Below are 1,125,470 nucleotides of genomic sequence, written 5' to 3' on the forward strand. Positions count from 1 at the left end.
CATGAAGGAAGCCCGCGGAGGCAGAGAGGAGCCGAGCGGGGCAGCGGGGAGGAGAGAACCAAGTTCTAAGGACACGTGCACACCCTGGATCCAGCCAGACCTGAAGCCGCCCCAAGCCCTGCACTGCTCTGCACGTTAACCGAAAAATTCCTTTCCTTGCTAACGAGTTTCTTTTCCCGGGTAAGGCTTTGGGCAGGGGCAGACCAGCACAGACCCCAAGCTGCCTCTGCCCCCTCCCGGGTGGTGCGGGGCCCCTCCCAGCCGGGCTTCGCTCGGCACCAGGGAGGCTGTGGAACTGAGGGGGGCCCAGGACAGGACCCTCACCCCACAAGGTAACGGACTCAGGTCCCAGAAATCACACGCTCTTTATTTGAGTCTTTTTTAAGGAACCAGAGCAAGATCCCGCCCCCTCGAGGCGTGGAGGGAGACGCTGGCACACCGCTCTGGGTGCACCGTCACCGGCGAGGTGGAAGCCTCGGGGGGGGGGGGGCGTCAGTCCACGCCATCCAGGTCCTGACAGCCTCTGCTCTCGAGCCGCAGCACCTAGATGGAGAAGCCACGCGCACGTCCACGGCTGGACGCTAACAACCACGCTGTGGAACACGCCGGTTCACACCCAGCTAGGGGGGCCGTCGCGGGACTGGACGAGCAGCTGCGAGGCAGTCCCCGCGGTGTGCAAAGACGTGGGAAGGGTGCAGAGCACGTGCACTGGGCAAGTCTGGCAGGACGCGCCTCAGCGCATCGCGGGGGTCCCTGCCGGACGAGGACACCATGGAGAATTGCATCTGCCCACATGCGTCCTCGGAGGGGTCTACGTTGGCCCGTTACTTGGCTGCACGGCCTCCAAACCCCATTCCTGATCTGGGGGACCCCACCACTGAGTGCCCCCGGGGGAGCCAAGCCCCGCCTCCCCCAATTCCTCGTCTGGGGCTGGGCTGTCCCGGGCAGGATGCCGGCAGCGTCCCTGCACTCTGCCCACTAGATGCCAGTGGCACAGAACCCACCCCAGGCACGACAAGCAGAAATGTCTGTAGCCAAGGCCCGCTGTCCCTGGGGTGACCCCTCGCCCGCGGCCCGGACGTGCAGTGTGACCCGGGGTCCACCCTCCAGATACGTCATCTGCAGGGGCGCCTGCCTCGGCCACCCGGTACACAGCGTGTCCTCCCAGCCCGCCGCGTTCTCTGGCTCAACACCGTATCATCACCACATCGTGTTCTGTGCGTCCGAGGGCTCCCTGCTGGCCGCCTGCCCCTCCCTCGGGCCGTTACTACCTGTGCCCGAAGTGCCCTTGGCCCTGCTCCCGTGCTTGGCCTTGGAGAGGAGAAGGCGGGAAGGGCCCACGCTTGCTTTTACACTTGGTTTTACTAATCCTTCCTCGCTCCATCAATTAACCAGAGACAGAAAGGAAGGGCAGAGTGGTTTCAGAAGGCGTGAAACCATCTGGACCCTTGAGTCGTCCGCGAGGGGCGGCGACTGGCCCCAGGTGCCCACGGCTACTCACGCGAGGGACGCAGCACCAGGCACAGCGCCCGCCGACCCGAAACGTACCTGCGCTTTGCGGACGCCAGGGCCGCAAAAAGCGCGGCCGCGAACGTAAAGCGGCAGCGAGCCGGCGTTCCCCCCCCGCAGCTGTGGCTCGCGGAGAAGCCCCTTCGTCGCCCGACGCACCTGGGCCTCTATGCACCGGAACTGCCAGGGCCAGCTGGTGTTGTAGAGAAACGGCCGCAGGTCGAACCTGTTGTCGTCGGGGCTGTAGCTTTCCGCGTGGTACGCGGGCGTGAGCGTGGTCATTTTGTGCCTGTTCGTGGAGTACTTGCAGAAAAACCACCTCACCTTGTCAGCCACCTGGTAGGCAAGGAACACGCGGACCCTCGAGCTCGCAAGGCTGCGAAGGCCCGGGGCCCTCAGCCGCGTCACGCCGCAAGGCGCAAGCTGATGGCTCCACGGGACCCCCCCCCACCCCGCCCCTGGGGGCAGTGGACGAGCACGGGTGGCTGAGCTGTAACGTGTCGGCTCCCGACTCCAGCGCCCCCGGACGCGGGGTCAGGAGACCCCGGCAGGGGCCCGGGAAGATACACCGCACGAGGCTTCCAGGCGGTTCCGTGGGAACCACCGCATGAGCCCCAACGGGCCTGACCGCGGGCGGGACAGCGGGCAGGGGCGTCGGGCCCTGCTCAGGGTAAGAGACAACTGGGGGTTGTCAGAGGGCTACCCCTGGAGGCCACGCTGCACTGACTCACTCCCGCCAAACGGTCCCTGCGCGGGGACCGTCCTGCCGGCTTCGCTCCGTGGGACGTGCCCACGGTGTACCTGCCGCGGGGAACACACGTCTTTCCACAGGCTGACGAGCTTGCAGAACATGCCATAGGGCCCGGTCTTGGCGACCTTCCGGAGTCTGCCGTAGACGGACAGGTCCGCGTACGTCATGCCCATGTCTTCCTGCGGAGGAAGGGGACAGCACCGCTGGGCCCGCGGCACTGGACGCCCGGGGGGAGGGACGTGGCCCCAAAGGCCAGGGGCAGACGCGGGGGCTCGCTCCCCCTCACCGCCAGCGACACAGCGGGCCTTCGGAAGAAAAGATCCAGACCGGGTTTTGGGGGCTGGGAGGGACAGGAGAGCGGCCCCGGCTGGAGACCTGTGCGCGTTCTAGGCCCCGGGGGCGGCACACTGGGTGTGTATTTGGGGAAATAGGTCTGTGTGGATGCAGCTAAGCGAAGGAGGCCGAGGCGAGATTGCCCCGGACATGGGGTTGGAACAACGCTCGCGGAGGAGAAGCTGTGTGAGGATGAAGGCGGAGGCTGGGGCGACGTGACACGACCCGGGAAGCCCCGGAAGCGGGACCGAGAGGCCGGACCGTCCCCCAGAGCCTCGGGGGGAGCACGGCTCTGCCGACACCGACGTGGTGCCTCTGTGTAAGCCGTCCGCCCGCGGCATGTGGTTACGGCGGCCCTGGGGGGTGAGGCCGACCCCCCCCAGGCCCCAGGGCGCCCCACGAGAGCCAGCCCCACACCGAGGCTCACACAAGCCAGCACTTCTCAGGTCCCCTGACGCTGGCATTTCGTGGCACAGAGGGACAGCCTCCCCTCCGACCGGGGCCTGCAGGACCCAGGACCAGGCCCTCCCTCCTGCTCCCCACTGCCCACCCTGGCCTTCCCTCGGGCCTCAGCTCCGACGTCACCTCCTTGGGGAAGCCTGTCCTGACCCCTTCCGAGGGACACCGCCACCATCGGGTCACCGGGGTCGACGGCAGCACTGGGACCACCGGGGGCCATCATGGTTACTTCCCGCTTGTCTGTCCCAGGGACTCACACAAATGGCCACGTCCCGCCGGTTCACCACCAAGTCCCAGTGCTTAGCGGGTCTTTGCTGTGGACTTCTTTTACCGCTCTCTTTGGCGGGACATGAATATTTGCCGGCAATGACATTTTAATTCCTTAAATTCAACCGTGATCATTGGCGACTTTAATTCCTCACTTTCCATAACGTACAAAACTAGACAAAGAAACCACCAGGGAGATGATAACTTGAACGCTGGAAACCAACTAGACCTAAAAGACATCTCCGGAACATTCCGCCCAACAACCACAGAGCACACGTTCTCCTCGAGGCACATGGAACGTTCTCCAGGACAGACCAAACGCCAGGCCGGAAAACTGGCCTCGATGAATTTTAAAACACTGAATCGCCCAAAGTATGCTCTCCAACCGGAAAGGAAGAGAATTGCACATTCGGTGACAGAAAGAAACTTTGGAAACTCACAAATAGGCGGGAATTAAACCACACACTCTGGAGTAAACAGGGGGCGAGAGAAGAAATCATGAGGAAAACTAGGAAATACTTGGGGATGAAAGAAAACGATGTGGCTGGACTTACACAACACAGAAGGGCAGCAGTGAGGGAGGAGTTTATGGTCGTAAACACCTGCATTCAGAAGGAAAACGATCTCGGGGCGCCTGGGGGCTCAGTTGGTTAAGTGTCCCACTCGATCTCGGCTCAGGTCATGATCTCACGGTTTGTGGGATCGAGCCCCACACCGGTCGGACTCTGTGTTGACAGCTCGGAGCCTGCCTGGGATTCTCTCTCCCCCCCTCTCTGCTCCTCCCCTGCTCTCTCTCTCAAAATAAACATTTTTAAAAAAAGAAAGAAAGAAAGAGAGAGAGAGAGAGAGAAGGATCTCAAATCAGTGACCTAACCTTCCGCCTTCTGACAACACGCGGGAGGAGGCACACGCCAAGCCTCGAGCACGCGGACAGAGGGGACGTACGGACTGGAGGGGAGACCAGTGAGACTGAGACAGAAAGGCAGTGTGGAAAGTCATTCCCGTACACTGGCAATGAGCCACCCAATGATCAAATTAGGAAAACAATTCCATTTACGATAGAATGAGGAAAATAAAATACCTGGAAATAAATTTTTTAATGTTTGTTTTTGAGAGAGACAGAGCGTGAGCGGGGGAGGGGCAGAGAGAGAGGGAGACACAGAATCGGAAGCAGGCTCCAGGCTCCGAGCCGTCAGCACAGAGCCCGACGCGGGGCTCGAACCCACGAACCGCGAGATCGTGACCTGAGCCGAAGTCGGCCGCTGAACCGACTGGGCCCCCAGGCCCACTTACGCTTACACTCTGAGAACAACAAAATGTTGCTGACGGACACGGACGCCCTGGACAAACAGGACACCCCCGTTCGAGCCTCAGAAGGCCTAATGTGGTCACAGAGCCAACGGCCACCAAAGGCAGCTACGGATTCAACACAACTGCCACAGAAGCCAAGCTGCGGGCGTGGCAGAAAATGACTCCAAGTTCATACAGAAACTCAAAGGGCCCAGAAGAGCCAGAATCACGCCGAAAAAGAGGAGCGCCGTCGGAGGACTCACGCTTCCCCGTGTCACAGCTCACTGCAAAGCCGGGTGGCACCGGGACAGGGACGGGCGCTCACGGCACAACGGAGCCCGGAAGCACCTCTCCACGCCACGGGCACCGGACAGTCGGTGGGAGAGACGTCCGTCCGTCCGCACGCACGAGGCTGCAGCCGGGTCCCCTCCGCACCACACGCGGCGAAGTCTGCCGGGTCGCAGACTTGAATACGAGAGCTGAAACCACAAACTCTCGGAAGAAGAGGCAAAGTCGATCTTCGTGACGAAGGAGCCGGCAGCGACAGGAGGAAGAGCGCGGCCCCGACCAGCCCCGACGGCTCGCGGGCCGGCCCGGACAGAGGGGTCCGGAGTGCTTCTTTCGAGGTGGCGCCCCCGCCACCCGCAAGGGACCTGCCCCTCTCACCCCCCGTCCCAGGTGTCGGCCTCAAGGAGCCCGAGTGAAACGGACGTCAAAGGACCGGCAGTGGGCGCGGGGATCCCCGGCCAGGAGCCTGGAGATGGGAGAGGGGTCCCCGCGGCACAAAGGAAGCAGCAGAGGCACCCGGAGGACACGAGGAAGCGGGGACACGGGGAGGGAGCGTGGTGACCGAGCCACCACTGCCACTACCTCGTCCGTCTGGGACACCCGTCCATCGGCCAGGGGCTCCAGCTCTGCGGTGGCCGGTGCTGCCAGGATGCTGCGGCCAAGACATACAGACATCAGGCCCGACGGCCGCCTGGGCACCCGTGAGCCCGGTGGGAAAACCCCGCACCGCCGTCCTCGGTGCTGGGCTTGCCCGGGGAGAGGGCTGTGGATGCGGGGGGCTCCACGCCCCGGGGCGGGGGCGGACGGCGGGAGCCCCCACACGGGGCTGCTCCGCCGAGCGCCCTGCACGTGGGGACGGGTCATGCTTTCTTGTGGGGCTGGCCTGGGCGCCGCAGGGTGCCCGGGAGCATCTAGCCGCCGGGATCCCCAGAATGGTCTCCAGACGCCGCCCCACGGCCAGGGGGTCTGGGGGAGCCCCCGCCCGAAGGCGCCGGCCTGGCCGCGGGACCCCAAGTGCCCGCTGAGGGCAGGGCTGTTGTGGTCAGGCAGCAGGGAGGCGTGGGAGGGGGCTGTGCCGGGCGCGGAGGGCCCGTCTGGAGGGTGGCACTCACCCCTGCAGGGCGGGGAGCTGGAAGTGCTCGAGGCAGAAGTGGACGAAGGCCCTGAGGTCCGTCTTGCTGATGCCGCCTATGGGGTTGATGTCCGCGCTGGAGCAGTCGTACTTGGTCAGGTAGCCGAGGAGGCTGCGGGGACAGAGCACACGGCGTCCGTGCGGCTGAGCCGAGGCGCTGCGCGTCCCGCCTGGGGTCCGGTCCTGGGCAAACACGCCCGGAGCCAGAGCTCGGCGGGCTGGAGGGTCTCGGAGGAGGGTGGCCTGCTGCAGCGGTCGGTCCACAAAGGGCGGAGGCGGCAGGCGACCGGGGGAGGCACTCGAGCCGCCCGGGAAGGCGTCGGGGCCAGGAGACCGATTCGGGAATGGCCAGCATCCAGCCGGGAGCGGCGCGTCTGGAGGGCGGAGCCGGGGCCGGCGGGACGTGGGACCGAGGGGTGAGGTCCTTAGGAGGGAGGGCCCCCTCCACACCTGTCAGCACCCCTCCCAGATACCCCTGCGGCGGGCGGAAGACGGCCCCCAGTCACCCCGTCCTATACCCAGAACCCGAGAACGTGTGACCTGTGGGCAAAAAGGACTTCGCACAATGGAGTTGAGGCCCCTGAGGCGAGATTGTGCTGGTGTTTTCGAGAGAGGGCGAGCGAGTGAGTGCATGTGAGGGGGGAGGAGCCGAGAGAGAGAGAGAGAGAGAGAGACAGGGACAGAGGGGATCCCAACTGGGCCCCGCTCTGTGCCATCACAGGGCCTGACGCGGGGCTCGATCCCACAAAGCGGGAGACCCTGATCTGAGCTGAGATCCAGGGTCGGATGCTTAACCGAAGGGGCCCCCCCGGCGCCCCTCGCGGGGAGGTTTTGACCTGGATTACCAGGTGGGCCCTGAACGAAGTCACGAACGTGCTGAGTGGTGTAGGAGGGAGGCAGGGGCCAGAGTCAGGGGGCCGCGAGCAGAGGGGGAAAGACGCAGGGAGGCTGCCCGCTGGCTTTGCGGGGGGTGGGGGGGGCAGCCAAGCAGCTGGGCGCCTCCAGGAGCTGGAGACAGCAGGGAACGGATTCTCCCGCCAGCCTCCAGGGGGAACCAGCCCTCCCCACAACCCGAGGCCTGTTCTGGACGCTGTCATCGAGAGTCCGCTGTCACGGCGGCCGCGGGACACCCTCCCTCCACCGTGTTCTCTCGCCTGCCCTCTGGACGGTGGCAGGTTTCCGCTGGCTCCCCAGGCCCACCCCCCCCCCCCCACCAAGGCCATTCCTCACCCTGCCCCTCGCGCCTGAACCTCCTGGTGGTGGCCTCTGAGGGTCCCGCCCCTGCCGGTGTCGCCAGGCACACACGTCAATGCTCCCAAGCACACGCTCAACACCGGCACAAGGACAGCCTCCCCCCCCGCCGTCCGTCCTCCCCCTGGTCCTGTCTGTCCTCCCCCTGGTCCTGCCGTCTTCCCCCTGGTCCTGTCTGTCCTCCCCCTGGTCCTGCCGTCCTCCCCCTGCCCGTCCTTCCTCTGGTCCTGCCATTCTCCCCCTGGTCCTGTCTGTCCTCCCCCTGGTCCTGCTGTCTTCCCCCTGGTCCTGTCTGTCCTCCCCCTGGTCCTGCTGTCTTCCCCCTGGTCCTGCCGTCTTCCCCCTGGTCCTGTCTGTCCTCCCCCTGGTCCTGCCGTCCTCCCCCTGCCCGTCCTCCCTCTGGTCCTGCCGTCCTCCCCCTGGTCCTGCCGTCCTCCCCCTGGTCCTGCCCGGCCTCCCCCTGGTCCTGTCCGTCCTCCCCCTGGTCCTGCCGTCCTCCCCCTGGTCCTGCCCGTCCTCCCCCTGGTCCTGCCCGTCCTCCCCCTGGTCCTGCCGTCCTCCCCCTGGTCCTGCCCGTCCTCCCCCTGGTCCTGCCGGCCTCCCCCTGGTCCTGTCCGTCCTCCCCCTGGTCCTGCCGTCCTCCCCCTGGTCCTGTCGGTCCTCCCCCTGGTCCTGTCGGTCCTCCCCCTGGTCCTGCCGTCCTCCCCCTGGTCCTGCCGTCCTCCCCCTGGTCCTGCCCGTCCTCCCCCTGGTCCTGCCCGTCCTCCCCCTGGTCCTGCCCGTCCTCCCCCTGGTCCTGTCCGTCCTCCCCCTGGTCCTGCCATCCTCCCCCTGGTCCTGTCGGTCCTCCCCCTGGTCCTGTCGGTCCTCCCCCTGGTCCTGCCGTCCTCCCCCTGGTCCTGCCGTCCTCCCCCTGTCCTGCCGTCCTCCCCCTGTCCTGCCGTCCTCCCCCTGGTCCTGTCCGTCCTCCCCCTGGTCCTGCCGGCCTCCCCCTGGTCCTGCCGGCCTCCCCCTGGTCCTGTCCGTCCTCCCCCTGGTCCTGCCCGGCCTCCCCCTGGTCCTGCCCGGCCTCCCCCTGGTCCTGCCATCCTCCCCCTGGTCCTGTCCGTCCTCCCCCTGGTCCTGCCATCCTCCCCCTGGTCCTGCCCGTCCTCCCCCTGTCCGTCCTCCCCAGTCCCGGGAGCACTTGGCCCTTCCAGCTTCCACCCACACAAGTGACCTTCTCCTGCTGTTCAGCTTCTCCTGACTCCTACCAAGGAGCGAGGCCTCGGGTGTGAGGCCCCCAGGGCACCAGAGAGGGACCGTTAAGTCCCTGGTGCTGCCCTGGGCGGGGCTCCCTTCCCCGCACCCCAGGGGTCCCTCTTACTGTGTGCCTCCCCCACTGCCTCGGGAGCTTGTCAGCAGCTCAGAGTCGGGGAGGGTCCGGAGGTGCGGTGCCCGGGGCGGCCAGGAGACCCACCCAGCAAGGCTCCGGCCTCGTCTCTCTCTTGGCATCGAAGTCCAGAAGGGAGGAGGGCACCCTGGGGGCGGGAGGGCCACGTTTACGCGTTAAACACGAGACAGGCTTCCGCCTGAGCTCCAGCCTGAGCGCGCGCACCGGTTGAGCTCAAGTGACAACTTTTCTGGGGAAGTCACTGCCGCGGACCGAACGTCCGTGTGCCCCCAGATCCACATGCCGAAGCCCCAACCCCCGCGTGACAGGCTCTGGAGACGCGTCTTCAGCAGATCACGAAGGTTAACCGAGGACCCCAGGGCAGCCCAGGGCTGATGCCTCCAGGGCCGGGACAGCGAGGCCCCCGGCACTTTCGTCAACTCCAGCAGCCGACCCCTTCTGCTCCCATGAGCGTAAGCAAAGCCCAAAGTCCCCCACCTTCCCGCCCTCTCTTGGCCCATGTCCCCGTGCCCTGCAAACCGAAACCCTCGGGGCCACGTCCACTGCCCGCCGCTCCCTCTCGAGCCTTCACTGCCAGGTTCCGGGCCGGGCCCCTCCAGAAGCCGCCCCGGCCCTGCAGCCGGCCCCCGGGCCCCCCACGCCTGGTCGACAACCCATCAGCCCCCGAACGGCCTCTCTGCCTGGCTCTGGGTGCCCCTTCCTCTCCTGCCAGCTGGCTCCTCCTCTTGGGTGGGACCCCCTGATCTGCAGCCCCCTCGCATAGGAACCTGGGGGACCCCGGACCCACTCCTCCTCTGTCAACATTCAGTCCCACGGTGGCCCAGCTGGTCTTGTAGCTTTGATGGCATTTCACCATCAGTACACTCCCCGGGGCAGAGGTGTGCTTCACCCCTGGGTTTCTCCAGAATCCCGTGTAACTGCCCAGCACACACTTCCACACGGCTGTCCACAAAGCCGCATTCCCGACACTGGGCCTCGACCTCCCCACCCGGTTCTGCACCTGGACATCTGAGCACACACACGCCCATCCCTTCGGCTGCTGGGTCGGCCTGGGCACCGCACCTGACCCGGTCCACCAGCAAAGCCCGTCGGTTCTCCCCCTGATGGCAAGACAACCAGGGGCCAAGCCCGCTCGCCGTCCCCCAGCCCCACCCCGCCAGGCCGCCCTGCCAGGCGTGAGCTGCATGGGTGGGAGGAAGCGGACCGCGGACCCGCTGCACCGGTTGAAAAACCCTGCAGGGTCGTCCCACCTCGTTTAGGGAAAGGAAAAGTCCCTACAACCTGCGTGCCCCCCAGCGCACTCCCCGACTAGACCCCACGCAGAGACCGGCCACGGGGGAACGGGGACCAGCCGCCTCACCTCCCGCAGCAGAAGGAGGTTTGCAGTCACACGGCTTCCCGCCTACTCTGGCCGTGGCAGGTGGTGGCGAGACCCCCACCCGGGGAAGCGGGGACCTACAGACGCGGGGGAGGGGCCCGTGGCACGCCCCCTTGTGGAGCCTTCTGGACTCACCGGCCCCTCCAGGACGGGCCGCCCTCTCTGCAAGGCTGTCCTGACCGCCTCTGGCGGCTCCTCCAGCCCTCCTCTGCGCTCATCACTGACCTCTGACCTGCCCCTGGCCATTCACGGCCCCGACCTGGCCCCAGCCTCCTGCTGTCGGTGACGGTGCCCCCAGACCTCAGAGCCTCCTGTCGGTCAGGCTCTGCGCAGACGCACGTGAGCACAGCCGTCTCGGAAAGGCCTGCTTGTGGGGCGGGTGCTCGGCCAGCACCAGGGATCTGGGGTGCTCCTGCCATTCCCTACTGGAAACCGTGGCCGCGGTTTCCAAATTCCTGGTTCAAACACCACTTTATGCTGAGCACTGCTCTCCTTCCGGGAGCCGAGGCTTGGTCCGCGCCAGGCACAGGGTGGCCGTGTGACCGGCCCCCAGGGCCAACGCTGGGCGCGGGGTCTCTGACAAGCTTCGCTGGCGGTGGGTGCTGCCCACGTGCCGTCACGCGTGTTGCCGGGGGTCGGTGGGGGGGGGGGTCCACTGGGAGAGGATTCTGGAAGCCTGGGCCTGGTTTCCTCCATCCTCCGGCTGCAGTCGACCGCAGCCCCGGGTGTGCCCGATGCAGAGTCCCGTCTGCCAGCGGATCGCGGGACAGGGACGGCAGCTCGCTCCCGCCGCCTCCGCCTCCCCTTGGCGCTTCTCGGCTCCCCTGCCCCCCTCTCCCTGCCGGGCTCGCCTGGCTCCCTGCCCCACACACGTGCGTGCGCAGCGGCACGACCCTGCCTCCAGGGCGTCCCCGCTGCCGGGCCGCCCGCCTCGTCCCCGACCCGTCCCGCTCGTCACCAGCTCCCCTCAAACACCCAACGCCTGCTGTGCGTCGTCGCTCGGCCGGTGACTCTGCTTCCTGCTTCACCGAGGACGGTCACGGCCCCGACCCCACGCCACCCAGGCCCGCGTCTGCGCCGTGCACTCTGCTGGACACACCCGCTGGGCTCCCGATAAAGCCGACCTCTCGCTTCGCCACCTGCTCTCACCTCCTCGGGACACGGGGACAGCTCTCCAGCCGCGTCCCCCCTCCTGCGTCAGCAACACTGCTCCTCCCTGCCACACCTCTCTCGTCAGCTCTTGAGGAAACACCTTCCTTCTCGTCCCACTGGTCTTGCCAGCTACCACCCTGCCCCTCCCCTCTCCTGTGGTGCACACTTCTGGAAAGAACTGACTCCTGGTCCCTCATCCACTGCCCACTCTCCTCCAACCTGCCCCAGCTGGGATCCCGGCACCTCCTTCAGACAAGACAGGGCTTTTCAGAGAGACAACGACCACCCTCTGTCCCGGGGGGCTCTCACCACAGGACATTTGCACACACCGTTATCCGGGCCGCATCTCCTCTCCTGGCTCCTGAGGCCTTTGGAAGCCAACTTCTCAGACAGGCCTTCCCTGTCCACCACAGTAACAACCTCAATTCCCAAACTCTCCCTCTGCCTGCCCTGGTTTTTCTCTGTAGACTTTCCCCACTCTACACACACGATTAAGTGTTGTTATCACCCGTCTCCTTCCACTAGAGTAAAACCACAGTTACTTTTCTGTTGTGTTCACAGCACCAAGAATGCCCAACACGTGGCGGACGTTCAACATCCCTTGAGGAACAGGCACACCGCAATGCAACAGACCCGAAGTTAGCTTAGAAGCAGTTAAGACACAGAATCAGAAACCACTTTGAAAAAGAACAGCGTGACAGAGGGGACAGACCTGACGCTCTACCCCGGGATGCAGGCAACGGGGAGATCGTAGATGGGGACGCTGCATGGGACAGTCGGCCCCACAAGTACAAGAAACACACACAATGGAAGAAACACCGTTGGAAGTAAAATACGAGAAAAGTTCCTGCAGCTGTAGACAGACTTCCAAATACCTCCCGGAAAGGGTCTGGCAGCGAAATGTGATGGGAAGAGACGAACACGAGAACCAGGTGTCAGACAGAAGTGTTTACTTTCTAAACTGACATCCAGGAACACGTAACACCCAGAAACCCACTCCCACCCTGGAAAAAATCGTTGTTTTCTGCTAAAACATGAAATGCGATGGACAAGAGTTGTAACAGGGAAACCGGTACAACGATGCAGTTACATAATAGATCACACTCTTGTTCAGAAGCAAACAAAACAGAACACACCCATGTTGTCAACTACTCAGGCTCTGAATACACACTAGCTGTCACATCTGTTCTGAGACATCATTTCCTTACAAAAGCACCGAAGGCAGCAGAAAAGCAACGAAAATTGACAAAATGTTCACAGGAATGGCAAGAATTTTCACCAGCCATAGGGTGCTAACTCTAAATTGTCATAATTAGGAAGCAGGATCCAAAAGCCCAATATAATGTTTAACAGAAAACACACTTGCAGACAAGCAAGATATAGAAAGATTAAGACACTCATGCCACGGATAGAAAGACGGATGGATGGATGGATGGAATGATGGATGGGTGAATGGATATATGCATGTATGTATGGATGGATGGATACGTGGATAGATGGATGGGTGAGTGGACGTACGTATGGATAGATGGATGGACACATGGATGGATGGACGGATGAGTGGATGGATGGGTGGGTAGACGGATGAGTGGGTGAGTGGATGGATGGATGGATGGATGGATGGATGGGCGGGTGGGTGAGTAGACAGATAGATGGGTGGATAGGTGGACAGATGGATGGGTGAACGGATGTACATATGGATAGGTGGATGGATGGACGTATGAGTGAGTGGATGGATGGGTGGGTAGACAGATGGCGGGTGAGTGGATGGATGGATGGATGGATGGGCGGGTGGGTGAGTAGACAGATAGATGGGTGGATAGGTGGACAGATGGATGGGTGAACGGATGTACATATGGATAGGTGGATGGATGGATGGATGAGTGAGTGGATGGATGGGTGGGTAGACAGATGGCGGGTGAGTGGATGGATGGAGGGACACATGGATGGATGGATGGGTGGGTGGACAGATGGATAGATGGATAGGCGGATGGGTGGGTGAGTGGATGGATGGATGGATGGATGGATGGACAGATGGATGGGTGGATAGGCACACAGACGGATGGGTGAATGGATGTACATATGGATAGGTGGATGGATGGAGGGATGAGTGAGTGGATGGATGGGTGGGTAGACGGACAGCGGGTGAGTGGATGGATGGAGGGACATATGGATGGATGGATGGATGGGTGGGTGGACAGATAGATGGATAGATGGATGGGTGGATAGGCAGATAGACGGATGGGTAAATGGATGCACGTATGGATAGATGGATGGACACGTGGATGGATGGACGGATGAGTGGATGGATGGGTGGGTAGATGGATGGGCGGTGAATGGATGGATGGGTGGGTAGATGGATGGGTGGTGAGTGGATGGATGGATGGATGGATGGGTGGGTGGGTGGACAGACAGATGGACAGGTGGATAGGTGGATAGACGGATGGGTGAACGGGTGTACGTATGGACAGATGGATGGACACATGGATGGATGGACGGATGAGTGAGTGGATGGATGGGTGGGTAGACGGATGGGCGGGTGAGTGGATGGATGGATGGATGGGTGGGTGGGTGGACAGATAGATGGACAGGTGGATAGGTGGATAGACGGATGGGTGAACAGATGTACGTATGGATAGATGGATGGACACATGGATGGATGGATGGATGGATGAGTGGATGGACGGGTGGGTAGATGGATGGGCGGTGAGTGGATGGATGGGTGGGTAAACGGATGGGCGGGTGAGTGGATGGATGGATGGATGGGTGGGTGGGTGGACAGACAGATGGACAGGTGGATAGGTGGATAGACGGATGGGTGAACGGGTGTACATATGGATAGATGGATGGACACATGGATGGATGGACGGATGAGTGGGTGGATGGATGGGTGGGTAGAGGGATGGGCGGGTGAGTGGATGGATGGATGGATGGGTGGGTGGGTGGACAGACGGACAGGTGGATAGGTGGATAGACGGATGGGTGAACAGGTGTACGTATGGATAGATGGATGGACACATGGATGGATGGACGGATGAGTGAGTGGATAGATCGGTGGGTAGACGGATGGGCGGGTGAGTGGATGGATGGGTGGACAGACGGACGGGTTGGGAGATGGGTGGACAAACGGATGGAAAGACTGATGCATGGATGACCAGATGAATAAATGAGAGACAAGGTTCTCGAACCCCTTCTGCTAACAAGGAGCAAGCAAGAACAGCCGAGAGAGGTGGGGACGGAAGCTGGAGGAGGAGCGCTCCCAGCCTCCACCGCTCACCCTGAAGATCAGCTGAAATGTACCTGGAGAACAGGAGGCTCCGAGTTCTCCTGACCAGCAAAGACCACGAGAAACTATTTCCAGCCCACGTCAGAGACGGGCTCTCTGGCTGGGAGTGAACACTGGACGCAGAGCAAGGGCGGAAGACGTGGTGGGACTGCCCGGGGGGGGCGGGTGAAAGCGAGCGGGGTGGGGCAGGAGGGGTGACAGATTCCAGACCCGGCACCGCGGAAGAGCCCAAGCCAGGCGGAGCTGGCCCGAGCGGGAACGGTGGCGGGGAGCCAGAGGGAGACAGTGTCGACCCGTCTCCATACCTGAGTCATCGTGAAGTTCGGGAGTGATGACGTCCTGGGGGTGCCAGACACGCCCTGAGCCGCGGGGTAACGTGACCCCTCCCCCCGCCCCCGCCACCGTGTGTCTCACAGATGCTGTGAGAACTGGAGGGAGCCTGGACATGCCGCCTTGGGGAGCACTCACCCTCGGAGACCTGGGTGCTCGGGAGTCGGGCACACGCACCTCTCATCCACGTTGGCCGATCCGAGCACCAGCAGTCCACCGCGAGCGCCCCGGGCCCAGAGGCTCAGCTGAGCAAACAGATAGGCCACGACCATCCGTATCCGAGCCTGGGTGACACAGCGGCAAACGTCACCCCGTGCCGAGCATGGGGCACACACACACTGGCACCCTGCTCCCCGTGCAGCTCCAAAGAAAGAGTCCAAGTAACACGGGAGCTTTCCAGCGTCCAGAGGAAACAGGGTCCTGCGATAACTGGGTGCACCGAGCGGCCCCCGATCAAAGACGGAAGGACCCGGAGCCGGGGTGCGGAGGGAGCTTCGGTGGCAGGATGGGGCTGCAAAGAACTCTCGGCCACTCGTTCCACCCCCTTCACAGCCGGCTTTGCTGGAGGAGGGAAGGCCACCGTGGCCACGAGAAAAGGGACAGAGATGTGACAGAGCCCGGTGGCTGGGGCCCAGGGTCCCTCTCTCCCTCCACCCACCGGCCAGGGCCCGGCTCCCCTGCGGCAGCCCGATCCCTGAAGATGCAGGAGCCTTACGTGCACGCTCACGCACGCGCGCGTGCACACACCCCGCCCTCACGCTAACACACGCTCCCGTGCCCTCTTACGCTCACGTGTGTGCACGCACACGCCCCCACGTTCACTAACACACTCTCATGCCCACACACACGCACTCACATGCCCTCACGCATTTTCACACACCCACGCCTGTGCCCACACGCCTCCCCCCCCAGCACACGCCGTCGTGCTCTCACAGGTGCACCAGCACGTGCACCGAGACGCACACACGCGCACGCGCCCGTGCCACCGTCGCAGACACCCGCAGCCTGTCGCTCTCGCAGATGCGCGCACGCCCCCGGCCTCCCCCGCGGGGCCCCGTGACGCCGGCCGGGCTGGGGGCGCACCTGCACGTTCTGTAGCGCCAGGTTTTCCCGGCGGCTTCCTCCGTGAACCGCGAACAGAGGCCTCTTACCCGTCGCCAGGCTGAAGATGCCCACGACGGCCTTGACCGCGGGGTCGACGTCGAGACCGATGTGGTGGCTGTGAGGGGAAAGGGCAGGTGTGCGCAGGGCCGGGGGCACCCGGTGCGTCCGCGTGTGGCGCAGACGCCACCCCTGTGGAGCTCAGGACTCTCCCCCCCGGCCCCCCCAGGGAGCCCTGTGTCCGGACGTGCCACGGAGATGCCCACGGTACGTGGTGCCGTGGCTGGGCTGTTCCCCTGGGCACCACGTTCTCGGGGGTCCTTCCGAGGTAGCGGGTGTCAGAAGCCCGTTCCTTTCTGAGGCCGAACGACGTCCCGTCGTGGGCACGGACCACATCTGCTCACTGCCTCGTGTGCCAAGGGACACCTGGCCACTCCTACGTTCCGGCTGCCGTGCTCGACGCTGCCGTGAACACGGGGGCAAAACGCCTAAGTCCCCGCTCTCAGTTCCTCCGGGGACGCGCCCAGGAGCACTGCTGGGTGGGGGCCGGTTTGGGCTGAGAACAGAGGACTCTGAAAGGACCGAGTCTCCCTGACCGGAGAGATGCCCTCCCCGACCCTGCTCCGGCCCAGGGAAGAGGGGGGCGGGCCCTCACAGCGCCAGCCCACTCCCCAGAGCCGCGAGTGGGGTCCCGGGCTCCCACACCGGGGGGCACATCAGCCCCGGTGGCCGGTGTCTGGGATGCCAGCAGGGGGCGGGGACGGAGGCGTGGGAATCCGACGCGGCTACGGGGGGCGGGGGGAACAGACACGGTTTCCCTAGGACCAGGCTCGCGCCAGCGGCCCCTCTACCTGCCGATCTGCCGGGCCAACTCCGCGGCTCTGTCACGCGTCTCCCGGGAGGAGTTCTCGCTGGCCATGTAGCAGGTCGTCAGCACGCGCCCGCAGAGCTCTCGGGGGTCCCGGGGCGTGTAGTCGAGCTGGTCCACGATGGTCCGGACGTCGGCCAGCACTTCCTGATCTGAGAACCCGCAGACAGCAGGCGGTGCTCAGGGCCCAGACCCTCTCCTCCGCCCCGGGGGCCGTCCCCTCCTACGCAGCAACCCCCTCGCTCTTCTGGCGCGCACGCCACGGGGATGTCTGACACAGAGCGCGTGGGGGAGGCTTTCGACCCGGGTTTGCCTGACCCCGAGGCCGTCCGTGTTCCTCCCTCCAGGCCACGCTGCGGGCACACGGCCACGGCCGCCCTGGCCCAGAGCCCCGGGAAGGGGCTTCACTGGCCTGCTGTCCCCAGGTCCTGTTGCGACATCTGAGCACATCGGCGGCGCCTCCCTCACCCTTGACGGCCGGGACCCGGGGTCCGCCTCACCCCGTCCTCTGAGCCCCGGAGCCTCGCTCAGACCAACGGACGCCACCTACTTCCGTTATTCACGGCCTCGCAGACCTGGCGGCACATGGAGTAGACGAGGCAGGCGGTGGCCGCGCTGTCCACCCCACCACTCAGGGGCAAGAAGAAGCCGGCCTGGAACGGGTCAACCAGAGGCGGGTGTGGGCAGGGCCTCGGAGAAGCGACGCGCCCAAACCTCGGCCCAGCGCCACCTGCAAACCCTGACGGGCACCCACAAGAACGTGCGGGCGTCAGCGCTCTCGCCGTGGGCCGCGCGTTCTGGATGGATTATTCTAGAGGGAAAACAGACCTCGCGCTGCGATGCACATCTAGGACTAAACCCCGGTAAGTTACAGACGTCACGACACAGAACCAGTGGGACGTGTATTCCGTTCCCTCTGGACGTCATCAGACGGGACCCCAAAGGCGGAGCCAAACCCCCGGGGGGCGCTCTGGCGTCTGGCTAACGTGGATTAAGCTCCTGACCGAGGCAGAGCGAAGCAGGGCTCGCGTCGGGGGAAAAACCCACCAGCCCCCCACAGAACCGAACGCAAACACTGGAAATCTTACCTGCTGGCTGCGTCTTAAGAAATCCCAGAGCCAGCAGGCGGGTCCAAGGCTGGAGAAGAATGGGAAGCGTCAGGGCCGGGGGCTGCGGACCCGTCCGCAATCTACCCGGGGGCAGCTGGCGAGGCGGGAGCGGGGCCAGTGAGAACGGCCAGCAGCGGCTGGGCCCAGCGCCTCGTGAGAATTAATGCCCTCTTGTCCCCAGACAGCCCTGGGAGAGGGGGGATGCCTTTGGCTCGTTTTAAAACAGGAAAACCGAGACGCAAAAGCAAAGGGCGGGGCTAGTGTGCCCAAAGCCCCCCGCACGAGGGAGCGACAGGGCCGGGAGGGGGAGGGGAAGCCAGGCCGTCCGGCTGCGGCATCAGCGCCCTCGACCCCGAAGCAGCACGGCCTCCTCCTAACCAAGCAGCCGCCCCGGGCCGGCGGTGAGGACCAGCCGTCGGCACTGGCTTGGGCCCCTGCAGCGGGCGAGGGGAGGGGCCGCGGGCACAGCACGACCCCTCCGCGTGCGTCCGGGCAGCCACCTGATCTCCTCGGCGGGACTGTGGTACTTCCACTCGAGGGGCTCGGACAGAGGCTCCAGCAGGTCCTCGCGGGACGAGAGGGCGAAGTCCACCTTCACTCGGGGGTAGGGGCTCGCCTTGCTGGCCTGCCGACGGAGATTCACGACAGTGACGCCCCCTCGCAGGCCACTAGGGCCGGCCGAGGGACAGACTGTCAGCCAGTGGGAAGGCACCTCAAGCCCACAGCGGCGGCCCCACCCCCGCGGGGCGGCTGGAGCCAGAGAGACGGGCGGTGGCAGGCTCGGAAGCCTCGTGCGCTGAGGTGGCCCCTCCGGGGATTAAAGCAGAGTGACCGTGCGGCCCGGCGGCCGCGCTCCTAGGCGCACACCCGGGGGAAGCGGGAAGAACGCCCGCGCAAAAACTCGCATGCATGTCGACAGAGCGAACTCCTCACGGACCCGGCGTGGGGACGATCTGAGTGTCCTCGGCGGACGGACGGTCACAGTGTCGTCCCGCCCAGGAAGAGGCATGAAGCCCGGACACCCGCCACAACGCGGCTGGGCCTGCTCAGGGACAGAAGCCGCACGAAGGGCCTCAGGTTCATGGTCTCGTCTCCGTGAAACGCCCACAGTGGGCAGGTGGGGGGCCCGGGCTGGGGGCGGGATGCGGAGTGGAGGTGGGCGGGCACGGGAAAGTCTCCTTGGGGTGAGGAGGTCCCCCGCTGTCAGGACACCGACGAGGCGATGGCGGTGCGGCCCCGTGAGCGTGCCACATCCCCCGAATCACGGGGTGCCGGGGAACATCCCAAGAAGCTGCCGTCGCAAAAAACCACAAAGGGCTCCGGGGCCTTTGTCAAGCGTCCCGCGTGTGTCCACGAGAACTCACCGCCAGGTTTCGAGATGAAATCTCTGCTCTGTAGCTCCGGACGTCCTCCAAATCCAGCGTCGCGGTGAGAACTTCCTGGAGGAGGGGGTTTCGAAGGGAAAGCGTGACTGCTGGGTAACTGGGCGGTTTTCGCGGACGCGCCAAACTGCACACGACGAGCCCCACCTTCCGCGGCAGGGACTGGGGAGCTGTGGGCCCCTAGGGGCCCGGGGAGAGGGGACGGCCAGTGTTGTCGCTGACCCGCAGCCCCGCCCTCTCGCTGCTGCCCCCAGAACCTCCAGTGAAGTGGGACACCTAGCAGCGGTCCCCTCGTCACGGCACAGGATTCTGCTGATCAGTATCGGCCGGGACCTCTGAGCCAGCTTCTCTCTTCTTAGACGGACGCATGGGAGACAAGGGCCCCTTTGCTGCTTTGGACGTGGTTGTGTGGAGACGGGATGGCTGGAGCTGCTGCAGCCATCCTGTGACCATGAGAGGCAACCCAAGCTCCAAGCCCACACAGGGGAAGGACAAGCCGGACAATGGCAGACGGGTGGTCAGAGCCTCGGCAGTCCACGCCAGTGCCCCTGCCTAGATGTGCTGCTGTGTGACAGCGGGTGACACTTCCCTGCCTTCAAACCCAGGTGAGACAGGAGTATGAAGAGTCAAAAAAGACCACAAAATAGGAAAAGAATAAGATTTCAAAAAAATTGCAAAAAAGAGAATTTTAATTTCATTTTGTCATATTATTCCTTTCTCTACGAAAATAACTCCTGATCAGATTATGTCACTCTGACGTTGTCTCTTCACGTACAAGTGTGGGACAGTGGGAGCTAACCGGCACGGCACAGGGGGACACAGGACGGCCGTGGCCACCCTGCTCCTGCACCGGCCCCGTGGGCAACTGTTGCTGTCAGCACCGGGCTCGGGCCACTCTGGACGTGCCACAAAGACCAGCAAAAAGGGGCTTGTGTTTGTCCTTCCATCATTTCCCGAAGCGAGAGGCCGCCAAAGCCACCCAAAATGCAGACCCCTGGGGTCCCAGCCCCGAGGCCTGGCCAGGGCCCAGAACCTGCTCCTCCCGGTACAGGTGGCCCCCTCCACTGCCAGTCAACCCTGCGCAGGGCACCCGTGGCCCTGACGTCCACCATCCGTCCCGGCCACACCGACCCGGCATGAAGACAGCGGGGCATTCCTGTGGGACGCAGAAGAGTGGCGCCTTCTGCACGAACTTGACCCGCCTCTACCGTGGCTAATGCTGAACACCTGAAGGCCTGTGGGGGTGCTGTCACCTGGCGAGCACGGCCTGGGGGACAGCTGGGAGGGAGGGAGCGTCCCTTCTGCCAAACTCCCGCCCCTCTCCCCCCAGCAGGAGAGCATCACGGAGTTCACTCGCTCCGCTTTGAAACGTGACTTCGGTTTCACACCTGCTTCCCTCCTAACCCCAGCGGGGCGGCGAGGGGACCAGCGTCCCCTCAGCGAGCCGAGTGCAGAGGAAGCGAACGGGAGGGTTCGCGACCTGGCACGAGCTCACGCTGCCGCGTCCCTGCGAACCTGTCTTCCGCTCCCACCTGCCCCCGAACTAGCATTTCCACCCGACCCCCCGAACACGGGTGGTGCCGCGCGAGGACCCCTCGCGCCCGCACAGCCGAGGGTCACTTGTGGCGTCCGCACGGCTGGCGTTCGTGTCCGTCTCCCGTGAGAACAGCCTTTTTTTTGTTCTGAACTTGAAAGACCTGTCGGCGTACAGACAGCACGGACACGCGTCCTCGCTGCAGAGGGCGGGTCTCCCTCAGCTTCTCAGAGGTCGGCCCGGTCAGGGCAGGACGGGACAGGTGTCTCAGCCTGCCTTCCTGGTTGTCCCCCGCCCCCCGCGCCCCAGGGCTGCGGCGACGCCTACTCTGAGCTCGCCCCACGCCTCCCCGCACAGACGTGCCTGACCCCAGCCCGCTCGCGTGTCGAGGGAGACCAGACGGCCCACGGAGGGAGGCCTGCCCCGGGGGAGCCTCGGGGCCAGGGCGCTGTGAGGCCCACGGCTAACACACATGGCCCGGACACGTGGGGAAGAGCCAGCGGGTTGTGTCAAGTGGCCTCAGCGAGCTCCCCTCCACCTGCTTCTACGCACGAGGCCCCTGCCGAGGGACACCCTCCTGCGGGGACCAGGCGGTGCCTGCTCACTCCCTGGGGGACCGGGGCTCACCAGCTCTCCTGGCACGACACAGCCTGCCCCCCACAGCACCTGCCTGCTCGCCTGCCCCCGAGGGTGACCGTGGGGCCGGGTCCTCCCCCCAGGCCGTGCACGTGTGACCCTCGCGCTGTGGTGGCCTCATCTGTCCGGGCGGGGCGGGAGCCGGCCGTGGCGGGGGGGGGCCCGGAGACGACAGCCCAGCACGAGGGCTCGGTCACGGAAAGGAGCAGATGCCCCTGGGGTTTGCGAGCTCGCTCTCACCACGTCGTCCAGGGAGAACTGGGAGCCCTGCGCCAAGATGTGGCCGTTCATGGCTATCAGGGCACAGCCATCGTAGTACAGTCGGTCCCCGTCACAGCCCTTCTGGTTGGCCAGCAAGTAGATCCCGCCGTTCTGGAGAATGCAGGGGGCACCGAGATCACCGTCCCTTCCTCGGCCCTCCCAAGGCCTTAAACGGCGCCCTGCAGGGAACCCCCCCGCCCCCCCCGCCCTTCCCCACAGAGAAAGTGCCTGCACACGGTGGGGAGGGGGGTGCACAGTAGGGCCCGGGACAGTGACCCGCCGGCCTTCCCAGCCTCCAGGCATCATGCCCAATGCCCCTCCCCTCGCTGCCCCCCAGCACCCCTCAGGCACTGACTGTCGTCTCTGACACGGGACGAGGGGGGTCACGGAAGACAAACCCCACAGCGTGGCACAGAGACCCAAACCCGCCCCTCGCGGGGTCACGCTGCCCAGCAAGGGCAGCGCCTCGGGACAGCTCCCTGCGCTCCAGCTCGGAACCACTGAGCATGCGGCCAGCGCGTCACTTGTCCCTCGATGGTGCCTCGGGCCCCAGGGGCCTGACGCCGGGGCAGGAGGTGCCCTGCTTGCCTCACAGGGTCAGGGGAGGTCGGGCGCGTGAGGCCCCAGAGGGCGAGTCAGCGCCCGTTTGCAGAGCGCCGGCCGAAACTGCGGGCACCGATGTCCGTCGTGCGGGCCTGGCCCTGCGTGGGCACCGGGGACTCGGGGGTGTGCGGGACGGACGCGGCACGGGCCCGCGGCACGCGTGCCCCAGCATGGCGGCCCAGCGCCTACCTTGGTGGTAGCCATGGTCACCAGATCCACCCTGGCGTGGGCTTTGCGCAGCACGTGGTGGCTGCCCGAGGCGTTGGTGAAGATCTCCACGCCGTCCAGGCCCATGTCCACGTGCGGGCTGCGGGCAGACGGCGGTTGACGGCAGGATGGGCCGCGTGCCCCGCCCGCCCAGCCCCGCTGTCTCCACCTGCGGCCACCCGCCAGGCCGGGGCCGGGGCTGACCTGTGGGGCGTCCAGAGCTCCTCACAGATCTCGCTCCCGATGCAGGTGTCGCGGGTGGCCAGCACCGCGTCTCCAAAGGGCACGGTTTCCTGCGGTCAGGGGACAGGAGGGCACGAGACCCCTTGGCCGTCCCATCTGGGCTGCGTCCCGACCTCACTGCCCTTTTACTTCCAGCCCCAGTGAGTCCCTGCCCAGCTGGGGAGCACTCCCCACCCAGGCGGCCCGGCATCTCCCCTGCTGACCCCCGGGGCCTCTGGTCACAGCGTTCACTAGGCAGGAGCTGTGCTCTGAGCTGCCACAGGGCCCTCTGTGGCCCCGGCAAGCCGTCACTCCACTCCGGAAGTTTCCATGGGCACAAATCCCCGTCGCCATCATCGTTATTAAGAATAAAGGGTCTTGGGGCGACTGGGTGGCTCAGTCGGTTGGGCGGCCGACTTCGGCTCAGGTCATGATCTCGCGGTCCATGAGTTCGAGCCCCACGTCGGGCTCTGTGCTGACAGTTCAGAGCCTGGAGCCTGTTTCGGATTCTGTGTCTCCCTCTCTCTGACCCTCCCCCATTCATGCTCTGTCTCTCTCTATCTCAAAAATAAATAAACGTTAAAAAAAAAAAAAAAAGAATAAAGGGTCTTGGGGCGCCTGCGTGGCTCATTCGGTTCAGAGCCTGACTCTTGATTTCAGCTCAGGTCATGATCCCAGGGTCGTGGGACTGAGCCCCATGTCAGGCTCTGCACGGAGCATGGAGCCTGCTTTTGTCTCTCTCTCTCTCCCTCTGCCCCTCTCCCGTTGTCGTGCACATGCTCTAAAAATTTAAAAAAAAAAAAAAAAAGAAAGGAATAAAGGGTCTCGTTTGTCCAGGGTCACTCCACGCCTGCCAAGGCCCAAAGCCCTTTTCGGCATCATCCGTGCTCCCGACAGTGTGACCGGATCGTCCCACCTGTGCCAGGAATGACCCGAGGGTCATGCGAGAAACCTGAGAAAAGTGACCCCGCTCCTGAGTGGCAGGGCCAGAAGCAAGCGTGTCTGTCATCAAGAGCCACGTTAACAAGCCACGAATGGCGGCATCCCAGGGCCGGGGCAGACGAGGCGCCGGGGCCTCCGTGTGCTGACCGGTCAGGCGGGTGTGGGACGCTCTCAGGCACGCGGACAGCCCTGACTTGCTGTCTTGGTCCAACTTGGCTCCCTCTCCTGATCCCAAAGCTACAGACGCGGCGAGAACTGATCCTGAGACAGGGAACACGGCCGAGCACGCTGGGTCGGGTTCCCCGATGCGTGTGCGCGAGTCCGACACCCTCGGCTGCCGAAGGCAAGAACCACGGCGTAAACCTGGCCCTGCTCCCCGTGGCTGCGAAGAAAGCCCTCACACGGGACCCCATGCTGGCCACCGGGCACCTGGCAAATAGCCCACGGGGACGGCCGGGACCCACACGCCATCTTGCCGTGAGGTGGCCAGGGCTCAGGGCCACGGGGCCCAACGTGTCCACGTGTGGCAGGTCCCGCGCTGCCCTTCCCTTGTTCCCGAACACGCCCCGGAACTCAAATCCGCGGGCGGTCACCGGGGCCGATTCAAGCCACCGCCCTTGGTCAACCGCCAAGCCAAATCCGTGCAACTTCAGACCATACCCCACAAGGGCTCAGTCATCTCCACCGGCAAGGCCCCCAGGACACACTGGGACCCCGCAAGATGAAATGGGGTGCAGCTCCCGGTCAGGGCTGTGTCGACATGCTTCAGACACGGGCTCCCCGCCAGACACACACACGGACACGGGGAAACGCACTCATGGGTGCGTTCCGTGTTCTGGGTCAGGAGGGTTTTCAAACTAGCCCGCTGCTACACTTCACGGTCAAATGAGTTTCCGGGACACGTGGGAGGTGACCGGACCCGGCTGAGCGCCCCTGCCCAACCTTGGCTGTGCCCGTCCCGGAGTGTCCGCACAGGGGGTGCTGAGCCCAAGCCGGCCCCTCGAGGAGCCTGGCTCAAGAATCAAACCCAATGCCGGTGATGTAATCTGGCTCCTGAATGGGGGCAGCCGCCCAGCGGCCAGGCAGCCGCCGTCCTCCAGGGAAGAGGCAGAGACGGCCAAGAGGCAAATGGAGCTGGAACTGGGAGGAATGAGGGGAGAGGGACCCCTGGTCCAGCTCGGGTCCGTCGCTAAGGTCCAGCGGAACCCCTGCCGGGCCCTCCACTGAGAGAGTCCGGACCCTCATGAGCTGCCGGAAGGGCAGTAATTAGGGGCGCGGAGAACCTGGCGGCCTGGGAGGAGCTGCGTCCCACTCAAATTTCTGTGCTGGGGTCCTGACCCCCAGCACCTCTGAACGTGACTGTATCTGGAGCCGGGACTTTGCAGAGGTGATCAAGGTGACCACGGGGTCCTTGTAAGAAGAGGGGATCGGGACACAGACACGCACGGAGGGACGACCCCGCGAGGACACAGGGAGAGGACGGCCGGCCACACACAAGGAGAGAGGCCTCGGGAGGCCCCGGCCCCACCCACGCCTGGACCTCGGGCTCCGGCCTCCAGGACCGGGAGCCAAGTATCTGCTGTTTAACAACAACCCGCACCCCCTGCCCTCCATCTCTGGTGCTGTGTTATGCAGCCTGAGCAAATTAACACACTTCACACCAGAATGGGACCTCGGACAGAAACCAGACCAGTCAGGCCTCCCCCCGACACCTGCTCTGTGCCCCTGGCTTCCAACCACCCGTGGGAAGTGGCCAGAACAGGGTTTCAGCTGTCACCCCAGCAGCTGCCACTAGGAAGAGGCTGGACGAGGCCCCCCGGCTAAGGCTGGAGATCAAAGCTCTAAAGGCCTGGCCCAAGCCAGCTCCAAAAGACAAGAGATTTCTGAAGCTGGGCCTTCACAGAACGAGCAGGCAGCCAGGTAATGTCTTGCTTGGGTTTTATAACTAGAACCCTCACAGCCCCCCACCCCCCACAGCTTCCCGGGTGACCCGGAGGCCCAAGCACCAGCCCCGGCAAGGTGGGGCGGGGACCCCTCCCCCAGCTCCCCCGGGGCCCCAGCACGGTGGGCCGGGCGGGAACGAGGCAGCACCGACAGGCCGGGCTTCGGGGGCGCCACCCTCCCTCCTCGTGCAGGAACCTCTCCCCGCACGCCAGCCAGGTGCCGCTGTGGCCTCGGCCCACAGGGGCCTGCCCCCAGGGCATACCACGGCCTCCAAGAGCGACAGGTTCTGTCCCCAGAGACTCACCTGCTTTGTCAGGCTCTGCAGCATCCGGGGGAGAAAATACTCCTCTGTTTGCCTGGGAGGGAACAGCACAGATCTGAGGATGAGCGTCTAAGGCCCGGGGGAGGGATGGCATCCGAACGGGGACAAAAATCGGCCCGGGAGCTTCCAACCGATGTGGCAGCAAAGGACTGTAGGGCATGCACAGGTGCCCCGAGCGTCCGTTCAAGATAAAAAGACGAGGACGGGCGTGTTGGCGAAGATGCTGTGCATTTTACTCGGTGACACCGTGGTGCCCAGTGAGCTCCCGCCGGCTGGCTTCCCGGGGCCTTGGTGCCCGGCACTCCCGAGACACGCGTCACGGGCATGATCTCCAAAGAGGGGGCGATCCGGGTGGAATCCCCGATCGGAGTCTCTGAGTCAAGATCACGCCGCGCTCGCCCAACACGCAATCACAAGCCTAAACGATAAAGTTACGCTCCAAACGGAGTAAGACGGACCGAGTCTAACACCTCCCACGCCGCTCCCGGACAAGGCATCCCCAGGTGCCACGCTGAAAGGCAGAAGGCACGAAGCGACGCCTCCCGAGTCCGACCGCAAAGGGGCTGTTACGGGATGCCGCCCGAAGACGATCTGTGAGCTGCGGCTCTTGCTCCCTTCTCAGAATTCACGGGAGCCTCCCGCGGTGACCTCAGTGGTCGTTGCCTAAGTAAACCACAAAGCTGGGAAGCTGGAGGGCGATGCCTTCTGTCCCGCGCCAAGGCCGGGGACAGGACCTCCCGGCCGCCTCGCCGCCCCACAGCGAGTCTGCGATCCACCATTGGCGGGCTTGCCGCCACGGTGTCGCTGCGTCAAGATGAACTTTAGAGGGAGGAGCCGGCCGAGGCCCGTCCCTTCCTCTGCCTGCACCCCCCGCAAGATGCACTGAGCACCAGCCCGGAGCAGGACCACCAGGGCACAGGCGCGCGCACCTCCGCTCTCCTACTCTCTGCCCCGAGGCCCGCCCTCACCTTGTACCCGGCCGGTGCGTTTCACAGGTTCACCGAGAGCCAAAAGACGCCGCGTCAGAGTCCCGTGCTGCTGCCGTAGCTGGTCACTCGAGGCTCGGCTCAGGCCGGCCCGGGGCCCCGCACCTGACCGTTCGCACAGCCTGCACCTTTCTCCGGCTGGACGCCCCTGCTTCTCAGCCAACGCCGTCCGGAAAGGTCCTAGCAGCGCACTCCCGCCAAGAAACCACCCTTGGCCGTGCTGAATACAAGTCTTCTCTGCCCCCCGGGGGCAACAAGAGCCCCTGCGACCCCTGTGCTTAGATCTGGGGTCCGTCTAAGAACATAATGAGAACGAGTAGGTTCTTAAAGTCTCTGCAGTCGAGCACCAGGTTTTTGTTTGTTTTGTTTTCTTAAGAGGCCTGGGACTGCACTTTGAACCTGTCGTGGGTCCATTACGAGGGCGGGGCCACAGTAACCCAGCCGTTTTATCGTCTGCATTTTGGCACAGCTCCCAGGTGGTCTTAATGTTGCCAAAATGCGAGCTGGTCGCTCCGGCTCGGCATCCGCCGCCCCTTCCACAGGCTCAAGGAAATGAGCGAGGCTGAAGGAGTCACCGTGAGACCCACACGCCCGCCCCCTCCCCGACCCCGGGCAAGAGCTGGCACGCTCCCAGTAAATTCAGAGACAGCACGACCCCATAAAAAGTCTCAAACGAGAGATGATCGGATGCTGGAAAAAGATAAAAAGTGAGCTTGTGAACTGGGAAAGGAATCGGAAAGACGTGCTGATCTGGGCAGCCCCGAGCAGCACGAGACCGGAGCCTCCGGCACACTCCTGCACAGGGCGGACTCAGGGGGATGAACCCCGGAGGAAGTACAAACAAGCGGGCAGAGAAGAGGAAAGACACGTACGATATCCAGGGACACGTGACCCGCACACAGCGGAGGCTCCCGGACAAGAGCGAGAGAACGAAATCCTTTGAAGATGGGAAATTAGAAAATGTTCCTGAAATCAAAAACCTGACACTCACGTCAAAGACACTCACGGCTCAGGGCGCCTGGGGGCTCAGGCAGTTGAGCGTCCGACTCTTGGTTTCGGCTCAGGTCGTGATCTCCCGGTTTGTGAGTTCGAGCCCCACGTCAGGCTCTGTGTTCAAGCCCGGAGCCTGCTTCAAGTTCTGTGTCTCCCTCTCTCTCTGCCCCTCCCCCGCGTGCACTCTGCCTCTTTCTCTCCCAACAATAAAATAAACATTAAAAAACAAAGAGAAATGATGCTTGATGTAAGGAAGTATGAGAAAACGAAAAAGAGCTCTTAGAGAATAGAAAGTAGAGGGATGGGGGGCGCCTGGGTGGCGCAGTCGGTTAAGTGTCCGACTTCAGCCAGGTCACGATCTCACGGTCCGTGAGTTCGAGCCCCGCGTCAGGCTCTGGGCTGATGGCTCGGAGCCTGGAGCCTGTTTCCGATTCTGTGTCTCCCTCTCTCTCTGCCCCTCCCCCATTCATGCTCTGTCTCTCTCTGTCCCAAAAATAAATAAAAAACGTTGAAAAAAAAAAAATAAAAAAAGAAAAAGAAAGTAGAGGGATGGAATCTTCCAGGACGTGGGAAAGAAAGGTCACGACAAGTATAGAGAAGCTGGTCCGGGAGAGTCTGATCTCCGATCAAGAGGCATTTCAGAAATAGAAAACAGAGAAAACAGAGCAGACACCGCCCAGAAAGGACACGACGTTTCCCCCAAACACAGGGGCCCTGGAGAGCCGAACACGGGAGCCCGGACACCCGCACCAGGGCCCACAGGATACAATTTTAAAACACCAAAGACGAAGACAAGCTTCTGCAAGTGTCCACACAGAAAATACCCCCAAGGGCGAAGAAGAATCCGCACGGTGACCCCTCACCGAGGGCACAAGCCTCCAGGCAATCCTTCACACGATACCTCCGAAACTAGGAAGGAGCATTATTTCTAACCAATAATTTGTTTTCCACTCTGCAAAACTGCTCATCACGTGGAAGAGAAAAATGACAACACCTGCGGGCGGGCAAAGTGCCAAAAGTCCACCCTCCGCGGACCGTTACTTAGAAAGTGCGACTTTGTGATTTGTGATGAGAAGGCACATTCGGTCTTTCTGGAGCCGAGCTCCCGAAACCCTTAGAATTTCCCGCGACAGGGGCCACCCGTGTCTTCGTTACGTCGTTGTGTCGTGAGTGGCGTGGAGAAGGGCCCCAGGGAGGGGCACCGGCTGCCTGGGGAGCGGGTCGGGGAGCTGGACTTTCCGTCCCCGTCCCCAGGCCTGGGGAGAGAGCCAGGCTGGGGGTGGAGCTCAGGGGCCAAAGGCCAACGACGTAACCAATCAGGCCTGGGTAAGGAAGCCTCCGTAAAACCCCGCAGAACGCGGTTCCGGGTTCGGTGAGCTCTTGGGTTGGTGACCGCGTGGACATCCAGCGCAACTCTGTGCTCACCCACCCGGCTGTCCAGAGCATATCCTCGTGTGTTAGAGCCGCGATCTAGGAATCGAACCCAAGGTGGGGACGCGGAACCTCGAGAATCTACTGGAAGCCGTGTCCCAGCGAACGAGCCACTCGTCAGAGACGAGTGAGGCCGGACGCCCACCAGCCCGGGCGAGAGAAGCCCCACGTGCCCGTGCCGGAACCGGGTGGCAAGTACAAAAATCCCGTTTTCCCACGTAAAAATACTGACCATCCGAAAATCTAACGCTGAAGTTCTGTTTCAGCAGCAGCAGCAACGATAAATGAAAAGCAACAACCGTAACGGGAGGACAGGGCAGGGCTGCTCAACCGGGGACGGTCTTGCCCCCGGGAGACATCTGGCAACGTCTACAGACACCTGAAGTTGTCACAAAGGGACGTAGCTACCGGGAGGTCAGCCGCTGCACAGCTTGCCACACGGACGGCAGTCCCAGAGCGACCAGTTGGGGCCGAGAAAGCCTGGCACACGGGGTAACTGGAGATACAAGGTGCCCCGCGAGATTTCTGTGGTCTGTGACAGGTCATCTGTATAGCAGCAGCATCAAATAGCGGTACTTAGGGGCGCCTGGGGGGCGGGGCTCAGTCGGTCAAGCGTCCGACTTTGGCTCAGGCCATGATCTCACGGTTTGTGGGTTCGAGCCCCGTGTCGGGCTCTGTGCCGACAGCTCAGAGCCTGGAGGCTGTTTCGGATTCTGTGTCTCCCTCTCTCTCTGCCCCTCCCCTGCTCGTGTTCTGTCTCCCTCTCTCTCTTAAAAATGAATAAACATTAAAAAAAAAAAACCAGCGGTACCTAAATGGCAGGAACTTGTCCCAGACTCTCACGTCTCTCCCCCCGTGACCTGGGCCAAGGCCACACACAGGGAAGTCCCGAGACAAGCGTCCACAGGGCGGTCACAGACCATGCCCCTTGGTGCCGGGCACCGTGACTCACCGAGTCCTGGACCAGGGGGTAAACCAGCGTAGCTCCCGGTAGTTGCCCTCGTTTGCCAAGGCCATTTTGGGCCTGATGAGCAGGATCCTCCTACAGGCGGGAAACCGAGGCGGCCCCTGAGATGAACACCCGGTCACGAGGGGCACCCGTGGGTCCACCCGCCCCGGACGGTGGACGGACGACCACAGAGCAGCCGAGGCCCGGCAGGTGCACGCCGTGCGAGCAGCCGACGTCCAGGGGCCTTTAGGGGAACGTGACAGACCGCCCTCCCTCCGATGACTTCTGGCCAACAGGGCCACGTGTCCCCAAACCCCGCCCTGAGGTTTCTCTCCCCTGAAGGTGGCAGTGCTGGGCAGGGGCCAGGGGAAGCAGTGCCGTCACCTGCCCGGGGCATCGGCCCTCACCAACGACCGGGCGTTTCCAGAAGACGCCTCCTAGCACAGGGCTCCAGGGGCCACGTCTGGGGTGGGGCGTGCGGGTTCCCCGCTCCCCGCGGCCACCTACCTGTTGAGAAATATCACCCTGCAGTTGTAGCGGACGTTCCGGTGCATCACGGGCCTGCGGAGAGAAGGCACACACACGCGTCTGTGAATGGCAGAACCACACGTCTGTTTCAGTGCGAAGCTTCCTCGGGCCCTTGAAGAGGGCCACAGGGCCCCTCTGTGGCTTTTCTCAAAGTTAAAAACGAGCCAAGGGCTCTGCCACGGTTTGGGCTCTGAGACAAAAGAGGCTCTTCTAATGTTTATTTCTGAGGGAGGGAGGGAGAGAGAGTGTGTGCCAGCACATGGGGGAGGGGCAGAGAGAGAGGGAGACAGAATATGAAGCAGGCTCCAGGCTCCGGGCTGTCGGCATAGAGCCCGACGTGGGGCTCGAACCCTCGAACCCGGAGATCATTACCTGAGCTGATGTCGGGCACCTAACCGGCCGAATCCCCCCAGAGCGCCCCCAGGGCTCTTCTAAAGGAAACACAGTCAACCCCTCTCACGGGTGTTCCTCCTCCTGGAACGTTCTCAGACCTGTCAGTGGCCTCCTCCCTAGCTCTCTGCACACACCCATCACCGTTTCACCTCTGTCCCCTCCCGGCCTCACCCACCAGCCCTGTGCCTTCCCAGTTCTCCTTCAGACCACTCCTGACCTGCTGCCTGCGCCCCTTCTAGAAGGCGGGTCTCCTAGGGGGTGAACAGATTCCCCCGCCACTCGGTCTGGACCCCGCCCCGACCACCTGGGGTGCTCCCCTCTGGAGGTCAGGGGCAAAGCTCCAGAAGCCAGTGCTCTGCTGGCCCCGGGCGGGGGCGTGGCTGCACAGATCAAGGATAGGAACATTTTGTTCAGGAGCTTATAGGCCCAGATAAATGCTAGATTTCGAAGGAACATATCTTTATAAGTTGGTGGTTAACATTTTAAGAGCGAAAACAGGATTATAAACGCCAAGCCAACAGAAGAAAGCAGAGCACAGAAAACCAACCTCAGACAAGGGAAAACAAGAGGACAAGATGGCCAGGCCACTTAGAACAACCGCAGGGACCAGCCCCCGTGGCAGCTGGATCAGGAGCCCAGGGACGGCCCCGGGCCCAATTCCTCACCTTCCTTGGCGAGGGGGGCTTTGCAGAAGTGATGACTAAGTACGGACACTGAGAGGGGGAGGCGGCCCGGGGAGGGGTCAGAGTGCAGACATGTGCACGGAAGCGGAGGTCGAGGCGAGCCTCCGCTGGCTTCGAGGGCGGAGGAGGCCCCGAGGGTTGCTGGCCTCTCTCTCTCCGCGAGAGCCTCCAGGCTGACCCATATTTAAGACTTCCGACGCCCAGAAACACAAGACAAAGTTTTTGCGCTGTTTCTGTGTTTCGCTCTGCCACCATCTGTCACGGCAACAACAGAACAGGGAACAAATACAGTCCACGTACCGCCACCGATCGTGATAAACGTGGACACAGCGGGTTAAAAATCCCATCTGTGTGCTGCTTACGCTAGGCCCTAGCTCGTGTCACAGCGACGTGGAAAATGAAGCGGTGGGTTCGCGTATGGTGCACCTGCACTCCCCACGCCTGCACCCCTGGAACCCACACCCGTTACGCCTGCACCCCTGGAACCCACCCCTCGTTCGCCTGCACCCCTGAAACACACACCCCCCACAACTGCACCCCTGGAACCCACACCCGTTATGCCTGCACCCCTGGAACCCACCCCTCGTTCACCTGCACCCCTGAAACACACACCCCCCACGCCTGCACCCCTGGAACCAACACCTGTTATGCCTGCACCCCTGGAACCCGCCCCTCGTTCGCCTGCACCCCTGGAACGTGGCCCCGTTCGCCTGCACCCCTGGAACCCACCCCTCGTTCACCTGCACCCCTGAAACACACACCCCTTACACCTGCACCCCTGGAACCCGCCCCTCGTTCGCCTGCACCCCTGGAACGTGGCCCCCGTCCGCCTGCACCTCTGGAACCCGCGTCCCATGTACGCGCCCCATATACGCCTGTGCCCCTCGGAACCTGCGCCCCACGCACCCGCCCCCATGTACGTCTGCGCCCCTGGAACCAGCACTTACATTCCCACATCACAGATGATATCCTGAGTGACTGGAGACTCCAGAAGGGCAGCCAGGACTTGGAGCGAATGCAAGAGGGTGTCCGACTCGTAATAATGATCCCAGCACCCGTAGCCGCTGCAGAGGAAGGGAACAGCCAGGTGAGACCTGGAGACATAGGAGGTGAGGGCGGGGAGGGGGGCGGGGCCAACTGGGTCAGATGTGCAGGGGCGCGACCAGGCAGTGGGATCTTTTGAAAGCCTCCTGGCTGATTCCACGGCGCAAGCAGAGCTGGGACCGCTGCCACAGAAGAGGATGCGTTTCACGGGAAATGAAGAAATCCCAGGCCCTTTCTCTTCAGTTTCAGTTACTATGAGAAATTCTCTCCCGTCAAGTGTCTGCCCGTGAAAGTTTTTAAACTTTTAATGCAGCCCAAATCACACTGATCTACAAGCAAAAGAAACAAGGCTGGGTCCACAGGAATGTCTTTCCAAGCAGCTAAGATCGTTAATATCGTTCAAAACACCATTCACAGAGCGACTCCTGGTTCTTGCTACAGACACTTGTGCTGGAAGCAGGCCAAATGGTGTCCCCTCCCCAGAAAGGTGTGTCCATGATCCTGGCCCCCAGAACCCGTGAGTGTGACCGTATAAGGGAAAAGGGTCTTTAAGAAGTAGTTAAGGATCTCGAGGTGAGCCCAGATGTCCTGGGCAGGTCGTGTATCCAACAGGAGGAGGACAAGGTCGGGGGGGGCGCGTGTGGAGCCGGAGGGACGCGGCCACAGGACAAGGCGCTGGGAGCAGAAGCGGGAGGAGGCAGCACGGATCCTGCCCTGGAGCTTCTGGAGGAAGTGGGGCCCCGCCAGCACCCCGAGTCTGGACTTCTCCCGAACCGCAAGAGAACAAATTTCGGTTGTTCGAAACCCACCCCCGGCGTGGGGAGCTGCGTTACAGCACCCCAGGAGACGCGTGCGGCGCTCCGGGACGTCGTTGAGGGTGAAGACGGGCATCGAGGCAATTTCCGGGAGCCGGGGGGGGGGGGGCCAGTAACAACGCGCAGAGTGTCTGTAAACTGCTTCTAGGCGTTCAAAGGCTTTCCCGCCTACCACGCAGCAGCCTGGAAGCGACGTGCCAAGTGCTGGGCAAACTGCGCACACGGACGCAGACCCCCAAACTGGCACTTGCGTATCGAACGCCTGGAAAGCATGCCTCCCCGCCTCTGCTTCCGAGAGGAAAAGCCACGGTGGTGACATGAGAACGAGGTCGACGAGATGTCCCGTGAGGGCTCAAGCCCTGGGCTAGCCTTTCCTTTCCAAGGGCAGAATCCTGCTCCATGGGATTCATGGCCTGGCAGCTCCCGGGCCACACAGGCTACCAAACAGCAACGCGATGCCAGAAGTCACGTGCCTGATGTCCAGCCATCGGCTGACCCCTCGCCCCTTTGGCCGGCCGGCAACTGGAGGGGCATCTCATAGCGGGGGCTGTCGGCAGGTGCCCCCGGCCCATTCTGGGTGGGCAGCCTTCCATCTGCGAAGCCTGTAAAACTGGCCCAGAGGACACAGCCAGCCTCTGGGGTGAAGGACGCCCCAGACCCACGAGGCAGCCTGCCGCAGTGGCACTGGCCCCTCATTCTCCTTCCAAGTGTCCCTCTGGGGTGGGAGCTGCCTGGCACCAGAGACAAGAAGACGGCGTGCCCAGTGAACGGACTTGGCTCGACTCCTGCCCCAGCTTCCTCTCTGCAGACTGTTGCAAATAACTGTGAGCCTGCTCGGCAGGCTAGAAACCACTGGGAGCCCAGCTCAGCAGGGCCCTTATCCCTGCTTGATGCAAGTATGCTGCCCTGGGATCCTGTAGCTAAACTCCTCCCCCTTTTAAAATGACAGGTCCAGATTTGGAGACCGGAGGGTGGGGTGGGGAGAGAACAGGGCAAAGGAGGACGTAACCTGGAGGTATCTGAGCAGCGACTGCACCCGGGGGACAGGGCCGTTGAGGACAACCCTCCAGTGGGAAGAACAGACCGAGACAGGAGCTCAGGAGAAGTCACTCGGACAACGCAGGACCCCAGGGCTCTGGCCGCCGGCTGAGAAGCATCTTAAAGACCAGGTCCAGTGCAGGTGAAAACGCTCTTGCGTATTATGGGAAACACCACCCGAGCTGAAGTCAGGAGTCCAAGGACAGAAATCAAGCTAGCTAGAAAAATGACAGGCGTGGCCTCAAGGACTAACACAAAGATGCCTGCGAGGAGACACTTTCTGTCGACACAGCCCCCAGGAGGGACTTCTGATTCCACAAACGGCGAGGACCTGGACACACAAAACGGGAACACAGAGGAGCACGGAGGGCGGCTGACGTGTGTCACAAATGAACCGCGGCTTGCAGTGTGGCAACCAGTTGCTTACTTTTGAAGAAGGGACAAGGAGGAACCAGCTTCCCGATCACTGGAAAAAGGCAGGGCAGAAGGGGTCGCCTACACTAGCTTGCGGAAAGATGTGGAGACGGTGAGTGAAACCTGTTTGTGGCCGGCTATGAGAGTGAGGACTTGGGAAGGGTGGCGGCAGACAGAGCGGCCCAGCCCGGGCTGCTGAATCTCAGCTCCTCTCACGACCCGACACGGGGCTCCAGGCTTGCCCGGGCGCCCTCGCTCGGTGACGTGAAGCAGGCCCGCTCACGGCTCTCTGACGCCCCTAAACAGCCCTGCACCTCCACACCTGTCCACACCCACCCCCTTCCTTGCCTTTCTGCTGCGGGAGAAAGCAGCAGTGGGAGCTGATGTGGATACCTCTGCCTTCCCCGCCCTGGGAGTCTGTGTGTGCCAGTCTCACCATATTTCCAATTCTGGTCCAAGCCTGTATCTTGCTCCTTTGCATTTGGCAATTTCAATACCTACACATGGAGGCAGAGACAGAAAGACTTCAGTACCTGCAACGTGTTCAAGGGCAGATAAAACACAGCTGCAAGCCAGACCACAACCAAAAGCACTCGGTGATCTCTCTGACCCCAGGCAGCCAAGGACCAAGGACAAGGACGAGACCCCCTACACATCCCGCTTACACCCTTTGGAAGCAAGATGCTGATCCTTAGCCCCTTGGGGGAGGGGGAGGGGGAAGCAGTCGGTCCCTGGTAGTTTATTAACAAGTGGATGTGGAAGACCGTGTGCAGGGAGGAGGCAGGCCTCCAAGGAGCACAGCCTATGGCGGCACCAGCAACCCCTGCCTGGGGACAGCAGCGCCCAACTGCACCTGCGGACAAGAGGCCAAGAGAAAGGAGACCCTGCTCTGGCCACCGACCGCCTTGCTCCAACCCGATATGCTCTGAGCCCCGAGGAGATGAAAACAGGTAGATGTTGGGAAAAAAAGAAAAAAAAAAAAAAAGGATGACGGTCTGGAGGCAGGTGGCTGAAAAGATGCTGTCATTGGTGCCATTCCGTTGTGGCTGTTCTTAGCGAGCCCTCTCGCGGGAATCGGCTCAGAACAAGACGGCTGGCGTCACGTGAAGGACGGCCCCTTCGCGTGCAGGTGTGGGCCGCTGGACCTTCCACCCTCAAAGAGCACCAACGAGATGGTGGCCCCGCGACAACCACACCCTAGTCTCTAAGCTTGCAGGCTCACCCCTTACTCTGCCGGCCTCTTGGGGCCGGCTTCTCCCAAAGTCTGCCCATCAGGAAGATCTGTAGGCACCAGAGACTGTAACAGCCTTCCCGCTGGTCTTAAGGGTTGACTGGCTTCAAGTTCATGCACTCCTTGCTTGCGACCTAAGTCCTCGGTCTGTAGCAGAACTGACCCACTGTCCTGAGACCTGCAGACCACTGGCCTTGAGGAGAAAAGGACCGGACTCTCCCAGAAGTTGAGGCCCGACTGCGTTCGGAAACGGCGGCCGCAGATGCCAGCAAGTGTGCCCAGGGTCATGTCCACATGCGACTGCCCCTCCCCCCCAGGCACCTGCTTCTCCCGCACCTTCCCCTTCAAAACCCTCCGGCTCCCCACCCCCATGGGGAAGATGGCCTTTGACACATAAGTCCACCAGGTTGCCGGGTTCCTGAATAAAGCATACTTTCCTTTCCCCCTGTCACTTGTCTCTCCAGCAGCCAACTGCAAATAACAGAATCGAGCCAGCCGGCAAGCCTGGACCTTGCCCCCGCCCCATCCCGCCGGCCCCCAACCCCGTCCCCCCGCCCCCCCAACCCCGTCCCCCCAGTTCCACCGAACCCCCAACCCCGTCCCCCCTCCCGGTTTTCCCGTCAACCCCCGTCCCCCTACCCTGGTCCCCCTCCGCTCCCCTCTACTGTCCTCCCTCGCTCCCCCCAGTTCCACGACCGGCCCCCACCCCGCCGCCCCCAGACTCACTCTTTAAAATCCTCTGCAAATTGCCCTCGAAGTCCAGGGCCCATTGGTTGAGCGCGCAGGTGGCCACGGTCACTTTCCGACCCATCCCGGCGGCAGAGTCCCGGGCACTTCCGGGCGCCGCGCGGGTCCGGCCGGGACTAGCGGGCTCTGGACGGCGGAGCCCCGGCGGCAGGCCCCGCCCACGCCCCGCCCTCCCGCGGCCGCGCCTGCGCAGAAAGGAGGCCCGCCCCCTCCGCGCCCCGGGTTGCAGGCCCGCGACCCAGCGCGGGGGGGCGGCGGTCGCTGGGTCCTGGAGCGCGGTTCCCCGTTTCATTCCGCACCTCCCCCACGGAGTGCAGCCCGGGTGCCTCGGCGACTCGGCTTTTCCCTCTCCTAGTGTTAGATACGCTGTTTTCATGGTTTTTCTGCGGTGTGGCGCTGCATGGTGGGCCCGGAGCACGAGCGATCCGTTGCGTGCGGGAGGCTCCCGCACCGTTCGCGGCGCTGCGCCAAGGCGCGCGCGGTGTCTCCTTCGCGGCCCCCTGGCCTTTCCCTGGAGTCTACGGGCAGCTTCTGGGCGGCTTCTGGGCTAAGCAACACGCCGTTGCCACATTTCTCGCCTGAAGCGCTTCCCGCACATTTACCACCAGCCAGCTTTCACTTAACGGATTTCCTTCTTGAATGCCTTTGGGGTACGAATCCAGCTGTTTTTTTCCTTTTCCCTGTGAATAACTCTCACCATCACTGATCGAACAATCCGTCTTTTTCTCTCGACTTCCGTCGCTTCTTTGTCATACACACGTTTTCACATTTAAAATACATTCCCCCACCCCCACCCCAGGGGCGCCTGGGTGGCTCAACAGGTTGAGCGTGGGACTCTTAATTTTGGCCGAGTTCGTGATCTCACGGTGTGTGGGATGGAGTCCAGCCTCGGGCTCCCCGCTGGGCGTGGAGTCTGCTTCTCCCTCTCCCTCTGCCCTTGATTACCTGAGCGCCCTCCCTCTGTCTCTCAAAATAAGCATTTTATAAAGTAACACTTGTTTATACTAGACAATTTGGGAACTTGAGAACTGCACATGCTAATTTATTTAATCCTCACTCTAACCCTTCCTTCTTGGTAGCTTTCATTCTCAGAAACCCCTGTTTTTTTTCAGGCTTCTGCTCCAAGATCTCTTGCCCCCAACAGCTGATTCCAGGCCTAGGGTGGGAAAGAAATACACTTCCAACATCTGGTTGTTGCAGGAAATAAGGAAGTGCTCAAAGAATGATGGGGACATGTTATTTTTAAAAAAGAGGGGTGCCTGGATGGCTCAGTCAGTTAGGTGTCCAACTGGCTCAGGTCATTATCTCCCAGTTCATGAGTTAGAGCCCGGAGACAGGCTCTGTGCTGACAGCTCAGATCCAGGAGCCTGCTTTGGATTCAGTGTCTCTCTCTCTGCCCCTCCCCTGCTCGTGCTCTCTCTCTCTCTCTCTCTCAAAAAGCAAATCAACATTAAAATTTGTTTAAAAAATTCAAAAGGAGTCACTCTGAAGGGGCTCCCACTGGCTAAATATGGGACAATATCCAAAGATAATGTCCTCTTTTGAAAAAAGATTAATGACAGTACAGACAGTAAAACCCATTAGTCCATACTGACCAAGAAATTAAGAGAGGGAAATCTTTTCCCAAAAAATGTCAATAAATGTGGAAGGAAAGATGATGAAATTAGAAAATCACCCCTTTACAAGAAGTAAATGACTCAGGCAAGAGTCCTTATTAAATGCAAGGTGACTGGCTAAAAGGTTATCTGGGAGCAACATAGTTACAGTCTCAAAGTCTCACTCCACAGATTATTTATTAATTACCGGAGGAAAAATGGAGACTTCTGGCCGCAGCCACCTGATCACCAGTAATGGGATGCAGGGGCATCCCGTGGCCTCCTGACATGGTGCGTGAAGACATCGCATCATCTCTTTAGTACGTTGTCCTGCCCCAAATGCACTACCTAAATGCAAGGGTGAGGAAAACAGCCAAATCCAAGTTGAGAGACAAGCTGAGAAAAGCTTGCCTCTTTGACTCTTCAAAATCGTCGTATCATGAAAGGGCCAAAAAGACACACGGAAAAGAAAGAAAGAAAGAAAGAGAGAGAGAGAGAGAGAGAGAGAGAAAGGAAAAGAAAAGAAAAGAAAAGAAAAAAGAAAAGGAAAAAAGGCTGGGACTGTGCTCTAGATTAAGGAATGCTAAGGAGCCTTGACAACTAAATGCATGGTGATTCCCAATTGGATACTGACTTTTACTGATAGCTGTAAAGGACATTATGGGGACAATTGGGGGAAGCTGAATATGGACATTAGATAATAGCATTGGGTTGATGCGAAATTTCCTGAGGGTAATGCATTTTATTTTGGTAACGTGAGACATGGATGCTGAAGTATTTAGGAGGAGGATGTCACCTGCAGCGAATTAATAGTTGAGGATAAAAAGTGGGGTAGAGGTGACAGAAATAAATTGTGGCAAACTGTTGTCAGCTGCTGAATCTAGGTATATGGGTGTTCACTCTAGTGTATGTTCACCTGGTTTGTATGTTTGACATTTTTTCAAAATAAAAAACTGCAGGGGAAAAAAAAAAACTGTCACTATGAGGGACACAGAGGTGTGCCAGTCAGATCCGGATGCAAACAGAGGCCTTCGTCCCAAATGTTGGCCTGCAGACACCTTCTGTGGCCCACCCCTCCAGGGGCTGCTCGAGTCGCACAGCTGCCCTTCCCAAGGCCATGTCCTTGCAAGGGTGGCCCTGCGCCCTTTTCCAGACGCAGGAGCATGTGGCTTGGGCATTCCTGTCCAGGAGGACGGCTGTGGTGTGCTGTTATCACCGGAGCTGTCCCCGTGCGCAAACATGTCGCCCAAGGCCACCTTGCACTGGTCGCCCAAGGCCATCTTGCGTCGCAGCTCAACTTCTCCCTCCTTCCACCCCTGCCGCTTCTTCCCCTCCCACCTCGCAGGGTGATCTCGACCCTGAACTGCGTCTCCCTCACTTCTGGGGAAACCAGACCCGCCGGGCCTCCTAGCAGAGCCCCCTCCGACACCCCCAAGTCAAACCGGTACACGCTCAACCTCTCCCGCCCTGCGCGCATCCTCGCCACACCACCTTCGTTATCTGACACCGTCCCTATCTGACGCGGCCGGAGCAGGTGCGGGGTCCCGCTCGCGCCGCCCCCTCGCCCGCCAGCCGCGGGGCGGGCCCTCGGCCGTCAATCTCGCGGCCCGCCGGCGCCGAGTGGCGCCTGCGGTGGCCCGGAGTCAGCTCAGGGGGTGGGGCGAGGCGCGCGGCCAATCGCGGGTCTCGGGGCCGCCGGCCGCGCCGGGGCCGATTGGTCGTCTGTGGGAAGGCGTCAGCCTGGGGGCGGGGCTTCGGGGCGGCCCTGCCAGGCCGGGACTCCGCGACCCGGGCGGGTTCGCAGCCGGGCGCTCAGGTGAGCCGGGGCGGTGCAGCAGGTGGGGTCCCGCGGGTCGGCGGGGCGTGCGCGGGCCGAGGAGCTGTGCGTACAGGTGAACCGGCGGGGGTGGTCGAGGGCGGGGTGCCCGCTCTGTGCCCCCCTGAGCTCTTCCTGCAGCAACGTGAGTAAAGAACTAGGCGCCGCAACGGGTGCCCAGATTTAAGACGCGGGCAACGAGGGGCGGCCCAGTGGGGGGAAGAGGACCTTTTTGTATCCTCTTGGTAGCGGAAAATGACCCGCTCAGAAGAGCGCAATTCGGCGACTTTCTTTTTAATAAAATGTTGAGGAGTCTTTTTTTTTTTTTTTTTTTTGGATGCATATCCAGTTTACTTATTTATCTATTTATTATTTAATTTATTTTTAAAATTTACATCCAAGTTAGTTAGCATATAGGGCAACAGTGGTTTCCGGAGTCGAGTCCTTAGTGCCCCTCCCCCACTTAGCCCATCCCCCCTCCCACAGCCCCTCCGGCAACCCTCTGTTTGTTCTCTGTATTTAAGAGTCTCTTCTGTTTTTGTCCCCCTCCCTGTTTTTATGTTATTTTTGCTTCCCTTCCCTTATGTTCATTTGTTCTGTCTCTTAAAGTCCTCATATGAGTGAAGTCATATGACATTTGTCTTTCTCTGCCTAATTTTGTTTAGCGTAATACCGGCTAGTTCCGTCCACGTAGTTGCAAATGGCAAGATTTCATTCTTTTTGTTGGCCGAGTAAGACTCCGTTGTATCTATATCCCACATCTTTATCCATTCATCCGTCGATGGCCATTTGGGCTCTTTCCATCCTTTGGCTGTTGTCGATAGTGCTGCTATAAACGTGGGGGTGCGTGTGTCCCTTCGAAACAGCACACCTGTATCCCGTGGATAAAGGCCTCGTAGTGCGATTCCTGGGTCGTAGGGTAGTTCTGTTTTTAGTTTTTGGAGGAACCTCCGTACTGTTTTCCAGAGTGGCTGCATCAGCTTGCACTCCCACCAGCAGTGCAAAAGAGACCCTCTCTCTCCGCATCCTCGCCAACATCTGTTGTTGCCTGAGTTGCTAATGTGAGCCATTCTGACCGGTGTGAGGTGGTATCTCATTGTGGTTTTGATTTGTATTTTCCCGATGATGAGTGATGCTGAGCATTTTTTCATGTGTCGGTCGGCCATCTGGAGGTCTTCTTTGGAGAAGTGTCTATTCATGTCTTTTGCCCATTTCTTCACTGGATTATTTGGTTTTTTGGGTGTTGAGTTTGCTAAGTTTTTTATAGATTTGGGATACTAACCCTTTATCTGATGTGTTGTTTGCAAATATCTTCTCCCATTCTGTCGGTTGCCTTTTAGTTTTGCTGATTGTTTCCTTCGCTGTGCAGAAGCTTTTGATTTTGATGAGGTCCCATTTGTTCATTTTTGTTTCTGTTTCCCTTGCTTCCGGAGACGTGTTGAGTAAGAAGTTACTGCGGCCGAGGTCAAAGAGGTTTCTGCCTGCTTTCTCCTCGAGGATTTTGATGGCTTCCTGTCTTACATTGAGGTCTTTCATCCATTTTGAGTTTATTTTTGTATCTCGTGTAAGAAAGTGGTCTGGGTTCATTCTTCTGCGTGTCGCTGTCCAGTGTTCCCAGCACCCCTTGCTGAAGAGACTGCCTTTATTCCATCGGATATTCTTTCCTGCTTTGTCAAAGATTAGTTGGCCATACGTTTGTGGGTCCATTTCTGGGTTCTCTATTCTGTTCCATTGATCTGAGTGTCTGTTCTTGTGCCAGGACCATAACTGTCTTGATGATGACAGCTTTGTGATACGGCTTGAAGTCCGAGTCTGGTTTGTTTGTTTGTTTTTTCCAAAGATACATGAATGGCTGGGTTATGGGCGATGAGAAACAGGGGCCGTGAGAGGCCGGGTATAAAGTTCAGAATAACTGCTGATAACAGCTAATCTTCCTGGGTGCAGTGCCAGGTACTATCCTAGCAGGCGGCCAAGAGCGTTTCTTGGAACCTTGTCTGAACAGCACCGGGTCTGGTTTGGAGATTTGTTAGTCTGAGAGTAATAGAGACTGAGAAATACAGACATGCCCAAACTGAACCTAAGATGAAAACGGATGATAAAGATCAGAATCTGTGAGAGGGTGATTAGCTGCTCTCCTGGTGCAAAGACGGTTCTTTCCAGAGGCCGGGTAGACCTGCCTGTCCACCCAACATCTACTCATAGGAATTTATGGGGTCTTCAAGATGCCAAAAAGCTGCTAAGTCATCTGTTGTGTGGGTCTCAGCCCATAGATAGTGATGCTGTGGGCGGGGATGCCCGAGGCACCCTCCTGGGCTCATGTTACTGTGGCGAGTCCCCCCTCCCCACCAGCATGGCTGGATCATCCTTTGGGTCCTTATAATTGCAGGACCCACCTTAGCAACAAGCACTGGGGAGCTCCGAGGAGCAAGGTTTATCACTCACAGGTCCTGGAGGGTACACAGAATGCCCAGAGCCACAGTGAGCTCATGGGTGGGGAGAGAGAGAGAGAGAGAGAGAGAGAGTGTGTGTGTGTATAGATCTGGGGCTCTGCCGCCTTTAGGCTCAAGGGTGGAGGCCTGAGGTTTCATGGGTTCGCTCTTTATTGGCCAGTTAAAACATAAGAGTGGGAATAAGGGCTTGGGAAGAAGTGAATCCTGCAGCGGTCAGCCATCTTGGTCTTCTAGGGCTTTCTGAAAGGGTGGGAGTGGCCTGGTTCCTTCTCTGGTCGTTTTTGCTGGTAGCTGGGTCAAGCAGCAGCAATATGTTTATTTGGGGTGGATGTCTTTGCCACAAATGCCTGGCAGTCAGAAGCTTGCGGTCAGGCACTTCTACTGCGTCATCCTCAGACCCTCAGGAGCGATGTCCCTTTAGCTTTGGCCCGTGGAACTAAAAAACCAGTTGAGAGAGCTGACCAGGGTGCCGGAAAGCCCCATCCATTTCCCTGGCTCATCTTTAGTGTGGGACACTAACCATCCCTCATCCAGCTTTAATAACAGAACCTCATGCGCATAGGCATTCATGACCCCAGACACTCAGGAAGGTCACTGGGTCCCGTGAGTGTACAGAGGGCCAGGCTCCGAGCCCAGGTCACTCTTGCTGCTGCTCTGTGTTCTTAGGCTCTCACTGGCTCCTAGAATGTACCAATGGAATGTGCTAACTCTAGGGGGCTTGATTCGGGCTGATGCACGCATGAGCAAGCTTCTAGAAATGTTGCAGAGGCATACGTGGCTTAAGGCTCATGTCTGAGGTGACTCCTCCATGGAGATCTCTATTCAGTGCCACCCATTGTCATCAAGTACCTACCATTTGCCAGGTACTGTGTGTACCAGGCAAAGAAGTTGGGTGGTAGTACTCCCTTCCTCCTCCCCTCCCGTGTGGGCTATCTTCCACTTTTGAACCTTGGCACACTGACCTTGTACTTCTCACTTGGTTCCAACAGGCCTTGAATAAATACTGTGTGGGTCCTAATCCACCTTCGGTCCTGAAATGTCAGCAACCTGGTGTATTTATCATCTTTGTGTCCCTGCAGGATTTTGTTCAGTGGGTTGAGAAGGGTCAAGCAGGCCTTGTGAATCATAAGAGTCTAGAGATTTTAGAGCGGCCCATTCAAGAAGGAAGACTTCAATTCTGTTGTGAAATCCCTACACAAGAGGTTGGAGGTAAGCATGTCTCAGCACCGTTGTTCATGGGCATAGACAGTGACTTTTTAGCTTTGAAAAAGTAGACAGCTGGTTCATCAACTCCTGTCTGTGAGTCTTAGGAATAAAATAAAATATACCCCAAATACCTCCCTCTCCCCTGTTTCCACATACCTTTTGCCAAGAATATGACTTACACGTTTATTATAGGATTCATTGCTTATGCCTGAGGGGACTCCTGGGTGAATGAATTCTATAATCTCAAAAAATACTTATTTGGGCTTATTTTAACCTGTAGAAGATACACTTTTTCCTTTTAGCAGCGTTTTCTGTTTGGCCTTTCCACACTTAGTTCTTTTTTTTTTTTAAAAGTAGGATCCACACCCAACGTGGTGCTTAAACTCTCAACCTGAGATCAAGAGTCTCATGCCCCACTGACTGAGCCAGCCAGAAGCCCCTACCACACTTAGTTCCGAGCCTATAGGTTTCTGGCCGTTTTGCAGTTTTCTACCATGTTTAATCAAGGTGACTGCCATGCACCAGGCTCTGTATTCGGTTTTGGGGGTATAGAGTTGGAAGGTCCATAAAGAGTTCTTCACCCTGCCTTGTACATCATAGACAGACATTCCATAAACTAACCTGTGAAAATTAAGTGATAACGGGTACAGTTCCCCACTGCAAATGAAAATGCTTTTTGTCGCTGAAATTTTTTTTTAATGAATGTACCTTTGTATTAAAGTAACTCATGCTCACTTTTTCCAAAAGAAATTAGTGTTAAAAGGCTGATGCATAGAATAAACAGCTCCCCACTTCATCCCATAGTCTTCGTTCCCAGAAGCAAATACTTTTCATTCTTGTAGTTACTTCTGTGTTGCTGTTTTTACCCGCTTATTTTTAAATGATTTGCTTTTGTCACTCCCAACTTCACATGTCCTTCTCCATCCAAACATCTACCAGCCCGTAGCCAGATATTACGTTGTTATGACAAAGTTGCTAGTATTTACTGTTAAGCCAACTAACGTACTACAATTATGGTGTGTGTTGTTGTTTTTCCCCTTTGTATGACTTTTTATTTTTCCTGGAGTTCGTGATTGCCTCACTTTTTCCACTTACTGAGGTTTTTATGCATCTGTCATTATTTTTTTTCCTGAATGCTATAACAGAGCTTCATATATATCCATAATTTTTCTACACACTCTAACACAATAAAATTCATCATTTCCATTCTCCCTTCTGCTGTGGCCATTCATTTTGTACCAAGGTGGACTGGTTACTGTCTGGTGCACTGCACAGTTCTCATCCCCTCATCCTTTCTCTCGGCTTTCTTTTTGTAGTTTTCTTGGATCCTGTGTCTTCTCCGAATAATAATTAACCTGCAAATGGAATTCTAGGTTGCAAATAAGTTTCCCTCAAAGTTTTTAAAGTTTTCCATCATTGTCTTCTAGAATCCAATGGTTGCTGATACGATTCTTAATCCTGGATTTTTTTTTACTGTTTATTTATTTGGCAGGGGGAGGGGCAGAGAGAAAGAGGGAGAGAGAATCCCAAGCAGGCTCCATGCTTAGTGCAGAGCCCAACATGGGGCCCAATCCCATGACCATGATTTCATGACCTGAGCCAAAATCGGAAGTCAGATGCTCAACCGAATGAGCCACGCAGGCGCCCCTCTTTTAGAGCTTTTCTCTAAAAGTCTTTAAAATCATGTTTTCTTACCTCCAATGTTTTGAAACTTCACTGTTAGAACTTATTCTGGAAGCGTAGATGTCACTGCTTTCCCCTTGGACAAGTTCAGTTCTTTCACCTTTTTTTTTGGAGTGATTATTTATTGAATGCACTGTCCTAGGACTTGGTAGTAGAGCAATGGATAGGACACGTGGTTCCTGCCCTTGGGGAGCTTACATTCTAACGGAGGGAGGCAGTCAATAGACATGCACTCAAATAAATTAAAGAATTCTACATAATGAGAACATGAGAAAATAAAGTAGCAGGTAGAGTGCCTCAACAGGGGACTACAGGCAGTGTAGAAGCACTGATTGGCTTGTATATTGGTTCAAGATGAATGGCTATGGGGGAGAGGGGGCATGGAAATGATAAATTTTATTGTTTGAATATGTAGAAAAGTTGCTGGTATGTACATTAGCTGTGGTAGAGCATTCACAAAAAAACATTAGCGATAGACGCATAGAAATCTTCGCAAATGGAAAAAGTGGGGCGCCCATTAACTCCAGGAAATATAAAAAGTCACACTAAGGAGGGGCCATTTTACAAAAGCCCCGAATGAGGAGACCTGTAAATTAAGTTCTAAGCAGAAGCAGCAGGTGTCATGAACGAGATGAACCATATCCAAGGGGCGTTAAAGACCCCGTGTGCCTGGATTGGAAGGTATGAGGAGAAAGGGGTGGGGGTAGGGGGGAAAGCAGGCAGGAGCAGATCGCAAGAGGCCTCTGAGCCATGGCTGACCCGGTTCATGCGGTAAGAGGGCGTTCTGCCGCAACCTGGAGAATTAATCAAGATGAGCGAGAGACGTAGGAGGGCCAGGTGGGAGGTTATTGTGGATTCCAGGAGAGAGAGACTGAAGTGCAGTCTATGATCTCTTCCCTGCCTGGAACTTGCCATCTAGAACAAGGTAGCGAGTAGGCTAGTAGAAGAGCCAGTCCTGCAGAAGTTACGAACAGGGGCAGATGTGGGAGATAATGGTGGCTGTTCTCTGTGGGACGATCTGAGTAGGACGTGTCTTCTTTCCTCAGGGCCCAATGGCTGCAAAGTCCCAGCCCGACGCTCCCCAAACCAAGAGTCGGGACAGCTTTGCCAACGATGGGGCTGCCACTCAGGGGCAGTGGGGCCGTGCCTGGTAAGGCCTTGACAGTCTTCCCAACTAGAAAATGGAGCGAGATCTTAGTGAGAGGTGGCCAACCCTTGGGATCTTACGGACCTATCAAAAACACGAGTTTTATCATTAAGACTAACGAGAGATAAGCCAGATAAGCCCCAGATAAGCCGTCGCCCATTTTGTAAAGTAAGGGATTGGAGAAGGAATGAAAAGCTGGCTAAAAAGGGCTGGCTCTGGTGGCGCAGTATCCTGTTGTCTGTATCCTCCTTGGATCGGAGAGCGTGGGGACTCGGGAGTGGGTGAGTGGCCCCCGCGGCCCGGAACCGGAGAGCCTCTGGCCTTGTGGGTCGCGAAAGGCCTCCCAGCGTTCGTATTCCGGGTTCCGGGCTTCCTGTGGATGTCCGCAGATCCGTCAGTCTCCCCGGAGCTGGCGGTGGAGCACGCACATTGAGTGGTTCCTGCAGGCAATGGGGAGCCCTTTGCACCGAGAGCGAACGGCTGTTGGAAACAATGGGACCCGTCCGCACGTGCGGTGCATTGTCGAGGAGGCCACGCGGCCAGGGGGGGCCCCCGCGTGACCGCCTGCCATCTGCTGTTGCAGGGAGGTGGACTGGTTTTCGCTGGCCAGCGTCCTCTTTCTGCTGCTTTTGGCCCCTTTCATCGTATACTACTTCATCATGGCGTGCGACCAGTACGGCTGCTCCCTCACTGCCCCCGTGGTGGACGTCGCCACCGGGCGCGCTCATCTCGCAGACATCTGGGCCAAGACGCCGGCCGTGACAAAGGAAGCGGCCCAGCTCTACGCCTTGTGGGTCACGTTCCAGGTCAGCCTCCCTGGAGGGTGGTTGGGGCACGGCGGGCGTGCGGCGTCCCTCCGGCCGGGAGAGTCCTGGCCATTGGTCCGGGAAATGGGATCTGGGCTCGGGTTGGCGTTCTCCTTCCCGGGACCCGGCAGGGCATCACGGTGTCTGACGCACCTTCGGTGGAAGCCTCCCCGTAGTTCAGGGGCGTGTGCAGCCCTGCAGGGACATGCCGAGAAGTAGGGAGCGAGACCCTGTGGGAGGGTGTGAGGCAGGGCTGGCCCGGGGAAGCTCCATGCACGACGGGAAGTGTATCTTATCAGTAGCCCCTGAGAAGGAGCATTCTGGCCCCCAGAGGTACGCTCTCGGTTACGAGAGACCCCACTCGGCAAAGCCAAGGCCTGTGTTCCCAGCAGGTGGCCACACGGTCCTGGCCAAGGACGTCCTCGACTCCGTTGTGACCCCACCGGCCTTTGGGACCAGAAGTTCACCAGGAAGGAGCTGTTTGCACAGAGGACCTGGTGAACAGGGAGAGCTGTTTATCATCTGAATCCAGGGAAAAGGTGGCAGGAGAAGGCTCCCTCCACACCCCGGGTTTTCTGCCCTAGAGGAAAGCTCCAGCCGTTCGTCGCGGTTTCTCCTCAGGGTGCCAGCTTTTGGGCTTTAGAGCCCCTCTCATTTCTGGTCTCTTAGTCCCTCTGGGTGAAAAGATGAGAAGGGGCAGCAGGAATCACAGAAGCCTAAAAGTAGAGATATCAGTGGCCGAGCGGCTAAAACAAACGTTACGCAGCCCTCTGAAGGAAGCGCTCACCTGTGCTACAGCGTGGGTGGACCTTGAGAACATTCGCTGAGCGAGAAGAGCCAGTTACGGAAGGCCCCAGGGCGCTGTGATTCCATTTATGTGAAACACCAGGGTGCGAACGTCCGTAGAGACAGAAAGTGGGTTAATGGTTGTTGGGGGGCAGCGGGAGGGGTTGGGGAGCGACTGCTAATGGGGGTGGTGAATGTGTTCCGGGTGGTGGTGCTTGCTCACTGTGTCAATGCGCTAAATGACACTGAAAACGTGTCACGAGGGCGACTTGTACGGCCGGGAATTCTTGCAAATTTTTAAATGGCTCCAGAAACGCGAGCGGGAAGGGCTCGTGGGCTCTCCTGCAGGGAGACTGCATTGCTGCTTTGGGCCGGTAATGAACTTCCTGCTCGGGGCTCCTCCCCCTCCAGAGCCCCCGGCCGGCCTGCCTGCCTGCCGCCAGGGCTCCAGAGCCACACACTCTTCCGGAAGGAGTACCCGACCGTCACCTGGATTTCGGCCACGGGTCACGTCGGTTAACGAAAGCAAGGGTCAAGCAGACCCCCCAGGCCATGGGTCAAGCAGCTTAAAATCCCCACCGCAGGTGCTTTTGTACTCGGCGCTGCCTGACTTCTGCCATAAGTTTCTGCCCGGCTACGTGGGAGGCGTTCAAGAGGGCGCCGTGACCCCCGCAGGTAACTTGAGCCCGCAGGCCTCCCTTCTCCTCTCCCTGCCTCTTTGTCTCATGGGGCCTGCCCTCTCCCAGGCGGCTCCCGTCCCCAGGTGTGCTCACACTTGAAAGTGTGACAAAGTGACAAAATGAGTGTGAATTTTGCTCGGCCACTGCCGCGGCCCCGGGCCCCGATCGTCTCAGGGCAGCCTGGGACTGACCCGTCCGTGAGTTGGAACATCAGGCCCTTCGGTGAACAGAGGGCTGAGTGGTCCCCGGCCCCACGGCCGGTTGTCACAGCTGGGATCCTGGAGCATCTCCCCGCCGAGAACACCGCAGCCACCAGCGGCGTCCAGGAGGGGTGGCTCCTGTTCAGGTCACCAAGAGCCCTGCAGGGGGGGACGGCCACCCCTGTCCCTGCCTGCAGACAGCCCCCAGGGCCGCGGGGAGGCTGTGGTGCTTGCTGACAAGTATGTTAGGGGCACCCTCACTCCCTAGCGAACCGCATCCATCCATCCACCCGTTCACCCACCTACCCACCCACTGGCCCCCCAGCCGGAGCTCACTAGGGAGAATCAGAACCAAAGGGTGAGTCTGCCCGTTCCCTCGTCCAAGGACCCCGAAAGCAGGAGCAGTTAATCCCCGGACTAACAGCGTGATGTGTGCTGCTGGCATTTTGACCCGGGGCCCCGAGCTGTAGGGGAAGCTGACCGGCTTCCGGGCCTTGGCCTGGGTGTCCCAGACGGGCCCCCGAGCAGCAGCCGAGGCCCAGAAAGCAAGTAGGGCCTGGGCTGGCCGCCCGTTTTCAAGCGGAAACGCTTTGATTTTTAAATCGTCGCTCTGCAGGGATTATTAACAAGTATGAAATCAACGGCCTTGCAGGCGTGGCTCATCACGCACCTTCTCTGGTTTGCAAACTCGCACTTCCTGTCGCTGTTCTCCCCCACCATCATCTTCGACAACTGGATACCGCTGCTGTGGTGCGCCAACATCCTCGGCTACGCGGTTTCCACCTTCGCAATGATCAAGGGCTACTTCTTCCCCACCAATGCCAAAGACTGGTACGTTCTTCGGCGGCTGGTCAAGCCTAACGTGGGATGCGGATGCTTCCACCCCTAACCTTTCTCTGTGACCTTGGGATAGGAGTCGTGAAGCCCCGAGGATTGAGAATCCTTGAAGGGGGAGCCTGATGGAACCCGCTTGATTCTGGGGAACATCCCTTTCTATGTGTCTGGGGGCCTTCCTCTGCCTTAGGAAGCATGCAGTTGAAGGTGGCCAAGTCCATCTTGGCCGAGTCGTCACCTGTAGGGCTGTCATGGGAGCAGGGAAGTCAGCCCGTTGCTTCCATTTGGGAACATGAGTGTGGCCCGAAACAATCTTAGTGAGGAGTGTGGTTATCTCGGTGGCTTCAGTGTAGCACTTCCCAGGAGAGCCCTACTGGTTCGTGCCTTCTCATGGAAGTCTTGGGTTTGACAGTTGTGCTCCCCACAGCCAGCCTTCTCTTCACCTAGCTCTTTATCCATCTATTCCACCCATCCATCCACCATCATCCATCCATCTACCCATTCACCCCACCTACCCACCCCACTCATCCAACCCATCCACCCACCAATCCATCTAATCCATCCACCCAGTCATCCATCCATCATCATTCAATCCATCCACCTGTCCACCCATTCACCCACCTACCCACCCATCCATCCACCCACCCATCCATCCACCCCACCCACCTATCCATCCATCCATCCATCCACCATCATCCATCCATTCATCCACCATCATCCATCCATCCATCCATCCATCCATCCATCCATCCACTCACCCCATCCATCTAACCCCATCCACCCACTCATCCATCCACCATCATCCATCCATCCAACCACCCATTCACCCACCCATCCACCCATCCACCCATCCATCTAACCCACCTATCTAACCCACCTACCCACACCATCCGTCCTAATGCATCCATCCATCAATCCATCTATCTACCTACCCACCACCATCTACCCATTCAGTCCATCTATTCCATCCATCCCACTTGTTCATCCACCTGTCCACCCCCATCCTTCATCCCTGGCTCCTTCAATCCCTCCAATCCATCCCTCCCTCCAACAACAGATGTTGGTTGGGTTCCTCCTGTAGATGGGTGTAAGCAGTCACAAACAAGATTCTTATGCTTGGGTGCCTACATTTTAGTCCCAAATACATTTAGGGGCCCAAATAAAAGAAAAATGTGTTTCCTTTAACTCTTGCTCTTGGGAAATGTCTCTGGATGACGGTGCTTTGTGGTCTGTGTGGTAATTAGGTAATGAGGCTGATCTTCTGTGGCTCATGCTAATCGTCTTTGCTGCTTTATAATCAATCACCTGTTGTAGATTTTGTATATTTTGCTTTTTTTACTTAACATAACCGAGGCACATGGACGTGAAAACGTTTTTGCCATTAACACAGAAACCCCTATGTGTCTGCAAGTTATTCGCGAGGAGGGTCTCCATATCAGTCATCTTGGCTGATTCTCTGGTCACCCCTGGGGGAGGGCTGTGGGGGAGGAAACCAGGGCAACGAATGTCCAGCAAGGGTTGGTGGTGGGCCCCCAAGCCAGGCACCTTGCTCTGGACTTCGCCACCCTTGCTCACTCTCTACCTGGGCGGGATTTATAATTTCACTTGCCCGTGGGGCCCCGGGCCCCGGGAGTCACCGCAAACTGCATGCTTGGCTATGCAACGAAATCTTCGTGAAGTCAAGCTAGTTAGTTAGGCAGCTCAGCCACGCCAGGCCTCAAGGGGGCCTGGAGGAGGGTGGGGAGAAGCCCAGCTGGTTGAGGGAAGACTTAAGCAGAAAGTGTGCGCTTTCGTGGGACGACCGGCGAGCATCTCAGGTGCCAGGTCTCGGGGTGGCTCTGCCGGGCCGTAGCCGAGTGCCAAGGGAGAGCAGGGAGGCCTTGGGAAGCGAGAGGGACCGGTGTGCGTCCTCCGGCTGCCCGCATCCCTGAGCTGACGCGAGGGCCAGGCTCGACACCCTTGTCCACGTGCACACACGGGCCCCTTGTCGCGAGACGGGCTCCTTAGCGAAACGTATCTGCTGTTTCTATTTTCAAGCAAATTCACAGGCAATTTCTTTTACGACTACATGATGGGCATTGAGTTTAACCCCCGAATCGGGAAGTGGTTCGACTTCAAGCTGTTTTTCAACGGACGCCCTGGGATCGTTGCCTGGACCCTCATCAACCTGTCCTTTGCAGCCAAGCAGCGGGAGCTCTATGGCCAAGTGAACCAACGCCATGGTCCTGGTCAACGTCCTGCAGGTAGCCTGTCTGCGGCCAACGGGGAGGGAGCTCCAAGGCTTGCTGGGCCCCGGGAAATCCTGAAAGCCAGATGCGTCTTGAAGAACCTCACTCCACTGCTCTTAGAAGGGAGTCGGCCCCCTGCCCGTGCGTCTCTGGGGAGCGGGCTAGCGAGCACGCAGCGAAAGGTCCCTCATTGTCTGCCGGGCGCCGCGCCGGCCCTGCGGCCTCACTGGGGCTCGGGGCCTCTTTCCCGGGAGACGCCTGTTAACAGCTCAAGCATGTGGTGGTCCTGGCCACGTCCACGGTTTGTGGCCTCTGAAGCGTCTTCCCCCACGTGGTCCCCGTGGGTCTCAGGTGGGGTGTGAGGGGTTCATTCTCACCTTTTCCACACCTGCGTAAGAGGCCGCTGGCCACCTGGCTGTGCCGGCTGCAGGGGCGGCCGGGGCAAAGGACTTCCATGCCGGCGTGGGCCCTGGCGTGTGGGGCACCTTCCCCGTGGGCTGTCCCCAGTGCCTCCACGGTGTGCGACCTGCTCTCTGAGCGCCACAGCCTGGGCATCACCGGCAGGGGCACTGCTGGGCGTCCCTCTCGGTCACTGTCTGTGGGCCCCTCATCCGCTTAGACGGCAGGCTCTCTCAGGCTAAGGGCTCCCTCGCTGGCCTCCCGGGCCCCCCCACGTCCCAGCCCCGTGGAGCACGTCACCGAGGAGCTCGGGGACACCCCGCGTGCCATCTCCTCATCTACGCGGGCGTGGTTTCCCCGGGGGCCCCCTTGGTGGCCGTGGCCGGCACGTGACGGGTCCTGTTTTGTAGGCCATCTACGTGCTGGACTTCTTCTGGAACGAAGCCTGGTACCTGAAAACCATTGACATCTGCCACGACCACTTTGGGTGGTACTTGGGCTGGGGGGACTGCGTCTGGCTGCCGTACCTCTAACACGCTGCAGGTGAGGAGCGGGGTGGCCGGCCCGGTGGGGCTTGCAGCTCTCTGGTCCCCAGGCACGCCCAGGGCGGCCCTCAGCAGACACAGCCAAGCACGTGCTGAGATCCCCTCTTGCACAAGTGGGGGACAGTCGAGGCTGGAGGTGGGAGGCTGCCCCCGTTTCCAGGAAGAAGGAGGCTTGGTGCATTAGTGAGCTTGGGCCCCGGGACACATACCATGGACAGGCGTGGACAACAGCCACTGTCCCCGTCCCGGAGGCCGGAGCCCGAGGTCCAGGCGTGGGCAGAGCTGGGTTCCCCCGAGGCCTCTCTCCTAGTGCGTGGACAGCCGTCCTCTCCCTGTGCCCTCACGGGGTCGTCTCTCTGCGTGTGTCCTGGGGTCCTCATCGCCTCTTCTTTTTCTTTTTAATATTTATTTATTTTGAGAGAGGGACAGAGCGTTGAGTGGGGGAGGGGCAGAGAGAGGGAGACACAGAATCCAAAGCAGGCTCCAGGCTGTCAGCACAGAGCCCGATGCGGGGCTCGAACCCATGAACCGTGAGATCATGACCTGAGCCAAAGTCGGATGCTTAACCAACTGAGCCATCCAGGCACCCCTGATCCCCTCTTCTTACAAGGACCCCCGGTCACACGGGTTCAGGGCCCACCCCGGTGACACCCCGTGACACCTTGCTTACTCTTAATAGACCCACTCTCCAGATAGGTTCACATTCTGGGGGTCCTGGGGGTCAGGGCTCCAACATAGGGATTTGGGGGGGACACAGGTCAGCCCATGACACTTAAGAAAGATGACAGGGTGTAGACTTTCGGTAAAAAGGAATAATTTGTCCTGAACTGGGTGATGGGGGGTGGTATTCATATTCACACTTATTCAAATCTTAATGCTTAGAGGAAAAGAGGATTTCTTACCTTTTTTTGTTCCTTAAATACTTCACGAGGGTCTGTGTGGCACCAGGCATGTGATGGGGACGTGGGAGCAAAGGAGACATGTGTGGGCCCTGCCCGCTTCGGGCTCACGGCTGGTGGGAGAGGCCAGGCAGCAGGCAGCCCGGTGCAGGGAAGGGGTGCTGGAGAGAAGTGGGGTCATCGGCTCCTGAGGGAGGGCCCAGGAGGAGCCCCCGGCCTGCCACTAGGCAGCTGGGCAAAACGCACCCCGGAGATAACCACGGCCTGGCTGAGAGCGGGACGGCGAGGCTGGCGGGTGAGGACGTTCCAGATGGGTGGGCTGGCACGTGCCGTCTCACTGCACGGAGAATTCAGGAGGACGTCGGGCCAGGGCTCTGAGGGGGAGACCCTGTGCCAAGGAACAGCAGTCTGGAGTCCTCAGGAGAGGCCTGGCCTGGGGAGCCGCAGGGACCGGGGTTCACACCGGCGGGGGAGGTGGCCTTGAATGGCCCCAGACATCCCTGGAAAAGGAGGGCAGCGCCGTGTCGGGGCCGGGCGAGGCAGCGCAGGGGCACCGGAGCGGCGCTTGGCGGTGTGGCCGGGCTGCTCGGCTCGCTGACCCCCATCCGCCCGCCCCGGCACACCACGCAGGGCTGCCTCGGGGGCAGCCGGGGGGGTGTGGGGGGGCGGGCCCTCGCATCAGGCTCCCACGCCCTCACCAGCTCCCGCGAGAGCCCCGGCTCTGCTGCGCTCGCTGCGGCAGCTTGGACACCCTGGCCGGGTGCCACCTGCTCATGTGAGTGAGGACGTCCGGGGTCAGAGGGAGGGTGTGGTCAGGCTCTCGCTTAGCCGGCAGCGAGCAGGGTGGCTGCCTGGGCAGGTTGCGCGAGAGTGGCAGGAACCAAGGTGGGAAGGCTCGGTGACCTGCGCCGGGCCCGCACGGGCGAGGGGTTCCGTGCTTACAGCCGGTCGTCGCGAGGCCCAGTGACGTGAACTGGCTGATCCTCTCTGTGCAGCATCCGGAACCAGGGGCCCCCGGGGAAGCAGGGGAGTCGCAGCAGAGCTGGGCTGGGGCTCCGGGTGCCCCGTCCCCTGTGCCGTCTATAACTCCAGGTCCTCCCTTGAGTGCCCGTCGCCGTCTGCCGGGACCCGTGTCTCCACCTGGCTGCTCGCACGCTCCCGGGCTCCCCGATTCTGTGAACAGAACGATAACAGATCAAACGTGTTCATGTACAAACGTGCATAGATCATGAGTGTGTGCGATCACACATCTGTGTCTCTCACTGTGAACCAGGCCTTGTTTCGGCCTCTCTTTGTATGTTGTATGTGTATCATTTCATATATCACATCATATATGTATCACATCACATCATATCATATATATCACATGTGTCATATCACATCACAGCTGCGTTAGAATTCTCTCCACACCCCAGAACCAATGGGGTGTTTATGCACATCTACGTGTATGCATACAACTGAATGTATGCCTGTATACGTATGTGTGTATATATTTGCACATATATACACATATTCACACACAGGGGAGAAGCAGTAACTAACTCATGTGATCATGGGGCCCAGCAAGTCCGAAATCTTCAGGGCGGCCAGCGGGTTGGCCGTCCAAGGATGTTAGAGTTGGCTGGAGTCTGAAGGCCGTCTGCTGGCGGAATCTAGTCTGGTTCTGGCGGGAGGTTGGCCTTTTTTTTTTTTTTTTTTTCTTAAGCCTTCAACTGATTGGATGAGGCCCACCTACAGGGTAGAGAACAAGCTGCTTTACTCAAAAGTCTACCAGTTTGAGTTTTATTTTATCTCAAAAAATACCTTCACGGCAGCTATCTGAGCACCGTGGCCTCGCCAAGGTGGCATCCAGTGGACCGTCATAAAATTACATTCAGATGACACTTCTATCGTATGTTACGCTTAGGCTACGTATGATGTACGTGTGCGGGTGCGTGTGCGTGTAGGTACGCGGACAGGTGGGAAGGCAGGTAGGTACGCGGATCCGTTTGCCATGCGCCGCGGCGGGTGCTGTTACTCGCGGAAGAGGAAACCGGCGTGTGGGGTGGCGGGGCGGCTAGTCGGGGGATGCGAACCCAGGCCGTGCTGCCCCCTCTCGCCCCCGCAGGGCCTGTACCTGGTCTATCACCCGGTGCAGCTGTCCGCCCCCCCACGCCGCGGGCGTCCTGCTGCTGGGGCTGCTCGGCTACTACATCTTCCGGATGGCCAACCATCAAAAGGGACCTGTTCCGCCGCACGGACGGCCGCTGCCTGATCTGGGGCAGGAAGCCCAGGGTCATCGAGTGCTCCTACACGTCGGCCGACGGACGCAGGCACCACAGCAAGCTGCTGGTGTCGGGCTTCTGGGGCGTGGGCCCGCCACCTCAACTACACGGGCGACCTGATGGGCAGCCTGGCGTACTGCCTGCCTGCGGCGGGGGCCACCTGCTGCCACTACTTCTACATCATCTACATGACCGTCCTGCTGACCCACCGCTGCCTCCGGGACGAGCACCGCTGTGCCAGCAAGTACGGCAGCGACCTGGGCGCGTTATACCGCCGCGGTGCCTCACCGCCTGCTGCCCGGGATCTTCTGAAGCCCCGCCCCGTGGGAGGGGCCCCGAGCCCGGCCTGCCGGGGCTGCCTCCCGCCTCCCCCCAGGAGCTTGCGAGGTGTCGCTTGGTGCGTCCCCTCCCCTTGTCCCTGGGCGAGCCCTGGGGGTTTCTAGGGCCTGCGCCCACCGGCAGAAGTGACCAGCGTTTCCCACGGGTGTTCCGCGGGCAGGTTGGGGGCCCCCCGCCCACCTCGGGCAGCCCGCGATGACAACGTCTGTCCTCCGTGTCGTCAGCCCGAGCTCCTGTGCTGCCCGGACATCTTCGGCTCCCTGCCACTTAGTCTCTCTGAATCAGTTGGAGGGCGCGCCGCACCAAGAAGGGGGCTTCTGTTTCTAGTCTCGGTGATTCCGTTTCATTCCCTGGTCTCTCACGGCTTGGGGGGGGGGCAGTGGGGGGACAGCCAAGGCGCACGCCCAGAGCATGCCGAGGTCCCGGCACCGGCCGTGGCTCCCCGTGTCCGGCCCTCTGAGCATCCGGCCGCCAGCCTCGGCCTGCCGGCCCTCTGCAAGGGCTCTGCCTGCGTGCCTGGGGACTGCACACATCGGCTCAGGCGACCCAGAGAACCTGTGTACCATCCAGGGGGCCTTCTGCAGCGAGATCTGAATCCCAGCCTTGAAGAGGGGGATGTCTTCCAGGTGAATTGTTTTACCCTGGGCGCTTGCCCTGGACCCTAGGGTTTTCTTGAAAACTCTTTAAGCATTACTGCCTTCGTTGACTTGGTGATTCTTTATATTAAACTTGCCCTGCCCACACTTCTGCGTGGTTTCTGTCTCCCGATTGGGCCTGACCGGACGTGAGGGCTCCGTTTCCGGTACGTAGAGGGGTGATGAGCTGCTGGGGCACTGCTTCAGGGCTGTGGGCACTCACGGTGGGTATTTAGGGGACCGGGGCCAGCCTCCCCCCCACCGCCGGCCAAAGGAAGAAATCCCAGCGTGGAGTGGGCAGAGGTGCCGGGAAGCAGGCACCAGGCTTGCCTCCTGCCTGGAGAAACCAGCCGGGAAGGATGTGTGAGCAGGGCGGTGGGCGGGGCCGGGTGGGGCCTCCCCTGCCTCCATTAGGAACAGGCAGAACAGGCTGGTGGCTTCCCCAACAGCCCGAAACCGGTGAGAGATGAGAGCTCGGGCCCCACCCCAGGCCAGCTTGGAGGGTGGTTTTCCACCTTGCTGCTCACCACCCCCCCCACCCCTGCCACCTATTCATTCCAGCCCTGGGCTGCGGGGAGGCCCAGGCGTCCTGTTCCTGGATGGCCCTGAGTAGAGCGGACCCTCCTCTTCCTCTCACACGGAGTGGATTCATTTCAGAGAGGCTAGAGCGTGCTGGTTGTGAGCTCTGACCCTGGGTCCGGCGTGGAGCGGCTGTGTGACCTAGATCAGGCGACTTACCCTCTCTGTGCCTTGGCTTCCCATTTGAGAAGTAGGCAATTACTATTTCCATGGCTTGCTTCGAGAGGGCTTCTCAGGCTGTTTGCAGAAGAGTTGTGGGTCCAAGTCTTGGATCTGCCCCTGCCCGCTAGCCCAGTCTCGCTCGTGGTAGCTCTCCCAAGCCGGGCTGTGCTGATCCGTGTTCTGTGTGCTCAGCAGTTGTGAGGCTGGGCCGTGACCCTTCTTGCCCCTGCGTCATGCAAAAGAGGCCCAGCTTGCTTCTCCAGGCAAGGGCAGGGTGAGCCTGGGAACCCCTCCTCTGTGAGCCGTGAGACTGGACCACGGGGGCCACTGTGTTACAAGACACAGGAAGTTCTCAGGAGGGGCGAAGCCTCTGGGAACACGGCCTGCCTTCTGCCTCCTCCCTGGGAGAGGGGCTGCTGGACCCCCACGGCCAGGTGGGCTGGCCCGGGGCCCCAGGGGGGCCGGCACAGAAGGGATGGTGAAGGCTCGTGGCCGGTGGCGAGGTGGGAGGGGGCGCCGCTCTGGAAAGGGGTCCGTCTGCCTCCCTTGGGCCTCGCCGGGCGTCAGCAGCCCCCAGGACAGGGCGGCCGCCGGAACCTGTGCGGCCTCATCCAGAGGGGCCGCTGCCCACGAGCTTAAACGTGGCACATCCTCCTCCCCACTGGGCCTTGGAAGACAGCGGCCCTTCTCCTGGAACCCGCCGTATTGGCCCCCGCGGTGTGCCGTGAAATGTTAACAGCTGCCTGCCTTCTGGTCCCTGTGAGCACGGGCCTCTGCCCCCCGGGGGAGGCCCCCCGGGGCTGGCGGGCTGACGGTGCTAAGAGCAGCTCAGGGTTTGAAGCGGCCAATCCCCAGTGACACAACCAACGAGAGGCAGAGGCCACGCTCAAACGCAGCCATGTTTGTTTCCAATCCTGCAGTAACCTTTCCAATCCTGCAGTGGCCTCCAGCTTGGTGGCTGAAAACGACACACATTTATTTTCTCACGGGTCTGGAGGTCAGAGTTCAGAAAGGAGTCTTAACAAGACTAAAATCAAGGCATAGGCCGGCGGGGCCCCACTCCTCCGGAGTCTCTCGGGGAGGGCCCCTGCGCGTCTTCCAGCGTCCCCAGGCCCGCGGCCCGGTCCCTCCAGCCTCTCTGCCTCCCATCCTGCCGCCGGGCACGAGACAAAAGTGAGCTCATGAGTGGCAGGAAATGCAAACTGCAAACGAGCCACGAAGATCAGAGAAGCCGGTCGGTGTTTCCAGTGATTCGAGGAGTAAAAGTTAACACCGTGCGACACTTGGTCTTCTTGGTCCCACTGGCAAGTTTCATCAACCTCCCCACCCCCCCCCCCCCAGCCCGGCTCTGCTCAGGTTGGGAGGAGGCCAGCACTGCGCACTGACAATGCAGCCTTTCTGGAAGGCAGTTTCAGCATGTGTGCACGGAGGCTTATACGTACGCCCCTTGCCCCTTTAAGTCAGCTCGAGAGGTTAATTGAGTGAGTTGTCTTTCAGTGTGGAATGTAATCCCCACGTCGCCTCGTTGTGTCCGCCTCGCTGTGCGTGTCTCTGTAGTTCAGCCACATCTCCTGGGCTGGAAGGTGGTGGCCTGCTGCGGGGGGCGTCCTGTGGGTCTCAGAAGCGCAGTCCCCCCTGGTCACCAGAAGCAGGTGTTCCAGGGGTATCCTTGGGTGGTGACTGGGCTCCATTTGCTGCAGGCGCTCCGGTGGGCGGGGCCGGCCTCGACTTTGCTGGTGGGGTGGTGGGCTGGTGGGCGGGGCCGGCCGCGACTGCAGGCATGCTGGTGGGCGGGGCCGGCCTCGACTTTGCTAGTGCGCCGGTGGGCGGGGCCGGCCTCGACTTTGCTAGTGCGCCGGTGGGCGGGGCCGGCCTCGTCTTTGCTGGTGGGCTGGTGGGCGGGGCCGGCCGCGACTGCAGGCATGCTGGTGGGCGGGGCCGGCCTCGACTTTGCTGGTGAGCCGGTGGGCGGGGCCGGCCTCGTCTTTGCTGGTGGGCGGGGCCGGCTGCGACTTTGCAAGTGCGCCCGCGAGGGTGGGCGGGGCCGGTCACGACCTCGCGGTCAAGCTGGTGGGCGGGACCCGCCGCGATTTTGCAGGTGGGTTGGTGGGCGGGGCTGCCCCCTCCTCCCGGGGCCGGAGTGGCTTTGGAGGCGCGCTGGTCCAGGCAGTGGCAGGGCAGCAGTTGCTGTGGGGGGACACCGGTCTTAACTGGCCACCAGTTAAGAAGGGGCGGGAGCCACATTGGAGGGGTGCCTGCTGGGGTGAGCAGGTTGGAGGGACCTGTGTGCAGGGGATGCAGGGGCAGGGTGAGCGGCGCTAGCGAGATAGATGGAGAGTGTCAGAATTCGCACCCACCAGCGTCAGGCCAGTGGTGCTGAAAGGGACAAGGAAAATGGTAGCCCACCAGAGCTTCCGTTCCTGGAGAAAGTTCCTGCAGATCCCCGCCCCTCCAGAACATGTCCTAAAATTGGTCGATAAATGTCCTTCGTGAATGGCCCCCGCCTCTGTGCTGGGTCTTGGACTGAGCGACGTTGCACGCTGGCCCTGTGAAGCTAGGGTCTTACATTTCTGTAGCCCTCCGGCTCTCCCAGAGTCAAGTCCGGCTGATTTTGAAAGCCAGACATTATGGGGGCTCATCTTTCCAGTGCAGATCCTGGCGGGGTACTGGAGGCGGGGCTTGAACCCCTGGCTCCCCAGGAAGAACCTGGAAGCCGAGGTATCCACCCTCCCCGCCCACAGATGGGTCCCTGCCCTGGGGGTTTTGTTCCCAACCAGCCTGTGTCTCTGCCCCACTACCCTTCCTGATGTGGCTTTTTCTGCACATGTTTAGCTGTGGCCGAGCTGTTCTGCAAGGAGAGAGTTGCTCTATGGGTAGCTGCAACCTTGGTGTGTCTGTGGAGGTGGCAGGGGGGTGGGGGGGAGGTGAGCTAAGGGTCTCCCTCCTCCACTGCCTTCCCATTCAGTCTGGAAATTACAAGCGTGATTATAATCAAGGTTTACATGAGATGTTTGCAGGAAAGACATGTATGCACCCACATGCTAAGACTCCTGAGAGCTGCGTGGTGGGGTGGTGGGTTGATTTGATCATCTGTTTTCCTGTTTTTATTAAATGTTATTTTTCGGTAACTCCTCTGTAGGGTTGCATTACGGATTAGGGATGCTGCCTGTGACTGGGGCAGATCTGAGCTATTTGTAGACCTTCCGTCCTGAGCGGGCCAGGGAGAAGAGGGAATCCGGGCAAGGGAGGAGGTGGGGTCTGCCCTGGAGATGTGCTTCCGGCAGCTGTCTGGGCTGGGTTTCCGTGCTGCTGTGCACGGGACAGAGCCACTCCGGGAGGGACAGGGGCCCAGGCATGGGCTCGTACCTTTCTCGTCTGCAGGAGGGGTTCTGTTGAAAGTGAGTGTTGTTTGCCAGTTAGGTCAGGAGAGGAGAAAAAAGGTCAGGCCACGATGCAGTCAGAGTCTCTGGATGTGGAGTAGAATACCCCGTGCAGTATTAAGGCGTGAGTCTGCTGTGCGTATTGCTTTTCTAGGGAAGGGCAGATTGCTCTTAACGCACAGAACCCCCCTGCCCCTTACCGAACGCCGATCTTCAAATCTATGAGGGAGTGTTTGCAAAGCATGCCCTGGGTGTTGCTTGGGAAGACCACAGTGACTGGGGGACAGGGGTGGGATGGGTGTGGACGGGCGTGGCTTCCAGAAACTTGGCGTCCCTCCTCTCGTGAGTCACCAGAGAGGACCCTGCAAACGTCAGACAGCTTCCGTCACCTCAGAATGTGGGTGGGGTGGGGGCGTTTGCAGAGGGTCGTCAGTATGGCCACCTGGACGAGCAGGGATCCTTCAGAAGGGCTCTTGGTGACAGGCAGGTAGCCAGGTAACCTCACCTGTCTCAAGACTTTACATACCTCCCAAACACTGGGACCTCCAAGGGTCCCTCTCTGATGCCTGTTGCCTGAGCCCCGTGCACATGTCCAGATACACCCTCCACACCTCACTTGGGTGTCTAGAAGGCGTCTCAAGCTCCACTCATCAGCAGCTCCTGACGTCTCCCCCAGAATGTGCTCTCAGGGCTGGTAAGTCTGCCCTGGTAGTTTCCTGGACCCAAACATGGAATCGTCCCTGACTCCCTTCTCTCCCCCCCATCCAGTCAGAGGCCAGTCCTACAGGCCGCCCCTGCAAACTGCCTCCAGGGTCTGACCACCTCCCGCCACCCCCCGGGACCCCAGCCCCAGCCTCCGCCCGCCCTCAGCTGGAGTGGTGCCGTGGCAACCCCAGGGCTGGCCTGCCTGCCTCTTGCCTGGCCGCCTGGTCTGTTCTTAGCCCCAGAGCCGGACTGGTCCTGTTAAACACGAGTCAGAGCACGTCACCGCCACGCAGAATAAAAGCCAAGGTCGTTTGAAGGGCCTGCATTGACTCAGCAATGTCCTCCAGGGCCCCCAGTGCTCTGCAGCTTATAGACCTGAGCACGGGCTGTTCCCTCCGCCTGGAGCCCCCTCCCCAGACGTCGTGTGGCTCCCGTAAGGGCCTCGAGACTTTCCCGAATGTCCCCTTCGCAGTGAGACCTTCCTGACACGCTCATCCCCGGGCCCCTGCCTTATTTTTCTTCACGGAACCTGCACTCCAGGCACAGAATATCCATCACCGGCTTACTTTGTCTGCCCCTCCCCCACCACAGCCCGGAGCACAAGCTTGGGGAGGGTGAACTTCTAGTTTGCTCTTGTTACAAAAGTCAGGGAGGGAGGGCGGGGGCTACGCAGGATGCGAGTGGCAGGACACTTGCGGGCCCCTGGGGAGGAGACACCTGCCAAAGTGGGGGACCTGGCTGGTGGCAGAGTTCCACGACGAGGCATGGGCCTTGTCACCCTGCCCTCCGAGCGCCTTCGTGTTGGGGTCCAGGGGCTCACCAGTGCTTACAGCTCCCGCCTGGCTTCTGCAGGAGCTAGGTAGTCCTGAAGGCATGTCGCTTGATGAGCTAGAGATAAAGAAAGGGCGTAGGGACAAGCCAGTGGCCGGCTCAGTAAGAGTGTGGGAGGCACAGTGAGAGGTGGCCGAGCCTTGGAGGTACCCCCGCCTGCCTCTCGCAATCTGACCACGGAGGCCCGGAGAGGTGACTGCATAGTGAGGAGAAACACTGCAAATCCTAAGACATAAATCAAGGGGAAAGATCTTCATGACAATTCTTAGGAAAGAGGCTCCTGGGGAGGGTCGGCTGGACGGGAGCGGGGGGAGGGGGGCGGGGGGGGGGCGGTGCCGCAGTGCCCTGTCCCCGCCAGCCCCTCCTAAAGGCAGGACGCGTGGGGGCGCCCTGTTTGTTTTCTGCAATTGCACTTTCCTTCCATTATTAATTTTTAAATATAGGCAATATGCCCAGCAATTGTACTTTTGGGTATTTATCCCAGAGAAATGACTCTGAAATAAATCAGAAATCGCTGAGAAGTCTCTCCACGGCCAACGGTCAAACTAGCTGGTGCGTCCATACTGAAGCGCTGTGGCCTGAGTGTCTGTGTCCCTCCCCCCCACCCCATCCGTATGTTGAAACCCTAGCGCATCATCAATGGGTTGGTATTTGGAGATGGGGCCTTTGGGAGGTAATTCGGGACAGATGAGGTCGTGGGGATAGGGCCCCGTGACGGAATTAGTGTCCTTATAGGAAGAGGAAGAGACACGAGGTCTGTCTTTGCTTTGTGAGGACACAGAGAGCAGGCACCCTTCTGCACGCCGGGGAACAGGCCCCGAGCCAGCCAGTGCCTTCACCTTGGACTTTGGCCTTCAGGGGGTGAGGATAAGTCGTGTTGCTCAAGCCCTCAGCCCGTGGTATCTTGTCATAGCGGCCGAACCGACTTGGCCGTGCGGAATACAGCTCAGCGATAAAAAGGAGTAACGGTCGATGCACACAACTTGGAGGGATCTCTAGAGAATTCCACAGAGGGAGGAAACAGATCCCAGAGTTACGTGCTACGCGGTTCTTGTCACAAAATGATGGAACCGTAGCACCAGGTCGTGGTGACCAGGAGTCAGGGGTGGGGTGGGGTGGCTCTGAAGGGCAGCAGGAGGGACGCTTGTGACGGAATGTTCTGGAACTGCACCGCGGGGGTGGACACATGAGGTCTTGCTACAACACAGTCACGTGGAATCACACACACACACACACACACACACGAGGAATCTGGGCGAGACGTGTGGGCTGTGTAATGTCACCATCCTGGCGCTTTGCATGTCTTACCATTGGGGGAAGAGCCCCTGGAGAAAAGCCGGGCAGGGGGCCGGCAGCTGCTGCAGGTGCTTTCTGTGGAGACCCCCTGGGGGCACAGGGAGCTGGCAGCAGGGACAGAGAGCCCCTGTGCAGACGGACAGAAGGGCGGCCCAGAGCCCGCGCACCCTTACCGCCCCTAGCCGCGGGGCACACGCCCTCCAAGGCCTTTCCACGCGGTGACTCACGCAGTCCTCACCCGGACCCCAGGGGTTCGCCGTTCCTGCCTCTCCTGTGGGAGGAAACCCAGCTCCAAAGTCTGCGTCGTTTTCTCCAGGCCCCTCGAGAGCTGAGAGCGTGCCTCCCGCGTCAGGACCCTTGAGCTTAACCGCCGAGCTGTGAGTCCTCTCTGCTCTCAGGTGCTTGTTCGTAACCTTTTATCTCTTCCTGTACGTGGAATTCTGTTTCCAAGCCCGCAGCGCTCAGAGCGGCGACCTGGAGGGAAAGGGGACTCCTCCAGTCGGGTTCTGGGCGCCGGTGATGGGGGCTGGCATCCGGGTGGCCGATCCGGGGCGTTTGCAGACATGCAGCGGGACCCTCGACACACAGAAGCAAGGCTGTTAAGCTGACCGCCCCCCGTGGCGCCCGCGGCCGCCTGCCGACCGGCAGAAGCAGCGTCACCGTGCCCCTGAGTCAGCACGGGTTCCAGAAAGCCAACCGCCTGTTTGTTCAGCCCTACCCGCCACGACGGGATGTGTGTGCCAGCCCCACGCTGGGCCACGCCCGCTCCCCTCCACTCCGGGCGCGCACCGTCCTTTCCAGCCAAGTGCCCACAGAGGGGGCCCGCAGCCTCTTCCCACCTTGCCTCGTCCGGGCCAGGACGCCGGGCCCTCCTCCAGAGCGACACCTTTCCCTGCCAGGGGCCGAGCGCAGCTCTGTCCGGCAGTCGTGCCCTCCGACCAGCTCCCACCGTTCTCCATCCTAGACGGCGGCCTCCGCAGGTCAGGCTGGGGGCTGGGGTCCCTGCCGCAGGACAGCTCCGTGGAGGCCCCAGGCTCCAGAGCAACTGAACCAGGACAGGGCCCAGGAAAAGCACGACGGCAAACGTAACAGCTAAAGACAGCGTGCGGGGCCATCTCCGGCCAGGACTGCTGTCCGGGTTGGTGCAGGGCCCCAAGGCCACCCCTGCATCACAGCACAGTGCCATTGTGCTGCGTCGTGATGGCCCAGGCTGCCAGGAGAAGACCCCTCACACCAGCATCCCTGGCTAAGGAGGCAGGCAGGTTGGTAGCTTCCCCGAGGGCTGCTTGCGCGTCTGGAAAACGGGCGTGTTGTAGGAGGGTTGCCGTCGACGGAACGCCCCTTCCCGGGTGAACAGGGCCAGGGAGGCTGGTGGGTGCCGGCGTGGCAGGTGGCTTCTCACTGCGTTTTGTTCAGCAGCTCTGCGTTCACCGAGATGCTTTCACTGCTCAGTTAAGGTCTGCGGGACTCTTCTTTTTAAAAAAAATTGTTTTTTAATTTTTATTTTTAAGAGAGAGAGAGAAACAGAGAATGAATAGGGGAAGGGCAGAGAGAGAGGGAGACTCAGAATCTGAAGCAGGCTCCAGGCTCTGAGCAGTCAGCACAGAGCCTGACACGGGGCTCGAACTCACGGAGTGTGAGATCGTGACCTGAGCTGAAGTCGGACGCTTAACCGACTGAGCCACCCAGGTGCCCCTAACATTTATTTATTTTTGAGAGAGAGACAGAGCATGAGCAGGGGAGGGGCAGAGACAGCGGGAGACACAGAATCCGAAGCAGGCTCCAGGCTCCGAGCCGTCCGCACAGAGCCTGATGTGGGGCTCGAACTACGGAATGGCGAGATCGTGACCTGAGCCGAAGTCGGATGTTCCACCGCTGATGCGCTGAGCCACCCAGACTCCCCAGACTCTTCCTCGTTTTTGAACAGAGAAAATGTCACTGGGCACCACCAGAAACTGCTGAGTAGGCACCAGGCCCCGCAGATAGCTCGTCTCTTCCCAGGGAACACAAAGGTGAGAAGGAGGAAGCTTCTCCAAAGCCCCAGGGCTCTGAAGAATCCTAGGCTGCGTGCACTTTGGGGGTTTGTTTCTCCCATTTACCAATTAGCAGTTTTGTGTTTTCTCTGGATGCTTCCTTTTGCCTTCTTCCTCCAGCGTTTAAAAAGACTTCTTTCCGGGTGGAATGGAACCGAATCACTCCTGTGGCCGCGTGCAATTCTAAAATCATCTGGGACCGGAAATCTCTGTGGGTCTTTTTCCGAACTTGAAAATACCGGGAGTCTTTTTGGGCTGGAAATAACGGCCTGCACATAGTAGGTCTGCAACAATTTTTTGAGCGCGTGGATCAATGGGCAGTGAAATCCACACAGGAAGCTTTTTTTTAAAAAAATTTTTCATTTGAGACAGAGAGAGAGAGCAGAGGAGGGGTGCAGAGGGAGAGAGGGAGAGACTCCTAAGCAGGCTTCACTCAGTGCGGAGCCTGATGCGGGGCTCACCTCCATGACCCTGGGATCGTGACCGGAGGCAGAATCAGGAGGTGGACGCTCAGCCAACCGTGCCACCCAGGTGACCAAGGACGGCCTGTTGGCAGAGGCTTCTCTGTCGACCCCGCTCGTCCAGGAGCAGGCAAACTTTTTCAGTCAATGGCAGTGGGAAATACTTTGCGCTTCATGGGTCATGGGGTCCCTGTCAACTACTCGACTCTGCCGTGGCAGTGAGAAAGCAGCCACAGACGTATGTACGCCACCGGGCATGGCTGTGTCCTAATAAAACTTTATTTACTCAAACAGACAGCGGGCCAGATTTGGCCCGTGGGCCATAGCGTGCGGAGCCCTGCACTCCACGGACTCATCACTTCAACAGGACAGAGACCACATCTGTGTTCCCGCGGGACCCAGAACCGGATAGTTTAGTTTAGTCCAAATGTATTTTACCACGGTGCTTAAAACCTATTTTAAGAAATGCGGTCAAGTTACTATGTATTGTATTAAGGGGCTAAATTGAAAGGCTTGAAAATACCGACTTTGCTTCAGAAGGAAAAGCACGTGACACCGTTACCTTTCTGGCTCTCGGATTTGGGAACCAGCTCCGTGAGAATTGTGGTCTGGGAAACGGCCAGCAGGGGACTCCCCGGGCACCCGGGAAAGGAAGCAGCTTGGCATGAGGCGCCGCAGAGTAAATTCTAGAGTCTCAAGGGTGGGCCCCATCCCAGGTTGTGCTGTGCACACACCGGGGTGCAGGACCTGAGATCCTGGGCGGGAGAGACTGAGCCAGAAGCCTTCTGCTGACACCGTGGTCCTTGGAGGCTTGCGGTGCTGACGTGCAGCATTCACCAAATAAATGCTTCGTTTTATTCTATTAATAATTTTTTAAGGTTTATTTATTTGGGGGGGGAGGAGCAGCGAGAGAGGGAGACACAGAATCCGAAGCGGGCTCCAGGCTCCGAGCCGTCAGCGCAGAACCCGACGCGGGGCTCGAACCCACGAACCGTGAGATCATGACCTGAGCCGAAGTCGGACGCTCAACCGACTGAGCCCCCCGGGTGCCCCTAACTGCTTCATTTTAAATGGCAGTGGGATGCCCTCATTTCTAGACCAAGAAGCATGACATCCTAGGGGAGCAAGGTGATGACTCTTGGGGCCACATTATTGAAATAACTGACCAGCTTCTGTCTGGGGGGGAAGGTGCATCCTGGGAGAGGGCACGTGTGGGGCTGAGCCTCGCCTGGGTCTCCCCTGAATTCAGCTCCGGCCCCAGCCTGCACGCCTCACGACTCCTGCAGATGAAGGGACTGTTGCTGTTCGAACACACCCCCTGGCTCAAATGCACGTACAGAGGAATAGGGAATAGTACGCAGTGCGGAACGCGAACCACGGCCACGTGCATCCATGCAGGAATGACCAAAGACGGAGCCACAGAAGAAACGTCCAGGGAGACTATTCCACCCACGTAAAAGCCAAAAGCAGGGAAGCACAGTGTCGTCTTTCGGGACTGATCCAGGTGTGCTGACCAGTAGAGGGAAGTAGGAGAATTGTCAACACACTTCAGGGCGATGGGCGCCCCTGGGAGCAGGCTCGGTGGGGACAGGTGCGCGGGGGGGTTTGGGGGGGGCCTGCTGCCTCACACTGGGCGGCGGGTTATTAGTCACTCACTAAAACAGGTAGCTGTCTCCGAAACGTCCGCGAACGAACGTTACGTAAGGAGGAGGCGTGGACCCGGGCCATCTCTGTTCGTGACCGCAGGGTTTGCGGCGCGGTTTTCTGTAGGGGAGTGGATGACGGATGAACCGCACCTCGCGTGGGAGCCGGGCTTCGAGGTTCGGATGGGAGACGTGACGTGGGACAGCCGTGATGATCCAGACGGGGCGGGGCAGGGGGAACCGCAGGGGCCTAAAGCAGAAGACCCCCGGGGGCGTCCTTGATCCGGCTGATGGCCGGCTCAGAGGTGCCAGGGCCCTCAGGGCAGCTCAGGTCACGATCTCGCAGTTTGTGAGTTCGGGCCCCACGTCGGGCTCTGTGCTGACACCTCACAGCCTGGAGCCCACTTCGGATTCTGTGTCTCCTCTCTCTCTGCCCCTCCCCTGCTCGTGCGTGCGCTCCCTCTCTGTCTCTCAAAAATAAATAAACATTAAATAAACATTAAAAAAAATTAAACAGAATTTTGAAAGCCCACTAGTTCCAGAAACTGCCCTCAGCACCCAGACGGTGACTTGACCCGGCTGGGGTGGGGGGGCCCTCCGGGCTGGGGGAGGGGCGACTGCACAGCCGTGAGCGCAGAGCCCACGTCCACCCCTCCCCCCGCCGTCGTGCCCCACATCCAGGCGGCACCTGCCCCGCCGTCGGGCGCCTCGCAAACGCTCGAATCACCCTGTCGTGTCTCCCGCAGCCCGTCCAGGCCGCGCTCATCACGATGGACGTGCCCCTCGTCTGCGACTATGGCTCGGGCTTCAGCAAGGTGGGCTTTGCGGGCATGGAAACCCCCCTGGCCGTGTTCCCCACCCTCCTCGGGAAACTTCGACACGACGTGAGTTGCTCTGACCCTCGTTGTGCCCAGGGCTGCCTGGGGCGCGGGCGACGCGTCTGAGGCTCCGTGTTTGGCTCCCCCGGGCCTGTTCTCAGGACCGGATTTGCTGGTCCATCTGGTGATTGATTCCGTGTGTAAGAAATTCAGGTTTTAGCGTCAAGATCTCGAGGAGAACTCACTTTTCTGCAAACCCCGCGCAGACCAATCAAAAGTCACGTGCAGGCCGGAGGCACCTCTTCCTGAACCTTCCCCGGGGGCAGCGGATAGGACATAGGACGTGCTCCAGCTCGGCCAGCCAGACCTGCGTGTCCTTTGCAAGGTGGCCACTCCCCCGTCCACCCCCGCCCCCCTCCCGCCACCGAGGGCCCTGCCACGTCCTGGAACTTCTCCCACTCGAAGCAGCTGTGAGACGCTCAGTTCACATAACGACTGTAACTCGCTGAGTTGACATGAGCCTGGTGGCCCTACCGGCGAGTTGCCGTGGGGCCCTTCTCCCCGAAGACGGGCCGGCATCTCTGAGAGGAAACGTGCTCATGTCCCTGTGTGAGCGAGCAGTAGAGGCAGGACCCCCTCCCCCCCCAACCTGCCTTCAAGGCCCCGGTGCTGAGTCACCGTGCTCCTCCCTGGGAAGCCTACCCATCCGTGAGAGGGGGCACCTTGGTCACGTGGGGAGCCCCACATGTCCGGGTCCCGGGGTGATTACGCCTGGGCTCTACATCACTTGGAGCAAATCAATGGCGATGTTTCTAGCAGGCCTCGAGTTTTAAGACCCGCCTTCCTACCGGGGCATGCTGGGGGGCAGAAAGCCAGAGAGTCCCTGCCTTTCCCTAGGTGGGTCACGGCTGGCTGGCCGGCCCGTTTCTTCGAGATCGCAGGGCTTAGCGGTGAAGCGTGGGGGGCTGCGTGGTCAGGAGACCCACATCCGAACACCGGCCCTGCCTCCGCACTTGTGTCACTGGGGGCAAGTTGCCTTTGGAGCTCTGACTCCCCGTGCACAGGGCGGGGTGAACGAACACACACGTGCCACATCCGGGGGAAGCTTCAGTGAGGCGGTGCCCGAATGCCTGGCCCGGAGTCTGGCCCCTCGTGGTGTGGAACGGGGATGGGGATGATGCTCAGGGTGCCGGCGGTGAGGAACGTGAGTGTCCTGCTTGGGGCGGCCATGACCGGTGACCACGGACCTATTGTGTCCCAGCTCTGGAGGCCGGAGGTCCTAAATCAGGTGTGAGCAGGGCTGAGCTCCCTCCGCCGGTGCTAAGGGACCATCCTTCCTGCTCCTCCAGCTGCCGGGGCTCCGGGCGCCCCTGGGCTCGTGGCTATGCCCCTCCAGCCTCCGCTCTGTCTCACATCTCCTGCTTCTGGCTCTTATGCAGACACTTGTCACTGGATTTAGCCCTCCCTCCCCCAATAATCCAGGATGATCCCACCTCAATATCCTTAAATTAAAAAAAAATTTTTTTTAAGGTTTATTCGTTTTTCAGAGACAGAGAGAGGGAGAGCATGAGTAAGGGAGGGGCAGAGAGAGAGAGAGGGAGACACAGAATCCAAAGCAGGCTCCAGGCTCCGAGCTGTCGGCACAGAGCCCGACGCGGGGCTTGAACTCACAGATCCTGAGATCATGACCTGAGCCGAAGTCGCACGCTCAACCGACTGAGCCCCCCAGGTGCCCCTCAATACCCTTAAACTAATCACATCTGCAAAGACCTTGCTTCCAAATACAGTCACATCCATATAGGTTCCGGGGCTTAGATGTGGACACATCTTTTGGGGGCCACCCTTCAACCCACTACAGCTGGGTTCTGCCTATTGTCCGTGGGCCCCGACATCATCCTGCTGTGCGGTTCTCGGGCTGGGACGCCCCTATCACCGGCTCCCCGTGGAGGCAGATTGGGAGGTAGAAGGAGGAGGCGGGCCTTCCTTTCCGTGTTCCTGCCCTGTTCTGCCCTGTGTCCTGCCCTCTCACAGCTCCCCGCGGCCCGCCAGCGGCCCTGGGGCTGTACTCTCCGGGCTCCCTCCGTGTTCCCTGCCGGCTCTTTCAAACTCCCAACGTTGCGTAACCGTTGCCCCGCATCCAGTCCTTCGAGAATCTGTTTTGAAATCCTTGGCGTGGCATCTGTGGTCCCAGCAGGTGCAATAATTCGTCCTGCAACGTGAAAGCTCCCACCGCCCCGGGGGAGGGACAGATCCCTGTTAGCTGTGCAGAGAGTGGGACAATGAGAAGCAGGATTGTAGGTAAAACGAGTTACATACGCAATAAAGCAAAAAATCACAGGGAGAGAGGTCAAATTCCTCGCCAAAATAGAGACGAGTGGCCATAATGAATTACAGTAAAGGGTGGAACTGAGCCGGGAGCACTGTTTCGGTGAGGCGCTGGGCCGCCGCCCTCCCCGCCTTCGGGGCCAGCCCCGGGCAGTAGGAGGGACGCTTCTCTGTCCAAGAGGAGTCAGCACCTGCCGGGATGCTCTGCGTGGGCTCACATTTCGCTCCAGATACGAGCCCCGCGGCCCCTCCGTGCTCTTGGGTCTGGCGGCGAGCCAGCAGTGAGAACCCTGGCGGGAGGCCCCGCGCCCCGGAGGGGCACTCGGTCCACGGCCACCGGAGCGGCCGCTGCGACCCCAGCCCCGTCCAGCCGGGCATTTGAAGCAGTGGCTTCAGACCCCGTGACACGCTCGTCCCCGCCCCGCAGGCATCCCTCGCCCTGCTCCCCTCGCTCGGGAAGGTTTGGCCAAGCCAGAAGCTTCCGAGGCAGGGCAGCGTGGACTGTCCACACCCGCGTGTCCACTCGGGTGATGAAGCGCGTTCCCATCGGCGGTCTCTCTGATTTGCTCCCCGACGGCCCCGCGGCAAGGAAGGCAGAATGGGAGACGTTCCATCCGAAGGAGACGGGGTGCGGCGCGGAGAAGGCCAGCGGCTTGCCGGGGTCTCGCGGATTGTCCCCCAGCCCAAACCCCTCCTCCTAGAGAGAAATTCTTCAGGCAAAAGAGCTCTGCGCACGTGAGCTGTGGTAGCCTCAAGAGCGGGCCTCTCTGAAATCCACGCCGCCACCGCGGCCCAGCATCCCCGTGGCACAACGGCTGCGTGACAACAAGGCCACGCTTCCTACAGACTGCTGAGCATGGCAGCGATCCCCAGACAGACCCGTTTCGGGAAACACGCGCCTCCCTTCCCGGACGACCGGCTCAGGAGCTGCCCGGTGGCCTCGCCGACTGCCCGCTGTTCCAGGACACCCATCCAGCCCTCCGTCCTGTACCCAGGCTCGGGCTTGGACCACAGCCTGGTCGGGCGCCCCCGTCTTCTCTCACATAGGTGGGTTCCTAGCGAGACCCTCACACCTTTTGTGCTGTGTTGGTGTCTGCTTTTTGGCAGATGCAGATTTACACACGGACCAACCGGCAAATCCCTTCTGGATGACGGAATAAACGGTTCACCCTGCCACGAAAGCAGTTAGGTCCGTCTTCTTAAGGGATGACAAACTAAATTCACCTGCAGACCCTTCCCCCGGCGGGTTTCCAGGGTGAATGCAGCAGCCGGTGCCCCTGCCCGACACCGTGCCCTCCTCCACGGCTCCCCCCACCCCCGTTCCCCTCGGGTTTCCCACCCGCAAAGTGGACAAGGCCAGTGTCCTGAAGAACACTTTTTTTTAAATGACTTTTCTTTTTTTTTTCTTTTCTTTTTTAACGTTTATTTACTATCGAGAGACAGAGAGACACAGAGCGTGAGCAGGGGCGGGGCAGAGAGAGAGAGAGGGAGACACAGCATCCGAAGCCGGCTCCGGGCTCCGAGCCGTCAGCACAGAGCCCGACGCGGGGCTCGAACCCACGAACCGCGAGATCACGACCTGAGCCGAAGTCGGACGCTTCACCGACTGAGCCGCCCAGGCGCCCCCGGGGGCACTTTGACCTTGCAGGTCATTTTGCTAAAACGTCTTAGTGGCATCTTGAAATGGCACGCAAGCTTGAGAAGGCCACCACCGCCAGCGCCGTGACCTGGAGCGGTCCCCCCGCTGCACGTCACGGCTCCTCGCCGTTGCTCCTCGTGCGTCAGCACGTGGAAGCCGAGGGGAGGTGAGTCACCCTCGAGAGCTGACCTGTCCTGGCCTGTCTTTCAGACTCCGCTGGTGGGGATGGGCGAGGAGGACTGGTTCCTCGGAGACGAGGCTCAGCATAAGCGAGGGGAACTTAGCCTACAATACCCCATCTCCCGGGCAACCGTCACGAACTGGGCCAACATGGAGAAGGTAGGCTGCGGCTCCTGCTGGGGTGGGACCTGTCCACGGGGCCCCTACTGACGTTCGGGGGGGCATATCTGCTCCCTGGCACTGGCGGGGGGGAGGCGCCCTGGCATCCGGGCCTCTCTGGGCCTCTCTCTTGGTCCCCGTGGACGCTACACCACGCTACGAACCACACGGGTCGTGGGGTCTGAGACCCGAGCCTGAATCCTGTCTCCACGACTTATCATCTGTGTCATCTTGGACGAGTCACCAGCCTCCCTGGTCCTCTGTTTCCTTACCTGTAAGAAAGGGGTATAATTTTTTCTTGCGTGTAGTGCTGTTGTATGCACTCGAGGAAATGGCTAAAAAGTCCTTAATCCACTCCACGCCTGTTTAAAGCAACAAGCAGAAAAACGGGAGATGACAAGCGTTGGCCTTGGGACCTCACGCAGGGCTGGTGGGAACGTAAAATGGTGCAGCCACTCGGATCGCGGTACGGAGGTTCCAAAACATGAAAGAATCGAAGACGAGGGCGGGAAGAGACGTCTGCACACCCACATTCACTACGGCCAAGGTGTCCATCGGCAGATGGATGGATAAACAGAATGCGCTGCGCACATAACGGACTATCACCCCGCCTTGAAAAGGAAGGAAGTTCTGACACCCGCTTCAACACGGCCGGACCTTAAGGACATGAGGCTGAGTGAAATGAGCCAGGCAGAAAAAGACAAAAACTGTGGGATTCCACCCATACGAGGACTCTGAGTCGTCCGATTCGTGGAAACAGAAAGGTGGACGGCGGGCACCGGGGGGCTGGGGGAAGGGGAATGGGGAGTTAGTGTTTAATGGGGACAGAGTTCTGGTTGAGGACGGTAACAAATTTCTGGAGACGGATGGTGTTCAAGGTTGCACAGCAGTGTGACTATACTTAGTGCCACCGAGCTGTGCGCTTTTTAAAAAGGTTGAATTGGTGAATTTTATGGTATGTACATTTTACCATAAGAAAAAAATTCCGTAGGTCAGTGCAATACAGACGTATTCGATATGGCTATTTGAACCACTCTGTCTTAGCAACCGAAGGTTCTGATCAGGGTCTCCATATACGGCTGAAGTTTGCACGCTGCCTAGGAAGATGTATTAATTATCTACGCTGCATAACAAATCACCCCCAAACTTAGAAGCTTAAAACACCGATGGCCATCTACTTCCTCTCACGGTTTTTGTGGGTCAAGAGTTTGGGAGCGGCTCAGTTGGGTGGTTCTGGCCTGGGGTCTCTCATGGAGCAGCAGTCAGGAGTCAGCTGGGGGTGCATCATCTGAAGGTTCGACCGGGGCTGGAGCAGACATTTCCATGGTGGTGCTCCATGGGGCTGGCAAGGTGGTCCTTCTTGGGGACTTTCTGCAGGGGCCCTGGAATGCCCTCACAGCACGGTGGTTGACTTCCCCTGGAGGAAACAATCAAGGCGGCCAACGTGAAGGCTGCGATGGCTTTATGATGTAGCCCTACGGGCCACACACGCCTTCACTGTTGGTATATTCTGTGGGTCGCACGAGCCAGTCCTGGTTCAGCGGGGGAAAGGTCTGCACAGGGTGTGGATGTCAGGAGGTGTGTGTTCATTGGGGTCGTCTTGAAGGGGTTGTGGGAGTGTCGCTCACAGACACTTCCTGTCTACACGGCTGAAGCGTTGGCTCTGATTCTGGCTGTAGCCCTCCGTTAGCATGTCACAGGGAATACAGAAACCGAAGCGGTGTAGACAGGTCTTTGGAGTGTGCGGCCCACCAGCCCCTGGGCCCCGGGCTGCCTGGGCCGTAGCCTCCACCCTCCCCTCCCCTCTCTGGTGCAGGCTCAGCTGCCTGGCTGACCCAGTGGAGCTGACTTCTGGTGTGTCTTCAGCTGGTTCAAGTTCTTGGTTCAACGCTTGCCCAAATACCGGGGTCATTGCAACGATCCTCCCCCATGGTACCCCTCCTCCTACCTTGCACCCCCCACCCCACGTTCACCCCCACACGGCCTGTCGAGTGACTGTTCTCCATCTGATCGTGTCACTTCCCTGCTCCAGTCCATAGTGGCTGGACATCTAGCTGTGAGCCCACCCGTCTGGCCTTTGGGTTTCATGGGCGCCATGTTGCCGTGTGTTTCCGCGTCCCCCCTTCCTGAAACCCTTCCTCCATTGAACTTCCCCTCACTTCTGTTTTCAGTTCCCCATGGAGCCTCCTCCCCAGAGGCAGGCAGGAGCATTATTCATTGCTTGTTGAGCACCTACTGTGCACCAAGCACTCGGTAGGTGCTGTGGCCTGAGTCGTGTCCCCCAGTTTCTTATGTTGGAGTCCTGCCCCTGAGCAGCTCAGAACATGACCGTATCTGGAGATGGGGTATTTAAAGAGGTGACCAAGGGGCGCCTGGGTGGCTCAGTTGGTGAAGCACCCAACTTCAGCTCAGGCCATGATCTCGCGGTTCGTGGGTTCGAGCCCCGCGTCGGGCTCTGTGCCAGCAGCTTGGAGCCTGGAGCCTGCTTCAGATTCTGTGTCTCCCTCTCCCCCGCTTCCTCAAAGGGGTCACTGGGGTGGGCCCTGATCCCACGTGACCGGGGTCCTCGTAAGAAGAGGGGATCAAGACACAGACACGCACGGAGGGACAACCCCGTGAGGACACAGGGAGAGGATGGCCGTCCACACACAAGGAGAGAGGCCTTGGGAGGCCCCGGCCCTGCCCACGCCTGGACTTCGGGCTCCGGCCTCCAGGACCGGGAGGCTGTTGTTTAAGTCACTTGGGCTGTGATCTCTGTTACGGCGGCCACAGGAAACAAATACGCTCGGTTTTCTACAAACGTTGTGCCAGACCCTCTACGATGTCCTCATGACCCTCTCCAAGGAAGGGAAAGTTTTCCATTTTATAGATGAGGAAACAGCACATCAGAGTCAAGTTCCTTTTCTGGGCCCACGCCTGGTGCCACACTCCCCCCTCTGTGTCTTGGGGCCCATGTCTGCTGCCCAGTCAGACGAGGACTAGGCCTCACACATCGTTGTCTGCTCCCCGTCCCGACTCCAGGCTCGGCACACGCACGGAGCTTCTGTGTCTTGTCTCGTCTGCAGCCGCTCTGTCCTTCCTGCTGTGAATCACATAAGCTACTGCGGAAGCCACTTTGCAGGGTAGACGGGTTCCATCGCACTTCCAGAAGATCGGCCGTGGCTCACGGACGTGCCTCACCGCGTCTCCTGCTCTCTCCACAGATCTGGCATCACTCCTTCTACCAGGTGCTCCGCGTCGCCCCGGAACAGCATCCTCTCATGGTGACGGAGCCGCCTTTAAACACAATGTCCAACAAAGAGAAGATGTCACAGGTAAGGGGCCACGTGGTGGGCGGGTCAGGGAACAGGCCACGGGGAGGGCAGCTCTGGCCTCCCCTTGAGCCTTGAACCTCGGGGACCCCCTCAGGGCGTCATCCCTTTGCTCAGCGAGATGAAGACACGGGAGAGATCTGTCCCCTTTGACCCTGGCGGCAGGCATGACAGGTGCCACGGGAGAGCTCACCAAGGGGTCACCAAGTGGGTGAGCATTTGGACCTCGCAGCCAGTCTATGGGCTGGGCAGTTACAGTCCCTTTGCACAGAGGAGGAAATCGGAGGGTCTAGGGGTGGAAGTAGGCAGGGCAGGTGGCTGGGAGGCCCGCTGGGCCCTCGAGGCCTGACCCTGCGGCCTTGCTCTCTCGGTGCGGTTTGTCCTGCTTGGAGCTCCAACCTGCCTTGAGAGCTCCCACCTTCCCCCTGGGCCTGCCCCCCGGCAAGGAGCTGGTGGTGTGTGTGGATCGGATCGACCAGGTTGAACTGGGTTGAGCTGGTTCTCAGAGGCTGTCAAGGACGGGGCGGGGAAGGAAGGAGAGTGCCCCCCAGCAGAGCCCTCTTAGGGCTGGAGTGAGGTCCAGGTGGGGAGGGGCCGCAGGGCCGCCGCTGGCTGTCCAGGTTCCAGATGCGTCATGAGGCTTTGCCTAATGAGGACGTCCAGGAGCTAATTAAGGAAATGGCAAGGTTCTGCCACCTGGCCCACAGCCCCTAGAGCCCGATGGTGTCCCCTGCAGTGAGCAGTGACCCGAAGGGCGGGCCAGCGGCCCCCAGCACCACCTGCCCACAGAGGAGGCCTGTGCCGTGGCCCAGAAACAGCACCATCAATCACGGCACGGGCGTGAGCTGCCGCCTCATTTAACACAAAGCCCCGAGGGGGCCGACGAGTCTTCCTCTGCACATGGACAGGTGGATCGCAGAAGTGGGCCATGGCTGGTCTCCACGTGGACACGGGCACAGAGCCCACGGCTTTGAAACAGCAGGGATCCAGGCTGAGAGCAGCATGTGCCCATCGGAGCCCCAGCGAGCTGGAGAGAGAAGAGGGAAGCAGGACTGTCCCTCACCCGAGGGCGATGTGCCACTTCCAAACTGTCTCAGGGCTCTCCGGAGAAACAGTGGGACACACACACACACACACACACACACACACACACACACACACGTGTATATGTAGAAAGAGATCTGTTTTGAGGCATTGGTTCACACGATTATGGGACTGACAGATGCCAGGGTCTGCAGGGCGAGTCAGCAGGCTGGAGCCTTTTGCTCTATTCAGATCTTCAACTGATTGGACGAGGCCCACCTACCGCGGGGAGGGTAATTGGCATTACTCAATCCATCGATTTATGTTAATGTTTATTATCCAATGTCAATATTAATGTTAATGTTATCCAAAAACATCCTCATCGACAACCTCAGAATAATGATTGGCCAAATGTCTGGGCTCCCCGTGGCCCAGGCAACCCGGACACGTAAAATTAACCCTCACACAAAGCGTTGTGCCACACAGCCTGTCTCCGGCACTTGTCCACCTCTCCGGGGTCCACTGCCTGTCTTCCTGCCCTGGGTCTCTCTGAATTCACCCCCTAATTATATCAGGGTCCCAGCAGGAAACCAAAGGGACCCTCACGTGGGGTCATTTTGATGAGACTTTACCAAAGAGATTATATACAAAGGCAAGCCTACGTTCTAGAAGAGGGACGTGAACGAGAGCTCTGGGCTAGTATCAGGAAGCTGTTGCCTGCTAAGCCCGACAGAGCCCGGGGGGTGAGTAGCCCTGAGAGGGCCTCTGCCAGGAGCCGTGGCCTCGGAGGGACCAACAACGAAGGAGCAGGGGGATAGCTGTACTCCTCCCCTCTCCGCCTCCCTCAGACCTCTCTCCAGGGTCCCCACGGGCGGAACCCAGGGGGTCGCCCACAGAGGGGGGCCCGTGGCTACAGTCCAGGGCAGAGAGTGGTCAAGAAGGATGGAAGCTTCTGCAGGAAGACGGGGGGCAGCCAGCAATGGTGGCCCGCCCCCCGGGCACAGGGAACACCACCGCCGTGCGGAAAAATAGACTTTTCCCCATCTGTGGGCTCTTCCCTGCAGAGTCCCTCTGTCCCGACGCCAGCCTCCCAGGCTCCTCCCGGAGGCTGGGACAGACTGAGAAGGGCTGGGCTGACTTCTCCCGGAATAAGTCTGTGTGTGAGCAGGATGCCTGGGGCCATGGCCCAGCAGAGAGGCCAATGCGGGGAGCAGCCCAGCGTGTAGGGAAAAGCCCAGCTTGGCCTCAAGACCCGGATTCTGGCCCAGGCTCTCCCAGCACGGGTGACCTGGGGAGGAATATGCATCCTCAAGGTGTCCTGATTTCCCCATCAGAAGGATGGTAATGGTGTCACCCTGGGGGTATCGCGGAAAGGAAATGAATCGAAGTCGTGAGATGCGTGTCAGGGGGCTTAGTGGCTGTTGAGCATTCAGTAGATGCTGCTTCCTGTTCCTCGGCCTCGGAATTCTCATCTGCAAAATGGGATTTTGATCGCAGGAACCCAAAGACCCTTCCAAGCTCTGTGACCTCCGGCTTCACCTCAGGCCAGGGGAGCTGAGGTTGGGTTTTGTCTTTGTGCTTTTAGGGGGCGGGGTCTCTAGTGGGATCGCAAAAGCTGCCCGTCCACACCCGCCACTCCTCCACCAGGATGCAAGTTCCGGGGGCACCAGAGAGTAGCACAGACTCCCAGACACTGCCCCCCTGCCCTGTGTCCTTCGAGGTGGTGCCTGTGTCCGGGCCTGGCCTTCCATATGTCACGTTACAAACGCACATCCCGGTGGCCTCCACTTGGGGGCCGTGGTGAATAAAGCCGGTGCGAATAGGCGTGAACCAGTCTTTGCAGGGACTCACGTTTTCGCTTCTCTTGGGTCAGTCCCCTAAGCCCCCCGGGCGGCTGCCCCCAGACGCGTGCTTAGTGACCCCCCCGGGGAGTCACACGCTCAGTGGTGGACCCGGCTCTGTGGAACATCGTTGTCTCAAATGCTGGCTTTACTGGGTTTTGGGGTCTTTGGCCAGAGGCCGGCCGGATCACTCCCCAAGCAGCCTGCACCCCGACCATTCCCCTTATTGTCCTGTCCCGCTCAGGGCCACTGCTCGCCTGCCCTGCTTGTCCCCACAGCTAGGGACAGCCCCTAGGCCCAGGAGCCCGTGAAATTGTTCAAGGGAGCCAGCCCACAGGGCTCCCTCCAGAGACAGCTAACCACCCTGCCGGCCGCCCACAAGGTGCTCCCCGACAGCTCCAGCTGGCTGTCATCCTGTCCCCCGGGTGCCACCCTCCCGTGGCCCCGCCTGGCCGGTTTGGAGCTGCAACAAAGTCTGCCTTTCAACCGTCCGAGTGACCCCGCGTTGGTCCCACCCTCAAAAGAATCTTTAAATTGAGGCGCCTGGGGGGGCTCAGTCGGGGACGCATCTGACTTCAGGTCGGGTCACCATCTCGCAGCTCGTGAGTCCGAGCCTCGAGTCGGGCTCTGAGCCGCCAGTGCGGAGGCTGCTTGGGATTCTCTCTCTCCCTCGCTCTCTGCCCCTCCCCCACTCACGCTTTCTCTCTCTCTCGGACTAAATAAACTTAAAAAAAGGACCTTTAAATTCCTGTGGCACCATCTTGCAGGAAAATCACTCGCTCGCTCAGCCAGCGTCACAGAGGCAGTACCTCGTCGCGTCTGGCAGCCCGGGTTCATGTCGCACCCCTGACACCTGCCCCCTAACATGTTTGTCCACTGGTCTCCCATGTGGACAGGGGAGGACGGTGTCACATACCTCTGGGGGGACGCCGCGGGCGGCAGGATCAGGACTGTGTCTCCCCTGTTCATGCCTATGTACGGGCAGTACCCAGGAGAGCGTTCTTGACCAAGCCAACGGTGAGCTTTTGCTGTCGCCATTATTACAAAACAACGGACCATCCCAGGTCAAAGCGTTGGGATTTGCGTAAGGTCCGCCTACCCTCCAAGAGCAGAAGGGGCGAAGACGTGGAGAGAACAATGGTGGCGCTGGGAAGTCAGCACCATCCCCGTGGGGATAACACGGTGGTCTGCAAGATGTTGCGATGCCCTCACATCAGTCTCGTGACTAAGGTCTCCCCCGCCATAAGGTCCCCGGGAAGGACGTGAGCCTGCGTCACAGGCTGGGAAACGGTGTCACAGGGCTCGTCAGGGCAGAGCTGGGGTCAAGTGTGGCACGCTCCCTGGCCCCGTTGCCTGGATCTCTGGGGCAGCCAAGTGCCTCCTACCGGTCGGCTTTGTGAGCCCGGGAGCTAAGGGAAGACCCACCCGCTCCTCCAGCCTCTGGCCTGGCCGTTAGCACGGTAGTGTTCTTGTTCTCCGCAGATCCTGTTTGAGACCTTCAACGTGCCCGCCCTGTACTTAGCCAACCTGGGAGTCCTTTCTCTATACGCCTCCGGCCAGACCTCCGGTGAGTGGCCCTGCTCCTAACTCCCCTTGTGTCCCTCCCGGGCCAGCAGTTTGCTTCCACTCAGCGCATGTCCTTCCTCCGCAGCTTTACTGAGGTGGGATTTGTGCCCGGCAAAGTCAGCGTGTCCACGCTGTGCAATGGGATAGGTTCTGACGCGTGGATACGCTCGTGCGGCCATCGGCGCAGTCGAGATGATGAACATATTTGTTGCTGCTAAACCCTTCCCCTCCACTCCCCACGCTCTGCTCTAGTCTGTCCTCAGATGAGATTGCATTTTCTAGAAATTTGTATAGATGGTTGGGTATAGGGGGCGCCTGGGTGGCTCAGTCGATTAAGCGTCCGACTTCAGCTCAGGTCATGATCTCACGGTCCGTGAGTTCGAGCCCCACGTCGGGCTCTGGGTTGATGGCTCAGAGCCTGGAGCCTGCTTCCGATTCTGTGTCTCCCTCTCTCTGCCCCTCCCCTGCTCACGCTCTGTCTCTGTCTCTCTCTCTCAAAAATAAACATTAAAAAATTTGTTTTTAAATGTTGTTGGGTATATACCCTTTTTTCAAAGGTTTTTTTTTTTTTTTTTTTTTTTTTTTACGCAGCATAACTATTTGGAGAGTAGTTCATTTCTTTTTTTCTCGCCAAGCAGTATTCCGTTGTGTGAACTCCCTGTAGTTTGCTTATCTCTTTACCTCCGGATGGACATTTGGGTTGTTTCCAGCTGGGAGCTCTTATAAATAAAGCTGCCGTGAACATTTGCCTACAGGTCTTTGCGTGGACACACGCTTTCATTCCACTTGGGTAAAAACAGCTAGAAGTGAAACGATGGGACCAAATGCTAAGTGTATTTTAGCTTAAAAAAAAATCCGCCAAACTAGCGGCCAGCGTGGTTGCGTGCTCCACTGGGATTTCACCAGCCGCGTGAGCGTGCGGTTCCCCCGCAGATTGGCGTGGCCGGTCTTTGTCATCGTGGCCCTTGAAGCAGGAGGGCGGTAGTATCTCGCGGTACCATTTGGTGTGCGTATAGATGTCCAGTTGGCCCCACACCACTTGTTGAAAAGACCCTGTGTTCTTCATTGAATTGCGTCTGTGCATTTCTTCTGGAAAACCAGTTGTCCGTGTACGTGTGGGCCTATTTCTGTACTCTGTATTCTGTCCCGTCGATCTATTCATCCACCTGTGGGCTGATGCCACCTTGTGTTGATGTCTAAGTCTTGGAATAAGAAGTTAGTGTGGCAGCTTTTGGTCTCTTGTTTTATAATGTTTTTTTTTTTTTTTTTTTTTTTTCCGGAGAACATTCCAGGTTCTTTGCATTTCCGTATGCATTTCAGGGTCAGTTTGTCAATTTCTATCAAAACAGCATCTTGGGGCACCTGAGTGGCTTAGGTGGTGACACATCCATCCTCTGCTCAGGTCACGATCTCATGGTTCGTGAGCTGGAGCCCCGCATCGGGTTCTCTGCTGTCAGCGCGGAGCCTGCTTGGGATCCTCTGTCCCCCCCTCTCTCTGCCCCTCTCCTGCTCTCTCTCACTCTCTCTCTCAAAAATAAATAGACATTGATCAAAACCCAAAGATGCTTTTTTTAGAACTGCATTGGATTTATAGGTCTCTCTGGGGACAACTGATATCTTGACAACGATGTCTTCTAATAAACATGGAGTATCTCCTAAGGGTTCTCTAATTTCTCTGGGCAGTGATTTGTGGTTCACGGTGCAAACATCACGCAAATCTTTCATCCGATTCATTCCCAAGTATTTTATATGTTTTGATTGTATCATAAATGGTATCTTTATTTAACTTTCCGATTGTTCAATGCAAGTATACAGAAAACAAGTGTCTTTTGTATAATGATTTGTATCTCGGCACCTTCATTAAACTCTTTTATCGGTGCTGGTAGGATTTTCTACTTAGGCAACCCTGTTGTCTATAGTTTAACTCCTTTATTTCCAAACTGGGTGCTTTTTATTGTTTTTTTGTTGTTGTTTTTTTTCCCCCTTGCCTCATTGCTCTGGCTAGAACCTCTGGTACAATACTGAGTAGAAATGGAAATGGTGGGAGCAGACATCCGTGGCTTGTTCCTGACCCCAGAGGGAAATCATTCAATTTTACATTACTAAGTGTGTTGTCAGCCGTAGCTTTTTCATAGACATCCTTTCGAGGGAGTTACCGTGTATTCCTAGTTTGACGAGAGGTTTTTTCTTTTTAAATCACGAATGGATAGTGGATTTTGTCAAATGCATTTTCTGCCCCTACTGATATGGTCATGTGGATTTTTCTCTCTTAGTTCTTTAACACGGTGAATTGCACTGATTGATTTCTGAATGTTAAAACAACCTCGCATTCCCGAGATAAAACCAATCTGGTCATGATGAGTTAGCCTTTGTATATATTTGCTAAAACTTTGTTTAGGAGTTTTGTGTCTGTGTTCATGAGGGATCATGGTCTGCCGTGTTCTTTTCTTGTCACGTCCTGTCTCTCAGGGACCACTGAGACTGTCCTTTGTTGCTTGATGTCCGATATCTTGAGAACTGTTGTTTCCTGTATTTTATTCTCTGTTTTAGGTGTTTCAGGGTGTGTTGGGGGACCCCCTCCTTGTTCCATAGCTTACCTGGACACGGAGGTCTTCTCGACCCATTTTAGCTTCATTTCCAATGTGAGGACCTCAGGACGCCTGGGTGGCTCAGGTGGTTAAGCGTCTGACTTCAGCTCAGGTCATGATCTCACGTTCATGGGTTTGAGCCCCACGTTGGGCTCTGTGCTGACAGCTGGGAGCCTGGAGCCTGGAGCCTGCTTCGGATACTGTGTCGCCCTCTCTCTCTCTGCCCCTCCCCTGCTCACACTCTCTCTCTCTTTCTCTCTCTCCCTCAAAAATAAATAAACATTAAAAAAAATAAATGTGAAGGCCTTGGTTACCAAATCCAACATGTGAAAAGAGCCTACCGCCCAGACCCCTGGTCCGCTCTTAATGGCCCCATGTCATGCTTTCACACAAAGTGAAACCTGTGTCCCCGTGACCACATCACATCTTTTGGACTAGCACAGAGACCTGTACTTTGCCTTGCTAACTAAAAAGTAAACCTCCTTCACCACACCCAGCCTCATCTGACAATCGAGTTGTGCCCCGAGTTTTTTAGGGAGAGAGCTATTAAGAGCAGAATATTCTCCCCCTCTTACCCTTTGACAACTGTTGCTAACAACTGTTGCTAACATCTGTGTGTCTGGTCGAGTAAGAAAATTTGCAGGTGTTCTGTCCAAAACCCTTGGCCCTTGCTTGGTCTGATCCAGATAGGCTTTTTATCCTAGCACAGCCCCCTACAGAAGAAAGTTTATTCCTCAGACCCTTTGCCTTATCTTCTTATTATCTTATTATCTCTTCCTGGAGACTTGACATTGGTAAGGGATATCATGCACCCTGTGTTATGATGCCAACATGTTCTCTTGTCTAGGAACAGCCATTGAGTCTGGAGAAGGAATGACGTACTTTGTGCCCATCATTGATGGCTGTCCTTTGCATCAGTCAACCATCCAGATGGACATGGCAGGCCAAGACCTAACCTCGTATCTCCTGCAACTATTGACAGACGGTGGGCACTCGTTGGTGAGCACAGGTAGGAAATTGCCACTCTTGTCCAGGTGAGCCAATCCCTGGGGTGTAATATCCTTCTTGGCTGTTCAACCTGCAGCCCTCAGTTTATAAAGCTAAGGCTACTTGACCGTGATTCAAGTCTTACAAATAACTTTACCTATGTTTAGGGACACCTAGTGACTGATGATGACAGTGGGGATGATGGTGATGAGGATGATGATGAGGAGGGTGACGATGGTGATGGTCACGGTGACATGATGACGACGATGGGCTAAGCTTTACGGAATAGTTACTCTGTGTCAGCCACCCAGAAGGTGGGAGGGGTGCGACCTTCCAGATGTTTCCGGGGTGAGGGGGCCTGGCTGGCTGGGGCAGCTGTCAGCAGGAGGGGGCAGCTCTGAGCTGTTCGCGACCAACATTCACAGCAGGTGGGGATCGGGGCACCAACAGCAGCCCCTGCTTTAACAGGTGATGAGATCGGGTTTGGTCTTCCAGCCCAGGATATCAACACGTAACACGCAGGCAGTTTCCAAATGTTTGCACCTCGGTTCAGGACACCCCTGCTCTGCCGTTCTCTCCCACAAGCCCAGGCCCCCGGTGTACGTTACAGATCAAGAGGCGCTGGGATCGGAGATGAAAGCGGGAACAGGTGCTGTGATTGTGCCGCCTCGTCCCCATCGCGAGGAGCTGAAGCTTCAGGAAGGTGCTCCCTGGGGACGGGATGCCTCTGTGAACCATCTGGGGTCACGCCCTTCTCTGTCTGGCCCTTGGCCTTTCCCCCCGTAGGCGACCGGGAGTACGTCCGGAGCATAAAAGAACAATACTGCTACGTGGCTTTGGACTTTGACAAGGAAAAAGCAAAAACGGACTCGCCTTCCTACGCCCAGAAAGTTCAGCTGCCCGATGGCCAGGAGGTCACCCTCGGGCAGGAGAAGTTCTTCTGCCCCGAAGTGCTTTTCCGGGCGGACCTCATGGGTGAGTGGTGGGAAGGGGCCAGGGGTGGGCCCAGATGCACACAGTAGGGCCGCTGTACGGGGGACGGAGCCCGGCAGTCACAAGGGGGGCGCTGTCTTCAGTAGTGAGTAGGTGCCCATTTCTCATTCCTGTGGGAGCAACTATCACTTATTGAGCACCTACTGTATGCCTGTGACTCTGCCGACCCTTGTACGCGGGCCTGCAGCCTTCAGTCCTGCCCCATGTGACGTGGCTCACGTTACAGGCGAGGAAACCCAGTGCAGAGCACTAAACACTTGTCAGGTGTGACTGAGTCCCCGGCTGGACCCCGCACTGTCCTTCCGCTGTGTGACTCCTACTCTGCCTGCTTACACAATAATTTGAAATACGCAAATGGAGACAAAACAGAAGGGCGAAAACCACAGATTCGGAGGGAACCGGAAACATTTTGGCTGATGTAGAGATTTTTGTTTTTTTTTTAAAGTTCTAGTACAGGTAACATGCAGTGTGGTGTTAGTTCCAGGCGCACGAGTTAGTGAGCAATCGTGTTTGCTTCGTATTACAACCCCCCAGCTCCATCCACGTTGCTGCGAATGGCAAGATCTCATACTTCTCTGTGGCTGAGGAATATTCCCATGCGTGCATACCGCCTGTCCTTTGCGGGACTGTGGACAACAGCCAGACTATGGGAGCAGCCCCAGTGACCTCGCGGTTCTGGAGGAGTACTGAGTCGGCTAAGCTCCCTGGCGGGCATGGCAGAACAGGAACAATGGGATAGATCGTAAAATTCCTTGATGGGGAAGGTTTCCAGGTCGTCACGGAAAACCAGCCGTCTCCTGGAATCCATTGGTGAAAATAACTCGCTGCATTTATGAGGGACGGAGGGGAACAAGAGGGACAAAACCACTTCCCCAGGATTAGTACCTAGGCTTAGTACCTCGTCAGGATGTGGCTTTTACATCTGGCGCGGGCGAGCTGAGTTTACCTCTGCTCTCCTCATTGGAGTTTGCAGGGGATAAAGGCTTCAGACATGGCCCATGCCCCCCGAAATATTAAGTTGGATAAAGGAAACCATCGTCGGATGAATTTTCTCGCCCACAACGTGACCCTTCTCCTCCGCATCTGGGGGGACCTCAGTGAGCGTGAACACGGCCAACCCTGTGATGAGAGCCGAGCATCGGCGGCCCGCGTTCACGTTCATTGGGCCAGGCACGTTCTCGATGATTCTGGCAAATCAGCCTTTTCATTCTTTATCCCGAGGCTGTGCGGTAGGTCCTATCCCAGGTGAGGAGAGGGAGTAATCGTCAGGCACCCCCGCCACCCCTCCCAGAAGCTGTCAGTGCTGAACACACCGGAATAAACGCCCTTGTCCTTGAGGGCTGTTCTCTGCATACTTGTGTTTATGTCTATGCACTAATGATGAGTCAAGAAGGTGTCAGGTAGACGTATTGTGGCGATCGTTGTGCAATATATACAAATAATGAATCATTAAGTCGTACGCCTGAAACGAATATAATGTTGTATGCCAATTTCACCTCAATAAAACATAATTTCTTTTTTTAAAAAAGGAATCATCAGTATAATTTTTCAAAGGCCACCCGAGCAAGGACGTTGCCTCTGCAGAAATCTGTTCAGAAAGTAATAGATGCCGTGGCATTAAAGGTTAATAATTGTCAGTAACATCTGAATATAAATCATCTCAGATGAGAGAGGAGAAGTAATATTTGTGTATTCAGCCGTCAGCCGTTGAGCCCCACACATAAGGGCCCTGTGGTCGGTGGTGCTGATGTTTGCCCACTGCCCTCGGAGCTGAGATCCGGGGGGAGCCCGTGACCCCCGCCCCCCCCACCCTGTGCTTGCAGCTGGGAGGAGAGATCCCAACAAGGGTGAAGCCGGCCGAGTCTCTGGCCCCCAAACTTCTGTCTCTTTCCGCCCGTCCCGACAGGGAGAAACGACCTGGGCATCCATATGAAGGCCTTCCAGAGCATCAGCTCCTGCAGCCCCGCCCTCTGGAAGATTCTCTTCGGCCACATCATCTTGTCTGGAGGTACCGGCTCCTGTTCCGGCCTGTGGTTCCGGATGCAGAGAGAAATATCCACCCTGGTTTCCCCTACAATTAATGTGAAGGTACGGTCCCCCCGATGCACCCTTTGGGGGCTTCCTGAGTTCATCCCACGGATATTTCTGGAATAACAGGGTTTCTGGTGTGCCAGGCACGTTGTCAGGTGCTCGGGGAAGCATCAGTAAACAGAAGTGTGGAAGATCCTTGGCGCTTACGTTCCGGGGGCGTGGGGGGGGCCATAAACAACACGAATCCACGCAGTAGGGAATAAATGTGTTAGGAGGGGCTATAAGTCACAGGGGAAGCCACGGAGGAAGGAGGGGTGAGTGGTCAGGGTGGGTCTCCTCTGGAAGGAGCAGGGGAGCCACGGGGATATCTGAGGAAGCACAGAGGGAACAGCCCCTGGGGCGGCCCAGAGGCTTCCAGAAGGAAGGGCTGCGAGGGGCTGGCCGGGGCTGAGACAGGAGAAGGGCTGTGTGAGGCTTGTACCCAGAGGACGGGGAGGTTTGAGCAGAGCCAGGCTGGACGGCGGACTTTGGGGGCAGGGCGCAGACTGTCAGGTGCAGGTGTCAGGTGGGCCGGGGATGTAGGGGTGAGGGGCGAGGGTCGCCAGGGAGGAGGCAGCCTGAACAGCCATCCCTGCGGTGGGGTGCGTGGCTCGGGGAGACAAGTGGTGCTCTGGTGCCTGTTGGAGAACAGATCAAGGATGTTACAGAGTTTGGAGCTGGGCCGGGGGCTCTGGCGGGCTCCACGAGCCCAGGGAGGGGTGTAGACGGGAGGAGGACGGGCTCAGGCGGCCGGGGGAGAGGCAGGCCCGAAGCCCGTCCCCTGCTCGAGGAAGCCCGTCACCCCGCCCGGCCCCGGCCTTGCGCCGGCTTCCCCCGTCGTCTTGGCACCCTGTAAAAGCGCGACGTATATATTCAGCTTTAAGTTAATGGCCTCTGCCTTTTAGAGGAGTGTTAGCTTTACGGAGAACGGAGTAGAAAGGGGAGAGTTCTACGCACTCCCCGCCTCGGCCCGTTGCACACACATCTAGCTCGAGCGTGACGCGTCTGTCGCCCAAAGGAACCGGCATCGGTGCCTCACTGCCGACCCGCGTCCCCGGCTCACGGAAGGCTCCTCCCGGGCTCGCACCCTCTGCCGGTTTGAGGGGACGTGTGGTGGCGGGTGTCCACCCCGACGGTCTGACGGAGTCGCTCCCTGCCCTGGGGCTCCCGTGCCCGCCTGGTCACCCCGCCCCTGCCCCCGGCGGCCACTGGCCCTCTCCCGGTCGGTCCCCTGGTTGTCCCTTCCCCAGAATGTCCTGGTCAGACTGACTTCTCTTTGGCCCCGGTTTTCACAACTGCTTTTCTTTTTTTCTCCCTATGAACTGGGCACAAGCCCAGCCTGGCTGGCCGAGGCTGGAGGGACAGACCCACCCACGCCATGGGGGTTAAATAAAGGCCTCCTTCCCCCTTGGCCACCCTGGGCCGCCTCCACTGAGCTGTCCTCCTGCAGCCTGCTCTTTGCTTGCTTCTGGCCTCGCGGCCTCTGCTTCTACGCGGTGTCCCATGTCAGCTGGGCCTCAGGCAGGCCGCGGGCCCCCCCGACCTGCCGCGCGGGGGCCCCCACAACGGGCTCCTACGTTGCAGCTCTCGGGAGCCCCTGCCGGAGACGCCAGCCCCCTCGTGTCCCGAGGCCCCCGCTCACCACTACCCTTTGCACCGCCCCCCCCCCCCCGCCAGGTCAAGGTACGGGCACTCGGCACACCGCGTGGGCAGGGACTGAGCCGCTATGTCCCCGCAGACCCACAGGCTCTGCCACCAGCACACCCGCCAGGGTCCAGAGGCGGGAAGTGTGGACGGACTGAGTCCCTCTGTCCCTGAGCTCCCCAGCAGCCACCTCACGCCTCAGCCCGGCTTTCAGGCCTGCTGGCAGGTGGGGGGCTCTGAGAGAACTTTCTGGCTCAGTTCTCGGTGTCTTCTGCTACCTGCCCAGAGCCCCACCTGCCCCCTGGCCTACCTGCTTCCCTCCCTCCCTCCTTCCCCAGCCGGACTTGGTGGTGCCCGGATACGGTGGCCAGACTTGGTGGCCAGACTTTGGTGGCCGGACTTGGTGGCCAGACTTGGTGGGCCACGGTGACGTTGAGAGTGAGCGCAGGGTGGCCATCCGTGCTTTGGGCAGCGTGGGTCCATCCTCCCTTCCCACCCCTGCCACCGGCCGGCAGTCACTGGGACAACAGAGAAGATTCGTGAATTCCCAGGAAAGGCAAACCCGGAGACGCACAGGGTCTCCCACGTCGGAGCCCTGTTCTACTCGTGTCACAGCATGCGCAGGAGGGCGGGACGCTGTGACCCGCCCATCCCTTCCATTGCTTCCTCACCACGAAATAGTAGCTGTCGCCGCCGGCTTCCGTGCCCGAGAGGCACGCCCACACAGGGTTCCTGAGTCTGCAGTCGGCCTCCACGATCGCGTGCTCAGTGCCGTCCGTGGCCTCGGGGAGTTGGCACGGGCCTGCCTCCTCCCTGCGGATGCCTGCGGCCCCATTATTTCATCTTACCCGCCGTCCCAGACCTTGGCCCCTCGGGCCCTCGTGCGAGGCCCCGCGCCCTTCACGCGCCGGCTCTCGGGGGCACTCAGCGTCAGCGCCGTGGCCTGCAGTGAGGTCACTAAATCAGAAGGGACGGCACAGCTTAGTCCCGAACGGAAGTCAGGGGCGTGTGACCTCCTACCTCCCTGCACTGTGTCCCGACCACTCCCGCAGCGGGGATCTGTCCGGCCGTCGGCTTTGTCCCGCCCTGCCGGCGGCCCAGCTGACGTGTGGACCAAGCTTTTCCACCCACCCCTCTTCTGAGTCCTCAGGGAAGCCCTCCAGCCCCCCAAAACTCCTCCATATGAAGCTCGAAGGTGCACCTGTCTCCCTTCACTGCCACCGCCTGATGCCCTCCCGTCTGGACTCTCCCTGGAAGGGAGGGGGTGCAGCGCATTTAACCTCCACGGCGCGCCCCCCCCCCCCCCCCCGGTCCTTCCTCTGAAGGGGGAGAACCGCTTCCGAGAGCCGCTGGTTCCCACGGGCCAGCCTTCAAAACGATCCTTCCTCCCGACAACCCAAATCCTGCCCTAACAAGATTCTTGGGATAAAGCTCTGCTCACCATTTACCCTTATTTGTTTACAATTTTTTTTTTCTGCCTTACAATCCATGTGTACACGTGGATTTCCTGAGCCAGAAACGTGTGCTCGGCGTCAGGCTACTTGAACAGATGGCCAGGTTGTGCCCGGGAGCCGGCGGCCTCCGGGCCGGTTGGCACAGGGGGACAGCGGCTCGCGCCCGTCCGCTCGTTCGGGCACGGGGACGTCGGTTGCTTTTCTAGGCTTTTCTTTGCTTTTGCCTTTTTGGGAACTGAAGGGTAGCCGACACACGACGTCACGTTAGCTTCAGGGGTGAGACCCAGCGGGTACGTTGTGCTCACTGCGGGTGTGGGGGGCACCTGCCACCAGGCAGCCCGATGACAGTGCCACGGTGGCCGAGTTCACCTGTGCCTTCCCCCACCGGAAGCCCATGCCTCCCACCCGCCTTCACCCCTTCTGCACGAGGCCCTGGTTTTAAAGCTCTTCCAACTGGCCGGATGGAAAGCACCCGATGGCTCTAATTCGCGTTTCTTTAATTCCTGCTGAAGGTGAGTACTTCTGTAGGTCTCCCTGCTGTCGGGAGTTTGTCCTCTTAATTTTCTTTTTTGTATCATTTTTAAAAAATGTTTTATTTTCTTTTTGAGACAGACAGAGACAGGGAGTGAGCAGGGGAGGGGCAGAGAGGGAGGGAGACACAGAATCCGAAGCAGGCTCCGGGCTCCGAGCCGTCAGCGCAGAGCCCGACGCGGGGCTCGAACTCACGGACCGTGAGGTCACGACCCGAGCCGACGTCGGATGCTTAGCCGACTGAGCCACCCAGGCGCCCCCTCTTTTATTTTCTTTTCTAAACTTTCTTAAACCTTTTGCTTATGTCAACCCTTTGGCCGTTTTTCTGTTGGTAGTTTTGCGTTCTCCTGAATGCGTGAACCGTCCCAGTTTGGGGCACGCTTTTGTTTGCTTTTGTGTGTGTTCAGAGAAGATGCAGAGGTCACAGGTGACTCTTCCCAGTGACAGCCTGTGGGTGGCAGCAAAGACGGGCGGAGGGTGTCGGTGCCTGGGACTCACTGTCTCCTCTCTGCCTGATGCCTGACCCTGAAGGTGCTCTGTCCCCCGCTCCTGACTCACCCTTTCGGCAGCGTTTTTTCTCTTCACCAACAGCAGCCGATGTTTTCGCCCCAGGCCGGGTTCTGTGGTGTGCCAGAGCCGGTGAAGGACGGTAACCGACTCTGGTGACTCATCCTCCCTCACCCCACTGCCACCTGGACTTTCCAAGTCCTCGCCCCAGATCCCCTTTCCCCCCGGATCCTTGTAGCAGTGCGTTTGCCTTCTCGTTTTACAAAAACAAGGCTGTCCTCTCCTGATGTGTCTGTGGGCGTCAAGGAAAGGCAGTGAGCACGTCAGGATGACAACTGTCTGACCTTGCGCAGGTGACTCGAACCTTGCGGAGCAGTGGTCCCCCCCTGGCGATGGGAGCACGGATGTCTGGCTCCTCCCAGCCCAGAAGTGCCCTGACCTGGCTTGGAGGCTGCCGCCTCTCCGAATCCAAGGTGCGGGGAACGCACGCGGGGGCAGGTGTCGATGCGGGAGTCAGAGCGAGGCACGGTGCGAGTCTCCAGGGCTGTGCACCCCAACGTTCAAGGGGTTTCTCGAGGTTGTTTGTGATTCTTGTTTGCTTATCTGTATTTTCTAATTTTTCTGCAAAGCACCCATGCCTCCCACATGGACTTTAACCAACTCAGAGATGTGCCGTAGATCTCAGAGTGAGTCTCAGGGCCAAGGGTGACTCCTTCCCGCTCTTGCTCCTTTTGTCCCGTGCTTTGAAGCTACGGGCAGTCGGCACGTGCACCGACAAGCACCTGTAAAGGTTGGAATGCATTGCATTTGCACGGAGGGAAGAAATGACCGTCCGGGAGGTGTGCCTGGGAGGTTTACCTCAAGTTTGGAGGAGTATTTTGATTCTGGCTTCTTTCTCTCCCTCCTCTGACCCCTCCGCCCCTGCCCCGCCCCCCTCCCCTCCCTCTCCTGCTCTCCCCTCTCTCTGCCTCCTCCACCCTATCCAGGTATCCACCTGCCCCAACTCTACGTACGGCGCCTGGGTGGGGGGGTCCATCCTGTGCTCGCTTTCCACCTTCAAGGACGTGTGGGTCACCAGCCAGGAGTATAAGGACATCGGTTCCTCTGTCATCAGCAGGAGAAGCTTCTGATTTGTGGCTTTGTGGATGCCGTCTTCTGGCCCACCAATGCCAACTCCACCTTGGCCGGGCTGATCAGTGCTGAGAACCAGCTCGAACGTGAGGGTGGCCAGTCCTCCCAGGACTTCCATCAACCTGGTCAATAAAGGACAGACAGTCTGGGCAAGGCTGGCAACATCTTGGGAAACGCTCACGGGCGGTCGCTTTGTTGATGCAAGGTGACGAAGGGGAGGGGATTTCTGCCGACCCCCGTGGATTGGTCAGCATGGCTGAATGTGTGGCAGCAAGGGACACCCCCCGGGCTCAGTGCCGTAAACAAAAGTCTGTTTCCCACTCACGCTGCATGTCCGATGAAGGCCAGCGGGGCTCTTTCCTAGATTGTCTTCACGGCAGAATCTGACCCACAGAGCAGACCCCGTCTGGAACATTGTCATTTACTGGGGGTGAGCACAAGAGTGCCCGGTGGGCCTTTCACTGGCAATGAAACACTCCAGCCGGACAGGGACTCGGGGCACATCTGCCCACAGTTAATTGTCCGGAACAAGTCACACGGCCCCCAAGCACCACAGGGGCTGGGAAGTGCCATCCTTCTGCAGACGTGACACCCCAAATGGGAAGGATGAAGCACGTGCTCTGGTTCAGGAGGGCACTGTTGGGGCGGCAAGGGGTTGGTGTCCTTCTGGTGGCTTTAATCCTCATGCCCGGCTGTGAGATTGGTTTATTAAGGCTGATTTCATGATTCAGGAACTGAAGCTAACAGAGGCTAATTAACTTGGTGAAGGTCATTACACAAAGACTAGGAGTTCAAATCTGTGGATAAACCTTGTAGGGGTGCAGAGGGTGAGCATTGCAGGGGAGAAGGAACCACAGACAGTGCAGAAGCATTTCCCCCACTGAAGACACGTTTTCCATGTGGACAGAGCCCTGGCAGAGTCCCACACACAGACGCTGCCTGATGACACTTCCGAGCATGGAAGGTGATGAATAAATTCTAGAGGCAGTGAGAGAAAACAGCAGCAAACAAAGAATCCCGTGAAGAAATGGGCAAAAGACATGAACAGACACTTTTCCAAAGAAGACAACCAGATGCCCACCAGACACATGAAAAGATGCTCCATATCACTCATCATCAGGGAAAGACAAATCAAAACCACACTGAGATACCACCTCACACCTGTCAGAATGGCTCACATGAGCAACTCAGGCAACAACAGATGTTGGCGAGGATGCGGAGAGAGAGGATCTCTTTTGCACTGCTGGTGGAAATGCAAACTGGTGCAGCCACTCTGGAGAACGGTATGGAAGTTCCTCAAAAAATTAAAAATAGAACTACCCTCTGACCCGGCAATCGCATTACTAGGTACTTATCCAAGGGATACAGGTGTGCTGTCTCGAAGGGACACATGCACCCCAATGTTTACAGCAGCACTATCGACAATAGCCAAAGTACGGAAAGAGCCCAAATGGTCATCGATGGATGAATGGATCAAGAAGATGTAGTGTGTACACACACACACACACACACACACACACACACAGAGGAATACTACTCAGCGATGAAAAAGAATGAAATCTTGCCATTTGTGACAACACGGATGGAACTAGGGGGTATGATGCTAAGTGAAATTAGTCAGAGGAAGACAGATCTCTTATGATTTCACTCATGTGGAATTTGAGAAACAAAACAGTCGAACATAAGGGAAGGGAAGCAAAAATAAGACAAAGGCAGAGAGGGAGGCAAACCATGAGAGGCTCTTAAATACAGAGAACACACTGAGGGATGCTGGTGGGGCTTTGGGTGGGGGGATGGGCTAAGTGAGTGACAGGCACTGAGGAGGGGACTTGGGATGAGCACTGGGTGTCATCACATAAGTGATGTAAGTAAGTAGGCACACGTAAGTAAGGAGATACTCTGGCGGCAAAGACCCAGAAAATTTGCCACCCCCCTCCGCAGACGCGCACAGCCACGCAGGACCTCCTCCCCGCTCCGGGCAGTGGTGCTTGAAGGTATAAATCAGGGTACTTGTCAGGTAGTAACCCCTTACGGAACACTTTTCTTACTTGTGAGCGGACAACTGAATCCAAAGTGACGTGAGGCAGACGGGCCGCTGCCCTTTTTCATATTCTGACTTTTGTACCATATGCATGAAACTTTAAAACGTCACTTAAGGGGGCGCCCTGGGGGGGGGCTCATGGGTTAAGGGTCTGACTTCAGCCCAGGTCACAATCTCGCGGTCCGTGGGTTCGAGCCCCGCGTCGGGCTCTGTGCTGACGGCTCGGAGCCTGGAGCCTGCTTCGGATGCTGTGTCTCCCTCTCTCTCTGCCCCTCCCCCACTCATGCTGTGTCTCTCTCTGTCTCTCAAATATAAATAAAAGTTAAAAACCTAAAAAAAAATCACTTTAAATAACTTGGGGGTAACCAATGGGAGATAACAGTGAACAGCACATTTGTGGCATGAATTTACAAAGGAAAGCTGGAAAGGGTCATGCCAGGGGACTGGGGACAAAATAAACAGATGTCAAATAAAATCCAAGAAAAATCATTAGAAGAATCAGATATTTCACTTACGAAGGGCGAGGAGCAGCTGTATTTGAGATGTAAATCTTTTTACGTCTTTCGATGCATGTAGCTTCAAGACTCAGCAAGCGAAGGGGATGGGATCTAGAATACGGCGAGAACATTTCGGTCTAGAATACGCCAAGAGCTTCTCGACCTAGAATACGCCAAGAACATCTCCCATTCGGGATTAACACGCCCCTGATCGCAGCGTTCATTTGTGTCCCCGTGAATGACCATGCCGTTCACCCAGCTGCTCAGCCAGAACCTCTACAGTAATTCTTTCTTTCTTTTTTTTAGTTTACTTATTTATTTGGAGAGAGAGAGACAGAGAGCGCGAGTGGGGGAGGGGCAGAGAGTGAGGGAGAGAGAGGATCCCAAGCAGGCGCCGAACTCTCAGTGCGGCACCCCACGCGGGGCTCGGACTCATGAACCATGAGATCATGACCTGAGCCAAGACCAAGAGTCGGACATGCCACCGACTGAGTCCCCCGGGCACCCCCCGCACCCCCGAAGTCATTGTTGATGCTTCACGACCACGGCCCACATAAAAGATTGGCAAATTCTGTCGATTCTACCCGCTAACAACATCCAGAGTCCAAGTACGTCCCACATGCCGCTGCTCTCCCAGAGGCCATGCCTCCACCGCCTCCTCTGGGCTTGGCGACAAGCCGCCCCCTCCCACCCAGCGGCCCGTGCGGTCTTTGGGACACAGGTGCCATCACGGCACTCGTGGCTTAGGAGACACTCACTGCAGCCTCACCGACACACCTCCCAGCCACCAAGATGGTTATTAGAAAACAAAAACCCCAGGAAACAAGCGTTGGCGACAGCGTGGGCAAGTCGGACGCTTCGTGCACAGAATCACCACGCGAGCAGCTGTCCTGCCTCTGGTGCTCGCCCGGAGGCACCGCAAGCAGGGAAACGTGTGCACACGGCCTCCACGCCGCCCGTGTCCATCGCCTGCTGACGGGGTCCATCCACACAAGGCAACAGTAGTGAGCCCCAGGGAGGAGATTCTGGCACCTGCTTACAGCCCTGGGGACGTGACGCTGAGGGAACCGGGCCCGTCACAGATGCTGCGAGATCCCACTCCTACGAGGTCCGTGCAGTCGTCAGACCTATAGAGACAGAGACCGGATGGGCGCCGGGGCGGGGGGAGGGGCCGGGGGCCCGTGTGTCGCGGGAACAGAAGTTCAGGCGGGGACGAGGGGCAGCTCTGGAGACAGATGTTGGTGACGGTCGTGAAATAACGGGAACGCACCTCGTGCAGGTGAGCCGGGCACTTAGACACGGTTAAGACGGCGAAATCCGTGCCGTGTATATTTTGTCACAACAAGCAAAACAGTCCCCCGTGGCCCCTCGTCCCAGAAGGAGACACACAGGCTCAACTGGGTCTTGGCCTGTGTGACCTGCCCGGCTGCCGCCTCTGTGACGTCATGCTCCCTGCACTGTGCCCCTCACTCCCCTGCTCTGCACGCTGCTCTGACTCACTCCCAACCCGGGGCCTTTGCACGTGCCAGTCCTGCTGCCCGGGACACGGGGGCCCCAGACAGCTGCTTGCCGACTGGCTTCCTCACGGCGCTCAAGTCTGTGCTGAAACTTCCTTTGGTACGGGGCCCCTTCCCTGACCGTACGGCCCTACCCCCCACCACTCTGCCCTACTCACCCCTGGGAGCTCCTATCACCCCCACCTAGCGTCTGTCTGTCTGTGAATCGTCTGTCCCCGGCCGCACCGCCCGCTCTGCGGGGGCAGGGGCTTTGTTCCCTGCTGAGTCTTGGCACACTGTCCCCCAAGACGGTCGGCAGTTACTTGTTGAACAAATGAATGAGTGAAAGAATGACAGAGATGAACAGAAGGGAGAAACGCAGGTAGATGAGAACATCGTGGGCCGGTGTGCAAACTCACGGGGAGATTTCTTCGGAATCGGGTGGACTGTAGATTGCACCGGCTACGGGGAACAAGGGGAACGTGAGCAAGCTATGCTCGACGCCTGCCAAGTGGAGAGGCACGCCCGCGTCTCCGGGGCGGCTTGTGGGGGGCCGGGCCCCCTCGCTCACTGCTGGGGGTGCGTCCCGTCGGCAGGGCTCTGGGGGGCGCTTTAATTGCGGTCCCTCCTCCCGTATTCTAGTTCGTGTTCTCACTGGACGAGGTTCTGTTCCCGTGCGAGACCCTTCCGCGAGGGCCTGCTGGCGACAAACTCTGATGTCTGTCTGACAGTGTGCATATTCGGCCCACCCTTAAAAAAGAATCTTCACTAACAGCTCACGTGCCGTGAAAGCGTCCCACTTAAAGCGTCTAACCCGGTGGTGTTTGAGGTGTTCACGGAACTTGTCACCAGCACCGCTCTGATGACCCCGGAAAGAACCCGGTCGCCACCAGCCCTCACTCTCCCCGCCCTCCCCTACCTCCCGTCTCTGTGGATCTTCGTCTCACAGATATTTTATATAAGTAGAAATCACGCGGCCCATGGCCTTCGGGGACTGGCTTCTCTCACCGAGTGTGTCTTCAAGGTCCATCCACGTGGTGTGAAGATCAGCAATTGTTTCCCTGTTACTGCTGAAGGACGCCCCCTTGCACGGAGGGACCCCATTTTGTTTGTCCGTTCGCTTTTTGACGCTCACTGCTTCCAGTGTAGACGCATAAGCTCCCTCCCCGCGGGCTAGACCGGACCGACCTTCAGCTGACCTTGGGTGCCGTGGGGTGAAGATGGCTGGAGGCCGGGTCCCAGAAGCCCTGCCCGGAGGAGAAGCACTGAGACCCTTAGACACTCAGCACACTGGTGTTGGGGTGATCCGTGGACACGGTGGGCTGGCCGCTAAAGCAGCTGGTGTCTCCGGGACCGATACACGCGGGGACACACCCTGGGGGGAAACCGAGGCACTGAAGCTTGGTTTTATCACGTGAGCCCTGAAGCCAGCCAGACCTCGGGCTTCCAGCTCAGTCAGATGAAAAAAATCGCCTGCCCTTTTTTGTTCTACACGTTTTCCTTGAGCTTTTCTTTATCACCCGGGAACCAGCTAACCCTGCGCGATACAAGGTACGATCTGCCATAGCCAACTAGGAAATAACGTTCGGGAAAGATAACACAACACCCGGGGAGGAAAGCCAGGCGCGTAAGACGTGGGAGACTCACAGGAAGAAAACCGCGAGCTTCCACTGGCACGCCAAAGAGGATCCGGACGCGGGGACGGGACAGCGCGGCCCGGCCCGAGAGGACAACGCACGGGGTGTCTTCTCTGCCAACAGGCTCCTCCGCGAGGTGTGCAGACAATAGCCTTTCCTGACAGCCGGCAGCCCGCCCCGGCCCCGGCTTCTCCCCTTCCCAGCATGGCCCAGTGGCATGGTCCCAGCACGTCACAGGCATTAGGCTTGGGGTACAGCTGGTCTGGACCCTTATCGTCCTGCACTCTTTCTCCCTTCTGGATACTCCTCTGGGTGTGGCTTGGGGGAGGTTTATACCCACCCTGCCCTTCCAGGGTGGACGTATGACCAAAGCCTGACTCAAAAGTCCCAGGGAAAGCTCAGCAAGACAGGCCAGGGAGACTTACTTCCAGGACATGGCTGCTGGGCAGCCGCTCCCTCCATGAGGATACCAGCCTCTTCGATGACAGTGTAAGCTGCTAGCAACGATCGAGGTGAAGGGGACACTGCTTGAGACCGAAGCCATCACAGAAGAAGCTGGGGTGGGGAAGGAGGAAGAAAAAGAGAGAGACTGAGATCCACCACAGCGCTGCTTGAACCAGCTAGGCCTGAACTCCACCTGAGGACTCATTAGTTGAGAGGCCAGTAAATCTCACTGCTGTTTAATCTAGTTGATAATTAAAGTTGATTCTTTAGAGCAGACGAGGTCTGGGACACAATCACGTGACTTGTTGGGGATATTTAACCTTTTCCTTGTCTGTGTACGTGAACCCTAATTTTGCGCTTGGACTTAGTCTCAGATGTGCTTTTCCAAACACCCAGCTTTAGAGCGTGAGGATTGGATGCGTTCATCCACTCCCTCGTTCTCGTTCTTTCCAAGAGCCCCCCTCCGCGAGGGTTCGTGCGGTGGGGTGGGTCGAAGTCAAGAGGACCCACGTCTGAGTCCTAACTCAGGCACACTCTAGTTGTGAGGCCTTGAACCACTCGGGTCCCCTCCTCCAGTCACTGTTCTGCCAGCTGCGAAAGCGGGTGTGACCCAGCGAGCGGGACCTGCGAGGTTTTGTTCCGGAAGGGTCCGATAGAGCCGCGCGTCTCCACGTCTTTGCCATCAGCACCGTGAGCCCGTGCAGGTTCCCCAGAGCGGAAGCCAGCCTGGCCGAGAGGGCCGTCTCTGCCCCACACCCCAGCCGCCAGAACAGCCGACTTGCACAGAAGAACGTTCTGTCGTCCCCGCGTCCCTCTCCCACACCCGCCCTCCAGATCCTCTGGCTAAAGTTTGGGAGCACCGACGTGTACCGGGCGCCATATGTTGGTGCTCGGCACGAAGAGATAAGAGGCGTTGCCCCTGCCTCCCCTGAACTCAGCGAGTGTCTAAGGGAGGTTTTGGGGTGCAGGGGGTGCTGGCGTGAGGCTCAGAGAGGTTCGTGGGTTCCCACCCCGTGTTCCATGTGGCGGGAGAGAAACAAATCACTGCCCAAGTGTCCATTGCCAGGCGCGTCTCACCTGACTGGCGAAAAGTCCTCCTGGGGAAGAAAGAGCCGAGGGGGGTTTAAACCAGGAATAGAGTGCCACCAGAATCCAGGCGGGGCGGGGTCGCTGGGGCTCAGAGAGGATGAGAGCCACCCGCGTCCAGAGATCAGCAGGACGTGGGGTCTCCCGACCTTCCGTGTGGTCTCCCCATTAACGCTTGTGCCTCAGAAAGGGCGATCTGTCAGGTGTCCCATTGGCCGAGGGCCGTTCTTTTCCTGGGTGGCCAGGCGGCTAGGCCTGCAGGTGGCAGAAAGAGCCAACGTCCTGGGGCTGGGGATGCGGGCTCTCCAAGGAAGGCTCTGATTCTGGTCGTCTCTCCCCTTGGCCAAGCTCCCCCAGCTGTTCTCGGCTGATGGCCTCCAAGCCTGTCCCTAGAGGCTGCTCGGAGCTTGCTTTCTCAGAACAGAACGTGGATGCGGGATGTAGGGGGAGGTGTGGACGGTGTAAGGTCACCCGTGGCACCCCAGGGGGCCCCATTTGGAAGCTCCCAGCCCTGCCCCGGCACAGGCGGCCCATTCCCTTTCCTCTCGGAGGCTCCGGGGAGCACCTCCCGGCGTGATTCAAGATGGGGCTACCGAAACCTTCCAGGAGGTCCAGCGGGGCAGTGGAGTTTTGTTCCAGAAGGTTTGTCCAGACAATGGCTCCTGGTCATGGTGCAGAGCGGTGTCAGGGTCTTCCACATGAACAGGGGGTGGCTAAGAAGCAGCTCTCTGGGCTTGGAAAACCCCAGGCCGCTGGGCCACCACCTGGGGGGTGGGGCTCGGGGAAGTCTGAGACCACCTGCATGCGCCTCCCCCCCCCCCCCCCCCCCGCCATGGCCTCCGTGGTCTGGGAACTCCCCTTCCCTGGGGCCAGGAAGTCACCCGTGGTCTGGACATGTCTGAAAGGGCAGAGGGGCACATTCTCCAGTTGGGTGTCTCTCAGCCCCTGCCCACTGTGTGTCCAGGGACGTCAGGCGAGCACGGCCCTTGGTGCCCTGAGAGGTACGGGTGGAGGGGCGTTCCTGAGCCTGGGGCCCCAAGCGGGCTCAGAGCATGGATGAGGTGGAAACTCGGGCTTCCTGGGTACCACAAAATAAGGTGAGGGTCAAGGAGCCCTCGCAGCCAGGAATGAGAGGTGATGGAACTAGGAACCTCCTTCCCAAAGGAGCTGCTGGCAGGGACCCCTGAAGGGGAGGGGTGGGAGCTCCTGGAAGTCACGCAACAAGTGCCCACAGCCAGACCACAGACCACAGCAGCGACACTGACCAAGGGTGGGATGGCGTCCTCACCCCGGACAGTCAGGTAAGGAGCCATCTCTTCTCTCCGCCTCCACCCTATGCACATTGGAGCACCCAGTGCAGCCAAGAGGATGGGACGTGATATAAACAAACCCTTCTGCCCTCCTCACTCAGCTGCTCCCCCGGCAGAAGTCAGGGCTGGGCAGTGGGAAGGGGACATAGAAGAAGGTCTTTGAATCAAATGTGACATCCACTCACCCACCCATCCATCCATGCACCGTCCACCATCCACCATCCACCCATCCACCCATCCACCCATCCATCCATCTGCCCACTCAACCATCCATCCATCCATCCATCCATCTGTCCATCCATCCATCCACCCACTCACCCACCCATTCACCACGCACCCACCCATCCATGCACCGTCCACCATCCACCATCCACCCATCCACCCATCCACCCATCCATCCATCTGCCCACTCAACCATCCATCCATCCATCCATCCATCCATCTGTCCATCCATCCATCCATCCACCCACTCACCCACCCATTCACCACCCACCCACCCATCCATGCACCATCCACCATCTACTCATCCACCCATCCATCTATATGCCCACTCAACCAACCATCCATCCATCCATCCATCCATCCATCCATCTGTCCATCCATCCATTTATCCATCCATCCACCCGTCCACCCATCCATCCATCTGCCCACTCACCACCCACCCACCCATCCATCCACACATCCACTCACTCATTCATCCACCCACCTATCCATCCACCCACCATCCATCCATTTATCCATCCATCCATCCATCCATCCATCCAAACATCTCCCCTTCTCTCCATTCACCCACCCATCCAAACATCCATTTATCCATTTCTTACTTTGCCTGAGCAAAAGTCAGGGCTAACGTCGTGGGAGAGGGGTACTAAGGGAGAAAGGCCTGAATCAAACAGGACATTAACAATCCTAAAACAAATAGGACCAAGTTGCAGAAAAAAATAATGAGGCTGTCTCATCCCTAATAAAAGCGTAACTTGCTTTGTGCCAGCCCTGTCCTGAGAACCCTCTACACGTTACCCCCTCAGTCTGCACTGCAATCATGGAAGAAGGAGGAGTTACAGTTATCCCTATTTAGAGGACACACACACGGAGGCACCTGGGGCCATACGCCTAAGGCTCAATCCCAGGCAGTTGACTGGCCCCAGTATCCTCTCCACAGTAACCAGAAGTATCTGAACAGCAACAGAATCAGGTGAGCTCTCCCCCGGACTCCCTGCTGTTCAACAAGAAAGAGCAGGGGTGAGACAGGGTCTGACAGCATAGTCAGAAGCAACTACTGGGAAAACGATCCACATTTGTATCCCCTTGACAAGAGGGGAGTCCTCTTAATAGACTCCCCAATAGTCCTCAATAATAGGTTCCTCAAGAGTCCTCAATAAGAGGTTCCATACACACATACCCAGAAATCTGGCTTGCCTGTGTTCTCCAGAGCAGTGTAACTATCAGCATCCAACATGCGATGAATCATAACCACTCAAGAGTGAGTTTCTCCTATTAAATACACAACAATTAGTGATCCTAATAGTCCATTACAATTTAATTGGATGCTGAACATTGCTTTGTTAAAAGCCAGTTGAGGGATTAGGGTAAATCACAATAAACTCAGCCTCCAGATGACTTTCCTATTCCTGGAGAATTGGTCCTAATCCTTGGCTGGGTTACTGCGTGTAACACAGTACGGGCAGCTCAGACCCCAGGGGCAGTCATTCCCCACGAGTGACTTCAGGTATCATGATGCTCTGACCTGGGCAGGGGCAGTGAGGGAGATTGCAGGAAGGCTCAACTGGGGCCATTCTGCTACTCCCAGGGTTTCCTAGCCAAACTACAATTTCAAGTGCAGTGCGCCCCTCCCCAACTGATGCAGGATGCCCCAGCAGCTCTGGGTGCACTCACTGGTCCCAGCCCAACCTGTGTCTGTGTACTTGAGTGGGGGCTGTTCAGGAATATAGAGGCTGGGCTAGAGATGATCTGAGGGTACTACTTCCTAGTTTTTATTTTCATTCATCCATCCAACCATCCAACCATCCAACCATCCATCCATCCATCCATCATCCATCCATCCAACCATCCATCATCCATCCATCCATCCATCACCATCTATCCATCACTCCATCCATCTCCATCCATCCATCCATCCATCATCTATCCATCCATCCAACCATCTATCCATCATCCATCCATCCATCCATCCAACCATCTGTCATCCATCCATCATCCATCCATCCATCCATCCATCATCTATCCATCCATCCAACCATCTATCCATCATCCATCCATCCATCCATCCAACCATCCATCCATCCATCTGTCATCCATCATCCATCATCCATCCATCCATCCATCCATCCATCATCCGTCCATCCATCATCCATCCGTCCATCACCATCTACCCATCACTCCATCCATCTCCATCCATCCATCCATCTCTTCAACCATCCATCTATCCATCCAACTATCCCTCCAACCAACGATCCATCCATCAGTCATCTACCTATTTATTCCTCCATTCTTCACTCATCTGTTAAATACTGAGGCCATGCTGTGTAAGTATACAGGTTTTTAGTCAAACCGCGTGTATCTGAAGCCTGGTTCAAATAGGCTCTGTGACCTTGAACAAGTTACTTAACTTCCTATGTGGCACAGTGTCTTCATCCACAAAATGGGGAAAATAACAGGCTCAGAAAATCACCTTGTGGGTAATTCATGCTCAAGAAACTGTCATTATTACCAAATCTTTACCAAGAGTTGTTGGGAGCCAGATGCTATGGTTTTAAAGAGAGGTGCAGAGAATGTTCTGAGGTGCAGAGGAGTTTCTGGGGGCGGCTTCACAGAGCGGCAGGGTGCTCGGGGACCATGTCATACTCAAGTTTCTCAGACGTGGGGAGAAAGGGAGATTACCTTTGGAACCTGGCAATTACACGTCTTATGCTACTTGGAAACAAAGACAACACTGTCATCGATTCCTATGTCATCTGTTAAAGTCACTGCTCCCCTGCTCGTTTTTACGCAAAGCGCGACACCACAGGAAGCTGAAGAGATCCTGCGTAAGATCCTGGATTAACGTGTCGAAAGTGACTTGGCGTTTTGAACCAAAACCAGTTGATTTCCTGAATTTTGGTGAAGAGAAAAGCCCTCAGTTTCCATGTCTCCAAAAGAGGTCAGACCCAGGCGACGGTCAAGATGGCCACACACGCCGGCCGAAGTCGGGGTGCATCCAGGCTGCCCCACCTCCGAGGCTGCCTGTTTACGGACGATGTTGACTCTGCAAGCGCAGTGCTTGAGGGAAAGGGGACAACTTAGGAGGGAAATGGCTGATTTAAAACTAAAAACCATGCCGTGTAGCAGTCAAGCTGACTTGACTAGTGGTATCGAAGTCTGCCCGTTTGCTCCCTGCCTGCCGTGGGGGTGAGCCGGCCGGCCGGTCCGAGGTCAGGAGTAAAGAGCAGGACAGCGGTGGGTACCGGTCTGTCCCCAGCACGGTGTGGATCCCAGAGTGCCGTGGGCCAGCGTGTTGGGCGAGATCCCAATCTCAGCGCACGACAACCTTTGTGGGATGCTCCAGCGGGATGGAGGCCTGAATTTTAATGAAAACGTCTGTGTGACGCAGCTGAGAAATCATCGGCTTCTCCTCCTCTCAGCGTCCTTTCTGAAGGAGGATGGAATGATGGAGAAGGGGGAACTTGGAGCCCTGGCCCAGCTCGGGCAGCTCACGTCAGCTCTGAGGTTCTCTCTGCGCATCAGTCCTGGGCTCCAGTCCTCCCTCCCTGCCACACACACACACACACACACACTCCCCATCTCCATCTGTACCCTTATGCCTGTACGTATGTCTATCTCTATCCTTATGTCTCTCTGTCCCCGTCTCTGTCCCCATCTCTGCGAAACCGCACGTGCAGGGCATTTTGTCAGAGCTTTGCCGCACTAGGCGTTGGCACGAACCAGCGGCTCTGCGACCTGACGTGCACCAGAATCATCCGGAAGGCTTGTTGAAACACCAAGTGCTGCCCCTCCCCCAACGCCCAGCATTTCTGAGCAGCAAGAGATCCCCTTCTAACTAAGGTTCCCAAGGCGATGCCGATGCTGCCGGCCCGGGGACCCCACTTTGGGCGTCCCCGGCATAAACGTTTCCTTTTGATATCTGAGTGGGTCTTTGCAGGTTATGCTTCCTATGTGTCTCCGCCACAAAGCAGGATCTATTTTGTAAAGATTTAGAGATTTCTAAAAAGTGTCTTTGTAAATGCATCATTTGCATGCATTTACAAAAGTGTCTTTGTAAATGCATGGCACAAAAGAACGAGTGTATTGTCATGTTTAGTTAACAGATGGACATAATATATTGACCCAAAGTGTATTTAAGGTGCTCAGAGAGAGGGTAGAAAGTTCTAGAACTTCCCTTCCCCCAAGCCGGCCCAGATCGGGGCCCCTCAGTAGCCTTTTCCATGATCCTTTGAGGCCATGGAGGATCCCTGTCCCTGGCCAGCTCAAGCCTTAGCAGGTGCCCATTTGCCAAAGCCCCGTGTCTGCGCCCTGACGGCGGTCCCTGGCGCGTTGTCTGAAAATGGGCCGCGGTCCTCTCTGCCTCCCCTCCCCCTCTTCCCGGGGAAATTTAGACGAAAGCTGGCAGCTGTTCCAATTGGCCAGGAGCAGGAAGCTGGGCGTCTAGGAGGGGGCACTCTTCAGAAAGGCGGATGACTGGAGCTCGTTTCTCCAAATAAAACAGATCGTAACCCTGACCCTCACCATCCACAGGGCGCCACCGAATTCAGAAATTCAGACCTACTTCATCTCGTCCTTGCCATACTGCCTGCTTCGTCCTAAGCAAGGATTTCACACTGGTTTTTACTCGCGACAGCCGTCGCATCCCCCAGCTGTTGACTTGGGGTTGCTCTGCCGCGGTAGGTCGTTGGGGAGCAGGCGCTGCTTGGGAAAAGAGCGAGAGTGGGGAGCGGATGGAGAACAGAGGTTGGGGCCCCCATCCCAGCTCCCTCTGGTGTCTTCCTGGTCTGCGTTTCCCAGAAGGCCTTGCAGCAAGTGGTCCAGCTGGGATTCGTCTAATTGAAAGTACGCAGAAGGCAGGGGGACAACCGCCGCTGGTGACTTCTGGGAGCTGTCTCTAGACTCTCTTCTGGTGGCCGTGGTGGCCGGCCTCTGGAGCCGGAGGACAAAGCTCGCAGCTTCCCGGTTGAGCAGGTGACTTCGGGTCAGCGAAGAGCAAGGGGCTTTGTTGGCTCAGTTTTGCTTTCAAAGTCGCTCCCGAATCTGCAGCTCAGAACCCGTTTCTTCAGCCCCGCTAACGCTTCCACTCGCCCTGGGGTCACCCACGGTGAACCCTTTCTGTTCTAACCGGCTGGCGTGGACCCTGTTTTCCGCAACCGAGCCCCGACAGGTGCCACGCAGGGAGGGGCGCATCTTCTGGGAGAAGGGCTCTCATTTTCATCAGCTTCTCGCTGGGGCCATGACCCAAGAAAGCCCGGAGGCCTCACCCATTTGTGATCCTCGGGAAGTTCTGCTGGGTCAAGGCGGGCGTCCGGGGAGCTTTGAGGAGAATGCTTCTAGAAAGCTCTGCTAATTTGTGCCCTGCCCATCTGGACTTTCAGATCTTGGGTCTAATTAACGCACTCGCCCGCAGCCATTTCACCTTTAATTCAGTTCCACAAATTCAGTGATTTGTTTAAAACAGACGCACAGCGTAAACCTCACCGGGTCCTGTGCTAGGAGCTGGGGAAGCAGACACGCCTGCCGCAGGTCCTGCCCGGGGACTCCACCTCTGCCTACGGAGGAGGGTCCCCAGGAAACGAACCGTGGCTGTATGGGGCCATTACGGCCACAGAGACGCGTGCAGCCACCGGTGGAGCGAGCAGAGGACGAGAAAGCACCCCAGAAAATGCCTGTGAACACCCACCGTGGCGGGCGGCAAAAATGGCCACAAATTCTGCCCCTCCCCCGGGGGCAGAGCCCACGTCTCCGTCCCTTGAACACGGGTCGGTCCTGTGATGAGCCCGGGACAACGGCAAGCGTGACCCGAGCCGGGGCTCCAAAGCGCCTGTGTACCGGCTCGTCTCTGGAAAGGCCACAGCCACCGGCGCGTAGACGGTGGGCACACCCGGGTTGGTGGAGGCACCGGGCCCGTAACCCCGTTAACTCCAGCCGCCTGTCGGCCAGTCCAAACGCGGGTGGGTGTGGACCCACGGAGCAGCAGCCGCCCTCGGACAGGGAGCGAAGCCCGTGGGGCCCAGCCTGTCCCTGGGGCACCTGGTCACGAGCTGATGAACGGTTGTTCTTTTAAACCACCGAGTGGTGGGGCCGTTACTCCTCCCCTGTGCCCAGATGGCTGCCAGGCAGAATTGCAGTGGTAACGGGCAGAATATTCTCCGCTTTCAGCTGAGGCATCACACCCGGAATGGCATTTGCGTTCGGAGCAGGGCCCGGACCGCCGGTGTGGCGTCAGTCTTCTGGAACTTTCTTCCTGGTCTAAAAGAGGGTAACAGTGGCTGATGGTCCCAGTGCTGTGCAGATTGAGGCCTTTGGCACAAAAAGCCATGCTCCGAGCGAACTGAGAGGCTGCCTGGTCTGACGGACTGTCCATCACGGTCAAGGACGGGGGCGCAGGGGATGAGGCACGGGCGTGGTAGGCACTGACTCTTCGTTAGTTTGAGTTCTAGCCCCGCCTTTCAGCATGGACATGACCTTGGGGACGTCAGGGCACCTGTCAGAGCTGTCACCTGTCATTTGCCGGCTGGCCACCCGGGCTGACAATGTCAGCTCCCCGGCAACCGGGGGTGGGAGGCAAGGACTCGGTGCGCACACGAGCCCTCACCCTCTTGCTCCAGGCTGACTCTCTCCGAGAGAAAACGGGCCGAGGAGTGACCTCGAGCCTTAGTCACGGCAGGGGCCACGCCTCCAACAAGCTGGGTGACGCCACGGATGGGCCTGGAGGGCGCTGCGATAAGATAACTGAGCCGGACGCAGAAGGACGGACGCCCCACCCTCTCACTTATATGTGGAATCGAGAAAGTCCAACTTGTGGAAGCAGAGAGTCGACATGGTGGCCGCCAGGTGCTGGGGGAGGGGGATGGGCAGGTGACGGTCACAGGGCACAGAGTGTCACTCGAGTGGGACCTAACGGACGGCAGGTGACTGCAGTGAGCCGTTCGGTGTTGTGTGCTTGAATGACAGGCCCGTCCCCCCAGAGGTCCGGGAGCAGAGCGCGAACAGCCAACGACGGCTACAACGCAGAAGCGGCTTTAAAACGTTTTGTCTTTAAAATGTGCAGTTAGTACCCCCCCCCTCCCCAATACAGCTCTTTGTGTTAAGGTGAGACACTGAAATCCCTCGCCAATTAAATCGCCATTAATTCTCCCTCCGGAGAGGAGTCCAGGGAAATGTGTCCCTCATCCCGTGAATTCTGGTCCCCTGGCCACTGCTGGGTCCCCCCCACCATCCCCTAACCTGGTCCCCCCCTGCCCCCAGCCGGGTCCCCCCCATCCCCCAGCCGGGTCCCCCCCATCCCCCAGCCGGGTCCCCCCCACCATCCCCTAACCTGACCCCCCCTGCCCCCAGCCGGGTCCCCCCCACCATCCCCTAACCTGGTCCCCCCGCCCTGCCCTGAGCCGGGTCCCCCCTGCCCCCATCGGAGCGCAGCCAGGATGCCTGTGAGCACAGCTGAGGTCTCCTTGTGATGACGGAACGTTTCCAAACCCCAATCAGGCAGCGTCGGTGCAGGTGCTGGAGGGAGACTGGACGAGGCCGTCGGGAACCGCAGGGACTTTTTGAGAGTTTAGGGGGACTCCGGCGGCCTGGAGCGTCGGGTCACTGTATGTCCTCTCGCTTCCCTCCCCATCGCAGAGCCTGACTGGCCTGAGTGAGCGGGCGGCCTGCTCCCTGCCTGCGCCACTGCGGGGACAGCGGGTGGGGACGGCGGGCGGGCGGTCACCTGCTCAGAGCCCGCAACTGCCCTGACGGAGCTGCAGCTCCCCTCGCAGAGACATAGGTCGTTCCGCTGCTACCTGACCTCCAGCTGCTGCCCAGCTCGGAGGGTGCAAGGGCTGGAGGGGGCAAGGACGGGGGGCCGAGGGCAGGTGGAGTTTGAAGGCGGGCGGGGACTATGGACACTGGGGGGTGAGGGCAGGCCGGACGACGGAAGGTGGGGGGTGATGGCCACTGGGGGGCAAGGGTGGGAGGGGGCCGAGGGCAGGTGGGACGACAGAAGGTGGGGGGTGATGGCCACTGGGGGGCAAGGACAGGAGGGGGCCGAGGGCAGGTGGGACGACAGAAGGTGGGGGGTGATGGCCACTGGGGGGTGAAGGCAAGCAGGGTGGGAGGGCCTGCAGGCCCAGCGGAAGCCGGTTCCTTTGTCAAGGGGCTGACCGGGCACCGAAGGAGGGCACAATTTGCCCAGAGGAGGATTTGTGAGTGAGGCATGTTTTATCAAGAGGATTGACCGCAGGCCGGCACGTTGCCTTCCCCGGCACCTTCCACGGCTTTCTACAAGACGAGGAGGGTCCCGGGACCCTGAGGTTTGAGGCCGGAGTCAGTGCAGAAGGCAGCCTGACGTGGGAGAGGCAGCTCTGGGCTTTGAGATTCGGGGGCGGCTCTTTGCAGCCGTGCGCCTGCCCGCACGGCCCCCCGACTCAGGCCTACCCCCCCTCGGCGGGCCAGGGCCCGGAAGCCCCAGCCTTTGTCCGGCGTGTGGCGGGCCCCGAGTGGTCACGGCCCAGCTGTGGACTGTCCCTCTTCGGGGACAGCTGCGGCCTAGGGTATAATCAAGCCAGCACATGACGGGGCATCCGAAGGCCTGGGTTCAAGTCCCAGCTCTGTCCGGTGCCTGTCCTCTGAGACCCAGCTTCCGCCTCTGAGATGGGCGTGGCCGGCGGGGCCCGGGGCTCAGGCGACGGTCCCGGGGTGATGGCTGCGAATCACGTGTTGTCCTCTGCGCGGCACCCAGGCCGCAGGCTAGAGGGGGCAGAGCCCACACCTGGCTCCGGCCTCGGGAGGCTGTGACATCATCCCTGTGTGTTCTGGGCAGCCGCACCCTCGCAGGGCATCTGGTCCCGCAGCTGCGAGCCTCCGACTGGGGTCCACGTGGGAGGTCGGCCCCTCCCGCTGGAGCGGAGACTCCTAGGGAGCCGGGTTGTCAATCCTCTCACCTCAGGGGGGCCCAGGCACCTCCCCTGGGGTGCTGTCACGTCTGGGGACGCCGGCCCGTCCATCTGTCATCTGTGCATCCCAACCGCCTGGTTGGGGGGGAGCCCCGCCCACCGCAGGGACCTCATGAGAGGTGGTGTTCGGCGAACCTCCTGAAAATGCCCGCTTGGGCTCCTGCCGGGCTGCCCGGCCCCCTTCACCACCGTCCTTGAGCGAGTCCGTGCGTCCCGCGTGGGGCCGCAGGGCCTGCCCTCAGGAACTCACGGCGCCCGACGCTCTCCGAGCCCCTGTCCGGGGGAGGCCGTTAGGCCGCGTCTACACAGCACGGGCCCGGACGTCCACTGTTCCCATTCTGGGCTGCCACCCCCTCCCCGCGGGCCCGAGACGTGGGACAGAGTCTGCTTCTCCCAAACCGGGGTCCGAAGAGCAAAGCAAGGCCATGAGGCCTGCCCGCTGGAGTCGCCGCGAGGAGGAAACGGGGCTGGGCTACCAGGCACGGTCGCCCACCGCCAGCTCCGTGGCCTCTTGGTAGATACTCGGTGCCGGGAGACTCCCCCCAGCTCGGTGCCACGCGGGCCGCGTCCTCGGGGCACGTGGGAATACGCAGACTCAGATGGCCCAGCGGGCAACTCAGCCCCTGCCCCGGGCAGGACCTGGGTCTGCGAGTTTGCACCCTCAGGTCCAGGGCTGTGCGCGAGTGAGAAGCGGCCGCCGGTAGGTGTCGCCCTGACGCAAGGTTGGCAGGTGGCGCTCCAGCCTGACTTTGCAAAGCGGTGAAGGTCGGCAGTGCTGTTTTCCGCCAGCGTGTGTGTGCAGGGGACGGCGTGGCCCCTGGAGGGGGTGCCTGTGTGCCCGTGGGGGGCGTGTGTCGCTGTCTCCGGGCATTTAGAGAGGGGGGTGGGCTGCACGAGCACGTTCCCCACAGGCGTCCGGATGGCAGAGCACCCCAGGGAGTCGCAGCCTTGCCGGGACTTGGTTTCCCTGGCTGTCACCAAGGGCGGTGGCCCCAGCACGGTGCAGGGTGGGAACCGGCAGAGAAGGTGTGGGACAGGGGGGCCTGTCCCTCGGTGAGCATCAGTTCCCACGCTTGTTGTGCTGTGTGGTGTCCCGCGTTCGGCAGGCCTTCCGAGCCCATCGGGGGCCCGGCACCGAGATTCCCCCTCGTGTGGCTGGAGTCTCGGGGGGACCGGTCAGTGAGGTGAGGGAGGCAGGCGCCGGATGGAGCTCCTTCCGAGGCGCTGAGGCCCCAGATGCCACGTGCCGCCCCCCAGTGTGGCGACGGTGGCCCCTGACGGGTGCCTCCCAGCTTGTGCCCTTGGCCCTGCCTCGACTTCCATACCCCACGCTTTCGTTAACGTCTCCGCCCTTGAACCATTTCGGGGTAAAACCCCGCGAGGACCCTGACGAGGCGGCAAGCGAAATGGTGAGATTTGCATCTCAGAGCGACTTGCAGGCAGCGTGGACGAGGCCGTGGACGAGGCCACGGCGGGACGCGGCGTCCAGAGCCGGAGACCGGGGCCACGTGAGCCGTGTGGGGCCGGGCGTGTGCCAGCAGGGGTGCGTCCTCCGTGGTGGGCCCGGTCAACACTCCAGACTGCAGCAAACACTGCGGCCTGGAATCTTCCGGTAGCTTCGAATCTTCCTCTGAAACACACAGAGCAGTGATGATGGGTTCGCGGAGCGCCGGGCCTGAATCCTTTCCTGAGAGGAAATCCCAAGACCGCCAGGCCCGTCCCCCACGTCCAGGGCCCCCTGCTGTGCCCAGCCCCTGCCGGACCCCGGCTGAGGGGCAGACCCCGTGGCCCGCACCCTCCCGGAGCGGCCCTGGCCTCGGCGGCGGGGTCGGTGAGCCGGGGGCCGGGACGGCCCAGCCCTGCCCGGGAGGCAGCGTGTGATCCATCGCAGGCCGTCCCAGTGCCAAGGCCGGACCACACCCGTGGCCTGTGGGGCAGACACCGCCAGCCCGACGTGACTCGCCCGACAGAGCCCTTCCCACAGGGAGCTGGGCCTGAGTGGGGAGCCGTCTGTCGTCACAGGCGGGGAGCAGAGTGTTGACTCCGGCCGTCCTACACGTCAGTCGTGGCTTCCTGGCTCAAGCGCCAGCCTCCCAGCCCCCGGGCCGTTCACCCATCGACAGGTTGGGGACGAAGGGGTTTGGGCCTCCCGGGATCAGAGGGCTTGAGCCAGTAGGGTCCCAGGAAACAAAGAAGCAGAAACCCAGGAGAAGGCAGGCAGCGTGTGCGTGGAGAGAGAGGGACGTCCGCTCTGAGCCAAGGTTCTGCTCTGCCACTCGCGGGCAGCACGGCATGGCCTTGGACTTAGCTCCCGGACCCACGTCCTCGTCGGTGAGCCAGGGACAACGGGACGGACTTTGCAGTGCTGTTGAAAAGGAAGGACGCGTGTGAAATGTGTACCACGGCGACACTCGGCCAGCGGTCCCTCTCACTGTGGTTGTAGGAGGGCCCCGGGATTTGATGGCACCCTGGCTTTCTCCCAGCTGCGGGCCCCTTGGGCTCGGCCAGCAGGTCCAGGGGATCCTCGGAGCCCCCAGCCCACACCGGGGCTCGGCGGATGGGCCTGTCCACTCAGACCCCAGCCAGAGCAGGACACCACAGCTCCCGAGGGCCTGCTCTTTGCCAGGAAATGCACGGAGACCCCTTTAACCCCACGAAGATGCAGAGCTCAGGCCCCCAAGGTCACCCAGCTACCAAGGACGTGGGGGCAGATGTCCCAGCCCTTCTCCTGGCCCAGCAGCCACCTGCAGTTCCCGGCTGGAGGCGCTTTGCGCTTCTGAGCAGAGACTCGAGGTCAGGGGAACCTGGCTGGGGGGTCGGGGAGCAACCGGCGATCGGGGGGGGCGTCCAATCGCTTCTGCCTCTCGGCGGACAGCCGCACATCAACCTGATGAAGCCGGCACCCCGTGGAACTTCCCAAACGGTCGTGGGGTCTCCGAGAGGACCCTCAGGCCTCAGGCCTCTTTGTCTTAAAAGATAGTTTAATTATTGGAAGGGGTACACACAGGCCCCTCCCCTCTGTCACCTCCCGCTGAGCCGCCGGCCAGCATCAGGCAGAGCCCCGGCAGAGGACGGTCTCAGACCCGGTGCTCCACGGCCCCCACAATCCTCGAACCAGCACTTGGGCCCGAGGGTGGGGCCCATGAGCCCCAGTGGGCGCTCTCGTGGCCATGAGCTCAGATGGCCTCCAGGCAGGTATGCAGGTGAACAGCCAAGGAAATCCGAGGCAGACGATGGTCTCTGGAGGAGACCATGGAGGAGGATGAGGGTTCAAACCTGCCCCAGAAATCCCAGCTTCTCCTTTCCAGGCTCCAGGTTTAATTAACTTCGCTCCCCAGAAGGAAACCTGTGAGAACCACACCTCCAAAGCCCTCTGGTCACGTGTCCCTGCAAAGTGAGAAGCTCAGGGCGTCTATTTCTTCTTCACTGAGGTCACCACCTGCCTCGGGTTGAGGGGTCAGGTCGTGGGTCTCTTAACCCCTGCACGGATGGCCTCACTTTGGCTCGGCGACCTCTTTCCCAACCCCGTGTAGAGGCACGTGGGATGGAGGGATAGATTGGGTGCATGGATGGGTGGGTGGCTGGATGGATAGATGGGTGGCTGTGTGTGTGGATGGTTGGGGGGGTGGATGGATAGAGGGGTGGCTGGGCAGCTGGCTGGCTGGCTAACTGGAAGGATGGATGGATGGATGGATGGATGAGTGGGTGGATGGTTGGGAGGGTAGATGGATGGAGGGTTGGATGGATGGATGGATGGAGTGGGGGGATGTTTGGGAGGGTGGATGGATAGAGGGGTGGCTGGATAGCTGGCTGGATGGCTAACTGGAAGGATGGATGGATGGATGGATGGATGGGTGGCTGTGTGGGTGGATGGTTGGGAGGGCGGATGGATGGATGGATGGATGGATGAGTGGGTGGATGGATAGAGGGGTGGCTGGGCAGCTGGCTGGCTGGCTAACTGGAAGGATGGATGGATGGATGGGGGATGGTTGGGGGGATGGTTGGGAGGGTGGATGGGCGGGTGGTGGGTAGGTAAGTAGGTAGATGAGGGATAGATAGACCAGAATTGGATGCAGATGGGCAGACAGATGCTGTGAAGGAGATCACCCCCCTCGGTGCAGGCTCCCCCTCCCACCTCTGACCCCAGGGACCCTCCTCACCGCCTTTCTGCAGACTGGGGATGATTTTGCCATGTTTCCCCCAGTGCAAGGCTCCCCTTTATGAATGTGGTGATGAAGCCTGTGGTGTGCACGGATCAGGGTAATTGTGCCCACTGATGACACACTTCATCATGCCCAGACTGGGGGCTCATGGTAGGCAGAGCGAAGGAGACAATCCCCACTGCTGCAGCCGACGCTCTGCCCGGAGTCCAGGCTGAGCGGGGCCCGGGCCCAAGATAGGTCACCTCTAAATGGCACCGACGCCTTGGGTCCTGACTTTACTGCTGACCAGCTGGGTGACCCGGGGCCAGGAGCCCGACCTCGCTGAGCCTCAGTCCTCCAAACGCCGGGCGTCACCCGCCGTGCTCCCTTAGTGTGACGTCGGCAACAAAGGGAACCAGATGCTCTGTCAGTTGCACAGTGTCTCGTGCACCCAGAGACGCTGGCTATTATCACTGTGCTCAGTGATGGTTCCAAGACCGGTTGTACCAACAGGGAGCACGGTGAAAACGATGGTGGCGGTGACGGTGGTGACGATGATGAGATTGGTGATGGTTGTATTATCTCCCATTTGTTGATTGCCCCATACCGGGAGGTGCTCAGCTGGGTACTTGCCATGCAATTCATTGTACCCCCACACGTCCCCATGGGGAGTTACTAATACCACCCTATAGTGCATCCTGAAAGGCAAGCCCCCAGGAGGAGACTCTGTGGGTACAGGGGCCAACATCAGGGCTGGAATTTGACCCCGGAGCCTCTGGTCTCCAGACCCTGCTCCCGGTCACTGCACGCATCTATCTCCCTGTCCCAATGGTCCTACATCCCCAAAGCATCCTGAGGTCAGCCCCAGAATTTCCAGCCACAGGAAAGACCCCTCCCCTTGTAGCCAAGCCTGCAGGGCCCTGCTGTCCCATCCCACCACTGGGAATGCTGTCTCTCCCCGGACAGCCAGGGTGCAGGCTGCGGGGGTGGGGGGGACCCACTGTATCCCGGGTGTGACTATGGAGATTCTCCCGTGTCTCAGGCACCGTGGGTTATGGTCCTGGCTCTGCCCTGCCTCCCAGCCCAGGTTCCTCATGGGTCCAGCTCAGGAACCAGACAGACCGGTGAGCTGGTGGGCTGGGAGGCAGAGGAGAGTCCGTTAGGGACAGGGGACTGTTGGTGGAGAGCCTGGCCTTGCCAACGGTGACAGGGACTGGGCAGCCCTCCCCGGGAACTCACTCTAATCCACACGGGAGCATCCTTCTCCTTGTATTCCTGGCCTTCCCAGTGCCTGCGGTAGGGTCTTCCCTCATGGCAGTGACTGCCCCGTGTCAGCCGTCACTTGGAGACGCTGGCCATCGTCTCCGCCTCCTGAAGGGCCTGGGGCCACCACTGCCCCGCTGGGTGGCCTCTGGGCTGCTGCTGTGGACGTCCGCTCAAAGTGGACAGCTACCAACGAAGGGCCACTTGGAGACAGGGGGCGGGTGCAGACCCCCAGTGCAGCACACCATGGCAGCCCAGGGCACAGGTGGTCATTCTGGCACCGACCCTAGTGGCCTTCCAATTTGTTCCCACCGAGTGCAGCCTCAGCGTCGTGACCCAGGCTGTACTCCCCCAGGGCAGGTATTGCTGGGCATCTCCTGATGAGACCAGCCTCAGCCTTCCACTGTCCAGCTCCAGAAGACTCTCTCTGCTGGGCCGGGAGAGTCCGGTCCCTCATTTTGGGCCCCCAAGACCAGCGGGCACCAGGAAAGAGTCCCCATCCTCCTTATTCCAGCCTTGGGGTCCGCCTCTGAGAGGGAAACAGAACAACTGTCTGGAAGTGTCTAAGGCCCAGCTGCTGCCCCACCGAGGGTGAAGCACCCACTAGGCGAGGCCGCCAATCACAAGCCTGAAAGACTCCCAGGCTCTCGGCTCCTGTGTGACCCGGCACTCCCTCTGCTCCGAGGCAGAGGCAGGTGAGCGCTCAGTGAGGTCGCCATGATTAATGGGTGACACCAGCTTGTCCCAGAATTGAGGAGGAAGTGGGTCATCTTAGAGGACCTGGGCGAGAACACGCACGTGTCACCTCTGAGTCTGCACACACCACCAGCCAATGGGGAGAAACTTCTAGAAGGCGTCGGGAAGCAGAAGTCGGCCTAAAACCACAGGATGGTGGTGGATGGCAAGTGAAAAGATCAGGTGTGATTAGAGCTGGCATTAGACACAAAGGTAGAATATTCTTTTTTGTTTACTCGGTCCACAGGCACCCACACCTTGCGTAAGATTTGGGTTAATCTCAATACGGTTGTTGATTCAAATATATAGAGAGACTCACATATATTTGTAGATTCAAAAACAGCTTCAGATAAATGCTTGCATGAGACTCTTGGCAGGATGGTGGGGAGGAGCAGGGACAGCTCAGACTTGGAGTTTGCTCCATGAAAGGGATATAAACCCAACAAAACAAGGCCAAAGCAAATAAAGGGATTCCTCTGTCTTGTATAACTGAAAAGTCCAGACATTGATCTTGTGTATCAGTTAGCCTCTGCTGTGTAACAAACCATCCCAAACTATGATAATACAAACACCATCGTACTATTACTCATGAGGCTGAGTCAGCTGGGCAGTCTGGCCATTAGCCGGGGCAATTAAACTGAGGACCTGACTCATGAGATGGCCGGTTGGCTCTGGCTGTCAGTTGGTGCTGGTGGTTGAGGGGTGATGGGGCAAAAGGGCCGTGTACGTGTCTTGTCCTCTAGCAGGCTGGCCCAGGAACAGTAGGAGAGAGCAGCCCTACACACAATCTCTTTCCTAGCCTCTGCTTGTGTCATATTTGCTACCACTGCCTTGGCCGGAGTAAGTCACAAGGCCAAGCCCAGATTCAAGCAGGTGGAGAAGTAGACTCAATCTCTTGACTGGAGGAGGACTCAAAGGTCACAATGCAAAGAAGCATGCTTACAGGGAAGGGAAAGAAATGTGTGGCCATTTTTGCAATCTACCACACTGGACTTCAGGCTAGGCCTGATCCAGGGATTCAAGCAGCAGCTTTGGAATCTCCCCATCCTGGCTCTGCCCTTTTCTATGTCAGATGCACTTGTAGGCTGGCTCTCCCCGTGGCATAGCAAGCTGGTCACCGGCCGCTCTGGGACTACGGGACAAAAGACTGTCTCTCCCAAGGTTCTGAAGAAAATCCTGGAATGGCCTCTCCCTGGCTCTGATTGGATCATGTGCCCATCTCTGAGCAGACTTTGCAGTAGAGGAATGTGAAGCTCTGATGGCCTCCTTCAGGGACCAGAAGGGAGAGTGAGCTCCACCCAACCACATGGACAGAGGAAGGGTGGTTGACCAAGAAAACTAGGTGCCAACACCAGAAGCCAGAAGATGCTCAGTAGGCAAAAGAAAGGCAAACACCCATGGAGTGCCAGATAGCCACGTGAAGTGTCTGTTCACATGTTTTGCCCATTTTTACTTGGGTTGCTTGTCTTTTTATTATTGAGTTGTAGGAATTCTTTATATATGCTGGATGCAAGTCCATGGTCTTAATAAATATTTTGTGAATATCTTTTCCAAGTCAGTGATTTGTTTTCCTTTCCTTTTGTTTTCTTAGTGGTGTCTTTTGATTTGATGAAGAGAGTTTTTAATTTTGATAAAGGCTAGTAATTTAGCTTTCTAGTTGCTATTTCCTTTCTATGTCCTGTCTGAGAAGTGTTTTCAAAGTCACAATGATATCCTCTCGGTGTCTGTTCTAGAAGGTTTACAGTTTTTGTTTATACATTCAGATGTGATGTGTCGTTCAATTGAGTTTTTCTTTTGTTTTCTTTTGTTTAAATGTTTATTTTGGGAGAGAGACAGAGTGAATGCACAAGTGGGGGAAGGACAGAGAGAGACAGAGAGAGAATCCCAAGCAGTTTCCATGCTGTCGGTGCAGAGCCCATGTGGGGCTCAATCTCATGAACTGTGAGATCACAACCTGAGCCGAAATCAAGAGTGGGACACTCAACCAACTGAGCCATCCAGGCATCCCTTGAATTGATTTTGGTGTATAATGGGAGGTAAAGGTTGAGTTTCATTGCTTCCCGATATCCAGTTGTCCCAGCACATCCCAACTGCCCTCTGTGGCACCTTGGAATTAACAGAGAACTCAGTAACTGGAAGACACTAGAAACCCTGTGCTTGTATGTTTAGCAACACATTTCTAAGTAACCCCTGGGTTGAAGAGGAAATGACAGGGAAATTAGACTAAGGAAGGGACTGTCCTCAATGTCACTGATGATGCAGCTGCAGCCAGGCCAAGCGGGGACCTCCATGCCTCTCCCTCCCACCCCCACGCCCCATCCCACCCCCATCTCCACCTCCACCCCTGACCCCCATCTCGTCTCTGGAGTCTCCTTGACAAAGAGGCCAGCAGCATGCCCCCCCAGAACACAGAGCGAGATTCACAGAATTGGTGCTGTCCTGGAGAGGCTGATACTCTAGAGAAACATCTGAGGTCAAACTTGACCTTCTCTTCAAGTCCTCTGTTTCAAAGGGCACTCGCCCACTCAGCCCTCCACTCAACGCATGTGGAGCTTCCCCCAGGCCGCGGGGAAGCTAAACTGCCACAGTCCTCATTCCTGTGGGGCTCCCAGGTGGGGGACTCAGACGACAGCATCTCAGCAGATACAGAAAGTAAATAGAGGCGTGTGTGTTCTATCAAGGAAGCAAGGGCTTCCTAAGAAGGCGGGGAGCAGAGCAGGACGAGCAAACACTCCCTCGGCATTTGGCTGATCTTATAAAAACCCCGGCCCCTCCCTCCGCCTGGTACCTCAGGGGCCACAGAGAACTGTTGGGAGGCAGGAGTGGCTTGACCCCTGCCCAGGGCACAGGGCGACCCTCAGGGCCACCTGCTTGTCCTACTCCCGCTTTAGACCGTATGCCCCTTGCACACAGCCTAGTTCTGGGTAGATGCTCAGGGCACCCTGATGTCATTGAACTGAGTCCCCCTCCTCGGGCCCCGGTCACTTGAGGAGTGGGGACCGAATGGGAGAGTATACAGAGCGCCTGCTTTTTGTGGTCCCCATGGGGATCGGGGAGCTGGGACACGGATGAGGGTAGCTGAGCCTGAGTAAACTTTGCCCTTGACCCCTTCAGCCTTTAGGGCCCTCAGGACTGGACAGGAATTTAGGGCCCGCTCTATCCAAGTGCCAGCTCGATCTGGGACCCTTTTGTCATTCCCTTGCATGTGACCATGCTGGTGTCACTTGATTACCTCTGTCAACAGGCCACTCTCTGATTCCCAGGGCAGCCCCATCATCTTAGGAGGCGGCAGGGAGCCTCGTGTGAAGGAAGCACAGTGTTCTTACTACAAATCCATCGCTAGACCTTGAAAGCCTTCTAAGCGTGCCTGTACATTCATCAGAAAACCCTGTGTTTTCTGTGTCGTTCTACGGACTAGTCAAAAAAGCCAAGCGGTTTCTTTCTTCTAAGATCCTGGGAGGAGTGGCCACCTTGCGTCTGGCCCCACGGGGTGCAGGCGAAAGCTGGGGGCGCCCCGAGCCCCTGGCGCAGACTCGGGCCGAGCAGGGGGTTGAGAGTCGCGGCAGGGGCTCTCAGACCCAAGGGCCCGGTGGGCGATCTGGGCCAGCAAATCTGCTCACACACCACCTATTTTGAGAAATGAGGACATCAAAAATAGCAAGGCCCTAATTCCACAGCCTGAAACTCTCGTCTAGAGAGCCGGTAATAAGCTAAGACAATAACTCCCAATCCCGTGACATTTTCACAATGGAATCTTTCTTCAAGTGCTTCAAACTCGTTGAGGGGAAAATAAAATTGGCTAAATGGTCTTTAAAGACAGCAGCGTTGGGGCAGGATAGTCTGGCAAAGTCATCAAGGATGGCCCCTCTGGCCCCTCCACGGGACGTCGGGACTGGCCAGCCCGAGGGGGGTCTCGCGCCCTGACTTCACGTGGCGTGAAATCTGCCAGCAGGAGAGTGGGCGGTCTGGGCAAATTCTGGCAGAGACGAGTGAGATCGCGGAGGCCTCCGCTCGTGCTTGGCCGGTAGGGCCCCAAACCCGGGTGGAGGGTCGGTCTTGCTTCAGACAAGCCTTACATAGGCAAAGCGGCCGAACGTTGACGAGTTCTAGCACTCAGGGTGTTTAGGTGACTGCTCCCCCTCACCCCAGACCTTGCCGGGAGCCTGGGTTGGGGCGAGGCCGCGTGCACACCGGTGGCCGCCCAAACCCACGAGAACAAGCAGCCTCTGCACTTCGAAGAGCGCTGTGCGGGAGCGGATGTTTCTGGGGATCCTTCGCCGCCCATCACGAGTCTCCAAATACTGATCAAACCCGGGCTTTGGGCGAAGGCCCGCGGCGGACGCTGCCTGGGCTCCCGACGGCTCGCGTTCTGGGAGGGAGGACAGCACGACCGCAGCAGGCGGTTGGCAGCGGAAAAGCGAGAAGGCAGCTGGCCCGGAGACAGACAAGAGGAAGAGGCAGCCCCCGCGGCCCCAGTGAGGGGGCTTGGATGTCAGGGGCCGGGATGGAAAAATAAAACACGACCGATCATGCTTGACGGAAAGAGCAAACGATATGGGGGCCCCCGGGTGGCTCAGTGGGTTGAGCGTCTGACTCTTGATTTCGGCTCGGGTCACGATCTCACGGTTCGACAGTTCCCGAGGTCGAGCCCCAAGTCAGGCTTAGTGCTGACAGTGCGGAGCCTGCTTGGGATTCTCTCTCTCTCTCTCTCTCTCTCTCTCTCCCTCTGCCCCCTAATAAATAAATAAATAAATAAGGCAAATCCTGAATAATGATTTGTCCAGAATCTGGGGGGCCACCGCTTGGAGAGAAACTGCTGGCTGAAAGGCAGGGAGACGCATAACTGTTCCGTAGATATCGCCTAAAACTGGCAGGTCGAGGGCTGCACAGAAAGCAGTGTTTGTTTCAGAAGTATAGATGACCCGGGGGCCCCCGGGTGGCTCAGTCCGTTAAGCGTCTGACGTCGGCTCAGGTCACGATCTCACGGTCCGTGAGTTCGAGCCCCGCGTCGGGCTCTGTGCCCACAGCTCACAGCCTACAGCCTGCTTTGGATCCTGTGTCTCCCTCTCTCTCTCTGCCCCTCCTCTGCTCAGGCTCTGTCTCTCAAGAATAAATTTTAAAAAAAGTTAAAAAATAAAAAAATAAAAATATTTTGAGGGGCGCCTGGGTGGCTCAGTGGGTTGAGCGCCCGACTTCGGCTCAGGTCATGATCTCACGGCTCGCGAGTTCCAGCCCCGCGTCGGGCTCTGTGCTGACGGCCCGGAGCCTGGATCCTGCTTCCGATTCTGTGTCTCCCTCTCTCTCTGCCTTTCCCTGCTCACGCTCTGTCTCTCTCTTTCTCTCTCTCTCAAAAATAAATAAACATCACAAAATTAAAGAAGAAAAGGGATTGATGATACGAACGCTGAGGACTTAAGTAAGCACTGAAAGCAGATGTCTCTGAGGAGCGGGTAGGGCTGGGGGTCATTGTCTTCACCCGCCCCTCAGCACCGTTCAATGTGCGTACCCGTGTGTGTGTGGACCCTCTTCACGGGCCGCCCAGAGCTGCAGAGGCGGGCTGTCATCTGCGCACCGGGCACAGGGCGACTGTGGGCCCCGTGCAGGAGACGGAGACCTGGCCGCCGGCCCCTCCCCTGCCTCTGAGGTCCCCCAGCCCCTCCCGGGCCCTGTCATCCCCAGCCGGCGGCTCGCCTGGACAAGGCTGCCCGCCACGGGGACGCTGCCAACTCGTGGCTGCGGGTCGGTGACAATGTCGGCTGGGGCTTGGGTCTCACTGTGGCAGAAACCGGGGGCCACGAGCCCCCGCCGGCCCGGGGTCCTGGCCTCGCCCGGGGAACGCACCTGCACGTTCTCGTGCTCAGACACGCGCAGCGAGCTGGCGGGTCGCTGCAGGACAGCCGCGGGGACGCAGCCCCCGCCCAGGTCGCTCCTTCTCTCCAAGCAGAGCCGCACCTGTTTCCCACTTCCCTATTGTGTCACTTTCCCCCGACGGTCTAACGCTGTTCCAGGCTCTGGGTGACACCAGCCAAGCCCTGGACCCCCGTGGGAGGCCACGATGGGCCGGGGGCGGGGTCGTGCAGCCAGCCAGACACGGATCCAGGCTCCAACCCCCCAGGCCTCAGTTTCCCTCGAGGAGTGGGGAGAAAATGCAGCTGCACAGATCCTTGTTCTGATTCCCGTCCTCTGGCATTTTCTCCTGGCCTCTCCCCTTCCCGCCAGGCCAGCCGTCCGTGTGGCAGCTGAGTCTCGGAGGGGAGGCAGACACAGTCACATGTTTGCAGATCAGCGCGTTTCCCGGGGGGGAGGCGTGCCGGCGTGTTCTAGCACCTTGTCCTCTCGGATGAGCCGTGTACCCCAGAGCAGCTGAAAGGGGCAAGTCTGGAGCTGAGACCAGAGAGAGAAACTTCTGGTGAGCCTCTTAATAGCTGTGAGCCCCGGGGGTCCTCCCTCTGAGCCGGCGCAGAGCAGGGACTCAGCGGCTCTGGGGCCAGGGTGGGGGGGGGGGGCGGAGGGGACAGGGCAGGAAGGGGACCTGGGCCTGGAAGACAGAGGACGCGGACTCGGCGCCCTGAGGGTGTCTGTCCCCTGCTGACCCAGCTCGGCGCTCCAGCACCCACAGCGGCCCTGCCTTCCCACCCGCGGGCCCGACCCCCTGTGGGCGTCACCGACACACCCACCCGCCGGTTGCCGTCTCTCCTCGACCCCACGGGACGCCGCCATCTCCCCCTTCTGGAAACGCTCTTCCGTGCGGCCTCTGAGCCACCACTGGTCCCGCGTCGGGAGAAATCGGGGGCGGCTTCAAAAGGGGCAACCGACGACGACGACGACGATGCCACAGTGTCCCCGACCGTGCTGTCCAGCGTGCCTTCCTGGGTCCCCGCTGCCCTCACCGAGCTGCTTAAGAGGCCGCAGACAAGTGTGGGAGACCATCCTGTGGGACACAGAACCACGCAAACGACGTTGTCCACGGACGGTGGCCGGAGCGGAGCGGCTCTTGCCCCGCACGGAACAGCGTCTCCAGACTCCCCTCCGCGCCTGATCTCTTTGGAACTGCTCGCAACAGCTGCTTGGTCCCCTCAGTCGTTAACGACTTAAACACAACCTTCCGGCCTCACGTTACACCCGTGAGAGCCACGGGTTTGCCATTTTGAAGCGTTATTCTTCAGCGCTCGTGCTCGCTCCTGCTTTCCTGGCCTTTCTTTTGTCTTCTGCTGCTGATGGCTGCACGTCAGCGTGGCCCCCGATGTGCCCTCCGGTCCCCGCGCCTTTCCGTCCACCAGCCTCCCTCCAGCCAGTCCGGCCACCGGCTTCACGACTAACCTCTGTCCCCAGCCCCACCCTCTGCCAGGGGCCCCGGACTGGTAAGTCTGGCCCCTCGACACGGCCACGGGGCCACCTGGCACGTGTCTCAAACGGGACAGCGTGGGGTCCCTCAGATCCGTTGCGCTTTCCCGGGCTCCCGGCTCAGTTAGTGGCTCGAGGCATAAATCTCGGAGCAGCCCCTACTCCCTCTTCCTCCCCGACCCCACGATCGGTTTCCCAGCTGCCACCCCCTCCAGGCGGAGCCACGTGACAAGGACCGTGAGCTGCACGTAAGTGGGTGTGCAGGTTGGAGCTCCGGGGCCGCGAGGGGCGGAGCAGCCGGGACCCCCCGTCGCTGCCAGAAGCACACATCAGCCCCACAAGCGACGTGGCCATCCTGACGACACCCGGGGGGCAACACCACGCCAACACGTGCACCTCAGACGGCCGAGCAGGGCACCAGAAGGTGTCGTGGGTCGCCACACGGTCCCCGGGCTGCTGCCGCGTGCGGAGAAACCAGTGTGCCTAAGAATCGCCCGGAAAGTGTGTTAAAACCCAGGTTTCTGGACCCCACACCCGGAGATTCTGCCTCATGGGTCTGCTGCTGGGTCCGTGAATTTTCTTTCCTGATAAGCTCCCAGGTGACTGCTGACGACCGGCCACACCGTGAGCGGCAGTCTGGTGAGGGGGAGGAAGCAGAGACGATCGCGGGCAGGAGAGGGAGGCACCGTGGCCGGAGACTCGTGGAAGTCACGGGTATAAGCCAATTAACCCACGAGCCCTCGCGTGGCAGGGGCCGCATTCGATTCATCAACACCCTCACTGTAGCCTTCCCTCCCTCCGCGTCCCCGTATCCCGCCTGTGGTCTAGTCCGTCCGAACCCTCGCCGTTGGAGGAGTAGAATGACATCCTTGCCTCTGCTGCTCATTTTCAGATGCCACACTGTCCAGACATTGTCCAGGCGCTGTGCGCTGCTCCTGGGGGCTGGGGGAGGCTGGCACTTGTCCTTTCGGGCCAGCTCCCCGGTGACGCGGAGCTGCTGGTCCACAGACCACACCTGGAGTTGCAGAGAGCCGGGGGTCCCGTCCCCAGCTCTCGGCACGCATGGGGGTGGGCTGAGAGCAGCCCGTGTCCCTCCCTGCAGGCCAAGGGGGAGCCACGGGGAAGTGTCCCCCGTAGCCCCGGCCCCTTCTCCCCGGGCCACGGCGGACGGCTGGTTCCCTCCTTTAAGTCACGGCATCCTTCGCCCTTTGGGGGCGCCCCGACGGGGGGGCTGCGAAGGAGGGTGGCCATCCCGCTGAGCATCGGCGGCTGCCGGCTACTCTCCGTTAACCGGACTTTTCAGCCCCAGCTTCCCGGTGGGGAAGACAGCGCAGACCCTCTCCCTGGGAGCAGAGGCTCGGGACGCTGTGAGTCCTCTGAGGTGCTCGGCGTCCCCTGGGAGGCACTCAGGGGAAGGGGCTCTCGGGCTGGGGGGAGGGACACGGTGAGCAGGATGGATGGGGCGCTGGACCCTTCATCCCGGCCTGGAGCTGACTGTGGCTCCCTGCAGAAAAAACCTCTGCCCAAGTCCAGCAAACCCGGACAGAGCGAGCCTCCAGATCAGGGTTGGGGAGGGCGCAGGGGGAGGAAGGGGGGGGAGGGGAGAGGAAGCCGCTCTCGATGCAGCAGCCGCAGGGGCTGGGCCGTGTTCTGCGAGGTGGCGACGCTTCCCGCGGGATCTACGGCAGAACGGGCTGGCGGGGGCGCCTGCCCAACGCCGCATAACCCCGCCTGGCAGTTCAAACTCAGGGTCTCCCCGGACCCCGAGCAGAAGCCCCCGGGGAGCAAGCCGAGGTCCAGGGTCCACCCCCGGCCTGAGCCACCCAGGCGCCCCCACTATATTGTATTTCTTTTTTTTTTTTTTAATTTTTTTAACATTTATTCATTTTCGAGAGACAGAGACAGAGTGTGAGTGGGGGAGGGGCAGAGCGAGAGGGAGAGTGCAGAGCCGGATGCAGGGCTCGAACTCAAGAACCGTGAGATTCTGACCCGAGCCGAAACCCAGAGCGGGACGCTCGATCCAGGGAGCCACCCAGGCGCCCCTGGAAAGCCCGCCGCCCCAAAGTCAGCTACGGTGGGGACTTGTGTTTGGAATGTATTTCAGGACACGGTCACAGAGCCCAGTGAGCCGTGACAGTGATGAACCCAAAATGCGCTCTGGGACGACCTCTGTGTCCCAGGCATTCCCTTTAAAACGCTGCACTGCCTTTTTAGGCCACAGCCAAGCATCCACAGTGGTCCCCCAGAGAGCCCGAGAAAGAGGATGGGGACTCCTTTAAGCTCGAGAAACATCTGGGGTCACAGCCGGGAATCCTGTGAGTCGGGGGGGAAGCGCAGGCTGGGGGTGCTTTCTGACTCCGCGAGGCTCCAGGTTACCTGCCTGGAGGCCCCTGGGCTGTACCCTCCGTGCGCGGTGCCTCCCAGGGCGAGGCGTGCGGGCCGCACAGTTCGGGAGCCCGTCTCCCTCCCCCCTTCTCTGGTGATGCATGAGAACACAGAAGAAGCTTCCTGTCTGTCTGAAGGGAAAGGAGGATGCTGACGCTTATCACGCAAACGTGTTTCCTCTTTGGAAAGTCCTGGAGGCAGCAGCCCCCTTGGACAGAGCACGGCGCGTAAGTGCATCGTGGGTCTGGGCGCAGCGGGGCCGGGTCACGGGGCCGGGAGGATCACAGGCACCAGAAACAGGCTCTTTGGAACATGAAAACGAACCATAATGACCCGGAAGGGTGTTGAGGCTGCGTCCTGGACTCCCGACGGCAGGGTACGTGACAACGCTTGTGATTTCGTGATTTGAAGAGGGCATCGATTCTGGAACACGACCGCGTGTGCGTGTGCCTCATCGCTGAAGACTCGGCCGGTCTTAATAAGCTCTGGGGCAAACGCCACCGGCTTTCAGGGACGCATTGCCTAAAAGCCATTTAGCTGCCCGCAGATCTCCGCACGAAGCGACGGAAACATCTCCCGATGAGGATTCAGAACACGAATTCCCAGAGGAGGCCACGGTGCTGGGCGGCCAACAAGGCATTTTGAAATCTCAGAAAAACGGCCAATAATCGCTTAGTATAAGCGTGTCCTGAATATTGCATGGGGCACACTTGGGCTATGAAAACAGAGACGCCAACGGAACCGGCCGTCCTGTCCTTTACCAGTCAGCCCCATCTGGGCAGCAAGCTTTTCATGGGGGAGCTTAACCGCCTGCGACAGACTGTTTCTGAAGGTTGGCTTTTCGTTTCTGAAAACGTGAAGCTCTTCACAGAAAAGAGGAGACCAGTTCATAAGAAGTCTAGCGGGCTGGCGCTTGGCTCTGTCAGCAGAGCCCCCGCTCAGACCCGCTCCGCGTCAAGGGCACGTCTTCACCGAACCCTGCAGGGTGGGGATTCGGGTAGGGCTCCGAGAGTGGCCGGAATTACTCAAGCTCAGACGGCAAGACACCCAAGGCTCTTTAGGCGTAAGCGGGAAGAAAAACGGACGCCGACGGGTGTGAGCAGAGTAGACATTTACTAGAAAAATACAGGCTTGCACGCGACATTGTCAGAAGGCAGGGGCGCGTTGCCCCAAAGCTGTGCGGCCAGAGTTGCAGAACCGGGCAGGGGAGGAGGCCGTGCACCGGACCCCCCCGCCCCCGTGCTGGACGTCCCAGCCGGGACACCTGCTGGCGGGCCCGGGTCGGGGCACACTGATTGGCCAAATAATACACGGCAGATGCATCTGATTGGCTGGGAAGCTTCGGGGCGGTGCATCAGGTTGGCCAGGGAGGTCGGGACAGGCGCGTCTGATTGGCCGAGTGGCTCGGGACACGTACACCGGATTGGCTGGATCCGGCCGCGTTCCCAGGCCCGGCGCCCAGGAAGGTGGGCCCCCGAGGGGCCGGGTGCTTCCAGTTTGCACCGCCAGCAACCGTCGTCTGTGCTCAGCGCTGCACCGTGGGGTGGAAAACCGAAGGGAACCCAGGCAGCCCCGAGTCTGAAGCCCCCTTCCCCCCGTTGCATTTCACCTGCCGCCCCTCTGCGACCCTGGCTGCTGGGTGGGCTGGGTGGGGGGCCACGGGGCGCTCCCCCCTCTGACCTCCGGGTGCCGCACAGCCAGAGCTCAGCCTGCAGAGACGCGGCTCCAGCGAGACTGCCTGTAAGTCGGCCGCAAAGACGCGTCGGTCCCGCGAGGACGTCGCAAGACCCCATCTTCTCGCCTGATGTCCGCTCGTCCTCGCAAATCGGTGACCGTGCGGAGCAGCCCGGCAGCCACGCGTCCCCGTCTGCCAGGCCGGTCCCGCCTTACACCTGTTGCCCCGGCCTCACTGTTGATGGCACCGCCGTCGTTCCCCGAACCGTCCAGTCTGGATGAGAGATGTTCGCGCCACCGAGGGAAGCTCCTCAGGGAAACCCCGAAGGAGGGGTTCGTCACCTGCGCGCTGCCATTCTGCTGCTGTGTTCCTGGAGGTGCGCGTGGCTCGGAAGGCTTTCTCCCATTTGTATGTCCGGCATTTCCTGTTACTTTCCCCAGGAACACGAAAGGACATTAGCGAGAAAGACCTCTGGGCCTCTGCTCACATTATCACATTTTCACTCGTGGCTCAGCACCAGCTGGGGACCTGTCTGCAGGTTTCCGCAGCCAGCGACGCATCTCTGTCGCACGCGCTTGGTAAATGCAGCCAGGTAATAGCAAGGTTTTCCCCGGAGCCTTCTTCCAGCTGCCGGTGGTGGTCCTGGGCCACAGAGCAGAAGGTTCCAGGCCTGTCCTCCAATGTCCGGGTTCTGTGTAGGCTCTGGAACAGCGAGGGTTTGCGGCGTCTAGTCTGTTAAAATCAGCAGAGCCCTCTGCCTCCCAGAGGGCTGGGCTGGCAGCTGGGCAGCTGAACCGTCACCCCGCTCACTGCACCCACCCCCAGAGGGCAGCCGTAATGTCAGATGCATCCTTCACCTGGCCTCGTCCCCCCTCCGTCCCCCCGCTTCCCTGGAAGCCCCCGCTCAGCCTGAGCTCTGCCCAGGACAGTGGCCGCGAGAGCCCAGCTGGGCTCCGGGCTCGGAGTCCCGAACACGGCGAGCCTGTTCGCTTTCCGGCACAAACCCCGGAAGGGAGGCAGGGTGTTAGGAGTGGGTGCAGGAAAAGTGGCCTCGGGAGCAAGGAAAGGCAGGGACCTTCGACCCTGGAGAGCTATCGTCTCAGGGGAGCGTGAGAACTGGGTTCTACGGAAAGCGGCCCCCAGGCAAGGAGAGTGAGCCCCAGGAGGGGCCGAACTTCGGGCTGGAGGTTCCCTTCAGCGTAGCCTCGGCTCCGACAGGCGAGCGCCCACTGGGTGCCGGCTCCCTGAGGCCCGCGGTGCACGCCTGACCTTGGGGAGGCTGGTGACCCCCCCTGCGCTGTTGGTCCCCTCCCAAGCGGAGAGTATCTGTTTACTGTCCGGTCCCGAGGCCGGCACCTGTCATCCGATCTGGCTCAGCCTCCGCCACCGCTGGGGACCGCCGGCCCCTCTCTGAGTGAAGAACCTTCTGGTACTGAAGTGGCCTGTAACTCGTGGAGGCGGCTGACAGGCCTGTGCCGCTCGCCCACCGCGCGTCCACAGTCCGTGTGACTGAGGGGGTGGCCCTGTCCCTGCTTCACGCTCTGTCCAGGTGGCCACAGGATGAGGGAGGCAGCGAGTTCCCCGCTGCGGTGACCGGGTTCCTGGGGCTGCAGGTGACGGGAAAGGATGGGGATTCATGCACCGGCCAGGCCTTGCTGCTGGCGGCTCTCACAGCCGCTTCCATGCGAGGACCGTCCGACAAGCTTCTGGGGAACCACAAAGGGCTCCCGACCCCCGGCCGAGGACAAACCCCCAGGTGGGAGCTCACACCGACCCTGCCCGGGACCCGGTGGGCTAGTCCTCCAGGGCAGCGACGGCGAGGAAGGGGGGGGAGACAGAACGGTAGGGAGGGCTGGCTAATGGGCCGGCAGGAGGGGACTCCCGGGGCCCGGCTGGCAGGAGATCACTAGCATCTAGGCCCTGCTCAGCGTGGGCAGCCCGGCGGATACGGATGAGAGGTCCCGGGGTCCAGCCCGGCTCTCCGCCCCCTCCGTCTGGTGCGAAGGCCGTCCTGCTGGGAGGGCTTTTAGCCGTGGGATCCAGTGGCTGTCTCGCAGCGGGGAGGAGCGGGGAAGAAACTTCTTTCAGGACAACTCTGAAAGGGCCCCAACCCCAGGCTTCCGATACCAGACCAGCCCTTTGTCCAGTGCCGCGCCGACCCCCAGGTCCTTGTTTCTGTCTGTCCGTCCACCCTCGCTCACCTGTGCTGGACCCTCGCTGCCTGCCGACACCGGGGAGGTGACCTTGGCATCCCTTCCTCCAGGCCTCCCGTAAACAGCCCTCTGGAGAGACGCGCCCGGCCCTGCCTGGTGAGAGTGGAGGGTCTGGGGTAACAGCAAAGGTGGGGTCCACACGTGAGCCCAGGTCTGGCTGCGGAGCCCCGCTTGCCCATCACCCCGCACGGCGTTGCTCCCGTACCGGACGGCAGACCTGGTCCGTTCAAAGCTCCAAGCACCGAGGGAGCAGAATGGCCACGACCCCTTCGCGGTCCTGGCGGTGCCTGGCTCCCCAGGTGTGGGTGGCCTGGTGAACTTGCTGTCCCAGCTGCCTGCTGGGGAGGATTCCTGTGTTTGCAGAGGCCAGAAGGCTGAAAACTCCGTTTCCCAGGTGCCCCTGCAGCTGGGGTTCTGAATGCAAATTCGGACGCCGTGTGCAAATCGGCGTTCTCCAATTGTACACCAGGGAGAGCCGGGGGCGGCCGTGGGCGGGTGGGCGCAGCCGTGGCTGGGGCGCCCCTGCGGTCTGGCCACTGGCTTCCTTGGCGTCGACAGGTGGCTGCGCAGCTGGCACTAGCTGAATGTTCTAGAAGTCAGCCTTTCCAAGGACAGCCTCCTGATCAGCCTCGTCCCTGGCCGCGAACTTTTCCTGACAGCCTCTCCTGAGGGCGAATGGAAGCACGTGTTGAAACCGTGTCCGTTTAACAGATTCAGGGACCAGGCACCAAGGGGATGACCAAAGCAGTGTCCCTCGTGGGGCCAAGACCGCTCTCCCAGCTGTTCACTCCGGGTAGGAGGGCTTGTGGCGTGGACTCTGGTAAAAGGACTGTGTCAGCACGGGGACCCCTGCCCACCTTGACTCTTGGCTTCCAGGGTCAGTCTCCTTCCCCAGGGAGCTTCGCCAGCTCGTCCTCGGGGCCATCCCACTGGAATGGGAGCCACCAGGTAATGGGAGTCGTGTCGTCTGCAGGAAATGAATAAAAAACACGGTAAGACAGAAACGGACTATGGCACTTAGGATCCACTGTGATAATGCATATGATACGCAGATTTATGCAGATGCTTCCGATCGTGAAATCGCATAATCTCGTACCTTCCCCTTCTAAATCTCCACGTCGAGATGCGGCGTTTGCCTCGGGTGTGTCTGAACACCAAACTGAGCTTGAATGAGATGAGAGGGAAGGGAAGCGCTGGCCCGTCCTTTCCCGAGTCATTGCCCGAGTCATCTTCCTGAGTCATTGCCGCGGCATCGAGCCGCGGTGCCTTTAACGTCCTTAATGCGGCTAAGAGTCTAGGGAAGCCGTCGATGGTCCCATTTGCTGCTCGGCCCCAGTGACCGATGAGTGGGGTGCCACCAGGCCCGGCTCCTGCAGGGCCCCGCAGAGCAGCGAACCCCAGGGCACGGGTGGCCCAGAGGCAGCTCTCCGCTCCCGGGGTCGATGCGGGAGGGAACGGGTGGTCCGGCCCCGGGCCGGCACCCGGGTCAGGGAGGGGCAGCCCGCCGAGGGGCGCAGGGGCCGAGGGGCCGTTCTTTCACCGAGACTCTCTCTCTTATGACCGCCCCCCGCCCCCAACTTCTGGGGCTCGAGCAGCAAATGCCCACCTGCCCTCCCTGCACCCAACAGATGATAGTAGAGGGGAGCCAGGAAGAATGAGTCAAAAGGCAGAAAGCGTCGGTTCTGCGGGGTCATTGAGTCCTGGGCGTGCTGTCCGGTGCGGGGCCCACAGTCCACAACATGGACTTCTGTCCTTCCGAAGCGGCGGAGAGTGGAGATCTCGCGTCAAGTGTTATCACGAGGTGATAATCATCACAGCGACGATAGCAAATGAGCGGGAGGGAGGGAGGGAGTGTTGGAGGTGCCGGGTGGGGTCGTGGAGTAGACGGTGGCCACGGCCTCGCGGGCGCACACTCACCTCCCAACGCATCAGCTTGTGTACGTGAATTAGGCACAGCTCTCTGTACATCAAGTTAAAAGCAAGAGACGGAGACGCGGTTGGGGGAATCTCACAGCTCCCGCCGGGCAAACAGCGATGCTCACGAAGGGGGGTGGGGGGGGGAGCTTGTCTCTGCCTTCGTTTCAGTAGCTGGAGCCCCTGCGGGGTGACGGAGAGTTTGGTGGAAGGAACTGTCTTCCCAGGAAAAAGAGAGTGCGTTAGCATAACGTCAGATCTCGGCTCGGGGATCCCAGCGCCTTTGCTTGGGGGGCGAGAGCCCAGGCGGCCCTGGGGGTGCAGCCCGTGGTTCTGACCCCCGCGTGGCGGAGGCCGGAGCTGGAGGCAGGGGTGGGCGGCAAGAGCCGATGGCCCGACTCGCCTGCCCCCGCCCCTCCCGGGTGAGAAAGCCACCAGGTGCTCCCGGGGTCACGTGGGGAGGACAGCTCCCCCCTCAGGTACCCACCTGTACACACCCAGTCCTCTTAAATCCCCGGAACTGACGTGATCTGACTTCCTGCGAAACAGCACCCCTGCCCTTGCCTTTTGCAATCCGTCCCTTTTGTTTACAAACGGAATGTTCCTTCGGCCACTGGTGGCTGTTTTGGAGGTTAGATTTCTCGTTAGCATCTCATGATTTACCCATTTAGCCCCTCCCCCCTCGAGCCACTGTCCTCGCCGGAGTGGCCCGGCGAGTGGGGCCGGAGAGGGTCCCGGGCTGGATCCCGGAGAACAGGGGCAAGGCTTGGGTGCTAGGCGGTTCCCCCGTCCACAGCGGTCAGGATGGACAACCAGGTCCCAGCAGGGTCCCAGCCTCACAGCCTGGAGACAGAGATCACCGTGCAGATCTGGGGAGCAGCCAGGGGAGACGAGCCAGGAGGGGCTGGGCCAGACCGGAAGTCACAGCAGGTGGCAGCCAAGAAAGGCAGTGGAAATACTCTCGGTGATGCTCTTGGGCACGTGCTGCTTGGAGCACGGCCTGGACGGTTCGGCTAAAAATAGAGTCAGCACACGCACAGCCTGTTCTGTTAGGTGGGGGATGGGGGGAGCAGAAACCCAGCCTGAGGGTGGGGACGCGGGGGGCACCTTTGCCGTCCTGTGACCTGTCTCCTGGACCAGGTGGAAGGGAGGTGGTCTCAGAGGCTGCTGTGGGCTTCTGCCCGCACCTGCTTCCATCCGGGAGTTGGGCAGACTGGGCTGGCCAACGACGGGGGCCCCCCACCCCCACCCCGGCGGCCCCGATGTGCTGAGCTTGGCAGTCAGAAGCCAGGAGAGCAGAGCAAACCCATTTTGCAGATGCGCCTCAGCTGACATGTATGTTTCTCCGCAGGACACACGTCCGGGGCGGAAACACAGCGTTTGGACGGCAGAAGGTCCACGCGCCTGCCCTCAGGGACCCATCCCTGAAGTGGACCTCCCCCCCGCCCCCCCGTGCTGCAGCCTGGGCACCTGTGTGTCCACGCCTCCGTGTCCGTGACCCTCCCACCGACTCCTCAACTTGCGCGGGACTCAAGGGGTCACCGCGCCTGCAGCCCGGTTTTCCCAGCCCCCGTCCCTCTCCTGCTGGGACGCTCACCACTTAAGGGGCATCCCTGACGTCAGGGCTATAAGCAGGAAGGGCTGGGGAGCAGGCCTCTGGGGGGCGGTGCCCGATGCAGCTCTGAGACCCTCCCCTCCCACGGCCTCTCAGGCCCCGCACATCTGTCACGCACAGATGGGAAGGCCGGACAAAGGAGCGGCCGTATCTGCGGGCACCCCAGGAGCAGGACACACGTGGCCTTAATACCCCAACGAGCAAGCCACCAGGAGGTGAGCCCGTCTGCCCCCGGTCCTCCTCACCAACCAGCCTTCAGGCATCTGACGGTGCTGCGGGAGACCCGCTCCTTCCTGGCCCTTCCAAGGACGCGAACCGCATTTGCAAAGCAGGCTGCCTGCGTTTTTGTCCGGGCTCGGCTTCCTGGGGGCAGGACCTGGCTCCATGGGGTGGGGCCCGCTGTGCCCGAGCCCAGGTGCCCGAGCCCAGGATGGCCTTCCCAGTTCCGTGGGGTCCCGACAGGTGCCTGGGAAAACTGGAACGGAAGGGCAGCACCTTCTGCGCCTCGGGCAGGACCATGGTGGCCGAGCCCCACAGACAAGGCGGATGAGGCACCAGCGGGATCCCCCCGATGCCGGAGGCCCCAAGTCCCACCCGCTCCCTCCGGAGGCCCCAGGGACGTGCCCCCCTCCAACCAGGTAATACTGAGAAATGTGTTACCTTCTTTAGATTTTCCTTCTTTAGATTCTCTGCGTACGTTCTCTTTCCTCCACCGGCACCGACCAGATGTAATACGTGCATATTGTAAAAGCTCCTGGTAGCTGCCTTAAAAAAAAAGAAACACGTAAAAGATGTTCAACTAATGTATTTTATTTCAGCCAATGTATCATTGTATTGTCACCTGTATGTACGGCACGAGCCACGGTTCGAGCGCTGAATCGCCACCGGTGGGTGGCTGGTGGCTGCCGAGTCAGATGGCGAGGCCTGTGGCTTTCCCCGGCCAGACGGCAGAGGCGCTCTGCGGAGGGGTGGGGCGTCTGAGGGATGTCCAGCCTCTGGCTTCCAGAAGGGATTCCGGGGCGTCAGCGGCCGCCGTGCCGTGGGCTCCCTGGGGAAAGGGGGGGCCGGTGCCCGTATCTCCACGGAAGCAGGTCCGGGCGGGCTCCGTGGGTGCGGGAGACGCGGGGCTGGTCGGTAAACTCCGTGAGTGCCAGACTGTAAGAGCAGGGGGTTGGCCGGGCCCCCTGGCCTAGGGGTTGGGGGAAGGGATGACGGGGGAGGGAGGAGAGTCCCTCCCGGGAGGGGCGGCAGGTGAAGGCACAGGACAGGGTGCCCACGGGCCGCTCGCACGGGACGACCGAAGGACGTCCATAGCAAAGGACGACCTCAGGGGCTTAAAACAGCAGGAATTTACTGTCTCAGGTTCCGGAAGTGTCGGGTGGGTTCCTCCCTCGAGCTCTGCGGGAGATTCCCCACCCCCCCCCCCCCGAGGCCTCTGTCCCTGCTTCTCGTGACCGTGGCCGTCCACAGCGTCTGTGTCTGCACGCAGCTGTTCTTCTTCAGAGGACACGGGTCACAGGGGATCAGGACCCACCCCGATGACCTCACCCACACTTGGTCACATCGGCAAAGACCCTATTTCCAAAGGTCACGTCGACAGGTCCTGGGGGTTAGGACTTCAACAGAGCTTTATCAGGAACGTTATTCGACCCCCAGCAGCCCCTCTGCGTGCGTTTACCAACCCGGCCGTTCGTCCGTCCCCTGAGGCAGGAAGTGGACGGGGCAGGGGGACGGCGCTTGGGGCTTGGGGCGGTTGATGGCTCGCGGCGGCTGGGGGAGGCAGGCTGATGTTCCCAGAGCCCAGCGCAGGGCAGAGGGGGGCGGGCACGCGTGGGCCTCCAGAGCACCCCAGGCCAGCTGTGGGCTCAGGGGGTCACCCCACCACTTCTGAGAGGTGGCCTCCCTCCCCACCCCTTGCCCCAGGCGCTCTCTGGGGCGAGAAGCGGTTACCCCAGTGGACGTGGAACCCCAGGGGTCGACTGGAGGTGGGGGCCTGGTGGGGGGCCAGCTTAGTGGTGGGCAAAACGGCGGGAGATTTGCTCTGCGCGGCCAAGTTCAACGCGCGGCAAAGTTGCAAAGCCGCTGCGATGGCCCCCTCACCGGGTAGAACCTGGAGGTGGGGGGTGTCCCTGTCCCCCGTGCCCTCACATGCTGGCCGTCTGCTCCCAGCAGGCCAGTGCCCACCGTCCTCACGGCGGCGTGCCCACCCCCCAGGGCAGCGCCAGGCCCTCAGCAGGGGCTCGAGAACATTTGAACCCTGGGCTTTCGGAGGAGCTATCCCACGGCGGCTCCCTTGAATCGTGGGATCTTGCACCTGCCGCGTCCTGACCCGTCCCCTATACCGTCACCGCTTTGCCCGGCCGCGTCATTCACTCGTGTGTCCGCTCACTCGCTCGCTCATTTACCACCTGAGAGCCCACCGGGCACCCGCTGGGTAGCCCGCGTGGAACTGCCAGCTGGCGAGGTGACAGTCTGCAAAAACCCAAGAAACCTGTCACCGTCACCCGCGAGGGCCACTGTGTGGGACGGAGGCAGGTGAGCAGGTGCAGTGATGGGGAAGAGCCAGGCGGCTCTGCTGAGGCGCCTTTGACGGGGGCCCGAATAGCCGGGAGCCTGCAGAGGTGGGGAGCGTGGTTCTGCAGGCAGAACGTCTGTGCAAAGGCCCAGAGGCTGGCCTGTGTGAGGCGCGTCCAGGAGGCAGGAGCAGCAGCGCCCGGGGGTGGGGGGGAGGCGAGACTCTCAAACAGCAGGAAGGGGGGGCCTGTGGGGCCTGACAGGCACAGCAAGGAATTTGGACCGTGTTCCTGGAGAGGCCAGAAGCTTCGTGAAGATTTTAAGAAGGGAATGCGGTGAACGTATCCTGGGTGTTCGGCAGATCAGGGCAGCCGTCTGCAGAGGGCACGGCATACGGCTGCTGAAACGGAGGGAAGGGTCTCTTGACGGGTCCGTGTGGGACTTGGTGGGGACTGAGGGGGACGACAAATGGAGAAGGTGGTCCTCGGTGGGGGGAGCGAGGCCACCGGCTGAGCCCAGAGCTGCACTTGGGGAAAATGAGGGAGAGCCCTGAGGATGGCCGCATCAGGTACCCCGATGTGGAAACATCTGGAAACACCACATGGGATGGGGGGTCGGGGGGCAGGGTGGGGAGGAGAGTGAGGGGTCAGCACTGGGCGTCCTTACAGCCTCAGCAGAGAAGAGCAGACAGGAACCGGGCAGGGGGGCCAGGGCCACAAAGCATTTAGGGGGCAGGGGAGGGGGGCGTTAGGGGGCCACCGACGGTGGCCGGGGATGCGTCCGCGTCCCACCCTCTATCCTGTGAGTGAGGGCTTATCGGGAAAGGGGTCTTTGCAGGTGCAATTACACCTAGAATATCTCTGTGCTGTAGAGCCCACCCTGGACCGTCGGGGACGGGGACAGGGGGCTAAATGCGATGACTGACCTTACGAGAGCAAGGAGGGGGAGGTTGGAGACGCAGAGGCGGAGGGGCCACGTGACCACAGAGGCAGAGGCGGAGGAAGCAGTCACAGCCCAGGGACGCCTGCAGCCCCAGCAGCTGGAAGAGGCAGGGGGGACCCCCCGCCCCCAGAGCCTCCGGAGGGAGCGGCCCTGCCCCACCTCGCTCTCAGACCCCGGCATTCACCTCCCGTGGCCCGCACTCCGGCCACACATCTGGGGCAGGTGATGACTTTTGTGACACCTAAGGCGGAGTCCGGGCCGGGCGGGCTGAGGGTGGGGCGCTCTCCCAGGACGTCGTGTGCCCTTAGCCACGGAAGGATGGATAGACGTGGGACAACCAGAGCCACAGCGAGCGCTCGCCTGGTGTTCCTGCACAGAGGAACCCCGCGTCTGTCTGTCTCTGTTCATTCGTGTCCGTCGGTCCTCCCCTCGGCCCTGACCGGCCCAGACCCTTTGCGTTCTCAAGCCCAGGGCAGGACTCAGGAACCCCTGAATGTCAACGGGAAGCTGCTTTTGAGATCGTGACAGAAGGCCAGCTGTGCCCTGCGGGGGTGGGGTGAGAGGGCAGGGGCGCAGCTCCCCCAGGGCGGGGAGGAAGCTGGGGTTGGGGTGGCTGGCTCCTCCATCCTGGGCCTCCCGGAGCCCCTCGCCGGCACCCCAGGAACAGCAGCAGGGGCCACGGCGCGGGGGAAAGGAGGTGCCCCCCGACCGGTGGCCAAGATCGCATCGTCCACCTGCACCCCGGACAGGAGGTCGGGCTCGAGCTGGGGTCACTTCTCCGTCAAAGAAGACGTGCGACTTCCTGTACACTTCTGGGCTCAGAGTCGGATCTGCGGCAACTGGACGGAGTGGCAGGTCACAAAACGGTCGTATTTCTCCTCCCCAACCTGCCGGGGGCATGTGTGACGGAAGAAGAATCCAAGTTCACGCCCCGTCCTCGGGTCTCTGGGGCCGGGGTCTGTTCCCAGGGGGCGGTGGCTTCAGAGGGCTCTGTGTCCCGAGGCGCTGTGGGAACAGGCACCCTCACCTCGGGTGGGGACCCCGGCCTCAGGGATGGGGGCCTCCGGGTGGGCAGGGGGGTGTGGGGGCCAGAGCTCGGGGAGGGGCCCGCGGTCGGCCTTCCCAGCCGGGGAATCTCCAGCAGGTGAGCCCCAGCACGCCCAGCACAGCGGCTAAGGGCCCCCGGAAACAGATCCGTTGTCCCAAATCCAGCGCTCTGGAGCCTAATTCGACAGCGGTCACACGCGTCCGACCCGTCCAGTCTGTGGCCTGGCTCACGTGACTGCTGACGACAAGCTTGGTAACCTCGAGGTCACTGGTTGCCCCCAGCCCTGTCGCTGTGATGAGTGTTCACATTACATTGGTCGTTTCTCTCCGAGCAGCTGTAATTTGCTGCAGATGAAAAGGGGGAATGTCCTTCCAGAAACTGTCAACACAAAGGGGCGAAAGGCAGCCAGGTCACCCCCCCGGGGGTCCCACTGGACCCCCACGCCTCCCTGTGGGGCCACCACCGTGGTCCGACACTATCCCTGGGGCTCAAGATGCCTGCTCTGCACACAGCCTGGCCCAGAGGCACCCATAGCCAGGAGGTGGTTTAACCTCTGCTTTGAAGACAGGGAAACTGAGGCAGGGAGGTTACGTGACTTTCCCCAAATCAAGTGGAAGGAGGAAGATTTTGATTTCAAAGCCCGTTCTCCTTGTGCTGCCTTGACCTTGAGCTCTGCAGGAACAAGATCCCCCTCCCACCCACCGGTGGGGGCAGTGGTGGGGGGGGCTGGTCTGAAAGAAAAGCACAGAGTTGTCGCATTGGGCAGGAAGCCAGCAAAGTCACAGTCTGAAAAGACAAAGCAATGATCAGAGCAGGACTCCGATGGGACGCAGACGTTAGACTCACCTGACGGGGAATTTATCCGTGATTAAAATGCTAACGGCTCTGATGGAAAAAGTCGACAGCCTGTAAAAGCAGATGAGTGATGTCAACAGAGATGGGACCTCCGAGAACCGATCGAAAGGAAGTTCTGGAAGGTGAAAATCGCGGGGATGGAAACGTAGAGGGCTCGTGGGCTCGTCAGGAGACGCAGGGAAGTCTAGGGAAGAATCTGAACGTGGAGATCGGGCAACACAGACCTCCCAAAATGAAAACAAAGAGAAAAAATTAATGAGAAAGAACAGAGCAGCTAAGAGTTGTCGGACTACAAGATTGGAGAGAGAGGAGACAACAGAACAGAGAACTATTTGAACTCATAACAACAGAGGACTTTCCAAAATTAGTGAGAGACGCCACAAACACACGCAAAGAGCTCAGAGAACACCAAACAGGATGAATCACACGCACGCACGCACACACACGCACACACACACCCCTAACCCTATCATATTCAAACTGCAGAAATCCAAAGGCACGGCACAATTCTTGCAAGAAGCCGGAGGAATAAGACATCGTATCTGTAGAGGCACAAGGATAAAAATGACAGCGAACTTCTCATTAATAGCCATGCAAGCAAGAAGAGAGTGTAGTGAAGTATTTCACATGTTGAAATTTTTAAAAGGAATTCCAGCAAAAGATTATCCAGCGAAAGTATCCTCTAAAAGTAAAGGAGAGAAAATTCAAGAGAATTAACAACAACAAAAAAACCCCCTCCTGGAACTAAAAAGTGATGATAGCACAATTATAAGATACAAGCCATGAAAAGTCAGTTGCTCTCCTAGACAGCAGCAATGAGCAAGTTGAATTTGAAATTAAAAAAACCATAATCCCATTACATTAGCATCCAAAAAAAAAAAAAAAAAGAGAGAGATCCTTAGGTATAAGTCCAACCAAATATGTACAAGATCTATACGAGGAAAACCACCAAAACTCTGACAAACAAAGCCAAAGACTGAATAAATGGAGACATGTCCCACGTTCATGGGAGGGAAGACCCAATATTGTCGAGATGTCAGTTCTTCCCAAACTGATCTATAGATTCCACGCAACCCCAAGCGAAATCCCAGCAAGTTATCTTGTGGATATTGACAAAACGGTTCTAGAGTTTATACGAAGGCACCAGACCCAGAAGCGTCAACCCAACATGGAGGGGACAAGTGGGCAACGAGCACCACTGAGCCTCCAGACTTACTGCAGAGCTGTTGGGATCAGGACAGCGTCGTCTCGCAAAAGTAGACAAATGGATCGAGGGCACAAGCAAAGGAAGTACAATGAAGCAACACCAGTCTTTCCAACACACGGTGCTGGAGCACGGACGTCCGTCCGCGTGCGAGAACACGAATCTAGACACAGACCTTATCTCTTCTTAAAAAAAATTATTCGAGGGCGCCTGCGGGGCTCAGGCGGTTAAGCGTCTGACTCTTGATTTCAGCTCAGGTCATGATCTCACGGTTCGTGGGTTCGAGCCCCACATCGGGCTCTGTGCTGACAGCTCGGAGCCTGGAGGCTGCTTCGGATTCTGTGTCTCCCTCTCTCTCCGCCCCTCCCCTGCTCATGCTCTGTCTGTATCTCTCAATGATGAATAAACATTAAAAAAAATTTTTTTTTAAATGAGAAGACAAGCCATAGACTGGGAGAAAAGACCTGCCAAAGGCACATCCGTAAAGGACTGTTATCCAACGTATACAAAGAACTCTTAAAACAGCAAACAAAGAACTAGATTCAAAAATGGGCCAAAGACCTTAACAGTCACCTCACCAAAGAAGAGACTCAGATGGCGAATAAACCCGTGAAAAGACGCGTCCCATCCTACGTGGTCGGGGAAATGCAGATCCCAGCGACAAGGTGCCATCACACGCCTATTCGAATGGCCAGAACTCTACAACGGTGACAGCAACGAATGCTGGGGGGGGGGGACGGGGAGCAGCGGGAACGCTCATTCACCGTGGGCGGGAATGCTGCTCTGGAAGACAGTTTGGCCGTTTCTTGCCAAGCCAAACGTAATTTTGCCATATTGTGAACCGGCAGTTGTGTTCCTTGGTGTTTACCCGAAGCAGTTAAAAGCTTCCATCGATACCAAAACCAGCACCTGGATGTGTATAGAAGATCTATCCATAACTGCCCAAACCTGGAAGCATCCAAGAGCTTCTCCAGCAGGTGGATGGATAAACTGTGCTCCGTCCAGACAATGGAATATTATTCAGCACTAAAAAGAAATGACCCATCAGGCCGTGAAAAGACTTGGAGGAAACACGAATGAATCCTACTAAGTAAAAGAAGTCAATGAGCAAAGGCCACATCCTGTAGGATTCCAACTCTAAGACGTTCTGGAAAAGGCAAAACTGTGGAGACAGTCACAAGATCAGTGGTTGGCAGGGATGGGGCAGGGAGGAGAGATGAACCGCCAAGCAGAGGAGTTTCAGGGCAGTGACCGTACCCTGTATGACAGATATATGTTGTCATACTTTTGTCCACCCGCAAAGAATGTACAACACCGAGAGGGAACCCTACATAAAAAAAAAATTTTTTTAACGTTTATTTTTGAGAGACAGAGTGAGATAGAGCACAAGCAGGGGAGGAACAGAGAGAGGGAGACACAGACCCGAAGCAGGCTCTGGGCTCCGAGCTGTCAGCACAGAGCCCGTCGTGACCATGACCTGAGCCCAAGTGGGACACTTAACCGACAGAGCCACCCAGGCACCCCGTACGGTAAACTGGATTTTGAGTCGATTCTGAGTCTATGCAGCTGCATCGCTGGTAGCAAATGCACCCTCATGGTGTTGACACTCACGCGCGTGGGGAAGTCCCTGTACTTCAATTTTGTCGCAAACTTATAACTGCTCCACAATAAAAATTAAAAGAGAAGAAAAAGAAAAATTGTTTACCAGGGGGAAAAAAGTGAAGGAGAAGTAAAGGTTTCCTCGGGGGGTAAACTCTGGGGGATTTATCACCAGCAGACCTATCCTGCAAAAATTGTTTTCAGGCAAAAAGAAAATGATGTAGGTCAGAAACATGGATCTACACAGAGAAAGGAAGAGCAGAGGAGAAGGAATATGTGAAAATGCGAGAAAATATTTTTTCTTGTTTTTAATTGTTCTAAAAGATAACTGCTTAAAGTAATAATATGAGGTATCTAGACTAGACACAAAGGACTAGAGTGCATTTGAACATGAACTTAGACTAGTTTAAAATTAATATTATAGGAGCACCTGGGTGGCTCAGGAGGTTGAGGGTCCGACTCTGGCTCAGGTCATGACCTCATGGTTTGTGAGTTCGAGCCCCGCGTCGGGCTCTGTGCTGACAGCTCGGAGCCTGGAGCCTGCTTCACATTCTGTGTCTCCCTTTCTCTCTGACCCTCCCCTGCTCGTGCTCTCTCTCTCTCTCTCTCTCTCTCAAAAATAAACACACATTGAAAAAATTAAAAGAAAATAATTAAAAAGATTGTCCAGAGTAGATTATACAGAAAAAGAAAAAATAAGACACAGCTATGTGTGGTCCACAAGAAATACCTCTTAAATACAAAGATTCAGATAGGAAAAAAGCGAAGTGAGGGAGAGAGAAATGCTGCAAGGACACCAATCAGGAGAAAGCTGAAGTAGGTAGGTTAATTTCTGACAAAGCGGACTTCAGATCATGGATATTGATCGGGGATAAAGAGGGGCGCTGCAGCACGATAAGGGGATCGATTTCTCAAGAAACATACCAATCCTACTTGTGTATACACCTAACAAAAGAGCTTTAAAAGTAAGGCAGAACGTGATCGCACTAAAAGAGAAAATAGACAAATATGCTATTATAGTTGGAGACTTTAATGTCCGCCTGTCGGGAACCGATTGATTAAGCAGGGAGGAAATCAGGAAGGATAGTGATGGTCTGAACCGTACTATCAATCAACTCGATCACGTTGAAATATACGGACTACTCCATTCAGCAACAGCAGAATACACGTTTACATGGAACATTCGCCAAAACAGGTGATACTCTGGGCTATAAAACACACGTTAACGTATTGAAAATAATAGAAGTCATATCAAGCGTGCTGTCAGACCACAGTGGGATTAACCTAGCTACCAATAACAGAAGGGTAGCTGGAAAACTCTCAGATATTTGGTAATTAAGCAACACACTTCTAAATAATCTGGGGGTCAGAAAAAGCATAGTAGAAAGGTAAAATATTGTGAACTAAATGAAAACGAGAAAGCAACTTATCACAATTTGTTGGAGACACAAAAGCCATGCTTAGAGGGAAATTAAATGTGTCTATTGAAAGGAAGAAAGATAAAAAAAAACCAATAATCTCGGGGTCCACCTGAAGAAACTAGAGGACAAAGAACAAAATGAGCCGAAAGAAGACTTATTAACAAACCCTAATAAACATTAGAGCAGAAATCAATGAAAGTGAAAATAGGAAAGTAACAGAGAAAACTCAATGAAACAGAAATCTGGTTCTTGGAAGATATCAGTAAAACTGATAACCCCCCAGCCAGGCTAACCAAGAGGAAAGAGAAGACCGAATTACTAGCATCAGAAATGAAAAGGGAATCATCCCTCTTGATCTCACAGATACGAAAAAAAAATAATCAAGGAATACTGTAAATAACTCTATTCTTCTAAATCTGATGGCTGAAATCTGTTTCCTTGAAAGACGCAAGCTACCAAAACTTGCACAAGGGGAACTAAGTCACCTGAACAGACCTACATCTATTACGGAAATAGAATCAATATTTTAACACCTTCCAGAAAAGAAAGCACAAAGCCCAGATAATTTTTTTAAAAAGCCCACAAAGCCCACAAAATAACTAGGGGAGATAATAATGCCAATTCTCCACGAATTTTTTCAGGAAATAAAAGCAGAAGGAACATTTCTCAACTCGTTCTATGAGGACAGCATTACCCTGATGCCCAAACCAGATAAAGTCATTGCAAGAAAAGACAACCAGAAACCAATATCTCTCATAAACCTAGACACAGAAATCCTTAAAAAAGCATTAGCAGACTGAATCCATCAAATGGTAGGATAATATGTCACAGAGAAGTGAGATTAATTTTAGCAATGGAAGGCCATTTCAACACCCATATATCAGTCGGTGCAATCTTTCATATTAATGGACTAAATAAAAAAAAAAACATATGCTCACATTAATAGATGCTGAAAAAACATTCAACAAAATTCAGCTCTCGATCATGATAAAAAGTCTTCAAAACAAACAAACAGACAAAAACAGCAAGAATAGCGGAGAACTTCCTTAACCTCATAAAGGAAACATATGGCAGAAAACCTACACTAATCACACTGGTATCACTTTTAACAATGTGAGCCTGAATGCTTTCCCCATAAAACTGGGAATAAGGCAACGATGTTCTCTCTTACCACCCCTAATCGATGTCATACTGGGAGTTCTACCTAATGAATAAGACAAGAAGAAATAAAAAGGTATACAGATTGGAAAGAAAAAATAAAACTTCATTTTCAGATGATATGATTGTCTATGTAGAAAACCCCAAAGAATCTACAAAAATAATTCCTAGAACTGAGAAGCAGAATCACAGGATACAAGATCAATATGCAAAAGTCAACTGATGTCTTTTATAACAATAAGCGATTGGAATTTGACATATAAAAAATGATATCGTTTGGGAATGCCTGAGTGGCTTGGTCAGTTAAATGTCTGACTCTTAATTTCGGCTCAGATCATGATGTCACGGTTTGTGAGATTGGGTCCCGTTTTGGGCTCCACAGTGACAGCTCAGAGCCTGCTTAGAATTCTCTCTCCTTCTCTCTGCCCCTCCCCCACTCGTGCTCGCTCTCTGTCTCTTTCTCTCTCAAAGAGAGAAACATTAAAAAATAATATCGCTTAAAACAGCACCCCCAAAATTAAATACTTGGATAAAAATCTAACAAACTCTGTTCAGATTCTCTTTGTAGAAAACAAAGGTGGAGAGATAGGTAAATGGAGAGATATTTTGTGTTAATGGATTGAAAGACTTAATACATTAAGATAGTGACTCTTTTTGACTTGATCTGTAGATGTAATGCAGTCCCAATCAAAATCCTGGCAAACTGTCCTGTAAATGTCAACAAACCAATTCAAAAATTTATGTGGAAAGACAAAGAGGTTGGAATCGCTAACACAAGCCTGATCAAGAGCAACACGAGAGGACGTGTTTCCTCTTCAGAAAGTGCTGGAGGCAGCAGCCCCCTTGGACAGAGCACGGCGCGTAAGTGCATCGTGGGTCTGGGCGCAGCGGGGCCGGGTCACAGGGCCGGGAGGATCACAGGCACCAGAAACAGGCTCTTTGGAACATGAGGACTAAGAAAAAGGGATAGAAAGTAAGACAGGATGGCTTCGGTGAAAGAATAAATACATAGGTCAATGACATGGCATAGGTAAGATCTACACGATCTTAGATTTGGATATGAGTTTTTAGATGCAGCACCAAAAGCATAATCCATGGGGGAAAAAATAGATAAACCGAGTTTTCTTAAAATTAAAAAAGGCTTGCTCTGCTGAAGAATGAAAAGACAAGCCACGGATCAGAGGGAACCATTTGCAAAAACACATATCTGATAAAGGACTTGTATCCAAAATATACAAAGAATTTAAAAAAGATAACAATAAGAAAAAAAAAGATAACCTTATTTAAAAATGGGCAAAAGATCTGATAAGGCATCTCATCAAAAAAGATATGTAGATGGCAAATGAACTCATCTGTCAGCCCAGGCTGCCAGGACAAAATACTGGAGGTGGGGGGGCTTCAACAACAGGTGATTATATCTCACCGTTCTGGAGACTGGAAGTCCAAGGTCAGGGTGTCAGCATGGTTGGGTCAGCATGACCCGTCTTTCAGGCTTGTAGACGGCCGCCTTCTGGCTGTGTCCTTACATGACCTTTCCTCCGTGCAGAGAGAGTAAGATCTATCTCTCTACCTCTTTCTTGTAAGGGCGCTAATCCTGTCATGAGGGCTCCACCTTCTTGACCTTATTTGATTCCAATGCAGTGGGGGTAGGGCTTCAACTTACGAAACGCTATGAAACACACACACATTCAGTCCATATCAAAGCACAGGAAAAGGTGCTCAGTGTCACTCTTCAGTAGGGAGAGGCAAATGAAAACAGAGACATACCGCTTCTCACTCTTTAGAATGGCTACATCCAGAGCACTGACAACGTCCAAATACTGGTGAGGATGTGGGAGGGGAGGAAGTTTCATTCTTTGCCGGAGGAAATGCAAATGGTGCAGACAATTCGGGGGGAGCTTGACAGTTACTCACACAGCTAAACATGGTCGTCCCAGACAATCCTGCAGTTGTGCTCCTTGCCTTTGCCCAAATGATCAGGACACTTAGGTCTACACACAAAAAACCCGTGCATGGATATTTATGGCAGCTCTATTCCTAATCGTGAAAAACCTGGAAGCAACCAAGACATTTCTCAGTAGGTGGTGGGTAAGCAGGCTGGAACACATCAGAACACAGGGATACCTTGCTGCAATAAAAAGGAATAATCTGTCAAGCCACGAAGGGACACAGAGGAATCTTAAGGGCATATTGGTGACTGAAAGACAACACTCCAAAGATGGAAGAAAACACCTTCTGCACAACCGAGGAAATCATCAACAAACTGAAAGGCAGCCTACAGCACGGGAGAAAATATTTGCAAACCGTATGCCTGGGAAGAAGTTAAATATATATATATTTATATATCCCAAATATATAAATCGCTTCTACCTCTCAATAACCAAAAAGCCCAGATGACCCGATTCAACAATGAGCAAAGGACTGGAACAGACATCTCTCCAAAGAAGACACGCGGATGGCCCACAGGCACGTTCGACATCGCTGATTATCAGGGAAATGCAAATCAGAGGCACAAGGAGATACAACCTCACACCTGGGGGGATGGCCGTTGTGAAAGGGTAAGTGTCGGGGGGGGACGTGGGGAAATTGGGAACCTCATCTCCTCTGGGTGGGGAGGTGGACGGGTGCAGCCGCGGCGGAAAACCCTATGGAGGTTCCTCAAGAGATTAAAAACGAAATTGCCGTCGATCCAGCAATCCCACTTCTGGGCGTTTATCCAAAAAAATTAAAATCAGGATCTCAAAGAGACATTCACATGCCATGTTCAAAGCAACACGATTCACAACAGCCAAGGTGCGGAAACAACCTAAACGTCCATCAACAGGTGAATGGATTAAAAAAAGACGTGGATGGGGTGGCTGGGTGGCTCAGTAGGTCCAACTTCAGCTCAGGTCATGATCTCGTGGTTCGTGGGTTCGAGCCCCGCGTCGGGCTCTGTGCTGACGGCTCGGAGCCCGGAGCCTGCTTCGGATCCTGTGTCTCCCTGTCACTCTCTGCCCGTCCCCCGCTTGTGCTCTGCACTCTGTCTCTCCCTCTCTAAAATAAATAAGCATTAACAAAAGCGGTTGATACACACAGTGGAATATTACCGAGCCGTGAAAAAGGAAACCCTGTCGTTTGTAACACCAAGGAGGAGCTCTGAGCACCGGCTCAAGTAAAATAAGTTAGTCACAGAAGGACAAATGCTGCATTATTCTGCTTCCGTGAGTTATCTAAAATAGTCAAACTCCCAGGGACAGGGGGTCGGGGAGTGTCACCAGGGGGAGGGCAATCGGAAGCTGTGGTTCAGGGCACGTCCAGTTCCCGTGAAACGTGGTGGAGACTGTCGTACCGATCGTGCCTGGACACAGCACGGTATCGTGCACTTAAAATTCTGTTCCGGGGATGGACCCTGTGCCAGCTGTTCAAGAAAAGGCGGGAAGAAAACACCCATGACGCACAAATACAGTGGATTTTTTTTTAAATTTTTTTTTTTAACGTTTACTTATTTTTGGGACAGAGAGAGACAGAGCATGAACAGGGGAGGGTCAGAGAGAGGGAGACACAGAATCTGAAACAGGCTCCAGGCTCTGAGCTGTCAGCACAGAGCCCAACATGGGGCTCGAACTCACGGACCGCGAGATCATGACCTGAGCCAAAGTCGGCCGCTTAACCGACTGAGCCACCCAGGTGCCCCTGCAGTGGATTTTTTTAAGGAATCCTTAATCCTCTACGACGTTTCTCTCCTTTCTTGACCCCGCCCCAGAGGGAATAACTGGAGACGTGGACCCCACGCTACCCCACACGTCCCGGGTGGCTGGCGTGGGGACCTTTAAGACGAGTGTGGCCCTGGTCCAACGTCGTCCTGAATGGCCTGCTCAGAGCGCTTCTGCCCGTCTGGGGTGCCGGCTGGGGAGAGGCCAGTTCCCAGGACTGCTTTGGTTGTTTGTGCCGGGGACGGTGGCACCCAGCCAGCCGTAGCATTCCAGAAGCATCTTCTCAAGATGCAAATGGAGGGCAAGTTAGGGGAGGGGCCCCCCTGGCAGCCCGAGGATCGTAAGGAGGCCCCAGCTCCCTGGGGGAGGGGCGTCCTCAGCTTTGCGTTCGGTCTCTGTCGGGAGAAAGGGCAGCGTCAATCCCAGCGGCTGGTGTGAGCGGCTAGACCTCCAGGAGGCCAGGCCAGCGAGGCTGGGTTGCCTCTTAACAAGAGGCTCCTAACAGGACGTGGTGACACGTCCCAGCGAGCCCCCCGCGTGCCCGTCACTGTGCACGGCGCGGGGCGCACAAAGCCCTCACGGCAGGCCCGACTTCGGAAAATATGCAAGATCAGAACGTACGGTGCCGTTTGTTGAGCGACAGCCTCTCACACCCGGTGCCTGTGGCTCTCACAACAAACCCCCTGCGTGTGCGTAGCCCTCTTATGGAACCCCGAGGCTCGGAACATTCCAGGACACGCACAGGGTCCCACGGCTGGTGAGTGCAGGGCCCTCCCTCAGACTCCGGGACGTCAGCCTGTTTCCACTATTCCTGACACGGCCAGTGGGTGGGACCCTGACCCCGCAGGGCACGTGTGACGGTATCGGAGGACACTGCTGACTGTCACGCATGGGGGGCGTCCAGAGGGTCGGGGAAGCCTGTCTGAGATCAGTGGTCCTCGGGGAGCTCTGTTTGCAGAGTCGGAGAGCCTCGGGGCAGGTGTTTCTGACATTGCCGGAGAGGTGGAGACCAGCGGCCGGGCCCCAGGGTTTGGGGAGGGGAGGGGAGTCCTCCTCCCGGGGCTTCTGTTTATCACTGGGGGGTCAGTGCGCCCCCAAAACCCACGTCCGGGTCCTGACTCCTGGAACCTGTGACCGCAGCCTTATTTGGGGAAAGCGTCTTTGCAGATGTCCTCCAATTAAGGATCTCGTTGTGACGCCATCCGGCATCACCTGACCGGGCCCTAAATCCAACGCCTAGTATCTTTACAAGGGACAGAAGAGGAAAACTCAGACACAAAGAAGCGGCCGGGTGACCACGGAGGCAGAGCCCGAGCGACGTGGCCTCAAGCCCAGGGACGCCTGGAGTCCCCAGAGGCCGGAAGAGGCAGGAAGGATCCCCTTTCTTTTCTTTTCTTTTTTTTTCAATTAATAGACTTTATTTGTTAGAAATTTTAGCTTTCCAGAACAATCGAGCAGATAATAAAGTGCCCATATACCCCACACCCAGTTTCCCACAGAGCTTCCAGAGGGAGCGCCCTGCCCACCCCTGGATTTCAGACTTCTGGCCCCAGGGTGTGCTAAGTTGTCAGCCCCAGAAAAGGAGGCAAATTGTCTTTGTCCTTTGGTTCCAAGTGCTTTCAAGGAAACCGCCCAGGGCGGCGTGAAATCCAGAAACGCTCCTGAGAATGTTGATCTGGGGTCCCAGGTCCCAAGTCCCTGCATCCACCTTGCTGGTGGTCCGAACGGCACCCCAGAATGACCCGGGGCAGTAGCTGGGGGCCGCCTGGGGTCCCCCTCCTAACACACGAAGGGCGGTCAGTGTTCCAAGTCAGCAGGCGCTGGAATTCACGGTGGGGCCGGGCGCACGGTCACAAGATAGACAAGACGACAGAAGGGTTGTTTCAGGGGCGCCCTTCCCTGCTCTTTAAGGCAACGGCCACCGTGATGGTCTGGTGAATCCTTAGCTTGTGTTTGGGCACAGAGAGCCCTGCTCTCCTCGCCACATTTTGGCTTTGGCCTCGCGCGGTCAGGTCGGGTGGGGACCCGGTGTCCCCACTGCACAGATGGGGAGACTGAGGCCCGGGGGCCAGTCCTTCCGGCACTTCATGCGCAGGAACAGGCGCCCCGACTCAGAGCGCTTCAGGCAAGTGGCTCTGGTGGCTGGAAGCACAGAGCAGAGCCCCGGAGGACGTCGCTTCCCTGGACCCCCCATCCCGCTCCCCCCACTGTTCAGCCCGGTCCTGGGGTCCGGGTTTCTGTGCCTCACGTCTTCTATCCGGACCCGGCAGCGGCCGCCGTCAGCACCTTGAAATCCTTCATGATTTGTCTTGAGCCGTGTTTGCAGCCGATGCCTGTGGAGACGGCAGAGGGCACGTGTCCCCGCAGAGACGTGGGCCAGGGGACGCCCACCACCCGCGTCACCCCTTCTTGTCCAGCCCTTGTGAGGCCCCGAGCGACGCCTGGGTGTGAAGCTAGACTAGCTTTTATTATTTTATTTATTTATTTTAATTTTTTTTCAACGTTTATTTATTTTTGAGACAGAGAGAGACAGGACACGAGCAGGGGAGGGGCAGAGAGAGAGGGAGTCACAGAATCTGAGACAGGCTCCAGGCTCTGAGCGGTCAGCACCGAGCCCGATGCGGGGCTCAAACTCACAAACTGAGATCATGACCTGAGCCGAAGTCAGACGCTCAACCGACTGAGCCACCCAGGCGCCCCTATTATTTTATTTATTTACTTTTTTAGTATTTTATATCTTTTATTTTATTTTAGTTTTTAAAATTTACATCCAAGTTAGTTAGCATATAGGGCAACAGTGGTTTCCGGAGTAGAGTCCTTAGTGCCCCTCCCCCACTTAGCCCATCCCCCCTCCCACAGCCCCTCCGGCAACCCTCTGTTTGTTCTCTGTATTTAAGAGTCTCTTCTGTTTTTGTCCCCGTCCCTGTTTTTACATTATTTTTGCTTCCCTTCCCTTATGTTCGTCTGTTCTGTCTCTTAAAGTCCTCATATGAGTGAAGTCATATGACATTTGTCTTTCCCTGCCTAATTTCGTTTAGCGTAATACCGGCTAGTTCCGTCCATGTAGTTGCAAATGGCAAGATTTCATTCTTTCTGATGGCCGAGTAAGACTCCGTTGTATCTATATCCCACATCTTCTTGACCCATTCATCCATCAGTGGCCGTTTGGGCTCTTTCCATCCTTTGGCTGTTGTCGATAGGGCTGCTGTAACCATGGGGGTGCGTGTGTCCCTTCGAAACAGTAAGCCTGTATCCCTTGGAAAAAAACCTAGTAGTGTAATTGCTGGGTTGTGGGGTAGTTCTATTTTTAGTTTTTGGAGGACCCTCCACACTGTTTTCCAGAGCGGCTGCACCAGCTTGCATTCCCGCCAGCAGTGCAAAAGCGACCCTCTCTCTCCGCATCCTCACCAACATCTGTCGTTGCCTGAGTTGCTCATGTGAGCCATTCTGACCGGTGTGAGGTGGTGTCTCATTGTGGTTTTGATTTGCGTTTCCCGGATGATGAGTGACGTGGAACGTGTTTTCACGTGTCGGTCGGCCATCTGGGGGTCTTCTTTGGAGAAGTGGCAGACGTGGCATTCTAACACCGAGCGACCCAGGCATCTGTGTGATTCTCCTGTGGCTGCCATAACAACCCCCCAAGCCTAGGGGCCTCACCCAGCAGAGACTCACTGTCCCCCGTCCTGGAGGCCGGAGCCCGAGGTCCAGGCGTGGGCGGGGCCGGGTCCCCCCGAGGCCTCTCTCCTTGTGTGTGGACGGCCGTCCTCTCCCTGTGTCCTCACGGGGTCGTCCCTCTGCCTGTGTCTGTGTCCTGATCCCCTCTCCTTACAAGGAGCCCGGTCAGACGGGATCAGAGCCCTCCCTGGTGACCTTACCATGTTACCTGAGTTGTCCCTTTAAGTCTGGATCTCCAAGTACAGTCGCACTGGGGCTTAGGGCTTTGACACATGAATTTAGGGGCCACGGCTCAGTCCTCAGCCCCCTATCCCGTCTCCCCTGCTCACAGGACTTCCTGCGTTAGTTAGCCGTGGATGCTGGGGACGTCGAAGGCAAAGGAGAGATCAGTCTTCAATCCCCTTCGCTCATCAATCAGCTGTGAGCAGAGAGCGTTGACAGAATGTGCACAAAGCAAGGAGCGAAATAAAAACAGTTGTGTTAGTTCCTTTTGTAAGAACAAAACACAGACACGAGCATGAGCTGCAAAATACAAACTGGGAATTCTGTGACTCTGTGCTTAAGCGAAATGCTCTCGTATTTGCATTTAAAACTGGCATCATGTGGGGCGCCCGGGTGGCTCAGTCGGTTGTGCCTCTGACTTCAGCTCAGGTCGTGATCTCACGGTCCGTGAGTTCCAGCCCCGCGTCGGGCTCTGGGCTGACGGCTCAGAGCCCGGAGCCTGCTTCCGATTCAGGGTCTCCCTCTCTCTCTGCCCCTCCCCTGCTCGCGCTCTGTCTCTCTCTCAAAAATAAATAAACATTTAAAAAAATTAAAAAAAAAAAACCCTGGCATCATGCAATGAAAAGGTGAATGTTAAAATCCGTGCCACAAATTTAAATGTAATTTTCTTTTCTTTTTTTTTTTTTTCTGCTTACAACAGTATTAAATTGTGACTTAAAAAGTACCATCAGGAGACAGGTCAAGAGAGAGACTGGGGAAATAAGGGAAAACTGGATACGTTAGCACCTTAACGGCACTTTATTCCTGCTTTTGAACGGGGGACCCTACATTTTCATTTCATACCGGGCGAGATTCTGCACCTGGCCTTCCGGTGTTTAAACGGGCCGGCTCCCAGCCGCTGAGCAAAGTCCCCGTCTCCGTCCTGACTGGATCATCTCCACGCCAACTGCTACAGCAGAGGAGACGCTCTGTGCTGCCGGCCTCCGGTCTGGTGACGTGCCCACCGCTGCGAGATCACAGTGCCGGTCCCCGGGGCCGCCCCAGGGGCCAACGGGGTCCAGGTTAGCAAGTGGGGAGTGGGTGCTGGTGGGCGGCCGGTGAACGTCTGCTGTGAACGCTCTCCTAGGACCTTTGGGCTGCCATGGAGGGTCTGCACAACTTAACTAATTGTACGTCCCATCATGTGTGACCGTCCCTCCCCCGGGGAGGCTCGCGCAAATCCCCCGTTCCCGCAGGGCAGTGAATGATGCCTGCAGAACAGGAAGCATCCCCGATGGCTTCTGGAATTTGGAATGGATGGCAGAAGTTAAGACCCTCACTCAAGGACGCTCACTCAAGGACGCTCACTCAAGGACTCCCCCGGGGAGGCTAAAACCCAGGGCTCCTGACCAGCAGTCCAGCCCTCCCCTCGAGGGTCAAAGGTTAGGAACCACCTTCCAGATCGGAGCCGCAGGGGGCTCCACACCCACCATCCCCACGGCCTCACTGTTGCCCACCAGGGTGGACCTGTGGCACCGAGCAGGGCAGGATTGCAGGGCTTTACCCAGCCGACCTCTTCCTTCTAGATGATTCCACCAGTCAGCCTTATTCTCCCTCCAAGGGAGTGTGTCTGTCGTCTGCAGGGTGCAATTGTTGACCTGACTTGGGGGCATAGGCACAGAGACTGGATTACGACTTCCCCTGGGAGGGGCTCTGAAGGCCTGTCAAGGTTGGGTTTGTAACAGAGGCTTGTGGAGTCACAGGCCGCCATATTGGATCAGCATGGAACGCTCAAGCCCTCGAACAGGCTGCTTCAGAGATCAGTCAGTGATGAGCCAAGATTACTCCTTTGCCAGCTCACGGGCCAGTGCAAGGCGGGGAAGGAGCTGATTTGCAGCAAACTGCTCATTAGCCAGAGCAAAAGATATGAGTGTGGGGTCCCCTCAATTCCCAGCCGTCATAGCTAACTGCAGGTGTGGGAGGCGCAGGGAGGGCCCGCTCCCCACGCTGCCCTGCGCTGGCTTCCAGCACCCCCCAGTCACCTCAAGGCCCTTTAGGGGGCAGTTCCTGCCTGCTGGGGCAGTGGGGCAGAGAGAGCCCCCACCCTTCCACGCTGTGGTGGGCTGCTTGGGGACGTCCCTGCGGGGCGAGGTGACCAGAGGGAGGAGTGGTGGGGCCTGACTCAGCCCCTCAGCGCCCAGCACAGAGCCCTGCAGGTTTGCGCCCGGGGAAGCTGGTGGCGACCAGGCAGAGACGGCTTCTGGCCACTTTCGGAGCAGGTGATCAAGAGCTTGGCTTAGTTAAATAAAAACCTAATCGCGAATGAAACTCTCGGGTACGCATGTTCAACCGTCTAGAATGTGGGGCCGCAATCAAGTTGAGGAAGATTCTCGCTGTGGCGTGGGTGGGCACAAACATAGGCCCCCAGCAGAGACAACCGGGTTTGCGTGGAGGACTACTGCTTGCCAGCTCAGCCAACCCCACAGATGGGGAGACTGAGGCTCGGGGACCAGGTCCCAGGCCATCCCACTGCCCTGTGGGCTCTCCCGTCCCACGAGGCTATTTTCAGGGTACTGTCTGTAACAGTAAGGGCTTTAGAGCCGGGAGCCTGTCCACCTCTCTTCCTCCCGCTGAATCAGAGCATAAAGGGGGGGTGGTGGCCTCAAATCATGTCTGCACATTCTTCAACATTCTTATGCTTTCCGGAGCTGCAGCCTCATTTCCATCCCCTGAATAATGGTCGTCTTAGTGACTGGCTTATTGAGGAAAGAATGTGGCCGATGCAGTCTGCGGGACTCCAGCTCCGAGGCTAGATCAGAAGGCTCACCGGGCCTCTGCCGGCTCCCCCTGCCTGCCCCTGCCTCCCCCTGGAAGCCGGCCACCATGCTGCAGGAGAGCCCAGGGCACCGGGAGGCGGGCGGGCTGGGTTTCCAGCCCTGGGAGGGGCCGCTGCATGGCCGCCAGCTGGCTGCGAACAAACGAGGGACCCTGGGCGAAGCCAGTCACCCCCAGTCACGCGTGGAAGAGAAAAATAAATGGTGCCGTTTTAAGCGACGGCCTTCTGGGGTGGTTTCCTACCCAGCAACAGATGACGGGGACACAGAACAGGGTTCGCAGGTGGGAGTCAAGATCCTGCAGACCCCTTCCCAGCACATCTGCCTCCAGGAAGCCCGGTGGGGCCTCTGCTCGGGCGTCAGTTTCTGCTGCTGCCCAGATGCTGCTGTGATCACTCCTGGCTGCCAGGGGACCGGCAGGAGCGTCTGCACCGGGGTGGCATGGTGGGGGTGATTACCTTGTCTCATGAGGACGAGAGGGCCCCCACGCAGGCCCCACCTCCATCCCGTTCTGGAGGACGGGCTCGCAGGAGCTCTCCCCACTGTTCCCGTGGTAATTCTTCCCTTCTCCCCGACACGGAGGTCATGGCCATTGTTTTCTCCTTGTTCCTCCGTCAGAAGAAAATGTTCTGGATGATTGTCGGTTCTGCTCTCTGTGTGGGGCTGTGGGCTCACTCACTGTCGGGTCCGCCTCGTGGGACGGTAACTGTTTCCTCCACTGTCTCTTCTGCGTCCGGTCGTGGGGGCTGTGAGGACCCAGGCCCTCCTGCCTGCTGAATCTGCCTGAAAATCCTTGTTCTTGGAGGCAGGTTTCGGTTTGACCGGGGGTTCGACTGTGCCCTGCTTGTAGGCTCGGTTTCTGAGCCCAAACTGGGGCCCCCGCAGCCCTGGGCTGTCCCCTTCTGGGCCTGGGTCCATCTGGCCTCTGGGGACTGGCCCGAGTCGGCCCCCAGCAAGAAGAACAATCTGGAAAGGCGGGTGTTTCCTGGAGGCACCTACCACCCTCCTGAGCCCACCTCCCCAGGATTCCCCCTGCTGCCCGACAGCCCCCAGCGGGTCCCTCATTGTGCCATTATAGCTGGTCTAGGGCCCAGTAGGCACATGTATTCGTTTTCTGTGGCTAGACTGCATGGCATAAAAATACCAGAAGCTGATTCTATCAAAGTTCTGACCGGAAGCCCAAACTAAGGTGTCCGCGGGGCCGTGTTCCTTCTGGAAGCTGTGGGGGAGGACCCTTGGCTTACGGACCCCTCGCTCTAGGCTCTCCCTGGCTTCCCACTGCCCTCCACCCGTGTGTCTGGGTCCGCCCCATTCCCATACGGACACTGGTCACCTTTCCATCTTGAACTTAATTTCCAAATAAGGTTACACTCACAGGCGCTGGGGTTAGGGCTTAGGATGCACCGGGGGGCCCCCGTGCCCCTCCTACAACAGATTTTGCCCTTGCACAGACGCCCTCCTTCCCGTTCTTCTCTTCGATCCATACTGGGTTACGCATCCTCGATGGTCGCTTGACGTAATGTGTTAACGTCCTGACTTCTTTATTGAAGAAGTTGAATCCCGGTGGAAGACGTGTATTAATCTTTGACAGGCCGGTTTCCGGGCACGTGGATTTGATGGCGCTGGGATCAGATCGGGAAGCCCTGCAGGTGACGCTCCTTCTCCGGGGCTTCCCATCTGCCAGCAGAGACAAAGACGGACCTGTGCGCACCTGCATTGATCATTCATCGCCTTGCATTTACTGATCATCTTGCTGCGTCAGACTTTGGCCAAGACCTTGGGGACTCAGGAAAGGAGAGCGGAGAGGGAGACGCACGATTTCTGGCTTTAGGGACGGAGGAAAGGCCCAGGAGCCAAGAAGCGGGGCAGCCTCTAGAAGCCGGAAGAGCAAGGAGAAACGTCTCCCCAAAAGCCTGCAGAGGGAACGCACCCTGCTGGTCTCAGCCCCTGCGTGCTCCCCGCGGGCCTCTGAGCTCCCAAGCCGCACATACAGATCCGTCGCGTTCGAAGCCCCCAAGGGTGCAGCTTCCGACAGCAGCCGTAGGGAAGGACGCGGGCTGCGACGGCGTCTGAGACACGTCCGGCGTGGCCCGCAGGTGCTCCGTCACCACTGTCAGAGATGACGCATTGAGTGGGGGGCTCCCACGGCTCCTTGTTTTGGGGAGAATGTGAGAAAGCCTTCGTTTGTAGGGAGGATATTAGCTGCGAGACGCTTGCTGGGCAGAAACAAGAGGGGGTGTCTTTGCAGCAAAGCTGGAATTCGTGTAGGCACAGGAGGCCGCGAGGAGGCTGCGTAGCCCAGGGGCAGGGCTGTGTCAGTCCTAAGGGGGGGGCTCCCAGCACCTCCACGCTCTGCTCCTTCCCAAAGCTCAGCTGCTAGTCTGCAGACTGCCCACCACAGGCAGAGTCAGACACTGGGGCCCCCAGGGGCGCCCACCCTGCAGCCCCCCCTTGTCTCCAGCTGGGAGGTCAGAGTCCAAGCCGCGGCTCCCACGGCTTCTCTTTGTGGGATGCAGCGGTGGGGGGGGGCCGTGATGCCCTGGGGGCACTCTCTTCACCTCCACAAACTGGCTGTGGGTAGTGGGACCCAGGGAGCGGCTACAGGGACACCCCCTCGGGTAAGCTCTCTTTCCTGCGGTTTCTGTCTCCTGACCAGACTTGTCAGGGTCACAACCCACCTGCAGGGGGAGTGATGGAGGAAGTGGGCTCCAGGACACCTGGGGGCGGAGGGTGGGTTCAGGTGGGGGAGCTCACCCTGGCGCGGCCCCTCAGGCCAGCACCGCCCTCTGCCGTGGCCACGGCCCTGGAACTTTCCAGGCTGGGCTCACTGCGGGTAAGGTTGCCCTGCAGCTAGCTGCGAGAGCAAAGCGTGTTGGCAGAGTCCAGGGCAGGGTCGGGGGGACCCCTCAGTTGCTCTCAGCGTCCCCAACACCACTCCCTCCCTCCCCTGCCCGGTCCCCCTCCCACACCGCCAGAGGCTGAAACATTCTTAATGCTCCTGACGAAAATGCAGTCTTGAAAAAGGCTTATCTCCAGGAGAGACCCCAGGCCCCATGCCGCCAGCATTTTCTCCGGAACCTTCCCTGAGCTGGCAGCGTGAGCCCCTGTGTCTTCCACTTTCCGGGCAGCCGCAGTGCCCAGCCCTCCCGGGGTCAGCAGACACCAGTTCGGGTCTGGGATGCTGCCGGGGGCCGTGGCTGGGGAAGCTGGGGCCGCTGGCCTCGCTGGCGGGGGAGAGCGGGAGACGATGTCGTTCTGCCCTTCTCTGGTCCCTAGAAACCTGAGCTTATACAGCGTGTTCTTTCTGGGCAGAAAAAAGAGAAAGGCTTCATCGATCACAGAGTCTGGATGGCAGAACAGGCAAAATCGTGAAATACAACATTTTTCATATTTTTATGGGTGCCGGGTGGCCGCCTCTCCCTCCTCGTTCCTTAGCTTTCCTGTTGTGATGAACAGCACGCACGTTTCATTCCAGGGAGTACCTCCAGGGAGAGGTTTCGGGCTGGTCCCGGAGGACGCACGCTTGCCAGGGGGGCCCCCGCCGTCCCGCACTTGACGTGTCGACTTCCTGTCCCTCGTCACAGGCCGTGCCAGTGTCCTGGGGCTGCCGTGACAAACAACAGCAAGCTGCGTGGCTTCAAAGAACAGAACCGGACTCTCTCCCAGTTCCGGGGGCCAAACGCCAGAGACCAACGGGTCGGTGTGGCCGGTGCCCTGCGGACGCTCCGAGGGGGGCTCTGCTCCAGGCCTCGCTCCTGGGTGCTGGTGGGAGCGTCATCCTTGCTGTTCCTGGGCTTGGAGACCCCTCCCTCCAGCCTCGGGCCCCCCTTCATGTCACCCGCTCCTGTGTGTCTCCTCCTTTCTTCTCTTCTTGGGACACTGGCCGCTGGGGGTCGGGCCCACGCGTATCCAGGTGGACACATTGGACACGTGTCGTTATGCGTCTGTCCCGACCCCTGAAGGTGCACCACCAAGAGGGAACCCCGATGTCCACCATCGACTCTGGGTCAGTGGCGATTCACGGCCTGTGACGGATGTGGCACGCTGGCGGGGACGTGGACGGCGGAGGAGGCTGTGCGTGTAGGGGGGCGGGCGGAGGGTATTGGGACATGGGCACACTCTCTGCTCTCTGCTCACTCTTGCCGTGAGCCAAAACCACTTAAACAAAAGACTTATGGGGCGCCTGGGTGGCCCGGTCGGTTAAGCGTCCGACTTCGGCTCAGGTCATGACCTCGCGGTTCGTGAGTTCGAGCCCCGCGTCGGGCTCTGTGCGGACGGCTCGGAGCCTGGAACCTGCTTCGGATTCTGGGTCTCCCTCTCTCTGCCCCTCCCCTGCTCAAGCTCTGTGTGTGTGTCTCTCTCTCTCAAAAACAAATAAAACATAAGAAAAAGAGATTAAAAAAAAGGTGACATAGTTTTTTTTAACTTAAAGTTTATTTATTTTGAGAGACAGAGAGACAGAGAGCATGAGTGGGGGAGGGGCAGAGGGGGAAGGAGAGAGAGAATCCCAGGCAGGCTCTGCACTGTCAGCACAGAGCCTGAGGCAGGGCTCGAACTCACGAACTGTGAGGTCATGACCCGAGCCGAAATCAAGAGTTGGTCGCTTAACGGACAGAAACATCCAGGTGCCCCATCCTTTTTTTTTTTTTTTTAAATACAGGATGTACAGTCAAATTTGACTTTTGGATAAGCAATGAGTCATCTGTTAGTGAAAGTATATGGCACGACGTGTTTGGGACACGCTTATACTGAACTTGTCTGTCTGGCAGGCTCGCTCCGGAGACAGGCGGGTGGTGGATGTGATTTCTTGTGGGACCAGAGACCGAGGGGAGGAGCCAGCAGCCTCCCCTCTCCAGGACGGGGTGTCACCAACGGACTTGCCCTCTGCTCTTTCTCCCGTAACAGACAAGCGGGGAGTCCTGGAATCCCAGCGTAACGCAGTCTCAGGGATGGGTGGGTCCGTTGTGGGTCCCGATCCGGGGACCCCATCCCGTCCCTGGTGGGCGTGGCCGGCGTCCCCCGTGGGCAGAGCACAGGGGACGGACCGGTGGGACAGGTCTCATGGAACAACCGCTCCAAGCCGCAGCCCCCCCACCAGCCCTTCAGGCACCTGCTGATGCTCCGGGGAGGGGGGTGGGGGTGGGGGTTCCGTCCCAGCACTGAGACTGAAAACAGACGGTTTTGGAGTCCCGTGATCCGGTCGCTTTCAGATCCAGCCTTTAAAGATCCCGCATCGCGTCCCCCGGCGTCGGGAGCCGGGCCCCGAGTGCCAGACGCACCTGGCTGTTCCGGCAGGGGCCAACTGCCCGCCGGCGACCGCAGGCACCCTCTTACTCACCCTCAGTTGCCGCAACAGCTGAACGGACCCCCGACGGAGTGTGCAAAGAGCATGTCAAAGGTCAGGCCCACGGCTCCATCGGAACAGTAAACGTGGGCGCCGTGTCACCTCCCCAGCCCACCCGGCCTCCAAGCCTGCATCTCGGAGGCCACAGGCCAAGCTCGCCACGCCGTGCCTGGGAACACCGTGGCCGTCCGGGGCCCGATCCTCCCATGCACACAGGACGTGCCTGTCACGGCACGTCTGCTTTCAGTCAAAAGTAACCGGTGTTCCCCTGTTTCCGTGACAAGTGGCAGAGATGATGCTCTAAGGCAAATCCGTAAAGGGGAAAAGGCAACCCCGTCGGGCAACTCACCGAAGGGGACACGGCACGTGCACACATCGGTGCTGACCTGCTCGAATCCACCGGGAGCCAGAGAAACGCAAATCAAAACACGGGGATTCCCCTGACGCCCCACGGAGCTGTAGAAGTTCAAGGGTTTGGCTGATGGCAAGCGCGGGCACGACGTGGAGAGGCAGGAGCCCTCCAGCCCACTGTGCGGGGTGGGGGGGGGGTGGGGAGCAGATCCGAGTGTGCCTTTCTGGAAAAGACGGGGCAGGACCGTGCAGGTCTGCGATCCAGCAGTCGGCCGGGCTGACCCAGCGATCGGGCTCCTAAAGGCTCGCTGGGGAGACACGGTCCCTGCATCCTCCCCACTAGGGACCTATGCCCAAGAGCCACCCCGCTCCGCCTGTGGGAGTCAGGTGCGCGGCAGTCAGCGGCTGGGTTAGCAAAACACCGTCAAAGAGCGGAGGGAACCAGGCAGGAACTCACTCCAGAGTCAGGTGCGCCGGCGGCAGCCGGTTCAGCGTGAGTGTGGCCTCGCGCCCGTTAGGAAGGTCGCGATGAAAAAGGCAGAAAATGTCACGTGTCGGCCAGGATGTGGAGAGATCGTGCACGGTTGGTGGGACTGTAGAAGGGAGCAGCCACCAAGGAGACTCCTGTGGTGACACCTTAAAAAAAAAATAAAAAAACAGAATTACCATGGGATCCGGCAATCCCACCTCTGGGTGAATATATACTCAAAAGAATTGAAAGCAGGGAGGGTCTCGAAGAGACATTTGTGGTTTGTCTTTCTCCCCCTCTTTGGTGGATTTTACTTTTTATTTTTTTTTAATTTTTAAAAATTTTTTGAGACCCACCCTCCCCACCCCCGCCTCTCTGGTAACCTTCAATTTGGCCTCTGCAGTTGAGAGTCTGTTTCCTTCCTGAAACCATGATTAGGCTACACGTTCATTAACTCGGATTGAAATAAAATTAAAAAAAACGAAAAGCCGTTGAAAAAAGAGTCGGTTTCTTGGTTTGTCTCTTTCTCTTTCTTTTTTTCCCCTTTGCTTGCTGGTTTTGTTTCTTAAATCTCGCATACGTGTGAAATCACACGATATTTGTCTTTCTCCGACGGACTTCTCTCATTTAGCGTTACGCGCCCTAGCTGCCTCCGTGTTGTCCCAAATGGCAAGATTTCGTTCTTTGAAACATTTTTTAATGTGTCTTTACTTTTGAGAGAGAGAGACACAGAGACAGAGCCTGAGCAGGGGAGGGGCAGAGAGAGAGGGAGACACAGAACGTGAAGCCGGCTCCGGGCTCTGAGCTGTCCGCACCGAGCCCAAGCCACGAGATCATGACCTGAGCCGACCGGACACTCAACTGACTCAGCCACCCAGGTGCCCCATGATTTCGTTATTTTTGATAGCTGAATAATATTCCAGTGTGTGTGTGTGTGTGTGTGTGTGTGTGTGTGCAACATCTTTATCCATTCGTCCGCGGACGAATGGGCTGTTTCCATAATTTGGCTGCTGTAAGTCATGCTATGAACTCTGGGGTGCGTGTATCCCTTTGAATTAGTGTCTTTGTATCCTTTGGGCAAATGCCCAGCCGTGTGATTGCTGGATTATAGGGCGGTTCTACCTGTAGCGTGTTGAGGAACCTCCCTGCTGTTTTCCACAGGGGCTACAGTGACGAGGCGTTTGCACGGAGATGTTTGCACGCCCACAGTCAGCAGCCCTAGTCACCACAGCTAAAACGTGAAAGCAACCCAAGTATCCGTCGGTCGATGGGCGGATACGTGTGGTCCGTCCACGCCCTGGAATATTATTCAGCCTTAAAACCGGGGGCGCCTGGGTGGCGCAGTCGGTTAAGCGTCCGACTTCAGCCAGGTCACGATCTCGCGGTCCGTGAGTTCGAGCCCCGCGTCAGGCTCTGGGCTGATGGCTCGGAGCCTGGAGCCTGTTTCCGATTCTGTGTCTCCCTCTCTCTCTGACCCTCCCCCGTTCATGCTCTGTCTCTCTCTGTCCCAAAAATAAATAAAAAACGTTGAAAAAAAAATTAAAAAAAAAAAAAAAAACGGAATGAAATCCTGACACCCGCTCCAGCAGGGGCGGACCTCGGGGACATGATGCTGAGTGAGAAACAGCCAGACACAGAAGGACGAATACTGTCCGATCCCACGAACACGAGGTCCCTGGAGGAGTCAGAGTCACAGAGACCGAGCGTGGACGGCGGGTGCCAGGGGCTGGGGGAGGGGAATGGGGGTCGCTGTGTCACGGGGACCGAGCTTCCGTCTGGGGGATGAGCAAGTCGGACGGATGGGGTGACGGCCGTACAACAGGACTGCGTGATAATAAGTAACACCGTCGAGTGAAAAAAGCTCGTGTATCCCACACGTGGGCCTGACACGGTGCACGGGGTGGGAGCGGACAGGAGGGCTCTCTGAACTACACTGAGTATAGGGGAGGGTGGTTCGCACAGCCCCTGCCTCCAGAGCCCCCAGGATAAGGGGACGATGGGGGGGCCACCCCGCCGTCGGATGGTGGGGAGGGACACAGACGACCCAGGCTGGGTGCGTCCTTCCCTGGGCCGCGTGCCGCTGTCTCCACCAGAGCTCAAGCTCGCTGCCTCGTCCCCTTTGTCTCTTTCCACGTCTTATTTTTAGAGCTTCCCTGGGGGGTCCCGCAGGGCCCAGGTCTCGTCCATTCTCAGGAACCCTGGAGTTCCTACTCGGGGCTTGGAAAACATAAACGTGTGACAGAGGTGTGCTGGTTTAGGCTGCCCCAATCCAGCCTTCTTCCTGGAAAGGGCACGTCATGTCCTCCTACAGAAGCAGCCTGGCCGGACCCTCCGTGCTTACGGTTCCCACGGGCTGACCTCTCTCTGGCAGCACAGGTCGGCAGGGGGTCCCTGCTTGGCCTGGCGGGTGTCTGGGCGTCCAAACAGCAATCGGTTCAGAGATGCACAGGCGTCTGATCACGGTCACGTGTGCAAAGGGGCCTTGGGTTCAGGGATCTCATTGGAAGTCTCGGGGAGAGAGATGCTCGTTCCACTGGGGGCACGGTCAGCACACAGGAAGTTATGCTGTGTGCCTTCTGTGGACTGACCGTGCCCCTCAAACTGATACGTTGAGCCCAGAATCTCCCGTGGGACTGTATTTGGAGAGATGGCCCGTCGGGGGGTAACTTGAGTTACACGAGGTCCAAAAGGTGGGCCCTCGGCCAATGGGATGGCGGCCTTAGCAGAAGAGGAAGAGAGAGATCTCTGCCTGTCTCCACCACGTCAGGCCACAGCGAGGACGTGGCCGTCCCCGCACCAGGAACAGATTCTCACCAGGTCAGCCGGCATCTTGGGCCTCTCAGCCTCCAGAACTTCGGGAAACGAGCGTGTGGGTGCTTAGTTACGGCCGCCAGAGCTGCCTGGGACAGGAGCTCGTGACCCCAACATCTTAGCCGTCTACAGCAGCAGAAGGGGGGTGACCACCCCCCAGCAGGGATTATGTCATCTGACACTGATGTAATCTTATCTGATACAAACCCATTTCGGGTGGCAACCCCCTGGACGGAATGACGGGAGGGAGCTCATCCGAGCGCGGCGAAACGAGACGCACACAGACACAACCGAACCTGGGGGCCCCCTGTCCTGATGCATCTTTCACTTTTCCAGATTCGCGAATCAAGAAATAACTCAGCTTTTTTTCTTAAACCAACTGGGGTGAGTTCTGCGGCCCCGGGAACCTGGAGCTAACAGGGTCTTTTCCAACGTGGAGGGTTTAGCAGCCCTTCCTCGGGAGGCAAGGGCACAGTGTGGGTTTCCAGTTTATCTCTGTGGAGGACGTTCTTTGGCTCAGACCGTCCTAGGCGGAAGGGCTCCATCACTCATCGTGCCCTGAGCACCTGCCGTTATCCAGCTCTGTCCCTGGCACTGGGGACACAGGGAGGAGTAAGAGGTGGTCACGCAGTTAGGGGCCGTGAGATGCTACGGGGACCGCGTAAGGGACCAGCACGGACAGAGCAGAGCGTAGGCACACGATGGTCGACACAGGCAAGGGGCACCTTGGCCCCAGAGGAAAGGACATCTCCTGTCTGTGCTGCGTGGCCCCAGGTACAGCCGGGGTCTATTTCAGGAGTCGGGGACCACAGATGGGAGCCTAGACAGGGGCTTGTGGCCCTTGCTTGGCCTGAGGAAGTCTCTAGGAGGCAGGGACGTTCCCTGGGCCACGGTGGGGGTCACGGCATACTGCTGGTAAGTGTTTGACAATCAGCAGTGGCAGGAGATGTGGTGCTGGGGGCTTATCTGTGGCACTTGCTGTCTCCCGTGGTGTAAATACTCCCAGCGTGGACAAGTTCAGGTACTACGGGGTGTTAGTCAGCAGCCGGCAGAGAGGCAGGACCAACAGGGCTTGTGTGTGTGTGTGTGTGTGTGTGTGTGTGTGTGTGTGTGTGTGTAAGAAGGCAATAATTATGGGGAATTAGCTCCTGCAGATACTATAAGTCCTGACCCAAGAGAGCTAATGGTGCAAGTTCCAGTCCAAATCTGAGTTCAAAGCCAGGGGCCCCAAGTCCCCGCCCAAACACAGGCAGAGAGCAAGAATTTCCCCCTCCTCGGCCTTTTGTTTCTCGTCAGGCCCTCGCCTCAACTGATTGGATGAGGCCCACCCCCTCAGGTTCGTGGGAGGACCATCTGCTTGACTCAGTCTACCCGTTCGAATGCTAACCTCATCCAGAAACGCCCTCACATCTGCCGTGGCCCGGTGCGGTTGGCACGTAAAATTGATCCTCACACACCGTGACGTCGTCGGCCACAGAGTTGGGACAAAACGCGCGGTCTACTCTTCCGAGCCAGTGCCAGCCGCTCGGGCACACCGCGGCCCTGGGCCCTATCCCCGTGCCCTCGAAGTTGGCCCCCCTCTGTGTTTCCCAGGCTCTGCACATTCTTGAACAGACCTCTTGGTCCGGTGGGGTCTCCCTCATGGACTCCGTCCGGCATCTCCGAACAATCGTGCCCTGTTTTATTGTTTGTTGGATAAACAAGCTGGATTATGAAAAACAGCCCCTTCTTCCTGATTCTTGCCCCACACAACCAACCCGACCAGCCCGGCCTGTTCTGAACCAGGCAGCTGGCACCCGTCAGCTTCAATGGCACCTCTTGTCCTGGAAGGGCCCGGAGACACTGGTGGCCGAGTGGAGCGCTGAGAAGCTGGCATCCCCTCTCCGGGCGGCTGGCCATCCACCAGCGGATACTTGAGGCTGTAAAATCCCCTTAAGAAAGCCAGATGCGCTCGACCCTTCCTGAGCGCATTTACTCAGCGCACAGCACTTGAGGACGTCAGTGGGCCAGGCGCTGAACCCGGTACTGAGGTTTCAGAGTGACCCAGATACGGCCTCTCCCTCCATCCAGCTGGGGAGAGGGACCCCGCCAGACTAGGCCAGCCCTGTTGTCAGAGCCACAGGCGGGAGAACGAGGGGTGGGTGGTGCCCAGGGATGCCAGGCAGACCTGGAGGGGACGGCTTCACCTGCCATCTGTGTCCGGGGCACACGCAGCTCTTCGCACGCTCGGGGTGCCCCAGGATGCCACCGGGCGGCACAGCCGGGAAAGTAACCCCGCTTCCCCCACCGCTGGATCCCGACGGGTCCGGGAACCGGATCGGCACCCACACAAAGGCGTTATGTTCTGGCATCACCTCCCAGGCCAACAAAGAGCTGATTGAGGGCTCCCCACTCCTGTCTCCTAAGCTGCTCTCCCGTTCACCTTCCTGTTCAAGGTGCAGTTGATTCGGAGCGAGGGGGGCCCGGCAGGGATGATGCCGCGATGCCTCGGTCTCCAGCGGAATTGCAGACACGGGCCTCTGGGGTCCCAGACTCGGGGGTGGCCTGGGAGAGGTGGGCTTCCTGAGACCTTCGAGTCTCTTCAATTTTCTTGAGTGGTTTTGTGGCTGAAGCCCAGTGAACAATAACCTTTAGCCAAAAAAAGAAAAAAAAAAAAAAACCAACCCAGCGTATGTACTTTTACATAAATCATATCAGGGTCACACTTCCTGCGGGGGCCAGACCGAGAGCCAGGCCTCAAGGTCGTTCCCAAGTCCTTGTTACCTACAGGTGACGTGACAGCCCCATCTCTCCACCACCCCAGCCCCACGGGCCTGGGACTGTCTCCTAAAAACTCAGAGGTTGTTTTCACTCGGTCCACTGATTTTCTAAGGCCTGGAGCCCAGCTGAAATGTCATTTCCATGGATGACCTGTCACGTTCCTCCCCTGGAGGCTCAAGTCGGTTCCACGTGCCTGAGACGGGGGACAGCTTGCATTTGAGGGTCTCAATTCATGCCCAGCGGCCCTGGGGGGTAAATGCTGTCCCTCCCCCCCCCCCCCCCCCCCCGCATGCTGCAGAGGGGAAACCGGCTCAGAGCGGTGACGAGACAAATCCACTGTCACCCAGTCAGGCAAGTGGCCAGCCTACACTTTCATTTTACAGCTTTATTGACGTGGAATTGAGATACCATGAACTGCCCATTTATTTAAAAAATTTTTATTGCCTATTTATTATTGAGAGAGAGAGAGAGAGAGAGAGAGAGCACGAGCAGGGGAGGGGCAGAGACAGAGGGAGACAGAATCCGAAGCAGGCTCCAGACTCCGAGCTGTCAGCCCAGAGCCCCACGCGGGGCTCCAACCCACGAGCAGTGAGATCATGACCTGAGCCGAAGTCAGAGGCTTAACCGACTGAGCCCCCCAGGCGCCCCTGAACTGCCCACTTGCAAAGCGTACAATTTGGTACGTTTCAACGTATCCACACCCCAGGGTTTCGACCTCAGCACCACCGGCAAGTTGGGCTGGAGAATTCTTTGTTACAGGGGCTGTCCTCTGCCTTGCAGGATCTTTAGCAGCATCCCTGGCCTCAACCTGCTAGCAGCCCCCCAGCTGTGACAGTGAAAATGTCTTCGGATAGTGTCACATGAGCCACAAAATCGTCCCCACGTGAGAAGCAGGGGTGCACGTCCACGCAGCCGTCACGAGCCCGCCCCTCACCCTCAAAGTGCCCTCGCTTAACCCCGACCCCGGGCGACCGCCTGTTTCCTATCGCCGTAGATCTTGCTGGTATTTTCTAGACTTTTAAATAAATGGAGCCGTGCAGTATGGGCTCTCTCCAGTTTGTTTCTGAGCTGGCTTTCGCCACGCGTCGTTATTTGGAGTGGCCACAGGTCTGACTCGGTTCTGTTCTCTGTTTCCCACCCATTGGTTTCCCAGATCCAGGACAAGGCAGAGACGGGTGGGTGGGATTCCCAGGGAAGGGGAGGCCAGCAGGAGATGATGGGTCATCTAGAAAGTGCCAGAAAGAGGGCACTGAAGGCACGATGTCAGGAACCAACGACTTTAGACCCTCACCAGGACCCGGCCGCCCCAGCTGGGCCACCCATACCTTCCTCTGGGATCTTAACTTTCACATCTCAGCTGGTGAAACCGCCTTCCCGGGAGCCCGGGGCCTCCCCTGACCCAGGACAGGTCACATTCCACAGACAAATGAGCCGATTTCAATGACTTAACTCTTTTCAAACCGGGAGAGGCACGACCAGAAGAAGGACGTCTGCCCCTCACGTGTCAGTGGTCATATGCCTGGTTCATGCACTGATGGTGACAAATTCTATTTAACTTTTTCTCCCTCGGTTGCCTCCATGAATAACGTATCTGTGTCATCGAAATGAACACATAATAGACTTCCAGAAAACCTAATATGGCCATTTACTTTCTTTCCACTCACGTGGCTTCGGCTCTTAACTGCAAATCTTACTAGAACAGAAGAATTTTTAATCTGCAGGGGCAGGCCCAGAAGTGCCAGAGAACCGACCAGACCTGTAGGAAATGTTTTCCCTTCTTTAAAATCCTTTAATAAAGATTTAACAATCGACGTAATGACAGAATAAATAAGTCTGAATTCTTGCACTAAATGAGATTTCTTTTTTTTCAAGGCCAAATACAAACCTTACGATAAGGTAAACAAGGGTACAAAGACTTTGTGTTTCTTATTTCTAGAAATGTGGGGATTACAATTTAATCCATAATTTTAATGAGAAACAGATTAGTTCCGTGTAGTACATTAGGATTTAGTCCTGACTGTAATATTATTTTAGAACATTACGCCTGTGTACTGAGAGCCTGATCTTAAACTGTAGTTTTCTGGCCAGTTGTTGCATTGGGACTGTTTGAAAATACGGGGGATATTTCTAGAATGACAGCAAGAAACTATTGTCTCTGATAAGTGGGACTGGGGGTTACAGTAGGAGAAAGGGTTTTTTTTTTCATGGCCTATCCCGTGTATCATATTTTACCTTCTATGTAATAATGTCATAATTTTAAAAGAATGCAAAACAATATTTGTGAAGAATCACCCCTAATTCCCCAAATCAAGAGGCAAATATCATTAAGTTTTTAGTATGTGTGTTCACGCATGTTTATGTATTTATGGATGTTTGCTGGCTTGGCGAGGTTTAGAATACGTATACGATAACAAAAGTATTTCCGAACCAGCCATTTTTCAATCTACAACAGTGGAGACACCGCTCTGCATTAACGAATCTATCTCATTCGATGCTAAAGTCGAGCGTAAGTCTGTGATCCGGCCATAGGCCCGAGGCCTGGGCGCATTCTAAGTGTATTTCTTCCAAAAAATTTTTTTAAAGTTTGTATTCATTTTTTGAGAGAGAGAGAGAGAGAGGGTGGGAGGGAGGGTCACAGAGAGAGGGAGACACAGAATCTGAAGCAGGCTGCAGGCTCTGAGCTGTCAGCACAGAGCCCCACATGGGGCTTGAACCCACAAACCATGAGATCATGACCTGAGCCAGAGTTGGATGCTTAACTGACTGAGTCACCCAGGAGCCCCTAAGTGTATTTCTTTTTAAAGTTTATTTATCTGTTTTGGCGGGGGGGAGAGACAGAGAGAGACAGAGAGAGAGAGAGAGAGAGAGACAGAGAGAGAGAGACAGAGAGAGAGAGAACAAGTGGGGGAGGGGCAGAGAGAGGGAGAGAGCGAGAATCCAAAGAGGTCGTCGTGGGGCTCGATCCCACGAAGTTAGAGCTGAGCCAGTATCAACAGCTGGAACTTAACAGACTGAGCCACCCAGGTGCCTCACGTTCTCAGTGTATCAGTCAGCTTTTGCCCCGGTAACAAACAACCCCCAAATCATGCTGGCTCTCACCCCTCCCCCACACATGTGTTTCTTACTCACAGGTGGGGGGTTGGCTGTGGCTCTGCGGGCCCCACCGGGGCTGAGGCTGGCAGAGCAGCCGAATCCGGGGCGTCAGGAGGTGTGAGGGGCCAGCACCTGCGCCAACGAAGAATGGTCGGTCCCCTCCAGACTCCACTGAACAAAGCACACCGGAGCAGCGGGGTGGGGGAGTGCGCGCGGGCCCTGGAGGGGCGGCGGGCTGGGGTGGGACACCGGAGACCGGTAGCTATTCGCGAAACGATCCAATCTGTGCCCTGCGTGGAAAGAAACAGCAAAGGGGTTGGGGGTCTGCTGAGCAGCCACAGACAGGGGCGTCAGACCCACCACTTGAGCCAGTACCTTGTGGTTGGTGCAATGGTTCCCGAAATCTTGCTCTGCGCCGTTCTCTGGACCTGAAATACGTTACTGAGCGGAATGTCACTTATGTGTCATTAATACCAGCAACGGTAAGAGCTAATAACAACTCATCTTCAGAGCACACATGACGGCTACTTCACTTACGTTGTCTCGCCGACTTGTCACCACAGCCGGAGGAGGTGGTCGTCATTATCCCCGTGGGAGAGATGACAGGACCGAGGTTTAGAAGTTGCTGGTGGGGACCAGGCAGGACTCAGATTCAGATCTGTTTGACCCTAAGACCGGGCTCTTCCACACTATAGAAGGTTCAGAGTGCGTGTGTCTGTGTGTGCGTGCACACGTGTGATTTTAACACTCTCTTATTGATTTGGGAGGGGAGTAGACTGTGTGCTCTCGGGGAGGAGAAGTTCCTGGTGATCCATTCATGGTGGGTGCCTCAGTCTCTAGGAAAGGTGACTCTCCGTGTCTATAGAAAATGTGGTCTCACCACTGGCTTTACGGGGGCTCGTCAGTCCCATTTCCGGGTCTCCCCACTGTCCTGAACCCTGTCCCCTTGAGGTCCGACACGGCCACACGACAGTCCTTGGCCAACAAAGCCCGAGTGGAAACAGAACGTGAAGGCATTGCAGAGCTGATGCGGGGTCTCCTCTAGGCTCTCTCTTCCTGTGCTGTGACACTTTTGGAGGCGTGTGGAGGACAGCTGTTCTGGAGAGTCCCCCAGACCCTCAATGGTGAGCGAGAAACAGACTGTCACAGCGATGAGCCATCTGGAATCAGGGGATGTTTGTGGTCACAGAGCAACTCGGCTGGTCCTGGCCGATACAGGTCCCTCCCACCTGCCCCCAGCACCACGGCTCTCTCCCCTTTTGAAGGTTTACTCTCCAACCAGGTTTTTAACACACACACACACACACACGCACGCACACACTTCCTCATCTCTGACATTAAAGAAGAAAATTCAAGCCTGGTCTGCAATATTCTTCACGCTCTGATCTATGACCAGCCCTGCGCCCTGTTGGCGGCCCACATGTCCTCCATCACTGGTGTGGGATGGGGTCACTGTTGCAAGAAATGCAGTGGGGGACCCCCGACAACAATGTTGCTGTCCCCAGACTGGGCTCACGGCTGGCTCACAGGCCTCCTGGCCCTGCAGGCGGGTCCCTTTGTGCAGCTGACACGTTTTGGACTCACGCTCCCTGCTCTGTACTGGAATTTGTGGGGCGACGCCCCAGCGTCGGGGGCTGTCGTAGGATGAGCCTGTGGGGCCCCGTGAGCCCGCGGCCGCCGTGCAACTATCATCAGCACCTTCTTGGCGGTTTGCTGGGCAAGCTGTTGTACAGCAGCTTTGGTTGTCACTCCTCTCAGGACTCAGAGACACAGGTCACAGCAAAATTCCACCAAAGTGCCGGAATGGAGCCTCGTGGCTCCGTGGAACGAGCCAGAGTTCTGAGTAGGACAGCGTTTCAGCTCTGACCTCGCCGGGTCACCGACGGGCACACACGCCCTCTCTTGGGCACGCACATGACCCGGCCCCGATCATGGAGCCCTCACCCCGTCCCGCCCAGGGCTCCTCGTGGGGACCCTCAAGCTACACAAGCTGCCCTTACTTTCTTAACCGTGTGTTCAGTTTTTAATTTGCTATTTTTAACCACACGTGCGGCAGCCAAAACTCATACCTGCACGAGCCTCTGAAGCTCCCTCAGCTCTCTAATTAACTGCATTCCCCACCGTTGTCTCTGTGTTCCCATCCCATCGTTATTAAGGCTCCATCCGAATTTTTCCTCGGCGCCTTTTACGGTGGCGAGAGATGGGCCCCTCTTGGCCTGTGGTGCTCTTAGTGGGAACCGTCAGCAGCATCAGCGTTGAAAGGCACTCAGGGGACACGCAGAGAGAGGCTGAGAGGAGTCATGAAGTGAAGGACCGGTTATATAATTCCTTGTAATGCACATTTCATAATTAAGTTATTACTGAGTCAATTAACCTTTAACGCCAGGGCCCGTAACACAAACACGCGTTCAGCAAGAGTGTTAATCATGGCTAATGAGGGGGGTGTAGGAGGATCTCTAGGTGGAGCCAGGGTCCAGCTGAAACCTTTTTTGTCCTCGTAGGGTTTAGCCCCCCTCGTAGGGTTAGAAGACCTTAACTCCTCTTTTTTTCCCCTAATGTTTATTTTTGAGAGAGAGAGAGAGAGAGAGAGAGAGCATGAGCAGGGCAGGGGCAGAAAGAGAGGGAGACACAGAATCCGAAGCAGGCTCCGGGCTCTGAGCTGTCAGCACAGAGCCCGACACGGGGCTCGAACTCACGAGCTGTGAGATCATGACCCGAGCCAAAGTTGGGCGCTCAACCGAGTCACCCAGGTGCCCCGACCTTAGGTCCTCTCTCTCATGTCCAGCCGCACAGGGACCCCACGGCAGCCAGCCCAGCTCTACACGAGCGTGTCTTACGGCCGAGTGAGTGGCCCTGGGACACATTCCAGCATTCCCACGCAAGCCCGAGTGGGCTCCCAGGGCATGGGCCACACGCCTCCCCAAAGGCACCACAGAGACATCCTGTCCTTTGTGCAGCAAATATTGAAATGAATGTTTGCCACAACACAGGAGTGGCCCTGTCATTCAGGGGGAAATCCCGGCTCACAGGGTCACCGTGTGGACAGCAGATACCGCTCGCTGTGGACGGGAAGGACCAGGGTAGCATGGCAGGTGCACATGTCCAGAAAGACCACTGTTCCCAGAACGTGGAACGGCGGTTTCCTGAGTACATACGGACATCTGGTCAGGGCAGAAACGGATCCACTTGGCAGAGACATCAGCAAGAAGGTGGGGCGGCAGGGCTTTCACTGGCGTGTAAAAAATCCAATTAACTTTAATTGAAAATGTAAGTGAAAAATCAATTTGTTTTACTATTGTAAAAAAAAAAAAGTGTTCTCAGAATTCTGAAACTTGCTTGAAAATCAGTCCTTCCCGCTTCCACATGCGCCAACCCCCAAATCCCTGAATTCGAAAGTGTGCTCTGAATGCAATGTGGCCTCGTGTCGCCGAAAGGTCCGTGGATCGAACCCAAACTGCCGCCTCCGAGTTCCACGGACGGCACGTGGCCCCCGGGAGCTGGGCCACGTCATGCTCGCTTCCACACCCCGTTTCTTGGGGACTTGGTGGCAGCCCTGGGTGCCAACCCAAGGCTTCTATTTCTAGATTAAATATCCGGTTCTGCAGCCTTTCTCCCGACGATCGCCAGCTCTCACTTCGCATCTATTATGCGGCAGGCTCCGCGCTAAGCCGCTTTCTATGCATCGTTTCATTTTTACCCTCATAAAACCCAGTGAAACACACTATCATCGTCCCTATCTGACAAACAAGGAATCTGGGGCTCCGCGTGCCTGAGCCAGCCCACCAGCCCCACGTGGCTGGTGCAAATGGAACCGGGGCTCGGGCGCCAGATCCCACGGCGGGTGCCAGCTCTACGCCGGACCCACCCGCCAGGCTCGCCCGCCTCCTTCAGGACGGCTCCCCGTTCTCCGCGTTCCAGGCTTGAAACGCATCCCTCCACCGGCCCGTTTTGCCAAAGATACGACAACAACACCGTTTCGTGTTTGTTTTGCGGAGGGGGTGTGGGCGCGGTGGTTTCGAGGTCCAAAAACTTGCAGGGAGCCAGTTAGCGTCAACTGACAGGGCCCGTAACACCAGTAAGAGCAATTCTGGAATCAGAGAAGCTTGGCCCAGCCCCCCTCCCTCTCCCCTCCCTCCTCCCAGACTCAGGCCTCCGTCCACCCCAGAGATGGGCCTGGAGTAAGATGGTCGGGGTGGGGGTGGCCGTGCACACAGACAGGGCACAGGTGGTTTTCCCCGTGAGACGACGCTTGTATTCTGCATCTGGGCTGTCTGCCCGGACAAAGGTTTGGTGTCCTTTCACTCTATTATTTTAATAATCATAATACATAATAATGTCACCACGTTCCTAGCAATGTAACAAGAACATAACGCTCATACGTGATAATGAAGTCGTCACCGTAATTCCGTGATATTCACGCATACAAGAGGTCCGACGGGATAGCATCCCCGCTCGCACCCTACGCTCTCCTCACACCTCCCCTCTCCCCGTGGGGGCACCGGGTAGCTGTTGGGACGATGCAGTGGGATAATGGAGGGGGCCCTTGGTGACGGGGGGCTGTGCCCTCTCGCGGCCCTTCAGGCTCCAAGCTTCCGCCCCCGTCGAGATGGCGGATGGCCGCTCCCACCCTGAGGTCCATCTGTAGCAGGAATTTCACAAATGAAGAAACGAGGTCTCTGAGAACAAACGAGGTTCCCAGCGCGTGGCTGCCTTGGAGTGCACAGGCTGCCTCTCGGTGGGGGGGACCCAGGTCACCTAGATAACAGCAGGTGGCAGATGGACCGCTGTAAGATGGCAGGGGTCAGGCACAGAGGACGGGGGTGACCCTGCCCAGCGCTCTGCGGGCCGGTGAGTGTCAGCCTGCCAGGCGTGAGCTCTGCCGTGACCCCGGCTTACCTGTTATAGCGGGCCTGCCCCGGATGGGGTGGGGGTTCACGGTGCCCCTGCGTGGGGGACAGGCCAGCAGCAGGGCCCAGACCCCTCGGTGGGGATTCTGGGGCTCCCCCTGCCTCCAGCCAGCGCGGCCCCTGAAGCGGCCTCCTGTCTCAGGACCCCACACCCAGCCCCACTGCATAGGCACCGAGCTTTCTTAAAACATGGCGGACCCTGACCCACACCCTGTGGTTCTGCGCAGGCCCCGCCTAGAGCGAGAAGCTGCATCTCCTTTAAGGAGACCATCCCACTGTTCTGCCTCACATGTGTCCTACGGGGTGGCCTCTCCTGTGGAACCAGTGCACTTGGAACCCTGTGCCCCAGGCAGAGAAGCCGTTCAGACTCCCGTCGGAGGAAGTCAAATAATTTACCGTGTGACGTTTTCTTTTGACTTTTTTTTTTTTTACCTATTCCGGCTGGAATTAATCCCCTTAACTCTGGCCTAGCGAAGGACAGAACCACAAGGCTCTGTCTGAAGTGGGAAACCCACCAGGTGGCCCCGGCTGCTTCCCGGACAGTGGTCACGGGCCCAATGCGTCGCTGTATCGGTCACTTCCTCATTTAACACGGAAAAACGTGTCTCTTTGAAAATATCGTCTTCGGAGCCGTGGATGCCTACAAGTCGATTCTCCTGGAGAAAATCGGCTCTCCCGGTTCTCACACATTAAATCACCCTGGGGTTTTCGGCTAGTGCACGGCGGCCCCGGATACGTGTGGTCCGTCCGCAAGCATTTCTCTCTCTCTCTCTCTCTCTCTCTCTCTCTCTCTCTCCCTCTCAGGCGCCACGTGGCGTGACCCTCCTGCATATTTAAGGAACATGTTCTCTGGACGGGAAGGCGGCAAAAGCCGGTCTCCTCTCTGTGTTTCATTCTGAGCTGCTCCTGCCAGAACGTGGGTGGGATTCGCCCCCCTGCACACCGTGGTCCCTGGTGGGGACCACTAAATTAATTCAGAGACCTGGTTTCTTGCATTAAATTAATTCAGAGACCTGGTTTGGAGGAGGTCACCGAGAGGACATGCCCCTCGAGCTGGCCCTGGGCGATCGGAGGCTCCTGACACCCTCAGTCCTTGGAAAGTGCCAACGTGGGAGCTGCTCCAAGGACTCAGCCTTGAGAGAGCAACGCGGGGATGAGGCACGCGGGGCGGTACAGCGGCTGAGCCCTGGTAAGGCCTCTCTGCGGAGTCGTTGGAAGGGGACTTGCTTGTACCTGCCCTCCTTCCCCCCCCCCCCCCCCGCCGCCCCCAGGTCTCTGCCTGCCCTCCACGTTCAGGCCCGTTTGTGACCCAACACCCACCCCGGGCTCCAACATCCAGTGGGCACTCTGCAGATCGGGGGGGTGGGGGCACCTTGGGAATGGGACCCCAAGCTGGTCAAGACAGACCCTCAGGATTTCCAGCCCCGTGGAAGGAGAGCGGGGTGGGGGGCTCCGTGAGGATTGGAGGCCCGACCTGCCAAGCGAGACAAGGACAGAGACAGAGGCAGAAAAGCAGGACTGGAAGTTTCCCTGAAGGGTGAGGACAGAGCTGGGGGTGGGGCAAGAAGGCCGAGAGCCCCGAGGGCCTCAGGAGGGGTATGACCCGGGTCAGGGGAGGCTGGGAGCCCAAGAGTTCCTGCAGGGGGGACCAGCCCCGTGGACCGTGAACAAGAGAGCAGGTGCAGAGCTGGAGGGGACAGACGGAGGACAGGAGTCGCGCACCGGCTGAGCATGGGATGGGCTGGGTGCAAGAGGGGTGAGGGGCTGGGGGATGCGAGGGGCTCGGGAGCCGGGTCCTAGAGCCACAGATAGTCGTGCAGGTTGTGGTGTGAGAACAAGCGCGTGATTTCTTTGGAGAAACGCCTGGGTCAGACGCGTCTCTACATAAAAGCGTACGTTAAGCACAGCTGCTTTCCGAGGGGTCGGTGTGCTCGCGTGGACGGGTGAGGGTCCATCCCCAGCAGGTGCGTGAATCGTGCCCTCCGTCCATCCCCTCCTTGGCCGGCACTGTGTTCCCCCGAGTCCCGTCCCTTCTCTGATGATTAGCGACCAGGAGCACCGTTCCGCGAGCGCTGGAACGCTTCTTTGGGGGAGGGGCTGCCCGAATCTGCGTTCGCGCGGGACTGCCGGTTCCAGCACCGCTGAGCTCTGAGAACTGGTGATCGGAATCTTCTGGATGCAAGTCCTTTGTCCGATCCGCGACTTGCAAGGATGTTCTCCCGGTCCTCGACGTGACTTTTCATTCTCTTTATAGCGTGTCTTTCAAAGAGCGAAAGCTTTAAACTTTGGTGACATCCAGTTTACCCATTTTCTTTCCTTCCGTGGCTCACGCTTTTGCTGTCGTCACTAAGACCTCTGTGCCTGACCCCAAACCAAAACGGCTTTCTCCCCCCTTTTCCTCTAAGAGTTGTGTAGTTTTGACGGGTTACACTGACTGATGCTCCATGGTGATGTGTTTTTTGTTGTTGTTGTTGCTGTTGTTGTTGTTGTTGTTGTTGTTGTTGTTGTTGTTTTTTATAAAGTGTGAGGGTTCCCTTGCCTCCCGTGTGGACATCCAATTACTCCAGCATTTGTTGAAAAGATTCAACGCCTTTTAACATTTTCAAGTAACTTTTACATTTCTGTCATGTATCCGTTCTTTAATTAGGCTTTTTGATGATTTCCATTACTTTTTAAAAAATATATATTTATTTATTTTTGAGACAGAGAGACAGGGCGTGAGTGGGGGCAGAGAGAGAGAGGGAGACACAGAATCCGAAGCGGGCTCCAGGCCCTGAGCTGTCAGCACAGAGCCCGACGCGGGGCTCGAACCCAGAAACCACGAGATCATGACCTGAGCTGAACTCAGATGCCCAACCGACTGAGCCACCCAGGCGCCCCATGATGATTTCTGTTACTTTCTAAACAGATATTTGTTTTGTAAGTATCCTTTATGTATTTAGGATATGCGTTTACTTATTTATTTGTTTGAAAGAGAGAGAGTGAGCAAGCCCTTGGTGGGGGAGCAGATTGAGAGAGAGAGAGAGAGAGAGAGAGAGACAGAGACAGAGAGAATCTCAAGCAGTCTCCAAGGTCAGTGCAGAGCCCTATGAGGGGCTCGATCCCACAACCCTGGGATCACGACCCGAGCCAAAATCAAGAGTCAGATGCTTAACTGACTGAGCCACCCAGGCGGCCCAATCCATTAACTTTTTAATGGGTAGCGTTAAATATCTTCTCTGGCCGTTCACCCTTCATTTTGGTTGGTTTTATTTCTTGGGCTGTTGTCCGGTGAGAGGCCCTGACTCCCGCGTGGTCTGATCTCAACTGTCCCGTTAGAACCCCCGAAACGTTTAGAAAGGCCTCCCAGCCGCCTCTGCCTGGAGACTCTGAGGACGATCGTCTGTGGCTTTCCCTGCAGTTTCATCACTCGGCGTTTGGTGGTTAAATCTTGAATCCATCTGTCATCTGTCCTTGCCACGAGGAGTGGGTTACAGATTCAGCCGCCTTTCTCAAAGATCGCTGGGCCTGTGTTACAACACCGTTTATCGTCCACTCCTTCTCTTGCCTTTACATTGTACAGAGCACATTCGCGACAGACTGCCTTCCATCCCGGGCTCCCTCCCTCGCGTCCCTTCCCGCCCTTCTCTCTTCTCCGAAAGCATCCTGGCGTGCACTGCGTGCCAGGCTCTGTACGGGAGCAACAGGTCAAGGCGGACGGGGACCCCAGACCCTCTGCAAGCACACAGACCGTATCTTAGCTTCGACGTGAGCAGGCAGTCAACGGGGTGCGGGGGCAGCGGAAATATGAGTGAAGGAGAAAAATATCTGTGTCAAGACCGGACTGGACGCCGTTGCTAGGTTGGTTTCATTTCTGCATCGGCGTGCTGCTGGTAATGACCGGAGCTTTTCAGGATATTTAATTTGGGGCCCCCTCTGCTTGCTCTCCTTTTGGAGGTGTTTTTTGCTCTTCTGCAGTCGATTTTGATTACAGAGCAGCAGAGCGAGGGAAAAGGCGTAAATCATACCTGCAGGGCTCCAGAACTTTTCCCAGAGCGAACCTACCAGATAAGCAGCTCCCAGCCCCAGGGACAGAGCACTCCGGGCATCCAGAAGTCCTCCGGGTCTCCCTGCAGGTGCCCGCCTCCAGCACCACAGACCGTTTCTGCCCGTTTTCCAACCTTATACAAGCGGAATTATACGGTATGTGCTTTCACTTAATGCGCTAATGATGAGATCAGCTCGTGCTTTTGCACACGCGGCAATGGTACATCCCCTGTTTGCCACGGATGGGCTTTCCTTGCACAAACACGGCGCCATTCATTCACGCCCATCTCTGTCGAGTGCAGTGAGCGTGCTGGCGCTCCCCTTTGGGGCACGGACACCGTCATTGCTGCTGGGCGTGCGTGCCCCCCGAGGAGAGGGGTTGGGTCCTGGCAGATACCGCGGGACCATTTCCCCGGGCGGCTGTCCCCACACGTCTCCCACCAGCGGCGCCCGGCGTGCGAGAACCCGCGTCCTCTCCCGTGTCGGATACCGCCTGCTTTTTTCGGCTTAGCCAGTGAGAAGCAGTCTCATCGTGGGTTTATTCCGTCTCTGCCGACTGACAACATTGGGCACGTTTTCATATGCTTCCAGTCCGTTCTGATGGCCTCTTGGGTGAGATCTGCCCATTCTTTTATTGGATTGCCTTTTTAATTCTTTTTAATTGGATTGCCTTTTCCATATTCTGGACACACGCAGCTTTGCTTTTTTTTTTTTGCATGTTTATTTCTTCAGCTAGACCGCGGGCCAACATGGGGCCGCACTGAGTTTAATGCTGTCGAGCAGGAGAATCGTAGCTTTACGGTATTGACAGTCTCCGTTTAAGAACAGCAGACGCAGTGACGCTGGAGACAGCGAGCCGCGCTCCCGAGTAGATTATAGGTTCACGAACTTAACCTTTTACAGCCACTCTGCGTGGTTCCTCTTCCCATGTTACAGGAATGGAAATTACAGGTATGGAAACCGGGAAAGAGATAGGATAGGGGAGTACCTAAGTTTAGCCAGTCAGAAAATCATAGCGCCTCCCCAAATGATAAGTTTGCCTTCTTTGTAAAAACGCTTAACCTTGGGGTGCCTGGGTGGCTCAGTCGGTTAAGCGTCTGGCTCTTAGCTGAGGCTCAGGTCGTGATCTCACGGTTCGTGAGTTTGAGCCCCAAGTCGGGCTCTATGCCGACAGCACGGAGTCTGCTTGGGATTCTCTCTTTCTCTCTCTCTCTCTCTCTCTCTCTCTCCCTCTGTCTCTGCCCCTCCCTGCCTCTCTCTCTCTCTCTCCAAGTAAAAAAAAATAAAATAAAATAAAAATGCTTAACCTTTCTTACTGAGTTTTCTTGTTCGATTGCATTGGCTGGTATTTCCAGGGAAATAGTACTGGTAATGTTAGTAGGCTCCCATATCGTGTGTCTGGATTGAATGAGAGGGATTTATTTAGCATTTCACATGGGACACAATGCTGGCTTTGGTTGGATACTGAACAATCTTAAAACGTTTCCAAACTACTTTTTTTTTTTTTTTTAACTAGGAAGTGTTTTTGGCCAGGCGTATCTCCTGACAGATTCACTAACGTGGAAGCATTCGACCGTTCTTGGGATGCATGTGGTTTTTCAAAGCTCTGCGGTATCGTCTCCTGGAGATCATGAAGGTTTGCTTATTTGTTTGCTTGCCAAGCAAACCCCAAGAGTCCGGTTATAATGGGCTCTTCTGATGGGTTTGGTTTCGCGATAATCGCGTCGGGTTGCTGGTGTGGCCCACGTCGGGGCGCCCTGTCCCTCCTGAGCGTGGCTTCCGGCTGCCTCAGGTCTGTTCATCTCCGTGGCCTGATTCGGCCGGGACTCCTTCTTCATCGACGACACACCAGACTGCACTTTATTTTGGGTTCCCCTGTGAAGCTTCGCCCGAAACAAGGACTTGGGTGCAGCCTGCTGTCTTGGAGAGGTGACCCAGGATGCAGGAGCGAGGGAGGAGGGAGAGGGGCCCCGGAGGAGGAAGCTCCCAAATAAAAGTGTTTTGTTAAGGTCTCCGCTGTGAGCGAGGGAGGCCCCAGAGGCACATCTCAGAAGCCACACATGTTCCCTGAGCAGGACTGCTGGCCGGCTGGTGGCCCCGAGCCCGCCCCTCCCAGCCTCCCATGCTGTGCCCACGGGGACTCAGAGCTGCCCCTGGATCTGCCGCCTGCACTCCTCCTGCTGCTGTGGCACCAGCAGGGGACCCAGGAGAAGTCTGGCCAGCCTTGAGGGCACAGCCCCAGCCCCTCTCCTCCTTCCCTGGGGGCCCCCGTGCTCCTCCCGCCCAGCAGGAAAAGCTCCTGACCAGCCCCTCTGCGGCCTCAGATTCCAGCAGGAGCAAACTCGCCTTCCCCGTGTTAGCATCCCCATCTCTTATGATGAGAGAAGTAAGTCTCAGGAAGCCTTTGAAACCAATTGGTGGGAAACAAATCCATGGGAACTAATGGAGAGTAGCAAAATTCGTTGTCGAGGGGCAGGAGGACGATGCGGGACGCACGTCTGCAGAGGAGTGGGGGGGTTTGTAAGATCTGGGAGTATTTACAGGATCAGGTTTGTGACTGAGCTGGAAGCTGTCATAAAATTATGGAGACGTGAGTGAGTTGTCCAATATTTGACGTGCGGGGTCGCCCGAGGGAAGTAGATCTCTCGCTGGAGCGGGAAACGTGTTGAAAAACATTGCAGAAGCGTGGGGATCTGGCAGGGATGGGGGAGTGAGGCAAGCTTGTTGGCTGGAGAACCTGCCTTCACCCGCCTTCACCTGGCTCTGACCCCATGTCCTTGGGCAAGTCCCATGCCTCCTTATGCCTCAGCTTTCCCACCTGGAAGCTGGAGGGTGGCGTTGCCTGGGCAGCCTGAGAACCCTGCGCTGGGGGGTGCCGGTCCCTAGGTCCCAAACCCAGGAGCGGCTCTGGAGGCAGACAGGCCTGCTGCTGAAAGCACCGAGCATCGGGGTTCATCTAAGCCACACAATACTTGTAATGTTTTCCCCAGGACAGAGAAGTTGGTTATGTTCTGCATGTTGTAACGGTACGGTGTCCCAGTTTCTAGCGCTCTGTAAAACAGCTCTTCTTTCTGGGAGGTCCCGGGTGCTCTGTGCTCAGTGGACAAGCCATAAATACCGTGACTGATGGCTGATGGCTTCAGGTTTTACAGGAAAAAAGAGCTGTCAGATGGAAAACGGCGTATCTTTCCGCAAGCTCATTCCAGCAATATCAGACCTGTCGGGGTGGGTGGGGGGGGACCCAGGGAAAGGCAGCTTACAGAAACAAAAACCGGGAGCTCCCAGATCGAGAAGTAAAAGGATGATTCCCCTCTGCTCTGTGACTCGTGCTGTCCTGGCCCCCCCGCCCCCCATACACAAGACGGCTGAAAGGCTCAGTGCCGTGCAAAGGCCCAGCACACGGCGGGGACGGGCTGTCAGGGGTGAAGGTGCACCCTGAAACCCAAAATCCCTCCCGGTGAGCGGGAAGGGGTTCAAAAAGGCGGTGGCCGCGTGTCCCGAGTCTTTCATGAGAGGCTCTTCGAGACTTGAAGGATGTTGCCAGGCAACAAACGGATCCCACTGGAGGGGTGGCTAGGGGTGTCCCCTTGGGTGGACAGGCTGGCAGAGGCCTGGATCCCTGGGGAAGTGTCTCTTGAAGGTGGCAGAATGGCTTTGGCGCTGGGACCCCTCTGTGGGGACAACGGAAATGTGTTCACAGCTGAATGATGGCCGGCTGTTTCTCTGCTGGCCCCAGAAATCTGGGAGGAGCATCTGGGGGGGTTGGGAATCTGGGTGGAGGAGGTGACATGTTGGGGACTTTGAGTTGGAATTGCGGGCAAACACACTATGTTCAGATGACACGCTTTGTTTGGGGTCAAGGGGTCTGATGTAAGTTATGGGAAGGTAACCCCCGCCTCCACTCTCTAAGCCCCCCCTCTACCCCTGCTTACAAGTCAAAGAAATGATGCCTGTCGGGTCCTGCCAGGGCCTCATTCTTCCTGTTTAAGGATTACTATTATTTGATGGATGGCCTCCTTTATTCACTCAACAAACATTTTATTAAGGCTCATGCTTAAGGAGGCAGCGGAGAGAAAGACATCTGCCAGGAGCCCCGGAAGAGCTACAGTATTTACTTCACGTGTGTCCTGAAATATTTAGGCCCCAAATACAACTTTTTTTTTTTTTTTTTTCTAACCTAAGTGCTTTTAAAGACTTCTTTGAAATGTGGGACAATTATGCAAGCAGGGGAAAAAAAAAGTATCTAGAGCAAATATTTAACTTTGCCTTTGGTGTGTTGAAGTCACTGGCCCATGCAACTCTCTGAGGCGTGTTCTAGAAGACTGGCTTTAAAAAGTATACGTATCATAACATAGACACATAAAAATGTAAATGTACTCATGGAGTCTTTACTGTTCCTCCCGGGGAGACAGCGGTGGGGTTTCGCAGAATGGAAGGCTGGCTCCTGAAAGCCAGGTCTAAGTCACAGCCTGGAAGCTGGTGCTTGCCGCCCCCCCCCCCCCCCCCCCCCCCAGCACCTACCCCACTCACACTGCACATCTCGGGCAGGAATGGCTCTCCCTTCCAGAACACTGGAGAACTCAGGACACAGAAGCCTCCATAGCTGGTGTAATTACCAGTGGATTTTGGGGGGGGGGGGCTCCAGAAGTTATTAGCCAATAGGGAGTGTCTCAGCCAGGAGCCAGGGGCCGGGGCTGGTGACAACCCCCTTTGGGTTTCGTCAAACCTGGCAGTCCCCGAGCCCGGTTAATGACAGGATCCCCGGGGGTCCCTGGGGGGGGGGGTGGTGCCTGACCCCCGGGCTTCATCTGAGCGGCGGGTGTGTATCCCCGCCCCCCCCTCCGCCCTCGCCCCGAATCGCTCCTCGGCCGGGAGGGCGGCTGGCCCCCGGAAGTCAGGCGCCCAGGTGGAAGGTGGCCCGCGAGGCAGCCGGCGGCGTCTCGCCCAGGCACAAAGTTTTCATTTGCTCTGCAGACGCCGAGCCGCGCCGTCGGCCTCCGTGCTTCCCAATCCTATTAACAAAACACTCAGGGGCGGGAGCCGGCTGCGTTCGGGATAATCGCGCCGAGGACTTCGCGGTCCGAGGGCTTTCTCGCGGAAGGGGGGCGGCGAGCCGCGCCACCCGGGGCGGGGCGGGGCGGCGGGCGGAGGCGGCCCCGGGCGCCCGCCGTCTCCCGGGGTTGCCACAACAGACCCCGCGCGCCGCGCCCGAGCCGCCGCCGCCGCCGCCGGGGCCGGAGCGGCCGCGGCAGGTGCGGGAGAGGTCGCGGGCGGGCCGCGCTCGCGGGTCCGGGGCCGCGCGCGCCCTCGGGCGGCGAGAGGACCCCTCCCCCACCCTCGCCGGCGCCTGCCGCCCGCGCGGGGCCGGGGGGAGGGACCGCCGAGCGCCCCCGCCAGGAGCCCCCCGCCCGGGCGGCAGCGCGGGGCGGGGCCGGGCGCCCCCCACCCCACCCCCGACACCTGAGCGGCGGCGGCGGCGGCGGCTCCGGAGACTCCGGCCGGGCTGGGCGCGGCGCCGCTCGGGTCCCCGCGGCGGAGCCAGGTGCGCGCGGACGCCCGCCCTCCCCGGGGGTTCTCGCCGGGCCCGACTCCCGGGACCAGGTAAGGCGGCGGCGGCGGCGGCGGCGCGGGGCACGGGGCGGGGGCGGCCGGGAAGGACAGTAGGTGGCCCCCGGGCGCCCGACCCTGCTCCCCGGCTGCATCTCGGGTGCGTCTGGATTACGGGAGCACCAGCTGCCGGTTAAGCGCAGCACTGAACCCTTCGGAGCTGGGCACGGGGTGGGGGTGGGGGTGGGGGGGGCCGGGAAGGGGGCTCCTCGCGTCCTGGTGGGGTCGCTTCTCGGTGAAGACACCTTCCCCCCGCCGCCACCCCCGGCTTCCTTTGGAGTAGGGGCAGGTTTCAAAAGCTGTGGAAGAGGAGTGGGCGCCGAGAGTAGGAGCGACTCCTTTGTGCCCCCGGCGCACGCACCCCCTCCCGCCGGGGCAGCACAGACCTACCTCCACCGCCTGCCCGGGGTCTGGTTGCCCTCGGCCGCCACCCGCCGGCCCGGGGACTGGAGTCCGTAGGCTCGGCCGAGGAGCGGGCTCGGGGCCGCCAGGGGGCGCGCGGGGGGCGGGGACCCAAGCCGCGGCGGCAGGGTCCCCAGAGACCCTCCTGCGGTCACCCAGCCGCGAGCCAGCGCGCAGAGCCCCCATCCAGATACGCGCGGCTGGAGCAGCGGGCTCCGCGAGGCCGAGGCCGGCGCACCCCGCGCAGGCCCCGGGAGTCGCAAGTTGGGCCCCCCCCCGGTCCCGGGGTCGCGCAGTGCCCATGCTTTGTGTCCAGCCTCTGCCCGCCGCGCGCCCCGGCCGGGATACGGTGGGGGGGCACCGGGCTGGTGTAGGTGAGGGGCCCCGGCGGCCCGCCGCCGCCGCCCGTGAATTATGCAGGAGGCTGGCACTGGCGCGCTCGAGTTGCTCAAGTTTCCCTGGCAACTTTCGCCCGGGCATCCCTCCTCCCGGCGGCCGGGCAGCTCCGCCCGCGCAGCCCGCGGCCCAAGAGCCTCCGCAGGGCTGCCGGGGCGCGGGGCGCGCGCCAGGAGACACCGACCGCTCACGCGCCACCTGGGCCGGGGCCGCTGGATTGCGCGAGCAGGTGCGACCCCCGTGGGGGACTTCGCCCGGGTTCGGAGGGTTCGGGGGTCGGGGTGGCCCTTGCCGCCCGCGTTCGGAGGGTGCGGCCCCTCGGTAGACCTCGCCGCCTGGGAAAGGAGGGCGCGGGGGCCGGGGTGGACCTCGGTTTCGGAGGGTGCGGCCCCGCGGTGGACCTCGCCGCCCGGGTTCCACCGCTCTGCGCGGGATGCGAGGGGCGTGCACGCAGGCCAGGTTTAGTGTTTCCATGGGGCTGGGGGCGTCCAAATGGGGTGAGGCCGGTGCTCTTGGCCATGGAGTTCGTGGAGGAGCTTTTAAAGCGACCCTGGGCGGTTGGAAGGCACTCGGGCCGCTTAGGTCGCGGTTCGCGAGGGGGCCTGGGGGGTGGGGGCGGCAGCTGTGGGCACGGTCCTGGGAGTCCTCAGGGGCCTTCCAGAAATGAAGTGGTTTCCACGTGGAAATTGGAGGCAGTAAATTGGATGGTTACGTGACCTCTTTTTTGTTTGAAACTCAAGTTCGAATTAATGAGGTCAGTCCTCTAATTTAAGTTTGGAGAAGCAGAGAGGTAATTTCGGAAGCCCTCCGCTGGGGGATGGTGCTTTGACCTCCACCTGGGACTTGCCCCTCGACTTTACTGACCCGGGCAGGAGTGTATGCTCGGCCCGGGATTCAGCCTTGATCCAGGGGTCCTGCATTAAATGATAATTAGCGGGGAGCTGGTGGTGCTGGGGGGCTCCGACCATCCAGAACAGCCACCCCCCCACCCCCCGCCCCGGGAAGCCGCTGCGTTTGGAGTCCCGAACTTTCTCGCCACTCGTGCCTAATAACAAGGCTGCACTCGCCTGGAGATTAGTGCCCACTGCGGGGGTCTGGGGTGACTAAGGAGGGAAAGTGAAGGTGACTGCCCTAGTGGCTAAGAAGGGAGAGCCAGTAGCCCTAAGGAGGCCGACGGAGACCCTTGTCTGCACAGGAATTAGGCTGTGTTGAGAGCAGCTGGACGTAAGGCTGCTGGGAAGCAGTCCTCTAAAGGAAGCAGGTGCCGTTCCCCTGCTGGGAAATTTCTGGTTTTCCAAGAAGGAGAAATTGGGTGGAAAGGCACATTGGGCCCCTACGGAAGGCGCTGTAACCGTTCGATATCAACAGGAATGCTTGATGAATAATGTGATTTTGCCTCTAAAGGCAGGTCCCAGTGGGCAGCGCTTGGCTGCTTTGAACAAATCAGCTGTCCGTTGGGAAAGAGGGGTGTCCTCCCGGCCTCTGTCTGCGAGTGTGATTTGCTAGAGAAAAAGCCCGATTCATATTCAGGAGAGTGTCCTGGGGGCTTTCCTTCAGGGCCCCCAGCTGAGGTCCAGGGGTCACCTTGTGCTGGTGACTTGGTCCAGGCCTCTGGGGTGGGGGCAGGCTAGCTAGAGGGAGCCCTGGGCATCCAGGGTCAAAGGTCAGATGTGAAGAAGGCCACCTGGGGAAGATAAAGCAGCCCTGAGATAGTGTCATATTTTACTCACATCAGTGATGGGGACACAGGTGGAAGAAAAAGCCGAGAAACTAAGAAAAACACGCCGGGAGCCGCCCGATAGACTGGAAAACGCTAGAAAACCTGATTTTTATGGAGAAGTAATTCGTTACCTTACTGGCTTTATTCTCAAATGTGTCAGAGCCCTAATTTAGAGTGTTCTGGCGTCCTTGTCGGCTCTGGTGCGTGATGGGGGTTCCCCAAATGGGGGCCCAGGTTGGGACTTGAGCTGCTAAGGAGGCCGAGATCTGCCTCCGGCTCCAAAGGAATCCTGGGGGTGAGGCTGGGGTTTGCGGTCTACCCTCTGACCCCTGAACTCTCGTTCTCAGGAAATCCCCCCTCCTGCTGTGTAAAGCCGGAGGCTGGCAGAGCTGAGAACCTCGCCCTGGGAAGGCAGCGGGAGGGAGGGGCGTGGCTGGAAACGCTCCAGGAAATGAACAGCGGCGGCCTTCCCGGGAGCCTCCAATTGTCCTCAGCCCCAGGGGGGGATCGTGTGTGACCTTCCGTCCTCAAAGTGATCTCTGCAAACTCACTAATTCTCTGCTTTGACGGAGGGGAGTTCGCAAAGAGGTGGGCAGGAAAGCGCCCCCAACACGAGCCAGTTTAAAAAAAATCTTTGGAGTCCCCAGCCCTTCGCCTGGGTGCTGGTTGAGAGACCGTGGACCCATTGGGCGTAGTAGGGCTTGCAGCCTGGAGGCCCCCGGCCGCGTGACCCTTGTGGCCTGACCCCTGCACCTGGCCCTCCCACCCAGTGAGGGGCCTGCCGCTCTCTGATGGTCCGAGGTGACCTAGCCCGTATCAGATTTTCTCTGCACGTTGCACTGAGTGAGCTCAAACGGCTGCTGAGCACCAGGCGGGGAGCTGGCCACTGCGGCTGTCCCCCTCCCCCGCCCCCGGGGGCTTCCAGGCTAGCGGGGGAAGGGTTAATGCACAGCGGGACAGGGGCTGTGATAGAAGTGACCTTTGGGTGCTGTAGGGCACAGAGAGGGTCCCCAGCCCAGCCTGGAGGAGGAGGGGCACTGGGGAGATAAAAACCCCTGGAGGAGGTCTGATCATCTCTCTGCCTGTGCTGCAGCGGGAACTCGGCAGAAATGGCCACGTTCTTGCTCCCAGAGTGGGGACATGCGGACGGTGCCAGCCAGTATACAGCGACAGCCAGTATTCCCACGTGCTCGGTGCTTTCCTTCTGGCAGACACTGCTTTGCACTCTTGCTACACATTACCTCATTCAGGTCTCGGGAAACTTGAGAGAGAGAGAGAGAGATGGGGTTGATTATTCTCGCTGTATGGATCGGAGCCTGGAGCTCAGAGGAGCGAAGTCGCTAGCCCTGGGCCACACAGCCAGGGCGTGGGGCAGCCGGGATTAGCAAACTGCCCGGGAGAGAGAGCCCAGCCCTCAGGCCCCCCCCTCCCCACCGCCCCCCCACCCTCGGCCAGGGGACGGATTACCCAGTGGGAAGATTCATCCGGTTGGACAATTACTCTTCCTGTAGCTGCGGCCTGAAAAAGAGCTACAATCTTCTGATCGGACTTCTTGGTGTGATGGGCCCTTTGATTTTGCTTGGAAGCAGACCCCAGAAATGTTTTCAAGTGGCCAGTGAAGGCTCACGTCTTTGGCCCCAAGTGGAAATATCGAGGCCGGTCTTTGGGGGATACGGATGCACGTAGCACGGGCCTTCCCACCCCTCAAGGGGTCTCCAGTCTTAAGGGGGCCGGGGGAGGTGAGCCCAGTGCTGGGGCGGATGCGAGAGCCTGCCAGGGCGCTCAATCCGGGCCCTGGGTGTGCCCAGGGATGGGCCAGCTGAGGCACGTGTCCCTTTCTGGGAGATTAAACCCCTAAAAGCCTGTGGGGCTGCAAGGAGTTTGTGGCCAGCTGCAGTGGAGAGCAGGGTTGCCAGATGGCAGTGCGGGGAGGGGGTGGGGCCTGTGCCCAGTGACCGACCGGGACGGTGCTGGAAAATTGTCCTTGTGGGGTTTGCCAAGGACTCTCAGGGTGGCTCGGTGAGGGGTGCGCGTTGAATGAGGCCATGAGCTCCTAATGTTAAAGCTGCAGATCTCAAATGCTGGACCTTGGGCGTGGGGGGTGCTCCTGGGGGCCCCCCGGACATTCTGGCTGAGGCCAGAGGTGCAGGAGCCCTGCGCTCCCAGAGGGTCTGCACCCTCAGGGTTCCTCAGAGCACATTTCGGGCAACGCTCAGGGTTCCGGCCGGCAGGATGGTGGGCCGGTCCTGGGCTGGTGACTGAGGAGACTCACCGGGAGGCATCCATTAGGTGGATAATCATGGCACATCCCTGCAGTGGCTGAGCCTGGCTGGGCAAGTTTCTTTTATTTCTTTTCAGTATATGAAATTTATTGTCAAATTGGTTTCCATGCAACACCCAGTGCTCATCCCAAAAGGTGCCCTCCTCAATACCCATCCCCTCCCCTCCCCTCCCTCCCACCCCCCATCAACCCTCAGTTTGTTCTCAGTTTTTAAGAGTCTCTCATGCTTTGCCTCTCTCCCACTCTAACCTCTTTTTTTTCGGGGGGGGGGCAAGTTTCTTTAAAGAAATTTTTTTTTTTTTTTTGCCTCTCAGCTCCCTAAAAGCGTTGTTTTTAAAAACTATGTTTTCCCCCCGATGTTTCCTGCACCATTTTCGTGTGAAAAATTCGAATATGCAGCAAAGATGAAAGAATCATGCCCCGGGGCCCCTTTGTACCCACTCCCGGTTCGGACCGGAGCCGTTCAACCACGCGCCTCGTGCATTTTTAACATTTTTAAGTCAACATCTAAAGTTGTTCTCGGTAGGTTCTAGTATTTGCTGAGAATGGAGAACCTCGCCTGGGAGGTAAATACTGGCATTGAAAAAGTAACTTGGCCAACTCGAGCGGTGTCTTCTGTCCAAACCACCCGCGACGTGGCAGCTCGTGACCCTGGCCAATGGGCTCAGCGGCTTCGGGGACTGTTCATCGTTCCTTTGCCTTCTCAAAGCGCTACTGCCCCTCGCCCCCAGAGTGTTACCCCAACGGAATAGACGTTCGAGCTTGTCGGTCTCTTGTTAATCGCTCGTGCATATTTCTGTGCGAGGAGAAGATACACACGTGGACTTAGAGAAGTTTTTCTTGTGACGTCAAAGCGCTCACACGGAAATGAGGTCTGGCTGGAGGAGGCGATAGATTTGAACACCATAAAACGGTGTGGATTTCAGAAATGGTGGAAAGGAAGGTTCTACTGGGCACGTACCTGTCAGCCAGCGGGCAGCGGGTGTTTCTGGTGTTTTAATTCAAGGCTTGCTTGAATTGCCTTCCTCTGTTTGGTACTGGGAGCCCTTCCCCACCCCCACTCCCTCCCCAGCGAGGTTCAGAGGGCCTGAAGGCCTTTTCCTCTGTAGAAGGTGGGAGAGGCTGCTGGGGAAGGGGACCCCCAAGGCCTTTCTACACGGAGCAGCTCAGGAGACTGGTTCCCTTTAGACTGGCCCCTTGCCGAGGGTCCACACTGTTTAGAGCCCCCAGCGGGAGGGAGAGAAGTGGGCCAGATCCCGCCCCACTCTCAGGGTTCTTGCAAGCGAGTCCCACCCTGGGGACGGTGTAGACCCCTAGGTGACAGTAGTGACAGATGATGCCACCTGAATGCTCCACATGAGCCGCGTCCTGCAGACTGGGTGTCCTGCCCCAGAGTGTCCCTACTTGGGGGACCCATGGGTCTTCCGGCCCATAAGACCTCCCCCTTCCCTGGGCTGAGAAATCCCGCAACAGTGCCCAGATCCCCTGGTGGGTGGGGAGAGGCAGGGAGCCGGGACCGAGGGGCTGGCCAGGTGCTCTCGGGGGGTGCTCGGGGACCCGTGGTGGTGCCTGAGCCTGAAGAAGGGATGTGCACGCCGGGTCCCAGAGGGCCTGGGCCCAGGGAGAGGGTCACACATTCTCAGTAGAGCTGAAGGCCTTCCTGGGACCCTGGGGAGCAGGAACGCCCTGGGGGGGGGCACAGAGGCGTGTCTGCTGTGGCACTTGGGCACGGCTGCCACCGCCCAGGGTTTTTCCTGCCCTCCTGCCCCCTCCCCCCCCCCCCCACCCCCGCCCAGTCTTTCTCCTTCTTGATTTTGATGGTGTTCTGTGCTCCCACCGTCTTGTGCCAGGGGCCTGGCCAGCTGCAGGCATTTGCCCGGACTTTGTGCAGGGCCCCAGGCAGACCGGTGCCCAGGAAGGGACTTGGGTCTCAGCGTCCTGTAGGGGCTCCGGTGTGGAGTGAGCCCCCCGGATGTTTGTTGAAAAGACCGGATTGGCTGGAAGGCATCACCATTGCATCATCCGCCCGTGATGGCTTCAGACTTTCCTGGACCGGTCAGGCCCCGGCCTGTTCTTTCTCGGCCTCACTCCGAGGGCTTTAGACTTGGGCCGGCCCACTGGCTGCACCCAGGCCCGGCCTCAGGGTCAGCATCCTGCTGACCCGGGGACGGATCCTCTCCTGTCCCCGATCTGCCAGCGGCTCGGGGCTTCAGGGAATGGACGCCCACTGGGACTGGGTTAAGGGGGTATATTGTGGGGACACCCTCTCTTTGTCAGTGGACCATCTTGGTGACTGTCACGAAAACACTCGCAGTAGCGAGTGGAGGGGGCACTTTGGTCCTTAAGTGCTTTTCCAGGTGCTGACGTCATCGTCACCACGGCCCTGAGGAATGGACACTTGTAACACCCCCACCTCACCCAAGGCAGATGGAGTCTACCTAACCGTGGAAGGTCACGTGGCCGGGCCAAGACCCTGCGTCGGGCAGCCACCTGTCCCTGCCCTCCCCCGTGGGGGGCCCACACGTGGGCGAGGGCACAGGGGTTCTCACGTTTTTGGTCCAAGCGATGAAGTTTTGGGGTGGTGGGGGGCTCCTGGGGTCCGGAGCCTACGGCCAAGAAACAAATCTTGAAGACATCTTTGGTGCAAAAAGGTGATTTTATTAAAGTGTGGGGACAGGACCCGTGGGCAGGGAGAGCTGCACTGGGGTCTGGGCAGGTGACTCATTACAGCCCCTCAGGCTGGCAGGAGGTCAGGGATAGGGTAAGTCCCTAAGGAATTTTGGAAGCAAGGTTTCCAGGACCCTGAGGGGCTGGCTGTTGCTAGGGAAACGCCATTTATTACCATTTAATAAAACACATATTCCACGGCGTGGTGGGGGGGGTGGTTGCCAGCCCGTATTTTGTCCCTCAGCCCGCCCCACGCTCCCTCATCACCCTCTTAAAGAGTTTTTAAGGACCCCAGGAAGCTTTTTGCTTCTGTGCCTTGTAGCTCCCGGTATTTATCCCATTAGAAACTTTTTTTTTTTAACATTTATTTATTTTTGAGACAGAGAGAGACAGAGCATGAACAGGGGAGGAGCAGAGAGAGAGGGAGACAGAATCTGAAACAGGCTCCAGGCTCTGAGCCGTCAGCACAGAGCCCGATGCGGGGCCCGAACTCACGCCCAGGTTTTCAGCGGAGGCCCAGGCACGGGGGGGCCGGGGGGGGGGCCCTGGGTGATGGTGGATAAGGGCGCTTTCTCCCGGGCCTGGGGGAGGGTCTCACGCTTGGCTTCCCTACTCAGCTCTGCCTGGTGTTGGGACAGGTGAGGTGGGGACGGCAAAGGCAGCTTTTTAAAGTGAGGTGAAACACACTGCAGACAGGGCCCCTGCCCCCATCCTGCCCCCACTCCTCCCAAGCCGGGATAGATGCTTGTTGAACCCATGAGTCCCTGAAGTGGGAACACCGGGTCACGTCGTAACCCGATGCTTGCCCCTCCGGGGACCTGCCAGACTGTGTCCCAGAGTGGGTGGGCCGCTCTGCGTTCCAACCAGTGGGTGAGGGTGCCCCTTGCCACACCTCCTCACCAGTCCCTGCTGTTACCTGTCTTCTTGGTTGTGGTCGCCCCGGAGGGCGTGGGGTGGCATCCGGCTGTTTTTAAGTTGCCTCTCTCTCCTGACGAATGATGGGAGCACCTTGTGTGCTTCTTGGCCATTTGTGTACCTTGCTTGGCGACATGCCTATGCCAAACCTTTGCTCACTTTTTAATTTTTTTTTTTAGTCCTTTTATTATCAAGTTGTACGAGTGCCATCTTGATGATAATTTGTCCCATTCTCTGGTTGATAGCGTTCTTTCAAGTATGAAATTTTGGGGCGCCTGGGGGGCTCCGTCGGTCGGTGTCTTACTCTTGATATCGGCTCAGGTCATGATCTTGTGGTTCATGAGGTTGAGCCCCGTGTGGGGCTCTGCACTGACAGCATGGAACCTGCTTGGGATTCTCTCTCTCCCCCCCTCTCTCTCTCGGCCGCTACCCCGTTCTCGCTCTTGCTGTCTCTCTCCAAATAAATAAACTTAAAAAAAAAAAGATAAAGTATGAAAATCTTGCCTCTTGATGGAGACCATCTGTTTTTTATTTTTGTTACTTGTGAACTTTTAGTGCCGCGTCTAGGAAAGATTTGCCTAACCTGAGGTCCTGAAGATGTATGTTGGTGTTTTCTCCTAAGAATTTCATACTGTTAACCCTTGCATTTAGGCATAGGATCCATTTTGAGTTAATTTCTGTATATGGTGTGAGGAAGGGGTCCAACTTCATTCTTTTGCATGTGGATGTCCAGCTGTCCCAGGACCATTTGTTGAAAAGATGATCCTTTCCGATTGAATTGCCTGGGACTCTGGTTGAAAATCAGTTGGCCATAAAAACATGGCATCATTTCTGGACTTTCAAGTCTCTTCCTTTGATCTATATATCCATTCTTACACCAGTACCACACCGTGTTGCTTACTGTTGCTTTGTAGTAAGTTTTTTTTTTTTCAAGATATGAAATTTATTGTCAAATTGGTTTCCATACAACACCCAGTGCTCATCCCAAAAGGTGTCCTCCTCCTCAATACCCACCCCCCACCCTCCCCACCCTCCCCACCCTCCCACCCCCCAGTAGTAAGTTTTAAAATCAGGAAGGGTGAGTCCTCCCACCTAGTGGTTTTTTTTCCTTTCAACATTGGTTTGGCTATTCTGGGTCCCTTGAATATGAGTTTAGGATCAGCTTATCAACTTCTGCCAAGAAGCCAGCTGGGATTCGACAGGGATCGTGTTGAGTCTGTAGCTCATTTCGGAAAGTATTGCCATTTTAACGATGTGAAGTCTTCTGACCCATGAGCATTAGATGTTTTTATAATCAGTTAGGTCTTTTGTTTCTTTCAAAAATGTTTTCTAGTTTCCAGAGTACAAATTTTCCATTTCTTGTGTTAAATTTGTGCCTGAGACTTTAGTCCTTTTTAATATCATCATAAGCGAAATTGTTTTCTTAACCTTATTTTCAAATAGTTCGTTGTTAGTTTGTAGAGATACTATTCATTTTTTTGTATATCGATCATATATTCTGTAATCTTGACGATCATGTTCTAATCATTTTTTAGTGGATTCTTTTTTTTGATTGTATTAAACATGTGTATTTATTATGCACATTTATTTACTTTTAAATTTACATCCAAGTTAATTAGCATAGAGTGCAACTGTGATTTCAAGAGAAGGCTCTAGTGACTCATCCCCTACGTGTAACACCCAAGTGTTCCTCCCAACAAGTGTCTTCCTTAATGGCCCCTCCCCCCACCCAAACCCCTCCAGCAATCCTCCATTTGTTCTCCATGTTTAAGAGTCTCTTATGTTTTGTCCCCCTCCCTGTTTTTATATTCTTTTTGCTTCCCTTCCCTTGTGTTCATGTGTTCTGTGTCTTAAAGTCCTGGTATGAGTGAAGTCATATGATATTTGTCTTTCTCCCACTGACTAATTTCGCTTAGCATAATACCCTCCAGTTCCATCCACGTAGTTGCAGATGGCAAGATTTCATTCTTTTTGGTTGCCGAGTAACACTCTATTGTCTATATATCCCACATCTTCTTTATCCATTCATCTGTCAGTTGACATTTGGGCTCTTTCTGTACTTTGGCTGTTGTCGATAGGGCTGCTATAAACATGGGGGTGCATGTGTCCCTTCGAAACGGCACACCTGTAACTCTTGGATAAGTACCTAGTAGTGCAATTGCTGGGTTGTAGGGTAGTTCTATTTTTAATTTTTTGAGGAACCTCCATACTGTTTTCCAGTGTGGCTGCACCAGCTTGCATGCCCACCAATAATGCAAAAGAGATCCTCCTTCTCCGCATCCTTGCCAACATCTGTTGTGGCCTGAGTTCATTCTAGCCATTCTGACAGGTGTGAGGTGGTATCTCATTGTGGTTTGATTTGAGTTCCCTGATGATGAGTGATGTGGAGCATCTTTTCATGTGTCGGTTGGCCATCTGGAGGTCTTCTTTGGAGAAGTGTCTATTCATGTCTTTTGCCCATTTCTTCACTGGATTATTTGTTTTTTGGGTGTGGAGTTTGAGAAGTTCTTTATAGATTTTGGATACTGACCCTTTATCTGATATGTTGTTTGCAAATATCTTCTCCCATTCAGTTGGTTGCCTTTTAGTTTTGCTGATTGTTTCCTTTGCTGAGGTCCCAATAGTTCATTTTTGCTTTGGTTTCCCTTGCCTCCGGAGATGTGTTGAGGAAGAAGTTGCTGTGTCCAAGGTCAAAGAGGTTTTTGCCTGCTTTCTTCTCGAGGATTTTGATGGCTTCCTGTCTTACACTTAGGACTTTCATCTATTTTGAGTTTATTTTTGTGTCTGGTGTAAGAAAGTGGTCTGGGTTCATTCTTCTGCGTGTCGCTGTCCAGTTTTCCCAGCACCCCTTGCTGAAGAGACTGCTTTTATTCCATTGGACATTCTTTCCTGCTTTGTCAAAGATTAGTTGGCCGTACGTTTGTGGGTCCATTTCTGGGTTCTCTATCGTGTTCCATTGATCTGAGTGTCTGTTTTTTGTGCCAGTACCATACTGCCTTGATGATTACAGCTTTGTAATACATCTTAAAGTCCGGGATTGTGACGCCTCCAGCTTTGGTTTTCTTTTTCAACATTACTTTGTCTATAAGAGGTCTTTGTGGTTCCATACAAATTTTAGGATTGTTTGTTCTAGCTCTCAAGAATGCTGGTGTTATTTTGATAAGGATTGCTTTGGGTAGTGTTGACATTTTCACAATATTCTTCTAATCCAGGAGCATGGAATATTTTTCCATTTTTTTGTATCTTCTTCAATTTCTTTCATAAGCTCCCTATAGTTTTCAGGTGTGTATTTTTCACCTCCTTAGGTTTATTCCTTGGTATTTTATGGTTTTGGGTGCAATTGTAAATGGGATCGATTTCTTGACTTCTCTTTCTGTTGACTCATTATTGGTGTATTGGAATGCACCCGATTTCTGTGCGTTGATTTTATATCCTGCGACTTTGCTGATTTCATGGATCAGTTCTAGCAGGTTTTTGGTGGAATCTTTTGGGTGTTCCATACAGAGTATTGTGTTATCTGAAAGTTTGACTTCCTCCTGGCCAATTTGGATGCTGTTTATTCCTTTGTGTTGTCTGATTGCCGAGGCTATGATTTCCAACACTATGTTGAATAACAGTGGCAAGAGTGGACGTCCCTGTCCTGTTCCTTTTTTAGTGGATTCTGTAGAATTTTCTACACATGAGTTTATGTCATCTGTGGGCAACAACAATTTTATTTCTTCTTCTCCAGTCTGGGTGCCTTTATTTCATTGTCTTGTCTAATTGCCCTGCCTGGAAGCTCCAGCAGAAGGTTGAGTAGAAGTAGCCAGAAAGGACGTTGGTGTCTTGCTTCTGATCTGAGGAGGAAGCACCTAGTCTTTCGCCATTACGTGCGGTGTTGGCTGTGGGTGTCTTGTAGGTGCCCTTTATCAGGTTGAGGAAGGTCACTTGTATTCTTAGTTTGTTGAGTGTTTTTGTCACAAAGCAGTGTTAGATTTTGCCAAGTGCCTCTTCTACATCTGTTGAGATGATTAGCTCCTTTTTGTCTTTTGTTCTGTTAATATGGTGCCTTGCATGAATTGATTTTTGGATGGTATGCCAACTTGGCAATTCTCGGGACCAATCCCATTTACTCATAGTTTATAATCCTTTTCATATGCAGCTGGATTCAGTTTGCTAGTATTTTCAGCACTTTGCATGTATATGCATAAGAGATATTGGTTCGTCGTTTTCTTGTGATGGTGCCATGGTAATATTGGCCTCATAAAATGAGTTGTAAAGTGTTCTCTTCTACCGTTTTGGAAATGTTTGTGATGAACTATATTTAATTCTTCCTTCAATGTTTGGTGGAATTCACCAGTGAAGCCATCTGGGCCTGGTGCTTTTTTTGTGTGTGTGTGTGTGTGTGTGTGTGTGTGTGTGTGTGTGTGTGTGGTTTTAATAGTCTCTACTTGTTACAGGTATGTTTCAAGTCTTCTGTTTCTTCCTGCATCATGTTGGTTACTTTGTGTCTCACCGAAATCTATCCATTTTTGTGTGCAGTTGTATATAGTGTTGCCTTATTGTCCTTTTTATTTCTGTGAGGTTGGCAGAAATGTCCTCTCTTTCATTTCTGAGTTTGCTAATGAGTGTTTGCCCCCCACCCCCGCTTTTTTTCTTGATCAGTCTAACAGTTTGCCAATTTTAGCCATCTTTTCAAAGAGCCACGCTGTCGGTTTCATTGATTTTTCTCTTCCCTTTTACATTCATTTTGCGCTTTTTTATTCTTTCCTCCCTCAGATCACTTGGCTTTAGTTTATGTGCTTTTTCCACAGGGGGGAGGATAGGTTATTGAGTTGAGATCTTTGTTCTTTTTATTATAGACATTTACAACTGAAAATCTCCTTCTGAGGACTGTTTTTGCTGTATCTCACAAGTTTTGATATATTTGGTCTTTTTCACTCATTTCAAAATTTTTCTAGCTTCTTTTTCTTTCTTCTTAGTATTTTCCAGTTTCCCTCTGATTTATTTTCTGACCCGTTGGTCATTTAGACATGTGGTGTTCAATTTCCACATATTCATAAATTTCTATTTTTTTTTTCTCTTATTGACTTATAATTTCATTCGGTTGTGGTCAGAGAACATCCTTTGCATGACTGAATCCTTGTTGCGTTTATGGAGGCTCTTTTATGGCTTAGCACGTGATCCATCCCGGACAGTGTTCCGTGCACACTTGAGAAGAACGTGGGTTCCGCTGTCCTGGGATGGAGCGTCTCCTAAACGTGTCTGATAGTTCTAGCTAGACTCTTGGGATAAAACAGTAAACCAGAGACACATATTCCTGCCCTGGACGGCCAGCATTCGAGCCAGGGGAAACAAACACTGAGTGAGGGAGATAATATAGGAGCCTCTAGGCTGTCTCGGAGAAAAGGAGAGCTTGCTCAGGGGGCTGCGAGAGGGATGGTTGCAGTTTTCAGTAGGGCAGTCAGGGCGGGCCTCACTGAGAAGGTGGCACTTGGGCAAAGACTTGAGGGAGATGGGGGGAATCAGGACATGGTAAGTCCTGTAAGAATTTAACAGAGATTGACGTGAAAACCCTATTGTGCACTTAACGCTTTGTGAGTGGTGGTAACATATACATAACATAAATTTTACCATCATAACCATTTTTTTAAGTTGCAGCTCGGTGGCTCTAAGCACATTCACGCTGTTGTGCAGCCCCCGCCACCATGTGTCTCCAGAACTTTCCATCTTTCCAAATGGAACCTGTTCCCGTAAAACATGGACGCCCACCTCCTCCCCCAGCCCCGGCGCCCACCGTCCACCCTTCTGTCTCCGGGAATCTGGAGACTCCAGGGACCTCGTGTGGGTGGGTCACACAGTGTCTGTCCTTGTGTGTCTGGCCTGTTTCACTGAGCATCACGTCCCCCGGGTCCAACCATGTTGTGGCAGGTGTCACCCTTGTCAGGGCTGAATATTACTCCATTGTGTGGATGGACCACGTCCTGTTTTTCCATTTCTCTGTGGATGGACACTTGGGTGCTCCCACCTTTTGGCCGTCGTGAATGACGCTGCTGTGACCATGGGTGTGCAGGTTCCTGTTCAAGTCCCTGTTTTCAAAAAGCACGTTTTAAAGCAGTGACCAACCCAAGGCCCACCTGGTCTTGGGATGCCAAAGCTGAGACTCTCCTGCCGGCTTGCCCACCCAGTGGAAAGGGGCCCACCTTTCTTCTCAGGTCTGGGGACAGAGCAGGGGTGACCCCGTATGTTGGGGAAATTGTGCAGTACGCTCGCGGTGTTCCCGAGATGGAAAGGTGCTCCTACCTGGGAGCCTGCTGTCTCCGTTTTATGGGTTCAGTCCAGTTTAGGGCAGGACCGAGGGCTGTGTCACACAGAGAAGGGGAAAGAACGTCTCCCGAAGAATGTAGCTCATTAACTAATCGGCTGCTCTCTGGTTGCCTCATGACCCGAAACACCGGCTGGTTGAGCAATGTGTTGTTTACTTACCTCGCAAGCCGCCAACATTGGGACATGTTAGCTCGTCCAGGGGGACCCGGGCACCCGTGGGGGGTGGGGGACGGGGGGAGGAGGGCTAAGGCACTGTCTGCTCCCTGGAAGCTTTGTCTTGGTGGCATCGGGATTCATAGCTACTTGAAAAAAAAAAATCCCACCTCATCACGTCGCTCTAGTTTGCCCATTTTAGCGGCTGTGTCGTATTTCGTGGGACGGCCGACCCCTGGTCTCTGGTCTTCTCCTGGGGACTCCAGGCTGTTTGCCGTTTCCCTTTCAGGCTGTGCTGCAGAGAACGTCCTTGACCAGGACGGCTCTTTCTTAGGGTCTGTCCTTAGGGGACAGGTGCTGGCCTCTGTGGCCTGGGGTACACGGGTCCCGCCTTCTCGGATCCTCTCCTCCCAACTGATTGCTCTCCACGGGGGCTGTGCCCAGCTGCAGTGCCAGTGTGAGAGCCGTCCAGTCCTCGCGGAGACTTGACCCTGGTGCCGTCTCGCTGATGCCCACCCGGTGGGCGGGAACAGGCACCCTGTTCCTTTGCATTTCCTTCGCTCCACTGAATATCTCCTGGTTCACGGGCCACTCGGCTTTCCGAGCCTGAATTTCCTGGATTCCATTTTCTTTTTTTTAATGTTTATTCATTTTGGAGAGAGACAGAGACAGAGCATGAGTGGGTGAGGGGCAGAGGGAGAGGGAGACACAGACTCCGAGGCAGGCTCCAGGCTCCGAGCTGTCCGCACAGAGCCCGACGTGGGGCTCGAACCCACGGACCTCGAGATCATGCCCTGAGCCGAAGTCGGACGCTCAACCGACTGAGCCACCCAGGTGGCCCTCATTTGCTCTTCTTCTATTGACCCCATCTGTCTCTTTCTCCAGAAAATGGTCCGCCCCAGCCCCTGATTGGTTTGTCCCTCCCTCTTGTCAAGGGCGCAGCCCCCAAGCTTGTTTGGGGACTGGTTTCGGGCTGTCTCTCCTCTCCTGTTGGTCTGTCGGTCCCTAAGTCCACCCTGAGTTTGCAGTTGCTTTAAAAGCAGCTTCGATACTCGGCCGCTTTCTCTCCTTTAGAACTCAGACAGCCACGGTGCAAATGACTCATTTTGTGGTCGAGAGAAGGGACCAGCTGTGAGGACCGGTCAGCCCAGGGCTCGTGCGGCAGAGCGGATCTGACTCGCGTGTGCCCGGCCCGGTGCTCGGCCCGTCCAGGGTGATGCCCAGGTGCGGAGCGTTGCCTTCTCTTCGGCGTCTGGACACATGCGTCCCCTGATGTGATGGCCTCCTGCATCGAATTTCTGTGGTCCTTTGTGCTTGCTGATTTGTCCAAAGTGAGCGGAAGGACCAAGTCCAGGGTCCTTGGGAGAGGACTTTGCCGGGTGGAAGTTCCAGCGAGGAGGGGCTGAGTACCCGAGAAGGAACCCCCGTGCCTGGTTGGTGGTTCGGGGACCCCCGTGCGTGTTGTGGGGGTGACCCCCTGTGGGTTTGTGGTTCAGAGACCCCCGTGCCGGGTTGGTGGTTCGGGGACCCCCGTGCGTGTTGTGGGGGTGACCCCCTGTGGGTTTGTGGTTCAGGGAGCCCTGTGCATGTTGTGGTTCGGGGACCCCCGTGCGGGTTGGTGGTTCGGGGACCCCCGTGTGTGTTGTGGGGGTGACCCCCTGTGGGTTTGTGGTTCGGGGACCCCCGTGCGGGTTTGTGGTTCGGAGACCCCCGTGTGTGTTGTGGGGGTGACCCCCTGTGGGTTTGTGGTTCAGGGAGCCCCGTGCGGGTTTGTGGTTCAGGGAGCCCCATGCGGGTTTGTGGTTCAGGGACCCCCGTGCATGTTGTGGGGGTGACCCCCTGTGGGTTTGTGGTTCAGGGAGCCCTGTGCCGGGTTGGTGGTTCGGGGACCCCCGTGCGTGTTGTGGGGGTGACCCCCTGTGGGTTTGTGGTTGGGGACCCCCGTGCGTGTTGTGGGGGTGACCCCCTGTGGGTTTGTGGTTCAGGGAGCCCTGTGCATGTTGTGGTTCGGGGACCCCCGTGTGTGTTGTGGGGGTGACCCCCTGTGGGTTTGTGGTTTGGGGACCCCCGTGCGGGTTTGTGGTTCGGAGACCCCCGTGTGTGTTGTGGGGGTGACCCCCTGTGGGTTTGTGGTTCAGGGAGCCCCGTGCGGGTTTGTGGTTCAGGGAGCCCCATGCGGGTTTGTGGTTCAGGGACCCCCGTGCATGTTGTGGGGGTGACCCCATGTGGGTTTGTGATTCAGAGACCCCCATTCTGGGTTGGTGGTTCGGGGACCCCCGTGTGTGTGGTGGGGGTGAACCCATGTGGGTTTGTGGTTCAGAGACCCCCACCCCTGTGTGGGTTTGTGGTTCGGGGACCCCCGTGCGGGTTGGTGGTTCAGGGACCCCCGTGTGTGTTGTGGGGGTGACCCCCTGTGGGTTTGTGGTTCGGGGACCCCCGTGCAGGTTTGTGGTTCGGAGACCCCCGTGTGTGTTGTGGGGGTGACCCCCTGTGGGTTTGTGGTTCAGGGAGCCCCGTGCGGGTTTGTGGTTCAGGGAGCCCCGTGCGGGTTTGTGGTTCAGGGAGCCCCACCCCTGTGTGGGTTTGTGGTTCGGGGACCCCGTGCGGGTTGGTGGTAGCCGTCTGTTATCCCTCCCCGCCACTCCGTTATTGTTGCCCGTGGATCGCGAAGATCACACGCACACCACCAGCCTGCCAGGTTGGGTTTCGCGCGCTGACTGGTCCCCGTGCAGGTGTAATTAATATTTTAACTTTGCACCTGAATAATTTTACAGGGTAACCGTTACTAAGCCGGGGTGACCTGCCCTGTTGTCTGGTGACTGAGCTGGAGGCTCAGGAGAATCAGGAGCACTTTGTGGACGTGGGGGGCGGGGTGGCAGCCGTGTTTGTGGGTGACACCTGGCCCACGGCGACCTTCCTGCCCCATCCTGCTTTTCGCACAAGCCATCTCCCTTGGAGGGGGCTGCAGGGCTCCTTCAGGACGCCTTGCAATTACGATTTCAATCTCCCTAGAAATGATGAGCACTTCTAAAAATAGACGCAGACAGCAGAAGGCTAACATTTTTAAATAGTTCAATAATTTACTTACTCTGCGGGGCACAGCGAGGATCGCTCTGAAATGAAGGCTTTTAAAATTTCGTGCAACCCAGTCAGTGGTTTCTTTTCTCCAACGGGTTATTGGGAGGTGTTTCGTAGACCGTACAATTCCCATCGAAAGCGTGCAATGCAGTGGTGTGCTTTTGTTTTGTTCTGTTTTGCTTGGTGGCGTCACAGGGTTGCACGGCCATCACCAAAATCTATTCTGCGACATTTTCATCCCCCTGAAAGCGAGCCGGCGTCCCCCTCCTCTCCCCAGCCCTTGAAACCGCTAAGCTGCTTTCTGTCTCCATGGATTTGCCCGTTCTGAGCGCTTCCTGTAACTGGAACCTTGTGACACGGGGTCATTTGTGACTGGCTGCTTTCGCTGAGCATCATGTGTTCAGGGACCGTCCATGCTGCGGCGGGTGCTGGGGCTTCCTGCCTTATCCTGGCTGAACCGTGTTCAGCCATGAACGCGTGCATGGACCACACCTGGTTCACCCGTTCATCCGTTGCTGGGCATTGTGCTGTTTCCATTTTTCGCCCATTACAAATGGCACCGCTGTGAACACGGCTCTGCAAGTTTTTGTGTGGACATATGGTTTTTGTCAGTGTTAGGTATAGCCCGGGAGTGGAATGATGTGCCCCGGGCCACAGGGTAATGCTCTTTAACTTGCTTTTTTATTTGTTTTGTTTTCCACGTGGACTTTAAAAAATAAGAAGCCTTTGGGGCACCTGGGTGGCTCAGTTGGTTAAGCGTCCGACTTCGGCTCAGGTCACGATCTCACAGGTTGTGGGTTTGCGCCCCACATCGGGCTCTGTGCTGACAACTCACAGCCCGGAGCCTGCTTCGGATTCTGTGTCTCCCCCTCTCTCTGCCCCTTCCCCACTTGCACTGTCTCTCTCAAAAATAAGTAAACATTAAAAAAAAAAAGTAAGAAACCTTTTTGTTTTTATTTATTTTAATGTTTATTTATTTTTGAGAGAGAGAAAGAGAGACAGAATGCAAGTGGGGGAGGGGCAGAGAGAGAGAGAGAGAGACAGAAAGGATGTGAGACGGGCTCCAGGCTCTGAGCTGTCAGCACAGAGCCTGACGCGGGGCTCGAACTCACCAACTGCGAGATCGTGACCTGAGCCGAAGTCGGACGCTCAACCGACTGAGCCCCCCAGGCGCCCCTAATAAACCTTTTTAGTTTTAACTAATTGGAATTGGAAGACATAACGCAGAGATCGTCGATCCCCTCTAACCCCCTATAGTCTTTACTCAGCTCACCCCAATAGCAAAATCCTGCAAAACCACACTGCCTTCTTACAACCAGGACACGGGTAGCGGGGCGGCCAGAGCGAAGTATGTCCGTTAGCTCGAGCATCCCCCGTGGAGCCCTTTGTTAGCCACAGAGCCCTCGCCGCCCCAGCTTCCTCACCCGCGCAACCTCTGCTCTGCTCTCCATCTCTGGCATTTTGTTGTTTTGACAGGTGTGCAAAGTGCACTCACACAGCTCACACGTCTCGGGATGGGCTTTCCTCTCTCGGCACAGCCGTAGAGGTGGTTGTGTGTGTCCACGTGTCTCCTCTTGCTGAGTAGCGTCCGTGGAATATTCGCACCAGCATGGTTGACCGCTCGCCCTTTGAGGGACGCCTGGGTTGTTGGCAGTGTTTGGCTGTTGTGCCTAAAACTGCCGTAAATGTTAGGGTGTGGGTTTTGTGTTTCGTTTCCGTAGGATGAATGCCCCGAGTGCAAACTCTGGGTCACAGGGTTCCACAGTTAGATTTTTAAGAAACCGCTACATTTTTCCTGAAAGGCCACACTGTGTGACATCCCTACCAGCAGCGTGGAAGCGACCCTGTTTCTTAGGCATCACCTGCATTTGGTGTCACTGGTTTTTATTTTAGCCATTTTGACAGGTACTCACTGGTGTGACGCGCATCCCGTCGGTGGTGAGGACGTTGAAGCGACTTTCCCTGTGGTCATCCGACGTCTAGCTCTCCTTCCTCACGAAGTGTCTCTTTATGTCTTCTGTTCATGTTTTAAATGAACTGCTTAGCTTTTTACCATTACATTTTGGGAGTTCCTTCTAGTAAAGACTCTAGTCCTTTGTTAGCTACGCAAGTTGTGAGCGTTTCCTCCCAGTCTGTGATTTGTATTTTCATCTGCGTAATGGGTCTCTCACAGATAGAAGCTTGTCCGGTTCATCCATTTTTCTGTGTGTGGCTTGTGCTTCTGACGTCCCGTCTGAGAACTTGTTGCCTCGTCCTAGATCCTGAAGATTTTTCTCCTATGAGAAAATGTTGTTTTTCTGAAAGCTTGATCGTTTCATGTTTTGCATTTATGTCCATGATCCATTTTGAGTTCATTTCTGTATAACTAAGGTTATGGTGATTAGTTTGCTTATTCCATGCTGAGAATTTGGTTGGAATTGCATTCAACCCGTATGTTGATTTGGGAAGAGTGACATCTTGACTCTGTTGAGTTTTCCAATCCATGAACGTGGTATGTTCTCCACTTCTGCAGATCTCCTCTGATTTCTTTCCCCAGTGTTGTGCAGATTTTAGCACACAAGTCTTGTGCCTGTTTTGTTAGATTTATACCTCAGTATTTCATTAGTTTTGAGCAGTTATAGACAGTGTTGTATTTTAAATTTTGGTGTCTACAGCTAGCATATGGGAATACAATTGACTTTTATATGTTGACTTTCTTCTATCTTATGACTTTATTCAACTCACTCATTATTTCTAGGAGGTTTTTGTTTGTAGATTCCTTGGGATTTTCTCCAGTCCTGTCATCTGCAGATGGGGACAGTTTTAATTCTTTCTTCTCAATCTGTTTGCTTTTCATTTTCTTTCTTGTCTTATTGTACTTTATAGAGTGTCTATCACTAGGTTCGATAAGACTAATGACAGCAGACTTCCTTGCTTGGTTGCTGAGCACAGAGGGAAAGCATTTAGTCTTTTCTATTTGGAATAACGTCAGTTGGTGGACTTTTGCAGATTGTGCTTTATCAGGTTAGGAAGTTCCCCTTCTCCTATTTTGGGGGAGAGTTTTTGTCATAGATGAATATTGGATTTTGTCAAATGTTTTTTCTGCAATTTATTCACATGATTCTATGATTTTTCTTCTTTAGCCTGTTGATACATAGTGTATTATACAGACTGATTAAAAAAAAAATTGAACCAGCCTTAAATTCTTGCAGTAAACCCCAGTTGGTCATGGGATATAATTCTTTTCATATACTGCTGAATTCTGTTTGATAAAATTTTGTTTGAGATTCTAACATTGATATTCATGAGGGATATTAACCTATGGTTTTCTTTTTTGTACTCTCTTTATATGGTTTTGGTATCAGGGTAATAATACTTGTTCCATAAAATATATTGGGAATTATTCCTTCCTATTCCATTTTCTGCAAGAGAATGTGTAGAATTGGTATTAATTCTTCTTTAAACACTCACAGAATTCTCCAGTGAAACCATTTGGAGATATATCGTTTTTTCCGAAACTGGGAGCTTTGAAATTATGAATTTGATTTTCTTAATAGTTACAAGGGCTAGTCAGATTACTTGCTTCATTTTGGATGAGTTGAGATAGGTTGTATTTCTTGATGAATTGGTTTATTTTGGATTGTCAGATTTATGTGTGTAGAGCTATTTATATACTCCTTTATTATCTTTTTGATAATAAAGACTGCTGCAGGGACCATAATGATATCTTCCATTTTATTTCTGATACTGGTAATGAGTGTCTGTGTTTTTTAATTTGTCAGTCTTGCTAGTTTTGTCAATTTTATTGACTTTTACAAAGAACTAGCTCATTGTTTTATTGATTTCCTCTACTGTTTTCCTCTTTTCAGTTTTATTTTTCCCCCACTTTTATGATTATTATTTCCTTCTTTTGCTTGCTTTGGATTTATTTTCCTCTCCTTTTATTCACTTCTTGAGATGGGAACTTAGAATTTGAGATTATTATTTCTTTCCTAATGTATGCATTTAGTGCTTTAAATTTGTCTTATTATTGCTTTAGCTGTGTCTCACAGAATTTGGAATGTTTTGTTTTATTTTATTTTATTTTGTTTTATTTTATTTTATTTTAATTTTATTTTTTGTTTTCATTCAATTCCATGTATTAAAAACGTTTCCTTTGAAACTTCCTTTGACGCATGGGTTGTTTAGAAGTGTGCTGTTTTAATTTAAAAGTATTGGAGACTTCTGTCACCTTTCAGTTATGGATTTCTAATTTGCATCTGTTGTGGTCAGAGAACACACTATGTATGATTTCACTTTTAAATTTGTTGCAGTTGTTTTGTGGCCCTAGATATGATCTATCTTGGTATATGTTCCAGGAGCACTTGAAAGAGTGTATATTCTGTTGTTATTGAATGGCATGTTCCATGAATATCACTCAGAATCTGTTGAGCTCTTCCACTTCCTTGCTGACTTTTCTGTCTAGTTAAATTCTATCAGTTGCTGAGATGGGAGTATCAAAGTCCCTAACTGAAGTTGTCTCTTTTTCTTTTCAGTTCTATACGTTTTTGCTTTATATATTTTTCTCCTCTGTTGTTTGGTGCGTATACATTTAAGGTTGCTATACTTTTTGGTGGATTGACCTTTTGTCAATTATAATGTTCCTCTCTGGTAGTTTTTTGTTCCAAGTCTACTTTATCTATTATTAATATAGCTATGTCTACCTTCCTGTGGTTAATGTTCGTATGTCTTTTTTTTTCATTCCAATTATGTCACTATTTAAAGAGAATTTTTGTAGACCTCATATAATTGGGTCTTTTAAAATCTTTTAAGTTCAAATAAAAAAAGATAAAATAAAATCTAGTCCATTTGGCCAATCTCTGCCATTTAACTGGTATATTTTGACATTTACTTTTAATGCAATTATTGCTATGTTAAGGCTTACATCTGCCATTTTGTTTTTTGTTTTATGTTTGTTCTGTTTTTCATATCTGTTATCATTTTTCTGCCTTCTTGTGGGTTATTTGAATATTTTTAGCATTTCAATTGGATTTATCTATAATTGTTTTTGGGCTTTGCTTAGCTTTCTAAGTGATTAGGCATTATATTTTATATGTATAATTTTACCACCATCTACTGTGATACCAGTTTGAGTGAAATATATGAACCTTACTTCCTTTTATGTGTCTTCACCCTCCCCCACTTATAATAATATAAATGTCTTGAATATTTTCTCTACGTGCATTTAGAACCAAATCAGATTGCATTATAATTTTTGCTTCAATTGTTAAACATAATTTAGAAAATTTGAGGAGAGAAGATAAGCCAATTTTATTTACCCCTATTTTCCCTTACTGTGTTCTTTTTTCCTTCCCAGTGTTCCAGGATTCCTTCTTTTATTGTTTCCTTTCTGTTTAAAGAGCTTTCTTCAGCCATTCTTTTAGGATAGGGCTATTGATGGAAAATTCTCTTGGTTTCCTTTCGACCAAGAATGTATTGATTTTTCTCTTTTTTCTTATAGGATATTTTTGCTGGATATAGAATTCTAGATTCATAGTTCTTTTCATTCGTTACTCCAAAAATTTTGTGTGTCATCCATAGTTTCTGATGAGAAATACACTATTACTGTAGTTGTTTCCCTGCTATAAATAAAGTATCAGTTTTCTCTGCCTGCTTTCAAGATTTTTCTTTGTTATTAGTTTTCAGAAGTTTAATTATGATTCATCTTGGTGTGAATTTCCTTGGGTTTATTCTATTTGGGACCTGTTAAGCTTCTTGAATCTGTAGGTTTATGTCTCTTGCCAAATTGGGGATGTTTTCTTCGTTATATTGTTGAGTACTTTTTTGGACCTCCCCATTCTTCTCTCTTTCTGGGTCTATGATGAGGTTAGAGGCACACTGGTCCCTGAGGCTCTGTTTAATTTTTAGTATGTTTTCTTTCTGCCGTGCAGCTTAGGTAATTTCTGTTGGTCTGTCTTCCAGTTATTTCTGTCCCCTCCATTCTGCTGTTGAGTCCATCCAGTGAGCTGCTTATTTCAATGACCACATTTTTCAGTTCCAACATTTTGACTTGGCTCTTCTTTGTTTCTTTGTTCAGATTTTATGTTTTTTTTTTTAAAATGAAACTTCCAGTTTTTTCATCTGTTTCCAGCACGTTCCTAATTGTTTATTCTTATCGGGACTGCTTTAACCTCTTTGTCAGATAATTCTAACATCTTTGTCACCCCAGTGTCAGCTGCCATGGATTGTCCTTTTCCCATTTGAGATCTTCCTGGTTCTTGGGATGATGAGTGATTTTCGGTGGAGATGAGTATGTTCTCATATTATCTGGTGAGACTCTGTATCCTCGTAAACCTCAGTTTCAGCTGGTGTTCTTTGACACTGCTCTCTCAAGGGAGGAGAGGGTGCTGTCCCATTGCTGCCAGGTGGACATAGCAGTCTTATCAACAGTTTGGGCTCTGTTGACACTCCAGTGGGGAAGTTCTTTGTTATTGCTGGTGGGGTTGGGTGCTCCTGCTCTCTATGTGGTCCCCACCAATGCCGTGGCGGGGTGACCTCATTTCTGGTGGTGATGGAGAAAGTCCTGACTTTCCATTAGCTCTTTCCTGACACCAGCTCAGTGGGGTGAGGGAGGGGGGGTGCCTTGTTACTGCCAAGTGGGTATGGAAACCCAGTCTCCCCACGTTGCCCACACTAATGCCATGGAGCGAGAGGAGGATTCATTACCACCTGGTGGGGAAAAAAGTCCCAGCTCTTACTTAGGCTTTTTTGACACCACCCAGTGGGGGGTTGGGGTGCCTATTGCAGCTACGGAGGGTGGCGGTCTCAGCTCCCTACTCAACCTTTGCTGCGGCGGGTCCGGGTGGGTGCCATTTTTTTCTCTGGTGTCTGGCTGCAGGAGAGTGGTCATTGTGTAAACACCTTGTCTCATTAGGCTGCCACTTTCCTGGTCCCTTGGCTACAGAGAACAATCATCCGTGGTGGCTTTTTGTCTGCTTCTACCGAACGTCTGGGTCTCCAACTTCTTTAGCTCCACGCCTGGGCTGGACGAGGCAAAAACCCAGCCTAGAGAACTGCCCACCGTGCCGTTCCTCGGGGTCCCTAGTCCCTTGCCAATCTTCCTCCTTCTCTCCCCCTTCAGGAATCTTGTGTGTGTCTTCTGTACGACATCCTGGTTTTTAATTGCACCGTGTGGGAGAGATGGGGAAAGGCGCACCTGTACCGTCTCGGCTGAGGCAGAGGTGCAGCCCCTGGGTTTTAGCTCAGAGACGCCAGGATCCGCTTGGAGATTTCACATTCTGCCCCTCGACAGCATCTGCCTGACCATGTCCTGGTCTTCTTGTCTCTCCCAGCTCTGAAAGTCCCTCCAGTCTCCGTGCCGCGGCTCACCGGAGCACAGACGCTTCCTGTCCTAAGAAGCTTTTCTGCAGGGCCCAGTCTGCCAGCGCCTCTGGTGAGTTAGCGCGTTTTCTCCTTGTCTTTTTCACCTGCAAGCTGGTCGCCACCGTCCTGCTGTGGTGTGCCTCACCCCTTTTGCACTGTGGCCAGAGGATGGTCAGTTTCTTATCGTCAGGCTCTTGGTTTTGTGTTAGGCTGGCGGGGGGGGAGGGGTGGGGAGAGGGTGGCTGGAGTTGTCCTCAACCCTGGAGAAACAAAGCTGCTCCCTGGTCCCCTGCTGATGTGACCTCGAGGGGACTTACCAGGACCATCGCTTGGGGCCCCAGCTCTGCCTTTTCCTGTCTGCTCTGCGATGTCCTAGCTGCCGTGCCCGTACTGGACCCAGCCAGTGTGGCTAAGGGTTGATGGAGGACAAGAGGGGTGCTCTGAGTGTCCCTGTACCATTTTTGCATGGTCACGGGGACACCCGTTTGTGCTTGGGGGCAGGGAACAGTGGAGGGAAGCCCGTGACCTCGGTTCTGCAGAGTCAAGACACGCGCTGAGCCCGTTGTCTAGAGCCCAGTGCCCGTTTTACTGAGCACCTACTGTGTGCTCCGTCGGCATTGTTTCACGTGCAGCACGTGGTTAAAGGGTGGGCACTCGCTGAGTGCTGCCTGGGTGTGGATCTCACCTTGACCGACTTCACCTTTCGAGGTTGTTGTCATGCTCAGGGGAGGATGTGGCACCCAGCATACCTCACTCTCAGCCACAGGGGCATCGGGCGGCTTAATTCAGCTCAGGCTGAGCACACACTGTGTCCTCTCCCCTGGCCCTGTCACCGGCGACCATCAAGGAAAGTGTGGAGGTCCAAATCCCTTTGAACAATGTTTCTCAAACTTTTGTTGTTGTTGTTGTTGTTTTTAATATTTACTTATTTATTTGAGAGAGAGATGTTTTCGATATTTTTTTCCTAATTGTCCACCCCAATGAATTGTTCGTGCTGTGAAATGCTGCGTATCTGTTCGTGTGTCTCTTCTGTATCTGCACCTTATACTTAAAAACCCGAGGATCTGTTTGGCCCCCCGAGACCCTGGTGAGAACACGTGTCCTGGGGATATGAATAGAGCAGGCGAGGGCAGAGCGTAGGAGCCACTGTCCCGCCCTGGTCCTGGTCGCCATCGGCTTTGGGGGGCGCCTCAAGCTCCCTTCCTCCCAGCCCTGCCTGAAACCCAGTTGGACCCTCCTCTTCCCCTGTCCGGGCTCTTCCACGGCGTCCCTCCGCCTGCTCTGAGCTGCGTCCCGCCCCTCCGCCGGCGAAGATGGGCGTTCTCCTGGCAGGGGGTGGTGGGGGGCTCCGTGGGGGACCGTGCCAGCCCCAGCTGTCCTGGCTGAGTGGGCAGGGCCGGGATCCTCCTGTCTCCAGCTGCTGCCCGGTACTGTTCCCTTGTCGGGCTTTGAACCCCGGCCTGCACCCAGTTCCTGCTCCTCTGTTGTTGTTGCCTTTGGGGGCGTCTGCCTCAGGCCCGCCGGTCCGTTCATGACCCAACGTCCCTGAGCTCCAGCTCGCACCAAGGCCCTCTGACTTCTGGGTTTCTTCATGACAGGAGGACACTGGCCAGTTGATTGGAGCTCTGGCCTGTCCCCGTGCTGGGGGCTGTGAGGGGGCGGCTGTGCTGCAGAAGTTTCTCTGGAGATCCTTGGTCAGGGTCGGGCCTCGAGTCTCTCCATCGGGAACGTGCATCGGCTCCCTGTTGGTGGGGAACACTCGATCTCAGAGCAGCCACCCCTGCGACGGTGGGCATTGCCAAACAAGGGGAAGGGAGAAAGGAGGAGCCGGTCTGGGCCCCACATGAGGGCTGGAGTGAATCTACGGTAACAGTTGGCCGCCTGTAGGATACGGGGGTGGCTGCTCCCTGGGAGACTAGCCCAGGAAGAGCTTCCCGGGGCCCCTCGGCTGGAGGAAGGATGGAGGTCCTTGTGTTGTGGATGCGGAGGGCCTTCCGTCGCCGCGACGTGGCTCTTCTGTGGGCAGTGCTGGGGCCCGGGCTGGTGGCAGAGCGGAGGCAGAATCCTCCGTCAGGCCGAGGTTTACCTGGGCTCCTTTTCCTCCTTCTCAGCTGCCCGTCCGGCAAGGGACCCTGCCCCTCAGCGGCCTCCTGCTGTCCTAAGGGCCTCCGTTCATCACGTACGGCCCCTCATACCCCCCACGCCCCGGCGCCTGCGTGGGGCCGTGTGTCACGCGATAAACCTGCGTGGGCTGTGGGTGTTTCAGACTCTTTGCCGCCATCCCCTCCTGCCGCGTCTCAGAAAAAAGCGGGAAAGGACCCTCGAGTGGCGATTTAGTTAGTAGCCAGGATGTCACCTAAGTAGCGGCAGAAGGGTTCTGCTTTAGAGTGACAGTTAATTCACTTTCTCACGCGAGTTCTCACAGACTCGGAGGCGTTAGCCTACCTGCGAATGGGATTCGGATCTCCTCAGGTGTTCTTTGTTATTGCCTCAAATGATCCTTCCCGCTTGCGGGTGTAAGCGGGCACCCCCCCCCCCCCCCCCCCCGTGTGGTGAGGGATCAGAGAGCAGAGAGGGTTTTTGGTGCCCCAGGTGGTCGTCCTAGGGAATGGGCCGCCAGATCAGTTCCTCCAGAAGGTTCTCCTCCATCCTCGGGAATGGGCCGGGTTGTTTCACTCTGACGGCAGGGCCTCACCTGAGGACCAAGAATTCTTGGGCATCTCGCAGATTCTAGCACCGGATGCACAAGAAATCTAACTCAGTAGGAATCTGTCTTTGTGGCCTCCTTCCAAAATGATTCTGCTGCAGGCCGCATCAGTAAAACTCCACTTTAACCCCTCAGGATCCTTAAGACCAACCTCTGGGGTAAGCGAGCATCCTTACAGTTACGTACGGTACTCATCCTGAGCTTCCTGGCAGCCAGGGCGAAAAGGGAACAAAGTTGAGCTGTCTGGTGTCTCACCCACGGCAGGATTTTCCTCGGCATTCCAGTCTCAGGACCGTTTTCTGTGTGACGTGGTGTTTTCAGTTGGGGTTTTGCAAAAACAAAAAACAATGTGGTTTTCAAATACTGTTTGGCTTTAGAGAAAGCTGAACAGCTTTGAGGTGGACCCTAGGCCAGGCCGGGTCAGGTGTGTGTTGCTATCACAGATTTTGAAAGGGACTCAGGTGAGGACCTTAAGGAGCCCTGGGCAGAGGTGACTTTGGGCAAGGACAAAGCTGTCCTCAAAAGTACATGGAGGAAGAAAAGACAATCGACTGAGCGCACGCTGTGTGATTCCATTTCTGTGACTCGTCCCAGGGGGCAGGTCTCTGAGACAGGAGCGCCAGGGGGTCCCAGCGAGCCCTCTCGGCCTGAAGTTTTAGCGCCGTTCCCCCGAGCGGGGGTAGGGAGGCTTCTAGGCTGCAGTGTCCCCAAGGAATCGGGTGGGGGGGGCAGGCTGGCCGCCCGCTCCCAGGGTCCTATGTCCGAGGACCCCGGACGTGAGGGGAAGAGAGGGCGGCCAGCCACACGTTCCGTCTCTGTTCCCTGAGGTATTTTACCTCCAGCCGTGGGGCTGCCGAGCGAGTTCTCTGAAGCAGGGAGGGCCCGGTCTAGGTGTGGAATGCGGTTCCTCCGGAAGCCCGTGCCGAGTGGGTGGCAGGAAGCAGGTGGAGTGACTTACGACCCGGTCTTCTCCGTGTGCGGCTGGATTTACTGGGCTCGCGGACACAGCCGGTCAGTGAGAGAGAGGTCAGGCGAGGCTGGATGTAAGTAAAGGTGTATTCGTGTGAACACAAACGTGTACGTGTCTCTTTCAACTGAGAAGAGCCTCACAGCCAAACGGGGGGCGTTCTTGGCGGGGAGGGTGCCATTGGGCGTCAACCACCAATCACCAAGGGTGGGTTTACAGGACAGGCCCTGGGAGCACCCTAGGACTGAGGTTCACCCCCGAAAGGGCCCCTGGAAGCTCGCGAAACTGGCTCATTTTCCACCTCTGGGGGCCACAGACTTATTTGGGCGTCCGATGAGTCTCCTGGGAGGATGTGGGTCTGAGGCACCCGGCTCCCGTGTCCAGTGTCTGGCAGGTTGTGGCCATTGTCCTGCTCCCGCTAAGGAGTCCACGCCACGGGATCTAATCCCGGGGTGGGGGGTGCCCCTCAGCGTGTCTCCCCGAGGAGCCAAAGCCCAGGGGCTCCGCTGGGGGACCCCGAGTGAGGACCTCGCGTCCAGAACGTTTGCCGTCTGAGAGCCCAGGGGCCGCAGCCAGAGAGCTGATGCTGGACTGGAATCGGAGCTCACTCAGCTGCAGGGGGCACCGCTTCGGGGCTTGATGGCTTTGCGGGGAGTTCACGAATGCCAGGAACGTGTCCCAGGTCTAGGAACCGAGTCTGCGTGTGCGCGTTGGCGCGTGCACGCCCGCCGCATGCTGTGGTCCTGTGAACACGCCCCCCACGGGAGGGGCGCCGTGACCCGGTGAAGGCCAAGCACGCGCGAGGCGCCACGTGACATGGGAAGCCCGACCCACAGGCTGGGTCGCTTGGCCGGATCCCCAAGCCAGAGCACCCTCTGCAGGTCGTTCCAAGGCAGATCAGCTGTGCCCGTTCGGGTTTCCCTGGGGTGGGGAGTGAGATGTGCATCCTGAGTGGCCTGGCCAGGTGGCTCCCGTGTCCTGCAGGGTGGCTTCTGGGTCAGAACAGCCCTTGGGAGCCTCCCACCCTGTGCTCCACGCGCTTTGCCCACTCCGTGTGGAGCCGTCCCTGTGCCCCAGGCGGGCGTGGGCTTGGCCTCTGGTGTCCAGTCTGGTCCGGTCTGGTGCCCTCGTCCTCCAGTTCCTGCCCAGCCAGCCCCAGCCCCGGGTGACGTGCAGAGACTCGGCACCTGACAGGGACTTTTACACGAAGCTCGGGGGATTCGATTGGAAGGACAGGCTGTGTTTCGTGTCGACTTTTTCCGAGACCGTGGGGGTGAGTGTCCTCCCTGTTAGGGATGATGCTGATGGTACATTTCGCTTCCTAAGATATCTTCATCTGGGGAAATGAAACGTTTGACATCCCAGCTGCGCCATGGAATTTCTTAATCACCCTAGCCTGTGATACGCCGACATGTGGTAGATCCTTGTCTAAATCACAAGGGGTGCGTGCATGTGCGTGTGCACCCTTGGGCTCTGGCTGTTTCACATTATTGTGTTGTGTTTGTTGCTGTTTATTGGCACTTATGTCTGGGGTTAACGCTGAGTGCCTTTCTGGGTGGGTGGCCTTAAGCCCATCTGACAGATAAGAAACTGAGGCTTGAGATTAAATATCCCCCTGAAGGCCACACGCAGGGAGAAATGCAGGGAGAAACAGAGTCAGCCTTTCTCATCCCTGAGATGCCCTTTGGCCCCTGTGCAGTGCTGACTTGGCTCCCGTGTGGGCTCCTTCAGGGCTGTGTTATACCCAGCTGTGATGTCTGAAGCACCTGCCCAGGACTCCACAGGGGGTGGGGGTGGGATCCCCCTGAAGATCACACGCAGGGAGAAACAGAATCAGCCTTTCTCATCCCTGAGATGCCCTTTGGCCCCTGTGCTGTGCTGACTTGGCTCCCGTGTGGGCTCCTTCAGGGCTGTGTTATACCCAGCTGTGATGTCTGAAGCACCTGCCCAGGACTCCACAGGGGGTGGGGGTGGGATCCCCCTGAAGATCACACGCAGGGAGAAACAGAGTCAGCCTTTCTCATCCCTGAGATGCCCTTTGGCCCCTGTGCTGTGCTGAATTGGCTCCCGTGTGGGCTCCTTCAGGGCTGTGTTATACCCAGCTGTGATGTCTGAAGCACCTGCCCAGGACTCCACAGGGGGCAGGGGTGGGGTGCTTGTGTGCAAACCCAGCTGGATGTGCCCTGGAATTTGGAAGCCGCACCAGACAGGATAGGGTTTACGGGATGGGGATTCCATTTCCGTCCTTGGACTTGAGCCTCTCCTAGTCCATCCCGATGCCCCTCTGCTCTCACCTCTGCTGGGGCTCCCTCCTCCCTGGATGGCTACTCCCGCCTTAGCACTTCCCACCACGCAGTGACTCCTGCTCAAGCCCCAGGTCATCCAGGTGCCTCCCCAGCCACGCCTTGCCCACGCCTGGACCTCACCGAGCACTACCACGTTCACCTTCCGTGCCCCTCCTGGGTTAAAATACAGCGATATTGGAACAGCTGCAACTCCAGGGCGGCCTTCTTCACGGTTGAACTTTAGACGTTTTGAGGTCTTTAGAAATTTTTCTGGGGAGCAGGCTTCAGACGGGCTGAAACCCAGCACATCCCTCAGGCTCTAATCTCCGGCTGTCTGTGATTTGTTACTGGAGTGGGTTGAAACTCAGGGAAGGGCAACCCAGAAGCCAGCAGAAGGGATGCAGAGGAATCCCTTACTCATTGTTCAGCTCCTGAGCCCGGAGATGAGCAGTCCCTGTGGGCCCCCTCCCGAAAGGCCGGCTCTGGGCTGGTCTCCTGGGAAATGCCACCTCGGGGATTGGTCAGAGCTGTTCAGATTTGGGGGCTGAGGACGAGCAGACCTGGATGGGGAGGAATCCGGCTCACGGGGTTGGTGGTGGGGGGTGGGTGGGGGCACTGGTCCTGGCCTCTGGGAAGGTCCTTGCTCTGTAACTTTCTGTTTGGTGGAATCCAGATTGTCTCGTTTTTCCTCCCTCCCCTCCTTCCTTCCTTCCTTCTGACTGGTGATGTGTTTATCATATTGCAAGCTGTCACCCGATTGCCTAGGTAGCAAGCCGGTCTTTGGGAAGCACACGGAGAGGAGCTGCGTGGTATCGCCGTGGCTCCGTGGCCGTGGACATGTGAGTCATGCAGCTTGACGTCTGTCAGAAGCGTGGGCAGGGATGAGAGGGTCGGCTGCGGGTTCCCAGTTGCTCTGAATACTTAAGCTTCTGCGTCTCTTTTCTGTTTATTCCTTCCACCCACGTGTGCATACACTCACCTTCCGTGCGAATCATCCCTGGGTGTTTTCCGAGGGGACAGTTCAGCGAACAGGAGTGTTTAACGCTCCCGGAATAGATTCGCCGTCCCGTTTAATGAAAGGCACGGGAAATGCCGGATGTGGAGATGTAGTTCAGGCCCATCAGGCGTTTTCTCGTGAGCGCACCTGTCTGTGGCGAGGCCTTTCAAAGGCGGGATTCAAGGGGCCCCTGCGTGGCTCAGCTGGTTAAGCGTCCGACTCTTGATTCCGGCTCAGCGCGTGATCTCGCGGTTCGTAGGTTCGAGCCCCGCGTCGGGCCCTGCGCTGACAGCACGGAGCCTGCTTGGGACTCTCTCTCCCTCTCCCTCTCATCTGCCCCCCTCCCCCCCGCTCATGCTTGCACGCACTCTCTCAAAATAGATAAATAAACGTTAAAAAAAAGACGGGATCGGAGCTGGGGAGGAGAACCTGCGAATGCACCACCAGCGTGTTGAGGAGGACACAGAGGACGTTGCACTGACGGGTCCCTCCACGCTCCCCGCCTCCGTCAGAGCGAAGGCCTAGTGGGTCAGGTGTCCTGAGCTGGTCTGGGGAGTTCACTTGTTCGTTCTCCCTCTTGTGTTCACGGAGCTGTCACTTATGGGGATGCTGACAGCCCCACACGGGCCGGCCTGGGGCTCGGGGACCGAAGTCAGACGTGGGTCCCCAGGGATGGGGCTGGTGGGACCCTCGTGGTGACGGGAGCCCCTCCCCCCGCCGCAGCCCAGGGGCAGCTCTCTGGTCTCCCCTCGCTCGGACCTCTGCGACCACGTAAGATGACCCTGGGTTCGGCCCCGTGGGCCCCCTGCACACCCTCCACACTCCCCGGCCACCAGCCAGCTCGCGAATAGCCCTCCCTGGTCCAGACTTCCAAGTGTGCGTAGGGGTGACCCGGTAGGTCGGGACGGAGCCTCGGCAGACCTGCCCCTTTTCTGCAACATTCCTCCTGGTGGAATTTAGAGAGAATCCAAACGTGTCCCACCCCCATTTCAGGAACTTGTGGGCGGCCGACTTGGGTCTCCTCATATTGAATTCCAGCAAACAGGTGGGGAGGACCCCGAGGGAGGATTCTGTCCTAGGGGTGAGGCCAGGCCCTCACTGGTCATCCAGTGGGACAGTGGTGCCTTGGGGACCCTGTGGCTGCGCTCTCCCTCCTTCCTCCCGCCTCCCGCCGGACCGTGGGCTGGGTTCCGGGAGGGAGTAAAGAGGCCCGAAGACGGGGACCCTGTCAGGAGTGCGGGCTGTGGCCAGGCTGAGGCTGGGCAGGGCTGCCGTGTCCCGTGTTGGGGCCGGGTCAGCATCCTCTGACAGAGAGAGGCTGTGACTGTGGGTTCTGGACAGCCCAAAGCTGCTGAGAATGACACCCGTGGTCCAGGCCGGTCTGGAAGATGAGGCGAGAACCCGGCGGGCTGGGCCACACCAGCGAGAGGCCAGGGCCCGGGGTCCTTCCGGCCACACGGCCACGGACTCCCGGTTCCTAAAACGGGGCGGCCAAGAGCCCCGGGCGCACGGTGGCACCGTGGGGACACAGGGTCTGCCCTCTCCTGGCTTCTTCCTCTTGCCCCTCACGGGGGCTCCCTTCGCAGGAAAGGGGAGGCAGACCCAGATGCAGACGCTGGCCTCCACCGCTTAAGTCTGGCTGTCTCCTGTCTACGCTCAGCTCTGTCCTCAGACAGAGGACCCAGCCCCGGGTCCAGGCGTCCATTCCTCTGCCTGGCATCCTCCGCAAGGGATGGGCCGGTGGGGAGGTGGTGTCTCTAGGGCGTCTGCCCCCGGCCCCCTCCCTGGGACCCTGGGCTGCACGGCTCTGTGGTCAGTGTGGAAAGACAAGGGGCTGTTTGTGGTGACCGCTGGCCTCCTCGTGTGTCTTACGTGGCTTATATGGGAACCGTCTCCAAAGCAGACAGTGGCCCCGGCGAGGCCTCGCTGGGGACCCACGGGAGTCCTGCTCTCTCCTAACAGTGCGGGGGCTGCCGGCTCGGGACAGACACCCGGGGTGTCTGCAAAGTCCCCCTGTTTCTGCCGTCCCGCGGTGGCGGCATCCGCCACGGGGAGGAGAGACCACTCGTGCTGCGTCTGCTCGGGGAGAGCCCGTCACCTGAGAATTTGCCTGTGGGGACTCGGGTCCCTTCCCGCACAGCCTCGCCTTACAGCTGTCTGGGCCGCCCAGACGGGAGACGCACGGGATCCTGTTACCCGTCTGTGGGATCCCCCCGCCGGGGCCGCCGTTCCCGGGACGCGTCGCCGGGCACCTGGCCCTGGTGCTCCGACCGCCGTGTCAGCAGACAGAACGCCTCTGTGCCGTTGGATTTGCGTCTTTGACGGTTACGAAAACGTAAATGGACGCAGGCCTCAGTTTCCCCACCCTGCCACGCAGCCCGCTCGTGGATTACAGCCACAGACAGGACAGGTACGTTCAGGGGTCCCCGAGACCACCCCCCGGGATCACAGAGCCTCCAGAAGGAGCTCAGTGGAACACAGTTGTGGAAGGACCCAGGTTAGAGTCAGCAGGGGTACGGGGCCGTCCAGGAGAGACCAGGTGCCAGCCTCCAGCCGTCCTCCCCGTGGGGTCTTGGGGACGGTGTCGAATTCTGCTGGCAGCCACGTGTGACCGCACATGTGAACCGTCGCCGGTGAGGGAGGCTCCTCGAGCCTCGAGGCCGGGATCTTACCGGGGGTCGGTCACCTAGGCACGGCCGACCTCGGCGTCCAGCCCCTCCAGAGGCTTTGGCCGGCACCGGTGGGCCGGGGGTCCCCATTCCCAAGTCACACTGTTAGCGTAAACCGTGTGATGTGGCCCAAGGCCTCACGTGGCAGAAACACTGGATCACGTAGATCATTCCCAGGACTCGGAGGGGCCACGCCTGGGGCCTCCGGAAGGGGCCGGGTTCGGGCGGCTCGGGCCTGCTGAGTTCACCCTCCCCCCCACAGCAGCCTCGAAGAGCGTGGGCGCCGTGTCTGAGCCACGCGGGACCACGTCCCGGTTCCACCACGTGTCAGCCCCTGGTTTACGTGGCTGTTACTTCTCTCGGAGCCTGTCTTTCCTTCTTGGAGACCGGGTGGTTAGCAAATGCCAGGCTCCGACGACTCACGGGGGCTTGTGGTCTCGTGGGGACAGTTGGCTTGGCCTGCCTGACTGCCCACGCCCACCCACTGCCCTATTTCCCTCGTTCTGTGGAGTCACCGGCGTGGGAGGAAGGATCCACTGGGCACCCACGTGGTACCGATGGGCAATGAGAGTCCTGTCTTCCCGGTCTTCCCCCACATGCCTTCTCAAGGTTTGTCCTGAAGCGGGGACATGGCCCCAGCACGGAGCCTGGGAGGGTGCTGAATTTCGAGTCACTAAGGGTGAGCCCAGAGAGCTGGTCTTCCCCGGATTTAGTTTCTCATCTTGGAACATGCACACCTTCTCCTCCTTGAGGGTCTCCAACCAGCTCAGCTTCCCAGGGGCCCAGGCTCCCCTCAGGGCCTGTCTGATCCTGGGGCTGTGGGTCCGGGAGGCCCTCCCCATGCGCAGGCCCCCGTCGAGACCCCGACAGAAGAATCACTCAGTGATATGGGAGGGATCCCCCATCGGAGCCCTCGGGGTGACAAGAGCCAGCCCTGAGAATCCCAGGGAGCAAAGGTTGCAGGGTACGAGGATTCCACCCAGAGCGGGAGGACTGACTGCCTGTGGAGGAAGGGTCCAGACACATGAGCGCCCGGCAGGGTCTGCGTGGGGGCGGGGCCAGCCCCCCTTTCTGCTGTTACTTAAACACAGGGCTGGGCTCCTCGGCCAGGTTCTCGCTGTGCCCAGTCTCCTTGTTGGCCTGTTCTCTGCATAGACACCACCCCTGCTGTCTGCTAGACAGAGGTCCTTGGAACAGAGAGTGGCCCAAGCCTCCCTGGGCTGTGATTCCTCCGTTGACAGCCTTCGAGCGCCAGGAGGCAGTTGGCAACAGCCGGGGTGACTTGGATGGGGGACAGAGAGCGTTTGGGCTGGGGCCACGGAGACCATTCAGTACAAAATGTCTGATGTGGCCACTGTGTTGGCTGATTAAACAGCAAAGTGGTGAATAACCCACTGAGCCCATCCTCAGCGAGCAAGCTCGTCCCGAGCCCTGTAGGTGGGGGACAGCAATGCCACATGGCCTAAGGTCCCAGGGGCCCCACGCCAGGCCCAACTGATTCCAAAGGCCATCCCCACCCCGTGCGGCTGTCGAGGGTCACTTAGGCCTGGGTGTTTTCACATGTTTTCTGTATAAAAATTCACGCATGTTGCCACCCTATAGAAAATTGGGAAAACAGAAGACAGGGCCAAGGTCGCCCAGCGCTGGTGCGGGCCGTCCTGGGGACGTCTGACTCCCTGGCCTTGTGGGCCGTGGCTTCCACACCCGGGTCAGCCCCGTGTTCCTTGTTTGCCCTTCTGCTCTTTCTGTCTTAACCCGAGAAGGTGGCCGTTAAATGCACTTGGCAGTGTGGCAGTCCAGGTGGGGCCAGGAGCCCTGGATGCGGAGGAGTAGAGCCCTGGGGGTCAACCTGGGCGTGCTCTGGCCCACCTGTGACTCGGGCACTTTCCTATGGTGGCCTTCTGCCGGTCCCCTCTGGATGGTGGCACTGGCTGATGTGGCCTCCTTGGACACCTGTGCGGGCCACCTGGCTGCAGGCTCCTGGAGGGGCTCCTGAGATGGGGGCCTGGCTTCTAGCTCTGCCTCTGCCTGGCCGTGGCCTGGAATGCCCTCACCTCTCTGGCCTCTGTCTACCGATCTCTGAAATGGGACCCGTGAGCCCTGCCCATCTCCCACGTGGGGCGCCGCGACCTGGGTTTGAGCCCCCGAGGGGGCCGACCGTGCGCTTTGGGGTCCTGTCCACACTCTGAGCTGTTGTTCCCTCACCTGCCTGGAGCCCCGAGGGGGCGGAGAGAGACGAGGGGCCAGGCTGGGAACCAGCGTCCTCACAAGGTGAGGGGCGGGGTCCCCGGCACAGAGGCCGCAACCCAGGCTGGTAGCAGAGGGACGATGCCCCTGCCAGGCCGCGCGTGGGACACCTCAGGGCAGTGAGTTCGTGCCCCTGGGACCCTCGCCGCTGGGCCACCGTCCACTCACGAGGCACTCCGTGGTTAAGCACCTGCTGCGGGCCCAGGGCCACGTGGGCACGCGCCTCACCCTCACGTAGCAGCGAGGTCAGCAAGCGGATAAACCAGCACCTGCACAGATAATCCTCATTGTGCTCAGCGTCCCGCTCCCTTCAGGGAAGCTCCCGGAAATGTGGCATTGGAGAAGGCACTCAGCAGCTTCCAGAAGGTTCCTCAGTGCAGGTGACTGCAGGGAGATGCTAGTTGTAGCCCATCCCCAGATTCATTTCTACCCCTCTGGTGATGACGCTTTCCTTCGGACCGGGGCGTGGGGGGCTTTCCCAAACCTGGAGTCTGTCTGCGGCGTGTGGGTCGTGGGTGCTTGGTACCCACGTGGCAGCCATGAGCCGCTCACTACCCAGATGTCTCGGGCCGCCTCTCGTCTGTAAAACAGGGAGGGTCGCTGGGGCGCCTGGGTGGCTCAGCCGGTTAAACCTCCGACCCTTGATCTCGGCTCAGGTCACGACCTCACAGCCCGTGAGTTCCAGCCCCACGTCGGGCTCTGTGCTGATGGCCCAAAGCCTGCTTGGGATTCTGTCTCCTTCTCTCTGCCCCTCGCCCGCTGGTGCTCCCTTTTTCTCTCTCAAGATAGATAAAGAAACTTAAAAAGAAAACCGGGGAGGGTCGCTGGGCTTACGGTACAGCTGTGACCACGGGGTGTGTGGGCTTGAAACTCGGCGGGGACGCACCCCTTCCTGGGACCGCGACTTTGTACTTGTGATGCTTTTTTCCGTGTGGTGCCTGAGAATGCCACGGTTTTGTGGGCATCCTGGGGCTGGTGCGGGGAAGAGTAATGCATGTGAGTCTACAGGCTGTCCGTGGAGGGATGTGGGAATCAGCTTTTAATCTTGGAAGGAACTTTCAAGGGCCGTTAATTTTCCAAAGCTGTCACCATTGCTCCTTCCTGTGGGGTGGCTCGGGCAGGGATCTTTCATTCGTCCACTGACACGTCCTCAGTGCCCGTAGGGGGCCCGCCCTGCCGCGTCTTAGATGCTCGGTAAATATTTGTTAAATGAGGGGTGGTCGAAACGTTCTCCTCTGTGTCCTAGTCACTGGAACAAAGATCTAAAAACAATCGAGTAGTTGAGCCCTGAGGTCCTTCTGTGGTCTGGCTGCAGGTGAAGGCAGCTGAGCACGGCGTGGGCACACGCGGTGGCCGGCGAGGGGGAGTCGCCATCCCGGCCACGCCGACGCTGGTGGCTAAAGCGTGGCCGCCCTCCGGGAAAAGCAGGCAGCTAGCTCCTCAGGGTTAAGCACCGAGCCCCCGTGTCCCCGGCAGGTCCACTCCTGGGCCCGTTCCCAAGACAACGAGAGCACGTTACGTACGTACCTGCAGGAGAATCGCAAACACGCGTGTGTGAACGCTCACGGCCGCGTCATTCCCAATAGCCCCAAAGTGGAAATAGCCCAGCTAAGCGCACGTCAAGAGGCGAATGGCTCGACAGGTGGGGTCCATCCATCCAGGGGACGACCATCCACGCGTTAGAAGGAAGGAAGCGTGGATACCCGCCACAACGTGGGGGAGTGTCACATGCGCTGAGTGAAGGGAACCAGACACAGGAGGTCACACGGCGCGTGCGACGAAATGCACACGTGACCTGAAGCGCACGGGCCAGGCAGGCCTCCGGGGTCCGTCTGGGAGGCCGGGGCTCTGGGAGGAGGGCAGGTCGGGCGGTGACTGCGAACCAGCGCGGGGTTTCCCTTCGCGGTGACAGAACTGGCCCGAGATCAGGGGGTGCTGGTGGCTGCACAGCTAGAAGCCCCCGAACTGTATATTAAACCGCCCCCCACCCCCATGCGCGCAAAAGGCCCCCGAAAGCCCCCCACACCTGCGAGAAGGGCCGGGGTCCGGATCTCTCATGCGACACGCTGGCGGGAGCTCCCACGCGCCGCGGGCGGGGACGCGGGATGGTTGGCAGTTTCTCGTGAAACGCAAGGTAGTCTCACCGTGGGATCAGTGTTGACACACAGGTGTTGAACCCCTGTGTCCACACGCAAAGCTGCCCGCGGACGTTTACAACAGCTTTCGGCACAATGGCTAGAATCTGGAGGCAGCCAAGACGCCCCTCGGCAGGTGGCGGGCACGCGGGCGGTCGTCCCTCCAGACAGCGGCGTCGTGTTCGGCGCTCAAAGGGGGTGAGCTGGGAAGCCGCGAAGCCACGGAGGAAACGTGGATGAATCGTACTAAGCGAAAAAGCCAGTCTGGAAAGGCCACACGCTGTCTGTGACCTTCTGGAAAAGGCTGGGTCGGTGGCGGCCAGGGGTCGGAGCGTGGGGAGGAGCGAGCAGGGGGAGCACGGAGGAATTTAGGGCAGGGAAACGACTCCCGTAGTGGAAACACCCCGGTGCGCCTGTCTACACCGCAGAGTGGGCGGCTCCGGGAGGGACCCCGGATGTCCGTGGTGGACTCGGGGTGATGCTATTCTGGTGGGGGTGCTGCTGCTGGGGGCACAGGGGTGGGGCAGGGGGACACAGGCAATCCCGGGGCCTTCCCCTCAGCTTTGCGGTGACCCTGAAACTGGTCAGAAAAAGCAGTCTCGAAAAACAGACAAACCACGAGAACCAAAGCCGAGCCTGCCCTCAGGAAGAACCATCTGCTTTGGAGTGAAACGCCAGTGTCTCCACCGAGGGCTTCTCCGGCTGGAGCTCTGCGGCCTTCCCGCATGTCTTACGTCTGTGACTCCGTCCCCAACGACCCCAGCACGGGCCGCCCACGGCCACGGTGTCTGCTCATCCTGGGCAGGGTGTGGCTGCGTCTCCCAGCCATAGGTGACGTCCATCTTTCCTTCCAGGGCCCCGGTGACCCCACTCGCTTCATGGGCACGTTGGCCGACGGTCACATCTGCCCCTCCCCTGAGCCTGCAGCTGCCCCCTGCAGGCTGCTACTGGGAGACTGAATTTTCTAGAAAAAGCCTTGAGAGCCAGGCCACCTTTTCCTTCCAGGAAGTGCCTGTCTTGGTGCACGACTGAGGGAGGAGATGGCCGGGACCCGCTGTCACCCAGGGTTGGGAGGGTGCACAGCCGCGGGCCTGCAGCTGTGCTTGTGGTCCCATCGCGTTTGGGGTCCGGGCCCCAGGCTTTTCCCTGGTGAACACCCATTCACTGCCGTGTCTTGTGATCTCTGATCCACAGGTCGTTTTCATCAGCCCTTTATGTTTACCGGAGTCTGACTTCTGATGCATTTGTGTTTCAGCCAGAAACGACACAGACGTCGTCTGATTTAACTGTCATGATGCTGCGAAGGGAGAGTCAAAGCTCCACGGGGCAGGTGAAGGGGCAGAGGTTCAGAGAGGCCTAGGGACATTCTCAAAGTCACACAGCAAGGGGCAGTGCCGAGACTGGGTCACGGCCCCGGGGGTAAGCGACACATGTCACTCCACGTCCCCGGTCATGGGTGTCTTTGGATGCTTCCTCGTACCCGCCCCTGAGTGTCCCACTCCCATCGTGGTCTCTGGGCCTCAGGGCTGAGTGACGTGTGGGCCCTGTGTGCATCGTGGTGGGGTGGCAGGTGGCCGATATCCGTGCGTCATCAATGCCGGGTGGAGTGTCACCGACCACCATGGGCCCAGCAGGATGAGCCGCCACGGGGCACGGGGGCATCGGAATCCACTGCCACACCCACAGAGCCACCTCTGCCTCGGAAAACCCAGCCTCCGCTGACCCTGCCTTCTGCATTTTGGGTTTCGCACAAGGACGTCGCGGGACCTAGGAGCTGGTCCTGGCTCTCTGGTGCTGCGAGTGGGAGGGAGTCTCGTGGGGCTGGAGCTGTTGCTCTGTCAGCTGTAGCTCTGGACGTCATCCGAAGTCATTTCCCTGTGTTCCAACTTGGGCTTCTCCTGACCGGACTCCACGTGAGCAGGGGCCCGACTCCCACCTTCCGTGGCTGGGGCTTTGCTTTAAATGCCTTTTCCTTGGGCTGAGCCCTGGCGGGAGACGTGGCTCAGAAATTCCCTTCCAGTTAATCAGGTTATTTGTGGGACGCCTACGGGGGTGACTTTACGGGATGGGGACCCCGTCGGCCTCGGGATTTACTGTGCGATCGAGGGAAGGTTTGCCGGATGGACGGACAGAGGGCCTGACTGTCTGTGGACACAGTGCCTCCCAGACCCGGCTCGTGCAGCCTGGCCGGAGGCTGGGTTGTGTGCTTGGAAGTCTTGAACTTGGAACGTGTCCCCGCCCCCGCGCTCCCCATCCTGGGAAGGTCCGGCCGTTTGCTCAGGAGAACGAGAGGCTTGGGGGTTCAAGCACACGGTGTGGGGTAACACTGACTCCCGGACTAAAACGTGTTCCTCCTTCGAGTCTGCTGTGATTCCCGGGAGAATGGGAGCCCTCCGGGTGGGGAGTTTTGTTGGCTTTGGTCAAACGTGTGTCCAGGCACCTAGGGAGGGGGTGGGGCGTGCCGCGGATTCGTTCCCGGCCAGAACCTGCGCCACACGAGCACGGGTCCTTCGGAGAAATGGGCGGCTTCTGGCAGATCTTTCTTTTCAGCAGAAAGAGCGGGAGGCGGGCCACACCAGCCGCTGAGCGTGTCTTCTTGGTCCCCGAGCGGAGGCTTTCCACCTGGCAAAGAGAATTTCTGGTTACATACGATTTTAGGACTGATCTTTAAGTTATTAGAGGTACACGTCCAAACACGTAACTTCCTGAAAGCTGGAGAATGTAATTTCCAACTCTTATTCTATTTGTGAAGCTAGTTGATTTTGTAGTCCCTTAAGAGTGAGCCTTTGGGGGCACGTAGGTGGCTCAGTTGGTTGGGCGTCCGACTTTGGCTCAGGTCATGATCTCGTGGTTTGTGAGTTCGAGTCCCCACTTCGAGCCCTGTGCTGACGGCTCGGAGCCTGGAGCCTGCTTTGGATTCTGGGTCTCCCTCTTGCCCCTCCCCCACTTGTGCACGCACGCTCTCTCTCTCTCTCTCTCTCAAAAATACATAAATAATTAAAAAAAAGAAAAGAGTGAGCCTTTGTGGGATCTCACAGACTCAAATTCCCTTCAATTCTTCCAAACACTCCTGTTTCAAATATGTAAGTGATTCTTAGCAATCTGATGATACTGAAGACAGGGGGAATCTTAAGTTCTCTGAAACATTCTAGAAGTGTTTTCGATTTTCTTAAAATGTTCTTACACATTCAGTGTAAAATCTTACACCGTTGTGGTTCGATTGTGTATTCGGCTGGGAAAACACCGTTGACCCGTGAGGCCCTCTTCACCAACAGGTGCAGTGTGAAAACAAAACCTCGTTGCTAGACTTCCTGTACCAAGCACGTTAGATGCCTCTGGCTTCTCTCTTTGGGTCTGAAGCCTTCTTGGGGTCACGGAACCCCGACCCGCGAAGGGAAGAGACCGGCCCGGCGGGCGGCGTTTGCGTTTTCCCGCCTGCACGTGGCATTCGCGGTCATCCTGGCTCGCGGGGGTCCCGCTCACGTCGCAGGAGCCTCGAATGTCCTTCCCGCTTTGAACCCGCAGTCGAAGTTCGTAAGGAGGTTTCACGTTCCTCGATTGTGTGGTGAAGATTTTACGCTCCCTCGGCCCTCCTGAGACTTTGAATTCCCCTCCCCAGCCGGCCTGAAGTCACTCCTGGGCCGTTGTGTGAGATCCTTCACGCCGGTGACGGCGACTCCTTGAGGCCTTCTGGTCCCGGAACCCTCTGGGCCTCGAAATCACCTGCGTCCCTCCCATCTCGGTCTGGACGCTTCTGCTTTTCTTCTTCGAATAAAACTCGAGTTTAGACACGTGAGGCGACTTAGGAGTAGCGGGTAAGTAACCTCCAGGTGTGAGGCGTCCTCAGTTAAGGTGGTTTGTGGGCAGCTGAGGGCAGAAGGTGGGGGAGGGTCGCAGCGGACGGGGCCTGCCGGCCACCTGCGTGCCCCGCGGGGACCCGCGCCAGCCCTCGCCCCCGGCGCTGACGCCACGTTGACTCGACAGGCGCTTCCCGCTTAGTGGCACGAGGGGCTCAGCCACCTGTGGACACATCTGGTCAGACGCGGTCTCGAGGACCACCTGGAACGAAGCCTCGCCCTGGAGCTGCCCGACCCGTCCTGCTCGCCCAGTCCCGGGGTCGGGGAGGCGTGCTCGGTGCTGGTGAGGCTTGGGGTTCTTCCGTGCCCCGCTTTCCCTGCTCTTGGGCCAGCGCTCCAGCCAACGGCGCCCTCCTGGGCCGAGTCCTGTCCCCCAGATTTCATGTGCTGGCGTCCCTAGAGGCTCAGGACGTGACCGTATCCGGAGACGGGACCTTTACGGAGGCGATTAAGGCAAACGGAGGTCCCTAGGGTGGGCCCTGGTCCCGTGTGACTGGCGTCCTCACAAAAGGGGACGTTTGGAGACGGACGTGCGCTCGGGGAGGCCACCGCGTGAAGACGAGGACGGTCTCCAGGCCGAGGAGAGAGGCCGGAACAGCCGGCGGGGGCCTTTCCTTGCAGATCTAAACGGGCACCGGCACCCTCAACGCATCCGGTTCGGACCTGCAGCCTCCAGGCCTGAGACACAATAAGTATCTGTTGTCACCCGTCCGTGGTGCTTTGTCACAGCGTCTCTGGCAAAGGAATGAGGCGCCGTGGGGTCGAAGCCAGGACGGGGGGGCCTCCGGGCAGGGAGCTCAGAGCAGGAGGCGGTGCCGACAGCCCCCCCAGCCGGACCCCCTGCCCAGGGCCCCCACGCCGGGGCCCTGGGAGACGTGGAGATGCGGCTGGCAGTTCCCAGGCCACCTTCTGTGCTATCCTGGTGCCACCTCCGTGCCGAGTCAGGAGGGGTTAGACGTGCTGCTTGGTGCTGGGGCAGATGACCCGGGAAACGGGCTTGGCCTTCAATCCGTCAATCAATCAGTCAATCAATCAGTCAGTCAATCAACCAGATGTCCCTTTTGGCTTAGCATCGCTGCAAGGCTGTGGTCAGGCGACCACAGAACGGACGTGCCCACCGGGAAGCCCTCCTGAGTTGCTCCCGCGGGAGCCGCCGTCACCGTGGGCCCCAGCGCCACGCGGGAGGTGAGTGCGATCTGGCGGAGGGTCTGTCTCTCCGGGAGCCTGCGAGGCGATGGCGGGAGGAAGGATTTTATCCCCTCCCCCCTTTTTTTTTTTTCCAGTACCTTTCAGCTAACCAGACTTTATTAAGGTAGCAAGGAGGGGTGCGCTGTTGTTTGAATTGGGTGTGGACGTTGGGTGAGGAACGCTCCCCCAGTGAAGCTGTCATGCTTTACGAAAGGCGCTTCATTGTTTCCCCGGGCGCCCCGCGTATGACTTAATGAAGCAGGCTTGATTTCCTGTCACTTGCACGAGCTGATAGCCTCCTGATGGCTTGATAAAAACTCTAGGAAAAGGAAAGCCTTAATGAGTACAGATTCCCTTGCCATTTGCATTTATAAGTGAGTATTCTGGCAATGACTGAAAGCAGAAAGTGTAAAATTGGGTCGATGAAGTGATTTTCCCGATACTTCTGTTGAGGGTGGTCGGTACGCGCTATTCCGTTAACCCGTGCCTCGCAGTTCCTGTCGGTGAAGATGTCTTCGCGAAGGTTTGGGTTCTGGCCCTTCTGTTAACCGTGGGGACAGCTCGGGGGGCCACAGTGTCATTTTGTTCCGTTCAGGGGGACTGGATCCCCGCCGGTCACGGGGTGCAGCGTCACGTACGTGAGCTGTGGCACGAGCAGCGGTTCTGCGTGATGCGTTGGTCGATGGGCTCATTGAGGCGGCCGCCATTTACAAGGAGCCCCGTGAGCACCGGAGGAGAGCATTGTGGGGGGCTGAGCTGTGTCCCCTCAAATGCATATGGTGGAGCGCTGACCCCCAGCACCCCAGAACGTGCCCGTATCTGCAGAGGGGGCACTTTATGGAGGTGACTGAGGTAACGTGACGTCACTGGGGTGGGCCCTGATCCCGTGTGACCGGGGTCCTTGTAGGAAGAGGGGATCATTGGGGCGCCTGGGTGGCTCGGCCGGTTGAGTGTCTAACTTCAGCTCAGGTCATGATCTCACGGTTTGTGAGTTCGAGCCCTGCGTCAAGCTCTGTGCTGACGGCTCAGAGCCTGGAACCTGTTCCTGATTCTGTGTCTCCCTCTCTCTCTGCTCCTCCCCCGCTCATGCTCTGTCCCTCAAAAAATAAATAGACGTTAACAAAATTTTAAAAAAGAAGAGAGGGTCAGGACACAGACACGCACAGAGGGACGACCCCCTGAAGACACAGGGAGAGGACGGCCATCCACACACAAGGGGAGAGGCCTCGGGAGGCCCCAGCCCTGCCCACGCCTGGACCTCAGGCTCCAGCCTCCAGGACCAGAGGACAGTACGTGTCTGCTGTGTGAGCCCCGCCTGTGGTATTTGTTACGCGGTGGAGCTGACTGATACACCCCTCAACTCGAGTCCCTGTAGAGAGCACCACCCTCCCCCTGCCTTCATTATCAGCTCTTTGTCTTGTAACCACCGACGACACACTGGTCCCAGCATTTCAGGAGCCACCCGTTGTCCCTTCCTCTGAGAAGGGGCACAGACGTCCTCTTCACAGACGTTCCCCCTAGGGGAGTCCTGGCCCCTAGGACCTCCGGAGCACTGAGTACTGACCCCACATCTCCAGGGCCTGCCTGCGCACTAAGTGCAGGGAGAACGCAGCCTTCCGAAGCTGTGGCCGGCCACGCCTTTCCCGGAGTTTATAGAGCATTTGTCTCCGGCCTGGACGGGAGCGTGCACTAGGGAAGCGGCCCCGGCCCTGCTGGGCACGGACCTCCCGGGAGGCCCGGGCGGCGGTAACCAGCCTCGCTGGTCGCGTGTTTTTCACGGTGGGCAGGCGGCCCTCGAGGTGGGCCGCACCTGGATGCACCCGAGGCTGGCTGCCCTCTCGCAGCATCTTTGAAAACGCGGTCCGTGCCGCTGGGGAGAGAAAGCCGCCCCCCTGGCAGGCGTCGCTCTGTGCCATCCCGCCAGAGGCTCGGTCTGCGTCCGTGGCTGGTCAGGCTGCTCAGCTCTCCTGTGGCCGTAACCAGGCAGCCAGCCAGCCCCGCCCCAGGCCCTGGGCTTTGAGATCTGTGTGCTGGAGGAGCCCCCAGGCTTCCACTTGGAGGCTTCTGGCCTCGCGTGTCTCCCCAGGGAAGCCGCGGGTCCGGCAGGCAAGGCTTCGGAGGCAGGTGTGCCCCTGAGACCCCCTCCCCCAAGCTGTGTGCCGTCGGAGATGTAATTCACCCTCTCTGGGCATCAGTGGGCTTGTGTGTGACGATGGGTGGAATTCTCTGAGGTGGGGTTCGCCGGTTACACACGCACCGATTGCTTGCTGTGACGCACCGGGTGCCGGCATGACGCCACTCGGTTGGGGACGGGAGACCATCACGCAGCCGAGGGAAGTGGGCGGTGCCCGGGGAGCCCGTGGAGGCATCAGGGCACCTGCTGGGAGACTGGGGGAAGCCACGGGGTGTTCAAGAGGGAGCCTCGGGGACAGGGACCTAGAACAAAGGTATTGGAGAAAATGAGCGGCCGACGGTTTGGGGCCAGAATGTTGGACGCGTCCATCCTGCGGCCGGGAGAGTCTTGTCTCTTTCCCTCTTTCCATCTGTGGTCACTGTGTCCTGGGTGGCCTCCCGCCCCAAGAGCAGAAAGGTCGGGCTCCTGGGAGACTGCAGGGACCTGAACTCTGCCTTTCTCCTCTTCAGTGACCCCAGCGCCACGCGGGGAGTGGGAACACGGTGAGCCCTTGGCCACTGAGACCTGGGGGTGGGCGGATGGATGGTGGGTGGATGGATGGATGGGGCCCCGGGGTACCCGCGGGGTGCATTCATGCCCTGCACCTCTTCGGCCTTGACTTTGGGGTACCACGAATTTCCTTGTCTCTGCTCTACCTGGTTGCCAGGGCGATTCATGTGGTCTCAGTTATTTCTGTCTCCGTTTTTCACAAACGTGTGCCTTTCTAGACGTCAGCTATAAACATCAGCCGTGTTTGCTGCTTACCTTGCACAGAAGTCCCCCTCCCCACAGGGAGAGGATTCTGTTTCTGGAAGGACCCATGCAGGTCCTGGTCTGTTCCCGCAGAGGGACCGTGCGTTCTGTGGGGCGGAGAGCTGTGTGGGTGTCCCTGGGCTTCCTGCCGAGGCAGGACTCACGGGGGGCCGCCTGCCTCCGTTCTTGACGTGCACCGAGGAGTCGCTCAGCCCGGGTGCTGGTGGTCCCCGTGGCGGCCTCCCGGAGGTGGCAGGATGTGTGGTGGAGCGTGCTTTGTTCTCCGAGGGTACGCCGGTCAGAGGCCCAGCTCGCTGCCCAGCTCTGCTCGGCGGTCAGCAGAGCCAGACCTGCCCGTCGTCTCTTGCGGTGAGCACCGGTCTCGCCAAGAAGCAGACTTAGAATGTTCAGGGGCTGGAAACAACGGCCCTTCCGCTCGCTCGTGATTCCGCGGGTCGGGCTTGCAGGCGGGGGTCAGCCGGCACCACGTGGCTCCGCAAATCCAGGCTGGCGGTCCTCCTCGTGGTCCTCCGTCCATGTGGCTCCCCGGGGCCTCCTCAGATCCCGACGGACGCCTCATGGGGGAGCTGCCTTCCGAGCAGGGGGGACAGAAGCCAGCGCTCCGAAGGCTGCACGAGTTTCGTGGCTCTGTTTCTGCCACGTTCTGCCACTGGACGGGCCCAGATTCAAGGAGATGGGAAGTAAGGCTCGTTTATTACGATTAGTTTTTAATGTTTACCTTTTAAAAGAGAGAGAGTGCGAGCGAGGGAAGTGCAAGCAGAGAGGGAGATACAGAATCTGAAGCGGGCTCTGAGCTGTCAGCACAGAGCCCGACGCGGGGCTTGAACTCATGAGCTGTGAGATCATGACCTGAACCAAGGCGGCCGCTTAACCGACTGAGCACTGAGTACTTTGTCCTGGTTCCCTGAGCCCTGATTTCCCACGGGGCGATGCAGACGGGGCCGCGAGGTATTGCACACGATGGGCTGCGTCGTCACGGGGCGGGGGACCCTGGCCTCAGGGGAAGTGAGGCTGCTAGTCTGGACGGTAAGCATGCCCGCCCCGGCCCTGTCTCTTCCTCCCGGGTTCAAGTGAGACCTCAGGACGTGTTGGAGCCCTTACCCCCCAGTACTGTGAACGCGACCTGACTTAGAAATAGGATCTTTGCAGACGGTTATGTTAAGATGAGGTCCTGAGGGCGGCCCTGACCCAGTACGACCAGCGTCCTTATGAAAAGAGAGCGTTTGGGCCACACACGGCGGGAGGAGGATGTGAAGGCACAGGGAGGAGAGGGCCGTCTATAAGCCAGCCAACACCGGAGGCTGCCTGCAGGGAAGCTGGGAGGAAGGAAGGCCCGGAACAGGTGTTCTGTTAGACGCCCCGGAAGGCACCTGCTCACACCCTGAGTTTGGACCTCTGGCCTCCAGAGCTGTGGGACAACAGAGGGCTGCTGTTCTCAGCCACCTGCTTTGCGGTCCTGTGTCCCGCAGCCCCAGGGACCTAGGACATCTCTGAGGCTGTTCACTGTGTGGACGGTCAGAAGCAACGAGAGCCCGCGCGTCTCCTCAGCAGATGTGCAGACACGCAGGTCCCCCAGGAGACGTGGGGAGCCCGCGATGGGACCAGACGGGGCAGGAACGGGCTTCCATTTCCGAAGGAAGGTTGTCTCGTGGGAAGAAAGGGCCTCAGCCTTCCAGAAGGCTGCCGAACCGGCATCGGTACCTGGAAATTGCAGGAAAGAGGATGTTTTGTTGTTCCTTCACGAAGACAAACACGTTTTTACCGGCCCTGTAAGGGGGGAGGGAGTGGCAGCTAGGGGCCCCTGTCGGGCTTGCTGCGGGGGTCCCCGATCCACGGGGCAGGTGGGGACTCATCCCCGGGGCTGATGTGGCTGCACCCCGGAATCCTTGGGGCCAGTTTCTAAAATTCCAGGTTGTCTTACCCTAATGCCCCCAGGGATTCTGATTCAGCAGATCGGAATCTGGTGGCCCCGGGATCTGAACCTTTTTTCTAAATGTTTATTTATTTAGAGAGGGAGGGACAGAGAGAGAGAGGGAGGGGGGAGAGAGAGAGAATCCCAAGCAGGCTCCGCCCTTTGAGCACAGAGCCTGACGCGGGGCTCGAACTCACCAACTGTGAGATCATGACCTGAGCCAAAGTCGGACGGTTAACCGAGTGAGCCACCGGATGCCTGGGTTCTGAACCCTTTAAAATTTTTTTTTTTTTATTAACATTTATTTATTTTTGAGACAGAGAGAGACAGAGCATGAACGGGGGAGGGTCAGAGAGAGGGAGACACAGAATCTGAAACAGGCTCCAGGCTCTGAGCTGTCAGCACAGAGCCCCACGCGGGGCTCGAACTCATGGATGGTGAGATCATGACCTGAGCCGAAGTCGGACGCTTAACCGACTGAGCCACCCAGGTGCCACCGGCCTGAAACTTCATCCACGTTGGCGTGTGGGCTGACGTGGTGTGGTTTATTTGTGTGGATCGACAAGCATTCTCACACGTGCCGTCTGTAGGTGTTCTCTAGAAGCCTGTATCTGTTTCAGTTAGGAGTAAGCATTGTTTTTGTTTGTTTGTTTGTTTGTTTTGTTGTTGTTGGTTTTGCAACCTGGACTTGAGCTGTGGACTTTCTGTGGGAAACGCTGTTCGGCGGGTTTAGGTAAGGAGCTTGGTGTTTTCTTGCGTTTCTTCCGTTCCTACCCTGGTAGGAAAAGCTATTTTAACTGCCCAGACCATAAATTAGCAATGCTTGTCACGTCCTCCACATTTTTGCATGGAAACTGCTTCCTCTGTTCTCTTTATTTCCATCCTGTACCTGTTGATAAAGTTCGCCAGCAGGGAGAGTCCCTTTAAATACAGAAAATCACGCGTTCTGTTTCCTGGGGCTCTTTCTTATAAATAACAAGGTGTTGGTGCGGCCAGGCCGGGGCAGGGGGTGGGGACACCTGGTCACGGGTACTTCTGGAAAAGGGTTACCCAGAGCTGTTTGCTTCCAGGTAACTTTTTTCTTTTTTCTGCAAGCGCAAAATGGAAATCATAGTATTTGTCCCCAGGAAGAACCTCTTGGTTCCCAGGTAGCCGGCCGCTGCCAGCTGGGATGTGGGTTGTGGGCTCTGGGGAAGTCCTGTGCCACTGGCCCCCTGATTGGCCAACAGAGGCTTGTGTGAACTTGAACTCCGGGGGCCCTCGTTGGAAGGTCGTCTGTCTTTACCGACGCCTTTATTTCCCTCCGTGCTGTCTTGCTGCGTTCAGAGTGTAGGTATCCACATCTTTCGTTGAACATCCCCTAAGCCTATCGTATTTTTTTGTCGATATCTTACACGGTATCGCTTTCAAATTCCCGTTTCCAGAGGTTCACTGCAGTGGTCCACAAACACGGCGATCGCTTTACACTGCCTTGCACCCTCCAATCTTGCTGGACGTCGCTTCTAGTTATCTGGGCTCGTTTGGGGATGGCAGTGAATTTCCCACACGGACAATCACGTCTTCTGCAAACAGAGACAGAGTTATTTCTTCCTTTCCAACCAGCGTGTGTTTTGTTTTTGTTTTCTTTCTGAACAGAAACCGTGGGAATAAACATCCCTGTCTTGTCCCTGTTCTTGGGGGGAACATTTTCAGGCTTTCACCGTGTGTGCTTTTCAGAGATGCCCTTTCTCAGGCTGAGAGAATTTCTCTCTAGTCCTGCTTCGCTGAGTGCTTCTGTCACGGATCAGTGTTGCATTTTGCCAAAAGCTTTTTTATTTTTTGCAGCTGTTGAGATGGCTTTTCAATACGGTGAGCTACGTCGATTTTCAAATGTTTAAGCCACCTTGCGTTCCTGATAGAAATCACCCCTGGTTGTGAAATATATACTGTCAGATTTGATTTGCTAAAATTTCGTTTAGAATTTTTGCATCTTGGGGCGCCTGGGTGGCTCAGTCGGTTAAGCGTCTGACTTCGGCTCAGGTCATGATCTCACAGCTCGTGAGTTCGAGCCCCGCGTCGGGCTCTGTGCTGACGGCTCAGAGCCTGGATCCTACTTCAGATTCTGTGTCTCCCCCTCTCTCTGCCCCTCTCCCGCTCATGCTCTGTCTCTCTCTGTCTCAAATCTCAAAAATAAATAAAAACATTAAAAAAATTTTACAATTTTTGCATCTACGTTCCTGAAAGATATTGATCTCCCTTTCTTTTTCTTTTGTTAGTAACTGGGGGACATTGGCCTCATAGAATGCGTTGAGACATTTTCTTCCCTTCAATTTTTTGCTAAAAATAGTATAGCTACTCTGGCTTTTTTGATTCATATTAACGCGTGTACCTTGCCCTATCCTTTTAATTTTCAGGTATTTTTTAACCGCCTTTTTTTTTTAAAGCTTATTTATTTTTTAGTAATTTCCCAACGTGGGGCTCAAACTCACGACCCTGAGATCAAGAGTCATTTGCTCTACCAACTGAGCCAGCCAGGTGCCCCTCAGCTCTTTGTGTCTTTATTTTTAATGCGTATTTCTTATAGAAATCTCAGAGTGGGGTCATGTTTAATGTGCTCATGGTTTGGTTCAAATCTGTCACCTTGCTATGGGCTTTCTACTCGTCTCCTCTGGTCTCTGCTCACCCTTTTCTGCCTTTGCTTAGAGAAATAGAATTTTGTGATTCATTTTCCCTCCTTTGTTGACTTGAAAACTACGACTCCTTGTTTTGTTAGTTCGGTGGTTGCTGAAGGCCTTCCAGTAAAGACTTTTCTCTCATTCTGACCAGTCTTCGAGTCCCATCACGCCAGCTGATGGCTGAGACCCTTGCGATAACTCATTTCCAGTTCCTGTCTCAGTTCTGTTACGTATTTTTTTCTGCGTATCTTAATGAGCCCCCCCCCCCCCCCCCCGCCGCCCCATGTTATTTGTTTTGTTTGAAGAGTCAGTTACCTTTTAGAGGGGTTTAAATGAGAAAAAGCCTGTCTTTCCCCCCATGGTTATCATTTCCTTCTGCCCAGAGCCTCTCCTTTTTAACATTGCCTATAGGGGATGCGCGCTGCTCACGAAATGTTGCAGCTTGCACATGTGTGGGAAATCTGATGGTTTTCCACATGTGTGGAACAAGACGAACGTGCTTCGTCTTTGACAGATGTTTCCACTGGTCATAAAATTCTAGTTTTGCCTTTTTCCCTTCGAGCGCGGCCGAGATGGTCTTCCAATGCCCACTCACTCGTATGGTTTCCCGCCAGAAATCCGCTGTCGTTCTGAAGCGTGACTTCTTTTCAGATGTAAAAGGCCTTCATGTTTTTGACTCTTTGTCCGCTGTTAAGCTTGTTCTCCTTATCTTTAGTTTTGATTTATTATGGGGCGGTTCAGTTTTCGTTATGATTCTCGTGCGTGGATTTCATTGAGATTCTTGAGTTTGTGGGTGCGTATAGCTTTCATCAAATGTGTGCTATTTGTGGCCAAAATGGCCACATCTTCAAGCAATTTTTCTCTACCCCCTCCCCGTTTGGTCGGGGACTTCAGCGATACATACGTTAGGCTACTTGAAGTTGTTTCATAGCTTACCGATCATCTGTTCTCTTAGTGTAACTTGTCGTTGTTTTCCCTGTATTTCGTTTCGCGATCTCTTCAACCTCACCAGTCTTTTTTGTCTGGTATCGAATTTGCCACTAATCCCATCTGGTGTCTGTTTCATTTCAGATACTACATTTTTCATCTTTGGAAGTTTGATTTATTTAGTTTTTGTCTCATGAACATAAAGAATGTAGGTCTTATACTTTTTAGCGTCTTGCCTGCTAATTCGAACATCTGTATCGGTTTTGGGTTAGTTTTGGTTGGTTGACATATTCTTCCTTATGGGTCTTATTTCCCCGCTTCTTTGTAAGCCTGGTAACCTTTTATTGTTTGAGTAACTTATCCATCTTTTTTCTTGCTAACCTTTGTGAATTGTGGGTTTTTTTTATCCTGAGTCTGTGTATCTCTGCATGTGTCCGAATATCCTTGAGCCTTGTTCTGACCTTCAAAAGCACGGTCATTTCCAGTCTTGCCTTCAGCGTGTGTTCAGTGGGATCGCGGAGGCGTTTAGTCCTGGCCTGAATGGTTCCCAGTCCGGAGGCAAAACCCTCCGTGTGTTCGGCGCCCCCGAGTCACGGGGTTTTCCAGGTTGCCCGGTGGGAACGGCACTCTTCCGGGACCTGTGTGGTTGATGTGTGTTGTTACCTCTGACCCTGCGGGTGCCTCCTTCCCCAGCCCCGGGTGGCTTTGTCAGATGCGTGCGTTGATCCCCTGCCCCAGAACACTCAGAGGGACCCACTGCACGTCTCCTGTGGCCTCCGTGCCCAGCCTTCCCTCCCTGCCCTCCGCCCTGCAGATGGCGGCCCTGACCTCCCTGCACTCCTGACGCCGTTGCCCCACCAGGAACTCCCCCTGCTTCGTCGGGCGGCGCTTTCTCTCGGGATGGCCTAGAAATGCCGCGAAGGCAGTAGGCTGGGACCCATCATAGGGCTCACCTCTGTTGTGTCCCGTCTCTCATGGATTCCTGTCCTGCCTTTGAAACCAACTTTTTCATGCATTTTAGCCTATTCTGGTGGTTCCAGGCAGGAGACTACATTCAACACTGTTACCGTGTCTCACCTGGACATGGGGGCCCCTCTCTCTCTCTCTCTCTCTCTCTCTCTCGTGTCTCTGTCCATTGTCTCCACCTCTCTCCACCCGCTTCCAGTCTGTCCCTCCCCTGCTCTTACCTCTCTCTGTTCGCCTCCCTCTGTGCTCTCTCCAGGTCCCCTCTCTCTGCCTCATTGTCCCCGTGACCACCGTTGGCAGCCGTGGCTTCCCGTTCACGGCCTCTGTGGTCCAAGCACCATCAGTTTTGCGTTTTCTGGAGAGAACTGTCTTGCCCCGGTCTGCTCACACGGGACCCCCTCACCGGTGCCTCACGGTCCCCTAACCCGCGTCTGCTTGTTTACTATTCTTCGAGTGTGGACTCAGGCAGACGAGGGGCTCAGGAAGCAGCCGTGCGTACAACGGGTTCTGTAGCAGCTCTCCTGTAGTGACACAAAGAACAAACACTACACAGAGTTAGTGAAATTCGTGAAAACCAAGGTGGTAGGTGTGGCCGAAGGAGCATGAGCTCTGCACATGCGTATTCTTAGCTTAAGAACAGGGGTCAGGGCGCCTGGGGGCTCAGTCGGTGGAGCGTCCGACTCTTGGTACCGGCTCAGGTCATGATCCCACGGTTTCATGGGTTCAAACCCCACGTCGGGCTCTGTGCTGACAGTGTGGAGCCTGCTTGGGATTCTCTGTCTCTCTCTGTCACTCTGTCCCTCCTCTGCTCACTCTGTCTCTGTATCTCTCAAAATAGATAAATAAGCTTAAATTTAAAACAACAAAAAAAAAGGAGGGGCACGTGGGTGGCTCAGTTGGTTAAGCGTCCGACTTCGGCTCAGGTCATGATCTCATGGTCCGTGAGTTCGAGCCCCACGTCGGGCTCTGTGCTGACAGCTCAGAGCCTGGAGTCTGCTTCTGATTCTGTGTCTCCCCCTCTCTCTGTGCCTCCCCTGCTTTCTCTCTTTCTCTCTTTCAAAAATAAACATAAAAAAATACTAAAAAAAAAAAAAAAAAGAAAGGGTGGTCAGGGAAGGGTGTTCAGGGAAGAGGAAGGAGGAGAGGAGGGATACTAGAGGGAACAGAGGGTACGGGGTGGGGGCGCACAGTGTCCACCGCCCCAGGGGCTCCAGCAGCCTGGCCATTCTGTGTGATTCCCCCCCAGAGCCCGTATCCCTCCTTCCCTCGTCTGGTCTCTGCCACCTCGTTAGCCAGTTGCTGCCAAGGGCTTTTGTAAGTGTCACCGGTGATTCTGCGTCCGACGATTGCTTCCTTTTTCTGAACAGACACCGGGGCCAGACTGTAGGTGCACATGCAGCCCACAGAGAACTAAGTTAAGAACAGCATTGGAGACGCTTCCCTTGAGTGTAAATTCTTGGTGCGTTTGCGTCCCGTGGCCGTCAGAGCATGCTACCAAGGGCTGGTGGCTCAAAGCGGCAAAAATGCGTTCTCTTGTTGTTCTGAAGGCTGGACGTCCGCCACGGGGGCATCTGCGGGGCTGTCCTCCCTCTGAAGCCTCCGGGGGAGGGTCCTTCCTGCCTCTTCCAGCCCATGGCGACAGCTGGCAGCCCGTGGCATTCCTTGGCTGCTGGACTCCAGCGTCCCCGCCCCGACACCCCGTGGCTTTCTCGAAAGGACGCATCACGAGTCGGGGGCCACCCTACCCGCCGTGACCTCGCTCACTCATTACATCTGCACAGACCCTGTTTCCAGATAAGGTCCCGTTCTGAGGTTGCAGGTGAATGTGAATTTTGGGGGGACTCTGTTGAGCCCAGCACGTCAAGTGATTATGCCTCTCCCTGCTGAAGTGACAGCGAGGGGGGTCGGGTGCTGGACAGGACGCTCCCTTCCCAGCCTCCATCACCGGGAGGCTGTGGCCCTGAGGCCCGTCTGGGAAGGATCCTGAGTGCGCTGCTCGGACCGTGCTCTCCCTTTGCACGGTGCCGGGGCTCAGAATGAGGCCCGGCCCCCTGCCGCCGTCCCGGCCCCGCGCCTGCAGGGTGCGCGTGCCCTGCTTTTCTGGGAGGCTCTCTGCTCGTGGGCCACGCATCCAGGAACACGCAAGTTCTGTGTGACGCCGTCCGGCCCTCCCAGGACCCTGTACGGAGAAAGCCGATGGACACACGGGGCAGGATGCTCAGAGCCTGCTGCTTCTCAACAAGGTCGCGTGAGCGAGCACACCTTCTCACCCGTGGCCACTGCTCCGCGTGCTGGGTGTGGAGGCCTTTCCTGGGCACCCTTCCTGCCGCGTGGGGTCAGGGAGCGGCCGGCGGGGGGCACGGACGATGGTGCCCGTGGATGTGAGGTGGGGAGCGTCCCGTGTGCCGGCTGTGCTGGGAGTCCCGACAAGCATCTGCCCCTCTCGGTGACAACACAGCACAGGGGGCGCTGAGCCCGTGATGCTCCTTGTCTCATCGGAGCCTCAGGGGACCGCTGGGGACGTCCCCTCGTGTCCCCCCCACCCCCCCGCTGCAGCCCCGGACCGGGCCCCCCAGAGGGGCAGGGGCCTCGGGAGTGGAGGTGGGCCTTCCCAGGCTGGGATAGATGGGGTAGACGGAATATTCATGCTCCCCCCTCCTAAATTCCTGGCCCCCATGTGGCTGTAATTGGAGATGGGGCCTTTAGTGAAGCAGGTGATGTAGGCAAAATGACGTCGTCACTGGGGTGGGGCCTTGATCCTGCAAGATTAGTGTCCTTGTAAGAAGAGTCGCCACAGAGCTCCGTCCCTCCACGTGAGGACACAGCGAGGGTGCCGTTCGCAAGCCGTGAGGACCGTGCTGGTCCCCTGATCTCTGACTTGAAGATGAATGTTGTGTAAGCCCCCCGTCGGTGGCGTTTTGTTACGGCTTCAGGCAGACAAAGACCCTGGGCCTTGTCCCCACCCTGGGTCTGGCAGAACGCCCTGGGCGTTCACGGGGCGTCCGCTCTCCCGTAGACTGTAGGCACGGTGAAGGTCAGATCGCGGTCTGGAGGGGGCCTCTGAGCCCCGCCGTGAGCGCTCAGTGTAGGGGAGCGGTCGTGCCCCCCTCTCGGCAGGCCTGTCCGGATGTTCGGGCGGGGCAGGAGTACACGTGCTTCCTGTTTAAAATGATCCAGCCAGGGGCGTCTGGGGGGCTCAGTCGGTTGAGCATCTGATTTTGGCTCAGGTCACGATCTCGTGGTTCGTGAGTTCGAGCCCCGCGTCGGGCTCTGGGCTGACAGCTCAGAGCCTGGAGCCTCCTTCCGATTCTGTGTCTCCCTCTCTCTCTGCCCCTTCCCTGTTCACGCTCTGTCTCTCTTCTTTCTCAAATATAAATAAACATTAAAAATAATAAAATGATACATGCAGCTAGCAAGCTGTTAGATAAAACATGTTTTCACAGAGACACCTTCATAGAGACAAAATTTTAAAAGTGTTTGGAGATTTAGGGCCACCTGGGTGGCTCAGTCGGTTAAGCATCCGACTTCAGCTCAGGTCATGATCTCACAGTTTGTGAGTTCGAGCCCCATGTTGGGCTCTGTGCTGACAGCCTGGAGCCTGCTTTGGATTCTGTGTCTCCTTCTCTCTCTGCTCCTGCCCTACTCACACTCTGTCTCTCAAAAAGTGAATAAACGTTAAAAATATTAAAAAAAAAAGTGGAGATTTGTCATTTCATGTGAGTGGAAGCTGGCATTATACTAAATATGACTGAATCCAGCAACGTCTGGAAAATAGTAAACGTTGTTAATTTTTACCTATTCTGTAAAATGTATTTGTCCTGCCTTCCGTTTAGCGAAATTACTACGCAAAATTTATGTTCCGCTGAGAACATAATCTAAATAATTAAAAACTTAATATATTAACGCGAACAGAATGGGGATGGGTTTTCAAAAGAACAGAAGGGAAAATAAGTTTAAGCATTTTTGGGTAAGATTCCAAAAAGGACAGCTACTGAAATATTTCAAATGACCCATGAAAAGGCAAACTACAAATTAAAATTCCTGAGCCTTGTAATTTCAAGCGGCGATCATTGAAAACAGCAACACTTAAATTCGGCCTCCTGAGAAATTAATTTCCTGGGCTATTTTTATGAACCCAGAACGAGTAGCCAATGGGAAGACTCAGCGTCTTCTGCGTGGGTCGTATTTAGGGTTCTGTGGATCCAGGTTCTGGAGGCACATGGGTTGTTGAATGTTCCCAGCTGTTCCTCGGACACCGCGTGGCACCGTTGTGAACAAGGCCCACCTTGGAGATGCGCCAGGCTGGGTTCCAGACCACCGCCAGGGAGTGAAGACCGCAGCCGAGCCGGGCAGGCGAGTGGCTCAGTTTCCCGGCACGTATAAATGTTAGGCTTGCACTACGCTGCCCTCTGTTAAGTGTGCAAAGCAGTATGTCTAAACAGTAATGTGCATGCTTTATTTTTATTTAAAAAAGTTTTGTCTTAATGTTTGTTTTTGAGAGAGACAGACAGCATGAGCGGGGAGGGGCAGAGAGAGAGGGAGACCCAGAATCCAAAACGGGCTCCAGGCTCCGAGCCGTCCGCACAGAGCCCGACGCGGGGCTCGAACCCACGAACCGTGAGATCATGACCTGAGCCGAAGTCGGACGCTCAACCGAATGAGCCCCCCGCCCCCGCCGGGCGCCCCAGTAATGTGCATACTTTAAAGAATACTTTGTTGTGGGGGTGGGGGGCTCAGCCAGTGAAGCACTGATTCCAGCTCAGGTCGTGATCTCGTGGTTTGTGCGTTCCAGCCCCGCGTTGGGCTCTGTGCTGACTGTGCAGAGCCTGCTTGGGATCCTCTTCTCTCCTTCTCTCTCTGCCCACCCCTCTCAAAATAAATAAACTTAAAACAATTCCTTTGTTGCTAAAAAATGCTAGCTGTCATCTGAGCTCTCCCTGAATCTTTATCGCTGATCACAGATCACTGTAACAGACAGAAAAGCAATGAAAATTTTTAAATGTTGCAAGAATTACCAAAACGCGATACAGACCCACAAAATGAGCAAATGTACTGGGGAAATGGCGCCGGGAGGCTCGCTGGACGCAGGGTCGCCGCGGACCCTCCGCTTGTAAAACACGTGACGTCCTTGAAGGTCAGTAAAGGAAAGTGTGATACAGTGAGGTAGCCTGTAGTTCCTTCTGGAACCGGGGACTGGGAAGTTACACGTCCTTGTACCAGAAGCGCTGGGACCCTCGTTGGCCGGTCTCTTACCTGAGCACTTCGCCTGCTCACACCGTCCGTCCATCCATCCGTCCCTGTGGCACTGGAGGAGGAGGGGGACGCGGGTCAGTGGGGGTGACAGGAAGGTGACTCCCTGAGGCAGGCAGTCACTGGGGAGGCTCCAGGCTCCTGGCCTGTGCTGGGCCCTGAGCCGGGTGGGGCCGGGTGTGGGCTCGGCCAGGGGAGGGCATGCAGGTGGGGGGGGGGGGGGCTGCTCACACAGAAGAGGTCTCTGCTCCCGAGAAGAGCCAGAATACAGTGTCTGAGGTGTCACCCGTGCCCTGGCCGGGCCCCTGGACAGGCTGAGCTTAAAGCGCCTGAGGACAGACATCTCTGGGCCCACAGGTCCCGCCGTGGGGTTTGACAGGCTGCTCAGAACGGACTCTCGGGCCTGCTGCGTGGGTCACTGTCTGCACCGGGGGGCGGGGGGCAGCGGGCCGTGCTGGGGAGAGGGTGCCGGAAGGGCGTCTCCCGCCAGGAGGTTGGCACCTCCGTTCTGAACTCCCCGGAGCGGGGAGGTGTTTTCTCCAGACGCTCTCTTAGGAAGGCCAAGGTCGTGGGTGCAGAGGACGGGCAGAGTCCCACAGCCGTGGCAATAACAGGAATTAAAGGAAAGCTGTCCTCGGCTTAAATACTGTCATCAGGGGTGACGGCAGGCCTGGGGGTGGCTGCAGCCCCGCCCACCACACAGCAGGTGTCCCGAGCCTCTCACGTGGCCCCCAAGCTGGCTAGGGCCCGTCTCGGGGTTGGGAATTGTAAAAACATTTTCATAACAGACACATCCCAGCTTTCAGATCTCGGTGACATTCGTTTCCCCCTGGAAATCTCAGAGCTCTGTAATTTTCCTTGAGGCGCCTGGTTCCCAGACCTGGTAATTAGACTTGGCCGCTGGGAACCCATCGTCTGGAAGGTGTGTCCGCCCTGTGCAAGGCCCCACAGATGGCGCTGCCCCAGCTGGAGCCACTTGGGGAAGCCGGCCTCCCTCCCAACCCTGCGGGCGGGGGTGGGGGGCGGGGGGGGGGGGAACTTGGCCGATGCTCCCTTGGTGGTAGGTCAGCGTGCATCGGGCAGGAGGACTCGGGCCGTGCCGCCTTCTCCTGGCATTCCCAACACAGGGGCCAGAGCCCGGCAGGGGCAGGCCAGCTAGACGGCTGGGGCTGGGGCTGGGACCCGCCCCTGAGTCCAGAATGCCCTGCCCGTCCAGGCCGTGCAACCATATTGTGATTTTGCGTTTCATCTTGGAGCCCGAGGGCGGCTAGTTCGTGAGAGCCGGAGACGAGGAACCAGCTGAACTTTTCCCTGGCGGGTCAGGGTCCAAGGGAGAAAGCGGGAAGCTTGCCTGAGGAAGGACGTGAACGATAATGCATTTGTTGAATCGGAGCGGGGGCAGAGGGAGCCTGTGGGAAGTCTGTCCTGGCAGCCCAGCCTCCCGTAAGCCTACGACTGCTGTAAACGTTAAGGTCCACGCTTTAAAAGCATATACAAATATATCCATAAATGCCAACATTCTGCATCCCGCCTCCTGGTGTCCATCAGCCGCTGTGTGGACGAGGGGTGTGTTTTGGTGCCCAGACGGGAGGGAATCGACCCGCTTTCCCCTTTTGGGGCCGCACACTGCCCTCCCCTTTTCGCGGGCAGTTCAGGCTCAAAGCTCCTTGGTGCCCGGGCGGGTTGTCTTGGAGCCTGGGAGCGGCTCCAAGGGCACATCTGGAACCCACCCGTCCCGTCTGGGCCGTCCAGCTGAGGCGCCCTCCCTGCTGGCGTCACGAGGGTCTGGGGCCGGGGCAGGTCCCTTCCTGGCTGCCCTTATCTGAGTAGGAGCCGTAATGATACCCTCCTGCCTACCACACTCTTGCGAGGGTGTGGCGCTTGGGGTCAGTGCGCCTCAGCCCTTCCGGAAGCATCAGCTGTGCCCGGACCACACTGGGCGCCCCTCGGCCTCACCCACGCGTCTCCTTTCAGAATCTGGAGTCGACTTGATTGATCAGGGACTTGTGTCCAAAAAACCACTAGGAGGCAGATCCTAGGTTATAGTCACTGGATTTTTACAGCCACTGTTAATTAAAAACATCGTAACCATACAGAAAGGTAGAAGAACATAATAATAGTTATTTATTTGTTATTTTTTTAATTGTCAATTTTTTAAGGTTTTTATTTATTTTTGAGACATACACACACACACACACACACACACACACACACGCACACACAGTGTGAGGAGGGGAGGGGCAGAGAGAGAGGGAGACACAGAGTCCGAAGCAGGCTCCAGGCTCCAAGCTGTCAGCACGGAGCCCGACGCGGGGCTTGAACCCACGAACCGTGAGATTGTGACCTGAGCCAAAGTCTGATGCTTAACTGGTGGAGCCACCCAGAGGCCCCAATTATTTATTTTGTAAATGTTTATTTATTTATTTTGTGTGTGCGTGTGTGTGTGTGTGTGTGTGTGAGAGAGAGAGAGAGAGAGAGAGAGAGAGAGAGACAGAGGAGGTGGGGGAGGGGCAGGGGCAGGGAGAGAGGAGGGAGGGAGAGAATCCCACGCAGGCTTCGTGCTGTCCACGCAGAGCCCATCGTGGGGCTCCAGCTGACGAACGGTGAGATCATGACCGGAGCCGAAGCCAAGAGCCCGACGGTGAACCGACTGAGCCCCCGGGTGCCCCAAATATTGCATCAAAGCATAATCCGCTTGGTGTTCATTACTTACGCCTTTTAAAAGGAAGTTTACTTACTTATTCCATAAAAACATTTGAAGATTTTGCCATACGTTCATATAGTTCCACTTTTCTGTATTTACGTGAGAGAATCAGGTAGGTCAGCCGAGTTCTGTCCCGTCCACACCGTGAGCTGTGGTCGCGCACGTGGTTACGTGTATCATTACAGCCACAGCCGTCTGCCGGCCTGACCGGGGCTGGATTGATGAAAGGGCTCGGGGAACCAGGGAAGGAGCTCGGGTGGCACCAACAGGTGTCGGGACGGAGAGGACAGACCTCGTTTATCCACAGACACGGCGGGGATGGGAACAGAGATGTTACTCGGGAGGCTGGTTCCACAGATGCCAAGATAACCTGGGTAGGTGGGCGATTCTTTCCCCTGGCCCTTCCGGCTGCTCTTCCCCGGCCCCCACCCCCCTGCCCCCCTGCCCCCGGCCCCCCACTCCCTGCAGCCCAGAGCTCACGCCGACTGGCGGGCGATTCCAAACCATGCGTGTGGCAGCCTGGGTGCCCCCAGCATTTGGTGCCAATTCCTGCAGCCACGACGGTGACCCCGTGTGTCCACGTCTGTGCACGGTCCCCGTGCAGCCCCCTGGGGGTCTCCCTGCCTTGAGGATGAGTGAATTTTATACATTTGAGTGAGGTAAACGTGGAATCACAAAATCCTGCTGACAGCTTGTCGCATATATAGGGTGCTTTGTGTTTTCTTCTTCTTATTTTTAATCTCTATTTTTGAGAGAGAGAGGACAGAGCGTGAGCAGGGGAGGGGCAGAGAAGGGGGAGACTCACGATCTGCAGCAGGCTCCAGGCTCTGACTGTCAGCACAGAGCCCGACACAGGGCTTGAGCCCACAAACTGTGGGATCGTGACCTGAGCCAAAGTCGGACGCTTTAATTGACTGAGCCACCCCAGGCACCCCCGTTTTTCCTTGTTAATAGGCTCCCCGGGGGGGTGGGTGAGAGAAACACGTTCTGGGGGTCAGTGCACGTTACTGACCTGTGTTTTTATAGCCGCCCCAGAGGTCGGTGTGCCGAAATGCTTGCCCGGGGGTGGCGGGGGCAACCTTTCCTCCCCCAGTCCGGCACTGACTTCCCGAGCGAGGCTGGGCTCCGTGGCATTGCGGCTTTCGGAGCCTGCCCTGCCCACCTCACTGTGGGGTGAAGAACCCCCGGGGCCCCTCTGACCCCCACGGTGTTGCCAGATAAAATGCAGGACGCCCGGTTCCGTTTGAATGGCAGACGAACAAAGAATAAAGACGAACATAGTTTTCCGTGGCAGCGCGTCCCACGCAATGTTCGGGAAATACGTCCAGTAAAACGTATTTATTGTTGACCCGAAATGAAATGTGGCCGGGCGCCTTCTCTGCCACCTGGCTGTCCTCCCGGGAGTTAATAATTAAATGTTTTCCCAGGGCTTTGCCTTTCCCACGGGCCTGCCCGTCTCGTGGCTCAAGCCCCGTTTCAGGTCAGGACCTTGTGCTCAGGTCTGCGCCCCGAGCTCCCGGGCCGTCCTCCGAAGGACCAGGGCGCAGGCCTTTTCCTCTTCAGACCCGCCCAGTGGGGCCTCCTGCGCCCGCACTTTGGTGGCAGGCGCGTCCGTTCGCGGGTGTCACCCCGGGCCAGTGTGAGGCGCCCTTGCGCGGGGGCCGCGTGCGGAGGTCCGTGGGTCACAGGAGCCCCTTCCTCTTCTGGCCGTCGGTTCTGTTTCTGGAGTCAAGTTTGACTCTAGTTGTTGTGAGCACCGTCGAGTTCCGTCCCGCCTTCTTTAATTTTCTGGAAAGTAAACCCCCGCGGGCGTTGTGCGCATTTCCCGACGGCTCAGACCTGCGTGTCCCTGACGGTCACCGGCCCGGTGGGTCCAGCAGCAGACGTGTTGCGGGGCTGGTAAAGTGACCGCTAGGGACGCTGAGTTCCCCACGAGTGTCCTGGCCGAGCGTGTGCCCGAATCTGTCCCCCGTGAAACTGCCTGCCCGCCAGCCGCGGCCGAGCTCACCGTGCCGTCCGGCCACCTCGGGGCCTGTGCTTTGGCCCCTGTGCCCTCCTCTCCCTGTCCGCTGAGGGCCCACGGTGTCCCCACTGCTGAGGGGGGTGGCGGCGAATAAGCAGAGCCCCCATGCACACGGACGCTGAAGTGTCGCCCGAGCAGGGTGACCCTGGGGAGCAAGCAGCTCACATCGAGGCTGCGGAGGGCTTTCGAGGAAGGGAGCCAGGGCGGGCGTAGATGGGAGCAGTGCCCTGGCCGCCACCTTAGGAAGCGGGGCTGGGATCCTGCGTGAGCCCCCCGCGGAAGTAACTCGGCCCTTGAACCGTCTCAGACGGGCGCGCACTGGGCCCGCTTCTGCTGGGGGCTGTCTGCCTGCCCGTCTTGCGGATGCTGACCCTCGAGGCCCGACCGCGAGCCCCTGGGGCCAGCGCCCATCCTTCGTGGGGAGAGCTGGTGGGCCCGGTGGGCCTGGGACGGCCCCCTTCGCTTCCACCTGGGCCTGGCTTTCCATAAGCCTGACGGCGTCCCTGCCCATCAGACAGGGATGCCCTGCTGTCCTGTGAGTGGGAGGCCACCTTCGCCGTGTCCTCTCTGTGTCTCTTGGTCCCTGCAGGGTCCGGAAGCAGCACAGGCACGCGGTGAGGAGGGGATGACGTAGTTCTTTATCGGACCCCCGTCAGGGCAGGAAGCGGCCCCCCCCCGGGAGCCCCGAGTGACGGACGGACCCGTCGGCTGTGTCCGCTCTGACCGCCGAGGCTGCGAACGCCGCGCCTCTCCGCTGTCCCTCACCCCCGGGAAAAGGCAGGTTTGCGTCTGCGCCCCTGTGGCCCTGCTGAGCTCTTTTAGGTGCGGCCACGGTCCCCTGGGGGGCTGCCGAGACCGCGTCCCGACCGATCCACCCAGAAATTCGGGTGCTTCTCTTGTTCTGAAACTCCTCCGGGTGACTTCTCCGCAGCCGGGACGAAGAGCGTCTTTTCTCGAGGAAACACGTCGCCGGAACCTGGGACATAGTTGCAAGTGGTGATGTGTGTGCAACTATTACGACGTCTTTACAAGCGAACGTTTATGTTACTTATTATAACATTACGATTACTCGCACGCGATGCGGAAATAACTACGTCATCGGATGATTTCCGCACCCTAGTTGTGACTATTCTGAATCACAGAGGCCGTGCGTAGGGTATTCTGCGCAGTTACGTTAGGCTCTTCTTTCTTGCCTGGGGAGATGGTGATTGCATTTTGGCCGGGCTGGAGCCAGGGACACCCAGGTCCTGTCCCCGGCCACAGCCCTCTTGCCTCTGACCAGATTTTGCAGTCCTCTGGATGGGGGAACGGGAAGCTCGAATCACAGAGACGTCTGGCAGTGACCACAGAAAAGACCCATCGGCTCTGACGTTTTAATTCGGAATCACACCGGCGTCAACTTTGGGGATTTTAACAGAAAACCAAGGATCCTCCTGGGTGATTGGGGCGATCGTTTCACTGGCCCGGTGACCCTCTGCGGGTGGTCTAGGGAACAGATGACTCTGGTCGGACTCTCTCTTGCACTCGTGGTGCGAGGGCCGGGAGGTAACTGCCACCAACCAGGAGAGCCCGGAGAGCCCCCTGGGGCCCACGCCGCCGTCCCCAGCATCGCCTGAGCCTCCCGGTGGTCACCACAAACCAGAAATCTGGCTTCTCATATGAAATCCTTAGGTTTGCAAACATTTAAAGCCCCGTGCGGGCCAAACAAAACAGGGTCTGTTGGCCACGCGATGGTGGCCCCTTCCCCAAGGACGGTGCAGACCCGCTGGGCAGTAAGGAGCCCCTGACCCTGGTCACGGCCTCTCCATTCCCCTGGCGAGGGGGTGCATTTCTGGAGGGGCTCCTTTGCTTTCTTGGGCCTCCTGTGTACCTGGGTGTCTGGTGACCCCGGGAAAGTCTTGGGGGGGGCGCCCCTGGTGGCCGCCTGCGCCCCAGGACTGACCCCACGGGCAGAGCAGTGGAAACTTCCACAGGGTGTTTGCTGTCGTTAAACGAACTCTGGAAGTAAACAGTGCGAGCCGGTTTTCCCACGATGAACACAGAGCTGGCCCTGGGTGATCTGTGCCCCACCTGGGGCTTTCCTGAGCCTCCCGGGGTCACGAAACACGAGCGCGGGGGCCACGCACCCCAGCACCTGCCGGGCCTGGAGCCTGGGCCAGATGGCAGGCGTGCTGCTCTGTCCCCCTCCCTCCTGCAAATGGCTGGGTATTTGGTATGGGGTCCTCATGTGTGGGGGGGGGCCCTTCACGCTCAGCTGTGCCTTCCGCGGGAAGACGCCAGGACTTAACCAGGCCGTCCCTGAACGGTCAGGGTGGCCTACGTCCCTGGGTGCTCAGGACAGCCCCGGTTTTGCAGGAAACAACCTGCCCACGTTCCGTGTGCACAGGGACTTGACCTCCTTCACAGAGTTCACGTACAAGTGGTGTTGGCTGCTTTGGCGCGGCACCCCTGGGGTCCCCCCGGCTTTTGTCCTCACCTCTCCGGAGCCCTGCCCACAGAGATGGGGGCATCATTCGGCAGCCTGCTCCCAGAATTACGTCTACAGCCTTCTCTGCCCTTCAGCGGCCGTGGTCCGAGGGCCAGTCGGCGCCCCGACCCGGTCTTTGCTGGGGAGCCTCTGCTTGGTGGCACAAAGGCTGTACTTCCAGCTGCCACAGACTTTTGGGGGCCCCCGGGTCTCCCCGCATCAGCCTGCTCATGACTTCAGCTCCGCCAGAGTCCTGGGTGCAGAGACGATCTCCCCTGTGAGCCTGGCCTTGCCTTTCTGTTCTGTTCTGTTTTTGCAGTTACCTATCGTTGCTCTGTGTGTGAAGCAGAGGGGTTATTACACATGAACTTGGTACCTTTGTGACCCGCCCGAGCCTGCGTTTCTTCCTCTCCTGCTGCTCTGTCCTCATAGAAAGACAAAAGGGAGTTTTTCTTCCTTACCTTGGGAGGCTTCCAGCTGCCCCCGGGGCTCCTCGGCTAGTCCCCGTGAGCTTTGGTCCTGGCCTCCGCTAGTCAGGGCTCCTTCCGCGTGCCGGGTTTCCCAGCTCTGGGCAGAGCCTGTGGGCCCCCACGCGGGTCCTGGCCGCCTCCTGGCCCGGGGTTCCGGAGAGCACTGGGGGCGCCGAGTTCTCCCCGCCTTCGGAGGTCTGTGCATCCCTCAACGGTGGCCCGGCCGCCCGTGCAGGGCCGTGAACCCGGGACGCCGGCCTCCGCGGGCGCTGGGGTTTGCCTGCCCTTTTCACGTTGCCTCCTTGTTCTCCTTCTCCCCGCTCCTTACAGACGCAGGGCGGCCATGCCGCGTAGCCCGACGTCCAGCGAGGACGAGATGGCCCAGAGCTTCTCCGACTACTCCGTGGGGTCGGAGTCGGACAGCTCCAAAGAAGAAACCATCTACGACACCATCCGGGCCACGGCGGAGAAGCCCAGCGCCCCCAGGATGGAGGAGAGCCAGGGCCACGCAGTGGTGATCCGCGTCCTCATCCAGGACCTCCAGCAGACGGTAGGCCCCGTTGCTCGTTTCGGTCAATGCCAAGCGTGCCTGCGGGCGGCCTCTGCACGGCCCGTCCTGGTGGCGCCCCACACGGCGTGTGCCTGCTCCGCCCTCCCTCCTCCCCACCAGCTGCCTTCGCCTGCACGCTGGCACCTCGGTGCCCTTGCTGAGCACCTGCTGTGTGCCGGGGGGCGGGGGAGCCCGGGCCTCGAGGGCACGGGGACCGGCCTTGCCGGGGACATGCGCACAGCGGACGCGTGGGCAGGCGGGGCCTCCGGCACCCGAGGGGGCCCTGCCTCTTCCTCCGCTCAGTGGGGCACGGCCCCCGGTGTCCCGTGCTCCTTCTCACTTGCCAGGCTGTGCAAGCTCTGTCCGGCCTGCCCCTCCCTGCACCCGCCCACTGCCCACTCCCAGTTGTCCCTCAGGGTCTGGGCCCCATACCTGGGGCGGCCCCGGTAGCCCTCGGGGCTTCTCGTTGGCCCCGGCCCCGGCCTGTGCCCTGCCTTGCCCTCGTTTGGTTCCCCTGGGTCCTTGCTGGTGGGCCTGCCTGTGTGGCCGCTGCCTGGAGGGTCGGCTCGTGGGGACACGGGCGGGGCTGGGGTTGTCGGAGCCGCTGTGTGAGGCGCTGGTGCCGTGGGGGAGGCGGAATATGTCACCCGAGACCGTGAGCACCCCTGGGCGTGGGGTGTGGGGTGCGGGGGACCCGTCAGGCTGGGCCAGGCGGAGTCTGGGGCACACGGTGACACCAAGAGAGGCAGTCAGAGGCTGGCAGACCCACGGCCAGGCCGAGCAGGGGCACCCAGTGGTGGCAGTTCTCTTGTGTCCGTGCGTCAGGTGACCTGGTCTCTGAGCACAGCCCTTTCTCCCCTGGGCTCCCCTTTGGGGTGGGACTCAGGGGGCACCTGGGTGAGATGTGGGTCATCTCACGCTCTCTGTTTTCCTCATCTCTGTCGGTCGTGTGCGGGTGTGGACCCTGCGCGCTTCAGGTTGGAGGCAGTGGGAGCAGCGGGTGGTGTGGATGGCCTGCAGGGTGCTCGGGGGGTGGGGGGCGGGCCCGGAGCTCTGCGTCCACCCTTTGTGCTAAAGAGCAGAGTCCCCGGGCAGAGGCCGCGGTGGGGAGGGGGTCCTCTCAGGATCAGAGGAAGTGGCCGGTGTCCCCCGCTTTGCGCAGGTCAGGCCCCCGCCTCCCGGCACCGTGGGGTCTGCTATGTTGCCTCAGTACCTCGGAGCGCGGGGTCTCCGCTTGTCTGGGGGAAGCAGCTCCGGCAGGACACTGTCCTCTCCAGAGCGAGGCCTGGGGGTGCTGGGGTGCATCCTGCGGACCTGTCGCCCACGAGCGGGGTCAGCCAGATGCCGCACCCTCCGGAAGATGCTCCAGAGCGGATCCCGCAGGCCGCGGGCCGCCCGGCAACACAGGTGTGGCTTTCAGGAGGGCAGGACGGCGTTGAGGCGTTCTGTCTTCTGCGTCGTTTACCATCGCTTACAAAACTTACTCCTTATAAAGACATCAGGTGTTGGGAAAGCACAGACACCAGCCCCAGAGTGGCTGCAGCGAGCCTTGGGTCACATCCTGCACGCGACTCTCCAGAAGGTGACAGGTGACCGGGTCTGTGCGTACGGACGGAAGCGGGTCGGGGAACACGGGCCGCTGGCAAACCAACGTCGCGTGGTTTTATGTTAACGTAAGAGGAGAAAAAGACAGTGAAGGAAATGCTGAACTTGAGCGATTCCTGGGCTGGAGGAGACTCTTTCCGAATCAATCCGTAAACGTAAACAGTTACGAAACGCTGGAAGGCTGGAGGTTTCGTTGTTGTCCCTGATCACGGCTTTCCCCTCCTTTTCTCCTACCATAAGGAACTTGGCACGCTCTCATCTCGCTGGGGTAAATTAAGCTAATCGGAGCGATAAACAGACCTCCAGACATCAGGTGCTTAACACGGAGACGCTGGACTTCTTTCTCTCAAACCAGCCCGCTGGACCGACGGGGACGAGGACACAGACATTCTGCTCCACACAGTCTCCAGGGGCCCAGACCCCTTCCGCTCGGTGGCCGGGCTGCCCCGGGGCTCTGGAGCCCTCCCCGGGTCCCCTGACCTGCCCAGAGGGTGAGGGCGTAGAGAACTGGGGCACGTCACTTCCCCGACCGTCCCGGTTCCTCGGAGGCTGCATTTGACTGCACGGGAGGCTGGGAAACGGAGTTTGGCTCTGAGCCTAGGAAGGAAGAGGTCGGTGTTGTGACAAACGGGGAGCTGGTTGTACAGGTGTGTACACGCACACACATGCGCACACTCACTCATGCACATGTGCACACACGCACACTCATGCACACACAAGTACACATGTACAGGCACACATACACTCATGCACACACACACGTACAGGCACACACATGCACACTCATGTACACGTGCACACACACAGACACACGCACAGGTACATGTTCACACGTATGCACATGTGCACACACCCACATGCACACACGCCCACTCATGCAGCCGTGCACACATGTGCACACGCACACACAAGTACACATGTACAGGCACACATATGCTCACGCACAAGCACATGCACACACACGTACAGGCACACACATGCACACTCATGTACACGTGCACACACACGCACACACACACAGGTACATGTTCACACATATGCACATGTGTACACACCCACACACGCCCACTCATGCAGCCGTGCACACATGTGCACACTCACGCATACACAAGTACACATGTACAGGCACACATATGCTCACGCACAAGCACATGCATACACACGTACAGGCACACACATGCACACTCATGTACACGTGCACACACATGCACACACACACAGGTACATGTTCACACATATGCACATGTGTACACACCCACACACGCCCACTCATGCAGCCGTGCACACATGTGCACACTCACGCATACACAAGTACACATGTACAGGCACACATACACTCACGCACACGCACACACACACACGTACAGGCACATGCACGTATGTGCACACGCACAGGTACATGTTCACACATATGCACATGTGCACACACCCACACGCACACACGCACACTCATGCAGCCGTGCACACTCATGCACACGTAAGGCACACATGTACAGGCACACATGCATGCACACGCACACACGTGCGCACAGCCACACATGTAAGGCACACACATGCACACTCATGTACACGTGCACACACACGCACCCACACGTGCACTCATACATACACATGCACACGTAGGCACACATACAGGCGCATGCACACACGCACGCACACGCACCCCCCTCTGCTCCCCCGCCTCCCGAGTCTCGTGGGTGCAGACCTGTCTGCTCACTGTCACCTTCCATCCCGCCGTCCCGCTTCAGAGCTCAGGAGCCTCCTGGTCTGGTCTGGCTTCCAGGGGGAGCACCAGCCAGCTGTTTCTGTTTGTAGTTCTGTTTATTTTATTCTCCTCTTAACTGGAGGGACGTAACCCTCCAGTGGTGCCTTTCAGGAAGCGTTCCTGTGGCACTGCTTCCTCGGTGGCCGTGCTGTTGGTCTGCGGCAGTCCTGGGCTCTAACGTCGCCTCGAAGCAGCGAGTCCCGAGGTGCTGCTGTAGGGGGCGCTGGCTTCCTGCAGGCCTGTGGTCCCCACGTTTGCGTCCACAGGTCCGTACATAGCCTTGCTCACGTGTATTCGTGTGTAAAGACGTTTTGTTGAATACACGCCCTTGACTCATGAACCCTGAACACCGACAGTGCCACCGCTCACGCCTGGATGGAGCTCGTGCCACAGGGGAGAAGCACACGGTGCACCTGGCCGTCCTGTGCTTAGACCGCGTGGCGCCGTCTCTGCACTGTGCCTCTGACCGTGGGGAACCGCAAGATCACCAGCAGGAGCCCAAAAACGGGCCCTGAGTAGAGCCCAGAAGGACTCTGGTGTGCAGGACGCAGGATGAGCTGAATGAACCAAAAAGCCTGTCGCCGTCTCGCTCTACGTTGCCCGGAGCGTGCAGATCGGACGCCACAAACGCTTGGCCGCTCCGTAAGTGGTCACGGAAGAGCCACGGATGCTGACTTGGGGACACAGACGAACGTTAGCGAGCGGGCAGACTCCCAAATGTGGAATCCGCGAATGAGGAGAATCGACTGTGCGCGTGTCCCCGTGGTTTTCGTGTCGATTTCTCCGTGCGCCGTCGGAGGCAGGACTCCTTCCCACCTCACCCCACGGCTTCGGGGACGTCGCTCGGCTGCGTCCCGTCGGTGACCTGAGTTTTTCCTTCTTTAACCGGCTCCCTAACGAAGTGGCCTCGGTTCCCGTACGGGAAGCGTTTGGTGCCGGCCGTTCTGTTTCTCCCGGAAAAGCTTCCCACCTGCAGATTCTGTTTGCCCCTCGTTTCTGGGAGGTTTTCCTACACGCCGTCTGTGTTTCCGCGTTGCCGGTTGGGCTCTGTGTTTCTTGGACGGCAACCGCCGTCACCTGGGTGTCTCCATCTGTCTTCTCTCTGACGGCCTTCATCGCTGGTGCCTGCTTGTCCTCTGCGATTCTCTCGGGTCCTCCTTTATGGTGTTTCCACTTGGACCCACTCTGTTCTGCGATCCCTGACTGAATGTGGTTGTGTGATTTCGGACTTCCGTTTGATTTTGCAGCCCTGCGTGGGCCCATCTGGAAAGCTATTCTTTTCAGCTCTTGGTGTTTTTACGAGGTTTTCTGGCTTCTTCTTTCCCTCTTGTAGGTCTCCCTTCTTTTAATTGGGGCGCGCTCACTCTGGATGAATGCGTGTCTGATTCCCGTGTGCCTTCCCGCCTACTTTCCTTGTCTCCTCTGTGGCAGGTCTTTGCTGTCTCCGGGCTGCTCTGCCTGGCGTGTCCACTTGGGCAGAAACTTGCTGTCTTTCTGGTGTTCTGGTTGCGTGTGGGTGAACCGTCCTCAGCTCCCTCCCATCCTGATGCCCAATGTCCTGCAGACGCATTCCCTCGGGGGAAAACCCTGGGTCCCGTAACGGCACCGTGGGCCAGTGTATTAGGGTCTTTTTGTTTTCCTGTCACGATGCTGCTCATTAAATTTGTGTGCACAATTTTGTCCTGTCCTTTCTTCGTTATTATTGAAATTTTAGTTAGTTGACCTACAGCCCAATGTTGGTCTCAGGGGCAGAATTCAGTGACTCGCCCCTTATGTGCAACACCCAGTGCTTAGCGCATGTGCCCTCCTTAATGCCCCTCCCCCGTCTAGCCCACCCCCCCCACCTCCCTCCACCAACCCTCAGTTTGTTCTCTGTCATGAAGAGTCTCTTGCGGTTTGTTTCCTTTTCTTCTCTTGCTCCCTGCCCTCCTGTTCCTCTGTTTTGTTTCTTCAATTCCGCGTATGAGTGAAATCCTACGGTACTTGTCTTTCTTGGGTCGGTTATTTCGCTTAGCGTAAGAAACTCTCGTTCCGTCCACGTGGTGGCAAATGGCGGCCTTTCCCTCTTTTTTATAGCCAAGTAATATTCTACTGTGTGTATAAACCACAGCTTTATTCATTCATCAGTCTGTGGACACTGGGGCTCTTTCCATCCTTTGGCTGTTGTCGATAGTGCTGCTGTAAACACCGGGGTGCATGTGCCCCTTCGAAACAGCACACAGGTTTCCCGTGGATAAATGCCTAGTAGTGCGATTGCTGGGTCGTAGGGTAGTTCTATTTCTAATTTTTTGAGGACCCTCCACACTGTTTTCCAGCGTGGCTGCACCAGTTTGCATTCCCACCAGCAGTGCAAAAGAGACCCTCTCTCTCCGCATCCTCGCCAACATCTGTCGTTGCCTGAGTTGCTCATGTGAGCCATTCTGACAGGTGGCAGGTGGTATCTCACTGTGGTTTTGATTTGCATTTCCCAGATGATGAGTGACGTGGAGCACGTTTTCGTGTGTCGGTCGGCCATCTGGAGGTCTTCTTTGGAGAAGTGTCTACTCATGTCTTCTAACCATTTCTTCACTGGATTGTTTTTGGGGTGTTGAGTTTGATAGATTCTTTATTGATTTTGGATACTGACCCTTTATCTGAGATGTTGTTTGCAGGGGCACCTGGGTGGCTCAGTCGGTTAAGCATCTGACTTCGGCTCAGGTCATGATCTCATGGTCTGTGGGTTCAAGCCCCACATCGGGCTCTGTGCGGACAGCTCGGAGCCTGGAGCCTGATTCGGATTCTGTGTCTCCCTCTTGCTCTGCCCCTCCCCCGCTTGTGCTCTATCTCTCTCTGTCTCTCAAAAATAGACCTTAAAAAAAGATATGTCATTGGCCAATATCTTCTCCCATTCCGTCGGTTGCCTTTTAGTTTTGTTGAGTGTTTCCTTCGCTGTGCAGAAGCTTTTTTATCTTGATGAAGCCCCAACAGTTCGCATGATATGTGTTACTTCAGTTAGTTTGTGTAACAACCTGACGTGGGCAGTGTTGTTGACGTACTTACTACACACACAAAGTGAGCACAGTGTGTAACCAGCATGGGACGAAGTGACGGGACATCACCTGTGCCCCAAGGCCCCGTGATGCCCTCCTGGTCCCAGTCGACAGGTGAGTAGCAGGTGGCCTGGGACACAACGGCCTGCAGCCTCCAAACCTGCCAGAAGCTGGTGTTTGCTGTGGCCAGCGGACGGCCTTGCAGAAGGCGCGGCACGGGGTTGGGTGCGTCTGAGACGCTCGGGGTCACATCCCCCACCGTCCGCCCGTGTTTTGGGGCACAGCACCAAAGGTCTCGAGCCGGGGCTGTGCAGGCTGGCCATGCAGCCGGGACCAGGCGACAGCAAATCCCCTTTAAACCTCTGTTACCTCGATCGGTCTCCTTGGTCAAAGCTGGCAGTGTCAATACCCGGGAGGCCGTCACTGGTGGCAACGGAGAGGGAGTCCATTGTGCCGTCATGGCTGTTGAGACGCTCCACGGATAGTGAGCAAGGGTGTGGGACATTGAAGAGGTCAACACAACGCCGGGTCAGGCGGACACAGGGTAGTGGGAGCCTGCCTGGAAGCCCGAGTCCCGCCTCTGCCTGCCATGACCTCTTCCTGGCGGGTGGCGTGGGGGACTTCTGCCCCCCGCCACCCCTCCCCCCCCACCCCGGGATTCTGACCGCTCTGCCAGCGGCTTCGGGAACCCGTCAAGAATTACCGATGGAGAGACACCTACTCTCCAGGCCCGCAGTTACAAAGGTCCGCCAGGGTTCGGTCTCTACTCCCAAGAGTATGATTGTTTCCGGAACCTTCTAAAGATCACCTGTCTTCACTTTGTTCTCGGCAAACAAAGCCCCTGGAGGCTGAGCGCACAACTCCCACGGGTGTGAGCTCCCACAACAAAGCAGCCATTGTTCCCTCGTGCAGACCGTGCCAGGCTGGGTCCTGCGCAGGGGACGTGAGCCGGACCCTGGAATCCTGCCCGGCGGAGCCGTGCGAGTTGCCGTGGCCGGTTTGTCACCCCTGTGCCTGCCCACCCGAGGGGAGGTGGTGTCTCCAGGAGCTGTGAGGCTGTCCCTCTTCCACCCCAGGGGCGTCTGGACCTGTCTCTTCTCCCAGAGTGACTGTGGTCCTAGGTCTCCCCCCCACAGTGGGATGACGTTCTCCGCCTCTGAGCGGGAGCCCCCGGCAGGGCTCACCTGCCTTCAGGAGCCCCTCCCCAGGCCCCCTGGAGCGAGGTGCACAGTCCGGGTGGGCCTGGGGTGCGGTGACCAGGGTCCCTTTGCTCCAGGCCGCCGCACACGCACGGGGGGCTCACTGTGGGCCCCAAGGCTACACCCGTCAGCAAACCCGCCCTTTTAAGCCAGCGGCATGTGCCCCAAACAGCACAAACTCCAGCCCTTCTGTGATTTATAGTTTCGGGGAAGGTGGGTTTGGAAGCGGGAGCAGAGCTGGCCCCGAGCGCACGGTGGTCCGGTTTCTGCCGCGCACCGAGTGGCCCGTCACGAGGAGGAGCTCGGGGCCGGGCCGTGTCGCACTTTCCTCGGGTGCGCCCAGCGCCACCTCGGGGTTTGGCCCCGAGTCACTCCATGGAGGCTGCCAGCCCACGTGTCCGTCACCGCCGCCCGTCTGAACGGGTCCACGGAGGCGCAGGGACTGGCCGCCTCCTGGCAGAAGCTGCGGGAAAACGCGTCTCTCCTTTTCTGCTTCGTAGATGCTTCCATTTATTACGTAAGTGTGCCCGGGGGTTGGGGATCCCCCTGCCTGGCTCTCCGCAGCACTCTGGCCCTGAGTGGATCAGCTCTGTCAAGACTTGTCTCCCATCCAAACCAGATTCCTTTGCTGGGAATCCTTCCCTTCCCCTAGACATTCCCACCTTCTACTTAACTCTCACACAAAGCTCGGGAGTCCCAGGGCTCACTCCATGCCCTTACCACACTCAGGGCCTCAGTTACCACGTCTGAGCGACAGATGGCCACAGCCACGGCCGCACCTCCAGCTCTGACCTCTGTCCCGGGGGCCGGAGTGCACCCCCCGACACCTGCTCAGCTGAAAGGTCACACTGCCTAGAAGGGGTGCCGGGACCCTCCCTTCCTCTCTCTCCAACCCCCCACGCCTGGTCCCACTGCCGTTCCCCCTCTCAGCTAGTGGTTAGCTTTGAAAAAACAACTTTATTAAGGTACAATTTACTTTTTTTTAATTTTTTTTTTTAACATTTATTTTTGGGACAGAGAGAGACAGAGCATGAACGGGGGAGGGGCAGAGAGAGAGGGAGACACAGAATCGGAAGCAGGCTCCAGGCTCTGAGCCATCAGCCCAGAGCCTGATGCGGGGCTCGAACTCACGGACCGCGAAATCGGGACCTGAGCTGAAGTAGGACGCTTAACCGACTGAGCCACCCAGGCGCCCCTATTAAGGTACAATTTATAAGCCATAAGAGGCACTCCTCTTAAGGATACCCACACAGGGATGTTCAGGGAATTTGCTGAGTCGTGCAGCCGTCACCGCCCTCTGCGTCGGGGATCTTCCCATTCACCGCCTGCCCGCAGCTCATCCTCACCCACGTCCAGCCCCTGCGTCCACTACCCTGCCTCGTGTCTTTGTGGTCGCCCTGTTGTGGGCATTCGGTGTTCATGGGGTCATGCAGGATGCGGATTCCGTGTCTGGTTTCTTTCACGCAGTGGAAGAGATTTGAGGCTCATCCACCTTGTCTCCTTTCTACTGGCAAGGAGCATTCCGTCGATGGACGGGCCACACCTTGCTGTCCACGTTTTGGCCGTGAACTTCTGATTCTGTCGTCCGAGCCAGCATGCAGGGGTACATCCCCGCCGGATGCCTTACCAGTCCAATGCCGGGTCCTGTCCTGGGCCCTCTGGGTCCCTTGGACCCCGGCTATCCTGTCCACCTCCGTCACCCTGCCGTCTGTATCCCCGCCTTTCCCCCCGGCCCAGGAGAGCCCACCCAGCAGGAGACGCTCGTAGCGCAGTTCCACCGCGTCCTGTCGGTCTCCCCCAGGAGCTCTTAGGGCTTCAAGGATGAGGATCAAATGCTTACCCGGTGCGCCTCCCCGGCCCCCACCGATCCTCCATGAGGTGGCCCTGTGGCCCTTGCTTCCCCTGCGCCCCCAGCACAGTTGTGATTCCACAGGTACACGCTCGCGTGACTCCTTGGCCAGCGTCTCTCTCCACCGGGGCTCCCGGTCTGTCTTGTGCGTCCTTGTGCCCCAGCGACTGGTGCTGCTGAATGAACACTGTCACTGAGAGAGTGAATGACGTCATCTGAACCCTCGTCTCTGACCAGTGAGGAGGGGACATCTGAGCAGAGCTGCTGTGGAAGGCTCGGTGCAGAGCGCATGACCTCGTTAATATTTGAGAAGGGGGATCTTGGCTTCTCTGGGTCGTGGGGTCCACGAGGAAGGAAGGAAGCAGAAGCGGGTAGGAGGCTCCTGCAAGAAGCCAGGGGGGCGTTGATGAAGGCGGAGACCCGCGGACAGGTTCCTGATGACAAAGTTGGTGGGATCGGAGGAGGTATGACTCTTGCAGGAGAGTGTGGTCTGGCCTTCCGAACGGTCCTTAATTGTGACGTATGTCAACAAGTTTTAAAATGTGATGCCTTTGGGGCGCCTGGGTGGCTCAGTCGGTTAAGCGTCCGACTTCAGCTCAGGTCACGATCTCGCGGTCCGTGAGTTCAAGCCCCACGTCCGGCTCTGGGCTGATGGCTCAGAGCCTGGAGCCTGCTTCCGATTGTGTGTCTCCCTCTCTCTCTGCCCCTCCCCCGTTCATGCTGTCTCTCTCTGTCTCAAAAATAAATAAACGTTAAAAAAAAAATTAAAAAAAAAAATAAATAAAATGTGATGCCTGTGTTTCGATAGTCTCTCAGTAAAGGGGAGAAACAATATCTTGTAAAAATTGAGCTGGAATTCACCTTCTATACAGTTTGCCCATGAGAAGCATACGGTTCAACGGATTTTAGGCAATTCCCAGATGAATGTACCTGTTGCCGCGGTTAATCTTGGAACATTCTCATCACCCCGGAAGGAAACCCTCTGCCCCTCAGCAGTCAGCCCCCCTCCCCGTGCCGCGCAGCCCCTGGCAACCACTCATCTGCTTTCCATCCTCTGGATTTGCCTCTTCTGCACATTCCCTCTCAGTGGAATCCCCCACTGTGTGGACTGGGGGACAGACCCGTGGTTTCCTTAGCTGTCTGCTTCTCCTGTGGGAGGCAAGCCCAGCATCCCTCAAGTCTGCCCCTGAGACCAGTGCTTACCACATTGGTGCCTTGAAAGCCACCATTAAATGGCCTCACGTGTCATCGAGTAGCCCAGGCAACACGGAGGTGAAGAACTCTTGCATCCAAAAATGTGTTGGTCTTTCAGGCCGCCATTTTGATTCCGGATCTTCCTGTCTTGGAATGTATTCTTTCCTGCCCGCTCGTTTGCTGACCGAAAGGAAATTTGTTTGGGATGGTAGAGTTCATTAGAAAATCAGTTGTACCTGACCCGGGCTTGAGCACATTTTCTGCCCTGAAAGAAAAGTCAGGAGGATTCAGGGGGCCGATGGAGACGATGGTGATAATGTTCTTCCTTCAAGAATTTTGACACTATGCAGTGTGGCCCAGGGCTGACTCCCATCTCCGCCAAGGAGACCCCCAAGAGGCAGAGAGATGCCTTAGGTCTTTGTATGATGCTGTTTGTTTTTTTTAATATACAGAAAACTGAAAATACAGGACGATACAAAGAATAATATCATAAATACCATTGTATCTATCTATTATGAGTCATTGACAGTGGTGAGCATTTTGTCACTTTTTTATCCTAGGATTAAAACATTTGGCCCGATAAGGTCAAAGTCACCCTTAGTCCTCACGCCCAGCCCCCTCTCCTCGGCAGAAGCACTGTCTTAAATTCAGTGTGAATCCCTCTTGCTCGCTGCCTGTATGTATCAGTGATCGCTGTATAGTGTTGCGTCGTGTAAAAAAGAACATATGTACCCGGCATCATACTGGGCATGTCATTCGTAACTTACTTTTTCCACCTGGCAGGTATGTTTTTGAGATTTGGCTTTTATATTATCCATCCATCAGTTATCCATTTATCCTTCCATCTCACCCTCCCTCTATCGCTCCCTCCCCCATCCATCCACCCCCCCATCCAACTACCCATCCCTCCCTCCCTCCCTTTACCCACCCACCCATCTCTCCATCTCTCAGTCTGTCTCTCCCTCCCTTTTTCATTACAGAAACCGATGGTCTGGATCTTTGATCTCTTCTTTGAGAGACCCTCCTGTGTCCTTTGTAGTCCCCATTTGGATCACTTTTGGGGGACGTGGAAGGCGTGACTCTGGTTTTCTTGGTGGTTTCATTCATTGGTTGCTAAGGCCAAAGAGAGCCCCCGCCCTTGCCCGGCCGCCGACTTCCCTCTGCCTCCATTTTCTCTGTGATGGCGGTGATGATCACCGACCTCCCTGTCCTTAAATGGGGTGGTTTACAGTTTACAGTTTTAATCAGGGAACTGGTGGGTTGTAAGTGGGCTCCAAGAGGAGGCCTTGATCATGGCAGGGCAGCTTGCTGAAGGCTGAGAGGGGCTTTACTTCCATTTCCATCATTAAAAAGACAAACAAAAATAAGACAACCCTCTTTAACCAGCATCGGTTTTGTGTTGTAAGGACTCCATGCTACGGCTCCTGTTAGGTAGTAGGGTAATGTTTTATACGTGAGAGGTCAGCCTGGCTTGCCGGGGTCTCCGTAGCCCGTGTGACAAATGTCTGAGTTGCTGCGCCCTCCTGCTGAAGCTTTTCTCTCTGAGAAAGTACTGTTTGGGGAAGTGACTTTGGTCTGGAATGGTTACACATTCTGCACAAAAAAACCCTTGGCAAATCCCACATTGTGTTGGGAACGCTGTGGTTCCAAAGGCCACGCTGGTGAAGATTAGGACGTCTCCTCCTCCCCCAGAGTCCCAGGCTGATAAGAGTTACCCAGAAGGTGGCCGTGCCAGGGCCGAACCGTCAATATTTAATTTCCTGCGTCAGATCCAAGAGCGAGGCGCTTTTCCAGCACCTTCTGTGGTCGGATCTCTGTGACTCGTCCTGCTGGGTCTGCGTCCTGCCTGCCCATTTTTGACCTTTCTCTTCCCACACCTCCTCCCTGGATGGACGGGGGCTCGTTCCCCACAGTGTCCGTGTGGCATCCACCGCCACCTCCCCGGCCCCTGCCCGTCTCCCGTCCACGTCACACCCCTGCCGGGGCAGCCCTCCCGGCCCATGGCTCCGTGTGCTGCCCGGACCCGGTGGGTCCGGCTCTGCCTCCGGGCCCGTGAGTTACAGCTGCACCTCTTACAGCCGTGTGGCTCTGGGAGCCGTTCTGAGTTTTCCCTGTTCCCCTCTGGACTCAGGAGCACTCGTCCCGACCTCCGGAGCCCGTGAGAAGACGTGTCAGCGGTTGCAACCATGTGGTCCCAACCCCAAACGTCCTGTCCCCCACTCCACTTCCGGGGGCCGCCTGACGATGGCCATCAGGAGAGAAGAATTAACTCCCTTCCCTGGAGACGTGGGCCACCCCCAGATTCCGAGCGGCGCCTCTCCGTTTACCGTCACCTTGACAATGGTGGAGAACCACCAGTTCGCCCCTTAAAAATCAGCCCCAGCCCGCGGTTCGCCCGTCGCTTCGACCGAGCACCAGGTGGTAGTTAGGCTTTTACCATCTGAAAGGACTTATTCCGATTCGAAAAACGAATCCACGGCCACTTTATCCTTTATTAGCGTTCAGACATCCAGAAGCACCCTCATGACTCCTGGCCTTCCTTCAGCATCCGCGCACGAGGCTGTCCTCAGTCAAGGTCACCCAGCATTTCCTTTTCCCTTGGAATCCCTCGTTTTAATCTTCATGCCTTAGCCGTGAGGGCGGTTGCCTGTTTGTCGCCACAGGTTCCAGCCCGAGAGGTCTTTGTGCACAGCAGGGAGCAGTGTTTCCTTTGGAAACTGCCCCGTCCCGGTTTGGGTTGCCTTGGCGTTGGCTGTATTTCGGAGGTGGGCAAATCTGCGGATGGCACGTGAACAGCCGTTATTAAAGGCGCGAACATGCCTGAGTGTCCCTTGAAATGGCCCCTGGCAAGTTCTGTGTGTTATGGCTCTCTTATTTCTTTATTTTTAACTTTCCTTTAATGTTTATTTTTGAGAGGGTGGGGAGGGGCGGAGGGAGAAGGAGACACAGAATCCGAAGCAGGCTCCGGGCTCCGAGCTGTCAGCACAGAGCCCCACGCGGGGCTCGAACCCATGAACTACAAGATCATGACCTGAGCTGAAAGCTAGATGCTTGACTGACTGAGCCACCCAGGCTCCCCTATTATGGCTCTTTTAAACTGCATCTTAAAGGGACTGATAATGACCTAAAGTGTGGCCCGGAGGAAGTCTTAAATTGTGAAATGCACTTCTTTGCAACGCGTGATGTGCTCAGAAGCCTGCATTTCTTCCAGAATATCCTGAGTTCTTGCTGGATGCTGTCTGTAGGTGCTCCAAGAGCTGGGCTATTTATCCTCCCTCGGGTCTGTGTGTCCAGCTCTGGGTCCCCACAGGGTGATCCAGGGAGTGTCCCCTTGGCATCACGACCCCCGAGTGCTTTGGCATCCTCGTTGTTTTTTTAACTCTTCCGGGTGGAAGTCAAGAGTGCGGTGGATTGAAGTGTCTTCTGGAGAACACGAACGAACAGACGTGCTGCATGTAGTGGACCGAAGGTATCTGTGCCCTCCGACCTTGCCGTGTCGATGGTTCTTTACTTGACCTCCAGACCGGCCACTCTCTCAGTGTTTATTTTATGCAGTGTGATATTTGCCGTTCTTTCAAGCTTTGTCTACCCCCTTCCCGACCTTTGTAAGACCTCACACAATGATGACTGCCATCATCCCCCTTGTACGGGACCCAGATCAGATGTGGAGAACGGTGTACTCTTTTCCATGAAATTCTCTTGCCGTGTTATTGCAAGTCCAAACAAGAGATGTCCACTTGGGCGTTGGTGGGCACGTGACGCCAGAGCACAAGGGTTTTGATCCTTCACGGATTGTGTGAGTTAGTCGACATCCCAGACGTGGCCCACCCAGGCCTGTGGTCCTCAGTGTGAGGCAGAGACTTGGCCATGGTCACAGTGTTATGTGCTGAGTTGTCCCCCCCCCCCCCCATCCCTCTGCAGAAGTTCTAACTCCTGGCATCTTAGAATGTGAGTATATTTGGAGGTGGGGTCTTTAAAGAGATGATTCATGTAAAATGAGGTCATAGGAGTGGGACCTAATCCAGTAGGAACCGTGTTTTAAAAAGGAGATCAGGACACAGACGCACACAGCGGGACGACCCCCTGAGGACACAGGGGTAGGAGCCGTCCACACGCAAGGAGAGAGGCCTCGGGAGGACCTGGCCTTGCCCACGCCTGGGCCTTGGACACCAGCCTCCAGGACTGGGGGACAGTGAATGTGTGTGATTTAAGCCCCCATCTGGCGTTTTGTCATGACAGCCCTAGGAACCTATACACCCAGCATACGTGGCAGACAGACTGGGTGTCTGCCTCTGTCTGTGTCCAAGTCCGTGTTCTTCCCCTTGTGTCCTGGTATTCTCGGTTGTGAGCCTCACATCTTGCAGAACGGCTACGACTCATGCTGACCAAGCAGGAGAGTAGGCGGCTCTCACTCTCTTCACTTTAGACTTGAGTTTGGCCGTGAGCTTTACCAGTGGAAGGGTGGAGTTTCATACCGTCAACCACCCAGCCGACCACAGCTGTACTGCTCACAATTCTGCAAACACGGGTGCAGGTCTGCCCTCTCTGGATCTTTGCCGTATCTTAACGAGATAACGTGTTCCCGGTGTCCTGGGTGCAGAGCGAGCCCGTGGTCACAGCAGCTCCCGGCATCCATCCTCACTGTGGTCAAGACCAGACCCTACTCTGTGTTGGGCTATGTCACCCAGGAGCATTCCATTTCTGGAGGCTTGTGTTCAGTGCGGTTCGCTTCCATCAGTATTTACGGAGCTTCAGGTGTGGATGTGCCAAGAAATAGACACACGGCCTTGTTCTCACGGAGCAGCTCATAGTCTGGAGTAGGGAGGAACACTAATCAGCGGGGTGGGGGGGGCCCGTGCACAGGATTGAGAGGGGACATCTCAGAAGAAGATGTGGATGGTTTCCCTGTGTTCGAATGTGCCTCTCTCCACTGAGTCAAGGCCTCTTGGGGCTCAGAAGACCTGATGCTGGCCCCAGGAAACCCTAGGAGCTTCTGGGACGGACCCCTGAACTGAGGCTGATGTCGGTCACCGAGTCCTGCTCTCCCTGTTAGATTTCGCGGTTCTCTGCCCTGTCAGCCCCACCTCCCTTCCCAAGCTACCACGAATGCTCTGCTCATCAGGCCTGAGGGAGAAGCCGCTGTGATTTGGGTCTTGGGGATGTCATTACATCCTCTTGCAGTTTTTTGGTATCTTAAGCCATGCGGCCCAGCCCAGACACTCTGGGAGGTTTCCAGGTGGCTCTGGACGTCTCGGCATTTGGGGTGTTGCACCAGGAGATCAAAGAGTGACGGTTACTGAAATGTCGTGAGGCAAAGTACATGCAGGATGGAGAGGCTGTGACCACAGGCTGGACAAGAGGGAGCAGCGGTCAGCCGAGTAGCTTGGCTGTGGTCCACTGTGGTCCGTGGGCAGTCAGATCAGTTCCCTGGGTTCTGTTCGGGACATTTGGTGGCCACCTCAACTTGGAGGGACGCTACAGAGGGTGAGTCCTGGGCCCTGTTGGGAGAGTGAGTATGATTTCAGCTGGCAGGCGAGGCAGGGAAGGGACGGTCAGCTGGAGGTGCAGGTGCACAGGGCACATACACGGCCTGGCGTGCCAGGTAACCCCTCTCCTTCCATGCGTGGTGGGTGCTACCTATGTGCTCACATGCGGCTCCAGGAAAGCCCACCGTGTGGCCAGCTCAGAAGACACCAGACACGTCCTGCTGCCTTTCCTCACTTATCCCTCCTCAACCCCCGTCCTTCCCCAGCAGCCCATCAGACACAGCCCTGCTGCGAGGGCAGTCCTGGCGTGGGTCGTCCAGTCAATGAATGACAGCTGGGAGCCACGAAAACCACAGTGAGAAAACCAGCCCTAGGCCATATTGGAGGCGGTGAGAGACTCCACTCTCAGACAGGATGGAGAAGCTGAACATAAGTGCTCAGATGAGCCCCCCGTGGATGCCCCAAGGGAGGAATAAGTAAGCTGTCTGGGAGGGCACGCACACCATGGACAGTGCCCGGGAACAAAAAGCCATGGGAGGGTTGGGGATGGGAATTTCAGGTCAAGGGCTCAGCACAGGATCAGCAGGGGACAAATCTGGGGGGGAGTGATGAGTCTGGCAGACGGAGCACGAAGACGGTTTCTACCTGAAGTGACCTTTCCTCACCCCACTCTTACCATGTGATGCCTGATGAGGTGTTGAGAAAGATTGGTACCTGATTCCCGTCACCCTATAGCCCTGGGAGATGGGTACGCTTCATAATCTGTTACAGGTATTCTCAGGGTGAGCGATTTGCCAGAGGACTCATATAGCACAGGGGGGATTGCCAAGATAGCCTGGGTGTCAGGAATCCTAGGGCCCAGCTACTGCCATTCAAGGGTGGCTTAAGGGAACGCCTTTATTCCTCCGGCTTCTGTCTTCTGCATAAAGGATCTCGTACCAGCCCTGGGAAGGGCATGGGTGGGAGGACACGAGGTGACTGAGATGCGGGTCTTGCGCCTTAAGGAGCTCAGAGCCTGGAGATGACAATGATGGTGGTGGTGGTCATGTTGATGGTGACGTTGAGACCGTAGTGGTCGACATTGATTGAATCCTAACACGTAGGAACTGTGTAACCGCACTTCCCTTCACCACAACCACGAGTGAGCAGAATTATCATTATTATTGTCGTAGATATAATTACGTGTAATCACATACTCGTATGTAATGAAAACAATCTGTACGACACGCTTACATGTAACAAATACGATGGTTACTGGTGATATAAAAACCATCACCATCATTATTATTCCCATTTCCCAGAAAACGAAGCTGAGTCTCAGATTCTCAAGTTCTAGGGCAAAGGACAACACGTAGGAGATTCTGAATCCTTTCTTTCAAAGGGAGAACGTCTAGCCTCTGAGGTGCCAATAGCTTTGCAAAATAGAGCGACAAAGTGCTGGGACACTGGTGCTGGGGGAGACGGTGAAACACGGCTGCGAGGAAGCGTGTTCTCCTTCCACCTGACGGCCGGGCCTTGGGCCGCACGCACAAAAGAAAGCCCTCGAAGGGCCACAAAGCCGTTCCGACGCAGATGATCGCCCGGTGGGAATCCCCTTCTGAAGTAAGACTTGGAACCAGCTCCTCAGCCCAGCAGTGGCGGGATGGTTGCTCTGACAGGGCTTGAATACAAAGGCGCACACTGGCCACGAGCCCAAGCACACTGTCCGTTGCGCACACGGCGAGTTAGACACCAGCACGCCAACGGGTAACTCGAGGGTCAACTCTCTGTTGCCGACAACGCGATCCAACAGCCCAGCCCAGCCCGAACTGACCGCCGCCCACACACCCTCCCAAATCTCAGTGGTGGGACCACCTCCCATTCCGGAAACCCCGGAGATGCTCCTTGACTCCTCCCTGGCCTGTACCTTCCAGGTCCGCCGAGCTTAATCTACAGCCTTGAGTGCTCGAGTCCCGGTCTGTGCCCCCACCCCTGCCCTGCGGGGTTTAAACCACAGACGTGTATCGTCTCCGGGTCCTGGGGGCTGGAGGCTGGGATCCGGGGGCGGCGGGGAGGGCTGGCTCCTCCAGAGGCTCGGAGGGAGAGTCCGGGCCAGGCCTCTGCCCCGGCTGCTGGTGGCGATGCCTGGCGCTCCTTGGCTTGGAATGCACCGTCTCCGCCTCCGTCTTTGCGTGGCGCGTGCATGTTCGTGCCTAAATTTCCCTGTTCAGAGGGACACAGTGGATTGCGGCCCGCCCTACTCTGTTACGACTTCATCTTAACTCGATTACATCTGCCAAGACCCTATTTCCAGATAAATCGCACGCACAGATAAAGGGGGTCAGGACGTCAGCATGCTTTGCGGGACACGTTCAACCCCTAACGGCCTGTATTATTTACATTCTGTCTGACCCTTACGAGCCCCTCGAGTTAGGTGGGTTCCGATTTTCACCCTGGGAACAGGGACTTCTGGGCCGGTGGGTTCGCCCAGGATCACAAAGGTAGTGTGACCAGTTGGGCTGTAAGCCCAGGCCTTCCTGACCGCCAAGCTCCTGCTCCTTCTAGAAGGTTCTGAATTGGGTCTTCTTGGTGTTTCTTAGAGCAGGACGGTTCTTTGTTGTGCAGAACTGGCCCGCCCAGGGCATAGACTCCGCAGCCCCGGCTCTGCCCAGAGTGGCAGTGGGCGCTCTGTGATCACCTGCAAAGGCCCACGGGTCCCCTGGGAGCAGGTGCCAGCCCGTATTGCACTGGGTGCTCACCTGCTGGCCACAGTGCAGGGGCCCCAGGTCAGCCTGGGGTGCTGGCATCCAAGGGAACTTGGGTGTCTGTGTGGTTGGAACCAGAGGCCAATGGCGACTCCCGAAACAGGACTTGGCGTGTGTGTTATCTGTGGCCCCGCTCGGTCACGTCGGGCAGATCTAGTTTGTTGTGTCTCCAGATACTCCCGTCACCCAGCCAAGGCCGGCCGGGGCTGCGGCTGCAGTCATGAAGCGTCACCGAAGTGAACAGCCCGCCCCCACCCAGCCCGGTAGCCCCAAGGGAGCTCCGAGGTCACCCTTGAATTCAGCCATTGACAGTGGGGAGGGACGGACGGGTGAATCATGTGTAAGGGTCAGGTTTCCTGGCAGCGGGACCCTGGGCTGCCTGCTGAAGGTTCCTCATTGTTGAGTGGGGCAGGTTCTTCTTACCTGGCGGGGAGGTGCTTCCCGGAGGCCGAGGCACGGGACGATGCGGGGAGGGCCTCCGTGTCCTTGGGCACGCCCAACCCCCAGTAGAGAACCCGTCCCAGCCTCCTGTCCTTTTTGAAGGTTTTTTTTACAGTGACAAGGCCATCTCGAGCCCCGGCTGATGGCCGTTCAATAGAACATCATTTTAATTCAACAAAAATGAGAAGTCACGGGGTGCCTGGGTGGCTCAGTTGGTGAAGCATCCAACTCTTAATATCAGCTCAGGTCACGATCTCGTGGTTCGTGGGATCGGGCCCCACCTCGGGCTCTGCATGGACAGCGCGGAGCCTGCTTGGGATTCTCTCTCTCTCCCTCTCTCTCTCTCTCTCGCTCTCCCTCCCTCTCCCTCCCTCTCCCTCCCTCCCCCTCCCTCCCTCTGCCCCTCCACTGCATGTGCTCTCTCTCAAAAATAAAAAAAAAAAAAAACATTAAAAAAGTGGAAAAACAAAGTCTTTAAAAAAACGAGACGTGGTTAGAAGCAGATGTGATGCTGCGTTTGCTTTTCCTGGTTCGTTGGTGAATCTCCCAGAAGGGGGCCCGGGAGCATAACCTTTGGGTACTTAGTGGCACTGTTACACTTTTGCAAGGTGTGACTGATTTTTGCCACTCCTGGCAACCCATGGGACTTTTTTAAGTCCAACTGTGTTTCATCACGGCCTTCCTTTCTGGTTTGGGAGTGGCGGGGCTGGTCTGTCCACAGTCCGGTGGAGTGGCACGGCCGCTTGCCGTGGACTTTCCCACCAGAGAGGTTACGAGCCGAGGCCTCCATCTGTGTCGGAGATGACGTGCGGCCGACGTACGAGGCAAATCGTGCTATGCTCTGCTTGAGCTGCGGCTCTCAAAGCGTGTTCCCCGTCACCTTCACGCTTGTGACCAGTGCACGTGCTGCCTCAGACGCTCTGCTGGGTGGCTGGGGGGTCGACACGGTGTCCACAAGCGCTGGGGGTTTGAGAAGCCCCATGCGGGGGGGAGCCGCCCGAGGCGGCCGGCGTGGTTGACCAGAAAACCACGGCTGGTGCCAAGCGTCTGAGTCAAGGCCGCAGAAGCCAGTGGCTCAGTCCTTGCTTTTCTCCTTCGGTGTTGACACCGTGTCTCCATCCGGGCGACAAGGGGGTCTGATTTCTCGTCCTGAAGCGTGGGGGCGGGGGTCCGCTGCTCAGAGGACGTCTGTGGAAACCCCTCTGACATCTCTGGCCACGTGCCGGGTGGGATGTGCCACTGATCAGGCGTCTTTGTCCTCCTCTGCAGAAGTGCCTTCGGTTTGACCCGGACGCGACCGTGTGGGTCGCAAAGCAGCGGATTCTGTGCTCCTTGAACCAGAGCCTGAAGGACGTCCTGAACTACGGGCTGTTCCAGCCTGCCAGCAACGGGCGCGACGGGAAGTTCCTGGACGAGGAGCGGCTTCTGCGCGAGTACCCGCAGCCCGCGGGCAAGGGCATCCCCTCCCTGGAGGTACCGGCGTCTGCCTCGCGGCCTGGATGTGGGGTGGGGGGGAGGACCTTCGCGGGACTCCAGATCTGACTTCAACTGGGCAGCGACCCCCAAGTTCGAGGTTCGTTGTGAGGTTGGGGTTGCACCTGATTTGGCTAAGCTCAGACGGCCGCACCGGTTTTGCTCCATTTGTTTTGAGAAATCTTGGGGTGAGCCAACCTCGGGTGCGACTCGGGGTCGTGTCGCGGGGACCTGCGGGTCCTGGGGTGCAGAGTGGGGCCCGCTTCCGCCTCCCCGAGTCAGTCTCCCGTCCCTGGATGTGGGGTGGCCAGTGGCCATCCGGCTGTGATCAGAGGCAGGATTTCCTTCCTGCTTCTTGCCCAGGAATGACCAGTGGGCTCGGAGCTGCTGTCGGTCCGGGCTGCCTCGTGAAGGGTCAGTGCGCAACCTGGGCCACACGCAGTGTGCCACCGGCCCCTGCCGCTCGGACCCCCGGCTTTACACGCGGTATGTCCACGTGACGTATTAAGGCACTTCTGCAAGTCGCTGGCAAATGGTCATTTCTCCCGTAGCTGTTGTCGAGTCATGAGGCTCATTTCGGCCTCCTCAAACAGCGGGGGGCTGCACGTGGGGAATCGTCACCGGCCCGTGGGCAAGCTGAGTGGGCTTTGCCATATTCTCAGCGACGAGATCACCCTGGACTCAGAGAGGTCATGGACCGAGGCCGGACCGAATCTGCACGTTTCTGGGCTTGATAGAGACTTTGAGGCTGAGGTTATCGGGACCCCCATTTGGATGGAACATGTGTCAGACCAGAGGGAAGGGTTCAGTGGAGGAAAAGATGGGGTGCCACTTGGCATCCTGTGGTTCGCTGTTTGGACCTCAGTTTGCTTCTCCGTGAAATGGGTATCCGTTGCCAAAAAAAAAAAAACTCCCGCGTCGGGGGCCTGTTAAGCACCAGACACTTCCTAGGCCTGCTCGCCGTGCACAGGACTGTCAAGGTCGGGTGTGCCGGACCTCACACTTGAGTGGCAGGTGACAGACCGGGAACAGGAAATGGGCGATTCATTTTGGGGACTGATCATTTCCACATTGGGAGTAAAACCTGGCGAGAAGACCAGGACGTCCAGAACCCACTCTTGATCAGAGGGTGCCTCCGGCCGGTCCCCCACCCACCGAGAACCAAAGGAGAGGGTGTGGGGACACCCTGTAAGCTGGGCAGGGCAGTGCCGTGGACTCCAGAAGGGACACACTCGCCTTCCCTCCCACGTCCTGTCCAGGGACTTGTGTCAGGGGGCTGAGGGGGTGGTTTGTTGGGGGGGGCACCTCTGTTCCCGCGTGTGTGTCACCCCACACGGGGCTCGGTTTGTTCCTGGTAGCTGTGTGGCCTGGACCTGTCACCCAGCCTCTCTGGGCCTCGGGTTCCCGGCTTTGAAATCGAGGAGACGTTACTCCCGCCTTCCTGGGGGGCCGTGAGGCTCAAGGGAGGGTGTCCATGGGCTGCTGGCGATCTGCTACAAACGGGGGAGGGACTGTACTTCTGTTTACTCGTCTCCTCGGGCCTCCATCCCGCCAGGTGATCCACTGGGCGGAGGGAGACGGGCCTGGCCTCCCACCGGTCGGGGCGGCCGTGGCCGTGAGCTCTTTGCCCCTGAGAATTTTGGTAGAATGTGGTTGGCTGTGTGTGAAGCACTGAGAAAAGAGCAGGGAAAGGGTTTGTGTTGGGAGCTGCGTCCCCGTCGCCACAGGCTAGACACGAGGGTGCCTCGGGAAGCGGTCCTCCTCCTCTGAGCACTTCCGGTCCCGCCAGGGGACGTTCGCGGCCCCAGCGTCTTTTTACACCCCGAAGGAGTCCCGGTGACTCGGATTCCCTTAGAGGCGTCAGTCAGTGAGCCCCCACCTCTCCCGACGTCACCCCTCGTGGCTCCCGAAACCTCGGAGGTCTGACGGGTACAGACCAGGTGTTCGAGGGGCTCACGCAGCCCAGGGCGCGGGGCACACGAGCACGCGGTCTTGCTCGAGTCTAGAACCGGGGGAAGAAGTCCTAAACCAGGTCTGGGGCCCCTGCTGCCGGTCCAGCCAGGGGAGACAGATGCCTGCGGCCTGTGGCCAGCGCCCGTGGTCCCGGAACTTTCCACCAAACTTCCTGGCTTCACCACGGGCTTGTTTTGACACTTGACAGAAAGCCCGGTTTCAGTCTTTGCGACAGGAATTTTGTCAGTTCAGACCCTGTGTGTGCAGTTAGGGTTGGTGCCAGGATGGGCCCCCCGCCCCCGCTGTCCCGCTGCCCCACACCGTCCTTCCTCCCCCACCCCCCACCCCCCACCCGTGCTCGTGAAACCCCCAGGCTGTGGCGGAATCCAGGGAGGTGTGGGGCGCATCCGGCCAGAGCCGGTCCGGGCCAGGACGCCCACGCACCGTCCTCGGGTGTCCCCACCGACAGATCGGGAACCGGAGTCTGAGACGGGAAAGCGTCCGCCCCGGGCTGACGGGACGTCGGTGGGGCTGGAACCGAACAGGTGTCCTGACCGGGAATCTTCCCGCAAACCGCGGGTGCCCTCCCCAACCTTCAGTAGCGCCTCCGGCCCGTTTTATCTCCGAGGGGCCTCCGGGCGCGGCCTGAGGCGGAGGTGCTGGGGTTCAAGGCCGACTGGCACCCGCACGTTGTTCTTGGGCACTTCCGACACGTCGGAGGAAAACGTGTGGTTTCCAGTTCGGGGGCGGGGGGGTGGGGCGCACGTTTGCGGGGACAGCCCGGGCCAGGCCTGAGGCACAGGGGACGCTGGCTTCGCCGGGCCGGGCTTCTCACGCACGTTGGTGGGGGAGGACGTTAAAGAAACATCCTGATTTGTCCACGGGGCCACACGCACGGCCATGAGGACCACGATCACCACTAACGCAGAGGAGCGCCTGCGTGGCTTCTCTGTGGGAGGATACGCCTCCTTCGTCCCTTTGGGTGGCTCTCCTTTCCGTGGCTTTTCAGCCCCATGGCTGCGGATCCCCGCAGGTGTCATTCTTGCGATGTCAGGGGTCTGTGGGATGACTGTGCTTAGTTTCCCCGGGAGAGTTGGCGGTGGGGCCCCTGCCTTCCGCGAGGCGGCCTTTGAACACCATGTGACGTACTCACGTGTTTTCTTTCTTCCTGTCTCTGTCTCTGTGCCAGTTTCGATACAAGAAGCGGGTGTATAAGCAATCCAGCCTGGACGAGAAACAGTTGGCCAAGCTGCACACAAAGGTAGGCGGGGACGGCTGCCGTTTCCACACCCGGCCTCGTGTCTCTTACGTGGCATCGCCGTCTCCACGGATCAGGGGGCCACGAGGTTTCCTCGAAGGCGGGACCCCGCCACAGGGTGGGTCCGGACTTGTGCCCTCGGGGGCAAGGTGCATGCACCTGCGTGTCCTCCGCTGGCGTGGCCCCCGTGGGCCTGACCAAACCACACAAATGAACGCGCCTTCCTGGTGCCCGGAAGGGCGTCCGCCCGCCAGAGCCCCTGGACGTGGCTCTCCTCTCCTCCTGTGTGACGAAAGCATGCTGGTGGCAACTCGTGGATCGACTGGCATCAGAGCGGACGCTGCTGTGGGCACGCCCCCCCCGGGCGTTTCTGGGAGGAGGGGTAGCCATTCTCTCTGAGCCACCGCTGGCGACAGGGAGGACAGCACTGAGCACAGAGTCAGCGAAAGAGCTGTTCGCATAAACCGCCCGGAGCTGAGACCTGCACGTGGCCGGCAGGGTTGAGACAGAGAGCCGCGGGCTGCGGTCCGTGAGGGCTGGCTTGCTGGCGGGGCTCCCGCCCTTGGTCGGGGGCGCCGTGCGTGTCCAGGGGCTGCTGGGGCTGGAGCGCGTGGCCGCATCTGCCTTAGTGCTGGAAAGGATGTGTGATTTCTGAGGATGCCCGAGGACGTGAGCCCAGGGAGGGCCAGCATCGGGAAGCCGCCTGGACCCTGCCCCTCGCCTGTCCCGGTGCCGCCCAGGCGAGCTCGCGGAGGGCGTTCTCAGCCAGCGGCTTCCCCTGGCTTTTGTTCTGTCCCCGATTTGTGCCACGGTAGACGCGTGGATTTTACCGTGCTCAGCGGTTACGGTACGCCGTTATTTCTTTCCGTGCTCAAGTTGCCAGATGTGGCCGGCTCTCTGCCCTCTGGCATGTCCCCGCCGTCCTCTGAGTGCTGACAACTTTGTGGCCCAACTAATGTTCCTGGCCCTCGTGCACATTCCTTGCCCAGCCTTGGAATCTGCCGGGTGGCCGCGTATAGACCCCAAGGTCTGGAGGAAGCTTCTGGCTGCTCTGACTACCTTCTGAAGTGTAGATAAGAACGTGCTTTCGGATTAATAAGGACGTCGGTTACTAAATAGCAGTGAAAGCGTTACGTGATACCTAGTGTCTCTTGTGTCGCTGGGCATCTGTTAATTCTGGCCGTGGAATGTACAGAAAACATTCGGGCGGAGAACCAGCCTGTGTCGGCGGGCCGGAGGTCCCGGAGCCCTCGCTGCTGCCCCTGCGGTGTGTGTGGGGAGCCCTGTGCAGGGGGCTGCAGAATCGGGCCAGCGGCAAGGGTTGGCGTCTTCAGGTGGAGGCAGACGGGATACCGTGGTCATTGTCAGGTAGCCCGGGGGCTGTCTGCTCCCTGTTGCAGACGGGGCCGGGCAAAGCTGGGGAGACATCCCTCCCCGCCACGGCTGACCCACGGATCATTTTGACCTCCCGAAAAGTGAATGTCGCTCCTCACCTTGAATCGCTCTGTGCCCAGGCGTCCCTGTTTCCATCCACGTAGTCACGGGGTCCACCCAAAAGTGGATTAGCCCAGCAGGAGGCTGCCCTGTCCGCTCTCCGTCGCAGCTGCTGCTTTCGAGACTAGAGAACACGAACACCCGTCCTTGGGCCTCACTCCCCAGAGGTGGAGTCTGACGGCCTGGGTGGACCCGGGAAACTAGTTTTTCAAAGGGGTCCGGCTGGTTTGTCCTTTCAAAAGCAAAGGAAAGTCCTGTGGCTCTTGGCGACAGCAAAAGGCTGAAAGGCGAGAGATTTCTGAAACCCACATCCAGGGCGGCCTGGTTGCACCTGCTGCGTGCTGGGCTTCCAGACGCCCAGCCGCTGCCTGGTGGGTCCACAGCGCCCGGCGGGGGGCGGGGGCAGGGGCGGCTCCCTCTCCAGGGCGGAAGCCAGGGCACACCCTGTAAGGAACCTTCCCGGCGACCCGTTTAGACATTTCTGTCTTTTTGTTTTTCTCTTTAGACCAATCTGAAAAAGTTCACGGACCACATTCAGCACCGCTCGGTGGAAAAGATCACCAAGATGCTGGAACGCGGCTTGGATCCGAATTTCCATGACCCGGACACCGGAGGCAGGTCCCGGGTGGGGGGGACGTCAGTGCGCCTCGCTGGAGCGCGGGTTGAGTCCGGAGAGGTGCTTCTGTCGGCACCCTGCACACGCGTGTGCAACACTGACACTTCCCTTGGTTCTTGAAGGGGCTTTGTCACTCCTGCGTGAGTCGCGGGCGAGGGGGGCGGAGCCGGGCAGCCGGCCCGGCACCTGGCACGCGGTCGGCGCTCATCCACAGCTGCCAAACGAGCGAACGGATGAAGGAGGGAACGGATGGCAAGGCGTACGAGCTGTCGTGCACCCCCCGTGGGACACGCGCCGACACGCGCACGTCTTCCTAGCCTCCTTCCGCGTGTGGGCCGCTGGTCGTTCTCGGGTCAGAATCACAGGGGTCCCCAACCTCGGCCCCCGTGACGTCTTCTTTTTTAAACACTGCCTCTTCTTTAGTCTCATCCCCCTCCCCGGTCTTACCGAGACGTAGTTGACCTGTAACGTGCTGTTGGCTTCGGGCTGCAGCGTAACCAGCCGATACGTGTACGTGCACCTTGGGAACTGAGCCCGTAAGCCTGGTTAACATCCCTTCAGCGACTCGCACATGTGCCCTAAGGTGACGTTAGCTCTCGTCCCCGGGCCGCACCGACGTCCCCAGGTCCCACCCGTCTTGTGACTGGAGGTTGCTGTCTTTGACCACCCACACCCTCCATCTGCTCTCTTTAGGGAGTCGGTGTTTTTAGGTTTGGCGCGTTGGCTCACACGGCATCTGTCTGCCTGGCTGAGGTTGCGCCGGGCCCTCCGGGTCCATCCGTGTTGTCAGGAGGGTGGGGCTTCCTTCCTTTTTATGGTGGGACCCTGCTCTGCGGTGGGGCCAGGCGCTTGTTTGTGGGGGGAGGCGTCTGTGTTGTGGGGCATTCACAGCACCCCTGGCCGCCCCCCCAGGCACCAGTGGCACCCCCAGGTGTGACGACCAGACTGTCTGCAGACATTGCCCAAGGTCCCCTGGGGCGGAGCGCAGTCACCCGGGGGAGGGTGTCCCCTGCCGGGAGGCACGCCAAGCTGGGATGGCCAGGAGGACTCAGGTAGGCTCCGTGGCAGCTGGAGTGTTTGTCCCTGCAGGTTGGTCACCTCTGGCGGGAGAGCGCTCCTCCTGGACTCAGCCAGTAGGGCCCCCGCTTCCCCTCCTCTGGGGACCGGCCAGCCCTCTGTCCGGGCCACCGTCACTTGAATGTGTCCCACCGCTCTGGGCCGTTACTGGGCCCACAGCAGATGCATATGTCAGCTCAAGAATGGAGCCTTCTCGTCATCTCTAGGGGCTCCTCTGACCCCCTCGAGCTGGGACAGGACCCCCACCTCGTGCCTGTCCAGCCGAACGTGTCCCCCGCCCCCCCCCCCCCCCGCCCAGCTCAAGCTGCTGTGGCATGATCACCATTGACTTGTGTGTCTCCTAAATTTAACTTCTGACCACAGCTTCAGTGCCCGAGATGCCAGGAGATGGGACACGTGGCAGGGGGGCACAGAGGGCACACGTGGAGGGGACACAAGGGCACACATAGAGGGGACACAAGGACACACATGGAGGGGACAGAAGGCACATATGAGGGGACACGGAGCGCATGCATAGAGGGGACAGAAGGATGCACATGGGACACAGAGAGCACATGTGGAGGGGACACAGAGCATGCATGAGGGGACACAGAGAGCACATGTGGAGGGACACAGAGCATGCATGAGGGGACACAGAAGGCACACTTGAGGGGACACACAGGGCACACATGGGGAGGACGTGTGTCTGTGGTGTCTGTGGTTCCTTCCTTGGGGCAGCCTTTGGCCTGGGCGTCCACCAACCTGGCCTCTTCCGTGGCAGTTTCCAGATGAGTCCACAGGGCGGGGCTGGCAGTAGGGGGAGATCGAGGGTCTGCTCTGGGCTGCCCTTCTTCCCACACGACCCCCTCACCCGGAAGCAGCAGTCGGCAGTGACGATTCTTCCAAGGCAGACTCTCACCCGGCTTCCGGAACCACATGGCTCAGAGCCCGGGTTGTCTCCAGACAGACGCCTGTGCCCTTTCCCGCTCCCTGCCTGGAGCTGGACGCCGCGGCCCGTCGGGGCCCATGTCTTCCTCTCGGGTGCCCCGTCTCCGCTCTGGCCGCTGCTTCGTGCCATCGAGCAGTGTGGGTTTGGATTTGTTTTCTCGTCTGGACAGAGAAACTGGAGACTTGTTTTCAATTGTTCTCCCAGGGTGGCAGCCAGACATGAATTGTCTGGGTCAGGATTTCTTTTCTTTTTTTTCTTAATTTTTTTTTAATGTTTATTTATTTTTGAGAGAGACAGAGGCAGAGCGTGAGCAGGGGAGGGGCAGGGAGAGAGGGAGACACAGAATCCGAAGCAGGATCCAGACTCTAAGCTGTCAGCACAGAGCCCGACGCGGGGCTTGAACCCATGAACCGCGAGATCATGACCCGAGCCAAAGTCGGACGCTTAACCGACTGAGCCACCCAGGCGCCCCCTGGGTCAGGATTTCTCCTGGTGGTAGTTAATATTCTTCTGTTAAGCGGAATCTTCCCTGGTTTCTCTTCACCCGCTTTTTTTGCTTTTAAAATCAGCCGACGTTATTTGTTAATGGTTTACAGAAAAGTTAGTGGATAAAGTGGGAGTTCTGTGGTCCGATAACCACCAGCTTCCCGCGTTGGCGTGGCTGATGGTCACACCCCACCAGCCGCTTATTGCTAATTAGAGTCCGCGGGCTACCCTGGGGTCGCTGTTGGTCTTGCACATCCTGTGGGTTTTGACAGATGCCGTGACGTGTCTGTCCCTACGGTGATACACAGACTCACTTCCCTGCCCAAGAGGCCCTCGGTGCTCCGTTCATTCACCCTCCGTCCCTGCCGACGCCCGGCAGACCCCAATGTCGTTACTGTGTCCGTGGTTTTGCTTTTTCCAGGGTGTTGTAGAGTCAGAACCCTCTAGTACGTGGCCTTTTCACACTGGGTTCTTTCACTTGGTTAGATGTGTCTGTGTTTCCTCCGTAACATCACGGCGTGGGAGCTCACTTCCCTTTGGCGCTGAACGCGATCCCGTTGTCTGGAGGGACCACAGCTTGTGTGTCCGCCACCTGCTGAGGGGCGTCTTGGCTGCCTCCGGGCTTTGGCAATTGTGAAAAAAGCTGCTATAAACATCCGCGTGCAGGTTTTTTTTTACCGTATGTAGGTATAACTAACAAAGAGCGAACACAGCAAGTTTTATTTTTAAAGGCCAAACAGAAGTACGTACGGCCTGCAGAAAGGGGGTGTAGTTAAGATACAAATCGCTGAAGCAGAGGCCGCGCGCGGCCCCGAGACCCTGAGCAGGCAGTGCCTCCGGCCCCTCGCTGCGCCCCAGCCCCGCCACTCCGTCCCCGGCGTCTTCGGATTCCTCACGCGTGCCCGCACGCTGGGCGAGAAGCAGCTGTTCCGGTCGAGGGACGGGGAGAGTCCGGGGACGCGTGGCTGTGTGGGGTGCAGGCGAAGGGGCCTCTCCAGTCTCGGTGGGATGACGGTACCCACGGGGCGGGAGCGCTGGAGCGTCACCCGGCAGAGCGCATCACGTGTCCAAGGGCGATGCGTCACCCGCCGTGAGGTCTCCGGAAAGGCCCTGCCGTGTTAGCACCGCGGAAACTCGAGACGTGGGGTTCTCCTTGTTTTGGACCCACGGGGACGACTCAGAGTTGGCCATAGTGGGCTGCCTCCAGACAACAGCTCGTGTGACCAACTTGTCCCCGTTCTCCTGAAATGGCCCTGGTTTCCACACAGAAAGTCCCATGTTCGGGGTTCCCCCCCGGTCCCAGACAAACTGGTACAGTCACCCTAGGGTGACAGGGCGCTTAATACCGCTGTGTTTACGTCACAGCCTGCTAAGCGTCCCGTGATGTGTCGAGGGTGCGGAAAGCCTCTTGCGCCTCAGTCCTCTTACGTCCCACGAAGCTGGCCTCTTTGCGCCCCAGTGTCCTCTGGGAGCCAAGGAGGCGGAGCCCAGGTTTAATTGCTCTGAGACCGCAGGGTCCCTGCTGTCACCCCCGGGGGGGAAAGGAGGTGGGTCTCTCTTCTCACACGCGTGCCTGGCGGGACGCAACCGGGCCTCCTGCTGGTGCAGAGGGTCCAGGACCGGAGGGTCTGTGGTCGCTGAGCGAGCCCCCTCCCCTCCCTGGAAGGGACCACGGGCTGCAGCCCCGTCCCACGTGCTGACGCTACACCATCACCCTCACCGGCTCTGACAAGTGGAGCGGGTGTCCACGCTGAGTTTGGCGACTTTCGCAAAGCCAGTTGGCGAGCGGCAGGATCCGCTGAGAAGCAGACTTCTTCGCCCCGCCCTGCGCAGAGAGTAGAAAGCAGCGGGCTTCCTGAGGGCAGGAAACACGATGTTCAGACGCGGGCCGCGTCCCTGTGCTCGGGCTGTGCGGTTCTCTGGCGCTTCTGGGCCGCCCGCGGGGCCCCGAGGTTGGGGAAGTGGCCCTTCGGATTGAAGGATGCACAGGAGATAATTAAGTCTCCATGGAACCACCTGTCAATTAAAACAAGGCGGCCTGTGATCACAGCCAACCGTCGGTGCCCGTTGTAGTGGAAATTTCAATAAGTGACGGCCAAGGTGGTCTCAAGAATTAAAGCCTCGGCCGCCAGGGTCTGGGGGCTCATCTCCCGCTTTGGTTGGAACCGCCGGGACAACGCATGTGGTATTTTGAGCCCCAAGAAGGAAACAAAACGAGCACTTTGAGCGAAAATGAGTTTAGTGCTTTTATCTCGCACCGCGCTCCCCAACTTGAAGGAAGCCCGGGTACCACGAGGGCGGGGTGTTGATAAAGCCAGAGACGTCTTTCGACTCTTGAAACGTATTGAGAACTAAGAGACTTCTCCTTGATCGAGTGGGTCTCGCCAGGCGCCTGTGGTGAGATCCAACGGCGGGGCTGGTTTCCGGGCCAGCGATCGTAGCTCGTCAGCTTGTCGGGTACAAAGAGGGCCTGTCTTTAAATGGCAGCTCAGGCAGAATGGCCAGTGATGTCAGGGATTTGCTTACTTCCCCCCACCGCGTTTCAGCGAGGGCTACAGGTGACACGTCAAGGTGCTTGCGGTGAAGACGAAGGACATTAACCAAGGAAGGAATTGGGTGGGGGCAGGACAAGGGCCCGCAGGGGGGGCTTGGCCCCGGGACACCCCCCAGGGCTGGCCGGGGGAGAGGAGGTCAGGCTGGGAACTCCTCACAGCGCCCCGTGACGCGAGGTGCACGTTCCTCAGGACGCCAGCCGGGGACAGGTCAGTGGCAGCATTGTCCTAGCAGACCATCCCCTGCAGCACGGCCGTGAGCACGTGACTTATGCTAGAGCAGTGTCAGAGCTACAGGATTATTAGGAAGACAGCACAGAATGTTCCACTTGCTCCCCACGGCCCATTTCCCCTGACGATGGCTGTCGTACCTGAGCGGGGCACATTTTATCATTAACGAGCCAATGCTGATGTGCCGTTCGTAACCGCGGCGCATGCTGTCCTCTTATCTCATTAGCAGTTCCTTAATGTCCCTTTTCTGCCCCCGGAGCCCTCATGGAACTTCATTATCTTGCCTCCGTAGGCCCCTCTTCGGTTGTGACGGTTTCTGGGGCTTTCCTTGTTTGTGCAGCGCTCGGCTCTTTTGGGGACTGGCCAGGTATTTTGGAGAACACCCCCCCCTCATTGGGGTTTGTCTGACGTTTATGTCATGATGAGACAGGGTTGTGGGTTTGGGCGGAGGACCCTTCCCGTCCCCGTCGCGTCCGGGCACGTGCTCCCCGCCTGTCCCGTCCCCGAGACGCTGACCTTGCTCACCTGGCTGAGGTCAGTGTCAGGTTCCCTGCTATGCGGTCACTCTTCATCCCCTTTATGGACCATCCTTTTCAGAAGGAAGCCACTAAGCACAGCCCACACCTGATGAGTGGGGAGTGAGGCTCTACCTTCTTGAGGACAGAGTTTCTGCACACGTGATGGGGAATTCTGCCCGGGAGGCTTCTCTTCCCGCCCCGCCCCCCCTCCACCCGCCTTCATTTATTTAGTCTTACTAACATCTACTCTGTTAGTTCTATTGGGATGGACTGATGGGTATTTAATTTGTAATCTGGGTTATGACCCCGTGCTAGATTTCATCTTTGGGCTCCAGCTCTGGCCACTGATTCCCGTGTCCTTTTGACAGACCCCGTCCGTGTGGGTCGTTATTTTTTGGCCCCTTGCTCACTTCCCGGCACTAGAAGGCACCCCGGGCTCATCCTGTGTGCCTCCTGCCCAGACCTAGACCCCGCCAGTCCTCCGGGAGCCTGGTTTCTCTTCCTAGAGAATGGTCTTAGGAACCAAGATCTGGGTGCTGGGTGTGCTCGGTGCTGCTGGGGTGTCGTTGCTTCTGGGCCCTCAGATGACAGAACAACAAACTCTGTGTGTGTGTGTGTGTGTGTGTGTGTGTGTGTGTGTACTAAGTCATGCATACGTGCACACCTGCAATCAGTTCTGTATGTAACTATCTGTGTCTGTATGGAGCTCACCGTGAGTCTCCAGCTCTGATCCCCGGCCACGTGGATCACCGCAGTCCTTTCCGTGGCTAAGCCGTAACCTCTCCGCTAACAGTGAGAAACCTGGCCGCCGCTCCCTGCCATCTGTCGATCTAATGGTTCAATCCCAGGGCCCGTGTAGAGTGGTTTCAGAGTTGTTGACCTGCACCCCACGATGGAAGCAGCTTTAGGTGCTGACAGGGCACGGCGCTTACCCGGGTTCACTTGGCCTTTCATCTTGCAGACCGCTCCATCCTGGGTCCGCAGGCCGGCACTCGGTTCCCCCACTCCCTCCAGGGAGGCCGGTTCTTCCATTTGGCCTGCGGTTCGACTCTTTTCGTCACGTCCTGCATTCCGAACTGAGATCCCCAGGTCTCCGAGATGAGTTTTTAAACTTCACTGAAAAAAATCTGCAAGCCTTGGGTTTCCCTCCCTGTGCTGTGAAGTTTATGATTGTGACAGATGTTTGATCCTGGCATTCACGATTAGAGCATCATATGGAACAGTCTCGTCACCGAAAACGGTCCTCTGTGTTTTTTTATCTACTCGCCCCTGCCCCTCTCCGCAGCCCCTGGAACCAGCGATCTGTTTACCTCTGCTATAGCTTCGTCTTTTCCAGAATGTCCTATAATTGGAATCCAGCAGGCTGGCTTTTTCAGACTGCCTTTTCTCATTTAGCAGGATGTGTTCAAGATTCAGCCACATTCTTCTGTGGCTTGATAGCGTGTCGAAGCGTGGCTGTTTGTTTTGGAGCCAAAATGCTGCCAGGCTGCTTCCAGGTGAGATGGTATTATGTGTTCAAGACCATCGGAAAAGATTAGAGCGGTGTCTTCAGGGCCATTTTGAGGTTCCAAACTATTTATCGAAAGCGAAGAAATTGCAAAATGCAAAAACCGAGGAGTATTTTCAGAGAATTACGGTGCAGGGGACCGCCGGTCCCAAGCTCGTTAGAGGAGCGGCCACGTGGTGATCAATGGCACAGACAGTGCAAGCCCCCGAGGGTCACAGGTTTGCAGGTGAGGGGCGAGCATCTTCTTGGGGCGGGGGGTCCTGTCTGCTCCAGGTGGGGTCTCGTCGGACGTCCCCTTCCTCAGTGGTCTCTAAGCCGGGGGTCTCTCCTGACCTCCCCGGGGTGGGTCCTGGGCAGGTCTGAACGTGGAGAGTCTGGTGCGTCATTCGAGGAGGGCTTCTGGAGCCCTTGCCACGAAACAGCGCGGTGTAAACTTAACATCTGCTTTGGAGCACCTAACTTGCGCATCGGCCTCGTGTGGAGAGCCATATAAGAAAGAAGAATCCTAATCATTTTGAGGGTCGACCTTGCCCCAGACGTGCAGCAGTCCTAAATGGACCTTAAACGCCAGGGGCCGGCTTCCTCAAGTTGCTGTAAGCAATTTGACTCTGGGGCACGTGGGTGGCTCAGTCTGTTAAACGTCCGACTCTTGATTTCAGCTCTGGTCACGATCTCACGGTTTGTGGGGTCGAGCCTTGCATCGGGCTCTGCGCTGGCCATGGAGCCTGCTTGGGGTCCTCTCTCTCCCTCCCTCTCTGCCCCCTCGCTCGAAAAAACTAAACGTTTTAAAAAATTGACTTTGAGGCTTTTCACGCCCTTCACCTGCCACCCAAGGAACCAAGACCTCCCTGGGGCCTTCTAACACTTGCGGCCGGGCCACGGCTGGGGCTGAGGGGAAGGCCCACGGGCTCCCTCTCCCCTCTCTGCTGGGTGGGGGTCTCTCCCCAAGCTTGCTTTGAATGCACATCTCCCCATTTCCGCGTGTCTGCCCCCAGGTGGAGCTCCGGCCCTGCCCCCTCGCCAGTCTTGACCCCCAGCGCCCCTCACCATGGGGATATTCCCTGTGCAGGAAACATCCCCATCGTCGCTGCCCCAGAAAACTCCTAATTCACACAAGATCCCTGCCTGAGAGGGTCTTTCTCGTAGGACCTCAGACCTGCGTGTGGTGGCACTCGTGAGCCTCGTCCGTGCTTGGGACGCACGGGGACACACGTGACCAAAGCGGGAGGTGTGCGGCGTCCCTTGGGAGAGGGCGTGTGGGCTGTGTGTCACATTCGCACACGGCCGTGTCCACGTACGCATGCTGGCCACCGGGAGTGGCTCAGCCCACGCGTGTCACCGTGGAAAATCCAGGCGCAGGGTGACTCCCACGGCGAATTTAAACAGCGCTCGACACAGTGCTCGTTTGGGGGTAAATTAGCCCGGGGATCAGCAATAGATGGGGCAGGGGAGCCGCCCTGGGGACAGCGGGGATCGCGGCCGAGGTGCGGTCAGAAGGGAATTCAGCCCAGGTCAGATGCCCCGGTCCCTTTATTCTCAAAATGTGCTTCAAGTCCGAATGACTCCTCATCATCCCGTGCCGTGTGCGCCGTGTCCGGGTCTTGGGGACCTGCGTGCCGTCACATTGCCCTTGGCACTCTTCTGTAAGGTAAACGCCTCTCAGATGAACCGCATCATAAAGGTGTGCCTTGCTCGGCCGTGGCGGTGGCGGGCACTCACCGAGAGGGGTGGAGAAGATGGGCTTAGACCAGATGTCGGCGTCCCCATCACAGCCGGCTACAGACTGGCCCAGAGTCAGCTGCACCGGGCGGGCGGTGGGGGACCCTTCCTGACCTTTGTCCCCAGGGGTGCGGGCTTCATCTTTCCTTCCCCGGGGCTCCCGCCCCAGCCCTCATGCCGGCCGTTTATCGAGCCGAGCCCCTGCCATTGCGACGGCTGTTCGGGTCTCTGCCCGCCCAGACCTCCACGGGGCACAGGCTCCACCCCTCACTTACAGCCGGGTCCTGGCGTCCACCGAGATGCCCGTAAACATCATGAAATTGAGGTGAAAGGCGGGCATCTGCCTTGCAGACCCTCCACTACAGCCCTAATGGGCCACTCCTCCCAAAAGGAAGCATCCGGATGGTGCTGCGGGATTCTGGGTACCCAGGGCAAGGGCAGTGGGCGGCTTCTCGGACCCCTAGCCCGCAAGGGGATCGTGGGGAAGCTCTGGCCCGCCCCCCGTGTTGACTTGCATATGACCCCAAACACCACCTCCGCTGTCCCCGGGGTCGCCGGAGCCATGCTGACTGACCGTGTGGATGTCGGGGCTCACGGGCGGGTGGGAGCCGCGGTACCTCTGGGGTCACGTCCTCCAGCTCCCTTGTAGACTCTGAACTTGGCTTAGGGAGCCACGGGCCCTGGCTGTCTCCCAAGTGGTTCTGAACTGCGTGTGTTCGGGTCCCGTAGAGACCCCGCTGACCTTAGCCGCTCAGCTGGACGACCCCGCGGAGGTGATCAAGGCTCTCAGAAACGGCGGGGCTCACCTGGACTTCCGCGCCAGAGATGGGATGACGGCCCTGCACAAAGCCGCCCGAGCCAGGAACCAAGTGGCCCTGAAGGTACCTTCCGGGGCCGTCTCGCATGGGGGACGCCTCCTTCCTGTCTGGTCTCCTGCCTGCACCAGCGTGCCCTGTGTCCACCCCACCGCGGCCACCGGAACTGACCCTGAACTGTGTTCCCCCTGAGGTTAGAAAGCGTAGTCTGGGCCCCCCACGCTCTCTTCCTGGGAGTTTTAGAACTTGGTGTCTACAGAAGTTCCTCTGTCCCTCTGGTTCAGTCCGAGGCTTGCGTTTTCAGCCGGCAGGGGCAGCACTGGACGTCACCCACCCTGGGCGGCCGCAGACCCGGACTGCGGGCCGTGAGCCAGCCTCGTGGGCTGTGAAGCCCATCCGGGGTGTGGGCCCAGCCCCCATCCTCCCCACTGCCCCTGCTCTACCTGCCCTGGCCCTGGGTTGGGGGGGCCTCCAGGAGCCCCAGCGGGGAGGCCCCGTCCCCATCGGCTGCGCCTCGTCCGCTGGCTTCGTCTGAAACCCAGTGTTCATGACGGCGCTTCCTGGGCTTGCCCCCTCGGGGTGCACACTGAGATCGTTCCACGCTGTACTTTGGGTTGTATGCGCACCTTCTCTCTTTCTCGCAAAGGCCGCCCTCTCTTTGCTCTCTGCTGGTACGGGGGGGTCAGCAGGGCACAGGAGGTCTCTGAGTGCTGCAGGTGTGTGTCCGCACGGATGCGTGTCTGCACAGAGTCCCCTGAGCTCCCGGATGCTCGTCCTGCATGCCGGCACCACGTGCTAGTTCAGGGCCAGAAACCTGGCTGTCTCAAGCTGGCACCCACTGAATTCCGGGAAGCCTGGGAAGGGCGGGAACCAAGGGCCTGGTCAGCCTTGGCCGGGGGCGGAGTGTGACCCTCGTGCTTCTTTCTTGATTCACTTCCTGCCAAAGCGGTCACGAGACCAATGACCACATGTTTGGTGTTTATTTCTAGACCCTTTTGGAGCTTGGAGCGTCCCCGGATTACAAAGACAGCTATGGCCTCACACCCCTTTACCACACCGCGATCGTGGGGGGCGATCCCTACTGCTGCGAGCTCCTGCTCCACGAACACGCGGCCGTGTGCTGCCGGGACGAGAACGGCTGGCACGAGATCCACCAGGTACACGATTGCCGTCCACCCGTGTGACCCCTGACGACCCCCCTCGGTGGGGCGGGGCAGTAGCAGTCCACCCCCACCCTCCCAGTAGTTCGTTTGACCCTCGCGGAGTTTCTGAGATATTTGAATTGGTCGCCAGCAGTAAATTTCTATTTACCTAGAAATGCAACTTCTGACCTCTCTAGAGAAGCTGGAAGGTTAGGCCAGGCTCTTGCGTCTCTGTAAGGCGGGAGTCGTCTGGAGCTGTGGGCTCTCTGTGTGCCTAGCGTCTTGGGTGCCCCGATGGAGCATGGCACCAGGTGCTTTCCGAGCACAGGCCGCCCGGTGCCGTGCCCCTTTCCATGCCCAGGGCACAAGTTTCCCTGATCCCCCCGGCGACCGTGGGGTCCGGGGTTGTGTCCGCTGGCTGCAGTCTCGTAAAGAAACAGAACCCGCCGTGGGACGCCCGGGTGGCTCAGTCGGTGAAGCGTCCAACTCTTGGTCTCAGCTCAGGTCTTGATCTCAGGGTTGTGAGTTTAAGCCCCGTGTTGGGCTCCATGCTGGGCATGAAGCCTACTGAATAAAAAAAAAAAAAAAAAAAGAATTCCTCCTTGTGGCTCAGATAAAGAGTCTTTCATGGATCAAGGGCAAGGAGAGGAAAGTGTGTTCTCAGAAGCAGGGACAGCCGGGGTGGTGGAGGGGACTCTCCGAGCAGAGGAGGGTGGTCCGTGGGTCTGGGACAGCAGACGGGGAGTATCAGCCCCGGACGGCAGGGGGAAAGGGCCGGGGCACGGAGAGGCTCTGAGCCGTTCTCTGGACGCGCCGTGACTCTTATCACCTCCCAGGCTGCCTGTCGGTTTCCCTCAGCCACCGTGTGGCCCCACTTGCCCAGTCCGGGTGGGGTCATGCCCCGGACCCGCTGTGGTCAGAGGGCCAAGGAGTGCTGAGGTGTGGCAGGCGGGCCGGGGGGCGCAGGCAGGGCCACCCCACCGGGCCTCCTGCGTGCTGGGTCCCCGCCGGCTCTTCAGCGTCCCCGCGGCCTGGGGAGGCATCCGGTTCCCTCCCGCGGTGTGAGCAGGGCCCGCCGCCCCCTGGGGCCGTGAGAAGGCTCTAACGTCAGTCCCTGTGCTCATCCTGCCCTGTTCTCACTCTGGTCCCCGAGGCTGCACGTCTGGGTGCTTCCAGAGTCACTTCTTGGCCTGTCCCAACCCCCATAGGTCCTACCACCGTTTAGGCACAGCGAAGCCAACCCATCAGGAGTCGGCTGCCGTTGGAAAGATGGTGTGTTATTCACAGATCCGAGAGGAGGGGCAGGTGCGGGGGGCCGCACAGGAGGCACCAGGCTGGGTGGGGAAGCAGTGGGGGTGGGGGGTGGGGGGGAGTGAAACGGGGCCAAGAGCTTTCACCACGGTTCTGAGGGAAGAAGCGGATGGAACAGGACGAGCCGCCTGAGGCTTGGCTAGTTTGGGTAACTTCCGGGGCTCTGGCACACGGGGGCTGTCCCTGGCTGTCTGGGACCTGCCCCGGGCTGATCAGGACAGGTGGGTCATGGCCCCGAGGGTGGGAGCCCAGCAAGACGGGTGGGGGGTGATGGCCCTGCGGGGCTCCTTTGCATTTGAGAGTCACCCTCGGGGCGACTCCTTTACTGTCAGAATGGACTTGCCCTGCGAGGGGCACACCTTCCAAAGCCAGCAAGGCAGGTGTCAGGGCACCAGAAATACAGAAGATGGGAGTGGGGGAGTTGCTACGGCCTGACCCCGGCTGCAGGGCCCCAACTTGGCGGAGTTCTCCGAGCCGGGTTCTCGGCCCCCCTGCCCTCAACCGGCTGGAGGCCTCCCAGCTAGAGTCACTGTCCTCTCTGGTGCTTGTGGCAGTCTGGCCCCTGGCCTGTCTGTCTCACGCTGAGATGAAGGGTGAGCGTGTGCCTGGGGTCCTGCCGTCGCTGCCTGCAATGCTGGCTCCAGCCAGGATTTCTGGTCCCCAGAAACGTTGTGCCGGGTCCCATCCCTGAGACTCGAGCGTGGAGTCAGAGCGAGCAGGCACCGAAGCCACCGAACCTCTTGGTCCCAGGGCCCCCAGCCCCTGGCGCTGAGTTTGAGCTTGGAGGCCTGGGCTCCCAGGGCTGCTGTGTCCTGCTTCCTGCCATGCCCGGCAAGATCGTGCGCCGCTCTCCGGTGGTGGGTTTCTTGTTCACAGCATGCGGGAGGGCCGGGTCCTTACTGGAGGTCCCGGGTTATCCAGGGGAAGTGGCCCAAGACAAGTCCCTGCCTCCTGAGCCCTGCTGCCTCGTGTGTCCCCGCCGTGACAGGCAGTGAGGGGTGGGTGCAAGGCGCTAAGCAGAGAACGGCCCACCGTGTGGTCCTCCGAGATTCTCACCACCGGTCGGCTCTGCTGCCGTCCGGATCTGCTTCCTTTGCCCCATCGCTCACACCCTGGAGCAGCCCTAGGAGACACCCGCTGGCCTCCATTACTCAGAGGAGTTCACGGGCCCGGAGAGGGTGAATGACCCGCCCCCAGGTCGCGGGGCCAGCAGCTGCCTGAGCCGAGTTCGCTGCTAGCCGCACTCGCACCAGGCCGCGTCCAGGCTTTCACAGAAGCTGCCCCTAACGCGACCGCGCATCCGCGGTCCGGAGAAGCACCTCGGAGTTCCGGGGTCTCGGGTTCTGCCTTAGAAGTCTGTCCCCGTGCCTCGCACCCTGGAGTGGGGACAGCCGTGTCCCGGCCGCCCGGCTCCGCGCCCTTCCGGGGATCCCGCGCGCCCACAGCCAGGCCAGCTCGCGGGGTCCTGTGGCGGTTCCGTCTGCTTCCCCGGCCAAGGCCAGGTGCTGAACAGCTTGGCGGAGCCTAGGGACGCCGCCCCCTGCAGGCCTACTCTGGAAGTGTGCGTTTTTGTCCGTCGCTTGTCTGCACATTCTTTGTTCTTCGGGATTACTCTAACCAATCAACACGGAGACGGTCAAAAAGTTCGAAGCCGCAGAGGGAAGAAAGCGTAAAACACCCAGGTGCATTCCCACAACCCCAGAACATCGGGTTCCGACCTCCTGTGTGTCTCCCCCGCACCCTGGAGGGACCTGAGGACGGTGGGTCTGGTTGTGTCGGGACTCTAGGACATGTCATTGAGGCTGGGCGCTCTGGGGAGGGTGGCTGCCCCCAGGGAGGGGACAGCTGCGGGTGCAGGAGCCGCCCGTTCCCACGCTGGTGACTGCGATGTGGGGCCTCGCGCCCCCCCCCCCCCCCGGGTCTGGGGGATTCCCTTCCCGTGCTGTCAGTCCAACTTAGTCTGGCCTCGAGTTAGCAGCCCCTCAACACTGCCTGGGTCGCCTGAGCAAGCGTCTTGCCCTCTCTGAGCGGGTTTGCTAATCTCTAGAATTGGCTTAGTGATCGTTCATAGAGAGAGCTCTCCAGTTAAAGGAAAAAATTCACGTGAAGCGCTTACTATAGTTACTTACAGGGTACTATAGTTACTTACAGGGGTAAGTGCACTGTCCTCTTGGCCACCATCATCTTTGCCCGGCCACGCCCCCGTCCCTGTCCTCCTTCCCGGACACCTCCGTGTCTTCCTCGCCTGGCCACGCCCCCGTCCCTGCCTTCCTCGCCTGGCCACGCCTCCATCACCATCTTCCTCGCCCGGCCACGCCCCCATCCCTGCCTCCCTAGCCCAGCCACGCCCCCATCCCCATCTTCCTTGCCTGGCCACGCCCCCGTCACTCATCCTCACCCGGCCACGCCCCCATCGCAGTCCTTTTGGCCAGGCCACGCCCAATCGTGGTCATTCCCCGCCCCCCCCCCCCCCCCCCCCCCCCCCGGCCCCCAGACCAGCATCATCATTACCTGGCTGTTTGCAGTAAGAAATAATATGCGACCCTCAGAGAGCACTTCACCGCTTTGCTCACAGGCTTTCCTATGGATGTCATTTGATTGCCTCAACAGTCCTTTAAAGGACATTTGGTCACTCATCTTAATGTGTATTGGCCGCTGTTTATTATTCTAAGTTTTAAATTAGGAGTTTTAACCTGGAAGAAATGCAACAATTTATGGCCGCGGCTCCCCTCCCTCACCCGGCTCCCCCCGCTCCCCCACTCAGGTCCTTGGAGTTTTCCCTGAGCCCCCATGGTAAGGGGACTGGCCCTGGGGAGGTTCCGAGGGCGCTCATGGCACGGTGTAGTGCCTGGTCTGTTTGTGTGGGTGCTGCGTCCCCAGCTCCCAGCCCCACGAGGGCAGGACCGGGGTGCCTCGGCTCTGCACCTGTGCACCACACGTGCTCCTGAACGTGGGTTGGCTGAAGGAGTTAGCCTCCGGCTGGCATGGACTCTGGTCTTCCTTTAAGCTGGGGTTTCCCTGGTTTGCTGGGAACCCACCATGTTGGGGGAGCCTGGGGCTGACGGGAGCACAGGCGTGGACCGGGAACTCCCACGGGGCGTGGTCAGGTCCGACCGGAGCAGGTGGGAGGGCTTCACGCGCAGCGGAGCATCCAAGCCTGGCCGCGGTGATGGGCGGATACTGTCTCAGGCCAGCGAAGGTGGCGTCCCTGGCCTCACGGGGTGGGGGCGTCACAGGTGCGCCTAGAGACGGCATTTCCATGGCGCCTGCTTGGGCTGAGCACAGCACAGCCTGGGGCCGTCGGCATGGGGACCCCGGAACGGTGGTGGAGCCTATCCCTGGACGCAGGAGGCACCCGCACTGTTGCTGCAGTCCCGCCCTCCGGCTCCAACCACGCACCGCGAGCCGCCAAGTCCCCAGGGCCCCAGCGGTCGGAGCGGCAGGAAGGTGGCTCACCTTGCTTTGGGGGTCTGCTACGTACTGACCTGGGGCGTCAGATCCGTATCCCGTGCCCCTACCCTGCCCAGCTGAGCCAGGATCCCGCCGGAGAAGTGATCAGGGCATCTTTTGCCGTGGGCCTCCGGGGGGACTGAATGATCGTCTTTCCAGCCAGCCTCGATCCTTGGGGCTGAGAGGGGAGGAGGCGCCAGGAGGGGAGGGGATGGGTGAAGACCCCAGACCGAGATGGCAGGGGCACCACCTTCTCCCCTTAGCGAGAGCCTGCGTTCTCCTGGAGTGACGTAGGTGAAGTCTCCAGAAGCGTCTAATGTCCAGACACCATGTTCTGGAAGGCACAGACCCTGTAGGGAAAGTGGGCGGGTGCCAGGATGTCGAAGCTCCTCTTTCCTTTTGGAGTCCTTAGCATGACACGCTTCCTGCATCCTCATTTCAGGCTGGAACTTTCAGAGTGGTTGATCTGAACTGATCACACTGGTTGGTTAGGGCAGTCGTAACAAAGTCACGGACGAGGAAGCTCACACAGCAGACGCGTGTAGCCTCCCCGAGGTCCAGGCGTGGGCAGGGCCAGGCCGGGGCCTCCCGAGGCCTCTCTCCTTGTGTGTGGACGGCCGTCCTCTTCCTGTGTCCTCATGGGGTCGTCTCTGTCCGTGTGTCTGGGTCCTGATCCCCTCTTCTTACAAGGACCCTGGTCACACAGGATCAGGACCCACCCTGGAGACTGAGTGTTGTTACCTCAGTCACCTCTGCAAAGCCCCTGTCTTTAGACAAGGTCATGGTCTGGGGTGCTGGGGGGGGTCAGGACTCCAACATAGGAATTTGGGAGGACATAGTTCAGCACGTTTTCTCCACTCCCCTTGGGGCAGGCAGCAAGGCCACAACCGGCCTTTGAAAGCCACAGAACGGAGGGCCAGGGGCAGCCAGTGGCTCGAGTCAGCAAGCCACGTTTGCTTGCGTTTGGGCGAGAGAGTGTCTGTGCACCGATGGGCACCTCAGTTCCCGACCAGGGGAGGGCTGAAGGGGTGCGAATGTTGTTTTCTGAGCATTTGGCGGTGATGTCCCCGGCTCACATTGTGAGCACGGGCCGTAGGAGAAATGCCTGAGCGTGGCGTGGTTGGAGGAATTTTATTGGTGGCACAGAACCGGCAGAGGCACTTGCTGCGCGTCTGCAATGCAGTGAACTCTGCATTGTTCCCACCGCATTGCAGGACCCCGGGGACGCCTCTCAGCCGGCTGCGCCTTTAGGGCTGTGGCTGCGTCACAGCAGGTGGCCAGCAGGTGGCAGTAAAGCGCTTGAAGGAAGGAGTGGCCTTTTCCCTAGTTTAACTGCAGATTATGGGGTTGGCCAGTGATGGGGCGGGTGTTGGCGTGGCTGGGATGAACCCCACATCTCGTGGGGACACTTCTCCTCCAGATACGCATGCCCAGGAGTTTCGCAGGCAGTCGATGTGGGGTGGAGCCCCACACGCATGCGTTTCCCAGAAAGCGCCTGGTAAAAAATGGTTAAGATACAGGAGTGTGAAGTGCTTTCTTAGATGTCAGCTTTCTGGCCTCTGGCCTCCCTTTCAAGCTGCCTCTCGAAGGCCACAAGCCACAACACCCTTTCCAAAAGAAAGCGGCGGGGGGCGGGGCGGGGGGGGACAGCTAGTGTAGCTTATCTCGGGGGAGCACAGATTTCTTCCTTTCCTGAGCTTTAAGGTCTTTGTGTCAAGCACGTACTGGTTTCTCTTTCTAAATTGTACAGGACTATTTTCGTTTCAAACTTCCGGAAGAGACATAATCCCCATCCGCCCCGCCCCCCGACCATCCCTTGTCCTGAAAGGCTCCCCTCGGGGGGCCCCGACGGATTGCCTGCCATCTGGGAGGGTCCGTGGGACCCCTGTGATATCACAGGGCAGGCATTTTGGAGGTTGCCCCTCAGCTCGGGTGCAGAGGTCCGGGGTGTGCGTTGTGGCAGGAATACTTACCGTAGGGCCGGCATCGTGTTCCTGGCATTCACGTGTCGGGTGGCACGGGGTGACACTGCCCATCCCCGGCGACGTTAACTCTGACCGCCTGACCGGGTGGGGGGAGTCTGCCGAGCTCCTCTCTTTCCTTCGGTAATTAGAGTTTTGTGGGGTCTGTGAGGCTCCCACAAGTTCTTTCCCCCTCCCCCGTTCACCTGCCGGTGTTTCTCCCCTGCATCAACGATCACCATCGCGGCTGCTGACGGTGGTGGTGGGGGGCGGTTTCTGCTCCCATCCTCTGGGGACAGCTGATGAGCCAAGGCCCCTTTGACCTAAGGACAGAGATCTCAACTCAGCCTGGTAGAAGAAATAAAAACTCTTCCCCGGCTTGGTGTCCTGGGAAGTTCGGGCATCGTTGCGGTTGAGGGGGGCTCTGTCACGGGCTGTGTGCGTGTCTGTCCTTGTCTCGTGTCTGGCCTCCCTCCCTCCCTTTCTCTCCCCGGTGCCCCTTCTCCTTCAGGGGGACCCCAGCGGCCGTAGGCTTCGGTGGGTTTTCCGCCAGCTGTCCCGGAAGAAAGGAAGCTTCTGACTGGTCTTCCGGCCTTGTTCCTCACGGGGCCCCCGCGTGCCCCCAGCTTGGGGCCGGTTGTCCAGGCCGGTGGGCTGTGCCCGTGGCAGTGGTGGGGCAGGGCAGGCCCCCCCGACCTCTGAGAGCGCTGCGGGGGCCCCCCAGGAAGCGCAGGACGAGAGGGAGGGCAGGTCAGACACCCGCATCCAGACAACGCTGCTTCGTGAATTAGTGACTTTGCTGCACGGGAAGCACAGCCGTGCGATGGGCATTTCTCGGGTTTTCTGTTTAAGCTCCTCCGGGTCATAGGTCCGACGTCTTTCCAGTCATCTCCCACTCCTCGGTGAGGCACCGCCCTTTCCCGCAGACTGTGCACGGGGGCAGCCCCCCGGTCCGCCCAGTTATCCGGAATGCGCGACAGTGAGAGCTGCCCACCCCATCCTGGCCGGCCTGTGTCCTTCCCGCTGCGCGCCTCAGTGGCCACCCTCGGCGTAGGAAAGTGCGGGTCGGGACCCGCTCCCTGGCCTTCCCGTCTCCCTTCCGGGTTGTCGTGTCTCACGAGGACACTGGCTTTCGTGCCTTCGATGCTGCCCGTTGACGGCCACACGCTGGCCTTTCCCGGGGTGCCGGGAAAGTGCGGGCGGGTGGGGTGGGGGGGCCGGTTGGATCTGACTGCCTGGCCCGACACCGCGTGGCGTACCCTGAACCCCCTGCGGGAGCTGGACGGCAGTGCCCTGGTCGCAGCGTGGGGTTCCCGGCTCCCTGTGAGCAGCAGGCGGGGGCCGGCCTGGCGCCAGGCATCGCGCAGGCCCTCTCGGGTCCCTTTTCCTACGTGATTCTCATGAAAGCCCTGTGTGGAGTGGGGTTTACATCTGCATGTGAAGACATAGGCTCATGGGGGAAAGTTCTGGAAAATGGAAGGTCCGTGACTTGGGCACAGATCTGTTTGACCCCAGAGCCCTGGTGGTTTGTGAATAGCACGTGTTACCTCCTTGAAGGGCTCAGGGAGGGAGAAGTCTCCCCATGGGGCTGCCTGCCCCCCGCCTCCAGAAAGCCCCTCAGCGGGTAGGTTACATTTTACAGCAGTAGTGGGGCTCCCTTCCCTGGACACAGCAGGGGCTGGACGCACCCCTTCTGGCTGTTTTCACACCCACCGTGGGGGATGGGGTTTGGGTAAGCAAGGCCAGGGACGGAGCCTCCCGGTTTGCATTTTGGGGGGCCGGCCCCCAAGGCCAGGGGAGAGGTGCCCCGTGTGTCCCTGGGCTTCGGGCCCCCAGGCCTGAATGAAAGGGGCATCGGGGCCCTTCACAGACCTGCGGTCCTGGAGCCCGGCATACGTCCTCGTCCCGGCATGAGGTCCCCCACCCTGTACCCCGTCAGGGTTCTGGTGGGCCCCTGGAGGCTCAGGGCACTGTGGGTGCCCGTGTGTTGGGGCCTGGACTGCGGTCGGCCACGCCGCGGCTGCCGGGAGCTTGGGGAGTCGCGGCGGTTCTCTGACCGACGGCGGGGCTCTCGTTTCAGGCCTGCAGGTACGGCCACGTGCAGCACCTGGAACACCTGCTCTTCTACGGGGCGGACATGGCGGCCCAGAACGCCTCCGGGAACACGGCCCTGCACATCTGTGCCCTCTACAACCAGGTGAGTGGGCATGCAAGCCGGGGCGGTGTCCGACTCGGCACAGGGGCCGCCACAGGGCCCCGCAGGCGGGCCCCAGACAACGCGCATCTGTTCTCCCAGGCCTGGAGGCTGGAGGTCCCGGATCAGGGCGCGGGCAGATTTGGTTCCTAGTGAGAGCCCCTCCCGGCTGCAGACGGCCGTCTTCTGTCTGTGTCCTCACGCGGTGGGGAGAGATCAGTGCCCTCTGTGTCTCCTCCAACAAGGGCGCTGTCCCGTCAGGACCCGGGCGTGGAACCCTCAGCGCCTCCTCGAGAGCCATTTCCAAAATCCCTCGCATCGGGGGTCAGGGCTTCACGTAGGAACGTGGGGAGACGCCTCCAGCCACAGCAAGGTGCGACCTTCACCTGCTTCTTTGAGGATGGTTACCCCGTTGTGGAAGAGAGGAAGCCAGGGCGCGGGGAAGCGAAGGGAGCGGACGTCCGGCCAGAGCCCTTTCCTAGGCTGTACGACCACACTGTCTGCCTTCCAGAACAGGCCTGGGGACCCCAGGGTGGCTTCTCTGCTGGGACGTGTGGGGGGCGGGGGATAGATGGGACCCGAGGAACGGGAAGGGTGCGGCGGATAGAGCCCCCGAGATGGTTCCGGGACCCACAGGACTCCCACAGGACCACGGTGCCACGGAGGCGAACCTTCCCACCGCTGCGTTACGAACAAGCTCTCGGTGGCTTTCTCTTTCTAACCTGGTAAAACATATACGACAGAAACATCTGCGATTTTGACCATTTTTAACCGTGTGGCTCAGTGACGCTAACTACCTTCACGTTGCTATGCACCCAGCCCCCATCCGTCTCCGGGATTTTCCATTTTCCCAACTGAAACTGTCCCTTTAAGCACCAATTCCCCAGCCCCCCCGCGCCCACCGTCTACCTTGGGTCTCTGTGCATCTGGCTCTGCTGGGGACCCCGTACCAGTGGAATCCTGCCCCATTTGTCCTTTTGCGTTGGTTCATTTCACCGAGTGGAGCATTCTCAAGGTCCACCAGTGGCAGGTGGCAGAGCGTCCTTTTTCATGGCGCCATAGTATTTCATTGTGTGCAGGGACCACGGTTTGTTTGCCCGTTCATCCCTTGATGGGCACTTGGTGCCCACACCCCTTGCCGTTGTGAACAACGCTGCTGTGCACGTGGGTGTGCGGGCGTCTCTTCAAGGCACTGCTGTCCCTTCTTTTTTTTTTTTTTTTTTAATGTTTTTATTTATTTTTGCGACAGAGACAGAGCATGAGCAGGGGAGGGACAGAGAGAGAGGGAGACACAGAATCGGAAGCAGGCTCCAGGCTCTGAGCTGTCAGCACAGAGCCTGATGTGGGGCTTGAACCCACAGACTGTGAGATCATGACCTGAGCCGAAGTCGGATGCTTAACCAACTGAGCCACCCAGGCGCCCCCTGCTGTCCCTTCTTTAGGGGCTGAACCTCCAAGCGGAGCCTCGATGTGAACAAAAGCACGTGCTCTTGTGTGTTAGATAGGAGACCACGGGAAGCTGGGGATGAGCTTGCCCGGCGTGCACTGAGGGGTGGGATACGACCCCTGCCTTTCAGGAGCGTGACTCCTAAATAGGACCGTGTGACACCCCGCTGGTCCCTCCGGGAGGCACCGTAGTGACGCTGAAGACAGCGGAGATGCTCCCAGGGGCCGTGGAAGCGGCCGGGGCTTCTGGGAGGCGGCGGGTTGAAGCCACGGCTTCTGTGCCCTGCACGGGGCTGGGAGGAGGGTCAGTGTCCTCGAGGCTCCAAGTCCAGATGACTTCTGGACACCAGTATCGAAGGTGTTCTCAGCTCCTCCTTCCTTTTCTTCTTTCTCTGACTTCAAGGAACGTTGACTCTGGAGGGTAGTGCGGTCTGGACACTATGGTGAGAGCTGAGCAGAACGTTGGGGGGCTCCACCAGCTGGAGGAACAGAGGGGAGATCTTCGGGGGGCCCCCAGGCAGTGGGCACTTTGCTTGTCTTCTCTGCCGTCAGCGCCGTCTTCCCAGTGTGATGTCATCTTCCTGAGTGAAATCTTCAGACTTTGTCTGCACCTGTGTCCTTTCGCTGGCCGTCCCTAGACTTCAGCCACTCTGAAGTCCCACCTTGCTTCTAGCTCTTAAACGTCCCTAGATTCTCTGCCCTGGAAAACTCCTATGCGTCCTTCCAGACCCAACTCAGATATCCCGCCCTTGGTCAAGCCTTCTCTTGATGGGTCCCTGGCAACATTAGTCGTCTCGTTTTGTTCTGCACCCTTTTTGCAAGATAACCAGGGTGGACTGCCCAGGACCGGGCCGTGGTTATGCCTTACCCGTTGGACCCCCTTGGACCCACCTTCTCAGAGGCATAAACTGCCATCTTTTAGGGTCTCTTCCTTGTCTGGCACGGCAGAGCGGCTCAGCCAGAGGAGGGTGGGGTGGGGTTTCAGCTGCAGCCTCCTCCTCAATGGAATCGTATCGGCGGGATTTGCGTGCAGCTGGGTCGGTAGATGCCACACGGCATTTGGATGTCGGGACGGCTTTAGGAGCAGGGAGCTACCTCGCTGGGCTGCACCAGGGAAACGCACATTGTGAGGCTTGGCCGTGGCTGGCAAAACAGCTGTGCCAACATGTGCTTCTTAATTACTGCCTTAGAGGGGAAGAATTTTCCCCGGTAGATTTCAAGCATATTTTATCATGAATTAAAAAAAAAAAAAAAACAGGAAAAATGTTTTCTGTCACTTGAAATAATTGTGGACAAGATGGTCTCTGAAGGTGCCGGTGGCATTTTATTAGGAAAGGTTAAAACATCTCACTTCTACTCTGACTTACAGAGGGCATCACTCTACCGGTCCCATATCCGTCCCTACCTCTCAGCTGACGGCTTCCGGAAGACCCTTACCCCAGGGGCCTTAGGAGGATTTTCCTCCCAGGTATTTTCTCGTAGGAGCAAACATTTTCTGTAAAGGGCCACTTAGTAAATATTTTCAGCTCTGTGGGCCACACGGGCTTTGTCACGGCTACTCCCCTCCACCACTGCGGTATGAACTCGGCAACGGACGATGTATGGATGGGTGAGTGTGGCTCTGGCCGATCCAACTTGATTTGTAAGACCGGCACGACAGGCTGAGTTGGGCCGTGGGCCGTATTTGCCAAGCCTGGGCCGGGAAGATTGCATCTACACCCTCCCCAGACATGCGTGTAGACGGACTCCCTGCTCCAGAGCTGAGCGACTTCCTCCCCGTGTGCCAGGGGGCCCCGCGGGTGGGTGAGAGCCGTGCCCTCCCCAGGGTCCTGAGATCAGCCCTTGGCCGTTCCTGCCTTCACATCCCTGCTCTGCAGCACGGGTCCAGATGCTGAGGTTCAGCGACCTGTTACGCATCGCGTTGTCCCCGCTTGCATTACCTTCCAGGGGCTGTTGTGGAGGGTCACAGGCTCGGGGCTCGGTGGCCCCCAGCCCCTGGACACCATGTCCAGTTGGAAGTCAGCGGGTGCTCTGGGATCGAGCCTCGTGAATCCCTCGTTCCTTCCCTGGGGTGCTGGCGTGGCCTTTAATCTCCTCCTTCAGGCCCTCCCCTAACCATTGGGGGGGTCTGACCGAAGCAGCAAGAGGAGTGGTCCAGACGGCATCTCAGCGTGACTCAGAGAGATACAGCCCCGTAGCCACGTCCTCCAGGCACCCGTGATGAACTTCTAGGAGCAGCGGAGTCTCCTAGTCTTTGTCCTGCACGTACCTCCATTGGACTTGACCAGAGCCCCGTCCCCTCCTCTGTCACCCCTGTGCTGAGCTCCTCCTTTCTACCCATGTGTGCTTCACCTGCGGCACCAGGCCGGGCTCAGTGCAGGCCAGAGGAACCACTTTGCAACTTCAAGCAGAAGGGGGCGTCCAAGGAGCACATCCAGAGCACTCTGGGAAATCATAGACTGCTCCGGGGGTGGGGACACCGTGTCATGAGGTCAGAATAGGCTGCAGGGAAAGGACTTAAGGAACAGCCACAGTGAAGTGAACTTTCGGTGCAGGGAGACATGGCAGTCTGGGCTCCATGTGGCCTAAACCGTGACCTTGCTGCGTTTTCTGGGGCGCACTCCTGTCTCTCTTGGGCTCTGAATTCCCCCTTTGGTAATGTAGGCACAATCCTCCCTAACTCCCAGGGTTGCTAAGAGACATAACAGACAGGTGGTATATGAGCCACACAGTGGATGCTGGGTAAATGGTGACTGTCATGGGGACGATGGGGATGATGGTGATGATGCTGGTAAAGGTGAAGGTGTTCGTGGTGACGACGGTGCCGAAAATGCCGGCTCTCGTGGCCAGAGGCCGATAGTCCCACCGCTGCTGCTAACTTGCCTTTTGCCAAGCCTCTGCCCGTGAACTCTGAAAGCATCCAGGTTTATGAATTTGATGTGTGTGTTTTATCAATTTTGGGCAGGCCTCGTCCGCACACTTCTAATAGAATACACTGCGATCAGAATATTCTTTTCTCTCATGAAATCAACTAATTGGGGCTTTGATTGGAAGCAGCAAACTGTGTCTAGCCTGCCAGGTCCCTCAGCCTCGTGCTGGCTTTCCTGGAGCCCCAGAGGGAGGCAGGCAGCCTGGTGTTTGTTTTTTGGGCTCCGATAATGAAGGAAGGGAGGGGGTCTTAAATCTCAGAGGTTACTGGGCCAGACCAATTTGTGTGGAGGAGGAGAAATAATCCTGCCTCTTATTCCGGTGGCAGCCGAGGTAAGAAGAGACGGGCTGCATCTCTGTGCCCCTTCTGGTGTCAGTGGAGTGCCTGTCAGCATGGTGGCTGCCTCCACGGGGTTATCACAGGGTGGTCGTCCTCAGGGGCTCTGGGGGGGCTGTGTCTTGCTGAAGGAGGGCGTCCACAGGGACTTTCCATTTGTCTGTCTGTCTGTCTGTCTATCTATCTATCTATCTATCTATCTATTTGTATGTTTTTACTTACTTTTGGGGGAGAGAGAGAGAGAGATAGAGAGAGACAGAATGCGAGCTGGGGAAGGGCAGAGAGAGAGGGAGACACAGAATCCAAAGCAGCCCGACACAGGGCTTGAACTCACGAACTGAGATCATGACCTGAGCCGAAGTCGGACGCCCACCTGACTGAGCCACCCAGGCGCCCAGGGACTGTCCCTTTAGATCCCCCCAGTGAACCTGTGGTGGGTGCCATTGGTTGACATTGCCTTACAAGTATCAGGAGATGGAACTTGGCCCAGGCAGCTCGGCTATGTAAGGGGCAACGCTGGGCCCCCAACTTGCCCTGTATTTTGTCGCCGCCAGGCTGCGGGGACAGATAACTGTGGCCCTTGGCTTGGTGGGGATGGGGCTCCCGGACACACGTCAGGCCACGGCACCGTGGGCCACAGCACGGTCAGGTGTGGTCTTTGGGGGGCCGCGTTCCAGCTGCTCTGGCGATTTCAATCTCCCGGCTCATTGTGCCTTTCTTTTCCCCTGACTACGTGCATGTTACCTCTTAGATTTCCGTCCACCCACACAGGCTCGTTTCAAACTGGGGACGAGTCCCCGACTTACAGTTTGGGGTGTTTGGCCAGTCCCATCTGTGACATTGACGGGGAGATCGCCTCCGTGCCATAGAGGTGAAAACACGGGTGGGATTTGCAAATCCGGAATTCAATCCCTGGCTGTGGCCTTGAGGCCGTGGCCTTGACTGGGCGGTTTTGGGCAAACCCGTAACCGGCATCTTGCCGCCCTGTCCTGTCTCCTCTTCTGTCTGCCCGTTTGCTTGTGTGTGGACCCCGCTGACCTTCCCTGGGGGCTCCCTGGAGCTTCCTCACCTGCCCCTCCATCGGGTTTCCATCCCTCCTGCTCCGGCAGCTGGCCACCCCCATGTGCCGCACGGTGCTGTGGCCCACGTTGTCTCCGTGGTGACCCCAGGCAGACCTATCTGTGGCCTTTGGTACTTTCTAGAGAACACCTCTGCCCTGAGCTCTGGCGGTGGTGCCTCATAGAAAACACGTAGGTGGCTCCTCCCACCGTGTAAATAGCCCCCTTCTCTCCACGGCTTCCTGAAGTCCCGGCTGCCCTCCTGCTCCCTGCGGCCACTTCTGGCCCCAGGCAGCCTCAGCTCCCCGCTGCCCCTCCCGCCCTTGGCGGCTGATGTCTTTCCCCTGATGGCCGCCCCCCGGCTGGTCGTCCCCTCAGGCTTGCTTCTCTCTGATGCACTTTCCGTGGAAACCAGAGTGGCTTTGCACCGCGCACGTCTGCTGGTGTCCCTGTGATGGGAGGTCCCCTCACACAAACCCGAAGGCCCCTGCCCCTATGCACCTGTCACTTGTCACTTAGGCACCATCACCTGTCTCCTGCCCCTGTGCACCTGTCATCTGCCTCTGTCACCCACCCCTGTGCACCCATCTCCTGCCCCTGTGCACCCATCACCTGTCCCTGTGCACCTGTCACCTGCCCCTGTGTACCTGTCACCTGCTGTTGTGCACCTGTCACCTGTCACCTGCCTCTGTGCACCCATCACCTGCCCCTGTGCACCCGTAACCTGCCCCTGTGCACCCATCACCTGTCACTTGCCCCTGTGCACCCATCACCTGCCTCTGTGCACCCATCACCTGCCCCTGTGCACCCGTAACCTGCCCCTGTGCACCCATCACCTGTCACTTGCCCCTGTGCACCCATCTCCTGCCCCTGTGCACCCATCACCTGCCCCTGTGTACCCGTGACCTACCTCTGTACACCCATTACCTGTCACCTGCCCCTGTGCCCCTGTCATCTGCCTCTGTGCACCCACCACCTGTCACCTGCCTCTGTGCATCTGTCACCTGCCCCTGTGTACCTGCCTCTGTGCACCCGTAACCTGTCACCTGCCCCTGTGCACCCCTCACCTGCCCCTATGCTCCTGTCACCTGCCTTTGTGCACCCATCACCTGTCACCTGCCTCTGTGCATCTGTCACCTGCTCCTGTGTACCTGTCACCTGCCTCTGTGCACCCATCACCTGTCCCTGTGCACCCGTAACCTGCCCCTGTGCACCCATCACCTGTCACTTGCCCCTGTGCACCCATCTCCTGCCCCTGTGCACCCATCACCTGCCCCTGTGTACCCGTAACCTACCTCTGTACACCCATTACCTGTCACCTGCCCCTGTGCCCCTGTCATCTGCCTCTGTGCACCCACCACCTGTCACCTGCCTCTGTGCATCTGTCACCTGCCCCTGTGTACCTGCCTCTGTGCACCCGTAACCTGTCACCTGCCCCTGTGCACCCCTCACCTACCCCTATGCTCCTGTCACCTGCCTTTGTGCACCCATCACCTGTCACCTGCCTCTGTGCATCTGTCACCTGCTCCTGTGTACCTGTCACCTGCCTCTGTGCACCCGTCACCTGTCTCCTGCCCCTGTGCACCTGTCACCTGCCTCTGTGCACCTGTCACCTGCCCCTGTGCACCCGTCACCTGCCCCCTGCCCCAGCTGCCTGCAGCCCAGACCAGGGCCTTTGCATTTGCTGCTCCCTTTGCTGGGAACACTTCCCCCGATTGTCATCCAGCCCTTCTTTGGTTTAGGGCTCAGCTTAGGGACCCCCTCCTCGGGGTCCTTCCCTGACCACCTGCCTTCCCTCTCTCCTTCACATGACCCTCTTTTATCATTTGCATGGTGCTCTGTGTCCCCGGAGCCAGAGCGGTACTTGGCCCGGCTGACAGTCAGCGTCCACTGGTTGAGGCATGAACGGACGTGCTTTCTGGGCCCGTTTCTTCGTGTATAAAGTGAAAATGGTGACATCCGGGCTCCTGCAGCAGGTGGTGACCCAGAGGAATGGCCTGCCTTGGCTGGGGGCTGAGCAACCCTCAGAGATCCTCAGGGAGGTGGGAGGCAGTTTGGTTAAGTGTCTCTGAAAGGCCTTGACCAGAAGATAATTGGCAGTGAAGACGATATTCTTCCTGATGCTTTGGCTGTCAAAAAAAAAAAAAGTGCAGACTGCTTCGTCTATACTCGACTGACTTACCTAAGAGGATGGAAACACACCCCGGTGTATCCCAGAGGAGGCGCCTCGGGGAGGAACGTGGCAGCCGGCAGCCATTGGAGGGAGCAGCCGGGTCCCCCTCAGCCCTCCTCTGGGCCACGGCTTACGCGTCTTCTCCCTTTCTGAAGCCGCGGTTTTTCACTTAAACGTTCCGGGCCTCTGCTGCCTTGTCTGTGAAATGGGCCTCCTGTTAGCCCATAGCAGGGATGCTGCACGGCAGAGCACACGTGCACACACACTCGCACGCCCACGTCTGTGCACACACGACGCGCACACACACGGTATAATTGTTAGTAAGCCGGACGAACCGTTTCCCCTTTAATCGTGAGACGGCTGTGGGACGTGGTCTCATGTGGAAGTCGGGCAGGGACTAGAGTGACGGACCGTGTCCCTGGGCGGGTTAATGCTGACTTGCACACACTCCCTTTGTAGGAAGGGACCCTGGCTCGATCCCACCTGGGAGGGTGTGAATGGCGAGGATTTATTCTCAGCGCTTCTGATGGGACTTTTCGGTGAATGTGCTTACTTAGCAAGTAGGGAGCGTTTACGAGGACCTGCAGAATCGGGGGTCCTGCGGGGCTGTCCGGTCCTGGTTGTTGCCTCTGGGGACTGTCGGCTGGTGGTCCTTCCAGGCTGCTCATTCATGCCCTTGAGCGGGGCCAGGGCACACGGGGCGGCCCGTGTGGCTCAGGGGAGATCCCCCTCCCTGCTCCCGGCCACATTCATGTCCCCTGAGTCCCAGCTGCGGTCCCCTGCTTGCCACCCCAGGGGATTCATGCTCTCTTGTCTCTTACGTGCCCCCACCAACGTTCTCCTGCCCCAGTTCCCTTCTCTGCCTCAGTTTCCTCAAATACCCTCTCCTCTGTCACCACAGACATCTTGCTCGCTCTGGCATGATGATGCTGTTGTGTAAGTAATTTAATTGACTTCCTTTGGGTTGTCAGTAACAGGACCCAGCTAGGCTAATTCACGGCGGGGGGGTGGATGCTGGGCGGGCTCCAGGAGCCAGGCAGGGTGGGTAGGGCTGGGGCAGGACCAGAGAGCCTGGGGACCTGTGTCCTAATAAAACCTCCTCACAGCACCAGCTGTGTGGGATTCCAGCCACCCCCCCACCCCCCCCCGCCCCGCAAGTGTAGTTTGAGATCCTAGAATAAAATGGCACCTGCCTCTGTCCTGGGCTCTGGCCTCGGGCTGGCTGTCCAGGGCTTGTCACCACCTGACATGCCGGCTTTCATTTTTTTTAACCCTGGATGTAATGGCATCCCGCATCTGAAAGATTTTGTTTCCCGAGCACAGATACGTCTTTTCCGGTTTTCTTAAACTTTTCGAGTTACTCAAAGTTTTACACGAACACATGCTGGGGGGGGGGAGAAAATCAGTGCGACAGAGCATCCACAGCGATGCAGACAGCCACCGCGGTCAGCCCCGAGCTGCCCCTGGGGCCCTGGGACCTGGGCGCAGGTGGGAGCACAGGGGCCGGGAAATCCTTTCTGCAGGACTCAGATAGGCCCTCACCCGCGTCTTAGAAGCGGCTCGCGGTGCTGGGATGCCTCCCCTGCCTGCAGCACACAGAGCTAGGGTCCCCGCCTCCTGTGTGTGGCCTCCCCTTCACATCAGCACAGCGGAGGTCCCCGGGGCCCCTTGCCCGGGTCACAGGGCCGGGGGGGCCCCAGCTGGCTCCTGAGAGCTCACATCTGCTTCTCCAGACCCTGCTCTGCTCTGGCTTGGCGTCACTGTCCTGGAATGGAAACTTCCATCCGGGTGGTGCCCTGTCCCTCTGACTCTCTGTGTGCGTCTGTCTCTCTCTGTCTCTGTTTCCCTTTCTCTGTCTACCTCTGTGTCTATCTCTGCATCCCTGTGTCTCTGTCTGTCTCTGTGTCTTTCTCTGTTTCTCTGTCTCTGTCTCTCTTTCTCTGTCTCTATCTCTGTTTGTCTCTTTTTCTCTATGTCTATGTCTCTGTGTCCCTGTGTCTCTGTCCCTGTGTCTGCCTCTCTCTGTCTCTGTTTCTCTGTGTCTGTCTCTTGCTCTCGCTTCCTGCTGTGCTGATCCAGGATGCCCTTATTGAGGAATAGTTCACACACCATACAATTTCCCCTCTAAAATATAGGGTTCCGTGGATTCTCACCCACAGCTGGCAGTCATGACCACAGTGAGTACCGGGTCCTTCCATCGCCCCACGCAGCGCCCCGGGAGAGCCCACGTCTCCCTCGGTCCCTCCAGCCCTGGGCAGCCTCTGGCCCCGTTCTGTCGATGGGTGCCCACTCTGTCTTCGCTCTGCTGTTCTCGAGGTCCTGCGACCCCACAGCGTGCACCTGTCTTTCCCCAGGACACAGGTCCCCTTCAGGTCTGGGGCGGGGTGCCCTGGGCGGTCACACCCGTCGTCTCTGGATTCTGCGGGGAAAAACGGGGAAGCTGGGGTGCACTCGGGAGGCCGTGACTCGTGCTCCCCGGGCCGTCGGCAGGCTCCCTCCTGCAGGGTGCATGCACACCGGTGTGCAAATAGTAGGTGCTCCATAAACGGACAGGAATAGACCTATTTTCATTGTAAAAAACACACACACAACGTGAATATTGGCTGCCTTTAAGAAACATCAAAAAATGCAAGTATGGGAAATAATAAAAAAAGATTCCCCCCGTTGACTCCCTGATGCTTTCTCCCTTGCGCCCCGGGACGCTCCCTCCAGACTTGCTCTCCACTTGGCTACAACACAGAGGCTTTTAAAGCGTAAAGGAAATTCATTAAGCTGTATTGTTGTTCCGAGACTTGTTTTGCTTGGAAGTTCTTGGGTCTATTTCTTGCCAGGCTTTGCGGATCTACCTTGTTTTTTCCTACAACTTTCCAGGCGAAGAATGTTCTGGAATGTATTCCCGCTTCCCTTATCGCAGAACGTTTATGCCGTGTCCAGGTCTTCTCTTTCTGTGCGTTACTGACGTGTTTTCCCTCTATTTTACACACAAGCGCGAGACATTCTGTAGCACACGGCCCTCAGGCGGGGAGGGGTTCGGCCGTGGGGTGCACACGTTATGCATTTTCATAGGTTCTGCCAAGCTGTCATCCCAAAGTGTTTAGAGAGGTTAAGCGTCACCCGGGAGGGTGCGGGGCCGTTCCCCTTCGTCCTCACCACCCTGGTGACTGGAGCCGCCCCCTGCGCTCACCCCGTCCTCACCCCCCCCCCCCCCGCGTTCACCCCCGTCCTCACCCCCTCCCCGCGCTCACCCCCGTCCTCCCCGCCCCCCTGCGCTCACCCTCTTCCTCACCGCCCCCGTGACCAGAGGCGCCCCCTGCAGACCTGCGTCACGTCCCGGATTTCTTGTGCGCGGAGCCTCGGAGCGTGTCCCTTTGGAGGACGTCTGTGCCACCGGCCTACAAACGGGCTTCTCTTCTCCCCCCTGCAGGACAGCTGTGCCAGAGTGCTGCTGTTCCGAGGCGGGAACAAGGAACTCAAGAACTACAACAGCCAGACCCCGTTTCAGGTAAGAGGAGCGCCCAGAGCCGCACCACCCGTGTGTGCGCCGTCGCGGGAGGCCACGCGGTTTCCGCACGGCCCCGTGTGTCCAGCACGAGGTCGGCCCGTCTCGCGGGGACGTTGCCTGGTTGGGAGCCTGCGCCCCCTTCACGCCGGAGCCGCTGGTGCTTTTCGGTTTGCCCGTCCGGACGCAGCCCTCCTTCCCGGTGGGCAGAGCGGCGGGAGCCCGCAGCCATTCACCCCTGTGGGCGTGCGAACAGCCTCTGCGGGCCGATTGCAAGGGGGGCGCTTTGTGGCTCTGTCGTGGGGAGGCAGACTGCCGTCGTCTGGCACCCCCACGGGGCCTGCTGTCCCGGAGTGGAGGGAGGCGACGCCAGCCTGGCGGTGGCCACAGGGCTCCGGGGCGGAGGGCAAAGCCACCACCTCCTCGTGGTTAAATTGTGCTGGTATGTATCACACAATGTCGGCGTTTTGACCATTTCAAAGGGCGCGTTTCAGGGGCCCTGAGAACATTCCAGATGTTGTGCAACCCTCAGTGCTGTGTGGATTCATCACCCCCAAAGTAACCCTCCCCCCCACCCCACTCATTACCACCCCCCACTCTCCCCCACCCCCAGCCGCTGGCAACCACGAATCCACTTTCTGTCCGTGGATTTGCCCGTTCTGGACATTCCGTAGAAAAGGATCCACACACCGTGTGGCCTCTGTGTCCGGCTTCTTTCCCTCCGCGGGTTGTGTCTGAGGGCCGTCCGCGTGGTCGCTCTCGGGGTGCCTTGTTCCCCTTTCCAGCTGAGTAAAAATCCTGTTGGATGGATGATTTCGATGCAGCTGACCAGATGGTTTAGGGCGAAACAGATTTGGGGGGGGGGGGGGGGGTGGCGGGGCTAAGTTACAGAAATGCTGTTTGACCCTGAATGTGGTCGGATGTCTCCACTTGCAGGAAAACCCAGGTGACCGTCATTTTTATTTGGAGGTGATTTTTACCTCTTACCGAGCCAGGAGGTCTCCGACTCAGAACTGGTGCGCACCCTTCTCAGGCCTTGCTCATAAGGACGGGTTTGACGTCTTGAGAATGAACCAGTCTGCCCCGAACCCTGGGCTGGCTGTTTAAAAACCACCCGTAAGGTTACCGTCGTTGACCCACGGCAGTGGGCCTGGATTGTGGTCTCGAATCTTGTGGCTTTCAGGCATTTACAGCAAAACGGGTCGTGGACGTGACTTCCCGGTTTGTTAACGGGTCTGAGAAGGCCGCCCTTACCGTCCCGGGAAGCGTCCTCTTGCCGGGGGTGCTTAGGGGCCGCGGTGGCACCTTCCACTTGCCTGCGTCTGCCCCCGAGGGCTTTGCTGTGGCTTGCTGGTGGTCCTGGTTTAAAGATTTCTTTTTTTTGTCATTAAATAACATTTCTTTGGTCCTTTTACTTTTCTCAAGTCAAACTATTGCTTCAGCTGCGTAGAAAAGGAAAGCTGATGTCCTTGTTTCACAGTAAGCCCTTTGGGGATACAGAAGACCCCTTTCCGACTCTGGGGCAGCGCCTGGTAACTGACACGGGGTGCTCCCGGAAAGTAGCCGTGCGTGGCGTCCAGGACCAAAGGCATATAGGTGGCCTCCCCCGTGGGTCCCCCCCCTCCTCCCCCCGCTGAAGCGTCATCGCAGCAATCCCCTGGGACGGGACACCCCTTACGGGAGTCCTGGCAGGATGCTTGGTACACACGCTCCCGGGAGCAGGGCGGCACCAGCTCCGAGGCCAGGCCATCTGTCTCTCCTTTGATAATCAGTCAAGTGCCCAAATGGGTCTGGAAGACCCAGCAAAATGCAAATTATAATGATGCAAATGATAATGATGCAAAATTACTCAGCAAAATGCAGCTGAGTAACAGGACTCTGTATGCTGCGAGCGTTGTTCACGTGACCGGCGGATTCAGAGTCCGGGCTACTTGGTCTTCATGCCCAGACGGGCTCCGCGGCTTCTGGGAGCTGGGTCCCTCCCTCGTGTCCCCTGCCTTCTCACACCGTGACGATGCAGAGATGCGATTCAGCCCGCGAGCCCCGGCTACGAAGTGCACGGCTCTCATTCTCGCTCACGGCGCCCGCCTCCCGGTTGTGGAAGAGGAACCCCTTACTGTCCAGAGTGTGGCTGAAGCGATGGTTTGCTGCGCCCTTTGAGAGGATCAGATGTGCTCCCTGCAAAACACTCGTGCTCCTCGGCTGCCGTTCTGAGAGATCGTGGCCCGTTCCATGAGTTCATCTGGCCAAACATTTGCTTCATGGTTTCCTCCAAACGCTCAACCGGCAGCATCGGTGACACTCCAGGGCTTGAGGGAAAATGCGGATGCGCAGCCCTCCCCCACCCCGGTCCCACGGAGTCAGAAGCTCAAGGGCAGGGCTTGGTGTCCTGGGTTCTGAGGAGCGCTCTCAGATCCTGGTGCCTGCTTGGGTTTGAGAATCCCGAGAGAGATGATTCTTGAAGGAAAGGAAGGAGGAGGAGGAGGAGGAGAGGCGCTTACAGTGGCCCCTGGGCGTAGATTAGACAGTGATGTTGGTGGTGGCCTCGGTCAGCTCCGGCAGCCGTAGCCGAACGCCACAGGCGTAGACGACAGATGTTTATTTCACGCGGTGTTGGAGGCTGGAAGTCTAGGGTCACGGTGCCAGAAAATGTAGTTTCGGGCGAGGCTCTCCTCCTGGCTGAAAGATGGCCACCTACTCGCCGGTCTTTCCTCTGCGCATATGTAGAGACAGGAGGGGCTTTCTGCTGTCTAACCCTTTCCTTGTGGAAGCAATAATTCCATCCAACTGGGGTCCCACCCTTATGACCACATTTAACGTTACAAGCCCTCTCTGCAAACGCTAACATTCGGGAGTTAAGATTTCACCGTTTGAAATCCGAGGGGCCAAAAATTAACCTGTAAAGTGATGATGTGGTGACGTTGATGATGGTGGTGGTGATGTTGGGGATGATGGCGATGATAGTGATGATGATTTTGCACAGAATTCTAAAGCTTACAAATACTCTTCCGAATGTTGCCATTTGACGTTCAAAATCCCAACGAAGTAGTCGTTTTTGTGCCCGATTCGTAGATGAAATGGGACTCTAGAGAGGTGGACGCACTGGGACGCGAAGCGAGCGAGTGGCTGGGGTTGTGGTCTCCGGGCCTCCCGACCTCCAGTCCAGCGCTCGGCACGCTTTCTGTAGCACACCTTGCCTCCTGGCTCGGAGTGAGCAACGTTAGGGGTCCTTGGTGCCTTGGACCGTTCAACCCGAGGGAGCAAAAAACAACGTATCCCGATTTTGAAGACAAACGGAACGGGAGGAAGTCTGAAGACGTGGACGGTCTACGTGAAGACGGAACGCAGGTCGGGCAGCTCCTGGTGGCCGGTCTGCTGCCCGGCTTGGCTAGGCGCTCACACCCAGCTACCTAAGCACAGTAGCGTGGGCATTGCTGCGAAGGTGCGTTGCAGGCGTGGTTAAAGCACGTCTCCCGCCAGTGAAGTGAAGGCGACGAGCCCTCCGTAATGTAGGTGGGCCTCATCTAATCAGCGGGAAGCCTTAAAGGGAAAAAGGAAAGAGGTTTCCCAGAGAAGACAAAATTCTGCCTCAAGACTGTAATGGAGAGCTTGTGGGTTCGAGCCCCGCGTCGGGCTCCGGGCTGACGGCTCGGGGCCCCGAGCCTGCTGCGGATTCTGAGTCTCCCTCTCTCTCTGTCCCTCCACAGCTCATGCTCTGTCTCTCTCTCTCAAACATAAATAAACTTTAAAAGAATGTTAAAAAAAAAAAAACGACCGTAACGTACAACATCTGCCTGAGTTCCCAGGTTGCCGGCCTGTCCTACGGATTTCGGACTTGTCTGGCCCCGCAGCTCCTCTCAATTGCGTGTCCACACACACGTCCTATGGGCGTGTCCCCCGGGGAGCTCTGGCTGGCACACGGGGGTATTGATGAGTCCTTCCCGCCTCCCGGAAGCTCCTCCCCCAAAGGGACTTCCTTGGGGTTGCAGGCAGGCCTTCCAGCCCCCGGCATATGTGGAGAGGTGGCCTTTCTCCCCACGTGGGTCGCAGTTGTGTTGTCTCTGGGCTGCTGGTCAGATGCCCGGACACAGGGCGTGAGGAATAAGGAGACGAGGAAATGGTGAGGAGAGGTCTTCTGAAAGACTGGCGTCTAGCGTTAATACAGGCAGGAGGTCGGAGGGCAAGGGGGCGGGAAGGGGTGGAATCCGTCAAGGTGGGGTGCCGTGGCGTGGGCTGCCTTTCCGTGGGTGCAGCTCTCTGCCCGCCTGGCACTGACCCTAACTCACGTCATCGGCAGTCGTTTCTCCTGTGGCTGCCCTTCAGGAACACTGGGTCCCGTGGCTGGTAAGGGTCAGCGCAGGTTGCCCTTGGCCACCGGACCCTGTGTTCATCCTCGACCGCCACGCAGGACGTAAAAGCAGGAGGAAGACGGCCGAAGCAGGAAACAGGGACCGCGTTTCAAAGCACCGGGCTGTGGCTGCCTCGCAGGCAGAGTCCCGTAAGTTCTGCCTGGCGATGCTTCCTGTGTCTTCAAGCCCTTCGCTCTGTGATTCTACGGCGCGCAGCGTGTGGCCTTGCGTGTCCCCTGGGGGATCACTCGGCTCCTGAAAGTGACCTTGTGTCTTGTCTGAAGCCCCGGCTGTCATCCCCCAGACGACGAGTGTCTCACGTACTTTGTATGGAATGCACGTCGATCTCGTGCACGTCGAGCTCACTCATTCAGCGGTGTAGATGGAGAGGGACGGACACCCTCTCACGCACAATTTGAGATGGCGTGGTGAGCGCCTTGCAGAAGACCGCGTGCTCTGTCCTCGTCGTGCTCTTATCGAAGCAGCTGCTTCTGGGCTGGTGGGCAGACCAGCGGCAGAGGCAGTCTGACATTTTGGGGACATCCGGTTCTGGTTTTGCGTATTTTCTGGGAAACCGATGAAATGCGCTCATCGGGCACCTCTGTTCCTTATTCCCGCGAGGCACTTTCCTGAATCGTTTTGTTTAGCGACTCAAAACCCAAACTATTTGCTTGTGCCTTGTGTCCTTGAAATCCACATGGATTTTAGTGCAAGGTCAAGGCGATTTCGTTTCTCCCATGACCTTCCACTCCGTGCTGATGTCGTGAGCCGAGTCCCAGGATCTGTCCCGTTGTGTCGTCTTCTGTGCTGCACGTGGTGGGGGGGGGGGGACACTGGGAAGTTGCACTAAGGTTGGGGGGGGTCACGTGACCACCTCCTAACTCGCCCTCCTGGCTTGCTCATTCTACTCCGAACACCTGCTTTTTCTCAAGCACTCCAGACACGTTCTCGCCCCAGGGCCTTTGCACTCGCTGTCACCTCTGGGAATGGAGCCCTTCTGCCGAGAGTGCTGGGTTTCATCCCCCACGCCCCAGTGAAAGCGCCCTGTGGGTCCTCCTGTTCCCCAGAGCAGCTGACCCCCAGAGCCTCCATTCTGCGTGCATGTGTTTCGGATGGAAAATGGGGCTGGCTCGGGGAAACCGCAGCGTGAAAGGCAGACGCCGGACAGAACCTGAGAAACTCAGAGACCAGAAGGGAACTTCGAAAATAGTATCGTCAATGCAACCAGGGGGGGTAGGGCATGTGTGTGACATGGGGCGTTGAGGGGGGTCTCGACAATTACTAATGACAGCAGCGACCCTGAAGAGGGTCAGGAGACGGGCAGAAGTGGGGTGTCAGAAAATTCAGGGAGTCACCACGTGGGCCTGACATCTGAATAACGGAGTTTCCAGAAGAAGCAGAAAAAAGAGAAGAAACTAGCAAAGACATCTTTCAAGACAATGCCACTGACCAGGATGCGAGATTCTCGATCGAAACGGCCCCTGAATTTCCAGGGTGACATATGAGCAAAGGCCCAGAGCCGGGACAGGGGTCACTAGAGCCCAGAACTTTGGGAATAAAAATAAAAACATGATTATTATTTTTTTTTTTTTTTAATTTTTTTTTTCAACGTTTTTTATTTATTTTTGGGACAGAGAGAGACAGAGCATGAACGGGGGAGGGGCAGAGAGAGAGAGGGAGACACAGAATCGGAAACAGGCTCCAGGCTCCGAGCCATCAGCCCAGAGCCTGACGCGGGGCTCGAACTCACGGACCGCGAGATCGTGACCTGGCTGAAGTCGGACGCTTAACCGACTGCGCCACCCAGGCGCCCCAAAACATGATTATTTTTTTAAAAAAATTTTTTTTAACGTTTATTTTTTTGAGACAGAGACAGAACATGATCGGGGGAGGGTCAGAGAGAGGGAGATACAGAATCCAAAGCAGGCTCCAGGCTCCGAGCCGTAAGCACGGAGCCCGACGCGGGGCTCGAACTCACGGACTGTGAGATCACGACCTGAGCCGAAGTCGGCCGCTCAACCGACTGAGCCACCCAGGCGCCCCCAGAACGTGATCCTTACGTTTCAAGAGAGAGAAGCCAGTTTCTGTATAAAGGATCGGGGTTCGAATATCCCAGCAGCAGCATGGGGAGCTCTCTGACCGTGACCTCAGTTCTTCCTCTGGGGCTCCGAGGGAAGAGCCCTCCCAGCCAGTGTTCCAGGAGACCCGCGTGAGGGTACACACGTGTTCCTCATGTGAACGCTGTCTCAGGGCGCTGCTGAGGGTGCGCCCCACCCAACGGGGGGTCAGCGAGAACGGGGAGACCCTGACCTGGGGCGAGGCCCTGGGGGCAGCCCGCCGGGCACAGGGGGGTGGGCTGCACCAGGAGGAGTGTTGCCTGGAAACAAAGGACACGGGGGTCACCCGATGTGTTTGCCCCTAGGAGGACTCGTGCTCTGCCTGATTTGTACGTCCATCGGAAGGCGGGGATGGGTAGGGGCGCCCCGGGGGACTCGGTGGGTTAAGTGTCCGACTTTTGATTTCCGCTTAGGTCACGATCTCACGGTTTGTGAGTTCGAGCCCCGCGTCGGGCTCTGTGCTGGTGGTGTAGAGCCTGCTTGGGATCCTCTCTCTCCCTCTCTCTCTCTGCCCCTCCCCAGCTTGCTCTCTCTTTCAAAATAAATAAATAAACTTAAAAGTATTTTTTAAAAAAGCAGAGGTGGATTGATTATAGGTAAACAAAAAAGCAGATCTTAAATCACGGCTGTTACTGAAGAGAAAGGCAGTCATAGCGGGCTGGCTGTCTCGGCTGCGGGAAGGGTGCGGACGGCCATCGTAACGTGAGCACATGTGATTCTTTAACTGCAGCCTGGGACACGTCTGTCCCGGGCTGTGTGGTGAGTGGGCTGAACCCTGGTCTTTGACGGGATGTCAGTAGCTAATATTTAAACCGAAAGAGATCGAGAGAGAGCAGCAGAGGTGTACTACTCACGAACAGGGTAAAGACCTAAGAAAGCATCCCAACTGCTAGACCCAGCTGGGGCGTCTCTGGGGCTGGATGGAGTGTGGCAGGGTACGACCCGTGGAGGATTTGGCTTTTCAAGCCATCCATTCTGACGTATGGCACTGATGAAAAAAAAATATTTTATTTTCTTAGAGAAACTCTCAGGGCGCCTGGGTGCCTCAGTCGGTTGAGCGTCCGACTTCGGCTCGGGTCATGATCTCGCGGTCTGTGGGTTCGAGCCCCACGTCGGGCTCTCTGCCGACAGCTCGGAGCCTGGAGCCTGCTTCGGATTCTGTGTCTCCCTCTCTGTCTGTTCCTCCCCTGCTCTCGCTCTGTCTCTCACTCTCTCAAAAATAAAGATTAACAAAAAATTAAAAATAAGTAAAGGAACATTAAAAAACACTAAGACGAGAAAAGAAACTCCAATGTTGCCCCTCCCCCCACCATGACCTCACCTTTGCCTGGGAACTCCTAGTCAACCAAAGTTCTTCCTCTGCGGGATGTATTCCTGGGGAGCCTTGGGCCGCGGACCCTTCGTTTCGGTTCCCACGTTACTCGGTAACATGCTGTTTACACACCGTGTTAGAGCGGATGCTTCCTACATCAGCTACCTCCCCCCCCCCAAACCGTAAAGTTCTCCGAGTGGAGAGGATGCACGTTCTCCTCCAGCACCAGACCTGGAACCCTCGCGACTGGAGCTGAAATGCACCGTGGCTGCCGGAGGCCGTGGGTCACGCGGTCCTTGCGCCTTTCCGTGCCGGGCGCTAAGCGACGATGTTAATGGGGACAACCCGGCACAGGTGTGCAGCAGGTGGGAAGCCGGGTGCCAGTGACCGACGTGAGACATTTACGAATCAGCTGTGTGTCTCCTGAAGAAATACCCGCCCCCTCATGGAGTCCTTGGATTCTTTACCTTGTAGAAGCGAAATGGAAACGGCCCAGTGTCAGTCCACGTGGCCACCACGACCGAATAGCACAGCCCGGGCAGCTGAACACCAGACGTTTGTCGCCACAGTTCCGGAGGCCAGAGGCCCGAGATCCAGGCGCCAGTCTGTTCGGTGGCTGGCGAGGGGCCCTCCTCCCGGCTCGCAGACCGTGCGCCCCCCGTGTCCCTCTCCTGCCTTGCCTGCACGTGTGCTTGGAGAGACAGAGGGCTCTGCCCCGCGCTCGCTCGCCAGGGCGTGAATCCCGTCGCGGGCCCCCTCCCCATGGCCTCGGCTGACGCCAACCACCTCCCAAAGGCGCCACCTGCAAATCCCACACACGGGGGTCGGGTCGGGGGCTTCAACACGGGAATTCGAGGGGGTCGTGAACATTCTGCCCGTAGCCAACCTGAACGGCAGGACGTGTGCTCTGGGCCAAGGGTGCTGAGTGTTCTGTGCGCTGCTCCGTATCTTGTCTTTGACTCTGTCCCCTGCCGTCACTCTTCACGCGTGGCCCTGGGCGCAGCCACGTGCCCGTGTGGGCATCTGGTGAGGCGTCCACCTAGTTCCCCAGGAAGAGCCCCAGCAGCAGGGACGACGAGGGCGGGGCTCCCATTTCTGGAGCGTCCCGCCTGGGGGCCACGCAAGGGGCCAGCGGCTTTCTGGGCCTGAGGCTGAAGTATCACGAATCCACGTGACCATCAGCTGGGAAGGCCCACCTGAAATCCGGGACCGTAGACTCCAACCTCGCAGCCCGTCTGGGCCCGTGCCCCCTGGGCTCCCACCATCTTGCCCCATTTGCCGCTTTCCCCCGCCAGGGTGAGCAGGCTCCGGCAGGGCGGGGGTGGGGTGGGCAGAGACGGGGCCCCTGCTGTCGTCGTGGTATTCCCACACGTGGCCCCTGCAGGTTCCCCGCAGACCTCGGTGGGCCCACGAGTGCAGTGGCCCCGTGACCCCCGCTGGTGGCTGCTTTGCTCAGATTGTCCTTTCTCACTGTTCCTTTCCTGATCGCCTCTCCGTGAGGCTTTAACACCACGGATACACTAACTTTTTTTCGGTTTTTTCGGGTATTAGGTGCATAGCTGGGCTGTATGCATACAAATAGATATTTTCGTGCCCCGAGAACTGTTTCCCCCCGGGGGTGGGGTGGTTTCACCCCTTTTGAGAAAGACTTAAGGCGATTGAGCTTTCTGTGTTTGGAAACCGGCCAGCTCTTCCATAATTGAGTCATTTCTACCGGGGGTCCTCAGAGGGGGAGAAGGACAGTGGCTTAAGACAGCACAAATGTACCCTCACAGCCTGGGGCCGGAAGTCTGAATCAAGGTGTTTCAGGGCTGTGCTGCTTCCGGAGGCTCTGGGGGAGGGTCCTTCCTGCCTCCTCCAGCTTCTGGGGCTCCAGGGACCCCGGGCTGTGGCTGCGCCCCTCCAGCCTCCACCTCCGCAGTCACAGGGCCCCTCCTCTGTATTCAAATCTCCCTCTGCCTCTTTCTTACAAGGACACCTGTGATTACATTCAGGCCCCACCCGGACAGTCCGGAACAACGTCTCCATCTCGGGGTCCCTAACCTCGTCGCTCGGCAAACACCTGTTTTGCTATAGAAGGTCACGTGTTTGCTGGCTCGGGATCCAGTCATGGAGTCTTTTTGGGGGCCGTCACTCTACCCACCCCAAGAGGGAAAGGCTAGTGGCCAGAGGAGAAGGTTCTGGATAGAGGCTCACAGGCGCCCTTCCCTGTGCCTGGAGCCCCTCCCCGACTGCTTGGCTGGTCCTGTCCCTCGGGGAAGCTCATAGCCCCTCCCTGAAGGGGTGCCCACAGGTATCCTCACCCTGCATCATCATTGTCTCCCGGGGTCTCCACCTGCCTCCCTTAACCCCAACCCTAAGCCTTTGTTCCTGTCACCCCCTTGAGTGAACGTGACTGTTGGTTTTAGGAACATGCCATTCCTTGGGGAGGGGACCGCCGTTCCCACAAAACCCCACAGCAGTAGCTAAGTGGATGACATTCATGAGGCCGGCTGCCTCTACCCCGCTCATTCAGTGTTGTTCAGCCTCTGAGCATCCCCTCTAGGCTTACAGGGGTTAGAGATGTGCCTGGGACCTCCCCCTGCCGCCTCAGTGATGCTGAGACCCTGTCCCAGGGCCCCCGAGCTCTTGTCCTACCAGGTCTCATCATAAGGGCTGATTCTGGACCAATCAGGCTGTGCCCCTCTGGCAGCTGAGGCAGAGCCGCGGCCTTTCAGCAGGACCATAAAGACCCCGGGGGGAAGAAGGGGGCCTGAATGGAGGCAAGGAGTGAGGACGTGATGTGGGTTTGTGTTCCTCAAATACAGTCAATCCCCGAGTTGAACAGGGACGCCACCGCATCTCGGCCCAGACTTTGTTTCCCTAAGTCCTGCCTTCCCGTCCTGCTTGCCTGCCTCTCCGTGGGGGCATGTTCGGGGCTGATGGCGGGAGCCACCACATCCCCTGAGCACCTCCCAGGCACCAGGCACGCTGAGCGCTCAGTGTGCTTTTGGTCCCTGTGGATGCGAGGTCAGTAACATCCCCACTCGCGGCATAGGAATAGAACCTGGGTCGTAGGCCAGGGTCATCGTCACGGCAATCACAGGACCAAGTCCGTGCGGCCGAAAGGGAGCTCTTTTCAAGGGCGCGCTGGTGCCTGGGTCGCCCACGGTGTGTGGGCTGGTCCTGCTCCCTGGGCCCTGAGGAGGTCACAGTGTCTGGAGACAGCGGGGGCCTGCTGGTGATGTGGCCCTCCTGCCGCCCATGCAAAGCTCATCTGGGTGGGAGGCGGCCTGATGCAGGCGCTGAGCCCAAGTCGCATCCACCCCCGGTGGGTGGGTCCTCCGTAGAGCCAGTCGGCAGATCTCCATGAAAGGCTTTGGGGTTTCTGTTTGGTCCTGAGTGTTTGGCCCTCTTTTCTGATTGCCAGTTGACTTTGGGACTTCCGTAAGATGTCTGTATTCTCCATCGCTAGTTCTAGGAGATGCCCCAGGGGCACCTTCTGTCTGGATGCGTCTGGGTATCTGCTGTTGGGGGACTTTCAGCTTTCCTTGCAGACAGAAGCCGCTTGGAGCCCATGACTTTTCCCTAAAGCCAGGGTCTCTCTGCTCGGCATCTCCGTTTGTCCGGGGCTGGCGGCTGTCACGTTCGAGCTCCAGGCAGAGAACCGGAGTTTGGGCAGCACAGAGTGCCTGTCTCCTGCTACAGATTCCAGGCTCCCGATTTACCGGCTGCAGCTCCCAGCCGCTTTTCCAGAAAGGTCAGGCCAGTCGAGAAATCCCAGGGAAGGAGACGGATGCGAGGAGCTGGTTCCAGTGAGGAACAACGCTCCTCCCGGGAAGCTCAGCGTTGACTGAGTCGCGGTAGGGACCGCCCGTGCTGCCGGTATAATTTACCCACCGCTTGGGGTCCTTGCTGTCTATACTCGCTCACATCCTCTGGTCCCTCTTCTTTAGGGGACTGTATGGAGAAGCCACAGGTCCCTGCCCTCACTCACCTGGCCACCATGCTCTCTGTCTCTCTCACTGACAACGATTTCCGCTCTGGCTTCTACCTTCGAATGTGGTCGTCAGAAGCTACGGGATTGCTAACAAAACAGAGAAATCTCTGGCAGAGACAGCGTGTGGTGGTCTGAACTCCTTTTGTCTGTTGCTTTACAGGTAGTTGGAGGCTCTAAAGTCGGTGTTAGGACTCTGGTTCGTCTCCATCCTTTTTTTAATTTTTTTTAATGCTTACTTACTTTTGAGAGAGAGAGAGAGACAGAGTGCCAATCGGGGAGGGGCAGAGAGAGGAGGAGACACAGAATCTGAAGCAGGCTCTGGGCTCCCAGGCTCTGGGCTCCACTGAATTAGGTTTCCTGGCTGGTCGACCAGCTGTCTCAGACCTCTGAGCACCTTTCCTTTGAGTACCTTTGGGACCCAGGGTGGACGGGAGAGTACTGTGATTCCTGGAGTCTCTCCTAAGTGACCGAGGAATTGTGGAACCTGGGCCATCCTCATAGGCGGGGACAGGTCCTATAACAGTGTCTCCCATTCATCTGAGTATCTGGGCAGGTGGCTCACGGTGTTGAAAGCTCTCATTGGCCACCTGCACCTTGCCTGTGTTTTACGGCATTTTACCATGTCCTCACGATCTCGGCTTCCCCTGCTTGCACTCCTTCAGAGATGGGGAACTCTTCACTTTCCAAGGCGGTCTGCTGTCTTGGGCTCCCTTCCTTGCATTGACTCGCATGCTTCCCGCCCCCCCCCCCCCCCCCCCCCCCCGCCGGTGGCCCCATCCCTCCAACTCCGGCCCAAATCCATCGGCCCCACAGGACAAGCCCACCCCCTGTGCTCTGACTGCTCTCTAGCTGGGCCGCAAAATGACCCAGGACACAGAGCAGGAGGGAAGGCGTGAACGGGGCACGTAACTGTGAGGTCGTTTCTGAAGATGGACTGCGGTATGTCCATGAATATTTAAACGGCATTCAGAGTCTGTGCTCGGGGATTCCTGCTCACTGTGGGAAAGTGTTACTGCTTATAAAACAGGTACCAAGACCCTTGTGTCTCCACGTTGTTTCTTTCTTCGGAGTCTGTTTCATACTGTGGGTCCTCGTTTCCTTAAACGGAGAAGCTCACATATCGAGTTGCCTTAACAAGCGTACGATGGGTGCCTGCCTGGGCTCCTCCTTACCCCACGCCTGGCGGCCGAAGGCTCCAACCACTGGCTCCCCTTTCGGTTGCAAGCAGGTGGGGAGGACCCAACCAGGAACCAGAAGCAGGGCTGGCGATCAGTGGTGGGACGTGGGGGCGGCCTCGCCTTGTTCCTCCGGCCAGACCAGGGGATTCTGAAGACCCCCGTATCCCGTCTCACTGTTTGCAAGGCTCCGTGCGTGTGAATTAGCCCGCTCACTACAACGTGTCAGCCCAAAAGAAAAACAAGGAGCGATTTTTCGTTGTGCGTTTCCGTGTTCTTTGCTGGTGTTTTACGTCTCCTAGCAGCCCCCAGGCACAGTGCTGCCGAGCTGGCCGGCGATGTGAGCGCAGGAACGTGTCCTAGGGAGAAAGTGCGTGTCGGCTGAGCGTCGTCCGCAGCGTGAGCTGTGGCCCTGCTTCCGTGAGGCCAGTGTTGGCGAGTCAACTGTATGTATTAGACAAGGTGTCCTCCCCCAGAAACACTCATCGAGGCAGCTGAGCGTCGATGGCTTGGTGAAAACGTGAGCAGAGGCTGTGGGAACCTAACCCCTGCGTCTCCCTTAGGGGCACCTGCTCAGTATTCGCTACATCGGCGTTCACAGTGACTTCGTAGACAAGAGCTACCGCGAATGAGGAGGACGGACTGTCTACGCGCCAGGATGGCAAGAGGCTGGTGCCGTGTGGGCTTCCCACCGGGTTGGCGTTCATGACATCTCAGGCTAGACCTGCCGGGCTCAGATGGGTGGAGAAATGCCTGGCCTCGCACGTCGTTTCTGCCAGGCATTGAGTGCCTGGCCCCTTGCAAAGGCACATTTCACGATTTCTGCTCGTGCCCGGGGTGGGGCTCGGATACAGAAAGAGATTCAAGGACACGTTTTCCCGACGTGCCGTTTCCTTACTAAGCACTCTGGAGATCTCCAGGCGGTACCCACGGCCACCCGCTGCCTCACCTACAAGCTTTAAAAGGGTTTTCTTCACCTTGGTGGGCGGTCTTTAATAAAATGCACGTGTTTCTTGGATCAGGGTCAATGTAGCAGGATACCTTTGAGATACTTATCCCATAAAGTCACTGATGAAACGCGGCATATACTTGCCCATGGCTTTCTTTTACAGAAACAGCGTCAGGCTGCTGATTCATGCAGATATAAATAGTGGCCCACTGTGAAACCCCACACACCTTCCCTCTGTGTTGCAAACTGTCATGTCGTAGCCGGCTCTCTACGTTTCCTGAGCGGCTGGTGGAGGGAGGCTTAGAGTGATGGTGTGCGGTGGGCAGGGGTGTTCATTTCCATCTGCCGAGAACCTGAGCCGGGCCGGGGGTGGGGAGGGAGGGTCCAGCTGACCTTGTCGGACTGGCGGTGGGCAATGGCCAGAGGACAGAAAGGCACTGTCCGTGTCCTCAAAGCATTGTGCGTTGAGGGGAGACAGACGCCAGGCTCCAGAGTTGCCCGTTATGGGTGCCATTTTATGACGGTGGCCTCCCCTGAAGGCAGTCCTACGTGAAGCCTCCAACTCGGAAGGAGAGAAAGACCACGAAAGAGGGGCTGATGTCCGGCGTGCTCACCACTATCTCGAGAGAGGAAGAGGCGTCACTTTCTGGGCTGGTTGCCCCATCGAAGCCTCTGGATGCATAGAAAATGCTTCAGACGCGAAGTCAGGGGTCTCAGCCGCACGATTCCAGGGGCGGGGATGGGAGGGATGCTGACCCTAGTGCATCTGAAAACAGGCATTTCGCAGCCACTCCCAGACCTGGTGTTCCTTGGGGTGACATGGCGTCTGGGGAACAGCAACCCACCGTGGCTGGACACCGGGCTCACTGCTGCGTCTTGGGGCACTTGCTGACTGATCACTGGATGCCAGAGGCTGGAAGGAAAGAGGGGCTGCCTCGCTAAGCTAGTCAGGGTTCAAGCGGAATGATCTGGAGCTCAAGGGTGCAGGTGAAAGCCAGGGATCCGGGCCATCACCCGTATGGGAGAAATATTCCAACACCTGTCACACGCTCCCGGTCAAACACGCGACCGTCGTCCAGGAGCTGTGGGCACCATCACCTCTCAGCCCCTCCTGCCACCGAAAGCAGACTTTTTCCTTCTTTTTTTTTTTTAACATTTTTATTTATTTTTGAGACAGAGAGAGACAGAGCATGAACAGGGGAGGGTCAGCGAGAGGGAGACACAGAATCTGAAACAGGCTCCAGGCTCTGAGCTGTCAGCACAGAGCCCGACATGGGGCTTGAACTCACGGACTGCGAGATCGTGACCTGAGCCGAAGTCAGCCGCTTAACCGACTGAGCCACCCAGGCTTCCCAGATTTTTTCCTTCTTGATGGTTCTTCCCGCTTCCTAGAGTGTGTTGGCTCCTTGAAGATTGCCCACTGGGTTTTGGCTGTTTCGGGGTTCGGGCTTGGGGGTCTTTGATGTCGGTTTGTCATAATATGGGTAGGCATTGCAACGCTTAGCAGCCGTAGGTTACAGATTTTTACAAATAAAATTGATTTTTTAGTGTTGCTTGTGATTTTGAAAGCGTAAGATTTTATTGTAATTTATTTTTATGTCACCAACGCAGCTTTCTCTTTTTCGTCTCTTGGCTTTGATGACACATTTAGAAATTTATATACCTGTACGTTTTTGTGCTCCCCATCACTTGCTTATTTATTTTCCATTTGCTTTGTGTTTCTTCCTGAATTTCCATGTTTCCCTACCCCCCCCACCCCACCCCGCTCCACGGGATCATTTTTCTTTTGCCAGAATCCCTTATTTAAGATTTCATGCTGGTGATACATTATCTGCTCTGATTTTTCTGCAGATGATTTATTCAGCCTTACGGTTAGCCTATCTTCGTGGGGGGCAGGTTCCAGATCGGCCCTGCCTTCTGGTCTGACCCCTCCTGTTTCTTTTCACATACGTGTAGGTAATGGTTGTTTGCCTTACTCTCCGTCTGTTTTCAGCATCTGCTTAGATGCTGTTTTTCCTGTTGCCCCAAATCCACACACCTCTTTGAATCTCTGGATTCGTGGATTGCATCGGCTGGGTCGTGACCCAGGATAGCACGCCTGCCCCTTCCTCGTCTTGCCTTGCAGGCGTCCGGTCACACGCGTCCGAGCTTCCGCGTGTTCCGTTCCTCCTTGCCGTGGTCCCCTCTCTCCCCGCTCCGTGCTTCGCTCGTGAGCTTCCTCCCGACCTAGTTTCCAGCTGCCTTACTCCTCTCCTCTGTGCTGTTGGATCCTAAACGCACCCTCTAGGTCCTGAATTGCACGTGTTGTGTTTTCAGGTCTGGAGGTCATGGTCGATTCTTTTTTTGTTGTTAATATTTGAAGTACCACTGACCTACAATGTTACATTCGTTTCAGACATAGGACAGAGGGACTTGACAGCTCTGTATCTCACTCGGGCTCACCGCAGCAGGTGTAGTCACCGTGTGTCGCCTTACGTCATTACAGTGTCCCCGCTGCACTTTTCCTCCCCTGTGCCTTATTTATCTTAGGGCTGGAAGTTTGTGTCTTTTAATGCTCTGTGTCTATTTTGCACACATCCCTGCCCTTTGGCGGCTGTCAGACTGTTTGTATTAAGAGCCTGTTTGGGGGTTTTAAACTGTTCGTTTGGTTTTTTTGTTTTCTTATTTTTAGATTCCACGTGTAAGTGAAATCATATGGTATTTGTCTTTCTTAGTCTCATTTCACTCAGCTAATACCCTCTGGATCCATCTGTGTTACTGCAAATGGCAAGATCTCATCCTTTTTTATGGCTGACTAATATTCCTGCAGTATGGCCGAATGGTATATATGCACGGAGTATATATTCAAATACATACAAACACACCGCATTTTCTTGATCTATTATCCACCAACGGATGCTTGAGTTGTTTCCGTATCTTGGTTATTTTATTTTACTTTATTTTATTTTAAAAAATTTTTTAATGTTCATTCATTTTTGAGAGAGACAGAGTGTGAGTGGGAGAGGGGCAGAGAGGGAGGGAGACACAGAATCTGAAGCAGACTCCAGGCTCCGAGCCATCAGCACAGAGCCCGACACGGGGCTCGAACTCACGGACCGCGAGATCATGACCTGAGCCGAAGTCGGACGCCCAACCGACTGAGCCACCCAGGCACCCCTAGTGTCTTGGTTATTTTAAATAATGCTGCAATAAACATAGGGGTATGTGTATCTTTTTGGATTCATGTGTCCATTTTCTTTGGGTACATACCCAGTAGTGTCATTTAGTGGATTGTACGTAATCATAAGTTTTTTGAGGAACCTGCACAGTGTTTTCCAGAGTGGCTGCACCAGTTTGCATTCCCGCCAACAGTGTACGAGGGTTCCCCTCTCTCCGCATCCTCGCCAACACCCCTTGTTTCTTGTCTTTCTGATTCTAGCCCTTCCGACAGGTGTGAGGTGGTATCTCACTGTGGTCTTGATTTGCATTTCCCTGATGATGAGTGATGTTGAGCATCTCTTCGTGCGTCTGTTGGCTGCGTGTAGGTCTTCTTTGGAAAAATGTATATTCAGGTCCCGTGCCCACTTTTAATTGGGTTATTTTGGATTTGGGGTGTTGATTTAAGTTCTTTATATATCTTCAACATTAACCCCTTATCGAATATTTACTTGCAAATATCGTCTCCCATTCAGTAGGCTGTCTTTTTGTTTTGTTAATGATTTCTTTTGCTCTGAAAAGCTTTTAATTTTGGTGCAGTCCCAACAGTTAATTTTTCTTTCTGTTTCCCTCACCCCACGAGGCAGATCCATAAATGTGTCGCTCAGACGGCCATCCAAGAGATTACTGTCTCTGTTTTCTCTTAGGGGTCTTGTGGTTGCAGACCCCCCACGTTAAGGTCTTTCACTGACTGCTTCAGGCTTTCCAGTTCTCTGATGAAATTAGCCATCTTTTCAGCCCTTTTCCCTCGTTTGTCCTTTATTTTCTGGAAAATATTAACTACCGTAAAGTTCTCAGTGGCTCAGGCGACTGTCTGCATCATCTGTGGGTCTGTTTCTGTTGACTGAGTTTTCTGTTTGTTTCCCCCCAGCTGGCACTGTCCCTGGGAATGACGAGTGATGTTTATTGAATGCCGAGCATTGCATATGTTTTCAAAAAATAGACTCCAGACAGATGATGTTCTTTGGTTTCGGAGACGATTACCTCTTTTTTGTGCTAGGGAGATAGACTGGGGGCTCTTCTCTCTAGTCTGGTCACACGCGGGGCTGAGGCAAGGCTGGGTTTCAGCTTTGCGGGGATTCATGGCAGCCCGTGTTGCCCTCTGTCCCGTCGTGGGGCCCTCGGATGCTGTCAGCTGAGCCCCTGCTGTGCTCGCTACGCCCCTCTCCCTGGTGGGCCCTCCACCCCGGTGCTCATGCCCCGCTCTTTAGCCTTCTGTCCCTCCCAGGTTCAGAGGCCCCCTAAGAAGGTTTGTCTTGAAAGGGAAAGCAGCTAAATGTCTCATTCAGTTTTCTACTCTTCCTTCCCACCCGGACTTTGCCTGCAGGTCTGTGGTTTTGACTGCTGACTAGCTCTGTTTATTGCTAAACACCGCACTGATTTCTCTGCACCCGCTAGAGATCAGCCCTCGGATTCCCAGCCCTTTCCCTGAGTGGGGAATGCGCACCCGATCGCAGGGCAAAGCAGCCTTCGTCACCGTGACCCTGCACAGAGCCTCAGCACCTCGGGTCTTTGTCGCCGTGGTAGCTCTGAGATGCTTTACGGAAACGTCCGTTGTGTCGTCTTTCCTAACTCCGCTCTCTTCTCGGGGGAGTGATCGCCTGCCTGTGGCCGTTTCACCATGCCTGTCCGTGCTCAGTGGAGGCTCCTTCCGTGGAGCACACACGAAACAGCCCCGCCAGCAACGCGATGCTCGGATGGTGAAGTTACGTTTGTCATCAGAGCACATCCTGTTAGGGATGTGCAATGACATCCGTGTTTGGAGGTCATTTGGCGTAATTTTTCTCTGTGTTTACACCGCCAGCTCTGTATGCATTTACGTTCAGTATGTTTAATTTGACTTCCGATTGTCAACAGCCGCGTTTTAGATGTTTTAAATGTTTATAGATACACAAAACATCTGCATCGTTCTAGAGTCAACTCTATAAAACGAGGGAAATACGGAGAAGTCACCGTTTCTCCGTCTCCCTCTTATTCTCTCCTTTCTTCCCCTTATGTACAACGTGTTTTTCAAACATACTCTCCCGTTGTCTATTGAGAGTGCTTCTCACAAAGAGTAGCGACTGTACTAGAAACTACCATTTATTGAGTGCTAGAGGGTGGGCAGTTTGTGCTAATTACCCGGTGCACAGAATCTCGCCGTAATGGACAAGTTGCCTGGGAGGAAGGGTCTGTTGTTCCTGCTGCAGATGAGGGAGCTGAGGCTCAGAGATGTCAAGTCAGGGAGCCAAAGTCACAGAGCAAGCACAGTCCACTCTGGCACCGGGGGCAGGGCCTTGGCCCGGGACGGCTCAGCTCTGCTCTCTCTAGCTTTGGAAGCCGTCAGATACCTAAGCACTGCTTGGTTGCTTTTGATGACTGATTTGAAAAATAACCACATAGCTTTTGGCACTTTTACTCCAATGACTCTTGGGCTGTCGGAGCCACCTGGGTTGGACGTGGCTTGGACGCAGAAGCCAGGAGTGGGCGGCGGCCTTGTGACGCAGGCCGGGGTTGTGTCTGTGGGAACGGCACCGTTGACCCCTGTCCGCGGGGCAGGCGAGCTGTGACTGCTTCTTAGGAACAGCGTCTGACTTCTGTCCTCAGAGCTGGTGCCGGAGCCCCCGCGGGCAGGTGCTGGCACCCTTTCTGCCCCGACCCCTCGCCCGGAACAGCAGCCAAGGGTGCGGGGATTCATTCCTTCTTGTTGACTTCGGCTCTCGTCGCGGCAGGTGAGTGGGTGCCTGTGTTTTGGCGGCTGCCTTTCTTTCCTGGTTCTGGCAGTGCAACGATTTAAAGTGGGGGCTGGTTTGAGATGTTCACCTGGCAGCTTTTTGACGCCCAGGTGCGGCCTCACCCCACGGTGGCATTAGAAGCAAGCTGGGACCTTGGACCGTGTGCAGGACAGAGAGGCGGCCCGCTCCCTCCCCCTGGACGCAGCCCGCTGCTCCTCTGCGTGGAGGCTTTTCTCGGTCACCTCTCCTTGCCTCGCTTTCCCATTTGCCGTTTCCCGATAAGAACGAAGCGAAGCAAACCAGGGAAGTCAGGCCTGGCGTCCCGCAGACCACCGGGACCCCACTGATCAGACCAGAGGCCTCAGTTTCTGAGCCCACGTCTGTGACATCACCGCCCCGGCCGGCCGGCCTCAGATCCCCGAGAACACCCAGCACGTGGCCCCTGAGTCGGCGACGACACACACGGGAGGTGCTCGCCCCGCTGCAGAGGTCGCTCCTGCCCGCCTGGGGAGGAGGGTGGGGGGCACGGCCCCCAGGGAGGAGCCTGATGCGGGGCAGATGGGAAGACGGATCTTTTAGTTGCAAAATCAGTCATCCTTTAAAGCCTTCTGGGCTATTGGGCGAAATACAATCAGGTAAAACATGAATTTTTGTAAATAAACTCCCCTCGCACACCTAGGCCGACAGACACCTGGATGTGTTTCTGTGTGTTTCCCGGGCCTCCCTGCCTGGTACCTTCCTCCGGGGAGCCAGGAAGGCCCAGCTCTTTTCTGAGGCAGAGGGTCAGACAGGAAGTCACCCTGGGCCGGCCACGTCCCCTGGCCGTGTCTGCCTGAAGCCCCTGTGAGCTGGGGTGGGGCCCCTCCGTGGGCCCTGCGGAACAGGCGACCCCCTCGGCCGCCACCGCACCTGGGGCAGGGGGCAGACCTGAGCTAGACAAGCCAGGCTCTGGATCATTCTTGGGGGCTAACACTCAGGGGTGCCGCTCTGGGTGAGGTCGGGGCGTGGGAACGACCTAGAAAGGACGGCCAGAACGGAGGGGCCCTGCTGACCTGTCACGTGGTCAGGGTGGTGGCCAGAGGAAGAAAATCCCCTGGCGCTTCCTGAACGCAAAGCTGGCGGAGACCAGAGACTAAATCCCGCCTCAGCCACTCACGGACACGGCGCTGGCTTGTCCCTCCCGTGCCAGCTTTCCTGAGGCCACGCGGCCACCTGCAGACGTCGTCTCCGGAATTCTAATGGGGCGTGAGTCACCGGGAAGAGGGCGAGGAGGTAATCATCGGCCTCCGTCACTTAACTGGCACAAAGTCCCCCGGCCTTCCTGCAGCTGCACACCGTTCGGCATCTCCCCGCCGTCTGAGCGAGGTGCAGGGTGATCGGGACTGCAGGGTCTGCCCTCCAGGCCTGCCCGTGTGCCCGCCAGGGGCCAGCAGCCGGGGCAAGGGGGGTCCGGCGGCAGGCTCGGCGTGCGGGGCACAGGCCTGCTCCCTCCACCACAGGCACCTCGCCCCTAAGCCTCATGGTAGCTGGGGCCCCGGGTCAAGGACCGTGAGCAGGGAAGGCGTCCCCGGTGTGGCCCCCGGGGCCTTCCCGTAACTGGGATGGGGCAGGGCAGCTACTTGCTGAGCGATGACTATTTGGGGATCATTGTCTCTCATTATCTGTCCACAGACGGCATCATGAATCATAGCTGAAAGAATTAAAATGTTAGACACCGGGACGTAGTTGCTAAGGGATTTTGCGGGGGCGGGGGGTGCGTAGGGTGCTAACGTGCTGGCGGCTCTCGGGACAGCTGTCACTCACAGCTGAGACGAGACCCCCAGTGGCAGTGAGTGTCTCAAAGGGACTGCATCCTGTGCTGGAAAGAAGACCTCAGCGTTTTGATCTGTCATATCAAGACCAAGGACAAACATGTCGGGCGATACCCAGCAATCATCCGGAAAAGGTAGTCGTGATCACAAGTCAGTAGCGGAGAATGGTCAGCTTCGCCCTTGCGAGGCGTCACTGGGACGAGGGGACAGAGGCAGAAACGCACGCTGCAGTGAGGAGAGGGCATTTCCGAAGTGAACAGCGCTCTCCCCCGGGAGGTTTCTCGGGGTTGCTGTTAAAGGCTTTCCACAACAGAATTTTCCTGCTTTTTGGGTACTCAACGTCTCATACATGCTTGTAAGATAAGTTGGTTTTTTGAAGGGCCCTTTCTGTGCGAGCTTGGAGTTCTCATTCTCCCTCTGGTTCTCTGGAGGCTCCAGGACCGGCAGGTGCACACGGGGTGATTTCCTCCAGTCCCTGGGCTTGGGGAACGCCAGGCCCTCATTCTCCGGGTGACCAGGGAGAGAGTCTGGGGGAAGAGGGTGTGAGCCTGGGTCCTGCGGCTCCCAGCAAGCCCCCAGGGCCGCCGTCGCGGACGGGCACCTGTGCCTTCTCAAGGTCCTGTAAAGGGGGGGCTGCAGGGTGAGGGTGTTCGGGTGGGGCTCTGCTGCTCCCTCTGAGGCCTGACGCCCCCCTCCGCCTGGCATAAGTCCTCCCCTGGCAGGGTTTCCTCTGCTGGCTGCACCAAGGTAAATACACTAAATCAGAAAGTGGATTGATTTAAAAGCAATAAACATCCACGTAGCTGCTCTAATGAAAACATCCTGATGGCAGCCGTTTTCCCTGATGAAGCGTGATAAGCGTTACCTGAGCAATTAGGTGATCGTGCATTTAAGCGGAGCCGTGTTTTCAGAATGGGAGTCATCCACTGGAACTCAGACCCCGCAGAGCTGGGCCGGGCACAGTTACCCCACCGTCCCGGGTGCGAAAAACGGCCCTTTCCCGGGAGAGGATCCTTCCAGGGCGTTTCCTTCGGCATGAGGTCTGAGGTGGGTTTTAGAGCTGGTATCTGAGTACCAATCCTCCCTTTCAGGCCCCGGACCCCAAAGGGGGAGCTCTGAGCCCTTGGCTTGTAGCTTTGGTGGTTTCGAATTATTTGAATTTATTTGATCTTAAAAGCTCGTTTAGGAGAACGGCCCCCTCTCTGTGCCAGCGTTTACTAGCTGGTTACAGAGAGCTGAAGTCACTCTCTCCGGGTTTTTCCTAATAAAGCAAATGTCTTTGGCATTTTTTTTTTTATTCCTAAGGGTATTAAAATGCAATTTTATGTTATTTCAACGTGTTGAATTTAATTCACGTACCTCCCATACATTTTAGCGGTGGGAACCCGCTGGGCATTCAGCACACTCCCTGAGTGGTCTCTGTGCCCACAATAGATCCGTGAGTTAGGACGTATGACGGAAAAAGACGGGAGAAAAAAGTCTCTTTACATAATAAGTTCCTTCTGGGGCACTGGGGTTAATTACATGCTGGATGTCTTTTTTCTTCCAAAGGACCTGATCTAGCCTGGATTTATTTATAAGCACGCTAAGAGGTATGAGGACAGGCGGGCAGGGTGATAAGGAGAGAGGGTCTTGAATTTCCTTTTCTTCTCCGGGGAATTGGGGACAGTGAATGACATCAGCACCCGGGCTCTGGCGTCTATGGCTCGGACCCGAGCTCGGGAGGTGGTGAGAGTGGGCAGCAGGGAGCAGAGCCACAGGGGGACTGGCTCTCACAGGATATTTGCTTTTTTGTAAGTTCATTTATTTAGTAAATGTTTTTACTATTGATTTTTGAGAAAGAGAGACAGAAAATGTGAACAGGGAAGGGGCAGAGAGCGAGGGAGACACAGAATCCGAAGCGGGCTCCAGGCTCCGAGCTGTCGGCACAGAGCCCGATGCGGGGCTCGAACTCACGAACCGTGAGATCATGACCTGAGCCGAAGTAGGACGTTTGACCGACTGAGCCACCCAGGTGCCCGCATTTATTTATTTTTGAGAGAGAGAGAGAGAAAGAGAGGGAGGGACAGAGAGAAATGGAGACAGAGAATCCCAAGTAAACTCCACACTGTCAGTGCAGAGCCCGACACGGGGCTCGAACCCGGGAACTGAGATCGTGACCCGAGCCGAAACCAAGCGTCCGATGCTTAACTGGTGGAGCCCCCCGAGTGCCCCGGGATTTTTGCTTTTTGACGAGAAACTCTAGTCCGTAACTCAGAAATTGTTTCCCGTGTGACAGGTGGCAGCCATTTTAATGAAATTGTGGATTCAGTTTCTTAGGGAAGGTCATCAAATAAAATTCCGTATAAACACCAAACTGGCTCACGGTTTCGACGCCACACAAAGATGGTTTTTGTGTATGGAATTCGATTTCCTGAAGTCTCTTCCCATCACTGAATAGAGGGAAGAATTGTGTGACTGCGGAAGGTAAACCTGGAGGTGCTGTGACCACCTTTGTCCTGATCGCTACCCTGCCATTCTCACCCTGGTTATCTTGGGGTCAGAAATGGCGCTTCTGGGTACGTGGCCGTGGCCGCTGTCTTCTCGCGCCCTGGCCACTGTGGATTCAGTAGCAGCGGCTTCAGGGAGGTTGATATTTTTGGTTCTCGGTCCAGGTCTTGGAATCTTTTTTTTTTTTTTTTTTAGTTTTTTTTTTTTTAATGTTTATTTATTTTTGAGAGAGAGAGAGAAAGGACAAGTATGGGAGGGGCAGAGAGAGAGGGAAACACAGAAGCCGAAGCAGGTTTCTCAGAGCCTGACGCGGGGCTCGAACCCACAAACTGTGAGATCACGACCTGAGCCGAAGCCGGACGCTTAACCGACGAAGCCACCCGGGGGCCCCATGAGTTGATTTTATTTTAAAGGTAGCAACGGTGAGGTTAAGAAAAAGGTGAGTGTGTTTGGGGGTAAATGTAACTTAAAACCACCCGTTTCTCTCCCTCTCTCTCTCTCTCTCTCTCTCTCTCTCTCTCTCTCTCACACACACACACACACACACACACACACACACACACACCTGAATTAAAAAGACCAAGTGTGGGTGCAAAGACAGGGTGGCGGGAAGTCCGGCTCACTGCTGTAGGCGCCTACAGCGACCCCCGTCTGGAAGGAAGGCAGTGTCTTGTCCAGCGAGACGTGCCCTACCCTGTCATCCAGCCACTGCACCCCTCGGGGGAGGCCAGGAGGAAACGAACCGGACACGGCCCCCCAAGCGCCTGCAGGAGCTCGTTCGGAGCAGCCTCATTCGTCGTAGCCACGCGTCCCGGCGGACAGGTGCATCCGTGTCGTGGGGCATCCCTGGGCAGAAAAGACAGAGACGTTGCGGAGCCTGTGACGGTGCAGACAGACTCCCAAGGCGGAGCCCCGAGCAAGGGGGGCCAGACCCCGCGGCGCTTCTAACTTGTGACGCAAACAGGCGCGCTTGGTTTACCGTGAGAGAGACGGGGGCCTCCTCTAGGTTGGCAGGGGGAGGGAGGGGCGCGTCGTCCAGCAGGGGCGTGGGAGCCTGTTGGGGCGACGGAGGTGCTCCGGTTCTCGAACGACGCGGTGCCGCGTGGCCTCGCACCCCAACGAGAACAGTCGAAACACCGGGAGGGGTGGGGATGGGGCATTTTGGGAGTGAATCCTGGTCCGGTCGTGTCAGTCCGTGTGGGGGCCGGTCCTTCTCTTCTCTGGACGCTGAGACACTCAGACGGGGAGGGCGGGGGGAGGCACCACAGCGGCTCAGCGAGAGCAGTGCGCCTTACGTCGCGGCTCGCGGCTCGCAAGGTGCCGTGTGACCGAGGCGGGCAGCGGATTGCTGGTTATTGCCCTGTTCTTTCGGGTTTGGGGGTGCCTTTCAGAACATTCGTAACAAACTCTTGGGGTGGGGAAAATAAAGTCTCCGCGTAAAGATCAGACCCAGGAAGCAATTTCTGCTCTTGGCGTTTCCATCCCCGACGGTCATGTTCACGCGGCTCCCTGGCCCCCAGGGCACGGGCTCTGTAAACGTGCTGAGGGGAGCGGTTCTCGGGCCTTCGTGCGTGTCTGATGCGGAAGAAGGCACGTGTCTGCGAGGAAGCCGAAGAGATTCTCCGGTTCCCGCGCCAGGCGAGGTCCGCTGGGCTGAGCTGTGTCCCCCAAATTCCTAGGTGGAAGCCCTCACCCTGAGCACCTCCGAGCATGACAGTGTCTGGAGATGGGGGTCTTTTAAAAGGTAATTAAGGTGACGCGGGGTCACCGGGGCGGGCCCTGCTCCCGTGTGACCGGGCTCCGTGTAGGAAGGGGGAATCAGGACACACACGCGCCCGGAGCGACGGCCCCATGAGGACGCAGGGAGAGGACGGCCGTCCCCACGCGAGGGGAGCGGCCTCAGGAGGCCCTGGCTCTGCCCACGCCTGGACGTCGGGCCTCGGGCCCTGGGGACCGGGGGACAGCACATGTATATAGTTTCAGCTGCCCCGCCTGTTGTCTGTTGTGGTGGCCTAAGCTGGCTCATACACAGCGTGTGTGGTCTCAGCTGTCATTTCTCTCGTTGGTTGCTGTCCTGCCGAAAACGGTGCTGAATTTCTGCTTCCAAATCAAATGTCATCACTGATCTCCCTCACGCACCCCTTTTCAAGGGAGGGGGCTGTGCCTACACCGAGGAGCTAGAGGTTTCCTGGGGTCAGAGCCACCTGAGGCTGCATGGGTAGCACCTGGCCGCGAGCCTCCAGGCTTTGGGGCCAAACAGACGAGGTCTACCTGTACGTAAGGTAGAAGTCCCACGTCCTTGAGCGGTTAGGAGCCCGCCTCCTCTTCCGTGGAACGGGAACAGGCATCGCGGCTACTGAGATGCCTGGGGAGCGCAGGTGCTGAGCAAGGTCCTGTTGCCGCTGTCCGCTCGAGCCTTAGAGTCCCTGTTACTACGGCGTGGGGAAGCCCGTCTAGGAGCGTCCGCCGTCCCCGAGCGTCAGTCTCTGCCCAGTGCGTCAGGGACCCGGAGGCCGCGCGGAAACATCTTGCCCCCGCATGTTCGTGCCTCTCCAACCTGATGGTCCCAACACAAGCTGCTCTCTTGAAGGCTGTTTCTCTGCAAACACAGCAAAACCGTTGGCTCTTTATCAAGATTTCCGGGAGCAAATAGTGTCCTTCCAAGCCGGTGCTATTTCAGAGGAGAAATTTGCATTTTATTGGCAAATCCATCTGGGAGGGGGATGATGCATTTGGTCGATGTGAAATAATTACTTCCCGTTCTTTTGTGTGCATGCTAAACTTTTATGCCTCTCTCAGATGCTTTTTATGGCTTTTTTTTTCCGCCTTGACTACCATAAATACTTTATGCAACCGAAGACTGGATAATACCGTGCAGAAGGTGCTAACACGTAAGAGGATTGGGGCTCGGGGCCCCTCCACGGAGCGGGGAGGTGTTTTTATCCAGCACGGCTGGGGCCCAGCGACTAAAATGAAGGTAGGCCAGCTGGGTCGTAGTCTGACTTTGCCTGTTGGAGGCTCATAAACTTCTAGACACTGGAGGTGGCTTTTCTCCTTAAACATGAACTCTCGGAGCCCTCCGTGGGGTTCCGTGTCTCCCTTGTGACCAGGGAGCAGTTCAGGCCCGAATCTCAGCCTCCCCCGTGGGCGTGGCCATCTTACGGACCTCAGTGCCCTGTTGTGAGACAGTCTGAACACCACACAGAGCACCGCGTCGGCTCTGGAGCTGAGGGTCAAATCCCAAGTGGCTCTGGGACTTCCGTTGAGCTCAGGTCCAAAAGGACAGCGTCAACCCGAATGCACCCGCGAGTGTTTCCATGTGGCCGTCGTCGGGCAGCCGTGGCTGGAACAGCACAGGCTGAGGCACAGCCCAGACAGGACGCAGGGCCTGTGTCCTCCCGCCTAGCATCTGGTCTCGCCTGGTGATGAGTACGGCATTTCCGAAGCGGCATCGCGGGACTTCCCGAGCCCGCCCTTAGGCTTTCCAGCTTTCGATTTTGCTCCTGCTGAACACTGTCCTGAGCCCACCGTGGAAGGAAGCCAGTCTGGTCACGGGAGGGCGGGAGGCCCGGCGGAAGGAAGCAGACGAGCCGCGGTTCGTGCCGTGACTCGTGGGCGAGGCTCTCTCCGACCTGCCAGCCGGACCGGCCTCCCACCCAGATGGCCAGCCCCGCTTCTCGGTCCTCAGAATCTGTCCCCTCTTAGCTTTGGGGTGGCTTCTGACGCAGCCAGACGTTTCACGGATGTAGCAGCAGATCAGTTCCTTTTTATTCCGAGTCTGTTACGTTGTATCACAGATCGGTATTAAGTTTTGTCAAGTGCTTTTTGATCAAACACTTATCAAATTTGGTAACAGATCTGCAATCAGCAAGAATCCTAGAGATGTTTTTCCCTCTTTTCTTGGTGCGATGAAGGACGCTGATGTTTTTATTCCTGTAATAAGCCCACCTCGTGATGATGTCTTCTCCTTCGTAAGTAAATCCCTGAGCCCGTTTTGCTCAGGCGCGTTTGGGTTTTCTGCTTCGGTGGGAGCCACGACCAGCACCTTTGGAGGGTCCCGGTGGTGAGGTTAGCTGGCCTCATACACGGAGCTGGGGCCGTTCTCTCTTCATTCCCCGGAATTAGTTGGGTAAGATGGGTGTTAGCATTCCTCCTGTACTTGGGAAAATTCATGAGAAGCCACCTGGGCCTGGGTTTTCTTTGTGGGACTTCAGGCTCTGTTGCAAGCCGTTTTCCAGCATTAACTATTTGATGAGCACAGGTCACACACGTATCGTCGTCCCCAGCTACAGATAGATGTAATTGGTCTGCGGTCTCTGTGCTGGAAGGACTGACACCAGGAGGTCCGTGACCCCGACTGCTGTACCATGGTGTCCACATGAAGGCTGACCGCAGCCCAGGGCGTCCCCTTCCTGGGGAGGGACACGGGGGCCAGGTGGTCTGCGTGGTGTTCTGAGAGATGGTGGGGAGCACTTCATTCCCAGCCTCGGGGTTTTAGCAAAGGAGAGGCCTGGCCTGGGCAGTTCTTCCCAGGATTCCTCAGGATCCCCGTTTAACCTGGGGTGGCCCGTTGGGTCACCCGGCCTAGCTGCCTCTTGGCTCGGTGCCTGGCCCGCTCTCCCCAAGGAGCCCCACGGTGGTTGGGGGGACCTCCCCCCCCCAACCAGCGTGGGGTCCCTGAGTAAGCCGAGGGCCTCCAGGTAACACATCGGTTTGCCAAGGCTCCTGGCCCCACGTGGGATTTGGCACAACCTCGGGTGCTACTGCATTTGGAATCTGCAGGATTGCCGACTGCGTCCCCGGGCTCAGCCCCAGAGACTGAGCAAAGACCCCCGTGGAGTCTGTCTGGCGGAGTCCAGGGCTGGGTGCCCAACCCCCTCTGCGTGCCTGCAGGATGCTCATAACTGAGCCGTCCCTCCCAGGCTTCCAGGCCTCTGGGGGTCGGTCGCTGCCTGATTTGCGATAGGTCTCAGGTTGGCGACGTGGAGTCATCTGGAAGGGAAACTGAAGACGGGGACGTGCCAAGCCCGCGGTCTCCCCCGCCGTCTTTGCACGGAGCCGTTTTCCAGTTATAGCAAGGACACGCCAGGGTCACAGAGCCGCCTATAAATAGCTTTCTGTGTTAGGAGGCTCATTTGGCAATGGCAACAGGAGGAGGCTGCATTCGGGGCAGGGGAGTGGGTTCTCCACATTCTGGCTGTGCCTCAGGATCAGTAACATGGTCAGTAACATGGACACTGGCAGCTTCTCGCCCCGCCTGGTGCTAACTCCAGGGGCCGGCCAAGCGGATGCACCATGGGCACCCCAGCAAGGCAGTGGCATCTCTAGGGTATTCACTGCCCGCTGCCGGGAGCCAGGGAGACCGAGGGGAACATCACAAGGGGGCACCTGTATCACTATGAAAGTGTTCATGCCCCTCCACCCGCCCTGAGCAGGAAGGCAGGAGTTTGTTGGCCCCCACTCGGAGCTCAGCATTAGACCAGATGATGGGTGGGAGAGGATGCAGGTCCACTTGATACTTGGGCTCAGGTAGAGTTGTTTCCTTATCTAGAATGCAAGCTTACCCACAGAGACCGGGGAGAGCTTTGAGGGCTGGGGGCATGGGACGTGGCACATGGTAGTGCTCAGTTAATGGTAGCAGGGTGCGTGGATGGGTGGACGGTGGATGGATGGATGGATAACAGGGTAACTGGATGGGTAAAGGGAAGGGTGGATAAGTAGATGGAGGGGTGGGTGGTTGAGTGGATGGATGACTGGGTAGTTGGTTGAGTGGGTGGATGACTGGGTAGTTGGTTGACTGGATGGATGACTGGGTAGATGGTTGAGTGGATGGATGACTGGGTAGATGGTTGAGTGGATGGATGACTGGGTAGTTGGTTGACTGGATGGATGACTGGGTAGATGGTTGAGTGGATGGATGACTGGGTAGTTGGTTGAGTGGGTGGGTGACTGGGTAGTTGGTTGAGTGGGTGGATGACTGGGTAGTTGGTTGAGTGGGTGGATGACTGGGTAGTTGGTTGAGTGGGTGGATGACTGGGTAGTTGGTTGAGTGGGTGGATGACTGGGTAGTTGGTTGAGTGGGTGGATGACTGGGTAGTTGGTTGAGTGGGTGGATGACTGGGTAGTTGGTTGAGTGGGTGGATGACTGGGTAGTTGGTTGAGTGGGTGGATGACTGGGTAGTTGGTTGAGTGGGTGGATGACTGGGTAGTTGGTTGAGTGGGTGGATGACTGGGTAGTTGGTTGAGTGGGTGGATGACTGGGTAGATGGTTGAGTGGGTGGATGACTGGGTAGTTGGTTGAGTGGGTAGATGACTGGGTAGTTGGTTGAGTGGATGGGTGGGTGGCTGGCATGAACCCACAGAGAGTATTGTGCACACAGTGCTGGGGTCTTCCAGGAAGTCCTGTGGAAGGGTGGCCTGATACAGGAAGGGTAGAAATAGATCAGCAGAGAGTTGCAGCGAGAGCCAACCAGCTTTCTTTGCGCCCTCCTCCCCTGTGTGTGGGGTCAGTTTTCCTCTGTCAGATCACCCCCTGCCCTCAGTCCCCTAGGCTCTTTGCTCCTGGTACTGCATGATGCCCCCTCCACCATGCTGAGCCCCTCACTCTGTTCCTTACGTTCCTCATGTTGGTCTCGAAGCCATACAGGGGTAGGGGCACAGCAGTCTAGGCGACGGTGTGGGATTCCAGCTGTCTGGTGAGGGACGGCCCTGACCGTAGGGGTGGGGGTTCGCCTGGGGCCCCCAGCCTCCAGCACAAAGCCTGGCGCATAGTAGGTGTGCAGTTGGGTCAGCTCCCCTTCTTGACTTTGGGAAGGACAACAGGCAGGTGTCGGCGTGGGTTGTGGGTGGCACCTCATATCCTGCTGTGACGCACACAGCCCCCCACCTGCCCCGGTGTCCCCTAAACACGCTGCCCCCGTGTGTATCTAGTACAGCTCTTTGGCAAAAGACACGAACGGTTTGGGGGCACCCCTGATGAGGCACCCTAAACCTTTCCCTGCTTACTGATGGGCAGAGTGTGGGTCTTTGGGTGTGCCCCACCACGGCCCAGTGTGTCTGTCCACAGGAAACCCTCTCGCCTCATCGATGAGGCGGGTGCAGGGCCTGGGTGGGCCAGAGGACCTACCTAATTCACAGGTAGATTCGAAGCATGCTCCCGGCTAACTCCGAGGGTGCTCCCTGGTAACTCGGAGCGTGCTCCCTGCTCCTGTGTGCGCTGTCTGAGGCCTCCCTCCCCGCTTCATCCCGGCACCCCCCATGCCTCGTGGGGAGTTGGCTGTTCCAAAGCTCAGGCATCTCTCCAACACCTCCTGGCCTATTCATCCATACTTGACCTTCTGTCCTGCTGGTCCACACAGGTGCACTTTTGCCTTTTTTTGTTTAATCGTAAAATGTACAAACCAGAAGTCTTGCTGTCTTAGTCTGTTCAGTGGCGTTGAGTACCTTGTTCTGAAACCGTCACCACTATCCATCTCCAGAACTCTCCGTCTTGCAAAACTGAAGCTCTGTCTCCACGAAGCACGGACCCCCGGCCCCTCCCCCAGCCCCGGCGCCCACCGTCCACTCTCCGTCTCCGGGAATCTGGAGACCCCAGGGGCCTCGTGTGAGTGGATCACACGTGAGCATCCACTCATCTGTTGACGGGCCCGGGGGTGCCTCCGTCGTTGGCTGTTGTGAGTGGCGCTGCTGTGAACGTGGGTGTGTAGGTACCTCTTTGGACGCCTGCTTTCTGAATCTGTCCTTGCTGCCGTAATGGAAGACCACAGACCAGGGGGCTTGAACAACAGACAGTTCTGGGGGCTGGAGCTCCAAGGTCGGGCGCGGCACAGTTGGGTTCTGGTGGGGCCTCTCTTGCTGGCCTTCTTGCCGTGTCCTCACGTGGTCGGGGGGAGAGAGAGCGTCTCGGGTATCCCCCTCTTACAAGGTTGCAAATCCCCCGACAGGGGCTACACCCTCATGACCTCGTGTCACCCTAACTACCTCCCAAAGACCCCACCTCCAAATTCCATTCCCCTTGGGGGTTAGTTTTCAACACAGGATGGGGGGGTGGGTAGGGCACAGACGTTAAGTATGCAACACTCCCCCCCCCTGAGCCCCCAAATCCATGTCTTTCTGGCACGGAGAGCACACTGATTTCACCTAACAGCCCCCCAAAGTCTTACCTCACTCCGGCACCATCTCTAAAGTCCCAAGTCCCACTGAAACATCATCCAGCTCAGGTGTGCGTGAGACTCCAGGTATGGATCATCCTCGGGCCAAGTACGTCTCCCGCTGGGAACCCGTGAAACCGACGAGCTGGGTGCTTCCAAGGCGTGACAGCGAGACCCTCACAGGCCAGACGTCCCCGTTCCAAAAGAGAGGCTGAAACAGAAGGAAGGGGTGTCGGGTCCCCAGCGGTCTGGAGCCCAGCAGCCAGCTCCGCGAGGTCTTTGGGCTCGAGAGCAGCCCTGTTTGCTTCGGTGCCCTGGCCTGCGGGCTCGCCAGGGCAGCAGCCTCACCCCTGCTCTGCAGGGCAGTCCCACCCTACAAGGCTCCTGGTGGAACCCAGGCAGTGGCTGCTAGTCTCCGAATCTCCTTCGGGAAGAGTGTTGCATGTTTGCTGCCCAGGAGCTACTGTCCCCTCTCGTCCAAACCAAGAAGCCCCCAGCCTTCCCCGGTTACAGCCTGGCTCCGCCCTCTCAGTTCAAACCCGCGGTGTCTCTGCTCCCATAATCCCGTGCACTCTTTGTCCAGTGGTAGTCCGGCTATGCCACGCGCACGGTCTTCTCTTCAGAGCACGCTTTCTCACTGTTTGCAACCGGCATGGGCCGAGGATGTTCCCCAGTCTTCGCGTTCTGGCTCCTTCTCGCTTAAGCCCTCCGCCTCTGGTTCGTCTCCCCTGGCACGTCACTACGAGCAGCCTGCTGCTCCTTCACTCTGCATAGACGTCTCCTCCGCCAAGTTCCCAACTCTCGCTCGTGCGTTCTGCCTTCCGCCCAACCCTAGGACGCAAGCACCAGTCGGCCGAGCCGTTGGTGACTTTATAATGCGACCGCACTTCCTCGTGATTCGGTGTGAGAGTCCATCAGAATGGCCTTGACCATCCGTGCACCCCAGACCTCTTCCAGCCTCTGCCGCCCCTGCTCCCAAAGCTGCTTCCACACTGGCGGGCGTTTGTTACAGTGGCCCCACCCCAGGACCCAGACCTGCACTCACCAGGGAAACAGAGCCAGTGGGATGCACGTGTGCACACGTGCGCACACACACACACACACACACACACACACACACACCCCTGTATGGTGGCTGAGAAGTCCAGGGCTGATGCTGTGACAAGCTGGAGGCCCAGGCAGTAATGGTGCAGGACTCAGTCTGAAAGCTGGTGGGCCTGAGGCTCAGCTGGCACTTCCGTCCGGGTCTGAAGGTCGGAAGAGACCTACCCGCCAGCTCAGCCATCTGGCAGGCGGACTTCCTGCTCAGTCAGACTCTTTGTTCTTCTCAGGCCTTCAACTGGTGGGACGAGGCCCACCAGAGCCGGGGAGGGCTGGCGGCTTTACTGAGCCTGCTGAGTCGGACATTCGTGTCGTCCAGAAACGCCCTCGCAGACACACCCACGGTAGTTTTTGGCCGACTGTCTGGGCACCCCTGTGGCTCAGTCAAGTTGACACATACAATTAAACATCATACCCGCTTTCGGTCCCTTCGGGTCTGACCCCGGAGGTAGGATTGCTGGATCACGCAGTCATTCTCTTTCACTCCCCGAGGCCCTCCAAGCTGCTTCCCACGGTGGCTGAGCCTTCTTACCTTAACAGCGGCAGGGCGCACGTGGGCGCAAACACGCCGGGCTCTCCACATCCTCGCCAGCACTTACTATCTTCTGGATTTTGATAGTAGCCACCCATCTTGGCAGACCCAGGGGCCACCCCTGAACCGCTCTTTGCCTTCTGGCTTTCGCTGGCATCAGCAGCGGCTCCCGTGGCTGGTCTTCCACTGGCAAGCCGGGGAGGGCCCGGCCTCGGCGGCCGGCCGCTCCTCTCGGGCGGCATCCTTGGAGGGCACCCGTGGAAAGCAGCGTCACTCCTGAGGGCGGGGGCCCGGGATCCCTGGGTGTCTGGCCCCCCGGCCTCTGCAAAGCTGCCTCCATCAGGACGCTCCAGGGCAGTGGGCCCGATGGGTTGGAGAGATCTACATTGAGGCAGTTTCTTGTGACCAGCTCGTTTGCGTGACTGTGGGGGCTGGCGAGTCTGGGATCCATAGGGCGGGCGGGAGTCGCTTCTCCAGGAAGTCAGGGTTTGCTAATAAGGCCTTCGGATGATTGGCTGAGTCCCACCCGCGTCATCACCGCAGGGCTGTAGATGTGCGTGTGTCTCCAGGCTGGCACCTGCAGGCCTGGCTCCCGTGGGTGTAGACCGTCGCCCGTGGTGCCGGGAGCCCTGCCCACGTGCTTCTGGCGCCTGGTCTCCCTCCCCCTCCAGCCCCACCCCGGCGTTTTCGTGTCAGCCCACAGATCCATGGGGCCTGCGTTGGGAGCGTTTCCCGTAGGTGTTGGTTCTGGTCTTCTGCACACATGCAAGGGTGGGATTTTTTTCCACCAGACTGAAATCTGGTGAAGAGCTTTGGGTACTTTTTTGAGGATTCCCTTCTCCCTGCTTATGGGGAGCGGCTCGTGTCTAATCAGAAGGACGGGACGCGCGGGCATGCCGGGCAGAGTACAGGACACGGTCCAGGGGCCCTCCAGACGCAGGCTCACTGAGCGCCCCACCCTGCTCCTGTGCAGATGGTCCCTGCTGGGGACCTTCTGGGCAGACACTTGCTCTCCTGTGGGTCCTCGTGGAATGAGAGCCTCACCTTGTCGAATGGCCCGGGGCTTTGCGGGGGGTGAGCGTGATGTGTGGGGGCCGATGGAGCCTGTGGCTGCCGTTTTGAGAGTCATGACTGGGGTGCTGGGGGCTCAGTCGGTGGCGCGTCTGAGTCTCGATCTCGGCTCAGGTCAGGATCTCACGGTTTGGGAGTTGGAGCCCTGCTCTGTGATGGCAGCACGGAGCCTGCTTGGGATTCTCTCTCCCTTTCTCTCTCTCTCTCAAATAAATAAACTGATTAAAAAACTTTTTCTAAAAAGAGTCAGGACTGTTCTCCCCGCTTGTGATAACATGCATGGGCCTGGAGGGCACCAAGCTAAGCGAATTAAGTCACACGGACACATAAACCATACAATCTCACCGATACGTGGAATCTAAAAGTCCAAACCCACCGGAAGAGAGGTCAGACGTGTGGTTGCCGAGGCAGGGGGCAGGGGGTGGGCGGGGGGGGGGGCAGGAGGCACTGACTTCCAGGTAAAAGGGGGGCTGGTGGCGGAGATGTGGCGTTCTGCCCGGGGACTGGCGCTCACCCTGCCGTAGGTATGCTGGCAAATTGCCTAGAGAGCAGATCCTAGAAGTTCTCGTCCCGGGGAGAAGGGTCTCTGTAGCCATATGCGGTGACAGAGGTTAACCAACCGAGTTGCGACCTTCCCACCGTCGCCGGCCGTCAAGGTGTTTCCTCGCGCACCTTAACCTCACACGGTGTTGAGTGTCGGTTACATCTGAATAAAACCGAAAATAAGGGCGTACGTCTCGTCTTTCTGGGGGGCCCCGGTTGGGCCCGCCGTGTGGTGCGGCCGTCGGCACGGACGGGTGCGAACGGCCAGGGCTCTGCGCTAACGTGATGTCTGCTCTCGGCAGGTGGCGATCATAGCGGGCAACTTTGAGCTGGCGGAGTACATCAAGAACCACAAGGAGACGGACATCGGTGAGTAGGCTCGGGGGGCGGGGCTCCGTCCGGCGAGGAGACAGCCCCCGCCGTCTCCCACCCCCGCGATGGCGGCTCCGCGTCCGCAGTTAGCAAACCGTGTCGGAGAGCGCGGCCCTAGCCGCCGCGCCGTCTCCTCGCTCGCGCGTCCTCAGTACGCACGCGGTGGACGGAGGGCACCGCTGTCCCCCTGGGGCCTCGAGTTCATTTGCGGCTGACTTAGGCTCGTTGTCCTGAATCGCACGCCTCCCCGCGTGAACTCAGAGGCGACGGTGAGCGAGGCGGAGGGGAGACCGGTGTCGCCCCGGGTCCCCGTCTCTGCGTCCGTTCCTCTGCCCCCGCGGGGGTGCTCACGACTGTTCCCCTCTCTAGTACCCCTTGTGCCGACCAGAAGGACTGTCTCTGGGGCCCCTCCTCTGGCCCATCGCCCTCCCGGCGGCTGGGCCCGCTCTTGCATCTCGGAAGAGCCCGCCGGCCTGTTTCCTCCAGCCCCGGGCTTGCACAGGACTTGCAGCGGGGAGCAGCCCCATTGGACCAGCGGTGGTGAGCTTTCACAGATGGTGCCGATCCGTGGACGGGGTGGGCGGTGGGCTCCGAGGTGCCTGGGAAGGTGGCTGGATGGCGTCTGTGTCTCACCGCCTGTGCCCCTCCCCCCGTGTTTGAGCGAAAGCACGTGTCTGGCTGTCGAGTCTTTACCGTGTGTGACGTGTGGCTGGTACCCACCTTGGGTCTGAGAACCGAACAAGGATGCGGAGCCAGGAGCTTTGCTGGAGTCACCCCGGGCTGTGCGCCGGGCATCGGGGCCTCCCGAAGGCCGAGCCCGATGCCGACGCCAGTCCCTCCCGTGAGCCAGGGCAAGCCGCCGCGTTGCTCTGAGACCAGCGCCCCCGGGAGCGCGTCGTAAAGGTGGATGAGTTCACGTCTGCCGTGCGACTCAGAGAATGAAGTGAGCCCGCGGGTGCCAGCAGCTCCCTCCCGACGTCGTCCCCGGGACGGAGGGCCGCGCGGTGGGATGGGGTTGTCTCCAGGTCGAAGTGTCAGCTGTTCCGGGAATCGGGGCTCTTTGAAGCAGGACGCAGAGCTGAGGCGGGGCAGGGAGCGTGTGCGGGCCTCACCCCACGACCACGGGGACGCGCCTCTTGAGTTGAGCTGTCTCTGACCCTAACGGGCCCTCCTTACTGCTCTGAGCACCGACCTTGATGGGCAGGAGGGAGTCGGGAAGTGGCTTCCCCACCCTGGCTCCTGGAGGGGGGCCGAGAGCCCCGTATATCCACGCTCCCGGCCCGCCCCACCACCAGTACGAGGACCAGCCCCTAAACGGTCCTACTCACAAAGTGACACGTCCCTTGAGGTACCGAGTTGATTTTAAGACAAAAAGTGGGGAGCTTCCTGACCATCTCCTCCGTTTTGAGATTTCGAGATTCCCTATATGGGATGCAGACTCTCGGACCAACTGAGGGCTTTTCCTACGATGGAAGGATTCCTGTGCGTTGGGTGAATACGTTTGAATCACCGCTCGCCCGTTCTGGCCAATGATTTATTTAGACTACGAAGGGCAGCCCTCCTGAGACCTGGGGACACTCCCCACAGGCTTGTACGGCATCCGTATCTATCAGTCCTGGGGCTGAGGTCTGCGGCATTTACTCCAAACCTGTGTAAGACCACCCGGGGCTCCGTGAAGACACAGGGCCAGCTTTTCGGTCACGCGAGGCAGGGGTCCGCGCCTCCTGTCCCCTGCATTGTGGGCTTTTCCACCGTGTGCCCTGCAGGGAAGGGGTGGTCTGCTACCTGTGGGGTCCCTTCGGCACCTCCAAAGAAGGAAAGGAGACCTCTCCTTTCCCCCGAGTTTCTGACGAGGGGTCTGACTGTGGTCCGGCAAACGGGCCTGTTAGTCCTTTGTGGGCATAGACATCCCTCAACGTGCTGATTCACCGACGCTGTCAGCCTGTTGTAAAACCCCGATTCAGCCCTGTGCGCACTGAGCCTCTGCCCTGTGCCTCGCTTGTTCCCGGCGGGGAGCAGGTGCCCTGTGCGGTGGGAGTCTGGGCGGGGCAGCGCCTGCACCGGGCAGGAAGTCCGAACCTGGGAAGGCTTGAAGCTCAGGGCAGCCTCACCCACGGCGTGCAAGCCGCTCGGCCTCCATTCAGGGGCGCCGTGCTTTAGACGGAGTTCCCGGAGGCCCCTGTCCTCACCCACGGCCCCGAATAAGCTCCCACCTAAGGAACTGGTGGTTCCTCCCCGTGTCCTGACTCCTCCTTGACTCCGCGTTGCCCTCTGACACCTCACTTGTCTCCCACAGGAAGTGTTGGAGGTCCCGGCAATGCTCCTGCAGCACGGGGTCACGGGGAGACCTTGCAGGTGAAGGGTGCCCCCTGGTAGCGGCTGTCTGGGACTGGGACAGGGACACGGAGCGGGACGGAGGAGGACACGCAGGGTGCAGGGTCACCTCCACAAGGTGGCCCCACGGGAGTCCGGGCTCTGAAACCCAGAGCCCCAGCTGAGCTGGTGCCTCTTTGGAGAAGTTGTGCGTCCTCAGGAAAGCTGTCTGCTTCTCGCTGCTGGAGGGGGCACCCTTTTCCCTTTGGGCTGAAAACAGTGTATTTTGCTGGGAGCCCCCGGGGGTGCCTGAACCAGCTGGTACCCAGGTGCCTATCACTTCTTTCCACGACGACTCTTCATCGAGCACCTTCTCCCGCTCAGGCCCTGTGCCCGTTCGGGGACCTTCTTCCCCAGAGACCTTTGTCTGCCTAAGGCCTGGCCGGGGAGGAGGTGTGAGCCACAGAGCCTGATGCCCCCTTTGCCGCCCTGCCCCGGGTTCCGGAGCACAGGTGAAAGTCACTTCTCGAGCGGGACAGGCTACTAACCCGTCACCCCATCACCGGAGAACAGCAAGCGACTGTTCAGAAAACTAGATTCTTTTGTGCACGTTTCCTCTTTGATTGGGGCATCCGCCCATTTCCCCGTGTCCTGGACCCGTGCCACCCTGGCTGCTTCCTCGTCCCCCCTCCCCCTGAGTGAGTCTTCTGAGCTGCTGGCTGTCGTTCCCCAAACAGTTCCTGACTGATCATGAGTTGCCGACCCAAACCTCCAGGGTTCCCCGGCACCCAGCAGTGCGTGCCAAGTGTGGGGTGTGCCTGGGGAACTCTGCGGACGGAGATGGCCAGAGCCGCCCCCAGGGAGCCCGACTCGGGGGCCTGGTGTGGTATCTGTAGTCACCAGTCTGTGTCCCCCCAGCATTCCGGTGCTGGGCTTCCAAAGGCCAGACCCACCTGTGCCTCCCGGGACCCCCCGCTGGCCTGCCCCACCCCCGGCTTGGGTGGGCTTGCTTCGACCGTGAGGACGGACCACGTACCAGTGTCCTGGGGTTGCCGTAAAGAGTCGCCAGCAGCAGGGCAGCGGGAATCAACGGAGATTTATTCTGTCTCCGTTCTGGAGACCGGACGTGCCGAGTCGAGGTGCTGGTGTGGTCGGTCCGTCCTTGCCTCCCTCCGGTTTTGATGGGACCCGGCGTCCCTTGGTATCCCTCGGGTGATAGGTGTGGCCCCTGTCTTTGTCGCTGCTGCACATGGCCCACTCACTGCACCTGTGTCCCCGGTCCCCTCTCCTTTCTCTGATAAGGGCGCGAGTCTTTGTATTTAAAGCCACCCGAAATCCAGGATGCTGTCGTCTTGAGATTCTTAAGTTGCTCCAGGGATTAGGACTCCCACGTCTTTTGGGGGCTACGTCAGCCACCATCGAGGGCACTCACGTTATCACACGACTGTCCTTCTGAGGCTGTTACCTCTGCGAAGGTATGCGTCCCTGGCGGGGATGTGTTTGCCGGAGTACTGTGATGTTTTGCCCTCCCTCCGAGTCTGGGGTGCAGAGCTTATGGGGGGACGGGGAGAGGAGGCATGGGGCGGTGGGCGGCATCGGGGACACGGTTCTCTACCCTTTCACCACGCAGTTCTGGGGCCGTGCTGCAGTGAGGGCCTCTAGTGCGCTGTTTGCGAGGCTCCGTGGCCACGTGGCTCTCCGATTCCACCCTCTGTGGCCTGGCTCCCGACCCCCATCCTCGTGACCTGTGAGGGTGCTGTCACTATCTGTCGAGGTCAAGGCCACTCTGCTGTCTGCTCCTGGACCCTCGGGTGCTGGGTGTCCAGCGTGATTGCTGGGGGGCTTCAGCTTGTCCCACGTGCCCTGGCTCTCCTCCCGTCAGCCTCACGAGTCCTGGCGGGGGTGCCGGGGAGGACAGGATGGGGCCGTGTTTCTACGGTACGATCTGCATTAAATCTTGACTTAGAAGCTACCCCGCGGCATAGGAAAAATGTGGAAGACGGGGACGCGTGTCCTGAACTTGAGGCTGCGGGCCCTTGCCTCTGTCAGGACGGCCCGTGATGCTCACTAGCAGACTTTAGCTGATCGTTTAGTGGGGCTGGGGCACCGTTTTGGAGAACCAGGCTCACGTGTCGGGACTCTGGACTGAGGGAGTGAGGGTAAGGCTTCATCTGCATCCTGTTGGGTTGCATTTCCAAATAGAAGTATGGTGGACAGATCCCCCAATCCCAAGCTGCGGGTGGGGACGTGGGGTCAGCGTCGATACTCAGAGGGAGTAAATTAAAAGGCGAAACGTTCTCCTGACTTGGGTAGTCGGCGACGCCTCTCTCCAAAAGACCCTTCAGATCATCAGCTAACCTCTGCCTGGGAGCGGCGGGCGCTTTGCTTTCCGGACGGGGAAGCTCACGACCAAGAAATCAGGGCACTGGGGATGCTCCGCCGTGGCTTTCGGGGAAGACAGGAAGCATGCTGAAAAGCAGCGAGGTGATTAACGGGCGCTCCGAGGTCTGTAGAATCCGGAAATGGATCCAGAATGCCGTGTGGATGCATCTCTGTCCCTTTAAAAGGGAGATTACATCTTGTCGTGAAACGTTCTGCTCACCATCCGGCCAGCATGCATGTTGCCAGCATCTGATGCTGTGGCTCCTTTCGTTTTGTGTTGCTTTGTTTTTTAACTCCCTTCCCCTTTAAACAATTAGACGTGACCTCCGTTTGGTTATCTCATTTGCCACCTCCGGGAAAGTGAGGGTGTCAAAGCCGCTGCAAACACTAAAGTTAATCCCCGTTTGCCGACATCCAGTGTTGAGCTGTCGCCGGAGCCCACGAGCCCCCCGGGTCTCACGGGCTGTGCCGTGGGGCGTTTACGGTGGCTTCTGTAGGACGGAGGTCCCTGTGGCGAGGCTGCCGGGGAGCCGAGAGCTCGTGTCCGAAACAGTCATGCAAATATTAAGCGTGTTGCAAGCTGATGAGCTTTGGACCGGAATACCCTATTTTTTCCAGTCTTTGTTATTTTTGTTCTTTGCCCGGCTTTGTGGGGAGACGAACGGTCAAATGGACTGAATGGCATGGGCTGTTCCTCTTCAGCTGAACAAGGTTTGTTTTCATACATCTTGTCCGTCTGCAGTTCCAGACAGAGAAGCAAGGAGGTTTTGTTTTTCAGGATGAAGCACATTGAGCCGATGTGTGAGTTTGGGTGTCTGGGTAGCCGATTAAGAGCTACGTGGTTACTGTTGCTAGGTTTCGAGACCGAGTGCCTGTATAATTACGCTTCCGATATGTATAGATGATGGATAGGGGGTGGTGTTTCCAAACAGATTTCTGAATGCAATATTGTGTGTGTGTGTGTGTGTGTGTGTGTGTGTGTGTGTAGGTGTGAGAATGTAAAACCCATGCTGATAACCGAGCGGTGTTTCTTTTCTTTTTCTTTTTTTTTTAAATACCTGTTCCGTAGGTCCCACCTGCTGTGAAATAAACCAGATCTTATCTGAAAGAAGCACTCTGTTTTCCTGGCATTTTGGCTGTAAAATGTGCCACTTTACTTTGAGACATAGGGGGGCCCTTGGTGCTTGCCAGCAGGTCCTGGGGAAAACCCCAAGCTCTAACCTATTTCATTTCGTCGGGTCGGACCGATGGGGGTCAGCACGGCCGGGTCTCCTCTTTACGAGCTGTAGGAAGGAGCCTCCTCAAGGAAAGCCAGGCTGCTGTTGTACCTGGAATTGGGTGGCAATCACACAGCTGTTGTCTGGGTTCCCAGAGCCAGCTGCGGAGGAAGGGAGACATGATAAAGCCCTGGCAAGACTCTGCAGCCCAAGCGGATGTGAGCAGCACGTGGCCGGCGCCTGTCACGTGGCCTGTGTTCCTGGGTCCGTGGCCTCTGCGGGGCTGCGGGAGCCGTGCAGGGCGCGCGAGCCGGACTCCCTCCCTGCTCCCTCTTTTCCCGTCTGCCGGTCGCATGCCCGCTGCCGGGGTGCCACCCCCGCCCCACCCCCCCACCCAGCCCCGCTTCTCTCCGCCTGTCAGTTGAGAAGTTTTATCCGCAGCAGCGAGCGGACGTGCCGGGACGCGAGCTAAGGTGGCACCCTGTCTGGGACAGTTCCAGCTTGCACGCGTGCCGTGTCGTTTCTCGTGTGGCTGACTTCTGGCACGTGGGCTGGCGAGTGTGGACGTGGGAGCCTTCACTGAGGTCTTTGGTTCGTCCCAAGTGCTGTGTTGTCCGAACTCCCAGCGACACCCGTCTTTGTCCTGGAAAGGTGCAGCCGTGACACAAAGCCTTGGCTTCCCGTGGCCTGCGTGTCTCCACGTGTCTTGCCTTCCCCGCCCGTGGTCTGTCCTGAGGCTCCCCAGCACCCACGTCCCAGCAGCTTCTTGGCCCGTCAGGCATGCCCGGGGTTTTCGGAGCGGTGCCAGAGGGAGGCCGGGCGGCTGGCGATCGGTCGTGCCGTGGCCACCGCCCACAGGGGCCTCGGCTTGGTGGCCGCACGTGGCCGCTGCGGGACGTGTCCGCTAGACGTGCCCAGCAAATCCTCTCACCTCCCGCATGTCTCCTTCCAGCCCTCCAGGTTGAACTATTCCCCGAACCGGAGCCTCTCCTGGCTCTTCGCCTGCCGTTCTGGGGCGTTCGGGCCCCCAGGGAGGAGCCATAGCCCCAACCCCCCCCCAGCAAAAGGGCCCCAGACACCCACCGTCTCCCTCAGACGCTCAACCACACGTGCTCTGGAAACCCTCTTCGGTGTCAGCACACCCTCGGCCCCTGACTCCCCACCACGTGGGGTCCCTCTCGTCACCAGTATCACGTGGCATCACCTTCATCATCGTCACGTGAAATCCACAGGTAACGTGGATGTGCCACGCACACGTCGTTGGTGAAGGTCCACCTAACGCCCCCGCCGTCCCGTAGGGGACCGGGAGGCAGAGCGGAATCGGCGGTGGCTTGGCGGTCAGTGCTTCCGTGAGCGTGTCCCGCCTGCAGGGCCTGCCTGTGCTCGTCCCGTCAGATCCGCCGTGGCCGTCGCTGGCCGGGCTTCCCGAAGCGGGGAAGCCCCTGGGTGACGACGTGCTGGACGAAACGCCACGTGCGCGTTCTCTCGTGCGGGCGGTGGTCGTGTTCCCACCAGATGCAGTGACTGTGTGCACCATGCACGAAAGCGCGTGTGTGTGCGAGTCCCCGCGGGAGCTAATACGCTCGGACACACAGGTTTGCGTCTGCGTGAACGCCCCCGGCGGGTCCCCGTGAGGACCACCCTCCTGTAGGACCTGGGGTGGGCCTGGGGCGTGGGTGGAAGGCCCCTCTCCTGACCCCGAGCGCCCGCTGCTGGGCTCCCCGTCCCTCGCTCCCCAGTACCCACTAGGCACTCAACCGGGGTTCCGGGCCCCAGGGCTGCTTCCGATTGCTGTCCCCTGACCCCTCCTGCTGGTGCTCCCAGCAGGACCCTCTGCTCTGGAGGAGGACCGCCGCGGTCTGGGTGTGCCCTCAGATGGGCGGGGACCCCCTTCTCAGGATGCGCTGCCTGGCAGGTGTGCCCCTTCTGCTCCGGGCTGCGGTCCCAGTGCCCGCTGGCCTGCGCCTGCCCCGCTCCTCCCTCCTGGGCCCCCGTCCTCCTTCCCACCTCACCCAGTCCGGTCTCAGAGGGAGGTGAGGGATGCCCCGGGCTCCCTGGCTCTGCCTCTGCCTCCCGCCTCCTGCGGGGCTGCTTGGTCTCCCCCCTACCTTTCCCAGTCCCCACGGCCTCTCGGTCTGCGTTCTGATTTTTCGCCACCCCGTGGCATTCTTCTTCTGCCGAGTCCGAGCTCCTGATGGAGGCCCTGGGCCAGGCTCCCAGGGTCGGCGGGGACAGGACAGCGTGATCTGGCTGGAGAGCTGGACTCGCGGTCATCAGTTCCCTGCCGAGGGGGGAAGGTCTCCGCCCGTGCGAGGGAGCAGGTGGGGCCGAAGTCCACATTTGGGGGCGCCAATCCCAATGGACTGTGGAGTCTGGACGGCTTCCCGGAGGAGGAGGAGGCGGCAGGCTGTCTTGATCCAAGTCACCAAACAAAAAGAGATCGTGCAGTTTCCGGGCCCTCTCGTGCCCAGATTGCACTCGGTGCCTTTTATTGGATCACGGTGACAGCCCTGCAGGAAGGTGGCCCCGTGACTGTCCCCAGGTTACAGATGAGGAGACGAAGGTGTCTGGAGACGTGTCACACGTCAGGCCAGAGGGCAGAGTAACAGGGAGCTGGGGTTTGGACCGAGGCGCCTGGCTCCAGAGCCACCCTTTCTGTCCTTGTGCGTCTCCTGGCCACCTGCAGTTCCCGGTCCCTCCTGAGGCCTCAGACAAGCCTGTCCTCACCCCTGTTCTTGTCCCTGCTGGAGCGGGTTCTGTCCGCCCTATGCAGTTCTGCCTCACGGGGGTCGGGCAGGCAGCTCCCCTCCCGTGCTCCCCAGTGCCGGGCCATGGGGGCACTCAGTCCAGAGACCCTCCCATGGATGAGCCGCTGCCACCTTTCACCGGGTCCTGGGGACACCTGTCCTCTGCTCCGCCCCAGTGCCCGTGGATGACTTCCTGAGCAGGTTCTGGGTCCTGCCCACTTGCCATTTTTTCCGCCTCCTTTTCCCCTTCCCTCCCCCCTCCTCCTCCCCCTCCCCCCCCCGCTTCCCCCTCCTCCCTGCCCCCCTCCTCCCCCTTCCCCCTCCCCCTCCCTTCTCCCTCCTCCATGCTGCTGACCTGTCCCTGAAGTCCAGTCCTCAGTATGCCCCTTTGCAGGTGAAGGGTTTGGTTTGAAGTTTCAGACTTCTGCTTAGCAGTGAGGGTTGATGTGCATTTTTACAAACGGCCCAGTGTAGCCGAAGGAGCTCTGGAGTTCCGGAACGCTGCTCGCCCTTTACCTCCCCTGCTCACCCTTTATCCACCCTGCTCTGGAGGGTTCCAGAACGCTGCTCGCCCTTTACCCCCTGCTCTGGAGAGTTCCTGAACGCTGCTCAACCTTTACCCCCCCCCTCCGCTTGCCCTTTACCCCCCCTGTTCCAGAGAGTTCTGGAACAGTGCTCCCCTTTACCCCCTCCAGAGTGTTCCAGAACGCTGCTTACCATTTACGCCCCTCCCCCTGATCGCACTTTACCCCCCTGTTCCAGAGAGTTCCAGAATGCTGTTTGCCCTTTACCCACCTCCCCCACTCACCCTTAACCCCCCTGTTCTAGAGAGTTCTGGAACACTGCTCGCCCTTTACCCCCTGCTCTGGAGAGTTCCTGAACACTGCTCAACCTTTACCCCCCCCCTCCGCTTGCCCTTTACCCCCCTGTTCCAGAGAGTTCCGGAACGCTGCTCGCCCTTTACCCCCCTGTTTCAAAGAGTTCTGGAATGCTGCTCGCCCTTTACCCCCCTGTTCCAGAGAGTTCCAGAATGCTGCCCACCCTTTACCCCCCTGCTCTGGAGTGTTCTGGAATGCTGCTCGCCCTTTACCCCCCCCCCCCCCCCCCGCTCTGGAGAGAAAGCCTGGTAGGGCCTCCCGAAGGGAGGACAGGCGGCTCCTAGGGGATCAGTTACTGCTCTAAGATGAGCCCCCACTCAGTCTTCACAATGAAGCTCTAGAATTTGAAGGTGTTTTCAGAAGTAATTGTCTCGTAGGGGTTCCAGTTGGTGGCCCCAGAGAACCCTGGACTCAATGCGAGAGAGTCCAGCAGGGTGTCCCGGACCCTCCAGACCCCCGGGCGGCCCCCGTGGACCCTGCACCTGGCCTGAGTGCAGGCGGTGCTGGGAAGCGTGCTGCTCAGCGGGTGCTTGTTGTCGGGTCCCCACGCCGGGTGGGTGGGACGTCTGGGGTACGAGGGCAGGGTTGTTACGAGGCCCCTCTTCCCACCCCATGGGGGCAAAGAACCCAACCCACACCACAACGGCCCCTGCTCAACCAGGCACGTACCCCCAGGCCCCACAGACCCTGTCCTCTCCCGGGTGGCACGTGTGGCCAGACACACGTCCCCAGGATGCACTGAGACCCTGTCCACTCCAGGGTGACAGGTGTGGGGCCCTTGGAAACTACTGGTTCTCGAGGGGGCCCCGCTTACCTGTCCAGCCTTGCCTTTTTCCAGCCCTTTCCATGCAGGTCAGAGAGCTGCTGTCCCACCTACTTACTGGTCCTGTGTTTAAGCTGCCCCCTGTCCAGAGCACCTTTGCTTGTCTCCCCACCTTCCCTTAAAGACCCTTGCAGTTCTTCTGGTGGATTCCCTTCCCCTTCCCCTCCCCCCAAGACGGCTGTGGCCATCCGCTGGCCCTGACATGTATTTGCTGGATGTTCCTTTTTGCGATCAGAGTCGTGGCTCATTTCACAGAAATTGGGGTGCACAGCGTATCTATCCCCCGGTATGGACCGGGAGCTCTGGAGACCAGGCTCTGGGTCCTCCCTGTCCCCAGCACCCGGAGAACTCCACTCTTGGCCCTTACGTTTTGCTGGAGGGTGGTATAGCCAATACCTACCCAATGCACGGCGGGGCAGAAAACATGGCGGGGTAAACTCGGTGGGTGCATGGGGACACCCGCAGGTGCCAGGAGGGCGAGTGCTGGGGTCCATTCACCTACGACCTTCTGTGGTGGTGTCTCTGACCCAGCAAGCCTGGAGCCACCGTGGGACCCCAGACAGGCCTGCCTAGGCCAGTGTCCTGATGGCAGGAGGGAGGGTCCCTCCCGCAGCGTGCCGCTGAGGACGCATCAGCTCGCAGGGAGCCTGGCCTTTTGGGAAAGGCACTCACCCCGGAATTTCTGGTCTTTGACACGTGGAGCCACAGTAGCAAGCAGTGTCCGGAAATAGTCACGGAAGTCTTCATTGTCATCAACATTCGAAGGCAGCTGGGTAGCAGAACCTCAAAGACAGCGTTTGCTCACGTGCCACAGGGACCCGAGTTCCAGTCTCCCGTGTGATCTCGGGCCAGCCTCGCGTGTCTCCGGGTCGCAGCAGCCACCGCAGACGTGAGCCTCTACTGCGTGGCAGTGATGAGGGACTTCTTTAGGGCTGAGCCCAGCTTCAAGCAGAAATAAGCCCTCCGTTCCCTCCTGGAGCTCCTTGTGGGGCTTGAGGATCTGAGCCTCATAACCGGAGCTGAGGACTTTGCGGGGTGGAATTCAGTTGAATGCAGAAAAGGGTTTCTATTCTGGTTTCCAATAAGCATAAGTGGAAAGACTTTCAGGGAGAGAAGGATTCGTACACGTGTGCGCACAGTGCTGCTGATTTTAGCCACCACAGAAGGGACACCTCAAAGAGCTAATGAAGCAGGTGACAGAAATGAGGCAGAAGAGAAAACCGTCTCTTCTTGGCTCGCAGGGCGATGACTTTCAAATCCCCAGCTGGGTCCAGGCACAAAACCTGGACACCCAGGTACACTCTTGTCCCTGAGGCCGTTGGCCACATGGGCGGCCCTGAGCCGTGAGGCCACCAGGAAGGGGGCGTCTCTGGGAAAATGACAGTAAGGAGCCCCAGAGTCTTGGGAAGCCTGTCGGGGCTCCGAGGGCCAGCTGGAAAGGCGAAGAAGGGACCCAGACCCGCCCCTTAAACAGCCGTGTCCTCATTCAGTTCTGGGCCACGTGGTCATCCTGCAGCAGCGGGAGGGGACAGAAGGGCAGGTGACAAATGCTGGCCAGCATAGGAGATGGTTACTGTAGAAACTTGGTTCAGAAATCTCGGCAGCTCATCCAAGGTCACGTTCTGCTCGCGGGTGTGAGGTCGGGGTTCGGGCACAGGTGTCCTGGTGCTGCCTCGAGTCCGTCATGTCCTGTGCCCTCTTCCACAGCCACCCAGCTAGGAGGGCAGACCTGATGGGGATGGGCTCCACAAGGGGAAAGAGTATAAGGACGCCACGTTTCGATCTTTTTCTTATGAATTATCAGTGTTCGTTTTGGCGCCCGCTGTAGAGATTAAAACATTGCTGAGGAAGAGAGAAGACAATATTGTGTGGCCAGGGGCAGGCAAGCAATATTTGCTCATTTCTCACCGGTACCGGGCCGTCCCAGCTGTTCAAATCTCACCGGCTTCTGTGCCACTCACCTGGCTGGACGGCTTCTAGACGGAGGACCTTCCTTCCTGGGTGTGAAGGGGTATGAGTCCTTCTGGGATTCTCCAAGGCCCGGGTGGTGAGGGCCTCTGTCCTGTCTAGATGCACCAGGCTAAGAGGGAGTCAGGGAGGACGGGATGTCCTCCCTCTGGATGCTGGCTTAGCTGGATTGTCTCAGAATGTCACCGCTCAGACCTGGGGAGGCCTGTGTCCGGAAGGGAGGTCATGGGTGTGAACGGCCTAACAGAGCCTGGTGTAGAATGGGCATCCTGCGAACGGTGGGTGAGGCATAGACGTGTATATACGCCTCCTTCCGGCAAAAGCTTCGTGTTGAAGCCACGCCTGCCCGCTCCCCCTCCCCAGACCACGCCAGCCCTCTGGTCGCCGACCACCCCGCGTCGTCGAGGATGGTCTGCCGGCGTGCTGGCTCAAGCCGCTGCTGCCGGGAACAAACCCGATTCTGTCTTCTCATTAGCATCACCACTGAGCATCCCATTCCTGCCAGATACTGATGAACCACAGCAAAGTTTTCCATGAGCCGACAAAGCCTGGGGGGGAAATGGAGACCGTCTCTGCCCTGGGTTTTCTCCTTTATGGAAAGAGAGGAGGGTGGTTTAGGTGGCTTTTGTAGGCACTGCCCTCCGTTGGCTTCTTTGCAGTGACTCTCGAGAAGAGAAGTGGCCCGGGCAGTTCTCCCCGACCGCTGTCGTGGAATCGTCCCGGACGCCGACATCGCCTTCCACCCGCCCGGAGACTTTGGCTGAAGGGCCAGGGACCCTGTCCGTGTCTGGCCCAAAGCCTGTGTTTCCGTTTTTGTATTTTGCTCATGAAAAGTGCCTCCAGCCCTTGTGTCCCCTTGTCTCTGAGCAGATATTGTCCCTGGGAGCTTTGTGTCAGCTGTTGGAACACGTTCCTCCTGGTGGCTCACCAGTTTTGTCAGAGAATGTGAACGTTTTCAAGGCAAATTTTATCAAATTCATTTAAAAGTAAAGCTCGTGGCTTCGTGTCTCAGAATAGTGGCTGAGTTGTGGGATGCCACTGTTGTCATGGCAATGGTGCTTTGTTTGGGGAGCCGCAGGCATTATCCTGTAAAGTGCATCGGTCCAAATGGCACGTTTCCCCTTACTTGGGGGCTCCCCACTTAGAAAGGCGGGGGCACCGCGTGGACTCGGGGGTGGTCTCCATCTCCCCTCTCTGTAGGCACCTGTGACCGACCACCTTCAGCCTTTTTAATGTTTCAGGCTGAATGGGGTGTACAGAATTAAGGCGTATGTAGAGGGGAGAAATCGTAGAAATGTGCCCATCCTACCCCAGAGAACAGGGTTCTTCAGGGTGTCGTGGGCTCCCTTCTTTCTGGTAAACCAAGAGATCCCAAGCTCTTTGCCAGGCTCAAGCATGACCACCGGATTTCAGCACCATGGAGAGGAGCCCATCACTCTCAGGACAGTAAGAGATGACAATTGCTACCAGTCAAGTTTTAATTGGCCAAACTGGGGACGGAAGGGGTCATCTGTAGGTCCCGGGGCTTGGAGGAGACACACCAAAAAGTTGGTGTGAATGTAGCCCGGGGATAGGTCGCCATTCCACGTGGCTCATGGCCACGTGCACGGTGGCAGTAGTCTGTGGAGCACAGCTGTGTGGACAGGTGTCTCTCCTCTCTGTGTAGCTCGCCTGTGGCCCGCATGCCCTTCTGGGAATGCCCCACATGGGCTCCCTACCTTACAGCCTCTCCCGTTTGTCTTTCCTCTTCCTGCTGGGCACCCTGTCCCCTCTGCAGACCATCACCGCTCCCGTGCTCCCCTGCCTTCCCCACACGTGCTGAGCACAGCAGCCAACTGGCTGCAGGATCCATACCCTTTACTCTAAAAAGAATTTCAAACGTGAGAGCTTTTTTTTTTTTAATTTTTTAATGTTCATTTAGTTTCTTTGAGAGACAGAGACAGAGCGTGAGTGGGGGAGGGGCAGAGAGGGAGGGAGACACAGAATCGGAAGCAGCCCCAGGCTCCGAGCTGTCAGCACAGAGCCGGACGCGGGGCTCAAACCCACGGGCCATGAGATCGTGACCTGAGCTGAAGTCGGACGCCCAACCGGCTGAGCCACCCGGGCGCCCCTCAAACGTGAAAGCTGTTTTGTAACTTGTTGGCAGCCAGACTTGACCTGAACCGATCTGAATCTATTCATAGTTCTCATTTATCCTCCTTAGTGTGATGATGCATCTGTCCCCCGCAGGAATCCTCATGGGATTGATTTCGGGACCCTGCCTGGACCCACCGGCCGTGTGACGTAATATGTGGCCTACGCCGTGTTTCCCTCACAAAGCCAGGCAACTCGAAAATACCAAAACACCTCCAGCCCACGGCTTTCGGAGACGGTGCCGTGGATCTGTGTCTGTTGAGTGAACAAAGGGTTCTTAATCTAAAACTAACCCTGGGTCTGCCTTTTAAGTGTTTAGAAGGATCCTTTCGAGATGGTGTTACCATACAGGATGGGGTGCCCCTTTGCTTTAAATATTCGTGGGAATCTTACATAGAATCACAGGTGCCTTCGGAGAATCGCAGTCTAGGTCAGGCGAGACCTTTGCCCCTTTGTGCACCCCCTGCCCTCTCCTGCCCCCACGCCCCCCCTCCCCCATTACCTACTAGACCCTGCAGGACCCGGGAGTGTCCGAGTGTCTCCAATTTGCCGTCTTTCGGGTTTCTTCTCTTCCCATTGTGTTTACTCCTAGATCCCTCTATCCTGTCGTTTCCCGCCTGGCTTGTTCAGCAAATGCTGGGGACTCCACAGAGGGGAGGTTGCCAGGGCTCACAGCCTGCATGAGAGACAGGCATGTCTCAGTGTGAGGAGAGTGCCCTCGGACAGGCTGCGCGGGACATCTCGTGCGTCCTCGTCCTCCCTCTGCTCTCTGTCCTGCCCCCTCCTCCACGCCCCTGCTCGCAGAGCCGTCCCCTCACCCCTGCTCAGAGCCTCATACCTCAGACCCGCCTCCCACCATGAGGAGCTCCGTGCCTGGAGCCTGGCCGGGCAGCGAGGGGGCAAAGGCAGGCCGGGCCGGGCCGCACGGTGTGCCCAGAGCTCTGCCCTGAAACCCTGCAGCCTTTCCCAGTGCAAGTGGGCCTGGAAGCCCGTGCTCATCTCCGAGGAGAGACCTGGGGCTGTGAGCCCTGATGGGGTTAGTAATTGCAGGATAGCTCATGCCCTGTGCCCCGGCCTGCGGACATAGGTCCCTGTGGACTCCAGAGGGCTGGTCTAGGCTGTGGGGTTCTGCGATGTCAGTGAGCTCACACTGCCATCCCACGGACGGGGGGCTCACACAACAGATGTGTCCTGTCCCCCCATCCTGGAGGCCTCAGCCCGAGGTCCAGGCGTGGGCAGGGCCGGGGTCTCCCAAGGCCTCTCTCCTTGTGTGTGGACGGCCATCCTCCCGCTGTGTCCTCACGAGCTCGTCCCTCTGTGCGTGTCTGTGCCCCGATCCCCTCTTCTTACAAGGACCCTGGTCACACGGGATCAGGTGACCCTGGTGACCTCGTGTTATCTCAGTCACCTCTGTAAAGGTTCTGTCTCCAAATACAGCCGCATTTGTCGGTTCTGGGAATCGGGGCTTCCACAGATCAATTTCAGGGGGACACAGTTCAGCCAGTAACACGTGGTGCCCACCTGGACTTGGCCTCTGCCTTTGGAGTCCCCGCCCGCCGTCCCTGGACGCTGGTGCCCTGGATAAGACTCGGGCCGCTTTGTGGAAGGGGCCCGTTAAGGGCAAGAAGGAGGCAGGACATTGCCAAGGCTTTCTGCCCCGGGGTCCCCGTCCTAGTGTGGTGACCGAGGCCTGGCCCAGGGGGTTGCCAGCAGGTGTTCCCTGTCCCCTGGGTGTGTCCACAGCACCCGCACAACCAGGCGTGGGCACGGCACGGCCCCACACACGGGCTGCCTGCAGGCACCCGGAGCCGTTTTCTCGGTTTGCATCCTAACTCTGCCATTTAATGGCTGTGGGACTTTACACAAGTTACGAAACCTCTCTGTGCTGCAGTTGCCTTCTCTGTATCGCAGGGATACACAGCCATCCGTCACCTCGTCGTGGAGGTAGTGAGGATTCCCTGAGTCGTGCCTGGCTTGAAGCAGTTGCTGCTGGGGGCGACTCCTCATCATTATACACTTATCTCCACTTTACAGATGGAGAAACTGAGCCTTGGCAGTTTATGTAACTTGGATGACTTTTCATAGAGGGTGCAGGGTGGGGACCCTCCGAGGGCCTCTGGACTTGCCCACCGGGTGCGATCACTGGGGGGCGAGGGCGTTCTCCCCTCCGAGGGCCTCTGGACTTGCCCACCCGGGTGCGATCACTGGGGGGCCCTGTTCTCCCCTCCGAGGGCCTCTGGACTTGCCCACCCGGGTGCGATCACTGGGGGCCCCGTTCTCCCCTCCGAGGGCCTCTGCCCCTCCTGCAGGCGCTGTGAGCTGAGTGGTGCCAGACGGCAGGGCGGATACTTCCCCAGGTAGACACAGAAAATCTCCAGCAAAAACAGACGTTAGGAATGCCCAGAACCTTCTGTTTGTTTGTTGGCTTGTTTGTTCCTGGCTCCTTGCGTGAACTGATAAGAAAAAGTCATTCTTGCTGAAATGCCATTTTTGATGTTAGGCCCTCCGCTCGTCCGCCGCCCTCCCCAGACCCGAAAGCGCGCCAGCTGACCTGGGGCATGCGCGCGCTCCTGAGGAACGCAGCAAACTGTCATTTTGGCTTCCTGGGAAATCAACAGATAGGAGCCTTTTGAAACTCTTTGTAGCCAAATGTTACATCCTGAACGATGCGCGGTCTTTTCTGCCCCCTGGTTCGGTTTCCCTTCTGGTTTGGCCACAGCCCTGGCACTTTTGTCACAGCCTCGGCCTCGGAATGCTAATCACCCAGTTCTCGAGACAGTGGATTGAGGCTCCTGCCTCCTCTCCCCCGCGTCTCTGCTCCTCCAAAGCCACTTCTCCCCACTTGGTGCCAAAAGGAAGCAATGGGATATGTTCCCCGGGATGTCTCCTGCAACTGCTTTCCAGTTGGCAGGAAGCAAGCGGGCTGTGCCGTCTGGGGCTGGTGCCAGCGTTTTGCCAGGAGGGTGTGGACCCGAGGCTTCGTGTGCCCAGACCGTTCCCTGGTGATGCGTGCGTTGGAGACTCATCGAGAAGACGGGGGCCACCGCAGGCCTTTCGGACGGGGCAGAGGATTCATCTCGAACGTGCAGACGGCTGGCTGCAGGGGCCAAAGGGCAGTGGGAGACCCCCCCACCCGCCCCCCCTTAACTGCAGCGACAGAGCTGGGGGTGAAGCAGCTTCTGGGGAAGCCGTGCTGAGGCAGGGACCGCGGGTCCTTGGGGCAGGGCAGGAGTTCAGGTTCTGTGAATGAAGGCACAAAAGAATGAATGACGGGCTAACTCTGGCTCATTTGGAGACACTGTCGTCTGGTCCGGTGCTGGAAGGAAAACGCCTCTTGTCCGGCTGCGTGGAGAGGCTGTGTGGGAGGGGCTCGAGGGTGAACCGGAGGATGTGTGCTTCTGCTTTTCGTTACTGGGTTCACTCAGTGTCCCCACCTGCGGCCGAGGGGGGCAGGGCTGTGGGGGAGGAGCAAGCCCCCCGCGGGGCAGGTGTCCGGTGAGGCCCAGCCCTGGGCACCTGGGGTTTTTAAGAGGAGCACCCTCACATCTCACAAACACAGCGTGTGATGACCCGGGCTGAGCACAGCTAAAAAGCGGGAGCAGAGGAGGCCACCGGGCTCTGGTCCAGCACCTTCCCGGCCATGCTTTCTGTTTGAACAGCTGCGCGCGCGGGATTTCTTTTTCTTTCTAAGGGAGATTTTCGTTCTTTGGCTGTTTACTTCTTTCGGCATGATGAAACAGCAGAGTAATTGTAGTGAATTTCTTCACGTTTACTGATTGTATTTATGTGAAGGTAATCCCTCGTTAATTTTCTGTGAAGTTTGTTTAGATTATTTCAATAAGGTCATTTTCATCGAAATTTAAAATAAAAAGGCACAAGTTTGCAGATGAGCGAACGGAGGCAGTTTGTACATTTTTATAGAGAGCATGTGGACAGGGAGAGCGTTGAGCCGTCAGACTTTGGGAGAAGGTGTGGTTCCTACTCAAGACCTCATCTTTGCTGGGTGACCAGGCACTAACTCGGTCTAAATGCTAAAAATACAAAGTCTGCGGGGTCGGTGGGGAATGAGGCAGCAACACCTCATCAGTGCTGGGCTTCTGTGCTTTCTCAGGGACAGATGTCCAACTTCACTTACCCGCTGCCCGAGTTCACTTACCCACAGCCTGACTTCACTTACCCGCAGCCTGACTTCACTTACCCGCTGCCCAAGTTCACTAACCCGCTGCCCGAGTTCACTTACCCGCAGCCTGACTTCACTTACCCACTGCCCAACTTCACTTACCCGCAGCCTGACTTCACTTACCCACTTCCCAAGTTCGTTTACCCGCAGCCTGACTTCACTTACCCACTGCCCGAGTTCGCTTACCTGTACTCGGACTTCACTTACCCGCAGCCTGACTTCACTTAACCATTGCCCAAGTCCACTTACCCGCAGCCTGACTTCACTTACCTGCTTCCCAAGTTCGCTTACCCACAGCCTGACTTCCCAAGTTCGCTTACCCGCAGCCTGAGTTCGCTTACTTGCTGCTGAAGTCCACTTACTTGCTGCCCAAGTTCATCACTCGCTGCCTGAGTTCACTTGCAGATAAATTAGTCACGTGGGTCTGTTGCGTTCCTTCCATATCCCTCCGGAACAGGCACATTCTGTGTTCACACACTCTAGACTCTTTGTCAGGCTAAGTTTAGATGCCCAGTTCTGCACGGTCTCTCCTGTCTAATCACTTCTCCAAGTGCCTGTGAGCCAGCATTAGAAGTCACTCTCTCGGGGTGTCCGTGGTGGGGCTGTGCTGACTCCCCCAGCCCTCCCCAGCATCCCGGGGACCCCAGGAGCCTCGAAGGAGTATTGCCATAGTGCAACTGCCATGACACGTGGCTCATTAAGCACAGAAACTAACTCTCACAGCTCTGGAGGCTGGGGCTCCAAGATCAAGGTGCCGGCGGCCCAGCCATCTTCCCGACGTGCACCCCGCCTGCCTCTTGTGTCCTCATAAGCTAATCACCTTTGAAGGCCCCACCTCCAAATACCACCATATTAGGGTTGGGATTTAAAGGTAAGAACTTGGGGGGACACATTCCGCTCATTGCCGGGACAAAGACCCTCCCTGAGCAGCTGGCTTACCGTGAGAATCCCCCAGATCACTAGGCGATGTTGCCCAGGACACTTCTCGCTGGGCCTCCTCCGACAGGGAGGGCCCGGGGCCGGAGCCACCAGCATTTCGCGGTGGGTGTCGCTGGGCACGAAGTGACCGCAAGCACGCACAGCCTCAGGACCGTCCAAAGCTGGGTTCGTTTAACCCCTGCTTTTGTGTTTTTCGCCCCGTTTTCCTTCTCACACCCTCCCCCCTCTGGCGCCCCCAGTTTCCATGTGCAAATAGCAGGGATCTCACGGGGTTGCCAGAGCCACAGAGAGCTGGCTCTTCCTTTCCCAGCAGGGCGGTCCCCTCGGAAGCACCCGTTCCCTTCGCCTTCTCTGTGCCGGAAGCTCGCGGACGGGGGTGACGCCTGGGCGTGACCTTGCCCTCGCTGGGGTACCAGCACCTCTCCCCTGAGTTTCCTTGTGGTCGTCGTTAGGGCTGCCGCAGCCAAGTACCACAGACTGCTGGTCCGTTCGTCCTGGAGGCCGGAAGCCCACGACCCAGGTGTCGGCAGGCCTGGGTCCTCTGGGGGCTGGCGGGGAAGGACCTGTTCCTTGGCTGGCCATGGCCGTCCTTATGTTCGCGTGGTGTTCATATCTGTCTCCGTCCAAATCTCCTTTTCTCGCAAGGACACAAGGCACACTGGATTCAGGCCCGACCTCATCACCACCTCTATATAACACCCTATTTCCAAATAGCATCCTATCCGGAGCTGCTGGGGGGTGGGTTAGGACTCCAACATTTGCATTTTCCAGAAGACCCAGTTTGATCCATAGTATTCCCCGACAGTTGGTACCGAGAGGCTGAAATGAGGGGTGTGGTGCCTCTTGCCTGGGGCCCCTGCCCAGGGCGTCAGGGCAGGAACATGCAGGCGTCTGAAGGGAACTCCCTCCAGGATGGGTCACAGCATGTCTCCACCAGCTTGACTCACTGTAGAGGCATCGGATCCTGAAAATCAAGCCGTGCCACAAATGGATGAGCCCCAGAGGAAAGGAAAACCCCCAAGAACTCGTATTTTCATGGCATGTGCAGGGGGTTCGCTGACATCTGAGGGGGCCAGGCAGGGGGCGCTCAGGGCTGGTCCAGGACCTCCTGGGCTTGGTTGGTCAGGCTGAGGCCACGCTGTGTGTGGGGGCGCCTGGGCGAGCGCCAGCATCGGACTCGAGCCCTGGGTCATCTGAGACAATGACCAGGACTTAACCAGCGGTGTGGCCACCGTCCCGGGAAGGGCATCACCTGTGGAGCGTGACCCAGTGGGCAGCTGACCACGGGCCACCTCCTCCTGACCCAAGACCTCTATAACCTCCTGTCTTTCCCCAAGAGCTCTTTTTGCTTTTAGGCTGAAAAGTTGGCTTTTCGCATTGACCTTGTGTGTTCGTGTCCGATTTGTCCCTGGGGTGTGACGGCACACAGGGTTCTTCTGGGATTTCCTCAGGCTGAAACAACCCCACTCAAGCCCCGCCCCCATCCAACAGACATGCCCCCCACATCTGTGAGTTCTGGGGAGTGGCCTCTGCCCTGCTCACCAGGCCTGGGGGCCTCTGACCACCTGCCACGATCACGTGCTGGGGGCTCGTCCCCTGCTGCACTGGAGTCCTGAGGGTGGGGTCTTAGCGGAGTCAATTCTGTGTTCCTCTTCCTCATCTGGGAATGGCCCTGTTGTTCTTGGACTGGGAGGCTGTGTGTGTGCTCCCTTCGAGATTCTTACCCCCAGTTCTTCAGACCCCAGCATCTGCCACCAGCGGCCATGGCTACTCCCGTGGGTCCCACAGGCCTCCTCTTATGCTGTGTCTAACATCAAAGCCCCCAACTTCCCAAGCACAGGGTTTCTCTCTCTCTCTCCATGACTTACCCAGTGTCCCAAGCAGGAAGACGGAGCGTCATCTGAAGCTCTTCCTGTTCTGTTACCCCACATCCAACCCATCAGCCAGTCCTGTCCTATCTCCAGTCCCCAAGTTCCAACTGATACACCTCTCCCACTTCTCTCCATTTCCACTGTCTCCACTCAGGCTCGCATTCTGTCATCCTGTACACGGACTAGTGCAGTAGCCTCCCAGCAGGCTACTGCTTGCTTCTGCTCCTTCCATATACAATCCAGCTTCCACCCCAGCAGCTGGAAGTAGAGGTCTTCCAAAAGAACCGTCAGTCAGATTCCGTCTCCCCCAGTGTCCACCCATCCCCGCCTGGAACACTTCATCGTCGTCACAGTGGGTTCGGCATCCACGCCGGACTCCTGACCCGGGGTTCCCTGTGTGACCAGCTCCTTCCCAGCTGCCCCCCTCACCTCCTGCTCCTCCCGACTCTCTCCGGATTTCAGCCGCACCCGCGTCCCTTGTGCTCCTGGACCGCTTCGTCCAAACTGGGCTCCGGCCCGTGGCTCGTGGCCACGGCTGCCCGTGGACCGGACGGTGCCCCTCCAGGTCAGATCGTTCACTTATCCACGTGCTGCTTTAGTCCCCGGTTCCGAGGGCAGGGACCACCTCTGGCTGGTTCCCTGCCGTGAGCCCCGTGCCCGGCACGCAGTAGGCCCTCAGCTGAGGGTCTGGCTGCGAGAGGGGACCGGTAGCCACCACCTGCACGCTTCCTGCCTCGGGTCTCGGCCCGCGGGGTCACCCCGGGGCACGCCCCCCGCACCTGCCGCCCGGACCGTGGCGGCTGCGTTTGCGCCCGGCTGGAGGCGCCCGCGCCTCGAACCCCCGCGCCGCGCTATGGCCGCGAGCTGGCATCGTGGAAAAGGCGCCCCGCTGCACTCGCGCCCAGACCGGGCGTCCGTACAGGCCTCCTCAGCGCCCCTTGCAACTAAAACGCCTGCTGGCCACGCGGTCAGACTGTGGACGGGAAGTGCGGCTGCGATCGTCACGCGTTCTGATGGGAGTTCGGGCGCAGGCCGGGCCGGGAGCGCTGTCGCAGTCGGAAGGCACGACCGTCCCGCCTCGTCTTCGAGCCGGCCTCAGCGCCGTACGATGTCGGAAAACGTTCGCGCCTCCACCTTGACGCACTTTGAGGCACCAGAGTCCTTCCGGATCCCGTCCCGTGGTGTTAAAGCATCAGCCTTCACGGCCCACTCTGAGAGGACGGTTGGGGAGCGAGACCGTTCGTAGGCCGGGAGCCGGAGCTGCTGTTAACCGTGACATCGTGGCCGCAGGGCCGAAACGTCACAACGGTGAGTGGCGGGCCTACTACCCGGGCCTGAGGAAAGTGCCCCGCGGAATTCACCACCTGAGCCTCGCGGCGCCGTGGGCTCAGCACGTCAGCGCCCTCCCCTGCGCCCGGCAGAAGCCTGGGGGCCAGCACGTCCACTGTGCAGCCAGCGGGTCGAGGGACAAGGATAGGTCGTCGTCCTGGGTCTTGGGGAGAGAGCCTTAGCTGAGCCCCACTCTGGGCTCCTGGAGAAGAGGGAGTTTTGAACGAAGGGACTTTATGATTCGCGTACCCTTTTTCCTGGTTGGCTTTCACCTCCCCGCCCCCACTTGAATACAAGCTCCTCGAAGACCGTTTGGTCCACGATTTTATCCCAAGGGCCCGACAGGGCTTGGCACAGCCTAGGGGCTCACTCGCTCTCTGTTGGGTAAATGAAGGAAAGGATGGACGGACAGGTGGGTGGGTGGATGGACTGATGGATGGAGAGATGTGTGGGTGGGTGGACTGGGGGCGATGGATGGATGGACGGACAGAAGGGATGGGGAGCGGAGGAAGGAAGTGCTGTTGATACTTAAACTGGGGAGGTTTGGCTTGACCTCAGCTTCTGTCCCCCAACGCGATGATGAGAGAAAGGCGAGGAACGAGGTAAGGAAAGAGAGAGCAGTTAAGGGCCTGGCAAAGCACCTCCCCCACGCATGTGCGCACGTGCATAGGCACCCCACGTGCTGCACGCGCTTGGTCACCGTCACAGACCAGAGTTACACGGTCGTGATCTTGTCTCAGGGCTGATAACGTTCTCTTTCTAGAGCTATAATACATGATTGCGTGGTCATTTTCTATTTTTAGCTTGACTCTGTGTTGGGGGTGATGGTATCTATCCATCTACCCCTCCATCCACCCAGCTATTCACTAACCCATCCACCCTCCTATCTACCTACCTAGACACGACCTACCCATCCATCCATTCACCCATCCATCCGGTCAACCATCTACCCTCTCATCCATCCATCCATCCATCCATCCATCCATGTATCTACCCATCCATTCACTCACCCATCTATCCATCCGTGACCCACCCACCACCTTCATCCATCCATCCATTCTACCATCTACCCTCTTATCCATCTATCCATCCACCCACATCCAACCATCTACCCATCTATCCACTTATCCATCTATTCATCTGTCCACCCACCTACCCATCCATGCATTCACCCATCCATCTGTTCAACCATCTACCTCTTATCCATCCATCTACCCATCCTCTCATCCATCCATCCATCTACCCATCCATTCACTCACCCATCTATCCATCCGTGACCCACCCACCACCTTCATACATCCATGTGTCCACCCATCTATCCTCTTATCCACCCATCCATCTACCCACCCATCCAGTCATCCATCCGTCCATCCATGCCAGTATGTACTAATATTTTTCTGATCCTATGTTAAGCATTGCTGCTACAGTGGGGGATAGGACAGCTGAAATAGCAGGGGGAGAGGGACCGTCCCCCCAGTAAAAGGATTATCCAGGATGGCTCTACTGACCATGGCATTTGGACTGAAATTTGCGTGGTAGAAGGGCCAGCTGTGCAGAGGTGCACAGGTGGCATGTTCCTGAAAACAGCTTTTGCCAACACCCTGTGGTGTGGAAAAGCTTGCTCGGGATATCCTGGGCTCCCACGGGATCGCCAGTATGATGGCGTGAGCAGGGTGGCAAGTGTCTACTCCCAGGGAAGCGGTGGAATGTTAGGCTGGAGACCGGAAGCTGGGTCCTTGGGGCCTCATGGTCCAAAATCAGCAGTCTGGATTTTGTTCTAAACACGGTGAAAAAAAAAACCTCTGAGGAGGTTTAGCAAAAGAGTCACCATGATTTATATTTTTAAGAAGAGCCCACTCACTGCCGTGTGGACGGTTGTGGAAGGAGAAGGGAGTGTAGAAGCAGATGGAAGCGTCCGGGGAGACCCGGCAGCGGACATGGAGACAGAGAGCCACAGCCAGGCTGGGAGTCCACTTTGCTGCCTGGGAGGGGGCGTGCGGGGTGATGCCTGGGATTCTGGCCAGGCCAGCTGGGTGGCTGGTGAAGATTGAAGAAAGCGATGGTTGTGCGTCTGATTTTAGGCACAGTATCAGCTACCCCGCCTACCAGACATGGTTGTGTCGAGGATTCAGTGAAGACGCAGCCCAAGCGCACAGCACATGCAAATTAGTGGCCATCGCGGCCACTATTTCGTGCGAACGTGGCAGTGAATTTGGATGGCTCCGTTTAAAATGCATTATGAGCAGAGGGTGGGAAGCAGATGCTCTGGGGTGGGAACCCCACTCTTGACAGAGCACCGGCTGGGTACAAGCCTCACCCTAATTTTAGCTCCCAGCACATTTGGGCCGGGACGCAAGCTGAGAAGCACAGGTCGTGGCTATGCTGATTGGAACGCTTCCCTCTGCACGGTGTCTTGAGACTGGCCACGGGCTGTGAGAACTCCAGCTGCAAAGCAGAGATGCCAGCTCGGGGCTGCTGGGGGCCGCAGTGGCCCCGCAGCATACGGGTTAGGTGGGACAGGGCTCCCTGCGTCGCAGCTCTAGGAGAGGATGCGTGTTACACGGCACCTGGCCCGCGGAAGCACCGAGTCGCCGATACCCGCCGTTGCTGCCTCTATTCCACCTTTAGTAGAATTAGTAGGACCTTTGAGCATATGCTGTGAAATGATGTCCCGGTAACTTTTTGGGAAAGCACGATGATTTGCGTCGGCTGTCTTGCCAGGTGTTAAGGCCACTGTGTGCCGTGGGCTCTCCAAATTCCTCCTGGAGGGTCCCAAAGCTCCGGGACCCATCTCCCAGTCCTGCTTCGTGGCAGCCTGAGCCGCAAGCATGGGGTTCTGGCATGGACTGGTGTGCTGGGGGTGACGAGGTAGGCCACAGGACTCGTCAGTCAACCACTGGTGAAGCAGGGAGCATCCAGAAGCCCCAGTGATGCTGGAGAGGGAGGGCACAGCAAGGCTGGGCGAAGGGCTCTGGGCACAGGCAGATAGCCAGACACACGTGTTTGAGTCCCAGCGCCACCACTGGCTTACTGGGTGGGGTTTTGCAAGCCCTTCGGGGCTGTGCAGTACAACAACATGGGCATCAGATGTCTTGCAGGATTGGTTTAAAGCAGTCAACCAATGACGCGTCAGGAAAGGTCAGACACCCTGTGCATGGGCAGGGATATGGGTGAAGCCAGCCAAGCAGAGGGCAGTAGTGTCTTTAAAAACACACCTGGCCTTCATTTTTACTCTTTTGAAAGACACACAGACAAGAAAGAATCTTTCCCTTCCCAACCCTACAAACTGTGGGGGGAGCCATGAGGACCTGGAGAGCTCACACTTTTTGGGCGGGAGCTGGGCTTGGCTTGGGCAGGCAGGTGCCATACAGGAGTGTGGGCAGGGTGCTGTCATATTCTCTAGCTGTGCAAGTGTGGCCAGAGGTACAGGCTTTGTATATGAAATATTTAAACTTGTATATGTTAGTGACTAATTAAAAAATGCTGTTTGATTTGGCCTCAGGCCACCTATTGGCAGCCTCTCTTAAAGAAATTAGCATAGAGCCTGACGTAGATAATATTGTAATTTTCAAAGTACTCATCTACCCACTTACCCATCAATCTATCCATTCATCCATCTATACTCTCATGTACACACCCACCCATTTGCCAACCCACCCATTCATCTACCCATCCATCTGTCCATCAATCATCCATCCTTCATCCATTTACCCATCTACCCATCTACCCACCCACCCACCCATCCATCCATCCACCCATCTACCCACCCATCCATCCACCCATCTACCCACCCATCCATCCATCCACCCACCCACCCACCCACCCACCCATCCATCCATCCATCCACCAACCGACCCATCCATTCATCCACCCACCCACCCATCCATCCATCCATACATCCATCAATCATCAGTCCATATATCCATCCATCTACCCATTCATCCACCCATCCATCCATTCATACATCATCCATCCATACATCCATTCACCATCCATCATCCAGCCATCTACCCACCCACTCACCCATCTATCATCCATCCATCCATCTTCCATCCATCCACTCACCCACTCATCCATCATTTATCCATTCACCCATCCATCTAACCATCCGTCCACACATCCGTTAGTTATCTGTCCATATATCCATTCATCCACCCATCCATCCATTCATACATCATCTATCTATCCACCCACCCATCCATCCATTTATCCATCCATTCATCCATCAATTCACCATCCACCCATATATTCACCATCCATCCGTCCATTCACCAATCCATCCACCCACCCATCCATCTACCCACTCACCCATCCATCCATCAATCATCTGTCCATGTATCCATCCATCTACCCATTCATCCACCCATCCATCCATTCATACATCATCCATCCATACATCCATTCACCCATGCATCATCCAGCCATCTACCCACCCACTCACCCATCCATCATCCATCCATCCATCCATCCATCCGTCCATCCACTCCCCCACTCATCCATCATTTATCTATCCACCTATCCATCTAACCATCAGTCCATACATCCATCAATCATCTGTCCATATTGTCATCCATTGACCCATTCATCTACCCATCCATCCATTCATACATCATCCATCCATACATCCATTCACCCATCCATTATCCAGCCATCTACCCACCCACTCATCCATCATCCATCCATCCATCCATCCATCCACTCCCCCACTCCTCCATCATTTATCTATCCACCCATCTATCTAACCATCCATCCATATATCCATCAATCATCTGTCCATATATCCATCCATTGACCCATTCATCCACCCATCCATGCATTCACACATCATCTATCTATCCACCCACCCACCCATCCATTTATCCATCCATTCATCCATCAATCCACCATCCATCCACCTGTCCATTCACCAATCCATCCATCCACCACCCATCCATCTATCGTCCAGCCACCATCCTCTCTTCCATTCTTCCATCCATCCATCCCCCATCCTTCCTCCTATCCTTCCTCCTGTCCTTCCTCCCTCCTTCTTCTCATCCACCTATCCATCTATCCATGCATCCATGCCACACTTGTTGCGAGCTTACCACACACTAGGCCCTGTGCTCAATGACGACAACGTGCCACGCACACAGAAGGCAGATTTCCTGCTGGTTATTCTTCCCCCACTGTCTCTTATGAGGTTGAGGGCTGAGGGTTGAACCCAGAAGTTCCTTCATTCCAGTTTTTGTTACCACTGTGCCCACGCCCAGGGGAGTGACATAATAGGCCCTGGGTTCTCTGGCTGGTCAGGGACCAGAGCTCCCCACCCTGCAGTCCCTGCTTTCTACATAAGTGGAGCCCTGTCACATCTTCTGGCCAGCCTTTGATTTGATCCGCAAATGAGACGTCAAATAGATGATTTCCCAGACCTTTTCAGCTACTGGAATATTCCTGGTGATCAGAATGTTCTGGTCATCCTGCCAGTATAGCACTGTGGCACGTGTGCGGGGCCTACAGGAAGACAGAAAGAGGAGCCCTCAGGATGTGGACGCTCAGGGTTTTATCGGTCAGTCCCGCAGCTGTGTGTTCTGAGGGCCAGGCACTTTGCCGGCCACCAGAGCCACAGGGATGCCCCAGATGCAGCCCCCCGGCCCCAGGCCCCCACCTGGGCCTCTCAGGGGTACCAGACAGAAGGCCCACTGAGCCCGTGTCCATAGAGGGGGTGCTGCAGGGACGCAGGTGAAGGGAGAATTCTGCTACCTAGGACAGCCTCGCGGGGCGGTAAGGTACACCCCCAATCTCACAGGTGCTCACGAGGGTCAGTACGTGTCCGGTCATTAGAAATGCGCCTGACCCACCCCAGAGCAGGGCACATGTTACCGTCTTCATCGGCGTCATCACTCGTGCGGGTCGGGGACGGTTTACAGCTGGAGGCGTCGGGGACTGGCTGTACGTGGTAGCCTCCGATGGTCCTGGCGGGTCTGGGGACTGGGTGGGACCTTTGAACGCGGGGGCGGGGAACACAGGCAGGTGGGCGGGGCTAGGCCTGCGGGGGGGGCCTTCGGGTCCCTCCAGAGAGAAGGAGACACAGAAGAGCTCCAGCAGATGCCCTCCCGGGAGCTGCACTTCTGGGGACTCTCTCTGGCTGCAGTTGGATGAGGGGAGGAGGGGCCGGCCGAAGGGCGAGATGTCCAGAGGTGCTGGGATTGTGGACAGGACGAGAGCCGAGCGGGGGGCGTGGAGGCCGGTGGGGAGGGCCCTGCGATCCTCCGTGACCGGGGTGGGCCACGGCCATGGGGGGCTTGCTGAGAGCCCCTCTGCTTTCCCCGCTCCCACACTGGCAGCATGCAGAAAACTGGTGCCCCCCTCAGCCGCCGCGGCACAGTCCCACGGGCTCCCAATACCCGCCTGGCTCCCCCCGAGCTCTTGATGTGCAAGCCGCTTGGATCAGGGAGAAGGACTGAGCAGGGCAAGCCGCTTGTCATACCACTCGTGACGGGGTTGGTGGCAAACAGGCCTGCTGTGCAGACGGCTGGGGCCACAGCGTCCGGCCAAATGGCCATTCTTTCTGTGTAACGGGTCACCAAGAGCGTCCAGATTTCTGGGACAGCGGGCCCAGGCCCAGACCGTTACAACATCTAGGGCCGGTTCTGCAAAAACCAAAGCTGAGGGGCGTGTGCCGCTGTCCCCTCCCAAAGCAGTGAGGCGGGACACTGTGTGCAGGAAGTAGGGGTCCCATCCCTTCTCAGGACGGACCGGCTGGGGCCGGGGCTCTCAGCGTCCCACAGCTTTGCTGCCCGCCTGCCTGCTCCCGGCCAAGGGCATTCCTCTGGGCCCTCCACTCGGGAACGTGGAGGCTCCCAGCCTGACCTTTCTGTGGTTACCGGCATGTGGCTGAACCATTTGGGGTCCGTCCTTCGGCTCACTTCCAAAGCTCCTTTCCCAGAAGGGTCTTTGCTCGCCTGTACCTGTGCCGTGACCGTGGGGTCTGTGCCTCCCTCCCTCCAGCCAGGGGTGTGCCCGCTGGGGTGCAAGACTGGACTGGGGCCCCTGCATGCCGCTCAGTCCTCTGCCTTGAGCTTACTTTACGTCTGCCGGGAGCCCAGCTGGGTAGCAGTGGTCTCCCCGGTAAAAAGGCACCAAGGCTTCTTGAGGCACGAGCTGGGCACCTTCTCTCGGGTGGACTCACCGGGATTTATGTCAACGTTCTTGGGGGTGGTAGTAAGTGCCTTTGGGACTTTATATAATTTTGCTTTTCATCAAAAATGTATTACTCGTTTACTTGATTTTTCTTAACAGAGAAGTAATATGCGACCTTCATAGAAATTACACACAAGCGATTGATTAATGTGTGTGCAGGTGAAAATTGCCCCAACCCCCGTCCCTCTGAGGTCACCACTGTTCATATTGAGATGTCTCCTTCCCTTGGGTTGAGTAGTGCTGTTCTCACCTCCCCCCCCCCACCCCCACACACAAATTCACGTCCACTCCGAACCTGTAAACATGACCTTATTTGGAAATAAGGACTTTGCAGATTTAATTAGTTCAGCTAAAATTAGGTCATGCTGGATTACGATGGGCCCTAAATCCAAAGGCTTGTGTCTTTACAGAGAAGGGAGCTGCAGGCACGGAGACCCACAGATACCCAGGGGGAAACAGCAGCAGAGGCTGTGGCCCCCCCAGGGACATTGAGGCGCCCGAAACTGGAAGAGGCAGGAAGGATCCTTCCCCAGAGCCCCCAGAGGGAGCACGGCCCTGCTGATCCCCGCGTTTGCTTTTCTGGCCTCCAGTGGGGACAGCGAGCTCGCGGTCCCGCACACACGGCTCGGGCCTCCTGGGACCTGGCATTAACCCCCCGAGCGGGGTCTGCGGGTCAGAAGCCCCGAGTTGTCCGTGTGGGGCCAGGTCCCCCGTGCCCAGAGTCACATGCTGTTTGTCTTCCTGGTGGTCTCCAGAGTGGCTGTGTCGGGATCCCACCTGGGGGAACTTGAGATGGGCACCGAGGTGTCACTGCAGGTGGCCTGTGTCACGACGGCGGGCATCCCTGCCCCGCTTCTCTCCGCCTTTTGGTGCCGTGCCCCCGGATGGCGCGCACACAGGCGCTGGGTTCTAGTGGGTTCCGTGGCTGCTCTGCCCAACACAGGTCTAATCCCACTGGAAATGCTGCTTGTTTTATTGCCTTCTCGACCCTCAGGATGCATTTTAGAACATTAAAGGCCCTGATAAGTCCTGCAGTAACGGAGCCCCCCCCCCCCCAACTTTGTATGATCTGGCATTTCCCAAACTGGACCCTATAATCTGCTTCCAGGGTCAGTGAAACTCACTCTGGGAACACTACACTGAAGCATCGCTAGGGCCACCGTGTGCCTGCTGGGCCCGGTGGGGGCTGGGGCTGGGCTGCCGGTACCCACTTTCCCCTGCAGGGGTGCTCAGAGAGGGAGCCACCGTCTTTCACACCCCCAGCCCCCGAATTCCAGGCGGCTCACAGGCAGATGCTCTTACCCATCCTGGAAGGCACAGTTTGACAAAATAGCAACCGGTCGGCATTTAAAATCAGGAGATTTCATGCAGAAATCCAGGGTTCTGGCTTCTTTTTTAGGAAATAGTAATAATACCTGCTGTAGCTAAGAGCCTTGGGGAGAAACGGCTGTCCTGGGAGAGTCGCCCTCCTTCTGGTTCGTGGGCTGGAAAGGGAAGAGCGAGGGCCTCAACTCTTTCCGGCAGCTGAAAATGGACGCACAGCCGCCCCCACCGGGCCCTGCAGGCCGCTTCCAGCTCCGTGAGGAACATGTACCCCACGCCGGCCGGGCCCCCTGGGCTGCCCGGCCTGACCGCCTTGGGGCCCCCGGCTGGCCCTGGGCACAGCGCCCGAGTGCTGCCCCACCCTTGCCCCGTTGCCCGTTCTGGTGGGCCCTGGGCTGGCTCTCGGGGCTTGGGGGAGGGGGCCCCGAGCAGAGCCGAGTCGGTTCACGACTGAAGGCCGCCAGTGTGTTTGTGTGGCATCGAGGCACCATCTGTGAACCCAGGGCTGTGGGTTTGGGGCTTGGGAGTGAGACCAGCACCCGCTGGGGGCTGCTAAGTGCTCGGAGACGCCCAGACAGGCTTTGGGGCCGGTCCCCTCTCCGGGGCGCTTAGGTGGGGCGGGGGCAATCCCCTCGTGGGTGGATGGCCTAGAAGCCAAGCGCAGCCCCCCCACCCCCGACCCCATCTTTAGCACGGTCAGCAGCTTCCGGGACGGACCCTGTGCTTCTTGGGATCATTCTCTTGCCCGTCTGGCAGGGCTGCATTTGGGGGACCCTGTCGTCAGGACGGTGCTGACAGAGGTACGGACATTGCCACCCAGGTCGGCAGGAGGGACGGCCTCCCGCAGGGTGCCCCGACTCGGCAGGATCGCACGGCTGAGGCCTAAAGCAAAGGCCTGTGCCTCCGTCTCCCCACGAGCTTTCCAGGACCCTGCACTGGCGGGGGGCCCTTCCTCCTGCGCAGGCCTGCACCCCTTATCCGTAAAGCGGAGCGTATCTTGTCGGGTCACGTCCCTCCTCAGAGCAGAGAAGGGGGACCGGGCCGACGGCAGGGTGTTTCTGTGCGAGCACAGATAAATCCCCAGATGGCACCAGGCGTGCGGGCGCGTCCCCTGTGCCAAGGGCTGCGGCCAAGGCTCCACGTGTGGATTACCCTCTGCAGGGACGGGAGGGTGCGGGCGAAAATTAGAGCACAGACTCCGGGGGCTCGGCCTGCATCCGGGCTGTGTGGCCTGGGGTGGGTTACTGAACCCCTCTGGTCTCGGGGGGGGGGGGGAACGTTACTCCTTGTTGGGCTGGTGCTGCGGCCAGACAGGCCCCCTTCTCGCCGGGCGCGCGGGAGCAGGGCCGGGGCCTCGTCCCCAGCCGGTGCGTGTTTGCCAAGGTCCTGCCGTCGTTCGCGTTGTTCCCGATGAAATGTCCCGAGGCACCGGGGCTGCCCTTAGCCACACGTCTTCCCCGGGGAGACGGGGGCCACCCGCGGCGCTCCGGCTTTCCTGCTTCACTGCACGTGGCCCGTGGTCCGACTGTGGGGAGCCGGGGACACAGCCAAGGCCACGTCACGCGGCGTCCGTCTTCAGCTGCCGGACGTGCACCGTCTCTGCAGTCACGGGAGGCGTGTGTTCCATGACTGTGGCCATCGTTTGATTCACGTCACGGGGCTTCTCTGAGTGTGTGTCTCTCAACGGGGATCGCAACGCGTCCGGGCCCCCCCAGAGCCCCGGGGACGGCCTGCGTCCCGGCGTGGGGGTCCCCCGCGGCCTCGGGGGGTCAGGAGGGGGCCGATGTTGCCACAGCGCGTTCTCCGCCTCTGCGAGGAGACGCCCTTCTGGTCGGGACGAGCCTCTGGTGGAATCACATCCCCTCGGATCAGCCACTCGCGGTGCGAGCGCCCTCGCGAGCGTGCTGTTCCCTGGTGGAAAGCAGTCTCTTTCTTCTCCCTCCAGAAAAGAAGTTTTCCTCCTTTTCCGACAAAATGTGGTCGCAGCTGCCTGGTCGCGTGAATTGGTACTGCTCTTTGGGGAAAGCGCTTTGCAGAACGTGTGTCCAGAGCCCTGGGAACGTTCAGAACTCCGACCCGGCAGGTCCGCTCCTGGGAATAGAATGTGAGGGATGGTTCCCGGGAAGAAAGGCCCACGTGTGCAAAGTCTGGGGCGGCCGATGTGCTGACACAGGGCGGGAGCTCAGAAAGCCGCGACCGTAGCAGCGACGCCCTGAAAGGGCACAGTGCGAGGCCCGGTCCCGTGTCACCGGTTCCCACCGGGGGGGCGTCTCCGGATCCTGCGAACTGGGTGACTGGGCCAGGTCGGGGGAACGCGCGTGGCCCTCGAAGGTCGGCCACGGGGCCCAGGCTGCGCGCGCGTGCGGGGAGAGACCCTTCCGTCCCCCGGATGCGAGACTGCGTGACGGCGTCTGAGATGCACCGAGCGGCGTGCTGGTGACTGAACGGCCCCAGTGTTGTTCAAGGCAGTGCTCTGCTGACCCAGTTAGGAAGTAGGACGTTCGCTGCATGTTTTTTACACGAGTGTTGGTGAGTTGAACGGGTGCCGTAGAGGCAGCTCCGGCGATCGGGAGGATGGTGCTGGAAGATTCTTTCTTTGTGTGCAGAGGCTTGCGTGAGGGCCGGCAGTGGGCGCCCGTGGCCCCGGGCTGCTCCCCAGGCCGACTCCAGGCCCCGAGCCGCGGCTCCTCCCCGGCCGGGCTTTGGGGAAGGGTTCTCGAGCCTCAGGGGGGAGGGGGATGAACGTGGGATGGTCATCCATCCGAGGGGGCCACACACAGGGTGTCCGGAGCTCTGCTCGGGGGTCACAGATCACGGCGGTGTTCCTCTGCTCCAGCCGCTGTAACAAATACCACAGACGGTCACCGTCCCTGGTCCTGGAGGCCTCTCTCCCTGTGTGTGGACGGCCGTCCTCTCCCCGTGTCCTCTGTGCGTGTCTGTGTCCCGATCCCCTCTTCTCACAAGGACCCCGGTCACAGGGGATCGGGACCCACCCTGGTGACCCCGTGTTATTTCAGTCACCTCTTTGAAGACCCCGTCTCCAGGTACAGTCACATCGAGGGTTAGGATTTCCACGTATGAGTTTAGGGGACACTGTTCGGTCCATGACACCCCCCTTCTCACCACGGCCCCCCTCACCCTTCCGTGCTTGCCTCCCCGGACTCCTAATCAGAACCCCCACCTGAGACGCCCCGGAGCCCCCACGGCCCCGTCCTCAGGGACGGGGAGGCCCTCGTCCTTTAGGAGGCCCCCGCAGCCTCAGGCCTCCTAAAGGCTCATTCCAGCCTCCTCGCTCCCGGGAGAGCACGGGGCGAGCCCTGCCTGCACACCGCGTCGGAAGCCCAGGTCGCCCGCGCCAAACACGCCCACCTGTGCAGATGTGAGTCCTGACCCACTGGTTCATACTGTGACATCAGGGAAAGGTCGCCAGCCTGGCCGGCCTCTGTGAGCCTGTGCTGCAAAGGGTCGCGCTGGCTGGTGGGAAGGTTCCGGGACTGTGCCCGCCCCCCTCTGTGCCTTCTCCTGAACTTTGTACAGATGCTCGGTCAGAGGGAGACAGAGTGACCGTGTGACTCAGTGGGTGGTGACCATCCCCCTTTGACACTGGGGCCCTCCTCTCCTCTTGCCACCCCAGATGCAGGCTCCGTGCCCAGATCTGGTCCCGCGGGGTTAGGAGTGAGTCACAGATTTCAGAGGAATCCGGCCCTCCAGCTGTGACCTCTCTTGTGCCCGCGGGGACTCTTCTGGCATCCCACGGCGGGACAGGCGCTCTCCTGCCGTGCACTTGGAAAGCATCCCCTGTGGACCGCGGTGCCCGCTTTCTTGCCAACACGGACTCCTGGACCGGCTGCCAGTTAGCCTCGGGCCTTCGCCCCACCCTCTGGTCCGGTGCCCCCATTCCAGCCAGGGGGCTGGCTCCCAGGCCAGGGCCTGAAGGAGGAGGCTCGTGTGGGGGTCACAGGGAGGGACCCAGGCCATCTCGTGGGCCGCTGGGCAGTGGGAGCCCCGCCTGCTCTCCCCACGAGCCTCCCAGCGGTTTCTCCTTCAGCTTTCAGGCGCGGCTGACTTCTCCCCTGAGCGTGACGTGAGCCCTCACGCCCAGGCGAGCCAGGTTCTATAAAGCAGTGGCCCGTGCGCCTTTGAATCCTGGACTCTGCCCAGCACAGTGTGCAGAGCTGTCCACGAGGCACGTGGAGCCTGGGGCTCACACTCGCCCCAGAGCAGGCCCTGGCTGGGCTGCACACCCTCCCCGCCTGCCTGCCTGTCTCGAGCCCAAGGGGCCCCCGAAAGAGCCGTGTGCAAAGGGCGTCACCAGAGCCTCACTTACAGTCTCAGAGAGGTCATGCAGCCCGTCCGAGGTTGCACAGCTAAACCTCGGCACAGACTGAGCAGGACCGGCAGGGCAAGGCCCTTGAGGTCGCCGGTGCGGCGTCTCTGAAAGCCTTAGTGGATGGCCCTGCTGCCCCCGTCCGTGGTTTCCGTGCTGGCGGGCTGCAGAGCAGAGGGCAGAGAGGCGAACGGGTCCCACCCCATCCTGTAGGGGCCCCAGCATAGTGGGGGAGACACGCAGACCGTGCTTAAGTGCCACAGGGACAGTGCCATGTCAGGAGGAGTGCAGGGGACACAGGAGGGCCACTCACGAGGGGAGGGGGCCGTCCCCTCTGGGGGTGGAGAATGGTTGGGGACAGAGCAGGGTCGGGGATGGCTGCCCGGGATGTGACAGCAGCTGAGACCCCACCCGACCCGGCTAGTGTGTGAGAAGCCGCATCGTGCAGGGGCTGGACGCCCCGGAGGAGGAGGGAGACAGTGCAGACGCCGACTCTCTGGGAGTGGGGAGGAGAGGGGTGCAGGTACCCAGGGCAGGGCTGGGATTCCAGGCCCTTCTGCAGGGCTCCGGGCGTGTGGTCAGCTGCCGGGTCAGTGATGGGCCAAGGGCAGAGCCCGTCCCGCCTGGGCTGGTGAGCGACCTTGGGCGACTTCCTGACCTGCCCTGTGCCCCGGGGGCTCCCGTGCGTGGCACCCCGCGTGCTGTGGGGGAGGAGAGAGGCGGGGCCCTCAGAGCGGACATCGCTTCCTGTGCCACGTGCTCTTGTGGGCCTTGTACTTTTATTCCCAGATGCCATTTCCCGCACCCCGAGCTAGAGCAGAGCAGGCCAGGGTGGCCGTCAGGCCCCAGGGACGCAGCCCGCAGTGGGCTGGCCTGAGTCTCAGAAGCGCCCAGTGCCTGGGTGGCCGAGAGAGACCCCGGTGAGACCCTGTGGTCCCGTCCTCCCAGGAGGCCCGCGTCTGCAGGCTCCAGCCTCCCCGTGTGGACCCCAGCCTTGGCTCGGGCCCCTGGGCCTCATGGCTGAGGCTCCAGGAGCTCTGGTGGGCCAGCCGGCCACAGGCAGGGCCGTCCCCGTGTGCCCTTGTACCCGCAGGAAACGTGGAGGGACGGGCGGACCTCCTCAGTCTCCACTTTTTGTACCGGGTGACGTCAGTGCCCCTGAAATCCTGCCAGCCAGCCCTGGGGACCCTCTGCCCCTTTCAGACAAGGTGCCCATCACAGTGGATGAGGCCCCCGGATTTTCCACCGGGGGAAACATTATGGGCTTTCCACCCAGTTCCCTCTTTGACATATGGGGAAAATGAGGTCCAGGAAGGCAGGGACTCCCAGCCAAGCAGAAGCGGGATCGGGAGACCACACAGTGCCGTCAGCCTGTTCATTCGACGCCTCCCCTGCCCCCCGGCTGTGCCGTGTGCTGGGCTCCCAGGTGAGCCGCCCACCTTCTGCCCACGGGTCGGGGCACCCCTGGCCGGCTGTGCTGCTGAGGGGAAGGCGCGGCCAGCACTGCCCCGGAGTGACAGGCGTTGGGGAGCGGGCTCCGAGACCCCTGTGAGTCTCAGCCTCTGTGTCTGTGAGATGGGTGTGAATGCACCCACCTCACTGGGCTGTAGAGAGAAGGAAACGTGTCACAGGCCCGGCTGCCAGGAGCCATCACACTGGGGTTAGGGTCAGACCAACAGCCACAGCCTCTGTCCCAGGAGCCCCTCCGTTTGTCCCGGGTCGCTCACACCCCCAATCAGGTTGGGAGGCAGCTGGGGGTCTGTGCCCTCCCCCGCTTGGGTTCTGTGTCTGTTCACCTGCTGGCCGGCCCGCCCAAGGTCTCAGTCCCCTCCTCCCTGCTCCTCTGCCCTTCGGGGTTGGCTTTTCCTGGATTTGGGGTTTTCCTGATGCTGCTGCCTGGTAGGAATTGGGCTGCCAGCTCAGCCCTGGAAGGAATTCATTTGAAGGTTAGATCGGTCACCAAGGCTTAATTAGTTCCTAAAATACAAATCGGCAGCAGGATCTGCTAACGAGGCGACGCACCAGGTGGGGACCGACCCGCCGCTCGCTCAGCATTGTTTCAAGCGCTCACTTACCAGGGCCTCCTGGCACCTGTACAGGTTCTGATCAGGTAACACCTTGATCTCCAAGGTGGGGACCCGCCTGTGCACCTGCCCGCACCCCCAGCCGCCTGGATGTGCTCAGAAGTCACAAAAGTCAGGTTCTTGTGTTGAAATAAACTTGTCTCGGTGCCTACGATCCCTCCCAGCCGGGCTGCAGGGACAGGCATAGTGCCGAGAGCTGCTGTTCGCCCCCGGCCCCTCTGCTGATGTGGTCGGTGGTCAAGGCCCCCTGGCCTCCTCACCCTGGGCCTCTCTCTGCTCTGACACACTCACCGTCTCCCCGCCGGGCACACCCCCTGCCTCCAGACGTGCAGATCGAACACTCACTGCATATGTGTGCAGGTGTGCCCGCGGGGGGAGCACCTCTTTGTTTCACTTACGTTTACGAGCCCGTGACTTCTGCCTCCCAACCATGGCAGAGCAGCTCATGTCACACGTACCCTTCTCCTCATAACAGTGACAAACTCTGGACCAAACAAAAACAGCAACAACCATTCGTGGGCTTTGGCAGGAAACCAAAAGCAGACAGAACGTGGGGCCCTCAACAAAAGGGGAGTCTGTCAGATGAGAGGCATATTAATGAAGGATCCCCCTGACAGAAAGTGACTTGAGGATGCAGTGGTTAGAGGTCAAGGTCAGACCTGCCTGAGTGGCTGGAAATAGAGGGGAGGACTCCTAGAAAGGCAAGAGCCCCAAATCTGCACATAAACTCTCATCGAATCCTGGACTGATTTCTGAACTAGCATGTGCAGGATGAGAGTCTAAGGGTCCTAGTGGAACACAGCAGCTTAAATCTCAGAGACCTGAGGGGAGACTTTGGTAGTTCCCGCACGAGGGAGACAGAGCGCTGAGTCCTGCCTCATCTGAAGAACTTGGCAAATACTTTGGGTTTTCTGCCTGAGACCTGGAAGGGCCCATGATGTCAGCATCTCATCCCAGGACCAAACCAACAGAGATGCTTCCCCCCAAAACTCAAAGCCACGTCTTCCCAGGATGGAGCGTTCTGCCAGTATTGTGTTCCCTGCTCGAAAGACCCGACACCCTTCAGAGAAAAGGAACAGAATCCAGAATCTCTATAACACGTTAAAGATAATGGCTGACACAGAATCAAAAATTTCTAGACATGCAAAGACGCAGGAAAATGGGATGTGAGATCAGAGAAATTAACAGGAGCAGACCCACAGATGACCCAGGTGTCGAAGTGGCTGGTCAGGGATCAAAAATAACCAGAATGTGTATTTATAAGCCCCCACCTTGTGTCGGGTCTTGTGTCGTAGCCTGAAGATAGAAAGGTGTGTGCAGCCCCCTCTCCTGCCCCGTGACTTCCAGAAAGGCCCAGTTGTGCAGGGGGGGTATTCGGGGTGGGAAGGGTTCTAGAAGCAGACGTTTCACGCAGTGAGGCAGAGTGAACCACTCAACCCCCAAGTCCCGGACGGGAGGTAGAACGGTGCCTTCCCTGTTGAAGGCAGACAGGAAACATACTTGTGAGGCTCCGAGCTCGGTTCTGGTGATGAAGGGCGAATGAGACAGACTCAGCCTCTGGCAAGGTGACCTTGAGAGTGAGGGGCCGGAGCTGGATGGAGCCAGGGTGGGAAGGGCAGGTAACCCTGTCCGGCGGAGGGCGCGGCCAGGCAAGGGCCAGAGTTGTGTTCCGGGCATCGGAAGGGGTGGGCGGGGAAAGCCGCAGTGATGTCCCCCGGTCCCCTGGGGGCCTGCAAGGGCAGAGAGACATGGTCTGCCTGCGCGGTACCCTTGTCGGTCCTGGCTGCTGTGACAGGGGGCCACAGCCGGCTTAAACAACGGACATTTTTTCTCCCAGTTCTAGAGCCCGGGAGTCCTAGATCACGGTGCTGGCTGATTCGGTGCCTCGTAAAGACTCTTCTCGGTTCACAGACGGCCCCCTTCTCGCGGTGTCCCCACACGGCGGAGAGAACTCATCTCCCCGTGGCCCCGTGGGGGCTTGGAGGCCTCACGTCAGCTCTACCCTCACGGCCCAAAGGCCTGTCTCCCAGCGCCCTCTCCCTGGGGGCCAGGGGCTTCACCATAGGGGATTTGGCGGGAACACAGGCACTCAGTCCATAGCGCATGGTCACTCTGGCCGCTCTCTGACCGTCTCGGGAGCTGGCTTTAATCAGATCGCTCTGTGTGGGGGGCCGCTGTGCACGGCTGGCTCTCCAGCACGTCCTGAGACATGTGGGCGTTCTGGGGCTGCGTCGGCTCTCTGTGTGGGCCTGGCGCCTGCAGTCCGGTCCCTAATGTACAGAGCAGTCGGGTGTGACGCGGGCAGGGGCCCTGCAGACAGCACCACCCTGGTGACTCACGGGGAAGCCCCCCAGCAAGCAGCATGGGAGCGTCCAGTCCCTGGGTTCCCCCGCGGCTCGCGCCCACTGGGTTATCCAATGGGAGGTCCTTTCCTCTGCGCCCATGAACGGCCGTGGACACTGGGCCCTGTCGGCTCTAACTCTCTTCGGGGTGGGTGCTCGCCCTCGGGGAGGCACGGCCATGCGCCTGAGGTCGCAGGCAGTGGGGGGCAGGTGCGGGACACCGTCCTGGCCCCCCAAACCCAAGGCTTGCTGCTCCTGGTGGTACTCCAGGAGGCAGGTGCGTTTCCCGATCCTCCCCCTCAAGGACGAAGAGCCGGGCTTCCCGTGGGCCCCACGTGGGCAGCAGGCCATCCGTGGAGCGCGGTCTGCTGCAGCCAGGACTTGTCTATGGCCTCGGGAACTCGGGGCACCTGACTCCACAGTGGGAATCTGAGCAGAGCTCCTCCCCGAGTCTCGGGGAGCCCGTTCTCCACCCTTGTGCCCCGCCCCCCGTAGGGGAGGGAAGTCGGCAGGCAGCCCACCCCTGTGGGGCCCTCGCAGACATCTCACGAGCCCAGCGAGGTGGGGGCCGGCCTCCCCACTTTACAGATGGGGAAACTGAGTCCCACCCCGAGTCAGAGGCTGACCCAGGCAGGACTCCCCTCAGGTGCCATCACTTGGTAACACATGACGAAAAAAGGGCCATTCCGGGTCAGCTCCTGCAGAAAGGGGGTGGTCCAGCCCAGTGACACCGGTGACGTCGGTGTTTGTAACTGGTGCTGTTTGTGATTGGCATTTTCCCTGCAGACTTGGAGATTCGCACCAGAGTCTTTGGGCGTCCTGCCGCTCCCGGGGGGCTCTAGGAGTCATTCTTGGGGATCAGGGCTGGGTCTGAGTGATGGGGGCAGGGCGGCATCTGTGGTGGGCCGGTGCCTGCCCCCTGCTCCCTCCCACACTCATCCACCTGGTCACACAGCAGCCACCACACGCTGCCCCCGAGGACTCGGACGTGTGTGCCGGGGTCCCTCCCGGGAAGCCCTGCGGAGGACAGAGGGGGTCGTGTGGTGCCACAGGTGCGGGCTGGGTCCCGAGAGCTCACCTGGGGATCCTGGGCACAGGGGATGCTGTGCTGTGTCCGGGAACAGGTGTCCTGTGACTGGCCGTGGGGGCCGGGGGTGACTCTGTTGAATAGACAGGGCGGGGCGAGCACAGGCGACTTGCCTCACGGCTCTGAGCCTCAGTTTCCCCCATGAGAGGCCAGGCGTCCTCAGTCACCCAGCTGTCAGACGGACTACCCGGGAAGTGGCTCGTGCTTCCGTTAAGCCCCGGCGCTGCCCTTGCCCCCACGCCTCCCGGTCAGAGCTGGCACATGGGGTCTGTGGGACTCTGGCAGAGGCTGAGCTACATGCAGGAAAGGGTAGGAGGCGCCGTTCGGAGCCGTGATCCTTCCGCGGTGCGCCTCGGGGACCCTCGCTCTCCGTGGCCAGCCCCAGTTCAACCCTCCTGAGCTCTGCCCCCCGCCCCCTGCGACCTTGGTCTTGGACCTAAATCCCGAGTCGCGGTGTCACGAAACCCGCAGAGTTCCTGACCCCAGCCGCCACCGGCACGGAGCCTGACCCGTCCCCGGAAGAGATCCAGACCCCGCGGGCATCGGAGGATCCCAAGTCGGGTGGCCTCTGCCCCGAGTATCCTTGGGCCTCCACGGATCCTCCAGGAGCAAAGCTTCCCTCAATGGCCCTGGCTGCCGCGAACGTTACAAACGCCGCAGACACCTACATCTTTGTTCAAAGATAACCCCGCATTATTGCCGAGATGCCTTTTTATATCTCGCGTTATTTATAAAAGCGTGATTCATTTAACAATTATTGTCAGCTGGAGAAAGGTTGCCTACCAATATTTAAACCGCAGTTAGCTGAAGCTGTGCGTGGAGGAAGCAAGGGCCGCTGTTCGGGGTGAGGTGCGGGGGGGGGGGGGGGGTAGGCGGGAAGGTCCGGCTCCCGCCCACACCTGCCCGGGCCCGCTGCCTCCCTGCCCCCGGCTTGGCCGCACAGCCTTGCTCTTGGCACTTGGTTTTTGCTTCTGTGAGATAAAATAGAGGGTGTGGCTGGTGGGCCGCTGAGACCCTCTGGGGTTTTGTTTCTTCCTCTCAGCTCCCCAGGGGCCCCCTCTGTGAGGAGAGGACAGAGTCACCTCCAGGGGTTTGTATTAAGAAGAAATAGACTCAGTCTTCCCTCTGTTTCCCCAGCCCAGCTCCACGCCAGCCTGCGCTCCCTTCTCCCTTCTCCCCACAAATAGGAGGCGAGGCCAGGCCACTTGGAAAGAGAAGGGAAACAGCCTCCATCTGGAATCTCAGGGTCTTGGAGAAATCACGGCCGAGCCCCAGCCTCGTCGGCTCTGTCGGCCGGGATCTCTGTGGCCAGTAAGGGTCCAGTCTGACCCGTTGATGCAGGAAAGGAGGGTCACAGCTCCCCAAGGAGGCTGGAGAGCCAGGCCTGGCATCCAGCCGCCCCTGGTTGCCCAGGGAGCTGGCACGTCCCTGGCGGGATGCTTGTCCACACCCACCAGCTCCTTCCTCCGGAATCAGAGCGCTGTGCCCCGCGTCTGCTTGCCTTGAGTCCCGGCAGCAGGGAAAGTAAGGAGTGGCCCACAGCTCCCCACAGCCCACCAGGCAGGCAAGACTCGGGGTGGGGGCTGTGCAGACACAGAAGGGCCTCGAGGGCACCGGCCTGAGCGATGTCCAGTGCACCTGTCCGTGGGGTGTGGGTGAACGCGGCCCCAGAGCCCTGCAGGGCAGACCTCCCCCTGGTGCCCGGGGGCCTCTGAGGAGGGGGGGGGGGCGGGTGGCAAGAAGGGACAGAGAAGTGAGGTGGCTTCAGGCCCAGGGAGACCAGCCCGGTGTACCTGGTGAGGCGCCTCGGGACACGCCGAGCAAAAGCCGGGACTCGTACCTCGCTTTCCGTGGTTCATTCATCCATCCATCCGTTCATTCACATCCAGAGCTATGGGGGTCACCTCCGGTGTGCAGGGCGAGGGGGGAGCCGGGCATCCAACCTGCGTTTGGGGGCCTTGAAGTGCCCCGGAACCGGGAAATCGCCTGAGGGCGCACTTCCGCTGCGGGAGCCCTGAGGAGGGGTCTCTCCGTGGCCGGATGGGGGCTCATCGCAGACAAGGGGCGGGGTTGGGGCGGGGAGGTGGCTCTGCCATCTGCTGGCAGATTTTGAGTTAAATGCCTTTACTCAGTGACCCCTGCCGACCCTGTGGTTCACGCACCGTAACGGATGATGAGTGGCTGGGTCCTCGCGACCCTCCTGGGAGGTGGCACCATTCACAACCCATTTCAGGGAGGGTGAGGGGTGGTCCTCGGGCTGGACCTCGCCCCTGGAAGGTCAAACGGGAGCTCAGCGGCTCACGGCCAACGCCGGGAACGAGGTGGGTTGTCCCCACCTACAGATGGGGAAACTGAGCCCGGGGCGCCCGGGCAGCCCACGGCCGCCGAGGGCGGAAGACGCAGAGCCGGGCCCTCAATCGGGCGGCTGGGGTCCCGCGTCTGGCTCCTCCCCTGCACCTGGCACCGGACCCCGGCTGGGGGACGGGTGCGCTGGGCGTCGTGGGCACCGGACGGGCCCCGTTGCCAAGACCCTGTGGCACCCGCACAGCAGACGCCTCGCGAGGCGCGTTTATCACACCTGGTGCGTCCTCCCTGCCAGAACTTCAGAGCGCCTTGAAATGTTCTGATGTGCGAAGAGCCTTTTTTTACACGAGAAATGAAATTATTTTCAGCCTGTTGTCAGGCCGTTGTCAAACGACGTGGCAAATACAGGGCTTCGAACGGAGGGTTTGGGCGGGTGGATCCGAGCTCGAGGCGGATTGGTCGGCCGTGCGGGGCTGGAGGCTGGAGGGAACGGCCTGGGGTATTTTTATTGTGTGTTTGTGTATTTATGGTCTTGGGTTTCTTACCAAGGGGCTAGCACCGGGGTTGGGCTGGTGGTCGGGGTGGGGAGGGGGGGACAGGCTGGTGGCTGAAGGGCCCGGCCAGGGGGTGACAGTTGGGGTTCACTTTGGGGGGATCCTCTGCCCTCCTGGGAGCTGTCCGGTTCGAGGCCCCCCCCGCCCCGTCTGACCTTCTCATCTGTCCCCGGACGTCGAGTGTCCCCGACTCAGGCAATTCTTGCCCACCCTCTGGGGTGGGCGGGCGAGCATGTGGACAGAGCCACCACGTGGCATCCTGCCACCCGCCGTGTCACCCGAGCCCAGCTGGGCCCCAGCGGCGTGTGTCGTCACGTCTCCTGCACTCGGTGAACAGCAACGCGGCCGGCACAACCCGCGGTGCTCACTCTCGGTCCTCCCTGGAGGACCCCCGGGCTCTGCCACCCGCAGACCTACGGCTGTGGGGCCAGCGAAGTCGGACCCCCGTGGGCCTCGCTCCTCTCATCCAGGGAGCCTCGCCCCCAGTGTCGGGGAGCCTGCCGGGGACTCCACAAGAAGGTTCCGGATGTCTGAGCCGCACCACGGGCTCTCCGGGAGCCTCGGGGAGAAGTGGGGGTTCAAATCCCAGCCTGCGTCTTTGTCTTAGTTTTTATGTTGGACCTTCAGCCCAGTCGTCCTCGGTCTGCTCGTCTGGGACAGGAGGACCGTGTTAGCGGATTGCTGGGCCCCGAGCCGACCCTCAGCGTGCCTGCCCCCCTCCGCCTCTGCTGCCCCAGCTTCCCAGAGAAGCTGGCGTCACCGCTGGGTGTCCAGGCCTCGTGGCTTGAGCGGGAAGGGCGTGACGTCTGTCCCTCCCGGAGAGCAGGTTGCCGTGGACGAGCACGTGGCTGGCGGCAGGACTGCTCCGCTGGACGTGATTCCTGCAGATCTCCTCCCGTCCCGGCCAGCCAGGCAGGCAGGCTTCAGGTGCACGTGTGCGTGGAGGGTGCAGATCAACGCAGACAGATACGCGCTGAGGTACCAGATTGCCGCGGCCCGTCGATCTCCAGGGAACGTTTGCACAGAAAAGCCTGTTCCAGAGCACAGAATGAAAAATGCCGCTACAGACGCCTTTGCGTTTGTCAGGGCAGAATCTATGCTTTGTCCCTTCCGATTAGCATGTGGCAGACGCAAGCCTGTTTTCTGGCGAAGCGAAGGGAGATCCGCACACGTGGGCCCGGGGCCGGCCTTCGCCTCATGGTGAGGATGACTCAGCCTGTGTCTCGGAGCAAAAACCACTACACTCAGGTAGTGAGCTCCCTGTCACTGGAAGTATTCAAGGAGGGCGTGCCTGCCAGTGGTGAGGAGGTGGGTCCAGGTGGCGGGGGGGGGGGGGGGGTCAGGAGGTGGGGCTTCTGGGGGGCAGAGCCCCGCTGAGGGCTGGGGACGCAGTGGGCCTGCACGTGAGTGTGACAGACCCCCGGTTCCCAGTTTCTGTCAAAGTTTCAGTCAGATTCCCAGCAGCGTATTAAACGCGTGTGAGGTTGTCGAAAGGCATCCTGTAACTGAGGGGTGTTTCCCACAGTGCCCCCAATCCTATCGTACCCAGCCAGAGTCTGGTCCCGTCCCCCCACCGGCCCCCTGGGCAGCCGAGAGGGAGACTAGCGATCTTTCCTGCTTGTTCGCTGCTGCGTCCGTCCGTGGCCTGCACAGGGCCCACGGTTCACCAACGCTGGCGGGGATGGGATGGGTAGGGACGGGTCCTCTGCACCAGGCCGCAGCCTCTGCGTCCTGCTCGTGGGTCTCCGAGGCTTGTCTCCGCCAGGCTCCCTGCCGAGGGCCCAGCCCCAGGGCCCCACCGTTTCCCGCTTACGGGCAGGTGCCCCGTGAGGAGGACCGGGGAGGCCCCGTTTCCCGGCCGGGCCCCGTGTCAGGACCCCGTGCTGCTCCCCAGCCAGGGAAGAGGGCTCCGTCCCGTTCCCTCTGCTTTCTCGAGTTAGACAACGCGCGGGGCTTTCGCAGTGGCGCCCGGGAAGCCGCGTCTTCCCCACGCCCTTCCCCCAAGGTCAACGGCAGGGACACAGACGAAGCTTCGGAGGCAGCACCCGTCTTCGGTGAGGTGCCACCCTGGAGCGCACGCCCCTCCGCTCCGCGGCCGGCAGCGGGGGTTGGCGAGGGAACTTGGCTCGGGATGCGGCTCCGTGCTTCTGGGAGGGTATCGACCAGAGACACATGGAGGCGGGTTGAGCAGCGCCGAGCCTCCCACTCTCCCAGAGGGTTCCCTGCGCTTTGGCGAGCTCTCCGGGCTCACGTGGCAGGGCCCGGCCTCTGCAGCGGAAGGAGCTCCCTTGGCTGTGCTGTCTCCGTGGGTCCCAGCCAGGTGGCACCCCGCCTGTGGCCGGCCCGGCCCCGGGAACCGGACTCCGCCACCTTGCAAACCCTACCACACCCACCCGGGGGGTGCCGCACGGTCTCCCCGAGTGGGAGCTGCTGTGTCCTCGGTGACACTCTGTACGGCGGGGGGGTGGGGAGAGATGCTTCTGGCAGCAGCTCAGCCTCGCCCCACGTGTCCAAGGACACCGAGCTCTGCCTGTGCCCCTACCCGCCCCCCACCCCGTCAGGGATGTGGATCACGAGACAAAGCCCGTGGGGTCTCTGATGATAAAACGTGCCAGCGGCTCGCCTCAGAAGTGGCTTGCGCTCCGTCGTGTGGCTTTGAGACCCGGTGGGGTGAGGGGGTCGCCCGGGGCCGAGCTGGGGCGCGGCTGGCGAGCTGTGTGACTTGGGGCGCTGTGGGCATGAGGTGGGAGACAGTGCCTAAGTGAGCAGCTCCTACGGGGCCGTCACGGGGCGCGTCCCTGGCAGCCCTTGCCCACCGCACGGAGAGGCCGCTGGGCGAGGCGTCCGACCCCCCGGGCCGTCTTCCGCGGCAGACAGACAGACAGACAGACGCCCGCGGCTCCTGGAGCTGCCATTTTTGTCGGCCCGAAGTATGTCGAGCACGTGGGATTCGACTTACATGTCCCCGTTGCTTTTTCCTCATCCCGTCTCCTCTCGCGCTCCCTGCCTTTTTAATTTCGGAAGCAGCTCTCTTAGCAACCGAGGGAACGCACGCTTAATTACAGCCGAGCAGCAGGTGCATCGGGCGACAGAACCGGCTCCCCGGATGCTCCATTTCGTGTTTCAGGAAGCCCTCTCTCCTCGCCCAGAAACAACCCCAGCGCCCCTGCCTCGGCGGAGCGCACGCCGCCCCTCCTCCGTGCGGTCCTCAGATAGGGCTTCCTCTCCCGGAGCCTCCCGGACTCCTCCCGGGGTGGAAATGCTCAGCACACGTGTAAAGGGACTTTGAAGACACAGTCATTTGATCAGCTGCCTGGAATCAGGGCGAGCCGGGGCGGGGCGGGGCGGGGGGGGGGGGTGGTGGTGGTGGGGGGGTAGTTAGTTTGTGTTCTCTCTCCTTAAAAAGAACGAAAAGCGGGGGGGGGGGAGGGGGGAGGAAATCCTGTTTCCTCCAGGGTAATCGCCACGGTGGGGTGAGCCGGGAGAAGCGCTAGGTGCCTGTGTCTGATTCCTTCCGACAGAAATCTGGGTCACGTTCAGAGATTCCAGAAGGCCGGCGAGGGCTGCCCGGTTAAACGTGGGTCTGGCGCGGGGCTCATCTGGCACCGGGGCGTTCCGTCTTCTTGCCTCGCTCACCGCGTCGGCTGGCGGACGAGCAAGCGGCGTTCCGGGCAACTCGGCTCACTCTTTAAAAATAAACCCCGAGTCTGCTCGGGGAGCCGGGGGCTCTGGGGCTCGCGGCCGCCTCCGGTGTTTCCCGGCCGCCCCGCCGGCGGAGGATGCCCGCCTCGTCCCGCCCTCCTCCCAGAGGCACTGAGCACAAAAGCAGAGTGGAGCTGCTCACATGACGGGCGCCAGCAGCGGCCGCAGGGTTTGAGAGCAGCCCCAGGCTACGCACGGTTGGTTCCCAGCTGACAGACAGAATATGGGGTGGGCTCTGCCGCCAGCGCGCCGGGGCTCGCATGCCCCGCCGCGCTCGGAAGCGCGCAGCGCCCAGACGCCCGCCGCCGCTCCCCGGGTCCACGCCGCCGCACCGCCGAGGGGCCGGGCAGCCTCCCTTGCCTTCCTCCCGTCTGAGAAGGTTATATAATGAGCCGGCTGCTGCCAGAGTCAGAGGGAAGATGAAGTCTTTGTTAAATGCCTTCACCAAGAAGGAAGGTAAGGGCGAGCTGGCGGGAGCGCGGTGCCTGGGAACTAGCAGTTTCTTACTGCCTCTCCGGGGCAGCGGCCGGCGGGGGGGGGGGGGGGGGGGGGGGCACTCCGGTCCCTCCCGGCATCGCTGCGTGTCCCTTCTCATCGCGTAAGGGAGCGATCGCTTCTGGCGCGTGACCGGGCTGTGTGGCGGTGGGTCTGGAACGCGAGCCCGCCGGAAGGTGCCGTTTTGTCTGCCTGGGTTCCCGAGCCCCCGGCCCCCCGGTACCGTTGCGTTCCGGAACGTGCCGCGTGGGAAACTAAGTCCTGTGGAAAACAAAGGAAGTTTTGACTAGTCTGGCCGCTACCTGGCGGCTGCCGGGCGCTCGCTCGGGCACGAGGAGGGTCGGGACCCGGGCTGGCCGCGCCGACAGGGCGGACGCGTTGGGAAGCACTCCTGGGCTCTCCGTGGCCATCTCTGGGTCGCAGCTTCCCCGAGTGCATGGAAACGCAGTGTGGCAGACGCCGAGAGCACATATGCTTTTTGTCACACCTTGTGTAATTTCTATTGTGGAAGGAAAATGTATAAATACGTGCATGTAAGACGGCTAAGAAAATATCCGCCCACTGAGAGTTTGCAGATCGCCTGAAAGAAGGAAACAGTTGGGTGGAATATTAATCATTTTCAGACAGGAAAAGAGTTATTTTTAACCCTTTTCGCAAAAAAAAAAATCAACATTTCCACGGATGGCTCCAGTGAGTTTGTCAGACAGAGAACTCCTGTCTTGTGAAATCAGGTTTATGAAGACATTACTTGGGAGGAATTAGGAAGGTACTTACCAGCCCGAGCCGTAAAACAAACACGGAAAGAATTTCCAATTATCTCACACGGGAAACTAATTTAATGCGAGTCTTGGTGATTAAGTGAGACGATTGTCATTTGAATGCTCGCCCTGACATTACCTATGCGATTCCCTTTGAGTATAGCCACCTGATCCCCAGGGCAGGCTGTGTTTGAAAACACCCCGGCCCCCCCACCCCCCCCCGGGGCACCGGTCCTTCGGAATTCCGACCACTACCCACGCCCCCACTCGCAAAGCCGGCTTCAGCCCCTGTCTCGGGAATTGGTCTGAAACACGGCGTTTGTCCGGGCTCATTTTCTGACATTATTAACCCAGATTCGTCTTGTGGTACTTTGGGTTTTGTCATCCACGCTCGGCGCGGAGACGTTCGCTGGGGTTCATTCCATGTGTCTGCTGTTTTTTCATAGATTTTTCTGCCCGCGTGAGTCTGTCTCAGCCATTGGCAGGACCGCCCCCTCCCCCAGTTCCTATTAAGGGCATTAATATCTTACAGTCACATCAGTCAGACAAATGGACCCAACTCCGTCGCCGGGGAAGCTGGAGGCTCTGGCAGGAGTTCACGTCACAGAATGCACGCGTTTCCTCGTCTGGGGGGGGGGGGTCCCCTCCCCATGGGTAGCGTGAGCCCTGGCCTCTCCTCGGGGGCGGGAGGTGGGGGGAGGGGAAGTGGGTCCAGGAGGCCGAGGGCCGGGTCCCGCTTTCTGCTTGTTGTAGCTGCTTGAGGGGTTGGCTTTCTCGCGGTGACACAGTCCTTCAGCTGGCAGGCTCTGTGCACGAAAGGTAACCGTCCTCTGGGGCGGGTGGTGCAGTCATCAGCCCCTTGCGCGGTCTTCGGTCCCCCACCCCTTCGCCAGGCAGGTCTCAGGTCACCCCATGGCGCCCACCGGCGGGTGCACTTTTCAGACCCTAAAGGATGAGCGCTCAGTCCTCACAGGAGTCATTCTGGCCTCTGTCTGCCCAGGGGGAGTGACCGATGAGGCTGTCCCTCACGACCAGCAAACCACCAAGTGGGGGATGTTCTGGCAGGTGGGGTCAGGCCCTGCTGATTCCCCGGTGGGCTGAGCCCCTTAAGAGGCGGGGGTCCCCGGGGGAGGACGCCGCCGGCCTTTCCCGTCGCCCGCCTCTCTCCCAGCCAGGCCGGCACGTGTGTGTTTCCTTTGAGAAATTCAGAGTGGGGTCCCGGCCGCGTCCTGCTCGGACAGGGGTCGGGTCGGAATGAGCGCACGCTGCCGCGTGTTGAAAGAATGTGACCTCCTGACGTGTCCCTTCCAAAGGCTCAGTAGCTGTTCTGGACGTGGATTCCCAGTGCCCATCCTGAGCCTCCTGCCGTTTTTACGCGTCTTTCCCGAGCTGGCTCCGTCCCTGCCTTCCCGGACTGTCCTGCATCCTGGCGAGGCGGTGAAGGGGTGACTGGGTCATAGCTGTCTCAGTGGAGCCCGGCCAGCACACCTGTATCCCCTGTGAGCCGGCCAGTGCCACCTCTGTCCCCTGTGATCCCGGCCAGCGCCACCTCTGTCCCCTGTGAGCCCGGCTGCCCAGTGTGGTCGTCGCCAAGAGCAGGGGTTGACGTCAGGGCCAGGCTCCGTGAAGGGTGCACCTGTCCTTAGTTTTCATGAAGTACTTCACCGCAGCCTCTGACCTCGGGCAGCGCGGATGGCGAATTGTGCTCGCAATACTCTTGTCCTCTGAGACGCTGAGACTCCCGTCTCCAGCCCAGCTCCCCTGGGAGGGCACGCGCAGCCCCAGTCTGTGTGCAGTGACGGCCCTGGCCTCAGGCAGCACAGACTTGGGAGCTCGCTCGCCTGCTTCATCCCAAAGTACACCAACCCCATGGCGAGCGGGAAGCTGCCCACGTGTCGGGACCTTGAGGGAAGCCCGCGTCCCCGGCTCCTGGGGTCATCGGCATCTGACTTCTCCACAGCCTGGAGGGCTGCTTTTCTTTACATGCGTCTTCTTAGAAAGGACACTTTCTATTTCTGGCTCCAGCCCGCGGAGCAAGCCCGAGTGGTTGCAGCGTGCACGCCTGCACCCACGGTCCCCGTGGGCAGTGTCCTCGTTCTGAGTCTCTGGGACGCTGAACTCGGCAGAGTAAGGGCCTCGCCTGCAGTCTAGCACGTCGTAGGAAGACGGGTGAGGTGTGCTCACCTCTTCCTGCTCCACACTGCGGGGCCTGGTTTGAAGGGTGGAGAAAGAAGCATGCTTGGAACCAAAGCAGACGCCTGGGACAGTGCTTGGAGGGCCGTGTGCGTGTCCTGGGGCGGCCGTGACACAGTCCCGGAGACGGGGGGCTTACCCAACAGGATTTATTGTCCCCCTGGCCTGGTGGCCGGAGCCCGAGGTCCAGGCGTGGGCAGGGCTGGGTCCCCCCGAGGCCTCTCACCTTGCGTGTGGACGGCCGTCCTCTCCCCGTGTCCTCACGGGGTCGTCCCTCTGTGCATGTCTGTGCCCTGATCGCCTCTTGTTACACGGACCCCGGTCACACGGGATCAGGGCCCACCCTGTGGCCCCGTGTTACCGTACCCACCTCCGTGGAGACCCCATGGCCACATGCCGTCTGGGGCGCAAAGGGTCAGGACTCCAACACCGGACTTGCAGGGGGACCCAGTTCAGCCCCCACCAGGGGCCAGGCTTGGGTCCCGGTGAGGACGTACCTGTGGCCGTCTCAGTGCCCCGGCTGCGTTGTGAGGCCCTCACACGCATCTCGGCTGCGGACGGAGCGGGGCGCTGGCCCCGATGGAAGTCGGACCCCGAGTCCCTTCCATGTCAAGCGTTGGCTTGAGCCTCCGTGAAATGGAGAGGTTCTCAGTGTCCGCCTGTCGCTGCTTCTGTGTCGGGGCGGGTTCTGCGCACGGCGGGGACCGGTGGGGGCTCAGGGCGCGCGCAAGGGCGTGTCCGCGCCCTGCACGGAAGGTGCCACGGGTGCACTCACCCCCCTCCTTGTTCTCTCCCACCCAGTGCCCTTCCGAGAGGCCCCGGCGTACTCCAACCGGAGGCGGCGCCCCCCCAACACGCTGGCCGCCCCCCGGGTCCTGCTACGCTCCAACAGTGACAACAACCTCAACACCAGCGCGCCCGACTGGGCCGTCTGTTCCGCCACCTCCCACCGCAGTCTCTCACCCCAGCTGCTGCAGCAGACGCCCGGCAAGCCCGAGGGGGCCGCCAGGACTCTGGGGGGCTACACCCCTGGGCCCTACAGCCGGTCACCGTCGCTCAACAGGCTGGGCGGTGCCCTCGAAGATGGCAAGAGGCTCCAGCGGCCCTGGCACGTCGGGTAAGGAGTGGCCAGGGTGGAGGGGGCTGGCGATGAGCCAGGGGGCTCCCGCGGGGACCAGGAGAGGGGGCCCTCCCTGCTCCATGGCTCCTGGTTTCTAGGGCTCAGGGCACGCCCAGAGGCTGGCCAGAGCACCTCTTTTACTCCAGCCTGGATGCCGGGTCACCCGCACGAGCACGTGCCCGTGATGACCTCTCAGGGCAGGTGCGGGAGACGGGGCTGAGCTGCCTGGAGTGACCTAGGGCTGGGGCTGGCGTCTGGGGCCTCGTTTCCGTTCCCTGTGCTTTGGACCCTGGCTTCCCAGAGTGAAAGGCGAACAGAGAGGGTGCTAAGGCCACCAGCCTGCTCGTTGCCACTTGTTCCTAATGCCGCATTTGAGGCAAACGCACCTGCCCGATCCAGAACCCGGGGTCCCACTCGGGGTCTGGGCCCTCCCCCCAGCACGTTGGCCACCTGGCCATGGAGACTTGCTCGCATGAGGATGGGACTTCCGGGGGGGGGGGGGAGGGTGGGCTCACGGCTGGGGCTCAGAGCAGCCACGGCCCCCCGCTCCCAGCAAGGCCAGTCTGCTCCCCTTCGGGCCTGGGCCCGGGTCCTCATGCTCCCGCTCGCCGGCCCCCTGCCTGCTGGTTCCTGGTTTCCACGCCTGCGCGTGGCGTTCCCAAGCGTCTGTCCCCTTGATCTCTGTCCTCACCCGTGGTGGCCCAGGAAGGCCCGCTGACCTGTTTTCCTGGTGAGCACAGGTGAGGTGTGGTGCCCGCTTGGCCCAGCGTGTCACCGGATTCCCTGTCCCACCTTGTCCCATCCCCCCCCCCCCACCCCCCGGGCTCTGAGGGCACTTGGTATGCCAAGCCTACCACGTGAGGCTTGCTGAGACCATGTCCCCGGCTGACGTCTGTGATGCTAGGGACACGGGGGCCACCCTCCCGGGGGCTCTGTCCCACAGGTTCCCTGTGTTCAGAGTGGGGTGCAGGCGGGGAGCCTGGGATGGGAGGGAGGGTCCGTGCTTCACACGGTCCCAACTGGGGGCTGACGGCTGTGCTCCGAGCAGCAGCGGGCAGGTCTCCGGATGGGGGAGGACGCGCCCGCGGGAACCATGTCCCCCGGCCCCTGGGCGGGGGTCTCGGGCCTGAGGCTCCGTCTGGACGCAGGCACGATCCCAAGCCCACATCAGCACCTCCGCCCCGGCACTGCCTGGCAGTCTCGTTCTCCAAACAGTGAGATCCAGTTTCTGGCTCTGGTCTAGATTCTCAACTCCGAGTCGCCCCGAGGGAGAAGTCCCAGGTGCTAAGAACAGTTTAAAGCTAAATTAAAGGTTTCCCCCGAGGCGGCAAATTCTACTTCACACGGTTCGCTAGCATCACGGCTATCATTTTAAGAAGAGCGTGTCCCCTTCCTCCACGACGAAATCTAATACGATGCCGACGGCACTGTGGCTGGGGACCCCCAACGCCGCAAACAAAGTACTGCTTGTGAAGGGGAGGGAGGAAAGGCGCCGCTGTGCCTTGCCGGGGCCCTGCCTGGCTGTCCCTGGTGTCCTGTGCGCACGTGTGAGGTCCTTACAGCGGCCTGTCCTGAGCGCCCAGGACTTCCGGGCCCTCGTTCTGGACTCCGCCCTGGGCCAGCTACTTAACAGTTTGTGCCTCATCCACACAATGAGGGTCAGGGGAAGCCCGGCGCCCCGGGGCTGTCTCTAAGATGGGATGAATGAGCTCATGGCCATGCCTTGCGCTGGGTGAGTGCTCTGTCGACGCAGGCCCTTAGGTGAAGCTCCAATCTGCATGCAACCCAGGACTGGGCGCTTGGCCAGGCCAACTGCCTGTGTCACCCAGAGCTCCGGGCAGGACGGTCAGCCGTCCAGGTTTGCCTGGGACCATGGGATCGCCCCCAACCATCAGCCCGCTCTCTGTCCTGGCCCAGCCGGTGCAGTGCCCCGGGAAGCGGTGCCCTGATCCTTAGTCCTGCCGTCTCTGCCTCGTCCAGCCTTCCTCCCCCACCCTGACAGGTGTCTCTGTTCAGGATCCAGCTCCCTTGCTGGTGACAGTAGCCCCTCTGTGACAGGAGCCGTGAGCTGCTGGGGGGCTTCCCCCAACCCTCCTCTGTCCTAACGGGGACCTGCCGGGCACCCCAGCTGCCCCTGGGAAAGGTGGGCCTTTGAGCCGCATCGCAGGCTATCTGCTTCCTGGCGAGGAGACCACGCTCTGGCCTTTCAGACCACGTCCATGCGTGGAGCTGGCTGCACAACCAGCCCCGGGGATGGGGGAGGCTGGATGCCGGTTCCACAGCATGGCCCCCGGGCCTTGTGGAGGGCTCAGGGAGGTGGCTGAACCCCTCCAGTCTGTCTTTGTCTTCGTAGCTCAGAGCCCAACCCTTCCCCGGGGCAGACGGACCCTGGCTGGCAGGGGGCCTTGCAAGGAGGCCCCCAGAGCCCTTCCTGGTTCTGGCAGAACCCAGGGTGGGGTTAGGAGGCCCCACGTGGTGGAGGGAAAAGTCTACACACACTGTCCCCACGGTAGCTGCTCCGGAGGCCCCCCCACCCGTGGAGACCCCGTGCCGAACCGCCGGGTTGTGTTGAGCTCTGCTCCTGCCCTCCCTGGGACTAGACACATGACCGTTCTGTGCGGTCTCCTGTGTAGCCAGGGGCTGGTGGTTTGTGATGAGGGTTAACTTGAATTTGACTCCCGTCGGGCTCACGTTCTGAGGTCACGTGTGGCTCACGGTGGGCTCCCCAGAAGCGTTTGCCGCTCTTGGCTGTCACCAAGACCTTTAGAAGGACCCCGTGGCCACCGTGGGCCGGCACTGGAGGGTGTCCGGGGCCACTGTCCGGGTGACAGCTCCAGCCACGAGGCGGGAGAAGCAGAGGCAATCACGTCGGCCCGGTGGAGGGAGACCCAGACTCCTGACACGAGGATTTGTCCTCAGGGCCCCCCTTGTCCCCTCCCTTCCCTCTCGCCACCGGCAGGGAATCCCGGACACTTAGCAACGTGATCAGGCAGAGCCCTTTTGCTGGAATGCCGAGCTAAGGCCCCAGAAACCCCAGCCGGAAATACGGCGGGCGCATCCGTGTGGCCAGACCTGCAGGTGCAGACTCGGTGGCTGCATGGGAGAACCAAGGCGTCCCCAGCTGCCCGAGCCACTGCCTGGCTCCTGCTGGCACGGCTGACCGGAGCCCTCCCCTGCAGGGCTCTGTGCTGTGGGCAGGGTCAGCCTCCCCCGCGGAGCTGGCCTCCCATAGCCAGCTGACCTGAGTGCAGAGCAGAGAGGCAAGAAGGTCCGCGGAGGTCAGAACCCCTGTACGTGCAGCACCTTTGCGTGGGCCTCAGGTGCGGGGCTCTGCACACCCCTGCCTACCACGGCGCCCTCTGGTGGCACCCACGGGCATGGCTCGTCCGCGTCCCTGAGGACCCCTGGCCCGTTGCCCAGCAGCTGAATGTGGAGAGGAGGACCCGGGGGCCCGCCAAGACCCCCCCCGCCAGTGACCTCGCAGGCTGCCCTGGTCTCAGCAGCACAGGGAAGCATTCTGGCCACTCTCTCATCAAGGGAGCATCTCTTGGTGGGTTTAGCTCAGCACAGTGGGGAAGACTGCTGCTTCTGGGTCCAGGCAGAGAGATCCAGTGCAGCCCGGGGCCGGCTGGTGGCATCTCTCTGAGCGTGAGCCATCGGGCCGAACCCGGCGGGGCCTCCGCAGAGTCTTGTACCCAAGTTACTATCGTGTTCCAGAACCTGCCCGCGGGAAGCTGAGGCCATGTAGGCGCTTTTGGGGTTTCAGAAGGATGAGAAGGCAGGTGCCCGGCAGCCCCCCAGTGTGGGGGGCCTGGCCATCCAAGGGGGTCCAGGTGTTGGGGCGGCAGGTGCCCGTGGCCCTCTGGTGGAAGGTGACATCAGCATTGCCAGTAAGTGCCCCCTGAGTGGCGCCTGCCTGCCCGTGAGCGCCCGGGAAGGAACGCCAGCCGGAGACAAGGGCCTCGAATCCCAGAGCAGGTCTGCTCACAGAATAGAGCCTGTGGATGGAGCCGTAGACTTGAGAAATCAGAGGCCCCGTCCCCTTCCTTGGAAGGTGGAAATGGGTTCTGGAAGGTTCTGGGGTGGCGGGAATCCATCTATCCCTACCCGCCGTTTCCAGGAGACAAAGTGCCCATCTTGTCAGGCTTATGGGTGCGAAGGGTCTAGCTTGGGTCTCTCTCCACATCTGCGATCCCTCTCCCTGCTTCCTGGGGGCATGGGGACCACAGCTCTGCTCCCCCAGAGGAACCGGGACCTGGCTTCCTCAGTGAGAACTCAGTGCAGCGGCTGCTCCCTTCCTGTGCCTGCCCTGACCCAGAAAGGGGGTGGGGGTGAGTTCCAGCCAGCTGGGGTGAGGGCAGGGCTGGGGTACGGTCTGGACGAGGTGGGCGCCGGGTGACCCCAGGCTTGGGGTCAGGTGGCCCTCCTGCTGCCCCATTGCTGCCTGACCTAGTGTGCTAAGGGCGCGTCTGTCCGGGTTTGTGTCTGTCACTGGGCAGGCAGGTGGGGCCGGGCCAAGGGGACCTACTATAGGGGAGCAGGTACATCTTGGCTGCTGAGGAATCAGTGTCCAGGAGCACCTCACGGGCCACCCCTCACCTGCCACTCTCTCTCCTTCTGCGTTTGGGGACGTTCAGCCTTTGCTGCCTCCGTTGGTCACGCAGATGTGTGAATTCCCAATCTCCTCTGTTCTGGGCGCTCACCGTGTGGAAGCGAATGCCGTGTCCCCACCCCGGAAATGAGGGCAGGAGACACATGAGCCCCTGACAGAGCCGCCCCCCCGCCAGGAGTCAGAGCTCATGCAAGTGAGGGCTCAGACCTCTGTGGGGGATGGGCGGGCTCCATGGAGGAGGGGAGATCCCCAAGTGGGGAAAGAGGTGGGCCCCCCGGGCCCAGGGAGGGGTGAGGGGTCCAGTGTGACTGGAGCAGACAGCGGGAGGTGTCAGGAGGGGGCACGTTCAGAGCGGCTCCCCACCACTCGGGGGCTCCTGAGACCTCCTCTCCCCGCCGCCCTCTTCTGCTCGGAGCCAGGGGTGGCCTTGGGCTGGCAAACGGGCAGGAGCCCAACTACAGCGGAGCGTGGGTTACCATGGAGGGTGTTGGAGCGGCTGGACGGAGCCCGTGTCCAGTGGCTCTCACGTCTCTAGAGTGAGACCCGCCAAGTCCCGGCTCACAGGGGTGCCCGGCTAGTGTCTCTCTGGCCAGTGGGAAGGGACATCCTGATGACCATCCATCCCCAGATCCCTTCTCAGGACCCCACGTGGAGGCTGTGGGTTGTGGGGTGCCGTTACTGGAACAGTAGAGGCAGGGCAGAGCACGGAGCCCACGCCGGGGCCACCGTGCCCAGGGCAGTGAGTGCTGAGGATTCCCGCCCATCTTCCTGGCCCCGGGGCAGAGAGGTGACGGTGCTGATGACACAGGGGGCGACGCAGGGTCTGAGATTCTATACTGAAGACACAACGATCGGCGGACGGTAAGAACTTGGGGCCTTTTGGGTTGGCCATGCCTTACCCTCTTTGCCAAGCTGCAGCACTCTCCTTCTGCCCACTCGCCCTGGGTGAGCCAGGAGCCTGGGGAAACCCCGATTTTAGCCGGTCCCCGGGTCTGCCAGGTCCCTGTTCACCCTGGACAGCGGGGAAATGGCTCAGTTCACTCGTCCGTGTCACTCCACAGCCAGCCCCCCAATTTTCTGATACGGAGAATTTGGTGATTTGGCCCTTCTACCCAAACAAGTGCCTGGAGTTGCATCTGGCTGTTCTTGGACGGAGCACAAGGGAAGTGTTGACAGCGTGGGGTGTGGAACTTCAGACCATCCTCACTGTGCAGGTGGGATGCAGGGGGCCCAGCCGGTCCCCCCATGCCTCCTTTCCCGGGAGGGGATGGCTCTCCCATCCCCAGGCCACGGAGGAGCTCTGCTCTGGCTTCTGCCGTGGGAAGCTGGGGCCTGGAGGACACAGTGCATAAACAGAGGACGTTGTGAGCATAAGACACCTTTCCCTGCAGGGGAGGTCATGGTCACCAGGGCTCATCACTGCGCAGAGGAGGGAGCTCCCAGGGAGCCCTGGGCTGGGATCAAGGAGCTGGGATGTGAGGTCAGCCGTGTGTCAGCGACTGTTTATGGAGACTCCATTTTCCATCTGCAGCATGGGACTTAGTGAGGTTCAGATGAATGGGGAATGAGAAGATGCTCTAGCTCTTGTGGGAGATCCAACATCACTGCATTAGGCAGTGCCTACACCATGCACGCACTCTGGTCTTCGGGGACTAATTCCTGTTCTTAGACAAAGCCTTTCCAGGCATGGATTGATGGGCTAGGGAACTGACCATCTGCAAACAGGCTCGGGAAAGAACTCCCCAGATCGGAGCTGTGTTCACTCTGACTTCTCTGCCCAGTGACGCACACTCTGGTGCCAGCTGGAAGCAGGCAGCTGACACAGGTAACTTGTTACCCACTTACCAGTGGAAGCAGGGAGTGATAATGGTGCTAATGTTCGCTTAACACCTACAGAGACTGGTTCCTGTTGACTCCTTCTCCAGTCACTGTGGATCCTCCCCTCGTATCAGAGAGGGAAATGGGCTTCAAGAGGTTAAATCACTTGTCTAACATCTGTAGTAAGAGGTCAGCTGGGCATCTGGCAGGGTCCGTTTTGAAATTTGGGTGGATGGGTAAATATGAAGTTCAGATAAGTGGTAAGATGGATAGGTGGGTGAACAGATGAATAGATGGATAAGTGGATAGATGGGTAGATGGATGGATGTGGGCGGATGGATGGATGGATAAGAGGGTAGATGGTAGAATGGATGGATGGATGAAGGTGGTGGGTGGGTCACGGATGGATAGATGGGTGAGTGAATGGATGGGTAGATACATGGATGGATGGATGGATGGATGGATGAGAGGATGGGTAGATACATGGATGGATGGATGGATGGATGGATGGATGGATGGATGGATGAGAGGATGGGTGGACAGATGAATAGATGGATAAGTGGATAGATGGGTAGATGGATGGATGTGGGTGGATCGATGGATGGATGGATGGATAAGAGGGTACATGGTAGAATGGATGGATGTATGAATGTGGTGGATGGATCATGGATGGATAGATGGGTGAGTGAATGAATGGGTAGATACATGGATGGATGGGTGGATGGATGAGAGGGTAGATGGTTGACCGGATGGATGGGTGAATGGATGGATGGGTAGGTCGTGTCTAGGTAGGTAGATAGGAGGGTGGATGGGTTAGTGAATAGCTGGGTGGATGGAGGGGTAGATGGATAGATACCATCACCCCCAACACAGAGTCAAGCTAAAAATAGAAAATGACCACGCAATCATGTATTATAGCTCTAGAAAGAGAACGTTATCAGCCCGGAGACAAGATCACGACCGTGTAACTCTGGTCTGTGACGGTGACCAAGCGCGTGCAGCACGTGGGGTGCGTATGCGCGTGCGCACATGCGTGGGGGAGGTGCTTTGCCAGGCCCTTAACTGCTCTCTCTTTCCTTACCTCGTTCCTCGCCTTTCTCTCATCATCACGTTGGGGGACAGAAGCTGTGGTCAAGCCAAACCTCCCCAGTTTAAGTATCAACAGCACTTCCTTCCTCCGCTCCCCATCCCTTCTGTCCGTCCATCCATCCATCGCCCCCAGTCCACCCACCCACGCATCTCTCCATCCATCAGTCCATCCACCCACCCACCCGTCCGTTCATCCTTTCCTTCGTTTACCCAACAGAGAGCGAGTGAGCCCCTAGACTGTGCCAAGCCCCGTCGGGCCCTTGGGATAAAATCGTGGACCAAACGGTCTTCGAGGAGCTTGTATTCAAGTGGGGGCGGGGAGGTGAAAGCCAACGAGGAAAAAGGGTACGCGGATCATGCTTTAAAGTCCCTTCATTCAAAACTCCCTCTTCTCCAGGAGCCCAGAGTGGGGCTCAGCTAAGGCTCTCTCCCCAAGACCCAGGACGACGACCTATCCTTGTCCCTCAACCCGCTGGCTGCACAGTGGACGTGCTGGCCCCCAGGCTTCTGCCGGGCGCAGGGGAGGGCGCTGACGTGCTGAGCCCACGGCGCCGCGAGGCTCAGGTGGTGAATTCCGCGGGGCACTTTCCTCAGGCCCGGGTAGTAGGCCCGCCACTCACCGTTGTGACGTTTCGGCCCTGCGGCCACGATGTCACGGTTAACAGCAGCTCCGGCTCCCGGCCTACGAACGGTCTCGCTCCCCAACCGTCCTCTCAGAGTGGGCCGTGAAGGCTGATGCTTTAACACCACGGGACGGGATCCGGAAGGACTCTGGTGCCTCAAAGTGCGTCAAGGTGGAGGCGCGAACGTTTTCCGACATCGTACGGCGCGAGGCCGGCTCGAAGACGAGGCGGGACGGTCGTGCCTTCCGACTGCGACAGCGCTCCCGGCCCGGCCTGCGCCCGAACTCCCATCAGAACGCGTGACGATCCCAGCCGCACTTCCCGTCCACAGTCTGACCGCGTGGCCAGCAGGCGTTTTAGTTGCAAGGGGCGCTGAGGAGGCCTGTGTGGACGCCGGTCCGGACGCGAGTGCAGCGGGGCGCCTTTTCCACGATGCCAGCTCGCGGCCATAGCGCGGCGCGGGGGTTCGAGGCGCGGGCGCCTCCAGCCGGGCGCAAACGCAGCCGCCACGGTCCGGGCGGCAGGTGCGGGGGGCGTGCCCCAGGGTGACCCCGCGGGCCGAGACCCGAGGCAGGAAGCGTGCAGGTGGTGGCTACCAGTCCCCTCTCGCAGCCAGACCCTCAGCTGAGGGCCTACTGCGTGCCGGGCACGGGGCTCACGGCAGGGAACCAGCCAGAGGTGGTCCCTGCCCTCGGAACCGGGGACTAAAGCAGCACGTGGATAAGTGAACGATCTGACCTGGAGGGGCACCGTCCGGTCCACGGGCAGCCGTGGCCACGAGCCACGGGCCGGAGCCCAGTTTGGACGAAGCGGTCCAGGAGCACAAGGGACGCGGGTGCGGCTGAAATCCGGAGAGAGTCGGGAAGAGCAGGAGGTGAGGGGGGCAGCTGGGAAGGAGCTGGTCACACAGGGAACCCCGGGTCAGGAGTCCGGCGTGGATGCCGAACCCACTGTGACGACGATGAAGTGTTCCAGGCGGGGACCCAGTGGCACCTCCCCCTTTCTGGAGGGGGCCCTAGGGACAGCCGCCCTCCTGCTGCACAGCAAGACAGCGCAGACCCACCCAGAGGACACGGTGCTGGGGGAGGGGAGCCCAGAGGCCTCTCTAGGTCGGGGAGGGGGCCCCGTCAGAGACCCCGCCGGAGGCCCCTCTCGCACCCACCCCGGCTGGTGCCAAAGACGCGGACGCTGGGAGCTGCCGTTCAGGGAGGCCAGGCACGGCGTAGTAACGTAGTAAGTGGACCCTGGGGGGGCCTGGGAGCGCGTAGCCCAGAGGGATGTGAAAGACCAGGCACGCTTGACCGGACGTGGGGCTCACGGGGAACAGATTCCCCACCTGGGTTCTCCCGGACCCCGCAGGAGATGTGGCGTCTCTCACCGGGTCCCAGCAGGCCTTCAAATGCCGCCCAGGCAGGAACCGATCTGGGGAGGGAGGGGGCCGAGGGTGGGGGCCTGCGTCCTCGGAAGAATCCGGAACAGCTGGAGCGTGTCGACAAGGAGCTCGACAAGGAGCGCTGCCTGGGGCGCCCTCCTCAGGGCGGCCGGGGCCGAGAGCAGACCATGGCTGCGCTCAACGTGCGGTGACGGGGTCTGGAGCGGCCTCTCCTCCATTACCCTCCTGCCGCCCCAGCCCTGGGTCCCACCCCTGCCATCCCTCAGTGCGCACAGGGCAGGTGCATCGAGGACACTTCAGCCACGGTTTACAGAGGTCTGGGGGCCCTGGTGTGTGGTCCTCTCCCCAAGCCCACCCCTCTCTACCTACCCCAAGCCTCTTCTGAACTCGTCTGGTGCAGGTGAGTGGCCCCAGGGGCCACATTCCCTATTGAAGCGGAATCGGGTCCCTTGTTTTCCAGGACTCACCTTCTGCACCCAGAAGCCAGAGAGGAGACCCCCTCATGCCCCTACTCTCCTCTGAGCCCTTGGTCTCTTGGGCCAAGCCGCCCTGAGTCTGGCTGAGATGAGGCGGACTGAACTAGTAAATCGTACCCTGAGCTCATGCAGGTGCCACAGAAGGCTGGCGGGGTCCTCTCAGGTGGGAACATGGCCCAGCTACTCTGGCTTTCCCGAATTCTTTCGCATGACTGCCAGGTGACCCAGGTTGTCCCTCCCCTCCGTGAGTCCTGCCTTGCCAAGCTGTTACCTTGGACCAAAATGTGTGTGTGTGTGGGGGGGGGGTGCCCACGACATGTCTTTTGCAGAAGTCACTCCTCTCAGGGCTCCTGGCATGCCTGGGGATAAATGACATCCGTCAGAAGGAACGTCTGGGTCTTTGAGAGGAACCCCAAGGTGCATTTTCTTGTGCAGACACATTGATCTGTAGCTGGCCAGGCAGTGAGAGGGTAACTGAGGAGGTGATGTGAGCCCACTGGGCAGGGGCACCTGGTGGTACCCAAGTTCACAGGGGCACCTGCGCCCCCAGGGTTCGGTGACCTCCATCTGTGGCTTGAGCTTGGTCAACGAAGGCTCCGTGGGAGAAATCGCATCCCTGGGGACACACGGCCCCCCCAGCCCACGCTCAGTCACGACGGTGAATGAGTCGCGGGCCCAGGACGTAGTGCTGCCCTGCTCGGTGAACTTCTACGAGCACGAAGCAAAGCGTGTGCCATTTATCAGGGGTGTGGGTGTGGGTAAGGACCGCCCAAAGAAACGTGGAGGGTCCACATTAACCCCCCAGCGTGAGCGGTCCCGTCAGCTTCTGAAATTCTCCTTGCAAGCCTGTTTCACAGCAGCCCCCCACCCCTGCCCGTGCGAACGTCCTCCTCGTAGAAAGCTCGAGGCCCCGTCCGCGGGCTCAGGGGCCACGGTATCCATAGTTGACTGGGGCCCCACCGCTGGGGACGTGAATTGTGACACGCGTCGGCCCCTCCTGAGACCCAGGTGTGGCTCCCCAGTTAGAAATCCCTGCCCAGCTTCGACCTTGTGTGTATGCTCTTCCCAAAGACCCCGTCCCGGGAAGACGGCTCAAGGACACCTCGTGTTGTCCCCCATAAGAACGAGGGTGGCCGTGCTCTCTTTCCGCTGCCCAGAAGTGGCCGGCTTCGGCCACCCGTCACGGGGGTGCGGGGACGTCGTGACAGAAGCCCCTCAGCGTGTTTCTCTGTGAACGTGCCTCCCGCACACGCATAGTCCCCCTGTTGGGGCGGCCGGGGTGTTTCTCACCATCCGGCCTGGACGTCGACCTGGAAACGTACGCTCTTTGTGAAATAACGTAAAGCGCGACAGGAGGGGCCCCCCTCTTGTGAGACACCTTGTGAGCAGGGCTTCCGGGAGCAGCCACGAGTGTCATCCCGAGAGCTCTCGCGGAAGGTGCTGGTGTTTCCGCACCTGGAGTGGCTGGTGCCCGCACGGCGAACCTGATAACGTGCCGGAGAACCGGGGTCTGCCCCGATTTCTGCCTCGCTGCAGCCCTTTGCTTTTATTTTTCTAAAAAATTGTGTTAAAGTGCACATAACATAGAGTTTGCAATCTCACCTGTGTTCGCACAGTTCCGCGGCTCTAAGCGCGTTCCCGCTGTTACACGGCCGTCCCCACGCTCCGGCTCCAGAACTGTCCATCTTCCCAGGTGGAGGCTCCGTCCCCGTGAACACGGACCCCCAGCCCCTCCCCTGGCCACAGCGCCCACCGTCCACGCTGTCCCCATGAGACACTGACCCCCAGCCCACCATCCTACTTAGGGACTTGGCTGTTCCAGGTACTGCTTTCAATGGAATGACGTCGGGATCGCCTGCCTTTTCTGACTGGCTTCTTTCACTGAGCGTGACGTCTGCAAGGTCCACCCATGTTGTAGCAGACATCAGAACGTCCTTCCTTTCTGAGGCTGGGCGTTAGTCTGCTGTGTGGATGGGCCGCACTGTTCATCTGTTTGTACTTGCTGGGCGCTCGGGTCGTTTCCATCTTTCAGCGTCGTGAGCAGTGGCGCTGTGGACAGGGCGTGCAAACGTGTGTCTGGGGCCCTGCTTTCGGTTCTTTGGGGTTTATTCCCAGAAGCGGAAATGCTGGAATTACCGGTCTCTTAACCACGAACGCTGCCCCCGGGCCTTTTCACGTCTTTGCCTCATCTAGAACCGGGGGCTCCTATGTGACCGCTTGAGCGGCACGGTGTTTGTGACGAATGGATGGGCTGCGGGCCTGGAGTGCGACGTGCGCTGTCTCAGGCGGTGACCCTCTCCCTCTGTCCCCTCCCTCTCAGGCCGGCTTTCCCGCCTGGAGCCAACAGGGACACGCTGTCTGCCTTCGAGTACCCAGAGCCCAAGCGGAAGCTCTACAGTGCGGTGCCGGGGAGGCTCTTCGTCGTCGTCAAGCCATACCACCCCCAGGTCGACGGCGAGATCCCCCTTCACCGCGGCGACAGGGTCAAAGGTCAGTGTCCACCCTGCTGCTGGGGCTGGGTCGGGCCGGGGCCCCGTTGGCCTCAGTGGACCCAACGTTGGGGTGTAGGTGCCTGGGGGCACATACAGAGCCCCGGGAAGGCAGAACGGGGAACAGAGTGACGCTCGCCAGTCACTCTGGGGGGACATAGCTGTGGCATCCCTGATGCCTGTTAGGGAGCAGCACACACACACGTCTAGAATGAGATTCCATTGCAGAAAGTTCAGGGACGGGGGCAGAGGTCCTTTCTACCTGGAAAACCCCTGAGGGCCCCAGGAAGAAGCGGTGTGGAGGGGGGCACCTGGGGGGGCTCAGTCGGTTGAGCATCTGACTTCGGCTCAGGTCGTGATCTCACCGTCCGTGAGTTCGAGCCCCACCTCGGGCTCTGTGCTGACGGCTAGGAGCCTGGAGCCTGCTTCGGATTCTGTGTCTCCTTCTCTCTCTGCCCCTTCCCTACTCATGATCTGTTTCTCTTTCAAAAATAAACATTAAACAAAATTTTAAAAAGCAGCATGGGAGGAGGAACCGTCACAGGTCATATTTGGACGTGTCTTGTTGGGATTTGGGGTGTCTAGGTAGACGGTCCAGCAGGAGCCACAGCCTGGGGCCGATGGTGTTCCTGGGAAGGAAGCCCGCCAGGTTGGAAGGAAGTATTCCCCGAGCAGAATCCTGGGAAATGTGGTCGAAGAGAATTGAAGGGCTCCATGAATGCCGGGCCAAGGGGTTAGACTTTGTGGCCGGGGTCCTAGGGAGCCAGCGACGGTTTCCGAACAGGGAGAGGAGGTATGGAAAGTCTTTCAGGAAGACGGGTGTAATGAGGGCATGAGCAGGAGGTTGGCAGGAGCTGTAGCCTAGCCCTGTCATCTGAGGACAGGTCTTCAGAAGATGCGTGGCAGGTGACAGACAGTGTGCCCCTTAGAGGTCGGCCGGCCGGGGCCAAGTCCTGCCGGCCCCCCCCAGGTCACAACCCAGCACCCTCTTCTGTGCCCTGTGCTAATCCGGCTGACCCCAGCTGGCTTTTGCAAGTGTCTGGTGACAGGTGGAGGCCTCTTCTCTCATGGCCCCGCCTGGTCGTCCAGCGGCACGTAAACTTGGCCACCCGGTAGCCCGTACAAGTCCCCGGAGCTCGGTGCATTTTCTTTCTGGCACTTTTCCTCACCTTAGATCACGTCTGTTGATCTTTTCCCAAAACTCTTTTCTCTGAAATGTCCCCTTCGCTGTTAAGGCCATCTCGTGACTTTTTTCTAATGTCGGAAATTGCACGTTTAAACTCCAGAGTTTCTGCGTGTATCGTTTCTGTCGTTTCCTTTCACGCGAGACCTCCCCTTGCCCTGTTGGGGTTTCTCGCTCCCCGAGAGCGTGTACTGTTTTAGGACCCTGGAGTGGTCCAGTCGGCACTCGGAAGTCCCAGTCTGTGAGTCCCCCGTCCGGGCCATCTCAGGCTGGCCTTGCTTGGTTTCCTCTCCTTGTGAGGACGGGCTTTGTCCTAGCAGGTCTTGATGTGTCTGGTGACCCTCTGTTGCGTTGTGGACATCAGGCGGCTTAGTCGTGGGGATTCTGACTTCGCTGAGTTTTCCCCTGTTTGGCTGGGTGGCCTGGGTGACAGGCCGGCTCAGATCTGGCGCCCCGCTGAGCTGCTCGACGCCCTGCACACGGCTCAGGGATGGGGCGGTCCGGTCTGCCGGCCCCTCTCGGGCTCCTTCCCTTGGGACTCGCAGGCCCCGGGCCGTGGAGCGGGGCTCTCTGGTCCAGCTTCCCTCCTGCAGGCCGGGCCCGTGTGCCTCCCCGCCCATTCGGGCACCTTCCCCTCCGAACCCGGGGTTTGCGGCCGCCTTCCCTGGTGGCCAGCGGGGCCTTGTCCATCACACCTGTAGGCGGAAGTCCCTGCACCGTCCCTGTCTGGGGCGGGATTCTTGTCAGCTCTCAGATTATAAACATTCCAGTCACAAACGTAGAGGTTCACACAACCCGCAACTTTGAATCTTAGCCCCAGAACGCGTCGCGGGGTCGACTTTGTCCCCTAGGAGCGAGCGGATTCACGCTGTCCCCGCGACAAGGACGCGGCTTCTGCAGACTGGCTGGCTGGTGGCTCCGCCGTGGCGATCACACGGGGCCCCAGACAGAAGGCAACAGAAGTGATTTTGCTGAGTGCCTGGGGGTCCACACTGCCGCCTCGGCCGTGCCGCTCCCTCGCGGATCCCCTGCGCCGCGGCTGCGGGGGGGTGTCCTGGAGGTGCCCCAGGGACGCGCCCCTCCCCTTTCTCCCGGCCTGGTGGGGGCACCTCTGGGAACAGGCCCTCTTCTGAGAAAGCTGGGCAGGCCAGGCCCCCGGGACTTGCCCCGTCCAGGAGCCCTCGCCTGAATACCGTCGGGTGATGCGCGAATCCAGGGGGGCTGGCAGCCGGTGTGAAGACAGAGCACCGCCCCTTATGGCCTGCTCTTACTGCGTCTGTGTGCACCCCACCCTACCTACCCCGTGGCCCCCGACACACCATCCGGGACTCCCTGGCCGGCCCAACTCTGAGGTCGGCTAAGCCCTCGGCCCAAGCCCCAGCCTTCCTTTGATTCCATGTGTTTCCATGGCGCTCTGCACCCCAGACGCACGCGGGGCTTCAGCCCGGGTCGGCAGGTGACCACCGGCAGGTCGCTTCGTATCTGGGAGCTTTGCGTCTGTCTCCACGCGTCAGAGACGATAACAGAGTAGGTGGAGGTGGAGACCCCCATCCCTGAGCGCCTACTGTTTACTCCGCACAGCACTGGGCACATCACGTGCGTTTCTGCACGTGAACCTCGTAGCCGCTGTAACTCCGGTAAAGACCTCCCAGTCTTCCCCCAGCTGGTCACCAGGGGCCCGGGACCCAGATCTACTTGGTCTGGACTCGGAGCCACGCCGGTCCCACCCCTCCCCGCTGTGTCCGCTCCGACCTCCAGCTCTGCTCGCCTGTACCCGTGTTCGTGCTCTCGACCCGGTCTTGGAGAGACGAGAGGCAGATTGACCGTGTCTCCTTGTACGCGGACGGGAAACAGAAGGGCAGACAGGGCACAGGGCTCGGGTCAGGGGAGTGGGGGCCGTGGGGGCGGCAGTGAGAGACGGAATCCGAGGAGACCCCAAGTCTGCAGCCGGATGAGGGGAGGCCGGGGAAGAGGAGGAGCCTCACAGCCCAGGGGCAGCGGGAAGGTGGCTCGGGGCAGAGGGGTGGGCCCAAGCCGCCGAGGGGTCCCCCGCTGGGCAGGAGCCCTGCGGGCACTGGTGTGAGGGGATCCGCCCCTCTCTGCATATTTCCAGGGGCCTCGCCCCAGACTGGGACCCAGCCCTCGCTGCAGGAGAGCAGGGTGTGTGGGGAGCCAGGCCCATCTCCCGTGGAGAACAGAGATCAGTTCCCAGACTCGCGCCTCAAAGGGCGGATGCAAAGGACTTCTGTTCTGAAGGCAGCTGGGCGGGCCATGCAGGCCACTGACAGTTGCCCTGGAGCCCGTTATGCTGGGCCTGGGCCCCCTTCCCTCCGGCCACACTGTGTGGCCTGGTCTTGTGAGCAGCCCCTGCATCCTGGCTGCCCGGCTGGCGGCTGGTGGGGTCCCGGCAGTAGGCGGGAAGGCCCTGGGGTCCTGTGGATACGCCCCCGGCTCCCTGACCCCCAGCCGTGGAGGGTGGATCTTACTATTCCCGGTGGACCACGGAGCCCGTGCACCTGGGAAAGCATCTTTTGCATACCTCTCCCTAAGTGTGGGTGCCCGGGAACAGGGGTGTGCCTGCTGTGGTGCCCCTTGGGATACTATGTGAAGGAAAGCCCAGGATGGCTTGAAATTCAGATGGCCTACAGCGACGTTCTAATCAGGGGGCTTGATGCAGAATGGGGGGCCCTGTCGCTCAGGCTGTCCCAGCCCAGGGGCTCGCTCCCGGACACTCAGGTAGCTCCTTCCTCGATGACCCAGGCAGGTGCATGGCAGACGGGGGTGGGGACTCACTCAGTGACAGTCCCTCCCAAGCCCGGTAACGGCCCGGCTCATCTAGAACCGACAGTGTTGTTTTCCAAAGTACAAGGCAGGGCCGTGTGTCTCTGGAGGGGAGAGCCCCGCCCGGAATAGCAGCCAGGAAGCGGACAGCTAGACCAGAACCTTCTCCAACCGCCATGCTTCAGCTGTGGCCTCGGGAGCGCGTGGGCTTATAGAGGGCGAGCGGATACTCCGTTCTCAGGGTGCAAAGTGTCTACTTTTCAGTGACTTGAATCAGCAGTTTATGGGTGAGCCCAGCCCAGCTCCCTCCTTGCTTACAAGGAACACCCTCTCCTACCTGGGGACAGGTGCACCCTGACATGGTGGGCGGACCCAGTCCCCGGGGCGCAAGCCCAGATGTGTGGCCGATGGTCCGGCCAACACGGTTGCAGGACTAGCTCGCAGCTCCTTGAGGGCAGAGGGCCGGCCGTGCGCAAGGCCTGAAACCCAGCAGACGCTCCAGATGGGACCCAGTGTCCCGCCTGCACCCTCCACCTGCCCCCTGCCAAGAGGACCACCCGCCAGTGCTCGCCCCCCCCCCCGCCTCCCCCATCCACGCACCCTGCCGTTTGTCCGTCAGCCTCTGCCCCTTCCCGTGGGTCTCGGGATAAAAGGAACACACTCGGAAGCACGACGTGGTGTCCGTGAAACTGTGGCATGTCTTCCCTGACTCTGTGGTGGGGAGTCTGGAGACAGATGGGCGGGGAGCACGGGGTCACGAGCCTCCTCTGTGTCGCATGTGGAGCTCTGGGGGCGTTGTCCCTCTCTGACAGATTGGGAAGCCCAGGCCCGGGGGTGAGAAGCTTCTGTGCGTGCCACGCAGACAAGGTGTGACCTAGGCGTGTGGCTTCAGGCTGCCCAGCACAGGGGCAGGCGCTGGGCCTCCCGCTGCCGCCAGGCAGTGCTCCATCCGCGGGGCCCCTCTGGGGTGTGGGTCCCGGCCAGCTGGCTGCCTGGGGCGTGAGGGGCCGGCGTCAGCATGGGCCAAAACGCTTGAAGCTGCTCGTGTCCGCATTTCACTGTGCAGAGTGGCCCCCATGGGCAGGCCCACCACCTCTTCTCTCTAAGGGGATCGGCAAGCCCCGCTCCCTGCCTGCACCCACGTGATCAACAGGCCCTTCCCTGACCGGCTGGCTCGCCGGAGGCACGGGGCTCCGGCTGGCGCCGTCCTCCTCTAGTGCTCCTCTCCTCGAGGCCGCACGGAACACGGGGTCAGGGGACAGCCCCCCGCTGCTCTGCCAGCTCCTGCTGCACACTGACCTCCCAAAACTGGTTTAAAAGATCAGGCAGGGGCGCCTGGGTGGCTCGGTCGGATAAGTGTCCGACTTCGGCTCAGGTCGTGATCTCACAGTTTGTGAGTTCGAGCCTGCATCGGGCTCTGTGCTGATGCCTCAGAGCCTGGAGCCTGTTTCAGATTCTGTGTCTCCCTCTCTCTCTGCCCCTTCCCCACTCATGCTCTGTCTCTGTCTCTCTCTGTCTCTGTCTCAAAAATAAATAAAAGATTAAAAAAAAAAAAAAAGATCAGGCAGACCCAGACCTTTGGACCCCCCCCTCCCCCAGCTCGGAAGGGGCAGACATGACCTCATCGTTCCTTCTGTCCGTGGAGGTGACCTGTCCCCCCACTTTTTCCACCTGACATCGTTGATGGCAGGGACTTACAGTTCCCTTCTCCCGTCTCAACTGGGACACCAAGAGAGGGGACAAAGTAGCCGTGGGACTCGTGGTCTCAGATTGCATTAGGTCTCCCAGGCCTAAGGGGAGAGGAGACCTGGGCAGTCTGGTGTCCACACCCTCAGCACCGTCTTCTCGACGGTCCCCTCGAGGTCCCCTCATGGACGGCTGTGTAGACCTGGCTGAGGGCGCTGGCACGGCTCTGTCCCGGGCCCCCGAGCCCACCCGCTAACGGCTTCCCCTTCTTGTCTCTAGTGCTGAGCATCGGCGAGGGAGGCTTCTGGGAAGGCAGCGCCCGCGGCCACATCGGATGGTTCCCTGCCGAGTGCGTAGAGGAGGTGCAGTGCCGGCCCAAGGACAGCCAGGCAGGTAAGGCGGGCACCACCCTTCACCGCCCCTCGGGCCCCGGGCGACCCATTGGGCGTGCGGGGCGTGCGCTGAGAACCGGCTGGTGCCTGGCTACAGAGAAAGGCCGAGTTTCACAGCAAGGATTCCTCTGTGTCATCGAAAGAGGTTGATTCAATTCCTCTGGGCTTTGTCCAAACCAGAAATAGGTTGCAAGACAGTGCGGAAGCATTTAGTTAAGGGGCTGTTCAGTACACGTTCCAGAAAACTTGGATCGTTGGTTTCAGCTTCGGAAAAGGGCTTTCGTGGGTTGAGTGAGTCCTGCAGCCTGGTTATATCCGTCTCTCGTGTGGACGTCATGAATGGGCAGCTCGCCTTTCCTGAAAGGCCCTCCGTGCCCCCCCCCGTAGAACCACACAGTTTGATGTTTCGATGAAAACCACTCGGGAGAGGTTGGGGCTCGCGACGGAAAATCATTTCCCTGTCTCTCAGAACTCCAGATATAGCCTTTGCTGCAAACCGTGTTGAAATCAATTGCCAAAACATTGACTTGAGTAAAACGTTGAGAGGTGATCGCTGGTGTAAAATGGTGTGGGGCACAGATCTGCTGGCTGCTGGGGAGAGCGAAGCATTAGCCGTCGTCTGCGAGGAGCCGGGGCCGCGTGTGCTCTGCCAGCCCTTGGCCGAGTCCCGGGCACATCGCACACACGTCCGAAGCAGCCGCATTTGCTCTGCGGCCAGTGGCTTGGCTGCGTCCATCGTGCGGGCCGGTGGCCCCCGTCCCGAGCAGCTTCCCAGCCCACGTGCTCCCCAGGGAGCCCCTGCCCCGGGGCCAGCGCGGCCGGGAAACGAGGCGTTCTGAGGACACGTGCTCTGGAAAGCGCGGTGGTGTCTCCCGATCTGCCGGGTCCCCCGACACGTGGCTGGCTTTGCAGCCGCTCGGGGACACCCAGCTCTCCAAGAACTTTGGTTTCAGAGGGCCGTCTGTTTGCACTAAGCTTCCCACTGTTCGGTCTCTGCTCGGGTTCCAACACCGGGTGGGGGGGATCGCGACGTTCGCCGTATTGTAGGGGTGTTGAGGTAGGAGGCAGCCTGACCTTAAGCTTGGAAGGTGAGGCTGCCACATGCTCCAGTGGGGAAGGTGGCTGGGAGGGGCAGCCGCCAGCCGGTGGGGGGGGCTGGCTTTCCCGGGGGTGGTGATGCATCCACCGAGCCCCTGGTACCAGCCGGACCTCCAGGCAGTGCCTACGGCCCCCGGCCCACCCGCATCCTGTCCTGCAAATGGCCCGCCCAGCCCCTCTGGTCTGTGAAGGGCAAGACCACAGCCTACGAGCGCGACTCCCCTTCCAGGAGGCCGAATGCCCCCATCCTCCCGGTCTAACTTCCCTCCTGACGGGGAGGGGAATCCAGCCGTCCTCCCCTCTCCTGCTCCTTCCCTGCCCACCTGCCAGCGCTGCCCCGCTTCGCCTGGATAAGATGCCCACAGGGCAGGTGGGGGCCGTGCAGCGTGTCCAGGCCGGTGGTCCCTCTGGAACGGCTTCCCGGGGGCTGTGTGTGTGTGTTTACTGCGGGGAAGCTGTCGGGTGTGGTGGACGTTCCTAGAAGGAAGCTCCTTGCTCCCGCAAGGCTCTGCAGGTTGGTGTCCTTTTGATAAAGCCGTGTTCTCTGCCCAGGCCGATGCCCAGCCTGACGTTCAACACCCTGGGGCTCCAGCCAATCCTGGGGGTTGTGCGCGGGGCCTGGAGAACTTTGGAAGCGGGTCCCTGACTCCCGCACGACCGCTCCAGACCCTGGACCGGCGGCACCCCGTGCAGGCACCCTGTGCACGTTTCCTGAGCCCCCCTGGCCCGGACCGCTTGCGGGGCTGAGCCCGAGACTAAACACGGGTCACGTTGTCTGTAAGGACCTTAGCAGCTGGAGCAAATTGCACTGTAACAGATTACCACAGACACCGCAACTTCATTATCTTGTGGGTCCGGAGGTGAGGAGTCTGGGGTGGGTCTCACGGGGCCACAGTCCCAGCATCAGCAGGGCCGCCGGCCTTTTCCAGAAGCTCGAGGGGAGAACGCACCTCCCTGTTTTCTCCAGGTTCTGGAGGCCACGGCGTGCTTGGCTTGTGGCCCCTCCGGCCAGCCTCAGAGTGTGGGCCAGGCCCCTTACCCCGCATTTCTCCGACCCTCTCCTGCCTCTTCCCCACCTTAGGATGTGTGTGGTCAGATTGGGCCCCCCCCGGGTCGTTCAGGCGAGGGTAAGCTGATTTGCAGCTTCCTTCTCCCTTTTCCACGCAAGGTCACTACTCACAGGTGCCGGGGATTAAGGCTGGAGTGTCTCTGGGGGCCCCCCTGTGCCCACCGAGGATGGGGAATTATGAGCCCAGTAGCTGTGCTGTGACTTAGGCTATGGTTCGGAGGGGGAAGGCATCCTGTCACCTGGGATGGAGGGCGGTGGCACGGAGAGCAGGATCTGAGCTGGATTTGGGGGCCGGGAGGTTCTGATGCGACTCCCGCCGGGTCCCGTGTGCCCTGGGCTTTCTGAGCTTGTGACTTAGCACGATGGGTCCTTTTTCACAGATTTCTTTTATGGAGGTATGATTTACGTGCAGTGAAACGCAGCGGGTGTAAGCGTAGTTCCGTGCGTTTTGACAAATGTATATCCCTGTCTGTGATCGCACTTGGGGTACATTTTCATGACCCAGCACATTCTCTTCTGGGGGCTTTCTGGTCGCCCCAGCCCCTCCCCCATCAGGGTTCTGCCAGCAGAGGCCGGTATAACCGGTTGAACCTCACAGAGATGGGCACCCTGTGGCAGGCACTTCTGGGCTAGGCTCCTGGCAGCCGAGCGCTCTCACGTTCAGCCACGCCGCTGCAGGGACCACGGTCCGTCCGTTCTCGTCACCGAGGCATACTCTGTGCCATACTTTCTTTGTCCGTGCTCCCAGCAACGGGCATTTGGGTTGCTTCTCCGTTTGGGCTCATAGGGAGTTTTCTGCACGCGCCTTTCTCTGGACACATGTTCCCCTCCCCCAGGGAAATCTCTGGCTGTGCACTTGCCAGGTCACAAGACAGGAGCACGTGTCACTTTATAGGAGACATCCAGACGGCCCTCCCCGCTGCCCTGCCTCTCGGTGCTCCGCCAAGTGAGGGCTCCGTGGCCCCACTTTGCCGACGCGTGCGCCGACCTGTCTCCGCACTGCGGCTGTTCTGTGGGTGCGGAGGGCACCACACTGCCTGTGCCACACGGCAGGTGCCACACAGCGTTCTTGTGCGTAAGCGTCTCCCGTGCGCTTGCCCACAACAGTCAGCGTCTTCTAAAGTATCAGGGTGTGTCTTTGTCCGTTTTTATATAACTTTTTAAAATATTTATTTATTTATTTATTTTGAGAGAGAGAGAGAGAGAGAGAGAGAGAAAGCAAGTGTGCAAGCGGGAGAGGGGCAGAGAGAGAGAGAGAGGGAGAGAGAGAATCCCGGGCGGGCTCCACACTCACCACAGAGCCCGACGTGGGGCTGGAACTCGCAAACGCAAGATCGTGACCTGAGCCGAGGTCGGAGGCTCCGCCGGCTGAGCCCCCGGGCGCCCTGTCTTTGTCCAGTTTTCACTGCTCTGCCTCCTGGTCCTGGTTTCCTTTGTGTTCTCTGCTGTCAGCCCTCTGTCACGTACGTGTTGCCGGTACTTTTCAGAGCCTAGGACTTGACTTTTCGTTTTCTAGCTGCGTCTTTAAGGAATGGGAAGTTTTTAAAATTTTAAATGAAGTCCCACTTAGTGATTGTTTTCTTTCATTATTAGCCCTTTTTGTAGCCCCTCCCCACCCCCCAGCCCTGCCATTGTTACATATGGACAGCGAGCTGACCTGGAATATACACGGAATCCAGACACGGTACAAAGTACTTTGCACAAGTTTCCACCCCACAGGCTCGTTCTGTACAAAGTCAGTCTGGTTTGGGGAGTTCTGTCCCTTTGGGGAGCCCCGCATCTCTTTGTTGTAAAGTGAGTATTTAGCCCGCAAATCCCGCTCACACGCGTTGAACGAAATAGGTGAACGATTCAAGGAACCCACGACATGCGAAGGCCGCTCAGGGCACCTTATGCCTGAGCTCGACCGACTGATTTCCCGTCACCCAGCGACAAACGTTAGGGGCTGCTGGCAGCCATCAGCAGAGTGACGTGGTGGCCCCAGGACCTTGGCTGGTTCGCTGAGACACCTTTGGCTCAGTGCCGTGGAGAGGTCGGTAGCTGTATCTTCAACGTGGGAAGTGCTTGCTCTTCTGAAGCTTGGTTCTTATTTCTTAGGACTGTGTGTTTCTGCCACGTCGAAGTTTCCAATAAGCTTTCCTTTGTGGTGTCTCATCCAGCCCGAGGAGTAAGGAATCATCCTCCCCGACGTACATAAAAACACCGTCATCTCAGCACGCAGGAGCGCACCGGGAGGGGATCACCAGGCTGGGCCGTGACCTGTTCTTTGGAACTCCTAGCGCCCTGCCCTGTGGTACCCTGCCTGGCAGAGCGGCAGGGAGACCCTGGAGTTACATGCATGTCCCTCCCCCGTGCTTCTGGGGTGCAGGCTTCTTAAGGATGGGGACTCGTCGGCAGATGCATTAGGTGGGGTGATGTCCGCTGCTATAACGAGCCCGTAACTTCGGCGGCTTGATGTGTCTTTTCTGCCCGGCTGTGGCCTCATCACTCTCAAGGGCCGTAGGGGCCTCTGGCTCAGAAGGAACGTATGCCACTGCCTCTCTGTTCCAGTGTCAAGGCCCAGCCGTGTGACCTGGAGGCCACAGGGCTCGGCCGTGCGGTCCCCTGCCGGGAGCCACCGCTGGCGACCGACCCCTCCGTGGGATAGACAGAGGTTCGTGGCTATGGCCGGACACAGACACATGTACACGTTAAGAGAGGCCCTTTAAGGAATTGGCTCAGGCGGTTGTGGGGGCTGGCAAGTGTGGGATCCGCGGGGCAGCTGGCAGGCTAGAGCCGAGGGCAGGAGCTCAGGCGGCAGTCTTGAGGCAAAGTGTCTTCATGGAGCCTGTTCTGCTGTTCGCCGATGGGAGGGGCCTCACCCACACCGGCGAGGAAAGTCTCCTTTACTCAGAGAGCTGGTTGCAGGTGCCGGGAACTGTGCCTACAGAACGCCTTCCCAGCAGCCCCCGGCCGAGTGCCTGCGGCTCTCTGGGTGCCGCAGTCTGGTCAGGCTGACACCTGAAACTGACCGTCCCCATGACCGGCCCGCACTGTGGATGGAGGGAGGGACGGCGCCTGCCTCGCGGCCCTGCAGGGACCTCGGCGGCCCCTCTGCTTTCCAAGGCGTTGCGTCCCTGTCCCGTAAATCCGGGACGGCGGCGTGGTCCTTTCTCTGCAGAATTGTGCCCATTGAACCACGGTGAGGGATGCCCCCCAGTGACACACGTCCAGTGACAAATGGACAAAATCCATCCAAAATCATCACTTGGAGCCATTGATGAGTCAGTTTATGGAAGGCAGAGGCATGCACACGCGACTTCCGGTGACCCGGCTCATGCATAAACGGGGCTCCCCGCTTGAGGACCCGGCAAGGCCAAGTCACTGCCAGGCAAATGGCGTCTCAGTTGCTGAGATAAAGGACCGGACGGTCTGATGAGAACAGGTGAGAAGGTGGCGTGAATAGCCACTGCCCATCCCTGACCGCAGCCTCCAGAGGCAGCCACGTTCCGGTCGCCCGAAGGCCACAGAGCTGGGCAGTTCAGACCTCAGCTGCAGGACGCCCCGTTCTTAACTCCTGCCTCCCTACCGGGAGTGTACCGGATGAGCCGCCCCGGCGCGGTTCGGGGGTGTCACATGCCAAAGTGCTGCCACAGCCCGTCGGGACCCCCGGTAGATGCACCGACCCCCAGGGAGGAGGCCTTGTGGGGTTCCCGGTGGAATGGACTTCCGGAATCCAGTGGTAGATCTCCTGGGTACAGGCTTGCGACCGGATGAAGGGCGGTGAGTGCCCGGCCAGGGCTAGCTGTGCCCTCCCCGGTTGCACTTCTAGGGGGTGGGATAAAGCTGTGTTTAGGAGTTGGCCCCGTTAGAAGATTCTAGAAGCTATCCATAAGAACAAGGTCTGGACCAGAAAGTCGGAACACTGCTGAAGAATCGGATGTGCGACGCGTCCCGTCTGCCTCTCGGGGAGCACCTCGTAATCACCCTTTGGGGAGGTATCGTGACGATCCCTTTTGTCAACAAGGAAACACCACGGGCCCTTCGTGTCCAGGCTGGGAACTGAACCTGACCGCCCACGTTTCCCGGCTCTCTCTTCGCACCGGACCCGTCTCGTTCCCACTCCTGCTGGGGACCCTCCTCCCCAGGCGCTCTGCAGCTTACCAGGGTGGTGGCCCCTCACGCAGAAGCCCCCGTCGGCTCAGCATCGACACTGACTCTGGGAGACGTCTCCCGAGGACCTCGGGCACAGGCTCTGAGGGCCGATGACACGGTACTCCCGGGTCTGGGCTCAGACCCTACGGGTGGGCTGGGGCACCATATTGAATAGCAGCTTCCTCCTCCCAGAATCGGCTGTGAGCACGGCTTACGGCTCTGCTCCCTTCACCCTCCTGCTGCATCGGGGCTTGAAACCACGTGTGAATGGGCCCCGGAATCACCCCCTCCTTCCCCTGGAGGGCACTGCCATGTGGCCTCGTCACCTTCAGCAAACGCTCTGGTCGGGGCTGAGCCAGAACGTTTGTGAACATTCACTAGTGGCTCGTGGCTTCCCTCATTTGAGATTTCTTGTGTCTGTGCACGCTGATAAGAAAGGAGATGAGGAGGAGGGAGGGGAACCTCCTCCATGATGGCGCTGGACTAGGGGCCTGTCTGCCTGGTGCATCCTCGTGGCCCGATGCTCGTCTACACCTAGGATCCCTCTGTATTCTCTGGGCGGCTGCGTTCAGCTCACCCAGCGGCTCCCAAGATTGTGCTGGGACCGGTCACAACTGCTCGCTGCAGGGCTGGGCAGGGTTTGCTCCGGCCCTTCCGGAGAACACGTCCGGACCCCTGAGAGCCCTTCACCTGTCAGCTCAGCTTTTGCAGGTGATGTCCGTGACCTTCACAGTATGCTCAGGAGGTGGGGACACGGCGGTGTCCCTCCCCCTATTTTACAGGTGAGGGTCAGAGTTGTAAGTGACTCGCTCAGAAAAGCACGCTTAATAAGTGGCCGAGCCAGGACCCAAATGTAGATACGTGCAAGCTGATGGTCTGTTCCATTCGTCCTCCAGACTGGAGCATCTCCAGGGGATCAACCACCCCCTGAGATGTTGAGATTCGGTGGCCAGGAGTGGTTGTGGTAGTTATGGTGGTGATGCCAGTTGGGTCAATGCTGGTGGTGATGTTGTTGACGGTGGTGGCGTGTTGATGGTCGTGGTGGTGATGCTCTTGGTGGTGGCACTGGGGTTGGCATAATGCTGGTGCAGTTGATGGTGGTGATGGTAAGGAGGTGACAAAAGGAATGATGATCATCACATCTGAGGGTCCAGCTTGGTGAATTCTACTGCTCTGGCCACAGGTAGGATTTTCTCACTTATCCCAGCCTGCCCAGCCTCACCCTCCTTTCTGGAAAGCTCCTGGGTTGCCCTCCTGTTTCCTGAAATTTCACTTCTTTCTTTAGGCTCTCCTTTTGGTGGAGACACATCACCGATACTGGGTTCCCTTGACAAGAACCACGTTGCCTTCGTATGTCTGTTTTCAGCTGGTGCTCGCACGGTCTTTGTATTTCTAATGTTTTGCATGAAATACAACAAATAGAGGGGACTTCACAAACCATTCTGTGTCACTTAGTGGACAGCTCCAAAACACCACCCCTGCCCCATGCAACCAGCATCCCAGAAGTCCCCACATGCCCCTTCTCAACGGGACCCTCTCTCCCCACTGCTAACCCCGCCCTGTCTTGCACGCCATTCACCTCCTTATTTTGTGATAGATTTACTTGCTTACTTTAAAAAAAAATGAATGTTTATTTTTGAGAGAGGGAGAGTGCAAGCTGGGGAGGGGCAAAGAGAGAGGGAGACAGAGAATCCCAGGCAGGCTCCATGCTGTCAGCACAGAGCCCGACGTGGGGCTGGAACTCAGAGCTGTGAGATCATGACCTGTGCCGAAGTCGGATGCTTAACCGACTGAGCCACCCGGGCGCCCCACTGCTTTCTTGCTTTGCATCCCTAAACAGCGTGGCTTCATTCTGACCGTTTTTGAACGGTTGATAAGCGGAATCAACCACGTGTGTGTTGTGTTATGTCCAGTTTCTCCCCTGACATCTGTCCGGGATGTCCGGGTCGTGTGAGTGGCTCCGGTGCCCATCTCGCTGTGAGGTTGAACATCTGTGCTTCCGTGGGCGGCCACTTGGGTGGTCACCAGCCCAGGGCTGTCACAGACGGCGTTGCTGTGGACTTGTCTCCTAGCGTAAACAGGTCTGCCCTTCTTTTCCTCACACCCAGGAGGGATGGTGGTCAGGCTTGGGTGCGTCCTCCACTTTTCTAGATGCTTCGGCCGTGTCCTAAGTGGGCGTATCAGCCTGTACCTGCTGCTGTAACAAATAGCACAGACAGGGCAGCTTAAACAGCAGACACTTATTTCTCCCAGTTCCAGAGGCCGGAGGTCCAAGGTCGGGGTGCCGGCGTGTCTGGCCTCCTGGCTGGCGCACGGCCGCCTTCTTGCTGTGTCCTCACGTGGTCCGGCTCTCTGGTGCCTCTTCTCGCAAGGGCATCTATCCCATCACGGGGCCCCCACCTCCCTGGCCTCCCCTGACCCAAATTACCTCTCAAATGCCCCACTTCCAAATACCATCCCGTCGGGCGTAGGGCTGTGATAGAGGCACGGGGAGCACGAACCTGTAGTCCCTGGCAGTGGTGCGGCCACATCCTGCCCGCCCTCGCTGGCCGTTCCCACTACTGGTCTGGTGTCCGTGCAGCGGCAACGCGGGATTTCAGTGGGTTTCCCTTATGACTTCCCAGCGTGAGAACCCGTTTTGTACGTCTGTTGGCCACTTACTGGCATTTCTTTTGTGTCAAGTGTCAATTCAGGTCTTTTGCCCAGTTTCCTTTAGAGCGGCTTCTTAGTGATTTGTGGTCACTCTTTACGTATTCTACGAGAGAGCCCTTTGTCAGTGATACATAGCTGCTAACATCTATTCCCAGACTGTGGCTGGGCTTTACACTGGGAGGCCGGGGACCCCCCCCCCCCCGCCTTCCACCTGGCTCTTGGGGTCACCGATTTCCTCCTTAACATGGAGAAGGCAGGCATGGGCACAGGACAGGGCCTCCTGCAGACAGCGCACACCAGCTCGACTGTGACCCCATCACCTCCTTGACACCGTAGCCAATGTGAACGCACCTTCTGCCTATGGCAGGGGATGCTGGCTGCCCGTTTCAAATGGTGATGCGAGGAGCTCCTTGTAGAAATAAATGTATGGGGACGACCACATTGGGAAAACCCTGCCCTGCTGCTTTGGGGTAGCTTAGCAGTGACCCCTTTCCCAGGCAGTCCCCTGAACTCAGTTAGCTAGCTTAACCTAGTGAAAAAGCCCAGGTCATCCGAAGGCCTTCAGGATGACAGGGTGGGGGGTTGCAGCTGTGTGCTCGGAGTGGGTGTCGTGGGTCTGTGGACTCGGTCCAGGCAGGAGGCCCATCATGGGACGGTGTGACGCTGGTGCTGTGCCAGCCCCAGGACCGGACATTTCTAATCTCCAAAACAGTTCCATGAGCTGTCATCGCCCCTACCTTGCACGTAAGGAAACAGAGGCCCAGAGACAATGTACAATATGTACAAGGTTGCACAGCCTGTGAGTTGCAGACACAGGATTGGAATCTAGGCCACCCAAGCCAAGGGAGCCTTGGGTTCTTGAGCCCACGGATAGAGAAGCAGCACAGCCCCACCCCCACCCCCCGGAGAAGGCAGGAGCCAGAAGGACAGAAGTTACTGCTCGGTCAACAAGCTGGGGGTCACCTGGGAGAGGAAGAACCCCCACGTTAAAAACAAGCACTCTATTATAAAAACTGAAATTGTCTATGAAAATGCAAATCACTGGGGGCAGAACGGTTTTGTTCTTAAAGCATAGGGTCGTTTTGGGGGCATCACCTAATGAAAGCACAGAGTGAAGGGTTCCTCTAAGACTTGCCGTGCCCCTGGGAAGACTTGGGGTCTCTAGGCCCAGTCTGAGAAAACCCTCATTTGGGGTTCAGCCATCTCTATGCCGGAGGAGGAAGTCTAGGTTGCTGGTTGCTAAGAAGCAAACGCGTGGCTCATGGAAAAGCTGGGGCTGATTTTGAACTTCTAACCCAGGGCCTCTTCCTGCCACATCCCAGATCAGGGGGTGCTCTGTTCACTGTCACTCCTTTAACTGAAGATGACAAGATCCCAGAGCTCCCCCTAATGCTCTCTTCCCCCCAAAAAGGAATTGTTATTGTACGTAATTTAAAAGCCCCCGAGTTCTGTCTGTCTTCAGGCATAGCTGGGTCCGGGTGCTCAAATGATGTCCCCAGGGAGCTTTCCCTCCATTTTCAGGCACTGATGCTTCTATGACGGCGTTGTCCTTTGGCCAGCCCACTTCCCAGGGTGGTCCCTGACAGCTCAGGGCTTATGTGCTCCCGAGAGCCCAAGTCCAGCACGGACAGAACACGTCTTCTCCTGCGTGCTTGGCAAGCGTCAGCGATCGGCCCTGATGGGGTTGACCTGAATCATGTAGTTGCACCCCAGAACCAGTTGCTAGAGCTGGGAGATGAGTTTGCTTAGGGAGCGTGGCTGGCCGGGCCTGGGACAAGAGTGTGGGTGGACGGCCTGCTAAGGGTAGCTGGGGTGCTGTGACCAGCAGCAGGAGGGAGGCAGCCGAGCCTCTGAGGACGTCCGCAGACGTCCCTTCAGCAGGGGGGCCCGGGCACCTGGGCTCTTGCAACAGGAGAGAAGACCACTGCCGTGACCTGCTTTCACCCAGCTGGGAGCACTTCCCCGGGAGACAGAGAAGGGGTCGGAGCTGTCACCCCACTTCTCTGGGCGGCTCTGCTGAGAGCCATCGAGGCACAGGTGAGTGGAGTCCCGTCATACAACCAAAGTTCCACTTGTCACAGTGCATACGAAGCCGCTGTGAGGCGTGGCTGTTTCTTCCAAAGCAGGATGTATTTTGTTATGTTTAAAATACAGGCGAATGACTCGATTAACACAATTGTCATCTGAAATGTTAATAAGCGACGACAGAGCCGGCTTCCAAAGGAGTTACGAGCTGCTCCCTAACGGAACATAGAGTAAATGTGAGGACTCATCGTCCTGGTCGCCAGTGGTTATGTTTTCGTTAAACAACCGTGGCAGAATCACGCAGGCTTCCCCCTACTTCTTACTTTTACGCCGTCTTATTAAAACACACTCGGAGCCTCGCCTCTCTGGCGTGTGCACGCTACTGTCTCCGAGCAGCTGCCCTGTGTTTTAAATACCCGTTTCCACGTTCGGCCTCGCCCCCGAAATAGAGTTCTGCCAGGTCTGTCTGTAGCTTCCGGTTCTGTCGGGAGGATTCGGTCTCTGGCATTGCTCTGGGTCCCAGGCCCTCCCGCTCCCTCCCCGGCAGCCGCGGCGGCCTGTGCCGGGTCGCCATGGCAACCTGCTGATGCTGGTTCCAGCCCTGCCCTCCTCCGCCACCTTCCCTCCTGCCGCTACAGGACGCGCGTCTGTGTCTGCAGCTCCTTCCACAAAGTCACCCTGTCCAGCAGCCGCCACGGGCCGGGGCTCCAGCCAGAGGGGAGCCGGCGTGGCTCAGACTCTCGCGGGTCAGAGGGACGTGCTTATTTCTACGGTGCCTCACGTGCGTGGATGTTGGTGGGCAGGAAAGAGGTGTCTGTTACCCTGCCAGGTCTGCTGTGACAGAATTTGACGGCCGGGGCAGCTTCAACGGCGGGCATTTCTTTCTCCCAGCTCTGGATCCTGGCAGTCCTAGGTCCGGGTATCAGGACACTGAGTTCCTGGTGAGGACCCTCTTCCCGGCTTGCAGATGGCAAGCTGTGTCCTCACATGGCCTTCTGCTGTGAACGTCCCTATATCCCTTTATCTTCTTAGAGGGACACCGCTCCTGTGGGATTAGGGCCCCACTCTTACGGCCTCACTTAACCCTAACTATATTGCTGAAGGCCCCATCTCCAAATACGGTCACACTGGAGTTAGGGCTTCAACATAGGAGTTGGCCTGAGGGTATATACTTCAGTCCATAACATGCTGAAGAGGGAGAGCCAGGAACTGAGCTCTGTTCCCTGGGGTGCTTCCTGCCACACACAGTCCCTTCCCACCACACGGTCCCATCCCCAGTGGGGCCGTCGTGTCGTCCATGTCGAGGGCAGTGGTTGTCCTCTCGGTCCTGAGACTCTTATCTGACCAGGCTGCACGCTGATGCCCCAGCATTCAGGAACCTCTTAGGGTCCTTGTTCTGAAGACGGGGCTCAGAGCCAGGGCCACAGAACACACAAACGTCAGAGTCCGTGGCTCTGATGGGCAGCCGTGAGCCTGGAGCCAGAGCCTCACCGTCACCTCGCTGCTGTGTGGCCTTGGGCAAGTTACTTGGCCTCTCTGACCCTGCTCTCCAAGAGAGCAGTGGCAGTGATGTGTTTACCACAACATTGCTGGGAGGGGTGGTGAGCCCATCATGGAAGCATCTGGCACAGTCTGGCTCACAGGCAGGCTCACCAAACATTGGCTCTCAGGTTGATATCATCCTGCGTGACATGTCTGCAGATAACCACAGAGCGTGGCCCTAAACCCAGCTGTCCGGTGAAGCCAGGGTGTGTGAGAGGGACCTGGGAATCTGTATGTTTCACTGGCTTTCCAGACAGGTGCTTGATGAGCTGGGATCTGAACCCTGAGTTGGAGCAGCTTTAATTGGTGCAAATTCAATTGGTGAGCCAGGGTGGAAGGAGAAGGCCTGCAAGTTTTGGTGTGTAAATGCGTGTTTGTCAGGCCACTGGATCAGCCCTCGTTGAGGGCAAAGAACTCAGAGGGTACAGCAGCTCACCTTAGTGTCCCCCACATCTAGCATGGTACCTGGAATGTAAGAGATACTGAGGAAGTACTTCCTGGATGCATGGGTGGATGGAAGGATGGATGGATGGATGAGTGGGTGGATGAGTGGATGAGTAGATAGTGGATGGGGAAGTAGATGGATGGATGGGTGGGTGGGTGGAAAGATGGATGAGAGATGGATGAGTAGATGGGTGGATGGGTGGGTGGAGAGATGGATGGATGATGGATGGATGGGTAGATGGGTGGATAGTAGATGGGTAAATGGATGGATGGGTGGGGGGGTAGATGGAAAGACAGATAATAGATGGATGGGTAGATGGGTACATGGATGGATCCATGGGTGGATAGATGGATGGGTAGATGGGTGGATGGGTAGATGGGTGGATAGTAGATGGATGGGTAAATGGATGGATGGGTGGGGGGGTAGATGGAAAGACAGATAATAGATGGATGGGTAGATGGGTACATGGATGGATGCATGGGTGGGTAGATGGATGGGAAGATGGGTGGATAGTAGATGGATGGGTAAATGGATGGATGGGTGGGGGGGGGTGGAAAGACAGATAATAGATGGATGGGTAGATGGGCCCATGGGTGGTGGTTAGATGGTTGGATGCATGGGTGGATGGAAGGATGGATGAGTGGGTGGATGAATGAATGATTGATGGATGATGGATGGATGAGTAGATGAGTAGATAGTGGATGGGGAGGTACATGGATGGATGGGTGGGTGGGTGGATGGTTGATCGATGGGTGGGTGGAAAGATGGATGATGAATGGATGGGTGGATGGATGGATGAGTGGATGGGTGAATGAATGATGGATGATGAATGGATGAGTAGATGAGTAGATAGTGGATGGATAGGTAGATGGATGGATAGGTGGGTGGGTAGAAAGACGGATGAGTAGATGGGTGGATGGGTGGGTGGAGAGATGGATGGATGGATGGGTAGATGGGTGGATAGTAGATGGGTAAATGGATGGATGGGTGGGGGGGTAGGTGGAAAGACAGAGAATAGATGGATGGGTAGATGGGTACATGGATGGATGCATGGGTGGATGGATGGATGGTAGATGGGTGGATAGTAGATGGATGGGTCAAATAGATGGATGGGTGGGGGGGTGGAAAGACAGATAATAGATGGATGGGTAGATGGGCCCGTGGGTGGTGGTTAGATGGTTGGATGCATGGGTGGATGGATGGATGATAGATGGGTAAATGGATGGACCGCACGGAGGTGGTTGCAGATACCCATTCTATCTCTCATACGCAGCTCACCCTAATCCAATTGTATAGCCTCCCCTACCTTTAAACCTCTCCAACCTTGAGATTTCTTCAAAACCATAGGGTCTGAACAGCAGGAAGGCAGTGGGCTATTATGAGACCCAAGAAAACACCAGCATTGTTGGCATCTCAAGCCAGGATTTCTTTGGGTCTTCAGCCACTGGAGATTGTTAAGGGAGAAGTTCCCTTAAGCCAACACGATGTGCAGTGGCCTCTGACTCTGCCTGCCTGCTCCGTCCTGTGAGTTCAGCAAGCAGGCCTCCCCCTGCCCCTGCAGAGCTGGGAGAATGGCACTGGGGCTTGGGCATCCTCCTTGGGAAGGGTGGTTGACCCATCCTCCTCACCCATGCCACGAGTGACATGGGCCGTTGGGGGCCTGGGAAGACAGATGATGTCATGCCCTGTGAAAGGTAGAATGAGTGAGCTGCTCCCAGTACGGGCTGGCAGGTGAGTGAGGACAGACCTGAGGCCTCTCCCTCGATACCTGGGCACCCAGTTTGAGGATGGCCAACCAGTGCCAGGAGCCCCCCTCTAGCTGGGGCTCAGCGGGAGCCAAGGGCCATCCCGCCCAGAGTGCACCGTGGCTCATTTTGGAAAACGAAAGCCATCATATGGTGCTCTGTATGGAGTTAAGATGTTGTTTTTGGCTTCTCTGAAATAGACGATAGGAAACAGATCCGGGGATAATGAATAAACATTGGCTTATGGGGGCTGCATGCTGGGAACGATGAAATCTCACACTGGCAGATTAAATTTAAGATATGCATATGTAAAGCAGAGATGGAAGGGCCAGGCTCCTGCTCCAACAAATCGCGTAGCCAAGGAGAGCATCTGGGAGGACGCTCTGTATGTGCCCCATCCCCAGCCAGTCGGGGTCTGGGAGAACCAGGGTGAGGAGGAGCCTGGGCTCCTAGGAGACGGGCGGGAAGTGGCCGCCTGGGCACCACCCAGACGCGGATCGGGAATCTGCACCGGGGCTTGAAAAACGCAGTTTCCCGAAGCTTCAGCATGGTTGATCTGATCGGATCGTCAGATCGGTTCTTGATGGTGAACTCTCTCCTGTCTCGTTTTGTTTGTTTTTTAATTTTTTTAAATGTTTATTTATTTTTGAGACAGAGAGCGTGAACAGGGGTGGGGCAGAGAGAGGGGGAGACACAGAATCTGAAACAGGCTCCAGGCTCCGAGCTGTCAGCACAGAGCCCGACGCGGGGCTCGAACCCACGAGCTGTGAGATCATGACCTGAGCCGAAGTCAGATGCTTCACCGACTGAGCCGCCCAGGCGCGCCTCTCCTGTCTAGGTTTACACACTCTGTCACCTGAAGGTCTTCAGACGTGGTGCCCATCTTTCTATTTTCTGAAGCTGAGATAGAATTCCCATACCATAAAATTTACCCCGTTAGGGTGGACGTTTCTGTGGGTTTTAGTATACTGACAAGGTTGTGCAATCATCACCACTGTCTGATTCCAGAATATCTTGGCCGTCCCAAAACGAAACCCTGTCCCCACTGGCAGCCATCCCACCCCGCGTCCCCAGCCTGGGCGGGCACGCTCTCGTTTCTGTCTGCACGGGTTTGCCTATCCCGGACACGTCGTGTGAACGGAACCTTACAGCGTGTGCTCTTTGGCGACTGGCTTATTTGGGCTTTCAGGCTGCGTCCATGTGGTAGCATTTGGCAGATGACATGTCACGTCACGTCACGTCAAGGCTGAATAGTATTCCCTCGTACATAGAGACCACGTTTTGCGTGTGCATTCATCGCTGGGTGGACATTAGGGTTCCCACTTCTGGGCGTTTAGAAACAGTAGTGTTGTGAACACGTGCGTGCAAGTATCTGTCCGAACACCCGTTTTCAGTTCTTCTGGACACATACCTGGGAGTCGAACGCTGGGTCGTGTGGCCTAGCCACCTTTAACCTTTCGAGGCCCTCCCAGGCTGTGTTGCTTGTTCCCTTCCCGCTAGCACCGTAAAAGGGCTCTTGAACGCCCCACACCCTCGCCGACTCTCACGTTTCGTTTCTGGATGATAGCCGTCCTACTGGGTGTGACGTGGTACCTCGCTGTGGTTTTTCATCTACGTTTCCCTAATACCTTGTGACGCCAGCCTCTTCCCGTGTGCTCACTGGCCGCGTATGTGTCTCCTCTGGAGGGGCTTCTGCCTTTTAAGTTAACGTGCCGTGAACACGCTGTGTGTGGTCCTGTAGAGGGTTTGGAAAGTACCAGGCGGTATAAAGGAGAAAATACAAATCACTCGTAACCCTACCCTGTGTTGATAATCACCTCTGAGGTGTCGGGCTTTCTTTGAGTCTAAGTGTCTGTTAGAATTGAGGGCGTCCTTTTACAGCATGGATCCCGCTTACTTTCTTTCCCAAGTGGCGAAGGACATCGTGTCATGGGTCCAAAGTATTCTCCCAAAACACCGTTCCCCGTGGCTCTCCGGGTTGTCATTGGGAAGTCGTTGATGAGTCCGTGCCCCCCACCTTTGTCACGGGCATGACATTGGCCGCCTGTCCAGCTCTCCTATGATTTGCGACATTGCACTTGCCCCCGCGTTTTGTTATTGCAAAAGCAGCAGGGCGGTGACCGGCCTCACGGTTTAGAAGGTCTCTGTCCATGTCCTTAGGGTACTTGTCCCGAATGCACTTGCCCGGATACTTGGCACACCACGACGCCGCCAGCCCTAGAAATGCGCTGGTGTCCAGGGGCAATGGCCGACTGCCTCCTTTCTGACTTTTTCTAAGAGTTCTGGAGGCTCCCTCAGGGCTCAGCTGCCTGTGGCCTCCTAAAGATAGGGGCTGCCACAGCCTGGGGCCGGGCCTCGGGGACACGGAATATGCCTTTTCTCAAGCCAGCAAGGATCAGCAGCATCATGGGCCGGTGACCCCGCCGCTGCGTGGGGCCCCACACTTCTTTACGCCCTGAAGCTGCCACCTTGGGATTCTTAGTCATTTGTGAACAGGGGCCCCTTGCTTTCCTTTGGCCCCGTGTCCCTGAATTCTGTGTCCCTCGATTTGCACGGGGGAACTTGTGGCCTCGGAAATGCACCCGTGGGCCTCCGTCTTGCACTGGAAGCCGCGGGTTTTGCGCTTGGAGACCCTCCCCTCCAGAGTGTTGCCATCTTGAATCAAAGGCACTTTGTTTTAAAGACTCCCAGGGCTGCCCAGGCCCCGCTGGCACAGCCTGGTGGATTCAGGAGTCCCTTCTGCAGCTTAGGGGGGGCAGTATTCATTGTTTAAACAACCTCCAACCCCCCGGGGACGGGGCTCTGAACTGCAGTGGCTTCCCGACCACAGCGGGCCAGGCTGACCACACCCCCGGCCACCTGCTGCCCCTCCCCGGTGGGGCCTCAGCACCAGCTCCCGTGCCCCGCTGTGGCAGAACCGCCCCAACCCCTCCCACTTCCCTTGGGTTGTTTAGATCAGAGGTTTGTTGGAGAAATCCTTGCTGAGCACAGCCAGACCCCCCAGGAGCACGTCCATCCTGAAACAGCTGCTAACCACTGCGAAGGTCCCCCTGGCTGCCCTTGTTTATTTAGCCGAGATGCAAACGTGCCCTTGACCGGAATCCAGAAATGGCACTCCACGTGTGTGCAGATCGGCTGCCCCTGAGCTTCTCCATGGAGCCCGCATTTCCTGGGCCGGGTGCCTCCTTCATCGGGAGCCCAGAGGGGGAGCCGGCCACAGAGTGCTCCTGGCCTCTGTGTCTCTGAACGGACGCCCCTCCCTCCTTTCCCTTCCTGGACCAGTGGATGGAGAAAACAAGCCTGTTAGCCTTGACCCGCTGTGTGGGGAGAAGGGGCTGAGCTCCCAGCAGCCAGAACAGCACCGAGTCTTTGTCCAAGGAGAGAAGGCCCACGTTCCCATTGCTTCTAAGGAAACTGGAATCGGGGTCCCTCATCACCACTGCAGAACTTCTGGTTTGCGAACGGCTACGACTTCTCCGATGCGGGGTCATTTTGCCAGAGTCTTCCCCAGGGCAGAGGGCGAGCACCCCACCCCTGAGGGCCCATTTCACAGATCAGGACGCTGGAGACCGTCACACTGGGGCCCAGGGTCCTGACCATCTCATGCACAGGGATGTCTGTCTCACTGGGTCTTTTAGGGACAGCAGGGACTTCAGAAGTAAGGTAGCGGGACAGCTAACCTCGACCCTGCCTGACCGTGGCCTTGATGGGCTCTGGGAGTTCAGCAGATGCCTAAGGAGCACGGGTTCCTAGCGATGTGGCCCCCCTGAGCCCGCAGCGTGTGTTAAAGATTTCTGTTACTGGAGACAGAGCTAGGCTGGTGGCTCCGTACCCCGGAAGGACACCCGAGGAGCGGAGGAGGGGGGTTGGCCACGCTCCGAGGTCACATCCTGGAGTGGACACTAGAACTTTCTTTCTCCCCTTGACCAGAGCTTTGTCTGACCCGGATACCTGGCTGAGAGGGGTTTTCACCTCCCCTCCTGCACGCGGGCCCATCAGAGAAGGCCCACCTACCTTCCCCGAGCCCGGGCTGGGCCGGAAAGGGCCGAGGCCCAGGGCCCGCCCCGTAGCTGCGGTAACACGGCTGAGGGCCATCCAGAGGTCACACCCTCTCCGCTGGTCCCCCTGCGGGGCCTGCATCAGGGCGGGAGACCCAGCCCAGCCTCCTGTGCCTGCACAACACTACGTGTTGCCCTTTCCCAGAGTCAGGGCAGTTTAGGGGGTCGCAGACCTCACTGGGGATCAAGGGAGGGCAGCACACGCACACACGCGTGTAAACACGAGCTGAGCACACGCACATTGGACACGTAGCACACAGGAGCCTGTATACACGTGCACATGTGTGCACACGCAGTCTTCAGCAGGCTCAGGGGGCCCCGGCCGGGTGCAGTGGACACACGGTGCTCGGGGAAGTATGTGCTCCGCCGTTGCTGTGGGACCGTGCTGTCCTTGAGCCCTGGCACAGATACGAAGCCCCGGTGCTGATCTGACCTACTTCTGGCTCCCGAAGCTCCCAGCTATTCTGGCGGGCAGTCCTCGAATGAGTCCGATTGCCAGGGTGACCGCGTCGTGCATCGTCCAAATGGGGACAGTTCTGAGCGAAGGAGGGCGACTGCCCTCGCCGGGCAGCCGGATGAACCAGGGCCGCCCTACTTGCCATGAGGAGCAGGGCGAGGCGGCCCCTCCGCCTGGTGTCGGAACGTGCTCTCCAGGAAAGGAGGCAAGAGCTGGGTCGTCACGGCAGGCCGTGCCTCACTCCTTCCTTCACCCTGACACCCTCCCACTGGCAGAAAACCGGGTGCCCGGCCCAGGTTCCCCGGAGGAGCGCGTCACGGCGTCACGGGTCGGGAAAGAGAGATGGCTGATCCCAGATGCCGACGGCCGGCTGCTGGAGAAGCTTCCGGCTGCCCATTTCGAAGCGGCTTTGGGGGAGGGTGGCAAGGGCGGCTTTGTCTTCAGAGTGGATCTCCCGGCAGAGCCTTGGCACCTCGCGTGGGCGCTCGGCACGGTGCTCTCGGCTGCCACGTTGGCAGAGGAAGGGAGGTCCCCTTGGAGACCAGCCTGCAGACCCAGAGAGGGCGGTGGGGGCCTGAGCCCTCCCCCAGCTTGGGGCTGACCTGACAAGTCTGGGATTCTGGGGCCTCTCTCAGCTGAGTGGGTGGGTCTGTGGCGTTTAGACCCTGGTGACACCCCTGTCCCCAAGGCCTGCTCGCAGGGGCCCTTCACAGGGGCGGAGCTGCTTCGATGTTCGTGGCTCTGCGCTGGTGGGGATCCGGGCTTTGCCGAGTGCCCAGGGGATGTCACTGATGCTCTCCACACTTGGTCCCCCCACCTGCGGACGGTCCTCACATCTGCTGCCCTGGGCCCTGGTGCAAACTCAGAGGACACCCCCAAAAGCTGCTGGCATTTCCTCACGGAGCAGGCAACCCCAGCACACCTCGCTGCAAGGTCGATCACGGTCCAGCCACACAGCGTGGCCTCCTGGGCTGCCCGCTGCTTCTCCCACAGCGTGGCCGGGGCCTCTCGGTGCGCACGCAGGGCAAAAGGCACCCGAAGCCCCAGGCCGGGGCCAGCCCGGTACTGGCAGCCGGGTTTATGTTGTGGACCGTGCAGGGGCGTAGGTCCCCCCCCCCCAGGTCTCCACGGCCAGCACCAGGGGCCCGGTGTCCAGGACTCCGCTCCTCTATGCACACCCTTCCTTGTGGCAAACTCCGCCCCACCACCAAGCATCTGCGAGGGGCTCCCACCTGCCAGGAGCTCTCCCCGCCTCTCCTCGGCGCCCCCTGGAGGTGTCTCTGTTGTAGCAACATGGGTAGTAGGTCTGGCTGTGGGCCCTTTGCCGTCTGGGAGCTCCGTGTGCAGGGCCGCGAATCAGGAGGGCAAGTCAGAGAAGCCTAAGGAGGCAGGAGGGAAGGGCCTCGCGGGTAGAGTAAACGCCCAGGGGAGGCTCTGGAACACGCACCCCCCTCTCCCCCTCTGAGCTCCTCCTGCCTGAGGCTCTCCCCCCAGCCCTGTTTCCCTTGACCCTGGAGGCCTGAGCAGGAAACCGCCCCAACCATGGTGTTCCTTTCCTTTGCTTCTTGATTGAATCAGGAGCCCAGGCTCTGGAGATACCGGGGGCCTCGCACCTGCTGTCCCCCGGCCCCTCCACGGGAACAGACTTGGGAGCAGGGCCAGCCCACTGAGTGAAGGCGCCCACGGGGGCGGCCCCTGCCCTCACACACACAACAGGCCACAGCGTGCGTGACTGTCTTCGTTTTAGGAATTTCCCAGGACCCCCGCTAACAGGGTCGCCCACCCTGGGTCCACATCGGGTCTGCGTGTTTCCCGTCCCTTTGCAGTTGGGCAGGAGAGGCCCAAATGACCTGCGGCGGTGACCCCAGAAGTGGAGGCATGGAGCGAAGGCAACGGTGGGCAATCGGAGCCCCTGGCAGAATGTTCTGGAATCTTTTTTTTTTTTTTTTTCGTAATTGAGGTGAAATTCATCGGCCATAAAATTAATCGCTTTAAAGTGAACAATTCCGTGGCATTTGGAGTACTCGCAGCGCTGTGCGACCATCACCACTGTCGGAACCCCGTCCCCATCAGCCTCACCCCGCCAGCACGCGGCCCCCACGGGGGCTCCGCTTTCTGCCTCCGTAGATTCCCCTGTTCTGGACGCTTCGTCCAAGTGGGATCACAGACCACGTGGCTTCTTCACCGGGCAGAATTCACTCCGTCTACGTCCGTTTCATGCCCGCTCGGGGCCGGTGTGCGCGGGGGCCACGTGGCGCTTATCCCCCCGTGGACGTTTGGGTGGTTTCCACTCCGCCGGCTGCCGTGGTTGGTGCTGCTGCTCGTGTTCACGTTCGAGGACCAGTTGGCCTTACTGTCACTGCTTTGGCACACTCAGGAGAGGGACTGCTGGGTCGCGTGGAATTCTGTGCTCCAGTCGTGAGCAGCTGCCAGACCCTGCCCCGTTCTAGCATCCTGATGCGGCCGAGTGCGGTCCGTGTGGCCGGTCGCCTCCTGAAAGCAGGGGCAGGCGTAGGGACTGCACCGCAGCGCTCTCCGAATCTTCTCTGCAGCTGGCATTCGATGCACAAAGCCCAGCTCCTGGGTGGGCATCGGCCCCGGTGCTCCCCAGCATCCAGGTCCCTGTCCGTCCCCCCCCCCGACCAACCGCGTGCTCCCCAGGGCAGAGACCCTGCCTGCCGCCTCCCCCCCGACCCGGCCCGCCGCACAGCGCCCCCCGCCACAAACGCTCGCTACATTGGAGCTGGGCGGCGTGGACATCGCTCCGAGACAGCTCGTTATTTTGTAACGAGCGGTAACCAGCCCGAAACAGATTTAGAATTCAATGTGGTTAAAAATCATCAGTCTTATGCCGTTTAAAAACTGCTTGTCATTTTGTATGCCAAGAACTCTTCCAGCAGCCTCCTTTTCCAAAACGATCGCTGATTGGAACAAAAACATTGCCACTAAAATTAGCGTGACAAAATGGAGTTGTTATGGAACAAAAAGAAAGTCGACAGGTACCTGTTCACAAGCCAGGACGGCCCCTGCCCGCGGGAGCCATGCCAGGCGGGGCCGTGCTGCCCGCCCCTCGGAGGGCTTTTGCGGCCACGTGCATTTCCACCGCTTGGTTAACCTCGGGGCGAGACCCCACCTGAGAGAGACAGAGTGGCCGCTCGGGGATGGTAACCATAGTAGTGAGCTAAGCTGGGGCCTGAGATGTGCAAGGAAAAGCTGGTTGGAAGATTCTAGTAAGATGCCTCCCGTTGGCATAAAACACCAGGCATTGCTGTCTTGGGAGAAGAGACCCCGTCATGCCCTTTGCCATCTCCCTGCACCCCAGCTGGAGCATCTGAGCCGTGCCGCTCGTTTGTTTCTCCAAAATGCCCACACCTGCTGAGGTCCGTTCAGCCACACGTGCCAGGAAAAAGACAAAAGAAGCATGGTTTAAATGAGATAGAGATTTGTTTCTGTGTCGTGTTGGAGGCAGAGGAAGGCGGCCCAGAGCTGAGAGAGGGGCCCCAGGCTCATAGGGGATCTGCGCTTTTCCTTTCTTGCTGTTTCAGCATCCTTGACAGGTGCCTCATGACTCTAGATAGCTGCTGAGATTCCACCCATCGTATCCGCTTTCCAGTAGCAAAAGGGGGAAAGAAAACAAACCGCACTCCCTCATTTTAGGGATTGTAAAGTCTCCGCTATGCTTCCAACTATTAGCTATAATGGGATCTCAGGGAAGCCTGTAGCCTTTATCTCAGACCACCCTCTGTTGAGGAGAGTGGAGAACAGAAGTTGGGGTAGGCAGCTGGCCACTGCACCACAGCACCGTCTAAGTAACAGCCTTCTTCCCATTTCCGTAGAGCCCACCCCGTCTGGGCAGCCTTCTCCCAGCCCCCACCTCATCCAGAACAGCTCAGGACGTGAGGTATACGGGGTCCTCCGAGTGAAGGACTGGGATGCTTTAAAAGCAACAACACAACATCTATTTCATGTGCAGGGAAACTGAGGCCTGTACTGGGGAAGGAACTTGCCCGAGAAGAGTTCGTACCTGTGCGTGGTTATACCAGCCACCCTGCGGTCCCCAGGTTGGGGGTTCCAGAGTCTCATCAGAAGTGTCACCTCCTTCTGATTTCCTGGACCCCTCTCTGGGTCAGAGCCTGTGTCCCGAAGCACGGAACGTTACCTCTGTATCAGGCAGCCCTCTTGGTTACAAATGATACAAATCAAGGTCGACCTGGCCGAAGCCAAAGTGGGGATTTAACGGCTTTAAAGTTCAAGAGTTACAGCTTCAGGCGTGGCTGGATCCAGGTGCTCCAGAAGCATTAGGGGGTTCTCTTTCCATGTCTTTTCTCTGGTTTCGTCTGTGTGAACTCCATTCTCAGGCAAGTTTTCCCCATGCCATGTGAGGAAAGCTAACGGCACCAGGTAAGCACCAGGTTTCACAGTCGTAGAAAGAGGAGAGTGTCTCTTTCGCAAATCATAAGAGAAGGTTCAGGGCTGAGTTTCACTGGACTGATTTATAGCACATGCCTGTTCTTTATATATATATATATATATATATATATATATATATATATATATACACACACTTATATTTATAATTTATATATATGTGTGTATATATATATACACACACACGCACACACACACATACACATACATATATATATATATATATATATATATATATATATATATATATATAATTTATTGTCAAGGTAGCTAACATACAGTGTATACAGTGTGCTCTTGGTTTCAGGAGTAGATTCCCGTGATTCATCACTTACATACAGCACCCAGGGCTCATCCCAACAAGGGCCTTCCTCAAGTGTCCTCCTCGCCTGCTTTCCCCTCTCCCCCACCCCCCACCAGCCCTCAGTTTCTTCTCTGTATTTAAGAGTCTCTTGTGGTTTGCCTCCCCCCGTCTCTGTTTGAAACTATTTTTTCCCCTTCCCCTCCCCCCATGGTCTTCTGTTAAGTTTCTCAAATTCCACATATGAGTGAAAACATATGGTATCTGTCTTTCTCTGTATGACTTATTTCACTCAGCATAATACCCTTCAGTTCCATCCACGTCACTGCAAATGGTAAGATTTCATTCTTTCTCATTGCCAAGTAGTGTTATATTGTATCTATAAGCCACGTCTTTTTTATCCATTCATCAGTCGTTGGACATTGGGCTCTTTCCATACTTTGTCTATTGTCGATAGTGCTGCTATAACCATGGGGGTGCATGTGCCCCTTTGAAACAGCCCACCTGTATCCCGTGGATAAATGCCTCATAGTGCGATTGCTGGGTCGTAGGGTAGTTCTATTTTTAGTTTTTGGAGGAACCTCCCTACTGTTTTCCAGCATGGCTGCACCAGCTTGCGTTCCCACCAGCAGTGCAAAAGAGACCTTCTCTCTCCGCATCCTCGCCAACATCTGTCGTTGCCTGAGTTGCTCATGTGAGCCATTCTGACCGGTGTGAGGTGGTGTCTCAGTGTGGTTTTGATGTGTATTTTCCTGATGATGAGTGATGTGTAGCATTTTTTCATGTGTCGGTCGGCCATCTGGAGGTCTTCTTTGGAGAAGTGTCTATTCATGTCTTTTGCCCATTTCTTCTCTGGATTATTTTTTGGGTGTTGAGTTTGCTAAGTTCTTTATAGATTTTGGATACTAACCCTTTATCTGATCTGTCGTTTGCAAATATCTTCTCCCATTCCGTCGGTTGCCTTTTAGTTTTGCCGATTGTTTCCTTCACTGTGGAGAAGTTTTTATTTTGATGAGGTCCCAATAGTTCATTATTGCTTTCGTTTCCCTTGCCTTTGGAGATCACATGCCCTTTCTTGACCTAGTTGTAGTGACCAAGGATAGTAGGATGGACCCTTTGATCAGACCTAGATCACACACCCATCCTCAGAGGGAGTTGGTCACAGTACGTACACCAGAGTGGCCCAGGGTGTTTCCCCGGAAGCAGGAGTGGACGTTAGGCAGGCTGCCCACTTAACTTCCACCTCCGCTCCCACGCCCCAGGTCTCCTGCTCCGACTCTCCTCCCCTCTCCCCGGCCCAAACAGAGCTGCCCTGGTCTCATTCCCTGGAAGCCTGGTTCCGTGGCTGGTCTTTTAGGTTGTAAGTCTCTTTCTCCCAGCACTTAAGGACCTATTAGGAAGGAGGAGAGCTGGAATGCCCTTTCTGAATCCTCAGTACCAGTCCACCACGAAACCTGGTGTATAATGGTGCTAATAGATGTCTGGCGGCCAGTTAGATAAAAGAAAGGATGGATGGCCAGAGTGATGGATAGAAGAAAGATGGATGGATAGATGGATGGATGAGTGGATGGATGGATGGGTGGGTGGGCGGATGGGCAAGTGCATAGATGGGTGGGCAGGAGAGAGGATGGATGGATGGATGGATGGATGGATGGATGGATGGACGGATGGGTGGACGAGTGGGTGGATGAACGGAGGATGGATGGATGGACAGGTGGGTGGATGGATAGATGGATGGATGGGTGGGTGGGTGGATGGGCAAGTGCATAGATGGGTGGGTAGGGCAGTGGATGGATGGATGGATGGATGGATGGAAGGATGGGTGGGTGGATGGGTGGATGGGCGAGTGCATAGATGGGTGGGCAGGAGAGTGGATGGATGGATGGATGGATGGACAGATGGACGGGTGGGCAGGTGGGTGGATGGATGGGTGGATGGATGGATGGGTGGACGGATGCATGGGTGGGTGGGTGGGTGGATGGATGGACGAGTGGGTGGGTGGATGGACGAGTGGGTGGGTGGGTGAACGGATAGATGGATGGATGGGTGGATGCGTGGATGGGTGAGTATATAGATGGGTGGGCAGGAGAGTGGATGGATGGATGGATGGATGGATGGATGGATGGATGGATGGATGGATGGGCGGGTGGATGGATGGATGGATGGATGGATGGATGGATGGATGGATGGGCGGGTGGATGGATGGATGGATGGATGGGTGGGTGGGTGGATGGGTGAGTGCATAGCTGGGTGGGCAGGAGAGTGGATGGATGAATGGATAGATGAGTAGATGAATGGATGGATGGGTGGGTAGATCTGTGTATGACTTAATAACCAGATGGCTAGCTGAGGGATAGAAAAATTTGCTTATGGGTCACACAGCCCTGATTAACTACATGCAGTTTAATATGGTAACACCATTTCATGCCAACATTGGACTTTTATACCGCTGACCCTTTTAAAAAGCATTTAGTAGTGCGTGTGGGTGACACTAAGCCACAGCCGTTTGGGGAGAGTGGCGGGAGCCCAGGCCAGCTGAGCCTCTGTCCTGAGTAAGCATGGGCTGGTCCTGTGCCTTTTCCAGTCCCTTGGCCTGACTCAGGTCCCCCTGACTTGCCTGGGCCTCTCCCACCTTGCAGGGGCTGTGATTCTGCTGAGAAACACACAGTCCTGTCCAGGTGCCCTCTGTCTGTGTGATCTTTATTCACAAAGCTTACGTCCACTTTGCACACCTGTGACCCAGCAGGTGGAACCATCAAAACCAGGCGTGTGGCACCATCCGGGTCATGGGGCGCCCTCCGCCTGCTGTGGACATAGAAGGTGCCGACCTGAAAGCATAGACCCCCCCCCCCGCCCCCGACCCCCGCGGCTGACCAGCGGGACACAGCAGGGGAGCCCTGGGTGGGGCAGGCGCCCTTTCTCTGGCCCAGGTCAGCCCAACCCGGCCCTGAGCGGCCCTTGGGCACCAGGAGGTGGGTGGGGTCATGAGCACATGTGACTTCCACGGGGTCTGCCCACGTCCCCTCACCCCAGTCCTCGGGGCAGTCCATCCAGACTGCTGGGCTCCGTGCCGGCTCGACCCCTCCCTCCTGACCTCCTGTGCCTCAGTTTCTCCTTCTGTGCCGTGTGGACCCCCACAGTCCCATCACACAAGCTCGTTCCAAGGGTGGTTAAATGACCCAATCACTTTAAAGCTCTGATGGGCCTGCACACACGTGCTCGAGAAACAGTGTCTGTTAAGGTATTTAGTATTTTGGTTGCATTTGTAACTCAGACCCATCCTCGAAGGTCCCCGGCTTTGTCTGTTTCCTGCATAAAGAAACTGAGGCTCAGAGAGGCCAGGGGACGTGCTCCAGGTCACACAGCCAGTGAATGGCAGAGGCAGGGCTGAGTGCAGGGATCCCGTGTGACCGAACCTGCCCCCCCAGGTCCTGCTTCCTGGCAGAGCGGTGGGGGCGTTGGTGGCTGGGGGGGGGGCGGCAGCGTTTCACTGCTGTATCGCACAGCTTCCTTGTAGATGGGATGGGGTGTGCCTGGGGCCTCAGGCCTGACCCGAGCAGGGCCGTCTGTTACCTAGGGCAACGTGGCCCGGCTGAGCCACATGGTAGTGTGCAGGTGGCAGTCACGTGGCCTGGCCATGGGCATGTCTTTGGAAAGATACCCGTCTTTCTTTCTGAGCTTCTCAAACAAGGCCACCACCTGTCTGTCCTTCCTTCCTCCTTCCGGGCAAAATGAGGGCACCTGAAACTCAGGTGACCCGTGGGAAGTGCCAGGTGACCCCGGTTGCCCTGACCTCCTGCCTCCCCCGGTGAGTGCGGCTTGCCCGGAGGACCCGGGGGCACCTGCCCCCGGGATGCACGGCGTCCCAGGCCATTCGGAATGGCATGTGCCGCAAAGGCTCATGCCCTCTGCTTCCCGCAGGCCCGTGGACGGGGCCAGGGGTCAGGGGCCTGTACATCTCCATGGTGACAGCCTGGGCCAAAGTGGGGGCGCCCTGGGGTGGTCTGCACGCGCCCCTCACTCCTCGACTGCGTACCTGGTGCTGCTGCCCACTCGTGCGCCCTCGGCGCACCTGGGCCCCCGCAGGAACCCTGCGCCTCCTTCGCGCCAGGCTCTGGGAGGACGGGGGTTGCTGGCAGCTTCCCCTCCCCTCACCTTAAGAACAGCCGACTTCCGCTGTGTTGGTAAGGTTGTAGCATTTTGACAACGGACGAGATGGCTCGGGTCTCAATTTGTTGCAGTTTTGCTCTGTTCTGCTGGCTTCGAAGATGGCATTCCTGAGAACAGGTCAGGGCGGAGGGAGGAATTCGTGGGAGCGAATCTGGGCTCTCAGAAGAGCTCTAACAGCCCACCCCTGGATTCAGATTGCGCTGCCCCGGGCTGGGGTCTTTGAGCCGTTAGAAGCTCCTGGGGCAGGGGTCAAGGGGGGGTTCTCACAGATGGCCATGGCTCTCTGCACCCGCGCCCTGAACTGGCAGATCTGTGACGGTGCCACCGGGGAAGGTGCCACCAATGCTCAGGCTCCAGAATCAGGACCTCCGTGTTTCCACCAGCCGTCCGGGGATTTGGGTGCGGCCAGAGAAGCTTGCACCAGGCTTAACGAAGCCAAAGGCCATGCATGAAGGTCTTGCTGCCCCAGGGTCCACGGACCACGAGCATCAGCACGGCCTCCTGAGCCCCTCGTCTGACAGAAATGCAGAGTCCCCGGCCCTGCACGACCTGCTGAAGGAGCGCCTGCCTGCTGACAGGGTCCTGGTGACCTGTGAGCACTCAGGAGGGTTGGAGCATCTTCTCTAGAATGGGAGGCCACCTGGGGGCCCAGGAGGGCCCCTGGAGACTGGCCAGCTGTCAGCCTTCCTCCCCTGGCTGACTCCCAGCCAGCTGCTCCCCGGCCCCACTGCCACCCGCCCAGACGAAACCCTTACGTGCTGCCCACAGTCTGACTGCAGAATTCCAGCCTCCAGACCGAGGGAATCAGCTCCTGTCGTTGTAAACCCTTCCGTGTCTTGGCCATTTGTGACGGCAGCCACAGGACGCGTGTGCTGGCCCCGTGGGGTGGTATCTCAGGTCCCCGACACCAGCCACGCGTCCAGTGATTCTCCGGAAGGACACGTGGGGCTTGGCGTAGACTTTTCCTCACATCGAAGGGGTCTCACGGGTCTCACGGGGTTGTGGCTGGAGGGGAGTCTCGGCTGAGTCTGGAGGAATCCACGCACGGGCCTCCTCGTTTCCCGCAGACGCGCAGCTCGCCCTCCCCCACCAGAAAACGCGTGGCCGCCCGCGGGAGATGTTCGTGCGCGGGGAGCCCATCGGACCCTCCGTGCCCGAGGCGGGTGCTGTCCCGTAGGCGGCTCTGCCCGGCACCCACCCACCCCGGCTCCCGCCCACCACGGCCCCAACTCCAGAAACGAGCAGGTTTACGTTCTGCGTCAGCCACTGTGTTTGCACGATGGCACAGAGTGGCCCCGGTGTCCCCACCTCTCCGTGCAGGGACGTTTTCCTACAGACTCAGTCGGGGCCGCCCTGCCTGCGGGCCTCAGGGGGCAGCAGCTGGGACCCACTGGCCTTACTCCTTGCAGCGTGGGTTGGAGAGGGCTGTTTCTCCCTTGTTACAGGTAAGGAAACTGAGGCTAAGGAGGGCAAGGAACTTTGCCCAAGATCACACAGCCCGAAAGTGGCAAAGCCAGGTTCAAACCTGGGGAGTCAGGGCTCTGGGCCCTGCCGTTAACCCTGACGTGTCCCGCCTCCTACGCAGAGTGGGGGCTCATTCACTGTGTAGGGAAGGAGTGGGTGGAGGGTAAAAATGAGAATAGTCGTGTTTACTAGGAGGCTTCCAGCTCCACAGGGAGACCCCTGGTGCTCACCCGACGCGCCACCTGCTGGCTGTTGTTAGGGCCCCATTCTACAGACGGGGACACAGAGGCAGGTCTGAGCGTCCGCCCAGGACGTGCCGGGTGGAGGTGGGGACCCAGATCTGAACCCGGGCCCTCTGGGTCCAGGGTCCGCTCTGTGCCTACTGTGTGCATGCCATGCTGATCCACGTGAGCAAGTGTCAGCCCGGCCCTGCCCTCTGAGTCTGCACCCCCTCGTCTCCTAGCATCAGAAAGCGGGGTCCGGGGTGACCCTGTGCCCCCGAGGACTCTGCCCAGACGCCACAGAGGACCCCCGGGGGTGGGAGACAAGTGAAGAGGCGGCCGTGGGGCCCTGCCCACGTGCTGGAGGAGGGTGTGTGCAGGGACAGTGGATTCAAACGGCCCACTTCTGGGACAGGATCACAGGGCCCCCGGACCTCGTGTGTGCTGTGCACAGGGCATCCAGGGAGGGCCTCGCCTGCTCGTGACGTCCGGCTCCTTCTCTCTCCCCAGGCCCCGCACGGTGCCCGGCCCTGCGGGCCTCAGGTTGTGTTTGCAGAATGGCCCATGAGTGCTCAGGGGGCCCCATTAGCCCGGATTTACCCGATGGGCTTTTGAGGCCCAGAATCCAAGGCAGCCATTCAAGCGTTTCAGACGGAGAAACCTCACGCTCAGGTTCGGGTGCTCAGAAAGGGGGTTTTCCAGGCCTTCGGAGGGAGGGGCGACGTGCAGCCTGGGGTCTGGAAGATGGCCAGCCCCCTCCCCGGGCCGCCTTCCGGGGGAAACAAGGGTGTAACCGATGAGGAATCCGGAACTCAGAGAGGTTAGGCCACTTCCCCAAGATCACACACATCGTTGGCCCCAGGACGGAGCCCAGGACAGGGCAGCTAGTCGACACTGGGTACCCGAAAGCCGTTTTGTAATGGAAATGAACATCCGGTTTCCAAGAATCGGAGGGCAGTGCGGAAATTGTGCTGCTGTAACACTACCTGTCCCCCGACCGCATCAGGAGGTCCCAGCACCTCCCTTCCCGCCCTGCGTTCCCTGCCTCGGCCACTAGATGGCAGCCGCTGGGCGCAGAAGCCGGGGAGAGGGGCCTGGGCTGGATGAGTCCTTCTCCAGCCAGGCTCTTGGGGGGAGAAGGTCCTCCAGAGAAGCAGGTCCCTAGGCTTGGAAACCCAGCCGGGAACACGGTCTCACGGCTGGTATTCCGAGCAGAGCCCACCTGGAGCTGTCAGCTGACTCAGAGACCTGAGGTCACCTGGCCGCCTCGGCAGGGCCAGGCGAGTGTTGGGGACGCCAGGAAGGCCCTGCCGCGGGGCCCACAGCGTGTCCAGGGGCCGACAGGTGCTGGTAGGAGAGTGGAGCTCGTGTTAAGAAGGCTGCACGTGGGTGTGCCCTTTATCCTAGACGCCCGGTGACCTCGGGCCAGCCCAGCCACGGGCATGGTGAGGCCAGGTGCACACAGAGCACAGCGGCCTCGGGTTTTCATCCCGGACGGGCATCCTGAGTGGGCGAGCCCAGGGATGGGCCGGTCACGTGGCCCCTCTGGGCCTCAGTTTCCTTGAGGGTGGCTGTGATGGACCCTGCCCCAGTCGGCTGGTAGGGCCAGCCGATCTGCACGATGGGGGCATAGTGCCCGGTACGGGGCAGGCGGGTGAGTTAGTGCTGGTGGACGTCTCATTGCTGTTAATTATCGAGCGTGTTTATTGGTTATACGTGAAAGGGATTGGGCTCCAGGCTCCAATCGTTGCAAGCGGTTTCCCCGCAGGGGGATCGTGCAGGACGTTTCAAAGTGCTCCACGTGTGCTGCTCATATTACTTCCAGTCGTTTCTATTGTTTCAGAGGAGTAATTGCTGTACCGCTGTGATTAGAGTCCTCGCGGGGCCGGCCCGCCTCCATCAGTGTCTCTCTGTGCCCGAGGCGCCCTTCAATCCAAGCGCTTCAGACGGCCCTCGCCCGCCACCCATCCGGGAATGTGCTGTGTTCCCAGGGGACGTGCTGGGTCTCCGAGGGTGCAGCCTTGCCCGAGCGCCTTGGTTTTTCCAATCTTTGTCTTCCGCAAACCCTCACTGGTCCACGCCGATCAAGCAACAGCAGAGGCCATATCTCCACCTCCTCCTGCCTCCGCCTTCCCGACACTGCGGGAGCCCAGCCTTGGCTACGCTGCCCCTGCCCCTGCCCTGCAGCACAACAGGAGGCCAGCAGGGGGGCATGCCTCTGCCTGGGGACACGCTGCGATTTGTCAGATGCTTCTTCTGCATCCGGATCATGTTTTTCTTCTTCGGTTTGTGTATCCGATCATTTGCATAAGCTGATTTTTTGGGGATCGAGCCGGCCTTGCATTCCCAGGTCCTGATGTTCTGTCGGGGCCGTTGTGAGCGATGCTGGTCTGGTTTTCTGATGCCATCTTGGTCTGGTCTGGGCTTCAGGGTGATGCGGCCCCTCATGGATTAATTTAGAAAATGTTTGGAAACATCGTGTACAAATGGTATTGTTTCTTCCTGAAATGGTTGGTGACGTTCCCCAGTGGACTCATTTGAGTCCGAAGATGGGTTTTTTCAGATAAACTACTAACTCAGTGTCTTTAATGGATATGAGTTAGGTTTGCCTGTTTGTTGTTGGGTGAGTTTGGGTAGTTTGTAATGTTTAGAGAATCAGTCCATTTTATTTAAAAAAAATTTTTTTTTGCTATTTGTTTATTTTTGAGAGTGGGACACACAGCATGAGCGGGGGAGGGGCAGAAAGACAGGGGGAGGCACAGAATCGGAAGCAGGCTCCAGGCTCCGAGCTGTCAGCACAGAACCCGACGTGGGGCTCGAACCCACAAACTGTGAGATCACGACCTGAGCTGAAGTCAGACGCTTAACTGACTGAGCCCCCCCAGGCGCCCTGAATCGATCCACTTTAAACTGTCAACTTTATCTGAGGAGAATCATCCATTGAGTCTCCATTATCTCTTTCCTGTCTGTCTGTAGCAATGTCACCACTTCTGTTCCTCAGGTTGGTAATTTGGGTCTTGTCTCTTTGGAAACAGAGTCAAGAATCAGTCCTGCTAAAACGTTATTAATTCTATTGACCTTTTTGAAGAACTGGCTTTCGTTTCACTGATGGTTCTTTATTCTTCTGTCTTTCTAGTTCATTGATTTCTCTTCTTGTATTTAGCATTTCCTTCTTTCTGTGTGCTTTGAATTTATTTTGCTCTTTGCCTAGTTTCACGGCTCCGGCTATGGTCTGCCTCGGTGAACATCCCACGTGCACTGAGAGCAGTGTGTGCTCTGTGAATGTTGGGCACGGTGTTCCATAAATGTCAGTTAGATCCTTCTGGTGGTGTGGTTTTGGTATTTATAGCGTTGCTGACTTGCCCTCTACTTGATGGCTAAGAGGGGGGTGTTGGCGTTTCCAGTAGGATCGTGCTTGTCCGTTTTCTCCTTTCTGTTCCGTCAGGCGGTCCTGGACGTGTTTTGGAGTTCTGGTGTTGGGTGCGTACTCACCCGGACATCATGTCTTCTCGGTGAACCGGTCTTCTTGACATTATTTAAAGTCCCTGTTTATCCCCCGTCACTAGTGCCGGCTGGTGCTTTTCACCTGCCTATGTCACCATAGACCACGTTGATGCCTTGTAGCCCGCCTACCATTGGGTGTTGTTTCTTACATCCATTCTGACCATTTCTTTTTAATGCTTATTTATTTTTGAGAGAAACAGACAGAGTGCAAGCAGGGGAGGGGCAGAGGGAGAGGGGGGGAGACACAGAATCCGAAGCAGGCTCCAAGCTCCAAGCTGTCAGCACAGAGCCCGACGCGGGGCTCGAACCCACGAACCGCGAGATTGTGACCTGAGCTGAAGTCGGACGTTTCACGGACTGAGCCACCCAGGCGCCCCCTGACCATTTCTTTTTTCTCTCCTGAATTTTTTTAATGATTTGAATGTATTAACTTTTCCCTTCTAATTTACTTATTGAAGTTGGGCTCCATGTGTATAGCTTTTTGTGCGTTGTGGTTGCTGTGGGATTGCAACACACACACTTAGCTTTCCCCAGTTTCCTTGTGGTTACCATTTCACGCACACGCAGCAAGTGAAAACCCAGCTGTTTTTTGGTCCACTTTTTCTCCTCTCCTGTTGTCCTATGTAGTAAGTCTGCGTGTATGGAAAACCCCCTCATACAACGCAATACTTGTTACTTTCGGCGGCCATAAATACCTTAAAGAACGTAGGAGATGAAAAATATTCTGTTACATACTTAACCATTTTCATTCCTCCTTTTCTGTGTCTGATTTTCAAGGTTTCTCTCTGGTGTCACCCCCATCCCGTTGCAAAAAATGTCCTTCAGAGGCTGGTTTGCTGGTGACAGATTCGCTTGGTTTTTCTTCACCTGAGATGGTCCGGCTTTCAGTTTTGTGTCTTTCAAGAGTTTTTCACTGGCTCTAGAATTCCGGGTTAACAGCACTCTTCAAATATGGCTCCATTTCCTTCCGCTTGCTTTCTGTGAGCAGTCTGCAGTCGCTCAGATGGTTGTTCTTTCTATGAAACGGGTCCCGTTCCTCTAGCTGTCGGGAGGATGTTTTCTTTCTTTTTCCCTCTCAGCAGTCTGAGGTTGGCATGTCTTGGCATGGATTTCTTGAGCTCTTCTAGTAGAGATGCAGTGAGCTTCTTGACTCTGCAAAGCTTGTGTGATTCTCTGTAAGACTGAAAATTTTCTGCCGGTGTGGCTTCAAGTTCAAGATCACTGAGTCCTCCCTCGGTCGTCTTCTACTTTTGAGTCCATCCAGTGGTCATTTTTATTTATCTCATTCCCCTTGAGAGTTAGCACATTGACGGTTCTTTGGGTGCTGAGTAACCTCTGGAAACGGTCGGGATGAGGCCCCAGGTTCCAACCAGCCTTTCACGGATTGTGGTTCCACGCTCGGCGCAGGGACCTCGTGGTCCAAGGGCTCCCTCCATGGGGATGTTTTGTTTTCCAAACCTTTTCTTGCTGTTCAGACCTGCCCCCGCCTAGGTACCCCCCACCACACGAGTCCTGGAGGTTGGTGGCGGTTCCACGCTCCGTATCCTTGGCACGTGGTGTAAGGTCTGATCACACACACCCGGTGCCATTTCATAGGAACGCTCCCCGCCCCCTCCTCATCGGTGTCCCTGCCGCCTTCCAGCCCCGGGGCCCTGTTGCAGCCCTCCAGACAAAAACCTGGGGCCTCAACTTCCCTGCCTTGCGTGACTTGTGGCTCACATGATTCCACCCGCAGCCAAGTGGCAGGAGAACAGCAGGGGTTCGTCCGTGTCCTTGGAACCACAGCTCCTGAGTCCTTGCATGCTCGCTCATCGTCAGTGGCCTCTGTGCCACCCCGGCGTGTCCTGGGGCTGCAGGGGGGAGGAGATGCCAGAGAGAACATGAAGGAGGACACCCCTCCCCCCGTGCACGCTGAACACGGGCATTTCCTTGTTCTCCTCCTCGGGTTAAAAAGCAAAAGCCCTTCGTGAGCTGTTTTTATGCACACTTGGTCTTCTGGCTTGCACACACTCTTTACGCATTCCCAGGTCTTCTGGCTGCCTTTGAGTCCAGCCAGGTTGTACCCAAAGGAAACAATAAACGGGAAGCTGACCGTTTGTTCAATGGTGTTTGAAGTCCGCTCTCCTTCCCCAGTCTGCCTGCTGCTGTGTCCTTTAGTCCTCAGATAATCGCTCCTGCGTCTGTCCGAGCTTTACAACTGCATTCGCTGGGCGAGACTCGGCGGAGCGCACACATTACTGGAACTTTCCAGGAACCAAAACCCCTTGCCGGTCTTTATTTCTTTCATCAGGTTTGGGAAGTCTGCATCCATTTTTTTTTTCATTGTCTTTTATTAAGTAATAATCGACCTGTAGCATTAGCTTAGTTTCAGGTGTACAGTATAATGATTTGATATTTGTGTATATCGTGAAATGATCACCACAATATCTCTAGTTAACATCCATCACCTCACACAGCAAAAGAAATTTTATGTGTAATGAAGACATTGTTTCCTGAAGTATTTATTTTTTTTTTTTTTTGCCTCGTTCTCTGGGACTCTGATTACCCGATTCTTGTATATCGTTTTATACTGGCCTTTGAATCTCTAATGCTCTTTTTTTTTTAATCTTTTTCTCCTCTTTTCTTTAAGGTTGGATGCCTTCATTGATCTGTCTTCAAGTTCACTGACTCTTCTCTGTGATCTCCGTTGTATTATTAAGACTCTACATTGAATTTTTTTCAGATACGTTTTTTAGTTCTGAAATGTACACTTAGTTCTTTCATATGCGCGTATCAGCCCCAGCTCCCTTGCCTCGGCAAAAGAGCCGTAATAACAGCATTGAAGCCATTGTCTCCTAATTCCAGCATCTACATCACCTCAAGCTTGGTGTCTGTTGTCTTTTCTCTTGAGAACGGGACCTGTTTTCCTGGCAGTCTTGGGTTGCTTGCTTGGCATTGTGAGCACACTGTTGCATAGGCTCTGGGTTCTGTTATATTCCTCTGAGGAATCTTCATGTGTTGTTTCAGCTGATGGTTCTTCCAGTTGGATTTGAACTGTAAGCTGCATTTCAGCTTCCGTGGGTCCATACCAAGGTCAATGATCTGTTGCTTCTGACTTCAGTTTTGTCACAAGGTTCAAAGTCAGCCCGAAACGCCTGCAGATGTACCCAGAATTGGGGACTTCCTCCCTGTGGCGGTCTTCCCTCCAAACTCTCCTTGCACGTTTCGGTACCAGCCACACCTGCCTAAGCTCTGTTCCCACATCCCTCCGGCCAGAAGAGGGGCGGTTTCCACCGGGTTCTGCCTGCTGTGCTGTCCCGTGCCCTCCGGGCAAAGCCCCACGAGATGAAAACTCACCCCCTGTGCCCACCTGACTCCTCCTGTTGAGTCTTTGGAATAATGCTGAGGTGATGGCTGTGGGGGTGCTGGATATCATCCTTCCTGTGCAGAGGGCTATGGGTGTCACCCTGTCACGTGTGCCACCGCAGTTGTGCGCTGAGCTGAGCGCAGAACCTTCCCATGCAGAGCTGGGATTTGGAACTTTTCCGAGAGCTTTCCTGCACTTGGATGCCGGCGGGACGGGAGTCACCTGCTTACTTTGCATGTGTGGCCGACACGGTCACGGGGGCTCTATGTATAGGTGTAGGCGTTTCGTGTTGAAGTGCAGGTGATTTCATCGTGGACTACTGCTTTCTAATCCACCGGCATCTCACCGTTGGAAGACGTCGTGTTGCGTAGGTCGCGTATCCGGGGAGGGTGTGTTCTCGGTCAGCCTCAATTCGGGAGACGATGGGACAGTGTCACAAAATACTCACCTTGAAGGCGGTCTGTCAGGTCTGGCCGTTGGAGCAGCCGCCCGCGAGCCCCGCTCCAAGCACTGGTCCCCCCTGATTCGGGGCTGTGTCCTCCGGCCTCCTTGCAGGCAACAGCTGAGGTTGGCGAGGCATCCGCCCGGAGCTGCAGGGCAGGACCGAGCAACCACGTTTTCTGGAGGATGGATGCTTGCCCTTGATTTGCTCACGCTTGGGGACCTCGTGGTCCAAGGGCTCCCTCCACGGGGCCGCGCGTCACCAGCAACCAGAACTGTCGTCTCATGGGGCCTTTTATCTGGGGTGAGGCCACCGCTGTTGGGCTGGGCCGTTGCATCTCCGAGCACGGCTGGGTCTGCTGTGGGCCTCCTGGGAGCAGCCTGGACGGGGCGGGAAGGGCATCCCGGGCCGTGTGGTGCAGTGGGCTGGGCACCGAGCCGGGCGCCCAGGGCCTAGGAGGTTTCTGCCTGACGCTCCATCTTGGGCGAGTCCTTTAGCCTCTGATTGTTCTGCCTGTAAAATGGGCGGGTGGGTGAGATGATGTGCAGTGAGGTGGACCTTTGACCTGCGAGGTCTGCCTACTTCTGTCTGTCTGGGGGGCCACCATTCAGCCCGCTCCACTAACAGGCCCAGAAGAGTGAGGGCCTGACCCCATGCCGGGGGCCCCCTGTCCTGACCCACCCGGTGCCCCCAGCCCATCATGCAGGCCACCCTCTGCCCATCCTTCTTCCTCCTCCAGGAGGGGCGACTCATCTGACAGGGTCATGGGCAGCCATCAGCCAGTCTATATGGGAGAACAGAAACCAGCTGCTTCGGTAGGGGGGAGGTCACGTGGGAGATCGGGTGCCCAGGGCCAGTGTGGAGACGGACAGAGACCTCCCAGATGAGAACAAGCAGTGATGTGCCTGGCGGGCCCGTGTGCCCGCTCGAGGGAGCGTGCTGGGCCTTCTCCGGTCGGTCCTGGGTTGGAAACAAGGCAGAAGTCCGTGATCGGCTAAGTCCCGGCTGTGTGGGACTGACTCCTTGTACCGAGCTTTGTGTTCGGTTGCAGGACCGGTTCCTGCAGATCATGGGTCGCGGTCCTGTTGTCGTACCTGGTCTGGCTGTCACCCCTCCGTGTGCTCTGTCTCTCACCGAGGACCCCGAAGCACCCCAAGATTCCGGGCTGCGGAAAGCAGCTACCGCTGCCCAGGGTGGGGGCAAGGGGGGCCCGGCCTGGACGGGGGCATGGGTGGTGCTTGGCGTTGCCTGTGGGCGTGTGGCCCCGGGGGCTCTGACCCGGCAAGAAGGGATATGACCCGGAGGGTATTCCAGTGGCACAGGGCATCGGGCCCTGAGACGGGGCTGGCCCACGCCCCAGCCGTCACCACTGCGCCACCACCACGGGCCGCGTGCAGGGGCGTGGCCAGGTGGGTGCTGGCCGCTGGAAGGGGCCAGGGGCTGCACCCCTTCCGCTGTGGCCCTTCAGACGCTAGGGACGTGGAAAGGAGCAGGACGGTGGGGGGAGTGTGTTGCCAGCCCCAGGCTCACAGAACAGACACAGGAGGTGGCTTCTGCTTTGGTGAGGGCCCAGGCCTGGCGGGTTTCCTGGGCGTGGGGCCTCGGTGTCCAGGAAGGCTCTACGTGGGGGCCCCCGGGGGGCAGGGCCTTCCCGGGCCGTGGCAGACGCCTGCACTGGGCCTGGGCCCCAAGCGGCCTGGGAGGGTGGACACTTGGCAGCTGCATGAACAAGCCGGCCCAGGTCTTCCCTCCTGGTCCCTCCCATCTCTTCCCGTGGGAGCACATCTGGGGGTGCTCAGTGTGGCGACGGCACATGCTGTGGGCCAGGGGGCCCTGCGCAAAGACTCCCCCGGAAGAAGGGGGTGGCGTGTGGTCCGATGGGCGTTTTAGGACGACGACTCAGGCCAGGTGGAACGGGGCTTTTGCGGGGCCTCGGGGGGCCACGGAGAGAGTCTGCGGCCCTGTCAGAAAGGAGGGCAGGAGACGTGATGGAGAGACGTTTGTGAGCCAGAACCCTCTAGACGTGGCGGCCAGGGGACGGGGAGCCGGGCAGAGCTGGCCGGGGTCTGAGCTTCCGGAAGAAGGTGGAGAAGGGGGAGTGCCGCCCTGCCCGCTCCTGCGGGGAGTCCTGCCCCCGCGATCTTGCCGCAGTCCTGCGCTCGCCCCAGAGTTCGACGTTTGCCAGATACAGTGCCGGCTGCTAATCACATCTGCTTCTGTATCAGTCAGCCGTGGACGCTGTCACGAAACACGAGACATTTATTGTCACGGTCCCGGAGGGTGGAGGTTTGCAGGCCTGGTTTGCAGATGGCCGCCTTCTTGCTGTGTCGTCCCAGGACGGGGGGGGGGGCGGAGAGAATTCCCTTCCTTGTCTTCCCTCTTGAAGGCACCGATCCCGTCAGTGGGATCTCGTGGCCTGATCACCTCCTGACACCATCACACTGGGGATTAGGGTTTCCGCATATGCATTTGGGGGACGCAGACTTGCACGTTCTGACACGATTCTGGGGTTCCACCCCCCACAGCTTCCTCCCCTCCTCTGAGCGTGCCGCTCCGGGATCCCCCCACCCCCACCCCACTCTCTGCATCTGCACACTGAGCCAGGCAGGTGCGCACTGCTTCTCGGGGCTCCCTCCCCGCCCTCCCAGGCTCCGATTCCCTCTCAGGTCTGGTCAGCTCCGTAGCCACGTGCGAACGTTCAGGCCAAATGTGCCTGAAGCTTCTGGAGAGTCAGAGATGCCAGGAGGCCGGGACTCCAGGCTACGAACAGGGCTCGTAAAACGCGTACAGGTCCTCAGAGGTGTGAGTTCTCCACTCCCAGCCCCAGGCAAACTTCTTTTCCCTTATCAGTTCCGGTCACACCTGTGTGGGGAGGCAGAGCCGAGCTTTGTCCGGGCCAGCTCGCCCTCGCTGCTTATCGCGGGTGGCCAGTGAGCCGTGCTGCCCGGCCGGGCGGCTGTGGCCAGACTGCTCCAAGCGTGTGTGCTTTTGAGCCAAAGCAGATTAGTGCTAGCGTTCCTTCCCCGTGCCAGGCCTGCCTCTCTGTCAGGCTGGGGGTTCTGCAACATGGGTGACAACGCACATGGGTGCCCTGCCTTGGAGTGCGGTTTCTGAAATTGGGGCCCCAGGCCGCCCTCATATTTGGTCTTAGGTGGTTCCTAGTGAAAGAAGTCTGCCAAAAATAGGCCCAGATTTGGGCAGAGAGACCATATTCGATCCTTAGAAAAGCGTCCGAAGCTTCTACTTTGTGCAGTGACCTGAGGGACAGGGACCCCTCGGCCCTGTCCTCCAGCCCTGTGGGCTCAAGGCCAGACTGTGGACCTCAGGAGAGAATAGAGCCTAGAGAGCCATGACCTCTCAGCAGGGCTGACTCTCGCCCTGGGTTTTGAGGGATGAGCAGGCCTCCAGGAGAAGGGGGTAGGGGCTCTGTTGCAGAGAGAACTAAAGCCACAGAGGGTGTGGCTTAGGGATGGAGCAGTTGCCTCCAGTGTTTGGAAGTGGTCAGAACTTACAGCTGCTTAGGTAGATGGATGGAGTAGCAGCAGGCAACATTTGACCCTATGAGGTGAATTTCCTTAGCCCAGAGGAGGATGGATGGATAGATAGATGGATGGATGGATGGATGGATGGATGGATGTTTAGATGGATAGATAATAGATGGATAGTGGATGGATGGATGGGTATTTAGATGGATAGATAGTAGGCAGATGGATAGATGGATGGTGTGTGGATGGATGGATATTTACATGGATAGATGATGGATGGATGGATATTTAGATGGATAGATAGTAGATGGATGGATGGATAGATGGTGGATGGATGGATGGATGGATTCATGGATGGATATATGGATGTTTAGATGGATAGATGGTGAATGGATGGATAGACGGATAGATGGTAGATGGATCAATGGATGAACGTATAGATGGACAGATGGATGGATGGATATATGGATATTTAGATGGATGATGAGGTGGGTGGATGAGTAGGCAACACCTCTGGGAAGTTGAGTGGGTCTGAAGGTGGAACAAAGTACCTGGTCGGTGCACAGTGAGTGAACAATGGATGAATGTACAGGATGGATGGATGGGTGGTTGAGTAGATAGGCGATTGGTTGGGTGGATGGGTGGATGGGTGGATGGATGGATGGGTGGATGGATGGACAGGATGGTGGGTAGATGAATGACTGAACAGATAAACTCCCTCCCTTCTACTTTATGGCCCATCAAGATAGTCTTCACCTGTGACTTGTCTCCACGGCCAACCCATGCAATCCTCATTTGCCCTTACCTGCAGGTCCTCTGGGAACGTCCTCTCAGTGGAGGGACTCAGCTCTCTGCCATCTGCCTAATGGGCCCAGACTGGCTTTGGATGCCTGGAGCATCCCTGGGGGAGGGGCTGGCTTCAGGGACAAGCTCCCGCTGTCTGGTGCTGCCGGGATATGCCAGCTGACATTGGCTCTAGCAGCTATGCTCTACCCATGCTGCAGCTCCAATTAAATTGTTTAAGTGACAAAAGACCCCGGGTAATCATGTGATTAAAAATAACTCGGGCTGGCCGATGCTGTTGCCCGAGCCTATCGAACTGGGCAGGGGGTGAGGTGGGGGGGGAAAGGGGATCCGTTTACAATTGCGGATCGTACAAGACCTGGAAAAGAACACCAAGGCTTCAGGGACTGGAGAGAAAGGCCAGGTGGTCCTACCCTGGGTGAATCTCAGGCCACAGGACACTGAGTAGAGATCGGGATGATGCCCCAGCATTTACTGAGTACCTAGGCTATGTTCCCGCCCCTGGTGGGTCATCAACAGAACCCAGTGCCGTGGGTTTTTAGAGTTTTCGTTCATGTGAATGCAGGGTGGAGGTTCAGGGAAACCCAGTCTTTCTTTCTATTCACTGAGCACCTACTATGTGCCAGGCACTGTTCCAGGTGCTGGGGATAGACCACCAAGTTTTTTCCTTTAACACGGATGAAGGTGTTTTTTTCTTATTACAGAAATATTATGTTCCTCGTACAAAACATCTTTAAAAAATAAAAATCACCTGTTACTTCACCTTTAAGAAACAGAGAGTTGACATTTTGGTATATTTCCTTCCCCACTTTTTGTTTTCTGACCTACGCGTCCCTAATTCCTGCGGCAGCACTTCCTCCGAAAGGATTTCCAGACCTCCTGTCCTGACGTTGGAAGAGATCATCCTCGCTTGCCCACGTGGTAGCTGGTCCATCATAAAATGCGGCCACTCGAAGTGCAGGGGACCTTCCAGGCACAGCGTGTCTAGGGTTGAGTGGAAGGGGACTTTTTTTCAAGTAAAAATAAAACCATGAGGGGCGCCTGCCTTGCTCAGTCGGTAGAACATGCCGCTCTGAATCTCAGGGTCGTGAGTTCAAGCCCCGTGCAAGGTGTGGGGCCTACTTAAAAAAAATCATGAAACTGTATGGGGTGTAACGTATACGCTGTGATGATTGGATGTTCGTACACATGGTCGGAAGGGTTCCCCCCGCTGGGTCCGTCAGCACATCCATCACTTTACCCACGTCCTTTTGGGTTCGTTTGGGGGTTTTTTGGTGAGAACATTTAAGTGTTACTTTCTTAGCAGATCGCAGTACAACGCTTTAAACTCTATGCACCTTGTTACAGTTAGACCTCTAGGGCCTTATTCATCTTACGACTGAAGGATCGTGTCCTCGGACCAGCCTGATTCCCCGACCCTCCCCAGCCCCTCGCAACCCCGTTTCTGTGGTTTCTAGGAGTTCTGCCTTTTTTTTTTTTTTTAATTCCACATATAAATGAAACCATTTGGTCTTTGTTTTTCTCTGGCCGATTTTACACAGCGCCCAGGTCCGTCGATGTTGTCGCAAAGGCTGAGTGATATTCCATTGTGTGTATATGCCGTGTCTCCCTGACACGCTCATCCACCGACACTTCGCTTGTTTCCATACCTCGGCCGTTGTGAATAATACTGCAGTGAACACGGGAGTGTGGGTATTTTCGACGACATAATGATTTCGTTTCCTTTGGATATATTCCCAGGAGTGGGATTGCTGGATCATATGGTATTTCTATTTTTAACTTCTTGAGGAACCTCCATACTGTTTTCCATAGTGACTGCACCTGTTTACGTTCCCACCAACAGTGCCCAGGATCAAGAGAGGACTTTCCTTAGGCGCCAGGGAATCGCTGGTAAAGCCGAGGGGTCAGGGCCACGGTGATCCGGCTCACCTGGGCTCCTGTCCCGCCTCCGTCTTTTGCGCTCTCGGAGTTCTCGGTGCTCCGTCCATAAAACGCACGTCTTTGATCGTGCTCCTTTGAAAGATTATCAGAAGGCATAAAGAAATGTGTGTGAAGTGCTTGCTACGCGATATGTGCAAATAAACAATTATCACAGCAGCTAAAAAATTAAAAATAAATGGACTCTGAGGCCTGGGCGGCCTTGCCAGGAGTGAGGGGATGTGAGTGGGCTTGGGCTGCTGTAACAAAACACCGCAGATGGATGCTTTAAATGACAGACATTCACGGTCCCATGTCTTGGAGCCTGGAGCCCAAGGTCCAGGCGTGGGCAGGGCCGGGGCCTCCTGAGGCCTCTCTCCTTGTGTGTGGACGGCCGTCCTCTCCCTGTGTCCTCACGGGGCCGTCCCTCCGTGCGTGTCGGTGTCCTGATCCCCTCTTCTTACAAGGACCCCGGTCACATGGGATCAGGGCCCACCCCGGTGACCACGTTTTGCTTCAGTCACCTCCGCAAAGGCCCCGTCTCCAGATATGGTCACATTCTAGGGTGCTGGGGGTTGGGGCTTTGGCATAGGAATTTGAGGAACACAGTTCAGCCCTTTGCAGCCTCTGTGGGACCCGCTTAACCCTGGCTGATGTCACCCTTGCAAGCTTAGACTGTGAGACCAAAGCAGAAGAGAACACAGAGTTTCTTCACGTGGGCCACAGAGGCCAAGAGACTGCGTGAAAAGGGCGGCCTGGGGTTAAAGGCTTGTGTCTGTGCCCCTGCCCTCAGGGCAGTTTCTCCCAAGGTGAAGTGAAGAAAGTCCCTGTTGCCCTTATGCATTCTTCTGGGAAGAGGAGAGAGGAGGGAGGGAGAAGGACATCAGGTGAGGGTCTATAGTTTGTGTGCATCCCAAATGCACGTGCTCTGAGGCTTGGTCATTGGTCAGTCAGTTCCCTTGATGGACACAGACACACCCACCCCACTAGGTCATTGGCTAATAAGCCAGGAGGGACGTGGCCCCCACCAGGCGTCAGAACCAAGATGGCGGAAAAGCCAATGCCTTGGCTGGAGGAACTCGGCAGCCTTGCTCATCTGAATCCTGAGGGCTGTTTGAACACTCTTTGATCTCGGTGCTTGCTCCAAAGCCCTTCCGTCAAACCACAGACCCCTTCCCTGCCTTGGAAAGTAGAGTCCGTCCTATTTCTCCTTGGGGATGGCAGCAGGGCCCTCTCGGTGGCCTGGGCAGGCTGATGGGCAGTGCACAGACCTTGGAGCCTCCCATCAGCTGTATGACCCTGGACATCACTGGAGGGCATGTAGTGGCTATTTCCCTGACAGTTTACCATAAATGACCACGTCCTCCAAAGAGCACTGTATTTTCTGGCAAGGTGGCCATTTGGTCCATCAGCACCGTCATCCCGCACCCCTGCACACGGTCTTGAGATGATCTGTGTGGCCAGGGCTGGGCTCTCATGAGCAGCCCCCTGTAGGAAGATGGGGGCAGCGTACCCGCTGGCCGTCCCTCCGTCTGCTCCTGATTTCTTCAAGTAGTAGGATGTTTGGGGGCCTAAACTGACCAGAACAAAGGGTTTGCAGACTCCAGGGGCTTCTGGGTTGCGTCTTCCATGGCCTTCTCTGCGGGGGGCTCCTTGAGAAAGCCTTCTCCCCTCAAGCCCCATCCGCACGCAGGCCACCCCTTTCTGAGCCCCTCGGCCGTGCTGCGTATCCATCCCCCCCTTTAACCTGCACATCAGAACAACCCTCCATTGTAGAGACTAAACAGATTGCGTGTTTATATTTAGGGCAGGCTCAGGATTTTTCTGTGTCCCTCCAAAGCTTTGGTTGTTCTACGGTTTAAGGTTCTTGCCTGGTCTCCCAGCATTTTTGAACCCCGTGGCGTTTCTGCCAGGCCTCTCCTGGAATGCAAGCCGTGGCCGCTTGGGGGTCTGGACACACTTTTAGACCTCTTGTGTGAAACCACACGATGCGTGAAGCTGCTGTCACCCCCGAGGCTTCCGTGGCCGGGCCAGACACCCTCCCAGCAGGCCACTGTGCCCCGAGCCCTTCTGCCCTTTATCCCCCTGCAGACCCAAACAGGAGTCTCTTCCAGAAGGTTCCCTTCATGGGCTCTCAGACTCTACTGGCCCACAACCCCGGGTGAGGGTTTACCCCGAACACGGGGGAATCAGGACACAGGGTGCCGGGGTCTGGCCCCAGCCTCTCCTTCTAGAATTGAGTTCCAACGGGACATTCACGGCTCTCGACCAAATCCCTTTATTCGTTATTCCAAGGAACCTCGTCTCTTGTCATGCACGCTTAAGAACACTTGGCTTGGCTTTGCGAGAAGATACGGCTCTTTTCTGTGGCGGGGAGGACTGAGACCCAGGACGTGAGGAGAGCCCAGGACATGAGCTCTCTGCCAGAGCCTGCAGAAGGGAGCCAGGCCGACGGCTCTGAGCCTCGGCCCAGAGGAAGGTTCTAGAGAAGCAGCAGCTCGCTCCTCCTGTGGCCTCGGGAAGGTCCGCCCTCCTCTCCGGGCCTCGGGGCCCGTGCCATCGTCCCAGGACTTTGTAACGAGGAAGCGAGCGGGTGTCAGTATCGTGTTGAGCCCCGCAACAGGCCCGTGGCACCGAGAGGCCGGGCCCCCTTGCGTGTGGGCTTCCCCACCTCGGCCAGAGCAGAGCCGGCCCTCGGCTCCCCGTGCGCACTTCCGCTGGGGAGCTGTATTAACCAGTGGATTTTCTTGTTTTTTCGTTCACGTGCCAACTTTTGTTACTGACAAGGAGCAAATGACAGGCCTCCTCGCCATCTGTGCGCAGGAAAACCGGCCCCACAGAGCTCGGATTCTGGAAGCATCCGGCCTCTGAACGTTTGAGATGTAAGAGTCTGTGGGTGGAGTGGCCGCGGCCCCACCCTGGCGACCGTCCCGCGCCCGCCCGCCAGCTGGGGCCTGGCTGCCTCCCTGGCCAGTCGGCACAGAGAGGCCTTTACAGACGGCCGCGGTGTCGGGGAGGAGGAGCCTGGGTAGGATGGGGCGTCCTCTGACACACAGGCGTGTGTCCCTCTGCGCCACCCCGTCCCCAGCACACAGGCGCCACTCTGTGAACGGCCAGGCCCCACAGGTGTGGTCTGGGAGGAAGATTTCATTGCAAGTTTGCTGTGTCCCCAAGACCCCAGCAAGGGCATGAGTTTAGGGACCCTAGTCCTCCCGGCTCATTTTTGGGGGCGGGGGGTCTTTTGACTCGGCCTACCCTGGACACACCGAGGGCAGTCCTGAAGACGTCAGCACTGAGAGTCAGGTCACACACACACACACACACACACAAAAATCACCTGCGTGAGTTGGTTTTCTCATCTGGGAAATGGGGGCACAGTCCCAACTCCTTTGCAAGGCTGCTGTCTGGGAGGCTGGGTCTCGCCGTGTCTCCACGAGGCAGAGGGAGGGGGCTCTGGTGTCTCTGCTTCTTACAAGGGCACTAAGCCCATGACGCCCCCCCATGACCTCATCTCACCCTTAGCACCTCCCAGTACCCCATGAGGGGTATTCAGCATAGGAATCTGGGGGGACGCAGATGTTTAGCCCTTAGCAGTCAGTGGCAAAATGTTGGGGCAGGGGCCGTGTCGAGATGGGTGGGGAGGAGCTGGGTGAGAGCACGAACTCAGGAGGACCGTGGGCGTCACAGGTCTCTGCCCAGCTCCACTGCCAAGGAGCACGCGGCCTTGGAGCTGAGCACCAAAGCACACGTGGGAACAGCACGGACAAGAGTGGAACAGCAAGGGTGCTCCGAGGAGGGGGGGCGGGGTCTGAGCCAGCGTCTGAGTGGCAGGTTCCGTGGCCGCCGTCACTGAGGTCTGTGTAAGGATGGAGTAGAACCAGAGGAGGTTTCTGGTCCCTTCTGGAAGGTAAGGCAGTGTAGCAACCCACACTCCTCCCCTGTGGACTCACACTGGGATGCCAGCCGCGTGCCTGCACCTGGCCAGGTGGCACCTTCCACGCATGGGCCACATCCTCTGATGACACCCCACCCCTCCCCTACGGGGCCCCAGTGCCAAGCAGGCACCTCGTCCGCGGGTGCAACGTGCAGTCAGACCGTAGGTCCCCTTCTTCCTGGGGGAGGGTCCTGGTCACTGGACCCCCGTGGCCTTGGGTCTTTATCTGTAGAATGGGCTGGGTGGCAGGGGTGCCCCCTGAGCCCACAGGGCTTTATGGCCTCCAGCGGGCCCTCCTGGAAAGTGCTCAGAGCCTGCCTGGGACCAAGGATGTTCTTACTGGACGTTGCTCACTGTCAGCGTCCTGGGGCGGCCGCGACAAAGGACCACACACTGGGCACCTTGACACAATGGAAACCTGCTGTCTCCCATCTGGAGGCCAGAGTCTGGATCAAGGTTACGGCAGGGGAGGGAGGGTCCTTTCGGCCTCCTGAGCTTCTGGGGATCCCAGGTGACCCTGGGCTCGTGGCCCTGTCCCTCCAACCTCTCCTCTGTGGCCTCGTGGCTTCTCCCTGTCTGTGTGTCTTTCGTCTTCTGTCTGACAAGGACACTTGCCGTTAGATTCAGGGTCTGACTGGGTATCCCAGGATCCTCAGTTTCATCACATCTGCAAAGACCTCTTTTCCAAATAAAGTCACATTCACTAGCTCGGGGCGGAGCCCTCAGGAGCTATTTCCCGGACGAGTGAATGAGCTTTCGCACCTGCCCACGGTCACCAGCTGGTGGTGCAGGGCCCGTATATGAGTGCAGGTGTGGGGTTTCAGAGCTCCCCCATCTTGGCCGGGGGTCACGGCCGTTCCTCTGCCGCTGGGGTCGGCTGGGTCCTTACCCGCGAGCCTCAGACCCGCACCAGGTTCGGGCCTCGCTTCCCTCCCTGGGGTGGCCACGGCCACTTCTCCCTTCCCACGCCGTCCTCTGTGATGGATGGGGCCCGTTGGCTCCTGCAGCCCAGACTCTGTACAGGCCTCTCGCTGAGCACAGATGCACCGTGGCCGCCGAAGCCTGCATCCGCCCCGTCTCCAGGGTAACGCAGAATTCCCCCATGCAGTGCTTAAAATACCCTGCCGTTCCCAGCCACCCGGCGGGCATGCGCTCTGTTCATGACGGGGCCGCCTCCCCAGGAGAGTGGTGGCAGGAAGTCCTTCCCTAGGGGCCCTCCTCTCCCCGGTGATCACTGGGAAGGCCCGGGGCCAGCCCGCCACTCAGCTGTCTGACACGACAGTCCCCAAGCTGCCCTCTGGCCTCTAGGAGGCGGGGCCGGCAGCTGGCCCCTTGGCCTCTGGGACACAGGCCGTGGTGCCACAGCCTCTGGCTGACAGGTGCGCTGGCTGTGCCCCTGCTCCCTGGCCCTGCCCGGCCCTGGCCCACTGGACCCTCGGCAAGGACACAGCTGAAGGGCTGCCTGTCCCCGGGGCACTTGGACTTCAGCTCGACCGGGTGTCGCCAGCCGAGCACAGGTGTGGCCGCACTGGGCAAGGAGAGGCTGGCTGTCCTTCCTCGCTCCCGTCACTCATCACAAGATGGGCTTCTAGGCACGTCTTTTAAGGGCGGCCTTCACACGTGCCTTCAACATCTCTCAGGTTTTAATCATTCTGATTCTTCAATACCTGCTCAGACGCGTCAGGCAGAAGGTTCCCGAGCAGACTAGCTCACATACCTGCTCTCTTAGAAGATCCTGCATTCACGGTGCCCCGTCGGGCCCAGGCCTCCGTGCCTGCTGCCCAGCATCCCCCCCGCCCTCCGCCTCCCTGCCCTGTGCCCTCCTCCCGCCCTCTCCCCGCTGACTGACTCCCGGCTCTGGCTGCTCCTCCTCTGTCTCCTCTCACTACGCTCCTGCCTTCTGCAGGAAGCGTGTCAATGGTGAGACACAGCTGTGCTCCGTTTCTTGGTGGCCCCGTGGCCGGGCGCAAGCTGGACCCAGCAGAGGTGCCCGGGGTAGCAGCTGCTGGGGGAGTCGCCCTCCCCTCCTGTGTCTCCCCTCTCCGTCACTTCCTGCATGGGAGCCGAGCCAACCTTGGCCCCGCCTGACCCTCTCTCGGCACGGCTGTCTTCCCCGGCCCCACATCGGCCCCTTTTCCTGAGCCCCGCTCCCCGTGGGCACGCCGGCCCCTGGCTCCCCTGCCCAGCCTCGTCGCCCTCCCCTAGGCCAGGGCTCCACAGACTGTACCTTGAAGGGCCAGAGGGCAAGCCCGTGTCTGTTCGGGGCCCACGCGTCTCCCCGCTCCCAGGAGCCCGTGGGGGCCACGCAAGCCCTGACCCCATCCTGCCCTCTGCTCCCAGTAGTTGTGAGGCTTCTGGAACGGGGTGGGGCCTCCCAAGGCCTCAGTTTCCCCATCCTTAGAACGAAGATCCCTGTCCCCACCACACAGGGTCGGACTGAGTATTTGACGAGACGGTCCGTGGGCAGCACGAGTTGTTGACAGGAATTGCCATCGTCAATAACACCAGCCCGTCAACTCCTTGCCCGTGTGAAAAGCCGCCAGTGTTTCCCATACTCTGGGTCTGTGTGCTGTGTCTCCTGCCTGGGACGCCCTTCCCTTCCTCGTCCCTCTGCCGGACTCCAACTCGTCCCGCAAGACCCAGGGGGGACGGCCCCGCCTCTCCGCACCTCCGACACAGCCCTCCTGGCTCCCGACCCCCTCGGTCGCTCCCGTGGCGCGTGACACGTCCCCGTCACAGCCGAGCCCACTCTGTTGTGATGATCTGTTCCGTGTCTGTCTCTCCACCAGCCCGTGCCCTCATCTGGGCTTAGTCACGTCTCCATCAGCGGCATCTGACACACGGAAGACACTCAGACTCATTCACCCGGCAGAGATGTGCTGGTGCAGCCAGGGTTACGGCCGTGAGCAGCAGGGAGAAGGCAGCTGCTGGGGGTGGGGCGTGGAGCAGGGGGTCGGGGGCCGGAGCGCCGGGGAGGGGAGGGCGGACATGGGGTGAGGGCCTCTGGCGAGGAGGGCGTCACGACTGGAGCATGCTGGGGAGAGGATCACGGGGGTGACCGGAGGGGCCTGTGGGCCACAGTGAGACTCGGGGATTCGTTCTGACACGTGGGCCCTTGGAGGGTTTCGACGGAGACGCGACGTGATGGGCCAGGCTTTCCAGGGATGGCTCTGGAGGGAGGCCAGAGGGCACCCCGACAGAGCCGTGACGAGCGTGGCCAGGAGGAAGGGGGGCTAGTCAGCAAAAGCCGCACGTCGACCGCTCCCCTCTGCGGCGTGCACGGCACCGGGCACCTTGATGGGAGCTGGCGTGAAGTCTCATTTGGAGGGTTTGAGAAAGAAGAGATTCCAGAAGAATTCGAGGCAGGTGCTCAGACAGGTGCGTGGGCACCCACGTTCATGGCAACGCTATTCATTCACGATAGCCACGGGCAGAAACGCCCGGGATGTCCACCAACAGGGGAGGGACACCCAAGTGTGGCCCATAGAGGCGACACAGTATCACTCAGCCATAAAGGAAAACAGATCACTGGCACCTGCTACAACGTGGATGGTCCTCAAAGTAATGACACGTGGTGGGAGAAGCCAGTCACAGAAGGCCACGTGTCCCCCGTCTCCACTGGTGTGAAACATCCTGAGTAGGCAGACCCACGGAGCCAGAAGGCAGCTGATTCGCTTCCAGGGCTGGGGAGAAGGGGGAGTGGGCGCGTCTGGGTCAGCGCAGGCCACATAATAAGATACCACGGATTGGGAGCCTTAACAAAGGACGTTAATGTCTCACACTTGCGGAGGCTGGAAGTCCAAGATCGAGGTGCCAGCAAATTCAGTTCCTGGTGAGGACCCCCTTCTCACTGTGTCTTCGCGTGGCCTTTCCTCTGCGGGCACGTGGAGAGAGCTCTGTGTCCCTTCCTCTTCTTGGAGGGACGGAAGTCCTATCTGACCCCCTCCGTGACCCATTTAACCTTAATCACCTGCGTGAAGGCCCATCTCCAGCTGCCGTCCCAGTGGGGGTTGGGGCTCTGGAGTGAATATGGGGGGGAACATAACTCAGTCCGTAGCAGAGAGTGGCTGCTGATGGGCCCGGGGCCTCTTTTTGGGGTGTCGAGAATATTCTGGAAGTCGAGGGAGCTAGTGGTTGTGGCTGCCCTAAATGCCACAGGACCAGACTCTGAAATGCCTCGTTTTGTGTCACGTGAAGTTCCCCTCCACGGAAGTAAGAGGAGAGGTCCCGGGCACAGCAGTGAGGCTCTTCTTGGAAGGAGAGCTCACGAAAGGGGGGTTGTGCACGAGTCGGGATGCGGTGGGGAGGGAGGACACGGGGAGCCGCGGGGAAGGGGTGACCGTGAGCTGGAAACGTCTGGTGCGGGGGGTTTGTGGAACAGATGTGTGGAGAGTGTTCAGGGGCGTCCACGGAGCTGGCGTCTCTACCACCCCAGGTCCAGGGGCCCCTTGCTGCAAACAGCTAACCATAAGCGGCCGACAGGAAGTTGCCTGCTCGTCTGCGGCCCGCGCACGTGCGTGGCACGGGCAGCGTGGCGGGCCAGGAGAGCAGGGCATGAGGGAGGCTCGTGGCTTGCCCGGAGTCTCGAAGCCATACGTGGCGGAGCGGGATTGGCACCTGGGCCATCTGGCACGGGCGCACCCACGCCCCTCTTTGCTTTTTTAGATCACTTTATCGAGACGTAACTTGAATACCGTGACAGTCATCCTTTGCAAGGGCACGATCAGTAGCGTGTGGCCCATTCACAGCCCGGTGGGTCCACCACCGCTGTCTGGTTCCCCGGCAGGTTCGTCGTCCCCGCCGGCAGCCACGCCCCCTGCCCCTGCCCGGCGCCGAGAACCGCTGCTTTGTGGCCCGTGGGTCTGCTTACCCTGGACGTCGCACACTGGGATCTGGTTTGTGCCCGGCTTCCGTCTCCGAGCAGAGGGTGGGGCACTTACACGGGCAGAGGGCACGCATGGGGGAGTGTGTGATTAGAAGTTGTCAGGAGCCTGACTTTGTTTCTCTTTGAGGAAAACTGAATTGGGGGCGCCTGGGGGGCTCAGTCGGTTGAGCGTCCGACTTTGGCTCTGGTCGCAATCTCACGGTTCGTGGGTTCGAGCCCCGCCTCGGGCTCTGTGCTGACCGCTCGGAGCTTCAGATTCTGTCTCCCTTTCTCTCTGCCCCTCCCCTGCTCACACACTCTCTTTCTCAAAAGTAAATAAACTCTAAAAAAAAATAATAATAATAAATTAAAAACCCCCAGAATTTGGAGGAGCTTGGATGAAGGAGACCCCCACACATCATCCGTGACCTACGTGTGCTTCTTTGGACCTTGTTTGTTTCCAGGCAGATGTGTTGATTGGGTGGAAATAAATGCTCTCTGCCCGTCCAGCTAACGAGCCCGGCCCTGTTCCACCCAGACACCCTGGAGCTGTGGCTTTCGTTTCCAGGTTCCTCGGAACCCGGGCACTCGACCTTACATCTAACAATGTGTCCCAGGTGTGCCTGGCAGAGAGGCTCGGGGCCGGCTGCCAGGGTGTCACGAGTTACGTGGCCGTCGGCAGGGCCGTCAGCCACCAGAAGAGCCGAGTCTGATTGTTCCTGAACCACAGTGCCTCGGGTCCCCCCCTGGCTGAGCACGGACCCCGCCCCTTCCCGCTCACCAGGGAAGAAGGCTGTGTCCCGCCTCTGGATCCGGAGAGCCCCCGCCGCGTTCACGGAGGGGTGGGATGCCCCCGTCTCCGCGGGCAGGTGGAGTGTGCCTGACAGGGGGCATCTCCCCTGTTAGTAACCAGGCTCAGCCCCCTCCGTGCCCGCTGATTTTATCGGAGACCCCGTCTCGATGGCGGTAGCAAATAGGGAGCGGGGAGGGAGGGGCGGGCCCCACGCACACCTGCGGGTTCTTGCCCTGACCCAGAACACTTGTGTGACTCGTTTATTCTCCTTATTTAAAGCATTTACAGCCCAGAACAGTAAACACTCTAAATGCCTTGGCCAAGCCCTGTTGCTACGTAGGCTCCCATGTGAAGTAGATGTTGGGGCGCGGAGAAATGCAGAGCTGTCCCCGGCCCCGTAGGACGTCACGCTGGGAAGGAAGTCTCCGTGCCGAGCCGGCAGCTGACCCTCCTGGGAGGAAGGGGTATTTTATCGGGAGACGCAACTCGGGGCGCTCCAGAAGTTCGACCTCTGTTGTCTCCTTTCCACGTCATGTGCCCCGCAGGGGGTACAGAGTTGGGGTGCAGCATAGCCATTGTACAAACAAGGAAGCCGCTTCTCAGGACGAAAGTCTCGCCCAAGGGCGTGGGCCACGACGTGGTCGTGGGTCTGGCTGTAGAGCCAGCGTTCCAGCACCTTCTCTAGGGCACCAGCACCCTGGATGCTCGAGGCTGGACCACGGTGCCTCTCATGTCACGGAGCCTGCAACCCCCACCTCAACTGCAGGAAACCTCCAGAAGTGGATGGATGTCGGGGAGACCCCGCATCCTTACGGCAAACCCCATCTGCACGAAGAGGCTCAGCCTTCCAGACCCCGTCCTTCTGAGGCTGGTATTTCCACCGTCACCTTGCACTTAGAAGCTCGAGGTGCAGAGTCCCTTCCTGACTCTTACAACAGCCTGGGAAGGGCAGGACCCGCCGGCTCCGTTTCACAGACCGTGGAACCGCTGCTGAGGGGTCAAGCCGCTTGCTCAGAGTCACGGATGGCTCGCTGCGTGAGAAACCGGCCCGACGCTCGGTGCTGGGACCTCAACCATCTGTCTCTCGATGCCGTAAAGGAGCAGGTTGGGCTGGGCTCCACTGGGAGGCGCTGCTGTTCGCGGCCAGACGCCAGGGGCCGTCTCCAGTGGCAGCTGGTGAACAGCCTGCCGGCTGGCGAGCAGGAGGCCAGCTGGGGCCTGAGGACCCCGCGGCTGTGCACCGTTCAAGCGCGAGGCCTCTCGTAATCCACACTCCCCCTGACACCTGTCACTGACCCTACACCACTTCGATCCGCGGGCGGGACAAGCGGACTTTGTCCCCGTGGGTGACGTTTAGTCCCCATCGCAAGGGGGCACGGACCCCGAGAGGGCAGCACTGAATTTACTGTGGCAAACAGTCCACCCCAGCCAACCACCTGCCCAGGGGGCAGCTGCTTCCAGGCACAGACCCCGTGCCTCCAGCCCCCCACCGGAGCCTGGCACACGGGGCTCCATGAAGGTCTGCTGGGCTCAGGGCACTTCAACCTCAGGCCTCCGGCCCCTCCAGCAGATCCGAGACGGCCGAGGGCCCTGCACCCCCAGCTCGCACAGCCAGCCCCCAGGAGCCCACGCCCCTCCCGCGTGCTGCCCGGAGGCGACAGGGTAGGGCTTCGGCTTCCACCTGCTCTCTGGGTTGGGGTCCGGGTACGACTCAAGACTTCACTGAAGCGGAGACACCATGACTGTAAGTGGCAGAGGGGGTTTGGAAGCCCCACCCGTCTGGGGCGGAGGAAGCACAGGTCTGAGGAGCCGCTGACTGTGGAAGAAACTGCACGGAGCTGAGACCGGTGCCCCCTGACCTTGGGCCGTGGCCGCCGGGCCGCTGCCGAGTGACGCGAGTACACGCGGCCCTCGGAGGCGGCCTCGCTGTCGGGCGGGACCCGCGGCAGGAACAAGCCTGCCCGGGGAGGCACTGGGCTCTTTCCTCGTGTGGTCCCCTTCCCAACGGCCGCTTTCGTCCACCGTGCATCCCTTTCCAGCTGTCTGCGGAAGGCACCGGGTCGTCCGTGAAGACCAGGAGTGTGGGTCCCTGCCGCGCGCTGGCGGAGAGAGGACCCTCCGTAAACGCTGCGCCCAGAGTTACCGATGCTGGTGTTTCTGTGCCGATGTCCGCGCGTCTCCTCTCCGTAAGCGCTCTGGCACAGAGGCCCGCCTCTGGTTGTTCGCGTGATGCCCACAGGTCTGAGCGATCCGTCCATAAGGACCCTTCTCGGGTACCGGGCCCTGGCTCGGACCCGTCAGCCCCGGCGCGGGCCGTGGCTGGGAGGCGGCCGCCCGGGCCCCTGAGCGCCGCCAAGCCTCGTTCTCCACGTCCCACCCCGACATCCAAGGAAGTTCTTCCTACCACACCCGGCTTGTCATAGCCCCCGAACGCCGCAAAATGATTCACTTTAAATATGACACAGAACCAGCTGCAAATGAGTTAAACGTTGCTGGTTTGGGGTGTTAGTGGCATTTATGAATATTGTAGGAAAACATTTACTCACTAAGATGCCTCACAATATAAAAAAAAAAAAAATCACCCCCTTCAGTATCCTCTGTGGTACCTACTTTTGCCTGTGTTATTTAGGCTGATGATTTTCCCCCAACGAATCAAGCTCTGCAGCACCGTTTTCCAAAAACATAATAATCTTTTTTTTTTGTTCTTTGAATCTGTGAGCGCTCATGAGACATGGCAGGCACTCAGCTGGTGTTTGTTTCCTTTCTGTTGGTCTCCGATGTGGCTTTGGTTTGGTTTTTACGGTCTTGGAGACTTTTCTTTGTCTCTCTTAACTCATCCTCAAAGGCCTGCTCCCTCTAAGTGGGTAAGTGGGCAAGTGGGCATAAACGTGTTAGCCACCTCCTTCCGAGGGATGTTCACTACCTAATCGGCTCCGTAGATCTTTTTTTTTTTTATGTTTATTTATTTTTGAGAGGAAGAGAGAAAACACATGTGCACGCACATGAGTCGGGGAGGGGCAGAGAGAGAGAGAGAGAGAGTCCCACGCAAGCTCCGCACCGACAGCAAAGAGCCCGACTTGGGGCTCGAACTCACGAACCGTGAGAGATCGTGACCTGAGTTGAAATCAGGAGTCACATGCTTAACCGACTGAGCCACCCAGCGCCCCTCAGCTCCGCTGATCCTGAGAGAAGTCTCCGTTCCCAGGCATCGGGCGAGTGGCGCTGAGCTCAGAGGTAGCGTGGAACCCTGCGCACAGCTGCCCGGACCCAAACTGACCGCAGGTGCACCAACATGGCTCCCTGCAGATGTGCTTGGTGCAGGCATGTGGTCACCAGGATTTCTCAGAGGAACTCTGGGCCTCTTGCACCATGTACATGGCACGTCCCCGGCTATTTCTAAAGCCCATGACATGACGTCAAAGGAGAAGACAGATCAGCAGACACCCTGCCCCACGGGTTCCGAGAAGGGTGCTCGCCTACTGCAGTGCCCTCAGCAGCAGTCCCTGCACACGTCTGTGCACACGCACGCACGCAAATGTGCACGCGTGCCCACATTTTTCTAGCCACACGCGTGTGTAGCCCGTGCACGTGTGCGTTTTCCAGTGCACGCACACACGCTCACGCACAAGCACCACGGAGCCTGCTCCACCATTGGTTCTTCCCTGATCCAGGGTGAGCGTGAACTTTGGGGTTCCAGGATACGGCTCACAACAAGGGGTCCGTGGCTTGTTGTGGGCCTTGGGTCTCTTCCCTTCTGCCCGTCGGCGAAGCCAGCGGCGAAGCCGCAAGAAGGCGCGGTGGTGCCTCCGCAGATCGGCCCCCCAGCGTGCTCACAGGGGTGCCTAGGAGAATGCTGGCTCAGTGAGTCACAGGGCAGAGACCCTGCCCTTTCTGTCCCTTAGATCGGCGTCTCGCACACTGTCCTCCACACTGTCTTTGTCTCCGCACCCACGAGAGCCTGGAAAAGTGCGTCTGACCCACAGACATGTGGGTAGCGGGTTGCACCAGGCGAGGATACTTGCTCTGGCTCCTGGGCCTGCACCGTCTGGGACCTCAGAGCCCCCTCCTGCTGCAGGACGGCGTCACCCCAGACGGTGCCGTGGGTGCGCGCTTGAGAGCTGCTTCGCTGGGTCAGGAGTGGGGCACGGTTTCGCTGCGTCCCCTGCAAGGCTTTGCTCCGTGTGGCAGCGGGGCTGCGTTCCCCGGTGACCGCGGAAGGGTCACTTTGAAGCCGCGCGGGGCCGTCAGCAGAACGCGGTTCTCCGTGTTTGCGGGACCGAGGGCTCCGCTGTCTTGCTGGCCGGAGGCCACAGGCCTCTTCGGGCCGGTGGAGGCTGCCTGCGATTATTCCCAGGTGGGATTTCCCAAGCTGGTCGCCTGCCAGAGAGAGAGAGCCTCCGGCCAGAAGGGCTCCACACAGTCTCACGTTTGACGTAGCCGGGTCACTGCATACATCCCGTCCCCTTTGCCGGGTATTGCTGGGGGGAGCAAGTCACCCTTGCGTGGAGGGAATCGGACCGGGGAGCCCGCCTCCCGGGCTCCACGGTCTGTCCTCTGCAAGGGCCATCAGAGCGTTTTTAAACCCAGAATGGGGTCTGATGGCACTCTGTAGGAGGGGACGGAAGACGGGAAACCGGTCTCAGAAGACAGGTGGGAAGAACAGAAGGGGTAGGTGGTGTCTCTGGAGGACTGGTCACTGCAGGAAGCCACTGCTTTGTGTTACAGGCACATAAGGCAGAAAGAGGTGGGGCTCAGCGGGTCGAGGGTCCGACTCTTGATTTCAGCTCAGGTCACGATCTCATGGCTCGTGAGCTCCAGCCCTGCATCGGGCTCTGTGCTGACAGTGAGGAGCCTGCTTGCGATTCTCTCTCTCTCTCTCTCTCTCTCTCTCTCTCTTTCTCCCCCTGCCCTGCTCCCTCTCTTTCTCTCGCAAAATAAATAAACTTAAAGAGGCAGCCCTTGTGTGTGTGGGAGCTTCCTGCAGGCACTGCCAGATGCAGGATCCCCACCAGAGACACGCAGGACAACGGGGCTTCCTGTCCTCTGCCCTTCAGACGGGCGTGTCCCCGCACCAGAACCGGCCTGCTCCCCTGGCAGAGGGTCAGGAAGTGCAGCGTCCACACTTGCCCCCGGACAGCACGGGAGGGCGAGAAGGGGGCAGAGCGTGTCAGCGGGTAGAGCACGACGGAGCCGTCCGGGTGGAGAGAAAGCGCCCGCGACGGCGCAGGAAGGTCATGTCGGCGCGTCCGCGTTTGGGCCCTGCCGGACCAGGAAGCGGGTTAGGAGGGTGCTCCGTGCAGGGCTGGGCTCCCAGAGCGCGAGGGGCCCCACCGCCAGGGGAGAGGTTTTGGGAGCCGGTCAGCGGTTGTGCAAAAGCTCCAAACGAACGAGGGACATTGTCCCTTGATGTCGAGGGTGTTGGTGTGTCGGACCATCTAGCGTGTGTTCGGTCCCTGCCAAACACGCTTCGTGCCTCACGTGACCAGGGCACAGGATTGTGCTCTGTTTTAAAAAGGGCTTTCGCTCTCTGGACGGGGTGGGGACCTTGGGAAGCGTGTGGCGTGGGGGACTCGGCGTGGGGACAGTGACCTCCCAGCATGGGACAGCCACGCTCAGCCGCCTGGACCCCTAGGGCACACCGGGAGACCCTGCTGGAGGCCTGGCTGCTCGCACGCGATGCCCTGCACCTATGCTCTCAGAGCAAAGCCTCCCTGCAAAGCGGGACGCGCACGGCGATCGGCCCCGACCCCGCCAATGCCCGCCGTCCCGCACTGGCTGCCTTGCTCGCAGCCTCCCGGAGACGGTTCCGTCTGTGGCTTCTGCACGTAACTCTGGCTCATCTCTGACGTCCACGCGGCAGTCACTGAGAGCTGTGCCCCTGCGGGACACCCGTGCTGGGTACCAGGGAGGACGCGCCCGAGGCGGGAGGGGGGAGAGCGGCCATGAGGGGCTCACGGGCGTCGAGGGAAGCCCCTCCCGCGTGCATACTGGCACACTCAGGCCTGGTGGCCGTGGTGAGCTGGAGACGGGTGCTGGCCTCTGGGAGGTTTGTCATGGGGACTGTGTCCGTGCGCCTGGCGGGGAGGAAGCCGGGGTCCTGGGGCGCTGGGGCAGGAAGGGCACTGGCAGAAGGTACCTCACGCAAAGTTCAGCGCGAGGTCCAGGAGCAGCCCTGCCCCCGCCGGCAGAAGCCTGGGGTGTGGGGGTGAGGACAGGAGTCCCGGGGGCTCTGGAAGGGAAAACCTTCATTTTAGATGTTTTGAGATGGTTTCCTCCGAAGAGGACAAGTCCGCATCCCAGCCTGTCCTCCGTGTGTACGCGGGAGTTCACACACAACCGCCAGTCCTGCCTGGCATCCCAGTCGCTACACACAGGTGCGTGGCCCTCACGTCTCCGTCCCCTCCCTCTGGAAAGTGACGTGGGGCCCGATGGCGGGCCCGTCCACGGCGGACGGGCCGTTCCCAGCAGAGGAAGCCCAGGGTGCCCCGCCCGTGCCCCCTGGGGAGTCCCCACCACCCTCTGAGATGTCGCCTCCTGCTTCCCCCTTCGTGGTGGGTCGGGGAACAGAACACCATAGACCAGGGGCTTAGACCGGTGTTCGTTCCTCGCGGTCCTGGAGGCCGGACGCCCAGGGTGTGCTTTTGTCTTCCTGATCTGCGTCGTCCTCAGCCGACGGGAGAGGGCAAGCTCTGCCTCCTACAGGGGACCCTGATCCCGCCACGGGGCCCCAAACCTCACCGCCTCCCAAAGTCCCCCCTCCAAATACCATCCCACAGGGGGGTTAGGGATCAGTGTAGGGATCGGGGCAGGGAGGGGACACAACTCACTCCACACCACAGCACAAGATTCCGGTACATTCCTCAACCAGCGGGCCTCGCGAACCCAGGCACCGTGACCGCGTGACGCGGAGCTGATCCCTGGCCACCTCTGGAGGTCGCGACGGGAAGGAGAAGGCCCGTGCGTGGGCGCGACACCCCGTGCACACGTGTGACTTCGTATCCACCCCCGGGCGGGACCCGTTGGCGGGAGTTGGCAGGCGTCTGCACGGTGCTTTACAGTTTACGCAGCGTGTGGGTGCGCTCGCGGCCGCGTGAGGGCATCCGCGGGTGCGGGTCCCCGTGAGGCGTCCGGTCAGACGGGCCTCTGCCCACGCGGAGCCGCCGTCTAGCCCGGTTTTCCTGATGGCGCAGCCGCATCTGGAGGGGGTGAGAAGCGTGGCCGTGGTCACAGATCGGGAAGGGCAAGCCCTCCGCCCCAGGCCCCGTGGCCTCCCGCTGTCGCCTCCGCGGGCCGGCCCGGCCGCGCTCAGAGCCGTGGAGGGAGGTGCCCTCTCGGTGCGGCCGTGTGCTCTTGGCGTCCTGGAGAGACAGGGTGCCTCCAAGGACACCAGCCTTCGAGATGCCAAGTGCAGAGGACGTAGGACGTGGGGCTGCACGGGGCTCGTGTGCGCTGTACTGAGCGCTGGAGAGAGGGGGCCGGTGCTGTTGTGGAAAACCCGCGCTATTTTTACCCTCCGTCTCTGTCTCTCCGCTTCTGCCTCCCACTGAAATGCCTCCCGGTGAGCGGCAGCCCTGGGGCTCTTGTGTGCCAGGCACAGGCTATTTTTGTGACCCCACCCCCCACCCCACCACAATTTGCCCAGAGATCAGTCGCGACCGAGGGTGAAAGGAAGGAAGGGCTCCAGAGAACCAGGAACCCACTTGGGTCCGAGGGTTTGGAGCCTCTCTCTGAGCTGCAGGCCGACAGGACAAGGGAATGGTTCAGGGTTGGCCCGAGGCACCCGAGGAAAGACCCACATGTGATTTCCCGGGAGCGAAGCCCGCGTCTCACGCAAGCACGGCCCGCCTGGGTCCCCATCCCCACCGTCGGCCGAGAGCCGTGCGTCCGGCACCCCAAGGCCCCTCGTCCCCGGGAGTGCCCAGGCAGGAGGTGTGGGATGCAGCGAGGGCACAGAGCTGGGGGGAGCGACCCGGGTTCCAGCTGCAGGCTGTGTGGCCTTGGCTCAGTCACTTCTCCGGCCCCATCTCCTCATCCTTGATTCTTCACGGGGCCTTTATCCCGGCGTGGTTGGGTGAACAGGACGCAAAGCATAAGTTACCCCACAAACCCTGGGGATCTCTGGGTGGCGTTGGCTGAGCCACACTGCGGCGAGTGCACAGGTAACACGCTGTTTGAGTTTCTCACCTGAGCGGTGGAAACAGCATCCTGTTTCACAGATAATCCGTTGTCCTCTCCGTCGGACAAATAGAACCGGAACGCGTTCCGGGTCACGAGGCCAGTGAGTGGCAAGGCCGGGACCTGGGTCCTGGCAGTCTCCGGGGGTACAGAGGACATTCGTTGAGAATTACCCCCCTTCCGACCCATTTCCTAACCCACAGGAAGGCTCCAGCTCAGAAAGGCGAGGGGTCTCGTCTGAGGCCGCCCGGGGAGCCCCTGGTGGCCGTTTAGGAAAAGAGAGCAATGACAAATGGCCAAAAGGAGTGAGAACCTCTGTTGTCCTGGCTGATACCTCCCTTCTCACGCGAGGCAACGTGGCGGGAAAAGGCTCAGCCCCCAGCCCTAGACCAGAGCTCAGGCTCTCCAGCTACAGCTGCCGACCACCAGCCTCCAAACCCAGTTTACAGCATGTCCCCGGATTTGTCCCCAGATCCCTCCATGCCTCCCGGAGTCCCCAGGCCCCCCACCCCCCACCCCACCTGAGGGACGCAGGGTCCAACAGGAGGCACCTTAGCCCGGGACCGACTTCACAGCCACGTGGTTCCTTCCCTCTGCCGCTGGCTCGGCGGGGTCGTGTGGCCAAGATGGGCTCGGCTGCCCGCTGTCCCTCCACGGCACACAGGCCCCCTGGAAGTGCCGGGACGGGGAGCACGCCGGGTGTTATAAACGAGAAAGCAATTACCCGGGATAATGTCAAAGCCGCTAAGTGTTACCCCGGCCCCGTGCTAATAGCCGGGTTGAACCATTTTCCTCTCCCTGCTAATGGCATGCATAATTGCACTGGTTTTCCAGGCGTCCTTCACCCGTACGTATTTAGACTAGTGACTGATGCATTGCCATGGAAACCGGCACTAGGAAAAAGAACCAGCCCTGGTACAGTGGGAAGTGGAAAAGATGTAAGCACCAATCTGGAGCTTACAACTTGTGTCAAAGAACTGAATTTTCCGCCGCTCCTACGTGTGGTCTTGGAAAGTCAATTTCGCGAGCCTCCCTGTGGATTACGCGCTCCGGAACCATCTTTCTTCTCCCTCTGATTTCTCTTTCCTTTTTCCTTCTGCAATTGTGACCCCGGAGGGCCGCAACTTTTTTTTTTTTCCTCTCGGATTAACAGACAATAGTAGATGAGGCCGGCGGCCTCGGGGACTCGGTTCCCCCCATGGACCTAGAGCCGCAGCGGGACCAGCCTGAGTGAGATGGTCACACCCAGGCTGGAGATGATGGCAGAGAATTCGCGGTTCAAGAAGAAAGTTCATTTCGGAGGTATGGTGCCGCCTCCCCAACCTGCTTCGGGCTGGTGCGCGGACTCTTTGTTCTCTGCCAGAATCGCGGGACTGGCGGTCCTGCGGGCGCTCGCTCAGACGGGGCGGCTTGCTGTGTAGGCGATGGCTCTGCACTTGGCGTGTCTTAGGATTAGTGTCTCTGGTTGTTGTGCTTTGCCGCAGAAGCCTATTGTTTCTGTAACGGCCCTCTCCTGCTTCCAGTGTAGACGGGAGGACCAGAGCAGCCGTCCCGTCATTCCGGAGGGCTCAGGCGTCTCTTGCTGAGCCCTCGTGGCTTTTCTGCATTCTCAAGAGCCCCGTGCGGTGGCCAGTGGGGCTTTCGGAGCAACTCGGTCTTCTCTTCCTCCTGAGCAGCCTTGTTAACTCCAAGGGAAGGCACCCACGTTGTGAATCGCTTTGATGCAAACGCATACATGGGCCAGGGTCCCCGTGCTTTCTGTGACCTGGCAAACTGCACCGGAGGGTCCCCAACCTGGTCAAGGCAGCGTGCCCTCCTAGCCAGCCCAGCCTGCCCTCCTTCAAGGAAGCATGGCTAGTTGGGGCTTTAGTTTGGGTGTCGTGTTTCGTTTTTTGTTGTTTTTTTTAACCAAATGCACTGTGTGCTCCTTCGGCATCATGGCCCCGGGGACAAGAGGACACCGTATGTAGTCTCAGATCACGTTGCTTTCTTCAGCTTCTGCAGAAGGCTGCTGCCAACGGCTCCCTGTCGCTCACAGAACTAGAGTGGAGAGGAGACCCCCAGCTTGTGAGGGTCCACCTGGTCAGATACAAACGCCTCTCCTTGATGGAACCCCTCCCGGACAGCACTTCTGTGCATGCCGAGAGAAACCGAGGCGTGACCCGTCCCCACTCCAGGGACACCCTCCCGACCCTGGTGTCAGTCAGGGACCTGTAACCTCTTTGGGGGGAGGGGGCGGTGCCTGGCCTCTCAGCAGGTGGGCGGGTCGCAGGCAATGAGTCCCCGAGGGGCTGGCCACCACGTGTGAGGTCATTGCCGGGGTAGGTCCCCTTGCGATCCGCTCGCACCATCGGGGTCACCCTCCCCCAACTCACCCTGACCCTTCCAGGGCGAGCCCACTCATTCCCGTGACCTTGGACCGTGCTCTGCCCACTCGGTGGCCTGGCGCCACGCCGTGAAGGCCCCGCCTGCCTTCCCGCACAACTAGGGCGGTTTCCTTGAGCTCCACAGGTCTGTCTTCTCTGTGTCCTAGTTCCTCAGCCTCAGCTGCCAGCGTCCCTAAAAAAGATTTTGAAGAACTAAAAAGAAGCCTCCCGCCCCCAGTCCGTTCCTGGGTTTAAATCCAGGTGTGCTGCTCTAGCTTGTGGTGCCCTTGGCTGGGGTGGCGGTGCGGGGGGTGGGGGGGGGGGCGGGGCGGCCCTGCCTGCGGGGGAGGGGTGTCCCAACCTGCTCTGGGTGGCACAGCTCCACAAGTGGTGGCTCTGGCCGGGGAGAGAGGCCGGTTCTGTGGGGGTCGGGTCCTGGGTGACCGAGGGGCAGGTGCCGGGTGGGGGCGGTGTCCCCGGGAAGCAGAGGATCGTGCTGAGCGTCCATCCGACATCCTGGCACGACAGAGACACCAGGCTTGTGCTCCCTCTGGGCCGGCCTGTGGCTTCAGTGCCAGGAAAGGCTTTTCGAGATCCCTGCATGTGGTCGAACACCCTCCTCTCCGCCGTGGTCGCTGCAGCCCCGGGGACAGCCACCCCTGGCCAGCGGCGGTGCGTCTGAATGGAGAGGGAGGGAAACGGGGCGTCCTTGGCATGGATGTTGTGACCGAGCTCAGCGACAATGTGCCACGCAGGCACCCGGTCCTTCATTTACTGTAATTTCCACTGAAACAGCCTCTCTGGTTCTGTGTGTGATTGGTATAAATGCTTCCACTTAGCAGCCTGGGCTGATAAAAAAAAAAAAAAAGAAGACATGCTCCTTACTACAGAGTAGAAACCAGCTCACTGACAGCCGATTTGGGAGGGAGGGGATGGGTCGAAAGTGCCAGGAGTTGGGCTCAGCTTCCTGTCCTGTGGTGTCCCAGCCTCGCTTAGCCCGGGGGCTGCAAGAAGGGGGACAGGCAGGCAAGACAGGACTGCAGACCCCCGACCACGAATGCTGGGCACCCCGGGTGGGAAGCGTCCACCGAGCCCACGAACCCAGGGCAGCAGGACCAGGAGCAGAGGGTCTAGAGGTGGGTCCCTGCAGTGTGACCTTGGGCGAGCCTCTGCGCCTTCTCAAATGGAGAAGGGCTTCCTTAGCCTGAAAGCCTGTGATCCCAGGGGCTTCCTGCATCCCGAAGGATTCTCGACTGTGGCATCGTAAAAGGCGTTGTCTGCAGGGAACTCTTCATCTCTGAGATCTGTCCTTTCAAAACCGCTCCGGGGAGGGTGTGGTCAGATGCGGCGCCCCGACCTTGAATCCTGGAGCCAGGGTTTGGGCCAGCTCCACCGCCGGCTCTCGAGCCGGGTGACTTTGGAAAGCGTCCGGTCGCACCCGACTTTCTCCTGGGCGGAATGGACTTGCTTTGTGGCGCTGCTCTGTGGTCGTGGCAGAGGCGCTAAGGGGGCGCCGAAGACCAGTTCTGTCGCTCGCGAGCTGTGCGCCCGGGGACACCCTTCCGCGCCCGTTGCCTCCTTTGTGTCCCGCCTCTTGGGGCTGTTGGTGACCAAAACGGGAGACGCGGCTTTGCCCCTGGGACGGTGCCGGGTGGGCTCCCAGAGACTGAGCGCAGAGCCCGTCACCTAATGCACAGGCCCGCTCCATCTTGCCCTGCGTCTCCGCCATCCCAAGGTGGCAGCGTGGCTGTGACACTCCTCAGTCCAGATGGGAAAAGGGGACGTGCCCTGGGGAGGTCTGGTTTGCGAGAGGAAGGCCCGCCCGGGGAGGAGGCCGGGAATGTGGTGTCCCGGGCCTCCCAGGTTCCGCGGAGGTGCTGTTGAGGGAGCCTGCTCTGTGTGTCCATCGGAGGGAGGGAGGCGCTGGGCGCAAGGCAGAGCGAGCGCTTCACGGCCGGCCGGGCGTGCAGGGTGGGCCAGGGAGGACCACCATCTCCTCGGTCTCGCTGTCACTTCGTTACCCGTGCAGGGGGGACGACATTACTTGTCACCCTGGCCGGCCGGGGCACCAAAAGGAGTTTAAGCATTTTGTACCTGGAACAGCGTATGGCACACGGGAAGGGCACACGGGGATGGCAGATGATGGCTGTAGACAGGGGGAGACAGTGATGGCCCTGGAGATGCGTCCCGCACCCGGGGCCGCCTCCCTCCTTGCCCTGCCTTGGCGGGGGGGGCGGGGGGGGTCCTGCATTCCAACTGTTAGCTGAGCCTCCCGGCTGAGCCACAGCCCTCACGCCCCGGCGGCCTTGGCCACCTGCCACGGGACCTCAGCAGCCCCGTGGCTGAGCGGACGAGGCCGGTGTCAGAGGGCCTCGGCGGGCAGGTGGGTGCACAGACCCCACGGTCGTAAGGGGCTTTGTGAGGCCAGAAAACTGCTTCGCGAAGTCACGATCGCAGAAGCAGCTTTCGCTCGGCAACACGGCCACCGCCTGATTCCTAAGGTGCTTCGTGTGAGCTTACGGTGTGACCCACGGTCCCCCGGGACACAGCTGTCGATCGGGGAAGGAAAACCAGCCCCCATGCCGCACCTCTTCCTTTGCCTCCGGCTTTCGGAGTTTGTAGATTTGGCTTTTACACGGTGCCTGAGCGTTCGGGACCCGCTGACGTGTGCCCCGGAGGGTTGGTGGTGGCGGGGGCACTCCCCGTGCCCTCGCGCACCCGGGCCAACTTTAGGGGAATTCAAAGCGCATGGTTATTCTGGAAAACCTAGCGTGGCCCCTTGCCCCTGGGGGCTTACCCAGCTGTGTGGGCGCCAGGCTGGTGTTCCCAGACCCGGGCAGGAGGGGAGAACCCAGCAGATGCCACACGTGTGCGCACGTGGGGGATGGACGGAGCAGGGCTCGGAGAGCTGGGAATAAATAGAACCCAGCGACTCAGTTGCTTGTGGGCCATAACCCACCACATAAGTGGCTTCAACCACTGGAAACCACATGCTGGATGGGGGACGGGGGGGAGAGCGTGGCCCCAGGGCTCATGGCCCTGCAGGCCCCCAGGGGAAGAGCTGCCAAGCACAGAGCAAAGCGCTTCACGTCTGAGAGGAGGACCGTCTCCCCAGACTACACAGAGGAGAGGGTGGGGCGTCGGAGGGGCTGAGGCTCACCCCGCTCCCGCCGTCCCTCGGGCAGAGCCGGACCTTGAACGCACCTTGTCTAGTCCCTGCAAACAGGGCACTGCATTCTCATAGGTGACGAAGGGGAAGTAAGGTGGCTGACAGAGTGACGGTTGCCAGTTGCTGACTTGAAGAGAGGGAGATTATCTGGGATTATCCAGGAGGGCTCAGTAATCCCAGCAGTCTTTAAGGGGAAGAGGGAGGCACAGAATTCAAATGAGCCTAATGGCATCTGAGGACTGGGCCCAGTGCTGCTGGCTTTGCAGATGGGGGAAGAGACCCCGAGCCCAGGAGCTCGGGCGTCTCCGGGAGCTGGGAGAGGCAAAGGAACGGACCCCCCCCGGAGCCCCCAGCGGGGAACACAGGCCTGCCCACGCTTTGTCCTCACCCGGTCAGATCCGAGCGGGATTTCCGTCCAATAGGCTCTATGAGAAAACCTGTCTGTCGAGATAGGCCACCAGATTCGTGGCACATACCCTTCCACGTCAGGCTGGCGTGGCCTGGTCCGTGGCATGGTCCGTTTTAAGAAAGCAAGTGACCTTCCTTTCTCCTCCCTCCCCTGCCAGGCCAACACCTGGGGCCCACGAGGCGCCCCAAGAACGTTCTGCAGCCGATTTAGTGAATAAAACGGTCAACCATGCTGGCCGCTGCTCTGGGTGTGCTAAGTGTCCCCTGCCCCCACCGCCGTGACTTTCTAGCGGTGCCACCCGGCCTCCACACCTGGCGTGGGATTGCCCTGTCGGCAGAGCCCGAGGGCTGGGGGTGGAGCCGGGCCTGGGGACACACCGTGCAGCCCCCGCCCCCCGCCCTCTGCCCCAGCCCGCCCCCCACGCCCCGGCTTGTCCCCGCTTTTGCCGGCTGGCGTCTGGCCGGGCTGAGCCGTAACCCCGATGGCCGGCCCTGCCGACCCAGCCCCGCAAACCGGAGTCCGGCCCGGCCGCCTTCGTGCCCGCTTCCGGCTTCTCCCCGCACTCCTGTCTGCCCGCTTCTCTCTGCTGTGCACGGAGCCCGTCGGCATCTTTGGTTTTAAAAAAGAAAAGTTATTTCTGTCTTCATCCCCATCGGTAATCTCTTTCCTCCTTGTGGTTCCGATTCTGCATTTGGCTCGCCAGCCCGGGGTGTAGCCCGAGTGGTGTCTGATTTAAAACCCGCTGGAGATCACAGGAGCCTGTGGGAGGGAGGTGTGTGGATGCACAGAGCCGGGGGCTCGCCGTGGGACGGCCCAGCCACCTTGAACCACCACCAGGCGGCCCGAGCCCGGCGCAGAGGCAGGAGGCCATGGGGGCCGCACCTGACTCAGGGCGGGCACAGCGGAGGCGCTCCAACCGGAACTGCGACGACGGGTGGGTTGGGGGCTCCCCCACCGCTCCGGTGTCCCACCCCCCCTCTTTGGGTGAGGATCCAAGCATGGGACCCGGGAGCCAAGAGAAGACCTGAATTCCAGGGGAGGGAGGGACGCGGGGAGCCTCACGACCTCACTGAAATGCCCTCCTTTTCGTCTGTCTGTCTGTCTCTCTCCTTTTGGTGGGACGGAAGCTAAATCTTGAGGGAAACGGGAAACAGAAGTCTGAGGGAACACAACCCCAGCTCTGTCCATTCTGGGCTGTATAGTAGGTGCCCACGGGCTCAGCGGCTCCCAACACCACCTGGCGAGGGGTTCACGGTGCCGGGGGTCAGCGGCGCAGGCGGGCTCGCCGGCTTCCGTGCTGGGTCTCGGGGGCCCCTTTCGGGCTGGAGCTGGAGCTCTGGGGGGGATGCCTCCCCCGCACGTGGGGTCGGCAGCAGGATTCTGTCCCCAGGAGCTGCAGGATGGGGGACCCGTCTCCTTGCTGACCTCCCTCCGGGGGTCACTCTCAGTTCCAGCGGGTCCCCCACGGTCCTGCTTATGTGGCCCCTCCATCCTCAGACACCTCCGGTTCTCTCCCGTCCTTAGATTAGCCCCCGATCATGTCCCTTTGCCAGAGAACCTGACGTTTCCAGGGGAGTAAGGCCAGGGGTGAAGGTTTCCCGGCAGAATTCAATTCTTCACGATCACCTCTGGACTGACCTGTCCAGAGTTCATCGAATCAAAGTCTTTCTCCTTTTAAAACCTACCCCAGCGGTCAGCAAAGCAACTGTAAGTCAAGATTCCTTCTGTCCCTAGAGAGAAGGGTGCAGGCGACCTTGCTTTTGCCTCCTTTCCAAGACACGCACGTGGACTTACGACCCTTTCACGGCCTCTGAGCTTGTGGCCATCGACAAAGTCAGTGTGAGGCACCGCGCCTGGGGAAAGGGACAGGAAGCTCGGGATGTTACCTGACGTGACCCCGCCATCATGATGCGCGAGCCGAGGCGGCACGACCCGGAAGTGTTTCTGATCCTTGCAGGTCTCTCCAGCCCACGGCCAGGCCCAGGGGAGACGGGAGCCCTTGTGTGTCCAGCGTCCTTCGCCTGGTCATTTTAACTGCTCTCTGACGGAGGGATGTCGGCGTGTGGCTCCGACGAGGTTGCCACTGCGGGGAACGCTGCCCCTGCGGTATTTGGACCCACGTAGAGGGTTGATTGTCACAGCAAATACCAGCACTTGGGAATTAGAGGTGAGGATGCCCAAGGTTCTGCGGCGTCCAGGACTGCCCCGGAAAGCGTCGTGGTGGACGGGCCAGGGGACCGTCACTGTCCACTTGGGTGACGACAGTTTCTAGGCAGAGTGACAGAAGAGCTGAAAGACACCGTGCTTTTGGTTGCAAGAATCCTAAAACCCGCGTGATCTGGGTTACGTGGAGAAGCATGGTCCATCATAAGGATGCGGGGCCCTTCCTGGGCCCCGAGGGCAGAGTGTGTGGCCCAGCCGCCCTCCCCTGGTTCTGGGAGCAGGTTCTAGAGTCGGCCCGGGCCTTGCCGGGAGCCAGGACAGCTCAGCCGGCTCTCTGCAGAGCCACACGCGCTCCTCCACTGCCCCGGGCTCTGGCCGTAGCACCCGTCTGTTTCCCGTGGTGACGGCCTTGGTGCCCCAGTCGGGAAGGATACGCTCGCTTCAGACAGGAAGCTGAGACCGTCCACGTCATTTCCATGTTCCCAGGAGAGGGTCTGTAAGCAGAGTCCCGGACAGGCTGCGCGGGGTCCGTTCACAAGTGCACGTGCCCCCGCAGCATTGTCACACCCTGCTCCTGGCCCCTTTCACAGATGAGAGAACCGAGGCCCGGAGAAGCAATTTCCAACCTGGGCTGCGCAGCCAGCAAGGGACTGGGCTCACACTTGCCGTGTTAAATGCAGGCGCAGTGACCTTCCTTGCGTGTCTGTTCCATGCGGGCACCCGTGAGCAAGGGCGCCGCCCCCGGGGACCCTGGCTCAGGAGAAGGGGCCGCACCCAGGCTCCTTGCCCTCTCCCGTGAGGGCACCTCCTGACCCGAGAGCCCTCCTCCCCCCTCACCGTCCTTGGAACTACCTGTTGGCCTTTCGGAGTCTTTGAAAATCGTTTTGAGAAGATTGCTTCCCTCAGTTCCTTTTCCAGAACCAGTCACCCTGGAGGACCAGAGGCCATTCTCGTCTCCCCACACGGCCCCTCCTAGCTCACTCGCCGAGCTACATGGCATAGTCTACCCAGCAGCAATGCGTAAAGGGCTATTTTAAATGCCGACAATCTGAAGCTTGTCGTGCAATCTGTCACTCCTTTTCACAAGTCGCGAGAGGTATATGGAATGGGATTTCTAGCCTTTTTTTCTTCCCGTGTAGATTTTTCTAGGCCACACTCACAAAGAAGCCTCCAGGGTGCGTCCGCCTAAACACTGCCCGCGTGGGGTGCCGGGGTGCACGGCCGTCTCCTGGGAAGGGGTTAGCCCCCAGCCGCGTCCGCGGCAGAGAGGAGGTGTCGTGTTGCGAAGCCAGAGACTCTGGGGTCATTTCGCCCAGCGGTCGGCTTGGTGGTCGAGAAGCTGAGGCCTGGAGAGGCAGTGTGAGGAGGGTGCACGTTGTCCCCATCAAGGTCGGGACTGGAGCTCGGGCCTCTCAGTTTGCAGGGCTGGCTGCTTACCCCAGCCGTCCCCGGGAGGAGCCACGTCCAGCCCTCTGTGCTCCAGCCTCGACCTGTCACGGTCCCACCCCGCGAGACGCAACTGCCCACGTTGAACAGGAGCAAAGGGCCCAAGGGCGTGTGGTTTTGTGCACAGTGGCCGAGCACTTTCTGTGTGCCAGGCTGCGTTCCAGGAGCCGGCGCTCCGGCCACGCACTGGAATTTGAGTTGGGGAGAGCGTGTCCCAGGGAGTCCAACAAGTGCAGAGGTCCTGAGGTACGGACGAGCTCGACATTTCCAAGGAAGGAAGGGGAGCCTAAGGTGACAGGAGTGGGGCGATTGAGGAGGGAGAACAGTAGGAGTCAAGGCCACGGTGTCAGGCCAGTGTCATCCAAAGATGCTTGATGGGATTCTAATTCCATGGGAAGTTGTCGGAAAACAGTAAGCAGCACTGACATCACCTAATGTTTACGTTTTTTAAAGCTCACTCTGCTCTACGGAGAGTTAGACCGAGGAGGGTAGGGACAAGTGTGGAAGCAGGGAGACCAGTGGCTACTGCAACAGTCCAGGCAAGAGCTAATGGTCGCTCAGATGAGGGCGGAGGGATTGCTGGCCTCTGAGCTGCAGGAGACCTACAGACCTTGCTGCATACAGCCCTGGGCCCGGTGCAGGCCAAGGAGGGGGCCTGCGTGCAGACTACTTGGTTCTTGGCTTCAAGAAGCTTCTACGGGGTTAGGGAAACAGACAGGTTCCCTCTGGGTTGGTTAGTTTATGTCCTTTCTTTTTTTATTTTTTTAATGTTTTATTTATTTTGGGGGGGGGGGGGGGGAGGGGCACAGAGAGAGGGAGACACAGAATCTGAAACAGGCTCCAGGCTCCGAGCTGTCAGCACAGAGCCCAACGCAGGGCTCGAACCCACGAGCTGTGAGATCGTGACCTGAGCCGAAGTCAGACGCTCAACCGACTGAGCCCCCCAGCTGCCCCAGCTTATCTCCTTTCTTTATCATCAGCAGAGAGGCGTCTTCCTCTGAGACACATAAAGAAGGCATGTGCTGCTGTCCTTTGCCCTGTCCACGTAACTAGGATACGTTCCTATAGTCTGTTGGGCAGTTTTCCTTTTCTAGAGGGTATGAGCATCTTCCCAGACAAGGGGCCGAGCTCTGCTCTCGCGTTGATTGCGTCTAGACTTTTTTTCTGCACTCACCGGGACTCCCGGTTGCTGTGACGAAAGCCTGCTCTGCCAGGCCTGAGCGAAACATGGAATGTGCTGCCTCTCGTGAGAGAAGGCCATGCACGGTCTGCATCAGTCAGCTCAGGCTACGTAAAGCTGCAGTAACAAACGTGCCCCTAAACTTAATGACCTAAAACCACAAAGTTGTCTGTCTCGTATCCCAGGGGGCTCACTCGGGGACCCAGGCTGATGGGGATCACCGTCTCAAGTGTACTGGGCACCATGCCCCAGGGATAAACTCAATACTGGGGGCAAGGGGCAGTCTCGCACTGGGGACTAAATGCTCCATCCGTCCAGGAAGTGGCATAAGTCGCTTCTCGAAACTCATCAGGCAAAACTAATTTCAAGCATCATCTGGCCAAGCCGAGGTCACCTTCCTCAACATGCAGCCCTTGGAACATCTCAGAAAACGCCAGTGGGTCATGTGTGGGCCACGGGTCCCTCAGTACTAACGATGGGGTCCAGGACAGTCCAGCGTGATGCCTGGACCGGCCTGGGACACAGCCGTGCTCGTGGTGACTGGGGCGGCATGCCTCTCGAGAGGTGGCTCCCCCGGGACCCCCGCATGGTGAAGGGAGCAATCCTTTCCCCAGGGAAGGGACATGTAGGCACACGAACTCGCTGTGGGCACCATACCTCGGGTGGCCGGTCTCCTGGCTGTCGGGGGCGGCCTTGCAAACAATGAAGTTCATGGCCCCATCCCTCCTTCCAAACTTTGCAGCTGTGAACAATGGTTAGCAGCACTGTCTTCAGCCACAAAGGAAACATATTCAGTGTGTGTCACTGAACAGCCAGGCGCAGCTGTGGGTTGTGCACAGGGCTTCTGACCGTGTCACCAGGGCAGTCGGTCGGTCCCCCTATCCCGCCAGCTTCTCTACTGTCCTGGGTGTGACTCGTTCTCAGGCAGCATGTTCCCCACGGTGGCCTCAAAAGTGGAAATCGCAGCAGCAGGAGGAAGGCTGCATTGTCCCAGCCAGGGTCACGTGCCCCTCCTCTGAGCCAGGCACCTGCTGTGTTTAAAGGAACAGACTGCCAGGCTCCCGTGCGCGACCCTGGAATCCAGGGCCGAGCAGCGGGGGTGGGGAGGGACTGGGCAGCCGCACCTGACCACGTGGCCGGGCTGGGAAGGGGCTCACCCCAAAGAACAAGGGAGGCACAGCCCAGGAGAAGGGGAGTGGCTTCTGCACGTGGACTGTGATGGGGGTGGCTGGCTGGTCATTTTAGAGTTTATGTATTTATTTTGAGAGAAAGAGAGACAGAGTATGAGTGGGGGAGGGGAGAGAGGGGGAGAGTGAGCGAGAGCATCCCAAGCAGCCTCTGTGCTCTCAGCCCAGAGCCCGATGCGGGGCTCGATCTCACGTCCCGTGAGATCATGACCTGAGCTGAAATCAGGAGTCCGACGCTTAACGGCCTGAGCCACCCAGGTGCTCCTGGCCAGTCATTTTAATGCAAGTGGAAGACAGAGGGTGATCGTGCAGGGTGTAGGGCAGAGGCAGATATAGGGGCCCGGAGGGTTCTTATGGGCCTCCCTGGAGGACCCGTGGCCTTCCGGCCGCACCTGGAAGCCTGGGGTGGGCTCTGCTGGGTGTGTAAGTGAGCAGGCCGGCCGACCTACAGCCTTTGAACACATGTGACCGTGTCCATATCAGAGTGACGGACAACCGATGATCCAGCTGAGGCCCAGAAGCCTCCCTGAAGGGCTCTGGGTCTGTGTTCAACCCACAGGGCTGCTGGCTGGGCCTCCGACCTCCTCCTGCTCCTCCCCTTCTGCGTCTTGTTTGCGACCCACTTGCATCTTGGGAAGGGGCCGGCCCGGGCGGCCAGCAGCCCCCGCCTCCCCGCACAGTGACGGCAGATCCCAGGTTACCAGCAAAGGCCGACCCTGGTGGTGACACGAGGGGCACACCTTAACAGTGGGGAAGGGGCCTGAGAGCGATCCAGCCCACCTTCTCTCTTTCCCGGGTCAGACGCTGAGGCCAGGCAAGGGCAGGTCCACAGGATTCAGCGTCTAAGTGAGGGTAGTGATGGTCACAATGTTGTGTCCCTCGGTGCCTCTCCCCTGATCTTTGGGACCGTATCCCAGAGCAGAAGTGCAATCGTGTCCAGGAGCCAGAGCACAGAAGAGACCTGTGCAGTGGGAGTTTTTCACAAAGCATTCAGAGATAGTATCCTTTCAAATTAAAAAAAGGGGGGGGGGGGTGGTGCCTGGGTAGCTCAGTCGGCTAAGCGTCCAACTCTTGATTTCAGCTCATGTCATGATCTCATGGCTCATGGGATCAAGCCCCGTGTCAGGCTCTGTGCTGACGGCACGGAGCCTGCTTGGGATTCTGTCTGCCCCTCCCCCACTCACGCTCTTCTCTTTCTCAAAAGAAGGAAAGAAAGAAATAGTATCCTTTCTAAAGGTCTCCTTTCTCTAATAAAATAATGGAGGTAGAGGAAAGGAGCCCATTGTTTCGGACGTCCTTCCTGAGCCAAAATAAAAACGTGGTAAATCTTATGTCAGTCTATGTTCTTCCCTCTTGTGTAAAATTTTCTTGATCCATGAAATCCCCAAATCTGGGAACCACTGGCTCACTTGCCTAGCCTAGAAATGGTTCCCTTTCTGAAATGTTTCTTCCGGTAAACACACACGCACGTGCACACACATACACACACATTCACTGACGCCCCCTCTGCTGCTGGAACCCTAAACCTCTGACTTTAGCCAGGGGCCCCCACCGATCACATCTCAGTGCCCAACACCTCCCTAGGCAACCAGCACAGAGCTGCCCACGTGGGGCTTAAGCAACAGAGGCAATTACGAGTAATAACAGCTCACAGACAGTCCCCACGGTGGCTCGGTGGCTTTGTAAGCTACTCTGCTAAACACGATGAGGTTCAATTCCTACGTATCCCTCCGAGGCCTGGCGCAGATGGGGCCCCCACACAGATGTCACAGGGCTGAGTCGGCCGGATGCGTCGTCTGGCCTGCGTGCTCCCTGCGCACCGTCATCCGACTGCCGGTGCCCTTAGCCCAGCTCACGGAAGGTCCTCATCCTCAGGCTGCGTCTTCAACCCGGCCCCAGGATCCTGAGCCCCGGATCGCAGAGCTAAGGCCCCACCCCTGTGAGTCTCCTAGTCCCTGCATGTGGGGCGCAGGACCCGTCTCCCCCCGTGGGCTTGATAAATGACTCACATTGCACATGTGCAAGCTACAGACGCCGGGGAGGAAGGGAGGAGGGTCCAAAACATCTGGGCACAGTTCGTCCAGGTGCGAAACACGGAAGAGGTACGTGCAGCTTGGCTGGACCGGCGCCCGGCGCGGCGAGGGCCCCATGTACTGAAGCCACTCTGAGGCTGTGTGGTGTGTTTTCTTTGCTGGTCGCACAATAGGTCGTGTAGGTCAGGTGGACACGTACTGGCCCTGGGTATCTACCAGGAATTAGGCATGGGGGCGGGGCATGTGGTGTAACACAGAGAAAAAGGCCGTCACCACCCTGGAGCACTGTAGAGGGCATGGGGACTCGGACCCCTTCCAGGGGTCACTTAGTGTGGCTTGGTGGTCTGGAGCCCCTGGGGACTCATCCTGACCCTGCCATTTAGTGGGCGTGTGACTTTGCCTTGGCGGCCTTGCCATCTCCATGCATAGAATGGGCTCGGTCCCACCTCCCTCATCTGGCTGCTGCGACTAGTGAGGGGCTGAGCGCAGATGACCAGACGGGGGCACAGGGGAAGGACCCCATAAACATTAGTGTTGATGGAGCAGGGGCACGTGGAACAGACACAGAGGGAGGGAGGACCCCAAGGTCCTAGCAGGATTTGAAAGGTGACTGGACGTGGTCGAGGCTGCAGAGCAGCACGTACCTCGCACGGGGGCTCGGGAGGTCCCGGGGGTGAATGTGGGAATGGCGCTTGGAGCCGGACCCGGTGTGCAGTAAGCACTCAATTAGTGTCCACGACAACAGTGGTGATGATGATGTTGTTGCTTGTCAGAGAATCGTACCTTTGGTGTTCTTGGAGCCTCGGGGGTGGTGACGGGAAAGGGGTGAAGAGGCAGGTGGGAACCAAGTCCCAGAGGACCCGGGCTGCCTATCAGCTAAGGCAGTGTTAGCTGCTGTAACAAACAAGTCCCTCGAGGGCAGCGTGGTGCGACAGAAGTCTAATTGTTGCTCACTTCAACAGTTCAGTGTGCAGAGACCCGGGCATCTTGCAGAACGCTAGAGGATTCCACCATCCTGTAGTGCCCCGGGGAGCGTCCTAGCTCTGAGCTGGGCGAGGTAGCAAGAGAGGGTGGGGAAGCACACGGGGTCCGTAAAAGAGAAGCTTAAAAGAGAACCATCCCCCCATCTTCACGATGGAGTGTTCCATTGCATTGCTCACATTCCATTGGTGGGAAGTGGTCATGTGGCATGGGTGCAAGGGGAGCTGGGAAATGTAGTCCTGGGCTGGCCATTTGCTCCTCCCTCTCCCTCAGAGACATCTCCGTACTGTGCAGAAAGCGAGCATGCATTTTTGCTGAACTAGCTGCCTCCAGGCATAAAAGGGGCTCGAGCAAAACTATGCCGACCTTCCTTGGTACCCTTACGTGCATTCACTTTTGAACTGAACGCGTGTGGGGGTGTGAATAAAAGCTCGTTCGCCTTGGAACGTGGACTGACCACAGAGAGGGTTGCAGAAGTTATAATGAGATTTTGAGCCATTTTCCTGAAGCCAATCGCATAATTTCTCTGTATTTTTTTTTCCTAGGGTTTAGGAAGGAGATTGTCCCGGAGATTTTATTCGTGGGGAAAATATCTGAACAGTAAATCTTTGATCCCCCTAATTTCTTGTATTTGTGTTTTTGTGGGTTTCCTCCCTCTGGCCCCCCTCTAGCTGTTAAAATCTATTTACATTCTTCAAACTGTGTCCGGTGAAGTTTACGTCCAAATCTGCTGAGTAAGAGAAGCAGGCAGAGGACTGAAATTAGGAACGTGAATCATGTTTGGGGTTTTGTTTGTTTGTTTGTGTTTTAGGAAAGAACGTCTACAGCCAGAAAAGTAACAACAAGCCTTCTTTTTCCCCAAAGGCGGGTCATGTTCGAATTAGCCGGAAGGCCCAGCAGCATCACCTGGGGATACCTACCGTTCTGGCGGGTTCTGTGAGCCACTGCTATTCTGGCTTGAACTACATGACTGTCTTCTTTGCAGAGCACTGCCTCCCGCCCCCTTCCCGAGCCCAGGACCCGGGGCTGTGCCTTCTTTCTGGAATGAGGCTCCTGACTCTTCAAAAGTTGGCCTTGGGGTTCATATGTGTTCCTCGCAGTTTGCAAAGTTAGGCCCCAGAGCGAGGCCTTCTCTTCCTCCAAGATCTTTCCCCAGGAGAGCGGGTCTCGCGCTTCGTAGGTCAGATAAGTGAGAGGCCCGGCCGGCCTCGCTTGGTTTCCGCATTCAGGGGCCGTGACTTTTCTAAACAGTGTTTCTCTTCCCTCTCTGTGCAGAAACTCGAGCAGACCGCAGCAAGAAACTCTTCAGGCACTACACAGTCGGTTCATATGACAGCTTCGATGCTTCCAGGTAAGACGTGGCTCTTTCTCCGCCAGGCCCCTCTGCTCACAGATGCTCACGTGGGCCGCAAAAAAGCTCTGGACCATCTTGCATGGAGCACTCGGGCGCCCTTGGCTTTTCCCCTCAGTGTGTCCATTGGGACCACCCCCCCAGCCCGCCACGGACTGGGATTACGGAAGCCACCGTCTTCCGGAGAACCTGCCCAAGATGCGGTCTCCGTGCTGCCTGAGGTTTGGGGTCAGGCTGGAGTGCACCGTGGGGTGGCTCAAGGGAGAGGGCTGTCTGTCCAGGAGGAGGACGACCAGGCATGGTGCGGGGGGGAGCAGCATGGATGTCAGTGACGACAGTGGCTGGCCACAGAGCCACGAGGCAGCGCCCGGGTAGCACCCCATCCCAGGAATATTTAGGGTGCTGTAGCTCTGGGCTTCTACGTCGTCTGCGTTTTCCCTCTGCCTCCTGCCTCTGAGTTGAAGCTTTTGTACAAGGAAGGCTCACCGCCCCCCCCCGAAAGGCGTGGCACCAAGCAGGCAGGGCCTTTGAGCATAACGTACATTCGTTCTGTTGTGCAGTCATGCCCACCCTCCGTCTCCGGAACTTTCCATCTTCCCAAACCGAAACACTGTCCCCATGAAACCCCGAAAGCCCCCAGGCCCTCCCCCAGCCCCTGGTGCCCGCCATCCACTCTCTGTCTGAATCTGGTGACTCTAGGGGCCGCCCAGAAGGGGAATTATACGGTATTTGTCTTCTTTGGCGACTGGCACGTTTCACTCAGCGTGGTGTCCTCAAGGTCTGTCCGTGCTGTAGCAGGTGTCAGTGTCCCTCCTCTGCAAGGCTGAAGGAGGTCCCTCTGCAGGCATAAGCCACGTTTCGTTTGTCATTCCTCAGTGGACGCACACCCGTGTTGCTTCCACCTTTTGGCTGTTGTGAACGGTGCTGCTGTGGACATGCTTGTTCAGGTATCTGAACACCTGTTTCCGGTCCTTTGGGGTGTACGTCTGGCAGTGGAATCGCTCGTTGGACCTGGTTTTAGTGCCGTCCTGTCCCGACCACCTTTCTGTCGTACACAAGACGGTTTAGGACGGGAATCCCACGCCGGGCAGAGGAGCCGAGCTGCCCCTCCCAAGCGGGTCTTGCTGACAATTGCCCACTTTTTGAAAGTTCAAGCTGCGGTCTGTGGCCCAGTACCGCCGAGAGAGAGAAAGCTCAGAGGCTGGTGGCTTCTGGGGAGACACGCCTGACCCCGGCTTCTCTCGACCAGTCTCCGCGGGGCTCAAATGAGTTGCTTCTGCGGCCGCAGGCGGCTGCTGGAGAAAGTGGACCCTGGACACGTGGTCACGGCCGGTGTGGCTGTCCTGCTTTGCTTCCTTTCTAAGAGAGAGGGTGCCTGAGGCTCAGACAGTGGCCAGAGTGTCGCCATGGTTACATGGAGGGCCATCCGGCCTGGGAGTGGGGCTTCTGGGAGAAAGGAGCCTTTGACCACCGCGGCTCGCCCACAGAGGGGCTGTCCAGGGACCTGAGCTGACCGAGCCAGGGAAAGAGAAGACCACGGGGCCAGGCAGGCTGGCTGGGTCACGTGTCACATGGCTGACAGCAGGCCCGGAACACACCAGGGGGGACACACACACACACACACACACACACACACACGGCAGCTTGGCCGGCAGAAGGCGTGCGGAACCGTTGTAGCTGTTCACAGAGAGAACAGAGCTGTCAGGAGGTGATGAGCTCCCCGCCACCAGAGGAAGCCAAGCCGGGTAGGCATTCTCTTGCCAGAATGTCCCAGGTGGTAGGACCAGGTGACATGTGAGATCCTTGTCAGCTCTGCCTCCCCGTGTCTCGACGCCCAGAGGAAGCCTTTTGTTTTGCGTGTTACCGACCACTGGCTCGGGGCCAGGGCCTGGGACCACAGAGAAGAGGGACATCCAGCCACGCCCCTCAGGGTCAACTGATGACTTCTGAATGGTAAAAGCTCTGGCCGCGACCGTAGTTCAGGAGTCAGTGCCGACTTTCCCAGGGTGAGGGATTCAGATGCGCTGTGGGCTCACATTGGCCAGAAAAAGATCTGAGTAATCGTGGCGCCATTTATGAACCTCCTGCCACGTGCCCGCACCTTGGCTTGGTCACCACTGCTGCCCAATGGCCCTCCTCCAGTGACCTTGGACACAGCGTCATTATCTGCTTCTCAGAACCCTAAGGTGGAGAAAGGAAGGTCACATTAAGGACCTGGCCCTCGGCCACATGGGTGCCGGGGCCTGTGTGCGAGGCGCGGTCACCTCCTCTGTCCCATGGTAAAGATGTTACCGCCCGAGGCTGGCCAAGGAACTAGCTGCGGATTGAGAGAAATCGACAGAGACTAAACCCTCAGCTGGTGAAGTGTGTTGGGCGGATGGAATGACGTTACCTGGGTTACCAGGTCTGAGCTTTTCTGCCCAGGACGTAGGGCTTAGCCTGGGGGAGCCACCGCATCCCAGAACTGACCTCTTCCGGACCACGCGCTCGGCAAGGCCAAGGAGCTGGTGGCTCCTGCCTGCCATCGAAACCCAGGCGGCCGACGTGCGTGGCTCTTGGGCGGGTTTGGGGGTGAGGCTGAGCCCGGGCTCCTCTGGCTGAAGAGGCAGGAAGCGTCTAAGGGACTCACCAGCCACCGGCTCCTTGACCCGCTTCGGAATCCATGTCAGACACGGCCTGGCGAGCCACGGAGATCTGGGTGCCGCGCCAGCCCCCGGGCCAATTACCCACCGTAGGCGCAGGGCAGCGGTCTGGGCAGGCCGCTCAGGGCTGAGGCCGCGCTGTTGCAGAGGCAAATGTCATTAAAGAGAAGGCAATAAGAAGCGGCAGTCAATGGAGACGGTTTCTGAATCAGTCAGCCCATTCTCCCCTTCCCACCCCCTCCCACCCCCTCCCACCCCCCGTTATGTCAGCAGCTTTGCCCAGGGACTCGTTGCTGAGGAGCAGACTGATAAAAACACACCCGTTCGTTGTTCACTGGGTCCAGCTACTCCAGCCGCTTCTTTCCTCGGGATTCCCCTCCACCTACCCATCGTGTACATGGCAGAAGGATCTAGAAGCGTGGGCACGTGATCGAGAATCAGAAAGCAGAGAGCCTGTGGCCATTTCTACAGCGGACCTTACGGATGTTTCAATATTGTTCTTAAAAACACAGAGTATAGGAGTCTCAAGTTCCCACTAGTTTTAAATCAGAACTCCAGCCTCATTAGCATGGGGCATCGAGGAGGAGTCTACCTGGGAGAAGGAGAGACCTCAGGCTTTCATACCAGGCTGAATACATCCATCCATCCGCTCATCCAGCCAGCCATCTAATTACCTGTCTGCCTATCGATCAGCCAGCCATTCAGCCATCTCCTGACTCATCCGTTCATCCGTGCACCCACCCGTCTAGCGAGCACCGCATCCATTTGTCTCTCCATCCGTCCACCGATTCACGCCTCCATCCCCCCAACCGCTCACCCATCCGCTCATCCATCCAACTACCTGTCTGCTCAGCCAGCCAGCCGGCTACCAATTCCTCCATCATCTACCCATCCAGCCATCCATATCTACCTCTCCACCCGTCTGCTTCCCTTGTTCATCTATCCATCTATTCAACCAATATTCATCAAAATCTGACTACCCGGGGAGCTGAGGATGTGGAGGTAAACAAGACAAACAAACACAGTCTCTGACCTCATGCAGATTAAAATCTAAGTAGTGAAAATAACAAAGTTTAGGAACAAATAAGCTAGAGAATCACACTTAGCAGTCAATGCTCTGGAGCAAATCAGCAGTGTCAGCATACATTCTCTTGGGCAGGTTGGGGCAGACCTGCTTTATAGAGGGAGCCGAGGAAAGTCTCTCTAACGAAGTGACTTCTGATCTGACACCTGACCGTTCAGCAGAATCAGAAAGCCCGGCATGTGCAAAGGCACTGAGGTGATGTGCAGGAAAGCAGTGGCCTGGGAGGGAGTAGAGAGGATGGTCCCAGAGAAGGACCTTGTGCTCTGTGGGAGGAGAGTGGACTTCCTCCCGTTTGTGCAGTGGGGATCCCAGAGGGCTTTAAGCAGAAGAGTAACATGACCTGGTTAACTTTGCTGGAGGCAAACAGAAGGAAGGGTGGGGGCCACCTGCGCGACCGTTGTCATCTTCCTGGCTGGGAAGTGGCGGTGACGGGCCAGTGGAGAGGTAGGGATAGACAGGTGGGTGGCTTCCGAGTGTAAGGTGTCGTTAGAAGGGACAGGACCCACCTAGGCACTACATGGGGGGCAAACGGGGAGTGCGGAGGGCTCTCCTCCTTTGGGGCTCTACAGGGAGGAGCCCCAGAGGTGAGTGGGGTTGGACCCGTTCCCTATTGTCATCAGGCACCTCCCGGGACCCCTCGCTACTCATCCAAATCTGCACCTGCAGCTTTGGACCCACCTGGAAGCACTGTGTTCAGAAGCACCGTGCGGGGAACGCATCTAAGGTGCTGGGTCGTCACTGTTCCTCTTTCTTGGTGAGACCAGTTGAGTCGCAAGGGCAGCAAATGGTACCTGTTGGCCAGCCGGACGGCCCCTAGTGGTGGCCTCTTGCTCTCATGGCTGTCAGACATCATCGTCCAACTTTGTATGTTTTTAAGTTGGTAATTGGAAGTACATCCGTGCGGATAAAAAATTCAACATGGGCGGGTGTCGTGTTAGACTTAAGTCCTTACCCCCGGCCCCCAGTTCTCTCCAGAGAGAACCTCTCCTGTCGGTTTCCTGAGGATCGTCCCAGAGGTGCACACCGAGTGTGAAAGTGCCATGCACATGACCTGAAGCCTTTCAAAGCCCTTGAAGGTATAGGGCCCTAGGTTTTTACATCTGACTTGCCAGTAAAGGCCCCGTATAACCTTGGGCAACTCACTGTCCCTCTGTGTGCCTCAGTCCCTGACCCCCCAACCCTATTTGCAAAGTGGAGATCAGTCTTCCGATGCAGGCCACAGCCCCGGTGGTGTTCAGGACAAGGTGAATGGGGGCAACGTAGGATTGGTGTTTGCCGCTTAGAGGCACGTGCTGTACGAATCCAGAGGGACGCTGACTTGTGGACAGCCTGGGCGGGTAGCTGATTTCCCTTGAAACCCTAACTCTGTGTTCTAGGAGAGTGCCTCGCGTAGGTCGTGAGAACTGAATGGCAAGAAACATGGATGTCCTCCAACATTATTTTGTATTTGTATGTTTTCTATTATTCCTTCGACTTGAAAAAAAGGGATCAATCCCCGAGTATGTTCGCGGATTCGTAAGGGAACATACTTTGGTTTTTTTCCCCCTCGGTTGATTGGTGGCCGGGCCTCATGATTAATGCTGAAGCTCTCAGGGCAGCTCCTTTGGGACAGAGAGAGGGGATTTTGCTGTTTTGTCCCTACGTATCTGTACTTGTACTTTTCGCAGGTATGTATTGCTTTTGTAATATTTTTGAGAGCAGGAAAGAGAGGGGTGAATCCCTGGGCCCAGGCAACATAAGAAGTCACCACAGCGGTGCGCGCCAGCTCACCCAGCTGGCTCTCCCCGCGGGCCATGTGCACGAATATGGCAGCTGGAGCCAGGTCTCCAGCTGGAGGAGTCACGGCCCCAGAGAACGCGTCCCAGGAGTTTCTCCTAGAACATGTTCTCCTCTGCCGTCTGTCATAGTGAACAGCACGCCCAGTGCCCACATGGGAGACCCGGGGCCCCTCCCCTTCCCTCATCCATCATGAGCGTCCGAGGACTCCCGCCCTCCTCCCCATTCTTCCACGGCTTGCCGAGGGGGTCGGCCCTCGGCCGTTGTCCACAGACTGCCTCCCTACCTCCGTGATTATACCTTACTTCTCTTTTTGTCTTGTTTTTTCATTGACATCCAATCGACATATCACATCATACTACTTACAGGTGCAGAACGTCATGATTAGATATTTGTACGTGTTGCAGAATGATCACCATGAATGAGAAGCCTGGTTGAATCTGTCACCTTACTTCGTTACACTTGGTTTTCTCACAATGAGAACTTTTCAGATCTACTCTCCTGGCGACTTTCAAATATATAATACCGTGTTACTAATCATGGTCACGGTGCTATCCGTTACATCCCTGGGACTTAGTTGTCTTTTCTTTTTTAAAAATATTTATCTATTCATTGTGGGACAGAGAGAGAGTGGGTGCAAGCAGAGGAGGGGCAGAGAGAGAGGGAGGAGAGAAAATACCAAGCAGGCTCCGTGACGGAGCCCGGCACGGTGTTCGATGCCACGAACTGTGAGATCATGACCCGAGCCGAAACCAAGAGTCAGATCCTCAATTGACTGAGCCACCCAGGTGCCCCAAGGGACTTATTTGTCTTACAGCTGAGAGTTTGTACCTTTTGACCACCTTGACCTATGGCATCACTCATCCCCTGCTCCTGGAAACCACCAACCTCTGTATCTATGAGTTGTGCTTCACTTGTTCATTTGTTTTGCTTCATTCTACATATAGATGAAATCATGCAGTATTTGTCTTTCTCTGTCTGGCTTCTTTGACCTAACATAATGCCCTCAGAGTTTCTTCGTGTTGTAAGTGGCAGGATCTCGTTTCGTTTTATGGCTGAATAATATTCCATGTACACCACTTCCTCTTTATCCATCCGTCTACCAATGGACACCTAGGTAGTTTCCATATCTTGGCTGGTGTGTATAATGCTGCGTTGAACATGGGGTGCGGATATCTTTTTGACTTCGTGTTTCCATTTATCTTTGGATAAATACCCAGAAGTGGCATTGCAGGATCATATGGTACTTCTATTTTTAATTTCCTGAGGATCCTCGTACTGTTTTCCAGAGTGGCTGTACCTGTTTACTTTCCCACCAACAGCGCACAAGGGTTCCGACTTCTTCATGTCCTTGCCAAGAAAAGTTATTTCTTGTCTTCTTGACGATAGTCATTCTAACGAGTTAGTTAGAATTATCTCCAGCTACATTATCTACCGTTAGATTAGTTAGATCGTTTCTTGTGTATATTTTGACAGTAGCCATTCATACTCATTCAGGTGTGAGGTGATCTCTTTGACTTGTTTTGCCTTGTTCTTCTGATGGTTACCTCCCTAACTCTGTGACTACCCCTGCATTTCTTAATTTAACAACATAAAGCATCATTAATTCTTTGCTGTAAAAGTCTTTTAGGTTCTATCTATAAGTTGGATTCAAAAGTTTAAAGCCAGTGGAAAGCATCACATTATCATGATACTATAAATGTTTACATCATTTCCAAGTCAAAGGCTAGGACTGCAGTTCCTTTTTACAGACACATTGGAAGAAAGGGCTTTCTAATACCAGAACCCACTGGATTCTTTTTTCTTTCACCCCATTAGTTGTTCAAAGTATTGTCACAGTTTAGCTTAATATTAGGGTCATGGTTTTCACATGAAGTTCTTATTTTTTCCTGGAGTTTCTGGTTGCCTTTTTTTTTCTTGTGGAAGAGGAATTAGTTCTTCAATATGCCACTAAAATATCATCCTGTTTCTTCTGTATCACTAGAACCCATCTCATCCTTATCGGAGCTCTCTGCTCCCATTTGGACACCATTCCCCAGGTCCCAGTGCACGATTCTCATTCTGAGATTTCCCTTCATGGAGCTACTGGGTAAGTGAGGTGTTTCTTTAGCTTTGTTCTACCAGGACACATACTCAAGTAACAACCTCAGTAAAAGGTACCTGGATTGTCAACTCCCGTGTCTGAAAAGTCTCTGATGTGCCCAGTGCTATAGAATTCTAGATTCAAAATAGTTTTCTTCTAAACAATTAAAGCATTGCTTCATTGACATCTTGCTTCTGCTCATTGCTGGCGAGAGGTGATGGTGCTGTCTGATCCTCACTCCACTATAGGTGATCCTTTGTCTTTCTCTCCAAAGCCTTGGAAGAACTTCATTGTTTCTACTTTTCCTTGATATTCTGAAATGTCATGCTGATGGGTCTAAGTCTCTTCTTTATTCATTGTGCCCACTATCCTGGGGGTTCCTTCAGACTGAAGCAGCTTCGGCTTTAAGAATATGCTTTCGTTATTCCCTTGGAAATGCCCTCACTTCCTGTCCCAGTTCCTTCTTTCTGGATTTCCTATCAGCCCATTCTTTCTTATGTTTTCTGTCCCTTTGCCTTTTCACTCTGTATTCTGGGAGATTCTCTCAACTTTCAACCTGTCTCTGTAAGTTATTATTTTGACAATCACATTGTTATGTTCCAAGAGCCTTTCTTTTCAATGATGGGTAAGCTTCTAAAGATGAGGGAAGTCATTTCTGGATATCTTTGGGAACAAGCAGGCAGCTGTGAATGGCAGTTCTCTGCACAGAGGTGCTCTCAAGGCAGAGTCCACGCTGATTACATGTTCCTTCAGGTCAAACACCAAAAAGAGAGAAATCCAGAGTCATGTTCTTTGCCCCACTTACCCCAGGAGCCCAAAAAGAGACAGATGCAGCTTCTTGTGCAAACCTGTGGGACAATAGTAGGGTTCAAATTGAAACTTGAGGGGTCGGGGTGTTTTTGTTTCGTGGTGAGCATGCCCAGATGCCCGGGCGATGAGGCAGTGGTGAGAGGGGTCCTAGGAATGCCGGGGCCAGGCTGAGTGGAGACAGTGGAGGATGCTGACTGGTGGTTGTAGGGGCGGGGGGCGGGGGTAGGGTGCAGACAACATCACTCACTCTGCTCCTGGTGGCGTCTGAAAATCAAGAGCTGTGATTCAACCTCCATCGTGGATCTCTGAGATTCAGATTTAATGGGCAGTTATGCAGACTCCTGGCACTCTGTATATGTCCTGGGTCCACTCTGGTTCTGAGCCTCTCAGGACACGGGGGGCGGGGGGTGGGGGGCAAGCGAGGGCCTCTCCCGCTCCAGAACTCAGTGATTAGACATTAAGCGTTCTTTGGTTTCACCACACCACTGTCCCCAGCGCCGTCATGATGTAAAGCGACCGACTTGGGGACTTCCGACCTTGCTAGTGTCCCCAGACTAGGGGACAGGGCATGTTCTTTTGGCTGGAGATAGGCTCAGACCCTCTAAAACCACAGGGGGGTCCACAAGTGGGAGGAGTCTCCTGGGGACCTAGGCTCAGAAGCCCCTGCATAGGGAGCCCTTGACCTCCTGTGTTGGGGCTCTTTACTGGAGCTGCTGAGCCTAGCCAGGGGAGGCATCCCAGGACCACCTGGCCCTAGGGCAGAAGCCGAAATTCTCAGAGAACACTCCCTCTCATTTCACCCTTTTTGGCGGGACTGGGCAGGAAGCCATGGCACCTTTTCTCTGGACTGAGCAGCCCCTGTTTGGAGGCTGGGAGCAAAGTCCCTCCGCACAAGGGAGGCTCCTGGCTCAGAGCACCCTCAGACCACATTTAGTACATTCCCAGGTGGCGAGTGGGTGTGTGGGTGGGGGGAGCGCAGGCGGATGGGTGGGGACGGTGGTGAAACAGCAGAGGAGGCGGAAGGAGGCTGGCATTCCGGGCACACCTCCAGGTTGGGACTGGCCGAGCCCCTGAGTAGCCCTCCGGCCTTCCTGGTTCTGCCCCCGGAGCTGAACACCGGCCTGCCGTCTCCCCAAATGCCCAAGCCACTCGGCACCAGAGGACAGGGTTTTCAGGGCTCCGTGAAGTTCTCCATGATGCCAGCTGCCAAAAGCAACCTCTGCCCCTGTGCCCCCCGCGCTGTGTCTGGCATCTGTTGTTCCCTGGTCGGTAGCCTTTGCCAGTGTCCACGTGTGAATACTCCCCCCAGGCTGATTTCAGGCTGCTAACACGAGCCACTGCAGAGCTGGGCAGAGAAGACCCGAGCCAGCCCCAGCCCCCCAGCCCCCCAGCCACCTAGGCCAAGATGTGTGTCTCCTTCTTGCCTTCTCCAGCCCCACAGCCCTGGCTCAGACTCCGAATGGGGCCAGTCCTCATGTACTAGGTCTTAAGTATACTAGTCTGAAGTCCTAGGGACCAGCTTTGAGCCTGATGAGGCTCAAGCCTGTGGGTTCAGATGCCAGGGTCCCAGTCCCAGTTCTGACACTGGCTCCCCGCACGGGCCTCAGTTTCCCCACCTGTAAAACCGCCCCCCCCTCCCCAAGGGCTGGTTACAGAATTCTAAATATTCTGCTTGAAACCGCCATAACCACCAGCCTCGGGTCACTTGTGAATGAACATGCTTTCTACAGAACCGCAGACCCTGAAATTCAGGGTTCAGGCCCAAGCTGCCAGTGGGGTGCCATGCCAAGGGGGTGCTGTTCCAGGAGAAGAGGGCGAGGCCAGTTCAGAAGTGTTCCCAAGGCTGTGTCTGGCAGTCAGTAGGTTCTCAGGAGGTGCTCGTGCTGATTCCCCACCTCTGGCCAAAGACCTGGTCTTCCGAGCCCCCTCCTCTAGGAAGCAGGAATGCCTTGGGTACCTGACTTGGGAGAAGCCAGAGGGACAAGCGAGCAGATCCTGGTTCAACTCAAGGTTACCTGGTCCAAGGGGGAGGCTGGGAGCTGGCTGTGTCTTTACACCTTGCACTCCTTGCTTCCCTGTGTCTGTCTTGTGCAAGATAGTATGGAGCTGACTCCAGCCTGTGTCCTCTTCCCCGGCATCTTTCATGGGGCCTGCAAGTGCTCAACCTTCAGAGATGCAGGGTTGAGGGAGTCCTGAGTGGGAGGACTGGATGGATGGATGGATGGATGGATGGATGGATGGATGAATGGATGGATGGATGGATGGATGGATAGATGGGTGGATAGATGAGGGACAGATGGATAGATGGGTGGATAGGTGACGGACAGATGGATGGATGGATAGATGGGTGGATAGATGACGGACAGGTGGATGGATGGATAGATGGGTGGATAGATGACGGACAGGTGGATGGATGGATAGATGGGTGGATAGATGACGGACAGGTGGATGGATGGACAGATGGGTGGATAGATGAAGGACAGGTGGATGGATGGACAGATGGGTGGATAGATGACGGACAGATGGGTGGATAGGTGACGGACAGATGGATGGATGGATAGATGGGTGGATAGATGACGGACAGGTGGGTGGATGGATAGATGGGTGGATAGGTGACGGACAGATGGATGGATGGATAGATGGGTGGATAGATGATGGACAGATGGGTGGATAGGTGACGGACAGATGGATGGATGGATAGATGGGTGGATAGATGACGGACAGGTGGGTGGATGGATAGATGGGTGGATAGGTGATGGACAGATGGATGGATGGATAGATGGGTGGATAGATGACGGACAGGTGGATGGATGGATAGATGGGTGGATAGATGACAGACAGGTGGATGGATGGATGGATGGATGGGTAGATGAACTAATGGGTAGATGGGTGGATGGATGTTTGCTTGAATGAGTGGGTAGGTAGGTGAGTGGATGGAGGGATGGAGGATAGGAGGGAAGGAGGAGGAAAGGCCAGCACTCTGGCCTCGTGTGGACCATAGGAATTTCCAAAGCAGACACAGCCGGCATTAGATGCCAGCCACGGGCCTCTCCCGGTGGCCGGTCAGCCCCAAGGGCCATCAGCCCCACTCGCCTGTCCTCTGGTTGCGTCTCCCCCACCCCTGCAGCCAGGGCCATGTTCGGGGGCTCCCCGCGTTCCTCCCTGGACTGGGCTCAGCCCTCTGACTCATCTCCTGGCCACCAGCAGCTTTGTCCCCTCCGGGTCCACCCACCCGAGTGGCATTTCTGAAATATGGATTTCTCATGCTCCCAACCTACACTGGACACAGTGCAGTTCAGACCTTTATGTGTGGGTACGAGCCCCCACTCACCCCCGCCTTCCGGTTGTGCTGTCCCTGTGGTCACGCCCCCATGCCCTTGTCCATGCTGGGTCTGCTTGCTGGCACGCTCCATCACCGCACTCACCCCTGCCCCGGCCCCTGTCCCGCACCGTCCTCCACGGCTGCCCAGAGCGCTTCCCACGCCTGGGCTCTCCCAGCTCGAGAGGTGGGCGAGCAGCCTCCTTGCCTTGACCTCAGGCTCCTCATCTGCACAGGGGGCGCAGTGACAGCACATCTGTGGTCGCTGCCCACCAAGCACTCGTCGGGGCCCTGTGCATAGTAGGCCCGCAGGGGCAGCTTTCTCCTTCTACCCGGCTCTCACCCTCGGTTTCTACATCACAGGGGCCGATGTGGGCCGCGTCCAAGTCCTCCGTCCCTTGACCAGTCCTGTGGCTCCTGGGTGGCCTCTGCCTGAGCCCCTGCCCCAACACGGGGGCCAACACATTGAGCACCTACTACGTGCAAAGCACTGTCCAGGCGTTCTGGCTTCTGGACATTCACAGAGGGGGAAACTGAGGCCTGGAACCGTGCGTGCTCAGTAACTCCTTCCACACACTGTTCCCGGCACCTGTCTTCATCCCAGTCCTTCGAGCCAGGGAGCGCTCGCGCCCCCCGCTTCACAGATGAGAAACTGTACGCAGAGGGGAGGGGTTGGGTCTGAACCCAGGCCGGGCCCTATCGGTCCCGGTCTTCCTGGGATTCAAGGGACTTTCCTAATTTGGAGGCATATTACGACCATTTTTTATATATTATGTTCAGCGAGGGCCCGACCTTCCTGTGCCTCTTCGGGAATAATTCCACTGGGAAGTGCTTACCCCACAGGTGTGGGCTCTCCTCGTGGGGTGGTTAGAATGTTCTGGAACTGAGCAGAGGCGGAGCGCACTAAATGCCACTGAAGAAAGAACCCACCTTCCCTAAAGGTCTGTGTGGTGTAAGGAGGAGGCAGGCAGCTGGGCAGAGAGGGCCAGGGCTACGTGCAGTGGCACAGCAGGCAGGGCACGGCTGCCACTCCTGCCCGGACAGGAGGGAATGCCGGGCACCTGTCCCAGCCCCCAGGGGACACAGCCTGTCGGGGCTTCAGTGGGGGGTGTGGCTTGGGAGCACCGCCTTGGGAGCTGGTCGCAGTAGCTCCAGACTCCGGGACGCCCTCCTGGGTGGCTGCCAGCTAGCACGCGGGGCTCTGTGCTCCTCGGGGCACGTGCCGATCGCAGACTCCGCTAGTCAAGGTCAAGGTGGAGGCTGGCACGGTGGCCGGGAGCCGGGCATGGCAGATGGTGCCATCACATCCCCGGTGCCTGGTGTGCAGTCGGCCCATGGAGGAGGGACGAGCAGGGGCTGGGGGACAAGCGACGGGGAGGAGCCGGGCTGGGCAGAGCTCTGTTCTGGAACGGGGCCCTGCAGGCAGGGGAAGTGAGCTCTGAAGGTTGGCGGAGGGCTTCCGCAGCCAGGATCCCGCTGGGGGTCAGGAGCTTTTCCCGCCCTGCGTTTTAGAAGCCTGGCCTCTTTCTGCACCTGAGTCACCCTTCTGCCAAGCACCTGGGTCCCTCACGTGGGAAGGGGGGGAGCCCCCTAACAGCACCGCCTCGGGGCATGGCCAGGATTGAGGTCAGGGGTCTGAGTTGTGTACTGAGGGAGGTTTGGGGTCCGTGGCCTCGTCTTTCCGAAACACCACAGGGACCCTAGGGGACGGTCCTTCCCGCTTCTGCCGGCTTCTGGGGTCCCAGGCGTCCCCGGGCTGTGGCCCCGTCCCTCTTGTCTTCTCTGCCTCCGTGGTCACACGGCCACCCCTCTTCTGTTTACACGGACTCCCTCTCTCTTGTAAAGACAGCCGGGACGGCATCTATCATCCGAGATAACCTCCCGTCTCAGGACCTGTAACTTAATCACATCTGCAAAGACCCCCGCCCCCCCCCCACCTTTTTGCCATCTAGGCTGACATTCATGGCTTCCGGGGTGTCTCTGGGGGCCGTTATCCAGCCAACATACACGTCAGTCACTTAGAACAGGATCTCTGCACACCTCACACACGTTTTCTGAGGGAATGTGCTGTCCACACACCTCCCTCTTGGCACCTGTGTCCCCCTGCGCGGGGGTCTCTGCGGCCTCCTCCTGCCGTCCCGGGACACCTCTTGGTGCCCTCGAGGGCGTCTTCCCATCACATGGGGCCCTGCAGCCACCGTTGCTGGGCCAAATGCTCTTGCCCATCCGCCCCTGGAGAGTTTACACTGACCGGGGGCCATTGAGCTCTCATTTCCTGTTTGCGCCACATGGGAGAGCATCCGCCCCTCACGGGGGGCAATGCCTGCCACGTCCCACGTGTGCTCCCCCTACATTGCAGCCTAAGCGAGCCCAGAACCTGCGTTTATAAATCCGGGTGATGTCTGGCCGTCAGCACCTGCACCCTGCACCCTACAGAGCCCTGTGCGTGCAAACCTCCAGAGGGGGTTTCTGTCCTAAAGCCAGGAGCCCGGACGCACAGACCGAGAAAGGGTGGGTTTTCTCAGATGGGCACGCGTCCCCCTCGTCCTGCCCCCACCCTGGGTCTCTGTGTTAGGGACCGCTTCTTACACCAAAGAGGACCACATGGGCGGGAAACGGAAAGATCCGGGAAGCCCCTTCACTGCTCCCAGTGAAGAACTCTCCCCGCAGAGAGGCGTGGGGGGACCGTGGTGGGAGCCCGAGAATCGTAGCCCAGCGGTGCCCAGACGGCGCCACGGGCAGGTCCAGCCCCAGTGTGGTCGGGGCGGGCGTGCGGGTGAGCCCCTCGAGGCCCTCGCGGAGATGATTGCCCAGGGGTCGGAGTTTCCTGTTTGCCTAGTTTCTGTGCCTGGAACCTGCTAGACTCTAACCTTTGCAGGATGGGGCTCTGCCGGCCCTTGTCCGGATTTGTCAGCACTGCGTGTGTGCTCTGGGTTGGCCTTACGCAGAGTTTTTCCTGAACCCTCCTCGACCGCGAACCTGAAACTCAGAGAAACGCCCCCGTGCCAAAGCCGTTTACTTGGTGCTTTCCGGGGTCGAGTTTGCTGCGAGGGGAGGCCCCCGCGAGGAGGGGCAGGTGCACCCAGGGCTCACGTGGAGCCAGTGCCAGCTCCAGTGGAGGGAAAGACCAGAAGGCCCCCGAGCAGCCGATGGCACCCCCCAGGTCCCTTGCCCCTCAGGGCACCTGCGCCCCCAGCGTGTCGGTGGGCAGTTGCGTGTGGTCTCCTCACTGACCAGGCTTCGCTCCTGCAAGGCCGGGAGAAGGCGTGAACGTTTCCGCCGCGGTGCCTGTCTGCTCGTTCTGCGGTACCCATGCCAACGGGCTCCTCCGCCCTGAGCGTCGCCACCGGGGCAGTGCCTGGGGTGTGATGAGTCACCCCGTCATCAGCGAGGTTTGATGAAAACGCCCCCAACCTGCGTTAGAAGCCTGGTCTGTCTCGCTGTGTCTCGGGGGACGGGGGGGTGGGCTTGGGGGGGGTGTGGTGGCCACATACCACCCCCCCAAGAGATGCCTACATCTGATCCTGGGATGTGAACATGTCACATGCCCAAGGGGATTTAAGCTCGCCCAGGGGACCCTGCAGGGAATCGGCTGACTCTAAGATTGGGAAATGATCCTGGCGTTTTCGGTGGGCCCAATGTGATCTCAGGGGTCCTCATTAGGATGAAGGAGGGTAGGAAGCAGAGGGAGAGGAGTCCTGATGAAGGACCAGAGATCAGAGTGACAGAGGAGGGGCCCCGGGGCCGCCTCCAGAAGCTGCGAAGGGCAAAGGCCACAGGTGCTCCCCGGAGCTGCCCCGCAAGAGGCCGCTGACCTCCATGTGCTGCGGGAGCCAGCGGGCTCGTGGGGGGTTGCACAGACCGTTTGTGAGCATTCCACACACTGGACGGGCGGTGGGCATCAGTGTCAGCCTTGAGTGTATGTATCACCCCCGAGACAGGCGTGCTAGCCCACTGCACAGATGGAGAAGCTGAGGCCGTGGGAGTTCCGTTCGCCTGCCCCTCCCGCCGGCCTGCTGGGGGAGCCGGCCAGGCCACGCCACATTGCTGCCCATCCCGGGAGCCTCTGGAGACCCGGAGGAACTCTCACGGCCGTGGTCCGTGGTCCTCTGTGGACGGGGCCCTCAGGGACACGCGTCCGGCCCAGCACCTGCAGGGATTTGTACAGATGGAGCTCAGGGGCCTGGCGTTTGCCTCCAGCGCCCGGGATCCTGTCCGTGCTGCCTGTGCAGGTACAGAGCTGTGGTTCCGCCACGTAAACCCTGCCGAGTGTCCGGGCTGCCCTGCAGATGGGCACACACTGGGCGGCTTAGACCACACAGTTCCGGAGGCCTGAAGTCCTAAGTCAAGGCGTCGCTGGGCCGCACTCCTTCTGGAGGCTCTGGAGGAGGATCTTTCCTGCTTTGTGCAGCTTCTGGGGCCCCGATGTCCCCCGGGCTGTGGCCACTTCCCCTCCAGCCTCTGCCTCTGTCTTCTCCTCCCGCCTGTCTCTCCTCTTCTGTCTCTTACAAGGACAGCTGTCGCTGGATTTAGGGTCCCCCACATCCAGAATGGTCTGTCCTCAGTCCTCACCTTAATTACATCTGAGAGACCCTACTCCCAGTAAGCCACATTCCGCGTTTGGGGTGAACGTGCATTTTGGGGGGACGCTGTCCGGCCACCGCACCCCCTACACGTGTACCTTCCCTCGGGCACCCGAGCGCCCAGATCCGCACCCGGGACCGAGACTGGCCTACCACTCCGGCTTGAGCCGCCTGCCCCTTCGCCTGAGGGCTCCAGCTAAGGCCTGAATCGCAGCGCTGCAAGGGGGGCCATGCACCCGCCCCCGAGACAGAACACACACCCTGGGCCCCGTGGATGTGGAAACGGATCTCGTGCGTGCCGGTGGATGGGAGTCCAGGGCCTGAGGGAGGGGCACCTGTTCCGCTCTGCACAAGGTGCTGAGGATGCACGGCCAGCGGGACAGATGGCACCGGCCGTCCTGAGGCTTCCGGTCCAGTGGGGGGGGGGGGGGCGGCTCCAGGACATGTAGGCAAATGAGCGTGCGATTTCAGCCGGTCATTGATGCTGTGGGATGGACAGAACAGGCTAACGGCAGGGGGTGGTGGCCGGAACAGGCAGGGAGGCATTTCGGGGGCGGGGGTGGGGGGCAACATCCCATCCTGACTCCCTCTCTGCTCCAGGAGTAAGGCTCTGGTCCCACCTGTCTCCAGGCACAAGGGCCCGTTGTATGAGTTTGTGGAAACACAGGAGGTGAGGCTCAGACCTCCAAGCCTGCTGGGCGTGGGGCTGCCCTGGACAGTGCATGTTTCAAAGGAGGGTGCTGTGGGCCCGGGGAGGAGCCCCGGGTCCTCCCTCCGTGGGCCAAGGGCAGGCCCACCCTGTGCTCAGAGAGGACCTGGCCCCATGTGGCAAGAGCAGGGCTCCGCAGTCAGGCTACCTCGACGGGATGCCCAGCTCTGCCCCACGTCGGCTGTGTGACCTTCAGCTAGTCCCTGCACCTCTCTGAGCCATAGCTTCCTCTGTGAAGCGGGGGAGAAAACAGTGCCTCCCTCCTAAGTTCGTTACGTGAGAGACAGGACGGCTGTGGGGGCTGCACACGGTGCCTGGCATGTTGTGAACACAGGACCGTTGTGGCGGTTGGTGCTGTTTGTGTGACCCACACTCGCGCGGTCCAGTCCGTGCTGTTCTTGTTAGTAATGGGGTGGGGGGGGGGGTGGGAGGGAAGGAGGGAGGGAGGGTCTAGTGAGTATATTTCCGCAGGGACCTGTTTTGGTAAAGTCAGACGTCCTAAGGTGCTCTGATTTGAGGAGAGTCAGTGTTTTGGAGTTTGGGGCAGACGGGGAGGAAGTGGAAAGCAGCAGTGAGGCAGGAGGGGAGGGAGAGAAGACAGATACGGACACAGCCCGGCCTTGTAGACAGGCGCCTGGAGCCAGCGGTTGGGCAGGGGTCTGTTCGGGGCGGACTGGAAACCAGCTCTCGCCAGATGCCGTGGAAAGCGGCCCCGTGGCAGGGAGCAGACGGAGCGGGACGTCCGCACAGAACAGGGACGCACAGCCGGAGACACGTGTCTCAGCTCTAAGACGGTGTCTTCCTCAGGCAGAGGCTCGCGGGCAGAAGCGAGTGTGAGCGACAGCGGCGTATTGGGGACAGTTCGGGGCACTTGCCTCCAGGAGCAGCTCGAGAGCGTGTGGGCGTCTCCACAGCTCAGAGGAGCCTGACGTGTGAGCCCTGCGTGTGCCAGCCCCGGAGGCCGGAGGGCACGTGGGGCTGGATCGGACCAAGGCCAAGCGTCCTGGGAGTCCCGGGGGAGAGGGAAGGCTCGGGGGCAGCTCCCCAGCTCAGCTAGACGGGCTCTACCGCAGACACCTTTCATTTCCCTCACTTTTCCCGAACGGAAGCCCCATCTGTTGACGAGCTTGGCCACGGAGGCTGCGGGGTGCAGGGGAAAGTACAGAGTCCTGGGCCTGCCGTCAGCTTGGCCGGGGGCAGGCCTGGGCCCTCGGCTCTCCCGTCTGTCGGTCCAGGGGGCTGGTGCACACCAGGGTGAGGCCGCCATCCGTCCAACAGCCGCCACCCGTTACCTCGGCTGGAGCTTTGGCCTCTCCGGCCCACCGCACTTAGGGGTGGCTGGGGTGCTCGGGAGTCCTCGCCAAGGTTAACGGCACAGCGGTGTCAGCTAAGGTCAAGGAAACCCCCTGTATCGAGCGCCCGCTTTCCGAACTGCATCAGTTTGAGACGAGGGGCTATAATCAAAGCCTCCTTGGGAAAGGTTGTGTGGGGCCTCGGGTCTGTGTCACCAGGGCTCCTGAGCCCTCGCTGCTCATGAGCAGTCCTCGGAGAAGAAGGCGTCTGGATGGATCTTTCCCGGCCCAGATCAGGGCTTGAAGGCTGCTCGATTTATCGGAAAGTCTTAGCGTCCGGGTTCTGGGCATTTGCTCTAATCTTGTCACTTACGGTCAAGCTCTCCGCCCTCCCTGCTCCAGCCTCCAGATGTCCGTGAGGAAGCTTCTGGTTGCAGATAACAGAAACCCACTCACAGTGGCTGAGACGTCAGCTGCAAGCCCGAAGGAGGGTGCCTCCAGGGTCACCTCTCCAAACCCCTCGGCCTTTCCTTCAGGGTTGCACAATGGTGGCCGTAGCTCCAAGTATCATGTCCTCAGAGCACATCCCAAGCGAGGATTTAGGGGAAGGAAAGGCACTAGGAAACCCCCCTCTAAATCTTTCCCGCAAGGAAGATCTTTCCCAGAGGGCCCTGGACTCTCGCCCTCGGGTCTCACGGACCGCAACTGTGTCCTTGACCCATCCATAACTGCAGGGGAGGCTGAGAAGGCACGGTTCTGACTTCCCCTGCTCCTGTGGCGGGAAGTGACTGGGGCAGTGCCGAGGGCTGGGCGCGTGAGAGGGACGGGGCTCTCCCAGAAGTGGTGGCTGCTGAAGGGGCTTCGATGAGTGGATAGGAGCTTGGCACGTAGCCAGCAGGCAGATCGTGCTCCGGGTGGAATCGCAGGTATGAGCACACGAGCAGCACCCCTCTCTGTGCCGAGGAGACCCGCTCCTTGGGCAGACGGCCCATGAGCTGAAATGGGACCTGTGGCACACACCCAAGTAAGCATGCGGCCTCAGTGGTGGGACATCCGCGCAGATGTCCCTGCACCAGTTTTTGGACGCGGGGCCCCCTTAGCTCTGCCTCCGCTCATAAGGAGAGGTGAGTTTCTTTGTGTTTCGGGAAGGATTCTCCGTTCGATCTTTCCGAATCTTTCTAGGGCATCTCATAGATGACCTCGTTTCTAAAAGGGGCTTTTTTTTTCCCTTGGGTCTTTTCTGAAGCTCACATGATGTGTCAAACCAGGCACCTGTGTACCGTAGTGTGAGCATCGCTTGTGTAGGAGGATTAACACTCTTCTTAACGTTTGTGTTAATGCCGTTACACATGAGGTGTCCCGAGCCGCTCGCATACAGGTATGGTTTTGTCGATTCAAGTGTCTCCAGAACGTTGAGAACATGGCTTTAGAACCCACGGCCTAAGGACCAAAGCTGGCCCTCTGCCTCTTGGTGTAAATAAAGTTTTATTGGAACACAGCCCCACCCACTCATTTACATAGCGTCATGGCCGCCTTCGAGCCACAAGTAGCAGACTGGGGAGCTGCCCCCGGGACCACACCGTCCGCGAAGCTTGCAATACTTACTCTCCGGCCCTTTACGGGAAGAGTTTGATAACCCCTGATGTGGGATGTTTGCAGAGCCCCTGTCAAAGGACTTGTCCAGGTGTTCTGCATGAAAACGTATCTACTTCATACCTCGCAGAAGCATTAGTCCTCGGAACAGAGACAAGATAGTCTGTGGGAAGAGGCTAGTGGTCTATGACGGTAGCGATGGCCGGACCCTACCCTCCAGCTGGGGCCTGGCTGGGGTTTCTCATGACCTCTCGCCTTAGAGGTCAGTGCCATCCGGTTGGCCGGGGGGGGCCCTGTGGGGTCTCTGGGTGAGCCCCCAAGCCCCTCACCCAACCCACATTCAGCTCCCTCTCCAAAGCCAGGGTCACCGGGTGATGCTCGCGTTTGGTCCGGTTCCCACGAAAGGACACGGATTCCGGTGTTCATAGCTGTGGACAACGTCCACTGCTCCCCAGAGGGACTTGGGAACTGGTCTGCCCCAAAGCCCACGCACTGCGATCCTTCTGGGCGAGTTTCGAGACCGACAGATGGGGCAGGCCTGGACTCTCGCTTTAATCGCCGCAGGAAGAGAAGTCACCAACAGCCCCTTCCTGCATTCCTAGCAAAATGTCAGGCCGTTGTACCGTTCCGCTGATTTTTTGGTCTTTTTAAAGAATATTCGGTGCAGGGTCTAAGGCAAAGGTTTACCCGCTGGACCTCCTCTGTGCCCTCCTGAGGGTAGTGATGGGAGAGGGGAACCAGCACCTCCTGGTTGGCCCAGGTGCAGCCTGGTTTAAAAACCAGAAGCGCCCCGTGTCCCGGGCAGGCCAGAGCACTGGGTCACCCCATCTGCATCGCAGACTGTACGTGGGCGTCCCGGTTTAGGCTTCATTCTGAGTCAGTAAGCATCAATTAAGTACTTATTGGAATATTCTGATTTTCCGCTTTACAGACACAAAGACCCAAGCCCAGGGTGGGTGAGGGTCCTGTCCAAGGTCCCACGGCCAGCTCTTGCTGGAGCCCAGACTAGGAAGTGGCCCTGCTCCAGCTGAGAGGTCCAGGCAGGACCAGGCCCTGCTCTGGCAGCATTCACATGCTAGTGGGAGAGTCAGACAGTAAATAAATGAGCAGACAAATTATAATTTCAAATACAGTGAGTGACAAGAGGAAAATACAGCCGAGGGAAAGGCTGAAAATCAGGACATGGAGGGCATCTCCATGCAGTGGGAAAGGCCGCCCTGCAGAGGTGAGCTCAGGGACCTGAACAATGGCCGCAGTCTGGCTCACGCAGACCCAGAGCAGCATCCCAGGGAGAGCCCAGAGCAGCATCCCAGGGAGAGCCCAGGCAGTACAAGGGCACTGTGGCAGATGAAGTCGGCCTGCTGGAGAAAGAGAAGACCCAGCAGGGCTGGAACGGGGAGAATTAGGAAATGGGGCATGGGTCGGATCAGGAAAGGTCTTAGCCATGGTGGGGAATTTGGGTTTTCATCCCCCACCCTGATGGGAAGCTGTTGCAGCGTTTTGAGTGGCGGACGTGATCTGATTTAACATTTTTATCATAAAAGTGAATTCGGGAGAGACTCAGCAGCAAGCTTTTGTGGTCCTCAGCTGAAAAGCGATGGGGTCTCAGAAGAGGGGGAGGTCGTGGACAGATGTGCAGATGCCGGCTCTGTCTCGGTGCTCCTGCTGATGGCACTTGCAGGCAGGTTGGGGAGAAAACAGAGCGTGTCAGGAGGACGCCGTGCGCTGGGGCTGGCACCTCAGTGCCCCGCATCCCCTTGGCATGAGCATCAGCTCTTTTGTCCTCCGTTCCCGGAGCCGAGATCGCCCTTTCCCAGGGCGCTGTGGGGACCCCTCCGCAAGGCTGAGCTCCCTGCTCCACCAGGGAAGGCAGGGCTGCGGCGCGCATGCGGGCACCCCCGGGGCCCCCGCTTGGAAAGCAGAGTGGGGTGTCGGGGGCGTCCCTCCCTCGTGGGCCTCCTGCCCTCCTCCTGTGTGCTTACGGCTCCACTGTTGCGACTTGTCTGCGTGTGAGACCGCACGGACACGTCCTCCTGGTTTTGTGACCCGCGGGCGTGTCCTACGGGACATAGACGCGTGTTCAGGATGTACCGTCACAAGGAAGGAAGCCCGAGGCACCTGCCCGCGCCCTTGTGATGCTCCGAGGCCGCGGCGCGCGTCTGTGTTTCGTAGGGGAGGAGGTTTGGTGACGCTGGGGTCCCCAGCCAGGCCTTTCGGGGACCGAGGCGGCCGCTTTCCCTTCCAGACCGCACTTCCTTTCCTCCCCGTGGGGAGTGATGACCGCCTCCCGGTGCGTTGAACGCATCTCGGCCGTGTCTTTCTCTTCTCCCCCAGCCGCTGTTGGCAGGTAACACGCCCGGTAGCACTTAGGAAATGCTTTGGGGTGATTTATTACAAAGTAACGAGACGATTTAATTTGAAGCAACTTCTTTGCACATTATTGCTTCTATTAGGAAAACTTGCGTTGCTTATCGTGTTAGCGCCGAGGAGGAACACCAGGCAGGGCGTGTTCATAATTGCCGATCTGAGAAACGGTTCCTCCTCTGAGAGCGCGTCTCTGCTGAGTGGGCGTGCGGGCTCCATGGGGACAGAGCCCATGTCCTCACGGGCGCAACGTGAAATGACGCTGCCTCCCTGCCCGTGGGGCGAGAGGGGCGCTCCGGCGCCGGGAGCCGCGTCACTTGTGAATGGAAAGCCCACATTCATAACTTCCTGCAGGTGACGCAAGACCAGCCTGGTGCAGCCTGCGTCTCAGAACACCAAGACGGCCCAAACGCGGGGTTCCGTTTCCCCCCGGGAATTACGGCAGCCTCCTGCTTGTGTGGGGCGGGGGGGCCAGAGGGCAACACCCAGTCCCAGCGGACCGGGAAGCAGGAAGCAGGATGCAGGATGCTGGGAGCGGCCGTGTGTGTGGACAAGGGCTGAGAGGCGCCAGCTCAGTGGCAAGTGACAGATGACTCGGGGAACCGCCCCCCCGCCCGCCCCCCCCCGCTTGCTCGCCGTTGCCAGGCCTTCCCAAGGATGAGGCCCGGCCTTGCCCCTGCCCGCCCGCAGAGCGGCCCTCTGTGCCTCCCTACAGCCAGCACCGCCACAGAGCTCTGGGCCGCCTGCCCACGCCTGGCATCTCTGCCCAGCTGGGACACCTGTTGAGGCCACCGGCACCCCGCTCAGAGGAGCTGACAGGCTCTCTGTCTCGCCTCATCTTTCCTGACTGGCAGAGCCCGGGAATTTCTAGGACAGCCACTGTCATTCCTGGTCCCTGGAGGTCCCTCTTTCTAATAGTGTCCCAGTTCCCGCCTGCATCAGGCTGTCACCAAAACGCGTTCACCACAGGAGTGACCGTCGTGAGGCTTTTCTCAGGCTTCCGCCCTGCTGCTCTGGAGAGGGCGGGGCCCCGCAACCACTCCTTGCATAAATGCGCCAGCCTCCCTTACGGGAGTCCTCCCGGGTCCCCCCAGGCACCGCCGCCCCAGCGGCCCCAGCCCAGACCGGCCACCCGTTCGCGCGGCCCGTGCTCCGTGGACCTCGCCAGGGAGGAGCTCTGAAATGACGTGGGAATCCTGCCTTTGAACCCACGTGCCTGTGAGCAGCTCCACGCGGTAATTCCCCCGGGCTTCTGCAGCTCCTTGGCTGCAAACCCAAAACTTCTTTCAAAGTGAGAAAACCCGACTTGCGTGTGGTGTTTGCACGAAATGGTGTGTTTGTGGATACGCAATTTAACCAGAAATGAGGTTGACCCCACGTTGGATTTCAGAGACACCCGATGAAGCGTGGACCGACTTGCATGTGGCTGTTTGCTCGCTAGATTTCACGGCCCGTGGATTCAGTGCTAGGTCACAAGCGTGTCGGTGGGACCCCACAAAGCTCTGAGGCCACCGGGGGCCGGGTTGAGGGGCCTGATTGCTGAAACGTCCCTGCTGCCCCCCACCCCGCCTCACTGCACCCCGCCTTCCGCAACCCCAAAGGGGGTCAACCCAGCTGACTCAGGGCACCCCCCCCCCGTGTCTGTGTGTGCCCGCCCCCGCCGACTCTGGGCACGGCGTCCTCCCCGTGTGGGAGCCTCGTCCAACATCCGGGTCCCCCACGGGCCCAGGCGTCTTTATGACTCGCTCGCCACTTCAGCTTCACGCTGGTGGCTCGGGACAGTTGTCACCAGCGGCAGCAGACGTTGGTGCGTGGCTTGTTTCCATGGAAACATGGTTGCTGGACAAAGTTCCCACCACGTGCGCAAGTCACCCGTGGGTCATTCCAGCGAGATTCAGGCCTGGCCACAGAGGGCTAGTGCAAGAAGGTGGAATCGTTGTGCTCTGTGGTCTTCTGTGGTCCCCTTCTTGGGAAGAGCAGGGGCTGTCCTGCGCCCGGCTGAGGCTGTTTTACCGCCTGTCGCCACCCAGCTGTGTCCCCTGGCCACCCACGGCCCTGTGTGACCGGCCCCTCCTGCCTTGGTGTGCCTCAGAACCTTTATCTTGTGGTTCCGCCGCCTTCTGGAATGTTGTCTCCCTCCTCCCCCCTCTGGCCTCCTGACCCCTTCACTCACGCTCAGGCATCGCCCCCCCCCCCCCCCAGGAAGCCCCCACGGCCACCTTCTGGTTGTCATTACACTGTATCCTGCATGCCAATGTGACTGTTGGATACCTGTCCTCCTGCTCACCTGGGGTAAGAGTATCCCGAGGCGTCCATCACAAATGACCGTGGGCTAGGGGCTTCAAACAACAGAAATGTCCTCTCCCCAACTCTGGAGGCCGGGAGTCCGAGCCCAAGGTGTCTGCAGGGCTGTGTCCCTCCAAGGGCTCGGGGGGGGGGGGGGGGGGAGGATCCTCCCCCGCCCCTTCCGGCTTCTATTGTCCGCCACCCATCCTTGGCGCCCTTGGGCTGTGGCCGCGTCCCCTCCCATCTCTGCCCCTGTCTGGCGGGCTTCACCTGGCTTCTGGCCCCAGGTGCCTCTAAGCCCCAAATCTCCCTCTATTTCCTTTATGAGGACCAGCCGTTGGTTTTAGGTCCCTCCCTCATCCAGACTGATGTCTTCTTGAGATCTTCAGACGCATCTTGCAAAGACCCTGTTTCCAAATAGGGGCACCTGCCCGGGTCCCCAGAGTTAGGACTTGAGCGTATTTTCTGAGGGGCTGCCACTCAGCCTGCTCCACCTGACCTTCCGTAAGGGCCACACCGGGCCTGTTTGTCCTCTGCAAAGTGGCACGTGTCCAGCCCACCCCGGCACTTACCGGGTGTTCAGTGCGTTCGGGCTGCATTGACCAACTGATGCACGCAGCCGAGCCTCTGGTCCCCGCTGCTTCTGAGCTCCAGCCCTACCCCAAAACCCGGCCCCAGAGGAGCAGGGAGGAAATGTAGCTATCTGTCGTGAGGTCTGTCCTAGCCCAGATCCTGAGAGCCTGTGGGTGAAGCCTACCCCAACCGTCCTTGTGTTTGAAATCACCCGCCCCGATCCTTCCCGTGAGGGACAAGGCAGGCAGAGCTGCCCCAGGGCCCCGCGTGGTCGCACGTGTTGGCCACCCCAGGCCTGGCGCCCTGTGGCTCTACGTTTACACCCCTGCAGGATCGGGCACCACTGCCAAGGGACCTCGTGCAGGACTGACAAACCCAAATGCCAACGGTCATCGCTGGCACCTGCTACCTCCCAGAGCAAGTAACGTGTGGTCTTTCCTGTAAGCCCACTGTGGGGCCCGCTGGGAGAATGTGGACCTCGGGCCAAGGTTACAAGCCTCCTGAAGCCCGCGCGCCTGCGGTCTTGCGAGGCAGACATCGGGGGGGGGTGTGGGGACCCTGGGGCCCACTGTGTGGCCAGCCCTGATTTCCCATGATCCCCTTGTCTCACTCCAAGTATATTCGGTGAACCCTTTACTGTGGTGTGTGGTGGGACTGTTGGGTGAATGAGAACACGGAAACCTTTAATCTACGGTGTGGCTCCCCGGAGAGTTTCAACATGGCGTTGTCTCCCGGTGCCGACGTGGTTCGATATGGATACCTCTTACGTTCTCCAAGGCGCCAACGGCCTGTATTCCATCTTTATATGAACTAGAAAAAGTTGCCTGCCCCTTCCTCAAGGCACTTTACATGCATCTGAGCCCAAATAGCCATAGTAAATATACGGTTCTAGGATGGCCGCCATGTAAATAATATCCTGTATAGTTGCACTATGCACTACCTACACAACTGTGCTTGGTGGGGCTGGATGTCTCCCGCAGCCCCTGCTGCAGGAAACTGGCAAAGAACGGTACGTTTTGGGTTCACTGAAGTGCCTTCCCACACTATTCAGAAAACACATTTGAAGACAGCGCAGCTAGATTATGTTGGTTTGTTTAGTCAATCAACACAGGTACACTCTCACCAAGAGCGGACGTCGTGGCGCCTAGGGAGATTCCGAGAGGAACAAAGCAGGGATGTGTGCTCCCAGGGAGCCCACAGTTGATGGGTCGGCGGGTGAGAAGGACCCTATCAGAGGCTTGGGCCAGAGGAGACAATGTGTGACGTAGCCCCTCACTGGGAGGGTGTGGGATGGCTTCCGCCCGGTTCAGGGGGCGCTGTGCTCACCAGGGCTGGGGAGGGCGTGGCAGACAACAAGGCAGGGAGGCGTGACGGGGGCCCATGGGCGAGGACTCGGGTAAAATGCAAGGCCATCGGCGGAGCGTTTCAGGGAGTGAAAATGTGCAGGAAGGCTGGGCAGTGACTATGGCCCCAGGCAGGGGCAGGTGCAAAGCAGGGGAGCGGTGTGACCGCTGGGGCTGGGCTGCTGGTTTCGCCAGACCCCGTCACCAGGGACCAGGTGGCGTTGGCCTCCGGGCGCGCACCAAGGTCCGCAGCGAGGAGCCCGCGTGGGTGCCAAGGCAGTGTCCCCCTGAAGCCGGCTCCCAGTGCGTTTGGGATGCACCTGGAGAGCAGGGGTGCTGGCGTGCGGCAGGGGTGGCCAGGGGAGGCTGGGCGGCCTTGGTTTCTGGGCCTCCGCGTCTCCATGCCACGGCTTCGGATATGGCCACGGCGGTCATCCCCTGACGGTTTTCAGACCCATAAATGAGCAGAAGGAGCCCTCCGAGAGCGTCTCGTCTCCGGGAAGGTTCCTCCCTATGTCCCGGGGGTGGGATTGCCCCGTCCGATTCGTGGGGGGTAGAGGGGGTGCTGCATGGCTCTGCCGTCCGGAGCGAAACTAGACGTGAGCTTCCTTTCAAGGGAACAGCTCCTTCATTTGCAGCTCCCGGGGCGTTTCGTGGTTTGCTACGAAGACTCCATACCTCTAACGGCCTGCCTGGGTCTCGCCTGCCGGGGCCCAGCCGGCTGCAAGCAGTCGGCTGACCTCCTACCCTCTGGGCACAACCCGGGACCCAGGGATCGCCCTGGATGGAGGCTCCTTCCCCCGAGACCCTTCACCACCAGCACCGACACCGAGCTCGACCCCCGCCTTGTGCTCACGCCCGATCTGCTGTCTCCCACAGACGCAGCGGGGTGCGTGGCCCTTTGCCGGGTGCTGTGGGCATCTGGAGCGATGCCGCCCAGGACCCACGTCTCCCGGGGGATTCGGCAAGAGAGGACGGTCTCCCTGTCCCGGGGCCTGGTCTCACCCGCTGCTCCAAGTGCCTACAAATCGGGTATATTGCTGCCACTTTGCAGGCGGGGCAACTGAGGCTCTGAGTAGCTGAGCTGGTAAAGGCCCATCTGGGACTCAGTACAAGTAAGCCAGGGTCATGATGGGCGGGGGCCGGGGGCTATTTAGATCCTGAAGCGAAGCAGGAAAGAAGTGACGGGCAGTCCTTCTCCGTATCAGAGACGAAGGAGTTTGGAGCTTGCTCAGGACGTGCGTAGCTACAGGTCTGGGGACAAGACGGGGACGTGTGAGGCAGAAAGTTCTTCAGTGGTGAGGGATCGTTGAGAGGGCTCAGAGGGGCTCTGTCATTAGCCCGGGAGGGGTCCCTGCAGGGGAAGAAGCGGTTGGCCCCTGCAAACAGTGACCCTACTCGGGACGGTTGCCGTTATTAACACGTGCTGCGTGCCTGGGCTACGCTGGGATGTTGCATTAACTCCTCCTTGGCCCACGTGGAGTGTATTGTGCTTAATCCCATTTCGCAGAGCAGGACGCTGAGGCTGCGAAGGTCAGAGTGACCTTGGGTCAGAGCACAGCTGGGATTTGAGCCGAGCTCCCTGTGATGCCAGCACTGCCCCTCAACCACCGTGGCAGAACACCCCCATGCAGTCGGTGGGGGTAGCCGAGGCCAGGCCGCACTGCCCCTAAGATGCTCCCCAGTGTGGGGGTCAGGTGGGAGGATGTGTACAGTCGTCCATGAGGCGCACAAAGCCAGAGGCAGGTTTGGGTAGCATCGGCTCCTGCGGGCAGAGGCGGCCCACAGTGGGACCACCGCCTGGAGTGCGAGACAGATGCGCCTTGGAGCTGGGCAGAGGTGGGTGTTGGGGGCCGCTTGTGTCCCAGGGGAGATCAGGGCTCAGGACCTGCAGGGCAGACACTGTATTTCTGGGGCTCCAGGGCGCTGCTTGCCTGCAGCTACTCATGCAGGGCGAAGGCGGTGGCTCCAGCCGGGGGCCCTTGGGAGCCTCTCCCTGGAGAAGAGGGATTCAGGACTTGCACCTGCCTGGCACCCGAAGGAGCCACCGGGCCAGCGCCCCCCACCCCCTTAAAGGGGTTGAGCGGGAAGAGGTGGGTGGGTCCGCAGCTGTGTTCTGCTTGGGGGAGGCTGGAGACAGGAAGGCCGGGCCTGGCAGAGGGTCCGCACATCTCCGCCTGCCCCCAGCTCCTCCTGCCTCGACCCCTGCGGCTCCCCGGGGTCCTGGCCGACCACCAGCCTGCTGCCGTTTCTGATGGCCGTTAAAGGGATGGCTCCCTGGGGCTCCCCTGTTCCACCGCACCGCCGTGGGGACTGCCCTTTCTGACCTCACGGTTACCCTGGGAGGCCCAGGGCTTGTTCTCACCACCTTATGACGTGAGGGGAAGGTTTAGAGGTTTAGAGAACTCCGCCCCCTACTAAAGGCCAGGCTGGCCGTGTGGCCCTGCCCATGGGCTCTCAGGGCCCTGGACTCCTGGCCCTGCTTCTGCCCTTTGCGATGGGCTTCAGTGGGCTGAACCAGGGAGCTCATGGTCACGGCCAAGCTCCCAGAGCAGAGGCTCTCTGTCCCCAGGACAGGAGACAGAGCAGGAACACAGGGACACAGCCCCTCCTCGAGTTGTTAGACCACCCCAGGCCGGTCATCCTGGATTGCATGGTGTCTCAGCTGTGAAAGTATGTGTCCCTGCTGTGCCAGCCCTTTCTTGGAACTCAGGGTCACCCTGGCAAGTTCCACTGTGTGCTTGTCCCGTGCAAGGGCGGGAGTGCAGGTGTGGGTCAGGACGTGAGTGCATTCTCCGGCTGTGTCCCCCAACCTCTCTGTGCATTTTCTGGCTGTGTCCCCAACCTCTCTGTGCATTCTCCGGCTGTGTCCCCAACCTCTCTGTGCATTCTCCGGCTGTGTCCCCAACCTCTCTGTGCATTCTCTGGCTGTGTCCCCAACCTCTCTGTGCATTCTCCTGCTGTGTCCCTAACTTCTCTGTGCATGCTCCGGCTGTGTCCCCAACCTCTCTGTGCATGCTCTGGCTGTGTCCCCAAACTCTCTGTGCATTTTCTGGCTGTGTCCCCAACCTCTCTGTGCATTCTCCGGCTGTGTCCCCCAACCTCTCTGTGCATTTTCTGGCTGTGTCCCCAACCTCTCTGTGCATGCTCCGGCTGTGTCCCCAACCTCTCTGTGCATTCTCCGGCTGTGTCCCCAACCTCTCTGTGCATTCTCCGGCTGTGTCCCCAACCTCTCTGTGCATTCTCCTGCTGTGTCCCCAACCTCTCTGTGCATGCTCCGGCTGTGTCCCCAACCTCTCTGTGCATGCTCCGGCTGTGTCCCCCAACCTCTCTGGAATGCCTCTTCCTCGTCTGGATGACGGGAAGCTCTTGGCAGCCTGTCACTTGGTCCAAGCACCCCTGTCCCTCCTCCTCCCCGGGGCCACCCGGTCTGGGTTGGCTGTGCTGCTCCCAGATGGCTGCATGCTGGGGCCGCGCGCATCCTGCAGGCTGTGAATCTGGTGCTGGACAAAGCTGACCTTCAGTTGTCTGTGACTTCAAGCCTGTCAGCACACTGTTCCCAGTGCTTGCTGTCTGCGTCCCCCGGCCGCCCCCCTCCGAGACAGGGGCCAGCCGGATGCTTCAGGACCTCTGGCGCACAGCCCTCCTGTGGCCGGCCCCTTGGGACCCTGGAGGAGGCCTCTCCACGTTGCCTCCCGCCCCTCCTCCTTCCCTCCGCAGGGGCCTGGCCCTCCAGCTGCCGTCTTCCGGGGCAGCAGAGAGTCCCAGGGGCTATGCCGCCCCGAAGGTGGGGAGGGCCCCCGTTCAGCCCAGGCTGCGTGGCCTGCCAGGAAGTCCACTTCCGCCCTGCACCCCCGGGTGCCTCCAGGGCTGGACAGTCATGTGGCAGGGCGCCCTTGCTGTAGACGATGGGAGCCTCGGGCAGCTGAAGCAAAGTCGAAGCGTCTGGGTTTCTTTCCTTTAAAAAAAAAAAATGCTGTGCCAAGAGGCGGGTGGTGTGGCCTTAGGTTGTCTCTCAGAGGGGGGAGCCCACGAGCCCCCCTCGCCCCGTCCCCACGACTCATCACCCCCTGACGGAGGCCTTGCCGTAAGTGGCCTTGGCGTCGCTCGAGCGTCCTGCCTCCGGCCCCCACCCATCGGCAGCGCCCCGGCCGCCCCCTCCGCCAGCCTGCGCTTTCTCTGTGCGGGATGACTCCCGGCAGCCTTGCGGGCTCCTTGGTGATCGTGGGGACACCACATTCATCCGGACCGAGAGGGAGGGGCCGCTGCGTCTGGACGCCGGCTCGTGCCGGGAGCAAATAGAATTTGATTTTCAAACACCCCTTCAAGAAGAAGAGCCGCTTCCTCATTTGTCCGCCGGCTGATCCCAGCTGCACCCCCCTCCCGCCCCCCGAAGATGCGCCGGCCTGCGCGCCCCAGCCCAGCTGCCCTCGGTGCCTTCCGGCCACTTACTTTCTTTGCCTTTCGGCGCCGGGAGCCAGCCCGCGCTGCCGTGGCTCGGCGGCCTCCCCACCATGCCTGACTCCTTCCTCCCGCTCGGTGCTGCCTCTGCCCGCCCCCCCTCCGAGCCCCATTGTGCCGAGCCCGCCTATCCCGTTAGCCGGCCCCCCGGCTGCCCCCGCTCCTCCTGCGCTCTGTGCTGCTTACTCTCCTCCGTGCTGCCCGGATCCGGCGAGCTGGGTGATTAATTGGCTATGATGATGAGCGTCCCCGGCTCAGGATCAGCCACGGTGATGATGACGGGTTACAATAATGGTCGCTATCCCCGGAATTCTCTCTACAGTGACTGCATTATCGAGGAGAAGACAGTGGTCCTGCAGAAAAAAGACAATGAGGGCTTTGGATTTGTGCTGCGAGGGGCGAAAGGTAAGAGTGGCTGTCTCCAGCCCGGGTACATTCACATGTCGTGTGAGTGTGTGTGTGTGTGTGTGTGTGTGTGTGTGTGTGTATGTGTGCACGCCCGTATGAAAATGCTCCCCAGCTCGGAAAGAAGCCTTTTTTCCTGGGGGCACTTGGTTGCTAGACAACCGTGTTCTTTAACATTCTGCCTCACTCAGAAAACACCGGGGCTTGCTTTCGGAATATTTTCCATTTTCTGTGCACAATATTGCTCTGAACAGGCTCTCGCTCGCTCGCTCTCCCTCCCCCCACCCTTTCTCTTTTTAATAAGAAATCAGGGGTTCAAGCTACATTTTATGGTGTAGTTCAGCCCGGCTGTGGCTGGATTTGGAGCTCCTGTTCTCAGATGTCCACAATCACCCGGTGCTGAGTTTGGGGTGTCTAGGAACTGCCCCATTCTGGGAGTGGGCTTCAGTTCCAAGAGTAGCAGGCATCCGTGTGCCCGCCTCTAAGGTGACTTTGCAAAGGAAACGTGGCAAGATGGTCCCCTCTGCCGCGGACTGAGCCAGCAGCATCCGCATCACGTGGCCTGTGGTGGGGGGTTCCGGGGCGACATTCCACGGCAGCGCGCCCACCACCAGCCCTGAACCTGGGGGCTTCCCTTTAAAAAGAAAACAAAATGGCATCACCTCCGCATGAGGGGAGGCAGCTGCCCACCGCGCGTGTGGGGTGAGAAGCCATGTGGAAGTTTCGTCTCGGAGCCTCCGTGCTGTGCTGGGGTCCTGCACCTGTGCTGGGAAAGGCCTCCTTCCCCGGGAGCACCCCCACCTGCCCTAAGCTCAGGCTGCCTGGGAGCGATCTGTCCAGAGAGAGGAAGAAGAGCCAGATCTGTCCCCGTGTGTGCGTGTCCACGGCTGAGTGATGTTCTGTCCCCTCCCCCTGCCGGGGTCGTCTTCCTCTTGCCACCCACCCACCCCGGCCACTCGTAACTAACCAGGGAAGCCCGTCTCTTGCCCTGGAGTTTTTGTTCGGCAGCTGTGTGGGGCCCAGGAGCCGCGGCTCGCGCTGCCGAGGAGCCGGGGGCCCAGCCTTCCCATGGGTGCTGGCCGCAGAGTGGTCGCAGAGAGCCGGGCTCCCCGCGGAACGAATTCCCAAGCAGATTCCAAATCTGCAGCCACCCACTGGGTCAGCGCTATGATCTGTCCGTGCTCCAAGTTGAATTCCTTTGGTCCGCGCGTCTCTGTAGATGTAAATTTGGCAAGTGTTTCAGTGTGGTGTTTCTGTAGCTCTGTGTGGTTATGGGGGGAACTTTTCCATTTTTAGAACTGAAAATGTTTAGTCACTGATGCTTTTAAAGAAAATGACAGGCGTGTACATACAGACATGGACAGCGAGTGTTTTCGGCAGAAAGGCCGAGGGATCCGGGGGCACCACAGGGCAGTTGGTTTCACTGCTTGGGCTGGTGCCGACCTATGGCCGTGGCTGTCGAGCCCTCCCCAGGGGAGAGCGCCCACTTCCGGCGGGAGACGTGCGCACCTCCTTCCTCTCGGGGTCCCGCGCGGGGCCAACCTGGAAACACCACTCAGGCTGGTATTGAGGTCTCCCTTGTCTTCCCAGCGGATACGCCCATCGAGGAATTCACACCAACGCCAGCGTTCCCAGCCCTGCAGTACCTGGAGTCTGTGGATGAAGGAGGGGTGGCGTGGCAAGCCGGACTGAGGACGGGGGACTTCCTGATTGAGGTAGGGACGCCGGTGTTTGCATCTTTCCGCTTGGGGAGAGCGCCGACTCTCTTAGGGCCGGGGCCCGTGGTCTCAGCAGCACGGCCGTTGGGCCAGACCTAGGGGTACTCGTGGAGGCTGCTCCGGACTCGTGTCGTGTGGTTATCTCCATCCATTGTGGATGCCACTTCCTGTGGGCTGGTGTGTGTTCGGAGCGTCTTTCAGGCCTCGGCTGTAGCTCTTCGGAAGGTAGAAACGTTTGTGGGCGTTGGCCACCGGTCTTCAGGTGGAAGGTAGAAGGAAGAGAGACACGTGGCTGCCATGATGTCGGGGACACGCGCGGATCTACGTGTGGTTCTGTTATCGCTGAACAGAGAAACGCCAGGAGGGGCCGTCGCCCATTCTCGTGCCACAAGGGCAGGAAGGAAAGTGCTGTGCCGCGGCCCTTGCTCACGTGAGGTCTGTAACGCTGGTGGCTGAGAGATCACTGACTCGAACGTCGCGGTAACGCTGCCCGTCCGATGACTGGCCTTCAAAGACTAAGGGTGAGCGAGAGGGGAAGCTGGCGTTGCCAGTATGAGAAGGAAAATTTTAAATCCAGGTGCTTTGAGAACGGGCTTTGCCCGGTAGGTATGAGAGGAGGGCACCTGTTGGGATGAGCGCTGGGTGTTGTATGGAAACCAGTTTGACGAGAAATTATATTTAATTTTAAAGAAAGGAGGGAACTCTCTTCGTTCGAAGAATCCCACTAGACACGAGCGCCCTCGTTTTCCGAGCCCTTGCTGGAGTTGGCGCCTCGGTGTGCGTCACGTGTCTGGGCCACCAGCGCTTCCGAGCTCCCTGCGTTTTGCGGGTTCAGGTGTCACTTTCCATCTTGTTGTGCAGAGGAATGTGTTACTCTTTGGAAATGTTAAGGATAAAAGAGGGTGCCGTACCTTGGAAAAATTACTGTTAAGGGGTTCGGTTCGCTCAAGCGGTCCTCCTTGGGAGTTGACGTTTCTTGGGAAGGCATTCTTCCGGGCTAACCCCGAGCCCAGTGTCACCTGCACTGGAAACGTCCACGCAGGTGGGAGGGGTGGGATATGTGGTGGCCCCGCCGCTGGGCCGGCCAGACACTTGCTCTTCCTGCAAAGGAGACCAAGCCCATGGCGACGTGGCCACTGGGAGCCCTTCTCCCGGTCATGCCTAAGCTTCCCAGGGTGCTTTTGAGCTCGAGTTTACTCGTGGCCTCCTTAGTGCTTCTCAAGGCTGGTGGAGTCATGGAAATCCAGAAGGAGAGGCACGGTGGTGGAAACAGACCCAAGAGCCAAGGAAAATGGAGAAGGTGACTTACCCTCTTCAAGGTGCCTTGTGCTGGTCTCGTTTCATTTGCTGAGAGATGTATTTAAATTATTGTTGCCCAATCAGAGCCCGGCTTGGAAGAAACCTTGGGTGCGTGTGTATCCAGAAGGATGGAGAGTGGGGCCCGCTGGGCTTTCGTGGGTTAACTTGATTTGTAACCTCACAAAAACGCAGAGACTGGTTGAATCATCTTCTGTAGGATGTAGTTGTGATGTAAGTCTCCTTTGCGCGTGCGCGCGTGTGTGTGTGTGCGTGTGTGTGTGTGTGTGTGTGTGACAGAGAGAGACCCAGAGACAGAGGCTCCAATAGGTTGACATAGCCGATGCTGGTTCTTGGGTTTAAATAATACATGAAGGCTACAGATGGAAGCGTGTCCCCCGTTGTCTGGCTCATCGGAGTGCCTCCTTGATAAACTAGTCGGGAAGAAAAACGTGGGACCGCCTCGGAGCATGTGCTGGGCCCATCCCTTTCGCAAGGAAGCAAAGCTACACCCGGTCGGCGGACACGTCTGCAGTGTGTGCCTGGCCTGGGCGGAGAGGGCCAGCCGCCCGGCCAGATTGGAGCCTCCGTGGAAATTGGGAGCGGGGAGAGTGTCTGCACTTGTGTTTGCAAAACACTTCCTTTGACATTGTTTCTAACCTCTGATATGCAAATATATTTGCCATTTTGGAACAGGTTTTAGATTCCGGGTAACCTCTGAGCTCTGGGATTCTAGGAATGGCTGGCGCTGAGAGGCGTGAATGCTGTGTTGGTGTTATTTTGTCACAAAGACCCGAAGGAGGGCTGAGCCCTCCACAGCCACGCTGGGCCGCTTACTGGGGGTCACGTGCTAATGGGGGGATGGGGGTTGGGCTGGTGGAACACTGACCCACCCAGTGCATTTCCAAGGCCACTCTTGGGGCTCAGAAAGTCTCCTTTAGCTGCTTAGATTAAAAAAGGCAGAGTCTCCCTGAGGTGCTTCCCAGCTGCTGGGTTGTACCACTGGAATATTAGAGTCGCTTATAGCCTCATAGGTACGTGCATTTTCCAACAGACGGTTTTTCCACCTTGTCCGCTGAAAGGCTTCAATCTTGGAGGGGTTGTTCTGAAAGAACCCACGTTGTCTCGGGCGAATCTTAATTTTGGCCAGAAGCCATCCCTGGAGTCGAGGGGGTTTCTGAGCCTTGGGGAAGTGCAGGGTCCCGTGTGGAAGGGTCACAGGCATGAGCAAATTGTCCTTGTTGCCCCGCACTCCTCTGGGCAAACCTCCTTCTCTCCCTGCTCTTGGAAAGGAACTCGGAGCATGCCAGCTCTTTGTATTCTCTCTAAAAACGTGTGCTGTGGTTTGAACGTGGGACCAAGGGGCAGCTCCCGGTGGGTCTGTTCTCTCCTCCAAGTCTGGCTGGACTTGCATCTCCTGGACCACCGTCCTTCTTCCTTCTCAGACGTGGTCATCTGCCGGTGCCACCAGCTCCTGTCGCGAAGGGCTTCCTATCGTGTGTGCTTTCCTCGGTGCTTGCCCTCCAGAGCTGACGTCCCTCCTGCCCTAGCATTTGGGAGGCGTTTGCTCCTTGGTCACCAGGACGGTTTCTTTGCTGACCTTGCCCCCTAAACTCCCCCCGCCGAAAAGCAAACACTTGGGGTAGAGTCCACGTAAAAGGCCATCGTGAGCCCAGGAATTACATTAAGACAGATGCGTCTAAGTGTGCCAGCCGGGTTGCTATAAAAATTCATCTCAGAGGAGGAAAAGGAGAAGTGGGTGCCCCACAGAGGGGGCATCTGAATGTGGTGGCTCCATAGCCATGTGTGTTTGCATTTTCAGATCAACATAATGGGCTGGAGTCCCCTGCGTGGCTGGTGCCCCTGGAGCTTTCCCAGAGGGCTTCAGGTGGTGGCGGGAGTGGGCAGGGCAGCCGGGGCCGAGTCCTTCCCGGGAGGAGTGGGTCTGGGTGGCGGTGACAGGCCAGGGACGGCAGTAAGCACGGGAGTCAGAGAAAGTTCCCCTTTCCAGGCAGGCCAAATATAAGCACGGGGACTCCACCATCCCGGAGTGACAAAGGTGCTGTGTTCCAGCAGGAACCCAACTCAAACCGGGCTTAATAATAATAGACGCTCATCCGAGAACTAAAAGCAAAGACTGCAGAGGTAGAATCAGCCTTCGGGCACAGATGGTTGAAGACTTCATCCGCTGTTTCCTCGAGATTATCCTGATTGGATCTCCCCGCCCCCATGAGATGGGGCAGGAGAGGTCACTTACGAGGAGTCCCAAGGATGACGTAGAGAGTTTCACATCAAGTAATTGAGGAGACGTGGATGTTGGGATGTCACTTTGGTGTCCTGCATGGGACTCCCCAGACTGGATGGCCTGTCAGCCTCATACAGTGAAACCTGGCCAGCGACAGTCACCTGTCATTATTTATAGAGAGACCTGGATGCCAGCCCACACCTACAGAATCAGAGGCTTGAGGCAGGACCTGGGCATGGCATCTTTAGGTACTTAGGTGATGCTGCCGGGGGTTCCAGATCGGCTGGCCTGATCGTGTTGGCTTTTTAAAAAACGAGAGAGAGAGAGAGAGAGAGCATGAGTCGGGGAGGGACAGAGAAAGAAGGAGAGAGAGAATCCCAAGCAGGCTCCGCTCAGCCCAGAGCCCAACACAGGGCTCGAACCTGCGAACCGTGAGCTCATGACCTGAGCGGAAGTTGGATGCTCAACCGACTGAGCCCCCAGAAGCCCCTGTGTTGGCGTTTTGAACCCTCATCTGTCATCAGGTCCTGCATGGCCCTTGACACGAGGCCAGGACCATCTTCCTTCCACAAGCCCCCCCACCCCCGTTCGGAAACCCAAGCTTTGTTTCTTGCTTCACTTTCTTAAATGAAAACGTTCTCTCTCAGAAAAATTTCTACAATACAACCAAACACTACACGTCAAAAGACCAAACAACGTTTGCAGCAAACACAGCCAAGGCCCGTGTCCTTACTGACAGTAACCAAGGGTGTATCTGCCGGGCACTGCACAATCCCATGTAATCCTCGCAGCGAGCCTATAACGTGGCTTCTGTTGCCATCCCCTTGTTACAGATGAGGAAACCGGGGCACAGAGAGGTTAGGCCACTTGACCACAGTCACAGAGCTGGAAAGTGGATTCCAACCACGGTAACGCCAGAGCTCGGAAATTCTTGAGAGACACGCTGATGTGCTTGATGTATAAATGGGCAAAGGGTAAGAAGAAAAAGAGATGACGAGGTGCCAGTTTTTATTTTCAAATTAGCAAATGCTTTTTTTTTTTTTTATTACTCTACCCGTCGCGGGTGACAGCACTCATGTTGCTATGTGGAAGAATAAATTGCCGTAAACTTTTTAGAAATCGATGTGACGGGATGTAGTAAGAGCTATAAAGCCGAATCAGGGATTTTGTATCTAGGAATCCGTTCTAAAGGAATGATCTACAAACAGACAAAGCAGAGAGCACAGTGTAGCAAAAACAGTCTAAGGGGCTGGGACTGTAGGGAAATGGTTGAGGAGACATCATGCATCTGTTGTGGGCGCACAAGAAAGCATTTAAAAATCATGCTTGTAAGGAGTTCTTGCTACTAATGAGAACAGATCACCTTATATCAGTGAAAAGGGCAGAACCAAAATTGTCTGCATAATACCACCTAAATCTCCCCCAAAATAGGCATAGGAAAAAAAAAAAGGAGAGGAGAGGTTAACCCCTGGGTGATGGGATCGTGTATGGTTATTTTCTCTTTTTTCAGACTTTTGTCTATTTCTCAGATTTTCGAGAGTGACAGTATTAATTTTTTTGACAGGTACTAATTTCATAAATAGAAAGTTATTCCTTAGAAGACGCTGTCGCACACAGTTGAGTGGTGGCTCAGCCTCCGTGGCCAAGGTGTTGCTGTTTGCTTCGGGGACGAGAACACTTTCCTGGGCGTTAATTATTTTCCTGGGGCCATTGCTTACCAACCTGATGCCGAGCTGGAGGCTCCTATGGTTTTTGTCATTGTTTTCTTAGCCCTGAAGTGGCCAATCTCGTTTTTGTGTTAATTCCCTAAATAGGTTTTCCCTTGCAATTAAAAGCAGGCAGCAATATCCTTCATCCTTGAAAACTGATGCTTGAGTTTGCTAATTACTTTTCCTCGTATTAAATGCTTGTAGTCGTGATGGCCTACAACTGTTTTATAATCTCGGTTTGCACCGAAGTGAGGATGCTAAGGGGGATGCCCCGGGGTTTTCCTCAGAGACCATTTGAGTATCTTATGTTTCTTCGGCTGAGAATCGTAGCACGAGCTCTAAAACACATTTGCCTAAACCATTACCTGTCACCAAGCTGGGGATGTGAACAGTTGGAAAAGCTCGGGGGTAATCTGCCAGCCTTCCCCAGCTTCGGAATTAAATTGCACGAAGGACAGGAAATGAAGTTCAGGTTCTGCCCCCTCGGTTGCTGCGCCCGTCACTGATCAGCCCATGCTTCCTGGGTCTCAGTGTCCCCATCAGCAAAACGGGTGGTTGGGAGAGTTCGGTCATCAGGACGGGCTGTGTGCCACGAGCTCTGGGCACATGGGCCGCTGTGAGCACCGGTCTGGTTAGAAGGCCGAGGCCAGCAGTGCATGCCGTCAGCACTGGCTGGTGACCATCCTGTCCTTCGTTGTCATTCATGATGCTTGACTGGGAAGAAGGAACCGATGACTATTAGTGGAACAAACAATAATGGTAAGTCATGATAAGTTCTAATACTGGCGGGCGATCACCACCACTACCGTCGCAAGCATGGAGTGGTTACAGAGAACACCCACGCTGTGCCAAGCACATAAGTCAAGAGCACACTGGCCGTAGCTTCTTCATGCGTCTCTGTGGACGGCATATCAGCTGATACAGGCACCTGGCCCGCCCCACCTGCAAGCCCCAAATATCGCTGGCAGCCATGCCCCCGGATTTGGCTTGAACCTCTGCTCCCAGGGCGCGCCCTCTCCGCCTCGTTCCGTTCTCTTCTGGCACGAGTCGGGCTTTTAGGTAATCTTGGAATTTCTCTTCATGATTCCCGTTTTGCCCTCCAGCCACAAATCCCAGGGCTGAGGCCAGAGTCCTGTCGTGGTTTCCCCGGTGCCGGCATCCTTCCCAGACAGTTGTTCAGCCCCAACACCCAGCTCACATTTCTCTGTCCTGCCTTTCGGGATATTGTGAGAGGCTTTGTCACATGTCCTGCTGGTGCCCCCATGGCCAAGCTGGGAACTCGAGCCACCCCACTCCCCCAAATTCTTAGCGTCTTATTTAAATCATTTTACAGGGTTATCTAATTCAATAAGTGAAGACCGAATGCCAGCTGATACTAGCAGGAAGGTAGGGTGACTGGTGAATTCTTGACTTTGAGTCACATTGGTACTTCAGTTGTGAAGTTCTGTTGGTTTCATGTCAAAGACAAGCAGGGCCCAGTGGCTGGCTGTGGTCTCTCCAAGTGTGGAGCGTTCCGTTCTGAAGCTCTGTGGCCTCTTGCTGTGCTCATGTTGGAAGAGGTCTGGGCCCCTTGGCCAGCCTCTAGCTCTGGCTCCCCTGCTGCTGGGCTGCCGGCACCTAGGTCAGTGCAGAGAGTAAGCATGGCCATCTTGACTTGCCTCTTCACCTCCCTTCCCAGGCTTGCTGGGGTCTAAGCTCCCAGTCGCTTTTCAGTGATGACTGAAAAATATTCCTTTGGTAGCAAATAAAAGTCAGCACAGAGGAGCATGTCTGTTTTTGTTGCTGGCCTCCACACGATGCCAGTGCCTGTGGCAAACTGCTGTCATTACAGTCTTGGCCTTTCAAGGCTGACAGCATTGGGGTCTCTCTGTGCATCCTAGCACTGGGGTCTTTGCTCTCCAGGGCTCTAAAGAGACCCCTGCTCTGAGCAGAGCCCCTGAAAGTGTGGGAGCCTGGACCCCTTTCCTGCACATAGCCATAGCCCCTTTCTGTGCCTAGAGAATGATTCACTTTGTCCTCCATATTGACTGGGAACAGGTGGTCCGGGCTGAGGAGCAGCCCGGAATCCTGCTGAGAAGGTAGATGCGGGCAGTTTAGCTATTGCAAATCTGAAGTCTTGGCTCATTCATTTTGGGGTTCTAATTTGAAGCATCAGTGATTTCAATTTCAGGCTAAAAAAAGATTCAGAATCACTTCAGGGGACCACGGCTGCTGTGCTCAAGGCTCCATAGGCCTAGCAGATGGCAGTGCACTGAGTTGGATAGAGACAGAAAGGAGCCGTGGTCAAGGGCACAGGCTGTGGATTGTGATCTGGGTTTGAATCCAGCCTCTGTCACTTGACTGTTTGAATGCGAACTTGGACAGATCTCTCATCCCTTGGCCTCAGTTTCTTAAACTGTAAATAAAAATGTGTTTGAAGCACATAGCATGGCTCCTGGCAGGGTGACATCTCAACAATTAGTATGAATTGTACACATCACTTTTACAACTTCATTCATTCAGGTGCTGGGCTGCCATGTGCTGTGGGGAGAAAAGACATGAATCAGACTCAGTTCCTTGGGGAACTCAGTCTGGAAGGGAGCAAAAAGCCCCAAGATAAATTTGAAAAAGGGCTTTGCAAAAGAGATGGTGTCTGCACCGTGCTTAGTTGAGTACGTGGGGTTTCCATAGGCAGAACTCAAGAGGGGGGTTCCAGGGACAGCTTAGAGTGTCGGGAGCGTTCAAGGTGGATTTGGGAAGTGGCCAAATGTTATGGAGCTGGGGGTGACCGGGGCTGGTCCCGAGAGGGCCTGGAATGTCAGTTTAAGTAGGGGCGACAATGTCCGGTCAGTGGCAGGGAGCCATAGGAGAATGCCTGAAATGGGATCTCTCCGTGGTGCTGAACCTCTCCAGGGGGTGGGGACCTCTGCAGGGCATGGGACCTCTCCAGGGTGCTGAACCACTCCAGGGTCCTGAACCTCTCCAGGGTGTGGGGATCTCTCTAGGGTGCAGGGACCCCTCCTGAGAGCTGGGAGGATGGGGCCTCCCTCAGAAGAAGCAGCCTGGTGGGAGGCCTCAGTGCTTCCTTTCTCATTCCCTTCACCTCCCATCCCTGGGTCCTGTATCCTTGGCCTTCCTGGGCACTGCAGCTTATTATTCAGCAAGTGTGCTTGCCTGCTTGCTGGGAAAATCTCTCCTGTAAGGAGAGGTGAAGGGACCAGTATGGCTCGAGTATTTGTGGCAGCCTATGCTCTAAGCCAGCCTTCACTCTGTCACTGAGATCGCAGCTTACATGTCACCTTCCCAGAGGAGACTCACTGGGCACCCTCTGGTTGCCCCTGACTCTGACACTCCACTGTGTGTTTCCTCCACCATCAGAATCATATGTGTTGGGTGGTTGATTTACTGTCCATCTCTCTCATGAGAATGCCTGCTCCCTGCAGGCTGGAGAGCTTGCTGACCTGGTCCCTGCTGTATATCCAGCACCCAGTAGATGATTGGTGCTTAACAGAGGTCCCAAAACCTGTGTTCAGTGATGGACACTCCTGAGAAGTAGGCATTTTATGCCTTCTTTGCAGGTGATGGAACTGAGAGATTAGACGGCTGCTGAGGGCCCCAGAGAGAGTGCTGACTCCCAAGCTTGCATCTGACTGATGCCCTGAGAAAGTCTAAAGTTTTTCAGACATAATCCTATAACTGTCTTCCCCAACCCAAGAAGGATGCTGTAGACCCAGCCCCAGTCTATATGCGGTGAGGTCTACAGGAGGCATGGTGAGCCAAGAGCTCCACGTTGGAAACTTCTGGCCCAGGGTTCTCTGATGTGCCTCTTGACTCCCCTGAAAGGAGCCCTCCTGGGTCCTCACCACCTGCCCTCCCTCCCTCCCTTCCTCCCACGCACTCATCTCCCAATGTGCTCAGCAGGCTCTCGTTAGCATTGATTTGTCTGTCTGCCGTGCCCTTTTGTGGGGCATTTCATGATACAAGCGGTTAGGTTGGCAAATGAAATGAAGGAAGGCCTCATGCTAAATGCCCTGTTGGATCTTCTAATTGATGGAGTTTGTCAGTCCTGGGAACTAGGCTGTGTGCAGGTCAACAATAAGAAGAGTTAAGAAGAGAAGGGCTGGGGAAGGGGACATGGAAGGCCGTGGTTACCATCCGATGCTGTGAAGTCATGAGTGGTCTGCTCTGAGACCACTGAGACCAACCTCCCCCAGGCGGAATTTCCAATCGCCTCTACCTGGACCTTTGGTTTCACGTAACAGACTTTTTAGTGCACCTCCTCTGTGCTCAGCCCTCGGTCAAGGAGATGAGTGGAGGCCATCTTTGCTCTCAAGGGGCAAAGTGGAGTGGGGAGGGAGGCCCGCAAACCTCTGCTGGGACTCAGAGCTGGGGCACCGAGGAAGGGATGGTTATTCAGATGAGCTAGGGAGGCAGCACACACATCCAGCCTGGAAAGACAGATGGGCCTTAACCCTGGCCCTCTCTCCCTGGTCTCCTGAACGTGCCACACTTCCTCCCACCCCCAGCACTTGCCCACACTGCTCACTCGTGCTCTCTGTTACCTCTCTCCTATCTCCACCTCCTCCACCTGCGTAACTGGCTCACCCTTGGATCTCTGCTTGGTAGCCCCTCCTCAGGGAAGCCTCCCCGACAGTCCCTGAGACAGCCACTAGCAGCACGTGTCCCTGTCCCTTCCTGACCTGACCTCAGGGGCCAGCCAGAGCCCAGCTCATGACAGGTACACAGTCAGGGTCCGTTAAATGGTGGGAGGCACCACAGGGGGAGGGCACAGCCAGAGGAAGGCTCAGGGGCAGAAGCACATAGACCTGTGTGGGAAATGTCAGGAGGCCCAGGAAGGATGAACAGGATGGGCCCTCCAAGTCAGGGAGGGCCTTAAATGGGAGCTGAGTCATTGGGCCTCACTCTGTCGCCAGAGGCATGCTCGCTCGGGGATTTTAGCAGGAACTTCCGAGGCCTGCCGATCGCTAGGCTGGAGCCTTGCTGGAGAAGGGAGGTGGAGGCAGACTGGAGGCCACTGCCCTTGAGAAGCAGGTGAGGGTGGGGATTAAACGCTCAGTCCCAGGAGGCAGCCCATCTGGGTCCAAATCCAGCTGCCCTACCTATGCGCTGTGTGGCCTCAGGCAAGTTACACAGCCCCTCTGTGCCTCAATTTCTTTGCCAGCAAAGTGGGATTAAGAAGAGTATCTCTCTCCTAGAGCCATTTTCTGCTCCAGGGAGACTTCCCCATCTTCACTCTTCAGGAAGATCCTGTCCTTACCGTGGACCGCAGGACTCTACGGCTCCCAGCCTCCCTGCCCCCAGTCCCCTGCCCATCCCTTCCTTCCCCGGGGACACCCTCCCACCAGGGCTTCCCTGACCCACCTCATCCGAGAGGTACAGACCTCCACAAACTGCAGCCGCTACTGAGGGATGCGTCTCTTCTCAGCTTTGCCACGCGTTGAGTTTACATGACACAAGGATGTGCTGGCTGAACATCTCCCCTCCAGAGCCCGGGTCCCCTCTGCGGGCAGAGCCCTCATCCAGGGGGCGCCTGCGGCCATCCCAGCACCCAGGAAAACAGAGTCTGGTGCAGCAGGAGCCTAGAGTATGTCTGTTGGTTGAATGGATGAGCTGTGATCCCAGGCCTGGCCCAGAGGCTAGCTGACACCAATGAGGACAGCGGGGCACCCTGAGAGCTCATACCGGGCACTTCCGTGTCAGAGGGGTGGCTGGTCTCTCCTAGACCACCTCCCTCGCATCCCCCCAGTCAGGGCCAGGACCTCGAAAGGCGGACAGAGACACAGGGGGCGACTGACTTACATCAGAGGGAACCGCACTTGGCCAGTCCTTCCCCTGAAGTTCCAGAATTCTCTCAAGAATTCTCTACCGCTGCCTACTCAAATCCCACAGCCTTTATAGGGGGATGTGTGCCCCTGCTCTCAGAAAACGTTAGGGTTTGGAGTAAACTCTGCCCCCGTGTATTCTTGCTGAGGGGTTTTTACATTAGTGCTGTTTCTTTAGGGTTGGCGCAAGTCACGTCCACCCGGGTAAAACTGGGAATACAGACAAGCCAAAGGGAGAAGTCAGCTGACACTGACAGGAGACGGGGCTGCCGTAGTATATACCTTCTCAGGTTGTCATTTCTTTGTACGTGTCTGTCAGAGACACATTTTGCCACGTGTGTATACGCGTGTACTCTTTATTGTGCGTATCCTTGTTATTGCGATAAAATACACACACCATAAAACTGACCAGTTTAGCCATTTTTTAAGTTTAAGCCATTTTGTGCGACCATCTCCTGTCTCTAGTCCCAGAACGTTTTCAACCCCCATGAAGACACCCGTCTCCATTGGCAGCCACCTCCCATCCCGCCGCTTCCCTGTGCCTCGGGCCGCCATTGATCGACTTTCTGTGTCCATGGGTTTGCCTGGACGCATGGGTTTGTTCTGGACGCTCCATTGGCCTGGAGTCCTACGACACGTGGCCTTTTGTGCTGGCTCCTTCCACTGAGAACGCTTCCACGGTTCACCCGCAAGGTAGCGTGTGTCGGCACATCCTTCTTTCTGTGGCCAAATAACATTCCGTTGTGTGGACGACCCACACTGTGCTTGTCCATTCGTCCGCTGGTGGACGTTCAGATGTTCGGGTGCTTTCCGGCTTTGACTCTCGTGCATAAGGCAGCTATGAACGTGCATGTGCAAGCCTTTGTTGGGGTCCCTGTTCCCGGTTCCTCGGGGTGTGCACCTCCGAGAGGACTTGCTGGGTCATGTAATTCTGTGTTTATGTAAACCGCTGACCCAGCCTCGGGGGGAAGCGACAGGCGTTCCGTGAGCGCCTAGTAAACGGCCATCGTTATGCTCAGCCTGGCAGGGGAAGCGGGAGAGCGGAGGGAAGGGGAGGCAGCCCCGGCCCACGGACCCAGAACTCAAACCCACCAGCACCTTCACTGCTGGACAGCCTGTGCTGGCTGCAAATGACATCAGCCACGGTGATGACGGTAACAACGGGAAATGCTCCCATCCCACGCACACGGACTCACTCGGTGCTCAGTTTCCTTGGGATATTCCTGTCAGCTCTTTGTTTTTCTGCGTGAGGAGCCTGGGGCACAGAGAGGGGAACTCACTTGCCTGCAGATGCACAGCAAGCAAGCAGCCGAGCCGGGCTGTGGTCCAGGCAGGTGATTGCTTCGGAGGCCATGCTGTGAGCTTCTCCACCGTGAGGCCTGGAGTAGGGGACGGGGTGAAGGGACTGGCCAGGGACGGAGCGCGGTGGGCTGGGGGGAGGGGGACAGGAACAGAACCAGCGCTTCTGTGGACTGGTGAAGCAGCATCCACGTAAAGCATCCTGCCCAGCATCCAGCATGCGGCTAAGCAAGGGGCAGGGCCTGAGAGATGGGGGTTGGGAGGTGGTGGGGCGGGAACAGCTCCCAGGGCTGTGGTGTTACTGTCACTGGAGCCGGCCTGGAAGTGGTAGGACGCACTGCAAAACGCACCTTGCCAAGGGGGTGGCTTTTGTTAAGGAGACGCTTAGGCCCGTTGACCCTGGGTTTGCAGAGGCTGGGACAGGAGGCGGTAGGGCTGAGGGGGGCAGGGCCAGAGCAGCCAGGAGACCGCTGGTGGCACAGCAGGAGGGACTAGAGGACGGATGTGCAGACGGGCAGACAGCTGGGTTTCGGTAACTGATCATCTCGGAGGCCATCGGCGGGTGGCTGGGAGGAGGGCCAGAGGTGGGAGGAATGAGGGAACCCGGGAAGGACACCTCCGATGAAGTGGGTCACGGCCTCCTGGGGGGGCAGTGGGGGCAGCGGGTGCCAGCAGCAGCTCCAAGGGGGGGCAGTCCCTCGAGCCCCAGGACTCCCAGCCAGGTGGGCGGAGTTTGTGTCCGCTGACAGGTCATGGTCCCCCACGGGAGCCGCCCTGTCTGCTGCCACTGCCACCTCGTGTGGATGCCCCCCTCTCAGCCCTGTGCCCCCAGAGCGCGGGTCCGGGATGCTCTGGTTCACCAGCAAGGACGCTGAGGCTCAGGAGGACCACGGGCCTGGCTCTCACGGCGGGCCTGGAGCCAGAGGGCCGCAGTGCCCTCCGTGTCTTCCCAGGGCAGGCCTCATCGCCCGGCACGGAGGCCCAACCAGAGACGGCAAAGTGGTTCAGGGCCCGAAAGGAGGCGTGGACTAAGCAGATGGAAAGTCCATGGAGGGAGAGGCTGTGACTGATGGGAAGATACCTGGAGGGCTTCCTGGAGGAGGTAGGGGAGCAGGGTCTTTCCACCTCAAGGGGAACCGGTTAAGGATGGAAGAAAAGCCAGAGCGACCCTGTCTCCCCAAAATGCTTCTCAATTGTGTGATTCCAGAACTTTCTGTATAATTGAGAGAACTCATTTCAAACCGGCTCAGCACGTAGAGAATGCGCTGATTTGAGTGACGAAAATTCCAGGGATGTTTGGCTTCAGGCCCAGCTGGACCCAGGCACTCGCTCAGCAGTGTCCCCCCAGGACCTCGCTCCCCGTCTCAGCTCTGGGTTCCTCTGTGTTGGCTTCTCGCCAGAGCGAGCTCTCCCCACAAAGGTGGCAGAGTCAGGATCTCCAGGACTTTATCGCATCATGGAGGAACCCCAGCAAACAAGAGCACCCCACTGGCCTGCCTCAGGTCACAGGACCGTCGCAGAGCCAGTGATGGACGAGGCTGATGGAAGGTGCCGGGCGGGGTCACGTGCCCTCCCCAGCGGCGGTGGGCTGGCTCCCAAAGGAAGGTTGAGTCCCGGGTATAGAGACAAGGAAGGCAATCGACGGGGCCGGCAGATTCACCAGCCTGCGATGGATTTCTGCCTCTCTGAGCTCATCATGCACGCTGTCCGCGGGCCCATTCAGCCCTGGCCCTGAGGCGGGACTCTGTGTTCTGTGCGGGAGAACACAGGTTCTCTGATACCCCCGTTCCAGTGACACAGACCCTGTGGTAAACTGAGGCAAAGGGGCCCCAGATTCCATGCTCTGTGGAGTATCCAGACCTGGTCCCAGGCACAGGCAGGGGCGTGTGGCCATGTAAGGTGTCTGTGCCTTGTAAGGACCTCCAGGTCCCTCCCGCACCGCCCCCCAGGCTTGGCTGAGCAGTGTCCCAGTGTTCAGAGGCTGAGCGCGCCCCTCCTCTGCCCCAGAAGCCTTCGGGCCACAGCTCCTGCATGGAGCACAATCTCGGAAGTCGCGACTCTTCCTGGTTTGCACACGGCCGGCTTCTTGCTGTCCCCACGTGGTGGAGAGGGCAAGAGACCATCTCTCTGGGGCCCCTCTTACAAGGGCACTAATCCCATCGTGGGGCCCCCACCCTTGTGACCTCATAGAACCCACTGCGAGTTAGGGCTTCAACATACGAATCTGGGGGCAACTCAAACCTTCAGTGTCCAGAAGAGCGTGCTAGGGAAGCGAGCTCCTGGCCCTTTGACCCGCCGTGCGGGGCGAGGGCCTGTATGGGGCTCCCTGGAAGACTCGGCCTTGGCGGACAGCAGGGAAATGATCTCTCCTGCCTGAGACTCTCAGCCACTTGCACTGACTGGCCCAGTGTCAGGAGGCAGCCGGGGGGACCAGGAAGGCTACTCTCTCGGCAGCTGGTCCCCAGCCTGTGGTACCAGGGGCCACGCAGCACTGGGAATAACAGCACTCTGTGCTCATGGCTGAGTGCCCACCGTGGGCCGAGACCTCCTTGCACCCCCACCAGCCTCCCAAAGGGACGTGGCTTCAGGGAATCGGGGTTTGGTGAGCATGCCAACCTCGGGAGGGAGAGACAAGGCAGGACGTGAACCCACGTGCAGCTCTGGGCGGGTAGCTCTTGAACACTGTGTGTTCTCCTGGGTCAGGGAAGGGGGCCGCCCGGGCCCCAGCACCCCCGGGCTCTGTTGCGTCTTCCTGGGACATGTCAGTCCCTGGGCAGGAGGTGACTCAGCCCGGGGCCTGGTGGCAGCAGTCCAGCCCCCACAGCGGTGATGTGGGGACCGTGGTGATTAGTTTCCATTCCAGTGTCTGGCCTGCCTCGTCTGTTCCAGGAAGAAATTGTGTTAATTTTCTAGGAGTGCTTTTTAATAAGCCTTCTGGGCAGAATGGCCTGATTTGGTTTGGGGGGGGGGGTGCGCATTTTGGTTTGGTTTTTGTTTTTGTTTTTGTTTTGAGAACAGGCTGTGTGCCCAGCAGCATCCCTTGGCCAGCCCTGTCCCTGCCCGCGGCCCTGCCTGCACACCCCTGCCTCCACCGTGTCCTCCCCGCATGGCCCTCCCACTTGCCCAGCGTCCCTGCTGGGCAGGGGCCACCCTACACGGAGAGCCGCCTCCTCATTTGTTTATGGCGGTCCAGATGCAGCTCTTGGCACAAGGCACGGGTTATTGTTCCGGGGACCGGGGGGTGACGTGACGGAGGCGGTGACCGTCAGGCTCAGTGACCGTGTGAGGTCCGGCCAGCAGGTCTGGGCCCAGATGCTGACGCCACCCTCTCTCCCGCTTTGCTCGGTGAGGCCTGTGTGGGGTCACCCCTGAGGAAGAGGTGCCTTCAAAGATCATCCTGTTTTACTTCCTGCAGGAATGGGAACATGGCCACCTCGCTCCGAGCAGGAGCTCGCCTGGGGGAGGGGCTGCCCTGGGATGCCCCCCCCACCAGTTCTCACCCCTGTCCCCGAAGTGACCAGGCTGGGCAGCGGGGGCGGGGGGCACTGGGAAACAGAGGACACGTGTGATCTACTCCATGATCACCGAGTCTCCAGATTCATGGAGACAGAGAGTGGACAGTGGGCGCTGGGGCCGAGGGAGGGAGGGGGGGTCACCATGTCACGGGGACAGAGTCTCCTTTTGGGAAGATGGACATTTCTGGAGACAGATGGTGCGGACAGCTACCCAACAGTGTGGACGTAGTTAATGCCGCTGAGCTGTGCGCGTAGAGATGGTTAAAATGCAAATTTTGTGTTATGTGTACTTTGCTCCAATTAAAAAAAAATTTTTTTAAGGGAAGCAATGTTCTTGACTTAAAAAAAACCAAAACACAACTTTTTGAACAAGAAGGCTTTACCGTTAGAGCTCGGGCTGGTCACGGCCTGTTTCCTTAGCTCCGAAACAAAACGGGTGATGTCCCTGCGCCCTGCACGTGGCCCTTGGGTCCGCAGAGACTGGGCCGTGTGGTGACCTGTTCCGTGGGGGGGGGGGGGACGCACCCCTCACACCTCCGTGCGTCTTCTCTGCAGCCGTGCTTGAAATGGCAAAAAGGTGGGAAGGACCCTGACGGCCTGTGGCCAGTAGGGCTGAGTCGGGGAGGGGACCGCATGCATCCCGCCCTCTGTGCACCTTTCCTCCCCCACCCACAGTCCCTTGACCTGCTTCCTGTTTACTCAGGGCTCTTATCCACGCAGGGGTCAAATTCGCAGTGTGTCAGGAGTCAGTCCCGCTCCCCCCCCCCCCCAGATGGGACCAGACACTCACCTGCAGCCAGAGCACCTGGCACAGGCAGGTGTTCAATAATTCCTCGTCACACGAGCAGAAAGTACCCACGAGTTAGAAGCCAAGAGGGGAGCGTGTATGCAAGGGCACGGGGCTGTCCCCAGTGAGTGTTCCTCAGTGACAGACACAGGACGATCGCCGTAGTTGACAATATCTGTGCCATCTTGAAAAGGATGCAAAATCCTGTATTCATTCTCCATGCTCTGGATTTTCCTAGGGAACACAAAAGTGCATAGAAAGTACTGGAAGTCTGCACACCGACGTGGTAACGGGGTTACCGGCGGGGAGGAGATGGGTGTGGGGTGAGTCAGGGGCATCTGGCTCTTCTGGAACGTAACTTCTTTAAAACTTGCGTCCGTCCCTAATGAAAACGGCATCCGTGGCGAGGCGACGGCTCTCGGGCCGGGGGTGCTGCGGCTGCATTCTTGTCCCCGTCTCTCCAAGGACCTGTGTCACTCTTAGCCACCCTCGGCGGGGAGCCTCCGAGCCAGATATAAATCTCCGGGAAATGCGTGCCCCGTTTGTGTCGCCTGCGATTTCCCAGAGTCGCGGGGAGGTGCCTGGGAAGGTGAAGGAAGCTGGTGCGGGAGGGCTGTCCCCGTAAATCACACAGACTCATAACCGTTCACAAAAGCGGTTCACAGGTGACGCTGCACGGCGTCACCTTCCTCCCTGACTTAATGCCGAGTGCCCCTCTGTCACTCACTCGGTGCCTTGTCCGTCGACTGCCCATGTCCTGTACATTCCCCCCCGGCGCTTGCCGTGAGGGATTTAAATTTGAACCGAATGGAAAATCAAAGTTTCCAAGGCCGGGGCATTTTCAGCCACGAAAATCTACCTGGAATCCAGAGCAGTTGCCACTCGTTCCTAGGAGTGGTTTGTGATCCAGCACGGTGCACGAAGCGTGCGGACGGCTCTGTCTGGTTGATGGCAAAGCTCGTGAACCCGCCCAAGTGGAAAGCCTCCCCGGGGAATGCCGGTGACGAGGGGCAGGCCCCAGGCCCTGTCAACTTTTCCATCCTGGCGCCCGGTCCCCCGTGACTTTCTCCCCAGCCCCGGGAGCTCCCAAGAAAGAGGCTCCATGCTGTCACCCCAGAGAGGCAGACCGATGACAATCCCGGGTGCTGGGCCATCACGCAGGCGACCTGCCCTCTCCGGCCAGCCGAGCCGCAAGCCGAGCAGAGGCTCCCCGCCTGCTCAGCTGCCCCTGTGCCCGCGCCCTGTAACAGACAGGCCCCAGGGGGATAGTGGCTGGAATTGAACAATGGAAGTCTGTTCCTCCCTCCTCCCAAGTCCCAAACGGGCCTCCCCAGCGGCAGCCACTGTCGTCCACGCTGCAATTCAGAGAGCCAGGCTCGGCCCCTCCCCTGGCTCCTCTGCTCTGGACGTGGGGAGGCCCTGGTCACTGGGCCCCACCGCATCTGGCTGGCGGGAGGGCGGCGCAAGGAAGGGCACACGAACCCCCGGTCGTGTTCCGCGGGCGAGAGCCGTGTCTCGGGGTTACTCCTCGCTGCGGGGCGGGGGGCGGTCAGTGCCGCCAGCTTCCCCGTGCATGGGGAAGGAGAGCCCACGGCCAGTCCCCACCGCTGACCGACGGGTGCCTTGTGACGGATCCTAGTGGACAAAGTTAGGGACTTGTAAGAGAAACACAACGCAGAAAACTTGCCCTGAGTTCTGCGCCGTATCTGTGGTTACTCTTCATAGGGAGGGATGCCGAGCAGTGGCCGGTGTGTGATTTTAGCAGCCTGAGATCTTGCAACCCAAGCGAAGAGGTTCTCTCCATCCCTCTGGGCCCCGGGAGGCCACAGTGATGACACTGGCCACTTGCACTGTCAGCCTGGCATTCTTGTCCCCACTTTATAGATGAAGATCCAGGGGCTCACCCAGGACTGCAGGGTCCAGACTTGACGATGCTTGTGGAAGAACCGGGATGCCTCCTGCCTGGGCCCCTCCGACCTCTCCCCCGACCTCCAGCGGGAGGGGCGGCTCCGGGGGAGTTGCAGGGGTGAGGCGGGCTGAGAGGGTGGCTCTCACAGACGGGGACTGCACGTGGGCGTGACCTGGGGGTGCCCCTGTGCCCCACCCCTGTCCGCGGGGCCCAGGTGCATCACACTGTGATCCCGGGGCGGGGCTCGGGTCCCAGTGTCACGCAGTCTTCGCACGGCCCAAAGGGGTCCTTACAAGGGCACCAATCCCATTCGTGGGGCTCCCCTCGTGACCCAGTCACCTCCCAGGGCCCCACCTCCCAATCCCATCACTTAGGCAGGGACACAAACAGGTAGTCGATAGCCAGGAACCCAAATTATTCTAGGAAATGTTCCTCTTGCAAATGTTGGTAATTATCCAGGTATTATTATTATTATTATTATTATTATTATTATCATTACACAAGAAAGTCTAAGCAGATTTAAAAAATGTGCCGCCCAGATCCACGGAGCTTCTGCCACACAGCACAGGGCCCTTTGTTCTGAGCCGCCCGGACCCCCTCTTCTTCGCTTCAGTAGAAGGAGGCAGGGTCCCTCCCCCTGGGTCCCAGGTCACCAGGGATGGTCCGCAGGGGACACCCCACCAGAGTGTCCTCACCTGTAAGTGGGGTCGGGCGAGTGTGCAGGGGCAGGACTCGGCGACCGCATGCGCAGCTCATCCAGCACAGAGCCCAGTGCTCGGCGGGTCCTCAGGGGTCACACGGTTTCTGCTCGGCCCTCTGCTTCGGAAGCTTCCCTTCCCGGCAACCGGTGTTCACGCTGGCCCACCGCCCTTGGACTCGGGGGCACACACGCCGAGGTGATTAGTGCACTTATCAGACCATGCGATCAACCTCTTTGCAGGAGGAAATTAGCCCCGGATTGCCGCGTGCCTCCCAGTGCGCCGTGGACCGCCTTCCAGCTTCTCGCTGGCCCGGGAGCGCTGCCGCGCACGGACCTGCCCGTGCGGGCCGCCTGGACGGACCCCTATGAGCCCCAGGCTCAGCGCACCTGGCCGTGCAGCCGAAGCAGGCTGGTGGCTCCCTGACCTCGCACGGGGCCGAGCCTGGCACACAGCGGACTCACTGGCCCTCTCGAGGCTGTTCTGGGTGCCCGGGTGGCCTCACCTTGGGACTTCCCTGCACTGCCTGGCGGGCGAGAGGGTCTGAGGTTACAGGGCTCCCAGCATTCTGGGGGTGCCGGCACACTCAGGGAGCCCCGTCTTCCTCTCTGTCCCAGCCCTGTGAGTGTCAGGTGTCACTCATGTGAGTGCACGTCCTCCGTGAGGTGCTTGCTGCCTGGAGGGGTCTGGAGGGAGGTTGAGATGCTCTCTCTCTCTCTGTCTCTCTCTCCCTCCCCCTCCTTCCTGCCGTCCTTCTGCTCTTTTGTCTTTCAAACCTGGATTCTGCTTTCCAGGAAGTATTGCCCTGCTCACCCGGCCAGGCCTTGAAGACAGGCAGGGATGGAACAAAATTGGGAGCCCAGGCCCCCCTGCCCCCTGTCCATGAATAACAAACAAAGGTCCGTTCCCCTGCAGGCACAGCCGGGTCTGGTCAGGCTAGCTGTGGAGGCTCTCGTTGATGGGAAAGGGCAGGATTCTTGCCACCAGGTCGAGCGCAGAGTGTTCATTTGGAAAACCTGTATTGAGAATCCATTCTGAGCCCTACAGGGACTCGGCCAGGAGCGGGGGCATCGCCTGGAGCCAGTGCGCCATAAACATGTCAGCGAAGAACCGTGGCAGGACGTTGAAGGGACGGTGGAGAGGGACACGGGTGCACCCACACCTGCACACGATGCATGCACGACACACACATGCACGCCGCAGGAGGTCAGTAACAGCCGTTCACACACCCTAATCCCTGGGGCCTGTAAATGTCACCTTACATGGAAAAAGGGTCTTTGCAAACATGAATGCAAAAAACATGGGGACGACCCTGGTTTCTCCAGGGGGAGGTTAAATACCATCACTCGTGTCCTCATCCGAGACAGGGAGGGAGGCCGTGCCTTCTGAGGATGTGGACCCGCTGACACCCTGATTTCTGGCTTCTGGCCTCCAGAACTGAGAGAGAATAAATTGCTGTGTTCAACTGTCGAGTCTGTGGTCGATTGTCACGGCGACCTCAGGGCAGTTGCACACACATGTCCGTGCCAGGATGCTGTGGGAGTGACAGCAGGGACAGAGCCTTTATCTCTGGGGGATCAGGAAAGAACCCCAGAGGGGAGACGTCTAGGCTGAAACCCGCATGCGGGGAGGGCGCTGGGAAGGGTGGGCCAAGCAGCGTGGGCGGTGAGTGCAAGGCCCTGCCCAGGGCAGGAAACGGCTCCATATGTTCTAGAACGCCCTGGGAGGGAGCGGATGCAGTGGGGAAAAGGATGGGACCCAGGTCCCACAGGGCCTTTTAAGTTGCAGGAAGGCCCAGGGCAACGGGGGCCATTGGGGTTTTTGAGCAAGGTTGGGCCGAGTGTAAGGATTTATGAAGACCCGCACGGAGAGCTGGCCTTCAGGAAATTACAGCCTGCATTTACTTATCCCCTCCGTGCCCCCCTTTTCTGCAATTACATCTTTTTAATTATTTTCTAAATTGGGGAAAAATGCACATAACAATTTACCGTCTTAAGTGTGCTTAGTGCACAGCTCGGTGACATTAAGCGTATTCCCGCGTTGGTGCAGCCATCACCACCAGCCGCCTCCAGAACTTTCCATCTTCCCAAACTGACGCTCTGTCCCCATGAAACACGGGCCCCCGGCCCCGGCGCCCGCCGTCCACTCTCTGTCTCCATGAATCCGACCTCTTTGGGTCCCTCGTGTTGCTGGAACCTGACGGTATTTATCCTTGTATGTCTGCCTCCTTTGTAAGGCTGAACAACAGTTCGTCGTGTGCCTATGCCGCATTTGGCTTATCCGTGGACCCTTGAGTTTTCCACGCTTTGGCCGCTGTGAGCCATGCTGCTGTGAACGTGGGTGTGCAAATATCTGCTGGAGTCCCTGCTTTCAATTAATTCTTCTGGATGTATACCCAGAAGTGGGACTGCTGGGTCCAACGGTAATTTCGTATTTAATTTTTTGAGGAGCTGCCATGCCGATTTCTGCCACAGCTGCACCAGTTACGTCCCCGCCAACGGTGCGCAAGGTTCCAGTCTCTCCACATCCTTGCCAACCCCTGTCATTTTGTTGCTCCGAGAATAGCCATCCCAATGGGCGTGCGGCGGCCTCTCATCACGGTGTGGATTTGCACGACGGCTGGCCATGCTGGGCAGCTTTCCAGGTGCTTATTGGACGTTTGCACGTCAGCCGCGGAGAAGCATCGACTCAAGTCCTTTGCCCATCTTTTAATTGAAATGACTGTTCTTGTTGTTGACTTGTAGGACTTCTTTATGTATTGTGGATATTAATCCCTTATCGGCTACATCCCTTGCAAGTATTTTCTCCTATTCTCAGGGTCGCCTTTTCACTCTGTTGACCATGCCCTTTCATGCACACAAGGTTTTCATCTTGATGAAATCTGAATTGTCTCTTTCCCTTTTGTCACCTGTGCCTTCGGTGGCATGGCCCAGCAATTGTGACCATCCTGCTGTTCCTTTTTTCTCTCTCATATCGCTTCCCTCTCGCTCATGAGACCCCATGCCACTGTCCCACCTAAGCATCCGGCATGGTCCCTCAGAAATGTCCTGTCACGGCGGCGACTCTGACTCGGGACCCCGTGTGGCACTTGGTAGCTCTGCCCCGGCCCCGTTCTCCTCCAGTCTCTTCCATCCCTCCGCTGTCCCTGCCATCAGCGTGTTGGGGGACTGGGTCAGTTTGCTGTAGGCTGCCCACACCCTGGATGGATCTCTGCCTCCTTGTGTGTCTCTCAGGGCCGCCTACTTCTGGCAGCCCCGTTGTGCTGGGTCCACCAGCACGGGGGCGGGGGGACCACATGCTCCATGCCTCACATCCTCAGGGCCCCAGAGATCGGGCAGCAGGTGGCCGGCTCCTCCACCAGGAAGCCCCTCTGGCCTTCCACCCGGGGGGCCTCTCTCCGGGGCGGGCTCTGCGGGCACTGATGAGCTCACCAGAGCTGGCACACGGTGCTTTCCTAATCCTGACACACCTTCCTCTGTTATTAGCAGGGTCCTCCCATCGTGAAGAGCGTCCCCTTATCAGATACGACGATTGGGCAAAAATGCTATCTGTCCAAGGGGGCAAAATGCGTGCTGAATTCTTTCCTCTTTGTTGTCAAGTTTCTCTGCAAGGACTGGTGTTCCGTGATCTGTGTTCATGTCCAGGAAATTGGCTTGGTATTGCTTCTTCTGGCGGGGGCCGGGGCTCTTTGTCTTTGTCTTTGTCTTTGTCTCTGCCTCTCTGTTTGTCTCTGTCTCTGCCTCTTAACATCATGACAGACGCGGGATTTTGTACGTAAAGTGTGTCTAAATCACAGTTGCAGGACATTATTCCCTTTGATGTCCAGATTGTTTCATTTTGCAGGTGCCCACGTCTGGGCACCTGTCCTCAGCTTGCACCCGTGACTCCCCCACCCCTGTCACCTCTCATCAGTCAGCCCCTCAGTGCGTAATAATCTCTCTCTGTGACCCAGCCTCCCGGGACCCATGTGGCTGGACAGTGCCCTTTGCTTCTGTCGTCTCCTCGGTCCCCTCTGCCCCTCCTGGTGGCCTTCCAAATCAACACACCGTATTTCAAGAAATTAAAATTAATAATTTTTTTCTGAAGCCCTCTTTCTTTTCTTCCTCCCTCCTCCCCTTCTTCCTTCCTTCCTCCCTCCCTTCCTCCCTCCCTTCCTCCCTTCCTTCCTCCCTTCCTCCCTTCCTTCCTCCCTCCCTCCCTCCCTTCCTCCCTTCCTCCCTCCCTTCTTCCTTCCTCCCTCCCTTCCTCCCTCCCTTCCTCCCTCCCTTCTTCCCTCCCTCCCTTCCTCCCTTCCTTCCTCCCTCCCTCCCTTCCTCCCTCCCTTCTTCCCTCCCTCCCTCCCTCCCTTTCTGCTAGGGTGGCCAGGGGGGTTGGTGGGCGTGGGGAGGGTGTCGACTCTTGGCCAGGTCGAGCAGGAAGTGGCAGGTTTTTCGAGGGGCTCTGTCCGGGGCTCGTCCGGGATTCCAGGATGTGGGTTGTGATCAGGCTAGAGAAGAATCTGTTTTGTAGTTGGGGTCTACTTTCTGAGAATGTAGGGCACCGTGGCCTAGAAAAGCAAAGAGTTAGGGCCAAGTGCAGAGAGCTGTGAGTTTGGTCTGTAAGTGAGGCTGGGGCGGGGGTGCTTTGAAGAGATGCCTTTCGCTTTCCTTTTCTTTCTGTGGAACGACCACCCCAGTTTCCATATTTCGGTACTTGCCACGTCCCGGAATGTCCCAGACGCTTGGCATGAGCTCCCCACGCCCCGGGGGGGCAGGGGTCTCCAGGCCGCGTCGGCTGTGAATGGGGGCGGAGGGCATGTTCTGCTGTAAAAAGGGGTTCCATAAAATAGTCAAAATTTAGATTTTTATCAAGAAAGGCCCGAGAACGCAGGTGTGGCTCAGAGGTGCTGTCCACGCTGCCCCCGCACACCTGTGTCTGTTGGGAGCGTACAGGTGACCCAGGGCACCTGGGGCCGGTGCCGCCCCCGGGCCTGGTGCGGTCCGCTCCCTCGGCTTGAAAGACAGATGTCATGGGAACGCCTAGCATCTAAATGTAGCGTTTCTTGGGAAAGAGCAAGCACGGTCATTGTGCTTTGAAAACATTAAGTCTCCGAAGTCACGAATGTATTTTCAGAAATAGGGGAAATTGAATTCGTTCATTTCCCCGTGTGGTTCTGAGAAACCTTTGGACGTGTTTTCAGTGAGGGGCCGCGGGCGATCGGGGGACAGAACGGCCGAGGGGGCATCCAGTTACATCGCAGGTGCCAGCCCCTGAGACGCTGGCTTGGGAGGCCTGGCATCCAGGATGGCCGTCCCAGCCAGGCCAGTGGGATCAGGGGACGCTGCCCTGGGCCTGCCCCGTCTGCCCACTCGGGAATCACCCTGCCCCGACCCACAGCCACTGCAAGGGGCACCCAGGCCACCGTGTCCTGGCTCGCCCTGTCACCACCCTTGCACAGAGCTCGGCCTGTGTGCCCGGCTCTCAGGGCCCATCCGGTGAGTGCTGAGTTAGTCAGGAGCTGAGGCCTTGGGTTGCCATCCTCGTGACGGAGAAGTCAGCACTGAGAAAAAGGGACCAGGATCCGGTTTTGTCTGTGGGCAGAGGGTGTGTGTGCACGTGACCCTGGGAGCATTCAATGGCACAGCCCGGCAAGCTGCTCTCGGATTTCTCCGAATCAGGAGCCACTTGTAGAACGTCTAAGAGTCCGAGAATGCCCTAGACTGTCCTCAGTTGTAGGCAACTGGGCATTGACTTATTCTAGAAAAATCAGCTCCTCTCGGCGATTGGCTGGGGTGTCTACCCTTGGTTTCCTCGAAGCTAGGCCCTCGGGGCTTGCTCTGGAGCGGAGGCCTCCCCGCCTCCCTCTGCCACCACCCCCACCTCATCCAGCCCTCCAGACACAGCCAGTCCTGGGGAGGCGTCGGGGTGCCCATCTCCACGAGGATAAGTCACCAGGCTGCCCTCTCGGGGGGCTGCCCTCTGTGTTCATCTGTGGGGGCTGCTGTCACAAAACGCCTGTTGGGGGTGTTTGGACGACAGAGGCTCTTTCGCTCCGTCAGGAGGCCAGAAGTCCCAAATCCAGATACAGGGAGGGCCACACCCCCTCCTCCAGCTTCTGGGGCCGCAGGCGTCCCTGGGCTGTGGCTCCGCCCCTCACTCTGTCTCCGTGGTCACAGGCCTGTCTCCCTGTGTCTTTTCTCTTCTTACAGGGACACGAGTCATTGGAGCAGGGCCCACCCTGCTCATCATCTTCATTCATTGCCTCTGCGAAGACCCCATTTCCAAATAAGGTCACGTTCTGAGGTTCTGGATGGACGTGAATTTTAGGGGGACACTATCCAACCCACGACACCCGCTTATAAAGCAAAACTTCTGCTTTCTTTTCCCCCCTGAGAAGTTTTTATTAAATCCACACAAGGAAAAACCTTATCGTGTCTAATCCCTGTCCTAGGGACCCCTTGTGAGGTCTCCGACCTGCTCTTTCTCCCATCACCTGTTCCATGGAGGGGCAGCCACGGTCCCCTTTACCATCGAGAGCACCAGGCTGGGGCAAGTGCTTCACTTCTCCCGAGGATTGGGATGACAGAGCCAGGGCCCCGTGTCCTGCCCCAGGTGGGGAGACCGAGAGGCCCTACTCTTAACGCGTCTCACAGTGCTGGGCAACCAGCGGTACAAACAGAAACTCCAGACCCGTTGGAGCTCCCTCCCGTCCCCCTGGCCCGCGGCCCCGGACACTCACAAATCTGCTCTCTGTCGCTGCAGTCTTGTGGCCATTTCGTATAAACGGGACCACACAATCTGTGGTCGTCTTCCACTTAGAGCTGATGCCTTTCGTCCTGCCATGAAGCCGCCTCCCCAGACTGGGGTGATTTGCTCACCATCGCTGAGCCTGGCTATGACGTGGATGTGTGGTAAGGCCGGCCGCGGGCTGAGATTATGGAGTCAGGTAATGGCAGATAAAGTGCTGGGGGTCGTCACCGACCCCGGACATAGATGTGCTGTCCCCGTTCAGAGTTTGCACCACTTAGAAATCGCATTCAATGGCTGCGAACAAACTCGGAGGCTTTAGTCTAAAGAGAGATGGTGTGATTTTTGTGGGGCCGGAAATCCACGGGCCCTACTGTGGCCCCATGAAGCCACCAAGAACCAGGCTTTGTGGCTGTCAGCGTGGGGTCACCCTGGGGTCCAAGAGGCTCATTCTGCCCCAACGGGTCAGGCAAGTGCCAGGCAGCAGGAAGGGGAAGGGCCAGGAACAAGAGGGGGTGCGCCCTGGGCCCGCCCCTCGCGGACAGCCTCTGGTGAGCTTCTCCCTGGTCTGATTTGCAGCGAGGCTGAGTCCCCGTAGCGAGGAACGAGAGGAGGACGGAATGGGTGTCAGCAGACGGGGTCTGCCACGGGGCTGACCGCCAGGCCCTCTGTTGTACGTCTGGGGAAACTGAGGCCCAGAGTTGGGGCGGGGCTCACCTGTCAGGTGGTCGCCCGACCCCCCCGCATCCTGTTACCAAGTTCGGGGTGGGACAACAGATGAAGCGTCCGGGACATTTGCAAGAGGAGGTTTCTGTGTGGCCCCTTGGCCGGTGCTGGGAGGCAGCCGGGGTGGGGGAGGAGGGGCCGGGGAGAGAAAATGGCTCCGTGGAAAACCGCCCAACACCTTCTGGGCGGGATGAGGGGCCAGGATCTCTGCCTGGGGCGGGATGCGGGGTGGGTTTGGGATGCGGATGGTAGAGTGTCCCCCAGGAAGACTGCGCGTCCCCCGGGTCAGCCCGTGGGCGGCGGCGCCTGCCTGAAACCAGCCGTCCCGAGCGCTGAGCCTCCCCTCCCAGGCTGGAATGGGCTGCAGGACTCGCAGCCACAGTCGTGCAGCCTCTCTCGAGTCCATCCTGTCTCTGATTGCACCGAACACACTCCGCCTCCTTGCGCTGCGGCCCAGAGACCCCGAACGGGGATCATGTACCAGCCGGAGTCCCCAGCACTCCCCCACACACCTGTTCACTCCGCTGGGCAGGTGGCCGCACCCAGAACCCTTCCCGGGGGTGCAGGGGCCACGGATGCGCTACAGCCTCTCCCCGCCCAGGGAAGGCAGCCGGCGGGAAGGCGGACCCCAGTGGCCTGCGCCTGGGAGATCAGAGGAGGGCCGGCAGCCTGAGGCTGCCCGTGGACTGAGCTCTGCCAGCACCGGGCACGTCTCCTGACTCTGTTCCCTCGTCTGCAAAGTCAGGAGCTGGATGCCTCCCTCCGTCTCGGGGCTGCCACAGGACGGAACGAGGTCCCAGTGACAGTGCTCTTTATATATTGAGGCTCTCCCCTAGTATTGCATACAGGGCGCCCTGCAATGCAGGGACCCCTCCTGCCGGCCTTCACCAGGCTGTGTGCAGAGCAGGGACGGCCGGGCCTACTTTGCAAACAGAGAAACTGAGGCCCAGAAAAGTATGGCAGGGAGGGGCCTGAGTGGGAAGGAAGGAAGGGATGTGTGCCCCCCACGTGCCTCCTTCCATCATGGAATGAACACCCTCGACGTCAGCTCCCCTCCCCCGAGGCTGTGTTCACCCTGCACATCCCCCCAGGACCTTGTGCGGCCCCCGTCCCCCCAGGGAGGCCCACTGACCCCGCCAGAATCGCACCTGAGCTCCTTTCTTCCAGCTCCTCCCGGCTCTAAATCACGGACTTCCCTGAGGGGGGCTTTGGCTTTAGGAAATCCCCTTGCGGGGGGGGGGGTTGCATTTTAAGTGGCATCCTTGAAGTGTGAGGCCTGCCTGGCCTGTAGCAGTCAGCACAGCCCGGGACAGGCTGCAGCACACGCAATCCCAAGGTCTCAGTGGCTTTGCCGTGCTCTGTGTCATGTTGTCCCCGCTTACAAACCCCGGTGGAGGGGCCCCGCCCCTGCCCGGCCGCTGTGGCCCGTGGCCAAGGCAGGTTGAAGGGGAACGTGGTGGGCGGCGTAAGGCTTGTAAGTTCCACCTGGAAGGACACACGTCACCTCTGTTCCCCTTGCACTGGCCACACCCAGACTCAGGAGGGTGAGAAGAAGCCTGCCTGTGTCCAGACACGAAAGGTGGGGTTCCGCTGAACCCCCCTAATACCCGCGGAAGCCAAAAGCAGGGGCTGTTAGTGCTGGAATGCCTGCCCAGAGGGAGGGCTGGTGAGCAGTTGCATCAGGACATTGTGTCCAGGCGGCCGTGTGACCCACGTGGCTGTGCCTCCCAGGATCCCTGGGTTGGGGTCCCCCACAACGCAGCGTGTGTGGGCTGGCGTGCTGGCGACGAGCCTCTCGGGCCCCGTGGCAGGGCTGGGCCTGTGGCCTGTGATGACGTGGCCCGGGGTGTGATAGTCCTCCGCCACAGCAGCAGAGACCCCTGCCTGGCTCTGTCGGAGGCGCGAGCCGCCAGCCTCTCGTGCGTGTCCGTGAATCTGCCGGGCCTCGGGCTTGGCGGCGGGAAGCCGGCTGCTTGGAGGTTGTGGGGTCGGACCGGAGGGGACGAGGTCCCGAATCAGCCAGGAGCGCTCGGCCCGCCTGTGACGAGAAGCAGGGCGTCCACCCTGGGGCTCCCCCCTGCCCCTCAGTCCCAGGCTCCGTGCCACACCCCGTGCAGACCCAGTGGCCGATACGTTTGTTTCATAACCGTTCCTAAACACAGAGCGCGTGCTCGTGTTCTCCAGAAGCCACGGGCAAGAGAGCGCTTGAGATGTTTGCAAAGGGACCGAGGCAGCGAGTGGACAAGAACACGCCTCTCTAAATGGGCCCGGCAAACTGTGTTGCTGGGAGCCGAGTTGTGCCTCTTGGCAACGGTCTCCTAGCAACCGTGGGTGCAGGGTACCGAACTCATCCCGGATGGGAGGGCTGGGGTGGGGCTGCCGGGGAGCCGGCGGGCGGGGAGGCCCTGGAGGCCTGAAGGCCTGGGCTCTGCGAGCAGGCAGGGCTCCGCTGAGAGCCGGGCCTCCCGCCGCCCCGATGGCCTCCGCGGGGGCGAGTGGGGAGGGACTGTCCCTCTTCCCTTGTTCATCCCTCTATTGTGTGCATCGTCTGCATGAGCGTGCCCTACTTCTCCATTTTTGTACAAAGACCTTTTATTCTGCTTCCTGGATTTGTTGGGGAGCGGCTGGGCGGTGTTCCTCTCAGCAGGGGTGTGACTGACCTCTGCAAGGTGGGGGGCCCCGGGTGGAGGAGCGGAGGGGTTGAGCCCACCACAGCCCACCTCCCCCAGGCAGGTCCCCTGGAGGGACCTCCAGGCCTCAGTTCCCTCCGCTGTAAAGTGGAGGGAGGCCCTTGCAGGGAAGAACTAACCCGCCGGGAGGAGAAGCTGGTCTTTGCTTTCAGCTCCTGGGAGGGGGTCTCTGGGCCGCCCCACACCCCCGCCCCTGTTCTGGCCTCCAGGAGAGCCTGGGAAGTACGCATATTCACGCAAACCTCGGGGCTGGAGACTATGGGTCAGCCACGTGGCAGGGAGTGACAGAGCCCCAGCGGGCACCCCGAACCTGAGGCTCGGGGCTTCCCTGGTTGGGGGTGCTCTCCCGTATTGTCACTCACTCATGCCGGGGGTGACACGTACCGACTCCAGAGAGACCACGGGTGCTCCACGTGTGGGCCTCCTGGACCCTGCCCCGTCCACCTGTGCCCCTGGTGATGGTGATCCGTATCCTTTCCCCGGAATAACCGGAACCATGCACAGAAGCTTTCAGGGAGTTCTTTGAGCCTTTCTCGTGGGTCATCGAACCTCAGGGTGCCCAGGGCGGGGGGCTCCAACATGCAGCCAGTGTCAGCAGTGAGATACTGCTCTAATGGCGAGTAGGCTAATTCCCCCAAGGACGGGTCTGTCGGGGTTGGCACAGAAGACAGGCAGGGACCTGCGGGCCACCAGGCCACAGGCAAATAGAGATGACACCGGGTGGTGATATTTTCCAGAACGGACCCACCGGGTGTGGTTGCCGGGTCTGGGGGCAGGAGGGGTGTCTCCAGAAGGGAGTCGCTGAAGTCTGAGAGGGGCAGTTCCCCAGCCCAGGGAAGGGATTCCAGGCAGAAGGAACAGCCAGTGCAAAGGCCCCGAGGCATGGAGGCCCTGGGCACGTTCTGGGAGCTAAAGAACTCCCAGGAAGTCAGAGCGTTGTGCCGGGGCGAGGCAGTGGCACAGGTAGAAGGGGCGGCCTGGGCCCCCACGTCTTGGTAGGTCATGCTGCCTGTGAGTGGAGGGCTGTGCAGGGGTGCCGGCGGGCAGGGAGACAGGGGGGGAAAGCCAGCTGAGAGGAGCAGCACAGCATTTGCCAGTGACTGAATTGTGGGGGGTTGGCCTCGAGCAGCTGGGCGAGGTGACCGGATAGGCCGCTGGACGGGGCGGAATGTGGGGCCCCGCCCACTCCAGTGTCCCCTGTGGGAGAGACAAGAGACATGGGGCTAGCCGCCGGGAAGGGGTGCCATCCTGTACCAACGCCAGGGGCACATCCCAGTCCTGACAGCCCCACAGGCCCCCAGATGGTGCCAAAGGTCCCCTGGGGCCGCCTGAGGGGCAAGACGACTGCATGCTGTTTTCGTTGCAAGCAGGCTTGCTGGCCGTAGGAGCATTTATTCGAAGGACAGGATTGGTTGGCGGAGGCAGAGCAGGGGAGTGAGTCCAGGCAGAGGCAGGAGGGACCACTGTCGCCCTGTGTGGGGGGTGTGCCCTCAGCCTGGGGAGGGGCTGGTGGGGATGGGGCTCCACCGCCCCGACCTGTCCCACTGGAGGGCAATCAGGTGTGCACCCACCTCGCAGAGGCTCCAGGGCAAGGAGTGCCGTGCCCGCCCCCCTGCAGACGCCCCCAGCCTCACCCCTGCTGATCCTGGGGAGGGATGGTCCCAGGAGGCTCTGGGAAAACCTGGCTGGGCCTCCTCCCCTCAAGGGCACACTGGGCCTCCTGCTCTAAAGGTGACCGCACTTGAAACCGCCCCTCCCCGAGTGGGGGCAGAGGTCCCCAGTGGCCCCCATTTCCGGGGATGTCTTGCCCTCTCTTGGCGGCAGGTCCTGCTTGCACACCCCCTTGGGACCGAGGCTGGGGACCACAGCGCGGTCCTGTCTCCCCCACATCCAGCGTGGCTCCCACACGCCCGGGGGGGGAGAGTCTCGGGGCCCCTGGTGACACTGACAGCATCTAATTCTCTCTGGTTGGTTGGTCTGGAGCAACACTGTCCGGCAGAACTTTCTGGAATGTCCCATCTGCCCGATATGGTACCACTGGCCACATGTAGCTAGTGACCACTGAAAATATGGCCAGTGTGACTGAATTTTTTATTTTATTTAAGTTAGGGTAATTTTAAAAAAAAATGTTTTAAGTTTATTTATTTTTGAGAGAGAGAGCATGAGCAGGGCAGGGACAGAGAGAAGGGAGAGAGAGAATATCTCAAGCAGGCTCCTATCAGCTCAGAGCCCCATGTGGGGCTTGAACTCACGAACAGTGAGATCGTGACCTGAGCCGAAATCAAGAGTCGGATGCTTCACCCACTGAACCCGCTCAGGCCACCCTTAATTTTGGGGGTAATTTAAATTTTAGTAGCCACAGGTGACTAGGACAACTGTATCAGGACGTCCATTTGGGAGGTCACCTTCCACTTAGGGAACAAAGGAGCTGAGAAGAACTCCCGGTCCTTCCGTCCTTCCCTCCCTTCCTTCCTTCCTTCCTTCCCTCCTTCCCTCCCTCCCTCCCTCCCCTCGCCTCCCTCCCTTCCTTCCTCCCTCCCCTCCCTCCCTCCCTTCCTTCCTCCCTTCCTTCCTTCCCTCCTTTCCTCCCTCCCTCCCTTCCTTCCCTCCATCCTTCCCTCGCCTCCCTTCCCTTCCCTCCTTTCCCTCCCTTCCTTCTCTCCCCTCCTTCCCTCCTTCCTTCCCTCCATCCTTTTCTCCCTCTCTCCCTTGCTTCCTTCTCTCCCTCCCTCCCTTCCCTCCCTTTCCCTCCTTTCCCTCCTTTCCGCTCCTTTGCCTCCTTCCTTCCCTCCCTCCCTCCTTCTCCTCCTTCCTTCCCAGCAGTCCTCCCGCCGTGTCTCCTGAGAGCCGTCCTGAGCACCCACACCGGGCCGGCCCTGGCACAGCCTGTGGGTGCCTGCTGGAGGCAAGCAGTGATAAGTAAAGGAGATCATTTTAGAGTAGGAGGGTGAAGGCCATGTGCTCGGCGGTAACACAGGGGTGGGTGTGCGGCCGGCTTCCAAGGGGAGAATGGATTGGAGGGTGCAGTGAGTTAGCGTCCCCCAAAAGCTCATGTCCACCGGGAACCTCGTTTGGAAAAGAGGGTCTTCGTAATTAGTGAAGGATCTTGGGATGAGATCATCCCAAGTAGGGTGGGCCCCAAGCGCAAGGAAGGGTGTCTAAGAGGAATGGCGCGCGCAGGGGAGGAGGCGGAGGGGTGCGTCTGGGAGCCGCGGCCCGCCCGCACCGCCCTCACCCGTGCCGCAGCAGCCACCACCCTGGCAGACAGGCAGGGGACAGGGGCCCCCTTACGCCTCCACGGGGGTCGATCTCTGACTTCCGGCCTTCTGAACTGGCAGAGAGTGGGTTTCTGTTGTCGGAAGCCCCTGACTTTGGGCGGATCTCGTGGGACTCCGTGTGGCGGGGCCGGGACCCTCCGCCCGCTAAGAGGCTGTTTCCACACCAGACAGCGGGGTGGAGAGAAAAGAGTCAGACGGGGGTCCGTTCTGGGTTTAGACTCACGCAAGGGGACTCCTGGATCTCCTCGCACATGGCTGGGCGGCCTCGGGCCTGACTCAGAGCCCCGGGCGGGTGAGTCGAGGCTGGCATTGGGAGGTGGGGAGTCCCCTTGTGCTCTGCCAGGTTGAGGTGCCCATTAGACGTGGCACCGGGTCCAGATGGCCCCGGCAGGTGCCTGGGAGCCATTGGCCAGCCGTTCCTGTCACACAGGCGTCCTCACACCGGGTCTCCCGCCTGTCAAGTTCTTTCTCCCCTCTCCAGGGGACCCGCAGTCTCCCACCAGGCGGAGGGGCTCAGCAGGGGTGAAGGTGCCTCCTCTGGCGATGTCCGTCAGTCACACTGCGTCCGGTTCTGCCATTAAGCCGTAAATCAGGTGTTTTCTCGGATATTTTGCGGTGCTGCTGGGGAAGATTCATCTCCATCGTACCTCTTAAATCCCCCTCACCCCGTGTGCCCTGGCAGAGTGTGCTCCCTCTGTGACGGTCACGGCCTGGGTCCTGGGGACGTCAGGCTCCGAGGTGGCCGGATTGCAGCAGGGTCTCTGGGGCCACAAGGCCCGGGTTCAAATTCCACTCCTCTGTGTGTTCCCGCTGCGGCCTTAGGCAAGCTTCTGCCTGGGTTCCCCGCCTGATTGGGGAGGATTGGGACACGAGGATTGGGGACACAGCCCCAGAAAGGGGTTCGTCCCGGGAGGTCACAGACTGGGGGGGCGAGCTCCCTGCCCACCTCCGAGCACCTGGAGGGGAAATCAGACTTAGTTTCACCCCTTGCAGGCCTTCAGGGCAGGTGCTGTGGTCATCCACATTGACAGGTGGGGAAACTGAGGCCCGGTGGGTATCACGCCTGCACCCACAATGTCTTAGCACAGCTGCCCATCAGAACGCCACACGCTGGGGCTCAGACACCAGACGTTTGTCCTCACGGCACTGGAGGCCGGAGGTCCGAGGTCAGGGTGCTGGCTGATGGTTCCTGGCGAGGGTCCTCCTCCCGGCTTGCAGACGGTGCCTCCCGTTTTGCCGTGTCCCCACGGGGTCGGAGAGAGAATGAGGGCTCTGGTGTCTCTTCTTATGTGGACACCGACCCCGTAGGATCAGGGCCCCTGTGAGGAGCACCATGGGAAGACCTTAACTTCCTTCTCATCCTGAAACCCCACAAACACCCCCGGTTTACATGAGGGGAAACTGAGGCACGGCAAGGTGTGTGTGGAGGGGGTGCCCCTGTGACCCCACGGCTTGTAAGTGCCAGAGCTGTGGCCTGTTTGCCCCTGAGCCTGGAGACCAGGGCACAGGGCAGTGAAGCCAGATGTGTTTGGAGCACGCCGGGCAGGTGCTCACGCCGGGCAGGTGCTCAGAGCAGGGCGTGTGGGCGCCCACGGACCCCGGCCGTCTCCCATTTTAACCACGGTGTTCCCGTCACTTCTGAGACTTGAAGGTGCCCTGAGGTCAAGCAGTGCCCAGGGTGGCTTTGCGAGTGGACAGCCCCGGTGACCACACTGGCTGGAGAACAGATGTAGGACCTGATTGCCCATCCCAGTTGGCAGAAACCCCGGGCCCCCGGCAAGCCCAGCAGGCAGGTCAGTCACCGCCACGCCACCTGCCGTCAGTCATTCACACTTGAGTATGAAGGAGTTTCTGCATCTTTAGGGAGAGCGGCCTTCCTGCGAGAGAGAGGAGGCTCACTCCCCCAGGGCTGGTCCGGGCTGCCGCAGTGTTGGGACAGGCCCTTGTTGGGGGTTGTACCCAGTGTTTGGCTCTGAAGGCCTAGCAGGTTAGAGGGAAGAATTTTTAAAGAGCCACAAAATGGCCCGAAACTTATGAGGGCATCTGAGGCTGTAGTGGACAGGAGCAGAGTGTCTGAAAGTTGAAGGCAGGGGTGCGTGGAGAGGCCCCCGAGGCCTGGCTGTTCCAGCCTGTGGGGTCCCTGGCTGTGGCCGCCCCCCAACACAGCTGTGGCCCTCCAGCCCGGTGACTCCCTGTGGTCAGCTGAATAACAGTCCCCAAGACGTCCACACTCGGGTCCCTCCGCCCGTGATGATGTGGCCTGCGTGGCGGTAGGGGACTTTGCAGATGGGAGGAAGTTGAGGACCTCAGGGCAGGGACACTATCCGGGATTATCCGGGTGTGTCCATGTAACCACAGGTGACCTCGAAAGCAGGGGGGGGATTTGAAGGGAAAAGAGGAACAGGCAGACATCGGGGTGATGCGGCCACAAGCCCGGGGGTGCTGGAGCCCCAGGAGCTGCGAGAGCAGGAAGGGTCCTCCCCCAGCGCCCCTGGAGGGGCCAGCCCTGCCCGCACCTTGACCTCCACCCAGCGAGGCCCGTGTTGGACCCACAGAACCGGGAGGGAATGACGCTGTGTTTTTTTTTGTTGTTGTTGTTTTTTTTGTTTTTTTTTTTAATTTTTTTTTTTTCAACGTTTTTAATTTATTTTTGGGACAGAGAGAGACAGAGCATGAATGGGGGAGGGGCAGAGAGAGAGGGAGACACAGAATCGGAAACAGGCTCCAGGCTCCGAGCCATCAGCCCAGAGCCTGACGCGGGGCTCGAACTCACGGACCGCGAGATCGTGACCTGGCTGAAGTCGGACGCTTAACCGACTGCGCCACCCAGGCGCCCCGACGCTGTGTTGTTTTAAGCCACCGCATCTGTGATGAGCTGTTACACCCACAAAAGCAATCGAGCCCCCTCCCGTTTGGGCTGCAAGGCTTCCTACGAGAGTCCCGGGGTCGGGCCAGGTGCACCGTGGGGACCCAGAGGGAATCCAGGCCTCGGCAGGAAGGCGGGACGGTGTGGGGGTGCAGCAGTGACGCGCGCCCGTCCATCTCCATGGCCGTCCTCCGGGCCGGCTGTGCTGGGGGTCCCCCGTCCCCACCGAGCTCACCACCCCTGGCGTAACGCTCAGGACCGGGTACGTCCCTTCCATCTTCACTGAGAGGCCTGAGAGCCGGCCTCAGGGTATTTCTGGACCCTTCCACCGGTCAGCGGCCCGGTCTCCCTGGCTGGATTGTTTCCATCCCTCGCGGTGTGTGTGTGGACGGGCTCATCTGAGCCGGCCGCTTGGTATTGTTGTCCGAATCGGTGTGAATGAGGCTGGATTGCTGCCATCGGAAGCCCAGACCTCGTAACTCTTCCCTGAGCGGCCAGATTTGTGCTCCGTGGCTTAACCACCGCGTCCCAGCCTGCGGCCCAGGTGCCTGGTTCTGCAGCCCGCTGGGACCGCACGCCCCCGTCCCCGTGGAGCGAGGCTGGTTCACACCGGGCGCTTGGTCCTGAGGTCCCGGCACGTTCTTCCCTCGGAGGGGCTCACATCTGCCCTCTGAAGGGGCTTCTCCGTGCACGATGCCCTTAACACCGAGTGAGAACCGCCCCCATCCCCTAGGGAGTCACACGCTTCCACTTGCCTGATGTGTAGACATTGTTCGGCGAAACCCACCGTTGGAAGCTCGGGCCCCATGTGCAGCAACAGCGCCCGCCTGGGCGGCGAAGCCTTTGTTCTTTGTTCCTGCCCACCTCCTGCTCTGCCCTCTCTGGCCTTGAACTTGCTCCCGTGTGGGCCCTGGAGACCGGGAGGGGCTGCCGTGTCTGCTCCAGTCTTAGCTGCGACGTCTCGCCTCTCCCGAGACCCCGGGGCAGAATCCGCATCCTCACCAGAGCAGGTTGCAGTCTGAGCTGAGGCCGCTTACTTAGGGTGCCCTTGAGCCTGCCTTTGGAACAGCTCTCTTTCACGGCAGCGTTTGGCAAACCACGGCCGGATTTGACCCGCCTCCTGTGTTGGTGCACCCTGCAAGCTGAGAACGACTTTTACGTTGTTAAAGGGTTGTGCTCACACACCCACACGCGTGGACACACAGTGTGGGACTTTGACGTGAAAATATCTCAGCTCTGGCCTTTACAGGTGACACCTGCCGCCCCTCTCTCATGGCAGCACCTGTGGCCCCAAGTTTCCCTGCACGTGGGCGCTCACCTGTGGGCCCCATTAGGCGGTCAGCTGTGGCCCTCCCTGGAGCCATCCGGGGAAGGTCTTCACCTGGAAGGATTTGTCCAGGACTCAGGGCTGAACGCGGGGGTCTGGTCCCGGACCTGTGGGAAACAGCACCCCTGTGCCACCCTGGTGACCTGGTCCCACTCCCCCTCTCCCCCTCACCCCATCTCAGAAGTACCTCTGCCCCCAGGCACCTCCCAGCCGCTTGCCCTGGGGCCATTAATACTAGAACATTGATCGGCTGCTTGGCTCACCGCTCCCAAGGCCTTTCTCGGCTTCCCCAAGCCAGTCTCCCAGCTTCTGACAGTGCTTGACCCAAAGTGGGGTCACCAAGGGCCTGCCTGCCAGTGTGGGCAGGGTGCATCCTCCCGGGCTTGATAAATGCTGTCTGGACCTCACCAAACTATTTAATCGTTTTGATCTACAAAAATGGCATTTTCACGTGGCCGCCACCTAGTGAGAAGCTGAAGGGTTTGGGGCCTGGGCCACCAGGGGAGACCACATGTCTGAGACCATCAGAGGAGGGGCTGGGGCCACCAGGAGAGAGAGCAGGCCTGGAGCCATCAGGGGAAGGGCTGGGGCCACCAGGGGAGACCACAGGGCTGGGATCATCAGGGGAAGGGCTGGGGCCACCGGGGGAGACCGCATGTCTGAGACCATCAGGGAAAGGGCTGGGGCTGCCAGGGGAGACCATAGGGCTGGGATCATCAGGGGAAGGGCTGGGGCCACCAGGGGAGACCATAGGGCTGGGATCATCAGGGGAAGGGCTGGGGCCACCAGGGAGACCACATGTCTGAGACCATCAGGGAAAGGGCTGGGGCCACCAGGGGAGAGAGCAGGACTGGAGCCATCAGGGAAAGGGCTGGAGCCACCAGGGGAGACCATAGGGCTGGGATCATCAGGGGAAGGGCTGAGGCCACCAGGGGTGACCACATGTCTGAGACCATCAGAGGAAGGGCTGGGGCCACCAGGAGAGAGAGCAGGCCTGGAGCCATCAGGGGAAGGGCTGGGGCCACCAGGGGAGACCATAGGGCTGGGATCATCAGGGGAAGGGCTGGGGCCACCGGGGGAGACCGCATGTCTGAGACCATCAGGGAAAGGGCTGGGGCTGCCAGGGGAGACCATAGGGCTGGGATCATCAGGGGAAGGGCTGGGGCCACCAGGGGAGACCATAGGGCTGGGATCATCAGGGGAAGGGCTGGGGCCACCAGGGGAGACCATAGGGCTGGGATCATCAGGGGAAGGGCTGGGGCCACCAGGGAGACCACATGTCTGAGACCATCAGGGAAAGGGCTGGGGCCACCAGGGGAGACCGCAGGGGAGGGGACCAGACTGGGACCTGGCACTTTCCCACCCTATCCTTTATTCTTCCACAGCCCTCTGAGGTGTAGGACTCGAGGGGGCACCAGGAAGTGCTTGGCTCACCATCCCCTCACCACCAGACAAGGAGGAGACAGACTGAGGAAGCCAGGGGTCAGAGGGCAGACACCTCCCTCCCTAGTGACACAGTCAGTGCCGTCCTGGTGGCTGAGACTTGAGGGCAGGTAGACGGCTGCCAGCAAAGAAACTGGTCCTCACAGCGAGCCTGCAGGGGTGGGTGGGCAGAGATGCTGGGGCTCAGGTTCCCCTTGCAGGCCCTCCCAGGGTGAGCCTTTCTGCCTCCGCCGGCCCAACACCTCTTCCGTGAAGCGTTTGCCGGGGGCACATCTGTTAACTGACGCTGCTCCCCAGTGGATGGAAGCCGGCCTTCCTTCCTTCAGCCTCCGGAGCGCGGTGCCCGGCCGGGGGCAGAACCGCTGCCCATTCCGTCTCGCCCCTTGGAGCCTCGACACAGGCCTGCGAAACGCAGTCTCCCTGCTCCGGTTAAGTGAGTGACATAGGGCACCTGCCGCTCTGCGTCGGGAGGGGCTCTGGCACTCACCCCGCACTCGGGGACGTGCACATCCTTGGGGGCCTGAGGAAAGGTTTGGTGCTCCTTGCTCTCATGGCTACAGACCGAAGACCTGTTGGGTCCCCAGGACAAAGGCTGTGCTGGCGGGCGGGGCCAGGCAGGGCCTGGGTTGCTGTCCCGTACTCATCTCTCAGGGTCTTGTAACAGAGGACCCCAAACCAGGGGCCCTGAAACAGCAGTGACCTTCGGTCTCCTCGCTCTGTACGCTGGGGATCCGAGATCACGGCGTCTCGAGGCCGCACTCACTCCGAGGCTCTGGGGGCGAATCCTTCTCTGCCCCCCCAGGTTCTGGTGGCTGCTTGGCAGTCCTTGGCTTACAGCCACATCCCGTTCAGTCTCTGCCTGTTGTCGTGCGGTGTTTTCCCCGTCTGTGTCTGTGTCCGACTTCCGTCTTGGATGAGCACAGACTGGATTAAGGGCCCACCCTTAACCAGCATGACCTCGTCTTCACTTACACCTTCATCACATCTGCAAAGACCCTGTTTCCAAACAAGGTCATGTTCATAGGTCCTGGGGTTAGTCTTCAACATACCTTCTGGGGGACACACTTCCAGTGCTGATAGGCCCACCATAGCCAGGCCTCTCAAAGCCTTTTCGGGTTTATATACTTAGTGTTAAGAAAGAAAAAAAAAATCCATGAAAAAGACCCCACCCTCTTTGGAAAATGGCTGGCCTCGTTCACTAAAGTTGAACCTGCATGGATGGTAAGAGGGAGCCGGTCACTCTGGCAGGCGCCCCACCGAAGGGCCGTCCCACACGTGCACCAGGGGACACACGCAGGAAGGTTCCGGGCACCTCTGTTCACGGGAGCAAGAAATCGCAAGCCACACCGGTATCTATTAACAAGAGGGATGATCGGGACACTGTGATGCGTTCCCACAGGGAACACTAGCCAGCAGGGGAAAGATGAATGAACACAGCCACGCGCATCAACGCAGAGAGACCTCGGAGGCAGAGTAGAACGGGAAACGTAAGCCGGGGAGGGATACGTGAAGCATGAAACCATCTACGTGAAGTTCCCCGAAAGAAAGGGCAGACGAACCCATGTATTGTTTCGGGAAATGAACAGGTGCCAACCCTGGAAAGAAAGGCCACGTGAAGGAAACAAAAGCAGAACCCCAGTTCCCGGGGGAGGGGGTCAGGGAGGGGCAGCCCAGGGTCTCAGCAGCCCCCCCGGGGAAGACTCTTCAGACTTGCATTAAGCCTCGTGCTCACGTGCCGTCTACTCCTGGGATGATGCCTCGTCGAAAGTACGCATTTGTCTAAATGCGCGTATAATCGCATGAAGGAGAGGGGTCTTCCCACAGTACAGGTGCGTGTGTGTGTGTGTGTGTGTGTGTGCGCACAGTTAAGGAAGAAAATTCAGGGCGCTGGGGGGCTCAGTCGGGTAAGCGTCCGGCTCTTGGTTTCGGCTCAGGTTTGTGACTGGGAGCCCTGGGTCGGGCTCTGCGCTGACAGCTCAGAGCCTGCTTGGGATTCTCTTTCTCTGCCTCTGTCTCCACCCCTCCCTACTCACGTGACTCTCTCTCTCCCTCTCTCTCTGTCAAAACAAACTTTAAAAAAAGAAGAAGAAAATTCAGGGGACTGCAGAGGTCAGAACGAAGGCCAGGCTGGCCCTTCCCTGCGAACTGATAGATGGCCCTGTCCGTGGTGAGGGGGAGGTGAGCAGGGTCCCAGGAGCCAGGGCCCTGAGCCCACTTAGCACGATTACCTTATACCCGTCCTGTTGCCCGGGCTTCTTGCGGCCCAGGAGGCGGGGTCCAGGTGTGAGGCATGTAGGGGGCGTCTGGGTGCTCTGTGTCGACCCGCTGCCCTGGGCTGCTCCCCACGGAGCCCTGGGCCCCACCCTGCTCCCCTTGCTGCAGACCTGGGTGGATGAGAAGGCCCACCTTCCAACCCTCCCCGCCCTCACCCACAGCCCCACCTGGAGACGCGGCCGCAATCCCCTGGACGCGAGGTGCTCCCAGACGCTCGGCTGTCGTAGTCGTTTGCCATCAGCCTGGGCTTCGTGTTCCTGTGCCTGGAGCCCGGAGCGGGGTGTCTCCACAGCCCTTAGCAGTGGGCTCGCTGTGAAATGTGAAGGCTCACGCATCCACAGGTGACCCAGCAGCTGCCCCGGTGCCCAGCTGCCTCCTCCTCGGAGTTTCAGCAGGACGCTGTCCTCCCACAACAGGCTCTCCGAGGTCACGGCGGGCTGCTGTCCTTAGCACGCGCCGATCAATTTGGAGCCACGCTTTCAGCCCCGTGGTAGCAGCAGCCTGGTTTCATGCTCCTTAAATCCCTGGGACCAGAACTAAAAGTTGCCTTTTTTTCCTCCATTTTCAGTAGAAACGAAGACAACTTTCTCAACTCCCTGTGGATCCTGAAAGGATCCTAAGTGCCCAGCTACCTAGAAATGCTCCCTAAGGGGCTAACAGAATGAAGGATCCTCAGAGGACACCTTCCCCTGGATGCCCTCCCGGGTTGCCCATAGCCATTGGGTCCCCTCTCTCCATGGGATTTTAGCCTTTGCAAAACCGTGGTTTGACGCGGAGCTGAAGGAAAGCACGAGAAGATACGCAAATGCAGAAATGGCTCTCGGGCCCGAAGCCCTCTGTCCCTCTCCTATGTCACTCTGCCCTGTGAGTCAGCCCAGGGCTGAGGGGGTCCACGTAGGACAGGATACGGGTGGTGGGGTGGTGGGCCAGGGACTGGGGAGGCTCAGATGCCGAGCACCTGTCCGGGCCTGCCTCATCGGACCCTGGGGCAACACCGCCAAAGTCCGGCCGCACCCGTGAACCTGCCCTTTCCGCCATCAGTAAATTTCCGTCGGGCGCCTCTGCCAGTGGGGTCTTCGCTGCACTGCTGGGACATCTGCCTGGGAAGCGGCATTTCTGCTGCCACTCAAGAACCCCAGGGCTCTTTTGTAAAGGGTGTTTCCTCTCTGCCGCATTCTGTAGTCTCAGCATTTGTGAGACGGTGGGTCTGGGGTTGCCGGGGCCTGGAAACTCTGGTTTGCCTCTTTTTTTTTAATTTTTTTTAAATTTTTTTTTTTAACGTTTATTTATTTTTGAGACAGAGACAGAGCATGAACGGGGAGGGTCAGAGAGAGAGGGAGACACAGAATTGGAAGCAGGCTCCAGGCTCTGAGCCATCAGCCCAGAGCCCGACGCGGGGCTCGAACTCACGGACCGTGAGATCGTGACCTGAGCCGAAGTCGGACGCTCAACCGACTGAGCCACCCAGGCGCCCCATTTGCCTCTTTTTTAAAAAAAAAAAAAGCGTAAGTTCATTCACTCAGAGAGAGAGAGAGCACGCCTGCACACAAACGGGGGAGGGGCAGAGAGAGCGGGAGACCCAGAATCCAAAGCAGGCTCCAGGCTCCGAGCTGTCAGCACAGAGCCCAACGTGGGGCTCGAACCCACAAACCATGAGATCGTGACCTCAGCCGAAGTTGGATGCTTAGTGGACGGAGCCCCCCAGGCATCCCTCTGGGTTTGCCTCTTAATCACAGTGGCTCCAGGGCCAATGCCCGTCTCAAGGTGCCCAGAGGTCCCATTTGGGAACAACATCTTTCTTAAAGGACCACTCGTGTTTCAAAATCAGGGAGGTTTTTTGGTTTTTTGTTTGTTTTGTTTTTAAAATTTTTTAATGTTTATGTATTTTTTTAACGTTTATTTTTGAGACAGAGAGAGACAGAGCATGAATGGGGGAGGGTCAGAGAGAGGGAGACACAGAATCCGAAACAGGCTCCAGGCTCCGAGCTGTCAGCACAGAGCCCGACGTGGGGCTTGAACCCACAAAGCATGAGATCACTCCCTGGGCCAAAATCAGATGCTTAACCTACTGAGCCCCCCAGGTGCCCCAAAATCACAGAGTTTTAAGTGGAGAGAGGTTTTGGTAATCCTTGGCTTGAGTCCCGTGGGTCCTCGCGGGTCGTCCCTGGGGTCTGAGAGCTGCTTTAAATACTCAGAAAGCTGAAGGAGCCACAGGGGTCACCGTGCGCCCACCGGCACACTGTCGTGTTGGGTGCTCTGAGCCAGAATCGAGTCGACTAAGTCCAGATTCCCGGGCCTGCTCCGTCCATGGGTGCCCCTCAGAGCACTGGCTGGCAGTTACTGTTGTCCTTAGTTGGCATAAAGGGGAAAGTTAACTCTTCCTTCCCAAGTACAGACTGCTTGGGGGAGCACCGTCCTCAGAATGGTTGATGAACCAAGGTGTCACGCGTACGCGAGAAGCCTGACGCTCCAAGCCGGGCAGGGGGTGGCCGCGGACCCCAAGTGTGACCTGTGCACTGACACATGGACGCCCGGCCACTTGCAGATGGGCACTGAGCAGTCAAGTGGGGCATGAACACGTTCCTTGGAGTCGGGTGGTGGGAGGGGCCTTGAAGTGGAGGGTGCCAGGCCATCTGTGCAAGAGGCACACGCGTGTGCGTCGTCCAAATCCAAGCAGGGGCTCAGCTGCCGGAACCACAGGGCCACCAAGTCCCCTCTAAGGCCTGGGTTGGTTGCATAACTGTCTTTTTTGTTTTAAGTGTATTTATTTATTTTGAGAGAGAGAGAGTGTATGAGTGGGGGCGGGGGCAGAGAAGGAGGGAGGGAGGGAGGGAGGGAGAGAGAGAGAGAGAGAGACAGAGACAGAGACAGAGAGAGAATGAATCCCAAGCAGGCTCTGTGCTGCCAGCTCAGAGCCAGACTTGGGGCTTGAACTCATAAAACCGTGAGATCATGACCTGAGCCGAAACCAAGAGTCAGACACTCGACCGACTGAGCCACGCAGGTGCCCCAACTGTCTTTTTGAATTGTGCTAAGATACATGTAACATACAATGTTATCACTGTAACCATTTAAAGCACACAGCGCAATCGTATGAAGTGTGTCCACAGTGCTGTGCGGCTCCTTAGTCCCGGAACATTTTCATCCCCCTCAAGGGAACCCCGCAGCCCTCAAGCAGTCACACTGTCCCGCTGCCCCGGCCTCTGGCAGCCATCGATCTGCCTGGCTGTGCACTGCCCCGTTCTGGGCGTTTCCTGTGAATGCGGTCATACGGCGTGTCCCCTCTCGTGTCTGGCTTCTTTCCCTCCGGGTTTAGCCACCATGTAGCACGTGGCCATGCTTCCTTTGCTTTGCGACCGGACAATGTTCCACTGGGCGGGCAGACCCCACGGTGCTGTCCCTTCTGCTGATGGGCATTGGGGTTGTTTCCCATCTGGGCCATTGCAAAGAGCGCATGTATGCAGTCCAAGCATTTGGGGACTCCGTTCTTTGGGGCCGTACCCTCAGGGTGGAATCCCTGGGCCATGGGGTCCCTCCGCCTTCCTGGAGGACGCCAGGCTGTCTCCACAGTCCACAGCTGGGTCCTTCCACCCCTCGGGCCGCTCCCGTGGGGGCGCGACGTGAAGGGAGAAGGCGGCCTTCCGGGAGCTCTCACTCCTCCACGCCTCTGTCCCCGGTGCCTCTTCTCTCTTGGAAAATGTCTGCCTTCACAGCCATCCGGGTCTCCTCACATTTCCTTCTCTTTGGTTCCCGGCCAGTCTGGGCAGGAGGGTGGAGAAGCCAGCACCAGGCCCCTCTCCAGCAGCTTTGTGAGCAAATGTAAGCTCTCTCGCTCGTGCTGCCTCCGTGCACCAGGGCCCCACGCGGATGGGGCCTCCCTTCCCCGGACAGGCGTCCTGTGCCCACACGCTGACCGCGGCTACCACGGACAGCGCTCTTTCCGAGCCGCAAAATTAATTAGCATCAGTGTGCATTTCCGTCATCTTGTTATTCAAAACCGGGCAGCGTCTTTCCAGAGACTTCCTGGGGACTGCGTTGTGAGGGTTATTTATAGCCGTCAGAGTGAGGTTTTGGGTAATAGACCGCTTTTAGCTGAGAGGTGTGTAATTTGAGATCAAGTTTTATCATCTGCTATAAACAGACAAGACAAGATAGGATCGACCTTCCGCTGTGAATGGGTGTCTGCGAGCCGTGGCCCGTGGCCAGGTGGGTTGTGTGGGGAGCCACGTCCTGCAGACAGTGACCAGGGCGGAGCGATGTCCCATCCTGACGGGGTGGAACTGGCCTAGACGGAGGGACAGAGCGGCCCCCGTGGGCTCCCCCCTGCCGGGCGTGGGCCGGGTGCCCATCACGAGGAGCCCTTACGTTACCCTGTTGTGCAGACGAGGAAACGGGGCTCCGAGAAAGGTTGGGAGGCTTGTCCAAGCTCCCAGGGCTCAGAGCATGGAGCTGAGGTGGAACCCAGCCTGCCTCGCGGGCCCAGGGGCCCCCTCCCCGGGAGCTCAGCTTTGCGAGTATTACAGTCCCGAGATGGCCTCTAAGGTCCAACTAAGGAACTCTTTGTGCAGCCAGTGGCTGAAAAACTAACCCTCTCTTGTCTAAAAGGAAGACCTTCCCCCATTGGCGTTAAGGTTTCCAGCACAAGCACGTGAGGAAATTTACCTTTATTTCTACAGAAAACATGGTGGGAAGGGCTCAGGAGACCTGGTACTACCTTTCCTGTGTGACCCTGGGCCAGTCACTCGGCCTCTCTGGTTCAGAGTCAACTAGGAAGCATGCAGCCATTCACCCTGCCCCACAGGGACGGAACTAGAAACGGGCCTTTCTTTCCACGAGGGGCTGGGGTCAGTGGTTGTCGTATTCCCCTTGGACACGCCAGAAGGAGTGTGCAGGGACACGAGCCCCTCGTCCCGGCCGATCCACTCGGGTTCCTGGTGGCCGAAGGCTTCTTCTGAGGAGTCTCGGACCGGTGGGTGCCAACACTGGCCACAGCAGGTGCCACGGCCAGAGTGTGCGGGGGGCTGGGTGCCAGGGGAGCGGCAGGTGGGAGGCTGTCCCACAGCAAACAGCTCCCCGGGTCCTGGGAATGTGCCATCTGGTCACCTCTGACCTTCCAGGGAGGCACAGCACAGAGTCTGGCCCAGAAACGAGTTCATTCAATAAAATCTCCCCAGAGCCCACGGTCTGTGGTCTGGGCCAGTCACCAATACCCAGAGGCTGGGGTTATTATTTTCTGGCTCCAAGAGGGCGCACATCCCCGGGGGAGCGGGCCGTGAGATAAGACTGAATGTTTCCCGGCAAGTGGCCTTTCTCTGAGATGCCTCAGATCCTCGTGTGGATTGGAGGTGTGGGGGGTCCAGGAGCGTGTGTCCCCACAGGCTCCGGCCCCACCTGAACGCCCCCCCGCCTGTGCACGGCCGCACGGGTGTCGTGGCACGGGACGTAGTGAGCCAGAAGCTGAACCTCCCCCTTCCCAGGGCCGAGTCCAGGGATGAGAACATTCCAGGAACAAAGCCCCTGCGAGGTGCTGCCCGTTCCCTCCTCCCTTCCAGCGTCTGCCTGCTGTTGCCTGACCCAGTAATGGAGACAGAGCTGGGGGGGCACTCTGGGTACTGGGAACAGATGAGGTCTGCTCCTCCTGGCTCAGTACCCGGGCCCCTCCCAGCCCCGGGCTGGGTCCTGTCGGGGGGGGGGGGGGGGGCATAGAGATGACCAGGGCTCGGGCCTGGCCCCCAAAGGTATGGCAGTCCAGGAGGAGGGGCCTGTGTGTCGGAGGTCAGTATGGTGCAGTGTGGCCCGTGATGCGTGAGGATGTTTGCAGACAGAGCGCTGGAAGAATGGAGTAACCAGGGCTCTAGAACCTTGGCTCCAGATGTGGCCCAGGAACCTGATAGAAATGCAGACTCAGCCCCACCCGGCACCTGCTGAGTCAGCCGCTGGACTCTAACAAGATCCCAGGCGATCTGCACATCGAGGTTGAAACACGAGCTAGGATTTGCAGAGAATAGATGGGAGTCTCTGAAATGGGAAAGATGGGAGAAGGATGTTCAGAGGAGTCAGAACAGCACCTGCAAAGGCACTGTGGCAGCCTGTTGCTGGACTTCCGGGGCTGTTCTGTGAGACCCTCGGTCCCCGGGCAGAGTGAGGAGAACACAGAGAGACGGTTTCCAACATGGGCTGGGCTGATTTTCCGCTGGGTGTCTGATGGCGTTGGGGTGGCTCTGAATGTGCTTCCGGGCTCCCCGGGCCAACCAGCCTCCCTCACAGTTGGGGCTCTCAGAAGCAGCCCACCTCGTGGCTGTCTGTTTGGGGACCCCAGCCCTCGGGTAGGTGTTTCCCAGAGTCCCTGAATGGTGATATTTCAGAGCATTTTTTTTCTCCCAGGGAGGGAGAAAACAATAGGTTATTTGAGAGGGATTGTTTAAATAATTGCATTTCCTCCTGACGGCTTTGTGCTTCCTGCAGAGAAAGTGGGCGGAGGTGAAGTCACATAGCTGGGGCTGCTGCGTTTCTCCTGAATCCAGTTCCAGACGGGGACGTCGCGGCTCTGGTGCCAGGCTTACAGCCTGGCCGCCCCGGTGACCACGGGCCAGAGCCAGACCGCCTGCGGTCCCCAGGGCTGACTGCCATCCAGTTTTGCCAGGTTCCCTCGGCTCTGGCTCCGGGAGGAGACGCGTCACGAAAGGGGCTGGAAATCTGCATCTAGGATTCAGTTCTGTGCCGTGAATCCAGGGGACCCTGGAGTCGTTTCGTATTCCTCGCCTCCGTCCTTCTCCCTGGAAGAACGTATCACGTGGAAGGGTTCCCGATACGTCTGTGCTTCCACCGGGCAGTAATTGGGGTGGAAATTGCTAAAAATAAGGTCACTGGAGGCTGCCAGCCATTAAGAACTCCGCGGGAGCTCCGCCCGGCAGGGTCCTTTGGTCCCAGCGTGCTTGCGGATCTCTGGGAGGTGACAGGCCAGCGGCATTAGGAAAACTCAGGTGTTGAGTGTGTGACCTAAAAATGCAGGGCCCGGGGGGCGCCCCAAGCAGGAGCGTTTTCCGGCTGCGTCCGAGCGTGGCACGCAGACTGTCCCCACCCCACGGCCCACGGTAGTGTGACCCAGCCTCCCGGAGCAGGAACACTCTCCCGAAGCGTTTGAGACTTGGCTTGTCTGGGACGGCATTTTACGTGCAAGGATGTGGCCGGCTGGAAGGGGCCTCCGGAGCCGGCGCGCTCTTCTTCGTTAAGTGGGTTCACGAGCCCGCCCTCCCTGGGGACCCGCCGCGGCCTCTCACCGGTCCCGCCCCCGGCACCCCGCTGCCCATCCAGACTCCAGCTGAGTGAACGGGGCCCAAACCGCCGAGCGCGCCCTGTAGCCCTGGTGCCCCCCACAGGCGTGTGCGTTGCACACACACACACGTGTGTGCTTCCCTAGGGCCGCCACCGAGCAGACGGGGTTAGGCGAGCGGCCAGAGCCAGACCGCCTGGGTTTGACGCCCACCCTGACCCGCGCCACACGTCCCTCAGCCTCTCTGCCTCGGTTTATCACCTGTGAAATGGGGATGACGACCCAGCTGGCCGCTGTGGCGAAAAGTCGGGGCCGGGTTATGTAGGCACGTGGGTGTTGGCACGTTGCGTAGATGTGCACGAATAACCGTTAGTGTGTCGCACGCGGTGTGGGGGAAGCTCCGTCTCTGCTTCCGGCCCCACCATCATCCCTGTAGGCGGTGACCACTGCCCAGGCCCGCAAGCCCGTCACTCCCGTCACTCCCATCACTCCCATTTCCCGAGTCCAGAGGCCCAGAGTGAGGGCGACAACTCTCCCAGGCCGCCCCGGGGCCGAAGGCCCTCCCAGACTCACCGTCCAAACCATTCAGAGCACAGAGGGTCCCCAGGGCCCCCCCCCCCCCAAGCAGCTGTGCCCGTCAGGGACTTCCAGTGTCTGTGTGCACACGGGGCAGAGGTGTGGAAAGACCCAGGGGCCGAGGGGGTAGGTGGGAGGGGCTGGGGGGTTCACACCAGCCGTCTTCACCAGGATGCTGGGACCACCTGCTCCCTGTCCTGGGAATGCCGTCCCCCCCCACCCTGCCTGTCTTCCAGCCCTCTTCCTTCTCCGGAAGGGACTGCTGCCCCGGGGTCGGGCCGGCCCCACGGAGGGCGCTCAGAGCACGGGGCCCTCCTCCCCGGGGTTGGGTGGCCCGAGGTCAAGGCAAGCGCTTTTGCTGGCTTCGCTGTGGTCCAGCTGTATTTCCGTCATCCCCAAAGCCCCCCCACCCCCACCGTGAGAGGGACAGTCGCTGGGTGGTGTCCACTGGGGCAGGGAGAGGGGGGAGCCGGGGCAGAAGGGGGACTACAGGGGGAGGTCCGTCCAGCTGGAGCAGCGGCTGCTGGGGCGTTCTCTCCGCTGGCCGCCTTCTCCCCCTCCTCCCCCGGCTGGCCAGCAGCAGCTAACGCCCCCCGCCCGTGCCCCTCGCATTGCCGCGGCCCCCACAGCTAAAATATTTGCGCCAGTGATATTCCCGCCTCGATCTGCTTCTCTGCCCCTGTCTGTGGAGCACCGGCCACCATCTGCTCAGCATCACCGCGTGTCCCCTGGGACGGAGAAAGACTCCCTGTGGGCAGACGGCTCTGAGGACCTGTCCTCACCTGCTGGGCACACCGCGAGGAGGGACGGTGCGGGGACATTTCAGGGACCCACCGCCAGCTGCCCTATTTTTCTGAAAGCACAAAGCTTGGGGGTGGGGGTGGGGGGCGGGGCAGGACTGGGCTGCCCAGCGTGGAGGAAGCCCCTTCCCGGGTTTACTGTTCTAAGACCTTACTAGCTGTGTGGCCTTAGGCAACTTACTCAGCCTCTCTGTTCCTTGGTGTCATCATCATTATCAGTGACTCATCTCCTCAAGAGCCATTTGTGCTCCTACTAAGTAAAGGCTCTGGTGGACTCTGGGTGTACAACGGTGAGAAAAATGGAAGTTTTTCTCGACAGGTTAGCTTATCGATTAAGGAGGCAGAAAACAGGGGCACCTGGGTGGCTCAGTTAAGCGTCCGACTTCAGCTCGGGTCACAATCTCACACTCCATGAGTTCGAGCCCCGCGTCGGGCTCTGTGCTGACAGCTCAGAGCCTGGAGCCTGCCTCAGATTCTGTGTCTGCCCCTCCCCTGCTCATGCTCTGTCTCTCTCTGTCTCAAAAATAAATAAAAACACTAAAATTAAAAAAAAAAAAAGGCAAAAAACAAATAAGGAAGGAAAACCGTATGTGTTGTGAGAAAGCCAGGAAGGCAGCAGACGGGGCATAAGAGACAGTAATGGGGGTCCTGGGAGATTTGGGTAGGTGAGCCTAGGGGGCTCCCTGGAGGAGGTGACACTTCCTCTGCAACCTGGGAAGGGTCTGAGAAGGCGCGAGCAGCAGGAGAGGAGCAGGCAGGGAGGAAGGAGGGGCCTGGGCCCCTGTGCTTTGGGCCCTCGGTCCTGAGAGACCACGTGGCTGCACGGGGAGAGGGGTGGAAGGAAGGTGTTGGGTCAGGAGGCCGCCGCAGCTGTGGATGGGCCGGACCGGCCGCCCGAGTGGATCTGGGGGTCGGGATGCGTGCGAGGGGCGCCCAGGGGGACGCTGCGCCTGTGTGGAGGAGGGGAGGCTGGGAGAAGCGGCCAAGGAGTAGCGAAGGGTGGGGCTGGGCAGAGCGCACAGGTGACACCCGCAGCCCCCTGCCTGTGCTTAGCCCGGCTTGGGGTTCGCTTATTGTCCAGGCGTGGACTAATCGAGTGGTCGTTGCCCTCGGTGACGGGTTCCATCCTGACGTCCCGTGTCCCGGAGGCGTCGGGGAGGCTCTGGTTGGAACCAAGGAACAGGTCGTGGGGACAGCAGGGCCCTTGCCCGGGAGCTGCCTCCCTGCCCCCACTTCTCCGGCTTTTCCTCGTGACTTTACCACCTGTGCCCGTGTCACCAAACAAAGCTGCCTTTTTCCTCCTTCCCGACTTCATATGAATGGAATTTGCCGGCTAGACTCTGTGATGGCTCACTCCTGCGGCTCGCCCCTGTTCTTTTGAGGTTTATCCGCACAGATGTGTGTAGTTGGTGTTTGTTTGTTTTCCCAGCTGTAGACGATTCCATTGTAGGACAAGACAGGTCCTTAGTCCCTTACCCAGGGCCCGTGGGGCCCAGTGCGTTTCAGAACAAAGATGATACATCATGCATATATTCATTTGAGGCTGGGAAGTACATCTTGTAAAATGTAAAACGCTGCGTGCTTTGTGCCGTCCCAGCCGCGTGTCGCTCCGTGTAATCCAGCATGGTGATTCTTGAACCTCAACTCTGCGGACATTCACACGACCTGGGGCCGACACAGGTGATGAATGCCCGCCGGGCTCCTCAGACCGGCTCTTGCCACCAGTCGAATTGCCGAGAAATGGGTTCTGCTTTCGGAGCTTTTGTGATCTGGGGGTTTGCGGCCCGGCACTGCGGATATCTGCCGTCCTCGGTGGCCGTTCTCCCGCTGACGGACACGTGGCGGCCTCCCCGGTGTTGTGGCTGTGAACAGAGCAGCGCTGAGCACTCCCGCACGCGTCTGCTGGCGACCGCGTGCAGATGTTAGAACAGGTGCTGGGTCGCAGGGGGGCGGCACGTCCAGCTTCCCCAGGTGGTGGCAGAGCTTCCCCTCGGCAACTTTGTTGCCGTTCCGCTTTGACGGGAGGCAGCTCGCGTCTCTGCACCTGCAGGATGACAGCACCATGAGGGCTCAGGCCTCATCGTTTGTGCCCGTCCAGGGGCGTCGCGCGGTTGCTCACTGGTGCCGTTGTTTGCGTTGCCTGGCGACTCGTGGACTCGAGCGTCTTTTTCCAACGTTCATGGATATTTGGAGCTCCTTTTCTTTATAGTGCTTGTTCTCGCCTTTTGCCCAGTTTTCTGTGAGGTTGTTTATTGTTTCCTTAGGGATTTGTGCTCGTTGTATGTTCTGTTCGCTACCCCCTTAGCTTGCCTTTTTACTCTTTTCACAAGGAGAAGTTCTTAATGTGATGTCGATACGTGCATCAGACTCCTCCTCTGGGGAAAAGTATGCCTTTTTTGTGTCTTATTTAAGAAATTATTTTCTACCAAGAGTTCATGAAGATATTTTCCAGTCTCACCTTCTAGGAATTTGATCAGTTCGCCTTCTGCGTATAAGTCCTTCATCCAGGGACTCCTTTTTGTCTACGTGTATGGTGTGAGGTTGGGATCTGATCTCATTCTCCCTACGTGTGGAGAACCCATTCTCCCAGCGTCGTTTGTGGGGTAAGACGCTTCTCTCCGAGACCCACCGTGCTGGTGGATCATAGGCTTCCATTCACGTGGATGCAGCCTGGTTCTGGGCTGTCATCGGTGCCGTCTATCCTAACGCTGTCTCAATGTCATCTGAACAAAACGCACCATCCCATCTCCTGTTTTTCTAAAGGATTGTTTTAGCTATCCGTGCTCCTTTGGTCTTCCATTTACGTTTTTCAGTCCGTTTACTGAGTTACACACACACACACACACACACGCGCGCGCGTGCACACACACAAACCCTGTTGGGGTTTTTGTTAGAATTGCATTGACCCAGAATAGACCGATCTGGGGAAATCTGACTTCTGTACAGTATCGTCTTCCCACCCAAGAACGTGATCTAGTTCTCCGCTTATTTGGGTCGTCTTTAATGTCTTTCAAACAGATTTTATAATTGTCTCCATAAAGAGCTTCTGCAACGTTTTTAGATTTATTCCTAGGTAGCTGAATTTTCGTCGTTTCGGGGTATATTTTTCAACAGTACATCTGCTGACCGTTGCAGGAATATAGAAATGTGGCTGACTTCAGCATATCGATTTTTTTTATTCAGCCAGTTTTATTAATTCCCATCTCTTATCTGCTGGTTGTATGTTTTTTAGTCCTTTCTCTCTCTGGTGGGTGGGATCTGCTAATAAAATGTTAACTAGAAGCAATGAAGGCAGGAATATTTGTCTCATTCTCGATCTTAAAAGAAATGCTTTCTAAATTTCTGTTGACTCTAGATTGGGGGGGGAGGGGCACAGAGTTTATCAGGTTAAAGCATTTCATTCCCTTCCTAGTGTGCCAAGAGGTTTCAGTTTAATTGCAAATGAATATTGAATTTTATCAAGGGCTTTTGTGCATCACTTAAGAAAATTGTGTGGCTTTTCTCCTTTGCTAATTAATTGCATTAACTGATTTTCTAGTAGACCAGTCTTAGGTCTTAGGACAGCCCAACCTGTCAGGATGTAGTAACCTTTCTAACGCTAATGCAAAATTCCATTTGCTAATGTTTCAATTAGGGTGTTTGCATCTAAGGTCATGAATGAGATTTGCCTGTAATTTTCCCATCGAATACTTTCTTGATTCGAGACTCAAGCTTCTGTCAATCTCACAACAACTGGGGAATGTCTTCTTTTTCTTTGCTTTGGAAGACGTTGTTCTGGTTAGAATTACGTGTCCCTTCCACGGTGGGTTGACCCTGCTCAGAAAGCCATCTGGGCCTCGTATTCGCCTTTATGAGACGATCGGTAGCGCAGTTTCTTTCGTGGTGACCGGACTGTTGGGGTTTTTATTTCTTCTCCCTCCCCAGACATCCAGGGCCCCGCAGCCTGCGTTTCCAGGCTCTTCCCATGCCTTCTCCAACATCACGCACCCCACACCTGGATGGAACACAGTTGCACAGAGTTCCACACGTGTGCCCCTCATTCACGCCCGCATGTGCCTGACACACCCTTCCTGCTCCCTCACCCGCACGCAACTGGAAGTGAGCTCTGCCGGCCCCTCTACCAGCGGGGGATAGAACTCCTTCAGTGCCTGTGCCCGGATGTGGCAGGAGCCCCCCACCCCCACCACTGTCCACCAGAGCCCAGAGGGGACGGGCATGCCTGCCCCCCTTGGAGGGAGGACACACACCCAGTCCATGGCCCCAGGGCGAGCCCCTGCCTGTGCCTGTGGAGGCCCCATGTCTGTCCCCGTCTTCTCGTAGTCGCCCTGCCCTTCATATCCGGGCCTTTGCCCACGGGGCATGGTAGGCCTGACACACTGGGTCACCCCAGGTCCCTCTGGAGTGTTTCCCAAAGCCACAGCATGGAAACCACTGCCTCCTCTGAGGAGCCTCCATGATTACCCAAGCTCGGGTGAGGCCCCAGCTCTGGACACCCCAGTGCCCCACACATGCCCCATCAGAGTACCCACCACCCCATGGGAAAGCAAACAGTGGGGTGTGGGCCAGGGGCCACACTTCTCCTGTTCACAGCCACACCGTGGCAGAAGGCACTCTACAGACACTGGCCGAGGGAAGGACAGAAAGGAGCCGTGGAGAAGCAGCAGCCTGCCAGCCCTCTGACCCCCCCCCGGCCTCAGTTGTCCCTGGCACCCCTCCTGGACCCACCCCCGGGCCCACATTCAGATTTGTCTCCTGGCATTTTTCGTTTCCATTAAGTCCCATAATCCTCTGGGCATAACAGGGCCTGGACGTGCCAGACCAGGACTAGTCTCTGGAGCACGAGTTGCTCCTGCCCCGGAACCTGAGAACCCCCCACAGCCGGCCAACCCCAGCCCATTCCCCTCCCCCCACCCCCTACAGCCTGTGGTTTCTTCTGGATGCAGACACCCCCCTTCCCTTTGATTCTCAGACACCAGGTCAACCAGAGGGTCATGTGACGAGGGATAGGCCTACGTGGCAGCAAAGGGACCCGATGCAGCCATGTGCCCCCAGGCCCTCTACGCATTTGCACCAGCACCTACTATGTGCCAGGAGCTTCTCAGGGCTAGCGGGGACGGGAGCGCACCAGCAAAGTCAGAGCCCTGGGGCCACCAAATGCAAGGACCACAGACCAGACAGCCTAAAGCAACACACATTTCTCCTCCCACTCTTCCGGGGCCAGAAGTCCAAACTCGAGATGTCAGGAGCACTGGTTTCTCTGGAGGTGTCAGGGGAGGACCTGTCCTGTGTCTTCCAGCTTCTGGGAACCCCAGGCGTCCCTGGGCTGTGGCCTCGCCCCTCCAGCCTCCACCCCGGCCTTCACACGGCCGCCTCCCCTTTCCTTACAGGGACGCCAGTCATGGAATCGGGACCCACCCGACTCCACTGTGACCCAGTCTTAGCTATCACTTCCGCAGAGACCTATTTCCAGGTGAGGTCACATTCTGAGGTTCTGGGGGACGTGACCACTTAACCCAGCACAGTGGGGATCCTTGTTCTGGGACCGGCCTGTGAATCCCATCTCTCCCGTGACGGGGTGGAGGCCGCGTCCGGGGCTGGGGCTGACCTCCTCTGCCTTCCCAGGGGGGTCGTTCCGGGGCTGCTGGTCTGCAGAGCAAGCAGCCCCGGGCGGAGAGCGCTCGCGCTGTGTGCCAGGTGAGCAGCGGCCCCCGAAGCCCCTTCTCAGAGATAAAAGCTCGTCTTTAAAACAGGCTCCGTCACATTATAAATAAATTTATTAAATTACATGTTGCTGCAGATAGAGCTGTGTATTTTTAACAAACGCGGGCAGACTCAGCTGGCTGCAAGGGGGCACAGGGAGGGGGAGCTGGGGCCACGGCTTCGGGGTGGCCTGGCTGCAGCCCCCACCCCACCCCACCCCAGGGCCCCGGGGGCGGCTGTATGGCCCGCGGGGGACGGCGGAGCAGGTGCCCGGGCGCCTTGGCAGTTAGAGACGTGGGAGGGCAGAAGGAGGGGCCCTGGTGGCAGCGGCCGGTTCCTCCCGGGGGCTGCAGGGGCTGCCGGCCCCTTCCCTCGCCAGCCGCCCCGGGAACAGGAAGCATGACAGGAGTGTCACCAGGTGTGACGTCCACAGGAAACGGGCTCCAAAAACTCAACCCACCTCCCGGGGCCTGAAACCCTCCTGGCTTATCATGTGTGCAACTCACTTTTTGAAATTCTACTGAGGCGGAAAGTAACCATTTCAAGAGGTACGAGGCGGTGACATTTAGTGCGTCCACGGTGCTCTGCAAACCGCTGTCTAGTTCTGGAACATTCCGGACGCCCCTCAAGAAACCCTGTGCCCGTCAGCAGCCACTGCTGCCGCCTGCTCCCCCAGCCTGGCAACCACGAGCCTGCTTTCCGTCTCCATGGAGTCACGGTTCCGGACGCTCCGTGGGAACGGGCTCACGCGACGTGGCCTGCTCGGTCTGGCTTCATCGCTGGGCAGGGGATCGTGGAGGGCCCGCCCCGCTGTAGCAGGGGTCAGTGTCTCGTTCCTTCTTGCGTCCAAGCAATATTCCGCTGTGCGGATGAGGGCGTGTTCTGTTCATCCATTTGTCCGTCCGTGGGTATTTGAGGGGCATGAAGCTCACTTTTTTCAAAGCACCTATTTTCTGCTGATGCAACCGCCTGTGGGCTCACGAACTTTCCTCCTGTCTTGGTGGAAAGGGAGGCAGGACCAGGCCCGTGAGGGTGAGGGAATTCGCGTGAGGCAGCAGCACAGGGCCCTCCCTGGTCTTGACCCGCTGACCACAGGGGCTGGGTGTGGCCGTGTGCGTGGGGCCTGTGGACGTGGCCGGGGTGTGGCCTCTGCCTGCCTGGGAACTCTGCAGGTGTCTGCCCTGTCCTGACCTCTCCTTGCCCAGCAGCCCCTCCTCTTACCCGGCCACGTGGGTCCACGGCACGTTTGACACTATGGGCCCCGTGCACGCCGCTCACCATTGTATCAGGTGGGTGACTGGTGTGTACTTGGATGAACGAACGAATGAATGAATGAATGAACGAACAATAATCAAGACAAACCGTCCAGCTTCGGTCGCAGACCCCAGTCCCGGCCCACGTCATCAGGGGGCTATGAGTCTGCGGCCAGGCCATCCTGGAGCACATTGGTCTTTGCAGACCTTCCTCCCTAGAAGCCCCGTGAGGCAGGCAGAGGGGACAGCCACCGCTATGCCCATGGGGAAACTGAGGCTCGGGTCATCAAAATGACACCCCTGTCTTCTGAGACCCTTTGGGGCTAAGAGCTCATTAGCTTCCTAAGCGCCAAAGAGATCTAGAAAACACATCTTAAGGATCCAAAATAAGAAAAGGTAATGGGACCGTTGAAATTAGCTGACATTTAATTACTACATCCCAACTTCGTTCACTGTTCAGCTGAGCGTTCACTTTAAAACAGTTCATGGGTTAGGTTTTCCCCCTGGGCAAGAGGTCCCAGAGGGGCATGCTGGGAAGGTACTGTCCATCCGTGGTGAAGGGGCCACGCGAGCCAAACCACTGCAGGCACCATACCTCCGAACAATCGCACCTGCTGGGATGTGTGCGTTCGTGTTTGAAGAGGCTTGGGGCCAGCCCCCAAAAGTCAGCAGAGGTGGCCGCGGGCCTCCCCCGGAGCTACGGGGCAAGGCAGACGCGCACCACACAGTCGTGGGTGCTAGCAGTCGGCGAGGGGGACGAGAGCCCCCAGCCCCACACACGTCTGCCATCCGTGGACGTCCTGGCATCTGCCGTGGGTCCCTCTTCCCTGCAGCACTGAGTGTTCCCTGCACGCGTACCATTAGGGTGGGGCGATGGCCGGAAGCCTGCGTCGTTAGCACACGCGAGGCAGTGACGTCTGGGGTGGAGCGGGGACCCGGGAGGTCCCTGTTTCAGACGGGTGTGGGTGTGGGACTGGCTGATCACGTGTGTGACCTCCGTGTCGTCGGTAAGAGCGAGAGCCCAGGGCACCCACCTTCAAGGACAGGAACCCAAGCTCGCCTCTCCCCCGGGGGAGGGGTCAGGTTCAGAGGGAGCACTCAGCAGACGTTAGGTAACAGGTGGAAATGTTGGGGAGGGTGTGGACGGAGCCGTGGGGCCCGGAGAACAGGATGAGGAGCTTGTCCAGCAGCCTTGGCCAGAGAGCAGATAGCTTTCCACTGGAGAGAACCGATTCCCACCCGCCACGGCTGCACACCATGCGGTGGACGATTTGGGCTGTGCCCACCGGACTTGCTCAACACCCCCCCCCCCCCACTGAGCACAAGGCCCCTGGTTCTTCGTCCAGCTCAGGCCTTGTCCCCCTCTGGAGGCAGGCAGAGGCCGAGGCCCCCACGGCCCAGCTTTTCCAAGGTACCTGCACAGCCAGGTGGTATGTGTACGGCCGGGGAAGGTGCCCATTGACATCTTTAACAGGTGTCTACTGATGGCCCATGGCCAGGCCGGTGCCTGGAGCTGGGGTGCGGGCTGCAGCTCACTCCCAGCAGGGCTGACAGAGAGACAAGCCGATGAGCACAGGACAAGGTCTTTGGGAGAGAAAGTGATGGGACAGAAGATGAGCTTTGAGGTCTCTATGAACTGAATTGTGTCCCCTGAGATTCCTGTGTTGAGGCCCCGGCTCCCAGTGGGGTGGCAGGTGGAGATGGGCCTTGGGGAGGTGATCGGGGTTAGATGAGGTCATGAGGGTGGGGCCCCTGTGATGGGATCAGCGCCCTTAAAAGAAGAGACCCAGAGCTCTGTCTCTGCCCTGTGAGGGCTCAGCAAGAAGGTGGTCACCTGAGAGCCAGGAGGAGGGCCCTCACCCCGCCGTGCTGACACCTGGACCTTGGACTTCCGGCCTCCAGTCTGTGATTTTGTTACGCGGCCCCAAGCTGACTCATACGCGGTCTGACAGAACTGGGTTCAAATCCAGGCTCTGCCAGGTCCCGGCCCCCCTTAGGCAGACGGGGGCCCAGAAGAAGGGTAGGGTGTCGTAGGTACCAAGGCACCTACAGAATCTTCCGAGACTCTCCGAACCATGGCTGTATGGGAGGTGGCCTGCGGGCCGTGGAGCAGGTGCGTCTTTGCCTCTGTGTTGGCTCCCCCAGCCTGCCGGCCACTTCAGACCCCAAATCCCGCGTGGGAGCCCCGAGTTGGCTGAGACCCTGCCCCTCGCTGGGGGCGGGAGCTGGTGACGGTGTCCCCTCTCCAAGAGGCCCAGAGCACCCGCCTTCCAGGACAGGAACGCAGGCTCATCTCTCCCCTGGGGGAGGGGGGGTGGGCAGGTGGCACAGGGAAGGGGGAGCCCAGGACAATACCGTCAGCATCACCGCGAGGGAAACTGAGGCGGCACGCTGTCGCTCAACAGTACTCGGGAAGGTCTGGCATTTTACAGGGAAAGGGGCCTTCCTACTCCTCCTGTTTAAATTTAGTCTCATCGTCTCTGCTGCCCAGACAGACAGGATGCGTCCAGGGAGTCATAACATGAGCCTCCGGTTCTGCCGTGAGATGCCGAAACACCAGTTTGCCCTGTGGGCTCGGATCCCTTTGCCCGTCTTGGTTTCTTCCCCTCGACCTTCCTTTCCCAGCCCACCCAAGCCCCAGACCTTCTGTCTCGCTCTATCCCGTTGTCTTTTCCTTTTTAAAAACCAGCATCTGTTGGAGGCAGGAATACCACTTACCAAGGTCATTCGTTCTCAAAGGGCAAACGTCGTGCCCCCAGGAGGAGCCCTTTAGCCCCTGGGCGCGCCCTCAGAAAATCGTGTTTTGTGGAGATCTTCCTCTCTGAAAATCGGACTCACTGCCGTGCGCTCTTTTGTAACCTGCTTTTTTTGAAACAACACGTGGAGACCATCTTTCCTCATCAGTAAGTGCTGCTGTCCATGATTTGGTGGCTGCACACAATCGCCAGAATGAATTTCATCTCTCGTCTCTCCATGGCTCTCACTCCTACCAACGTTCCTGCCGGGTTGCCGCTGTTGACAGCCTTTTCCCCGGGGCCTCCTCCTCCGCCCCGTGGCTCTGACTCCCCAGGGCCTGCCTAACTGGGGTTCTCACTGGCCAGTCTACCTGTAGAGAGACAGCATAGAGGAGGGACCAATCCCTGTTGTTCCACTTTCTTAGTGACTTATGTGGCAGGCTCTCTCGTCCCTCAATGTCCGAGAGCATGGCCTTCAGAAACCCTAGCATGGCTCTCCACGGAATACTGTTTGGCCATTGAAAAAAGATGCTGGAAATCTGGGTGTCCAGGCCAAGACAGCCAAGATGGGTCCTACATGACCAGAGCAAGTTGCAGGAGTCACAGACTCACGAGTGACCCTATTTTATTAGAAAGAACACCTACGTGTTTCCATATCCATCCATATGCCCAAAGACACGTAAAGAAAAGTCTGTTATACTACTACTCAAACTGATGTCTGCAGTCGCCCCTGGGAAGGAGGGAAAGGGGGACTTGCTTCTCCATGTTAGTTATGTATTCAGAAGCAGTGTGTTCTGGGACAGTGCTTTGTAAGCACCCCCCACCCCGGAAGGGAAGGCTCTCACCTGGCCCAGGTAGTGGCCACCCACCGGAACCTTCCCATACTCAGCGCTGGCCACAGGCAGTGTTTCTCTTGCCCTTCTCCTGGAAAAAGAGGTCCAGAGAAATAAATCTGAGGAAGGAAGTCATTTTTCAATTTTGTAGGTGCTTTATGACTAGTCTTGCCTCTTGGTTTCTGAGAGATGCGTGTCCCCTCCACATGCTGCTTGGTCAGCCACACAGATGCTGCCTCAGAATTAGCCACCAAGATCCCCGTGGAGACGTGTGTGCCCACACCGCCCAGCTCTGAGTAGCCAGCTGCGCCCAGGTCCACGTGTGCCGTTGGTTCCAGCTCTCCCTGAAGAGAAGCAACAACAATAGATCAACACAGTGGCCTCCCAGTGGGATCCCCCAGCCCCAGGCACCTCCTTACATCCACCTGGAACCCCACACCTGCAGGGATCTAAGATGCAAAGTTTGTAGTATCCTGGCTTTCAAAAATGCCCAGAGGCTCACACTGAAGATGAGCCTCACCACCACCTCTTAGCTCTCTTGCTTTTGGGGTCCTGCCCTTCCTGGCTGGCTTGGACACTGGCCAGGCCTGATAGTCATGTGCTCAGAGGAGTCCTCCCTGACCACCCCCCCTCTCGATTAGAATAGCCCCCACTGCATTACCCCCAGGGCAGGCACGTGCACAATCCTCCAATCCTTCACCACGTTGGGGTGACTTCGTCAGTCATTGTTTCCACAGGCTGGGAATCCATGGTGCCAGGGTAAAATCTGTCTTGTTCCCTCCTGTCTCCCCAGGGGAGATGCTCACTCAAAAGTTGAAATCGCTGTTAGATGGATAAATGAATGGCTGGATGGATGGTTGGATGGACAGACGGATGGATGGACAGACAGATGGATGGACAGATGGACAGATGGGCGGATAGATGGGCATGTGGATGGATGGATGGATGGATGGATGGATGGATGGATGGATGGATGATGGATGATGGTGGATGGATGGACAGACTGATGGATGGATGGTGAATGGATGGATGGATGGACAGATGGGCATGTGGGTGGATGGATGGATAGGTGGATGGATGGACAGACAGATGGACGGTGGACGGATGGATGGACAGACAGATGGATGGACAGACAGACAGACGGATGGGTGGGCATGTGGATGGATGGATGGATGGATGGATGGATGATGGTGGATGGATGGACAGACTGATGGATGGATGGTGAATGGATGGATGGATGGACAGATGGGCATGTGGGTGGATGGATGGATAGGTGGATGGATGGACAGACAGACGGACGGTGGACAGATGGACGGATGGACAGACAGATGGATGGACAGATGGACAGACAGATGGATGGGTGGGCATGTGGATGGGTGGATGGGTGGATGGATGGATGGATGGATGGGCATGTGGATAGATGGATGGATAGGTGGATGGATGATGGTGGACGGATGGATGATGGTGGATGGATGGATGGACAGACTGATGGATGGATGGTGAATGGATGGATGGTGAATGGATGGATGGACGGACAGATGGGCATGTGGGTGGATGGATGGATAGGTGGATGGATGGATGGATGGATGGACAGACAGATGGACGGTGGACAGATGGATGGACGGACAGATGGATGGACAGATGGACAGACAGACGGATGGGTGGGCATGTGGATGGATGGGTGGATGGATGGATGGATGGATGGGCATGTGGGTAGATGATGGATAGGTGGATGGATGAGCGGACAGACAGATGGACAGACAGACAGACAGATGAGCATGTGGATAGGTGGATGGATGGATGGAGGGAGGGAGGGATGGAGGGAGGGAGGGATAGATGGACAGATGGGCATGTGGGTGGATGGATGGATTGATGGATGGATGGGTGGATGCTCCAATGGGTGGATGCATCCATGGATGGAAAGATACAGGGATCGATGGATGGGTGGGTAAATGATTGGACCGATAGATGGGTGTGTGGGTGGGTGGAGGTATGAAGGGATAGATGGATAAAGGCAAGCCTTCACTTATTAGGAACAAAGAACAAAGACAATTTCTGGCCAATTTTTTTAATGACAGTTGGGGCTGGGGATTATTGTAGGACAGTGTGGCCTGGGAATCAGAGCTACGAGGACTCTAGGCAGCTCTACAGACTGGCTACTGGCCCTGTCCCTCCCTAATGCCATCTCAGCTCCTCTCTGCCAATTGGTCCTATTATCACTGGCTCCTAATTTTCTGATTCTAGAAGCAGCCAGTCTGTCTGGTTTCACCAACCCTCCCAGCCTATTGGGCAATGCCCTTGGCATCAGCTGCTGGCCAGCCAATAGATGCGCTGCCCCTGGACCAGGTGCCCACTCATGGGTCAGTCAGGCTGCCAGAATACAAAGCATGCCGTGCTTTCCCAAGCTGGGGAGGGAATGGCTGTGGCCTGGGCCGTTCCAGCATGGAGGGGCTGTGAGGTGGCACTCACCATGCCTCCCATACAACATGCAGTACACCCAACACCCAACTCAAGCCTCGGGCTTTGATGCTCATCCCCGGGGTCATGGCAGTGGGGCTCAGGGGCTCATCATCCAGCCCTCCAACCTCCACATCTCTGCTAACCCTCGGGCCACCTGGAGTCCACCTGGGGATCCCCTCCTCCCTGGAGCCTCCTTCACGGGTCTCATCGGCTTCCACACACCCCTCCCCCAGGACCAGGCACAATTCAGACTCACCCTGAATCTCCCACTCTGTCCCTGTCAGCCAGCTGCTCAGTTCACACCCAGCACCAGCCGTGACTGGCTGTCCGGCCATTTCTTGGTGTTCAGTGTCCCCCATCAATGTGGCAGTATCCTGAGCCTCACAAGGCTGCCGTGAGGATGGGAAGAGAAAGGCTCTCTTGTGAGCGAGCTCCCTAAATGGTTCCTGAGGCACCTCCTGCTTATTCCACACGCAGACCCCACTCACCCCGCCCAGACCCACCCAGTCAGCCTGTCTGGGGAGAGGACCCCGGGTTCCACGTTTCTCCAAAGCTCCCCAGCTGGCGCTTAGATCCGCACACAGTGGCGGCTGTAAGCAAAGCCCCCTTAGGTGCCACACTGCATCTGACACCAGGCTGGGTGTCCACGGGGACCGGTGTCACCCAGAAGCCACCCTTGATTAACCGGAACTTGGGGAGACAGCTGCCCAGCCTCCGACCGCCCTGCACCTCAGACCAAAGTGAGTCGCCGTATGTATCGTGTGTGTGTTATCCTCTGCTTCCATACGGAGCACCTGGGAATCCAAGGCGAGGAGAATGAGTTACTGAGCGGGTCCCCTGTGCTGAGCGTTCTGAGCAGACACAGTTTCAGCCGACTCTCCTCGTCATGTTCAGACATATGTTCTAAGCTAATTGGATCTGGGGCCGGACTTGGCGGGCTCCACCATCCTCCATCAGTGCTAATGGAGTTAAGGGGCTTGGAGGGACAGGATGTTGACAACGCCCCTTGGCGACGGACGTGCTCCTCCCTGCTGCCCCCTCCCCCAGGCCAATTCCCATCACACAGACCCCTCCCGCGGTATCTCCTTGGTGCTGTTCACGTCCTCTGGATGTCTCACAAAGCAGGCATGGGCCACGCTTGACCCCACATCCCGTCTCCATCTGCCCTGTGCTCTGAGCCCTCCCCAGTTAGCTCTCTGGCTGGCAGTAAAGGCCAGGCCTGGCCAGGGAGCTCTCCCCACTCCCTGACTGGCTGCTCCCAGGGAGAGGCAGGGCTGACCTTTGTGGGCATCTGGGGCAGACATTCCAGCCTCTCCCACCTTAGCCTGAGACATGGTTTTAGGACCATCTCTACAAAAACCATCACTGTACTAGAGATTAAATGGATGCCCAGAGAGGTCAAGTGGCTTCCCAGGGTCGCACAGCTGAGAGATGGGAGGGTAGGAATTGAAGCTGGTTCCTTCTGCCTTTATACCCTGCGTGCTGCCCTGGGCACTAGTCAAGTTTGCCCTCAATTAGTGGAAAAACTACATTGGAGTCATGGCATCGGTTGGAATTAGAAATGACAATAAAAATAAAGCCCAAGCAACCCTAATGTAATGCAGAGTTCTTCAGATAGAAAGGTGACCTCTTTGAGGAAGACAACAGGCTTTTCCTCACTTACTGGAATAAACAACCATGTTTGTGACTTTATTTCAGTGGCCACAGAAGCTTTTCTTCCCATGCCCTCCAAAAAAAGAGAATTGGTTTCCCCACTGTGTACCCCCCAACCAGGTCCTCATGGATGACTCCTCTGTGGGAAGGAAGCATCACAGGCCTGCTGACCCTCTGGCACCTTTTGCCTCTGGTTGAGCATGTTCTGTCGTCCCCAATTCTGTCCCCACTTACATCACTGAGATGGCCTAATGCAACAGGTGCATGTTGAATGGCTGAGAAAAGCTGGAGTTTTGAGGGTCCCCTAGATATGGTGGGCTCTATGACAAGGAGCCCCCCCCCCCCAGTGTTCACAGAGGGGCACAGGAAACCAGCAGACTGCCCCTGGGCCCATCCTGGGCCCACCATGGGCAGCCCAGGCCTGCAGCCTCCCATCCCCATAAAAACAGCACATGAGCCAGGCCTATGGGCCTCAGTGTTCCTGCCCATCCCAGCCAGGCCTGGCGGAGTCCCAGCCTCTCTCTAGCTCTCCATCGGCCACTGGTGCAGACAGCCTGAAGGGTGGGGGAGTAAGTGACTTTTGTTCGAGCCCGGTTGACCACCGCCAAGGAACTGTCCTTGGTCCTGGCAGAACTGGGGCTCCCTCTTCTCCCATTAGGAGCCCCTATTGACTTGCATGGCACAGGAATGGGTTAATTTTACTTTGCAGGTGGACAGTGGATGTGGGTGAGTGTTCTGGAGGCCACGAGGTCTGTGAAAATCAGGGGGGACTCGGAGAGGGCCTGCTGGTGGCTTCGGGGGCATCTGGCCCTTTTCGGGGTACAGGCTGCCTTGTACCCCCTTGTGTTGAGGGGTATCCTCAAAGGGAAGCCTCGTCCCCGTCGGCCCTGTTTATTAACCTGCTATTTATTAACAGCCAGAAGGGGAGGAGCTGGTCTGTGAAGACCTCAGCCGTGACCTCCACAGCTGGCTCTTCTCTGGGCTGTTGTAAACTCAGCTCTGCCAGCAGATGAGTTTCTGTGGCTGCTGTGACAGAGGACCACATATGTAGTGGCTTCAAACAACACACGTGTGTTACCTTGGAGTTCTGGAAGTTACAGGTCCAGAACGGGGCTCAAGGGGCTAAAATCAAGGCATCAGCGGGCTGTGTTCCTCCTGAAAGCTCCGTTCCTGGCCCTCACCTTCTAGAGGCGCCCTGGCTTGTGGCCCCAGCCCCTACTTCCGGCGTCATGCCTCCCTCTCTGACTCTGACTCTCTCCTTTTGAGAGAAAGGACTCTGTGGTCACAGTGAGCCCCCCTGGATCATCTAGGATCACTGGCCATCAACACCCTTTACTCAGTCACACCTGCCCTGTAAGTCACACAGTCACGGGCACCAGGGATCAGGATGTGGACGTCTTTGGGGCCTCCTTGTACTGACCTGCAGAGGGCAGGATCTGGGGGGTACCTGTGGTCCTGGGATCCAGCACCGACCCTGGAGATGCTGCCGGGGCCTGAGCTCTCCCAGCAACCGAGTCAAACCTCGATGAGGCATTTCACCTCTCTGAGCCTCAGGGCCCTGGGAAACCTTCACGTCAGGGTTGCTGGGTCTCAGGAGAGGTGATGCGTGGAGGGAACCATCGGCACAGCTGGCACGCAGTAGCTTGCCCCAAGGATTGCTCTCCTGTCCCCAAACGCCCCCCGCAGAAACCCAGCGTCCACCCTCCCCTCGGCTCCAGCTCCCACCCACCACACCGGGCATTTGCCCGTGCTGTCCCTCTGTCTGGTGTGCCCTCTCCTCCTTCCCCAGTGCTGAGGCCCCCCCACCCCACTTTCCAGGACAGGCTTCTCCGCCCTGTGTTCTGTGCCCCTCCCCCTCCCCCAGCATTCACACCAAGTGCACGTGGCTGTTTCCCGCGGCAGCATGGTGGTCCGTGTCCTTCTTCAACGTGTCCCGGCTTGGGCACAACGCCCTGCCCAGGGAGGCTCATGGAAAATGTGTAGGATGCAGGCTGATGTCAGAGGGTCCTGGGGCAGGGGGCAGGCTGGGCCGACGGGGAACCATGTTGCACTTTGAAGTCCTCTGACCTTTGCAGACAACCTTGGGGTCCCCTCTGCCTGGCACGGTCTGGGGCTTGTTAAGTTTTCACCGAGAGAGCCAGGTGCCCAGGTGGGAGCCTTCGCCCATAGCACACGAGGGCTCCCCAAGACATAGCCCACCTCACAGGACCATGTCTGGTCGTGGCCACACAGCACTATTTTAAGGCCTGGCCCGGGCTGACGCGCAGCCCAGCAGCCCGACTGTAGAAGCGTGTCCGTACCGCCGGCTGGCCAGTCTCCAGGCCGTGAGCAGGGCGAGTCACGTTTGAGTTTACAGCCCCAGGCCCAGCACTGAGGCCGCACACGTAGGTGCTCCGTACAAACAGGCCTCCTCCCTCCAGGCCCCTGCTCGGGGGCGGTTTCCTGTCGCTGCACACGGGCCCGGGTCTGTCTGGGCCTCCTTTAGCTAAGAGGCCTTTGCACCCTGGCCCCAGCCTTGGGCACACGAAAGCACTGGGCCCCGCCCTTCTGTCCCCTCCAGGCCCGTGCTGGCAGCCACAGACTGTGGTGGGGGCCACCCTGAGGCCGGGCCCCAGATCCCGCCCCATCCCAGAGACCCCGCCCCAGGAGCATTCCCTCCATTTTGGCAAGAAGCCCTACCTTTGCTTTTCCTAGTGGACCCGCGCTTGTCACTTAGACGCTCAGTCACACACAGTGAGTTCTCTTGCTGGGCATGATGCTCTCGACAGCTGTGATGGGTCCAGCACAGCCAGCACAGAGCAGGCGTGGGCTGGGGTGACGTCCAGACCCTCAGGTCCTCACACAGCAGGAATCGGGCGGGCGCGCAGGTTTGAAAAGAATCTAACTTGACAAGTGAGGGTATTCAGGTAAACGCTCGCCCGCGTTCACGTTCACCCTCACCTGCCTTCAGGCTCACACTCGCCTGCACTCAAGGGCAGATAGGAGAGTCACCCATCCTGTGTCATGGCAAGCAAAGGGCTGAGAATCACCACGGCTTCCCAAGGATCTAAACCATCACCAATGAGGGACGTTCTCATGGAAAGAACAGACATTTCCATCTAAGAAGAAAGCTTAGTTACCTCTGAGCTGCACCAGGATCCTCCCGCTGGCTCCTGTGATTGCCCCGTGTCACGTAAAAGTTTGTGACCCCCTCACTTGCCTGCAAGCACAAGGCCGCCCCTCGTGTGTGGCTGATGGGTGATGGTGTGCGAGATGAAGGCTCCGGCCCCACCCCCTCCTGGGCCCTCCGGTAATGGCCGCCACATATCTCCCTCTGTCACCTTCACTGTGGACGCATGGCCGTCCATCCTGCCCCTGTTTGGTCTCCAGAGTCTGGGGGAGTCCGGGGGGCCCGGGGACGACGTAGTCCGGGCTGGGCGAGTCCCCCGTTCACTGCCAAAGAGGATGGATGTGTCCTACCTGACATCTCACGTTCTGTGCCAACGACCTCACCATCCTCAGGGGAGCAGGGGGGTGTCCTTCCTGAAAACCGCTTCACGTGCGCGAGAATAAAAGTCCAAAAGCAGTACGGATTCCTGCTTCCCGGGGGAGGCAGGAGTCCTGCTTTCTGCAGCCTGTTTGTAATTCTGAGAAGAACAAGCAGGTGGAGGGAGGCAGAGCCCGTGGGGTGAGCAGGGAGTCCTGGGGCGTCAGCCTGCCCAGGCCCGAACCCCACCTTGGCCAGGTGCCACGCACCTGTGCGCATCCGGTCCCCCGGGTGTCATCGAAGACCTGACATGATGCCGTACTCACTGTGTGTGTGTTTGCTCGGGCTGCCGTCTGCAAAGTCAGGCTGCAGGACGACAAGGTGTCACAGCCTGGGGGGCTTACACATTTATCCTCTCCCGGTCCCTGAGGCCGGGGACCCGAGGTCCGGGCGTGGGCGGGGCCGGGGCCTCCCGAGGCCTCTCTCCTTGTGCGCGGACGGCCATCCTCTCCCTGTGTCCTCACGGGGCCATCCCTCTGTGCGTGTCTGTGTCCTGACCCCCTCTTCTTAGAAGGACCCTGGTCACCCTGGGATCAGAGCCCACCCCAGTAGCCCCATTGTAATTGAACTGTTTTTTCAAAGCCCCCATCTGCAAATACGGAGCCCTTGTGAGGTGCTGGGGGTCAGGTTTCAACATGTGACTTTCCAGGAACACAACTCAGCTCATAACTGTGTGCTGGGCACCGTTCAGGTCACGTCCTGGCCTTGACACCACCCCCCTCCACAGCCCTGGCAGGTGCACCTGTTGCAGTAAAAAGCCCCAGCAGCTGACCCCCTCTGACTTCTTGTCATCAGATTCCCAGACCGGACCTTCTCTCCGTCTTTACACCTGCCCGCTCTGCTTCCACCTGGAGGGGCCGGTCCTGAACCCCCCTCCACGTGGCCTTCCCCACAGCACCCCGAGTACGTTCACTGTCCTAATGACCTCATCCATTTATGTCCTAGGGCATCCCCTCCAGCCCTCCCCCGTCCCTGCCCCCAGCCTGGACGCTCCAGTGTGGTTACAACTGGACCCGCGGGAAGAATCGTGAGCCCAGCTGGAGCTCGGGGTTCCAGTACACTAACAGCGTGTGCTTTCTTTCAACCCCCACTTACGGGCACCTGGCATGTGACTGTCTGCCCTGCACCTGCCCGCGGGCCAGGCAAAGCTCGAGGCTCAGCCCCGATGGTTGAGGAAAGATGTGCCCTGCATCTCTCCTCCTGGTCTGGGTCTTTGCCGGGGTCAGGGACAGCACCCTGGTGACACAGGCCGTGCGGTGGCCCCAGCTGCATCTTGGGTGGCCACCAAAGAGCTTTGGGGCATGGTTTATGAAGAGAGCATTCTGGGAGGTGGAATGTTCCAGAGCAGAGAGGTGATGATCTAGTGGCTTGTGGACACGGGCAGGTCGCCGAGGGAAGCTGGGCCCCGGAGCCTCATCACTGTCCTCGCAGGCTACCGCCACACGCTGTGGGCATTGGTCAGGGCCCCTTGGAGGCCGCAAGCGGCCAGGGCAGGGGACCAGCTGGGCTGCAGGGGGATCGCAACAGGGAGAGGAGCCGCGGGCTCTGTTTTCTGCGTGCTGGGTGCCGTTCCATCCGACAGGCAGGAACCCAGGGGCCAGGGTCTGCTGCCCTGTGGATGTCCTGGGTGTCGGGGTAGCGGCTGCCGCGTCTGTCCGTGTCTGTGCTTTCTGAGCACAGCTGCCCCACGCCTTTACCTGGCTGTATTCTGAAAACCAGCCTGTATGCCTTTGGCCCCCGTTTATGGTGAATCTGAGGCTCTGGGAGACTGTGTGACACCCCCCCCCCCACCCCACAAGCCCCAGAAGTGCTAACCTGGGCTCTGAGCCAGCCCTGGGGACTCCCAGCCTGCCATGGGCAGGCAGGTAGGCAGCTGGCCACCGTGGTCTCCCCCTAAAGACCAGCGGGCAGGACTATTCTGCCAGCAACACAGGCCGCCAAGGTCCCCTCACTCAGCACGTTTAGATTCCTCCTTCCCGTGTTCCTTGATATGCTGGAACCTTCTCCACCCGAGCCCGGAGCTTTGGGGACCAGGACAGTACCAACAGCCTCACTCTCTTGACTGGCAGGGCAGGGATTTTGAGTGTCCTGGAGGCTTCTGGGCCCTGCAGGGTCACATCAGTGCCTCGGTTTCCCAGACTGAAGGAAGAGGGTCCTTGGCGGTGCGGTATGGGGACAGGGGTGGGCAGGGGGGACACTCACTGCTCACACTTGCCCCTGGGAAGGAAGGAGGGAGGCGGGGCTTGGGGCCGAGGCCTCTGCATGAGAGGTGCAGGCCCAGCGTCCTCGGGCTCCCACCATTCCCGCAGGGTATCTTGGGACCATCGTTGTTCGCTCGAGGGGCCGGCATTCACTGGGGATGTGGGGCCCACGGGCTGTGTCCCGGGGTGACTGGCAGGAGAGCAAGGTCTACAGGGACCGTGGCTCACAAAGGCGTTGTCAGGGAGCACTACAGAGCCTCGCAGCAGCCCTGGGCATCCCCGTCGCATCACTGGGGAAACTGAGGCTATTGGAGGTCTTGGCCCCTCATTCAAGCTGCTGCTGAGGGAGGAGCTAGGGCTGGGAGTGTGGGTCCTTGGCTCCTAGGCCACCGCTTCTCCCGCAGGCCACCGTCTTCCCAGGTGGGCCGGGCTCGGCACTGGACTTGCCAGAAGTCACCATCCAGCGCTTAGACCAGCAAAGGGCCCCAGGGGTGCTGAGGGGCAGACCGGCTCTTGGTGGGCGTGAAGGGCTCAGGCTCACCGCTCCTCAGGTGCGTTTTCCAGAACCCGCCCCCCGGGACGCTCGGCGACACATCTGCATTCACGAGCTGGGGGAGCGCAGTGTCCCTCGCGGGCTCTCAGCGGCCCGGTGCTCTGCTGATTCAGTCCACAGTCACCAGGCGCTGACACAGGCCAGGCTGCGTGCAGCAAAGCCTCAGGGACTTGCCGTCGGTGCACAGATACAGATGTCAGGCCCAGCTCCCAGGAGCCCGCAGGAACTCAGAGTTCCTTTGCTCTCCCCAGCCGCGTCCCCGGACCTCTCTGCCCATCACCCAACCACCCGCTGAGCACCCCAGAGCACATGGCAGGGAATGCTGTGCAGCCCCAGAATCTCTGCCCGTCCTCGACCTCGAACCCGCCCCCCATGCGTGCGTCTGTTTATTTGTATACCGTAACATGTCCTCACGTGATAAAACTCGGCATCAGAGGCCCCGCACTCCCCGCCCGGGGTGGGGGGACCGGGTCTGCTAACGAGTCAGGGAAGGGCACAGAGACCCTTCAAGCCAGGCCCCCCACAACCGTGAGCAGAGGAACGACGGGCGGAAGTCCCGCCGGAGTGTAAACGTGAACATGGGAGGAGCCAGGGGCCAAGAGCCAAAGCTGCATCGAGTCAGCCTGTTCTCCTGCCTCCAAAGACCCCCACACCCCTTGCGTGCCTCCCAGTGCGGGGAGCTAGGATTTGACGGCCCAGGCCATCAGCTCCCTAGCAGGATGCGTGTGGAGGGCCGAGGCATTCCTACAAGGCCAGAATGGCCTGGGACCAGTACAGAAGCCCCCACAGAAAAGCCCCAGACAAAACGTGTGGGGGAGACTGGTCAGCTGGGGTAAAGTGAGGCTAGTGGGATGGGGTGGGGCGCCCCCATAAGCACTACGGGCTGTGGGGTCATGGGCTCCAGAGGGCCTGAGTTCGCCATCAGTGCCAAGGTGGTGGGGGCCGGTGGGGGCCCAACTGCAGCTGGGCGCCGGCCCAAGGAGACCAGACTTGCCAAAATTTGGAAATCCTGGCTGGGAGCAGAGGCACAAGATAGGGTGGAGCTTTGGGCCCGGAAATGTGGTTTTGCCGGCGGCGAGAGAGAGAGCCTGGGGTCGCGGGGTCAGACCCAGGCAGGATGCAGAGACAGGGTTCTAACGGGGATGCCCCGAGATGTCAGCCTAGGCACGGAATGGGGTGGGGAGTGCCGTCAGCGAGCCCCCACTGCCCCCAAATCCCCGGGGTTAGAAGCACTTTGCAGACGCTGAGACAGAATGCAGAGTGGTCTTTCTTGAACTGCCGTGTGGGGCGTAGGGCGGGAGCGGCAATGCTCGGTTTCCCGCCCTGCCCCAAGGAGCAGGGGGAGCCTGCAGGGGACGTGGATCCGGACACCGTCTCCCAGAACTTTGAAGCTGGATCCAGTCCATACCGGAAGGGCCGTTGAGAGGCGTTCTCGCGTCCCAGTCCCACTCACTCAGACGGTCTTCATCCCGGAGCCACTTTGCCCCCACGTGGGGCGTCCCTCCTGGTGGCGTCTGTGATGTGGCGTAATGATGTCTTTTTTTTCCAAACAACTTGACTGAGGTATAATCGACATACAACAAACATCACACAGTCAAGTTGTACAATACTATACGTTTTGACGCACGTGTCCCCTCGTGAAACCATCACCAGGTTCAAGATAACGCATCCATCGCCCCAAAGGATTCCTGAGTTCCCGTGACCCCCACCTCCTGCTCGCCCCACCCCCGTTTCCTTAGCAACCATTCCTCAGCTTCCTGCTACTCCTGTAGTTTGCATTTTCAGGAGTTTTACATAAACGGGGAATCATACCGTCTGGGCTCTTTTTTTTTTTTTTGGTTTGGTTCCTTTGACTCAGAGTCATTGCTTTGAGATTTGCGCATACGGGTCGTTCCTCTGTATTTACGAGTGACGCTCCATGGCTTGGCTGGGCCACAGTCTGCTTAACCAGTCGCCCGCTGATGGGCATCGGACGGAACCCACTTCCGGGTGCTAAAGAAACGCGCTGCAAATTGTTTGCACTCAAGTCTCTGTGTGGACGTGTGTGTTTCTCTTGGATAAATACTCAGAAGGGGAATGGCTGGGTCACATGGTAGATAAAGAAATGTGTAACTTTTTTAAGTTTATTTTTGAGAGAGAGAGAGAGAGAGAGCGCGCGCGCATGGGCAGGGGAGGGGCAGAGAAAGAGGGAGAGACAGAACTCGAAGCGGGCTCCAGGCTCCGTGCTGTCAGCACAGATCCCGATGCGGGGCTCAAACCCGCAAACCGTGAGATCATGACCTGAGCCGAAGCCGGACGCTCAACCAACTGAGCCACCCAGGTGCCCCTAAATGTGTAACTTTTTAAGAAACTGCAAAGGGGTCTTCCAAAGCGGCTGCACCGGTTTGCACTCCCCCGGCGGTGTGGTCCAGCTTTCCACTGTCATCGGTCCCACAGGTGTGCAGTGATGTGTCCTTGGGGTTCTAATCTGCGCCTCTCTTATGACTCAGGATGTTGAGTATCTATCCATGTGCTTATTGGCCGCCAGCACATCTTCGTTGAGAAGCCAGAACTAGAACGTTGTGGGGAACACACGGGGTGGGGGAGGCGTCTCTTGTCCTCCCCTCTCTTCGTCCTCCCCACCCCCACCTCCTGACAGCTCCAAAAGGGGAACTACATTTGAGGTCCTGGAGGCGATTGAGCACGGAGCACTGGTTTCTGGGGTGTCTCCCGGTGCCCTCCGGCCCTTCGGCTGAGGGAGGCCCTGCAGTGCTCCCTCTCGAGCGGTGGGCCGGCTGTAGTGACCCGGATGGAGGCCGCACAGTCTGAAGGCTTCCAGCAGAGCTCAGAGACACGCAGGTGCAGGCTGCTCGGGGCCCCTTTCAGGGTAAAGCCTCCATGGGGAGCGTGGTGGTGGAACAGCGGTCCCGGTCCCCAGAAGCAGCCCTGGCGTGTCCTTGACCGCAGCTCCTAAAGGAAGCCAGGCAGCACCCTTCCTGGGGTCAGGGCCACCTGGGGTGGTGCTGGGGCCCAAAGTTCTGCCATTAGGAATAAAATAATGTTTGTTAAGTCCTCGTCAAGGACAGGAGCGCTGAGCCCCTCGCAAACCCCGGCCAGATCTAAAAGAGGGAAGGGCTTCAAAGGGCCGGGGGCGCTGCGGCTCAGCACAGCTACCCACGGAATCCGTTTTCATGCAGGCCTTTTCAAGGCCGGTGACAGAAGTCCCCCTCAGCATTCAGGGGAGCCACAGGACGCTGCCACTTTTATAGGTCAGAAAACAGTGAGGCAGCGGCGGCCGTCAGGGCCCACCCGACAGCCGAGTTGAAGTAGCAGGTCACGCGCCGTGCCGGTGATCGCACACTTAGGGGTGGGTCCCCGGAGGCAGGCTGGATGCAGGGGTCCCGGGGCGCGGGTCTCCACTTCTCCCCCTCGTTCACGGGCCCCCTTTCCCGGCACAGCGGGTCGTACCCGCCCACCTGCGGCCCTCACACCCACCCGCACCCACGCACACCCTCCCGCTCGGATGACCGGGGACCACCTGCGCCGGAGACCCGGCCCGAAAACCCAGGCAGCGTCCTGATTGGCCTGGCTTGGGTCACATGACCTTTCTTAAACCAATCACTGTGGCCTGGAGAACGGGAAGCTCGGACTGGCCAGGGCTGGGCCACGTGGGCGCAACCCCTGCCTGGAGGGGGCGTGTCCTCGTGGCTCGGGAAACCGGAAGCTCCGTGGGGGGCACGTGAGCAGAGAAGCCCCGCCCTCGGCGGACAGTGTAGGAGGAGAGGCCGGCGGCGGGACCGGGGGAGGCACACCGCACGGGACACGGGGGTCCTGCCTTCCCTGCTGGGGGGTCTCTCTGCAGGTCAGCCCACCAGCCGCCCCAGGGCACGGGAGGGGGGACCTGGCCAGCGCTGCCCCCCGAGCCAGAGGGCGGGCCCCCTGGGGGCCCGGTGCGTCCGAGCAGCCATTGCCGGCAGTCACCAGCTGGGTCACCAGCTGGTCACCAGCTGGGGTGGGGTGGCGGGGGCCGCGTCCCCACGGGGAGGAGGGGGGCGGGGCTCTCCGGTGGGGCGGCTGCAGGAACGGGTCTCAGAGGCCACAGCTGGCGGGCTCCGCGCTGCCCTTACCCCACTGCTTCCCTGCCGAAGGGGACAGGCCGGGGGCGGCGCCGGCCGGGTCACCCTCCAGAGGGAGCAGTGGCCATACTCCACGGTGCGCTGGCTTTGGGGCGATTCACACGGTTTCTCTCCAGCCCGAGGTTCTCCCCGTAATGAGAAGCTCCCCGACTCCACGGAGCTCTGGATTCCAGCCGCCCCCGAGAACCCATTAAGCGCCTTCTTCAGGATCGCCTTTAGTGCTTTTTTCTGAGTTATTAAGCTGAGGAGTTCCCTGCAAGGAGCTTTCGGGGACACAAGGGAGAGGGAAGGCAGTTCGGTTCTCTGTGTGTCTTTCATGGCACTGCCTTTTCCTGACTCCTCTCCCGAAGCTCAGGGCCAGGGGATTTTCAAAGAGGGAGTAGGATCCGCCCTGGGGCTGGAGACAGCTTCTCCTCCGGAAGGATCCCCCCTCGAGCCTCCCCAGATGCATGCCTCCCGGAAAAGCAGCAGCTGCGGAGGAAGCTGATTTCTAGATTCCTCCTGGTGGGAGTTCTCCTCGGATCCCTGAGCAGAAACCATGCCAGCCAGGATGGGTGTCATCCTCTAGAGCCACCTGCCCCTGGCCTCACAGCCCTCCGTGCATGGGCCCCCAGCCTTCATTTCCCCAGAAACTGACTACCTGGACCCAGCCCGCTGCTAGTCTAGACTCACCACCCACTCTTCGGTGGCCTGTCTCCGTGTCACAGTGTTTTGGTGTGAATCCTCTGGTTCATTTGAAATTCCTGGGGGAAAACACACACTCAGCATCTGGAGCCCCCCTGCCATCCCCACGGAGGACACTGGGCTTAGCACCCGTCCTGTCGGCTCAGGCTGCCATAGCAGAGCACCACAGACCACGTGGCTTCAGCAACAGAGTCATTTGCTCAGAGTCCTGGAGGCTGGAAGGGCTGGTTTCCTCCAAGGCGTCTCTCCCTGGCTTGCAAATGACCTTCTCCCTGCGTGGGGGCACCCCTGCTGTCTTTCTAGACTCTCAGTTTCCGCTTCTCGTGAGGACACGTGAGGCTGATAGGGTGGGCCCTCCCCCAAATACAGTCAGGTGCAGAGGTGCTGAGGGTAGGGCTTCAACTTGGTTTCAGTGGGGCAGGGGGCAGGGTGGGGACACACCATCCGACCCATGACGGCAGCCCAATAAAAGATGATGTTGTGGGCCATTTTCATCAGTTACAGCCAAGAGTGTTTGATGCGAGGTGGGAGGGCAGCACTCCTTGATGATGGTAGTGGTACTCAGCAGCTACCGAGAAAGTTCCAGAAGCATCCTACCATCAAGGAAGGAAAATGGTACATCTGGCCAACCAAGGAACCAAGCACCACCACGTGGGGTTTCTTTGATCCTGTTCGGCAGATGTGGGGCAGAGTAGAGAGGCATGTTTCTGTCCAGGTAATTAAGGAGGGACTTCAAAAGCTTCTGAAGCTGGAGGCTTTCTGTTCAATTATTCAGGCTGATGCATCCAAAGGTCTCTGAACAGGAAATAGGGAAGAGATTGCTAAGTAGTTATGATGAAGAGTAAATGAATTACTTGTCAGTGGTGCACATGTGATCTCGGAGCACCGTGTGAGCTGGTGTCTCGCCAGGTGCGTACTGTCCGTGAGCGCTGGTGCGGGAGGGGTGGGTGGGAAAGGAGGCCCAGTCTCTCGGGAATGCCAGTCGTTTCTTCCTTTTCCAAGATCGGTGACCACCTGTGTCTTTGTCAAGTGTGATTACACACTTCAGCGTGAGTCTGAGAGTCTTGGCATTCAGGCCATGGGAGCCACCCCCCCCCCCAGGGCACCTGAGTGCATAGTCACTGTCCTGGGACGCCGTTGCGTCTCCACTCCCATTTGGGGTCAGCACCCGTGAGAAGCAAGGTAGTGTGGATTAAAAGCAGGGAAGTTTGAGATTGTCTCAGTAAGAATAGTGCCCCAAAATGGATGATTGTGGAAATTTCAGGAGGGGTCATAGGGCTTATTGTGGTACTTCTCATCACTTTTGTTTATGTTTGAGATTTTCCATAAAAAAAGAAACTTAAAATTATAAAAGAAAAAAATGCCTCCTTCTGTTCATGGCCATGATGGGAAAACAGAGCCTGGACTTGCCTTCCACAGGAAACGACCAAAACTCAGACAAAATGTGTGAAACGAGGCCTTGTTTTGACCGTGAAAGATGCAAACACACAAGACAAGCCCAATGACTGCCCTGGCGTCCCGCGCTGAGTGTCCAGGAGCGAGAAGCCCGGCGCAGGCTGGAAGGATACTCAGGTAGAGGTGGGGCTGAGAGCCCAGGGGCCCACGGCAGCCACCGCTTGCAGGACAGAGTGCCAGAGAGGAAGTAGCTGCACGGAGGGAGTCAGCAAAGCTCCGACCAGCACACTCATCGGTGAAAAGCCAGAGAAAGCATCACCCAAAGGGTTATCGAGCTCACGCGAGATAAAGAGGCAGGGCCTCTTCCTACCCACCAAACTGGAAGAAGAAAAAAAAAACAGAAAATTCATGCAGCATTGGGAAGGTACTCAGGAGGGTCCTGCCTTCACACTGGAGAGTAATCAGCCCTAAACTAATCATGTCTCTGTTCTCACCTAACAAATCTTAAAACCAAGACCTGAAACATCAGGCCCTTTCCAGGTCACTTAGCTGCACGCAAAACAAAACTCGGGAATGTTTATAAGAACACAAAAATATTCAGCACCCCAGCAAAGTGGAATTTGCAGTGTGTGGCATCCACTCAGAAATTCCCAGGTGTGCAAAGAAGCAGAAAACACAACCCATGGGAGAAAAATCAATTGGTCAAAGCTGACCAGGGATTGACACAGTTGTTAGAATTAGCAGAGAAGGATATTAAAGAATCATAACTATATTCCATAGGATAATAGTGACAGGGGAAAAAATTAAAATTCTCTGGACTGTACACTTAAAAATTATTAAGATGGCAAATTTTATGTTGTATTTCCCCACAAATTTTTTTTTTCAATTTTAGAACTCAATTTAAACTTCCAGAGATGAAAACTACAATGTCTGAAATGAAAAAATACACAGCATGGGATTAATGGCAGATCCGACATTGCAGAAGGAAAGGACAGTGAATGCAAAGAAGTAATGCTAGAGACTATCCCAAGGGTGACACAGAGAGAAAAAGGAACCATCATTTTTAAGGAAATAAAACAATCGAGCACCAGTGCACTATGGGTCAGCTTCATGTCAGTATAAGTTCCTGGAGTGGAGGTGCTCATGTGGGGAGAAAGACAGAAAAAATATTTAAATAATGATAAAAATGTTTCAAAACTGCAAGTGAACTGTGAACTCACAGATTGAGCAAACTCAAGACCCCCTGGGGAAAAAAGTCCACCAACACACATAGTTTTCCAATTGCTCAAAACCAGTGACAAAGATAAAAATCCTTAAAAAGCCAGCAGAGTGGGGAAAGATGCATTCCCTACAAAGAACAAAGACAAGAATGACAGCAGATCCAGCATTAGAAACAGCGCAAGTGAGAAGTCACAGAGATGCGTCTTTAAAGCACTAACGGAGGAGGAAAACAGAGCTACTTCAAAAACAAAGGTAAAACAAAGACTTCTAAAAAACGCAAAAGCTAAAAGGCTTCATCACTGGCGGCCTGCACTTTAAGAAACATCGAACGAAGGACTTCCTTCAGGTACAAGGAGAATGACACTGGATGGAAATACTCAGAGGAAGGAAGGCACCAGAAATGGCAACAGCAAGACTATGTAAAGAAATGTGCTTACTATTTAAATCCCTTTAAAAGTCATTGGCTTAAAAAATTTTTTAAGAAATAAAAGTCATTGGCTTTAAACAGAAATAATAACAATGTAGTTTGGGGCTTATGACACAGGGAAAGGTAATATGTAGGGCCACTGCTAAAGTAACCAAACAAAAAATTATCGCTAATAAGGTGACACAGGAGATAAAATGGAATCATAAAAATATTCAGCCCAAAAGAAGGTAGGAAAAGAGGGAAAGAAAGGGAGACAAAATACATATGGGGCAAATAAAAAATAGAAGACTGAAGTTAACCCTAACCATATCAATAATCACATTAAACGTAAATGGTGCAAACACGCCCCAGGTAAAAGGCAGAATTATCAGGTTAGATGACAAGCAGGACGCCTCCAAGGGGCACACCTTAACTATTAAGACACAGGTATGTTAAAAAGCAAGAGTGTGGTAAGGCTATACCAAAAGAAAAGAAAGCCAAAAGAAAACTTTAGTGGGCATATTAGTATCAAAGCAGGTTTCATAATAAAGGATGTTAACAGAATACCTTAAACTTATGAGTAAGGAACACAATGATTTGGGGTGACACCTAAATCCTCACTGCTGATGTGAGACGAATTTTTGAGTGGGTAAAGGTCATCCCTAAGGTGACCTGCCTGCTTTGCCGGATGCCTGGAAGTCCCACTCTGCCTGTTCCCCCTTTGATTACTGAAAGGATAGACAAGTGCACATGTAAAAAATGAGGTTGGGAAGGTGCTTGCTTTCTATAAGTAAGTGCCTTAACTGTGAAGGGTTTTTGGACCTGAGGTTGGCAACTCCCACAGCACCCCACCTCAAAAAAAAAAATAATAATAATGTTAGCAGAGTTTAAGAATGTAATTTTGTAATGATAAAAGAGTCCATTCTGTAGAAGGACATAAGAACCATAAACGTGTACGCATCTCATAACAAAGCTTCAAAATACATGAAGCAAAAATTGGTGGACCTGTAAAGAGAAACAGATCCACAATTATAATCAGCTATTTCAATAGCCAATAGAGCGAGTACACAGAAAATCAGTAAGGATGTAGGAAATTGGAACAACACTCTCAACCAATTTGGCCTAATTGACATCTATAAAACTCTGTGCTTTCTTTTCGAAAGCACTTGGAACAGTCCTCGAGATAAACCATACTCTGGGTCATAAAACAGGTGCCAATAAACTCAAAAGTATTCAAGTCATACAAATTTGCTCCCTAGTAGAATTGTATTAGGAACCGATAAGAGAAAGATCTCAGGAAAATCCCCCCAAATGCTTATAAACTAAATAATGCTGCTCTAAATAATTCACGGGTCAAAGTAAGAATCAAATGGGAAATTAGGTAGTATTTGAGTTGAATGAAAATGAAAACACAACCCACCAACGTGTGTAGGGCACCACAAAAGTAGTCCTTAAGGGAAATTTATAGGACTGAATGCCTCCATTAGAAAAGAAAGTGCTCAAATCGATGACCTCAGCTTCCACTCAGAAGCTAGAAGAAAAAGAGCAAATTAAACCCAACATAAGGAGAAAAAGGGAAATGGTGAAGATCACAGCAGTCGATGAAATAGAAAATAGAACAATAATAGGGGATATAATGACACCTAAAGCCGGTTCTTTGAAAACAGCAGTAAAATTGATAAACTTCTAGCCAAGCTTATCCGGGAATAAAAGGGGGGTGTGGCGGACACAACCTCCCATAGCAGAAATGAGAGCCAGGACATCGCTACCAATCCTTTCTCCAGCAGATTCCCTTTGTGTCTGTCAGAAACCAGCTGTTCACATATGCACGCAGGTCTGGTTCTGAGCTCTCTCTTCTGTTCCATCATCGACTGTCTTGATTACGGTGTCTTCATAATAAGTCTTGAAATAGATCGGGTCAGTCCTCCAGTTTTGTTCTTCTTTTTCAAAAACTTTTTGGGGGCTCCTGGATGGCTCAGTTGGTTGAACACCCAACTCTTGATTTCAGCTCAGGTCATGATCCCGCGGTTGTGGGATCGAGCCCCCCATCAGGCTCCACATGTAGCATTGAGCCTGCTTAAGATTCTTTCTCTCGGGGCCCTCGGGTGGCTCAACCAGTTAAGCGTCTGACTCTTGGTTCAGCTCAGGTCACGACCTCATGGTTTGTGAGTTCGAGCCCCGCATCAGGCTCTACACTGCCAACCCAGAGACAGCTTGGCAGCTTGGGATTCTCTCTCCCTCTCCCCCTCCCCCACTCGTGTTCTCTCTGAATAAATAAACTTTAAAAAAATCAAAGGTTCTCTCTCTCTCTCTCTCTCTCTCTGCCCCCTCCCCCTTTCACACATGCTCTCTCTCTAAAATAAATAAATACATAAAATGTTTACAAAATACCTTTTGGCTATCCAAGGGAGCTTGCATTTCCATATGAATTTAGCAGTCAGCTCGTCATTTTCTATAAAGAGCCTGCCGGGATCACACTGAGCCCGTCCACTGAGGAGCGTGGACAGCTGTACCCAGCCATCACGGAGCATCTGCTGCAAAGCCACAGGGAATCTCTCCATTGCGTTGGCTCGTCTGCGTCTCTCAACGGTGTTTTGAGGTTTCCCCTGTACAGGTCTCCCCAGTCTTTTGCCAAATTTATCTCTAACTTTTTCATACTTTTTTAAGATATCGTAAAGGCATTTAGGTTTTTCTGCTCACGGTGGTCTGTTGTTGTTACGCAGAATTACAAGGGAGCGGGGGCAGTGGTCTCCACGAGGATGCTGTCCGTTCCAGTCCACTTGGTGGGCAACCCCAGCGTGGGAGTGGCCCAAGGACGGCCATTCTGCCTCAAGGCTCTTTCTCTGTCACACCTGTCTGTTGTTTGGGCAGCAGTGGGGTGGGCAAGGGGCGCTCTCTTCCATTTTGGGGAGCCGTCGAGCTGGCACGTCTTTTCCGGAGGAAACTCATCACTTCCTACTAAGGCACTAAATGCCAGTACCCTTTGCCCCCGCCTCTGCACTTCCGGGACTGTCCCCTCCAGTTCTGCTGGCCCAGGTGGAAGCTCGTGGAAACCACCCACGCAGCCCCAGGAGGGCGTCAGTCCAATAAGACACAGAGTGTCCACGCAGGGCTGTGCAGTGGAGCTGTTGCAAAGACGAGGCGGCCCTGGTGTCCTGCTAGGGGACGACTGCCAAGCAAATGGCTCTAAGCGAAAAGAGCCACAAGCAGAGCAGCGGCCGAACGCATTACTCTCGGCGTAAGAAAAAGAGGTGCCGTGTGCGGGAGCTCTTTGTGCTCACTTTTTCTGTGAACTTAACACTGATTTAAAGGAGCGCCTGGGTGGCTCGGTCGGTTAAGCGTCCAAACTCTCGATCTCGGCTCAGGTCGTGGTCTCGCAGTGGTGTGTAAGTTCGAGCCCCACGTCAGGCTCAGAGCTGGCCGTGCAGAACCTGCTTGGGGTTCTCTCTCTCCCTCTCTCTCTGCCCCTCCCCTGCCTGCTCCCTCTGTCTCTCTTCCTCTCAAAATAAATGAATAAACTTAAACTGATTTAAAAGATAGAGCCCTTTAAATTTAAGGGAAAAACACGAGAGGGACAGACGCACCGAGGAGGCCAAGTTTGGTGGAGGGGTTGTGTGTCTGTGTCAGTTTCTTCTCACGTCCTCCACGAAACCAGGTGCCTCCTTGTTGATCTCGTGTCTCTCTGTTGAGCTCTTTCTCGGGACAGTGGTAGACGAGCCGTGTCCCGTTTGGCTCGGTTGCCCCGTGCCTGGCACAGAGCCTCTCTCTCAGCAGATCTTCAGAGGTCTCCAGGGGTCAGAGCCGTGGGCTACATTCTTTCTGGAATGTTCTCGTGGAGCCACCTCGCATCCCTCGAGGGGGGCACTGACACGTCCACCTGTTTCAGATGAGGCGACCAAGGCACAGGGAGGGTAAGTCATTTGGTTAAGGTTGCGCGGCTGAAGGTGGAGGGCTGGGATCTGCACCCAGGCCGTCCAGCTCGAGGCTGAGCCCTGAACGCCGGCCCAGCCAGCATCTCTGTGGCGGTGACAGGCACCCACTGTGCGGGGCTGGGCACGTGTACAGGGCGAGCCTGATGCCGGCTCACGGGGGGAGCCCGTGGCACCGAGCCGCCAGCCCAGGTGTGCGGTGAGGAGTCTACGCTTGGCCGACAGCCGCGCCCCCACAGTGAGTGCCAGAGGGAGTGGACCCGGGTTCCCCTCCCGCTTTCGCCTTGTTCCAGGTGGCATTTCGGTTTCTGTGCTTAAAAGACGAAGGATAGTCAGACTTTCTGGTGGCATTTATTCTCCACTGGCATTTAAGATACTCGCCAAGACTGTCATTTTGAAGGGGGAAAACGTTCAAATAGTAGCAGTGACTCAGACCGGGACTCGGCCCCCTCGTCTGGCTCGGCCCCCTCGGAGTCGCTGGGGATCTCAGCACCGGGGGGGCCTCTGCTCCAGGAGAGCCGGGCCGAGTGGGGCCTTCTGCTTGTCTTTAGGGGCTATGAGAGCGGGGTGGCCAAGCGCGGGGTCTCGGGGGCGTGAGCGTGAAAACCGTGAGCCTGCCCTCACCCTCCGTGCTACTGGCCTGGCCTCTCTGTGTAGAGCTTGAGGGGCCTCCTGGCACCACGTCCGGCCTCGAAGCCAGAGCTGCTAACTGGACCCCGGGCTCCTTCGTCTCTGCTCCGCCATGGAACATGCTTCCAGAAGTATCCACGTGGAGCCCCTAGGCTCTCAGCCTCTCCTTTCAGGCTTAGCAGCAGGGACTTCAGGGTGGACGGGCCTGGGTTTAACCCTTACCTGGAGACTTACTACTATATGGTAGTATGTTTGTGTGCTTTTTGTCTGTAATTCACACAAGCCTGAGACCAGTCGGTGGCTCTGTCCCCAACCCCAGGGACAGACCTGCATGCAGGAGGCACTCGGTAAACGGAGAGTGATGAGTAAAGCTTTTGGTGTGATGCCTGGTAATGTAATGAGCCCTTGAGATATGGAAGCTGTTAGGTCCTTATGAGTCATAGCAGCAGGTGCCAAGATGTTTATGGTCGTGGCTTTGTCAAAACATGATCAGGTCCCACATGCGTGTCTATAACGGCTTTATTCATCATTGCCAAAACGTGGAAGCACCCTCGAACAAACTGTGGTCCATCCATTCAACTCAATATTATGCGGCTATAAAAGGAAATGAGCCCGCAGGCCACAGAAAGACCCACGTAAGAGGAACCCACAAATGTATACTGCTTTGTGAAGGAAGCCAATCTGAACGAGCGAGGATCCCAACTATATGACATTCTGGGAAGGGCAAAACCGTGGAGACGGTAAAAAGATCCGTGGTTGTCAGGGCGGGGGTGGCGGGGGGAGAGGGCTGGACAGGTGGAGCACGGGGCAGTTTTAGGGCAGTGAAACTGTCGTGTGCCACTGTAATGTCGGATACGTGGCAAAACCTATAGAAAGTACGTGAAGCGTGAGCCCTGTGGGCTTCAGTTCATGAGAACATAATCAGGATTGGCTCATCACCTGTGGCAAACGTAACACGCCAGTCAGCGCAAGGTGTGGATTATAGGAGGGAAGGGGTGTGTGGGAATTTGCTGGAGTATCCGCTCAATTTTTCTGTCTGTAAACCTAAAACTGTTCCAAAATAGAAAGTCTCAGAATACAGTCCGATCGGGCACTTACAGCCGAAGGTCTTACAGCCAAGAGTGGGAGTCTCAGGGAACCCGTCATCCAGAGAGTACAGAAGGGAAGGGGCTCCAGAACCTTCTGTGGATCCGCACAGTAGTTACCATGACCTCGGAGCCTGCGTGGGGAGGACTCCCTCCGGACGCCGCCGGGGACGAGGTCCCGGGAAGAGTGTGAGATGCCCAGCAGCGGCTGGCAGGTTGGGGAGGTGGGTGTCTAATCAGGAGGACGTCACGGGGGGATGGAGACTTGGTGTTTTCTCCTCCTCGTGCACCTGTGGGGAGGTGCCTGTGGACCCGGGAGTTCCTGGCACACAAGCACGGGCCACCGCTGTCATCTGCCTCCACCCCAGAGCGGTCATTTTGCAGCTGTCACCCACACCGGGCACTTCCTGCAGCCAGTGGGCAACCTCTCAATGGCCACCCGCGCTGTTTCGGGCTGTCCTTCCCTTGACTCAAGCTATGACTTCCCTACCACACACGGGCTCGCAGCCTCTTGTACGGCACGCAGCTCGACACCACGGCCCCGGTGCCCGTGCCCTGCACGCAGGCTCGCGCGTGTGCCTGAGCTCTGGCCGCGGAATGGGAGGGTGGCCTGTTCTAAACCCCCACGAGCCACCTCCGCACCCTCCATCCACCCTGCGCCTGGATGTAGATGAGCCCAAACCCGTAAGCTCCATGTTGAAAAGGGCAGCGCCCAGGACCCTGAATTGCCCCCCCGGAAGCCAGCTGCCATTTCTCGGGACTTTGCCTGGAAGAGAAGGAACTTCCTGTGAGACTGAGCTCTCATTAGTTAGGGGCATTGGTTCTGGAAGCCGGCTGAAGGAACGTAGGGATGTATCACACATCCTGACTTTGAACCCCATGTAACCCACCTAATCACTTGAAACCCAAGAGTGTACAGGTAAAGGGGACCTTTGAGAGCCCAGGTCAACCCTCTCGCTTCCCCAGATAGGGGTCTTGTCAAAGATTACAGAGTCATTTGCAGAAGGACTGGAGCATCTGGGGTTCTGACCCTGGCTCCCTGCCCCTCACCACCCATCACGTGGGCATGACCTCCGCCAACAACGAGTCAGGAGAGGAGTCTGGGCCAGCAGCTGGGAAGGGAACGTATTGTTGGAGACTGTCATGGGCTGAGTTGGGTCCCCAGAATTCGTATGCTGGAGTCTTGACCCTACCAGCTCAGAATGTGATCTGAGGCCATCTGGAGCTGGGGCCTTGGAGGAGGTGATTAAGGTAAAGTGAGGTCACTAGGGGAGGGTCCGATCCAGAGTGCACGGGGTCCTTGTAAGAAGAGGGGATTAGAACTCAGACATGCGCGGAGTGACGACCCCGTGGGGCCACTGGGAGAGGACGTCCGTCCACACACAAGGAGAGAGGCCTCAGGAGGACCCGGCCCCGCCCACGCCTGGACCTCGGGCTCCGGCCTCCAGGACCGGGAGACAACGCATCCTGTGGTGCGAGCCCCGACTATGGGACTGTGTTGTGCTGCCAGAGCGAACTCACACAGAGATTGTTGGAACTGAGTCCAAGGAGAGGTCAGATAGACCCCAGCTCACCGTCTGCACGAACACCCTCGTGTGTTAGAGAAACTCTGCATTCCCGCTGGACTGGGCTGGCCCTGCGCATATTACATTACGGGGCGTCCGTTCTCTGGGCACTGCTCCAGGAGAGGACCTTTGGGCCACAGGTTTAATTAACAGCAGGATGAGCCCAAGGTGACCCACTGTCTGCCCAAGCTCAGCCTCTCCCCACGTGGGACCGGGTGGAAAGTAGCAAGCAGCCTTCCGGATGAGAGCCTGGGGGCCGGTGCCGCAGAAATGAGGCATCCCATCCCCTTTGAGAGTTAATCGTTTGCTTTGGGGATTAATTTTTCAGTTGTTGGCTTTGAGTTAAAGCACTCAGTAAATTACTCGTCGTGATGTGGGACATGTATGAGCTAAATGGAGCTATAAATCTCCCAAGCTTGGTGTTAAAGCCTGAGCCTCAACCCACGCTCCCTCCAGGAGGGGCCCACACGTGCTCTCGGCTGGGAGACCGGCCGATCTGTGATGCCTTCTCAGGGCTCCCCTGGGCCAGAACCCGGGGCAGACCTCCTGCGGCCTGGCCCGGGCCAGAGAAGCTCCCAGCGGGTTCTACTGGATCCCCTCCTCCCTGGAAGGGCCAGCTCACTGCCCCCTTGTCTGTGCGTCTTTCCCGGCCAGAAAGACCGTGCCCTTGAAAGGCCCTCAGTGTCCCCGTCACTGCCCCATCTTTGCCCTCCCACCCTCACATATCCTGGTCATGTTATCCTTCAAAACCAAAGTCAAGGCCCGCCTCCTCAAGGACCCCCTGCAGTCTCCCTTTCATTGGGCTTCTAGTGGCTACCTGCGAGCTCAGAAGCCACGTGGGAGTATCTCGGTGCTCTTCAGGTTTGCATGCCGTCCCCAGGAAAGCGCGCAGACCCTGGGAGGGAAGAAGCCCACGCACCCTCGGTACCCCTCCGTGTCTTAAGCTGGGAAGGTGCACAGCACAAGTGTGGCGAGTGGGTGGGGGGTCCCTCAGGGTCGCCCCGCCAGCCTCCAGCCTCCAGGCAGCACCGACTCAGGGGCCCCAGGCCAGTGTTCCTATGTGTTCACGCTTTTAGTGGGAGAATTCAGAGTTCCGCCACGCCAGGGGTCGGGTGGAAGACAGAAGGTGACGTGTCCCCAGTAGGGGCCACGTGCCCCTGTGGCTCACAGGTGATGCAGGGAGGGAAGGGTCCACATCTCCACTCTGATGGCACGGGTTCACTTTATCGCATGGTCATAAAACCGTGGCTCTATTCCTGCTGGGCTTTGGGGAGGGTATTGAGTACGGAAAACCCCGAGTCAGTGTAAAAAAAATAATAACATATATGGAACCCAAGCAACGGGGCCAAAACCATGGTCTTTGGTACCCAAATGATAAAGGTGGGGAGAGTTACACTGTGGAGACACGATTCCTATCCTATCACCCGGATGTTTCAGACCAAAGTCAGGTACAATAGCTGGGTGGATTATGAGTCTTCGGGAATGGCGTCCACAAATTTAAGACAGGAGGCCATGCCAACCTCCCGCCGCCGACCTGCGTTCTTCAGGGTCGGCCTGGCCATCTGGTGGGGGTGGGAGAGGCTGAGGATGACCATATGAGTGGGTGTGAACCAGACTCCTGCTTAGGGAGCCGAGTGGGGATGTGGGGTCCGTGCACTTGAGAACATCAACGAAGGCAGAGGCAGGCGGCCTCGGGAGGGGAGGGCTGAGCCCCCCGGGAAGCGAGGTATTTGGAGACACAGTGAATGTCCTCGGAGACCGAGGTCTGGGAGGGTGGGGGCAGGAAGGGGAGCTGGCTTTCGAGGCCTCTCCTCCACCCACCCCAGGCCCTCTGGGACCCTCCCAGACCGCATCACCCTTCCCAGGGTCCTGTGGCACATGGACTGGTGTCCACACGCATGTGCTTATGGCACTGAGTGGCTGATCCCTCTCTCCTTCACTGTCCACAGATGTTCCCAGGCACCCCCACCCTTCCGGGTCCTGCCTACGACGTCCCTGACCGATGGGGGTGGGTCATGGGGGCACAGGTGCCGGGACTCCCGTTTGTAGCACCTCCAGGGTTCAGGCCGGCGTCCGAGCGCCCGAGTCGACCCAGGTGCCCAGGACAGAAGGAGGTGTGCTTTTCTGCACCTGCTGGGCTTGCCCCGAGGGTCCCCGGAGCCAGTCTTCCTTGTGGGGCCTCTTTCCCCGGGATTCTCCGGGGCCACGGGGTCTCTGCGACACCAGCAAGGCCTCCTCAAATGCTCAGCGCTGTCCCGCAGCCACGCTGGGCCCTGGACAGCCACACAGGGACCCCGCTGCTGGGCTGGGGTCCCTCTCGGGGAGGGGCGATGGAGCAGCCAGCCCAGCCCCGCCCCCCCGACCCCGCAGCCAGGCCACACGGCCCCTCCTAGTGGTGCTTCTGGGAACACATTAGCCCCTCCTAGAACCCCCACCCCGTGCCATTTCGACTAAGGGAGGCCCGAGACCCTCTCACGCAGGGAGGGTGGGCCAGAGCAGGTGGCTCCGCGCAGCGGCTCGTGGCCACCACAGGCGGGAAGGACGGGGGGATCCTTAGCCTTTGGCAAACGCTGCCTTTCCGGTCACTGATGCCCGTTTTCTCTACGCCTTGCTGGGTCCTTCCTCTAAACACAGCCAGCATTTCCACCCTTGGCTGCCCGTCGCGTGAGCCTCCACTCGGGTGAGTGACGGCGTGAATGCCGCTGGGGACAGATGATACTCTTGTATCTTCCTATTTGCGATTTTGTGGACCTGTGTTCCAGGGTCTCGGTGGGCAGACAGACGGCCAGTACGGTCTCACGGATATAATCTGCAGGCGCCATCAGGAGGTGGCTGAGGGGTGGATCGGGGCTCCTGTGTCTGTAGACGCATCCCCGCTGGGGTGCCGTCCTGGGCCGTCAGGTGCCCAGTGTTAGGCTGTACCCACGGAGGGGGTGCGCACGATGGCGGGCTTGGTGTGCGAAGCCGAAGGAAGTAGCAGGAAGGAGCGGGGCTCTGGCGTTCCCCGGCCACTCCCCCCAGAGCCGCCGTGCCTGCCCCACCTGTGTGTCGAGGCCCTAAACCGCGTCGGGGCCCCTTGAGAGCTCGCTGGTCTGAAGCCTGGGCCGAGAAGTTCCGTAAGCCAGACCGTGGCCCCCGACCCCTGCGGGCAGGTGTGGGTGTTAGCACGTCGGGCCGTCTCTTGGTGCACGGAGGCACCTGGGGTTTGCTTCCTGGGGCGGCCGCCTCAGAGCGCCACCCACTGTGTGGCTAACACACAAATTTGTTCTCCCACGGCCTGGAGGCCGGAAGTCCAAAATCAAGGCGTGGGCAGGGCTGTGCTCCCTTGAAGGTGCGAGGGGAGGGTCCTTCCTGCCGCCTTCAGCTTCTGGAGCTCCAGGCGCCCCTGGGCTGGTGGCCGTGTCCCTCCTGGCTCCGCCTCTGTCTTCACGGCCCCTCCCCTGGAGGTGGGTCCAGATCTCCCCGTTTTAGAAGAGACACATCATTGGATTAGGGCTTTTCCTGATGACCCCGGCTTAACTGAATCACGTCTGCAGAGACCCTGTTTCCAAATAAGGTCACATTCACAGGTTCCAGCAGTTAGAATGTGGACACATCCTTTTAGGGGAGCACCGTTCAACCCACAGTGACCCCTGATCCCAGCACACACAAGCCTCCCCTGCAGACCACACCCCGAGCCCTCGACGACCTGCCTGAGACTCGGTGCCCTCCCTCAGGGACAGGGACACATGTGCAAACGGGCACTGCAAAGAGTGGGCTTCCAAAGCAGGACCCAAGGACAGCCTCCTGGTGCCCAGCCACCCCACCCCCCGGCCCCACCAAGTGCTGTCGTGAGAGGGGGGTTCGGCAGCCAGGAGAGCAAGGCCAGGGAAGTGGGCGGAAGGAAGGAGGCAGGACACAGGCCGGGGGTCCTGGAAGCAGAACCCCCCCACACACAGACCTGGAATGAGGGGTGGTCCCAGGAGGAAGGGAGGTTTGGCAACCGATTGCTAGAAAGGGTTGTGTGTCCCTATCTGCGTCTAAGGCTTTGTTCAGGAAGATTGTCGTTTTATGTGAAAATCTGGAGCAGCGATTTCAGACGGGAAGCCCGAGTGGTGAGGGCACCCCCCCGCCATCCGCTGGAGGGAGGGTCGCCCGAGAGGACGGGGGTCCAGGAACATCTGACCAGGGATGGCGCACACGGGGCTCCCGGGACCGGGCCCCGAGGAGGCTCCCGCCGGCCGCGCTGCAGGGGGGACCCTGGCAGGAGGCACCGGCATTTCCAGCTCTGGCCTGAGCTGATAATGAATTTGTCTTCACTCTGTCGCCACGGAGCTCAGACCTGGGTTTCCAGGGACTTGACCGCAGCTTCTGAACTATTTGCATGTGATCGTGGGCTTCCAGCATCACGGGGACCCAGGATCCCTGCCACAGAGGAAATTGCACTCAGAAACCAGCTACCTAGAACAAGCACTCAGTCTTTCAAGTCAGTTCTGCAAACCGAGAGTTATTTTTCTTTTCCAAGTGGCTCTGGCCCTCCCTGAAGCCTGAGAAGTAAGGGTAATTCTCAGACACCCGCTCCAGCCAGGCCCACGTGCCAGTGGTGGGCGTAGAACGGGCAGGGGCGGGATTCCGCCCAGAAGGTCGGCAGCTAGAGGGCGCGGGGAGAAGCCCAGGGCGGGTGGGAGCGTGCACACCGCGTGCAAGCAGGGCAGCAAGCCCACCGCCGAGGTCCTGGGCCCGCAAGGTCCGCACGCCCCCCGAAGGAGTGCAGGGAGGGGCTCGTGCTAGAGGAAAGGCCACAGCGAGCAGGGCATCGGGGCAGCCGAGAGCCGTGGCATGATAAATACAAATAAATAGGCTGTTAATAAGCATCAGCTCCTGGCCCTGAGTCCCTAAACCCCTTGAACTTACTGTCTCTTGTTCGCCAGTGAGATGGCTCACGGGGGACCCAAGACAGCTTCAGGATGGGTGGCCACCGGAGTAAGAAGGGATCTTATGATGAGAGGGTCAGAGCTGTCAGCCCCGCCCCCGTACCCACCCCCCAGCGGGAGCTGGCAAGGGGGAAGGGAGTCCGGTGATCCGGACAGCGGGGCCGGGAGAGATTGGGGTTGGAGGACCCGCAGAGGCGCGAGGAGATCCGGCGCCCCCCTACTCCTCCCCTCGCGTCTCTTCCGTCGGGCAGCTCCGGAGCCGTACCCTTGATAATAAAGTGATGAGCATAAGGAAAGCACTTTCCTGAGTTTTGTGAGATGTCCTAGCAAATTACCCAACTGGAAAAGGAGATCATGGGAACCCCCGGTTCATAGCCGGGCAGGGTGGGTCACAGTACGCGTGGCCTGGACTTTGGATGGCACAAATGGAGAGGAGCCGTCACGCAGGACCGAGCCCCCCGCCGCATGGGTCCGCGCCGACCAGAACGGACTGTGGGACCCCCAGCTGGCGTGGGAGACCGGAGAGTCGGTGTTGGAATGACATACTTGCTGTCAAACACACACGCACACACACACACGCACACACAGAACAACAAATGCTCACTGTTTATTGAGCACCTGTCACGTGCCAGGCACCGTGCTAACGGGGTACAAGCGCGACCCCATCTAATCACACCGACAGCCCTGAGAAGTCAACCCAGTCGCTAGGCTGTGCTCAGGTGGGGAAACTGAGGCACGGAGGTCGGACTCCGGTTCCTGCGGTGAGCTTAAGGTAGATGCCCTCACAGGAGAGGGGCAGCGAGCGGAGGCTGCGGGCAAGCGGAGGCCGGACCACCCGATGCACCAGTGGGGGTCGGGCAGCGGGCTCGCCAGCTCATGAGGAGGAGACGCGCACCTACGGAAGCTGACTGGCCACGCCGGGCGGACCTAGACCAGCCAGACCAGTGGCTCAGACAGTGCGCTCAGCAGCTGCGGAAGCCGCGTCCATGCATGTCTCAGGCGGAAAGAGATGTGGCCGCCGTGCAGGGGCCGTGGTCACCCACCGAGAACCAGTACGGTCCAGGGGCGTGCACTCGGGCTCTGCTTGCCCTGGGCAAGCCCCCGGCCCCACCGCCCCTGCGGCGCCCCTGACTTTGCTCTCCTTGGCGTCCATTGGCTCTGAAGGTCGCCGTCCCCGAAGGGCTCCTGGACGGGCACGTGGACAGTGGAGCCCGAGCCGGAGCCTCGCCCGTGGGGGTGCCACAAGCTCCCCTCACCTTGCACCTTGCGGGGTCCCTTCTTGACTCAGAATCCGGGCAGGGTCTTGGGGTGGCCCCTGACGCATTCACTCCTTTGTTGCCCGACAAGCTAAGGGCAGGTCGACATTGCCCTTCCCCGTGGCGGTGAGACAGGACTCCAGGTCATGGGGGCGGATGGCGGGGCTTCCTACCTGCTTTTCTCTCCCATTGAAAGCAACAGCCAAGTCACTGCAGAGTGGTGGCCCTGCTCCCGGTCCCACGACCGCCCTGACCCAGTGGCTCCCCCCTGCCCTTGCTCTGCCGAGGGCCCCTCCTGGCTCGCAGACGGCCGCCTCTGGCTGTGCGCCCGTGTGGCACAGAGAGAGCCAGCTCTCCGGTGTCTCTTCGTGCAAGGGCGCCAGTCCCGTCAGGTGGGGACCGCTCCCCCATGACCTCACCTGACCCTCCCTACCTCCCAAAGGCCCACCCCCAAATACCATCCCACTGGGGGTCAGGCTGGAACATCAGAATTTGGAGGAGGGGGTCACGAACGTTCAGACCATAACAAACGGCAGTCGTTACCGGTTGGCACAAGAAGGTCCCGCAAGTGAGAAGCCCACCTTCGGGGGCCCCTTTTACCGTCACGCAGCTCTGAGCGGGGGGGCTGGGATCGCCCCGTGTTACAGATGAGGACACCGAGGCGTGGGACTGTATCACGGCTTCTCTGCTGGCCGTGGGGAGCAGGGGTTTGAACCTGGGCACCCCACGCCTGGTAGAGGTGCAGAGGGGTGGGTGGCAAGGCCAGATCTCCCGACGGGCTTGTTTCTTGCCCTTTCAGGGAGCTGTCTGGCCAAACAGACACTTGCTGGCCAGTCGTCTTCCGGCGACACCAAACTGGGCACGTGGCTCTCTGGTGCCTTTCCCAAACAGGGTGCCCTCTGAACTAATAGTCGGCCAGCCGGCACCCCGCTGGGACGGTCGTGGGTTCTGGTCTCCTGCCAGCCCCCCACCGCCCCCCCGTCCCGTCTGCCAGCCTGGCACCCGTTACCGGAATGGATTGGCCGGCCATCCTCGGGCGCTCCCGGGGAAGCCCGGTCAGCGTCTCGGCTCCCCCGGCACCCAGAGCGCGGTCCGCACGCTGACGGGGCCGTGAGGGTCGGGAGCCCTGCGGGACCGAGGCCCCGGAGGCAGGGCTGAGTGCCGACTGCGCCAGCCTCCGGAGCTGCTCGCTGCCACGTGGGGCCCCCAGCCGGGCGCTTCAGACAACAGGAGCTTCTTCTCTCCCAGCTCTGGAGCCAGGCCGACTGTGAGATCAAGGCGTCCGCGGGGCCCAGCCCCCTCCAGAGGCTCTGCAGGAGGACCCGGCCTCGCTCCCTCTGACCCCCGAAGGCTCGTGTGTCCTCACACGGCTCCTCCCTGTGTGTCTTCTCCTACCTGTCAGGTGAATAGGGCCCCCCCAGGTCATCCAGGACGAGCTCATCGTGAGATCTTGAACGTTACCGCATCCGCGAAGACCCCATTTCCAGATAAGGTCACAGCCGCAGGTCACAGGGCTTAGGACGCGGACATACCCTTTAGCAGACCACCGTTCAACTCCCTGCCTAGCGGGGTTCGTCATCTCCCCGCCCCCGCCTCTCCCCTCGGACGAGGCATACGGTCGGCGCTCAGAATCGCCCGGCAGGCCGCTGTGACGCACCCGGGGACTCAGTGGCCCTTCCGCAGAGGAGCTGGATGGATCCTGGGCGGTAAATCCCTTCTAGGCACCGTCGGCAGGGCGCACGACAGCCTGTCCTCACTGCCGGTCCCTCCCGCCGAGGCCGCCCTCGGCACAGTGACGGCTGGGGCCAGACCGTCCCCCCTTGTGGGGCTCGGGCGCACCGTGGGAGGTCGGTCCAGCTGTGACAACCAAAATGCCTCCAGACCTTGCTCCATGGCTCTGGGGTGAAGGCACGATCACCCGCCGAAAACCACCGCCTGGGACTACAAACCGGTTCCAGAGCCTCGCTCCGGCCGTCAGCGCCCGCCAGCCCGGGGCGCCTCTCGGGCCTAGCCCGCCGCGCCCTGCCGAACCGGGCGTCAGCTGACCCGGGCCCACCGCCCGCCCCCTGGAGCGCAGAGCTGGCCGGGTCGGGAGGGCGCCCTGTGGAGCCGCCAGGCCGACCTCCTCAGCCTCCCACCCGCCCGCTTTCGGGTTTTGTTTCTTACGAAGCCGAGGACGGTCGGTCTGGGACGAGAGGGTGGCGATCGTGCCCTTTGCCCTCGGCCGATGGAGCAGGAGACACGGAGGCTGCGGTCCGGCTGAGTGGAGAGAGGGATGCCCTCGGATGAAGAGGAACCCCGATGGCGGGCGGGCGGGCACCAAACAAAACGCGGTCGGTCCACGCGGTGGAACAGTACTCGGCCCTTAAAAGGAAGGGGATGCTCGCACCTGCTGCAGCAGGACGGACCCGAGGGCGCGACGCTGAGGGACACGGGCCAGACACGCAGGGACGCGTGCCGCACCCTCCCGCTTCCGCGAGGGCCCGACGGGAGTCACACACGTGCACAGAGAGCAGGACGGTGGGCGCCGCGGCGGGGGGAGGGCGTGTGCGCTGACGTTCACGGGGCTTCAGTCTGGGAAGAGGGACCGCCCTGGATTTCTGTCTCACCGCCACGTGGACGTACGTAACGCCACAGAGCGACGCATCCCAACGTGGCGGGAGCGGTCCATGCCGTGTTACACGCCCTTTGCCGCCACTCAAAAGAAAAGATCACCGGGCCGGCCCCGAGGTGCCTCCGGAGGGGTGACCCAGAACGTCTGGACGTCTCCGCCGTGTTTGCTTTTCCTCCTGGTACCAATCACGAGGCCACGGCTCCCGGCCGCCGGACGCACGCCGGACACCGCGGCGGGCACCTCGCCCGGGTTCTCACGTGGGCGCACCGCGGCCCTGTAACGGGGCGTTCGGATCGGCATCGTCCTGCTCGCCCTGACCTCGCAGAAGAGGGTGCGGTGCTCGGTCTGGAAGCGGCGGGATGGGCCCCGACTCCGTTCCTCCCCCGGGACCCCCTGGCTGGCCTCACTCTCGTCCTCGCCAAGACGGACGAGACCGGCCCGCCCTCGCAGGGAGGCCTGGAGGACGAGCCTGTCTGCCTCCTCACTCTTGTGAGCTGAATTACGGCCCCCCGAATTCGTACATCGAAGTCCTAACCCCTCCGGGCCTCAGTACGTGACCTTATTTGGAATTAGGGTCTCCACAGATGTGAGTGGTTAAGATGGGGTCTTCCCGGGGTGGGGGGGGGGGCCTCGGTCCGGTGACCGGTGTTCCTGTAAAAAAGGGAGCTTGGACCCAGGCGGGCAGGCAGGGAGACACCGTGTGAACGTGGGAGCAGAGATGGGGGAGGGTCCCCGCAGATGGTCAGCAAACCGCCAGAAGCGGGGGGAGGGCCCGGAACAGACTCCGCCTCGGCCCCCAGCAGGAGCCAGCTCTGCCGGCACCTTGATTTGGGACGCCCGGCCTGCAGACCGAGACGGCACGTTTCTGTGTGTTTCGTGACGGCGGCCGAGGACGTGGCCGCGGGAAGCCCGGACCCCCCACGGGAAACTGGCCTACGGGGTCAGGGCTCCGGGGGGCGCTGTGGTCCCACGTTGTGTGCTCCGAGCCCTCAGGTGTGCCCTGGGTGGCGCTGTCCTCCCCGTGAGCCACGCCATCAGCACTGGGTGTAGAACAAGGGGGCACGGGCCCCGAGGACGAGACGGGCCTGTCCTGCCAGCTCAGGGCTTTTGTGGCACCAGCTGGCTTCCTCGCCGACGGGCTCTTCTGGACCGATGGACCAGTGATTCTCTGCGGGGGGCGGGGGGCCCTGAGCCGGCGCCCAGGGTGGTCCCCACGCTCGGACACGTGGCCACTCGTGTCCCCGTCGTGAGCTCTGCCTTTCTGCTCCAGAGTTGGGCTTTTCCCTGGAGGCTGGCTGTGCCCAGGGGGCTTGTTCTGACTCAGGGCCATCTGGTCTCATCCCCAAGGGGCCCCTCCGTCGTCCCCGGAACACAAGTGACCTGGCTTCCCGCTTCCCCGTTTGTTTCTGGCTCGAGAAATGTCACCCCGGGGGCGCCTGGGTGGCTCAGTCAGTTAAGCGTCCAACCCTTGAATGGTCTCGCAGTTCGTGAGATCAAGCCCCACGTTGGGCTCTGTGCTGACAGCACAGGGCCCGCTCGGGATTCTCGCTCCCTCGCTCTCTGCCCCTCCCCTGTCTCCCTCTCCCTCTCTCTCCCAAAATAAATAAACTTAAAATGTTTTTAACGAAAAGGAAAGTCCCCCAGCTTCCTCTTTGTGTCCCGACTCGGCACTGACCAAGGCCAGGGCACTGATCATCTTAGAGGACAGCAGGGAGCCACCTCCTTAGCATCGGCTCAGGGCCAGGACGGCTCCCCCAGAAGCCACTCTCCCTTTGCCCCATCCTGAGCCTGGCACAGAGGCCCCACGTGCCATCCAGAAGGGGCCCCGGTGGGCGGCTTGGCTCCCCTTGGCGTCCTGGGCTCAGCCCCTCGGGACGAAGCTCAGGTAACCACCGAGCTGCCCAGGGAAGGAATAGAGGACGTCTGGAGGGTGCACGTACCCAGGGGCCCCGTGGGGCCGGTGGGCCGTGTGTGGGTGGTGCACCCCCCCCCCCCCACTCTCCCACATTCGTGGACCCTGCTCTCCTGATGCTGGACCAGGACCAGGTGGCTGAGTGGGGGTTGGGTTTCACACAGTCCAATTTTTGGACACCCTGTCAGGGGGTCCCGGAGCCCCCCATCTACCTGTAAACGCACAGTCCAGCCGGGCAGGTGACCAACCTGGGTGCCCCGAGCAGTGGCTCCTGGGCGCAGGGCCGAGGACGGCCGCCCAGCCCTGCACCCACCCGGTCCCTGCCACCAAGGTGCCCCTGGGGACGGAGGCAAGGCCGGCCACGCAGCATCAGCAGCAGGAGTGTGTGCGTGTTCCGGGGTGGCCGCCGCAAAGCACCACGAGCCAGGGGGCTTGGAACGACATGAATTTATTCTCCCGTGGTTCTGGAAGCCGCAAGTCCCAACGCAGTTATCACGGGGCTGAAATCAGGGTGTGAGCAGGGCCGCGCCCCGCCCCCCCACCTAGGCTCCTACCCGCCTCGTCCGGGGCTCCAGGCCTGCGTTCCTGGCTGCTGGCCGCATCCCTCTGGTCTCTGCCTCCGCCTTCACGTGGCCTCCCCGCTCCGTGCGTTCTCCCCTCCGCTGTCTCAGGGGCACCTGTCTTGGGACCCCAGGCCCGCCCTAAATCCAGGGTCATCGCATCTTGAGATCCTTATCTTAGTTACATCTGCAAAGACCATCCTTCCAAATACGGTCACATTCACAGGTGTCTAGGGTTCGGGCACGGACATGGCTTTCGGCGGGACACCAAGCCCTCCTTGGTCCATCAGGCCTAAATTCTGGGTGTCGTCGGGAGACCAGACCCCCACAGGGGCTCCCCTGGAGGGAGGGGCGCTCAGGGAACAGGTGGGGCACACTCTGCCGGCTGGGGGAGGAGAGATCCGGGCTCAGAAGCCGACACCACTTTCCTCCCCTGGACCCTGGACGACTGCAATCATCCTAGCTCCCCTCTCCCTCCTGGGGCCCCTCCTCACCCACTCTGCCGTCTCTCTGCCCCGGAACCGTCCCGGTCTGGCCAGCAGCCTCCCACAGCCCTCACTGCTCCCTCCCTCCGTCTCCGGCTTTCCAGCACACGACTCACCGGTGCCTCTGCCCCGCTGCCCGGCCACCCTCCTCCCGCCCTCTGTGTCTTCCTCACCTCCCCTGTCCCCAGGCCGCCCGGACGCACCTCTTAGGTGCGTGTCCCCTGTACCAAGCTGCAGGCGGGACCCCCTGGGCCAGCCGGCACCCGCTCAGCAGATGTGTTCGGCGTGACATGCCTGGGGCCAGCCACATGCTGGGGGCCGCGGAGAAGGGAACTGTGCCCGCACAGGGCCCTCAGGAGAGAGGTGTGGAGAGCGGTCGGTCCTGTCCTGGAGGGCGGGGTTTTTTCTCTCAGCTGAGGAGAGGAGAGGAGGACCCAGCCTTCCCAAAGAGCTGGGGTCTGTCACTGATCGATCCTTCTGACTTCTCATGAGAGCTGTGGCCATAATGATACAACAGAGCAGCACCCACGGGCATGGGAACCCGGAACCTCTGAGTTGGACGACTCTTTCCCAAGTTTATCAATCAGGGAGTAAAGACAACCAAAGTAAACAGCAGCTTTGAAACAACTTGGAGGTTATTCGGTCTTTAAATCGGAAGGTGGAGAGTTGAAGGCATTGATTCAACAGGTCAAGGACACGAGAGCTTAAATTCTCTTGGCCATCACCTCGCTGTCACAAGACGGCTGCTGGCGTTCCAGCTGTCAGCATCCACATTCCAGGCAAGAAGGCCAAAGGAAGTGGCAGATTGGCACCTATATTAGAAAAGCCAAACTTTCCTGGAAATTCCCAGCAGATCTGCACCTGCGTCCCATTGGCTAGGACCATACTATGCATCCCCCCGCGGTTTCAAGAGAAGCCAGGAAATTATTCATTTTAGAACCTGGGGGTGTTGCTGCGCCAAACGGCATCAGGATTGCGGTGGGACGGGAGAAGGGAGGGCAGCTACCAGCCAGGGTCCTGGCCGTCCTGCCACTCTAGGCCCCTGGGGGACAGATACCTTCAAACCAGAAGCTGGAAGCCCCGGACCTGGGAGCCGGTGGGGAAGAAGCGGAGAAGACAATGAGCAGCCGGCCGCAGCCCCCTCCCCATCCGCAGCCTCACCGGGGAGCCCCTCTTCTCGCTGGGCTGCAGCCCCCCCGGCCTCACCGGGGAGCCCCTCTTCTACCTGGGCTTCAGTGCAGAACCTACCACTCGACACTCGAAGGCGCTCCGGAAACACTGCGTTTGTCTCCCGGGGGGAGAACACTCCTCTGCTTTGTTCCGCCCCCACAGTCCCCCCCCCGCCACCGCTCCCCCCCCACCAACAGTTCCCTGGCACAAGAAGTCGGAGCCACATCGGGGATGCCTGACTCCCAGCGCTCGTGGGGAAAACTGAGGGTGGCCACCCGACGCCAGGCAGCGGGTCCCCAAGCCCTCCAGACGCGGCCTCCGAGCCCGGGGCCCGCTCCTCTGCCCTCGGGCTCCCAGGAGGTGACGGTCCCGGGGCCACACAGCAGCAGGTGGCCCCCGGCCCCCACCCCCCACCCGCCGCGGAGCCGGCCTCCAGCCCGCAGAGCCAGCCCACACACTGACGCACCTCCAGGTTTATTTTAGACCAAGCCTCATGCTCAGCACAGTCCAACAGACTTGAACTTTAACAAAAAAAGAAGCATGACAGGCCCAGCCGCACCCTGTCATTTACAGCTGGCCCAGCCCCCCGGCTTCCGGCCACGTGGGGACATCTCTGCAGGGAGGCAGGGGGTGGGGGGGGGGGACCACAGGGGGCTCCTGGGCTGCTGTCCTCCGGCCGGCGTGGCTGGGATCCAGCCCAGGGGACCAACCCTGGGAGGGCAGGTGTGGTGACGTCTCAGAGCCTGGACCCGGGGGTGCGAGGCGTGTCCCCGTGGCCCGGGGGCGGGGGAGCGTGTGTGTGCGTGCACACAGAGTGGGGCGCAGGCCCCACCCAGCCGATCTCGGTTGTGCGGGGCCACGCCCCTGTCCCTGGGTCCCCAGCCAGTATCTGCACCCTGGCTCTCAGGGGGCCTGCGGTCCCCCCGCCTTCTCCGTAGACTCCCAAGGGCTGGGCCCTGCTCCCTGTGGGCACTGGTGGCCCAGGCTCTCCACGTTGGCCGCCCTTGTGCTGAACTACGTGACCCCCACAATGCTTGACCCTAACAGACGTCAGACCAGTGGACGAAAGGCTGGGTGGACAGACAGACAGACACATGGGCAGACAGGCAGATAGATGCATGGATGAGAGTTGGGGGTCGGTGGACAGGCGGGGAGTTGGGATGGACAGGTGGACGGATGGATAACGGGTCGGGTGGGTGGATGGACAGGTCAACCAGTGGAGGATGGACAGAAGGATGGATGAACCACGGACTGATAATGGGAGGGAGGGAGGAAGTGTGTCTGTAGGAACTTCCTCCGGCCGTGAGCATCGCCCTGTGCACCTGCCTTCTGTGCCGGGAGGCCGATCTTCCCTGCAGCGTCAGCCCTGCCCCGTCCGGTGTGGGCGGGAGGGCTGTTCCGGGCAGGTGCGCATTTGCGTGTCGCCCTGTTCCCCGGCCCCGCGGGCCGGGCACCCCTTTGGGCAGGTGTGACCCTGGCAGCCCGGCCCCACGTGCTCAGAGCGGCTCGGGCCCCCAGCCCCCATCTCGCTGGACTTGGCCTGAGCTCTGAGGAGCGGTCGGGGCATCAGCTACGTGTCCCCCACCAGCAGCCCCAGGACACGATCCTTCTCTCATCCGGCTGGGCCTGGAGCAAGAACCTGGGCCCCAGGGCCAGACGCTGGGCTGAGTCCTGCCCAAGGGGGTCGGTGACGGGACCTGCCTCCCAGTGCAGCGTGGACTCCGTGAGCTTCTGCCCCTCCTGACTCGGTGCCTGGCCAACGCCGGCTCTTATCTCAACTCCCCAAAGAGCCGGAGCCCGGCCTGAGTCCGGGACAGCCGAGCCACCCTGCCCTGGGACGCCCACGGGAACCCACGCCGGGGAGCGGTCCTCACCCTCAAAGAGGAGCCGAGCACTGACCCTGGCCACGACGTGGACGAGCCTCGAAAAGATGATGCTGAGCGAAAGGAGCCAGACACAGAGATCGCGTGTTGCATGATTTCATCACCCGGAACAGGCAAATCCAGAGACAGGAAGTAGACGGGTGGGTGCCGGGGCTGGGGGGGCTGGGGGGAGGGGGACACGGAGTGGCAGCCGGTAGGTACGGGCTTCCTTTGGGGCAACAAGAATGTTCTGGAACCAGATGGAGGTGGTGGCAGCACAGCACTGAGAGGTGTTAACGAATTAACGTTGTGTGAATGGCACCTCAATTTTGTCAGAAGTGCCCATGAACCGCAAAACCAGCTTGTGGGAGCAGGGAGATGCCAGCACGGCCGAGGCAGAGGGTGCCCGGAGAGCAGGTGGGTGGCGTGGGACCGGACCCCGGCAGGGAGCCGCAGGGGAGGGGCGGTCGAGCGGGGTCCGTGTCTCCCGCTCACGGTGGCTCCGGTGGGGAGGACGGGCCACGGGAGAACGCGCCCGCTTCCTCCCGGTCTCCCCTAGGCAGCCGGTGTTGTCCGTGCGGTCTGCACGCTGATGTGACCCCGGCCGGCTGCCCTCCCAGCCACCCTGCTCCCATCGGGCCACCCAGGGCCACGAGCTGTTTGGGTCGGCACCACGGCTGCCCCATGGGGTCCGGGCCTGGCTTTGGGGGCAGCGGACAAGAGCAGGTGGCGGGTGGCCAGCCCGGGCGGTGGGTCCCAGCCGGGACGCCCACCCTAAGGGGCCCCGGAGGCCGCACTGCCCGCGGACGCGGGAGCCCCCCCTCCGCACCCCTGGCCGCCCGGCCGAGCTCCCCCTTCCGTCCGGCGCCCAGGGCGGGGGGACCCGCTTCGAGACGGGCTCTGGGGGCAGCTGTGCTGCTTAGGGGGGCCGGGAGCGCCCCTCCCACCACCTGATGGCGGCGGCCAGATCACGTTTTATTTACTCACTTATTTTTAAGCCGCCCAGGAAAGAGCTTGCTCCTTTCGACTGCAGCTTGTTTCGCTTGTCTTTCTCCGTGAAGACTGGCCAGGGACACCCCAGGAGGGCCTGGGGCTGGGCCCTCCGAGTGCCCTCTGGGCTTCACAAACGGGGGGGGGAGTGTCTGGGGGACGTGTCTGTCCCTGGGCCCTCCCTCCAGAGCTCAGGCCCTGCACACAAGCGTGAGGTCACACGGAGACGGTGGGATCTGAAGGTGGCCGCGGCAGCCACCGCCAACAAGCAGGCTTCTTCGTGGCGGCTTCTGGGGTGAGGTCTTTACTGGCCGGAAGCTACATCCGGCCCCGTGGGTCCTCCCCCACCAGGGAGCCGCTCAGAAGACAGCGGCTTCCGTCCCTTTTCAGGGGGACTTTTAAGTTGAGGTGACACTCACACCGCGTAAAATTGACCATTTTAACGTGAAGGGTTCCGTGGCACGTAGTGCGTTCCCAGTGTCGTGATAGACCGCCAGCTGAGTCACGCGGCCCCAGGCCTCCTCCAGGTGCCCCCCTCCCACCACGTCAAGGGAAGGGACATCAGTTTGAGGGCAGTCTCCGCGTGTGGGAGAAGTGACCGCAGGGCGACCCACCGACCGCACCCCTGCCCCAGGCGCCCGCCAGACCGCGTGCGCCCCGCCTGATCCCGGGACGCCCCGTGCCGTGTGCGCCCCGCGTCGTTAGTCATTAGGGACGCGCAGACCCGAACCACAAGACGCCCCCTCGCAGCCAGCAGGACAGCTGTGGTCGAAGGACAGACAGGAACGGGGGCTGTGGACGCAGGGAGAGTGGGGTCCTCGTTCACGGCCGGTGGGAACATACAAAGGTGTGGTGGCGCGGGGGGAGAACTTGCAAGGGGCTCGGCGTCACCGTGTGGCCCGGCAGTTCCAGCACCGCAGGCTGTGTGGCCAGGGGCAAATCGCTCGCCTTCTCTGGGGCCCGTCTCCCACCTGTAATGTGGGGATGGTAACAGCGGGGGGAGGGGATCTGCACACGACACGCTGGCCCTGTGCCGCCCCGAATCCCTGCCAGCCCCCCCCCCCCGGCCACCTGCAGGGTAGGGACAGGAAGGCAGGCAGAGGGGAGGGAGGACAGAGCGGGGATGGCCTGTTCTCGGCCGCTCCCTCGCGAGGAGGAGATGATTTCCTCCCTCAGCCACACTTTCTAGAAGAGTGAGAGGCAAGGCTTTGGGCTCCGTGTGGCCCGGAGGGTGGCCCCAGCCGGGACGCCCACCCTAAGGGGCCCCGGAGGCCGCACTGCCCGCGGACACGGGAGCCCCCCCTCCGCACCCCTGGCCGCCCGGCCGAGCTCCCCCTTCCGTCCGGTGCCCAGGGCGGGGGGACCCGCTTCGAGATGGGCTCTGGGGGCAGCTGTGCTGCCTCTGGGACCCTCTGCTTAGGCTGGCCGCTTTCCACACAGGGACAGCACAACAGTGTCCTGTCACCATCTCTGTGTGCCCCCCCCCCACCTGCACCTTACTGTCCAGCTAAGAGGTGACAGTCACCGTGTGCGTTTCTGGTCCGTTTCTTTGCAACGTGTCCAGTGCGAGGCTGAAACCTGACCCTCCACGGCTTTCCCACTTCGTAGACGAGCCTGAGGCTCAGAGGTGGGGCTCTGACGAGGTCCGCGCTCGGGCGGAGCAGGACGGGGCCCCAGGACCGCCGCCTGGCGTTGCCCCCACAGCCCCTGGCCCTGGCACAGCCACTGTCCCCGGTGCCCCCTGCAGCAGGGGCTGGTTCCCTGGGCAGCCTGGCCTCCGGCGGGAGGGCCCGGCGCGTCCACACCGTGCCGGGGCTCACCGATGTGTCCCCGGGCCCCCCTCCCCCACGATCTCCGTGTCTGAGTCACCGAGTGCCCAGAACGGGGCTGCCCGTCCCTGGTGAGGTGGCCTGAATGGCAGCGGGGACGCAGGGGGCCGCGGAGTCCTGGCCGAGGGGCCCCCGCTCCTTTCAGTGCCGGGCAGGGCCTGCAGCGCCGAGATGCCCCCTCGCAAGCCCAGGCTGACTTTAATTACACACGTTAGTGCTGCGGGCGAAGCTGCTGGAACCCTTTTTCGGTGGTTGCCCTTCTGAGTTAAGAGCAAAATGACTATTTTAAACACACCGGGCAGTCAACCACTTTAGGATTCCCCAGCCTGAATCCGGCCCACCTGAGCCCACGCGTTCCCCAGGCCCACGGGGGCTGTTCCAGAAAGCGGTCCAGGCTGTGCCCTGGAGGGAAGGGGCAGCCGGAGTCTGCCCTCGGGCCGGTCACCGACACCCTCTCCAGGGGGGCTCACGTCCAGGGGTCCTGGACACGTCAGTGTCCCCACCCTGAGCCCAGGACTCCCTGGAGAATGTGGTCCGGGAAAGGCAGGGCCTGTGTCAGGGGTGGGGCCTCAGTGGCCCTCGACCGCGCGTGGGGCCCTCCCAGACCGAGGCTACAGAGGGCGAGGCCATGTCGGAGGAAGGGTCCAGAACAGCATCCTGCAGAGAGGCGCTGGGGGCGTCTTGTCCGCAGCGAGGAGACTCGGTGGCCGGCACATCCCTGGGAAGGGTCGGGGCGCTTCTGGGGGGCAGGGCGGAACCAGCAGGTACAGAAAGGTGAGCCGGGGTACAGACGGGCCCCCACAGACGGCATGAGGAAGGGACAGGTCCCCATCACCAAGGCTGTTCTGGAGGGAGGGAGGAGGGCAGGGGCCTTCCTGTTATGGGGGGCGGTCTTCCTTGGGGAGGGGCCAGATGCCCAGGGAGCCTCCCGAGGGGCTGTGGTGAGTGGGGCCTGTCACACTCCCATCGGTCGTCTGCCTCCCCCATCCGAGACCACCCCACGCTGTCCCCAAGCCAGCCCACAGCTGAGCCCCGGCCCGGCCCCCCGACTGCTAATTACCCTCCAGAAACCCTGGGACAGCCTACCTACAGGCTTACCTCAGGGTCCCCGTCTGTCCCCATCCACTCACCCCACAAAAATTAGCCACCGACTCCTCCCCCTCCATCCAAGTGAAGGCAGGCTCCACCCCCTTGACCCCAGCTCCTGCGATTTGAGGACTGTGTCACCCCAGGCCTGGTGCCCTGCCCCGCCCCCCCCTCCCCAGGGGAGGTTCTCCCAGGGACAGGAGCCCACCCACTGCTGTCCGAGGGTCTGCCTCCCCAGGGACCGCAGCCAGCACCTGGGGGCATCTTCCTGAGGCGGAAAACCTCCTCCTGCTTCCTCCTCCCCCCGGGGCCCCGTCCCGGGGCCGCCAGGTACCGAGGCTCAGGGCGTGGACACTGATTTCGTCATGCCCCCCCGCTCGGACAGACAGAGACCCGTTGGGCACGGGAACCAGGGCAGCTGAGGCCCCTTCCTGAGAGGGACCCAGGCCTCGAGATGAGGAAGGGGCTCTGTCAGGGGGGACAAGGAGCCCTGGTGGGGGGGGGGGGGGGCCGGGAGGATGGCGTCCCAGGCGGCATATCCCCTGCCTTGACCTGGGCCCCGGGGTGCTGGGGAGAGGAGGCGAGCCCCGCCTCGGCCTGGGAGCCTGTTTGCTTTGGCCCCTGGTCGCCGGCTCCTCTGCTTCCCCAAACGCCGTCTTGTCCTGTGTCGGCGCGTCCTATGCTCCCGGCGGCAAGTGGAGGCAAACAGAGCTGCCGGCTTGGGGCCCGCAGCAGGGGCCAGGCTGTCCCGGTGCCTCCAGGCGGCCGGCCGCGTCTGCGGTCGGTTCCAGCGCCGCCTGAGGGGCCGCCGTGCGGAGCTGACCCAGCCGTCTGACGGGCGGCGGCGGCCACCGGCTGGGTGAACGTTGGCGGGTCATCCAGCGCCCTGGCCTCAGCCCTCGGGGCCACCGCAGGGTGACTGTCCACAAGGTGGCTCTCCAGAAGCGGCCTCGGTCCGTTCCACAACCCTAGGTAGGTCTACGCCGTGACCCTCCTGGGCGGGGGGGGGGGGGGCTGGCCAGCGGCTCTGAACGGCGCCCCTCTCCGCCACGGACACTCTCAGCACCGTTGGGTCCCCTGGACCACAAGGCCAGCTGCTGCTGCCGTCTGGGAGCGGCCGTCGGCGGTCCCCGCTCAGAGCGGGCGGCCCCACGGAGGCCTTGAGACGTGCTGGAAACACGCACTCGGAGACGGCGCGTGTCGCGTCCATGTCGCAGAAGGCCCGGCAAGCACGGCCCCTGCTCTCGTGCGTGCCCGCGAGCCTGCGCGGTGGGGGGCCGGCGGGGGTGGGGGTGAGGGCAGCCTGGTCTTCACGTGGGCAGGGACCTTCCGACGTGTCCCGGATGCCGGCCCCGGAAGCCTGCCTTCTGGGGAGGGAGGCAGGCCAGGGGCTGGGAGGGCTTGACCCCTCCCTTTACATAAAGGGGCGTGTGGCGCACATGCTTCCCGCGCGTCAGACGCGGGCACCATCGCGTCGACAGCCGAGTGCCCCGGGCAGGCATCCTGTGGGGAGTCGGGCTGGCCAGGGTCTCCGCTACGTGTTTCCCCAGAGCCGAGACTCACGGCCCCGGGGCCGGGCCACGCGCCAGTGCTGTGGGCCATAGATCTGATGGCGTGGGCGTTCAGGTCCTCACCGTGGGGGACACGTCAGAGGTGCTCACCGTGGGGGACACATCAGAGATGCTCACCGTGGGGACTCGTCAGAGGTGCTCACCATAGGGAACTCATCGGAGGTGCTCACCGTGGGGACACGTCAGAGGTGCTCACTGTAGGGGACACGTCGGAGGTGCTCCCCATGGGGGACTCGTCAGAGGTGCTCACCATGGGGGACACATCAGAGATGCTCACCGTGGGGACTCGTCAGAGGTGCTCACCATAGGGAACTCGTCGGAGGTGCTCCCTGTGGGGGACACGTCAGAGGTGCTCACCATGGGGGACACATCAGAGATGCTCACCGTGGGGACTCGTCAGAGGTGCTCACCGTGGGGACACGTCGGAGGTGCTCACTGTAGGGGGCACGTCGGAGGTGCTCCCCGTGGGGGACACGTCGGAGGTGCTCACCGTGGGGGACTCGTCGGAGGTGCTCACTGTAGGGGGCACGTCGGAGGTGCTCCCCGTGGGGGACACGTCGGAGGTGCTCCCCGTGGGGGACTTGTCGGAGGTGCTCCCCGTGGGGACTCGTCGGAGGTGCTCCCCGTGGGGGACTCGTCGGAGGTGCTCCCCGTGGGGACTCGTCGGAGGTGCTCCCCGTGGGGACTCGTCGGAGGTGCTCCCCGTGGGGGACTCGTCGGAGATGCTCCCCATGGGGGACTCGTCTCGGAGGTGCTCACTGTGGGGACATGTCGGAGGTGCTCCCCGTGGGGGACTCGTCGGAGGTGCTCACCGTGGGGGACTCGTCGGAGGTGCTCCCCGTGGGGGACTCGTCGGAGGTGCTCCCCGTGGGGACTCGTCGGAGGTGCTCCCCGTGGGCTGCCTCTTGATCTTGCTTCGTGAGTCCCACCGCAGGCACAGCCGCCCCCCCTCCGTTGTTCCAAGTGGGTCGCCTGGGCCTCCGGCCCCTCAGACCTCACGTGGGGCCGTGTGGAGCCAGCGCAATGGGGGGCAAGGGCAGCTCTGGGAGACAGGGGACGGGGGATGCTGGCATGGAAGGTCGTCCTGGCTTCCCAGCACAGCCGGGTGACACTCGGGCAGCGCCCACGGGGCGTCTGTGCGCTGCTTTGAACGGAAATGGCAGGCGTTTGCCAGGAGAGTGACAAGGTGATGGGCTGAGAGCCCCCAGAGCCCCCAGTTCGTGCCCGATCGGCCCCAGCTGGAGCAGGGAGGGCCAGACACCCGACCCCACGGGACCGACCGTCGGCGGGTCAGCGACAAAGCGCGAGACTGAGCCTGTTCAAACCAGAAAGTCAGAGGGGCCGGCTCGCAGGCCCAACCTTGACTGGGAGAGGGGCTGGGGCGGGAGGGGGCTGGGGGTGCAGCGGCCCCCTCCCTGCCGGGGCAGAGCCTCCAGTTTGGCCGACACGGATGTCACACACCCATCCTCCTCCTCGGCTGTGGGATCGCTGGACGCCGGCTTGGGGTTTATTCTCCTGGCGCGTCGGACGGGGCCGGTGAGACTCAAAGGGTCTCGCTTGGGAGACAGGGAGCTGGGACCCGAACCCAGGTCTCGGACCCCGCCCCCGCTCAGCGTTTTTCCGCATTCCCAAGTATTTAGTGAGCGCTGTTTGTCGGGGTCTGGAATCTGCATCCTCGACAGGTCCCGGCACCGTGATGCCTGCTGACGGGAGAGGCCAGCCGCCCCGCGTGAACACAGAAACGTGCCGCACGGCGCCCGCACGGGCCTCACAGACGGGGCGGTGGGTGCAGCAAGAAAGCGGCCACGCCCCGAGCCCACGCCGGCTGGTGCGCCCACGGCTGGCGGACACGCGGGAGCCCTCTGCTCGCCGCCCGCCGGCACCACACGCGGGCTTCCCCGAGGGGGTGTGGGGTGGGGCCCCGGGCGGGAGGAAGTCCCGGGCGAGGCAGCCCGCCCACCGCGGCCCCCGGCTGCCCCCACGGCACTGTGGCCGGGCCCCGTGCGGGTGTCCCGGGGACAGGCTGGGATACCGCGCACGGCCGCACGCCGGGGGGGGCCGTGGGGCGTCATCAGGAGGGGGGGACCCCTCCGCGTGCTGCCCGGCGCTGCCTCCAGGATGCGTCGTTCCGTAAGAAAGGCGAGGCTGAGAGACGTGTGACCAGCAGGCTACCGTCTGTGCGAGGAGGGTGGGGACCACACACCCGCACGGGCACACGTGCACACAAACACGTGCACACGTATGCACAGGCATACGCACGCATACAGACATCCACGCGGGTATATGCTCGTTTCTCTTCAACGGAAGGATGACCCACGCGCCATTGTTTTCAATTTCCTGCTGCCTCGGGGGCTGGGTGAGGAAGAGAAAGAAAAGAATCCTGACACGATTTGTTTTATAGATCAGAATACGAGATCGGGTTAAAATTGCACTTCATTGTAAAACGCAAACCAACTTTCAGAAATCAAGAGCAAGACAGTATCAACGACATAACCTGCCGATGAAAGCAATGCATTAACAGAGGAATCACTTCGAGCGACACCTTGCACGTGGCTGCCAAGGGGAGGAAGCACATCTTCAGCCCTGCTCGCGCTCGGCAACTAGACCGCTGCCGGGACCCTCGCTGCGCCGCTGCTTCGAACGATCGCTGAGGGATTCGTGGATGACGCGCTCGCAGACAGGGCGAGCAAAGAAACCATCGCCTGCACGCTGGTCGCGAGGAGCCCCGATTTTTAACAAAGAGACGAAAATGGGAAGCCGAAGGCCTAAAACACCTGCTGTTCTAACGTTCAGTTGAAGCTGTCGCACAGATTCACCAAGAGCCCGGAACACCGCGTCTCGCCAGCGGGCAGGAAAGGTAGGCAGGTCCCGTGAAGACGCTGCACAGAGCGGGTGCGGGACCAGTAGGGCGGACCAGGGAGGAAGTAAGATACAGAGCGTGGAGGCAGGGCCCAGGGACACAGGACACAGCCCCAGGGCCAAAGCGGGGCCAACCTTGAGCACCAGAGTGCATAACTACCTAAGAGAGTCTGGGGTGATAACCCAAAGCACAACACAGGTGATATCTGGGAGTCCTACTGATGTGAACACGCCGTTGAACACATCAACAAAAGAGGAGAAGAGACAAATCTCCCCTGCAGAAGAATCCAGAACCCGTACAATTTATGAGGCCACACTGGTCTCAGTGAGATGGGCCGTAAGCCGCCCGAGGTGCGGCTGCACAGTGGCTTTCTTCGGTTGGGGACAGCGTGGGAACAAGAAAGAGCCACTGTATGGCAGGGATCTGACGCTCACTTCAGCCAGGTGACCAAGGTCAGCATCGCGGGGATGAGCCACGGGGTGGGGGGGGGGCACGTGTCCCGACGTGATGGGGATAAGAAGGGCTTTCACCCTGTGGTCCTCCTCCCAAACCCACAACCCCATCTGACCGTGAGAGGGAAAATCATGATTAAGAGACGGTCTACAAGGGGCGCCCAGGTTGCTCTGTCGGTTGAGCGTCCGACTTCGGCTCAGGTCACGATCTCGCGGTCTGTGGGTTTGAGCCCCGCGTCGGGCTCTGCTGACGGCTCGGAGCCTGGAGCCTGCTTCGGATTCTGTGTCTCCCTCTCTCTGCCCCTCCCCCACTCGTGCTTTTTGTCTCTCTCTCACTCTCAACAATAAGCATTAAAAAAATTTTTTTTTTAAAAAGAGAGATAGTTTAGAAAATACCTGACAGGTACTCAGAACTGTCAAAGTCATCAGAACGGTCACAGCCAAGAGGAATGTAAGGAAACACTACTGACAGTCATGTGGTGGCCTGGATGGGGTCCTGGACAGAGAAGGGACACTGGGTAACAATCAAGGAGATCTGAATAGGACGTGGGCTTCAGTTAGTAACAACATGTCAATATCGGTTCACTAATTGTGACAGGTGCACCACACTGATGTGGGACGTACAGAAGAGGGGAAGCTGGGTGTGGGGACCAGGGACGCTCTCTGTGCTACCTTCCTCACGAGTCCTGTGCACATCTGAAATTGTTCTCAAATAAAAGCTTGTTTAAAAACAAAGCTTGTATCAAAACAGACAAAAATCTTGTTTAATTGCAGTGGATTCAGATATATCAAAAATGGTTTTTGTGGCACCTGGGTGGCTCCGTCGGTTAAATGTCCAACTCTTGGTTTCAGCTCAGGTCATGATCTCGCAGTTCGGGAGTTCGAGCCCTGAATCAGGTGGGATTCTCTCTCTCCCTCTCTCTCTGCCCCTCTCCTGCTTGTGCTCTCTCTCTCTCTCAAAATAAATAAATAAAAACTTTTTTAAAATGGTTTTGGGACTCCTGGGTGGCTCAGTCGGTTAAGCGTCCAACTTCAGCTCAGGTCACCATCTCGCGGTTCGTGGGTTCGAGCCCCGCGTCAGGCTCTGTGCTGATGGCTCCGAGCCTAGAGCCTGCTTCGAATTCTGTGTCTCCCTCTCTCTCTCTGCCCCTCCCCTGCTCATGCTTGTCTCGCTCTTTCTCAAAAATAAACATTAAAAAAAAATTTTAATGGTTTTCAAACACCCCTGATTTCATGATGATGCATCTTAAAGAATGGGTCACTTTTGAAGGAACCAATTCATTAATCTGAAAGCTGGTAAAAGTCAAAAGAAAGAAGCAAGCACTTCTCTTGCCTTTCTTACACAGTAGCTCAGGGCAGTGTAACTATTGATAAGGGCAAGTTTCTCTTTACAAATTAGTCCAACTGGTAACTGGAGAAGGAACCACAGAAGTAGGAAATCACCATTCTACGGCCCCTGGAGGTACAGAATCCAGGCAGCGGCCATCAGGGGCTGGTAAAAATAGGATGTGACAGGGCACCTGGGTGGCTCAGGTGGTTAAGCCTCCGATTTCGGCTCAGGTGATGATCTCACGGTTTGGGGTTCAAGCCTCGCGTCTCAAGTCTCAAGCCTGCTTGCGATCCTCTCTCCCCCTCTCTCTCTGCCCTTCCCCCACTTGTGTGCACCCTCTCTGCCTCTCTCTTTCTCTCAAAAGAAATAAGTAAACTTAAAAAAACAGTGACGTGACAAGCTAACGGGATGGATCCGGCTGACCATTCCTAACCACCCCCCCTCCCCCGCCAAATCTTAACATCCCTCAAAACACAAGCAGAAGTTCAGGGGCCCCTGAGGTGGGGGGTACGGCACCACTTGACCCGTCCACCTGCCCCAATCAAACCTGAACATGGTCCAGCTTCCAACCTCCAGATTAAACAAGACGAGAGGCGGGCCGACCAGGTGCGACGTGTAGCTGTCATGACTCCGGTAAGCCGGCTGTGCACTGGGACGCAGGCAGGACCCAGCCTCAGCCACGATAGCGCATGGTTGTGACGACCTGAGCAATCCGGGTTGCCTTTCTGGTGTGATCATGGTATTGTGACTATGTTTTTACTACGGGGCCGGGTCTTTCAATAAAAAGCCTGCTGAACTGCCTTCCGGAGAGGTGATGGAAGGCTGGAATTCACAAGAATGTGCGGAGGGTAGGGGTGCATGGGGTTCAGTGCAACCGCCTCTCTGCTTTTGCACATTTGAGGGACTTTTTCCATAATAAAAACTGTAGTAATGAGCTTTTTCAATGAGTGGGCTTTACTTGTTGGTAGTTTTAACTTACAGAAAAGAATAGAACGAAAAGTACAGAGAGTTCCGAACACTCCCTCACCCCTCCCCACTCACTCATTTCCTCTACTTTTTTTAAAGATTAGTTACTTATTTTTAAGAAATACAGAGATAGTGTGAGCCAGGGGAGGGAAAGAGAGAATCCCAAGCAGGCTCCACGTCGCCAGCACAGAGCCCGATGCGGGGCTCAAACTCATGAAACTGAGATCATGACCTGAGCTGAAACCAAGAGTCGGATGCTTAACCAACTGAGCCACCCAGGTGCCCCATTTCCCCTACCTTTAACATCTTGTTCTAGTGTGGTGTGCATTTGTTACAATTAATGAACCAGTGTGGGTACGTTATTATTAAGTAAAGTCCACAGTAGACGTTAGGGTTCACTGTGCTTTGTACGTCCTATGGGTTTAGACAAATGACATGTGTCCACCACACAGAATGACAAGTTCACTGCCCTCAAACTCCCCTGTCCGCGCCCCTTCTGTTCATCCCTCCCTTCCCCCTGTCCTCTGGCAGCCCCTGATCTTTACTGTCTCCATAGTTTGGACTTTTCCAGCATTTCCCGCAGTTGGTATCACACAGTATGTAGCCTTTCCAGATTGGTTTCTTTCACTTAGTAAGATGCATTGAAGGTCCCTTTATGTCCTTTTTGTGGCTTGAGAGCCACATTCAATAATATTTCTTTGCCTGGATGTCCCATAGCTTGTTAATCCATCTACCTGCTGAAGGACAGCTTGGTTGTGTCCAGGTTTTGGCAATTGTGGGTAAAGCCGCTATAAACATTTGCGTGCGGGTTTTTGTATGGACACAAGTTTTCCGCTTATCTGGGGTAAATATGAAGGTGTGCAAAGAATTTCTCCCAGTATATGGCTTCTTATTCTCTTGACAGTGTCTTTTTACAGACAGTGTCTTTTAGTGAAGTTCTCCTTACCACTTTTTTCTTTCGTGGTTGGTGCTTTTGATGTGATAAGGGGTTGTCACCAGGGGGTAGCTGGATGGCCCAGTTGGTTAAGCGTCTGGCTTTTCATTTCAGCTCAGGACACAATCTCATGGTTTGTGAGTTCGAGCCCTGCATCAGGCTCTGCACTGACAGTGCACAGCCTGCTTGGGAGTCTCTCTCTCCCTCTCTCTCTCTGCCCCTCCCCTGATTTTGTGCACACACGTGTTCTCTCTCTCTCTCTCTCTCTCTCTCTCTCTCTCTCTCTCTCTCTCTCAAAATAAATAAATACACTTTTTAAAAGAGTCCGCACCAGATGGAGGTCACACAGATACTCTCCTGGATTATCTTCTAGGAGTTTCACAGTTTTGTGTCTCACATTCAGGTCGATGACCCATTAGGGTTCATTTTTTGTGAAAGGGTGTAAGGTCTGGGTCTAGATTCATCTTCTTGCAGCTGGATGTCTTGTTGTTCCAGTGGGACACAGAAAAGTCTGTCTCTTGTCCATTGAACGGCCCTTGCTCCCTCATCACAGATCAGGTGACTATTCTTGGTGGGGGGGGGGCAGTTTCCGGGTGCTCTCATGTTCAGTGGGTCTGTCTACTCGTTGACCAGTCCTTGATTGCTGTGGTTCGATAGTTAAGTCTTCAAGTCGGGTGCTGTCAGTCCTCCGACTCTGTTCTTCTCTTTCAATATTGTGTGGGCTCTTCTGTGCCTTTTCCCTCCATATACACTTGTCGGTGTTCACAGAATAACTGGCTGGGACAGAAATCAGCTCTTTAGGGGCCACTCGTAAATATGTGCTGCCTGCCAAGAAGCACCGTGTACCTGATGAAAGAATGACTCTCGCAGGTGAGGCAGCCGGGCGGGGACCGGCAGCTCCAGCAGCAACCGGGGTGTAGAACGCTCTCACGGGGTCTCTAGTCACAACGAGCGTGTTCTGGGGCCTCACCAGCCTCTTGGTGCCCTGAGGGGCCCAACTGGGGAGTCATCATCACCCCGCTGGTGACCCGTTCACTTTGCTCCCCTCTTTCGGCCGATTGCAGTTCTGGCCCAACTCAACCCCTCTTTGGACCCACAGTTGAAAGATGAAGCCACCTGGGACCTCAAGTGTCACTGGCCTTGAGGAGAAAGACCCGCTCCCCAGCACGGAGTCATTGAGGCCACATTCTTCTAGATGCAAAGTCCCCTCCAAACCCAGACCACCTTCCTTGACTCGCCTTGGTTGGCCATGAGGTGCCTTAAACATTCACTCCGCTTTTGAACATCTTATTCTACAAAGCGTTATTCATTCCTGTCATTTTTTTTTTTTTTTACATTTTGATGCATTTTGTGCCTCCTTAACTGACTCCATAAAATGTTTACACACCTTCTGAGACAGAAGGCACTGTTCTTCTGAGAAAGACGTTGCTGTCCTCTCGGAACCTGGTCATTTAGAGAAGACTCCAGCCTGCTCACAACATGGGAATCGGTGAAGTGTTTAAAAACTGTCACGAGTCCGTGGTTCTCCAAGGGCGCAGTCAGGAGGAGGACGGTGTTCCCAGGGAGTATCTGTCCCAGAAGAATTACACTGAACTGTATTTTCACGATGACTTTCTTATTTCTGCCACCTTCTGGAATAAATTATTTTTCTGCTTTCTATGAAAGAAAAAGAATTTGTAAGAAACACAGAGCTCAAAACAAACATACTATGGAGAAAATGGAGGACACAGATCACACAGGGCGACTAGGATTTTGAAAAGTTATTATTAATGTGCTCGGTGAGATAAAAGGAGATACTGCATCCTCGATGTTAGAACAAAAATACTCTTTTTAAAAGTAACATTCGTAAGACAAAATCAGAGCTCTCGAATTTAAAACTACTCTAGCAGATATGAAAATTCTGACAACTGGATTACAAGATAAAACAGACGGGAGTCTCTAAGAAAGAGAAGACATGGTAAGTGGAAGAAGAAAGACAACTGAGTTGGAGGATGAGTCCAGAAGAAACAAGGTTGCCTTGAAGAGAAACGGAAAGGAAGAGAATGGCCAAGAAATGGTTGAAGGAAGCGTTCCACACCTAAAGGGCAAGAATGTCCCGGTGAAGAGGGCCCTACTTGAGAGGTGAGGACAGAGCCACACCATGGTGCGTCAACACATCTTGGTCAGCCTGGGGCAAAGAGGCCATCCTGCAGGGCTCTCCACCCTGTGGGCGGGGGCCACAGGGAGGGGACTCACGTTCCACGAACACAAGTGGTCACAGATCCCTCCAGAACAAACCTGGTCACCAGAGTAAATGAATGAGAGCCTTCAAATTCCTGAAGGAAAATTATTTCCAAACTAGGGGCACCAGGCAGTGGCTCAGTCAGTTAAGCATCCGACTTCGGCCCAGGTCATGGTCTCACTGTTCGTGGTTTCAAGCCCCACATTAGTTAGGGTCTGTGCTGACAGTGCTTGGGATTCTGTCTCTCTGCCCTTCCCCCACTCTCTCTCTTTCAAATAAATAAACTGAAAAAGAAAAAAAAAAAAAGAAAGAAAGAAAATTATTTCCAAACTTGAACTGTATGGCCCTGTACCTCATCCAGTTTGGTGAATGTTCCACACACGCCCGAAGGGAATGTGTGTTCTGTAGTTACTGACCCATAAATATCAGGTCAAGATGATTGTTCAGATCATCTAAGTCTCTGTTGATTTTCTTGCCCAACTGTCCTATCAATTTGAGAAAGGGGTATTCAGTGTCCTGCTGTATTTGTAGAATTGCCCATTTCTCTCTTTTATCCTGTCAAATTTTGCTTCAGTATATCGAGGCCCTGTGAGCAGGTGCGTAAGTGTTTATGGCTGTTACGTCCTCTTTATGAATAATCTCCTGTAGCATTCTGAACTTTCCCTCTTTGTTTCTGGTAATATTCTTTTCCTGAAGGCTATTTTTTATTTTTTTTAATATTTTATTTTTAAGTAACCTCTATACCCAACGTGGGTCTCGAACTTACAAGCCTGAGATCAAGAGGCACACACGCTACCAACTGAACCAGCCCGGCGCCTGAAGTCTATTTTTTTAATACAGCTTTATTGAGATATAATTCATGTCCATAAAACTCAACCATTTAAGGCACCCAATCTGGTGGATTTTAGTATATTCACAGAAATTTGCAACCATGAGCACAGTCTAATTTTAGAACATTTTGTCACAGAAAGAGATCTCACACCCATCAACAGTCTTTCTCCACCCTCCACCCGCTTCTCTCTGCTGCTAGGAGTAATGCCACCACGAAATTTTGTGTGCAGGTATTTGTGCGAGCATGTCTTCAGTTCTCTTGGGAATACACCTGGGACTGGAGTTTCTGGGCCATCTCAAAGCTCTGTGTGTAACTTTTTGAGGGACTGCCAGACTGTTATTCAGAGTGGTTGAAGTCTCTTTCGTCTGATGTTGATATAGTGCTCAACCCATGGGAAACCTTCTTCCATTTGTCTGCTCTCTGACCTGCAGATTAGGTCTTTCTCCACAATCTATTTTTATAGTGTCTGCCTTTTTCTTTAAGTTTACTCATTTATTTTTGAGAGAGAGAGAGAGAGGGAAGGGGCAGAGAGCAAAGGAGAAAGAGAATCCCAAGCAGGCTCCACGCTATCAACACAGAGCCTGATGCAGGGCTCAAACTCACAAACTGTGAGATCATAACCTGAGCCAAGAGCAAGAGTTGGGTGCTTAACCAACTGAGCCACCAGGTGCCCCACTTTTTTTTTTAAGTTTATTTGTTTTGAGAGAGGAGCAGAGACAGGGAGGTAGAGAGAAAATCCCAAGCAGGCTTTGCACTGTCGGTGCAGAGCTCAACACAAGGCTCAAACTCACAAACCCAGAGATCATGACCTGAGCTGAGATCAAGAGTCAGGTGCTTAAGCAAAGGGAGCCACTCAGGAGCCCCTATAGTATCTGCCTTTTAACTGGAGTTTTATCCCATTAACATTTAATGTAATTACTGGTGCTTTTCAACGTAGGTCCGCCAGTTTAGTTGTTTCTGTTTCTCTTTTCTCTTTTCCTCTGTTCTCCCTTTTCTGCTTTTCTTGGATTATTTGACTATTTTTAGAACTCCATTTTAATGTATTGGCTTTTTGCTGTGCTTTACATTCTTTTTAGTGCTGGGCTCCAGGATTACAGTATATATCCTTAACTTGTCAGCCCACTTAAATCCATACTGCACAATTGACAGGAAATATAACGGCTCTGCAACCACGTAGGTGTGTCTACCTCACTCCTGCCTTCATGTACTCTACAGGTGTCACATTTACTTACATTGTAAACCCCACAAAACAATATTCTTCTGCCTCAAACTGTCATATCTATTTTTTAAATGAGAGGAAAAATAATATTTTCTATTTTACCTAGGCATTTACCATATCTGATATCCTCATGCCTCTAAGATCTAGTATCTGTATCCCCTCCAGCTTGAAGAACTTCCTTTAACGTTTTGCTTTTGTTTTTGTTTTTTGTAGCGCAGGTTCACTGGCAACAGATTCTCATGGTTTTCATTTATCTATAGATGTTTTATTTTGCCTTCGTTCTTTGAAGCTATTTTCACTGGGTATAGAATTCTAGGCTTCACAGTGTAAAAATGTTCCACAGTCTTGCCTCCAGAGTTTCTGATGTGAAGTCATTGAAATCATTGTTCTTCCATAAGTAATGTATCATTATTCTCTGGCCACTTCGAGATTTCCTCCTTTTTTACCTTTGACTTTCAGCAGATTGGCTATAATGTGCCCAGGGGAGATTATATTTATCCCGTTTGGGATTCACAGAGGTCTTAAATCTGTAAATTTATGTCCTTCACCTGACTGAGGAAGTTTTCAGCCATCATTTTTTAAATTATTTTTTCTGACCCATTTTCTCTCTCTCTTCTGGGATTCCAATTTTCTCCCTTCTGGGACTCAAAATAGTAGACCTTTTGACATTGTCCCTCAAGTCCTTAAGATTCTGTTCACTTTTGAAACTCCTTTCTCCATCTTCATATTGGATAAATTCTTCAGATGTTTCTTCAACTTCACTCTTTGCTCTGCCATATCCATTTCGCTATTGAGCCCACCCAGTGCCTTTTTTAACTTACGATATTGTATTTTTTAGTTTTAACATTTTCTTTTTTTTTTACATTTTTAAAAATTTCTTTGATGATATTTCGTACCTTTCATGCATTGTGAGTATATTTTCCTTTACCTAGTTGAGTATTGTTGTGATAGCTGCTTCAAAGTCCTTGCCTGAGAATTCCAACATCTTAGTCATGTCTGGGTTCATTAAGTAAATGTTCATTGTATCCTGAATATTGTAAATACTATGCTGTGACAGTCTGGATTCCATTAGATTCCTTGGATGAGCGTTGATGTTTGCATTTTCGCTGGTAATTACCGTGGCTAGTCTCCAACTACAAATATCTGGGAGGCAGTAGGAGTAGCTCAAATGTCAGGTCAGGCACATTAGCCTTATCTGCAAGCTGCGTTGAGTCAACCCAGTGCAGGCACAGTTTCATACCCTCTATTGGATATTTGGGAACAGTTTACACACGGAACATGGAACTGCCATTCTCTGACTCTCTTTTCTGGGACGCCCCCCCCCCCCTCACTTTGGCAGCTGTGGCCACCCCCCAAGGTTCTGTCCTCTGACTTTTTAAGCCAGAAAGGCTGAAGTTTTCCGTCAGGGCTTTGAGTGAGCCGCGTCACACTCTGTCCGTGGCACAGCACTTCTGACTTTCCACTCCCATCCAAAATCCGCTTTACCTTAGTTCACATTCCAGAGCTTTCAGGGAACTGCTTTTGTTTGTTTGGGTTTGGGGGTGGGGGGGTTGTTTTGCCAAGACTTTGTACAAATTCCCTGCAGAGGAGTTGGTCTTAGGATGTTTACTTTACCTTACCCTCCAACCTCCAATTTTGTACCCAAACGCCCAGTTAAGCGTGCAGTTAAAGTCATTTTCAAATAAGCAATGTATCAAAAAAAAAAAAAAATCTCCCAAACTCCTTTTATTGGAAAGCAACTCGAGAATGTCCTTTACCAAAAATGAGGCTTTATATCAAGCAACAGCCAAAAATATATCCAGGGGGTCTGGGATTTGGGCGACCCAACACAAGAATGAATCGGAAGGAATCCAGGGGACAGAGGTAATGGGACACAGGCGTAGAAAACACCAAACCCACGTTGTGCAGAAAAGAGCTGAAGTCTTCAGGAGCAATTTCTTCAGCATAAACTCAACAAAATCCCCAACATATTTGAAGATTTTGAAAAGAGATTTACATAATTAGGAAGTGTTTGGATTGGAATTACTGTTAAGTACATGGGAAATGAAACCAATAAACAAACAACAGAAAACGATTTTACCCTGGGGAAGACATAATGTATGGGAAGACAAAGTCATCATAATATACTGCATGGTTTAGCTATGAATAGATACTACACAGTCGTGATGTAAACCCTGAGTGTTGATCTAGTCAGAATTATGATACGACTGTAAGCTGAGGTTGAAGTCCTGGGGGATGAAAGAAAAGACCTGAATTCGTGGCTGTCAACTGAGGGCGACTCTGACCTCCCAGTGGACATTTGGCAATGTCTAGAAACATCTGCAGGTGCCACATTTAGGAGGAAGGGGATGTTGCTGGCATCCAGGGATACCGCCCCACATCCTATCATGTACACCCACAACAAAGAATTAATTGGTCCACATTTGCAACTGTGCCACTGTTCAGAAACCCTGGGATAAGCCATCATTTTCCACATCAGTGTGTCAGCAGACCACATCTACAATGTAAACACTGGGGCGCCTGGGTGGCTCACTTGGCTAAACGTCCAACTTCAGCCCAGGTCATGATCTCATGATTCGTGAGTTCGAGCTCCGTGTAGGGCTCTGTGCTGACAGCTCAGAGCCTGGAGCCTGCCTCAGATTCTGTGTCTCCCTCTTTCTCTGCACCTTCCCCGCTCGTGCTCTCTTTCTCTCAAAAATAGACATTTAACATTTTTTTTAAATAAATGAATAAAATAGAATGTAAACATCAAGTAGCAACCACATAAGCATGTTCAGAGACTCAGGGATAAATTAGAAAGAGTGAGACTCAGGGATAAATTAGAAAGAGTGAGCTGAAGGCTTTGGGAGTGACAGGAGGGGCCTGGGTGATGTCCTCTGGGTTTTGTAACCGGCCCTACAGAATGCCGTCTCTTTAAAGTGCGTGCAAGTGTGAGTTTTGTATTCTGAGTGACAATTCATGTGGAAGAAGAGAATGATTGAGGAGAGTACGAAAGTGTGCAAAGGCAGCCTGACTTCCTGTTCTTCACAGAAGCTCTCTGAACCCTGGTGGATGCTAGCCCTGGGTTCTTGCCCTCTGCCAGGATGTAGCCGTGGTTTGCTCCCTCCTTAGATGGCTCCACGTCTGCATGGAAGGACAGTGCCTGGAGGGACATGTTACTCTGCCCTGCAGTTAACTGGATCCATGGCTTGTAACCCGTGTCTTTCTTCTGCAAGGCAGCCATCCCAGGAGGCTCAGCATTGGGGTTAACCTTCCGTAAATGTGGCAGGCGCTCGAGGCCCACACCGCCCCCTGGCGGCAGCATGCCAGAATTGCAGGCCCAGGTGTTCTGAGGGACACGGGAACCCCGTGGAAGTTCAAGACGCCAAGCTGGACATCTGAGGAATCAGGCAGCATTTCACCCACTCAGCCTCTGAGGCTCCTGTCCCCACACAAGCAGCCCAGAGCACCTGTCGTACGGCCGGTAGCTGATTGTAATGTCCCACTGTGGGTTAAACTGAATTTTGAGTTTGTTTAAAGGCTGGGAAATTCTATGGGGCACCTGGGTGGCTCAGTCAGTTAAGCATCCAGCTTCAGCTCAGGTCATGGTCTTTCAGTTCGTGGGTTCGAACCCAGTGTCAGGCTCTGTGCTGACAGCCTGCTTTGGATTCTGTGCCTTCCTCTCTCTCTGCTCCTCCCCTACTCATGCACCGTCTCTCTCGTTCTCTCTCTCTCTCTCGAAAATAAACATTAAAAAAAATATATTAAAGGCTGGGGAATTCTAAAATGTTTATTTATCTTGAGAGAGAGAGGGAGGCAGAGAGAGAATCCCAAGCAGGCTCCCTGCTGTCAGCACAGAGCCCAGAGCCCGACGCGAGGCTCGAGTTCGCAAACCGTGAGGTCATGACCTGGTCTGAAATCACCAGTCGGACACTTAACCCGCTGAGCCACAGGCGCCCCTGAAAGCTGGGAAACTCCGAAGTGCGGCTTTGCTCGTCCTCTTCCTCTCTTCCGTGCCCCCCGTGCTGGGAAGGAGAATGCAGCCGAGGGGCCCATCCTGCCTTTAGTCCTGCTCTGCGGGTTCCAAGCTGAACCTGCTGCCTCGCGCCTTTGCCCGCTCTTCTCGCAGGAGGACGCTTACGGGCATCACAGCACAAGCCACGTGGCACCCCTGTGCCCTCGCTGGCCGAGCGCTCACCCGCACACCGGTGGCTGATCCACGAAAGCCCGGAGCCACGCAGCCCGCTGCTCCGACCTTGATACGTTTCTTGCTTTGGGAGAAGGACTCTATCCAAACGTATTTACTTTGCAAAGCAGGATGGGAATTTAAGATGGGCCGTTTGAGGTGGGGCCCGGGGCGCTGCCAGCACCCATCGTCTTGCAGCGGGGCTCCCCCAGCCTGTGCCCGGGCCCCCAGCCCCCACCCGGCCCAGGCCCCTGCCTCCTGTTCCCTGGGCCTGTTTTCTTGGGTGACACTCAGCACACCTGGGGTTACACCTGTTCACCGACTCGTGTGGCCAGCCCCCCACAAGAACATCCGCTCTGGAAGCAGGGACGGGCTGCCCACCAGGATCACCCCTCACCACCTGACTTTTTGTGGGTGCCCTGAGCAAAGTGGTGAACGAGGGAATGAGCGCACAAGTCACTTCTCTGGTGTGTGGTGGGGAGAGAGGGAGAGGAGGGGCGTCAGCTGCGGTCCCGGGGCTTACGTCCGTGTCTTTCTCGGGGCCGCGTGTCTCACCGAACACGATTTCCCCTGTCTGGCGCTCCGAGGCCAGGAAGAGTGTACCTGTCGTCGGTGCGGGGACCCCAGTGCCCGGGTGTGAGGAGTCATCAGGCCTGTTAACTTCTCTGTTCGAGGCTCCCTTGCCCTTGATGGGTTTTTAGGGAATCCCCAGCAGGAGAAAGTACCACAAAATGGGGACAGCGATGGCAGGGATGGGCGGGGCCTCGGGGGCTTCCCACCTGTTCTTTGCAGTGGGGGGAGGGGGCTTTTCTTTCTTGGAAGACGGCGCACAGGGCGATCGTGGGTTCACTCCCTTGCCCCTCAGCGCCTGGTGCTCACCCTGGGAGCTCTGGGGATGGCAGGTGCCCACGCCCCGCCAGAGGCGTCCAGTTCAGTGAGCGTGAGGGGCAACGCTGAGCCAGAGACGTGGAGCCCCAATGCCCGAGAACCCCCCAAACTCCGGGAGGTGCAGAGTGCCCTCGGTGTCGGAGTTCAAGGCCCAGCCCCGGCTCTGCCTGCCGATGCCGTGGGGACGGACAGATGTGAAGGGGGAGGCGGGGGCCAGGAGCTCGGCGAACACCCGAGTGGCCGCGGTGGAGGCATCCTCCGGTGTCACTGGATGGGCAGAGCGGCAGACCTGTGGCCCTTAGCACCTCGTCTGCCAAGTTTCTGTGCCTTTTGCAGCGTCCCGGGCAGGAGCGGAGGAGGGAGGGAGCACCTGGAGGAAATGAGCCGTTTCAGTGGATGTTGTGTTCCCCAAATCTGTGAAAAGCAATTAGTGTTTCCTCTTAAGTGTGACAATGGAAAGCTGTAGGGCCACAGCCCGGGACCCTGGAAATCTGTCTGGCTTTTCGCGCGTCACTGGTGGCCAAAAAATTCCTCCCGGGTTCAATGAGAATCAGCCCCGGCCGCCTGGCAGCTGGAAACGGCCCTGCACAGAGTGACAGGCACCCCCCCCCCCCCACCAGGCCGCAGTTAGCTGGCCTGCGGCCACCACAGCAGCACCCCCTGGCCCCCCCAGAGCACTTGTGGTTCCAGAAGCCACCACGGTTTCCCTCTGTCCGTCTGCTGACCGGGCAGGGGACGGGGGGCAGGGGGGCGCTGTTCCCTTCCTCCCGCGCGGGCCCCTCACCCACAGCCCCTGTCTCCCGCAGGTGAACAAGGAGAACGTCGTGAAGGTCGGCCACCGGCAGGTGGTGAACATGATCCGCCAGGGAGGGAACCACCTCGTCCTCAAGGTGGTCACGGTGACCAGGAATCTCGACCCGGACGACACCGCCAGGAAGAAAGGTGCCCGCCCCGCCCCCTGCACCACCCCCCACATCTCCCGCCCCGGGGGCGGCCCCCCCGAGAGGAGGAGAAGAAGCCAGACAGGGAGGTGAAGAGAGGACTCGGGAGCTCGGGCCTCAGGCAAGGCTGTGCTCAGCAGCCCTGGGTCCGGGGGGCACAGGCACACGTGTGAGGCCCGGGTCCTCGCTGTGACAGGGTGGGGGGTGGGGGGCGGCCGGCCAGGGGCTACAAGGCTGCCGGAACCACCAGGTCCGTTAGTCACCCGCAGGCACGTGGCGGAAAGAGGGCCGGACCGGCTCCCCTCCGCGCGTTTCTGCTCCCTCGGGGAGGGCAGGGGTGCCAAGTGCCAGGTGTGCCTGGGGGGCTCAGTACAGAGCGCAGGGGCCCCCACGCAGGGCCTGTCCCGGTCCCAACCCCTCGCGGCCCGAGCGGAAGCTCAGCGGGTGACACGGCTGCTTCCCCACCTTGGGGGCTCGGGGCCGCCGGCCCCCAGGTTGTTCTGGAAGCGGGGTGGGGGCAGGGGCACATCAGGGCCAGGCTCTCACACCCGTGTCTCTCCCGCCTGCCCCTCAAGCCCCCCCACCTCCCAAGCGCGCCCCGACCACGGCCCTCACCCTGCGCTCCAAGTCCATGACCTCGGAGCTGGAGGAGCTCGGTAAGAGTCGCCCGTCTGGCCCGCCCGGCCCCCCGCTGCCGCCACCCCCGGGACGTGTCCGCGCTGCCTCAGCCCGTGCATGGCCCTGTGCCCGCTTGCTTGTCCCGTCCCCTGCCCCTGAACCCCTGGAACGGCATCAGGAGCCCTGCGTGCGGGTGGCTCCCACGCTGGCATGTCCGTGGGAGTCCTGCTGGCTTCGGGGGCGGTTGCTAGTCTTGCCTTTTGCTGTTTTCGGCTCATCTAACATTGTTTTGTTTTGAATTTTTGGGCCTCTCACTAGTGGATAAAGGTAAGCCGCCCCACGGTGTCCCCCAAACAGCTCCCCTGCTGTCTCGGGTGCACCCCACCCCCCAAATCCGCCTCACCACCCCCGCGTGCTGGACACAGACCAGAAAGGTCCATCCCTGGGGTTTGGTGTAGATGGTGGTGGGGCCAGCAGGCCTGGAAGGGTGTACACCAGGGGTAGGGGGCTCCTAGAATCTTCTAAAAGGTCTGAAAGGCACAGGAGAGCTCGAGCCACTGGCCCTATCAGAGAGACAGGGAAGGGCAGAGCAGCAAGGGCCCCGGGTCCAGGGCAGTGCTGGCTACTGAGAGGGAAGATTCTAGAGCCGGCGCAGGCCATCCGGATGCTGGCTAAATGTCGTGCTGGGGCGTCACCCATGGGGCCCAGGGACACGCTTGGTAGGAGGCTGGCTCTTCCACACAGCAGTGGCGAGAGGGCCGATGTGCTTGCTCTGCAGAGAGCATGGAGAGGGGCTCGCCGGGTGATGAAGGGCCAGCGTCTGGGCGCCCCGTGCAGCGCGGAAACCGGCCCTGAGCCCGGGACCTGCCCATCAGGCACAGCTGGCCCAGTGGGGGGGAGTCTGAGCTCCCCCCCCGTCCCCAGCCTCCCGGGGAGACCTTCTGGACCCTCCCGGAACCCGTAGTTCCTCATGAGCCCCTTTTCTCCCAGCCACATCCTGTCCGTCCCAACAAGGCTCTCCAGGAGAGCCCTGACTGTCCCCGCGCACCTGGCGTGGCACCCGGTGGGGATGACCACAGAATTGCTGCACATCCTTTAAAACTGGGCAGCACGTGCTACCCCGGCCCCTCCCCGGGCCCTGGCGTCTCTCCCCCGTCTCTCCCCCGTGCGGGGACCCCGTGTTCCCCTTGTCACCCCGTGCCGCTTTGGCACAGTGCTGCGGGGACAGTGTCTCACCCGTGGCCAGGAAGCAGGTTTAGCAGCCGGTCATGTTGGAAGGGGAAGGTCACCCCATCACCGGGTTCCTGGGAGAGCCATAAACCCAGCCGTCTAGACACCCCACCCTTCCGCGTGTGGCCTGCGTGAGCTTCCGGTCAGGGTTAGGTTTCCGGGCCCCCTAGCCAGGCCCCGGGGGAGCGCTGCCGTCGTGGACTCACCCTCCCCTTTCTGTTTGCAAGCCTCCATCCGGAAGAAGAAGGGTAAGGGGCCAGCCCAGTGTCTGTTCCCAGCCCCTGCCCACATACCCTATGGAAGAGACCCCCCTCTGTGGCTGTCGGCGTGGCGTCTACACCGCCGTACTCTTGCGCTGTCTCCTCCCTGTGCCGGGGCCTACGGAGGGGCCCAGCTCCAGACCGCGTCCTGTCTCAGTCTGTCCCGTCTGCTTTGCTTTTCCCAGTGTGGTTCCTCTCTCACCCCCGACGTGTTGTGCGTCTCCCCCAGAGCTGTGTCCTCATCGTCATGACTATGAGGCCCGTGGGACCCTCAGGCTGTCACAGCTGGGCCCGCCCTACCCGCCGGCAGCCTCGAAGTCGCGTCCGGTCCGCGGCCACACGCAGCAGGCAGCTGGGGTGCAGGCCGGCGGGGCCCCGACGCGGGGCGAGGGGCCGGTCCCCTGACTGCTAGCTGCCTGGGCCTTGGGGGCAGGGGCAGCATCCTCGAGCTCACAGAAAGCCCCTGGCTCTCACGCTCTCTGCCTGCGGGATAGCTGTCCTTAAGCTTGCAGGGACCCGGGAGCCGACTGGCACGGGGTGGGGGACGGTTTGCAGTGCTGTGAACAGCAGAGACACACGCACCACGAGCGCCCCGACAACAGAGCCCCAGAACGATGCGGGCTCCTCCTTCAGCAGCATCCGTATTTTGGGGTGTTTGTCACCTGACTGCTGGAGACAACGATCCCAATAATAGAAAGAAGCACAATAAACTCAAAACTCCTTCTGGGGGTCTGGGGGAGCGCGGCGTGGACCCCATCACAGGAGCCTAGGCGCTGGCGCGGAGGCACAATGCGGTATTCTGAACACTGAAGTCGGGAGGTGGGTCTCAGAATCCGTCAGGGGGCAGGACCATGGGTCCTAGAGCATCAAGTCAGAGCACCTGCTCCTCCTCCCCGGCCTCCACCCGCCACCCCCAGGACTCCCCAGAAATTTTCCTGGGACTCCATGTCTCCCTGAAGTCCCCTTCAATCCAAAGCCAACACCCTGCTGCCCCAGGGACGACCCCTCTGTCTGCCACACCATCCTGAACAAGGCACCCCAGCGTGGGCTCCCGGGACTTCACCGCCGTAATGGAGCTGGCCGAGAAGGTCCCTTGTCAAGGGGGCGCCTCCAGCAGCCACCCCGGACCGTGTGAAAAGACAGGAGTCACCATCCCTGTGGCCGGCACGGGCACGGGAGACAGGGAGTCCTGGAGGGTGGAGACCCACCTGGCTTTGAACAGCAGAGAAAACTGGAGGCAATTTGAGACCAAATGCCCCTCCCCCACATTTCCTGACCCCAGCTGGTGCGGGAGACAACGTGCACGCAAGACCCCAAAGCTGCCCCGTGGCCGTGGTCCACCCAGCTCCTGCGTGAGCAGTCCACGGGGCTGGGGAGATTGTGGGGTGCAGTGTGGCGCTCCAGAGGCCCACATCACCGCGCAGCGAGGGAGTGGACAGTCCGGCCTCACAGAGTTTGGAGCATCGGACGCTGGTGGGCATGCAGAGAATGCTTCCGGCGCACTGCCCCTGCCAGTCTCTTCCGGGGGACCGGTCTAAGCTCAGAACCTGCCAGTCTCTTCCGGGGGACCGGTCTAAGCTCAGAACCTGCCAGTCTCTTCCGGGGGACCGGTCTAAGCTCAGAACCTGCCAGTCTCTTCCGGGGGACCGGTCTAACCTCAGAACCTGCCAGTCTCTTCCGGGGGACCGGTCTAAGCTCAGAACCTGCCAGTCTCTTCTGGGGGACCGGTCTAAGCTCAGAAGTATCCCCCATGCTCCAACAGGGCCATGTGCAACAGGGGGAAAACAGGCTTTTACAACATACTGGTTGAATAGCGTCCCCCCAAAAACCCACGTCCAGCTAGAACCTGAGAAAGGGACCTTATTTGGAAACAGGGTCTTTGCAGATGTGAGCCTGTTGAGGCTGCACTGTATCGGGGTGGGCCCAGAGCCAAAGACCATGACCTCACAAGAGAGGAAGAGATTCAGACACACGCAGAGGAGGGCACAGAGGCAGAGTTTGTAGGGACGCGGCCACGGCCCAGGAATGAACGCTTGGAGCCCCGGAACCTGGAAGAGGCAGGAAGGATCCTCCCCGGGAGCCTCCAGGAGGAGAAACATCCTACTGACACCTCGATTTAGGAATTCTGGCTTCCAGCCTGACGGAGAACAAACTTCTTTCGTTCTGAACTGTTTGTGGTGGTTCTAGAAAACTGTCACACCAGTGAGATGGCCCCCAGCCCTGGCTCCCCCGGGCGACCCCGGTGCTGCCTGCACCCACAGGCCTGACCCTTGGAAGGTGTGAAACGCATCAGGGCCATCAGGCCGGGAACAGCTCAAAGACCCCTCCCCGAGCCTCACGGCCTCCCGGGAAGACTAAGCCAGAAGTGGGCCAGCTGGCCACGGCCACTGCCTCCCCCCGGGGCTGGCGGTGTTTGCGTTTCCCTCATGCAGAGGAAATCCCACCGAGGTCTGGCTCGTGGAACGTGGGTTTCTGCCTTGGGAGGGCTCAGGGCGCACTGGCTGAAGCCTGCCAGTGGCCAAGGGTGAGCTCCTGGGCTGGGGGGGTTGGGGGTGGTGGTGAGGGCTTGTGACGCTCTGGCTGTCCCTGCTCTGGTTCCCCGGGGGACCTAACCGCTCTTGCCAAATATGCCACCTCCCCTCCTAAAACACGCTGCCCCCTCGCCAGGAAGCGGGCAGTTTATGGACGGTGAGCATCGCCCCAGTCCGTACGTTTGCTTAGAAAATGACAGCACGTGGCTGCTTCTAGAGGCTTCTCCTCAACTCCCTGCTAGGTGGTTTTTAAGATGAGTCTGCGGGATTGTTCTCAGCCGCAGAGCACTTCATTTTAGGGCTGCAGGGGGCTGCGTTCACTAATCCTCTTTATCCCCGAATAGAGACCCAAACCCAGGCTCTCTTAAATGAAGCACAATAACCTGGAGACTCTACAATGAGAAGTGGGACTCCAGCCTCACAGCTTTTCCTAAAAGCCTTCGTGTTCTGGTAAACGGACCCTCAGAGGTGGGCGCAAGCCAGGAGGAGCCCCAGGCCTCCTGTGCAGAAGCCACGGGCTGTCCGTGTTCCCATCTGAATCGCACAAACCACACTTGATGGCTGTCACTGAAAGCCATCGTTCCCAGCTGTACCCCCCACAACCCAAGAACTCTGGTGTTCTGGTTCAAAAGAACACTTGGCTGGAGGTGGAAAGGCCAAGACTTAAAACAAGGACAAGGACAAGGAGGGGCGCCTGGGGGGCCCCGTCGGTTAAGCGTCCAACTTCAGCTCAGGTCACGATCTCGAGGTTCATGAGTTCGAGCCCTGCGTCGAGCCTGGAGCCTGCTTCGGATTCTGTGTCTCCCTCTCTCTGCCTCTCCCTCACTCATAGTGTCTCCAAGATAAATGAACATTTAAAAACCTTTTTTTTAATAATAAATAAAACAAGGACGAGGACATCCACTCAAGGTGGCCACGACTCCAAGGCACACACTTCTGGGCACCCCCAGACCCGCCCCTCTCAGCACGGGGCGACCGGTGTGGACAGTGCCCTGACTTCTCAGCCGGCTGGACCGGGCAGACCATCCAGATGCCCACGGCCCTTCGGGGCTCGGGACCCCTGGCCCGGGGTGGGGTGGGGATGCGGAGGCTGGCAGACCCCGGCGCGAGGCCCAGCTCCCACCCACCGGTTCGCCTGGTCACGGGTTTTTACCCGCGTGACCTTCAACATCGCAGATCGGGACCGTTCCCCTCCCCAACGGCCAGAAAGGAGAGGAGGTGCTTAGAATTGCCACCAGGGACCACTGCTCCCGACACGGGGTCTTTGCCTCACCTGTGCCGCCCATGACTGAAGGTGTATTTTTGGGGTGCCTGCCACGTGCCCTGGGGCTCCAACATCACAGCGGGCTCCCTGCTTATTCCGGCTCGTGAAGGGAGTCCAGGCGGTACTCGGATACCGGGCAGCAGCCCCTCGGCCTGCTGGGAAATTAGGGTGAACCGCCCATCCGCTTGGAGGAAGGGGGTTAAAGCCAAAGAAATGGCTAGAAACAGGAGACTGTCGAAGGTGCTGCTGGTTAGCTCTGCGTCACAGGAGAGCATCCTGCCCTGGGGCCCCCGCCTCGTACGGTGCCTCCCACGGGATGAGCGTTGGCCTCCGGTCGCTCTTTCTGTGGCTCGGTGGCACCCCCTCCACGTCCCGGAGGCCCGGCAGAGCCCCACTGAGTGGCATGCCCTGCGACCAAGGCCGGACCTGGAAAGACGGCCCGAGCCCAAGGACGGGCCCCCAGCCCTGAGGACACCCGACTCCCCACAGCTCAAGCTGAAACGAGCCGACAGCCAGCACCAGGGGCCCAGCTTCCAGGGACAGGCCACGAAGACCAAGGAGGCCAGCCAAGCGCCACCTGAGCACGTCCGTGAGAGGACCCCGCGCCACGGTCAAGGGAGCGAGGCCCGGCCAGAGGGGCGGGGTGGGGGTCCGGCACAGAAACAGGTTAAACCCCGGCCACTGAAGGACTCCCGGCCCAGATCGGAGGTGGGACGGCTCCCCAGAGGAAGCAGCTTCCCGGGATCGTGGGGTGCGCACAGCACAGCGGCAGGGACAGGGACCCGGCAAAGGGAAGGAGCAGCAGCTGGTGGCCGGGAGGGGGTGAGTGGCGCCTCCCCGGGCCCTAAGCATGGCTGAGGACAGGACAGCTCCGTGGACCGTGAGGAGGAAGGCAGGCTGGGGACACGGTGACTGTGGCTGCGAGTGGCCCAGAGACATAAGTGTCTCTGACCAACTCCCGAAGGGGATGATGCTCCCTAGCACCCATGACGAGGAGGACGTGCCCTTGGCCGACCAGTCCGGACCGCAGGGCAGGACACAGGGAGGGAGTGGGTCTTCTCTTCACGAGGGAGAGACGTGAATGTGCGTGTGTTGGGGGGGAAGGGCCTTCTCAATGCCGCTTGGCCAGAACCCTCTGCGCCCAGGGCTCCCGGGCAGGTAAACTGGGACAGGGTCTGGGCCAGGGGGCAGGTATTTTCCAGAGAGTGAGGGTTTTGGCTTTGCAGGCCACGGGCTCTCTGTGGCACATTCTCCTTCCCCTCCTTCTAACAGCCTCTTAAAAATGTAATCGCAGGGGCGCCTGGGTGACTGAGTCAGTTAGGCATCTGACTTTGGCTCAGGTCATGATCTCACGGTTTGTGGGTTCAAGCCCCGCGTCGGGCTCTGTGCCGACAGCTTGGAGCCTGGAGCCTGCTTCGGATTCTGTGTCTCCCTCTCTCTCTGACCCTAACCCAACCCACTCGCATTCTGTCTCTGTCTCTCTCAAAAATAAACATTAAAAAGACCAAAAAAGTAATCGCACGCAGGGGGAGTTCTGGCCCAAGGGCCCTAGTTTGCTCACCCCCAGTCCAGGACACAGGTCTGGACCCAGGAGTCTTGTGAGCAGTTAGTCACAGGTATCAGAGGCCCACCTGCTGGGTGGTCTGTGAGGCTGGGGTGGCCCTGGTGGCTGCTTGCTTGCCTGGCCCCCTGTCCCTCCCCCACCCCACACGCCTCCTCCCTTTTGCAGTTCCTCTACGGGGACCCTGGTGTGGGTGGCTCTGGGGGGGCTTTTCCAGGGGACTAGCTCCTCTTGGGAAGCCCCTGTTGTTCCAAGTGGCTGTCCTGCCCAGTGGGAACGAGCAGACGCCCTAAGCCTCACACCCTGGCCTGACAGCTCTGGGTCTGGGCGAGACTCCAGGGGCCTGGGAGTCTCTTCGTGACAGCAGGCACTTCGAGGGGAGTCGCCAGACCCCAGAAAGGATCGGGGTTGCTAGGAGAAGGCCTCAGGCTTGTGGACGGAACGTCCACATGACCACACGTCCAGGCCTGCGCATCCTGGGGGGTGGGGGGCAAGGACGGTGCCGGGCCTCACGAGGCCCAAAATGGGATATTCCCATCAGGCACCGCCTCGCACCGGCTTTGCGCCAACCGGGCCGTAGTCTTTCCGGGAGGGCGGGCCCCAAGGCCCCGCGGGGTCTCAGACATCCTACAGATGAAGCGAGGGCGTGTGGGCAATCCTAGGCCCCGCTGGAGTTTTCACGTTTTCCAAAAGTTGTAATGATGTTTTACGTTTAAATCGTAAAAAGTTTTTAATCTGTAAGAATTGCACATCACTAACCCTTGACTCTCTTTTTCACTGAGAAGTAAGGATGTTGTGCTGTTGGGAAATTGGGTGTCCCCCACGCAGCACGGGCTTGGCGGCTGGGAATCCCGACGGCCACCTGACTGTGCCCGCCACCTCTAGCCCCGGGCGCGAGGGCCTTACAGCCCGGCAGCCGCAACCTGTGGCAAAGCAACTACGTATGCCTCTGAGCTTTTAAAGAGGAAACGATCCCAAACCCCGGTTTAGTTGGCGCGGCCAAGAGTCCGTCCAGCAGCGAAAACAAAGCGGCTCCGGTGAAGACCTGGCTTTCAGGGAGTTGCAGGCCTCGGGGGCCGAGGCTGTGTCACTGAGAGTCTTGTCCGCGTGCGCCTGCCCGGGGTGCGGGCTTGGGAACGGACCTGGCGTCGCTGTGAGTGCATGTGGCACAGAGACGCGTGCCTGAGCCACGCCGCGGTGACAAGCGCCCGCTTGCATGGTTTGGAGGCCGGAGCAGCTGAGTGGCTGTTCACGTGCGGAGGGCACCTTGTCAGAAGCCAGCCCCCGGTCGCGTTTCAGGGGCTCCGGTCACTGACGCCCGTGCCCACCGTCGTGTTCACGTTGCAGATAAGCCCGACGAGATTGTCCCAGCCTCCAAGCCATCCCGCACCGCTGACAACGTGGCCGTGGAGTCCAGGGTAGCCACCATCAAGCAGCGGCCCACCAGCCGGTGCTTCCCGTCCGTCTCCGACGTGAACGTGAGTGGCCGTGCCCCGGGGAGGCGGGCGGGCCGTCCCTGCGGTGACAGCTCACATCTACGGTAACACCTGGAAACGCCGCCCGTTGCCCAGGCCAGCCTGGTGTAACGCACGTTAGAACAGGCCCACCTGCTGGTGTGGGACCCCGTCCCCGCCAGAACCCCGGGGCTGGAGGCGGGGGGCGGTAATCCCACAAGCTCTGGGCCGCCCCACTGCGGGGTCAGCCCCCAGCCCCGTCTCCCCATCCTTGCTGCCCGCCTTGTTTGTGGCCTCTCACCACATCTTAAGCCCCAAGTGGCCCAGACGCTGTCCGGCCCGGCCTCGGGCGCCAAGCCCCGGGCAGACGGCGCTCTAGGAGGACGGCCTGGGGCCCTGAGCACAGGATGCCAACGAGCTGACGCTCACGTTTCCACCGGGCTCAGCCGCCTCCGGTGCCGCCGACCGGGGGGCGACCAGCAAGCCCAGCGTTCCAGACGAGGAAGCGGCGGGGTGGGCGGCGGCTGCACGGGGAACCCGTTTCCCAAGTGCACGAGGGAAGCTAAGCTCCCCTGGGGCCAGCCCACCTGCCGCAGGTCCGTGCGGGCGCCGCTGGCCTCGGGGCTCCAGGGCAGTCCTTGCGCTTGCTCACCCGCCCCCCGTACCTGGCTCACCTTGTCCTGTGCCGTGAGCCGGTGATCCTGACCCATCCCGCGGAGGAGGGAAACGGACACTCCTGCACTGCCCACCCGCTGTGCGCGCTTTCCTACCGAGCGTCTGCCGCAGCCCCTTCTCAGACGTGTCTGCCAGGCCACGGCTCCACGGGGCACCCTGGCATTTAGAGGCCAGGAGCCGGGGGGTGTGGGGGGGAGTGTCCGGCAAGAGCCTCTTCCGGCTCCCTGAGGCTGCTATGTCTTGCCGGCCTCGGCTGGACACGGCTTGCTCCTGGGGGGGCAGCACGGGAAGCCGTGTGACAGGTGGGCACAGGCGCTTCCGTGTCACCCTCCGGGCCTGGATGCCCTGGGTGGGGCTGGTCGGGGCTCGTCTCACTCCGGGGTCTCTGGTTTGCAGTCCGTGTACGAACGACAGGGGATCGCCGTCATGACGCCCACTGTTCCTGGGAGCCCGAAAGGCCCGTTTCTGGGCCTCCCCCGAGGTACGATGCGAAGGCAGAAATCAATAGGTAAGAAGCATGGCCTCCACCCACAGAGGTTGCCCCCTGGCTCTCAGAGAAGCCCTCAGAGTCCCCCGGGCAGAGCTGCCCCCTGGGGCCCACCCACCGGGGGGCCCTTTAGACCCCCCCACAGACTCAAACTTTTCTACCTGCTGGAAACGACATCCGGCCTCGCGGGCCGTGCTAATGCCAGCGGGGTGACGGGGCACGCGCCAGGAGGGAGGCGGAGGGTGGCCCAGGGCAGCCTAGGAAGCCCCCTCCACCGCCCTGCGGGGACCAGAGTGGCAGGTGGAGGTGGTCGCCTGCTCAACGCGATCCCCACGTCCCCCGAACCGCCCGGTCCCTGCCACGTTTCAAGCGGGTGAGCTCAGCGGACACACTTCTAAGGGTGGTTGGGCCACGTTCTAGAACGCCGACAAACTCAATGTACTGCGTGTCGTGGAAAGCCGCGTGCCTGCTTGTTAATGCCCCAGAGATACCTACGGGCACTTCCGGGCATGCGAACGTGACCCTGCCGGACAGCCCCCTGTGCGATAACCCGACGCTGTCTGTACCGTGTAAAGTCTCAGAGGAGCTGGGCCACTGCCGGACCCGGCTGGACCCGGCGGCCCCAGGCCGGCCCTCGGGGACGCTGCGGGTGATTTCTGGAAGTGCCTCCTGTTATCGGAGGCCTGGCTCCTCGGTCACTAGCGTGAGGTGGCGCCCGGTCCGCGGCTCCTCAAACCCGCCCGCCCCAAGAGCTCAGGGCCACAGCAAAGTAGCGTAGATGCCACTTTGTGCGCTGGCTCTGTAACTGGTTAATAACAATTCATTTCCTCCTGTCAGACAGCAGAATCTTTCTATCAGGTTAGTGAACCTTACGCTTCGGAATCTGTAATCTGAATGTAACCCCTATACTTACTCCGTAAGGCGTATTCTTAAATTACGACTCCTTGGGAAAGTTGTCGGGCGACCCACGTGTTAGCGACTGGTCGAGAAGACCTTTTAGAAATCCGTCTGTTCGATGCCAAAACGCCCCCCCACAGGAGTACGTTAAATTGGGAATACCCTTATCGAATGGAGATTTTCATTGGAATAAGTTACCGTAGTTTGTCCTACAAGTTTTTTGATTTGAAGTAATCCATTTTGTTACCTCCTTGAGCAACCCGCATGCCCCCCCCACCCCCACCGAGTGAGACCCCAGTGCCTCCCATCTGTCGGCGTCTGTGTCTGTGTTTCGCTTCCGTCTCCTCGAGTGCATTCTGTTGACGTTTCGGTATCTCGGACTGTTGGAAAGAGGGTCTGGAAAGCCTGGCCCAGCCGGCCAACACACAGAACTGGGGCCATCGCCATGCCGGGCCCCTCAGCACTTTCACACCCGACATCATCCGCTGCTTCGTCAGGTGGGGTCCTGCCTATGACGTGACCTGACTTTGTGCCAAGTCAGCTGAATGTCGACCCCACTTAATCGTGATGCTGGGAAACCCCCCGGGCCCAGAGGGTCTTAGGCGGGACCCAGACGGGCTCCTGGGGCCGGTGGCCCAGGGTCTGCTCAGGAAGCTGCCCCCGGCTTGGGCTAAGGAGGAGTCTGGGCTCCCTCCCCCTGTGGCCGTGTGTCCCTGATGGCCCGGGAGCACCAATACCCTCAAGCCCTTGGGTGGCCCAGAGAAGTCAGGCAACAAAACGGGTCCCTGTCACGGGGGTGAGGCCGGCTCTATCGCCCCTCGGCCGCAGCACCGGCCACGGCACGTCAGTCGATGCGGTGGCACCCTCCCCCTCATCTCCCACGGGCGGCGTGACAGTGTCGGCCCCCAGACCCCACGCCCCGGGCCCGGGCCAGGCCCGAAAGGACAGATGCGTCCCGATCCAGCCCAGTCCCGACGCTCGCCCGCACACACGTGCGCGCGCACACGCGGCGGCCTGCCCCGGGCGCCCCGCCGCGGCCCCACACGTCGCTCACACCTCTGCTCCGGGCACCACAAGCGGAACACCTCAACAGCACGCACTCAGTGGCTCCCAGTGCCTTTCCCCTTTTTCCTTTCTTTTCTTTTTCCCTTTCTTTTCCTTGCGGGGGGGGGGGGGGGGGGGCTCGGACGGGCCCCGTAAGCTCCTGGCGTTGTGGCCTGTGCTGTGCTCCGCGAACAAGTGCTCCGCTGTGAGTGTGCAAGACGTAGGGCAGCGCACCGGCCTAGGGGCTTGGTGGGGCGCTGCCGTCACGGCCTAAAGCTGAGTCTGCCTTCTCCTTCTGCAGGAATAACGGAGGAAGAGCGTCAGTTTCTGGCCCCCCCGATGCTGAAGTTCACCAGAAGCCTGTCCATGCCCGACACCTCGGAGGACATCCCTCCCCCGCCGCAGTCCGTGCCCCCGTCCCCGCCGCCCCCTTCCCCCACCGCCTACAACTGCCCCAAGTCCCCGACCCCGAGAGTCTACGGGACCATCAAGCCGGCGTTCAATCAGAACGCCGCCGCCAAGGTGCCCCCCGCGGCCCGCTCGGACACGGTGGCCACGGTGATGAGGGACAAGGGCTTGTACTACAGGAGAGAGCTGGACCGCTACTCCCTGGACTCGGAGGACCTCTACAGCCGCAGCGCCGCCGCCCAGGCCAACTTCCGCAGCAAGCGGGGCCAGATGCCCGAAAACCCGTACTCGGAGGTCGGCAGGGTGGCGAGCAAGGCCGTGTACGTGCCCGCCAAGCCCGCCCGGCGGAAGGGCATGCTGGTGAAGCAGTCCAACGTGGAGGACAGCCCCGAGAAGACGTGCTCCATTCCGATCCCCACCATCATCGTCAAGGAGCCCTCCACCAGCAGCAGCGGGAAGAGCAGCCAGGGCAGCAGCACCGAGATCGAGCCCCAGGCCTCCGAGCAGCCGGGCCAGCTGCGGCCTGACGACAGCCTGACCGTCAGCAGCCCCTTCGCTGCCGCCATCGCCGGGGCCGTCCGCGACCGGGAGAAGCGGCTGGAGGCCAGGAGGAACTCCCCGGCCTTCCTGTCCACGGACCTGGGGGACGAGGACGTGGGTCTGGGGCCGCCCGCCCCCCGCGTGCACGCCTCCAACTTCCCCGAGGAGGCCGACTTCGGCGAGGAGGGTGGCGCCGAGCCGCTGTCGCTGCCCGCGCCGGGGGCGGCGCCCAGGGAGCCCGAGAACCATTTCGCGGGAGGAGGCGAGGCCGCGGCTCAGGGGGAGGCCGGCAGGCCGCTCAATTCCACATCCAAAGCCAAGGGCCCCGACGGCGGCCCCGCGGTGCCCCCCAAGGGCGGCAGCGTGGCCGGCCCCGAGAACTACGTCCACCCGCTCACGGGGCGGCTGTTGGACCCCAGCTCCCCGCTGGCCCTGGCGCTCTCCGCAAGGGACCGAGCCGTGAAGGAGTCGCAGCAGGGCTCCAAGGGGGAGGCCCCCAAGGCCGACCTCCACAAACCTCTCTACATCGATACCAAAATGCGGCCCAGCGTGGAAGCAGGCTTCCCTCCCGTCACCAGGCAGAACACGCGGGGGCCCCTGAGGCGGCAGGAGACGGAGAACAAGTACGAGACCGAGCTGGGCAAGGACCGGAAGGGCGAGGACAAGAAGAACATGCTCATCAACATCGTGGACACGTCCCAGCAGAGGTCGGCCGGCCTGCTGATGGTCCACACCGTGGACGCCACCAAGACCGACCGCCTGCTGGAGGAAGAGGAAGAGCAGGCCGACGCGGAGGCCAAGCCAGACAGCCCGCTGTCCGAGGTGCCAGAAGGCGCTCCCGAAACCGAAGGTGCTTTACAGATCTCCGCCAGCCCCGAGCCCGCCGCCGCCGCCGCCGCGCCCGGCAGGACCATCGTGGCGGCGGGCTCCGTGGAAGAGGCGGTGATCTTGCCATTCCGCATCCCTCCTCCCCCTCTGGCATCCGTGGATTTGGACGAGGATTTTATTTTTACAGAGCCATTGCCTCCCCCCCTGGAATTTGCAAATAGTTTTGATATCCCCGATGACCGCATCGCTTCCGTCCCCGCCCTCACGGACTTGGTCAAGCAGAAGAAACACGACGCCTCCCAGCCCCCTCCGTTGAACCCCAGCCAGCCGGCCCACTGTGCGGACGGTAAGAAGCCGGCCGGCCTCTCCAACTGCCTGCCCGCCGCGTTCCTGCCACCCCCCGAGAACTTTGACGCCGTGACGGACTCTGGGATCGAGGAGGTGGACAGCCGGAGCAGCAGCGACCACCACCTCGAGACGACCAGCACCGTGTCCACGGTGTCCAGCATGTCCACGCTGTCGTCCGAGGGCGGGGACAACGTGGACACCTGCACGGTCTATGCGGACGGGCAGGCGTTTACGGTGGACAAGCCCCCGGTGCCTCCGAAGCCAAAAGTCAAGCCCATCATTCCCAAAAGCAACGCGCTTTACCAGGACGCGCTGGTGGAAGAAGACGTGGACAGCTTCGTCATCCCTCCCCCGGCGCCCCCGCCCCCGCCGGGCAGCGCCCAGCCTGGGGCCGCGAAGGTGACGCCGCCGAGGACCTCCAAGTTGTGGGGTGACGTCTCGGAGGTCAGAAGCCCGATTCGCTCGGGCCCGAAGGCAAACGTGATCAGCGAACTGAACTCCATCCTGCAGCAAATGAACCGAGAGAAATCGGCCAAGCCGGGGGAAGCACTGGATTCGCCCACGGGCACCAAGCCCGCCAGCCTCGCTCCCAGGTAAGTCCCACGGTCGGCCGGCTTAGACAGAGACCGCCCCCTGCCGGCCTTCCCATCTCGTCCAGTCAGTGCTGACCAGGAAATGCCCTTGGGGAGCAGCCAGAGCGGACGCGCGCGGGCCACACCTGCTACGCAACGCCTGCGTCCCTTTCCCCTCCTCTCCTGGACGCCGGCACAGCCGAGTGCGGACCGCATCCACGCTGGCAGGACGTGGCTCCCCCGCGTAGACACCTGTGATAGAAGGCGGCCAGCCACGGCAGGCCATCCCTGCCCTGGCTTCCAAAGAGGAGCGCTGCTCCCCGCGGTTCTGTGTTCTCCAGGTCCCTGCCGGGACCCCCACCCCTCCCCCCGCCCCGTAAGGCCATTCTGGAGCCTCGCGGAAGCCAAAACTGGTGAGCTCCACCAAGCTGGTGGCGGGGGAGGAACCGTGCCAATGGAGGGTGAGCGGGTCGGGGCGCGCACACGTGCGCGTGTGTGGTGACGCGTGCACGGATCCTTCTCGCCTCCTCCCGTCGCCGACCGGCCGGAGGGCTGCGGAGGTGCCAGGCTGTGGCTTCACTAGTCAACTCGGAGGGAAATGGCAGCCCCCCTGCCGGCCCTTCCCATCCCGGCTGGCAGGCGTCACGGAAGGAGGCGTCCGGCTGCCCACGGGGTAGCCAGTCACAGTCTGACGCAGAGTTCGAGGTGCTGCCGTCGCGGCTGGGGGTAGAATGTGAGGGGCCGCTTGTGAGGCTCTGCCCAGGCACGCCACGCCCTAGAGCGGGCCGCTGGCTCTCTGCCTGGAGCCTCTGCCCAGACCCTGGGGGTGCCGGGCGCTCCCCCCGCTGTCCCGGGAGCCCGTTGTTTGCTGGCCTCCGCTGACGTCCGCGCCTAGGTGTCACTTTGACTAACCAGTCTTCTCCGTACTCCCGTTGGACAGGCGTTTGACTCACACGTCTTGGGCCGTTAACCAGCAACACCACACCGTGGTTGGGCCTGCACGTGCGGGCCAAGAGCCACGGTTTCCCCAGCTGTCTTTCCGTATGGACGTAGATCAATTTCTCACGTGGCTCGCGTTACACCCGGGAGAAACACCGATTGGCCGGCCGTGGTAGAAAGAAGCGGCACGGTAACACGCCGTCTTCGCGTAGAGAATCCACCACCAACTGTGAGGTTCAAACGGTACCGCCAGTTGAAGACAGAGTCCGCAGAAGCCCCCATTTCTGGTAGACGTCTACACACAACTTCAAATGTTATAAACTCGAAAGTCCTAAAGGACTTAAAAGCGGTCGGTTTTGCCCCTTCCCCTTAGGTAACGGTACAGCTCTTCGTCGCTACCTGACGTGAGAGCACAAGTATTCGGATGCTTTCTCCTCGTGTTCCACACCCTACCGGGTGCTGGCATGTGAGCGAAGCATCTTGAGGACACTGACTGGGGAGCAGGGGGGCAGGTAGGGACTGTACCCATTCCCCAGGAAGAGTGACCGAGACGCCGAGTGGCAGGTCCCCGTGCGCGGCAGGAGGCCGAGCGGGGACTCGGGCTGAGGTCTCCGCCTGGCGCTTCGCCTCCTTAGCCACGTCTGAGCACGGGAGGGTCCCGAGGGAGGAGTCCAGGGCTCAGGCTGCCGAGGCTCCCCTCCCCGGTCCAGGGGCCTCCTCCGTGCCTTCCCCAACCGGGTGAGCCCCCCCGGGGGTCGGGGGCAGCGGGCGTCGAGCTGCGCCTCCCCAGGGCTTCCCCGCCCGCGCTCCCCTAGCGGGGAGGGGCCTCGGGGCACACGTCACCTGGCGGAACCCGCCGGATTTCTGGAGAGCTGCTGCAGGACCGCCTCCAAGCGGTGCTCAGGAGCCAAGGACAGCCGCCCCCGGTCCGTTCTGCTATTTATAACCCAATTCACTCACAACGCGAACATCAGCCGGCACCTACTGAGGCCTCACCAAATGCCGGGCCCCGTGCTCTGCGGGGCCTGTGCTTCTGCCCGGTGAGCACAGGAGCAAACCGGAGGCCGAGAGGGGGAGCGCCTGGCCAGGGTATTCCACCGGAAGGCAGAGAGCCCGACCTCCGACCCAGGGGGTGTCTCAGGGTCCGACTCCTGCACCCTCGGAGGAGCCAGAGAACAGCCTGGGACGAAGGCGCGGCCGGCCAACCTGCCCGCGGGGCTGAGTTCGCCGAGGGTGGCTCGCCTGAGCCCGGCCGCACACCCAAGGCAGCTCTCTGCTGGTCACCAGACGGCCTCCGGCACCGATGAGCACCAGCAGCTGGCTTCCTATCCTCTGCTCTCGGCCAAGGCTGGCACTGACGTCGGTGGCAGCCGATGGCCCCGAGGCCCAAGGACGAAGAGGAAAGTCATGGCCTCTGGGCACTAAACTGGGCACTTTGCCGGCTACCGAGGCTTTGCTGATCCCACGGCCTCACCAGGCAAAGCCCTAAGTGGATGTGGGCTGCTGACAAGGGTGAGGCTGGTGACAGCTGCTGGGCAGGGGAGGGGAGGCCGGGCTGCCCCCTCGCTTGCGGGTCTGTCCCCGGGGCAGGCCTCTCCCCTGCTGGGTCTTGCCTTGGTTGTCAGACCTGGGTATTTGCCCGTTTGGGGAGCAGACACAGCCTGCAAACTCACCCGCCAGGACGCTCCCTGCCACGTCTAAATGCATCTCGAGGCTCCTGCCGGCACGGCCCTGGCGGCGTGAGGCCCGGGCCTGCGATGAAGGGCGTCCTCCTGAGGACAGGGAAAGGTTTTTCTAGGCAGACGGAGGGGCGGCCGTGCGCGCGAATCGCATCCCCACAGAAACGGTGTGGTCTCCCGAGAGAGGGCCGAGTTTTGGAGCTCACCCCTTTGGGGTCACCTGCCCCCTCGGGTCCTTCTTAACAAGTGCGGTGAGACCCTCACTTCTCACCAGAGCCCAGGGTGGGACAGGGGCGACGAGAGCGACAGGCCCTCGCTCACGGGGGACACGTGTGGCCGTTCCCTGAGATCGGAGAGGACACGGGTCTGGGGGTGTCTGATTACGAATACCTGGTAAGGAGGTGAGCGGGCAGCCTTCCCACGTACTATCGTGGGAGGCGCCTCCTCGGACCACCTGGAAACACCCCGCCAGGCAGGCAGTTCAGGGGAAAGGGCGCCTTCGGCCGCCTGGGCTGACTTTTCCAGGAAGCAGCCTCAACTCTGAAGAGAGTGTCAACCTAGATCAAAGGGCAGGGAGTGGGTGAGGACGCGGCAGAGCCCCGGCCGCTCCCGGGAAGCTCAGAGTCAGGGTGCCGGCCCGGCCACCCTCCCTCCACCGCGCTGGAGGGTCCCCACGAGTGGTGTTCTCCCCACTGGGGGGCGCCTGACATTTTGCCTGAGGTGGCGTGGCGAGGGCAGGCTCCCCCAGGGCAGAGCTGGGAAGCGACGGGACACCATCCTTGGGCCCGGAAGCCTCACTGGCCGGGAGTCCCTGGGCTGCAGTGTGGTAGGAACCAGTGCCAGGCCGGAGGGCCGAGCGGAGCAGGAGGGGTCCACGCCCGCAGGGGCCCGGGCCCTGGGACGCCGGGCAGCAGACGCACGGTTAGTGATCGTCTCTCCTGAGCCTTGGGACCCACCCCCGAACCAGACGACGTTCCAGGTCTCTCCTCTGGGGAGCTGCGCTCGCGAGGGGGAAAACAGACAATAAGGGATGAGACAAACCCAGAGCACAGCTAGTGCCACAAAGGAATGAAAGTATATTCACGAGTCGACTCGGAGTGCGCATGGGCAGGAAGGAGGTGACCGTCCTTGAGGAAGGGACCTTTGAAGGACCTGAAATACGAAAAGGAGCCAGCTGTGTGGAAAACCAGGAGCGGAGCGTCCCAGGCACGGGGGACGCGAGCACAAAGCCCAGAGGCCAGAAAGCGCTCTCCACACCGAAGAAACTGAGGCCCCCGGAGAGGGCTGGCAGGCCGTGGGGGGTGGCGGAACTGCGTTCCGAACAACGGCGGCCATCCCGGGCCTGCTCCAGGCTTAGCCCGACCTCATCTCCGTGTCATGAAGATTACCGGCAGCCAGGCGGCTCTCGTGGTGGCACAGGTACCCTTCAGCAAGCTGCTTCAGGGTCCACGTGCAAAGGCCAGCGGTCCTGCGCTCTGCAGACGAGGGGGTAGATTCGAAGCCCGAGGGCCTCAGGAACGCAGAACAGCTCCGCTGGCCTGAGTTACACGCTGTGGCGCCCCAGACGTCGTTTCCAAAGCGAGATACGCACGCTGCTCTTTGCCCAGCATCCCCATGGCCCCAGAAAGTCAGTCTCACTGTGACCCTGTGTGTGCCGGGAGGAATAAGGACAGCACAAGCTGGTGGGGATCCCCGTCTGGCTCCCGTCCGGAGGGCCTGGCATCAGCTGGGTCCCCAGGCCCCTCCGGATCACCTACCCTTCTCGGTGGGCCCAGCGGTAACGTGGGCCTGGCCCTCCCCGCCGCCCAGACACAGATGGGCTTGTGGGGGGAGGAAAGTCATCCCCTGGAGGCCCCGGGGGTGGGGGTCCAGGCTGCCTGGAGGTGTGAGCAGGGCCCAGTCCTCGGGAAAGCAGCCCTCAAGCTCCTGGCTGCCCTTCCGAGGCCCCCACACGGCCGCCCCCCTGCGTCGGCCCTCGCCTGGCCCCTGCCTCCGGCTCTACGGCGACTCTGCAGTATTGGTCCTGAGAGCCTCCTGGTTTTAAAATAAATCAATTTGGGTTGTCAAAAAATTATCTGGGCCCAGCTGGTCCCAGAGCACAGACTTCAAAGCTGGCTCAGTAACAGAAGCTGCTTAATGGCGTTTTCACAACCTCAGTGCCGTCAGGCCGGCTTTATCATCTCGTGGCCCCCGACTGAAGCGTTAAGGGGACGTCGGTGCAGATAATTAGGCGAGTGCTACTCACAGGGGCTCGCGAAATTTGCTTTCGGTGTGTTTTCTCGTAGACCGTATTCCAAGAGGGTTCTCCCGGCCCGGCTGCGGGCTGCCCCTTGCTCATGCGACCTCCCGTTGCCAAGTCTGGTCCTTAGGGTCTCTCTTTCCGGTCTGGACGTTAGGATCGGTCCGCGGGAACGCGTCAGGGGGTGAATGCTTCTCCCTGGAACCTGGGTTCCTTCTTGACCTGCTTGGACGTGAATGTTCCGGCGGGAGGACCCAAGGCACCCGCTCACGCACCCGGTCCGGCTCGTGTAACCTCGGACATGTCACTTAACACGCCGATCAGGAAACAAGCTTAACTGTCTCCACCCGCCATCCACACAGCAATGACACTGCACGCCGACTGTGGGCCAGAGCCCGGGGAATGCAGACAGACTGGGGCCCTCGGGGTGCTCAGGGCCCGGGGTGGCTGTGAGTTCTGGGTATCAGAGCCAGCAACAGGCCCCAGGCGTGGAGTCGGGGAGAGACACCGATGGCAGCGCTCGGACCTCGGGCAGGCTTGGTCCTGACTTGGTTCTCCTCCCCGTCCCCCGTGTGTCTGTAACGCCCCACCTGTCGAAACGCTGTGCAGACAGCTCCAGCGCGGACAGCAAACACACCGAGCCGTCGTCACCGAGTGGCCTCTGGCCCACATTCAGTGGTGACTGTTCCGGAGCCAGACGGAATTTGTAAACACGGTGAAAAAGCCACTTGAATCTGCCTCCCCCCATCCCAGGTACCCGGTACTGACTGATGACATAACAGCACGTCTCTGTGTATGTCCCTGGTTAGCTCTCAGTTCTCGCTTTAATTCCGCTTCCATGTGGATTTGATCTAAAAGGCGGCATAGAGAGTGCTGATCCAAGGGAGAGAGAGAGTGTGTGTGTGTGTGTGCACGCGCGTGCGCATATCTGCGTCTGTGTTCCAAACGAGGGCAACAGATTCCTGTGCGTTCCACCCGGGAACCCAGCAGTTGCTTAGCAACGTAATGATCTCTGCAACCAGGAGGACCCGGTGAATACTGTTGGCGTGGGGAACCGAGAGTAACAGAGGTACCAAGGAGGAGGGCAGGATGGGCCGGGCCAGGGCCGGCCTTCACTCTGCCTCTCCGACTCTCCCGGTTACTCTTTCCGGGGCGATATCCCGCAGGGGTCGGGGGCCGGCCCCAGACACGTGGCCAGATCTGATGTCCCCCCATCGGTAGCCGCCGGCCTCTCCTCTCCTACCGTGTAGATTTGCAGCAAAGCACGGGAACCCAAGGGGCGCCCTCCCGCACAGGGCATGTTGATTCGGCCTTCACGCTGCCGGCGCGGAGCCCAACTTGGGGCTCGAACTCATGAACCAGGAGGTCGTGACCTGAGCCCAAACCGAGAGTCAGAGGCTCGACCGCCTGAGCGACCCAGGCGTTCCCCCGTGTTGTCTCTTTCTTGACGGGCTTTCCCTGACGGCGGTCTTCTCTGTACTTCCATGCTCCCAAGCCACAGAAGGCAGGGTTGTGAATTTCCCATTGTAACCACGAAAGCAAGGCCCGTGTTCATCCTCCGCTCTGGGCTGCCGTGTGGACCGCCCACTCGGCCTGCCTCCTGGGCCAGAAAGGACGAGCATCAGTAGATTCTCGGCCAGTGTCCGCACCACTGCTTTCGTTTCATCTGTCGAAAGAAGCTGCTCTGTTTTAATTTTAATTAATTTTGCAGTGTTGTCTCAAGCCATTCCATTCTGTCATTTTCACGTGCTCTCGTGATGGGTGTTAACAGAAGAGGGTCGTGCTGAGCAGAAGTAAGTGCTGCCCGCGAAACTGCCTTGACCTCTGGGGTGTGCTGCTGTCCCTCCCTGCTGCCCACCCGCGTGTGGCGGAGCCTCCTCTTCGCCTCTGACGCTAGACGCAGCCGCCTGCGAGCTTTCCTTCGAAAATGAACACTCCCAGCTAAGTGAGAACGGTTGGGATACTTGCAGTGGGCGAGCGGTGCCGACCAGCGGCCTCTGCTCAGAGACGCCCCCACGCCCTGGCCGTGGGGCCCGGGCTTGGGGACGGACTCCCACACCGTACCGCTGTGCCGGGGCCGCCCGGAGCCGGGGTCCTGGGCGCCGTCGCCACGCGTCACCTTGGGAGAAGGCACCCCGGGACTGTTGCCGCGAGGCAGCGCCCGAGCAAGGGGGCTCTTGTGGGAGGCTCGCCCACTCTCCACGGCACGGCTGTCCTCCCCCAAAGGTCCTCGGCCCGAGTTACCAACTCGGATCGCCTCTGGATGGAGCAGCCTTGCGTTGACTCGTGATTTCATCTCCACCATCTTGGCTTAATTGCTGTTATCGCAGCAGAACGAACGGGTCTTCCCCTGAACAGATGGGCCCTGCCGCTGTGCCCCACCACCGGGGGGCAGGCGGAGAGGCCGCGCTAAAGAGCACCCCACGGCGTTAGCCGCGGCCCAGGCTGGCACCGGAGTGGGCTCTCTCCAACCCGCTTGGGCACCAGAATCTGCAGGCTTCTCCTTAAATCTCTGCTGCGTCCACAGCCGACCCCTCCCTCGGGAACCCAGATCTAGATACGGGAGGTGCTGGTTCCCTCTCCCTGCATGGGGGGGCCGGACGCCAGCAGGGCTCCTCCCCCTTGATGCTGAGTAGCCCAGCCTGGCAGTAGCAGACGGGCGGTCTTTACCCTCCAGTATAACCGGCACCCACAGCCCCCGGGGCTTCTCGACCGGGTTAACAGACCCCACCTGGGGCGCCTGACCCCCAGGAAGCTGCCTGTGGACGGGGCGGGGGGTGGGGGGGGTCCCTCGACGACTGCTGCTCCAGCATTCCATGCTTAAAGCCACAACAGCTGCCACCGAGTGGGGAAGTGCCACGAGGCTTAGAGGCCTCGAGGCAGCCGACTGGTGGTTATACCCAACTCTATCAGTGGCAGAGAAAACAAACAGCAGCAAAAGGAAAGCTGAGGCAGAGAGCGGGCAGAGCGGGCCGCGTGCCCAGCTCACCCCTCCCTTCATAGAGGCTCCCCCGATCCCTGTCCTTGTCTGTTTTCACCGCCCACCATGTTAGCACCTGTGCCACTCTCCCCGTGCTCCCAAGCAGGCCCCCGCTCTCGCCGGCTGGGAGGGAGGGGACCCCAGCTCACACATGGAGACAAAGGCTCACAACGTGCACCCACTGGTGTTTGGCCGGGATCTTTCCGGAAGGGGGCGGGTGGTCCATCCACACTCCCGTGAATGAGCCCAAAAGGCAAGAAACCCACAGCTGCTCTCGCCGCCTCCCCAGGGGCTGTGGCTGTCCCTGGGCAGCGGCACGGATATGCCTTCAGTTTGGGGGCAGCAGGGAAGAGGGTGAACCGGGGGCCGGACGGCCTGCTGCGGGCCCTGGCCAGGGCGGGGCTGCACCTAATAAGGCCCCTCTGTACAGGCGAGCACGCAGACCAGAGCCTCCTCTGGTAGCACGATGCAGCCTCGTCACCCCCTCAGTGCCAGTGCAGGTGGAACCTCAAAGATGAGGCTGCCCCCGGCCCGGCCGCTGGGCTGCACCTGCCACAACAGGAAGGGCACGGGGGGGACTCCCGCTGCCACTCGGGACAGCGGGGTTCCTTTCAGATCGCTGCTTCTTTGCCAAGCATCAGACACCACCAGCGAGCCTCTCACGCTGGCTTCACGCGGGGCTGAGACCGCCCGAGCGAACCACCCCATTCTGCGGCAAAATGGCCCCGCCGACGCTGGGCAAAGTCACAGCGCTCGGGCCCAGTACAGGTCGCGTCTTGGCAAATCGCTCCTTGCTTGCTCTCAGGGTCCGTGGACGGTTTCCTCAAACCCCAAGTGCCCCCAAGCTAGGTGTGGGGCTGCCCACTCACTGCAGCAGGGCCAGCCTGCAGGGGCCCTTCCCCGCCCTTGTCCCTTCAGGCCGAAAGGCTGAAGGCCTGACAGGCAGCTGGGAGAGACAGTCTCCCCCGAAGGGCGCTCTACCTTCTTTCTACCTGCCCGAATGGAGGCAAAAGACGTCCTTGCCTCCCGCTGGCGATCTACCTGTGATGTCCCCAGACACATCGCACCCAGGGAGCAGGACCTCGTTCAGGCCCCGACCTCAGGTCTTCGAGGGAGCCCTTAAAAGCGCCTCAGTGGCCATCCTCGTCTGGCCCTCACTGCTCCCGCGGCACAGGCGCACCCCCCAACAGGCAGCCGCCCCCCCCCCCCCCCCCGCCCCCCGCGCAGGGCCAGGTGGGTGGGCGGCCTCGGTGTGTGTGCTGTGGTGTCTTCTCGGAACTCTGCCTCCTGCCCCCTTCCTCCCTGCCCCGGTCCTGGCGTGGCGCGTCGTCCGCTCACTTGCCGGTGCACCTGCCCTCAGCATGTCTCCCGCCCCCTCCTCGGCGACCCGCGTCCCGCAGGCCCCGCACCGCGACCCGGCTTGTGACGCTCTTCTCTCTTGTTGCCGTTTCAGAAGCCCAGAGGTCATGAGCACCGTCTCAGGTACACGGAGCACAACGGTCACCTTCACGGTTCGCCCGGGGACCTCGCAGCCCATCACCCTGCAGAGCCGGCCCACAGACTTTGAGAGCAGGACCTCAGGAACGAGGCGCGCCCCGAGCCCCGTGGTCTCGCCAACGGAGATGAACAAGGAGATTCTGCCCGCCCCCCTGCCCGCTGCCGCTGCCGTCCCTTCCCCCACGCTCTCAGAGGTCTTTAGCCTTCCAAGCCAGCCCCCGGCCGGGGACCTGTTTGGCTTGAACCCAGCGGGACGAAGCAGATCGCCGTCCCCCTCCATACTGCAACAGCCAATCTCAAATAAGCCTTTCACGACTAAGCCTGTGCACCTGTGGACTAAACCAGACGTGGCGGACTGGCTGGAAAGTCTCAACTTGGGTGAGCATAAAGAGACCTTCATGGACAACGAGATTGATGGCAGTCACCTACCAAACCTTCAGAAGGAAGACCTAATCGACCTTGGGGTGACTCGGGTCGGGCACAGAATGAACATAGAAAGGGCTCTGAAACAGCTGCTGGACAGATAAGGGTGGCTGCTCCTTTACCTTCACAGACTCCTTGTTATAAGTAGAGATGGGCTTCTACTGAAATATGCAGGCGGCCAAGCACGGTCTGTGAGCGCCAACCCCATTCCACGGGTTCGTCTCCCGGTACCCAAAGAAACGCCGAGCGTGTCCGGGTGTGGCTGAGCGAAAGCCTGGCGGCTCCCCCACTCTGCACGGGGGCTTCACGGGCTGTTTCTGTGCAGCAGGGGACAAGGGGAGGGAGTCCTGCCACCACGGAAAAAGTGTCACGGCCTGCCTCGCGGCGTGCAGGTGACCTCCCTTTGCCAGGTCCCAGGGACGCCCCCGCCGGTTTAGCGCGGGAGCCCGGCTCTCGCAGGCAGACACCGGTGCGCTCCACATACCTCCTGAGACCTCCCTCCTCTGCTTTCCGGGCAGCTCCCGCCCCCACCCCCAGGCCCGCCTCAGTTCGCGGCCTCCGGGAGGACACTCGATGCTCACTTGCTCCTTTCTTTCCTGCACTTGGCTTGCGGTAAGCCACCCCAGGCCTGTCTCTCCGGTGCCCCTCGTTGGGCCCCAAAGGTAGAGAATCTGTTTTTTTCCTTTGGATTCTTTACCCCGCCTCCTCCCGCGATGTGCATCCGTGGTTCTCTGGCCAGGAAGTTCCTGGCCGTGGTGGGGAATCTGATGGGATCGTGCCCGGCTTTGCTTAGCTTTCTTTCTTTCTTTCTGCAAATCTATTAGCATAATTCCAAAGTGGTCAAACAGATGTCACGTGGAGTTAGTCAAAGCACAAAGTCACGATTCCGAGCAGGAGGGGAGGCCCGGCCCCGGGAGCCAGCCGGTGCGCGGCCGCCTGGGTCTCTTCTGGGGGAAGAGCGGGGAGTTGTCCGCCGAGCGTCCCCGGCGCGGTGAGAAGGGGATTCTCTGCCTTTCGCACGTTTTTAAAATGGAAAGCGTGTCTCGTTCTGCAAAGATCAGAGCAGGTGAGCGTCCACTTGACCACGAGGGGGAGACACAAGGCTAATGGCGGGCATGTGCTGCTGTGGGGGAGACGGCATCTTCCCCGGGTGCCGGGTGGGGCACAGTGACCTCTGTTCTGAGCCCGGCCAAGGGTAAGCATCTCTGCCGAGACCGCCCCTCTGCTCTCTGAGGCCAGGGAACCCCACCCGTCTGGCCGGTACGACAGGCTTTTTGAGAACCCGGTGGCTGAGGCGTCCGTCCACACAGGACCCAGGGTCCAGAACACGCAGTGGGCTGCAGGCTGAGGGTGGGAGCAGACACATGAAGAAAGGAAAGACGGGGAGGTTTCCCGGGCTGCACCAGGCAGGCCCCTCTCTCGCGAGGTTTTCTCGAGTCGCGCCCATTCTCTTCCCTGGAGTCCCCTCCCCTGTGACAATACCTCCAATTTCCAAGGGAGGTTACCACCTGCACAGGGGTCACCGGACATCCAGCCAGGCTTCCAGCACATTCTCCCACACTTGGAAGAAACTCGAACAGCAGGTTTTGGCTTTTATTATGATTTCAGAACTAGCCTAGCCCATCTCTAATTATAAAAACATGGTATTTTTTTTTCCTTTCTTTTCTTTACGCTCACAATCAAGTGTCTGATTAGGTCTGGAACAGCTCTAGAATGAACACGTAAAATTTAGCAATTTAAAATCTCTTTCTTTACTGCAAGTTTAAATAGTTGTACAGATAGTTTATAAGCACAATATTTTAAGAAAAAAAAAAGTGGCTGGTCTACTAGGCAGCCTTTGTGCCACTTCAGTGCTAGAAAGTTAAAGAAAAAAAAAAAACTTTTGTGATTTAATAATACTATTTCTGTGGAATTATAAAAGTATGACCTTTTTAAATCAACCTTATTTGGATGCATCTGAACCAGCAGAGCTGTGTTATATTTTCTATCTTTGCTAGAACTTCGTCATCGAAGGACAATTATTTCTTCAGAAGTGGTTACAATTCACGATGCAGCGGTTTCTCCAAAAACAAACACGCACCCTCCCCCCCCACCCACACACACACACACACACACAGACACACACGCACAGTTTTTCCAGCCACGTGCCCCCGAATTGGAAACTGAGTTCCGGCCCTTCCTCCGTTCCAAACCCCTCTGCAGTCAGACTGGACCTGCACGCCCCACCCCTACTTGAAGTCAGTTGAACGTGAAGGCGCTTCTCCCCCCCCCCCCAGCCCCCCCCCCCCCCCCGTGCCCTTGCCGTCTCTCCGTCGTGGGGTGCGCCAGGACGCCGTGGGTGGCCTGCTGAGGCCGCCTGCTCGTTCACAAAGTGTAAAGGTGGTGGTTTGGCCATTATTCGTCTTCCATTTGGTGAGATTGCCAAATTCAGTCAGTACACCGCCTCACCGCGGCCCTTCTTTCTTCTACCTACTGCTGGCATCACCTCCGTGGCCAGTGCCAGGCGACACGCCGGGGCGAGGTGCGAGTGAGGGAAAGGCGCTGCTGGGTTGCCACCGGTGGCTGTAGAGCCACTGGACCCTGGCGGCCGGGCGGTGAGGGTGGCTGCCACTCCCTTTCTTAGACTTCAAGCCACGGGCAACTAACCAGAAGCGAGCAGACTGCAAGGGGAACCCGAGAGCTGAGCAGTCATCAGTTTCTGCCTTGTCTTATTAGAGAAAAGTCACAGGAGCCCGCGGAACCTGCACTGACCGAGAATAACACGTGTTGCCAAGACGAATCCATCTCGAGCCCTAGCCAATGGTTTTGCTCCAGAAAGCAATAGTTCCTCACTTAACTCGCTGCCCAATGCTCTTCCCCTGCCCCCCTTGGACACGTTAGGACCAGGCCCTCTTCCATGGTGGGACAAACGTCAAACTGCTCATATAAGGATCATGTGAATACTATTCCAGGTTTTCAGATCAACTTTTCTTACCTACTGTAATTTAAATAAATTGCATTTACATGCCTCGTCTCTGTAACATTGTGTATACAAAACCAAAATTTCTCCAGATGTAAATTATGTACACCTGCCAAGATACCTTCTCCAGGGTGTCTGTGCACATTTTAAGTTAATTCATAGAATATAAAATGACTCAATGTGACTGTTGATTTGCTGAACTCTACATATCACAAAGTGGGTTATCTGTGGTACTTTAGTTAGTAAAATGGTGATTTTTTTTTTTCTGGGTTACTGAACAAGCAAGCATTACCCAGGTGATCTGGCAATGACTTCGTGTGTGGGCCACAAACATGGATTTTTTCCCATTAACCAATTTTTTTTGTTGTTTTTTAGAAACTAATATGTTTCACACTACGGTTTGTGTAACTTGTGTTCGCATTTCTCTGTGTTGCTGTTACTTTTGTGCTTTTATTCCTTTTAAACTTTATTTTGAAAAAGAAAAAAAAAAAAAACGAAACAAAAAACGAGCTCCTGTAATTTGCACTTCCTCCCAATCCTTCAATCTCTTGTATGGCAACCAAAATGACTGTAAGAGAAATAAATATACGATTGCACTAAGGTTGTGGCTCTGATTACACACAGTGTAGCTGTCTGAGTGGACAAGTTGCCGGCTTGCAATCTCACGCAGGTAGGACAACACCGCCACTCTACCTCCGTGCAACTGAGCAGGTACTAGGTTTCGTCCAAGAGCAAGAACCTTCCTTCCAGCAGCTCACGTGCCGTGGTTCTGCTTCCTTAAAGCACTCTCGTGACGCAGACGGAGACACGCCTGACTTCAGAGCCAAGTGCGTGTCGGCGTGCACGTCTGTGAGCTCTAAGAGCCCGGCCGAGGCCCGGCCGTCCTCTCTGGTTTGGGACGGCAGTGGGGGTGGGGCCGAGGGGGAGCCGGAGTCACAGCTCTCCTTGAAGCACAGACCCCGATGCCCCCACCTGCTGGTCTTCCCCCCACCAGGCTCTGGGGCCACAGCACCGGGCGGCCTCTGTCGTTCCCACGAAGCCAGCCATGTTGTGCTAAGCCGGCGGGCCCCAAGCCTCGAGGCAAGAGGATTCGGGCCCTTTGGCAAAGAGCTGAGCCGGGGAGACGCGGGCTATCCCTCTGCCTGTAGGGAAGTAGGTTTTCAACACCGAACCTCTTCTTTGGCCTCGTCAGTGACAACCTGAGGTCTCTAGTCCTTGGACACTTTCTACTGTTTTGGCACATTCTCCATCTGCACAGCGGCCACTGTGTTTCTGTGCTCACGAAAAATGCGAAGCCTCAGATCTTTCGTAGTGTCCTCTCCCCTAGGCCCCCTGCCTCGCTGTCTGGTGGTTTCTCCCAGACCTTAACCACCCCCATCACCTCCAGTGGTTTCTTCCAGACCTCCTCGAGGTAAATGTAATCAGTTTGTCTTGCGGGGGGGAAAAAATTCGAAGCGTTTTTCCTTCCCTCGTACTTTATTTGAGGCGTTTTAACAAGCAGGGCACTGAAGTGTCTTTCCACACCTGTAGCTCTCCGTGTAGACACCGGGTGGTTGGAAGCCCCCACGGCACCCGCTGCCCCGGGGCAGCCGTGCTCCGGGGGGACTCGGGGAGTCTCCAGATCCGACCCTCCGACTCCAGCAGACCTGACCACTTCAGTTTCCGAGCCGCACTGTATCAGTGGTTTTCTTTCTTTACTGTTCCTGTACCGTGTTTCTCGATTCCACAGTCTTTACCGTTTTGTGTTTAAGATGACAAGCACTGTCCATTGCTTCTACTCTGGAACTCTCTGTTTATAGCAATTCTGAGACTTTAATATGAGCCTTCAAATAAATACAGAAAACAAAAACAAAAAACAAAAAAAAACAGGAAAAAAATCAAGTGTGTGCCTTGGGTGTTTTGAACCTGATCTGCATAAAAACCATATTGTATTCAAATGCTGTATATTTAATGAAAGGATAAATCTATCTTCACTGTATTAATGTAGCTGATAAAATAGTTATAGTGCCTTGTTTTCTGAACTGAGAAGCCCGTATCAATGCACAACGTAAAGTAAAAAACGATTCGAGAAATGAAATGTTGAGAAGACCTAGACGTGGTTCTGGAGCCTTCATCCTAAGACTGTGCCACAGACACAGTCGTTTAAATTTAAAAATAAAAAGAAAATTGAAATAAGATCGTGTTATCAGTTAATTTTCCACTGAAAGCGCTCTCTGCTCTTACTTGCACTATTTTTGTTCACCTAAAACAGAGCGAGTCTGAGAGGCCCCGTGGGCGAGAGGGGCGCGCGGGCAGGAGTCCTGGGCCCCTGCCTGCCGCCCCCGCTGCCGCCCGGCCCCTGCCGGCCCTTGTCGGTGGCTTGTCGAAATCAGCGGTGTTGGCTGTTTGCAGAGTTTGTAAAAAAATGAACAAAATATTTGCTTTTAGTGACGGAGGCCACCCATCCCAGCACTCTTTCCAATGTTTACAAGCCAAAGAAGCAGCAGCACACAGTCCAATTTTCTTGTAAAAGAAAAATGACAGGAAATACACAGATTCTGGCCCGACGCCGCCACACTCCTCGTGCCGAAGGTCATGTGAGCAGCCCTTGTCATCTCACAAGTTGTCCGGGGTGCAGGGAGCACGTCGGGGCCCACCGCTCCACCCGCGGGGCCACGGGGCAAGCGGGGGATGGCTCAGCCAGCCCGGAGGCAGGGATACACCACGTACTACGTCCCTCGCCACATCTCTGGGCTCTCTGCAAACACGCGTCTGGAGGGAGCAAGGACCTACACGGGCTGTGCCTGTCTATCTCGCGAGACTCTCACCGGTGCCGCTGTGTACCAGGCCAAAGTCAACTAGAGATCCAAACTTCTTCACTTCAGGCCACAAATGTAGCCGATCACCTGAGAATCTGAAAGGGGCGGTTTGGGAGACACGGCAGGGTTTCTTAGGGGTCCCCGTTCCTCATGCCGCCGCTGCTGCCTCTGCTGGAAGCGTGCACATGTCCAGAGCCAGAGGTGTGCCACAGCACCAGCCACGGCCACCAGGCAAGACCGACGGGCAGCCGGGCCCCGGGCCCCGTAGGAGATGGGGATCAGACAAACCGCGGGCTGGCCTTCAGGGCGGCCAGGTGAGCAGGTCTGAGCGCGAAGACAGCTGATCTCAGCCGTCTCCGGTGGCAGCACACCTGTCCTGGGCCCCTAGCCATCAAGCCTTCCTGCCACTGCCCACTCGCGGTCTTTCTTGCCAAGGGGCTTACGCGACTTAAATGTGTTCTGCAAACCCCAGAGGGCAGGAGGAGAGCACAGCCTCTGAACTGCCAGGGAGGTGACCACAGCAAAAGACAGACATCAGCTTATTTCCCTGCACGGTCGCAAGAGGCAGCTGGAAATAACAGTAATCTACCGGGTGCCTGTGTGCCAGGCACCATCCAGACCACTGCCCTCACTGAGGGTCTAACAGCCCTGTGGTAGGAACAAATAGCCCCATTTTACAGAGGAAGCCAAGTCTTGCCAAGGTCCACGGTGAAGGCCCACCCAGGATTTGCTATAAAACCTCCATGGCGAAGTCCCTCTGTAGGAAAGAGAACCCCCATCAGGCGCCCCGAGAACGGCTGCTGGTGTCAGGATCCGTCACTTTCTGCCCCTCCAAAGTCAACTGTGCAGGGCCAGGGGTCCAGGAGGCTGGGCAAGGTGGGGGCTCCTTCCAGCTGAACCGCCTCAGGGGTGTGACAGAGGGAGAAGATCCAATTCAGAAGTAACCTGTTTACCTCGCTGCCCTCAACTGGGATCAGGGAAGCCAGGACCTAGGGATCAAAGGCTGCCTTTCCCAAAGACTTGATAAAGGCCCGCAGCTTAGAGCTTCATTACACGTGGCATCTGCTTTAAGGCTCTCGAGGATCCACGAGGTAAGTACGGAAAAGACGATCGTCTCTCTTACCGATGACAACTCACCCTGAAGACGGTGAGGCCTCACCAAGGGAGCACAGCTGCCCTGGGCCCCGTCCTTCCCAGGCCCTCCCGCTAAACGCTTCCTCCCTTGGCTCCGGGCCACCCAGAACCCTCCCGGCGTGTTCCTTCGTGGCCTTCGTCCACAGAGCCCGCCTCGGTTGCAACCAGAGAGGCCTTGCGGTGAACCGCTCCCGGCCCCGATGCCTGTGTGTTCGCTCCCACACCCCTCGGCCTCCTTCCGCCAGGTAGAACGGGCGCAGCCCCTCCTTGCCCTTCACAGTCACCCTCAGTGGCGGAGGAAAAAAGGCCAAGCGAATGGGAGACAAGGAGCCAGGCACGTGGCTGCAGAATGAGTTCGAAAGTGAGTCTCACAGGCCCACACAGCTTTGAAGCTTTCCAGAAAGCCAAAGGCACAGAGCAGGTCTTGGAGCCTGCCATCTGGGCAAGCTAAAAATAAAGGTTCCGTTTTGGAGCAAGAGTTTATAAATGTGACTACAAAGGTCCCGATAAAGACATCAAGGCTCTGGGGGAACCGCGTGGCCTGAAACCTCTAGCCCTGGCAGGGGTTGCCAGGGAAGCCCAGCCCCCACCTCCCCCCCCACCCGGGCACCAGTGGCCAGCTTTTTCTGGCAGCAGTCGCGAAGCCAAGAGGAGAAGGGGACAGCTCTTTACGGCGGGGGGGGGGGGGGGGGGGGGGGGGGGGGGGACCACAAATGAGAGGGCCGGATCTAGCTTGCAGTGCAGGCCTGCGACCTAGTCACAGCGGCAACACGGACACAGCCGCGAGGACCCCAGCCCTGCCCTTGAGGCCCGGGCCCACATCATCCGGAGCTGTCAGACCCCCGCCCACCTCCCCAAGCTCCCCCTTGCTCACCTTGCTGCCACAGTTGGGGGCTCCAATCTGCCCGCTCCTCTTGGCATCTGGAATGTTCTTCCCCTGTGTCTGCACCGCCTCCTGAACCATCAGATTCAGAGTAAAAGTCATCTTAATCACCCACTCACATCGCCGTGTCTTCTCTTCTCAGGGCAGTTATTACTACCTCAAAGTGGCCCGTTAATTAGCTGACTGGTCCCCCCCCCCCCCCAACCTGGCGGGCAGACACATCCACACCCACCCCCCCACCCCCCTCCGGAAGAGATGTCCGACAGCACAGGGGCCTGTCCTGCCCCATCGCAGGCACTGCTGTTTCCCTGCCTGAGCAATGCCTACAGAGGCAGCCTCTCCTTCCAGACACCCCCCACCCTCCCCGGACACCCCTCACCGCCTCAGCGCCCCCCCCCCCCCCCCCCCCCCCCGCAGCTGCGGCCTCAGTGCCCGCGGCTCCCGTCCGGTCCTCCCCCAGTCCCGGTAACAGACTTCCCTAGGCCTCCAGGGCCCTGCCCGCCCCTGCGCTGAGCCGCCCTGTCCTGGAAAGTTCCCGGGGCCTCCTGCCCTCGGCCCATCCATTTAGGCGCAGCTCCTGCCGCAACCATCCGCGGCCCCTGCTCCCCCACGACACGGGGCACCTGTTCTCTCTAGGGCTGCCTGCCTCGCAGGTCCCGCCTCGGGGAAGCTGGGAAGCGGTAACGGGAGCCGGGCCCTGGTGGGGATGGGGGTGGCGGTCCCTCCCCAGCGAGGGGGCCCGACGGGGAAGCGGGGCTCAGCCCTCCTGCTCCCCGTCTGCCACGGGCCTGCCATGCGGCACGCGGGGTGTCAGTGGCGGCCGCGAGGACTGCGGATGGCGCGCAGGGGCCCGGACGGGGGGGGGGGGGGGTGGTCTGGGGGAGCCCGCCTCACCCTTGGCTCCCGGAGAGGCGGCCCCCGGGTCCTGAGCTCCGACAGCGGTCTCCGTCACAGCTCCGCCGGGCCACGGGAGACGCCACGGCCGCCCGCCTCGGCCGCAGAGGACCCTGGGCCTGTCGGTCACGTGCCCCGCGCGAGCCAATCAAGGCGGGCACCGGGACTGCTCTGCACGTGCCCAGCGAGGACCAATCCCGACTGGCAAAGGGGGGGATCGTGATTGGCCCAGCTGGAGGAGAGGCAGCTTCCGACCAATCCCGGGGGCCAGGAGGCGGGCCGTGGATGAAGCGCCCCGCCCACCGGGGAAAAGCTCGCAGGCAAGTGACGGCACAAACGAGACGCTTGCGGTCCAGCCTCGGGGCTTCTAGCGGGCGAGGCTAGAGCGACCTCACAAAGCTGCGAGCATCTATCTGTCTTCACCCCATCCCTGGAAGCAGACCAGTATAAATAAAAGGCAGTTTGGGGCTGCAAATAATGGAAATTCCACTTAACAATGGCTTCAACAAAAAGTGCTTTATTCTTTCCGTAGGACTTCGTACAAAAATGTAAGCTCCGCGTGGGCAGGAATTCTATCTGTCTTGTTGGATGCCCTGCATCGGTAACAAGATGTTCTCAGTAAGGGTGTGCTGGAAACATGGGTGAATGGGAGGACCCTAGGTGGGTGGTCCCAGGCTTTGATCTGACGGCTCAACATAGGCCTGAGATTCAGCCTCTCCCTCCAATTTCTCAGCCTCACAGCAACAAAAGGCTGCTGCCACCCCACACGTCACATTCTGTTCCAGGCGAGGAAGAAGAGGGGAAGACCATGGCAGCTGTGTCCGCTCCCTTTACCGGAGAAGCCAGTGCATTCCCAGAAGTGCCTACCAATATGTCATAGGCCAGTGGTATCCCTAGAAGCAAGGCACACTGGGAAAGTGGGCATCGGCTTCCACACAGCGCTGCAAGGAACAAAGTTGTGGATGTGTTAAAAGACAGAAGGTGGGGGGGGGGGGGGCGCCTGGGTGGCTCAGTTGGTGATAGTGTTTCTTCTCTTCTATCTCTTTCTACTGCCTCTTCTTTCCTTCCTTCTCTACTTTTTTTTCTACTTTTTTTTCTCCCGTGCACAGCCTGCCTGGGATTCTGTCTTTCCCCCTCTCTGCCCCTCCCCTACTAGTGCATGTGTGTGCACTCTCTCTCTCTCAAGATAAACAAACACAAATTTTATAAAAAGGGGCGCCTGACAGGCTCAGTCGGTTAAGCGTCCGACTTCGGCTCAGGTCATGATCTCACGGTCCGTGGGTTCGAGCCCCACGTGGGGCTCTGTGCCGACAGCTGGGAGCCTGGAGCCTGCTTCCGAGTCTGCGTCTCCCTCCCTCTCTGCCCCTTCCCCGCTCATTCTCTGACTCTCAAAAATAAGTAAACATTACAAAAAAGTTTTTAAAAGTTATAAAAAAAATGATTTTAAAAGAAGGCAGAAGGTAAATGGAGGATGTACGGACAGGTGACGAATGGGGTCGCAAGAGTGTCCAGGTGGATTCTCCTCACTGAGCATTTGAAAGTGCACAATCCAGTGGCATTACACGTAGTCACACTTCCATAAGGCTGTCGGCACTGGCCGGTTCCATCCTGCCAAAGACAAACCCTTTGTCGGTTGATGGACGTGTGGGCTGTCGCCACCTTCTGGCTGTTGAGAATAGTGCTGCTGGGAACATGCGTGTACGAGTATTTGTTTCAGTCCGTTTTCAGTTCTTTGGGGCGTATATCCTGGGGGTGGAGTTGCCGGGTCATGTGGTTGCTCTCTGTGGAACCTGCTGAAGGAGTCGCTGGACCGTTTCCTGCAAAGGCCACACCATTTATATTCCCACCAGCGGCGGGTGGGGGCTCCTCCCTGGAGACTTTTGAGGTCCTGTTTCTGCAGGCTGAAACTCTTCGGGGCCCGGTCTGTAGCTCACGCGTACGCGTACAGCCCAGGAGCCCGGGGAACAGGCTGGGGCACGGAGACTCTGCGTTTCCAGCGAGCCCCCAGCCAGGCACTGCTGGGGAGACTGGTGTGCACTGCTCCCCTCCCCTCCCCTCCCCGCGGCTGGCAGGCGGGAGCGTCTGTGAACAGGCGGATGATCAGGCCTCCTCCCAGGCATCCGGTTTCAGTAGGAAGTGTCAAAATTCAGAGAGCTTTACTCCTATGAATACTTTATCGAGGGAGAAACAAACTGTTCTCATCCAGGGAGATCTCAAATTTGAAAGTGGTAGGAAGCTCAGGGGCGTGTCATTATAGGATGGCTTATAAAGCAAGAATGGTTACCAGGTGGGAGTTTCCAGATGGCAGGGAATTGGTTAAACAGGAGTATCTTACACCATTTGGGGAGGAGAAGACGTCTTAGGTTTGCCACGTACATCGACAATGAACGACCTAAGTTCTCTTGTTCGTGAGACGAGCAGGGTTAAGCTTGCTTACATGGGTTAACTGGACCTATCCGCTCGGGACCTTCAGGTCTGCTATTTTATTTGATTTTTAACAAGAGGAAGCCCCCGGATCTGTGCGGTTAACGCTCTCCTGGGCGGGTCTTACGGGCAGTTCGAGAAACTGCCCCTCGCATCCCCTGTCCGCAATCGGCAGGCGTGGGTGAGAGGTGGGTGGCGACAGCCTGGAGCACAGGTGACTTTGAGGCACGGGCAGCTTGTACATCTGCTTTCTGGAACTGCCAGCGCCTGTTCCGTTGTCCCCCGTGCCTCCGTCGGTCTACAAAGTACAGCAGGGGAGGCTCTAAGGCAGTGGGTCTCCCAAGTCTGGTCCCTGGACCGGCGGCATCAGGGTCAGTCACCTGGGACCCGGTTAGAAATGCAAATGTTTGGGACACCTGGGTGGCTCAGCCGGCTAAGCGTCTGGCTCTCGGTGTTAGCCCGGGTCATGATCTCACGGCTCATGGGTTCGAGCCCCAGGTCAGGCTCCAGTGTGGAGCCCGCTTGGGATTCTCTCTCCCCCCCTCTCTCTCTGTCCCTCCCCTGTTCATGCTCTCTAAATAAATAAATAAATGGGGAGGAACGCAAACGTCTGTCCCTCCCCCACCTGCAGAACGAGAAGCTCTGGGGCAGGACCCAGCCACGCAGGCTAACAAGCCTTCCAGGTGACCCTGGTGCCTGCTGGAGTTTGCAAGTCCCTTCTCCAAAGCGACCCCTGCAAAATAAACCTGCCCCAACCCTCTGGGCAGTGTCAGGGGTCGCTGCCACTCCAGCAAGTCCCACGTGGCTGTGCAGGGCTGAGTGCATGCCCCACTCCCCCAGGGGCTGTGGCCCGCAGGTCACTGAGGTCTGCGTGTGGACGCCTCGGAGAACAGCTCGTGGAGCCAAGCTGAATGCCCAGAGGGAGGGCACCGGGGGCCTGAGGCCACTTCCATCCTGTGCCAAGGAAACCCACCCAGAGAGTTTCACTGCTCAGCGTGCGACTTCACCTGGGAACCAGCCGCCCGGCCCCCCTCTGCACCACCCACCAGTCCGTGAACCCCGCCACCTCTGGGCTCCTCAGCGGTCTCATCTGAGCTGTGGACTGACGATCCCTGAGGCCCCAGGAACTTGTGGGGGCACACGAGGTCTTGCCTGGGAAATGGCATACCACTGCCAGCGGGCATAAACAAAGACAGATGGGATCCTCTTGTTAATCAACTGGTAAAGACACGTGTCGAATGAAACTCAGAAAAGTATCAGGCAAGCGCGTGTCTCCCTTCCCCGCTGGCTTCCCGAACCCCAGGGTGCCTCCCCAAAGCTCTCGCCTATTAAGGATTCCTTGTGATCCTTCCCTGGCCTGGTGCATACATCTGCAAGCATATGCGTACGAATCATTTTAAAAACCCAAATATAGCTCACTACTCACTGCTCTGTAGTCTTGCTCCTTTTAAAATTATGAAACCCATCGGTTTGAAACAGACGACGGGGAGCAGCGAACACTCACGTCCACCACCAGCTTGAGACGTCGGACGTTACAGGGACGCTTGTCCCTTTCGTCCCTCCTGATTCCACCTCCTTCCCTCCACCCCAGACGTAACCAGTGCCCTGAACTCGGTGTTTATCCTCTCTCTGCATGTTGCAACATGCGCATCGCTTACGTATGTGCCCATAAACGATATGTGGTAGTACCATGCACATTTTAAAACATTATACGGGCGTCTGGGGGGCTCAGTCGGCTGAGCGTCCGACTTCGGCTCAGGTCATGATCTCATGGTTCGTGGGTTCGAGCCCCGCGCTGGGCTCTGTGCTGACAGCTGGGAGCCTGGAGCCTGCTTCCGATTCTGTGTCTCCCTCTCTCCGCCCCCCCCCCCATTCGCACGCTCTCCAAAAAATAAACAATAAAAATAAATAAAACTTGACAGAAACTGTGTCTACGTCATGCATGATCAGTTAGCAATCCTCATCAAGAGAACAGTGCCTGACACTTAGTCCCCAGCCAGTTAACTGGTGACTAGCATCATCATCGATAGTATAATTATTGGCAATCGTGAATCCTGCAGCTGACTTATTTATTTCAATATCACTTTTGAGGCTCATCAAACATGACAGATGCAGCTCGAAATCATTCATGTTCACAGTCGAATCTATTTCATTATAGGAATATATCGAAATTGATGTATCCCTTCATCTGTCGATTAATCTTCACATTTTTTCTTTTTTTTTGCTATAAAAACGATGCTTTTCGACATCATGCTGAATGAAAGAAGCCTGCCCCGAATTACCACGTGTTGGATGATCCCATTTACACGATGTCTGGAGCAGGAAGATTCAGAGACAGACAGGAGATGATGAGTGGGTGGTGGGGGCTGGGGGAGGGGGGGGTGGCTGCTGCCAGGCATGGGGATGCTTTTTGGGTGACGAGAATGTTCTGGAATCAGACAGAGGGGATATTCCCGTAACTCTGCGAATACACTAAAAGCCGTTAAACTGTGCACTATATAGGTGAGTTGTACGGTAAGCAAATTATGTCTCAATACATCTTTTGGGTTTTTTTTTTTTTTAAGAAAAAAAATGTTTTTTTAAATGTAACGTGGGACCCTACGTTGGATCTGGGAGCAGAAAAAGGACACTCGTGGAAAAACTTAAATCCAAAAAAAGGCTGCCGTTTAGTGAATGGTGTTGTACCAACGTTAATATCTCAGTTTGAATGAGGGGACCACGGTTGGATAAGAGGTTAATCTTAGGGGAAATCGGCAGGGAGTATATAAGAATTCCTCGTATCGTAATTCACAACTTTTCTATAAAATTATTCCAAAATTAAGAAAAAAAAGCGAACAGGGCTGCTGTGAATACCCCCACGTGCGCGTGTATGAGAGCATGGCTCGGGAGCTCACTCGGGACTCTCCGGGCTCCCGGGAAGGACCCAGCCGCTGCCCCCAGGACAGCATGCCCGTCAGCTGACGCGCACCTTGGCGACGGTTCCCAGGCGCCCGGCTCCTCGGCACCGTCCCACAGGCCCTTGCGGATGGGCACGGAGGTCACCTCTGCTCCACGCACACGAAGCACAACCGGGGTAAATCCCTACAAGTAAACCGTGGGGGTGAAGGGCGTTTGAGCCACTTTCTTGAGTCCTTGAAGGGCCTGACGGCTGCCCCCTCACGAACGGTGTCGGGGACACCCGTCGGCACGGCCACATCTTCTGCGAGGGAGCCCATGCCCGTTCTTTGCTGGACTCAAATGAGAAACTCAAACATCTCCATGGTTACGTGTTGCCGCCTTACAAACTGCCCCCAAGTTTAGTGGCCTAAAGCAGCAACGGACGCCGATTGAATCTCCTGTTGTTTCCCTAGGCCAGGAACTTGGGACCAGATTAGCAGGGCGGTCGTGGGTCAGCAGCTGTCGCGAGGCTTCGGTTGAGGTGCTGACCGAGATTTTCTGGGCACGGACGGTTGGTTTCCAAGGTGACGCACTCACAGGGCTGATGGCGGGAGGCCTCGGTCCCTTGCCACCCTGGCCTTGAGGGCTGTCGGAGCTTCCTCATGACAGGGTGCCGGCTTCTCTGAGAGCCCGTGATCTAGGAGAGCAAGGCAGGGCCTGCGGTGTCTCCTACGACCTCCCGTCTGGAGGTGACACCTGCCACGTTCACAGCGTCCTATTGTTACGTAGGTTGCCCCGTTCTGGGAGGCAGGGACTGCACGAGGACACGATACAAGGAGGCAAGGAGTACTGGAGTCATCTCGGGGGCTGGCTGTGACCTCACCATTGCAGTTTATGGATGAAGGTAGGACCATAAACCCACTTAGTCAATTCTGTCCAAAGGGGTAAAGAGCATCTACAAAAAACTGACAGGTGACACTGCACTTGATGGTGAAGGACTGAGTGCTTTCCTCCTAAGACTGGAAACAAGGACGCCTGCTGTCACTCCTCTCGGCACAGCACTGGACGTTCTAGCTGAGGCGATATGGCAAGAAAAGGCACAGAGACTGGAAAGGGAAAAATACAACTGTCTCACTTTGCAGGCGATTGTCTATACAGAAGATCCCAAAGAATCTACAGAAAAACTGAAAAAACCCACAGAAGTTTCTAGAACTTCCGAGGGAGCTCAGTAAGGTTGCAAGATATAAGATAAACATACAAAAATCTACCGCCCTTCCATAGACTACCAACGGATGTGTGTGTACTGGAAACAGAAATATAGCTCATGGCTGCGAAGAAACAAATGAAACGTAAATGTAGATCTGGTCAAACACATGCAAGACTTCTATCCTGAAAACTACAAAAAGCTGGTGAAATAGATGAAAGAAAATGTAAAGAAATGGAGGGAAATACCGTGTTTCTATACTGGATGGCTCTACCTAGCGAAGAGGCTTTGTAAGCGTAACGGAATTCCTACCCAAATCCCAGCAAGATTTTTTCGTGGAGGTCAACAAGACGGTTCTAAGTTTATACAGGATAGCAAAAGAACTACAATAGCTAAAACAATTTGGAAAGGAAGACTAGTGAGAGAAATCAGTTTACCCGATTTCAAGACTTACTTTAGAGCTGCTATAATCGAGACTGTGGTATTGATGGAAAGACAAAGGGATCAATGGAACAGAGTGAAGAACGCACATCAACTCCAACCACACATTCCTGCCAACTGAAAAATGTTTTGTTTTGTTTACAAACATAAATATTACTGTTTTCTTTGTTTGCAGTAAATGGAACATGAGGCCTTTTTTTTTTTTTTCAAGGACACATGGCAAGAGGTAGTAAGAACCCCTGAAACACACAGGGTTAAATTCCAAAACTTTAGTTTTATTTATGACCTTCGTCTTTCAGGACTCTGGGGCCAAGAAGTCGGGTATCACGTGGGCATCAAGATGCCTAAATGATCCTTCCAGAAAACAGATGGGATCTTCAGGGCTTAAAAGTCTGCAAAAACTCCTGGGTGCACTTAGAATAAAGCCCAATCCTCTTAATTGGCTCATAAAGCCCTTCATGATCCGGCCCTGCCTGTGTCTCTAGCTCCCGTGTTGTCCTCTCGCACACGGGCTGCCCTGCTGGGCCTGGCTTTCCTGTACTTGCCCTCCAACACTCAGCTCCGGCCTGACCTCATCCCACAGTCTGTCCGTGGCTCTGCCCGGCTGCCCTCCCCGGGCTGCCCACGGCACCCCTACTTTTCATAGGGTAACAGGACTGTCTGCCTGTCGTCGTGGTGACGAACGACAGGACTCAGATGACCTCTTCCCTTCAGACCATTTGCCATTTCAGCGTGCAAGCCAACGGCACGTAGTGCATTCACAATGTCGTGCGACCTCCACCTGCATCGAGTGCGGGGACGTCACCGCCCCAAAAGGAAACCTGAGAGCCACTGGCAGTCACTCCCTCCTTCCCCCGTCCTCCAGCCCCTCGTGACCACTACTCCGCTTTCCATGGACCTGCAGAGACTGTCTCTTTATCCCCGCATCCCTAATTCTCGAAAAGGATTTTTTAATACTTACTGATTTTTGAGAGAGAGAGACCGAGCGTGAGCGGGGGAAGAGCAGAGAGGGAGGGAGACAGAGAATCCCAAGCAGGCTCCGAGCTGTCAGGGCAAAGCCTGACGTGGGGCTCGAACTCACAAACCACAAGATCGTGACCCGAGCCACAGTCGGACGCTCACCCAACCGCGCCACCCAGACGTCCGTCTCAGTTGCACCGACCAAACGTCGCACAACCTCTTTTCCCCAGCCCAGATCTGAGGGCCAGACAGACAAGTTACTTCGGTCTCCAGCGTTGCCAATGGGCAGATGCCTCCCCACGGAGGGCCCTGGTTTCACCGGGCTCCTCTGCCCAGGGCTGCGTGCACCCTGCTCGGCCGGGAGCCTTACCTCCCGCCCCCGTGTGCGCAAACCCCTCGGCCGTCGGTTCCGCCGGCTGTGACCGATGACCTCACGCTACTCAGACCTCGAGGGCGAGCCTTCTGTTCCGCTCCTGAGGATGTCCTCGACCTTCCTACAGGCTCAGCTCTACGCGTAAAAGAGGTTTGTTGCAACTCATCTCACATTTTAGGTATTTTGTGGCAAGACGGGTGTCATAACGTCTAGTCCCCACTATTTCCAGGACCGAAAGTCCTTGTTTTGAATTTTTACCACGAGCCTGTCGTGAGTCACTCATGAGTACGGAGCAAACAGGCGATGAAAAGGACAGAGAAGGAAGGAAAGAAGGGGACCGACCACTGGGGGTAAAATGAAGCCCAAGTAACAAGAACATGCATCTTCACTTACTAGATTGTCAGAGATCTCACGTTGTTACAACACTTGAGTTCGGCCAAAGAAGAGACGTGTTCTCGTGTGGAGGCTAATGCAAACCTTTTCAGAGGGAAATTTCATATTCACGGACCCAGCGAATCAGCTGGGAAGCTGTCTGCAGGGGCGCCTGAGAGGCTCGCTCCGACTCTCGGCTTCAGCCCAGGTCGCGATCTCCGGTTCTAGGGTTCGAGCCTCGCATCGGGCTCTGCGCTGGCAGCGTGGAGCCTGCCTGGGAGGCTGCCTCCCTCTGCCCCTCCTGCCCCGCGTGGGCGATCTCTCTCAAAATAAACAAACGTAAAAAATAAAAATAAAACGGAAGAGCAAGTTACATTCGGCGAAACGCCGTGTGAACCTCTGTGCGTATAAAAAAAATTCACTTGTCCTACGCGTGCACTTGTACACAGAGACTCCTTCCTGCAAGTCACTGACAGAATCACCTCCAGGGCACGAAGGAGAGGACAGAGGGGGAAGAGGTTTCGTTTTTCACGACGGGCCGTGTGGCACTGTCTGTGTGCTTTTGGACATCAACTCCTAATGCTTTTATGCTATGGGATTTGCAATTCGCAACCAGTACAGCAAAGTAAGTAGTAAAAAGGGCCGGTGTGCACACAGGCCTCCTAGGACCCTCTACCTCGCCTTCCTTCCACCCCCGTCTATAGGAACCCGGCCTCTCCCCTGGCAACGATACTCAGAGGCAACTTCTGAATCGACTTATTGGGGGCTAGAAAGATCTACTTAAAAAACACTTTGGATTAACAACGTATGGCGTTTCTCTTACACAGTGAACGGAACAGGTCCCGTGAGTCGGTAACACGGAGCCCACGGCCCAGGCGGGAGACAGGGCACAGCTCCCGTTCAGAAAAGACGGTGCGGATTCCACGGACACGGAATGTCCAGGAAGGGCAAACCCAGAAAGGAGGGGAGTCGGGTGCCTGGGGCAGGGGATCGGGGAGTGACCGCCAATGGGCGCAGGGGTTCTCTCTGGGAGACGGGGGGATTCTGACATGCGGCTCACAAACCTGAACGCACTGAAAACCACCCACCTACGTGCCTGAGATGGGGGACTCGTGAGATTTGTGAACCGTATCTCAATAAACTGGTTTTAAAAATCATGCAGGGTCACCTGGCTGGTTCCGTCGGTAGAACACGTGGCTCTTGATCTCAAGGTTGTGAGTTTGACTCCTGCTACTGGATGTACAGGCAGGCCTGTGACGCCTGCCACAATATAATCTCAACATCTCAAAATATAATCTCAAAAAAAACCAAAAACCACACAATGTGATATAAGTACTGTCCGCTGTGATAAAGAGAAGGGAAAGGGGTGGGGGCTAGGCTTGGGCAGATCCACAGTTTTAAGCAGACTTTGAGGGAACACCAGCTGGGGGGGGCGGGAGTGAGCCTGGGGGCACTGGCAGAAGGAACACTCCGAAGTGCAAAGGCCCTGAGGCAGCGACGTGCCGGCTCATCAGGAGGGAGAGCAGGAGGGGCGGTCAGCCTCGGGACCCTTGGTGAGGACCGCAGCCTGACTCCCAGGGAAACAGAAGCTGCTCTGGGGTTCAGAGTCCCAGGAGGGATGTGAATTCACGTTGGAAACGTCTTCCGCGGCTGGGAGGGACCTGGACGGGGTGGGAGCAGGAAGGCGGACCATGCCTCCCCGTCACGGCGGACAGCTGGCTAGCAGATGGGCCAGAGGGGAGGAGGAAGAAGTCAGGGTGACTCCAAGGCTGCGGGCGTCAGAAAGGGAAGGATGGAGCTGCCTTTGCGGGGTCGAGGGTCCGCAGGAGGGGCAGGCGTGGGGTCAACTTTGGAGTCCGGCCGCACGGGGACGACAAGGCGGTTCGGCATCTGGACGGGGAGGCTTGTCTGCAGGATCGTCCCCAAGTGTGGGTAACTGCAGACCAGAAATGTGTCCGAGGACAAAGCCCTGGGGCACCCCGCCATTTAAAAGTCCGGAGGAGAGAGTATCACGCATCAGGACCAAAAAGGGACAGGAGAACGGGGGTCCTGGGAGCGGCTGCTGAGAACGTTCCCAGGACAGATGTGGCGCCAGAACCTGGGGGCACGTCAGGTAAGACGCAGCTCCGGTCCCAGCCCCCGGGGATCCCCGAGGGGGCGTCGGCGGACTGGGGTGGGCCGGGCAGCCGGACGGAGCAGGTGCGTGAGGAAACAGCAACACAGCAGCCAACAGGCGGAGGCAAGCCCAACGTCCGTGAACAGACGAGTGGATGGACGAGGCCTGGCCCCACCCTGGACTGTCACTCGGCCCTGACAAGGAGGGACACCCTGACGCCTGCCACAACGTGGCTGGACCGGGGGGACGTGATGCCGAGTGAAACACACACAGAAGAACAGACCCCCCTGTGATCCTCCCGCACGAGGTCCCTACCACTACCCCGGGGCAAAACGCGTGAATCTGGATGGTCTGTGATCTGTGCTGCCCCCCACCCCCCGCCACCGCCGGGTCTTCCAGCGGCGGCGAGGGCAGCTTTTCCAGAAGTCTCAAAGCCCTGTCCTGCCACACGAGACGCCCGCCAGGGGAGGCCTGCCTCTGGCCGTGGCCTCTGGGGGGCCAGGTCTGCGGACGGCACGCGGCCCCTCCACGCCAGACGGCGAGGGGGGACGGCTCCACGGCACAAACCCGCATGACCAGGAGCGGACCGCCTCTCAGCTGGGCGGCCCACGTCTGCTCACCGAAGCTCCACCCGGTCAGGTCCACACCAGCCTCCGCACGCCCCGCGTTCGCCGGCTGCTTCTAGGTTACCGTGTCCGGCGGTCGGCCCAGGGCAGGCCCAGGAGCCAGGCCTCGCGTCCACCAGCCTCTCTGCTCACGAGTGTTGCTCTCTTGGACCTCGATTTACTGCACCCCAAAGGAAAACGGAGCCTGGGCTGCACGATAACCATCTCGGGATTTCGGAAGCATAGTTCAAAAACTGGATTTTTAAAGGAACGTTTTCTATTTTGCTTAGAATCCTTGTCCAAAAACTTGACAACATCAGAGCATAAATACAGTTCCCTCATAAAAAGTGCCTCTTAAAAGGGGGATCCTTAGTTGGTCTAGAGCTCACAAATTACAGGGTCAGGGGTCAGGGAGCCACCTTAAGTGAGTAAATCCCAAAACAAAATCAGCAAGCAAGTGGATCAAAAAAAGTTTATTTTGAATATTTAATTAAAAAAAAAACAAACCATACCTAGGACGTGTGCTACAGAAACTTAGATACAATAATTGCATATAAAACCCAACCTAACCGTGGTAAAGCAAGGACTATGCAGAAATGCACTCCAGGAAACGGACGCCAACATCTCGAACTCCGGAGACCGCCCCCCCCACAGACCTGGGAAGACACCACTGTGACCGTGGCAGGCGCGGACCCGGCCGCCAGGCCCCCAGGAGGGCGATGGCCCCCCGTGCAGCACCCGCGGGGGACATCTTGGCCGGGAGAAGTCCCTCTCCGCCCCACTTCTTAGCCGAGTCCGCCAATCCCATCCTACCGTCCTGACATGGTATTTTGGCACAAAGCGCAGGGGTGCCTCGACAAGAAGAACGTTTCTGGCAGTTTATGGCAGAGAAGGCACCTGCCTGCCCGCAGTGGTGGCCGTTTTCTCTCGCAACAGACGCAGAGCCGCGTGCGGCCAAGGGAGGCCCTCCGGTAACACACTGGGGACACTGCTTGGCAGGTGGCGGCAGTCGGGGGAGGGAGGCGGGAGGGGGACTGGGCCTGGGGAACAAGTCCCGGGGGCCTCCCAGCACAGGGTGCTCCCATCTGGAGACACAGCCACCGCCCTCTACCCTCCCCTTGGTCCTGACCTCCCGTCAGGCCTCCCTCCTCCTGGGACGGCAAGCCCCACCCAACACCCACACGACCACGTCCGTCAGGGGCCCCGAACGCCGCCACCGAGGGGCGAGACGGTCCCCCAAATAGCTCCATGTGACGATTTGGCAAAAAAAAAAAAAAAAAAAAAAAAAAAGGAAAAGAAAAAGAAAGAAAATACCTCGAATGCGTAAAATCAATGACCCAAGTCCTCCTAAGGAACGTGATTACAATATATTAGCAAATTCTGTGGCATAAACATTTCCAAAAGCATCAGCAGAAGTATTAAATATAAAAGCGGTACGTCCACGGCCCTCCCGGCCCCGGAAACCCACGGACGGCGGGAGTGACGCGTGGCGCGGGGCCGGCGGGCCTACTGCCGCAGCTCCACGTAGTTGGCCGGGAAGAGCCCGTACCTGCCCTTACAGAGCCCCCGCCACCAGCCGTCATCGATCATCTCTATGTTGGTGATGATGTCGTCGGGGTCGAAGGAGATCTCGTCGTCACCCGCTAGGGAAGAGGAGGATGCAGAGAAAGGACGGTGAACCGCAGGGTCTCCCGCCACGGGCCCCGCCGGGCAGACACCTGGACCTCTGCACCCGGGCCGCGCAGCACAGCACGCGTGCCCAGGCTCCGGACGCCAGGCTCCCCCCACTCTCCCACCGCACAGGGGACTTTCACGGGGCGCACAGGGGAGCCCAGACGGCAGCCCGAGCGACACAGCACCAGGATCAACCCACCAGGTCGTACAAATTACAGACGCCCAATTTCACAAAACCCACACCCAGGCACCCAAGCGCGTGGGCACGTCCGTAAGCCGCAGGAGGGGAGCGGGAAACTCTCCGAGGCCGCCCCCTCACAGGAGCATGGCCTCAGGCGGGCCGGGGGTCAGCCCGGGAGGAGAGGCGGTGGGGTGATGCGGAGCGGAGGGAAGCGGCCCCGACAGGACACGAGGTGCCCGGACGGCCGGGAAAACGTGGCTAGTCCGCAGGCATCCTGGCATCTCAGTGCCGACTGTCTCACTTGGAGGGGGGACCGTGCCTTTAGTGTGGGCAGCATCCTTGGGTTTGGGGAATTCACACTGGGGTCTGTAGGCGCAGGGACAACACTGCGGCCACGAGTGATGGGAGGTTCGGGGAGGTGCGGAAATGCAGAGAAAGGGGGCATTTTTGTGACTGTGAGATCATCCCAAGCTTTTAAACGCTGTAACAATGCTCTCGGAGTCAAACTCCCAAGAGCGGAGTGGCTGTGGAAACGAGTGCCAATGGGCACGTGGGCATCTCACCAGCCTGGTAGTCGTAGAGGGCGACAGCCGTGATCCCAAGGTCGTTTTCGTATTCGTCGTAGGTGTTCTCCTCTAAAGATAAACCAAGACAAGAGCTGAGGAGTAAGGGCAGCACCACGGAGCTGCTCCGCCGTTAATTTCTTGCCCGCGAGGCCTCCCGGGGCGGGAGAGGCCGTGGGGGGTGCCGGGCGAGAATCAGGAGGAAGGACTCCGGCTTCTGAGGAACAAACCCACCCCTTCCCAACGCCGACACCACCAGGCGCGCACGGTGACCCGGACGGGTACCGTGACGGCTTTCAGAGAATGGTTTTTAAAGGTTTAAAGGTTTAGTACTTTCAGGAAGGGTCACGTCGTGGTTAAGTGACTGGCAAGCCGTGGGGGGACCGCGCTGCCCAAATGCCCCCAGTCCCGCTTGGGGAAGAGGTAAGACTCCATCGTGAGGTGTGCTGTTTGGATTCAGGTTAAATCTGTCCAAACGTATTGAACGAAACCTCGTCTTTAAAGATAAGAGACCGATTTCGGTGTCCGTCCCGCCGAAGCGTCTATAAACTCTTCGGGGTGTATGGAAGCTGTTCCCGAAGACCTCAAGACACTCCGGCCTCCCGGAGCCCGGCTGTCACCAGCTTCCACTTTGGAGAGAGAGCAGCAGAGACCCCTGCTTCCCACTCGGCCCCGCGGGCAGCCCCAGAGCAGCAGGGCCTTCCAGAAACCACACCCGAGAGGTCGGGTGCCCTCCCGGCAGGGGGGTGGACACCCCACAAGCAGGGGGAAGGTGGAAGGGGCCAGGCAACAGGGTGATGGACATTCTCGCGAAGGAGCGGAGGCAGAGGGGGACGTGGCAGGCGCCCCTGTGCCCATACCTGCTTGATAGTGGCCCGGGGCCTCGGCGGCCTCGTAGACGGCGTCCGGGGCGTAGGCCAGGCCCTGCTGGCCACCAGCCTCTCGGTAGTCGGCGGCCTCCACGCTGTACGTGGGCTGCGGCTCAGCCTTGAACGAAACCGCGTCCTGGGGGAGGGGAGCGTCGAGGAGACATCTGCTGTGGCCGGCAACGAGTCCCGACACGCAGCTCTGTCTCAGTCCTAGCGGGATCGGCCACGTGCACGCGCGAACGAGGAGGCCTCGCACCCGCCGACGTTCAAAGAACACTCGGACTCCAGTCGCGGCGAAGCAGCGTGAAGGGGCCACGTGCCATTTCCTGCCGAGTAACTTCCCCCCATCACGGGCCCCCCACACCCGCAAGTAGGGCTGCAGGGCCTACGAGTCCAGGGGGCACGGCCGCCGTGCAGAGGGAGAGGCAGCCTGGACAGGGCCCCGGTGGCCACGTGACCCTGGGCCACCCCCGGGACCCAGACGCGCCGTCTGACGCTCTCCCGGGTTCACGAGCGACCCAGACGGCTCACCCCCTCAAGTCGCAGCTGAGCTGAGCTGCGTTCTGTCCCTCACACCCCGGTGGCCTCTGATGATCTCCTGGTGAGAAGGTGGGCACGGGAAGCGGGGCAGTGGCCGCGGGGACGGAGGGGACGGGATGCAGGGCTCGGCCAGGAGTGGTCATGGGCCCGGGGCCAGGGGTGCCCCCGAGAGGCGGAGAGCCCAGTAATTCAGAGACACAGGTTCTGGGGCACAGGTGGGCGGTCACGAGGCACCGATGACGAGACTGAGGAGTAAGGGCCGAGGACAGTCTCTGGGGAACACAGTGTGCAAGGGGGACTGAGGGAAGGAGAGCGGGGAGGGCGGCCGGCGAAGCCAGGTCACGGGGTGGGTGGCAGGTGGGTGCCGGGACACAGGCGTCCAGGAGGGAGAGTGGGTCACAGAGTAAGTGACATGAAGACCAGAACCCACATCCGCGGCATCAGGGGATCCACCGGGAGGCGACGGACTGGCTGAGCGCTGTGCCCCCCCACCCTCCCCCAGCGCTCACGAAGGCTACTCTCCAGGCCACCCTCTCGGGTCGGGCACCAAACGGAGTATGTGGGGGTCCCTCCCCGTGCACGGTGGCTTCAACAGGGGAAGGGCGTCTTTGGAGAGTCGGAGACTCGTTCGCAAACTGAATGAAAACACCAACCTCATAGACGGGGCTTGAGGGCGGCCTCTCCTCAGCCGGCTGAGGGGTGGGAGACGCCGGGGGGGTTTGCTTTTGGGCTTGGGCCTGGGCTTGCTCCTGTAATCGAGAGACAAGAAAGGGTCGTCACCGGGCCACCTCCACACCAGGACTTCCCAGGGAAAGGCCACAGCCGAGCGCACACTACAGCCAAGTGCGGGGAGGACTAAGCACAGAGACAAGCGCCTGGGACCGAGAGAACAAGGTGGCGTGAAGGTCAGGCATTATCAGAGACGGGACGTCAGGGGCGCAGCCCTCCTGCCGCCACCACGGGCCGAAGAGGGTGGGCACAGCCGTGCAGAGAGCACGGCAACAGCACGGCCGCCCCGCGCCCCGCATACACCCGATCTAGGGGTTCGGAAAGGACGTCGCGGCTCTGAGCTCACGCTGGAATGACGGACGCTTCTGGGGCCCTGAAAACGGGGTGAGCGTGCTCTGCGCGGAGGACGCGCACGGGAACCCCTGGGGCCAGAAGGTGGACAGCGGAGGACAGAACAACGGCGCCTCGAAGGCGCGGACGGCACGTCCCCCAGATCCCGGGGGGGGGCGACCTCACACGGCCAGAGGGACCGAGGGTGTAAGAGGTTCGACAGGAGACGAGACGGCCATGGGCTCCCTGGAGCCCGATGGAACCACAGGGCTCCTTCCTTCCCGGAGAGAGGCAGGCATGTGCGAGGCGGACGAGGACACGCGGTCCCAGAAGCGGAGGCTGGAAGGGGCCCCGAGCCAGGGAAGGCGGGCGCCTCGAGAAGCGGGCGAAGGCGAGGGGGCGGATGGCCCCCCGGAGCCTCCACAGCTGAGAGAGGATAAACGCGTGTTGCCTCCACCGCGGCCGTGACCGTGGGGCGTGGCGGCCCCAGGAAGGCAGCGCCGGCTGCCAGCCTGCGCGGTGGAGCCGTCGTGACCGAACCGCTGAGACGGAGACCGAGAGAGGGCGGCCGGCGCCCCGGGGCCACGCGCCAGGCAGCGGCAGCACCGTCAAGCACACAGGCTGCTCGGAACCACCCACGGGTGAGGCTCCCAAGGCTGGACGGGCTTGTGTCCGGGCCGCCGCACACGTGCGACTCGCCGTACGAGGCTCCACGGCGGCCCGTCAAAGCGCCTGGCCGCGCGCCCTTCTCGTGGGAGCTACGGACACCCGATGGCCCGGCACGCGTGGATTCGCGAAGACCGGCCCGCCCGCCAACGGGAGCCTCCCACAGCCGAGAGGACTCCGGGGTGAGGGGCGCTGGGCTGGGAGTCGCGCACGGGGAGGAGCAGACGACAGGGCAGGGGCCGGAAGCGGGGACGACACGGCAGAAGGGGCGGCGGGGGGCTCGAAGCAAAGGCGCGAGCGAGGCAGAACCGCGGACGCGGCCCTTCTCCAGCCGCCCGGCCCTTTGAACCTTGCGGGCGCTGACGGGCCTCGGCGGTTAAAGCCTCGAGGCGTAACGTGAGGAAGGTGTTAATCACTTGCCGAAAGAAAAGCAACACGGGCGCCCGGTGGTTGAGCGTCCAACGCTTGATTTTTGGCTCAGGTCACAATCTCGCGGTTCGAGAGTTCAAGCCCCACATCGGGCTCTGCGCTCACAGCACAGGCGGGACGTCAGGGGCGCAGCCCTCCGGCCGAACCCGCTTGGGATTCTCTCTCCCCCTCCCCCACCCGTGTTCTGTCTCTCTCTCAAAGTAAAGACATAAACGTAAAAAAATAAACAACAAAAGAAACAATTACACCAACGTGCTGTTACGCTGCGCGCACTGAAACTTTCGGGGCTTGCTCATGCCTCGGGTGCCCGGTGCACGTTCACACTCTCCCCCACCCGTCTCCCCTCGCTGGGGGTTCTCGGGGCCCAAACCACCGATCTGGGGAGGAAGGGCCCACGGAACTAAACACGGCTCCCGTGCCCTCTGACTCCGCGTAGCAGCCCTCCAGAGAGCGGCGGTGAGCTGCTCCACGCCCGTTCACAGGGGGCCGTGGGGCCGTGGCGCACAGGCTGCCTGGCTAGTAGGTGACGTGCCACGGACGTCCGGTCCACGCAGACAAGGCGGAGGACGGGACGAGCCCACGCCCTCCTGCTCGCGTCCGCCCCCCGCCCCCACCTTCTCTGGCAACACGCGGGACACAGAACACAGGCGACAGCAACAGACCAGGAAGAGAAAGCAGCAAGGGTCACACGAGAAGCAGAAAGCAGGGCGGCCGCTTCACGGGGGGCTCCTTTCGCACCCTCGGCCCTCTCCCCGGGGGGAGAGGTCCAGAGGCGACAGGTCGGAACAGACACGGCCAGGGGCACATCGGGACAGGGCTCAGCGGCGGGCAGGCTTGCGGGCCAGCAGCATGGCGGACCGTCCGGCACCAGGCAGCCAAAGGCTCCCTTACGTGTGGGGTGAAGCCCCGGGGCTCCTGAGAGCACGGCCCGCAGTTAGGGCTCAAACCCGGTCCTTCCGGGACCTGCTGGACTCACGTGTAGCTGCCTCCGGGCCTCTTCCTGCTCCCGTCTCTCCTTGGCCATCCTCTGCGCCCTCTCCGCTTCCGCCTTCCGCCTGTCCTCCTGCTCCTTCTCCTTCGCCAGGTTTTCAAAGTTCGCTCTGATGTTGCTGGTTCTGCTGTTTGCTGCAGGGGGGAGGAGAGAGGGGCACGGCTGGCGTCAGAGCAGCGACGGCTCCCCTGGACCGGAGCACCGCGGGAGCCAACCAGGCGTGGAGGCGTCCCCCGGCGGCCCGCCTCCGGGCCACTCTGTCGTCTGCACGCGGTGCAGGACCACGGGACAGCAGAGGCCTCGCACCTGGAGCATTTCGTGTTCCGATCGGCAGCACTTTCTCCCTAAGGATGCCCTCGACAAAACAGCAAGCACTGATGTGCCGCTCGCGTCCGCCCCCCGCCCCCACCTTCTCAGGCTCGAGCCCTGAGAACACGTCTGTCCACCTCCTGAGACGGGCGGGAGGGGCTGCAGGCGCAAGCCCTGTGGTCTCGAGGAAAACCACTGGTGCGGCTGAGGCGCACGCCAATCTGATTCTCCACGGAACATTCTCTGGCCTGGAATAACCGACGGGGCCTGAGCACACGCGGGCTGGCCTGTGGCAGACACGTCTCTAAAACGACGGAACGGAGTCCGTCGTGTGCACTTATCGGGCAACGGCAAAGTCACGCTTCCAAGAAAAGTCACGATTGTGGAAAACTCGGACCCGCTACTGCGAGCGTGACATTTCCCCCATTTTCCCTGGAGATGCTGACAAGATGGAGAATTCCATTAACGAACATAAGCTGGGGTTTTGTACAATGAAAAGGAACACCACGTTTCAAAGATCGGCTGAACTCAGTGGCCTAGTACTTTCCAAACGCCCACCGCGTGCTACAGAACCAGGCCACTCTGTGCGGGCACCTAACCCCCAAGACAAGCGGGGAACCCCCGCCCGTCTGAGAGCGGAATCGTGAAAGAGCGTCCAGGGACCCGAGGAGCGACCGCCACGCCCTTCTCGCCTCCGCCTGTGCATCTGAGGGAGTCCAATCGCCTTCCTAAACGTGATTGGCCACAAGACACTGAAGGCAGAAGCAGCCGTGAGAATAAAGACCTTGCGCCAAGCCAATGCCAATGCCACACTTCCACGCGGTTGGGAAAACGTACTTACTTTTTGCACGGAGAACGTCATTACGTGAACGCGTAACATTTTATCGTTACTCGTAACATCTGAGGTTCTCGGGTTTTTGTTTCTCTTAATGTTTGTTTATTTTTGAAAGAGAGAAACAGACCAGGAGAAGGGGAGGGGCGGAGAGAGAGGGAGACCCAGAATCCGAAGCAGGCTCCAGGCTCTGAGCTGTCAGCACAGAGCCCCACACTGGGCTCCAACCGATGAACTGTGAGATCATGACCTGAGCTGAAGTCAGACACTCAACCCACCGAGCCACTCAGGCGCCCCCTTAAATTCTTGGTTTAACCTCACTACAGTAGAGATCAGGAGACGCAACCCCCACACACAAAAGCTCTCGGGGGCCCTCAATGATCCCCACGAGTGTGCAAGTGTCCCGAGGCCACCGAATCTGAGAAACACTGACCCAGGGAGCCAAGGGGACACTCGGCTTCCTATCGTCGATTTGCCACTTTCCATACGGTTTCCCCAGCTCGACAAACTCTCTAGGGCCTGGCCCACGTGACGGAAGGGCCTAAGGAGGCCTTTTCTCATAGCAGCCACCTCCGGGGACGGGGCGTGTGCAGCCTGTGCGGGGCCAGGGGACAGACGAGGCGGGAAGGTCTCCGTCAGCCTCTGCGCAGGCTGGCGGCACACTCCTCACACCAGAGCCACGGCTGACGCGGGCACCGGAGAACCTCCCAGAACCTGGTCCCGGCAGTGAGAAGGGCCCTTGCGGACGGGCGGTTAACCCGGCCCTGCCTCGGGAGGCGCCCCCAACACAGACCCCGTCGCCAGACGGCTGCCACCACGGCTGACGGGAGCCTGCGGGCGTCCGCGGGGACAGGCGGGCCTTCCGCCCGAGGGGGGCGAAACGCTGTCCCTGGAGGGAACAGAACCAGGGCGCCCTCCGCTGCCCCAGCCGCTCCCAGCCGGCACCGTGCCCCCTGCGGGAGCCCCATGCGATGCCGGGTCCGTCCACCAGAACTCACCTGCCTCGACGGGGATGGTCTTCTGATAAGCAGGGGCCCCCTGGGCGACATCCTCGAAGGTGGAAGCATTCTAGCAAGAGAGAAGCGGGACACTCAGGGGAGCACCCCCCTCGCCCTCCACGGCCCGTGCGGGCTCCTACCGCAACGCAGGAGCCCGCCGGCCCCACGCCCACCTCTCCGCCCGGCATCAGGGTGTACGGCGTCAGGGCGGGAAGATGACCCCGCGGGACCCTGCACCGGCGGAGATGCGTCATCATGCACCCACGTGGACCCACACGGGGGCAACGTCAGGAGCGCACCCCATCTCAGCCGCGCGAGCCTGGGCGACGGACACACGTCAGCACAGGTTTGGGGCTGTGACAAACGCATCGCCCCGGCAGGGGTGCAGATAACTGGTCAGGGGAGAGGGTGGGCCCGAGTGAGGGCAGGCGTGTCCGCCAGACGTCCGGAGCGTCCTCTCACGTCTGCTAAAACTGCTCTAAGACAAACTGCCAAAAAGCTACCCCAAAACTACGCATCGGCCGGCATCCGGGCCATCATAACCCAAGCGTGTGCTCCTCCCAAGCCCCTCGCCCACCCCCCTCCTCGGCCACCGAGAGGGGCTTGAGAGCCGGCAGGAGCCCCGATGCCTCTGCTGGGCCACGTTCAGGACTCCCCGGGCCACGTTCGAGCCTCGCTGGGCCTTATCGCCCACGTTTCCCCAGGCACGAGACCCCCCCGCCCCCTGCCTCGTCGATTTTGGAGGACAAACTGTCCCAGCAAAGCGACAGTGTGACTGTCGGATCCAGACGCGCAGAAGGGCTCACGGAGAGCACCAGCCATCCTCGGTTTCCCTGTCAAGGAAACAGGCCTGAGGCTCAGGACGCTGCCCGTTTTCTGACACACAAACGAGGAGAAAGGGGCCCCGAGGTGGGGAGCAGGGCAACCCAAGCTCCCCTGGCCGCCGGAAACCTCTGAGAGGGGCGTGCGCCCCTGGCCCACCTGCTCTGCCCCTCCCGGGCCGGCGGCCCCCCGGTCCCGGTGCCCGCAGCACAGAGGGGTCACCGAGCCACCCCTGCCTCGTCTGCAAGGCGGGGCTGCTGGCCGTGTGACCAGACCTGCCCCATCCCGGACACCCCCTCCCAAACTGCCAGTGTGGGCCATGCCGCTTTCCAGGAACACCCCACGCCACCCCCGCCCCTCCCCCACCCCGTCCTTGAGGGAGGAGGGCGTCAGCGCCCTCCTGACTGTTCCCTGTGGGTCCCGCTGCACCACGGCCTGCCCCGTCCAGCCGATTCTCCGGCACGCCGCTCAGGGTCGTCGCCGTCGCCGCCCCGGCCGGGGGCTGCCTCCTCCCCATCACCGCATCCTGCCTCCTCACTGACCACGACCCCCTCCCTCCACCCCCCTCCTCTGGTCCCGCCTGCCGGGCACCCCTCCACCACTGCCGCCGTGGACCCGAGTCCCAGCGACCCACCTCACTCAGGGACCACCTCGCATCGCCACCCGGCTCTCAACCCCTTGTACGCATTTACTGGGACCCGGGCAGTCACCACCCCTCCCCAAGCCCGTGCCCCGCCCCTCGCTCCCAGGGCCACACACGGTCACGCGTGGAGTCCCCTGGGTGATGACGTCTGTGTGGTCGGCTGTGAGTCCGACGGAACTCCAGAAGACCGGCCGTGCCACCTGTGACCACGGGCCGGGCACGGGACCGGTCCTTGAGGACACTGGAGCCACAGCCCGGGCAGTCCACGCTGACGTGGCAGGACCGCAGCCACCCCGGGTGTGAGGACTGACTCGCTGAGACTCCGAAGCCACCAGAGGGGACAGAGTCCCGGTGAGAGCAACGCGCTGGCTCTGGACACTGTCCCGCGGGCCCCCTGCAGTGAGGCGGGCGTTCTGGATGCGCGTGCTCCCACACGGCAGCCAGCGCCCCCATGTGGCCGGTCAGCTCTTCTACCGCGGCCGCGTGACCGAGGGACTCCACTTCCGATTAGGTTTGCTCCTGATGGGAATTCACGCGGCCACACGTCCTCAGGCTGCCCTAGCGTCTGAAGGTCCGGGTTCCGAGGGCAGCGCAGCCGCACGCCTTGGCGTTTTATGGTGCTGCGGCTGAGGCCGGGGCCCGCCCGGGCTGCTCCCTGCCCCACAGCACGGCTGTGCGGGGCCCAGCACCCGGGAAGCAGCGTTCCGAGTGCGGGTGCCTCTGAGAACAGGGCCCAGCACCCACCAGCAACGGTCCACGGGGCGGCGCGCGGCAAGGGCTCCGCAAGCTCCCGCCCCCATCAGCCCAGCACGCTGCGCCCCGGGCCGGGGCCACTCACCTTATCCATCCGATCCTTCTGCACCCCGTATTTTCCGCCGAATCCTTTGGAATAGTCTGAAATGTGGCACAACGCGACACTTACTCTCAGGTCGAGAGCCAGGAGACGCGTGCAGGCAGATCCGGAAAGAGCCCAAGAAAACGCACCCAGAGCAAAAAGAAACGAGAACCGCCAGACGATGGGTCTTGCCTCGCGAGGCGAGTTTTGTCGCTACAACGGTACTCAGTACGCAGGCAGGCGAGAGGCGGGCAGAAAAGAGGCGTGTGTGCGTGCTTTCCGCACTCTCCCGAGGGACAGAGGGTGCGGGGTGCGGGGTGCGGGCTGGCAGGCAGGGAGAGCGAGGGGGCCGCGGCCCAGGCCGGGGAGGGCACCGCTTCAATAGCACAGGCCTCCGCCCAGCAACGGCTGACCGTCTCCGCCCCTTCCTTCCCGTGTCCCGCTCTGAGCGCCACAAGGAGGCTCAGACGCGGGCTCCTCTTGCTTTTTACGAGAAAAAACAATTCCGCGGGGAAATTCTGGCAGCCGAACACTCGTGTCGCGGCAACGCAGACCTCCGTGAGGGTCACACCGCCACGCGGCATCGATGCCACGCGGAGCCGAGGCCACGTCCAGGCCGCGTGCCGGACCAACCCGAGCGCGTGCGCCTTCCCTCGCCCGCCCCCGGCACATGTTGCTAACACTGGCACCGGAGGCCTGAACTCTGCCTCGGGATTCAGGGCCGCACTGCTCTCCAGCTGGGGTCCCACCCCGAACGGCTGAGTCCAGATCCTGACTGTAATCGAGTAAGGAAAAGAGGCAGCTGCCACTCAGGCTCCCGATGCCTACAAAGTCCCTGTCCCTTTTTAGCTCTGGGCACGTACTGTCGGCTCTGTGTGAAGACCTCACACGTGACACAGGTGGTGTTACCCAAAAACAGAGAGAACACACAAAAACATCCCCGCCCCAGCCAAAGACACCACCACAGAGGAAACACAGAGACCACAAGGAACATGCCTGCCCCACGCCCCTCGCTGCCACCTGGCCTCTGTCCTGAGGCTAGTGGCCTGGCCGAACCACACACGTCCCCCGTCTCGGAGGCAGCGAGGCAGCGCGCTCAATGGCTCCCAGTGGTCACGGTCCACAGCGCGAGCTCCTGTAGAAGGTTGCTGGGAGACCAGAGACAGCCCATCCCAGAAACTACTCACGTGATGGGGTCAGGGTGACATTAACCTGCGAGCTACCGCCTCATTTTGCCAAACCCGAAGTCTGAAGGATGGAGGGGAAACGGGGGAGTGGAGGAAGGAGGGGTGCAAGTTAGAATCCCTCCAGCATAAACGTGGGTTTCAAACACCCCCGTGCCCCCGATGAGGGACGGCGGGGAGCTCGGAAGGCTGAGCCCCTGACGTCTGTGCTAGAATCGGCTGCACCAGAAGGGGGGGCAGGGGGGAAGCGGGGGGAGGGGGCTGCTGAGCGACTATGCCTTGCTGGGACTCGTGCTTGGCCAGTCTCTCCCTGTACTCAAACCCCACAGCACAGGAGTCCTGCCTCTCGGACCGAACACCAAATGTGCCTCCGAAACCAGCCTTGTAATCTGAAAATCCACCGGCACCAGTGGGGAAAACCGAGAGAGGAAGCAATTCGGTTAGAATCGTACGAGCGAGTGCACGAATCAAACGCGTCATTTAAAGAAGGCAGGGGCTCTGCCGAGCTCAGGGGCGGGAGCAGCTCCCGGGCTCACAGAGAGTCCAAAGTCAGCTCCAAGGTTACAGGACAAACTGAAACTCTTAACGCTTCAGCCAAGATGTGAAAACAGGTTAGGAACTGCATCTGAAGTAATTCCCAAAAGGCACGCCCGCCATGCTCTGAGATTCCCTTCCAGGCCCTACCTGTGCCGCAGACACGAGAGCAGGTCTCTGTGCATGTGAAGAAAGACACGGTGTACAAAAGGACCACACGGCCCCGCTTCCCGCAGTGCTGGCCGCAAGGGCGGGTGCAGGTCTGCGTCACCCACCAAGGTGCCCCCCGCCCCCACCCCGCACCCTACGGCCCAGGGACACACTCCCGAGTAGAGGCAACGTCTCCCCTCCCGAAGCCCAGCACACTCTGTCAACGGAGTTCATGTGCGGGCAGAAAACAGCATTCCCGAAAATGCTACGGGTCCTGCCAGGTGCTTCAGACGCACAGGTGAGCGCAGGGCCTCATCAGCAGCTGGGGGGGGGGGGCGAAGTGGGGGGGGGGGGGGAGTTCATCGCTGCACTAGCGGAAGAGCTTTTCAAAAAAGTGGGAGGCACAGGACAACCCCAAACAGGGAAGACAAAACGACACGCTACAGAAATACGACAGAAATACGGGACGTGGATGGAACTGTGGATGAAAAGAAACAAATTCTGGAATGATCTCAAGCAGGAGCAGGCAAAATCAGCGTACCTTTTTGGGACTCGTGCAGCTGCAATTTCTCCTGGTGATCCCAGCCAAGAGCACATTTGTCTTGTCTGTCCGTCTGCACACCAAACTTTCCTCCAAACCCTTTCACATAGTCTACGTGCACAAGAAAAGGCCGCAAGCTAGTGTTAGTGGAGGGCACGCTTCCCACGCAGCCAAACGCCCACCACGCGCCACATCCCTCCTTCCCCTCCCAGACCTTTCGCGAAACTTTGGGACGCGTTCACGAGGAGGACCTCCTCGCGGCACGTCTGGAAAGCAGCCTGATCTGTTGTGTCCGTATCGCGAACGCACACACACGGGACCCCGACAAGAAGCTCCGCACAGCCTGAACCAGCACCCACGGGCCACCACGATCGCACCGTTTGCAACACAGACGTGTGGCACGTGGCCACCATTACAAGCGACTGCTGGGGTCACGGGGTGCTGGGGCCAAACAGGTGTAAAGATACGGTTTCTTGCTTAACAGCTGTGTTGGGACTTGTGTTTTAAAGCTTGATGTTCAGGGGTGCCGGGGAGGCTCGGTCAGTTGGGCGCCCAACTTGGGCTCAGGTCACGATCTCACAGATCACGAGTTCGAGCCCCGCGTCAGGCTCTGGGCTGACGGCTCGGAGCCCGGAGCCTGCTTCCGATTCCGGGTCTCCCCCTCTCTCTGCCCGTCCCCCGCTCGCACTCTGTCTCTCAAAAGTGAATAAACGTTCTAAAAAAAAAAAACAGCTTAAAGTTCGCTGCTGAATTACAAAGGGGCATCTACTCTAGGGGTGGCTGGCCACGCTTTCCGTTTCCGTTCTGGTCAACAGCACTCAGCCCGTGAAAGCGGCCGGCGAGAGGAGACACCACGGGAGTCACCTTTCTGGGATTCGTGCTTCTCCGTCTTGCCTTGGTACTCGAAGCCGACGGCACTTTTATCCACCTTGTCCTTGTCGATGCCGTACTTGCCCCCGAAGCCCCTGGAGTAATCTGCAGACAAGGGCGCACCGTTTTCGCGGCAGCAACGCAGTCGAGCGCGGGGACCTCTGAGAAAGCGCTTGTGTCGCCCGAGCAAAACCGAAACAAACCCAACAAGGATCCCTCGGCCGCAGCGGAAGGTCACTAGCAGGGGGGACCCTGGAAGGCGTCACTTGTACGTGTGGGAACAGAAACGTCCAGAGTAGCAAACAGAGCAGATGAACGGCGACCGAATCTTCCCTTCGCTCCAAAGGACATCAGAAGCAGGCGCGTTGCCAAGCTTCTGAGGTCGAGACGAGCCACGGAGGCGCCGCGGCGAGCTGTCGAAAGGTCACCCTGCTTCACGAACTAAAGCCGGCAGAGGTGCACTGGTGGCACCTCCAGAGGAGGAGGACACGCACGAGGCATCTTCCGGAACCCTCACTTCCCCGCAAAGCTAAGTCACAGAAATACACGGCCTGATGCTTAAGCACGGCGCCCCCAGGGACATGTGCGTGGAACAGAATGTGAAGATCAGAACCCTCAGGAGGCCTGGGGGCTGCCGAGCAGCCCCGTCTGCCCCAGGCGCACGGGCTCCCGCCACCCGACTTCCCGCAGGCGGTTTCTGCTCCTCGCTGCCACATCGGGGACAGTCTGAACAGCACCGAGCGGGACCCAAGAGCAGGCCCTGATCGGCAGGGTCACGGTGGGCAGAGGGGCCCGGGTAGCAGGCAGGGGCTGTGCACTCCAGGGCCAAGTCTGCGGCCTCAGGGCAGGCGGGCAGGCCTGTGACGGGAAGCGCCCCGCGGGCCCACCAGCAGCTTCCCTGGGTAAATGCCGAGCCAGTGGTGTTCCCAGGGGCAGGGTTTAACTTTGTCCTTTAAAGAAACCCGGGTTTTTAAATAATACAGCGAGCTCTCTGCTTGTAAGGGTTGGCAATTATTTTTAAAAACTTAAATGTGCAGGGGCACCTGGGTGGCTCATTGGGTGAAGCATCCGACTCTGGGTTTCAGCTCAGGTCACGATCTCCTGGCTCACAAGTTCAAGCCCCGCGTCAGGCTCTGCACTGACAGTGCGGAGCCTCCTTGGGCATCTCTCTCTGCCCCTCCCCCAATTATTCTAAATAAACAAATAAATAAATACACAAGAATATTCAAACGCGCTGGGGTGCCTGGCTGGCTCAGTTGCTGGAGCACGTGACTTGTGACCTCAGGGTTCTAAGTCTAAGCAGCACGCTGCATGTAGCAATTACTGAAAAAAGATAAAATCTTAACAAAATGTAACGTGCACGCAAAATAAACGCACAAGAGCCAACAATCCGCGGCCTCTGCAGGGGGGTACCGCGTCTGTAGGGCACCCCGCACGGATGCAGCAGTCTGTCACCGATGCCTGGCAGGGGATCTAACCAGGGACAGGAAGACCAGCCCGGCCTGCAAGGACCCTCTGCCAGCATCCACCAAATTTTAAAGTCAAGGTCCTGTGACCCGGCAATTCCTTTTCTGGGAATTTACTCTTCTGAGTAGTCACATACGTCTATGACACAAGAGAACAAGATTTTTAACTTCAAAAACCACCAAGAGGGGCGCCTGGGTGGCTCAGTCGGTTAAGCGTCCGACTTCAGCTCAGGTCACGATCTCGCGGTATGTGGGTTCGAGCCCCGCGTCGGGCTCTGTGCTGACCGCTCAGAGCCTGGAGCCTGTTTCAGATTCTGTGTCTCCCTCTCTCTCTGACCCTCCCCCGTTCATGCTCTGTCTCTCTCTGTCTCAAAAATAAATAAACGTTTAAAAAAAATAAAAAATAAAAATAAAAAAAATAAACCACCAAGAGCCTGAATCCCACGGTCCAAAGAAGAACGACCTGGCTCGGCAGACTACAGGCCCTTCACAGGACGGGGCTGAGCCGCCGTCCGAAGAACGACAAACCCCCTAGGCCCACGGAAGAGACAGGAGGGCCCTCACACATTCAGTAAAAAGGCTGCGGGTGTGTAATGTGAGCCGGTCTCCCCGGGGCTGGTTCTGGGGACGCGGGAGGCCGGGGACACGTGGGGACACAGGGGGCCCCGAGCGGGGAGGACGTGCCGCCACAGGCCGACCTTTCTGCGACTCGTGCTTCTCCGTCTTGCCCTGGTAGTCGAAGCCCACGGCGCTCTTGTCCACGCGGTCTGCCTGCACACCGTACTTGCCACCAAAGCCACTCGAGTAATCTGAGGGGACAAGACAGGGGTCGGGGACAAAGCCCAACGACAGACTGTTCCCTTGTCAACGACTCACGACAACAACCTTCCGGACGTAGGAGTCACCGGGAGATGAGGCACACGTTTGAAAACGCCACCCACGGTCACACACCAGTGAGCCGGGGCTCGGCCTACAAGCTTGCGTCCCGGGCAGCGAGGACCCCGAGCCTGTGACGGGCACCTGCTTCCCGGGGCAGAAGTGAGCCGTGTTCTCACTCGGGAAAGTAACCGTCTGGAAGCTACGTGGCTACGATCCCTTTCCAAAGGGACAGGAAATGTCCGCGCCCTGGCTCATCTGATGACAAGCAAGAGGCGGAAGTCACCAGCCTGCTCGAGACACATCAAGTGCCCTGAGAAGGTGACACGCTTTCGCTGGCAAAAAAGGTTCTGAAAGACGGGCACACCGTAAGGGTCAGCCAACGCCGTGTCAGAGAGCACGCGTGCGCAGTAAAAGTGAACCATCGTTGATTTAAAGGCTCGCGTTTCCACTGTTGGGGGGACATTAGCATTTCACAAACCAGGCCCCAGAGCCGACGGTCCAGGGAACACCGCTCAGAAAGACAGCTTCCGCGGCGGTGACACAGGACCCAGACACCTGGAGAGCACGGTCCTCCCCGGAGGCGACACCGCCCTCCCCAGGGAACCACCTCCGGGGACATCGCCCTCTCCCCACCTCGGCCGCAGGCCTTACCTTTCTGCGAGGCGTGTTTCTCGGTTTTCCCCTGGTATTCAAAGCCCACAGCAGACTGCAATCACCACAAAGAGGGAAACACGTTTTTAGAGGTCTCCAAAACGGTTCATCCGAACCCCGAATACACGTGAAAAGTTTGAAAGCATGAACCATGTTAGTTTTTTTACCTCCGATTCCCTAATAGGGCAGGCCTAACACCCAAAGCTCCGGGCATGGAAATTCGCTGCCATAAAATATTCAGCAACGCCCAGCAGGCAGTGCGGGCGGACCTGTAGGCGCCCGCAGCCCCCGAAGGGCACGTGGGGCTCATGGACTTCAGCCCCACGATGCCAACCCGGGCGACCCCCCCACCGCCACACGTACGCCTGCTTTTCACGTGGGCTCTTCCAAGAACAACACTAACGTCAGTAACGAGAACGGGCATGGCGGGGGCATCTGCGCACACGGCCCCGGGACACGGGAATCCCCATCGCCCCGTTTTACAGGCAGTTCACGCAGAACCGCGGCAAACGGGTAGTAAAGCCTGAATGCAGACAGACGTTGAACTCCAAAATCCAACTGCTGTGATGTAAAACAGGGTCCAGACGGCCTTCGCTCAGAGACTGAGAGACTGAGGCCCAGAGGTGCCAGGCGGCACCTGGACGCCGGGCCTCAGCCCTGGAAGTGGGCGCGTGCGTGGCCCTCTGAACACCGCCGCGTCAGGGACATCGTGCAGGGAGGGTGGCTAGACATGGTCCCCGGGGGCACGTTCTTGGGCAGGGGAAGGCCACCCTGGTCTATCCGATCAGCAGGTGCCAAGGTGGGGGATCCGCACAGGAACCAGTGTGTTCCTGCTCTCACGTCGTAACCTGACCCGTCATCTCAGAGCCAGGGATCGGGGGGCTTCTAGAAGCCCGGACGCCCGCCCCACAGTCCTGCGTCGAGGCGCTATCTCGAGCGGCCCAGAGGACCCCCCGGTCTAGAGGGAGGGGCCCCATCACCCGCGCTCTGGTGCCCCTGACGCCTCACTCACCTGGTCAACTCTGTCCACCTGGACACCGAACTTGCCTCCGAAGCCCCGGACGGAGTCGACCTGGGAGCAGTGCTTGGAGAGCTTCGACTGATACTCGTGGCCGACGGCTGACTGAAACGGGCCGCAGAGAGAAGGTGTCCGTGTCAGACACCCCCGTGGCACGGTCCACGGGGAACAGGTCCCCATGTGCGGTCCACGCTCCTCCCCGAAACACGCCCGGTGCGCAAGCCGGCAGAGGGGGGATCCCCGAAGCCACCTGAGACCCTGCCGGGTGGGGGCTTCTGATGTGACGGGTGTGGGCAAGGGGCCACGAGGCCGGTCCCGTGCAGATCCCAGCCCGACACCCGGCACCCCCAGATGGCGATACAGTCGCTCGCTCTGCTGAAGCGAGGCACCCGCCTACCGCGTGGCGTAGGAAAGAGGACCAGAGATATCCGCCGCCAGACGGAGATGCAGACTCGCGCTCTCGGGGGCGACACGCGCTCGGCCACTCTACAGAGCCACCGCGATCGCGACGCCCACCCCGTCCACCCACGGGGTCCCCCACACGGTAAAGTCGGGGCGTCCAGCCACCTGGCCTCCGCAGGGTCAGCCACCCGGGGCCTCCGCGCCACACCGGGCGCTATAGCTCTTGGTAAACAAAGCTTCTGGAACGCAGCCCCCACCGTGCATTTACGTATGAGGCCGCTTCTGGGATCCGACCACCGAGTTCGGTAAATGCCAGATGCCCACAGCCCGCGAAGCTGAAAAGACTGACGACCAAGCTCCCGGACGGCCCCCGGCCCCGCCCAGCCTCCCGGCACCAGGCTCTGTCCCCAGCGTGGACGGCCCGGACGCCTGACCGAGTGTCGGCATCTGAACCTTCCTTCTTATGGCCGACGGTCTCGCCGCCTGGGACGCAGCGCGGACAGCCCTCCGCCTGGTCTCCCCGGGGCTGCACAGGACGCCTGGGTCAGGAGGAGCCGGGGTGGAGGCGGAACTCGGGGGGCCGTCTCAGCACAGCGCAGGGGAGAGAGCGGCCGAGCTTTACTCGAGGCCTCAGAGCCGGGCCACGCTCTCCCCTCCCCGGCTCCACTCTGACGTCCGTCCTGCCTGGAGACAGGAGGCACACTGACCTCCCAGGGCCTCCAGGCTCCCACTCAGAAGTGCTGACCAACCCTCCCCTCCCCCCCGGGGGACCGGGGCCCAGCGGCTGCCACGCCTGCCAGACCACACTCCTCGCACAAACGCGTGCCTGCCGGAGCGGGGTTTTGTTCTCCGAGTCTCCGTCACGTTCTCCTCAAATCTTAACCCAGAGATCTCTGGGCTCTTTCCAACTCAGAGCGGACAAGTTACGGTAACTTGAGTTATGTGTCTTTGGAGTCTCCTTTTTTTTTTTAAGCTTCTTTCCTTATTTTGAGAGAGACGGACGTAGTGCGAGTGGGGGAGGGGCAGAGAGATGGGGAGACAGAGAATCCCTAGCAGGCTCTGCGCTGTCAGCAGAGAGCCCGACGCGGGGCTCGAACGCACAAACCGCGAGATCGTGACCGGAGCTGAAACCAGGAGCCGGGACTTAACCGACGAGCCACCCAGGGGTCCACGGAGTCGCGCTTACTTCTGACAACAGGTTGGTCCAATCGTGCCCCCGGGAGCTGCAAGCTAACCTTGCCCACGGGTGCAGTGAGGCACGGAGGGAGGGGCTGCGAGCCCATGGGAGCACCCCCACCGCATTCATCCCTAAGGGGAGCCCCCCCGCCCCCCACTACACCAGCTGCAGACACCCGAGCGTTTCCCTGAGCCATCTGGGCACCGTCACCGTCACTCGTGAGACACCGCTGGGCCTGCCCGGTGCCAGGCCAGGCATGAGGTGAGGAGGACAGGTCCCAGCCCCGGAGAGCGTCCACGGAAAGGCGGCGACGTCCAGAGGGAGCGGAGGCCCACAGGGAGAAGGCACGGGGGAAAGGCAGCTGCAGGCAGGCTGGCGGGAAGGAGGGCTCCCCGGGGAAGCTGCAGCGACTAGAAAGGCCGGAGCCCAAGGCGTTGGGAGGACAAGAGCGGCAGAGAAGCCAGAAGTGACAGCCGTGTTATCACCGCCATCTGATAGCTTCATCATTCGCCCCAACGTGTCGCTACTCCAACCCAACCTGGGGACCCAGACAGACCACGAATTTCTCTCTGCTTTAACTCCCCACAACACCACGGGCACAGGCTTTGTCTGGGGTAGGGAAGGCTTCTACCTGGTTCTCTCCTGTCCTAAGCACGTGGGGCCGGGGGCCGGGGGCGAGGGTTCGTCTGTTCGTACTGCAAAAGGCCACCGGCTTCTTCTTTAGAACCCGAAGACTATTCCGCTCCCCACCCTGCCTGTCTAGACGCCTCCGGAATGACAGTCACACCAGGAGACGTCCCCGTCTGTTTCCTGCAGCTCACTCTTGGTCCAACCCCGGCTTAGGCAAATCCGGGACCTGGCGTGGGGGGCCCACGGGCCCCCCCCCACGCATCTGCTCTGTGCTAACACCACGCAGCGTGGCACGCGGGGACACAGCGGTGCCATTCCGTGCTCGGCCCAGACACGGACTCCGATCCGGGCAGGTCTCGGATTACAGAAGCTCCGGATCAGCTGACGGTTTCCCTTGGACGCAGAACAGAGGCAGACGGCTGTCGGGTCAGGACGACGTCACGCTGGTCAACCCGGGAAATTCACGTCTACGGGGAGGTCTGCGGACCGTACGCGGGAACCCCACTTGGGAAACACGTGACCCACCACCCCTACTCCGTATCCTCTCGCAGGGGGGGTGGCGAGCAGAGCTGATCTGCTCCCAGTCTCTCAGGACAGAGGACGCAAAGCGCCAGCCGAGGCTGATGCGTTCAGTCGACCACGATGATGCCGTGTAGCCGGGTGGCAGAGAAGGCTCGCCCGCTGCCCTCAGGGAGTGCTCTCTCCCGGCCTCACGGGCAGTGACCCTACACAGAGGGCCAGGCCAGGCTCCTCCGTGAACGTCACCGATGCCGGGAGGACTGCAAGGCACCTGCTGGCTGAAGGCTCGCCCGCGCCATGAACGAGAGCCCCCCGGTCTGGTTCCGGTCCGCAGAGCGGCTCAGGTGAGGCTTGTGGTGAGCCGCGGGCAGCAGGGACGCCGACACCCACGCTCAAGATGCCCCTGGGCTGCCGTCCTCGTCCCAGAGCCCCTCCCCCCCGACCCAGGCCAGCCGCCACATCGCCCACACCCCGGCAACCGTGCGAATCCTAAAAGAGCTCCTAAGACACAAGAGCCCTCGTGAGGAAGGTCGGTCCACAGAGGGCATCTCACGTTCACCGCGCTGACGCGAGGCTTTTAGCCAAGAGGTCCGGGCCCCTGCCTCGCCAGCCCCGTCCCCGCCGAGGACCGGCACGCCATGCCGTCGCCTACCTTGTCCATGCGGTCCTGCTCCAGGCCGAACTTCCCGCCGTAACCGTGAGAGGCTTTTGGTCCTGTTTCAAGCTCCTTCTCCTTCAGGGTCTGGTGTTCTTGAAAAACATTCTCTCTCAATTTGTGTATGCTGGAAGGGGAGGGGAGGGGAGGGGAGGGGAGGGGAGGGGAGGGGAGGGGAGGAAAGACACAGACACACACTGAGAGGGCGGGCGGCGGGACCGCGCGGCCCCTTTCCTCCACGCCCCCAGTCCCTGCCTTCGCCGGGCTCCGGACTCCCTTCCTCCGCCAGCCTCCCTTCCTCCGCCAGCCTCCCTTCCTCCGCCAGCCGGCCCATCTGGTCAGCAGAGCTCAGAGTGACGCTTACAGGGAAAAAGGAACTAATCTGCGCTGGGCCAATGAGTCATCCCAGATCCAAGAGTGGCCGCGCCAAAACGTGAGTTTTTCTCTGATTTCTTATGGAGAAGAGGTTCTCTTTCCTCAGGTAGCGGGATCAGGAGAAGCCCTTTTGCCGGCATCACCTCACGGCACAAGCGGAAACCAAGCCAACGGTCCCGTATCCCAGAGACCCTGAGGACGCTGCTCAGAGACCGTGAGACGGAACGTGGAGACCGCGTCTCTACCTGACGTACTACTGCTTTTACCGATTCCAAGGTGACACGAGGGACTTTCAGAATTTATCATCTGAAGCCACTTTCTACTTCTAACACCGGGGACAGCGAAGCAGCAGATCACAAGACGTGGCCAAGATGTGGCAGGTCGAGAAGCTTCTAGAGCTGCCACCATCAGGGGACCATAAAGTGGCACAAAGGCCAACCCACAGGGCTGTCCAGGGGTCCCCGTGTCCACACGTCTGGACAATCCCAGAGTGCACTGAGAAAGCAGACCACGGCCCAGTGCCCTTGGCGGGGCGGGGGGAGATACTGTTCCAACACCTGGAAGGGCCACAGGGCGCCCACGACCGTCCCAGGGGCTCACACGACATCCAGCACGTTTCGAAGCCACGGGAACAGAAACAACGAGGGAGCAACGGTGACTTCACCAGCTCGGGAGTCGGCTCCCAGGGCCTCAACGTCCTCACGTGGCTTCTGTGGAAGGTGTGGGCTCAGCAAGTCAGGGAGGAACCAACACTTGGGTCTAAAATACCCACGCTACAGACTTCACTCTCTTTTGGGGATGATTTCCTGGCTCTGCCTCAGCCAAGAACAGCTTCATTTTCCCGAAAGATACGGGGCCAAGGAAGACAAACCCCGCAGGCGACCAGGACAGATCACGGGGACGGCCCTTCACGGCAGGGACGGGAGGGTACAAGCGGAAGCCGGTGCGGCCTAAATAAAAGTCTGAGCACAGTTTCAAGGCTTTTGCCTACACTTCCTGACAAGGAAACACCACCGGAAGGAGCAGGGCCCACTCTCCCGCGGGACAATCTCTCAGCTCTATTTGGGGCCTTTCGGGAGAACACGATGCTCAGAATCCAGCTCCCCGGTACCCCACGGGCAGTGACAAAGCAGGAAAATTAGAGTCGTGCAGGGGGGTGGTTAAGGCGTAAGGTATTCGAACCCATCGTGTGGGGCAGGAACCCCCCACCTACAGACCGCGTGGGAGACCGCGTCCCTTAGAGATGCTGGAATCGTCAGCACAAGAACTGTTTGTGACGGGAGCTTCTCAGCGACCACGTGTACGTGCAAACACACGGAGAGAAGCGTGGAATCGCGTCTCGCGGGAACCTCAGCTCGCGAGACAGGCCGAGCCGTGCCAGCGTGCGTTCACGGAGAAGCTGTGTCCTCCCCCCCACCCCCCCCCCCACCAGTCTGCATCTTCGCCCTTCAAAAGGCCGATTTCACACCAACGTTAAGAGTCTCTTACTTGATGTGCTCCTGGTGCCCAGACCCTTGCACGGTCTTGGCCCCCCATCTCTGCTCCTTCTCACTCACGTCGTTCTGGAAAGAGAAGTCAGTGAGGAGTGAGGCCCACGCGGGCCTGTAAGACACACGGCCAACCCGAACGGAAACAGGAAGAAAATCCCTTCTGGGAAAAGTGACACAGAGGTAGGCTGGTGACTCATACCACAAAATCAGGGTCGGTCTCCCAGTCATCGGCGCCCCCGTCGTCCTGGGGGATGGTCACGGCGTGGCCCGCCGAAGCTTTCCACATCTGAAAGAGCAGGGCCCGGGGTCAGGGAGGCCTGGGAGAACGGCTCTCAGAGGCCAGCCGACAAGCTCTCTGGCCACAGCATGACAGCTCGGAGCTCGGGGGGCTGGGCGGCCGGGCCACCAAATGCCCACCCACAACCCCGTGCGGGAATGACATCAGACGCAAAAGAAACATCGTGTGAGATTTCTAACACCGCTCTCAAGTGGCATCTGAGACCCATCAGAAACATTCCGGCTTCAACTCAAGTGGGAAAGTGTTCTGGAAAATAAGAAAGTCACGCGTGCATTGACATCATCCATGAAGAATACATCCCTCCGAGGGCGCCTGGGGGGCTCGGTCGGTCAAGCGTCCGACTTCGGCTCAGGTCATGATCTCGCGGTTCGTGGGTTCGAGCCCCGCGTCGGGCTCTGTGCTGACGGTTCAGAGCCTGGAGCCTGCTTGGGATTCTGTGTCTCCCTCTCTCCCTGCCCCTCCCCTGCTCACGCTCTGTCTCTGTCTCTCAATAAATAAATGTTAAAAATTAAAAAAAAAAAAAAAACACATCCCTCCAGGGGCACCTGGGGGGGTTGGGCTCAGTCTGTTAAGCGTCCAACTTTGGCTCAGGTCACAATCTTGCCATTCATGAGTTCTAGCCCCACGTCGGGCTCTGTGCTGTCGGCGCAGAACCCGCTTCGGATCCTGTCTCCCTCTTTCTCCGCCCCTCCCCCGTTCTCGCTCTCTCTCTCTCTCTCTCTCTCTCATGGGCTGTCCACTCCTCCTCCAGCACGACAGCGCCAGAAGGGGCCATCTGGCACAGAGACCAGGGACAGCGGCCTCACACCTGAACGAGACAAGACTCTTCCTGACTGCGAAGGTACAATCAAACTTTTAAGGATTTCAAGAGAAACCCATGTGTGAGAACGGGCTCCTTTTCCATACAAGCACTGGTAAGATTTCACCTCGGCCAGGAAGCAACTGAAACACTATTTTAAGTCGATCACCCAGGAGTTCCAGCCACGTGTCTGAACCGGGGACACCCAGTGGGCGCTTTGTGGGGTGCCACACGGGTGCTCCTGTGGCTTGAATTCAGCCACAACGAAAGCCCGTCTGGACCCGCCCCCTCCTCTAGTGGGTCTCAAGTCCAAATCCGGGTGGCAGCGAGGGGCAAATCGGGGCACAGCTCTCAAGTCCCCAGATGCGACTCCTGTCACTGTCTCCTGAACAGGCAACAGTTTGCTAGCAGGTAAGGCAGGATCCACACTGTCCCCTCAAGGCCACCTCGAACCTCGCTCCCTTCTGTCTAGGTGTCGCAAAGCCCGGCAACAACTTCCCAGATGTAATCTGCTGTTGACACGATGTAAAAAAAAAAAAAAATTTTTTTTAACGTTTGTTTTTGTGAGACACAGAGAGACACAGTGCGAGTGGGGGAGGGGCAGAGAGAGGGAGACACAGAATCCAAAGCAGGCACCAGGCTCCGAGCCATCAGCCCAGAGCCTGACGCGGGGCTCGAACCCACGAACCGTGAGATCGTGACCTGAGCCGAAGTCGGCCGCTTAACCGACTGAGCCACCCAGGCGCCCCTGCTGACACGATTTTAGACAGCAAACAGACTCAACTCTCAGCCCGGGAGGGGCAAACCAGACCATGGTCCTGGGGCGCCCATTCACAGAGGAAAGAATGGATGACTGAAAGTCGCGAGATTTGCCCCCCGTCTCTTCGTCTCCAGTCAAGTGTGCCCGTGGCCCCGAGCTGGAAAGACGCCACCCAACTGCAGGACTTCAGCTGCCTGCGGTTCGGGCCACAGGAGACAGTCACATGAAAGGACAGAGTCTCTGGGGAGGGCCGGTGAGGCCGACTCTCCCCGGAAGCTGAAGGCGAAAGAGATCTCTGCCCGTTGTTCTAGACCCATCAGGACAACACGGCAGGGCCCCACCTTCCCTGGTCCTTCTGGAAGCCTGCTTCATCAGAGGGCAGAGAGAGCACCTGTGCCTGCCTCCTCACACCCTGCCTGGGAGCCACGCCCACCCTCCACCCGCTTCCTGCTCCCCAGCTCGAGCTCTCTTTCGAAACCACAGGCCACAATGGAAACTGGGCTTGACTTCTTAAACGTCATTGACTCGTTTATTCACAAATAATCTCTACACCCAACATGGGGCTCGAACTCACGACGCGGTGACCCCAAGGTCAAGAGTCACGTGCTGTTCCAACAGAGCCAGCCAGGCGCCCTCCTGACTTCACTTTTTATGTAAACAACAAAACATCCTCCCAGCAAATTACTGTCCAGACAGACCCAAAGGGAATCCCCTCCCCTTCCCGGCTCACGGACTCACCCCGCTGGCCCCAGGGGAGAGGACACAATGGCGACAAGGCACAGACCTTTCTTCCCGCCCCAAGGTGAAAGGCTGCTCACAGGTCCCTGTCTGAAACGCAGTGATCCGATGAGGAAATTCCAGGCATCTGGAGCGATTCCGTCTGTAACACGATGAAGAAGAAAAAGCTCAGGAGGACGTCTGCCGCCAGCCTCTCTGGGCAAGTCGTCACGCGTGCAGAGCCTCTCGGGAATCCGTGACCTCCTCCCGCACGTCACACGGCTTTGGGAAGAAATCGGAGAGGAGGGAGGGAGGGAGCGCACTCTACTAACCAAAAAGCTCAACCGGTCTCCGGACACATTGAGAAAATACAGAAAACAACAAGTCTCCAAAGATTTATAGCTGCATAAAGTTTTCCCTCCGTGCAAACAGACATTATTGCTGCAACCTGCCAGCATACATCTTCTGTCGGCCTTCGCAACAACGACATTGCTGGGGCGCCTGGGTGGCTCAGTCGGTTGAGCACCCGACTTCAGCTCAGGTCACGATCTCACTGTCCGTGAGTTCGAGCCCCGCGTCGGGCTCTGGGCTGATGGCTCAGAGCCTGGAGCCTGCTTCCGATTCTGTGTCTCCCTCTCTCTCTGCCCCTCCCCCGTTCATGCTCTGTCTCTCTCTGTCTCAAAAATAAATAAACGTTAAAAAATCTTTTTTTTTTTTAAAAAAGACATTGTTAAAAGTAATAAAATCTACTACTGTGAGTTAAAACACACACACACACATACACACACACACACACACACACACACACACACACACAGAGGGCCACCTGGGTGGCTCAGTCCGTTTAAGCATCCGACTTTGGCTCAGGTCATGATCTCAAGGTTCGTGGGTTCGAGCCCCGTGTGGGGCTGTGTGCTGACAGCCCGGAGCCTGGAGCCCGCTTTGGATTCTGCGTCTCCCTCTCTCTCTGCCCCTCCCCGGCTCACACCCTGTCTCCCTCTCTCAAAAATAAATAAACATTAACAAATAAAAAAGCTAAGGAAACCTCTCTGAAAGGGACCGTGATGCGGCCGGGAGACACACAGCCCGGGGACTGCTGTCTGGATGAGAAGCGGGGTGACTCGGGGAGCAAGGGAGAAGCCGGCTGCACTTCTAATGAACGTTACGGTTACTGCACAGAGATCAAGACTCCAATTAGTCAAGCCACCGACTCCCCACCGACTCCCGAAAACCATACGGCAGCCTCGACAGGCACCGCACGGTTGGACATTACGGAGCAGAGGAAGAAAGTCCCCTCGTTCCCTAGAAACAAGCCAGTCCCGAGCACACGCCGCTTACACCCGCGAGCAGCTGCGTCACAGACCAGGAGCCACAGCGGCGGTGCTCTGCCAGCCTTCCTCACGCTCCATTTCCTACTGAGTTCCTGACCCTACGGTTCACGCCCGCCTTCTCCCCAGTCCCCTCTGGACACCCTAACTTCTGCGGGCTGCTCCGCACACGCCAGGTACCGAAGTTGTTACCGTCATCGGCAAACATCTAGAAACATCCACACAAGAGCAGCCAGTGATGGCCTCACATCTACAACAAATTAGTAGATGTGAGGCCTCCAAATTCTAAAGTAAAAATGATTTTTTTAAAAAACATCGCAAGGATCACTGTTTGAAAACATAAAAGCCTGCATGTTGGTTTACACCCAAACACAATGCCTTTGGCCCCCGACCTCACATCGCACACAAAAACCGGTCAAAGATCTAACATTTAAGCGTAAACTATTAAGCTCTTACAAGGAAACACAGGACTAGATTTTTATAACCTCCAATTTGGCAACAGTTCTTAGCACGAAGAAGAAGTGGAAAGAACAGATAAAATGGACGAAATGTGAAACTCTGTGCTTCAGAAGCCGCCATCAAGAATGCGAGGACAATTCACAGAACAGGGGAGACTGTTCCCTAGTCCCATGTCCAAAACAAGTCAGGAATTCCTGCAACTGCATTAATATAAAGGACGCTTGACCACACTGCAAAACGGGGAAGGACCTGAATAGACGTCTCCCCAGAGATATGAGAGCTACTCACATAAGCTGCTAGCTGCTAAGCTCACAAAAGACACCCGGGATGGTGAACCGTCAAGGGAGCGCAACTCAAGACACAGCAGATACCGAGCCTCTCATTCCAGGACGGCTGAAACCAAAGACACGGCCAATAACAACTTCGAGGGGGGTGTGAAGAAACCGGAGCCGCCTCACCCCACGGGTGGGAATGCAAAGCGAGGCACCGTGTGGCAGGTCCTCAAAAGCTTAAACACAGTTACCAAATGACCCAGGGGTTCCAACCCCCAGAGTCAGACGCGAGAGAAACGACAACTTCCGTCCGCACACCAACCTGCACGGAACTCGCACAGTATCCTTCACGACAGCCCCAAAGCAAACACGATGCCAACGCCCGTGTTACGTAACCGGCCCACGTGAGCCACTCGTAGGAGGGAATAGGATCTGGCAAGAAACGGTAGTGAAGGCCGGATGCCCCGCGACACGATGACGTGAAAACACGCGAAGCAAAGCAGCCAGGCAGCGCAAGACAGTGTATTATACAGTCCCGTGTACGTGCAATGTCCAGAGCGACCAAGTCTAGGGAGACGAAAAGTACACGGGTGGTTGCTGGCACTGGAGGGAGGGTAACAGGGATTCTTCGTGAGGTGCCAGAATTGCCCTAAAACTCATCGTGGCGACCGATGGCTGCTCAACTCTGTGACTAGACTAGAAAACTATTTAATGGAACTCTTAAAAAAACTTTTTTTAATGTTTATTGCATGTTTGAGACAGAGAGAGACAGAGCACGAGCAGGGGAGGGGCAGAGAGAGAGGGAGACACAGAATCCGAAGCAGCCTCCAGGCTCCGGGCTGTCAGCCCAGAGCCCGACGCAGGGCTCGAACTCCTCAACCGGGAGATCACGACCTGAGCCTAAGTCGGACACCCAACCGACTGGGCCACCCGGTCGCCCCTTAATCGAACCCTCTAAATGAGTGAACCACACGGTATGTGAATTATATCTCAGTGAAACGGTCACCCAGAAACACTGTTCGCTGTTCACCGTGAACAGACCTTCCTTGCAAACGTCACACGTGCCCACCGACACCACACCAGCATGAACTCAGCTCGCGCTGCCACACAGAGTGGGAAACGCTACAGGACAAAGTTTCAGATGATGGGACAGAATTCACTTTGCAGCAACCTCGCTGCCTTCGCTGGGGCAGAGGGGCAGAGAGCGAAAAGGCATCTGAGCAGCCAACACAGGGGTCCCGGATGCCGCGCCCCGCCAGAGGAATGCCCCGGGGGGGCGGGGGGGGGGTCTGGGCCTGTGTGCCGTCCTCTGCTCAGAGCGCCCGCGTGCACGCCCACAAGGTGAAGGCCAGGGACTGTGACCCAGTCCACCCGTGGCTGGCACAGTGCCACGCAGGGCAGGGCCCGGAAGACTCGCGCACTCAACCACGCCCTTTCTGAGCACCTTACCTGTGCTGCACGGCACCCACCTAAGTCTGAATCACCAAACGCACGCACTTAAAAGTGTTCTAAAGATGAGCCCGTCCAAATGCTTCCACTGGAAGGCAAAGGCTGTAGTGACTGGGAGACCTAGGGTCAAACCGGAGTCGGCATCCCCCTCCCCCTTTATTCCTGGGTCCGGAAGTGACCTTCAGGACGCTTCCCGCTCCTTCAGGATCTGGGACTGCTTTTCCGAGAGAGCCAGAGAGACACCGGGGCAGTGACTCACCAGGCGGTCAGAGGGGGGCAGGCCAGGAGGGGCCTGCCCGACAGCCCCGGGCTGGCCGGGCCTGCTGGGCGGAACCCCGCGGCCAGAACCCAGGGGGTTAATCCCTGAAGGAGCGCGGCGCCCGCAGGGCGGGCCGGGGAGGGGAGGCCTCCAGAACTGCGCTCAGCGGAAAATGGCATTCCTCCCCGAGAGGCCCCACAAGGCCACGGATTCCAGCCCGAGGAAGCCCGGTCCCCTCTCCCCCCCCCCCTCCGCCCCTCCAGCGGGGGGGATCGCGCGCCCGTAACGTGCAAGCGATGGAAACAGAACACGCAGAAAGCCCCAGAGCACCTTTCCGGTGACTTCCAACATACCCAGAGGAGGGGCTGCCCCAAATTTAGAGCCTCGCAACTTGCCGCAGGGGCGCACGTCGCCGCACTCCCACTGACCTGATTGCACAACCTCGCGGAAGGTGCGGGCTGCGGGAGGACCCCCGACCCCTCGGATCCGCCCCTCCCCTGCCCCCGCGACCCCCGCCGCTCCCCGCCGGATTCCCGCCTCTGGGACCCCGCCCCTCCGACCCCGGCCCCCCCCTCCCCCCGACCCCGTTCCTCCCCCACAGCGCCCCTCTCCTCGCCCAGACCCCCGGCCCCTCCCCCTCGGGCCTCCCCCATCCCCTCCAGCGCCGAGGCCCCCCACCCCCACCCCCGTCGCACCCTCCCGCCCCCCCGTCCGGTCCGCAGCCCCGACCCCCACACCTCAGCCGCCCGCCCGGCCCGGGGACGCCTCGCCCGAGCTCCCCCCGCGCCCGAAACCGCGAGCGGAAGAGCGGCGAGACCGCAGCGACCGCCGCTTCCTTCCCGTTCCGGGGCTGGCGGCGCCCGAGGGACGAGGCAGAGAAGCCGCCCGCCCCCCCCCGGAGGAGGCCGCGCTCGCTCACCGCCGCCTGGGGTCCGTCCGGGCCCGCTCGGTCCCGGCCCCGCCGCGCCCGCTGCTCCCGGCGCCCGGCTCCGCTTCCGGTTCCGCGGCGGGGAGGCGGGGCCGCATCCGGGTCCCGGCAAGGCCCCGCCCCGCGCCCCCGCGGTCCACCGCCGCGGACCCCACGGCCGGGAGCGGCCTCCAGCGCCCACGTGGCCCGGGCCGCGCCCTCCGTCGGCGCCGACGCGGGCTCCGCCCGGGTGCGGGCCGCCCGACAGGCCTGACGTGCCCTCGGCCAGGAGGAAGTGCCGCGGGGCGGCCGCTCGGACTGCGATCGGGTGAGGATTCCAGGTCTCCCGGCCCGGGTGGAAGGAACGCGCGCCAGGCAAGCGAAGGAGCACACGCATCATCCCCCGCCCTCCCCGTGCGACCATCCGTCCCTCCACCCACCCTCCATTCACGCACTCACCCAGCCGTCCGCCCTTCATCCATCCACCCATCCAGCCTTCCATCCACCCATCCATCAGACAGCTATGATCTGTCCGTCCACGCACCATTTCTTCGCCCATCCACCCGCCCATCCTTAGTGGGTCACCTCATCTTCCACCGACCCACCGTCCTGTGCATCCAGAGAAGGCCACAGATGTATCAAGAGAAGTTCGCCAGGTTAAACATGGACCTTGGCCGCAGGGTCCTTCAGCCTAGAAAGGAAGCCAGGCATAATCACGCAGATACATAACTAAGAAACAGAATAAATGCAATAAAGAAGGCAAAGGTGTTGTGAAATCGTTCTGGAGAAAAGGTGGGACCTGGACTCACCCAGGAGATCAGAGAAGGAGTCTCTGAGCAATTAACATTTGGACCAAGATCTGAAGGCCAAGTAGAAGGAAGGAGGGTAGAATTTTCCAGGTAGAGAGAACAGCATGTGCAAAGGCCCTGAGGCAGAGGAACTGAAGAAAGTTCAGTGTAGCAGAAGCATGGTGATGAAGCAGGACAGTGGGGGAAGACGGAGCCAGGTCATGCAGAGGCTGGCAGGGCACACAAGGACCTTGATCTTGATTCTAAAATAAATGGGAAGTCCTTAAAGTTAAGCATAGACGAGACATCATAAAGTTTGAATTGTAATGAGATCCCTCTGGCTGCAGTGTGGGGAATGGATGGGAAGAGGGCCAGGAAGGAGCCTAGTACAGCCAGTTCAGGCAAACGGGTGGTGGCAGGTAAGATGGAGAAAAGGGAGTAGATACAAGAGACATCTAGGAAGTTAAATTCTCTTGGGGCGCCTGGGGGGCTCAGTCGGTTGAGCCTCCGACTTCGGCTCGGGTCATGGTCTAACAACCCGTGAGTCGGAGCCCCGCGTCGGGCTCTGTGCTGACGGCTCGGAGCCTGGAGCCTGCTTCGGATTCTGTGTCTCTCTCTCTGCCCCATCCCCACTCATGCTCTGTCTCTGTCTTGAAAACAAAAAAACATTAAAAATAATTTTTTTTTGACGTACAAGTGGTTTTTTTAAGTTTTTATTCAGATTCTAATTAACATTCAGTGCAACATGTTTCAGGTGTGCAATATAGCGATTCATCGCCTACAAAGAACACCGAGTGCTCATCACAAGTACCGCCCTGAATCTCCCCCTACCTGTTTAGCCCATCTCTGACCCACCTCCCTCCATCAACCCTCAACTTTGTTCCCTAGAGTTAAACGTCTGTTTTTGGCTTTCTCTCTCTCTCCGCCCCCTTTGCTCATTTGTTTCTTAAATTCCACATGAGTGAAATCATATGGTATTTGTCTTTCTTTGCCTTATTTCGCTTAGCATAATACGCTCTAGTTCCATCCACGTTGTTGGAAATGGCAGGATTTCATTCTTTTTGATGACTGAATAATACTCCGCTGTATATATCCCGCATCTTTATTCATTCATCAGTCGATGGACACCTGGGCTGCTTCCGTATCTTGGCCGTTGAATATAGCCCTGCAATAAACAGAAGGATGCATGCATCCCTTTGAATTAGTGTTTTTGTACTTTTTGGGTCAATACCCACTAACGTGATTGCTAGACTGTAGGGTAGCTTTGTCTTTTTTTATTTATTTTTGCACGAGGGAGAGAGAGACAGTGTCAGTGGTGGGGGCGGGGGGGAGAGCAGAGAGAGAGGGAGATCCGGAATCCCAAGCAGGCTCCAGGCTCCGAGCCATCAGCACAGAGCCCGACGTGGGGCCTGAACTCACGAACCACAAGATCATGACCTGAGCCGAAGCCGGACTCTCAACCAACTGAGCCACCCAGGCGCCCCGAGTAGTTCTATTTTTTTAACTCTTTGAGGAACCTCCACACTGTTTTCCAGAATGGCTGCATTGGTTTGCATTCCCACCCGCACCTGCCGTTTCTTGGGTTGTTGAGTTTAGCCACTGTGGCAGGTGTGAGGTGACATCTCACTGTGGTTTTGCTTTGTCTTTCCCTGACAATGTGCGATGCTGAGCATCTTCTCATGTGTCCGTTGGCCATCTGTTTTGTCTTCTTTGGAGAAGTGTCTGGCCAAGTCTTCCGCACATTTTGTAACTGGGTTATTTGTTTTTTGGGTGTTGAGTTTTCCAAGTTTTTCATGTATTTTAGATACTCTCTATGAGATGTGTCATTTGCAAATATCTTCTGGAGCCTGCCTTTTCGTTTTGTTGATTGTTTCCTTTCGCTGTGCAGAAGCTTTTTATCTTGAGGAAGTCCCAATATATTGTTGCTGTAATCCCGTAGTTTTCGGTATAGTCACAGGCTGATAACGACCGTGACCACAAGAGAATTTTAGGACATTGGCTTTTTGTTGTTGTTAATTTTTTTTTAACATTTATTTTTGACAGACAGAGCACGAGCCGGGGAGGGGCAGAGAGAGGGGGGGGGACACAGAATCGGAAGCAGGCTCTGGGCTCCGAGCTGTCAGCACAGAGCCCGATGCGGGGCTCGAACCCACCGACTGTGAGATCATGACCTGAGCCCAACCAACTGAGCCACCCAGGCGCCCTGGACATTCTCATCCCCAACAAAACCCAGCTCATTGAGCAGTCACTCCCACTCCCCCCCCACCCCCCAAAGCTGCTACGTCCTCTCAGCAAGGCGGGTGTCACTGCTTCCACTTTTCTGACGAGGACAACCAAGGCTTCCTGGAGATTTTGTGGCGGGAGGGCGGCATGAGCGTTTGTGACGCCCAACGAGGGCTCTGGCTGCTGGGTGGAGAACCGAGCGAGCCTCCGGGAGACTCCCGGGTGAAAAGACGCGGCGGCTGCCCCCTCTGACGCACGGCTCCTGTCCTGCAGGAGGCAGGGACTGGCTGGCTCCATGGCAACTGCAGACACAACACACGTTTGCAAAGCACAGACGTACAGCCAGGCTCAAAAGTGAGTTGAGCGTCTCCGCGGACCAGAAACGAAGAGACGTGCGAAGTGCTGAGGGGGGCCAAGGCCGCATGCCTGCTGGGCCTGAGCCCCACCCCCCCCCGCCCCGTCTGTACAGAAGACTGGAAAGGTCACTGCAGCCGGGTGGGGGGAAGCACCCGGTATCTGCGTCACCAAGAAGGCCCAATGCCTCCGAGGGTGTGGCAGAGACTGGAGCTGTGACGGTCCCCCCCCCCCCGCCCCCACCATGCCCTTCTTCCCTACCAACCGGGCATGTGTCGCTACAGGATGGCTCTCGGCTTCACTCGGACATGGGTGCGGAGCGGCGGGTTCTGGGCCCGGCCCCTGGAAACCCCCGTGGACCCCCCACGCTATGGGATGGTGTGGCAGCAGAGGGGCTCACTTTCCTCTGGCTACTGTGACGAATTAGGACAAATGTAGCCGCTCAAAAAATCCCCCAAAAACCACCACCCCAGTTTCTTCTCCTAGAGTTCTGGGGTCCAGAGGTCTGACGGCAGGGTCATTGGGCCAAAGCCAAGGTGCTGCCCGGGCCGGTCCTTCGGGAGACCCGAGGCGACGACCTGCTTGTGGCCCTTCTCCCTCCCGAACGTAGCTTGCAGTCCTCGCCTCACTCACACCGAAGCGTCTGTTGTCACATCTACTTCCTCCTTGTAGTGAAATCTCTCGCGGCCTCCCTAGTCTAGGGACACCTGTGAGGACAGGGCCCACTGGGACAGTGCAGGGCTGTGGCCGCTGGAGCCCCGAGTGAACCGCGCTCCCGCGTCCACGCCTCCTTGCAGCCTGACGGTCCTGGTCCCTCTGGGTCGCCGTCACAGAAAAGCACCGAAGAGGCGGCTTACGGGCCACAGAAACATATTTCTCACGGTTCTAACGGCCCAAAGTCCAAGATCGAGGTGCCAGCAGACTGGCGTCCGAGGAGAGCCGGCCATTCGCAGATGGCCGCCTTCCCGCCGTGTCCTCACGTGGCAGAAGGGGCAAGGGAGCCCTCCGGGGTCCCTTCTACAAGAGCCCTGGCAAGAGGTCTCCACCCGCGGGACCCAAGCACCCCCCAGAGGGCCTGCCACCGAGTATCATCATGTTGGGCACGAGGTTCAACACAGGAATTTGGGGACACACACACACCTCGCAGCGGTGACATTGCTGTGCCTCCTGTCCAGAGGCAGATGGGGTCTACTCCCGCAACCTCTGAAGTCGTGGCTGGGCTGGTGCCTTGTTCTGACCAATATAACGTGGCAGAAATGACACTGCCTGAGGTCTACATACACCGCTAAGGGGTCCAGCCCTTGGGACACCTTAGTGTCTGATCTTGCACTCCCGGAACCTGAGGCTGCATCGCGGAGTGTGGGAGAGCCGCGGGAGCGGGAACTCAGGCGCCCCAGCCTGCACTCGGCACTAGGGGCCGGTGACCGCCACCACGTGGGGAGCCGGCGAATCCAGGAAGATCTGGCAGAAGAGCCACCCCGACTGGCAATCCACCAAATCGGGACAAACGAGGGATCATTGCTGGTTACTACCACGGAGTTTGGGGGTGGATTTTCACACAGCAGATAAGAAAGCAGAGCAGATGGTGATCCTTTAGTGGATTATGAATCAGATTCCTGGGGGGAAAGGCAGCGTGCAAAACAGAAGGCAGCAGAAGAGAAAATGTAACCGTTCGTGCATCCACAGGAGTTGCGATTATCTGCTGCTGTGTGAGAAACCACCCCAAGGTTAACAGTAAACGGCCATTTGATGATGCTGCGGTTCCGTGGAGGGCACGTTGGGGCAGGGCACGGGGCAATGGCTCATTTTTGTTTCCAGGGGAGCCCCAGCTTCGGTGGCTCAAATGGCTAGCCACGGCTGGGATGAAATGACTGGGGCCATGTGCCTGGGGCTTTGGTTCGGACTCTTGGGGAGAGATTCTCATTGCCTCTCCCCATCCTGTCTTTGGGGACCAGAGGTCCAGTGTGGCCTCCTAAGATGCTGGGCACATACAACAGGCACTTGGACTTCTTACTTAGGGGCTGTTTTATTTTATTTTTTTAATTAATTTGCGGGACAGAGAGAGGGAGAGAGAGAGAAAGAGAATCCCAAGCAGGCTCCACACTGTCCGCTCAGAGGCGGACACGGGGCTCGAACTCAGAAACCGTGAGATCATGACCCGAGCCAAAACCAAGAGCTGGATGCTTAACCGACTGAGCTCCCCAGGCACCTCTGGGGGCTGGTTTCTGTCGGGCTCCTGATGGGCTCAGTTCAGCGTCCCTGAGCATCGCATCTACATATCCATTTGGTCAACTCCGTCACTGAGGCTGGCCCAGGCTCAGGGGGAGGCCTTAGACTCCACCCTCTCAACGGGACTTGTAGGGAAGCACCTGCCGCCCATCGTGACCGTGACGTCGTCATATGCCGCGTTTCAGCAAGTCTAAGATGTCACCACTTGCAGGACGCGTCCTGATGTCACACGTATCAAAATGCGTAAAGCAGGGTCAAGATGGAATCGTGACGTGTGGCACGTGGCTGATGACTTGTGGCGGGAGATGTGTCTCCGCTGCCGGGTGCGGCTCAGAGTTTGAACCCGGGCTACGTTACGTTCTAAAGGGAAGGCCAGGGAGCAGTCCGTCCAGGCTGAGACCGTCTATTGCACGGAGGGGATCCCTAAACAACTACTAACGCTTTCCATTCTAGAAACTTCTGCACAAATGCCAAAGGAGGGTAGACCGTAAACCCTCACGAATCCATCACCCAGCTTCCGCCAGTATCAACCCCCATGGTCAGTTGATGTTTGACGCATACCCCGACCTAACCCAGGGCATAGAAGTCGCAGAGGTTGGGTTAGCTCACGGGTAAATACCGGGCCATACGGTGGCACCGCGAGCCCTTTCTGTTGTAGTCCTAGCAATCCGTGTGGCTGAGCCATAAATAATGCTTTATTGCCTAGATGCCACGAGATAAATCTGAGACGGATGGGCCGGGGCCCACACTGAGCACACAGGAGCTAGTAGGGAAGCAAGGGGAGGAAATGGAAAGAACGGGAGCACACGGGGTAGGGAGGGCAGTCAGAACCAGAGCGGGGGCAGCCACGGTTTCCCTGGAAATAGTGTGCGTGCTGTCACTGTCAGCAAAAAACTAAAACCAGGAAGGCACCGGGAGGGCTCAGTCACTTGAGCTCTGACTTCCACCCAGGTCACGATCTCACGGTTCGGGAGTCCGAGCCCCACGTCGGGCTCTGTGCTGACAGCTCGGAGCCCGGATCCTGCTTCCGATTCTGCGTCTCCCTCTCTCTCTGCCTCTCTCTCTCTCTCTCTCTCTCTAAGTAAATAAACATTAACAAAAATAAAATAAATAAATAAAACAGGGGCACCCAGGTGGCTCAGTTGGTAGACCATGCAAGTCTTGATCTAAGGGTCATGGGTTTGAGCCCCACGCTGAGGGCAGAGACTACTTAAAATCTTTAAAACTAAATAGAAATCAGGGTCACCTGGGTGGCTCAGTCGGTTTCGCATCTGACTCTTGATTTCAACTCATGTCATGATCTCACAGTTCATGAGATCGAGCCCCACGTCGGTTCCCTGCTGACAGTGTAGAGTCTGCTTGGGATTTTCACTCCCTCTCTCTCTCCTCCTCTCCTCCACTCTCTCTCTCTCTCTCTCTAAATAAATAAACTTAAAAAAAATTTAAATTAACATAAAAGTTAAAAACAAAATAAGGGGTTGGAGACTAAGACGTCTTCAGCCCTCTAGTTGTGCAATGTCACAATCCCTTAGTCACCACGATCATCAAAATTAAAAAGTTTTTTATTTAGTTTTTTAATTTTTTTAGAGCTCATTTTGACAGCACATGCGTGAGCACGGGAGGGGAGAGGGAGAGAATCCCAAGCAGGCTCCGTGCCGTTAGCGCAGAGCCCCAGGCGGGGCTCAAACACACAAACTGTGAGATCACGACCTGAGCTGAGATCAAGAGTTGGACGCTCAAAGGACTGCGCCTCCCAGGCGCACCTACTTAAAAGATTTTAAATCCATTTACGTTACTTTTAAAAAATCTTTAAAAATTTTTTTTAAAGTTTTTTATTTTTGAGACAGAGAGAGAGCATGGGCGGAGGGGGGTTATCGAGAGAGGGAGACACAGAATCGGAAGCAGGTTCCAACACAGAGCTGTCGGCACAGAGCCCGACACGGGGCTCGAACCCACGGACGGTGAGACTGTGACCTGAGCCGAAGTCGGACACTTAACCGACTGAGCCACCCAGGCGCCCCAAGGACGAAGGTTCCTACGAGAGGCGGCAGGTGAGGTGCACCGAGAGGGGGCGCGGCACCCAAGCTGGGCAAGGACGGAGCCTCCCCTCCCCCGGCCTGTTTCTGCCCAGGTGCCGGGTGGTGCGGACACCGCGACAGCCTCGAGCCGGGACTGCGAAAGGTGCAGCAGGGCGACAGGGACGAGAAACAGCAGAACCTGGGCCACCCGTTCCCCCCGAGGAGTCAAGCGACGGGAAGGCGAGAGAGGGGAGCGTCTGAGATCTGGAGAAACCCACCCAGCGAAGCCGCCGCGTCAGGAAGGCGGCACCAACCGCCCGTGCGCAGGCGCCTGCTGCCCCTCTGCAGAGGCCGGGGGGCCAGACCCCTCCGCCTCCCGCGGAGCACCCGTCCGGGCGGCGGCAGGACCCCGCTGGCAAAAGGCGAGGGGGAGCGCGGGGGGCCACAGTTACCTTCAGAACGCGGGACGGGAGACCCGAGACAGGACCTTAAGGGCAGCAGTGATGAGGGTAGAGGGGCCTCAAGGAGGAGCATGTGGCCGTGGGAGGAGTCAAGAGTCTTCCCTGGGACCCGGCAGGCCTGTGGCTCGGCAGCGGGAACATTTGGGGCGGGGGGGGGGGGGGGGGGGGGGGGGTGGTGACAGGGGCGGGGCACAGCCAAGTATGGCCAACGCGTGTTTTCAGGCAAAAGTGGAATCACCACACTAAGTTTTACTAAAACACCTGCAACTTAATGAACCCTGGTGAATTGGGCTGTTTCCAGAAACTTTCAGACGCCCAAGGCTTGCCCAGATTTGATGGGGAAAAACGGAATGTTGGATGTAAAAAGCCAGGAAGCACTCCGCTGTTTCAAATCTCACACTTAACGGGGCGCCTGGGTGGCTCAGTCGGTTAAGCGTCCGACTTCGGCTCAGGTCACGATCTCACGGTCCGTGAGTTCGAGCCCCGCGTCAGGCTCTGTGCTGCCAGCTCGGAGCCTGGAGCCTGCTTCCGATTCTGTGTCTCCCTCTCTCTCTGACCCTCCCCCCATTCATGATGTCTCTCTCTGTCTCAAAAATAAACGTTAAAAAAAATAAATAAGAAAAATCTCACACTTCACACTAACGACTAGGAAATGCAGAAAATAAAGATCAGCCAGCACAGGTTCTGAACAGGAAGACACAGAGTGACCTACCTATGCCCTGAGGGACCGGGGACGGAAAGTATGACCCCACATGAAGAAAACACGCGGCCTTCACGGGAGCAGCCGGTCGGCCCTGGCAGGAGACACAGAACAGGAAGGTGAGAACCGAGCTATCTTCAGCAGTGCCCACCCCACACGGCCCACGGCCCAGGGCGTCCGTCCCCGGACCGGATGGCCATATGCTCTACACGGCACAGAGGGAGGGAACCGTCCGGTCACCCGAGCCATCGGGGAGCTTGGGCCAGAGCCGCCCGCGGTGGCCTCGTGAGGGCTGCCAACCCCAGTGCGGGCGGACCCTCCCCTCTGCCACGCTGACTGGTACGAGACTCACGACTGGGTCTGAGCTACGGGAGAAGCAGCCCGGCCGGTTCCCAGGGGCTGAGATGATGGGGAAGGACGCGGCCCTGGGCACCGTCTTGTGACCTTGGGAGGACAGCACCAGGAGAGGAAAGCCCACACGGACGATGGAAGCGGAGCGGAGACAGGGTGGAAGGCGTGCGTGTGCCCGAGGATGCACGCACACGCACACGCACGCACACCGCTGCCCCGTCAGCCCGGAGGAGGGGCGGCCTCAGCCGGCCCTGTCCGTGGACCAGTCCCCTGGCCCTGCCGGCCTATCGCCTGGGCCCCCAGCTGCACGGATCTCCCGGGGCCGCTTCCTCTGGGGCACGGACACCCGGCCCTCCTCCGGAGGACACCCCCATCCTGTACGTCCACCTTCCAGCTGTGTTATTCTATCAGCTGGTTTCCACACTAGGCCTTCCACGTGGCAAAAGTGCCTCCGTGGCCCAGAGCACGAGAGAAAACCACGGCAGCCACTTCTCAAGGTAACGGCAGCTTATGCTCAGTATTCTTTATTGGCAGTGGGAAACGCTTCACTACTGTATTGAAAGACAGCAATAAATAATACTGTGATAAAAATAGTTCAAAAGTAGACTGTACATACTTTGTTACACAATCAGGAAGTTCACAAAAGATTAATAGAAAAAATAGAACGGAAACGGTCAATTGTACAAGTAAATTAAAAGCAGAAACCAAATGTAAAAAGACATGCCGTTTCTATCTCTGTATCAGCTGCATAATAAATAACACACCATGATCTGAGCACATTTCTTGCTGGCTTTTTAATATGCCGCGTAAAAAGTAAGTACATTTGCTACTTCTATAAACCGAAACGGCTGTCGCATCAAAATCTACAAACGGACGAAGAGGTCCACTCTTTAAACATGTTTACAAACAAATGTAAAAAGTTGATTTCCGTAAGAACAATAAGGCCTTTATTAGAGTTGCACTACATTATTTCCAGGATCTCGCGCCCTCCTCCTGGGTGGGCACCCAGCACCCTGCCCCGCGGTGGGAGCCCAGTGCTTCCTGATTGGTCCTCTGAGAGTTCTGGGGCCAGGGAGCTCGGGGTGCCCAGGCCCCGCTGCCCAGGCTTTCTGGGTCCTCAGCTCCCGGGTCCTGCCGGTCACTCCAGGCAAAAGCTGCCCAGCCCCCAGGGACAAGGCTCTGAAAGGGCTCACCGGTCCTAGGAGATGTTCGTAGTGTTCCGATAACCCTTCCACTCCCAGTTTTATTAGCTGATATTTAACACCAGATATTTTTAATCTGTTCACACTGCAGAATAAAGCATTTCTTGCTAGAAAAAGTGTAGTCAAGGTCAGTCATTAAAATACAACAATTGCTCAAAATTAAGTCTGATTATTTCAAAATGATTGTTGTAGAGCTACGTGACATTTGTCAAGAAAAATGCACGCTGTGTCACGATGATTTTACAAACGCGGTAAAATCCTTTTCTCTGTCAGGGTTTATTAATAAAAAATTAAACAATGATAATTACAATAAATGCATAATTTACAAAAGCCCTATATTTGTTCATAGGATTTATACATACAAGCATTACAGTACATTCATTTGAAAGACTAAACTTAGATAGAAGACCATGAATTGATTGGAAAGGATATTTATAGCCTGGATATACATGAAAAAGTAAGTAACTATATAAAAGAAGTCATAAGTTTACATAAATATAAGAAACATTAAATTCTAAAATATTTTCTCTATGGTATTCATGAATTCTTCACTAATTAAAAACTCTGTAATAAAATATCTCAGTGTCCATATAACAAGTATTAACAGATTAAAGATCCCGCTGAACTTTAAAACGTAGTCCCCTTCGGACTCAGAGTGCTGCACGATCACCGGTAGAAGTAGTGTGGGTAAACTGGAAAATAAAAGCAAGAGAACGACTCTTAAGACAGCAGCCCGAACAGCACCTTCCAGGGCCCCAGGTGGGGCCCAGCACACGCGCCCCTGCCTTCCTGTTTTAAGCGCTTCGAGAATTTAGAGAAAACATGAAGCATTTTGCACATCGAGAATTCTTTGACTGACTTCATTCTGGCATATGACTAAAAGTTACCAATTAAAAAAAAAAAGCATACAGAATCCAATCAAATATTCTTTTTTTTAAAGATTTTAAGTCATCTCCACACCCAACGTGGGGCTCCAACTCACTACCCCAAGATCAAGGGTTGTAGGCTCCCCCTCCTGGGCCAGCCAGGAGCCCCCACCCATCGAATATTCTGGCTGCCGCCCCGCTCAGAGCAGGGGAGAAGAGGGCCGGGCTCCTGGGCCCACACCCGAAATCTCCATGTTCAAACTCAGCCCCTCAGATGGTAATGCTGTTCCGTGTTTAAAAACCAATCTCTCAACTGAGAGGCCATCGCCATCACTCACGTGACGACGGTATTGAATCCGCTGGGGCCTGGTTCATTCAGGAAGGTGTATTTAAAACAAGCCAGCCAGCCGCCTGCTGACCTGGGAGCTCCACCAGGCCAGGCAGAGCGAGTGTCACGTGCTCCCGAACACCGGGGGGGGGGGGGGGGGGGGGGGGGGCGGTGGTCAGCTCAGCTCAGAGCAGCTCCCTTCTGCTCCGGCTGCAATCCTGCCTCCCTACCCCAAAGACATTAGCAGACGTTGAAGCCAAACTTCTTTTGTTTAAAGAAAGAGTGGAAATACAGTTTTCCCCTGAAAAACTGAGGTCACACCAACCTCTTTATTAAGTGTAAGAAGCACACACAAACCCCAGGATCCTCTTAGCAGGTGCAGAGAGGCTCGTGTCGTGCGTGTGTGTATTTCTCAAAGTCCCTAAGTGAACCTGCGTGGGCTCGCTCTCCTGGCGCCCACGGACATCGCGTGCACAGGACACAGGTGCCCGCCTGCGGCCTGCACGGACGGTGCCCTCTACTCACCACAGGGGGCGTCAGCAGGAGTAAGTCCTGACTGTGGCGGAATCCAGCCTCTGCGGTCCCGAAACGCTGCCTGCTCCGACCAGCAGCACGAGGGGCGGCGTGCAAACACAGCATGCGGTTAGTCTCAAAACGTCACACGAGGGCACTAGTACAGCCACGCACACTCTCACCCACAGCAGCACCCACCGAGGGCTCCCGGGGCACCTCCGAGTGGGGTTCTCTCCACCCCCAAGCGGCCTGGGGACTCCCTGGGAGTTCGCTCTAAAACAGCAACGGGGCGGCAGATGCCAGGAGAACAACTTCGCCGCGTCCATCTGCACGCGTGACGACTCCTGACTCGGTAACTCTCTTCCCCCTAAACCCTCTAGAGTTCTCGACTTTTCCGGACTGTTCCCTCAGCCCTAACGATCCTCTGTAAGGAGAGTATGCGGTGAATGACCCAGTGAATGCCAGCGGCCCACTGGAGGGTGAAGGTAAACCGAGTCCGGTGGCGTCCTGACGCCCGCTCTGCCCTCCCCGGAGGGGGTGCGGGACAGCGACTCGGCTAAGAGCACTGAAGCCCGGCCTCGGCTCCTGCCGGAAACAGCGTGAGAACAGAGGCTTCTGTTCTTGTCAACAAACGCCCCGCACGGCAGAGTTTTCCAACCTCCGCAGCGGGTGTGTGTGGCTCCCGAGTCCATGTTCCGTGTTCCGGCAGGTTCCGCGGGAACACAGCCTGTCAATATTCGGCCGAGGCACCAGGGCGCGAGCTGCGCTGCCGGCGGCCGCGGGCCACCTGGATGAGCCCCCGCCGCGGCCCCCCGCACTCATTCTGCTTTAGGAAGCCACGAAGACGCCCGCTGTGCTGGCTTTGCTCAGTCACCACACGAGGGTGTGGAGCCCCCTGCCACGTGACACGCTCCCCACGCCTTTCTCTCGAGTTATGTTTCCCCGAACTCTAATCCAAACATCACCGTTGACACTTAACCCGCAAGACGTGGTTTTCGAAGATGGAGATGGTAATAAGGCCGTGAGGACAATCAGAGGGCAGTGAGCGGAGGCTAAGTTACAACGAAAACTGATAAAAATTAGCTATAGGCTCCACGAGGAGAATGCTATTTTTTGAAAAGTTGGGTTTCTCCCTCATTAAGCATATTATTGAAGTCTGGCAAAGAGAAGGAGTTTTTTGATGGAAATGCTGCCCGCACTCAAAGCTCAGTAAAGGCCTTACATAAGTCACTTTCCCCTGGTTTTTACAGAGGAGAGCGAGAGCCAAACTCACAAACCCAAGTACGGGCAGGGCCAATAGCAGGAAACTGTAACAACCACACCGTACGATCCCCACAACCACGTCCTCCGTACAGGTTTCCAAGGCCATCGAGGGCGAGCGTGGTTGTCTGCGACAGGCCTACCGCCGCAGTGGCCCGCGGGACATGCCTGACCCTGTCCAAAAGCTTCCTGTGAGGGACTCACTGAGCCATCACAGCCAACCAATGAGGAAGACACCAGGGCGACGACCACTCTACAGACGGGGACGCTGAGGCCCAGGGCCCAAGGCCACGCACCTCCCTCGTGGCAGAGCCGGGCTCTAACCCGGGCATCTGGCTCCCAATGCTGTCACTGAGTGGGACGGAGCCGGAGCCGGGAGATCGGCCTACAAAACACTCATCAGCCGCGGCCGCAAAGCAGAAGGACGGGCAAGGGCTGATCGCCGGCCCGACCCGACGTGGCGACTACACGGCCGATGTGGGTTCCACAGGACGGGCCGGGCTCCGTGAGGACAGCCCAGGCTCGCCCTCTTCCTTCTCTCCATCCTCTTATGACACATACTGACACGGAGAAGCAGCACAGGGACGGAGGTGGGAACTGTGTGTGGAGGGCAGTCCGGGGCGGGGGGGGAGAGAAATGCGGCTTGAAAGCCACCGCGCTGCCATCTTATAAACGAGCGCCCTAGGGCCGCCCATCACATACGTAGCTTTGCAAGCGTGGGTGCTGGTCCCACGCCCGGAGGACACCCACGAAGCCTAGCTTCAGCAGTTGGAAGGATACGCTAACATTCAACCAGACAGGAACGTTAAAACAATCTCTATCGCTGTGAGACTTTGAGAAGCAGAATTGGGATTAATCTTAGAGCATTCAAGCCTGAGCACGCCACAGCACCCGAACGCCTTGTTACGCATCAGGTCGGCCATTCTCCACCACTGTTAACGTTCCAGCCAACGAGCCTCCTGTGCCACCGCCGAGGGGCTGGGGCAGCGCGGGACGTCACGTACCGTCCAGCTGTATCTTCTTTGGCTGCATAGAGGGTGAGGACAGAGAGGAAGTGACCCGGAAATTTGCAGGGAGAGTCTCTGCAGACCCAGCAGCCAAGCCACGAACGTCCTTTGGTCTAAATTTTTTTCTCCAAGAAGGTGCCCTCCTAAAGCTTTTATCATCGTCCTGGGAAATTAAAGGACAGAAAACAAGACCGACTGTAAAATAAAAGACAAAAATATACAGTAAAGTTACCAGCCCTTTAAAATGACCTCACTCCGCAGTTTTGTTTCGACGTATTTACCCCCATTCCTGACAGCCACCGGGCCGCCTGCCCAGACGGGAGCCCCAGGGGGTAAAGGGAGGCAGGGCCACACTTGTGCCGGGACCCTGAGGGGCACAAGTCAGGGCAGTCCTGGGCCGCCTGGGCCTGCTCCACTGTCTACGTGAAATCACCTTCCTGCTGTAAAAGATACTACGTTTTTGTCCTCAAAACGGTCTTCAGGCTGCGGACAGTCCCGCAGCGCCCTTTCACTTGCCCTGTTCTCGTCACACCAAGTGTTCTTATGGCAACGAAGACAGTCGTGAGTAGTGGTGTGGGAGTAAATTGGTCCTGGTTTTGTGTAAGGAGAAAGCAACATTTTGCGTCTTTTCAAATAAACGACCGAAACCTTCCCCCAGAGCACAGGGCCCTGGACTGCAGTGAGATATCCTGCTGCCCCCAAAAACACAACTTACAGGCTCTATTCCCAGGCTGCAGCCAACGTGTTACGATGCGAAAAATATTTCTGAAGAGTATCAAAAGTCAAATAGCAAAAAGTAAAAAAACCGAACCACCCATCTCTGTGAAAATATTGGTTTCTCAATAGCTCATTCGTTTTTTTGTTTTATTTTTTTAAAGATTACTTATTTAGTTTTGAGAAAGAATCAGCTTGAGTGGGGGAGGGACACAGGGAGAGAGGGAGACAGAATCCCAAGCAGACTCAGCAGTCAGCGCGGAGCCAGACGTGAGGCTGAAACTCACAACTGTGAGATCATAACCTGAGCCAAAACCAAGAGTCAGATGCTTAACCGCCTGAGCCACACAGGTGTCCCTGTTTTTTATATTCTGAGAGAGAGAACGAGTGTGTGTGAGCGAGGCGCAGAGAGTAAGAGGGACAGGAGACCCGAAGCAGGGTCCACGGTGACAGCAGCGAGCCCAATGCAGGGCTTGAACTCACAAACAGGGGGATCATGACCTTAGCGGAAGTCAGACACCTAACCGACTGAGCCACCCAGGAGCCCTAATGGCTCGTTTGTTAATAAATTAAGAGCAAAGCTTAAGTTGTAAAGTAAAATTATCTCCACATTTGCAAGAGTTATCTGATACGTGGCTCCTACAAATTTAGTAATCTACATTTATTTTTTTATTTAAAAAAAATTTTTTTTTTAATCTTTATTTGTTTTTGAGAGAGAGACAGACAAAGCATGAGCAGAGGAGGAACAAAGAGAGAAGGAGACACAGTATCTGAAGCAGGCTCCAGGCTCCAAGCTGTCAGCACGGAGCCCGATGCGGGGCTCAAACCCACAAACTGTGAGATCGTGACCTGAGCTGAAGTCGGACGCTTAACTGACTGAGCCACCCACCTAGGCGCCCCTACATTTATTTTTTGTTTTAAAGATTATACTTTTAAGTAATCTCTATACCCGACATGTGGCTTGAACTCACAACCCTGAGATCAGGAGTCCCACGCTCCTCCAACTGAGCCAGCCAGGTACCCCCAAATATTAATAATTTACAGTTAATGGAAATTTAGATATTAGGTGGAAAACTTACTTCATCGAATCTTCTGTCCGTCCCCATGACCAAAAGGTTGTTAAACTCCCGTTCCAAGACGGCACGAGCCTGAAATCATAAACCGACAGCCCAAAAGTTATGTCAATCTAAAGGATGTTAGCACATCGCAATTATTTTTAAACCAAGACTGGAAAAATTTTTTAAAAACCCAAGGGATAAATGCCTTGAATCCTAATACTGTATTTATTTTTGAGAGGCGGGGGGGGGGGGGGGAGCTGAGCAGGGGAGGGGCAGAGAGAGATGGAGAGAAAGAATCCCAAGCAGACTCCACGTTGTCAGCACAGAGCCTGACATGGGGATCAAACCCACAAACTATGAGATCAAGACCTGAGCTGAAACCAAGAGTCCGGCGCTTAATCGACTGAGCCCCCCAGGAGGCCTACGGGAACGGGCCTTTGGGAAGAGGGGTCCATGCTCCCTGGGAAATTAGACCAGGGTGTCTTGGGGGGGTGGTTTCCAGTGGGGAGACTGAGGGCGTGCCCAAAGGTGTACAGTGTTCTGAAGACGGATAAAAAATTCCTGACTCTCCAGTGAGCCCATGAGTCAAAACAAACTCCACAGGGAAATCGGAAACAGAATCCATGAAACTTCCACGTGACACACGGAAGTAAGAGTGTTTCTCTCTCCGCGTTGAGGGCTCAATGCACGCCAGGCTCACGAGCCTGTGAGGGGAAGGGACAGGCAGAGCTCAGGCAGGAGGAGGCAGCACCGTGGACTCCGGGCCGCACAGCACAGCCCAGGCTCGCGGAGACAGGCCGAGCTGTGCGGTGTAGCCACGCGCTGCCTCGCTCAAATACGGGGCGCAGGGTCTCCAGCAGGAGAGCGGCGGGCGGGCGCGGCCGGCCCGGCGTCACCTGTGTGTTCTGGGTCGGGATCTGAAGCAGAAGCGCCAGGGCGTTGAAGTCGAATGTCTCATCTAAGGCCATCAGCGCACCGTGAACGCCACTCTCTACGAGATTGTTCGCAAACTCTTTAAGGCCAATCGACAGGACCCAGCGAATCACTCGGTCATTGCTCCAAACCAGCACATCTGCAGACAGTAAACACCGATGGTCAGAGCGGCTGCAGAAAGCTCTCTCCATCACTTCCACACCCTGTAACGCACGACAGGGATCCCCGCTGTGCGCCCTGAGCCTCCGGGTCCCAACCCGAGGCGTGACCCAAACGGGCACCGAGGGCACCGCCAGGCGGGCAGACGGCCCCTGCTGCGCTCACACGCTGTCGTCCTGGCCCCTCGCCAGCCTCATGCAAACCGTCCCGTCGGAACCCACTCCTCGAGGAAACTCTCGAACAAGGAAGTTCTCATGCACATGACTTTCTAGAGAATACAAAATGACCAGGGCCCAGGCATCGGGAACCAGAAGAACACACGAGGCACGACTATGCTTCATCTACAGACTGCGGGTCTGCTGGAAAACCTTCCTCCCATCAGACGTGTTGGCCCCGTGTCTGGGCACCTTGTGGACTGAACACGAACCTCTCAGTTACAATCGTGAAGCCCGTTTTGTTGACTCAGTGGGAAACCAGAAACTCGAAGATACTCTCCAGCATATTAGAGACTGTGAGGGGAGACCTCATGTTTATGCAAAGTAATAAATATTGCATTTGCATTAGGAGAGATCTAAAAATCACCAGATGATCACCAGTTACTTTGAAAGACTGCTTCTGTCAACCGTGAAAAGATTTAAAATGGAAGTACACAATAAATGAAACACATTTGCCTAGTTCATTTCCAAGGTCCTCTTCTAGGTAAAAGGACAGATATACACACACGGACACATGTAAAATACTTACAGATCGTTACTACATTTACGTTACATACATACGTTATATTCTATATGTACAGAACACGTATCACAGATATCGTCTTATGGTGTTTCTTGTGACTCACACTAACTCAATCATGGCTAGACTACCCTTCAAATGGGCTATCTTCCCAGCCATTTTTTTTATGCTTATTTACTTTTCAGAGAGAGAGAGAGAGACAGAGACAGAGACAGAGTGGGGGGGAGAGAGAGGGAGAGCACGAGAAAGCGTTGGGGCAGAGAGAGAGAGAGTGCAAGACACAGAATCCCAAGCAGTCTCCAGGCTCCAAGGTGTCAGCACAGAGCCCAACGCGGGGCTCAAACTCATGCATCGCAAGATCGTGACCTGAGCTGAAGTCGGACGCCCAACCCATCTGAGCCACTCAGGCTCCCCTCCAGCCACATTTTTTTAAAGTTTATTTATTTCAAAATAGCTTTTTAATATTTATTTTTGAGGGGGGGGGGGACAGAGAGAGAGGGAGACACAGAATCCCAAGCAGGCTCCAGCATGTGAGCCGTCCGCACAGAGCCTGACACGGGGCTCGAACACACGAACAGTGAGATTACGACCTGAGCCGAAGTCAGACGCTTAACTGACTAAGCCGCCCAGGTGCCCCCTAAGTTTATTTATTTGACAGACAGCGACAGCGAGAGCTGGAGCAACAGGGGGAGGGGCACAGGAAAGGAGGGAGGGAGAGAATCCCAAGCAGGCTCCACACTGTCAGCACAGAGCATGACACAGGGCTTGAACCCACGAACCCTGAGCTGAAACCAAGAGGTAGATGCTCGACCGACTGAGCCACCCAGGTGCCCCTTCCGTAACCACACTTTTACCTTTCTTTCTTAGTAAACACGAGGGGTGAAAACAGCACTCACGGGACGGTGGTAAGGACTAAATGAATGAACCTTTGTGCTTGGAGTTGGTAAGTCCGATCTGCTATTACCATTCTTAGTGATTTCTTTATACTGAAAATTTGGGGAGAGGTTACGTTGAGCTTAATCGTTAACGTCTTGTTGCAAAACAAACCACTACACTTGCTCAGTTAGAGGTGCCCTGGGTGCTGCTCTCTTGGCTGAGCACCATGTCCTCTTATACGCCCCTGGGCCTGCTCCCTCCTCGAAATGCCTCTGCCTGCTCCCCCGCCCCCGCGCCCCAGAAGAGGCCCCCCACCCTGTCTGCGAGGCCCAAGTGCCCCGCTGACCCCATACCGCTCCCTCATCCACAGGAAGGAGAACCACGCTACGCTACTGTGGGCCCCTCGAGTCCTTGGAGAGACAGCCAGGGCAGTACTTTTCACACTCACACCAAGACGCACACAGCAGGGGCCTGTTCACCTGTGCTCTGTTGCTCTCTAATGGTGTGTGGCAGCATTTCTGAACAAAAGAGGACGTGTGTCCTCGTAAGAGGAAATGTCTAAGGTCAGAGGAAGAATGTTTACCCGGAGACCCTGTACCTACAGACTGACGTTAAGCACGAGAAAACGAGCACAGGGTCTCTGGCCGCAGAAAGGGATCATCTCTCCCTCCCCTGTAATGATGCCTTCAAGCCTTTGCTGATTTTTTTAAAAAGCAGCAAATCACCGAGGCTGTTCACACTCGCTGCATGAATTAAATGCCATGTACTAGCCTTTTACTTCACTCTGGCTTTCTTCTCTTTTTCTCTCTAGCTCCTTACGGTCGTAATTCAACCTTCGCAGGCACATAATTCCACACTGGAAACTGTTCCTGTTGCCAAAAACCAAAAACAAAACAAAACAAAACAAAACACAGTTAGCCGTGGCGGTGGGCAAACATCTCTTAGCCAACCAGGAAGGGCCAACGTGCAGCAGCACACCTGTGGAAGCTGTCGACCATCTTCAGCTGCCCTCGGAGGTCCTTCTTGGTCAGGTGGTCCAGCATGCGCGCGTCCACCAGGCACTCCATGAAGTAGCTGCGGTATTGCGCGAGGCCCAGGCTGGGCAGCCACTCATTGCCGATCCACTCGTGGTTCATGTCCCCGTATGCCAGCGTCTGCTCACGATAATTAAGAACATCAGTTCAGAAAAAAAAAAAAAAAAAAAAACAGGGAGGACGTCGCAAGGGTCATTTAAGTCATCTTTACACTGAATTTTTAATCTGTTACGTATTTTCAAAGGCCAAGCCAATAATATGGCTTTTTATAATTTCAAAATAATTTGATCTCCTACTTACTGACTTAAATTTTCTATTAAAACTGTACACAAAGGAAATTCTACCATTAAAAATCTACAACTCATTTGTGCTAATACATATAACGTAATCACCAAACCACATTAAACCTGTAACTGATTACATGTTAGCAGTCTGAAACGGTTTTCATAGGTAATAATATAACAACAAAGAATGATCACGACTCATGAACAAGTTTGAAGGATCAATCCAGCTCAACTCATTAAAACTATCTCTGGCTTTAATTTTATGTTTAACACTTTGTTTTCCATATTTTCTTAACAAAATATTTGCTAATTTCAAAACGAGTTTTAAAAAGTGAATACAGGGGCGCCTGGGTGGCGCAGTCGGTTAAGCGTCCGACTTCAGCCAGGTCACGATCTCGCGGTCCGTGAGTTCGAGCCCCGCGTCAGGCTCTGGGCTGATGGCTCAGAGCCTGGAGGCTGTTTCCGATTCTGTGTCTCCCTCTCTCTCTGCCCCTCCCCCGTTCATGCTCTGTCTCTCTCTGTCCCAAAAATAAAATTAAAAAAAAAAAAAAAAAAAAAAAAAGTGAATACAAACATAGATTTAAAAGAAGACATGAACCCAGTAAGACTGAGAGGAGAGACGGTTAGAAGACCTCCCTTTCCCCGTGGTTGAGTAGCTGACTGAGCAGGCCAGAATGATAGGCTCCCAAGGATGGAGAAGCCCTGAGCGGCACCATCAACTAGCCCAACCCAATTGCCGTGAGAGCACTCTAGCCAACAGCAACAGTGCACACAGAATGTTCCCCAACACAGACAAAGCTCCACGTATTTAAAGAGACTGAAATCATACCAAATATATGTCCCCTGACCTCCACAGAATTAAATTAGAAAGCAATAATGAAAAGAGATCTAGAAAACTCCCAAATATTTGGAATTAGCACACTTCTAACTGACCCATGTGCCAAAGAAGAAATCACAAGGGAAATGGGAAAATCTTTTGAATTGAATGAAAGTGAACACACAAGGGGCATCTGGCTGGCTTGGTCAGTGGAGTGTGCTGCTCTCAATCTCAGGGTCATGGGTTCAAGACCCATGTTGGGTGTAGATATTACTTAAAATAAAATCGTAAAAAAAAAACCATAAAGAAAGCGCACACACAACATATTCATAAACTGTGGGACGCTGCACTAGCGGCGGGAAATTTATAGTATTAAGTACTTACGTTATAAATGAAGGTTGCAAATCAACAATGTAAGATGCTACCTTAAAAAATTTGAAAAAGAAGACAAATGAAATTCACAGCAAACAGAAGGAAGAAAATAAAAGAGGAGAAATCAATGAAACAGAAACCAGAAAAATAATAGAAAATAAAACAATGAAAGTAAAACCCGGGTCTTCATAAACATCAATAGAATGGAATGACCCTACCCAGAGTGATTAAGAAGAAAGATATAAGTTATCTACATCAAGAATGAAAGACCCTACAGACACTGAAATCACTGTACATCAGGACAGACCCTACAGACACTGAAAGGGTAATAAGGGAAAACTGTAGACAGCCGTAAGCAACCTGGATAACACAGGCAAGTTTCTTGAAAGACATAATCTACGAAAGCCACTCGGAAAGAAACTGGTAACCTGTACCTGACTTTGAATCTGTAGCTATAACCCACAGACACGCACACATGCACATCTCTACCTCAAATGTTTTTGCCATTGATCTCTACCAAACATTTATGAAAACAGTACCAATTCTACATAAACTATTACAAAAAAGTGAAGAAGAAATACCTAGCTCATTCTATACGAGCAGCATTATTTTGACACCAAAACCAGACAGATTATAAAAAAAAAAACAAAACAAAAAACAGATCAATAGCATTCATAGACAGAGATGCAAACTTCCTTAACAACACATTAGCAAATCAAATCAGTAATAAGTGAAAAGAATACGATATCATGACAAGTGGAGTTTATCCCAGTAACGTAGCTTGGGTCAATATTTAAAAATCAAGGAAGTTCACCGTACCAATGTACTGAAAAGAAAAAACCACAGAGATGTGGGAAACGTGTGTGACCAAATCACTCATCTATGGAAATCTCAGCAATCTAGAAACTGAAAAGATGGCTGCCTTGACCTGATAAAGGGCTTCTACAAAAAAATGTGGAGCTGAATGCACACTAGTGGTGTAAGACTGAATGCATTTTCCCTAAAATCAGAAACAAAGTTAAGGATGTCTGCTCCCACCACTTCCATTCAATCCTGCACCAGAACTCCCAGCCACTGTGGTAAGGCAAGAAAAAGAAATCAAAAGCACATGGGTTGGAAAAGACATAACACTGTCCTGATTTGCATATGACTTGATTATCAACACAGAGGATGAATACAGGACAGCTATCAGAACTAACAGGACCTGTATTATTAAATACTAAAAAAATGAGCTGGAGATGGAGATTTTTAAAAATACCACTTATAATATCGTGAACAACTATGAAATCCTTTGGGATACATCTAACAGAACATGTGCAACATTTGTGCCATGAAACGGAAGTAAACACATTATAAGTATATGCACACATATCAAACAAAGGCACTGGATTTCTTCAGCCCAAGAAGGCAAAGCTACAGTCACAGGAGTTCTGTAGTTACCTTATGGAATCCTTGGAAATATTAACTCTCAACTACCACCATGTTGTGCCTCTCATCTAGTATTCACACCAAACAAACTATAGAAGGAACGAGTCAGATTTCAGTAAGAATGCTCAAATTCAATAGAAGAAAACTGTGTCACTACTTTCGGGAAATAACCATGAGTGAGAAAAGCATCGAATGTTTTTGGCAAATTGTCACAATGTCATGTTTTTTCACTCTTTCCAACCTCACTCTCAATATCACAGACCTGACGCTTAGGGCGTGAATAGCCATCACTGCTTTCTTGCTTCTGTTCATGTATTCTTAAATGGACACAAAATGCAAAGAAATTTCTAAATAGTCTCACGGGAGCAGAGTCCTCCTTCACGTTGCTCACACACTCTGGTCCCACTTGTTAAGTGGCCCATAACACATGCTCCCGGAGGACCCAGGCTCAAAACCGGGGAGACCCACGCCTCCTGGGCTGCTATCGCAGCCTTCTGAAGAAAGCATACGACAGGGATCTCTCATGGTCAGAGAACACTCAGGCCGCAAGAGACTGCCGCTGCACAGGCTCTATTTTCTCCAGCACTGGAATGGTCACAAAGCCAATTCAGCTTTGCGACCTCTGCAAAACATGACAGGTGAGGGCAGGTGTTACCAGCAAGCAGCTCAGTTTTGCATGGGCAGTGCACGGAAGGTACTTGCTAAATGAAGGCATCAGGGACCTTCATTGACCACACCTGGAAGTCTGCTTCCCCTGAGTGCCCAAGCGCATCCCCAGCTCCCCCTTGGCTTAAGAGCTGGTCGCTATGTCAGAGCCCGGGGAAGGCACACTCTATGACCGCTGCCCTTGGCGGCAGGGGGCAGGCGCACAGAGACCAGGACGCCTCTTCGTTCTCCTCTCATCTAGAAGACAGATGGAGTGAAAACCATCCTTGCTTATGCTGAAGACTGAGTGGGGGCTAATTCTGGCGTCACTGGCACGGCTCATCCTTGTTTACGTTTCCACTGCAAAGAGCAAACATTCGGCTTATTTACACATCCCACCCCAAGACAGGGAATTTCATACTTAGTTGCTGCCAGAGCTCTTCTTCTTAGTGTGGAAGACGCTGACGTTGAAGCAATTACAAAATGCACCCTTTTCAATTCACTGATGGCCATTATTGGCCCCATAAAGAAACATCTGAGCAGGCTAAGTGACTAATGATATTTATCTAGAGTATTGGCACAGAGGGCTTAGATCAAACGGTTGAAGAGGGAACGCATGGAACATTAGAGTCACTCTCCTCTTTTGCTTTTTAAAAAGTGATACGGGGCACCTGGGTGGCTCAGCTGGTTAAGTGACTGACTTCGGCTCAGGACATGATCTCACGGTTCGTGAGATCAAGCCCCACATCAGGCTCTCTGCTGGCAGTGCAGAGCCCGCGTCAGAGTCTCTGTCTCCCTCTGTCTCTCTGTCCCACCTTGCATTCTCTCTGCCTCAAAAATAAACATTAAAAAAAGTTTAAAAATAAAAAAAAAATTTTTTAAATGATAATACGTGCTTCATTTTAGGAGTACAAATAGAGAAAAAAAGGTGTTTCAACCATCAACTGGAAATGAGAAAAATTCAGATGTAAGAGGAGTTTGACTGTTTTTGCTGACATACAATTATCCTCTGCGGATCCTTGAACACGACACCATCAGTAAGAACTGACTGGCTGCAGCCTGCAGCCCTCGAAACCTAAAACCTTTTCTATCCCTAAAACCTAACAGTATGTCAGGCGGCAACGTTACTGGAATCCGGGTAGGAAACCACTGCTTTTTAATCAAGCTGCCCGAACAAGGCTGCAAAAGAGTCGTGCCAGAGTTTTTTGTGAGCCTGGAGAACGAGGAAGCTGAAAATTCAAATGTACGATGTGCAAGCAGAGGCTTCATTTCTGAGAACCCCGGGAGTAAGAAAGCCTCTCAACGGACACGGCGGCAGGACGGCATGGAGCGACACGCTGACGCCCAGACGGGGAGGGAGGGCCCCCCGTGCCAACTCTCGTGCCAGGTATTTATCCGAACATCTCCCGTCAGCACGCCTTGTGAGAAGTGTCAGCCCACCGGGGACGGCCTTCTATGATCCCAGGAGCTGCCAGGGCCCAGGCGCGGTGTGTGACAGCCATTGGCTAAACAAAGTGACGTGCGTTTTAAGCAGAATTAACCGTGGTGCCCCATGAGAAAGGTTCAAAATTGTCCATGAGACGTACTCTTTTAATCCTATGCTTTGCTCTAAGACTTTAAATCACCAACGACATTCGGCACAAAGGAAGAGGTTAAAAACGTCAAGAAAAGTCAATTACAAGCTTTCACACTCCAGCTCTTTTGCTGCTGTACACATAGTGAAGAGTATATTATAGAGAGTCTCCAACCTGAGCCCAGCTTCCCTCCTCAGCCTCCTGGGGTCACGAGGTTAGGAATGCAAAAGAACACAACCGTTAGTACTGCTGGGCCTGGGCATGCGAGCAGATCAGCTCTGTCGGGAAGGCGTGGAGTGACTGGGTGACAGAGTGAGAAAGTCAAAGCGTCATGCAAAACTCATGCAAAACCACCAATTCCGATTTCTCATGCAAGGAGCCGACTCCCCGTGGCAGGCATGTCCATTAAAGGAGACAACTGGGGCCAGAATGTGGAGGCCGAGCGCCAAACCGAGGTCTCTCCGGAAGGAGATAGGAGTTCAATCTATTCTAAACAGAGCTAGTCTATCCATTTTAAGTTCCTGGGAAAAATCTAAAATAGAATTCTACTTCACGCATTTCACTAATACCTAAAGGAAGTACTGATCCGAACAATTTAACGTGGAAGGACATTTTTGTTTCCCCCAGAAAAGCCCAGAATCGCGCCGTTCTCGGGGGCGGGAGGAGGGAGCACGGAGGGAGGACGGGCTCGGGGCTCCGACTGACCGTTTGTGGCGTGGCCGTGAGCGTCTCCATCTCTTCATGCGTTAACCAGATATTTCCTGTGGTCTAGGGCGGCCCCAGTGACAACCACATCCAGGGCAAGGGAAGCAGTGACAAAGAGGAAAGGCAGCAGACACGTGAGCCTCGGGCACGTGAAAGGAGCAGGCGGACGCAAAGGCCATTCTTCCCGCCTTCTCGTTTCAGATGCCCACACAGAAAACGACACAAGGTTAAAACAAGCCCAGCCCCTTGACGGAGAACCGCCACACGCACTACCACTGTGGTGGCAGTGACCCCAGGACAGCCCACGGTTTCTGGAGCTTCATCTGCCACGCCTACCACCTGACATACGGGAAATATAAAAGCGACCTATTTGGCACTTCTGAAAACTATTCCTAATTCTCAAGTAACTCTCACTTCGATATATTTAAAACATTCTCCCCCAAAGCACAAAAAGGAGCACCGTCCCCAAGTCTGGCCTGTGGACGGCTCCCCACAGGCGCTCCACAGTGATGGGGCCATGTGGACGGGACAACCTCACCTGGGGACCCTAAGAGGCCCAGCACAGGGCTCAGCGTGGCACACAGAACGGCCGCCGGCTTCAAGCAGCCAAAACACCGGCACCGCTGATGTGGCGCGGCAGACCCGAGGCCCGTTAGCGCCCTGCCGGCCGCCGGGCCCCTCGGGGACAGGGCTGGCCCGTCTCACAGCGAGGATCCCCGTCCCAGGTGCGCTTGTCATCACTGTCCGCTGACTCAGCGCGTGAGCGGGGGCCTTCGCCGAGACGGTTTCTAAGACTTTGCGAGAGCCACCCTAACACCTTTGTTTCCAGAAAGGTCTCTCTAACTGGAAACAACCAGACAACGGGGACCTGGTCGGATGCCGTGACAGAACATTCCCGGGCCACAGGTCAGTGCACAGACCGACTGCTCATTACAATTCTGTCCCTAAGAATCGAAACAAAGACGCTGGCAATCCTTTCTGTGCAAAGTCCCTGCAAGTCCCGAATCAGGCGCTGACCTGCTTGCTACTCGGAGAAGAACGTGGGAGGCCGTATCCTCGCCAGGTTTTCTCTTCGGAGCAGAGAACAGCAGAGTGGGAGCTGAGCCAACGTACAGAGCCCACAGCAAGGAGCCGGCCCACTTTGTCCCCCAAGAACCATTAACGTTGTCCTCAGATGCGTTTTTTAGCGTTCAACCAGGAGGGGCGTCGGTAAGGACGGCCAGGGTCTGCCTGCGTGGAGCACAGCGGCGCTCAGCGTGCAGGGGCAGATGCACAGGCCGCTTAAAGCCCTGAGCCCCCGGGACCCGCGGCTCCCTGAACGGAAAGCAACAACGGGCTGAATAAGTCAGACAGTAAAACACTGATAATAATGCAAGTAGGGATCTGAGCTCTTTCCCCGTCGCTTTTGGTAAGTTTGTTCTTAAATTAGGGATAATTCCTTGCCTACGCTTTAAAAAACTCCTATGTCTATACTGCAAAGTCAAGCTGTTCTGAGAGCATTCGATACAGTATCTTTTAACCACCCGATCACGTATTTGAATGCTAAGACGTTAAACTGGAACACTAGTCGTGTGAGGCAACGTGAGCGGCAGATCGGCTCCTTCCACAGGTGCGTACCGTTCTCGAAGTAGGAGGGGCTGACGGACTAGTCAGGGACATGATCTCCTGAATGGCCAGCCGCAGCTTCAGCCGGTGCAGAGGGTTGCTGATGCCGATCTCACGCTGGATCTCCGTGTCGGACAGCGCAGACATGATGGCCCCGCTTTTCACGTTGGCTCGGCAAGCGGCTACGTACCAGGCAGGCATCCCGACCCAGAGCTAGAGACAGGAAGTGTAAAGGCCAGAAGGTTCTGCACGGCGTACGAATGCATTCATCCTGCCCACAGATGTGACGTACTCCGCCCAGGGTTCAAAAGAAACATACCTCCAGCCAAACAACAACGGTGGGCCCGTCCCACTGTGCGAAAGGTAAACCTTGTCTCCGGGCTTCCTCGAGCAATTCGTGCCTACAAATAACGAGAGAATTCAACGTTGAAGAGTCACGAGTGCCTGTGGGTATATAGCAAGTGAACAGAGGTAATTCTCTGTGCACGTTTTCAAAAGTATATGGGGCGCCTGGGTGGCTCTGTCAGTCGGGCGACCGACTTCGGCTCAGGTCATGATCTCGCAGTTCGTGGGTTCGAGCCCCGTGTCGGGGTCTGAGCTGACAGCTCGGAGCCTGGAGCCCGCTTCTGATTCTGCGCCTCCCTCTCTCTCTGCCCCTCCCCTGCTCACGCTCTGTGTCTCTCTGTCTCTCAATAATGAATAAACATTAAAAAAAAATTAAAAAACAAAAAAAGCGTAACAGAGGCGTCTCCTGGCAGAATTGAAGAATCAGTGTCAACATCAGCCAACCCCAGCAGTCTTCACATCCGAGGTAGGACAGCGGAGGGAGTACCTGAACAACAAGGAAAACCGCAGGAGGGGGCCGCACCTGCGTCTGAGTGAGGAGCTGCTGTGAGGGTCTCAAACTCGTCCGGCAAAGACAACAACACAGAACAGCACACACTTTACTACCAGTAATGGTCTGACATGGTAACTAAGGAACGGGCGGGATTTTGGCGGTTTCTATTCTACACGGCGATTCAGGCTAATACAGGTATCTGCTAAGTTAAGACACTGGGTCATCCCATGGTTTAACCCACAGGCTTCAGACCCAGAAACTCTGAGTCCCAACCACTGGGGCCAGTGCACACAGGGCAGCCTGTGAGACTGTGATCCTGTCACAAGCCAACACCAGGAAGCCGTCCTGGGATCCTCGCCGCATCCGAAATATTCTGTCCACCTGGTTCTAAAATACCCAAACCGTAACTTCACCATCTTAACATCTTTAAAAACGATCGTCTACTAATGACATAGTTACGTAAGAGACAACACTATAAGCTTTGAGAATTTCATCTCGCTCTTTCACGTTGTGTCCTTACGAGGCTTTCTGAGAGACATGAATTCTTTCAGAACGGGAAAGGCCTCGCAGAGAAGGTGGGGTGGGACAGAAGATGGTTTACCCTATGTGCCTGGGCATCCTGAGGCATTTTTAAATCCCTCAGTCACTTGTAGTGTTATTTTTCTTTGATAAATTCGGCAGAACACATCACTGAATCTCCTGTTTCTGAACAAACACATTGGCTCTTCAACATATTTAAACGGTATCAGACCTTTCTTAAGACTGTAAAGTCTACGTACAATTCGAGCTCAAAACGTTTCACGTCAAGTTTCAAGTAAGTGTTCCTGAAGTCAACCTTAGGTTTCCTGGGGGTAATAAATGTTCTAATTGTGTAGGAAGGATTACACCAGGGAGGGCAACAATTTTTTTTTTTTTAAGTAAGCTCTATGCCCAAGGTGAGGCTTCAACTCAAGACCCTGAGACTGAGTCACATGCTGCACTGACTGAGCCAGCCAGGTGCCCTAGAATGCAACAAATCTTAATAGCCAGAGGAAGGAAGGAAGGAAGGAAGGAAGGAAGGAAGGAAGGAAGGCAGGCAAAACTTCCCTCTTTAAAATGAGCAGCAAAGCTATTTACTCACATATGAAAAGGAAATGGGAGTCCACTGGGGCTGTGGTCACCCCGACACGGGGCACCCACAGCGGATGGAATAAGCACGGGGGAGAAGGGCCTCCTTCGCCGGGCGGAGTAACCCATCCGTGTGCCCAATTTAACGCCGCTTCCCGTGTCCTACGGACAAATTCTCAACGACAGCAGCAACATCTTATGCGGACGCTTACGTAAGCCGTGCCACGTGACCCGTACACACGACACTAATCGTTCCTCGGCAGACGGGCCGGGGAGAGACCTGAGCTCCGAAAGCACGGTCAGGGGCTCGGTCCCAAGCAGCCCAGCCCGGCACGGGAGGGGTGCGCACGGCTCTGCTGCAGGGCCCAGGGGGCTCGCAGGTGCCCCGCACTCTCAAAGCAAACTGAACGGCGACCGGATTCGTGGCACTCTGTCTGCCACGCTTTGTCTTTTCACACGCAACAGCTATTTAGGGGCACCCGACTGCCTCGGTTGGTAGACCACAGGACTCTTGAGCTCAGGGTCGGGAGTTTGAGCCCCACACTGGGCGTGGAGCCTACCTCAAAAAAACCCCTCACGTAGACGTTCGCGGTCCACCCCTACAGGCTACAAACGGCCCATGAGCCCCACTACCCGGAGGTTGGTGTCCACGATTCTGACTTCACCCCCATCTTCCTCCTGGTGGTGGCCATTTGTTTACGAAAAGCCTTTTCTGGTACAGATGTGCTCGTGGGTTGGAGCTCAGGCCCGAGGTCCCGCCGAGGCCACGCGGAGGCAGCGGAGCCAGGGCCACGCAGCCGCAAGACCCAGGAGGCGGCGGCGACGTGGAGCCCCCAGCCGGCCAGCCGGCCCAGGTCTCTGTCTGCACTGGGCCCCGTCCCCTACCAGGCCAGGGCGCCGCCCAGGAGACTAAACACCGGATGGACCCGGGGGGGGGGGGGGACGCCCGCACCCCTTCCTTCTCCTGGGGGGTCAGTGCCGACCCCATAAGCGGAGGAGCCAGAGCACCTGTGCACACCCAACCCCTTCTTCGCCTCCTACCGCCTGCCACCGCGGACGGCCAGCTCCCGTCACCTGGGACTCGCGTAAGCCAAGGGCCACGTACACCTGAAGAACCTGCCCGTGTACCCACACGGTCACTCCAACGGTCGACGGAATGATCCGTTTTTCTCCCTGTGGACCACAAGCTACAAAATTAAGCGGGGCGGCTAACACTTTACCGTAAGGACGTGAGGTCTGCTTGCACAGGTCAATACTCCAGAAAGCAACGCTCTCCACCACCAGTTCCGAAGCCTGAAACACGAGGACTAAAGAGGCAGGGACTCTGATCTGTCGAGCACTTCTCTGCAATATTTTTGTTCGTGTTTATTTTTGAGAAAGGGCAGAGAGAGAGGAGACACAGAATCTGAAGCAGGCTCCAGGCCCTGAGCTGTCAGCACAGAGCCCGACGCGGGGCTCAGACTCACAAACCGCGAGATCGTGACCTGAGCTGAAGTCCGACAGTTAACCGACGGAGCCCTCCAGGCGCCCCTCGCTTCTCTGAATTTTCAGTCGGCCCCCAGCACCTAACTCTGCACGGAGGAACGGGAGTTACGAGCCAACATCCTGGAGGCATGGGAGACTTGTCCGACTTTCGCGGTTATTTATTTGCTTCCTTCCTCCGCTCTCAGACGCCGCATCCCCCGCTGCGGCCGCGCCCCCCTTGGTTTACAGAACTCCGCCTCCCCCCCAGGGTAAAATGGATGAGCGCTCTGACCGCCGTGGACCGGGCCTACTGAGCGGGGACCTGATCTCCCTCAAGGACCCAATTCTCGACACCACACGTGATTTTCCAAACACTCGCCCTAACGGTAAACTCATGTGGAGTGCTTCCCAGCCTGACGGTTAGAGCCGCAGGAGAAAGACACTTAGAAATCTGCTGAATTCTACGGGGAGCAGGGACACGCGTGAGGCTGCGTAACGCATGACTGACAACACGCATCTCACAGTTAGGACATAAATGCAGCGGCGAAGTGGTCTTTCGTGACAAGAAGCGTCTCATCAGATACGACATGACCACCGACACCACTGAGACTCATTCTCCTGAGGCGGACACTGTCCACACTAGGGCACCTTGCGTGGGGACTTACGGGGCCCTACCTCACCAGCACGGCTCTGCCATCCGGGCAAAGCACCACCCTCGAAAATCCGAGCATAACTTCTGACTCCCTGAAAACTTAACTGCTCATAGCCCACTGTACCCAGAGGGCTTACCGATAAACAGTCGGTTAACACACATTTTGTAAGTTATGTACGTATGCCGTATTCTTTCGTAAAACAAGGCAAAGGTTATGAAGAAAAGCACAAAGAAGAGAAAATACATTTACAATACCACACTGGATTTATTAAAAAAACAATGTTGCATGTAAGTGGACCTTCTACTGAAACCCTTGCTGTCCAAGTGTCGACTGTACGGTCTGGAATTTGCCATGATGATCACGGAGTCCAGAGAAGGACCCGCTCTCAGACACTCGGCTGCAGCTATGGTAACGCAGAACCAAAGCCGGCAATTTGAACATCTCAGCCCCAGGGAAAGCTACCTACACACACTCTGTGAAATTCAATCACATGCGGGGGCAAATAGCTCAATAAAGGCCGTCCTCGTATGACCAAGTACTTAAACATACCTCCCGAGGAAGACAAAATAAACATAGGAGACACAGTGAAACGTTTTGGCCAATTTATGTTACTTCCGATCGTACGTGAAATACACATTCCTGGGAGCGGTGGGGTGGGAGACCCAGAGGGCACTGCCACGAATCTTACTGTTTCCGTTACAAAAAGTGTAAGGATGTGAAATGAAACACGCCAGCAACATCGAAGGGACAGAATTTTCCCAGCACGGTTCCAGGAGCAAAAGGCCTACTTTCAGTATCAAACTGCACATGGCCAGATGGCAACTATCCAAGTTATCTCAAAACACTTTTATACAGTTCAAACATAGCAACATTCAAATCAGACCGCTGTTAAGTGGTTTCTACAAATGTCCGTTCCCAGGGAACCAAAAGCCTGACTGTTCCTACGGAATTGTGAGCAGTAACAGAAACCGCAGCGTTTCACCTGAAACACGGCCCACGGTGTGCCAGTCACGATCGTTATTATGACTGCTGAGAAGACGACTAAACTGAGGCAGGTTTAAGGGAAAACCAACGGACAACTCCAGGGGCTGAAGGGGAACCGGCCTCTAGCGGGACGGGGCCTGTGGGCCCAGTGTGGCCGTGAGGCCCCGGCTCCAGACCGTGCAGGCCCTCGGAGCGCCCGAGAGCCACCGGACGCCCCGCCCACTGTCAGGCCCATCGCGGAGCCCACTGAGTTCTGCCCCGGCTCAAGGCCCAGAGCCCCAAGCTGATCCGTACAGGAGCCGGGGCTCAGGGCCAAGTGCTCCGAGGTCTCGCCCTCAGTGAGCCACAACACAGCCTCCCTGCACAACTTCTCAAGGTGGAGTGGGAATCCACGGGTGCCCCTTCACGATTTCACACGTGCTCTACGCCTCCGGGAGGCCCAGTTTAACAAGGACCTCAGGTTCAGCCTGGAGGGAGAGAATCCCTCTTTGCAGCTACAGAGCTCAATGAACAAACAGCCACTGCTTCGAAACCAGGTACGGCTGAAAGTACGCAGAGACGACAAAGAACAGAACGCTTACTTTTTTTGAAGTTTACGGTTTTTCTCAGCCTGTCCGCCCAATTTGCTGAGTCCCAGGGCGTCCTGAGAGGAGTTTTCCACCTCCAAAACAGCAGCTGTGGGGAAGCAGAGTGATGAAATGGGGGGCGTGGGGCGGGGGGGGTGCTCAACAGGCCATGTGAGGGTCTCCCGACAGGGGGAGGAACCTGCAGGCAGAGCGATCACGGTGCTAGACGAACGACACCAGCAGGACCACCTGCGCGTGGGAGCCACGCACGGGACACCAACCTGGCCCCGCGGGATCCTTGCCAGCGTGGCCGGGACGGCCCTTTTCTTTCTTGCCAAACAGGCGGCCGATGGAGGACTTGATGCCCTTCTTCTTGGGCGCCTTGTGCAGCGAGTCCTGGCTGCTGTTGCTGCTGCTGGGGTTGCTCACGGGGCCGTCCTGCGAGCCTGTCGAGCTGGGGGACGGGAGAGGACCTTCAACGCGGGCTTGGCACACGACACACCGCCCCACGCGAGGGAGGGCTGCCCCCGGGGAGCTGACGCTCTCTCCCTCCCAAGAAGATCTGGACTCCAAGCGCCCTGGGCCAAGAACGCGCGGCAGCCCTTCCGGGCCGTGACCCGGGAGCACGGAGCACACGCACAACCAGAGCCGGCCGGGGACACGGTACAAGAAACAGAGCGGCTGCTGGAGCTGCCCGGTGCGGGGAAGATGGCTCCCCAGAGCCCCGCGGGGCACAGAGCTCGGCCCAGGGGAGGGCAGAGGGGAAGCCTCAGGACGGCCGGTGGTTAGGATCCGGGCAAACGAGGCCGCCCTACAGCCGCCTGCACCGCCGGACTCCGGTCTGTCCCAGCGGACTTGCGCCCCGGCGGCCGCACCCCCAGAGCCCCGGCAGGTGCCCCAAGAACATCGTGCACATAAACTCAGTTCGCTGGCGTTTCTTTAGAATCGCCGTCCCGACCCTTTCTCCCCCAAGAAGATCAAGGGTTTCTCGGCGCTGAAAACCAACGCGCTGGCGTGTCCCCTGTGGCGCCTGCGCCCCTTACTTTCTGGCGTCCCTGATGTCCTCGTGGCTGGCCGCGTGGAGCACCCCCTGGTGCAGTCTGTCCAAGCGCAGGGACCTCGGGGAGGAAGGAGGGGACGTTTCACATTTTATCGTTGCCTTGTCGTCTCGTACCTCTTCGCGCGAAGCCGGCAACTGCGGGGTCGAGAGGAGGGTGACAGAAGTTCACCGCGGGCCCGACAGACGAGCGCACGGCCCTGAAATCACAGCCAGGAACTCATCTGAGTAGCTACGAGCTGCGCTTTCTGCGGCGTCCAAAACGCCCTCTTAGTGTCGGCCTAACTCCGGCCACGCGTTGGGCAGTGGGCCCGCCGAGACCCCGGGGCCATCCGCACCCAGCGGGTGCGCCCTCCCCCGGAACCCCGTGCCACCGCCAGCCCGGCCCCGGAAGGCAGCGGCGGAGACCTTCGCGAATCACGCCCCGAACCAAGTCCCCATCGACCACCGCCAGCTGAGGAGCAAGGTGCTGGTCTCCTGACGCCATTCAGAGCAAACCCTGGTGAGCACAGAGGCTTCCCGTGCACGACTGTGCAACGCTCCTTGTCCGGGGGAAAAGGAACCAGCTTGTGCCCTAACCCAGTGTCACTTCCAGTAATGATGCAAAGCCTGGACCTACGAGGACGGGCGGAAAGTGAGAAGGCACCCAAACCCCCGCCCCCCCACCCCCACTCGGGTCTGACTTCTGCTTCTCAGTGACATTTAGGTTGATGTTACAAACTGAAGGACTTCTCTGCGGCTTAGAGAAGGCCTGCTCGACACGGTGGAGACAAAGTGACCCTGGGCTGCCGTCACGGCAAGATGACCCCCTTCAGACTCCATTTTTCCTCCTGTAACAGGCTGTGGGCCCTGGAAAGGACGGCGGGGCCACGGACCTGCCAGCGTTATGACCCTTGACAGGTCCCGGTGGTGAGGCAGGGCCGGATCTCACGAGACACCCGTGTAGGACTGGCGAGACAGGCACCGCCAACTGGGTTTGTACCAGGACCTCCGAAGCTGCATGGGGCTCGGGACACCCACGGGGGCCGGGGGTCAACACCAAGCGGAGCTGAGCTCAGGGAAGACACAAGCTTAACCAACAGCTACAGAACACCTGCCTCCTCTCCTGATTTCCATGACAATCATCAGACAACAAAAGGCTACCTTAAGCGGCTACAAATTATCAACATAAAACTAAAACAGGGTCAGACTTAGGTAACAGAAATAGATTTCAAATCCAGGTGGAGGCAAGGGTATGGAGAAAACAAACACCAAAAGGGAACAGGACAGGGAGCCACACTAGAGACCCGGCTATGAGGTGAGCAGAGACGGAGGGTTCCGGGCGCAGGCCCTCCCCTGTGTCACAGCGCAGTCCACACGCAGGCCCCCGCCCGGCCCTGGGTCCCGCCAGACTTGGGCCTATGGGCCATTTCGGTCTCAACCAAAAGGGAGGCTCCCGCAGGGCTGGGAAGCGCAACGCCCGTGCTGGCCCTGTCCGCGCGGACCTGACACCCACTTCTCGTGCGCCTGGTCTTCATCCCCCAAAGCCTCCAAGGAGCCCTCCAAGTAGCCGTCAGTGAGCTGCGGGACAGGCCGTCCTGCCTGGGTGTTCACCACACGCCCCTTCCTTCCTTCCTTGAGAAGGTCTTGCTACCGAGGAAAGGGCGGCACGAGCCAGAGGACTGCAGGGCGTGCTCTGCGCCCCGTGGCCGCTGAGAGCTCCCGACCTCTGGGGACCGTGCACCGATGGGCAGTTTGTGGACACCCCGAGGGCCACGATTCTATCGCTGTCCTCACTTACCAGGGGAGCAAACCAGGGCAAAAAGAGGGCGATTAACACGCCCGGGTCACGAAACCACCTGTGACGGAGCTGGCACTTGAACCCGGAGTTTAACTGAACGGCCACACCGTCCCTGCGGGAGAGGGGTCCCCGGCTGCCGCCCAGCTCCGTATCAGAGGCACGGCCCCGTCAGCGCGCGGCCGGGCAGGTCTGGCATGGGGGTACGGTCCAGGGAGCAAAGCATCCCGCTTATGAGGGGGGCGCTCTGGTCAAGGGTCCGGTCCCGAGGCACGGCACTTCCCCTGAGAAGGGGCACACCCAAGTCATGGTCCTCTGGACACAGGAGGTGCCCTGCCCCGGGCCGGGGTGCCGTAAAGGAGAGAAAGGCGCCCGAGCAAAGGTGGGGTACGTGGCAAAGTGGTGTCGTGGCCAGCGTCTGCACTGCAGTGCAGCCTCGGGCACAGGACCCGGGCTCTCGGCCTGTTTCCACATCTGGAAACTGGGGTGACCACACACGCTGCGGCTCGCAGGGGTGTGGGTGGGGGCCGGGTAACAGGCTCCTAAACCACTGCACAGAGCAGCTGGCGGACCCTAAGAGCTCGCCGAACGCTGCTGGCCACGACTGTCCAAGGTGGTTATCCCCAAATCGAACATCTAGGGCTCGGCTTCAGTCATTTCTCTTCCTAGAAACTTCTATGTCTCGCATAACTGAGTACGCAGCGAGCAGGAGACAAACGAGAGAGAAAGGCAAGCTCTCACATCCCTCGCAGGCGCCATGGAAACCGGCCGCCAAGCTCGAGAGCCCAGCGCTTCCCGGGACACACCGGCCGCTTGTCGTGACCCGGTTGTGGTGCCCGCTCTGCGAAGCGACGGGCGCTCTCCCACCCGCCACAGACAAACACAGGTAGGTTACACTACCAAGCACTTTACCTTTCTACGATGCTTCCTTAAATCGCTAGGCTGACAGAGGCATGCAAAGAAATGAAGAGAAATCAGATTTACTGCACGCTCGGAAGTCACAAATTCAAGGACCAGAAGAGGCAAACATGTTTTAAAAACAACAACAGCACGGATATAATCGAGATAAGGTTTAGAAACCACCATAGCTGGAAACAGAACTTCTTTCCAGCACACATTTAAACATAATAGGTTATTCAACCTTTACTAGAGAAACTATAAATTATTACTCAGGGAGATAAGATTCCATTCCGACGTACATAATTTATTAAAATACGGCATCCCGTGTAACAAAGAGATCTAACAGTTGTCTACTCTAAAGTTTTCTGTAACTGTTCTCCCTGTTGAAAACCACGTTCCGCTTTTACACTATCAACCTCGTGGATGCCGAAGAAGTGACCGCGACACCCGGTAGAACACCAAACCGACCGACTCTGGTTAAGGACCTGCTGGGTGTTAGTGTCAAGCCCTGACCTAGAATTTGAGTTAAAACTTCCCAAGAATCAATGCGCTGTGCAGGTACGTGATAAAAACGGGCGTGAGAGAGGTGACAGCTTCACGTTGCAGGAGCCCCGTGTTTCCGTGTGGAAGGCGGTGCTTGTGCCCGGTAAGCCCATGAGCTTTGGAGTCCCGCCCACGAGCGTCGGCACCACAGAGCGTGCTGTGTCTGATCTCTTTAGAAGAAACCCTTCGCTGACGAGTTGTTACCTGTGTCACACCCGCATCCACGCGTACTACACGGTGACACGCGAAGTGCCACTGGTCACCGTTGGGGCGAAACCCCACTACCCCACGAGAAACGAAGACAAAGCAGGAACGACACGAGAGAGCCACGACTGACCACAGACGCTGCACACACGGGACCACGGCCACGGGAGCACGCTGCGGAGGGGCTTACGGCATGGGGCAGAGAGGGCGGGCGGTGGGGGGACACGATACCGGCTGGGGGCGGGAGGCTGAGGTCTGCGTGAACAGCGGGAAGCAAGCGGAAGGATGAGACGGCAAGTCAAAACCCAGCACGGAAGCAGATACACTCTCGGCCGGCACACAAATTCCACAGCAGGGAAAAGGGCCGATTATTTCCACAGCGACTTTCACAAATTCTCCGAGAGGAAGGAAGCGTGAAACCACAGATGAGACCGTCCAAGAGTTTAAGGTGTGAGCTGATTAGCTAATGGTGCGAATTATACACAGAGTGACGTCAAAACAACGCAAAACGGACTAGTTCCCGCGTCACAGGCCACGGAAGAGACCCAGAGCTGATCTAATCACATGCTGGCCAAGAGCGCAGCTGGGAAGAAAAACGGACGGTAACGGGACAGATTCTGACAGACGCGAGCGCGCTCACAAACACAACGTCGTAAACGTGGTCGTAGGTGGAAAGAGGTGACGTGCTCTCCAAACCTAAGCTACGTACGCGGCGGAGTTCCGCGACATTCCGCAGGGCTGCACGCTTCGCCCGGAAACCGTACGGGCACCGCGTCTCCAGACGCCGAGGAGCGAAGACGCGCTCCCAGAAGCCGTCCGCGTGTGGGGCTCACGCCGCTGCCGTGCTGGCCTCACACACGCACCAGCGTCAGGAGAACCGACCTGAGCTTTATTTTACGGTTCTTTTTGACCGCGTGTCCCGTCCCCTCCGGTCAGGCATCTCTAATGCAGAGAGAGACAGCACGGCCTCCCTCCGCGCCTTCTCTACGGCCCGTACTTACTGTGGTGAAACCGCCGACTCCCCGAAAACAAGAACACGCCCCTCGGAGCCACGGTGCCTGGCGCGGGCCCACATCCGAAGTTACACACCCAAAAGCCCTGACGATGAGCTCGCGACGACGGCTAACCCGCTCCCCCGCACGGCACAATCCGTGCGTCGCCGGCTACCGCTGAATGACTAAATGCTGGCCGGTTTAAAAATTCTCGCACCTCTGAGCGCGACAGATGAACCGGCTTTCCTTCCGGGTAAAACACGAGACAGAACCGTATTCGTACACTCTGGCACCTAAGTCGGGGGCTGGGGTGGGGGGAGCGCCGCAGGAAGAAGAGGCAAATACTCACTAGAGTCATGACCCCCAGTCTGTCCACCTCCCTGGCGGGGCTGTGCGGGCCCCTCCGTGGGGTGGAGCGCCCGCTGTGTGGAGGGGAGGGGCCCGCGAGCGGGGACGCGGGGTGCGGGGCGCCGGAGCCCGCGGGTCTAACACGGCCGGGGCCGTCTAAGCTGCCGCCGCCCACTCGGCTCTCAATCTCCTCCGCCCGCTGTTCCGCGCTCTCCTTCTCTTCTTGAATGAGCCTGCAACGAAAGCACACAGGTCACCCTCGCCGCCCTGGCCAACCCGTGAACGCAGCTGCGCGACAAGTCCGTGCTTGCTCCCGCGCTGCGAACGCGCGGGCCGGTGAGCTCCAAGGACGGCTGCTCCGACCCCACCTCAGCGAGAACGGTCCCCCTTCTAGTGTCTTTTCGACACACCCGGTTTCGGAACGACACGAGGGGGGACTCCTGCAGGGCGTCCCGTAAAGCTCCTTCCACCAACCATGTTTGATTTTACTCCTGTGCGCTCAGATTCGGCCAGAGGCTCACCGGCAGCTCTCGCCGTACGATGAGCTGCGAATTCACAACTGCGAATTCACAACTGCGACTTCCCAGTTCTCAGACACGTCAATGTACCTGTTTTGCAACTGGAAATCGGGACCTCTGACCTAACCGAAGGACCGACCCACGGAGCAGTTGGGAGTTCCCCGACACTGAAGCCTCTAGACTAGATGAAAACATTGAGTTGTTTGTTTTTTTGTTTTTTTTTTTTTTTAAGGCTGAATTCAAACCAGTTTATTTGATGGAATTTTCGACCAGCCTCCTCTGAATTCCCGGATTCAAGTCCACTGTACTTCATTCATTTGGAATTCAAGGCGAACACTCTTCACTGCATCAGGAAACGGCAATTTCTGCACTTGACTACGTCACTACTTATGCCCATGTTAACACCGGAGATCCACGCGGCGACCTTTCCGATGAAAGCTCTGTTTACGTACCCCGAGAGCTTACTTTGTGATGGACAAGTCCCCGGACCGACTGACCATTTCTATCTGGTCAACTCGCACGAAGGAAGATCGCTTCTCCCTGGCCACACGCCACACAAAAGCAAAGCCGAAGCGCGGGCCCTCTCTCCTCTCCCGCGCTGACCTGACGGGGGACGGCTTCCACAGAGCCCACCGCTCCTCCCCGCTTCTCCCGCTGGCGTCTGTCCTCACCGCCCGCTCTCTGCAGGCAGGAAGGAGCACGTCTGCCTGCGCTAGCTTCCCAAGAACGAAACGTGGACAGTGACTCTACCCGGATCCACGGCAGCAGGGCCACTAGCACGTGCCCGCTCCCCACGGGACCTCAGGACTCCAAAACAGAGCAGCTCCCGGGCCCCCGGGCCCACCATCCTGCCCACCCTGCCGCCTCCGTCTCCACGAGGGCCAGGCTCTGGGTTCTCTTGCCTCCGCGGGACCAGAGCTTTGTAAATTCGCTACCATAACTGCTAAGAGGATTTCTAAAGAAAACACCCTTGAAATAGTGACGAGCGTAAAATGATTCAAACACACGCCCCCTGAGCACTCACCGCTCTACAAAGGACCGATTTCGACACATTACGTTCATGCACGCGGCCCGCCCCACACACCCTCCCTCTGCGCTGTGGATCAGGGAGGCCTCCCCGACGCGCCCTCGGCTTTCCGCGCCCTGGCCGACCCTGGAACCTCGGTCAGACGCTGAGGAGCATCGCAGGCGCACACTGGGCACCCGCAGGAAGGGACTGGACACCTTCCGCCCTTCCCCAGAGGTTACGCGAACCTGTCCACGACTGTGGACAGATGCCCTGGTGAACTGAATTTTATAACCTAGGGGAATCGCACAATATTCTTAAACTAGAACTGAAGGAGCTTTATCGTTATGGGACACTCAGCATTCAGAGTGTTTGTTCCAGACCTTCCTGAGCGCGGTAACAGTCCCTCGGAGACACCGTGGTCTCTGCGGTGCCGCGCACGACCACGTGTACCTGATCTCTTTGTTGATGGCGTCCAGCTGTTCCTGCAGCATCATGGCCAGCGTCTGGGCATCGGCCTGCCCACTGGGCGAGAGCAGAGCGGCCGAACTGAAGAGCGTGTCCCCGTCGTCTTCGCCATCAGACACGTCGACGTCGCTCTCGAACGCCTGTGCCACGTTTGCTAGGACGCTAGCTTGTTGGGCACGTTCCCAATCCTGTTCGTTAAGAGTCTGTACCTGTAAGTAAAAAAACTCAATCTCGGCAAAGGTGGAAAATAACAACGCAGTTCCAGAAACCTACAAGAAATCTGTCAGAAACTTGAAAAGTTTTCAACTGGAAGCCCAAAGAAAGCGGGGAACTGCCTTGTGCTTACAAGCTGCTGACCTACGAAGCAAGCAGTACTTAAGGCACAGGTGAGGAGGGCGGCCTATGACTTAGACCCCCTTGCGACGCTCGTGCCTCCGTGGACGTGGGCATTTCTGTGACATCGCCCACAGGGTGGGACGAGCAGATCAGAAACAAAAATGGGAATAAAAAAATACATCGGTGCCAGCCAGCCACCCCCGTGGGCGGTTACAAGGCCATTAAATCTGAGTGTACTTCTGCGGCCCCACCAGCTCGCTGGTGTTCCAGGTAGGGGACGTGCAGCCACTGGAGCGTCCCCCGCCTCCCTTCCTGAGGCTGGTGTGACCGAACGGAAGGAGCAGAGAGGACCCAGGAGCAGCCCGCGAACCTGCTCTTCTCGGGGCCGCCCTCGTGGGACAGAGGCGCCTCTGCGGCCGAGCCCAAACCCTGTGGTCTGAGGAGCAGGGCGCGGGTGCGAGCAGCGACTCTCCTGGAGGCTTTCCTGCCCTCCTGCTCACCCGCCCCCCGAGACAGCCCCACCCACGGGCACGAGGCCCTCGGCTGACTCAGGGACATCGTTCCGCCCTCTCTCTCTGGATGATCGCCTTTCTAACTTCATCCACATCAGCCTAAAAATGTTTTCCCCCTTTTCCCTCCAAAATAACAAAACAGAAACCACAGAACTTTTACCCTGCGTCTCCTTCCAGCTAGCCCTGCGTCTCTGCTCCCAACCAGAGTTCAAGTCCTCCAGAAAGCTGCCCCTACTGTGTCTCCACAGACTCTGGAACTTGGGCGAGTGGGCTTTAGCACAAGGGCTCCTGGACCAGACCACCGTGGTCCTCGGCCTCCACCATGCCTGGCCCCACCCAGCACGACCAGGCCCACCGGCCTCCCGTTCCCTGAACACCTGGCCCACGGGGCTCCTCCCAGCACTTGTCGGGACCCCTTGGTCTCTGCCAGTTCTGTCTCCCTCTCTCCGCTGCCACGCTGGGCAGTGCCCAGAGAGCCGCCCTTGGACTCTGGGGCTATCCACAGGGGTCCACCTAGGGACTTTATGTGGCCTGTGCCTCTAGAAGCCACCAGCGTGTTCTGGCTCTGATCCTTCCCTCTAGTCAAGGTCTCCTGAGGCCCAGAATGGAGCGTCCAACTGCTCACCGGACGTGTCCCCTCGGTCCGACCTCTTGGGGCTCCCCCCGCCCGTCACGTTCTCTCGTGCCCTAGGTCCCTTCCATGAGCACCTCTTGCTGGCACCAACCTGTGATCTATCCACACGGCTCCTTCACTTGCCTCCTTCGGGCCAGTGCTCAAACGTAACCCTCCTGGCGATACCTCCCTGTCTAACTGAGTTTACAAGTCTCATTCCCTCCTCATCTCACAACTCGCGACACCCGACTGCCTCTCCCCGCTTACTCCCATCTGACACGGTAGTGGTTTCAAACTACGTCTACGAGTTCTTCACTACCCCCGTCGAGGGGTGGACCCCAAGTGTGGGCTGGCCCTGCAGCTCTAACGAACAGAACGTGGTGGAAGTGAAGGCGGGCAGCTCCCAAGACTAGCACGGCACAAGCTCTGGGACCTTCTGCCTGCCCTCTCTCCGCGTGAGTTCTGGGGAAGCCGCTGCTGTGCCGGGAGGACAGCCAAGCAGCCTGCGGGCAGGTCGTGTGGCGACGACCTGAGGCCTGCCTCCAACACCCAGGCAAGGGAGCGCACGGTGCACCCGCCAGCCCCAGCCGAGCCTCCTGGTGGCGCAACCTCACGAGCCCCTGAGCCACGATCACCCAGCTAAGACTCTCCTAAGTTCACAGAAACCAGCAACTGCGAAGTGTTCCTCCTAAGCCACTCGCCTTTGCAGGGATTTGTCAATCATCTGTCAGACAGAAATAGACAACTAATACACGTATCACCTTTTACTTCCCATTCGCTGCTGGTGTCTCCTCACTACACTGCGCACAGATAGGGGTGCAGGCCTCTCCTCTTTTTATCTATTTATTGTTTTCTTTGTTTTATTTTAAGTGGGGGAGGGGCAGAGAGAGGGAGAGAGACAGAGAGAGAGGGAGAGAGACAGAGAGAGAGGGAGAGAGAGAGAGAATCCCAAGCAGGCTCCAGGCGCGGTCAGCGCAGAGTCCCATGCGGGGCCGCGGGGCTCGATCTCACAAACCGAGAGATCGTGACCTGAGCGGAAATCAGGAGTGGAACGCTTGACCGACTGAGCCACCGGGTGCCCCTCATCTGGTTTTTTCGGTCATGCTGCAGCCCTAGGTCTGGGATGATGTCTGGCCCAAACTCGTTCAATGACTATCAGTGCTGAAAACATACACGAGTATATAAAAATATATGCTGCTGAAGAGACAAAAGTACAAAAGTATTTAAACTCCAAATGCGAATTCTTTTTTGCTTAAAGATGAATACACTATTCACTGAATCTTCATTAGTGTTTCAAAACTGTACTAATTAGCATTGTGCTGTGCTTAACAGTAGGTCCCATCTTAATCCACATTTCTACTCTTCGAAAAGAAAGGAAAAAAGCTCTACAAAGTAAATTGTGAGCCAGCAAAAGAAGAAGGGGGGAAGGGGACAAGAGACAGCGGCCTATCAGCAGTTTGGTTCCAGAAGAGCCTCACAGCCAGAGGATAAGGCAGGGGACACTGGAGCAGGCGGGCGGGTCCCGCGAGAGCCCCCGGAGGACGGAGGTCCTTGCCTTGGAAGGCTCATCTCGCAGAGCGGCCACACGGCCTTTCCGGGGGCGCAACACCGCGCTGCTGTAGGCATCCGTGGGGCCGTCCGCCAGAGGGAACCTGAAATCTGGGACGCTGCCCAAGTGCGGTCGCCTGAAATATGGGGGGGGGGGGAGGGGGGGAGGAAGAAAAAGGTCATTATCAACAAGAAGTGAACTTTGTCAGCCAGGCCAGAACCCGCCAATTTGGAAACTGAGGTCACAGAAGAAGGTCTCCAAGGACGCCATCTTTTCTCCTGGCTCCCGTCCCAGCCCGCCAGCCAGGCCCTGTGGAGACAGGGTCTCCCGGGCCCAGCAGGGGCAACGCCTCACCACGGCCCAGCCGTCCCCGAGGTGGAGCAGGGCCTGTGCTCGGCCTCGGCACCCGCCCCCAGTCAACCTGTCGCCCTGCGTGTCTGTGCCACCTGCTGCCCGACTGACCGGGAAGCGCTCCCGTGCGTCCCTCTGGCCTTCAAGTGCCCTCTTCCCGCGCGTGCCGAGGCCCTCGCTGTGAGGCCCGGTGACCCCGGGCATCCCTCCTCCTGCCACTAACCGGCACCTCAGGGGCACCCATGGCAGGATCCTCGGGAACCGCAGCTCGCATCTCCCGTGAACAGGAGGTGGCGATGCGCCCGGTGTTTCCAAGGCAAAAGCGTCTCTGGCCTGCGTGCACTTAGACTGACAGACAACCGTCCCCCTTGGCCACAGCAGTCTCCAGAAAAGTTCGACGGAGCCCTGAGCCCCTAGGATGGGGTCACTGACATGGGCTGTCACCTGCCCCCCTCAGCAAAGGCTCCGGGCAGGAAGCGGTCAGCAGAGGTGAAGCAGCACCCGCCAGCCCACCTGCCCGGCCTCGGCCACGGGCTCACCCTCCACACCTGAGCCCTGCACGGGAGTCCAGTGGCTCCTTGCTCTCTGGAAAAGAAGAGAGGCTGCCTTCCGTTTCACAAATCCTTATGGTCTCGGGAGACAGAACACGCCCATCTGATTCACATCAACTAAAGAGGGGGCCCCGGGCGCCGCCCCGCGAGGCCTGCAGACAGAGCCCGCGTGACAGGACGTCTCCTCTGCGTGCTTCGCGCTCCTCTCTGCGGCCTTTAAAGAAACGTCCTCGAGAAACGCTGCCTCAGGGGACTGCTTGTTTGTAAGACAGCCAAGTCCGAACTGCCCGCTGGCCACAGCCACCCTTCCCTCCTCCTGTCCCCCTATTCCCGGCGGAACTGCTCACCTGCGCTCAGGTGGCCTAGCGTCACCGCTGCGGGGCCACGGCACGTCGCCAACCGGTGAGAGCTACACGTGACACCCCGCGTGTGGTCTGGGATGGTTCGTGGCTCCTCCGAGGCTCACGAGTGTCCCCTGACTCTGACACCCTGTCTCGGGCTCCCGGGCCCCAGACCCAGCCACCCCGCATCCAGTCCTATCCCCGAGCTCTGTCCCATCTGCCCCGCCTGCGTGTGGAAGTCGGTCCGTCACCTTTCTTTTCCTCCGCAACCCAGGCCACCCCGTCTTGCCAGAGGAGGACACGAGACTTGGCTGGGAGGTCGTGCCAGGAGGGCTCGGCTGGCCGGGCTGCCTGCCACCTCCTCAGTCCCGTCCCCGCGGCCCGCCTGTGCTCACGGCGACACAGCTCCCACCAGCGTGTCTTCTGCCACCACACGGGAGAGCGCTACGTGAGACGGCTTCAAACAGACCCCGTTCCCGACCGGCCTCCTGCCCGCCGTCTGCAGACCGCAGGGCCCCCCGTGACCGCGGCCGCTCCCTCCGCACCACGGGAGCACACGGCCCCTCTCTATCCCTCTCGCTGGCCACCACGCCTCAGGCGGGCGACGGGCGTGGGCTTCCCTGTTACCGCAACTGCCCCACGGTGCCAGCCTCCAGGTGCCCGCACGGCCCCTTCCCTGGAGAACTCCAACGTGCACGCCGGTGGCCCATGCTGCGTCTGCTTTGCTCCCGTTTGCTCACTTGGCCTCCTCACACATACGCGTCTTCGAGCCCTTGAGCGGCGACACCGGCCTCTGGCCGGCGAGGAGCTCCATCAGCCAACCGAGCGGCCGCCCTGTGCCCCCGTCTTCCCGTGCCCTTCCCTCTCTGGACGCACACTCGCTGTGCCACCAGCGGCTCCACGGACAGGGAGAGCCTCTCGCGACCCGACCTTCGCTGACCTCTCCTCTTTCCTACGAGCAGGCTCAACAGGGACAGCCACAGCACACCCTCGACCTTCCCGAGAGCCCCCATCTGCAGCCACCCAAACCCCTGTGTGGCCCGAGCGGGCCTGCCTTCGGAGCAGGAGCCTGCTCCCTGCACCTGAGGGGGCCCAGTCAGCTACTCGAGCGACTCTCGCTCCAGCGGGACTCTCCCACGGTGACTATTTCCTACAAAGAAGCGAAGAGACCTTCTAATACCTTGCTGACGATTACTGTCTGCGGGACGCAGCTCACGAGCCGGCCGACTCACTCCTTCACAGGTGACTCACAGTTGTCCCAACAGACTTAAAGCGACTACACGTCATTCTCCAGAGTCTTTTCAAAAACATGACAAACTACAAGCACTGTGCTAACGCCATGAATGTCAAATTGACCCTCACAATCATGGCCGTGCGGCCACTCCCATGGCGACCCCACTGGCCTTGTGGAAGGGACCACGGCTCCCAGGCACGCGGGCCCTCACCTGGCATGCTGGACCCCTCCTACCCCCAACCATAGGTGCCACACTGCGCGGCGGGGGGGAGGGGGGGAGCAAATTAACCCACCCACGACAGAAACTGACCATTCCCTACCTTCCACACCTCCTCCTGCGGCTGCGAGCTCTGTCATGCCTCCCGGTCTCCTGGGTGTCCAAGCCTATCCTCTGGAACGATGTTCTACTTCTCCCTCTCACCAGCTACTAAGCTACCGGCTCCCTGAGCCACATCAGGTCACTCTGCCCATATGGCCAAGGGCTCGTTCTCGAAGATACACAGCAGGTGTTAACATACGTGTCTGTGAGCTGGTTCGTGTCAGAGCCATGGCGAAGGCAGTGCCCCCCACCGTCAGCTATCAGTACCTGGGAGCTGGTTCGCATCAGACCACAGCACACCCACGGTTCTAGTGTGTAACTGTGGGCTGGTTCAGGTCATATTCGTGGCGAAGGGAAGCATCTGGAACAGATCTGTGAACCGGGAAATGTCATACCCGTGGTGAAGGGAAGAGCCTCTCAGTCTCGCCTGCTCTAATTCAGCCCTCAGTGCTTCCACGTTCAGTAGGAGCCGATCCTGCAAAGCAGCAAACGACAATGACACCCGCTGCAGGGAAGGTTTACGATCACTTGCGTCAATATACCCTTAAACACAGAGCACAAACCGAGGGTTGCCAGAGGGGACGAGAGCGGGGGCGGTGGGCGAAAGCGGCGACAGCGATTAGGAGGCATAGGCTTCCAGATATAAAATCAGGCAGTCACGGGGACGAAAAGCGCAGCACAGGGAATACGGTCCGTGATACCCCAAGGACTCCGTATGGTGACGCACGGTGACCACAGTGATGGTGACGAGCACAGGGTAAGGTGCGCAATTATTGAAACACTGTGCTGTCTACCGGAAACTGACACGACAGCGTAGGTTCGTTAGAATTCAATTAAAAAAAATGAAAAAGCTATCTGCATCCAGTGTGCTCAAATGTCAACCGTCATGACCGCAACGGGTGAATTCAGCAGTCACGAACCCCAAGACCGTCCTCTCCGAGACTCCTCCAGTAAACACCCAGATCACCAAGTGAACGTCCTGAACCCTACTGAACACTCGGGTCTCAGGCACAGCAAGGTTACCGAGGAGAAAACACCGAGCCACTGACACTTCTTCCTAATTACGTAGAGAGGAGCAGGGCTTTCTGGGCGGTGGGGGAATGGCCCTTCTGTGCAATAGGCACGTGCTCCTTCGTGGACCCTCCGCAGCCCAGCCTCACGTCTGCACACGCAGCACCAGGGAGCAAAACCGACGAGGAGCTTCGGTCGCACAACAACCCCCGAGGCGGTGCCGTCCCAGGCAGCAGACACCGCCGCACGGGGCTAACTGAGCACCCAAAATGGGGCTGGTCCCGACCACAGGGGATGGAACCGCGAGACGCCCCGTGGGTTGCAAGGACTGAATGTGGAAAACATTGTAGAGTAGCTCCTTCGTGTCTATACTATTTACATGATACAGTAACACGTTGCCTGCATCGGGCTGCATGAAAACTAACATCGCCCGCCTGTCTGACCATTTCAAATGCAGCCGCGAGAATCCTTGGGATGACACCCGTGTCACCTGTTACCTTCCTGCTGGGCAACGCTGCACTCAACGAAAGGTTTGCGCGAACATTCTAGCTTTCGAGCGGACCCCCGAAGGGACTCAGAAATCTGAACCCAGAGGCTGCTCGGCTCCAACGCCGCCACACGCGTGCCGTTCAGACTTGCGAGCGTGGGGCCGCTCGAAAGCACAGCGGGGGCCCGCCGTGGAGGAAGTGGGAGCCCCAGCGGACACCTGCTCCTTTCCGGTCTCGACGGATCTCTGAAGGATTGAGAGATGGAAGTACCTTCTCACGTTGCGTTTCTTCTAGCTGCTTTTTCACATTTTCAACTTCTCGTAATAGAGAGTTCTGAGAAAGACACAGACAGTCCTTTACTGTTGATTCTCGAAAACAGTGCATAGAGCATAGCTACGTTTCTCGTTACAATAACGCAGCACGGAAAAGGAACGGACCGTGTGGCTACACCAGCGAACAGGGTCACATGCCCACGGAGTGAAATGCTGTCTTTGAAACCACCGGAACAGCCTTTGGTAATACTTGGTCCGTGTACAATTTCTTCACGGATCAGTTTCTGAACGTAAGTACGACAAGTTCGTAAGTTTATTTTAATTAAACTGGTCCGTTCTAGCTTTTAGGATAATTCACCAGTCACTCGGGAAACATGACCTAAGTTTCGTACGTGTAATTCAAATCTAAGACAAAACTACTCTACCTTAAGGCTGGGCCCAGAGATCAAGGAGGCAGCGAGGCAAGAACCCTACGTGGGTGTAATAATGCACTTCCTAATGGTCTTTATGCAAAATAAGCGTGTCACGTGATTAGCAGGGCTCACTGGTGTCTCCCAGTGCCAATCACAGGGAAAACTCTGGGCTCATCTTCAGGGACACGGGTGTAGCCAGGACGGTTTTATCAGGTCCGAATCCAACTGTTTCCACCAGAGCTTCTCTGGCATAGATCCTATGACACTCCTTCCCTCCTGTTACAGCTAAAGTGTTTCCATGATGACTGTGTAAGAGTCCAGGCTTAGACTTTTTCCAAACCAGATGAAAAGAGAGAAGGCAGGAAATGGAACAGGAGAACCTGTTTTCAGCTGATTAAATGCCTTACATAACAGCGCACTCCTACAGCATCATCTCCATACACGAGGTTAGAAATCGGCTCCCCACGCAAGGACCAGGCGAGGGCTGGACCTAACACGGGTCCCAGCGTGGGGCTGGCCAACGAGGGCCTGCCGACCACATCCAGCCACCGCCAGGTCCTGTAAATAAAGGGTTATCGGCCCACGGCCACTCCACTCAGTTAGGTACTGTCTGTGGCTACCTCTGTGCCATTTATCGATTAGCACGAAGCCACCTTACTCCTTAAGTCTCAATTAGCAAAAGCCTAAAGTGCTCCCTCTCGGGGGCCCTTCCCAGACCAGACTTCTCTTCTAGACAGTAACACACACCTGCCCACACACGTACGTCGGGCAGGGACGGGACGCTGGGAACTTAGCGGGGAGTGGGAAACGGTCTGTGGTCTTTCCGCGTTAAAGAACAACGCGAGGGGGCTCCCGTGTGAGGCCGGGAGCCCTCAGCCGCCGCCTGTCCCGTCCTACCTTGTCTTCCAGAGCGGCCATCCTCTCCTTCAGATGAAGCTGCAACCGCTCGTTAGACTCGGAAAGGAGCTTGTCGACAGTGTCCGACAGACGTTTGTTATGCTCCTCGTTCATCTTCTCCCTCTGCCTTGCCTGGAAGAGGAGACACCAGCTTCAAGCCAGAGTGCGATCACCAGCGCAGACGCGCCGAGGGCGTGCCAAGGACGTCCTCGTCCTCGGCTGCCCCTTCCCGCAGCCTTCTTGGGCGCGCTTGTGCGTCACTGCCGGAACCGACCTAGCGGGGCACAGAACCGCAGGAACGTGCCTCCGAGGGATCGTCCATTAGAAGGTCCCGTTGTTTCTGGGAAACGAAATACGCAGGGGCCTCAGGAATGTCCTGATTATGAGCTCTCAGATGGGCTCAGGAGGCAGATGTACACGCAGGAACGAGCAAACTTTCAAGGGGATCAGCTTATCCACACACGGGAGGAGGAATCTCCCGGCGCATAAACAGAAGCTCGGATCCGGCTTCAGGGAGAAAGAAATGAATCCACAGACAAAAGCGAAAGGTAAAAAAAAATCCACTTTGGAAAAAATTCAGCGGTGAGAGAGACTTTCATCTGTTTTTCTTTATATTCACACATCACCTGAATGTTTTGTAACGGACACTTGTATTAAAAAATCGGAACTAATTACCTCCAGTAACTTTTGAATGTAACAGCAAAGCTCACGGGTCTGTGTTTTATGTAACTGTCACCAACTGCAAGGTTTAAAAAGCTCGTTTCTGCCCCATATCCTGACGAACACAAAAGAGAAGCGGCGGGAACAGGCCGGCAGCACTTGGGGGCTCCTCCTGGGTGGAGGGCCATAGGGCACGGGGTAGACATGTGCCCTGCAGCCAGGGGGTCCGGGTAGGAGGAGGAGCCCACGGGACACGCCACAGGCCGGGCAACGGTCAGCACCCCCCCCCCCCGCCCCTGCTTGCGTCCCCTCATCTGTAAGACACACGTGCTGACACCTCTTCCCTTGGGAGCAGTGAACAGGAAGCACGACCGTCACACCTAACCCACGGCAACGGCCATCACTTGGAAAAGACCCTGGCCACCCAAGAAGGGATCAGCACCCACGTATTTTTTAAGCAAAACAGCTTAGAAGTTTCCTTGGAATTGCCTCGGTTATAGAAGAACCCTTATCTCAACGCCTGTCCTTTCAAACTACAATCCAGTCCTGAAAGTAATGAAGTGCATCTCTAAGTAAGTAAGGTCGAATTCTTGGCCCAAGAGGCTAGCGTCTGCCTGTGCGCGCGTGTGTGATGGGAGGCCGGGGTCGGCCGACACGCGATCTCGTGCTAGCGTCAGGACCTTCACTCCCCGGAAACTCACGTTTGATGCTCTGCGACCTAGGGCCAAGCACATGAGTTTCCGGTGAAAACAAAACCTGACGGCCTCAGATGGACGTGCCAAGGCAGGGTGGCCGCTGCCTGGTCTGTCTCCTGGGTGTTTCTTTTTTTTTTAATTTTTTTTTTTTAACGTTTTATTTTTTATTTTTGAGGCAGAGAGAGACAGAGCATGAACGTGGGAGGGGCAGAGAGAGAGGGAGACACAGAATCCAAAACAGGCTCCAGGCTCCGAGCTGTCAGCACAGAGCCCGATGCGGGGCTCGAACTCACGGACCGCGAGATCATGACCTGAGCCGAAGTCAGCCGCTTAACTGACTGAGCCACCCAGGCGCCCCTCCTGGGTGTTTCATGTGGCCCTTCGACCAGCCCCTCCAGGGTAAAGTCTCAGGGGATTGAACGGACACGGGCCTCCTTTTCATCAAGGCTCAATTACAGTTTACCTCTTCTTAGGAACATCCACCCCGACCTACGCCTTTACGTCTCGACAGTCATTCAGGATGTGGGGACCAAGGTCAGGCCCATGACCTGATTTCAGGACCTCGATGTCACGTCCTCAGCAAGCAGACTACTCCTCTAGGACGGGCCTCACCCCAGGCCAGCGCCTCTGGCTTGGCCGAGGGGCACCTGCAAGGTCCCGCGTGCACCGCGAGTGGCTGCCGATGAGCCGTGCGGGTGCCTCCACCCCGGGCGGCACTGCCTACGGGGCCCGCGCGTCCAGAGAACATCGTCCACACGCTAGGAGCGCTCACCAGCGTCCAACTCGCGCCAGAGGCCACTGCACCCCTGACGGGATCGAGAGGGGGCCTGGCGTCCACGTGCGGAGAAGCGGGAAACGAGGCACTGCTCCCCACCCCCACCCCCCCGGCCTGCGCCTCATCCTCAGCCACCGCCAGGCGCGCGGCCGCTCCGCTTAGACACGTACCCGCTGCAGTTCTTGGTTCTTTTCCTCCAGCTGGGCCTCCATCTGGCGCAGCCTTTCCTCGATGTTGCCATGCCTCTCCTCGGCCTGTGGGCGACAGCGGGGTCACAAGAGCCGGCCGTCCCGCACCACGCGCCGTGCCGACGCGCGACACGCCGTGAGCGGCCTTCCGCCTGCTCACACGCCCTACCGGCCTCACGCGTGCCAGTGGGAAGCGGTGGGCCTCCGAGCTGGTGACCGGGGCTCGGCAAGGTGCTCGTCCCCACCCCGGGCCCCGGATCCGTGGACGGTGCCTCCTCCCCCGGCAGACGCCCGTGGTCCCTGAGCACGGACAGCAGGAAGCAGCAAGCGGGACAGAGCAACGCACACGTGCTACCTTCCTAAGCTGGGAAGCGAGTTCCGACAGTTTAGCTTCCTCAGCAGCAGAGTGTCCAGAAGATAAAGGGTCGGACTACAAGGCCGACCGGGGACAGGAGAGAGGACAGGGGAGAAAAGAAACGGAGATTTTACACGCAGATCACAAAGGACAGGAGAGGCTCTGTTGGAGCTGTCGGTCTGTGGGCGCCCGGTACCACCTGCCCGACCCGACGTCAGCCATGAGGGTCAGCATCCCGTGTCTACGCCTTCCCAGTGGGGCCCTCACTGCACGGGAGCCGGTGAGACAGAAGCATGGACAGGTTCCCCGCGTTAGGTTCCCTCGGCCGAGGACCCGGAAGGCTGGACCGTCTGCCGGGTCATGTGCTCTCTCGGCCCGTGTGGATCACTCGATCCCAGCACCGACCACGTCACGTCTGGAAACCACCTCTTCAACCGCTGGCTTCCTCCGTGGGTGGTGAGGGCTGTGAGAGCTGGGAGGGCAGGGACTGTGTCTGGCACAGGCCTCGTCTGTATTTGTTGAACCAGTGAATGAATTACTTCAAAATTTACTTATTACAGGGATGCCTGGGTGGCTCAGTCAGTTGGGCGTCTGACCTTTGGTTTCGGCTCAGGTCATGATCTCACGGTTTGTGAGTTTGAGCCCCATGTCGGGCTTTGTGCCGACAGCATGGACCCTGCTTGGGATTTTCTCTCCCTCTGGCCCTCTCTCTCTCTCTCTCTCTCTCTCTCTCTGCCCGTCCCCTGCTCGAGCACGTGCACACGTTCCCTCTCTTTCTCAAAATAAATGGACATCAAAAGAATTTTTTAATAAAAAAAACTGTTACAGATTTATTTTGATTATTTTTAAAACAGAAGAGGATGCTCCTATTTCTGAGAAAAATTGTATCCTTTTTAAAAATTATTTATTTTTTTCAGTAAGCTCCACACCCAACAGGAGGCTCAAACTCACAACCCTGAGGTCGAGAGTCCCACGCTCCGCCGACTGAGCCAGCCGGGCACCCCTGTCCTTCTCTTATCCGAGGCTGCTATCTTGAGCTTTGAGTCGCTGACTTAACTCTGAGAAGCAGCGAGTCTTAGATCGAGCCAACTGGAAACAGCACACAGCTGACAGAACCGGAGGCAACGGAAACGGGGAGGATGCCTGGCATCCGAAAAGCGTTCCGATCTCAAAGTAGCACGGAAAACAGATCTGAGCTGTTTCGTGGACTCGGGCGCGCCGACGCGAACAGTGACAGGTAAGGTACACGAACAGGCCAGCGCGAACTTCGCCATCCCGCCACCGGACCCAGCGGGAAGGGCGGGCCCCACCTTGGAGAGGGCGGCCACCCTCTGGGCCAGCTCGGCTTCCACCTCGGGCAGCGTCTCGGCCTTCCTCAGCGTCTGCTGCAGCTTCTGCTCCGCCAACTCCAGGCGCTCCTGCAACTGGCGGTTTTTATCCTCCGTCTAGGAAACGAAAGCGAAGCGTCAAAAGGTAGCGAGTCTTCTATCCGTTTCTACCTGTGATAAAGTGACACAAAATCTAAACGCAGACATCTACTAAATCAGTTCCGACAGAAGCCAACCGTTTCGGGAGCCGCTTCGGAGTAAACCTTTCCTTTCTGCAAGGAGGCTCCCACTCCCTGGGGCCTGATTTCACGGCGCAAAACACCTCTCGCCAAAGTATTTGCTTTTCTTCAGCGTCTTCAAAGAAGTCTTTCAAAAGACAAAGTTCCCACACGTTAAAGAAAACCCATCTTCTGTAGAAGCTTGCTCGTTCTTCCCAAGTTAAGGAAAGAAGGGTTCGGTCCTAAGCCTTCTTAAAAATAACCAGACTTGTCGTCTGAGGGCTCGCTCCTTAGGGCAGACTGCCGTGGGCACGTCGGCCAGGACAGAGCCTCCGAGAATATGCCTCATGCCAGTCGAGTTATTTTTGCAAGTGTGTGTGATTCTTCTAGAAAAACCCTCTCACTCTTGAAAAAAAATCAATGGGGAAAATTTAGACAAGGGATTTTTTTTTAAGTAATTTTAAAAGTCATGTAGAAGTCGAGGTTCCTGTGAGGTTAACACTCGTTTATACACAGCCTCCTTTGTCTGTGTGCATATAGCTCTGTGTGTGCGGAAAGACCACATATCCCGCTTTAAAACCCTGAGAAAATAAATCACATGCTGTACGTAGTATTTCGTGATCTGCCTTTTACAGTCATTATTTGGAACACCTTACGTGCTTTTTTTTTTTTTTTTAATGTTTATTTACGGAGAGACGGAGCATGAGCAGGGGTGGGGCAGAGAGAGGAAGACACAGAATGCGAAGCAGGCTCCAGGCTCCGAGCTGTCAGCACAGAATCTGACGTGGGGCTCGAACTCACGAACCGCGAGATCATGACCCGAGCCGAAGTCAGATGCTCAACCGACGGAGCCAGCCGGTGCCGCTGGGACATCTTACGGGCTCTTAAACTGTGCTCCTCGATACGATTTTTAGTTGCTTCCTAGTACCTGACTCTTATTATTCTTTTGTGTCTAATGACATACTTCTAAACACACCAAACTCGCTATGTTTCCAAGAAGCTGGGTTTGGGTCTCCTGTTTAACGCCAGATGACCCGTGACGACCAAGAAAGAGACGTGCGGCCTCTCAAAATGCAGGAGACTCGCGTCCTCACGCCAGACTATGTTTCTGCACCTGCCCTCCCCCCCCCCTCCGCCGATCCCAGGTACTAACAAAAGCGGTCAGCTGCCTGCATGTTCCTGGCCACTCCCTGCTCCTGTGGAAACAGCGCTAACAGGCAACAGATTAACATGCAGTTAAAACAACGCAGAAGGAAGAATCACGCAGTGCAGCTCCATAACGCGGTTACATAAAATCCCGAATAATTAAAACCTGTAAGTTGAAGTAACCCACGCTTTTGAACACAATGTTCCAAGATCCCAGAAACTTTGCATTGAGACTTGACTTCCAACATGAATGTCACAGGAGAAAGGTATTTAACTGCACTTGTGATTTATAAAAGTTGGATGAACTTCAGCAAAATTAGCTACCTGTCGATGCATAGAGTCTTTATTGGCAATCTCATTTTCAAGTTTATCGTTGAGGTCGTGCACAGAGGTGGCTTCACGCTGTGCCGCGAGGTAGCGCTTCTCAAGGGTGGTGATCCTCTCCTCCATGTCCTCCTTCTGGGCCACGGCCTACAGCAGGTATTTCAGAGGGAAAACAGGGAAATGACTAGTGCAGGACACGTTAACACACTCCAGACACAAAAACTGGGCTAAATCCTGATCTTCCAATCAAATAGAAAACCAGCACCCTCGGGGCACCGGGGTGGCTCAGCCGGTGATTTCGGCTCAGGTCACGATCTCGAGGTTTGTGAGGTTGAGCCGCGTGTCAGGCTCTGCGCCCACAGGGCAGAGCCTGCTTGGGATTCTGGCCGCTCAGTCCCCGGGGCTTATTGTTTCCGATGTGTTTCACGAGAAACGTATAATAAAATCTCCTGGAAGTCACAACGTCTGTTGCCTCCTGACACAAGTGAGCTTTCCACAGAACAGGGACTGGCCTCAGGAAACACACGCTGGGAGACACAACCATCATTTTCCCGGGGAAAAGATGGATGAAATCTCATCCAGTTGCCAAAGTTAAAGCAGAAATGTTAACAAACTGAAACAAAATGCAAACTTTTATATAATTGGAAGTAACCCTGTGAAGCCTAATCCTGTAACAATATTGTATCACACGGTATCTAACACTGAAAATGGAACCAGAACTTTCTGCCCTGCCTTTCCTGTCCCCTACCCTGAAGATTCCTCTTTCAGTGTTTACTAAGGAATTTATGTCAGCAGTCTCAACATGAAAAGTGATGAGTCTTAAGAAATGAATTTCTAAATTGTCTGCATCTTAAACTCTGCTGAAGAGCCTCCTCCCCCACCTTGCCAAAGAATAATTTCACTCAACAGGTTACATAATTTCTGCAAATATTTTTGCTTTAAATTCCTACACGACCTCACCCACACTAAGCTACTAGACAGAGTGCACCTGTACATCCAGGCTCGAGGCCCTGAGAGGGTCTTCCTGAGGTGGCCGTGCTGGGCTGGGGGCGGGGGCGGGGGACTGTCCACAAAGGGCAGCTCACAGGGACAGGAGGAGGGGCAGAGAGACCATCCTGCCCTTACTAGTTTCCGTGACAACGATCAGGTTCCCATAAATGACCACGCGTGCAGAAGCGGCCGCACTCCCCCACGATCTTGCCCCACGGCCGGCGGGCCGCACCCTCGCTCGCTCTGACCGCCACGACCAGCGGCACGTAACCCCCGAGAGCAGGTCAGAGCAGCAGGGGCGGCCAGTGACGGCCCCCCAGCAGAGCCGCCCGCGTACGCTCGCGGCCCCGTAAGCGACCCGGCAGCACCGTGGCGGTGTGGACTTGCCGAGGGTGTTACTGGAACGGACCGCGAGCACGGCCCGCAGTCCACACCCAAGGGCGCTTCGCCGCCCGCCCGCCCACCCGCCGGCCTCTCCCGGGGAGGGGAGGGTCCGCCACGCAGGCAGACGGGGAGGCGGCCCGCCCCGGGCCCGGAGCACCGTTCCCTTCTGCTGCTGCTTCCACAAAACTCACGAAGTTCAAAGCCCGTGGGGGAGGAAGGACACACCGGGCACCGACCGAACCGACACCCCACGTTCGGCTCGACGACGGCGTGGCCACCTCTACTGCCACTCACTTCGCGGACGTCTCGCTGCAGCTTGGTGTTCACTTCTTCGGACTTGATGAGGTCCTTGCGTGCCGTGTCCAGGTCCTCCTCCAGCTCGGCCACGTGAGCGGAGAGGGCGGCCAGGCGCTCCTTCATCTGGCTCTGCTCCTTTGACTGCTTATCTAGGATTTCCTGGAGCTCGATTACCTTGGCGAGGTCTTCCTCGTGGCTTAAAGAACCGTCAGAAGCTCTCTGGTGGGGGAAAAATCCTTAAATAGCCTTGTCTGGCGAGCTAAGAAACAGGGCACTTCCGGGAAATGGGTCAAGTCCCACGATCTGTGCCGGCTGTCGCGGGCGCCACGCGCCTTGCCAGCAGCTCTCCAGACAGTCCTGCACGCGCCCCCACGTCTGCGGGCAGAGGAACCGGGGAAGAGACAGAGAGAAGGCCTGAGGACTTGCCTTTCCATTCGTGCTCGGCATATTTTCTTGTTCGTGGTTTATGTCATGCACTCCATCTGTTAGGGTTTTTTTCTGATTATTCTGTTCTTTAAGAATCATTAGCTAAAACCAAAGAATTGAATACGAGGGTGAGGAAGTAAGTAAAGATAGAGAATCTCCTCTCGGAAAGACACAACCGTAAATTGTGAGCACAGTTCGGGGGAAACGGGCGGTGATGTCCCGCAGCCAGAGTAAAACGAGTGACTGAATCGGAACGTATTCTCGGCTGCCCGGCGGCAGGTAAGAGACCGCGCAGCTGGGCGCAGAGAGCGAGGCGTGCCGGCCCTCGCTCGCCAGTCAGAAAGTGAGCGACAGGTGACGGTCCCCACCGCGAGTCTCACGCGTTTTTTTAAAGACCAGGGATAAAAAGGAAACCCCCTCAAATCGACTCCCGCGATGACGTCCGGGGCTTACCTCTTTGTGCGTGGCCCCTAATTCTTCTTCTAACAAACTACACCTTTCAAGCGCTACTCGTAACCGCTCTCTCACCTGGAAACAAAGGGACTGGGTTTGTACGTGTAGGTGTTTCATTTCTCCTTACTGTACCGTTACCCGAAGGTCCCCTTAACCTCAAATCACATGACAGAGTGCTGGTAAGGTCTTTCGCGGATGCCAACGTTCACACGCTTGCTCGTTAACAGCTTTCAATTTCACATTGGAGCGAAATCTTCCCCGAAATAAATTACATTACGCGACTCGTAACAGCAAATCGAGACGCACGTTTCCGCCAACCGCTACTTTTTAACCACACAGACCTGGCTTCTTACAAGAATTCGAGGAGCTTAAAAGGAAACTCCAGTCCCACAAACACGCGACGTGTGCCTCACGGCACACGGCAGGCGCGCGAATCGAGAGCCGCCGTGGCCGGAGGCACCTTTTCATCCAGAGCTTTGTGGTGCTCGAACAAGGACTTCAGGGCCTTGAGCACCTCCACCTCGCTGGACACGCCGGCCGGGGACTGCGCCTGCCGCTTCACCACCGTCATCCGGAGAGACCTCTCGTGCCTGGACACGAGGCACTCCAGGTGCTCCAGCAGCAGCTGGTGGGAGAGGCCAAGGGAAAGCCGTGTTGAAACAGCACTTTCAGTCTGGGGCCCCCATGTAACCAAATGCGAAACCGAGTCTGAATCCCTTCAATTCGGTCCCCGGTTAGGGAGCCCCCCCCCCGCCCCCGCCCCCGCCCCCGCACGTGTTAAAATAGCCTTAATTCTCCTCCGGATCAAACAAGGTGTGAGAACGCTCAACTCGTGGCTCCCGGCCAGCTCCAGGGGGACATGTGGACAAGGGGAGTGGACGGGGTCCTGTGTGGAAAGACACTGGCGGTGCGCCTACTGACCCTGGTGTTGTTCCTCTCTGCCTTCAGTTCCGCGATCTCCTCCTCTCTCTCCAGGAGCTGCTCCCTGCAGACGTTGAGCTCCTTAGTAAGCGCCGCAAACTCCTGGGGGTAGGGAGGGAGACAGGGGGTCTTTAGCCAGAGCGCACCAGGCCTCCGCGGCCCACCCTAGTCCACTCGCCCACCACCCTCAAGTAGCATCACACACACCAGTCCCCTCCTCACCACCCACAGGAGTCCCGGGGATTTTCAGAGGCACCGACACTCAAGGGGACAGAGACATTTTCAGGTGCCTGGCAGGTCTAGGACTCAGGAACTCTGCTGACTCGGCAACAACAGGCCGAGAAGGCTGCTGCCCATCCCCAGCCTCTGGCCTCGTCTGGGAAGCAGGCTTGCGGAGCGGCAGCGGGGAAAGGCTGACGGTACCCAAAAGCTGCTGTCGTAGCCTGACGACTGGCCCAATCAAAGTCAACCATACGAAACGGACTTTTCAAAAATGCTGGCAGGCCTCTTGACGAGAGGGAGAGTTTAAGACTGGTTTCCTTAGACAAACAGGAAACTTTCTGGATGAAGCGTCGCTGAGGAGAGTGATGCCAGGGCCCGCCACCCCGCGTGGGGTTTCTCTCCCAGCAATACCGAGCGCCCGCCCGGGACACGGCGTAGAGGTGGGCTCGAAGGAGGTGGACGCACACTCTCCGGTCGGTCGAGCGCAGAGCCCGGTGCAGGTCTCAGTCTGTGAACCATGACATCGTGACCTGAGCCCAAACCAAGAGTCAGACGCTTAACCCCCTGAGCCACCCAGGCGCCCCAGAGCTTTTGTCTCTGAAGGACAAACGAGGAGATAAAGATTCACTTAACAGCCTGACGTGCAAATTCAGAAAGTGGTTGATTTCGGCAATTCTAGAAAATCAACGTACAAACAGGTGACATACTTCAAGTTCCTTCATAAATTAACCCTTTCCAAATCAACGGGAACTTGACCACAGAACTGACCACGTTCCTTGCAATCTGACTTGACGAGGTAAACCCCCAGAAGCCTATCTGATCCTTGACGTAGAGCTGTGCAGGCCCATTTCTATGTGGGGATTTTTTTCCCAATAAATACATTGGAAACTTTTCTGGAGATGTGTGACATTTGGAAAGACTGGCAGATGAGCTGAGCAGCCTAGAGATATCAAAAATATTAAGTAAAAGGTAGGCCACGAATGCATGAAATCTAGGCAGATACTAGGCTATTGTAGCGTTTACTACCCGAAAACATACACAAACCTACTCTAACAAGGTAAAGCTTATCAAAATTTGCGCACGTAAACAGACCGTACCTACATGGTGCCATTTGCAGTCAAGAGAAAGGCAAACAAATGCGGAGACGCAGGATTAAGTCCTAACCGCATAAAATGAGCCGTAGCAGACGCTGTCCTCTGGGGGAAGTGCGCACCACCTCCTGTTGCCACTGAGGTCACCTCAAGTGTTGCACGAACCCGCTAATCAGCTCCCTTCTCCGGTAAATCACGCACCACAGGAAAAGTGATTTCTCAGGGTTCCTCGTAATTTTCACCGTGTTAAGGGCAATACCATGAACCCTGAATTACACCCTGGGACCCGTCTGAAGTGTCCCCAGGGATGCTGGGCGTGCTCCCGCGATGCAGAGAAGAGGCATGGCGTGACAAGAAAAGGCTGAATGGCCTGACCCGTACTGAGGCCCGCAGCGGCAGCGGCCAGCCGGCCAGCGTGAGGACCATGGGGACACAAAGAAAAGGAAATTCTCGAAGCTCTCGCTGCAGCCACCCCAGCACATGCAAAAACCTGGGGCTTTGTGTGAGACACCTTTTCGTCTCGTGTTGAAGATGTGGCATCTCTGTGGACGTAGGACTGCGGTGAGACGGGCACACCTGCGGACTCGACTCAAACTGCAAGACAAGTGAAGTCCTGACATCACAACGTAAGGCAGAAGGAAGCGAAGGATCGAAAACTGGAACATTTGAATGCAGGCACAGGATTTCAATGCAGGCGTGGTGATTTGAGAAAGGAGTTTGGCTTTAAAAATGGTCAAGGCGATAGAAAAAGCAGCTTCCACCACGAAGAGGAAGGACGCGGTTTCCCAGACGCCCCAGAGAAGATTGCGGAGAAGCAGGAGCTACCGTCCTCCGCGTGTCACCCACTCCAAGACAAAACGTGAAAAACACAAGCAAATCGCTTGAGGAGGCCACGGCTGCCTGCACAGCTTTTTCATGCAGAAGGAGGTGCCCCGTCGGGGGGAAAATGCCACAAAGGACATTTATTCACGAGAAAGCAAGTGAGCACCAAGAAGCTGGGTAGGAAGGGGTGAAGCAGCTACCGTCTGAGCGGACACAGGCGGGGGTGTGATCAGGGCGGCTGGCCCTGTGTAGGAAGCTCACCCCGGGGCCCTGAAGGCAACAAGTCCCAGTGGCCAGTGGTCTGGCTGCACAAGCAGAGCCCTTTCCCTGGACCAGTTCCATCCCGGCTCTGTCCCTCAACTCAGGAAGTACGCTGAAAGCAAGGGACTGTCCTCTCAAGTTCTTCTGACATTGGACGATGTCCTGGCCACCCAGAACCCCACGGGTCACCACCAAACGTGTCTGGGCGGCTCACTCGCTCCGGAGCGCAGCGGGTCTAAGTCAGCCTGCGGACCAGGGGCCACGAGGACCTGTGAGGCTCACGACACAGGCACTTTACAAGGAGGACGGTCAATGCTACCGAAGAGAACCGCCATAGGGGGAACGCTTTGAAAGCCGGGAAGATGCCAAGGGACGTTACAAACAACTCCGTGAAACCGTCAAGCCCAACACAATGAAGAAATCCCTGCTGGAGAGGACCGTCCAAATGACGCGCGTGATCTCACAGGACGTACGACACAGCCGATCGGGGAAATCGTGAATGGGACTGTGGAGACGGCAGAAAGGGCTGGAGGATGAAGGGACTCAAGATGCGGATCCCGAAGAGGGTCAAGAGCTCAGGGAAAAGCCCAGAGGAGGTCACAGAAGACGGCGGCGCGGAGAGGAGAGCCGGTGAAGCAGCCGGAGGCCGAGGAAGGCGGCAGGGCTGGAGAGCACGCTGCCGCGAGGAGCGCCCCGGCAGAGGCTCGGCTCCTTTCACCACACGGACCTTGCCGAGGCCGGGGTGCGGGGACTACAGCCAACGTCTGCGGAGACGTGGACAGGGAAACGGGAAGGCACGGAGGGGGACAGAAACGCACTTCCGGAAAGCTGCATCGAGGGTGCCCGCCTCCCCCCGCTCCCGCCCCCCGGGCCCCGAGACCCAAGACGGCCCCACCCAGAGGGTCCCCCCCCCCCGCCCCAAGCAGGTCCGCACACGAGGACCTCCGGGACGACCCGCCCCCCGCTTCCCGGACAGCAAATCCTCACCACGGCGCCCAGCGAATCACCTCGCCTGCCAGGCGCGTCTGTGTGTGAAAATCGAGTGAGCGCACGGCGAGGCCACGCGAGACGCGTGCGTGTGGCCACCACCGAGGCGTTCATCGGGAAGAACGTCGTGTGCGAGACTTGTGTGCGGTTGGACAGCCTGTCCTCACACGCACGGGCATAAGGGGAGTGAGATCTGACCTAAAACGAGTAACGTGTTGTCTCATAACTTGGCTTTCAAAGAACGACATTACCTTGCAGCGTGCCTCTCTCGGTCCCTGCAGAGGATGCCTCCCGGCCTACTATCTCCGGCGGTCTTGCTAAGGTAACGACGTGTCCAGCGCTGTACCGTGAATCCGGCTGTAAAAGTATAGGCTAGGCCGAGACGAAGCAACGAAGCAACCAACCTGCTGATTACACCAGGCCCAGGCCGTCATGAAGCATTCACCCTGATACGTCTCGCTGTGAGGGCATGAATTGCTATGCCTGCAAATAAACGTGAACCTTTCGTGTTCTTCTCATTTCTGACGCCTACTGCTAGCAACACACGTAACCACAGCTCTTTCTGTCACGGAAGACACAGCGCCAACGCGGGTTCTGACAGACGATTCATCCTGTAATCCGATAATAAGCTTAGGTATCAAGACAGCATGGCGCTGTGAATCTGCTTTCCCTGTCACTTAAAACTTTTTTTCTAGCTTACTTTAAGAATACAGTATAATGAACTACTGGGACCACATCAAAGTAAAAAGCTTCTGCACAGCGAAGGAAACAATCAGCAAAACTAAAAGGCAACCGACACAACGGGAGAAGATATTTGCAAACGACACATCAGATAAAGGGTTAGTATCCAAAATCTATAAAGAACTTATCAAATCAACACCCAAAAAATAATACAGAGAAGAAATGGGCAAAAGACATGAATAGACACTTCTCCAAAGAAGACCTCCAGATGGCCGACCGACACATGAAAAAATGCTCAGTATCACTCATCATCAGGAAAATACACATCAAAACCACACTGAGACACCACCTCACACCGGTCAGAATGGCTCACATGAGCAACTCAGGCAACAACAGATGTTGGCGAGGATGCGGAGAGAGAGGGTCTCTTTTGCCTTGTTGGTGGGAATGCAAGCTGGTGCAGCCACGCTGGAAAACAGTAGGGAGGTTCCTCCAAAAACTAAAAATAGAACTACCCTACGACCCAGCAATCGCACTACGAGGCATTTATCCGTGGGATACAGGCGTGCTGTTTCGAAGGGACACATGCACCCCCATGTTTATAGCAGCACTATCGACAATAGCCAAAGGATGGAAAGAGCCCAAATGGCCATCGACGGATGAATGGATCAAGAAGATGTGGGATATACATACAGTGGAGTATTACTCGGCAATCAAAAAGAATGAAATCTTGCCGTTTGCAACTACGTGGATGGAACCGGAGGGTATTATGCTAAGTGAAATTAGTCAGTCAGAGAAAGATAAATATCATATGACTTCACTCATATGAGGAATTTAAGAGAAAAAACAGATGAACATAAGGGAAGGAAAGCAAAAATCATATAAAAACAGGGAGGGGACAAAACAAAAGAGACTCTTAAATACGGAGAACAAACGGTTACTGGAGGGGTTGTGGGAGGGGAGATGGGCTAAATGGGGGAGGGGCATTAAGGAATCTACTCCTGAAATTGTTTCACTATATGCTAATTTGGATATAAACTTTAAAAAATAGAAAATACAAAAATAACAAGAATACAGTATATAATACATACAACATACAATATAAGTAGCGATGGACTACTTGTGTTACTAGTAAGGTTTCCGGACAACAGGAGGGTATTAGTAGTTAAGTTTTGGGGGGAATCAAAAGTTATACATGGATTTTCGGCTGTGGGCAGGGCGGCACCCCGAACCCCAAGTTGTTCAAGGAACAGCTGTACTCATCCATGAGGAATAACAAAGCAAGCAGTACTGCTGTAATCAACAACAGAAAAGAGTAAAATAGAAAAAGGTTTTCTTTTTTAATTTTTTAATGTTTTTATTTATTTTTGAGAGACAGAGTGCAAGTGGGGGAGGGGCAGAGAGAGGGGAAGACACAGAATCCGAAGCCGGCTCCAGGCTCCGAGCCGTCAGCACAGAGCCCGACGCGGGGCTCGAACCCACGAAGCGTGAGATCATGATCTGAGCCAAAGTCAGATGCCTAACTGACTCAGTCACCCAGGCGCCCCAGAAATATTTTTTCTTGACTGTGGTTATTTCAGGGGGAGCACACCGAAGGGGATGGGGAGGCAGGTAATTTACAGAAACTGCGAGTGTTTTCATGGGTGTATAATAAGCTAATGGTCATTTTACCTAATTCACCTTGTAAATCAGAGTGTCGTCTTCTAGAGTCCACAGCTATGGGTGATCAGCTTTCACCTTCCCAGCATGAGAAGGCCCTACAGACCCGCTCCCCCAGGAAACCTGGGGAGAATTATACCCAACAACAACGATTCAGCCTCCAAAGCCATCCAAAGCACACAACAAATGAAGAAACACCAATTTTTTTTTAAGTCTATCATGATTCACTAAGGAAGGGGAGTCTGTAATATCTGAACCCAAACTGACCCCCCCCCCCCACCTCCCACTTCCTCCCAGCTCAGGGAGGTGGACATTCCACTGCAGAGGCTACAGCCAAGAGCATGGGAATCCCGTGCCTCCCAGCTACCCGTCTGCTACAGAGGCCACATCCTGGGCACGAGTGGCGGGAAGGCCGGGGCACCCTGGTTCTGCCCAACCCCGCTCAGGTAAAGGAGGCCGGAACCCTGGCTGGAAGGGGCAGGCTGAGGCGGCCGGGCCGCGGTCATCTTTGCCCTCGCTCTCTGCCGAGACGGTGATGGACCCCAGGCTGCTGCCCACCCTCCACCAAGTAAGTGCTCAGCCCCTAGAGGAGGGGTGTCCCCGGACAAGCTTGCCACTGTCCCCAGCCCTGGTTCAGAGGTGTTGCCGAGGGAGAGGAAAGGCAGGAAAAGAGAGGACTCCTAACCTCCTTCCAAAGGAAGGGACGTCACAGGCAAAGTTTAAAGCCAGAGGAGGCCGTACTGAAAGGCAACTGGGCAGAGACTCAGCCCAGACTGCAGGGTGGCCCTTGTGCAGGAGAGAGGAGATTAAGGCAACCAGAGGAACCCTCCCAGGGCCAGGACACTATCAAACACTGACTCAGGTACAATTCCCAGGAAGGAAGCAGAATCTGCCTGGTTTAGTTTGCAGAGGCATTTCTAGCCCAGAGCATCATTGACAACAACAGAGCGGATGGCTGGCGGTGAGCGCAACTCACAGCTGAGGGTGGTCAGGGAACCAGCGGGAGAGCACCCCCACCTCACTGCAATCATCTGGCTCTTCAACAAACTGCTTACGATGTTCGATTCATTTCCTAGATATTTCAGGGCAATTCACCCCACACACGCGCGCGCACACACACACACGCGCGCGCAGCGCACAGTGCTCTTTGGACACAAGGTTGCTCCTGCTAAAGAATACAGACAACCCTTTACTTCAGTATTTCAAGGCATACCTGCAAACACAAAAAAATTACAGTGAAACGGAATGAGAACAATCCAAACGTGTCTTCAAACCTGACAAAGTCTGTTGGGTGCTGAGCTGTCTTCAGAGGCCCAGAAGGCAGCACTGAGAAACGGGCCCCGCGGTCAGGAAGCCGGGATCTCCCATCAAGGTCTCGCAGAGATTCCGTCCACGGGAACCCGAGGGAATCAGACCAAACCCCTCGCTTTCCATCTGCTCTGGGAAATACCTTGAGCTGACCGCCAGGTCATCCAATGCCTAATGTTGAGAGAGTTGCATCTAATCTTCAAGACCTCGTATCGGAAAATACTGTTCCTGTTGCAGGTGAAGGAGAACCAGACTCAACGCGGCGTCAGCGAGACGCATGGTCACTCACACGGCAGGCAAGCGCAAGGGGCAGCTGGCTGCAGGCCTGCCTGGTTCAGGGCCTCGGGTTTTTATCTTCATATTTTGTCCCGTTGCGCAGGAATCCGGGTCAATTCACTAATTCTGTCTCTAATCGTGCCCGGTCCAAGTTCATCGTTCCAGCCACCACCGTCTTCACTCACTAGATTTCGGACTGTTTTCTGTCCTGCCCTCCTTCTCCGGTATCATTTGTTTGCTTTAGAATTTCTTGTTTCCTCAGGGATGTTAATCTTCTTAAACATCTCAAACACACTTATTTTGGCAGTTTTACTAGACTACCCGTGCGTTTTGGAAGAAGTAAATGCATCGTTCTGTAAGGTGCCGACTCTGGAAGCTGTGGGATCTGGCTTCCGGCTCAGCCCGCGTAGGTTATACCGCTGGCACTTCCCTCCCTGCCTAGCGTCCAGCCACTGCCCCTCCGGGCTTCCCAAGGCCTCAGGCCAGAACTAGGCTTCCACGGTGACAGAGTTCCCGCTGCCTGGCTCCTTACAGACGGTGCAGACCCTGTGAGAGAGTCACCGGACACTGTGGCACAGCCCAGGCCCTGCTCCCTATCCTCCCAAGGCCCACAACTTCCCACAAAGCCCCAGTGTACTGGGGACAGTGACCTTAGCGTGGGGAAGCCTCATCTAAAAGCAGCTCCAAAGAGCGAGTCTGATTTCAGTTCTAATTCCACCGCACACCTTGGTCCCTGTGACCCCGGGCCACAGGAGCCAGGCTTCCTACTGGCCCTGCATGCTCGGTGCCTAGGGCACAGCAGGCGGGGGAATCTGGCCAACTCCAGCCTACCGCGCTGGGTTTCTATTCGGTTTCTGTACTGAGGGGTATTTTTCTCTTCTGGGGGTGTGGCTGTTTGGTTTGGTTTGTCTGTTTCTCTACTTACATTTCACTCTCCCACTGCCGTTGGGAGTGAGGTCTGTCGAAGCACGTTTGTGCTGCCATCCCGACTGGAAGTCACGATTCGTTCGAGCGACGGCCGCACGGCAGACCGGCGGGCCCGGCCCCTCCGCAGGGCGCGGAGCACACAGACAGACCAACAGGAGGCCCAGCGCGGTCTGCGCCCCGAGTGACAAAGGCCCGGGCTCCGGGCAGGGGGGGGGGGCAGCACGGACGTCGCGTGTGCTGGGAGGCGGGCGCGCTGACCCGGAGGTCCGCCGACGGAGAGGGCACGGCGGGTGAACCGTGAGCCGTGTGGCAGGAGAGCCTCGTCATGAGAGCAAAGCGGCGTCTGGTAGTGGGGAGGGCGTCAGGGGCTCGGTGGGCTGGGGCTCAGGCAGCGTGTGGGAAGCGGTAAGGGAGGCTGGGCGGGCAGGGGCCAGACCGCAGGCCCACGCGCACCCCAGCACGGAGCCCGGATCTCATCCCGAAGGCTCCGGGAGTCGTCCATCTACAGACTCTGAGGGCCCTCCCGAGGGAGCAGGCCAACCGTTCCAAGTCCCAGGCAGTGCTCAGACACAAAGGGTTCGCTGAGTCAACAAAAGCCCCCGGGAGCAGTGCAGAAGCGGGGCTGGGGGAAGAGACGAGTGACACAGCAGCTCCCAGGCCACGGCAACCCCCCGGGAAAGAGGAGTGTCCGAATCAAGACCAGGGTTAGAGAGCTGCCGCAGCCCGAGAGAGAATTCTAAGACGGAACACAGCATCCCACGTGCCACTTGCTGTGCCCTTCATCAGTCTTAAAGGGTCCCCTGGAAGGAGGGGGAGGCCAGAAGCGAGGAGGCCGGTCAGGCGCCGCGGTAACGCGCAGGCCCAGGGCACGGGAGAGGCAGGCGGGTTCCCAACAGGCTTTACGGTAGTGCCTGCTGACAGATGGGCGAGAGAGAAAGGCCCAGGACGACTCCAGCAAGTGAAGGCCAGAGTCCCCATTTCCTGAGCGGGGCGGGGCTCTGGAAGGGAGATCTAACAGCCTGCGTGGGCGTGCTCCATTTGGGACGTTACACGACAGTCAGCGGGCAGCACGGAGCAGAGTTGAGGCCCCCAGCTGGAGTTCGGTGTCGGTGCAGGTAGGAGAACACCCTCGTTCCAGGCCAATCACAAGGCACTGAGTGTGGGTAAGAAGAGAGGTGAGGTCCCAGCCCTGTGCCCATCTAACACCGGACGGTGGGAAAACGAGGGATGGACTGGGAGTGGCCGGCAGGCAGGAGGGAACCAGGGAGGGGCCGTCTCAGGAGTCAACGGCTCTCCGCATGTGTGACCCTGGCAGAGGGGTCAGCTGACTGACTGCCTAGAGGAGGTCAGTGGGGGGCCCCCAGCACAGCAGCCCTGGAGCAGGGGGGCAGGCCTGCCTGCACAGAGGGCACCAGGGACAGGAGGAGAGGCAACAAAGCCATGAGCCGGGGTGGGGGTGGGGAGGTGGGGACAGAACTAGGGTGGTGGCTACGCAAGTCACAGGCTCAAGAAAGGCCTTGGGGGGTGACCCAGATGCCTGCTGGTGGGGAGAAGCCAGGGGAGAGGGGGCTGACAGAGCGGCCACTCCGCGCAGCTGAGAGCAGATCACGGGGGTGGTGCAGTAGCAGACGGCCTTCCCTGGGAGCACGTGGCCCCCTGCGCTGGAACGGCAGCTGAACACGGGGGCGCGGACACGGACAGCCTGGCAGTTGTGTGGTGGGATTTATGGAAGTCCTCTTCTGCCGTCTCCCAGTGTCAGTGCAAGTGACATGCAGACAGACTTGCATAAGGCGTGAGGACGGGCAAGGAGCACTGGGGAGAAGGAGGGCTGCCTGGAGGAGAGGGCCCCCACGGCCACCAGTCATGAAGGCGGATGCGGGAACACACTCGACTGGCGCAGCCTCCTGCCAGGTAAGGACGGTGAAGTGAAGGCAGGGACGGGGCTGGGCAGCAGGGCAGGCTGTGGTGAAAACAGACCACAGGACTGCAGGCAGGTGAGGAAGAAAGCAGAGACGGGGTGGGGAGGGGGACAAAGGACCAGAACACCAACACCCTGGCAGGGTCACAGGACCACAGGTCCAGGAGGGCTGGATATCAGCGTTTTATTTTTAAACGTCTTACCGTCTATTCCCAACAAAGCTCACTGGCTTTAAATGAAATACCTGGTCAAAAGACAACAAGCAGACTCCAGAAGCTTGGGGGGCGTGAGAACAGGGCTCCAAATTCCCAATATGCTCCAGCTAGGAGGCGCTGGTCACCGCACAGCCTCCCGATCACTCCTGCGCCCCCAGCTAGGAGGAGGCAGACACCCCACAGCCTCCCTGATCTTGGCGACAGGCCCCTGGCAACGGATGGGACCCGCCCTAGCCCCACCTGCACTCAGCTATGAGCCCCTTGCCTCCACACCCCCACTGGCACACTCTTCCTGTGACACTCCTTCATCACCAAAGTCCAAAGTCCCATTACGTTTTTCATAAAGTCCCAAACTGTCTTGGTTCATCTGTTAACAGAATATATTTACTTCCCATCGTTTTGGTTAAATGAGTTTCTTACAACAAATTCAACAGCCACATCATTCCACGATACACCACTTTGGCCACAGCAGAAAACAAATTTATAAAAACTTGACAACTACTTTTACTCCTTAAAGAAAAACCTTTCTCTTCGGACAAAAGAATTCAAGTGAAAAGAATCGAAGCAAATTTAAACTTAGGAGTTTAGATAAACATTCGACAGGAAATTCCAGAGCTTAAGATTCCAAAAAACACGTTCATATGTGCACTGTTTGTGTTATTATTGCAGAGAAAAACTGGTATCGCTCAAACAGCCCCAAATATGAGCAGTAAATGACCTACGCAGTGACCACCAAGAAATCCACGGGTCAGCAGCCACACTTTCTCCTCTTCAGAAAGAATGTTTGTTTAAAAAACACTGCACACCAAGCATCCGACTAGCAGTGACATTCTATTTACTGCAACCGAAGTTTGAAGCATTTTTTGCAACTGAATAGATATAATACTCACTGGAATATTCCCATTTAATTTTTTTTTAATTTTTTTTTTTAACGTTTATTTATTTTTGAGACAGAGAGAGACAGAGCATGAACAGGGGAGGGGCAGAGAGAGAGGGAGACACAGAATCCGAAACAGGCTCCAGGCTCTGAGCTGTCAGCACAGAGCCCGACGCGGGGCTCAAACTCACGGACCGTGAGATCATGACCTGAGCCGAAGTCGGCCGCCCAACCGACCAAGCCACCCAGGCGCCCCTGAATATTCCCATTTTAAACAGAAACCTGAGCAAAGCAGATGCGTGTCTCTTCGGACATTCCCAGAACCGAGAACGAGAAAAGCAACACTAACCCATTAGCATCAGTTCAAGAACTTGGTTTCACACGGTGCTTGTGCACGTTGGTGTTTATCATTTTAGGACAAGAGGCCCAGATCTGGGTAAGAGGTTCAGATCATACAAACCAGACACTATTCATAAAAATCCACAATCAGGCCACTTTTGAACGAAGTCCCATGGCTCGGATGAGACACTCAACTCCCAAAGTGACGAACACAGTCGTCCCCGCGGCTCCAGGAGGACGACTCTGGGTGGAAAAGCACGGGTGACGCCTCGCGCCCACCCCCAGGTCCGAGCCCTCCCTTGTCCTGCGCCCTCCCCCTGGTCGCCCGAGTGACATTACCACAGCTCTTGGTTTTGACCATGTCCATCACTGGCCCCATTTTCTTTCTTAATGACTTTTCGCTGTTCTGCTAACCTGCTGACACAGAGCAAAGCCTCACAGAAGGCACAGAACCCGTGTGTTCTCGGTGCAGAGACACAGAGCACAACAGAAACAGGCTGTAATTTTCAGCAAACGGAAAGGAACACCTGAAAACCTGACATGCTGAACCGGCTTGGATTATTTTCTGTCCATAGAAGCTATTTGCCTCCGCTTGAGGTTTAAAAGCATGTCAAATCTGGAATAAAAAGAAAACGGCAAGTTTATACACTAAAACTAATCAGCAAATCTTAGGCTCTAAACCCCCACTGTCTTGATGAAAAGTAGCTTCGGCTATCCATCTATGGGTATGAGAAGTTTCTGGATAACCATCTATGTGGTAACCTACTGATGGGAGAGAAGACAGACCAGGGGACACTGAGGAAGCAAACAGCAAACTTTCGCCTCCGTAGCACGTGACCCGTGGACGCACCGGACATTTAGAGCCATGTAAATGCAACAGCACTCGACTTTCAGTCCCCGATCACTATTTGCAAGCATCAGAGCAAAATTCATGAGCAGTTAAAAAATCCCCATACATACAACGTATTTTTCCTTGTCGGTTTAAGCAACAGATACTGAAAAAACGTATGCTCGTTCTTAGTACTTAGAAATGAAATAATCAAGACCGTGCAACCTGAATCCAAACAGGCCTGGTACAGAACAGTATTTCGATGTGACCTCAATTTGGTTAAACACAAACATACACGTGTATTTTTCACATGTACATAAGATAAAATATAGATGGACACCCACCAAACTGCTAATGAAGGTCACCCACTGTGAGTGGGAAAGGGGGCTGGAAAACAAGACTTTCAATCTACATTCTTCTTTAATTTCAACTTTAAGTATGTATTTGCTTTGGATTAAAAAAAAAAAAAAGACCAATCTCCCTTCTCTTTTCTTCTCTCTAAACAAAACGGGACACGAGCAGAATGTGCAGGGCCCACGTGGACACACAGTTTCCCCGAAGTCCCCGATTCCTTTTCTTGCTCTCTCACCAGCCCCCACGCTTTGGCTTCGGCCCCCACCACTGCACTCACTGCAAGAGCTCTGGCGGGCACCCCAGTGATGCCCTCGGCAGGGCCGACCCAGGGCCGCCTAGCATTCTCCCCACACCTGCCCGATCGGGAGCCTCCTCCCTCCTCCCTCCCCCCTCCTCCGCCCTCCTGCCTCGCCCCATCTCCAGGCTTTCTGCTCACCCCGTACCTGCTGGTGCTCCCGTGGCTGCACCCTCGGTCCCCAGCCCGCCCTGCACACCATGCCTGCCTGACGACGGTCCAAGGCTGCCCCCTCCCACTCGGGGCAACTGTCCACCTACCCACGATGCATCTCCACTCCAGGTTTTCTAGGAGACTCAAGCCATCTTCTCCAAACCGAGCTCATCTGCGTCCTCCACACTCCAGGGTCCACCCGAATCTCCGCCCTGGGGCGGCACGGGACCGTATCCCTCCAGCGACCGAGCCAGACAGCTGGACGCCGCCTCGCGGCCTCCTTCTCCCTCCACGTGAACTGACCTCTGGGGGCTGCCGACTCTACTGCACACCAGTGTCTCCTGGAACGTCTCTGCTGCCTCCCCCTCTGCCCCGGCTACCACGTCTCCCTGGTCTGGAGGGGTGGTGCCAGGAGTCAGCTCTGCAAGACCCCTCTCCCGCCCCCACCGCTCTCTCCGGCCACCTCGCTTACTGCTTTGCGCCTCGTGCACAACGCGTGGTCCCAACCGACCCACAGTTCCCCGAACAAAACTGCGCTGCTCCTTCCCACACGGTTGTCCTCTCTGCCTCAGACCCTCAGACCCGTGATCAGCCAGCGTTCCCCTGACCGGCTCCTCCTGCCGCCAGAGGCCGTTTCCAAGCCGGGCAAAGCACACATCTGCCCCGGAGGTTTCTAGGTGGCTTCTCGGCCTCCCCTCTGGAACCAACATTTGGGGGGAGCGGGGCGTGGGGGAGACCAGAATACGTATTTTGGTTCTTTTCGCACCGTACGGCTCCCTCCAGTGCTCACAGCCCATCAGCCAGGAAGCTGGGCCTTGGTTCGGGCTGTACACGCCTCTGGCACACGTCAACTCTGAGCCCCACAGACGAGTGTCCGCCATCAGGGCGCCACCAGGCACCGGAGCGTGTATCTTGAAAAGCTTCCTCGGGTAATTCGCCATCCTTCCGTGTGGGGCAACAAGTCAACTTCTCCACCTCGGTCACGCATCTACAAACGTGGGCAGCAGCACCGGCGTCCTGCCTCAGACCACAGGTGACACAACCGAACGAGGACACTGTCAACGCATCGCCACCTGTCCAGCAGCCCCCTCCCCAGGCAACCCCCACTCCCACGGGAAGCCAGCAGAAGCAGGGGTGCCGACAGGGTTTGGGGTTCGGATTCAGCCTGCCATATTGCTAAAATGAAGTCAGACACCTTCACACGTTAAGTCGGTTCCTAACGGCACCCCACGCACCAGACGTAAGAGCACACCCCGCTCAGGGGCGACGCCCCGGGCTCCGCAGCTCCCGTCCACCCGCACCTTTATCTTCCGCACAAACTTCCTCGTGGAACAGCCTACGTTCTCCACCTCTGCCTCCTGCGCGTCATACACCCAAGTTCTTGGAGCCCATCCCCCCTTCTCCTCACGGGTCCCCAACTGCTCTCAAGGATCAGCGAGGCTGAGCAGCGCTCGGAACCCACAGATCCCGGGCCCTCGCCTCTCTCCCGTACCGGGTCCCCTGCCTGGGATCCACAGTCACCAGCATCAGGCGCCCAGGCCCAGTCTGGTCTTCCGGAACTAGTCTCTGCTAAAGACTGAGGCACCAATGCCACCAACGTCATCTTGAACTGGTTCTGTCCAAAAACCGAACGTGATTTTCATTTGGAGGAGAAAAACAAAATAAACACCACCTTAGCGTTTCCTTAAATCTGCGGACGGACCAGGTTGAAAACGCACCATGCCAAATGTTTACAGCAGCTCCATCCAGAATTGCCAAAACCTGGAAGCAACCAAGACACCTCCGGCAGGTGGATGGACGACCAAGCGGGGGCCACCCAGACGATGGAGTATTATCCGGTGCCGAAAAGAGGTGAGCTCTCGAGCCACAAAAAGGCACGGAAGAACCGAAATGAATTTAAGTGGAAGAAGGCAATCTGAGAAGGTCACACACTGCAGGGTCCAACTCGAAGACATTCTGGAAAAGGCGGAACCACGGACACGGTAAAGAGATCAGGGGTTGCCAGGGGTTAGAAGGGAAGGAAGGATGAACAGAGCACCGAGTCTCAGGGCAGCGACTACTCTGTAGGCCACCGTAACGGTCGGTGTCCATTTGTCTACACCCACAGGACGTGCGCCACCAACAGGAACCCCAATGTCAAGCATGGACTCTGGGTGATGACGACGGTCAGTGTCGATTCGCAGACTGTCACAGATGTGCCACCCTGGTGGGGACGTGGACGGTGGGGGAGGCTGTGCGTGGTGGGGGCAGCAGGAGGCACGAGGGCAATCTCTGTATCTCCCCCTCAATTTTGCGCTGACCCTAAAACTGCTTTAGAAAGCATAAGATCTATTAAGAAAGTAATAACCTGTGCCAATTTTCTACCTCGGGCTTAGCGATCAGCGTCACTAATCCCAAACCACCTTCACTGAGGGCTGAACCCAAAGATCTCGCCACAGGACGCGGTCGGTTTACCGGCTACGGTGACCCCGACAGGTGGCGTTCGCACACACAGCCCCGGCCTGCCCACGATGAGAGCGAATCGTTTCTGACAACCTGACGAGCTTTGTTCTCTCGGCATCACGTTTTCGAGGTTTGCCGGTGGTGGACGTGTGTCGGGGCCGTCACCCGTGCTCGGGGCCGGATAATACTCCTCCTCCGTGCGGGCAGAGCGCGTTCGGCTGCCCAGTCACCCGCTCCCGGACGTCTGGGCGCTTCTGCTTTGTAGCTCTCGTGAAGAACACCGCCGTGAATTCTCCCATACGAGTTTTTATGTGGATCGGTGCATTCTCCTCTTGGCACACTGAGAGGAGACACGCTTCTCTCCAAGGTAAATGAGCGCAGCCTCCCCTAGCGTCTGACTTCCGGCTTAAATGTCCGGCTGGCTCAGCCGTCACTCTTTTCTTGTTTGGAAGGCCTGGCCTTTTAGGCAAAAGGTGCTGTCTCCTCACGGGCAGCAGGTACGAGTCTTGCGTCCCGTGCTGTTGTTACCTTCCTGCTAAAGAGCGAACCGAACTGGAGGTGGTGGTTCCTCGCGAGGAGGGAAACAAAGGCAAAGAAAACTGTAATCTAAATTATGTTTTCTTACAGCTGGCAGCCACTGACGGACACCTGCTGAACCGTGCAGGGCGTGGTCTTCCTTAAGGAACTCAACGGCCGCCTGAGTCCTTTTATTAAAGGCTAAAAGTAACCTTATCTTAAGAGCAGCTAGCCCCTCGGGGTCCTGACAGCCTTGCTTGCAAATTTCGTAGAGACTTCTGCTATCCTGGGGTGCCTGCTGGCAAAGTAGGCTGAGCATTCAACGCCTTGATTTTGGTCCAGATCATGATCTCACGGCCCGCGAGTTCGAGCCCTGGATCGGGCTCTGCGCCAACAGTGCAGAGCCTGCTTGGGATTCTCTCTCTCTCCTCTCTTCTCTCAACAGAAACACTTAAAAAAGAGAGAGACTTCTGCTCTCCACAACCCCCACTAATTAAAAAAGTACATCATCAGTCACTCCTCACAATCCTAGTGCGGATCTCTCTGTCCCCGTGCTATAATAAAATCGCCTTTTTGCACCAAAAAAAGTCTCAGGAATTCTTTGTTAGCTGTTTGCTCGTGGACCCCACTTCGTAATTTCATCAAGCAGCATTTCCGTATTTGAACACAAATAATTTCTTACACTTAGTCAAGACAACGGCGAGTATGAATGCACACGTACATCAGCACAAACGTATATTTCAGAAGTGTATAACATTAATGAAACATTCACAGGTAAACACATTACAATTAAATTTTAGAACTGAGCTGGGGGGGGGGGGGCAGGGGAAAATCCTACTAATGAAATAAAAAAGCAAGCCGAGAAATCCTTCGCTCAAATAGGAACGAGTGTGTCCTGGAATCTTCTACGTAGGGTTTTTTTTTTAATATGACATCGTTAGCTTAGAAGAGTTTCGGACCAATTAAAAACACGAGAAAGTAGTAAGATGGAAACAACATGAGGCGCACTAACGCCCAGTCTGTGTTCACAGGTTTCGAGCTTCGCGGCGGAGTGTGCGGTCTTTGGCACTGTTCACACTCACTGGGGTTTAAGATGGCTTCCATTTCAAGGATTTAATTTCACAGACGTATGCATCTGCCGAGAAATTACTGAAGCATAAACTGTCTTTCAAGTACGCGAGCAAAAATGGCCTGTCTGACCTCGACGGTTTAAAGCCAAAATTAGGAACAGCGTGAGATCCATTATTTCCACAGAGGTGTTTTAGTCATGACAAGCTTTTTTAAAAACCAGTAACAGCAGCAGCACTGGAAGGGGGCTTAGGCCACAACTTTTTCTTATACAAACCTTTAAACGTTTTCTTTTTTAATGTTTATTTAGTTTTGAGACAGAGAGACAGAGCATGAACGTGGGAGGGTCAGAGAGAGAGAGGGAGACACAGAATCCCAAGCGGGCTCCGGGCTCCGAGCTGTCAGCACAGAGCCCGACGCGGGGCTCGAACTCACGGACCGCGAGATCGTGACCTGAGCCGAAGTTGGATGCTTAACCGACTGAGCCCCCCAGGCGCCCTTCTTACACAAACCTTTAAAAAAAATGTTTTTAAGGTTTTATTTTTTGAGAGAAAGAGAAGGAGCGAGAGAGCAAGCAGGAGCAGGGGAGGGGCAGAGAGAGAGGTGGGGGACACAGAATCCAAAGCGGGATCCAGGCTCTGGGCTTTAGGGCTCAAACCCACGAACCGTGAGATGGTGACCTGAACCAGGGTCACTCAACGAACTGAGCCACCCAGGCACCCCGACGCCATTTTTGGACACAGTAAGAAAGGACCACGTAGAAGAGTCTCCCTCCACCCTGCCCCCCTCCCTCTCCCACAAGGCAGGAAACTACAGTTACGGCTTTCCTGTTAATCCAGGGTTTTGATGCGCGTGTAAACCAATACATACATTCCCTTCCCCTTGTTTTTCTTCAGTTAACGATGTAACTGAAGAGGTTTCCAAGTCAGGTCACAACTCCGCCCTCCTTCTGTACAGCTGTTCTGACCGCATGTATGAATGAATCCAGAAGTCATCGTTTATTCTCCCCCGAGGGACGCGGGTGTTTACGCTTCTCATCTTCCACCTTTACGAACAACATGACAACAAATAACTCACTCTGAACACGTGCCAACGGTTTCGTCTTAGAATCTCTGAGTCAAAGGACAATTGTTGATTTTAATAGACACTGCTGAATCCCTCCTCGGGGGCCGGCAGTCTGTGAAAACACCTGTTCCCTTGCAGCCCTGCCCTCCCCGAACCATCGAACCTTAGCTTAACAACATGCTCCTTCTTGGGTCCGCCCTCCATTCCCTGTGCCTGTCCTGCAGGGCCCCCAAAATCTTTTCGGCTAGCCAGAGTCTGATGAGCGTCTGCGAGGCAGTGTGTCCCCTGCGACGCTCCATCACTCTCCCGACCTCACGATCACGGGAATGATTCTGACATTTCACTCACACAGCAGCCAGCTCACCGGTGAGACTGTTGTACCTGCTCATTTTCCCCACCTGATAATGCGCAACGCGGAAGGCGTGTCACGCTTATTTCAGTTCCCTCTGTGACGCCCAAACGAGATTAATCTGTTTTTCCTTCTCCTCACATTTGGAGGTGGCGGCCACGTCTTTGTAACGGGCGTCTGCTATGCCACAGAATGGCTTCTGATCGCGGTCTCTGAAACTCCAACGTCCATTAGCAGAAGGGGCAAACACCCACCTGAGGCGTTCTGGAATGCTCGTGCCTGGTATTCACATAAGGAAAGGCTTTACCGTAAACTGATTTTTACTTTGTTCACCTTTATGTATTTACTTTGAGAGACAGAGAGAGGGGGAGAGACAGAGAATCCCAAGGCTCAATCCCACAACTCTGAGATCATGACCTGAGCCGAAATCAAGAGTCAGACACTCAACCAACTGAGACACCCAGGCACCCCTGTAAACTGGTTTTTAAAACTTATTTTATATTATAATTAGGTATTGTATTTATTTTCTGAAATTATGTGTTTAGATAGGGTTTTTGGTGTTATTTCATGACAGCAAAGATTGTCATTAAAAATATTATAAAACAAAGTACCGGTTGCTCTGGAGTGCAACAGACCTGCCGGGTCAAAGGTTATGCGATTCAGCTCTCCGTATTTGCAACGTCACAGATTACAGTGAACTACATAAACAGGAGTTCTACTGGTCTGTCATTTCCATATACGTTTGTAATTTACAATAAAGAGAGGCTTTAGTGTCCTGACCAAACACAGAAATGTACACATCACAAACAAGCATCACCACCTCCACTGATGGCTCAGCCTGCAATATCGCTCTTACGCCCCTGTGCAGAGTGAGGGCCCCCTTACTACTTTGCAAGCGTGAAGCATTATTTGCAAAAAAACAAAAAACAAAAAAACAAAAAAAAACCCATTTATTTTGTTCAAATGTCACAACTTCTGCATTTAGAATCTCTGCCTTTTTCAACTCCGCCATGACAGTAAGGGATAGATTAAAATCTCATCCTGTTACCTAACAGTGAAAGTAATCGCAAACCTATGGCTATTCGGCTCAATATGCAAAGTATTAACGTAAATACTGCATATACGGTATGTGTGCCCAATTATAAGGCAACCACGAGTAAGCGGCGATTCCCCCACTTTCCGATCTAGACAACTGCTCAAAGTCTTGGCTACTTTACTGCGTACCTGCTAGGAATGTGCATTCTATGCACAGGCAGCCCAGACTCAGACTCAGACTCAGCCCTACGTGCCGATTACAATGAACAGAGAGAGGAAACTGTTCATTCTAGCCGCCTGCTCAGTTACTCCACCTAACACGCTGATTTTCCACCCCCGGTTACATCACGTGGATTTAGAACATCTCCAAGAGACCCTAGAACCACGTTTCCCGCTTCTCTGCTGTGAGGACACTAGCGCATCTTCTGGTGAACCACTGTGACACCAGCCACCACGTGGGCCCCCCTCTGGCCGCCGAGCACTCTGGCTGCAGACACCGGGCAGACTACCGCTCCCTTGCTCACCCACCGCCACGTTCCAGAACCACCGGGGGTCCTGCCCGAGGATGCCGGTGGTCTCCCTCCCGGCTACGACAGCACCATCCAAACACGGGCCAAATAAATGCATGGAAGTGACGGGAGGGTACCCGTGTTTCAGGCACCCTGAACTTGAGAAGGGACCCAGTGCTGCCCCGAGGGAAGGCCGGTGCGCCTGACGGACACCCCCGCGCCCCCAGTCACGTGGTGTCAGGCCGGCCCCGGCACCACTCAGGAACCGCCCTGACGGTTTACAGGTTAGCAGTTCTCCCAGGAAGTCTCAGGGTGTGCACGAGGTCCCCGTGAGTTACGTGCAATTCTAACACACTTCAGTGTCGTCAGTGCGCACAAGCGCTTCCGTTCTGCAGAGGATGCCACGATCGACACTCTCTTACGTGTGATTAGTACTCTGAACTCGTTACATGAGGACGTCCCAGATGCGTGAGACGTCCTAGACCCCACCTTTCAGGGCTCTCCCAGGTACGAGTAGGTGCAATCGCGTGGACAGGACCAGAAATTTCCACCCACCTTCTAGCAGGTGCCTCCGAAGAGCAGGACTCTGAATGCAACAGGGCCACCTAGCCCTGCGTGTGACCGCGGGGGCCCTCCTGAGAGAATTCCAGAGGCGATGGCCAGCATCGTCACAGGCACGCAGGTGAGAGACAGCAGGAGCCCAAGGCCAGCACAGAAGGCCCGGGGGCGGCAGAGTAGGCCTCCCGCCGCAGCCTCTGGGGACGCCACCCGGAAGACAGGCCTCTTGGGATAAAGTAGGGCCAGCACGAGAAACCGTACCCGGAAGCCTCCCGTGGCTCTGCGAGGCTGCAGGTCCTAAAGCGACCACACGGCCGGCGCTGCCCGATGTCCCCGGGACATCCCCCTCGACAAGTCCAAGAGCAAGTGTGGCGGCCCTTGGGGCCACATGGCTCAGGCCGAGTGAGAAGGCGACCGAACCTGACAAGGGCTCTGCTTCTCTCCGGTGCAGTTTCCACAAGAATGACACCGCCTACGGGAAAACAACATGGCCACGCTGGTGGAAACGGGCAGAATAAAGGGTCTGCTGTTCAAGGAGGAAGCGAAGCGTCTCTGCGGCCTGCAACCCCGACGCCACCTGTCACTCCACGGCCAGACTCGGGCCCTCGGTGACCACTTCTCGGTGAGCTCACACCCCCGCCCCTCTGCTGCTCCCCCGTCGCCCGTTCTCCCGCACCCCTTCCACAGACCAGCCTCGGGGCACCAGCCGAGTCCGCACGCTGCCCCCCCCACCCTGCCCTCCTGAATGCCCGATGGGACGCCACACACGGGGCTCGGCCACCGGACCTCCATGTGAGGGCGCTCCCGGCCCTCCGATCCATCCGTGTGGGAGCGCTGGGGCACACGCGGTTCCCCGGTCTGCTCGTGGGGAGAACCCCCCCGCCCCCGACGTGCTCACTCTGCAGGCCCCAGCAGAGCAGCAGCAAAGCGTGGTCGCCCAACAAGAGGCACGCGTGGAACTAAATCCGTGACGTCCCACCGCCCACAGCACCCCCCGCGCTCCGGGACCCCCTCCGACCTCGGTTCTGGGCGTTCACACCTTGCAAACCTGTGTCACGAAAGCTTCCGTCCCCGACGGTCTTGCTCTCCAACTTAACAAGAAGCAGGGGTGTAGGCACCACCTACACCCTTACCGGGATCGTCTCCGGGTAAGCTTGGCAGACAGGCATACAGGCTAAGAATGAGCAGCCCCTTTCATCTGGACACACGATTTACGGAACGAAAACAAGATTTCTGAGGTGCCGTGCTGCGTGTTAGAAGGTTCAAACGTCGATCTCAATGACTCTATCTTTGCTTCACGTTCCACATGGTTTTCGAAACTGTTCCCTGTCCCTCACCACGTGGGTTTCTCAGCCCCGCTGCAGGGGCCACATAATTACCTCACTTCACAAACCGAACACAGGCCCACACAGGTCAGCAGGGCACGAAAGTCACGGGTCAGTAAGCAGCTTGGGACTCAGCAACAGGGACGTCACCTTCGGGGGACAAGAGCATGCCAAGTACCCAAATCACGTCCCCGTGCAGGCCGACTGCGTGCGGGGTCCCGGGGGCGCGCGAGTGCACACTCGTCGCAGGGTGCGGGGGGCTGTGGCCCCGAATCTGCGTACAGCACGGGCAGATGGATCGTATTCTCCACTGTACGGATGACACAACAGACTCGGGAGTGAAACACTGTCCATGCGTTAGTGCAAAGAGGTGGAGGGGGAGGGAGAGGGGGGCAGACGGGGGGAGGGAGGGAAGCGCACTCAGTGGGGAGCGGTCCGCCTGTAACCCACCAGGAAACAGACGGCCACAGACCCCCAGGAGACCTTTCTGTGATTCCTTCTGTCCCCCGACGACAACCTTGCTACACCCTTAAAACTACTATTTCGTCTCTGTCTTCCCTAAAACTGATGGCATTTTCAGACGCCAGAGAAAAGACAAGAGAACAGGAAGCGTCAGGCATCAGGCCTCATCCTCTGCTAGAGATGCGACAGACCCGGAGACCCGGTGGGTACCGGGTGGTCAGCGGGCCTCACGGGGCTGACCTCGGCCCTGAGAGACGGCGGTCTGACACAAGGGAAGGTGGGGAGGCACGTCCCGGAGCTGTGGAGGCCAAGGGAAGGAGGGCATGGTGAACACACCGGTGTGGCCAGAACGAGGGGGTCTGTACAGGGAAATGAGCGGAAGCTGAGTTAGGCCAGAACGTGGGGGCTGGGAGTGCCAAACTGAATGAGTTTGGAGTCTGCCCCCGCGGCCACGGACAGGCCCCGCAGGAAAGCCGGCAGGGCGAGGTCCGGGCCACGCTGCTGGTGGCCGTAAGGTGTGCCGGGTGGGCTGGAAAAGTTAAAGGTGCGTGCGGGGCCTCACCCCGCTGGCCCGTGGCAGGCACACAGGGCCCAAGCTAGGGTACCGGAATCCGAAGGAAGTCAGGACGACGCTGGAAAAGAGAACACGGACAGAAACCGGGCCAGGGACAGGGGGCCGAGAGGGGAGGGAGGGTGATCACAACTCGGGAACACGTCATGCAGCGGGACACCTCTGGCTTGCGCGTAGAAGGCGTGACACAAGGCGGGTCCGGGGCACGGGAGAACATCACAAAGGTGGGGCTGGAGACACAAACGGAGCCATCATCTTCCAGAAGGGCGGCTGACCCCACAACGTGAGCGCACGCCCAGAATGGAGACTACAGAGGAGAGGAAGGGTAACAGACGTCCTCGCACGAAGACGGTACTTTATTAAATGGAAACGGTCATCCCAACGTCTCTGCCCAGCAAGTGCTCCTTTCCCTCCATTCTTCCACAGACGTTCCCGAAGGGAAGGAAACACAGACGTGGATACGAGCACCAGGCAATTCCCCAGCTCCCTGTAACTGCTGGCACTTTTTAAAGTTACTTGAAACTAGCATCATGTGTGTCAACATCACTTTCCGCAGCGTGACCATAAAGTCGCGAGTAGGGATGCGCCTGGGTGGCTCGGTGGGTTAAGCGTCTGACTCCGACTTCGGCTCAGGTCACGATCTCACGGTTCGTGGGTCTGAGCCCTGCATCGGCCTCCCTGCTGACAGCTCGGAGCCGGCTTCGGATCCTCTCTCTCCCCCTCTCTCTGCTCCTCCCCCGTGCGCACGCACTCTCTCTCTCCCTCTCCCAAAAATAAACATTTAGAAATGAATAAAACGTGAAAACTTGCAAGGAGAGAATCTAAAGATGAGCCCCCAAGGGAAGCAATGCAGCGTTTGTTTTCAGAGCAGAGGACAGGCGCAATCCAAGTCGAGAGTCCCAGTAACGTCTCCACTGAGTGCCCTGGGGCTCTCTGAGCAGCACGCGGAGGTTCCTAGGCCTGCTCCGCGTGACGGATCCACCTGGAAGCTGCTTAATAAACAGGCTAGTTGGCTAACGCTCACAGGTTCTCTGGAAAACACCTCACCTCCAGGCAGCGCCTCACCTTTCACAGTGACGACACGGTGGGGGGCAGAGAGGGCGGCACCGGCCACTCAAGGGCGCGGGCAAAGCACACAGAGCCGATCGACGGTAATGCGCTTGAAGCAATCTCTTCATTCATCGTCAAACCTTGCTGGGAACAAGTATTTCCAGAGTTTGCACAAGAAAACCACCTTGGAGTGTACATTCTTTCCAACTCACTGTCTCTGTTCTAACCACCGCCCACCTCCACGGGCCTTCCTTACCACTACAGGTGACCACACACCTATCACAAAGACAACATTTCTGTTTGTGAACCTTTCTTGTACTTTCTCCTCGAAATGCAGTACAGATCATCAGGCACCCTGAACTTGAGAATGGACAGTTCAGCCTTCTCAAGGGAGAAGAAATAACACAGGGCCGTGGCATTACAGAAGAGATGAGGGAAGGAAGAACATCAGACGACCAATTTCAATCTTTACTTGACAAGTGCTTTCTTCCTTTCTTTCCAGGGGGAACTGGGGCACAGGGCAGACGGACGCGGCAGGCTTCCCGGATGACCCCAGCCGGGGTGTGCACGAGGAAATGCCTACCTGCCGTCTTCAGATGGCTTTACAGACACAACCGTCAGTGTCGTGAGTCGGCCGGCGACATCTGTCATCTGTCTGGCCACCCAGCCTCCGTGCCCCCTTCCCTCCCTCCGGGAAGAGCCCCAGGCCCCCAATCGCTGTCAGGGTCCGCGCTGTGCACAGGAGGGAACACGCACCCGGGCAGGACACACAGCTTCACCGGAGCCCTTCACGGCAGGACCGGGCTCCCACCTTCCCAGTCCCCAAGGTGACTCACTCCTCCGCATGGATCCCCCAGGTAGGTCTGGGACCAGGCCCCTGGACTCGGCACGCTCGCTCTCCCCACGACATCGTCACGACAGAGGGCCCCAACCACGTTTCTCAGCGTGGGTCCAAAGCACACCAGCTCCAAGTGGGAATACCCCGCACTGCGGACGTGCTGGGGGGAGGACGCCGTCACCGGGCACGGCACGTGTCCGCGGTGTTTGCCCGTTCCCACGGCGCTCACGGTTACCTCTGGAAATCCTACAGAAAAGCACTTTCCACCCTACCGAGCTTCCTTGTGTGGCTCACCGGTGACTGTGGGAATACTGCCCACGTTCGCTACCGCTTCTCAATTACACGGGCTCTCGAGGGGTCTTCACGGAGGCACCGTGGTCACCGTCCCCATGCTGTGTCGCTCGGGCCCAGCAGGAACCTCCCTCTGAGCACGGGCTGCAGACCACACGGCACGAGAAAGCAGTTCCCTACAAACCACGCACGCAGGGACAGCGGAGAAAACACCTGTCCTCTCCCTTCAGACACCTGCCTCCCTGCCCTTCACCCACTCACGGTTCCTGTCGGGCAGCTAAAGGGCGTGGACAGGCCGCAAGGGGGAAACGTGCCAGAAGCACCCCCACCCGGGCCCCGTCTGCGGGGAGGACAGAAGGGAGGGGTGCGGGGGACGCTGACTCCATATGGGCCCCAGCGCTGACATCCGAGCCCCGAGGACCAGCAGGAGGGAAAGCACGGGAGGCCCCCAGACGTCTCTACGCCCCCGGGCCTTCCTCTGGAAGACAGGGCAGCGAACAACGAGGTACACAGTATAGTCTCACAGTGAGGACGTAATCCCACACGGAGGCCCGGAGGCCATCAGTCCCGGCTATGGACTCACTCAATCTCCAGACACCCGCCGGCCCAGCCCTTGAGCAGTACAGCAAAGGGCAGCCGCTCGGGAATGTCTGCTAGATAACGAGGCTGCTGCCCCCAGGGTACTGACGAGGGTACTGACGAGGCCGCTGGAGGCTCGGGGAGGAGGCGGCCAGGGAGAGACAGCCCGAGCCCTGCTAACTGCGCGGGGACAGACCGTGGGCCCACGCTGACCGAGCAGTGCGTGCGGGGAGCAGGTGGGACCCACCCGCAGACCCAGGCCGAAGCAGAAGCGAGGCGGCGGCGGATGCCCGCACACCTGCTTCCGAGCATCTGTCCGCCTGGGGACAGGGACGCACCTGCTTGCGGAAGATTCTGCCCAAGGACACAGTTTGCAGGGAGACTCCCTGGGTGCAGGTGAGGGGGCGGGGCCGCAGAGAGCAAGGGGAACTCTGCAGACTTTCTCCAGCCCTTCCCATCCGCGGGATGTCACCGATGAGCCCTTCCAGCACAGCAGACTCTCAAATCAACATGCAGGCCAGTCAAAACCACCTTCCCTGCCACTGCTCCCTTTCTATTTCGGGGCCCACAGGACACTGCGGCCTTACCTGTCACCCACGTTTCCCCTTAAATCATTTTCAGGTGGGGGAAGTGCGTGCCCTAGCTTCTGAACAGCACCTTCAGACTTCGAGAGAGACCGATGGCTCAGAAACACTGATGAGCCTCAAGGAGAACTTTAACTTTCACACACAGGATTCAACGTCAGCGTGCCATTGTGCAAAACCAATTTTTGGTATTACTGTTGGCAAAAGTCTCAAACCAGATAGGCAGGAGGGATAATTAGCCCATTTGCAGAGCAGAAAAACTTGGAAATGCAAGACATGTTTCAAACTCCCAAGTTGATTTTCTTTTTTTTTCCCCCCCAAATTGATTTTCAGAACAAAATGACATTTCTTCCTCAGAATAAGAATGACACCCTGAAAGCCAAGGGTAAAAACTCCACGGGCGGGCCTTCCCTGCCAAGTGAGCCACAATCCCAGGCTGCAGAATTCAGCCAAGAGCCTGCTTCTAGCTGCGGGGGGAAAAAACCTACAAAGTGGAAACATTTTGTCCACATCTCTAAATGCGCGTCAGCAAGTGCCAACAAAGCTTTAGCTGCGCCTCATTCCTGAAAGAGAAGGGGCACAAGGACTGATGGCTCCAGGGAAACAGGCAAAACCCAGGACCAGCTCGTGCAAACCAGGACTCGGGGCCACCCTACCGGTAAGAGGTAGGTGGCTCGGGGACAGGAGGAGCAAGACTGAGACTGCCTTTTTCTATAGTTCTGACTGCTAAACCATGTAAACAATGAAGTCCAAAAGAAAGACTCGAACCCTAAAATTAAGAATAATCAGCAACAGGGGCACCTGGGAGGTTCAGTGGGTTAAGCGTCTGACTCTTGATTTTGGCTCAGGTCATGAGCCCATGGTACCTGGGTCTGAGCCCCACGTCAGGGGCTCTCTCCCCCTCTCTGTGCCCCTTCCCTGTGCCTGCACTCTCTCTGGCTCTCAAAATAAATAAGTAAGCTCAAAAAAAAAAAAAAAAAAAAGAATACACAGAACAAATAAACCTAATATCAAATTGTATACGGTTATGTTACCAATCACATGCTTTAAAACTCATTATTCTAAGTGCACAGTCTTGGGACACATTTTTTCTCAAACCCAGAAGAACTGCAAAGACATTCTAAAACGTCACTGCATACGATGACTGTACCAACATGGTGTTAAGAACTGAAACTATTTTGTGCGTATCAAGGAAATAATACAGACATCACGAGAAGTCCAGGTTGTTTAAGAGACAGGAGACGCCAACATGAAATAAATCAAGGGGGAAACTAAGGTTTATTGTGAACAAAAGAAACACCAACATGAAATCCAAGTTTCTCTTCTTACAAATATTTTTGTCTGGCTCTGTCTCCAGAAAGGACCTCAATGATGCCAACCACGGTGACAGTGAGCATGCCTAGCTCATTGGATTTCCAAGTATGACTTCCACACTAAAAGGAACCCAGGCTCCTCAGAGGAAGGACTTCAGATCTGAGGCAGGAAAAACACAAAGTGAGCCTGGGACAAATTCTTGTGCCAGAAAACAGGGTAACGTTCAAAGACTAATGGGGCCCTGGCCAAAGGACACGGGAGCCACTCTGAGGGGGACAGCAGAGTACCTAAGGAATAAGGATGATAACGGACCGTGGCACACTCAAGAAACACAAATCCGAGTGTCCACAGCAATTCCAAGGAGAGAAGAATGACAGGAGTGCTCTTCACGGAAGAGGGCCTGTCGGTCCACGAAGGAGGACAGAGGCCGGACGATCCCCTCTGTAGCTCCCACGCGAGAACGGGTTTGCGCAGGACGCCAGGGACAACGCGGCCCACGGGGAGTGCCCCAGGGACCAGGGCTGTCACAGGCTCGGGAGGGGGTGCACAGAGAGACTCAGAGGGGTCTGCCGTCATCTGGCAGCCCAATGATCCTACCTCTGACCACAAGAACGGGGCCACCGGAAACCACGAGCCTCCGGAGGCGATGCCCAAAACGGGGGAGACGAGGTAAGGCTGGAGGGCCAAAGTGAGAGGCGTTAAAGCCCCGTGGGACGGGGTTACGCGGCATTTACGCCACAATACGGTTTATAACTAGCATGTTACCCCTATGATTGCCTAACCAACAAGACACGTAAGTACAGGAAACTGCTACCAGCAAGGTCACTGCCTGCAGTCTCCTCCTCCCTCTGGATAAGAACGCTTTCCCCAGCAGGAACACCGCCCCGTCAGAATACGAGTTTTTTTTTTTAATGTTCATTCATTTTTTTGAGACACAGAGACAGAGTGTGAGAGGGGAGGGGCAGAGACAGAGGGAGACACAGAATCCGAAGCAGGCTCCAGGCTCTGAGCTGTCAGCACAGAGCCTGACGCGGAGCTCGAACCCACGAACCCGGGAGATCATGACCCGACCTGAAGCTGGCCGCTTAACTGGCTGAGCCACCCAGGAGCAGAACAGGAGCGGTTTGGAGGGTCCTTGTGCACAGGGCAAACATGAGTCCCCAAACGAGCTAGCTACCAAGTTGCTCAGCAACACCCAGCACTAAGGGCCAGCAGGCAGGACACAGGTTCAGGAAGAAAGGCTGTCTTCTCAGAGAGCGTGGCATATTGTACACGGACGGGGCAGGACGCCGGCATCTCTGCACAGCAGGAGGCACCCCCCCCCCCCCCCCCCCCCCCCCCCCGCCACAGCCAAGATGCTGCCGGGCAATTGCGGCAGGAGCAGGGAAGACCGCAGGACTTGGCCCCTCCCCGAGTCCACCCGAGTGAAGACAGGGTATGGATCTCCAGGGACCTCACAGATGGCCTCTGAGACAGGCAAGCTCCACGCCACAGGACCCACGGACCGGCAGGGAGAGGGAAGAGCAGGAAGGAGGCAAAGCCGTCTCCCTGGCTTCTGACCACCGGACCAGGGAGCAAGCTGCCCCGTTCCCAGGAGGAGGCACAGGTGTGGGGAGGAGGGTGGTGGCCCGTGCGGAACTCGAAGAGCCCACAGTCCGCCCAGATGGAGCTTCACTACGAGGTGCTCGGAAAGGCGTCCGGGAGACAGGGTGGGGTGCATGAAGGAGAACACAGGGCAGCCGAACCTCCCAAGGAAAACCGCCTCCCCGGGTCTGACCCACGCCGACCCAGGGGACGAAACGGCCATCCTGCAGCCGCCCTGTGCACACGTTCCCCCCCTTCCACCGAACCACACGCTCCCATGCCCTTCCATCGCCCTCCGTCAAACCTCATGCGTCTCGGGGCGAGGTACCTGCAGCACAGACTCCGTGGTCAGCACCTAGTACAGTGCCTGCCACGCACTCCAGGAACGGGGAATACTTTCGTGTACGCCTTGTACCCACACACGTAAAATTACACACGCTGCTTTTAAACATCACGTAGTTCTGTATAGGATATAAAGACGCACCCTGTCCTGTGCTTTATGTGATGGGTGACGTGAGCGGCTTGTACCTGTTGCCTAAAGCACGAATCTTACAGCTCAACCCACACACTAGAAGGAGCCACTCTACCCAATGGCGTCTACACTGCATCCATTCTTGTCTCCTCCCCCAACCCACTATCCACACAGTACCAGCACCAGCTTTTAAAAAACTCAACCAAATCATGCCAGTCCCTCCCCCTGAGGCCACAATGCCCCGGGGCCCTCAACTGAAAACCCAGCTCCTGGCGGGGCAAGGCTCTGTCCCACCACCAGCTGCCTGGTGCCCCACCTGGCTCCCCTTCCATGGCTTAAAACAAAGCCAAGTTTGTCCCTGACCCCGGCCTCTGCCCCTGCAGTCGCAGTGCTGGGAGAGTGTTCTCTCAGCCTCAGCCCCCGAGCAACCTCTCCCGAAACGGCCTCTCGTGGACCACAGTGTGCCAGCAGGCAGCATTTGCTCCCAACTCCTTCCCTCTTTCAGGTGTGCCTCCACCACCGTCTCCAAGGAGCGCAGAAGCCGGAGCCCGGAGCCTGTGACGGTGCAGAGTCACAAAGGGGCTCAACCAGGGTGGGCGGTTGTGCCTGTGCAGACGATTCAGGTGCAGCGACACAGAAACCCTTGTGGTGGGGGCTGCACTGCAGTTGAGGGGCATCCCGCCCCCAGCCTGCTTCAGATTCTGGGTCTCCCACTCTCTGCCCCTCCCCTGCTTACACTCTGTCTCTCTCTCTCAAAAACAAACATTAAAAAAAATTAAAAAACAAACAACGCTGATCAGACACTGTGATCAAGTCACAGAGTAAGTGTCACTTTAGCCAACCACCTCCTCAGCCTGCCCTGTATGGCCAGATGGTCACCACAAAGCCTGCCCTGGGCGGGCGCCCGGCAGGGGAGGACGGTGGCACCGGGGGCTGGCCCGCTGACACCATCACCACTCCACGGACACGGGCTGAGCGTGGGCAAACTGGAGATCCAGATTAGAAGAACGACGGGTACTAGGCCAGGACTAGTGGGTTTCGTTTTCTCCCGTACCAACTGGTGATGACCAACACGTTTACTGTGACTTCTAGGTCTTCCCGCCTTGCACTCACACACGAGTAGTCTGTAAGCCAACCCATCACAGACTAGAAAAGACGAATACGATTTTAAGCGTGTCTGAAGGCATCGAAGAGATACTGAGGCGGCCACGACCGGAGGGACTGAGACCGCAAGCAAAAGGGAAGCCCACTGAGCCAACTCTAATATTCAGAGTCCTCTCTCTCCCTCAAGGCATTGGATGATTCTGATTTTCATCAGGGATTTGAGACAATATACCAATGAGCTGGAAAGGAAACATAACGGAAAGCCAGGCAGAAAGTCGCGGCTAACCGAGCTCTGGACACCACAGGGAGGCACAGAAATGACCCCGGCACTCAGCAAGCACGGCCTGAGAAGCTGAGCCTTCAGTGATCTCACGGGGCTGGGGAGAAAATAACCGGGCTTCGGGACCTACCACGAAGGAGGGGCCCTGGGAAACACTCCGGGCCTCCAGATGGAGATCCTGGAGGGTTCCATGGGGGTGGGGGGCAGCGGGAAGGCAGCTCACACTGCACCTTACAAAGCCTGAGCCCCACTCTCAGGTCACTCGCGCCTGACTGGGCCCAGAAGCCTCCCCACGCGGGGTGTGTCAGATGAAACGCCAAAGGAATACAGCCCCACGAAGAGCCTCTACGCTTCTCCATATGTCCCACATGCAATTAAAAAAAAAAGAAAAGGGATGCCTGGGTGGCTCAGTCGGTTAAGCATCCAACTTCGGCTCAGGTCATGATCTCACGGTTCGTGGGTTCGAGCCCTGCATCAGGCTCTATGCTGACGGCTCAGAGCCCGGAGCCTGCTTCAGATTCTGCTTCTCCCTCTCTCTCTGCCCCTCTCCTGCTCATGCTCTCTCTCTCAAAAGTAAATAAACAGTAACAAAAAAAAAAAAAAAATTTAATAAAACAAGTAAAAACTAAAGGAAGGAAAGAAAGAAAGAAAGAAAGAAAGAAAGAAAGAAAGACAGACAGAGGGAGAGAGAGAGGCACAGGGTAGCTCAGGCTAGTCAGTTAAGCATCCAGAACTTGGTTTCCACTCAGGTTTGTAAGTTTGAGCCCTGGGTCGAGCTCTGTGCTCACAGCATGGAGTCTGCTTGGGAGTCTCTCTCTCTTCCTCTTTTTCTGCCCCTCCCCTGCACTCTCTCCCTCTCTCTCAAAATAAATAAGCAAACTTAAAAAAAAACAACAAGGTATAACATAAGGACCAAAAGAAAAAAAGAACAGAAACAGACCAGGAGGAGACCCATAGACTGGAATTACTGGATGCAGATGTCAACTGTTCAAAAACATATTTGACAAATGGGAAATTTTCAGAGAATCAGAACAGATTCTAAAACTGAAAATTATTGTAGCTAAAATTAAGAACTCAATCTGTGGGCTTAACATCAGACTAGACATGGGTGAAGAGAGACTCAGTGAACTGGAAGATAGGTCAGTAAAAAAATATACCTAGACAACAGTCAGAGGAAAAAGTCAAGAAAATAGAGGAGCCCGAGAGACACACAGGACATGGTAAAAAGGTCCAATGAGAACCCTCAAAGTAGAGGAAACACAGAATGGGGAGTACTAGATCCCTACAGAGATAAGAGTCAAAACTTTTCCAAAACTGATAAAAGAACCAATACAGTGACTCCACAAAGAATGCCTGAGGGAAAAAGATGTTAAAAGTCATGAGAGGAAAAAGATACCACCTTCCATGGGACAACAACACTAGCAGCTGACTTTTCAAGAAAAGGAAAGGAAGCCAGATGATGGATTAGCATCTATAAAATGTTGAACAAAAATAACCACCGACCTGGAAGCCTTTACCTAACAGAAACGTTCTTCAAAAGTGAGGGCAAAGTAAAGATTGTTTTGGGGGGAAAAAAAAGGACAACTCACCAACCAAAGACACGAACCAAAAGAAGTATTAATGCAGCTCTTTGAGGAAAAGAAGTCTCTGACAGAAACATGAAAAAACAAGGAGTGCAGAACAACTTCACAACAGAAAGGGTAACTATGAGAACAAATCGTAACAAGCATTAACTGCACAACGCCAAAACCAATCTAAAATTTAAAAATATTACACGACAAAGAAGGTGAAGGGGAGCTCAGTGCAGTTCAAGTGTCAAAGGAAAGAGCGGGGTCAGGGAAGGAGTGCAAATACTGAATCAGGCATAAGTTTAAAATGCACCCGCATCTAGCAATATATATATATTCCAATAACCTAACAGAGAAGAATACAATTAAAAAATACATCATACTTCTAAAAGAAGGCCAGAGAGGGGCACCTGGGTGGCTCAGTTGGTTGAGCGTCCGACTCCGGCCCAGTCATGATCTCACAGTTTGTGAGTTCGAGCCCCACGCCGGGCTCTGTGCTGCCAGCTCAGAGCCTGGAGCCTGCTTCGGATTCTGTGTCTCCCTCTCTCTCTGCCCCTCCCCAGCGCATGCCCGCACTCTGTCAAAAATAAATTTAAAAAACTTAAAAAAAAAAATTAAAAAATAAATAAATAAAAGAAGGCCAGAGAGAAAAAGAACACAGAACAGGTGGGGCAAAGAAGAAACTAGTAATACGGTACATGTAAACCAACGTATCAGTCATTACATTTAAACAAACACTCCAAGCAAAAGGTAAAGACTGTCAAATTCATTAAAATAAAACTAAGCATACACCGTCCACAAAGGTCCACCTTAAAATGTAAGATCACAGACAGATGAAAGTAAAAGATACCCAAAACCCTACCGAAGAGAGAACTGATGTGGCAAATAGGACCAGGCAATAAAGGAACCTCTAAAGCAAAAAACATTACTAGAGACAAAGAAGAACATTTCGTGATGAAAGTTCCATCTACCAAGAAAACAAGAGTTCTAAATTTGAATGTACCTAATAGCGCAATCTCAAAATACATAAAAATTGACAAAAATAGAAAAGGAAAAATAGCCACATCCATAATCACGATGGGAGACTTGAAGATACATCTCTCAGTATCTGACAGAACCGACAACAACAGAAGAATCAAGGGAGGAGGACGGGGCTGCCCGATATGCGGTCACGTGCTTTATTTTAAGTACTTGAAATGAGGCTCCTCCAAACTGCGATGTGTGGAAAGTATAAAATGCACACCACATTTTAAAGACAATATGATAAAAGAGAATGCAAAATATTTCATTAGCTTTTTCTCAAGCTGACTATACACCGAAATGATATTTTGGATATGCGTGTTAGTAATATCATTAAACTCATTCTCACCTATTCCTTATTTGATTTAAAGTGGTTACTAGAATCTGAACTACGTCATTAACAAACTTCATCTAACCTATAATTATAGAATACTGCATTCCCCACAATACACATTATTTTCACGTGCCCAAGGAACAGTTAATGAAAATGAATATATGCTAGGCCATTAGGAAAGTCAACTCATCCCAAAGGACTGAAATACTGCAGGGCGTATTTAGGGATTGCATTAGATTAACAGTTTATATCCTCCCAAAATTCATCACCCCCAAAGTGATGGTATGAAGACAGGGAGACTTCTGGTGGTGACCAGTCATGGGCGGCTGAGAGAGCACCGTCACCCCTGCCACCACATGAGGACAGGGAGAAGCAGGCTGTCGATGAACCAGGAAGCTGCTCTCACCTGACACTGAATCTGCAGACGCCTTGATCTTGAGAACTTCCCAGTCTCCTGAACTATAGGAAAGAAGCTTCTGTTGCTTATTAGGCAGCCAGCCTATGGTATTTTGTTACAGCCACCCAAAAACACTGAGACAGATACCTTCATGGAATTAAGCTAGAAATCAGCACAAAGAGAACGAGAAAATCCCCCTAAACATCAAGATGCGATATGCTCCTAAAAATTGTTATGAATTAAGAAAAAGATGCCACAATGAAAGTTAGAAAATAGTTTCACATAAAAGACAATAAAACTCTGGCTTATCAAAACTTGTGAGATCAATAAAGGTGTGCTTAAAGGGAAACTTACAGCTTTAAAATACACATATCATAGGGACACCTGGGTGGCTCAATCGGTTGGTGATCAACTCTTGATTTCGGCTCAGGTTATGATCTCAGTGCCACGGGATCGAGCCCTGAGCCAGGCTCCGCACTGAGTGAGGAGCCTGTCTGAGATTCTCTCTCTCTCCCTCTGCCTCTCTCTCCCCTGCTCACATTCTCATTCTAAAATGAATAAACAAACAGGCAAATAAATAAAATACATATACTGGAAGAGAATAAAGGCTAAAAATCAAATTAAATATTTAGTTCAAGAACTAGAAAAAAGAACAGCAAACAAATACAAAGCAGACAGAAGAAAAAACAGACAAGAAATTTACTCAATAGAAAACAAATATTAAATAGCAGAAATCAAAAGGGCACCCAAGTTGGTTCTCTGAAAAAGAGACAAAGCACAAATTACCAGTATCAAGAATTTTTAAAAGGAAGTATCACAACAGATGCTGCAGATAGGAAGGATACTATAAACTACACTTATTACTTGGAAAGTCTGGGTGGTCTGAGCAAATTCCTAGAAAACAAAATGCCTTATCTAAACAGACATAAGAAGAAATATAAAATCAGAAAAATCATATTTCTACAATAAAAAACACGCATCTGAAATTAAAAACCTTCTCACAACTGCACCAGCAGGTTTTGCCTACCAATTCTTCCAGAAAGTAAACACAAAAAAATTCTTCTGGGAAAGCACAAGGTGTGCTTCCTCCCTTGTTTTATGAGAGCAGCACAACCTTAACCCCAAACCCCAGCAAGGCTGGTACCAGAAAGTACGACTGAAGACCCACATCTCTCGTGAATACAGATGCAAGAATCCTAAGCAAAATATTAACAAATAAAATCCAGTGAAAAGAGAATACATATTCTTGGGATTATTCTAGAAGGACAAAAACATTTCTAAGTTAAACCACAACATTATAAAAAAAAAAAAAAAAAAACTTGTCCCAAAAGATGGAGAAATCACATTTAAGAAAATTTAATATAATTTAATTGATGATTAAAAAAAAAAAAACTTAGGAAACTAAAAATAGAGGAGAATTTTCATATTTTGGTAAAAGTATCTACCAATGAAGCCACGGCAGGTGTCATATGTAGTGGTAAAATACTGAAAGCTTTGGGGCACCTGGGTGCCTCAGTCAGTTAAGTGTCCAACTCTTGATTTCAGCTCAGGTCATGATCTCACAGTTTGTGAGTTCGAGCCCGACATCAGACTCTGTGCTGACAGTGTGGAGTCAGCTTGGGATGCTCTCTCTCTCCCCTTCTCTCTCTGCCCTTACCCCATGCACTCTCTAAATAAATAAATAAGTAAACTTTAATAGATCACCTTGCTGGAAGCCAAAGCAAAAATGAACTATTGGGACCTCATCAAAATAAAAAGCTTCTGCACAGCAAAGGAAACAATCAACAAAACTAAAAGGCATCCGACAGAATGGGAGAAGATATTTGCAGGTGACATATCAGATACAGGCTTAGTATCCAAAATCTATAAAGAACTTATCGAACTCAACACCCAAAACACAAATAATCCAGTGAAGAAATGGGCAAAAGACATGAACAGACACTTTTCCAAAGAAGACCTCCAGATGGCCGACCGACACATGAAAAAATGCTCCACATCACTCATCATCAGGGAAAGACACATCAAAACCGCAATGAGATACCACCTGACACCTGTCAGAATGGCTCACGTTAACAACTCAAGCAACAACAGATGTTGGTGAGGATGTGGAGAGCGAAGATGTCTTTTGCACTGCTGGTGGGAATGCAAACTGATGCAGCCACGCTGGAAAACAGTAGGGAGGTTCCTCAAAAAATTAAAAATAGAACTACCCTACGACCCAGCAATTGCACTACTAGGTATTTATCCAAGAGATACAGGTGTGCTGTTTTGAAGGGGCACGTGTACCCCCATGTTTATAGCAGCACTATCGACAATGCCCAAAGTATGGAAAGAGCCCAAATGGCCATCGATGGATGAATGGATCAAGAAGATGTGGTGTATATATATATATATATATATACACACACAATGGAGTCTTACTCGGCAATCAAAAAGAATGAAATCTTGCCATTGGCAACTACATGGATGGAACTAGACTGTATTACGCTAAACGAAATTAGGCAGAGAAAGACAAATATATGACTTCACTCACATGAGGACTTTAAGAGACAAAACAGATGAACATAAGGGAAGGGAAGCAAAAATAACATAAAAACAGGGAGGGGACAAAACAGAAGAGACTCATAAACATGGAGAACAAACTGAGGGTTACTGGAGGGGTTGTGGGAGGGGAGATGGGCTAAATGGGTCAGGGGCACTAAGGAACCTACTCGTGAAATCATGGTTGCACTATACGCTAACTAATCTGGATGCAAATTTTTAAAAATTACTTAATTAAAAAAATCACCATGCTAATAAAAAAAAAATACCGAAAGCCTTTTCTCCAATATCTGGAAGGAGACAAGGACACCTATTCTCACCACTTCCGTTCAACACTGTACCGGAGGCCCTGGCCAGTACAAGGCAAGAAACATAAAAATGGTCATACTACTTGGAAAAAACAAAAGAAAGTTACCAAAAGGCAACACTGAGAGAATGGAAGGCAGACACACACAAGAATGTGAAAACATCTGCCATTCACAGATGTTCAAAATACATAGAAAGAATTCCTTCGAATCAATAAAAAACAAAACAGACAACCCAATCATAAAATGGGCAAAAGGCAATTATTTCACAAAAGAAACCCACAAGTGGCCCAGAAGCACACGGGGGCGGGTCCCGAGGGAGCAGCACGTTCACACCACACCTCCCGGCACCTGAGCCCCAGCACACAGCTCACACACGAGAACCGGCACCAGCAGGCATCAGCCAGCCCCGAGCGCCCGCGCACCGTTGGTGGCGGGGAACAGACACACGTGCCACCACTCACGCCCCGCTCCGCCGAGCACACCCTACAGAGATGTACGCGGATCCGCGGGGCAGCCTCTGCACAAACCGCAGCACCCGCGGGAGAAAGAATAAACCGTGCTGTGCTCGCACACCGGGCCCTCGACGGCAGGGGAGGACCGGCACGGCCACACGAGGCAAGCGGGAGCATCGCGCACGCACAGCGCTGAAGGGTGAGCTCGTCGCGAAGCCAAGAACATGCCAAAGCAATCACTGGTGAAGGTCAAGACCGTGGTTAGCTCTGGGGGACGTTGGCCGGGAGTGGGCGGGAGGGGAATTCTGGGAAGCGCGGTGAGGTTCCATTTCTTCATCCAGGTGGTGGTTCCAAGAATGCGTTCCCCGAGTGAAAAGTTCACAATCGCGAATGTACATTTCAGTGAATTTTTCTGATTGTGTTACAGTTACAATTTTTTAGAGTATTACTACTCGCGTACACAACGCGCCCACGGCACAAGTGCACTCACTTTACTTACATACCTGTCCGCCCACACTATCAGCTGCCAAACGTGAGACGGGGATCAGGAGAGGGAAAGGTCCGGAACAAGTTTACTCAACGGTTCCCGTGTTTCTGAAATGCTGGTCTCCGGTCCTCAGGGGAGGGGGGGAGGCAGGGTAGTGGGGAGGTCCTCAGGTGGGGAGGTAGGGCGGTAGGGAGGGGGGAAGAAGGGGAGGTGGGAAGCCACCGTTGCATTCTCCACTCAGCGAAGCGCTCCCAGGCTCAAAACAAATCACTGAGCGACTGTGTCACCACCCCCCTGGTGTGACCACCTCTGTCCCTTCCATTCTGTCGTGATGTGGTGTGTGCTCAGCCTTCCAAAAATCTAGCTGCTCAAACACAGAAGCACTTCATATGCACTTCGGAGCACCACCTCAAGTTCCACTAAAACAAATACAATTACAAAACAAAGAAACAAAACTACGAAAAACAAAAACGTACAAGCCCAACGAAATCCTGGTAGAGCTTCACTTGGCCTGCGCTCTTGAGCTGGCGGAAATAAAACCTGGCCTAGACACCCCAGATGATTTGTGAGGCTCCTGTGAGAAAGCCGTGACGGTTCTCTGCCCCAGCAGAAAAGGAGCGCCACAGGAATAACGTCAGATTATCGTTGCTAAAAAGGAAATGCAAACGTTGGGCTCATCAGTCTTTCAGGAGAGCGGACCACAGCCAAGAAACGCATTCGGGCTAGCAATTATCCATTTACTACCTGCGCACTGCAGACCCGCACACGCGTGTATGCTGGCTCCTGGGCGAGCCGAGGGACACCAACACGGTGCGTGAACACCCAAGCAGCCCCCGTGCCTCCCGCACGCTCGGTGCCACTCACCTTCCGCCTGCCTGGGCGACGCTTTCGGCCCTCACCTACCGTTACATCCTGGCTCAGCTCCGCCAGAAAAAGCCACGAAACGCCAGGCCCGGGGTAATCTACTCAGACCAACAACTTCAGTGTTCTCTCAAGCTTTACGATTCGCATCAGCCACAGGGAAAGTTCCAAAGGAATTAATCTCAGTCTCACAGCCCCCATAACAACTTCGGCTTATAAAACACGGGTGTTCGTATAAAGATGGCCTGTGAAAATATCCTTCCTGGGAAATCGAGCCAGTCTGTCCATTAAATTTCATTAGAAAATTGGGAATCTGTGACAAAATCCGGGAGAAGTACACGTGCGGCAGGAAATGGCCTGAGATGACAGAAGAGAAGGCACCACGCAGCCTGGTTGCCTCACGGCCCTTTCCCAAAATCTCTAGGGCGGCGTCCCCCGTCTCCGCGGTTCCTCCCGCTTCCCGAGGAAAGGGACAAGCGTTACGAGACGCACAGAGTAAAGCGCCTGACTTTAGAGCACCGCGGACTCTGTTCCCCGCCGGGGGGTCAACTCTGCCCGAATGTGACTTACGAAAACCAGGGCCACCACTTCACAGATGGTTACGCACGACACTCACCCAAGATATTAACACCACGAAAGCCGATACCGGGACACAACGTTTAGAAGGACAAAGTCTGAGAGGGTGCAGGTGAAAAGCATCCGTACCTGTGGAAGGGCAGTGTTGAGCTGTCTCTGCAAGGAATCTCTCTCGTGACCGACCTCGTGCAACTTCCCCTGGGTCAACGCCAGCGTTTCCTGAGTCTCCCGCAGCGTGTCCAGAAGACGGTCCCTCTCCTCCAGCATGGACACCATCAACTGCTCAAAGTGGGAATCTGCATCCGGCTGCGAAGGGGAGCCCGACCCGTGGGTCCCGCTTCCTCCGGGCGGGCCTTCTGCCTCACTGATGGTCGGCATCACCTCGCACATCATCTTGAAATGAAAGACCCAGGCTACGGTCATCAAGTGCAAACTAAAGGCTCCCACAAAGCTGCAACTTTACGGCTATCTGTAGCTAATAACTGAAAGGTTGGCGGCCTCGTTACTCTCAGAGCTGGCTGTTATGCTCCGAACAGACGAGAAGCCGGGAAAACACAAGGCCCAAGTGCCAGAGCACGCGAGATGAACACGTCTGTACGGACAATAATCCAGCCTAGGGGTAAAGACCCAAGCCTACCCCTCCCCTAAAGGACAAACCCTGTGGTATTTTGTTTGCAAAGCTGTACTTTCCAGTTGTTGAAAACAACTGTGCTTCTGTAAACTTTTTTTTTTTTTCTCCCGATTTCCCGGTGGGGGGAGAGAAAAAGTCAAAACCCGTGCCACCCAATCATTTTTCAGGAAGAGCACAGAAGGAGCATACAGCCAGTAAACCTGACAAGTACAAAATCCATCAGGCATCTTACAGGAATGTGTGCAGTCAGCTCCCGAGGAGGGCTGACGGCTCCCCGAATTCTCGGGCTGGATCTGGTGAAGCGCTAAAAGGAACCGGATTCCTTAAGGGCCGCGAAAGGTGTTTTTCAACGGCTGCAAACGTGCAACGGCCAGTCGACCTAACTTACGTAAGTTAACAGCCAGAAACAAAAAAGAGCGAGAGAGAGAGAGAAGAGGAGGAAGAAAACGTCCACAAATGAAGCAGGTCGCTCCGGCCGCGGGCGGCCAGGAAGGAAGGAAAAGTGAAAGGGGAGACTACGAGCCGCTCCGAAGGGTCTCCAACCGCACGCCGGCACGAGGGCCGGGGGGCCGGTTCCCGAGGCTGCGCCCCGGACAAGGCGATGCCCAGGGCTGCGCGCCGGACGGCGACAACGACCTCCGCCCCACTCGCGGCCGCGCCGGGCGCCGCAGAGCCGCCGGACCCCGGGGCGGCGACAGCCGCCGACAACCGGAGCGCAGCCCGGGTCGCTGCTTCTCCCGGCCACAGGTCCTCGGGCCCCGCGCCCGGCGCCGGGGTGACCGAGTGACCGGGGCCACCGGGGCGCCGCGGTCAGGGGAGGGAGCGGCGCGCGGCCGCAGGAGCCCGTCCCTCGGGGCGCGTCCGCCGGGGGTCCCGGCCGGGGAAAGGGGGGGGGCGGGGGCTGACAGCGAGCGCCGAGCAGCCGCCGCGGGGAGGGGGCCGGCGCCCGGGGCGACCTCGGCCCCGCTCCGCCCCGAGCCCGCCTCGGTGTCCCGCTCCCTTACCTTGCTCGCCGGCGGGAGCGGGCGAGGCTCCGCGGCGGTCGCGGGCGGCTGCTCGCTCCGGGCGAGCTCGGGGCCCGACGAAGGCAGCCCGCGCCCGCGCCCGCCGGCCCCGGGCCCGCAGCCCCCAGTCACTAAGGCCGGCCCGCGGCCGGACACTGGCGGAGCGCAGGAGGAGCGGGCCCGGCTGCGCGTCGCCGGCGTCAACGTGCCCGACGTCGGGCGCGTCGGCGTGGCGTCAGCGCCGAGCGCCGCAGGCCGGCCCCGCCCCCTGCGAGGAGAGCCGCGGAGGCCGAGTGCGCAAGCGCCGCCCTCTCGGGTGGGCGGGGCGGGCCTCCCGGGAGCCGATTGGCTGGGTGCCGCCGGAGCCCCGCCCCTGCCCAGGTAGGGGGTCTCCCCGCGGGAGCCGCGGCTCGGGGCTGAGGTCCGGCTCCCCGAGGGCACCTGCTCCACGTGGCCTCCTACAGCCGCGGGGACGCCGAAGGCCGTTACCGAGCGTCCTCTGTGCATCAGGTTCTGCGCCAGACCCTTCCCAGACGCCACGTCCACACACCTCACCGGACGGCGCGCCCAGGCGCGAGTCACCTGCTGGCGGCGGCTCCTGGGGACCGAGCCACACAGGACGCACAAGGACACGCGGTTTCTATGTAGGGCCCCCTCTCCGAGGCTTACCTGCTATACCTGCGGAGGCCCAGGCGGGCCGCGCAGGATGCGGAGGCTCCTGGGCGCTGCGCGGGGAGTGCAGGCTCTGGAACCAGGCCCAGCTGGTTCAACTCCCAGCACGTGCTTCAACCTGCAGTGTGGGCCTGGGCAACTCAGGAGAGCCCGCTGGGACTCGGCGCCTCATCTGCAGGATGGAAAAATGACACAGACCTGCCCCACGGCTGTTATCTCAAGGACAATCAGAGGGTGGTCATTCTCATCCTTGTCCTTATTCATATTCACGGTTTGCACTTAACCTTTTGAAAACACCTGTTACGAGCCAAGTGCCGCGCTAGATCTTGCAGACGCAGAGGATGATAGATACATCTTTAACAATTTAAAGCAGATGCTCCTCCCCCTTCCCAGTTTGACGCCTGGAGCACAAACTCTTCACAAGGCAAAAGGTCAGAGCATTGCTGCGGGGCGCCACCGGCTACTGACTGCCCGTGGGGAGGCAGCCGGGAGCCCCTGAACTAACCCAAGTCTAAGTGAAATTGGCATGGGGAGCCCGTGAACCCTTCTAAGGCAGATGCCTCCGTTCCCGTTGTGAGCTCACCAAGAATGGGCGTTGCCTCCTATGGGCTTTATCTCCTTGGGTCCAGAACCACACCTTTCTTTCATTCACGTATCCATTCATTGAACAAACATTGACCACACATAATTATGAGTTTGCACCCCCGACCCAGGGTCTGGAGCAGAGGGAAACTTCCAGCTCTCCTCAAGTGCACCAGCTTAATTCATCCAGCCAGTATTTGCACCACACTCGAAGTATCTTGTCTCCCAAGAAATCGACACGATGCCAGTATTTAGTTCAGCGGAGTGGAATGTTCATTTCATGAACAGGTGCAGACCACTCTGAGCCAGGCATGGTCCAGGTTTGGGGAACACAGAGCTGTTGAAAATGCTGCTTCCCCCAGTTCACAGCCTGGAGGGGAGAAGAGAAACAGACCATCACAATGTCTGTTACAAATGTCATGTTACAAGTATGTAACTTAGTGCTGCCGGACCCCACAGTCAGCAAGAACCAACTCTTCAGCTGGCATCACAGAAAGGGCTTCACAAAGGAGGTAACATCGGAGCTGCATCTGGAAGGATGAGTAGTTTCCCAGGCACAGAAGGGAGAAGCCCGATTGGTACAGCTCCAGGAAAGTGAGATCCCAGATTTCACCATTTACATGCATGCATTCATTCATCTCCCCCAGATGGCAAAACCAGTCAGAGGAAAATTGTAAACAACTTCAATGGCCCCCAAAAAGAGACTGATGAAATCTCTGCACTTTCAGGGCGCCTGGGTGGCTCAGTCAGAGAAGCATTCGACTCCTGAATTCACCTCACCAACTTCGGCTCAGGTCATGATCTCACAGTTCGTGGGTTTGAGTCCCACGTCGGGCTCTGGGCTGACAGCTCAGAGCCTGGAGCCTGCTTCAGATCTGTGTCTCTCTCTCTCTCTCTCTCTCTCTCTCTCTCTCTCCCTCTCTCTCGGCCCCTCCCTCGCTAGTGCCCTGTCTCTCTTGATCTCTCAAAAATAAACATTAAAATTTTTTCTAGAATATGTAAAACAGCCTAATGAAGGGTGGGGTGACAATATGGTTCTGGGAAGCTCTGAACTGGGGGTGGTTGGCAGAAGATGCGGCCGCCCGTTCAAGAGGAGGAAACCAAAGCCCGGAGACGCAAAAAAGGGTTTGCCCACAGGCACCCAGTTAGTTTAGAGCAGGTTCGGAACTGGAGCCATTAGGGAACTGGAGGCTTTTGGTTCCTGATCCGGTCACTGGACTGTTAGGACCAAGGAGTGGTCGCTTGGAGGGAACACCAAAGAGTAGGCATTCTATCGGTGGGTCTCCAGTGCTGCCCAGGTAATCCAGTCCCTGTGGGAGAGGTAGGGGCCCTGGGCTTGGTGACTTCAGTCACCAGAGTCAACCCTGTTTGGGCTTCGCGTGTGTTCCTGCTAAGGTGGTGATCAGTGAACAGGAAGAGAAACAAAGACAACCGTTTCACTTGTTTAGCTCATTTAGTTCTTTTTATTTATTTATTTTGAGGGAGAGAGAGAGAGAGAGAGAGAGAGAGCACACGCGCAAGTGAGGGAGGGGCAGAGAGAGAAACAGAGAGAATCCCAAGCAGGCTCTGCGCTGTCCAGACCTGAAATCGAGAGTCGGACCCTCAACTAGTGAGCCACCCAGACGCCCCTCACCCAGTTCTTAAAGTAATTCCCCCACGTGGCTGTCCCTGTGTCCTGCTCATCATGCAGATGAGGAAACTGAAGGCCAAGAGGTTGGTAAGCAGGAGAGACTGTCAGCCAGAATGTTCCGGTTGCCGTGGCAATTCCATTTCTCACGGTCAACCAGCCCTGAAGTTTTTGATCCGTGGATGAGCCACTCAGGAGGTTAGTGGAGGTGTGCTCACCCCTGTGAGCGCGGATGGGGAAATCACAGTTGCAGAACCTTCTGTGGAGACCCATTTCCCCCCAGAGCCTCACTCGACCCTCACGGGCACATCCTACATCCTTTTACGATGAGGCCGCTGAGGCTCGAGAGGTTAGCTTGCCTGTCCGGTTTATAATTTGCCCAGAGCTTGGTCTTGAACCCGAGACTGCCTCCAAAGCCAGCGTTCTGGATGCTACATCAAAAGGTGTCCCCGGACCCCCAAAGCTGGGGACAAGACCCCTGGACCAGTGCCGGACCACCGAGGTACTGACCCCAACGCCCGCTGAGGGTCTGGGGGCCTCTCAGCCACCTCGTCTGAAATGTGCCACTCTGTCCCAGCACGATGCCAGGCACAGGGAGCCACCGGCTCCTAGAGCATCTCGAGGCTTCCCCCACGATGTGAAGACTTCTGTCCCCTTCGTCTATATAATTACATTTTGAAAGCAAGTCCTAAGCTTCTTGCAACTTGTTTCCCTTGACAGCTTCACTGTGTTGATCAGACAGAGCCGATCGTAAAAATGCCCGGGAGAAGGGCCCAGAGAGGTAGCTCAAAGTCTCCGAGGGCTCGGCTGGAGCCCAGCCCTTACCTCTACCTTGACCTTGGGCGAGGCCCGTAACCCGTACTGAGCCTCGTATCCTCATCTGACAGTCAGGGATGATGACGGCCACCCGAACCAGCACGCGGGGCCTTCCGGAGACTCGCGACAGGAAATGAGACGTGACTGCCCCGGACCCACACTGGGCGGGCTCCCTGCCGGGTCACCATTTCCCTCTGTGAACGGTGCTTTCTCGCAGTAGTCGCTGGAAACGTAGACTCTGGAGCTGGGCGGTCTGGTTCAAACCCTGGTGCGGCTTCTTTTTGCCATGGCTGTGCACTCTCAGGCAAGTTGCTTGCACTCTCTGGGCCTCGGTTTCCTCGTTCCTGAGGCGAGGGTGATAGTGCCGCCTCAGAGGGTGGCTGTGAGGGTGAAGTGAGCCGGGAAAGACGTACGGGAGGTCATTGCTAGCGGAAGTCGTGTCATCTGGGCCTGGCCCAACCCCCTGGGGGGGATCGGGATTGGTCCCAGTCCACTGCCTGTTCTCATCGGTGCCACGTAGGGGACGGCGCGCGGGGTCTTCTGGAACTTTCCTCTGTGGTAAACAAGAAAGCTGTGCGGGGAGAGAGCCCGGCCACCGCCCTTTCCCGTTTGCAGCTTGCCCTGGAGGACGTGTGGCCGGGCTCCGTGACAGCCGTCTTGAGCCCACAGGACGTCTTGAGACGGTGCCCGGCGTGTTTCCAGACAGGAGTTTCTTCCCAAAATCTCTCGGAAAGGTCGTGTGTTCCCCAACCCCAACGAGCCAGGAAGACCGATCAAGGAATCCAGAAGAAGGGAAAGGTAGATGATGGCTCTCCTTGTGGAGTTAAACTTGATTGCCACGAGGAGGCCAGTGGCCCATCAGGTCAAAGCAAGGATGGGAAACGCTGCCACGCGGACTGAAGGGCAGGGTTCAGAGCTCAGAGCTGGACAGAAGTGGCGTTTGGGGCACACGCATACGGCACCGGCCTCCGTTGCTCGCCACTGGGCCGCTTCCCACCGTAAGCGCCCGCTCTTGGCCCGGCCTCTGCCGCTGATGAGTTGTCCTTGCACGGGAGATAAATATGAACGCGTTTACACACGCGGTATGCTTCAAACAGATCCTGTGAGTGGTTTGCTACGGAAGACGCAGCTGCGGCGCTCAACTGGTTATTTCAGGGCGTATGTCGTGCCGGTCGGCTCGCTGGGAGACCTAAACGGCACGTTACGCGAACCCACTCCGTGACACTCGCTGGCATCCGGCAGCGCTCGAAGAGTCACGGCGGGCTACCGTGCCTTGTCACGCACACGAAATACTTGTGTTGTTAAAACACCACCTCATGGGTGAGCCGGGAGGACGTCGGGCTGCGTGAAAGAAGCCCGTCACCGAAGGGAAGTTTCGCATACGAGGGGTCCCTGGACTGGTCGACTTCACAGAGACAGGGAGTGGACGGCGGGCGCCGAGGCTGGGCAGGGACGGGAGTGAGGGTCTCACGGAGACAGACAGTCAGTCTGGGGCGATGGAACGTTCTGGAGACGGACGGTGGTGATGGCCACGCGACGGCGTGAACGTGCTTTAATGCCACCGAGCTCCGCACTTGAAAATGGCCGAGACGGCAAATTTCGTGTTAGGTATTTTCTATCACGATGAGAGAAAGCCACCGATTCTCTTTCCCAACCTAACGGTGCTTTGCACACACTCCTAAAGATTTGACTAGTATTGATGACAAATGAAAGAGCAGCCCAGACGCTGGAGATACATCGGTGGATCAAGACGTCAGAACTCAGTGTCTGGGCGCCGAAGGGGGTGAATGAGCCGACCGCCCACATCTGCTTTGGAAACAGAATGCGCTTCGGCCAGCGAGCGCTCTGGCTCACATCGGGCCATCGCCTAAGTCAAGAGGAGTTGAGGCTGCCGTTGGGCTTACAGCTCCTCTCCGGCCTCCTGCTTCTCCCATTAAGTGGGAAAGGAAATGAGCTTCCGGGGAGAAGCCGGAGAGTGGCAGACGGGTGGGAACCGGGGATCGATTAACTGATGAATCCACTTAAGCTAACCTAAGAGACTTGTGAAAATGAATCTGGAAACACTCGAGCTGGGGGCAGATTCTCCAGTCCTCATCAGTAAATTGTGTTTTTCACTTTCACGCCTGAAGAATGTGTCGTTTCTTTACACAACATCGTGGAGAGTCGCCTTTGAGCCCAGCTGGCAGGTGACTTAATCCTGGCTGTTGTCTTTCTCTAACTGTGCGTTCACAGCGAGTTTCGGGAGGAATCTGTGACTTTCTTGTGCTTTATAGATTCTCGCGCGTCAGATACTTATTCCAGGCTGCTGCTTTCACGTGACACGTGACTTGCGATGAAAGGAGTTGGGTGGGTCCGATCCCACGTGAAAAGAAAGACCTCCCCATGCGTGAGGCAGATCTGCTTCCAACGAATGGGGCCTCGACCGCCTGCTCCAGCCGTCCCACGGGGGTGCCTTCCCCCCCCCCCCACGCCGCCCTCCTCCCCTGCCCCCTGCCTTGGATCTCGCCCTTGCCCACTGCCCTCCACTTGTGCATCGTCTCCCGGCCCCAGGATGACGAAATGATCGTTGGAGATTGTTGCAGAACGTTCCCAGAACCTGCTGGCTGGGACCCAGAACACAGGAAGGGAAAGAGTCCTTGTTCTTGGACGGTGGGGGAGGGGAGGGAGGCGGTGGTTGATTTGGATGGAGATACTCACCTCTGTGCTTCCCCTGGGCCAGACAAGGCGGCGGCGGCCGTGGGTCCTGATGAAGCCGGGAAGGCCCGAACGAGGCATGGGGAGCAGCGTGTGGGAACAGGGCCCAGGGAAGGAGCTTCCGAGCTCCTGGAAGAAGCGAGGGCCGCGTCCTCCCGATCGACCAACCAACCCCAGCGGAGACAGCTCCAACCGGAACAGAAACAGCCCCGAGCTTGTGTGCCGGGAGCTCTGTGCCAATGGATTTCCGAGAACGGATTCCCTGAGAAGGGGCAGCCCGGGTCCTGGGAATGCACAGGCTGGGGGCTGCCTCCCCCCCCGCCCCCCACCCCATCCAGCTTCATACAAATTCTTCGCGCTCGCTGGCTCGGGCTTTTTGATGAGGCAGGAGGAGGACTTGGGGTATCTTACGGGGATTTGCGGGAGTTTCCCCAACGTGGAAGGTTGCGGAGTGGAGGGTCCTTCACGCTGCCGGCCGAAGTCCCTTCCCCAAGTGTGAGCACAGAGAAGGCTGTAGCAGGTGGGAGGAGGGGCCCAGGGCAGGGTCCTCAACCCCACCTGTGCGCAGGGCCTCCGCGGCAGTCAGTCCCTCCGTCTGTCCCTCTGTCTTGATCTCGAGCGCAGAGGGGGAGCTCAGTTGTGGACCAGTCGCCGCTCAGTCAAGGGGGCAGGACCCGTGACAGTGACCGTGGCTTGCCTGCTGCTCTCCGCGGCTGTAGGAGAGGGCCCAGCGAGGCCATCTGGAGTAATCCCTTCCTCCTGGGCTGGTGGGGTGCCCTGCTGTGACCCGGCCCACCATGCAGCCTCCTTAGGACCGGGCTAAGAAGGGCCCAGGTCACCCACGCTGGACCTCACGCATTCAGTCCGCAGGGACCTCTGAGGGCCTGCAAGGCGGGAAGGAAGAGAACAGGCGGGATCCCGGGGGAGACAAGCCCTAAGCAAGTCACTGCCCACCTTGTTTCTTTCATGACAAGAGGACAGGATACGAGGAGAATGGATGGCAGCGGTAAACGGCACGGGCCCCTCCAGGCTAGTCTGAGGGCGGAGGGTGCTGTGGATGGCAGTGCGGGCGGAACCGGCCACCCCCCTTCGTGCCCGTCCACATCCTAACCCCCAGCAGGCTCCCAGCAGCCTGAACCCCATCTCTCTGCCTCCACCGCACTGAGCAGCTGGGGTACCTAGAAGCCCAAGACGTGGCCCCCACCCCGCGGACAGGCGGCACCAGGGACATGCCCTAAACTGTTTGATCGAGCGCCCCAACAACTAAGTAAATTTCGAGCACATTCCTCTCTGTAGTGGGCGAACAGAGGCCCTTAAAAGATACGTCCGTGCCCTAAGCCCCCACCCCTGCGAATGCACGCTTCTTTAGGATACGGGGCTTTGCGGATGGAATCGCGTTAGGGGTGTCAAGGTGAGGCCGGCGTGGCTTTCAGGCGCGCCCCACACGGTGTGGCTGTGCCTTTATGAAAAGGGGCGAGAGGGGCGCCTGGGTGGCTCAGTCGGTTAAGCGTCCGACTTCGGCTCAGGTCACGATCTCACGGTCCGTGAGTTCGAGCCCCGCGTCGGGCTCTGGGCTGACGGCTCGGAGCCTGGAGCCTGCTTTGGATTCTGTGTCTCCCTCTCTCTGACCCTCCCCCGTTCATGCTCTGTCTCTCTCTGTCTCAAAAAAATAAAATAAAATAAAATAAAATAAAAATAAAATAAAATAAAGGGGCGAGAACGCAGACACGCCGGGAAGAAGGCCACGTGAGGACGGAGGCAGAGGCCAGGGCCGTGGCCACGGCCGGCGGCACAGGGGTTGCTGGCCAGCACGGAAAGCCGGGAGCGGGGCCCAGACACGGTCTCCCCCGGCAGCCCCGCAGGAGACCACCGACCCTGGCCACACCCGGATTTCGGGCCCGCGGCCTCAGAGAGACGTGAGAGAATGTGTTTCTGCTGTTTTAAGCCGTCCAGTTTGTGGCCGTTGGTGAGAAGAAACGAATACGCCGTAATACACGTGTATTTCTGTGCCCACACGGGAAACATAAACGCTCTGTGTTCGTATCCTGTGTACCGTGAAACCAGAAAGCAGCTGGCAGGAAGCGGGAGGAACACGGAAAGAGGGAAGGTGGCAGTGAAATCGGGGCGCGGGGTCACCTGCGGGGCGAGCGGCCGTGGGTCGGAGCCGGAGGGCTGGCGGGTACTGGCGCGTCTCACTTCTGTCCGAAGCGGGAGGTGTGGCGCCCGCGTCACCTGCCCGCCCCCCTCTGTTCTCTTGTGTGAATGAACGACTCCTTAGTAACCGACTGTTTTCAAGGGCACAGGACTTGGAGTCAGGTGCCGAGTTCCTTTTCTGGCACTTTCTGGCCTGTGGCGTGGGTACGTCTCCCAAGCTCTCTGGGCCTCCGTTTCCTCACCGGTCACATGGGGGGAGGTGACGGTACCCTGTCACACAAGTGGAGGGGTGGAGCGTGCCTTGTCGGTCCCCCAGGGACGGGGCGAGACCCCCGTGGGGAGGGCAGGTCCTTTCTAGTAAGAGACAAGAATGACTGACCCTTTCTGTCGTATAACTTAATGCTTTTTCACATCAGGACTTAGCCCTTTGTGTAAACACCTTGACCTCAGACAGGGGCGGCCTTGCCGCTTTTGCTTAAAGGCGAAAATGCTCACTGAGCCACATCTACGTCCCTGTGGGTGGCTGAAAAACAGGTTCTCTCTGCCCCTGACCTACTTCTCACCGGGTCATGTCAACTCTGAGAACCGGAAGGTGACTATGGCCGTTGCTGCCCCCACGCCCGCCCCTCCCCCACAGGACGGCTTTCCTCCTGCGCGAATATTCCCAGACAATGGCCAGCACCTGCAGGGTGGCAAAGGTGGCTGGGGCAGGGGAGGTGTGGGACCCGGGGAATCCCCCAAGGCCTGCCGCTCCGTCTCAGCTCTACAAGCCACCCTGGCGCCCAGAGAGCCTCCCCACAGCAGTGCCGGCTGAGTCACAGCACGTCCTTCCCTGGCTTCCGACACACCTGGAATAAAACCCACAGCCCACCCAGCTCCACTCCTACTGGCCTTTGTGGCCCTCAAACCTGCCACACTGGCTCCTGCCCCAGGGCCTTTGCACTTGCTGCTTGTCCTTGCCCAGAGCACTCTGAGCAGGCCCTTTACACGACCGGCAGCTCCCAGTCACTGAGTCCCCGCACCATGAAGCCTCCTCTCCCAGGAGGTCGCGCTGCCACACAGCCCCCCTTCGTCCAGCCTGCCCCTGCCTCTGCTCCTTCTGACGCAGGAGCGCTTTCGCCATCACTGGCTGGATGTGAGCCCGGCGCGGGGGGTGGAAGCCAGGAGCCTGGGGCAGTGAGGCGATGAGCTCCATGAGCTCGGTCCCCAGAGCTGAAGGAGAGAGAGAGAACAGGCCAATTCCCGTCCCAGCTCTCGTAAGCCCACGATGTTCTGTGAGGCCAGGTACGGAGGACACCAGGTGGGCAAGAACACGTGGCCTCAGCCCTCAAGGAGCCGAAATTCCGTTGGCAGAGACAGAAGGCAGGGGAGGGAGATGAGGGTAGGGCGTTTTCTAGGAGCACAGGGGAAGTCGCCATAGCAGGCCCGTGGGAAGCAGGGTGGTCTTCCTGGAAGAAGCAACTTCGAAGGCAGCACAGAAAGGATAAGAGTTGGTGCCTTGAGGAAGTGGGGCGGGAGGTCCCGGCAGAGGGACAAGCCAGCCCAAAGAGCTGGGGAAGAGGGGGAAGGGGGCTAGAAGGGGGCTCCTCCCTACCAACCCCTTTCCCACGGCCGGCAGCGGGCTCCGCCCTGCCCCAGCTGCCAGCTCGGCCCCGGGGGAGTGTGGGAGGCAGCCCTCCCGCTGGCCATGCGGCAACTTGCTGGGGATGGAAGAAAGATCAAGAAGCCGTCTACTAAAGACTGAGCAAACCAGACCAGAACAGAAAACCTCGCTGCTGCAGCCCAGGTGAACGGGACAGGCCCGTGTGCTTCCTCCAGGGCCTTCGCTGGACAAAGCCCATCTGAGGCGGGAGGCGGGGAAAGGAAAAGGAGGCCGGCCGACAGGGCCCAAGTCCCAGATCCAGACAGACGTCCGCAGCCACTCTGACGCCTGGAGGCACCTGGCTTTAGGTGTGCACCTGCCCTTCGGACCCCAGCACCCAGGCCCCAGGCGAGGCCAGACCCCAGACGACAGGCCCCGGGCAAGACGGCCTCCAGGCTCCCCTGCCCCCGACATGGGCCGATGCCATTCCGGCCGGCCTGTCGGCTGAGGACAAGGGGCGGGGTCCAAAGCCACGCTGTCTGTGGCTCTGTGAGCACGGGGTCCGGATCTGGGTCCTCCCTCCCCTACCTCCCGTGCAGACGTGTGTGGGCGACTCGGCCTCTCCGTGCCTTGGTTTCCTCAACTGCCTCGCGGGGGTCACCGCCACGCTCCCGCAGCACTCTTAGGGCCGCAGCAGTCCACCACAGGGTTCGATGGGCCGGTCCAGGCGAGCGAAGTGTGCACACAGCACCCCACGCACATTAGGGGTCCATGGGGCTCCTAGGCCCCCAAGGCCGGGAGCACGGACCCTCTCTGGGGGCTGCCTACCCACAGGCCGGGCCTGGGAGTTGCAGAAGACAAAGAGAGACCTTGGGGACAGAGGTCTTGCCAAGCGAAGGCAGGGCCCGGGGAACCGAAATAAAAGCAGTCGATGGGAGTGGGAGGCAAGGTCCCTGCAGCCAAGTGTCCCCCGAGGGGCAGGTGCACTGTGGTTCATTATGGCTCCTCTCTCCACGCTCCGCATGCGTGGTCCTGTCCCAGGGATGGAGAGTGAAGGTGGTAAGTGAGTGGTGGGTGGGGACGCCCTCTCCAACCCTGGGGACCTGGGACAGATGCTAGGTCAGTGCCCGCCGGGAGGCCGGGCCCAGCTTGCCTGCCCACTCACCCCCACATGCTCTGTGTCTGCTCAGTGCCTGAGCCCCCTCTCCTGTCCTTTTGTACCCTCCCCCCCAACCCCGGGCAATGGTACCTTCTAGATGCTGGTGGCCCCTGTACAGGTTGAGCAGTGCTGCCCCCACCCCCCCGGTTCACACCCACCTGGGACCTCAGGCTATAAGCCTATTTAGAAATGAGTGTTTACAGATATAATTAGTTAAGACGAGGTCACCCTGGAGTAAGGTGCACCCTAAACCCAGTGACTGGTGTCCCTGTACGGGGACCGAGTGAAGACACACAGGGAGGAAGGCCACGTGTCCCTCCAGAGGCCGAGACTGGAGGGACGCAGCTACAAGCCAGGGGACACCTAGGTTTGTCAAAAGCCACCAGGGGCGGGAAGAGGCAAGGAAGGGTTCTTCTCTGGAGCCCTTGCAGGGAGTGCGGCCCCGCAGACACTCTGATTCAGGACTTCTGGCGTCTGGAAGCCGTTTTCCGGCACCCGGTTTGTGGTCATTCGTTGTGGCCTCCCCAGGACCCTCAGGCAGGCCCCCGTCTGCACCCGACCACGACCTGTCTCCTGAACCTCACACCTGCGTTTCCACCTGCCTGCCGGGCCACCCACTCCTCTCTCTCGACATCTGTTCCCACTCTGGGACTCCTCGCCTCGGGGGCTGCACCACCGGCCTCCCGGGCCAGAGCCCAGCCGTCGCTGGACCCCTCCCAGCACCCCCCCACCCCGACCTCCGGTGACTCATCAAGCCCTTCGAATTCCGCCTCCCGCGTCTTTCTTGGACACCAGAGAGTCGTGACCCAATGCCACCCTGGAAACCTGATGCGTCCTTGGCTTTCGAAACAAAACCCAACTGTAAATGCTATCCCTGAAATTAACTGGGGAAGTGCACACACAGACTGGACAGGAGATGCTGCTGGGTTTCCAGCAGGGCCCTGGTCTGTGGCGAAGGGGGAACGTGCCCTCGCTCCAGGAGAGGCGGCTGGAGGGGCTGGGGACAGCAGCAGCATGCAGCGACCTACTTTCAAACGTTCGGGGAAAGGAAATCTGCCTGTCTTGCCGTTTGCCTATTGAGAGAAGGCAAAAGGGCAGGGAAGCGTGTTAATGATTGCTGAATCCAGGTGGAGACAAACAGCGTTGCTCTGCTGTTTTCATCTAGTGGAAGGGTGTGAATCTATGTAATAAAAAGTGGAGGGGCGCCTGGGGGGCTCGGTCGGTCGGGCGACCGACCTCAGCTCAGGTCACGATCTCAGGGTTCATGGGTTCGAGCCCCGCGTCGGGCTCCGTGCTGACAGCTCGGAGCCTGGAGCCTGTTTCGGATTCTGTGCCTCCCTCTCTCTGACCCTCCCCTCCACCCCCACTCATGCTCTCTCTCTCTCTCTCTCTCTCTCAAAAATAAATAAACATTAAAAAAAACTTTTTTCTTTAAGTGGAGGGGAGAGCTTAGCCCATTCTCCAGACCCCTGCCACCTGCTGCTGCCCGTGCCTTCTCTGCTCCAGCTTTCCAGCTGGCTCCCTTCCTCTTCACCCCCACCTGCCATCCACTCCAGCCCGCCGTCCACACTGCAGCTGCACTGGTCTCCCCCAAACCAGAGCCTATCATGCCCTTCCTGGCTTGAAGCCCTCTGAGCCTGCTCTTGGGACAAAGTTCAAATTCCTTAAGTGGCCTACGAGGTCCTTTGTTACCCCTCCAGGCCCACACTGCTCTCCACCTACCTTCTCTCCTCCTACCCTTCACAGGGATGTCCTTCCCTCCATCTCCACCTGCCTGTTCCACCTTCAGGCGTCAACTTAGATGCCCCCTTTCTTCCAGTCATGTGTTTGCACCACGTGCTCTATGGAGCACATTTACTCTGTATGTGATCTATCAAAGCTCAGATGCTGTAGATACTTTCCGAGGGCATTTCTCTTCCACCTGACAGAATCTCCCTGAGGAAAAGAACTGAGACTGAGTCATTATCTCCCACCAGGCAGAGGACTTGGCACATTGTGAGTATCAATAAATAGCCAATGAGTGGATGAACATATTGGGGCTGGGTGGATGGACGGATGGATGCGTGAATGAGTGGATGGACAGATGGATGGACAGATGTATGTATGTATGTATGGATGGATGGATGGATGGATGGACGAATGGACGGATGGACGGATGGATGGATGGATGGATGGATGGACGGATGGATGGATGGATGGACAGACGGATGGATGGATGGATGGATGGACGTGTGAATGAGTGGATGGATGGATGGATGGATGGATGGATGGATGGACAGGCGGATGGATGGATGGATGGACAGATGGATGGACAGATGTATGGATGGATGGACGGATGGACGGATGGATGGATGGATGGATGGATGGACAGATGGATGGATGCGTAAATGAGTGGATGGGTGGATGGGTGGGTGGATGGATGGATGGATGGATGGATGAACGGATGGACGGATGGATGGATGGACGCGTGAATGAGTGGATGGGTGGATGGATGGATGGATGGATGGATGGATGGATGGATAGACGGATGGATGGATGGATGGATGGATGGATGGACGGATGGATGCGTAAATGAGTGGATGGGTGGATGGGTGGATGGGTGGATGGGTGGATGGGTGGATGGGTGGATGGATGGATGGATGAACGGACGGACGGATGGATGGATGGACGTGTGAATGAGTGGATGGGTGTATGGATGGACAGATGTATGGATGTATGGATGCATGGATGGATGGACGGACGGATGGATGGATGGATGGATGGACGGACAGATGGACAGATGGATGGATGGATGGGTGGATGGATGGATGGACGGATGGATGCATGGATGAACGGACGGATGGATGGATGGATGGACGTGTGAATGAGTGGATGGGTGGATGGATGGACAGATGTATGGATGTATGGATGCATGGATGGATGGACGGACGGATGGATGGATGGATGGATGGACGGACAGATGGACAGATGGATGGATGGATGGGTGGATGGATGGATGGATGGATGGACAGATGTATGGATGTATGGATGCATGGATGGATGGATGGATGGATGGATGGGTGGAGGATGGATGGACGGATGGATGGACAGATGTATGGATGGATGGATGGATGGACAGACGGATGGATGGATGGATGGATGGACGGACAGATGGACAGATGGATGGATGGGTGGATGGAAGGATGGACGGATGGATGGATGGATGAACGGACGGGCGGATGGATGGATGGACGCGTGAATGAGTGGATGGGCGGATGGATGCCAGAGCACAAAGATGCCCCAGACCTCAGAGGCGGCGGGGGTCAGGTCAAGCTGCAGGAGGCAGCCTGGAGGACTTGAGGGGCAACACTTAGGAGACAGCCGCAATTTAACGAGCACCTCCTCCTTCCGGGCACCTTGCTGGCACTTTATGTGTGATGCCTTCCCAGCCTTTGGAGTTAGATGTCTTTCCCTCTCCTAGGTCCCTTTTCATTGGAAATGACTATTTTAATGAAAATTGTAAATACGTAGCAGTTGCATTGACATAGCATTCGAAAGGTGGGTAAGGACAGGCAGTAAAAAACACACTTCCCCCACTGCTGAATCCCCAGACTGTTGTCGACCTAGTAGGAGCTCAATAAACATGTATGAAAAGAATGACATTTTCCACGTGAAGGAATTAAAGCTCAGAGGGGTTCGGGAACTTGCCCCACACCCCACAGCTCGCTAAATCAACCACGTAAGGGTCTGTAATTAAGGCTTGCAGTTGGGTTCCTCTAACTCCAGACCCCCGGTCGGCCCGCGGGGGGCGGGGGGCGGTGGTGGGAAGCAGGGCTGGGAGCATAGGCATGGTGGGGGTCGGAGACAAAGGCTCAGAGGCAGCAAAGTCCTGGCACCATCCAGGGACAGAGAGGGGCTTGGCCAGAACGGAGGGTTGAGTCAGGAAATGGGGCGGAGCTGAAGGTGCCATCGGAGCCTCGAATGCCAGGCTGAGGAGTGGGCACTGCCCTGCCCGGCTCTAAAGGGCAGTGCTGGGAGCTGGGGCCGAGCCAGACACAGGAAAAGGGCAAAGGCAACCTTTTTGGTGTCTGGAAAGCGGGAGGCCCGGGGGGACGCTGGAAAGGCCGGTATTTCGGAGTGGGGCGAAGGCAGGAGCTGCTGAGGAATCAGCCAGACACGGACTCGAAGCCTCAGCTGGGGGATGGTCAGAGATGCAGGGTGGGGGTTGCCTGACGCGGTGAGTACAGGTTCTACTCGACATTGAGTGGGGGGAGGGGCGGTGTGCTAGATCATTCTAGAATTGCGTATTAGGAGGGGGAGAGGGGTGGTACAGGATGCCTGTCATAAAAGGGGACGTTGGGATCCTGACGCCTGCTGTGGCCTGGGTGCCTCGGGAGGACCTGTGCTGAGAAACAGGCCAGACACGGCGGACGGACGGATCCTGCAGGGTCCACGCACGGGGGTCCCGCGAGCGGTCGGAGTCACAGAGACAGAGAGGAGGATGGTGGGCACCAGGGGCTGGGGGTCTCCTGGGACAGAGTCTCGCTTTGGGAAGACAACCTTCTGGGACGGATGTACCGGCAGCCGCACGACCGTGTGACTGCGCGACATTATGTTGCTGAGCAGCGCGAGTGAAAATGGTTCAGGTGGTGAGTTCTAGGTCATGTGCCTTTTACCAGAATAGAAACCAGGGGCGTCAGATTCAGAACCACTGATCCCGACCCACAAGCTAGAGCCGGCGGGGGGACGTGGGGAGACTGTGCATTCTGGGGGACGCGACCGTGAAGGAGTGTCTGGCCGAGGGACGCCTGGGTGGCTCGGTGGGTTAGGCCTCCGACTTCGTCCCGGGTCACGATCTCACGGTTCACGGGATCGAGCCCCGCGTCGGGCTCTGGGCTCACAGCGTGGAGTCTGCTTGGGACTCTCGCTGTCCCCTCTCTCTCTGCCCCTCCCCCATGCTCTCTGTCTCTCAAAAATAAATACATAAATGACAGTGGTAGAACCAAGGTCCTCCCCCCTCTCCCTCCTCTCTGCACCCAAGGAAAGAGTCTAGTCCCTGACTGTTGCTCCCTGAGAAGGTTGGGGTAAACCGGGGACCGAGCGCTCACTGCCCCTTGACAGTGAGCCCATCGTGGAATCCGTCCGGCAGAGGGCCCCTCTTTGTCCGTGAGAAAACCACGAATTTCCTCCCAGGCGTGTGTCGCTAAAGACGGGGACTGATGTGCAAAGACCCGGGGGCTTTGCCGGAGGTGATCTCGCTCTCCTAGCAAGTGTAGACGGGCACCCACGAGGCGACGCTTCTTGGCTGCGCAGCAAATGCAGTTGTGACGTCTGTAGACGGTCACACTTGGTGGGCGTCGGGTCTTCGTTGGGCTTTTTAAAGAGCGAAAGTCTTTTTTTTTTCTTTCTTCCTGCCACGGCTGGTAAGTCAGAGAGAGCAGCTGAGGGGGTGGTCTCAGGCAGGGGGTGCGGAGGACGGAGGGACCGGGGAGGTCGCTGGAGCCACGGCTGTGTTGTACGAGGGTCCTCCGGTTGCCGAAGCAAATGCCCCCCGACTGGGTGGCTCAGAGCGACCGAAGCGTGTCGTCTCCCAGTGTGGGGGCCAGAGGTCCTCGAATCAGCGTATCAGCAGGGCTGGCTCCTTCTGGAGGCTCTTGGCGACGATCCGCTCTGTGCCACTCTCCCAGCTTCTGGCCGGTGTCGAAAATCCTGTGCAGGGGAGGGGCAGAGAGAGAGAGAGAGAGGGAGACACAGAATCCGAAGCAGCCTCCAGGCTCCCAGCTGTCAGCACAGAACCCGACACGGGGCTCCAACTCACCAAGTATGAGATCGTGACCTGAGCCGAGGTCGGACGCTCAACCGACTGAGCCCCCCAGGCACCCCAAATTTCAGCTTCTTATAAGGACACCGGTCACTGGGTGTAGGGTCCACCCTAATCCGGTGTGACCTCATCTTAACTTGGTGACACTGCAAAGACCCCCGTTTCCAGATTCGGTCCCATTTGGAGGTCACAGGGGGGACATGAATTTTTGTGGAACGCCATTCATCCCAGTAGGGGGCTCGTGGAAGGCAGGGACCCCAAGCTAGGGCTCCCTGTCTCCCTGGCCTTTCATCTCCACGATGAGGGGCCAAGAGGACCGGCCAGAGGGATGCCAGGAACGCTGCCCAGTGGAAGGTCCCCTTCCATGGGAATTCCTAATCAGTGCTGCTCTGGGGGAGGGCAGGGGAGGGGAGTGCGAGGCTCTGAAAGGGGCGTGCCTGTGGACAGCCGGCCACACTGCAGGCAGAGATGGAGCATCGGGTCAGCTCACCGGCCTGGTGGGAACGCCCGGCTCCCGTGTGGTGTCCCCGCTGCCTGCCCGGCCTGCACAAAGGCCCTCCGCCCCGTGGACGGCCACCCCAAGAGAACCAACAGGTCTTTGTCTCCTGAGAGCCGGTTCCTGTGGGCTGCGAGCAGGATGCAGCCTGACCAGGGAGGGGTGGGAGGAGAGGGGCAGGTTTCAAGAACAGGCTGATAATAACGGGGCAACGATTGCGTCAGAGATCACTTATCAGGCCCTCGCCACATTTCAGGTGTTTTCCACCCACAAGCCCTCGGAGGCCAGCACGGCGGTATTTTCCCACACGCTCTTCTGGAACCTTCCCACCGCCCCATCACAGAGCGGATTCTCATTTCCCTCTCCTCGACTCGGGGCAGGCTGGTGACCCACACTCGTCTTGAGCCCGAGCCACCCCTGTCGGCCGTTCGTGTGGGGCCGCCGTGTCGGGGGGAAGAAGCCCTCCCTGGGAGCCCTTCCTGAGTCCCGTCCCGAGGGATCCCGGGACACGGGCGCGATCGGTGTTTCAAGCCACCGAGTCTGGGGTGGTGAGTTTGCACAAACAGATCACGGGGTCGTCAGCCGGTTTCTCGGGGGAGGAAGATGAGGCAAACTTGCCCAGGGCCGCACGGCACACGGACAGGAGAGTCTGAATCCAAAGCCAGTCTGTGGACCCCCAGGCCCGGGCCCCACAGTGCAAACATTTTCTCCACCCGCCCTCGCCCTTCAAGGCGAGTCGGTGGCGTTTCCTGGGCCGGGAAGAAAGCCACTGGAAGCCCTTTCCCGCGGGCACGGGAGGAACGGCCGGGCTCACGTCGGGGACCTGGCTCGGAGTCCGGACGTGCACCTGCTGCTGGGGGTCTGGGCCACCTGACCCTCAGCCCGGCTCTCTTGGCACATGTGTGTCTCATGGGGCCCATCCCTGTGTCGGTGCCGTTTCCTGAGCTCCTGCTGAGTGTCGGGCTCCCGCCAGGACCTCGGGAGTCAAAGGTGAATAGAGTTCCCTGCACAGGTGAGCCACGCGGACGGGCAGAGGCTCTGGAGCGTCACCGGGTCTCTCCCAGCAGAGCAGACTCCCTGCCCGTCTGGCTCACTGCCTCAGCCCCCTCGCCGGTCGCGAAAAAATAACAGCTGACACGTCCTGGGGGCTACGTGGGGGCTGCGCTCTCTTCTGCGCCCTTGGTATGTACCGAGTGAGCTAACCCTTCCTGCCCATTTCACAGAGCAGCAGGACTGAGGCAGGGAGAAGCAAGCAACATCGCCCAGGCGTCCCAGGCAGCAGGAGGCAGTCCTGACGGTCTGGTTCTGGAGCCGGTAGCCGGAACCACAAACAGGGAGCGCTGGAGAAATGCTTCCACGGTGAATGGCCGGGCGGTTCCAGGCTCCGGGGGGGGCGGGGGGGGGCGTCGATGGGGCGCCGTGGGAGGCCAGCCCTCCCCGCGTCCTGCCAGCTGATGTCAGGTAGCGGTGAGGTAAGGGACCTGGCACTAGCTAGCACTGAGTCACATGGTGGGAAAGTCGGTCCCGTTTCAATTATTGGTCAGCCCTGAATAAACGGAGACAGTCTCGGGCTAACGATGACTAACGCCTTTTGGAACAAAGACGCCCTCGAGGCCAGAGCCTCGAAGGGCAGCCGATGCTGTCAACGATTTCGATTTCGGAACATTACATTTTCATTGCACTCATTTGTATCGTGTCTGACAGTCCGAGTGAGACCGTGTCGTCATTGGTAGTAGGTTCGCGGCAGCTTCTTTAATCCCTGAATCACACCGGCTTCGGTGAGAGAAGTTTATTTCTCTCAAGCGAATGCAGCCCTGAGATAAAACTCCCAGGGCTGGTGGAGAGGCTCCGCGGCCGTCAGGAGCCCCGGCTCCTTCTGCCTTCTTGCTTTTCCCCCATGGCCCAACACGGCTGCCAGTGTTCCAGCTATCGTGCTGGCATTCCAGAAGGAAAAAGGAGATGCTGAAGCACACATCCACCTCCCTCAGGAGGGAACTTGTGGGACGCCTGGGTGGCTCGGTTGGTTAAGCGTCCGACTCAACTTCGGCTCAGGTCGTGATCTCACAGTTCGTGAGTTCGAGCCCCAAGTTGGGCTCTGTGCTGACAGTGTGGCGCCTGCTTGGGACTCTCGCTTTCCTTCTCTGCCCCTCCCCTGCTTGCTCTCTTTCTCTCTCTCTCAAAAGGAGTAAATACTAAAAAAAAAAAAAAAAAAAAAAAAAAAAGAGGAGGGACCTTCCACCGGCCACTCCTGTCCACACGCAGAACTTTGGTGAAGGTCCACACCTCACTGCGAGGTGAGCTGGGACATACAGCTTGGACTCTGGGCAGCCACACGCTCAGCTACGAATCAGGGATCTCACGTAAAGACGGTGTGAACGCATGATGAGGACACACACTGCTTTCCTTCCTCAACAGTGACCTCAAGCTCTCTTTTTAATTTAAAATTAAGTTGGGGAAAGGGGCGCCTGGCTCGGTCGGTAGAGCATGCAACTCTTGATCTCGGTCAGGGTTGTGAGCTCGAGCCCACATTAGGTGTAGAGATGACCTAAAAAAAATAAAATTAGGGGTGCCTGGGGGGCTCAGTCGGTTAAGCGTCCGACTTCGGCTCAGGTCATGATCTCGTGGTTTGTGGGTTCGAGCCCCGCGTCGGGCTCTGTGCTGACGGCTCGGAGCCTGGAGGCTGCTTCGGATTCTGTGTCTCCCTCTCTGTCTGTCCCTCCCCTGCTCGTGCTCTGACTCTCTCTGTCTTTCAATAATAAATAAATGTTAAAAAAATTAAATTAAAAAACAAATTGAGGAAAGAGAGTCACTTCAATTTTTTTTAATGTTTATTTATTTTCCAGAAAGAGAGAGGGAGACAGAGCACAAGCAAGCTGGGGAGTGTCAAAGAGAGAGAGGGAGACATAGAATCCGAAGCAGGCTCCAGGCTCTGAGCCGTCAGCACAGAGCCTGAAAGGGGCTCAAACTCACGGACCGTGAGATCATGACCTGAGCCGAAGTCAGATGCTTAACCGACTGAGCCACCCAGTCTCAAAGAGTCACTTTATTTTTTTTTTAAATTTTTTTTTTTTAACATTTATTTATTTGTGAGACAGAGAGAGACAGAGCATGAACGGGGGCGGGGCAGAGAGAGAGGGAGACACAGAATCCAAGGCAGGCTCTGGGCTCCGAGCCATCAGCCCAGAGCCCGACGCAGGGCTCGAACTCACGGACCGCGAGATCGTGACCTGAGCCGAAGTCAGATGCTTAACCGACTGAGCCACCCAGTCTCAAAGAGTCACTTTATTTTTTTTTTTAATTTTTTTTTTTTTAACATTTATTTATTTGTGAGACAGAGAGAGACAGAGCATGAACGGGGGCGGGGCAGAGAGAGAGGGAGACACAGAATCCGAAGCAGGCTCCGGGCTCCGAGCCATCAGCCCAGAGCCCGGCGCGGGGCTCGAACTCATGGACCGTGAGATCGTGACCTGAGCCGAAGTTGGACGCTCAACCAACTGAGCCCCCCCAGGCGCCCCTCAAAGAGTCACTTTAAAGAAAAAGCTAAGTAGAGGTGCCTGGGTGGCTCAGTTGGTTAAGCATCTGACTTCGGCTCAGGTCATGATCTCTCGGTCCGTGAGTTCGAGCCCCGCGTCGGGCTCTGTGCTGACAGCTCAGAGCCCGGAGGCTGCTTCAGATTCTGTGTCTCCCTCTCTCTCTGCCCCTGCCCCCACTCATACTCTGTCTCTCTCAAAACATAAATAAACATTTAAAAAATTTAAAAAAAATAAAGGAAAAGCTAAGTAAATAAAGGAACAGGCGGCATGTCACTGAGGCAAAAACCGCCAAGCTGACCCCGGGGTCACTGTGATTTGGGAAGTGGAAAACAATAGGGTCAGGTCTGGCCCTCAGGAGGAAGCCTCAGGCCCGGTGTGGAGGGGCCTGGAGCAGAAGAGGTGGAGACAGGGGTCCCAGGTGCTTGTTCCGGGAGAGAGATGGAAAGCATCTGAGCCAGGAGTGCGGGGTGCGGTGGAAGAGAGGCGTCCGCAGGGCTGGGGCGGCCCGGTGAGGAGGGTCCTGCCGGCCGGTCTCCATTCACTTCGGAATCAGGAGCCCAGGCCACTGGCGGGGAGGGGGCGGGAGCCGGCAGTGGGGTTGAAGAAGAACCAGAGAGGTTTGGAGCAGACGCGGTGATGTTAAAGGGGCGTAGGTCAGAGGCGGCGGAGGGGAACCCACCGGCCCGTTCGGCTAAGCCCGCAGGTGACCCTGCAGAAGCCAGTGGCCAAGGCCCAGTTAGGGCGGCACGTGGGGCCAGGGCTCCTGCGTGCCCCGCGCCGACCTCGTCTGCATCGTCCCTTTGCATCGTCCCAGCACAGTGAACCTGCCTCCGGTCTGTCCCCGTCGTACCGCGCGGGGACGCTGGGCCCCGCGATCTCACAGCCTGTGGGCAGAGCAGACCCCCCCCCGGAGCCCGCAGCCCGGAGCCCGGAGCCCAATGCCCAGAGCAGGGCCTGGCGCCTGCAGGGTCACTGAACAGAAGAGCCGGTCACAGAGCCAGTGAATGAATGTGTGGGTGGGAGGAAGGGCCACCCTCTTCCTTCTGGGCCCAAACGTCCTCCAGCAAGAGCTGCCTGGACCGAAGCCGCCCCGGCTGGTGGGGAGGCTTTGATTTTCCCAAAATAAAAGGGTGTGGGGACCGGAAATGTGGCTCTCTGCCTCCACCCGGGCTTCTCTGGGCGGGAAGCCAGCAGACGGGCTTATTTCCAGTGCTGGCTGGCCGGGCCTTTCAGCGGAGTATTTTTGGAGCACACGCGAGCCTTATTTTAGCTTTTGGGGGGGCTCCCACGCTGGGCAGAGACACTCCCGGTGACGGCCTGCGGGGACACCTTCCCTGGGAGTCCCCGGACAGGATGCGGGCCGGGACAGGCTTCGCCCCCGCCCTGGACTGGGCCACTTCCGGGGCCTGCCGTGCCGGTCCGGGAACTAGAAAGTTCTGCAGGGCAGGCCGGTTTTTGGTCTGGCGGAGTAACCCAAGACCTCACCCTTCCACTTCCTACTGCGAGCTTCCCGCCCCCTCTCTCCCCACCCTGCCCCCCCCCCCCCCCCCCCGGGGCTAATCACCAGCCTCTCTCTGCACCTGTTCATCTTACCTGTCCAAGGGGGAAAACAGTCTCTCTCGACCACAGTCCAAGTTCCCTTGGAGCTCAGACAAGAGGCGAGCCCTCAGAGCACCTCGGAAACATCCAAAGCGGCTACACAGCCTGAGCCGCGGCACTGCGGCCTTCTGAAGCCGTACGGCACCTGTGACTCCGTCCTTTCCCTTGGGACTCAGCCCCAAAACTGAAGGACAGCCCTCAGCAAGCTGGCCGGTGTTTGGTTTTCTCCTTGTCTGACAAACAACTGTGTTCACCAGGTCTCCAGTAAAGTGAACCTCACATTCGATCATGTCCTGCTTCCAATATGTTACCGGCTCCTTTCTGTCCAGAAGATAGACCTTCAGGCTGCAGACAACCCACCAGGAACCAGCCCCAGCCCCACCAGGCTATCTGCAAGTTCATGCCTCCTGGCCTTTGTACTCACTGTTTCCTGTGCCTGAAGCGCTCCCTGTCTGGAGAACTCCTACTTATCCCACGAAACCCAACTCAAAAGGTCCCTTCTCGGAAACACAGGTGTCCCGGAACTGGCGTGGGCCTTGGAGTCAGAAGGCTCGGCTTCCAGTTTGAGCTCCGCTTGTGACTTGTCACAGGAAATGCAGGGTTGGGGGTCAGCGCCCACCCGTCCCTCAGTGGGGTCCCCCCTTACTCCCCCCCCCACCGCGGGTACCAGCACTGGCTGGGGAGTCAGAAGGGCTTGGAGCCCACCCTCGTGAGGAGGCTGTGAGTGCCCAGCCATGTCCCGAGCCGGGACAGGGAGGAAGGAGGGTGAATCCCACCCCGTTTGTTTTACAAATTGGGTGACAGAGCCTCTCAGATTAACCTGAAAGAGAACAAACACCGAATGCACTGTGTGTTCCTGGCCTGGGGGCCGTGGGCTTTAAACGCCCCCCCCCCCCCCCCCCCCCCCCCCCCCCCCCCCCCCCGGGCTCAGCCACCAGTGCCCCTGGAGGTGACCACCTGCCTCCACGGGACACGCCCCCTCCCGCCCCCTGCGGCTCTGGGCTTGCGGGGGTGGGAGAGGCTGGCAGAGCGGGGACCACCCTCTGTGGCCCCATTCCTGGCCTGTCTGGGGCGGCCAGGCTTTGGGGGAGGCCGAGCCGAGGGCGACTAGACTGCTGCTTCACAGTTGTGATTAAATAGTCATTCTGCCCCAGGCGGTAGTGAGGCAATTACCGGGCTCCACCCAGGGCTGAATCAGACTCTCTGGGGGTGGGGCCTGGTATCTGCAGTTGGAACACATTTCCAGAAGATTCTCGGGGGAATTGGGGGGGGGTGCAGGTGCAGGATTCCACTCCTATGCTGCACCTTGGGCCCCGGCCCCTCCCTGGCCAGTGGGCACCCACACTCACAAAGACCTCACTCCGACCCCCGCGGTGCCCCTCCTCACCCACTCAACACCCCCTCGAGCCTCCAGGGCACTTCCCTGTCTCGTGCCCGGACGCATGCCAGGCCCAAACAGCCCGGAAGCCGTTCCAGCTCGTCCCTCCGGCACCACACGCTACCCCCAAACCCCCTCCATCACCCCCCACCCGGCCCAGTCTGGCTGCCTCCAAACCCGGCTCCCGCGAGGCCCCTCGAGCTCCCTCCGGGCCAGCCTACAGCCGGAGCGGTGCTGGGAACATGCAGACCTGATCACACGGCCTTTGCGGGGCCTTCCCCTGGCTCTCAGGACAGAAGTCCAACTCCTGGCAGGTTCTAGCCGCAAAACTGGAATGGGAAACAAAAGGGAACAAAGCTCGGACTGGTTTCCGCCACAAAGCAAGGTGTTAAAGGGGGGTGGGAGGCTCGCAGGTCTCGAGGACCAGTGCCCCCGGACACCCGGGGACCTGCTCCGGGGAACCTTAGAGCTGGCACTGTCCCCCAAACCACCACGAGACCTCCAGTCCCTGCAACAGGTTCCAAGAGACTGCCGTACCCCCGCCCTTCCCAGCTGCCCCACCGCCACGTTTCCTTTGCACCTGAGAGAGGCGACCTCCCCGGCCCCGTGGGCCTCCCCTCCGTGTGGGATCGTATGATTCCTGGATTTAGCTCTGTCTCTCCAGAAGCCCCAGGACAGCGGCCGGCCGGCACATCCCATCCTGGCCTCGCCCATCATGGAGCAGGTGCTCAGCCAATGCTTATTGAGAAGGCAACGAACGAATGACTTGAACAGGCTATTGACCCTAAACTTCTCAGTTCCTTCGTCTGTGACCATTTCACAAGCGGCCATCCGCCTTCTACACCTGTTGATACAGCAGCCCCCTTACCCGCGAGGGACCCCTCCGGAGACCCCCCCCCCGTCCCCCCGCCGCCGGATGCCTGAAACCGTGGATAGCGCCAGACCCCACACACGCCATACTGTTTCCTGCACACAGGCACCGCTGATGTTTTGTTTTTTTATTTTTTTTTTATTATTTAATTTTGAGAGACAGAGAGAGACAGAGCGTGAGCGGGGGAGGGGCAGAGAGAGAAGGAGACACAGAATCCAAAGCAGGCTCCAGGCTCCGAGCCGTCAGCATAGAGCCCGATGCGGGGCTCCAACTCACGAACCGCGAGTTCATGACCTGAGCTGAAGTGGGACGCTGAGCCGACTGGGCCACCCAGGCGCCCTGCACCGCTGCTGTTTCATGTCAGAGATGACTAACAATACGAACAGAACGATTAGATGAGAACATGGACCCTCTCTCAAAATCCCTTGTCCTATCCTCACTCCTCTTATCATGATGGCGCGAGACGAGAAATGCCCACGTGGTAATGTGGTGCGAGGGGACAGGCGTAGGCGTTGGGATGGAGCGTTAGGCCGCTGTTGTATCACCGGCAGGTCGATCACCTATTCAGGACCGAGGGCAACTAAATCCACGGGATGAGAAATCATGGGTGAGGGGTGGGGTTGGCAATTGGAGTATTTTCTTTGACAAGTACATTTCTAGTTCTCTAAGTAGTTGGCATGAGAAGTCTTTGTTTTGTCTTTATTTCATTTAAATTCAAGTTAGTTAGGGGCGCCTGGGTGGCTCAGTCGGTTAAGTGTCCGACTTCAGCTCGGGTCATGATCTTGTGGCCTGTTGAGTTTGAGCCCCACATCGGGCTCTGTGCTGAGAGCTCAGAGCCTGGAGCCTGTTTCGGATTCTGTGTCTCCCTCTCTCTGACCCTCCCCCGTTCATGCTCTGTCTCTCTCTCTCTCTCAAAAATAAATAAATGTTAAAAAAAAAAAATTAAAAAAATATTCAAGTTAGTTAACACACGTAGTGTTAGTTTCAGAGTAGAACCCAGTGCTCATCACAGCAAGTAACCTCCTTAATGCCCGTCACCTCCTTAATGCCTGTCACCTCCCCCACCCCCACCTCCCTCCATCAACCCTGTTTGTTCTCCGTATTTAAGTATCTCTTAGGGTTTGCCTCACTGTTTTTATCTTATTTTTCTTCCCTTCCCCATGTTCATCTGTTTTTAAGTTTACTCATTTTGAGAGAGAGAGAGAGAGAGAGAGAGAGAGAGGCAGAGAGAAAGGGAAAGAGGGAGACCTCCCATGGTGAGGGGCTCGAACTCAAGAACCTCGAGATCATTACTGGAGCTGAAATCAAGAGTAGGACACTCAACCGACTGAGCCACCCAGGCGTCCCTCATCTGTTTTGTTTCTTAAATTCCACATGAGTGAAATCATGATACTTGTCTTTCTCTGACTGACTTATTTCACTTAGCATAATACCCTCCAGTTCCAACCACGTAGTTGCAAATGGCAAGATTTCATTCTTTTTGATTGCTGAGTAATATTCCATTGTATATATATACACCACATCCTCTTTATCCATTCATCCATTGATGGCCATTTGGGCTCTTTCCATCCTTTGGCTATTGTCGATAGTGCTGCTATAAACATGGGGGTGCGTGTGTCCCTTCGAAACAGCACGCCTGTATCCCACGGATAAATGCCTCGTAGTGCGATTGCTGGGTCGTAGGGTAGTTCTATTTTTAGTTTTTGGAGGAGCCTCCCTGCTGTTTTCCAGAGTGGCTGCACCAGCTTGCATTCCCACCAGCAGTGCAAAAGAGACCCTCTCTCTCCACATCCTCGCCAACATCTGTTGTTGCCTGAGCTGATAATGTTAGCCATTCTGACAGGCGTAAGGTGATATCTCATTGTGGTTTTGATGTCTTTCCCTGATGATGAGTGATGTGGAGCATTTTTTCATGTGTCGGTTGGCCATCTGGATGTCTTCTTTGGAGAAGCATCTGTTCATGTCTTTTGCCCATTTCTTCACTGGATTATTTGCTTTTTGGGTGTTGAGTTTGATACGATCTTTATAGATTTTGGATACTGACCCTTTATCTCATACGTCACTTGCAAATATCTTCTCCCATTCTGTCGGATGCCTTTCAGTTTTGCTGATTGTTTCCTTTGCTGCGCAGAAGGTTTTTATCTTGATGAGGTCCCAATAGTTCATTTTTGCTTTTGTTTCCCTTGCCTCCAGAGACATGTTGAGTAAGAAGTTGCCGTGGCCAAGGTCAAAGAGGTTTTTGCCTGCTTTCTCCTCGAGGATTTTGATGGCTTCCCGTCTTACGTTTAGGTCTTTCACCCATTTTATTTTGTGTCTGGTGTAAGAAAGTGGTCCAGCTTCATTTTTCTGCGTGTCGCTGTCCAGTTTTCCCAGCACCACTTGCTGAAGAGACTGTCTTTTTTCCATTGGATACTCTTTCCTGCGCTGTTGAAGTCTTTTATCTGATGGTCCTCCACTTCCTGTTCCAGATGACGAAGACACCGGCCCAGTCTTGCTTCACGGCTTCCCCCTCCACACCTCCCGTGGCCTGGGCTTCACCGCAGAAGGAGGGAGGTAAGGGCCCAATGACCTCTCCCTACAGACCCTACCCTGTGGCTCATTTTTTTCTCATTTGAAACATCATCTTTATCATAGTCTAAATTCCCATGTGATCCCCTTCACTGCAAATACCGGAACATCCAAACTGGCTTAAAGAGTTTCTTGAAAGAGTGGTAGCTCATGAGACAGGGAGCCCCGAGGCGGGGCGAGTTGATTTAGCGACTGTGAGATTCGTCCCTGGCTGTGCTGTCACTGTGATCACAGGACAGCAGAGCTGGGACCCGAACCCGGGCAGTGGACTCCGCAGGCCAGCCTTCTGGGGAGACTGTGCCTCCCTGAAAGGTGACAGATGACTGAGTCTCCTACTCTTGTCGATCTATGTGCATTTTCTGTTTCCTGTAGTCTTTGGTTTATGGTCTGGGGCACAGACGGCACCAGTGAGGCCAGACGACACAGGACTCCTCATTCCCGCTGTCCTAATATGAACCCACTGACAGGACTCGGCGGCCGGCTGAGAGGCACGGGGGCTGGTTCCCCAGACAGCGTCGGAGCCTCCAAGACCTCCAGGATCGAACCTGTGACTCACGAGTGTTTTGACCCAGCCAACCTGGTATAAAAACAAGTCTTTTTAAAACGTGCCGCCACTCAGGAACAATGAAAATAGCATTTAGTGGCCTTTACGATGTGCCCGTCACTCCCGGACACGACACCGCGTCTCTGAGTCTTGCGGCAGCCCTGGGCTGGGGGGGGCGGGGCTTCTCAGGTGAGAAGGGAGGGTGGAGTTGGGGCGCCACTGTGGGCTCACCCAGCTGCCAGGGCGCGCGGACAGCCGAGTCCCAGCCGTTAGCCCTTCGCTAGGGATCTACTGGGCGGACGCATGGATGGATGGACGCGTGAACGGAGCAGACAGCCCACAGCCACGAGGTGTGCGCTCTTACGCACGTGGCTGCGACCCCGCCTGGCGGGAGGGACCCTTGGGGTGGCCTGCGGTGACTCAGGGCGTGGGAGGCACCTCCTCGGGTCCCCGGACGGACCTCCATGGGACTAGGCAAATCCTGGGTCTCGGTCACCCTGGGACACGCTGGCTGGGGGCACTGGCGTCAGCGATGGGCAGAGGGGTGGCCTGGCCCCAGAGAGAAGGCTGCCGGCCGGCCCGCATCCACCCCAGCCGGTGTCACAGCCCGACTGCCTCCCTGCTGCGCGCTCAGGGGAGCGGGGGCCGCAGGCAGGCGAGGCTGCCATCCGACGGGGTGTCTGAGCAGGGCCTCAGGCCCACTAGGGACGCAGGTACAGGTGGAGGACACAGCGGATGAGGGTGGGTGTTCAGGGCCGGGCAACCCTCCTGCTGCAGAAGAGACGTCATGACGCTGCAGAAGAGAAGAGCTCGATCCTCGGGGCCCGGGGACCCTTGGAGCTGGGTTTCTCCAGCCAGAAACCCCTTTGGGAGGAAGGGCCGGGACCCGGTCTCCCAGCGATGAGCAAGATTTTATTTATAATCGTGTCACCTCAATACGTACGCACATAAAGTCAGATAGAAGCTCAGGCTTCTGTCCTCATGAACTACAAAATGCCAACAGAATTACAAATCAGGGAGAGAGAAGCCCACAACACACACACAATTTGGACTAATATTGTAATTAAATGCATCGTTAATTTAATGTGATTTTTAATGGTAGAATGTACGTAAAATTCACACTTCCGGCCATTTTTAAGTGCCACCGAGCACATTCACGATCTTGCATGACCATCCCCAGCCTCCACGTCCCGAACTCTACTGTCTCCAGCTGCTCTGACCCATGAAACACGTTTTGCTGAAGCAAGATGGTCACCTAGTGTCTACAGGCAGGTTTGGGACATCGAGAGGCCTCGCACCTGACGCCTCGGGTGACTCGAAAGGCCCACGATGGTTTTCCACTCCAGCCATGCCACGAAAGCCTCGTCCACAGGTCACGTGGCTCTGGCTCAAGGAGGACTCCATTCTGGCACTGAATGGGTCTCTGTTCCTTGGTGACGATTCAGGTGGTTGATACCTACGTGTGACTCTTGCCACAGTGTCTTAACTCGGTGACTTACGAAGCTGAGGGCGGCTCCTTCAAGGCAGGTGGATCTCAACTGCACGTTTTCCCTGTGGAAATTCTGCCGGTCCCTCGGCAGATGTGGGGTGACCGGCCACCTTCACGTGCACACGTGCTGCTCCCGGTCATGCTGGCGGCTTCCGAACGTGATGCACACAGAGTCATGTGGTTAGAAAGCAGTCAGCAAGGTGACTCAGAGTAGTTCTCATGGAAATACAAACAGAAAACTAAAAATACGCGGGGAGCTTGCCATTTCTAAGAATAGTCAGGGGTCTGGAGTATGATTCTGCTTGTTTCTGGCTGCTGATGGAGGGTGTTTCCCGGGAAGGGGTAGGGCGTCGTGGGGGGAGGCAGAAGGGGGGTGGAAAGGAGAGGCTCGGGAGGTAGCCTGGAGTTGGTGTGGGAGCGAGCCCCAGGCAGGAGGGGGCCCGGCCCGCTCCTTCAGGCAGCCGGGTAGATCACGGTGCCGGGCACAGAACTGGGCACAGGTGGGGGCGGATGCCAAGTCTGAGTGTGGTGGGCAGAATAACGTCTGACTCGTGATGCCCGTGACCTCACCCCTGGGGCCTGGGAACGCTCGCTAGCATGGCAGAAGGTGTGGCCCCAGGCAGCTGACACTGTGCGTCTGGGGGCCTCAGAGAAACACCGTGGGCGGCGCCCGGGACCTTGCAGGTGCCACTCAGGCGGGGGGGGGGGGGTGGGTAGTGGTCCTGGGCTGCTGCTGGGGAGACGCGACGGAGGAAGGCGGAAGTGCGATGGCCTCAACCCCTGCCTCCGTGCCGGAGCCCGGAAGGGCCTGGGGGGGGGGGGGTGACTGAAGGAGCTCCCTGGGCACCCATGTCCATAACCCAGCAGGGCCCGCTGCGGCGAGGGCGGAAGGGGAGGTCGGGAGGGGGGTGATGTGGGGACATCTGCGGGGCCGTGAGACTAGGGGGTTGACCCCTCGTTCCAGGAAACACGTGACTAAACTCCCTTTCGCCGGCCTGAAATCTCCCCAAAAGCACATACGTTTGGGCCTTTCCCCGCATCTTTCTCAGGACAAAAAGAACCAAGTCACAAAATGCGGCTCTAACCTTACTTTCCACGTCAGCCACGTGACTTGCGCACACCTTCGCTGGAGGCATACGTGTCACCCCCCAAAAATTCGCAAAACACATAAATGGAACACGGATCGTCTTTTTTTGTGAAGCTGCCGCGAGAAATTCCTGTCTAAACCTGGTAGCCGCTCGTCGTCACAAAGGTCATGGTTCTGATCAGATGTCAATCAGCTCTGTCCCAGCAGCGGTTACCATAGACCCAGAGGACCTTCTACCCCGAAGCAGTGTTTCTAATCACCCGGGGGTGGGGGGGGGGGGGGGTGGGAAGACATCCCAGGACCAGAGGCCACAGGCCGGGCTCAAGTGCGGTGAGGTCACAGGGACCGGAAGAGCCTCTCGACAAACCTGTGGGGCTCTGGGTGAAATGTCACCGCTCACGTTTAAGGTGCCTGAGGAAGAAGCCACCACGCACTTGGGCAAGCGCCTGATTCTTATCTAGCGGTCGCTTCTGAAGGTGGTGAGGCCGGGACCCGACCCGGGTCAGACTGGAAAGCCCCCCTGCTCCCCTGCTCTCTGGGGCCTCTCCCGCCTGACGGCCCAGGCAGGGCACACCCGTTACCTGTATCTGGTGGATGACGAAAACACAAGTACAGAAAACGTGGACGATACAGGAAGTCTAAATATCACCCAAAAAACCACCGTTCTCAAACGTCTGCCGTGGGTCTCCCCGCCCGCCGCGCCCACACCAGCCCTGTGCTTCTGCCGCAAGCCACACACTCTCCCTTCGTCCCGCGAGGCAGGGGACCCGCGGGCAGACTGCTGGCCCTGCCGTGGCCCCTCGATGCCCGGCCCCGCGCTGGTTTCGGCGGGGGCCTCCTGGCCACCGACGTGGGACCCGTGCTTCCGTCTGGCCTTGAGCCACCATCTCCCAGGGGCAGCTTGTCGGGCAGGTTCACCCCCGTCACCGGGCCCCAGGGCTCTGCCCCGGCGGCACCCAGCTGGCGGGTCCTGGGGAGCGGGTGGCGTGCACGGCCCCGCAGAGCAGGACGGAGACTCTCCTCACCCGCCGTCTTCCCCGAGTCTCGGAGCTCAGATCCGGGCCTGGAGAGGAGGTCCCGTGAGGCTGCTCCAGAGCCCGTGCTCCTCCCCACTCACCACATGCACAGGGGTGCCAGGGCCACCCCGGTGCCTCGCCACGCACGGGACTGAGACGGGACGCAGCGGCAGAGCCGCGGAAAATTCCCCGTGCGGGAATCACAGGTCAAGGCCCCTATCAGAGCACCTGGTGTAGAGGGTTGGGGGCTCCTTCCAGGGGTGGGAGGCACGTAGGGGGGCACAGGGTGGATGTCAGGGTATCTGGGCACTTGCACATCTCAGCGGCTTTGAGGGGACGGAGGACCTCTGAAGTCCGCCTGTCCTACAGGTAGGGGCACATCTTCCGGAAAACCTGCTGCCCAAAGCTACTTGTCAGCAAAGCCGACAGTTACGGGCCGTGACGATGTCTGTTACCCGCAGAACCGGCTCTGACACAGGCTCCAAGAGGCAGGTGCGCTGGCACGTGGGGCACACGCCCGGCACACGACGCAGGGCCAGGCCGCGGTGGCACGGGCCCTAGACTGGCTCAGCCCCCTGGCAGCGCCCGAACCCGGGAACTGGTTGACACCTGTGCTCCCGGCCAGGTGTCCGGGGTCTGCCGAGAGGGCCGCCTGGTCTAGCCTAAGGTCAAGGTGGCACGGAAGGACATCACGGGTGGCTTTCTCAAGGCCGTGGCCAGAAGGCCCGAACGAGGGACAGCCATGCGACTCTCTGGTGCCTCTCAGAGACAGGCGGGCCAGGGGCTGGCGAGAGGTGGCAAAAGCTCCCTTGCTGGCGGCTCCTGGAACCGTTATGAAGAGCGGCCATGCCGTTCCCAGCTCAGCCTCAGATAAGCCACAAGGGATGTTGAAACTGACCCGACGGGACTTTCGAGAACATGAGAAACGAGATCATCGTCAGGGAGGGAAATTCTCTGTATTGTGCAGCTTCTCACTGTACAGGCACAGGCTTTAATAGGATTACCTCCGAAGCACAAAGACCGTCTTTACAATTACAGGATCCAGCTCCCTGGCTAAAATCCGTTATCAGAACAGTGATTTTGATAGTCATGATTTTGAAGTCATAATAGTTCTAAGAACGAACATCTGTAGAGCACGGACTCTGTACCCATCATCCCTGAGCACTTAACAGTGTTATTCCCGGCCGTCCTCATAAGCCTTGCTGTCCCTTGACACACACAAGGGCCACAAGCCCACCAGCTTTCCCCACACCACCTGTCCGGGTACACGGGTCTACACGGACGGCCTCAAAGCCTCTGGCCGGCTCTGGGAGCAACAGAACGACCCTGTGGGCCCGTGTGGACGCTGGAGCCTCACGGCCCCGGCTCAACTCCCTGCTTTCCCACGGCTGCCGACCGCCCGGCCGCTGGCCTCGGCACTGTCCCCCCACCTGTATGGTGACGACAGTGACGACGCTGACTTTTACGTCCCTCTGTGTGCTGGATGTGGATCCCAAACTTCCTCCCGCAGGGCCTCATTTAATGGGACAACAGACTCCCCCTCTCGGGGGCGATCATGAGGAACGAACGAAAGCATCTGTACGCGCCCGAGTCCCGTCTGGCACAGAGCAAATGCTCAGTGAATGCCAGCTCTGATGGAGATGCCACTCTGGGCCTCGGGCGCTGGGTCCCTCGTCCCGGCTCACGGCTAGGACTTCACGGCACTGGCGCGTGGAAGGCACGTGGTCAAGCTTGGCGGGGGAACCAAAGTTCGGGCTGTGCCGATGCCCTCAGGCCCCCGGGGAAGGGCCGCTGGGTCACCAGGGGACCCCCGAGGACGGCCTATCTGAGTCCCGTGACGTCAGGGACGCGGTGCCGGTGCCGCCACCTCGACTGGTCTCGCTCTCGAGGCTCCGGGCCTGCTGATCGTCCTCGATGAGGTCGGCCACCAGGTTCAGCTGGCAGGCCCTGAGCGCCCTCAGCAGGTGGGACACAGCCGGGTCCTCCTTGTGGAGGTTCTTCCAGACTCTCAGCGACTCCCTCACCTGCTCCGTCAGATTGCGGGGATACTTCTCCTCGATGGCGTCGATCATGGCGTCAGACACGCGAAGCTGGCGGGCCAGCCTTCTCCAGTCCTTCCCCACGTGATCACATATGATGTCGAAGGCTGCACGCAGGTCTGTGGAAAGAACAAAACGATTTACCAGGACTTGGGGAGCCCTTTAGAAGACAGGTAACCCTACTTTCTCAGTGGGCTCCTCAGGGCCAACCTAAGCGCTGGGTAGACAAGAGGTCCTCTCGTCCAGGCTGAAGGCATCCAGGAGTGCAGGGGCCGGGGGAAGAACGTCCCGGAAAGCCCAAGGGTGGCCTCCAACCCTGTCCCAACCCCACTCCCAAACCGCTCCTCAGGAGGTGCGGCCTGCCAAAGACGTGCTGGCTGGGGCGTCGCGGAAGGGGTCGTTGTGGAGCTAACTGCTCGGGACAGGGGAAGCGGAGGGAGGGCCTGTCGTGGGTTGAACGGTGGCCCCCAGCTCACGTCAAATCCCCAGAACTGTGGACGGTGATCTATTTGGAAAAGGGTCTTTGCAGATGTGATTCAGTTGAGGATCTTGGGAGATCATCCTGGATTATCCAGGTAGGCCCCAAATCCAGTGACAAGAATCCTTGTAAGTACACAGAAGAGGGAGCCACGTGCCCACGGAGGCAGAGACTGGAGACACGTGGCCATAAGCCAAAGAATGAATGTCCGCGGCCCCCAGAAGCTGGAGAAGGGGGAGGGACACAGGGAAGCCCAGTGATTTTCCTGAGGTCATACAGCTAGACAACAGCACAACCAGACAGTGAAACCCTGATGGCCTCGTGCCAGGGTCCACTCCCAACCGCTAGGCTACACTGTCATCCTCGAAAGACGAAGAGTCACCCCGTATCAAGCCGCCCACACCTGCTCACCTCTGGCGCGCTCTCCTGCAACATACATACACACACGGACACGCGTAAATCTAAAATGTGATCACCTGTATTTTGGGGACTGCTTCTTAAATGTATCACGTTAACGATCTCCTCCTCAACTGAGTGTCCCTGGAAACGGAATTCTAATACCGCCCGCGTACCCCAGGCCGCCTCAGTTGAGTCCTTGGTAGGTACTGGCAGTGTATCTTAGGCAAGTCACTTAACGCGTCCCAGCCACTGTCCTCTGGCTTGTAAGACCGGAATAGGACTAGACGGCAGGACCTAACTGCTGGCTACCGCGAAAATTAAGTACGTGAAGTGTCGGGGGCACTAAACCCCTGCCCAAGAGCCATTTTCCGGCGCTCACACGGCGGTAAAGGGTCAGCTGGGGCAGTCCCAGAGGCAGAATGAAACCAAAAGCAGCGGGGCAGGTTCCCCTGGCTCCTGACCCCCCCTCTCTGTCCACTCCTCTCTACCCAGAGGAGGTGGGCAACACCCTTTCCTTAACCGGAGTCACTTCCAACTAACCCAGAAGAATCGGGGTGTGTATGTGTTCACGTTTTGCAACCCAGACACAGTACGTGAGCTTTTGGGATTCTGGCTCTCCCATCTGCGAACTGGGCGTTTCGCCCGCTCCCCCCCCCCCACCCCCAGGACCGGTTACCCGCCTCCGGGCCCCCCCGGCCTCCGCGCCCACCTCGCTCCTCCGACGAGACCTCGGCCGCCGCGCCCGCCTCGAAGCTGTCCAGGCGCCCCAGCAGGTCCTGGCGCCGCAGGGAGGAGAGCAGCTCGCGCAGCAGCCCGGTGCGCTCGCGGTCCAGCTCGTTCTGCTCGAGCAGCACGGAGAAGAGGTCGAGGCCGCACTGCACGCGCTCCAGCTTCCTCTTGCCCACTCGGCTCTGGCACAAGAACTTGAGCTCGGTCAGCTCGCTGCTCGACAGGCCGGCCGACACCGAGTGCAGCAGCACCAGGAACGGGTCCATGGCGGCGGGCCACGGCGGGGCCCGGCCCAGCCCGGCCCTCCGCGCAGCGCCCCGCTCCGCCCCGCGGCCCTCTCGGCGGCCCCGCGGCCCCGCCGCTCCCGGATTCCCCCTGACGCGCCCAGCGCCGGGGGCCCCACCACCGGAAGTCCACGCCAGAGGCCACTTCCCCGAAATCTCGCGAGAACCCCGGGACCCACGCGTGCGACCCGGGCCCTACCGTAGCCGTTTCCGCCCGGAAGGCGCCCGGCCGCCGCCAGGGGGCGCCCCTGGAGAACGGGCGGCGCGGGGCCGGGAGGGCGTCTGCGCCTGCGCGCTGCGGCCGTTCTCCCGCCGCATGGGGTCCAGCGGGCGGTCCGGGGGGCGGTTCCCGGACCCCAGCGAGGGCGGGGAAGGTAGGCCCGCGTTTCCCGGGCGGCGTTGCGCTGCAGATGCCGACGATACACGCACTTATCGTCAACGTTTGTGAAAGTGCAAGTCGGAACGGGTCCTTCGGAGCGCCCTGTGGGTCGCGTTCGAAATAGAGGTTTATTGAAGCGCTAACGTTGGATGTCGTTAATATTTGATTTTGAAAGCTTCGGTCATGTATGCTTTTTAATGTTTCTAGTACTTCTGGAAAGCCTACTGTAGGCCAGGCAGTAGGTGCTGGGGACACATTTGGGAACAAAGAGTAGGAGTGCCCCTCTGCCTGGAGTTAAGTCCTTGGTTCTCAAGCTGACAGAAGCCAGATAAGAAAGTCGTGCAGTATGCCGGAAGTTAATGAGAGCCCGGGCGAAGAGGATACGGGGATGGGGAGTGCCGAGGTGGGGACAAGATTAGAGGGGGCGGTCAGAACAGGCTTGCAGGTGCGGGCGCAGGTGCAGGTGCAGGTGCGGGGGCCAGAGGCAGGTGTGGGGGAAAGAGGGCAGGCGGGGGCAGGTGAAGGTGCAGGTTCTAGGAGCAGGTGGGAGACCCGTGGGTCTGGAGCAGAGGGGGGTGGCGGGGGGGGGGGGGATGCAGGGGGTGCCGGAGAGGGGAGGGGCAGACTAGGAGGGGGCCTCAAGGGCCAGGTGCAGACCAGGCTTTACTGCCCCTGAGATGGAGCCGCAGCAGTGTGAGCAGAGGAGTGAGGCCGTCCGAGTTACCTTAAAAAAATAAAATAAAATAAAGGAGTGGGGCGGGGCGGGGGGTGGGGCCGGGTGGCTCAGTCGTTAACAATCCAACACTTGATTTCCGCTCAGGTCATGATCTCACCTTTGGTGAGATAGAGCCCCCCCACCCCTCCGCCCCCGCAAGGAACCGGCTTGGGATTCTCTCTGTCTCTCTGTCTCTCTCAGATCTCTCTCTACCCCTCCCCTGGCACTCTCTCTCTCTCTCTCTCTCTCTCTCTCTCTCGCTCTCGCTCTCGCTCTCGCTCTCTCTCTCCCTCTCTCAACTAACTAAATAAGCACTTAAAATATATACGTATATTTAATTGAGACCATTCACAACCCACACAACTCACCCGTTTAAAGAGTACATTCTAGTATAGTCCTAGGGTTGTGCAAACCTCACCATTAGCTACTTCTAGAACATTTTCATCGGTCCCGGTAGAAACCTGCTACCCATTAGCAACCACTTCCTTTCCCTCCTCCTCCCCTCAGCCCCTGATAGCCACTCCTTTATTTTCTGCGTTTTTGGATTTGGCTGTTCTGGACATTTCATAGAAATGGGACCATACACTAGGTTGCCTTTGCTGCCTGCTTTCTTTCACTGAACAAAGTGTTTTCAAGGTCCAGCCATGTAGCAGGTGACAGTGCTTCATTCTTTTTTAATGGGTCAATAGTCCATTGTGTGGATAGACCACATTTGTATATCCCGTCATCAGCTCATGGACATTTCGATTCTTTCCACTGTTAAATAAAACAATATTCAACTGAGTAAATTTGAGGATTGAATTGACTTTCGTTCAACAGTTTGTGAGCCAGACAGCATTCCATGTAGCAAGTAGAAAGGAGCTTTGGGGAGCTGAGTATACACAACAGAAGGCTTTTATGGGCAGAAGAACAAGAAAAATAAGTTTCTTGTTTGTTTTTTTGAGAGAGAGAGAGAAGGCAGAGGAGAGGCAGAAGGAGAGGGAGAGAAAGAATCTTAGGCAGGCACAGTGTTCAGTGTGGAGCCTGACTCAGGGCTCAATCTCATGACCCTTGGATCATGACCTGAGCCGAAGTCAAGAGTCGGATGCTCAACAGACAGACAGAGATGTGGATTTGGGAGTATTCAGCAGACAGATGGTGTTTATGATAGTTAATTTTATGTGTCAACTTGGCTGGGCTAAGGGCTGTCCGGGGTCAACCATGATTCTGGGTATGTCTGAAGGTGTTTTTGTAACAGATGAGCATTTTTTTTTAAATTTAAATTTTATTTTAGAGAGAGCAAGTGAGGGAGAGGAGCAGAGAGAGAGAGAGAGAGAGAGAGAGAATCCCAAGCAGGCTCCACGCTCCAAGCAGGTAGAGTCCCATGTGGGGCTCGATCCCAGGAGCTTGGAATCACGACCTGAGCCAAAACCAAGAGTCAGATGTTCAACCGGCTGAGCCACTGAGGCACCCCTAGAGAGGAGCATGTGAGTCAGTGCACTGAGTGAAGCACATGGCCCTCCCCAGGGCGGGTGGGAATCATCCAATCCATTAAGGGGTCAAATAGAACAAAAAGGCAGAAGAAGGGAGGATTCACTCTGTCTGAATTCTCTGAATTGAGCACTAGCCACTCCCCTGCGCCCCGTCCAGCTCCTTGAGCCAATTTTTGTAATACATCTTCTCTTGTATAGATCACTGTATATCCTACCGGTTCTGTTTCTCTGGCGAGCCCTGACTCGTATAGTATTTAGAGCAAGGTGAGGTCACCTATGTGAAGAGAGCGGACACAATAGAGGGTCAAGAGCTGAGCTCTGGGGTGTCCAGCTGTGTGGGAGAAGTGGAGGAGCCCACGAAGCCCCTCGACGCAGGATGTGAACCAAGGAGGGTCAAACGACACCCCTACCTGCGAACCCTGCTAGGGTTTCTTTGTTCCTTACGTGTCCCTTGTCTCCTGCTTCACCATATACTTGGTTTCCTGCTCTGCAGCTTTTCCCCATCTCTCCTGCCAGAATGTGAGGCAGGGACTCCGAGTGCCAAGGACACTGGCTGGAGCTTGATAGGTGCTCACAAGATGTTAATGAGTGACTCTTACATAAGGTGTGGTTAATTTGAATCTCCCCTGGCACAACTATACCCATGCCTGACCCACCGCCTCGCTGTCTGAGGCTTGTCTGTTTACTCTCTTTATGCGATCTTTCATACAGCAGAAGATTTCACTTTTATTTAATTTTCCTTTTATGGATTATGCTTTTGGTATCAAGTCTAGGATCCCTTGGCCTACCCCTGGGTCCCAAATATTTCTCCTGTATGTATTTTTTCTAGAAGTGTTCCAGTTTTGTGTCATTCTGTGATCCATCTTGGGTTAGTTTTTGTACAAAGTGTAGTGTTTAGGTTGTTTTGTTTCGCTTTGCCTGTAGGTCTCTAATCGCTCCTGCACCATCTGTTGGAAAGCCATCCTTGTCCCTGTTGGAATGCTCTTGCCAAAACTCCATCAAGCACATTTGTTTTCCTTCGATTTTCTCTGTTCTGCTTCACTGATCTACGATTCTATCCCCCACCAAGACCACGCTTTGTTGTTACTATATGGGAAACCTTAATTTTGTGTAGAGCAATTCCTCTGACTTTATTCGGCTTTATTCTAGGTTCTGTGTCTTTCCATATCAATTCAAAAATAAGCTTGTCTCTGTCCAGAAAACTTGCCGGGATTTTTTAATAGGAATTGCGTTAAATCCATAGATCAGTTTGGGGAGAATTAACGTCTTTTACCATATTGGATCTTCCAATCCATGAACATGGTATGTCTCTCCATTTATTTGGGTTTTCTTTGATTTCTTTCACCAGTACGTGCATGCACACACACACACACACACACACACACACGCACACATTCATAGAAAAATCAGGAGGAAATACTCGACCATTACAGTCCTCACTTTTGTGAAGACCAGTAGGTCCTATGGTCATCGCTGGTGTTTGTAGCTCCCTTCTTCCACTGCCTCCTCTGCCTCCACTCCCTGCATCCTCAGCAAGCACCCCAGATGGTTGTGGTTCTTAACCTGGTGGAGCGACTCAGCGCTTCCTTCCTGGAGGGTCTGGACCATTGCTGGTCCTCCCTGGGTTGGGCCGTCGTAGTTTTCCATTGACCTCAATCCCAGGGGTGGTACTGCTAACAGACGCCCATAGGCTCTGCTGTGTTCCAGACACGCTCTTCCTTCCTTACCCCCACTGTGGAGCAGCGATCCCGTGTCCCCTGGTTGTCAGGATCAGTCACTCCCGACGACACCATACCTCTCTCCCCTGCCTGTTGATTCAGGGGCATGAGGGGCCCAGGGTGGCCAGGTGGCAGTCTGAGCGGCCAGTCCAGTGGAACCATCGTTGTGTCTTCTGATGGAAGACATCCCTCTGCGGCTAAGACCTTAGGCAGTGAGCATAAGGTCGTGGGGACGGGACGCAAACATTTTGCTAGTGGGTCACTGGTAGTGAGTGGGGCCCCTGCCGTTTCCACCCCTTGATTCCTGGGCGCGTGAATCCTGGCTCTGGGAGACACAGCCCCGCATGCTGGTCACTGACTCAGAGCGCGCACGGCCTTCAAGAGAAGCCTGTCCCAGCCCTGGCGGGCATTGCCGCCTCCCTGGGGCTGTCATGGAGCCACTGTTCTGTCATGGCAGCTGCCACAGTTGGCAGGAGCCGTGGCGAGACCCACCATGTGAGCGTGGACCCAAGGCCACGCTTCGTTTGTGGTGGAGCGAGTTTCTGGGTCCAAGCTCTGCTGGCGGAACACCACGATGGCGGATGAGGCATCCTGGGAGTCCACGATGTCATTTGGCGGAACACAGCGTACACAGAAGGCAGATCTGTGTCCCGAAAGAGTGTCTCTTCCAGTAGGGACAGCCCTGCCCTTTCCGTGACGGAAGCTGTGAGGTGCGATCCACCTGCCGGCAGGTGGCTGGCCGGTCGCCCCGGGAATGGTGCCGCGTGAGGGCTCCGTGTGGGTCTCGGCCGCTGGCACACTGGACGTGCACTGGTGACCAGAGCCAGTCAGCTTTGGCGGGTGAAGTCCATGATGCTGAGCCACGCATCACCTCCCTCTCTGCCACCACGGCCCCTTTGTTCACGGCCCAGCGGGCACTGGCGGGGCTGGCTGGCGTCCATGGAGTGGGTCATCCTACCCACCTGATTGTGAAACCCTCTGCTGAGCTCCCGCTTCGGTGGGCATTCACAGATGTGGCTAGCCACATGCCTCTTCCCCAAATTCCTTTGTCATCAGTTTCCCAGTCACGGTCCTTCCAAGTCCCTGACCGTCCAGCCAGACTGGCCACGGCCCACGAATCGGTGCATCACCTCACATCCGGCCCTTCTCCTTCCGGGCAGAGGGCACGGCCGGGTGTGCTGCCCACGGTTCTGCGCCCCGGGAGGATGTCCCTTCCCCGGGCCCTTCAGGGGTGTCCAGCGAGGAGCTGCAGAGGGGCAGCGGTCTGCATCTGTGCAGGGGGCAGAGCTGTGTGTAAACCAGGCCCGGGGCTCCTCTCCCCCGTCAACCGATCAGAGGGGACTCCCCACGAGGCCACAGGTGCACATGGATGTACAAATATCTTTTTGAGTCCCTGCCTCCAATTCTTTTGTGCATATACCTAGAAGTGCATCCGCTGGGTCATATGGTGATTCTATTTTTAAGTTTCTGAGAAACAACCATGCTGTTCTCCACAGCGGCTGCACCATTTCACATTCCTGCCAGCAGTGCCTGAGGGTTCGGCCTCTGCACATTCTTGCTAACTGACTATTTTCTGTTTTTTGGATAATCGCCATCCTCCCGGGTGTGAGAAGGTATCTCACTGGGGTTTTAATTTGCATTTCCCTGACGACTCTTGATGCTGAGCCTCTGTCCATGTGCCGTTGGCCATTCGTGTATCTTCTCTTGAGAAACGTCTGTTCGAGTGTTTTGCCCATTTTTCGTTGGGTTGCTTGTGTTTTTGTTGTTCAGGTTGAGGAGAGTCTTTATATATTCCGGATGTGAATCCCTCATCAGAAATATGATTTGCGGGGCGCCTCGGTTATGCAGTCAGTCGGGCGTCCAACTCTCGATTGCAGTTCAGGTCATGTACTCACGGGCTTGTGAATTGGAGCCTCGCTTTGGGCTCTGCGCTGATGGTGCGGAGACTGCTCGGGATTCTGTCTCTCGTTCTCTCTGCCCCTTCCCTACTTGTGCTCACTCTCTTCCTCTCAAAATAAATAAATAAACTTAAAAAATGAAAAAAATGAGGGGTACCTGGGTGGCTCAGTCGGTTACACATCTGACTTCGGCTCAGGTCATGATCTCACGGTTCATGAGTTCGAGCCCCGCGTCGGGCTCTGTGCTGACAGCTCGGAGCCTGGAGCCTGCCTCGGATTCTGTGTCTCTCTCTCTCTCTCTCTCTCTCTCTCTCTCTCTCTCAAAAATAAACATTAAAACAATTTTTTAAAATGAAAAAATACAATTTGCAAATGTTCTCTCCTATTCTGTAGGTGGATGCTCTGTGGATTGTGTTCTTTGATGCACAAAAATTTTAAATTTTGATCAAGTCCGTTTCACATATTTTGTTTCACTTAGCGTTGTGTCTTTTTAGAACAAGAAAAAAGCATTTGCTGGTTTCCTGGAGGCAAACTCGTCTTGGTGAGGACGATGAGCAGAAGAATTTCCTTTCTTTTCTCCTTGTATCATTTTGGTTTCCCCTGGGTACTTTTTCTGTTTGTTTTGGTCTCTCTCAGTTGTGTGGAAGCCTTTTCTCAAACATCCGGGGGCTCTGGGCTTTGCTTGGGGGTAGTTAGTCTTTTCCAAAGAAAAAGATCCCTTCCTGATGGGAAGGGGTATGTGCTAGGCTATAGAATGGCCCATAAGATGTCCACATTCTAATTCCCGGATTGTGAATAAGTTAGTTTATGGGGAAGACAGAGAATATATGGCAGAAGATGTGGTGAAGATTCAGCTTCCGAGATGGGGAGATTATTCTGGATTTTCCCGGGGACCTAGTCCTTGAAGATGGTGGAAAGCGTAGAGCCCGTGAGGCCTGTGTCAGACATTTCACCCATGGAACTGTAAGATAATATATTTGCGTGTGTGTGTGTTTTTAAATTTATTGTCAAGTTAGCTAATATACAGTGTGGACAGTGTGCTCTTGGCTTTGGGGGTAGATTCCCATGATTCATTGTTTATGCCCATGTCCCATTTTCCCCTCCCCCCGGCCCTCCCGTCAACCCTCAGTTTGTTCTCTGTATTTAAAAGTCTCTAATGGTTTGCCTCCCTCTCTGTTTGAAACTATTTTTTCCCCTTCCCTTCCCGCATGGTGCGCCATTAAGTTTCTCAAGTTCCACGTGTTAGTGAAAACATACATCGTCTTTCTCTGCCTGACTTCTTTCACTTAGCATAATACCCTCCAGTTCCATCCACGTTGCTGCAAATGGCCAGATTTCATTCTTTCTTGTTGCCACGTAGTATTCCATTGTGTATATAAACCACGATTTCTTTATCCATTCATCACTTGATGGAGATTTAGGCTCTTTCCATAATTTGGCTATTGTTGAAAGTGCTGCTATAAACATTGGGGTACAAGCGCCCCCGTGCATCAGCCCTCCTGTATCCCTTGGGTCAAGTCCTAGCAGTGCTATTGCCGGGTCATAGGGTAGATCTATTTTTAATTTTTTGAGGAACCTCCACACTTTGGAAAACTCCTTTCCAGAGCGGCTGCACCAGTTTGCATTCCACCAACAGTGCAAGAGGGTTCCCGTTTCTCCACATCCTCGCCAGCATCTAGAGTCTCCCGATTTGTTCATTTTAGCCACTATGACCAGCGCGAGGTGGTATCTCAGTGTGGTTTTGATTTGTATTTCTCTGATGAGGAGTGACATTGAGCATCTTTTCACGTGTCTGTTGGCCATCTGGATGTCTTCTTTGGAAAAGTGTCTATTCATGTCTTTTGCCCATGTCTTCACTGGATTGTTTGGTTTTTGGGTGTTGAGTTTGGTTAAGTTCTTTATAGGTTTTGGATACTAACCCTTTATCCGATATGTCATTTGCAAATATCTTCTCCCATTCTGTTGGCTGCCTTTTAGTTTTGTTGATTGCTTCCTTTGCAGTGCAGAAGCTTTTTATCTTGATGAGGTCCCAACAGTTCGTTTTTGCTTTTATTTCCCTTGCCTTTGGAGATGTGTCAAGCAAGAAATTGTGGCAGCTGAGGTCAAAGAGGTTGTTGCCTGTTTTCTCCTCTGGGGTTCTGATGGCTTCCTGTCTTACATTGAGGTCTTTCATCCATTTTGAGTTTATTTTGTGTCTGCTGTAACAAAGTGGTCCAGGCTCATTATTATGTATGTCGCCGTCCAGTTTTCCCAGCACCACTTGCTGAAGAGACTGTCTTTATTCCACTGGATGCTCTTTCCTGCTTTGCCAAAGATTGGTTGGCCACACATCTGTGGGTCCAATTCCGGGTTCTCTATCCTATTCCATTGGTCTATGTGTCTGTTCTGGTGCCAGTACCATACTGTCTTGATGAGTACGGCTTTGTAGTAGGGGCTAAAGTCTGGGATTGTGATGCCTCCAGCTTTGGCTTTCTTTTTTAACATTACTTCGGCTATTCAGGGTCTTTTCTGGTTCCATAGAAAGTCTGGAATTATTTGTTCTAGCTCTGTAAAGAATGCTGTTATTTTGATAGGGATTGCATTGAATGTGTAGGTTGCTTTGGGTAATAATGACATTTTAACAATATTTGTTTTTCCAATCAATGAGCATGGAATGTTTTTCCATTTCTTTGTGTCTTCTTCAGTTTCTTTCATAAGTTTTCTATAGTTTTCAGCTTACAGATATTTTACATCTTTGGTTAGGTTTATTCCTAGGAATCTTGTGGTTCTTTGTACCATTGTAAATGGGATCGATTTCTTTCTCCCTGAGACCAAGAACGTGACAGGGATGTCCACTCTCATCACTGTTGTTTAACATGGTGTTGGAAGCCCTCGCATCAGCAGACAACAAAATGAAATAAAAGGCATCCAATTTGGCAAAGAAGAAGTCAAACTTTCACTTTCCGATACTCTGCATGGAAAACCTGAAAAGACTCCACCAAAAAGCTGCTAGAACTGATACATGAATTCAGCAAAGTCGCAAGATATGAGATCTGCGTACAGACATCTGTTGCGTTTCTATACATCCATAATGAAGCAACAGAAAGAGAAACCAAGAACTTGATTACATTTGTGTTGTTTGAAGCCATGAAGTTTGTGATAATTTAACAGGCTTCGCTGCCCCCAGTGCAGCCCCCACAGGCAGCCAGCAGAGGGCAGCAGCCACCAACAAGCGGAACGAGGCAGGCCTCGCTGGGGCCGGAAGCCAGGACCGCAGGTCAGGTCCGCTCACCCCTGGGTGAAGACCGGGGACCAGAAGGGAGCATCCTGGCTACAGGCGTGTGTGTTTTCTGTGGAAGTTGATCGCACATGTAAGCTGAACGGTTTTCTGTGCGTCATCCTTCAGTAAAAATGTAGGGGGAGAGCCAGGAAGGCGTAGAAGTAGGGGGCGAAAGAAAGGGGGTTGAGAATGGGACACAGCAGATCGATTACTTAGTAGAGCAGAGGAAATTAGACCTCAGCATCTACAAGGTTGCCTTTTCCCCAGGGGTGCATCCTGGCAGGCTCCTGGCAGGGGCAGCAGACGCCAGCCCGTCTGAGCAAGCCAGGCTGAATCCCTGGGCTGGTCCGGGTCAGTGCTTTGGGTGCCACACAGTCTTGTGCCAAAAGCTGTGTGAGAAGCAGTGAGTGGGCTGCTTGCTGTGGACATACCTGTGGTCCAGAAGGCACCCCCTTACCTCCTCCACCAATGCGTCTGCCAGCTGGACTCCAAGGTCCACTCAGCCCAAAGGCAGAAAGGCCCAGTTGTCAGTCTGTTGCTTTCTCCATCCACCTACCCATGGGTCAAATAGCCATCATTCCGTCTAACCATCCACCTCTCTGTTTATCCATCTATCCATCCATGCATCCTTCTATTCTTCCATCCATCCATCTATCCCCCCATCCATCATCCATCTAAATGTTCATCCATCTAAACATCCACCCATATCCATCCATCCATCCATCCTTCTATCCTTCCATCCATCCATCCATCCATCATCCATCTAAATGTTCATCCATCTAAACATTCACCCATATCCATCCATCCATCCATCCATCCTTCTATCCTTCCATCCATCCATCATCCATCTAGGTGTTCATCCATCTAAACATCCACCTATATCCATCCATCCATCCGTCCATGATCCATCTAAATGTTCATCCATCTAAACATCCACCCATATCCATCCATCCATCCATCCATCCATCCTTCTATCCCTCCATCCATCCTTCCATCCATCCATCCATCCGTCTGTCCGTCCATCCCTCCCTCACTCATTCATTCAGTCAACACTTTCTGGTGCCTCCTCTGCCCCTGGCACTGCACCACTTGTCCTTACTGGCCTGTTTTCTGACAAGAGCTCGCACTTCTTTCCTTCGCTGTGGCTCTTACAAAACATGGACAAGTAAATGAGTGTTGCCTGAGTAGGGGACACACGCCCTCTGTGGTACGGGGCTATTTTAAGGGGCACACAAATGACTCCTGGGGACCTGTATATGAATGTGTGGGGGTGGTGGGGAAGTGGGTGCCCCGGAGCAGGGGCTCTGAATCCAGTCTTGGGCTGGCGACACCCCTGTCCCAGGCACACACCCCGGCCAAGCCCTGTTCCAGGGAATCTCACGGCTGGTTGGGGATCCCAGGACTGGGCCTGGCCCCAGTGGCCCTCGGAACCACCGTCGCAGCTGTGTGCTTAGTCAGTGGGCAGGCACACTTGGGGGGGCGGGAGGGGGGCTGGGGAGACTGCAGGGTGCATGCACCATCTAAAGCACAGCGGCCACCGGTGGCTCCAGTCACCTGGGAGGAGGTGACAGGCTGCAAAATGGGGCTGTGTTGTCAGATGGCTTGAGGATTTTCAGGAGAACATGCAAATCTGGGTTTTTATGTAGGTTTACTTGGTTTTTGCATATTAAATCAACTACAAAAATGAGCAAACGCTGAACCTGCCAAACGCATATTGTATCGGGCTGGATGTAGCTCACGGCGGCCTTCGCCTGTAGGGGGGGGGAGAGCAGAGCCCCCAAAGCAGGTGCCAGCACGAGTGCCCTCCCCGCCCCAGACCTCAGGCCTCTGCGGGCCGTTGCCCATCACTGTCCTGCTGTGGGCGAGCACGACGCCACTCCAGGACCAATAGCAGACAACATTCAGCATCGGGGGCCACGGGGCCTGGGTTCGAGAGACGGCTGTGTCGCTACCTTGCTGTGTGACTGCAGCGGAGCCCTGACCCTCTCTGGGCCCCATTGTTGCGGAGATAACAGTGCCGGCTGACGGGCTGATCTCTTCCAAGGCCAGAAGTCGGGTCTTTGTGGCATCATCTCTCGGTTTTTCTCCACCCACCTCTACCGACCCCATCCAAACCCTACCATCGCCCTCCTGGATCTCTGGAACACCTCTCTCTGGCTTCCCAACCCACTGCAGATTTCGCCTGACAAACGCAAACACCTCAAAATGTGCATCAGATCCCATCTCTGGGCTGGTCAACACCACCCAGCCCCTGCGGTGGCTTTTACCACCAGGCTCCAGGTCCTTGGGTAGCCTGGGAGCCCTGTGTGAGTCGCTTGTGGCTACCTCCCCTCCCCTGTCTCCTGCCGCCTCCCCGGCCCCGCCCCGCCCCTCCCCTCAAGCCAGCGGTCCGCACCCTGCTGCCTCCGGGCCTTTGCACTGCCCTTCTGCTACCTGAACTGTCCTGCTGCCTCTTTGTTACTCAGGCCTCCAGGGGCCTCCCGGACCAACCGTGTCACGCTCTGTTCTATTTCATCAGTGTCTCTTTCTTCCTCTGAAACTATCTGGTTCTGGGTTCCATTTTCTGGTTAAGCATCTCACACTTTCTGTAAGAAGTCACAGCCTGGGGGGAGGACTGGTCTGCTTTGTCCACTGCTGTCTGCTTGAACCCTACATGAACGAATGTCTACAAGGTCCGGGCGCCAGTCTTGGCTTAGGTGCTAAGGAGCCCCGTGACCTCGGGCCAGTCACTTGCCCACTCTGAGGCGGTTTCTTCATTTGACAAACGGGGCTAAAGATCCTACCAGGAGCCCTCATCGTCCTTGCGATGCTGTCCCCGGACGTTGCCTTCATGTCTAGACTAAGGAAGCGGTTCCAGAACTTGAGAAGGATGCTCAGGGCGTTGAGCTTGTGCTTTGCTGATGTTCTTGGGGATGCAGGAACGTGAGCACTAGGGGGCGCTCAAAGCTCTCCCTGGTGCCGGACGCACGTGAGGCGGAAGGAAGGTCCCCGGCCAGCAGGGCTGTGTGGCTTTGCTGGCCTTGGGTGTGAAAAAATACCTTTCCTTCGTGAAATGGTTGTGTTTCTAGGTGGTAGTTTTAAAAAGTGTGCACACGTGCCCCAGTGAAAACACCGGCAATCCTAGGTGGGTCCCCGAAAGGGTTGGGGACACTTTAGGTCCGTGGAATCCTCAGTGCTGTGTTGGGTTGGCGGGACCGGGGGTGGGAACTTGAGGATCGCGATCGCGGAAGAGGCTGCTGGGAAGGCGTGACCACGACTCCCATCCCAACATAAACGCAGGTGCGCACACACACACACACACAGGCAAACACACAGGTACACACGTGTGCACACCGCCCAAACATCAACACATACGCACACGTGTGCACAGGCAGACACGAACACATGCAAAACCACACACACGCACACACACTCTTACAGGGCGAGGGAGTCCCAGGAACATCTAGAACAATCCACGTGTCTGACACGGGAGGAAATGGATGCCTATGATCCCTCCCAAATGTGCAGCTCGACCTGGGGGCTCTGAGGACAGCCTCCCGGCTTCCTGGGGCGAGGGGCCACACGGACAGCACTCAACTGAAGTTAAGTGGTCGTGTATCCAAATTTATTTAGTTGAGTGAACCTTCAGCCACGATCCTCTGCGGATTTGTGTACACGCTTTTTTTGTTTTTTAAAAAATGGTTTCCATAAAAGGATTTTTGGTAATCACCTACTTTTTAATACAATGTTTATATACAAAAACCCCATTTCAAACTACTCACTGTACAAGAGAAAACAAAGCATCAGACCGCACGAGCTTAGCAAATAGCGAAAATCTATGGCACCTACAGACTTCGATCACAGTTGGCGACTTAAGGGAATCATATCACACCCAACCGCATGTTCAAGACAAACACTTTTACGTTTTCTTCCCTTTCTTTGGTGAAACATTTCCTGTGTTTCTCTTGGTGCTTGAGAAACTTCAGGTAATTGGTTAGGGTAATTGCTGCAAATTTAGAGTGCTCATGTCATCTAGGAGACTTGTTTTTACAAGCGTTAAAGTGGTAACTGTCCAACAGTAACATTCCTGTAAGTAAAAATATAGAGAAGTGTTACCAAAATAGAAGGCTTTATTAATAAAAATCTTTGGTAGTAACAGTATTTTAAATTCCTCTCAATGATATCTGGTTAACTAATAAACTCCTTCCACGTTTGAGCTACAGAAAAAACCCTCACATCCACCATAGAATTGATTAAAAACCCAATAAATATTCTAAAGCTGTAAATGTTTTCCCGATGCCTTAAGACGTCTTGAAACCTGAAGCCGTCTTTAGAAATGCCTCCGAGGTCCTCTCTCTCTGCTCGTTTTCCTGTCGACCCGGTTTTCTTTTCTTTTCTTTTTCTTTCTGTCCCACCAAGAGGACCGTTCTGAGGCCGGCTCGTGGTGGTGGGGCAGGTGTGTGGCTGGCGGTGGGGGTCGGGACCCCGGAGGCGCGGGTCACCTGCTTCCTCGGGGACACCCGAGCCCTGCTGTGCTCCAAGAGCAAATTCTAAACTCACAGGCACCTCTTTCTGGCCACAGTGACTCGGTTTCTGAACTAACCGGAAACAGAAGATGAAAAGCCGTCGGACTTTTCCGACCCGGAGGCAGGTGATGCCTTCTGGGACTGGTGTCGAGCTCATTTTTCCATTTTCCCTCCAGTACCGCACGGCGTTTGCCCCGATGCTTTGGGACACCTTTTCACCTCTCTAAAGGCATCAGGCGGGGTTAGAAAAGACGCTTTCTGGAGGCCTCTGCTCACGTTCCGCTGCAAAGGAAACCCACGGTCCCCAAGAAGTGTTTCTGCAAAGCGCCCGCATTCCCGCGTGTTATCACCCTATCCCCAGCGATCATTTTGATTATCCTTGAATACTAAAGATAAAAAAAATTCCCTGCGTAACAGTTTTGTGCAAAAACGAGGAGAAAAAAAAAAACAGAAGAAGAAGACAGGAAGAGGTTGTCCTATCAGAAGGTGGGCTTCCAGGTTCTCCGCGAACACAGGAGCCCCGGGGCCCGGCGGCCTGGAGGCCAGGGGCGGCTACAGGGCGCCCCCGGGGTACTCGGGGCTGTCCAGGCCGGCTTTGGGGCCGTGACTGTTGCAGGGCTCATCCTTCTTCCGGTCCTTCTCCATCCACGTGCCCAGCAGCCGCTGCTTGCCCTGCTCCTCCCTCATGAACAGCTCCACCATGAGGACCTTCTCCTTGTGGATCTGCTGGCTGATGTCCTTGGGGATGTCTGGGATGACCCAGTCCACAAAGTCACTCATGAACATGACCAGGTTCTGCAAGGACAGTCGGTGTGTGGGGGGTGGGGAGGAGGGCCCCCGCCTGCACCCCGCCCCCCTCCACCGCCCCCGCCTCCACCTGCGCCCACCCCGCCGCTCCCAGCCCACCTCAGGCACATACTTTGGGCTCCCCGGGCCTCGGTTTCCCACAAGGTGTAAACGAGGCAGGAAACCAGCCAGAGGGCCATCCGGGAATGGTGGCTGACGCCTATAAGGGACCTGAGCTCAGCACACAGCAAGTTTCTGAGTGGTTCTGACTCGCGGGGCTGGGAAGCTCAAGAAAGGATACGATCGGCCTATAACGAGCGTCAGGCTTTAAGGAGAGTAGGTAAAATAGAAATAGGACAAAAGGGGATGGAACCTAAGTCTCTGATGATTCCACAGCCCCGTCTTCACCTCGCAAGGCCTCCCAGGGCTACCCGAAAAGTCCGCTCCCTCCCTGGGGAAGTTTCTGGTGCGCAGAAAGCAAATGATGGGCTTTTACAGAAAAACCGAAATCTGTTCTTAAAACTCTTGTCCAGTGATCGTTTGTCGGCACATCCGGCTGAGTTAGACACCTTGTGGATGGTGCTGGTGCCCTCCCTCACCCTCTTGCCTTTCCTGGGTGGTGCCCCCAGCCCCCAGCTGCGGCCAGTGCTGGCTGCTGACGCTCACACCTGCCTCCTCTCCAGGGAGCCGCCCCCTCCTGTCTGCCTCTTCCCGGCCTGAACGGCCTGCGGCCAATGACCAGCCAACACCGGCGGACAAGAGGCGCTCTCTTGCCTCAAGGTGGGCCCACGTGTGCTGGGGCTCATGCTCTGGAGCTCTCGCGAGATTGGGTGAGGCTGTCTCCCGCTGAGACTCCCTCTCCGCTGCACTCCCTTCCCCTCTCCTGGGAGGCTTCCTCCAGTAACCCACTTGCACAGAATCCTTGTCTCAGGCTCTGCTTCTGGTAAACTCAGCCCCAGACACTAGTTATTCCTATTGCAGAGTGTTCTGGAAAGCTGACAGGTGAGGCAGCACGGCCTCAAGGAAGGAGGGGGGGGGCAGAAGTCCCGCCCGCAGCCGCAGTGTGTGTAAAAGGCAGAGCGGAGGCCTGAACCCAGTTCTTGGGATTCCAGATGCTAGTGGGACACACGTGAATGGAACCGTGGCTGGGCCCACGTGGCTAAGGCTGCTCCCCCATCTCTGGGACCTCAGGTGCTGTGTGTACCGGTGCGGTCCCCAGTCTGGGGTCCCATCCACTGGGAGTCACTTCGGCCTCGGAGTTAAGCCATCTCCTCCCTAGAGACCAGGTGGGGCTGGGTCCCCTGGCTCCTGGCTGGGGTCTGCAGTCAGCGGGGAACCCCCTGGCCTCCTGCCTGTACCGGTCCTGTCCTCTGCGGAGAGACACTGAGAGGCCGAGAGGGGAGACTGTCTCCTTCAATAAAAGCCACTTGTATGGAGCTATGGTGACCTCAGGTCCCTCCCTTGGGGGCCTCAGAGTAACTTCCCCAGGCCTCTAAACGTCCCCATGGCTGGCCAGCTCCTGCCTTCCGACCCTGTCCTGGGCTCACGGTGCTTCCTCAGGGCCCAACCCTCCAACCTTCCGGAAACGGGGACCTTCCGTACCTGGAAGACAATGACAAAGGCCAGCCGGGCTGCCAGCACGGCCCAGAAGTCCTTGGAGATGTCGTACTTGTGCTCCGACCACGGGGGCTCCCGGTAGTCCTTGTACCTGCAGACATGGCCAGGCATCAGTGTGGGTCTTCGAGCAGGAACCGGATTCCGGCCGGCGCCCTGCGGCCTCAGGAAGGCCTCTGCCAGCTCTCGGGCCACCACCACCGCGGCGGCCCTCCCTGGCGGAAGAGGCTCCAGACCAGCCGCTCACACGGTGGGTGAGTCACTCTCGGTGTTGGAGGGCGGGGGCTGGACCCCCGAGGGCTGGGCAGGGCCCGAGGGGCTTCGTGGAAAACGCAGACACCGCGACGTGGCCCCACGGGCCCATCCATATGAGCTCACAGCAGGCGACTCTGGGACCATCCAGTCCTGGGGTTCCAAACTTTTTTATTTTGTAATGTTTCTTTATTTTTGAGAGAGAGAGAGAGAGAGAGAGAGAGAGAGAGAGTGCGAGTGGGGGAGGGGAGGGAGAGGCAGAGAGAGAGGGAGACACAGAATCCGAAGCAGGCTGCAGGCTCTGAGCTGTCGGCACAGAGCCCGACGCGGGGCTCGAACCCACTAACTTCGAGATCATGACCTGAGCCGAAGTCGGACGCTGAACCGACTGAGCCCCCCGGGCGCCCCATGAGGTTCCAGACTTTTAAAGGCAGCAAAGCCCTTCTTCCTAACAGGAATCTCACCTGAGACTCTAGTGGGTCACACAGAGCAAGTGGGGGTGCCTGGTTTCCCAAGCCTGGAGCCCCCCCAACCTCAGCCCAATGCCCACCGTCCACAAGACCCCCGCTGGGTTCCACGAACCCCAGGTTTGAAACCCACCTCTCCAGTCTCTCCTGTCTACTGTGGAGACTGCTGCAAAACAGACCAACACACATTCTCCGAAAGCAGCCCAAGTATGAGGTCAAACACGCGACTGGTGGGGACAGGACCCGCCAGCCAACTGTCCCCCTGCCTGCCGGCCCCACGGGACCCAGCACCGCAGGGGCACCTCCTTCCTCTCTTCCCGCTGAAGCTTCTTGGCTGTCCCCTCCTTATCTCCACATGACACCGGCCCATCCCCCTCCCTGGGTTACCAGGTGTAGACGCTGCCCGCTGCCCCCTGCCTGGGCGGACACCCTCTCCCCCACTGACCCTCGTTCCACGGAGCACCGTCCTCACTGCCTGCCTGTCACTGCCCTGCCATCGCGCACTCCCCCCCCCCCCCCCCCCCCCCGCCTCAGAGGGCCCGGCCCACCCTCCCGTTCTCAGAGGTCCCGAGATGACCAGTCTCTGGAGGCGGGGTGAGGATGACAACCCAGGGTCCCGCCTCCACCCAGGCCCTCCAATTTCAGGGGATGCTGTTGGCTTTAATGGCGCTGACCCTGTGGTACGCATGGCAAAGGCTTCCCCAAGGCCATCAGAGCTGTGGCGGGGGCGGTTTCCGGGGGCCGGGTCGTAGGCGCACCTGCTGGGCACCGAAAAGCTGAGGTCCGGTGGAGGGGACCAGAAGAGTAAGCACCTGGCTCTGCGGGCACAGCCCTGGCCTGCATCCAGAGCCAGTGACCGCCTTGCTGTGTGTTCCCGAGCAACGGCCTGGCCCCTCTGGGCCTCAGTCGCCATCTTCTCAGTCACACGAGAAGCATTTATTGAACAGCTACTACATTCCGGCCCCCGTTTCGGGGGTGGCCACTCAGGAACCCACTACAGACAGGGCCCCTCACCCACGGAGCTTTATTTCTGGAGCGAGCTGGATGGGAGTCTCTGAGGAACCACTCGGCACTGAGCTGCCAAACCCAGAGACAGGACCGGGCGGGGGAACGTGCACTTGGGTGCCAGCTGCACGGTGACACAGGACTCGCTCGACCTGCTCTCTGATGGGAACAGGCAGCCCCTGTTCTTCCAGCGTCAGAGGCCACACATACCTGCTCCTCCCTCTCCTTTCTGTGCTGGAAAGTATGTTTGGGCTCCCTGGCAAACTCCTACGCATCCCTCAAAGCCCACTTACAGACCTGTCCCGATGCCACCTGCTGCCATCTGCACCGACGTCTATCAGAGACGGTCTTACTCTCCCCTTCCCAGCTCTGCCTGCCAGCCCCCATGGGGAGGATGCTAACGCTCTCTCTGGGGGTGGCTGTGACGATCAGATGGGACAGTGCCTGTCTTGGTGCAGGGATAAGTGGTAGCCAGCAGCGATGACAGTTCTCAGTGCTGCTCTGCGTCTCTCCACACCCACCGCCCCAGGCTGGCGCACCCCCTGCCACCAATTCCTGTGAGAGGCAGCGTGCGTGGGTGCGGCTGGCAGAGGCCTGGAGCTCCCAGGCCCGCGGTGCAGGATCTTGGCCAAGGGTTGGGGGGGCGGGGGTGGCGGGTAAGGCCTGGCTGGGGCCTGAATCCCAGGGAGCGGAGCGGTCTGACCCACGGTCTTCTGAGTCCATGGGGGAAAAAACAAGACACGTACAAACGGGTCCCGGCCCTGTGTCCCTGGCCCCTCCCCCACGTGGCCAGGACCCTGGGCTGATGCATGGGACAGAGCTGCTTCCTCAGCCAGTGTCTGGGACCCAGCGTCCGGTTCCGGAAAACCGAGGCTAACCTCGTAAATGGCAACACTGACGTTTCAGAGGGAATTTCTGATAACGTGAACACATCTCCGTGCCTTCTCTGTTCGTTATTATTCTTGCTCTAAAACGGACCCTTAGCAACGTGGTCGAGCCTGTGTGCTTAGCGTGGAGCCTTCAGACAACACAGACGAGGCGCTGGTGGAGAGGAGACCCAGGGGGCCGGAGGCCCCCTTCCCTGCACTTCCAGCCCCCCACGCCGTCCCCATCCCCAGGTCACCACCCCGAAGCTGGAAGCAGACCATTCCGGGCCCTTCCTGGGATTTCCGTGCCCGATTCCGAGCCCACCGAAGCGAGTCAGTGGGTGGGCTTCTGGGAACCGGGCTGTGTCGCGGGACTGGCTGTGTTACACGCCTTCTCTACCTGGCCGGCCTCGCTCTCACTCGCTCCTTTCCGCCGCCGTCCCCGCCCTGGCTGTCGTCACGCAGGGCCAGCCGCGAGCGCCTGGTGTCCACAGGACCTCCGGAGCCCCGAAGCCAGGCAGGCCTGCTTCCCTTTTCCAAACGCCCCGGTGCTGCTGGTTTTCCAGTTCCTGGGCCTGTTTTTTTTTTGCTGGAAGCTACTTCTTGCCGCCATCGGTACCCTGGAGCCTGGCAGTCGCCCCCCACCCCCGCCCCAACTCCCCTTCAGTTGGCCGACGTGATGGAGACGTATGAACGAGTCTATCGGACTATGTGTAAAGTGGGGCAAGGACCCGCCGAGCTCTACCGCGCGGGCTCCGTGGCTGGGCTCTTGGCCTCTGAGGTCTTGCGTTTCTGAATCTCAGCTGAGTTAGACGAGCTCACACCGGTTCCCTCCTCCCTGCTTTTGTCCGCATTGCCCTGCCCCTGCACTTACCACCCCCGCCCCCCACCATCCACCCTCCACCTGCCTCCCCTTTACCCTGATCTGCAGAGAGGTCCCTGGATAGCTGGGACCGTGCCACCCGCTCCCGGGTCTACAGACCCTAACCCAGGTGTGGAAGAGGCCCAGGGAACGGCCAGGTCTCAGCTCTGCCTCCCATGCCTGATCCTGTCTCCATCTTTCCTGGGGTGCTCCTTGCACACCCCCCCGTGTCTGGCCATGGGGGGCCCCCCTCCCCAGGTCTGGCCGTCTCATCCATGACTTCTTCTCCAAGTCAGTGTGCCCAGTCTTCCTTAGGGCTTCTCAATTCTCTAGCCACGACCCCACACCCTGGCACATGACCCAGGTCTAGCCTCTACCCTCTGGCCACAGTGCTTCACTTAGGGATGGGCAGGCCAGCGAGATTCAACCCCGACTCTTGAGAAAGACGTTCTGCCCCTGGCCTGGCTGAGCAGAGAGGGCGTCTTCACTGCCCACCAGAACACGATACCACCACGGAGTAAGGCAAAGCCGGGAGGCAGTGCCAGAGGGGGACCGGATGGCAAGCTGTGACCCCTGGATCCAGCCATGCCTGAAGCTGTCCTGGCCTCCTTAGTTAAAGGAGCTCACAGGGGGCACCTGGGTGGCCCAGTCGGTAAATGTCTGACTCTTGATTTCACCCCCGGTCATGATCTCACAGTTCATGAGTCCGAGCTCCGTATCCGGTTCTGCACTGACAGTGCGGGGCCTGCTTGGGATCCTCTCTGGCCCTCTCTCTCTGGCCCTCCCCTGCTCACGTTCTCTCTCTCTCAAAATACTAAATAAACACGAAAGCAATTGCTCGACAACCAAAGGAACCAATAAAGCCCCTCCTGGTGCCACCATTCTGGGGCTTGCCCCTGAAAGAGCCCTCACTCGAACTGGGGTTTGCCCAGAAGCGCGTCAAGAGAGATGCTGAGAGCCGTACCTGCAGATCTGCACCTCGTAGCCCAGATCCAGGGGGTCGTTGGGGGCCGTGCCATTCTGGAAGTCACTGACGTTGAAGGAGGAGAGGGTGTGGTTGACGAAGCCGTGCATGGTCCCGTTCTGGCTGTACATGTACAGGTACACCAGGCGAGGGATGAAGTCGGACGTGAAGGAGATCACGAACGCCTGGGCCAGGGGACAGCGGGGTGAGCGCGGACCCCCGGCTGGGTGGGGGAGGGGGGCTCGCCCCGAGCGGGCCTGGCCATGTGACCCTCTGCCCACGAGTTGGCCACGTGAGCAGCGTGTTGAGCGAAGAAATGAGAGTTCCAGGCACTCCCGGAGGCCCCCCTGGCAGCCGAAGGGGAGGGCCTGGGGGCAGGGAGCAGGACACCCCAGCAAGAAGTCCCGGGGACAAATGCTGCCTCTCACCGGCTGTGTGGCCTTGGGTGGGTCACCTAACCTCTCTGTGCTCTGCGTGCTTCGCCTTCCTGGCTCGCTTGAGAGGGAACGTGGGGGTAGAAAGGTCTTGGTAAACGGCCATGTATTCCAGAGCCGTCTCTGGGGGCAGCCCGTGTGGTGCCAACGGCAGGGCAGGGCCCCGGAGCCTGACGGCCTCAGGTGAGGTCCAGCCCGGCCTCTTTCTGGCTGTGTGGTGGTGGGCAAGTCGCCTGACCTCTCTGTGCCTCTGTTGTCTGGCACGTAAGGTGGGCCATGACAGCCCCCGCCCTGAAGGTCGTGTGTGTGAATGGGTGGATGTGTGCAAAGAGCCTGGAAGGGCCTGGAACATTCTAGATGCTCGATAAATGTTAGCTGCCGTTACTACTGCTGTTGGTTGTTCCCATGAGATGTTTCCAGCTGCTCGCAGCACCCCTGTGCCCCAGGGAGACTGTCCCCTGTTCCAGCACCGCCCTCCGCCTCAGAGCCCTGTGCTCAGCCACCCAGGTCGGGATGAGGGGCCGTCGCTGTCCAGGCTGCCCGCTCTGCCCGCCGTGGCCCTTTAACGAGGGGTTTCAAAGCCTCGACTGGGCAGGGGGGCGGCCACCGGCAGGGAAAGCAGCGTCGGGGGACTCTGAGGGTCCCTTCTCCGGGACTGAGCTTTACTTCCTGTGCTGTGGGGGCCGGATCCCCAGGCCTCGCCCTGACCCTGACCCCGACCCCGACCCAGCATGGTGTAGGCCCCAGGCTGTGCCTACTCCTGAGAGCAGTCGCCTGTGTGCAAACAGGCAGCTTCTGGGGGCTCGGGCACGGCCAGCAGGCGGAGGGCCGAGGGTCCCAGGGTGGTGGACCCGTGAGGCTCTCTGGGGTTTGCACGCCCGGGGTTCAGCCTTGGGCGCGGAAGCATGTGTTAGGGACCACCGGACAGCTCAGCCCAGGGCGGTCCTGGCCCCAGCACGGTCACGTGGACCTAGACGGGCAGCTGCAGGGGAGACTGAGGGCTGGTTGGCATGACAGAGGGGCCACTGCCCTTCTAACCTGTCGGCTCAGAGGCAGGAGAGGCCGGGAGGGTGGGTGGCACCATGGGGCAGGAAGGTGTGCATGAGATTCTGGGGAGGAGGGCTCCCCGGGCAGGAGTCTGGTGGGGAAAGCAAAATGCTTAGCGAGCTCCAGGTGTGTGTGTGTGTGTGGGGGGGGTGGGGGTGTGGGGGGATGGCAGGCTTCGCCCCCTTATCTGCATGTTTCTGCGTTTCCGGAACCTCTGGAGAATAGGCATGCGTTTTATATAAAGGGGAAAAGCTAAGTTTGTAAAAGAGGAACAGAATGATTGCTACGGAGTAATTTCTGTCTTCTCTCTCTCTCTCTCTCTCTCGTATTCTCAGGACGCTGGGGAGAGAGTGGACCTAAGAGCCAGGGTGGACATATGGAGAATTTGGCTCAAGGTTATAGAAAAAGGTCGAGAAGAACTTGCCAATCCCATCCACCGCTCATCCCAACCCCTCAGTACGACCAAGGGACGTGTCTAGACAGGAGATGCTTCCGCCAGGCTGGGGCCGCACGGGAGTCGGAGGCAGGGACCCCACCCAGCTTCCCTGCGAAGGGCGCCCCGCCGCGTGTCAGCTCGGCCGGGGCCTCCACTCAGCAGACGTCCCCGGCGTCACTTACGTTGATGATGACCGCCAGCTTCCCGACACCTCGGAGAATATTGTACCAGATTCCTGGGGGAGGAGAGCAGCGGTTTCAAGACCCCCCTTGCACCCGGATCTCAGTGACTCGGGCTTGCCGGTCAGTGGGCCTGCTGTGATGCATGGAGGTGAGGAGATGTTCTGGAGGTCCGGGGGGGGCGGGGGGGGGGCGGGGGGGGGGCCCTGGCTGACGACAGAGCTGTTTGTAACCTGCAAGTTGTAGCTTCTGAAAAAGGTGCTTCAAATCAGCTGCTGCCTTTCCCGTGAACCTGTTCACACTGCTAACTGGCGTGGATAAAGCCCTTCCTTCTAGAGAGACAAAGACTCACTTTGGGTGCGGTTCCTGCCCCTAAGGGTCCAAGCCCACGAGGTTCGGGTGTCCTAGACCCGTTGCGCAGCTGTGGTCCTAGGACTGTGTCTAGGGACAGACCAGACGTAGTGTCCGGGCCAACGAGCGGTACCAGGGCCCCTGGCTGGCGACGCCGGCCTCACGACCTGAGCTTCACGTGACAGCAGCGAGGTGCGAGACGCTTCCCATCCGGGAGCCCCGGTTTCCGCCAGCCCGGGGTTGTCCTGTACCTAATCACGGCTGAGCAGAGGGGGCCCCGCCCAGCGCCGGACAAACGCATGTTCCTCTGCCGGCCTCCCCAGCAGAGGTGAGGGGAGCAGGGCCCCGGGGAGGAAGTGCCCTGTCTGAGGGCCCGGGCGGCCTTGCCCCTTAGGCCCCTGACTGCCCCCCTCCTCCTCCAGCCTAGCGGGGCCCTATCGGGCCAGGCACGCGTCATGGGCAGCTGGTGGGCTCAGAGCCCAGTCCCGGTGGTCCCTCCCTGTCCCGGACCCATCTGAGATGGGGACAGAGGTCTGGTGCTCCTGTCGTCGTGCAAGAGGACGGCGGGGTGGGGTTCCTCCACCCAGGGCGGAGACCGCCGCAGGCATGGCCAGGGAGAGCTACACGTGGCCATTTCTGCCCTCGCGGGGGGCGCTGGGGGGCCACCCGGGCCCGTGGTGTCTGCAAAGACAGCAAGAGTGCAGGCCTGTGGGGCCCAGAAGCGGAGGCCGCAGGCTCAGACGCAGCCGCTGAGCTCCGCGCGGCAGACCCAACTCCGCCAGGCCGCGTGGGAAGCGAGGGTGGCCTCCCCGCCTCCGGCGAGCAGCTCCAGCACCCGAGGGAGCCAGGACCGGACCTTCTCCACGACCGGGGCGGCTCTCAAGGCGCCTTCCCGCCGGAACAGCACGGGCGGGCACCCACCCTGCCTGTCTCCCCTCACGGGGGCCGGCGGGGATGGGGGTGAGCGGGCCGCGGCCCTGGCAGGGGTGACGTGTCCCCGCAAGGTCAGCTGCCGGTGCTTCCTGCCTGCTGCTCGGGGCTGGGAGACCCTTCTGCAGACTCCGGGCTCCCGGGCGGGCCGCGGGCTGCGAGCTGCTCCTCCCTGCGTCTCTCCTGGCGTCCAGCGTGCTGTCTGGCACCTGGGGGCTCGGCGCTCCCGGGTCCACGTTGCCGAGTGCCCGCAAGAGGGCGGAGAGCCCTTCACATCCTGGCACGGGGGTGTTTCGTCGAGCTCGCTCACATGCGACTTAAAAAACATTGGCTGGTGCTTGCAAAGCAGGATGATGTGTTTTTAAAAACCTGGACCCACAGCCCCTGACAGAGCCCCGCTCTGGTCCGCGGGGGCTGGCACGGTGCCATGGCTGTGGGGGCGCCCCCTCCTGGCCGGGCCACACACTGCGGTTCTGTTCTCTGCAGGCCGGAGCCACCACGGAAGCCTCCCAAGTCCAGTCCCCGCTGAGCGGGAGGACGGGTCACGGACGAAGGGAGTGCCCGCTGCTCTGTGCCACGAGAGCATCCTCTGGGCCTGCTGTTCACTCCTTCACATGGCCGCCTGGCCCTGCGGGCTCTGGGTTTGAGACCTCGCAGACGAGGCGCTGGGCCATGGGTAAGCCTGGCACTCCCGGGGGAGGCGGACCCACCCGAGCGCAGTGCGGGGAAAGGAGACAGGTGACAGGCCAACGGGCCACAGGAGGCAAGCCTGGGCAATGGGAGTGTTGAGGAGCCCGGCCCACGGGCCCCAGGATGTCTCTGTGTGTCTAGACCCGAGATCCGCTGGGGGACCCCGTGCCGAAATCACGGGATCTTGTTCAAGATGAGCAAACCCAGGACGCCAGCCCCGCCCGCAGGGTCAGTCTCTGTCTGCGTCTTGACCGTCCCTCTGAGCTACTCGGCCGCTGTAGAGAGCACACGATGCTCCAATGAGCTCCAGGTACAAGACGAAAACCTTCCGGCTCCTTGAGAATCTCGGCGGGGGGGTGGGGGGGCGCGGTCTCAGTCTTCAAGGTGTCCCTGCCGCACCGGGGGACGCTAAACCCCATTTCCGAGAACGAGACGGGCAGGTGTTCAGTCTCGCCCGACCACACGCGGTGCCCAGGAGCTGAACGCGGGCAGTGGCTGTTCGCCAGGAAGGCTCCAAAGAGCCTGGTGTCACAGGTCAGGGCTGGGAAGCCGGGGCCGGGTTCCCCCCGGCAGGGAGCTGGGTCCCCGCAGCGCCTCCCCTCGGAGCCGCCCCTGGCGCCTGGGCGCAGGCCGTGGGGGCCCCTGGGGCCGCGTGTCCCCTCGGGGCGCACACGGATCACAGGAGCAACACAGAGGCCTGTTCGAGGAAAGGTTACGGTGAAGGAGCCCATAAACACCCCGTGAAAACCCGGCAGCTTAGGCCTCCAACCGAGCAGACAGGAACCAGGAAGTGAGCAGCTGACCCGTAAGAACGGGGAGAAAAGGGGAGCCGTGGGCAAAAGAATGAAGACGGGCATCCCAGCCTCACTGGCGGCGGGCAGGGAGGGGAGGTGGCCCAGGCGCTCCCTCTCAGCCCGATGGGTTGGCGAGTTTCAGGACGCGGCCGCAGGGGAATCACTGACAAGCCAAGGGGCCAAAGCAAACACACACCCACTGTGGGCTCGCCCGGGGCCTTTGGGCGCCTGAGAATCAGGCCTTTGTCGGGGAGGCCACACTCTTGTCTTTACCGCCACAGGGCTCCAGAATTCCCAAGGGCTGTCCAGGGAGCGCCTGGCAAGCGGCCCTTTCCTTCTGGGGACTTTGGTGTGCAATGTAAGCTTTTCCAGGCAAAGCCTCTTCTCACGGACGTGCACAGGAATGGGAGACCGGGGCGGGGGTGGGGGGCGCTGGGGGCTTCCTGTCTCCGGTTCCCGCTCAGCGTTGTTAACTACCTGGCCTCAGTCTCCCCCTCCGGTAAACGGGACTGAGGATTTCCCCAAGCTTCCTCGAGAGGTTCCTTGGAGGACCCGACACTGAAGGCCCCTGGAAATGGTCAAGGCCCCTCCCCCAAACCCGGCGTAACCCTCCGGGGTTCATCCTCAAAGCGTGGCACTGAGTCGTCCACATGGGTGACAGGCGTTTCCCACAAGGATGATCCAGGGCCAGGTGCCGGAGAAGCCCCCACGGTTCAGCAAGGTTACGTCTGCCCTGATGGCGTCCCGCCCTGGTCTCAGGGAAGTGACAACTTGCCTAACAGGCCACTCAGTCTTTGTGTCTTCTGTCAGTGAGCACAGACGGGCCGTTCTAACTAAAGTTGTGTGAAACGGGACTTCGGTGCGTCTTTGTGATTTTCCATCTCATTTCAAGATACAGTGGGACCTTCCTTGCCTTCACCTTGAAAACGGGGTCCTGGTTTAGTTAAGTCGACTCACGTGGAGAGAATCATCCTCACGGGTGACACTGTGGTCAGTTCCCACGATGCCCGCAAGCGCGGCCTCCCGAAACCCCCAGCCTCTCTCCTGCGCCCCCATGAGGAACCCTTAGTGACTCGGGGTTAACACCCCGTGGGCCCTGACCCCACAGGCAAGCCATGCAGTGCCCTTCGTGCGTCAGTGGGAGGGGCCCCTTCCCGCCTCCCCTTTCCTGTTTGTGAATGCTGACTGAATACACGACACGCTACAGACTGCCCATCTGTCTAGCTCTGTCTGTGCTCCGGGGGCCACACGGATGGGAGAGGGGTGGTGCGGAGGGCCTGGGAGAGCACGTGCGCCTCGGGGACCTCCTCGTGCAGCAGGCTGCGGGGACACGCACACATCCGAGGCACTGACGCTCTCAGGAGGCCCGGGGCTGGGGCGGGGGCGTGCAGGAGCCTCGACGTCTCGAGCCCCCCACACCCGGCCCCCGAGTCTCCACCCAGCACAGGCGCGGCAAGGAGCCCAGGGGGACACGTGCCTGACCCCACTCCTCCGGCTCTGGGTCAGGCTCCTGGGGAGCAGGACTCCCTCCCCAAACCCGGCGTGCCCTGAGAGCCGGCTCCCGAGGGTCACTCACCGATGTCTTTGGCCCTGACAGCCACCGGCCTGCGGAGCTCGGTGACAAACTTTTTGGCGTCCAGGCGGATCTCGATGATGTTATTCAGCAGCTGCGAACAGTGGGGCCAGGGGGAAGGACGCGACGAACAAGGTGACAAAGCCAAACTGGATTACTGCAAGGAGAGCAGGACAATTAGCTCGTTGCTGTGCCCCTCGGCCCCCACAGTGGGGCCCCGTGGTGGTGGCCCCCAAGGCAGATCTCTAGAGTGGGACCCCATGGCAGCGGTCCCCATGGCGGATCTCCATGGCAGGGCGCCATGACAGCGGTCCCCACAGTGGGACCCCACGGCAGGATGCACGGCCCCACGTGCCCCAAGCTGAACTGTGTGGGCTGGGTCTGGCTCGCGTCCTGCCTCTGACGTGGCCCCTGCACCCACATAAGAAGGGCCCGGGGGACACACCCACTGCAACCCTGGGTGACCCCGGGCTAGGAGGGGGCTGTAGGGAGGATTCCACATTTTGCTCTGGCCCTCAGTGTTGACCCCAGAATAATGGGTATGCACTGGCGTATCGAACATCTCATCCTACCAGATCACGGGGAAAAGGCCCTGTGCGCAGGAAGGCCCAGCCTCGGTGCCCTTGCCGTGCCGGGGCTGGCAAGGGCCTGGCGGGGGCAGTCCTGAGCAGCCAGGGGTCCCGCCACCATCCCTGGTCTCCGAGAGCCCCGTCGTCCCCTCCCATGGGGCCTCGGGGAGCCGGCTGGACCCACTGTCCAGGACGGTCCGCCTCGTGTCCCTCCTCTTGCCCATCATCCTCACGGTCAGCAAGCCGGCGGTGGGGCTTCGCCCTCGGGCGCCGCGGCCAGCGCGGAGCTGGGCTCCGGGGAGAGGTCAGGTAAAGGTTGCTGCACGGAACCGAACGGGGGAGGCCGGTTCAGGAACTGTAAGTCTGTCCAAGGGCCCTGGCTGCCAGGCGGTAAACAAGGAAGCCGGCAGAATGTCACCGTGTGCCCGGCAGGCTGAGTGTGGCCATTGTTAGCGCCGCAGGTGGGGCCCCAGGGGAGCCTCCGTCTGGGAGCCGGGCCGCGGGCTTCTCCCTGGGCCCGGGGGCCTCCGCGGGACGCTTGTATGGACGTGGTCTTGCCCGAAGGCGGCTCTAGAGGTGACAGAGGCCTCAGACGAGCTTGGCTGTGGGCCCCGTGTGGGCTGCTGGTGCCCGAGGCCGTGGGGTCCCCGCTCCCGCCCGGTGCTGCCTCCTGTTGGTGGATCTCGAAGCAGGCAGGGGAGCCGGTGATGGCTTGGGGCTGGGCTCCCAACTGCGCCTTCTTTCCGGTCTCGGGCATTGTGTGCCACAGGCGTTCAGGGGGGTCCGTCCTCCAGGAGGAGACCGGCAGTGGGTACGGCGTGGGCCACAGGGTGGGCCGCTCCCCGGGTGGGCAGGGGCCTGCCCCAGGGTTTTACCGTACCCAACAGGAAAGCGGGACGTAACCTCCGGCCGCCCCAGGAATCCAAATCTGGGGGGCACCTGTCTCCCAGCTGGTGACGGGCCACTTTTCTCGCTGCCTGGTCTCCCGCTGGCCTCAGGCAGGCAGGGGTGACCCCCCTCCCGGACCCCAGGGCTGAGACTAGACAGCCAGGGAGGGAGCAGGCCCATGGGGGTCCACGGAGGTCCACGAGGGCGAGGGAGCCCCCCGAGCATCTCTGGTTCATCTTGGATTTCGTTGCAGGAGAAAAGAGAATGGTATCTGAACACGGCACCGTCTCCAGTTTTCAAAGTCTTAACGCGCTTTTCCTTCTGAGTCAACGGCAAGGTGCTTCTTGACAAATCGTCTGGGGAGCTGGGTAGGACACTGAGCTAGCAGGAGAGGGGCCCTCGAGGGGGCCACGCTGCCTTGTTCGGGTATCTGTTAACAAGGCTAGGTCCCAAGTCCCACCCTGCACGGACCTGGTCCCGGAGCCGGCATTTAAAACGTGCTGTCCGTGGTGGCCAGGGGCCCTCCACTCTGGGACCCGTCCGCCGGGGTCTCCCTGACCACCTTTGCTTGTCTATTCTCCAAACGCACATGTACGAGTGCCCACCATACGCCTCGGAGGACCGCCGTGGGCCTGCTCCCTCCCTGGCTGTCTAGTCTCAGCCCTGGGGTCCAGGAGGAGGGTCACCCCTGCCTGCCGGGATCCGTTCTAGGTGTAGGGGGTACGGCCGTGAAGAGAAAAAAGGGTCCTGCTGTCACAGGACTTCCATCGCTCCGCCGGGAGATAGAGGCGAAGGCACGACGGGGACTTGAGAAGCCAGCTGGTGCCAGGTGTCAGAGCAGGGGAGGAGGCCCAGGGTCACAGCTGGCAGGGCAGGGGCTGCCCCTTTAAACATGTGGTCAGGAAGACCCCTCTGGTGGGGTCTGAAGGGAGACAGTAAGTCACGCAGGTATTAGGGAGGCAGGGCACGGCTAGTGCAAAGGCCCCGTGGCAGGCATGAGCGCGGAGTGTTTGGGTAACGGCAAGGAGGCCGGTCTGGCGGGAATGGAGGGGGGAGGTGGGGCCGAGGGGCTCCAGGTGGCCGTGCAGGCTGCACCCACCCTTTCCCCGCTTCTCTCTCTGGCCCCGCTCAGAGTGCTGTGCCACCTCTGAGTATCCTCCCGTCCAGAGACACGGCTGCTGGTGACATGGCTCCACCCCTGCGTCATCTCCTTTTATTTTCCAGTTTACGTCTTTATCTTGAGAGAGAGCAGGAGGAGGGGCGGGGCAGAGCGGGAGAGGAAATCCCAAGCAGGCTCTGCGCCCCACGCGGGGCTCGGCTCACAAGCCGGGGGGGTCACGACCCGGCCGGAGATCAAGGGTCGCACGCTCAAGCCGCTGAGCCCCCCGGGGGCCTCTCTGGTGCACGGGGCCGCGGGACCCCCCCCCCCCCCCAGCACAGGCGCCCCGCCCCCACTCACTCATCTCCATGTACTCTGGGGTGAGGCCGGCGAAAGGCTCCAGCGTGTAATCCGCCTCGTAGCGCTGCCTCTTCTTCCCGTACTCGTCGTGGTCGGGGGGGCTCTGGCGCCTGAGCCTCAGGTAGCGGATGAACTTCTTCATTTTCCTGAGGGGACACGGCGTCACTGCGGCTAGGTGTCTGGGAAGACGGCTCGGGGCACCGGGGCCCGTCCCCCGCGAGTCGCGTTTCTAATTCTCGGAGCCGGTGTGTGTTTTAAGCCCTAACGCGCTGGGAGCGCCTCTCCGTCCGGGATTTCCCCTGCCCTCCCCCCAGAGGCGGGGGTCAAGTGTCCTCGCTTGGTTTTTGACAGAGGGCAACGGGGTGCAGGGAGGGCACACGGCCACCTGAAGCCCCAGGAAGGGCCCGGCGGCTGTCAGGGGACAGCACGGTGGGGGCGGGGCGGGGGTCACTGAAAAGCATCCAGTGTCCCTGGTTCCAGAGGGCAGGCGGCCGTGGAGAGGGAGCGGGGCGCGACTCTCAAAGGGCACGAGGTAAGGACACAGAGCCTCCAGGGGGTCCACCTGCTGATTACAGGGAGCCGGCTCGTGTGTCTGAGGGCGCCTGTCAGCGCCCCAAATCCTCAGCCCGCTGGGGAGCAGGGGGTCATCTCGGCCTCCACCCCCTCCTCGTCCCCCACGGGGTGGCTCTGCCCTGCCTCCCCCCGCCCGCCCTCCCCATCTCCCTGTTCCTGGTGTCCCATCCTGGTCCAGACCCCACGCCACCTGTCACCCACTCAGACCACCCCAGGGCCCCCCCCCCGGGGCCCCATAGGGCCCCATCCCCCGCCCCCCCCCTACTCGGACCCGAGGCCACACGCTACTCACGGGATGCCGATCTCAAACAGGTTGTTTTGAATGAGCTGCTTGCCCAGCATGATGATGCTGAGCTGGATACAGAGCTCCATCAGGCAGCCCCCTGGGGCACACTGCGGGACGGAGAGCAGGTGCGTTAGCCCCTCCCCCACTGGGGGACAGAGAGGAGGCGCATCAGCCCTCCCCCCCCCACTGCGGGACAGAGAGCAGGTACATCAGGCCCCCCCACCCCCACTGCGGGACAGACAGCGGGTGCATTAGCCCCTCCCCCACTGGGGGACAGAGAGGAGGTGCATCAGACCCCCCACCCCCCCCAATTGCAGGACAGACAGCAGGTGCATCAGACCCCCCCCCCAACTGCAGGACAGACAGTAGGTGCATCAGACCCCCCCCAACTGCAGGACAGACAGCAGGTGCATTAGCTCCTCCCCCACTGGGGGACAGAGAGCAGGTGCATCAGACACCCCCCCCTCACTGCGGGACAGACAGCAGGTGCATCAGGCCCCCACACCCCCACTGCGGGACAGATAGCAGGTGCATTAGCCCCTCTCCCACTGGGGGACAGAGAGCAGGTGCATCAGACCCCTCCCCCCCACTGAGGGACAGACAGCAGGTGCATCAGACCCCCCCCCCCCACTGCAGGACAGACAGCAGGGGCATTAGCCCCTCCCCCACTGGGGGACAGAGAGAAGGTGCATCAGACACCCCCCCCAACTGCGGGACAGACGGCAGGTGCATTAGCCCCTCCCCCACTGCGGGACAGATAGCAGGTGCATCAGGCCCCCCCACCCCCACTGCAGGACAGATAGCAGGTGCATTAGCCCCTCCCCCACTGGGGGACAGAGAGCAAGTGCATCAGAACCCCCCCCCCCCCCCCACTGCAGGACAGACAGCAGGGGCATCAGGCCCCCCTTCCCCTGCCCATCCTGGAGAGATGGCCGCAGCCCCCAGCGAGGGGAGGTCAGCCCTCATGTTGTGGGTTGAATATGTCTTCCACAGAGATATGTCCGCATCCTAACCCCCGAACCACAGAGTATGACCTTAGTTGGAAAAAGGGTCTTTGCAGACGTGACCGAGTTAAGACGAGGTCACACTGTAGTAGGGTGGGCCCTGATCCCGTCACTGGTGTCCTCATGAGAAGAGAAAGCACACAGATACACAGAAGACTGTCTGAAGACACAGACAGAGATTGGAGGGCCAGCCGAGGATGCCAGCGGCCCCCAGAAGTCAGGACAGAGGCCTGAAGAACCCGCTCCTGAGCCTTCAAAGAGAGCACAGCCCTGTTGGCTCCTTGATTTTGGGCTTCTGGCCTCTAGAACCTAAGAGAATATATAGTCCTGTCGTTTCGGGGCCACCTGATCTGTGGTCTTTTGCTACAGTGGCCTGATCCCATGCACCACTGTCCATCTACAGTCCCCGTATGGCCAAGGCAGGCCGGGGCCTGTGTAGCTGGGAAGCCACGTGGTGAGGCAGCTGGCTACCCCTCTGAGGTCTAACGTCCCTGTCCCCTGTCCTTGCTGGGCTTGCACCAACCGCCTTAGGCTGGGTGATGGGCAGGCAGGCGACAGACCAGAAGCTTCACTTGTGCAAGTGAAGAGAGCTCACGGGACACTGGGCGGCCCTCTGGGGCAGAGCTGACCCCTCCATAGGTCCAGGACAACATTTTTTACACTGTTACCACAGAATTTATGTTGGAGAGCCACAAGTTCATTTAAAAAACGATGTCCTTGGCTTTACTCTATTTTGCAAAGGCATTTCTCCAATTCCTGCAACTATTAAAGAATTAGGCAGGGTATCATTTACGTAAAGAACGAGTCCTAGAAGGGGAGATCACTTCACGGTCCTTTTGCAAACATGTTACTGCGGGTGAGGCCCACGTCTTGGGACGTTCAGGGGCCGGCACTCAGGGGGTTGAACCTCTAGGCTGTGCCCTGGGCAGCCAGATCACCCGGTACCTGAAGCCCACCCTACTGTTCCCGAGGCCCGAGCCACGGGCGGCCCTGGGGCCCCGGCTTGGTCTGACGGGGCTGCGGGAGCCAACTGAGTGGCAGGTGCCCTAACCAGGCCCACGGTGGCTGGATCGGCCAAGCAAAAGCCAACGGTCACCAGCACAGATTTAGGGGAGAGAGGTGGGCCTTTCTATGTTAAAGTCAAACAATGAAGCTGAGTTCTGTTTCTCCCCCACGAATCCATTCTAACCAGAGACGAAAACCTTCTAGATACTAGAAAAGGGGGGGAAAATACAACTGGCATCGTTCTTTGGTTTCTCCTTTGAGGGTAATCCTACATGGACACAACAAGTGAGATCAAAACCCCACCCCAGCGGCCGGACCGCAGAAAAGGACTCCCCCAAGAAGGAGGGAAACGCTACTTGACAACACGTGCTTCTGCGGAGTCTGCCGTGGGGACACAACTGGGGAAGCAGAACAGAACACGGGGTCAGTTACCTCCTCCATCCGGAAAGAACGGAAAATGTACACGTAGTCACCCGGGCGGCCGACAAACCTGCAATGAGGGGGGGCAGTGGGAGAGGAGGGGCAGCGCGGGGAGACCCCGAGGAGGGGGCTGGATCCCACCCCCCCCCCCCCCCCGAGCACACCCCCAGGCTGAGCCAGGACCGCCGTGCTGTGTATTACTCCCAAACCCACGGGGGTGAGACGAGACGGAACTTCAGAGGGAAACTGAGAGGGAAACCCCTCCCCCCCCTCCCCCGGCCCCGAGCAGCAGGGTGGGGGTGGGGAACTGAGGCGAAGCAGCTGGAGGGCAGACCGTTCCACCTGCCAAGGTCAAGTCAGGTTGGGGAGGGGAGGTCCCTGAGGCAGATTCTCTGCCTCCTGCAGGACGTTCAGGGTGGGGACCTCTCAGGTCCTGCCCCGTTGTCGTGCATGATCTCAGGGGAGCCTGGACCCCTTGGCTGGGCTCTGGCATGGGACGGTGGCCACTAAATCACACGATGCTGAGGAAGAAGACTTTGGAGGAGTTCTGGGATCACACCCGCTAGCTCCTGGCAGGAGGGATGCTGGGGAGTCTTGGGGGGTGGGCCACAAGCCCCTCCAAGCCCAGGGTGTCTCAGAGGGTCCCGGCACAGGGTTTGCCACACCACTAGCTGGAACAGCAAGCTGGCCATGACTGCCCTTCTCCTACCTTCTCCTGCAACCCTAATCCTCTCCAGTCATCCCGCCCCCCTGTGAGGGCACCTGGAGCTCACTGCCCTGGGCTCTGCTGCCTGGGGTCCTGTTGTCGAGGGCCCCTGCTGCCTGGGGTCCCTGGTTCCCGGGGTCCCTCCTATCTGGGGTCCCTCCTGCCCCGGGTCCCTGTTGCCTGGGGTCCCTCCTGTCTGGGGTCCCTCCTGCCCAGGGTCCCTCCTGCCCGGGGTCCCTGCTGTCTGGGGTCCCTCCTGCCCGGGGTCCCTCCTGTCTGGGGTCCCTCCTGCCCAGGGTCCCTCCTGTCTGGGATCCCTGGTGTCTGGGGTCCCTCCTGCCCAGGGTCCCTCCTGTCTGGGGTCCCTCCTGCCCGGGGTCACTGGTGTCTGGGGTCCCTGCTGTCTGGGGTCCCTGTTGCCCGGGGTCCCTCCTGTCTGGGGTCCCTCCTGCCCAGGGTCCCTCCTGCCCGGGGTCCCTCCTGCCCGGGGTCCCTGGTGTCTGGGGTCTCTCCCGTCTGGGGTCCCTCCTGCCCGGGGTCCCTGCTGTCTGGGGTCCCTCCCGTCTGGGGTCCCTCCTGCCCTGGGTCCCTGCTGTCTGGGGTCCCTGCTTCCTGGGGTCCCTGCTGTCTGGCACCCCTGTAGAAGCCAGGCCTCTCCATGGGCTAGGCTGTGAGAACCACACTGACCGCTCTGCCCTGGGCCTTGGCCTCCAGCCTGCAGGGAGATGGGGAGGAGAGTCTCTCCTGCACTGGGAGGACCGTGTTGGGAGAGACCGTGAGTTTCAGTAACTGAAGTCCCTACCTGCCTTTGAAGAAAGCCACGTAAAAGATGGGGGTGTAGGAATTCACGAACTTCAGCAGGAAAGCCTTGAAGATCAGCCTCTCCTCGAAGCTCTTCTCTGTCTTTGGGACTTCTAGAAGGGGTGAGATGCACGTGACCCCTCTCACGTGAGTGAAGCCCAGAGAGGGTGAGGGGCCAGCCCAAGGCCCCACAGCGGGAAGGCGGCCACGGTCGCCTGGGGCGCGCACTCACCAATCTTGGTGAGCCACCTGGCTATGCAGCCGTAGACCTCGTCCAGGAGGATGATGACCACCAGGTTGATGATGACCGCGGTGGCCGTGACCGTGACCCGGATGTTGGACCGCACGGACGGGGAGGAGTTCATGGCTAAGGCGGCTGCGGTGGAGATCCTGTAGATGATGACTCCCAGCACGATGGCGAAGGTCACGGCAATCTGCGGGGGGAGGAGGTCCCGTCAGACCCCCACACGCCTAGCTCCAGCCCCAAGCCTACAGCAATTCGGGTTCAACACAGACATGGGCTCCTGTCAGCCTCTCAATGCCAGGGCTCTAGGCTGGCAAACCTTCACGGACAGATGAACGAGGGGCTGGTTTCTGTTCTCTGAGAAAAGGCACTGAGTTCGGAGAGGCCAGGGAAGCAGGCCAGGTCACCCAGCTCAAGCCGGGATTCACCAGGTGAGTCCACCCAGCCTGACATTCACGGGGTCTCTCTGCCACCTGCCGTGGGGCACCGTGCCTCCTTTCCCACCCACGGACCCCAACAGGGCACAGGGTGGTTGGAACCCCAGGGGCTGGCCTGGTGTGTGCGAGCCAGGCTGACTTGGGGGGGGAGGAGGTTCTGCCCACAGCGTGGCCCTGAGCAGGAGGCGTTCGGTAACCGAGGTGGGGGCGGGGGGGGGTGCGCTGGCTGGGATGGTGACTTTAGTCCGTGTGGAGCTCTGGGTTCCTCTTGCTTTTCCTCAGAGGCCCTAACTCCCCACGGATGATTCCATCTTTACTCTCCAGCTGTCCTGAACTGGCAGGAGGACACAGGCAGCTCCCCACCCCGACCCCAAGGACGCACTGAGGATCCCCCCACCCCAGGGGCGCACTGAGAATGAGGGTGGCTGAGCCCGGCTGTGGACCAAGCCCAACTCCACCTGTGGGCCAGGCTCTGTGCAGTTTCCGTTCCCTTCTGTGTGGACCCGTGTCACTTCCTCCCGTTAAGGGTGGGGAGGGCAGGCCCTGCCCGGTTAGGCTGATCCCTCGTGGCTCCTGGACCGGGACCGTGCTGCAGAGGCGTGGGGCTGTCCTCTGTGTCTCAGGTCACAGCCTGGAAAGCTTGTGGCTCCTCCTCCCCCCCCCCCCCCCAACACCGAGCAAGGCTGCAGCCATCAGAAATCTAGGAAAGCTCCTATTTTAAACTTCGCTCTGCACACATCTGTGGGTGCCCGGTGGTGACCACGCCCCGCTCAGGAAGCTTCTGCAGCCCACGCCACACCCTGACCGCGTTCCCCAGCCAGCCCCGGGAATGAGGGCTTTCCTTGGAAACTCCCTCTCTCCTGCCAAAGGGCCCCACCCAGGGGAGGGCACCACCCTGGCCCCAGAGACGGCCCCAGGCAGCACGTGGAGGTGGGGACAGGGCGGCTGGCCCGCAGGATGACTCAGTGGGGAGGGTGTCCCCCTCTCCCCGCCAAGGGGCTGTGCGCCCCCACAACGGTCTCACTGCCCGCGGGCGATCCCCCCTCTGGGTCAAAAGGTCCACGGGGGTCTAGCTGACATGTTCACGCTGGCCTTCCCGGGACCAGGAATGTGGGGGCGCACTCAACCAGCGTGTGCTCGGCGAATGAAGCTCCTGGGCGGGGGACAGAGCCGTGACTGATTCATCCGTGAGGGACAAAGGCACGCCCCCCACCTCCAGTTGGGTTCACACAGAGCAGGGGGGCTCCGGGGGCAGGATGCCTGAGTGGCACCTGGGCCTACCACCTCCTGCCTGGTGGCCTGGGGGGAGGGACGCGCCCCGTGGCCTGTGTCCTCATCAGCAGGAGGGGGAGGTATCAGGCCAGGCAGGTTTCCAGGACTCAGTGAGAGACGCCCCGCAAGGCCCTCAGGCCGCTGGATACGCACTCGGCACCGGTCCGGTCCACGGCGGCCAACCCCAGGCCCCTGGGTATCAGCCCACAGGGCCGGGGGCCGTGCGAGACTCTAATGTAAAGCCGGGCAAGGGGCCGGTCCTTTTTACAGTGCCCGCAGGTGGCCCTGACCTCTCGGGAGGATCAAAGAGCAGGTAGCAGGGGGCTGAGGCCTTCCAGGGATGAGACCCAAGTAATGTGGGGTGAAAACCCCCAAAGAGAGCCAGGGCGTTGGCTGATTTAAATCGGCAGCGTTGATGGGCCTGGAGCGACGGACCCTTGGCGAGGTGGCTGCCTGGGAGGCGGGAGGGCTCTGGCTAAGGCGTAGCTGCTTCAACAGCACTGTTCTCATTCTTGTTCTGGCTGTGCATTATTTATTTCATGATTTTCTTTAAAAAAACCCCCAAAAAACCCCACCCAGTTTTGTCTTCACATGGGTAAAGTTTTAGGTTTGAACGACTAATGGCGTGAACGTGTCACTCTGGGAGCGAGAGCCGTGTGCAGGGGACCGTGTACCCGGGGGCCCATGGGTCCCCTGGGGTCTCTGCGGAATGCTGGTCCCCTCCCATCATTCGGGGCCCCCCCCCACCCTGCACCCTGGGACGGGAGCAAATGTCACGTTGATAGCCGACTCTGGTCTGGGCGAGCACACACCTCTCCCCGTGGGCCTCCCTGACCTCTCCCGCCTTAGCCTTCCGGAACTTACCATGAAGACAATGGAGACCAAGTTGGTGACGTAGGCTGGGAACCGATCTCTCCAGGTCAGCTTCACCTTGTCTGTCTACAACAGGAAACAATGTTGGGTCACCTGGTGGGAACCGTCGCGGAGGAGAGAAGTCTGTGCGCGCGCGGTGGGGCATGGGTGAACGACTTGGACAGACAGAAATACTCAGCACACCTTCGAAAAAAAAAAAAAAAGCTTGCGGGTGATGCGTGAAAGCAGACGCCTAGTGTCCAAGGAGGGGCCTGGGGTCTTACCACCTAGCAGACGATGTCATGTGACAGAAAAAATAGCGTTTAAAAATGTGGTTCGTCTGCGTCCGGGGCGTAACAGACCCAAACACCTTTCTAAAGGAGGCGGTTAGGCCCACGTCTGGGAGAAGAAGCCTACGTCTGCGGCCAAAGTCTCCCGTGGAAGGCGAGAAGATCTAAGAGGTCTTGCCCTCTGCCACCCAGACCATAATAGTTATTTTTCCCTCTGCAGGGCAAGCCGAAACAGGCAACTAGCATTCCAAGGTAAAAACGCTGGTTGCCGCGTAGCATCGGCGAACCGCGCGACTCGTGGCCCCAAGGCTCCCTGGCTCAGGGACGGCCCGGTCTGGCGGGCCCGTGAGTAGCAGCAGCTGGTCACCAACCCACGAGGTTCCGAGAACGGGGGCGGGTTTCTGGACGGGGACACGCACGTATCAGGTCGGACGACGCTGGCGAGGGCGCCGCACGGGACGCCGTGCGCTCCGGGGCCGGGTGGCATGCGTGTTAATGGAAATGCGACGACCGCTGGCAGGCAGCTGTGACAAGCAGGACTCGCGAGCTCCAGGCAAGGCCGGAGCCCCCTCCCCCCCCTCCCCCCCCCCACGCAGACCCACTGGAGCCATGCAGTGACATCTCAACACACATGGGCACGGCTCGACGGGTGTGGAAGGAAGGCAAAGAGGCGTGAACGTGAGTGTTAAAGAAAAGAACACAACAGACTTCGTGGAGGAGACACACAACGGACTTTGGTCGTCGGCAAACAAGTCAAGACTCGCGTTGCCCCCGAAACACAAAAGTACCAATTTCACCCCCGCCATGGCTGTCTTAACCCTCTGCTTCCATTTGTTTGTTGACTCCTCTGGAATATGCCGGCGCTTCTGGGGGCGGGTGGAGGGAACAAGAGAGCACCGTGGGGTGAAGCGTGACGAGGCTCGGAGGCCGCGGGGGCCAGGCCGATTCGGGTTCTGAGCGTTTGCAACCAGTAAGAGTTGGCGGCAAAGGTCTGGGAACGGGAGACCGGGCTTTCGCGATGGCCTCAGCGGGGAAAGGCTGGCAAGGCTCTGAAGCGCCCGCTGGGGACGTGGCCACTGTCATCTCCACGGCGCGCGCGGCATGCAAAGACAGGTTACTCTGAGCGGTTTACGCCGGCGAGGGAAGCCACGCCCAGAAGTGCAAGTTCATAGGCCAAGTAAGGGGTGGGTCTCTTTTTCTCTGGTAACTGAATCTGGTGCCAGAGCTGGGGAACAATTACAACCATAAAGTAGCCGCTAGGGGCCCAAGGAAACCGAGGAGAAAATCCGGGGCGTGCCCGCCAGGAGCATACGGGCCCTGGGGTCGCCATCAGAGCCCTGCGTGAAGGAACCAGGTACCTTTGCTGTTCTCACGATCACAGCCCAGAGGCGGAGTGACAGGGTCCGGGAGGCGCCCCTGGCACGGCTGCCCAGATCCGCTGTTGGGGCTTGGTTGAGTCCCGCGACCTCAATGGATGTCACGGGTGCCACAGAGCCTATTGCTAAGAGGTGCCACCGTGAAGCCACGGGGTGGACTGTCTCGGGGGCTGTGCACTCGTTCTGATTTAACGGAAACAATGACCTCATTTGGGGTGGCGACTCACGCCCGTGTGGCTATTTGCAGCCTGGAGTCCCACTCGAACCCCAAGAGCGCGTACCCCCTTCCTGGGTGCAGCAGGACTAAGCCGGATTTCTGCCACGTTCCGGGAGCTGTGGCCCGAGACCAGGGTTCTGGTGCGCTCACTTTATCCCCCAGAGGGGACCGTGCCAACTGCCACCTCTGGCCGCTCGGAGCGAGCAAACCCCGTCCGCGTGCCTCAGTAGGAAGATAAACCCAGGGGTTCGCCTCAGCAGCCCCAGAGGCTGGGGGGTGTGAGTGTGGACCGCGGGGCTCAGGGAGCGTCTGCCTCCCACCCTTCAAGACAGACACAAACTTCCCCAGCCGCAGGCGGAGGCTGATGGGGGCCAGCGCCCTGCCCTCCGGGCTTGTTCCAGGGCACGTAAAACACCTTCCTAGGAAAACAGCCACACGCCTCTAGAGGTGGGCCAGAAATCAGTCTGCAAACATGAGACAGCCCATTTGAATGAGAGGTTCGGGGAGAAGCAAAGTGCCTGATTACGAACAGGTCGTGATCTTGAGACCAGCGTGGAGCACTTCTCTCTCGCCCCCACGTCTGGGGGGGGGGGCAGGGAATTGGCCGTGTGCTCAAGGGTGCTGGCTGGGCAACCCCTTCTATCGCATCATTCAACACGGAACACAAGGGCTGGACACACTGGATGTCAAGCGTCCTGTGAAAAAGCTCCACGGCTCCCTGGCTCCGGGTGTGGACGTGTCGGCTGAGGTCTGAGATGCCCCTAGGATAGATCAAGGAGGGGGACCCCCAGCAGAGTTCGGAAAACTTCAGCCTGTAGGCCAAACCTGGCCCCTTGCTTGTTTTTACAGATGAGGTTTCACTGGCTCACTTGTCTACCTCTTGTCTATGGCTGCTGTTCACCTACGAACAGAAGAACTGAGTGGTTGTGACCGAGGTCTGCAGAGCCTAAGATATTTACTCTCTGGCCCCTGTCTGGGGTCCGGGCCCTGGTCTCCACCACCGACGGGCACACAGTGTTTTATTACTAGGAAAGCCACCTGGGCAGTGGCCGCCGTACCTCTTTGCTTTTGGATTCTTTCCTAAGTGACTTCTCCAAAACTCTGGCTTCATATTCGGCTCTGGGATGGTCCTGTGGAAGAAAACCAAATCCACGCGGGGCCTCGTTAACTGTCAGTTTGAGAGCCTCGGCACGAGCCCACAAGACAAACTCAGCCCTTGGCCTCGGGCGCCCCGTGGGGGCAGTTCGTAGCTGGCTGCTGCCCTGTCCCCACCCAGGACTCTCCCCCTCGCTGGGAACCCCGGCCCCCTGGCGTCCGTGTCCAGGAGGCAGGTCGTGTGTGCGAGGCTGCGGCCTGCCCAGGCCACCCCCCCCCCCCAACCCACGTTCCCGTTGCGAGCACCCAGCCACGAACTGGCCCCCGAGATGGTTCTGGCAGGAGCCGTGGGGGTCGGAAGAGACGGCAGTGAGCATCAGCGAGTGCGGGCAGACGAGAGGCGCCGGGCCTCAGGCGAGCCCAGAGCAGGTCAGCGAAGGGGGTGCTGGAAGGAAGAACGAGGGTTAAGAGAGGCCCGGAGGAGGGGGAGGAAGCAGAGACCCCTGCCCACGGTGGAAGCCGGGAGCTGGGCAGCACAGACGCGTCAGTGTGCGAGAAGGTCCCTCTCCCAGGAAGACAGGCCACGGGCAGACAGTGGAGTGACAAAAAATCCAAACCTTGACGGCCTCCTTCGGGGCACCAGGACGTAAAAACAAAGACAAAAAGATCACGTTACTTTGTGCTGTTTTTTTAAGATAGGCTGCGTCCTCTCGAGATCGTTTTCTCAAGAACTAGGAAGGAGGCAGGTACGCACAGTGGGCGAGGCGGGCGTGGGGGTGGGACCGGCCGTAGCCGCCCAGGTGGCTCCTGCAGCTCGTGGGGTTTTGGGGGCCCCCGAGGGCCGGATGTCGGAGACCAGGGGTAAGGGCATGCGGGCCAGCCAACTGTGCCGGCTGCCGGCCCGGGGCTCAGACCCCTACAGAGGAACTGCCTTCCCACCAGTGACCAGCTCCCGGCCGGCTGTGGGGGGCGGGAGGTTCACTCCGGGGAACTCATTCGGGCTGGGGACCCGTGTCCAACGTCCCCGAGGGGTAGAACAAAGGGGGCTGCCCCTCACCCCGGACCCCACTCTCCTTCAACCACAGGCACGTCATTCTAAATCTTCTTAAAGAAGAAGAAGACTGCTTTCTGTGCTACTCGAGTATTTCTATAGAAAGTTACAAGGAAGGCAGCTTGCCCGGCGGACGTCCAGGTGGATGGCCGGGCCGTGGGGGCAGCGTGCTGGGTCCCATGTGGGGCAGCACCCCTAAAGAACTGCCCGCCGGTGGTGGCTAGCTGGGGGCCCGGTTCTGGGGCCTTTCCCGTGGCTGGGCCCTGCTCCAGATCTGCTGAGCCTTCAAGATCCCCTCAAACCCCACCGAGTGAGGACTATTCCTCAATCTGTATTTGAGAGGCGAGGACACTGAGGCACAGAGACTCGCCCCAGGTCACACGGCGAGGGCGGTGCCGCATCGGGACGGGACCCAGTAGCCCGGCCCGAGAGGGCGATCTTGTCTCTCTAAGCCGCTGTGGTTCTCTCTCCCCCTTGTCTACCGACGGCACAGTCAGCACAGAGTTGGCACCGGCCTCCCTGGCTGACCAGCGGCGGGCCCTTCAGTCCCAGGAGGGAGCGCGGTGTGTGGAAAAACACAAGAGGGATGTTAACAAAATCAGTGGAAGGGATTTCCCGGTCACAGTGAAAGTGCAGGATAGGCTTCTTTAAAAAAAAAAAAAAAGCGCGTAGGGCCGCCTGGTTGCCTCAGTCAGAAGAGCACGTGACTCTTGAACTTGGGGTCGTGAGCTCGAGCCCCATGCTGCGGGCAGAGTTTACTTTAAAGATAAAATAACATAGGGGCGCCCGCGGGGCTCAGTCGGTTAAGGGTCCGACTTCCGCTCAGGTCATGATCTCGTGGTTCACGGGTTCGAGCCCCGCATCGGGCTCTGTGCTGACGGCTCAGAGCCGGGAGCCTGCTTCGGATTCTGTGTCTCCCCCTCTCCCTGCCCCTCCCCTGCTTGCACTCTGTCTCTCTCAAAATAAAATAAAATAAAATAAAAACATTAACAAAACCCATAAAAACTAAAAACCAAGAACGTGTTCTATAAAAGGAAGTCGCGGTCGTGGGGCCACACGATGAAGCTCCGTCCTGTGATGCAGCCGCGTGTGGGGGCCTCTTTTCTCTTTAGTCCCTCCCACCGCCCCCAGGGAATTCTGGCCGGAGCTACTGATCCGGGGTGGGGCAGTGGCCAGGGGCTTTGGGGCAGGGGTCTCCCCAGCCAGGCCCGACTGCAGGCAAAGAGGATGGCCGGCCCTCCCAGACCCTCCAGGCCGCCCCAGACGCGACGGGGTCAGTGCGGAGAGCCTGAGCACGTCCACGGGAGCTTCGAGATCGCAGACTCGAGCAGACCCCGCGATCTCAGGCTCCCCTGTGAGTCCCCAGGAGGCGACCGGCTGGGGGCAGGGGTGCGGCGTGGGGATCGCAGGGACAAACCCGCTCACCTCCTCTTCCTCGAAGCCGGTGAGGTCCCAGCGGTAATTGAGCCGCATCTGTTTCCGCTTCCAGTGCTCCATGAAGGTGGCGGCTGCAGGCAGGGAGGGAAGGCAGAGTCATCGACGACACAAGGGCACTCTCGTCCTCTGCACCATCCGGCCAGCGAGGGCGACGACATTCTGGACCGAGACCTTCACGCGAGTTCACCTGTTCTGCCTTCCCTCAGACCCCACAGGACAGGGACGCTCACTCTCCCATTTTACAGATGGAAAACCCGAGGTACAGGAAATCAAGTCCCGGCCAAGGTTACTCAGCCAGCCAGGGAGGGGCCAGGCAGGCTGGTCCCAGAGCCTGTGCTCCTAACATCCTGCTCTGTCAATCCTGAGGACCCCGGGTCACAGGTGGGTGTCTTGAGGTCACAAAGGGCGCAGCGTGGGCCAAGGTCACTCACTCCAGCTTCACGGCCACGTAGACAGTCTGACTGCTGAGCTGCACTCTTAGCTGTAATCCCAACAGACTAGACACAATTCAAACGCTGCCTCCTCCAGGAAGCCCCTGATCATCCCCCTCAGTGTCAGACAAAACCCAACTCCTCTTGGGACCTCTCTTGCTCACGGTGTCCACACCACCTTCCATATGATCCCTATCCCGGGACGGGGGCCCTTCCGCGGAGTGGCGCTCAGTGAATGAACGAATGGCTCTTAGCGCACAACAGTGGAGAATCATCTGTTATCAACGACCCTCCTCCCGAACGACAGTCAGCGGAGGCTGAGGGCTGGAGGGCTGATAAGGGCGGTCATCACGTCAATCCGAGCTCTGAGCTCGCGGGTGCCCGGCACGGTCTTGAGACCTGTCACAGGAAGTAGTGACCTTATTTAAACCTCCCGGGGGTGCCTGGGTGGCTCAAATGTCCGACTTTGGCTCAGGTCATGATCTCATGGCTGATGAGTTCGAGCCCCACATTGGGCTCCTCACTAATGGTGCAGAGCCTGCTTGGGATTCTCTCTCTCTCTCTCTCTCTCTCTCTCTGTCTCTCTCTCTGTGCCTCCCCGACTTGGACACGCTCTCTCCCCTCTCTCAAAATACATAAATGAACTTTAAAAAACCCCCCAAGAAACAAGAAAACCCCAAACCCTCCCACAGTCATCAGAGGAAGGAGGTGCTGTTCCTTCTCTGGGTTTCCAGAGGAGGAAACTGAGGCCCAGAGGAACTTAAATGGCTTGTCTGGTAAGCGGCGGGGTCAAGATGGAAATAAAGTGAGGCGTGCCGCTGTGAACCTCTGGGCGAGCCCAGCAGTGAGCTCCGTCACCAGGAAGGGAGGCGGCCTCGGGACAGGCAAGGAGGGGGTCTGAGTCTGAATCAGCTTCAGGTTCAGAGGGCTTTCATTCATCTAGAAGCACCCCCCTCTGTCCACAAGCGCCCCCCTCCGTCCAGAAGTACCCCCCTCTGCATTAAGGAGGCGTCAGGACAGGGCCTCTGAGTTTGCACATGTCTGTGCACAGTGGGTGTGCTTTCGGTATGAGCTGCTAAACCAGCCGGGCCCAGCCAGGAACCAGGAGCCTCTCCAGGTCTTTCAAATGGGGGTGATTTCATCGTGGGAGCCGGCCGCCCAGCCAGCGGGAGAGCCCAGGAGACAAGGGCAGAGGTGAGCGGCCGGAACTCAGCAACAGGAGGCCGCTGGCCGGGCAGGTCAGGGAGGGGGGACGAGAGGCTGTGTTGTCAGAGCCCCGCTGGGCCACCCCCGAGCGGCCAGCGTCACAGTGTGTGGGGGGGCCTTCCCACGGGTGTCAGAGCCACGGAGCCGGCAAAGCCTCTGCCGGAGATGCCCTGGGGAAGCAGGGGATGCGGGCAGAAGTACCCATCCCTCCCTCGGCCCGCCTTCTGATCTCCAGGGCCTTCCCGTTGGCGATATGGGGCACGGGAAAGCGAGGGAGCTGCAGAGATGGCCCCGCGGGCTACCGAGGTGCCTCCAGCAACCACATGCTGAGCAGCGTGGCCGTGGCTGTGGCCGCTGGGAGAAAGCTGGGCCGGGCGGGCCAGGCTGAGGCCGCACTATCTCCCAGGAAGGAAGACATGAGGGGGTTTCTCCACCCGACGCCCGTTCTCGAAGGCATCTCACTCTTCTGTCCTTCTCGCCGGCCCGTGGCAACCCCTCCTCTCAGTGCTCAGGCCGAGTGAGCGTGGGTGTGGTAACACCACCACAGGCTCAGGAGGACTCCCCTCTACTGCGCCCTGTGCTCGGAAGTCACCGGCGGGTTAGCCCGACCCTCGCAACCCACGCCACGCAGTAGGAAGGATTTCTATCCGCGGATTTACCAACGACCACAGAGATGCAGGAGGTTGAATGCCATGCCCAAGGTCAACTGCGGGACAACAGCAGGGCTGGGATTTGAACCCGATCCTGTTTGGCCCCAGCATCTACACTTAATCCGCTCTACCTGACCGGCCCTCTGTACGGACACTTGCTCGTCTTTAAAGGGAATAATAATCACAGCGAAAAGAAGTCTGGTAATTGGCCAAACTTGTACTGTCGTTTTATGGATGAGGAAACAAAGGCACAGAAAGTTTAACGACTTTGCCCAAGGTCACCTGGTATTTGATCCCGGGCACTCTTGCTTAGAATTTGTGCCTGAAATCTTTTTTTTTTTTAATTTTTAAAAATGTTTATTTTTGAGAAGAGAGAGTGAGAGCAGGGGAGGGGCAGAGAGAGGGGGAGACACAGAATCTGAAGCAGGCTCCAGGCTCCAGCACAGAGCCCCATGCGGGGCTTGAACCCACGAGCCACGAGATCCTGACCTGAGCCAAATTCGGACGCTTCACCGACAGAGCCACCCAGGCGCCCCCGATCATTTTTTTTTTTTAATGTTTCCTTATTTATTTGGAGAGAGCGAGCGAGCGAGTGGGAAGGGCAGAGAGAGACGGGGAGAGAGAATTCCAAGCAGGATCCTTGATGTCAGCTGTGAGATCATGACCTGAGCTGAGATCGAGAGTCGGCCGCTCGACCGACTGAGCTGCGCAGGTGCTGTGACACCTTAGGACAGACACTAGGACCCTCTCCCAGAGGTATCTGGGTCAAGGACCAAGACTGGAACCCGGTGGCCAGGAGTGGGTTTGGTGTACAGACCAGCCTCATGTGGCTTCGGTTATGTGTAAGAAATAAAAACATTTTATATAAAATAATAAATTTCCTGCTTCTTTAAACCTCGGAAGCATTGGCACCAGGAGGCTGGAGCTGTGGGGAGACCGTCGTTCGTCAAAGGTTGGGGGCACCTTCTCCACTTGGCCACAGACCCCACCAGGCCCCGCTGCTGGACCCTGGCACTGAGGCTGTCGCTCCGGCTTTGGAGCCAAGGGGTAGAGTCATTGCGGACTTCAGGCCTGGCCGGCAGCAGGGGATGTGAAGGCTCACGCTGCGCCCGGGGGCAGTCCCGGGGTCTCAGCTCAAGGGACACTGTGAGCGACTGGGCCCACAGGCGAGTGCCCGTCCTTCTGTCCCTCCCAGCTGTGCTCTGAGCCCCGCCCCCACCCCGCCCACGCGGACAGCAGTGGCTCTCGCGAGGTTCCCTCGCTTCCCGCGAGGTTCGTGCCAGCGTGACAAGGGGGTCACGTCGCACAGACGTGATGTGAGCCCCGCCAGTGTCTGCACCCCTCCGATAAGGGGTCTCTTCCCACCCCAGCCTCAAGGCCTCCACGCGGGGATAACACACCCGTCTTTACGGGCGCCCCAACTGAGGCTCTGAGCCATCCGGTGACTGGTTCATAAGGGGCAGGAAACCGGACCCAGAACAGATGCCAAGATGGGCCGGGTCGGGGTGGCGGCCTCCCCCCCCCATCTGAGGGCAAGCCGTGTGCTGAACGTGGTCAGGGCACAAAAGGATGGCCACGTGGCCTCACCACCACGGCCAGCGGGCCCAAGAGACAAGCCCAGGTCCCCGAAATCCAGAGCCCGGAGGACAGCAGAGCACCAAGACAGACGCCGAAGAGGGAGTCAGGCCAGGACGGAAGCGGGCGCTCGAGCTGTAATTCTTCTTTCTTCAAACATTTGTCTTTGTGACACAATGGTCGACAAACACATGCTTGTAGGGGAGCCCGGAGGCAGCAGGTGAGCACGGGACCCGGGAGCCACCCTGGATCAAATCCACGTGTGAGCCTGGGCACCTGACCGCCCCGCCCCTGCCCCCTGCGGCACCCCCTCCCCCCGTCTACACCGGGGGCTCGATCACAGAGCCTACTCTGGGGGCCTCACGACCCCCCTGAGGATCGTTCCTAGGACCCGGCTCTCGTGGAAGGATCGCCACCGGGTCTGGGTAGGATAAACGGCCACATACGGTATGGTTTCACTTACAGGAAACAACCGGAGTATTTACTGGTAAACCCGTAGAGACAGAAGGCGGATGGGTGGTTGCCAAGGGCGGGGGGGGCAGGGGTAGGGTGGGGAGGCAGAAGGGGAGCTTGTTAAAACTCAGATTCCAGGGCACCACGGAATCTGCATTCTGAACAAGCCCAGCAGGCCTCCCGTACGCAGGCAGGCGAGGGTCTGGAAGCACCGACCCGTCCGTCTGTCCTCCCAAACCTTTGCCACCTGCTCCCCAGCCCATCCCTGGGGTGTCAGTCCCCGGGGCCCTGGGGGCAGGCAGGGCTCCGCGTCAGCCCAGGGGCGCGTCCTCCTTGAAATGCCACCCACAAGAGCTCCTCCGCGTGGGGACCAGAGGCGTGCCCCCCTGAGAGCTGCGGGTCCGGCAGATGGACCTTGAAAACGCCCGTGACCGCTCAGCGGGGGACGGGGCTCGGGCGCGAAGGCCCCCAGCCCTTCGTTTCCTCACTGAGTCACCAGGCGCCGTATTTGGTCGCCCCGAACAAGGGTTAACTCGCGAGCGGCCACTGGCCGTACAGCTCTCCCGACACCCCCTCCCTGCTGGCTTGGGGGGCTTGACCGGGCCCAGCCCAGCCCCCGGAGGGACGTCAATCACATCTCCCCCATTTCATTAAGGTCAGGGCCACCTTTCTGAGCCTTCTTGCAGCCGGGGCTCAAATCAAACAACCTGCTTTGTTCTGCACGGAACTGACGAGCAGTTAAAACCCCATCATTATGCCGTAATTCCAGAAAATTGATCCCAGCAAGTAGCTAAGCGGGGCTCCGAGCTGCTTTGTGGGACACCTTATCGGAGGCTTTGAAATGTCACAAATCCCAGGCGGCAGGGAGCTGACGCCTCTGGGCCCGGCGGGTCAGCGCAGGGGCACGCGGACCCCACCGCGGAGTGGACGTGAAGTTAGAGCAGCGGGAGGGGACACGGCCCGGCTCCCGCTACGGGCGGTGGCCGGTCTGGTGGCTCTGCCATTGTGCCAGCAGAAACGTCAGCAGCCGGAGGACAGAAGAAAGGACACAACAAAGAAGACGCACCGGTGCGAAAACGATCCCCTAGAGGGAAACGGACGAACGGCTGAACGAGGGATTTAAAGAAAACGAACCCCGCGGTCTCGGCCAGTTACGCGTGACGGCGACTGTGCAGAGGCAGGGCCGAGGGGGCGTCTCCTTCTGCCTCCCTGTGCCAGCGGGGGCTGGACCGCACCTCCCGCGCCCCAGCCCTCCCCACCCCCCCCCGCCCCCCCCGCCCCGGCTCTTTCCTGTGGCTTCTGTCTCAATTCACAATAAGCTCCTTTTCTCCTAAAGTAAGTGCTCCATGGGAGTGGTGTGGCCTTTTTGTTATTTCTTCCCCCAAATGGGAGTGTGTATGCTGAAGTTGCACTTGACAGACGGGCGGGCGCGTTGTCGCTTCTCTGTGGTGGAAATGAAGCTGGGGAAGGTGTGGGCGGGGGGGGGGGGGCAGCCAGCAAGAACACAGATTTGTTCCTTTCCGTACATCTTGGGGGGCGCGGGGTGGACGCATACGTTTGTCTATCAAGGGCCGGCCGACACCTCTGGGGCTACAAAGTGGCACTGCCCCGCACCTAGTAGGTGCTCAAAGAAGCGTGAGTGGAGCAGGCTGGCCTCCCCGAGCAGGTGGCAGAATTTGACGAGATCCCCGCAGGGCCGGCCGGCTGATGGGGCCAATCACACCCTCTCTGCGCTGCAGCGTCCCCATCAGAGAGTAACCACCGACCCCTTCCCCTGCCCTGCTCCAGGGCTGTTGGGACGGCACTGAGGTCACCCACAGCAGGGCCCTCTCCCGGGGTCTGGCACACAGTCAGCCCTCGGGGCAGGTTCTGAGGGGAGGGAGGCATATTTGGGGGCAGATGGGGAAGCTGTCCAGGTGAGAGCAAATCTGGGGCAACGCCATCGGGAATGAGGAAGGCCCGTGTGGAGCACGCATGTCGGTGGGAGAGGGTTCACAGTGCAGGCAGAGGGAGGAGGGGGCAGGGGCCCAGGAGGGGGCTGGAGAACCAGGAGGCGAGGGCTCAGGTTCTGCACCTGCCTCTTCTTTCTGGTTCGCCAGAAAGCCTGGGACAGCGGCCTCAGTGTGCTCATCTGTCAAATGGGGTCATCAAGCCGCCTACCTGCTACGGCCACTGGGGGCATTACTGAGCACAGCAGCTAAGCTGCTTGCACGGTGCCTGGTGGAGAGCAGGTCTCCCCCGAACGGGGTAAAGTGACGTGTTTGACAGAGGCCCCCAAGCACGGGGTGAGGGATCACACTGGAGCTCCAGCCTGCCAGGGTCCGGGCTGTGTGCACAGTTTCAAAAACCAAGTGTTCCCTGAGCCAACGTAACAGCTGACACAACGCGACAGCCAGCAGCAGGCACGGGCCCGACGGTGCCACCAGGAATGACGCACCCAACGTTCCCAGCGACCCCCAGGGTGGCTTGCATCATGATCTCCATTTTACGGATGGGGAGCCTGGGGCCCAGAGAGCAGAAGCAACTTGCCTGAGGTCACACAGCTGGTGGGTGACTGAGCGGAGAGACCCAAACCCGGGTCTGGCCCGGGAAGTGGCGCCGTTAACCGCTCGACTGTATGCGACCAGCCCGGTGCAGGGCCGACCCGGCTGAGTGTGGGATGGGACCCAAGCGTCAAGCCTGTGCAAGCTCTGCTCCACCGGGGGGGGGGGGGGGGCACTGCCAGATGCACCTGCCAGGGGCATCTTCCCAGCTCGCAGCAGGCCCGGGAGGCCGTGCGCCCAGCCAGCAGGTGTCCCAGGCTCCGTCTGGGGCTTCCTGGGACCAGACCAGAGAGGCGGGGGGTGGTGGGGGGCAGGGGGCGGGGAGCGGCCCAGCGCTGAGGTCTGGAGGGAGCCCAGCGTGAGAACCACGGGGAGGCCGTTTCAGGCCGAGACCCTCGGCTCAGGCATGCGGGACAGACGAGCCCAGGGCCGCTGCCGCTCGGGGAGCAGGGCCGGGCTGGGCCTGGGCGGGGGCTCCCGGGAGCCAGGGTGGATGGACAGTCCCGGATACGCTCTGTCGCCCGAGTGTGCACGGGCCGCAGGTGCCCAGCGAGCGAGGGACGAGTCTGACCGCCGGGCGTTGGCTGGCCCACCCTTCCCGGACTCGGGCGCAGCCTGTGTCCGCTCTGGGGTGACTGCCCGGGAGAGAAGTGCAGCGACCCATGCACGTTGGCACGTTGGCACGTGCTCCCGCGGGCGGCCGTGGAGGCGCTGGTACGCATAAGACGACGCCTGTGATGGCAGGAAGCCAACGGAGCCCTCGGGGAGCTTTGGGCAGGAGCCCGTCTCTGAACACCTGGTACCGACGCCTCTCGGCCGGAAACACGGGCGTTACGGCTCAAGACGGTTCATTTCTGCACCGAGCGCCCGGGACCTCTGCTCCCGCCCCCTGCCTGGGACCGGTCTCTCACTGGGCAGGGAGAAAACGGACACAAAGTGCTGCTTTGCCGAGGAGAAACGCCGCCACCTATAAATTACGATCTGTTCCACGATCTGTTCCGAAAGGCTCGCAGAAGCAGGCGTGTTCGCGGCTGGCCTCAGAGGATGTCCGTGCTCCGGGAACCCGGGGGGCCTGCTCGCTCCCCATCCAGAGGCCACACCCGGGACAGGCAAAACCCAGGAGGCCGACGCCCTCATTGGCCTTGTCATGAGTAGAGGGGGAGACGCTCTAACCGTACGGCTCGTGCGTCACAAGAAACCGGCCCAGCCACGCCTGCCAGCTTCTCCTCAACCGCCGGGAACGGCCCGCATGAGAGAGGAGACAAAGGCCCGAGTCCTTTCTCTGCAGAGTCACCTGGAGTCTGGGGGCTGGGCTCCTCTTAGAGCGCCCCTCGAGGGAAGTGGGTTGGGTGGGACAGCACCGGCAGCAGCCCGGGGCTGGGGAGGGAGGCGACACAGTCTCCTGACGGCTGCTGACCCTTCCTGCAGGCTCCCTCCCTGCTCGGCCGTGCTGTGCCTCCCTCAGGATAAGCCGGCTTCTCACCATTGGCCCAAGCACCTGCCGTGGAGCTCGCTGTGGTGACGAGCGTGACCACACGCTGTCCCCACTGCAGCTGGGTTGGTCCTCCCTTCACTTTTTTCCAAGCCGTCCCGATATCTGCTGCTCGGACTCCAGAATGGGACACAGGCACACCTTTGGCACAGCAGGCCGACGGCACTGGCTTCTGATCCGTCCCCGTGAGAACACGGGCCCCGGCTGGGCTTCTGGGATCCTCCTGGACCCTTCCCGCTTGCTCCCTGCCCCCGGCAGACTCCTTCACCCGGCCCCGCACGCCCGCCACAGGGCCTTTGCACATGCTGCTCCCACTTGACTCCTCGATTGTAACCTTCCAAGGGCAGCGGACACATCAGTTTTGCCTCCCAGGCTTCCCCGAACACGGGCAGCCCCCCTCGGCCAGGCACCGTCACAACACATCTTCTCTACTTCTCACACTGCCCCACGTGGTAAGCACCCCCAGCGGGTGCGAGGCCAGCGGCAGGACCCCCACTGGCTCAGCTACGCGCTCAGCATCGGCCGAGGCTCCGCAGCCAGTGCCTCTGACCCTTGCCACGTGGCTTCCGGGGCGAGGAGGGGAAGAGGTGGGGCTGGAGTCCGAGTCCCGAGGGGGGTTTAAATGCCCGCTGGGCAGCATGGGCCGACAGTCAGAGGGGCACTGAGCCACCTCCGAGCAGCTCAGGAGCTCGGCACTGCTCACGGGTCACCGTACGGACCACCGGGGGGTGCCGGCCTGGGCACCCCGAACGGGTGAGTAGAGCCAGGGGCCCACGTGGAGGGTGCTTGCTGGGAACCACCCCCTGACCAAGCGGGCAGAGGTGGGGGCTGCAGCGTCGGGCCCGGGGCATGAGGCACGAGGCCTCGGGGAGGGAGGCCCCTGGACAGGGGCTCCTGCTAAGGCCACCAAGCGGCTCTCTAGATTCGAGGGCGGGTGGGGGGTCTACACAGCATCTAAGGGGAGACGGTCCAGCTCACATCCTCACCGGGACCCATCCCACAGCTGGCGGCCACTCCAGTCGCCCCGACCCCGTTTCCAGCAAACGCAGAAATGTACCAGAGGAACCGGGCCCGATGCCCAGCCTTCTGCTCCCGGGCCTCCCCCGAGACGCCTCTCAGCCCGCCCCCCTCGCCTCCCCACCCCCGGACACCCGGCGCTCCCGGACCTCGCCGAGGATTCTCTCAAACCCCACCTTGGGTTTGAACAGACTCTCGTGGGCAGGGGAGGAGGCTGCCGGGCCGTGCAGGGGCGGGTTCAGGTGAGGATTTCGGCAACGTGCAGCCTGGGCATCGGCTCTGCTCTGCCGCGGAGGCTGGCTCCGCCTGTCGTCCCTTCTCTCCTGCCGCGACAGACCTCCCCGGGCTTCCGGCACCCCCGGGGCAGCTGCCGAGTGGGGAAGCACAGGTCCCGCCTTCGAGGATTCCGAGATTCCGAAGAATCCTCCCGAATGGAGGGCTCCGGTGCGTCTCCGACCACCCATTCCGCTTAGCAATGAACGGCCTGCACCAGATTCTCCGCTGACCGATCCTCGCGGATCTAGGTCACACTGACGGGTAAAAACCACACGCCTGGCTGGCCGGCGGCAGCCTCTGTCCCCACGTGCCAAATAAGCAGCTTCTCAGCCCATCCCTGCCCCTCGCCTGCCCACCGTGCACGGGGACGATACCGAGTGTGCGGAGCCCCGGAGGGGGCCCTTCAGCAGCAACGTGAGGCTCCGGGAGGCACCGGCCGGGCTGTCCCCAGGCCCCCCTGTCTCTACGCCGAGTCCCCGCACCGCAGGTGCTCAGCATCTCTGCCCTCAACGTCTCGAGAACCCAGCTCGAGGGGCTCACACCTCTTCCGGGAAGTCTGTCCTGACTTCCTCCTCCAGGCCTCTGGACCCGTAGCTCCTGTGCCCAGCTCCATCCCCTACTAGATGGGAGCCCCCGGAGGCGAGGACCGGGGCCCCGGCACCCGGGGGACAGGTCAGCACGCTGCCGCCCAGGGCCCGAATCCCAATCTCCAATCCCGATCCTCCGCTGGCAAAGCTGTAACACAGGGCCACAGAGAAGCGAACGGGCCAGTCTGCTGATCCAAAACCACCTGCCCGAATGCGCCCAACTGCCACGAAGCATCCCGGAGGAGGAGCTGAGTGCCCTGGACTCGGATGGCACCGGAGTCCAGCGGGCACAGGCTCTGGAAACAGGACAGATCCACGCCTTGGACGCTCGGGAGCTCAGTGATCTTGGGAGAGCCGCACCCACCGTCTCCAGGCCCTGGCGTCCTTCCCTGTTAGGTGGGCACGCGGACCCTGCAGGGAGGCTTGGAGGATCTCGCGAGCGACGTGCCCCAGGGCCTGGCCCCGTCAGCCTTCCCAGCACCCCCTGGCACTCCGGGTTCTGAGGCACCTGCCTTCCCGGGCCAGTGATCCCGGTCCCGGGCGAGAGGGCTGCTTCTAAGAGCAGAGCACCTTCCCCAGCTTTGCACAAGGGGCCGGCGGCTGGGTCGGGAGAACCAGTCTGCCTCTGGGACACAGCCCGACACGGGGCGTAACCTCCCCCGACTCTCCCTCCCACGTCCGATGATCTCAAGGAGAAGGAAGGAAATGGAGGGGCCCGTCCAGAGTGCCCCTGCCCCACAGAGCCGGGCGGCGGCTCTCTGCTTACCCCAGAGGGCCATGAAGACGGAGAAGAACACGGTGGCGGGGTTGTCGAAGAGGTGGCTGGCCCGGGCCGTGGCGCACGCCGAGCTCATCTTCCAGTAGCTGCAGGTCTTGTCGCACAGCGGGCACATGGTGATGTTGTGTCTCTGGTCACACATCTCCATGCTGGAAGAGAGGGAACAGCCTGCGAGTCCCCGGGCCAGGACGCGCAGGGCCTCTGCCCGCGCGGGCCCGACGCCTGCTCACGCGGAGATACGATACTCGAAGGCCATCGGCCGCGTGAGCGGGAAGCTGCAAGAGCGTCGTCCGGCCCAGACCGGCTTTGGGGACGACGAGACTCCCGCGTCCACGGACGGAGGAAGGAGTCCAGAGAAGGAACGGTACTTGCTCTGGGCCACACAGCAGAGCGGGGACGGGGTCCCGGTCTCTGTCTGGAGAGCCCGTGCCGTGCCCGGCTCTTGCCTCCTGCTCCCGGGTCCTCCTTTGACTGTTCCCGCCCTCTGTGCCCCTGGCCAGGCCATCCAGCCCCTGACTCAGTTTCTCCTTCTGGAAGATGAGGAGAGGGGCCGGAGTAAGGCCCTCCCAGCTCTGGCCTGCCCTGAACTTTCTCCTCCCTGCCGGCCTGGACGAGGCACCGAGCTAGGAATAGACACCAGGCAGGGGTGCTCATTCCCAGGGGCTGAACTGGAGGATGCTTTGCGTGTTTTGCTTCTGGCTGCACACGGACTCATGTGCAGAATCGTGCCTGGCCCACAGCAGTCGGTGTTTAATCAACACCCGCTGGAAGGCTCCCGTCGACCCTCCTCTGCCCGGCGCGGGGGGCCTTCTGGCTCACTTCTCAGTTACCCTCAGCAGCTGTGAAAACAGCGTGAATACGATGTGTGTGCCAGGCACGTACGAGGCACCGGAGATGCAAAGACGAATCGGAGCAAGGCTGCTGCCTCGGGGCACCTGGGGGAGCGAGCGCGTGCGTGGGGGGCGGGGGGGGATGGCACACGCAGGCGCTGGGCAGCGTGCACCCCCCCCCCCCCCCCCCCAGCCAGCCGGCTCTGCCTTTGGGCCTAGGCTCTAGCGTTTGTAATCTGTGCGGCCTGGGGCAGGTTACTCGAACTCCTTGGGCCTCAGTTTCCCCACCCGTATCGGGGGAGGGGGGTGCTGGGAATGAGGCTGCCACCGCAGTCGGCTGTCGAGAGGATTCAACGGGAAAGCACAGGAAGGCCCCGGAACGGTGGTGCCCATCGTTAGTATCACGGGGGCAACCAAGCCCAGACGGCTGCGTGCGCCCCTGGCTGAACCTCCTCTCTGCTGAAGGCCCCTGCTGGGTGGCAGGTGTGAGAGGGGGTGGGACGTCCCACCCTTGCCTTCCTGCTGATAGAGGCCGCCCGGGGCCACGGCGACCTGGCCTGGGGGTGGGGGGGGGGGCACGGAGGGCCAGGCCCGCCGCCCGGCCCTCCTCCGCGTTGGCATAAACAAGGCCAGCCAGACAAAAAGCCTTTTTCTGCCGGTTTTAAACCCTGTGCCGCGCCCTTCATCACCTGCAGCCAAAATAAAGACAAGGAACGGGAAGGTCTGTTCTTTGGAGTGGATGGGTGCGGTGGGGCGGGCAGGCGGCTCCTCTAGGGGGACACACGCCTCCTGCTTCGCACACGGCACCAAGCGGGCAGAGGCCGAGAATCTCCGAGATTCCTCTGGAATCCCCAGGAAACGCTGTTCGCCTCTCTCGCCGTGTCAGGGGGCGGTGGTGCGGGCCTGGCCGAGGGGACCTCGGCATCCTTGCGGGGGAGCGCACACGCCTGCCAGGGCAGAGCCTCGTGGCTGAGGCTGCAGCCGGTGGTGCTGCCCTCCAGGGGAGGGAGGAAAGGAGGTGGAGAAGTCCCCAGGGGTCCCGGCCACTGGCCGAGTCCCTCGGGGCTCTGGGGTTAAATCCCCGCCACACCTAGGCTACTTTGACGGCCACGCTCAGACCCAAGCACCGTGACCTCATGTCACATTAGCCAACAAAGGCACAAGCTTCCTCTGGCCTGTCTGTGCCCAAAATAACCCTGGAGGGGACATAAGCCAGATTCCTTTACCGTTTTGATTCCGGGTGGGTGGAATACTTTAGGTGTTACTCATGCATCAAAGCACCATTTATACAAAAATTTGCCGGATATGGCCTTTCTGCGCTGCTGAGTCGTAATGAGCCACTTTCTTGGCCAGGTAGAGACTCATTGGGTCTTCAGTGACGGGAACTACAGATGAATTTTCCAAGCCACAGCCCTGCTTTGGAGACACGGGGCTGAGTCGTAAGAAATACAGCCGAAGCAAGTGATGTTCTAGGACTTTCCCCGAGGGACTGCAAGCTCGTGGAAGGGGGGGCCAGCGGGCGACCCCGGCAGGGTCGCTGACGGAGGCAGGGGCTCGTCCCGCGCATGCAACACAGTTCCCTCCGGCTCCGTGTTAGCGAGCCGAGGAAACAGTCGGAAAGGACGAGAGAGACTCCTTGCGCACTGAGAAGCGGCCTCCAGGCTCCCGCCGCTTGACTCATGTTCTGGCTGCCATGTGGGGAGAGACACACCCCGGCACGAGGCCAGGCCGCCTCGGGGACCCCGGCCTTCTTCCACGAGCTCCCCATGCCTGACGTGCCCGTCGGGGGACGGCAGCGGGAACGTCAGCTCTGAGCTCAAAGACCTGGGTCTGCCCCTGCGCCACGTCCCAGAGCCCCGGGGACAAGGGCAGCTGGAACCAAGAAGAGAGGGACCCGGGGGCTGAGCCCAGGCACGGTGGTTTGTCCCCTTCCCGGAGCTCACCGGGAGGCAGCGGATGTTCTCATCACATAGGGACTGAAAGCTCAAAGCGGGGGAAAAACCCTCCCAAGGACGAGAAGGAGTCGGACGCTCAGGGACGTCTTCCTCCGGACGGGAGCGCGCCTCCCAGGGCGTCTGTGCTCGGAAAGGACGCCCGCGCTCAGCGCTCGAACCCGCGGCCGCGGCTTCCCGGGGGGCCGAGTGCCAGGACGAGGGGTGTGGCGCCCGCCTACCTGGGGATGTTCTCGTCGACGGTGGCACATCCGTACAGGAAGACGATGATCCCCACCACGGACGCGGGGATGAGCATCTGGGTGTACACGCCCAGCCAGGCAAAGTACAGGCCGATCTTCTCCCCAAAGTACTTCCTGCGCCGCGGGGCAAACAGAGACCGGCTTGCGCTCGCCCCACACCCCTGCCCGCCCCGCAAAGGAGCGGCTCCAACCGGGGCCCCGGCTTCTCCCGAGCAGGACTCGGAGGGTGGGTGGGGGCCCTGGGAAGGTGGGGTGCTGCTGGCGGGGGGGCGGGGGGCTACCCGGGGGGCTGTCCCAGGTCCCGGGCGGCGTGAGCGCAAGACGCCAAGAGGACGTATTAAGGGTCTCTGGCGCCTGGAGGGGCTCACGTGAGTTTTGACGGGCTGGACTCCCGTCTGCAAGTCCCCACAGGACATCCGTCGCCTACTCCGCGCCCCTTCCCGCCCCGGGAGAGAGGACGGCTCTCGTCTTCCTCCCGACCCACAGACTCAAGAAGCCTCACCACTCGGCGGGGTGGGGCCCGGGCCGCGGGTTGGGGAGGAGGGGGTGAACAGGACGGAAAAGAATCTGTGGGCCCGTGGGGGACCTCGGGCCCCCTACCCAAGCTCAAGTTCAGACAGGCTCCCGGGTGTGGAACAGTCAGTGTGGTGAAAACGCACAGGGACGCTCATCCGACGGGCTGCCCACCAGGGACTCGCCTCCCACCGCCTCCTTCCGAGCAGCCGGGCCTGCTCGCACCCGGCGACCCCCTCTCACCTGACCAGGTCGATGGGCTGGTACTTGTAGAAAACCCCGTAACTCGCCCACTCTTGGTACAGGAGCTGGGGGAGAGCAAGCAGTGAGTGAGGACCAGTGGAAACGTAGCTTTGCTTCCCAGTCTCGGCTTACGGTGCACTGTCCATTCGTTCAGCAAAACCCCTCGAGAGCCGGCCACATGCCGGGTACGGTGCTGGGCACTGGGCTTTCGGAGGGGAGCACGGCGGACGCAGCCCTGAGCCCCGGGGCTCCCGTTCTTGCAGGGGAGACGCACACAAACCCTTCGGCTCCCACGAGGGTCTCAAAGAACCCACCGCTGTGGGAGCTGAGCTGGCAGGGGAGGCCGGTAGGGGCCTCCTTTTTAATTTCTTTTTTTTTTTTTTTTAACATTTATTTGTTATTGACAGACAGAGAGACACAGAGTGTGAGCAGGGGAGGGAAAGAGAGAGGGGAAGACACAGAATCCAAAGCGGGCTCCGGGCTCTGAGCTGTCAGCACAGAGCCCCACGCGGGGCTCGAACTCACAAACCGTGAGATCATGACCTGAGCCGAAGTCAGACGCTTAACTGACTGAGCCTCCCAGGGACCCCCAGCTTGGGGGGGGTGCTCCTCAGCAAGAACGGGCTACTTCTTTAAGTGCGGGTGAGGACGGGAGAGAAGCTTCTAGAATCCCTATGGAACCCTGACTCTACATGATTTGATCCGGAATTGATCCAAAACAGCCCAATCCTGTGAGGCTTTTCCCTTCAGGGTTCTTGGTTGTCCCAGTCAGACACCATGTCATTCTTCATAAAGGACAGAAACCACCAGGCTCTGGGAGGAGAGAATTACCGGTGGCAAGATTTTTAAAAACCTCACGGGACGCAAAGAGAGCTCGACGTTCGTCTCCCGAGATGGGCTGTCTGATTAACATGGCTTCGTGAAAATCAGCACACACCCCGTTGCCCCCCCGGGCTTTGGGCAGGGATGGTAATGAGCTTGGTAGATGGAAGGCCGTGTATGAACACGTAGAGAGCGTCCTAGGAAAGACACAGGTTAGGACTGCTGGTTTTAAAAGAGAAACCCCACTCCTGTGGGTAATCGATGCTTTTCCAACCTTAACACAAAGCCGAAGTCACACGGCCAGGACCCTCTGCGTGGGGCCGCCTGGCTCGGCTGGCACCAGGCAGGAAGGAGGGGGGAGGCAGGTGTGAGCACGGCCCCAGGGGCCCCCTGCTCCCTTCTGTGCAACACGGCTTGCCCTGTGACCTTCCCCATCTCTCAACACTTAAGTTTTAACATTTTCGGGGGTGGGTTTCCCAGACTCACATTGTGTGCTGGTCCCTGGGACGCACACCAGGCCATGTCCCCACCACAAACATGCTGTCCTATGGCCCGCATGTGTGTCCCCCCGCCTCCCCGCCCCAATTCGTCATGTCGAAGCCTTAACCCCACTGTGCCTGTATTTGGAGATGGGGATTTTGCGAAGTGATTGCGGTTAAACGACATTGTGCGGGTGGGGGTCTGATCTGAAGGGACCGGTGTCCTTCTAAAAAGAGACACGAGAGGGGCGCCTGGGCGGCTCAGTCGGTGAAGCGTCCGACTCTTGGTTTTGGCTCAGGTCACGATCTCGCGGTTTCGTGTTCGAGCCCCGCGTGGGGCTCTGTGCCGACAGTGCTTGGGGTTTTCTGTCTCCCTCGCTCCCTGCCCCTCCCCCACTCGCACTTTCTCTGTCTCTCAAAATGAATAAACTTAAAAAAAAAAGAGAGAGAGAGAGACACAAGAACTTTCTTTCACCACGTCCGCGTGGAGAACATTGTGAGACAGCAGCCGGCCGCGAGCCAGTAAGAGGGCCCTCCCCTGAACTCGGCCCTGCTGACCCCAGGATCTTGGGACCTCCAGCCTCCAGAACCGGGAGGCCATGAACGTCTGGGGTTCTGCTGTCGGTGGCCAGCCCGGACGGATACGCCTGCCCCCACTGCCCCACAGGCCGGAGCTGACAGACGTGACCTTTACGGGCACGAGACCTCTTCAAGTAATTCTCTGAAAACCAACCGTGTGCAAACGGTTCGCGGGGAGGGGTCCTGTTTCCACGGACCAGGGAGTCAGGGGTCCCTAGAAATGACCCTCCAACTCTCCATGTCCTCGGGATCCTTTGCAGCTCTGAGGAACAGGACTCAGGGGAGAACATAAGTTCTCTCTTCAGAGCGGGGAGGCAAATATCAGAGAAGCAAAATGCATCCTCAGGGAAGTACAAGCCAACCTCGCTGTCAGAATCCTGGGTTTTGCCTGCTCTGATCTTTGTAAGAGGAGCTCTCTTCAGATTTTAAGGCTTCCTCTAAGTGCTACGCACTGTGTTCAGCCGGGTCCACGTTCTGGAGGACTAGGGGCCGGGCCGGCTGGTGGGCGGCCTCTGCAGCCCCCTACGGAACTGGGGTGCACGGGTCCCCCCAGGAGCTAGAAGCCCCACTCCTGTGCCGAGATGCGGGCTCTGCTGGGCCCCTGGTGGGCGTCCTGGGCACTGAGTCTGAGTCCCGAGCGCCAGGTGGGGCCCCCTCCCCTCTGAGCCCTGTCCAGGACAGACACTCCCCTCTGAGTGCATGACAGGCTCTCCTTCCTCCCTGGTCTGGGGGGATCCCCACGGGCTTAGGCCAGAGAGCTGGGGCCTTCCGTGTCTCAGCAGGCCCAGGCGTGCAGAAAAGAACGCGAAGGCCCCCCAGTTTCACCCTGCAAAGCGCCAACTTTGACGAGGGTGCGGGGCACCTCCGGAGAAGCGACGCGGCCACCAGTGACCCGGGTGGCTTCCTCCCCGAGCCGAGATCAAGCTGCCGCCGCGGGCCACACGCAGGCTGGGGGGCGCACCAGAGATGGGGCCAGAGGGAGGAGGGAGGGAAAGAGAGGGACGAGGATTTTGCCGGGGGACGGAAGGCCCTCTCAAAGGCATGGCCGGCCACGTCACACCGGTCCCCGTGCTCCCTGGCCGGCCCAGTGACACCGGCCTGCAGCAGGCCGGCCACCCTTCACTGGTGCGTGTGGCACACGGTGGCTTCCTACGTGACCACTTTACCTCCACGAGACTCTCTTCCTGCCAAGAAAAGAATATCAATCACCCTGCAGCTGCCAGCGTAGAGAAATCGAACTCGAGATTTCCCTGTCACGGTTGGCAGAGCTCCAAGGGTGCACCTCAGCCTTGCGAGCAGGGTGGGAGGTGTCAGGGCCCTGGGGTCCGCCGGCTGGGGGCTGGTGGGCCCAGTCACAGTGACCTAAGAGCCTCCCAGAGCCCGGGCCTCAGAAGGAGCCCGGCTCAACCCACTGGCATCTCTCCTGCTCAGACCTCCCTCCTGGGCCCATGTGGCTGGGCAGGCCCGTTAGGGCACTAACGCTGTCCTTAATTTGTCCCTTGCTGTCTCCCTCTAGCACGAAGGCCCAGGAAGGCCAGGTTTGTCTGGTTCATGTTATCCCCAGAGCCTCTAACAGGGCCTGGGGCAGATAACAGGGTCCTAGTAAATAACTGGGGAAGGAAGGAAGAAGGGAGGGAAGGAAAGAGGGAATAATAGGTCAGGGTCCTGTGGCTCTCAGTCCAGCACAGGGATGGAGACAACTCAGTTGACATCTGGAGCAACTGCCCTGCCCCGTGTCCCCGGATGAAGGAACGCTCGCTCCCAAGAGCCCTGAGGATCAAGCTGACAGTTATAGCCGTGCTCAGCCTTGGGTCTAGCCTGCCTCCTGCTCAAACATCCCTACTGTGCCCCTGCTCCTCCAGCTCAGCACAGAAAAATGGCCTTAGCTAGATTGCAACCCCCTTTCCATCCTGTGAGGTATCTTGGGTCAGGCACTTGGGGCTGTTGACACTGATGGGACCAATAATGGGGGAACCACAGACTTTGTCACTGGAAAGGCAACATACTCAGAACCAGGTTGCTTAAAATGAAGCCACGTGGGAGAAGGAGAAGTTCTCCAAAGCTCTGAGTTAGGACCCAAACACTTATCTGGGACATTCCTCCCACCCTCCATCCCTTCCACCTGTCCACCCACCCAAGCATCCCCACTCATCATCCATCTATCCATCCAACTACCCACCCATCTCTCCATCCATCCCACCCATCATCCATCCATCCATCCATCCATCCATCCATCCATCCATCCACCTATCCCTCCATCCCATCCATCATCCATCCAACTACCCATCATCCATCCATCCCTCCCTCCCTCCCATCCATCATCCATCCAACTACCCATCCATCATCCATCCATCCATCCATCATCCATCTACCCACCCCTCCATCCCATCCATCATCCATCCAACTACCCATGCAACCATGCAACCATCCATTCCTCCCTCCCTCCCTCCCATCCATCATCCATCCAACTACCCATCTATCCATCCATCATCCATCCACCCGCCACTCCATCCCATCCATCATCCATCCAACTACCCATCATCCATCCATCCATCATCCATCCATCCATCATCCATCCATCTCTCCATCCAACTACCCATCATCCATCCATCCATCCATCATCCATCCAACTACCCATCATCCACCCATCCATCATCCATCCATCCCTCCCTCCCATCCATCATCCATCCAACTACCCATCATCCATCCATCATCCATCCACCCGCCACTCCATCCCATCCATCATCCATCCAACTACCCATCTATCCATCCATCCATCCATCCATCCATCATCCATCCATCCCTCCATCCCATCCATCATCCATCCAACTACCCATCTATCCATCCATCCATCCATGATCCATCCACCCGCCACTCCATCCCATCCATCATCCATCCAACTACCCATCATCCATCCATCCATCATCCATCCAACTACCCATCATCCATCCATCCATCATCCATCCAACTACCTATCATCCATCCATCCATCATCCATCCATCCCTCCATCCCATCCATCATCCATCCAACTACCCATCATCCATCCATCATCCATCCCATCCCTCAATCCCTCCATCCCTCTACCCACTCACCCCCCCTCCCCCATCCACCCATCATCCGTCCATCCAATACTCCCAGACTACCCCCATGGGCCGGGCCTGGTACTCACTGCTGGGACACTAAATTCAGTGGGGGCGAGGGGAGTGGAGGGTGGACAGCATTCTAAGCAGAAGGAACAGGTAGATCTGAACAAACCTGGAATCATATTTGCTGGGCCTGGTGCCCAGTGATGCCAAGTAGCTCCCGAGTAGGTAACTGAATGAGACACTTTTGGTGCCAGGTGGCCACAGGCTGCGGAGTCTCAGATTAGCGAGGTGGCCAGCATGGCTGGTGCACAGGGAGGCAGTGGGGAGAAGCCACAGGAGGACTGAATTAGGCCTGAAGGGGGTCCCCGGGGCCCAAGGAGGAAGCTTCCCTAGGTGGAGAAAGGGCATCAGACCAGCGGCCCAGGGGCCCAAAAAGATGAAGGGGGTGGATTCTGAGGCCAGAGCTGGCCCAGGCAGGCCTGGGGAGGGGACGGTGCTTCTCCAACGGGATCGAACGGGGGAGTTCTCCAAGTCACAGGGTCACAGACAAATGCCAGATGTCCCACTAAAAATAACCAAATATGTAATTTTTGAGCTAAATCAGATAGTATCTTCAGCTGGATTCCCGGGCGGGCAAGTTGTATCCAGTACCAAAGGTTTAAAAACATGTACGGGGGGCTGGAGGGAGGCAGGAATGGAGAACATTCCTCACCAGAGGTTCCCAGCCCGAGACTTGGGGCAAGGCCACCATTGTGAGGTTCTCAGGGAAGTATCTCCACCCACTGCCTCCGGAAGGATCTGCTCGTGGGGGACAAACACAGGTCCGGCGAGGACTGTTCCCCGAGGTGAACGAAGTTTGCATTTGGTTGGGAACCGGGAGGGGCTGCGGTGGACACGGGGAGGAGGCTGGACGCCAGGCATGGGTTTGGGTGCTGGATGTCTGGGAAGAACCTTCCGGAGCGTGGGGGATGGAAGAGAAAGGGCCATGGTGGGGGGGGGGGCGGGGGCGGGGGGGGGGGTGTGGGGAAGCAGGGAGCCTGGGCTGGGAGCAGCAGGGAGAACACTGAAGAATAAAAAGAACACTCGGTGTCTCCCGACGTGTAACCCCAGGAACAGTAACTTTTCCATGAGAAAGGCTTCTAGGCCGAATAAACTTGAGAAACACCGGCTGAACGCGTCCACCAGACTCGCCGGTGTGCAGAGGGGGCCTGGCCACAGCGGGGCCCAAACTTCCTCACCCAGGAGCCGTGCAGGATCAGGCCCAGCGTCCGCAGGGAGCGCGGCAGACTGAACACCCGGGTGAGATACAGGTTTGGGGGCCCGCGGGGAAGGTCCAGGCGGAACGGCACGCCCTTGCCTTTATGCAACCCCCGCAACGGGCCCCGGACACTTGTCAGCATCAGCGAGAGGGGAGCAAGGCAGCGGGCAGGGTTCAGCGCCTTCCCCCCAGGCGTGGGGGCTCCCGCGGGGGCCTCGGAGCAGCCCCGCCCCACCCGGGGCCCCCAGGGCCGAGCAGCACGGCCTCCGCTCCACGTCCACTTACTTTTCTGTCGTTGAACTCCACGTTTTCACCTTCGTAGTCTCCCTGTTCAAAAGGGGGAAAGGAGAACTCTCACCACCGGATGCAGCTTTCGAGTGGCGCAAATCCGCATCCAAACGCGAAGGCCAGACGGCGCATCACAGGAGAGGGAAGGCTGGCCTGGCCCAGCACCTCCGCCGGGCAGCCCTCCTGCCCTCGCCCCCTGTCACAGAAGCCACGTCCCGGAAAGGACCCGGGGCCACTTGCGAGGAACCAGCAGCATGCAAGAAAGGGGCTTTGCGTGGCCGTTGGGGGGTGGGGGGGGGCGCGGGCGGGACAGTCCCAGTGCCTTGCCCTGCAGGTGCTGGGAGGACAGGAAGCTATACAGTCACCGAAGACAGATCAGTGAGCCCCACCCTCGCATTTCACACGTGGTAACGCTGAGGCTCAGAGAAGCAAGGTGACTTTTCCGGGACAGACTGCCAAGCTGGGACCCGGTTCCGAGTCTTTAAATCCAGCGCAAGGGAGCGAGGACCTGAAAGTCAGAAGCCTGCCCAGCATATCGACAGCTGGAACCAGGGACTCAGGGGAAGCAGCGGAGGGAGCGTGGCCCCCCGCGGGGCTGGCCTGGCCAAGCGGACTTGAAGATGGCCGGGAAGAAGCTCTGAGGCCCCCCGGAGGTCTGCCGGGTACCTGCCGCACTCACCAGATCCTTCTATGACCCCCCCGCCCCTCCAGGCAGGGAGCACTTGGCCTCACGCTCTCTGAACAGAGGTGCCCTGAGACCAGTGTCATTAATGTTTCCCCCTGGGTCTTCAGGGCACCCTCCCCCGCCCCCGCCCAACCCCGGAGGCTTTCTGGGTGTTTCTCTTCATGGCCCAGACAGCCACACACTTCAGCAGCATCTCATCTATTCGGGACCTCGAGGGTGACAGGTGCCAACCAGGAGGGAGGCCGCCAAGCCGCCACCTGAAATGTTAGTCCTGTCCCCGTATTTGATGCACGAATTCCAGGCGCCCTCCTCAGGGTCTCGCTCAGCGCAGACCCCTACTCCACACACCGTTCTCACAGTGGCTCTCTGGTTGCCGTGGCATCCAGCGCCTTGCCCGATGGGTATTCTTGTGGAATGAATGACCGGATGAACGAATGAGCACAGTAAACGAGGCCCTGCAAGGGGGTGGCGATGCCGCGGGCGACGCACTGAGGGCAGCAAGCCGTGACGCAGGACGACGGTGGCGGAGTTGGAGAAGGACCACCCAGCGTGCGGCCAAGAGCCGGGCACCTGAGCCTGGGTGTGTGGCTTCACGGTCCCGCCCCCTGCTCGAGCATGTGGGGTACGTTTGGACCAGTTCAGAGTGATTTATGTCCCCAAACGTTCCAACATCAGCTGTGGTACCTACGGGGGTGGGTGCCCTTCAATTGTGGGGGAAATTCATCGCTGTAAAATTCCGTAGTCCCTCAAGACGCCCAGAGTCCTCACTCCGGCTGGAAAGAACCCCGCGGGTAGAGCTGGAGGCTGTGTGCCCCTGGACAAGCTGCTTGGGCAACCGCAGCCTCAGTTTTCCCGTCTGTAAAGCGGGAGCGGGCCCCACACGGACGGCCTCTCCACTGCCGTGTGAGGTTCAACGTTGGGCCCAGCTCCCCCCGCAGAAGCTGTTGCGATCCGGACCACGTCCTTAAGCCCGAGTCTCCACGTCTGCACCAGATTAAAGGAGACAGAGCTCCTACTAAACACAGCTCTCTGCATACAACGGGCGCTCAGAAATGTTGATGTCTCCCCTTTCCCTTTCAAGCCTTAGAGGGCTGACTCCAAGCAGGTCTGGATGGCCCAGAACAGGCCCTGGCATCTCAGCAGGGGTGAGATCAAGGGCCCAGCAGTTTGTGAACTGGCGCAGGGCTGCGGGGCGGGGCCGTATTCCGGGAGCCAGCGGGGTGAGCACCCACTGACGAGAGCCTGACGGACGGTGATCGAGGCCCCTTCAGCCAGGACCACCGGCCAGGACCCGGGAGGTCTGAGCCCTGCCCTTGAAACACGCAACAGGTCGCTGGCCAAGGCAACCGACCCACGCGACCCAAATCAACACGGCGCTCGCTGAGCACCTACGTGCCGAGTGCTGCGCCTGTCCTGAGACCCGTGGGCGAGGACCAGCAGCCAGACGGCGGTGTCTCTGTGGGACGGGGGGCATTGGAAGCCAGGGGGACGGGGGGGAAGCAGGGAGACATCAACGGGGCAGGGGCAGGGGCGGGAGGAGGGGGAAAAGGAAGGCTTTGTGTGGATGGTCTGTCCCGGGGAGGGCGGCTGCCAAGAAGAGCTTGCAGACAGAAGGGACAGCACCCCCGAAGGCACAAAGCGGCTCAGGTGACCCCACCTCCCCACAGGGAGTGACGCGAGGCTGGCAGCTGTGTGTCTCTTGGAGGCAGCGGTCAGGCAGGGCGGGGGGGAGGGGCGGCCCTTTGCTGTCGCGGAGACTGGGTTTCTCCGATCCAGCGTTTCACTGGAAGCCCTTCACTTCTGTGTTCCCTCTGACACCGCTGGGAACCACTCCCACTTGCAGATGGGGACACTGAGGCTCAGCGAGAGGACAGGGGCCGCCTCCGCCCAGGGCTGCGGAAGACAGCGGCCAGGACTAGACTCTGGGTGCCCCGCCTCCCCGTCCGGCTCCCGCCTCGTGGCCCCCAGTCCTCGTAGCCACGCACGTTTGGAAAGTTCCAGAGGCCCTCTGTCCGGGGTTCCCACACTGCTGGGGCCCCACGGTGCATTCCCAGTACCCTGCTGAACCCTAGCCCCGGTCTCCATAGAGACAGCAAGAAGAGACTCATCCCTCTCCAGCCAAGCCAACGCACGGCCGCGGCCATGGGCTATATTTGTCGGGGGATACCGGAGGGATTTGGAGATCCAGCTCAGGAAGCTGGCCACTTGCTCTGCAGAAACAGACACACACAGAGCCCGGGTCATTCTGCCAGAGCGGGGGCGGGGTGGCCGGGGAGACCCAGGCAGGGGCAGCATCTCAAGGACCAGCCGGCCACTGGGACAGGGTGTCGGCCACAAAGGCCCCTGCCTCGGTGGGCTCGTTCTGCAAGAAGAGATGCTCTGGGCACAACAGCAAGGCCCCCACCGGGGGAGCAGGGAAGGGCTGCGCGCAGCTGACATTTACAGGAGAGCCAAAGCAGGAAGCCAAGACCGCAGGATAATTAGAGCTCCCCGGGGGTGTGGCCCGCGGGGATTCGGGGCGGCCAATGACGCAGGGGCAAACTCCGTCAAGGTTACTTACATCGTGCAGGGGGTAGGCGGCCGAGTAAACGCCATTGGCCAGCAGGCTGGTGATACCTTAAAGACAAAGGCAGAGCGAGGATTAGGGACCAGGTCTGTCTCCTGCCTCTCTCTTTGCAAACAGAACAGTCCCAGGACTGACTCAGTCGCCGAGAATTTTCTCAAAGCCAAGTGCACCTGGCGGCCCAGAGCCAGGCCGCCTTTCTGGCGTTTCCTCCCCGGGTTCGACCAGGAGACGGTAAAACACATGCTCTATCGGCAGAATTAGGAAGACAGAGAGGACACCCCGAGAGAAAGTTCCACCTGGGAGGAGGGAGGTTCCCCGAACCTGCCAATCCACCAACTACCCACAGCTGCTGGAGGGCCAGTCTACAGACAAGAAAGGTGGATTGTAAGTGGTTAGAAAAGCTGAATCACGAGAAAAATACGGACGGGAAAATTGATGGTGTCAGAAAACACACATACAATTTGCAATTAGATTTTAGGCTGATTGGGAAAAGCCGGAGGGGAGGCCTGTGGGCCCCGCGTGGGGGCGGAGGCACTTACCGTATTTACTACATTTTCGCCTCTTACTTAAAAGGGCAGAGTCCTTCTTTCTTCCCTCTCCTTGCCCTGTTTGTACATCGGGCTATTAGTTACGTGAAAACGCCTGAAAGGACCAAAGCTGCATTTGGGGGAGAAAGCGCTCGGTGGGGCGGTGGCCGGGCCTCGACGGCTGCCCCAGGCCCTGCGCTGGGCGTGTCACGAGAGTCGCCAGACCTGCACCTCCCGGGGCCCGGAGGTGTGCATTCGGCGCCCCGCCCCTGGAGACGGTGCCGTGGACGGAAAGGCAGAGCCGGCCACGCACAGGGAGCCGGAACTCTGATCTCGCGCACATCCTGGGGGGCCAGCGCGGCACATGAGTCTCCAGGAGCCCTTTCCTGGTCACAGAACCCTCTGCCTGGCCGAAGGGGCTTTGTAGGGGGTCAGTGGGTCAGGGTTTCCAGTGGCCTGGCCGGCCCATCCCGTACTACTCGACGGGAAAACGGTGGGGAAGTGTCTTCCTCAAATCCACTTAAAAAGAGACCGCCTCTTCGGTCAGTGATCTGGAATGCTCGGGGTACCTGAGGGACGCTTGGAAACCCAAGCCAGCGAGAGGCGGAAGCATATGGCTCACGCCCACCTGCGTGAGAACTCATCTGTAATAAAAGTGGACGTGGGTCTGATTCAGGTTCATTGGCTCTTTACTGTCCCAGAACACTCTCAACGTGGCGTTGCCACAGGGCCTTTGCACAGACTGCTCCCTCTGTCTGGACCCCTCATTTTCTTCAGATCTCTGCTCAGATGTCCCCTCATCAGAAAGGCCTTTCTGGTCATTGGTCCTAAATCCTCCTGGCATCCCTTCCGACCGCAGCAAGACGATGTTCTGGCTTTTCTGATTATTTATTATCTATTTCGTCCCCCAGAATGTAAATCCCCCGAGGGCAACAGAACCCATCAGTACTCGCTGCAAGGTGAATGTGTGACTTCGGAGGTCGGCAGGGCTTTCAGACAAGGGACCGAGGTGAAACGGGGTGCAGCAGGGACCCTTCACCTATCTGCTCTGCCACTGGGTTTGCCAGGGAACCGACAGGAACACTCAGAGACGTCCACCCCGGGGAAGACCCAGAATAGAGATCAACTCCAGCTGAGAAGCCCCCAGACCCGGGACCGCTTACAGACCTTTCAAGCAACCACGCGGGTTTGTGCTGGAAGGGACCCGACAGGCAGACTGAGGTCTGGGACACGATGCAGGGACGGCAGCCACACCTTCTCCCGTTTTTGGTGACCCGGGCCACCCTGGAAGCTCCTGTTCCCCCTGAGGTGGGCTGGGCCTCCGGGGACAGGTCTCCTGGGCTCCTCCTTGACCCGCGAAGGGGCCCCCGCTCCCACGGACTTAGGACACGGGCTTAGAGACTCCAGGCCCAGAAGGAGTCCCTGTGACTGGCCGTCGGGCATCCCAGCAGGACACGACAGCCCAGAGGGTCCAGCCTCCCCTCCCTCTGACTCCAGACGGTCCAGCTCTCCCTCCCAGCCCCCTCCCTGGGGGACGGGCCGTCCCCCAGCAAGCCCCCCACACTCCTGCTCTCCGCTTGCTTCCGGCGGTACTCTCCCCTCTGCGGGAAGCCACGCGTGTGAGGGTTCCCTGTCCTGCCACAGGCTCTGTGCCAGCCAGCACCACCCTGTACCCCTGGAGGGCGTTGTGCACACAGCTCTCAGCGGGGCGAAGGAGAGCTTAAGGAGGAGGGGGAGCGCTAGGCAAGGACGTTCCTTGGCTCCGAAGTCTCTCATTCTGGGGACCTGGGGTGGGGCCGGGGGTTCAACTCTGCACACCTCGGCGGGAAACGTCTGCATCTGTGGCTCGAGGCGCCCAGCCGGGCTGGTTCCGCGGCAGGTTCGGAACCTGGGGCGCGTGTCAAGCACGCGCCTTCCGGCGAGGCTTGGTGTGGGGCCGGGGTGCCTTCCGCCCCCGGCCGGAACCCTACTTCCCGCTGGACCGTGAAGGTCAACGGCAGGGGACAGGGCCTCGGTCACCCCTGTCGCGTCCAGAGGCCAGCGGGAGGCTCCGAACGGCACCACGGAAGCCTCGAGCAGAGAGAAGGCATCCTGAGCACCGGGCCGTAAAACGGCCCCGCGGTCCCAGAGCGGCCCTCCCGTCTGAAACGGTTAGACCAGCTGAAACCAAAACACGCTCAAAACCCCCAAACTGGCAGCCTGCCCCCCACGGAGACGATGGAGGCAAGATTAGCCCGGGGAGGGGAGCGCTGAGCTCAGGCCCCAGCAATGTCCTCACCCATGCTGTACTTGGCCTTGGTACACGTCGTTCTTTTCAGGATTTCATAGACCTGTTGCGGAGACAAGAGGGAGGGGCAGATGGTCATCTGGGCGGCAACGGCACGCAGAACCTGCCAGGCGGTGGCTGAGGAGGGACGTGGCCGAGCGTTACAGGCAACGACCCCCCACCGCTCTCTGAGGCAGCCTTCGTGAGGGCGCACAAGAACAGGGCCAAGGGCGTGGCGTTCTCAGGGATGCGTGTGACCGAGGGGTCCCGTGTCGCGCTTCCCTCCATGGAGGCTGTGGGGTGCTGTTCAGGGTTGAGGGTTGTCCCCGGCGCCCTGGGGGACGGGCCGTCCTCCCTTTGGGCTGGGAAGGGAGTTGGCATTCAGAGCCACAGACAGGGACCCAAGCAACAGCGCCCCTCCTGGGTGTACCCCTGGATCTTCTAGAAGCCCGAGGCGGGGGCAGGTCTCGGGGTTCCACGCCACCGTGCGTCACGAGGCAGCAGGGCGCGGGGTGCCTGGCGGAGGCCGTCCGGAAGGTCCCGCACCAGCCCAGCTCTGGGCCGTCTTCACTAACGAAAGGTTTCACCCGGTGGCCTCGAGAGCCCAGGCTTGGGAGCCTGCCCGGGTCTGGGCCTGGCTTCATGTGTAGATGTGAAGGGCAAGCTACCTCACCACCCTGTGCCTTAGTTTCCCCACCTGCAAAATGGGCTGAAATGACTGGCCCGAGGCCACAGAAGTGAGGGCGGGGGCGCACAGGGCTCTCCCACGGCTGCCGGCCGCCCCCAGGCCCTGCTCCGTTCACCCCTGTCCTGCGTCCCCACCTGTCCCAGCCCCGGCCCAGCAACCTGGCCTCAGCAAACCCTCTCCCGAGGCCCAGGCCCTTCGCTGTCACTGTTCCTTCTGCCACAAGCACTTGTGCCCGGAGACCTGAGGCTACGGGGCAACTGCCACTCTGTTGCTCTGCCTTCTCACTCTGCTCTTGTCCCAGGGTGCTCCCTACCACCTGCCAAAGACGTGCCTGTCGCCTCTCTCCTCCTGCCGGTGCTGGGCACACACCAGGTGCTCCACAACCGCCCATGGATACATGAACAAACCACTCAGTCAGGTGGCCCCCTCCCTGTCACCTCCCGAATCTAACTGGTGGCCCCGTCCTGACCTCGCCGATCCTCCCCTAAGTACCTCCTCCCCATCCATCTGGGGTCACGGCCCCCCTCATAACCACATCCGCCTCCACTGGCTGTCATCTTTCTAAGGACAGACCTGATCACAACCCAAACCTTGCTCTGCAGCCTTCTGTGGCTCCCTAGTGCCAGAGGCTGAAAGCCCGAGTCCCAAGACCGACATGTCCGGCCCTTCCTGCTGATCCTGACTCCTACCCACGTGCACACTGGGCGACCCTGATGCCAGGAGCATGGGGGGTGGGGGGGAGGCGAGAGGGGCTGTTGACCGCCATACCTTTGCCTAGAATGACCTTCCCCCAATGCCGGAGACCGTCAGGTCTCAAAGACCATGGGGCTGGACTAACCAAGGGCAAAGTTCTGGACGGCCAGTTTCTCTGGGGGTTGGCGGTTTACAAACTGGCCTTCGAGGTCTCTGGGGGAGGCCACCCCCAGCCCGGAGGTAAAATGGACCGCTCTGTCAGTATTTAGCACCTGTGACCTGGGGGTCAGGGGCGGAGCTCTATTACAGAGACCCCTAATGAGACGGGGTCTAGAGCTCTCCGTTCACCTATGTTCCCCCTTCCTCAGCAGTGTGAATTCACGAATTTGCACCCTGCCCTGTACTTCTGGGGGCATCCTGGCAACCCCAGATCATGCAAAAAGCAGGGTCACGCACACATGCTGAAACCGACACGTGACTCAGTCTCCCTAGCTGGCCGTCCCGACTCTCGCCCATTTCATGGTGACAAAGAACCGTGGCTGGTCCTCCTCCTCTCCCGTGCTCGAAGTCGGAGGGAGACGCTCCCTTGATGGCTACTTGGCGGCCCCCAGCTACGCCAGAGGGCCGATGTCCTTGCATAAACGAGTTCCTTCTCGTTTATTGTTATGAGACTTCATTGCCAGGATCAATCAGTAACACGCTGAGTGAAAATCACGCTGTGCCCAGGTCACCCCGCGTGGAGGTGAACCACCGCCCTTCGAGCAGGAAGCCAGAATCATCCTCGTTCTGACGCAGGCTCGGTGTCTCCGGAGGTCACGAGGCTGGGAGGGGACCGAGGGCGGAGGGCACCCAGGTCTGCCTTCCCGAGCCCCCCTCGCCAACGCGACCGGCACCGCTGTCCCGCGCCCGGCCACCTGCCGGCCGGGGGACGCGGCCGCGAGGGGCAGTTATCTGTTCAAGGCCAATGGCTGCTCCCCCCGCCCCCCCAGCCCTGCACGTCTCCCCTCCAGGCTGGGCTTTCTGGGCAGGGGAGGCAGCGGCGGTGGCCTGGCTGCGAGGTTAATTTCTGGTGTAGAGGAAAGTCGGGTCCCGAGCCGCGCGTGGCCCAGCCTGGCTGGCAGACAAGCCGGTGGCTGATGCATAAACATTAAACCGATACCTTGAAGAGGGCAGGGTGGCCTGGTCAGATCTCCAACTCCAGTGCATTCCTCTGGCACAGCCCCCGCAATCTACCCCGGCCCACACAGCTTTGCCCCCCTGCCATCGCTCCTGCTGGGACTGCCTGCCTGGAACCCTCCGGGCCTGGGCCCCCACGATCTCCACTAAGGGCAAGGGCAGGGAGGCGGGGGAGAGACACCGAGGGGTCTAGAGGCTCTCCTCCTCCCGAGGAGGGGCGGGGGCTCCCCCTGGGCCCCTGAAGCCTCCCCGTCTCATTATTCTAATTATTCCTGTCGCAGGCAATTAGAGCGGCCCTCCACCCGAGGCGTTCTGCCGAAATGGAATCATCACCCGTGTGTCCCCGGGGCCCCCCTGCTGGTGAGCCAGTGGTTCCCACGGCAATACTTACTATCGTGCTTCGGGTTTTGCTGTCGAAAAAGGAATCCTTGTCAGACAGGTCAAATCTGTTGAAACATTGGGCAGAAACAGACACACAGTTCACTGGGGTCACGGCTCTCCCGGTTTCCAAGGCCCTGGGAGGCCACGCCGTCCCCAGGAGCCGTGACCGTGAAATTGGGCAAGCTCCCTTCGGATGCCAGGGGTGAGCCAGCCCTGGGCGTCTGGAACGGTCCGTTTCGTCCCTCTGCCCCCCTCCGGGAGGCCAGCACACCCACGCCTCCCTCCTAAGGATCTGCTTCCTTCTGACGACACCCCCAGTCTCTGCTTCAACCGATGATGCCAACCCACCCTGGGATGTGTTACCCGCTCCCCCAGGCACTCAGGGTACAGCCGGGGAGGGTGGCTTTGTCCCCATGGAGCCTGCAAGCAAGCTGGGCTTGGCCAAGGGTGTCAGCCAGGGCAGAGCCGAGGGAGGCTGGGGCGTGGGGTGGGGGTGGGGTCCTAGAAGGAGGGCGTCTCCCTCAAAACCCGGGGCGCCCCCGTCCTGGAGCCCCCCTCCTGGAAGGAGCTGGGCTGGGGGCCACTTTTTTAAAAACTTCCTATCCCTGGCAGGATCGAGAAACACAGCGGAGTGCAGCACGTGGTCCTGGCCCTGTGACTAATACATCTGCCAGAGCAGGAGCCCCAGTTCTGAACCGAGAAACAGTTCTCCACGCCCCGGGAGACCAGTGGCATCTTGGTGACGCCCCCGCCCCCGCCCCGAGCTTGAAATCCACGTCCCGCTGGGCCCAGAGCCCGAGCCCTCTCTGTTCCCACCACTGCTTACACTCCAGCTGTGTCCTGTGAGGCCCCACGGAAGCCGCAGCCACCAGCGACCCAGGGGGCTACGCCCCACTGCCCCTCGGGAGCCGAGTAGGAGGGAAGGTTCCAGAACAGGTGCCAGGCAAACCTGCTGGCCGCGAGTCCCTGGGGCGTCAGGACTCCAGCTGGGGCTGCTTTTCAGCTCCTGCCTCCCGGATGGAGCCCGGCAGCCTTCGGGAGGCACGGTCAACCGGACCCTCCCGCTGGAACACATCCCGAGAGGGACGGAGAGGGACGGGGCGGGGCGGGAGGGAGGAGGTGCCCAGATCACCGCTTTGGGGCTTCGGGCCGAGGTGCAAGCATGCTCTCACTCGAGCCCACCCGATTTTTCCTAAGCGTCCCCCGGCAGAAGGACAAGACTCTTCGCCTCACAACTCCTCCGTGGACGGTGACCTTGGAGAGCACTCTTGAACCTCTTCTGTGCTCGAGAACCATAGGCTCTTATGAGGATGTGCTTCTGGGGCCGAAACTCCCACATCCCTGGGTGATGGGGAGCTTCCTTCGGCCCCGGGGGACTGGCCTGCAACCTGCATGTCTCAGGTCACCCACCGCGCTGGGGGGCCACCCGGCAGGGCCCTCTGGGAAGGGACGAGCGGGCGGGGGGAGGGGTGTTTCCCCACTTACAGGTGCTGCTTCTCCCGGGAGAAGGGGTAGGACAGTCTCTTTGTGGTCTGGGGTCTGTGCCCTGCCACCTTGGGCTGGATGGGGTCCGTGATCTTCTGGAGCACGGAGTTGATCTTTTTCAGGAGGCCACGGGTCTCGTTAATGTGATACAGCTGCACAGCAGACCGGGAAGGGGGGAGTCCGCGTCATCTGCTGAGCCGTGACCCTCGCAGTCTGTTCTCAGAAGGTCACAGAACTGCCCCTCCCCACCGAGATGGCAGGTCCTGGGAACAGAGCTCGGGGATGGGCCAGAAGGCTCCCTCCGCGCCTGCTTTCCAGACAAACCCAGCGAGCCCGGCGGAGTCCGGGGAGAGCCCCAAAAGCGCACACCCTCCAGAAAACCCGCCCGCGGACTTCCCTTCATTTCAAAAGAGGTAATCCAGACGGTCTCCGTGGACCCGAGCAGCCGGGGGCTGATTTACGCCCGAGGACAGCTCCGCTTCCTGCCTCCCTCTCTGCACGCGAAGGTAAACACGGACGCCTCGCTAAGCTTCAGGAACACGCTGTCAGGCCGATTCCCGGCCAGAAGTTTTTGGAGATTACAAAGAAAAATCCCAGCAAGCTAGGAAACGTAATTAAAAGGAGCCTGATGAATTAGCCGAAACACCGCAAGCAGGAAAAGCAAGACTGAGAGGCCTGTGTTTGTGTTTATAGCAGGTTCCTCTGACCCCTCTGCCCACGCCGATCTCTTGCTGGGGTTTGGTCCGGGGTCTCTAAAGGCCCCCCCGGGGCCGCCCCACACCCCCCACAGTCAGGACACGGGAGCCCACGGCCCTCGCTCGGCTTCTCACCACAGCCGAGGAACCCCCCCCCCCCATCCCGACCCCCCCGGTGGCATTTCCCCCTCCACGTGCCCGTGCGACACTCAGACCTCGGGGCAGGAACGTCAGCACCAACCTTCTTCGTCGGCATCTTCAGTTTCAAAAACTCGGCTTCTCTGCACAGCACGTTCCAGGGCGCGTGGATTTTTACAAATCCAACCCCGTGAATTTTAGTCTAGGGAGGAGAGAAGTGCTCGGTCAGCGCAGAGAGCCTGGGGTCGGGGACCGTCTTCCCCCGGGGGCACGACCGCGGCTGCTGGGGTGCTCGCTCACTCCTCCTGGCCCCCCTCCCTGCAGGGCGCCCGGCAGCCAGAAGGGCCTGGACCGGGGTCCCGGACTCCGGGACACCTGGGGCATTTTCAGGGACTCCAAGCGGCACGGCCACAAAAGAGGACCTTTCACAAGGGAGCTTGGGCCCGTTTGACCCGGGGGATACACGAGCCGCCCGGTGTCCCCGAGCAGGGACAGGCAAAGTGGAGGCGTCCCCACCCCCCAGCTGGATGTCTTCCCTCCGTGGGGCCAGGCCACGTCTCCACCTGTGCCCAGCGGACCCCTGCGGTCCCCCTGCGGCCCCTGCGTCTGCACCCACTGCCTCCACGCTCCCGTGAGCGGACAGCCCGGTACAGGGGCTCGAGGGCGGGCCTGTTGGAGCCTGGCACCCCCCGAAACTGCTGAGAGCTCAGAGGAGGAGTCGCTTCCCCCTGGGCCAGCGGGTCTGAGGGACAGCGAGGAACGGCCCGGGGCTACGGGGGCTGGCCGGCCGGGAGCTGCACGGCCAGGGGCTTTATCAGCGTGGACACCACGGCCCTTCACGGCGGGAACACGGGGCTTGGGGAGTAGAGTCACGGCCCAGCCTCCCCCCAGAATAAAAGCAGCACACGGTGCCTCAACGCCCCCCGCCCCCCGGCCCCGGCTGTATATCCAGAGGGAAAAAGCCTGAACCTTGGAAAGATACGCGCATCCCACCCTCACGAGCACCCTTCACACCGGCCAAGACAGGGGAACCACCGCGTCCAAAGATGGACGAGCGGGGAGAAGACGCGGCGTGTGTGCACAAAGGAGGATCACAGGCCACGACGTGGGAGAAATCCCGCCATCTGCCACAGCGTGGACGGACCCGTGCCTTCTGCTCCATGAGACAAGGCGGAGAAAGAAAACACCCCGTGGGACCCCCGACACGCGGGATCTTCGACGGCGGGTTTCACAGAAGCGGAGAATCGACCGCTGGCTGCCAAGGGAGGTGGGTCAGAGGCTACAAGCTGGCATTAAAGGAACACGGGCTCTGAGGTCCCCGCACAGCACGGCGATGCCAACACCGCGGAGATCCGATGCCAACACCGCGGAGATCCTCCGCGGCGGCCGCGTCCGAGATCTCACCTGGGCCACCGCCCCCCCGTTGGTGAGACACGTGAAGCCTCCGACACCCCTCGACCTATCTCCGAGCCCCTGAATTCTGGGTCTCGATTCCCTTGGTGGCTCCAACAGCCCCAAGGAGGTGATACGAGGCGCGTGCAACATAACGGACGTTCCGAGCGCCCCGAGATAACCAGCGTGCCCCGTGGTGGTGACGTCACCGCGACCAAAAGCGAAGAAACACGGCTCGTCTGTGAGCCAGAGGCGCCTACGGCAGAGGGGCCCGCAGCCCACCCGACTCCTCGAGGGGTCCCCCCCACCCCGGGCTCAAAGGCCGGGCTGCCCCAGAGGTCCCGCCTGGCTCTCCTTTCCACGGTCCTGAGGCGTAAGGGGACCGACCGGGAGTCTTGGCAAAAGCGGCCCAGGATGTGGAAGGGAGGGTGTCACCTGCGTGAGCCCAGCATCCAGACTCGGGCCCAGGCTCCGTGTCGCGTCCCCAGCCCGGGAGTGGGCACAGCGCGTGGCTTCGTTGCAGGTTCGGGGGAGAAACAATGGGGCCAAAGTCACGTGGGGAAGGATGCTAAGAGGAACATCCTCCGTGGGCCAAATACACCCGCCCACCAGCCCGCGAAGCCGAAATTCACAGGAACCCAGGAGAACGCGGGCAGCTGGGCGGCGGGAGGCAAAGCTTCCAGGTTGGCACAGACAGTGACAGGCGGACCCCACCTGCACCCGGCCCGGGGAAGGGGGCCCTCCCCGACGCCGAGCTCCATCTGGGGCTTCCTCCCCATCCCAAGAGAGGGGGGCAAATGCCCTCTGGCAGAATCCCAGCCCGCCCTTCCTCTGCCAGAGCCCCCACTCCCCTCGGGGGCCAGGGGAGTCGTCCTGTCCGGGACCCTGGCCTCAGTGCCACCGCACAGGCCACCTCTGTGCTGCCCCAGCACGAGGGCCGGTCCCGCTCAGGGGCCTCGGCCTCCCGGCCCCACTGCCCACGGGCACGGCGCACGCGCCCCACACGTGCTCGTCCAGTGAGGGGACGAAAGCCAGACACAGGAGGAACGACCGTGACGGTGCTGAGACCCGCTTGGCGCACGGGTGTGCATGGACTCAGCCCGAACACAAGCCTGGGGGGTGGGGCTGGGCCTCACTGCTGTCCTCGTCTTGGAGCTGGGGACCCCGTGCAGGCTCATGACACGCACTGCGCGGCTTAAAACGACGCGGATTCGTTCTCTCACGGTTCCGGGGCCGGAAGTCTAAACCGAGCTGCCCTCGCGGCCACAGTCCGCCCGGAGGCTCGAGCGGGAAGGTCCTGCCTGGCTCCTCCAGCTGCTGGGGGCTCCAGGCGTCCCTCCAGCCCCCGCCTCCGCCACCACGTGGCCTCACCTGTGTGCCTCCATGTTTCAAACCCCTCCTTTCTCTTCTAAGGACACCTGTCATTGGGTGGAGGGCCCGCCCTAAATCCCGGGTCATCTTGCCCAGAGACCCTGAACTCCATCCACAAAGACCTTTCTTCCAAGCAAAGTCACGTTTGCAGGTGCCAGGTGGACGCGGCTTTGGGGGCCACCGTTCAGCCCGCCACGCGGGTCTAGAGCTGCAGCTCTGAGCCCCGCAGGGCTTTGTGCAGGGAGCCTGTCTACGTGGTCAGAGGAGCTTCCAAGAAGCCTGCGCCCAGGAGCTGGGGCCTGAAGTTGCCTCAGAGCGACCAGCCAGGACCAGGGTGCTCGGGACAGAGGCCCGACGGGTGAGGGCTTCAGGGGCCCCAGGGTGCCGTACCCAGCGCAGGGGGCTCTGGGGAGCGGAGCCCCCATCCTCCTCCAGGGCCGGCGGGTCCGGCAGGCACCGGATGAGGTCCTGAGGTTGGGCGGCCCGAGTCAGCACCCTGTCCCAACCCTGTGTGTCTCTGGCGAGTGATTCAACCTCTCTGAGCCCGTTTCCCCATCTGCAAATCTCTGCAGCATAAGACTTGCTGCATCCTCAGGGCAGCCCCTGGTGCCCCTGGCGTCCCCACCCAGCCCCCCGGCGGGCAGGAGAGGTCACTCTGTTACTTCTGCTCAGGAACGCCTCCCCTTGGCCACGGGGCAGCCGAGGCCATGTGGCTAACGTGCACGGGCGCCCTTGGCCAGCAAGCCCGGGGAAGCCCCGGCGGGCACCGAGATCTGAGAGGCCGCAGGGCCCCGGATCCCGGTGACTCACGGGCGCGGGCCGACCCCGCGGGGCACCCGGGGGGCGGGGGGGGGGATGAGTGACCGTCAACAGCCCACACGCAGCAGGAGGCTGTCTTCCCGTGTCACAGACCCGGGTCTATTTCTGGGCACCGCTCACCCACCCACAAAGACCCGAAATCCACTCTCCTGAGTCCCACGGAGATTTGTGTGGATAGCGACGAAGGAGCTGGTGCCTGTGGCCGGCCTGCCTGGGAAAGCACGCTCCTCTGTTTACGTGAGCAACGAGGTCTCTCCCAGGAAACATCTGGCGGGATTTGGGAAAGGGGCCGTGGGACCAGTTCGGAAAAAACACATGTGGGATGTTCTCGGACGTGGTGCCCGGCCTGACCGCAGTCCGCCCCCAGCGGGAAGAAAGCGCCAGAGGGCCGGGTCCCCGTTTCCCCGGCCGGATGCCCGGAGCAGCGAGGGGCGGGAGCGCCCGCAGGCCCCTGGCGCTGTCCTGGGCAGGGGCAGGGGCAGGGCCCCCGGCGCCCAAGCCGAGGACATGCCCACCTGGCCAGGAGCTCTCCGGGCGCAAACTAAGTACGTTCAAGTCTCTGTTCTGAGCCAAACTCGCAAAAGCTGTGACCTCGCCAGAACTGTTTCCAGCACTTTCCTTTCAGAAGGAAGCAGAAAGTCACAAACCAAACAAAATAACATCCCCACAGGGGACTCGCGGAGGTTGAGCGCCGCAAGGGCTCCCCCCACATCCCCACGGCCGCCATCTGGTCGCGGCCTCCTCCGGCAGCTGAGGGCTCGGGGATTGCTGGAAGGTTCTCGGCAGCAAGGACCAGGCATGGGCGGTTTCTGGTTGCCCTTGGCTCCCCAGAGCGCTCCGGGCAGCACCGTCTCCTCGCCCCCCTCTGACCCCCAGGCCGCTTCACGCCCCGCAGGCACCTTTCTGGCTGCCGCAGGGAACTGACTGAGGGAACTGAGGGTCCCCAGGGTGCTGGTGGCACCAGAAAGGTCTCCGCGGCAGCTCCCTCCCTGTGTGCTGACCCTGCCCCGGCTCCACGGGCGCTGGCTCTGCTGTCCCCAGCAGGGACGCCTGAGCTCAGTCCGGAAGGGGAAGCCCAGGAGGGGCTCAGGCTGGCCCCCCGACCACCACCCGGGCCTCAGCTCCCGACGAAGACCTCGCGACGCCCACCTGGCACAGGCCCCCTCCAGACCCTGCCCTCGGAATGCCGGGCCTGCCCTCGGGGAGGGGTCCTGTTCTCTGCCACAAATAGGTTTTCGTGGCCCGTGACGCCCGGTGCCGCGTGTTCCGCCAGGCGCATTTTCCGCGGCACGGGTGTCTGTCTGCTCTTCTGGTCGGCACCAGTGTCCCGCACGGATGTGACCTGGAACACTGGTTCTGGGCCAGAGATGTCCGTGTGGCTGACCACGGATCCCCTGATCCTAGGGACGGAGAGGGTGCCTGGTGCCCTGGGTCCCTGGAGCAGGTGCTCGATGACGCTTGCCGAGTGGGCTGGGGGGAGGAGGGCGAGGCCACCCCTGCCGAGCACCCGCAGGGCGCAGCCTGGGGCGGTCCCCTCCCCGACCCGCTGGCAGGTACCGCCGTGCCCTGGCTCGGGGCAGCTCGACCCTGATGGGTTCACACCTGCCCCCCACCCACATGGCGTCCCGGAGTCACCCTCCGTCACCAGGCGTGTGGTCCGCTAACGGGCATGCCCCGCATCACAGTCTCTCTGCTGACCACGTCTATGCTGTCCAGGAGGAGCGGTCACGTCGTGCACTGGGGCAACCACGCCTCCTACACCATCACACCGCTGCCACCAATCAAAGCTCAGGTGAGCTGGGGGGAGGCCGAGAACGGGAGCGAGGACAGGGCGGGGGGCATCTGTACCCCCAGTCCCTGCCACGGGCTCTGCCCCAAGGCCTGGTGTGCTGAGGGAATGAGTGATAAATAAATCACCAAAAATAGTCATTCGCGGTCCTTGTTCTGTGAAAGGCAAAAAGTAAATAAAATGAACGTCACAGCCTCAAAGGAGCTCAAGGGGTAAGAGCAGGGCGCTGATGCGCTCAGAACGCTGACCAAGGCTGGGCCGTTCCCAGGGCGGCCCCAGGCCCACCCCCTGGGGAGCTGGACACCCCTGGAGACCCCCAGGAAGGGCCCTCCCCCTCCACACACGGGCAATTGCAGGGAAGGCGGTCGTGGTGCCGGGCAGAGCAGGAGAAGGGGGAGGGGAGGAGGTGGAGATCGCCCTGAAAAGTCCTGGCCCCCAAACTCCTCGGATCCAGTGCATCCGGGGACCTCAGCCTGTGACCTTGGTTCAAGGTGGTTCCAGCTGTAACGCCCTCAGATGGGTGATGCAGACAAGCCTCTCCGGACGAGGGCCCCTTCCTCCCAGGCCTTGGGGGCCCCCGGGCATGTAAAGGGCAGGGGCCGGCGGACAAGAGGGCGAGGCGCCCCAGGATGAGAGGCGGCCGGGGAGAATGTGCACAGGTCCTCCCCCCCCCCCCCGCCCAGCCAGGGGACGCAGAAAGGATTACATGGATCACAAACCAGCCATGTTTACCTCGTTCAAAGAAATAAACGTCAAGTCAGAAAGGTCCCGCAAAGGACAGGAAACCACGGAAAAAGTGACACAGCCAATTTGGGAAAGAACCAAGCAGAACTTCCAGAAACAAAAACATGTCATAAGGAGCCCTAACGCTCAGCAAACGTGTTTGAAGATCCTCCCTGCCTGCAAGGGGAGGGTCAGAGGAGTCGGTGAAGCGTCCAACTTCGGCTCGGGTCACGATCTCACGGCGCGTGGGTTCGAGCCCCGCGTCGGGCTCTGTGCTGACAGCTCAGAGCCTGCTTTGGATCCTCTGTCCCCCCCACCTCTCTCTCCCGGGACCACGGCAACCCTTCCCACCACCAGCCACAGTCACCTCGTGTCAGTGTGGTGCACGAGGGGTCCCCACGCACCAGAGGACCCTGCCCTGCCCAGATATGCCTTCTGATTCCCGTCGGGCGGGAGGGGTCCCGGGGAGCTGCGGGCAAGGAGCTGTTTGCTTTCCAGCCTTCCCCCAGCACTCCGCGAGGAGGGAAGGGCCATCGTCCCCATTTCACAGGCGGGAAAACTGAGGCCCAGAGAGGAGAAGCCTCCCGGCTGCCCCGGCCGAGCGGGTCTGAGCCTCACTGGGAGCTCGGAGGCCGACCTCCCCGCCGCACTGTGCACCCCCGAAGCTCGTCTGGAAACAGCAGCCACTCCTCCTGACTCGCTTTTGAAAAGCAACATCCACGCTAACAAAGATGGGAAACCCTTGCCTCGGGGGGCCACGTCAGCTCCAGGGCAGGCATGCTGAGAAGCGCCGGCCGGCCGGCCTGGGTGCAGAGGTGAGCCCCCGTCAGCAGCATGAAAGCAAACAGACGTGACAGGGTTCCTGCGTCCGTGGCCTCCACAGCTCTACCAAAACCAGGGTCAAGTTCAACCCCGGGGCAGGATGGGCCCCAGCCACCCCAGCACACACAGCCGGGACTTGAGCGCGTGGCCTTCTCGGCAGTGACCCGCGGACATAAATAATGTCCGGCAGGCTTTGAGGCCAGACTTGAAAAACGCTGACGGGCTTCAGTGGCAAGGAAGCGTTGTCCTCCGTTTGGTGGGAAGCCCGGACGCTGGCCCCGCTGCGGTGGGTGGGGAGGGGGCGGACACCGCCCTCCCTTCCCGCCACTTCCTGTCATGCCGTCCTGGGGCCTCTGACACGGGAGCCCTCCTGGACCTCGTGTCCAAAACGGACGTGTGGGGCCACCCTCCGGATCGCGGCACCGAGGCCTGTCCGCCCCGGGGTCTCTCCCTTCCCGGCGTCTGGGACGTGGTTTCCAAATGGGGTTCCTCGGAGCCTACGGTGCCTGGGGGAGGACAGTGCGGAGGGGAAAGATGGGGGACCCCCGGCCACAGGCTCCACCTTTACTGTCCCGTACCCGGGGTGGGGGGGGGGTGTGAGGGACAGTGTGTCTCCCGTGCCCCGTGCGCCCTCGGCCCAGCATAGCCACTGCTGGGGTCTCTGTCCGGGGCTGCCTCTGGGGGACCGAACAGGGCTCGCGTGGACGCTGGGGGGCCCATCTCGGGGGCTGCTTCTGCTGGCTCATGGAGGAAAAGGCCTGCCAGCTCCTCACAACTCCAAGTACCTTCCGGGCTCCTCAGCCACCGTGCACCCTGGGAGCTGGTTAGAGACGCTGCTCAGGCCCGCCCCCGGCCTGCTGAGTCGGAGCGAGCATCCCGACGGGACCCCCCCCCCCACCCCGAGTGTTCCTGTGCGTCTCCAGGCCCTGCAGCCGGACAACCTGCCCGAGGCCGGACCCCGCCCTCCAGACCACCTGCCCCGATCTGCCCCCAACCACGAGCCACGCCTCTCCTGCCCGCCGCGGGCACCGCGCCACCCCTGAGATGCCCGCTCCAGCGCAGCCTCAGCTGTTGCAGTGGGTGCGTGGCGTCCCCCCAAAGAGACGTCCACGTCCTAACCCCAGAATCTCAGAACGGGAGCTTATTTGGGTATAAGACTCTGCAGATGCGCTCAAGTTAAGACGTGGTCACAGCGCGGGAGGGCAGGCCCTTACAAGCAAAGGAGACACACGGAAGGCGGCCCCGCGGAGGCGGAGGCTGGAGGGGCGCGGCCACAGCCCAGGGATGCCGGGGGCCCCCTAAGCTGACGGAGGCAGGAAGGACCCTGCGCTTGAAACCTTCAGAGGGAGCACAGCCCTGCCGAAACCTGGATTTTGGACATCTGGTCCCCCAAACCGTGAGACTCAATCTGTGGTCATTTGTTCGGGCTGCCCCAGGGCACTAACCGGTCCGTGTCCCTAGGACGTCATCCCAGGACGTCTTCAAAGCAATAAACCTCCTGACTCGGGAGAAAGGCCCCGTCGGGGCGCACATTCTGCCCGGGAGCAGTGCGGCCTTGCACGCCCGCTGGCCTCTCGCGGAGCAAAGGCAGGTCACGTCCGTGCCCTGGTGACCTCTGGGCGGCTGCCCGGTCGTGGCCGCAGAAGTCTGGGCCAGCAGGGTGCAAGAGGGGCCCTCCTCCGGGGCACCTGGGCGGCTCAGTCGGTTGAGGGTCCCACTCTTGATTTCGGCTCAGGTCATGATCCGGGGGTCGTGGGATCAAGCCCCGCGTAGGGCTCCGTGCTGGGAAGCCTGCTTGAGGTTCTCTCTCCCTGCCCCCCGCCCCCCGCCCCATTTCTCTCCCTCCCTCTTTTCCTCTGCCTCCTCATCCAGGCTATCGATGTAGGGTTTCTCCACCAGGAGTGATACTGGGTCCTGAGGACGTCTGGAAACCTCTGAAGCGTTTTGGTGATCGGGACCTGGGGCGCCACCGGGGCATGGCAGAAGCCCCTCCTTGAAGAGTGACTCCCCACCTCGCGAGCGTTTCAGTATCTGATGGAACGCATAGGTTTTTCTCACCAGGAAAGCGCACCTAAGCCCCGGTGCCGCTTCCAATCGGGTCAGCTTGCACAACTGGGTTCTCCTGGGGGCTATCCTATTTCCAAAACTGCCACTCTTCGCTCCTTGTAATCGGAGCACACACACCCCCGGGAGTGATTCATTAGCCAGGACGTCTCTCCTTGAAATCAAGGCGACAGCCGCGGTCTGCTAATCACGCTGGCAGGGGCCGGCACACACCTCAGCGGCCGCGCCCGGACAGTCTCTGAACAGATTCTGGTTCTGCCCGTGTCCAGCAGGGCGGGGGGAGGCACCAGGCAAAACCAGGCGGATGGTTTTGCCAACCGCCTTGGGCCCTGGCCATCTCTGATGGAAGCTCGGGGGTGAGAGGGGCCCTCGTAGAACACGGTTTATGACTCGAGGGACCCCGGGAGGGAGACGACACGGCCTGGCTTCAGCCGCTGGAGACTGGAGCCGCCCGGTGCTGCTTTCGCTTTTAAAACGACCCACATCCACTGCTGAAAAACCTCTTTTAGCCATAGGGCAAAACTTTCAATGAAATTCTTAGGTCTTATTGGGAAAACCGGATCTTTTGTGGGACAGTGACTCCCATATCTCCATTTCCTTTTTTTTATTATCATTTAAAAAAATTTTTTTTTCACTTTTGAGAGAGAGAGAGAGAGAGAGTGCTTTCGTCAGTGGGGGAGGAGCGGAGAGAGAGGGAGACACAGAATCCAAAGCAGGCTCCAGGCTCCGAGCCGTCAGCACAGAGCCCAAAGCAGGGCTCAAACCCACGAGCCGTGAGATCACGACCAGAGCCAAAGTCGGACGCTCAACTGGCTGAGCCTCCCAGGCGCCCTTCTGTGTTTGCTTTCTACTTCAAAGTCACGATCACATCCTGTGAAGTTTTAAGAAAGGCATGTGTGTTGCAGTGGACTTGGAAAGGCTCCTCCCCCTCCTCCAGATGAACCATAACACGTGATTTAACGTTAACGACAGCCCAGGATTTGCCTCGTGCCAGACTCGAGTTAAGCCCCTGCCCTTTGCTCACGATCACCCACTGACACAAACACGACCGCCGTTCCACGCTACAGATGGAGAAACTGAGGCCCACGCGACCCCGTAAGCCTTGCGAAGGGCAGGCCAAGGCTCTGGGATCTGGCCGGGGTCAGTGCGCATTGCCACACCTCGGGGGGGGGGGCCTTCCGGGCGCAAGACTCTGAAGCCGTCGTCGGGAAAGAATGACGGGAACAGGGAGCGCATCCCTTAGCGGACAGACCAGGCACAGGTAGCTCGGAGCCCAAGCTCGCCCAGCAGCCTCTCCTGCCTCCGACGGAGCCCGTTGTCTCCTCCAGCTACGAAGCGCCACGTCAGAGCTGAGCCCACACAGTGGCCACGTTGTTCGGACAACAGCACGGGGCTGGCCGGGCGGAACGTGCCGGAAGTCAGCGCACCGACGGCTCCCCTCTTCTGAGCGGCCCAGGGCTCAGGTCTCAGACAAAGTGAGGAGACAGAAAATCCCAAGGGACGGGCACTGCGCGCCCTGCCCTCGAGAGAGCCCTCTGCAGTCTCCTTAGGACCCCGAACATCAAAGCTCACAGGCCCCTCCAACGGGAACCACTCCAGCCGCAGAAATCAACCCCCGCCAGGGAGCCGAGCCTCCGAAGGAGAGAGTCACCCAGAGAAATGCTCTGTGTGCAGCACGAGATCCCTCGACCGCTAGGTCAGGGGAGAGAGAGGCCCCACCACGCGTTTCCGGACGCGTTCGGGGCCAGCACTCTGAGCGTGTCGGGAAAGGGCGTTCACACCAGCTGACTCCGCCGACTGGCTTGCTGGTCGGAGGACCCCAAAGGCGTCCCTCTCGCCAGACCCAAAGCATCCATCATTTAAGGACGCGGTGGTTCTCGATGATACGCAGCAAACTGAAACCAACTTTTAAACACGCACCGTTGGCCCACGACTCCCTCAGGCCGCCTGCTGACTACTCGCGCTGCTGTTAACGTGTCGCAGAGACCTTTGCTCATTCTCGGCCAGTCTGCACGGTGACAGCGCTGTGGGCGAGGGGCCTGTCCTCCCAGTGCTCGCGGAAGGAACCCCCCACCACCCTGTGCACAGAGAGGTTAAGGAGCTGGCAGGGGAGGGCACGGCAAGTTTGCCGAAAAGTGGAGGGAAGCACCGACTGTCCCGAGGGCTGCCGAGGCCCCGCTCCCGGCCGCTGCCCAGCCTCCCGCCACCGGGGCGGCCCTGCACCCCGGGTGACTCAGCCTTTCATTCTCCCCAGAACGCTTTCCTTCGAAAGATGCTCAGGCTTTGCCAGGGGCAGGCGCTGCAGAAAACGGTTTTATGGTCGGGGGATTTCAGAGCACCAGAGCCCCCAGAGATCAAGCCAGACTGACCTCCCCACCTGACAGATTGAGAAACTGAGGCCCCAGAAGGGCCGAGGTCAGTCTCCAGGAGAGCTTCATCCTCAGTCCCTGGGGAGGGGCATGTCTTCCTTAGGGAAGGACGTGACCAGAGCAGGAAATGCCCTGCCCCTCCCCGAGAGCAGGTGTCTCCGGGGCCGGTGGGTGCGGGTTGCTGGCTGGGGGGTCTCCCCCAAACCCGAACAAGCGATTTCTGCCCAACCTTAACAGGAGCGGCCTTTGCGTCGGCCCTTGTCGGAGAGCGGGCTAAAGCCGGGAGGACCCCTCGCCGCACCGCCTTCTGGACACGGCGCCGGGGCCCCGGCCGGCCTGCGCACCCCGCGCGCCCACAGGAAGCGGGGACGGTTACCTCCTCGTCCCGCTCCAGCTCCAGGCCGGCCTCCAGGAGGTTCCCCTCGTACTCCTCCCTGCGGAAACGCTTGTCGTCCTCGTGGTAGTCCGTCGGGGGCTCGGGCCCCCCCGCCGCCCCCACGTCCCCCTTGCCCGGCAGCGGCCGGTCCTGCCTGGCGCCGCGGGCCGCGGGGGCCGCGTCGCCGTGCTGCACCCTCCTGGCCAGGGTCCTGCTGCCCGAGGGCCTCTTGGGGTGGTACACCAGGATGTAGTCCACCTTGCGTCTGCCGTCCCGGAAGTAGAGGCCGTGCTTGCACTCGGCGTCGGGGTCCACGGACAGCGAGTTCAGCAGCTGCGAGGGGAGGACAAATCACCCCTGTCAGACGGTCAGGGGCGGGCCCGTGGAGGGGAGCGGGGTCCTAACCGCCCGAGCGCCCACCCTGGGGCCGGCAGGGTGGGCGCACGGCGGCCCCGTCTCCGTGGAGCCGGCGTTCGAGGGGACGTTCGCCGTCACGGATGCAGGGAGGCCGGGCCGGACCCCCCACCCCCCCACCCCTGCTCGGGAGGCCTCCCGGTCAGCGGAGGTGGAGCGGGCTTGCTGGGAGGGCCCGGCCTGCTTGCAAAGGTGGCCAGAAAAAGTGCAAGACCACCCACCCCCTCCAACCCAGGGAAGTGACCTCTATTCGCTTCCCCAGGGTCCCCGGCCGGGGCGCTCGGGTCCCGTGCGTACAGATCTCAGCCTTTGATGGCCGGCGTGCAGGGTAACTTCCCGGCAGCATGGCCGTGGGCCCTCGCCTGGGCCGGTTCCAGCTCTGACGCCAGTTAGCTGTGTGTTAGTCTGGGTCCCCCAAGGCCAGAGCCTGAGTTGAGTGCGTGGGTTCAGAGGTTTACCCGAGAGGTCGTCTCGGGGGCCAGAGTGAGGGTGAGGGGAGGTGGGCACGGAGGGAGGGGCTGAGAGAGGAGGGCTGCAGGCAGGGTCACGGCCTGGGGCAGCCGGGCTCCATCCTAGGTGGTTGTCTACTTACTCCTGGGCATTAATTCCCCTTTCCAGGTGGCCTCCACCTGCTCCCGCACCAGGGGGTGCCCTGGGGTGGGCCGAGGGGTCGGGGCAGGGCCCTGACAGGGGCTGCTCTGCATGGATTTGCTTGCCTCGGTTTCCCTGTCTGCCTGAGGGGCTCTAGAGGGCCAACGAGACAGAAATGGGGGACTGAGGAGTAAAAATTAAAACCGCCAGGCGCCTGGGTGACTCAGTCAGTTAAACGTCTGACTTCAGCTCAGATCACGATCTCACAGTTCGTGGGTTCGAGCCCCGCGTCGGGCTCTGTGCCGACGGCTCGGAGCCTGGAGCCCGCTTCGGATTCTGTGTCTCCCTCTCTCTGCCCCTCCCCGCTCACGCTCTGTCTCTCTCAAAAATGAATAAACGTTAAAAACACATTAAAAACCTCAGCACAGCTGCACTGCCACTAACACTCAACGCGAATCTCTAGAACTCCAGTGGGATTTCGCTGGTTGCTGAGGGCAGACAGGTTAATCAGCAAACGGGTCTTCGGCAGGAAGGGAAAAGAAATAAAATCATGCTGGAAGTAGCCTCGTGAGCAGCTCTCCTCAGAGCCGAGCCTCAGTCCTGCAACCTGACCTCCCGGCTTTCACCCCATTCCTGCCATCAGTCCTAGACACGCACCTTCAGCCAAGAATGAGCCCCCCCCCCCACAGGGCGTGAGCCTGGCACGTGGCTGAAGGCAGGCCCCAGGCCCCATGGTTCGAGGACAGAGCTGTGCTCAGAGTCTCCCCACAGGGTCGCCTGGAGACCCAGGATGCCTCCCGACCCCCGCACTGGGCTCCAACGGGCCTTGCACGTGGTCAGGAGAAGCCTGATGGTCAGGAGACCATCAGGGCTGATGGTCTGTGTTAGGTCCGAGGTGCAACAAGGACACCTGGAGGGTGGGGGCCCCCGTGTGATCATTTCCTTCCAAATGTCCGGCTCGGGGGCAGCAGGGAGAGAGGAGAGGGAGAGAGGCAAAGTGATGGATGCACGCCTGGAGGGAGAGGGGCGTTTGGGCCTCACCCCTGGTTAGGGAGGGGGGCGTCACGCCCCCCCCCCCCCCACAGTCGCAGTCTCCCCGGCTGGTATCAGGATGCTCACAGCCCGACAGGGCGCGGCCTGCACCCAGGGCCGGCAGGTGGCTGGACGTGAGCGGTCGATTTCCACCTGCAGCGACTGGGAATCTAGGGCCACCTAGGTGGCCTTCACGGGACCTGGCAGTGTGGATGCCCAGCTGGCTTGCTCTTACGGGTGTCCATCCGGAGACTCGTGGGTGAGCAAGGGCCAGGGCCCCACCCGCGCGGGCAGGGTGGGAGGAGGAGGGGAGAAGGGAGTCCCAGCCCCGCCAAGCCCCGCACGGGACACGTCCGCCAAAGACCCCAGCCTCTTTTCAGGGTCCTGAGAGGCAGGAAAGAGCAGCTCTCCTCCTCTCCTCTGGGAGGCAGGGGGGGATACAGCGCAGGTGGGGAGGCTGAGCCCAGCCCCGAGTCCCGTCTGCACACCCAGGGCACCCTCCCCCCCCCAGTAACTAGGACAGGGCTGACACTCTTCCTGAGCTCAGGGCACGTCCTCTCACTGAGTCCTGACCTGATGAGGGAGCACTGTGGTACCGTGGGCAGGACTATTTCCCACACAGCGGGTGGAGGCTCACCCGTGGGAGGAGGTCAGCCCACGCTGCGGGGGCCGACTGCCTTCTCTAACCTGCCTGTACCGACTTCCCTAGCTTCCTCTCCCCACTCCCGCAGGCTCTGCCCGAGTCGGGACATCCGTGTCCCCTGTCCTCGCCTCCGCACACGCCGTGTTCCCTCCCTGCAGGTGCCTCCCTGCTTCCCGGACGTGGGGCCAGTCCCCATCCCCAGTGCTCCGGGGGCCCCCGGTCACTCCGGCCAGCGGAGTCTCTTGGGCTGGGGCTGTCTTGGGACCATCTACTCACGAGGTGTAAACTCCCAGGAGCAGGGTGGTGGGATCCCCAAAGCCGGGCCAGGGACCCCCGTCTAGACACAGCTCCATCTAGAACCAGCTACACACACAAGGGGCTTGGCACCTGCCAGGGGCCCTGCGAATGCTCCTGGGTGGCTGGGATAATGTCTAGTATTGAACAAAGTGGACAAAAAAAAAAAAAGCTGTAGTGAATGGGGAGGAAATTCAGAGTGAGCCCGTCAGGTCAGAGGGCAGGAAAGTGGGTCTGGGGACATCCAAGAATCCCCCACCAACACGAGACAGGGAAAAGTTAACCGGGTTCAAAACTGAACACTAACCATCTGTCTGCTGGGGCCCGATCGTGACCTTTCAGGGCCTTTGTAGTCTGGGGGAGAGAAAAAATGTCCCTGAAACATCTCCCCTCACCTGGGGGGAGCGGCACGGAGGCCCCGTCAGGAATGGCTGTCCCTTCTACCTGCATTCCAAGACCAGCTGAGCACTTAGCTGTGCTACCCCAGGTAGCTCCTTCTGGAACCTTCCTCGCAAAATGAGGGCCAGGGGGAATAATAAAACCCCCCTCGTATAACACGACTTCCCTCAAAGGGTTACTGGAAGGATTAAACATGTCTATACACAAAGAGTTCACACCAGGCCCCGGCATATAAAGAACCCACAAGAGGAGTGTGCTGTAAGTGGAAACTGAGACAAGAACAGATATAGGGGAGGGCAGGGGAAAAACAATCCCATGGTCCAAGTGGACCACAAGTGAAAGACGGTGGGCTGCACCGTGGGGACGGGCAGGAGACAGCCCAAAGCACTGGTGCGAGAGTCCCTGATCTCCCTCAGGGCCTGGCCTGGTCACTGATTTGTTGTGGACCAGGAGCGTTCTCTGTTGGGGTCTTAGTTTTATGAAATGGGGGCGGTCCTATCTGAGTAAGTGTAAGGGCTTAGCAACCTTTACACAGAAGGTGTGGGTTCCCTTCCTACCATACTGTATGCAGATCAGAGAGCGATTCTGAGCTGGCTATAGAAGGAGCTGGAGAGGGAGTCGCAGAGTAAGGCCACGGGGGCGGCCGTGGTGGCCATGTGTCTCCGTGGGGCCCTTCCGTGACGCGGGGCAGTGGGTGCTTTTCTCGTGCAGGACGGGACGAAGCGGTGAAGATTTAAGTTGCAGCAGGGAGGTCACGGGTTAGACTGTATGTGCAACTTTCCAGTGCAAAAAAAGCTTGAAAAAAGCCTCGAGACCTTCTCCTCTCCGTATCCTCGAGAAAGGGGCAGGTGGCCCCTCGGCACACCTTTCTTGAAGGCGGGGGATCTGCCATTCATCTTTTTGACGCCTGGCGCCGAATGCGTGGTTAAGGAACGAACGAGCGCACGCATACATAAAGGGCCAGGGGAGCTGGGGCTCTGCACAATTCCCGGCGGGCGTCGCCAGGTCAAGGGTACCGGAGCTGAGACCCAGCCGGGCCAGCAACGGTGACACCACACTCCCCAGCCCCGAGCCTCAGTTTTTCCATCTGTAAGGTGGGGACACAAACGTCCCCTCGACCTAAGTCACGGGATTCTTACGCGGACACGCGTCACGGGAGATCTGAAGGTATTCCAAGGATCATCCCCAGAGCGCCTGGCAGGAAGAGCTCCCGGAAGGAGCTTCCCTGAGGAGGACGGTAAACACGGTGGAAAAGAAACGACTTCCTGAGGTCACACCGGAGGATGTCAGGGGACCGGGGTCCCCTCCACGGCAGGCCTGCCCCAAGCGCCACAGACAGCGGGAGGGCAGCCTACATCCGGTCCACACCTGCCTCTCTAAACTCTCTCCCCCAACTCCGAGAAGACAGCAGAAGAGGCGAGCTGGCCTAGGACCAGAATTCCTTTATTTGGCTTCTGACTTGGAATCGGAGCTCCAGGAGCCAAAGTCACACGTTCGTGTGAGATGGCCGAAGCCGGGGCAGGTCTAACTGGGGGCAAAGAGAAGCTGCTACGTTCCCTTGTTCCTAAAACGGGGAAAAGGAAACCAGCCACCTGCAAAGTTTCTTTCGGTTCTGGGACTCTTTCCGCGTTCACTTTCGAACTTCACTTTGCTCCCCCAAACGTTAAAGCTTAGATCACCCGCGCGACAAATGACTGTCGGGCGCTCCCCACCACCTCCACACGGATCGTCCCCGGTCGGTCGCCGACAGAGAAGCCCTCTTATTTTCCAGGCAGGTCGACACCAGGCCCGGGCACTTCTCTCTGGGGCTGTCTGGGCTTGTCGGGGCATACAGATCCGGGGCCGCCGACAGCCAGCAGGACGAAAGCAGAAACCCTCAAAGATAAACACAAAGAAAACTTAGCGAAATAAATTGCGTCCAACTTGGCCTCTGGCTCTTGAGTCGTTTCTGGCGCCTCTTGGTACAGAAACAACGAGCTGACTCTTATCCTGGAACCTGGGAATGGCAGGAAAAGTAGAGGCCCAGGGACTCCAGCTGGGAAGTGTAGCCTGCATGGGAGGGGAGTCCCGATGGCCAAGTTAAACTCCATCCATGCTGCAGCGGCACGTATGCAAGCTCGTCTGGGAACCGGATAGGAACTCTGTGACCAGCCCACGCCCTCCGGCCTTCACCGGGTAACTCAGGGTAATCACCGACCAACCGTCACTGGCTTGAGCTGTGCTGGGGATGCCCTTGGAGGCTCTCCCCATCGTGCTTCCAGCCCGCCCCGTAGACATTTCACCGGCAGGACACTGCTCGTGGGGTCAGTGCCCCTGATTCACGGCCCTCCGAGCCCAGGGTCTGCCCCGAAACCTGCCCATAGGAAGAGCCGTGTGCAAATTAAGAGGCGACAGTCTCGTCGGGGCTTGTCTACGCCTTCCCAGACCGTGAAGACCTCTAACGAAGGGCCAAGTCTTTGCAGATTTCATGGCCCCCGCCAGGGTCGGGGGCAGACAGAGAGTTTCTGAATCCAGATAAGCAACAGGCCCCTGAAGTACAACTCCAGAGCCCAGGGCCATTGTTAAGGGCTCGGCTCCCTATTTCAGACCCAGCCCATCATCAAGGGGAATTCGGTCTTCCTCTGGAATGCCCACTCCTCTCCACCTCTTTGGCTGGCATCATCTCTGGCGCCTTCTCACTGGTGCCCCCACACTCCCGCCTCTGGGTGTTGCCACAGGAGACAGACCTCTTTGTCTGGAAGGCCCCACCCGACCCCCATTACGGGTGGAACCAGCTCCTTCCCCAGGACGCTTGTTCCTCTGGCAAGCTGTCCATGACACCCGCTTCTGTGTCTAGGTCCCAGTTAGCTCTCCTCCCAGCTGCTGGGTGACCCCACTCCCGGCCTCAGCGTGCTCACGGGTCGTAGTAACAGCGCCTGCCCCCCAGAGTCGTCAAGATTAAGTGGGCTAGGGCGCCTGGGTGGCGCAGTCGGTTAAGCGTCCGACTTCAGCCAGGCCACGATCTCACGGTCCGTGAGTTCGAGCCCCGCGTCAGGCTCTGGGCTGATGGCTCAGAGCCTGGAGCCTGTTTCCGATTCTGTGTCTCCCTCTCTCTCTGTCCCTCCCCCGTTCATGCTCTGTCTCTCTCTGTCCCACAAATAAATAAAAAAACGTTGAAAAAAAAAAAATTAAAAAAAAAAAAAAAAAAAGATTAAGTGGGCTAATTCTCAGCTCCGGCCCCTTCTACGGGAGGGTCCCTCCGCCACCGTCCTGGGCCACGCTCCGTCACCACTCACAAAGCCCCAGAGGGGTGCCGTTCCCCGTCTCATTCCCCGGGGGTGCCCGCCGCCCGACCCGATGTGGACACACGGTGTTTTTGCCGAAACGATGGCTCTGAGCTTCTGAGGCCAGTGGTATTTATCCCAAGCAGACACCCCTCTCTCCATCAACACCCGCTCCCAATGCCCCCTGCATCTCTGTGCAAACCCCAGTGCGGAGAGGGCGCAGGGCCTGAGGGTGTCTGCTGTCCCTGGAACACTGAGAGCCGCCCTGCCAGGATCCCATCCCACAGGGGCCTCCCTGAACGCCGGCCGGGCTCTCCAGTCCGGGACTAGGGAGGCAGGCCTGCATCCCCGCGAGGTCAGAGCCAAGAAACAAGGCTGGGGCCTCAGCGGCAGCCACTCTAGGGAAGAGCGGGGGAAGGAGAGTCTGATCTCTGGTCGGGAGTGAGCACCCCGGGGTCCCCTCTGCTCTCACTGAGGGCCCCTCTCAGCCCTTCCCTCTCGGGGCAAACTTCCTTCTAACTTTAAACCAAACCCCCTCACTGGCGAGTTCTGCCCTCCAGGGGTCCCCGTGACCTCTGGATCTGGCCCCAGAGGGAACGGTGGGGGTAGCAGACCCCAGAGAGGGGTCCCCAAGCACGTGGCCAGCTGGCGCTAGCCTCCGCGGCCGGCTTCCACTCCCACCAGGCGCCGGCTGGGGACGGGACCGGCGCGGAAAGAAGTCCGGTGCCACCGGCGTCCCCTCGCTGGCTGCCCGGGCGTTGAGCGCTCCGAGCGGGGCACGGCGCGTCCCGGGGATTCCGCGTGCCCCAGCAGGTGAGCGACTCTCCGGAGGGTCCAACCCCAGAAGGGCGCGGCTGTCGCCACCGGGGGAGGGGGGGGGTGCCGGAGGCTGCCACCCTCCGGCGGCGCGGCGAGGCGGCTCCCCCCCTCCCCCACGGCGCTGCCCCCACCGGCCCCCACGACAGGGGGGGCGTCCCACCGGGGGGCCCAGCCGTGCCCCGGGGGGGGGGGGGCGGGGCGGGGGAGGCCGGCTCCGCGGGGGGGGGGGGGGGCGCGCCCCCCCCCTCCCCGGACGCGGCGCAGGTGAGCGGCCCTCCCTCCGGGGCGCGGCCGCCCGCACTCACCGTGCCCTCGGACGGCAGGTAGCCGATGTCCTCGATGGCGCAGATGTTGATGATGTGGACGCTGCGGTCCTCGGCCGGGAGCGTCGAGTACTTCTCGTTGACCCTCATCGCGGCCGCCTGTGCGCCCGGCCGGCCGGGCGGCGCGCCCTCCGCATCCACGGCCCCGGCGGCCTCTGCGGGGCGGACGGGGCAGCGTTGGCGCGCTCGCAGGGGGCCGGGCCTCCCGCCCCGCCCGCCGCCCGCCCGGCCCTGCCCTGCCCGCGCCCCGTGCGCTGCGGCCGCCCCCCTGCGGGCCCCGCGCGCCGCTGCGGCTGCTGCTGCGGCGGCCGCCGGGGCCGCCGGGGCCGCGCTGGGGCAGGGGCGGCGGCCGCGCGGTCAGAGTTTCCGAAGAAATTTAAACACAGGAAGAAAGCGCTCCGTCCCTGGGCCCCCTCCAAGTGTTCTTTTCACCCGGGAGGGCGCCCCGTGCAGTTTTGGAGGGTGGCGGTGCTCCCGTCCCCCGGGGGGCGGGGGGGGGGGCTCCCAACAGCACCCACCTTCAGGAAAAGTCTCCAAACCTCGCCCTGCTCAGCGGCGGCGGGGTCGCCTTGCCTGGGGGAGAGGGAGGGGCTCCTGGAGTTGAAGTGGGAATGCCCGCCCTGGGGGACTTTTGCTACCACTCAGACACCTCCTCCGGGGAGCCTCCCCTGCTTCCTGTGGGCCCACCCTCTCCAGCTGGCCCTGGCTCCCTCTGCGGCTCCCTCCTCCGGGGTAAGCATCTCTCTGAGCCCCCATTTACGGGAGGCTTAGTGTCCCGTGACTGGGCACGAGCAGTCCCATTTTACGGCACAGTCTGGTCCTCACTTTGCAGCGGAAGGGGGGGGCGGGGGGGGGGGGTGGTGAGGGCTTCCCAGGGCCAGGGAAGGGGCCTGGAGTCCGTGCACGACACTCTACTGCCTCCCCGAGGGAGGGACGGTGACTTAGATGGCTCTCATCCCGGGATTCGCAGGGACCGGGCACACGGTAGGCAGGCAGGCAGGTAGGTGCTTCTCAGGACATGTTTTCAACCCTCCCTCCCGTCAAGAGGATGGCACAGGTCTCCAGGAGCAGCCGTGCTCGGGTTCGGCCCCCACCCCCACCCCCAGGGGGCCACGCTGGCAACCCTGCCCAGGGGAATGAAGTCTCCTTTTCCTCTGCCTCCCCACGTCTTGTTAGTTCCTCGGGGGGGGGGGGGGGGGGGTGTACTGAGCGCCACCTCCTCCGGGAAGTCCTTCTGGATTGCCCCTCACCCAAGCGCTCGAGCCTAAGACCCACTCTGCACCTCGACCTCAGCACTCCCTTTCCTCCACCTCACTTTACGCCAGGTTTATTCAATACAATCAATGCTCAACAGCTGCTGGCCGGCCACTGAGGAACATCCAGGGCCTACAGAAGTGACCAGAAAGCTGTCCTCCGAGGTGGTGATGTCACCGGCACGCTTTGATGCCCAGGGTGGATTCTGGAATCACAGAGGACGGGGTGGGGGGATGGGGTGGGGTCCGGTTCCAGGTCCAGCACTTTCCCGCCCTGTGATCTCCGTCAGGCCCCCTCAGCCTCACAGAGGCTCCGTCCCGTGAAAGTCACGGGTGTGGCACGGGGAGGCTGGTCTTGTCACTGTCGTGACCTTCCCTGCTCCCTCACCCCTCACCCCCATTTAGGCTCGGGTTTGTGAATTTCTTGAACTCGGAGAGGTGAACATCTACGAGGTATGATTTGGCAAAAAGAAGCAAAAACTAGAACGCCTCCATCCTGGGGACACTGAGAGTCCCCAACGCCTGGGAAGTGGCACCCGACTGCGGACCGAGAGCGCTCTGGGGCACAGCGGCTGGGCGCTTCTGGGAGATGCCGGGTGGGGCTCAGTCTCTCAGGCGAGGCCGTGCCCACCTCCCCTCTGTGGCTTTGCCCAAGAAGCTGGGCTTCACCTGTGTCCGTGGTTGATGACGTGGCCAGGTCCGGACACGTGTGCGCTCACAAGGCATCACGTTTCTCGGCCACACGTCGGCCGATTTCCTTGCTCTGCCCCTGGCCTTGCATTCTGCGCCCTCTCCCGACCCCCAGGCCGCCAGGTGCACAGTGTGGAAACGCTCGAGCAGACGGAGGGGGGTGTGCAAGGTGGCCTCTGTGCAGAGCAGAGAGGACAGGCCAGCATGGATTCGTTCCGTCCCCAGGGCCACTTGTGGCCCGGGCCGGGACTCTGTGGGTCTTGGGATCTTGGGGATCCGAAACGAAAACCAGCATTCCCCGCCCCCTGCCCCCAAACCAGGGAAGGCAACGGGGTTCTTCCACCTACAGCTCTCCTCCAAGTTGGGACTCGGAAGGCCTCCCTCCCCGGTTTCCCGCCTCGGCTGTCCTGCTGGGACTGGGTCTCTACCCTGAGCCGCTAACTGCTCGTAAACCGGACCTCTGGAAACACTGGTGCGTTGGTTTTGCACTTTCTGCTTTTTGCCTCAGTGATTCTCATCGTTCAAAACCCAGAGGGGCAGATCTCGCCAGCCGGATTAAGTCCCCGCTCACGAATTAGTAAAAACCCAGTCTCATTAGTCTAAATGGTGCGTTTCATTATGGGAAGTTCCGGGCGTCACCGCTCGCCCTACTTTGCCGCGACGCTACCCTCTCGGGCTGTTGTGATGTCCACCGCTGTTATGCTCTCACGTCTTGGCCGACATTTGAGTAATCGCCAGGAGCACAAGCACGGGGTGACAGGGCAGCGGGCAGGGGGCCGAGCTCGCAGTCAGCTGCAAGACAAGCTCCCTTTTAAGAGGCTCAGGGGGCCGGCCAGCGACATTTATTTCCCCTCCTTGCCATTGCCCACGAGAAGGGACTCCTTGCTCTGTGCCCTGCCCAGCCGCACCTGCCAGGGCACCCCCCCGGCCGTCAGCAGCCTAGCGAAAAGGTAAACAGGCCAAGCTTTAGAAAGGGAGGCAGGTCAGGTGAGCCCCAGGTCACCCATCCAGGCCCTGGTGAGCCCAGGTCAAGGGTTATTCGAGCGATGGCCTCTCCTAACGGGGCGCCCTCGGGCTGGGCTTCTCAGAGGCGCTGCTGACATCTGGGCTGGCTCGCTGTTTGTCCCGGGGAGCCAGGCTGTGCCCAGTAGGAAGGTCAGCGACATCCCTGGCCTCTGCCCACTAGATGCCGATAGCAGCCTCCCTCCCAGTGTGACAACAACAAATGTCTCCAGACATCGTCAGATGTCCCTGGGCGGGGCGGGTGGGGGGCAACCCCCCCCCCCAAGGTGAGAACCGCTGTCCCCAGGCTCCCCGTTGGCCCCTGCCTGCCTCTCAAGACCCGCAAGGCTGATCTTACCACCCACGTCCTCAGATGGGAGGGCAGAGGCCGGGAGAGGTGATGTCCTTGGCTTCAGGCCCCGGCCGGGAGGCAGATCTGCCTTTCCATCTAGCTCTCCTGACCCCGCAAACCAGGGCTCGTTCTGTGAATTCAACACGCACACATGCCCACACACGTACACGCATGCACGCGTGCACACACGGGACTAGACCGATGAAGCAGGAGATTCAGTTTGTTTTCACAAAATGCACACGTGGCCCTCGGGCTGCCCGCAGCCGGTGGAGGGGGTCGTGCTGGCTCTGGCGGTCCCCACAGCAGGACAGCCCTCGCCCCAGTACCCGTCTCTGCACTCAGCGGTGCTAAATAAATGTTGTTGACTCACGCAGGCAGCCGGGTGGGGAAGACAGCACGGAAGGAGTGAGCCACTCATGAGTCAGGGCTATGGTGAGCCCAACGGCCCCGTCCCGCTCCCACGCCCCTTCCAGGGTCCGGTGGGCGACCGCCAGAAAGACATGCGCCAAACAGGTGTATGACCTCACGCGCTAAATGCGCCTCAGGGTGTCATTTCCCCCCGGGGAAGACGTGCCCGGGAGCTGACAGCTGAGATAGGGTGGGCAGGAGATGGGGCTATTGTCACTTCCTTCCCTCGCATGATGTCAGAGCCCCGAGCGGCGGCGAGGGAGACTCCGCGGGCACAGACCCCGCCAGGCCCGAGTTCTGGAGCGTGGCCAGAGCATGAAGTTCTGTCTGATCCCTGGATCAGGCGTTTTCAGACGCCTTGTGTGTTTTGCTAACCCGTGCCTGCCTTCTGAGAATTCCTAAGAACCCCGCGAGCACGCCCGGTTGGGTTAGAGCCCGGCCAGCTCAGCCGCCTCCTCCCGGAAGCCTCTCTGCTCCGGCTCAGTTGGTGCCACTCTCCTCTGCTGGCCCCGCTCCCGGCTCCGTCCCGGCACTCGGGCTCGTTTCTGCTCTCTTTCCACCCTTCACCCCCTTCCAGTCCTCAGCACATCACAGATTTCCCTGTTCGTGTTTATTTATTTAACAAGCAGTGGCACGGGGCTTGCTGTGAGCCCGCACCGTGCTGAGCCCTCTACAGACATCAGCTCGAGCTCTTACGGTCATTACAGCCGTCTGCAAGGAGATTCGCACAGCCGTCCCCTACCCTCCAACCCCGGGGTCCTTCCTTTGGAAGCGTCGGGGGAAGTCCAGCCTGAGACTCCCTCCTCCCCAGCGCCCCTTTGGGAATCACAGCGTTAATCCTCACGACAGATGCCTGGGCCTCAGAAACCCCGCCCCCCCTCCCCGCTCTGGGGGCTTGGGGACAGGGACAGCCCCCCTCCCTGCCGCAGGCCGAGGCCGAGGCCGAGCCAGCCGCCAGACCCCCCTGCCCAGCGGTGTGGAAACTCCACGTCATGGCCCGCCAGCCCCTGCTTCTCAAAAGCAAAGCCTCAGAAGCTCCTTTTCTGCTTTAACTGTTCTCCCCGGGATTTGAAAGAAGGGAAGAGCTTCAGACTGCCCTGCTCGGGGCAGGGGGGAGTCCCTTGCACCAAAGCTCCCGGCGAAGACAAAGCACGCCCATCTCACCTACATGAATTGAACTGCCGTCCCCCGAGCCTAAACCACTCCGCACGCGCGGAGGCTGCCTCCCGACCGCGTGCTGCCTTCCAGGTGGACGGGAGGCTCTGACAGACAAGGACGGGGTGCTCGCTCGGGGTGAGGGCAGGGAGGCCTCCGGGCTGCGGAGCTGGGGGGCGAGCCGGGGCCCCTGTCCTGCTGAGAGCGCGTGAACATCCCCCCCGCCCCACGCAGCCCTGCATCCTCCACGTGTGTCGGGGGCACGCGTGTGTGCATGTGTGTGCGCGCGTGGGTGTTGGGAGAGTAAATGCATCACACGTGCACGGTCATTCCCCTGGGGTCAGTGCCCCCCCCCACCCCCCGCTGCCCTTTAATTTCCCTAAGGACCCATCTCCAGGGAGGCTGGACCCTGACGTCACGGGCTCTGGCTACGGCTGGAGCCAATCCCCTTGGACGTGTGTGGCTTCATAGAGTTTCCCCAAGGATCGAGCAGACCCAGAGCCCCCTGGACAGATGACCAGGCTTGGGGATCCTTATGGGACGATTCTGATGCTTTCCTGGGGGACTGGAAATAAGGGACAGGAATAAGCGACCTTTCCAGGTTTTCGCGGGGCCCGGAATGGCCTTCCCCTGGAAACCCTGACGTTCACTTGGTCACGCCCTTCACACGTACGTGACTTCGGTACGGGCCAGGGTCTCCGTCCTGCGCCGAGCTGCTGGGCCACAAGCCTCTCTCGGGCGGACACCCCCGGGGTATCCCCGGGGCCGGCCCGGCCGGGCACAGTTGCCCACGATGTTTGCGGGACATACGAACGAGCACGGAAAGCAGGGGCCTCAGCAACAAGTCAGCCCGTCTCCCCGACCCAACCCCGGCGATCAGAATATGCACCGCAGACCTCATCCTCCGGAAGGAACTTCTCTGAAAGGAGGGATTTCCTGGACCCCAGAGAACGGCACTGGCCGACGGGAACGTGATGTGAGCCGTGCAGGTAACCGGACATATTCCAGTAGCCACATCACTGCGTAAAGTAATCGGGGGCAGTTAGTAAAAGACTTCACGCAGCCTATTTCACGGAAAAGTAACATCTTTTCCATAGGCGATCAATACAAAAGTTACTAACGAGATATTTTACGTTTCTTTCCCCTACCGCGTGTTCGAGACCCGGGGTGCCTTTTGCCCCGACGGTACGTCCCAGCTCGGACAGGCCACGTTCCTGGGGCTCGGGCCGCGCGGGGTCAGGGACAAGGTGTCGGAGAGCTTGGCTGCAAAGCTTTCTGCCGGGTATCCTTCTGCGTTTCCGGAAGCTTCCGCAAGGAACCCGAATTAGTTTCTTCACCAGGAAACGCGTGACGGTTTCGGACGCCATTGACCTCCCGTGGGGTCTACGGGCTTCCGCTGGGCCCTTTTATCATTTAAGGGAAAGTGACCCACCTGCTGAACTTTTCTCTCTCCAGCACCACTTGAGAGAAGGCCCCCTTTGCCTCAGAGCCGACGGAGCACATTCCTCGAGGTTGTGACAGAGCACCTCCACTCACCAGACGGATCACGCGGAGCGGGTCACGCGGGCTTTGAGTGGAGGGGGCGGAGCTCTCCAGCCGGCCCCGAAAGCAAGCCCACCAGGGCTCCCCGAGGGCACCCGGGGCCCTCCGTGTCAGCCTCGCCACCGCCCGACCGCGTGCACAGGGCTGGGGGCGTCGGACCCAACCGCCTCCCCGGGGAGCCCTGGACTCAGGCCGATGCTCGGGAGGTGGTGGGCCCCCTGGAGGAGGTGTCTCAGGCTCTTCTGCACCAGGATGTCTGGTTGGGGGAGGGGGCGCTCGTTCACTTGTCTACCCAGGATTCACTCACTCATTCCCTCACTCATTCATTCATTCATCTACCCTGTTCATTCCCTCCCACCGCACTGGCTTATCGGCAGGCGTTCTGGTATTTGCTCCCTCCCCCTCCCAGCATCCTATCACCTCTGCCCTCCTCTCCCTCCCCTGGCTTTGTTTCCCTCCCCAGACTTTGGGGCCCTTGTCTTGTTTGCTGTCTTGCCCCTCCCCCTCGGTTACAACGTCAGCCTCAGGCTACTTTGTCCCGAGTCACTGGCTCTAGATTTTCATGCCTGAAAATGACACCGGCAGTAGCTGTGGGCACCCAGGAGAAAGGCACACACACGCGTGCACGTATGCACACACATGTGCACACACACGTACGCGAGGAGACCAGCTGATCCCCACGGGGCCCAAAAGGGACCCAAAGCGTCTGACCTCCCCTCTCCCGTCGATATGATTAGTGGCCCTGAAATCCATCCAGAAGCTCAGCCCGGCTACAGCCCAGCACTGCCCAGGTCCGCGGACATCGGCGGCCCTCTTCGAGGCGCCTGCACCCCTCGACCCTGCACGACTCGGCCTCCCCACTTCCTGTGTGTGGACTGTTACCTCTGAAATCAGACTCTCTGGAAAACCAAATGTCTCTGCTTTCTTTCCCCTTTCTTGCCCCTCTCACCCACCCTTAAGCAGCTAGAGAATCCCTTGGACAGGTAACACGTCGGTTTCTTATTTCATGGTTGGATTCTCGGCGCAAAGACCTTGAGATTTTCTTAAGCATCACGCCTCCTCTCTGCTTTCTTCCCCATTTGCTGGAGAGCCCGACCTCTGACCTCAGCTCTGGGTACAAAGCCCAAGACCCCTGCTGGCCCCGGCTCCTTCCTGCCACCTTTCCGAAGAGAAAGCCCATCCTATCCGCGCTCAGGGAGGACGTCGGAGCGCCCAGTTCCTTCCAAAAGGAGAACAAAGGGAAGGAGAAACTCTGGACGGTGCCCAGAGGTGGACCGGGTCCTGTGTGAGCAGATGCACTGAAACCATTTGGTGAGGCAAGTCTGTTGAGGGGACATCCTGCTGTCCAGGGGGACACCGAACGGGCCCTGCCCCGCCTCTGTGAACACGCCTCAGAAAGGACAGCACGGCCTCCGGCCCTCGGTGCTGGATGGCCGTCTGCAGCCCCGGGACGTGTGGGGCCGGCTTTCCGGCGAGGAGCCAGGTGCTTCCAGTCCTACGGCCCCAGGTCACAGCCTTGGGGACCAGAGCAAGGGGACTGTTCTCCCTTAAATGACTCCTGGGACCCCCTCGCCAAGGAGCAGACTCTTGCTAACGCCCTCACAGGAGTTCTCTTCTTCCCCTTAGGCTCAGATAGCGCCTTTCCAGAGCGCATCCCCCGGCCCTCGCTCCCGAGCTCCAATCTGGCCTCTGTCACTTGTCCCCTGGCTAAGTATTTCCTCTCTGTGCTACGAGAGGGGGCTGCTGTCCGTCCTGCTGTGCGCTGTCTTCTCAGCACCCAGTGGAGCCTGGCACTCGGCAGGCTGCAGAGCTCTTTTTCCGAAGCACAAACGAATGAATAACGTGCACGCCATCAGCGTCCACACATCCCAGTGCCATGCGGAGCGAGAACTGGCACCCACAGGCCCGTTTTCATCTGCGCGGCCTGCCTGTCACGGGACGCCGGGAGATCTTTACAAACGGGTTCTTTCCGGGAGCGAGGAGGACGAAGTTGTTGTCTTAACATTTTCAAGCTGATGCAGCAGCTAGGGAACGTTCTGGAGGCCACTGGTCCAGCTGCCACAAAAGCACCATTGACAAGCCCCTGCCAGGGGAGGGGGCAGGGCTGGGCTCTCCAGGCAGGACGGCACCCCCCCCCCCCCAACCCCGCAGGGGCCATCAGCGGATTTACTGGGGTCCTACCAAGAGCTGCCTCGGAGCTGTGGGCCACAGACACAAAGGGACACGGACGGACGCAGCCTACAGCTGCCCGGGAAAGTAAAAAAGAAAAACCCATGGGCTACAGAAGTAGAGACAGATCTGGGAAAGAAAGTTCAGGAAGGTTCTCCAGAGGGAGTGGCTTCTCAGCGGAGCCCTAAGAACTCCCCCGGGGACAGGAAGCGGCAGAGGAGGGGACAGTTGTTCCAAAGCAGGGGGAAGGCCTGCAGGAGCCCGGAGGAGGCCTGAGTGGGGCCGGCAGGGCGCAGGGGAGACGGAGGGGTGGCAGGGGAGGGCAGGGCCGTGGGCTCATCCATCTCACTGCTGCCCGGAACACAGCATGACACAGCTGACCAGACGCCGGGACCAATAGTCTTCAAATAGCATTTGAAGGGAGGCTTTTTTTTTTTTTTTTTTTTTTTTTTAGAGAGAGAGAGAGAGAGCGTGCACGAGCGGGGAAGGAGCAGCAGAGAGAGAGGGAGAGAGAAAGAATCCCAAGCAGGGTCCGCGCTCAGCACGGAGCTCGACTCTGGGCTCGATCCCATGAATGGTGAGATCATGACCTGAGCCGAGATCGAGAGTCGGACGCTCAACCCACTGAGCCACCCAGGAGCCCCAAACACGAGGATGTTTATAAATAAAATGTTTATTTATTTTTGAGAGAAAGAGACACAGTGTGAGCGGGAGAGGGGCAGAGAGAGGGAGACAGAATCCGAAACAGGCTCCAGGCTCCGAGCTGTCAGCACAGAGCCCGACGTGGGGCTCGAACTCACGAGCTGCGAGATCGTGACCTGAGCCGAAGTCGGACGCTCAACCGACCGAGCCACCCAGGTGCCCCAAACACAAGGATTTTTAATGATGTACGTTGGCACTTTCTTTTCGCCAGCAAGGGTGACCCCTGCAGAGCAACGTCCTTGGGGACGAGGGTGACCGACATGGGCAGTGCTGGTTGTTAGCCAGGGCGCGGGCCACAGACTGGCCTCCCTCGGGCCTCGGGACGGCCTTTCCTTGCTTCTGGGCCCTTCTGCACGTTCGTCGGGGCGGGCGGGCGCTTCCTCGCTGAACTATAAGGGGGTGGCCCTGGGGTCCTCTGACCCTCCGTGGCCTGGAAGGTCACAATGGTGGCCTGGCCTGCGTCCGTGCTCCTGGACGGATTTAAAAGTCCTCGGGGGAGCAGCAGGCTTGGCAGCCACCAGGCGGAAGGCCAAAGTCAGGGCGCCCCTGCCACCCCGCCCTGAATCACTTGACACACAGCAGGTGCTCCAAGAGCCTGGGAGACACTGGCCCAGGAGGCTTTAAGTCCTCCTTTGGGACGGAACTTCCCCGAGAATCCCGCCAAGTCCCCATACGCCTTCAGGGCGACCTTGGGCAAATTCCCTTGGCTCTGGGGTCCCTGTTTCTCCCTGGCTCCCCCTAACAGGCTGTTGGGATGGCGGGAAGGGACCCAAGACGCCCAGCAAAGGCCCCACATGTGACACAAGCTTCGCGCCCGGACCCTGCTGGTCAGGGCTGTGACGACGCGGGCAGAGCTCCGCGCCTGGCCGTCTGCTCGTGACAGCCGCCGATCGTCACAATTGTCTCGGATCCGGAGGGGCCTGAACGGAAGAGCACTCAGCCGCCCGGGACCTGCCTCTCGGCCACCAGTCACAGCCACCCACCGGACGCCTCCGCGTGCCCGGCCGCTGTGCCCCCTGCGCCCGCGGGGCCGACACTCCAGCGCGGGAGGCAAAGAGGAAGCAGGAGCGTCAGCGGGCCGCCGTGGCGACGGGGACGTAGGGATGGTCGTGCGGCCCCTCTGGGGCCACTGAGCTCAGCTCCACTGAGCAGAGGCCACAGCAGGAGCCAGCCCTGGTTCCGGTTCCATCGGCAGGAACCGATGCTCCCGCGAGGAGCATTCCGGGTGGAGGCCACAGCTGGGGGCCCGCCCTGAGGGAGGGCGTCCGGCAGGGAGAGGGGGGCCAGGCTGCAGGGGCTCTGACCCTGCTGGGCTGGAGAGGAGCTTAGAGGCGGGGGTTCAGCAGGCCGTGCTGAAGTTTCAGCCAAGGGCCCCCAACAACGCGCGAGGCCTCCTCTGATGATGGCGAACCGAGATCTCAAAGATCCCAGAGGCGGCTGATTGTCCGCGGGGCAGCCCTGCCTGTCTCGGAGGGAATCTGCTCCACAAAAGCAGCTGCTTCCACGCGTGGGCCCCACACCGTGGCTCCTTCACAGGAAGGACCTCACAGACTGGAGTCAGCCGTCCTGTGCTCCGTGCGTCCCTTCCTTGCCCAGCCCGGCAGCCCCCAGCTCTCTCCGCACCCTGTCCTCGGTTATGCCACAAATCACCCTGCACCCCCCTGGGACCACCCTGGGCCCCTTTGTCCCGCAGCATGGGTAGTTCGCAGACTCAGCCGGGACTCAGGGTGAGCGGCTCGCATGTATGAGTGCCCGGGCTCTGCGGGAGGCCCTCCATCCTTAACCCCGGTTTCCTGTAACCACCCCAGATGTCTACATTGCAGCACTAAGCTTTTCACTGGCCCCGAGAGCAACCATGCTGCGAAGAGGGCCAACTACCAATCAAATTCGTACTAAGGTGTAAATGACTTTCCCCTCCCAAATCATTTTAGTAGGTGAACAGGGCAACCGGCCACAGGCCCACAGATTCGTGGGGATGAGGGATGTGAAGAAAGGGAAAGAACTTTCCACAGCAAAGGGACAGGGAAGGAGGAACAGGGACAAGGAAAACTGTTGTTTCTTGCTGGGCTGGCCTGGACGAGCTCAGGCCTTCGCTGCCCAGGGCCTTGACTTTGGCCGCCAGCACGAGCAGGGAAGGGGCCAGCATCTGTCTGATCCCCAGGGGGGAGATTTTAAAGTTCATCCTAGTCCAGGGTGTTCATCTGAAAAGCTTCTCCACTGCAAAAATAGAACCAAGAACAAAGGAGAAAAATGGTTCAGAGAAACAAAGGGCAACATGGGGACTGAGAAACCTGTTTTTCAGATAAGCATCTGGCCTTTGGAGAAGTTTTCCTTCTCGTCTGTGGGGCTGAGGCCAGGGAACCAGCACGGGGGGGAGGGGGGCATGGGGTTCTTCCCGATAGTCGGCGCCTGTGGGCAGACCTGGGCAGCAGCTCCCCGGGAACAGGCTGCGAGGCCCCACGGACCTGCCCCTGCGGGCTGAGGCTCCAGCCCCATCAACCCGATGCAGGGAGCCCTGGAGGCAGGAGGGAGGACCCTGGGTGGTATTTCATCAGTGTCCCCCCCCTCCACGAGCCATGACCCTGCCACTGTGCCAGGAGAACCCCTCGGCCGTACCCACCGTGGAAGCAGCCTCTGCAGTGGGGCAGGCAGGGGGGAGGCCAGAGTGAAGCTTTTTGCTTCCACATTGAGGAAAAAAAAAGGAATCGAAGAAGAGAAGAGAAGGGAAAGAAACCGGCAGGGGCGGGGCGGGGGGGCGACTCCGGCTGGCTCACGGAGGGAGCAAAGGCTGATGGGGAAAGCCCGAGACGCCGGCCCAGAGCCAGGCAAGGTCCTACCTCTGTCTCGGGGGGGTGGGGGGGGCTGGTTTTGATTCATCAAAAAATGACCAAAAGAAGGGACAAACGGGGCTCTGGGGCAGCCGGTGGGTGGGTGAGGGTCACAACGTGCTCTAAGGTGACGGCAGTCTCCTCACGGATGCCAAGAAGACAGCGCTGAGACCTCGGGAAGGCTGGACTTCCAGGGAAGCGTAATGCCCCGGTGATAAGACCCACGTTAGCATAAATGCGCTGTCATCTTGAAGAAAGGCAGAAATCGCTCGGCTGAAACGCCCGCTCTTGCTGCAAGGCGGCTGGTCGCCAGACCACGCCGGGAGCTGGGTCTGCCGTGGGACCGGGGACTGGGCGCCGGGAGCTGGGTCCGCTCTCGGACGGAATGCTTCCCTTCCCTCCCTGCCTTCTTTCAACGAGCACAGAGCGAGTGCCAGCACCCTAGAGCCGACGGCACTTTCCTGCCCCAGCAAAGTTCAGCGTCTCGGCCAATGTTTACCGAGCGAAGGTCTGGGTAGTCACTGCTTTAGAAAATGCCAGATGGAAGTCTTCACGTTCAGAGATTTCAACCGCTCCGAGGGGCTCGGAGGGCAGCCGGGGTCGGGGCGCCCCCTAATCTCAGGACGAGGGACATGCACACAGGTGACCATGATGCCGCTGGACCAGTAACCCCTTATCGATCGGGCACAGAGCCCACGGATGCCCCGAGGAGGGGCTGCTGCACAAGGCTGAAGAGAGACGGTCACATCTGGTCCGGGGCTCTCTGCATCTTTATTAAGAAAAGAATTCATTATTCTCAGACTGCCTGTGGCTACACTCCCTATGGCTCCTCCTCCCACAAAGTCTATGAAATACACGGCAGGGGCATCGTTAGACCATTTTGCAGGTAAGAAAAGCGAGGCCCGCGCACAGATGCAGGGGCTTGCTCAAGGTCACGGTGTTGGAAGCAAGAGAGGGGGGTCTCTCCCCTAACTACTTGACCCGGGGGGCAGGCTCTTCCTCTGCTGTTGGTCTGAAGTCCCACCTCCGCCCCCCCCTCTGCGACTACACCCCTCGAAGGCATACGGAGGCCCGCAGGAGCCAGCTTTTACGATGCATAACGGGGAGCCCGCTTCGGGCCATGGCAGAGTGTGACCGTGTCAGAGGAGCCTTTCTGCCAAGAGCAGCTACAGAAGCTGGATACAAGCAAAAACGGAAACAGAAGGGCACGAGTGTTGGGAGGGCCTGGAGGGCGGCCGAGGCAGACAGGACTCGGGGGCTGAGACCCCAGAGAGAAGGGGACCCCCGAGAAATGGGTCCAACACTCTGCTCAGCTGGTCAGACAGCTGCAGGTGCACAGACCGACCAGGCTGAGAAACAGCAGACACGGCAGCCGGTCAGAGACCCCAGCAGGTCCCCTGACGCTGGGGACACAAAATCCAGGGCCCATCGGGAGGCGGGGGTCCTCGAAAACTTACCGGCTCTCAATCGAGCCTGGAAAATGTACGTTCCCAGAGCCCAGCCTCCCCGAATCAGGACATCTAGCCGCAAGTCCTCTGCAGCCCTGAGAGAAATGAGCGGACATGCCCGCCGAAGACACAAAAATCCTCTCTGGAAGAGGCCAGCGTCTGCCAGGGCTGCCCCCTTTTCACACACAGCATCCAAGTTGTCGAGGAAAATTCCAGCAGGTGGCAGGAGGAAGGGTCAAATAGTTAAAACTCAAGCAAAACACACACACACACACACACACACACACACACACTCCCATGACAACAGAAATGGTCCAACGGCAGCCCCAGGTGTTGGGGGTTATCAGACACGGGTGTTAACCTGCTGCAGAAAACGAGGAGAATGTCATAGAAGGGCTGGAATCTGCAAAGGGCATCAGAGACTCTGAAACCCCAAAGGAGAATTCAGAAGGGGGATAGAGCAGCAAACTGCAGAACGGACGAGGTCCGTGAACGGAGAGGTGGGCCAGTAGGAAATACTCGGCTTGGAGCAGAGGGGCAGGAAGGGATGCGAAACAGAAAAGACTGTGAGAGACTCACCCGTTTTGGGGACCACACAGCCAGAGGGGGCGGGGGAAGCCCTGTGTTCAAAAGATCAATCATAAGGCCAATGGCTGACTTTCCCACAGAAAACGGTGGGACGTTAAAAGGGCATAATTGAATTGCTGGGAAAAACCACCACCCACTTCGGGTTCTGTATGGAGGGGAAAGACCTTTCAAAAATGAAGGTGAAAGAGATTTTTCAGACGAAGAAAATCTAAGGGGACTCACTGCCCAGGCCTGAGCTAAGGGAAACAGCAAAGGGAGTTTTTCAGGCGGAAGGGAGATAACTCCAAATACAAGCAAAACGGATGGATGCTGGGAAGGGCAAACGTGTGGGCAAACCACTGCTTAAGCCAGAATGACAACGTCCCGTGGGATTAAGATATAAATAGAATTAATCCCTGACAGAAATGAAACAAAAGGGAAGAGGGCTACATGAAGGGAAAGGCATTTAAGTTTCTCCTGGGCTCAAGAGTGGTGAAAGTGCTATTTTAAGGCAAACTCTAAAATGCCAGGATGCATTTCATAATTTCCGGCACAACCTCTTGAAGCGAAATAAAGGAATGTACGGTTAACCAGCTAATCAAAGAACAACTGGAATTAAATAAGAATTTATTAATCAAAGAGGAGGTTAAGAAGAAAAGGCCCCCAAAACCAAACAGGACAAATAGAAACAAAGAGTAAGGCAGTGGGTGCAAATCCAGACACATACATCGATAATTATATTAAGTATAAATGGACTAAATACTCTAATCAAACGACAACGTCATCAGGCTAGATTTTTTAAAACTTCAGCTCTGTACTATTTACAGAGGACACACTTTGGTATGAAGACCCCAGATGCTCACACGTTGAAAAATGGGAGAAATACAGGCCACACGAGCACGATCAAAATGAAGCGGGTGCCACTGTCCTACTACGGAAGAAGCTGGATTTCAAAGCGAGATGTGAGATGTCTTCCCAGAGACCAAAAGGGATGTTTCGTAACATAAATCAACTCAGCAGAAAGATGTAGCAACTGTAGAGTATGTAAGTTAATCTCACACTACGGGAAACCACAGCTGACAGAGCTGAAATAAGAAATCAATCCTCGGTCACCGGGAGATTTTTTTAAGGCTTTCGGCAGAGCGAAGTCTCCATCGGAACTACCAAGTACGGACTTTCCAAGGGCCCCCGGGCCGTGTGCCTCAATGGCCTGGGCTGGGCTGGGCCACAAAGACAGTCTCGAGACGTGTTGAAGTGAACTCCTGTCCTCTGGGAGCAGTGGAAGCAAATAGAGACCAAAAATAATACATGGCTAAAAAAATGCACACTAGGGGCGCCTGGGGGGCTCAGTTGGTTAAGCATCCGACTTCGGCTCAGGTCACGATCTCACAGATCACAAGTTCGAGCCCCGCGTCGGGCTCTGTGCCGACAGCTCGGAGCCTGGATCCTGCTTCGGATTCTGTGTCCCTCTCTCTCTGCCCCTCCCCCGCTTGCGCTCTGTCTCTCTCTCTCTCGAAAATAAAGATTTAACACAAATAAAAGTGTTTCCTTAAAAGAGCCACTCCCAGCGGCCCCGTATGCACATGACGTGGTGACTGCCACCATCACTCCACAGAGAAAGGCTACTTAAAAGCTGGAGAGACCCCACTATGTAGTCACCGGAACGTGGAGGGCAAAGCAAAACAGAACAAAGCACTCAAACCTCACAACCCACACGTGGGGGACGGGGCGGCTCACGCCTGTCCGCGGAAGTCCTGCCAGGATGACCACGTTGGAAAGCTGGAGGCAAGGACCGGAGGGGCACACGAGCGTGTCCTCGGCCCTGCGGCACCTCTCTCAGGCGGGGGCCCCGTGCAAGGGCGTGCACAAGTTCACCCGGAGACCGGCTCGTTGCTAATCACAGCCCCAGCTGGAAACAACGCCGACGGGCTCAGCAGGAGAAGGGGCGGCTGTGGACGGTCCTCTCTGCTTCTCAGCCACGTGGGCCTTGTCTATCCTCCTAAGCACTTCTGGACACCCCCCTCCGGCTCCCCCTAACCCCGCTGGCACCCCCATCTTACAGATGAGGAGAGCGAGGTCAGAGGTGTGAATGAACCTGCCAGGGGCCATGCATGCAGCCGTGAAGGCACCGGAGCATTCGAGCCCAGGTCTCCCGGCTACAAACACCTCGTCCCTTCTGCCTTTCCAAAGTTCGCCGACCCTGAGGGGAGGCCGAAGAGCCGTGACCCCCCAGGCGTATGTTAATTTGAGTACCAACCTTCTGTAAGGCACCCTTGGGTCCCGATGGGACCGATGTTCCGGGTGTGGGGAAGGTGCAGGCGTGGGCCTCGCCCCGAGGAGAGTCCCGGGAGAGAGGACTCAGGCCCACAGTGGCCAGGAAGCGATTTCCCCGCAAGGAGTCAGGTGGGCACTGAGGCACCTTGCGGGTGGGGGGCAGGGGCCGAGGTCAGCGGAGAAATGGGAGGAGCACCGGGGTTGGGGAGAGTCAAAGAAGGCTCTGGAAGGAGACAGGGGGCTGGGCTCGGGGCCGACGAGGGACCGGAGGGGGGGTGGTCTGTGAGGGGCGAGTAGGAGCCAAGGCCCCCCGATGCCAACAGCCCTGCCACGTCAGCAGCCTCCACAGTTCAGACCCCGTCTGCCTGTCACAGGCGCAGAAACAGCTGCCCGATCACAGCAGCTATGGGCTCGCGTGTCAGGCTAGCTTTGTCACGATGCGGCCTCACCCCACGAGGGGTACTGGCTTCCAGTTTAAGGGACCGGGTCCAGGAGGAAAATCTCCAGGTAACATTCAAGAGACTTCCCCAGAACGCAGTCTGTCCTCTGCAGGGATGGCTTGATCTCACCTCAACGCGCCCAGGGGCCGTATCTGCTCCTTAAAACACAGATGGACGGACGTTTGTAGAGGACTAGGGCGGGCACATCATTCACTCACTCGTTCACTGATTCATTCACTCATCCATCCGTCCGTCCATCCACCCATTCACTTCCTGGACAAGTTCTATCATTGCATTTTGGCTTCTGTCTGATGAGGTAAATGCAACACAAATGTTTGAACGATCTAGCCCCAGGGCCCATAACAACACCCGGAACATAGTAGGTGCTCAAAGCACCACCTGCTGATTGAATGAACAAACCACCATTTATTTGACTTCGAGAAAACCTTTAGGCGGGGACTGTTTCCCCCACCTGCCGGATGAGTGACCGAGGCAGAGAGAGGCGAGGTAACTTGGCCAAGCGCACCGGGCTGTCAGGAGCCGGGTCAGGGCTCAAAACCGCCAAGCCAGAGTTCCAAGCCAAGAGGCCCCCGGGACACCGGCTGCTTCCGCTGGTGACATAGGCAGGGGTGGGAAGGCACAGGCAGTGGAGGCCGAGGTCTCGGTCTTACTTCACGCGGGTCATGGCTTTCTCTGCTGAGCTGGGCTTTGGCCCCTTTTGAACCTCGGACCTCCACCTCCTGGGTGTCGCGGCCAGCTCCCGACCTGAGCCACCAGAAATCAGTCAGAGGCCATCGCCAGTGGCAATTGCTGTGAAAAGCAGTGGCAGTTCAGGAAGAAAACATCCTGCTCGTCCGGGAAGCATATGCCCAGGTGTTCACCCAGGACACACATAAAAACACGAAGAAACAAGGCAGAGCCCTGCACATTCGAGTAGAACCTGTTTCCTCTGGCAAGCACAGCGCCCAGAATCCCGTCGGCCCACTTTCTGGTGGCGGTGAGGCCCCAGGTTTATCATTTCCTGGTGAGCAGAAGCCAAGTGACAATTGGGAGAGGTCTAGCAGGTGCCACACAGCACCTAGTGGCCGGAGAGGTTAACTGCGTTTCCCTCCTCCCACCTGGTGGGGGGACGGAGGGGGGGGGGGAGGGGGGGAGAGGAGGGAGGGAGCGAGAACCCAGGACAAGGTTTATTTCAAAGCTTGGATTTCCTGAGCTCCACTCTCACACCTAATCAATAAACCACACCCCCACTCATTGCCTCACCTCAAAAACTTGATTATACACGAGCAGAGGGGACTTCCGTAACCATTTTGGAAACGAGATGGGGGAGAAAAGAACATCCACGAATATTAAAGGAAAAAAAACCACACGCCCCGTGAACCTTAAACTTTAGTCAACCTTAAAAGACGCTACAACATCTAATAGATTGATACGGTTTATGGAAACTAGATAGATGATCAAACAGGAAAATGTTTACTATGTTTCAAAAATTCGAATCACCAGTTCATCCACTGGGTAAATGTTTATCTCAAAGTTCAGGGGCAAAGTTAAACTGTTGAAATAAAATGGAATTAAGCGTTAATATTTTGTTTTACTTTGAGTACAGATGGACGACAAAAATAATAGCTCATAAAACGGAAAGTTTCTATTTTCACCAAAATATTTGGAAAAGTTATTTTATTCTTAATTTGGACACCTAGATTCAATGTAACTGCTGCTATGGAGGTCCTCAGCTGAATCCTGTGAGCTACAGTATCTGGAAACTGGCTGGGGTTATTATTTAAAACATTCATTCCACGGAGATACAATTTATTTCTAAAAGTGTCATTCCGGCCAGAAACTGCCTGTAAACGCAGGCTTGTAAAATCCTAGCGGCTCCAGGGGAAATTCCCTGCGTCTTTTTATTTGGCGGTAAGTCAGGTGACAAAGCACAGCCCTCGTGAGCCTGCACACCTAGGGCGGCCCTCCGATTGTGTCCAGTCCCTCCCGCCTTCCTGGCGGAGACGTTTTGTCTTCTGGAGCTTTTGTTGACGACGATGACGGGTTTACACGCAACCCTCAAAGTCATTTCCAAGGGGGTCACGGGGATGCCGAATGACAAAGGTCATTAGAATTCGAACCAGTGTATAGAAAATTTTGTCTCCTCTCTTTGTTTTCGGCTGAGACGACAGTCTTCAGAGACCCAAAAAGTAAACAGAAGTTATTCTTAGTAGAAGGTCCTTCTCTGGTCTATTTTCTCTGCCCCCACTGCAGAGCCGGGGCTCTTTTGACCGGGTTTCTGCCTTCTTAGCGCGCTGTGAAATCGAGGCCTCTCCCACGCTGGCCTTCTCTCTCCTGGTTTTTCATATGGTTGCTTTTGTTGCTGTTGTTTCTGGGATAGTTTCAGATTTACAGAAAAATCGAGAAGGTGGTACAGGGTTCCCCAAATGTCCGGCGTCTAGTTGCCCCTCTTACTAACATCTTACATCTGGGGGTACACTTGCTCTGGTTAATGAACCCATTTCGATATGCTATTATTATTATTATTTTAAATGCTTATTTATTTTTGAGAGAGAGAGAGAGTGCGAGCTGGGGAGGGGCAGCGAGAGAGGGGGGGACAGAGGATCCCAAGCAGGCTCCCCACTGACAGCACGGAGCCCGACGCGGGGATGGAACCCACACACCGTGAGATCGTGACCTGAGCCGGAGTCAGACGCCCAACCGACTGAGCCACCCGGGCGCCCCGATACGTTATTACTGAACAGAGTACGCACTTTCTTCAGATTGTCTTAGTTTTCACTTAATGTCCGTTTTCTATTCGGGAATCCCATCGCGGGCATCGCATGACATCGTTATTCTTTTCTGAGGCTCTGGTGGCCTCATCTCTGGCCAGCCCGTCCAGCGCAACGAGATGGTCCTTTCCTACTCCGGGACCTGGGATCAGCCAGCTCTCACGGGACCCCAGGCGGGTCCTTTATCTCAATTTGCCGCCCTCCTGGAAACGCTGGAGATCACAACGAGCCACGTCGTGTTGGCATCTGACCTGCTTTCGTGACATCCGCAGCCTTTCCTCTGTGTTGTTTTGCCCGGGGAAGTTCTGCTAAGCCCTCTGGAATCCAGAGGTCCCCGGCTGCAGGCCCTGTTAAAAGTGTTCCTGGGGATGGCCTCTGGGGTGCCTGTCAGGTGACAACCAGCTACTGTGTGTGTCACGCTTACGCTTGGCCTGCCCACGCCTGAACAAACAAAAGGAGCCTCGCAAAACCTCGTCACAGGGGCCCACAGGTGCTTTCGCGTCATTTCAAAGCACAGAAGGTTGGCGCAGCAGGTGGCCCACACCGGCTGTTTTCCGGGGAAGCCGATGACTTCCACGTCGTTCTCGTGTCTTCCCAGTTATTTGTCATGCCTTTCGCATCCGTTTAGCTCTCGGGGTCTTCTGCCTGGCGGCCTAGCTGGCCTGTGGGCCATCGGCCGTGATCTGGGAACGGAACTCCCCATCCCACTCCTGAACCTGGTTTCTGAATGGTCGTCAGAAGAGACGTCACAAAGTGCAGAGCAAGAAAAGACGGGACGGCCGGGGAGGGAGCGCCGCCTTCTCTCCAGGGGCCAGTCCCCGAATGAACAAGTCTTACCGCCTCGCACCCCTGTACCTCCGGATATCTGCAGCACACCTGTAGGAGCCCCCTTTCCAGTCTGAACCACGGTGTCCAGCTCTGCTCCTTGTGGGGCGAGCCTAGAACATCAACAGGTGTAGGGACAGGGAGGTGGAAAGCATAGAGCTTCCCTTAAAACTCCCACTCGCGAGGGGCGCCTGGGGGGCTCCGTCGGTGGGGCGTCCGACTTCGGCTCAGGTCACGATCTTGCGGTCTGTGAGTTCGAGCCCCGCATCGGGGTCTGTACTGATGGCTCGGAGCCTGGAGCCTGCTTCCGATTCTGGGTCTCCCTCTCTCTCTGCTCTTCCCCGGCTCATGCTCTGTCTCTCAAAAATAAACAAATGTTAAAAAGAAAAGAAATTATCAGGAGTGCCTAGGTGGCTCAGTCGGTTGAGCGTCCAACTTTGGCTAGGTCATGGTCTTGTGGTTCGTGGGTTCGAGCCCCACATCGGGGTCTGTGCTGACGGCTCGGAGCCTCGAGCCCGCTTCGGATTCTGGGTCTCCCTCTCTCTCTCTTTCTCTGCCCCTCCCCCGCTTGTGTGCTCTCTCTCTCTCTCTCTCTCTAAAAAAAAATGAATAAACATTAAAACAAACAAAAAAAAGCTGCATCCATTGGTTGGTGTTGGAACACCTGCCCCGGGAGCCTGGCCTGGGATGTTTGCTGGTGATCACTGGTGTCCCCATCCCGACATTTTGGGGCCAGGGCGAGACTGCTGAAGCTTTTGCTCTAAAAGAGCCTCATTCTTCAGATTTGCTCTCTTCCTGCAGGAACACAGCTTTCCAGCCGGTACCAGGAGCCGGATCTGGACCTCATGGTTGTGAGGTCGAGCCCCGTGTCCACTCTGAGTGTGGAGCCTGCTTGGGAGTCTCTCTACGTCCCCCCTTCCCCACTCACGCACGTGCCCCCCACCCAGTCTCCCTTCAGATACTATCTCACCGCTTCACGTATCGTTTCAGAACCTCGTAGCCACATACTTTCACACAGTCCTCCCGTGCTCCGTGCGTCTTTATCCAACTATTACTATTCTTTTTGGCGATAACAATCAATTATCTTATAAGGAGATGTAAAAAATAAGAAAATGCTCCAATGTTCACCCACATACTGGTTATTTGCTTTTATTTTTTCTTAACGTTTATTTATTTTTGAGAGAGAGAGAGACAGAGGATGAGTGGGGGAGGGGCAGAGAGAGAGGGAGACACAGAAGCCGAGGCGGGCTCCAGGCTCCGAGCCATCAGCAAAGAGCCCGACGTGGGGCTCGAACCCGCGAACCGTGAGATCGTGACCTGAGCCGAAGTCGGACGCTCCACCGACAGAGCCACCCAGGCGCCCCTGGTTATCATTTATTTGTTAATCACCGTACTTTCCATCCCTGTGTGTCCTTCTGAATTTCATGTTTTCATTTTCCTTCTGCTTGAGGAACTTCCTCGTGGAACAGGTTTGCTTTCGTTATTCCGAGAACGTCTGTCTTTCACCTTCACGCCGAGATACGTCGTTGCTGGATGAAAACCGTAGGTTGGAATTTCTCCCAATGCTTCAAGACGTCGCCCCTCTGTCTCCTGAACGCACGTGTTTTGGGGCAAGTCTGCTACGTGCCCACCCGGGGCCTCCCCTCTGGCTGCATTTAAGGTGCTCTCATCACCACCTGTGTTCAGCAGTCTGATGACGATGTGCCTTTGCGTGTTATCTTCACGTTTCTCCTGCTTGGGGTTTATTAACCTTCTAAATCTTTGGGCTTGTAGTCCACACTCATAATGGAAAATTCCTGGTCGCTATTTCTTCGAAAGCTTTCTCTGTCCCCTCTCCCTCCATTTCTTGGGCTTCTAGAGCATGTACGCGGGGCCACCTGAGATTGCCCCCCAAGACGTGGAGGTTCTGTCTTTTTTCTCCGTCTTTTCCTTTTCTGTGCCTTAAAGTTTCTATTGGGACGTCTTCAAGTCCACTGATCTTTTCTTCTGGGCCGTTTTATTTGTCCTTAACCCCATTCTGTGTGTTTTCCAACCACAGACATCCCACTGGGGGCTTTCTTATCTCTTCTGCATCCCTCATCTTTCACGATGCCCTGTCCCATCTTGAGCACACAGAGCATATCGTTAATTATTGCTTCAACATTCGAATCCTCTGACCTCATCATCCTACCGTTTCTGGGTCTGTTTTTATTGATTGATTTCCCCCCTAGTTACGGGTCATGTTTTCCTGCTTCCTTGTTTGCCTGGTAACGGTTTTTAAAAAAATTCTTCATTCTTTGCTTTTCGTTTTATTTTTGTTCATTTATTTTTTGAGAGACAGGGCGCAAGTGAGCGAGGGTCAGACGGACAGGGAGAGACAGAAGTGGAGCTTGCCCGATGCGAGGCTCGAACTCAGGGACTGAGACCGTGACCCGAGTCGAAGTCGGACACCGGACCGACCGAGCCACCCGGGCGCCCTCGCCTGGTCCCTTCTGAAGGGATGTCAGACGTTCACTGATGCCGGATGCTGGATTTGTTCTTTATTCCTCTGATTAGCGTTCGGCTCCGAGCTGGCAGGCTGAAAGCTGCCCTCAAGGTCCCTCTCGTGCTTTGACAGTGCGGGTGCAGAGACGTTTCAGGGGACCCTGCGACGTGATGCCCCACGTATCACGGGACCCCCCGCCTCCGCCCGTGGGCACACAAGCTGTTGCCACACATCTGTGCGTCCTCAGAAGTGCGTTCCGGTGGCTTGTGCCCCAGCCTTGGGTAGTTTTGTCTCGTGTCTGGGCAGACATGTCTCAGCACTTGGCCAGAGACGCGTGTGTATTCTGCAGACGTCCCCCCCACCGGCCCCCCGCTCCCCCGACGGAGCCCCCCGCATCGGGGCGTTTAGAAAGCGCTTTTCTCTGTTCAAATATTTGCTGACGCTTCTTAAAGCTCTCACCGGCTCCACTGCATGGTGCTGAGGCCGCGGAGTCTCATGACTCACTCGGAGCCTCTGTCCTCCATGCGGCTTCGATCTGCTCTGCTCGCTTCTCCTGACGGGTCTCCACAGAACACGGTTCTGTGTCCTCCTCGCACGTCCTGCTGTCATCCAGCCGGGCTCTGGGCGGCTGCCCCGGGCGGGCACACTCAGATCCTAGTCTCCCGGCCTCTGCTTTTGCAACACGAGAGCGGTTCCCTGCTTTCTCCCGGGGCTGGAATCTGAGACGGAGCCACGGAATGAGCTCTGTGACGGCAGACGAGTGGCTGAACCACTCACGACTGCCCAGTTTCCTCCCGGCGCTCGTGAGGGCTCCACAGACACTACCCCGCTTTGGGCGTATCCTTTCGAGTCTTCACGAAGCCTTTTCGGAAGCACGCGGCGGAGGCGGGTTTCGCCCGCGCTCGTGTGTGACCTGGGAAGACACACGCTTTCCACTGGGCCACCCGGTCAAAGGGGCATGGCTCCTTCTCTCCCGTCTGCTTCCCAAATGTGGGCGTTCGCGGGGCCGGCCCTCCACCCCCTGCTTGCACGTCTGTCCTAACTACCCCTGTACGTCCATTAGCCCCCAAACCCGAATTCTTCTCCGGCTCCACACCCCTCCCTCCCCAGACCTCCCCCACGGCTCTGCCCAAGTGTCCCAGAGGCGCCTCTCCCCGCCTGCCCTGCCCGGTGGCACACGTCTCCATGGGCCGGGGCCACCCTGGCCCAGACGCCGACGCTGAAAGTCAGGGCAGGACGTGGACGCTGTGAAGCTTCCTGTGACGCTGGGGCCACTTCTCGGCGAGGAGGGGCGGGACTACGGGTGACGGATGACTGAGGGACGGGGACTCACGGGTCATTCATTTGCTCATTCACTCACACACTGAACAGATGTTCATTTAAGGCCAGCAAATCACCAATCACTGCCTTCGATGCTGGGACACAAGCGTGCCTGGGGCGCGGCTCCTGGCTTAGGGGAGAGAAAACGTGTCAAACACTAAGTGCGTGGAAATGTCAGAGCTGGTGTAGACGGGGGCAGCTCAGCCCTTCCTCCTACGTTCACCCCCAGAGGAAGAGTCGCAGACGATGCCTCTCATAGCCGTGGGCAGGTGTGGTGGGTTGAACGGCGGTTCAAAAGCACGTGTCTGCATCCTGACCCCCACAACGTGGGAATGTGGATTTCTTTATTCTTTTTTAATTTTTAAATTTATTTTTCAGTTTAATTTTTATTAAAAATTTTTTTATGTTTATTTTTGACAGAGAGAGAGCATGAGCAGGAGAGGGGCAGAGAGAGGGAGACACAGAATCGGAAGCAGGCTCCAGGCTCTGAGCCGTCAGCCCAGAGCCCGACGCGGGGCTCGAACTCATGGACCGCGAGGTCGTGACCTGAGCCGAAGTCGGACGCTTAACGGACTGAGCCACCCAGGCACTCCTAATTTTTTAAATGTATATTTATTTTTGAGAGACAGAGATAGAGCGTGAGTGGGAGAGGGGCAGAGAGAGAGGGAGACCCAGAATCCAAAACGGGCTCCAGGCTCCGAGCCGTCGGCACAGAGCCCGACGCGGGGCTTGAACCCACAGACCGCGAGATCATGGCCTGAGCCAAAGTCGGCACTTAAGCAACCGACGGAGCCACCCAGGCGTCCCTGGCTTTATTTGAAACAAGGGATACAATTTAGGGATAAAATCATAAAATTTAGGGATAGATCTCTAGGTAAGATCATCCGGGGTTATTCGGGGGGCCCTCATCCAAAAACAGGTGTCCTTATGAGAGACATGCAAAGGACAGACACAGGGGAAGAGGAGAAGGCAATGTGACCCTGGCCACAAGCTTGGGGACGCCTGGAGCCCCCAGGCCTGGAAGAGGCAGGAAGAATCCTCTCCTAGAGGCTGTGGAGGCAGCGGGGCTGTGTCAACCCCTTGATTTTGAACTTCTGGCCTCCAGAACCACGAGAGAGCAAATCCCCCTCGGTTTAAACCCCCGGTTTGTGGCCTTTTGTTATGGCCATGCAGGGACCCTGACACAGCAGCGTCATAAAACATAAAAAGGTCCCAAGTGGCAGGAGAACTTGCCCCCTTGCTCCTCCCTTCTCATGCGTCCTCGGGCCGGCTGTCAGCTGGTGACAAAACCCACAGGAAGTGGACGCAGGCCTCGGGCATTTCTGGACCCATCCGGCTGCCGGGCAGCTCCACAGGGGGCAGACCCTGGAGGGCCGGGAAGCGGGACCCCCTGCCCTGTGCACGGCTTGCTTGGGAACGGGGAGAGCCAGGATGGTCACCCCCTGGGGCCAGACCTGCTGGATCCCTGGCCGTCAGAGCTTCTAAGAGCACCCGAATCCCAGCGGGGCGCCACGTGGGGCCACTCGGGTGCAGGAAGGAAGCTGTGGCCGCCAGACCCTGGGGCCCCGCCCCTTCCTGGACGCAACGAAAACCTTACATTTGTCAACTCGGCCAGTCCCACCTGCTGAGCCCCGGGGCCCCCGCCCACTGCTTGGGCTTCGCTGGTGCTGCCCCCACCTCTTTGAACTTCCTCCCTGTTCGATGCCAAAGCCCCGACGCCTGCAACGGTTGCTTCTGCGAAAACTCTGTCTTGTTCTGTGTATGGTTTGGAAAGAGCGTCTCTGCCCTGGGCTCATCTTCTCGAGTTGCTTCCCCTTCGGACGTGCAACCTTTGTCCAGGTACGTCCTTAGTGTGTCAGCAGCCCCCCTCCTGTGGCAGACCGCCCCTCCCACCCCCGACCTTGTGGCTGAGACGGCAAAATGAACGCCAGATGGGGCGGGGGGGCCACCACCCGATGCCTCCCTTTTTCTTTTACGATGAGGAATTTATGCGCGTGTCCTACACCGCATCGACCAGGAGAGAAGCTGACTGCCCCCTGGCACGGCGCGGCCTGAGCTGACCTCGTGTCCTGTGGCTTCTCGGCTCGACGAAGCCCTGACCCGGGACGGTGGGTGCCACGAGCCACGGAAGCGGCCGCTGGGGGCCGTGATACGTACCATTCCGCACGCACGGGCCGCGGGGTGGTCCCTCTCCCCACCTTCAGCCGGGCCCGGGTCGTGGTGTTGACTCAGCACCAGGAGCCAGCGGTCTGCAGACAGCGAGGGGAGCACCACCCTCTGACTCTGGAGGAGGGAGATGCTAGATGGCGCCTTGGGTGCTCCTTCCCGGTCACGCATCCGCCAGAGTCCGAGCCTCAAGCCCCGTGACGCGGCACCCACCGGGGCTGCCGGGAGGGCCGGCGCCAGCCCGCCTTTGCAAAACGTAGGGCCCTACGCGGACAGGAAGGCCCTGGGCCCCCAGCCTTCGCTCCTCTGGTTGGGGCACAAAACGAGAGGTCTCACAACCAACCTGTTTTTTTTTTAAAACCATCACTGCACCGATGAAGGATTTTGGACTTGATGAAACTCTGGATCCTACTGAGTCTTGCAAACTTCCGGAACAACCCGAACTAAGGCAAAGCCGTGGGGGGACCCTGATGGGCTCCAGCTGTCCCAGGACACGGAAACCCTCTGCACACGCACGCGACATGCACACACGCCTGCCCGTAATCTTAGCTCCGCATTTTGGAAACGAGAAAGGAGAAGGATCACGTCTGGAAAGGAAGAGAGGACCTGACAGGCACCTGTAAGATAAACACTAAAGCCACAGGCAACGGCCTGTTAGTTTTCAAACGTTACTAAGGCTTAAAGGTGACAGACCTGCCTTCAAAGACGTTTCATTTCTACACCCAACAGGTTTTAAAACCTACCCATCTGCCCTCGGGGAACAGGGTTGCTGTTTGTTCAGACGAGTTTCTTCTGGGGGGAACCGGTGGTACCTAACTGATAATGAAAAAATCTATTTTTTAAGAAAACAAAAATACTGTCTACCTTTCTTTTTAAAACCCCATGGGTGAATTTAACTTAATTATTTTATTTTTTGATGTTGATTTTTGAGAGAGAGAGAGACACAGAGCGCGAGTAGGGGAGGGTCGGAGAGGGAGAAAGAGACACAGAATCGGAAGCAGGCTCCAGGCTCCGAGCCGTCAGCACAGAGCCCCACTCGGGGCTCGAACTCACGAACGGTGAGATCAGGACCTGAGCCGAAGTCGGACGCTGAACCGACTGAGCCACCCGGGCGCCCCTAACTTAATTATTTTAAATACAAAGGAAAAACACCAAGGTTCAACCACAGATGACCCGAGACAACAAGAATGCCAGAACAACAGAGACGAGGGTTTTCCCGCTGTGCCATCAACGGTGGCGGGTTCGCCCCTTTGAACGAAAGTTGAGCAGGAGCCCGCATCTTCCCCGAAGGAGAAGTCCACCTGCACCCAAAGCATCCCTGGGACTGGCCCGACCCCTGCAGGTGTATCCTGCCCAGCTCTGTCTTCAGGGTTACTCCCAGGCACAGCAATGGCGACGGCTGGTAACTTCACCAGCTGTGATCCTACGGTTCCCTGAGCAGCCCTGGAGAAGCCCTTATTTTCGCTGCCTGTCTTTTTCCCTCCGCGAGGACCATCCGATGGCCTCCCGCTGTCACGGGAGCCCAGCATTTCAGCGCCCAGTCCTGGGAGCTGGCCGTCCCCTGCCTGCTGACCCCTGCGTGCCTGTGAAGGTCGCTGCTGGCCCCTCGTGGCCTCTGCCTCCAGAGCTCACGGCTGGCGGGAGGACCAGACGAGTCCCTCCAGAGGTGCGTCAGGAGACCCCGCTCGGATTCAATCCTCCTCTTCCGGGGAGGCAGCTCTGTGAGCTCGGCCCGGGTTTCCGTGCTTCACCCTGGACAGACGCACCTCCCACAAGGGGCTGTGGCTCCTAAGCCTCAGTTTCCTCCTCTACGAACCGAGAAGAGGGCCGTCAGCCCTGACCTCCCAGCGATGTTCCAGGAACGAAAGAAGATGATGCTTCGGCCACGGTGCCAGACCCGCCGGGTGTGAGAAACACGGGCCATTACAGTCTTCTTCATGACGTCTGAGGAACCCCTTGAAGGGGAGCTGCTCTCTAGGGGGTGGGGGAGCCCACAGCGTGGAGCCCTCTGCCCAGCTTCCGTTCCCGACGTTTGTTCTCGGCACTCCAGTTTACCTGGAGGACCGACCAGCATCCTGTCTTAGCCCACACGGTTCAGAAGCAGTGGATGCCCACCTCCCCCACCCCCGGCTCTAAAAGTGGCCACGGGGGCTGCTTGTGGTCAGTCCCAGCTTAGCATTCCCCGGGCCACGGCGACTCACTTTTAGAGACGGTCACGGACCCACGTCAGGACAATCAGAGCTGACCTTGGAACTCTTGTTTGGAGGGCCCGGGGGACGAGTGCTCTCTGTCCCCGGAGGCTGCATAGGGTGCAGAGTAGGAGGTACACCTGTCATCTGGCCACCAAGAAAGAGCTCTCCTGAGGGTGGGCCCAGCTCGAACGACGGTGGAGCCACGAGACGGAGGAAGACGGAACTCTGCAGACCTTGAGTGCCCGGGTCCAGCTATGACGGAGGCTGGATGGTGTTTTCTGTCACTTGCAACCCGAATGCTCCGGAATCAAAGGGAGGGCTTGTGCTGAACCGCCTGAATTCTCACTCCGCGTCTGTCTGCTGAGCTCTCCCAGATTTAAAGCACCACCTGTAACTGAAAGCCGGTGTCCTTCCTTTGTCTTCCTCTCAGATGCTCCCAGACGGCCTGGGATAGACACACGCTTCTAGGCCCATTCTGGGAAGGAAACTTCTCCGTGAGTTCATTAACAGAGCCTCTATTATCTTAAGCCATTTAGCGATGGCTTGAATATTTGGCATTTCTTAAAATAAACAGATCTTCTCACATGGGTCGTCTTGCAGTCTGGGCGCGAGTCTGTGACTCCGAAATCAGAACAGAACAGAAGCCAACCTCCCTAAGCCTTGACGTTGGTGGTGACCGGGCCATCTCAGTGCCGGGTCCAGTCCCACCCCTGGAGGAAGACTGAATGATCCCTCCCCCGACCCGAAGCCTCGGGAAGGCTGTACCCCGCCCCTTCCTCTGGGCATCCCTCGTGCACGGCAGCATCCGAGAAGACGGGTTGTGAAGAAATCGACTCCACTTGGTTTAACCCAGGCTCCCCCAAGCTGGTCGGCTCCAGAGGGCAGGGGCTGGCACTGATGGACCCCCAGGGCAGGAAGTCCACCCCGATAGGCACAGAACCACAGGGCACCGGAACAGCTTTCCCCTCCGCTCGGGGCTCCTACCCCATCGTCACAGCCAGCAGCCCATCACCGTGACCTCTGCCTCCTGTCTCCTGTGGCCTCCCTGCCTCCCTCTTCCAAGTTCAGTGACCCCGCGAAGCCACCCGCATCACCCAGAATAATCTCCCCTCTCGAGGTCAGCTGCTCAGTAGCCTTCGCTCCACCTGCAAACTTAATTTCTCCTTGACACGTAACATAAGATTTTCACAGGTCCTAGGGGTCAGGACGTGGGCCTCTTGGGGAGGCCATCACTCAGCCTGCTGCACCCTGAGTGTGAACGGGTCCCAGCGTGGGGGGGAAAGGAACTGGAGAAAAGCACCTAACCTGCCACTCATGCACTCGTGCATTCACTGATGTGTTAAAAAAATTTTGTTTTAATATTTGTTTATTTTTGAGAGACAGAGAGTGAGTGGGGGAGGGAGAGAGAGGGAGACACAGAATCCGAGGCAGGCTCCAGGGCTCTGAGCAAGCGGTCAACACAGAGCCTGATGCGGGACTCGAACTCACGGACCACGAGCGAGATCATGACCTGAGCCGAAGTCAGACGTTTAACTGACTGAGCCACCCGGGCGCCCGTTCACTGATGTTTATTGAGCACCTACTGTGTACCAGGCTCTGTTATGGCTGCTGGGGAAACAGCACCCAGGAGGCCAGACCAAGTCCCTACCCTCAGGGGGTCTTTTTTGGTTTTGTTTTTAATTTTTTAAGTGTTTTTATTTATTTTTCAGAGAGAGAGAGAGAGGGAGCGTGTGTGTGTGTGTGTGTGTGTGTGTGTGTGTGTGTGTCTGAGCGGAGGAAAGGCAGAGAGAGAGAGAGAGAGACACAGAATCCAAAGCAGGCTCCGGGCTCTGAGCTGTCAGCACACAGCCCGACGTGGGGCTCGAACTCGTGAACTTCGAGATCGTGACCTGAGCCGAAGTCGGACGCTTCACCGACTGAGCCCCCCAGGTGCCCCTTCTTTTTGTTTTTTAACTGAAGATAGTCTGTTAGTGAAAACAGAGAGGCTGAGGGAGGTGATGAGCCGGTCTGAGTGGGTCCCAGAGGGTGAGCTGGTGTCTCCCCACCCCCTCCCCAGGCCACGCACCCACCCGTCTCGGAAAACCTTGTTTTTCTCTGGGAGTTCTGCTGCAAAGGGAAATGTCAAAGGGCCAGGAAGCAGAGAGAGGGGAGGAGGAGGAGGAGGGGGAGGAGGAGAAGGAGAAGGGGGAGGAGGAGAAGGAGGAGGGGGGAGGGGAGTTTTCTGGGGAGAAGCAGGATCTCTCAGGTTGGGTTGATAAGAACACACAGCAGCACGCCTGTTCTCAGTTCTGTCTCCCTGTTTTGTTTTTCTGACGCTCGCGTCTTTGGGACAACAAGCTGTCATGTGATGGCAGCTCGGTTTTAAAATACTCTGAGTGCTTTTCGAGATTCAGTTCACACGCTCCTGACTTTCCAGGTCACCGCGGTGGGATGCGGCGGGGCTCCGACAGCGGCCGGGGCTGGACGGTCTGCGGGGCTCAGGGTCACGGATTCACGGGCTCTCACTTGGCGTCCCTGGAGCCTCCCGGGCAAGAGCCTGGCTCCCGAGGCCTCGCCCAGCGGCTGGCCCACATGGGATGGGTCTCACCGCTGGGGTTTCTCGGCCGAATAACATGGGAAAACCGAGGACGGGGGCCGAGGAAGCAGACGCATTAAAAATAATGAGGCTGCTTTAAATGGACAGAGGTTCCGAGGGAGAATGTGAACCAAGCTGTTGGTTTATTTTAAAATATACTTTATTTTCCATTCTGCCTCTGCTTAATCTCTTCTGATAGAGCTAAAAAAAAAAAATAGCCCTCCTTATTCTAAAAACTGAAATTTATACAGATCCTAAAAGAGAAATGGGGGCGGGGGCTAAAATATAGGTCAAAACAGTGCCCTGCGAGGACCACGGGGCCTTGCCACGGTTGGGTCTGACAGGGCAAACAGACACTCAAAATGTCCAGAGCCCCGGCCCCAAGGGGGACAACAGCATTGGCACATTTAAAAGTTCCATTGTCTTTTTTTTCTTTGAATTTTTTTCTGAAGTCTATTTTGAGAGACAGAGAGAGCAAGCGGGGGTGGGGGGGGGTGGGCAGAGAGAGAGGAGGAGAGAGAGAGAGACAGAGACAGAGAGAGAGAATCCCAAGCAGGCTTCACGCTGTCAGCATAGAGCCTGATGCGGGGCTCGAACTTACAAACCGTGAGATCGTGACCTGAACCGAAATCAAGAGTCGGACGCTTAACCAACCGAGCCACCCAGGCGCGCCCCGAACAATGCACTCTTAAACAATCAGTCAGACAAAGAAGCAATCACAAGGGAAATCAGAGATGGGCACCAGGAGGTGACATCCCAGGTGATGTCCCAGGAGGGACATCCACAGCAGTAAATGCCTGTATCGAAAAGGAAGAAGGATGTCCAATCAGTAAACTAGCCATAGGCCTTAAAGAACTAGAAAAAGGAGAGCAAAGCAAGCCCAGAGCCAGCGGAAGAAAGGGAAGTAGCAAGGATTAGAACAGAGGTGAACACAATGGAGGACCGGAGGACAATCGAGGAAATCCATGAAACCAGGAATAGGCTCTTTGAAAGATCTACAGAATTGACAGGCACTCAGCCAGATTAAGGCAACAAAAAGAACAGACGACTGAAATTAGAAATGCAAGGACACGTACTGTGTGGTTCTACCTAGATTCCACCGTGCCTAGAACAGGCAACTTCATAGAGGTGGAAAGTTGGGTCGAGGTCGCCAGGGGCGGGGGGAGGGGAATGGAGAGTCATTGCTTAATGAGTACAGAGTTTCTGTTTGGGATGATGAAAAAGTTCTAGATAGTGGTGACGGTTACACAACAGCGTGAATGTGCTTGGTGCCACTGAACTCGTACGCTCGTCGAGGGTTAAGGTTAAGATGGTTGAGTGTTATGTTACGTCAAATACGAGATTACAAAAAATTCTTTTTAATTTTTTAATGTTTATTTATTTTTGAGAAAGAGAGAGACACAGAATGCGAGCAGGGGAGGGGCAGAGAGAGAGGGAGACACGGAATCCGAAGCGGGCTCCGGGCTCCGAGCTGTCGGCACAGAGCCCGACGCGGGGATCGAACCCACGAACCGCGAGATCACGACCTGAGCCGAAATCAAGAGTCTGATACTTAACTGAGCCCCCCCCAGGTGCCCCCATCGCTGTCTTCCTTGATCTTTGCACAGATCGGTGTCTTTTTTTCTTTTCTACATAATCCTATGGTGACGCGGTGGGGATACGCACTGACTCGAGCACCTGGAAGTCAGAGTTCGAATCCTGTTCCGTTTTAGCAGCTCAGTGGGCTTGGACACGCCCTTTCACTTCTCTGAAGAACAAATACTAACGCCCACGGGTCGCGCCCTGGCGTCCTCACAGGGCACGCTCACAATGCCGGGCTCAAAGGAGCCGCTCTTAATAAATCATAAACGGTTATTACCACTGGCGAAAATTATGTCGCAAGAGTATTAAGACGCTGGCCTGTTTTTTCTAATAAAGATAGCTCTTGGTTTCTTTTACTGCATGGAGAATGATTTCTTTTGCTGGCTAGTTCTGATCCAGGCTAATGACTCTTGCTTGGAGACCACTTGCCGAGACGGTGGCCAGCACCGTTTCGGTGACCCTGAGCTGGACGCCATCCCCAAGATCGTAACGGGGATGACGTCACATTGGACAAAGAGAGAACGTTTCTTGGGAGAAAGTGCTCTGAGTGAGGGGTGCCTCTCCTCGCCCAAGGCCCGGGGGAGACTCAAGGAGTCTCGGGGGGCCTGGGGTGACAGCGGACCAGAGACCAACTTGCGCTTTGAAATTGGCTTTGCTGAGGGGGGGCTGTCCTCCACCAGCAGTGGGAACACGGGCGCAGAGGGGACAAGGGTGTCAGGTTCCCGTGGACAGGAAGTGGGCCTTCGGGAGGGGCCCCACGCAGACCGAAGGGATCCTGTGAGTTCCCGTCAGCCTCGGAGGCTCGGGGAGGGGGTGGGGGACCGAGTGGGATGTTTTCGTCACAGAGGGTCTAAAAAACCCACGAAAGCATCCTCGAAAGAGTCAGCTTCAAGCGTGCGCGCTGGCTGGCGGGATACAAGCCCGCCCGCCCCACTCACCCCGGCCCTGGAGGGCCCCGGGGCCTCGGAGCGGGGCGGGGAGAAGGCGAGAAGCAGGGCAGGGAAGGGCGAGAAGGAGCACCGCCCGCTCCTACACCCAGGCCTCCAGGGACTGGACGAGACCCGTGTTTGTGACCAAACGCGGCTGGGGAAGCTCTTATCACGACAGTGACCCGAAGGTCACAGGGCCTGCTCTGGAAGCACCCCGGGGCTGGGAGGCACCCGCTCCAGGGGCGGGTGGGTGAACCTCTGGAGTTCTGCTTCTTTAACGTGACGGTTTCCCTGCCGTATTGTCCTTGGGAGCACACGCCTCACATTTACACACGTGTGTGCCTCTTCCGTTGTCCTCTGAGCCTCCTGGTGCAGAACACGCACACCGTGTCGGCCACCGCTTAACCTCCGCGGCACAAGCCTGCATAGGCCCGTCTCCAAACAGGCTCTCGGTGTTTGCCAAACGAATGAAGAAACGCGTGACGGGCACACCTCCTCCGGGAAGCCCACGGGGAGCCGGGTGGCGCCATCCACGCGTGTCCCTGGAAGGAGGGGGACCCGGAAGGGGTCGGTGAGCGGCGTCACGGGCCGCCCTCGCTTGTTCCTGACGCAGGCAGGGCGGCGGGTTCAAGCCCACGCACGGGCAGGAAGCGCTCGCACAGCGTGACCGGGTCGCGTGGGTTCTGGAGCTGGCGTCTCACGAGGGACGTGAAGCACCCAGAGCCGCTGGGCACGGCCACGCGCTCCTGCGCAGAGAAGCCTTCGGGAACACAGACTCAGGCTTTCAAAGACTCCCACCTGCCCCCCAAGAGTTTGCCTTTACGGTTCACCGCGTAGGTGTTGTGGTGCCGCTGGGGCGGGGGAGGAGGCGCAGCCGAGAGACCACGGTCGTGCGGCCGGCGAGCCCCCCAACCACCCGCATCAGGACCTACGATGCACACGACGTGTTGGCTCATTCCCCGGATGAGGACCCGAGGAACAGTCCCCCCAGCCTGGCATCTTTCTAGGGAAACGGGCAGTGAACAAAACAGACAAAAATCCCGGCCCGCAGTGGCCTGCATCCCCGAGGGGAAGAAAGGTGCGGAAACGAGGCGTAAGGTGGGAGAAGCAGTCACAGTGCAGGGTGGGGGCGTGGGGGCGGAGGGCTGGGCCTTGACCCCCTCGATTGTTCCGCGGGCCCGGCGGCGGCCCGGGCAGAAAGTCGTACAGGAGGACAGATGAGGCCGCCGTCTACAGGCGTCGCTGCCCTCCCGGGACTTCCCGGGCACGGAGGTAGCAGGCAGGGCCCTAAGAGTGTCCCAGCTCCCTCCCTCTCGTGCCATGTGCCATCCTCAACACCCCGGGCCCGCCTCCCTCCTCCATGGGAAAAATCAAGCGACTGGAGTAGGGCAGAGGGCCGGGGGCTTCCATCACCTCCTCCCCTCCTTGCCTCCGGTGCAGGGACAGAGGCACAGACACACAGCTTCAGCCCCCAGAGCCCATCCCCAAGCCCCATGTCATTTTTGCTACGGTGCAAATCAGGAAGGCGGCAAAACAGCAACGCCCCCTCTGTCCAGCATTATCACTGTAGCGGGCAGCTCCGAGGGGACGTTCCGTCCCCCTCCTGCCCCCTCACAAGAAGGCACAGAGGGCAGCCTGTCAGTGGAAGGGTCCTCACGGCCGTGGGCACATCTCCCGAGCTCTGCGGGGTCGCGGGGCCCCTGCCTGGTTCCCTCTTCCAGATCCTTCTGTGACCTGGTCCTCAGGAGCGTCAGGACCGGTGCCGAATCTCGCCTGGTGGTAAGCCAGTGGCGGAGACGGTGAGCTCTGATGCAGGCCAGGGAGCCGGGGAGACGCAGCCAGTAGAGCTGGGTGGCCCGGGGGGCAGTCGCGGAGCCAGAGCCACAGCGGGCTCAGCCCAAGGGGCAGAGAGGAGTACGGTCCCATCCACCCCTGGAAGCACTGAGAACACAGTCTTCTGCCCCGGGGGCACTGAGCGAGCACACACAGACGTGCCTCTGACCTGGTGAGGAGCCCCGGCCTGGCGCCCCCCCTGGATTATATGCCCTGAGGGCAAGGAGCACGTTTTAGTCCCCTGGACCCCCCCCCAAATGCCCTGCGCCCTGTAAGTCCCCCATAACTGCTCAGTATCTGGCAATTGGGCCCAACAGGACTGGAAAAACTGTCCGAGAAACTCCCTCACGGGCATTTAACCTTTTCTCGTTGGCTTGGGGCTTTCAAGACCTTTCAGAAAACGGTCCGAACAACAACTGAAAAACCCACCAATGGCTCCGGGAGTGGACAGAGAAAATGTGCGAGAGACACACGGGGGCGCGCACGTTCTCCGTGAAAGGGGCGGCGGGACCATTCATGAAACTGGGCTCACGGAGCCCTGGGCACGAGGCTCGCAGACCCGCTGTCGGCCCGCGAGCCTGGATCCCCTCGGCCACCAGCCCCGTTCCTCTGGATCCCCAGATCGGCCGCAACTCTGGCCTCCCCACCCCTGTCGCCCACACAGTACCCAAGGTGATGTTTAAAAAGGCAACTAAAGGGGTGCCCGGGGGGCTCAGTCGGTCAAGCGCCCGACTTCGGCTCAGGTCGCGATCTCACGGTTCGTGGGTTCGAGCCCCACGTCGGGCTCTGTGCCGACAGCTCGGAGCCTGGAGCCCGTTTCGGATTCCGGGTCTCCCTCCCTCTCTCTGCCCCTCCCTCCCCCCTCCCCCGTCTCTCAAAAATAAATAAACGTTTAAAAAATGTTTTAAGGCCACCAGGTGGTTAGGGTGTAGAGGACCCGGAATTCTCGTCCTGCGCCGGCCGGAGCGTCACTTGATGAAGCCATTCCGGGACACGGCGTGGCGCGACCCCCTAGAGTGCCACTCTGGGCACGCACCCGCCAGAAGCGTTCCCTCGCGCCCACCACGAGGTCCGCACGGCAATGACTGGACAGCACGGCTCCTGATGCCCCCACGGTGCACGCCCCCCAGCGGCCGGGCAAGTGGGCGAGGGGTCACACGCGTGACGCGAAGCAGCCACACACAAGGGGGCCTGCGCTGTGCGATTCCATCGGTGCATGGCTCGAGCAGAGGCAAGCCTCCCTGCGGTGCCAGAAGGCACGGTTTGGGGGTGAGGGTGGCCGCAAGGGGTCACGAAGAGGGTTGAGGGCTCACGTGCCTTTTCTTTGAGCGCTGGTTCCAGGGATGTGTTTGCCTGACAAACACCCACGGAGCTGTACCGCGATGGCCTGAATCGTGTGCCTCCCAGAGTCACATGCTGAAGCGCTGACACCCCCTCCCCACAAGGCGGCTGGATTGGGAGACAAGAGTCTTTCAGGAAGAAGCTAAGGTTAACTGTGGCGAAAAGCATGGGGCCATCTCAGGGCTGGTGCGCTCGTAAGAAGAGGCAGAGATCCCAGAGTCCCCTTTCCACGCATGTGTGGAGGAAGGCCACGTGAGGACGCCACAGGAAGGCGGCCCTCAGCGAGCCAGGAAGGGAGGCCTCACCAGGCACTAAACCCTGTGGACCGAGATCTCAGACTCCAGCCTCCAGGACGTGTGTTGTTTAAACTGCCCGGGCTACGGTGCCTTGTTACGACGGCCCAAGCTGACCGTATGTGTGCACTTGTCCCCACGTGTGGCATATTTCATTCCAACTTGACTTAAAGAGGCAAACCTGGTTATAGTCCTCTTCTGTTTGCCATTTGTCCCTGACTTCCTATCTGCTCTTAAGATCAAATTCACAGCGTGGTCTTGAAGACCCAGAATGATGGAGCCCCCATTGGCCTCTCTGGCCTTGGATCACATGGCCACAGCTACTCTGACTTTGTTTCAGCTGCTTGAACATGCCAAACACCTTCCTGCCTCAGGGACTTTGCACTTACTGGTCCCTCTTCCTAAAACACTTTCTCACCTTTTTCCCTGGCAGACTCCCACCTGTCCTTCATGTTCTAGGTTAGCCATGTTTTCTCCTTGCAAAAGTTATCCTGATCCCAAGCTGGGTCAGAATGCTCTGCTGGAAATTCTCAAACTACCTGCCTTTTCCTTCACTACACCCATCACAGTTGGAAGTAAATGAAATACTGCTGCCTATTGTCTACATTCTCCACTAGACTATGAACCCCCTGAGGGCAAGGGCTTGTCTTATTTTCCAATGGGACCGCAGTGTTCCTTGTGATTGAAAAGATGGATAGTTGGATGGATGGATAGATGGATGGATGAATGGATGGGTAGGTGGGTGGGTGGATGGATGGATGGTTGGATAGGTGGGCATGTGGATGGGTGGGTGGATGGATGGATGGATACATAGATGGGTGGATGGATGGATAGATGGATAAATGGGTGGATGGATACATGTTTGGGTGGGTGGATGGATGGATGGATGGTGGGTGGATAGACATATGGATGGATGGATGGATGGATGGATGGGTGGGTGGATGGATGGATGGATAGGTGGGCATGTGGATGGGTGGGTGGATGGATGGATGGACAAGTGGGTGGATGGACGGACAGGTGGGTGGGTGGATGGATGGATGGTGGGTGGATAGACATATGGATGGATGGATGGATGGATGGATGGGTAGGTGGGCATGTGGATGGGTGGGTGGATGGATGGATGGATACATAGATGGGTGGATGGATGGATAGATGGATAAATGGGTGGATGGATACATGTTTGGGTGGGTGGATGGATGGATGGATGGTGGGTGGACATATGGATGGATGGATGGATGGATGGGTAGGTGGGCATGTGGATGGGTGGGTGGATGGATAGATAGACAGGCAGGTGGATGGATGGACAGGTGGGTGGATGGATGGATGGATGGTGGGTGGATAGACATATGGATGGATGGATGGATGGATGGATGGATGGATGGATGGATGGGTAGGTGGGCATGTGGATGGGTGGGTAGATGGATGGATAGACAGGTAGGTGGATGGATGGACAGGTGGGTGGATGGATGGGTAGACAGATAAGTGGATAGGCAGATTGGTGGATGGGTGGATGGATGATGGATGAATGGATCAATTTATGTACGCATGGATGTCAATCCCCAGTAAAAATATCTCCGACAGCAACAATTCTGCTTACAACTGTGTTATTACAAACATCTACTGAAACTTTGAGGTGTGTGAACACTGTGGGAGTGAGTCAGCACCCTGCGGTCTGCTGATTTTTAGGAAATGATCTCAGAATACATCTTTGAGGCTTTCATCGATGAGGCAAATGGTGGACTTCTTTAAATATTTATGTTTTTAAAGTGCTAGAGTTTGGAAACACCTAAAAAATATTGCTCACTGTGATGCATTGCCTTAGAAGGCCTAGTCGAGGCCTTCTAGCCACATGGAAAGATGAAAAGAAAGAATTTTTTGAAAATGCATGAAGGACGTTTCCCCGGCACCAGAGGGGGGACGGAGGAAGGCTCTGGTTCCTGGAGGCCAGGTGTGTGCACAGCTGGTACATCCAGGATGCTCCTCCGTGAGCTGCAAGGTCAGACGGGCAGAGGTGCGGGTGGGTCCCAAACACCGCACCCAGCTCACAAGGCACTGAATGTCCTGACCCTTGTGTAACTCCCGAAGGTCGTTTTCCACCCAGCCGACCCCCGTCCCCTGCTGTACTCCAGACAGACCCCGTATCTTTTAGCTTGTCCATCTGGGCTCTCCCCTCCAGGCCTCTGCACACACTGTTCCCTATGCTTCAAATGCCCTTCCTATCCCTTTCCACCCAACTAAGTCCTACTTATCCTGGGAGCCGTCAGCAGAAAGGTCGCTCCCTCCAGGAGGCCTTCCGAGATTTGCTCCCAACATATTACATCAGACTCTCCTTCCGCTGCCCTGTGGCCCCTGGCACCTTCCTTGTATGTTCGATTCACACTCCCAGAGAACCACCTGCTGCGTGCAGACGCGTGGGGGCACTGGGAGTGTGGCAGTGAGCAGGACAGGCTGCCCTGCCCCCAGGGATCGTTCCTCCTAAGTGGATTTTAAAGGAGGAGAACAAGCAAGCAGGCGGGGACCCAGCGACCTCGTCTCACCGCGGACGCTGGCTGCTCCACACACGCTCATCCTTCAGTTCCTTGACGTCCCCCCACCTCCCATGTATATGGGATCTGAGCTGCTGAGTGTGACACATCCACGCGGACTTCCTAGAGGCGGTGTCTCTGCTCCCGAAGAGGGGTGGCTGGACAGTCTCCACCACGAGCAGCGACTCAAACAGCACGTAGGACAGCACTTAGGACTGGCCCTGTCTCCCTTTGTAAAGTCTCTGTGCCCACCACCTCCCACCAAATCTAAAGGGCACTTGCTTCATTCAAGGTTGGAGACAAAGCAGAAGCAGCTTCAGGATGTGTACGTCTTCAGGCACAAAGACAAATACCACACCTTTTAAAAAGAGCTGACAGCTCACAAAGAGTGGGGTAATGGCATAAAGACAGACACGGGGGCTGAAGAGATGAGCCCAGAAATGACCCTCGCATAGGCAATCAAATGAACTTCGACGGCGGGGCCGAGATCAGTCGGCGGGGAGGCGACGTGTTTGCAACAAACGGGGTGGGGGGAACCGGACGTCCCGATCCAACAGAGTGAACTCAGACCCTTGCTTTGCACCATATACAAACATTAACTCAAAACGGATCAAAGACCTAAATGTAAGACTCAAAACTATAGAACCCCTGGAAGAAAACACAGGGACAATCTTCATGATACAGAATTTGCAGTGATTTCTGGGATATAACATCCAAAGCTCAAGCTACAAGAGCAATAATGAATACACGGGACTATATAAAAATTGAAAACCTATGCAGCAAAGGAAACCATTGCTGGGATGAAAGGCGACCTACACAATGGGCAGCCCAAATATCTGACAAGGGATTAGTATGCAGCTTATATAAAGAAGCCCTACAAGTCAACAACACACACTCAAAAAAAAGCTGATTAAAACACGGGCAGAGGACTTGCTTGGACATTTCTCCAAATGGGATCTACAAATGGCCAATGAGTGTATGTATCACCTCACGTGTCCTATCAAAGCACAATCAGACATCACCTCACACCTGCTGGGATGGCTGCCGTCAGAACGCCAGACAAGAGCAAGCACTGGTGCGGGGGTGGGCGAACCGGAACTTTGCCCACGGTTGGTGGCGATGCAGAACAGTGTGGCCGCCGGGGAACACGGTACGGCAGCTCCTCAAAAAATTAAAAACAGAATTACCCTACGATCCAGCAGCCCCACTTGTGGGTACGTCCCCAGAAGAACTGGAAGGAAGCAGGATCCCAAAGACATATTTGGACACCTTTGCTCATTCCAGTATTATTCACAAAAACCAAGAGGTGAACACAGCCCCGGTGTCCGTTGGAGAACGAATGGATACAGAAGATGTGGTCCATCCACACAATGGAATATTATTCAGCCTCAGAAAGGAAGTTCTGACGCCTGCTACAACACGGATGAGCCTGGAGGGGACATGACGCTCGGTGAAATGAGCCAGACACAAAAGGACAGACGCGGTAGGATTCCACTTACAGTAGGTTCCTAAAGTCGGCAAACTGTTAGAAACAAAAGTAGAATCGTGCTGCCAGGAGCTGGGGGGAGAGGCAGAGAGGGTGTTGCTGTTCGGTGGGTGCAGAGTTTCTGTTTCTCAAGATGAAAAGTTCTAGAAACGTGATGCACGGTAACATGCACACAGGCGCTGCTACCTTGTACCGAGCAATGGTCAAGGTGGCAGATTCTGCGCTACATGTTTTCCACTGCAACGAAAAGGAGCCGAAGGCTCTTCGAAAGGTGGGACTTTGTGGGAAAGGGTGGGTGCCTGGGGGTTGGGGCAGAGAGCAGAGCCGAGGAGAGGCGGGCAGGCAAGCCACTCACGCTGGAACAGCTTCCAGGATGGAATGCGGACGTGGACGGGGCCCAACCCCGGGCCATCCCCGGACTTGGCAATTTCGCTCAGGGAGCCAGGCCCGGATGAGGTTTAGTTAATGCAGGGCAGACACAGGTGGGCAGGGGAAGGAGCTGCAGGGATGAGGTGACCATGCCGGGGGAGGGAGAGCAAGGTCGGCAGAGGTGGGAAGTTACCAGCAGGTAGAGACAGGGACAGGTGGACACAGTTAGGGACCACGGCCCGTCTCCACGTAAGAACTGAAAATCCCTCACTAACGCGTCTCGAAAGGGTTCTCTTCCCACAAACACCCTTGGTTTGCCAAGGGGTGGCGGTGCCATCCGGGAGCTACCGTGAACGTCCCCGCTAACGTGAGTTGGGACTTTGCACGGGCTCTTCCACGGCCAGGGGTTCCAGGAGGCTCGGGTGCCCGGCAGGCCAGGGGAACACGTTCTGGGCCAGAAGCCACGGACTCAGAGCAGCGCAGATCTCAGGGGCCTGCGGTGCCTCCTGGCCCCGCCTTGGTGCAAACCATTTTACAGACTGAACGGTGAAAATGGGGCTGTCGCTCAGTCTACGACTCTTCCCGATTCAGAAAATGGAGTGCTTGCGGTCAAGAGAGAAACTGGTAGCCCCTTCACACGAGGATCATCAAAAGCGATCAGAAGGCACTCGGGACAGACGGAGGCAGGTAGGGCTCCCTCCAGGTGCTCTGGACCATTAGGCTCTTTAAAGACACAACTGTCCCTCCTCTCACTCACGGGAACTTTCCATTGTGAATTCTTTGGCATTTGATTGGTCACCGCACTTGTGAATCGTGCACAAAATGGGGGGCGGGGGGAAGCCACGGCTTTATTTATAGAAACCTCATTTTTTGCTATTCATCAAAAAAATAAACACAACCCACCTCACACTAAAAATATGCATCTGAAGATCAACAATGAGGCCATGTTTGGCCGACTCCGTAGAGAAGTGGAGATTTCAAACCGTAGGAATTTCTCACAGACGTTCTTAGAATAATCCAGGACACCGTGCCAGCAAGCTTTTTTTTTTTTTTTTGTCATTAACATTTTAAGCAATGTGACACCTCCTCCCTGACTCTGAAACTGGAAAAAAAAAAATCTTCACGCTCTGATATATTAGTACACGCTGTGTGACCTCTGCCAAGCTACTTAGCCTCTCTGAACTGCAGTCTCTTTGTAGGATGAGGATCTACCTTTCAGGGATGCGGTGAGGAGTAAACGAGGTAATCAACTCATCGTACAGTCTCGAATGCGAGAGAGATGTTCGGTAACTGGTAGCGACAATCGTAGCGAACTCGGGGCGAGGATTTTTCTGTCACTGATTCCGATTCCACAAGTCAAGGGCTGTTTGCAGATGTGCTGGTCAGAGTCAGCCTCCCTTGGGACCACCAGGTTAAACCTCTCCCAGCAGCCCTGAATGACCGCTGAGATTGAAGGAAACCAGGGCACGCACAAGGAGGAGAGCCCTATTGCTGCGTGACATATGTTGGACACAGAGCCACAGAGGGGCCCGTGGTTACCAGCCGTAGAAACCAGGGGAGCCGCACCATGTCCCGACGGGTTTTACTCGTGTTGAATCCGCCCGAGAGCTGGCCAGAGTGCTTGAAGCGCATGGTCCTGCTGTGTGGATGCGAGTGCCCCCACCCCCCACTTCCTAACTGTGCCACCTTCGCCGTTTCCTCATTTGTACCTGGGAAAGCAGCAGTGCCCTCCTTAGTAAGCTTTAGTGACAAGCGAGGACATGCACAGCGTCTGGGGGACAGTCACGCACAAGGAATCCCAGCCGTTATAATTATCGATAGTGAGAGCATTCTGTAATCTTTCCGCTTAACTGTGTTCCACACCACGTCTGCTTTATTTACCACGTCCAACTTCACATCGAGCCCAAACCAGGCGCTCAACAAATATCTGTCAACAAGGCGGGAACACACCTTGCCATCACAGACATGGAGTCTAGTGAGGTGGGGGTGATGATCACACCCACTGGAAGACCTGGGGGCTTCGAGGGGCACTGGGGGGGCTGCTGAGGAGCTCCCAGGGATGGGGTAGGTGTTAGGAGGGAGAACTCTTCCTTGTGGAGCACCCATGGTGAGCACTTGGGCTGTTTCCATTTGTTCACTGTTCCATGTGAAACCTTCATTGCTCATCTCCTGCTCAGTCAATTCCTTAGGATACATTTCTGGAATTAGAGTGACTGGATCAAGTGTAAACATCTGTTCCTTTCACTTCATCACCTGCCACCCATCATCCATGATCCATCCATCTATCTGTCCATCCATCCATCCATCCAACCATCCACCCATCCATCCAAACATCTATCCATCCATTCATCTAAACATCCATCCATCCATCCATTCCTTCATCCAAACATCCATCCAAACAACCATCCATCCACCCATCCATCCATATGTCTATCCATCCAAACATATGTCCATCCATCCATCCATCCATCTATCCATCCATCCACCCAAACATCTATCCATCCATCCAAACATCTATCCATCCATTCATCTAAACATCCATCCATCCATCTGTCCATCCATCCATCCATCCACCCATCCATCCAAACATCTATCCATCCATTCATCTAAACATCCATCCATCCATCCATCCATCCATCCATCCATATGTCTGTCCATCCAAATGTATGTCCATCCATCCATCAATCTGTCCATCCATCCATCCATCCATTCATTCCTCCATCCAAACATCCATCCAAACAAACATCCATCCATCCATCCATCCATCCATCCATCCATCCATCCATATGTCTATCCATCCAAACATATGTCCATCCATCCATCCATCCATCCATCCATCCATCCATCCATCCATTCCTCCATCCAAACATCGATCCAAACAACCATCCATCCATCCATCCATCCATCCATCCATCCATCCATCCATATGTCTGTCCATCCAAATGTATGTCCATCCATCCATCAATCTGTCCATCCATCCATCCATCCATCCATTCATTCCTCCATCCAAACATCTATCCAAACAACCATCCATCCATATGTCTATCCATCCAAACATATGTCCATCCATCCATCCATCCATCCATCCATCCATTCCTCCATCCAAACATCGATCCAAACAACCATCCATCCATCCATCCATCCATATGTCTGTCCATCCAAATGTATGTCCATCCATCCATCCATCCATCCATCCATTCCTCCATCCAAACATCCATCCAAACAACCATCCATCCATCCATCCATCCATCCATCCATATGTCTATCCATCCAAACATATGTCCATCCATCCATCCATCCATCCATCCATTCCTCCATCCAAACATCGATCCAAACAACCATCCATCCATCCATCCATCCATCCATCCATCCATCCATCCATATGTCTGTCCATCCAAATGTATGTCCATCCATCCATCCATCCATCCATCCATCCATCCATTCCTCCATCCAAACATACATCCATCCATCCATATGTCTATCCATCCAAACATATGTCCGTCCATCCATCCATCCAAACATACATCTATCCAACCAAACATCTATCCATTCATTCATCCAAACATCCATCCATCCATCCACCCACCCACCCATATGTCTATCTATCCAAACATGTCTGTCCATCCATTCTTCCATCCAAACATCCATACACCCATCCACTCATCCAAGCATCCATCCATCTATCCATCCACTTACTCATCTATCCACCCAAACATCCATCCGTCCATCCCCCAACTACTTCTTAAACCCCCACCCTGTGTCAACCCTGGAGAGAGAGGTGAGCGAAGCTGGCTGACCACTACCCCTCCAGGGTGTGGCAAGTTCCTCAACGCCTGGGGAGGGTACAGACGGGAAGGCTCTTCACACAAGAGCACCTGGCACACAGCAGGTCCACAAGAAATCTGTGGGGAATGGTTACACGCTGCCAAGTTGCCCTGAGGTGCAGGTGCTGGGACGTGTCAGAGTCAAGAGCTGCCTGTGGAGGAGCGTTTCCTCTGCGGGCTCGGCCCTCAGAGCGCTGATAAACATGGCCAATTTGATGGGCCAAAGGGCATCTTGGACACCGCGGTCTGCATTTCTCTGATTTCTCTGTCTTTTCTAGCTGTTTAGCCTTTTGGGGTAAATTATCTATTTCCATCTCAGCTAGTTTTCTATCGGCACATGGGTGAGCTGATCATGGCAGGCTTGGCTTATCCCCGGCTTCAGGGCGCTCCCTTTTCGTGGGTCATTCTTCCACATGCTGACGTTGGCTCTTGGCTCAAAACAGATATTTCTAATCCTGTGACAAAGGTGCCCTTTCTGGGTTTTGTTTTAAAGATGTTTGAGTGGGCAGAGTTGGCGAACACTATGAAATGCATATTCTAGTATTAAGTCAAGTTGATCATACGGTCGTGGATCGCAGACAGGCCACGACCCGCCCCACCTCTGCCTGTATCTCCTGTGCCAGGCAGTGCTCCCCACCGAGGGGGGAAGGGTACTTCCGTGCCTTGAGTCTGGACTGGCCTGTGACTCAGTTTGGTCAACAGAATGCGGCAAAGCAACAGGCTTCGTGAGGCCTTGCGTGCTTCAGGTCTTTATCGTGGACCCTCCGTGGGTCTGGGAACTAGCCCGGGCCAGCCCGCTGGAGGACAAGAGGCACCTTATGCCATCGCCCCAGCCCACGGCCCGTTTGCTACCAGTAAGAATGGCCACCCTCCACCAGCCAAGCGCAGCGAGCTGCCAGCTGGCCGTAGATGCAGGAGTCCAGCCAAGCCGGGCCCTAATCGGTCCCCTGGCCCCTGATGAGCAGTATCACCCAGCTGTGGTTTGAAGCCACCAAGTGCGGGGACATTTACTGTGCAGCCATAGGTAACTATACAAAGGCTTCTCTCCTTTGTCCTGTTTAGCAGGAGCCGATTTCTACAGAGCCGCCCTGGCAATCACGGGCTGAGCCCGCATCTGTGACCGCGGCCAATCCTTCCACCGTCCTGCTGAGTCGCCAAAGCCTCAGCAAGGGTGACCAGGCACTCTGTCAGAGCCGGCTACCTGAGACCTTATGCAATGTGAGGCTCATTTGGAAACATCTGACTGCCTCCAAACACGATACCACAGTCGGTGCGTGGGAGACGGTGTGGTCTCCGCATGAGCCCACGGGCCCCGGGTGGGCGGGCAAAACGTCCTGGGTACGGGCACCCCAGAGGCGCAGGCCAGCCGAGGCCACCTTCTGACCGGGTGGGGCCCAGAGACAGAGGGCTCCAGTCCGCCGTTGGTCACGGAATCTAAGCCGGATGAAGCCCTCAGATGCTGCCACCCCTGGAGTTGGCTACAGTGGATTTCGAGCACGTCCGCAAATTCTTTGAGACGCCGCCATCCAGAAAGGAGCTCATCCTCCTCCCCTTGGGTGGGCCGGACTCCGCCCTTGCTTCCGACAAACAGAACAGGTGGACGGGACGGTGTGGGACTCAGGAAGCCAGGTCGTGAAGGGCTTCTCCGGGCCTTCCTCGCTTTCTCCCAGACCACCCGCTCCGGGGGAAACCCGTCCACGTGGCGAAGAACTGGGGCCTCCCCCCGGCAGCCGTGCGGGTCCGCCAACTTGGTGGCGGGTCCTCCGGTCCCGGGCGAGCCTTCAGATGAGGCAGCGCCCGCTGACGCCTCGGCCACAGCCTCCCGAGAGACCCCCGACTCAGAATCGCCCAGCTAAGCCAGTCCCGACTTTCCGGCCCACAGAAGGGAATGGCGATAACAAATGTAGCTTTTTTGAGCGACTGGGTTTGGAGGTAGTTTACGCAGCGCGAGATAACCAATACACCTGTCCCAGCGAGAGCTCCTCCTTGTGAGTTTCCGTCTTCCGTGAGCTCCGACCTCCCGCTAGCACGGTCTCAGTTTACTGGGTGCTCTGCCTAAGGCGCACGAGTGGCGTGGCCGGGAGCAAGCCTGGGTTTCTCAGACCAGTGCTGTGCCTGAAAAGCAGGAGGTCTCTGAGCACGCTTCTTCTACAGATCACCGAGGGAGAAGCCCCCCAGAAGATACCCAACACCTGTTCCAGCTGTCCTGGCATTGTCCCAGCAATCCCTGTCCTGGGCAGGGATTGGCAATGCTCAGCAGGGGGTTCGGGGCCCCGAGTGAGACGACACGCTGTGATTCCAACGGTGGACGGTGGGAGTCGGGCTCGGCAGGGACGCTTCCCTGCAGGGCTGCTCAGGTGGCTTCGAGCAGGGGCGGGTTTGGACCCCATCCTCTCCTGGCTTTGCAACAGGGGGTGCACCCCTGCCATCCCCCTCCCCCCCCCCCACAGGATATGTGACCGATTCCTTGAGTTTCCGCTAACTGAATACGCATGCGGCCAGGCCCCACCCTCTTCCTCACCCCCAAGGGAAACCATTGTCCGCATTCCTGTCTCCACAGATTCACGGAGCGCATTTTGGTCTGTTGTATAAACAGGATCATAGCGCGCACACCCTTTTGTGTCTGGCCTTCCTTGTCCATCCCGGTCTTGGTGACTCTTCCCTGACCAACCCCCCCCCCCACACGGTGCGCACAGCTCCACGGTTGTCCATCCATCCCAGTGCCGGAGGGCGTCTGGGGGGTGCCCGGTTTGGGGCCGGCACGACCGGGGAATGTCCACACGCAGCTTTGGATGAACAGGCAGATGCGTTCAGTTGAGTGGCTTTGCTGGGCCACGAGGTGCACATTTGTTCAACGGTAGCAAATACCAGCCATCGGTCTTCCGGAGGACCAGCGAACACTCCCAGGGGCAGCGCGGGAGGCTCCCGGGTCCTCTGTTATTTTCCGCGCTTCGCCATTTAGCCCCTTGGGTGGACGGGCGTGGGTCCCGAACTGCAGTTTTGCTCTGTTCCCTGATGGCTAACGGACGCGTGCCTTCCACACGCTTAGCGGGCTACTTCTTTGAAAACGCTTTTGAGGGGCACCTGCGTGGCTCAGTCGGTCGATCGACTCTTGGTTCCGGCCCAGGCCACGGTCTCACAGTCCGCGGGTTCGAGCCCTGAGCTGGGCTCTGCGCTGACAGCACGGATCCTACTCGGGATTCTCTCTCTCTCCCTCCCCCTCTCTCTCTGTTCCTCCCCAGCTCAAGCACATGCTCTCTCTCCCTCTCGCAAAAATAAATAAATAAACATTTAAAAAACTAACAAAATGCTTTTGTCCTGGGAAGCAGGCCTCTCTCTCTCTCTCTCTCTCTCTCTCTCAAGGACTCAGCGATGAGCTCCCCCTGCAAGCAGGTGACCCACATCACTTCCTTCCTCTGAGAGGGCTCCAAACACACGAATGAAACCACTAGCTAATCTGGGGTCTCAGGACGACCTCCGGGCTCACGGTTTCTCCACAGACACACCGTGTGTGGCTACAACCCGCTTGAACGTCTCTACCCGACGAATCAATTCCCAGAATCACAGGTACAGATTTTCCCTGAGAAGATCCCGCCCCCCCAGGGGTTTCCCCGTAAGTGTCTTCCCGGGACTTTGTTTTGGCAGAGGTGAGCATCTGGTGGCAGCCGACTCAGAGCCTTTCCAGAACCACGCAGGCCACGCTGTGTGGAGGGCACACGGGGGCTCCCTGCCCTCGTCCCCGAGGACACCCTCAGCCCTGTTATCGGACACTCCCTCGGCGGTCTCCGAGCAGACACGGGAGAGCCGGGCGCCACGATCCCCACTTAACACGGCAGGGCAGGGACTCTAGCCTCCTGACGCCCAGTGACGCACGTGGATCCCCGGCCAATCAGCAGCGGGAAAAAAACCACACCTGCCACGCGCCCCGTGTTAGGTGCTAAGGACTCAGGATGCACAAGAGGTGCGATGGTCCCTGGCCCCCTGGTCCCTGGCATTTAGCCGGCGGAGGAGGGGCGCACAGCAAAGCAGCCCGAGAAGTGAAAGGCCGCGATGAATCTCAGACACCGTCGGGGGCAGACGGAAAGGGCGGGAACACTTCGGCCAAGCGTGTGGCAGTTTCCTGAGCAGGAGCCGGTAGTCCGACCGTGGGCGTTTGCTGGAGACATGGGAACAGACGTCCACAAAAAGCGTCGTTTCCTGCAGCTTCCTTCACGACGGCCCCAAACTGGAAACAACCAACCTTTCCAGGAGGACGGCCACACAGACGGGGCTCCGTCCACACAATGGGATGAGGTCAGCGACGAACCCAGCACTGGCGTGAGCAAAACGTTCCGGTGAGCGCCAGAGGCTGAACTTGGGACAGCTCCCACCGCTGGTTTTCACGATAAGACGGGTAGAACTTTCCCATGGCGAGGAGGCGGGGGACGGAGGGGGAACGGGCACGCGGCCACTCTCCGGGGCCGAGAGGAATAGCCCGTATCTTCACGTGATGTCAGGTCACACGGGTGTATGGATTGGTGTTAAAACTGATGGAAGTGTGCACTGAAACCTGGGCATCTTACTGTGTGTGAACTACCCCCCAACTAACATTTTTTTTTTATGTTTCCTTATTTTGGAGAGACAGAGACACGGCACGAGTGGGGGAGGGGCAGAGAGCGAGGGACACCCAGAATCCGAAGCAGGCTCCAGGCTCATCAGCGCAGAGCCCGACACGGGGCTCGAACTCACGGACCGCGAGATCGTGACCTGAGCCGAAGTCGGACGCTCAGCCGACTGAGCCACCCAGCTGCCCCTGAATTATACCCCAATTTAAAACATTGGATTAGGAAGTAGGACAGGCCTGCAAAGTAGGGCAGGACCGATGTGGGTGGGGAGTGGACGCTCCCAGGGTGTGGGGTGGATAGGATGGTCTCTAAGGCAAGAAGATGAGAAGCAGGCAGAGGGAGACTGCTCCAGGGGAGGGCACTGCAGGTGCAAAGGTCCTGTGGCTGCCGTCTGCGGGAGGCTAGGGAGAGCCCTTCCTGAGCCCCGAGGGTTTCATTTCACGACCCTCTGGTCTGCTGTGGGCAGCAGGCCTGGCTTCTCGGCCTGCCGGGGCCCTGGGCTCCCTCCGGGCTCCCTGTTGGCTCCACTCTCGGCTTCCTTTATTTTTTCGTTTCACCCTGGTATTAATTACTGCTCTTTTCTTGTATCGTATCCACATGTCTAAGCGGACGGTAATCTCTTACTTGGGGGGTAGGAGGAAACGCCTGGTATTTTTTCTACAAATATAAAGTGAATTAAACATAACATGTGAGCCAGCCCAGGCATGCTTTGGGAACCTTCCACAGTGTCCTCGTGGGCACAGCAAACTCACGCAGGTTCGACTACACCGCCGGTCCCTCCCTCCAAGAAAAGAAGAGTGAGAAAAGCAGACCCTTAAACCCTGCAGGGGGGTCCACCCACCCCCACGGCCAGGGAGCGGAGTCCCCGGGGAGCCTACGGGGGGGGGGGGGACGGGGCGGGTGAACCCACCGTGCCTGGTTCAGGTCTCACGCCTGGCATCTCCCACTGGCCGGCTTGGAGGTGTCGCCCGCTCTGCAGGGACCCCGGCCTTCAGGGAGCTGTGTGCGTTCTCCACACCTCACTACCCTCCAAACTGCAGCTGAGAACTTCATCGGGCCCTCAGGCGAAGACACGGGTGTCTCCTCCAAGGTGGCAGGGAACACGGGTGTTGCTGGACCAATCTTTCTTTTTTGAAATGTTTTTATTTTATTTTTTAAAATTTTTATTGTGTTTTATTTATTTACTTTTTTTTTTTTTTGAGAGAGAGAGAGACAGAGAGCAAGCTGGGGAGAGGCAGAGAGACAGAGAGAGAGAGGCAGAATCCAAAGGAGGCTCCAGGCTCTGAGCCGTCAGCACAGAGCCCGACGCGGGGCTCGAACCCACAAACGAACCACGAGAACGAGACCTGAGCCACCTGAGCCATCCGGGTGCCCCCGCGCTGGACCAATCTTAAAGGCGGGGGTCCACAGCGGCTTTCCAAAGGGACTTTCGGGGCTCACGATCCTTAGACACCGACCTTCTCCTTACATTCAAGAGGAAAGGACAGAGGAGGATTTGCAGTAAAAACACTCATGAGCTCTAGTCCCCTCTCTGCCACAAACCGCTGTGCGACCTCAGGAATATCGCTCCGTCTCTCTGAGCCACAGTTTCCTTCTGTTCCCGGGAAAGTGAGGGGGTTGGCCCTGGCTTTCTCATTCGGGGGTCTCTGGAGGGGACCCGGAACATTCATTAGCTTTTTTAAGGGCAGCAAAGCACCTGCTCCAATGACTCCTTGTTAAAATCAATGTCGCAATTACTCAAAGATTTCCCCTTGACGTGTAGGTCGGGGAGTCTCTGTGAGTAAATGGGGTGGTGGGTTGTGGTCGAGCCTCCATTTATCGCGTTGCATCTGGCCACGCCTGGAGGTCTGGCCCAGCGAGGGCTCTAATTGCTCGTGTTCTTAGCCGCAGATCGCGTAACTTACAGCTACGGTGGACCGTTGGTGGTGTCGGTGGCGTAAGGGACACGGAAGTTACGGCGCCACGCGGGAGCCCACGTACGGCAATCATTCAGGAAATGCAGCCAAGATGCTTTCCTAAGCCGATGGCTCTGAGCTAAAACTTACCGTGGCCCGGGAAGAGGCCCCCGATGCTTCGAATCCCAGCGTCAAGGGCGAGGCCGGTAACCGTCACACGGTGCCTCGGCCAGCCGGGCGGGCAAGGTCGGCATCACGGGGATGGGCCACGTGCGTGGCGGCCATGTGCCCCACGCGACGGCACGCACTTCTCCCTGTGGTCCTCCTCCCGAACGCACAGCCCCTGTCTGGGCCTGAGAAACAAGACCCAGCTGAGGGACAGTCCACAAAATAACTGCATCGTGCTCCCCAAAACGGAGCACGAAGAGGGGGACAGCGCTCCCGTCCCAGGGGCTGTGTGTGCCGGGACCTCGGGGATCAGGGAGGAGGGGACAGGGCAGCAAGGCCGGAGAGGCCGTGGGTCGAGAGCCGGGCGGGAGCAGCGACTCTGGAGGCAGGCGGCCCCACCTGTGGGGGCGGGGGGAGCCACCCCGAGGGGCCAGCCAGGCAGGGCGGGAGGTGGTGTGGAGGCCGCGGGGGACCGGGGGCGGGCTGTCCGGACTTGGAGAGCCGCGGGCAGGTTTGAGATGCGCTGCGCGAGGTGGTGGGCTTTGTGACCTCCGCGAGGTGCCCCGGCAAAGCGATCGGAACCTCTACAGGAGGGCAGAGCTGGGGTCCGGAGCCACCACCAGGCCCGGCCTGAGTCTGCAACGGGCGGAACGCCAGCGCCCGGCTCCGCACGGCCCCTCCGTTCCGGCCCCCGCTGCTCACCGTCCAGGAAACACGATGCGATAAAAATTATGCCGCTCACGCCTCCTCCCCAACAGCTCACGTCAAAAGCTCCGTTTCCACCACAAACGGCGCGTTCAGACGCTTGCACTGAGGTGCCATTCAAAAGCATCAAAAGTCATTATACAAAAAAAAAAGTCATTATATGCCAAAGGCCGGACGTGGGCAGAAATAATCCCGGTCGAGTGTCGAAGGGAAAGGATTACATCTTGAGCGTCACGGGTGATGTTTGCACACGACGCCCAAAGGCAAACAGGGGTGCAGCTGGAAACGGGGGCTTTCTCTGCTGACCCAGGCGGGGGGGATGGTGGAGGTACGTCCGGGGCCTGATGTGTGGGAACCCAGAGCCCAGCCCGACGGCCAAGACGGGCCCCGAGGGGAGCCAGGCGTCCCCCTGGGGAGAGGAGAGCAAGCTGAGTTACCGGGCAGAGCCTCCGTGGCCCACGCAGGCCCATCCAAGGGCTAAATGCGTGAAAGTAGTAATTTGTCTGCATCATGGCCACGTGACCCTTGTCAAATGGATTTCCGAGGTTGGAAGGCTTTTAACGCTTCATCACGCAGCGTGAAAACCCCAACACTGCTCCCAAAGCTGAGGGCTGAGGGCGGGGACAGCCGCTGAGGGGTGCCTGGCAGCGACTGGAGAGATGAAGATCTCTCTAGCCACACCTGGCCCCCAGCCGGGCCCCTGCAGCAAGGCGCCCACGGAGCGCTGCCTTCTTCCAGTCCTCCTCCAGCTGTCCCCCCCCCCCGCCCCCGTCTGAGTGTCAGGGTCCCCCCGGCAGAGTCGGGTATGGTTGTCCACCTGACTGATTCCAGGGCACGCTCGGCCATGGGAGGGCGGGCACATTACTTGCTCTCTCTGTGCCTCAGTTTCCTCATTTTTCAAAAGGGACTCATACTATTCCCAAACGTAACGAGTATGAAAGAAGGTGACGTGTGTACAGGGCTTACCGTAGGCCAGGGAGGGGACACGTTGGCAAAACCTGTCAGCTACCATCTATCCATCCATCCACTCCCACATCCATCTATCCATCCATCCATCTCTCTCTCCATCCATCCATCCATCCATCCATCTATCCATCCATCCATCTATCCATCCATCCATCCATCCATCCACTCCCACATCCATCCATCCATCCATCCATCTATCCATCCATCCATCCGTCCATCCATCTATCCATCCATCCATCTCTCTCTCCATCCATCCATCCATCCATTCCCACATCCATCCATCCATCCATCCATCCATCCATCCATCTCTCCATCCATCCATCCATCTATCCATCCATCCATCCATCCATCCATCCATCCACTCCCACATCCATCCATCCATCCATCTATCCATCCATCCATCCGTCCATCCATCTATCCATCCATCCATCTCTCTCTCCATCCATCCATCCATCCATTCCCACATCCATCCATCCATCCATCCATCCATTCCCACATCCATCCATCCATCCATCCATCCATCCATCCATCCATCCATTCATCCATCCATCCACTTACACACCCACCCATCCATCCACTGAATCCAGTCTGGTATGAGTTGAACCCTTCCTTCCCCCCTCCCCCCAGGCAGCACCTCAGAGGTAAGGGGGGGTGGGGTTGCCAGTATGGACCATACTCTGCACACACAGCTAACAGACAGCTTAGCCAACATCAAGAAGCTTCCACAAATGAAATCACGATGAAAACCTACATGGGCTGTAAACTCTGTGGGCTCAAGGACTAGCTATCCTGTTATCCAGCCCCTGGCACTGTAATTGGCCCACTGAAAGAGGATCATCTAATATCTGTTCAAGTTGAATTGAATTGCGCATCAAACTGCAGTGGTACAAGACAAGACAGTGTCTTGAGACAGTGTCCTCAATTAGTCATATCACGGAACAGAAGAGAAACTCTTTGTATGTCCGAGTGCATCAGAGAAACATTATTGAGAAAGTGAAGACAACCTATAGGATGGGAGAAAATATTTGCAAATCACATAACTGGTAAGGGTTTGACATCCAAAATATATAAAGAGCTCCTACAGTTCAACAACCAAAAGACAAACAACCCATAGAAAAGCAGGTAAGGGAATGGAATAGATAAATAAAGAGGACGTACAAATAGCCAATAAACACACAAAAAGATGCATAACGTCATTAGGCATCAGGCCAACACATATCAAAAGCACAATGAGATACCATTTCACATCTATTGGATGGCTGCAATTTAAAAAAGAAACGCAGGGAGGTGTCTGTGTGGCTCAGTCGGTTGAGCGTCGGACTTCAGCTCGGGTCATGATCTCACAGTTCGTGGGTTCGAACCCCTACATCAGGCTCAGCGCTGACAGCACAGAGCCTGCTTGGGATTCTCTCTCTCCCTCTCTCCCGCTTGCGGGCTCTCTCGTGCTCTTACTCTCTCTCAAAATAAATCTAAAAACTTAACAATAAATAAAAATAAAATTAGAGATAAGATCTAGCCATTTCACTTCTCGGTGTTAGTCCAAAAAAACGGAAGACGGGACTCGAACACGCATCTGTACACAAATTCCAGTGCAGCACCATTCACAACGGCCAAAAGGTGGAAATAATCGAAGGGTCCACTGACAGACGAACGGAGGAACGAAATGTGGTGTTTCTGTAGGATGGACTGTCACTCAGCCACACGACGAAACGGAACTGACACCTGCTAGGACATGGACCCGCCGCGACATACACACGAAGAGGAACGTGCCAGATGCCGAAGGACAACGTGGCGCGATTCTGCTCATACGGAGCTTCTAGAATAGGCAAATTCAGAGAGGCCAGAAAGACACCAGAGATTCGGGGCTGGGGTGGGGGGTGAAGCAGGCACACGGCTTCTGTTCAGGACGAGAAAACAAAGTTCTGGAAACAGTGGTGACGGCTGGGCAATGCGGTGAATGCAATTAATGCCCGTGAACGGTGCCCGGAAAATGATCGCAATGCTATGCATATTTAGCCTCAGTTTACAGAACAAAACCAAAAACCCCCAACGCGATTCCATCACCTATCACCCCCCTCTGCCCCAGAACAAAAACGCTTCGGTTTTTCCTGCCCCCAAAATCATGGCGCTGGCCTTGAGTCTTCTCTACCGTCACCCCCACATCCGACGTGCGCCCAGTTCCCGTTGGCTCTGGGCTCAACACGCACCCGGAATCTGACCTCCGCCTCTGTCCCGACCCACGTCTCCAGCACCCGGTACCCGGATTCCTGCAAGAGCCTCGGGACCAGCATCTGGCCTCCCCCCTCGGCCTGCCCCCCTTGGAAGCAGCCAGAGGGGTCCTGCCCACCCCGAAGTCATCTCCCGTCCCCTCCGCTCCAGACCCCAGCGGGGTTAGGTGGCCAGCGGCCCGTCGCAGTCGGGACTGCCCCTTCCTGCTCTACTCGCCTTCACGGGACATACTACAGCCAACACATTAGATACGTCATCCTTCCACGTGGTCCAGAAAGCTCCACAAGGCCATGCCTGTGTCCACCGTGCCCCCCGAGCCCCCAGGACACAGTGTCGGGCACCCAGAAGGCGCTCTACGACTGTTGGCTGAGCAGGCGAGGGAAGGCTTCGGGAGACAACAGGGAGATTCTAACGCACGGCCAAGGCTGCCTTGGGATTCAGACCCTGCCTCTTGCACTTACTAATCAGCCGTTTGACCTGGAGTGGCCTCTCTGTGCCTCAGTTCCCCCATCTGTAAGTGGGGCATCAACAGGGTCCCCCTCACAGAGTGAGTGACACGGTGACAGTGCGGGAAAGGACTTCCGCATCCCCACAGGCGGGGGGGGGGGGACCGTGCGGCCAACGCCAGCTGCCTTTTCCCTCCTCCTCTTTCCTTCTTCCCTCCCTTCCCGCCTCCCTCTGGGCCCAGGCTGCCATCCGTGTAGACAAGGCTCATGGAACATCCCAGCAGGGTTTTGAGGCACGCCCAGGAGTGAGCTGGGCAGACACATTCCCGTGGAGGGATATGCCCACCCCCGACCCGCCCGAACTCCACCAGCCCTTACGGGATCAATAAGTCATGAGGGAGCTGGTAAAGGAGGCCGAGGGGAAGTGGCGTCTATGGCAATCGATTGTTCCAGGGAGGACGAGCTGGTCCCAGAACGCCAGGCACGATTTCACACCTGGGTCGGACGCACGGGCTCCGAGCTGGTGGTGGTGGTGGCCAGGAGCGTGACAACGACCCGGCCCTCGTGCAGAGCGGGGACACCGCGCAGGGCGGCTACGGGCTCGAGCCAGGCCCACGGCAACCCGCTGGGCTGGCAGCTAAGGCCCAGAGCGGTGGCGACGTTGGCCAAAGTCACACGGCTGCAGGCAGCAGGGCGGGGGTGCGGACTGAGCTCCAGACTGCGCCGCACCGCAAGGACTCCCAGGTCGGACAAAGTGGGGTTCACCCGGAGTGCCAGTGGCGTCCTCTGGGTCGTCGTTACGCCAAGACAGCTCGAGGGGGTGGCGTGGTCCTAGAAGGGCTTGTCCCCGAGTTTCCCGCACGGGGACAAGGCACCCAGGAGCAATTCCAGGAATGGGGGTGGGGGCGCCTGCCCTGCGGTCTTACACCCCTGAGCCTTGAAGCCCAGAGCAGAGGGAGCGGGGGGACCCTCCCTCCACATGAGCCCGGATGCCGGTGAGGCGTCCGCAGAGCTGCGTCCGTGCTTATGTCCCGGAGCCGAGCCACCAGAGCTCCCCCGAGCCGCAGCGCTGAGACAGGGCTCCCCAGCCTCGCCCCCCATTTAAAGACTGATAGAGACCAAAGTGCGGGCCTGAGCTAGTACCCCCCTTGTGGGGGATTCTGCCTACGGTGGGTGGGGCAGGGGGCGGCCAAAGCCTCGCAGGAGCGGGCGCTAGGCTTGGAGCCAGCAGGTGCTAATCCTGTGGTCTCAGTTTCTTTGTCTGTGCAATGGGGACGACCGCGTTCCCACCGTACAGGCTGGGGTGGAGGACGGAACATGTGAATTCCGTGCCCACGTTGAGGCGAGAGCTTGGCTGGAGGTTCACACATGCGGGGTCCGGGGCTCCCGTGACCAGCCGCTTGCACAACGGGTCACGTCTAGAACGTGAGCTCCAGGAGGCCCCTGGACCGGGCAGGCCAGCCCGGCCAGGAGTCCCCTTCCCTCCCGCCCCCGGCTCCGGCCGGCAGGGTCCCTCTGTCTTCCTCCTGGGCCCTTCCTGTGGTGAGTCTACAGTGGTACTTCTAGAAAGACACCACACGGGGCTGTTGAAGGAGCAGCCGTCAGGAGAAGTTTCTCCACGGGAATCCACAAGGAAAGAAGGGGGGTGGGTGGGAGGAAGAGACCGGAGAAGGAATAAAAGGGGGCGGGGGGGGGGTGCTTTCCAGCTACAGTCAGCAGCTCCCCGCTGGAGGTCGTGTCCCCATCGCAGGGCCCACAATCCTAACCCGCCATCGGCTCCGGGAGGGTGGGACTCAGCTCTGCAAGGAAATAAAACCGAGTGCGCGTAGCCCCTGTCACTGTCCCGCTCGCTCTGAGGCTTGTTTAATAACCTCTGAACTGGGAGGGAAAATCACCCAGGAAACACTGCTCGGGTCATTTATTTTAAAATTATTGGTATAAAAATATCCAGGGTCGTGATTTATGTGCAGGGAGGGGCCCAGGAAGTCAGGGACTCCCCCCTCCCAACTCCAGTCAAACCTCATTTGTCTCCCCCCCCTCCCCTCCCCTCCCCTCCCCTCCCCTCGCGGCTCCTCTGCAGTTTCCATTATGACCTCAAGTCACAGGAGTTACTTTACATCACAAATAAATCTCCAGAAGAGCACGGAAATATTATGTGTATTAATAGCGCCTGTAAAAACATCCGAAAACCTTCCGTCCGCCGCGGCCGGGAGATGCTCTCCCGGGACCGGGGACGCGCGGCCCGCCTCGCAGATCCTGTCCCCAGCCCAGCCCGGCCTGGCCTCCGGGGGTCTGTCCGTCTGTGGGTGACCCCGGTGACCGGCGGCCGCCAAAGCCTTCCCGACCCCCCCCCCCCACCCCCCCGGCCCCTGGCAGCACGGGGTGGGTCCCCACCACCGGAGACAGGGGGCCCCCGTCTCCGGCCCCTCGTGCGCCCCTCAGTCCCGGGGCAGCGGCCGTCCCAGGGCATCCCCGACGCCAATGACGCCTCGCCACGGTCCCTCACTGCTCCCCGCCCCCACCCCGGCCCCTGGATACTCACGGGCTGCGGGGGCTTCCTTGGGGGACAGCCCCTCGAGGCCGATGTCACCCTCCAGCATGGCGCGGCTGGCTGCCCGGTTCCGGTGCGCCTCGACCGACCGCAGCGCGGCCAGGAGAGGGGGCGACGAGGTCACCCCCGAAGGTCTCCGGCGGCTCCGAGGGCCGGGGTCGAGCCCCGCTCGGGAGGGGACGGTCCCCCTCCTCCTCCTCCTCCTCCTCCTCCTCCTCCTCCTCCTCCTCCTCCCAGACGCAGGACGCGAAGCCGCGCGCGCCCAGAGCCAAACTTGGCCGCCCTCGCGCACCGCCGCGCCGCTCCTCCCCCTCGGCCTTTTGGGCTGGGGGTCCTGGCCGGCCTCCCCGCCCCCGGGGCTACCTGCGGACGCCGCCCTCGCCCCGCCCCGCGCTCGGCGCGACGCCCCGGCCGCCACCCGGACACCGCGCGCGCGGGCGCGGGACTCTGGGGAAGGGCAGCGGCGCCCGGCCCGCCCCCGGCCTCCCGCTCCCCCGGGTGCGTCCCCACCCGCCCCGGGCCGTCCTGTCAGTCGGGGCGGCCGGGGCGGCCCTCAGGGGGGCCCCCAGGGCAGGGGTGCTGGCGGGGGGAGGGGCAGATGGCGTGGCTGGCCCGGTCGGGTGGAGAGTCCTCCGCCCCCTCCCCCAGGCGGCAGGACCCCGGTACATCACTCCAGCAATGCCTCCTAGGAGGAGGAGGAGGGAAGCGCAGGGCTGGGCCGGACATGTGGAGGTTGCGGGGCAAGCGCTTGGCCTGAACTTGAACCTTGGCACAGGCAGAACTCAGGCGTCTGGGCAAAGTGGAACTGTCCCCAGTTGGAGGGACGGCTGTCTAAGGACTCTGGCATAGCAAGGCAAGGAGAACCTGGCGGGAGGCGCTGGGGAGGGGGCCCTTCTGACCCACATCCTCGGGGGCTGGGGGCTGGGCTGGAGGGGGGGGGCACTCTGCAGCCCCACTCCTGCTTAGAGAGCAACGTCTGACCAGTGCAGCCCCGATCCAGGCACCAGAGAGCGCTCAGAGAGTCACAGGCAAGGCGCCTCCTGTGGCCGCAAACCCCACATCCCTGACACCTCCAGATAAATACAATAAATTCCGAGGCCGAACTGCCCTAAACAAAACGTTAAGCTGCTCCCTGACCACAGCACGGGTGGTGATGGGACTGGGGCATTCTGCCTGGCCTTTCGAAAGGTCATCCCATGCTGCCTGCACCCGGAGGAGGAGGAAGGCTGGTGCCAGGAGCCAACCCACGCCAGGGACCCCTGGACCACCCGCCAACTACACGAGCCACTATCGGCTTCGGGGGGCGCCACGTGAAGACAGACCCAACCGGCCCCTGGAGCCAGACCTTGGGCACGTGCAGGGGACCCGTGCGTCCTGAGGATAACCAGTCCCCTCCATCCCCACTGGCCTGCTGGCGTTGGTACCCGAGTGCGCTGTCGTGGGCGGAGATGCTCACTGGTAGCAGCAGTCAAACCACAAAGAAACGTCTCCGGCCAACGTTCTCCCCTGCCCCCCATCCCAAGTGCTATATTCGGAGAGGAGAGTCAAGCCTTCCTCCTCCCAGCCGGTCAGGGAGAAAGGTCACCGGCCGTCGCCTCTAGCATTCATCTTGTTTTCAGTCTGGACTAAGGATCTGGGAGACCAGGCACCCGGTGGGATTGATTCCTTATCGGCTGTGGGTGAAGGCTGACCGCTGAAGGCTCCGTAAAGAGCCCCGAGATGTGTGCTGTGTGCCCCAGATGCCCGCCCCGGGAGGGCAGAGGAAGCTGGATGGAAATCAAGTGGCCGGGGCCACAGGAACGGCACCGAGCTTTTCCATCTGACCCAAACCCGTGTGGCGCAGGAATGGAGATAAAAACTCATTTTTCTTGGAAGAGTCTGATAGCCGATGTGATACATAGCAATAGCTCGGCTGTATAAATACACAGAGAAATTTTGAGAGTTCTAACCCCTGGAACCATGAACTATAAACCAAAAAGGCTCAGGGGGGAAAAAAATGTAAATAGGTACCAGGGCTATTTTTAACCATCATTGTTTACCTTTTTGGGGCAGGGATGGGCTATTGTATATTTAGCCAGCTTTAAAATGCACGTTATTTAATGCATTATTATTAGCAGAAATATGTTAAACAGCCATTAATAGATGTTGATTCATTCCAATTGGAACCATTTTTCTTCTTTTCATTTCCTTGGCCCTAGTTACGTTGTGTTCTGATGAAGTGCTTCAGCCGAGTCCAACATGCGCAGAAAAGCCGGTCGTAGATCCAGACTGTTTAAAAAGACCTTTAATCCAACCCGGTTGAAAACGATTACTTTAGAAAATACCCGAACCAGCTCAATTTTACGAAGACCGGCCTCGGCTGCCATTTCGGCAAACGCTGCCGCGCAAGAAGGATGTTGACAGGCTGGGGCCCGGACGGGGAGAGAGTCCGGAAGGAGGGGCCTCGAGGGTCCCCCCAGCCCGTTTCGCGGGAGCCCCGTGCCCGTGCAGCAGTCAGGAACACCCTGCGTGGGTCAGGGAGACGTTTATGGCAGAAGCGGAGCCGGGCAAGCGGGCCGGCACGCCTATGGCAGGGCTAACATTACGGGACACGGGGGTAATCACACCGCACGGTCCTTGTAATTATGGGAAACCGTTTCCCTTTTCGGTGAGGCTGCGAGGGAAGGAGAGGACACAGCCCCCGGGTGAGGCTCGGGCCAGTGCTCATGCCCTGGGGTTGGCCCAAGTTTAAAATAGGCTTTGCAGGGTGAGGCCCGGCCCACTGGGACAGGCTCGTTCTCCCGGCCCCGGGGGCCTTATCACACCGGGGGAGGGGGGCGCTCCTGGAGACCCTGACCCAGCACGTGACTCAAGGCAACAGCACTCAGGCCTCGCTGTTCCCAGATGATGCTCAGGGTGGCTCGGAGGCCACTTGACCAGCAATGTCACGGCCAAAGCCACCCCCTCTGCAGACCTCAACGTCTCACCCGGGATAAGCCGGGAGACGCTCTGTCCCCGCCGTCATTCACCCGCTGAACACGAACAGGGGGGCATGGGTCATTTAAATACCGACTTCTCGTGATCACAGGAAGCCTGTTTTCAATTCAACCTGGTTCTTTGGGCACCTGTTGTGGGAGGGGCCCCGATTCAGGGTCGGTAGGGGGTGGGGTACAAGAGGGGCTCGAGGAGGCCCCAGTCCCCCAGAGCCAGCGCGCTGTCGGAGGAGATAAGCAGGGGTGGGGGCATGCAGTGGATCACAAGGGGCTGGAACCCAGGCTCAGACAGCTGCCTCTTGGAACCTCCGTCTGCATCCGTAAGAAGGAAGGGCCTTTGCACAAGCTCCTCCTCGGGTTTTGCGAAGCTTCAAAGAGAATCTAACTTCCAGCCCAGAACCTGGGGGTCGTAAGGGCTGCTGTTGAGGGGTGTTGCTGTTTGTAACATCCTCAGGGCGGGCAGGCAGGGCCAAGTGGCGGGACATCGAAACGCAGGGGCTTCCGCTCCCAACAGCGCGGGGGGGCTGGCAGTGGCCCCTGACCTGGGGGCCATCGGAGGGCAGGTGGCTTCCGGGCGGAGGCCGGGAGGAGACACACGGAAACGGGCCAGCGTGGCAGGCGCTGGGGTACCAGCGAGTGACGAGTCAGCAGGTGGGGCCGGATCAGACCCGGACTCTGGGCCGCTGCCCTCAGCAGGACAGAGCGAGTCTTTTTATGAAATAAGAGAAAACACAATTGTGCGAGGACGAAATTCGCAGGACGTGAACTTAACCATTTTACAGTGAACAACGCAGTACCTTCTCGATGCTGCGGGACTCTCGCCACCGTCCGGTTCCAGGACCTTCCCGTGGCTCCGCGGCGGATGCCTGGAGGGCGGCTCTCTCCGTCTCCTCCCCCAGCTCCCCCCCCACCGCCCGTCTGCTCTCTGCCTCCGTAGACTTCCCCGTTCCGGATTTCCTTGTGGATGCGGTCGCCCCACGCGCGGTTTTTGGTGACTGCTCCTCTCTCGGCTTACCTTTTTTGCTATTCAACGACCTGCATGATTTCATCATTTCTTGTCTGTCAGGTTTCTGAGGCGCATCGATGTCGTCTACGTCCGAACGTCGTTTCTTTTCATGACCGAGTAATAGTCCACGGTCCGGCTGTGCCACATTCGTTTATCCTGTGATCCCCCGAGGGGCAGTTGGGCTGCTTCCTAGGGGGCCCCACCAAAGCGCCTGTGGCGGCCGGGGCTCCCACGACGGCCGAGGGGCCCGGGCGAGGCTGGGCAGAGAGCTCAGCGGCTGTGCGGTGCAGGCAGCCCGGGAGGAAACAGTTCGACCTGGGGACAACCCAGCCTGGCCTTCCCGGCCGGGGCTCCCGAACGTGGCCCCGCGTGGACACAGGAGGCCGGCATCGGGAGCGGATCTTCCTCCACGGGCTCGACCAGCAGAGGGGCCCCGGACTAGGCAAGCCGCCTGCCTGCACTCCCCTCGGGAGTCTGTTTATTTAATAAGCCCTGAGACGGCACTTAGGAGGCCAGGCCCTGTTCCAAGCGCTTTGTAAGTATCAGCTCTCTTCAGTCTGTGCTGTCATTGCTCCCACTCTACGGATGGGGAAACTGAGGCGCAGAGAGGTGAAGTCAGTTGCCGAAGTCACGCGGGAGGAAGTGTGGATCTGGGCCCGGAATCCAGGCGGCCTCCTCCGGAGTCTGTGCTGAAGCCTGTGCTCTGGGGTGGAGACCCCAGGATTCCCGGACGTCGGCCAACCGAGCCCCACGTCCCGATTTGAGCCCAGGCCGTGATCCTCCTGGGCCGAGATTTACTTCCTACTTTTCTTCAACGCAGCTCACTTCTCGGTAGCTTTTTGACTATTTTTATTTTTTCAATTATGGGAAATTATATAGGACATTAACTTTACCATCAACCACGTTTAAGCGCACAGTTCAGTGGCGTTAGGCACACTGCTGTGCGGCCGTCACCACCATCCATCTCCAGAACTTTCCGTCGTCCCAAGCTGAGCCTCTGTCCCTGTCAGACACCAGATTCATTCCCCGTTGCCCCTTGCCTGACGCCCACCTTCTACTCTCCATCGCTGGGACGACCCTAGGGACCCACTATAAGTGGAATCATGCAGTTTTTGTCCTTTTGTTTAAAAAAATTTTTTTTAACATTTATTGTTGAGAGACAGAGCATGAGCGGGGGAGGGGCAGAGAGAGAGAGAGGGAGACGCAGAATCCGAAGCAGGTTCCAACACAGAGCTGTCCGCACAGAGCCCGACGCGGGGCTCGAACCCACGGACCGAGAGATCGTGACCTGAGCCGAAGTCGGACGCTCAACCGACTGAGCCGCCCAGGCGCCCCAGGTTTTGTTCTCTGATGAGTGACTGACGTTACTGAGCACAATGTCTCCAAGGTTCGCCCACTTACAGCACGTGTCAGAATTTCCATCCGTCTTAAGGCTTATCAGACTTCTTTTTACGGAACCCGATATCGCTACTGGACATGGAAAGGTAGAAGCATCGGCCGTAAGCAGAAGGTGCCGGCTTAATAAAGCACGGTAACAACGCAGCGATGTGCGGTCTGCCTGGAGGCTCCGCCCTGGGGGCCCTGAGCTTGCCCGGGCGACCCTCGGTGGAGGCGACCGACCGGGCCGAGCTTCCTCCGTGACATGCTCCGGAAGTCCGAGAGAGGAGAGGACGGAGCTGTGCCCTCACCACGTGCTGCAAAGTCCCCGTGCCACTAAACTGCTTCCCTTTGCACCGAAAGTAGGTTTGCAGAACGCGGGGGCTGGGGGTGCCCCGTTTGGGGAGATGCCAAAAATAGCAACGGCCGCTTCTGCGCACGACGAGGGTGTTCGGGCTGCCGCCGTGGCCCCCGTCGCATCCGCTGTCTTCCCGTCTGGCTGCAGGAGGGCAGCACCTGGTCACGGAGATGTCGGGGGACGTAGTCACCCTGGAATGACATGTTGGCTCCATGATTTTCCGCCTGGGTTGTCTCAACCGTATGAAGGATGGGTTATCACCCCTCCTTGCGGCTGAGGAAACTGGTACCCAGAGAAGGGGGCACAGCTTGCCTGAGCCCACACCGCTGGCTGGTAAGTGTCCCACCCAGTCCAAAAGATTCTAGAACTTTCTAGTCAAGTCCAGAACGCTTTCCACCGCACCACGCCAACCTTCTATTTGGACCCAACGCGGTATGACCAGGGCAGTAAGAAGGCTGTGGGAACAATAGAAAAACCATCCTACTCAGTCCCTTTAATCTGCTGTGTCCAAAATCCGGCCGCACTCCTTGGCCTCTCCTCCACCTTCTGCTTGTTTGTTTGTTTGCGGGACGAAGGAGCAGAGGGCCGAAAGGAGACACTCAGCTCACCGGCTTCCAGGTATGACTAACATCCTGTGGCCTGTTTACAGAGGCTGCCTATATGGCTTGAGTTTTGCGAGTTAGACAGACACTAATTAATGGTGCAAATATTTACGCTCAATGCCCCATCAAAGAACAAACACGCAGCCTGGTTTTTGTTTGTTTTCTTTTTTCAGAGTAAACACCACCAATGCCAAGGCTCTTGGCAATCGGGCAGAGGTGAGATTAAGGGCTCCAGGTATGTTTTTCGAGTTATTTGAAGACGGGAGATTTACACACGAAGTCCTTTCTATAATCCGACGCGGGCGGTGGGGCCCCTCCCTGCCCCCTCCCCCTCCCCCGAAAGGCTCGGTCTTTCCTCGGTGGAGACTATCCAGCTTCCACTCAGGAGTCGGTGGCAGAATGCCTCTCTAGACAGAAGGATCGCTTTACCTGGAGTTCAGTTTTAAGATAAAGCAGTCAAGGAGGCGGTCGGGCGGCCGTCCCTCGGGGGAGTCTGCGTCTGGCGGCTGGGGTCTCATTCAGGTGCTTCGCCAGCAAAAACCTGAGACCTCGCCATCTGATCGGGCTGCTTGCCTGGCGAAACGGCCCATCAGGGGCTCAGGACACCAGCCCCCAAGAGGAACCCGAGGGCGAGTCTCGGAGCCGCCTGGGCCCTTTGCGCACAGGAGAGCGGTTCCGTGCCCGGGCCTCACCCTTTCCTCCAGTGTGGGCCGGGGGATCAGGATTCCCAGGGAAAGCAAACACCTGCCCGAGCTGCCCTTGGGGACTCCCGCTGAGCTGCTTGAGTGTCCCCTGGCGAGGTCGCCTTCCTCCTGCAGCCACAGTATGCAAATGACCACAGCCCAGAGAGGAGACTGTTCAAAACCCTTCTCTCCCCGGGCTCCCGAGATAAACGCTTTCCCAGACTTTCGGAGGGAATCTGAGAAGGGAAACTCCACCCCGGTTATCTCCAAGGGGCCCAGAGCCCCAGGACATTCTGCCCGCGGGGGGGGGCCCTGGGCGGTCCCCGCACACAAAGCCACCGTTGCCTCCGGGGACAGTCCTGCGGTGGAGTCCTGCTTCCACTGTCCCTAAAAGCAGAGGGTAAGTGCGTGTCCCCAGGCCACCCCTCTCCTCCCCTTAGGATGCCTTTGATTGAAAAGTCTCAGCCAACGTCCTCAGGGTCCTCAGGCTGGCTGGCTGGCCCGGGGGCGGGGGCGGGGGCTGGGGAGGCGGGGAGGCGGGCTGGCCTGCGGCTCGGTCCCGTGTCACCAGACAGGCTGTGCCGTGTCCCCTCCGTCCCCTGCTCATCCTTGTGTCCCGCATCCCTGCTCAGTTAGTGGCGCACACGGGTGCTCGGGGCAGCAGGGGAGAGTAGGGGGAGCGCGGGCCGGGCTGGCTGGCCCGGCATGGCCTCTGCAGTCTCCCCAAACGCAGCCTCCCCGTCTCATCCACCGTCTGGGGGTGGCAGCAGCATGGAGCGCCCATCTCTGGGGGTGGGGACAAGGGCGAAGTGGACCCGAGCAGGGAGCCCCCGGCCCGGCCCCCTTCAAGCTCTCACTGTGAAATGACTAGGAGACGTGCCAGTCGGGGCCCAGCAGCGAACAGATGGCTCGGCCACAGGGGGTTTGTATGAGTCCGCTTGCCGGGTAACAAACACCACAGCTGGGGACTCACACAACACACACGGACTATTCCCCGTCCTGGAGGCCGGAGCCCGAGGTCCAGGCGTGGGCGGGGCCGGGGTCTCCCAAGGCCTCTCTCCTTGTGTCAGGACGGCCGTCCTCTCCCTGTGTCCTCACGGGGTCGTCCCTCCGTGCGTGTCTGTGTCCTGATCCCCTCTTCCTACAAGGACCCCGTCTCACGGGATCAGGGCCCAGCCCGGTGTCCCTATGTTACCTTAATCACCTCTGTAAAGTCCCCGTCTCCAGATACGGTCACGTTCTGGGGTGCTGGGGGTCAGGACTCCGGCACAGGAATCTGGGGGCGCGATTCGGCCCCTACCAGGCTTAACGAAAGGACAGTTTACAGAGGCTCGGGTCAGGGCAGAGGGTCGGCAAAAGGAGACCAGGCCCCCCCCCCCCCATGCTAGCAGCAGGGGGGCACTGTTACTGGGAGGGCAGGGGCAGTGGAGCCAGGGCCCCAGGAGGCTGGGCCGGGGACCGGACTGCAGCCCGCGGGCCACAGGCCGCTTGCTAGCCTCTCAGCCGTCTCTGTCTTCCCGTCCTCTGTTCTGATGACCGAGTGTGTTTGGAATCCAGAGGGCGACAGGTGGACCCACGAAGGCCATCTCCCCCTTGCCGCCCCTTTTCCCAGGGCACAGAGCAGGGGAGGGCCGCGAGGGAGCGGGGGACACACAGCGTATGAGTGTTCAGACTCCAGCCGTGCGCACAGCTTCAGAACCCAGAGGAGCCGGCACGAATGAAAACCAACACGTGGGTCGACCCTGCCAGCCCACCAGTTTCCAGTGGACCCTCCCACGATGTGAGCCACCCCTCCTGGCGGCCGGCCCCCAGCTTCCCGCGGGCTCACAGGCAACGCAGCCCAGTGCCTCACTCCCCTTCCCACTTGGGGGGGACCCTCTGGGTGGGACGTGGGTGGACACAGAGCCCACGCTTCAGCCAGTCTTCCAGCTTTGGCTCCCGGGCACCATGGCCGTGGACACGTGGCCCCAGTGTGGCCCATCAGACACGCCCGGGGACGCTGGGCCCCCCGACCGGAGACGGCAGGGTCGGGACTGTCTCAGGCCAGCGGGGCACTGCCAGTGGCTTGAGACGGCACAGGGTGGGGCGGGACACTGGCCCTTCCCTCCAGTCCTGCCTCTCACGGGACCGTCCCTCACGGTCTTTCCCAGAGAGAGAACCGCAGGCGATTTCTGTCGCTTGCGGCCCGGGATCCTGACCCACGGAAAGCGATGCTTGTGCTCACGCCCAGAAGCCTGCTGGTCTCCGGCATCTTCCCTCGGAGCCGCCGGCACGGTCTGATTTTGTGGACGGTATGAATTACGTAACGGCTCTCATTTCCCTCTTAGCTTTGGCTGCCGGGGGTCTCAGGGAAAACTGGGGGCGCTGCTCGGAGCAGGTGTTTAGGAAAATGTGCGCCCCCGCAGGTGAGCCCCACGTTCCTCAACCCGGTGCCAGGCCAAGAGCGTCGGGCGGGGGGTCCCACCGACTTGCCCCTGCCTGCCCTTTGCCAGCTCAGTGATCCCAGGCAAGAGCTCTTCCTTTCTGGTTCCTTCTGTAAGATGGAGACCCATGGAGCGCCCACGCCCAGCGTTGCCATGGCGAGCGAGCGAGCCCTCGACGGCCGCTCAGCAGGTGCCGGCTGTTAATTGCGGCCACTCTTCCTCCGGAACCTCATCTTCCCTGTGCCTCATTGTTTGTGTGACCCCCCAAATTACTGTTTCTTGTGGGGTTTTAAAAACCTTGCTAAGCCGCCTCAAGACCCCTTTAGAACAACGTGGGATCCAGAAAGCATCCGTTCCGATAGAAGGACCACGCACGTCTCCTACCGCCGGAGCCCATCTCCCTGGAACGGCGAGATCGCGGAATTGCAAGTAGTTTTCGTCTTTAATAGCGTCTTCAAGGGCCGAGGGAAAATACTTAGAAAAGTGAAAGACCTCAGGCCATAAATATTTATTGAGCGCGTCCCATCGTCCTGGCACCAGCTCCGACGCTCTCAGTCGGAGGGCACAGGGCTTTACGAAATTCCTACACGGGAGACAGGGGATACGCAATAACGTCGTGCTGGAGAGCGAGGGGGTTGGAGGGAAAACAGAGCAGCCTGCGGGGGGGGGGGGGGGGGAGGGGGGGAGGGGAGAGCAAGTGGCCATAGGCAGGGGGTGGTCAGGAAGGGATGTTTGCGTGGCCGCCTGAGGAATCAGGGCAGGGCGTTGTAGGGGCATCTGAGGAGGAGCGTTCTGCGCCCAGGGGACAGCTGTGCAAAGGCCCTGGGGGCAGCTGGCTGCTACTTTTGCAACAGGCTTCACTCCCTCGGGAATGCTGGTGGAGAGAACAGAATCCCCTTGGATTTAACCCGCGTCTGCAGGATAATCCCAGGTGAGTGTCGATCCGGCGTATTTACACGGAAATATCCGAGCACCGCGCAGCGTGAAGGCGGCAAGATCCAGCTGGTCCGGAATTGCTTTACGGCTCCCAGATGATGACACGTGTCACGTCACCTGCAGGGCCTCGCGGTTTCCGGAGCCGGGGGAGGCGGGGGGACGCGGGGGTGCGTGCAAAGCTTCGGCGGGAAACGGGGGCCGTTCATCCGTCCGTGAGGCACTTGCCTCGTGGCCGAATCGGTCGCACATCTCAAGCGCGAGTACAAGGTGTGTACCCGAATGACCACGCGTCCACCCTAGTCCCTGGGCAGTTGGCAACACAGTTCCCTGTGCCCTGTGCTTTGCCTCCTTTTTTTAATATTTATTTTTGAGAAAGAGAGAGAGAGAGACAGAGCGCGAGCAGGGGAGGGACAGAGAGAGAGGGGGACACAGAATCCGAAGCGGGTTCCGGGGTCGGAGCCGTCAGCACAGAGCCCGACGCGGGGCTCGAACCCACGGACCGGGAGTCGGACGCTTAACCGACTGAGCCCCCCGGGTGCCCCTGACTTTTCTTAAAATGCCTAGCTTGTGGCTGGCCTGTAACTGCCCAGGACAAAGGCTGCATGTCGCTGCCCCCTTGGTGGCTCGGTGTGGCTGCTGTGGAACTAAGCTGAGGTCCGTGGGAACGAATGAACGTGTGTGGGCAACTGCCAGGGAAGCAGAGCACCTTTTGATGCCTTTTCTCTCTCTTGTGCTGGAATGCAGACTTGATGGCTTGAGCTCAAGCAACCATCTTGGGGCATGAGGTGGATGCCTTTTGCTGAGCATGGCAGAGCAGCCTGAGAGAAGGACCCGGGGTGTCTGATGACCTCACGAAGCCCCCACCAGTCCTGGAATCCCGCAACGCCCACCTCTGGACTTGTCTTGTATGAGAGAGAAGTCACTTTCACACCGGCTTGAAGATGACTTTTCTATCCTTTGCTGCTGAGCCCACAGCGGCCTTCTCCTCTATGGGCCGTCGACGCAACTCCCTCATCATGACAGAAATGACGAAACAGCCCCAGAGGGGGGTGTGATCCGTCCAAGGTCACAGGTTGTTGCATAAGCATTTCATTTCAAGCCTGCATGAAGTAACTGCAGAGGCAAACAGCCCCTGCCTCCCGAGAGCCAGCCAACACCATGGCCAAGCCAGTTCACGGGAGGACGAATCAATGAGGCCGGTGACGCTTTGCAGCCCTTGGCCACCGTGGCTGCTGCCGGCCCAGCTCTGCCCCGGCCTCCCCGAGGACTCGTGCTGGGATCCCCTTCGTGGAGAGAAGCTCCCGCAGGCCCTCCTCGCCCCTTGTCCTGTTTGTCTGCATTTCCTGTGGGCAGAACCTTTTTGGTGACCCTGAGAACATCGCAGCCCCCCCCCCCCCGTAACTGCCTCTGACCTTCGGTGATCCCGAACCTCGTGTTGGGGACCCCTCCTCTGATGGATGAGGGGTGACGCAGCTCATCCCGGCCACCTTCCTGCCGCCGGGTCTCACAAAACTCCAAGCTGCCTCTCGCTCCCTGTCCTAACAGCCTGCGATGGCATTTCGTGACTTCTCTTGGCCAAAGACTGACAAGTTGTCAGCAGTCATGATGAAGGCGAGATGGGTGACACAGCCAGAGGGAGGCCCTTCCCAGGTCCAACATCACACGGTGAGCCTCCCCGTGCGTGCCCTGTCACACCAGCCAGGCAGACGCGGCGCCGGGATCCGGCCCCTGCCCCAGACCAGACCCTGCGCCCTCCCCCCTCGACTCCACACTTGGCCCTGGAAGGGAATCCATGGGACTTTGGTGACAGCTGGAGAAAGGGAGTGGCTTATCACCACCCGCTGTGCACCCCTGCCCCTTGTCAGGGACCCTCCCATGGGCCCCGCAGCCCTTGCTGTCCCACGGCTGTCCAACATCCTGCCGTGGGGCCGCTGTGCATTGAGTCACAAGTCACCTCGCTTATACTAGGGTGTGACTGACCCATACCTGTCGGCCGCTCCCCACCGCAGACGCCGGGGCTGCAATCAAGGGCCCTGTTCCTACGGCTTCGTGACAAACACGTGGAGACTGATGGAGGCAGCTGCCAACAGCGAGCGAGGGGTCTTCCCAGGGGATCGCTCAAGTTTAACGGAGCTGCGGCAGGGAGGAAGCCCGGGGGCTGTGTGGCTAGCATAGGAGTGTCACTCACTCTGCAGCCGCTGGACAGAAATCCCACGGAAAAGCACTCCGGGGAGAGGTGGAGGCCGGTGTCTGAACCCCCAAGGCACCCGGAGATTTGCGTGCTCACCCCCTCCAGATGCAGATGGTGTAGACACCCCGGGTTCCGTCCCGGCCCTTCCCTAACAGGACCTTGCAGGCGGCCTCTTGGCTCCTACCTTTAGCTCCACCCCCTTGGTTTTAAGGCCCGTGCATGCGCCCCAAGATGGGGCATTTCCCGCAATTTCGAGACCGGAATCCGCCCCGCTCCTCTGTGAGTGCTCCCCACCCCCACGCCGGGGGCCTGCCTCGCCGATGACAGAGCTGTGTCACCACGTCTCTGGCGTGGCTGTCCCAGGACCACCTCGCAGGAAACGGGGCCTTAGACCATCACGGCGCAGGGAGTTCAAACACTTGGCAACACTTGGTCGCTATTTGAGGGCTTTTCTGTAAACATCTGATTGCCTAATTCACATTCTTCTTCCCTCTGCCTTGACTCTCAGACGCTTTGAGAACAAGCCAAAACTAAAAATTAGTCCTTTTCCAGCTAATTCGTTCATTTTTGCACCGCCTCGCTCTGTCCCTCTCCGCCCTAGGACGTCGTCTCCCAAAGGAGGCTGGGGTGGGGGCGGGGGTGGGGACGGAGGGGCACTCTCGTCCCAGCTTTGGCCGAGGAAGTCTCTGGAAAGGGAGCTGCCTCGGAGGCTCTGACCGCCGAGCCCTGAGGGGGACGCGTGGGGTGGGGGCGGCCAGAAACCACCTCCCCCTGCCCCCGCCGTCAGGCATCAGGGGACACCCCTCGGGGGAGCCAGGGGACATCAGCCGGCCACGTCTTCATTCACCCGTTCATTCACTTAGAGATGGAGTGAAGCCATTCATTCATTCACTCACTCATTCACTCCCTCGCTTCCGAATCAGAGGACGGAGGGTGGGGCTGGTCAGACGGATCAAAGTCTTAGACTCGGTGGCCGCATTCCCATGAGACAAGAGTTGGGCTCTGTCCCAGATAGGCCCTCTGGCCTGCCTCAAGTGTCCTCCGGCTGGTCCCCCGATGCCAGGAAGGCCCTTGGAGGCCCCCCGCTCCCCCACCCCCGGCAGGGGCCCCTCTGGGAATCTCAGGCAGGACACTCGTGGCCTGGGAACGTGGGGCTTGCCGTTCTCCCTCCCTGAGCTTCGCGGGCCTGGGCCACCCGGTGGGGAGGGACGGGACCGACCCACGCGAGAGTCCCGCACGCCTCGTCAGGCAGACGGGGGGCCGCTCAGCACGTGTGGCTTGGAACGGGGACTGCTTGACGTGCAGGCGTCGAGGCCCAGAGCGGGGAGCCAGCTGGCCTCTTTGGTCTCGGCCCCCCGTCCGTACAACATCCCCTCTTTCTGCACAGGCTCGAGGGACCCACTGGTTCCAAGAGCGGGCTCCGGAGAGAGGCAGCGGTGCCCGGCCCCTCCCAGCCGTGTGACCCTCTGGCGAATGGCTTCATCTCTCTGGGCCTCAGCCTTGCCCTTCCGGAAAATGGGATGGAAACCGTACTTGGTAGGCGCCACGCCCTGTGCTTAGAGCAACCTCAACCTCAACCCATTTTAACTGACGGGTTTCCCTGCCCTCCCTTTGGGCCCGACACTACGACTAACCAAGGAGGGCACCAGGGCACAGGGGGGCGAGGCAGCTTGCTCTGGATGGTCCAGCTGGGAAACGGGGGAGTCGGGGCCTCACCCGGGGGGCCTGGCCCCAACTTCCTAGGGCCCCACGGGGCTCAAACGCGTCACGGCCTGAAGGCTCAGCGGGACGTCGGGTCCACAGTTAGTCAGCGGTTCCCAAGGGGAGGGGGGTGGCCTGCCATGAAGGGACACCGGGCGGCGTCTGGAGACATTTCTGGGTTGTCGCCACCGAGGGCAGGTGCTGCTGGCCTCTGCTGGGTGGAGGCCAGGGTGCTGTCGAACATCCCACCGTGCACAGCTCGGCCCCCACCGCAAGGAATGGTCCAGCCCCAAACGTCAACGGTGCCGGGGCTGAGAAGTCTCGGCCGCGATCACTGCTTTCAGGAGGGGCTTGCCTCCAGCAGGCGCCTTGTATTAACACAGCCACGGTGGGCCTGCCCATCCCAGGGGCCGCTTTCCCTGCTCGCGGGCCTGGGCACCGCCTAGAAGCCACGTTCACGGCGATCTAGACGGCAGACGGAGTGTCCGGCCTGGGCTGAGCGGTGCTCCCCGGACCCCCACCCCCGCGGACCCCCCGTGGCTCCTTACCGCCCAGCAGAGGGTCCAGCGTGGTCTCCTCCATCGGAGCGCCTCCTGAGCAGCGGCCTCTAAAGGGTGCCGGCTCCCGCAGCGGGTGCGGGGGAGGGCAGGGCCTCCCATCTCCGCCCTGAGATCTCGGGCAAGGTGGCACAGGCCACTCCCAAGGGCGAGCGGGGTTTGCAAAATGAGTCAGCGAGGCGAGAGGGCTGGAAGCCAGGTGTCGATCGTGGGCTAATCATTAACATGCAGACACTTCTCCGGGATCCCAAAGGACCCCCGGCCACGGCCTCAACCAGCCTTGACCGGGGTCCTGGGGGACCTATCCCATCAGGGCCCGCCTGTTGGCTGCTGAAGGGGAGGGTCGGCGCCCCGGGACCCTCTCTCCGTCACACACACGGCCTCAGCTCTGAGAAGTCAGGGCCACGGCCCAGTCAGACCGCCCTTCCCTGCTGCCGTTCTCTAAGTGCCTCTTCTGTTCCCCATGCTGTGCCAGGCACTCGACATACGTCATCTCCTAGAATATTCTCCCAAACGATGAGTTGTGTCCAGTGACAGGTGACAGGCCTGGTCGAGAGCAAGGAGGAAAACGAATAAATCATTCCTTCTCTTGGCGGGGGGGGGGGGGGGGGGGGGTCTCGCTTTCCACATCGGATAAACAAAACGGCTGTGGTCCCTGAGCTGAGGGCTACTCAGGGGCTTAAAAGTGAGGCCACGCAAGAAAAATGCCAAGCACGGGTCCCCGGGCACACAGTAGCGCTCAATAAATGCCGGCTGTGTCCCATGTCACGGGGCCGTGCGTCAAGGCCCAGGACCCTCGCCTGGTTTGTCGCTGGTGGGAAAGCCCGTGGCGAGGGTTGGATGAATGGCTGTCGGGTGACTTGGCCAAAGCCACAGGGCAGGACGGTCTCGGGGCAGGTGGGTCGGCCTCCCAGGGATGCGCTTTTCTGGAACATCGCCTTCGGCCCTGAGATGTTGTTCATCACCTGGGGAAGTGGACTGCACTCCCTGCAGGGGTGTGGGTTTGAGAGCCACAGTGCCGAGGGGAGAGGGGTGGCCGCGGTCTCCCCCACCGCACCCCCGCCGAGCTGCCCAACGTTCCAGCAGCAACGCAACAGCGGGCAGGCCCTGCGTCCGTGGCTCTCCTGACCGGAGGAGGGGTGTGAGGCTGAGGACGGGCTGGGGGGGGGCTGGCGAGGATGGGTGGGGACACGTCCCCCCGGGGGCAGGGGAGGCTCTGGGTCCACAGAGCCTCCTCATGGGTTCCCGGCATTTACACGTGTCTGATTATTCCCACCAACTGCTAAATCCTGGCCCGCCAACCACGCATCTTCCTTCATAAACGCGGTCCGGACAGGAAGGCCACCCACAGCTCTCCGTGGCAGCCGCCACGGCCTTATTTTGCAGCTCAGTTCTCAGGGCAGAAGAAGACGGCTCACCGACAGAGCTCCGCGGGCCATGCTGAACGAGGCGCCTCTGTTTTCGCTCAAGCCCTGGAATAAAACTTCTAGGGTCCCCCCCCCCCGCCCCCCGGCCTTTTAAATCATGCCTGTGGAAGTTCAAAGCCGGGGTCCGCCACCCGGAGGGGAGACTGGGTCACCTCTCAGGTCTGTTGGTGTACTTAAAAAATGACGAATGGTTGTTTCTGGAAGGAAATTCTAACCGGCTTCGGGCAGGGTTACTGGATGTTGGGAACGGACAGCCCGGAGAGTGTTTCTCCCCGGTGCCCTCCGAGCCTCCCGGCTTCACGGGCGGCTGTAAACAGTGAAATGTAATATTGCCTTATTTGGTCACAGAGCCAAGTTATCACTTGCAGGGGCCTCTCTGCTCTTGACTGTGTGAGAAACAATTAATTCCGAGTCTGCAGTGGGGGGCGGGGGGGGGGGTGCCGCCTTGGTTGGCCCTGCCGGGGCTTCAGAAAACCCATCCGGACGGAGCCCCCCAGGGTCTGGTGCTGCGGGCCCTTTGCACACCCAGCCGGGACGCCGCCCGGGCGAGGGGAGCGTCGGCCCAAATCCGGGGCCCTGGCGGGCTTTGCGCCAGGCCGGGTGTCTACGAGCGCGGGACTTGGGGTCAGAAGAACTTCCTGTTTCTTTGCAGTTCGTGTGGCACTCACATGGGCTTTAAACACTGAAACCGGTTGTCTGGGGGCTAGAGCAGGATCCAGGAACGGCAGGTGGCCCTGATTTCCGGGGGGTCCAGCGGACGCACAGGGCGCGGGAGGGAAAGCAGGGGCGGACGTCGGCTGTGGTTGGTGTCACCGGGGCGCCAGGGCTCGGCACCTGCCGCGCATTCTGGACACTGAAGGGGGCCGGCCGGGGCCCTGGGGCTTGAACCCAGGGGTCTGTGACCGCCGCGCAGGGACGCTGCCCGGAGAGCCCCGTGGAAGTTTCCTTGGGGAACCAGCTGCCCGATCCCCCGGTCCAGGGACAGGGGAGATCCTCATGCCCTTCTGTGAGAGGCTGGCCTCCATGGGACAGGCAGCCTCCCCCGGAGGCCATCTGCTTAGTCCCTGCTCTCCACACGCGGGCGTCTCCCCTGAGGGGCCATCTCGGATGGACCGGACAGCGTGATCCCGGGGAAACGAAGAAAGAACACAAAGGGGCCGTGACACAGGCGGCCCAGAGTGGGTGGGTGGCCTGGCACCGGTGGGCCCTGGGCTCTGGCTCCAGCCTTGCTATGTCCTGCGGGTGGGGCTGTAGGCAAGGCAGTCCTCTCTGAGCCTCGGTTTCCCCATCCATGAAATGGGCTCACCAGGACCTATCTTCGAGGGCTGTTGTGAAACAGCTACAAGATTAAGTATATGCAGAGAGGCCAGTGACGCACGGTAGGTGCTAAATTGATGGTGTGGGACTCATTACATAATTTAATGAGAAGAATTTTCCTAAGGTTTTCACAATATTATTTCCCCTATAGTTAATTACGATCGTGCATAAGGATGTCACTTCCAGGAAGTATCCTAAAGGAAGAGTCATACCCTTCTGCTCTCCTCTCCCCCTTCCTTCCAGCTGGGATAGAGCCACGATGGCCGGAGCCAGAGCAGCCCTTTTAGACACGAAGCAGCTTTGGGAATGGAATCTTGATGAAGCAGAGCAGCAAAATGTAGGAAGCCTGGGTCTCTGAACACACCCCGGGATTTTTATGGTCAATAAACACACTTCCGTTTTGCTTAGGGCAGTGCATGAAAGTGCCTCGTGAACTCTGATGCGCACTGCAAAGGGGAGATAATGACCCCAGCTCCAATATCCACAGTGAAGGGAAACTTAGTTAATCTGCTGCCTTTGTTTATTACCTTTAAAATGGGTCCAACGATGGGAAAAGATATTTGCAAACGACATATCGGATAAAGGGTCAGTATCCAAAATCTGTAAAGAACTTGCCAAACTCCACACCCGAAAAACAAAAAACCCAGTGGAGAAATGGGCAGAAGACACGAACAGACGCTTTTCCAAAGAAGACATCCAGATGGCCGACGGACACGTGAAAAGATGCTCAACGTCACTCCTCATCAGGGAAATGCAAATCAAAGCCACACTGAGATACCACCTCACGCCGGTCAGAGTGGCTAAAATGAACAAATCAGGAGACTCTAGATGCTGGCGAGGATGTGGAGAAACGGGCACCCTCTTGCACTGTTGGTGGAATGCAAACTGGTGCAGCCGCTCTGGAAAACAGTGTGGAGGTTCCCCAAACAATTAAAAATAGATCTACCCTATGACCCGGCTACAGAACTGCTAGGAATTGACCCAAGGGATACAGGAGGGCTGACGCACGGGGGCACTTGTACCCCAATGTTTATAGCAGCATTTTCAACAATAGCCAAATTATGGAACGAGCGCCCAAATGTCCATCAACTGATGAATGGATGAAGAAGACGTGGTTTATATTTTCAATATAATACTACTTGGCAATGAGAAAGAATGAAATCACACCATTTGTAGCAACATGGATGGAGGGTGTCATGCTGAGTGAAATAAGTCAGGCAGAGAAAGACAAGCATCATGATTTCACTCATATGTGGATCTTGAGAAACTTAACGGAAGACCATGGGGGAAGAGAAGGGGGGAAAAGGAAGCTACAGAGAGGGAGGGGGGCAAACCTTAAGAGACCCTTAAATACAGAGAACAAACTGAAGGTTGATGGGGGGTGGGGGAGAGGGGAAAGTGGGTGACGGGCAGGGAGGAGGGCACTTGTTGGGCCGAGCTCTGGGTGTTGCATGGAAGCCAATTTGACAGTAAATTATATTTAAAAAAAAAAGAAAATTTGTTCAGCAAAACTGTGAAAAAATAAAGTCAAAATAAAATCAAATGGGCCCGATAATTATGACTCTGATCATGGCTACTATTCTCTCCTTTTGCCTTTCATAGTCACTCCTTTGAGTCCACGGTCATCCTTCGGTGCCCTCGCTCTGTGCTCCTGGGTGCCCGCGTCCCCTCCCCGCGCCCCAGGTGATTGTCCTGCTCTGTCTTCTGTGCTCGGGACAGGCCTCTGACAGAATCCTGGGACTTGAGGGGTCTCAGCGCTGACTGCGGCTCTCGCTCAGTGTAGGCTGGCCCACGCAGCATCCCGCCAGCCTCTGCTTAAATGTTCCCAGGGACGGGGTGCTCACTCCCTCCCACACGACCTGCTCATTGCTGGCCAGCTTTCCCAGAGCTGAGCACCAACCGTATGCTCTGGGATTTCCCCACCTACCCTAAATCTGCTCTCTGGGGTTCATCCATCCCCCCCCAAGCTCTATTGGGCGCCTGGTTTCTGCGGTGCTGTGTCCGCTGCTGGGAGCCAGGGACGGATGATGCTCATGCCTCCAGAGACGCTCACCTTCCAGCGGGAGAGCGGCACGGCATGAACAGCCGCCAAGCAAGTAGTTAATTGTAACTGGAACGGTGCGTGAGGGGAGCAGGGAGCTGTGGGCGCACGAAACGGGGTGAACGCGGCCCCGCCAGCCTGCCCGGGAGGGACCGCGTCCGCCTTCCTGGCTCGAGCCCCCGGAAGTCCCACACCTCAGGGAGCGCCTCCGCTCTGGCCACCCCGGGTCGGTCGTCACCATAGGGCAGGCTTTCCAACGGTATGCGTGTCCTGCGGCCGCTGTGACAAGTTACGGCAAATGGGGCAGCTTAAAACAACAGAGACTCACTCTCTCCCGGCTTCTGGCGGCTGCCGGCCAGTCCCCGGTCTTCCCTGGCTGATACACGCGCCCCTCCCATCTCTGACCCCGTCTCTACATCGCCTCCCTCCCTGGGTCTGGGTCTTCTGTCTCTTGAAAGGACACTCGTCATGGGATTTCAGGCCCAATCCATTCTAAATCCAGAATGATCTTATGTCGTGATCTTGGCTAGAACTTGAGTACGGCTACAAAAATCCTATTTCCAAATGGATTCACTGGTTCTGGTGGTTAAGACTTGGACATGTTCTTTCAGGCGCCGGAAAGACTGGAAGAACAAACGCGACTTACCTGGGTGGAGAAGGAGGACAAAAGGGACTCCAGGCAACAGAGGTAGCATGTGCAAGGGTCCTGTGGCCATAAGGAGCAGACATATTAGGAGCTGTGTCTGGAGAGGAGGGAGGGGAGACCCAGGGGCACCTAGGCAGAGCAGCGCAGGCCACGAGGAGGAGTTTGGCATTTTTCACAGGTGGAAAGGGAACTTATGGTAAGTGGTACGCCGATGGGGCCTCGAGCAGCCCAAGGGGCCGTCCCTCGCCCAAGCTTTAGCTGCTGGGACGCTGTGAAGAGGGTGTCATGAGGCTCCTTCCTCCCAGTGACGCTGCCGCGACAGACGGGTGGAAAGGCTCAGGGCAGGCCTGGCGCGGGGCCGGGGCCGGGTGAGCGGCGGAGGGGGCCTTGCGGCCCGGAGGCAGCCCTACGCAGGGTCCAGGCCGTTGTGCGGCCTTCCCCCCAGACACCCGCTCCCCGGGCCTCCCCGTCCGTAAAGCCAGCGAGGCGGCCTGGATGAGGACGGGGCTGGCGGACCCCACTGTGGACAGACCACAGTTTCCCGCGAGCTTCCCGACCTGCCCGGCACTTTCACAAACCTCGTTTCCCGGTTCAATATCTCGGTCTGTTTGCGCCAGTTTGGCTGCCGAGCCAGCGGACCCCTGAGGAGGCCGAGCAACGTGGCCGAAGTCACTCCGCGTGCAAGAGGGGGCCCCTGTCCCGGCCGAGGACCCGCGGGGAGTCTGGGCCGGCAGCCGGCTCCCGGGCAAGGGCAGGGCGCCGCGCCTCCGGAAGCCTCTCTGCGGAAACTGTAGGCACCCCCTGTCGCCAGCGCTTGGCTGGAGGGACAGCACGGCGTGAGCCCTTGGACTTCCCAGAAGCCCCCCTGGTAACCGGGCGGCGGGCTTCATTCTGCCCGTTGAACCCGACCCTCGCCTGTCGGTTCCCTACGTGCCGCGCGGTCCTTTTGAACTGCCCGCCAGGATGCCGGGCGCCGCAGGGCCTGGGGGGCGACCCGTCAGGCACTCTTGTCGGGGCCCAGAGCCACAGTCACGCCCGTCTTGCTAAGGGGGAAGCAGAGGGGCGGCGTGCTTTTCCTTCGAAAACGGTCTCCCAGGTCTGCCTTCTGGGCTGGGTTCCTGAGGAAACGCACAGGAGACCTTATTTGGGAATATTGAGTTCCTCGGATCTTACGGGCGTTAAACACTCGCTCTAAGCGCCATTGTCGGGGCTTCGGCCCCTGCGGTGGGCCGGCCCAGCACAACCCGGTCACGGCTGGGGCTGCTGTGTGGCTGGGCAAGTTGCTCGACCTCTCTGAGCCGCTGCCTCCGCCCCTGCAAGGGGCAACGATGACGTCACAGCTGCGGGATGAGCAGGACGAGATGTGCGTGTGTGTGCATGTGTGTGCGTGTGTGTGTGTGTGTGTGTGTGCGCGTGTGGGGGGCGGGCGGCCTCCAGTGCTGAGCCCCCGGGCGGTGGGCTTAGCAGGTGCATCCCGCCTGCTGTGGCCCGGGGCTGATCCAGGCACCTCAAGGCTCGTTCAGCCCTCACAACAGCCCCGCTGGCTGGATGAGGGACGTGAGGCTCAGAGGAGTCGAGCGACTCCCTCAAGGGCACACAGCCAGAGTGCTCCCACCAGGGCTGGAGCCTAGATGGGTGCCTGGCAAGCACCCATGCCACTCCCCAGCATCCAGCGAATGCCTGCGAGTGACAGGGACCCGGCCCCGTTGCTGGTGGCTTCCCGGCCACGCTGCCAACCAGGCCTGTTACCAGAAGCAAACCCAAACCCCTTTTGGGAATGTCAAATGGTACAGCCGCGACAGCAAGCCGCTTGGTTCCTGAACAAGCTGGCCACAGGACTGCCACGTGACCCAGCAGTGCCGCTCTGGGGGATCCGCCCGGGAGAAGTGCCCATGGGGGTCCGAGGAAAAGCCACGCACCGATTTTCACAGCAGCATTATAATGCAGCACGGCCAAAAGCGGGAACAGCCCAGGCGCCGGTCAGCAGAGGAAAGGAGGCACAAGCCGTGGTCCTTCCGCTCGCGGGGTGTCGTCGGGGCAGGAAAGAAAGACCCCGGACGCGCGCCACGACGTGGGGAACCTTGAGGACTCTGCACGAAGTGAAAGAGGCCGTTTGCAAAAGATGGCAAGTTGTTTGACTCCTTTGCACGAGACTCCGGAACTGGCAGGTCCACGGGGACGGGAAGCGGACGGATGGCCGCCGGGGCGGGGAGGGTGTGGGCACCAGGCACCGACAGGCACGCGGGGGACAGGCCGGGAAGGGGACCCTGGCGGGCTGCGGGGGGAGGGCGGGGAAGAGGGCGCGTGCCAGACGGACAGAAACCCTCTCTGTGTCACCGGGAAATCCCCAGCGAAACGTCTCCCTCGCAGATGCTCTGACGCGAGTGGATCTGTGTCCTGGGGTGTCAGGGAGAGGCTGGGGGTGCAGGGAGGGCAGATACTCCGTCCAGGGGCTGCTCGCGGGGCCTCATCCACTCCTACATCTGTGTATCTGGCACAAGCGTGCCCAGTGAGGCTGTCAGCTAACGGTCTGTGATGACCGGCCACATCGCAGACACGGAGGGGCCACAAACATGTTCATGTGTCCCTTCCCACATTCTCTGGTGTCCCCAGGGGTTCGAGACAGCAGGCACGGTGTCCCCAGGGGTGACTGGCTATTACTTCCTGGCATCCAGGGCTCCCTCCAGGAACAGGCCCCAGCTTTCCCTGGAGGCCACCTTCCCCACTCTGGCCGCGAGTCCCGGATGAGGCTGACCTCCCTCCAGCTTTGGGGTGGCCCATGACCCACTGGAAGCCTTGGGCTCCTGTGACAGGTCCGGGGACGACCCTGTGGTGACCTGAGCTGGCCTCTCCAGACACAGACCCTTGTCTGTGTTCCAGACTGTGTTCCAGTCTGAGTTCCAGAAGCGCCTTGGGGAACGTAAGGGTTGTGGGAATTCGAGCAGCACCAAGGGCAGGGGGCCATTTAGAGTGGCCGCAGCCGACTGACCAGGAGACCGCTGGGTGCGGGAAGGGGCCTGCCCGCCGAGAGAAAGCAGGCTGCAGCAGGGCGCCCCGAGAGGGGCACCTGTGGTCACCCCCTTCCTCACTGCAGCCTCGGGGCCCCCACCCGCCCCCAGGGCCAGACTTCCCTGCCACTCAGTCGGGAGGAAGGAGTCGGGCTCTGGCACCAGCCAGAAGTGGGTGCGGCCCTTTCCCACCAGGTGCCGGCTCTGTGACCTTGGGCCGGACTCTCGTCCTCGAGACCTCTGTCCTCACCGGCAAGCTGGGGACGGCAACGTCCAACACCAGGCACCGTGGCCGGGAGGGCCGTCTGTCTTCAGGCAGCCTGGCTCAGACCCTGCCTCCGTCACTCCCTAGCCACTTACCTCTCCTGCCTCAGTTTCCCTGACCGTCAGATGGAGGCAATAAGGGTATTTCTTTCCCCGGGTTGGCGGGTACCGCGGATGAGTGGTGCATGAGCGCTCAGAACGGCGGCCGGGCATCACTTGGTGGCCGTCAGCTCTCCCTGGCACGGCTGCGGTGGGGACAAAGGACACGGTCTGGGGAGGGCACAGAGTTGCCTTCCAGAGGGCGTCCCCCTCTCTACCCCACCCCCGAGCCGCTCCGGGAGTCGGAGGTGGCTGCAGCCGCCCTCCCTCCGGAGTGGACCAATCTGTCACCTGGTGACAGCCGTGCCTGCAACCCTTGCCCAGTGCCCAGCTGTGATGCCAGCGTCCAGGAATGCCTGGTCCCGCAGCCTTCAGCCTCTCCTCCGGGAGCTCATGCATCACGGCCCGAAGGTAAATACATGCCATAAGCCTGGCTCGGGCGCCCACCCAGCTGGTGCACGCAGGCGCCACACAATGGACCTGACGGCTCCCTGTTAAAAATGGGGTGGGAAGGAGGCTCGGCCCCCTCAGCGGGGGGCCCGGTGGCTCCCTCCTCCGTCCTGGGGGGAAAGGACGCTGCTGTCCCTGGCCCGACCCCGGCCTGTGTGTCCGCGGCCCCTGCGAACCCTCCATCGTCCCCCATACTGCGCCTTCCCCCGGGCCCCCCCTCCTCTCTCCCTCCCGCCCCCTCCGACTCTGGGCGACGCCAGCCCCAGGCCCCCAGTCTGGGAGGGAGAAGGAAGGGAGACTCGGGAAGATGAAATCTCCCTGCCGGTCTTCGGGGATTTGGACACACGCAGATTTGAATTAAAAGACGAGCCGTCTAGGTCTAGAAACCTCGCTGCTAAAAAAGAAAAAGAGAGAAAAACACCCGGAAGATAAAGATGTTAAATTAAATCTGTGCCCCTAATTTCACCCCGAGGGGAGGGAACTGTGCTCATTAACCAAGAAACGCATCGCTTATAGGATTTGTGACCTACATAGAATCCAAAGGCCCCTCCGTCCCCAGGAAGCCCTCTGGGTCCCGCACAGGCCCGGGGGTCGCAAAACATGGCGGTTTGAGCACACTCTGCCTCCATCCGAAAGTCCTTCGTGATCTCATCTTTGAACGTGGCGTTTTGGGGTGAAGTTCACCCCGTGACGTGCGCGCTCGGCCCCGCCTGTGCCCGGCAGAGCGTTCGCGATGCGAGTAGCGGCTGGCGGGGTCCAGGCCGGACCCGGTCGGCGGGACCCCGCGGCCTGACGCGGGCCCCGGTGTCTCAGCAAGGGAGCGACCCGGCGATCCGTCCCGTCCTCCCGCCCTGTGTCGCCTCCCGGCCTCGGCCATCACTCACGCGGACGCAGATGCCGCAGAAGGAAGGGGGAGAGGCCAGATGGAGACTGGGAGGCGGCTGGCGAGCGCTACAGACCCGCGCAGCTGTGCGCCAGCCCCGGGACCTTCGGACGCCCCCCACCTGCCTCCGGCCGTCTGAGGTCCGCCTTCCAGAAGACGCCGAGCCGGAAGTCCTCGCTGGCGGTCTGGAATCGTCCCTGTCCCCGCGCCACAACGTCCAACAGCGAGGGGAAACGTCTCGACAGGCCGAGAAAGACAAGAGCTTCGAGGTCTGTGCCGTGACCCACGTCGTCTGCCCGCTTCCCCGCCAAGGGCCGTTCGCGGGCTGCGCCAGGCCCTGCAGGTGGCAAAGCCAGAGGCTCGGTTTTCCCGTCCGTCCCCCAGGGGCCTGTCCGCTCGCTGTGGACGCAGGAATTCACCCGCAGCCCCAGGCCCGCGGCCTCCCGGAGACCCGGATGCCCCCGGGACGGGCGGAACCGCCGAGGTTCCTGCTCCCCCTGCCCCCGCGCCCCGGAGCTCCGAGCAGGGGTCGTGGGCTTCCCTCCAGGGCCGCGGCCGGGCCCGCCTGCCCTGGGTCTGGAGCCCTCAGCCGCCCTCCCTCCCCCCTTCCGGCTGCAAGGCTGCTCCCTCTTCGGGCTAGTCCACCCCAGAGGCTCGCGGCTTCACCCCTGGAGCCAACCCGCCCTGCTGGATGGGCTCCAGACCCCTGGGACACCCCCTCCTCCCCCAGCGCCCAGGCTCATCTCTGCCGGTCCCTCCCGGGCGCTAACCTCTCCTCTCTCCCGCCGGGGACCGCTTGCCCTTGCAACACAGCTTCCGGGCTGCTCAAACGTGCGGCTCCCTCGGCCCCAGGAGACCTCGTGCTTGGTCCGCAGGCCTGGGTGCTTTTCCGCCACGGAGGCCTCCCCTGCCCCCCCTGTCCCAGGGAAGCCCTCCAGACCAGCTCTGAGCCCCCGAGGCTCACTCGCGCTGTCTGTCCCCATCTCTCCCTCCGTGTGTGTGCGTGCCACTGTCCTTTCCTGCCCTCCTCTTGGAATCCCTCAGTCTCGCTGTCTCTGGGTCTCTGTGGGCCTCGCGGCCAGTGTCTGTCTCGACCTCTGTAAGCGCCCACACCCACCAGGTCAGACGGTAAGCTGCGCCTGCCTGTGCTGCCCGCCCCACCGCGCCCTCCTCTCCGACCCGCCCCTGCAGAGAGGCCCTCGGGCCCCACGTCCTGCAGGTGAGGAAACCGAGCCTCAGAGCAATGATGCACCTCGTGCTGCGAGCCTGGGCCGCCCACTGCGGAGGGGCTGACACGGGGGGCTGCGCACAGTAGGGGCTGACACGGGGGGGCTGCACACAGTAGGGGCTGACACGGGGCGGCTGCGCACAGTAGGGGCTGACACGGGGCGGCTGCGCACAGTAGGGGCTGACACGGGGCGGCTGCGCACAGTAGGGGCTGACATGGGGTCTGTGCACAGTAGGAACTTACACGGGGGGCTGTGCACAGTAGGGGCTGACATGGGGCAGCTGCGCACAGTAGGGGCTGACATGGGGTCTGCGCACAGTAGGAACTTACACGGGGGGCTGCGCACAGTAGGGGCTGACACGGGGGCTGTGCACAGTAGGGGCTGACACGGGGGGCTGCGCACAGTAGGGGCTGACACGGGGTCTGTGCACAGTAGGGGCTGACACGGGGGGGCTGCACACAGTAGGTGCTGACACGGGGGCTGCGCACAGTAGGAACTTACACGGGGGGGCTGCGCACAGTAGGGGCTGACACGGGGCAGCTGCGCACAGTAGGGGCTGACACGGGGTCTGTGCACAGTAGGGGCTGACGGGGGGGTTGCGCACAGTAGGGGCTGACACGGGGGGCTGCGCACAGTAGGGGCTGACACGGGGCAGCTGCGCACAGTAGGAACTTACACGGGGGGCTGCGCGCAGTAGGGGCTGACACGGGGGGGCTGCGCACAGTAGGAACTTACACGGGGGGCTGCGCGCAGTAGGGGCTGACACGGGGGGGGCTGCACACAGTAGGTGCTGACACGGGGGCTGCGCACAGTAGGAACTTACAAGGGGGGCTGCGCACAGTAGGGGCTGACACGGGGCAGCTGCGCACAGTAGGGGCTGACACGGGGGCTGCACACAGTAGGGGCTGACGGGGGGGCTGCGCACAGTAGGGGCTGACACGGGGGTCTGCGCACAGTAGGGGCTGACACGGGGTGGCTGCGCACAGTAGGTGCTGACACGGGGGGGCTGCGCACAGTAGGGGCTGACACGGGGCGGCTGCGCACAGTAGGGGCTGACACGGGGGGGGCTGCGCACAGTAGGGGCTGACACGGGGCGGCTGCGCACAGTAGGGGCTGACACGGGGGGGCTGCGCACAGTAGGGGCTGACACGGGGCGGCTGCGCACAGTAGGGGCTGACACGGGGGGCTGCGCACAGTAGGTGCTGACACGGGGGGCTGCGCACAGTAGGGGCTGACACCGGGGGGCTGCGCACAGTAGGGGCTGACACGGGGGGCTGCGTACAGTAGGTGCTGACATGGGGGGCTGCGCACTATAGGGGCTGACACGGGGCGGCTGCGCACAGTAGGGGCTGACATGGGGTCTGTGCACAGTAGGAACTTACACGGGGGGCTGTGCACAGTAGGGGCTGACATGGGGCAGCTGTGCACAGTAGGGGCTGACATGGGGTCTGCGCACAGTAGGAACTTACACGGGGGGCTGCGCACAGTAGGGGCTGACACGGGGGCTGTGCACAGTAGGGGCTGACACGGGGGGCTGCGCACAGTAGGGGCTGACACGGCGTCTGTGCACAGTAGGGGCTGACGGGGGGGTTGTGCACAGTAGGGGCTGACACGGGGGGCTGCGCACAGTAGGGGCTGACACGGGGCAGCTGCGCACAGTAGGAACTTACACGGGGGGCTGCGCGCAGTAGGGGCTGACACGGGGGGCTGCGCACAGTAGGGGCTGACACGGGGGGCTGCGCACAGTAGGGGCTGACACGGGGGGCTGCGTACAGTAGGGGCTGACACGGGGGGCTGCGTACAGTAGGTGCTGACATGGGGGGCTGCGCACAGTAGGGGCTGACACGGGGGGCTGCGTCCAGTGGGGGCTTCACATATCTCTGAGCCTTTGGCACCTGTTCCCACCCCAAGTCTGCAGAAGCCGGGACTCCGGGCTGAGCTGGGGGCGGAGAATCCACCGCTAGTCCTGACTGACCGGAGAGGAGGCGGAGGGCTGCTGACCCCTCCTCCTGTGGTGCCCCCAAGCTGGGGTCCTGCCGGGAGGTGCCCCTCGTGCGTCAGGGAGCCGGTCACCAGGCCCGCCGCAGGGGAGTCGAGGGGCATTCCCGACGGGGCTGACCTGTCATTCGTGCTGCCCTCCGGTCTCCGCGGCTCTGTGTGGCAGGCGAGGCCGGGAAGGGACCTTCGGGCGTCCTGGTCCCTGCAAGAGGCGAGCCCCGAGGGTCTTCCTCCCGGGGACGGGCAGACGCTGTCCTCTCGGGGCCCTGACCCACGGGGTGGGGCGGGCGCATGCATTCAGGCAGCAGCTCGGCTTGGGCCAGGGTCACTTCAGGGAAGCCGGAAGAGCCTCCTCGGGACGGTCCCTGGGGGGAGTGCGGGGTCCACAGAGGGCAATCCCACTAGGAGCTCTGGCAAGGGGGCATCTCACTGGGCTCACGCGGAGCGCGGGCCCTCGGGACACCTTCCCCACCCCCGTCACCTGCGTCCCATTTCGTACAGAGAGCTAGACAAGGAGGAGAGGGGCAGCGTCACGGGGACAGCCTTCGGAGTGGCCTGCTCCATACCTCTACCCTCAAGCGTCCCCTCCACACCCGCCCCCGCGGTTTCCTTTGGTTTGGCATCAATCGGAAGCCCACCAATTAGTGGGTAATTTGGCTCAGCTGCCACCTTTCTAGAAAATGCCGATAGCTCTTAGAGGCTTTAGCTATCTATCAGCCACTTTCACTTTAGTATAAATCGGTTTGTTCAGTGCGCTTTCCTGCTAACACCCGAAAGGGGATGAGCTGCGCTGAGGGGACAGGATCTCTTGGGGATGGGTCTGGGGTCCCGGAGCACTGCCAGAGGTACGGCTGCCTACGTGGGCCGTGTCCTGGGAGCTTAGAGCAAGGGGGCATTGGGATAAATGAAGCTTCCAGAGGAACCAGGGAGGAGAGACAAAGTCCCGCGTCTTCTGTTTCAAAGTGTTCCTAATGGGCCAGTCCTGAGTTGAGAACAGGACTCCCGCCCCTCTCCCCACCCCACTTAGCCCCCACTCAGGGCCCCCACTCTCGAGACTCGGGATTCAGGCAGTTACGGTCTGCGCAAGTTCAGCCCCACCAGGCAGGGTGGCCGAGGGGGTACAATGTCACATTTCCGTTGCTGTTGAGACTGGGAAGGCGTCACCTGCTTCTGTGACCGTGTGGATAAAAAGGGGGTGATAGTATAGAGAAGGGGTTTGGAGGTTGGGTCCCGGAGAGGGCGGGGAGACGGGACCTTCTGTGGCTTGACTGTCCCTTCCCCTGCAGTGCCCCTGGGGAGCAGTGCTGGGGAGGAGGTGGGCACACGCCTCCACCCCTGGGCTCCCCAGATGAGCCTGAGATTCAGGGGAGCCGCACCCGCCAAACTGGGGCGAAGAGTGACAAACCCTTGAATCGGTAAGCGCTCTGGAGCCCGGGCAGAGGGCGCCAGGAGGACCTGATCGGGTCTGGCCCAGACGGGCAGCAGGGATGTGCCGGACCCGAGTTCAACAGCAACACCGTGCACGTGGCCACAGTGGGGGGGGGGGCTTTCGTCCACCGTGGGCTCTGGGGGGTGGGCAGAACCGTCCAGACCCTCTGGCTCCCCTTTGGAGTTGACCGAACCCATTGGGCCGCACAAACCCCCGAGGTTCTCGGCCAATTCGCGGTGGTGCAGGAGGCCTCGGGCGGGAGCGGGAGGCTCTCGACTTCAGGCTACGAGGGGCAATGAGAGAACAAACGGGAAATCGGGAGACTTCAAAGGAAGTGAGGGTCTGTGTCGAGGAGGGTGCTGCTCACACTGGTCGTGTCCTCACGGGTGGCACGTGCGTGCAGGGCTGGCCTGGGGACTTCACCAACAATTTAGCACCGAAACAGGGATGTGCTTTCCGCCGGGCGCAAAAAGCTCTTTCCCGGTGACGTGTGGGACTCGGCCAGCCCCATCCAGGGCTCGTGACCTTCCAAGGCGTCGGACGAGGCCGCCCCGTCCCCCGCCTGCCTCATCAGGGTGAACTCGGCCTCCCCCTGGCTTTCCGGGGGACCACGGTGGGCCCCCAGCCCCACTCTGCGACGTCCGGGTTGGAGTCCATTCTTCCCGGTGCCACCGTGCTCCGGGACAGGGCCGATCCGTCGGAGTCCCCTGGAAGTCCCCTGTGACCCTGAGCCGTGGGGGTGGCTGTCACTTGGCGAGCCTGACCCGACCGGCAGGCCCTTAGCATCCCACACCCCCAGGAGCAGGACTTAGCTCGCCCCGAATTCTTCCCATCAGCAGGCGTGACAGGTCACGGAGGCCGACACCCTTCCAGGGCCAAGGATCCCCTCTCGCGTCCAGGGTCCGTGGTGCGTCAGAAACCTTCCGCCATCCCACGGAGCCGCCCTCCCCCGAGGGGGCATTGCCACGGGGGGGGGGCTCTCACAGCACAGCTTCATCCTGTACAGTGACCCCCCCCTCCCCTGGCCTCCTCAGTGTGGGACACGCGGGCCCCCCTCCTCTGCTGCCAGCCGTGGGGGCCCCAGGCACGTCTCCGTCATTGGTTTCTCTTTCCCCTGGTCACACCTTTGAAAATACAGGCGACCCTTGAACTGTGCGGTTCACTTACGCACAGATTTTTTTTTTCCTTAAATGCGGCCCAGGGCTGTAAATGTATTTTCTCTTCTTTATGATTTTCTTTTTTTATTTAATGTTCATGTATGTATGAATTTATGTATTTATTTATTTTTAAAGTTTATTTATTTATTTTGAGAGACACAGAGATAGTATGAGTAGGGGAGGGCCAGAGAGAGAGAGGGAGAGAGAGAGACAGTGCGAGCAGGGGAGGGGCAGAGAGAGAGGGAGACACAGAATCCGAAGCGGGACCCAGGCTCCCAGCTGTCCGCACAGAGCCCGACGCGGGGCTCGAACTCATGAAACGTGAGATCGTGACCTGAGCCGATTTTCTGATTTTCTTAATGACACTTTCTTTCCTCTGGCTTGCTTTATTGGAAGGATACAATATATCATACACACCAAAACAGAATGTGTTCATTGACGATTTATGCTATTGGTAAGGGTTCCAGTCAACAGTAGGCTGTTAGTGGTTAAGTTTTAGGGGAGTCAAAAGCTGTGTGGGGATTCTCGACTACGAGGGGGCGGGACCAGGGCCCGTGACCTCCGTGGCATTCCAGGGCCAGCTGCGGTCCCCGTCTTTAGCCGCTCTCGGGTCCCCCCCCTTGTGAGCGGCCTGAGTCATTTCTCTTGCAGGGAGAATTCCTTGGAAAGGCAGCTCAGCGCGGGGCTCGGAAGGGGTTTCTCTGTGTCACATAGGTCCCTTATCACGGCCACTCCTTATCCTCTGCTCTCTGTGCCATGAGTCAGGCCCGCAGATGCCGGGAGAGAGCCTTGCCGCCCCCCTGTTTCTCGTTCCCTGCGGCCTAATCTCCCCCCACCCCCACCCCCGGAGCTTCCGGCCCCTCCCCAGACCGGCTTTGCTCCCGGCTCACGCCCGGTGACTCAGGGTCCCCTTGACAAGCAGGCCCAACCTGAACGTGTGCCCTTCTCGACGATGCCGGGCGGTGGTGGGGCTCAGAGCTGCAGGAGACGCCCAGGGCTCGGAGACGGGGCAGGGGGCAGGGCTGGGAGGGGAGGAGCAAGTCCAGGAGACCTTCTCAGCCAGACCGTCTCAAGGGCGTGGCGTGGGGGCCCGCTGAAGTTTGTGGATTCGGATTCTCGTGATGTACACCTGCCCGGAGGGGAGGAGGCTGGGGGGGCGGCCGGCAGACCCGCAGCCCTGCGTGGCCGTGGCCGTGGCCTGGCCCTCGCTGTGGATTGGAGTCACCTGGAGAGATTTTGAAAGCACAGGGGCCCAGGGCTCTCTGCGGACCCACAGAACCAGATGTCGCCAGGGATATCCAAAAAACACCTGAGTGCCGGGGACGTGGGGCCCGGGTGGGGCTGCTGAGCTCGGGGAGGACCGTGGGATGGGGAGAGGCACGGCCGCCTCTGGGCCAAGAACACCTAGGTCAACCGGAATTGTTCTTCTCAGAAGCACAAGCTGAAGCCCCGGGGCCGTTTCCACGGATTGTAATGCTTGGAGCAGCAGGGACGGGGGTTTCCAGAATGTCCTGGAATAGTCCAGAACGTTCCATGGGCCCGGAGGGTCCCACAGACCGCTTTGGGTTTTCATCTCTTCTTTGATACCTGCAGAGACTGTGGAAATGCCGGACTCCGGGTGTGTGGGTGTCCCTCCGTCCGCGCTGCTGGCCTCTGGCTGGGTGGCCATGAGGACGCGTCTTCCTCCTGACAGAGGGCACGGCGAGTGCACACATATGAGGTCTTGCGCGGACGATGCCCGAGGAGCGGTGCCCCGGTGTGGGACACAAAGTTCATACTGACACGGGCACGCGGCCTGTACAGAGGTCTCCGTGACCCCCGACCTGGGTGGTTTTCCTTTCAGGCCGTGTGGACCGTTTCGTACAGGAACAGAGGAGAGAGTCTGCGGTGGCCTGGGTGTCCCTGTCCCCCCGCCCCTCCCAGATTCAGCCGCCCCGCCATGGCCGCCTGCTGAGCGCCTCCCTCCCTGGGCACCTGCGGCCTCAGCAAAGACCGAGTCCCGCACTTAAAGCCCTCCTTCCTGGCGAGGCGGTGGCGCGGGCTGCTCTCACTCAAGCGTGGTCCGGGGCTCCCGTTGTCTCCCACACGGAAGAGCACAGGACGGAAACCAAAACCGTGAGCAATCTCGACGCCTGCAGAAAACTGGCATGAGTCCTTGGTCGCCCGTTATTGTCAACGTCTTTCTACGGTAACGGGGTTTCCCTCCTGGGAAACCCATTCACTTGCCCACCCATTCACCTCTCCGCCCACCCGCCCATCCGTCCATCTGTCCATCCACCTCCCCCACTCATCCACCCCCCCATCCTGTCCATCCACCACCCACCCACCCATCCACGCCCCCACCTGCCCATCCACCTTTCTATCCACCCCCCACCCGCCCATCCACCCCCCACCTGCCCATCCACCCCCATCCATCCACCCTTCGGTCCACCCCCCCACCCGCCCATCCACCCCCCCACATACTCACTCATCCTTCCTTTCTTCCACCCATCTGCCGTCTACCCACACATCCAACTTCCCTCCTTCCCTTCTTACCTCCCTTCCTCCCACCCACTAAATAGCTGCAGAGCGCCTGCCATCTCTACTGTCCCTAGGGAGTGTCCGCTGGGAAATGAGTCTTTCCTGATCGAGGCCCCTTGAGGCCGAAGGCCAATATCCCGAGGACCAGCCTCGGAGAAGCAGCAGAGGTCCACGAGTGTCCTCGACCCCACGCCTCCCACGGACGGTGGCTCAGACTCGCCTTCTGACTCGCTCTCCTGTGGTTGCCTTCACGGTTGCATTCCTCGGGGCAACAACTCAGCCACGGAAGCTGTGGTCGGCGCGGGTTTCAGAGTTGCGTGGCTTCTGCCAGGTGAAACCTGCAGGTGGGTGGGGGTAGCCTGAGCCCGGTGGGGGGCGGGAGGGGGAAACGCCAGAAGCCGGAGGGGGAGGCGGCTCGAGAGAAGGTGTGCTGGGCCCCGGGGAGGATGCCTCCGTTTTACCTGAGGGACCCAGCCTTCCGGCCCCGGAGCAGGAAGCCCCCCAGAGAGCAGACAGGCACCCTGAGAGTGCATTCCACAGCCTGGGGGTGCAGGCTTCTCCCACCCCAGGTCCCTCTGAGCGGAGGAGGCCAGACCCAGAGCCCCGGCCCCAGGGGTGATGGAATGAGCTGTGACAGGTTAGCACAGTGAGAACCGAGCCCTGGAGGGTACCAGACTTTCGTGAACCCCACTGTGCGTGCAATCTGAAGGCCGGGCTTCTGCCTCAGTTTCCCTCGGTGTGCCAGCCCCTCCTCCCACCCGGGCCGGGAGCCTTTCCTTGAACCCTGCCCAGCTTAGCAGGGGTCTGGGGTCCTCCTGCCAGCTCTTCTGTGCCAAGGACCTCTGGGGCTCAGGCAGGTGACGCTCCTGCCCTGGCCACCCGCCTCACGCCCCTGAGCAGAAACGGTGCCAGAGGAACTCAAAGAAGGGGCCGTGCCCTCCCGAGAGGTGCTGACAGCCCAACAGGTTTGTCAACCACGACCGGGTGATTCCAGGGAAATGCTCGTTTGTGAGGAGGTTGAAACGTTCCAAGTGAGTCTTACCAAGAACCTTCACACGACAGGACATGATTAGATTCCTTTCTACCAGGAAGGGTTTTAATCTCCCACCAGATGCCAGAAGACTCTAGAAGGTTCTCACCTGGTCCCCACCTTCAGGGTCCTGATGGGAAACGAGTTTCTCTCCCTTAGTGGCAGGCCCGAAGGTGTGGAGTCAGAAGGGCCTTCGGGGTCCTGAATTCAAGACCTGGACAAGGGCCCCGGTGGACCCAGGAGGCCCCCTCCCTGCCAGCGGCCTGACGCAGAGCGGCCTCCTCGGGGGGCGTCTCCGGGGCTCTCGGCGGGAGTCCTCTGCTGCTGCTCTCCCAGGGCCGGGCCTGGAGAGACTCCCAGAGCCCGCTTCCGGGTCTGGCCGGGGCCAGTCCCTGTAATAGCCTCCCTCCTGGGACCTGGTCTTTCCACTGCGGGAGGGGGCGGCGTGGGAAAGAGCCGCTGTGGTGCGGACCCCCGCCACCCTCCGGTCTGGCCCCCGCGGGAGGTGGGAGGGGCGCCTGGAGAGCAAGCTCTCTGCGCTCCTTACCCTTCGCATGTCGCTGGGAACGAACGCTCCCCAGGGCCCGGGTCTGGGTCAACCTCAGCACCTTCCGAAAATTCCAGAACCCTCCGGGCCGCTGATCCGTCCCTGCCCTCCCACACGTCGGAGGTCTCTGCGCGGCCACGTCAGGCCGGCTTCATCGAGGGCAGAGCTGCATGCGGGGTCAGTGGCCGGGCTGGGCAGTGACTCGGTGGCCAGCGGCGGCCTGGAGTCCGGCCCTCGGTCGCTGGCGGAGGGAGAGCCCTTGTTGGTGCGGGCTTATTCATTCCTCTAGCCCCCGAGTCGCCACGGCGCCCTGCCTGCTGTCGAACTGCACGTAGGGGCCAAGGCAGGCCCAGGCCTCCCCTCCTGGGGGCTCACGTCTGAAGGGCAGACCGCCTTGGATCCAGAAAGCGCGCAGACTGGTGACACCGGGGCACCTGGGACGTGGGTACCGCGCAAATGGGTCCTGGCCACCGAGGCCAGGGGATGCCTCCTACAGAAGATGGTGTTGGAGCTGAGGCCTGAGGACGGGAGGCAAGCTGCCCGCCAGCGGCCTGGACGTCGGGGTGCGGCCGGTTTGCTTTTTGGGGTGGAGCTTGGATCGGGGGGGCCAGAGTGGAGGTCAGAGGAGGAAGCCGGGGCGGCCGTCCGGGCGAGAGGCCGCGTGGGTGGGGAGGGGACGATGGGGGCAGGTGTGCTCCCCTCCTCGGATCCGACAGTCAGGGCGGCTTCCTGGCTAGGCGACGTCTCCGGCCGACCGGAAGCTCCCCACCCCCTGACGGCCCTGACCTTTGCCTGGCTGGCCGCTCAAGGGTCTTCTCCACGTGGATCCGGGCCTGGGGCAGAGGGTGCTGTTCTCCCACCGCCTCCGGCCGCAACGGTTTCATCTGACGCGCCGGACCTCTTTGCGCTAACGATCGCTTCTTTTGCTGAGGGACCCTGTCTGGGCTGTCCCTTCAAAGGCCCCTGAGGGAGGCCTCGGGTCACAGGCGGGTAGGTCAGGGCCGGGATTCACACCTGCTTCAGACACAGCACCTCTGGCCTCAACCCGCCAGACCTGTAGGTCTTTCCTGGTGGAGCCGAGCGGAGGAGAAACGTGCGGGTGGCCCCGGGCAGGGGGAGGCCGAGCTCAACGTCCGAACAGACGCTCGTCTTCTCCCTTCCAGCTTCCTGCGGACAGGAAGGCTGCCCCGGGGCGGGGATTTTGCCCCCCGGGGGGCCACTTGGAGGTGTCTGGAGACAGCTTTGGCCGTCACAGCCGGGAGGAGGGGTGCTGTTGGCATCTGGTGGGTGCCAGGCCTCTAGACAGGCCTCGACCGCAAAGAATGTTCTGACCCCAAATGTCCATGGTGCCGAGGTGAGGACACCTTCCCTGGGGGAAGCCCAGCCCAGCCCCAGCGGCGGGCTGATCCTGGGATTCCTGTGGTCCTGGGGAAGCCAGAGGAGAGTAAGGACTGGAACACGAGCGGGAACGGCTCATGTCACCAGGCACAGAGACGCACGCAGGCGAGGTTACGGCCGGATGGGGTTCTTGCTGTCGTGGGGGTGATGGAGGGCAGCCTCCCAAACAAGGAGCTTAGGTCTGCCTCGTGGGTGCAGCTTTGGGGTGGGTCAGGATGATCCAGGCCGAGGGCATAGCATGTGCAAAGGCCCTGGGGAGGGATCCCCCAATGGGTTAACGCCCAATTATCTGAGCTGAGAAGCTGGAAGACAGAAAGACCCCCTGGGGGCCCCCGGATCAGGCTGAGCTTGGGAGCGGGTGACTCTTTGGGGCACCCTCGTCCTTCCCTGGGACCCCTGAGTCTCCAGACCACATTGATCGGCCTTTTTACTTCACTGTCCCCGAGGGAACAATGTCGACGGCAGTCAGGCCATCAACGTGGGCCGTTAGAACGAGAGAAACGGCAAATCCTAGGACTGCTGCCCTGGTGACAGGGACGGGACACCCCCCTTCCCTGCGCCGTGGCTGGAAATGCAGCCCGGGATGGCTGTGCTGACGGGTCCTGGAGCCCGCCCAGCGCCCTGGTCGCAGCCACCCCACAGTCCCTCCCAGGGCTGGGTGACCGGTTCTCCAAGCATGCAGGCCAGGGAGGGGGCAGCCCCGGGGGACAGCTTGAAGCTGCTCCCCCGGGATCCTGCAGCCAGGCAGACCACGGTCAGGGCAGCGTCCTCCCGTGAGCACCCAGAGCTGCCGCCACCCTGGGCGCCCCGCCGGGAGGAGGGAGCGCTCGACCTTTGCGAATACGTCCACTTTGCCGCAAAAGCTCTCTGCTGGCCTTCAAACTTGGCGGATAAACTTCCCGGCAGAGATAATATCCTAGCAACCTCTCGGGTAACCCGGACACCCGTGGCTGGAGTCGCAAAGTTGTTTACATTGAGTTTTATGGCGTTTGAGAGAACTGGGCTATTTCGAAGCTGGGAGGACGGTGGTTCGGAATTTCCAAAAGTCGCTCCCGGGGCAGACGGGCCTACCAACAGAGGGACTGGCTTTTCAGGAACGTGAAGTCTAAGTTTCCAACGCACCCCTGGGCGTTTGGAGGCCACGGGGCCGGGCCAGCCGGCATCTTCTCTGAGGAGCCCCACGTCCAGAGAGAGGCCAGGGCGCCTGCCCCCAGCCGCTCCCTCGCTGGGAAATGGGGCGGGGGCGGGGGAGCAGGGAGCGAGGAGCCTGCGGTTAGATCAGAAAAAGGATCGAGAGGCGCTGAAAGCTGTGATCTAGGGCGCAGAAGGAAGTCAGTATTAAGGAAAAACGAGTGAAGCAGACTTTTGATAATGGCGAAAATTGCGACAGGGCTGTGGTTGTTCACTTGCCGTTATTACCGTTTCAAAGAGATACAGGGATGAGGCGAAAGAAAGAGAAAGAAAGGCAGGGGCGCCTGCGTGGCTCGGTCGGTTGAGCGTCCGACTTCGGCCCCGGGTCACGATCTCACGGTTCGTGGGTTCGAGCCCCGCGTCGGGCCCTGTGCCGACAGCTCGGAGCCTGGAGCCCCCTTCGGATTCTGGGTCTCCCTCCCTCTCTCTCTCTCTCTCTCTCTCTGCCCCTCCCCTGCTTGTATTCTGTTTCTCTCTTAACTTAAACATTAACAAAAAGAAGAAGGAAGAAAGAGAGAGGGAAGGAAGGAAGGGGGGAAGGAGGGGAGGCCAAAAGTACTGTCATTTCTCGGAAGTACAGTCACTAGGTCCGGTGGAGAAGCATCCAAAGGATGCTTCGGAGACCGATTTATGGTCTGAACGGCCGCGACGAGCGTCTCCGTGATGAGTCTCCCCTCGCACCGCGTGCGACCCACCTTTGGAACCCTTGGTAGGTGAAGTCGTGTGGCTTCCTTCTGCAACTCTCCACTTTCACTGGAGCTCAACTCTCTTCGCGTGTGCAGGAGTGACTTCGATTCCTTCCCCGTGAAGCCGCCGTGCCCATCTTGTGTCCCTCTTCCCTGCTGGGCGGTGGCCCTTCTCGTGGTCCCCGTTAGCGCTGCTGGCTGAACGCGGTCGCCACGTGGCCAGACTGGACCCCATTTTGTAAAGGGTGGTTTGCACGTCACTACCAGGCTGAGCTTCCAATCACCAGTGTGAGGTCTTTTCTGCCTGGCATGGCAGACTGGCACCATTCGAGATGGTCCCCAAGGAGCAGTGGCGAGCCCGGGATGTCCCCAGACCCTGGATGGACGTGTATTATGAGCCAGAAACAAGCCATCGCAGTTTCAAACCTCAACGGTTTGGGGGTCGTTTCGTTACTGTAGCATAACCTCGCCTAGATTGACTGGCACACCTGTTATTGATTCATAAATGCTATTTACTTCTTAAGGACACGAGCTCTTAGTCTGTCATATGAATGACAAATATAAAAAAAAATTTTAATGCTGATTTATTTTGGGGACAGGGAGAGACAGAATGTGAGCAGGGGAGGGGCAGAGAGAGAGAGGGGGAGACCCAGAAGCCGAAGCAGGCTCTGGGCTCCGAGCTGTCAGCACAGAGCCCGACGTGGGGCTCGAACTCACGAACCATGAGATCGTGACCTGAGCTGAAGTCGGACGCTCGCCAGACTGAGCCCCCCAGGTCCCCCAACAGATATTTTAGTTATTTTCCTTTGACGTTGTGGCCTTTGCCACGAAAAGATTACAATTTTTGCCCCGTCAATTTTATAGACAGTTTGCTTTCCTCATGGGGTTTTTCTTTTTCACACATAAGAAGGTCTTGCCCGCTCCAAAACATTGTTGTGGATCTTCCCTGGTTTTTTCCCCCCTTTCCCTTTCTTTTTATGGCTTTATTAAGAAAGAATTCAAATACCATTTTGTAGTGTATATTCACGGAGTTGTACAAAGTAACCACAGTCTAATTTTAGAATATTTTCATCACCCCAAAGGGCAAGTTGACCCCAGTTAGTAGTCATTTCCTATTCCTACCCTACCCCCCAACCCCAACCTCAGACACCCACTAATCCACTTACTAGCTGTATAGATTGAGGACTTTCTGGAAATTCTGAGTCAAATGGAGTCATACCATTTGTGGTCGTTTGCGACTGGCTCCTCTCACTCAGCGGTTATTTGGAGTTTCGTCTGTCCCGGAACACGCGTGAACACTCCGTTCCTTTTACTGGCTGGACCATATCCCGTCTTACCAGTTGGGGCACATGTGGGCTGTGCCTGGTCTGGGGCTGTTCGGGATAACGCCGTTCTGATCACACATGCACGAGATTTTGCACAGACGTGTTTTCATAAGTACGGGTTCCATGTGGTCCGTTTAGCATCCGGAGGAAACTGCCAGACGGTGTTTCCAAAGCAGCTGCACCGTTTTGCGCTCCTGCCGGCAGCAGACAAGGGAGCCGACTCTCCACATCCTCGCCAACACTTGCTTCTACGCTTCGAGCCACTCTCCTCGTGTGTCCTTGTCTCTTGCTGTGGATTCGACTAGCGTCTCTCTAATGACTCAGGGCATCAGGCGTCTTTTGTCTGCTTCCTGACCGTTCGCGCGTCTTCTTGGAAGACATGTCTCCCCAAACACGTTGCCCATTTCTAAATTGGAGTTAGTGCTGCCTTGTTGTTGAGTTGTAAGAGCTCTTTGTATATTCTAGAAACAAGTTCCTTATCAGATACATGCGTCAGAAATCTCTTCCTCCCATTCTTAGCTGTGTTTCCATTTCCTTTTTCTTTGTTTCTTTTTTTTTTAATGTTCACTCATTTTTAAGAGAGACAGAGACAGAATGCGAGTGGGTCAGCCGAAGGCTGTCTTTGCCTCTGGCTCTTGACCCAGACGAGCCCCGATCCTTTCCTGGCTGCAGCGTGAGGAACAGACTACACAGCTTACATGTTACCATTTATTGCTTTCAGCGTTCCTTCCCAGGGTCCCGGGAATCCCACGAAGCTACAAAACTGAAGACGGGGTTGAAATGTTCATTCCCGGTCTCAGCTCCGCCCTTCGCCCCTGGCAGATCCCCACGACGTCTTACAGAGAAAGAGACGGGGTTCTAGAGGCAACAAGAGAATGTGATTCAACAGCTTGGAAGGACAGCACCCCAGCTGGCCCTACGGTCACCTGCTGTGGACACCGCAGGAGGGACCGGCCAGCTCCGGGGAGGCCCGGACGGGGTGCCTGCCCGGACCCAGGCTGCGGACGTTGGGAGGGCTGGTGGCCCGCAGCCCCCCTTTCCCCCAGATGCTAAAAGAAGGAGAAATCCAGCAAAACCTACACTTTTCGGATGGGTTGTATGTTGTTTGCCTCATTTTTTGGCCATCCCGTCCAGGGACTCTTTTAGGAAAAAGGGTGTTCTGGTGAGTAGGGGCCTCAGGCATCGTCTTAGTCACGTGGACTCCAAGCTGCTCGGCAGAGATGGGCACGGGGGAGCCCAGGCGGGGGTCTTCCTGTTGCCCGTACCCTCCCCCTCCGGGTTAATCTGTGTTCTGCAGGAGACTCCCCCCTACTCCGCACCCCAAACTGCTCGAACAGAGAGTTCGGGGTCTGCATGTTCTTTTCACACCCCTGCATTGTGCCGATAAAGAAACTGGGGGGCCGACTGAGGTCCCGGGGGGCCGACTGAGGTCCCGCTGCAAGTCCAGGGCTGAGTGGAGAAGCCGGGTGTCCCGCCCCCAGCCACGGTGTGCAGGCCCACGCGTGTGCCCCTGACAGCAGACACAGCACGGCCAGCAGGTGGACACCCTCCCCGGCCTTAGAGTTTACCGCTTTATTATTACTTTTAAAAAGACTTTTATTTATTTTTGAGAGAGAAAGAGACAGAGTGCCGGCAGGGGAGGGGCAGAGGGCGAGGGAGACGCAGAATCCGAAGCAGCTCCAGGCTCCGAGCTGTCGGCACAGAGCCCGACGCGGGGCTCGAACTCACGGACCGCGAGATCGTGACCCGAGCCGGAGTCGGATGCTTAACCGACGGAGCCACCCAGGCGCCCCAATTTTTTAAAATTATTATTGTTTTTTAATGTTTTTATGTATTTTTGAGAGAGGAAGAGAGAGCGAGCGAGCGAGCTCCGGGGTCCGGTTTACTGGTTTAAATGAACCCACAGACGCTGAGCCCTCTGCATCCAAGATGCCAGGTGCACGACTCCACCCCCTCTGAGCCGGGGGCGGGGGTGTGCGTCCGAACCCAGAGCCTCTGGGCCCCTAGAGGGGGCGCCTCTGCCCCAGGGACCCCCCACGTGATTCGGCACCAGCCCCGTCTCCCCATCTCCCTCCCTCTACTTCGCTGTCCCTAAATTGACTTCCTGTCGCCGGGATCAGGCCTGGTTGCTGGGCATCTGGATGAAGGCGCCCACAGCGTAGGGTCAGCCAGACATTTGCAGAAACCGGTACAAATTGGGGCGGCGGGGGCCCCCCAAGAGCTGAGGTGCCCTGGGATCTTAAGTAGCACACCGTAGTCGTGCCCCGGGCCCTGGCCAGGTCGCAGGTCCTGTCACGGCAGATCAGGGCAGTGGCCCCTCGGGAGCCAGCAGGGAGTGGGCTGGCCTCCTGGGTCCCCCCGCCCCGGGAAAGGGCTTTGTTGCCCCAATTCTTAACCTCAGGCAGCCTTGTCAGATGTCCCCTCCCTGACCCGTCATCAAATGCAGACTTTCTGTGACGCGAATACAGGTTAGAGTTCAGATCCTCTCTCTACCCAGGTGCTTCCCAGGGTCCCGGGAGGGACTTCAAGCATCGCATTCACAAGATTACAGGGTTTTTTAAAAATTTTTTTTAAGTAAAGTTTGCAAAGGGGCACCTGGGTGGCTCAGTCGGTGGAGCGTCCGACTTCGGCTCGGGTCATGATCTCGTGGTTCGTGGGTTCGAGCCCCGCGTGGGGCTCTGTGCTGACAGCTCGGAGCCTGGAGCCGACTTTGGATTCTGTGTCTCCCTCTCGCCCTGCCCCTCCCCCACTATGCTCTGTCTCTCTCTGTCAAAAATAAATAAACATTAAAAAACTATTTTAAATACAGTTTACAAAAAATAAGCAATTTTTATGTGGTGGACACACTCCAGGGTGAAGGGGAGAGATGGGGGGGGGGCGGTTCTCAATGAGTCACATGCTTGTGAAATTCTCTTTCTTTGAGCCTGGGCAGATCCTGGGACCTACCTATGACCAACAGAATATCCAAATGGGATGGGATGTCATGTCTGTGAGGATGGATTGTTATAGGGCAAAGGTGAAGGGCCTTTGCCGATGTACTTGAAGTCCCTAATCAGTGGACTTTGGGTTCATCGTGAGAGTGAGGCTGGGTGGGCCTGGCCTAATCAGGCAAGCGTTTAGAAGAAGGCCGAGGCCTGCCCTGAAGTCCGAGGCTTGACCAGGAGCTCTAGACCTGGCAGAACATGACCTTTGCTGACACTTCCAGTGAGTGTGGGGGCTGCTCCTCCCTGAGGCCAGCTGAGGCTGCCCGGCTGCCACCTTCCTTTCAGCCGCCTAAGCCCCCAGGCAGAGGGCCCAGCTGCACCCGATTCCTGGCCCAGGGAACCGAGAGACAACAGGCTGAACGCGCAGCGACAGGAAACAGACGTGGCCCCACAGTCCCCCCACCGTCACCCAAAGCGCCCGTGGCTTTCCGGCCATGGCCATGGCGGAGTCTTACTCCGCCCGTGATGACCCCCCTGCCAGTCGGGTCTGGTCCATGTACAAGTCCCGTTGACCGCCGCTCAGGCCCTCTCCCCGCACTCAGACCCCCCTCAGCCCCGCAGGGCAGGAGGGGCTGGGGCCAACATTTTGGGAGAGTGGGTGCGGCCGTGTAGGAGTGTCCTGGGGCGGCCACAGCAAGTGACCACAGACTGGGTGGTCCACAACAAGGCGAATCACCTCCCCCCCGGCCCCCGCAGCCCAGTTTGGAGGCAGCGATCTGAGATCGAGGTGTCGCAGGGTCGTGCTCCCTCCAGAGGCTCTACGGGAGGGTCCTTCCTGCCTCTTCCAGCCTCCGGGGCCCCAGATGTCCCTGGGCTGTGACTGTGTCCCCCGGTCGCAGCCTCCATGGTCACGTGGCCCCTCCTGGGTTCCCCTCCCCTTCCCTTATAAGGACATAGTCACTGGTTTAGAGAACCCCTCCCCCCACCCCGACAATCCAGGGGGGTTTCATCTCTATGTCCCTGGTTTAATCACACCCGCTTAGACCCTTTTCCCCATCAGGCCTCACTCATAGGATCTGGGGATTCGGATGAGGACACACCTCTTGGGGGTCCCTGTTCAACCCCTACAACTCTGTTCAGAATCCTTTCTCCAGGTGAACAAGGAGGCAGATGTGCAGCAAGCTGTGATGTGAAAGGCAGAGGAGGAGAAGGGCAGGGACGTGTCCAGGAGGACGGGGTGTTGGGGCAGCATCTCTGTCTCCCGAGGAGGAGGCCACCCTGTGAAGGTGGGGTCAGGGAGCATCGTGGGCAGAGGCGACCCCACGGATGCAGGCCGTGTGTGGGAGCGGAGGGCCGGCGTGCCTGGAGGGCAGTGGATGGCAGGGAAGCAGATGGGGCCAGGCTGGCCGGGAAGGCCCGTGGAGACAGTCCCCCAGAGGAAGTGACAGTTGGCCGGGCGCTGGGCGACAAGGAAGGACTTCCAGGGACAGGGTCCTCCGCGGGGAAGATCTGCCCACCTCCTCGGGACCCCCGGACACCCTGGATGCCTGGGTGCCAACTGCCCGGCCTTGTTTCTGCTCGACGTGAGGACCGGATGAGGCGGGGACCCTGGGAGGTCAGGCAGGGCCTCCTTTATCAGCCTGGAACCCCACTCCTGCCACAATTCTGAGGGTGGCGTAGAATAACACACGAAACCGTGCAGATTTACCAGACGTTCGATGAGGCCTTGAGGCCATCAGAGATCATGCTTAGAGGTATCAGCCACCTGCCCCTGTCCCGTGGCTCAGGACACGGCCTCGCGGGAGCCTCTGCTGGACCACGAGGCCGCAGCCACGGGAGCCCGGAGCCCCACCAACATTCCCTTGTGCTGCGGCCCCTGGCCGCCAGGCCGTCCTGCCAGGTGTGGCCCGAGCTCCGCTCCCAGGCCCTTGCACCACAGAGGGAGACAGCAACGAGGGGGAAGGAAACCGTGGTGACTTCACGGCTGATCCTTTCAGACAACGAACGCTGAGCACCTGCTCCTCTGTGTCGGGGACCAGGTGTCGTGGCCACCTCCGAGCATCACACGGCCCAATGTCCCCGGCCTTCTGGGGCCCACGCATCTGGGGACAAGGGACAATAAACAAGTAAGTGGACGATGCTTCAGGAGGGAGGGCAGCGGGCTGGACCCCAAGGCGGGGTGTTGGGAGGCCTCTCGGAGGCGACCCTGAGTGTCCATCCGACAAATGCCGCCGTCGATAAGCCGGCTCCAGCTGGTGTCTGAGAGGCTGGGAAGCACTGGGCGGACGGGGGCGGGGGGGGGGGGGCGGCCCGGGAGTCCGGTGGCCGAGACGGACAGTGAGCGGGGAGCTGGCTGCCTGGGAGTGGAGTCGTCCCCACGAGACCCCAGGCTGGCCCGCGGGAAGGGGAGGCTGGCTCCCAGGGGGCGCACGGGGCTGGGGGCGCTCACGGCTGCTCCTTCTGTTTCCCGGAACGTGACATGGCCACGGAGCCCACGTGGCCCACGTGGTCCGTGCGGTCACGGTCTAAGTCTGAGGTGGCAGTTCAAGTCCCCGCTCCCCGAGAACTACCAGCTGGCAACCCGGGCTGTCCGAGTCTCGATTTCTCCTCCGACAGGGGGCACTGAGGGCTGGCCTCCCCGGACCCTGGCTGTGACCTCGGCCCATTTACCTGCCCCGCCCCCCCCCCCCCCCAACCCAGAGCTTTGCTTCCCCGACGAGAGCCTGGCCGACTGTGGCCATGACCATTAGTCCACAGCAGCGAGACGACCACCACCGTTCGTGACCCCAGTGTCAGTGGCTCTGCACAGCAAAGGCCTGTTTCTTCCGTGAGTCGCGTACGTCACGATTCGACACGGGTCCGCGGCGGTGGTGGGTGTGCCTGTTCCACAAGGTCATTCCGGGATCCAGGCTCCTTCCAGCTTGTGGCCCTCTTGGGGCTTCAGAATCTTCCTCCAGAATCCTCTGCAGAGGAGCCGACGGGCCAGGCCTGGGCCGTTTCCGCCCGCGAGCCACGGCCACACCAAGTGGGATGTGCGCTGGGGCTGGTGGGTCCGGGCGGAGAGAGGCCAGAGCCGGTTGGACGACCGGCCGGCCTGAGCTGTTACGGCGTTACCCCCTCCGGCTGCTGGGGGCGCCGGGAAAGGGGCGCGGAGGGCCCGGCCGGGGTGAGCGGTGAGCATCTGTCACCACCGTCACACCACAGCCGACTCTGAAATCCCCCAGGGCGGCTGCCAGGCTAAGCGCAGACCTCACAGGGCTCCCCACGTAGTTGGCTCTGTGCGAGTAAGAGATTTTTCTTCCTGGGCGTATGTGTATGTCATCAGCCGCCTCTTCTAAGTTGCTTAATCTTACTATTCCTTTGCAGGAAGGATCCAAACATTCTTTTCATAGTTAAAAAAAAAAAAAGCTGACAAGTTCTTAAATAGCCTTTTTTTTTTAAACTCCTGGATCTCTAGGAGGGTCATTCCCTGTTGGGGAAGGACAGGGTCCTGCTGTGTGTTAAAAAGCAATCCTCAAATAGCGTCTCCTTGAGGCCTGGACCCTGGACCCTGCCTGCGCAGGGTCTGGTCCCCCTGTCACCAGCCCAGGCGGCAGAGGACGGGCTGTTTGCACCACCAGGGCCCAAGCAAACGCTCTGTCCTCTCCAGTGGCCTTGCCAACCCTCTGCTGCAAGGTCAGACGGCAGAAAGTTCTTGAACCTGGCTGTGTATCCAACTCACTGGATGCATTTGCAAAAATGCAGGTCTCCAGGCCCCTTCTTGGTTGCAGTGATGCTGAAGGTCTGAAATCTTAGCATGTGCTCTCAGGGCCATCTGTCCTCGGCCTGGAGTTTGGGGAGCCTGGCTGCAGGGCACAGTGGAATGAGCCATGAGCCAGACACACCCCTGTCTCTGGGAAGCTGGCCACCTGGCAGAGAGGGTAAGACGTGGACCCTGACCAGAAACCTCAGCCAGGGGCGCCGGGTGGCTCAGTCGGCTGAGCGTCCCACTCTTGGTTTCAGCTCGGGTCATGATGCCAGGGCCCTGGGATCGAGCCCCGCATCGGACTCTGTGCTGAGTGGGGAGCCTGCTTGGGATTCTCTGTCTCTCTCTCTCTGCCCCTCGTGCTCTCCCTCTTTGAGAAAAAGAAAAAGAAAAAGAAAAAAAAAGACAAACACAAAGAAAAAGAAAAAAGAAAGAGAAAAAAAAAAGAAAAAGAAAGAAAAGTTACCCAAAGACAAAGACAAAGAAAGAAAAAGAAAAAAAAGAAAAAGACAAAGACAAAGAAAGAAAAAGAAAAAGAAAAAAGAAAAAGACAAAGAAAAAGAAAAAAGAGAAAGAAAAAGAAAAAAAAGAAAAAGAAAGAAATGTTACCCAAAGACAAAGACAAAGAAAAAGAAAAAGAAAGAAAAAGAAAAAAAGAAAAAGACAAAGACAAACAAAAAGAAAGAAAAAGAAAAAGAAAAAAAGAAAAGACAAAGAAAAAGAAAAAAGAGAAAGAAAAAGAAAAAAAAAGAAAAAGAAAAAGAAAGAGATGTTACCCAAAGACAAAGACAAAGAAAAAGAAAAAGAAAGAAAAAGAAAAAAAAGAAAAAGAAAAAGAAAAAAAGAAAAAAAAAAGACAAAGACAAAGAAAAAGAAAGAAACGTCACCCAGGAACAAGGCTGCTTCCTAACCACTCCGTTTGCATAACTTGCTGTGCACCGGACCCGGCCACGTGCCTTCTGTCATTGTCTTTGTGGATTCCATTTTACGGATGGGGAGACTGAGGGCTCCTGAGCTCCCAGTTACCCACAAGTAGGGGGGCTGGAATGGGGCCCAGAAGTCCCTCCACTATTAAGCCCACAACGCGGATGGTCGGGCCCTACCGTGGGGAGCAGCCGTCTGTGCACCTGTCACCTGCTGGCCCCGCCGGCCGCCTGCCCAGGGGTCCCCATGTAGGTGCCTCCCAGAGGGACCACGTGCACTTAAAAAAAAAAATTGACATGAAATTCACGTCACGTAAAATGAAGCGTCTCAAGGCGAACAGTTCAGAGCCGGCTGGTAGGGTCCCGGTGCTGGGCAACTAGCGGTCTATCAAATTCTGAAACGTTCTCATCACCCCGAAAGGAAACGCGGCTCCCGTTAAGCAATTATTCCCCTAGTCCCCCAACCCTAAACTCTGGCAGCCATCGATCTGCATTTTGTCTGTACGGATTGCCCTCCCCTGGGCGTTTTTGTAAACAGGGTCACGCGCTGGGTGGCCCTTTTGGATCCGGCTACTTCCGCGAGCAGGATGGTTTCGGGGTTCATCATCTTGTCTCGTCTCGGGGCTCCTTCCTCCTGCTGGCTCCCCACACACACTCCTGCCACCTCCTCGCTGCGGAGCAGGGAGCTGCCCTGGGGAGCACGGGAGGGGAGGAGGCAGCCCCCTGGAGGAAGGGAGGGCCCCCACTCTGGGCCGGGGAAGGGGGCTCCCTTAAGTCCCAGGCTTTTGTCCCGCTTTCTGGCCACCCCCAGGTGAGCCTCTGAAGCAGGAAACCACAAATGTGTCTGTGACCTTCCGAAGCAGGAGACGGATCCCCGCAGGCCGCAGGCTGGGGCCTCGCCTCCTTCCTCTCCTCCAGCCCCAGGAGACGCAAATGGCAGCAATTGGCTTTTGCAAATAACCTCGTTTGGACTGCTTGAAAGTGCTCTTGGGGCGGATGGTTCCAGGTCCCACTTATCTGTCAACCAATTTCCTCCTGAAACAGCCCCGGGCTGGGCAGAGATGCTCATCCGACGTGGAGTGACCACCTCCCCCTCCAGACGGGCGCTCAGATGTCAACCGACACCAGCCGGTGTTCCTGGGGTGCAGGACGGCCCCCACCACCCTCCTGCCCCGGCTCCCTTCCTCCGAGGGCCCAGCCTGTCCCGGGAGGTCCTTACCTCTGCAGCCGAGCTGAGCAGGAAGTCATGGCCGCCTCCCTCTGTATTTCCAGAACCCTAGGGGTCTGGAGAGGGATGCCTGGAATCCCGGGGCCTGGGGACGTGCTGGGATTGGGGCACTTTTGGCACCTTCCGCGGCCGCCCTGCCCGCCCGGAGCACTGGACGGGCCACGGTTCCGGCCAGCGTGAGGCGCGACCCCACGCCGGTGGCAGGAGGAAGCCATTTATCACCACGGAAGGATCTGGCTGCTGGCATGTTTATCTAGAGGAAGGAAACGAACTCTCCACCTCCTCCAAGCGGCGTCTGGCCTGCCCGCCGTCCGCGACGTCCGTGGTGGAATTTTAAATAACGAGCCCCATTCGTCAGTACCTGTTTTGTGTCTCCCGCGGGGCTCTCGCTCATCACTCCCTGGGTGTCACACTTTATTGCTGCTTCCTCCTTTAAATAAACTCTGCCATAAATTCAATGCTGTCGGAGCCGAGCTTAGTTAGACATCTGTCCCAGGAACACGGGCCGGCAGGGCAAGTCTCCCTCTCCGGGCCGGTGTCCAGAGCAGACTGGCCAGGACACCTGCGGTGAGCCTGCTGTGGGGCAGGAGGCTGCGGTCCTGCAGGCTTGGGGACCACGCGGTTTGTTTTTGCAGATTTCCAAGCCAGGAAAGAAGTTGTAAAAAAAAATCTCACCTGGCAACCGGCATGGAAATTGCTGGAGTGCAGTGGTGCAAACCCAGCGGCCTGTGCCGGTCTGGATACTTCTGGCCAACGGGACCGTTCGGCTAAAAGTGCCTCCCGAATTAACAACCTTAGCATTTGCACCTCCAGCGTCCCCCAGGTGAGGTGACCCGGAGGTGAGAGCATAGGCCCCGCAGCTTCCCCTCCACCCACACACCCATCATCCATCCTGCCATCCATGGAGGCCCCATCCATTCATCCATCCATCCATGGAGGCCCCATCCATCCATCCATCCATCCACCCATGGAGGCCCCATCCATCCATCCATCCATCCATGGAGGTACCATCCATCCATCGATTATCCATCCACATCCATCCATCCAGCCATCCATCCATCCACCCATGGAGGCCCCATCCATCCATCCATCCATCCATCCATGGAGGCCCCATCCATCCATCGATTATCCATCCACATCCATCCAGCCATCCATCCAGCCATCCATTCATCCACCCACACATTCATCATCCATCCATCCATCTATGGAGGCACCATCCATGGCAGCACTGGACACTTCACAAGCCCAAGGAAATGACACCCCAAGGAAGCCCTTGGCTGTGGAGAGAGGGGCCTTCATCTTGGGGTGCATGGGATGTTTTGGGTGGTTGGTGGGGGCAGCCACCAGGCTGTGCTCAGGGGGGAAGAGGTGCTCTGTCCTGCTGCAGCTCTCAGGGGAGGGTGGGGTTCAAAGAAGGTCTCTACCCCACTTATCTCGTTAGTGTCCCGGGGCTGCATAAACCAAGTGGGCTTGAACAACAGAAACTTCTCTCACGGTTCTGGACCCCAGCATTATAAAGGCACGGGCAGGGCCACGCTCCCTGCAGGTGCCGGGGAGAGGTCTGTCCAGGGCCTCTCTCCAGGCTCTGCTTATGGTGCTGTCACTGCAGACTCTACTGGACGTTCTCCTGTGCGTGTCTGTCTGTCCCCCCTTGTTATGAGGACACAGGTCACATTGGATTAGGCCCACCTTACTCCAGGAGGACCTCTTCTTAACCAATCACAGCTCTAACCACCCTGTTCCCAAATATGTCCCCATTCTGGGGTCCAGAGTGCTAGGACTTTGACAACAAATCCAACGTTTGGGGGACTCAATTCAACTCTAACACCTGCTGAGGCTGAAATCCCTCTAAGCCTGAAAAGGACAGACCCTTTGGGGTTCCCTGACTCTGCTTACCCAGAGGGGTGGGTGAGAAGCTGGTTCCTAGTGGCCAGGAACCATGGTATTTGTGGGTTTTTCCTGTCTTCCAGAGCACAGGTCAGCAGGGCTCAGGGGACCCAGAGCCCTATGGGGGTTCAGGCCGGGCTTAGGACTCCCTACTCTGCCCTCTGCCACCTCCAGGCCGTCCCTAGGAGCCTCAGGTCCCCCTGGTCTTTGGGCACCCCGAGTTCCCCGAACCAACCCCAGGATGCTGTTCTGGAGCAGTTTCCCGGGCCACACTGTGCCGGTCTTCGGGTCCCCACCCCCAGCAACCCCTGCCTGGGGGCCACAGTGCTCTGGGAGCCCCGAGGAGCCAGGAGTAAGTCCTGAGCCGCTGGCTGGCCGAAGAGCCACCTCGACCAGCAAGAGCAGCAGGGTGGGGGTAGGGTGGGGGGCACACGTGAATCACTTTATCCTTCTCGACGGGCTGGGAGCCCAAACGGAGCCCTTGGGAATGAAGCCCCGGCTTTCCACACACCCATTATCTGGAAAGAATTGCTCAAGTCTGAGTCTGGCCCTCAGGCCAAGGTGGGGACACCCGCACCTAGTTCCTGCCACACCCATCCGCGCCCCAAGCCCTGGGCACACCCGGAATGCAGCCTCTGGGCCTTTGTGCACGCCGGGCCCACACTCCCCGGGAGTGCACTGTCCCGCCCTCCCGTGGCTGCTCTCCCGCCGTCAGGAAGCCCCGGGGCCCCGTGTGTCCACTTGCCCGGGGCACTCTGTCAGCCAGTCTGGACCGTGAAGCCGGGAGGGCAGCGGGCCTGGCTCCCCTGGCCCACCCTCCCCGCCGCTCAGGACACCTGGTCACGGCTCTCCACTTGTCCCAGTGAAATCACATCTGATCCCCAGCCCCGAGTGCTGGGGGTGGGGGCAGAGTCCAGATCCTCACAGGTTGATGGCCTCGGCCCGGGGACCCCTGTGGTCGTGGAGACAGGGAAGGCCCTGCGTGGGGACGGGGACTTGTTCGCTGCCCGCTAAGGGAAGTTTCCCCACGAGACCATGGGACGGGACCGCCAGCCCCACCGAGGGTCCCCAGCCCTCCGGCCCTTCTCCCTGCTCTCGGGATGCTCCCCGCTAACCTGGCCGCTCCCTCTCCTTTCTTTCAGGGACCCCCACCCCGGCTTTTTCCCTTGAGGACAAACAAATGTATCTTCTGGCCAAGGTGGGCGGGGAAGGCTGGGGTCCTGAGGAGTCAGGAGGCTATGAGCCGCCCAGGCACCCAGCTCTCCTTCCCCACCTGTCCCCAGTGGGGAGGGGGCTCAAGGCTCGGCAGCTGACCCCCTGTAACCCCCATCTCAGACACTGGAAATGAGCTGTGAGTGGGAGCCTTGGAACCAGCCCCCCGAATCCTCGGGCTCCGTTTCCCAGGGGCCCCCGGGGTCCGACGCCACGGGCTCCGAAGGCTCAGGACTTTGCAGACCACCCGTGGTGGGCGCTCTGGGGGTGGAGCGGGCACCCCTGGTGGCTGGGCCGCTGAAGAGACAGTCCAGAGAGAGGCAGGGTGGAAGCCGGCGGGGGGGACGAAGGACCCCGAGGGGGGAGTCGCCGCAGAGGGGGACCCGGCTCACCCCGGGCCCCCAGAGGGGTGTCCTCACCTGAGTCAGGGGCCTCACCCTGAGGAGCAGCTCCGGCTTTGCCGGGGAGCCTCCAGGCGTCAGTGGGGGGCGACCCCCAGGGAGCGGGGCGACAGCACAGGGACAGCCCTGCCTTCTCCTGCTCCTCCTGCAAGCCTGGGGGATCGCCGCGGGTGGGCACGTGTAGGAGTGAGTTGTCCGTGTGTGTGTGTGTGTGTGTGTGTGTGTGCGCGTGTGCGTGTGCCCGAGCACCAGGCAGGCACGCCCGGGGGGGTGAAGGGGGTAAGGCCGCACGTGGCTCTGGGACACGGGAGCCTTTCGTGGCATGGCTGTCTGGGCCAGGGCCCCGGTCCTGTCTGGGTGAGGTCAGGTGTGAGCCTGGTGGGGCCCATGCCTGGGGGAGGAGGGAAACTGGGCGGGACGAGGGAAGGGGGAGCCCGGAGGCAGGTGCAGGCCGGGAGCACAGAGCCAGGGAAGGCCCTGGGGTTTCACGGCAGGGATGGGGGGGACCGTGCACCATGGCCTTTCCTGGGGCCGAGGCAACCTTGGGGAGCCACTCCTTCCCTTTGTAGGAACAGGGAGGCAGGGTCTGGGAAGGATCCAGCGGCCGTTCCAGCCCCCCTCCCCACCTCCCCCAGTTCCATGAACCCAGCCGCCTGGGCCCTACTGGCCGGGGGCGGAGGCGGGGAGACCCCTAGAGGGACTCAGAGGTGAGAGCTGAGGCTGCCCCCTGGTGGTGGATGTGCCCGTCCTGCGCTCCCCAGTTCAAACCTTGGCACGGGGCAACTTTGCAACAAACCCTCCGAGGCCGGGGGACCTTCAGAGTGAGGCCCCGAGGTCCGGTGGCCTCATGCTGGGGGCAGGGGGACATTTCTACTCTCCACCCCCTCCTCTGAGGCAGGGGCTGCTGGCCCGTTTACAGACACCGGGCCCGTCCCATAGAATCCAGACTCGAACCCCGACATCTCCGCTGGACCCACGGCTCTACTGTTCACATTTTGTGCTGGGGGCGGGGCTGAGGTCCCTGGGACTGTCCCAACACCAGCATCAGAGGGCAGCCCTGCCGCTAAGCTGTCGGCCTCAGTGGTCCAGGACCCTGGGGATCCCGGGCCTCGTGGGGGGACATCTCTAGAGGTAGGAGACACCCTGCGTGAAGGCCGAGGTCATTCCCTGGAAGAACGGGGGAAACGGAAACGTGGGACAAGTCCTGGCTTGAGCCTCAGTGTCCCCTGAGAATCAGGAACTCCGAGACCCGCCCCCCCCCCTAGACTGGCGTGTGTCCCCAGGCCGGCGAGGCCCCCAGCGTGCAGCTCGTGGTCACGGCCAGCCCCTTGAGCACCAGCTGTGTACAGGGGCTGCGGCTGAAACACGGCCCCGCCCCCAGGACGTGCACATGTTGATGTTCAGAACCCGTGAAGCCGTGACCTTGCGTGGGGAGCGTGACTTTGCAGGTGCGACTGGGTCGAGGGTTGAGATGTCAGGTGACTCTGGATTCTCCCGGGGCCGTGTAGTCACGGGGGTCCTCCTGAGACGGGCAGGACAGTGGAGCCGGGCCAGACAGAGGGACAAAGGTCGGCAGGCGCTGCCCTGTCCTCCCGCCCCCCAGGGCTGCCACAGAGCACGTGCGGTCTGAGCCATCGGCTTTGTGGTCGAGTGTCGCTGTGTTACAGCAGAGACGGGAAACTCACCCAGGTCCTGTTCCAGGGAGTCATCGGTGTCCTGCAAATGACAGGTCGCTCGGGACTGTCCCCAGGGCTCATGTCAGTCACCCCAGTGCCATCCGGAGGGGACTCCAGACCCCAGAGCAGAGCGAGGAGGGGAGGGGGCCGACCAGGGGCGGCCAGGTGGCCTTCCGGGGAAACTGAGGCAGGCAGCCTCTGCCCCCTCCAGGAAGCAGGTAGCTGTGACCGCCCTCGGTGTCCCGGCTGCCCAAGGAGGGGCCGAGGCTGGGGGCTGGGGGCTCGGGGCTGGGAGCCCCCCAGGAGCTCTGGCTAGTGAGACGGCCCTGCCTTCTCCTGCTCCTCCTGCCGGGGCTTGCCAAGCGCGACCAGAGAGAAATAATAGAACGTTCCTGTTTGGACATGTTTCCTCCTATTTTTAAACTGTTGCTTTTTTCCCCCAGAACTGTTAGCATGTTTGACTTCAGCATCCGGGGAGAAAAACGGCCACCAGCAACGTCCCCTAGTCTGTCTGAAAGTGTCTCGGGGACACAGGGTCCCTGCGGTCTATGCCCACACCTCCCCCGGCCACTGAGCACAGCCACCCGGCGTGGAGGGTTCGGGAGCAGAAGTGACTCAGCCAGTGTCACTGGCTCCTGAGGCAGCAGGGCTCGGATCCAGACCCAGGTCACGGGAAGCCAGTTGGGCTTTTTCCCACAACACCATGCTGCCCCCCAGAGGTGAGTCTGATTTTCCAGAAAGAACTAAACTGACCCAGGAGCGACAGCTCCTGGGGGTGTCCCTCCCGGGTCCCACAGTCAGACCCAGGGCTGGAGGTGACACGTGGTGTCACTCAGAACCCAGCGGAGAGGCTAGGAGCGGGCATCCCCTACGTGGGGGAAGCAGGTAAAAACCCAGCAGTCAGGGATCCGGCTGCATTTATTTCCTTTGGGGGCCTTGAAAATGTAACAACGAGTGCCTCGTATCTTTGTTCGAAGAAAACGTATTGAGTCTTACTATGTGCTGGGCAGAGAATGGCCTCAAAATAGTAAAAGTCACTCCCGACACAGTGTCATGGAGACTGGGAGGCAGAGCGGTTGAAGCTCTGGGGGAAAAGCGTTCCAGGTAGACAGAACAGCAAGTGTAAAGGTCCTGCGGCAGGGAACTGCCCGCCATAGTTGACGAAGAGCAGTGAAGTCTGTGTGGCTGGTGCGGAGTTGGGGGCACACAGAGGGGGTGTCAGATAGTGGAGGGGGGGCGGGGGCCAGAGTGCGGTGGGGGAGGGGAAACTTGGGGGCCGTGGTGATGAGCTGGGCAGTGAGTGGCCTAGGGCGGTCCTGGTGAAGGCCGCGGTGTTCGTCGACCTTGCAAAAGTGGGTTCACTGCTGCGAATCTCAACCACGATATCGAAATCCCCGCAAGAAGAATATGATTTGCTTTGCAAATCGGACCTTCCGTAGCTGCTTGCTTCCTCCTGCCCGTCGGCACCAGGCTTTCCGGCACCCAAGGGTGGAGACCAGGCCTGTCTTGCTGACCACGGCCTCCCCAGCCTCTCGCACAGGCCTGGCACGTAGGGGGGTTCAGCGAGTGCTTGCTGAGTGGAAGGCCGGAAGAACGAAGACGCAGAGGCACACGCTCACGCACCCTGTCCCGGAGCGTGCCGCTCGCTCCGTCACATGCATCCCGAAGAGGAAGATCCGTGTCAGGGCAGGCTGACGGCAGTGAGGATGGGCGAAACTAATTCTGGGGGACCGTTCCGGGCTCTGTCCATCAGACCAGTCTCCTCCGCCACCTCTCCCTCCCCTCAACGTCTTTCCCTTTTCCCTCGGCTGCTAGGAAGCTCGGAGCCAGCTTGTGTAACCAGGGGTCGAAATATCTCCCTGAGGCCCGAAGAACTCCCTCCTGTCGTCCCTTCTGTCCCCTCCCTGCTCTGCTTCTGCTGTTCCCGACTCCTCTTCGTTGCCTGTCGCATCCCAGTGCTGCAGAGATCGGGCGGGTGACAGCAAGAGGGAAAGGAGTCGTAGGGAGGCAGTGCTTGGGGGAAGGGGGCAGAGGCGGGTCCCAAGGCGGGAGGCCCCACCCCTCGGGTCAAGGCCTGGCGCCCGTGATTGCCCACCGGGGCCTCCTGTACCTCCAGGAGCCAGCTCCAGAATCCAGCAAGGACGGGCAGATAAGATCTCGCCAGATAAGTGATCCATTGACCCCGGCCGTGGAAGGAAACAGCGGGGCCGTGAGCTTTAACCACCTTCTGGCATCAGACGCACACGGGAATAAAAATACCAGCTGCGGGTGGGTGTGGAGCCTCCAGAGAGACTTCCCAGCCTGGCACCGCCCGGCTGGGGACACCGCTCGAAGGCGGGGAGCGACCGGAAATTCCGAACCTGGCCCCACCCAGCAGGAGAGGCGGCCTTCGACGGCCACCCGGCCGGCCCGGGCCTCGGCTTCCTCGCCCGGAAAATGGAGCCACAGCGAGCCCCCCGCCCGGGTGGGTGTGGGGCTCAGAGGAGACGGTCTGTGGGACCTGCCTCGTCCCCTGTGGAGGGCTGTGCCCCCGCCGCGGGCCCCGGCTGGCTCTCTCTGAGGACCCTCGGCTCGGGGCAGCCCCCCGGCCGCCGACCGCCCGGTCTTGGACCAGCAGAGGGAGATAAGCGCGTGGGTGCTGCCCCCAGGGGCTCCGGAGCGCAGCAGGTGGCCCGGCTGTCCTCACGGGGAGACCGTTCTGTTCCCGGCGAGGGACAGTCCTGGCTGCTGCTGGCCTGCTTCCGGCAGGCGGGAGGCCGGGACAGGGCGTCACGGCGCCACGCGGCTCAGTCTCCCGTCGGGCTGCCGTCCTCGGTGGGGTGCGGGTGGCTCCTCGCGCGCTCTGTCCCCACGGCAGCCGCTCTGAAGGGCTCGTTCTGTTAGCCGGGCCTTCCGGGCGCCCATCCCAGATGCGAGAAGGGGGAGCCCAGGCCACGGTCCGAGCCACACTTCTGCCCCGGGCGCGCTGACTCCCGCGTGAGTCCAGCCCGTGCGGGTCCCGAGGACGCGGCCCCAGAGGCTCCCGTCCTGCAGGTGCGCGTGGGACGGACACCAGAGCTGTAGGAAGAGGCCACTCTTCTGCCGACTCTACCTGGCCCGGCACCAGGCACAGGAGCTGAGCAGATTCTGTTCGTCTGTGAAGGAACGACGTCGCCCGGTGCCCCTGGAGGGACCTGCCCTGGAGAGGGGCTCCGGGGGACCCATGAGTCTCTTGGGCATCAGCTGACACCCCCCACCCCCACCCCAAAGAGACAGATTCCAGCAGGGCCCCTGCTCGCCCGGGAGCTCCAGTGTGTGCCCGGATCAGCCACGCCTGGCCTGAGTGGCACCCAGAGATGCTCGGGCCACTGAGGCTGCCCTCCAGGGGGCAGTGCCGACCTGTGTCCCCTCCCCTTCATTCCCCGGCACAAGCCAGAGGGGCTGGGGACTCAGAGGGTGACGGTTCCTGTCCACACTGCCAGGCTTAGGGGCGGCTCTGAGAGCCAGGGGTTTCCTTCCCGCTGGACCTCTGGGCCGCACGTCTGGTGGGTCCTGCTAAGTTCGGAAGTCCCAGCCCCTGGGTGACAGGTGGACATTGGAATACTAGGAGCTGGGCCTGGCGGGGACGTTGAGGCAGGCGCCCGGCAGCATGGGCCCCTGGGGACCCCCGGGCACCTGCACTTGGGGGGGGGCGGGGTGGCCATGATGGGGGGGGGTGCCAGGAAGGGCCCAGGAATGGGGCTCAGGAATGGGTTCAAGGCCAGCCTCTGCCAAGTGCCATCTAGATCCAGAACCTCTCTGAGCCTCAGTTTCCTCATCTATACAATGGGGCCAGAGCATCTGTTCTGTCGGCCTCCTGGCAGACAACAGGTTGGGGCGGGCCGGGAGGGGGCAGGGTCTCAGAGGCCCTGTGGAGATCTTAGGTCAGTTAGAAGTGTCCCTTTCTGGCCAGTGCAGCGGGATCTGGTCCTCCCCTCAAAGGCTCACGTGGAAACGTGTGACCTGGGGCCTCAGCGGTGGGGGAAGCGGGGCCCAGCTGGGAGCCAGTGCTCGGGGCCTGTGAAGCTCTGTCAGGCCAAGTGCAGCTCCTCGGGCCCACTGGCTGGGGGGGGCCGCCCAGCAAGGCCGAGCACGACCTTTCTCAGCCACCTGGTGGTTACCATCACTAACCAAAGCCGTGTTGTCTGAGGGAGGCGGTCAGCTCCTCCCCGCCCCCCAGGGCCGATTTCAAAGTGCGAGTCAACCCAGGGGCTGCTGCCGATGCCGGGTCCTGCCGGCACCGGCCATGCATGGGAGTGAGCTCCCCGTCCGTGGGACATCCGACCTCGTTCACAGACTCTCCCCGGGCTCCACGGTGCAGAGCAAGAGGTGAGTCTCGGAGCAGTGAGGTGGCCGAGCTGAGAGCCCGCGGCCCATCGGGGTTGGGGGAGGCCAGTCCCTGAGTGGTGGCAGGGCCCCTCAGCATCGTGGTGCCCTGGGCCGGGCCGCCGGGCACAGCCAGGGTGCCTGCTGCATTGGCACCCCACTCTGAAGAGGAGTCCTCGCCAGTGATGGGACAGCGGGGACCCCCTGGGGGCAGGAGCAGGAAGGGGGAGGACAAGGAGGAGGCGGGAGGCCCCAACATTGGGGGACAGCCTGCACGGAATGCTGCACCCCTAGGTGGATGCCCCTGGGGACAGAGGGGAGGCTCGGGGTCCCGCTCCCACCAGAGGCCCTAAGGGAGGATCCTTCCCGCCTCCTCCAACTGTCGGGGGCCCCAGGCGTCCCTGGGCCGGTGGCTGCGTGGCTGCAGCCTCTGCCTCCGTGGCCACGTGGCCCCTGCTCTCTGTGTGCTCTCCTCTTCCGTCTCCTGTAAGGACGCTTGTCATGGGATTCAGGGCCCGGCCTCACCCGGGATGATCCACAAAGACCCTTATGGGAAATAAAGTCACGCTCTGAGGTTCTGGGGGTTAAGACACGACGTCTGCTCGGGCGGGTGGGCCTACAGTTCAGTCTGCTACACCTCAGGCTGCGAGATCCAAGAGAAAATACCACCACCCGATAAAACCAGTTCCGGTAAAACCCCTGTGTCTGCACGTGTCTTCTCCGCACTCTCCCTTCTCGTCCTTCTGTGTCATTTGGGCTCTTCCCTTGCAAGACGGGCCTGTCGATGACCCCACCTGGGCCACAGGCGCAGGTCCCAGAGGGGGGGACAGAGATGACGCGGGGAGGGGTCCCGGAGGCGTGCCCAGCACGGTCCCCAGCACGTGGTAAGTGATCTGTAATGTGAAAGAAACTGATGCCCCCAGGAGGTCGTTGTCCGGTGCAAGGGGGCAGAGGGGCCAGGACCCGGGGCCCGACCTCTGAGTCCTTGGCTGTGCCAGCCCCTGCCCACCCCATACGCCCCCACCGCAAGAAGGAGCCCCCGGGAGCGCTGCCTGCAACCACACATCAGCCTCTTTCCCGTCTCCAAAGGGTCCAGCCTGGGCCCCGGTCAGATCTGCCCGCTGCCTGCTGTCGTGCGGCCCATGAGCCAAGAATGCCTGTTCCATTTCATTATCATTTTTTAAGATTTTATTCTTAAGCAATCTCCACAGCCGACGTGGGGCTCGAACCCCCAACCGCGAGATCAGGAGTCGCGTGCCCCGCCGACACAGCCAGCCAGGCGCCCCTCTCTTCCGGTCTTCAGTGGGTGAAAAAACTCACAAGAATACAAATACACGTGAACACGATACGGGTTTCAAAGTCGGCGTCCATCCGCGGGTGTTCTTGGTCCGTTCATCGACGTTGCCGGGGCTGCTTTCCTTCCACGAGGCGGGAAATTGAGGGCCGATGCGACTAAGACAAAAATCTACCCTCTCTGGCCCCTCGCAGAAAGTTTGCTGAGCCCTGAGCTGCGCCCTCCCCCTCGTGCGGGGCGGGCAGGGACTGGCCTCCCGAGAGGGTAGACGGCGAGCCCCCCCCGGATGGTGACAGGGCCCGCCTCTGCGTCACCAGGAAACGCGTGCCCAGGACCACCTGTGAGGCACTGGACGGGTCACGGCGCGCAGCCAGGCTGGCCTTGTGAGCAAGGGCACCGGCTCTGGACTCGAGTTCCAGCTCCGGGCACGTTGTGCCTCGGTTTCCCCATCCTGAAGGCGGGAATGCTCGCCCCTCGTGGGAGAAAGGATCCCGTGAGTCACAGGGCACAGGACGTGGTCCCCAGAGGGAGTCACCGGGTTTCTCTCAGCCACCCCCTCCGCCCTCTGCCTCTTCGGCCACGCCCCCTCCCGCACGCATGAGGCCACAACTCCCCTCTGGTGTCCCCGCTTCTGCCCTGCCCGTCAGCGCACCGCCCCCCGCCCCCCTCCAGTGGCCAGCGGGTCGATAACACAGTTACTTGCTCTGATCCGCACCCGCTTTCCGCGGTCTCATTCCCCGCAGCCTACCGCGGTCCGGAGACGAGCCTGTGTGAAATCAGCCCGCCGCTCCGCCAGGACGCCTACGTCAGTCCCCTCCCTGCATCTCGTGACGTGGGCACTCTGCCGTCTCACGCCATCACGACGAGAAGGGTGAGGACGGGATGTCCCGAGAGAGAGAGAGAGAAACCACACTCACACAACCTTTATTAGCATAAATTGTTATAACTGTCGTATTTTATCATCGTGGCTGTTCATCTCCTACTGGGTCTAGTTTATGAATTAAATTTTAGCATAGGCAGCAATGCATAGAAAAAACATAGTCCATACAGGGTTCAGTGCTATCCAGGGTCAGGCATCCGTGGGGGTCCTCGAATGCATCTGCCGTACATGAGGGGGACCGGTGTACATCATTCTCTCCTGGGCTTAAAACGCTCCAGGCCCCATCCCACCCAGAGTCAAAGCCAAGCCCATACCCTGGTCCCTAACCCCCCTGATTACCTCTCTTAACTTTCTCCCTGACCCCTTACCCCCAGTTACCCCTCCGGCTGTTCTCTGCACACACCAGGCTTCTGCCCCAGGGCCTTGGCACATGCCACGGCCTGTCTGGGCCTTTCTTCTCAGGATCTCCATGTCTCACTTCCCCATCTCCTTTGGGTCTTAACTCGAGGACACCTGCCCGGTGAGGCCTTCCCTGGGTCACCTGATGGAAAATTGAGCCTCTATCCCCACTCCCTCCAGAAGTTTCCTTTTGGATGTCACCATCATGTAACGGACTGTACATTCTACTTACTTGTCATGTTACTGTCTGTTTAGCTCCACTGGAGCAGTGCAGACATCCTTCGGGGAGGGATCACAGACTGGGCTCCTAGAACCTTCTACAGACAGCGCCTTGTGGGGCAGACCGTGCCAGCTGGTTAACAGGACGCCAGACGCTGCCGCCTCCCGCGGTGCCCCACGGTCACACTGCAGGGTAGGGGGCTCAGCGTCTTATGCCCATTTCACAGGTGAGGACAGTGGAGGCCCAGAGCAAGGGCCTCACCCCGGCTCCAGACCCAGTGCTTTCCCCACCCTGGTGGGCAGAACAGTGGAGAGCAGGCTCTGTGGGATCCAGGTGTTCTAGGAGGGGCAGGAGATTGAGAGGGGGGCGAGAAAGGGCGTGGGGGACCGGGACCGCCCAGGGCCTCCCTCCAGAGGCTCTTCTTCCCGTCACTTCTTCTGGCCTTGTCACCAGGGGCTGATGACCCCGGCTCGTCCCTGCCCCTCACCTGGCCCCCCACCTCCCCCGCAGGGGTTTCATGGGTTCACGCGGCTGCCGAGCCAGGGCTGGCTGGGGCCCAGCGCTTTATAGGGGAGGAGTCCTGGTCGCCTCCTGCCGCCAGTCACCTTTGGAGGTCGCTCCTGCTTGCTCAGGGGAAGCATACCGGCCTCGTAAAAGCATAAACCAGTGACTGGCAGTGAGAGGCGGCTGGAGATAAGGCAGGACCTTTACAACCAGATAAGCTGACAACAGCATCCGGCCCCTTAAATCTGGTCCAGCACCAGGCCCGGGGGCCGCGGATGCCCGGCTGGGCTTGCACGAGATAAGAGAGGGCAGAGCGGTGGGCTTCCTGGGCCTGCCAGAGGGGGCCGGCGGGGCCGGCTGCAGGCCTCCGGATGGGGGCGCTGGGCTGGGGAAGGGGCCACCTGAAAACCGGCCACATTAATGGTAGGTGGGGCAGCTCAGAGCCCAGTGGGCTCGGTGTTTGGGGTTGTGTTTTAATTTCTGTTTTCTCTGGGTTGCAAGAAAGGGGCTGTAAGGGCATCTGGGTCCTGCAGCTCGAACAACGTGGGACCCCGGGCTCTGTTGTCCTGGGTGTCTGGTCTCCGCTGGCCTCACTCCAGGGCGGACGTCCCCTCCCCTTTCACCCCCTGTGAAACCCCAGCAGCTCAGGCTGGCGTCTCTGACCCCCCAGTCCTTAGGCAGGGGAGCGTGTGTCCCCAGAGTTTCTGCAAAAGCCCTGGAACAGAGGACCCCCCTCCCACTGCTGACCTCAAGAGCAGGCCTGTAGCAGGACCGGGGAGGGCAGCCCACGGGGTCAAGGAGGGGGTTGGTGGCCTCGGGGGGGGGGTGGCAGAACTCTGGTTGGAGCCGGAGAGGGACACCCCACAAATAAGAGGTTGTGGGCGAACCTGGCACTGCCCTTCTCCCCGTCGGCCTGGATTCATCGCCCGCAGCCGTGGCCTACAGCCTGGGGCGGTTCCCACACTCTGCTCCTGGAACCCCCAGGGTTACACAGCGGGTCGGCAGACTTCTGAGTCCCAACCTTCAGAGGTTTGGATTAAGCAGAGGTGGGGTGAAGTCTCTGAGCTAACAGACCCGGGGGATGCCCACGAACCACCTGTGGGGGTTCCCGGCCCCCCCCCCAGGCATTTCTTTCTCTTTGTCCTTTTCTTCCAAGAGGAGGTGGCCAAGGTAAGGGGCAGTGAGGTCCTCAGGGAGGCGGAGTCCCGCCCACCTGGCCCTGCTGTGACACAGACCTCAGACCCTGCGCATCCCAACCCTCCCCCATTGACTCCACTAAGGGGAGGAGCACCCTCCTTGGGTTCTGGGACTTTGCCCGCGTGGTTCTCTCAGGCTCCCCTGGAGGCCAGATGGAGGCCAAGGGAACAGAGTCGCTGGAGGCTGGGGGGAGGCTGGGGGGAGGCTGGGGGGAGGCCAGTGGAGGCCAAGGGTGGCCGGGGGGAGCATTGCTGGAGGCTGGGGGGAGGCCGGTGGAGGCCGGGGGAGGCCAGGGGGAAACCAGGCAGAGGCTAGGGGGAGGCCGGGGGAGGCCGGGGGGAGACCAGGCAGAGGCCGGGTGGCGGCCAGTGGAGGCCAGGGGTGGCCAGGGGGAGCATCGCTGGAGGCTGGGGGGAGGCTGGGGGGAGGCCGGGGGGAGGCCGGTGGAGGCCAAGGGTGGCTGGGGGGACCACCGCTGAAGGCTGGGGGGAGGCCGGGGGGAGGCCAGTGGAGGCTGGGGGGGAGGTCGAGAGGAGCATCGCTGGAGGCTGAGGTTCCACAGCTGCCCCTGCAGTCCCCCTGCTAGAATCGTGGTGTGTGGACCCCAGGAGAGTGAGCGGGGGCCCCCGTGGAGCTCCTGGGGGAAGCCGGAGGTCTTACCAGCAGCCCATCCAGCCTCCTCCCCTTGGCCCGTGGCCCAGCTGCCGTCTTCAGAAGCGTGTTTCGTTGTCCTCCGATAACAGTGAGCCATTTCTGTGTAGTTGGAAGAAAAAAATCAAATACTTCCCTTCGTCCTCCCTTTCGCCCACCCCCAGCCCAGAGGCCCATTTTTCCGGGGTTGCGTCCGCGGCTTCTTCCGCACCATGAGAAGCGCTCGAGGCACCCCGGGCGTGCGTGCCCACAAACGGGCACCTGTGTGCGTCCGTCCGGGGTCCCGTTGGCCCCAGCGCCCTGCGGCCGCCTGGGCTCGTCGGCTGATGGGGGCAGCTCTGCGTCCGCTCAGGTGGATCTCACTAGTTCCCTTGGAAGGTCGCACAGTCATCCGTTCCAGGAATGACCGCAACTCACCGCCGTCGTCCCTGTTGTTTCTCTGTCGAAGATCCGGCAGCAACACCACGGAGCCTCCGCCTCGGGCGGTGGGGGAAGCTGTTCGGCAGGGGCAGGGGGATTCCTAGGCCCAGCAGCACGGACCCCCAGGGTGTGCCCCCTTCCAGCTGGCAGAGGGCCCTGTGACCATCCAGAAGCTCACGGCGAGTGCGGGAGGCCGGCCTCCCCGTCCCACGTGGGGACGCACACCGGGGCCTTCAGCTCGGGGACAGCGCGGGGGCCGGGATGCCTTATGAAAAGTGGAAACTAGCCCCCCCCCCAGGGTGTTGAAGGCAACAGAAGTTTGAAGGGGAAGAAGAGGCCGTGGATGGGGTCTCGGGGGAGGGAAGGGCCACAGCTTGACTTGCTAGGTAGCTTTGTGTTTGTTCTCGTTCTCAAGGACAGCAAACGTGCACTCTTGTCATGATTTATAGAAAGTACATACCTGTTTAAAAAGACTGGAAGGGGTTCCCTGGGGGCCTCAGTCGATTGAGTGTCCGACTTCAGCTCAGGTCATGATCTCGCGGTCCGTGGGTTCGAGCCCCACGTCGGGCTCTGTGCTGACGGCTCAGAGCCTGGAGCCTGTTTCAGATTCTGTGTCTCCCCCTCTCTCTGCCCCTCCCCTGTTCGTGCTCTCTCTTTGTCTCTCAAAAAAAAATAAAATAAAATAAACGTTAAAAAAAAATTTTAGGCAATAAAAAGACTGGAAGTAAAGAGGCTGACAGGTTCAAGGCAGCTAATTCTGGGGTGGGGAACAGTAATGATTACTGCTTCTCACTTGGCTCTTTTCTGAAACAGTCCCATTTAAAAATATACCTTAAAAGCTCCCCACCCCCTTCCCCTGGCACTGGAGGTAACCCCCGGTCATGTGTGGGGGGCCCCCCCCGGGTCTGGGTAACCTGGGGACAGGACCGGCAGGTAACATATTAACCAGACTCTCCCGAGTGGGAAGCAGGCCCTGGGAGGGAGTTTCCTTCTAGTTTAGCGCAGGAACGTGACTCAGCAGGGGCCTCCGGGCACCCCGGCAGTGGTCAGGGACGCGCCCTGGAGGCCAGTGACCCCTCCAGCCACCCAGGAGCTCGCGGCACCCTGACAGCCGTTATCAGGAGCCGGCCCCGACTCCGATCTGGCTCCCCACGGCCACCCCGCTGCTCTGCGGGTGTCACCTCTGGCCAGGGGATGGCAGGTGCAGCGGTGGCCGGGACCCAGGCAGGACGGCAGAGGGCGGCTGGTGTTCGGACCAGGGCAGAGAGCCGCATGAGTAATATTGAGCTCTCTATTTGCCACGTGAAAAACAGAAAGTTCATTTTAATAATGTATTCTGTTTAATCCGCTAGATCCAACGTTATCCTGTCAACACCGAGGACAGTATCGGTGAGATAGTTTACGCCCCTAGTGCCTTCGCGAATAAGTCCTCCGGGCCCGGCGAGCGTCCCACACCCACGGCACGTCTCAGTGCGGAGCCGCCACGGTTCACACGCCCCACGGGGGCGCAGGCGGGCGCGTGGCTGCTGTCGTGGACTGCACGGCCCAGGCTGGCCCGGCTCTAGGGGGTCCCCGTTCAGAAAAGGGCGGTGGAAACTGGCAACAGCAAGGGGAAGGACCTGGGCCCCTTTTCCAGCTCTGATTTATCAGGTTGCCACCGGACCTGTGGGAGAGCCATCGGGCGAAGCACGGCAGGGACACACTTCCAGGCCCCACGCCCGTGACACGAGGGTCTTGAGGCCGTGGCCGGGGCGGGGATAGAGTTCTGAGTTCGTTTTGTCACACCCCACCCGTGCTTACAGGGGTATACAAACCACTGTGGCTGGAGGAAACCGAGTGAAGGGCGCATGGGCAACTCTGTGTCCTGTCTCAGAAAGTTCTTCGTGACTCTAAAGTTTGTCCAAAACAAGTAAGTTTGTAAAAAATTAAAAAAAAAAAAGCTCTCTATTAAACGTAAAGGACTGAGTGATGTCTACGACAGACCCTCGTTCGTACCAGTGAAAAAGATACGTGCAACCTTCTCTTTGGGCTAAAAACCCAGACAAAAGATAGGAGACCATGGTGTTCAAGAGGCTGGACGTCAGGCACCACGGACAGTAAATCCCTAGGAGGCAGGGAGTCTGGCGATTTCCTCAGCTTGCAGCCTTCATGATGCGGGGCAGGGCTCCCTGAAGTAAGTCAAGCCCCAAGTTCAAGGAGACCCGGGCACAGGAGAGTCCGGGGGCCTGCAGGGGGCCTCCTTTGAATAGTCAGCCAAGAACCGACCCCCTTGCATGGGAAGAAATTATCCCCCGGGCTGAGGAAAGAACCGCCCAAAAGAACACGTGACACACGATGCCCGTTTTCCCCAGACGGACTGACTGAAGTCCTCATATTTTTCAAGGTTTGGGGTTGAGTGAGCAGAAGGGTCTTGCTTCATTACTGAGCGAAATTAGCCCTAGAGGTTACACATTGCTCTGGTCCCATCTAAGAATTTTAAAAGCGAGACCCCAAATGATCAAACCTAACTACAAACATGGAACTTAACTATACCCTGGAGCAAAACTCAAGGATATTCGTGGGCATAAAAAGTATCTGGTGCCAACCGACGTGAGATTCAGGGTCTGGTCCCCAACCGCACACGCCAGCCGGGGAGAGAAGGCCGATTAGCCGATGGCGACCGCCCGCCTGCCCCCACCCCTGGGACAGCCCAGCCCGCTCCCTACCCTGTCTCCTCGTCCCGGGGGGCTGACTGGTGACCAGCCGCCCAGCCTGTGGGTTCCAGGTGGGTCCAGCTGGTGGGAGGAGCCAGGAGCAGGTCGGAGCGTGAAAGGAGAGAGGGGCTCGCTGGGGTCGCGGACGTGCCCCCTCTACCCAAGGCCACGGCTCCTGTCAACACCCCTCCCCCCGAGCGCCCCACCTCCGGGTTCTGTAACTGCCCCCTCCTGGCCTCGGGACAGTAACCAGATTCTTCACCATCGTTTATCTTCTGTGTCCCCTTGGGGTGGGCGGCCTGCTTCCACAAGGACCCTGATTGACATCCAAGTCCCTAGAACTAAGAGTGACAATGACACGACACCCCTTGTAGGGCACTTACCATGGGCTGGGGACACTTTATTTAATGCTCCGAACAGGTGTGTGGAGTAGGTGTTCTCATCGGCCCCATTTTACAAATGTGGAAACTGAGGCACGGGGGAGCAGATTAGCAGCGTCGGTATTCAAGCCAAGGACTCCAGGACTGGGAAGGAGTCGGGGGGTCTTCTCTGAAAGGCGGGTGTGGGATCACACCCAGTCTTGCGTGAGAGGTCAGGCCGTCACGTTTAGGGTCCACCGGCCCCAGGGCCCATCACGTCCCCCTGTGATGGACCTTAGATGGACACCTTCGCCTGTGGGTCTGGCCAGGCTCTGCTCAGCTCGCACACCCCGGGGGGCCCAGTGCCATTTGCGAGATGCGGCAGGATTGTCGCCGGAGGAAGCTTGACCTCGGTGGCCTGAGCGTTGCCCGAAAGTTACCCCGGAGTTCAAGTGACCTGCGTGTTACTCTCTGTTTCCTTTCTGCTCGAGCGGAGGATTGAAAAGGAAAGTCGGTGATCCCAGGGGTAACAGCGCAAGCTAAAAATACTCCCAATAAATAAACAAACAGGGTCAGTGATCGGCGCCCCATGAGGCAGCATTTCCAGACGCACAAAGACCATCGTTTATGGCTGTGGATTCGGGTCAATTGTCCAAAGGATGCCGTGCCCAAGATAAAGGCAGGCAGAGTCCTGCCGGGGAAGGACGCCATGACCCACGTCAAGTCGTTAACCGCCTCTGGCTTCACCTTGACGGTGATCCGTGAGCCTTCCTGGGAAGGGCGCCGTGGGCCGCGATCCAGGCGGGGACCAGGCCGGAGTCGGGCACGCGGCCAAGTTGGAACCGGCTAGCTTGCGGCCCAGTGATGAGGACACACTCTGGCTGGGGTGGTTCCATGTCCAGACGGCACAGTTGTGGAGCGTTTATTATGCGATTACTCTCGTGTTATCAGCCTGAACTCTCGAGGGCAGAGCTGCGATCAGTGCAAGGGGCCGATGCTATTTACCAGGGAGGGCCCGCCCCGCGCCCCTGCCCCCAGCCAGGCTCAGGCCTGTGGGTGTGGAGTCTGGAGGAGGAAGCGGGGGGTGGGGGGCGGCTCTTCTGGTCTTTGATTCCGGGATTTTAACCAAGAATAAATGCATCGGTCATTTCAGCAGATGGGTCTTACAAACTCGGCAAGGCCCTCGAAACTTTCTGAGCCTCAGTTTGCATAAAACAGGGGCAATAACAGAGCTCGCGTTCTAGGACGATCGAGAAGATTCCAGAAGATTCCGTAGCACCAAGGGCCTCACACGGAGCCCGGCACAGAGAAGGTGCTTGACGATCGAGACCTGCGTCTGTTACTGGTGTGGGACTACCGTTTGGCTGACTTCTTCTTAGTCTCGAGGGCTCTGAACACGGGTGCTGAAGCTGGTCGACCTGAGCACACCCTGGATCCCCAGGTAACGGCATCTGTTGTGGGTCTGGCTCATACCGGCGGGAGTTCTATTTGGAGAGGACTGACGTCCACCTTCCAGGTCACCAGAGAAGCCAGATGGTCCTCCGTGGACACAGGTTGCGTGTGCCCTGGGACAGGTGCGTGCCCTGGGAATGCCGTTCTGTCTCTCCACTTAATGGCTTGGGAGCATCATCCTGGGCTTTATTGCTCAAAGTTGCCGGAAGAGTTCAAAGCCAGCCAGCGAGCCCAAGGGCAGATTCTGGGCGTGGCCTGTGTCCTCTGCACTTTGCAATGTCACTGGCCCCCCCCCCCGAGGCTCCAGGGTGGGAAATGGTTTGGAGGCCAGGCTGTTTTACTCCCCGAAGTGGGCGACTTGACTCCTGAAGAGGGGAGGGGCCCCGGAATTTCTACTGGGAGCCTCCGGGGCACCGTCTGCTGGGGGGCAGGGCCAGGAGGGCTGGTCTTGACTCCGCACTGCCGTTCACGTGGGGGTGGGGGCTGATCGAATACATACAGGGCCCCGGTAACCCCCAGCCGCCCCCCTCCAAGCCTGGGCCTTCCCAAGAGCTCCCGTGGCGGGAAGGCAGCCTGGGGGTCCCTGGCCCGTCTGCACCAGCACGTCCAGCACTTTTAAAAGCTTAGTTTGCACATGACCTCGGAGCTTTGGTTTGAAGGCTCTGCCTCGGCCCTGCATTTACCCAACCGCTGGCCCCTTGGGGGAGCCCCTGAAGGGGGTGTGGATGCAGGGCTCCGAGGCCCACAAAACCGGCCCTGGACATCCTCTGGAAGGGAGAGCCGTCAGCCGCTCTGCTGGGAGGGAGTGGGGGTTCTGGGGCCTGGGGCAGCAGGAGACCGGGCGCTCACTTCCCAGGTGCCCAGGGAGAGAAGCATCTGGCTCTCAGCAGAGATGACTCTCGCACACCAGCCCCCCAGGACTCTCTGACTTTCCAGGACACTTCCTTGTTCCTTCTCTTCTCAGATCCTGGAAGGATGCTTCCCCAAAGCGAAGCCTGACGCATCCCGGACACGACCCGGCATCTTCAGCCGGGAAACCAGCGCAGGCTCAGCGGACAGAAACTCTTGTCGCAAGGACGGGCAATTAGCACGTGTCTCGACCCCTCCTCTCCCTGGACGGCTGTTTCAGATGTCAGATTCCTGCCAAGCTTCGCGTCTCGTCCTAAAACCTCTTTCCGGGGGCACTCGGGGGAAATTAACGTTTGGCTGGAAGAGAAGAGGCCCCCGGGGCCCGAGCACGTGGCGCTCTCCCGGGGAGGGAGACGGACCCGCGTTCATCTCGCCCGTGAGAAATTAATTGGTGTGGAACCAATTATGGAAACTCGAGCAGCCGTGCCGCCTCCGATGCCTTTGGAGCCCGGGGGCGTGGTCACGGAGCGCCACACGCCAGGTCTAGGTGGGGCTGCGGAAACCCAGCCTCCCGCTTCCGTCCTCTCCGAGACCCCCTCCCCGGACGCCGGGAGCCCGACGTTCCCGGTGTGCAGAACCGGGCAGGGGGTGGTGCGCACGGCCCAAAGCCCACACGGCCTCTGCTCACACACATCCGTTGACCGGGCGCCGGGCTGGGCCCTTCGCAGGGGTTTCCGTCAACCCTTCCGACGACTCCCCTTTGTGGATGGGGACACTGAGGCACAGGGAGGGCTGCCCGCGTGCGGAGCGTCAGAACCCGGATTCGGCCCCTCTCGGAGCCAAGTCCGAGCCCCTCTCTGCCAGGCGGGTGGTGTGGACCGGCAGGTGTGGAGGAATACTACGTCCCCTTTTCACCGGCGAGGCGTCTTGGTCGTTTGTTCCCCGAGTGGCTACGAGCTGTCGTCCCTGCAGGCTGGGGGGGTGGGGGCAGGGCGAACAGAGTCCTGCTCCGGAGCTCAGGCTCTCATGGGGGCAGGGGGAGCCCAGAGGAGATGGGGGGTGCTGAACGGTATGATAGACGTCTCTTCTTCCCAATGTCTGAATCGGCAGGGGAGGACCCCCGGGAGCTGTAGGCTCAGGCCTCACGTCGAGGGGGGGCGGGGGGGGGGGGGGCAGCCCAGTCTATTCGTGGGAAGCCCCGGGGCAGGAGGGGTGGCTCTAGGTATCTTGAGCGTCAGTATCATGGCCCCATTTCACAGATGAGGCGAGAAGCTCCGGGGGGGAGAACGAGGTTTCCCAAAATCCCCAGAAGAGCTGGGCTCGGGGCCCAGGTGACCTCAGGCCCGGCAGGAGCCAGTGAAGGGCGGCGGGGACCGGAGGAAACGCTGGTCCGGACCAGAGCAGCCTGTACAAGGTGCCGCCCGCCCCAGGTTGGGGGGGGGGGCGGCGGGGGGATACAGCTGGTGTCCGCCCACCGTGGGAGCCCGGCTGTGAGGGAAAACCCTTCCCGAAGGAAAGAGGCCTCTGGCCTCCCACCTGGTCCTGCTGCCACCACAAGATGGTGCTGTTTTGTGGGGCTGCGGTTTGGGTTTTGTCAGTCCGCAACCTAAGAGCAGGGACCCCGGGGACCAGTTTCTCTACCTGGTGATGCTCTGGGGCTTGTGGGGCTGAAGGTAATGGTGCGGTCCTGGGGCAGAGGGCAGGGTCGCCTTCCCGTGGGGTGTGCGAGCGCCGGTACCTCCCAAGCCCCGCCTTCACAGGCGCGTCTCTGTCCGCACGGTGCACACGCGTGTGTTTGCGCACCCGTCCGTGTGTGTTCGTCGGTGTGCTACCCGCCGCGGGGGGCGTGTCTGGTGCGCGCGCGTACGCGTGCAGATGGACACGTGCGCGCGTCTTTGCGTGCTTGGTGTGCGTGCGCGTCTTTGCGTGCTTGGTGTGCGTGCGCGTCTTTGCGTGCTTGGTGTGCGTGCGCGTCTTTGCGTGCTTGGTGTGCGTGCTGTGCACGCGTGTCTGTGCACACGTCTCTGCACGGGCGCGGGACCTGGCCTCTAGGGACCCAGAGGTGCTGAGTCCTGAGCAGGGCTTCCTACCAGCTGGCCCTGCTCTGGGCCATCTCCGCGGGTAATTGAGGTCTTTCCATGGCCCTCCGAGGCAGGCCCTGTGATGGGGAAACCGAGGCTCAGAGAGAGGCTGGCTCACTCAGGCTGCCAGCCAGGAAGCAGAGGGCTGGCATCCAGCGCAGGACCTGAGTCGGTGACAGGGCGGGGCGAATAGAAGCTTCCAACGGCTGGAGTGTAGTTTGGGGAGGGAGGCGCTGCTCCCATCTTCTTGCTCCAGGGAGCACGAGTGCCTCCCCCCCCCCCCCCCCCCCCCCCCGCAGAGCAGGAGGCCAGGGGCGGCCGGCCGGCCCCAGTGCTCCCTCTCTGGGGAGCCTCCCCGACCCCCACGAAGCAAGTCTGGCTTCCGTGGTGTTCCCGCAGCCCGGGGCCCCACTGGCGTCCCAAGTGCCATGGGTGGTTCGCAAGGCCGTGAGCAGGCAGCCAGGGGTCCGGGAGAGCCTGAGCCTTTGAGAATCTGCAGAAGCCCGTTGGGCGCTCTGGAGGCCGGGGTGATGCAGGCACCGACAGAAATGCCCCCTGAGTTTACGGGCTTCACTGACCCCGAAGCTCGGCATTGTAGCTCAGGCTAGAGCCCCGCCAAGGGCCAGACGGCATCGTGTGCCCGTTGGGGGGCCCGGAAGGACGCCCTGAGCTGGTTGGGCCGCCGGGGGCCTCTGCAGCTCACCAGGAGAAGCTTGGGCTGCCCCGCACCCACACGGCCTCACCTCCTCCCCAGCTCCGAGCGACCCGCTCATGCGAGTCCTGCTTCTGGGGGCGGCAAGGATCCCCCCCCAGCTGCTCTGAGAGCCACCCCAGGAGCCGCCGAGGGGCCAGATGCCTTCCTCGCTGCCTGTCCCACGTCTGCACAGACACCTGTGTGCACCCTCCGACGCCATCTGGAGAGAGCAGCCTTGCCAAGCATCCGCTTCCTGTGTGTGTCCTTACTGGGTTGGTCGATGGGGGGCGCCTTGTGGGGCCCAGTGGACACCAGTGATCAAGTCATTGGCCCTTCTGTCTGCGACCACCTTCCACCCGCGGACCTCAGGCAGGGTCCTCACCCTGGAGGAAGGAGCTGCAGGCTCTGTCCCCCTTCCCTCCTTTCTGAACAGCAGTCACATCCAGTCGGGCCCCGTCTGGACATTAGCCTCTCGAAGACGTCCCAGGGCACCTAGACCGGATGCCGGCAGCCCAGCGTCCCCAGGGGGCGGTTGTGTCTGGGCCCCGCACGGCCCGCACCCACCAGCGTTGAGCCGGGTCTCTGTCCCCCCCCCCCGTAAAGGAGAGCTGCACTTGTCGGAACCCCCACTCAGCGCGCTGCGAGGCCAGGGCCCTGAGACGCGGTGCTAGCCGTGTGTGTGTGACAGACGCGAGATCACAACAGGACAGAGAGGAAGTCCTGCCAGCAGGCTCCGGGTGAAACCGAGGGCGTAGATTCATCCTGTGCTTTGTGGGGTGGGGGGTGGGAAGGAGAAGGAAAAAAACATCCCCCGAGGAACTCATGCGTAGAAAGCCCCCCGGAATCTCTCTCCAGACCCAGCCTCTGGAGGTGATGTGCCGTCCGCTCCACACCCTTGCCCCTGGCCTCGCCCTCCCTTCCAGGCCCCCCACTACTCACCTGTACTTTCCATGCCCCCCCTTCAGGGTCCTCCCGAAGGTCACCTTCCCACGGAGCCGGCCCTGCCCCGAGATGCTCTCCCCGCTCAGGGCTCAGGCATACTCGTGCCCACAGATCTGTGCGTCCTCCTGTGTGTGTTTTCTCCTTTAGGAACAGAGTTGACCCTCCAGTATCTACCTACTGGTTGCCAGACAGTTGGCGCTTAATAAATGTTTGTTGATCGAATGGAGACTGAGTTTGAAAAACATGGGTCAAAGCCCAGAACATTCTGTGCCCACAGGTTCTAGGAGAGAGGACCGCTTGTGTGCGGGACCCCTGCTGGGGCGGGAAGCGTTGCCTTCGTCCCGGGGACCCCGCACGCTGAGATGGGGTTGTAGCCGTCTTTGGCGGAGATCTCTGTGAAGTCCCACTGGGTGCCTGCTCTGGGCCCTCGGAACATTCCAGCGGGTATAAATTCATGGTTTGGATGTCCCAAGTGATGTGAGGTCTGTCTCTGGATGTAAGAGAGACGAGCTAAGCGGGGATGCATTCTGACCCCAGACTCGGAGGCATTAATTACTCAAATGAATAAGTATGAAATCAAAGGCCTGGCTTTAAAAATTAAACTCAGATTAGCCCCTTAGTCCGCTTCCTGTAAAATCAAAGCCACTTGCTTCCAGAATGGCTGTCCTGGAGGGGAGCGCGGGGAAGACAGACCTCTCAGCCAGCATCCGCCCCGCGGCGGGGTCAGGGCTGACTTCCGGGGAGGGGGCTGCTGGCCCTCAAGCCCCCACCCCGCCCCACGGCCCTGGATGAAAACCCCGGGCTCAGCAGCGGCCTCTCACCCCGCGTCCTGCATCCAGCCAAGCCCGGAGGGGAAAGAGTCTGGAATTCCCAACACGCGTTCTCACAACGTCCTCCATGATTTTTCCAGGAGGCTCATCTGACCTTGCTTCACATTCTGAAGGCTTCCGCCTACAGCCCAGGGACACGAACTCCTCTGTGAACTTCAAAGTCCTGCAGGGGTTGCCCCCAGATGCTCTGCCCCCCTGGAGAACGTGCTGCCAGGCCTCTGTTTTCCCTGCTCCTCGACCGCCTACGAAAGCCCTGGGTCCGGCAGAGGTGCCCCCGATTCCCTCTGTTCCGCTTCTCCCCCAGACCAGATCAGTTACGGGAGATTCCTTCCAAGCCTCCGGAGGCATGAGCCGAGCGTGATGGCCACCGAGCGTGTCTGTGGCCCAGCACTGCTCTGACCACTTACCTGTGTTGGCTCAGGCAGTCCTCACAACGGCAAGGTCAGCAGTATACCCACGGCATATACTCTGTGTGCGTTGCCCACTGTATACCATGAGACCTACTGTCTCCAGCTTGTGGATATAGAAGCTGAGCCACAGAGATGGGGAGTCACTGCCTGGGGCACTTCAGCAGGTGCTGGTCAAGCAGGACCCTTACTGTCCCTCGGGCACCTGTCCCAGCCCCCACCGGCCTTGAGGCCAGGGTCCTGTTCCGCAGCCTCTGTGCCCGAAATCCAGAATAGGACACGGAGGACGTGTGATGTGCTCCTCCCCTCCAGACAGGCTGTGGCCCCCTGGCCTTCACCTGCCCCACTGCTGTCTGCGTTTATATGTCTGGTCTGAGCAGGGCACTCAGGGCCACCAGAGGAGCCCGGGAACCCTGTGTCTCCTTTCTTCGGACTCCCCTGACCAGAGACCAGTGGCCTTCCCTCACTGTGTGCTTCCCAGGTCTCTGCCTCTGTGTCCCTTGGGTGCGCAGGCTGCTCTAGGGGACACGTGTTGTCTGAGCTGGCCCTGTGGTGGCTGGGACAGCCCTGGCAATCCCAGCAAATGGGACCATATAGGCTCTGGGGCCACCAAGGAGCCCTCAGACGGCACAGCCCCTGCCCTGCGGCAGCTGGAATTCTGGGCTGGGTCTGCAGGTGTCAGACCTGAGACAGGGGGCTGGGCCCGCATGGCCTCTGCCCTCACCTGCCCTCTTCATTCCGCATTCCCTCCTTGCTCCCCGGCCCCACCTGCACCTGTATTTGCCCCGGGTTTATGGTCCCGCTGGCCCTGAGCCATGCCGTCCCGGGCAGGGCGCTCTGTCCCACTTGCCTGAGTCCCCACATGGCCGGGGACAGCACCTGCTGGGGACAGGAGTTCAGCCGGTTCCTGGTGACAACGGAGGAGGTGGCGGCCAGGGGGGCCAGGTGGGAGGTGGTGTTCTTCACTTTGGAAAGGTCACCTGCTGCAGTGGGGAAGAGTGTCAGGAAGCAAGGTCAGGCTACTGTTCAAGTAGGAAGGTGGGGCAGCCTGGGACCCTCTTGAGACCCTAAAACAGGCCTTAAGATAGAACGTCATTGGGCTGTTATTTTTTTTTAAGTTTATTTATTTGGGGGCAGAAAGAGAGGGAGGGAGAGAGAGAGAGCCCCAAGCAGGCTCCACGCTGTCAGCAGAGCCTGACACGGGGCTTGAACTCGCAACCTGCTGGGTCACGACCTGAGCCGACATCGAGAGTTGGAACCTCGACCAACTGAGCTGCCCAGGCGTCCAGGGCTTTGTTTAGTGCCTTTTAGCTTTTAGTGCCTTCGAGAATCCCTCTGCCTTCTCTTGTGAAGCCCCTGCCTCAGGGAAGGCAGACCTGCACGGGGCCAGAGGCCCTGCTCTGAGGGTGGAGGGGGCAGCTGCCCTGGGGAGGGGGAGTCTCATAAAACCAACCCTTCGGACCCCTTCTAGGCCTGGGTCTCTGCAGGACGCCTTGCCTGGGGCCCAGGGCCCGTCCAATGCCTCGGCTCAAAAAAACACCACCATTTGGCCCATCAAAGCCCTTTTGTCCCTGGCCAGGCCCAATTTGCACCTGGTTGCGGGTCCGGAACAGGCAGGGGCGGAGTTGGCAGGGGTTTACTACTGTGCGGGGTTGGCACCTTTTGGAGCCCCCAGCCCCACTGTCCGGCTCCGCCTCTCTCTTCGGGTCCCACCCCCACCCCACCCAGGCCGGCAGGAGGGAGCGCGCGGCCTCCTGCCGGGGAGGGGGCAGCCCGGGTATGCGCCGACGCCCCCTTCCCGGGTCGGCCAAGCCGGAGCCCCTCGGCCCCCTGCCCCTTCCAGTCTCTACAGGGCAGCCAGCGTGGTCTTTCTGGGCTTGTAGCCTTCCGGAGCCTTCTGCCAGGCTCAGAACCCCCGGCTGCCCCTCCCCTGGCTCACAGGGCCCTGCTCTGTCGCCTTCAGTGGCTGCCGGGGACACGCCCCAGGGCAATTATCACCTCCCCAGGTAGGTCTTCCTGGATCTTCCCTCCCAGCCGCCCAGCCCAGCCGCAAAGCGCAACCCCCCGCCCAGTCCCCCCCCAGCAGTCTCTCACAATCTAGATTTCACGATCTGATCAACATCTGTCTTCCCTGGGAGGGGCCCTGGAGCTGTTTGCTCACCTGTGTCCCCAGCCCACAGCAAGCCTTGGGGCATAGCCGGCCCTCCCCTCTGCACTGAATGTGTGCTGGGCGGAGTGAGGGCATGGGGGGAGGGGTGTTTGCAGGTGTCCTGGGTGAGCATCTGGGGGGTGGAAGCCCCGGGGCCCCAGTGGAGACCCTCAGGAGTGACAGAAATAAGCTGGGGGGCTAGGGCAGCAGAGCCTCCGCGAGAGACCTCAGTGGGCTCAGGGGCCCTATGGCCCCATGGCCCTGCCTGGGCAAAGTTCTGGGCTCCAGCGTGAGCCCCTCCCCCGGGCCCCCCTCCCCCGTCAGGCCCTCCAGCCCCATCAGGCCTGGGAGCCGGGCACCAGCCAATGCGATGAGACACAGCTCCCGGGGACGGCACGCAGGGCCCGGGTGCCGGCCACGACTGGCACGTCCCAGGCAGACCCAGGTGGGAAGAGAGGGGTCCATCCCAGGGGTGTCCCTCGGCTTCCGTAACAACAAATGGCCACGAACCTGGTGGCGTAAGGGCAGCAGGAACGGGTTCTCTCGCGCTCTGGAGGCTGAAGGCCTAAATGGGCTGTGGCTGGAGTCCTGTCGCTGTGACCCAGCTCTGTCCTTTCGCGGCGCCGGGGGACAACTGCTCTCGCGGGTTCCCTGCTCCCAGAGGCCACCTGCGTTCCCTGGCTCCTGGTCTCATCACCCCGACTTCTGCCCCAGAGTCACGTCTCCTTCCCTGACCCTCCCGCCGCCCCCTTGTAAGGACCTTGGGATTCCACAGAGCCCGCGGAGCAGACCATCCAGGGTCACGTCTGCTGCCGTCGAAAGGTGACGCGTTCACCGGTTCCCAGGAGCAGGACGGGCACGTCTGGGTGAGGGGGGCACGCTCACCACCCTCTCCGGGCACTGAGAGGGCAGCCCGGCTGGCACCAGGAAGCCGCTGAGGGCCTCGCTGGGGGGATCCTGGCCCCGGGGCTGGACCCTGGTTCACCTGTTACCCCAGGTATTAGAGCAGCCCCTCGGGGAGGCATCATGATGGCTCCGTTGCACAGTTAGAAACCACAACCAACCAAATCAGCCGGGAAAGCTGGGGCTGGAGTCTGGCGGGCGAGGGGGGACAGGTCCCCGAACCTGCATACCTCCCTGCCCCGTCCTGTGACCGTCCGTAGTTGGTTTTAACCTTGACTTCCCCTGGCGTGTGATATACACACAGCAAAGCACACACATCCCTCATGTACAGCTCGGGGGCTTTTCTCAAAAGCCCCCCATACGGCCGACACCCGAGACCCCCGGCCACGCCCAGACCCTCGCCCAAGGCAGCCGTGAGCCTGACCCCTAATGTACCTTGCTTTCGCCAGCCTCTGTGCTCTGTATGAAGGAGTCACCCCGTGTGTGTGCTCTTGGGTCGGGGTTCACCGTCTCGACATCAGTCCGGCCCAGCCCCGTTCGCGGGCAGGGTTTCGGGCCTCGTGTTCTCAAAGCTGAGAGATGGCTTCCTCCCTCCACACTTACTTGTCAACCCTCCACAGGCATCCGAGCAGAGTCCAGCTCGGGCTTTTGCAACCAAAGCCGCAGAGAACGTTCCAGTACGTGCCTCTTGGCGTGTGCAGGGGTGCGTTTCAGTCGGGCACATACCGGGAGCAGACAGGCGGGGCGAGGACCTCCCTCTTTGGTGCGTTTTTCGTTCGTGGTTTTATTGAGATACAATTCACAGAGCATGCAACTCACCTGTGGAGGGTGCGTGATTCGGCAGTCCTTGGAACATTCCGGCACTGTGTAACCAGCAGCACGCTCCAGCTTGGCACGTTCGCATCATCTCAGGGGGAACCCCGGTGCGCCTCGGCTATCCTCCCCTGTCCCCGCATCCCCGCCAGCCTCTGGCAGCCTCTCACCCACTTTTCCGACTCTGGATTTGCCTATCCCGGCTCGACGTGCCGTGTCCACGAATCACGCGCTGCGTGCGCTTTTGGGCCCGGCTTCTTCCGCCCAGCAGGAAGCTGTCAAGGTCCACCCACACAGTAGCAGGTGTCAGAACTTCCTGCTTTTTTGTGGCCGGTCATATTCCGGAGCGTGGCTGGGACACGTCGGTGGGGACATCCCTCGGTCCGCCGATGTCCCCACATTGGACTATGTTGGATGACGCTTCTCTGGCCCTTCGTGTGCACATTTCTGCGCTCCCCTGTTTCCATTTCCAGGAACGGAAGTGCTGGGCCATACAGTCAGTCCACATGTAATCCCTGGGGGAGCTTTTGGGGCACACCATCTCGTGTCCTCACTGGCAGCGAGTGAGGGTTCGTTTTCCCCACCTCCGTCGGGGTGCGCTCCCGTGAGGCGTCGAGGTTACGACGCCTGACAGGGTTCCTTGGGGGGCAGGGGTGATCTCTGCGGCATGAGAGAGGGCCAGGGGTCCTCCCGCTGCGGCCCTGGGCTGGGTCCCTGGGTCCGGGGCCATCAGGACGCCTGCCTGGCGGACGGCCACGGGGGCATCCCTTTGATTTCTACCATGAACTGCTCTCTGGGGCTGCTGTGTCCCTGGGGCCAGTCTCTGAAGCTTTCCCTTTCCCAACAGGAAGGAGAAACTCAGTGCTGGCTGATGGATTACCAGCTGTGTGCCCGGGGAACGTTCTAGAATCTAGAGATTCAGGATGAACGGGGAGGTAAGGGCCCTGGCTTCCTGGGCCCCGCATCCCGGGGGGAGGGGGGGCGGGCCAATAGGTACGTGAGACCAAGTCAGATTGTGGCCTCAAGTGCCTTGAAGCCCAGTGAGATACTGAGCACAGGGCGCCTGGGGCTGGGGGTCCCCGGGAGGGGTGCTGGGGACCGGCTCGCCCTGGCTGGTCCGCACTGTCTGGCCAAGGCCGCTGCCCACAGAGGGACTCCACAGCATCTGTAGGGCAGGTGGGGCCCCAGGGCGTGGATGTGGAGGCAAAAGCAGGCTCTTTAGAAGCGGCCAGGCCTTGGAGCCACAGGCTGAGCATCGCCGAGCCCGGAGCTCCGAGCCGAGTGTATGAGGGACGAGGTGGGCTGGGGAATCCCGGTCTGAGCCAGCTTAATAAATAGCTCAACAAAGAAACTGAGGAAGGCTTTGCAATTAGCCCGCGTTCCTGGCGAAGTGGCAGGTAGTTCCCCATTTTCCTAATGTAAGTTCTTTCCGTGGCTCCGCGGAGGAGGCGTCGGGACAAAACGACCGAGGCCGGCTCGGCGAGCCCTGTGTGGTTGCAGGACACATGGTCCGCGGCACCCGGCCCCGCGTCCCCTTGGGCCTCTGGAAGACCCAGCACGGCTGGGGATGACAGACACGTCATCCTGGGTGTCGGGGGGCCCCTGCGACGCAGACCTCCCCCACCCCTCCCCGGCAAGCCACACTGGGCCCAGGAGACCCAGCTGGCACTCACCGGCAGCCCGGTGACCCCGGGAGCGGCGTTTAACCTCTCAGCCTCCCTGTCGTCTCCGCAGCCCCCCACGCCCACCCCAGGACGGAGCCTTGCAGGAGCCCCGCCCCCCCGGACCTGACCCACCTGGGCTCCCGCCTCCTGGCTCATTGCCATCCTCCCTCGTGGAGCCAACTCCATGGGCATAGTGTGGGAACTCACCTACGAGCACGGATGTGTCCCCCAAGTTCCCATGGTCACATCCCGAGCCCCGATTTCTCAGAATGGGACTGTATTCGCCGGTGGGGTCCTGAAAGAGGAAATTAAGGTAACGTGAGGTCGTTGAAGTGTGCCCTAATCTCATGTGACTGGGATCCCTCGAAGAAGAGGGCATCACGGGGCACCTCGGTGGCTCAGTCGGTTAAGCTTCCGCCTTCGGCTCAGGTCACGATCTCAGGGATCGTGGGTCCGAGCCCCGCGTCGGGCTCTGGGCTGACGGCTCGGAGCCGGGAGCCCGCTTCGGATTCTGGGTCCCCCCTCTCCCTCTGCCCCTCCCCTGCTCACGCTCTGTCTCTCTCAAAAACAAATAAAAACGTTAAAAAAAGAAAGAAGAAAAAGAAGAGGGGATCGGGGCAAAGACAGGCCCAGAGGGACGACCCCGTGAGGACGCGGGGAGAGGATGGCCGTCCACACACGAGGAGAGAGGCCTCGGGAGGACCCAACCCTGCCTAGGGCCCAGCCTGATCTCAGGCTCCAGCCTCCAGGACGGACAGGGACGGACAATACGTCCTGTCACATGAGCCTCGTCTGTGGTGTTTGTCATGGCGACTTCGGCAAACTAACACAGCCCGGGATGCGTTGGCCTTGTCTCCTGATCTCTCTGAGAGGTCCCCCTGCCCTCCAGCTGTGCCCCACGCCAACCACAGCACATGAGATGCCAAGAGAAAGGGCATCTAGTGTCAAATTCTTGAAATGTGCTGACCACACGCTCTCCTCACGAGCTCCATGAGCCAGGGGCCACCTTTTAAATCAGACCTGAGCCCAGACAGCATCAGAGCCCTGCTTCCAACCTCTCACCTCTGGCTGCTGGGGGCTGGGGAGCAGAGTAGGGCAAGACGGAGGGCGGAGGGGCTCTGTCTCAGGGCTGGGAGGGCACGGCTTCCTCTACACGGTCTCGCAGAGACCGCCCTTGGGGCCCTTCCGTCTGAGTCTCTGCACCAGCGGACATGAGGCCAAATGGGGACTGGAAGGTTCTAGAAGCTCGCTCCAGCCACCGTGGCATCATCAGGCACCCTCGCCACGCACCCGCCGGTTGTTTGTGGATAAGCTACTGTAAATGGGGGGGGGGGGGTGAGGCTTCGATAATTAATGCTAGTGGGCGGTGAGTGTTGAAGTGTGCGGACCGGCCAAGGTGACCTGGGCTGAGGACCAGAGAGCCCGCAGCCGCAGGCCGCGGAGCCCTGCCACCAACGTGCCGCGACCCGGGGGCGTCTCTGCTTACACGTCAAGCTCGGACCTCTCTTCCGGTCCTCAGAGTCTGTGCACAATCTTTTTCCAACTGGTTGGTTTGTTTCTAATGTTTTTAGTACAGTTTGAGATTCACAGAACGATTGAGCTGACAGTAGGTAGCGCCCCGCGCCCCCTCCCTCCGCCCGGCTCCCCCTGCGATGATCGTGTTATTAGTGTGACGCATTTGTGACAACCGATGAATGGGTACCTATCGGTTGTTGTTAGCTGAAGCCCATGGCTTACGCGGAGGCTCCCTCCTTGCGTGGGCGTGCCAACCGTAGGATGACATATCCCGTATCCCACGGAATAGTTGCATCCCCCTAAAACGCCCTCCCTTGGCACCATTTTTAAAGCGAGCCAAAAGTCAGATTCCCGGTGATGCGTGAGCCAGGTGGGTGCCTGTCAACGCGTGTTCACAAGGACCCTGATGGCAGAGAAGAGGGTCCAGGTGGCGAGAGGGGTTCAGATGGACAGAGCATGACGTCTGCTGTTCTCTGCTTGGACCATTAACCTCTCTGTCGTCACATTTAAAGTGGATCGCGGGGGCGCCTGGGGGGCTCAGTCGGTGGAGCGTCCGGCTTAGGCTCAGGTCATGATCTCGCGGTCTGTGAGTTCGAGCCCTGCGTCAGGCTCTGTGCTGACGGCTCGGAGCCTGGAGCCTGCTTCGGGTTCCATGTCTCCCTCTCTCTCTGTCCCTCCCCTGCTCATGCTCTGTCTCTCTCTGTCTCAGAAATAAATAAAACATTTTTTTAAAAAGTGGATTGCATACAGTTGGCAAGTGGTTGGCTCTACTTTTGTCTCCAGTATGACCATTCCTGCCTTTTATGTGGGAGCGTTTAGACCTTTTGCATTCAGTGTGATCACTGATACGGTGCTGTTGCCTCCAGTCTTTTTCTTAAATTATTCTACCTGTATTTCATCTCATCTCATCTCATTTCATTTCAGACAGAGAGTGTGTCAGTGGGGGAGAGAGGCAGAAAGAGAGAGAGAGAGAGAGAGAGAGAGAGAGAGAGTCCTAAGTAGGCTCCACACTCAGCGCTAAGCCCCCACAAGGGCTCGATCCTACAACCCTGGGATCATGACCCGAGCTGAAATCAAGAGTCAGACACTCAGCCCCCTGAGCCACCCAGGCACCCCTAGTGTTGCTGACTCTAGTCTTGAAGCTTTTTTTCTTTGCCTTCTGACCTCTGTCTCCCCTGTCCTCTTTCTTTGCCTCCTTGTAGGTTAATTGCGTATTTATGATTCCTTTCTATCTCCCTCATTTGCTTCTTAGCTTTACCTTTTGGTTTTCTTTGCCTGGTTAGTGCTTGCCTTGGAGTTCTGTGTCACAATCTGCCTGCACGATGGGCCTCACGCGATGGCCCTCTTCCATGTCGGTGAGGCAGAGTTATAGTTTTAATGGGCATTGCTTTGACTCTAGACCATCGAGTGTTTTATAGTTTGTATAGTAATACTACTGAACATTTATTGAGCATTTACTCTGTGCCATGCTCTCTGCTGCCTGCTTCATGTCGAGAAAGCCACTCACCGAAACGGCTCTACGAGGTGGATTCTGTGCTCTGTCTATTGTTACAGAATAGAAAACTGGGGCACCGAGAGACTGTTCCCACCGTCTCCCATCCCTGCTGGGCAACACGAAGGCCACTCCACTGCCATTTCCCCACATGATACAGACCAGCCGCGGCTGGACAGAGGCTGCCTGCAGGATGTACTTCATGACCTTGGTGTCTGGCCTGTCTCCAGAGCTGCTGGCCACTCACGGGACCCCCTGAAAAATCAAACTAAATAAGCCCCTTGTTGAAAAGTTATTAAGAAGCATCCAGAATATTAAGAAGCATTAAGAAGCACCTGGGTGGCTCAGGTGAGTTAAGCATCCAACTCTGGCTCAGATCATGATCTCACGGTTTGAGTTTGAGCCCCAAGTCAGGCTGTGCGCTGACAGTTCAGAGCTTGATCTGGATTCTTCCTTTCCTCTCTCTCTGACCCTCCCCCATTCATGCTTTATCAAAATAAATAAACTCAAACATTTTTTTAATGTTTATTTATTTTTGAGAGAGTGAAAGACAGTCTGAGAGCACAAGCATGGGAGGGGCAGAGAGAGAGAGAGAGAGAGAGAGAGAGAGAGACGGAATGTGAACCAGGCTCCAGGCTCCAAGCTGTCAGCACAGAGCCCCATGCGGGGCTCAAACTCACAAAGTGCGAGATCATGACCTGAGCCGAAGTCAGATGTTCAACCAACTGAGCCACCTGGACGCCCCAAAATAAATAAACAAACTTAAAAAAAAAAGAACAAGAAGCATCCAGAATATATACAGAACTCTTACAACTCCACAATAAGAAAAACAAAAACCCATTCAGGGACTCCTGGGTGGCTCAGTCGGTTAAGCATCCAACTCTTGATTTTGGCTCAGGTCATGATCTCAAGGTACGTGAGTTTGAGCCCCTCATTGGGCTCTGTGCTGACAGCGCGGAGCCTGCTTGGGATTCTCTGTCTCGGCCCCTCCTCCACTCATGCTCTGTCTCTCAAAATAAATAAATAGATAAACTTAAGAAAATGAGCAGAGGACACGGACAGACATTTCCCCCAAGAAGACGGGCACATGGGCAGGAGCACGTGACAGATACTCAACGTCATCAGTGCTCGGGGAAATGCAAGCAAACCCACGATGAGACACGACCTCACACCCGCTGGGGCGGCCGTAACAAGGAATGAACAAGTGTTGGCAAGGATGCGGAGACGTTGGACCCCCGTGCGCCGTCGGTCGGGATGTCAATGGCACAGCTTCCGTGAGAAACAGCTTGGTGGCTCCTCGAAAGTGAAACAGAATTGCCATGTGGCCGAGCAAGTCCCTTTTTGGGTGCAGTCCCAAATAAATAAAGCACGAGTTCAAACAAACACGTGCACCTGTGGTTCCCAGCAGTGCGGTTCACAGAAGGCGAACCGTGGAAACACCCCAAATACCCATCAGCAGATGAGTGGATGAACCAAATGTGGCCCGTGTGTGCCACAACAGGCACAACGGGCCGACCCTTGGCGTGGGCTCAGGCCAGGATCGAACCCTCTCCGTGTCGGAGACGGTCCTGACCGTCCCGTCCAGGGTTCCCCGGTGCCCAGTTACCCCGCCCCAGGGAAGCCAATGACACCATGAAGTAGGCTTTGCAGTGACTGACCTTCTGCCCCATCTTCCCGGCGCAGGGAGGCCTGGGGGTCCACGTCCTGCCCCCCCAGAACCAGCTGTGCTCAGGTCTGTCTGATGCAGGAGATCTGATGTCCCTTCCTGGTAAGAGGGGTGTCCTTGCAACACTTAACCGTGCCAGCTCCTGCTGGGCCTCGGGGACCTTCCTGCTGGGCCCCGTCGTCCTCCTCCTCCTCCCGTGGGCCACCCCTCCTCCCACATAGCAGGTGCACAGCACCCACACGTGCTGGCACTTCCTGACGGAAGCTGAGAGCTAGGCTCACAGCACAGCAGGGCGGTCATTTTGAAACTTGGTTGTGGAATATCCACCACCCCCCCCGTCATCCCGCAGAGTAACGTCTCCCCAGAACGTCTCAGACCAGAACCCCCCCTCCCCGCACAACGGGCCCACAAGGCCCTCTCCAGCCTGCCCTGCCTCCTGCAGTACTCGGCTCACGGCCCTCTCCCTCCTGTCTGGGCTCCAGCAGTGGGCCACACTCTGCTGCCACAGGATCTTTGCACATGCTGGCTTCCTGGTTTGGAGTGATCCTGGCCATCCACCCTCACCTGGCTGACACCCTTTCCTCCGCTTAAGCAACGTCACTTTGTGTCTCGTGTCCCCTCCTCCCGGGCTCGCACCTCACTCAATTCTTTAGTCACCTTGCCTCCCCCATCAGGCTATGCGTCGATGAGTTACGGACCGAGGTCGGTGTTGCCCGTCGCTGGGTCCCGAGGGGTGGATGCAGCTGGTCAAGGAAGTCAGCGCTACCCAAATGGAAATCAGCACTGGGCCTCAGGAGGCGAATAGCCTGGAACAGGGGACCGTCACTAGCCTGGCCACCAGGAGCTGCGTGTGCCCTCCTAAGTGGCAGCGACACGACCCTGGCATTGTCTGTAGGTTGGTAAGTCAGCAGTCGTGCTCACCGCTGGGTGACCAGGTCTCTCCCCTGCCGGCCCAGGAGCAGCCACAGATCGTGGACGTGACCTCCCTGGGCCTCTGTTTTCCCATCTCTAAAATGGCAGTGGTGGTCCCGGTCCCCACCGGTGGGGCTGAGAGAGGATACGGGCGTGAAGGGCCCTGCTGGCCGGGTGCTCGGCACTGGGGTCACGAAAGCGTGTCCCCCGTTTTGATAAAGACCCACCGGTTGCCTGTGCCAACAGCACCGGCCACGGGGCTCCGGTCGCCCCGTCGGACAGCAAAGAGCCCAGAGGGGCGGGGGAACGACTGGCCTTTGGTGTCCCTTCAGCGCTGTGACGGCCCCTTTGAAGGTGCCGAGACTGACGGTCCCTTTGCACCGGTGTGGGGCTCGGCCTGGGAGCTGGCACCCCGTCACCGGGGCGTGACCGCGGGGAGAGGACCTCCCCTCTGTGGCCTGGGGCTTTGTGCAGGCCGGGCCGGAGACAATGGGGGGCTGCGGCCCGGGCCGGGGGCTGGCATAGCGGCCTAGCAGCAGAGCAGAACAAATCCGCAGAGACCTTCCTGTACCTCCGCCCGCACGAGTAACCTAATCCGGGGGGTGGGGGGGTGGGGAGCAGGGCCGCGGCCCGGGGTGGGGGGCCGCTCCGGCCCTCGGGCAGCACTGTGTGTTCACGGTAATTTGAGGGCGTGCACCGGGGGGTTCCCGATCATTTGATGTGGCAATTAGCAAGGGGACTTTTGTCGTCCGGAAAGAAACAGCCGCTCACTCCAATCACCCTATTTATGCCCCTGCAGAAACCAAACAGCCCCGGCGGCAGATAACGGGCGGACTTCAAACGGCTGCAGGTCGGTCGCCCCTGGAACCGCCGGGCCGCGCGGGCCCCCCACCTTCCATGCAGCCAAAGCGTTACTTTTCCCATGAGAAATTCTGGCCTTAATGGCATCAGATGACAAAGGAGGCACTCGCCCACTCGAGCCCTTTTTATGTGGGTGCCTGGCTCTGAGGTGGGTGGGGGAAGGGACCGGCCGCTTGTCCCCCATCCAGGGCTGCGTGCCCCCCCCCAAGTGGGACAGGCGGGGGTCCCTTGGATGCTCACGAGGGCCTGGGTCCCTGCCCCCCCCACCCCACGCAAGACGTGGCTTTTGCTTTCCCGCGCCCCCATAAGGAACCTCGCCTTTTGAAGAGTGAGTGACACTTCGAATCAGATCCAAAGTCCCCGGTTGGAGACCGTGAGGACGATGACAACATCAGCCTTCACCCCCCCCCCCCCCGGAGCACACCGGGGCCGGGCCCGGTGCCCCGCATGGCCCGCCAGCCTCAGCGGGAGAACCTCAGGCCGACCCCCACCCACGCCGGGCTGGAGAAGGTTCCGGGACTTGTCCGAGGTCGCACATGAGGGAACTAGAGAGGCTGGAGAGGCCGGGTCCGGGGAAAGGGAGCCCGCGGGGGTCGGCTGGACCCACGTCCGTCCGGCCTGCCGTCCGGGCTCTTGCTGCTGAGGGCAGCCGAGCCCCGTCATCCGGAGAACAAGCCCTGCACCCTTGCTGGAGCAGAGGGTGTTTGGGGGTTTTCGGGGAAGCTCAGTCGGGGCGCCCCGGGGGACTCGGTCCCCTGGCCTGTGGGTTGGAGCTCGAGAGGAGGAGAGGCGAGCGCCCGGCCCACCGGCGGGCGCTTACCGCACCTCTGCCCTCCCCCCGCTCCCGCACGTCCTTGCCCGCCTGCCCGCCAGGGCCACGCCTGATGTCACCCCAGGCTCCTCACAGGCTGCGTCAGGGCCGCTGGGACATCCGTGCCCGTCCCCTCAAGCCGCGGCTGCCGAGCGCCCCTAAAACGGTTGATTCGTTCTTCCCAGACCGTCCGGTGTGCCATGGACAGGTTGGGGGACCAGGCAGAAGAGGGACCCACACGGCTAGGGGTTGTGCGTGCTGGGGCGACTTCGGGTGACTTCCAGAGCTGAGAGCCAGTTCAGTGTCATATCTGCTGGGTAGAGCCGGAGGGAACCAGAAACTCCCTGGGATCGGGACCCTGCAGGAGAGGTAGACGGGAAGCCCCAGAAGCTTACTGGAACGCGAGCCGGGGGAGGTCTGGGCAGACTTCCTGGAGGAGGCTACGGGTCGAGTCGACTCGTATGGGCAGGCTGGTCGCAGCAGGCCAGGGCCTCCGGATAGAGGCACCACTGCGGCTCGCTTCTGGCAGCCCCAGGATTCTCCCGCTGGGGCCGTTCTTGGACAGAATCCTCAGTCAGCCCTGGTCCTGGTTTCTTCTCTCCAACCTCCTCGGCCGCATCCGGTGGGTTGAGCATCAGCCCAGGGGCCCAGGTTTTCCTCCACGGATCGCCTGATGTGTGCTGAGCCCCCAGGGATGCGTCCCTGTCTGGGCGGAGCAGGAGACAGGGGTGAGGAGTCAGCTCCGTTGACTCCCTTGCTGTGTGACCCCAGGTAGGAAGCCACCCCTCTCTTGGCTGGCAGCCTCTCTCTCTTCCTGACGCCCAAAGCACACACGGCTCGTCACCGTCTTTCTTGCCGGTAAGTGGCGAAGTGGGGTGCTAACCCGGACTCTGACCACACCCAGAACTTCTCCAGTCCCCCCCCCCCCGCCGCACCCCTGCGGCCTCCCCAGGCCCCGTTGCCAGGTGTGAGGGCTTAGTCCCCACCCGAGGGGCACGTCCAGCAAGTCATGACCCCCGACCCCAGCTGAAGCACGGAACGAGCACAGGCCTGTGGACACACCGAGCCCACGGGGGGGTGTCGGGGGCCCTGACCCAGGACAGACAGAAGTGTGGGCCGTTTTCTGCTTGTATGGAAGACCGAAAAAGGCGGTCAGGCTACCTGCGAAAACCGCGGGCTCGTGAGTTCCAGCTCCTTCCCCGCTTGGGTCCACATCTCGGGACTGGAAATGTGGTTTTGGATTTGTTTTAAGGTCTGTGCACAAAGAGGGACGGCCCGCCCAGCGGCTGATGAGCCCTGCCGGGGGCCGGGTGCGTTCTCCGCGGCTCTGACAGCCTCTGTCCGTGTGTCCCCCTCCGGGGCCCCTGGACGATGCCACCGTGCTCCTGGCCCCAGGACGCGAGCCCCAGCCCACACCGATCCCTCATCAAGGAGAGCGTCTCTTCCTAATCGCAACGGTGCCAGAGGCGCAGGTCTCGGCCCCTGCCCTGGCCTGCCCGGCCTGCCCCCGGGGGGGTGGGTGGGGGACCCCCGCCCAGGAGGGCGACCCGGCAGGAGGGACTCAGAGGAAAGCTGGAGGGGAGGCCCTGCCCCATGCACGCATCCACCCGGAGTGAGGTCACGAGAATCAGGGCTCACCCTCGGGGGTCTGCAGGAACCTGCTCTCTGCGTGGCCCGGGTTACACGGATGCCATCCGGAAGCTAATCAGTAAAGGCGTGAGGGGATGTGCGGGTGCCCGGGCTCTCGAGCGGGTCTGGGTCTGGCTCTGCCGCGGGCTCCGTGCTGGGGCGCCTCACTCTCCTGGCCCCTCCTGGCCTGCGACGTGGGAAGACAGCACTACGTCCCCACCGCGTGGCCCTGAGGACTCGGATGCCGTACGCAGGGCGCTTGGGTCGGCCTGAACAGGGCTGCTGCGGCCCCCAAGTGTCCCTGTGACCACCGCTGTCGCCGTCACCGCCACTGAGGTTGGGGAGGCCCTGGCCACAGCTTTGCCGGGCCGCCCCCGAGATTTCCAGCACGGAGGAGGAAGGAGAGGCTTGTCGGCCGACCGCAGCCGGGGCGCAGAGGAGGGAAGAAGGTGCCAGAACAGGTGGGGCCGGCCAGGAGGGTGCCCAGGGGAGCAGCGGCCGCCGGGTCTCTCGGGGAGGGCTCTGCAGTGAACAAGATCTGGAAAGGTTCGGACCTTGTGGGCAGGGAGCCGGAGGGTGAGGGGACCCAGCGGCCTGACCCCCGGGGAGCCCGGGAGTTGCTGGGGGTCGTCGCCTCCTCCGTGGTCGGTGAAGCTCCTGGGGGAGGGGGGCGCCCCCCAGGGACAGGCCTCTGCCACCCTCCCGGACACGGGCTGAAGTCGTTGATCTGGGGAGAGCGCTGCTTTCAGACAATTTGCCGCTTCGCGGTGAGCATGATGGATGAGCTCGGGGGCCGGGACAGCCAGCGCTTTGCAGGAGGAGCGGCTCCTAGACCACCCGAGGCTGGAGAAAGGCCGCTGACGGGCGGGCGGGACAAAATGTTTTCTTACCGCCCGGTGCCGGTGACAGGTCCCCTCAAAGGAAACGCAGTCGTTGCACAAGCGATTCATGGCCGGTCTTTTTGTGGTGCTGAGGCCGGCTTTTCTTTGGCGGCCGAAGAAAGGGCCACCGGCTCCTTGTTGTCTCTGGGAATGCCGTCCCCGTCCCCCCCCCCCCCCCCGTAGGCCACCAGCCCCCTGGCCAGCACGCTCCAGGCAAGTCTTCGTTTCAGTGAGCTTTCAAAAAGCCCGGCCCGGGGTGAGCGCCACCTTCGGGGCCGCTGAGCTCGCTTCCAGGGGAGACGCGCTGTCTCAGCGGTCACTGGAGACAGCGCCAGGTCCCTGCAGGGCCCGGGCCCCACCGCACGGTCGCGGAGGAGTGAATGGTGTCACCCGTCATCTCGCTCCCCCCTGAAACGTAGCCTCCCCTGGGGCTGTTCTGCGGGGTGTTGGATTCCGGCCTGGGGGGAGCAGGCCCAGCGGTGCCCCCTTGGCTTGGCTTTGCTAGGAGGGTGGGGTCAGGCCTCCGAAGGCCCCCTCCCCTGTCCCCAGGCAGGGACACCCTCGCCTCCGTCATGGGGGTGGGCAGGCAACCCCACACTTGTCACGACCCCCAGAACCGGATGCCATAAGAGTGAATTTCACTGGGTGTAAATATCAAGAAGGTTACCCCAGGGGGGGCTGGGGGGCAGCAACGGAAGCCCCTCTTCTTTGCTTATGTCTTCCTGGTCTGCAGGATAATGGCCCCCCAAACGCCCGCGTCCTAGCCTCCAGACCCCGAGAGTGTGTGGCCTCAGAGGGTAAAGGGGGCTTTGTGGGTGGGATTGGATTGAATCCTAGGACAGGGGGCTTGTCCTGGATTACCAGTGTGGGTCTAATGCCATCGAGGGCTCCAGGGAAAAGGGAGGCAGGGGGAGCTGGGGCGCGGAAGCCGAGGTCGGGTGATGGGGCCGCACACCGAGGAGGCAGGCAGCCTCCAGGAGGAAGTGGACGTTCCCCGAGGGCCTCCAGGAGGCGGCGTCCCTGCAGACCCTTGATTGGAAGACGTCTGATCTCCAGAGCCGGGAGGAATCGGTCTGTGCCGTTTTAAGCCGTCGTTGGTGGCCATTCGCCACGGCCGCCACGGGCGACTCCTGCCACCTCCTTCGGTAAATCCGACTCTGCAAGCGGGCAAATATTTCGTGTCGTTAACAGAAGCCAGACTGAATCACAAGCAGAACCCCTAGAAGTCAAAGGCAGAGCGGAAAAGCAGAGGAAGCCGCAGGCACCACCACAGCCCGAAGCAGACTCGGGGTGCAGGGCTATGTGGTGGCAGGTCACCGTGCCGGGCCCGGGCTCAGGGGACCCAGGCTCTGAGCGGGAGAGGAGGCCGAGGCCCCTGACGGACTGAGGCCTCAGGGCCTCCCCTCAACCAAACCCTGTCACAAGCGAGGGAGAGGGCAGGGCGGGAGCCACCGAGACTTTGCCCCGAGGAGCTGCCTCCCCTGAAACCACAGGAGCGGAAAACAGCCCCAGGGCCTGACCCCGAGCTTCTGCTGACTTGATTCCTCACGGCCCCCTCCCTGGGCCGAGTCCCCTTCTTGCTTAAGGGCCCACGGGACAGCTGTGGCCTGACGTGCGGCAGGGGCTCCGGGAGGGCCGCCACCCAAGGCCCTAACCCTGCAGCTGCCCGGAGCAGGGGGCTCAGCGTCACGCGTCCTGAGCCACGGCCACGCTCCAGCTGAGCAGGGCAGACGGAGCTCCCGGGCACACGTCCCAGAGGGGCCGCGGGCGACGTGTTCGGTGTGACCGGTCAGGAAAGCCCCTCGGGGGCCGTGAACAGGCGTGACGCTGGACAATTTCTGCACGTTGGGTGTCCTCGCCTCGAACGTGGGCATACCGGGCACTGTATGGGAAGGGTGCACGGAGTGAGACAGGGCACAGGGCACATTCGGCTCAGCCGGGCGCGGCGGGACCCCGATAACTGGCGGCCACTGTCATGGCCGCTGCCGTTGTTATGATGCAGACGCGGGTCATTCCGGGAAGAAGTCTTGCCAGTGAGGCCTGCTGGCATTTACCGATCATTCCTGTAGCCGCGGCTCACGGGGCAGGGCGACCCTGGGGACGGTCCCCGCCCGCGGCGTCAGAGGCCGCGCTGAAAGCGGGGCCTGCACCACACAGCCCAGCTGGGCCGCAGTCCCGGACTGCCCGGGTCCGTCCTGGGTCTGTGCAGGGCAGCCCCGAGGGGTGCTTTCTGGCTTTGGAGGTCATGGGTCTGCGGACGCGACGGCTGAGATTCGCCGAGAGCAGAAAACGTCATAGAGAGAGCACCGGACTGAGAGCCCGGAGCCCCGGGTTCGGACTCGCATTTGCCTGGCGGGTCACCTGACCGCTCTCGGCGTTATCCGTCCTGGACAGGCTGGACCAGAGGGGCACTTCACACACCGCCTCTCTCTGAGCCCCAGGGGTCGACGGAGGTGCTGCGGGATCTGGTCTTAGGGCGACCGTGTGCGGACCGTATCAGTCAGCTACCGCTGCGTGATAAACCGCCCTCAAACCCAACGGTTTCGTGTGACGAACGTTGGTGTCTGTCTTTAGGCCCACGGATCGGCTGGGCGGTTCGCCGACCTGCCTCCGATGGTCTCGGCTGGACTCACCCACACATCTGCCGTCAGCTGGTCGGTCGGCCGGGAGCCGGCCGGTCTAGGGAGGCGTCCCTCGTGTGTCCGATGGCTGGATGGCTGCCTGCCGGGCGACATGGGCGTCTGGCCGTGCGTCCCCTCCTCCGGCAAGCCAGCTGGTCCACGTGCTGGGGCAGCGGCCTCCTGAGGTCCAGGCTCACAACTGCCCACCGGTTACTGCTGGCATGTTTTACTGGCTAAAGCAAATACAAGATCGATGTAGGGTCGAGGGCAGGGGCACGGACTTCACCTCCCGATGGGAACGGCTGCCCCCCGAGGTCCGATCCAGGGGGAAAGCAGTTAGGGGCGTTTCTGCAACTGTTCCACCACAGGAACCAACACGAGGGGCTCAGAGAGGGAGCTGGCCCAGAAGGAGGGGGGATGTCGTGCGGATAGCACCGTCTTCAGAAAGCGGCTTGGGTTCCAGCTCAGGTCTGGATTTCACATCTTCCCCTAAGCCACCGCCTACGCTGTTCCTTCTTCCTGGAACTACCTTCCCCACACCCTTCCCTGGACATTTCTTTTAAGCAAGAAAACCTTGTTTCTGCTCCGTGTGGCTCGAACGGCCGTTCACGCAACCAGCGGGCCCCACGAGGACGCCCCTGGAGCCCAGTGAGTGGCTCACGAGGCGTTTTCACGTGGCTCCCTCGTGATCCCGGCGGCGGTCTGGCGAGCGAGGCTGGGACCGCCACCTGACCCCACTTTGAAGACAGGGAGACTGAGGCTCGGCAAGGAGACAGCCGGCCTGAGAAGGCAGCCCGGTTTTCCCGGCTCTCCCAAGCCTAGTGTTCACGATACATATTTTTTTGTCTTGAATTGAGGTTCAGTTGACCACGCAGTGAAAAAGGCCGACCTGGGGTGTGCGGTCGGATGGGTTTGTCCCGAGACCGGGCTCCTTGGAGAAACGTTTGGTTCCTGGGGCTCAGAAGCTACGAGATGAGCACCGTTTACGCAGGAGACGGGGGAGGAAGCGCTCCCAGAATGATGAGGACAAGTCAGAAGGGGCGCGAGGGGCTCCCACTGGTCAGACGCGGAAGAGACTGAAGACGGGAAGAAACGAGGGTCGTCGTGTATCCTCACTTGGAGCCCTGGGTCCAGACAGGTTACCGCGAAGGGAGGAAGAGAGCGGAGAGGGTTGATCAGAGGCCACCCTCGCCAAGCGCCCTAGGCGAGCCACACCAGCCGCAGGCCGCCCGCAGCGGAACAGCCACGCGGGCTGCTGCGAGGGGAACACAGCATCGCGTCTGGGACGCTCCCACAAAGTAGGCACACCCTGCCTGGCTGTCACCATGGCGTCACGTCAGACTCACCCAGATGGAGAGACGCTCTTCCCGATAGGTGGCCCGAACCCTTTGCCGACATCAGGGGCAATGCTGGGGACCGTTCCAGACCGAGGGAGCCTAAGATTCTGAACTGGACACTTTGCTGGAAAGATACTCGGGGGGGCATAGTGACAGGTCAGGGCCAACCTCTAGATTCGGATGGCTCGGTGGTGATAACGTAGGACAACGTCTTTGCTTCTAAGGAACATGCACTAGACGGGGGGCCCGAGCGGCTCAGTCGGTTAAGCGTCTGACTCTGGACTTCGGCTCAGGTCACGAGCTCACGGTTCGTGAGTTTGAGCCCCGCATCAGGCTCTGGGCTGATACGGCAGAGGCGCTTGGGATTCTCTCTCTCTCTTTCTCTCTCTGCCCCTCCCCTGCTCATGCTTGTGCTCTCTCTCTCTCCGAAATAAACTTAAAAACCATGAAAAAAAAAAAAAGAACTATGCACTGGAGCGTTCGGGGCGATGGAGATACCACACTGGCTCCCCAAAAATAAAAGTTCCTCGTGAAGTTCTGACAACTTTTTTTAAGTTTGAGGTTATTTCCACAATTGAAAACTCGGTGTCCGGGGGGAAAGACAACGCAGCCTGAACTCCCCCCACCCTTGCGTGGTTTCCCCGGCTCGGCACTTGGCACGAATGTCTGTGCTCCTCCCCAAATTTCCCTGTTGGTGCCCCAACCCCCAGTGCCATGGTATTAGGTGGGGGGGGGGGGGGGGCACCGGGGTGGCTCAGTCGGTTGAGCATCCGACCCTTGATTTTGGGTCAGGTCATGATCCCAGTGGGGTGAGATCGAGCCCGGAGGCAGGCTTAGAGCCTGCCTGGTATATTCTCTACCCCCCACCCCCCGCTCCCTTCCCTGCTCGCGCACGCGGTCTCTCTCTCTCTCTCAAATAAATTGTTTAAAAATTAAAAAAAAAAAAAAGGTTTTCTTTAAGTCAGCGGCAGATGACAAGGGCACACTCATTTCTGCACCGGAAGCTTCCCTCAGGAAGCGCGGGTTTGCCTCTGTCACGGTCACCGCGATGCTCACTGTGCTTGGACAGTGAGCTCCAAGCGGCATTCACGAAATGCTTGGGGAACAAGAAGTGAATCTGGACAAGTCTCCCCTTCTCCGAGTCTCGGCTTTCTCTCCCCCAAAAGGAGTCCCTCGAGAGCTCCTGTCTCCCAAGGCATGGTGAGAATTACATGCCGTGCTACATAGAAGCTCCTGGCACATGGTAGGTATTCAGCGTGTGTGGGCACCAGCCGTCTCCTTCCCTGCTGGGAGTGCCGAGTTGAGGGGCAGTCTTGGGGAGGGCAGTGCATCACGGAGGCGGTGGCCTTAGATGAGCAGGCTTGAGTCCCGTCTGGGCATTTGGAGCTCCTCAGTGCCCTTAAAAGCTCCCCTGCTTTAGGGCCCGCAGCGGCCACGTTCCTGAGGCACGGGACAGCCCGCAGGCTGGGCGCCCCGCTCTCTGGCTCTGTGAACTCCCCCAGCTAGATGCCCCAGGGTTCTCCCGCTTGATGGGCGGGTTTTCTCCTGCTCTTGGGTGGCCCAAGGAAAGGCCACTTGCGTTCCTAGCCCAGAGGCACCGAATACTGCACCCACCTTGGGTAGCTGCTCACGTAGAGCCAGGAACTGGACAGGTGAAGAGGTGATGTGGTAGGGGAGAGGTGGACGGGGAGCGGGCAAGCGCTTTGAGGAAAACGGTCCCTTCTGCAAACGAACTTTCGGCAGGGTAGCTGTGCCTCGTCACCCAGCTGCAGAGGTCTCTGTTTCCACTCGACGAGAGCACTTACCGCGGATTCCATGACCCAGCAGGTGGCCCTTGCCCCCGTGAAGACGGGGCTGTTTACTGTGCCTTGTGAGTCGCGGAGGGTCAGCTGAGCCCAGGTTCTTCTGACAACTGAGTCGCCTGGTGGAGGGAGCAGGTGGAAGTCCACCCGGCCTTCTCCCTTCCCGTCTCCGCTGCCTCGGCCCCCAGAGGTCGCTGACCCACCTGTCGGTACCTCAGGGTAAAAGCAACTGGGTGTTTCCGCTTTGTCATGCAGAGAAGCATTTAAAGAAAAGGAAGTGAAATTTTTTATATGAAAACATCACACCCAGCTTTCTAAATATTTACACACAACTGTGTCTCCGCCCTGAGGGCCCACGGCCTCTTGTTCCCCATTCAAAGCGTGTCTCCTCTGTTCGGCTGATCAGGGGGCCCGCCACGCCCTGAGTCTGCCTCTAGAGCACTCAGAACACTGATGCAACGGCCCGATTGCGTGTGGGGCTGCCCCGGGCAGGGCCCCTTGAGGCCAGGGGCCCCTCCCGTACCCGGGTGACCACAGACATCTGTTAGACGGTTTCCTCCTGTCCTCCAGGAGACCCGGCAGACAGAGCTGTCCTTTGGAATGCATACTGGATCCCACCACTCTCTGCTCTGGATCCCCCCTCGGCTCCTCACACCCAGAATAAAGTCCAGAGTCCCCAGGAGGCTTACGAAGCCCTGCATGGTGCCTCCGGCCTCAGTCTCTGACCTCAGTGCCTGCCACGCCCCCCGTGCTGGTTTCCTGGGGCCGCCGTGACCAATGATCACAAACCGGGGGGCTGAGAACAGCAAGAATTTATTCTCTCATGGTTGAATGCCAGAAGGTCAAATTCGAGGCGTGGGCAGGGCTGTGCACCTTCAGGGAGGCAATATGGGAGGGTCCTTCCTGCCTCGTCCAGTTTGGGGTAGCTGCCAGCGGTCCTGGGCTTGTGGCCGCAGCCCTCCAATCTCTGCCTCCTCTCTGGCTGTCCTCTGTCTCTCTTATAAGGACACACGCGATGGCACTTAGGGCCACCCAGATGATCCAGGATAAACTTCTAATTTCAACACCCTTAACTTAATGACACTTCTTGTCATATAACATGACAGTCATGGGTTCCAAGAACTGAGACGTGAGCATGTGTTGGGGGAGCCGCATCCAACCGCATATGTACCCCAATGTTCACACAACCCCAGCTTTCTGACCCCTGGGGAGCATGAGACACATTTCCAAGACCTTCTCCCCTCCCCACCCGCAGGGGCTCACTCTAACCCCTTATGCAGGACTTAGTGGTCACCTCTACTCCTTCTAAAGCAGCACAACTCTCCTCTGTCCCACTCCTTGGCTTTATCATCACCTGACTTGAACACATTTGCATGTTTATTGTTTTATTTCCTGCCTCTCTCAATTAGCATGAATGCCCCAAAGGGCAGGGGCTTCATTTCTGCAGAGCAGGTGAGCATTCCAGCACGGTTGTGATGTTCTGTGGTCATCAGGGACCCTGGCCCTTTCTATCTTTCTGTCCCTCCCCCTTAGCCTGTGACTTCCTTTCTCGTGGCCTCATGAGCCAAGATGGGCTGCTCCAGCTCCAGCCATCCTGTTGGCATCCCAGGCAGAGGGACGAAACAGAAGAAAGGGCAAAAAGCATTCTTCTGAAAGCCCTGTCCGATAACTTCTGCTCATATCTTACTGGCCACGTCACCTTACAAAGGTTCTATTACTAAAGAAAGGGGCAGGAGTGTGGAGGACGCACTAGCAGAACCCACACACCTGGGATCAAAGACAAGTTATCTAATTCTGTGCACTCGTGGGTCTCAGGAGTCCACGTAGGGTTTAAACCAGCTGTTTCAGTTAAAGGTGATGTCAAGGGACATAGGGTCAGGAACAAAGAGCGCCAGAATGGGAGTCAAGAGACTGGGATGTCGTTAATTGCTTTGTGACTCTGGGTTAGTCCCTCCCTTTTCTGTGCCCATGAAGAGAGAATCAGAGGAGACCTTCGGCAGTAGTGCCGTATTGTTATCTTCATCATCTTCATCATCTTCATCATCTTCACCGTCATCTTCACCTCCTTCCCTGAGACCAGCTTCCTCTTCGTCATCAACAATCATATCATCCATCACCACCACCATCATCACCATCATCATCACCATCACCAACATCGTCACCATCACCATCATCACCATCATCATCACCATCACCATCATCACCATCACCAACATCGTCACCACCACCATCATCACCATCATCATCACCATCACCATCATCACCATCACCAACATCGTCACCATCACCATCATCACCATCATCATCACCATCATCATCTTCACCATCACCATCATCACCATCATCATCACCATCACCATCATCACCATCACCAACATCGTCACCACCACCATCATCACCATCATCATCACCATCACCATCATCACCATCACCAACATCGTCACCATCACCATCATCACCATCATCACCACCATCAACATCATCACCATCACCAACATCGTCACCATCACCATCATCACCATCATCATCACCATCACCATCATCACCATCACCAACATCGTCACCATCACCATCATCACCATCATCATCACCATCAACATCATCACCATCACCAACATCGTCACCATCACCATCATCATCCCTGCTCGTCCTGAGCACCTACTGTATGCGAGGCACAGATGCAGCCTGTCATTGAAACCTTGCTGCAGTGATGTCAGAAGGTACTTCTGTCTCCCACCACCTCCATTTCTAGAATGAGGAAACTGAGGCACTCACAAAGGGTAAGCGATCCTCCCAGGCATATGGCTGAAAAGTGCTGGGGCTGAGATGCACACCAGATCCCCCTGGGGACCCCCACTGGGGTCCTTCTGTGTGGTTCCAGCCTCAGATGCCATTCACCCTGTGACCCATGGGACATCCAAGCCCTGGCCTCACCCAAGTGCTGATAGAAATTGCTTCATGGGCCGTTAACCCTTTCTCCCTGCCCACTACTTTGCCCCCCCCCCAAGGCAGTTGGGATGAGAGGGCCCCTGCTTCAAAGCCAGGCACCCGGTGCAGGGCTGCCTGTTAAGGAACAAAATTATCAAAGGGCCACATCAAAGCCTGACAAAGTGGCTTTCAGAAAGGCAATTTACAAAACAAAAAATGATTTCCCGTGAAACCGTGGGGGCCAGGTTGGTGAAGCCAATTTGAAAATGTTAGCTCCGAAGTTGGTTTTGCTGCTAAAAGTGAGAGCTCACAGAGCTGTCTCGGCAGCATGATCAGCACCTTCCAACGTGAGACTGGGGCTCTGGGCTACTCCTGCCCACACAGGACTTGGGGCATGAGAGGGGGAGCCTCTGGCTCCGCAGGAGCAGTGAAGTGAGAAAGGCACAGAGCCTGCATCCACTCAAGACCCAGAAGGGTGGCCCGCAGCTCCCTTGGCCCAGCTGCACCTGTCCCCAAGGTGCGAGCGGTCCACAGGCCCCCGGGAAAAAGGCCCCGAGGCTCTGGCTCCTTTCCATTGCCATCAGGGTGCTGCAAGGTGGCCACTCACCTCCCCAGCCCCTCCGAGGTCATCACTGGGCCAGTAAAGCCCACCCGACCCCTCCTGAGTGCCTGGACTCGGCTCCTCTGTGCCCCCACCCTGAAAATCAGGTTTGCCTTGCAGCCCACTTTCTACTTGCCGTTAACAACAGCGATAATCGTCTGATGACTTACAGTAGGCTAGACACTCGAATCATCCTCGTCACTGCCAGTCTTTGTCACCACCATCATCTCCTCCATCATCGTCACCATGTTACTATGTTATTAGCTAAGGTAGCACCTGTGCTCTGCCAGCACCAGCTAAAGACTTTGTATGGATTAACTCACTGATTCTGATGACAGCTCCACGAAGTGGGTGCCATCGTCACCCCCACTTAACAGATGAGAAACTGAAGCCAGAGAGGGCAAGGAATTGCACAAGGCCTCTCAGCTCACAAGGGGCAGGGCCAGGACTTCGGCTCGGGTCTATCCGACGCTAGGCACCTGCTCTCCGGTTTGGGGGTGGTGGGGGTCAGTCTAATGTGGGGCTGACCACTGAGCACTGCGTGTGGTGGACTCAGCTCGGGGCAGAAGGCGAGACCAGTCAAGAATAGGAAGGCTTCGTGGGATCCTCTCTCATCCGGAAAGGACGCTCTGTCCTGAGCATCAGGGGCTTAGCACCTGCTTGTGGATGCACAGAACTGGGGTGTCCTGGGGCCTTACGGGGGCCGCCTCTCGGTGAGCATGAGGGATGCCACAAAGCGGCCAAAGCATACATTTGTCACCAGGCTGGGAGCTACAGCCCGACTCTGAGAACCTTTCAATTCAGTGGCTGTGTGTTGCTCATGAAGAAGAGCGATTGGGCTAATGATGGAGGAACCAGACCAAATCACGTCGGGATATATACATATACAGACACACATGCATATGCATATATCCGTTCATACATATACATACTTATATACATATGCATACACACATATTCATATCCATATACACATATATTCACACATTTATTTTTTTTTTAATTTTTTTTTTAACGTTTATTTATTTTTGAGACAGAGAGAGGCAGAGCATGAACGGGGGAGGGTCAGAGAGAGACGGAGACACAGAATCCGAAGCAGGCTCCAGGCTCTGAGCTGTCAGCACAGAGCCCGACGCGGGGCTCGAACTCACGGACCGTGAGATCGTGACCTGAGCCGAAGTCGGACGCTTAACTGACCGAGCCACCCAGGCGCCCCATTCACACATTTATTTATAGTGTTATATACACCTATTTCACCTATGCGTATATATCTCCTTGATTTATGCGGGGACTGGACGGTGACTGTGGGGCTGGAAAGTCTGAAGATCCATGGGACAGGCCAGGAGCTGGAAACCCTCAGACTGTTTCTACCTGGGAGACCAGGCTGGGCCACTTCTGTAAGAGTCAAGGCCCCCGGGGCAGGTAGTTGCTATCGGCCCTGGAGGTGCCCCGCTGGGTGTGCCCCGGGCAGAGGCTCAGCTCAGGGTTAGCTCTGCCGGCGGGCACGGCCTCCCTTGCAGCCGGGACCCTCTTGGCTCACCCACTCGGCAGGCAGCCGGGCCTGGTGTCGCTCTCGCCGGCAGGAAGCTGGCGGCCGACCGCCCGTGGGCATTCCGTTTACAGAGGGTGCCAGGCTCCACGGGCCGCCGCTGCTTGGCCCCGTGTGTGACCCCACCCCCGTCCCGCTCTTCCTCCCACGGCAGGGGATCTGGGAAAGCCCAGGCTGCCCGCGGAGAGGGGGGGGGAGGCCGGGCACCGTGCCGCTCAAGGTGTGCCAGACTCCAGGCGGCCCCCCGCCCCCGGCCCTTTCTTCCCTCTCCTTTTTGTTCGGGACCTTTTGATTGGGGAACAAGGCCCCTTTATGTGGCGCTGGGCCTCGCCGGTCCTCCCCGTCCCACCCATGGCTGGGGATTTCCTTTTCATCTGGAGCTAGGAGCCCGGGGCCCGGAGCAAGACGGCGGGAGGGATTTTCTGGTGTCACCAATCCTGGGTGACTCAGCTTTCAGTGGGGCATTGTGGCCCCGCAGCTTTGATATTTTAAGTGGGAATCGGCAACAAAGGGGGGGCCAGGGGCAGTGGGAAGGTGACGCTCCTTGTGAGGCCCCTTAACGGTGAGCCTTCTCGGGCTCAACCGCTGAAAGGAGGCTCTTCTCCCAGGAGGACTATTCCCTTTCGGTGGGAGGACTGGCCTGTGACCCCAGCCTCTTAAGGACGACATTGAGCAGGGCTGCTGTCTCAGGGTTTAGGGGGTCGGCTGCCGACTTCCCCCACCCCCACCCCAGCACCCAGCCAGCTCGCCACCTGCCCTTAGCTCTGGAGCCTTCCCACGGGGGGGCCGCGGGAAGCCGCTCTGGCCAGAAGCTTCCAGGCAGATAGGTACCTGGCGGGTCTCTAGCCCAGCTTGGGGGGAGCTGGGGGAGCCTGACCGGCAGGGAGGAGCCTGGAGACGGCGGGGGCTGGGACTCCACGGGCCAGCAACACAGAGAAGACAGCTCCTCTTTGCTGCCATGCAGGGCCCGCGTGGAAATGACACTAGGCGGGGCCCGAAGCCGATCAGTTCCATTCTCTGTGCCTCCGGTTCTGGTCTGCAGGATGGAGACCCCACAGGGAGCTGTGAGGCGGTGCCCGCTCGGGGCTTCGAAAAGCAGCAATGCGTCCCAGGCACCAGTGAACTAGCCTTAGGATGGTCACGCTGCGTCCACCTGCTGGCTGGGTGTGAGCATGTGGCCCAGGGACGAAGCGGGCAGATCTGGCTCGGACCCCGGCTGGGAAGCCTGGGCTGCCACCGCCTGGCTCACTTCGGGCCCCTGCTGGGCTCAGTGGGCGTGGCTGTCGAAGGACCGGATGAGACACTCTCGGGGGAGGGTCCGGGGCCGGCCGCGGTCTTCCCGGTGGGGATCGTGGCCAACGTTCGCGGACCTTGCTGCGTCTCAGGCAACGTGGGAAGCCGTTCGCTTACATCATCCCCGGAGACAGCTGTCATTCTCTGCGTTTAACCAACCGGCTGGTGACGGTTGGGAAAGAGTGGCTTGCCTGCCTTCAGGGTCCGGGGGCCGAGGGAGCTTCAGATCCAGTCTGTGCCCGACCAGAGAAGACGGTGCTGTGCGGCCATGCCGGGCGCACGTGACCTGTCCTCGCGGATCCACCTCTGGGCAGGACGGGGTGGCCCACAGCCCCCGCCCACCAGGCGGAAAGGGGACGGGGAGCCTCACGATGCCCTGCGAGCCAAGGCGGGTGGTGGTGGTGTGGCCGACTCTCCCGTGTCCCCGGGGGCCTGGGAAGCCCCTCGTGTTGGCTCAGGGGGCCCTGGAGCGGGGAGGTGCTGGGTGTGCGTGGCCCCTATAACCAGGCCTCGGGGAGGTTGTAGACAGGGCTGCGAGGTCTTTGAGAAGCTTCCCGCTGGGGGGGGGGGGGGGGGGGGCGGGGCTCCGTCCCCTCACCTCGAATGGGGGCCGGAGGCTCATCTACCAGCAGGCCGTGGAGGAGAGAGAGACCATGCGGTGGCCAGGCTGGGGCAGGAGAGGCAGCAGGTTCCGTTAGAAGGCTGTGCGCTGAGGATCTGACGCGCAGCGCGGGGACCGCGGGACCCTTCGCGGTGGCGCATTCGCTTCACCACACACGACAAGGCTTAACTCCGAGGGGGCGTGCGTGCTCCTTGTGTGGCTCTTGAGACCCCTCCCGGAGGTACGTGTCTGTCCGTCCTCACGCTGTGTGTTTGTTAGTCATCACCCAGTGAAGTCACAAAACAGGACACGCGGCCCCCGCCCCCTTCTCTCGCAGCCCTTCCCCGGGGAGCGCTCCTCCGACAGACCCAGGGGAGCCCAGCACCCCCGCCAGGCGCCAGAAGGTTCCACGTCCAGGCATCCGGGTGCCCTCAGCCTCCTGGTCTCCCCACCGGAGGCCACAGGCGTTGGGGGACGGCACGAGCCGTCTCCACGGGGTCCCGTCCACGTTCCCGACACGCAGAATCTGAGAGCGCAGAGCAGCGAGCCCCGTGAGCCACCGCGTGTTGGGCTGTTGGTTACCCAGCCGTGCAACGGGGCAGGCTTCCGCTCGGGACACGAGGAGGCTACACAGCCAGCCCTCCGTGTGCGCCTCCCGACAGCCCCGGGGTCCCTGCAGCGCCCCCACCCCAACCCGGATGCCAGCGGTTTTGCAGCCCGGACACTTAGGAGTCGGTGATGGATCGTGCAGAACCGCTGATCCGGACCGGTTCTGTCCAACTGGAATGATGTCACGGCCCCATTTCCTGGCAGCCACACTCGAACGAGGAAAGAGGCACGGGGGGGGGGGGGACTGATTGAATAATATATGTTATGTGTGTTGGCACATCCAAAAACAAGGTCCGTCACGGCAAAATGTGACGGCTACAAAGAATGTCGACGAGGCATTTTACCTTCTCCCCTGTGCACTAAATCTCCAAAATCTGGGACGTGCACTTTGCTCTCACAGAGCGTCGCAAGCCAGACGTGGAATTGTCTCTGGGGACGCTTCATCTGCGTTTGGGTTTCTTAAAACTTGTAGCTGAAACGCAGATTTGCACACCCGGGTTGTCCCAGATGTACACAGACGTGTTCCAATAACGAGATCGGTGAGTTGTGTGTTTGTTTTTTAGCGTTTATTTATTTTTGAGAGACAGAGAGAAACAGAGCACGAGCAGGGGAGGGGCAGAGAGAGAGAGGGAGTCACAGGATCCTAGTCTGTCCTGTTCTGCCTCAGGAATTCACGCCTACTCCCCTGAGGCACGTGGCTTTACCGGCTAGAGATACAGGGCACTGGACCAGACAGGGTGCTGATGTGCCCCGTTGTCCCCTCTGGGAAGGGGGCTCACAGTCCCTTGTCCTACAGTCAGTTGAGGTGCCTAGGCTGGCATAGGAGCCCAGGGCTCCGTGCCTCGGTTTCCCCATCTGTGGAAGAGGAGCTGGGATGGCCGTTGCACACAAAACCTTCATTACAGTGATCCCCGTGAGGCTGCCGTGGTGGGCGTCTTACGATGTAGGGGCAGAATTGTGTCCCCCTAAAAGATATCTCCAAGTGCCAACCCCCAGAAGCTGAGAACGGGACCGGGTTTGGAAATAAGGTCCTTGCAGATGCGATCAAGTTGAGATGGGGTCACTCTGCAGCAGGGTGGGCCCTGATCCGGTGACGGGTGTCCTTATAAGAGAAAAGGGAGACACAGGCGCCCGCAGGACAAAAGGCCGTGTGACAAGGGAGACAGGGCTGGAGGGCCCTGGCCATCGGAGGCCCCAGAAGCTGGGGGAGGCAGGAAGGGCCCTCCCCCAGAGCGTCCCAGAGGGAGCTCAGCCCCGCCCACACCTTGATTTCAGATTTCAGGCCTCCAGACACAGGGGAAGAATGAATTTCTGTTGCTTGAAGCCTCTGAGGTGTGGTCTTCGATTAGGGCAGCCCCGGGGAAACCCAGGGGAAAGTCAGCTAGTGTTATGACAACCCCGGCTCCCCAGGACAGCCCCCACCCTGAGCCCGAGCCCAGGGGGCCTCTCCGGGGGGGGGGGGGCCCTGTGGTCTCCCAAACCACAGCCAGAACGTCTGACTTGGGGCCAGGACGTGACTGGGCCGTGGGGCAGGACCACGCTCGGGCCACCCGCCCGCCCTCCCCAGACCGCCCCCGGCTCTTTGGAAGTGGTCCCGGGCCCCAATTAGCCACCATTTCAGGTACCTAGCAAAGTTCTCCCGGTACTCAGAATGCCGGTCTGCCTCTCCGGAGCCTTTTCCCCTCCAGGCTTTGAAGAGGAATGATTTTTAAAGGCCGCAGTATTCCTTTAAAACCGGACAAATGGGCGGCGGGGAGGGCTGGAGTCCAGAATGCTCTGAAAAGGGATTGAGCTGAGCTCCGCTGACCCCCTGGTCCCTCTCCTTCCTGCCCTGCACCTTCCGCTGGGATGCCAGGGAAAGGCTGTGGGTGGGGGGCCCAGGGGGGGACAGGAGCCAGGGAGCAGGCCTGGGTCTAAATCCAGCACCCCAGGAGGAGTGAGACTCTGGGAAAGTCATTCAAGTTTCTGGACCTGTCTGTCTCCCCTTCTGATGGGGGTGTGGGGACGGGATCATCCCCCGGCTAAGGTCATCGCTGCCGGCATTGTTAACAAAGAACCCAGTCTGGGGTGTGGGGGCTGAGCCCCTTGGGTCCCCCGGCTGGCTGTGTGACCATCCCGAGTTTCTTGCCCTCTCTGGGCCTCTGGCTTCAACTCTGAATGAGGTAGTGAGCAGGTAGAGGCGGAGAAGGAGAAAATTCCCGAGAAGGGAGGCAGGAGGGGCACCAGGGGGCCCGGCCCGGCCCAGCGCAGCCCAGCCCCCCCCCTGCCTTGAAGGGTAGTCTGAGCAGCACCAGGCCCACGGCCGCTGGGGGGTCCTCCGGGCTGCGATGCGTGAGCTTGGCCCGGCCCACCGCTGAGGGACCAGGGGGCGTGCAGGTCGGCTGCCCAGGAGGAGGGTGCATCCTGCCGTCCCCCACCTGCCACCAGCTCCCTGGGGCGGCAGGTGCTGGGAGGGCCGGGGACTCCGGTGCCGGAGGCCTGGAGCAGGTCGGCATTTTGCGGGGTCCTGCCCGACGGGTCTCTCCACTCCTCCCGAGACGTCTGCCGGCCAGTCCTGGGAGGGAGGGGGCCTCTGAGAACCCAGGGCTGTGAAATGCCCAGTGCGGAAGTTCTCTGCTGGCTCTGCTCTGGCCAAGTTTTCTCACACCAAGTCCCTGAGTGTCCCCGAACTCTTCCAACCCGCGTACCCCGCCCGCGCAGACAGAGCTGGGGCTGCTGGGGACACTGCACTTGCGGCCTCCTGCCCGGAGCAGCGCAGGTGGGGTCTGGTTACCTGAGTCCCGGTCGGTCGGTCGTGAGCCGGGCAATGTGGCCCCCGCCCCCACGCCCTCCACCCGCACCTGAGTGAGCCAGAGAACCCCAAAGGAATTTGGAAGTGACACTCTCAGGAAACCCATTCATGGGGAAATGAGTTATTTTTGTCCTCAAGACAATGGGATGGGTGACGGGAGAGGAAGAGGTCACTCCCCACCCCCACTCCTCTGTGCCCATCACTCTTGTGTCGGTTTCGTGTCTGCCTCCCCCCTGCCAAGACCTGCCGCAGGTGACATAGGGATTCCGTCCTTTTCCTATAAAGACGCGTCTCTCTTTTCTCTCCTAGCTGCGAACAAAAGATCCGTGCGATGTTGGGATCTTAAGCCCCCCCCCTTTGCAATGCTTAAGTCTCCTGAGGCTTCGAGATCAGATCGAGATGGGCAGTTCTGAGAGAGCCTGGGGGTTCCGGCTCCCTGCCCCTGAATCCCAGCTCTGCCCCTCGGCCACTCAGCACCTGCCGGCAAGACTTCTCTGGGCCTCGGTTTTCTCGTCTCTGAAATGGGATACTCCTCATGTCTGTCTACCAGAGTAGTGACGAGGCCGTAGGCGAGTTCTTGTTTATAAAGTGCTCCGAAGGGCACGTTCTGTGTACCAGGCGCCGTATCAGTGTCTGGCTGATGGTGTCACCTTTGGGCGGACTGCGGGCGCCTACAGATCAAATCCGGAGGAAAGGCGTCGCAGGCTTGGCTCTCTCTTTCTTGCTGATGGTGACTGAAAGGGGGCGCACCCAAAGCCCAGCTCACCCACGTATGGGCCGCACGGCGCTCCGCAGAGCGGTCACCTCCTGTGCCTCAGTCTCCTCGTCTGTGGAATGGAGCGAGCAGCACCCACCCCGTCGGCGACGTGGACCTCGGAGGCGGCGCAAAGGAGAGAGTGGCCGTGAACGGGAGGTTGCTGCCCCAACAGGGAACCGCTTGAGAGATGATGAGATTTGAGAGACGTGGAGGGTTGGAGGGGCCGTGGCTCTTGCTGGGTGGTCAAGTGAGGGTCCCCGACGAGGTTCAGTGGGGAGCACTGGCTCCTGGCCCTGCCCGGGCACAGAGGGTGCCCCCCGCCCCCGCACGACCCCTGCCGGCCCGGATGGGCTGCTGTCACTCACCTCTGTCACCCTCCTTCTCCGCGGTCGTAGATGTTGGCTGGCTTTCCCCGCCCCCGCCTTCCGCCAGGAAAGCCCTGGATCCCGTCCATCCTTGTCGGGTCCTTGCTCACGGCCTGGCGGGAAGCAGGAACTCGAAAGCGGTTAAACAGCCCATGTATTTTGGTCCCACAGACGGTCTAAGAGAGCGGTTGCCATCGTGGCGGACGTCACGTTGGCCTGGACGACCTTGTTGGACATTTGAAAGCAACGGAGCCTCGAGTGCTCGTGGTGAAGACAAGCCACGTCTCCGGGCTCCTACCCTGTGCTTCTGGAGGAAGCTGCCGGGGGCGGCTTGGGGAGGGGGGTCTCCAGGTGGACCCGTGCCCTCTGTGCTGGTATCGGCGGCCCGAAGGGCTGTCTGGCTTCGATCTGTCACGGATGGTCACCACTAGTTTGAACACGTACTCTCGAGGCCACCTCGAGGGCCATCACCCTTCACGGTGCTCCCGATGGAAGTGAGACAGAAACGCAGGTGCCGACCGGCTCTCAACAAACGCTCTTTCGGGAAGGAATTAAGGTCTGGGTGTTCTGAGAACACTTTTGCAAGAGGTTTTGATGAGCAAGCGAATGTCCCCTTCCTGGGACATCTTGCACTTTTCGGGCTTTGAAGGCAGGTCCCAGGAGCTGGGTCCTCAGACGCCAGTACAGCCCCGGGCTTCGGTGTCCTTTCCATCCCAGGACCAGTGATGGGGTTCCACCCCAGGACCAGTGGGAGGCCAAGGCCACTCGGGCATCTGGTGAAGCCAAAAGCAAAGATCAAGGAGAGACCGAAGTGCATAAAGGGAGACGCAGGCCTTCCAGAGGGCCTTCCCAGGGATGCCGTCCCCCTCTCCCTCCTGGTCTGCACCACAGCATACCGCACAGGCTCCTCCCAAGCCCCCACGCCTTCCTCCCCGCTGGCCGAGGGCTGATGGAGCGAGTGCTCTCGGTCTCTGGTCTGTCAGGGCGGGGAATGAGTCATGGCTCCAAAGGCCTGCAGCCCAGGCTCTCAGGTATGAAACTGATGCAGGCAACCTGAAGTGTGTGTGTGTGTGTGTGTGTGTGTGTGTGTGTGTGTGAGATGGGGAGAGAGGGAAAGAGAGAGGAAGGGAGGGACAGAGAAAGGACCGGCAGAAAGGAAGGAGAGAAGGGGCACCCGGGGGGCTCAGTCGGTTGATCGTCTGACTTTGGCTCAGGTCATGACCTCGCGGTTCATGAGTTCGATCCCCGCATCGGGCTCTGTGCTGACAGCTCAGAGCCTGGAGCCTGCTTCGGATTCCGATTCTGTCTCTCTCTCTCTTCCTCTCTGCCCTTCCCCAGCTTGTGCGCTCTCTTTCTCTCTCTCTCTCAAAAACAAATGAACTTTAAAAAAAAATAATTAAAATAAAGAAAGGAAGGAGCGAAGAAGGGAGGAAGGGACATCTACAGATGTCAGCGGCTTTGCAAGGCATGGGGACCAGCGAACTCCGGCCCTCTGGTCAGTTTTGCTTTGAGGAAGGGTGGAGAGTGCCGAGCTCAGCAGAAGCAGCAGCTGGGCCTGGGCTGGGGAGGCAGAGGTGATGGAGAAGGCTCTCTGGGGGTGGGGGCAGCGGTGGCATCCCTCGGTGGCATCCAGGGGTGTGTCTGAGACTCCCAAGGGGGCAGTTCATAGTCCTGTTATCCTCATGTGGCTGCAGTGAGGGTGAGTGGGCGCTGGGGGGCCGGGGGAGCCAGAGAGAGAAAATGAGGCGCTCTCATCAGTGCCCCCCTAGCCTCACGTGCAATCCTCACGACGGCCTCACGAGGGCGTTGCTGCGGCTGTACCCATTTTTCAGATCTGGAAGCTGAGCGGAAAGTTATACCCCTGCCCAGCTCCAGGATTTGAAATACACAAGTGCTGGGGACCCTGGCCCGGAGGCCAGAGGAAGGGGTTCCCTGCATCTCAGGGAGCAACCCCGCCTCTCGGCTCATGCTCTGCAGAGGAGGGAGCCCAGCTCGCAGAGGAACACGGCAGGGGGACCAAACGCTGGCCTTGCTGGGTCCCAGCTGGGGACTGGGGACCTAAGCTGGTGAGGAGTACGGAGGACCACACACACCCCACCCGCGGCCGGCGCACGGCCCACAGGGGTCTCTTACCGTGCTCACGATGCAGTGCTCACCGTTGCTGCTGTTCCTTAGGAATTCGGCCAGGCTGCTCTCAGATGGGCAGCCCCCGAGAACCCAATTTCAGCGGCTAGCTTAAAAGAAGTGGCCGCTGCCTGTTGTCTCCACACCGGGTGGGGGCTGGGGCCCCATCACCCTGCAACCTGCTATACGGGTCGGTGTGCTCTCGGGTGCTAAGATGGGGGGGCGCACCAGGGACGGAAGGGTGTCCTTTCTCTGTTTCAAAGATAAGCCCGGCCTGTCACGAAAGACCGCCTACGGTGTGGTCCATTTGCACGACGTGGTGAGAACAGGCAAATTCATACGGGCACCCACGATGGAGGGCTTGCCGGGGGCTGGGCGGGGTTTAGGAGACAGGACAGGGACGGCTAAGGGCTGTCGGCTTTTGGAGGGGTAATTAAAACGCCCTAGCGTTGACAGGGATGGTGGCTGTCCAGCCCTGAATGAACTAGAACCCACTGGGCCACACAGCTTGGGCGGGTGCCCCGCGTGGGACGTGAGTTGTCACTCAACAGAGCCGCTATAAAAACAAGCAGTTTTGTGCGTCGTCCTGGCAGGAAGCACCCAGACCCTGGCCCGAGGCTGAGGCCCCCGCCTGCCCCAGCAACACGGGCCACCCACCAGGCTGTCCCCATGGCGCCGATGACTGGAGCATCGGACAGAGCAGCGGGGACCCTGAGCGACTCTTTGCTGTGGTGCCAGGCCGCCGAAGTCTGGCTTTGTCTGGGTGTGAGAGAGCCGTTTTGGAAGCTCCCCGGTGGTCGTCGCGATGCTTCACAGGCGAGGGGGCAGAAGCCACAGTGGGGACGAGCACTTCCCCTTGTGTCGTTTCCGGGAGCTCTGAGTGAGGGGACCCACGCTCCTCAAGTGCCTGTGAGGCCCACACTCACAGCAGGAGCTGGCGGCAAGGGGCCCGAGCCTGTGAGCAGCATTCTGTCCCAGTTCGGGTGTCATGGGGCCCAAAGCCCCCACCCCATGCCTCCGCCCGGTGACCCAGAGGAAGTGCCGTGCGGCCACCCAGGTCAGGGAGGGCACCTGGGGGACCAATGGCTGTTGGTTTGCAGGAAGGACAGGGGCACGGCAGCTCTTTCCTGGTCCCGGCCAAAGGCAGGGTGCTCTGGGGGGCGGCGCAGCCCAGCCCGGCCCCCTGCCCGCACCCCGAAGGAGTCCCTGCCCTCAGAAGCAGTGCCACGTGAGGGGCAAAGGTCGGGGCGGGTTTCGACTGGGACTCTGGTGCCGCTTTTCACCCAGAGCCAGAGAGCCGGAGAGCTGGCTGAAAACCTTCCGGGTTGGGGGGCCCCGAGCCACAGGGCAGGTCTCCTTCAGGAGGGCCAGCCAGCCGCCCATAGTGACATTTTTCACATCTGTGTGCACGTCCCCAGCAGAGACCCCCGGCACCTGTCAATAACCCAGTCAGGACACTCGCCCGGGAACGGCCCGCTTTCCACCGGCCTAATGACGGCAGCCCACTGTCCAGCCCATTGTCCCGTAATCCGTTGCTCAAAGGACTTAAAATCCAAGGCAGGACGACGTCGAGGCCAATTAGCTACGTGGTGCGGGTCTCCAACACAGGTGGCCGTGCCTGTGCTGGCCCCGGGGTCTCCTCGTAAGTCAAGCGGGGGCTTTGCTTCAGCCCATCAGTCCGTCTGTCCGTCCTGGAGTCAGAGCAATTGCATCTTGCCGGGTCAGTGCTCTGTGCACGGTGGGAGCGTGGGCCTAGGGCCTGGTGTCCCCGAGGAGCGCCGCACGGGTCTGTAACGCACGGCTTTCGGGGCCGCGGGGGAGCGCCTGCCACGGCAGCGCATCTCAGCCCCACGAGAACCATGTCGCATCCCCCTTTTACAGAGCAGGAGGCCGCAGCCTGCCAAGGCCCATTTGCCCAAGCTCACACGGGCGGTGGGTGGCCGGTGGGGGGGGGGGGAGCCCCGTGCCACGTTGCTGCCGTGTGGTCTCCCTCACCGGCCACGCGGGGGCGGTTCGGGTCGTTTCTGGCTTCACGTACTTCCCGATGGTGCAGTGGACATTCTTGGGCATGATGCCTTTCCTTTTTTAAAAATGTTTACTTTATTTATTTTGAGAGCGAGAGAAAGCACGTGAGCAGGGCAGGGGAGGGAAGGAAAGAGAGGTAGATTCCCAAGCAGACTCCAGGCTGTTATCGAAGAGCCTGACTTGGGACTCGAACTCATGAACCGCGAGATCATGGCCCGAGCCGAGATCGGGAGTCAGATGCTTAGCCGACTGAGCCAGCCAGGCGCCCCTTGGACTTCAGGGGGTCCCTAGAGCAAGGAGACATTGTGGCAGAACTGGCCGGTGTCCCTCAGGGCCTCTGCAGGACGTGCCGAGCCCCACTCTCGGTCACTGACCATTGTCCTGACAGTCCTACCGGCTGGACAGAGTCTTTCCAGGGCGAAAAATGCCTTTTAGAAGCAACGCTCGGGGCGCCTGGGGGACTCAGTTGGGCGTCCGACTTCGGCTCAGGCCATGATCTCGCGGTTCGTGGCCTCGAGCCCCGCGTCGGGCTCTGTGCCGACAGCTCGGAGCCTGGAG

The 1,125,470-nt window shown here is 58.6% G+C and overlaps 9 protein-coding genes, 1 long non-coding RNA gene and 1 other non-coding gene across 25 annotated transcripts; 5 read left to right on the forward strand and 6 right to left on the reverse strand.

Annotated features, from left to right (window-relative positions):
- Positions 1–346: 346 nt before the first annotated feature.
- NADSYN1 (NAD synthetase 1) lies at positions 347–37,344 on the reverse strand. 3 transcript variants are annotated; one of them, XM_053899329.1, is made up of 21 exons: positions 37,182–37,343; positions 35,661–35,721; positions 32,861–32,977; positions 30,817–30,870; positions 30,313–30,402; positions 25,933–25,984; positions 22,725–22,813; positions 22,503–22,620; positions 21,690–21,821; positions 19,262–19,336; positions 18,398–18,522; positions 17,877–17,925; positions 17,339–17,441; positions 16,772–16,940; positions 15,903–16,038; positions 14,958–15,103; positions 6,010–6,141; positions 5,480–5,549; positions 2,311–2,439; positions 1,669–1,845; positions 347–543 (listed from the first exon to the last, which is right to left on the reverse strand). In XM_053899329.1, exons 1-21 carry the CDS (start codon positions 37,264–37,266, stop codon positions 493–495), a joined length of 2,160 nt encoding a protein of 719 aa, XP_053755304.1. In that variant the 5' UTR covers positions 37,267–37,343; the 3' UTR covers positions 347–492. The 3 variants fall into 3 exon arrangements, with proteins under 3 accessions (XP_053755304.1, XP_053755305.1, XP_053755306.1); XM_053899330.1 differs by having other exon boundaries at positions 14,997–15,103; positions 37,182–37,341; XM_053899331.1 differs by lacking the exons at positions 347–543; positions 14,958–15,103 and having other exon boundaries at positions 1,734–1,845; positions 37,182–37,344.
- Positions 37,345–40,643: 3,299 nt separating this feature from the next.
- On the forward strand, positions 40,644–57,826 carry DHCR7 (7-dehydrocholesterol reductase). Its single transcript, XM_053899332.1, is given in 15 exon segments — positions 40,644–40,758; positions 44,143–44,272; positions 46,999–47,102; positions 47,683–47,905; positions 49,276–49,366; positions 50,188–50,216; positions 50,218–50,402; positions 52,443–52,614; positions 52,616–52,648; positions 53,443–53,564; positions 56,565–56,622; positions 56,624–56,695; positions 56,697–56,828; positions 56,830–56,997; positions 56,999–57,826. Coding segments are annotated over 13 exon segments (1,437 nt in total). The 5' UTR covers positions 40,644–40,758; positions 44,143–44,272; positions 46,999–47,004; the 3' UTR covers positions 57,053–57,826.
- Positions 57,827–69,552: 11,726 nt separating this feature from the next.
- On the forward strand, positions 69,553–82,026 carry LOC109246917 (uncharacterized). The gene is made up of 4 exons (XM_053899334.1): positions 69,553–69,688; positions 73,797–73,925; positions 77,129–77,239; positions 81,583–82,026. The coding sequence occupies exons 1-4, from the start codon at positions 69,575–69,577 to the stop codon at positions 81,685–81,687; spliced, it is 459 nt and encodes a 152-aa protein (XP_053755309.1). The 5' UTR covers positions 69,553–69,574; the 3' UTR covers positions 81,688–82,026.
- A 2,959-nt stretch (positions 82,027–84,985) lies between these two features.
- LOC128776129 (actin, cytoskeletal 3) lies at positions 84,986–95,405 on the forward strand. Its single transcript, XM_053899333.1, has 4 exons — positions 84,986–85,263; positions 86,028–86,216; positions 88,141–88,322; positions 93,427–95,405. Exons 1-4 carry the CDS (start codon positions 85,086–85,088, stop codon positions 93,568–93,570), a joined length of 693 nt encoding a protein of 230 aa, XP_053755308.1. The 5' UTR covers positions 84,986–85,085; the 3' UTR covers positions 93,571–95,405.
- Positions 95,406–172,809: 77,404 nt separating this feature from the next.
- Positions 172,810–185,477, reverse strand: LOC109246916 (uncharacterized). Its single transcript, XR_002071509.2, has 2 exons — positions 185,434–185,477; positions 172,810–173,732 (listed from the first exon to the last, which is right to left on the reverse strand). It is a non-coding gene; the product is annotated as an uncharacterized LOC109246916 (long non-coding RNA).
- On the forward strand, positions 184,923–677,003 carry SHANK2 (SH3 and multiple ankyrin repeat domains 2). 3 transcript variants are annotated; one of them, XM_053899336.1, is made up of 26 exons: positions 184,923–185,037; positions 210,272–210,372; positions 252,005–252,224; positions 272,806–273,009; positions 276,152–276,223; positions 278,220–278,328; positions 288,078–288,229; positions 289,153–289,320; positions 298,108–298,224; positions 309,588–309,665; positions 345,453–345,519; positions 397,452–397,767; positions 410,102–410,271; positions 416,200–416,313; positions 493,595–493,670; positions 524,911–524,993; positions 526,584–526,708; positions 648,836–648,971; positions 649,546–649,626; positions 649,907–649,915; positions 651,046–651,066; positions 657,782–657,912; positions 658,960–659,071; positions 659,888–659,908; positions 661,293–663,708; positions 672,978–677,003. In XM_053899336.1, exons 3-26 carry the CDS (start codon positions 252,018–252,020, stop codon positions 673,546–673,548), a joined length of 5,556 nt encoding a protein of 1,851 aa, XP_053755311.1. In that variant the 5' UTR covers positions 184,923–185,037; positions 210,272–210,372; positions 252,005–252,017; the 3' UTR covers positions 673,549–677,003. The 3 variants fall into 3 exon arrangements, with proteins under 3 accessions (XP_053755311.1, XP_053755312.1, XP_053755310.1); XM_053899337.1 differs by lacking the exons at positions 184,923–185,037; positions 210,272–210,372; positions 252,005–252,224; ... (6 more) ...; positions 309,588–309,665; positions 345,453–345,519 and adding an exon at positions 393,209–393,660; XM_053899335.1 differs by lacking the exons at positions 184,923–185,037; positions 210,272–210,372; positions 252,005–252,224; ... (8 more) ...; positions 649,907–649,915; positions 651,046–651,066 and adding an exon at positions 393,209–393,660.
- Positions 605,269–605,418, forward strand: LOC128776369 (U12 minor spliceosomal RNA). The gene has a single exon (XR_008421434.1). It is a non-coding gene; the product is annotated as a U12 minor spliceosomal RNA (small nuclear RNA).
- A 17,829-nt stretch (positions 677,004–694,832) lies between the features above and the next one.
- CTTN (cortactin) lies at positions 694,833–724,831 on the reverse strand. 4 transcript variants are annotated; one of them, XM_053899342.1, is made up of 18 exons: positions 724,697–724,831; positions 720,032–720,173; positions 717,636–717,722; positions 717,435–717,508; positions 715,569–715,698; positions 712,183–712,293; positions 711,171–711,225; positions 710,339–710,449; positions 708,169–708,279; positions 707,305–707,415; positions 706,358–706,468; positions 704,899–704,954; positions 702,596–702,665; positions 700,442–700,590; positions 697,965–698,060; positions 696,763–696,907; positions 695,903–695,974; positions 694,833–695,127 (listed from the first exon to the last, which is right to left on the reverse strand). In XM_053899342.1, the coding sequence occupies exons 1-18, from the start codon at positions 724,801–724,803 to the stop codon at positions 694,991–694,993; spliced, it is 1,875 nt and encodes a 624-aa protein (XP_053755317.1). In that variant the 5' UTR covers positions 724,804–724,831; the 3' UTR covers positions 694,833–694,990. The 4 variants fall into 4 exon arrangements, with proteins under 4 accessions (XP_053755317.1, XP_053755314.1, XP_053755315.1 ...); XM_053899339.1 differs by lacking the exon at positions 706,358–706,468 and having other exon boundaries at positions 724,697–724,830; XM_053899340.1 differs by lacking the exon at positions 706,358–706,468 and having other exon boundaries at positions 697,965–698,041; positions 700,429–700,590; positions 724,697–724,830.
- Positions 724,832–734,297: 9,466 nt separating this feature from the next.
- Positions 734,298–824,989, reverse strand: PPFIA1 (PTPRF interacting protein alpha 1). 8 transcript variants are annotated; one of them, XM_019415283.2, is made up of 32 exons: positions 824,785–824,989; positions 823,279–823,542; positions 783,396–783,497; positions 782,935–783,099; positions 782,475–782,549; positions 782,022–782,123; positions 781,593–781,814; positions 779,925–780,071; positions 778,219–778,353; positions 776,909–776,983; positions 776,536–776,619; positions 774,236–774,367; positions 772,924–772,986; positions 771,550–771,629; positions 768,365–768,494; positions 765,334–765,557; positions 763,358–763,589; positions 761,282–761,311; positions 758,579–758,730; positions 757,817–757,989; positions 757,551–757,644; positions 752,243–752,324; positions 751,936–752,136; positions 750,319–750,381; positions 749,788–749,814; positions 744,438–744,613; positions 744,231–744,328; positions 741,653–741,828; positions 740,778–740,846; positions 738,982–739,147; positions 736,730–736,799; positions 734,298–735,702 (listed from the first exon to the last, which is right to left on the reverse strand). In XM_019415283.2, exons 2-31 carry the CDS (start codon positions 823,540–823,542, stop codon positions 736,741–736,743), a joined length of 3,798 nt encoding a protein of 1,265 aa, XP_019270828.1. In that variant the 5' UTR covers positions 824,785–824,989; the 3' UTR covers positions 734,298–735,702; positions 736,730–736,740. The 8 variants fall into 8 exon arrangements, 7 of the variants coding, with proteins under 7 accessions (XP_019270828.1, XP_019270818.1, XP_019270820.1 ...); XM_019415273.2 differs by lacking the exon at positions 776,909–776,983 and having other exon boundaries at positions 824,785–824,988; XM_019415275.2 differs by lacking the exons at positions 761,282–761,311; positions 776,909–776,983 and having other exon boundaries at positions 824,785–824,988.
- A 32,399-nt stretch (positions 824,990–857,388) lies between these two features.
- FADD (Fas associated via death domain) lies at positions 857,389–860,516 on the reverse strand. Its single transcript, XM_053899343.1, has 2 exons — positions 860,077–860,516; positions 857,389–858,609 (listed from the first exon to the last, which is right to left on the reverse strand). Exons 1-2 carry the CDS (start codon positions 860,360–860,362, stop codon positions 858,248–858,250), a joined length of 648 nt encoding a protein of 215 aa, XP_053755318.1. The 5' UTR covers positions 860,363–860,516; the 3' UTR covers positions 857,389–858,247.
- A 12,887-nt stretch (positions 860,517–873,403) lies between these two features.
- On the reverse strand, positions 873,404–1,014,723 carry ANO1 (anoctamin 1). Its single transcript, XM_053899345.1, is given in 29 exon segments — positions 873,404–875,121; positions 876,715–876,820; positions 881,143–881,327; positions 883,242–883,294; positions 887,580–887,670; positions 887,672–887,733; positions 890,493–890,638; positions 891,358–891,458; positions 893,793–893,850; positions 895,289–895,400; positions 895,520–895,721; positions 898,105–898,179; positions 899,171–899,248; positions 901,034–901,105; positions 901,688–901,699; positions 903,547–903,629; positions 914,555–914,715; positions 917,570–917,704; positions 918,347–918,411; positions 924,857–924,898; positions 928,105–928,160; positions 928,650–928,715; positions 930,916–930,967; positions 933,852–933,906; positions 935,327–935,478; positions 936,263–936,361; positions 947,885–948,217; positions 955,645–955,817; positions 1,014,542–1,014,723. Coding segments are annotated over 29 exon segments (3,126 nt in total). The 5' UTR covers positions 1,014,600–1,014,723; the 3' UTR covers positions 873,404–874,878.
- Between the last annotated feature and the right edge of the window lie 110,747 nt (positions 1,014,724–1,125,470).

This window comes from Panthera pardus, unplaced genomic scaffold (genome assembly GCF_024362965.1).
Source record: "Panthera pardus isolate Hobbes unplaced genomic scaffold, ASM2436296v1 HiC_scaffold_12, whole genome shotgun sequence".
Taxonomy (NCBI): domain Eukaryota; kingdom Metazoa; phylum Chordata; class Mammalia; order Carnivora; family Felidae; genus Panthera; species Panthera pardus.

What these genes read in the sequence shown, in the direction of transcription:
- NADSYN1 (XM_053899329.1), bottom strand. Translation starts at nt 37,266, where the DNA reads ATGGGTCGGAAAGTGACCGTGGCCACCTGCGCGCTCAACCAATGGGCC. An exon ending in ATCATCTGTGATGTGGGAAT is followed by an intron (nt 30,871 to 32,860) that starts GTAAGTGCTGGT and finishes TTCTCTCCGCAG; the next exon opens with GCCCGTGATGCACCGGAACG. An exon ending in GAGCTCTGGACGCCCCACAG is followed by an intron (nt 22,621 to 22,724) that starts GTCAGCCCCGGC and finishes GTCTGCCCGCAG; the next exon opens with CCCGCACGTGGACATGGGCC.
- LOC109246917 (XM_053899334.1), top strand. Translation starts at nt 69,575, where the DNA reads ATGGACGTGCCCCTCGTCTGCGACTATGGCTCGGGCTTCAGCAAGGTG. An exon ending in ACTGGGCCAACATGGAGAAG is followed by an intron (nt 73,926 to 77,128) that starts GTAGGCTGCGGC and finishes CTCTCTCCACAG; the next exon opens with ATCTGGCATCACTCCTTCTA. An exon ending in ACAAAGAGAAGATGTCACAG is followed by an intron (nt 77,240 to 81,582) that starts GTAAGGGGCCAC and finishes TGTTCTCCGCAG; the next exon opens with ATCCTGTTTGAGACCTTCAA.
- LOC128776129 (XM_053899333.1), top strand. Translation starts at nt 85,086, where the DNA reads ATGTTCTCTTGTCTAGGAACAGCCATTGAGTCTGGAGAAGGAATGACG. An exon ending in GCACTCGTTGGTGAGCACAG is followed by an intron (nt 85,264 to 86,027) that starts GTAGGAAATTGC and finishes TTCCCCCCGTAG; the next exon opens with GCGACCGGGAGTACGTCCGG. An exon ending in CCCCTACAATTAATGTGAAG is followed by an intron (nt 88,323 to 93,426) that starts GTACGGTCCCCC and finishes CACCCTATCCAG; the next exon opens with GTATCCACCTGCCCCAACTC.
- SHANK2 (XM_053899336.1), top strand. Translation starts at nt 252,018, where the DNA reads ATGCCGCGTAGCCCGACGTCCAGCGAGGACGAGATGGCCCAGAGCTTC. An exon ending in AGGGCATCCCCTCCCTGGAG is followed by an intron (nt 273,010 to 276,151) that starts GTACCGGCGTCT and finishes TCTCTGTGCCAG; the next exon opens with TTTCGATACAAGAAGCGGGT. An exon ending in GCTGGCACGAGATCCACCAG is followed by an intron (nt 289,321 to 298,107) that starts GTACACGATTGC and finishes CTCTCGTTTCAG; the next exon opens with GCCTGCAGGTACGGCCACGT.
- CTTN (XM_053899342.1), bottom strand. Translation starts at nt 724,803, where the DNA reads ATGCGGCCCCGCCTCCCCGCCGCGGAACCGGAAGCGGAGCCGGGCGCC. An exon ending in AGCAGGACCGCATGGACAAG is followed by an intron (nt 712,294 to 715,568) that starts GTAGGCGACGGC and finishes GGCCCGTTTCAG; the next exon opens with TCAGCCGTCGGCCACGAGTA. An exon ending in GAAGCACGAGTCGCAGAAAG is followed by an intron (nt 708,280 to 710,338) that starts GTCGGCCTGTGG and finishes CCTTGTCTGCAG; the next exon opens with ATTACTCCAGGGGCTTCGGG.
- PPFIA1 (XM_019415283.2), bottom strand. Translation starts at nt 823,542, where the DNA reads ATGATGTGCGAGGTGATGCCGACCATCAGTGAGGCAGAAGGCCCGCCC. An exon ending in GACATCAGGGACGCCAGAAA is followed by an intron (nt 757,990 to 758,578) that starts GTAAGGGGCGCA and finishes CCCGTCCCCCAG; the next exon opens with CTCGACAGGCTCGCAGGACG. An exon ending in TCCCGACCCAGAACACACAG is followed by an intron (nt 740,847 to 741,652) that starts GTGACGCCGGGC and finishes TTATGATTTCAG; the next exon opens with GCTCGTGCCGTCTTGGAACG.
- FADD (XM_053899343.1), bottom strand. Translation starts at nt 860,362, where the DNA reads ATGGACCCGTTCCTGGTGCTGCTGCACTCGGTGTCGGCCGGCCTGTCG. An exon ending in GGTCTCGTCGGAGGAGCGAG is followed by an intron (nt 858,610 to 860,076) that starts GTGGGCGCGGAG and finishes TTCTTTCCACAG; the next exon opens with ACCTGCGTGCAGCCTTCGAC.